Source organism: Aspergillus oryzae, chromosome 5, assembly GCF_000184455.2.
Source record: "Aspergillus oryzae RIB40 DNA, chromosome 5".
Taxonomy (NCBI): domain Eukaryota; kingdom Fungi; phylum Ascomycota; class Eurotiomycetes; order Eurotiales; family Aspergillaceae; genus Aspergillus; species Aspergillus oryzae.
This window is the reverse complement of record NC_036439.1, coordinates 1-1,061,465: the sequence shown is the minus strand read 5'-3', so window position 1 is coordinate 1,061,465 and position 1,061,465 is coordinate 1. Positions and strand designations below refer to the sequence as shown.

The window sequence follows — 1,061,465 nt, the reverse complement described above, 5'->3', positions numbered from 1 at the left end:
CTCTCTGTTATGACCGGCCCCCTATTGTCTTTGTCAGGTCCTCGGCAAGTTTGTCCTTCACAGATGTCATACACTACTTGTGTAGGCTGGGGATCGAAGTAACGACAGCCGATCGTGACACTCAAGAAACGACATTTCACCTCAACATATTAAATCATCTGGAATATGTCGACCAACGGTCCTTGCCGCATCTCACTTCTCTCCAGAATTGCAAATCTATGCACGATAATTTGGAGCGTCTGGAATTGAAGATGCATTTTTATTTGGTCGTTGCAGTTCTAACGCGTCCAGCCCTGAAACAATCCCAGATACAAGACCAGCTGTACGGCATTCTGAGGGAACGAGCTAAGGCTAGCATTATAGATGCCTCCAGAGCCTTTTTGGACTTTCAAGCGCTGAGTGTTGTACTACTGCGAACCTGGTCCATGGGTGCATACTGCCCTCACCTCGACTTTGCTTCTGTCTACCTGGGACGAAATACGAAATAACCCTGAATCACGAGACCTCTAGCAAAGGGTAATTGAAGTGTTCTCGGCCGTTGGTTAGGCAGCCTCCGGAACCTTGGTCTCTCAGGGCTCTTATTCGACAAGGACGATCTCGTCCAGTTCCTGCGCGCACTCCCGGACACACTGCGCTCGCTGCATCTGAGCCTTCTCTACTTTCTTAACCACGGCGGAACGTGGGCTTCTCTGCTCGCCAAAATGCGTGATATGATTGCGAAGCCAGGCTGCCGCGCTGCACCCGAGACTGGAAATCGGAGTGGAGCCGCATGGTACGACTGACAGTGCTGCGGTGCGGGCTGACCGATGGGCTATAGAGTCTGTGTACATGAATGGACCGAATCCGTTTAAGGGTATCAGTCTCTACGTTGCCATTGGAGTTGGGATCTTGGGAGGCGGCTTTGATCCAGCGTATGACTGGCTGAATGTTAGAGCTGTTAACTTGCGCGAAGGGGGTATACGAAGTTGACGCCTTGGAGTGGTCCTTTTCCTGGAGGTATGCTTCCTTGATTATCATCCGGTGTAATGTGTCTAAGGCCTGCTACGCTACTGAGGAGTGAAATGAGGTATGCCAACCGATCGCGTCTTGGCACGGGATGCTGAGCACCACCGAAGCCTCGCACAAAGCAAACTAAGGAAGCGGAAGAATCAATGATTTTCCCCGTAGAACCGGCTGAATCTAATTGACGCCGGGGCCCGGATCTTTGGTATGCACATGCTCATGCTCTTTGGATCGAAACCTCTGCGGCGAGTAAGAAGCGCTTACTCGGCGATGTTGAGGGGGTTGGCGGCGAGGAACACGCGCTCAAGGCGCAGGCAGACCGTGTTGCATATCCGTCTTCACGTTAGGCGTAGGGCTTTGATGGCTCTGTTGGGAAGATAGCCTGGTATAATGTAGATGATCTCCGTAGGGAGGTCTGCGGAGCTTCTGCCGATTCTATCTATGTCTGTATCTTGGCGAGTGATGCCCCTTGATGCAGCGAGTTGCTGATTCAACCTTGCAAAAGATGCGTATTGGCGGGCCATGTGTTTATCAATAGTCAATCGATTATTACCCAATCTCAACTCATATGGTGCCCTCATATAAAATAGTATACAACGCTAAGCAAACGTGGGCAAAAGCGAACAAACACTGACGATCGCCGTAATCTTCTCCCGATATCCCAACTCTCTCTCCCCCGCAAGATCGTCCTGTTTCCAAACCGCCTCTGTCAGGGCCTTGACTATGAACATTGACCGCGACGACGCCGAGGCCTCGGTGCGATTCATAAGTTCGAGAATCATACACCTATCCTCGTCAGTCCGCGCTTCACATCCGATGATGAACAGCGGGAGTTGGCGCGGGCAGGTCTTGAGATCTGATAGAATATGCAGAGCGCGTTGAACTCGGGCGTCTGTGGTTGATTGCGGTTCGAGGGTTGAACCCGCCATCCGGTTGAGCCAGATGAGCATGGAGAGGCGGAATAGTTCGAGGGTTGTTCGGTGGGGAGTGTCAGGGAGATGAAGGTTTGTGATATTCTCGGCTAAGGTGTGGAGGCGTGGGAGTAGGGGTCCGAGGTCGGAGTTCATGGCGAGGATGTAACAGCATTCCTTGAATAGCCTGAGCAGCTTGTTGCTTGAAGTTGGGAGCAGGTAGTCGCGCTAATAGGTACCAATATAGTTAGTCAGTGAAACGTCAAATAGCCAAATTTGGGGATTCGGAGAACGAACGCCGGTACAAAACGCAGACCGACAGTTTTCCTGCAGCTGTATCTCAGGCCGCCAGTGCAGAAAGCTAAACCACCCGAGCGTCTCATGGTGAAACACCCAGTCCAACAACGCAGCAAAGGAGCTATCATTTCGGAACGGCAGTAGCGCCGACGCGTTGAGCACTTGCTTGACCCCGTTCACGTGGCACCACCACTGCGACGAGGTGCACGATGCCGTATGGATTTCAAATGCGCACAGCAACATGCATGCAGCGACATGCTGCAATGCTTCTGTGACGCCAATATTGGTATGTGACGCTTTGCCTAAGGCTCTGATTGCGGAGATTTTGAACTCGAATCCTTGGGATTGTAGGCCGTGACGGTGTACCGAGGCGAACGCTAGGAGAGCCTCGCGGACAGCGGCGGAGGACGCGGAGTCGTTGGTGAGGGCCATACGGAGGATGGTGCGGCCGAGGCTGGGCGAATCATGGGCTAGAGTAGCCAAGGCCTTGGATGCAGTTGACTCGACTACATCAATTAGTTTAAGTGGAGACGGACCCAATGCACCGGGCACTTGCAGTAGGTGATCAGCTCGGGTTCTGTCACGCCATAGTGTACCGCCCTAAGTGGGACGGGTATCCGTAGAGTAAGGGGAATATAGTCTGTATACATTTGGTAAGCGTCGTACCATATTATTATCAAGATACACACCGGATGATATTGAGTTGGCCAGATAGTAGTGCATTTTGATGTCAAAGTCAGACACGTTGACGAGGTTCGGACCCAACAGCCGCCGATTTGGTCTACGGCCGTACGATGGAACGCCCACCACCGCCCGTTTGGAGTTACTCGCTTTTGGCCATGAGAGCCTAACCCCGTAGCCCTTGCAAAGGCGGTTCGACCTGGCGCACTGCCCGCAAGTGGGCGTCGCACGATCACAGGAGATTCGACGATCTGCGAGGCCAATTTGATTAGCAATCAAGCCGGATCCATAGAAGACCGCAGAAAGTACCTCGACAAGTACCGCAGCTGCGTGCCATATTGTTGTGATGGATGAAGAAAATCAACTCGCGCAAAGTTACCCATCCTCAGAACGCGGAGGCTCGGCCGCTTTATTTAACCTTCGCTGCAGCCCATCTGCGACTCCACACCATGGTGGATTTGTAAGATCAGGAGCCAATCGGTCTCGTCCAATCTACATGGTGCCCCACCGTCGCCAAGCGGCGGTTGTGGAGTCGCAAGAATCCCAGCAACTTTTCGCGGCCCTAACCCTAATGCGGTCTATCAGTATCAACCACGAGATCCCAAAAGCTTTGAAATCGAGAGACTTCAGTCATGGCTTTGAAATCAATGTGGGACTTGTGCGTACAGAATGTCAGCTATAAATACCTCCTCGATTGTTCGATATATCCTCATCAGCAGCAGCAGCAGTGATACTAAGAACAGAACCCACAAGAACAAGCACCATCGGAAACATGTCGTCCTATGCAATCACAGGAGCCTCGCGAGGTATCGGCGTACGCAAGCACCTTTCCCATCAATAGGCCACACTAACATCTCTCAGTGGGCATTCCTCACCAACCTCTCCAGCAACCCAGCCAACACCGTCATTGCGCTCGTTCGCAACAAGGCCGGCACTGAGGAGCGAATCGCTAAAGAGCTTGCCGGCCGCACCAACGTCCACGTTGTCCAAGCCGACCTCGACAACTACAAGACCCTCCAGTTCGCGGCCGACGAAACCGCAAGGATCACCGGCGGTGGCCTCGACTACCTCATCGCAAATGCCGCATACGTGGAAACCTGGGACCTGTATGATCCCATCGGCGTCTTGTAGGTGTAAAAAATCTCATTCTCCTCCTTCTTTACCTATTCGTTCTACTATCTCAATCCACCATCCCCCTCAATCGGAATTCCGCTAACAACCATCCCAAACAAACAAACAGAGGCAAACAAGTCCCAGAGCTGGAGGACAACCTGCTCAAGAACTTCAAGACCAACGTCATCGCCCAGATCCACCTCTTCAACCTGTTCACCCCGCTGATCCTGAAGGGGACCGCGAAGAAAGTCATCGCCCTCACTAGCGCCCACTCGGACATCGAACTGGTCAGGACCTTGGGCATGGCCAACGCGCCCTCGTACGCGATCGGCAAGGCCGGACTGAACATGGCGATCGCCAAATTCGGCGCACAGTATGCGTCTGAGGGCGTCCTGTTCTTGGCCATTTGCCCCGGGTTGGTGGATACCGGGCATTTTGAAGGAAGTACGTTTCCCACCCCGCTGCCACTAAGCTTTCTAGTACTTTCGTTTCTCTTCTTGTTTTCCTTGTTGCCGCCGCCCCCTTCTCGTCTTACCTATGGATCATGGATGTTGGGTGCTAATTCAATTCGACGACTGCAGTGAGTGAACACCAACAGGCCGCGGCTCAAGCCATGTTCGCCAAGTTCAAGGAATATTCGCCTCGTTTCAATGGGGCAAGGCCTGCCGATGACTCCGTCAGGGATATCCTCAGCGTTATTGAGAATGCGACGGTCGAGAAGAATGGGGGTGATTTCTTGTCCCACAAGGGGAGCAAGACTTGGATTTAAGCGGACACTGAGCTTGTCGGTTCTAGTCCCCAGTGACCTCGAATACTTTTAGATATAAGTCAAGTTGAGAATGTGTGTTTAAGATAGTATCAGTGTATTTAAAACTAGTGCCGAGACACCTTTTTGGTCATCTGGTGCTACCTTCCTGATCAATAACATCGCGCTCCAAATCTATCAACTAGTTCAGTGTCTGTTAATGTATGGGGCGGGCTAAACTCCACTGCATAACTGGTATCTGACGCTCGTCAGCCATGAGGTGAACACAGAACTGATCGGGCCGGCGATTGCGTCGCCACCCCCAAAACCCCTTCCTGACTTGGTGTCACTTGTTCACCCCTCCCTTTCTTTTCTGCCTTTCCCGCCGCCGTGGAATAGTGGTTGATGGCTCGCGTCAGCACGTCACCGAGAGCCATCTGCCCCAGGCTGTCATTCAGTGAGATTGTATTCGCACGGTCGTAGCACGCCACTCGGCCCTCTATATCATACGCATGTCATTCTCTACCAAGTTTCTGTTGCATCAAGACTCTTATCGCCGGAAATGCTAACAGGGACTAAGTTAATCCATTCCACCTCTGTTATACTACCCTATAAAGTACATTTGTAATGATTTATATATACTTTGTCTACTATATTTTTATCCGTAATCTACAAATGGAGTCTGGAATTTGGTAGTCCCTGGTTGGTCTTGTCACAGATTTAATAACAATCATGCAAGGTGACTGTACCGGATATCCTGCCCCAGGTACATGAACAACTCGGCGGCCGATCGGCGACGTCGGTGTCGATATACATCGCCTTCCAAATAACGTACAGTGGCCCCCATCTAGAAAATATAGGCACAGAATCTTAGGGGGTCTGTAGCTATAAACTAGTACTAGAAATCATAGTAGAAAAATCAAGAATCAGTCTTCTGTCTTTAGTATCTACTGCCTAGTACTTTACCCACGTATCCTTACCTAGTTGACAGGTCTTCTACCCTGACTAGTAGATATTCCTCGAACCGGTCTCGTCAACCAACTTGCTGAGATAATAATATGGTGTGCCCGCAATGTCTCTCCGATGATCCAAGGCTCTACTTCATGTTACGGTGTACTTTCTAGGCGTCTTCTACTTTTTTTTATTCTCTCTTAGATAGTCTGGGAGTTCCAAACTCCAGTTGTAAGACTAAAGTCCTAAATAACTCGATTTCTCCGCAGCAAGGGTCGGAGAAATAGGGGAGAGAGCCGAAGTTTGCCGAGGGTATATAAAGTCTATGATCTTCTCTTCTTTTATTTGGAGAATCTTATATTTTTTAATATTTATATGTCCCAAATTTGCGCAGTTTTAATCTATAATTTGGATTAATTGATTCTTATTGGTTCTTGTATTTATATAGTAATGTAATATAGGACTTTAACTAATGTAACGCCCCATGATATGCAGTTGTATCTAGATATACTGTCTGTAGACAGTCCACTTATAATCAGCTTCTTGGCTTTGTCATCTGCTACTATGTCTGATTGTTGGTATCCCTCTACAATCCGTTAACGCCGCAGGGAAGAGATTTCTAATGATCAGTTATTGACAATAGACTTAATATATATAGAATTTATTACAGTCAGGATATCTTTCTTATCAATAATGCTGTGCTTACACTTACTACATTTAGAAGCTGGAGATCTATGAAAAAATAATTAAGAGAGAGTTATATGAGATATATAGCGACCCCGAGTGCCGTAATATAATTTCAAATTATATTCTTCGGTCAAAAAGTATGATATACAAAGCTGTTGCTACCGAAGAATCTAAATCACTAGATATTTTTTGGACGCAAGATCAGATGGTAGTATATTGTTTAGAACAGCTAGATTATATTTTACGCTAGCCAGTGTATTGTCTACTAGTGGGTAAGAGCTATAAGCTGTAGTAGAAGATCGAGCACATGAGCAAGAAGCAATCGAGGCATAGATGCCCCGCTCATGGCCATTACGGAAATTTAATAATAGATTATAAAATCTAGCTATACAGTCTCTATAATATAGAAATATCTTTAAAAAATATACCCCTACGTGTGCTAAAAATAGATCTATAACTACTTGTCTCTTCTTTACCATCGCCAGTCCATATACTATAGCTCAACTTTAAAAAATATTCAGTATTATACATAGAAATAACAAGCTCCTCCCTTTTATAAAGCCTTATACAATCCACACGGCCCTACAATTTCTTAACAAAAGGAAAAGCTCATATTAATGTCCCGGTTTGGGATCAGATTTTACTTTGTGGCTTTTTAATTGCTTTTATACAAAGAGAAGGAACGAATTACAGAAGCATAATCCTTACGTATTTACAAACAGTGAACCACTAAAAACCATTGTTGCAGAAATATACCCAGATCTGGAAGAGGAAGCCTACCATTTTAGAAAGTGACGTGCGACCTTCAAACAAACTATGCTCGGCTAGAAATTGGGGTAGAATGACTAATAGATATATGGCCTCGATATTATTTGTTTCATCCCTTAGGGAGGCGAGTTCTAAATATATGATAAAATGTATATCTCAAACACATAAGAGGTTATATTTATAGGCTAACATTATAGACAGCGTTCAAAGGCTCCCAGAAAACCACTTTAATAATTTTCTTAACTTATTAGATAAGAAGCGAGGCTATTTTCTACGCCAGTGTACTAGAATAATACAACCAAGATTTCGGAGCCTCTTGAAATCACGCCCATCTACCCCACTACAATTAGAGATAAGAGATTCGGAGGTCATCAAGAGATTCGATTCCCAAAACTTAATATTCTCAGACCCTGTGATGGCTCGGCAGAGTAGAGCCATGTGATTTTAAATTGTCGTGTTTGTACATGGGGTTACTGTAAAGCTTATATAAATGTGTTCTCTTAGTAACAAGCGATTCGTCAATCCATCTTCTTTAAGGCCTAACTCAGAGTGACCTACTGACGTGCTTATCGCGACTTTCGTAGTAAGCATTCTCATCTGCAAGTCATCGGCAGTACGACATCGATGCACTTAGTTGGCGTACTTATTATAGCCAAGCTTTTCAGCCAACGGAAAGGCTCCATCTCGTCGTTCCACAGTCATAAACGGTGTTACTGCTCCGCAAAAGCCAAATACAATTCCCATAAAATATACCTCTGACGGTCTGTGATATACATGCCCGTCTACTACATGTGTCCGACCCGCTCGGAGGGTGCATGCCCACATTGGATTTACCTCTCCAGGTCGTATTGCCATGAAAGTAGATCACAGGCCCCTCGAATGGCTATGCTTCGTGTTCCACCCGTGATACAGAACCGCCTAGCGCGGTACAGAAGGCTAGGGAAGTAGAAAGAAGTAAAGGATAGGAGAAGGGCTGGAATTACTCATTGACGTACCCAGTGTTCGAAATGTTGAATATACTTCCAGAGGGGATCAGCAAAAGTATCGAACGACCATAAGCCACAGCAATCATATGCCAGTTCCAGCCCCAATACAACCTCTGTTGAATGACATTACATTTTTATTTATAACCCGGACTGTCTCGTTTTAACAAGGGAAAACGTTTCGCAGTTAAATTTAATATGGCCTGGGAATCTGTGTAAGTCCTATTCCTATTCCACCCGTTAGCCTTTCTATATTTTATATAAAATTTAATATGGTCCACTAGATAAATTCTAAATTGGATATGAGCAATCGACCCCATGGTCTGATTGGTTAGAAGCATACATTAAGTTGCCGATGGACTTAGGCTTTGGAAAATAGAAGAGATTGTTGTTCCGTCTCATGACCGCCAGCAGTTCTTGAAGCTGAATCATTGCCGAAGAGCTTCCTACTGCGAAAAACAGTCGCGTACTGGCTAACCTGTCAGGACAACATGGAGATGCAGATCCGGTGAGTTGTTCTTGTATCCAAACCATGCCAATCTTGCATCCTATCATCCGCGGCTATTTCATTCAGTCCGGTTTGCATCTAGGCCTTCTAGAATGTGATCTCCGCCTTTTAGAATGCCGCCTTTGCCTTCCGGGGCGACTAAGCGGCAGTTTTATGAAAGGGAGAGGTGGTGGTGATCATGGTAAAGCTCTCATGGATTCGGATCTCGGACTGTGTACAATATGTCATCTAGCAGTTCTGAAAGAGGTGCTTACACTTCCTCAAGCATTGAGCGAATCCGTGGCTTCTCGAGAAAAATTCCAGTAATCTATATTACCGGGAAGGCAACCCTATCAATTTACTATAGGCGGGTAGCCTTACTTCGAGGATATCAAGCTCCATGTCAATACCCCTTCTGGGTTAGGAATAAAGTATTTTTATCAAATCGCAGTGTCTGCTGTACACTGAGCTCTGCAATAAAATACTGGATTGGACTAAAACATTACTCAGGGCTGCAGTAGACTATAATAAGATAGTCTTCTATCCAAATACAGTCTACTCCGCTGTTGAGTTGGTATATAAAGCAGGTGTTCTGGAATAGGATTCTGCTTCACTGGGAAGCGACCTGCATGGATAGACATTCCGTAGTCGGGATCTAACGGGTTACTAGAATCTTGATCGATCGATCGATTGACTAATTAATTCCATGTCCGCATCGGTTACATTGAGCGCCCCCAAGGCGGGACAATGAAGTAGGCTATGCCATGGCCTACTGAGGCGATTGCTGGAGCAACCTAGTCATAGGCACTGTCAACCTGCAGAAGAAGACCAAGGTGCATGAGACTTACCCAGTGTATCCAATGGTATCCCGGAAATGAGGTAGCCACATACACACCGAAGCACCGAGCAGGGTTCAATGCTGTTCCAAAGCAAATGGATCCAATCGTCAGCACATGTCATACTTTGTCATGACCGTGTCTTTACTTACAGGCTCCCGCATATCCAGCGCGGGAAAACGCGGAACCCCAACTTACCAGGCCCAGGGCCAAACCGACCAGAAATGGAGACAACGCCGCGCCATAGATCCGGCCCTGCCTTGGATCCAGACCCACTCCAAAGGATAGGAAGATTAGTAGCAATGTGAAGACAAACTCGAGAAGAAACCCTTCGTTCACCGGGACTAACTGGGGGTTCATATAGCAGCCACCGACCGTGTAGTCTCTGGATCCATACGCAGCTCGAAGCATGAATCCAGCGAGTGCGCCTCCAAGCGTCTGACTGGCAAGATAGATGACTAAGCGAGGTAGTGAGATCAACCGAGCAAAGAATGTGGCCATGGTAATGGTTGGGTTGAGATGACTGCCGCTGACGTTGGAGAAGGAGAAGATAAAGAGTGTCAGGAACAGCCAGTTGCTAATACCGCCAAACAGTGGGCCCAAGAACGTAGCGGTGGAATAGACACCGGACGCAGATGACGGCGCCTGTGCGTCCTGCGAGGCCGACGAGTGTCGGATAGATATCCAAGCCGTCACAAATACATTTAGCATTGTACCTAGTGACGGATGTAAACAACCGCTTGTCTAAGGAGGACCTCATCCAAGAGAATGATATCGCACTCACCTATGCATTCAATGAATCCAAACTTCCAGTGGTCGATGCTGAGGAACCCACGAGGATCAAACCCTTCACTGATGGACATCAACGGTGCCGCATCTGGCACTTTTTTCAACAACTCCGCATTGGCCGGGTCATCGCGGTCAAGAACCAGTCCCTGGTTTCCACCGATTCTTCCAGCAAAAGGATAGATAACTGGCCTAAGAGGCATGTCATTCTGGCCATACGGGATACCCCGACTTTGCCTATGGTATGTCTCTTGGACGGGAGCAGTTTCTGCATCCATCGTGAGCTAGGATGGCTTTCTCACTTGCCGATCTTTTCTTGATCTTGAGGTTTCCCTCCCCCTATCTTATACAGCTTTGCAATTTTTAGTCTGGGTGAATGGCTGGTTCATGATATCACCACTTAGTTCGTGATCCACAGCCGCTTTTGGCGGTGTGGATATCCGGAGACTACCCCTGCCTCTATCAGAACATCCTAAACTGGTGACGTGGATAGGCTTTATCGACGATTACCATTTACTCTAGTAGACCTCCCATAATTCCATCAATCACAGGGAGAATTAGCCGTTGCTTTACTAACCCAGGGTCACAAATGATTAAGATTCAGCACGAAGCTTTGCCATATGACGTGATGTCTCCAATGCAGGTAAAACTTGTCTATGGCCAAGAAGATTAGTTCTAGATACCCGTCGTACAATACAAAATCTTTGCAGGAAGGAAAAGAACAATTCATAAAGTTTGGTACTATTATGTGCTATTTCTAATGGATCTCCATAGCTTTTTACCCAACCTTGTTAAATTTATCTAGTTCTTAACTCTTGGTATGGGAATCTATTACTAATCTAGTTGATATAGGTAAGTTTATTTATCTATATGGTATAGATAATCAATCAGGTAAATTCAGATAAAAATGCCTAAGAATACGGGGTTCTGCTACTATTAACTGTTTCTGATACTACTTTGAAGCATTATCTCTGAAGACCAATAACACCATCGGTATTCATAAATGATGACTCCTCGGATCACTACCTATGGGCTTTGCTTAAATTCTTCATACAGTGACGGTAAGAAGCAATTTAGGTCTATTCCACCATATCAATAAGCTGTCCATACTCTGCTTTCCCTCGGGAGTGAATGCATGACTTACGGGACATCTCGATGGCACAGTGCACTGCAAGGTCATGTCCGACTTGGGGGGTTGCACCGGCAATCCAAAACCTGGATCGAAGTTCTCTTTCACCATCTGGCTTACGACGGACCTGATGAATTAAGAAAGACTTATTGTCAAAACCAGATGTGATGTGCTCTGTGCAGAGCCTGTCAGCCAGCTTTGATTCTCGGATTTGTGGGCCGATGAGGAGGATCATACCGCCCATTTTTATGCGACCAACGACCATGGCCTCAATACCTTGCTCTTCAAATTTGGATTTGTCAATCCCTAGCTCCTGGGGATCAATGAAAGCGATGGTTAGCTTGGAACAGTCATTACCGATAAACTCAGATATAAATGAGTATGTGTTGATATAGCGCTCCGGAAGGCTCTTGTTGGACCAATCCATGGTGTTAGGATATCGCCAGGCATATTGATGTGCAATTGGGTTCCAAAGCTTGTATCTGTTTAGACATTAGATTTGTATCGAATGTTGCAAAATCACCCTGCCTTGACTTCTCGTCGGTGCCGAGGCAAAACCTACCTGGATGTATCTGTTAGGTGCCAACCAAACCACCAATTGTAGGCGTCACCGGTAACTGTCAAATATTAAACATCAACCAATCTGCAATACGGGACGCTCGTTATTTCTACGTACTTTGCGGGATCGAGGTCCGAACTGCAATGTACAGAGTTCCATCGGGCAGAGTAGTATATCCATTTTCGAGTAGAGTGTATCCACTCCGCAGCATGTGCGTCTTAGCTTCCCAGGGGGTATGACCTGCAACATGTCAGCGAATCTCACATTCTACTTTTTTAGTCAAGAACTGGGAAATTGATTCTCACCAATGCTACTTGCCCAGGGGCTGGCGGACAGTCCCTTTTGGACTTCGTCGCTTATTGCCGGGGTGACTGGATTGTAGTACTTGGCAAATGGCCTCTTGAAATCGGCCTCCCGGTATCCAAGGTAGTAGTCTTTCCCATCGGGATCATAAGACTCCTGATTGACAGAGATGAAACTGTCCATGTCCTTTGCTGGTGCCATTGTACAGTCCTTGTTGGGTTTCTGGATTCAGTTGAAACCCTCCTCTTACTGAGAGGTTGCCTTCAGCAGGTTATATAACCCACATTTCAGCCCTGATCGCTTACTGGTTTTTCTATTGCGTGGGTGTAAACGTTATGAGGACAAAATTGAGTTCTGCAGATCTGCCGCTGTCTAAATCCGTAATTCCCTAGAAGGGGACCCCATGGGCAGAAATTGGCTTCACTATGGCTTATACAATAAAAGGTAAAACTTTGTTCAGCAGGCTCTGTGTATTGGTTGGACTTCCTCCATCTTTTGCCCCACATCGATCGCGATGATGCCAAATAGCTGCAATCATCGGGCCGATGGCGCTCTCGTTCTACAACTTAAAATTGTCAAAACTTGATGATCCATCGACGAATGACTCCTATATACAGCACGTGGAGGAAGGACTCTGTTTTCTTTTTATTGTCTTGAGATTTAAATTTTTATCTTCGGATGCGTAGGTCGCCAGCCATCCCAAAAGCTCCCATCCTTCGAGAGGCAACCAAAAGTGGATGGTAGAGGGCGATGACATCACCAGCGCCTACATCAGATGAAACAGGACCCAATGGTTTATATGAGATGCAGGACCCAGATTAAGGGTCTTAACTGTCCCAGTCAGAGCCGATACGTTCCGCGGTGCCGACGTTCTCATCCTTCCATGAACTCAATTTTGTGGTTGTTGTCTGCATGTCACAGTTTATCATGCAGGCTGCTCTGGGGGTTCTTCTCTCCCTGTTGGATATCAAACAGATTTAACATCACCAATACCGAACTTCTCCGTTAATTAATTGCAGGACATTCCCTAACTGTAGGTATCTTTATTCTTTCTTTTTTTTTTTTTTTCTTCTTTTTTTGGGCGGTGTGTGGACCTTTTTGGATATCATACTGTCAACATTGTGGTAGATTACTCTGGTTTTCAATCTTTTCCATAGTCGCCGGTGTATGTGTTTATCTAAACCAGGCGCTTTTTCTATTTGCCCGCATTCTTCGACGAATCGGTCTCATCATGCTCCTTCTAAATGGCCTGGCCTTGCTCGGTGCCCTGTACCAACTTGGTAGGAAGGTCATGCCCTTCGCCATTTTTGGGGCCATAACGCCGAATGCAGCTGCTCGGATAGCCGTGTTTGCAGCCATCCTTTTGCAGTTGCCTGGTGGGTGTGGATATTCTTGTTGATGATCATCTATTTTCTTGTCCTGGCCATTCTCGGGATCATCACCATCCCACCGGACCCATATCTGGTGATTCCCTCAGATTAGATAAACCACTTAAAGTAGATCTATAGTTATTTCAGTACAAGTAGTATTTGAGCACTTTCATAGAGAAGCCTGTCACCGTAAGGTTAGTTATAGATATCTTTCTGGAATAACTGTAGACTGTCATTTTAAGACGTAGTATATATCGTATTCTACCATATATTCGGGACTGACCGAATATCTGACATAACTTCAACAGCTAGTACTGCAAAACATTCAACTACCCTGCTCACGTCCAGGAGAGATTTACCGCATTGCAGGCCCCCAAATGCACTGATGAGAACGAGGACACTCGCAACCTGAGCCACCTGCGCGAACAGGCTGACAATGGCTAATCAACAGTGACCGCCACCATCCTCTCAATTCCGGCCGTGTCTCCTCGCAAAGGAGAGGACCACACAGCAAATACTCTCTCACTTTCATGAGAACAAGTCTCCTTCGCAGAAGCGATACCTGCCAACAGAGATCGATTGCCTATGAAGGTGGATAGTTATGACAGCGTTCGTGTGGATGGGCATACTAGGTCGAAATACCAACCATTCTGGGTGTCTGATCAAGCTGGTCTATCCATCATTGCGCATGACTTATTAGTTGATCATAACATTGTAGCGATAAAGGTAAAGCGGTAAGCCAACAAGAAGCAGCACAGTCAGCTGCGTAGCGTCCAATGTGACAATAGATTTCCACTATTGCCTTTACAGTCATAAGGCATTCTTCCGCGCTTATTCCGTGGTGGGTAGTGGTGGTCTTCCACAGTGAAGCCACATCGATAGAATTTTGCCAAGATCGACAGTCGATAAAATTGGTTGGTTTAGTTATTTTAAAACTCGTATGCAAAATCACATTTTACTTCTCCAACTTGGCTACTCCAAAAACTGAAGAGCCTTCTAGTGGTCTATCCTGCAAGGATAACAGGATGTCACCTCGCACCAATCAGATGCGTGTGCAGTAGCATTGGATCTCCCCAGGAGAACCATTTTTCCTTAACCAATTAGTCAAAGGGGGCGAAGTCCCCCTAGATGCATGCTTGATTGTGGAAGGTGGCTGGTTTCGATTGGCTCGATCAGTGATCGAATGGGCCTTTCTGATAAGGAAGTTTGAAGCTAGCTTATCATATAGTCTATACTAGTTAATTGAGTTAATTTCCATCGCCTATAAGCCTGTGTGACGTCATGATCCAGATACAAAGTTCTTAAAAGACGAGCCTAACTCACCCCAATCGACTCGCCCGTAGAAAATATTACGAGACGTCTCTCTAATACATTCTTGCCCTCCTCCTTCCTATACATATATAAATTTCCTCGGGTTTTTCACAGTGGTTCTCCTCAACCATCGTCCTTCTTGATCACCCGCCCTTATCTCATCTTTTTGCAACAAATAGCATTGGAAGTGCGATGTGATGGCTCGGATCCCTCTCACCGACATAGCTACTAGCACTGAGACTGAGGAGCATATATACAAACGGTTCCCATCCAACCTCGTTCGCGGTTTGCTGCGCACAACGCCGGAGATCGCCAATGGTTACTTGGACTTGGGCAAGGCTTTATCAGGATCGCCGCTGCCGCCAAAGCTTCGTGAAATGGCTATTCTGCGGGTCGGCGTACTTACCCATAGTCCCTACGAGTGGATGCAGCACATCGGTATAGCAAAATTAGTACATGTCGGCGACAAGGAGGTTATCGCCGTTAAATCGGGAGAATATGGCAAACTCACCGACCAGGAAGCGGCAATGCTGCAGTTCGTGGACGAAGTCGTCGCGAAGCCAAAGGCTACGGACACTTTCGACTTGGCCCTGGCCAATTTGGGAGAGCAGGGCCTGGCCACAGTGACTTTGCTGGTCGGACACTATATGATGACAGCCCGCTTCCTCGAAACACTTAACATAGACCTGGATAAGAACGCCACCAGCTGGGAGAACACTTAGACTACAACGCGCAGCTCGCGTGTTGGGCCGGTGACAATTGCAGACAGCTTTATAGGAGGAAGCTAACTGAAGGTGTCAACACAAACTGGAAGGACAATATGATAGTGATGAATCAAGTTGCCAACATTGGAAAATGGAGCCGGCAAAAGCCTGATATCCACTTCTCAAGGGTATCTTTAAATAGCTCTAGCGTCTTAAGAACCATGGCAATGAAACTGGAAAAGTAGCGAGATGCTACTGATTTAATGTCGAAACGTATGCAAATATTGCTGTTGACAATACGGCATGTGTAGTTCTAATACAGGGAGGTTAACCTGTTGTAATTAAATGCCTTTAGAAAGATTTATTACGTCTTCTAACCCTATTGTTGGCTTTCCTTCCTGTATTCAAATTATATGATTTTATATATGACGTGTAGATTAACTACCGCCATATGGATAACTAGTTAACTATTAAACATTACGTCACGATAAATGGCTTCTTCCCCCACCAATCTCCGTTAAGGGAACAAGCATATTGCGGACATTAAGACACAAATTTGGACCAGCTTTATCCTTGCTGTCAAGAAGGAAGTAGGAAATGACCGAAGTAGCTCCCAACGTCTTCTGCATTAGCGTCACGGACGTCAATGCCACCGTGCTCCGCGAGGGGTCCGACTTGACCCTCATTGATGGCGGATGGCCCGGCGATGTCTCTACGATAGAGAACGTGATCAGGTCCATTGGTAACCGACCAGAGGACGTGCGCGCGATTCTATTGACCCACGCCCATATCGACCACCTTGGCGCGGTGCAGTCATTTCATGACCGGTTGAATGTGCCCATCTACTCCGACCCGATTGAGATCCGTCATGCCGCCCGCTACTACCTTGAGCAAGCGGCCGAGGCCGACATTATGAAAGGCCCAATGCCACAGACCCTCGGCTGGTGGGAGCGGGTGCTTAAAGTGGGTGCCGATACCGACATCACCATCACCGACGTACAGCCTGTTGCCTCAGGGCAACTGGATGTCCCGGGTCGACCGGTTGCGATCGCCACGCATGGTCATACTTCTGGGCACAGCGCCTTCTACGTACCGGCAGCGCGCACTGTAATTACTGGTGACTGCCTGGTCACCGGTCATGCATGCTCGACGATCGAGGGCCCACAGCCATGTCCTTGGTTCTTTAACCACTCGATTCCCGAAGCACATTCGGCTCTCAAGGTACTCAAATCAGTCGATGCCGACATAATTATTCCCGGGCACGGGCAACCGCTTAACATGCCGATTAGTCAGGCCGTTGACATCGCCCTGAAGGTGGCAGAAGAAAGCGGGTTTGATAAGCACTAGATTAGGCTACAAATGTTTTTTCTTCATGGTGTGGGAGGCAGCCGACTGGTGAGGCGTATGAGCTGAGAGCGGTAGGGGGGCGAGACCTCGCAGCGTGGATAGCGTTGAATGGCGAAGCGACAGAAAGAGGAGGCCTGGCGCTTGGATGGCGAACAGAGGTTTAGCAGAGGAGACTGCCCCAAGGTTGGAGGACGAGGATCATGATATATTTAACTACACTCAACCTTTACTTCCCAACTCTCATTCTGTTCTACTGCCTTGCATCGAGGAAATCCACCATCCAATCCATCCAAATTTGCACCAAATGCAACTAATATAAATATAATTCTCGACTGTAAATAGTATTAGGGAATGAGGATCTAGGTGTTCTGTGGTAGCTTTCTTGCAAAGAGAATACGTTGCTACCCTGCAAGAACCATTAAGACCCGGCTAAGGACCCTAGTATCCGCGATGGTTTTTGAAGCCAGGGAAATAAGGTTACAGAGATATTCAGTCTTTTATTGTAACACTCTGCTAGTATCTTGATAGCAGCGCAATTATTGCCTTGTTGTGTCATGCTTACGAGCCTTTGGCATCCACCTGCTTGTCTTTATAGACCAGCTGGAGAACCACATTAACCAGATTAAAAGTAAGAAGAACAGAAATCTGCTTTGATTCCTTCTGTGATTCCACCAAGAAATACTATATTATGGCAGAATATGTTCGCTTGCTGGAGAAAGCAGACGCTAGCCTCGAAGGATCTAATTGATATTAGGGAGCTCGGGTTATATAGGGAGGGATTTCGTGGCATATAGTGATCTAGGAAAGATCTAGTAGAGTTATACAAGAAGTAACGATTTTCTTTATCCAGAAACCGGGGGTGTAATGAGACTTTTAACCACCCATGAGTATTATCGCTCCTCTGCGCCATTACATGGCACGGCTGGCATGCAGGCTACCACAACTATATAAAACCTTGAATGTACATGTCCATCATACCACTTCCTGAAAACAAACTTAGAGCCTCGTGACGGCCTAACCTGGCCCATCAGAATCGGCAAGACAGGAGACAACAATCTTAAGTACAGATACCGCGAGATGCCCAGAGTTTTCGAGAATATCCAGCATAGAGTCTTTGCCAATAAAGCAAGCGATATTCTCAGCAATCACCTTGGCGAGCATGTCAGAATGCTCCATTTTATACGGAGATAGGGACCGTAGAATTTCCGCTGCCAGCAGATAAACGAGTATTCGTTCCATTAGTTCTCGACCCACCAAGCCAGACAGTTTCTCGAAATCTTCTTCATCAAGTCGTCGATGCCAAGCATATCCGCGGTCACGTACACGCGAAGATGTGTGTACATCTCATCACGAATCCTGGACTCTGAGGTCATAACATCTCCGTGATGGGTTTGGGTCTCAGTACTAGTCGAGTTGCCGCCGGTCATCTCATGGGAAGGATTGTTGTCATAGTCCCCAGGATATAAAAAGAACATATTTCTGGTTGTGTTGACGTCATGATCAGCGAGATCAATAAAGCACAAGCAATGTCTCTAAGAATGCAAACCGATATTTTAGTAACTATTGAACCAGTGTATAATACATAATAACCCCTATTAGACCTTAAGAATCCAGCGAGGAGCCACCTCGATATCGGCTCTTATAATCATCGAACACCCTCACAACATCCTCATTCAACTTCGACGGTGCAAAGATAGACGACCGATTCATCTTTGTCAAGTCGAAGTCAGTGTGTACCCGACCAGTAGAAAGCAAAAGCTCAACTGCCTCGACATGTCCCCTCTCAGCCGCGAGCATAAGCGGTGTCATACCCTTCCTGTCCTTCCTATCCGGGTCGGACCCCTTCGCAAGCAGTAACCGCACAATATGCGTCCGTCCTAGTTGCGCCGCACTCGCGAGTGCCGTAATGCCGTGTTTACTTGGCAAGCTTGGATCAACCTTCTCGTGGGTAAGAAGCGCCTCCACCACATCCGTGTACCCAGCCTCAACAGCAGTTAACAGGGCCCGGCTCCCAAAATTCGGCTCTTGGTCAGGCTCTATGGTAGGGATGGCAAGAAGCAATTTCACGATGCGCGCCTGTCCGGTCCTCGCGGCGGCCAAGAGTGGGGTCTCTCCGCACTGGGATCGGGCGTCCGCGTCCACACCTTCAACTGCTAGGAGGCGCTGGACGACCCCGAGATGGCCGTTCAGGGCTGCGGCCAGGAGCGGCGTTTGCCCGAACTTATCCTTTCCGTTTGCCTCTACCTTCCCCGTGCGCAGAAGCTCCTCTACTACATCTTCTGCTCCCGCGCCTGCAGCAGCCATAAGGGGTGTTTCCCCGCGCTCGGTCCGGCAATCCGGCTGGATCCCTTTCGCTGATAGTAATAGTTTCACGATGGCAAGGTAATCGCCCGCCTTTGAATGCATGGCATCCGTAGTTGTTGTTGGCCTGAGCGAATCGAACACCGTGAATGGAGAAGGCTGGCCGTGCCCTGCCGCCCAGGCGAGCGGAGTTTGGAGATGCGCGTCAGGCGCATTCGGGTCTATCGTCCCCGCGCACAGAAGAATGGTAGAGACCTCGGTGTGACCGTTTCTGGCGGCCCATGAAAGGGGCGTTCTGTGCTGCAGATCGTGGGTGTTGGGGTTGGCGCCTTCTTGCAGCAGGCGGTTGCAGGGGTCTGCTTTGCCATGTTGGGCAGCCCATATCAAGGCTGCGCTATCTTGATGGAAGATTTGGCGATGGTAGAGAATGGGGTTAGCGATTGCGTACAGGATTTTAGATGCTTTGGCGACAGAATCCACATCTTGTACCGATGGGAGGAGGAGGGTAGCGATGCAGAAGAGTAATTCATTTGGGAGGGTTAGTAAAGACATGTTTATGCAGAGTTGGGATAGGATAGGACTAAAGAATATGTGAGGTACTTCGACGCAGGAAAAAGTTGTCGAGGTTGCCTGAATGATGCCTGAAGCATTAGGCACTCAAACCCTAACCGAGTATAGCTTCACGTGCAGCTATACTTCCGGGTGAGATTCGGTTGTGATAGCTAAACGTACATCAGAAAGAATATTTGCCATCTAATCTCAATTCCCACCCTATTCCCACCCTCATGACTTCAATCAGCCTTTTCTGCCTGAATAGAAGAGCGCATGCCAAGCATGTATATACGTTCAGTCACAGTCACTGGCCACCTGCCAGCTCACAGAGGTTAAGCCTGGACATCGGAAATAATCCAAAGACTGTCCAACCGGCTACGGATCTGTTGTGTAAGATCCTACCATTGGTGCATGGCGTGTACTGACAAACGGAATTACTGGTTGAGTATCGCGGTATAGCTTCTAGGATATCCCATGCATGTAGACAACGTGAACCCTAGTAGATCAGCCTCCGTGTCTAAAGCAGTTCAGTCCAAGGTTATTAGAGTAATGTACTCTGTACCCTACTGGTACTTGCTTAGTACTGAATTGTAGAGAACTAGTACGAGGTAGGCAACATCGTCCTAATTAAATTAGGCAATGAATCTCTCATTGGCTGAGTCTCATATCCCTTACCCAATTTTGTAGTAGGTCTCTCATTGGTTCAATGAAGGCTTATGGGTCATGATTTGATATATCTAACTGTTGGAAAGATATAAATAATCTCCTTTTTCCGTGATGAAGAAGACCATAATTAACAGTGCAAGTTTCTTTGAGCTCCACCCGATACGTTGATCCAACCTCGAAATATCTAGTATGCGTGAGAAGGCCATCAAAACGTGCTTGTGAGGCCGAACTAACATTTCAATATATAGCCCATACGTATTACCAGTGTCTGGTTTTTCTTGCCCTGGATATTACGTGACCTTTTGGTCTAGTTCCCGGAAGTTTCAAGTGATACAGTACGACTTGTGACTGGAGGATAAATAGTAATTCCGAAAAGTTATGTTATATATACTCTCGGAACGGTTCTCAAAACCCAAATACGAAGATACACTCTACCCTTGACGGTTGGCCGAACCCTGACTTCAAATACTGTGTCACCTGTATATATTATAATACACATACTGTATCTCTCGAGCTGTATCAATTACTACTCCGCTTTGCCATGTCATCTTTGCTTTCACTTAGAAACTTGCGCGAGTTTTATCAGAGACTTTACTTGGATCTTTTTTATAATCTTTGTACGGAGTTTCTTGCACAGTATTGTTCCGGAGCGAGGTAAAAGTATTCCATATTACCTTTTTACCACATCTGCAGACTGGGCTCTTGGCAGCCTGGTGGTGGCGATCATTCCCTTCCTCATAGATAGGAGGTTGGCCTTGCTCATGAGAGCAGTTATCGCAACTTGCCTACAGTGGTTTCGTTTTAGACCGGCGTTCTGTGCTTCTGCTGTCTGTAATGATCTGCCAGACAACTTAATTTTACATTCCCATCGCAACTGCTCTCCTAATGCACCTGGGCGTGAGCATTTCAGCAAGCTCTCAGATGCCCATGACTTAGAGGAATTTTTGCAGTATTTCTCAGCTCTTCGAACTCATCAAACACGATGATCGTCAGAAAGCCAGTGGGCTTAGACCTCATGCAAACATACTTTAGTACGGATTTTAAAACAGTATTGATGTGTTTCATATCTACTATTGAGGGCCGCAATCTGCCACATTGCACCTGGAAGTATCATTACGACTCGTTCTCCAATTCTTATGTTTTCGAGTTTGGAAAGTCATTTTTAAAGTTGAAGAGGCGGGATAGCTACTTCGAAGCGCGAATCCATGCACCATGTGAAGATTGCAATATTGTGGCTCGACGCACAGAGGTGGACCTCGAGTTGATTGTCATGTCAGGCTACCCGCCATGGTATCAAAATAGCATGAAGAATGAACATGGGGTGGCCTTCACTTTCCCACAGCTGGATAACCGAAGCATTGCTCGGGCTGGCTGGATTGTCGCCATTGGTCTCGGTGATGCTAGCACGTTACCATATTTTGCAACATCCTTCGGTGACTTTGAGCCATTATTCACAGGGAGTCACCACAGAGGGCCCGGTCGAGGTTCCTATTGGCGAGCTTGTCGATACCTATTAGAATTCATCAGCGACCAACTTGAAAAAGTATTCCCTGATGACAAGCGTGTTCGTCTCACAAGGCAAGCGGTAGATAGAATGTTGGAGAAACATACAGGTAGTGGGATATCTAGTTTGCTAGATAATACTCCACTTGAGGGTGCAATGCTAAAAGGCAGGTACACGGATGGGCTTAATGCATCAGATATTGATTTTGCAATCTCTATATTCAACAACCTTCAGCTAGGAAGGCCACACATTGATCGATTAAAAGGCATTATTTTACCTGTACTTGCTGCAGCAAACAGGGGTCTTTATAATGTCTTACAGCATCTGAATACCCACAGCTTTCAATTAAGGGGGACTTAAACGATCGAGCAGCCCAAAATCCTCCTGTTTTCCTTAGGTAGTGAATTAGGGATAAAATCAGATGCCTAAGGCTCTGTATATATTCATCGTGATCGTATTCAGCTTTTATAGTAAAGACCGATACCACTTTCCATATAACCGACCCCGAAACAATGGTGTAGGGGTCGGTTAACGTACATGCAGGATGTGATTCCCCTTGGCGGGAGTAAGCTATGTAACGTTATTGGGTTACAACAAGGAAATAACCACCCGGCCCATCTATCTGAAATGTAACAATCCCAAGAACACGCCCACCTACCATACACTCTGATCTCGTTTTATGTCATTATACAGGGCTAGCACCATCTACAGACATCGAGATGGTGGCACCATTAGACTCTCCAGTGAGGTTATGTAAGCATGATTGTTACTCTCCCCACCTAGGTCAAGACAGGCAGCACCTACCTCTCTGTTTGATCTGGGGGCCGCACTCTGGAACTGCTGACGGCTCAGTCCCACAAACGCCCAATTTTCCACAGATATGACACTTTGGCCTCGATATCGTTTCCGGCGAAACATTACTCGGGACGAAATTCATTCCCACTTGGACAAGAAAGCTCGTTTACAAAACACAATTTTTATCCGTCGCGACTTGGTCTCTTCTGTCATCCCGAATAGATACGTGGAAGAAACAAGGCGTTCGAGATCTTCGAGTTCATGTCATCTTTAGTCCATTCCTTCCCCGAGATACAGAGGTGTATAGGGTCACGGGCCTCGTGAAACGTTACTCTCTGCGTGGAAGCGAATGTATGCATGCGTAGCGGGATTTAATTTTGAATGTTACTGTGTTTTGAAGCCTACCGAGAGAGACAAGAGCCAGCCCTCGTGGGCGCTGCGGGTAAAAAACTATGATTAATAGCGCGAAGGAGAAACACTCTTCTTTCTTTGATTCTTTGGATACCTTTGATGTGAATTAAAAGCTCCGAGTAAGGGTTATTAAGGGTATGGAACTGTGGTCACTACTGAAGATGCTCACTCTCGGAGGGTGAGCACTTTCTGCTGGCCTGTTGCGTAAAAGCATATCTCGATTAGCTTGAGGCGGCACACTAATCAAGATGAGCCACCATGATTTTTCGCTTTACATAGCGTTATGGCTGCTTGTTAACCAGCTCAACAGCCGGCCGGGTGCTCTTAGCGAACGCGAGACACTAATCCCACCAATAATTTATCTCTGGTCTAACCGGCTTTAAGACCAAAGTGCTTCCTGTATGTTTCACTTGCATTTCATGTGATTCTCAATTAACATACATACAAGCCGTCAAGAAGTGCTTGGTCTTGGTCTACATACCAGCTTCGTCCGAAGCTCCACGCAGAATTCATTCACTTCTAGACCGCCAATCCGTTTCGTACAGCAAAATGGCACGATCTAAACAAATCAACATCGGCCGCGGGAATGGGTTAGGATCATGCAAAAAAATGTCAAGTTCAGGCAACTGATTAAATATTTCTCCTATTACTATACTTTCTGTCTTATCGGGGCATCGCTACCTCTTATTCTTAATATTCTGGTTGCTCTTCGAAGTCCAGCCGCCGGCAAACTCGCGTGAATCCAAAACAACTACCATTATTTAGTAGCCACTTCACTGCAAGCCATGCGTATTAACCTCCTCTCGCATTCGACCACTCTTCAATTTAATACACAGGATATTATCAATTGGCCAGCGTTATAGATAATCAAAAGCCAGAGCATCTATCTAAGGTGGACCAGGATTGTTGCTATCAGAGCTTAGATATAGATTTCACCCCGCCGTTCTTGGTATTTGTATCACCTAGACCGGTCATTTGGATACACAACTGCTTGAGTTCGGGCAAATAGTCTTGCATTTTACGGGGTGTTGTATTGTGTCTCTTACACAGATGGGCTGCTGCCGCGGTCGCAATAGCATGCTGGGCCCCATTGCCCATAAACTTCGTGTTCGAACCGGCGATATGCGTGACGCTTATATGTTTGCCCGCCATCATCAAGTTTGAAATGTTCGTTGAGTAGAGGCACCGGAAGGGCACATCATAGGGCTTTTTGTCACGTTCGTCCCACTCCCAGTACTTGAGTCGAAAGTCATATTTTGCATCCTTGTCTCCTGGGTAGTGTAGACAAAAGGCTCCGTCGTTCTTCACTACAGCGTCAGGGAACTGTTTGTGACTGCGAATATCGGTCTCAGTAAGTATATAATCGCCCTTATATCGGCGAAACTCCCCTTGAGCTGCGACGTAAGCCACCCATTCTAGCTCGAGATTGGCGTACTTGGAAACCGTCTTAACGTTTGAAAATGTACCGTAGATGGCCCTGAGGAGATGGTCGCGAATATGTTCACCATGGGTGTAAGGATCCAGTCGCTGGCCATACTCCCAAAAATGAGTCAATGGTCCCTTCATTCGGCCCCTCACTGAAATGTCAGCGTTGCCATTTGAAGGCGCCACAACAGGGCCTGGGCCGTTCTCGATCCCAGGCTTTACGAGCTGGCCACTAAGATTGGAGAAGTCCTTTGCCACCTCAGTTGCCCATGGAAGCTTTGGGAATGAGATGGGAGAATCTGCCATTCTTGTGCGGAAGAAGAGTGTATTGCCATGATGTGTGTAATCATCGCCTACTGTCGGTGCAAGGCTTTCGCCGTACTCAGACTTTGATTCTTGACCGAAGAGAGTTTCTGCTCCCGACAACAGACCGAGTATGCATTTTCCTGAGCAATCAATGAACGAGGTTGCAGCGAGGCGGATCTCTCTCCCAGTTCGCGCATCACGAGCATCGACGGAAAGGATGCGCGAGCCGCTAACAGTCGGGTTGTCGACAGTGCTTAACGCGCCACTATGAATCGCGTCAGTTGTAGTATTGTAGACAGTGTGCTCCAAGAACAAACTCGCGGTTGGTTCGGCTCTTAGCAGGTTTTCGGCGTAGAGGTCTCCATTCGGGTGTCGTTGAGATATTTCGTCAATCAAAGGTCCAGTTACACCACGAGGTCGAAGACCAATCTCGACACTGCCATTCCCGCCCAGTACAGGTCGGTTATGGAGAAGCGCCACGCGGTCCCCTAAACGCGCAGATACCAGCGCAGCGGCAGACCCAACGATACCACCACCAACGATAACCACGTCAAAATGGCCAATCTCAACTGGTTCCCGAGGAAGCCCCCGAAGAGCTCGCCTCCATGCTCGTCCTGCCTCGGGTGGAGGGGCGTCAGCTTCCTGACTGAGGAAGATAGCATCACAGCGCGCGCAAAACCCAGTCAAGTCGTGTAATGTGAGTCTTGTTTTGTCTTCGAGTGACACAGCGCCTCCATATTCCCATGACCAGTCCTTGTCATTTGCACCAAACTCACGATCAAGTGGTTTGCCGTTAACCATCAGACTAAACCTCCCAGGGTGGTGGCCTGGAACCCAGTCCTTGGCGCGCACCCACACATAATATAGACCTGGTGAAGTATGAATGACCGTTGTGGCATCTGCAACAGGCACCCCATTCCCATGGGCCAGGAGATAGGGTGAGCCCATCTCCAGATCAAACTGGGAGTCCATGGTCCAGCCACCAAAATCATCGAAGGTCTCGGCTTCGACCAAGATTGCGGGATGTGAAGGTATGGGTACCATGATTGAATAAGATATGTCTTTGTTCACCAAGAATATGTGGCAGAAAAAACGTCGAGTTGCGTGCTGGTGTACGAAGCCCAGCGCTAGGTTTGGTCCGCGAAACAGGAATCCAACAGCCGATTTAAAGCAGGCTGTCCTTCTTCTTGCTAGATTTAGACTTTACCATGGGCATACCAAGGCAAGATTGCGTATCCTCGACGGTTATTCGGATCCCGCGGGTTTATTTCTTCCGTTGAGGCCCACAGTAGCGAACATCCGAAATTTGGCTGCCGCGGCTTAAACGATTAAAAGCCGGATCCGCTCGCGGTTCCGATTTGATGGTTTCATGTACGAATTTAATTATGTAGTAGCTCTCTAGATATAGGCTGAAACGCGATAAAAGCTTGTGTCCAACTCAAGGCGGGCAACTCCGCGAGTAGTGGTTCACTTGCCGGGTAGAAGTAGATACTTGATGATTGTTGCCTGGTCATCATGTTGCACAAGGGGGCTATGTGTTCAAGACTTATCGGTATTGCCTAAGATGTATTAAACCCCGCCAGCGGCCCGTGGTTGATCTTTGGCTGAGATGTAAAACTGACGTGGGATTGATGGTGCATGTAAAAGTGGAAACATATATGCAATAAGGGCCAATAACTATACAGTTGAGGTGGATCAAATGTGATAAGATCTTATTGTTCCCCTCACAGGGCCTTGCGCATCAATTCCAGAGCGTTTGGATTAAGTCTCAAACGCTAGTCTATAAAACGAGTAAACATGTGTCTCTATATCGTAACCGCTAGGTATTAAACGACAACATCGTGAAATGTACATAAAACCAATTTATCCAGACGCCTGACACAGAATCATGATGTACAATGCTCTAGAAGATCCGTGTAATACTCGGTTTTACCCACATAGGCTTCTCACATTGATGCGACGCTCGCCAATTCCGCATTTTCGACACATCCCAACCGGCGGAGAGTCGCACTTCGTTGGTGGGCGGCTTACTATGACCCAGTCGCATTGTCCGCACCAAGATACAATGGCCGGAATGATCGTAGGTGTACGACAAACATTCCGCATGCTCGTGGCATGCAGTCCTACAGGCTTCCATGGACATGTGTGCCGGTGACTCGTCGGGCTCTCTGAAACCACCCCAGTCCCCGTTGTCCCAGTCAGGTTTGCTTTCGAATGTCCCCATGCGCGTGTATTCAAACAGATCTGCGTATAGTAAAGGTTTCTAATAATCGCAATTAGTTATAGCCGATGGAATGGAAAAAAAATTGATTGTAGACAAACCTTGCGATCTCGTTGGTTCTCCCATTCGATCAGCCCCTTCATGTCTGACAACATAGTCTTATGCATGCTAATTACAGGCTGACACCAGTACGCGTTGTCGAACGGAATGCTATGCAGCGGATGTGGGTTAAACATGGGCCACAGCCCCGACAACTTGACGCCCTTCTGGTACAACACCCAACCCAGCACGGAATCCCCGCAACAGTCACCCTTCACTATATCCTCATACTGCAGACTCAGAGATGGCTCGATGCATTCGCCCATTGAGCCGTGATGCCTGTGCACCATCTTCTTCATCGCACCCCCGGAGAGTACAAACCCGGCGCCACCGTACGCAAAATACATTGGCTTTCCCTGGGAAATCTCACGTCCAGGCGATGGCGAACCAAAATACAAAGGTTCCGACGGGTCGTACTGATCGAGAAGACGGAAGAGGTTGTCCCACACATAGTAAGTATCAGACTCCAGAAAAACGTACCACTGCGCGGTCGGGTTCGTCTCATGAGCGCGTTCGACCATGGGCAAGAATTTGAAGCGATCGAGATACCAGCCCTCGTTGCTCCCCACCGCCTTCTCATCGCCTCGCCTCAAGGCTTCGTAGGGCTCGAGGTCCGTCACATTGAAGCGAAATGATTCGGGAAGCGTCGCAAGAATGTCGTGCACGCGATGACCTTTGAGTTCACTTTCGCGATCGGAGACGATGAGGAGGTTCGGTATACAACGGGTGACGGTCGAGATCTGAGCGTCCACGCGATCGGCGGGCTCGGACGCCCCGATCTTCAGCACGACCTGGATGCGTGACAACACATAGGTGGGGAAAGAGTCGCACAGGTGGTCGTCATCAGCGCTGGAACTGGCGGTGAACTGATTCTTGATAGGAGCGAAACGTGTGGTTGTTTCCCATTCCCAGTAGTCCGGTTCGTTCTTGTCGTGACCGGTGGCGTGGTGGTAGAGGGTCGCTGGGTCTAGGGAAGTATCAGGCACACTGATCTTGAACACTGAAGCCACGATCACCACGAACAGGATAAACACCAGGAGATTCGTGGTTTTGCGGGACAGTATTATCCGCGCCATCAGCTATAGTGGGGTGTCGAGAAATTATATATTATAACAAGGTTTAGAATCAAGGCCAAAAGTGATCGGCATAGCCTGCATCCATGCGATAACGAATCAATTCAAAAAAGGGGCAGAAACGTCACTAGATGTGCTGTCGCACATTTGGGGACTTGGGAAAGACTTCAAGATAAAGTAGAATTATTCACAGCGACGACGGGCAAAAAGGAAAGGAAGGAAATACTGGGGAAAATGTCAGGAACCAAAGATAGGACAAGTTGAAATGTGACAAAAAGTGGATTAATTGGAGTTTAAATCAACACTCCTGACCCAGCTAACGCACGATAGTGGGCGAAGAACCCATTGCTCCATCCCATTCCTCCAAAGAGATTAAGCCAACTTGAAGACTTGGTCCCTGGGCCTGCAAATTTAATTTGACAAGCAACCGTGGGGGGTTATGGACTCCATTGGTTTATGCAGGGCAAAGTGACTGGTGGCAACCCACAGGATCATCGTGTGCCTTTTTTAGCAGTATCAGAACCATGGAACAGAGTTGATCGTCAATGGCAATTGTTCCTGGCTCATCTCAACGGTGAATATCAAAGAAACTGTCATTGTAGGAGCATCTTGTGCTCTTAACCTGGTAGCCAGGGTCTCACCCTGTTAAATCGTTCTTTGGCGGAAAAACCCTGGCAATATGACATTTACCATGGAGCTAAAGCCATTGACCTTGTCAGAGCGAACCAGTGAATCAGCTTAGGGTCCTCATTATAGGCCAGTTGGAACTCCACTGCGGAACCTCTTCCTGGGCCGTTAAACAAATGAAGTTCAGGGACCATCACCTCACCTGCTGCCAAGAGCCCTAGCGGCGACTGGTCACTCGACCACTTGCCGGGAATTAGAAATGCAGCCTGAGGCATCTACATTGTTTGCCCCTCCTTATTACGTATTCAGTCGATCCTGGTCGCGCGTCCAATATACCATATATGAGCACGCGCTATGTGAAGCACGCATAACAGAACATGAAGACAATTACAATAATGTCACGTGGCCACCTTAGATAATTGACTATAACTCCACTGCCATTGTCGTGATTTTCCTAATCTTGTCTTTCCTTTATCTATCGCTTAGCCCACTGTACGTAACAACAATCATTCTGGCATAGTCACCAACATGCATAGAATCTCAGATTTCTGCTCCAATGCACTTGCGGATAAATTAGGCGTGGATGATGACTAAACAAAGCTGTCTGATATAAAACGGGTGACTGATTTGTTTTTTCAAGATATGTAAACTGCCTACCGGCACCTTCCAGCTTGGTTATATATTTCTGGCCAATGGACTCTTCAAACCGCGCATGCGGCATGACATCCCGGTAGTCGGTGCATGTAGAATTCCGAGCAGCCCCATAGTAACAGACCATGACCTATGCTGAGCCACAGGAAGCTTTAGCGGAACACACGTGCTCTAGCAATTTTACGTACTAAATGATATATTGAAATTGAACTGAAGCATTAAGCTGGCTGATTATTTCGGCAAATTCCGAGGGCCCGCACCACGTGTGAGATGACGGCCCATTATTGGCGGGTTTGCTGGATTGCTGGCATTAAATGTTATCTTCTAAGTCTGCCATGACTACTCCGATTAACTCATAAATAAACCCACGCGCACGATGGAAACAACATGCTATCAGTGTACGAAGGTCTTTTAGACATGATTGCCCTCATAATAGCCCTCCTCTCCGGGACGCCGTCCCTCGCGTCCCGAGACACATTCTATCCGCCCCTCAACCATACAACCTTCATCACCAATGCCTCTCTCGGCACGTACGGCGGCATCTATAACGCGCCGGCCGACGCGACCAGCCCCATAGGTGATGTATACAACTACTGCAGTATGCCCCACCCGAACGAAGATACATACTCCCTGCCGCCTCCCGTCGCCAACCACTCCGTTACCGCTCGCCTGGTCTATCTTGAGTATCTCCAGCGCCATCAGCGTCGCACTCCTTATAACCTCCTTCCCGGGGGCGAGGTATGTCATCCCTTGGGGTAGCATTCTCCAACTATTAGCTGACAGTCACAGAACCAAGACTACAACTGCGACAATGTCCATCCCCATCTCTACGCTGCGCCAGCTGCTCAGGGGACCCTTCCAGCGAAAGTCTACGGTCAAGCGTACTCCGACCCATCTAACCCATTCTTGACTACATACGTCAATGGATCTTGCCAGTATCCGCAGCTCACGATCGGAGGCCTTCTAGATGGCTACCAACACGGTCGCGATCTCCGCGCCGTCTACGGAGACCAGCTTGGTCTAATTCCCGACTCGCCCGACGGAAAGGTCTGGTTCCGCTCTAGCTCCTCCGCCCTAACCCAAGGCTCTGCGGGCGGTGTCCTCCGCGGAATCTTTCCCGAGCACTCCGGACCAATCCCGCTCCACCAACAGGCCTCTGGGATCGACACCGTCGACCGCGGGTTTTCCTGTTCCGCTCGGGACACGCTGCTCTCATCCATCCAATCCACCGCAGAATGGAATGAGCATCTATCCGTCACTGAGCCACTGCGCACACGCTTATCTACTATGTTTAACGCTACTGACTCTTGGACTTCTACGTTCGACCACTTTGCCGACAACTTCCAGGCCCGCCTGTGTAACGGCTACGAACTGCCATGTCGCGTGCAGGATGGATCTGACTGCGTGACAACCGAGCAGGCAAATGAGGTTTTCCGCGCCGGCGATTGGGAATGGAACTACTGGTGGCGGACCAACGCGAATGCCACGCAATACATCCAACTCGTCGAAGGTCTCTTCATCGGAGAAATTGTGCGAAAATTGGAAGCCGTTCAGCAGGGCAAATCCGACCTAGTATATAGCCATAATTTCGTGCATGATGGCGATATTGGTCCTATTCTCGGTGCGTTGGGAATCAGATCGCTCCGCTGGCCGGGAATGGCATCGAATATTGCTATTGAGATTTGGTACGTCGGGCTCCTCTTATTCCTCTCGTATGAATTTTAACTAATGTGAAAAACAGGGAGACTTCCGAAGAAAAGCTCTATGCTAGAGTTCTATACAGCGGATCCGCGATTGAGACTATTCATGGGACCTTGGATTGGATCCCGTTGCCTGCGTTGATCAATATCCTGAAGCCGTTCATCCCAGATGATATCATCTCGATGTGCAACTCCAGCTGATGATTGGGTACCCTAATAGCTAATATGATATAATACCATCCTCAACCCAGTAGATCAGTCTTCACAACAGTAACAGTAGACCCCATCTGAGCAGCACTGAGGGAACCGTCCGTGACAACACACCGCATTCGAACAGGGCGATGAGCATGTGTAGCAACCTAGAAGAATCAGTCTATCTCAACCGATAAGTTAAATAAAGTAACGTACGGCTGTCATCGACCCCAAGTCCGAGAACAGTCTGTTTCGACTTCAAGGCCGGGATTCTATGGCCTTCCATTGAAGTCGTTCGTAACGCTGCATTCGTTAGCATATCCGTTCCATCACTGTCAGAAATCAGGACTAGTACAGGTGTACTGATGCTGCACCGCGCTCGCGACAGAGGCAGTGAGTAGCGCCGCAGCGATGGATTTCAAGTTCATGGTGGATGGTGGTATCGCGGTCGGTTGAAGTTAACGGAGACGAGATGGGATGAACTCGATCTATTCTCTATAGGCAAGATACAAGGGTCCATTTATATGCAGAGTCTGAAGCGGTCAGAATCAAGTGCCCAATGTCATCTGCTGCTGGGGTTGGGGTGTCATATGCCCTAATCGGTCAGCTGATCACGTTGCATTCCAAGACCTATCCTTGTGCTTGTCGTATTTCTGTCATGCTTAGGTGATCTAATAGAGGTCTAAGAATATCTACACAATTTTATTTGGACATAGAAATGGAATTATAAAAGCATAAAGAGGAAAAGAGATGGCAGTAGTGAAAGAAAAACAGTATGCCCAGCTTTGTCAAGGGAATCCAACCAACCACGCTAAACAGTGCTCATAATATCCAAAAGGTAGATCTACATGTGAGATGGAAGCAATAAATCTAGTGAATGCGACGAAAGACACAATAGAAATAGAAAGGACTGACCAAGACTCACCGTCTTATCCTGGGTCTCAGCCGTCTATCCCATCGCTGCTCTGGCTTCTCAGGAGCGCCTAGAATCCTGCTGGAGAGCCGTTTGAGACGAAGTGCCCGAGCCAGCTTCAAGGCGGTTTGTTCATTTGCGTTAACGGCTTCCTTTTCGGGATAAAAGCCCAGGATCATGCTACAAGCCTCGCAAGCAACCTCCATGATAATTTCCTCCTCGGCTGACAATGGACGGACACGCTTCCGTTTCCAACCGTGGATGCCACCACCTGGGTTAGCGATCGTGGCCCAAGGAATGCGGCCATACGTATGGCCCCATGTGCTCATTAACAGTGTGTGCAATGGCGTACCCTGCGCGCTCCCAGCACCGGAATTGACATCGATAAGAGCGAGCAGCTGCTGAAGGATTTCTAGATTCACCGACCTCTGCCTACAGGCAAGGTGGAGGGCTGTTTCTGCAACCCCGGCGATATGACCCACGTCGACACCGCGGTCAATATACAGTTTCACGACATCGGGTTTCCCAGACTCTACAGCTGGGAATAACGGAGTCCGACCGTTGGCATCGTAACTATTGAGGCTGGTAGCACACTCACGACACAGTACATTTATCAAGTCCATTGCATCGGGGCGGAAGGGCGCAATATGCCATGCTCCTTCTTGGGTGGTGCGATGTGCGGCTAAAGCGAGCCTGAGTCCGGCACGAGCAGCACGCTCAACCAGAGGAACTGGAAAGGTCCTAACGACTTCAAATATGGCCTGTGGACTGATAGGAGGAAGCTCTATCCTGTTATGTTGAGTCCGGTTATACTGGTCATAATGATCCAAAAGCTTTTCAAAACCATATTCGTACGCTCTTTCGCCGACAAAGGTCATCAGCCAATTAGGAGCGCTAGGCAGGATTCCGGTATCTTGTCGCAAAACGTCTTCCTCAGCCTGTGCAGCGCAGAGCAGATCGAAGCACCTGTTTGCTCTGTAATGAACTGCCACACCGAGTGGACTCCAACCAGTCTTCGTCCAGCAGTCAGGTGAAAACCCGCACTCCAGCATGAACTGCAATCGGTCGTCGCGGTCCAGCGCGATGCAGTGCGTCACAGGATCATCGTGTCGGTAAACTACTGGTCTTCTCAGATTGCCTTGCTCTTCCAGCTGCCGGAAATAGTTGTCATCCTCATTCCGCCATTCTCTCCACTCTTGGTCTCCTTCGAAGACATAGAAATCGTTCCAGAGTAATAGCTGTCTTAGTCGGGCCTTGCTGTGAAAACGAATGGCAGATTCCTCGATTGGAGTCACATCAATCAATTCCCATAGGTCCGTCATACGCACGTGGTAAAGGATCCTCTCCAGTATCTCCACTGGGCATTCTTGAGTAAGATAGCTCCGCTCCATTGCATTTATACTTAGATGGGGAAATTCCACTTTGTGAACAGTATTCCACCGCAGGGCAGAATGGGATCATGGGAATCAACTGAGTAAGGGTGTTCGGCCAATCCTATAACGAGGATATAGTTCGATATGGATATACTCCATTTTGGAAACAGCTTGGCTTTTAAATGCATACGGAGCTTTCACCCAAGAAACCACTTGCATTGCCTTTGGACATATAAAGAGTTGTGAAAAGATCAATATCCATGACAATGTAAGCTTTGTACCCATGACGAGGATAATAGACGCCCCCATTAAACCTACGGCCCTGGAGTAGGTCTTAGGATAATCACTTTGTGCTATGTTATACAGACTTAGCAACAAGCGGTCGCTTATTTCTTATAAAGGCCTACTGGCCTGACAATGCTGCTCTTTGTGTGTAAAATAATAAAGGGACAAACGGTTGGTTCTACCATAACGTCATTGTAGCATTCATTATTTCGCATATTGTAAACTAGACCGTGACAAAAAGCTGTCGTTTGAATCTGATAACCATAAATTCATTGAAGAAACGAAAGGAGAAAAGGAAAACTACAGAGATTAGCAGGAACAAACACATAACCGCAACGTCTTGCAGGGAAAGCAAGGCATAGCGAGAGCACGGGAGCCTAGTTGTAGGATGCAGGTAACATGTTCCAAGGCGTTTGGCACATAGGGCACTTCGCTGGACGAGAGCAATTCAGACATGTCTCAATCCACTGGTTCATACAGTCCTTGTGGAAATTGGTTCCACACTCCTTCTTGCACCAGACCAGCAGCTTGTCACGCTTCAGCCAAGCCCTGATAGAGGCCGATGAATTTTCAATATAGTTTTCGTCTCTATCATTCCCACGACTAATATCTTTGGGCTGTTCTCTATCATCGGTCGAGAGCCCTGGCTCCCACAATGGCAGTAAGCACATTGCACAGTCTCCTTCCACAGATCGACGAGTTACCGAGGAGCGTGGAGAACCCGTGAATCCAGCTTTACCTTGTGCTGGCCTTGTCGCGATGTCTGGATATTGACTGGGAACGCTGATAGCTAGGGAATCGGTTTGAAAGTTATTGTGTGCTGGGGTGGACGATTGTCTTTCTATTCGGCGTTGCAAAATAGCACTTGTAGCTATAATCGCAGGACCAACGGGGCTTGGGAACCCTTTTGACACTCTCAGTCGCGAAAGCCGACCGTGAAGCTCTCTGGTAACTCCAGCTGGCCCCCCAAGCATCTCCAAGAATTCTGCCCTAGGTTCCTGCTCCAAAATTACCCGGTTCAGGAACGCCGTTACCTTAGTCAGAAAGTCGTTTACCTTCTCGCTCCATGTGTCTATTAGATCGGATGCTTGACCCTGATGATCATTTGTGCAAAGAACTAGTGATGCCAAATCCTCAAGGTGTTGATCTATAGAGTGTCCGGCGTGGACTTCGTCAGTGGCCTGGTCAAGGAGAGTACAGGCAGCAGCGCAATCTGAAGCGAGGAGACGCCGATGGCATCGGCGTCTCAGTGATGTGGCGTATCCAGCACACCAGGGCTCAATTGCAGGGTAGAGGCCAATAATATCACCGACATGACGCCTTCTAAGTGGAGCTCTTGATGGTCGGGACATGGTGATATTATTCTCGTTTAAGACAGCGTAAAGTCGACGAGTATTTCTCAGTGTGGTAAGGTTGCTATGAGCGCAAAGTAATGTTCTGGTCCAAGAATGGACGATCAGTAAGATTGCTTGTCATATGGAAGGGGTCTAGAATGCCAACTTACATTAGAGATATACTGGGGAGGGGGCAATCTATATTCACTTCGCCTGCCACAAAAACGCAAGAATAGCATTAGCCACTGCAAGCACCAGGTTCTCATGGCTTAGCATTCACTACTCACTTTGAAAGATTTAAGAAGTCATGATTGGTAGATGACATCAATGTGAAGAGTATCGCATATCTTCTCCGGGCGGCACGAACCTTGAGCTAAAGATTCGGGAGATATTATCATTGCCTTTGTCTGTTCCAGATTGTGCACTGTTGATAGCCAATTCACTAGTCATAAATAATCTAAACTTGGTCACAAAGAGGTATGAGGGGTTTCTCATTCGCTTCAGGGTTTGTGCTCATACACCTGTAGCAAGTAGTGATAAGCTTACTCACACACAAAGCCAGAAATAGGAACCAACCCAGATCCCATGGTGGTTTCTGTCACAATACTGTCACTTTCAGGCAGCCCTAACTTTAAAGCTAAATCCCTATTGTAGAGGGATACCCTTCCTGTGAAATGCATATCACGTTATATGTTTCCCTCTCCTATTCATCAGCTCGCCCTGCCTAAACGAACCCGTATATCGATACAGCGATATATCCATAATAAGGGCATTATGCTACTTTTAGAAATACGGACCGCCTGACCAAATGTTGGTAGCGTCACTGACTGTTGGACCACTCCACCTTAGGGTCCATTCCACATTTTTCTTTTCGCAGTTGTCTTTCTCAGGCTATAGTTGTTTATGATCAAGTGGGATCCAAGGCAGGATTAATAGAATTATCTATATGACATGGAAATGACAGACATGATGTATGAACGACCATAATGAGAGGTCTGGCCCGAGCCAGCAGCATTAATGAAAACAATCAAATAGGGATCGGAAGAGTTTGAAGACACAAGGATTCAAAATAGGCCTGCTGATGAGCAATGCACTTTTGGGCTTCTGGACTACCTTACTCGTCGCAGTCCTCTCCAGCGCCGGCATCAGCACCAACGCCAGTATTGGCGCCGACATTTCCACCGACATTTCCACCCAGGCTGGCGCCCAGACTTCCGCCGAGGTTGGCGCCGACGCCTGCGCCAGCATTACCACCAAGACCAGCAGATCCACCAAGAATACCACCGACATTGGTTCCAGCGTTGGCTCCAGCATTGCCTCCCAGGTTGCCACCAACATTGGCACCAACGCCTGCATCAGCATTGCCGCCGACGCCCGCATCAGCTCCAACACCTGCACCAGCATTACCGCCAAGACCAGCAATTCCACCAAGGATGCCTCCAACATTGGCTCCAGTATTACCTCCCAGATTGGCACCAGCGTCAGCTCCAACACCTGCATTTCCACCAAGGTTGCCTCCAAGGTTTCCACTGGCATTTGCTCCTCCACCAACGTCAGCACCAGCATTACCACTAACACCACCTCCAACATTGCCTCCAACATCACCACCAACGTTGGCACTACCAGAGATATCCCCAGTTCCACTAGTGCCAACATCACCACCGAGATTGGCACCACCGGAGACATCTCCACCAGCATCAGCTCCAGCGGTGCCACTAGCACCAGCATCACCACCAATATTAGCACTTCCAGAGGCATCCCCTCCAACACTGCCTCCAACATCACCACCGACGTTGGCACCACCGGAGACATCTCCGCCAGCGCTGAGATCACCACCGGCATTGACGCCACCGCTAAGATCTCCACTTCCACTGGCACCAACGTCAGCTCCAGCGTTGCCACTAGCATCAGCATCACCACCGACATTGGCACTACCGGAGGCATCCCCACTAACATCACCACTAACGTTGGCACCACCAGAGACATCTCCGCCAGCGCTGAGATTACCACTTCCACTTACTCCAGCATCAGCTCCAGCATCACCACTGGCGCCGACAACACCGCCAGCGTTGACACCTCCTCCAAGGGTGGCATTACCAGAAACATCACCACCAATAGTAGCTGCTCCTCCAACGTTGGCGTCACCGCTGATATCTCCACTGCCAGATGCACCCAAGTTGGCCCCAGCATCACCGCTTGCACCAGTGTTTGCGCTGCCGCTGACATCTCCTCCAGCACTGGTTTCTCCACTAACATCTCCACTGCCTGTGGCACTGACGCCAGCTCCAGCATCACCACTGGCATCTCCTCCAACCTCAGCACTTCCGCTGGCGTCTCCACTGCCGCTGCCACCAACATCAGCTCCGGCATCACCGCTAGTACCAACGTTGGCACCTCCACTGATATCTCCGCTGCCGCTGGCACCAACATCTGCGCCAGCGTCACCAGTAGCACCAGCATTCGCGCCTCCACTGACACCCGCACCGGCATTGGCACCACCGCCAACGTTAGCGCCAACACTACCACCACCACTGACGCTTCCGCTGACACCACCGCTGACACTGGCGCCAGCAGAGGCACTGGGGTTGGTTCCGAAGCTGACACTCACGCCAACACCGTGGCCGTTCTCACATTTCTCACAGACGCTGGTAGTCACACTAACAGCACCGCTGCTAGTAGCACTGCCAGAAGCCTCACAAGCCTCACAAGAGGTAGTAGAAGTGGCCGAGCCGTGGTGGCCGAGCCATTCAATGAGAGGCAGGAAGGTACGAGACTGCACCCCAGCACGAGCTCTGGGTGGGTTGGAAAGGGGAGTACCGATTCTACCGGGGACGTTCGGCAAGGTACCATTGTGAGGTGTCACAGACACCGGGACCGCCAGGGTCGAGGTTGCCCCAAGGGCGAGGGTATAAAGAGCGTAACGCATGTCGGGAATTAACAAAGATAGAAAAGATAAACGAAAGATGAATGACTTTTTTTATCGCTTTTTGAGTGAAGGAACAAGGAAAGAATGTTGTGGATGCTCGCTGGATGAGGGGGCAATGGGAGTGGATTGAAGGCCTTTATATAGACGTGAGTTCTCCCTTTTTGTGCTGTTGATGTCGCTATTCGGACTCGAATGGAACCATGTTTCCGTCTTGAGCTAACGATGAAACCATTCTATCCATGGCATGGTCATGATTATCTGTAGATCCACGTTTCAAGAAAGGGCGGCATATAGAAACTCAACCCTAGTCTGGAAATGCGCTTGACTAGATCGGAATGGTAAGTCGGACTTTTGGGTACTCGGTTCATGCTGCTAGAACGGTATTACCAGTTGTTCTCAAGTGACCTTCTGGATCATTTGCTTATGTTTGCGCCTTCCATCCCTACATAGAATTCTAATAATTTTTCTTGATGCTCACGACATTCAGTAAATGAGCTGGAGAACAACAGTTTCCCTGTGTTGACTTCCCCAATAACATCTCCTAACCGGATAAATGCACCGATTCAGCACACACCAGTAACCCACTCCCATCCCGATGCACACACGGGAAAGCCCCTGGCCCCTAGGGTTCGGACTTGGTGTTAGTGCAAGGTCCCTCCAAACCCTCCCATGAATCATGGCAATCAACCATCGAGCTGAGGTATATTTAGAAACCGTGTGTGCATGAATCAAGCTACAAGCGCAAATAGAGTTCTTAATGTGGGGAAATATGGCAACAGCAGAACAATAGAGAGAACGCATCTTCAATCTGAAACGGTCGGGGAGAATCTTCGCTTTTCTTGTTCTAGACCCTAGAGTGAACCGCGCGGTGATTTTACCCTAATTGGGTAAGCCGGGATGACCGGCTAGTTTTCGGGGCGAACACTCGGCATCAAACTCAATTATGAGAACTTCCATCCAGCTTCCGATATCGCCGAGCGACTAGTCTAGACCTGTTTATCACGCTAAATGGATCTGCCTTTTCTGATTTACAAGCTATGGAATATGTACAGTATGCATATCGAAGAGTTGAGATGCAGTAAAGAGGTAGAGCTTACTCTACGACACGTTCCTTGACATCAGTATAATGTTCCTTCTAAAGCTGTAGCTTGAGCGCCGAAAAGCCAATGATACTGTGAGAACCGTATTTTGGGGGAAGGAATACGCATGATTGAAACAGGCTAGCCCATGCTGAGACCATTTAATGGGGCTTTGACCTCTAATGGGTATAGCTAGAAAGGTCCTCCTTTTTTTCTTCCCCTCCGCTCAACCCTGTTGGGGACTCAAAAGTCGAAACAATTCTAAAGGATCCACCACAGACGCTAGGGCCGATCTGGAGCAGGGACGAACGTAGTAATCAGTTTTCATCGCCAACAGGAGGGCGTTCGTCGAACCCTCGGGAAGTGGATCAACCGTAAAATAGCCGAACCCCTGGATCGATGCCGAGCCCTAATTTACCTGAACCATCCCCAGGAGTTTCTGATCCCGCATTCCACAAATAGGGTGATGATCTCCCAGTGGTATAAAGCAGGTTGTTCCCATTTATAGGACAAGCCTTCTGCAGTGGAGGTTGTGGTTGGTTACTCGATCTCGGTGGTTCGTGATGGAGCTCATAGTAGAAGTCCCACTCAATAGGGTTCGGGCTAGGGGAATAACCATCGAGAACCGAAGTTGACCCGGGTCCAGTGTTTGATATAGGATCGGGTTCTATTTCTGTACTAGGATATCACGAAACTTTTAAAATGCATTTGAGATAGGAACATGGTAATTATGGCATAATATCCTTGTGCTCTGAGGTTATGTAGGATACGGAAGATTTGCCCTCGTCGAAGTAGGGGAAACTGTTCCCCTCCCTGTCCTACAACCCGCGGTGACTTGTAGTTTCCAAAATTATATAAACATACGACAATGCTCAGTGGTGCCACTATCGATACCATTTTAAATGCGATCAATTTGCTGGCGTCTGTATCCTACCGGTCGGAACCACACGATACCTGTGCAGCCTTTAGTGCAGTTTCTGCTGCCGCTAATGGGTCTCAATCAGATATTACACTACGATGATCGGTAGCATCTCGAAACAGTGATGGTCATGGGTACCCTCCGCTTACATCCTGAGTACTTGTAGTTCCTAGAGCTCCTGCGGGATACTCAATACCTGGGAGATGTCTCAAACATTCTATCTGTTCTAGCCCCCGATTTTGCCACTACAGTCAGTGTATCTAACGACTCCATATCAATAGCGCCACATTCCCAGAAGAACCGAGGAATGATAGTGTACAAAGCAGCCATGGATCCTGTGTTTAGATACTCCGCTGAACAAGGAGACCTACACACAAGGCACCACACAATAAATCCCGGGATACATCGAAGAAAACCGGTCAGAAATTTTGTTCGGCAATTGGCCTATCACACCAAATAAGGAGCTCGTTTCAACCATCCTTAAAATAGAAAAGTGTTCGCTGTTAATCCATGGGCTTGCTTTGAAATCAAGGCATGAGAGACTGACAATCCACGAGACCTAGTATCGCGAGCCGTGTGTCGTAGAAAATTCTATTTCCTGCTCATCAATGACGATCATACACCCTTATTAGCAAGGAAAGCCAAGCATGAAGCAATGGTCCGAAGGATGCAGCCATGTCAAATGGGGGTTTTGCTCTGGGTTTCTCCGAGATCCTTCCACCTATGGCGTTTGCGGATATGCTTTGTCCTCAAGAGCGATCCCTCAAATATAATTTCTCAATAAATGGAGTAAGCTGTCATACTTAGGTTCGCCTGATGGGCTACTTGTTAGTTACAGTCGATATTGTAAACAGCTCCAGTTGGAGGGTACACAGCATAGTGTGAGAATATCCTTGTAGGTTCTACTCATTTGAGTACCAGCGAATAGTACGTTGATGTTCTGTCTATGATTCTCTGAAATTGTCATACAATCGACTGTATAGCTGCGTATAAACAAGTAACCTGAGAACATCGAGTGTCCCAAATATGTCCTTCATACATTTTCAACAATCCCGATAGACAATCGCACAATTACGTTGCAATGAATATCGTCTATAAGGAAGCGTATACCTGCTACCAATGCAAGCGTGATCCATCTCGTTTGCTAGCATTGTAGTCCTCTCAAAGATATCATTAACCACAAGGAACACATAATTCAACAAGCCAGAATGAAGCAGCTAGAGCTAATTATATATAAAGAACGTTATTTCATTTGTACTTGTTCCCAGGGCGGTAAATATATATATATTCTAGTACAAGGAGTTTGGGCCGCGCCTTGAATGGCCAAGTTCGCAACTCAACATCAGGGCTAATCTTAGTCCAATTGGGGGGTCTGCTAGATTCTAAACTCCATAGTCCGCTGTTGGGGTTACTCAATAGCGGAATTTACGTTTTGTCGGAGAACTTCGTATATGCTTTGAGATCGTCGCCAGTGTCTGATTCTGATTTATTCTTAGCCTCGCCAGATGATCCAGCTCGTATTGAATTAGACGACTTGAATCTTTGTTACTATTAACCCCTCTTCTCCTGGTTTGGCTCCCTGGCATCCTTTTCAAATGCTTACTTTCCTCCACTTTCACCTCTGGATCGGTGTCATCCAATGGCATTTATTCCATCGATGGGATCTCCACCTCCAGATAGCGCCATTTTCTGTCGTCGAAAATGAAACCCAATCGTCAAAAGAAAGCAGATTCATCCTTTTCATTGCAGGAAGCATTGAACGAATTCTACAACGCTAGTAATCAAAGATGAAAAGACGCTACGGCAAGGGCGCACGAGGTGTTCCAACTCGCCGACAAGGCCAATAGCAAGCAACCCACTTTCTTAGAGAAACCAGGGACCTGTCTCCATTCGATGGAATATTTCGCTGCCTTCTCGACGTTGGCGTTACATCCTCGGCGAAGAAGCCCTCGCCTTTAGTTTGGGGATGTTTGAAGTACTTGTTGGTAGTGAGTATAAAAGCTTGTTTGCTCTGGGTGATTCTTAGCTGATTTAAGCCAGGCTGCTCTTAGATCACCATGTTACCTACAAAAGATGGCGGAAATGTTTTACAATATAGGAGATTTTGGTGACATGGAGATACGGCAATACTCGCCCTCCCTTTTTACCACCCCTTGTGTTCATCAAAAGAATCCTTCCCTCTACGTGGGGGCAGTACTATGCTGTGCACGCGCAATGCAAGCGATCATTAGGAAGCGTGAGAGCCTGCGCCATTTTATACCAGACATCATGCTCAAGCCCTTTGAATTTAGTTACGATGTTTCGTTGTCTAAATTTCAACAACATCGACAAGAATTCCTCGCAGAGGCAAAGAACACTAGGTTTATGCAGTAGTGTGAACCTCTACTTCGCGAAGTGAATGAGGTGTCTCAAGAGCAGCGTAGCTCCTCTTTCAATTTCGGGCTAGACAGAGACAGGGCAGTGATAACGATGGAAGAGAAATTGGTAGCACCCATGTGGTGATCTTGGTGCTTTTGGGTGCGATCGATACCAACTTTATTGACTGTGTTTTCACAACAGATATTTAGTGAAGTTGACCAGAGAGCCCACTTGAGGAGGCCTGTTGTTGCACTTGGAAATTTGAAGATGCGAGGTGTGCTCCATGCAATATACAGCCATCGGGGTATGATGCAATACATTATAAATATTATAATAGTGCTAGAATTGTAGAATCTCCCGGTATTCTGGAGGAATCCGGACGCAGCAACTCTCTATATTCCATAGCGACTACCACAGGCAATTCCATCAATTTACTTTGATGCACAAGTGGCTGCCCTTGTGAGTTAACCATGAGTACCACTGGAACAGCAGCCCTGCCTCACGTATCTCGCATTTGATCCACGTACCACCATAGGTAATAGAATATAAAGAAAGCCCGAGGCAGGGACCATCGTCACCGGGCTACAAACAGGCTATCCCTAGTTCATCCACTCTAAGTGTTGTCCAGCTCAATAAATATCCTTTCAAGTCATCGGTTGTCAAATGCCTGTCTTTGGGAGTCTCTCTTTCAAAAAGACCATTATCCGAATCGACATCGGAATCGTCTTGAGAGCACTTGAAATTAACACTTGTTTCACTGAACTCAAATTCCCGACCGAGTTTCGGCTCTTCTTAATAAGTTCGTTAGACACTGCAACACATTGGCGGATACAATAAAGGCGGAAAGCTTACCCTGTATATTGTGATTGAGACCTGTCTCCACAGCCCCGGCTTTAACGTCATCAGATGTCAATGACTCGCGAGTTTCGTTTGCCATATTGCTAACCCTAATCATTTATATGCCATGGCGGTGGCTCTTTCAGTGTAAGCCATCGTGAAGTATGGATGGGAGCGCCAACACGATTGTCGCATTAGACGCTCGTTCGTCCTATATATAGAGACCGGTTTCTTCTAATGTGAGTTGTCTTGAGATACGTGCTTTCCCGGCTCCTTAACTTCAAGAGGGAGGTTTCGTTTGTCGAAAGGGACTGTATGATATGTTATTGTTCCTCGAGCACACACAATACATCCATAAGGACCAGAATGAAAATGTTACGATTATGACCAAGTTGAACTCTAGTATAGTCACAAAGCGCAACCTTATTGCCTACAAGATCTTGTATATACCTTAGACGGGTTGGCATTCAGGCTCGACATAATCTTTCTCTAGATCACTCAGAGCCCGGGGACCTCGGAGGAATCAATGTACTAATTTTTTGCTGGGAAGATCTGGCTTTGCATGCGGGGTAAAAGCGATTACCCTTCCTTTTCTAACTGCCCGCAGTATTGGAGAGACGGCGGATCGTATCGGGAGGCTAGTTTCATCCATAGTCTAAATGAACTCTTGGCTGCCGATGAGCGTGGACGAATTTTTCGGCCCAAAAACGCAAATAATTGCTGCGATTGTATATGTTGCAGATTGACTGATAAGGTGCTGTCTAATGCTATGCAACCCTTGTCGGATTGCTCTGTTGTTAATAAAAGTCAAGCGAAATTGTTAGAGTCCGGGATTGATAACCCATTAGGGTTGTTCGATGCTGTATGTCTCGGCCGGATTGAATGGACGGCAGGTCTTCCGATCTACCGCCGACGTACCCCATAATCCTTTACAATGTCGACTTGAACACCTTTATCGAAGCAATTATAACCCCACAACTAAGATCTGGACTCTTTTTGTCGGTGAGCTACCCCCTCATACTGTTTCCCCTCACCCCTCACTATAGGAATTATTTCCTTTCCGTCGTGGGTCTCATCTTATTTCCGTCTCCTTGCCTCATACGAGTAGTTCTGTTCGAATGCGATGCACCTGCTCTTTTCAATAGCTGCTGTTTTCTTTCTTTCTTCATTTCTTCTTGAACTATTTTCTCCCTGTGCATTCCTCAGTTACTGGAATTGAGTCTCTGAGTACCTAATACGTCCACAATGGCGACTACAGTGGGAAAGGTATACTCAAAGCCATTTCTGATCTTCTCTCGCAAAATTTACTGACGATGAATAGACCATCACCTGCAAGGTAGGAATTGATGCGCCACGTGCTGAACAAGGAGCAATTATTGATGGTTAAGCAGGCTGCAATTGCCTGGGCAGCAGCGGAACCCCTTTCAGTCGAGAATGTCGAAGTCGCACCACCAAAAGCTCATGAAGTCCGCATCAAGATCCTGCACACTGGAGTTTGCCATACTGGTGAGTTCAGATTGCTTGGAAGTCCTCAATTCATGTCTAACAGCCTCGCCTACAGATGCCTACACGCTTTCCGGCAAGGATCCCGAGGGCGCTTTCCCGGTGATTCTGGGCCACGAGGGTGCCGGTATTGTTGAATCGGTTGGTGAAGGTGTTACCAACGTCAAAGTCGGCGACTATGTGATCGCTCTCTAGTATGTGACTCTACTCGAAAAATACTTTAACAAGCTACTAACGAGGTGGGCAGTACACCGGAGTGCGGAGAATGCAAATTTTGCCGGTCCGGGAAGACGAATCTGTGCGGTAAGATCCGGGCCACGCAAGGCCGCGGCGTCATGCCCGATGGCACGACCCGTTTCAAAGCCCGCGGAAAAGATCTCCTCCATTTTATGGGCTGCTCGACCTTTTCCGAATACACTGTTGTCGCCGATATTTCAGTTGTAGCGGTCACTCCTTCCTGTCCGACGGACCGTTCTTGTCTTCTCGGGTGCGGTATTACGACCGGTTACGGTGCTGCGACGGTTACTGCTAATATTACGGAGGGATCTAATGTCGCAGTTTTTGGAGCTGGCTGTGTCGGTCTATCGATTGTGCAGGGCGCGGTGAAGAAGAAGGCCGGAAAGATTATTGTGGTTGATATTAATGATGGAAAGGAAGCATGGGCTTACAAGTTCGGAGCGACACATTTCCTCAACCCGGCTCGACTGAGGAAGACCGTTCAGGATGAGCTTATTGACATGACTGATGGTGGATGTGACTACACTTTCGACTGCACGGGAAATGTTAGTGTCATGCGCGCTGCTCTTGAAGCTTGTCACAAGGGCTGGGGTGAGAGCATCGTCATCGGCGTTGCTGCTGCTGGTCAAGAGATCACAACCAGGCGTAAGTGATATCCTCTCTGAAAATTTCCATAATGACGGATGTGTACTGACCTTTGGACAGCTTTCCAACTAGTTACTGGTCGTGTATGGAGGGGATGTGCTTTTGGAGGCGTCAAGGGTCGTTCCCAGCTTCCGGGTCTGGTGGAGGATTATCTGAACGGTGACTTGAAAATTGACGAATTTATCACGCACCGTGAGACCTTGGCCAATATCAATACCGCTTTTGAGCAGATGAAGCAAGGGGATTGCATCCGATGCGTTGTTGATATGGTGGTATCGTGAGGAAACGGAGTCAATTATGGGGTTATGAATTGTACATATACAGAAATGACTGAAACGGATGAATTTCAACTTGATATTGCATTTTAACTCACCATGTGCTGGTCGCTACAAGTATCTCAAAATGTAATTCAGCAGTATAATGCTGTTGAATTTTGCAAAAAAGGTATAGTATACCTTGTAACATTAGACAAAGTATGAATAGATCGCTTGGGGCTAACTCGTACACCCGGAGATAAGTGCAGACAGAGATAACTGCCGATAGCACGCAATCGAAGAAAATCTCGGAAGGACATCCGTACTGCGGAGTGAAAATGGTCGTAGTCCGGGCACGGGACCGGAAAGCACAACCGGATTGAGTATAGAAACCCCCGGACCGTTTCGGACACGGACCGTCTAGGGATGTGCGAATCGCAACGTGGAGACAGCAGGTAGAAAACCCCTCGATAAATCGCCAATTAATTTTTTTTTGTTCTATCTCCTCATGAGGGGATGCGTAGTACAAACTATGGCGCGATAATCGCTTTATAGCTTTATAAATGTCCGAACCATGTAGCAAACTGACATAGCTATTCTAGAAAATTCAAAAAACGCAATACATATAATCAATCGCAACGCTGTTTACTATACATCCAGCTAGATTTTCCCTTTTGAACAGCAATCTCAAAAATCAACATGCCTGTCTCCCTCCACCCCCTCGTTGACAACGGTATCACCAAAGGTGACGCCAATTTTCCCGGTGGAAACCTCTACTGTCTCTGCCCTCAGAACAAAGTCACAGTCGCCATCAAGGGCAACGTCGCCCACAACCACGCCTGCGGATGTTCTAAGTGCTGGAAGCCCGCCGGTGCTCTCTTCTCCGTCGTTGGTGTAGTCCCCAAGGAGAACCTCTCCGTGGCTGCCAACGCAGACAAGCTCGAGATTCTCGACAAGGCAGCCGCCATTCAGCGCTACGCCTGCAAGGAATGCGGCACTCATTTGTTCGGCCGCATTGAGATTGACCACCCCTTCAAGGGACTGGACTTTGTCCACGCCGAGCTTTCCGATAAGAAGGGATGGCAGGAGCCGCAGTTCGCTGGTTTCGTGTCCTCTATCATTGAGCAGGGCTTCCACCCTAACGGAATGGACGAAGTTCGCTCTAAGTTCCAGTCGCTCGGCTTGCAGACGTACGATACCTTGTCCCCGCCTCTGATGGATCTTATTGCTACTTACACCGGCAAGAAGAATGGGAAGCTGTCTGCTAACCTGTGATGCGGCTCGCTGGTTCGACTGCGACAGTGTGGAAATATGGTGTGGTAGGGCGGAGTGATTGTGTTTTTGATTCATTTTGGTGCTTCCCCGAGGGGTTCTATGTATAAATTTGGGTTGCATGAGGGGAGCGAGTGGGTGTTGTTTGCCGGGTGAAGGCGGGTTTCGTTGTACATTGGTGGCCTGGTGGGTGGGAGTTAGATTATGATTATTATGGTGAATTACCAAATCTTTTATGATTCAGGCCCTGTTCAATTAATCGTAGTTTGTATTCATAAGTCTTGCCCTGGTTGGTCACCCATTACCCTGGTGACATTTAGGGTTACTCAACACATGACCAGGGCATGCCCTCCCTTCAACTGTATCAGAGAAGCACGGGTTTACATACTCGACACGCTCTTCCTAGGCTTCAACACAAGAAGAAGCTTAAACGCCTTCACACTGTTAGAGTTCGAAGATAACGCAGGAATCCTGACTAGCTCTACACTGTCGATAGATGTCTGGATAGGATCGCCCTAGATATCTCTCATGCTCTTCTGTGCGATGCTAACTGCAGCCAGTTTTGTTGAATCGACTATCTTGGCTCTGCATCCACTGGTAATCCAAAATGCCCTAATTGGCTAAATTACCATAATCCTCCTAGAGCGTCCCTTCTTTTCTTTGGACAGTCCTCTCATACTCTTGAATATCGCATTCCACTAGCCCCATCGCGCCTTTCGCATCATGAATCAGTCGCGTAGACTACTGATTCATGGCTTCAATCTCACATGGAATCATCGCCGTTTTGTGTTTCTGTATCCTCCATTGACATAGCATAGCTTAATCGCTCCGCCTGAAAGGCGTCTCCATCGAAGCCGTCCGGCCAGCCATGCTTAATATAAAGCTCTCTCAAAGGAAGCTCATCACCGTCCCATTCCCGTCCACTGTTCTCCCCACCGCCAGGCAATATGTCTAATGAACGGTACCAGCGGATGATATCTCTCAACACATCACCAGCAGGGCGACTAGGTACATGCTCAAAGCTGTTCTCGTTGACACTTCTCTCACCAGACTCATAATCCTCATCAACCGCGCGGTCTGCATTTCCTCGTATCGCAGGATCCGTTGTATCCCAACTCTCCTGATCGATGATCCAAATCCGATGCCTCCGCGCATCATAAAGAATCACACTTTGATGGTTCCCTAGCATTGAGAGTGCGGTCACCCACGGTCGCATATATGGCCCATCTTCATCCTCATAGTCATCATCACTCGGGCCAATATAGAACGGATCGCGTCCTTGCTCTATATCTTCTGGTAGGCGGAAATCTGCGAAGGTGCCCCCTTGAAAGAAATCCGTTTGGCCAGCAACGGAGATATCGATGTATGGTAAGATCTTGTAGAGGTATGTGATTGATGAATCCAGGCCTAGTTTCTCATATAACTCGCGAACATTGTCGATATTGTGGGGGCCTTTGATGATTCCAGCGGGGTTGAGGAAGCGCATGTTTGCCAGTGTTTGGTAGATTTCTAGCATGAGGTCAGCGACCTCGTGCAGGTTGGCTTTCTGTGTTGGTGTGAGTTGTTGGTCCATTGTGCTTGGGGGCTCTGTTGGACTTCGCTATTAGGGCTTTGGGTTAATGGTAGTATACTAAGGGGTTGAGTGGATATTTAAGAAGTACCTACCAGGCATCACCAGCCCCATCTCGTATTCTGCACTGTTGATGCCTTGGATCCACTTGACATCCAGCGAATAAATGCTTGAGCTTGAATTGTGGGGCTGAAGATACGCTATCATTGGGGCTGTGCTATAGATCGTCAAACGTGTATCTGTCTCGAGAATGACTCCCTACGTGTCAAGCCGTTGCAAGCTTTGGAGCGCTGGAGCTCACATGTTCCAAGCTAGTGCTTCACACACTTCCTACCATGAGAAGCTGTAGCACAGGAGCCATGGAGAATCAGTTCTCTCCCACAAGCGAGCTTGAGCGATACAGACCACTAAATTCGATCCCAGTTACAGCTGTAATGCCGGCATCTACAGGAAGTAGGACTCCGGTAACCCATAGAGATAGATTACTGGCAAGAAGTTTGACAGCTTTGCCCACATCCCATCCATTCCCCTCGGTTTTCAAGAGGCTACGAGCCTTTCGTCCATTGCGCTCAGTATCACTCAGTGGTGGGGCTGGTGTTTACGATAACCACCATATAGAACGCTGTTTATTTCGCCGAGGTATCTGAACAACTTGTTCGGCAATACTCATGATAAATGGTGAGAGCTTCATAACGCCAGAGAACCCAGGATGAGTGACTCGCTAGCCACTTCTTTGTGTCTCTGGATGCCTGCTCAATCAAGGCACAAAATCCTTTTTCAGGTGGATGTCGAATGAGCACTGAAGAAGAGACGGACGGCGTTCAGCTCAAACAACCTATAGGGAATCTACTATCAATACATCTTGCATCCCCCGGCGATTCAACATCAGAGGTCACTGCTTTCATTCAGACCACCTATACCTCCAAAAGAAAGCCTCTACTGCTGATCGGGATCCGCATCGGCAAAGGTAGTGCCAGCCACAATCTCATCGTACCACACCTGGCGAGTCCCCTGAGATCCCTTCATACCACCATCATCATACCAGCCATTCGCATAAAGCCCAACCCTGAACTGGAAAGCCCGACCATCATCAACAGTAGTATCGATATTGTACTTCTCAAGCACCTTCTTCCCATCAAACCACATCTTATAGTACCCCGTCCCGTCCGCCCTCCACTTAGCCTGAATAATAATCTTATGCCACACGCCCGCACTCACAGTAGCCAAATTGCTAAAGGTAGTGGTCTTCTGCGCGCACACACTACCCGTCTTCACTCGCGTAAAGAGCTGGTCACCGATCAGCCACACCATGCTTGACGGCATGTAATCGTCGCAGCCGGTATCACCGAAATCAGCGATGAACTGTGCGATATTGTACGACTGTGCGGGTGAGAACTGCCAGGACTCTTGTAGACGGAGGGTGAAGCCGTAGAAGCCTTCATCGCCGAGTTTGTACATATCGTTATGGACAACTTCCGAATGGTAGCGGCCGCTGTAGCTCGAATCGTAGACCTGTGTCATCTTTAGGGCGGTGGAACCTCCGTAGACTACATTTGTGACTTGTTGCACTGTGCCCTTGTGCTCTTGGTTGATGGAGCTCCAGCCTGAGGTGGTGCCTGTGTTCTTGAAGGTTTGGGTGGCGTGTATTGTGATGCTTAGGCTGAGTAGTATAGCTGCTGCTAGCGATTGAAAACGCATCTTGAATAGCAAAAGGAGGGTCGTCTTGGTCTTAATCTGTGTCCTGGGCACACAAGTGGGGCTTTCTGGGGTTTTTGTATTCTGAAGTCACATCGTATGTTCACACAACAATAACAGAAAGGTGGCACCGAGCTACCTTCGAAATCAGGTTATTGCTCGTATTGGAGGTGGGGATTTGTGCAGCCAAGCTATTCTTTAACCACTGCTGGGTTGCATCCGCTCGGCTGGAATTACCTGGGCTGCGGCAAGGTGGAGTCAATATATCAGCCACTATCCGGAGACTAAGGAGTAATGCAAGTGACTGGCTCGGTTTCACTCTCAGGCGGCATAACTGATTTCATTATTGGTCACATTCCGCAAGGGATATTACAGATAAATAGATGGCCAGCTGCCGTTTAAGGGAAATGGTCCAAAGCTCCCGGAGTCACGGATATGACTACATTATAAACAAGGCTACCCTGCCACCACGTGTCGGGTATATATGGGCCACGTTGTCCAACTTGTCACTTTATGTTGAATGGTATACAAACGAGATATAGCAAGACAACCTGCGATGGAAATATACTATAGGTGTTACGAGCACAGCTTGGAACAATTACTTGTCCTCCGGAAACTCGGCGGAATATGACATGTTATTGACACAATTTAAACATTGTTAGGCAGTTCTGCACCACTGACAGCATCGATCAACGTATACTGCAGCTCTAGGGCCATCACAAGCGTGCATGAGGGGGCCCCGCTGTGGCAGAGTCCTGCTTGATCATATCACTGAGCTTGTAGGCCATAGCCCCAATAGGTGCAGTGGGATGCCCACTGATTTGCTCCGGGAACACACTGGCATCCATCACCCGCAGGCGTTTGACACCATGTACTCGGCACTGTACATCGACCACGCTGTTCTCCGGAGAGGTCCCCATCCGTGCGCTGCCGACGGGGTGGTACAGTGTAAAGGCCTTTTCATCCATCCAGCGAAGAAGTTGGTCATCTGTGATGCGATCAATGTCGCTGCTGGAGTATGGCCACCAGTATGACCAGGGGTCGTCATTAACTGGCACGCGCTCGAGATATTTCTGAAACACAGGGCTGCGCATGATCCGGAGGCAGACGCGCACCCCTGCCAAGAGAACAGCGCGGTCATTACCCTCTTCGTCACTGAAGTACTTGGGATCAATTATGGCTGTTAGCAAAGGTGGAGTGTCAGTTTCCTTTCTATTTCTATTTCGGAGGAAGGGAGTTATGCTTACGATGGTCAAAGGGGTCCCTGCTCTTAAGGGTGATTGTTCCCTTGCTTTGCGGACGCAGACTGATCGGGGCGAGGGTGAATACACTGGCTCCATCCATGGGTGGCTCTTCACCATGATGGATGAACCCGGTTGGTGCGCCAATGATCTCCACATCTGGCCCAATTGAACCCGAGGTATAATCCTTCGGGGGGTTGCGCTCCGACGACGATCCTGGGAACGGGTGGTGCTCCCATGATCGAATGAATGCTGCTGTTTCGCCCACATTGTTGGTCAGGGGACCTCCTCCCAGAAGCATCCATCGAGCCAAGGACGGGAAAGCCCTCAGAGGGCTGCCAAGATAGTCGAGGGTGGTGCCCGCCTTCGCCTTGCACATCACGGTAGTTGTCACCAAGTGATCTTTGAGGTTTTTCCCTACGGCATCGTTGGCACGGACAACGGGGATACCATGCTTTTCCAGTTCATCCCTAGGGCCAATACCACTCAAAAGCAACAGCTGCGGCGTGTTAACCGCCCCGCCGCTGAGGATAACCTCTCTGCGTGCATGGACTTCAAAGAGCTCTCCTTCTCGCTGCTTCTGAAACTCCGCTCCCATTGCAGTCGGCTCATCACCACTGAGCCGGTCAAAAAGAAGCTTGGTAACATGAGCATGGCATGCGATGAAGAGGTTCGGCCGCTTCCTGACTTCCGGTGTCAAGTATGCCGTCGCCAAGGACGATCGCTGTCCGTTGGAATCAATGAAGGTCTGGAATCGAGTCGCACCCAGAGTCCCCCCCGGCGTGTTGATATCCTCGACTGCTGGGATTCCGACATCGTAGCAGGCAGGTAAAAACCCCTTTTCGCCTATCTCAGTGAGCCACGAATACCCGGTCTGCCACTCGCCCGCATTGCCCCGATGCTGCAGGTCAATGCGTGGACGGTTTGGATTTGGAGTAAAGCGCTCCATACGCTTGAAATATGGCGCCAGGTCATCATAGCTCCAGCCCTGGCATCCATAATGAGACGCCCACTCATCAAAGTCGGACTTTGAGCAATGATGGTACATCATCGCGTTAATCGATGTGCTACCACCGATCAAGCGACCTCGAGGCCAGTACAGACGACGCGACGCAAGGCCAGGCTGCTCAACGGTATAATAATTCCAGTCATGTTCGGTGTGGAGGAGCTTTCCGAAACCCAAGGGCATTTTGCTCTCCGTGACGCCGGTATTATCTCCACCAGCTTCAAGCAGGAGGACCGAGACATTCGGGTCTTCGGAGAGCTTGCTGGCCAACACGGAGCCAGCCGCGCCCGCTCCAATGATCACTGGGCCACAGGTTAGTGTTGAGCAATTTTTCTCTCTCTTCTCAGCTTACCGTAGTCATATCCCTTCAACAAGCGCTGGGCGGAGGAGTATGTGGCAGGCGGTCCTACCTGTGCTTGCGGTGTCGCATAATGCAGTGGATTCGAGAGCGGGTTACGATTTTTTCGACTCATTTTGAAGCGCTGCAGACCAAATCAACACGCGTCGGGGGCACCGATATTTATTGGCCTTCTCAACATGATCAGCATTGAGCGGGGAATAGACCCCACATGGTCAACGTCTGGCCCGAGGCATCAGGCTGTGCAAAAGATGTCAGCTCGGACAATTCTGTTAGAGATGTGGTCTGTGCCTCAGAGAATAGACATTTTGTGGGGCCAATACGGCATATCAGAAATCACCACGATTCCTTCTCTACCGCGGGTCCGCGGTTCCGCTGGACGAGAGTTCGCGATGCGCACGCCAATGCAAGCAGAAACCGAGGCTATTTAAACAAAATATTACGAGGCTTGTCTGTACGTGAAGCGGCTTCATCTTATGTTGGGATTCCATTACGCCGAACCAAATTAATGCATCATTATGATCGGCCATGTGTTTTGATTATCTGACCATTTTATGCCCTGCTAAGGTGATTATATGTTGTTCCTATTGGCAGAGTGGCTTAGACTGGAGACTCCTGGGGTGTGACACTAACGCATAGTGTCATACTAGCTTGTTTTTCAACTAACAGTGCAAGATATATAATCGTGTCCGTGTTCACGTTTCGCAACCCGGAGCTCTTGACTCAGCTATCTCCAGTGGACTTGTCCCTGTGAAGGAATCCTTGCCTAGTAGGCATACATTTCATGTTACCTGCCCTTTTACCGGTAATAATTGGTTCTTCATGGGCCTACAGACTTTCTGCGCCTGGATCGGCGGCCTTACAGTTATCCGAATGCCAAGAGGTGTGCCAATTTGCTGGTTTGCTTTAAATATTACACGCTCGAATAACAAACAATCATTCTATTGAAGATATAACGTCGGTTACGCATGGTAAATGCATAAAATATTGTCTCAGGGATTCGTTTGCGTATGATTGAAAACGGTAGAACGTTGGGTCCTTTATAACTGACCTGCTAGGCGTCCCATATCGAGAACACTGCCTTCTGGAGTAAGCAGAGCCGGTGATTCTATTGGTTCCTTTGACTACTGAGGCCTCCCACAGGTACTTTGTGGTTATTGCTCAAGCGGTCCGCGGTTTTCAGGACATGACTGAATATCGTAGTTCGTGAAGGAGGTGTTTGGATGGCTCTCACACAAGAGACAAGCTGATACAGGCGATATCAATATCGCCTTCCATTGACCTTGCTATGAATATCCAAAGTTCTTGGTCAAGACCAGACAACTGGTTACTAATATTCGAAAACACAGCCTTGTCGGGGTCTCACTATGCATTGGGATGACAGGAAATATTTGCCCCTGTTTCAAGGGTCTCAAGCACATGATATCATCGCTCTGCTCAGCATGCCCTTCTTGAATTGCAACTCTCTCAAAACAGTCGTGAAATAGTATCCCTGTCGCTCAGTATACCGGGGTAGAACTATGAGTTTATTGCTCTTGATGGGTGATAAGTGCATAAGGCTCGTAGAACCGATTAAGCCGTAAATATGAAAAGAAACCGCCGCTCTACGCCACTGCCTCCACGAAGGTCGTGAGCATTAACAATACCCATTAATATGGAGCAGGACCCTTACATGCAGGGTCCTTTGCCGCTGGTCCTGCTCGGCTGATACATTGATGATGGTGCGAAACGATCGGCATACCTCACCAACGGGCGGATATCGTAGCTTGAGTCTGTAATAATTCCTTACAAGATGATTAGACGCGACCGAGCAGGGTTGATTGCAGTGGCTGTTCCCACAGGGCTTGGCTAAGCAGTACCCTTTGCTGACATCGCCGCCACTTGAATCCTCTCATGCAGGGTGAGCCTTTTTTCTTGGCAGGGCTACCCGAAGTGCCAGGATGTGTATAGATACTACTACTTCAATGATGTTTCTATACAGAACTATGCGTTATAAATATGGAGCTCTTGCTCGCCATTCTTGACTGAAATCACTCAATCAGACAAATTTTATTTCTACATCCCACGATACCACAATTGTCATAACCCCCTTGAGCTCGACGCACCACCAAACCCCAAATTACCTGGTACACTGGTGTATCCAGCAATTCATCCACCATGCGGACCTCATTATCTACTACTGTCTGTCTCGGCCTCCTTCTCCCTGCCGCTCCGACCCTTTGCAACCCTCTCGACGCTGTTAACTCGAACGCTGAATCCATCCGCCATGACTCCGCTCAACTCCAACCCTTGAAACCCCTCAACACCGCCCATCCTCTCGCAGTACGCTCGCCCGACTGGGGATGCGCTGAGGACAACAAGCGATGCGGTATAATGTGTATTCCAAAGGACCAAGAATGCAAACCCGAGGACAATGACGGGTGTGCCAAAGACAACAAGCGATGCGGTTTGAACTGTATTCCCAATGATCAAGAATGCAACCCCGATGACAATGACTGGTGCTCCAAGGATAATAAGCGATGCGGTTTCTCATGTATTGACAAGGACCAGGAATGCAATAGTGAAAATGCCGGCTGGTTTTGGGATTGGCGGAGGAGCCTCGAGCATAATCCCCTTGCTCTTGCAGCTCGCTCGCCTGATTGGGGATGTGCTGAGGACAACAAACGATGTGGCATCATGTGTATTCCGAAGAGTGAGGAATGCAACGGTGAGACTGGTGGTTGGGATTGGTGGAAGAGGAGTCTTGAGGCTAGGTCAAATGCTGTCGCAGTGCGCTCGCCTGACTGGGGATGTGCTGAGGATAACAAAAGGTGCGGCATTATGTGTATTCCAAGGAGCGAGGAGTGCAATGGCGAAACTGGTGGCTGGGATTGGTGGAAGAGGAGCCTTGAGGATAATTCCCATGCTCTTGCAGTGCGCTCGCCTGATTGGGGATGTGCGGACGATAACAAGCGATGTGGAATCATGTGTATTCCTAAGACGGAGGAGTGCAACCCCAACTATGGATGCTCTGACAATAACAAGCGATGTGGTATCATGTGTATTGACAAGGACCAAGAATGCAACAGTGAAACCGGCGGCTGGGACTGGTGGAAGAGGAGCCTTGAGGTTAAGTCCCCTGCTCTCGCAGCGCGCTCACCTGACGGTTTTGGATGCGCCGATGACAATAAGAGATGTGGTTGGATGTGCATCTCCAAGGATGAGCAATGCTGTGGCAACCAAGGCAGCTGCAGCGCGAATGAAGAGTGTCACAAAAACGATGATGGCGGGTACGGCTGCTGTGCCAAGGGTGAGACTTGCACAAACACTAATGGCACCTGGCTCAATGGAGTCAGGGAAGTTGGCAATGATATCAAAGATGGTGTGAAGAGTGTCGTCAATGGTGGAGCTGCTGACTTGAGGCCCGGCATGGTTGCTGTCGGGACGATGGCCTCTCTGTTTGTTGTTGCCATGATGCTTTAGATGATGATGGCTGGACATGCATGGTATTAGGGACGGCCATGGTTGGGTGTTTCGGAATTGTCTTGTATCATTCTCATTACTTGTCATTTCTTATGTGTTTCTAGCTGAATGAATTGCATCCACACCGTCCTGGCGATGATGTGGCTTCTCGGTTTAAATGCTTCCTGCTGTAGACAAGCCATCGGCCTAAGCAAGTAATAACACACTCATCGCCTCTACTCCCAGCCATGCTGGAGCCGTTGGCTATTCAAGCCTCACTAGGGGATAAGAATCTGTTGCGTCACACAATAAATGCCTATCTGGGGACCAACTTGTGATGGGTGTGACTATGTTGTTCGGGGTGCTACTCTTCGTTGTGAGGCGAAGGTTAGGGATTGGTTGGTGTATAAGAATATGGGAGGTAAGTTTATATTCACTGAGTGTAGGTAATATAGAGCTAAAACAGATTACAACCTACACTAACGCAGCAGCTACTCGGTTTAATGGCTTCTCGAGTAATGTATTAACTTCATATGTGGATAGAGAGCTGCCTGGCCAGGTCTGAAGCCCTAATTTACGGCGGCTATATAACTAGAAGACAGGCCCACAAAATAAATCGAATCCAGGGTCCCAGTTACTCCCGTCATCTGAGTGAAGTAAACTATTGATCGTAAAGTCGGAGTCAAGGAGGTCAGGAAAGGCCCACGAAACATCGCTGCTTGTTCCACCATCATTGCTACTCGACCCTTCTGCGACATACGAGGGGTCAAGGATTTTGTCCAGGATGCTGGTCAGTCTCGCCTTGACCTTCTTGCAGAACCCCAGATTACCACTCCCGGGCCTAGCTACCCAGCTGAGGCAGGAGATGTAAAGGGTGAGCTCCCGTATGATTTCCGCCCGGGGCAAGCCGGGATAGGCACCGCTCAGTAGAGGATTAGAGGATTTGAGTAACTCCGTCGCAAGAAGTTCGGCGCTGGGAAGACCGTATGGTAGAAACTGCAGCATGCGTTAGGCTGTTTTAGAATGGGTAAATATTCCCCAGTGTTCCGATGGCAGCTTACAATGCTTGAAAAGTCGCTTCTGACTTCTCTCGACCTTTCCCGATATTCGTTGATGACGAGGACGGTCGAGAGGATGGTTTTTGCCACAAGGAGAAGCTCCTTGGGCTTTTCGCTTTGACATCCTTGGGCCGCGAAACGATGCAGCAAGAAGATTGAGTGAAGATAATCCAAGTAGATAGAAAGGAGAGCAATGACATCCTGGCAGGGTATCTGTTCATTCCACATTTCGGGTGAATATTTCATATGGCTCGGGCACGTATCCCAAATTGAATGAAGGTTTTGCAAGATATTGCTATAAACATATTAGCTCGAGTAATGTTACGGGTCCTGCTATTTAGGCTATACCTTGTTTTCCCCTCAATGTCGACATAGTTAACCCCCAAGTGTAGCTCAAGAATCTCCTCTCGAATTGTCGCCAGAAGGAACCGAAGACGAACGGTAGTAGACGGGCGTCGTTTTCCGTCGGTATTCCACCCATTGCTATCTAGCATTTGGAGACTCTGCTCGTAGTTCGAAGTATCTATGTCATCATCAATGTCTAGTGGCGGCTTCAAGACACAATAATGTCGGGTCAGTGAGGGTGGTCGCCCTAGTATTGTGGCAATAGTTTTGTCTATGGAATACACGACGGCGAAGCACCTCCTGCGCCACAAGTCAATAAACCCCGGATAACGTCCCGTAGGTATATCGTACTGGTGGATTCCCGTGGCGTAAACGCATGAAGAGAGTTCCCCTAGGGACGAGTACAACCAACGACCTACACGAAATATCAGTATTGCTCTAGCCATAAACAGAACCCTTGACAACTCCATACTTGAGTCACCGAATCTTTGAGAGGCAAGCATCATCTGATAATATTTCAGGCAAACCATGAGCTGATTGACAGCAGGCAGTGCATTGCTAAGTGGTAGTAGTTGATCTATGACCTCGAGCATTTGAGCAAGAACCTCATCCTTGTTTCTCTGTTGGGGATCAATAAGGGTAGCATCACGCTCGGGGGTATGAATCAAGCCCATAGTAGCAATCTGTAAGACACTACCGATGGTTTCCCACCTGACATTCTTGCCGCTGATCCATTGGCACAGCTCACCAACGTTCATGGCCAATCTGCCGGGGACTTGTTGGTATGAGTTTTCGAAAATGCGGACAACTGTGCGTAGCCTTGATGGTTCATCTTGGGCAATATAGTCCCCAAAGATATCCCATAGCATATCGAGCGCAGGAAGCATAAGCACTTCCGGGACGATAGGTGTTCGCCCAAGCTGATACACTTTGATCACTAAACCTCTCACCAGAACTGCATTATCAGCCAGGAAATCTAAGATTTTGAGTCCCAGATCGAGTTGCCGCGGATCGATAGTATACGTTGTACGGTCAGTGTCTGCTACGCCCGGATCACTATCGCTAATAGGTTCACTCATCAAGGAGCGATAGCTGGTTGGGCCGAGGAAGCCAGCGCTCTCCAATGGCGGCGTACTCACCACGACCGCCTGGCTATGCGATGGGATCAGCTCTGGTGGTCCACCTTTGTGTATATCAGGTCTATCAAAAGGATTAGCCTAATGAACAGCAGATCCACAGTCATCCGTAGAAGAGGGAAGGCCCACGATGCGGGTGATTTGGAATTTCTTGGTTTCCGCTGTGCTCTACTCTTCAGTACTGATTGTGGTCGGAATGTTCTTGTCATCGGCGCCGGATCATAAACACACGAGACATTCTTTTGAGCACATCGACCGCATTTGGGCGATGCGTGGTCACATTTGGTTTTCAATTTGCGACACGCTTCGCATGAACGTCGACTTCCATTACGACGAAACAAGCTTTGCGAAGGGGAGTCCATAAAAGGGGAACATTAATAGAAAAGATTACGTATAAGAACGCTAGCAGAAATTATGCTTGGCCTTGTTCCGTGTAGGTTGGCATAGTAAGGAATGAATAGTAGGAGTTGCGCCGGAACATTCAGATAGACGGAAGTCCGACCGGTGGAGCCGGACTAAAATTTCCACATTCGGAAGTCCCTCCTCATACTTCATCCTCCGGACGGCCATCGAAAAGTTCCACTCCGCTTGTTGATGTTGAAAACCGTGTTGCCTCCACACCTGGTATATAACTATGCTACTCATTACGAATCCAGGTTAGGCCAGTCTAGTCAATGCCCTAGTTCGCAGTGTTCTTATTTTCTTTTCCCCATCGGTTAGTCAGCGATTGAACCAGTGACTTCAAGATATATATACCGCCCAGGAAACAATCATATGGACTTTGACTAACTAGATCACCATTAAGGTTCTTTACAGGAAGCTTTCTCTTTAATTATGCGATGGACGAACACTCTCATCCACATGCTACTGGGAAGATGGAGGAGCGAGACCTTGAGCAAGCACAACCCGACCATGAAAAGGACGCCGCAGAGGCGGCATCGAAACTTGTACGATACTACACGCCGATGTTCATTCGCCAAGCTGATGTCCTAACGAGTTCAGGTCCAATGGGAAAGCCCTGACGATCCAGAAAACCCAAAGAACTGGAAGACGAGCAAAAAGTGGATGGCAGTGGTTACTGTGTCGTGCTTTACATTCATATCGCCAGCCTCATCCTCCATGGTAGCACCTGCCCTCAGTACCATGGCGAAGGATTTTAACGTAACCAACGAGGTGGAGTCTCAACTTATGTTATCAGTCTTCGTCCTTGCATATGCTGTTGGGCCACTTTTTCTTGGCCCTCTCTCAGAGATTTACGGGAGAGTGCCCGTGCTCCAGCTGGCCAACCTGCTATACCTTGTGTTCAACGTCGTAGGGGGGGTAGCAAAGACCAAAGGCCAGATGATTGCATTCCGGTTTCTTGCAGGACTAGGGGGTAGTGCTCCTCTGTCTGTAAGTTATTCTTCCTCTACATCCCAAGACATGTCACGTTGATTCTTGATGGTTACTTAGATCGGAGGTGGTGTATTGAGCGATCTGTTTACATCCGATGAACGTGGAAGAGCCATGGCTATCTACAGTCTTGCACCCCTCCTCGGTCCAGCCATAGGACCCATAGCAGGTGGCTTCATAACAGAGAATACCTCCTGGAGTTGGACTTTCTACGCCACGTCAATTGCAGACGGCGTGATTCAGCTTTTCGGCCTCTTCTTCCTTCGCGAGACTTACTCTCCAGTGCTGCTCAAGCGCAAAGCCGAAAAGCTTCGCAAGGAAACCGGAGATCCCGAATACCAAACAGAGAGCGAGATGTCCAACGACCAAACAGTCCTCCAAATTCTGGGTACTTCTCTTGTCCGCCCCTTCAAACTATTAACCACGCAACCTATCGTCCAATTCATTGCCGTCTACATAGCCTTCATGTACGGCCTCATGTACCTTGTGATGTCCACATTCCCAACTCTCTGGACAGGCCCCTACAACGAGAGCATCGGAATCGGATCCTTAAACTACATCGCCCTAGGTCTAGGCTACTGGGGTGGCTCCCAGATCTGCGCCTTGCTAAACGACCGCATCTACCGCAAACTCAAGAAGCGAACCGGGCAAGGGAAGCCCGAATTCCGAGTCCCTCTCCTCGTAGTCGCCGTCTTCTTCACGCCAGTCGGACTTTTCATATACGGCTGGACGGCCCAGGCACACACGCACTGGATTGGTCCGGATATCGGCGCGTGCCTCTTCTCCATCGGTATCATTACCGCGTATCAGTGCTTGCAAACCTACATCGTGGATGCTTACACGAGGTATGCGGCTAGTGCGCTGGCTGCGGCGGCTTGTTTGCGTTCGCTGGCGGGCTTCGGGTTTCCGCTTTTTGCGCCGTATATGTATCAAGCACTGGATTATGGGTGGGGGAATAGTCTTTTGGCATTTTTTTCGATTGGAATCGGTGCACCGGCTCCTATATTCCTGTGGTTTTATGGTGAGAAGTTGAGGAAGATGAGTACGTATGCTGCTGGCTAAGTGACGTGCTGTATCGCACCTGGACTTTGACAAGGTCATGTGATATGTGGGTGAAATGATGAGAGCTCGTGGCGGAAACTAATTATATAGATGGATAGACATACATAGAAACACATAATATTACCTTACGTCCCACTACCACTTGCTAACTGAGTCCATGTTACAGAGTAGGGGATTCGAGTAAAATGATGACAGATGGACTAGGGTTAACTTATTGACGCAAGTAACGAAGGTAGATACTAAAAAGCGCGGCATTAAAGTGACGGAAATCAGCACCTTCCATAGAGCAATTAGTCTATCTACATAACATATTGGAAGAGAAAATGATATATACTTCGTTTGCATGCCCGAGAAAATCGCAATGGGCATGTTTCCTACAATGAGTTGATTCAAGGCATGACTGACACGATTATGGACGAATAGCCCTTGTTAAATACTATATATACATACTCAATAGGCTGAAAGAAAATGATAGATCATACTTTAGAATATATCATAACATATGGATCTGCCCGTCCTTATACGGACAGTCCAACACAATATTTTGTCATCGCTACAAACCAGCATAAATATGTACAATGAATGGCAGTGCCTTATATACAGTAGCGAATCATTGACTGGCATCACTTACATGCGGCAAATCGAGGCTGGGACCACGTCAGCCAAGGTTCATAACCTTCTTCAAAGACTTCAGCGAGATAGGTTTGACCATATAGTCATCTACACCGGCGGCCAGTGCCTCTTGCAAGGTCTCCGCAGAGCCCAATCCGGTGACGGCCATGATGCGTGATGGAGTCAGGTTCTGTTCCTTCTCATGCCGTCGGATGTGGCTTGTCGATTGAATACCATCCATTACGGGCATTGATATATCTAGGTTTGTCAGCTAGAACGGTACACTGCACAGGAATCACGACATACCCATAAGGACGTAATCGTATCGTCGGCGAGAGTCTTTGTATTTATTGAGAGCGACTAATCCGTCTGGAGCAGTTTCATAGCTGCAGCCTAATTTGCGCAGGAAGGTAGAGAGGATCTATCGAGCGAACGGTCAGTACACGATCAATGGTCGTTACATACGTGGTAGCCAAGACAGCTTACTTTTAGGTTGATGTCATTATCATCTACGACGAGACAATGTATCGCATTAGCGTTCTGAGGGGTCTGGGGAGGCACACGAAGAGGTAATGCTACTCCCACCTCTTGTGGGGCGTCAGGGCTGGCTGGTAATACGAGCTCCGACGAAGAACGCTTTGTGATAACTGGCTTCCCAGGAGGGGGAGGAGGAGATCTAGGATTTTCTAGTGACTTGAGATAGAGTTCCTGTGTCCTTTGAAGCACATCCTGAAACTTTGCCGGCCCGAACGGCTGCGATACGCGGATCGCATTCGGTGGTAGGTCATTTAGGCGCGGCTGCATACCACTGAGAATGATGAAAAAGTTGATCCCGGTTCTCTCGCAGAGTTCACGCGGTAATTGGCCGTCGCATGTCGCCTTGGCGAACTCCTCTTCTTCAATAATAGCAACATCACCGCGAGCATTTTCTATAGACTCTGCTATCGAGAGACTCCAACCGCATTGCGCCATCAGCACAGGTGCTAATGAGCTCCGAATGGCGAGTTTTCTCTTGGCTTCGACGGGCAAAATTCCAGTAGGGGTATCTTTTATATCTGGATATCCTTCGAATCCAACCAGGCAGGCTTTCACTGGAGCGCTCGACATGGAAGTTGAAGAGGGATAATGACTGGCGAAGCGCCGAACAGGAATGTAGATGTCCACCTGTGTGCCAACTCCAACTTCACTTCGAACATTGACGTGCCCGTCCATGGCGTCAACTAACTGGCGCACGATGCTAAAGCCTAGTCCTAGGCCTTCCGACAGGGTGTTCTCTTGTGCAAATGGGGAAAAGAGCTTGTTTCTGAGAAACATCCGATCAATACCTCTACCTGTGTCCGTCACACAGAGATGAGCATAAATTGATTCGGGGTCAGACTGTTTCACGACTTTAGAGAGAGAGACCTCTACAAACCCAGCACTGGTGAATTTCAAGGAGTTGCCAAGGAGGTTCATGACAATTCGTTTCCATGCCCCCGCCAGGGATTGCACTTTCCATGCGTGCCGTTCCTCAATACGAACAACAACCGTGGTTTCGCCGTAGGGGGCACCATTCTTGGGTGTGGCTAGGGCGTCCACAAAAGGCAGAGTTGCCTTGGGTACCCGCTGACCAACATATTGAACCCTTGTGACCTCCTCGATTAAATTAGCCAAATCAAATGTCGTCTCCAAACTACCGTCAGATGCACGGATGCGGTCCTCCCGTCCGTTGTCCTCGGTGGTCAGATTGTTAATCTTGGCGAAATCTAGCCTGCAGGAACTATAAGCAAGTTGAAGCGAGGTGTTGCAAGAAATGGGTATAATCACTCACAAATGATTCAATGTATCAAACAGGGTCAGGCCACATGTTTTTAGCATGTTAATCCAGTGAAGCTGGTTCGGTTGTAGAGGAGTCCCTTCAAGCACTTCTGCGCTGGCTAGGATACCATGCAGCGGCGAGCGGAGCTCATGGCTAACTGATGAGATAAAATCGGATTTTGACTGTTGCATGGTTGACCAATCGATCCGAGCCAATTCGGAGACAATGGAATCTCCAAGTACTCTCAAGTACGGCAAGTCGTACACTCCTAAGGCACGGTCGCTACCGCGAGACCACACCAAAGTGCCGGCGACCCACCGTGATTGCCTCCAGCACCATAGGGGCGACCAAAGAACACTGTACGCATCTGGAAGGTGATTTTGGAGCTGTCGGACAAGGTCACGCAGAGGTTTGGAGTTCGCCTCCGCGCCACCATCCCGTCGTATCCCTCCTCCGAGCTCACACTCGTCTTCCTCCGTCCATTCATGGAGGTTAAAGAACTGACCTTGAGGAAAAGCCGCAATCAACTGGCTGAGGAGTCTTTCGGTGATCGATAAGGCATCGGAACCAATGGGTGGCGGTGTGTTTTGAGCCCAGCCTAGAACTTCGCATGGCTTTTCCGCGATTTTGGATAGCGATCCTACCCCTGGTAGGTCAAGCGGACTAGGGAAGGGGTCGGCAAGGAACTCTGGATTTGCTGTAGTGGGGAGAGGTTCCCAACTTCGAGCCTCATCATCCGAGAGCACTCTAACTCCTTGATTAGTGATTGATCCAATGTGGCATACAATAAATATATACTTACACGCCCGAGTTACATCGACTCGCATCAAGGAAGAGCACCCCATCTAGGTCCAGCGAGTCCCGAAGAGAGACACTAGCTCGAGTAAAGACTTGAGCGATTTGGTCCGCATTTTTGACGCAGCGTTTCACCGACACCGTTGGAGGTTCGTTGCGTTCTGGGGCAGCTTCCTGGTGGCTAATAGTCTCCTCTGCTGGCGTTGGTGCTGCGGATTGCGATGAGTTGTAAAGGAAAGATGACGTCTTGGTTTGTTCGGAGGATGTCACTCCTGAAAACAGCGATGACAACTCAACCTCGGATGCAGTCGACCCGCTCATAATCGGACCCTCCATGTTTCCAACGCCCCCAGCACCTGGGGTGGGAAGACTCACTGATGACTGATCGCGAGGAGAGTTGAGTGTGTTCAGCGTTGACTGTCTGCTAATAGGGAGGGGTACCTCGGCCGGATCAAACTCCCCATGGTCCTTGACGAAATTCGTGAGGCCTTTAATGAGTTTCTCCGCCCGATGATGATCGATCGAGATGCGGACTTTGTCAAGATGCAACGCTACCGCATCTGCAATCTCTTTAAGAGCGTTCACCTCTTCTTCCGCGAAGTGCCCTCGTGGTTTGTTGTCCACGACACAGAAGGAACCCAGCACGACCCCGGATGGGCTAAGGAGTGGCACCTCGGCGTAGAAGCGGAAGTAGGGCCACCCCACTACATATGGACGATCTTTGAAAAAGTCCTCTTGGGTAAAGTCATGGACAACGAAACGGGAACTGTTGGCGATCATATTAGGCGTCTCGACCGCCTTGGACATGTCCTGGCCGGTAAACAAGGAGATGGTATGCGGACACACTCCCCAGGCCAGATCGATCGTTCGCACACCGAGGTAGATTGCATCATCTGGAGCATGTCGATCCTTGTCACGTAGCGAGATGGACCCGGTAGCCTCTGCAATAATATGCTGATTCCCATCGTCGATAATGGAGATGAAGGCTCGATTGCATCCGAAGCGCAACACGGCCAATTGACTCAGGGCTGTGAGGGTAATGTCCGAGGACAAACGAGGCGAATCCTTGTCGACATCTTCTTCTGCAGCTGTTGTCTGTTGCCCGTTGTCAAACTGCGGAAGGGAGGGGATGCGATCGAGGGTGCAGTAATACCTGTGTTGTTACCGACGACGGAAATGATCAGCGGATCAACAACCTACAGAATAACTATGGAGCAGTATATTCATTCCGGTTGCTACTCACCTGGATAACTCTCTGATCCTTTCACGTTCGGCATCTGTGGGGGGAGGCCGCGGAAAGGAAGCTGCCATCCTCACATATCTTCCAAGGGGAGTGTGTTGTTGTGATTGCGGAGGAAAGAAAGAGAAAGGGAAAAGAAGTGAAACTCATGGGAAACCTGACTGCCTGAGGCCGCAGTGTAGGGTCCTGAGGTACTCCAGATTTTCCACGTTGATTGGTCGAGACCAGGGTCTAGACTCGTCTGGAAACATGGAAACAAGAAAGACATGTCGGGCTGGGAAGCCACCCAATCACCTGACATATGTGGCTCTCGCTTGCGGACCCGATGACGTCGATTCTCCCAAAATTTATACTGCAGTAGGACCGTTACTCCCCCACATCGCCCCTGCAAACCGTTGCCACTTCGGCCGAAACATTGCCTTTACTGTACGCTTGGTTCCTGGCTAATACCATGCTAACTGTTGATCAAGCAACTAGCGACCTTGTATTATAACTCTGTTGTCTAAGATCCTTCTATAGCCAAGTCTCACTATCTTCGGGTATCAATTCCGCTGATATCACGTGATCCGTCGACAGAGGAGTTCAAGATGGTTCCCTTTCTTACCGTGGATCCTTCTATACGACTTAGTAGTAGCCTCGTACAGTTCTAATATAAATATCTGTAGTCGCCTGAGCCATTGAGTCGAATATGGTATGGACCATGAAGACTCATCCGTCGGCGGGTTATCATGTCACAAAATGTATAATTCTATAGATTGGCCGTATTGACACCTTCACGACCAGATGAATGTGCACCACTTTCCGAAAGATTTTCTTTTTTTGTGATTGTAGATGCAACCCATACTAGTTCTGGTCATCTCTTCCTTAGTGAGGATTACTTAACAATCCCATAATTCCAAATAATGAACAAAGGGACAGCGGAGGAAGCCCTCAATTCGGCCGTTGTTCTACAAACACGTGAGATATGTATTTAGCGACAAGTTATGCTTTTGCATCAATTTTTGAATCTACGCCACTGGTTTGGAATATCCCATAATCTTCACTGCAGAAATGCCGATCATTTACGAAGTTCTACAGTCTTTGACTCTGATGGACGTCCTAACAATGGTAATGTCCGTTCTTACTCGGACTTTTCGGCTGTGGAGAGCCAATATATGTCACGGAAGTACCGTGACATACGGAGAGCTGCACTATACACGAAGAGATAGATTGTACAAAGAGTCCACTTGACGTGTATAAAGATCCCATACAAAGCCCGCTGAGTCGAGGACTCATTGCCTCGACATATTCTATAACACTCAAGACTCAGCTCCACTACGAATGACCCTACTTCCCAACATCTTCATCAACCCGGTCAACCAGCTACAAGATCAACAAGATGGTACTCATCTACGTCGCTGCTCGCTACAACCCCATTTACAAGAACACGAGAACACAGTGGAGGTCCCTACACAGCCACGTTAAGAGTGGCATGTTCAGATTGTCGTGGGTTCCGATGACCAGGATCCCAGAGGACATTTTGTGTCTGATAATCTCCATGGATGGCTCTTGGGAAGGTTGCGACCTTGGAAATATCGACCTGCAAGAGGCTGCTAGGAGACGGGCGTTGGAGGAAATTACTGCAGAATACTGGGGAGAAACTGGTGAGGAGTGCATTTTGAGGACTATGAATGAGCATTGTTATCCCCCAAGTATAAACCTGAAGCGACGGCCACGTAGGGACTACGGATAGTGGTTCTGAATGTATGGCCGTGCGGATTTGAAGCCGGTAAAATCCCACGGCTAGACGAACTGCTGCCGGTCTCAATGAATATGAATACATGATACATGAAAGCACCCAGTATTCATTGCAACCCGCGGTAGATATATTGGCGCTAATCATGAGCAATAAATATAAGATGTAAACTGAGTAAAATCCCACCTGTGACGTTGGTAGATGGCTACACTGTCTTGTATGAATGAGAATTGTTTTCGATATACTTATCGACTAATATTGACTTAGATAAACCTGATGTTCATATTGGTTATATGCTAGCAAGATCATTATATCATTCAGTTCAGAATGGACCTTGACTTTCACCAATATATAGATAGAAAAGCCGTATCTTCTCGCACCATCTGCATGAAACAATCACCTACAGTAGATGAACTAAACAGGCGTAGAGATTAATAGTCCGATTTCCACCTCAATCCCCGAGCAGCGTACTGTCCTGCAAGGGAAGTATAATTAATCTTCTTTCCTGTTTGCATAATAATGATCTCCGCAATCATCCAGTCGACCAAGTAGGACAACATCTGCGCTAGGATATAGCTCCAACGATAGCTAATAAATCTAAGTTTTGAATCTCACTTAACCACTGCTGGCGGCCTTGCATCAACATCATCTACACCTAGCAGCATATCCTATCTCATTTCGCACGACTCTAAGTATTCTGCTATACTGTATCCCATTATATGGTCCTATCATCGAGTTGAGCAAGATTATAAACGAATGACTGAGTGATTGAAGATCAACATTGCTATCCAGCTGCTACAGTTTCATCCCTCAAGGTCTGGGTAGGTCCGGTGAATACATAGATAACAGTACCGCAGCCAGAAAAAGTAATTTTGGAACTGGCCCCCATATATGAATGGTAACTTGTTTACTTTATGGGTAAAATACTTACAGGGCGTTCAGATTCGTTATTCCATTACGCTCGTTGGCTTTTTCGCAGCGCCTGAAGGATCCGGGAATCTTATACTATCCATATCTGTAAGGAAGAGGCATTTAAAGGTTTCAGTATTTATTTAAAAGGCTAGCGGCTTGGACGGGTCTCGTTACAGGGATAATTCACAAGATATATGACTGGTAAAAAAGGTATTGCTACCTATCATAGTTGTGTCAGTACCACATCCTAGATTGTCGAACCGGTATTCCGGAAATGGATTTTCAGCATAAGAAAGTCTAGTATAGCACTGTATAAACCGGAGAACTAGGGTTGTGTAGAAGAGTGTTGAAAGTATTGCAGGTTATATATCATTTTGACATTAGACTTTGAAAAAAGTGAAAGAGTACAAGACCAGGGATCCACGTTTGCATCATGGAGTATTATTTTGAACGGATTGTGAGAGTGTTCGGGCTCTAAATAGTATACGTGCGCTCAATTTCAACTTCTCATCCTTTCCTTGCAGCGGCTTCCAACTCATAGGAAATGACAAACTTCCCTCTGCAATTCCTCGCAGAACTCCGATCGTGTATTCGATGAGTAATTCAGCGCTTGTAGCCAAAACCTCTCCCGAAGGCAAGTTGCCAACTGAACGGCTTTCCAAGAAAGTGAATATTGTATTGAAGATCGACATTCCAGGATACAGTGTCCTGGGACTTGAGTAGGCTTTGTATGTGGCTTCGATATCCGCCCATCTAAACTATACGCTTGATGGGAACGAACCTTCTGGTGAAAAGTATCTTGGCATTAAGGTCGCTGGAATCTTCGGAATCCTCGCGTTATCTGGCTCTGGGGGCTCCGAACCTCACTTGGTAGGGTGCAAGATATCACCCATAATGAAAGTGGCCTACAAACGAGGCAATATCATCAGAGATGGTAAATGTCCTCGGAACGGCTCCATTGCATACCGAAAGGTCGGACATATGGGCCGAGTTCGGCGCCATCTTAAGGCAAATCGTGATGCACCCGTGTGCTCCCAGTGTCAGCATCTTGCTGTAGACTGAATTCCTTGTGTTAACGTCAATAGTCTGTTAGAAGTCGGAGGACCTCTTCGTGGAACGTACTATTCTCTATCCAGTGCGCCATGGCCTTCAGGATGGAGCAATATGAACCCCAGAGATACTGATTGGTGTTGGATAGTCCAGTGCTCAACATTCGCAGATGACAAGGAGCTAGTACACCCATATATGTTGTTGTAGATTCTCGAATCTAGCCTTTGGTTTGGACAACGACCTCGTAGCCATTCCAGTCTATGACGGGGAACACCTTTGGAGGGTAGTCAGTATAAGATGAGTGACAATGTCCATACATGAATGCACATCTTGCAGCCTTTTCATCAGTTCAATGCATGATTGAATGTCCCTCATGGTCACCCCTTGCTTTACGGGAGAAGAGGTCTGTACCTCTGCCAGGTGGATTATCATCGCAATCAGTATTGTTGTAGAACCGATAATCGGGAGCGAATGAAGAGTCTTCATCTGATCTAACTCGTTGGCAATCTCAGTAATCTGTCGAGCTGCATGCTGCATGCGGGAGGCCGACGATTGAAATATTTGGGACTGATATAGTACGCAGACCACCCCATGATAGACCATATGCAAAACGTTGCGGTGGACAGCAACTATCGGACTTTCATCACTGCTGAACCCAAAGACCGTGGGGGGGCGTTGACATATGGGCGGCAAGGAATATTTCCAATCGGCCAATGCCTTCTGAGACATCCAAATACTGGTGAGATAATCTGAGTGGTGTTTGTTTGGAGAATCTGGTGTCTTGCCGGTGGGCTCGGAAGATAATTCCGTTGAGTTACACCTGGCCTGCACATTCAAAACTCTCCTGATGCATAAGCATAACTGGGCCTGCGAAATGCAGATACTGGCCAGGGACTTTTGGACCTCTAGATTCCGAATGAAAGTGCACCCAGGAAGCAAGAGTCGGCTCTCCATGGGTATGTGGTTAAAGTCAAAGTCCTCTTCAGTGAGCATGGAAAGGTTGAAATCGACACTTCTGATCAGCGGCAAGCATCTTAGCCTGAACGAAATCAAGGAGTCCGCCGTGTAACATGTCCAGGCAATTCGTCTGTGAAGTTTCTGACTGTGGTGCCCAGCATAGCCGCTGGGAAGGTCTCGGAAGAGCCCCATCATCAGTGCCAGTGAAATAGCAACCTCAATCCAATATCGACTATCTTTCCCGTCTGTGGCTTTGGCACGGTGTGTCATGAGAAGGAGGGCTTGAAGGTTGGTGAGAGGATCGGATTCGTAGTGCGACTGGTATAAAAGCTATAATGTGGTTAGCCTGGACAAAGCTTCGCGAATTACGTTGGGAGTCACAAACATGTGCTTTTTCGAAGAAAGCTTCATGAGCCTCCTCTCGGCTTGAGTAGCCAGCTTTTTGAAGATGGTCAAGGTTGACAAAGGCGGTTGCTGAGAACATGATTGCTTGGAACAGAAGCAAGCTTATCCGGCCTTGGCCACCGTCTTTGTTGCTCACAATATTGATAAAGGTCTGCCAGTTTATGATTGGCATACTGGGTAACACACATTCGAAGAATGACTGTAATAGGGCTTGTTGAAGTGGAAAGCTTGGTAGGGTCAATGCCCCTTGTAGTAAAAGGTGTTCATACTGAGCTTCACTTATCGTCGTGTGGATGGGCCTCACAAACCCCGGTAAATAGTTTGTCGAGCATGCCTCTGGAGAAGACGATGGTGTCCGAGGAGTCAAATCGATGAACCCGTTCCACGAATCCTCCTCTAGATAGTCAAATAGTATCTCCATTTTTGACAGCCGGAGTTTGAGCGATTTGGGGGTAGGTACAACGGTGTTATGAGGTATTGCCTTTGTAGCAGGTGGTTCAAGTGAGAGATATATCGATAATCTCGCTTTGTGCCCGCAAACCCATTGAGGGCAGATAGACCGCTAACATATCTTTCCCGCGTAAAGCTATGTGAGCGACATGTTTAAATTATTTCGAGGAATTCGCCGCGAGAAGGTTCACGGGATATAACGATCACTGCCTCGTCCAAGCCAGAGCTTCGCCGTTGTCAGGCAGGGGTACTGATTTGTCAACACGGAGAGATTAGCTGCCGATGTTTCCTCGGGATCGATGGTGGAGCTACCCCATATCTACTCCGTACTCTCCGTCTCCGAGGACATGTAATGTGGAGGATAGAGTCTGGGGGAATACCAAGGGTACCATTGTTGTGGCTTACTCTAAAAGTTAATCTTCTTTACAGAGCCTGCTCGGCTGCGTCTAGATACAGAGTGGACTCAATCTTGCAACCCCTAAATGTGTGCCAAGATTTTGAAGATACATCGGAACCGCGGATCCTAGAGTTAGAACAGATAGAGGAAGGTTCCAGCACTACCGACAGCTTAAGGTTATAACATTTCAAGAATTAGTACAGTTTGGTAATAAACCCTATATTGAGGTACTACTCGTAGGCCATGTATGACCTGGAAAGGCTAATTAATGGTAGACTTGGTTTTCGAAGCCCGCGGGCACCGAGGTAAGGGTTTCCTTGTTGGGAATAGCTCAATGCTGAGTTTGGTATTGCTTGCGAAGAATGGAATGGATTCCATCTGTAAATGGTTAGCGTATTCCACAGATAATCTCGCTTATCCTCTTTCGGTATAGTGCCAGCATTTCCCGTTCTGGCCAAGCCTGTTCGAATTTGATATGCATCAGCCCTAACTTAACAGGACAGAGCCTTTTCCACCTTAAGCAGCTGGTGTTTCTGATGGCTGAAGCAAACAGGCTGAGTGTAACAGTGGACTGATTTTAGTTGAGACATTTATTATGTCGCTGGAAACTAGTACATTGCCCAGAAGGCTAATATCTTAGATGGGCAATTTGGTTGACAAGACCATCTTTTATTCAAGGCTGGCTCAGTTTAGAAGTGATTACATAGATCCTTATCCTCCAGAGAATGACATGTTTGACTAAGGTTATTTCTTAATTCCATTTGTATACCGTGCAGTACAATACAGCTGGATAGCACAAGCCAGTGAGAGTGACATTTTAGAACTATAAGAACAACAAAGTGATGTAAATCATAACTTGCTCTGCAACGGTCGATCATGGTAAAGTTTGTGGACGCCCTCAATTGCCAACACTGAATCCCGTTCGATACGACGTACTAGCTCTTTACACGTCGGAATATCCTGGATCAATCCAATAGCCTGTCCAACCGTCCATACCTAGAATTCTCGTTGTGAGCTTCGATAGGCTTACTATTGACTTCAATGGTCAGTCAACTCACTCCATGATGAATATCCCCGTTTAGAAACACCTGTCGTCCACGCTGACCATTAACGAATGGCGCAATCTCCGAGAACTCGCCTGACGGCGACTCCTTTTCAATTTTCAACACAGGCTCGGTGACAGTGTTCGCAAAGTAACGACTCGTATTCCTCCAACGTCGCATAACCAACGTAGTATCCGTCTCCTGCGCATGGACAATAGCCTCCTTAATCTTCTGGTGGATAGGAGATTCGGCCGTACACAAGAACCGAGTTCCCATATTTATACCCTCTGCGCCAAGTGCCAGAGCAGCAGCCAGTCCCCGCCCCTCTGCGAACCCACCTGACGCAATGAATGGGACCGTAAGCTCTTGTCTGGCGCGCCCAAGGAGTATGAAGCTTGTCAAATCATGCTCGCCGACGTGACCGGCACATTCAAAGCCGTCGATAGAAAGGAAATCCACACCCAGTTTGATGGCCGATTTCGCATGTCTAATTGTAGTGCATTTGTGTAGTATGAGAATGTTCGCCTTCTTTAGTTGTGCGATGATAGGTCCTGGATTGTGCCCTGCAGTTTCGACGATTTTCACCCCTTCCTCTGCTATCACACGCGCGTAGGCAGCGTAATCCGGGGGGTTGAGAGAGGGGAGTAGCGTGAGATTCACCCCGAAGGGTTTCTTAGTCATGGACTGACATTTCCGGATTTCTCTTCGCAAGTCATCAGGAGTACTATGCGTGAGTGCACTGAGCTGGATGAGGGATAACCCAAGGAATTGTTAGAATAGGGATCCAGATCAGGAAAGGCTTTGGGAAGGAAGAAGCGCGTACTATACCCAGTCCACCGGCGTTGCTGACTGCAGACGCGAGCTCCGCAACAGCGACCCATTGCATACCCCCTTGAATGATCGGGACTATGAGACAGTGAGCAACTATTCGAGTGGACAGAGGAGGATAGATCACCTGTAATTCCCAGCTTGCGTGTCAATGCGGTGTTGAAAGGCATTTTGGCACAGGACAAATTCGCTTTGACAGGCAGGGTATGGACGCCGTTTCAGATGGATTAATGGAGTGTCTGATTGAAGATATAAGAGAGAAGTGATTCCTGGCAGTGATTTGCTAGTTCAAAGACTGGGCGGAAGCGAGTTAAATGTTCAGTTCCTATCTACGCCATCATACAATCTCTGATAGACTGTAGCCATACATACTTCTCGACTTTATATTGAGTTAGCCGCGGCTCCGCATGAATCTCTATCTGAATAATATGGATATAATCTAGATCCATGAGGTTGTTCTCGTGAAAGTTTCATTCCCTAAAACCCCTAGGTTCCCATCCAAGTCAGGAAAATGTCGCGCCTGAAATAAAGTTGCATCAATTTGGTCCCCACCAAAGGAAACAAAATACTCCCTTGGGCCCTCGCTTTTGTGGATAACAAGTATACTAGTGAGCGATATCTCGCGTTGAAACGGACTCGAGTGGGTTGGCTTTGAAATCAGAAGAGTCGAGAATGTGGGTGTTATCTTTTCGTCACCGTAAGCTGTTGGTATTCATGTAATAAAAGTTACTGCATATGCAAGTGCATTACTAGCCTAATATGGTGCAGTACGTGGTAGAATTACCGTAACATAACATTTCCAGAGTCGGATCGTTTACGAAGGCCATTAGAGCTACAGCACATTGAACCTCTTAAGAGAAAGTGGGTATAGAGGAGATAGCCACTTCGTATAGTTGACATAGCATAGTATAACAGCTTTCAGATTGGCCCCATCATCCCCGCAACAAGCTTTACCGCACCCAAGTCGCTCATATGAAGAGTTAACTGGAAGAGTAAAGTCAACTATCTACGGCGTATGTTTTACCGTAACAAGATTAGCGCTCAATATTGACAGGCAGCCCCGACATACGAAATAAAGATCCAAGCTCCGAGTGGCACAGCATAAGCACGGAGGTTGTGCTCCCCGGGCTTGTCTATTGTCTACTCCATAGTACTCAGGTCTCCGGACATAAGTGGACTAACACCGATCCCATCTCCACTTGCTTCGGGCCTCCGAAGCCTCCGGGTGTTAAGGTTGACACTAAATTCTAGCACCTAGATAGGCTGTGAAATAGCTCCACCTTTACCTCGGTCAATTAGGTTTTCGGTAGATCGATGGTGTCTCCCACGTTTCCAATTGGCAACCTCACCTCGGATGTTGAAACGCTAAAGTTGATAAGCATTACTTGGAGAACCCCCCCCCCTGTCAATTTTGGGGCATATAGTACGTGTCTGAGCCAAGTCGTGTGGTCGAGGTTTGATCCATCCAAGGCAAATATGAAGACGCGGATAGCAGCGTATGTCGAAAATACTAGGAGAAAGGTTTGCTAACAGGACAGAGCCAGGGCTATAGAATAACAAAAGATGTATTTTCTGAGAAACTAGGCAGCACTATGACAAAGTAGGGACCATCCTTGTGTATAACCTACTCCATCTCATCACTCCTGTATCGGTAAAACAGAATATAGTAAACAAAACTGATCACGACAACACCGACCGTCACCAATGAAGACCAATTCATAGAGGACAGGGTCACAGGAAGCAAGAGTGGAAATGACGCCCAAGTAATCATCCACATATTCCAGAGAATTGCAAATCCAGACAACGAACGACCCCACTTCCCCAGGTTAAGCCAGCGCTGTGGATCAAGGGCGTCGTTGCCCCGCCACACACGAAAGCTGAGTACGATTATCCAAGAAAAGCCAGAGCACAGACTAGCCCCTCCCAGGACGGCGTTTAGAGCGGTAGTTGATCCAAGTTGAATGGCTCCAATTACGATGGTCAGAGCAGTGCCTAGGATCAGTGCGTTGACAGGGACTCCGTCCGTTGTTCTTTCAGTGAAATTGGAAAATGGGAAGCCGTTGGTCCGTGAGAACGACCAATACAGCCGACTCCAGCTGATCAAGGCCTCCCAGCTGCCGATTGCGAAGCCTACCACGATTAAGGCGCTGGGTATTGCAGTAAGCATTCTAGATGCGTGACCGTCGGATACCAACTGGATCAATGGTTGGCCCCCAACTGGAGAGAACATAGCCTCCGGATTGACAATGCAAAAGAGGAAAATGGTCATGGTTGGAATGGCCACTAGATAGCTCAGCAGTGCGGACCTAACCATTACCCAGGGCACATCGCGAGTCGGCAGCTCCAGCTCCTCTGACATATGCGTTGCTGCGTCGCAGGTGCCCAAGGAGGCTAGTCCAGGCAACACGTTCAGAAAGAAAACTACCGCAGCGGAGCCCCAGCCTGAATTGTTCGCGACGCTCACAAATACAGCAGTCGCGCTCTGTTTGGGATTGGCGCGGACTGGCAGTGTGATCAGAACGAAAAGCGTGGCGCCGTTAATGAAGACTAGCGAGGCGGATAGAGACCAGTCCATCACCTTGGGAAGATTCACCACCAGGGCATTGATGCAAACCCCCACGTAGACCAAGAAGTGGTGCCAGGGCTTTGAATGAGAAGAATATTGATGTATTGACACTTCTACAACTGCCATAAGAATCTCAGAAGTATAGAGGACAGTGGTGGTGTATATCAGAAGCCAGGCACCATTCGTCAGTTAACCAAGAATGTAGCCCGCAAACGGTTGTACTTCTGTGGTCCTAGGCACACTACCCGATATGCTTGCCCTTGATTAATTCATGTCAGCGCTAAACAGTTCCTCTATGGAACAACATGTGACCTGGACAAACCTACTGGATGTGGCCTTGACGAGGCAATCTCTGCGGCAGCTAGACAAAGGATAAGCTGTCCTAGTCCAGTGAACAGAAAACCATAGAAGAAAAAGGACGGCTCAACAAGCCCGATGGCTAAGGCAAGAAAGGAGCCGATAGAGATTGGGGCGGCGGTGATAGTAAAATTCATACCAAGGGCACCCCAGGTGTGTAATGGGGCGTCCGAGTTGACTATTTGAATAGAGTCCTCCTCCGCTGTTTTAATCGAATGTTTCGGTTTACCCTCCATGTCCTTGAAGCTAGGACGAGCGTAAGGAGATTGATCAACAGCTTGTGATGGCTCCATGATGAACAAAAGCAAGGATAAATCTGAATCACGATTGATCAAAAGGTGCAATGTCAAGAGGATGGCAAATGCCAGCTCGGGGCATCCCTTTTATTGTGAAGTAGGCCTCGGTTAGACCTAAGCTGCTTGCTGCATGTCCAAGGATAATGCGTTATAGATGTCTCCCATTGGCCCAGAGGACCTAATCCTGGGACAGACAGTTCATTCCTCCTGCATTTACGATTATTTACCTACTTTCTCATCATTGGTAGAAGATAAGGCGAACATAGCCATGTCGGTATCGGCTGTCTGTGCCACCCCCGCAAATGACCCAGAACTTTTACTTTGCTAGGTCCACTCCAGAAAGTCGATGGTGTTACAATAATCCTTTGAAATTTACTTCCTTGGGGTTCTGGCCGGGGTGAGGCTTACCTAAGTGTGGCAACTATCTACATTTACTTGGTTTTGAGGGATACAAGATGCAGGTAAAGCCGGATGGGCTAGGTTCGCAAATGTGGAGAATTCTCGAGCACAGAAACGGTTTAACATTACTAAAGATACAACGTCAATCTCTCGACCAACAGACGCTTTTGCAGCCCGCAGGGACCGTAGTATGGCGGGGTCCCTTTTGCCCATAGCGTGTATAGGATATCCTGCAGTTTGTACACCCAGGGAATCCACTTGAAGTACCTTTCGGAAGCAATCTCTGTCTTGGTCACTGACAAGGCACGACCCGATGATAACAATTGGCCAAAAAAAATGCTAGCCATTCGGGCGGGAAGCAAACAAGGAAGCAGGTCTAGCGCTGCGATAGCGTGTTGATGTACGACCTCAATCAGCGCAAAGCTGTCTGCCAGGGCATTCTGGTATGGAACCAAAAAACTACACCTCCCTTAGTCTAGTTGGGGGAAGATGTACATATGTTCTGTATGAGATCCGTTATCTCAGTCACGCACAGCATGAGTAGGCTAAGTGCAACTCTGAGAGACTGAGCAGTATCAGGGATAAATTGGTTGATTGCTTCCCGGAGAAGGTGAATAGAGCGTCCGTGATGTTGCCTCACGCAGAGTTTGGTAGGGGCAGGCGTGTCTTTGCTATCGAGATGATCCTTTGCCCATGTCCTATTTTATGTCCTCATAATACACCGAGGCCTGGAGTCTCACAGCTCAGGAAGGGCCTCATTAGTATACTCTCAAGACGTCTAAATTTTTCCCAGGACCTATTAGCCTGAAGCCATGTTATTCTATTAGTAGATTCGAGTCTCGCGTTCCCTCGAGCTATGTCTACCATCCCTAAAGCTCATTATCCATATCCAGTCCATAATTCCCGATTCACTCAACCGGTTCAGCAGGGTATTCGCTACGGAGAGCTAAAGAGGTATAATAAACATATAAACCATATCCGTACCATAAAGCGGTTAGTGTGTCCACGTGGTAGAACTGGGGGCTATACGTCAAGCGCGCAGTCTCAATTGTCGTGAACAACAAATTAAGCCAAATTACAAGTTCTTGTCCCCCACGCCTGCGCTAGTCAAACTAAAGACAAGAACCAACGCGAATAATTTCCAGTATATTCAGCGATATGCAGAAGTATTTACTAGCACTATTTTCAAAATACCTTTACATAAATAACATAAACACGGTGAAAGAATTTATATTAACGCTCATGGTCCAAGTCCATACTCATCAGACAAAACGCAGTCACGGGCCTGAGTTCCGGTTCTGTAGTTTTCCAGAGTTTGGCTTTTCTTTTTTGAGCGAGCAAGCCATACCTTAAAAGCTCCTGTAATAATGAAGGGCTTTTGAAGTTATCTATTCACATAGACCTAAGTTTGCTTCCCCACTCTAGATCCCTAATCCTTGTCCGGAGACAATCAATATCTGCTAGCTATAGCATTGTGTGTTGTAGATTCAATATACTTGAGACCGGTCGTTCGGACAAGTCCCTGGATAAAGCATAATCTATTCTATATCATTAGTTCAGGAATAACAGAGGCAGCAGAAGCCCTAAGTCGGGTTTTTATATTGTAGTTTGAATCCACATAGGGGCCTCCGGGACGCAGTGGGGATTGCTTCTGGGCGTTCACAGATGGTTCTTCATTGCCTAACTGGTCAGGACAGGAGGCTGCAGGTCTTCAATCTATGGGAGGATCGATTCAGGTCAATATCCGCTTTACGCTTGTTCTTCTAATTGGATTTACTTGGGATCGCCACTTAAGATAGTGATTCATACTTGCGGGTACGTAGGAATCGAATTCGTGTATGCATTTCTCAGTAAGTCACACTCGGCAGTTCACTCCTCCAAGTCCATCACTAATGACATATACAGGCCCTTCAAATACAAACGCGTCCAGTAAGTCCATTCACTCAACATCCTTTGACTTTGTTGATACCCATCCATAGTATCCATGATATATTTCACCGCAGCTGCTTAGCCACACTTCTTGCACGAAGCCTGTTTTAATTGTAAGAATGAGATTATACAATACATGACAGACGATATGAAACTCACAGTAGAGGTACCAACAGAAGCGATACAAGCGGCATCGGCAATGGGATCTAGAATGCCAAATCAGTAAGATATTTAGAATATTGACATGGGGAGATGGCAAGCATACTAGCACCGAGCTCTGCTGCAGCTGCTGCACATGCAGCGCTCTCTCCAGCCAGAGAGGAGACACAGGCTATCAAAGGATATCAGTAAATTGCATAGCGAGAATTTGCCAATAGCCGCCTACCAAGCCAGTCACATCCGGCGGCCTTCTTCGCCTCGGTGAAAGCAGCGGCGTTGTTCTGAACATCCTGAAGGTTCTGCGCAGTCGAGGCTGGGGCTGCAGTGGCAACGGCCAGAAGAGCCGAGATGGCAAGGAAGAAACGCATTGTGAATTTGAAAGTGTAAAGGGTTCTTAAATTGTATTGTTCAGGTGGTGGTCTCTGAGTTCTCTGAGTGATGCTAAAGGAGGAGATTCAGGGACAGTCAATGAGATCTTTATATAAGTAGATCTGGTCTCGCGGGGGTGATATCCTTTCGTCTGACTAACTCCAACTCGTATTGAAGTCATATCCTATGTGACTCCCAATGGCTATCACATACTGCGTCTCCGGTCTGGTTCTATTTCGAGAATCACCATGTCTAGCTATACGAGAGATCTTCATCAATTCGGTGTCCATCTGCATCGTCAGCCTGAGAGATTTAGCCAGATGAGGTCAGAGTTTGCGAGGATAGTCGGATTATGGAGACTGGGGATGCAGTGAGGAGGGCAATTAAACAAGCACCTGCAGCACACCTAAGCATAGCTCGTATCCGTTAGTATAGCTCGGGCTGATCATGCCTAGCCGTAGCATCTCTCGTCCGAAGACAAGGTAACATCTCGTGTTTGGTGGAGTTGCACGGGAGCTACATACAACTAATCATGATTGGAGCCATTAAATGAATCGTTCTCTATAGTTCTGTACTCGTTTTATCATTAAATCTAGTATTCTAGCAAACTACCCGGCCCCTTGCGCGTGTTATTGGATGTCTCCTCAACCATAGTTGTGAAAGATCTTTGTCTCGCGGTCGAAGGGAAGATGACTGAGATCACCATACATTTAACGCTATCCTGCAGATTGACGTCAATACATACCATGCGTGTCCTCCGCTTAGCTTGCCGATCAGTCCATACGAGTCGTATTTCTCGGATAAATTCCGTCGTGAGGAACAGCCAGCGGGGCATTTCAGGGTAGATCTGCAGGGCCCTTGCCTTGCTAGATATTCCGGAGTACAACACCAGACGATGTTCCCACGAATGAGGATTCAAAATCAGGGTTTCCGCCAAGATTAGCTTGGTTTAAACAAGACATTATCTTGGCAGCCACGCTAGATGGCACCTTGCGCCTCGTGAAGATGCAAATACGAAAGGGCCGACCCACCCTGCGAATGGAGAGGCCAAAGAGAATAACTGAACGGGAGAAGATCGGCATCAGCCCGCGAGGGAAAGAATGTTCCCTTACTAGCTTCTAAAAATATCTATGTTTTGCTATCCTGTGTAGAGACTCACTTTAGCACACCTCTGCTCTTCGATAGAAAGATCCATCTTGACTCATGATTTGGCCCGGCCAGATCATTAAGGGCCAAAAAATTACTAGTAAAACTAACCTTACTTATGTGAGAAATGCAGCTACAGCCACCACTATCTTTTGGAGGATATTTCCAGGTCATGTGGCTTTATTGCAATCTTTTATCCTAATTTATCATACTCTAAACACATTGCTCTATCTTAGAAAGAGTTGCCGTAGATAATTTTATGATTCCTACCTTGGCTAGTATGATAGGGTAGTTGAAGGAACTTGTATAGTGCATCAGGATAATATATATATCAACGGGACAATCGTGCTAGGCGGGTATTCGGAGAGGGAGAGAATATCTTGACCTACTAGCAACTGCATACAGTATTTTCTGTATTTAAACGGTAGTCTAAGAGCTGTACAGCAAGCAAAGTCGACACAGAGCATCTCTAGCTTAATTTACACGGTATCCCCAGGTTGGCAGAATATATAACGCTGCATTTTTTTAAGGTGTCGTAAATGTTCGGTGTACGGGCCGACCGACCTCGCCCGATGAAATCCGATTTGATCCGACCATCATTCACACGTCCGATTCTCAGTATATTATTTAAGATAGTGTATTGAGTAGAGTCCAGCAACTGACGAAGCCGCCTAGTACTCTGGCCTGAGTTAGTCATTAGCATCTTGAACCGGCATCGGAGCATATCGTCTTCCACGATGTCGTGCAAAGCGTCGATGATAAACTGATCCTGTTGAAAGCTCCGATGGAGACCCTTATCAAAACAACCGATTCCATCAATGACGCAGTAAATGGCCATCTCGGAGAACACTGGCCGACTAGCCGATGTAGTGTCTCACAGAGAGTCGCTAGATCGTGCTCCTCAAGGTCTTTGAGGTACCCTCGTGAATGTATAAAGTCGATGTTGAGCAAGTTGTGTCGATAGAGTGAGCAGATGATTTGGAAAATCAGAGATCTGATTAGTCCATTTGGTCCCGCCCAGGGGTCTTTGTGAGACGCAGTGGTAATATGCAGTCCGCAGAAAAATGACATGGGAGAGATATTATTGAGAGCGAAGGAGCATAAGTTGGCATCAACCAGAAGCAGATCGGGACGGTCGTGGCTCATCCACTCCGTGAATCGCAAATGTCCCAGGATTTATTGTGCCTGCCCTTGGGCCTGAGGGTCAAATGTGTTGTCTGCGCTGAGGATGGCTTCTAGGTGGTTGTTGGAATGTCCAAAGGTTACTTCGTAGCTGAAATTGCGGGCCATTTGAGAAGTTGGTTGAGCTAGAAGTGCGAAGAGCTGGGTAACAGAGACGACAGCTGTTGAGCTAAGAGCTCTTGGACGGAGTCTAGGAGCTTCCATAGCCCGAAGGCGTTGTTGGAGCGTTGTAATTTGAATTTCCTTTTCTGTTTGTCTAAGTCAGCATGATCAATCCCCAAGCATTAGGTATCACTCACTCTTCCTGTCCTCCAGCAGCAATTCTAACAAATGATTCTTTGGCTTCAAGGTATCATTTATCAGGTCCGATTGGGTATTTATAAACCGTTGCAGCTTTTCGTCCTCCATTTGAAAAAAATCGATAATCTCTTTGTTATATCTGCGTCCGTCTGCTTTCAATCCAGCCTTCATTTCTTCAACTTCAATAGAAACATTCTGTGCAACGATATTTGTGTGTTGGGTAATCTTGCGGATATCGCCAATCCCACTACTTTATGCCATCTATCCCTGTGTTGACAATCTGAACATCGGTACAGATCTGTCGGGTGTTGATCTCAGTCTGTTTCTCGTCCCATCGCATGACGCCCATTTGACGATGGGTGTTCCGAGAAAGGAACTCAATAGGTTCGATTTTCCCGTCCCCACATTGATCTGTAGTCCGCCGGAGCGCTCTCGTTCGATCCCTATCTTTTCAAGAGCTATTTCTGGATATTCGGACTGTTTCTTGCGTGTAAAATGGGATACAAATCGAAAAGTGCCATGTTGCCGTGTTCCATGGGATCCGGATGCAATATCCGGCTCATGGACAGACAAGGACCGCAAGAGGCCCTCGATGGCCTCTAAGTCTCGCATTCATGTCAGCTTGTACTATGGCATTCTAAAGAGAAATTAAACTTTGGCAATTTTCCAGGTGAACATCGCAAGGCTTAGGGAGATCGAATCCAGAAAGCAGGAGCACCTTAAGGGTGATGATTGGCAGGAGCCTGTATTGAAGATTGATGATAAAAGCATCATGGGTTACGCCGGATGGTACTTTGACAATTACCCAGAACAGTGTTGGAACGGGCGGCAAATCCGCAACGCGTTTCAAATTGCATCATCTCTGGCACATTACGATATGAACAAGACCTCACTTGATGTCTGGAATGATGACAAGTCCAACGAGGGGAGATCTGATCGCAGCGCTGCCTACCAAATCTTGAATTGGATCCAGTTTGACAAGGTGGCAGGTATGATAAATGAGTTTGACGTTTATCTGCAAGAGACAACTGTCATGACCGATGTTGATGCTGCTTGATTGACCGGACTCGAGCAGATGACTGAGTATCCGGGCACTGTTTACAGACCGCAATATCAACCCTCGGAAGCAGGCCGGGGAAGGCCCGCAGGATCAAGTAGTCAACCAAGTTCCTTTCATCATGATCCTCGATCCAGTACACCTAGGCCTCCAGCACAGGGCCAACAACAAGCTTTCTATCAAATCGAACGTAGAGAGAATCTAGGCACACGACACCGTCAGCGACAGAGGCGGCAATATCACCCTCCACCGAGCACGTCTGCCACCCTTTCCAAGCAACCATCACGAGCCCAGATGGACTTTCATGAGCTGGACTGGGATGATTAGACTTCTGTTGATGTAAATGAGCCTCGCATGCTAGACGAAGAGTAATATTATGGTCATTCCTCCCCTCGGGGAGACCACTTAGATGATGATATAGAATACTGAGGTTGTGGTGAGATGGACGCGCAATGGAATAGTTCTAATAGCCAATGACAAGATTTCGAAAGGGGTCAATGTACTAGCAAATACTCTGGCAACATGACGGAAATGCCTTCACCCCAGTTAGGCAGGAAGACAATATAACCGCTCCCAAGGCCACCATGGGGTCAGTTGGAAATTCATGGTTATGATGAGTGTGAAGCAAGCTTCCCCAGCATCTAGAGGTATAAAACATAACCCCGGGCCAGACAATATCTCACACAGTCGAAAGCTTTTCTAGGGAAATGTCGCATGAGGCATGTTGGACAAGTCCCCAGGCGCTGTTGTCGTAATACATCGTACCAGCACCATACAAACCTTTATGTTAATAGTCAAGCAGGTGTGTAGACTGCCAATTCTTCCAGCCACTAAAAGATACCGACCTGGGTAAAAACTATGGCCAGTTAGGTAGAGGAAGGGTAGGAAATACGGCTCTCCGGATCAAATATAGCCTACTCGTAGACGCGGGTCTTGGCAACCCCCCATCAAAAAAATAAATGATCAGGCTTACCTTAACCCTTTAGGGTAAAGGGCTTTCCACGTGATAATCCTAGAATATCATGTGGCATGCAGATAGATCTTGCCCTAGGATAAAAAGATCCAAAAGATTCGATCGAAACATATCAAGATTCCAGGCACTAAAGGGGTGGGATGTGTCAACTCGTCCCCCCTGCCAAGACCAAAATTTGCGGAACCTTGCTTGTACCATCAGGTCATATAATGACATTCAAACCTAGCTCCCCCAATAAGCGAACAGGGCCCTGCCAAGGACTGTTATCATATTTGGAGATATCTTTGGTAGCCTCTTTTACCTCGTATTCGCCCACTCAATCGAACTATATTCATATACCAAGTGCATATCTCTACTATTTTAGGTTACTTTCAAGCCCCAAAACCGTGTTTGGAGACGATCCTATTTAACTCCGCCACACAGACCGTAGATCGCTTTGAGCACAACTCGGGCGGAGTGGGGAAGATGGTATAGTTTATAAAATGATCATGAATCATGGCGTAGCTCAGACGAGTTTTCTCTTACTGCTCTCCCATATTGTTCGCATTTTTACATATCTTTCTTTACATGTTCGCCGGTCATGTCCACGCCCGTGGACAAGCCTCCTCCAGGGATTCGCATGATTCTTTTGTTCGAGAAATATGTCCCTTTTATAGCTATCATCCTATTTATAGTGCTAGTATGCTTGTCCGGTGCTTTCTTGGGTAAAGTGTATTCACGGCCAGAGGTTTTTGGGCCTCCATATAGCCCCTATATCAAGCCCGGTACAGTCACGCCGCTTATTATAGTATGTTTCTTGTTCGTGTCGCTAGAAACCACTAACCAGGAGTCTAGGCATGTATCAGTGCAGTGTTGTTCACCTTGTTCATCTTTATGCCACAAAGCACATTATGGAGGTTGGCTTGTGTTGTTGCTCGGTTCATTCTTGCTGCGGGTCTCGTCGCTTCTGCAGTCCTTCAATCTCGCTATTTACCTCTTCCTCTAGGATCATGCGAAAATTATAGGGAATGGCGAGACCCCGCTAGCATATCAGAAGGAATACCTACATTGTTCGAGGTATTACCGACTACTCGGGGCAAGAAAAAATTCGGCGGACGTTTTACCAATCGACCATGTGATGCACTGGTTACTATTTGGAGATTCGAGATTGCCCTAGCGTGAGTGTACTTGCGTTTGCCTTAAATTTTTTTCCACAAACTCAACAACAACTCCAGGGTTTTGAGCATAGTCTTAAGTCTATGTGTCTGCCTCCTCGTGGCACATACGGTTATTTCAAATAATCCAGCGACATCACCGCCTGCGGCTGCACAGTGGCTTACGAATCCTTTCAAGTTTGGAAAGGACTATGTTAGACGCCTGTGGAGCAAGTCTAGACGTGACAAGGAAAGGCAAGAAGCTGAAGCAAATCTCCTTCCGACCAATCCCGAAGCCTTGGAATATATCGATCATGAGATGGGCATCACAACCCGTCCGATATGAATCTCAATTTCTTTTTTGCCTCCTGACCGCACCTCGATTCAAGGTCTGGAAAGATGTCGATACAGTCGAAGCTCCGGCAGCCGGGGTACGTAGTATACGCTGAATCAGGAGTAGATACCTTGAGTATAACGCTGTTCGGTATAACAGGGCGATGCTCCATGTTCGCTCCGTTCCAGAATTCGGGTGAGGTCATTGGAATGGTCTTTCTATCCGCATCATGTTCATCCACTATGGCAGGATTGTGACCTTTGTCGCCTCTAATACTCGAGCTTTGAAGCTTGGCTGAATCTAACGGCTGCCGATCCGGCATGATGAGCTGAAGTTTCAGAGAAATGTGACGTTTTGGTGGCCAGTACTTGGTGATACAAATTTGAAAGGTGATTAGGAAGTTGATACCTGTTCAACTGAATCAAGCTTCCAAATTGTCATAAGTTGTTGCGAATACTGATGGTGGTCTGCTTGCTGCATCCAACTTGTTAAGCCATTTCAGATGCGGTGAAAGATTCGCTCTGATTCATATCATGGATGAGAATAAGCTTCGAATGTGAGATCCTTGGACCCATGTCGCCTGGACTAACAATGGTAAACACCGAGCTTTTGCGCATTTATAAACTTTTATTAATATTATCTTTATAAGCTAAAGTCTAGTTTTAATGAAGCTTAGTAATTAAAAAATCAATCTATAGCACTTTATAAATATATTCTCTAAGCTAGACTATAAACCAATCTTATAAAACCTCTTAGAAACTATAGCTAGTATTCTAGCTGAGCTTAACTCTTGAATTAAGCCAACTACACATAACTTCTTTACAAAGCAGACTTCAAAAGATAGTTCTTTAATAACACAAACACTGAAAGAGAAGCAATAGCTCGCCTAATAAACATTCTTTATATTAAACTACTAATATTGATCTAGGGGCTGATATATACTACCTCAAATCGATCCTTTATGACTAGAATAATATTGCCTCGCGCAAAGTCCTTTCCAATATTACAAAGATTATACAGCCTTATTCACGTCTTCTTATAAATAATTAATCCTTGCTGATAAAAATAAAGTTAATAATAAAAAGTAATATAGATATACTTATACTATTTTTCACTAACAGAATAGAGTATATTTAGACACAGTGGAATAAGCTATTGATCTCGGTGAAACCACCTCTCAAGCTCGTTCAGGTCTGGTCGGCTCCGGGGGATCCACAATGCGTCATTAAAGCCTGTCTGGAGAAATAGAAATGGTGCATTATTATGGATACACGAAATAGAAGCATACTATTAACCTGAGAATTTGTATATACTATTGTATTTGCAAGCACTCATTCAATCTAACTGCTTGGCATATACAGATGTAAGTCAGAACAAGGGAATATCGTCCTTCTGCGAGTTTTAGTTGTGCATTCGATCAGGACCGGAGACATCACTCTAAGCCTCACTGACATGTTGCTCCGAATACAAGAAGACATATGTAGGTTTGACCATGGAAATATCGTGCAGCTGGAAGAACAACATATATTTTGCGATGAAAGGTATCAGTCTCAGGATGATGACCAAAGAGATTGGGAATACTATCACACAGACTCGCGTGAACAAAATCAGAATGGAGACAGAGATTCTCATCTAATATTTGACAGAATAACAGTGACTTGGATCATCATTGGCTCAATACATGTGTGACCCCTGTCTGACGCTATACCGAGAGACCAGCTCAGCTCTACATTCAAGGGCATTCTTTACTTTGACATGGAAACAGCTGACATTCACACGAGGCCCAAAAGTCAGCATCAAGTCTAGCAATTGAATTCACTAAAACTAGTATCCCGCAAAAGGCCATCCGCTACCCCAAGAATTCTTCATTGTACTTCTGACCATGCCACTGAAGGTTCATCGAAGTGAGGCCAGAAAGGTCCAGTGACCCTGGATTCGTTATTTCGACAGTCCAGGTCGTAAATGGCGGTGGTGCGCTGTACTCATTTGTATTGATGGTGAATGCCGTATCCATGACAGGCTTTCCCTCGACAATATTATACGAGTACTCGCGGGAGAACACATGGCCGACAAACGTGAAGATGTCCAATTTTCGTATATCATTGTATACCCCGGTTGTAGATATCTTGAATGCAAAATCCGACTTGTTAGCGTGACCTCCAACTTATTGATGCGAAAGTGAGACCCGTCGTAGAATGGACCAGCTGGACTGTGATTGTGTGTTTTCGGGGATTTTGGGATAAAGGTGAAAGTGCCTTTATGAGAGGCTTTGAGCTGCTCAACGATTTGGGTGTTGTACGGGGCCGGTAGTTGGAGATGTCAGTAGGGTTGAATCGAGGAAGCCCGATGAGGTAGACCAATAGGCAGCTCACATTCTGGGATGGTATTATCTTCGTGTCAAATCCTGTATAGTCCTACGTCAGCAAGATTTAACCCCTTTGATCAGCCGGACTTACGCGATGGACCACCTGGTTACTGCCCTTTGAACCTTTGCAATTTCATAACCAAGTCAGAGAGGTCCTTTCGGTAATCCTGCACATTCTTCAGTGGATCGATTTGGATCGGTTCATTGTCCAACACAGCAAATTTGTACGCCCAGGCCACGTTGCGCATCTGGATGAGGATGCTAGTTCGAACGGTTATGTACCGGTCATATAACCGGACCTCTGCCTCTTCCGTCAACTTTTGGTCCTTTCCAAACTTCGTCTCCAATTCTGTAAGCCTCTTGAAATCTCTCTGATATAGGACTACCTCCATATATGCATGGATATGTTCCTGGGCAGACTTGATGGCCTCGGCTTTGGCCTGTGCCAACAGATTCCCATTGATAGAGTTCCTGCGAAGCCCTGATTGTTAGAAAGGTCAGCATATCATATCACCAAGCTATGTCCAAGGATTCCACTGTCACATTATACAGTAGCCCTTTTCTAACTAATTCCTACCAAATAAATATGTCCGTGTGGTGTCTGTCCTTCGTTGTGGGTACGCTTCTAGGTCCTATCGTCAGCGCTCGCGGCAGCGGGTGTCTTACGCAATGCCTCATTTACTAAGCGGACACACCAGTTCTACGTTGAAGCCAGACTCTGATTCCAGCTACAGAATTAATCCAAGCCCGTGCTTCCTCTCACTGACTGTTCAATCTAGACGTGCCTTGATAGGATCATTGCCACGGTCTGCTGCGGCTGACTCAGATTCTGGTTTTGCAGTCGAGACCTACTATATCGGGTGTGGCTGCTGCATCATAAGCGCATTTTTAATTGTTAGTATCATGCTGTTGCCTAAGTGACTATTACTCGCGTCATTCCGATAAAAGCCCGGTGTGGCTGTGTGGTACAAGATGCAAGCCTCGGCGATGGTGAGAATTCCAAAGAGGGCCTTGGTTCAAAGTATATTAGTGTGCTTGAGATGGCGCTAGGGGGCATCTAGATCGTCCCTCGCCCACGCTAGGCGGAATGCCTTCTACATGAGGTTACATGCACACGAGTTTCTTCATTCTCTCCTCGTTTCAGACTAGACGGGCGCCAGGGTGGTGTTGACTGGGCCCAATTAGGCTTGATCAGCAAGGGACTTGTTGGCAAGGTCGTTCTAGCTTTGGGGCTATGAGGAGGAGCGCCAATAAGAAGATAAGCACAGTCGTTTGTGATACGAGGTCAATCTAGAAGGCGGCCCGGGGCTGCGGCTAACGGAGCAAACTATAACCCGATCTTTCCCCGCGTCTACATTGTATCATGGCGTCTGTCTCTACTATCTCTGCTCATCCACACCTTCAACTTCAAGACCTCACCTTGCGACACGATCATAACACTACCGCGAAAGCACTCACCACGCGATGGAAGTCGCAGCTGAACCAGAGCTTCAATATGTCGGGGATCCTCTTCCTCTATCGGCTGGCTTTTTGGGTGCCGAAGTTCCTCTTTCATCAGTTCACAACGTGCTGGGCAATTCGCAGCTCGATTTCAACTCACTTGACTTTTCCCATTTCGAGACCAAAGATTTATCGCTGAAGTGGCATTTGGATGCTTTATCGTCCACAGACAATCTGTCCGACGATTGCGCTCCGAGCCTGATTACGGAGGATCACAGCATTTCAACGGTTCCTGAGACCACTTGCTCCCAGGAAGATCGCCTTTGCCAGAACCCACAAGAATGCTGTATCAGCCTCGCCACAGGGGTCCTCCGAACTATGCATGCCGGCTCAAGCTCCTGCATCCTGGGGATGAGGGGCCAGGATGGCAGTCGCCAGGCTCAATTATCGCCTGCAGCGGACGAGATTCTGTCCATGAACCAGTCCGCCTTGAAAGCGGTCCGCTCCATACTCAAATGTTCTTGTTACGGAAGCCCGCAGCTCCTTCTCATTGTCACCGTCCTCTGTTCTGATATTATTGCTTGGTACTGGAATATTATGGAGATATACAGTCACCGCCACAACTCGACCGCAGACAGTGCCGTCTTACCCACCAATGTAAGCCAGGCTGAAACTCGAAAACGGGAGTTCTTCATTGGCAATCACCGCCTGAGCAAGGACGTGGAGACTGCTCTTATTCGTCAAGTCCTTTCGGGCATGCTTCGGGAACTACAGGTCGTCCTTGGAGACATGGCCTGTCACGCAGGACAGTCGTCGGCAATCAACGAGCCAAGCAGTGGCCTAATGCTGAGTGATGTTCGAGCCAGAATGGTTGCTTTTCTCCACACGCAGTTACGCGCGCTCACTTCTGCACTGAACCACTCAGATAGCAACTTGCGAACAGTGGTGCCACCCATCTTGCACAATTGATGTACACAGTAAGGGCGCTGGCGCCTAAACTACGACATCATCAAGGACTAGCACATGTACGACGTGTACGAAATACGATATATGGCTCTTTCTTTCTTCTCTTGTCTCTTTTTTTTTTTTTTTTTTTTTTTTAGTGATTGAAGCGTGGACGTAGATTAGAAATAGGACACGTCAATAAATTTAAATATACACCAGATTTGAAACGCAGGGAGAATTAACGTATGTATCTGGACTCCATCTAGCTAGATTGGAAATGCTTGCTAGGGGTTTACATCCAGCTTTCTGAGAAGAGCCTAGGGAATACTGCAACTACAATTACAACTACTGTAGACTGTCGTATAGCTATCTTAACGCCAAATAACACGTGGCAATGCGTCTTGAGGCGTTCGCTTGGTAGGACTAATTATATCGGAAGGGTATTTGTGGCTGACTGCATACAAGGCGTCTTGTCCCGTTCCGCAGATGTCGGAACCCGAGAATCCCTGTTGCTGAAGCGAGAGGCACTAATGTACTTTACATGCTTTTAGAAGGATTTGCACCTCCGAGCCTAGTATTCCGCTATTTTTGGTACGAGGCTTAGCTATGGATCGTATGAGTCGGTTTACGAGCCACGATAGCTCTACACGCACACGTGCAGTGGTTTGTGCACAATTGCCCGGCCCTATCTGGCAGGAACATTTGATTTCTATGCAGGTACATATTTATAGAACGATCCTCGTGAAGGTTGGGGTCATATCTGTACACTGTGATTGACCACGTGGTGGAATTTATCAAGCCCTGATCATCGACTATCGTTTAGTGTGCCAAGGTGTACTTTCAAGTTGTCTAGCACCTTGCCTCTTCCCTCTATCAATTGATTGTTTCTCAGTGGATAAGAATTCGCTGATATTATTTGTATTGTTTTATGCTGGTTGCAAACCGGCGACCAACTAAAGGCCATTCGACACAAAATCGACATTCCCTCAAGCATCGCCCAGGCGCTACCATGTATTGGGCTATTCTGCATATTCTCGCAGTAGCACTGCCAACCACTGCTTTCGCTACGAATCATGCATGCAAAGTCGTCGAGTCCAAGATTCCAGGCCGCATCTCATACCCCGGGACAACAACGTACAATTCGTCCATCGCATCTTACTACGGCGACCAAGAGCGTGCCTTGAGTCCCAATTGTATCCTCAGGCCTACCACTACTGCTGAAGTATCCGGGTTTGTCAAGTTGATGACTTCAAACAACAGCACGAGTAAGTTCGCCGTTCGGGGCGGCGGACACACCTTCTGGACTGGCGCGGCGAACATCGAGTCCGGCATAACCGTGGACCTGCGCCTCATCAACCAAGTAGAGTTGAGCGAGGATAAAACGATAGCCCGCATCGGAGGTGGCGCAGTATGGGATATCGCCTACTCACAGCTCGTACCGTACAACTTGACCGTCATGGGAGGCCGTATTCCCGGGATTGGAGTCGGAGGCTTCGCCACTGGAGGTCAGTCACATTGAAGGACATTCCTTGATTTCGATAGCTAATTTGTTGATTAGGAGGAATTACCTTCGCCTCACGCGATCACGGGTTCAGCTGCGACAACATCCACGGTTACGAAGTTGTGCTCGGAAGTGGTGAGGTCGTCTATGTCGACCAACGCTCCCATCCTGACTTGTGGCTTGCTTTGAAAGGCGGGTCCAATAACTTCGGTATCGTCACACGCTTTGATGTGGCTACTATTCCTCAGGGCAAGATGTGGTATAGCATGCTTAATTACAACTATACAAATGCCACGTTGTGGGCCCACGCCAAAGCCTTCAGTGACTTTATGAAGCCGGAGAATCACGACGGCGCAGCCATGATGGGAATGTTCCTGGACTATGTAGACGGTAAACTCCTTCTTTCGGACGCCATGTGGTACACAAGGGAGGTTGAGGAACCCGCCGTTTACGACGCCTTTACCGAGATTCCGAACTTGGGGGGCGTCGCAGAGCTCAACACTACTGACAACGTCGTGGCGAACTTCGGGGAGAATATCCCGTCTAAGGTGGACCGGTAAGCAGCAAAGATGACCACTTTTACCGTTCCATACTCCACAATCTAACTAACTTCTCTAGCGGATTCCAACTAACCTTTTCATTCAACAACCCGGAGCCTAGTGTTTACATGCAACTCTTCAAGATCTGGGAGAAGGGCTTAAGCAAGATCGCGAAAGTGGAAGGCATATTCGTCGAGTTCTTGGTTCAGCCTCATCCCGTTACGAACGGCACCAACATGTTCGGCCTGACGCCCGGAAAGACGGACGACGTGATGGTCGATATGACTGCTGCCTACACTAACACGGCAGACGATGCGCTAGTTAAGGCTGTTATCACGGACATTGTGAACCAACAACGCGCTCTTTTGAAGGCGCACGGACATCTGATCGACTTTATCTACCTCAATTACGCGGACATCTCACAGAAGGTGCTCCAGAGCTGGGGCGCGGATAATGTGGCGAAGCTCAGAGCTGTCAGCAAGAGATATGATCCCAAGGGCGTGTTCCAGAAACAGGTTCCTGGTGGGTACAAAATTCCCATGTAGGCCTGTTGTATTCGTTGATTAGAACTACGGTCTTTGCCAATTAGGAGGGTTGTCCACCACGTGTAAAGCAAAAGTTGGCATTCCTCTCGGTGACCATACGTCGATACCATCTGCATATCTGCTGCATATATTACGTTATATAGATCTATAAATAGCAGAAAATGAACACCTTCGTAATATTGAGAAAAGGGACGTGATTACCATAGATGAACGTTTTCTAAAATTACAATTTCTACTGCCTCTTGACTCTCAGGTACACTTGTAATTAACGTGGGTTTTCCGTACCAAAAACACTGACCCCAAATATTGTATACGATAGGGTAAGAATCGCTGCACTTGGTCAGATTGATCGACCTAAGCTAGGTTTTGGAATGCATATAACCATGCAGCAACACGAGGTGGGATTTGAGATCTGAGTCAGCTGATTCGTGGGAAGCGTTCGAAAGGGTCCCACGAATCGTGACCCAAACAAAAGGAGCAAAGAAGAACACTGAATGGCGCTGAATAGTATTGGTACAGATCCGTATTAAGGTTTTACCCGAATACGATCTTAAGATTGGATCCTATTGAGGAATAGTTAGCGAGAAGCCATCCTATTGACATGGCGACGAAAGGAGGGGTCAGATGACCACTAAGGATAGCGAAGCTTTTCACTGTACTAAATCTAGTCCCTCCTCTACCCTAGCCTGCAGACCAGGGCCTCTAATTTCTAACCCCTCAAGGCCTGGAATCTGGAAAACTCCACCCCAAACGCAAGGTGAGGTGGGGTGAGGGTACCAATCGTATCTATCTTTTAGCTCACTCCTCTCATATCTACCCTTCCTGGATCTATCAATAGTATCTAGAAGGTTCATGTCTCTTTGAAGGATGGGTAGACCTTGCCTGAGAAAGCCTCATGGGAATCCACGCCGATAGCAATTCTTTCTGGAATCCGTATTCATGCAAGGGATAGAATAACCTCGGTTCAACCACCCACATTCCAACACAACAGAGCAGAAAACAATCTCTCGAGGACACCATGTTGTCGCACTTATCGTGGGGGCCAAAAAGTGGATTCGAATATATCGAGCTGATTCAGACTAAGGGAGCCTGAACGAAAAAAATGGGGGTGTGAAAGTCTTCTGGATTGGATCAGGCACAGCCTACTACCCCTCGCTCGTAAGCCCTAAATAGCTTGATTTGAGCAGTAAGCGCTTTAGTTTCTCCGCGCCCGGCAAGCGGCCAAGAGTTGCCTAAATGCTTTTTATTTGTATTTTCTTTTACTTTTTACATATTACGATTGAGCCGTACATGCATAGAAGAATCTCGTCTTCACCAGGGGTTCTGGCATTCGTACTCGTATTCCTGGTGCATTGCGGTGTGAGGGAGTTGGGCGTAATCTCACCATTCGCGGGGTAGAACAGCCACGTTACATTGCATCATATAGCAAGAACCATAAATTCCACGCTATATGCCTTGAAACGGGTACCCCTGTCGCTGTAGATCCGTGGTAATACATGGGGTTCGATATAGATAGCTTGCCCAAATCTCACTTAGACTCAGAATTTATATAGAGAAGGTTGGACAGTGCCGTCACACAGCAGACATGGAGACCTACAACCCCCAGATACCCGCTCGAAAGCTGAAAGACTCCTGTGATGTCTGCTCAGCGTCCAAGCTGAGATGCGATAAGCAGAAGCCGACTTGCTCGCGTTGCGCGAACCTCAACCGCCCGTGCACATACAGCCCTGCTCGCCGTGGTGGTCGACCGCATCGCGTACGGCGGAAGGCGAGCGAGAGCCAGAGTCAAGATCAAATTCGAGCCCAAAGCCCCCAGCAATGTTTCAAGGCACCAGAGACAAATACTAGCAACAGCCACTTGGTGGAGCCGACCGGAATCCCGAGCCAAGGCGACAACCAGGTGGGCTGCGACAATGGCTGGTTTCCCGGCACACATACCATGAGCCATTACCAGGATAGCCAGCCACAATCTGCAGCAATGTCATCATCCTCGTCGTCGTGTAATGTAATGAGCATGGGGCTTGATGCGGATACCGCCGAGACCGACTGTACCAAGGTCGCTCTGTCGATTGTCGAGCAGTTGGAAATGAGCAAGGGACGGCCTAGGACCGCTGCTCCCACGTACGGCAGCAGCGGCTTGACGGCTACCGAGGCATGCCAGCGGCTGCTGACCATCCTCATGTGTCCGTGTTCCGAGCAGGCGGATGTGGCGCTTCTGGTGGCATCGGGGTGCATTTCGCTCATGGACGTGGTTCATTGGGCGGCTGGTGCCGATTCCGACCCAGGATCGGTGAACTACGACGGGCCGTATACTAATGATGGCATGTCCATCAGCCAGGGCTCATGTAATGAAGATGTACTCATGTGGTCACGGCCACAGTCATCTTCACGCAGCTTGACCGGCGACGGTCAGAGTCAGGTTGGCGACCTGTCCAAGATTGCCAGGCTCATTTTGCAGTTTACAGATAGGTACTGCCAGGATAACAAGGGTGGCGCGCGCTGGGAGCACACTACCTGGGTTGTTGCGCCTGTGGCGGCTTTGCTTCGGTGCAAGTTGCAATCTGTCACTCAGGGAGTGGCAAGACGGATGGTTCTTTGAATTTCCTCGTATTTTGATATATTACTGTACATAGTACATCTTGCAGTGTTTTGGAGAGCCTGGCTAGACCATAGACAATACCGACTTAGTTGCGGGACAATGTATAACGACCTTGAAAGTGCCCCTTGGAATTGGAAATTGATGACGAGACTAGTCTTTATTTGTCTTATTTTATTTAGGACTCAACAAATATGTTTGTCTGAGCAATATACTTTCTAGCATTCATTTCATTGCAAATCTTTGCGCTAGCGCTCTAATGTGTGAATTTATCGTTCATCTACTTGTATGATCAACGCTCGCGTGCAATAGTCCCCTTGATCTGGGATGGGCGACTTCCCATACATGTACCGGTCGCCTACTGGGTTCCTGACAAAGGCTGGCCAGCGATGAATCGCGGGAATCCTTGGTAGCCAAGCCAGAGCTCACCAGTTCCTGGCGGGCCGCCGACAATCTCCTTCTGGCGAGCCTTGAGCTCATCAACGTCCCAAGCGGCGAAGACGATTTTGTCTTTGAGAAACTCCGCTTCGGGAGAGGCAATCCAGACAAGGAAATCGGCGGGAAGAGTGACTGCCAAAGGAAGAATAATTGTTAGCGACTGGAATACAAGAGCAGGATCAGTCAATACTTACTGTCATCATAGGCATATGGCAATTGGATCGTCTCTGCCAGCTTGGCCGACATGGCCGTTCTGAGGAGTCCAGGATGCACATTGTGAAGACGCACTTGCGGATTCTCGGTGGCAAAGGACTGTAAGAGCTTGACGGCGGCCATCTTGCTGCTCACGTAGGCTCCCATGCCGGGGAATGGGGGGAACAGGATGCCGGCCGTGGTGAGATTGATAAAGGTGACTGGCTTGTCCTCGCTGGCACTGACGGTCCTGTTTGCCAGGACGACAGCCTGCGCCGTTACCAGTGTACCGACAACGGTGGTCTTGTAGCCGTCCAGAAAGGTAGCCGGATCCGCTTCCAGAAGAGGCACGACGGGGGCCAGGACGCCGGCACAATGGACGAGGATGTCGATGCCGCCAAACTCCGCAGCCACCTTGTTCATGGCATTGCGTACGCTCGCAGCATCGCACAGCTCAGCCTCGTGAGTTTGAATCGTCACCTCTGCGTGACTGGTGCGAACAATCGTGGCTGTTTCTGCCAGCGCGTCGGCGCGTCGACCGAGGAGGATGAGGGCTCGGGGACCCGATGCAGCGAAGGATGAGGCTGTGGCTCGGCCGATGCCGCCTGATGCGCCAGTGATCAGCACAACCTTGCCCGCCGTGGACAGGCCCGGCTGAGTTGGGTTGATGCCAGCATATGTGGCGGTGTGGGTAGTCTTGGTGTACGATGGTGGTGTGGCCATTGTGTCAGACTCTCTGTGGGGCAGTGATCGTGTGAAACAGTCGAACGAATTATAGTCGCGTGACGTAAAATGGGAATCGCTTCAATGTAGATACGTAAACGTAAGCACGTAAGATTGACGAACCCTGTGAAAGCAGAGGCTGAGGCGAGTATTTCCGGTCAAAGTGTGTTAGAGGGAGGTTGAATAGGCAGGTAAGCAGGCGGAGGGGCTCGTTATTAATAGAGTGCATTGTCAGCAATATTGACCCTAGTCGTTGTTGATACGACCATTAGCATCTGCCTCAAACCAACGTCGATGAGGGGCAGGAAGCACCTGAGTGGGTGCATAGCTCGGCCGGCAGCAAGCCGTACAGGGATCTCGGCCTGGCCCCGCATTAGACAGACATCGGGGGCTTTTTCCACCCTCAGGTCTGGATCGACGGAGTCCGAGAATGCGTGGCTCGTTCGAAATCCACACGTATCCACATACCAACAATGTCTCATTCGGTCCGCCTGCAACAGGCAGATGCCTCGGAAGCCTAGAAACGGACCTCTTCATTTACAAGAGAATGTCCAAAACCTCCCGAAAAGACCAATAGTGAAGGTGCAACTGCTCCTAGGGTACCCACCCGTTCGAGTTGTGGATCCCGGGCCACCAGGAACAAAGAACAGGGCACGCAGACAGAGCATGGGTCCCCAAATACGAGGTCAACAGCAAGGGTCCAACAAAGCCGTCCTACCTAGAGTGCCATCACCTAACGATCGTAACCAAGTCATAACCTAACCTAATCTAACCAACCTAGGTTGTCAGGGCGGTGGGCAGGGTCTCTTGGAAATACTGCCGGCAGATAACAACCCTGGCTCACCGTCCGCCTAGATAGGTTCATTTCCGCCTTAGGCAGAACTAGGTTAGCTATATAGGGAACAATATATATATATCAACCAAACAACGGTTCAACTGAGAGTTGGAACAACCAACCCTACTAACCTAACCTAGATCTTAAAACCCGAATACGACCCGTTCACAACTCGATGTAGGAAGATAGTCTATCTAGCGGTATCTATAATAACTGAAATCTACGGTTGACAGGCAATATGTCCTTGTAAAGCAGCCCTAAGCAATATGTTTCGTTAAACGCATTGAAAAGCGAAAGTAGGCAATGTCTAATTTTCTACAGACTGTCGCTATACACTTGGTTCCATTGGACGAGGAACCTGGCCAGGGACACCAACAGACTCCACCGTGACATCGGGACTGGTAGCAAAGAATAGAAGGGCCATGTCTAGTTTGGTTTGCTTTATGGGTACAGGAAGGTCGAACTACTGGGGTTTGATGGGGACGCGGTCATTGATTTAGCCGAGTTCAAGTTCCTTTCGGATGAGCCTAAAAGTTCCCCTCATTTCCACCTCCTTAGCATAGACTGGTCCTCTAGCGTATACCCATCTCGTCAGATAAATTGACCTTTGATCAACCATCATTTCGATTACCGGTCTTAGCTTTATTACAGACATGGAAGAGGCAGACTATGTTATCGTCGGTGGCGGTACGGCAGCCCTGGTTGTTGCCTGCCGACTGTCGGAGAACCCAGAGACGCGCATCGTCGTGCTGGAGCGCGGTGAAGATACATCGAGTGATGCTCGCGTTCAGGATCCACTCGTGTACGAGTCTCTGATGGGGAGCGAGATGGACTGGAACCTCAAGGGGGCTCCGCAGGTAACGAGGATTCCCCCCCACCCTCCTCTACTAACAATGGCTATGTGCTAAAAATGAACGGACCAGGCCGGACTGAACGGTCGGGAATTCAATCAAGCGGCGGGCAAGGCCCTGGGCGGGTCTTCGGTAATCGATGGTTGCATATTCCTGCCTCCGGCTGCAGCGGCATTCAATGCCTGGGAGTCGCTGGGCAATCCAGGCTGGAATTGGGAAACGCTGGCGCCCTGTTTTCAACGGGCATATACATTGCATCCCAGGACTGGTGGTCCTCAGTCTAATACAGCCGGACCAATCCAAGTGAGCTACCCGGTGCCTACGGAGAGGGCCGACACCACTCTGCTCGACGCATGGAAGCAAGCATTTGAGGAACACGGCTATGGTTACGCTGACGAATTGGTGTCGGAAGGGGCGACTATTGGTACGCGACCGTATACTGCGACCATCGACCCGGTGTCCGGACATCGCAGCAGCGCAGCGAACGGATATGGCGCTATTATCGCATCTCGTGCTAACGTCAGAATCGTCACCGGTGCCAGCGTAACTCGTATCCTGTTCGACTCGTCTGCACCTCACTGCCACGGCAGTAGAGGTCCAGATCGAAGCCCAGGGGACCGTCCTATTCAAACCCACCAAAGAGGTGATCATGGCTGCGGGCGTGTTTAACAACCCCCAGATTCTCGAATTATCGGGAATTGGTGATCCGGCTCGACTCCAAACCCTCGGCATTTCACCACTTGTCCACCTGCCCGGGGTAGGAGAGAACCTGACGAACCACGCTATGAGTGTCCTGTCGGCCCCGGTGAAGGCGCATGCGGACATCCAGGATATCGCCCCGGGCATGAAAGCTAACGCCTTCATCCACCTCGCGCCCATGGACATGCAAGAGATTCTTGATCGGGCCCGCGAGGCCCCAGACCACGCAGCAATTGCAGGGATCCTGAACGGCCCAAACGAGGCGTCCGCCTGCATCCACTTCGCTATCTACCCCGGCAATCTCGCCATTATCGGCATTTTCCCTTCCTTCCCTTTCTCCAGGGGCAGCGTCCATATCCAGTCAGCGGACCCAGCCAGCAGCCCCCAGATCGATCCAAAGTACCTGAACCACCCGTCTGACCTCGATTCGATGGTCCGGCACGTTCAGCATTTGCAGGAAATTTTCCACTCGGCCCGTCTCCAGCCCTTCGTCGATGCGCCGCCGCCCCAGGATCGAGAGGCGCTCGCCCAGCTGGTGCGCGAGGCCATGGCCATCCCAACGGCCCATGCGTGCGGTACCACCGCGATGCTGCCCCGCGAGAGAGGCGGCGTGGTCGCGTCGGATCTGAAGGTCTACGGCGTCAGCAATGTTCGAGTGGTCGATGCAAGCGTCTTCCCCGTCATTTCGCAGGCGAATCCCATTAGCACCGTGTATACGGTGGCTGAACGGGCCGCAGATTTGATCCGAGCGAATTGACTAGCCCATGTTGTGTTTTTCCCTTGCATTTGGTCTTGGTGTGTTCGTGGTCCTGAGTGGTAGGAAATAGTAGAATAGTTCTTTATGGACGAGAATAATATGACTGAGTCTTGTTTTTTCCCGGGTCACTACTAAGTGCTATCAGAAGTACCGATTAAAAAGAATATCATCGATTTACGCCAGAAAGATCCTCGTCAAGAACGAACTTGACCTTTTTGCCAGCGCAGTGGATAAATATTAAATTGCAACAAAAGCATCCCTGCAAAACGGAAAACAATTAGACAAGTTTCAAGACGCATATCTACGAAGTAAGTACATCAACATCGCCGAGATGGACGGAACTTGGTTCCCTACCCCAAGTCCTACGAGTACCCAGGGAGCTCACCCGCCTATTAACTGTGTACAGGCCGTACGCTGTATAACTGGATATTTGGTATTTTGTTGTGCCTAAACTGAGAAATACTAAAAGAAATCACTTGGCAGCCGCAAAGATGACCGAGCTTTGCATAACCGGCGCATACTTCTTAACCGCCACAGCACGTAGCCCTGCTTTGTCCAGGATGGCATCCCACTGCGACGCCGTCCGTTCCGTTGTACTGAATAAAGAATACATTTGAAGATCGAGCCCGGCCGGCCATACATGAGCATTCTCCTCTGGCACAACCACTTCATCAATCGCCACCAGGGAATCCGCTGACATGGCGGGCACAATGTTGGAGAGAATCTGCACCGTGTTCTTGTCGTCCCAGTTGTGAAGAATAGCTCGCAGATAGTAATACTTGGCACCTTTCACGGGCTGGGTTTGAAAGAAGTCGTGCTCCATCCACTGAATGCCTTTGATATCGGGGGCACATTTGATGACTTCACCACGGTCCTGAACGATCACTCGGCCAGCGAGCTCCGGGTACTTGGACAGCACTTCAGCAGCCTGATGGCCAGTGTTGCCACCAATGTCTACAAACATGGCACCGTCATGTCCAATGCTGACAGACTGATCGAGAGGCATCATATCCACACCATTGGCGTCTCTGGTCAGCCGCATGGCAGCTTGAAAGTTCTTCAACACATCCGGATGCTGCTTAAGCCAGGGATAGGGCTCCAGATCCGTGTTGAGAGCCTTTTGAAACGCACTGCCCTTGGGTTCATTTTGATATCCAGTCTCCTTTAAGAATTCGGGCAAAGCATGGAAGGCAGGATTGCTGAACGCATGGAAAAACCGGATGGGATGCTCAATGCGTGGGTCGGCAAAGACGTACGTCTTCTTGCTGGCCACGTACTGGTCAGGTCCTGTCTCTCCGACCAGACGACTGGCGACCATGTATCGCATGATGCGAGCGACGAGCAGTGGGTCCGCCATAGTAGCCTTGGCAAGCTCTTCGGCTGACAACGGTCTTTTGCTCTCCACGAGGGACTTGAAGATTCCAAGGTCCCCGCCTATGCAAACCATTGCTGTCTGTCGACCCTATTTTGAGAGCTTCATTAGTATACATAACGTGATGCATCCAAGCCCGGAATTGATTTTATTTTAGCTTACCGCATCAACTAATCGCACCACAGTGTCGAAAGGAGTCTCCAAGTCCTCCGCCGATTGGTGCAGTGACGAGATCAAACGGTGCCTAGTGCCTTCTTCGATTGAAGTCTGGGAAGAAATCTTCTCGGCTGCAATGAGGTCTGCCATGCAGCTTTTGACGGAGCGCACCTCGACATTGTTGTGTCCATTTAATTCATCATGGGCGTTGGTCGTGTGGCTTCCATTGGTGTGGGCATGGCCATTGGAATGACCATTTGTTTGGCTGTGGCCATTGGCCTCCGTATGTCCATTAGTGTCGCCCTGGCTATTGTTCTCGATATGGCCGTTAATCGCGGTATGACCATTCGTCTGGTCGTGGTCTTTGCACAAGTGGTTTCCATTGGTTTGGGATTCGCCATTTGAAAGCGTCTTCTTGGCCGCTCTTGCTTCGCCGTTGAGGAAAGACAGCGCATCATGGGTTGTGTATTTGACCTCGGCTTTCTTCGCTGGGGACAATCCGAGGTTTCCCCTCTCCAAACGCGGAGCGAGGCCGTCGATAGAGTCAAGGGTGAAATTGTCAATGTTGAGCGAATCCTCGGGGCGGACCATGCGTCGTCCCTTCAGGGTCTTTAGGATTGCCTGCTCCTCTGGTGTCAGATGCTTCTCGAGTTCGTCGAGAGCCTTGCGGTTGGCCTCATCGTTAGCATCTGCATCGTGGCCGAGTGACTTCAGCTTCTGCACGAGAGCCTCTTTCTCTTCAAACGAGACATGCGCAAATGCCCTGAAACAGAACTCGACCGTCTTGGACATTTCAGCTTGGGTCAGCTTTCCCTTTGCGTCGGCATCAGCCTGTCCTTGGATAACTAGATCATGCGGTTAGAATCATTGACTTCACTGTTCGATCATCATATGAAATGAACTTACTGGGTCTGAACAAATCAAACGCTCTTTCAAAGCTTTGCTCATCAAAATCACTGATTACGGGCTCGTCTTGAGACCGGATCTGCTTCAATGCACTAGACACGACCAACAGGAACCGTGTGTAGCTTTCGGAAGTCTTCTTGTCGTGCCACGACGCCGCAACAGTCTCATCGCAGTCACCGCGGATAGCCGCTGCAATAGTGGTTGCTGCGGACAGACCTCCCGACAGAGCCAAGTGCACACCAGAAGAGAAGAATGGGTCAATGAAGGATCCAGCATCTCCAGCAATGCGCACACCCGGGAAGGCATAATTGGAGGCACTGTATGACCAATCAGAAGCCGACTTGACTTCCGATATGAGCTCCGCGTTGGAAAGCAAATCCTTAATGCCGGGAACAAACTCCAGAGACTCCAGGTAGAAGCCCTTGGAGGAAGGTTCGGCCATTTTGCGCTTCTTCTCGGTCGCCATTTCTTGGTTCTGAACCACACCTACTGAGTGGGTGCCGTTGTGCAGAGGGATAAACCATACCCATCCACTCGCATCTGTTGAGTTATGAAGACTCGAGTTAGCATGATTTCCTCTCTGAAGGCAGTATGAAACACCCAGTTGAGTCGTACCTTTGAGTGCTTCGAAATAGGGAGCACCCTCTTTGTGTGTGCCGACACCGTGAACACCACCTCCCTTCCAGTAACCCCAACTGGCAACGTTCCTCAGCCCCTTGTTGAAGGTCCGATTCTTGAGATACTTGGTGCTGATAAGACCATTTCTACCCGATGCATCCACGATATAATCCATGGCAAGAGTGCCAGAAGTCCCGTCCTTGCGAGTCCAAGTAGCAGATACGGGACGGCCCAAGGGATTCGCATCTTCAGATGGGGCAAACTCGATTGATGCCACCTTGGTATCGTCAAATGTCTTCACGCCACATTCGGCTGCATGCTTAAAGAGCAGCTCATCTGCCTCGGATCTGATCACATTCCAGGCATAGCCTCCTGGTCCACCCGCTGCGATGAAATCCGTATCTAAAAGAAGTTAGGCGTACTCACATGCATCGCAATTACATCGGGCTCTATTGAATAACTGCTGGAGACTTACATGTTTCAGGCCTGGACCAGTTGAGGCGAAAGGCACCTCCGTTCTGCTCTAGGTGTCAGCGACCAGTGTCCTTATACAGCTAGCAAAAAGGTTTTGGGCTTTTACTACTCACCTTTACATTAAAACCATGGGCATCCCACTTGTCGTAGGCGTCAATAAACTTGAGAAAGTGTCGCATTGACGGGAGCATGCTTTCACCGATGTGGTATCTAGTGCATGTGTAAGAATACGGGAAATATCAAGAGTTGATTTATCCACCCCCTCAAAGCGCCGGAAACTCACCTAGGAAACTTCTCTGCCTCAAGGAGGACCACATCGATTCCCTCCCGCGCAAGAGCCGATGCAGAATAGGAGCCAGCTGGCCCACCACCGATGACGAGCACCTGGCACTTTTCCGGAACGTTCGTCATACTTGATAAAACTAAATGCAATGATTTCTCTTTTATCTTGTTGTGTTCGTAATGTTGCTGTGCTGAAATGGATAAGCGTTTATTCTGAATTTCTACAAACTAGGTAGGACGAAGTGAAAGACATATATAAATTCCAAATGTTGCCTTGCACAAACATTACTATACAGAAACCACTGATTCTGACACATTATCGGCTATTGTCGTCTGTTCGGACCTCGTGTTGCTCCCGGGGGCTTTTTTTTTTTTTCGGAGGGATTATGTTAGGGTTGAGGCAGGCTGCTGACTCTCGGAATCCGAGCTTCAGTATTCCACAGCCTTGGCTTCCGCAGCACAGCCCGGCTTACGCCTCGTATAGCAACAATCTTGTTGACTGAATTTCTTGTAACGAATTGAGAATCTGTCTTCTCTGTCACTGGCGTGTCAATGCTTTCAACAACCATGCCGGAGGGATTTTACTCGTCGCCATTCTGGGCTGGCTATCTAGAGACACAGCGAAGCAAGCTTCCTGTGCTCGCAGAAGTCGACGATGGCTTGTCTGACCGTGTTGTGCGCTTTCTGGGATACAACCCCGGAAGCATGCAACTCCAGGGCACCAACACATACCTAGTTGGTACTGGAAGCTCTAGGATACTCATTGACACTGGAGAGGTATGGCGCTTGCCCACCATTTGAGCACTCTTCGCGGTTCCTCTGTTCCTGGGTGTGTCACTCCTACTTTGGTACAGTTGGGAATAATCTAGATACGTACTTCGATATCCTGTTAACTTTTGAAATCTGTCAATATTTTTTGTTTTCATGTTCTCGCCCAGGAACTCAATAACCGACGTCAACAGGGATCCCCACAATGGGCACTGAGTGTGACCAGATATCTCGAAGACCACGACATCTCCATTTCCCAAGTCCTTCTCACGCACTGGCACAAGGACCATACTGGCGGGATAGCCGACCTCCTTGCCCATGATTCCAACATAACTATATACAAGCACATGCCTGACCACGGCCAGCTGGACATTGTGAACGGCCAAATCTTCCAAACACGAGATGCGACCCTAAGGGCAGTCCTGACACCCGGGCACACCGTTGACCACATGTGCTTCGTGTTGGAAGAGGAAAACGCGATGTTCACCGGTGACAATGTGCTAGGCCATGGCTATAGTGTTGCTGAGGACCTAGAAGCCTACACAGCCAGCCTTCGCCAGATGGCAAGCCTAAAGTGCGCCGTTGGGTACCCCGGCCACGGAGACATGATATCTAACCTGCCTCAAACCATTGCAAAATATATCGCGCAGAGAGTCTCAAGGGAGAAGCAGATATACTCGGTTTTGGTTAGAGAGACTTCTTCCTCTCCTTCATTCCGTAATGGGAGTAGCGCGAGAAGTGCTAGAAAAGCCAGAAGCGGCTACACAGGAGGCGTCAGCGACTCTAGTGATAGTCGTATCGACCAAGACATTAATGGAACGGAGACAGTGCAGGGCCTATCCACAGCTGACATAGGCGGTCTCATTTACGGAGAAGTCTCCAAGGATAGCGCAACGTTTGACTCTGCTGTGGGGCCTCTGTTGGATCAAGTTTTATATATGTTGCTAGAGCGAGGCGAGGTCGGTTGTAGACTGGTTGGACCAGATAGGACTACACATTGGTTCGCAACGGTCCAGCCACTTTAGCAAAGAAATTTTGGTTCTTAGTAGTTGTTTACGATAATGAAGAATTTGCATTTTGGAGTACCTAAATGATAGTTTTGTAGGACATACGCATTGACTGACATTTCTGCATGATTTTCCTTTCGGCTTTTCTGTACATGTGCACATTTCTCTTTCCGATCGTTTAGAATCTGGCAGTCTGATCTACTTGCATCTTCGTCACCACTGCGGCCCTGTAGCCGGAAAGTGACTGTTGAAGGATTCCTCGGAGGCCGTCTCGGTTTGACTGAATATACTTGATACGAGCTTAGCAATATAGCGCTCCAATGATCTCCAATTCGAATCAACGCTGCCACCGCTAAGACTGCTCAATTGAGTATAGTGGTTCATCAGTACCTGCGTCAAATAATCCCCCGAGTCGGATTCCGACCTTTGTTGGCGCCATGGAACGCAATTCTCTGTCTACCCTAAGCCAAGCCAGTCTACGAGAAACGAGAAGTCAGCTGGAAACTACGTAGACTATTCCCAGCCAGTAGTAGTCCATCTATGTTTAGAATAGAAACATGAATACCATTGGAGAGTAACACGAGGTCTATCGGTTGTATAGGATTCGTAGTTGATGGTCCACACCACCCCTAGAGGTCACGTTACAGATGTTCGATTTGCTCTCTAATGAAAGCTGAAAAGCCTTCGACTGGTTTCCCCATCCGATTAGGATTTGCTATTCTAGTGGATTCAACATTACTTTCTGAACTTTTGTTTTCTTCGAGAGACGAGAGATACTTTCAAAACTCACACAATGATCGAAAACACCACTATTACTCCTTCCGAATCACGCTCACCAAGTCCCAGCCATGCGAACGTCGACATGGACGCCAATATACCTGAAGAATTTATTCTATTCAGTCACGAGCTTCCCAGTGGTGAAATCCAGGACCTGATACGCAGACTGCACAGATATTCCATGTTACCTGGCTATCCGCACCTTGCTAGGTTCTTGCAGAGCTGTGCCTTGGTTCTTAGAACGGAGGTTCAGAAGCTGCCACGGCCATTGCGAGATTCTGTACCGCCATTCCACAATGTGGTCACGCTGGCCTCGCACTGGGATGACTTCAAGAGCAGCTCCCTAAATGGTGCTTGGGACGGTGCTTTTCTATGCATCTATGAGATAGCTATGCTCATCGGGTGAGTCGCTATATCCCGTTCTATAGAACTATTGCCAGTGCTTTCTAGTAGATGCTAGGGTTAGATATGAGCTAATATTCTATGTAACTACATACAGACACCATGAGACACTTGATACTTCATACCGCCGTCCGGCATGCTTGGTAGGAATAAGCGTCGGCCTATTTTCAGCAGCAGTAGTAGCTGTTTCCGAGTCCTTATCGGACCTCGTCTCATACGGAGCTGAAAGCGTACGGACCGCTTTTGCATTCTGTGTTCATGTACAGCGCGTTTCCCAGACGCTTGAGCCTACTGTGACAGAGCAAGCTACGTCAGTTAGCTGGGCTACGGTCGTGATAGGCGTACCAGTAGAAATCATTCGGGAAGAGTTGGACCGTTTCAACCACCAAGAAGAATTACAACGCACTGGTACAAATACAATGCCACTGACTGGCGTGAGTATTAGCCACGTTAATAATACCTCCGTTGGAATCACAGGTCCTCCCACACGTCTCAAGCAACTCTTCCGGGAGTCAGAGATACTTCGTTCTTCAAGGCACTCAGAGCTGCCCATCTCAGGAGGGCTGTGTCATGTTCCAAATGTATATGACTACGACGATGTGCGTTCCATCCTTGCCACGGCAGAGGTCTGGGAGAGATGGGGCACCCGTGCTACACAGGTGCCATTAATATCGCCATTTACAGGTTCACCATATCAGTGTTCCGATGCATACCATTTGATAGAGGCCATCTGTACCGAGGCTTTAACCAAGCCGCTATTCTTCGACAAGGTCGCAAAGGGCGTGGTGACGCAGCTGTCGGGCGGACAACGACCGGATATGCAGTCCTGTCAGATACTTCATTACAGAGCATCCGTCATGTCAGACACCATCGTCGCCGACGTCGCCGAAGACCTCTCGACTCGTGATGTGATTCGCGAGTCTCTGGTTGATTGGGCCATGCGCGACGCATTTGATCAACCTCAACATAGCCCAACCTCTCCGCAAAACGCAAAGCTAGCTGTCGTCGGCATGTCATGTCGTATGCCGGGTGGCGCAGATACCCCTGAACGATTTTGGGAGCTGCTCGTAAACGGAGTTGATACTCACACTACTGTCCCTCCGGACAGATTCGATCTGGATGCCCACTTCGATCCTAGTGGTGAGAAAGAGAATACAGTTGGAACCCGATTTGGTAACTTCATAGACAACCCCGGCTATTTTGACGCAGGATTCTTCAATATGTCACCACGCGAGGTAAGATAGCAACATGAATCCACAAGCTCGCCTTTATATCGATAATCTAACCCCACACAACTCTTGAAATAGGCCGAGCAAACAGACCCAATGCAGCGCCTAGCACTGGTTACAGCGTATGAGGCGCTCGAGATGGCCGGCTTCGTGCCCAACCGCACGCCTTCTTCTCACCTCTCTCGAGTTGGAACGTATTATGGACAGGCTAGTGACGACTACCGCGAGGTCAACGCAGGCCAGAAGATTGGCACGTACGGCATTCCTGGGACGGAAAGAGGATTTGGTAACGGCCGCATCAACTACTTTTTCAATTTCCAAGGGCCCAGTTTCAACATCGACACCGCATGCTCCAGTGGATTAGCTGCAGTTCAGGCCGCTTGTTCGGCGCTGTGGGCTGGCGAGGCCGACACTGTAGTTGCCGGGGGTCTGAACGTCATTGTAAGTCGCCAGAATGAGTCGTGCCCGAATAGGCGGGCGATAGGTGTTGCCACAATACTAACGTGAGAACCTTGCAAGACAAGTCCGGATATCTACTGCATGTTGAGCAAAGGGCACTTCTTATCAAAGACTGGCCAGTGTAAGGTGTGGGATATTACTGCCGACGGTTACTGCCGGGCAGATGGCGTGGGATCTGTCGTGATCAAACGACTAGACGATGCATTAGCTGATAACGATGTGATTCTGGCATCTATTGTAGCTGGTGCTACAAACCATTCAGCGGAGAGCATTTCCATTACTCAACCACATGCCGCGGCTCAGAAAGAGAACTATCGCCAGGTTATGGACAAGGCGGGTGTTAGCCCTCTGGACGTTAGTTTTGTCGAGCTTCATGGCACAGGAACTCAGGTTTGTCTACCCAAATATGTCAATCGAGTGGTTGTCCTTGAAGTATCAAGCTGACCCCAGAGTCTCGTTGTAATTTCAGGTTGGAGACGCTGTTGAGTCTGAGTCTGTACTTGACTTTTTCGCACCTTCAGACCGGCGGCTACACCCTGACAAGCGCCTTCATCTGGGCGCCGTCAAATCCAACATTGGCCACGGCGAAGCTGCTGCAGGCATTGCATCCTTGATCAAGGTTCTGTTGATGTACCAGAATAACATGATTCCCCGTCATATTGGCATCCAGACGGCCATGAACCCTGTTGTGGCTAAAACTCTTGCCAACCGCAACGCCGGTGTACTCTCTGAGAACACTCCATGGCTTCCAACGTCGGCCTTCAAGAGGCGTTACTCTATTGTGAACAGCTTCGGTGCCCATGGCGGCAATACGACGTTACTGCTCGAGGATGCCCCGTTGGAACGCATGGATAGAAATAAAAATCACTCGCAGCAGGTTGTGCCTAGCAGCGAAGTGGTGTGCATCTCAGCTAAAAGCAAAGCTTCACTTCGGGCTAACGTCAGGGCTTTGGTCAACTATCTGAATAATCACAAAGAGACGGGACTCAGAGATATTGCTTATACCACGAGCGCTCGGCGGATTCACCATCATATCCGCATTGCCACCTCTGTTTCCAGCACTGCACAGCTGCATTCTTTCCTGCAAGCCGCTGCTGATGATATCGATGCACATGCGAAGCATGTCGCTACGGCTACTAAAAAGCCTGTTGTATTTGCTTTCTCAGGCCAGGGCTGTCTCTACCACGGCGCTGCAGCGCAGCTATTTGAGCGAGCACCTTGGTTCCGCGACCAGGTACTCCAACTCGATCGCATCGCTCGGCGCCTTGGTTTCCCATCGATACTAGCCACCGTTGCTGGTGATGCAGCGAGTATCGGCTCCACCAGGTTTCCGAAAAGGGAATCTACCCCAGGTAGCGAGGAAAGCCATGACGTTGTAGCCTTGAGTGATAGCGACACAAGTACAACTTCTACGACGCCGACAGTTGATAGTCCAGTAGTTACTCAGCTTGCCCTGGTGGTTATTCAGATTGCCTTGGTACAGTATTGGGGCCTGCTTGGTATCAAGCCCAACGTGGTTATCGGTCACAGCCTAGGAGAATATGCTGCGTTGGTCGCAGCTGGCGTCTTGTCTGTGGCAGACGCTCTATTCTTAGTGGGTAAGCGAGCTGAACTCATGACGGCTGCCTGCGAGCCCCAGAGTCATGCCATGTTGTCAGTTCGTGGTGCGTCTGTCGATCACATAGAGGAATTGTGTCGAGAGGATGAGAAACACTATTCTTACGAAGTATCGTGTGTGAATGGGTTAACCGACATTGTTGTCACCGGCCTGCGAGAGGATATGGCTTCCCTTCGTGACATGCTCATGGGGGCTGGACTGAAATGTGTCCTTCTTGACATACCTTTTGCGTTCCACAGCCAGCAAATGTCACCCATCCTAGATGACTTCGAGAGAGCAACTCAGTATGTTACATTTAAGAATCCTACAGTCCCAGTTGTCTCTCCACTACTCGGACGGTGCGTTTCGGAGGACCACGTTCTTGATGGAAGTTATTTGTCCCGTGCAACACGCGAGCCTGTTAACTTTGTCGCTGCCCTCGACGCTGCATGGTCAGATGGCATAGTAAATGACAAGACGGTCTGGATCGATATCGGGCCGCACCCGGTCTGTACCTCGTTCGCCAAAAATCATTATGCCAAGGGGGCAACGCAAGCCTTTGCATCCCTCCGCCGTGGCGACGATACGCTGTCTACATTTACAGGAACTCTTGCAGCACTACACTGCCTGGGTCATGCTGTTGCATGGAATGAGTATTTTGATCTCAGGGAGAATCCCGCTCGCCTGCTTCACCTCGACTCGTACCAATGGAACTACAAGAATTACTGGATTCAGTACGAGGGGTCGTGGACGTTAGACAAAGCCAATGCTGGACAACGCAACAAGGACAACAGTTCAACCCCCGTTTCGGCTTTCTTCACCTCTTCTGTACAACAGATCATTTCAGAGGAATATGGCGAGTCCATGGGAGAGATGAGGGGACTAACCAACTTGCATCATCCCGACCTACGGGGAGCAGCAGATGGGCATAAGCTAAATGGGAGGAGTGTTGTAACTGGAGTATGATATCTCAAGCCCTGACTTTCTTTCATTTCAAATTCCTTGGGTAGATTGCTAACTGTAACTTATACAGAGTATTTGGGCCGATATCACTCTCACCGTTGGTGAACACTTGTACAAGCAAATGGTACCAAACGGTGGTACACCACCACACATGGACGTGAAAAATATGGAAGTACTCGAAGCCCAGGTACTGCACCCAGAGGCATCACAAGGGTCGGCCCCGGCACAATATATTCAAATCGAAGGAGTCTTGGATATGTCGCAAAAGCAAACAACAGTACGGCTATACACAGCAAGCCCAAACGGGACTCGTAATACCGACAAGGCGTTTGCCACGGCAACTGTCTGCTACGAAGACGCGCAGACCTGGCAAGAACAGTGGCAGATGACTTCACATCTGGTTGCTGCACGAGCCAATTCGCTGTGGGAGATGACTACAGGCGACGAAAATAGTCCCGACAAGAGCAGAGTGAGCAAATTTTCGCAGAGCGTCGCGTATCAACTCTTCGCAAACGTGGTGGACTACGGCCCGCGTTATCGCGGCATGCAGCGCGTAGCATTCTCTGAGGACACTCTGGAAGCAACTGCTGACGTCCTACTGGACAATGACGAGCATGGCACTTGGCACACTCCACCTCACTGGATCGACAGCGCTTTCCAGCTTGCCGGCTTCGTCATGAACTCTTTTGGTGTTCAAGGTGACGGTAAAATCGCTGGGTCATCCCGTGATTTCTTTTATATCACCCCAGGCTGGCGTCACTTCCGGCTGCTGGAACGCCTTGAGCCTGGCCCTAGTGTCACGTATCGCAACTTTGTCCGGATGTTTCCTGTCGATGGCGAACCGGGGACATATACGGGAGATATATATCTGCACCGCGGTGAAAGGCTCGTGGGCGTCTGTGCAGGGGTTAAGTTCAAAGCTGTTCCTCGGGCTTTGATGCCGGTTTTATTCCCTCGGGTTAATGCTGGTAAGAAGCGAAATCAATCTGTCGACACTCATTCGACCAAAGGCGAAACCAAGGAGAATGACACTCAGTCCCAGCCACTCCCGGCCAGTGCTTTGCAGAGGCCTAAGAACTTGACGACTCCTACCTCCAAAGTAACCAATTCGCAACACGAAGATCAGGCTGGCATCTCACCAAAGTTTAACTCTCCAGCCCCGGTAGCGACAGTCACGCAGCAAGTCCAGCCTGTACAGGGTGGACAAGATCAAAGCCAGAATTCCCAAGCAACTGCATGCCTCGCGATCATTGCGGAGGAAACCGGACTGGATCTGGACGATTTGAAAGGCGATGCCGCCTTTGCTGAGTTGGGTGTGGATTCTCTAATGTCACTGGCACTGTCGGCCAAGATACGTGCAGAGCTAGGTGTTGATGTTCAGGCGTCCATTTTTCTGCAATGCCCCACTGTACAGGATTTGGTTACGTGGTTGAGCAAGTAAATAGATACTTATCAGTAGCGTATGAGACATTAGAAATTCACTTTGAAGTCAAACTAGTAATGGACACCGTGGGGAAGCGTGCAACATGACTGGAGACTGGGTCACCCTTTCAATGAAATTCAGTTATAGATCAAACTGAAGAATCGGGCCATGGTGCTATCGAACAGCGTTCCATGCACGATATATCTCAATCCCACTCAATCAAAATGCCACACCCATCGAGACCGCGTCTTGACTACCTTATCCCCAACAATATACATTCATTAATTGCGCTTTGGACTTGGCACTGATGACTCAACGCAATCAGATGGTATAAGTTATACAAACTCAATATCATGCACTATTACTTGTAGGGGGATGATGTAGAGCAACCCAGGCCCTCCAGCTCCCATGCTTCAGAATACTGAGAATAAGCACGCAGTCTAGGACATGGACTCCTTCAAATCAAGGCTGACAACCACCCCACAGTCCAGAAGCCATGGTAACTTTAGGTCTCAGGCGGATTTGAGACGAGGGTGGCAGGCGGTGCCTTGACTGCCATGGCCCCTGTAACGCTGGTCCTCGCTTTCATTTCCAAGTTTTAACCTGCAACCCACCCGCCCACCCGACGATCATAGAACAAGTAAGGTAAAACGATGCCTATAGCCATACTCTCCTAATGTACGGAGTATGTTCGGGTTGGTCGCCTGGCCAGCGTGAGACTATGATTTTTAACCCAGTCAGACTTGTCGGATCCGACATGCTAGCCTCAGTTGGAACAGGGATCATTTGGAGACCATGTTACATCGTGCACAAAATTTATATGCACACCCTGATCAGTGTAAGGTTATGTATCATATGAATTACCGATACATGGCTCATTAAGCAGGGTGTGGTGCATGTCGGAATGACGGTAATATAACATCTAAAGAATAGGTACACCAAGAAGTCGCCAGATAAGCCAGTCAAAGCATTCGTTCTTTGTCATTTTGATTACTACCGTATATGGAAAACCCAGTTGCTCTAGACAAGCTTTATAGCTAAGAGATGATATTACTGAGAGGAAGCTTGATTTTTGTTCTCCACTGTAAGTCTCACACTTTGTATAAAAGACTGCCATCAGATTTTTAAATCGATTCCGTATTTGAGGCCCGATGATTTACTGTGCGAGCCTCGATTCGCAATAGAAGTTAAAAGGTGGTACGTTTTTCCTGGTCATCGGTTCGAGACTAAGGCTTAGGTACATGGATAGTGCTTATGTAGGGCTCCAGTTTTCCCAGAGATTAGCTATTGCGGATGAAGGTAGGAAAACTGTTGATTCAAACCCTGGCCCATAGACTATCTCTCACAACAGACTAAAGATATTAGTCTCGTGGGGGACAATAGGTACTTCATGTACTGTACATACAGTACCTTTGTCACCTTTGTAATTATCGCTCAATTATCTTATGAACCCCACCCTCTCCGTCTTCCTGTTTCTACTTGATCTCCTACTCTTCGTCTTCCTCCGCTTCTTTGGCTTCCCCGAATCCTCGCTCTTTTCCAGACATGTTGTTGCCAATAGTTCTCATGATACTGTCATGGCTAGTAAGTGTTGGAATGTAACCCGGCTTCGCCCAAGACTAACCCGAACCGCTCAGATCCAATACCCATACACGATGCTCATCGGGACACTATCCATAATTGAAGGACCAACCAGCCAACCCTCAAATACAATCACCAACTCTCTTCGCACCACTATCAATCACCTACGTACCCAGGTCGGCAACTCGTTCTACCTCCGAGGGTTCGCCCTCGTTCTCATCCACGACATAGCCCGAGATCCCATCCTCCCAGGTCTCCTACCCATGGAAGGCAACTCAGCGTTGAAACGAGACATCCGCTCCCTAATTTCCGTAGCGCTTTTGGCAAATTTACAAGTCCTCTGGGTCCACATTGTCATCACCAAGCCATCACGGAAGTTCCTTTTCCAACAACTCCCCAGCCTGAATTGCTGGCTCCGAGTGATTCCCATAGCCCTCCTGGAGGTTATATTGCGCAGATTGGCAGTCCCAATCACGCTATTCCTCGAACTCTACCTAATACATGCTCTGGAGATGATAGACATTAACCAGGACCTGGATAATAGCCAAGCAGCAGGTCACGTCTATGCTCTCGCGGCTATCGCTCCCAGGTTGGTTGAATTCTGGCTTGCTCTCCCTGCTCGAATTATATTTGTTCGGATCGCAGCGTCCATGGTCCCAGATGATGATGAATTGATTGTACCGCTTGATCCACAACTCAAAGTTGGTGCTCCGGTGGGCATGTTCGATGTGTGGAGGAGAGATTCGTGGGCGCGTGCTTGTAAAATCCAGACTAGAGGGTTTATGGCAGGGGCTGCTATCTTCATTTTAGGACAAATGGTTCTTCCTGAGTTTCGGAGTTATGTTCCTTTTTTGCCGATGTGGTTTAATAGTTGACGAGGTAAAAGAAGAACAGACAACTTCTCAAGCTATGCCAGTACTATCGTTAGCTGATCGTGTTGAATGGGTGAAGCCCAAGTCTCCCACTTTGATACTTGAGAGATCAACACCCAAGATATACCCCTAGAACGTGGGTCGGAGCAATGGAGAGCCCACGAACGTATGCAGCTATGACTGAGAGCCTTACGGGAAAAGAATGACCTGAACTGCGATCGGCATTGATCTACACCTCTATATACATCCCTCAAAGTCTATCACGATGATCCTGTTTCTCAACACTCACCGTGACATCGACAGTCCTAAGCACACCCCCGTTCCCCTGCGTCAAATGCCTCGTACTCTCCGCCCCTTCACTCGAGCTCGACTGTCTATCCCCCTCATCACGACCCAGATTCCCACCCGTTGAAACCTCTGTAACCACCCCGTCCGTATTGCGCCCATCGAACATCGACCGCCCGATTTTCATCGAACGGCCGCGAGCTGACTGGCTTGCCCCCGAGGAAGACTGGTTGATATACCCACTTACCTTGGTCCGCGGAAGTTCGAGGCCGATCCCATCGGGGATTTGCGTTGTGGTGAGGCCCGAGTGTAGGCCGGCGAAGATGTGGTAGAGGGTTGGAACACAGGCGGTTATGACGCCAGTGAGCATCATTGTTTGAGCGATGATTTCCCAGTTCACGATGTCCCCTATATGGATACTTGTCAGATGCATCCCGCGGTATTTGAAATGGGGATGGGGCGTCACGGACAGGAGACGTCGGTTGAGTGGCTGAAGGAGGAGATGAGGGCGAGGTGCGCAATCCCGAGGCAGACGACGCTGTGAGGATTAGTGAATTAGCCGTGTAACCTGGTGGTCAAAGGTTGCGGTTGGTGATCAGTACCTTGAGCGCGCGGAGAAGGAGCACAAGATCTTCACTCGCTTGTGCCAGGCCATCTGGACGTTGCGCATCATGAAGAAGGGTAGGACGACGATGATGACCTCCGTGAGGATGTTGAAGACTGAGATCGGATAGAATATGGCACCCTGTTACAGAATAAGCGGCAATCATGAACTGTCTTGGTGTATACTGACCTCCCCAGCACATCTCTCGGGCGAATATAGCCACGGACCAGGCATCTCACATTGAAACGCGATACCCAACACCGCGAATATCGACCAGCCCACGACAATACCAGTGGCAACAGCACAGCTGCGACGCAGGATCTTACTCGGCGTTAACCTCCAAATCAGCAGAATGGTCGACATCTTCGAAAGCGACATAGCACCGATGAGCAGGATATGCGCAACATATGCGAACTTGCTCCAGGTCTGGATATCGTCGTCGCTAAATAGGTCTTGGTGTCTTCCCAGTCCATGATCAACAGCCTTCTGTAGGAGAACGACTTGGATGATGGCAAGAATCAAAGCCGCCCAAATGGGAGTATTGACCGCGGTGCGTCGCTGCTTGAAGTAGATCGCAGACCCGAACTTGGCGGCCACGAAGATAATGGCCACGATCAGAAGGGATACTGAGGTCAAGGTGATCAGTGTACCGCGATTCTCACTGGACAGGGCCTGGAAGGCGTCCTTTTGGTCGGCCATCGCTCCATGAGGTGCGTGTCCAAGTTTGAGACCTGCTCGGAGAGACTGGTGCCACCACCATATAATAAAATCTGATTTTTTTTACATCCCTGTCGCTACCCTGGTCAATTGGTATGGCACCATCGCATCTCACTTGCGCAGGGAGTGCAATGTGTTGGTTGTTGACTGCATCGGCTAAATTAGAAAGACTAAGGGTTAATTCGGTTCACACGAGATTTTTCCGACAATCGCATTGTCAAGTGGTCCAGACTCAATATAAAAAGGGACCAAAGGCCACTAGAAAGCAATCGGCTCCTCACTAGACCATTCGAGCCGCCAACGAGACAACGCCAAGGACGGGCCGTGCCATTGAATTGGCGGCACAGCATTTCTATCATGATCTCCGGAGATTTTAGATCTAACACTAACTACCACTAGACATGCGAACGACAAGGGTGTGCGTCCAAGCGACAAGACCGTTATAACGCCGCGCACCACGTCGCAGCCCGAGGCCACGACGATTCGTTTCGCATTCATAATGCAATTAATATCCCTGTCTAGCTCCTAGGAGGGAAATGAGAAAAGTCGGCAGTACTTCTTGCCGTCTTCTGGGTCAGGACACTGGCCTATTTCCTGTCGACCTCTCTTCTCCCACATCTTGTCTTTCTTTTTGTTTTGCGTATGCGAAAGAAGAGATCACTCATGCTTCACAATGCAGGAAGAGATCGAAATGAAGAGCGAGAGCGTTGTGCGATCAGGCCAAGCAGGGAGTAGGAATGGGGGGTATGAGAGCGCTACAATGCGCCAGAAGCAACAATTGGAGGTATAATTGCGCGGCCCAGCTGTTCTACACAGTCTCTAATACTTATTTTCACAGCGCTATCTCAACTTCTTCTCCTCCGTCGCCTTCTCCGCCTGTCTACTCGCTACATGGGAATCTGCTGGTGGTAGTTTGCTCTCAGGGTTGTACAACGGCGGCCCAGCAGCGATCGTCTATGGAATGATCTTAAGTACGGTCGGCAATCTGACTATCGCATGCTCTCTGGCCGAGCTTGCTTCTCTGTATGTGCTTGACTCATTTCCAACGGGATGGGGCTGACCTCGAGCTTGACAGACACCCTACTGCCGGTGCTCAATATCACTGGAGTTATTTCCTCGCGCCTCGCGGTCGTCGATTTATTAGTTTCTTCCAGGGTGAGCTTCTGGCTGCATTATTCTTTGCTTTCTTTGGGTCAATTGCTGATGAAAGCAGGTTGGGTCACCGTCTTCTCGTGGTCTGCTCTCGTCTGCATCGCCCCGTACTTTATCGGAACCCAAATCCAGGGCCTGGTTGTGCTGGCGCATCCTGACTATGAACTTGTCCGATGGCGCGGTACGCTGCTCATGTGGGCCGTTGCGATTATCCCAATTCTGATCAATATCTTCGCGCGTCGCGTTCTGGGAGCTATTGAGGTCGCTGCAGGAATCATGCACGTTATCTTCCTGCCCGTCACCATTGCAGTATTCGTTATTCTCGCTCCGCGAAACCCGGACTCCTTTGTCTGGGAGACTTTTGTCGGTGGCCTTAGTGGCTGGAAGGATTCGGGTGTTGTATTCTCCATTGGTCTTCTTGGTGTCATTACTCCCTTAGCTGGTAGGATACTCCCCATTTTCTTCACCTCTTGTCATACCAAGGGTCTAATCGATGTAAACAGGCCTCGACGGAGTAATCCACATGGCCGAAGAAGTCAAAAACGCCAAAGTGGTCGTGCCCCGGTCCATGATCCTCGGCACCATGATCAACGGAACCCTTGCCTTCGCCTACCTCATCGCAGTCCTGTACTGCATGGGCGACTACACCGAGGCCGTGCTGAGCCCCACGGGCTACCCCATCATCACAATCGCCTACCAAGCCACGGGCTCCAAAGCAGCAACCTACGTGCTGATGGCGATGGGCATGCTCCCCGGCTGGATCGCCCTCTTTAACGGTCTCGCCTCCGTAACCCGCCTCACCTGGGCATTCGCACGCGATAACGGCCTCCCCTTCTCCGACTTCTTCGCCCGCGTCGACCCAACCTATAAAATCCCCCTCCGCGCTCTCTTCCTCGTCGCATCGTGCATGTTCGCCCTCTCCTTCATCCAAATCGGCTCTACCGCGGCATTCAATGCAATCCTTTCTCTCAGCACACTGGGCCTCTACATCTCCTACCTGATCCCCCTCGTCCTTCTCGTGTTCAAGCGTTTCACTGCGCCACAGGATATCCCACGGGGCACATTTTCGCTAGGCAAATGGGGTCTCCCCATGAATTTGCTTTCTATCCTTTTCGCTACCTATTTTGTTATCTTTTTGCCGTTTCCATCGGCACTGCCGGTTACCGCAGAGAATATGAACTATGCCGGGCCAGTGCTGGGATTTGTGATGTTGTTTGCTTGTGGAGATTGGATTGTAAGGGGGCGGCATAAGTGGGAGGGACCGACTATGCGGCCTTATGCGAGAGAAGAGTAGATTATAGGAATAGAAAGTTGATGTGGAAAAGTGGGTGGAAGGATTGAAATACTATATACTATATCGTTGGTGGCTTTTATTGCCTAGGGGAGTACGGAGACCTAGTGACCTACCAGGACAAGAGGGCAAAAACTGAATTTACCCCGTCAGAAGCTGGTATTCTGTTCCAGGCGCCTGCTTTGTAGTTCAATACGGATTCGCTTAATCTACCTTTTATCCCTTCTTTATAACATCTAGACTTGTTAAACCATGGGCTGAGCCGGGGTTTTCACCTTCGTCAATGTTCACCTTCTTACCCCCAACTCACCTTAGTGGGCGATATTCTCACCAGATTGCCACCCATCTCTCTTATACTGTCTCTTGATTTAGCGTATATCTAATACGTAATCTGCAAATGCGTGTGGCCTAAGTACGGCTGAGCGAACGGGAAGCCCTGTTCTCCACACCCTATGGTCGTATGTAAGTATCCTACCCTAAGTCTTCGGGCTGTGTAGTAATAACCCAAAGCAGAAGCGAAAAGGCTTCTTTCTTCTATAGTCATAGCGATGGTTCATCGTCCGATTAATTGCCCCGTTAAATGAATATCCGGGATATCATCAATCTACTCAGAATATATCTACGGTATCCAACTCCCTATGTTTGTTATTAGAACAACAGGCAAGAGAACTCGGAATTTCCGGGTAATGCGCCACTTTAGTTGGCCAAGGCCGGAAAGGATCATGAGCCTTTGTCCATACTCCACTGATTGACATCACAATACTGCTCATTCAGGGCCAGACGTTCTTCTATTCGTTGCCGTTATAGCACCATGGTTTGTCATGTCTTGGAAGAGTTACATCTACTCGAAAGTGGAACCGATAGTAGTAAGACATATGAAGACCCTAAACGTTACGGAGGCGTGCGCGGAGAGTCCTCCCCAGCTGGGTCAAACGGCACGTGACTGATGACCAATCATGTAGCTTGAGAATTAAGGATGCAAAATGCTATTGGTCAGATATCACGTGGCCACATGGCACCTGGCGAGGACTTTCCGTGCACGCCTCCGTATAAGATAGCATATTAGTGTACCTTGAAATGGTGCTGATCTTGATTGTCTATTCTATTATATGACCTATTCTTACCTAGTTTAATTTGTCCTCCAGAATGAGATATCATCGCCTTGCTAAGTAGGCCCCATATCCTGGAGTTTATTGGGCTTTCCCTTGCATTTTTCAGAAAATTCAACGAATATATATGTATATCTACATCTATCAAAACATGCACATTTAAAACCCATCCCCGCACGACTCTGAAGACACTGGTTATCTCTGCACACGGATATTGCACCTCGTAGGATGCGTTCCAAGTCCCTTTTATATATGGAAAACACAAAATGAACAATATCGTATCTACCGCCATGTCTGCCCTTTCCACTGCAGGAAGAGTGTCGGAATAACGCTAACCGCCACTATCAAGCCAACCAGAATCCCAGTTGACCCAAGAAAACCCACGCTTGCCAGCATCTCCGGAAACCTGGAATGGACACATTAGCAAGTAGTTACTTCTTCACCAACCGAAAGTGAACTCACCAAAAAGGGCCGATAAAGCCCCAGATCTGACGGACAAAGGTAATGAAGACCCCAACGCTAGCCGCTTCCGATCGATAACAGTCCACGGCGTAAGTGATATTGACGGTGGTGATGATTTGGTTCCCGACGGCCGCGATGGCAACGCCAAGCAGCGGGGTTATCGTCCAGTGAGACGAAGCGTTATTGAGCTGAACGAGGAAGACAATTATGCCCACTATAGCCATGATCAGGCCGGGGTAGCTCAGCCAGAGTCGATGCTCGGGGGCAACGGGGCGGTTTGTTCTTTTCGCTCGGTACAACATCCATCGATCTGAGATGACTCCTCCGATCTGGTCCCCGATTATCGAGCCAACGATCATTGCTATGTATTGGAGCCCAACCTGTTCGGTGTCCAGACCAAACATCTCCGGGTACAGTTGAGGGATCTCGAGCGAGGGGAAGATGCTTGCGAGGAGAAAGACCATGGCATATACCGCGGTGGGAACCATCACACAAGGACGGGCGGCCATTGCCAGGGGCTGAATGAAATCCCATACTTTGAGGGGAGTCGGATCAATCCGTTTGAAGGAAAAGAATCGGTGCAGCAAAGAGTCGGGGCCCTTTGCAGTGTCGCCGCGGATATAGAGGGATTCGGAGCCAAAGGCGAGGTACAGCAAAAATTGAACACCGTTCGTCTATGACGGTTAGCATTTTTCACAAAGCGCGTGAGGTCACAAACAATAGCTAGCGTCCAGTATATCCATCGGTATCCAACCCGAATGGCAACGAAGCCAAAGATCAAGGGCGCTAGTGGCACCCCCACGGTGACCATGACGGCCCATACACCCATGCATCGAGCCCGGTCCTTCTTGAAAAAGGTCTCGGCCACCACTGCACTGCCAATTGCTGCCGGGGGGCTGATGAAGAAGCCGGTGATGGCCCTACATAACCCCATGGTTGCATAGGAGTAGCTCTTCGCACAGCCCACGTTGCCGACCAGACTGCATATCAGGGACAGGAGGAAGATGGGCCGTCGTCCGTATCGATTCGAGAGTGGCATCCAGATAAGAGGAGCAGCACCCAGGACCGCAATGACCAGGGAGGTCAAGTAGCTTGCTCGGTGAACGCTGACGCCGAGGTCTTCTGCTATATCCCCGAAGGCGGACTGAATCGCAGCCGCGGTGAAGGTCGCCATCATCGCATGGAACGCGACCATTACCAGATTGAGGGATTTCTATGCGACTCAAGGAGTTAGTCGGTGTTATCCATCTTGCATCCAGGAGTTTTGTATGTACCTTCCAGGTCGGCCAGTTATAGGGGTCCGCGTCCGTCATATCTGGCATCGGGTCGAGGTCCACCGTCCCATGGCGCTCGAGCAAATACTGTCGGTGGTCTTCGGTCAATGGATTCTCATCTTTGGTTTCGAGTTGCACTGAACATTCCAAGTCGTACTTGCCCCCGGACACAGGGGAACTGGCGTCATCATTCTCGTAGTGTGTCGTTGGTTTCTCCATGTCGGTGGTGTATTGGAAACCAACAACATTGCAGGGGATGGATTGGCCATTATGAAAGATTTAACCCGTAGGTCGAATACCCCGGAAAACTCGAACTCATCTCCCCACAGCCCGGAGTTCCCCCGGGAAGTCCGACATCGCGGGGTCCTTCCGGACAGCATGACTCGATTAGTGAGGGTTCCGTGATTAAGAACTAGACTAACATAAAAGTTAAATTGCAAATTAAACTTAAGCGATGTATGATGTCTTGGCGGGCAATTTCAGGATGGTCCCTTGGTTAGGGCATCGGATGTCGGAGAATATCACCCCGAACTTCCCAAATTGGAAACCTTTCATCCGATTGGCTCTGTCGGCACAGGTGGACCTTCCCCCGCAAAAGCCAAAGAAATGAATCAATTGTTATTTGTTAATTTATCCTAATCTAAGATACCAAGACCCGAGTGGCCAATAGCTACATAGCCCAAGCAGCGAGCCAATTTTCTGGCCGTACACATAATGAATAATGATGGGGACAAGGCCTTAAAAAAACGAACACTTGTCTATGGCGTATTTCTTATATTTTTTACCGAGACTTTTCATTTCTAGCGTTAATAATCTTAGCTACTAGCAGGGCGTGTGCAGCCGGGGAAATAAAGAGTATGGAGACACTATGTTAACGGCGCCTAATTAGGCCTAGCGCTATTTCTTCGTAAGCGATTTTCTGCCCTTTCTCAGCGGTGTAAGGCAATCAGGTTGCCACTATCAAAAGATAGGCGGCAATCACAAAATATACATGCAACACGATCTGTCCATTCGAACTTAACCCGGGTCTCTATCGGTGAGTCATGTTGTACAGGCTCGGACCGAAAATAAATACGATAAGACTGGCAAAAAGAAAAACCCAACAAACAGAAAATTTGTTTCAATCCTCCTACCATCACGGAAAATGCTCCTACTGCTACCATATGAGCTGCAGATGCAGATTATAGACCATGCTTCTCCCAGGGATTTACCTTCTCTGTCATTAAGCTGTAAACATCTTAGGGAAACCTGTCGCAAACACCTCCGAGAACATGACGCGTACACACGACGGCTATCGCAAGACTCTGCTTTCGCAACGCCCGCAAATGTTCGATACCACAAAGCTGACCAGGCGTTCGGCATTGGTGCTCCACGGTTGTTGCTTGACATTGCCCAAAGTCCCCGTCTGGCCCGGTATGTAGAGGAACTGGCACCTCACCAGTTCGACGTTCAGGACCGCCCAAATGTACCCTGGGAACTTGCCCTCCGGTGGGCCAAACGCCTTCTTCATCAATCGCCCATTCTCAACGAGGAGGACGAAGTGTGCGATTGGATGCATGCGCTGTCCAATGGGGTTGGTGGAGCTACACTAGGCCTGCTCCTCAGCCAGCTCACCGAGCTGAAGCGGATGCAATTAAATGTGTGCGCGCAAGACCCAATCACGCCCTACGTCCCCCGAGCCGTGAGTAGGCTAGCAGCGAGGTCACAGAAGGGACTCCTCGACCAGGCCTTGTCGGTATTAGCGGAGGTGCGAATTGAATGCACGTCATATGGGGACGAGGATGAGTACGAGGATGAAGGGAGTAGTTCAGGAAGTAGTCAGGACCAACGGGACCAAAGGCCACAGGCAGTCCTAGCCGACGATCATTACCAGCAGATCATCCGTCTCTTGGCTGCGTTGGCTCGACTACCGGGTCTTCGGACTCTGTCTGTGATGGATTATTACTCCCAGCCAGTGTGGCAGGAAGGCACCGAGGACCGAAACACTCTCACTCTGGACTGGGACGATGCCATGGACCCAGCCTATCCTCTGCCGCTCGCAAAATCAGAACTCGAGTCATTGATTGTGGATCGTGGAAATATCTCCGGTCGAGCGTTGTCTCGGATTATTGAGGGATGCTCTAACTTCAAGCAGTTCAAATATATGGTCTTCCATACACCGGAAGTATTCGGGAGACGCTTCAACGGCGTGCTATGCCAACCGCATCTGCCCGACATGACCGTGGAGGCGGTATGCCTAGCTCTTTTAACGCACGCGAAGTTGACGCTACGGCATCTCCATATCGAGTTGATGGAATACGGATCAATTTGCGGTTGTCGGCATGAGCCGTGTTTGAAGCCGTATAGTCCCTATATGTCTATTAACCCGCACACGCCTCCCACGACGAACTGGAAGTGGAACGAATTCACCCAATTGGAACGTCTTACCCTCGACATCGATTTATTCAGTAATCTTGAGGATGGCGGATGGCTGCCCTTCGCACAGACCCTCCCCGGCTCTATTCAGGATGTCGTGATCCTCGCGTCTCGCTGTCCCCCCGAGGCGGATCAGCGAGACTTTGAGAATATGTTTCGGGACTTTAAGCCACAGGAGTTTCCAAGCCTCCGGTCCATCAGCGCGTGGCATCGAAACTCCTATTCCGACCTGGGCCACAATGGAGCTCAGCACCTCTTGACGGTCTATTCACAAGCGCTTGACCGCGCTGGCATCCCGCCAATGCAGACTGTGGAGTACAGCCTGGGGAGCGAGTATTTCAATGAGAGGCAGAAAGCTCATCGACGCCAGTGGCAAGGGATCCAAATGAATGAGTTCGGGAAGGATGACTACTACCTATATGCGCTGCCGGAGAAGGATCTAGTGGGAAAAGTAGTGTTTGGTGTGTATCATTCCAAGGGAGAAATTCGAGCCAGGGATGACGTCTATAGCGGAGTCATGATTGGGAAATCGTGGGGCTAGTTATGTAAGGAATACGAATACGCGGAGTGTAGCTTTTAAGCATTCTCTTAAATGAGTGGTTGGTAATGTCGTCTCTTGGGATACCCGTTGCACCAAGATGTATGCCTCTACCCCACGATGTCGAGTCTGGGTCAAGTTATGCACATGGTCGCTTTGGAAATCTGTCTGGCATGGATCTTCCCACACCTAGTATCAGTGACCTGATTAGTCGCCTAAGTAGTTATATAACCTACAATACCTCTTAGATATATATAGAGTGGTACCGTTTAACCGCTATCCCTGACCGGCACCCGCCCACCCACTAGATCTAGAAACCGCTCCGGCAGAATTTCGCGTTAATTCTCGGCGTTTTCTAAGGTTAGAGGTCCAAAGGCCGAGCAGCACCGCCACGTATGAAGTGCCTCCCAGAGCCAGCCTAGATTGAGTAGGTGGATAGGGCCGAGAAAGCACACGACACCAACAGAAAAGCCGCACAACTCCCGAAGAGTTCCCTTGCTCGTCCAGGCCCCGAGTCCTCCAGAAATTCCTAGACGCCGGTCTTCAACGTATATCATATATTACGAAAATCAGAATTCGCACAAGACACAGGAAAATCTCTTGGATTTTTCATCCGCAGGGAAAATGATCAAGACGTCCGAAAGAACAAATCAGATGCCTCCGGCAGCAGTCAGGTAATGACCCCACAGCCCTGGCCTTAAGGTTGGCCTGTATGGTTACTAACTTACTATGGTATACCATTTTCTACAGGTGTGATATGATTAGGCTAAAAAGTTAGCTGTCGAGATTGGCTATCTCGCTTACCGTAAAATCAGCCGGGTTCATAAAGACCCCCGAGTGATAAGCGCCCTGACCTCAACCCAACCAGGTTGTCGCCTGGACATCTACCAACGTTTCGAAGGTTTTCCACAGCCGCCGGAGCAAAAGAACCTCCTGGCTTCTGTTCAGGAGACACAGTTCATTGAGAATCATGCTCAGCTTCCCATTTATTTGATCGATATACATCAATACTACCCTGTTCCATACATTCTCGCAGACAGCCAATGCAGCCCAGAAGATCGGCCAATGTACATACATAGCTCATGACTCCAGCTTTAACAGCTTCGCAAATGCCCCATCTGGCCTGCCCAATAACTCGCGCGGATGACCTGATTCGATAATCCGACCACTATCTAGGACGACGACTCGGTCAAAGTCCAAGAGAGTGTGAATCCGGTGGGCTACCATGATCACGGTGCAGTCTGAGAATGATTCCCGTATGACCTTCTGTACTCTTGCGTCCGTGTCAGTGTCCAGACTATGACGGGATAGTCAGCATACCACGCATGTTGAATAAAGCAACAGAAAGCAACAATCCTTCAACTTACCTGCTCGTTGGCTCATCGAGTAATAGAATCTTACTCTTCTTCAATAGTGCCCGCGCTAGACAGAATAATTGCTTCTGGCCCTGGGATAAGGCCTTCTCATTCAGTTTGGCATCTAGCACCGTTTCACCATCTCCATCGTGGTGGGCAAGGAGAGCATTCCAAACTCCAACGCACTGCAGCGCACTGATGATATCCTGGCTCGCAAGCATTTTCAGCGGATCGGCGTTTTGTCGGATCGTGCCTGGGAAAAGAAATGGCTCTTGACTAAGACAGCTGATGTGCTGTCGGATCGACGATCGGGATATGAGGGAGATGTCTTGTCCATCGATGAGGATCTTCCCTGACAGTATCTCGTTGAGGCGGAGGAGCGATAATGCGAGAGAGCTTTTACCACTATCAATTTAGTCATTCGTCAGTCGCTTGTTTTTATCGTCGTTGGAAACAGACCTGTCCCAGAAAACGAGACCAGTATGCTATAGTGTGTGGCCATAACTTACCTTCCAGACTTACCACACAATCCAACCTTTTCACCGGCATGTACATGAAGGCTAATACCATCTAGTACGGGCTTAGCCCCCTCCGAGCAATCATACGCGATGCTTGTATCAGCAAACACGATCTCCCCGTGACGGGGCCATTCCGGTGTGGGTTCCTGAACCTGAACGCCCAGATCCTTCTCCTCACTGGGCGTACTTTCGGCGAAATCTTTTATCCGCGCAATCGCCCCAAGGGACGTCTCAAGCAGTGTCCAGTTTTGAATCAGCTCCGACAGAACCTGACCCAGATCAATCATCGTGACAAGGGCGACACCCAATAGACCCGGGTCGACATGTTTGCGAAGAGCCGAGGCTGCTCCAACAATGAGCACCGTTAGAGCAGCTACGATTAGATTGAGTACCAGGCTAAGCCAGCGTTGGATACTCAGTAAGAGATAGAAGGGCTTTTGAGCTGTATCAAGCTTTGAGAGCATCCTGGACGTAGAGGCGTGGGTCCATGAGAAGGCGCGTATAGTAATCACTCCGGCCAGCGATTCAATAAAATGCGTATATAGAGGGCTCTTAAGCTCGATTCTGGAATGGATTCAGTTAGCCTGATGACTACAAGCTGAACGGAATCTGGGTACGGTCTGACACTCACTCCAATAGCCGCAGTTGACGAGATGTGCGCAGGTAGAACCGCTGGACAAGGACCAGCACAAAAATGAGAACTGGTAGGGCCGCTGCCAGGTAGGGGAGTGAAGCTATAACGACAGCCACTTGGGCAAAAGCGCCAAAAAACTCTGCATGCGGGGCAAGTCAGCAGATTTCATATTATTCCTGTCTTATGTACTTGCGGAATCCTGTCGATATAAACCCACGGGGAAGGATCATGTCGACCAGTCTCATATCTTGGCTGAAGCGAGTTACAAGAACTCCAGTCTCGGTATTGGACAAGAAGGATAAAGGTGCACTAGAGTAATCAGTCGACGTTGTGCTCTTTTAGCTATGTGAGCGAAGTGTCAAGCTCACCTCATGCAAGCCCGGAGGACTATGGAATGCAGATTCTTGGACGCAGCAGGCACAATAATAACCCATGTCCAGCTGTCAAATACAAGCCAAGTTAGCGCGCGATGAGGAGGTGGAAAGAGGGCTTGAACTTACAACACAGAAAAGATAAGGGCACTAGCTTCGATGACAGCCAATGCTGCATAGAGTCCAAGCCAGTATCCTAAACGTGAATTCGAGGCGCTATCACTGCTAGAGGACCAAATATTCACCCTAACGTCTATAGAAAGGTAAGCCTCATATTGCAGCAAGTAGCAGTTCAAGACAGGATTATATCGTACAGCGGAATCCATCAATTCCAGTATTGACGATCAGGAAAAGTAGCAGAATGGCGACACGCAGGCCGCCCAAGCTAGAAAAGTAGTACTTATACACAGCTAAATCATTTGCCTGCCGACTACCATCGGTAGTAGGTGAAGGACTCATAGATCCTGTTGTAATATTTCGCGATTGACTTTGCCTGTAACCAAGGTCAACCGTTTCAGCTAACTCATCCATCTGTCGTGATTGCATGCCTAGATTGTGGATATAACCTCCAGCATGGCTTCGGAGCTGGGTATAGCTGCCTTGTTCCAGGACCTGGCCATCGTCCCCTAAAACAATGATCAAGTCCGCTTGAGGTGAGTGGTGCACTACATAAGTGGATTAGTGTAAGGGACATATTATTTCAACCAAGCCAGATAATTGGGACAGTGGGGAATGAATACATACCGTTATGGGTAGCCAGAAACGTGGTGCAGCCCAGCTGGCGCAGCAATCCAGCCGGACCAAAAACATTATTAAACACCAGCTGCGCTGTTGCATTATCTAGACCACTGAGGACATCATCGAAACACGCAATATGCTTTCGAGCATAAACGGCTCGCGCTATAGCCTGCGGCAGAAATTTAGAGTAAGTGGCTGACTGGTAGCTGAATAACACATAAAGAAGCCTGAGACTCACAATTCTTTGCTTTTGCCCACCACTCAGTTTGGCACCTTTGCTGCCTACAAGCGTTTCATCACCTGCTGGCATTCTCTTGAGATCCGGCTCCAGCCCACATGCTCTCACCACGGTGTGATACCATTGAGCATCAAACACAGATAATAAGTCTTTCCCAATAATATTTTCCCGGATTGATGTGTTTGTCAACCATGAGGTTTGTTCACAAAAGGCCAGATCCGGATTCTTGATAAAGAGCTCGCCCTCCAGCACGGGTGTCTCACCAGCAATTCCTCTAAGGAAGGTAGACTTACCACTACCTACTGCACCAACTATCATAACGAGGGTCCCGTTAGGAGAGGATTTCAAAATAAGTGAAATGCGAGACTTATCAGGCAGAGAGGGATTCCACCCAAAGTGGACATTGTTGAGGGACAGAACCACATCAGACTCCTCTCCGAAAATAGGGCTGGCCACGTGCTGTTCAAGGTGAGATAGCTCGATGGTGGATGCACTTGGGGATAAAAGGGAGGGACCGCCAGCTATCTGCGGCAACTGTCTCTTTTCTGTGTATATGTTGGAATTAGCAACTTGACTGCAGGGATAGATTCACAGAATTGGCCAGGCTACAATGATAGCTAGACACTCACCAGGGCGATTTGGCTGCTTGAGGAAGTTCTGTATTCGATTGAGACAACCTATCGATGCGAATGTGTCTGGAATGGCTAGCAAGAGATTGGAGAGGGGAGTAACCAGCAGATTAACCAGTGAGAGCGATGTGATGGCCTGCGAGACCTTTAGGCCGCTGGAGCCTTGCACCATAGCTACTATGGCATAGCCAGCGAATGTTGCGAGCTGCCCAACAATAGTGGGAAAGTTGACTAGTACCTCTCATCAGTTTAATCCCGATCTGCCGGTCCACCCATCCACAAGGTTGAAAGTATAACGTACCCATGCAGACACGAACTGTCTGAATTCGTCGGAATCTTTTGGAGACCCTGAGCTCGTCATCGCGCAAGGCATTGATCATAGCCCCCATAATCTCGGTTAATCCAAGGAACTTGATTTTTTGGATAGATCCGAGGATAGCAGTTGTGAAGTTGATGCGTTTCTCAGTAGCCTGGAGCCAAGATTTCTGCCGTGAAGACACAGCATGCCCCATGCCGAGCGATGCCACCGTGAAAACTAATTGGAAATGGTCAAATCATGAACACTATAATGTTTAAATGCGTATATCAGTAGACTTACTTATTACTACCACGATAGGTGCGATACAAACAGCACCTACCTGGGTTTGAAGAAGCCAGGTGGCCAGTCCCAACTGGAGGATATTGGCCCAAATCTCACAGACTGTGGACTGGAAGTATTCAGCAAGCATCTCGATGTCAGTACCCATGAGGGAAATAGCACTAGACTCGTCAATACTACCCAATGGTTGGTTCATCATGTGTTGAAAGACAATAGCCATAAGTCCGCCACGAAGCATCGTTGTAGCACGATACCCCAAATGTTGGTAACAGGCTGTGCACACCTTGATGATAAAGGTTAGTGCAGTGCTTGCGGACAATATGAGAGGGGAAATGAGTATTCAAAAGTGTGTAGCTTACAGCAACTCCAGTAAATACAATACCAGTGGCCGCGATCAATCCGTAACCTTTATCCAGCGAAAACGAATCACTCTGCTCTAGAATAGTGACAACCTTGCCTACCAGGAACGGCTGGGCGATACTAAAACCTACAACACAGATCCGAGGGAAAGCGACTCTTACTATCTCCCACCGTAGACAGCTAATCACAGCCAGAAGTAGGGCATTTTGCCCGCTCTGTTCAGAAGAGGCCCATGAATCCGCGAATTGAGCGGATAGGTCGCGGGAGGAGAGCTTCTCATGAATTGTAGGCAATGAGCTCCCGGTTAGCAACATGGAGTAGCCGTTCCACAACAGGCCGTTCAACCAGCCGAACAGGCCTCGCTAAATAACCCACTGAGGCTCTCACCAGATCTCACCTTCTCGCTAGGTTTCAGCCATTTTCGCTTCTCGACATTCTCCAGAAGTAAGAGAAGTAACTTAATGGCAATAGACGAAGAAAGGCAGGCTGCATAGGCTGGACTATCTGATGTCAACCAAGTGGTGCGTACACGTACAAGGTCAAAAAGTAGCGTGGTAAACAAGTAGGAAGAGACAAGGAAGGAAGGCCGAATGGAGCGGACGTGCTCCAGGTCAATGAGAATGACGAGGGCAAGCGCCGCTATGAGCTCGATAATGGCGCCGGCAAGTGACTCGCGCCCAATTGTACTAAGGGCAACCAGGGCGATCTGTACTACCACCAAAAATACGGCTAGAACCTGTTTGAAACCTCTCAAAACCTCGTTCTTTTATATGGAGATGGGGAAATAAAATGAAACACATACGATTGTCACCACACGCCTTGCAGAGGAAAGTACTTTTGGAGATTGTCTGGATAGCTGAATAGACGGAATGGCACCAACAGCAAGAAGCAGGCAGCCGGACCGATAGTCAAAATGCTTGCTTCAAAAAGGACGGTGAAGTCAAATCCTCCGCGACAGAGCGTTGTAACGAAAGGGCCAAATGAGTCGTCACCGCAGCGGTCTGTGTTGGATGAGGACGACATGATTGCCCCAGTCGACAAGCCTGTTGGCCTATCGATTACCCTCTTCAATTTATAGATTATGAATGGGCCTCGAACTCTCAGGATTAGAGACTGGGTTTGTCCTGTCTTCTAAGGTTTTGAGGTTGTGAAGTGCGGCACTACACAATTTGCCAGCACAATTTGTCAACCAGAAAGGCTGCTGGGCCAAATTAAATTGTCCAGTTATAGGCACAGGCTTTATAGCTAGAGCATATTTCATACATTGGCGCGATGGAAGGGGCTTATCAGTAGTGGGCTCATTAGTGCCGGGGGGAAAGACACTAGTAGCTATAACCATACTTATAAACAATGAGCATCCCTCCAGAGTTACATCGAAGGGTTACATGACATCCCTGTTCATTAGCATTGCTTATCGACCATGTGGTGCGTGAACGATAGTACTTTGGAATCTGAACCAGTGTCTGTCCATGCGCACTAGTTGACACTAGCAGTTATGCTACGACCGGGGCCTGCACGTATCAGACCCCGTACTGGTCTTTAACTCCGACGCCTCTCACGCTAGTGAGCTTGACCTAATCTCTAAACCCGTCGGGTCTCTCCGGAGCTCTCTACCGTGATTATGTGATACTAACTGTGACTGGATTAGACTTAATGCTATTTTCCAGACAATCTGAGATCTATATCTTATCAGACTGAAGTAGAGGTTGCAAGTACTTTAATATTCAATGTTTAGTTGAAGAGTATTCTATAATATATGTGTGTTAGAGTTGCTTAGGTTACACTCAGATGAAAGAAGTCTCTGAGTGGCATTGAGAATGTAGTCTACAATAAAACGAATTGACATTCGGAGATTAATTAATCCTATAGCTATTTTAATCGAGCCTCATCTGCCACTCTAAAAGCTTTTGTAGCATGCATAACGAGTTTCTAAAGTTAACCAAGAAAGCTTGGTTGTCCTTATATATTGTACATCGATGTTCCACTCAGTAATCCCCTTCCAGATCTCCTCCCAGAAGATCAGTCTCCTGTTCGGTAGGGGCACGAACAAAAAGCAACCCCACCAAGCAAAGAAGAAACGACCCCGCCAGAGCAAAATAGGGCAGTCCAAGAGAAAGTCCACCCAGCTTCATACCCATTTCAAACAGCCACGCCAGCGCCGGCCCCGCAAACAGCATACTGATCGTTTCCACGATCCCTATTAACGTGTTCAACTTGGATGTGTCCTGTGGTGCCACATGGCTGATAGCCAATGAGCGGCACAGGGGGCCCAAACCAGCCCCCAAGCTCTGCAGCACCAGTCCGGACAATACAAGTCTAATCTGCGACGCAGCCATGCCGAGCGCTCCGACGGCGGCGAGGGCAGCCGAGAACCGCGCAAGAGTGAGATCCTTACTCGCCGGGCGCTGCTTTCGCAGGAGCAGCTTCGATAGCCAAGGAAGGGCTAGAGACAGGACCACCAGGTGTATGATGCCACGGATGGTGAGGAGGTAGCCTGTTTTGGCAAGGGGCCAGTCGAAGCGTTTGCTTATATACTGGGCGAAGAACTGCGACGTGGCGAGATGCTCGGGCATACGTGTGAGGAAGGTGGCGAGGACAACGATGATCGAGGTGGACTTCAGCGTTGCGAAGGAGGATTTGAGAAGGTGCAGGGACTGAGCTAGGTGTGATTTAAAGGAGTTGCTGCATTGTGGTTGCTCCTCCGAGTCAGGCTGGTCGTCGTTTTCAGGGAACCCATCCCGCTTTAAGGGAGGGAAGGACTCCGGGATGAAGATCAATACGCTTAGGCCGATTGGTAGAGTGAAGAAGCCAAGGATGGCTGGGATCCAGGGTGAGAAGATCTCCATAAGCTTGGAGGAAATAGCTGGGCCGACGGAAGCGCCGGCTAAACTTGCCAACACCATCAAGAAGAACGCCGCCGCTCTAATGGTGATTGGGTTAGGTATTGTAGATTTGTCGTGGAGAATTATGGCTTGAAGAGATACCTGTCTGTTTCAGGCACCAAGTCTGAAGCAATAGAGTACAAACTGGCCACTTGGACTGTACTTCCACCGCCAACCACATTGAACAGGGGACCGGCCAAGATCAGTTTTACTGATATGGTGCCTTGTAGAGCAATGACGGCAAGCTCCCAGGCCATCGCAAGCTGCGATCCTACCGTGGAAAGGAGAATAATTGGTTTACGACCGATTCTATATGATTTACTATACCGCCGTTGTTCTTCAAGGTTGGAGAAGAGCACACCTGTCAGCCAGGACTCCGAATGGAAATGCAACAATCAGACCTGTGTCCTCGGTCAGTCTCTAAGGATATAGGTGAACAAACCAGTACTTACCGACAATGGCCTCTACTAAGAGGAGTGACCCGTTAAGATAGGCTAATTCGGACTGGATCTGATCAGTCTTGCAGAGACTTTCGTCAAGAGAAGAGCCTTGTTGGATGTATCGCCGACAGAGGTTGTCTTCAATTAGTCGTATCAGGGGTAGGCTGATAAAGGCGCCAGAGCCCGCCAGGAGGAAGTTGCAAATGACGAGGTATGTTAAGAACGACGGTGTCCATCCCGACGCTCGTAGTTGAGGGCTGCCTAGCAGCGGGGATGTTTCTTCGTGCATACTTGAGACTCGTGAGGGTGTCAGGAAAGAGAAAGGACGGGGGAGACATGGTAATAGATAAGAGGTTGGTTGTGCACTAGCAGATGCAACGCTATGATAAAGTGCTGTGCTAAGTACAAGGGTATGTGTTAAGCATTCTTACGGCAATTTCTGGCTAAGGCCTGTCGGCCTCGGCGGATCTGACGGCCAACATTCAACAGGATATCCAAGACAAAGTGGATCTTCGCAATGGAATTGCTAGCACAGCCATGACTACTAGTGTTCCCGTCCTAGCTCGATCGGTAGTAGTCATTGATAGGCGTATCTTTCTTCGGCTGGCCAATAAATTACTCCATTTCGTCCTCTGTGGTGTCTGAAGTCCTTTTATCCGCCTTAGATATTTACTTTTCGAAGAATAGTTAATACACACCTCTAGTCCCAGTGACCCTACCGGCCCCTGAGTGTACTTTTTTTTTTTTCTCCTAAGAACTGCTTCGAGATAGAGGCAGCGGCTCCTTGTAGCTTTGGTATAATCAGCTCCCCTATCGAGAGTATTAGGACAGCTGCGTACGCCAGCCAGATAGCAATATAGCCTTGAACGCAAGCTGGTTACACTCACGGATGGGCTCAGATGGGTTTACGGACGAATTCAGAGCACAAGTCCATTACATTCTTTCAAAATGTCTCCTGATTCTCCAGCTGCTCCGGATTTATGAGGATACATTTCTTTCGAAGGCCTTATAAAATAGAATAATTCCACATAAGACTCCTCCGAAGAAGTAGAAGGTTATGAAGTTGCAATGAAGTGCGACAGACAAGTAGAAACTATGTTGCGGTATACTTCAATTGACCCCCAGTTCATGCTTTTGTACTTGTAGGATCATATGCTTGTTACAATAACTTTCCCTACAATAGCTTCCACATAAATATCCAAAAAAAAAAAAAAAAAAAGAAAGAAAAAAAAAAAAGTTGAAAATAAAGAAAGTGGAAATACAGCAGGCCCCATTGCATATGAGAGTTCAGCTCACGTAACATTCATATAAACAAGTTCATTGGCTTCACTACAATCCAAGCATATATAACCTGAAGTGCCGCCGGTTGCGATACAGGAGAAGATAACAAGGTGTATGGAGAGAAGCCGCTAAGCATGTGGATCCTCAATCTCCCCATTAATGATCTTCTCTGGAATCTCTGTCTGTAGAACACCATCCGAGCTGGTATACTCGGGCCTTGAATAGATTTCAATGGCATCGGCCCCAGCGCTTCCAATCGCATTCCAGAATGTCCAGGCTGACTTGAATGGCACCCTCCACTTCCACCAGATCACATCATCCATTACCTCCGCCGGCCCAGGAATCGGGCCTGGTCCCCAGCTCGATTTGTCGTATGTATAGTGTAGGACCACTGCGTTCTCTGAGGGCGATTTATCGTCCAGCACCGCAAGCCATGAGTCAGAAATACTCGTTGTCTGGGTATCAGTGTGCTTATCGAGGCGGTCTTGGAAGAATCTGCGCAGCTCGGCGTCGCTTTTCCCTTCAAAGCCGGTGTCGAAGTCTTGGACGGGGGTTTGAGTATTCCATTCGTCTAAGGCTTCCTGGTCTGGGGTGCGGACTAGACTAAAGAAGTTGAACGTGTTGTCAGGTATAGCACATTCATTCATCAGTCGGTTGATTACCTGGAAATATTTAGTAACTGGTCTCGGAATCTTGTATGGGAGTACGAACGCCCGCGCGGACTTTTGAAGTGCAGAACAGTAGAACGGCAGACATGGCAAACTAGGCGTTCTTTTCCAATATTCAAAGACGTTTTATTCGTAGGAAAAAGAAAGTGTCTGGGTGAGAGTGAAGTAGGCAGGCGAGTTGAAAAGAAAGAAATATTGCCAGGCCAGATCCCCCGCTTTCTAAACCCCACGCGTGGGTTAGTCAGCCCATGTGTCAAGATGTAGCCCTAATCGAAAAGACCTATTGTTCACTGCAAGAGGAAAAGGGGGCCATGTCGAAAGTACCTGCATGTCAGACACAGAATTATGTGATCAACCTGGAGGAACACCAGCTGAGTGTGCCAAAGCTGCATTTCACCACGCCACTCTTCCATCTGATTGGTTCTGTTCTACATAAAATGGTTGCTTTTTCTGTGTAGCACCCACTCCAACCACTGATATGGCCGATTGCCCGAGACTCCGTCGCTTACGACCTGACCAAACTGATTGAGCTGACGAGCCTTGCATCGACGACGAGATTCACTCCACTCACAATCAAGCTCACGTTACATTCAGCCCCTTGGGGGTGTCACTTGCCTCCACGTAATTCCAGCCCCCAGTGCGCTATTGATTCTCGGTAGCTGGGAGCTGTAAAGCGGTGCGGCTGTATGAGATGTATTTCATCATCTTGGGCGATAAAAGAGGAGGGATTGCCCTGGGGCTGTCGATTAGAGCCTATTCAAACTGCTACACTCAGTTAGATCCGGTCAAAGATTCCCCCCAGAATGCAGCTTACTAAGTCCCTCCTGGTATTCGCGCTTTACATGTTTGGCACTCAGCACGTTCTAGCTGTGCCTGTCAATCCCGAGCCTGATGCTACGAGCGTCGAAAATGTTGCCCTTAAAACAGGCAGCGGTGATAGCCAGAGCGATCCCATCAAGGCGGACTTGGAGGTCAAAGGCCAAAGTGCTTTGCCTTTCGACGTCGACTGCTGGGCTATCCTGTGCAAGGGCGCCCCGAATGTCCTGTATGTCTTCCTTTATTGAAGCTCTTGATGTGGCTTGTATGTTTGACTAATATATCGCACCCTTAGGCAGCGCGTGAATGAAAAGACGAAAAATAGTAATCGCGATCGGAGCGGTGCGAACAAAGGGCCTTTCAAAGATCCTCAGAAATGGGGCATCAAAGCCCTTCCACCTAAGAATCCATCCTGGAGCGCACAAGACTTCAAATCACCCGAAGAATACGCATTTGCGTCTTCCCTTCAAGGCGGAACCAAGTATGCTAAGATCATCACTGCTTCAATCAATGTGTTGTTAGCTGACTCCGATGTGACCAAGTGCCATCCTAGCGCCCGTCAACCTCGCTTCTCAGAACTCCCAAGGCGGCGTCTTGAACGGTTTCTACTCGGCGAACAAAGTAGCACAATTTGATCCTAGCAAGCCCCAACAGACAAAGGGAACATGGTTTCAGATCACTAAGTTCACAGGTGCAGCTGGGTAAGAACTTCCAGTACCATGGTCATATGCAATTTACTAAGAAAATACTAGTCCTTACTGCAAGGCTCTGGGGAGTAATGATAAGAGTGTGTGCGATAAGAACAAGAATATTGCAGGGGACTGGGGCTTCGACCCGGCGAAATGGGCATATCAGTATGATGAGAAGAATAACAAGTTCAACTATGTTGGTAAGTAATCAGTGTACTTCTATGGAAGAAAACAAGGTATGGGTGTACTTGTATACTATCCATTTGATCTTTCGTATGCAACTGGTTGAAAATATGGTTGTGAGATAAGCCTGGATTATCTATTCAGCTCGCAAAGAATGCAATGACACTTGAGCTACACCAATTCTTCGTAACAGAATATTTATGATTGACTTGAAGAAGCCAGCTTGCGTAGTATTCATTGACTAAGACTAGCATTCCAGAGAAAGTAGAATGTTCAAAACCAACTAAGGAAACACATGCTCCCTAATCAATAAAGGACACCTCACCTAAGCTACCAAACATTCACCCCAGCAACTAATCTCTTTAACGATTGTACTCTGGAAGTATTGCACTGCTTTCAAGATGTCAAGTAGCTCAACGTGGATAGCAAAAGCCACGTATACATCTTCCTTTTGGGAAGCATTGCCACTTCCATGAACAGGACCTTCGGCCCGCTCCTTCAAGTTGTGCAAGATTTTCTTCTGCCACATTCCACTGCTCATTAGTTTCTTCGTAATCATTGCTGGCTGGAACTTAATGAAACATGTCAGTACTCTAGATGGCAATTTGATGTCTATCGACCATCGTGCGTGCGTGCGTGCGTGCGTGCGTGCGTGCGTGTGGACGGTACAGGCACGAGTGTCTCTTACCTTTCTCATCGCCTGTATTAACGACAGGTAGGCCAGCGGTTGTATCCTCGCCAGCAAGCTCCTCTGTGGTATTATTGCGCACTTTAAGGCTCGCGAATGTGCCAGGCTTTTTAGAGCAACCTCCCGATCGGCAATATTCGGCAGGTGGACAGTCTCTATCGGTGGCGCATTTCTTTATGATATCTGGAGAGATTGTGGTTAGGAGTCCTTGCAAAACAGATATTTTTAGGAAGGAGGACGGTGAGTAGTTCTTTACCATTGTGATTGCTAGTTTCAGAAATAGGCGCGGCGCACGCAGCCAGGTTGCAGAGCAATGCAAGGAAGAGGATGAAGATCTTCATTTTCAGATAGGGCTGCGGTTACTTACTTCAAGGTAAAAGATCGGAAGCGGTTGGGATGATGCATATGGAGTCAAATATGGTGGAGGCACAAGAAATTCTAGGATACTGGGAGGCTTTTTATGAAGGGATGGTGTGAGTGAATGATCTTGTGTTAATTCACTGAATATAAATTCTATCCTTGGGGAAGGCTGAATATGTTCTAACTGGGGGTTTATTCCTTGTATGCAGGCAAATATTGCGTCTCCTCTACTATTGACTTAAAATAGCCATCTTTACTAAGTCTCACAAGCTTGAATAGTTCTATTATAATAGATTCCCCATTGACAATAGGTATGACTATTATTCGAGCAATATGTAGCCAATACAAATATTCCGCATTGGGCAATTCTGAAGCCTTGATACACCATCATGTTATAAAGTCGTACGAATCCTAGTTATGTGGTGCTCTTACTTTCCACTCTATGACACCGATCTACTATGTATTGGTAGATAGTCGTATTTTGCTATAACCTGCAGATGGTTACAACTTGTGACTATAGGACAATAGATCATTCGCTTCACTTCTACATTGCAGTTACTGGCAAATTCCCTTACTGGCTACCAAGCCAAATACTATTGCTAAGTCTGATCAGCAAGAGTTCCTTTAAATTACTGACGTAAGAAATGTGCGGTTTCTTGGCGCCGTTGGAGATAATCAAAACCCTCGTATTCTCAGCCTAACGCGGGGTTATCCGGACCCAAAGCAGTAAATCTTTGTGTGTCTGCGGGATGACAATAATCGGTGAGATCTTCTTGAACCATGAGAAAGTTTAATGAGCTGAGGAGTAAAATATCCTCCAAAGCAAAAAGCAGACATCCCGATAAAAGCAGACAGGGCATCAGTCCAGATTCCACGCACACAAATCAAATTGAACAGCAAGCGCCTCCAGTTGTTTCCCCAACTCCTGGTGACAATAAGAGGCTAAGTTCAATCCATGAGGACCTTTGGAATAGAGCCTACAAGGAGCTCAAAGAGGATCCGGTCAAGGAGAAGTATATGAACTCTTACGAACAACTAGTATCGGACATCTTTTTGAGACAACCCACCAATGGATCAGCGCGTGCCGAACCCGTCCATGAAGGCAAAAGTGGTACTGATAGGACACCATGGACGGAATACCAGTTACAAAATATCGTTCAAAAAGGGCTGGAGAGAGTCAATGCAAGCCAGAAACGAATCGACAGCGCGTCTGAGGTTTTCGGGGTGGTGCAGAATTTGAAACCCATATTCAACGCCGTCCTGAGCAACACACCACATACTGCCCTTCCATGGGCAATCGTTTCCTCCACTCTTGACGTAAGATATCTGTTAAGAGATTAGTGTGAGTAAATGTTAACTCATCTCCAGATTCTTGCAAATCCAGTTCGATCAACCAAAGCTCTTTACGATGGGGTCAGTCATGTGGTTGGTAGGATGCAGTGGTATTCGAAGATAACCGACAACCTTCTTCAGACTGGTAGTGAGAATGGCCACCAGAAGCTCGAAGAAGTCCGTAAGCAGCTTGAGACTGGAATGCTCGATATGTACAAGTGCATGCTTTTTTATGAGATCAAGAGTGTGTGTTTTTACCACAAGAACCAGCTTGCAGTCTTTGTCCGTGGTCTTTTCAACATTGATGACTGGGATGGCGGCCTGACAAAACTCAATGAGCAAGAAAATGCTCTCCGATCTGACCTGCAGCAATACAAGCTGGAGCAAATCGTTGCGATCCTTGATCAAATGGCCACCAATAAGAAATCATGTGACGGGGCTGACGACGAGTATCGCGAATGTCTGAAATCTTTAGGCGTGGCAAACCCTATGCTGAGAACCAAAGATATTATAGCACGGAAGAATGAGGTTCTTAAAGATTGCTATAAATGGGTATTCCAGACGAAATCTTATCAAGACTTCATGGATTGGCAAAGCGAGGACACGCCGAACCTGCTTTGGGTTCAGGGACAAGCGGGTACTGGCAAGACGATGCTCCTAGCTGGGATCATGGAGGAACTGAATACATTCTCCGCTAACTCAGTCTCACCAACAACTCTACATTTCTTTTTCCAAGACAAGGACGGCCAGACTGATCAGAGTTTGATAGCAGTGAAGAGTCTCCTATGGCTATTGCTAAGCCAATACCCGTATCTCGTGCAATATGTTCATGAGGTACAGGGTTCCCAGGGAAATTTATTTGACGGTGATTACGCCTTCACTATTACTTCCGATTTGATCAAAACAATGCTGCAGGATGATAGGATTGACCCAGTTATCCTTATACTCGATGCTCTAGATGAATGTGAGTATAAGGCTAGGACAATGCTAACCAACTTTCTTGGTTCCCTACTACAATTGAACTCAAGAGACAATGGGAGGGTTAAGGTACTCATTTCAAGCCGTCCTCTAGAGGAGATTAAAATAGCAGTAAAAGGTATCAAGTCAACAATACCAAGAGCCACCATTGAGGTCGACAACATTTCACTCGAGGCACCAATAACCGCTTTTATCGAATGGAATATCGATCGATTAGAAGAATCCACCGAAGACAAAACCCTTCTACCTACAATCAGGAAGGGGCTTCGCAAACGGGCAAGCAACACCTTCCTATGGGTTTCATTGGTGTGCCAAGAGCTCAACCATTATGGGCTTCATATGTGGGAAGACATCCTTGGTGAAATTCCGGATGGTCTGGTAGAACTGTATGACAACCTTCTTGCCAAGTTAGAAGGATCAAAATACAAGCGTCATGTTCAAACTTGCAAGAAGACGCTTACAATCTCAATATTAGCACGTCGACCATTGAGCCTTAATGAATTAGCATTGCTTGCCGAAATAGAGGAAAGCATGATACGGTCTATCGTCCATGACTGCAGATCATTCCTCACCATCCAAGGAGACACTGTCTATTTGTTCCATCAATCTGTCCAGGATTACCTGCAAGTTAACTATAACCGATTGCAAGTCCAGCGCCGGGAATACATCCACCAATCAATCTTCGAGTTGTCGTTGAAAGGCATGGAAAGTCAATTAGAAAGAAACATGTACAAGCTCCCATATGCAGGCTCCAGCTTCGAGGACAACAGCCTCCCAGCTCCAGACCCACTGCGTGCCATCCGATATTCATGTCGCTTTTGGGTACACCACCTGAAGCACGGCGATTCCACGTACGATGCAAGTGATATGATTTACTCCTTCCTCCGAAAGCATTTCCTTCACTGGCTAGAAGCCATGAGTCTCATGCATATGATGCCCGATAGTATCGAGATCATAGAAGAACTAAAACCACTAACCACTGTAAGTCTACGTTTCACCCTACTTGTTCCAATGATTCCGCTGATTTCCAAAAGTCACATACTATGTTGCACGGGTTTCTTCAAGACGCAAAAAGGTTTACCTCGAAGAATCAACACACCGCTACCACCGCCCCGCTGCAGCTGTATAGCTCTGGTCTTCTATTCTCACCCCAGTCTAGCATCATCCGGCGAGAGTTTCAGAAAGAGATTCCCGCCTGGATAACAAGGTTTCCTTCGGCTGAGACGCAGTGGGATGCAGTCTTACAGTCACTAGATCATCCCTCCGCTGTGCGCTTTACATGCTTTTCGCCCGATGGTCGATTCCTAGCATCTAGCTCTTGGGCCGGTCCAATAGCTGAATATAGCATTATAAATATATGTGATCCAAACACGGGAGCACTAAAGCAAAGATTGAAAATTACCAACTCCATGAGCTCGTTAGCGTTCTCTCCAGACAGCCAACGCCTAGCTGCAACGTGCTGGGACAACTGGATCAGAGTGTGGGACACCGTTACATGGACCGAAATAAAGGTTCCTCACCAATACGAAAGGTCTGCAGTAGGGTTTACTTCAGGAAACGAGCTACTGGTCTCTACAGCGGGATTCTCAACACTTTCAATATGGGATATAAAGACGTCAGCGTCCGACCCGAAGATCAAGATTGAAACGCATGCCGAAATTGGAGCAGTGAGCTTTTCACCTGATGCTGCGCTGCTCGCCCACATTCGACGGGATAGAACCATCAAGATTTGGAACACCTCAACCGGTGCGCTTGAGCAAACCCTTGTGGACCAGTTAGGTAGCATCGAGGATGTCTTGGTCTTTTCCTTTGGTAATGACATGCTCGTCTCGAGATCACGCAATGCTTTGCGATTATGGAAGACAGCAAATCAGGAGCCGATCTTCACTCTCCCACATAAGGGGTCAGTCACAGCAGTAGCATTCTCCAGAGACGACAGCTTAGCTGCATCAGGGTGCTCGGATTATGTTATTCGGTTGTGGAACACACGGACAGGACACCTCGAACAGGTTTTAGAAGGGCATGTATCCACACCCATTTGTTTGTCCTTTTCAGTGGATGGCCAAGTACTAGCATCTGGTTCAGAGGATCATACCCTTAAGCTCTGGGACCTAATGAAAGGAAAGTTAGACCCAACTCAGATCTCCCAGCAGACAACTAGTCAAGATTTGGACAGTCCGTCGGATCAGATTGCGGTCATTGACCTTTCCCCTGACGAGCAGCAGGTAGCAGCAGGATCATGGGGCGGTGTTGTTACGCTGTGGGATGTGAAAACTGGAAATTTACAATACACTCTAAAGCGGACAACGTCTTGTTCAACCTTAGCGTTCACATCAGGCAGTCAGCAGGTAGTATGGGGAGGTTTTGAGGGTAGAATCCACGTGTGTAATGCGAAAAGCGGGGTTTATGAGGGAGAAACAGTGAAACGTCCGGCTCTACTGCGTCTAGAGCGCGAGCCCTCGACGCGCAAGCCAGAGGTTCTGTTTGAGGATGGATGGGTGGTAACAGTCAGCAGCGGACAGAGAATTCTATGGCTACCACCCGAGAATCGGCCTGCCTATTGGGTAGATTGGAAATGTATTGAAAACGGAAACATGCTGATATGCGGAACTGATAAAGGCCATGTTCATTTTTATGAGTTTCATTTGGAGGGGTTTTTGACATGATACTTTGGTTCCATAGACCAATTGTGGTACGACTGGGTAGAAAATGTGTGGGAACGCAGGGAAAGGGTATATAGTTGTTGGCATCACTCATGATGGTGGACTAAATATGGAGGTATAGCTGGCTCAGGCCAACTCTAGGCCATTAGACATCCTCTAAACTCTCCTCCCACACTGCACTTTACATTCTTTGGTGCACTGCAACGTTCATGTGGGTCCTCCCTCAAAAACAGACCTAGCAGACCCACCAACACTGCACTTTTAGTTCCCTGGAAGGTTGGTATAAATCTAGCTTACGGACAACTGAACTCCAAGCCAATTAAAACCCTATTAGCTTTCCTCCCACAAAAATGGACCCACCAGCACTGCACTTTTAGTTCCCTAGACGGTTGGTATTACTCCTATACAGCGGACACGTCTAATGGACTATATAATAGTGCGTTGCCGTTGGTAAACTTGATAAAGCTTCTACCCCGTAGGCTGACCGTAAGCTAGATTTAGTCCGCCGTAGTATCATAAAGAAATCCCAACATAAGCCAGTGAGATATAACTGTCGTGCAAGTTGTGAAAAGGGCACAGTTCCAAATATACATTTTGATCAATCTCTACAATTATTATTATTCATTCTCAGTCTCCAGAAAGCCTTCTCCGAAGATCGTATCATTCAGCAAGAATTATGGGCATTCGCAAGGATAAGAAGTTAGATCGGTATTATTTTGATGATCTTCGTAAGAGGAAGGTCTCTCTCAACATAATTTCGTCCATTACTTTCTGGGGCTCCACTGGCGACAATTACCCCAGCTGTGGCATACTCCAGTTCTGTCTTCGCCGGCTATCGGAGCTCACCTTCTCTAAGGTGCTCGGTCAGTTCAGCTACGTTTGCACAGAACAGAGACTTGATAATTTGTAAGTAAACTTGTCCATTTTCCCCGATTTTACTAAACATTCATGACAGGAGCCAACGCTTCCCACAGTGTGCACCGATCGGCTTGCATTCCTGGAATGACCTCCATCGCCGTCTGATTCGTCTGTATCTTCAGTCTCTCTCCCGACCCCCAAGGCATCCAGTAAGGTGCACCCTCGGCTCTGAAACTGTTAGGATCCAACGACTTCACAAAGCTAATATAATAATTCATGACAATAGGAACAATTCCGGCATTGATATTGGTAATGCTGCTGCTAAGTCCACCGCCGTAGTCCGGTCCGAAAATAGCCTCTGTCTCGAAGGTATGCGGGACTCCCAACCCCTTGCTAAGGTTTTCTGGATCCTGGACATTATATCGATAACTCCAAACCTTTTCACCACCCACTGCGTAAAGTTCTGTCATCTTAGTGCTCATATGAATGCCTGGACAGGTGAAGACAGCATCTCCATACGCGGCGGAGGCAGCAGGGAAGTATTCTGCATGAAGCGGAACGGGCTGCATGCCCTGATAAGCGCGATTGATCGACTTCAATTGGCTTGAGCTTAGTCCGGGGTATAGGCTAGTCAAAAATTCGGATATATCGGCCGGGCTCGTGGCATTGTAGGCAAAGCCGGAGCCTTCGTTTGTGTCTCCGCCGATAATCAAAGGAACACGGATGAATTTTCCCTGTGCAAAGAGAGGATATAGACGGTCTTGGATGAAAGCCCCGTCAACAACTGGGCCGAACTCCCAAGAAGAGGGCGTTGTACGTGTGGGATCTGTTGGATCTATTGAAGTAGCCTGTGCTTTCTGAATGGCGGTGATGTTGGCTGATCGCAAACATGAAATTGTCGAGCATCCGACAGCCTCTATAAATTGATTGAACTGTGCCTCGGACTCGGAGCTATTCCGTTGGGCAGGCCAGAATGGACTTCCAGCCACTGCTCCTACGAAAAGGCCATCATTGCGACCCCCGTATGCTGCAAGATGGTAGGCCACCGAGCCTGCACCGGCCGACGCACCATGAATGACGACATGGTTTGGATCACCGCCAAACTGCGGTCTGTCAGATTGGTGTGATATGACTTGAACCGATAATGAATTGGTTTCCTTACCAGGTGAATGTACTTCTTTACCCATTGTAGGGCTTTGCGCTGATCAAGCAAGCCGACATTGAGGTCACCATCTTGCTGGACTTTTTGACCAGCTAGAAAGCCCAATGCTCCCACACGATAGTTAAAGTTGACCAGTATAATTTCATGTCCGGATTCCTCTATCACCTGGGTACCGTTGTAGTTTGCATTCGAATTCGTCGCATATGCGCCACCCTGAATATACACCCAAACAGGGAGTTTGGAACCTTGTGTGGCACTGGAAGGAGTGAAGACATTGATGAAGAGACAATCCTCGGTTGTTTTCTCAGTTACATTCTGGCCTGTACCAACACATACTGGGCCAAACTATCGAAAAAAAAATCAGCAACCGGTCTTTTTGTGAAACGTGCATCCTCTTACCGCTGAAGCATCCTGGACGGAAGACGTGCGAGCAGGTTCTTGAGGAGCCCGGAAACGAAGCTCTGCTAGTGGCGGCGCTGCATATCGCATGCCTAGATATTGATCTACTCCAGCCGGAAGTCTCAGTCCTTGATACTGAGCATAATCAAGGTTGATCGTCGGTCGGAGTGAATCAAGGGGAGCGGCATTTTTAACCTCAACGAAAAAGGTTAACACAACGGACAGAAAGATGGCTAGTTTCATTATTGCCTTGAAGAAACATTCAAGGACATGCAATACTTGGTGCCACACCACTATTTATCGAGAGGTGGGGTATTGCCGGACGGCCCCTACTATTGCATGGCCTTCGGTTTATTTATCATTACCATAACGAGTTTTACCTTGGAGAGGCTGCATGCGGGAACAATCAGATAGAATTGAGTGTGTTCCATTAAAGTAGCAGATGGCATTTTTCGCGGAAAAATTCCCTCTACGCTACTAGCGTAAAGTTCCTCGCTTTTGCATCGCGGGTTACCTCAGATGGTTATCCATTGAGGCGCGAGGTTGCTACGTCTCTATCGTTGTCTACTTTTGCACTATGTGAGTGACGATAGGGTCAACATCAATACCCCCGCAGGCTTCCCCGCAAACCCCTCGGGACAATTCGAACCGGCCACCCTTCACGTTGATTTACGCTCTCCCTAGCTTGATTCTTTTGACTCGCTGCAATACAAAACTGTGTGTTGTTGTACAAAGATTACAGCAGTGGATATCGAGTAGTCACTCGCGGGAGAAACAGTCCTGGACAAGAATGCTTAGTGGGGCTTTCCGCAGCCATGGAGAAATTTAGGCTATGTATTGTCACGTGATCCTTGGGCCCTAAGCCCTGTACTGTGAAGGCAATCTATCCAGTGCGGAATAAGTATAGATCGACTATACCGAATCCACCCGCAAAGATCCATACAAAAGAGAAGGGATCCAAGGCTCCATATACGCTTTGATGATCTGAAGTTCAAAATATAATATAATTATCTAGATAGGCAGCCCATATATAAATTTCATCGATTCACACGGCCGAACATAGTGAAATCTCCGTGATTGCTCCAGTGCATAGTGAATCCTAGGCCAAGGTATATATATCTCTCTAGTCGGCCTTCAGAAGGCGTAGGGGTAACATCGATCACATCTAGAGATCACATGGTAACTCATGGAGTCTATAAACTTATACTGTGACTTAAGCGTGAGATCTATATACTGCTCTTCCACATTTACTTAGCTATTTCGCGAATTGGATGTGCTGCGGGTTTGTAACCTGCGGATGCTGGGTCTAGATTCTACAACCACACCACTGCGGGTTCAGCGGGTTTGCGGGGAATGAAAACTATCCAGGGATAAACCATTGGTTTTTTGGCAGAATAATTCTTATCAGAATATTCTCGATTTCTCTTGGCATTATCGGATGAGACAACTCTTGTACATTATTTTCTTTTCCTTGGAGCGAGAAAAAGAAATGCCAAGAACGCAAGGTCACACCGAGCAATAGCCGTTCAAAACATATGGACAAGCAGACTAATTTTTTACGAGAGTAAGCTATTTAGATGAGAGGATACGTAGAGATCCAGCCAATAAAGTGCTCATCCATAGTCAGTAAAACAGATCTCTATTGACGACGGTCACAACAGCTTTTATAAAAGTATGGGTATACTGCAGGCACGTGTTTCCGGTACATATTAAGGCGACCAACCCTTGGATTCCCGGGGCCCGCTTTTTGCTCTGTTGGTTCACTTCTTTGCCCTTGATAAGATGAGAATCTCCGCTCACAACGCCCATGATACGCCCGCTATATCTCCGTATCATCCCAAACCACTGTCTCACTAGACTCTTCTTGCTATGAGCTTTTACCCTTATTCCGAAAATGCCTCTATCGTATCAGGAGCACTACTATTGCGGGTACTATTAGACCCTATTATTAAGACACCCCCGTTACGACACGTATTTTACAGCTTTTGTGGAGCTAGACTTTTGTGAATTTTGCTAGTCCCTGTAGCTAGATCATATCCATTCGAAGTTCCAATACAAAAGAAAAAACCATTCTTATACCTCCATTATGATTTTGCTGGTGGTTGTTTCCTCACATTCTTGGCATCAACTATTTCTAATGTAGTAACCAGGATGTCAGCAGAATAGTAGTACGAGTATTCGCCACGTAGGACAGATACGACAATATAGCACTAAACCAAGTCCAGTAGATCCAGAATTGATCAGGTGAAGGTTTGTGTCAAAAGTAGGTAGAAGTCTACATCTCCCTACAAGTTTTAGAAAGTTCTTCTTCCGATCGACGAACCCGCTTCACGGGCTGAAGGCGGAAGCGGATGACAACCAATCACAAGGCAGGACCCAGCCCTAGGCGAAGCGGGCCGTCATGTGACGCACACAACTCAATCTTTTCGGCCACAAAAGAATCTGTTGGACTTTGAAGCTTTCCGACGACGACCCCAACGACAACCGTACCTGAGCCCTTTCACGATCCCTTTTAGGAGGCTCTGTCAAGATGACTGTCCAGAACCACAGTACGTGATTCCTTGAATTTCGATCCGCCGATATTTTCATATTCTCCCAAATCGCTTCGTCGTGGTGTCCGGGTGGAGAGTTGCATGGTCCGAGTATGCTGATGAATTGTTCTTCAGGTTTGGCCTCTTCCCGCCGGAAGTCGCGCAAGGCGCACTTCAACGCTGGCTCCGGCGAGCGCCGTGTCATCATGAGCGCCCCTCTGAGCAAGGAACTCCGTGAGAAGTACAATGTATGTTCGAACAATACCGAAAACGATCTGCAAACCCCTTGAAGAAGTCGGAATGGATATGGCATGAACCCGCCCTCCTCAGTCGGGATTGGGCTCGCTCACCCACTGAACTTTGGATGGAGTCGGGAGGAAAGCAACACCAACGACATGAAACTTGAGATGAAACAAAAATACAAGGAGCACAGTTCTGACGCAGTCGTCGATAGGTCCGCTCTCTCCCCATCCGCAAGGACGACGAGGTCACCATTGTCCGTGGAGGCCAGAAGGGCCGTGAGGGCAAGATCACCAGCGTTTACCGTCTTAAGTGGGTTGTCCACGTCGAGCGTGTCGTCCGCGAGAAGTCCAACGGCCAGAGCGTTCCCCTCGGTATCCACCCCTCCAAGGTCGTCATCTCCAAGCTCCACCTCGACAAGGACCGTGAGCAGATCCTGGAGCGCATCGGAAAGGGCCGTGAGGCTGCCAAGGCCAAGTCTGCTTAGAGGGTTTTGTCCGGGGTTTAAGTTCATGTTGCAATGGCGGTGACGGCGCTGGAGTTCTGAAAGACTCGCCAATGCGAGATCCAACCTCCTATGATCAGGATATATCTGCTGGAATGAAAAACGAAAAAATCTACTTCCTCGGTTCATGGTCTGCGCCACGGATTTTCAAGCCGTAGTGTTGGACTACTTCCCCTTCAAGCGTATTTAGGGATAATCTACCGGCAGCGACTCAATTGTCAGAGGGCCGTTTTCCTTTTTTGTTCAATGGGTTTCTTGACCACGAACTACTGTTCGAACTTCCCTCGTAGCGAGGCCCCTTCATTCTTTCCCTCTCAGCACCATCGTTCGCATAGCAGAACGTTGTGCTAAATATTATCCTGTCAATACCGTCTCAATGAGCCCCAATAGTTGAAGGGATGGACGAAACACGTAGAGGAATTGCGGAACCATACTCTGTAGTCATGAACCAGCGTCCCGCTTGCAAATCGATTTTGACGGCGTCCTCCCAATAGTGATATGCGAGTAGACCTCACTTGAGGCGCCTTGCGTACTCAGATGTTGTTCTTAAACCAAATAAACCTTGGAATGAACTTATCTTTGATCTCAAATCGCGACTTTGATTGCACCACCTGCATACAATTAAGTCCTAGGCCCCATGTGGACCTTAAGTCTTTGGAATAGTTGGACGCTTGGCCGATGTGAATGGGCTAAAAGCTGTGTACTGGTACTTATATATATTTGTGGCTCCGCTGATACTGGAGTCCATCAAGTACATTTAAGCCGTGTAAGAGATTGTCCACAGTTGCTTGCAATAATAACTACCGAGCAGTACCTACCATAATACAGAGACCGGTAGCTACTTTTCATTGGAAAGACTGATGAAAGAATATTGGGAATTCGCGTTTATTTGACTTTGAGGAACCTGATACCTTTGCTACCGCCTTTATGTTCCCGCCTTCCACACATTCTAGTGGCAGAATTCGGCTTATCAGGTCGCAGCAATCGTATAATCACGTGGACAACATCTAAACTATTCCTGGAGAGTTTCGCATGTTCTTAAGCGAAAGTGTCCGAATAGCCAACCACCCCACCGCCAGGTGTCGCACTTCGGAGGTCATCCGGTCTCAGACCGTCTTCTCTATTGCTCTATGAATGGAGGCAAAGAGAATTCTCACAATGGAAGAAGCTCCTATGAATCATTCAAATTGGTAGGACTTGGTTCCAGAGTGAGCTTAACTTGGTCTTTTGCGACTGGAGGTGTAATCGGGGCGGTAATATTTGTGATATTTCTCATCGTGATTACTATTTCGCATCAGGGGCCGTGGAACTAGATTTCCAGAGGTAAAATGGTTATCATATTGCGCTATCGATTGTTTGACAGAATCCATGGCTGAGTTTAATATAGACAGCTAGATGGCTGAGACACCACAGTTTTCGGTTACAAATCCCTCATATTTCATACGCTGGCCTAATGGAGAGAGAACAATGATCATGCATTGTAACCTCCCGCTTTCATGATCATTTGAAAGATGTGGCTATCAAGCTCCGCATCTTCAGCCGTGGTCTTAACTGGGGTTCCGTGCACTACCCAGTCATATAGCTCTTTGAGCTGCAAAGTGTAAGGATCTTCGTAGGTTCTGCGAATGATAGTTTCGCGGTACCCATCGCCATCCTTTTCGCAGATGTGCAAAGTAGTCTGGAGTCCTTTCACGTAGGGGGTGTCGTATTGTACGCGAACCGATTTGTTTTGACTGTAGATTTCAATATGGGCGTCGAAGAGAGGCACGGAGTCTATCCCGGATTCATAGCTCACCGCAAAGCCGGGATATTGGAAAAGCACACTATTGATTTATGGTTATTGCTGGACACTATATCGGCTAGAGTTTCAATGTTGACCCACTTCCAAAAGGGATACCCAAGATTTGCTCCCAGGACCTTATTTGGCATACCCAATGCTTCCCGCATCGCAGACAAGTCATGGCTCCCTAAGCCTCCAAGGATACGCCACATGGTCGTGGAAGACTTTGTAATCGGGACTCCACATTCTGATTCCAGAGCTTGCCTCACGAACTCTGTAGCACGTGTGGTTTTGTCTTCGATATCTTCAGGGCTAATGTCAGTGAACCTCTTTGGGAAGGTTCCAGATTGGGAAACAAAAGCGCTGTTAGGGCCGATGATGTCTTGGGACCGGTCAGTCTGAATATCTATCCTTCTTTCTATTGTGGGGACAAAGCTGACCTCTCACTCGAGCATATAACACTTGATCCATTCCACCAATCTCTTTTACTCCATCCACAAATGCTGCTGCGTGGCGTCTCATATAGCCAACCATAACCTTGCAGTTGGAATTTCGTTCCGCAGACTTTATTCTTTTGATATCGCGTACATTCAGTGCGAGAGGCTTCTCCACAAAAACGAACTTATTATTTTCTAATGCTAGAATAGCGTGGTCGACATGGTACTCGTCACTGTTGATCACAAAGACCACATCGACATCTGGCGATGCGCAGAGAGTCTGGGGCTCTGTCGTGATAGAGACCATGTCTCCCGCAATCTTAGACTTGCAATGCTCGAGCGCTTGTGTTGACACATCGCACAAGTAGATAATTTAAAAGCAATTGGACAGGAAGCCTAGCGTGGGAATATAAACAACCTGTGCCGCCTCGCCACAACCGATCAATCCAACGCGGAGAACCGTTCTAGATACCATTTTCTTTTTGTCTTTGGTTATGATCCGGAGCGGTCATTGTGCGAAGGGATATAAATTATTATAATATCTTATATTTCCCATCATTTTAAGGCATCGGCATTAACTCTGCTACTCCCCGCTCTTTACCCCACAGGAAATCCACCTACTATGTTAATTAAATGCCGGCCGACTCCCCCCGTTTCCCCGTCTTCAAGACCCACATTATAGCTTCCAGCACAGACTCTTCGACTGCGGATCAAATCATGGAAACCACTCATAGTACCTGATTCCGCAACATGACGCATCCGCGGAAACGAGCGGTCACCGCATGCGAGCATAGCCGCGCTCGAAAGATTAAGTGTACGAATGAACGACCCGAATGCCGCTCGTGTGTTCACTTAGGGGCGAGATGTTCCTATGACCAGAGAGTGAACCATTCATCGTTCGACCCAGCTAGCTTGCTGATCCTCGAAAAATTAGATCAAGTTCTTCGGAGACTGCCCCGCGATCCTGTTCCCTGGTCTCCCAATGTATCCACATCGGACGGTCTGATGCGCGGTAATGACATCAACGTTGATACAGCCCCCGGGGAAAAGGGTGAGCTACTGTCTTAATTGTTCGCGATGGGCCTAGTACTAGTGCTCCTAGGGCCATTCTCTAAGATATTTCTGTAAGAAAGTACAAGTTATACTATCCATAATCTATTCTTATTTACTCCCTGAGATACTCTATCTAGTATGTACGATGTCTGGGTATATGATTCTTTCTGCTTGCTTAGGTGCTTTATCAAATAATAGTCAAATAATTACATGATGCCCCTTGCATGAGAATTAGCTGTCAAAGATATGACAACGTTGCATAAGAATCTGACATGTCAATATCAGCCCCTGAAGAGCAATTCTGTGGTTGGCATATAATAATCGGAAAGCATTGCCTAGTTCTGAGACATTCTAGTCATTTGACTAGTTAGTTACTGTGGATCCTATTACTATGACCTGTATCCGTATGTTGTATTCAATGTGAGAGCACCTGCATCTGTATGCAAATATCTGGTTCTCTAATTTCCACTCGGCCATAGAAAAGAGGCAACTAGTAGGCAACAAGTACGGTCTTTTTTTACTAGAAAATACGATCGGGTACCTGCAGACTATTGGCGCTTTATTCCACAGACTATTGCTATTGTGTGATAGATAACAAAGCCGCCGATCATATTTCTGTGGCATCTAGATATTTCTGTTATTACACATTGAAGACTTGTCACTTTTTGTGCTGATGTAGCTGTTATGTATATCACAACTCATAGTGTGAAAGGATATGATATAATAAGAAAAGAAGGAAAGAAAGGGTATAAGAAGGGCAAACACTTCCACCTACGTTGTGACTGTCACTTCCATGAAAAGTCTCGACTTCAACCACCAGACGGGACCTAAAAGTTTCTATAACTACTTTGTCGTACCTTTAAATTGAGCTGCTCAAAATGAAGTTTCTGCAACGCCTCCTTCCCTTGGCTGTAGCCTTTCTGCCAATGACCTGTGCACTGTCAGATCCTGTAAGTGCTCCAGTCAAAAATGACTCCCAGGCCCAACTCTCATTGACTTTAGGAAATGATACAAAGTGTTGAGCTGAATTCCGACCCCAAGCCACCATCCTTGATCTACAATGATCCAGTCGGCGGCTCCGGTGGAAAGGACTTTTCAGTCATCGCCGCACCCTCCGAGACAATCGATACCCTCCATTTCTGGGTCGGAGATGGCGCTGGTCAACCAAAAGTACTCCGAGGACTCCAAATCACCTGGTCCGATAATCAAAAGAGCACAGTCTACGGAACAACGACCGATGACTATCAGTCCTTCAAATTTGCGCCAGGTGAAATCATCAAGGAGATGCAGATCGCCAAGGGGATACGCGCGGATAGTATATCTTTCACAACAACGTCCCGCTCGTTCTTTGCTGGAGGTCACGGAGGGAAGGAAGTTACGATGAATGTGGGCAGTGGCATACTTGTGGGTTTTCAAGGACGCGCGGCGAGAGACATTGATCGCCTCGGGCCTATCTTTGCACAAGTTCAGCCCACTACGTTGAAGGTTGGGCAATGTATGGACTGTAGCCAGGAGTGATGGGTTTTTGATTCGGGGAAGTTATTTGGCGACTGACATAGCTATAGTGGGTGGGAAGTGACATATACTCATTAGTTAATAGTAAGAATCACGATATTTGCGTTGCGTGGCGCAGCAGTACTTTTATCCTAAGCACAGCCTCGTCGGTCTGTAATTTCAGTTCCATCGCCTAACCAGACTTATTCAATTAAAATAACTATTCAGTCGTCAGATGATATCATCTCCTTGGTGCTTTACATATCCCAATATCCATGGCAGCAGCGACAACTAATTTCTCCCGGTTTCCTCGCTTCACAAGCCTCCCTCCGGAGCTGCGCTATCTTATATGGCGTTGCGCCCTGCCTGACAACATTGGCCAAGTCCTGTTCCCTTACAAAAAGGGGTGTTGGGGCTCTCGGCACTTGTCGGAATCTGACGAGGAATATACTGAATTGTGCAATACTGCACTCGAGTTCCGCCACAGTTTATTGGGCCCGGTGCAGTTTGATATACCACTATTCTTCGTTAACCGGGAATCCAGGGCCTTCGCCTTAGCTTGGGTTCGAGAAATGGGTATCGAGATGCGCTTTCACAGGGACAAACAGTCCTTCGTCTTCATGCGGCAGCTCGACCTTGTGCGTGACGTGTTATACATTCCGTTTGACAAGGTAGACGAATTCATCCAAGAGCCTCTCGATCGCCAATTTGAGCCAGATCTCTTCGCCCGGATGGTGGACTGGCATCCAAACGTCAAGCATATTGCCGTTCCAGAGGCGCTGCTGCAGAGCGATTCCTCTGCACTACGTGAGATATTCGACTTATTCTATCATCCAAAAACATTCTTTATCGTGGTAGATGCGCAGCCAGATTGGCATGAAAGCAACATCAATGTACACCAGCGATGGGAGCTCGACAGCATGCTGGGAAGAGGCTTCTTCTGGAACTCCAAGCATGGTCGCTTTGTCTGTGAAACTGGTCTTTCAATCGGTGATGAAGCCCTATATCAGCGGATAGAGCGAGCTATAGATGACTTGGCCTCATTATTCACACCAAGCCATCCTATGGACGACTTCGAGATCCGGCCTGTCTTTGTTATTAGAAAATGAAAGATGAGCGGGGCTTTGTATGTTGTCGTGCCTTTAGTTTCTCACGCCCCCGGTGTTCTTGTATATGCAGAAGTCAATGTATCATGAGAGACAGTGAGAACTAGCCATAAGAAAGTGGGGAATCGGTCTTTCTCCAAGACCTATTAGAATGTAAACTCACAATAATCCCCAAAATAACCCCTCAATGTTCTGGTTCTTAAAGTTAGGCGGATCCTGAACATGATCCAGATGTGACGAGCTAGCAGGCACGTTTATTGTAGATCTTGAGGTCGGTTCACCATCTAGTTCATACGAGTGTGTATTTGCCGCCTAGAAGAGCAATTACTTGGCACTCCTTCTCGAGTGAACGCTGCCAGACACATGAGCTATTGAAATTTGGTGTTCAGTCAAAAGTCACCTTGAATTGAGGTTCGCACCTAATGCCACTTTCTTGTAAAAGCCGTGCTCAGCGAACGTCGCGATTGTGATATTATTGGCGCTGAAGCTCTCTAACATCTCAACATGATAGTTATGCCGACTGGAAAGAGACAGACTCAGTATTTTTCAGAAATATGCATATCAATAATTACATAGTCCGCAGAAATCTTCATGGTTCGCACCGAGTTCCCATTAAACGCCATTATCTTCAATCCATTAGTCTAAGTATGGTAATTCCGTATTCTTCGATACATAATAGAGAAAAGCATAGCAGTCCTAAAACGGTCGCTATCTCACAAATTCATAACTCTGAGAAACGGCAACATCCTTATGTATAACGTGCCGATCAGAATAATTATTCTGTTGAGAGGGCAGACTCGATAACGATCCCTCAGGCGCCTCAGCACATTCAGCAGTGGAGATGAGGTGCGCCTGGTCATTCTGCTGTGTCTGGAAGGAGTTCGTATCAGTGCGGTTTTTCCTGGAGTTAGAAATCTTCTTCCAATTGTCAAGCTCATGGCTATGCAAATAACTGCCACTATTGGCGTTGCTGCTCTTGTTCTTGACAGAGACGAAGTATGCGCTCAATGCGGGCAGACACGCGCATATGAGCCCGATACCTGCTTCGGCGTTTCTGTAAGATGGTCAGTTTGAGTCCTTGCTTGTAGAAACGAGATGTAGGGGCCTTACGCTGTCAACACGGCATGAATCCAAAACCATGTTATGTCTGTTGTCGGGGCCTCCTCGACCATGATCACTAATCGCCAAATACTAAATGCAGTGGCTATCCCACCCGCGCCTAAGATACCGATGACCCGGAGCTTTTTCATTCGCGACATGTGCAGTGACCACAGCATCGGGACCGGTAGGATGAGGATCCACAGGTCGCTGACGATACTGATGGCTGAGTCGGCGATAATGACCTTCTGCTGGTCTATACAGGTCCCGCCGTCGCCCGTTCCGTACCAATATGCCGAAATGGGTTTGCAGAAGAACACCTTGATAAACAAGGCTGGAATGTAGTAGAGCAAGAGCACAATCAAGCTGATGTGAATAACGAGGACCTTGCGACGGTCGGGGGCGAAAATCCGTAGCATGACTGAGAGTAGGGCGAGCTTGACGACAAAAACCGTGGGGACGTAAATAAGGGTGATTGCGTAGGATGCCTTCGCTCGTATGCTTGTTAGTAACTGTTACTATTTCAATTATAAGGGTGGCATTTGGAGACGGGTTCCTTCGCGAGGCTATTTACCTTCTGGAAATCCACGAAGTCATTCTTTGGGACATCCCATCCATGATATCCACCCCCGTAAGCGTTCACTACTTCTGTTAGGTGTCGTTTCCCAAGTTACATTGGGAAGGGAGCAAACGTACGCACGAGCATGTTCACGCAGAACCCAACGAAGAGTACCTGTTGTTAGGCGTCAGGATGTACTCATGGTAGTCAAGGTTAGGTGCAAAGGGGGGTATACCCATCCTACAACAGTGGTGTCTATAAAATAACAGTCGTTAATCCCAGTATGATTGATTATATGGCACAGGGCAAGCACTTCACTAACAGTCTTCCAATTCTAGCTTCTTTCGAAGGCGTATCTTGATGACTATACGCAATGTCACAGCAACTGTCACAACGACGATACACAAGATTTGCGTTACCAGATTGACTGTGTGGAGGACATCTCTCGGATGTTCGAAATTGGAGGTGAGCCCTGGAGGCGGAGGGATCACTGGTTCTATAGCCATATCAGCTTCGCAAGGCTGTCAGTAGCTCTAGACGGCGACGAGTATACAGAGGCGTGTCAAGTCGATCGGTAAAAGCGATTATCTGTGGCCATAGTTTCTGACACAGATTAGGCAACTGAGAAGCAATCGTCCACGACGACCAGAAGATATTGATAGGATGAAAGGGTGCGAGCAGAAGTACGAAAGTAGATATCAGTGTGTCCATCGCATCTCATGCATCAAACTCCCCTAGCACCAGCCAAAGGGTCCCTATGATATCTTTGCCTTGAGATAATTTGCATCCCCCGTACACACTACTCAGATAAAGGATTAGGAGAACCGGCTGGTGGCTCAACACGCTAGATCCATCGTGTTTTACCTATTCCCCTTGGGTCGCATCAACTCGCCCCATCGGCCCGCTCCCGACACCATACTATAAAGCATTAATCGGATATTTAGACGTCATTATAGCGGCCCTTAGACATGAAGGATTCTCGGTTGAGTAATACATTGCCAAATGAGGGCATGCGTGGTGGAGCCAGAAGGGGGTAACCGTTTGATCGACCTGAATCCACAAGGGGGCCTCTTGTTTAGCCTAAACTTGGACGTTATCTAGAGTTATTTAAGAATTCATAATACGTTACGCAATACAATTCTCTGGCGTCTAAGACTCTAGGCTCAGTTTGATCTGTTACCCACAGGCGATGTAACGCTTAACGTAGATCGTCAAACTGTCTGCAAAGTCTCTTCAACGGAAATGTTTTCCATTACTTAATCTTCCGCAGTAGGATCAATTTACATGCTCAGCCCTCGTTGAGCATACCATTTTGGTGCGGTTTGAGGTACAAACGTGTGTGGCCACATTCTGTAACGGGCCGGTGGAGTCGTGAAGGATTCGACGGTGAGATAAATTAACAAATAACGTCCATCACGGCAGCCCATCCATACCTATGAGCCGTTTGTGTCTCGGAATCAGTGGGGCATATAATGCCCTTGTCGTACTATTGTAGACCAACAATAGAAAGCTCAGTCAAGCTGAGGAAGTGGTCGGACAGGCTCCGGTAAAGCGTTCCCTAGGGCTTAGGGCATAAACAGGCTATTGCTCTGATGCTCGAGTACACATTATACCATTACAACCTTGCCTCGCACTATTGTTTACTATATAGTGGCAGGAATAAAAACTAATATGAGAGTGATGAAGGAAAAATAGAACTAACGCAGCAGAGCCCAAGAAGCAATGTTGAACGCAGCCACTATGCTCTTCGCCAGACATGCCGGAAACAAAAAGCTATGTAGTACTCTATGAATTTGGCGAGCAAGTTATAGGATTTCCTGGCGCCTGTAATTTATGTAGAACCAATTACTTATCTCAAGACGAATTTGAGTTATCTGCACAACTAAATGCCGATCCTTTCAAGGTTAATGTCAGTAATAGTTTCCCTACGTGGGAAATCGTCAGCACATACCAATAGTCCCGGAGCTGTAGGCATCAACAATCTGAATTACGACGCCGTACGTCGCTCCAACCAAAAAGAAAAGACCCAGCAGCACCAGGCCGCAGTGCAGGACGAACACAGCCTTGTCTTTCATGGTACCGTTCTTGTAATGCCAGTGGTCGTATAGCCACAGCCAGCCCGGAAGGCTCATGGCGAGTGGGGCAAAACACACGGAGCCCACAAGGGCAATGAGATAGTTGAAGATCGGAATCGCCTCCGCCAGGATGAACGCAAGGGCACCGAGGATAACCGTGCTTGCAATCCAAGTACCCCAATGAACGACTGTGTTGGCCTGCAAGTGCCGCGAATTTCCTAGTATACGTACAAAGACATATTTGGCCGCCACCTTAAGAGTCACCATTCTAGTCAGCTTCCAGTAAACTATATGGAGTTGGCAAAGGTAATCGTGGAAAGACTTACATGCAGGTAAAGTGTGGCGCTCACAATCAATCCCACCAAGGCAACACCGTAAGATACCATCTTGATCGTTTGTCCTGCACTCTATATGATATATGTAATTAACTCCGGATTCACCGCACAAATGACGGGTCCAGGAAGGAAAGAAATACGCACCCCCAAAGATGGGCTCGCTACCCACTTCCCACACCAGCGATAGACGACCAAGCTAAAGGCGAGGTACGAAGCGGTGACAAGAGCCATACAGAAGTATAGTGGCTTCTTGTAATCTTTTGGGTTATGCATCTCCGAGATGACAGGCAGAAAGGCGCTGGTGCCGGCTGACGACACGAAGATTGTGCAGGAGGCCACCATGCCGGCCGCAAACCCGGGGTTATTGATGGCCACGAAGCCTAGGTCATATGGGCCCTCCTGAGGTGCGGCTGCTGGCCGGTCTCGTGTGGTTACCCCGATCACAACGATTAGTACGGCGGCATAAATAGAAATAAAGCCAGCATAGGTGAGCCAGCCCACATGCTCAAGTTTGCGAATGGAGGCGGTCGCGATAATGACAACCGTGGCAAGAAATGACCACCAGACAGTGCACGCGGCGTGGTGTGAAAGGGCATTTAGCGCGGTCGACACGCCAATAATTCCACTACCTGTCACCAGGACATAAGCAATAATGAACAATAACCCCGTCGCCTCCTTTGCAATTGTGCCTCCGACGACCTCAGCCATGTCAGCGATCGAATGGCAGTGAGGATGTTTTGTGCGAAAGTTGCCTAGAATAACAAAACAGTAGGTATTGAAGCATCCCCAAGCCACGATACTAATCGAACCTCCCACGGCACCCAGTGAATATAGCGCTGATGGTAGTGACAACACCCCTGTCGCAAAGAGGATCTTAATGAAGATCACGCCCGCATTGAACCACCCAACTTTGCGGAAGTTGACTCCAGTATCGGTCTTCTTGAAGACCTCTTTTTCCTCAAAAACCGACCCATGGGGGCTCGTTCGCTCGTCGTCATAGGCCATACTAGCCTCTGCCTTCTTGTTGTCCAGCATGGGGAGGAGTGGCTTCTCTAGACGGGACGAGGTGAACTGTAGACGGGCGAGCTGTAAGAACCAAAAGATAAAAATAAAAATAAAAACGAGCCACGTGAAGGAGGCATCAGCCTTTCCCTTCTCCTGCTTTGGTCTAGTGGACACGAAACATTCTGGAGGGAGGGATGGGCGATCCTCCTCGACGGTCAAGAAGTCTATTGACTAGACTGCACGCTAGTTCGCCGGAACTTAACAATCTAGGGGTTTCAGTAGTAAATACACACGGCCCACTTAACGACAGCGGCAACAGCCCGTCCGACTGACCCACTCAGTGTGATGCCTAGGAATGTGGTAGGGTGACATTCTGATATGGTGTGATTCCTGATATGCCATCCATGCCTCGTTAGTGTCAATTTAACTTTAATAGCCCAAGCTGCAGGAAGTGGAGTCTAGTGAGTAGTCCAGACTGCAAGTATTGGCCTTCGTGTGGCAACCTCATCGACATAACAGGCTCATCATGCGACGGTGGAATTAGCTAAGTAGCATGCTTTGTAGCACATATTAATGCCAAGTACTATAGAAACTCACCCCTCATCTCCTGCCGAGCCCTTACTTGATTGTGTTTTGCAGGGCATGTTCGTCATCTGACTACTTTACTTCTTGGACTGAAAGAGGACTCTATACCATGACATTCTCAGAATGACTAATTCGGGTTGAAATATTAGCAGAACGGCAGAATAATTTGACAGAAATATAGGCTCAGAGACAGACATGAGCATTTTTACTTCTTGCTGTTGACAGGGGGGCTAGAATTATTTACCTAGATCCTACAAGTGGACCTCATTGGCAAGATATGATGAGCCAAGACAAGTCTAATCCAGTCAATTGCTTGAAGGCTGCTTTACCCGATAACCATGGAACGAGGCAGCGAAGCTAGTTGTCAAAACTTGCTTACTTTCGTACTGCCTCTCTGCAAGGAAGCAGACTTCCCTTGGTTGAAGCACATTCTGCTAAAAATTCTCAGTTGCGTAACAGTACTTTTGTATCTCTCTACCATAGCACCTGCACAAGCCACAAGCGGGCGCTGGAACTTGCGGCTTATGTATAAGAGTGTGGGAGCAAAATCAGGCCTTAAGGTATCATTTAGACGGACTCAACCCTATAGTCTTGGACTCCTCTATTTCATATTTATCAGCAATTCACAGAGGCTATACTCCCATCAAAGCCGAGGCTCAGGATAGCAGCCTTGCACAGCTTAACCGATTACATTATCTCGGCCATGAAAAGGCATTTTCGATAACACGAGATTCCTAGAAATGCATTACAATCCTGTGATGATATTGTATACAATGGTCTATATTAATCTACAGGCTGACCTGAATCGTTTCCTGCTCTCTCACACATATCAGAATACCGGATTACAATCCCAACACACCAAGCATCAGACAATATGGCAAACAGAACCAACCCACCAGAATCCTATGAAACCCTTCCTTTTAAGACCATATCCATTTCCCATTTCCCAGAGACCTTGCCCACCGTCACCAAGGTAGTCATTCTGAAACTAAATCGCCCACGCCAGTTCAACGCCGTAACGGCGCAAATGATCGAGGAGATAATTGCGGCATACCAACACTTCGATACCGACGATCGAGTCAAAGCAGTAGTTGTAACAGGATCAGGCCCAGCATTCTGCGCGGGCGCTGACCTCCAAGTCGGGTTCTCTACACTGATTGATGACCTGAGGAAGGACCCTTCCAAGATCGAATCACACAGAGATGGGTACGTATCTTTACAACAATCATAGATCCTCCGCTTAAGACCATTCGCTAACATACATTCATATAACCAAGAGGTGGACGAGTCGCCCTAGCAATCCACAATTGTTCGAAGCCCACCGTAATGGCCATCAACGGCCCCGCAGCAGGATTCGGCATCACATTAACACTACCCGCCGCAATCCGAGTAGCCTGCGCAAGTTCGAAAATCAGTTTCGCTTTCTCGCGACGTGGACTAGCAATGGAGGCCTGTAGCTCCTTTTTCCTGCCGAAGCTGGTGGGAATGTCGCGTGCACTGCACCTGGTGACGACCGGCGCAACTTACACTGCGTCTGACCCGTTGCTGAGCAACCTCTTCTCGGAGATATTGCCGACTCCAGAGGAGACTGTTGCGTCGGCGCTTAGAATCGCAGGTGAGATTGCTGCGAGCACATCCACGGTGAGTACGAAGGTGATGCGCGATTTGATGTATAGGGCTCCGGGGAGCGCGGAGGAGGCTCATTTGTTGGAATCAAAGGTGTTTCTTGGTATGTTGATGTCCCGGGATAGTACAGAGGGTATGAAGAGTTTTGTGCAGAAGAGGGATCCCCAGTTTAGGGGAACTATGCGCCGTGATGCCCCTGTCGGTTGGCCGTGGTGGGTAGCTGTTGATGTTGCTTCGAAGGCTAAGCTGTAGGCTGCTTGTTCTGAGGACCGGTATTGTCAGGCAGCATAGATGTTACTTATTCATTTTGAAGTTGATACGGTGACCTGCTCCATTGCCCGTGAAGCTGCAGCCAGAATCCGTTTATTGTGCTCCCTACATGGGTTCGATCGCGTTAATAGCTTGCACACAGCCTTAGAATACCACCGAGGGATATGTATGTAGAAGACATCAAACAGTGTTTCACGATGGCAAGACAGTTAAGTCACAGGTAAGTAGATAGCTCTTATCACTGTATCATGATGGCAGATTTAAAGGCAGCTTCGACGTCAGTTCGTCTGAAACCGGGCGCCCGGCCGAGAATACAAACCCCGCGGAGTAGCACTGGTGTATGTTAGAACTAAAACCTAATGGAATAATACAAATGACCACATACTGCTAAGAAACCGTTCAATGTCGAGCATACGACTTTTGAGACACCCAGACAAGGTCGCGATTTCAGTATCTATACAAAGTCAGTGCCATGGCTCTCGTCACATCTGCTCTAGCTATACCTTCATGGGTCTGAGAAACATAGTCATTTATCGACTGGTACGTGTGTATATCTCCGTCTAACTGCGATATATGACGAATCCGTTGATCATGTATGGAGGGGAAGAGAGAAGATGCATCTAGATCCACCCCTTGTTCTCTTAGATATCCCTCCACATCTCGGCAATCAAACCATTCACCACCATATCCGCAAAGTTCTAAAAACTTCCGATGATCTGGTTCTTGATCGACTTCGCCCATTCCTCCTAGAGGCTGGAATAGCCCAAGGACTCGTTTAGGGGTCCTCGTATTCGCAGGATATATGGGGTTTCCCAAACAATCTTTCTTGGGATAATGCGTTCCAACACCACCAATTGAATAAAGCGGAAGGTTTGGTATCTCCAACGCATCTCTTACTCCGGCGCTGACAAGTTTCCGGAAGTAAGGATACATCTGCTTCCTGTCTTGTATGCAGGGGACCAATCTGAAGACTCTGTAAACCTCAAGTGGGTGGGACCGTGCATCGGTGAACAAACGAAAGGCGTACTCCAGACTGTAGCGCTGAAGTCTCCGGCAGAAGAATTTTTCTTGGTATGAGTATGTATAATGAGTGTCTCTGCTGTGCAGTTGTTCGATTTGCTGAATTTGCGTTGAACAACTGTTCGATTTATCTTCCACTTCATCACTGAAAGACAGATGTCGAGGCCTCTTCTTCGCAGAGTCTGCGACACGCTCCTTGTGCTTCCTGCGTTGATAATCCTTCAAGCACCCACAATCAATCTTAGGAATATCTTTAGAAGCGGGGTCATTGTGCATTATTTTAAGTTGTGAAGCATCTTTATCAGAACCAACACTTGAGGGGGTACTACTTTGTATCCTTGGCTGTATAAGAGAGTCGGAATTCGATGACAAAAGATCAGTTATGCAATCGAGGTGCCTAACAAGCGCAGGATGGCTAGATTTTAGCTCGGACGAAAACACAGCTTTATAGTCAGCGATTGCGGAAGCAGCCATATTAAGCCTGTATTCCAGATCTGCTGCACGCTCCTTAGCCTTTTCAAGAGCAACTTCTTTTTTGAGTCTGTAGGTCCGTTGGGCACGTCGGATCTGATCTCGACGATCCTGCGTCTGGATAAGCTTAATTGACTTCAAGCGAAGTCTCCCAATGTCATACCTCAGATAAAACAGCCCCACCATTGCTAGCATCCAGTCTAGGTCTTCCCGCACTTCTCCGCACGTGCAATCGAGAACGCACCTTTGGGATATTCTCTGAGGGGATATCCTGGTTAGCTTTTTCCGTGGGTAACTCCGAGTCCTGGACTGCGGGCTGTGAGCTGATCTTCTCTTGTCCCGCGTTAGGAACTACCGTGTCATTTGGTACGAGGTCAGACTCCACCGAGCCTTCTTGGCCGGTTGAGATATACTGACGAGCCGAGAGTACATCTTGTAAGCGGGAGGCCTGGCGAGTTTGGCGCCGGTTCACCATATTAGCTAGAGAGGCCGTGTGCTCGGCTGATGAATAAGAATATGATTTTGATCGTTTAGAGTTTCTAGTTGGTCAATAGACCCAGTCACAAGGCGGATCGTTGGTTCGGTTCGGTACGTTAAATGCATGAAAAAGTCGGAGGTTGAAGGGCACGTTGTATCAGAAGGATTCTTATGCAGTTTGCCGTGATAATGTAATCTCGATCGCCTCGGCTTCCAACCGGGTCAACGGTTGGGGCAGATCTCGCCGGTACCCTAACTTTATTGATGAGAATATCTCCACTCGACCCAACAGGATCTCCACTGGCTTGAATCTGATGGCAAATTGTTGTCTAAGGGCTACCAGAACTCTCTCTATGTTCCTATTTCTCACCGATTTATCTCTAGCCTATACGGGCTTAATAACTCGCTACGAGCGTCATGTAGCCCTAGCCAGTACCCTGCTCATCGCCACAAGAGATCAGTATACCGACCCAGCACTTTAGTAGCATCCCCATCAAAAGTATTATGCACGGCATCCCACCCAACCTTCAACTGTGCAGCTTCCAGATCCCGCTTCCTCCGCTCCTCAATTAGGCTCCACATAGCCAGTCCCTTATCCATATCCTTAGAAGGCAGAAGACCACATTCGACCAGCATCTGCTCCGGCGGGAAAGTCTTCCGGCCCTGCTTAAAAACATACCGGGACACAGCGGACGCAAACACCTGTTTCTCCGGCGACTGATCACTACCAACCTTCGGCCGGGTACGATCTCCGGGTGTATTCGGCTGCAGCAGAAACCTGCGATGGGGAAACGCGCCTCTCTTAACAAAATGCGACACAATGTAAATCCATTTCTCGTCCCAGCTGAGGACCCGGGACCAGACTTCGTACGCTTGGTAGGGCTTAATCTCTCTGCGGAAGACGATTTGCACTCCGCTCAGGATCATGACTGCGGTGGTTGGGGTAGGGCGGAATGACAGGCGTTGGCTGAATAGGAGGAGACTCAGGTTGCCGCGGGAGATGTCGAGATCGGTGAAGTAGGTCGAGTTACACTTGTGGATGTTGTAGTCACATTCTGTGAGAGGGGATCGTGTGCGGTGGATTGCTGGAAGAAATAGGCATTCTGGACTGAGATCCTTGTGTGTGATTGGGGTTATCAAAAGTCGTGTGATTAGAGCTCGAAGGAAACGAATCTGCTAGGATGTTAGGGTGTATTGCATTAGTGCTCTATGGGTTGTTACGCACAAACCACACGAAAGGTAGGTTTTTGTATGCAGCTACTAGAATGCACAGTATAATGAGTTTCCAGTTATCGAGTATAGCCATTTTGTTAATAGTTCTAGCGCAAGAAAAACTGCTCGCCAGAAGGGACCACCGATGCTAGAAAGTCATTAGAGAGAAGCCGCTTGCTTCCAAGGCTGCCACTATTTATCAGGGAAATGATATACTACGATAGTATTTTGTTGGGACACCCTCACCAACAACATTGTGCGGGTCAAGAGAGTACGCAACGAATGGGTCCTGCTCTCTTAATTATCCCCTTTTGTGGCTCTTTTCCGTTACTTGTAACCATATATCCACTCTCCCACTCCAATTAGACGCGTTAATCATGGCTGAAAATCATTTTATGAGCTTTCAATAGCTGATAACTTAGCTGAATGCACCAAATGCAGCAAATGATGTAGTACTATTTCTATTCCGTAACAGGCAACTGCCTTATACACTATCTATTTCATGCATGGAAAGGACATCCAGCAGCATAATTTGTTCCCTTCAGGCTCTGAAAGATAGCCTCCATCTCATCCTGTCCCCTTTTCTCCTGCGCTGCAGGACCTATAGTACGCAAGTCGTACCCCGACTCCTTGTACTCGTCCGTTTGTGAAGGAATAGCCCCATTTCCAAAGAGCCGTACTAAGAGAGCTTTCGGTCCCCATCTGTGCTTAACCGTAGGTTTGATATACCACGGATGTTCGATCCAGAGATTCCAGGTATACAGTCCCGTGGACGGGTCGGGAGAATCGTTTAACACATGCACAGCTTTGGAATCCGGTCTCGGCAAGCTGAGATAACGCAGTATGAACTTTCGCACTACCAGAACACTCTTTGCAAATATCGAGACAAGTATACCTGGCTTTTCAAATCTGCACCTGAGGTTAGAAACTGGCTGTAACGAAGACATAAGGCTCAGAAAACTTACCCCATACTTATTCTGCTGTGCTCTTCTAATTTGGTGACGACTACGCTTTCGATCAGTGGCTTCAATGGCGCGGGCATATTACATTTGGCCAATTCCATCAGTCTCCGACCAATATACCTCGTCGAATCCGTCGGTTGAGCTGCGGCCTTCTCATATGCCATCGTCCAGTCATAGAGTTCCTGGGCGAAGTGTATCCCGTCCTTCCAACCAGTCTCATGAGAAGGAAGGAATGTGAAGGGGATTTCCATCGCATCTCCCAGCGCCCTATGGAACACACCGATAGCACATCTTTCAACATCCGTCAACCGACGCCATTCATTTCTATCGACACCCCTGACAATATCGACAACAGCAGAGCCAAGGGTATGCAGCATATCTTCGTCCAGGATTTTGCCCGCCTTGCGATACCGAGCATGCAGGTAATTCATCCGTGCAATTCCCAATAGATGGGACTCGGAACCGGGCTCTCTATCATGAACCTCGTTAAGGACCACTTCGGTATCTGCGGCCCGTTTGGACGCATTCTTTTCGTTGAGCTGGCGAGTGGCGACGAATAATTTGGTCATTGTAGGAATGGATCCTGTCTTAACCTTTCATTAGCTTTTATTCCAATACAGCTTCGTATATGAAAACTCACTTTCAGTAGTGATAGCTTCATAGCGCTGTGGAGAGTGTACGGGAACTCTAGTTCTCGCAGTTCGCGGAAGATCTCGTGGGCTTCTTTCACGGTCATGCTGGACAGAGGACGTCCGTTGAACTTCGCCTCAATTTTACGGGCACGTTGGAAGCGAAGACGCTTGACAAGAAGTAGGTATGGTAGTAATACTGCCGCCGCAATTAGAAGGCGTTCGGGTGTTATACTGAGATTGGCCATGTTGGTAATCGAGAGCATGCTCTCGATGGGTTTGAAAGAATCAGGATTCTAAGTTATGGGTTACCGGGTGCTTAACACCTACTTATTGTAGGGCTTTATTTATCATCCAAGGTATATTTCCTTTCATATGAAATCCTGGGGGGAACAAAAAACCGTTGAGCCGAGATTGATGTTGAGACTGTGATAATCAGAATTTGCGGATATGGTTCGCCGAGATAATGTAATCCATGCAGATGGCCATCTACTCTACCTTCATAGAATCTATTCCAAGACAATAACCGAGTAGTACTCTTCTTCGAGTACATGCTACGCAGGCATGTGGCATCACGATCAACTCCAGCCTACTCATTCGGGGAGTGGAAGTGGTCATGACATATCAACTCGACCTTTGTGCGTGTCAAGTAGGTGGTTAGCTTGAAATATCTTTGTATTGGCCTTAGCTACCTGCTCCGCACTTTCTATGATCACATCATTCATAGCTATAGTTATATACTTTGAGTATGACTAGTTTGTTCACATCTGGGTGGGTTCCGCCACTGTACAAAAGGGTAGCGTCTTTCCTATGGGAATGGCGGCTCAACCATTCTCGAGACATAACCCACCCAACGAAAAGCATATTTATGGAGATATATACAATTTTCGAAAAGAAAAAAGGTGGTTTTACTCCCTCTCTACAATATTCTCCAGATCATCCCGTACTCTTCCATCACCCCGGTCAGGCCTCCAGCCGGTGCCCGCTTGGGCGACCGTTGCTACCAGGGCCAAAACACAGCTACCTAGCAGTAGTGTTTTAACCGCTTGTTCATAGCTCTGTATCGCGACTAACCTTTTAATCCCAGTTAAACTCTTTACCATGGCCGGGCTACCGAGCAGCTTGCGGATCAGTTCATCCTGTTCTGGTAGACCATGGGCTGCGAAGCCGGTCTCTAAGCTCGTTTTCAGCTCGCGTTGGAAGAATCCTCCGCCAATGGCAGAGCCAAAGCTTCCTGCAAAGCCTCTCGACATAGCAATCAGGGCGCTCACGACATAATGTACGTCTGGTCGTGTGAGATGCAGTAGATGAGATAAGCTGTAGTTCATCAAAGCGCCGGCCGCGAGACCGTTAAAGAATGTCACGGCCAGGTAGGCAATAGTAGGTGAGGAAGGTGTTGAGAGAATTGCGAGGACGAGATTTGCCAGTGCAAACGACAAGAATACGATGATATTCGAGCTATTTGTGTTGGTAGATGTCAGCTGGGCTTGTAGTGGCCGGACATGGATCGATAGCGCTCACATATAGTAACTGCCGGTTTTACGAATATGCAACCAGCCTACGAGGAGACCCCCGAGTCCGAATCCAGCATTTGTCGGTACTAGGATCAGGCCAGCAGAGGCCGGGGACCAGTTTCGGACGACCATTGCGTACACGGGTGTGAAAAAGAGAACCGACCAGCGGGCCATCATTGAAGCAAGGCCTGAGAGACAGGTCAAAACAACACTTCGCATACCAAGCACTTCTACCGGGATTATGGGCTCCGACGTGAATCGGGATTCAATCAACAAGAACACGGCGAAGGGGGCGAGAGACAAGATCAACGGTACAAGTTGAATCTCTGGTGACGCAAGGCTAAAGAGCAGCAGAAATACGGAGATACTCTATGAAGAGTCAGTGAAAACCGCCACGTTAGCTCGCCGATGTGCCCTTACCAAAGCTAGGGCTCCGCCATAGTCAACTTTGGCCAGTTTCCGTACCAAGGCACGACCCCAGAGGGGCTCATCGTTCGTTGAACTTGAGGGGATAGCAAAGTACTGAATCGGGCCCACAATGAAGCAAAGTGGCGCTTGAACCCAGAAGATAATGCGCTAGTAAAACCTTTAGTGGGTGTCCTTGGGGGTAGTATTAGAGCAACGTACCCATCCAAAAGCTGGCGTTAGTAACCCGGCCAGCACCGCACCGGTTGAGACACCGGTCGTCATTCCAACATTGATCAGCCCAATGTATAACCCTCTCCGCTTTTTGCTAGTCAGGTCAAGGGTAAGGATTATCGTTGTAACCATGATACCGCCGCCGCCACACCCGGTAAGTGCCCGCCCCAAAAGGAAGACGGCTAGATTTCGAGCTGCCGCGGTGATGAAAAGGCCTATCGATAGAAGCACGCAAGAGAAGAGAACGTATACACGGGGAGTAAATATTTGAGAAAGTCGACCCGCGAGCGGAGTGACACTAGACATTGCAATCTACCGACAAAAGCGGGTTAGCTCGAAGACATTGCATAGGCCATCACGATGAGCTTAAACATACTAGATAAGCTGAAGTAAACCATGTTGTTTCTGAAAACGCATCGAGATCCGCTGCAATATCCGACTGTGCCGTTGTCATCATGGACATGTTGGTAGCTAAGTCCGGGTTCAGTCATTTGCGGTGCAGCACCAGGACAGTTACATGCGAAGTCAAGAATACCTTGCGTAAAGAGGAGGAGTCCCATTGCGGAGACAATTGTGAATCCCCTACCAAATGAAATAGGAACATTGCTCTCGTCTGACTCGGCGGGCGAGTTATTGAGGAGAGGCGTTGCCTCCGAGGGGAATTCCTCCGTATGCTGTACTGCAACCATGATGTACGTCGCTGGGGGACTGGAAGGTTGTTAGGGAAAGGGTATCAAATTTCCCCTCGTTTGGGCACATTTCACGGCCAATGGGGATGACGTGCAACTAGAGGATTCAAACGTGCTACTCTGGGGAAATATGCACACTTACATAAATACCCATGACTGGATGGCGCCGGATAAGCATTTATAATCAGGGCCGGAAATAAGATAATCAATGATTCAATGATCAAGACCGGGGGTTGACAGGTGCCAAGAGAATGAGTGGAGCCGGTTACTGTAACATGGAATAAACAAGGAGAGGAAAAATAAAAGAGAAAGGGGATTGACTGGTTCCAAGGAATCAGAGATGGATCATGGAATCCAGGGAACAGCAGATGACAAGTAGAAAAAGCAAAAAGCAATGACCAGACTGGGGCTCGATCCCAGGACCTTATCGGTGTTAACGATACGTGATAACCAACTACACCATCCGGCCAATTGTTGAAAAGCCGTCATTAGCTTACGTATATCAAGCTGCTTGGCAATCATAGAGACGTTCGACAGAGTTGAGTCTTCAACATAGGTTTGTTGGGGCAATGAAGAAGATAAAAGGGTGTTTTCCTATAAGATATACTTATTAGTCATATACTATCTATTATACATGACTCAATGTCCAGATATAAGGCTCTGTGATGTAGCGGCTGGTGACCTTCCATTTAGCAGTAATGGCTGCTCAAAGATATATATCTCCCCACACGCTGGCCCGCTGTATTCGCAGGTGCCAGGATCAAAACGGCAGAAAACCGATAATGCCGACACGAAAACCGAGACTTTATGCATTCATAGCATATTTACACCCGAAAACAGTAATACATTATCATAAACTCGTGTCCCGCTGGGAGTATATGCCTTTACAGAATGGTTAAGCCAAATGGGATGAGGTCCAAATCATAGTATTTCTGCCTTGGTGCCTGAGGGTGTCTTGGCGGTAAGTCGACAATGTTCCGCAGATTTTCTCTGCAATCATCACGACCATCTCATCGCTTGCGCGACTTGCTACATATTCACGCGTCCACATTACCAGTTAGAAATCTCAACCGCTCTATAATTTATCAAAATGCCCCGTGCTGTTCGAGGCATGTGCACGTTGCTCCTACCATCTCTTGCGATCGAGCTAACATGCGCCTCCAACAGGAGTCCTGATCGAATGCGATCCGTCCGTGAAAGCCATTATTTTGAAGTATGACGAAGAAAGACACGACTACATTGTGGAGGACCTGGACGATGACCGCCACCTGGTTATCAAGGAAAGCCAACTGCAGAACCTGAAGATCCGGTTGGGAAGGGTATGCCTCAGAAGACGACTTGGTTGTGTTACTCTACTGACGACATCACGTAGGAACTCGATGAAAAGGTCATGCAGCCTGAGGAGTCGGAATCTGACGAATGAATATCCTGGATATTTCGATATATTTCCATCCTATCGCATCCTCACCGACGCTATCCTTTCGTTGTTACACTTGCAGGGGATGAGGAGGACCCGAAGCATTGTACAACGACATCGCGACCGTTCTGCGACTACCACCAACGACCGAAAGAGAACTCCACCATATGTTGGAATCAAGAGATGCCACGTATATTCGCCATGTAATCGGTTGATGACTCGACTTATTCAACAGGGTTGATACCCAAGGAAGTTTTGGTCCTGGGAAGTGGCAAAGATGGGTCCTGTGTTTCCTGTCGCATTGTCTAGGATTGGCATCAAGAGAGAGGTAGAGGAGCTTCGAGCCCTACCAATTTTCTTGGTTGTTACTTGCTTGATGCTCGTATGGAGCTGGAGTTCATGTATAGAAGTTCCTTCTATAGCGCTGACCCTTCCTTGTTTTGAGCCCTTTCGAAGTGTCCAGAACCTTATGAGGAGTGCGAAAAGGTGTACAGTATCTTCTAGATATCCAAGTTGATCTGGAGGTCTAACAGCCAATCAAATTGAGTCGCACTGCAGACGTCGTATGATTGAAGGTACGAGCCATTCCAAGGTTCCACGTTCTAGCCGGATGGAGACTCCCACCAACGGTGATCGCCATCACGTGATTCGTCGAAACGCCCAGAAAGCTCCCGCACCAACCAGAGGCGTCGAGTGGAAGCTCGAAAGTTCTCGACGCCTCAGGCACCATCCAGGGTCATCCTGAAGTGATGCCACCAGCACGTCAGCTGTTGTGAATCGCAGTTTCTGGAACATGGCTGACAAGAGATATAAGGGGGCACAAGACCTCGTCCAGTTGCACTTCTCTTCATCAGAACAACAACAATCAAACACAAGAACACAACAGCAATCGACTACAGACCAAATACCTCTTTCCACTACTACTTCTATCAAAACAAACTTGCCTCTGTTTACTCTCTTAAACAACCTACCTCAACACACAGCCAAAATGTCTCTCTTCAGAACCATGCCTACCGCTGGAGACTTCTCCCCTCTCTTCCGTCTTCTGGACGACTATGACACCCACCGCCAGAGCCGTGGTCAGGTGTCCAGCGTGCGCTCCTTCGCTCCTCGCTTCGACGTCCGCGAGACCGACGATGCCTACCACTTCGACGGTGAACTCCCTGGCATCTCTCAGAAGGACATCGACATTCAATTCTCCGACCCTCAGACTCTTGTGATCAAGGGCCGCTCCGAGCGCGAATACCACTCCCCTGAAGCCGGCGAAACCAAGGAGACAGAGGGTGAGAGCAAGGAAGTGGTAAAGAAGGAGAACAACAAGCCTCGCTTCTGGGTCAGCGAGCGCTCCGTGGGCGAATTCCACCGCACCTTTACTTTCCCATCTCGCGTCGACCAGGAGAACGTCAAGGCCAGCCTTAAGAACGGCATCCTCTCCTTGGTCGTGCCCAAGGCTGCTGCTTACACTGGCAAGAAGATCACCATCGAGTAAACGAGCCACGAGATGAGACGAGTTACGACCTTGCATGGGAGTTGAGCAGTTTGAACGTTGCCAACAGTGATATTTCTTCTTTCGACTTTCGTTTTAATCGACAACCCCCCAAGAAAAAGAAAAAGAAAAAAAAAAAAAAAAAATCTTTCCGACCTCAGTCGTTGAAGTTGAAGATGTTGATTCGTTTTCATTTCTTTTGACACTGGCGGGTGATGGCGGTGGATGATGGATTTGCTGGCATTTCTTAATTCTACCTCTTTGTACTTTATTAGCTCAATGCCTTAATCAATTCTTTAATTGGACTTCACTTCCAATAAAATTCTACCAACGTAACAAACAACATCATTACCTTAGTAACAGAAGTTGCCTTTTCAAGCGAAGTATAGACAGCTGACTCAGCCACGTAAATGCCAAGCCGTTCAAATGATTATGCTATCAGATGACATCATGTGCCTTTCCCCTCTCAGTTCAGCACCATAAGAGTCGACAACATCCACACATAGTATACATACATGTACAATATTGACATTGACATGTTAAGCATGACCTACCTCACGAGAACTTATATCTCTTCTACCCAATTTAGTAATAGTCGGAGGAAAGGCCCGATCCATGGATATGCCTCGAAACCTTGATCATTTCCGCGAACCGAGGCACGTGAAGTTCAACCGACGGTTATCAGATCAGATCGGGTCAGATTCATATTCATTCCACGTCCTCCAATTCTCCCCTGTAAATAATCGCATTGTTGTACATATCAGTATATTGATACTATACATACCACTCTAATTCATAACACTTCATTGTACAGTCCAGTAATCAACAATCTACCATCCCTACCTTCGATATCACCAACAACACCCAGACCAGCAATCCAAAATGACGACCCCAACCCTAACCCCCAAATACTTCAACATAACCTACCCCCAAGAATATGTTGCGCACGTCGAAATCAACCGTGCCGACAAAATGAACTCCTTCTTTGAAGCGTAATCTACCACACCCCCTACCTACCCCAACCCCAACCCCATAAACACACCAAAGCTAACAAGAACCAAAAAAGAATGTGGCTCGAACTCCACACAATCTTCACCCACCTCTCACACTCCCCAACCGTCAGAGCCATCATCCTCTCCGGTGCCGGCCCCAAAGCCTTCACCGCCGGATTGGACGTCAAAGCCGCCAGCCAGGGCCTCCTCTCCTCCGACGACAGTCAAAGCGACCCCGCCCGCAAAGCCTTCCATCTGCGCCGCCACATCACCTCCTTCCAAGATTGCATTTCGGCCATCGAGCGCTGCGAGAAGCCCGTTATCGTGGCCATGCATGGCTTCTCCCTCGGTCTGGCCGTGGACATCGCCACGGCGGCGGATGTCCGGCTCTGTGCCGCTGATACCAAGTTCGCCGTGAAGGAGGTGGATATTGGTCTTGCAGCGGATATTGGGACGCTGAGTCGGTTGCCGAAGGTGGTGGGGAATTTCGGGTGGGTGAAGGAGGTGGCCTTGAGCGCGAGGGTGTTTGGGGCCGAGGAGGCGCTGCGGGTTGGGTTTGTTAGTCAGGTGTTTGGGGGCAAGGAGGAGGTTCTCAAGGGGGCGTTGGAGATTGCTGGGTTGATTGCTAGTAAGAGTCCGGTTGCTGTGTTGGGCACGAAGGATATTTTGAATTGGAGTCGGGATCGGAGTGTGGAGGATGGTAGGTTTTCTTTTTTCTTTCTCTTGTTCTTGGTTCTCCCTTGTTTGTTGGTGCTGGTTGAAGGTTGGGTAGGGTTTGCGAGGTGTGCTGACTTGATGTTTAGGTCTTCGGTATACGAGTGTGTGGAACAGTGCTGCGTTGCAGACGAAGGATGTCAGCGCGGCGTTGTTGTCGGGGATTCAGAAGAGGAAGCCTACGTTTGAGAAGTTGTAATTACCATCTACACTACTGTAAATTCTATAATGGAGTATATTGCACTGGGCCAGATAGTATTGTATTATGCATAGATCCCTTGATTGACATCATATCCCACTCTTATACCGAACCTCCACTCCTAAACGATCTACACCCCGTACACACCACAGCCTTCGGCCCAAAACACCCCGAACATCCACATCCCCGAACGATAACCCGTTGGTGGAAAAACCCACCCATTAGCAAACCAAGGACCCTGAATACCCAGCGACCCCAAACGGGGAAAGAAAAAAGGGCAACGATCCTTCACGGGAGCGGGTAAGCTTCCACGTTTTCCACAAATAAAACATGCGGGGAAGGAACGGGGCGTCTGCTCCCACAAATAGAACCGCGGGTAATCTATGCATGACGGGGATCGACCCCGAGGAAAGGATGTACAGTGACGGAGGGACGGTGTGGGGTTTGGCTTGCTCCGTGTTGTGTTTGGGGTCAGACTTTGAAACTTCCGTCGGTCCGTGGCTGATACGCTTCTTGTACCTGAGATGGGGGTTGTGGTCATCGGGGTGACTTTCTATATCCTTTTTTTTTTCTTTTTCTTTTTTTTGTTTTGGTTTATTCTTCTGTTCTACTCCTGGGTCTTTTCCCCGTTTGGGGTTGTTTCTAGATGTAGATATTCCGTGGCAGGGGTTTGGATCTTGGCTTTGGGTATAAATAGGTTGGAGCTGCTCGTGAGCTTGTAGTTGATCGTTCCATAGATCCTTCATTGTACTGCTCTTTCATTACAGAATATCACTATTTCCAACATGAGATCCGTCCTTCTCCCCCTGTCCCTTCTTCCCAGCGTCCTGGGCGCCACCATCTATCTAGCTGGGGACTCAACCATGGCTGCAAGCGGCGGCGGGTCTGGCACCGACGGTGAGAAGACCAGGAACAGCGCCGCGTGTGGAATGCAAACTGACAACCGTAGGATGGGGACAGTATGTCAACGACGTGTCTATCACCGTCTCCAACAAAGCAATCGGCGGTCGTAGCGCCCGCTCCTATACCCGCGAAGGCCGTTTCGACGCCATCGCCGACCTCCTGCAAGAAGGGGACTACGTGGTGATCGAGTTCGGACACAACGACGGCGGCTCGCTGAGCACCGACAACGGTCGCACCGACTGCCCCGGAACGGGCTCGGAGACGTGCGAGACCACCTACGACGGCCAAGCGGAAACCGTCCTCACCTTCCCGGCATACTTGGAGAACGCGGCCAAGACCTTCGTGGACAAAGGGGCCAAGGTCCTGATCTCCAGCCAGACTCCGAACAATGTCTGGGAGTCGGGAGAGTATTCCTATTCGCCGTCGCGCTTTGTCGAGTACGCTCAATTGGCGGCCGAGACGGCAGGGGTGGACTATGTGGACCACGGCGCTTACGTGGCCGCCCGGTATGAGGCATTAGGGGCTGACACAGTCAACTCCTACTACCCCAATGATCACACCCATACCAGCCCGGAAGGGGCACAGGTCGTGGCGGATGCGTTCCTGAAAGCAGTGGCTTGCAGTGATGTCGCGCTCAAGGAGGTCTTGACCAGTACGGATTTCCCGGGTGACTGTCTGTAGATGGCAATGCTTGCGGCGAAATGATGCATTGGCAGGGAGTATGCTATTGCGTATTATGTATATAGTTCTCGATACCCACGCATCCAAATGACAATTTGGGTAATGACAGATTCCAGATCCGTCGGCATTATAGGTACGCCATGGTCTTCATAACATCGTATCGTGAAATAGATCTGAACCAACGTGTAACCAAGATTACCTCAGCTCCTCCAGCGCTTTTCTGACAAAACCACGGTTCTCAACTCGCTGGTAGTACTGGGCCAGATTGCGATAGGCCTTCATTGAGAATGGCCCCCGGGCTTGTACAATCTCCCTCAAGACCGGCCAAAGCGCACAGTCGTCCAGCCCAAACGTGGGCCCATTCAAATAATACTTCCCGACCAGGGCCCGCTCCCATGTATCCAAAGCCCGCAGATGGCCCTCTTTTTCTTCTTTCTGATGCTCACGCCAGCTCTTTAAGAATTCGTCAATCTCCGCGAATCGATCGCCCCCACCCAACGGCTCTACCCCGGGTCGGTTCAACTCCGTAGAACGCCGTGTCAAGTGGGTTAGAATGTTAATATCCCCGGCAATCTCTGTGCCGTCCGTATCGACATACACGGGTCCTGTGTCCTTCCTGCTGCTGGGAGTCTCCAGATTGTATCGCATGCCATGCTCGCTCAGACAGACCAACACTCGCAGATTGGCCACAACATCTTCGCCGGCTACTAGTTTGTTCGCCGACGCGGTGACAAAGTTAACCACGTCGAACCCGGCTCCGTAGACGGCATCCCAATTAAAGTCAATCGCATGATTTTCTTCACCGAATGCGCGAATGAGCCGTTCCGTCTCCGCGGGATCGCCGTGGATCACAGCATTAGCCTGATCCTGGCTTTTGGACACAGCTCCCTGACCCCAGATCGTGTCGCCAGCGGGGTTCAAGAACGTGCCAATGTGGCGGAAGGTGAGCGAAATTCGCTCGCCCCCGTACGCCCGTTCTTCCATGGACTTCTCTGTGTCTGCGCGCTTGTCGGGACGAATGCCGTGGAGCCATCGCATATTGGTCTTCTCGCCTAAAATGAACAGTGATTCGTGAGGCATTGGCACCCGTTGAGTTGCTCGACTGGACTCCCCCTCTTCGGCATCTGGGGATTGGGCTTTGCTCCGGAGGACCATCACCCGCTGCGCGCCAAGACTGACATTGCAGATTGATGATCCACGGACGATGTCCAGAGTCTTGTCCGAATGTTCTGAGATACGGTCTTGCCCGTCACGGTAGAGCTGAATGAGGACATGGTTCAGGGGATGGCGTAGGATGCGTTCCACAATCATGCGTACTCGGTCCACCGTGGCCGTGAAAGGCTGCAATGCTGGCGATTCGTCGGCAGGGTGACGATAAATGGGGATCGAGCCATCCGACAGTGGCTGCCCTTGAACAGCGACGAGACGCGGAACCTCTCCAGACATGTGATACATTTTCTGCCAGGCTACCTCCGTGCGGATCTGTTCAAAAGCATTGGCGGGAAGTTCCAAATCATAGACGATACGTGAATCGCCCTCTCCGATCGCATCCCCCGGTTTGCGAATGTCGCGCGATGGTTTGGATTTCGTGCTTCGTCGACTTTCGGTGCGCGAGGTGGATTCGGGTTTCGAATCTACTCTCTGCGTCCGGCGTGCTTTTACGCGTGCCTTCTGCGCCTTTTCCGCCGCCCGACTGTAGCGGGTGCGTGCCACCGAAGCCAGAATATCGTCATGGTCTTCCAGAGGGTCTTCACCCGGACTGACGTCGAGGCCACGGGGCGGAGGAATTCGCTCGATTGGTTCGGGTTCTTCCAGCCGGGCCGGTTTGGCTGGTTTAGCTGGTTTAGCTGGTTTAGCTGGTTTGACGTCAAGATCATCCATGACCCCTTCGATGCCGGAGGAGGTAGCGTTCCGAACCGGTCTGTTCCCGCCTTTGCGTGCGATAGCGTCGGTTTCCTGCCAATCGAGCTCCTCATAGAGCTCCTCTGTCGTAATGCCATTGGCCCCGAAGATGTCGGCCATGCGTCGCATCGCCTCTTCATAGCGGGGAAAGCTGCGGAAACCGAGGCAATCCTCGATCAGGGTGACGGAGAAGCCGTGCCGAACGGCATCGAGAGCGGTGGCATACACCGACGCGTTACACAGAGAACCGCACAGATACAATTCCGTAACAAAGCGAGTACGGAGAGAGAGGATTAGACCTTGGCTTTGCAAGGCGGAGTAGTCCGATTTGTCTACCAGGGTGTCCGACTCGGCATCAATGGCGGCTAAAATAGGCGCGGGGAACTGTGCGCCTGGCGTCTGCGGGCGACAACATTTTGATGTTTCGCTCGACAGAAAAGCCTCCTCATCCACGGGAGCTTGAGGATCTACGCTGGTTGGGCCTGGGGGGTTATCGGACCGAGGTCGTTTGTTAGCCGTCTCGGGGGCCAACACGACATATTCCTGTTCGTCTGGGGCGATCCATGGTCGGCACGACTCAAATTGCGTGCGTACCCAGATCACTTCGCCAGTGCGACGGAAAGCGCTCGCCAACTGGGGGAGGATTTCCAAGAATTCGGCAGTGTTGGGAACATGCAGCGCTCCCGACGGTCGCACAAAGTCATTTTGAAAGTCTAGGAGAAGCAACGCTTTCCGCGTTTGGATGATTGGTATATTACCGAGTCGGGATAAGTAAGTCATGGTCAACACATAGCGAGAATTGGGGGGTAAAATAAGGAATAGTCAGGAAGATAAAAAGAGAATACTATTGCCAGATCACCCTTAATTACCACACAGATGAAAAGCCCACGATGAGGAGTGGGGACCACCAGCTGCAAGCGGGAAAAGTTTAACAGCAGAGAGAAGGTCGCGATTTCTGATGATATGGCTTGTTGATGATGGTTTTGTGGAGAGTTACCGCCCCGACGCCTGAGGCATCGTGTTTGTTGGTCTGTTTTGGGATTAGTGCATCGACGGTAGTAATTCGTTCACCGCACTGGGCAGAGTACGGAGTAAGTAGTCCATGTTGAAAGATCCACGTGGGGTAGAAAATAAGTTGGAGGTTCGAGATCGGAGAATCTAGGCCATGACTCACCATTTGTGTCTCAGGGGTCTTTCTGTCATAGACTATTGTTCGATTTCGGGGACACCAAGTGCAGCGTTCCACGGAAACGAGTTGCGGACGATAGAGTGATGACTACAAGGAAGACCCGAGCAAGACAAAAACGGCCCCGGTTGAGGGCTGACATAATCCCGCTCGTCCCTTTCCCAGCCAATCACGGAGCTTTCAATCCGACATCGGCCGGGGAGGTCTGTAGCAACTCCGGATCACGTGCCTCCGGGACGACCCCAGCAACCAGCTTAAAATGCGAGTCACGTCCACCTCCAGCTCTCCCTTTTCTCTCTTCTTCTCCATTCTCTATTTCTGTCAATTCCATTCCAATCTCCCCTCTTTCCCTCATCCTTCCTTCCCTCCACCTCAATTCCTCCATATCAATACACAATGGCTGCTCGTGGACTCCCCCGCGCCCTCCGCCTGGCCCGTGTTGCCGCTCCTCGCTCCGTCGTCTCCGCCGCCCTCCCTCGTCCCGCTCTGGCTAAGGCTGCTGCCAATGCCCTCCCCCGTGTGACTCTGTCCTCTACTCCCGTCCGTGGTGTCAAGAACATTTCCTTCGCCGGTCACGAGGAGACCGTCTACGAGCGTGAGGACTGGCCCCGTGAGAAGCTCCAGGAGTACTTCAAGAATGATACTCTGGCTCTTATCGGTTACGGTTCCCAGGGTCACGGTCAGGGTCTGAACCTCCGTGACCAGGGCCTCAACGTCATCGTTGGTGTCCGTAAGGACGGTGCTTCCTGGAAGGAGGCCGTCCAGGACGGCTGGGTTCCCGGCAAGAACCTCTTCGACGTCAACACCGCCATCGAGAAGGGTACCATCGTCATGAACCTTCTCTCCGACGCCGCCCAGAGTGAGACCTGGCCCACCATCAAGCCCCTCATCACCAAGGGCAAGACCCTCTACTTCTCCCACGGTTTCTCCCCCGTCTTCAAGGAGCTCACCAAGGTCGACGTCCCCAAGGACGTTGACGTCATCCTCGTTGCCCCCAAGGGCTCCGGTCGTACCGTCCGCACTCTCTTCCGTGAGGGCCGTGGTATCAACTCCTCCATCGCCGTCTACCAGGATGTCACCGGCCAGGCCAAGGAGAAGGCCATCGCCATGGGTGTTGCCGTCGGTTCCGGTTACCTCTACGAGACCACCTTCGAGAAGGAGGTCTACTCCGATCTCTACGGTGAGCGTGGTTGCTTGATGGGTGGTATCCACGGTATGTTCCTCGCCCAGTACGAGGTCCTCCGTGAGCGTGGCCACAGCCCCTCCGAGGCCTTCAACGAGACCGTTGAGGAGGCCACTCAGTCTCTCTACCCCTTGATCGGTGCCAACGGCATGGACTGGATGTACGCTGCCTGCTCCACCACCGCCCGTCGTGGTGCCATCGACTGGTCCAGCCGCTTCAAGGACAACCTCAAGCCCCTCTTCAACGAGCTCTACGACAGCGTGCGTGACGGCACCGAGACCCAGCGTTCTCTGGACTACAACTCCCAGAAGGACTACCGCGAGAAGTACGAGAAGGAGATGCAGGACATCCGTGATCTCGAGATCTGGCGCGCTGGAAAGGCCGTCCGTGCCCTCCGCCCCGAGAACCAGAAGTAAATGTAATGTGCATTGGGATTTGGGAAAAAGTTATGACTGTACCATGATGCCTTGTTATATTTCAGTTAATTAATTTCATTATACCACGTTCAAGCAATTTCTGAGCCTTCGTCGTAAGAGTGTCATGTAGCGGAATCAATGCCCAGTAAAACTGATATAAGACTTGAACATCTCGTCGACCTCTGGAATATCTTACCCCAACAGCTGTCTAGAACACATTGATACAGGACCATTGACCTATTAAAAACACCTTGCAATTCCTTTTCAACGAAGGAAACTTATAAGTCTACTTGACGATGCGATAGAGCTTGCTTCAAGTGAAATAGCCAATAAATCTCCCCAATTCCCTCACCTCCAGACCGGAGAGCTCTAAAACGTACACCAACCCATGAACGAACCCCAGCTACCATGATATGGTATAAAAAACGGAGTAAAAGTCAGTCCCCTTGTTCCCCGAATACTTTAGCCCTTCAAGGTCAAGACTTCAAAAATATCAAAAGCGACGATAGTGAATAAGCCTATCATCCATGCATGATCAATTTGACTAGTGCAACGGCGTCCCATATACGAAGTAAGCTGTATATTAAAGCTCACACTACGACCAATAAGATCAAGTACAAGCTTAGATGCAGATCGTTCATGCCGAGTTGTAGTTATAATTAAGCGTGATCCAATAGAAGCTAGCTATTCCCTACTAGTTGGTTCTCTAGTGACCTTACCGTTCAAGGGATTTCAGATTAAGTTCTGAATAAGCACCTTACTTGGATTAGCTGTGTGAAATAGTCAAGAATGGTAACTGCGGCTCCACAATGGCCGGTTGTTGATATGTTGATATACGCGGCAACAGGTTTGCTGTGCATGTTTGCGAACTGAGATTATATCCTGGAGTTTGTTTACAATGACTTTGTTCTTTATGTACTTCTGTTTTATAAGATGGAAGTATGAAGTATAGTATGTGTAGAACCCGAAGGAGCACTACTGGCGAGTAAAGCCGGCAGATGTCCGCGAGCTAGACTTTACCCCTGCTAATATGAACACGTGTGTTCACGTTAATTCGACTCAATACTCCGAGCATTGAGAGACAACAGGAAGCGTTATCTTACATCCAAGGCTGTAAGAGGTGGCTTTATGGCGTATTTCAAAGCTTTGCCGCTGTGCCAAAAGACAAGAGTAGAATACTAAGCCTGAGGCCGGGCACTACGCTCGCATATATAAGCTTACGTTCAGGTAAATCAGATCAGACACCGTGAGAACTATAAGCAATCAAAGCATCAAGAAATTTGAGTCATTAGAGGTGGGGTATTTGATTTTTATTCCTCTCTAATAGTCTAGTAAACGGTATCCTCTATCTAAACACGAATGACAGTTCCATTCTCCTTCCGAACAAAGTCCAAAAAGACATTCAGCTCGGGGCTATGCGCATGATTGACCACAAACACAGCCGGCTTTCCATAAGGCGCATCAACACGCACTGTTTGTCCAGCGTGGTAAGTCTGGCCGGTCCAGACATGGGTGTAAGTGCGGTTTCTGTCAGTACCGGGGAGATACACATTCAACTTGGTAGTTTGGGGGTCCAAGACAGGAGCAACGTAAAGATCAGCGCCGAGGTAGAAGCTCTGGTAGCTAATATGGCGGGCCTTGGAGTCGTCCGGGTGGTACAGGACGGGCATTCTCAGGAGAGGCCAGCCGCGGGTCTTGCTTTCGTTGTTCAGAACCTGACGGCGGTAGGGGCCGAGACTCTTGAACATGCGGGCGTTGTATGCATAGTAGGAATATGTGGAGCTATTGGTGTAGAACTGGGCGTTGACCTCGGGCACGTTGCCTTCGTGAGACCGGAAGACGGCGCTGGAAACTGCGGCCAGTTCTCCCCAACGTCCGAGGATCTCTGCAGAACGTCCAATGGCGCCGGATGAGTTTGCTACGGTAGGTGGGTGGAAGGCGGTGGTATAGCCACCGAGGTCGGAGTGGCTCTGGGCATAGCCAGAAATGCCCATTTGGCCCATGATGGTCACGGCAGACTTGATGCCGTCGTTGACGCCCCAGACAGTGGTTTGGTCTCCGACCCAGAACAGGTTCAGGTGGCGGTTAGAGCCCAGCGAGGCAGAACGGTGAAATGTGACCATCTCGTCGAACAGGGGCATTTCTTTGGCCACAGAGCGCTGGAAGATAGCCCAATCACGGGGGTACTGGTTGTGGTAGAAATAAGCATCAGAAGAGATGTTCGCCAGCTTGGTGTCTGGGGTGATGGGAGTGTACTCTCCGAAATCCCACATGACACCAGAGATGTTGGCGTTCCAAACTTGTTTGCGGAGGACATCAGCAAACCATGCGCGTGTCTTCTGATTAGTAAGATCCAAAATACCAGCCTGGATTCCCTTGCCACTGGAGATGATAGCGGTGCCATTCGTGGTCGAATTCTGAACCATATATCCACCCTTGGTGGCCTCGAGGAAGAGGTTACGGCGGTAACCATCGGCCTTGGAGCTAACATTGGCGACAAATGGGTTGATGTAGGCCAAGGTCTTCACGCCATATTCTTCACGCAGATCCTGCACGAATTCAGCCCAGGTTGGGTACAGTTTGCTGTCGGATTCCCAATTCCACCAGAGACGAGAAATTTGCATGTTGCCGTATGGTGCTTCTTGAGAGTGGGTGCCAGACCAATCTTGAAGCCACACTGCCGCAACAGGGCAATCCTGCTTTAGACCTTCTTTAACGATGCGCTCCACCTTCTCCTGTCCGCCTTGAATACCCAAGATGGCGCCGTTATCGACCCACTCGGGCAAGGTAGGCATCTTGCCAACATAGTCGGTGAGCATGGTGATGGCATTGAGCATATTATCCGCCTGCATAAAATGGCCGCCAACTGTCAGAGCATCGTATCTCACAGTCACAGCGTTGGGTTTGGTGAAGTCGAATTCAGAAAAGGCAGTGTCTTCTTCCCTAAGGTAGAAGACTCTCGCAGCAGAGCTGATAAATTGAGGGATGGCAGTATAAGTCGTAAATTCGTTTCCACCGCTGAACCAGCTCTGGGAGTCTTCTAGGGCGGTGATGGGCTGATCGCCACGGCCCACACCTTGTTCACGGGAGAAGATGGGGATGGTCTGATTTTTCATGGACGCAAAGGATGCCTGAGCACCTAGACCGTAAAAGTCCTCCGATGCATGAGAACCAAAGGTTACATACAGCTTGTTCATTGGCGCGTGCGCTTGTGACCAGGCTCGACATTGACGTCGAATGCTACACGATCCGGAAGGGTCTTGGGTACCCAGAAGCTCATGGTATACCCAATGGATTGGTCCCCACAGTCTTGCAGGTATCCCTGGATGGATACATCCTCACCACTGACGCTATTTTCGCGCGAAGAGTGAGTGACCCTAGTGACATTCTGACCTTGGCAACGGTTGAGATCCACGCTGGTATAGTTGAAGTTGCCATTCGCACCGACCCATTGGTCTTTCCCGGTGCTGGCACTGAGAAAGTTCTGACCAGGGACGGTAGCGAGGAGAGTCTTATTAGCCTGTACAATTGACAGTTGTTGGGAACTCGACTGCCAATTGACTTCAATACCCTGTCCCAAAGTCCATGACGATCGCGACTCGCCCAACGTAGCAAGAGCAAAGACGCTGAAAGCGCCCAGATATGAGGAGTAGAGCGGCATTGCTGCAAGTTGGCCAACAGACTATGAGATTCAGCCCAGAGGAACAGAGTTTTCAGTGGCACGCATGCTGGATTTATGTGTTCCACGTCTCAGCATGGACGCTATTATGGCAGAACAAAATGCCGCAGGAAGTGGAGCGCTGCAAATACCGTGCAGCACCGTGTATGACGGTGCTGCATAGTGTTTCTTGGCTTCAGTTAGTTAGGGCCATACCAAATTTCCAACCCGTTCTTTCTTCTAAACGACCTGGTTCACAATTTCACTATGTGGAACCCATCGGCAAAATCTTCCGAATTCTCGGGATAGAAGCCAAGCAAACGCCAAACGGTGTACACCTGTGGGGTGGGCCTTTCTCCACAATAACCTGGAGGCTCTCCGCTTTTTCGTCGTTGGGGTTGTTGAAGGCAGTGAAATTTCTGGACAGAGTCATAGACCAACAGCAAAGGGAGTGATCGACATGCTTTTCTTCCTGCATGGGAAATCTCTACGCTTTGGCTAAATTAACTGTGTCTTTATACGGATCAACTCCGGATAATTGCATCTCACCACGTGACGTCATGGACAATACCTCAATGACCCACCGATGTAGCGAGAATTGCTTTGCTGTCTCGAGGGCCTTGCCTGTCGGAAAATACATGATCCCGCGGATACCATAGCTTGCACCGGTGCGTTTGGCTCCAGTGCAATGACTTATGTATGTTGAGCCTGCGATATGGTGCAGATCAGGGGCTTAAGGCTGGTAGTGACCATTTAAATGCAATCAAAGGGGTACTCTCCAGTCTTTGTATCTACTGTCCAGCTCTATTACCCGTCATCGACCTGACGAATCCAGTCTACATGGCCTAGTGGTCTGGGAGCGACGACCCCGTACCTTTGTCAATTTCCGGACTCTAATCAGATATGTAGGCGGGCTTAAACGTTGACTCATCCCCAAATGGAATTCATTGATAGTAGGTTTTGGGTAGGTCATAGAATCTTCAACAGTATAGTTTGCTAACGAGAATTTCACCGAAATAAGGTACTATATCCACACTGTGCCAACTCACATGCCTGATCTCCAATTACCTGGCTGTTTAATGGACTATAATTCTGGGGTCTAGAAGACGGTATCCTGACTGTACAGGGTAATCTCGGTGTTGGTCATCTTACTCTTCAGGCGAGCCCAGTAGCCCGCTGGTTCTTTGTAGAAGCGACTCACATGAACCATGATTTTGATGGGTCTGCGAGGTGTTTCAACAAAGATGAAGACATGAATAGAGCCAAGATTCCCGGGGCTTTGGGTCTGTTCCATATGCAAGGTTCGCGGTTTGTCAGGGTTATCATACCAAAATTTCATTTGGTATTCGGAATTGGGGTGGATGATACGCGTGTTGATGTCGTCGGACCCGAGCATAAAGCTGACTGCTGCCTTATCAAAGGCAGGAATTGGGGTATCGCTCGAACCATACCCGCATTTGAATTCCCATTCGACGTAAAGAAGGCTCAAGAAATACTTGAGAGCATCTTTGATCCTTGCGGCAGCAGCACGGTGGCTCATGGTCGCTCTCTTCCAAGAGATTGTACAGGGATTTCACTTTGATATTGGTGATATTGTCATTGACTCCGGGGATCAAGGTATCGGTCCATTCCTCGTATTTAGCCTGATTCGCAGGGTCTTCTACTAACCGTGCGCTTTGTTGCGGTGCACCACCTTCCATGCTGACACTCCCCTCCCTAGACTTTTTGTATGTCTTCTTTTCCTCTTCAGTCGCAGCCTCCACAGTTGACTTAACTATGCCGAGGAACTCTGCCTCAATGCAGGCCTTCCATCTCTCTCGCTGCATGGAAGAGGTTTCTGTGCTCGTCACGCGCATCTTGTATGAGTTTCCATAGAAGGTCTCAATGATGATGTGCGTTCCATAGACATCGAAGAACTTCCTCCAGTCCTGGCGTACAGCAGGGTCCTTCTCATCCCAAGCAGGCAGACGCTCGATTCACGAAATTAAATTCGGGTCAATATTATTCCACGTGTGGGCGCCTGGACGCGGAGAGGCAGAGTAAACCTGTTGCTCCATGCTGCACACCCCGTAGTAACTGTCGGTTTGGAAAGTGGTTTCATACTCATATTCGGCGGAGGCGTTGACAGAGACGCCCATGTAGGACACACCCATGGAGGAGCTCACGGAGAGTTTGCTTGCAAGTGAAGTACCGGTCTCGATTTGCAAGTCACGGTAGTAGGTCTTAACACTCGTGAGCTCCGCTTTGACATTCGCAGGAATACGATACGTGGTGCCGGAGCCTGGTACTTGACCCGACTCCTCACTGGTCCAGTCAGGCTGTATGAGGCGGTGATTCTCTGTGCTCCCATACGGAGAAGTGCGAATGCCTACATATTGTACGTGGCTTAGTGTAGGGAGGAGACCTATGTTCCAGGTTGGAGAGTGTTTCCGAGATCTGACATGGTTATACTCAGGCTTCTCGGCTAGGATCAGCACCGTGAAATTGCCAACTCAGCATGCAGCTGCAGATGCTTCTTCAGCTGGACGGATGCGGGTGGAATTGATGCCATTGGTCGAGTCAGCTTGACTACTCACTAGTAGTAGAACGTATGAGCTCAGCTGAACTTTCGATTTCATGCTTAGTATACACTATAATGGAACAATAAGCCAAAGATCAGGTAGCCTAATAAATATCCAGTACGGCGAACTGAGTTGTTTTCGATCCGTTCGATCCGTTCACTCTCTCTGATTTAATCGATCTGTTCCGATTTTGTTGATCGGTTCGACCTATCCAATCCGTTCGAGCTGTTCAATCCTATCGACTTACTCGCTGGAATGAGGTCTATATAATTTACTATTTAGTACAAACCAGCACATACGACCATAGGGTGTGGAGAACAGGGCTTCCCGTCCGCTCAGCCGTACTTAAGCCACACGCCGGGAGGTTAGTAGTTGGGTGGGTGACCACCAGCGAATCCCTCCTGTTGTATGTTTTTGTATTTTATTTAGCAACTAGTTTAAGTTAGCTGTATGGTGGTTGGTCTTCACCTAAATCTCACCCTAGAAGGATTGTCAACTAGGTAAGGATGTGTAGCAGGGAGCTAAAGATGACCATACCATTATTCCTACAGGCTAGAGTAACAGTTAGTACCAACCAGGTGTCACCTGCAGCCTAGACTGCTGAAGAGTATTTTCCGTCGGATACTTTTCTCGTCTAAGACCTGGGATGAAGAGTTCGTCTTCTCTGGTTTGTAGGGACTATCATGATTTTAAAAGCGTCATCCTCACATCCCATGTCTCCAAATCTCAAAACACTCCCACTTAACTAGTCAACCCATAATAGCGGCACACCATACGGTGTCACTTTGTCCTCTGGAAGCATATGCTTATCCGTGATATAACACACACAGAGAGAATAAATAGTTCACTATATCCAAGAGATATAGAGTGGGTTGGGTTCGTCGCTTCGGCTGCATCGGCTCGGCTTCACTCGGGCAAGGTAGAAGTTTTCGGTCGATACTATCCGTATCCCTGGGACGTGTACGTTAGCCCCTGGACGACCCAATGGGCAAAAGAACACTCCCTGGTGAAAAGGTGACCGGGTGCCAGACCAAATACTAGACCATTGGAGTTCGTTGGCCATTAGTCCTCGATATTCACGTCCTTTCATGTTCGTCTTTTATAGGCAAGGTTGACGAATGTAATCCTTAAGGGAAGCAAGTTTGAACGACAAAAATCTTCTGGCTATTATACATGGGCAAGTAATTTATATATAGGCAATGTTGCTCCCCGACAGGGAGTTGCGAGTAAGTAAGCTAAAATACATGAAGTTCCTTAAGATTCATCGTCTCATCCTCCGCCTTCTGAAGATACTGCTTCCGCAACAAGTTTTTCAACACTGGCGTATAGTCGAAAATGAAGTCTCGTAGTTTAGCTAGGGGCCAGGGGAGGCTGTGGAACATGGAACTCGAGAAGCGTGCAAATTCCATATGATGGTTCACGTAGTCAACGCGCTGCGCCTCATAGAGCTCGAAGCCTGCGCTGACAGCACGTACATCACGTAAGTCGACGCCATTCAGCGCTTTGGCTAGATAGTATCCGTCCTCGATCGCCATACCCATACCATAGGCGGCGTAAGGCGACACCGGGTGCACCGCGTCTCCCACCCCGACTATCCGTCCGGTGGACCACTTCTTCATCGAAGGTCTGTTGTAGATGTCCCATCGGTACACCTGTGTATCGAAATCAGTAGCTTCAAGCAAACGCGGCATTGGCTGCGCCCAGCCTTCCAGAATCTTTGAGACGTGTGCTTTAGGGTCCTCAGGCAGTGGTTGTCCTTCCCAGCCAGGCTCAACCACCCACCACTCAAATCCAGGTTTGCCGTCGTGAAGCATGGGAAAGAAGCTGGTCTGATATTGCCAGTCGTGTGAGATAACGCCGACGTTTGGAGGGATATCGGGGATATGGTCACACCATGCCAGCCACAGACGGATTCCCGTGTGAAATAGCTTGGGATCACCAAAGGCCTGTCGGGAGACAGCGGACCGAATTCCATCGGCAGCGATGAGAATGTCGGCTGTTACCGTGCTGCCGTTTTTGAATTTGACTTCGACACAATCTTCATGCTCATTATACCCGGTGACCTCGTGGTTACAAGAAACGACTCCGTCGGGGACGAGGTCAAGCATCTTTTTGAAGGCTGACGATCGCAATACTCCGTACTGCCAACCTTTGATCCTAATACGTCTCTCAACTTCGGTATTGAATGGCAGCTGCAGACGCTCTCTGCCCCATTTGTTTGCGAAATAGGTAGCGGTGTATGACCCGACGTTCTCTAGACTCATGCCGTAGGAGCGCAGGATCGCTAAGACTGGTGTGGATAAGAGAACAGCACCTCCGATGGCTCGGCACTCTGGCTGCCTCTCAAATACGCGGACATCATAGCCATGCTTGAGAAAAGCAAGCGCAGTTGAAATCGCGCCAGGCCCTCCTCCGGCGATCGCAACTCGTTTTCCGGGCCGCCAGTTTGACATCTTGGGGAGGTCTGCGACAGGGAAGGGTGGGTATGAAGAGAGTAAGCAGAGACAACTGAGCAATGTGAGAGGAAGCGACAGTGCAGCGCGGCGATCTGTATGTGATATAACCTGAGAGAGAAAGGAAAAGATAGATTTATAGACTGATTCAGCGGCTTTCGGCAACGCCCACATCTTCCGAGCGACCCTCCCTATCGGCACAGGCGTGGGTCAGTGAATAAAAGTGCTGCTGTATGCAGTGAAAGTGGAGATTCGCTTAGAGTACTACAAATATTCGCATAAAGCTGAAATGGGGATAGTAGCTAAAGTCTACCCTTTGCTCATGGAGGTTAGGATGTCAGACGGTTGGCGATGGGTGATGTTGATTATTTAGCTATTCCGCCTGAAGTCGTGTCAATAATTGTCCGTAGATTCTGCTAATACCCCAAGCCCCTAGAGACCGCATTAGGGTAATAGATTCCTCTAGTAGCCTCCTGCGTCCCAATGGAGATGGAGCAATATGGCCAATCCCCAACAACTTGATACGGCCCGTTCCCGACTCCACCCATTGGGTTTGATCCACGGTGTTCGTGTCCGGAACACCGAGCACTACTACTGGGGACCCAGATAGTGTGGATGGGGAGTCCTGTGCCTGTTGCAGCGTACATACGACGTCGTAGATCCACAATATCAAGGTGGCACGAAGCAGGAAAACTGGGGTAGAAAAGTGGGTACATTGCTGGTTTCGAATGGATCCAAAGACCCGCGCAGCATAAACGACGGCGAGGCGCCGAGCCTGTGGTTTTGAATTCCAACTCACTTTCAAATCTCCGAGCTCTTTGCTGTTAGGTAGTCGGCATTTCAACTGCAGGGCCGATGACAGGAGCGGAAGCGGAGGTATGTGGCACATCATAAGAGCAGAAAGAATGCTTAGTTGGTGTGATCCACATGCTTTTAGCTCCGGCACTGAAGGGTTGAAGTTTTCTTGTTCTGTGGCAAAAAGAAGTTCCTTGAGTACCGCTTTGCAATCATTTCTGTCTATATCAGCGTATGTCGCTGATCAGCGCCCATGATCACTCATGACGATATTAGTGAACTGAAGCAAGTGGCGGCGAGGTCCACGAATCTGTTGGTGGACAAAACGCAAAGTAGCACTCAACAAAATGGAAGCACGAGAGAGTAAGTCCACAGTATCAAGAATTGATGCGGGATACGTTCTGACAGTTGTCTTCGTTAGAACCCACGCCAGTATTCCTTTTTGCACATGGGTCAACCATGATGCTAGGGGAGGAATCAGAGCCTGCAAGAATCTGGGAAGAAGTAGGAAATGAAGCACTGCGACGCGGCATCAAGCGGATCGTCATGATGGTATGTCTCTTCAACTTCTCCACATTTTCCTTCCCTTTATCTCCTTAGCATTACCAGCCTGTATCCATTTACTAAGGTCTCTAACAAACAGGGTGCGCACTGGGAAACCACAGGCGATGCCATCGAAGTCAGCATGAACCAAAATCCGCAAAAGCTCCCGATGGGCGGCGTCAGGGACGACCGATATATACCCTATAAGCTCGCTCCTGACCTTGAAGGGGGACAGAAGGTGCTGGACATGCTCTGCGGCGCTGGATTCGATGCTAGGGCGGCTCCAACCTTTGACTGGATCCATGACACTTTCCTAGTTATCATTCGCATGTTCCCTCGTTGCGTTCCGATTCCGACTACGCTCGTTTCTATGAATGGTCGCTATGATCCGCATTTCCATGTCAAATTAGGAGCCGCCTTACGGCCACTACGGTATGAGAATACCCTCATTATTGGTAGTGGAGGCTCCGTCCACAATCTATACCGAAATCACTGGGAGCATATGTTCCGCTTTAACGATAATTTCGCCCAGCCGGTTCCCCCAGACCCTTGGGCCTTGCAGTTCCGTCAGGCTGTGGAAGACTCCATCACGTGCAACACTGGGCCTGCACTTCGCCGGGCATTGTCTCGATTAATGAAGCATCCGCGATATCGGGATGCCCATGGCACTGACGATCACTGGATGGCCTCCTTGTTCGTTGCTGGGGCCGCCGGAGGGGTCGACGATACGGGGCCGAACACAATGATGGGAGAATGCTGGGAATTGGTCAATATGTGTAATACCCAGTGCCAACTGGGGTCATGGGATTAGGGTCATCTGTAGGGAGATTAGTTCATGTTGTTATCTCTAACTATATTCTTCTTTTTTTTTATCTGTCTATTTGTTTTTCTTTTTCTTTACTGTGTACAGACTTGTCGGACCATGAGCCCGGGAAGGCTGATTTTTATATAAACTCAGGTTCGTTGAGAGGACCAACATTAACTGTGAATATGCGAAGGGTGTGCTCCCGGTTTTTGGTACCATCAAAAGGTGTATTGTCTCCATAAATGTTCTCCTAACCAAGAGCGAAAGTTACCAAAGAATCCCTCAGTATACGTACAAATCATAAACCGCTTTGCTGCCTTCTGAACTATGGACAATGTACAAGGTCTCCATCACCATTCCCCGCCAATGGGATGATCTCCGCGTGCTGTGAATCGTCCAGCAGTGTTCCTCCACAGTGACGACCAGTTCTATTTAGAAAGATCAATATCAGTAACGAAATGTCGAGTTGCAAGAACAAGGAACCACGCACTGCTATCATCGAGCAACCCGCAATCATGAATGTCCCCACAGCGGTAAACAGGCGGTTTTGTCGTCTCTGCTCCGAATCCAGGTCTTTGTTAACGGGGCGATAATCAGGCACTCGACGATATTCCTGTTGCCACCATTCTGGATTAGATACGGCGTATGGGACTGGAGGATGTGGAGCGAGGGTAGGATTGAAATCGGACGGTTGAGCTTCACGCCGGACGTCGCCTACAACAGTCGTCATCTGTACCGGGGATTGAGTCTCAGGTTGTTCTGTAGGTGACCGATGAATTGCGTAGTCTCCAACTATTCGAAGACCGGTGTCATCAAGATTACCAGCTTGGTGTTCCAGTCCACTGCGTGTAGTCACGGCCATAATGATGAAATTGAGGTAAATGAACCTAAGTAGTCGTATAGCTGTCGATAGACCGAGTAAATGACAGACCGTAGGGCATGATGAGAAGGCAATTACCTAATCACCTTTCCACCGCTCGGCCCATATGTAGGTTGTTCTTCGAATTGGCGTGGAGCCGAACCGACTATGTATCCGTCATTATGCGGATAGCTGCCGTTATAATCCTTGTTTCAATCTAGCTAGGTGACCCGACTATCGCGGAATTACTTCTCTTTTTCACTCTTCACGTTGGAGCTTTTTTTAAAGGAGTGTACCTACCCCTTTAACCCTAAGTAATATGGCTGAGAATAAGTTCGTCGAGGTTGACCGCGAAAGCTTCCCTTATATTTTCATGAAGAATGTGGACATACCTTTAAAGACCCACGAGAAGGGGCTTCTGCGCTGCAACGTTTACCTACCTAAGGATTCTGCCCCTTATGGGACACAGAAGTACCCGGTGATCGCAACATATGGTCCATGTAAGTCTGGTTTGCGGCATCCTTTGTGGTATGATTTAACTTACGTTGGAGATTCCGATGACAGATGGAAAGGACGTCCCTTATGAAGTGTTTTTCAAAAAGAGCTGGGATCAGGTCAACCCAGACATGAAGTCCACCCATGCATCTTGGGAGACCCCGGATCCTGGCTTCTGGACACGTCAGGGATATATTGTCGTTCGAACAGATGAGCGAGGTTCCGGCCAGAGCCCGGGAGAGCTTGATACCATGTCCCGAGGTACTAGTGAGGCTTTTTTTGATGTAGTAGAGTGGTGTAGTGAGCAGGAATGGTCCAGCGGTAAGGTGGGATTACTGGGTATTAGCTATTTCGCAGGCACCCAATGGCGAGTGGCTGCTCGTCAACCCAAGGGTCTGGCGGCCATTATTCCCTGGGAGGGCATGAGCGACTATTACCGTGATCGGGTTCGTCATGGTGGTATTTTGTCTGATCGTTTCATCGACTTTTGGTGGAAGAACGCCGTCCAACCGAATCAGTACGGAAAGCCCGGTCGAGCATCGCGCCAATGGGGCGATGACACTCTGGAGGAAGATCTTGACGAGCAGACTTTGTTCTCTAACCGGCGTGACCAAACCAAAGATACTGCAGCGCACCGATTTATGGACGAAGATTATTACAATACCCGAAATCTCGATCTGTCCAGCATTGAAGTCCCTCTGCTAAGTGTTGCAAACTGGGTAAGTGACTCGACTCTTTCGGGCACTGTGCACGAACACTGAGATTGATCTATTTAGGGTGGAATCCTGCTCCATTTACGCGGGAATGTTATTGGCTGGATGCGCGCCTCCTCTTCGTACAAGTTCTTGCGCTTCATTGTAGGGCGCCATGATCTACCCTTCTATTATCCACACTCTGCCCAGCTGCAGTTGTCGTTCTTGGATGCCTTCCTAAAAGATAACGACTATGACGGCTGGAGGTCTGGCCAACAGCCCCGTGTGCATCTGTGCCTTCGTAAAGGCGATTGTGGTGTAGACGATCCTGAACGCGAACTGAAGTTTCCCAGTCGTGCCGAGGTTGACTGGCCTATCCCGGACACTCAGTATACGAAGTTCTTTCTCACAACCAAACAAACCTTATCTAGAGAACCCGATCCTTCTATTGATACCTGCACATATGAGGCACTGACTGGGTAAGGTTCCTTTATTCGGATACTTTGTCTATTCCTTGCAAGCTTCTCATCATTTGTTTACTTTAGGACCCCAATCACCTTTCTATATAAGACGTCCTCGAGCCTGGAGATCACAGGACATATCCTGGCCCGCCTGACTGTTTCTTGCTCTCGAGAAAGCCCCAACAGCTCTCCACCAACTGATATTGACATTTTCGTTACCCTGCGCAAATTGAATGCCGACGGGAAGGAAGTCTTCTACACTGGTACGATGGGTGACCCGGTCCCCATTGTCAAGGGATGGCTCCGAGTTTCGCTCCGCAAAATCAATACTGAACATCCATTCCATCGTCACTATCTCCCTTACAGAGACTATACTAGTGCTGATGTTCAACCTGTAAAGGAGAATGAGAGATACCAGGTGGATGTGGAAGTGTGGCCGACTAATACTGTGCTCGACCCCAACGAGACTTTGGTTCTAGAGATTGCAGGCCATGACACCCAGGGTGTCGGCAAGTACTCCCACGAGCATCCGGATGATCGGGATCGAGCAGTCTTTGGCGGCCTCAACCATATCGAGGTGGGCCAGGAGTCTGGCTATCTCTTGCTCCCTATCATACCATCTCGGGAGGCTCTTAATTGATCACCTACCTACAGAGACTGAAGATATACATAGAGGATGGTACATTATGCTGTACTCAGCTAATTCATCCAATATAGATAAACGGACGTTTATATCGAGAATACAATGAAGGTATCCTGTCTACCTAGGGCAGAAGTTTTATTTTCGGTTTCAGCACATCTATGTGTACCTATTCATTTCTCTGAGTCTATTTACTGGTATCGAACGAAAGCACAAGTTACGCCTCGATGGAAATTAATACAAAGTAGTACTGTTTAGAATGATAAATGTGGCTGCATACATCTCTAAGGACTCCGGTGTTTCAAACCTGAACCCAGGTATACGACGATAATGTTTTGTGCGCATGAATGTGGCACCATTTTTGGCCAATAGTTAAACGCAATAGACTTTGCATCCCTTGATGCTGCAGCTATTTATAGGCACTTGGCTTGGCGCATAAACCTATCCCAACGGTACCATGAAGTGTCGCTAGCATTTATCTTCAATCGGCTTGTAGGCTACTCCTGTCCATACTCTACATTTCGCTCGGATGCGCCTTGTGCAGATGGGTCTCCTTCCCCCCCAGAAGATGGTTAGGAGCAAAGTTGAAGTCCCCGTCGAGATCCTATCTCTCCAAAGGTTAAGGCTCGGAAAGACCTCCAGGTAATCAGTAGCCGCCAGTACAAGTATCGCGTGCAATCATGCCGCGATTAGACCTGGTTCCGACGTAAGAAATGGAGCTGCCTTGAAACTTATCCTGAAAAGGAAAGGATCTGAAGGGAAATGTCTTTTGCTTCTGGTGATGGGTGGGCAACTACTGTATCTTATCACACCATCTCAAGCACATTAACCAGTGAGAGCTGCGGCATAACCGCCGCTATCCGGCACCCCTGTCTATCCACCCCAATAAGACAGCCTGGTGGCACTGCCACGCCCAAGGTGTTGTCTAATGTCAAGGATCCTAGTCTCCATTGAATTTATATTGCTTGAAACAAGGTGTTAGCGCTGAGCTGAGCCACGCATATGTGGCTAGGCTGCGCCTTAGGCAGACAAGTAAATGCCTTGGTCTCTACTCGTCTTATCAGGGTATATAGAGAGTATGGGTCTCCTGCAGCATATCCTACAAGTATCGACTCTCAAAGTAAAGCAAGCTTCCTAGATATCAATTCGTGCAATTATTACTATGCCTTCTACATACTCACGACCCCAAGCAACCTTCCTTCTCAACCTCTCTGAGATCATCCAACTTTACCCAGAGGAAGAACCATGGTGCGCAGGATACGCACCATCACAGCGTCGTCGCTGCCACATGCCAACAAATGCTCGGAACCGGAAAACCGCCATGTACTTATTAGACGAAGGGACCAAAGACATCCATGCAGGACGAGACATCAACGACCTGCTCGAAGACCTGGCTCCTTATGTTCTGTGCACACGATTCCACAAGAATCAGGCCCCTGAACTTGCCGCAAAGTGGAAGTGGCAAGTTCAACGATTCCTGGCCTCCTATATGGTCCTTGCTCCTGCTCAACGAGCTGCCCGAGAGGGACGACAAATTAGCTCTCTGGCAAGATCCAGGCAAAGTGTAGAGGTGGAATATTCACACCCGGAGAAATGGCTCACGGTACGGATCGGGGAGACTGAACATCTACGGACTACTCGATTAGCGCCAGCGGCTTCGCAAGGACATCTCATCAATGAGCGCGTCACTCAAACTGCAAACTCCCCCGATAGACCACGCGATAGACCACGCGAGCTCGCTATGAGCAGTCCTGCCGTTTCAACGCAGGAAATATCGAGTAGAACAAGAGCAGTAGCTTCCAACTCCCAAACACGCCTTCAGGTTGCCCCTGCTGCGGCATCGAACCGGGAGCTATCGAACATACCAACACCAGCTATTCGCGCGACCTCCAGTCATGTTCGCCCTGAGAGTGGCACAAGCGTCGCTTTACCCTCTACTATATCATCGCGTTCTGGCGATGCTACTCGCCGAGCCGTTGAAGGAGACTGTACCATCTGTTTTGATCCCTTGAAAAATGCTCGCTCTGAAGCTGGTGATGGTGCTCACCATGGTACAGATGACGAGGAAGAACAGCGGGAATTATCCTGGTGCAAAGCCCAATGTGGAGTCAACTACCATGCGACCTGCATTGAATCTTGGCTGAAAGCCTCCCCTAAGTCTACATGTCCGACATGTAGGAGTGCATGGAGGAAGTAGGGTTAAATTGTTCTGTTCAATTTGTACATGTGCATTAAGGGTTCTGCTGGTAGACTAAACTCAAATACCCCGACCAGAGCCGTTGAAAGTGTGATAGCATTTTTTTTTTTTTCATCAGTCCTATATATGTGAATAGCCTTCCCAGGGAAGCTGCTCCAGGTATTGATATGTCCGTCTCTACTAGTTATATTATCTAAGGTTTAGAAAGCAGGTCCTGTTGTATGGCCTCAGGCACCTGCCTCCTTGCTTTTATGCCTGGTACTGTATACCTTTTATATATGTGTAAGTGTGGGCATTTTATACACGGTTATCTTATTTTTTTTTTTGGTTGTAGGCCTTCACTATGTGTAGCTATTCTACTATTCTAGAATTATTACATCTAAAACCGCCCTACGACGTATTCATGCTGCAAGAGACGGGAATGAACATCAAGGTCATATTTATCTAAAAGGGTATATTAAATACTACCTGTATCGTGAGACTAGCTAATCATACGACTTAGATATGAACCTCTATGCTGTCGCCAAGCAAGAATGGCGAGCGGGCATACTTCACAGATTGTATTGTCCAAGCGGCAGCTGTCACGCTCCAGGTTGCCCCATGAACTCTCTCGTCGTGGTCATCCGGTTGAATGTTTCAAAGTCGTAAAAGAAGTCCGTGTCCCTCACGACAGGGAGCCAGCCATCCCATCCTTGTTGCGTGTTGGCAAAGACCTTGGAGAATGGGGCCCACTATGCGTTACGCCAGCTTCAGTCCACAACTGCGAGGTGTGCAGGACGTTCGTGGACGGCCGGAAGGAGACATGCAAGCACTACCTATACCCATCATCGTCGTAGAAGTTGATATTGGCATTTGCCACACCTGAGTTAGGCTGTTTAATTCAGCGAGAAGTCGAATGAGGCTCGCTGGAGGTGGATTCCGCAACAAACCAGCTGAACAAGAAGCTGAAGAGCTGAAGTGACTGAAGAGACGTTAATGCTACTGAATCTATGGAGAGTGACCAGGCCAACTCGAGGTAGATCAAAGCATATTAAGTAGCCTCTTCAGGACCTGATACGTTGAGTTGGAGTCAACCGGCTGCCTACTCAGCCACTGCCCTGTCATCAGGATATAAAGCAGCTGAACTCATTCAATCTTCACCCAGTTACCCCGTACAACCCCCGCACGTTGCGTCCCACGCTTAAGTCCGTTCACGTACACTCTCGTTTATCTTTGCAACTATCTTTAAATATCTGTCAGCAGACTGATCTACTCCTGTACGCAACCGCGGAGCTCATCAGCTTTAACACACGGTCTAGCTTTATATGGTCAAGTTAGATGTTCGAGGAAGCTTAGGGTTGCTCGTCATCGAGACCTTCCCAAGCTGATAGTCGTGTTCAAGCCTCTTGATCCGTCCTTCACTGACCGGAATCAAATGGCATATTCATGGATCTCAACCGAGTAAAGGTGCCATGGAGCCCTATATGTCCAATGCTTATAGACGAACGAAAAGCTAAAGGTAGTCGGACCTATAGACAGATAGGACATAGTATTTGCCAAATATTAATATCGGAATACTAACAAACAATCCTCGAATCATCGGCAAAACCTGACTCAACAATCACTGATAAGCTAGTCTGTCATTCTCTATCTACACCTGGTGCCTAGCTATCTGCAACCAGGCGCATTGCACCGTCGTACACTCTACTGTGGCTTAAGGAAGGGTGTGAAGCTCACAAAGTTGTTGCTGTTGGTACCGTGTTCCGCAATTCCAACTAGCACTTCCTTGCCATCTTTGGTCCCAGCACTGTTGACTACTTAGTGTCCAATAACAACTTGGTTTTGGGAATTTAGATATCATCATTTCTATAAATCTGATCGCCTGAAGCCTTCGGGTAATAGAGCGGCTCATAAATCTAGTTATATTCGTGCGGTTATCGATATTAGATTAGAGATAGAGCTTGGTTGATAGAGTGAAAGTAGATTAAGAAGCACATCAGACTCTATGTTATTTACAATCATGGCAAACTTAGTGCAAAATTAGAGATGCGCTTCCTGACCCTTTGTGTGAAGATTATTCAGGTCTCTGAAGGAGGTCTGAAGCTCGGAGAACTGTTACCAGTGCAATAGCCACAAGTGAGAGATTTCCATTATTGAATGATATAATTTACATGGGGTTCCTGATTCTTCTGACGGCAAGGTTTGACCTAAGCAATAGAGAAATGTAGTGAAATGCTTAGCGGTGGAGTTGGACATGTTTATGACCTGCGAATGAAAAAGCATGCTAGAAAACCTCTTTCGGATGAGCTCGGAGTGGGGTTCGGTGGATCTCGCGTGATGCAGATTGGAATATACATTTATTGCATATCGAGCCACAGCCATTCCGGGAAAGTTAATGCAAGGGCCAGATGCCTCTTTAACCCCTTCCTTATTCAGGATCTATTGTTTGCAGAATGAAATGACCTGTCTTCTGTGGTGTCCCTCCTCTCGTTATACCGATCCACAAAACCTATTCAGTTGTAGAGTGGAGCTTTTAATATTTTATGTATTGCGCAAAGATATACTCTTCTAGCCTAAGTATTTAGTATTCAAGCGCTTAAATAGGGGCCGGAATTGTCCTGAAGAAAGACCGAATGGGAGGGTCATCCGCCCATGCAGCGCGTGGTGGCCACCCCCATAACCTATGCTGTGGTATGTTTCTTATGGTGTGCTCCGCCGTAACAGCGTATTATACTTCAGTGCATTTTTGAGCGAGGGTTTGGGAGTGATTGAAAAGGTGTTAGGATGACACCAGTTTCGGCAGTGAACGGTATCTGCTGTCTATACTAGTCCAGTCTTGGCAATAAGGCTATACTACATTTCTCCAATCTGACTGATTGTTTGCCACATATACATCTTTACAGCAAAACCACCCTAAGGCCGAGTGACATTTACTGCACTTCGAGGAAGGGCCTTTCTAGCCAAGGCTTCCCGATTGCAGATGCTCAGAGGTCCGTACAAGGCTAGCTCCAACTATCTATGATCAGTAGATCGTACGAAGGCAGAAAGAATTTGCTAGAGTGGTATTTTCTGACTTTTCAGTGGAGACCTGGAATAAATAAGGATAGCTCCAGCTATCTATGATCAGCATATTATACGAAAGCAGAAAAGAAATGTACTATGGTAGTATTCTTCGACCCTTTAGTGGAGACCTGGAAGATACAAGGCTAGCTCTACCTATCTATGATCTAATATTATATCATACATAAGCGGAATGAGGCATGTACTACATGAGTATTCATTGACCTTTTAATGGAGGCCCAGAATATGTAAGGGACTACGTAGTATCTACAATAAGCATACCACACAAAAGTGGAAGCAAGGAATGTACTTACTATATTCGCTAACTTCCTGGTAGAGACCTCGATCTGCACAAAGTAATCATATGTGGCTGAGACATATCTGCCTTGAAGATATCCATCTAGCATAAATTCAAACTTAGTATAGATTAGCATAAGTTAAACACAAAAGTTATTAGAAAATACCAAATATATCCTAAGATCTAAAAGTATGTATTGTTCTGATTATCTTCTTTTGGAAGAAGTTTTCTAAAGTAATGAAATATAATTAGTTCTGATCCAATCAGAGCTCCTAGGACAGTCGGAACACACTACTCCGGACGTATACAACTGTAACAATACTGGCTCTGACTGCTACAGATCTACTTGACTCCCCAGCAGCTGGTACCCTGTCTGACCCGATTCTATTTAAGATGTAATCATCCTGGAAAATGTTCAGTATTATCTTATTGCTCAAAGACCTTGCGCTCGACATTCTGAGTATTACCAGATTTACCATCGTTGCAATAGGGTAGAACACCATCTATCTACTTAACCGTCCACCATGATTGAGCCACTACCTACCGAAGACATTCCAAAGCAATCCGTTTCCATTGTTGGAATCGCAAGTAGATGTGCACCTCACAAACTCGGGGCTGATGAGCTCGAGGCCATAGCGCGTCGTCACTACAGCAGTACCCCCTCGTGAGTCCCTACCCGTGACTGATGTTAAACAATTGGGGATTGAGTGGAATATTCACTGACCGAAGCAGATTGGAGAAGATGCTAGAAATCAACCGGAAGACCCGTATTGATCACCGATATAGCGTGTTCAGCTCGGACCATGAACACTGGCACCGACCGACTATCCCATCGTTCAGCGAATGCGATTCCCTCTTCAAGGAATACGGCATCCCGTTGGCTTCTGCGGCTTCCGCAAGAGCAATTCAGGACTGGGGTGGTGTTCCCGACGAAATCACACATTTGGTGGCTGTTACTTGCACGAACACAGCTCATCCAGGGTTTGATAGCGTGTTATGCCGGAAATTGGGTCTGAAATGCAACGTTCGTCGAGTTCTTCTCCACGGTATTGGTTGTGGTGGCGGTATATCTGCCATGCGTGTCGCGCACGAACTTCTGCTTGGTAGTACGCAACAAGGAGTGCCCGCAAGGGCTTTGATAGTCGCTTGCGAGGTGCCAACAGTGTTTGCAAGGTCGGAGCTTGATATTATGGATAAGACACAGGATGTCAATGTTGCAATGTGTTTGTTTGGTGACTGTGCAGCTGCCCTTGTTCTCAGCAATGGAATTGGCCATAAGGCATCGGAACAGCGGCCAATCTGGAACATTCTCAATTGCGAGCCTACTCAATTCGATGGCACTGAAGACATAGCGCATTTTAACGTTCATGACAAAGGTCTGTCATAAGTCGTCGTTGCGTACCTACAGCGACTATGTATACGCTAACCAAATAGTACAGGATACCATGCCATTATCGACAAGAGGATCCCTCAACTTACGGGCAAGTGCGTGCCAGCGGGATTCCAGTCTCTGATCTCCTCTACTCCATCCCTTGCATTGGAGGAAAAGAATTATGTCCCAAGCAATTACGGTTGGGCGGTTCATCCGGGTGGCTACGCTGTCCTTGTCGCGGCCCAAGATGCCCTAGGGTTAACTGCCGACGACCTGAGAGCGAGCTACGATGCGTATCGTGATGGAGGAAACACCATTTCCACCACTATTATACGTATTCTAGAGAAGCTGCGGGATGAGCATAAACATGGTTCCAACCAAAAGGATAAGCTTGTACTTGCGGCTATTGGGCATGGAATCACACTCGAAACAGCCATCTTAACCCGACCAGGCTCTTCCAGCTACCTTCATGCGTGAGTTCAGGCAATGGTAAGTCGGATTCTCGCTTGTAGGCGTTGCTACCTTTTGATTTTCCCTTTACACATGATCCGATCTCAGTATATGGGCATGTCTTTTCACTACTCATTTCGGGTAATGTTTAATATGAAATTACAGTAGCATAATCTAATTGGGTCTCATTTGATAAGCTCATAATACAAGCAAAAGTCATTTATCATTGATAGCCGCTAGTAAATTACATTAATCAATCTTCGTCCTGGTGACCCACAATTAGGCATTCGAAGTTCCAACAGGTCGGGACAAGGGTGGCATTCCAACCATACTGAATAACTTTCCGGCACCTGCAAGCGGTTGGCTCATACGTAACAAGCCGACACAACATGTGAGGCATTTCCATGAATTATTGAACTAGGTTTATCCCTTACCGCTATTGGACCTGTGTACATCCGATGATCGACGTCGCTTCAGGGGCTTTGGTATGCTCTCTGCCATTCGTCTCCACACGACCTATTGACTTTTACGCGGAAGAACAAGTCATAAAAGGAAGCTGCAGGGTGAGCCAATGATCCATCAACTCGCAGGGTATCACTTGACGCTTACCATTTCCGTGCATTGGATATCGATCTTGCCCCTTGCTCAGGTAACCCCAGCCAGCCACCCAAGAGCCAATATCCGAGGGTACGCTGAGATTTCACAGCAGCATATGCAAGACACTCTGTGTTTGAACGATTGTAGAATAACGTAGACAATCCATGTCATCTTTTGTAGAAGATCTCCCCGAGTGACACGCTCAGTCGGTGCGTCCGTTGTGTGAATCCTTCAGAGTTCCGCACTTGCTCATTACTTGTATCCCCCCTCACCCCCTAAGGTAAGTAACTGATTAGGTTACATATCACGACTGAAAGCGAGTAGTTGCTGAGGCTGGTTTCGAGGTATATTGTCACAGGCATAACCTGTGCACGGACTTTCTGTGTTTCCTGAGCAGGTCATACAAATGACACAATATTTTTGAAAAGCGGACTTTTCTACAACTACTTGGCAGACACATCCTCTCCTCCACTATTATCATATATACGTTTGAATCAGGTCAAGTGGAAGCCGCAATGACTGAGATAGTCTCCCAAGGAAGGCTTGAACCGAAAGTGCCAGATATACAGGGCAGCGGAAGTGAAACTAACGCTGAGCCGGACGCAGAAGAAGAGAGGTTCATACTGAGCCGGCACGCAATACTTATATTCTTAACGTTAGCAGTCCTGACCCTGATGGCTGCACTTGATGGTACTTCCATCTCTGTCGCACTACCGGTATGTGATCTGGAATGGTCAGAGCAAACAGCATTTCATCGATGTATAGATCATTGCACAACGCTTGCACGGAACAGCCATCGAAGCATTTTGGAGCGGAACGTCTTTTCTTCTCTGCTCAACAGGTAGGGTACTCCGATGAACCTGTCGGCGATATACCTGACGGCCTCTCGAATAGTATTTCAACCATCCTTTGCCTCATTTTCCCATATATTCGGCCGACGTCCCCTCATACTGGTTGCGATCCTTTTCTTTTTTACCGGGACTACACTGGCAGGTGTCTCACAAAACTTTACTCAGATGCTTGTGGGACGATCATTGCAGGGAGTCGGTGGGGGTGGAATCACTGCGTTAACCAACGTTATTGTCACTGATCTCGTGCCCCTGAGAGAGAGGGGGAAGTATTATGGTATCTTGAACGCTATGTGGAGTCTCGGTTCGGTGATGGGGCCCATACTCGGCGGTGGATTTGCGCAAAATGTTACGTGGGTAAGTCAGTCCAACCAAATTCTCTTCTAATAACGACTCATGCCTCTCTAGCGTTGGGTTTTCTATATCAACTTTCCTTTCATCGGAATCGGCACAATCCTCGTCATTCTATTCCTCAGACTCAGACCAGTTCCGACAACCTTCATCGAAAAGCTCCGCCAAATCGATTATGCCGGGATCATCCTATTCACGGGAAGCCTTTCTTCTTTCCTAATCCCCTTGACATGGGGAGGAGTATCCTATGACTGGGACTCGTGGCATACGCTAGTACCTCTACTTATTGGTGTTATAGGACTCGTTTTATTTGTACTCTACGAACATTACGTTACTAAGGTTCCCGTTATTCCTACGAGCTTGTTTAGTAACCGCACGGCCAATATCACATTCCTGGAAACCGTCCTCCAGGGTCTAGTCCTGTGGTGCCAGTTATACTATCTACCACTGTATTATGAAGCAGTGAAAGGGTATAGCCCAATTATCACGGGGGTGGCCTTGTTCCCCGGAACATTCACCGTGGCACCATTCGCAATCCTCACCGGAGCCTTGGTAACCTACACTGGCCACTACCGATGGGCAATCTGGCTGGGCTGGACCCTATCAACCTTGGGAAACGGTCTACTTTGCTACATTAAACCTAGCACGACCGTTCCGGCCTGGGTATTTCTGACAATGGTGTCCGGTATGGGACTGGGATTTCTATTTCCTTCACTGGCGTATTCAGTCCAAGCCTCGATGGACGATGATAACTTAGCCATGGCGTCGGCATTGTTTAGCTTTTTCCGTACCCTGGGACAAGCTATTGGCGTTGCGATTGGAGGTGTGGTCTTCCAGAACCTAATGCACAAGAACCTGCTCAAGTATGCCGCCCTGGCATCCAAGGCAGACGCATATAGTCAGGATGCTGCGGAGCTTGTTCAGGTCATCAAGTATATGCCTGATGATGAGGTCAAGGCGAACGTGCAGGTGGCATATACCGATAGCTTGCGAATTGGATGGGCCATGTGTTGTGGAATCTGTGGGCTTGGGTTGTTTTTGAGCCTGTGGACTAAAGGATACAGCGTGAATCGGCTCCTACGGACCCCACAAGGACTTGAAGCTCGGCCCGTTGCAGAGGATGACAAGCAGAATGTACACTCCTGATGAGTTGGGGGCCTGAGGTGTGTATCACGTCGCATGTGTTGCATTCCAATTGCCCTGAGTAATTTAGGTGTTAGGAGCTTTGGATAGTAGTTGGTTATATCTTTCCGGCCAGGTTGACCGGCGGTTAACCGTTGGTGCCTTCGGACCCTAAGGTATAAACGGAATACTAAGGTTAAGCTTTCACTTATTCTATCTGTTAAACAGGTAATTAGGTTAAAAGGGAATTCGTTGTGAAGAAACACAAAGATAGGGCCTGAGAATGATTGTGTAGAATGGCCTTCTTGTCTTGGATGGAATCGTGTCAATATCAATGAACTTCTGAAGCTACCCGAGTCAGATAGACTGTATATTATCTAGCTACTTAGCCAAGGAAGTAGAAACTAAAGGAATTCCCCCGGAACATAAGCCGGCATCGAATCCTCCCACAAGGAATTTGTCAACGCCCGCTTATTCCCCCCATCCGCATCCATAATGTTGATCTGGCCATACGGTTGGAATGTATTATCGTACAGCGCACACTCCGACTGAAACCCATACTCGCCCGTCGAGTACATGATCCTGCCGTCGTGTGACCACACGCATGCGCATCGTTCGCTTCACTACTCGTCAACACCTGCAGGTCCGAGCCGTCCGGCGCAATCGTACAGACCTCGTAGTTGCTCCCACTGACGCGTCGCGTAAACACGATCTTTGTCCCATCTGGTGAGAAGGACGGGAGCGTATCCCACCAATTCGTCAACACGGTGACGGGGTATGTGCCGTTGGCAGTTACCTGGTCGAGGTGTAGAATGCGGAGACCCAGCTGTGATGTATCGCCGTCTTCTGCATCGGCGCCCCAAACGCGGAAGACAATCTTTGTCCCATCGGGCAAGAAGCTGGGGAAGCCTGTGTTCAGGGTATTGTTGCCGCCTGCCGAGAGTGGGATCGCGCTGGTCGTGAGGTTCATTGCTTCGCTGCCGTCGGCCTTGGAGCACACGATCCACCCGCCGTTGGACGCGCGCCCGGCAAACCAGTAGCCGACGCCGTAAGTGAGCCAGTTTCCGTCGGAGGACCAGGAGGACTGGAAGGCACCGGAGGTGCCCTGTTCAACGGAGGAGAGCGAGAGGATTCCCCTTGCTACAGGGTCGAAGACGGTTTCGTTGTCTGTGCCGGTAGCGTTGAGGGAGATGACGGCGGAGTCGCCGAGCTGTTTTTGGGTGATGGCTAGTCGGCCTGCGGTGTTGATGGTTGGGAAGACGTCGGTGAAGCGGTAGGTCCAGTTGGCATCCCAGCTGTAGAGGAGTTTGTTCTGGGGCGGATATCCCAGGAGACCTTTTCGTAGACGACGCGTTTGCCGTCTGGGGACCAGGCAGGGGAGCGGGCAGTGGTGTTGTAATACGTGGTGCCTTTGAGGAGGTAGCCGATTGAGCTGGTGTTGCCTAGGTACTGAGGGTAAATCTTGACGCCGGAGGTGTTCACCTCAACAACGCGGTCGGTGCCGGTAGCGAAGTCCACGGAGACAATGGAGGAGTTGGCCGAGTTGACGTCGAAGGAGCTGTGCGCGTCCCAGGTTGTTTCGCGCGTCATCTCGTAGTAGACAATGCACTTGCCGTCTGCGGACCAGCTGGGGGAGCCAAGGGCGTAGCCCTCTTTGCCAATGACCTTGCGGAAGCCGGTTCCATCTGGTCGAATGGCGAAGATCGAGAGTTCCTGGGTGTGCTCCCAACTGCTGAGGCCCATGAACGTCTCCCAGCCGTGACCAGCCCATTTCGTATTGCGGTCGGACCATGAACAGCTCATAGACGACTGAAACATTGCCTATGGATTACCTACCACATGATTAGGAACATCTTTACTTGGATGCGCTCCCTTTCCGTTCCGTTGCTATCCGTCAGAGCTAGGTACTAGGTCCAGGGCCCTAGATAACACTTAAAGCTCGCGCAAGCCCCCCCGAATAGTCTGGTTACTGAAATGTGATTTGATCTGTCCTGCTACATGCATTGGCCCAGCACGCTTGTATTCTCTGCATACTAGAGATCCCAGGCGATTGTTATCAACTACTGTGAATATACTTTCCACAAAGGTCATGTCAGGAAAATACCTGACAACGTTTACCTCCGCCGAGGTTGAGACTCACAACCGTGCGAAGTCGTGCTATGTGACTGTGGCGTCTGAGGTCTACGATGTCACTTCTTTTATATATCACCACCCCGGTGGCAGCGATTTGATCCTCAGGCACTTGTTTAAAGAGCATCCGCTTCGCTGTCAACCACCCAGAAGCAAAAGATTTAAAAGGGAACTGGACGACTAAAAATTAACCAAATGGCTATTCTTGAATATCTGAAGCACCAGTTGGGTTGTTGGCATTGACCTCCGCCACAAAATTCCGCCAGAACCTAGGTCTGACGTGGGTCTTGAGCCACTCCATATCCTCTGGGCTCTCCCTCATATGATCCACCCTAGAGAGTAGAACATCCTCCCCACAATAGAGCCTTGACTCTATAAGCTTGCGTATCGGAGGCTTCTCACGTTTCGATCGCCGTCGATACGTGAAAGGAACGTCTTCTTTAAGCTTGGCTTGGATCTTTGGGTCTTTTACTAACTGTGGTAGTGATTTCCTGTGCAGCTGGAGTTAGCCACATAATAAAATTATCGAGTTTAACAGAACCTTACAGAGATTCTCCCGTCCACTCATAGGACAACACAGGCACATCGTCATCATTTTGAGATTCCAGATAATCAACTAAGAAGAAGCAAAGTCGGTTGTTCAAAGCAAACTGATTATTTTATGAGGCCCAGCGGAATTTTGGAACGCTGAAATCGCAGTTCCAGTGGTGCTGACATATTCGGTTCAGTATAAAATCCGTTCGCTCAAAGTTGCCATTACCTGGAACCAAGTGGGTCAACGTTTGGACCAAGATCCGAACTGGTGGCTCTGGCCTTAAGGGATTTACGGCGGAGTTTTCCGTCTTGTTTTCCGTTGTTTCCATTATCTGATGATGGAGAAGGACCGCTCTTCTTCACCAGATTGGATTAGACTAGTTTCCGAGGTGACAATAGGTACTAGGTAAGGATATGGAGATCCAAAGGTGAGGAGAAGAGATGGGCTGCGCGCCAAAGGTTACCTACCTCAAGGTGAGTTACTAAGCCGGTTAAGGGAAGGAATAATCGGTTACTAAGTATAGAAAAGCACGTGGATAGTTGAGGACCCTGAGCCGACCCCGTGGCAACTGGTACCCTGAAATACATAAGTCGTCTAAAGTTCAGCATACCCTTCTGTTGACTGTGTACTTCGTACGGTAAGTGTTAGTGACCTATGTAGTGGACTAAGGATTTATGTAGCATTCTGTAAACAAACATATATTAACTACAAAACTATATAGCCCCCTCTACAAAAGGATGCCAACCGCGGAGACTCGAAAGACAGACAAAGACAGAACAGACAGAGCCTGACAGATAAAAAACAAAACTGAATAGGCCGAAGGAGAGTCCAACAACAGCCCTTTCGACATTTTGTATCACCCTCAGCAGATGCAGTTATCATGTGTCGTTGTATGGCGATGCTGACGCGTTCCACGTGCGTCACGCGCCTTCCGACTGAACTTCTGTGAAAAATTGCCCGAACTCCGGTGAATGTGCCTTAAGTTCCTCTCTGTTTTGTTGTGGACTGCCATAAAAAGCTCCATAAGTGCTTCGGTCTGTCGTGGTCCGCTCATTGGGATTTTGAGACATGCGTTTTATGTGGCATTCTAGAAAATCATAATATACAATGAATGAGTATAGGTCTAAGCCTTCAATGTACGAAGCTTTGACTGGCTCATGAGCAGTGAGTATACCAGCACCTTTTACAATGTAGAAACCATCGGAGGCAGACAACAATATCCAGATAAACCAGCAATTTGATTTGTATGAGTGAGTGGCTGTCTTCGTCTTTGTAGTTTGTGAATTTTTCATTTTAAAAGGTAAAGAAGGCTTGACGAATTCTTCGGTTGCTCCAGGATATACCTAGTACCTGTCCTTTCAAGCTGGAATTGAGAGCAATGCTGTGCAGGTTGGTAAAGCAATGTCTCCATAATTCTCCAAGCTGCAGTGCTGAAGTCCCGCAAAATGTGCCCCTGTGAGCGTTCAAGTATCAAAACTGTTTCCAGAAAGACGGATTCTGGCATCCGTAGAAGCCTAATTGCCTGTTAGCTTTATACTTTGTTGGCGACCTAATACTCACGAAGACTCCGATATTCCCAAGCCCGTGTGCCGTGATTGGTCAGGATTGGGTATTAGGGCGAGAATGCCTTGGCCAAAGCGGGCCTGTAGAGTGCGGTACCTCCGGGCAAGCAAACGAAGGTTGTTTACGCAGTTGTACTCTTCCTCATACTCCGAGGTTCCAGGCTTGAGGTGAGGCAGGACTTCCTTCATCATTGCGATATTCAATTCTGTTTCTGCATTTTTAAGAGGGTTCCCAGGTCGTTTAAGAACCGCTGAATTGTTAACGGGGACGGCAACAAAACGTGAAACTGATGGCGTCTCGAAACCGCCACATTTTTCGAAGAGTCTGACGATATGATATCGTCGAAACAGATATAGGCATGCAATGCCCTGGCTCATTTTTGAGATGATGTCAAATGTATCTGCTTTTGATGAGCAATGTGGCATTTGTAAAAACCGAATGTAGGTCCCCGTTCGCCAGCTTTGAATTGCGTCCTGCAGCGATAATATTGACTGTGAGCTTCCAATACACAGTAGCAGTTTTTTGGCTACTTCCACTGATCGATTGTTGCAAGCCTTGAGAAGGCGGCTCTCAACCTCTACAGTGAAGTAAGATTCCTGCGGCGTCTGAAGATTCTGTGCTTTGCATTTTATAGCTTCTCTCACAAGGTAAGCTGCCACTTGATCATTTGTTGAACGTCGAACTTGCTTTGCTTTTGTCATTCCATTCTTATCTTCAAGTGGTGAGGGGGCAAGAGCTTTTCTCTTTTGATTCTCCTGGCGAACTATTTGTACATCGTTCTCAGTCTCAACGCCGTCGAAGCCTGAGGACACCGACGGTGCGGCTGTGTTCTCTAGTTCGCTTATACTTTGGGCGGTAGACCATTCTAGGCCAACGGGGCTGCCAGTGGTCTGCGATACTTCCCTGTTGTTACCCATTGGAGGGGATGTTATAGAGAGACACGGATTATCATCTACTCGAGATTCCAGTTGTGCGGGGTCTACACCATTTCTTTCTGGATCGAAAAAACTATCATCTAAGAGTCAGTCCTGTTAAAATCAAGTCAACGGTACCTTACCCTATGTGCTCCAATATTTCCCACGTAGTCTGATAACTTCTCCCACAGTCCAAATGCGCAGCTGCTATGATTGCCGCTAGAGCCTTTCCGACAACGATAGGACGCCCTTTGCCCGACCTCGGATTGTATATGATAACCCTATCCAGCGTTATGCGTTGTGCAACTGACATCAAATGATCATAGCTACACAGCTTTTGTTTCAGGCTGGCAATTTTGTCTTTATCTCATGAGCGGTGGCAACTACTGGGGTGTCTTCGATTCCTTACTTGGCCTAATTTTTTCCTCGTATGCATAGAAAGAGAGACATGAACGAATCACATCAATACCGAAGTCTCCCAACCACCGATTCCCCTGGGACCCTTCTCCTTCTACCCCTGGAGCAGTAAGGGCTTCGATCAAGCGGGTATCTGACTTGAATTGATAGTCAAGAGCCTTTGCGGCCTGTCTAGCGTTGTCGCCGATACTCATTGTGTTATTTTCACTGGCTCGGGAATCCACCAAAAGAAAGGAAGAAATTGATAGCTCCTGATGTCGGATATCGCAGCACCTTAATTTATTTCTCATCCAGGGGATCCCAGAAGTTGATAAACATATAATTTAGGGCCATTATGCTTTCCCAGGAGCGTAGGTGTACGGCCGAGTGACGTTAACCCTCCACAATTCACAATTCATCTACCCAATACGATGCTATGCGCACAGATATTGCATTTTTCTTTCATTACGGCAACAAGGGAGTGCTCTACATAAGGTTCACGGGCTCCATCAGATTTGCTTTTAACTTGATCACTATGTGCAATTTTGAACCAAGGCAACCGAGCCGGCAACCCAATACAGGGGTGGACATTGTCAGTGCTCTGCATAAGTCCCATACAGCCTACCGAGCGCCAAGCCGGATTGTCGCGAATGGGGCCCGGATAGGACGTTATAGTTGTGGTGGTTTTTTAATTACCTAAAATGGGCTAGTGCCGGCACCCCAAAACACAATGGGGTTGTTTCTATTGGCTTAGACTGGCACTTATAATCAGGCTCTCAGAAGCTAGAATTTGTGGATATACACTAACTCAGCGGTGTAATTGATTTTCAGGCATTAGTCCTCGATTGCGCCCCGGAAGGTGGTATTACTGAGTCGTTTAATATCAGAAAAATAATTATGTTATACACCCTATCTTTCCTATTCTTATACTTTATCACTTGATACTAATACCTGTATTGACACAGTAACTGGGGTTGGTTTATATAGGTTTTGTTTCGCATTGTGGTGATATCGCTTAGGAAATCACGGAATTCTATTTGACGTCATATAGTAAGCTCTGCGTGAGACTTGTTATTATGTGATCTAAAAGGGTGATATGTATATGTTGCCAACATTATACGACTTTCAATTTAGGTTCTACTAGGTAGATGTGTTCTTACCTAACGTAGAAATTACAACGCCCCCGTTTCTTACTACCAAAATAGGAATTTTATGGAAATAACCATACCAGTTTCCCGTGGTTGGTTCCCTATTTGATATCATTTACCTATAGATTAGCCACTATAACCCCCGAATTATGACAAACAAGAGATACCACCCGAAAGCATAATCATGTGCCTGCTAAGATAGTACGCAGTTACATATCGACTCATGGATGTTTTAGGTGAAAAAAGCTAGGGCAGCCAGCTTTACGTTTGCGTATTTATCAGCTCGTAGGCCTGAGGTATAGTATTGACTTTAATGTCATCTACACGGCCCAACCAGCGAGCCTTCGTCCCTTCTGAGAGAGCTTTGGGTGTGGAAGAGGCGGGCCACACCACCGCTTGGAATAATCCAAGAGATTGCGGCATTTTGCACCAATGACGCTTTTAGAAGGAGTTCGCGCTAATTAGGTATACTGCGCTCGCTACCTAAAGTAGTAAGGTGTATGACGCAGAGGCCGGTATCAAAGATGGCCCTGTCAATTGTGGTTTGGCGAATGTCTCAAGGGATACATGTATTTTCCTTGCTGCTGCACTTCTCAGTGCTTCAAAGGGCTTTCCCCTCTTAACCCACAGCCACAACCACGACTGCTAGCTTGGATATACCTACGGTCGAGAGCACAATGCTTAGTATTTGCCGGTTATATATAGTCCTTCGTTCCCCGAGTCTTATCTCATAAGTATACATTGTAAAACCCGTCCTTTCAAGGGTCTGCTCGGTTGAGACGCTTTTGTGCCTTGGACTCTTTTACTGTATCTTCGCAACTCCTCCTGCAAGCTTCCCTTTCTTGTGAGGACGTTATGGCCCCCGGGAGACGAAAGACTACAGAGAGATGGTCGATGTATCAAGAGCTTCACGATGATGTGTCACGATTACTAGCAGATACAGATCTGAATTTTGATTTTCACGACAGTGACGATGATATCAATTGCACAAAAATGCGCAACACTAATATTATGGGCCATTTCACATGTTACAACTCCGGGTGCAGATTCAAGGGATGGGCCAGCAGAAAGATTGCCATCACGATACGTCTATACCCTGGGCAGAAATATAACGCAAGAGTATACCATCAGCGCTGCAAGTTCTGTAATAGTCTCAGTCAGCCAGTTCTGGACGAGTCATATGCGGAACGAGTCACCTACTGGATTAAACAATGGAACGGGGTTCAGGTGGAGAAGCCTCCCATATCTGGCGTTAGCAAGGGTCCACACAACAGGCAACTGTGTGAAGGGTGTAAAGCTGGGCGTTGTACTGAGTCAGGCGATGACTGGCTTATGCAACTACAGAGGTTAGCTAAGTTCATGTCAAGCTTCAGTTCAGAGTTCACTAATTATTGTTCAGATTGACTATATAAAACGTCAAAATTTCCAACTTTTATTTTGCTACATGTCCATTGACCGACGTATAGAGGTGCATGGGAGAGATATTATGATCATTTGATTTCTACTACGCCTTTTTAGAAATCGGCCTAGGCGAGGTGGTTATACCTTTTTGGCGAGTTACGCAAAGCCAGACAGGTAGTGAGCCTTCACAGTGCGGATGTACACTTTTCTATTATCTCATGTATGGGGTCAAGTTAACATTATATATAAATTGATGATGTCCGTTCTGCCTTCTTGTACTCATCCATAGAATTTCAGTGAGATTTCATAAATCAATGTTATGCTGTAGCCGTTTCAAGGAGGTGTACTTCGTTTATATTGTGTTGAATATAAATTTCCACCCCGATTGTGGGACCGAGCCATCAGCAGTTCCGGAGTGCGTCGCCGGAATCAAACAGAGGGTAAATGTTGTCTGTCTTGGCTTGTGTGAGGTGAGCAACAGTCATAGCTGTATAACCTTACTAAAAAGTCTCATGGTGCTGCTATTTCCACGGCTAGCTTGTGTGAAAGTGGCCAACCATGGTGCACAGACATTCTATTCGGGTACAGCATCAACCTATCATGTCCTGACACGTCAGGCTAGCTCATCACCTGTTGATCCAACGCTTGAAAAATAGTTCTTACATAGAAGAGCTTCTGTTACGAGCTCGACTTTCTTTGCTCATACGAGAAGAATAGAACCCCGCTTAAATTTGACTGTGCCCTGTATAAGTTCACTTATGCCTCCATATCAGTACAAAAAGGAAGAATTTTATGCCGTTTATCGGGGTCGTGTTGACAGGCCTACTATATATTCTTCTTGGTAACCCTTGATATGGTTGGAAGATCGCCTCGGCTATGCTAATCCGCATTATATTGTAGGAGCCAAGTGCACCCAAGAGTGATAGGCTTCAAGGACGCCGATCAACAAAAGTTTGATACTCTCCAAGATGCTCGCAAGGCAATGACTTCGAAAGGTTTTACAGATTTTGCGGAAGTTATCGTACAAATAAATGAAAGCAAACCCTGGCCGTTCGGACATGGGAAATTTTACGCGGTTGCAGGTGGCAGGACTACAGAGGTCTTCACCGATTGGGAGTGAGTCCTTCGATCACAATCTCGAACAGACACCTTATGAAATGTAGGAATGCAAAAAAATCCATTAACGGGACCAACGCCTGCCAAGAGCGTTTCCGGACCCAACAAGAGGCTGAACAGTTCATTGAGGCATGGAAAGACGCCTATGCTGACGTATGGCGAAGGGAGATTCGACAGGCGTTGGACAAAGGGTGGAAACCAAAAGACATGAAATTCGATGCTGGGTTATTCTTGGACAGAGGCACAAACAATGGGACGACAAAAGAGGATACTGAGGAAAAGAAAGAGCAGAGCAGCAGAGGAGCCGATGATGACCATGAACTCTCAAAGCTTGAAGGATTAGCTATTAAGGAAGAGTCACAGTGAAGAAGGTTTTAGCTAGATATCCTTCTGCGACGTGCTCCAGGGATTTTAAGTTAGCCGACCCTGACACTTAGCCTCTGAATTGCGACCATGGTTCGATTTGCCCTTTCTGAGCTGGTATCTGCCTATGTACCTTCAAGCCAACTTTTGATGAGTGAATCCTTGTCTGTTGTTGTAGGAGCAGCGATTCCGCTCTTTTCGAGAGGATGGCGGTTTAGACGCTAAAACCACGCCTCCCATCTATTTCGGTTAAGGAGGCTACTCTCACCAATCGAAGATTGACGGTATCTACTTACCGCTGTCCTTCTGCAGTAAAGTCAGAATTGATTTCGCTCGGAACTGAATCAAAAGTAAATAGGTCATGTATGGATGCCATGCAGGTCGTCGAGCGAATCAGGGTGGCTGTCATTGAGGTAGGCTGGCACAGGTTTGATAAACTAACATGTAAGTATTACTTCTATAGGAATGGTTGTATCCTGATGTATGATGGGTTGGAAATCCAAGCCATTATGTATCATATTATAGTATATATGGATATGCCTTAACCTAAGCACGACATACTGGCGGATCTAGGTATTCGAGATAGCATTCCACGTCCTCTTCAGCTGATTCCGTTGTTTACTCACGAAGTATGAGGGGAACACACGGACACAAATAGATGGGATGGGAGTCTCTTCACTCTGGTTAAGCTTGTCATTACACATGACAAGTGCTCAATATATTTTCGTATAAAGTGTAATCAGGAACGAAGTCGCCGGCTTCCTCTACTAGATCTTCAAAATCTTGGTCGCTACAGAGGCTTGTGGAGAGGGTTATTGAAACTTTTAGAGCAATTATCTCGTGACTATAGCAGAGCGTCTCGGGATATTACTTCGCATTTCCACTTTGTTGGGGATGAAGACGAAGGCAGACTAGTTGCGAGCGCTGAAAGGCGGCACAATTCTATGATGTTCGCTTGAGCTGGCTAGCTTCTCTTATTCTAGGATACTAGGTACGAGTCTACCGGAAATATCGGGTGGCTCTGTTGATGTCATTGTAGCATTCATCGCTAGGCCTGACTATAGAAAATTAGGCAGTCATGTTTGTCAGGTAATCAACATATCGTCCTATCCCCTATCCTCTGCAGGAAGAGTTGTAGGAATCCTATCCCTCAATACTCAGATACTTCATGATGCTGTGCTTGCTTGTGATGTCGATGGAATTTGTCCGGTTGCAGCAATTTTCCGATTATAGACGACCTTCTCTGGTCACGCTCTACACTCCCTAGTAGGGAACCCCCCGGCTGAAACAGCGCCTTCGAGGGCTAGATATCCTTAACCGTCGAGAGATAGTACATACACACCTAAAACTGCTGATCTCTCAACTTAACGCTTTTTCACTTGGGACTATTGGTGTCGTGATGTCTAACGACTGGGGAAGCCCTTACGGCTTCTCGTTTCGAAGGAATGGTTCGCAACAAAGTACAGAAACCGATTGCGGTCAAACGTGGCAACCTTTTCACGCATGTTGTCCAACGGCAACCACTGTCCCACCCAAAGCAATGTCAACTGTTATTCTAGCGACGCAGACTGCGGCGATCTCTTCAAGCAACAGCCACATTGTGCAAATAACATAGGCAACCTCCTGAAAGCAAACATCTACTTCTGTTGCCCTCCTGAGACAGTGGGTTTTCCAGAAAACAAAATGGATCGGTGGGTTGTGCAGAGTCTGTAGAGGATGTGGGAGAAGAGTACAACCTGCTAGCGACTCTTTCTGCTGGTTCGTGTCTACACACTCGGTGGATAGCATGTCACGATCGTTCCTTCACTACGATGCTGATGGGAATACAGGCCGAGTTTCGACATCTACCCCATTACACCTTCTATGATATCTACTTCGCTTGCCACGTCCACACTGCCTACCATATCGACAACCGTTCCATCAACAGACTTCAACACCTACTACATCTCCGCAAAGTCAGTCATCGCAATCTTCTCAGATAAATACCGGTGCGGTCACAGCAGGTATCGTTGGTGGTGTTGCAGGTGTCGGTATTGTCGCTATTGTCGCCTTTCTGCTTAGGCTTTATATCCGACGTCGAGCAGCATCGCTGCATCAGGAGCCAAGAGCTTCTTCGTATTCTTACGGCTCCGGCACTCCAGAGGCGGTAGTTGCAAGGAATCAAGTTCCTCAAGAGCTGGACTGTCACGATGGAGCACAACCGCCACGATATGAGTTAGGTGCGGTGGGTATGACCACTCAGCCGGGGATGAGAGTAACCAATCGAGTATGAAGCGGCTTTACTATTGTATGACAGTTGTAGCCTCCTATATGACGTATAATCTATCAGGAACAGGATTATATGGGGCTTTATTTGACCAATGCTGGTACTCAAACGTGTTGTTCATCCTTCCTGTGATGATTCAGTTAATTGATCGGATACTAGCAGCAGCCACATGAGTGCATTTCATCATATACATTGAATCCCTTGTCTGGTCCTTCATCGAAATGAAGGAGTGTTTCCAATGACGTCTAATGATCTATGGGATTTATCAATTCGACAGAGCTACTAGATTTTGTACGAGGATATAGATCAAAATACTGAAAGTATGCCAAACCAACAAGTAATGTCCTGCGATGAATAGTCGCGAAAGTGGCGAAAAGATACCGAGGCATACAGTAGAGTTCTGAAAGCAACACCGAGCAAACATACTGCAGCAGAAGTCGCTACGGAGCTAACACAAAGATAGTCAACTATAGGTGAAAATTTCGAATAGGGAGGTGAAACAGAACAATCGCCCGCAGGGTACTCCGAACTGTGGCGACGACAGTAAACCACGGCTTTCTCAACAGAAACAACATGCGTAAGTGATTAAATGGTTTCATTTAAGGTAGGGGGACGCTTGCAGAGCATTGTGCTCCATTCTTTGCTCGGTACGGAGTACTCGTACCTCAGAAGTAGCTTATTTGGTTTTGCTCCTTCCGTCTGGACCTCATGGAGAGAAAGCCTCCTGTGGCTGCAAGGCTGGCCAGTTAGCTGCTGTGGATCGACTATCCAGATAGTGTCATATGATCAGGATTAGGGTCTCAATTTTTGGCCGTACTTCTTTCCGGAATCCTCCGGCCCCGCTGGCTGATCGGCATCAACTGTTTCTCTTGATGCAAGGTTCGTGTTAGCGTGCACCCACTTAGCTGGAAACGAACGACGGCGAAGGGTCTTGGCCCTATACTAGCCTATATCCACACACCAACCGACCAAGCAAACCTCCGTTAAGCGCCAAATCCTTCTCCCCAACAGTGAACTACCAACAGAGTCAGCTGTAGTTCTATGGTACTGAACATCGCCCTTCCCTTGGCCGTTCCTAATTCCTTTCTTTTTAATTTCCTTTCTCGAGCTATTTATTTGCTTACACGCCTGACAAGGCCACAACCTCCAGGGCCACGGTCACAGTTAACTCGCAGTGAGGCAGCTTGCTCCTCCACGCTAGGTATACTGTGGCCGAGTCCGTAAGATTATTAGTAGGCCGGTGGCCCGGTTTATCTACTCCGGAGTATGGACGAAAGTTCGGCTAGTCCCATCTTAATATCCTTCTTAACACATAGTACTCCGTATGTTTGGATTGCCAAGATAGAGATGCCCGAATTATAATATAAAATATGGTTGACGTTGCCTAGTTAGGCCTCGCGCTGTTGTTCTTCCTAAGCGATTTCTTTCCCACAGTCATGTTGATAGATTCAAGCAACATAATCAATCTAATCAAGGAATTCAATCTACATGACCATCTGACAAATATTATAATATTAACTTGAAGTATCGTTATAGTATTATTACGCAATCCCAAAGCAGTATGGGCAGCGAAGTTGCCGCAGTGGCCCATTTTATCCAAGATATATAATAGCACTGATAGCACCATCACACCCTCTCATAGTAGATTCTTCTTACCACCTACTGACTCAGTACTTCAGTAGGCACAGCCAGAGTAGTAAGGCAGATTCAGGGGCGACAAATCTTCGCTCCCAATTTGAACCTAATCTACGGAGTATGACCAATGTGAATGAATATGTGGAGTATAGCATATTAGGGTTACATCGCGCCAATCAAACGTAATGGCGCTTAACTAAGACGTCAGAGCGCAAATTTGTGCGTGTTTAGCTTCCTGTAAGTTGACTGCGGCAACGACGGATCGGGTTAGATCGGCACGGGCCGGGGTCTAAAAGGTTGCGTTAAGTGTCAGCCCGAAGTACATCTCCTCCCATTATAGGGTTAGTGTTAGAGGCTCGGCTAGAGGCTTCGCGTCCGACAGCTGGCACAGGAACCCACGGGGAGGAGGGTGCACCGTTCCTTTCCTTTCCTTTATTTTTATTTTTATTTTTATTTTTATTTCCCCCCCCCTTTTCTTAATAATATGACAGCAGGCCGATTACATCATAACAGGCAGGTCGCAGGATGCCAAAACTGCACATGAACAGGACTAAGGCGCAGATGCCATGGACATATCCTTCTCTGGAAGGAGAGGCTGTTAAGAAACCAATATAAAAAGAAAAAGAAAAGCAAAGTGGAAACAAAATAAGAGAAGAAAAAAATACAAAAAGAGAAGAGAAACAGACAGCTAAGCTCCCATACGTTATCATTGTTGTCCCACTCTAGTGGGGGCAGCTTATACTAGGAGCTTTTCATCGATTTGAAGGTTAACATACTGTTTTGGTCTGGGCGCTGGAGGAGCATTTGCATCCAGGCGTTGTTTTTGAAGGCCCTTTACAATATGTAGGAAAACTATAACCACGACAAAGAATAGCGCCAGCTGATATGGGCAATGCCCTCGAAAGCCGTCGGTCAAAGCGTCTCTCAGTTTGGAGGGGGTCCCAGCACCCAACTGGTTCAAAAACTCGCCATGAGGCTTATGCGATTGGGGCAGTGTGACGTCGGAATGTGAGGGATGGGCATCACCAGCTCTTTGCCGTGGACTATCGTCTATCACACGGTGAAATACAGAGGCTTCACCATGAACTCCAGGAATAGATGGATGGTACTCTGCATCCTCTCCAACTTGGTAGTTTTCATTATGTTCTTGGAGCCATCGTTCGTAGTCGGTCAGCGGCCTCCACTGCTGCAAGAATCGTGATCTTTGCCCGAGAATCCGAGGCATTTCTATTTACTGGGGACCGTCAATATCCTGGTGGGTCTTCGCTTCCTGCTGCCACCGTTAGCCTTTTTACATAAACCAAACCTGAGCACATACTCGTTTGCTAGCAATGTGTACGTTGTAGGTATCGCAGTTCTGTTGGATCAGGGGAGGGCAGATATAGACGATATATAATACACCATTGAGCTCGCCCTAACTCGGACGACAGGGCAGGGTGTCTAGGGTCTCAGGTGTTGGTCTCGCAGAGTCACAGACGATCAAGAGAATTGGAACAGCCGGGTTAGATTATCTTGTGTCACTAAAACCCTGGGTGGACCGTCCTAGTAATTAGAGGCTATGGGGCCCAGCGCTAACGAGCATCGTGGGCCCTCGCGGATGATTGGGAGTTCCGTCTTAGCGCCGTGCACTTTTTCTCCTAGTGGCCGCACCCACCCTAATAAGGGAATAATACGAGGCGCCTGTTTTTATACCCCTGCTGCCCCCTCTAGGGGGTATTCAGCACGCGAGAGGCTTACCGTGTCCCTCGGGTAGTGGAGTCTTTCCGGTTTCGCCTTGGCTAAGAGGAGTTTTCTGAGTCAACAACCCACTGCCACGGCGGGCTGGTGCGCTCTAACGTCATCGCTATGCATGATGGTAAGGGTAGCAACAACGCAAAAGCGATAGGCTGCTATCCTCAAAATTATGCAGTCATACTACGTACATATTCTTCAGAGCCATAGTCTGGATTGGTATCAGGGAACAATATCCTGGTCCAAATCCATACGTCGTCTCTCCATCCCCCTTTTTCTGTATTACTTAATTCGTTAATTCCCGGTATAAGGAAAGTAGCAAATCATGCAATTTATATACATTATAGCGCATTTGACGTTCGCAGAAGGGGTATATCTAGTCATCATATTGTCCTGTGTTGGAAGAAGTCTTCCATCTCTTGTACTGTATTCCGAATATACTCAGCAGCATCCTTATCAGCGATCGGGCGCCACCATTTCTGATGAAGAGACTTGAAGTTCTCCAGATCATCCTTACTAACAGCTATCGGTTTATGATTCCACCCAGGTCCCAATTCACGCCAAGGCATGCGGCTGTCTGTTTTATGAGCGAAGTTCAAAAGATTTTGCTCCGGGTATGACGCATCGAATCGGTCCGGCGTATCGAGAAGGGAAACATAGTAGTTGAAGAGTAGCTCGGAGGGTGAACAGACGAAGAAGCCTGCATTCATATAATTGTTTGCCACATAAAACTCTTTTCCAGGAACTGGGGGTAGTGCCATCTCTACCCACCGATCATGAATACCGGAGAGGAGGTATGTTTCAGGCAGAGGAACAGTAATGTTCATGTTATCATCCACACCTTCTCGAGGGGGGACGGTTTGCTGGATATCCGTGGTGGGATCGGTGAAGATATCATCTAAAGGATGGAGGATAATACTGTCGGCATCCATAAACGCGATCTTTTCGAATTCAGTAAGCCTCCACAAGTTCAACTTCGCAAGAACATCGATCCAGCGACTCCATTTTGGGTGGATCCATTCCCTTTCAAGGGTTTCAGCTGGAATGACCGTAGCACCCTCCTTTGTGAGAATGTCCCGTTGCTCTTGGGGTACTTCCTTCGTAACTAGGACAAGAAAGGGAATATGGCCTGATCGCGACTTCGTTTGAGGGCTGTATAAAAGTTGATAGGTGAGTAGTCGTGTTGCGGTGAAATAGGCATCTTTGACCTCCGTCTCAGTGTCCCCTTCTCCAGTGATTATTGTTGCAAAGGCGTAATTTGGCTTTTGAGAGACTTCTGCAGGTTCCGTGACAATTGGCGAGGTGGTGTCAATCGGAGTCGTGCTGGGAGAACTCTGTAGGCTCTCATGATTTATAGACGGCGTATTAACATGGACAGTGATCGGTTGAGATATTAAGGCTACTCCCTGAATCAAAGCAAGGGCTAGTACCGTTCCAGTAACGAGTAATACAAACCTTCCCACTCGCGATGACGACTTCCATCCCAAAAACCCTGGCATGTTGAGGAGCCGTGGGCCGTCGGAATCATGAAGGATTTGAAAGAAAGAAACTGGAGGAACCACACACTATCCGGCGAGTTGTTACGAACAGTGCACAAGATAGATACAACACTTTGGAAAAGAACCAGCATGAAGATGCATTAGGAGAAGGCGTGGGTTGGGGCGCTAAAAAATGTGTCTTACTATTTATTCCCCACTCATTAAAATCTCACATGATCAAGCCTTGCTAATTACCTAAATCTACCCTGCCCAAAATGGAGAGCATTTTGAAACCGATCAAGCCCTTGTGAGGTTTTGTTTTGGATTCACAATATCCGGAGTTCATTAGGATAAGGTACGTGGACTTCAGCCCTAATCAATACTAGAAAAGGAGAGCTAGCCGTGCAAAATAACGTAGAAAATGACATGCTCGCCAGACGCAGTAAGGCGATACGCCTCAATTTTACATTATCCTACTATCCTCAATACATGTCATGTTGTTGCTTTGGTATCATCCAACCGTCAGACTTTGAGTAAACATTCACTACGATCGGAATTTGGTGTATCTCGGCGCGTTCACCTATTGCCAGGATTCTCGGATAGCAGCATGACACCCCCTCGGCGGCGTCTTTTTCGAAAAGCTTTTGCTGATTTAAGGATAGCAACGGTAAGAACGATAGACACTAATAAAGTGCCTATAATCGCGTAGTTGTTGAATTGAGGTAGTAGGCTTGTGGAGGATAGACTAGGCATATTTCGTTGTCCTGTAAAGTGGCCATGGGGCGTGGGTTCTTTCTGACTGTTCGACAATGATTTATCTGCATCTTTATCTCTCCCAGTCTCATACATGTCGTTGGTGCCTTCCATGTCTGGTCCATAAATCGGCCGATCCCCGGGCTTGAAATGCTCATCTTGCTTGCGAAGCCATCTCTCGTAGTCGGTTTCGGGTCTCTGTAACCACTTTGACGGCTGTGGGCCTGGACTCATCTTTTTCAAACCTGCTCATGTGCTGGAGGATAGTCAGTATAGGGTATATGTGTAGAGTGGCGTGGGTACTGGCCTCGCAAAATAACAACTTAAATGATGAGAAGCTACGCCAAGTATTTTCCGGGGAATAATCCAAACACCGCTCCGGACTTCCTTTTACGTGATATTTGTACCAAGTAGCTTTGGATGATGGGACTTTTGGCCAGGTTACTAAAAAATTGACCCGCTCAGCCTACCGTGGGTTGGACCTTGCGTTGTACAAATCAGTATTGGTGCCGGGGGAAACCCGTGGCCCTTGGAGTGAACTGACTCGTAAACCCAAGGCTGTCTCCTTTCTTGGCAGTCCTAAAGCTCGAAATGGCATAGGCTACTCTATCCACGCTCGTCGCCGCGAAGCGCTGGGTTAGTACCCCGGCAGCTAATGCAGCAATCGATTCGCTTAGAAAATGAAAGCCCCCGTCGACCTTCCCTGGTCCCTTACCCTGGTAAATTACAGCGCTAGATTTGTTTGAGTCTCAACCAACAAACCCCTATTGGCAAAAATTCATATTTCCCCGCTTCTTCCTCGCAGACGGGGTGCATGGGGACTGGGACCACGGTTACCCCTTACCCTATATTCAGTGGGTGCAGGTGAAACTTCCGCATACAACACGCTTAATGACTCACTAATGCTTCACCACGGTATAATTTCGGCATAAAATGTCTGAAGGTTATGCTCTTCGGAGGGAGAAGTCCTGTATGGACTATGAAACGGACTGCGGCACAACCTGGAATGATTTTGTTGCATGTTGTCCCTCCGACTCATATTGCCCGGGAGGAGAGAGTACAACCGTCTGCCGGAAGTCGCACGTTGGAAGTGTCCCAGAGCAATGTGCAAACGGTACCTGGAACCTCTTCCACGCGAATGACTTTTTTTGCTGTGATCAAGGGGAACTCGCTATCAAGACAGTGAACACCGGGAACAGGGACACAGATGGATATGTCGGCTGTGTAATGTCTGATTATGCCTCGGTGGATTGGTTGAGTACTCTCACGGTGATGAGATCTGGAACAGGTATGTCGATTATACACTACTTCACTATCTATCGCGGCAACAAATCCTACTCTTCATTAGCTTTCGCCACTAAGAGGCGTTTAGTGTCATCAACCCCTACATCTTCGGCCACTCTATCGTCTTTCACAAGTGTTTCGACTACCTCGAGTATTTCAACTACACATACTGCAGAGCCTACGCCATCCAACTCATCGAGTCCATCCACACCATCATCCAGTACCAATACCGGGGCTATTGCAGGGGGTGTTGTTGGTGGGGTGGCCGGAGCAGCTATCCTCGCTGCCTTGGTTTGGTTTCTCGCGCGTCGCAGCAAGGCCGAGAAAGTGAAGTCGCCAACAAGTGCCCAAGACGCTTGGGATATGCGGACAGCTAGAGATTCATCCAAGTTCCAACAGTACCCTGTTCAGAAACTTGACGCTGGCTTAGGTCCTACACCACCACCAGTTTATGAACTGCCAGACGCTACCAGCAACCGACAATAATGGATACTATCCGAAGTATCGATTCTTTTCACTCCATTGACATACCCATGAAACCATTAAGTTGACTTCGCATGTGCGACACTTGTACCTATATCCCTGTTTGAATTGTGGAGTTCCAGTTTCTCAGCAAGCGAAGACACTCTAGCAAGCAGTCCGCCGTTATACCTCCTATACAAAGCATCTTCCGGATCTTTATCAAAGTATATTTGTAATTTGCCTCCCTGTAGACTATTTGTGGAAGTATATCTAGCAGTTATTTCTTACGTCGTAAATTACTGTTAACAAAACTAATCAGCGTTAGAGCTTTGTTGATACTGTTCGACATTTAGTACTCATATTGTTTCCATAACTGCCTCTCTGCTTTTCATTAATCTATTACTATATCTTTTACTATTGTATTAGATGCTTAGTTTCACCCTTTTCGGGCATTGATGCAAAGACTCTACCCTATTAATGATTAATATGTCCCCGACGAAAGAATATAATACTACAAATGGGCTACTATCATAAGCGAGAATAAATCAAGGACACACAAACAAGGGGGAACAGAGGGACCGATTCATTGCGTGATAAAGATCAAGTAAAACAGAGAAGTAAGATCGATTGGACGATCGATAATGCCCTTGTGGGTATGTGTGTAGACGATCGACAAGGCGGCGTGCAAGATATCTTTTAGCACAGTTTGTGTTGCCTGTTACGACGCTATGGTCAGAGGTCAACTACTACCCTACAGTCAATGATCAAAGCAACTGTAGCAGTCGGTTGGTGATCTACCTTGCCTTTCATCCACGGTTCTTGCAACAACCTTCTAAGGTTGGTCATCTCATCGTTATGATGTACATATGTGACCTTTAATTTAGCTGGTAATAGTGTCCTCGGCTCTTATAGGTTAGTAACTTTAACTAAGAAATATTCTTTGAGCATGTACCGATTGCTCCAGTTACTTCTGGGAGCAGATGTTGGTGGATGAAACTTACAAATATTAATCATGGCAGGTTTAGAGAAGTAGTGGGAGCGGTTATGGGAGACCGTATAGTGGTAGTATGAGGGGCGGGGCAAAACCTTCGACTAATTTTTAAAGCTGTATATCTCTACCAATTCTATATATATTGATTAGATATTATATGTATAATATGTCGACCATTTCACTACCACCCCCATCCCCACCTAAGCGTCCTGGTCGCGCGGCTAGAACATAAGGATCAGGAAGGCATGAATACACTATATAACCCTCTGTAACTACAAAGCCAGTACATACGACCATAGGGTGTGGAGAACAGGGCTTCCCGTCCGCTCAGCCGTACTTAAGCCACACGCCGGGAGGTTAGTAGTTGGGTGGGTGACCACCAGCGAATCCCTCCTGTTGTATGTTTTTGCTCGCCGGCTTTTTTTGTAGGTCGTTGGACGACTGCCTTGCCTTCTAAGACACAAGATTTTGGCATATAGACGGTCATTTTTTGACCACGTTCATTCTTGTAGCTGATCGTAGATATACTTCTCTGAGCACAAAGAGCTTGACCATAGCTCAAGGTGTTGTGGATCCTGAGCTGAAATAACCATTATTGCACATTGATGCCCATATGACAAGCGACTAACATGCACTTTACGCACTATAATTAATACCACCGTATTCCAGCAACTTATCTAAAAGATCAATGATGATGTCCACAGAAATCTTCCACTTTCCTATCAAATATACGGCTAAGCGCTTTCCTGGACTGTGTTAGTAAACCCATACCACCCGTAATCAACCAACAACATGGAAATCCCAGTGGAAACTGCCTAATTACTTTTGAAGAATATCGATAAAACCCACTAACTGTGGGCCCTTCATCGACAGTGTTCCTAGAATAAGCTAAGATAACTCCCCAACCCTCTTGAATAGATAGGAAAGGTAAAAGATGCTTTTTGAGAAATGAGAGTTTTTTAGGGACCGTTCGGCTAGCGGCAGATGCATGTGGCCGACTTTGAGAGAACTCTTGCCCAACAACTCTTGGATAATAGCCTGTAAGAGCTATGGCATCACGGGCGTGCCAATATGCATGCATTTGCCGGAAATTCTCTCCTCTTAGCCTTGTAAGCTCCCTCGCATGTTTTCTTTCCAAACCCGGCGAACTATATACATATAGCTCAGACTGATTGCAACCTGGATTTTGGTGTTTCAAGTGACACTTGAGTGATCTCATTGATAGAGCTCCACCTAGACTCGATCCAATGAATGTAATATTTCGTCTGTGGACGTTAGATTGCGTATCTAACCATGTTGCGATCTCGTCATGGATCAACGGAAAGCTCATCCTGGCTACACCAAACAGATTACCGTCCGCCCAAGCACCCATGGGCTCTCTGTCAAGTAGTCCATTCTGAGTTCGATATGTGGCCGGGTTCAGGGATGTTCCCCGGAATAGCAGGATTGCTCGATAATCTCTGTCGTCGTGGACTGGTTCAAGGTAGTGCCAGACAAGACCTGCACCAACGAGACGAATACGAGTGTCTGCGAACTGGTACTCGGTATCGTAGTCCCCCTGGTGTTCCTCACGGACATGAAGGTGAACCCTTGTTCCCGGAGGAGGATGGATGGCGGCCAAGATATTGGTCCAGATCCAAAAGTTGGCTTCAAGGGTTTGGAAATTTACCGCGACACGGGTATTATAAGATGCAAAGAAATTATTTTTCTCGTTTGGGCTGGCACTTCTGATAGTGGATGAGTCGTCAAGGAATAGCTGGTAATTGACGGCCCATTGAGTGACATGCAACGCCATGACTTCAAGTGACGAAAAGGAATTGCCGATACTAGAAAACTAGCGAAATGATCGAGTGGATAAAACTTGGTGCCAGATCAGGGATGTGCGGTAACGCTAATATGCACACTACTTGTATCGTAGATCGATGGCCTAGGGATTATGTCGTGTGATATGTAACCGGCCTCCCAGGAAGTATTTCAGAGCTTTGTTTACGATAGATTGGCTGTTGGTCCACAAGGATGGGAAACATTATTGTCCATGGAGAAAAGGATTAAGTCAGTCCCTTCGTGACATACAACATGGGGCAAGCTTCTTGGTACTCTCTGTTCGGTTTTCTTTTTCTGTTAACCGGGTGTCATTGTCATTGTCTTCGCTGTGACTGACCATGTAACGGTTGGCTATTTCCGAGGGGGCTTTAAGCCTAGTACGTACCATGGGCTAAATGGTCTAGCCTGCTTTGGCGAGTAGTACCCGCTAAAGCTTATTTGTTGAACCTTAGAATCAATCCAACCTCACCCGACTTGACTTCTTTTCATCCTGATTCATTGATTGTGGATGGAGCCACACCTAGAGCTCCGTGACCAAGAATTTAGATATACACGAACTACCGTCTCATGACATTCAATAGTATCTATTTTTGGCTTCGATACAAATACATGCGGACTTTCTCATTAGTTGTCCGACGTGCTGACGCAAGTCTCTCTGTCACGTATACCAGCGTTGTGACGGGATAATGAGTGCATTGTCTGTTAGCAGTCTTTAAGACTACCGTGCCTATCTGCTGAACGAAAAGTCGGATTGAAGGACATCCGTACGCAATAGTACTGAGGGAGCCAACCTGTTGATCTATCATCGTGATCCGATCTAAGATACTTTATATGCAATCGCTATACTGGAATCAAGACTATCGTTGCCTAATTACGGCATATTGAGCCAATGCCAAAGCCCACAGGTGTGAAGATACGAGGATGCTGAATCGACATAATAACAGTGATGGATACGTATATACCCGCAAGTAGATCCCGAAATTTGTATCTATTGTCATCGTTACGTCTATCCAACGTCCTTGTATCTATTGTTACTCCTTTTCTAATAATTCGATCCTGAGCGCTACTTTGTGGATATAATAGGATCTAACTAGTAGACTGTCAAGGAGTGGCAATGGCGGTTTCGCAGTAGCTGTGAAGCCATATTCTCCTATTTAAATTCAAACTAATGTAGCAGCATAGCAACCCTAATAGATACACCTTTTCAATGTCGTTGATAAGGTTTGATGAGGCTTACCGGAGGGCACAAGGGTTCCAAAGCCACCTGGCTTCTGTAAAGGAATTTATTTTCAATCCATATCTCCCTTGAGCTGAGGTATGGTTACATGATTCTGGATAGACGCAAGCCGAGTGATAGAAATCTGCGCTGGTTGAGTCATTGGCCTCGACACCACACAGTAGAGTCTCGGACGTATTTAACTTCTTTTAGGTTATAAGTTAGCGTATTCAGCATGGATGGCTAGATGATTTTACCTCGTGTTGGTCATGGCTGACCCATAACCCGCGCGGGTTTGGTCCCTACCCCGTTTGCGGGTTATGGAGAGGTCTAGACGTGTGAGATCCAGGGAACCCGAACCATTTTTGATTTCCGTGTCAAAGCCACTTGAAGTATCGTTTGAAAGCCGCTAGTACTCTGAAAAGCCTTGCTGTGCTGAAATGGATATTAATGCCAGGTTGTTCAGAGAAAGAACTGAATTTGTCTAGGGATGAACTGGCAACAGTTATCAAAGCAGGACAAGGTATTTACTGTACGCCTGCGTCGCAGGCTTAATCAGAGCTGCAGGAAGACTGTTTCAGCGATTTACTAGCTCTGTCTTTCGGACTCCCTGACTTTCTCTGTCCATTAGAACAAAATGGTATAATTCGGGAATAATCAAATATTTTACTTATTCAAAGCGTCGACTCAAGAGCTGAATGATGCGCTCAGTAACTGCCTGAACAGCGGATATAATAAGGATTAGCGCTCGCTTAATGATTTCCTAGAAATTTAAAACAAAGCAAAAAAAAATACTCTAATTATTGCCTTGGTAAAAAAACTGACTTATCCAAATAAACTTCCCAATAGCGGCCATATCTTAATAATATTGGAGTAACTCTTTTAAGATTGCTAACCTCTACCTAAGACTATTACTTATTATTAGTTACAGGACAATAGTCTACAAAACCAAGATTATTGTGTCAGCTAGTATTAGGGTACCCTTGATTTGGTTTCTATAAAAAGTATTTAGCTTTAAGATTGAAAATCAATAATATTGTACCTCCACTACGAAAAGATTCTACTCTGTAGGGTTCCCCTACGGGGCGCCTCATAGAGACCCTCCACTACGTGGCTACCACCTGTATATAAAACCATAGCTCCCTAACTTATTAAATTTGATTGTTTCCCCTCATTCATACGCCTGCTTTTCCGCTCGAAGAGACGAATGAAATCGCCTATATCGCTATATTATTATTGTTCTAAGGAACGCGCCAACGTGCCAATATACCCCCACATTAATCAACGCTTCCCATTACCCTTGGAATGTTTCGTCGCGGGGGTTTGGCTTCTCCAGTTGAGGCCGTTGTTGTCGCTGCTGGAGAAGCCAAACTCCCGCGACGAAACATTCCAAGGGCAAATAGCATTGAATTGAAGTGTCAATTAGATGCTTAGCCATATGGCATGTTCAAGTAGACTAGTTGAAGCGAGACACTCGACAAAATTGACAACCGAGAATTTGAGAATAACTAAGCGCAGCAACTTATTTCTTAACAGTCTCCACAGTTTCCGCATACGAGTGTCCAATCAGGGAACCATTCATCCCGAAGTAAAGTCAAGAATCTATCGATTACGGTGTCCGGTACCTAGGTTTTAATCACAACGGGCGAAGACCGCACACCAGTGTCCATCAGACACTTGTCGGCCCAGGAGAAGAAAACCTTGGAGGTGCTGACGGAGGCGTTGGATATGGGGATCAAGGGTCTGAAAGAAGTGCTATAGAGCGAAGATGATTGTGATAGTTCAACTCTTGAATTCCCGGAATCTTCCTATGGCTTATCATGCAATGAAAAGAGTGTAATGATACGGGTGGAGGTATCCAAGAGTTGTATCTGGCCGAGGCAAAAGCTTTACGGAACGCCCGCAGGAAGAGGTGGGTCCGCGGCCAACTGAGACTAGTGAATTCGTCTACCAAAGAGAAAGGAAAAGATATTCATTTCTAGCCTGTACATTCTTGCATGAGGTTGAGTAAATAATGACCTGGAAGATTGACTGGTTTGGGAGGGAGACGAAGGGAGAGGGAGACAAAGCTCTCTGAGCCTAGTACATTGCTTTCAGTGCTGGACCCACCACTTTGCCGCGGTAAAGTTGGCGATATCAAACTGATTAGTGTTATGACTTGTATCAGGCAAATTGTCAGCCCACCGCTCCCCATAGGATGCAACAGGCCACTACTCAGTACAGCACTCGAAGAAACCAGCTAGGAAGAATTACCATGCAACATGTCATTCACTTCTATAACGCAGAACACGGGTTGAATACATAGAATTGTGGGAAGCTAATAGCAAAGGAAACGGCAGCATTGATAACGTCAGGGCACAGCGCTTAGTGCATAAGGTGCAATAGCTTATTTGTTCTCTGGTAGATAAACACTCATCTCAAGCCCATTGGTGAATGGCAAAGTCATATTGCGAAATCCATTTCCTGGTTCTCTGAGGTAAGCCAACAAGTCCGCATATCCTTGAGCACCCGAGATAGTGTTGTCGGTAAGGACCACGGCGCCGTGTCGAAGATGCGGCTGGACTGTTTTGAGAGTTGGGAGGGCAAGTTTCGACCAGACTAGTCGAAGACGGTTAGTTGGTGCCCAACAACAAGCACAGGACCACGTGGACGGGATATACTTACTATCCAGTAAGAGTAAGTCGACCTCTGGCAGGTTCTCCTTCAGCGTTTCGAGGAGATCGCCCTCGCGAAAGTCAATCTCATTCTCCACCGCGGGGCCACATTGCTTCCAGTAGACTCGTGCAATCTTTGCCTTCTCTGGCTCTTTCTCTGTGGCGATGACCACACCGGGCTTTCCTGTCGCAGCCTTCGTTTTAGCTACCGCGAGAGCTAGATAGATAGTGCTGACGCCGAAACTGGTTCCCGCCTCCACCACATTCGTGGCTCCCATCGCGTTGATTAATTGATATACAAACTGACATTTATCCTCATCGAGAGCAATAAATTTATCGAGCATCAGCTTGTCGAACTCGGCTGTCGCATCCTTCTCAGGGAGCTTGTCCTCGAAGTCACCTATGACCGTGGCCGAGAAGACCTTGCCAGTTTTAGCGATGGTAGCTTCCTGCTCCAACGACAATTTATGGAGTTTTGATAAAAGTTGGAGCACATGGGGCGGTGCATCCACGGGTGATGGGGAGGACATATTGAATTGGAAGACGTTGGTTGATAAGGTTGGGATCGTGAGAACCTGGCCGAAAGCAGTGCTATTTATGGTCTCTGACAGGTGCAGACACTAACTTGATGACTCAAATTGTTGCTAAGCTCACTATATAATACGAAGTAGGTACATGTCTTTCCGGACGTTGTATGTGCCCAGTTATATGGTTGATGGTCTTGGCTTTTTGGAGACTTGGAACCAGACTGTATACGGTTAGCTCAATCCTTGGTACCGCGGAAATATCCGGGCTCGGCCTCTCGGAACTTCAAAAGCTTGTCCTTACATCGTTGTTCGTGTCTACGACCATAGGCTCTGGCGGCAGTCCGGTCTCGTCTGCGCGCTGGAAGTGCCGCCAATATGGAATCAATGATATTAAGTATATTGTGGGTTCATAGAGCGCGAGTATCGTGAGTTAAGGACCGAAGAATCAATGTTCACGGCAAAATCCCCCATAATGCCAAGAATACATTAAATCTGGTGCCCCTCATTAGGGCTTTTTTCGTAGGTGATCAAAGTGGGGAGGGAGCATGCCTTGGCATTTTGGAGTACTGAGTTAGTTCATCTACTTCACTTATACATATACCCTTAGGAGAAGCTTTGCAAACTAGTATGAGTATAAGCAAGAGTCTGAAATTGAACGATAATCAGTTTATTTAGAAGTACTACTACACAAAACTACCATGTCAAGGGTATTGTAATATTTCACAGTATTGATTACACTAAGAGCTCTTTCTCTAAGATGTAACCATATGCTTCTAACACTTTTCCAATCATGCGTACTACGTCCCAGTGTGCTTCCCCGCTCAGAAGTTTCGCCCAAAGCTTGATGACCCGAACACACAATTTAGAAAGGTGTGGTATCTCCCCGCCGCCTCTCACCGAACCCATCGCAGGGTCTGCCTCTGTCACAATATCAGTGAGATAGACAACCAGGGTTGTTTCCTCCTTATCGACGGGCACCTCGGACGTCCGATTTTGCATGGCAAGCAACCACTTGCTAACCACGAAAGCGCACTCAAGTGCACAGAGTGAATGCTGGAGGGACCAAGTAAAGGCCTGACTACGTGTCACGATACTGACGCCCATTTTAACCGGAATGCTGAGTGCGTGCGCAGCGTACAGCACTGCGTGTGACAGTTTAGTAGAGGGTGTTAGGGGCGGACTTTGGTGCATAGACATCGCAATCTCGTAAGGATTATGAGTGTTTAGAGCGCGCCACGGACCCACATCCACAACCAGCCGAATATAGGCCATTCGAAGCAAAGCTGTGGAGTTGAAGGAAATTGGGCCTTGTGGATTTCCAGGACTGAGGGATGATTCTGGGTCTGTATACCATCCACTCTCCCAGTTCCTCAGTGCTTGCTCCACGTTTGCTGCATCTGCTGGAGAAAGGCTCTGTTCTGAGCCAGGTTTGTATTTGCTCAACTCGCGTAGGAAGTAGATGTGTTGAATCAAAGCCAATATGAGGGTGTATCCACCCAGTGAGGAATATCCCTTGACGATTTCGTTGTCCTCCTTTCGCTCTAGGAAGAGATTCGAAAAATATGATTGAAATTCTGGCTCAGGTTCCGATCTACCCCGGATTTCCTGCCACTCCTTCTCAGTCTGGGCCGCCCAATCTGCTTCCCGCGAAGGTAGGTTGATGATCAGTTCTGAGGTTCGAATGGGGGGCGGGGTATCATTGACTATAGTGTGGAAATTTAAAAAGCAGTATATTATAGCGATTGTCCGCTTGAACCCTTCGATTTGAACCCATTGACGCCAGCCAACGCCTTCCGGTGTCTGAGTTTGCACCTTCAGGAATTCTTCCTTTCGCACAAGATTGACTATTGTGTTTTGTAGACCAAAGGCTTTGTTATATATGGCCTTTGAATTGCCCCATGTTGCCATTGCCATGAGCAAAAGGAGTGTTTGTGCAGCAGGTAGTGGATGGAATTGAGGGATGCCGGCCTGGCCCGCGGTCGAGTCTGACGGAACTTCTAGGACAGAGAAAGAGCTTTCCATCCATGGCTGACATCCGGGTTGCAAAACAGCCGATGCCTCATCATCTATTGGGAATGATCTATAGCAAAGCTCCGCTTTGCGGTTACGCAGACGTTCTTGGACTATGACATAAGACGCTTCGAACAGAATTCTCGCGTTATCATATTCAAAGTTAGACTGGGCTCCAATAACCGCCATGGCGAGTATTAGTTCAACTGGACACCTCTCTAGTGAGAATGTAGGGATGTGAAGAAATGGCAGATGACGGTGGAATCCCGAGAAGTATGTTCCGAGGTAGCGAGTCAAAGTATGTCGCGACTGAAGCACAAATTCAGGCGGAAGAAGGGGACTAAAGAATTGAACTTGCGCAAAGAGTCTATCCCAAAGTTGTTGCGTAATTTTCCATGGTTCTTGGTAAGTCTGCATTGACGGTAATATTTCAAAGGAAGGGAATGCTGAGGAGAATTCCTCAAATAGATGCGGGACCTGACGAAAGCCTGTGGCTTCATGAGATGGGGTAGTACTAGGATATTGCCAATGAATGCTGGAAGGCTGAGGGACCATCTCATCGAATAGAGAAAATGAGAGTGGCAAGTTTGGCTGGTCATGGGCTAATTGTGATGCTACAGTCATATTGTCAATAATGTGGGTCAAGTCACCAAAATTAGGTGCCGACTGATCCCATAGCACCTGGGACGAGTCGACGGGAGCCTCTACAGACATTGCGGCTGGATTATCCTTAGGAGTCTTCGAGAGACCAGAGGAAGGTGCGTCTAAAATGGGAGCCAAGAATGTATCGGAGGGTGGTAATATGGGCGAAGAATGGCCTGGATCATTGGCAGTGACGACCGTGTCTTGTTCTTCATGGATATGTGGTGATGTTACTTTTGCACCATGAAGAAGATAGCCAGAATGCTGCAGCGATTTGCCGCGCTTATCCAAAGGAGCTCCAAATCCACTTTTAGTGGACGAAGCAGCAGTATGGCAGAGGCGTAGGTGACGTGCGAGAAGGTCACTGATTCAGCCATCTTTAGCCGAGTGTACACTTAAGGAGTATCTGTATCTGTTTTTACCTTCTGGTAAAGGTTTGTGGGCAGACGGTACAGCCAAAGGGCTTTTCCTTCGTATCTGTAATATGTGAGGGAGGGTTCGCATCCAAGAATTGGAGTTCCTACGTAACCGTTCATGTCGTTGCAAGTGCTCATTCCGTTGAAATTGTCTAGCACAAAATTGACACCGGAATAACCTGCTTTTCTTCCTAGGAGAAGACGTATTTCGACGAGCTTGCTCCTCTGCAATTCTCTCTACGGGTGACATTCTATGTTTCTTTCTGGGAGGCATCGGCAAAGCTTGACTAGACATAAGATATCCAAGATGAGGAGATTCGTTTCGCTTTTGACGATGCAGCCCAGAAATGCTGAGTCATCTACGAGTCACGGGACCCGTGGTGGTTGTTGTTGCATCACTATAAGTCTATAACTATATAGCAGGTTGTGGCTGGAAATTCTTGAATTGTTGTACTGGCCATTGCAGTCTCAGTTCGTGGGGAGGTTTCTCGTCAAGCTTCGCCGTCACTTAATACAGTCTTTCAACCGATACAGTCTAGTTTAACATCCAAATCGATTTTTATCGAGTCGTAAATATACGAGATGATGACTCACAAGGCGTTATTTAAAGACTAAAATACAATCCACTTTCTTTCTTTCTTTCTTTCTTTCCTTCCTTCCTTCGTTCTTTTCTTTCTCTAGATCCTCACTTAACCATCCACAATGGCTACTCATCTCAACTTCGTCACCCTTGACGTCTTTACCACCACGCCCTTCAAGGGCAACCCCCTGGGTGTCGTCCACCTCCCTCCTGGGGCCCCGCTCTCTCAGGCCCAGAAACAGGCCATTGCTCGAGAATTCAACCTTTCAGAATCAGTTTTCATACATGATGTCGACCCAAGCAACGACCCCGACCCGCACACCCGCCGCATCGACATTTTCACGACGACCGAGGAGCTCCCCTTTGCCGGCCATCCCACCATCGGCACGGCCAGCTACCTCCAGGCGCAAGGGATCAACAAGCTCATCACCAAGGCAGGTCCCATTCCCATCCGCTCCGATGCGGGAGAAGGGCTCGTTAGCGCTGCTATTCCGCACGACACCCATCTCAACTCCAAGGTTCTCGGCCACATCGAGTCAACTCTTCGTGCGGACCGCCTGCATTCCACCCCCGAGATTCGCTCAGCAGAGCTTCAAGCTCCTATTTTCAGCATCGTGAAGGGGATGACTTTTGCTCTTATTCCCCTCCCGAGTCTGGATCTGTTATCTCAGGTTTTACCAGGCGCTTTCCCTTGTGCAATGCGCGACCTTGTTGATGTAGAATGGAGTGAGACGTTCATCGGGCGGTACTATTATGTTATTTCCGGGACGAGCGTCTCGGACTCTGGGGTAAGGACGGTTCAGTTGAGAACGAGGATGGTGGAGGATCAGATAGAAGATCCAGCCACAGGGTCGGCAGCGTGTGCATTGACAAGCTATCTTGCCCTCCAGAAGTATAGCGAGACAAGAATTCAGTTTCAAGTGACACAGGGCGTGGAGATGGGGCGGCAGAGTGATATTGCAGTCGAGGTTAAGGTTGATGTTGGAGAGGACGGGGTGAGGAGGGTAAAGGAGGTACAGCTTGGGGGCAAGGCAAGACAAATCATGAGTGGAGGTATTCTTGTGCCTTCTGTTTAAGCAATTTAAGGCTCTCTATTCGTGGTTCAGGGCTTGCCTAGGGTTTCATAACAGCAGCCAGGTTGATCCCTCACTCCACATATATTGGTCGAACACCTGTTCCATAGCAAAAATTGATAAATTGACAATAAAGTACAGGCGATCTAGGACTGCATAGTTATATTGTATGTTCTTTTATTAATGATCACTAGACCTAAGATTGCTGAAAAAAGGAAAAAAATTATTTTTCATCATCTCCTTTCCTTGATGAAACTATACAAAGATACGGACTAAACTTGCAGTCAAGTAGAATATCTATAAATATGTATCTATTTGTAATTTCGTTTCGAATACAAGATTTTGTCGGTTTGCATTAGTATGCAGACTATCTATACTAGATAAACCACTAATCAATCCTACAAATAAATGGAATAAGTATGAATATATTAGATAGGGGGTACTGGTCTCTGTGGATTCCGCGAGTTATAACTTTGTCGAAGAACATGAAAGCGTGGCATTCGGAAAGACGGTGTTCGGGCTTTGTTTTTCATCGTCGAGGGTAGTAGCGAGGCTTTGCATTATCTCGCTGAACTTGTCGATCGAGGCACGGTGCAGTCTTTCGTCGTGGGGACTTGTCCTCTTTTAGAAGCACAGGAGGCACACGATCATGCTAATGGGCGGTATTCTGGACGTGGAAAGTTTGTTCTCACGGGTTGAATGTGGAGGGCGCTATGCATTGTAGTTCATCACTACTTCATTTTCCAAGGGAACGTTCCTGCGTTACCAGTGTTTGTATCTCAAAATGTACCTAATCTAGTATAATAAGGATGACCAGGCTTAACCACCCCTTAACTGCGTGAAGCGATGGTTGCTATATTTCTGAATTAGATATTATCTCCGCCATATAGAACTGTAATAGAACTCAACTATTGCGAGAGTATTTTGTAAGGCATAACCAAGGAGCTGCTGGTACTCCGTATAAGCAAGTATACCCGTACCGTGACTCCACTCGGGTTCCCGATAGGCTACGGGTCCGGATAACCCCATTAGCCTATCCGGGAAGCCCTGTCAACAGAGCGAGATGCCGAATCTTTCGTTCATACTAAGTGTCTCCATCGGACCGTGACTTCGGCAGTCCTATATAAGGATCTCGACGGCCATCATCAAGACTGACTGCGCAACAGAATTACACGTATTGCCTCGAAGCGTGTATATATTACCCCGAACGCTAGTTATTCCCTACCAAAGATTCGGTCAAGTTCTCCAACAGTTCAAGATGCAGAGAATAGTGGTTATCGGGACGGGCTTTGCTGGAATGTGGAGCGCCCTTGCTGCCATGCGCTTGATTGACCTGCACGGAGGGAAAGCTACCGGCATTGAAGTGACGGTCGTGTCGCCAGAGCCAACACTGGTTATACGTCCCCGATTGTACGAATCAGGCGCGAAAAACATGAGTGCTTCGCTTGAAGATCTTTTCCGTGTCACAGGTATCCACTTTGCCAAAGGCACAGTCGAGACTATCTACGTCCCGCAACGCCTGGTGAAGATTGTGGACCAAGCTGGGGTGTGTTCGACCATTTCGTACGACCGGCTTGTGCTAGCAGCCGGCAGTCGCTTGAGACGTCCAAATATCCCCGGGCTTCGTGGGCACTCATTCAGCATCGACCAGCTTGGGGAGGCGGCAGACTTTGAGGCTCATCTGCACAGTCTAGCCTCCCTTCCTCCTAGCCCGGCTCGCAATACGGTTGTCGTTGGAGGCGGCGGCTTTACGGGTGTTGAAATTGCAGCTGAGCTACCCGAACGTTTACGTTCGATCCTCGGCCAGGAGGCAGAAGTGCGCGTCGTCATTGTCGAACAGGCCACCGAAATTGGCCCTGAACTGGGAGCCAACCCACGACCAGTCATTACTCAAGCCCTAGCAGAGCAGGGGGTGGAAACAAAACTTGGGGCGGGAGTTATGTCAGTGGACGACAAAGGTGTGGTGACTACCAGCGGCGAGCGCATTGAGTCCCTCACGGTCCTCTGGACAGCTGGACTAGAAGCAACCCCATTGACGCAGCAGATACCAGGGGCAAAAGACAAATGCGGCCGTCTTCATGTCGATGTGGATCTGCGCGTTCCATCCGCGAAGGATATCTTTGTGGCAGGTGATGCAGCCCTGGCCGAAACAGATGGCAACGGCCACTATGCAATGATGTCGTGTCAGCATGCCATGCCCCTCGGCCGCTTTGCCGGGCACAATGCTGCTGCCGATTTGCTGAACGTTCCGACTAAGCCCTACTCTCAACCTACATATGGAACGTGCCTTGACCTGGGCCCATGGGGAGCAGTTGTCACTGAGGGCTGGGATCGTACAGTCAGGTTCAAAGCATCTGTGGCTAAACCGATCAAGGAAAATATCAACCGTGTTGTGATATATCCGCCTAGTGCTAATCGTGCCGAAGCGTTTGCTGCTGCTGACCCAGACAGCCCTGGCCCTACTTTGACTTGAAATTACCGGATCCGGGATTTTATACATCGTTTTTGATTAGATGGATCTTAGATTTGCGGGGATTGGATGAAGTATCTTTATAGTTAATCTCTAGTTATCCTGTCTAAGCTATACAGCAAATAAGCTATTATCATCAATAAGCAGATACCATTCTTTGGCTCAATACAAAACCTGGGAATTGGGAACCCATCGCCAGTACCCGTTAAATTGATCCCCGTAGTTTGAGGTCCTATTTTTATACCGCCCATAACAGACCTAGCTTGGAGGGTGGACAATCCATCGAACTTGTACCCTTTCTCCGTGGGTTTTTTTAATAAAGTAAGTATTTATACACAGGCCTGGCCTGTGTAATAGCCGCACCTTTGTACTAAGACCTTTAATAGTAAGACACTTGGATATAACTTACGTGAGAAAGTATCTATCACGGGCGCCTCGAGCGCAAGAGCTTTCGCGCTTCTCTCCCTCTTTCAAAGGCTCCCCAACACGTGTCAGCCTTATGCACTGACTTATTAAGAAACGATTGACATTTGCTGACCATGAATGGTTGGTCTTGACCAGGAATATGAACGGCTATATCCCGGAGAAGCTTAGCTACTTTACACGAGACTAAAGAGAGATATGTGCTTTTACAGTTACTTATTATATAAATTCCTCAGGAAGTGAGAAAAAACGTGCTTAGCTGCGTGGTGCAAGTGGAAACTGAAAGCTCTATACATAGAGGCAAATAGCTAGATATATACCACTTATAAAATGAGATAGACTAATCACCGACCCGCCCTGATATTGTCATATCAAATCATGCAGACCGACACCAGTAAATTACTAGGTTTTTTTTTGATTTGCAATAAGGTGCATAGCTATCCATACAAATCAAATAAGCTGCATATATAAGCTGCATGGCTAATTATAGTACCCGACTCATACAGCTGCATGCTGCAGTGAGCTGGGCCTATAACAAACTCAATTAATGTTTCTTAAGCAAACGGGAACTCGGTCCACATCCTTGGATATTAAATAAAGCTGAATATTCTATGATTCCATTCTTGCATGCTTACCAAGGGCGCAGATCGGGAGACGATGTCAACGTTTAGGATACATTTGTCAAAGACCTGGAGAGATTCTTATCGAAGGATTCAAGATTATCCCATAAGTTCAGAATCCATTATACCCTGAAAACTTGTAGCCGATAGGCAAAGTCTTATTTAGATAAGCGGAGAATATGTAGTCATCCAACAGTGGAGATACCGGGTTAATTAACTAGCGCTAGATCTAGCTTAGCTCTTGTCATATAGCGGGAAGGTTGTCACAGTAAACATTGAGTATGCCCTAATATACCCCAGGATACCCTGAGTAAGAACCATTCTCTCACTATCAATATCTCCCAGCACTAAACCCAGGGATTAGAGACCAAGTGGACTTCCCGTATCCTCACTCAATGCGAAGCACCTTCCTGAACAAGCTCGATCGGAACCGAGCCCGACGGTGCCTTGCTAAAGTGGAGATAGCGTCCAAAATGGAGCCACGAGCAGGCTTATCAGCAAACTAGTTTAATTACTGTCTTAGCCCCCACGGACGACCGACGGGCCACCGGGGTATTCCCCGCAGAGTGTTCCAGCATAAATAAGACGAATTTTGTCCGTTCTGGCGACAGGGTCAGAGAGAAGTAGGTGTGTATCAAGTCGTTTTCTCCTTAGATCTCGGTATGCAGCTGCAGAACCTTATTCTCGTCGGCTCCTTGGCCGCAGGAGCAGTAGCAGGAGACCTTCGGAGACAGGTTGCCACAAATGGGACAGGCAATGCTTGTGCACAGATCAGCAGTAGGGCCTCTAGGACTTTAGCGGCTTCACCGTCGGGTGGGTTTCGTGTGGACTTTGCATTGTTGCAGGAGGAAGCTTTATACTAACTTGCACCATGTTACAGCTACCCCGGTCGTGGATGGTGAGCTTGCTCTGGCCTGCTTAAAGTCGGTTCCTCTCGGGAAGGCGGAGGCTCTCCAGTTGATGGAGTCGATTTTCCCTTATGTGGAGTGGCAGTCCGGTAGGTTGAGCTTAGCCATCCCAGCTTCGTGGTCGCAAACAAGGATTCTGACATTGAGTACCAGATACCTCGTATATTAAAAACCCACCCTCTGCTTATCTCGAGCCAGCCGTGGATATCTGGGCTGAACTGAACAAAGTGTACGACAACATCAAATCTGACAAATATGCCGGTGAATATGAGTTCCAAGCGGATCTCTTCAAGGCATTCAACCTCGCCCATGACGGACACTTCCGTTTCTTCCCCGACCTTCTGACCAAGGTGCTGACGTTCCATCGCAACGTTGGTCTGGTTTCCGTCAGCTTAGACGGCAAGGAGACTCCCCAGATCTATGTGCACAGTAAGCTTGTTCCTACCAAGTCACCAAAGACCCCGTCGACAATAGTGCTAACTTTATTAGCCGATATCGTCGAAAGGGTAGAGAACGGACTCGATCCATCTCCAGTGAAATCCATCAATGGGGAGGACGCGGTAAAATACCTCGAGTATTGGTCCCAGCTAGGAAGTCTGAACGATCCCGACGCACTCTACAACTCCCTTTTCTTCTCGAAGCCCTTTGCAGCAAGCACCCCGGGCTTCGACGGTTACTTCTCAGGAAGTGCCCGCTACGGATACATCTATCCTGGAAACACAACGGTAATCGAGTTCGCCAACGGAACGAGCAGATCCTACCGAACCACAGCACAGATCAAAGCCGACCTCACCGGAGTGACCGACGGCCAAAGCCTGTACCAGAAGTTCTGCACAGGCCCATCCAGCACGGAATCCGCAGCGTCAACCACCTCATCACCAGCAGCAACAGCAACCGCCACTCCAGCACCAGGATACCCAGACCCCGAAGTTATCAGCTCAGACAACGTCATCTCCGGCTACTTCCTCGACTCAGACAAGAACTCCGAAGTCGCCGTCCTGAGCATGTTGTCTTTCGAGCCCAGCACGCCCGCCGAGTTCCAAGCTGTGCTGGAGAAATTCCTCCGCCACGCCAAAGCAGCAGGTAAGACCAAGCTCGTCATCGACCTCTCCGGCAACGGAGGCGGCTACATCCTCCAAGGCTACGACACCTTCCGGCAGCTATTCCCCAGCATCGTCCAGGACGGATACACACGCTTCCGTTACACCGAAGCCCTCGCCGCCATGGCCGAGCAGTTCAACGCCGTCCTCCCAGAGGACTTCAACCCCGACAGCGCGACGGACGACGAAATCCAAATGTTCGAATCACCACCAAACTACCGCTACGACCTAAACCTGGAAAACAAGCACTTCACCTCCCTCGAAGAGAAGTTCGGCCCCCGTGAATACAACGGCGACCAATACACAAGCATCATCCGGTGGGACCTAGACGACCCGCTCACCACCGTCAACCAGACATACGGCATGGGCATGGAGATCACGGGGTATGGCACGCGCCGGAACTTCACGCAGCCATTTGCAGCCGAGGACATCGTCATGCTGTATGACGGCTACTGCGCTTCGACTTGTACTCTCTTCTCCGAGTTCATGCGTCTCCAGGGCGGCGTCAAGAGCATTGCTATCGGCGGTCGGCCGTCCTCGGACCCGATGCAGGGAATCGGCGGTATCAAGGGATCCAACAATTTCGCCTTCTCCTACATTTACTCTCTCGCGCAACTGGCCATCGATTCCGCTCAACCCGGTCAGGAACATAAAGCTAACTGGACGGCGCTCACGGAACTAAGCGAGTTGCCCACCAACCGCTCGACGGATACCTCCATCAACGTGCGCGACAATATCCTCCCGGAGAACCTGGACGACGGGCTTCCATCTCAGTTTGTCTACGAGAAGGCCGATTGCCGTCTCTTCTATGAGCCCGAGATGATCGTAGATGTTACTGCGATGTGGGAGGCTGCTGCCGATGCTGCTTGGGGTAACAAGGAGTGTGTTAACGGACATCTCGGGTTGAAGAAGCGGACGGCTACAAGAGCTCGTCGGAGTAGGATTTTCCCACCGCGGAAGATGACCGTCAATGTGCCTGCTAATCCGGTCGAGGATCGCTCGCCTTGGTGGACACAGAAGCATGGAACTAAGGTGCCTCTGTGAGCATGTGGAAACTCAATTTACCATGGCTTTTGCGTGGTAGCCCACGACAGAGCCTCCCTTGGCTCTTGAATCAAACCTTAATGAGACTTTAAGCGGTCAGGATGAGTTTATATAAGATGTTAGGTAATCTATTTCATAGTAGTAATCGAATGTATACTAGAATACAGAGATAGGCCGTCACATTGCTCCTAGTCCAAATCCTAATAGTCTTATTGCCTATCTACATATCTCCTAAACTGCCGAGTAATATAGTCAATGGAGAGATAAAGAATTTATGCACTCAGTTTGATATATAGGAACTAGTCATTCGACATAGACACTATCTGCAGTACATAATAGATAAGCTAAGGATATAAAAGTTATTTATAATAATTCTTCTTCTCGAAAACTGGTTCTACTATTCTTTCAAATATACGTATTGAATTTACATACTAATTTGTAGACATAATTTGTATATCAAGTACAAAGATGGCCACAAAACCAGATCCGAATGCAAAGCTACTAACTTCAAGCAAGGTTATGTACAGGAACAAAATTGCATTAGGCTGGACAGTAATATTCCGCACCAGGGGGTATAAGAAAAAGAAAACATACTATCACAGAGTATCACAGCCGAAATGCCTCTTAACATCCTCCTGTGTTGATGATGTTTGTACATAGTATTTACAATTACAGTCACCGCGACTGTTCCTGTTAACGCATATCAACAGGCAGTTCATGGGCCATTGTCTTGGGACCACCGGATAACTCTGAACGAACAGGATTATTATCAAGCTCCGCTACAGATACACCTTTGAGCTCTGTAGCCGGTGTGCCAGCATTAGGGCTTATGACAGGTGTGACCTGTTTCCGTCGACGCAGCAGGAACCAAACCAGTGCAATTATAAGCGCAACGCCTGCACAGCCGCCAACAACACCACCGGCAATAGCACCGGCATTGTTGGATGATGTGTCAGACTTGGATTCTGTTGCGGCCGGGGGATATGTATTTGTTTCGGTTGGTATAGCAGACGTAGATAGTGTTGGTGATGCTGATGCGGATGGAGTGCCTTCAGTAAGCAGTGATCATGGCGTTAGTTCCTGTATGCTTTCATTTCATTCTGTTCAATCTAGAGCTCACCACTTGCAACGAGATTGAGTAAACTCTGCGAAGGATTATCCAGTTCCCCGCTTCCCGGATCTGCGCAGGCAATACCTGCTCCACCTTCGCTAAAGGTTTGCACAAAGCCGCGCTTCCCCTGCAGACAGCAAAAGTAATCCTGATTATTGATATACAGGTCCCAGGTCTCATTGTTGGCGCAGTGTGGATCTTGTTCGATTAATGCTTTGCACCCTGACTTGGTACGACAACAGACATTTCGATCATTATCACTCCTTTCAGATGAGCAATACGTGCCTTCAGGACAGCAGTCATACCAGCGGCCCCAAGGGTTGTCGCATTCTTTCTCATTTGCGGCACAGGAGCCGTTTCTCCGAAGAGTGAAACCAGCAGGCGGGCTGGAGTAGTAATCATCCATCTTTTGTAACAGCGTGAGGGTGTAAGCTGGACCGGTCACCACCGGAAGCCTTTGAAACAACTTGTAAGGTTTCAGTGAGCCGCAGAACGGGAGTTGAAGGGATAATATGTGGGAGTGGAGCCAGGGCAGAATTTCCCCGATTGGGGTCAAGACAGCCGAGGGCTTCAGATGCAGATCGCCAATCTAAACCTCGTATTGACTTGTTGTGGAGGAGAACCCCAAGCACCGGAGCCCCTTAGCGCATTATTACCCCCACAATAACATTCCGCCAAAGGGTCTGTTCCTGCCCCGGAGTCTGGGCACTGCGGAATTGTGTGTCAGGATTATCCTTCCATACAGAGTGGAGGACCAGGAGACATGGGAAGGCAAGCACATTATAGATGTCCCAGCTTCAAGAACAACTTTCCAATACTATAACATGACTCAATGAGCTGTCATACTACCCTTTTCGTAGAGGTAGAAGTTTCAAGGAACGATACGTCAATAAGAGAAATCCCTGGCAGCATATCAACCAAGAAGAAACAAAAAGCCCCCGATGATCTATCAGACCAGGACGACAACCAAAGACTCCATGCCTAACTTATAGTCTATGTGGTGTTTCATCGCGAATTCCTCCCGTCCCACCTCTGCAATCAAAGACTTTAGTCGCACCCGGTCTTCCTCAGAGGGATATATAGTCCATAAGGCTTTTTGTGCAGCTTCAACCGCTTCTGTGCAGTTTTGAAGACCTTCCTCCTTGAGCTTCTTTGTTGCCAATTCCCATTCTTCGAGCTGACACCTCCACTCAGTTAGGGACGTATAGAGATCCTGTTCAGATATGTACGCTTTTGCCCCAGCCAGGTGAAACAACAACCGTAAGCTTCCATCGGTTGCCCAAAACTTCTTTTGCGCGTCGACCCACAACTTCCAGGGCACGACATGGTCCAAACTTCGATCCGCAAACTCCGCGCACTCTTCGGCAAAACATTGCCAATCATGTCTTGTCAAACAACTTAGGGGGCGCTCGCCGGTGTGGTCGTTTTATGAGGCTCTCGACTTTAGTCTTCCGAGAAGGAGTCTTTCGATAAAGTTATAGCGTCTCGATATATTCTCCATAGACCGATTAACCAGATTCTTCTCTATCTCCATCCACCGTCGGGTTTCCTGCTCGCAAGCTTGCAAGGAGTGCTGCGAACACGTTTGAGTACTCTGCCATGCCAGGATGGCAGAATCCAAAAACTGCATGTTGTCATGCCATTCTCGAAATAGTTGCCAGCTAGGAGTTGGATAGAAAAGGGACTCCCGGCACGCGTTCAGACTTTTCTTCCATGTCAACTGCACCCGTGCCCAGCTCTGGCAGACAATGTCATAATCTTGACTGGCAATTCGCCATCTGCTTGACTGGTCGCCACGAAGTAAGCTCTCTGACTCTTTCAGTTGTTCCCAGAACGCCGAGTACGCGTCTTGCCATGCTTCTGCCTCCTGATACCAATTGCTGGCCTGTGCCTTCCACCGGGTACCGGCCTCTTGCAAGTCGGCACACTTTTTCTTATGGTCCCCGAAATGGACGTCTGGGCTACCAGGTATGCCCGGCTTCCCCAGGACCTCGATGTTAGACCTGGAATGGCTCGAACGAACACGCTCCCACCTAGACATGCCTTCGCCGTCCATCAGTCCACGAACATAGCAGTCTCCAAGAAGCTCGCAAGCGGCTGGGAACTCTAATCTTACTAGGAGACGTCCATCGCGACGTCTCCGGAGGATAAATGGTGTCCTACCTCCCGGGAGCACGCAGACACGGTCACCCTTCTCCATGGTGGCAGGGCCCAGGCCAATCCTACCGTGCGCTGTAATGAAGAACCTGCGACGGTATGTTGCTTGTATAATCGAACTGCGAATGCTATTTGAGTTTAGGGTTTGGGCACTAAGATCCGCGGTATCTGCCATAAGTCTATAGGGACGTAACAAGTGTCTCTCTCTATAGTCAGGTACTTCTCTCGCCAACCAGCATCCGATAAGATCTCTGTCGGATGGAGATAGCCGTTGAGATTGGCCAGTCACAGCATCAAACACAAGGTCAGCACACATGGTGCGCTCGAAGTCATCACGGGTCATCATATTCTCGAAAAGGAACGAGTATTCAGCAATTACCGCAAGCCATGAGCTTATTGTCGAAGTTAGTACTGCATCCGACCACATCGTTTCTCCGACAGCCATAATCCGATCGACGATCAAGGCTGGTAGAGAGATACGGCCTTGTTCATGCACTCGCAAGCACATATGCCCTCCCCAAGGCCCGTAGCACTTTTCAATAATTTCACGGTACCTCAATGGTCCTATATAACAGTCCTGATATGCGCTTGATACTTCCTCCGATTCCTCCAGTTGCACATATATTGTGGAGTTCTTGCATGCAGTGTAGTGTTTCACACTCTCTACTCGGCTCTGTATTGATGCCTCAAAGGGTGAACTCCAATCGGGAACCCACGAGGGCAGTGCATGATTATTCTTCATTGTGAAATCGCCCGTCAAGACACCGAGACTCTTCGATCTGGATATAATATCGAGAGCGGTGCCAACGAAAACATCCCGCTCTGAGGCCGCGTAATTAGGCTCAACAGAAGGTTTGTCCTTTGCAAGACCAAGCAGAGCATAGACCTTATCTCTGGGGTCTGTTGCCTCTCTACCACTGAATTGGCGCAAGAGCTGTAACAATGTTATCTGTTCAGGACTCTGCCATCTAGCTCGGATAGACTCAATGCTGAGGATTCGTCTAGAGAATTCAAGAAGGACTTTCGTGTCGTTTACTGCGAGTGAGGAAATCTGCATCTGAGAATTTCCAAGCACGCGGTTTGCGGCCTTAACGAACATCTCCCACGGAGCAATCATAGAGCCATACAAGATCATAATCTTGGTGGCGATGACCACCTCTTGGATAACCCAGACTCTCTTCCACCATTTGACTGCGGAGAGAAATAGTCTTAACGCTTCCATGACCTCGTCTAAGCTGCCTTGACCTTTGCCCGCCATAAAGCTGTTCATGTCAACTCCGTCGGCTAAAAGTTGGATGAAACAGAAAAGGTAGCTCCCATCCTTGTAACTCATCTGCCTCCGCCAGACAAGGCCCGTATCTTTCTCATCGAGAGCCGCCGTAGAATAGCATTCATGGGGTGCGATTGTATGTGCTATGGCATCGCTCGTGTCGGAAGGGTGGTTAAAAGATTGGGAAAAGCTCGGAGCGAAAGCATCGCCCAGATAAACAACCACCTCTTGACTTTGAGCGTAGATCTTTCCCATCATCTTCACCTGTTCTGTCTTCTCTTCGTCGTCGGATTGATTTATGCAGACAGCATCGATCCATAAGCAAACAGCCTCGCTGTCACTGCGTAGCTGCCGTAGGGCACGTCGGAGATGTCTCGTGATATATACTGGAGAACCATTTAAGTAAATAGGTTGCGAGTGTTTCGACCGGCCCCATACATAGGATAGGGCCTTGTATTCCGGCTTTCCATTGAGTGAGACGACACGCCATTTACAACGGATTGGGTCGGACCATATGCCGGGCAGGAGGATCAACAGTCGGATCTCATTCGAGAGAAGCTTTTCTGACTGTTCCATTCTCAACATGAAAGTAACAAATATGATTAGAAACGGAGGTAGGGTATGCTCCGCAGCATCGATATGGAAACTGCGACCGACTGTTTCGCTGAGATGCTAAGTGAAGCACATTGTTGATTTGTACTGCGTCAAATCCGACGAGAAAAGGAAGCGATCGCGACTCATATACCCTGAGTCTCAGCCTTGGGCACTTGATGTACTCAGCCTCATCTTCGCAACTGTGCTGCACCGCCACAACACCACTCGTTGTAATATATGCCAACTCATAGTATAGAAGAACCTCCGGGAATAACCTCCGCCTTATCAATCGACCGATAAGTCAGCTCTCCCCTCATTCTCTCCACAACTCTCAACCCCACCACGTATATTTAATGAATAGAGTCATACCCTCCTTAAAACACCAACCCCAAAAATCACAACCGAAAAGAAAAGATAAAATGGACCCTCAATCCCTCGCCCAATCCCTAACCCCATCTAAAGTGCACGCCGCCCACGCCCTCATAAAACCCTACATCCACCGCACGCCACTATTGACCAACAAAACCCTCAACGGAATAGCCTCCACGCCGCAAACCCCAGATGCGTTGAAGGGAACACCCTACGAGGGACAGACACCTGCGGCCCCGACTATCCGGTTCTTCTTCAAATGCGAGAATCTGCAGCGCATTGGCGCGTTCAAGGCCCGGGGCGCGTTTCATGCTCTGCTGAGACTCATTGAGGAGAGGGGGGAGGAGGAGGTTAGGAGGATGGGGGTTGTTACGCATAGTTCTGGTACTTTTCTCTTCCTATTGCTTCCTTTTTCTTTTGTTCTATATGTTTGTTTTCTGGTTCTTATATTAATAAACCTTGATGCGTTGTTATATTTGAATCATCAATTGAACAGCAACTAATAAAGAACAGGAAACCACGCGCAAGCCCTAGCCCTCGCATCCTCCACGCTCAACATCCCCTCCTACATCGTCATGCCCAGCATCAGCACCACCTCCAAAATCGAAGGCACAAAAGCCTACGCCACGAAAGTCGTCTTCAGCGGATCAACAAGCACCGAGCGCGAAGCCGTCGTCGCCGAAGTCCAGAGCCAAACCGATGCCATCCTCATTCCGCCGTACGACGACTTCAACATTATCTGTGGCCAGGGCACGACGGGTCTCGAGATTGAAGAGCAGTACCTGGAACTTCTGGCGCAGAACCCACAGTTGAGTGTCCATGGTTCGTCTGGGTCGGGGTTAGATGCGGTGATTACGCCTATTGGGGGTGGGGGTTTGAATGCTGGTGTGGCGACTTTCTTTTCGGATAAGAAGACGAGGGTTTTTGGGGCGGAGCCGAGTTTTGAGGGCGCGGATGATTGTCGACGAGGCCTGGAGGCCGGGGAGCGGGTGACGAGTGTCAAGTCGTTGACTATTGGGGATGGATTGAGGACTCCTGTGGGATTGTTGAATTGGGAGGTTATTTCGGATAAAAAGAAGGTGGAGGGCGTGTTTGCGGTTACGGAGGAGCAAATTAAGGCGGCGATGAGGCTGGTGTTAGAGAGGATGAAGGTAGTGGTTGAGCCGAGTGCGGTGGTGGGTTTGGCGGTTTGCTTGTTCAATGAGGAGTTCCGGAGGATCGTGGAGAGAGAGGGTGGTGAAGAAGGTTGGGATATTGGAATCGTCTTCAGTGGAGGAAATACCACTGTCGAGGCGATAGGGAAGCTTTTTAGTTGATTCAAGACATAGATGGTGGGTATAGATGTCTGTTGTATAGAGCACATATCATACTTGAGATACCATGTCAGTCAGACAGCACATAGACATCATTCAAAGTTCACTCCGTCCGTCCCAACATAGAACCCAAACATCCCTCCATCCATTTCATCCAAATTCTCCACCACTCTCCTAGGCCAGTCCTCCCGGCCCCAACCGTTCACCCATCCGACAAACCTCCCCTTCAAGACAACCTCCTGCCGCATCGGAGCTTCTCGCTGCGCTTCATGAACAGTCATCGCAGGCGGGAAAGGCCTAACTACATCCCGCTGGACAACAAGCCGTAAAGTCGGAAACACTCCCCAGGGCCCGGGAAGCGAAGACCGGAACGATGGAGTCCTTGAGAAAGGGACATCCGAGGGATCAAACAGGGGAAAGGGTCCAGCAGGCCCGGATGCAGAGATTTGACCAGGCATGGACCTCCCACTCCATGCAATGGTGGTGTAAACAACTGCACAGCTAAACAGTCGTTGCAGCCGTTTCAATTCCGCGACGAGATCTGCATACATATCGAAAAGATAAAAGCTTTTCTTCTTGCGCCGTTCACTCTCGATCTCTTCGTAGGGGCGTCCGATGTCCTCTGTGCGAGCGACTTCGTCGTGTAGTTTATCCTGCCAGAAGAAGGCGCTTGCGCTGTCGATGATGATGGTGTGGAGCGGGCGGGCAGAGGAGAAATGGCGTGTCAGGTCGAAAAGATATTTGTCCATGGATTGGAGAGTAGATAGAAGAGCTGCGGAGGACTGAGGGCGGAAGACGTGGACATGTTGCAGGGAGGTCACCAGCAGGGTGTGGAGGTCTTCCTCGGTATACGCAGGCACACCTTCTGTGGTCGTCGAGTCTGTCTTCTCATTCTGGCTCTTGAATTTCTTGTGCACAATTTCTCGAGCCACGGTAACAAGTCGCTCGGCGTCAAAGCGGCCGTCCGTGTCAATGAAGACGACTGCAGATCCCCGGCCGAGCTTGACTCCGTGAAACTCAGACGGCAAGATCGCGATGGCAGTCAAGTAGTACAGAGTCTGGGTTTTGCCGGCGCCAGATGACGTACTTGAAATCTCCAAAACTGGGTCCGTACCTTTAATACGGGCCGGTGGGAGGATCTGCTCTCCAGCATAAATGTTGAGATCATGTTCTGGCTCCGATTGGACGGGTGGTCCTTCGTGATAGACTTGCTCTTGCTCGTCTTGGTCAGTAGTGGTCGGTTCTGGAGGTTGATGTTGTGCTTGTGCCCAGGCAGCAACAGCAGGAATTGGCATAAACACTCCTAGCAGGTCATCCAGTGCTTTGATCCCGAGGCGCTGTCTCGGGGTGTTATTGCTACTCTCATAGAGGCAATTCAAGTCATGCAGGAGCTGTCATAGTATTAGCATCGACTCACTCAGCACATACCAATGCAGTTGAACAATTGGCCAATTTTTTTAGAAACTATACATGAAGCGAGATAGGTGAAACGAAGTATACGAACCTGATCCAGAGTCTCCTCATGCACCTCGGCCAGCAATTTCTCCCCAAAGCTCGCGGCCATTGTCACGGCCTGTCGGGATGATCATGGATGCTGTGACATATTATGGCTTCCACAATTAATACCCAGTACTCTACCAATCGTAGTCAATATCATATAATCCACATACGTTGGTGGTGAGTGTACCACCCACAATCCACCGAGCAAGAGTGATATAAGAAGATGGAAGATGGAACGATATGCAACCCATCGGCATCGGATCCGACTCGTTCCCGCCCATGATCAATTCAACGTCGCAAATCCACTCCGGATTAACTCGAAGTAACCACACACCAACGCCCCAAAGCCACAACCCACGATTCCCCTGTCCAAATCAATCAATTAATTACTGGATCGCCATACAAAATACGAAGAAACTCAACAATGGCCCCCCTCGTCCCGATCTTCTCCGCCGAAGCTCTCCCCGACCATGTCAGCATCGTGCGCAAAAACTTCCAAGAACGACGTCGCAAGGGCGGTCCCGTCGAGTTGGAGAAATGCAAACTCATGGAAATGGTGCAGTACTCGTGTAATCCACCGCAGGATGGGATCCCTGCACCTGGAGTGGTGGTCTGCAAGCCGGTCGTGCGGTTGTTCAGACGGTGTGCCTGGCTCGCCTTGTTTTCGGTTCTGCGGTCGCTGACGATGGTCTTAGGTGTGCCAATGGGTTGACGGTGGAGACGACAGCCTGGGAGCCGATCAGATTGGAGGAAGAGGCGAAGCGCAAGGCTGCAGAGAGCAGCTCAAAAGTGAACAGCAAATGAAGGAGGGTCGTCTATCTTACATGCATAGCTACGGTGTTGATTGGCGTTCGTTCTACTGGTCCTCGCTGACGGGCTGATCTCTGCTTATGATGCTCAATATTTATATTAAACTCTGCTGCATGGGTATCTTCTCGAATACGGCTATAAAACAAAAGTCAAACGCCTGACGCCACTCCGATTTATTTGTCCTCGTCCCATCGCTCATGTGCTCACCCAGCTATCCACTCGCGAGATATCCGGAGCTTCTTTGTTGTTTGGCGGCCGTTCCTCGGGCCTTCGATTCCCAGTCGTCGTCCGACGCCAGAGATCCCTCTCGCAGTTGATTATGGGCGGCAACTCTATGTTCAGTGACACCTTGTTCCGAGCCTTCATATCCGGATCAACCGCGCCAGAGTCAATCTCCATAGGAGCGGGAGCCCCCGGAGCCGTTGTGTTCTTTTGCATCTTCTTCGCGATACCTTTAATCGTCTTCTCAAACATACTATCCATCGTCTCCGTCCTCCGACCCCATGGCTTCTTATCCCGACCTGACGAACCAAGCTGATTATCCTTAAACGCTGCGCGTGCAAGCTTGCGCAAGGCCTCCTCGCCATGGCGTCCATCCTCTGTTGCCCGTTCCCGAATCTTCCGCGGGTCTTGTTCGCGCTCAGTGAATACGGGGGTATGTCGGTATGTATGTTTACTAGGAAATTCGGGGAAGTGCTTCGGAATGTATGCGCTTCTCGCACGATCGTCTTCGCCACTTAGTTGCGGACCGAGGGACGGCAAAGTCTTAAAGGAATCATCTTCTTCCGGGGGAGGGCTCGGCAAGAGCGTGGGGACGGGGTCGACATTCGGTAGAGTTTTCACATGGGGCAGGAGATCGTCGACGCGCACACGGTGTTTCTTCAACGCATGTTCGAAATCATGGGGGACGGGTTGAGTGCGACGAGATGAGAGCATCGACTGGCGCACATATGACGCGAATTTCAGCAGATCTAGAAGCACAGGCCCAGTCAATATCTTTCCTCACAACACCTTCAGTTACACCTTATAGCATACACTCTTCGGTCGCAATGCGAAAACTCTCCAGCGCCGCTGGATCGGCCAGATCAAATCCTGTTTCTCGTAAGGTCTGCCCGATAGAGCGGTTCATTAAGTGGTCGACGTAGGCGTCATCGGTGATGGCGGGTTCCGCAAGCGCAACATTCACGGGCGTTTGCAAGCGATGATGATGGTGATAAGGGCGCTTTATGCGCTTGGCATCAGGGGCATTTGGCTGCTCCGGCAGCGACGAGGAGGAGCGTTTGACCTTGGGCTCGGCGGCGAGCATGGCGGATTAATGTTGATGTCGTGGAGAAGGGCCGAAGTGACGAAGACAAACAGCAAGTCTGCTGGGCGGTCACGTGGATTAATATGCCTAAGGCAGGAACAGACAGTACCTCGACCATGACATTCAGTTCAGTTCAGCTCTAAAAACAAAATACACTTAAGAGAATATATAGTAAAATAAAGTATCTCACATAAATCCCCATACCCCAATCCCCAAAATTTCCCCACTCACATAAAAAATAAAAGACAAAACCAAGTACAAAACGACAAGGAAACACCCGGACGGCAACGAACCAGTCAGGCCACTCAAAGCGGTCGCTTACGCCCGGAACGGAAAGCTTCAACCTCGACTTTCAACATCACATCACCACCGTCCTTCCCTCTCCCCTCCTCCAGCTGCCCACCACCACACACCCCAGCAGTCCCTAATATCTGCTGAATCGCTACACCTCCGCATTCTACATCGCCTCGGATCATCAATCCCTCACAATGGCCGCCATCGCCCCCATCACCGGCGTACGTTCCTCCCACCCTTCATGAAACCTTTCTCCTCAGTCCACCCCAGACTTCCCACCGTAAAGGTGACCGAGAAACTAACAGAAATACCACAGATGCTCCGCCGGAACCTCGTCCTGGACCTGAGCACCGCTTTCGGTAAGCCATGATTCCCGTGTCGGGCAATGCAATAGCATTCAGAAACGTCACCCGGTCTACCGGAACCTCGAATTCGGATGCAACCACCTCCAGCAATGCGCAATTCATTTCGAAACCATCATGTCGAGAGTACGGATACTAATGTCTATATCTCCAGGTTTCGGTACTACCTTCGGCTACCTCTGGTGGTACGGTACGTATCATCATTCTCCACCAAGTCAATCCTCAAAAGGATCCCCAAACTAACGAAGAGAAAAAAGGCTACCACCTCCCCCGCGTCCGCGCCCGTGACAACTACTACGTCCGTCTGGAGCAGGAGCGCGCTGCTGCCCAGGAGTAAATCTTCGAATCATGACCCATGCATGAACCTCGCTCGACTGGATTTGTCAAGGATAACCCGATGATGCTTGTTTCGTTTCGGTCCGCTTTCGCTATAGATGTCTAGAAGGAATGGGACTGGTGTTGTTGGTTCATTAGTTGGGTTGGGGACATGTTATGGGAGTGAGTCAGTGAGGTTGAATTAAATGTGAAGTATTTGATTTGAGGCTTGCAGTTACTACGGGTTAGTTGTTTGAATAGGGTTGTATATATACTGGTTTTGTGTCCAGTGGTAAGTTTGTAGATTTTTGGTACTTGTGCATGCACGAGTCTTGGGTTGTATACTAGGATCTATCTAACCCATAACGCGACCCGTAAATCAAGTAACACTACCTATACTATAGGTTACTACAGAAAGGAAACCAATCAAGTCATTTCTTTCGTAAGAATCTATCCAGTCGCTAATTAATCCCATAGTATAATGTAATGCAAAGGTCTCAAGAAAAAGCTCAAGCACCTCCAATCCCATATGCATATCCCCGAATGCAGACCCGAACATATCAATCATTGTCACATCCGAGTTGATACTCCGAACCCTAATCCTGTAGGGCCCCTGATGCTTAGCCGCCATCGATCTATCGATCTATCCCACTCATGCGTGAGCCGGCTCTCATTTCATCACGCGCTCGTACTGCACATTCCGGACGGTACCTCCCGTCATCGACGTGCGGACATTCCGTTTAAACGCCTCCCGGTTCTGGCGGAGATCATCGGCCGCTTCCTTATTCAGAGGATCGGAAGCATTCGGCTCGAGGAAGAGGAACTACGGAGACAAAGTCAGCGCACACCAGATCACCAATCCCAAACCAATTAAAAACATAAAACTAAGAGAAGAGGAAAGGAAACCAACCTGCATGCCCACAATAACCGCATTCAAATTCAACACCGGCTTCCAATCCTCCCTAAGAATATTCAAACAAACATTCCCCTCGAGATCAATATTCGGATGATAAATCTTCTGCGTACACTTGACCTTCGGCGGATCATGCGGGAAATTCTGGTTCACGTTGAAACTAAAGTGGAACGCGCCGCCTTTATACATGCCCTCGTCGGGTTCGATAGTGAGAGTGAAGTTCAAGATATCGTCGGGGTTGGGGAAGGACATTTTCATCGTGCTTCCGAGGGTGAGTTCTTGAAGGTCTGTATAACCGGTTCTTTTCGTTAGTCTGGGCTCTCTGCCACTGGGGGACGAATGGGTGGCGGGGTTGGGTTTGTTTCTACGTACCCCGCTGGACGCGCAGCTGGGCGGCGGTGACCTTCTTTTTCTTCTTGCCGGCGGCGCCTTCGGCATTTTCAGCCTGCTGCTGTTGTTGTTTCTGTGGTGAGTTTGGTTAGTTATTGGGAGTCAAGGTCAAGGGTGCTTTGGTTGGAGTCATAACGGACCATCGACCATATCTTCAACATATTGATTCGCCGCCACCAACTTGTGGGTCAGGGTCGTTTCAAAAGGGTATAAGTACAGAGACTCGTCAAGGAGAGGAGAAGATGGTATAAATAAGGTCCTCGGAAACGACAAAGGACCAGAATCAACAATGGATGACGATCCACATGAGGCGCAAACTCACGAAGGCGGAGAAGCGACAAGTTGGGTTGATTTAATGAACTGACGCCATGCGCCAAGCCCTCGGATAACGGAACTAACCGATTTTAGGTAGAACTTTGGAAGCCTAAGAGCCTCAGGTCCAGCATTTAATTTTGTTCAGTTGCGCCATCGATGCACCCTATTGATTCTAACCGCTAAGACTTTATAGAAAGCATAAGTGCCTGCGGCCATCTCGACCGCTTAAACCAGACCATGATAGCGAAACGAAAACAGCTCAAGTAATCGAAACATACAAAGAACGGATCGTATGTAGAATACAAAATTGCGACAAAAATGTGCCAAAGAATAACTCCTCCAGCCCCTGCAAGCCACGTAGAGAACAAGACACCCCAGTTTTCATTACAAATCGTGCCTCTTCTCTACCGACGAGCGAAGCAGCACATGAGACCCGTCTTACCCAGGAACCAACAGGCACCAATGAAACGGACAAGTGCGACAGCAGCGTTGGACCACAGGAGAGCCTGGAAGAAACGCGACGTACGGTCGGTAGCGGTGTTCTATTAGAGAGAAAAGACGTTAGTCGGTTCGTTCGGCCAGAGGGGAATTAATCAATCACTATAACGTACCGTGAATCCAAACTTGTCCATACCGTCACTGGTAATGCATACAGCCAAGAAGGCATTACTGAAGATCCACAACGTCACAAGACGGGTACGGAAACTCTTGTAGGAATCATCCAAGGACTTCTCATCCTTCTCCACAGGGGGGACGTAGGGGGTGAGAGCGCGCTTGACAGTGGCTTCAAATTGGCTGTCAATATCAGCCTGGGGCTTGTCGATTTCCTCAATGACAGCTTCCTTGCCGCCATCCTCCTTCGTAGTCGTTGCAGAAGGGAGCGCATCGGCCTTATCAGAACCCTTGGTACCCCACGAGACATCGTGCCAGTTGCTGAACGCGTACACGTTGAGAACGTTGATGTAAGATGACTGAACGAACATGTAGGCGGGGAACGAGGTGAACATATGCCAAGGGTCCAGGTACATGAACGAAGCGACGAAGTAGAGACCGAAAGTAGCAGCCAGGGCGATGATAATGATACCGGCGCCGGAAGACGAGAAGAACGACTTGAGGAACTCGCCAACACCTTGATCGGTGACGAAATCTATCGCATCACTGTTTGTGAATGCACGAACCACCAAGTACAGAGCGTCGACGACAACGTAGATTTGAATGATACCGAATACGACGAAAGATGTCAGGTACGAGAAGCGGGATCCCTTGGGGCGGTTACCGAGAGCGAGAATGAACTGCAAGAGCAACAATCCGAGGTAGACATACTTCACAATTGTGTTGATAATAGGGGTCGCCGATTTACCGAAGGGGAATCCTTTGTTACCGTTGCTCTCACTGGGCGTTCCGACCAAGTCCATGATGACGGTGGTGGTCAACCAGTAAGATGCCAGGGAGAACCATGTAAGGATAGTGTTGAAAACGTTGTACAACATCTGAATGTGCAAGAAGAACATACGGATGATGTTATGTCCACTCTTGTACATCCGACCGAAATGCATGAGCGAATAGAGACCGGCCGCAAAAGAACCGTTCAACCAACGACGACGCTGGGAAATGAATTCAGCAACACCTTCCGGCACGTCAGTTTCACCCTTCGAGGCTTTGATGTAGGACAAGTGCCATTTGGAGCCAGCCTTGGCGACCAGTTCGAAACAAAGGATACGATCTTCGGCCAAGAACATGTTCTTCTTGAAGATGTTCATGCCCTCAATACCCTTCTTACCCAGCTGTTTTGAGAGAGTGTGATCACCATGGAAATATTGTTCGAGGGGTCGACCCATGATGGCACGGAAACGATAGGCGGAGAAAGCACCAGGCAACACACTGACATAACCGAAAGAACTCTCCAAGGGTTTATCGAGGATATTACTGATCTTGTACTCGAAGTTCTGGGCCGCGACGAGGGGGTTGATCAGATTCTTCCAGCCTTTACCCAACATTGCGTGAATTTCACCACAAGCACCTCCCAGATCCTTGTCGTTATAGAAGCCCTCCCACAACGCCAGGAGGGACTTCTGGCCAGGCTTAGTACCGGCATCCAGAAGGATGCAAACCTCTGGATTCAAAATACGACCGAAGGCATTGAACAGCCATCTGTGTGAGTTGATCTTCTTGCTGTTCTTCTGCTTTAAGCAGAACATCATCTGCACCGGGGGCAAGGTGGTCGGGCCATCATCAGTGGGCCGGATGAGTTGCTGGTTCGGTGTCACGGACAATTGGGTCGTGTATTCGAACTATTTCCCGTTAGCTCACGCTCCTCCGTTGTGACCGACTGAAGCTTACAATATGAGCCACGGTCTCCTTGCCGTCGACGTCACGCTTCATGACACCGTCCTGATAGATACCGATGGTGGCGAGGACATCCAAAGTGTCCTTATCACAAGGATCGATACCGTCAAAGACCAGAGCGACAACAATTTTCTGCCAGGCGGGTCCACCTTTGTTCCAGAACTCGGACTTCTTGAGGTTCACAATGTCGCGAATGTTCTGCATCACACCGTGCAAGGTACGAGCGGTAAGGGTCTTATCTTCGTTATAATAGGTAATCGCAATCAACAACTCGGTGTGTCTGTTATACATGGCGGGACGCAGATTGTAACCATTGTGCAGGGTGAAGTCATTGGGATCACATGTCGCAGCGGTGTCTAATGGCGCGCGATGACAGATTAGCTCCCATGCAACACTTTATGGACTGCATTTCAACTCACATCGCATGTGGGTAAACTCCTCGCTGCCACCCTCCAGGTCATTACGGTACTTGGCTTGGATGGCATTCTGGATAGCACTGGGGACGGGGTAATCGACACTGAGGACGGAACCCTGAACTAGCTTGACCTTTCTGGTAGCGTAACGACGGAGGCCACCACCGCCACCACCTCCTGGAGCCTGGCGCTGGCGCCATGCTTCTGTGGAGGATGTTTCACTGCGAGCGTAGGGAGAAGCTACACGACCCGGGACGCCAAAGGCAGCCGCGGGGTTTTCTGCCGAGTTGCCGGAGTAAACCGAGCCCGTCGTGCTGTAAGGGTCATGAAAACCCGCGTCCGGAGCGTATGTTTCAGTCAAGCTGTATCCCGACGTAGGTCGAACAGGCGAGGTGCCACGCTGATGAGGGTCGTCGAAAGGACCACCGAAAGGACCGCCCTGTTGGTGGGAAAGCAGTCCTGTTGAAGCTTCTTCTTCATACTAAAAACGAACCGCAATGTCAGCTTGTCCAGAACGATTCGCGGTTGCTACGATCTGTGGCGGAAGAGTCAATGTAAAATCGCGGTCGTGGACTTACAGTGGCGCCATGGGGCAGGTCTTCCAGTCGATGACCGCTATCGTTGTAGTTTGGTGACTGAGCACCATTATCTTTACCAGGCGGTTGGTAGGCCATGGTGACAAAGCGATACTAACGCGCAAGCTGCACTCGCGACGAAGTCAAGAAGAGGGGGCGGGCACCGAGCGCAAGGAAAAACGGAAAGGGGTATCAGAAAAACAAGGTAATGAGATCCCCGGACCGGAGGAAAGTCAAATAGAACAATTGTATACTACTCGGTCAACGTGACAACAAACATGAACCGAACCGCGAGGTTGCACGGATCGAAAGGGCGACGTCGTAGGAAGTTAAGTGTGAAAAACACCAGAGATGTCGAAGAATTTCAAGGACAGCTGGCGGAGTGCGGGCACAGCAGGAACGTGGAAGACGCCGCCAGGGCTATCAAAGAAGCCCGCGTACTCAATCAGAAAGGTGCGGGATTGAGTGAAGACAGTATCACTGTGCAAGACCCAATCGCGGATGCACCACGAAGCGTCCAGAGGAAGAGGAAACAAGCGTGTATAAACTGAGGAAGGAAGGTAAGAAGTTTTTCCCAAAAAGGAGTTTGGGATATTTTTATTTGAGGGGGCAGGTGATCAAAGGGAAAGGGTAAAAAAAAAAATTATTAACGAGAGGCAAGTCAAAGGAACGTACTTACAGAGCACAGCCAACTGCAAATGAGAAAAAAAATTGGATACGAGAAGACAGCCTTTCCCTTTCACACCGTTAGAGTGGTCGAGTTATTATTATGTTTTTTTTTGTATTTTAGCCTCAGCCAGTGTATTGTCGGGGGAAGGCGAAGTTTGGGGGGTTGTCTTGGGTGGAGACGAGGATTCTTGACCAAATCTCTGGTTCGGGCTTAGGGCGTCCACACTAGATCCAGTAGACTGTGATCTTAAACAGTAAAAAGAAAAAGAAAAGAAAATATTCAGACAAATATAAATTCCTACATTATTCATAGGACTTATTTTTTTATCGATACTTGGATCCGTATCTGTATAATCATTGACCTAGATTTAAATAACCAATCCAAAGAATGAACTCACCGGACAATAATTCCCCATCGTACATGCCTCTACATCCGTGATCTCCTTTTTCCTAGGGTCTCAATGGATTGGATGTCAGGGGAGAAACCATTTCAGAAAGGACTCCATCCAGAGAGGGTCAACAACCATCCGTGTATTATATCCCGGTAAGATCATTACCACTGTAATACTTATTACCCACCCCGTGATCCATTTTCCTCATTTGCCCTGTTTGGGTGAATACATTAAAGAAATCAATACACTTCAATCAAGTACTTAACTATTGTGTATCAGAAGCAGTGGCTTAGGCTGGAGCATTGAGTTCTTCATCTAAACATACTGTGAACTTGAGACCTCTCGTTCCTTTGCATAAACATAAATCAGAAAAAAGAAAAAAAGGATATGCATTTGTAAGAAAGACTCAAATTGAGATCTTACTCCCTATTTACTGATACAGCCAAGCATTGAATCTCCCCACATGAAGAATAATATTCATAATAGAATGTCTATACATAAAACCAATTATTGTTGAGGGTCTGCGCCCTGTGTAACAGCTCTCGTCAATTTGAATATACATGTATATGTAGAGTCTCCTTTAGTACAGAGTACCACAAGTTCTGATCATTGGCATTCAACCAGCTGTGGTTCTCAAGATCAAGCTCCATATAAGCAGCTCGCCACCGCATGTCAGTGGAAAAAGTGTGACGCGATCAGTACCTTCCATTGGCAGAGGCGTTTGGCGAGAAATCATGGCCGACATTCCCTGCTGGCCCAGCATTCCACATCCCTCGTCAGCATGACTGAACTGCCAGGGGAAGGAGATAGCCGCGCAGTAATGGTCGAAGTCTATACTCTATCACGACATCGCCAGAAAAAACCGCGAAACCACAACACGTTCGGAGTTATTCGTGTTGCACTTGATCCACATTGAGCATCACAAAAGGGTGCCGCCTCCCATGAACAGATTCAAGAAGATCTTCAGTGAATCAAGAACAGTGTGCGAAACCCAACCAACCACTCTATTGATAGTGGAACGGCTGACCCGATTCATGACTTTTAGTTGATTCCCACACCGCCTGAACAGGCCCTATGCGGTAATTACCATACGGTTCGGTACGGTACGCCAACTGCCGTCCGACAAACACTTGGGATATTGGATCACCTCTTCTCAGGGGGTGGGACTCGTTCGACGAGACCCAAAGGAGGATAGTGACACGGCCAAATATAGCCTTGCGGGGACCGTGGTTGCCCACCCAAGAGGCCGTGTTAATCAACCGTTGGTCAACCCGACGCCACCAAGGACGCTAGCCTCAAATCCTTAAAATCAGCCAAGCTCGTCGGAAGGAGACGACGAGTCCAATGGGCGACTTGTACACGGCTTTAGCCTTGACAGCCTGTTCAGCCGCGGTTTCACACTTGCTGTCCAGGCTACTCCGTAAGGATAGGTAATTTTCAGGGACACCCCCGTTTCCACCCTTCACCCAACCTTCTCACTTATTACAAACGTTGACATGGTTTGGTCCTTTTTCAGGGTTTCCCAGTTGGGCTGGAGACGATGACGATCACTGCCACACTTTGGGGGTTGCGCTAACCTAGGTTCAGCTGTCTTCAATCCCCCTCCTTCGAGCTGTGGTTTGCTATTCTTGGAAATTTTAGTGACCATCCACTGCACTGTGCCACTATTGTGAAACTAGTGACATGGATTAGTATCTATCACTTCATGTTTGTTTGACGTAGTCTAAAAGGAGGGGGGATGGGGGGTAACTAAACAAAAATCATAGGTTAAAAAATTATGAGTAATATTCTGTTGCACAAAGTGTGGCTGAAGTGTTTGTTATCATATCGGTTATCAGAAGCTCAGCCACCGTCCTCGGCAAGTCAGTGTCCCAGCTTCCTGACTCAGTATCACTCCAGTGCAGAAGATCGACTTGGGATTATGATGCGGTCATGGCCTTATGGTTATCATAGATGATCATTCGATCATATCAGAGCCGATCAGTGTCGATACTTGCTATGCTTGTCTCTGTAATGCTATCGACCACGATTTAACTTTGGAGGATACTGCAGCCCATAACGTCAAAACTCAACACGCACACTACTTCCATAGGGAAAGTTAATGTTTGCTACAAGATCTAATCACTATCTGATGTGAATTGTAGTGTAAAATAGATTCTGTCGCTTTAATAGCTGATTTACTAATATAATTGAGTTGGTGGGCTCGGCCCTACCGTTGCGAAATATATATTGAAACATATACACTGTAGAAACATCGACTTTGTCGCGTACAAATAACTAATGAAAACCCTTTCATTTCATTCCATATTCCATTTAAGTTTTCTCGTAGTATATACATTTGCTATAGCATATATATATAGCCCACATTCTTGAGTAATCAAAGTTCAACAACTCGCTTACCTCTATATTGCACACGATTATGTTCTGCAACAACCGTCTATCTCGAATTCAACCGGAAGCAGGAGAAAAAAGTAACACACATAAGTAAAATAACGAGTTAGCGAGCGTTGCATCTTCTCTGGTTCATAAGGTCTTTGGCCTCGATTTCACGGTCTACATCGTGGAGGAGTTTTCAAACGCTACTGTACTCGACTAAGTTAAGCCTAGGCCCAAGACATACGGAGTATACAAAACATTTGTGTCAAAGTTCTCATTATCTGACACATTAAAAGTCAAGCTTGAGGTAATTCCAAGTATTGAAGCGTCCCGAAGAAACAGACGCAGATGTGTCTGATGTAGGATCTATCATCCTGCAGGCGTAAGTTACATTCTTAATCTGACGTTAATCCCAGTAGCTTCTATTATGGTGCAAACTCTCTCACTACAATGCCAAGAAGCCTAAAACCGAGTCCCCTTATTTACCATTTCTTCTCTTTCATGAATGTCATACATTAAGCTTTTCACGGAGCACGCTGCAATCCTAACTATTCGGAGTACACAGAGCAGTTCCAGCCAACGCCACAAACTCAGTGATTGATGACCTATGGTACTGTGGCATGGATGTTTTTCGATTAGATAATAATGAGGTGGTCCGATACGAAGCGTCATTTCCTGATTGACGATAGATCATAGGGCATGGTTTGACAGATAGAGGTGGAGTGAGCTTGGCTTATTAGAGTCATTATCTAGTTCCAGTCTTGGATCGTGCACAGGAACTGACGATGACTACAATTGAAACTTGAAACCGACTCAGCTGTGGCACACAAGCTCCACAGCAGACAAAGCGGTTGCAAAGTATCACGGCAGATATTCGTCGGCCGAGAGTTCAAGGAACCGACGGTGAGGGCTCTTCAATGCCTTCAGGGCATCTCGGCGATGAATGATCGAGGCTTTCACGGAACCTCGGACTATGCAGTGTGCACATTCCACGAACAACATAGAGTTGGCAGGATGAATAGGTACGGAACGTTTCTTTTTGAAAAGACCCGAAGAGGGAAAAGGCGCAATCTGACAGTCAACCAATGACGGAAGGTAACAAGTGTAACGAACTGGCAGAGTCAGCAGCCGCAGGGGACGGTGGAACCCTGCATGGGCAGTGCAATGCAGCCCTGCGATGTTGTTACCCCTTCGAGTGACTTGCTGACTGCAAAGTGACTGTGCCTCAGGCCAACAGGTGGGCTGCGACAGCGGACGGTCATTGGTGGAGAGGCCACAATTTAATCTCCCGGCAAAGAACGTGGATTGGGTCCAGACCAGCAGGCGAGTTCCAGACACGCCCGTCATCTCTCTTGGAGCCACGGCCAGCACTAACGATCTGAAGTGGTGGTGTATGACATGGCGAGATGGTTGGTTTAATTCCCCGAGGAGTGCAAGTGGCCCCCTCACTCTTTCCGTCCCTTGGGAAAGGCAACCGTCGGTCCATGGATCATGTCAGGGGTACATCTAGCTATGTAGGTACGAAGAGGAAGTACCTTCATTGAGTGATCATATCATTGATTTACTAATTAATACTCCCGTTGGAGATCCCACACTCAGCCGTTAGATAGTTTCCCAATAGTCATATTGATAATGTACCCGCCATTAGAAACATACGTACTCCGTGCTGTATATGTATACATCGTGCATATCGAGACAGACTCGACAGCGTGGTACAGAATATATGTAGGTACACCAACAGTCATCACCGAGGGGAACAGGGATAATATGGAATAGTAAGATCATGTTCTTCTTTATTGAGGGCTTTTCTTTCTGTCGGTTACATCGTTTTGGTCCCGTGCATGCACTCCACTTGCCCAGCCGGGGGTGGTGGTGATAAGCCACGGGAGTGAGTGGACGTAAGCATCCCGATTAATTAAACGAAAGTCAGTTGCTCTCCACCTGATTCCACCGTCCACCCGTCCGTCTCTCTCGCTCTCCTCTTGTCTGATTAGTAGGTCTGTCCTCCTTCCTTTCACTTTCTTCTTTCCCTCGTTTGAACCTCTTTATCATCTTTATTGTTATTGTTATTTCGCTTTCCTCCACCTTTCTTATCCCTCGTTCCATTCCTCTTCCCCCCTTCTCTTCTATCAATTCTGGATACCCGTTTGACCCTCTCCCAGGGGTCCCGCTCTGATATCCGTTTTTTCCCCTGGCAGCCGCAACGCGTGTCCCCCCGACGTCAACCTCCAACACCCACCTATCAATGTGCAGAAATTGACTTGTCCCTGCGCTGTGCCTCGCCAGACCTTTCGACCTTAACCGGTCGTCCGCAGCAAAATTCACCGTTGACAACCACCATCAACACCACTGTTCTTGTTCGTGGAGGACTATGCCCAATCCCTCCGTCCTTTCTTTCTCATAAAAAGACGCTTTCCGACGTATGATCCTATCGTAACGCTCACGACTTGACGTCCGTTCGAGCCTTCCACTCTTTTTGAATCTTCAGTACACGTTCATTACGCCGTTGACCGGCCAGCCACTCTTTTTCTTTCTGTGTTGCCAGCCTTTTTCATTTTAACGACGATTCCCAATATCCGCTTTTTTCTCCCCTTCTTATTCCTTTTATTCTCAAACCGTCATCATGTCCCTCTACCCAACCGACCCGTCTTTTTCTTCTAACGGTAGGTCCTTAGTTCTGGCCCGTCGCATTGGTTGATGTACTGACTTCATCGGCGCCAAGTCCTGTCCGGTCGATCCATCTTCAAACGATGTGTCTCATGCGATTCAACTGCCCCGACGTGCCCGTCATGCTCTTCGGGCGAAATATGTACCATGATCAGTCAGTCGTGTGACCAGTGCGCCACCACAAAATGCATTAAGACGTCCAGCGGTTCGAGCTCGCAGGGTAGCTCGTCAGGAGGAAGTAACGTAGGGGCCATCGCCGGTGGTGTGGTTGGTGGTGTTGCTGCTGTGGCCCTCATCACCTTCCTGGTATGGTGGTTCTTCGTCCGCAAGAAGCGTCAGGAATTAGCCCAACAACAAGGAACCAGCGACGGCGAAAAATCCAGCACCTTCACCGATGCTCGCCAGGCACGGAAGTCGACAAACTCGATCGCTTCTACCGTGCTCACTCGCGCTTCGAACGTCATCCAGATCGCCTACATCCCTGGAGTCACCAACCGTTCGCCCCCGGAAACGCCCCTGGTGCCGCCAGTTCCTCCGCTTCCGGGTGCCGCTCCCGATCAGCACTTCTTCATGCCCGGTGACCTGCGCGACTCGGCCTGGTCTGAGGCCTCCCGCCAGCATCGAAGTATCGCCCCCAGTTTGCGTAGCAGCGTTGCCACGACGATTTACCGCGATAATGCGATTGTGAGCCCCATGCCGGCTCAGCAGGCAATGCGCACCCGAGCCGCTGTGGTCAGCATTCACAACGGAGGGAACCCTCCGGGATCGGGAAATACGTTGGCGCCTCCCGATGCGCCTGCGGTCCCTGCCATCACGCAAGCACAGCTCGCTCGCGCCGCTATCACCGAATCGAATAGCAACAGCTCTATCGTGGCACGCACGGTCACTGCTAAACCGGTTATGGTGAAGGGCAGCATTAAAAAGAAGAACAAGAATCCGAACAATAGCAACACGGCTACGCCTAGCGCCACCTCGCCGGCCGTGCAGACAATTGAGGAGCAGTCGGAATCATCTACCTCGGCTGCATCGAGTACCAAGCCGCCACCTGGCCCGACCTCGGGATTTGATGCTAATTCATCCGACGAGGAAGAGGCCCATGCGAAGGACATCCAACCCAGAAAGGGCGGATCACCGGCGCCTAAGAGCCCGACAGTAATCGAGGATTCACCCGCCGTTGAGCAGAGCCCTTTCCAGGATCAGCCAAACCCCCAGACAAACCGACGCGCATCGGCGCGCTTGTCGTCTCGACTCGAGGCCGACGAGGGCACCAGATCTAATCGAAGCAGCCGAATCCCACCCGAGCGAACGGAAAGTCCATTTTCCGACGCCAACGAGGTGAAATGAGTTTCGTGCATGCTTTTCTCTCTTGTTTTCCGTTTCAGTCTGGGTCCTGGTTGGCGACTATTGGCGTACGAGCATGTTTGGGTCAATTGACCATGTTATAGAAGCTATGTTATCTTACTTTTCGTGTATCTATGATCCGCTATGCTTTTGGATCGATTATAGGTCTATCAATCATTCAGGAACTACTACGGGATTCGCCGTGATCAGAATGAGATTGTCTCTAGACCGTTTATTTTCCTACTAGCAATGTAATACCACTCTTGGTTCAGGAACCATCTGCCCGTCCCGGAACCAGAACCAGAACCTCAAGCTGAACCACGACCAATCATGTTCGCGACGTGGTTCGTGTGCGGACCAAAGTAAGCATCTTACCAGATGAGACAGAATCGCAACTATAGATCTTCAATTCTGAGGAAATAAGCAAATAAACATCCACCCCCTTGTTAAATCTCACCCTCAATCTCACCCTGAAACAATCCCCACATCATCCCAGATCGTCGCTTAGACTGCGGAGACCAGAAGGATCAAAAGAAAGCATAGACCCAAAGATGGTCCTGTTTCAGATGAACTTTATTCTGCGACGTGTGGGTGGTGAGGATTTGCGGAAGGGGTGTTTGTATATACCGAAAGGGGGTGTATATATATATCTGCCTCTATATTTGTAGAGAATAGAGTAAACAGGGATCATGAGTCTCATGCAGCTGTATCCAGAGAAGCCGTATCAGATTATGCCATCTCCTTACTTGACAGGTCAACCTGTATATGACTAAGTGCTCGTCAGCCCTACCCCTGGTCATATATATGAGGAAACTAGTCTCACTATATCGGTTAATAGCTCAACAGCCGATGCTACGACAATCCTTGCCGTAACAGGTAAACGTGCCCTATGTCACGTCTCTGGCCAGTGGATCTAGGTGATATTGTATTAGGTCTGTTTTACTATCTTCCACCACCCGGAATATCTATCTCTTATTAGTCCCTTTAGACCTTAGTATTCTGCCACCCAATAAACGGGTAAGTTGAAGGGCGGAGGGAAAGTGCAAAACAATATTTACAATATATAGAACCCCCCGACCTTTACAAAATCTTGGGGATGAGATCGACACTGCTGCTCTGGGGCTGGTGATGTTGGGGGAGACATTTGCACCGTTGGATTGTTCCGAGGGAAGTGTGGAAGGGGTGGGACACTGTAGTTTCACTTCGTCGGATACTGTTAAGTCTGATTTGAGGAGATTATATGCTTGATGACCTGCTGGCAACATGTCCACTGCATGTACTATACTCGACATAGAATCTAATTGAAAGACATCTGCCGGCATATCCTGCATTAGGATATCTCATTACATCCACCAAACTACCTCCATAAACGCTTCAAAACCAAGATACGGAACAAGATGGAATCCCACAGATCACCCCAAAGCCATCCTCCCATTACTCTCATACAACCTAACCCTCAAACCCTCAGCCTTCTCCTCAACCTCCCTCTCAGCCACACCAACAGCATCCTCCCCCCGACCCCGAAACAAGAACAACAAAGGAACAGGATCATTCCTCCACTTTGGAGCCCTCACCCCCCGACTCTTCCACATACTCCCAACCAAAGTCACAGCACCAAGCACCCACACCAACCCCGGCAGCACAATCCACTGCCACCTCACCTCCACATAATTCACACTAGCCATAGCCCTTCCAACCGCCATAGAGGCACTCACAGGATCCGAATCCGCAATGAAAACCGAATCACGGAACGACTTTGTCACCGCCGCAGCCACATTCTCCATGGCACATTGCAACTTATCCATACTCCCCACATCACAACCGGTGATATTCCCAATCGCCATCACCTGGATGAAATCCGGGGCTGCGTACATATTCAACGAACTCGGGATAAACGAAGAACTATACATAGACCGCATGAACCAGACACCCGTGAATAGATCCTGGAAGAAAGTATCGAGAGAGGAAGCGGCGAGATCGGAGAACATGAAGCTTGTGTTTGGGGTGATGCCTTGTTCTAGACCCCATGGTGGGTTGAAGTACATTCCTGCTGGGATCTTCTGGAGTTCGGAGTCGGATATGTTGAGGTCCTGGTCCCAGGTTGCCCAGCTGGTTTCCCAGGTTGCGATTGTGGTCTCGTTGTAGATGTTGTTGGTGACTGTGGCGTTGAAACTGTGGATTATCGGTTGAATGGAACATTCTGTTGCGTGCCATTTTGTTGTGTTTTCGGTGAACATGGTGTTCATGGATAGATTGGTTGGCGAGACCATTTGGATTGGGGGGAGGGTGGCGTTTTTGTAGATTAGGGCTGTGGAGGCGTGGACGGTTGCGATGGATAGGGGTTGCAGGACGTCCATACCGGAGAGGAACCATGCTGTTGTGTTTGCGAGTGGGAGGGCTGCTGTGCAGTTGGTGGTTCCGTCGTAGCCGGAGGGATTGTTTGTGACGGTGGTGCAGGTTGTGTTGAGGAGATCTGTGACGTTGGAGCAGCGCGCGCGGACTTCGATGGCCGCTGTTGGGCCCCAGGTGCAGTTGCTTGTGTTGCAGATGTATTTGGGGGTCGCCCATGGCTTGGACTGGTCGTTGTTGAAAAGTGAGTTGTAGACATTTGCTTTGAGAGATGGGTCGACCCAGACGACTGGTGATTTGTGTTAGTTATAGTTTATTTGCAAAGTATGGGAGCTATCTTACTGGCGTGGTTCTGTAATGGTGGCCCGGTGGTGTTGTAGTATGTACTATTTGCCAGGAAGGCTCTTTGCGAAGAGTCTACAACTGAGTTCGGAAAGTAATGAATGAGATTCTGCGTGAAGGGTTCAAACGCTAGCGCTAGAATCACAGCCAAACTACCCCAAACTGCGAAGTGACTATACACAGGGCAAAGCCCAGTAGTGTCAGATACAGGAGAAACAGAACAGTGTGTCTATCAACTCACCGAAAGCGCAACGTCCATATCAGCTCCCCACTTCCATAGAACCCCCGACTAGCCGAATCGAACGTCCGGAGATTCGGCATGGGTCGTGTCTCCTGCGCGAACCACACCCACTTCAACTGGCCCAGGGCCTCGCTGATAGCGTACAAGACACATCCTTTAGAGATCGTGCTCAGCCAAGAGATGACCGAGTTCAGCGATACATGCTTCCAGGTCGGTTGCGGCTGCTGATCAAACTTGGCGAGTATGACGATGATAGCGATGAGCGTTGCAGCTGATAGGATCACAGCCAGCACTTCCCAAACGTACCAGTCCGAGTTCGGCGTCCATATCGATCGTCTGGAGTTTCTTCTTTGGTTTCTTTTCTCTCTTATCTCGGGGGAGGGCTTCTGAGTTGGTGGTACCGGTGGATGAAACGTCAGCCGCAGCCCATCTGCATATAAAATATGATCTTGGCTCTGCGATATGTGTTCGTGGGAATGGACACTTGAGATAGGCGAGTCTGATCGTGAGGTCTCATTCTGCCGGTCTGGAGGCATATTGCTAAAATTGTGGATGTGGAGTAATCCGCCAGCACGGCGGAGGAGAGTATTCACCTCCTCTCATCTCGTATTCAGGCTGTGCTCTATACTAAATAAAACTGGTAGTATGATCTGCATGACACGGGATATCTTAGTTCTCGTGCTAGCATCCTAGTGGCAGAATCTAAAACCCAATGAACGTTTGACGTGTCGGCAGCCTTGCAGTGTGTTGTTGGGAGGGGCTGTGTTTGGGGTCCAAAGTAGGGCTTGAGGTGGAGACTCTTGGGCTATGCTTGGTACTTACTTTAATATGACCGGTCGATGGAATCTGGGATATCTATTTATTGCCGTCATAACCGTTGGCATCGCTGATCCTGCAGTTGTATGCCAGTGGTCCGTGACGCTAACCCTAACCCACGGAGGGCGCCTTAGTTTATATTTAAATTACTCTGCCGTGTCTTCACAAACTAGACCAAGACAGCACTTGAGCCCGGATTTCGCGAGTAGAGAGTAATGATTCTCACTTATAATCCCATATCCGGTACCTATGCATGTACTCTGTCCGTGTTATTATGCAGTTTGATTAGACCACAGCCTCAAAAGCGTTCCTCCACCCGACCATGGCCCTTAGGATATACTTGTCTACCCCTCCTTCTCAAACAACCTCATGATCCCCTGCATCCCACGAGCTGCAGCCACATCCAAAGCAGTCAGCCCTTGCTTATTCTCCTTCTTAGCATCCAAGCCACGCGCCATCAACTCCTCGAACAACTACACGCCATCGGGCTCACTCTCGCTCTCAGGTGTATCTTCCCGCGCTGCGATAGCATGTAGCAACGTATCCCCATTATCATTAACCACAAATATATCATGAGCTTGGAACATCTGGCGGACATCGTCTTCTGCAGGCGGTGAGCCCATGCCATATTCGTCTCGCTTCTGGACTGTCCGAACAAACGGAAACAAAGGTGTGTTTCCATGGGCGTCACGGGCGTTGACATCGCAGCCAGATTCTACGAAGCGATTGTATAGATCTTCGAACACAGCCTGGCGGTATATCTCTTCTTTTGATCGGTGGTCATAGGAGGAGCTAATATATACTAGAAGTGGGGCGAGAATGTGTAGTGCTGTTTCGCCGTTCGGACCTGTTATGAGGGGATTTGCACCAGCGTCAAGCAATGCCCTGGTCATTTCAAATCTTTCGTTGTCGCCATTCGCGTAGCTAAGAGCGTAGTAGAGAGGAAGCAGACCGGTGTTGTTGGTTGCGGAACAGGATGCACCCTTTTCCAATAACAGGGCGACGGTTGCGCATTTGCCGGAACGACAGGCAAGGTGGAGAGGAGTTGAGCCGTCCTTGTCCGTGACGTTGATATTTGCGCCGGCATGTATTAGTTCAATTGATGTCGACTCTTCGCCTGTATAATATCCATCGACAGAGGAGCAAACACTCAGCAATGGGGTAAGGCCGCTGCGGTTTGTGACGTCGAGAACATCAGGCATAGATCTTAAAATGGGCCCAATGCGGCCATGATAGTGGGCGATCTGATGGAAGACTGTACTGTTGCTATCCTCAAGCTCTAATAACGGGTCTGCTCCCCGCTGCAGGAGGAGGGCCATAATCGCCTCTCCAACTTCTCTTGGTTCCATGGCCGCAGCTAGGAGGGGTGTTTCCACCTCGGGAGTCGCCCCATATCGTCTCTTTGGATAGTATACCGCATTGACATCCGCACCAGCGTCCAGGATCATGGCCATAGCTTCACAATCGCGACTTTCTATGGCAACAAATAAGGCAGGTACGGGGCCCAGATTTATATCGGCGCCGTGGTCAAGGAGTCTCTGGACGAGTTTACAACCTCGTTTGGTTTTTAAAGCCACGAGAAGAGGCGTGGACTCGTTGCTGGGCGACAGCTTGTTGATATTCGCGCCATGCCTTAGAACCACCTCAAAAGTCTCATCTCTCCAGAAGCCATGTCTACCTGGACCTTGGCTTTCGCCGGCAAGCGCGCACTGTAGGACGGTGTTTCCCTTCGAGTCTGTGATTTCAAGGTCTGCTCCTGCGTTGCAGAGAGTCTCAAGCGCTGCAATGTTCCACCACTGCCCGCCTGCTGCGAGAATATGTGTTGCCGTGTATTCTGGGGCTGGTGGGCCTGGTCTGTCCGTGCTTGCGTTGGCAACCTCATCGAAGGGATCCTGATATGAAGCATTGACATCGATACCCAGTTCGACCAACAAATCTATCATCTGCAAGTTGGACAATTCTCGAGTCGCTGCAGTGTGGAGCAACGGGGGAGAGAAAGCATTAATGTCCTTCACATACGGTGCCATAGTCTTCATCGTGGTTAAGAGGCCCCAGTGCACAACGTAATGTACCGAGGTCAGCCCGTCAGGGCCCTTGGTCATCAAGTCCACTCCGGCACCTAATAGAGCGTCCAGTATAGTCTGGTTTCTCAGCGAAATAGCCGCCTGAAGAAGGCTATAGGCATCCGACCTTTCTAGACTTAGAGTTTGAACGATCTCCTCAGCATGCATACTCTTTAAAGAACACAGTTGACCCATTAAGGCTCTGTTTTCACGCTGCTCCCTGCGACATGAGAGCACATTCCATACCTCTTCGTGACCTAGATGTAAAGCGACATCGCAGGCAGTTTGACCAGAGCTATCTCGCATATTGAAGTCGGCGCCTGCAGACAGCAGTAAGTGGACAATATCCTGCATCATATATGCTTCGCTTTCACGCTCGATAACGAAGCTGAGATTCCAATATGCATCACCTCTCCGGCTTTGCAGGAGCGGGTGTATAAAAGGTCCCAATGTGTTGGATCCATCAATAATTCGTGTCCACCATTCTTCCCCGCTATGTTTACGCTGCTTCCTTAGTGCCGCAACATCGACTTTATGCTCTGCAGCCATGTGTAGCGGGGTCCTTCCATGGCAGTCTGTGATGTTAAGATTTGCTCCAACCTGCAACAGGTGATAGACACATTCAGAATTCCCTGAATTAGCTGCGTAGTGCAGAGGAGTGCAACCGTGCTCATCCCTTTGGTTTAATGACAAGGAACTTTCCTTATATAGTTTACACAGTAGGCCCACGACATTGCTTTGCGCCGCGGCGGCCGCGAAGTGTAGTGGAGTTCGACCGTCATGTGATAGAGCCTGCATATCTGCCCCTGCCTGTATAAGTCGCCATGTGATAATCCCTGAATTTGAAGAAGCACAATGGATAGGCGCAAGGCCTTTATTGTCTCGTGCATTGACATCTAGGCCTAGACTGGGTTGCAAGAGGAAGTCTATCTGGTCACAGGTGCTCGGGTTAGGAAGACTGGCTACCTTGTGTAGAACTGTTTGCCCACGATGGTCTGTTGTGTTTGCAAGCCCGCCCAGTCCAAGAATCACCTCGAGCCTAGTTCGCACGGGGAGGAAATCACCGCTTGATACGGCCGCGTCATGAAATGGAGTGTTTCCATCCAAGTCGATCCCATTGATGTCAACTCCTTTTTCAATGAGTAACTTCATAACTCTCAGCGTTGTATTCAAGTCTTGCTCTCCGTTCCCATGCAGCGTTAGTTGCACTTGGGCAACTAGGTGAAGACCTAAATTGGACTATTAGGACAGATAGAAGTTCAATAATATCTCAGGTATACTCACAGGACTTGTGTTGAAAGTCTATCGCTTTTGCATTGGCACCATTTTCCAGCAATCCGATGATGAAGTGCGGCTCTGCATTTGCGCATGCAGCCAGTAGGGCTGTCCTTCCCCTTCGATCTCGAGATTCAAGATCTAGCCCTTTCTCCGTGAACAATGAGATAGCGTTTACTCTTTCGTAGCCATCGCTTCCAAACGCTAGCTTATATATGCAGGTCTCTCCGGCTTTATTTTTGACCGTGGGATCTGCGAATTCCAACCATTTCTGCACGTCGGAGTACCTAAGCGACCATGATGTGCAAATGTGATGGAGTGCCGTGTTGCCATCGGAGTCCTGCAGGTTAGGGTCCGCCCCGTTTTCGATGAACGGCGTAACATCGCCGCCTCGGCAGATCGCTGCGGAAATAAGAGGGGTTACAAGGTCTCCCTGCCGACCGTAGTTGATATCGGCTCCACCTTTCACAAACATCTTGATAACCCTAGAGTTCATGTTATCTCTTGTTAGGTTGTGAAGGGGGGTATCTCCCTTGTTGTCAGTCGCACAGGGATTGGCACCATGTTCAAGCAGAATTTCCACGAATCGCTCTGTTCTATCTGATCCACGGGGAGTACACATGTGCTGCTTAGTCCAGGCAAACAGTGCAGTCTGACCGGCATCATTCTTTGCTTCAAGATCGCAACCCGCCTCGATCAGCAAAATGCCTGTTCTCTTCCACTCCTCCATGCTGCAAACGTCCCCTCTACTCCAAATTCTGTATCCGGCGGCCGTCCAAGCATGGATTGGAGTCTGTCCCCTTCCATTCATCGCGATATCTAAGTCAGATGGGGCCTCGGAACTGTCTAATTTGACCGATCTCCCATCCACATCGGCACCATAATGAAGCAGGATACGAACTGCCTCCGAGCTAGCGCGCCGCGCAGCTAGAAACAAAGCTGTGTTGCCGTAGCCGTCTCTCTTGTTCAAATTTTTCAGAATCACGGGGTGTCGAAGAAGGGCTTCGAGAGTTTTCCATTGACCTGTAGCCGACGCCCAATGAGGAAGGACTGTGCTCTTTGGAGGGAGATCCAGGTTCTGTAGCAGTTCTAAGACACAAGCTGTGTGACCTAGCTCACACGCATATTGTACCGGCGTCTTCCCTATTGTAGATGGTATCCACCACCAGTGGCCTTGGTCTTCACAGGACTTCGGAGACATGGGGTCTGCACCAGCCTCAAGTAAGAGTTGCACGACCTTGACATGGTTACCCCTCGCTGCGTGGTGAATGGGTGCTAGGCCGTCAATATCGTTTATGGTAACCGAGGCTTTGTAACCTAAAAGAACCGCTAGAGTCTCCGAATGCCCATATATACAAGCATAAGTAGCTGCCGTCCGATTACAAGAGTCAGCAAGATCCGGGTCCCTATGCTCCTTTAGGAGGTGCTGGGTATATGCCGGAAGCCCGGCCTGAGCGGCGAGATGAAGTGGATGGAGGCGATCGGGGACTGTCTGGTTCTCTTTTGCGAATAGGAAGTCCTTCCAGCTTTCGAAGCTGTGTCTATCTTTCTGAAAGAGAGAATCCAATTGTAATATAAACTCTAGATCATTGGAATCACACTTGGCTGCATGATAGAGTAGGTTCTGCGATGCATACTGTAGGAATGGGAAGTGGACCATTAGCCGCTTGCGGTCTGCCTCATGGTCTGCTGGCTTGGTCGGACGTGAAGACAATGACCAGGATCTGAAACAACCAGATAGAAGATAATCCACACATAAGAGAGTGAGAGATCGATGAGTTGAAGTAGGTGTTATGACGGGGAACGAGTCGCTAGTTTCAATGGGAGTTGTCGCAGTACTGCGATTGCTGTCTAAGAGGAACTCGGTAAACGTGTGGTGAATAACTTGCACGGTTTCGTTATCTAAGATCTCCAAAAGTGGGCCACATGAAGTACGTATCATGATCTTTGCATCCTGCGAGCTACTTAGCCCGCTACGATCAGAGCAAGAATTGACCAAAGCTGCTAATTCCGTGACACGAAGTGGACGGCATGCGTGTGTGACCCAGGAGAGTAGCCAGTATTGAAAGTGCTGGCTAGCACCAGAACGCGAAGAATGTTCGCGCAATATGCTGACATACATCTCTTCCAGAGAACTAGGGAGGTGTTGTAGATGTTTCTCCACTGGCAGCTCAGATTGCAGAAGTATCTGATCGAGCATGAGACGGACATAGAGAAATAAGCCTTGTGCTTTTTGGCTGAGCCTGTCCTGGATAGTTGACCGATTTTCTGACACAGCAAGATTATCCCGCTGATTAGCTACACGGTGAGCTATGTATGTAGCAATATCCTGGTCCACCATTGCCCCTGTAAGACGGATACGGTTCCGGAAGGAGCCTCTAAGCGCTGTCTGGAGATGAGCTTCTGGGCGACTGGTTATTATTAACTTGGCCGATTCCGGGTTCTGTTGCCCAAGCTTCTGTAGTAATTGTAGAAAACCGTCATTCTCGATTGCAAGCTCATCCAGTGCGTCGAATAATACATATACCTTGGGCACCGTGTCAAGGCCAAATAAGAAAAGATCCCAGAGCTCATGAAATGGAATGTTATCCACGTCCTGGTGTTGGGCTAGAAGTGTCTTTAGCCTCGCCTGAAGCAGAACACTATGATCCAGAAGCTGATACAAGCAATCTTGAACAAGTTGTCGGGGTTCGCTGTTTGCCTTGATGATTTGGCGAGCGAAGAAGTACGTCACCGGTATACCTTCTTCTTTGAGGGTACGAATCAACTTGGCGGCCATGACAGACTTGCCACTGCCAGGAATGCCTTGAAGCCATAATGTGTTAATGTTCGCATCATGCCAAGCCTGGTATTGCTCTGTTTGGAACAGCCAGTCTCCGGTCCCAGAGGCATGGGCATTCAGATGTTTCTGATATTCACTGCCCTCCGTCTCGAACTCTGTAGGAGACAACCAGGATTTGATTTGTCCAATGTCCTGACTGGTCGCTATGGAGAATGAGCTGGGATTTAGGTTGTAGGTTTAGAGCTGATGTTCGCACCGCTGTGAGCTGACTCTCCGTCTGGGGAACATCATTTAGCTTGAAATACATCGATGATGATGTTACATACAACATTGACTTCAATCACCCACCTTGCTTTTCCACGAGCACGAAATCATCGTTGTCCATGGTTGTCGTCAAGATACTGGACTGTTGCTGTATGGCAGATTAATGCTCTTAAGATGAGCAGGCAGACGTGGGGTGGGACAGCTTCCGCAGCCTAGCCAACACGAGCCGTGACCATCTCTCTCCAAGCGTGACTGGATTTACCTATTTTCCTCAATATAGTTGTTTAGGCTTAGCCTACTTTTGCTATTTATTCAACAAGTCTAAGTATTTGTTGAGGGTGAGTAACTTAGAGTCAAATATGGTTCATAAATGTACTATGCCCATTTACGTCAGAATCATTCTGGCTCCAAATTGCGACAAATCAATAACGTTGCCTCCTTTTGATATATCAAATATCGCGGATCATGTTCGGCTATCTATAACCCTGACAAGTGTGCTGAGAGTAGTCTACAGTACTCTCTGTTCTAAGCTCCAGTTCCCCATGTTACGTGTCGCCCGCTGCGTTCATTCAGCCGCTTCCATTCAGACCGACTTGACCAGGCTCAGGTGATGCTCTCGATATCTATCTGTACGGAGATGCTTTAGTGAGGGAGGGCGTTGGTTGAGTCACAAAGTCGTGGATATCAGGATGTCTTGTCGTTGTCTCTAATCTCATACTTCGTCTTGTTTCAGGTCTCCTGAGAAAAGGTAACATATTACTGCTTCATTTAGCTCGCGGCTTCCTTCTTGGCATCTTCCTTGAGCGCCACGATCCGGTTAAGCACAACTGAGTCTTCAGTACTATCCGAGTCCATCGCCTGTGTAGTAGTAAGATATTAGCAACTAGTTTCTGCGCGGGTATATGAAAAGGAATCGATGAGCTTACAAAGTATGCAACGCGCATGGCTTGGAACCGGACACCTTCTGGCCCAGACTGAGTCTTTTCGCCCTCGGCCTGCGGCCAAGGAGCACGACGGCGAACCTCGTCAAATCCAGAGTTTACAAGGGCCTCAGAGTAAACCGTCTCACTGTCGGGATTGATGTCGTTGAGGAATCCACCTTCCGCGGCCATGGGGTTTTCGGACTTGAAGAGCGGGTTATGAATCCGAACGGTGACCTTGCGAGAGCCTTCCGGAACCCACTGGATATATGCTTTCGGCTTCGGGGCGTCTTTTACCAAGACGGCTTGAATCTCTGTTACCTTGCCGGTAGCCGGGTCCTTGGAGAAAGAAACTGCCTTGATAGGATGGGGCACCTGGAGCAGACCGACGGTCTGACCTGGCGACAGGCGGAAGAAATCCTTGGAAGAAACTTCCCGGAAATCGGACTGGTCGATATAAACAGTCGACGTCATCTTCAACTTATAGGAGCCAAACTCAGGCTGCTTTGGCGAAAATGGTAATACTAGCTCTTGTCCTTCTAGATCGCCGAGGTCTTGAATCACGACGCGAACAGGGTCTAGGACTAACATGAGGCGAGGGACCGATGTTTCGAGATAACGGCGAACCGACTGTTCGAATCGTGTGATCTGGATGGTGCTGAGTGACGTGGTCACACCTAGCTCGTTGATGAAAGAAAGGATAGCACCAGGAGGTACACCTCGCCGGCGAATACCAATCAAGGTATAAAGACGAGGATCATCCCAGCCGCGCACATGGCCCTTTTCAACAAGTTCTCTCAGAACTCGTTTACTCATGACAGTACCGCTAACATTCAAACGGCCTAAAAATTTGCGTAAGCAGGAGCTTGGCGGGGTCAATTACAGTAACAAAGACCCACCATATTCGCGCTGCATAGGCTCATAAACACCAAGCGTTTTGTTCAGCCATTCGTAGCTCTCACGGGCAGTAACAAACTCTGTTGTGCAAAGACTGTGGGTGATCCCTTCGAAACTATCGCAGAGACAGCTGTATCCAGAGTTAGTAACCATAAATCTCAAGGACCTTCATGCCAGAAAAAGCACTCACTGAGCGAAGTCGTAGGATGGATAGATACACCACTTCGTGCCAGTACGGATATGGGGGGTACGGTTCTTAGGGATACGGTAGGCGACAATATCCCACATTTGGGGGTTTCCGTTCGTGAGGAGCTCCTGGCGCATCCGCAAAAAGGCTGTCTGAGGCTCGTATTTCCCATCACGCATATCACGGAATTTGGTAAGGTTGGTTTCCACATCCTGAGAGGCATGGGCGCAGTGGAACCGTGGCGATTTGCCATCTTCACCTCCACGTTGCAATTTAAGATCAGCCTCACCGCAGTGACAGACGTAGGCATTGCCCTGCTGAATCAACTTCTCGGCAAGGTCATATAAGCGCTGGAAGTTGTCACTCGAGTAGGTAACCTCATGAGGAGTAAATCCTGGGAGAAGTAAACCAATTAGCGGAGCGTACTAAATCCAACTCATGCGGGACACCATACCAAGCCAGCGAACTATATCTTCGATCGCATGGAAGTACTTCTCCTCCTCGGCATCCGGGTTCGTGTCGTCGAAGCGAAGCATAGTCACACCGCCGTGGTACCGCGCAAAGCCGAAGTTAATCGCAATGGCCTTAGCGTGGCCGAGATGGAGGTAGCCATTGGGCTCGGGAGGAAATCTGGTTCTGACGTTTGGCGAAGGTCTCAAGTTGTAGACTTCAGCGAGGAAGCCCTGCTTGAACATAGCATCCGGATCGAGGGTGGGTTCGGCCGATTTAGGAGGTGTAGCAGCCTTTGTCTCTGGCTTGCTTGGCTGGTTCTCTTTCGCAGCCGCCTTGGAGGCCTTCTTGGCTCGCTTTTGCATTCGTTTCTTGAGCTCGCCCTTAGACACCATCTCGCCCGTCTCCGGGTCGAGCTGGAGCTTGGCAACTCCCTCTGCGACGGCGTCGGCCATTGTGGCTATCTTTGCAGGCTTTGCAAATACTGATCAGTGGTGGAGTATCGCAGATGGGAAGTTTTGTTGCGAAATCCCGCCGATGTGTGTCATAGCATGGGAACCCCGCTATGCTTGGTTTTTCCGGACCGCGAGGGGCATGTGTCACGTGGTCGATCAGAGGGTCCGTGGCGGCTGAGTAAGCATTCTCTTCTATGAACCCTAACAATAGATAAGAGAATTATACTCCGTACCCTGGCAGTATATGTTCAGAGCAGTAAGAATAGTTTAAGTGGGTCAAGCACTCTATGAGGGAACCATTTTGTACTCAACTGAATCTTCATGAGGTACTGCCTTTCCGGTAAAATAGTACTGGATATCCGCAGCGGCATCTACAGGAGACACTACTATTTGAAGAACATTGCTCACTAACTTCTTCAGAATATAATAACATGTACTTCCCCCTAAGCAAACAAAGATGCGATCTCTCTCTCATAGAGAGCCAAGGTCTGCAACCTCGCCACACTCCCTTTAACCGTCAAGATGAATGGCTTGTCCTTCGTGGCGAAGATCAACCGCTCCGAAGAGAGCTTCACACAGTCATGACAATGTGCATTGACCTTCTCAATATAGGGCTTTAGACTTTCCCTCAAAGCCTCATTGTTCAACTCCACCCCAGGGTTCAAGTCTACCAGAAGAACCGGTGAGATCTGCCCATGTCCTCCGATTATCGCCGACTTCACGCTAGGATGAGCGATGATCTCTGGTTCCAGAAGCGAAGCATGTAGTCCGTCACCATGGGCTAGATATACATAGTCATCGCTGCGGCCGATAATCTTCCATAGCCCTTTGTGCACCGGATGTTCGATCCATAGATCATCTGTTCCGAAGGATTCTCGATCTGGATAGACTTGGAAGATCTGCTGCATTGCGCATTCGGGACGACGTACAAATACGAGCTCATGCAGGTCGTTCATGCGGTGTTGGAATTCTGCCCCGGAATGCTTCTGGAAAGAGAGGTAATCCCATGCATCCTTGTTCTGATGGATAGTTGTAAAGTACCCGCCTGCTTCGGTGCTGCCGACACAGGGGACAACTTGAGTGTAAGGTGCAAGTAAATTTCCTGATTTAGCTGAGAGGGGAGCTCCAGCATAGTGGATGTATTTTAGCTCGCGTAGCGCTTCAATACCTTCAGGAAGGAGGCAGAGTTGGTCAATTAGAGCGGGCATGAGAAGTGCACCGTCTATCCGGCCGTAGCGGAAAATGTCGATAAGTAGTTTGGGAGTGGGAGGAGCTGGAGGCCCAATAACGGATGTCATATTCACGAACCCAGTCATGGCAAGACTCATCAACATGCCAACGAACTATGTTAGTCAGTATGTACTCAGGATCAATAAAAGCATTGAGATTTAGCACATACATGGAGCGAGGGCAAGGGGGTGTACCACCTTCGCTGGGCATATTGATGAATATGAGTTTCTTCAATGTCCGGCAAAGAGGCCGCGATATCGGCACCAGCCATCATTCGATGTGTATAGGTGATTGGCTTGGGGTTTCCTGAGAACGAGTTAGTGTATGATCCTAATCTATCAAATAATTAATATACCTGTTGTGCCCGAGGTGTGAAACACCAGCCAGGGATCGTCTTTCCCCTCATCCCATGTCTTACCATAAAGAACTGGTAATGCTGCATCACCACGAAGAAACTCCTCAACTCCTGGTACCGTGATACATTCAACATGCGGTGCCTTTTGTAGAATAGCATCTACAGGACCAGCCATTTCCACGGGCCTGAGATACAATTTACAATTCTTCTTTTCCAGAATACGCAGCTGAGCCTCCGGCGTGATGAGTGGCGAAGGAAGAATCATCTAGATCTTGATCAGCTTATCTAGCATTTCTTGGGGTCTTTTAGTGACGGTTAATAACAGACCACTTTCTGCAGCTTCGCCACAGCTACTGCAAGAATCGCATACCGCAGGTCCTTGGGACCAGCATATGCAAAACATTGAAAGGGGTCAGAGGCCGCTGGAAGAGCCTGGCTTAGCCACTTAGCTGCATGGTTCGCGGCGTTGTTCAGCTGCTGGAAGGTAATATCCCGGTACCCCGCGGAAAGATCCTGGTCGTTGATGGGAAGCGATATCCAGGGATTAGTGTTAGTGCCGTCTTGGGCTCGGTTCTCGATGACAGTGGCTAAGATACGTTTGCCGTGGGTAACACCAGGCAGTGGAAAAGTAGCAGAGACCATGTCTCTACGTAGATATTCTTGTAAGAGTATGGATAGTCAGGGAAATCATTCAGTGGGGAGATAGGGAACAGGGATGGGGGCGAAAGAGGGGGAGCGTCTTTGTTCTTATATAGTGCAGTGGACCCGTTGGAAAGCCAAATAGAATAATATTAATCAAAGCTGAGAATTACTTCCGAATCATTCCGGAGTTGCAACTGTACATGTTGTTTTGTGTTTACTGTCGTTCTTTATTCATGCATTGCCCTAATCCCAGGTTTGTGATTACTCCCGCAATCCGACCAAGAATTAATATTTACAACCAAAAACAGCACACATATATACATATCACATATTCCCACAGGAAGCATTTACCTATTTACTGCCGGCCGCTGTAGGCCTTGGATACTTGTCCGGTTAAGATCTCTATCAAACGATTTGAGTGGGATATGTCCTTGCTTCGCGTAGAAGTTCATCTCATACCCTTTCCCATCCTCTATAGTGAAAGTTCTCTCAACTGTCACGCCACTTTCGTGAGTTGTCTTGAACTGTTTAAACCACCCAGGTAGTTTTCGCAGTAGTGGACGCAGGCGCATGGTGCACGCAGCGGTCATATACATGCCGCTTTCAACTATTGTCCAACTCATCAACTCAACATCCGCCCCTAGACAAGACAATACAATGAGCTTAAAGATTATTTAAAATCAAGAGGAGTTATACATACACGTAGGATCTGTGGTAGACTGTTCTTGCGACGTGAAGAAGGAAGCGGTTCGGAAGCAGGACGCAATCAAGCCTCTGGAATCCGCATTAGGGCAAGGAGAATTATACCACCAAGTTTCATCTTCCGAAGGATGTACTCACATGCTCCCAGAGAGAAAGACAAATGAAATAGCCACTCTCTTGGCGATTGATGCCTGAAGATTCCAGACCGTGTGCGCGGGGAGTACCATAATGGCAACGTCGCCGACTATATTTAAAATCCCGCTCAACTTGAAGAACAGGAAGAGATCGATGCATGTTCCGTCGCCCGTACGATCCCAGAAATATGCGAGTGGCCTGCATTCCATGGCACCGGCAATTGTCTGTGAGATGAGGAAGAGGACCATGTATACCATCAGAAGAACGGTGCATTTTCGAGCAACACCTGGCGTAAAGATAGTATAGAGTAGGACCAAGACCGAGAGTCGCGAGAAGCAGTTGGAGTATGCCGAGACCCAGCTGAGTGAGTAGAGCAGTTTCCCTCGTACAATTACGATATTCGGGTCTTTAACCATTAGTGCCTTAACATGGCGACCGGCACCGCCATGGGTGACTGCGACTGAATAGTCCATTTTTATCAGCAAAAGGGACCTATGGGGGAAAGCATGGAGCAACAATACAACAAGGGTTCAAAACTTACGATAGCCACAAATACAGGATGCTAAGGACAGGAGATATGCCGGGAGCAGCAGGATATCTTCGAGGCCAGTCTTCACATTCGGCAGACTGCGGACATAAAGACGAAGAGCCAACAGTATGGTTGTAACCACCAAGATGACCGACGACGCTGCGACGAGTCGATTCGAGACATCTTCTTCTAGATACTGGGACGAGATTTGTTCTCTTGGTAATGGTGTGCCAGGCATGATGTCATCAGAGTCCTCTCAACACCCACTTCTGAGGGAGAAGAAATATACAGTGTAACTATACATAGGAGCTCCTTCCATTGAAAAAGAGAAGAATAGAAGACAAGTCGGTCAGCTTGGTCCAGGATAGGCATAATAATGATTATGCAGCTGTCGACATTTGCCGCACACTCCAAAGCCAAGCGCTTACATGCATGTTCACAGCCCCATACTATCAGGGATTAGGGCCGTCACATCAACGCAAAGCATGGGCTGTGTATGCATGGTACCGTCCCATCTTAGTTACTCCAAGGCACAAACATGTAGCTGCAATGCAATGAAGGCAATATTCCTTGTTTGAAGCATGATGTGAGGGGTTAGCTACATACACCAACGCACGGGGAAACTGTATTGGGAAAATGTCTCTGCAATATGGCGCTATGTCGATCCTAATCAGCAGTAATTGGAGGCCGTACTATTTTGCCGGCAGAGGGGTAAGTGAGCGCTGAATTGCATATCAAAACCGCGCTAGTATGATCCTCGTATTGACTATCGATCTATGAGGTTAATACTCTAGTCAGCAATGGGTCGTTGGAAGCTTCTTGATCCTCATTCCTTGACACAAACTGTTACCTCTGTATGTACTAGTATTGCTCTGTACAACCTGGTCGCAATTAATAAAACTGCCTGCTATGACTGTGGTATCCTGGCTAACACATTTGCCAACAGGCAGGCCTGATGGCTGGATATTCTCCACTCGAATGCCTAATCTGCAGCCACTTTGGGGGCCAAATGACCTTTGCAGAAATGCCCACGAGGTAGAACGAGGATACCCTGTACTCAAATGAGCCTGCAACGATCGCTTTGCGCACTGAGCTCAGCCAGCCCTACGAGTTACAAGCATGAGGATGCATCCCGTGCCACGGACAAGCCCTGGACGTTGCTTCCTGGTACAGGCTACCATACTGTAGTAATTTTCCTGACCACTATTCCGGGTCTATTTGCATTAATCAATATAAATTAGAGTAATATAAAATATATCACGTAAAATCTCACGTTAGAAAATTGGCACTTCTAGATTGTTTCCGCCCCTTGACCCTCCCAGCGACCAGGGTGGTAGATTTCCGCCGAAAGATAAGACGTTAAGCTGAGTTGACCTCGCTTGAATGCACAGGCAATGTAAGTCTGGACTCCACACCCCTGGTCTAACGAGCGAAACGAGGCGTATTGCTCCAAAGCCTTGAGGAAGCGATCATGGTACGGGGAGTGTCCACCGCGACGTTGCAGAAACTCCACCAGACCCACGGCAATCGCATGATCACTTTGGCCGTAATGGCGTACAGGAATGTATACCTTGGTTTCAGGCTGTTGATTGCCCAGCTTGATATCAAAATTATAGAGCACCCCCGAAGTCTCATGTGATTTCGACGGTAACTCCTGGCTACATGGGAAATCCGCAGGGAGACCAAGGACGAGAGACCATAGCTCCCGCAGTTGCTCCAGGGCACTATCGTCCCAGGACGATACGCTTCCACCCGCGGTCAGTGTATTTTTGACGCTTGCAAAGCTGGTCGAGGAACTCCGAAAGTAAATCTTTAGCTTGGAAGCGGATGGATCCACACAGTCGACCGCGACGCCAATAAGATGAGCGGGAGTGCCAATCTCCTCTTGATGTCGCAGGAAGCCCTGCAGCGGGGGATAAGCCGACAAATCGGAGAACTGTGGTAGCGTTCGAACGGCGTCGTCGAGAACAGCCAATCGTGACTGATCAGTCTGTTCCGCTTTTACCGGGACTAAATACATTTTGCACATCTGACGGCCATCTCGTCCGAGGTCGAAACCAATGAAAACCGAGGAGGGACTGGACCCATAATTTTCGGCCGCTACCTTGGCGGAAGTGTCCTGGTTAAAAGCACGGGCGAAGTGGGTGAACCATTGCCAATCGGCGGCGGGCAGTTGGCGCCGGAGGTGATCGACAAATGCTATCGGAGCCTGATGGTTATATGGGTCCCATTCCGTCCCTGCCAGAGGGCCGATTGGCTCAAAACTATATCGGATGGTTGGTCGTTCCCCGTCCCAGCTCCAACTGTATTCCAGTGGAGAATAATCATCTGTCATGAAGCTTTTCCACCGAGGCGTCTGGCCTTGGATAGGACGTGCACCTAAGGCAGGTGCAACGCTTTGGGAGACGAAACGGAGGTGTTTTTGTAGCGTGGCAGCCTCATATTCAGCGCCTCCCATGAGCGTCTTCAGTGCAGTTCCCACGGCATTTTCCCAGAACTGCGAATCGACATATGACTCGTCGGCAAAGAACGTTGTGTCCTTCGGCTCTGTGGCAATCGCCGTGGATATGTGGTTCTTCTGGTATGAGATTAGTGGTTGGTTTTGAGTATGTCGGGGACCAAAGAGACATATGATGTACCAGACCGATGTAAGGGCTCAACCGACGGCGAAGTTGAAACAGCCTGGTTGAGCTGGAAGCGATGATTCTTCTCCCCCCTAGAACAGGTGCCATAGTTGATCGTAGTGTCTCACAAGAATGAGGATTGCTCTGGAAATATAAATAGAGAGACCAAGACCTCCCAGTCACGTCCAGGATTTAGTCTCGTTCATATCTTCCTGCTATAATACCGATGCTATTGGACACACTGTTCAGATAGCGTCGGTCGTATTTGGCTTGGAAAATGACGGCCGAAACGGGATTTGTCCCCACTGTGTTCTCTCTTCCGTCAGAGAGTGCTTACTCGTGGGTATGGGCTGTGAGTGCTGGGCTTGTGGCGATATTTGTGCTCTATCTTACACAAGGTATTGCTCGTCGCAGATTCGCCTACGCTCATGGCTGTCAAGCACCACCACGGTATGCCCACCGGGACCCGATTCTGGGGCTGGACTCCTTGCGAGACTCCATGCAGGCGAGGAAATCCGACAGGTATTTTCGCAGAGAGCAGCAACTACACCAAGCCTATGGCAATACGTTCATGTCGCTGCTTTTAGGGAGCTGGATGGTGAATACGATTGAGCCAAAGAACCTGGAGGTTCTCTTCTCTACCAAGTTTGCCGATTACGAGGTTGGATTCCGGCGTCGGAATGCCTTTGCCCCTTTGTTTGGCAAGAGTATCTTTCAAAGTGATGGAACTCGTTGGCAAACATTACGATCACAGCTACAATTATGTTTCTCGCGAGTGCAAACCTCGCAGTTAGGGCTTCTGGAGAGCCACTGTCAGCGTCTCCTGGCGGCTCTCCCTTCTGACAACCAGAAGTTCGACCTGGCCCTTTTTCTCCATCGCTTTGCTGCGGATGTTTCAACAGACTTCCTTTTCGGAGAATCAATCAACTCTCTTGAGAACCCTCAGAATTTGGATGGTGGTGCCTTGAAAGCATTCGCCGACACCCATAGCACTTGCGAGCTTCGATGGCTACTGGGATCTATGTCCTGGATATGGCCTCAGCGTACATTCATGAAAAATGTTCGCTTGACTCACCGCTTCATCCAACGATACGTTGATGCGGCTTTGGAACGTGAAGTCACGCCCCCAGGCAAAGCTTCAGATCAGCAAAACGAGCAGCGAATTCTGTTCATCGACCAACTTCGACAACGAACGCAAGATCCTATCGCACTCCGGGATGAGCTAACGACATTATATTTTGCAGGGACAGACGCCCCTGCGGCTTTACTTATCAACCTGTTCTTTGTGTTCTCCAAGAGGCCAGATGTGTGGGATCGCGTACGCTCTGAGGTCCAGTCGCTGGGAGGGAAAGCTCCCGATCTCCAACAGCTCAAGGGCCTCCGATACGTGCAAGACTGCATCCGGGAATGTAAGACAACAATTTTCTCTTTGTTACGATGGTATCATCATGAGTCCATTTGACGATTAACTTCTCTACCAAACCACCCAGGCCTTCGCCTTTATCCACCTCAGCCCTCCAACTCCCGTGTTGCTGTACGCGATACCGTTCTCCCTACGGGCGGTGGCCCAGATGGAGGTTCGCCGGTGTTGGTACCAAAAGGCATGATGGTTCACCTTTCAGTGTATGCCCTTCACCACCGAAAGGACCTCTGGGGTGAGGATGCGGATGAGTTCCGTCCAGAACGATGGTCCTATGAAAAACAAACTTGGGTGAGAGACCTTCCGTCCTGATAGCGCTTTTGCAATCTTCTAACTCATGTGCGTTATCATCGGAGTAGAAATATATCCCATTCCTCGGAGGTCCCCGCAACTGTGTAGGCAGTAAGTTGTCCCCCTATCTCATATGAACACTCAATTTATGATCCAGGGGTAACATATCCTCCTAGTGGACTTCGGTCTAAACGAAGTGGCGTATGCCGTAGTACGAATGGCGCAAAACTTCCAGACCATCACCAGTGTCGATCCAGACGAATGGGTTGAAGGGTCCAGTATCGCGCTGGAGTCGAAAAACGGCGTCAAAGTGGTCATGTGCCGGGATGCATAAGATTGTAATTAACAAGGGTGTAGACAAATATCCCTCCTATAGGAATAGGTGACATGGCGAGTGTGGGCTCAGCAATATGTACCCATGGAAGTGATTGCTACGTAGTGGTTGGACCGATAGGGTAAATTCCACTCCACTGTTGGCGCTAATGCAGGATGCATCCACTGGTTTAGTGCTGACATTTCAAGTTATGTTATAGGAATGTTTATTAAACGCCTCCTTCTTCGTGATTTGGCCCCCACGTGCAATGTAGAAAAGTACTGAAGGCTTAAGAGGTATAAATGAAACCATGACGATCAATTCCCTATCCAAGCACTTCGGAGCGACGCGATGCTACCATGCCAACTCATCCTTCCGCGCCGCAGGAGTTAAGGTACTTTTCGGTCCTGATCGTCGGTTAGAGGGTTTCGGAGAAGATTGGCCGTGCCTCTTGGCATTGACTGGACTTTCTTGATTAGCTTGTTACTGGCTTCTTTTTTGGTGGTATTTAATTTAGTGGTTTTGCGTTTCTGCCTGCATGTTTCACGAGGTAAGCCGTTGATTACACCATAGAGATTGAAATGGGAAAGTCATTCGATTTCCATACTTCACTGGTGCTGCAGCAATGGAGTCTGCTGAATGAATTGCTTCGCGGTGCTGCCGACGATCTGGTCCTCAATGGCACCGGACTAGATATTCCTCATGTGGTTTATATTGCCAGGTAAAAAATCCAGGCTTCACCGTTCACTGTGCTGTACTCTAATCTATCCCAAACCCTATAAGGTATGCAGGCAATGTGAGTATAGATCCTGCTTCTTACGAATCAATCAATCAAAGCCAGGCTGCCATTGCCAAGAGCCTTTCCAAAGGCGATGTTATCTACGGTATACCTCGATCTACCTATTGGAAACCCATGAAGAACGAAAATCTAACTAGCTGATCCAGGAGTGAATACTGGATTTGGAGGCTCTGCGGATATCCGCGCAAACGACGTCTTAGCACTCCAGCGCGTCTTAACCCGCGAGCTGAGCTATGGCGTCTTACCCCCGGGTGCGCGTGATCCTCGCCCTCCGTCCGACCGCCAGAAGTCCGCATATCAGGCGTTTGACCTGAGTCTCGAACATGCAGCCGAGTCTCAGCACCTGCCCCTTCCCTGGGTGCGCGCTGCGGTCTTACTGCGTCTGAACTCGCTGGTCAAAGGCCATTCGGGCGTGAGGCCTGTTATCGTGGACCGTCTACGGGATCTTCTAGTGAAGAATATTATCCCTATGGTTCCCATGCGTGGGAGTATCTCAGCCTCTGGGGATTTGAGTCCTATCGCTTATATCAGCGGCGTACTTCAGGGAAAGCCCACAATTCGGGTTTTCCGTCCAGGCATTGGACGAGATGTATATGCTGACGAGGCTCTTGCGGAAGCGGGTGTAGCGCCGATATCCTTGACGGCAAAAGAGGGTCTGGCTATTGTCAATGGGACGGCAATGTCGGCGGCTTGCGCCACCCTCGTGCTGCACGACACACATCAGCTGGCCATGTTAAGTCAGATCCTGACAGCAATGACAGTGGAAGCACTACTGGGCTCACCGGAGAGTTTCGACCCCTTCTTCGCCGAGGTGCGTCCGCATCCAGGACAGATCGAGAGCTCACGAAACATCCGTGTGTTCCTGCGTGGGTCTCGCCTCGCACTACAGAAGGACGGCAAGGACGGTTCGCTCCGCCAGGATCGATATTCAATCCGCACCGCGGCGCAATGGATTGGCCCCGTGCTCGAAGACTTGCTATTAGCACACCAGCAAATCAGCATCGAGTGCAACTCAGCCACAGATAACCCCCTAGTTAACGGCGACGGACAGTTCCTGCATGGAGGTAATTTCCAGGCCAAGGCCGTCACTTCTTCCATGGAGAAGAGTCGCCAGGCCATCCAAGCGATCGGTCGCATGCTTTTCACACAGTGCCAGGAGATGATCAATCCCGCGACCAGCTGGGGTCTGCCGCCGAACTTGGTTGCGGATGAACCCAGTCAATCGGGTATCTTCAAGGCCATTGACATTTACATCTCGGCCTTGACCTCCGAGTTGGGGTTCCTAGCGGGTCCCGTTAATCATGTGTACAATGCTGAGTTGGGTAACCAGTCATTGAACTCACTGGCTCTGATCTCTGGTCGATACACTGCGACAGCCGTGAGGGTGCTTACGGAGCTTGTGGCGGCGCATCTCCTCTCCGCATGTCAGGCACTAGATCTTCGTGCCATGCAGTTACAATTTTTAGACGGAGTCAAGACCGAGTTCTTCGCTCGGGTTGTCTCAATGGTGGAAAAGCAGAGCCCAAACACCACAGACGCCAGCAAGAACCTCCCAGCCACACTATGGGCCCATCTCCAGAAAGGACTAGAACAGACCGTCTCAATGGACAGTATAGACCGGTTCCCTCACATAGTCAAGACCATGCGCGTGCCCATCTTGGATTGTTTGCCCTTTCAAAATGTCGTTCTTCAAGAAATGCAGTCGTTCATTGACCAGCTCGGTCCCTGGCTCCACGAAGCTTGGTGTACCAACCGGGAGGCCTATTTGGTTCATGGCGATGCTAGCCCCGTGTTGGGAGACGGGTCTAAGAAGATGTATCACTTCGTTCGGAAGACTCTTGGGGTGCCGATGTTGTGTACAAAGAGGATATTGACGCCCACTGCGGAGGCCATGGCTGCTGGGCAGGTGGAGGAGGCACCTACGGTGGGCGGATACACAAGTCTTATCTATCGGGCAATTCAACGAGGTGAATTTTTGCCGGTTATTCAGGAGCTGCTGGAGGAGTGTTTAGCGAAGGAAGAGCTGGAGCGATAGTCTCATTCTATATTTTGTCAAATCCGCGCCGTATCAACATAGACTATATGTTAAGACGAAGACAAATAGATAACATTTTCCAATCAATAGAGGAGTCATAATATTACATAGTAAATATCATCATCATCGTTATTATCCATTAAAAAAGCGAGCATGAACTGATATTATCTTTCTTACATAGAGTGACAGAGTGAATAGGGCAAACGAGTCACATGCCCGGATAGGAAGTGTAATAAACTCGAAGGAAACAATACCGTAAGAAAACAGAAGCTCCAACATCCCCGCATACTCAAATATACATCCCAGTCAAGCACTAAAAAGTACTGATACCCCCGAGGTCTTACTTAGTCTTGGCACGTGCCGTGCTCACTTGGTTCATGATTATACTACTTCTACCCTTCCCATCTTCTCGTATCTCCATTGTGCTCTATCCCAGCTCCTACACATAACCTAAAGGAAGGATACAGCCACCCAACCTCCCCACAATGTCCTTCCCCTTCCGAATAATCGAACATACCATCCCAGGCCAACACATCCGCGAATCCCCCCGTAGCATCAGAGGCCGTCAAGAGACGCCCATTAAAATCGCCATAAAACAATACATCCCCAACGATGCCGACAGGCCAGACCCCACTCCCGACAATGCAATTACCATAATCGGGGTACCCGGAAACGGGTCCCCGAAAGAAATCTACGAGCCTTTATGGGAAGACCTCTACAGGCAGCTGAAGAAGCTCTCTGTGCCGGTGCGTGGGATTTGGGTGGCGGATACGTCGAACCAGGGTGCTAGTGCTGTCTTGAATGAAGAGGTTCAGGGGGATCAGAGTATGTAACATGTTTGGATTTGTGCTTTGGGATGAGCGGATTTGGCTAATTGGGTCGGCTTGTCTTTTTTTTTTTAGCTAATTGGTATGATCATTCGCGCGATCTGTTGCATATGGTTAATCATTTTCGGGATGAAATGCCGAGGCCGATTATTGGGGTTGGGCATAGTATGGGTTGTGCTCAATTGTAAGTCAATTCCTGAAGCCAGTCGTATAGTAATGCTAACCAACATGATACAGGGTCAATCTTTCAATCATCCACCCACGTCTACTATCAACCCTGGTCCTGATCGAACCAGTCATCCTGGAAGTAGCCTTCGGCGGCCCCAACCCAGCCATGATGGCCAGTCGCCGAAGGGACCTGTGGGAATCACCCGAAAAAGCCGTCGCCTCTCTCACCAAAGGCCTAGCAAAATGGGATCCCCGAGCTCGAGACCGCTATCTCCGCCACGCACTCCGCCCGGTGCCAACCCGACTCTACAACCCAGCTACAGATCCCAAAGTACCCCCGACAGCAGTAACACTCACAACAACCAAGCACCAAGAATCCTGGAACTTCTTCACGCCGAACCTCGAACGCGAGGAACTCGACCGTCTTCTCCTACCAGACTGGGACGTAGAGAAAGAGCGACCGTATTTGTTTTCCAGGCCGGAATGTTGGTCCGCCATGCGGAGTCTGCCGTACGTGCGGCCCAGTGTGCTCTGGGTGTTTGGTGGGAAGAGCTTTCTCTCTCTCCCGGATGCGCAGGAGTCGAAGATGCGGACTACGGGGACGGGGACTGGGGGGAGTGGTGGGGTGGCTAAGGGGATGGTTGAGAAGGCTGTGCTGCCGAAGGGGGGGCATACGCTTGTGTTTGAGCAGGTGGATTGGTGTGCTGAGAGGGTTGCGGATTGGACGCAGCGGTGGTTCCGGGGTTGGCTGGAGGATGAGAAGTTTTGGGAAGAGTATCAGAGTCGGGGTTCTGATAAGGAAGGGGTGAGGATGTCGGAGGAGGCGTTTCAGATTGCACAGATGCCTGTGGGGACGAAGAGGGGAGAGAAGCCGAAGGCGAAGTTGTGATGTTGGTTAACAGATGATACTATCATATAGGACTGTGTAAAGGAAAGACTTGAGTGTTTGAGGGATCGTGTTAGTACTCATATCCTCGTGAAGATGAAGAGTTTCATAAAACTTAAATATACTAGAATTCAGGTGATTTTCGATTGGTCCTTTGGCTAGAAGACTGATCAGTTTACCATATAGCTGTAATTCTAGGGAGAAAGCTAGGAACGTCTGCCAATAAAAATCCACTTTAAAAGAGCATCTTCTTATATGGGAGTCAACTCACAGACACGGCTCATTCTGACAAACCGTTGGCTCTCCAGGGCTCAGACAACGCCTGACCTCCCGAATCCTCTGGATGCCTAAGGCCCCCCACTGACCGAGAACCAACCGGGATAAAGCTATGGGACCACCCAACACATTTAGTCGTGGGGATAAGACGGAGACAACCACGTAGACCAAGGGAAATGGCGAGCTGGTAAGCACTAGCCATTGGCGATACGAGCGCGCGGATGGCGCAAGGCTTGGGGTATCCGGAATATTGCTTGGCAAGTGGACACGGCCCAAGGTAAAAGGAATGCGCTCTCTTGGGATATATAGATAAACTACCTCCTCTGTCTTGGTTGTCTAGCCCCAAATTAAGAGATCTGAATGCGAAAGAAACCATGGCAGACTCCCAGCTTGTTAGTCTGGAGGCCTTTCTCCTGGCTCATCCAAGTATTAAATACACAGCACCCTCGTCATCAGAGTTCTCCGCCGTGTGTAAGGTATGGAATATGGCCCGTCCAGACACCCCGCTTGCCGTTGTCCATCCCCAGAGCGCAGAGGATGTGAGTGTTTTGGTGCAATTCGCCAAGGCCAACGGACTCAAATTCACCATCCGCGTCGGCGGCCACAACATGGAAGGCCGGGCCATTGTAGATGGCACCCTCGTAATCGATCTTCGGGCGCTTACGGGGGTCAGGATAGCTGAAGATCGCCAATCGGCTACAGTAGAAGGAGGAATTCTTCAAGGAGAGCTCGGCACAAAATTGTGGGCCGAAGGACTTGCCACGCCCACGGGGTCAATACCCGGCGTTGGCTACGTCGGGTGGGCAATGTATGGAGGATATGGACCCTTCTCGTCACACTGGGGACTGGGGGTTGATCAGATTCTTGGTGCAACGATTGTGAATCATGATGGGGAGATTATTGAGGCGGACAAGAAGCTCTTGAAGGGCATTCGTGGGGCGGGAGGGGTGTTCGGTGTTATTGTTGATCTGACTATCAAGGTGTATCCACTCAGAAATGTAAGTGGTCATAAATATCACTTTGGTGAATCGATAGGTGCTGAATCTCATCTAGTTTCTGGCTGGTGCAATCCTGTTTGATTCCCAGCATATCAGCAAGACCTTTGCCGATTTTAACACCGGATACCAAAAGTTATTACACAATGGCATCCCGAAACAGCTAACCGTCCAACAAGCAGTATTCAACGCGCCTCCTGGACGCGTCTTCGCTGTTCTTGTCGCCTGGAGTGGTGAAGACATCGAAGAGGGCAAGCACTGGAGCACCCAGATCGCAAGCCTGGGACCGCTACTCATGAGCACAGTCGCGGAGACTACAATCCCCGAGTGGTTCACCGGAAATGCAGCCTTGGTCCCGTCCTCTGTATACGGGTCCAGTCATACACTTAATCTGCACAACGTTACGCCCGAAGTCGCCGAGGCAATCGGACGCAATTTAACGACGCTCCCGTCCGATCCAGGCACCATGATCTCCGTCCATCAGCTAAGAGGTCCCTCTGCGGCGCCGAAAGGCAACTCAGTTTTTGCTACCAGAGAGCCGCACTACATGCTCGAGATCCTTGGGTTTGCAGCGGTGGAGGACCGCAAGGGGGAGGCCGAGAAATGGGCGTCTGATATTGCGGAGGCGGTCTCAAAGACCGACCCAGGGAATATTCTTCCCACCACGTATATTTCTCTTTATTTTGCTCCAGATCATGGAGTTGACCCACTGAGTCAGTTCTATGGCTCTCACGCGGAAGAAATCCTTTCGTTGAAAAAGGAATATGACCCTAAGGCCTTCTTCCATTGGACTGTGCCTCAGTTAGAATAATGCTTTCATATGAGGATCCCTCCCCTCGCGGTAGCAAATGGATGATACGTTTCGAGGAATGATGATATTTGTTTCTTTAGAATAATACATTTATACCAGGTTCGTAAGAGAGGGAACAGCATGTGGTAGGGGCACATACGAAGAAAGTACCTGGGGAGGTTGGTAAAGCCTCCTGTAGGGCTGGGGTATCATATTCAAGGAGGATATCCGACGTAAACTGTGGACTGTTGCCGTTATATTTTTAGACATCAGAAGAAGCCATCAGTAACGACGAGCGTAGCACGGCGATGAACTGATATGTCATTTGCATGCACCTGCGCCGTATGCCCTGAGGTTTGGTTCCTTTGAAACTATTGCAGGTTGATTACTCACTGCCAGCCCTTGTGTGTCCCCAGTAAGGCGGCAGCGGCCCGAACTGAAGAGCTACAGTGGTCGAGATCCAAAAGGAACAGGTACGTATATGTACATGTATATAGTGCGAATTTCTCGTCGACGTTTCTCTACATAATGGTATATAATGAAGATTTAATGGTCGTAACAAGTGATCCTAGATTTGATGTTCCTCAAGACCCATGCCCTTCCCGATCTTTCGTATAAGAGCTCGCTTCAAGAAGGCCTCGCGTGCTAACCCGCGTGTGTGCCGGGACCATGTCTCTACCCCGATCACGCCCTTGACATGAGCAGTTTGTAGGGCGTAGATGGCCTGCTGAATACCGCGTTCTTCTGCTACCAAGTCGTAGAGTTGCTTGCCTACAACTGTTGGCGCAACGAGGACCTCGTCAATCGGAGGAAGACCAGACGGTACTGGATCCGAGCTCGACTGTGCAGCGGATGATGATATGCGACTTTGTGCATCGGCAATGACAGCATCGGCGCGGTGGAGGGACTGTTGCAGGATGGAGGTATTGGACTGGAGGCTTGAATTGAGGGTATTTAGTGATGAGATCTCGCCTTGTAGGGTGGCGATCGCTGCGTGCAAAGAGTCCGACTGTGACAGTAGAGAACGTGCCGCGGATTCAGTTTGCGACACATTCGTCTGCAGCGTCTCGGCCAATACCTTCGACACAGCGTGTAACAGCGCATCCTTTTCTGGGTTGGGGGGAATTGGCGGCGCAGGTCCTGACGCGAATGATGGAAGCTCAACCTCAAAAGGTGAAGTCAAAAGATCAGGAGTTTCGGCCTTGGGCTTCATCGCTGGTTGGGTCGCTGAACCTGGTCGCTGGAAACTGTGATGAGATGCCTGTTGAGGGGTTTGCGGTTGCGGCATCTGCTGGTATCGGCCATTGGTTTGGTGGTGTGTCGGGTGATGGGGAGAAGCTTGCTGAGGGATGCCAAAGGGTGGCTGTGGCTGAGGTCCACGGGGGAACTGCTGCGGCATTGCGCCAGGTGGCGCTCGGTTGTCAACTTGGGAAGGTAGGTGGCCTTGTGCATAGGCTGGCATTGGATGTGCCATGGAGTGCTGCTGCTGAGGATATCGCTGCGGTGGGGTGGGGCCTCCCATAGAGCCACTTTGTTCTGGCGGATACTGCGATGGGAGACCTGTAGGGGTGCTAGTACTCGGACGGGGTCGAGGCGCCCACCGCGGATCCTGTTCCTTCGGCGGCAGTGGAGGAAGAGGCGATGAAGAGTTATTCTGCGCTGCAGGAATCGGTTGCCGTTGCTCAGCAGAGGCCAATTGTCCAGGCTTCGGAGGCGGGGGAGGTGGCACCTGGGCTGTCGGCGCAGGCGAAGGTACACTCTGGTTCAGTGGGGAGTGAGACGAGGATAATCCGAGTTCTGCAGGGAGTGGAGGTAGAGGAGGTGGTGTTTGTGTTGGCTCGGGTTGTTGTGGGCGTGGTGGTACGTGTTGTCGTTTGTATCGGACAGGTGGCTCCTTTGCAAAAACCTCACGGAGTATAGATACGAGATCTACAAGGGTTGATCTCTTGAAGGAGTGCACTGTCAGTAAATTATCCCACTAAGTCTTGCGAAATCAACGAACCTCCCAGGCCTCCGCCCAATGTGCCAGGTAATGATGATACACCCTGCCCTCTAACGTCACATGTTGGCCAACGCGGACCGCCATATCCTGGGTCGGAGTCACGTAGACAATCGGCGGTTCTCGTGGGTAAGTATTGGGGACCCATAGTGATATGGGAAACTTGTACACAGTGCCGCGAAATGTGACAGGTACCGTGCCGGTGAGTTGCAGTAGGAGAGCCGAGAAACCATTTTCGTATGCTAAACACAGTTAATATCCAAGGATATTCGTCGGGTTATCGGGGATATCACGGACTGTAGACTTCGGTTCGTGGGGACAGGGAGGGATACTGAGCAAGCACGGAGGCCACATCATAGTAGGTGCGATTGGGGTCCTGATACGTCTGTCGGGAATCGTAATGATCCTGCGCTGGGTCAGTACCTTGCATTGGAGGGTGAGATGAAGGGAATGGAGTATACCCGAATCAATACGCTGTATAGCCAGTTGAGTGTCCTCTGCGGCACCGTCGCCATGTCGAAGGAGCTGATAGATGAAGTGCATGGCGATCAAGTTGTGTCATTGAAGTGGGAAGGGAAACTCCGCAGGTCGCATTCCCCCCGCATATTCTTGGCACGAGTGGCAGACCGAACCCCCGTGACATTAAAATTAAATTATTTAGAGTTATCATGACTCCATGTCCTTCTACGAACATCAAAGAAACGGCAAAATAACGTATTACAATATTTCAGCTATGCTAGTATTAGATGATGGAGTGCCGGAGCGAAATAGAATTAATACAGTACAAGGAAAATCAGCAGACTCCTCTCCGCATTCCAGACCTCGAATGTTTCGGAACACGACCTGAGTCGCGCCTTCGACTCTAAAGCCTCTGGCAACTATGAACCGACACATCGTGCTCCACAGAGATGCCGTGCCCCTGCTCTGGATCATACTGTCTTTTGACAGAGCTCTGATCCGCATAGCACACCGTGCTTGACTTGTTACTTGGATAGGTCATGGCGACGGCGGTGTCCGTGGATGATGTTTGATTGCTCCTCGTGCCGGTTGAGTCGGTGAGGCGATTCCACAAGGCTCCACGGGACGGAGAATTCTCGGTGGAGGATGATCGAGTAAGGGAAACACCAGCCCAGATGGAGGATAGCGGGAGAGAGATAGTGACCAGGGTCATAATGTTCGAATTAAGCTCGGGGACCGAGACCGCATATTGAAGAATCGAAAGCAGCGCTAAATCGATTAGTTCACACACACGGCTCATGCTAGTATAGATACAGAGGACATACCTGGAACGGTCAAGGTCTGGCAACCCATGACAAAAATCACTTTCATCGGCCCGAAGTCCCTCACCCCGAGTCTCCTTCGCTGATGGATAGCAAATCCGAGCTTGATAATGAAGATACTGCAGAAGAAGCAGATACTAATGGTGATGACGATATTTGTAGCGCTTTCAAGCCAGACAAGTGACAGTGGGGTATCAGTTTGGACAATTGTCTTGCAGTTTTCAACCATGTATCCTAGACGGAGCCCGACAGGAATAAGGGCAACCAAGATCGACACGCAAAGGAGAACGGTTCGATACCGGCGTCTGAGATTGGCACAGACGACCTGGACCTGGAGCACAAGCGATGTCTCAATGCAGACCAGGAGAAGAGTTGTAAGAACAACCCCGAGAATAGAGTTGGCGTACGCGGAAGTGGGTGCCCTAGAATAATCACTAGAGAAGTATTGGTATGCTTTCACAAAATCGGTTGTGAAGTAGATCATGTGGCAGAGGAGGCGGCCCATGTTTAGCAGCAAAGCACCGCCGTTGAGGAAAAAGACTGAAGAAGCACGCTTGTCGGGCCTAGTCAGAAGCAAAAGAATAATGAAAATAATGACTGAAGCACCGAACTGAGCCCCATAGTTGATGCAGATCTGGATACAATACTGGTAGAAGTCATTCAACGTCATCACGGGTACTTGGAACGGGGTCCCGTCAGCCGCATGGAACGTGAGGTTCTGGGAGTATGGATCGAACTTGGAGTCCATAATGGCCATCGTCATGAGAGGCTCACAGGAGGCAAGGATGTATAGAACAGTTGCGACTGGACGTGGATTGGAAGGCAAAGGAGAATATCCTGTGGGACGTTGTGAAGAGTGTCATATATGAGGAACTGAGGAACCAGTAGTCGAATTTGCTTGAAACTGCTTTAGAGAAACACGTCCAGCTCCTGTATAGGGACTTGAACATGATGGGAGCCACTGTATTGTTTCTCCACGTTGATAGTATTGGTCGCTAAAACAGACCGGATGTTGCACTGTACATGCAACACGTGAAACAGACAATATCTATACGGCTGAAGAGAAACAGAGGGTACAATACTACCTGTCCGGTGTAGTGGAGCTTGTTCTAGACAATGGGTTAGTCATGACGTTGTCGACATATCAGACTAGGCAATAGCCGAGACCAACGTCGGCGCCGTTAAGACAGACAATACTAAGAGAACAATATCAAGACGGGAACCAGCAGTTAAAGATTGGATTGTGGCCCACAACACGCTTCCGGTTCCATGGGCTTTTTAAGTTCCCGAAATACCCTTTTGCTTAACAGTAGCCTGAGCATTATTTGCCGTCGATCATTCTAGTGGTGGAATGCGATTGGATTCATAGCTGTCCAGCTTCAGGGTTTAATGTCATTTTTGCAGCCCTTGCAGGTTGCCAAAAACGAGGAGGCGCGTGACTCTACAGGAGAGGTGTCAGCAATTTAATTATTTTCAATACACAATGGGTGGTTTAGGATGGCCCCTTACCGTTTGGTAGCATGCATTGCATGGCTTAAGAGACCCATGTGTAGTCATTTGGGTAAGGGGGTCGCAGGACAGGATGCACCACCTGAGTAACACTGAAACAAGATACTTGCTGAGACTGGTCGATGTTTGCTATTTTTGGAGTAACCAAGCGGTGTCACAAAGATTATTCACAAGTCTCCTAGCCTCAGCTCCGTGGCTAAGAGCATTTAGGGTCAACATACAAGGTCTAGCTGTATGACGCAGTCTTTGAAACTGGACTGAGAGGAGAAGAAATAATTAGGAAACGACAAATACGATGTAGATCTTGGCAAACATCAAGTCCGGGATAGCACGTGAACAGTATTGTATGGCAGCCTAGTACTGGTAGCAGGTAGCATTCCAGGTTTGTCAGGGTGACCGGGGCTGAGGGCGTCGGGGTCGCATTGACACTAATAAGCGGTGCAGGGTACGAAGGTGAAATAGTACAGTAGGTAGCATTTCGATGAGCTTCCCAACTTTTAACAAGAAAGCAGCAAGGGATTCCTAGAGGTGCATTAAAAATATATGTCTCAAGACAAACTCTATTTGTTTAAGCTACATTCAAGTTCAAGTGTCGTCCCAGGCTTTCGTATTTCAGCTTTCATGGCCAAGTTTAGCTAACGACTCCGTAAGGAATTCATTAGCATTCATCAGGTCCGTGCTGCCATAGACAACTCTCCGCCTGGGGGCGCCATGAGACGCGGTTCCCCGGCCGGCCCCTGCACCATCGCTGCCGGGCTGTCCGCTGGTCTGACGGACCCAATCCTGCAGATTTCCGTATTCGTCCATGCTTCCTCCTCCGACGGTGAAAACAATCGCTTCGTTGAAGGCCTGGCGGCGCTGACCAAAGCTGGCGCCGGTTCCTGGGCCGGGAGTGCCAGAAGTAGCGGGCGACTGGGCATTGCGGGAAGCGGAAGCGGGGGGCATGGCTCCACGGGCATTAGCGCTGCGGGGGTCGAAATAGAGGTAGCTTTCAGTTTTGGCAATGGCGGAGCTGGAGGCAGAGGCTGGGTCCATAAGTGACTCGGTAATCTTGGTCAAGGTCAAGTCTTTGTTTGCAGGGAGGAAATTTTTGACGCCCGAAATTAGGGAGTCAAAGTTGGCACCAAGCGCACCAGATGTGATGCGATCTGTCAAGCGATTGGAGAGTGATGAAAAGCCACGGAACAGATCGGAGGATTGCTGCTGTGGTGCGGCTGTGGTCATCATGGTCATACGAGTCACTTCGCGAACTTGTTTGACGTAGGCGATGGGACTGACGTCCTGGACGCCTACACGGGTCAGGGCTTCCTCGAACTGACCCATGTCAGCACGGTTTAATTCGGTCTCAGTACTTAAGAACCAGATCAGGAAGAGTCGAAGTTTATCCGTCGGCTCGCTCCCCTTTGCCGGGTCATTGATGAGTTCGAGGATCTGCGCCTTAGATTGCTTCGTGATGTTTTCTTCCAACTCGAAAAAGTTGTCGAGCTGGCGGTCTTTGATGCCTTGAAGGAGTGCAGTTGCAATGTTCATATGCATGTCCAAAATGGATTTGCGTTCCCGCAACTCCGGAAGTAGAGTAATGGCAGCTTTCAGGTGCTGCGCAGAGGTGCTGGTGTCATTTTGGAGATCCTCAATGGATGACGCACCGGTCTTTTTTGTGATTTCATTGGCGTCCTCCTTGTACTTCGTTAGCTCCGCGTCGATGTCCTCGGCCACTTGGGGAAATGGAGCTCCGGCATTACGCTTCCAAAAGAAGTCGTTGCTGTTCAGGTCGTACGCTTTCTTAGTCACCTTGCCGGGGTTTGCCTCATCAGTCGTCTCGATTGTAATCCGGTTCAGGCGCATTTGAAGGACATCTTGGACCAACGACTGGTATGTCCACGAATGAGAAAGCATGGGAACCAAGTCCACATTACGGTCGACAATGACCAGCACAGGTCGTGACGTGGGAACTCCAGGAGTAGATTTCTTGTTGGTTGAGAAAAGATTATCCTTCGAATTGAGGATATGATCGCGGAGTTTGCGATCGAGTTTCGTAGCTATTAGCTCTGCTGCCCCGCCTTTAGGGCATCGGATGATAGGAATCGCCCCTGTTATCCGGATCAGTTACTAACTAAGAAGCAAATGATTTGGCCACACATACCCATAGTGACGCTAACACTGAATAGACCGCTCACAATCTTATCGATGATGGCGTCTAGGTCCTCATCACTTGTCTGCGCACTGTTAATCTTCCAGTAGGCATCATGCCCCAAGCCCAAGCTGAAAAGGTCCGGTTCTGCGACGATGAAATTAAGATATTGGTCATAGACTTGCGCAATATGTTCCGATGTTCCTGTTGTCGCTATCTGAGAAGCAAAATCTTCGAGCAGTGGCCGAGGCACGGACGATAGGAAGTTCACGTAGGCTGGTGTATAGAGTCCGCGAGCTAAGTCGTTGGTGATCATTTGAAGGTTGGCCGGGGTAGGCTCGACAAGATAGACAACAGGCACATCGGGGATAGGGTATCGATTGGAATTGATGTTTCTAGAACTAGTTGTTAGCCGCACATGTTAAACAGCCGATATCACAGAAGCGCGTACAGATGAATAGTAACGCCCCATGTCCGAAGGTCATTAACCCGGAGTACGCTACTTATAACGTCCCGTCCCATATTGTCGAACACCAAAACTTTCCAGATTGGGTCGCCATCCTCGTTCAAGATGGGGGTCGAAATGAGGCCTTGTGCGGAGGTATCATGGTGGCTGTCCTCGGTCTGCGGCTCGTGGTTTAGGTTGAGGATCTTCTGAATGGACGCTGAACAGTTGTTATCGTCAGCATGCGCTCACCACCCAGGAATGTACACATGAAGAAATTGGATACCTACCGACCTGACGGTCGCGAAGAGACATTGAGTGCGACGCCATAGTAAAGTAGTATAGTCTGCACTTAAGATGATATTCACAGCAATTACTTGACTTGAACGAGGATCATGACATATAAAGAAACTGACAGCACCCAAGCAGGCAGAACAATATCGATAGATCAGTCCAGGCCCGAGCTGTTGAGGGACAATTCAGTTGTTATTACCCACTCGCAACCAACGATCCAGAACATACCCTCTTTCTCTCCACTTGGCAACCCGTGAGAGAAGCTCCCGATTGATGAAGGCTGACGTAATCGGGCTAGTCCCAATGGAGTTAAATTGGTCCCTGTGTAAGGTACAGATTGCCCCCTTTCACAGAGGAAACGTATACAAACAACTCAAACTCCACCCTTCAGCCTGAGGCTGCCGCATCACGTGCGTCAAGGCTAGACTGAACAGGCGTAGCGTGGCTGGCCAAGGCTCCAAAGGCAACCTCGCCCAACCGAGCTGAGCTTTTCCAAGTCTCACCACCACCGGCACCTACCTATCCATCCCCCCCCCTTCCCTTCCATCCTTTTCGTAAAGCGAATGACTATGCTGCTTAATTACAGTCCAGAGTACTTCTTTGTATGAGAACCTTTTCTTTTCATCTTCTAAGACATATTTAAGAGAAGAAAAGGTCCACAAGAACAGGTTGTACAGGCTGGATTGTCATCTGCGAAAACAGCGCAGGAAAAAGAGTGACAAGGCGGCAGGGAATTTGAAAAGCAAAGATAAACAAGGAATCTGGAAAAAAGAAAAGGAGTTCAAAAGGAAAGACAAGACAAAAATTTATCTTACGTCTACTATACGGAGTACTTGGTCGGTGTATTCGAAGGGTTGACCTACCTGTGCATCAAGAGCGGTGCTTTTTTTCCTAAAAGAAAAGGGTACAAGATTGGGCGCGCAACACAACGTGAACGCGACTTGCGCGGGATACCATCACTAAGAAATCACCCAGGCAAGCAGGCAAAATAACTGTTTTTTTTTCCCCTTTGTCTTTTTGGCTCGGTCAGAAACAAAAGAAAAAGGGAAAATTTACAAGGGCAAGGGCCTTAGAACTTGTCAAATCCCTTTAACGTTTTGCAAAGCGGAGGCCAGTTTGCCACTGTCTGGACCATACATCCATTTATTACACACTCATTGCTTCAACTTGCTGCATTGTGAGAAATTCGGTTTTGCTTCCTCTTACCGCCTTCCCCACTCAGCGAATCAGCATCTTCCAGCGCTGACAAACGCGGATTGGGCCACTGATTCGCCCGGCTTGCATTCACTGTTCCAACGTTTATCACGAGTCTCTGTCCAATAGGACGACTTAGATTGGCGACTCCACCAGCAGGCTTCCCGCCAACTGCGATCCAGGAAGACCCGGCGTCCAAGACCTTTCCACATTTGGACCGTTACGCACGTGGATGCATGTGACTTATACCTACCATTTTGGGCTGTTCTCCCTTTAGTACTCTGACCAAATAACTCTGCGACAACATCCCAAGAAGTCCACTTCGGGTAGCACAGAACTGAATGAACGGCAGCATGGAGCAGTCGCCGCCGCAAAACTTGATGCGGGGTCTGCCTCATGCGCCAGTAGACCCGGGCTCATTGCCGCCGGAATACTGGGAGTCATTGTATGCGAACCCAGAACCCCCACATCAACATGCGCATACTCCACAACAACAGCTACAGCAATCGCAACAACCCCAACAGTCCCAACCAATGAGTATGAGCTGGGATCCTTCAGTGTTTAGTCAAACACCTCAGCAACGCAATTCTCTGCAACTTCAACAGGAACATGGCCATGGCTTGTATCCCTCATCCACTCCTCAATCTTGGCGACCCAACCCTTTGCATCCACAACAGATCATGCCGTCTAACCCACAAGGATTCGCGATGCCTGTCCAATATCGCCAAGTACCCCAGTATTCACAGGGGCAGGTACCTTTCGAGTCGCAGCCACTCAATGCGTCAGATAGCCCGTCTTATCAGCCATATTCATTCCCTCGAAACTACTACCCTGCTCAGCACATCTCGTTGCCCGACACCTTTTCTCAAACGCCAACACCGCAAGCTTCTCAGCCTCAGCCGTCACAATCAGCCCCTTATCAGTCTAATACGCCTCAAACCCCCATCGTTCCATACACCTTGCCCACAGGGTTCTCGGAGGAGACTTCGGTAGGACAATCTGAAACAAGGTCCGCGATATGAAAAGTCTAGCTAATGGATAGCAGCATGGTCAAATGCAGTACACAAACGAATTCCCTGACTCGGCGCCAACTGTGCATGAGCATCAAACTATCAATCCCCAGTTTCTCAACACCCCCCAACAAGCCAACAACCAGCATGCCCCCCTTAATAATTTCATATACGTCAATCCACCAAGCTTCGAACGTCAAGATAATCAGAGGTGGGTCCCGATTTCGAAAAGTCTAGTTCCACTCTACTTTCAGTTGCATTTACTTACTCTTTTCTTTAGGACATTCGACTACTTCCGGAACGACCTACAGATGCCCTCAATCCTGAACAGACCTACTGCTAACAGCCCGAGTGTCCCGGCTACGCAGACTCCAGGCGTGGAAGTAGTCATGCCTGCAAACCGTACGTTTCTTGATCTAGCGCTACTTAATTTAGCTGACTCCATCAGGCCAGCAACCACTCCTACCAAACACATCGGGAAAACCAGGGAAGAAACAGACCACGTCGAAAAAGGTAACAAAGAAGTCCGCGTCTAAAGCGTCGACCAAAAAGCCGGATGGGAGGTCCGCTTCTTCCGGGTCCGAGACCGATAGCTCTGATTCGGAACTGGAGATTGAAGCGCCAGAAGAGCCATCCCCTATTCCCCTCGTTCGTCCCAATGAACCAGAAGCTGCTGCGCGATATGATGCCCTTCGAGCCGTGTGGTCGCCGCGTAATAGGCGGCCTCATGCCGACAAAGTCAAAGGCGCACTGGTTGCGTTCAAAGATGTTGTCAAAGCTGTGAGGGATACGTGGAAAGAGAAGTCGCAAGCGATGAAGATGGCAGAAAACAAGGGCGAAAACGACAAAGCGGCCCAGATCAAGAAGGATGTTGTCCTTCAGCGGCGCCTGATGGACGTGGTTGTTAGCACCACTCTGGATCAGGGCCACCCCACGATCGTTGAGAAGTATGTCCTTTCTCTTTCATTATTCCTTTCTCTTAACAACTTGGCATATCGTTGTGATGGCCATAGAAGTCAGAAACGAATTGAGAGCCTCTCCCGCGTAATTTCCCTAGTGTGGACTTCAGCATATCTTCATAAAAAGAATGCTTATAAGTAAGGGTGGCTACTACCTTGCACCCAAGGACAGTACATACCTAGTTACGTGTCCTTAAGAACAAAGGAAATAAAGGGAGAAGGTTCTCTTTAAGGAACGATTCCCTTTCGGCGATCCTAGGATGGCCGCATAATCACCTAACTTGAAGAGCCGCTAGGCTAAGGCTCCATGTGATAAAGATTGACCTGCCACACTAGCCATCATGCTCAAGCGCCGTTTCATATTTTTCTACTGCTTATACAAATTCTATGCAATGTGTAATATTTGTTGGCTAACCCAAATTTCTAGGCTAGGAGAACATCCTATGGCGGTGGCTGCCATGTATTCGTTCCTTCTCGATCGGCATCAGGCATCTGATATCGATGGGGCATTCACCCTAAATCTGCTCAAGGTAAGTTCGCCCTCATAGATTGACCTCGCAAGATAACTAAGGCATTTTCATCAGCTACTTGCTCGATTTGTTACCATGGATGAAGATGTGCTTCAGAAAACGAATGTTGCCAAATTACTGCCTAGGTTCGTCAAAAAGGGCGGACAAGTAGCTAAAGGCCTTGCGCAGAAGATCTTGGACAATGCTGCCACTTCCACCAAGCGAAAGCAGGAGGGCAATAAAGTAGCACCCAAAGAGGCATCTCCCGCTATAAACACCATCTCCAATATTACGTTGGCTGATGGTCAGCGTACGGAGCTAGCTGGATCCAAACGGCCTCGAGATGCCGATTCCAATGGTCAACCAGCCACGAAGCGGATGGTTGTTACGTCAAATCTCAAGAGTAACCAGAAGCCAACCAACGGCCCTGTCACTAGCGCCGCCAAGCGCCCCCAGGAAATAGGCCCCGAGGCCAAGCCAGCAGCGGCAGCTACTTCACGTCCAAAGGCTAATATCATTGCTCCAAAGCCGACTAACCTCTTTGGAAGTTTATCGTCGGCTTCGAAGAGGCCAGGAACTTCGAATGCAGAGAGAGCTGCAGCTGCGGCCGCAGCAAAGTCCAGGTAAGCAAATCCGTGTAAGTAATTGAACTTCATCGTCCGATGCTAACGTTGAGCAGCACACCGACGGAAAAGAAAGAGTCCCAACCCGCGCCTTCTAGGCCGGCCTTCTCTTTTGGCGATATCATGGCCGATCTTAATAAGCAGAAAGAATCACCTCCGTCTGAGCCAGCTGAGAACATGCCACCAGAGACGGAAGAAGAACGAACGAAGCGACTCCGCAAGGAAGCGAGAAGAAAGCTGCGAGTCACGTGGAAGCCGGATGACTCTCTGACTGAAGTTCGCTTGTTCACGCATGATCCAGACGAGGAACTTGGACCGGGAGATCATGCCCAGCGGGAGGCTGGTGATGTCAAGGGAGAAGGTAGTGTGCTTAAACTTCACAGAGACCTGGACGAGTTCGACGAGGAAGAGGATGGCGGGGTGCGTGAAGAAAGCTTCCGTGATTACTATGAGCCTTCAGGTAGGTCATGGCCCAGACTCTCAATAGAAATGCTGTACTAATTCAGGTAGAAATTGATTTTGCCGACATCACATCGGAGGATCGTTCCCGGAATAACATCAAGCGCGCCGGCACTCAGCAGCCGACCAGTGCTGAGAAGGAAGCACAAGAGCACCGCGAAGCCACGACGCTTATGGTTTTCTATACCTCCGCTGCGGATGTGCCACCGTCGCCAAAGGAACCTCCCCCGCCTAGTGAAGATGAGCCGGCAACCGAAGCCGTTGCTCTTGGAGAACTCCCAGATCACGTTAAGGTAAGCATGATACTTTTTTTTCCCCTTCCCCGTTCGGCTTGTGAATCCAACCTAACCGTTTTATGGCAGGCTCGACAGGAGCGATACTTTTCTGCTGTTAATCCCCAGCCGACTCCAGCTCAACCTCAACCAAGCGCACAATCCAACCAGTTTGACATTTCAAACTTGCTTAAAATCATACAGAATGCGCCTCAGCAGCAGCAGTCAACTCCTCCGCCTCCCCCGCCTCCTCCCGTGACGCAAGCACCAATGTCGGACCTGGAGCGAACCATTAGTATGTTCCGTCAGCAACAGCAGCCACAGCAGCCACAACAGCCACAACCTCAAGCCCAACAGTTCCAGATGCCTCAGTTCCCTACCGCTCCCCAGGCTCCTACAGCACAGGGCCTCGACTTCCAGAAAATCCTTGCTGTCCTTAATGCTCAGAAGCAGATGCAGCAGCCACCGCCCGTCGTACCCCCTGTTCAACCGTCGCAGCCCGCGATTGCGCCAAACCTGGCTGCATTCATATCACAGTTTGCTGGGGCTAACCAACAATCCGGGCCCAGCCCAGCTCAAATGCCTGGTCAATTTGATGACCTAGAGCGCAAACGTATGCGTGAGGGTCCGGGCTTTGATGGATCGGAGGATGACAGATATAGTTATTTCAAACGTAACAAGCCGAATGGGCCCAATAAGAGTCATGTAAGTTGCTTCAGTCCTATATTTCCTTTGATGGAAAAAGGTTACTAACCATAAATAACAGCCCAAGGTTGGATTGGTCCCTTGTCGTTACTGGCCCGAAGGGAAATGCAGAAAAGGCAACGACTGCACCTTCCGTCATGATCCACTTAACTAATAATACTTCTCATGTCACAAACTCTTGATACCCCTATCCTTTCTTCTTCTTATTGGCATTCCATACAATAATGGATGTCTATTTTGCCATGCTCTTTGTCTCTATATTTTTTTATTCTTTCTCTTTGAATTGTTGCGGATGTATGTTGACACATAAATGTGCATAACGGGCGAGTTCACGGCGTTCTGCTTTGCTGGTGATGGTTTTCCCCTGGGCATTGGTCATCTCAGCGTTGTCTGTTGAAGCATTCTACCATGATAACGGAGTTCTGTCATTTCCGGTGGGCTTATGCGATTCTGCAGGGGCAGAATTTGGCAAGGTTGGTATTGTGTCTTCGGCGTGAGATTCAGATTCTCTCCATGGAAAGGGCTATTTATCATGCATGTATATTAGAGTGATGTCCTGGTGGACAGTCTTCTGATTTGTGACAAACGATGACCTCATCCAGCAGCTCTTTTATCAATTGAATTGTACTTTGTGAACTTATTATAAGAATTGCCAAACCTGCCAAATATGACTGGCTTAGGTAAACTTCCTGCTACTATATATTTAGAGCTACCCTCTGGACATTATAAGATCCGTTCCGTATTCAACGTCGAAATCCGATTTATATCCTTAGCTCTCTTGGTCGGTATTTATACTTTAACATAAGACTATGTAGATCTTTAGTGTAGTCAAAATATTGTTCTTAATGGACCTTGGACCCAGTTGCCCTTGTGGCTAGATTTCTACTACCAATGTAATATATATTAGTATTGAGACTATGTTTGGCTATAGTTAATTCTCAGCTTATAGCTAACTTGGCTATATATAGATTCTTTTAAAAAGGAAATTCAATAAACAATTCATGTTCATATGACAAACAATCCCAATCCCATCCATCACGACTTTGCCTGAACATCACCGACCATCTCCACATCTCGTTCACTGTCCCTATGACAAGAGCAATATCAGCACCCAAACAAAATACATCTTAACATAGAAAGAAAAAAAAAAAAAAAAAAAAAAAAAAAAAAAAAAAAAAAAAAAAAAAAAAAAAAAAAAAGACAAAGACAATAAAAGAAAGAAAAAAGTCACATACCGTCCCTCAACCCTACTCCAAAACCGACTCAAATCCCCAACAGGCAAATTCACCGGAAACCCCAAAGCCTCGAACAACTGCACAACGAGCAAATAAAACCCTAACAAACTAGCCACGAACAGCGCAGCACCGGCTCCCTTTCATTTATCAATAATCAGTAACCAGTTCATATCTACCGAAGAAAAGGAGATACAGAGAAACATACCATAATCAGACGATTCCCAACGACAGTATCCCCGTCCGCTAGACGCCAGTATGCGGCAGCTAGACAGACGAAAACGAGAATTAGGGCTGCGAAGATGAGGACGTAGACTAGGTTTGTGCGGGTGGCGCAGATCATGTAGATTGTGACTAGGATGGCCATTGCGATGAAGAGGAATGCTGGTTTGTTTTGCTCTTTTGTTAGACGGTGGGTTGTTGAGAGGAAGGGGGAGGATGAGGGTGAGGTACCGTATGTATTGAGGAATTCGGGGCTCTGGAGGCCTTCCATTGTGTTGGTTGTTGAGGTGGAATATGGGGCTGTTGATGGTTACTCTTGTCATGAATGGTAGGGGGAGTGGATGTTGTTTACCGGCGGCGTTGAAAGCTGGGATTTGGGTTGCACCGAAGGCGAACCAGAATCCTCCTGTGTCAATGAACTGGGTTAGTAGGGGTGATACTCTTGTAGAGTCGAAGAGGTATACCGATAGTGCCAAAGACGACGCAGGGAAAGGTGTTTCCCAGGATAAACTCCAAAATACTAGTGATAACTAGTAACGTTCCGCCGAGGAAGATGATGGGTCCCCTGACGCGCGTCAGTCTGTTACTGTACCCTTGAGTTCAGAAGGATAGTCCTACGTGAACGCAATCCCATTCCCACCAGCACCTCTCCAGGCCATCAAGCAACAGGATAGTGGCGTTGTGGTTACCACGAAGCCACCCAGGGCACTATAAATATAATATGAGTATTCGAGCTTGGTAGCAGACAAACGAAGGTTTGGCACGCACAGTGGTGTAGGGTTTCCAAATGTCTTGGTTAAGGCTGGCTGGCGATGTCTCAATGGGGTGAGGTACAATTTCTCGAACTGTTCTGTCGACAGTGTAATTGAGGTAGGAACCGTTGTTAGTGCTGGCATCGCTGTTCCTTCTTGGGATGGAGATGCATTGCCGTGGTTGAGATCTAGTTCGCCCGCTTTATGGTCGGCCATGGTCTTATACGTAGAGGACTAAGCTGAACAAATGAAAGAAAATAGTCAAGAGCCGTGCCACTGGTCAGAGACCCTATTTCACTGTTCTAATAGCTATTTATACCTACTTGCTGTGAGCCCAATACCTGGCTATATAACTACTGTCATATAGATCAACGTAGTCCCACCCGGCCGAACGGAATGGAAAGCTTAGCACAAAACTGGGGTAGGTCAACCCCGGACCCCAGATCAACCAGTCTAATCCATTTAGACTTATCAAGTACTGATAGCCTTACCGCCCGGCTCAATTAGTCCCTAGAGATTGGCTTTCGGTGGCAGTAGCTTCCTGCAGGATTTCGTGACGATCCACGGCCAGGCGAGACCCTAGTCCGGTTGAACGGAGGTAGGAAAAAGAAACTACAAACTACAAGAAATAGAGTTCACGAAGGATGCAGCTACCTTGAAAACGAGCCTAGATGTCTGTTTAATTTGTTTACCGCGTCGCTGGAGCGAATCAAACAGGGTTAAGATCCTGCTCACCAAGCAAGGCTCGAGTGAGACCTGCGGGCTTCAAATCCCGAGCGTCCGTTAAAGCGAAGAGAGGAATTTCATACTACATATCGTATGAATCGGGGGATCATATATAATCCCAAGACAATATGACTTCATGACCAGGGGCGAGGTCGAGGAGTCCCCGTTTTATGAGATGGTGGGTTGTATCGAGATGGAATGCCCGTGCTTACAGATCTTGCTGGTGATTTCGGGATAATAACTCTTCACGTGTGGGAGGCCTAGGTGCCTTGTAAGACAAGTCAGCATGAAAAAAGAAAAAATGAAGAAGATGAAACAGAGAAGAGAAGACAAAGGATATCACTGGTAATGCAAGCGCAGCCTGTTATCCAGAAGCCGTATCGTGGGTGTACTGTGGCGCGATTGATATAAATATACACCATCAGCAAGAGGTTGGCCATGTCCTTATTGAGAAAGACACTATTCAGGCTATGCACAGCAACAATCAAACGATATACTTCTTTATCTTTGATACTTTAGTACCAGGCTGGGACCAACCGCCATTTGGTGGTATTACTTAACATAGTCCATGTTTCAACAGCCGAGAGAACCTTTCACCTGCGTCGTATATGTGGTTCGATCAACTCGAGTGTCACTTTTACAAGCTTCCAACGAGTTTCTATATATAGTAAATTCCTTCACTTTAATTTGCTAGTCGCTGTTGCCTGAAAACATGGCAGTTTATCCTAATTTCAAAGGGGGTGCCTCGTTATATTGACCATTTGATGAGAGATATGACCGATATACTGCCTGAAGCATGCATACCTACATTGGTATTTTGGAGTTTTGGATATTACGGTAGATAAAGAGAGTCATGGCAATTGATAATCGAATCCAGTATAATTGATGGGGGAGTGGCTGATATTATCGAAAGCAGATAAATATCTAAAACAAGAGCGGGCCACCGAAAGGTAATCAAACGAGCGAAAGAAGGCCTGAGTGGCTATAAGTATGTATAGTCGCTCAGTCGCCCTTCTAAATTGGCACAGCAGAACCTGTCGACGATAAATTTCCCCATTCTGCCCTGGGATAAGGTAGTAAAGGCCATCCAGCACGAGACATGCTTGAAAAGGCGCAAAGGAAAGCCGGTTAATACCGACCATGGTCCTCCTCGTCCTTCTCGTGTTTGTTCTCCTTGTCATCCTTGTCAACCTTGTGACCCTTGTGATGGTAGTCGTCGTGGTCTCCCCTCTTGTCCTTCTGGTTGTCGTCCTCGTTGTCGTCCTCGTTGTCACCCTCCTTGTCATCACCCTCGTTGTCACCCTCGTTGTCACCCTCCTTGTCATCCTCCCTGTCATCCTCCTTGTCATCTTCCTTGTCATCCTCCTTGTCGCTCTCCTTCTTCTTCTCCGCGGAACCGTCAATCGCAACGCACTGTCAGGGACCAATGTTAGCTACTACTCGATCATGGCCGGAATATATCGTTGAGAAACCTTACCTTGCCACTGGAGCAGCAGGCGGTGACGTTCTTGCAAACGGGACCATCGTTGGTTTGCTTGACCAGAGCTATAAAACCATTTCATTAGTTCAAGGACTCGGGCGGACCTCGGTGGGGGAAGAACACACAAAAGAGGTTCCACTCATCGATGACGCCCGACTTCGCACAGGCATAATCCTCATTGCCGGCCAAAATGTCGATGAGACCCTGCTTCACCAAATTGAACAGCCTCTCATCCTTCTCCTCGTGCACATTGTTGCAGCAGGCAGTGTTGCCAATGTCGCATTTACCCTCGGCAACCTTCTGCAGGGCCTTGGAGTCGCCCGCTTTGCTGATGGTAGCAGCAGATGCTGCTGCGACGGCAAGCATGAAGAAGTTGAAAATGTTGGTGCTGTGCATCTTGAAGGCAAGCGGGCTTTGATATTTGGTTTGTGGAAACGAGAAGAGGCTTGGGAGATTATGATTCAGAAGAAGTGTTTGAGCTGATGAACAAAAAGCTATCCTGAGAGCTGGGGTTTAGGGCCTATTTATATTGTGGATGAGATATCTGCGATACTTCCGAAGGGTGATCGTTCGGCCCTTGCCTTTTGAGAAAGAATGAGCCGCAGCTTGTGTGATCCTGGCACTGACGACGACGACGATGACGGGGATCCAGTAGGTTGGTGGCTCCATAGCAGATCAACCCTTACAAGGTTCGCTTGCAACATTCTCCTGGACTTTAACTGAAACCCTACCTGCCCACTGCATAGGTTTTGAGCGTTGCTCAGTATGCCCTCTTCGCATGCTTGATGTCTAAGTGAGGGAGACTCTCCGTTCCCAAATCCTTGTAGATCCTCTGCCGGGGCACAGAAGTCATTCCGGAGGGGAGTCTAATTTCCGGAACGGTTGGTATGGGGACGGATCATTTTTTCCTGTGAAATCGCCGAAGTCCGTGGATGGATACCTCTTTCTGGCTAGACGAGAACGTCAGGTGGCCCGAGACGACTCCGGTTATCCGTCGAGAAGTCGTGTTGGAGATCTTTTGCGCATGCTTTGGCGTTTGCTGGGGAATGAAAGATGTGTACTCTCCGGTACGTCTCAATTGGTCTCGTGGAGTCTTCCATACTTTTATATCATGAGAATTCTTGAACCCCACGGGCTCCGAGAACAAGAGCGGCGGACCAAGGACAACGATGAACCCAGTCGTTGTATGCAGGAAAACGATATCGGGGGTGCCGGCTAGAGTAGGAGGGACCTAAGAGTAGCAGGCGAGGTACACCGTAAGAGCAACTGAAATACAAGGATAGTTCATCATTGCCTGGTGAGGTCTCATTCTGTCAGCCACATGGAATCAACACTTTTAGCCGTAGAATAGCGAACTACGAAGTTACATACAATGAAGGTTTAACCTCATGGGGGCAAGGGTGCCTTGCGAACCATTCTTTGCGGCCCAGTTCAATTGTACTTACTGTCCTTCCCTCGACAGGCGCAAGGAAATCTTTCTGGTCCAAATATGCGATACGGGTAAGCTTTTCTCTTCGCCGCATTGCGTTCCTACTTCGTAAGTCAGCAAGTCACTCGTATAATAATAGGCACATCATGACTCGCATTCGACGCCTTCTGCAGGTCTGATTGGGCCGAGTAAGAGAGCCGGTCAGCCGCGGACCAATGAGAGTATTGCGTTCCAGGACCCCCAGAATGAGCATTTCATTCCTGGGCTTCGTTACCATTCATCTTCTTTTCTCCCAGAGGATTCCAGATGCGGTGGCGCACTTGGGGGGAGGGGAGGCGCAAAACTTACTTCCTAGTGAGAGAGTGACCTTGAGGACACATCTTCTATGGGAATAAATGATAGAAGTGGAGAATCTGGGGAACTGACAAGCGAACCGATGCTTTTCTGGGGTCATGCCAGGGGGAGGAAGAATCAGCCGAACAAATTGAAGTCAAATATGAACCAAACCATATTTCGGAAGTCTATTCCGAGGTTTGCAAATGTGTATTACAATACAATGTGAAATAGTAAATTTAATCGAATTTCTAGAAGTAAAATATGGTACCTTTAAACTTGTCGTGCGGGCCGATAATGATATCTCTTCCGGAGATTATAAGGTTGCAGATGTAGCGTACTCGGACGAGCGATATGGCAAAGGCTTTTGGCCACACGCATTTTCCCTGCGCTCCTCGGTGATCCGCTGGAATAATTTTGTGTAGGGCTGGGGGGATTGTATACCAAATCAACGAGTAAAAAGTGTTACGCTATGTCTTGCTAACTATTCAAAGTTGAATGTGATACTAAATTCGCCGTGGGGTATTAAATCCGAGTCTGAAAATTACCGATCCCTGAACAAGGGCGATCTGTCCGCTCTCCGGGGTTTGGATCCCACGCTATCTGCCAACTTGACATGCCTCATGTCCTTCCGTTTTCACAAATTTCCGAGCCGAAGGTGAGTTTCGTGCTGGCAGTAGCCAATTATATCCGGGGGGAAACAATTCGCCCGAGCAATGGCTGGCCCCTGCATCGGGATATGCTTACCGACATAGACTCTATTAGGAAAGAGACCCTTTCATGAAATTAAGTGCCTGCATCACAGATCAAATGATCTGCATATCAAGGGGCAAGGTCTCGCCCAATATAGTCGAACTTTTTGCAGGTAGCTAAAATGCCACCGTATGGATATCCTATACCACTGTCGATCCTATGAGAGTCATGTTCATCAGGAATGATATCGAACATTGCGCTGCAAAGCAACTGGATGAGTTATGGGAGGCTTCATATTGTATATTATGTGCAATCTGCATCTGATAGAGTAGACTTGGCTGACTACCCTACAGCTCAGATTCAAAGTGTTCACAGGATGAAGAATGTATCGGACTATTTGACACTGATGAGCTGATGAAGGTTATCAGCCAGGATAATCTACCGCAGAAGTTGTGATTTGTGATCGATGTCATTATTCGTGGGAAGTGAGTACTATGTCTTAGGGTTTGAAGACTAACGAGTATTGATGATTGTATATAGCTTGTGGAGGTAAAGAGTGATGCAGTAAGGAAAATAGTTCAGATCCAGAGTTTTTTATAGTGTCGAGAAACTGCTTATCTCCTATATGCAAGTATGGATCTGAGCTATACCATAGTTCTTAAGGCCTGTCGATGCCTTATTTTAGGGCCGGACTTTCGGACATTGGGAATTCCCGGATAGAGACAACCGGTGGGTCACTGACGATGCATCGTGTTCCTGAGTGGGTACAGGAGAATCAAAGACCTCGTACTCGACCAGCACCATGTTAAAAGGGGAAACAAGTAAAGCGGTGTATGGAGACAGTCCAACACAGGATGGATGACCGCCCGCAGAGAAAGATAGACTTAAATAGCTCACCGCATCCCTCTCTGTCCTGAAGCCAACTTTCCTACTCTTCTCTCCGATATCCATCGCACCATCGAGAATAATGCATCAATTCAAAGTATACACCCGCTGGCGGCCTCTCACTCCCAGCGAGTCAACAACGCCAGAGATACAACGCGCACACAGCCAACAAGACAATGGCCGAGTATCTATCTCGCTCACCCCTTCTTCACGTTCTGCCACTGAGCGTCCTTGGAAAAGCGAAGCTGCATTCACGCGAGTATTCGAAGCAACCGATAATAACAAATCGGTCTTTGAAGAGGCAGTCGTACCAACTCTTCCCCATGTCCTTAGCGGACGATCATGCAATTTTTTTGCTTACGGACACTCCGGAAGTGGGAAGTCACATACGATCATCGGATATGATTTTGAGAATCCTGATGAATTTGGGTTATGCTTAGCAGCTGCTAGACAACTCAGCGAGACATTGGCTGGTCTTAATCAGGACACTGAGAACCCCGCTGAAGAACTGGCTATTGGGATTCGTATGTTCGAGCTACGCAAGAATATAGCCTTTGATTTGCTCAACGGACGGTGTCAATGTTATGTCCGTGAAGGGCCTGATGGGAAAACGCACATTAGGGGCGAGACTGAAGTCCTCGAAGAGGGCAAAGTTCGAGTCCGTCCGATCGTTACGAAAGCATGTTGGAGATTCGAGGACCTGCGCCAGGAGCTCCTAGAGGGACTCAAATTAAGAGCGACAGGAACATCCACGGTCCATGACCAAAGTTCGCGCACACACGCTGTTTTGGAACTAGAGATAGTAACGAGGGCGCTCCTTGATGCCCGCGATGCGGTTGTCCAGCGGCAATCGGAATTAGTTCCGGTAGGAAAACGTGCGACAGATATCTACATCGAAGAAAATACGAAAGGATATATTCAAAATGCAGACGGCAAATATGTCCCCAACCCTGACTACCAAATCGACCAGGCACGGATCGACGCCGCCGAAGCAAAAAAGGCCGAGTTCGAATCCTACGTGCAGCAGGCCGAGGACAAAGTTAGTGGTATTCTGAAGTCATCCCGTCATTCATGTCTCGGAGGAAAACTGGTTTTTGTGGATCTGGCTGGTTCCGAGTACTATCATGATAAGATAACTTCTACCGTGCCGCGACCGAAGCAGACACCCCAGGAGCAACAAGAAGGCCGGCAGATCAACACAGACCTCCTGGCACTGAAAGAGGTTATCCGAGCACGAGCTTCGAAGCAGGCACACGTTCCGTTCCGGTCGTCGCCCCTGACCATGGTGCTGCGTGACCACTTCCTAGGCACAAATACGACTGACAGTTATTCCGCTATGATCCTCACAGTGTCACCATCGTCGGAGCAATTCGCCGCCACTATGAACACACTGAAGTACGGGAACCTTGTAGGTGTAGCCGGCGGAGAGAAGAAGAGGGTGACGCGGTCGAGAGTGAACCAGTGAGGAGCAAGAACTGCATCCGGAGCATCTTGAATACAGCGAAGTGTGCACTAATAGAACCATTCCATTTGCGACCCCCTTTCCTCGTAACATCGCCGTTAAAGAAGGTCCTCCTCCACTAGAAGTACTTCGACTTTCATCCCCCATCCGTCCCTACCTCCAATCCAGTGCTTCCTTTTCCCGACTTTCCGTATCTTCTTCAGGTCTGCTTCCAGCTCTTGCTTCAGTCTGGTGGGATCAAACCCTACCTTCTGCAGTGAGACCTTCAACTCAATTCCTTGCTTGTTTTTCTTCTTCCCCAGATCGTTTGCCCAGCGCGCTCTTGGCATTGCGCGTGGTCTGGACGGATCAATGACGCCCGTGGGATACACCCGACTGATGACAAGACCCAGTTTCCCTAGATACCGCGTCCACCAGATTTCCTCCGGGGTAAGAAGCGACCGCAGGCTCTTCTTAAAGTCCATCTCACGAGGTGGCAATTCGCCACCATACCTCTCCTGCAGCATCAACGCCAGGCGAGCGCGATCGGCATGCGGTATACCATGCGCTTCCGCCAGGACCCCGGTGCTTGTGCTGTAGAGCGCGGCTGTGGCTGCCGTCTCTTTAGACATTGTAGCGTGCGCATAAAGGATATTGGCAAAGGCTTGAATGACATGTGGGCTAATAGAATGAGGAAAAGACCTGTCCTTTGTTGGACGAGGAATGGACGAGAAGGCCATGAAAGCCATCGCCTGGGCCGATCCGCGGGCGAAATTCATGGTCGCAACCTGCAAAGGATCCTGCTGGCGGATAACAGGTAGGATCTTGCGATACAGGGCACCCTCTCGAACGCCTCCCTGGCAGAAGTGTGCCTCCTTAATCCCATGAGGAATGGCCTTCGCGAGCACGTTCACGAGGAATGCGACCGAGGGGACTTGTTTTCGGCGACGATCAGACACACGAAAGATATCTTTTGCAGTCTTCGCAACCTTCTTCAACACCTCTGTGTTCTCAAAGTCCTTCTTCCCAACAGTATATCCATTGATGATGGAAATCGGGTAATACTCGCCCCGGACTTGATGCAGATAGAGAAGAAGATATCCCCACCCACGAAATCCCCCTCCAGAGAGATAGAGCTGAAAGCCACCTTCCTTCTTCGCCTTATTGACGAGTCGCTCAGGGATCTCTAAATCCTCCCACGCGCGACGAAACTGACTAGTCATCTCCTGGCGGAATTGCTCCTTGGCCTTGGCCGCCTCATCCTCATCTTTACCCTTCGTTAGAGCTTCCAGTTTCTGCGTCAGAGCAGCAGCACCATAGGGGAAGCTAATAGACCCCTTGGAACTGATACGCACGTCTCCAGCATGGGAAACAATCCAAGTCATCTGCATACTCCCACCCCCGAGGTCAATCGCCAGTCCCTCAATATCCGAAAATCCGCTCGCAATGCCCCACGCCCCAACAACGCCCTCTTCATCCTTCGGCAGCATTCGCACTTGGACATGTGTTCTGTTCTGGATGGTCTTAACGAACTCCTCCGAGTTGATCGCCGTCCGCGTCGCCTCAGTCGCAATAATCAGCATCTGACTCGCCGGTACCCCCACTTCCAGACAAACAATCTGGAAGCGAAGTATCGCTGCCACGACGGCATGAATAACCTTCCTCGGTATGGGAATTTGCTTCCCAGTCTTCGAGTCATATTGCGCATCGTAGAGTGAGATGTTGAACCGTTGAGAATACACGGTTGGCAGGATACGGGTGGTTGGTGGGGAGAGGTCCGTAATTGAGCATCGGATTCCGTTACTAACGGGGTGAAAATTAGATTGGTTCGTGATTTATAAAGTCACCTGTTTCTTGCCTGCCCATATCCACTATCCCATGGAGATATTGTTTTTCCCCTGGTTCCTGCCATTGCGTGCTGTTGTTGTTGTCAGTTGGCTTTTGAGACTGGTAACTGGGGAATTGAGCACCACCACCCATTTTGACGATTACAGTACTTGAGAGTTGGAGAGATGCTCAGCGATAGTCATATTTGGGGTAAGCTTTTAAAACAGAATGTAAGAATACGGGAGATTTAATACATTTCAGTGAAGCCTGGCGTTGCATGCCTTAAGCGGCCCGATGATGTCATGACTTGGCGATCATCAACACTTTCAGTTCGTTGCCTGAGGCTTGTATTTATACAGTGTTGAAGTTCGCATATTAATTGTTCTAGCTATCCTTGCCGCGTACCAGAACCTCCAGTTCAAGAATCTAGCGGTACTCCAGCAGTGACCCGTTCACGTCTCACCCATTTGCCAAATGTCATAATCCCCTCACGCCTGGAATGCACCAAAGTTGCCATAGTAAGGAATACACCAGCTATCTGATCCAAATCCAAAAGACGAGCATCAGTCTTCGGCCAGACAGAACGACAAATCTAGAGTAACACGATATTAAAAACAATCCGTACGATACAGAAGGTCACCACCCTCACTCCCCTCGGCCGATATACAATCCGCCGATACGGATACTTGTCGAATAGAGCCTCCCCGTAAATGCCAGAGTACAACAACGTCACAAACAGTAGTACATAAACGGCCAGCAGGACCAGAGGCTCAAGATACGGTTCAGAAAGAACGGCATAGACGACAGTATGACAGAGGAAGCGGAAAGTTTCCCACGTCCACTCTTTCACCGTTCGAGGGAAATGCGGATCAATCTCAACCTCCACGTCGTCTTCCTGCCATGATAGTCTGGTCAAGGGTCCAATGATGGGCAATGTTGAAACGAGCACAAATACAACGGCGGTCATGCCGGGGTCGATCTGACATCGTATCAGACGGATCAAAACATCGCAGAGGGCGACGAGAGGATAGCCGATTGTGAGGAGGATTTCTGCGTCGAGTTTATTTCACATCTGGATGTTTTTCTGAGCATTTCGAATGCCATATTGTGGATAGAGCTGTGGCATATGCGGGCATTAACCAGGCTAGATAGGCACCTGGGCCGTACCATCCCGAGGCACTGAGAGCTGAGTTTGTGATTGCTTCTCGTTTTTCTGTCCATGGTTTGCATCGACCGTTGTAATCCTGTTGGGACAGTGTGTCTATCACAGTGTCACCTAGATAGACTGGTTGTTCGGTCATGCTAGTGCCCAAGACAGCAAACCACAATCGTGGACCCCATGGAGTGGGTGTGATTTCGAGAAGGAGAGATACAAGCCATCGCAGTGTCCTGATGTAGAATACAAAGTATCTTGAGCCCCATTTAGCTATAATTCATGATAGTTGTTTGAAATCAATCTGTAACTATCAGTAGCCTAATTCCACGCCCGCATGGCAGTGTACATTTAGAGCGAGCTGCATCGGGCAAATGAATTCATCGTCATCACCAATTCCAACATGGAAATCATAGGCTCTCCGTTGGTGCCACCAGAACCCTTGTAATTCGAAGGAGAGCTCATGTTTGATATCTCTGCACCATCAACATCTTTCTAGCAGCCGTCAACGTCCCTCTTATAGGCTTGGTGTCCTCCGCATTCAACGCTATCAACATCCCTCTCGGAAGCCTGGTGTCCTCCCTTGGACTCGTAGGTGTATTATCCTTCTTTTTCAATTCAGGCAGTTACAGGGATTGTATGGTTGAGGATGAGACACAGCGATAGATAGTGAGAATACGTGTATAGTGCACCAAAATAAACACCTTGGGGCTGTGTTAGACAATTGCTAGTGCGTAGCAACAATTATCCGAGGATCTCCGAGCCTATCAAATTATGTGCTTCCGTACGGTGTAAGGCGGACTTTTCTTACTTTTGAATCGGATCAGTCTAGAATTTCATGCAGGAAAAGAAATTCAGTATTTACTCACATAGGATTATGCCTCAACGTATCACGCATCTAGGGGTTTCTTCTATCTCTCGTGATACCAAAATTGCTTATGCGAGCTCGTGCGTTCTGGACTTATTCTGCCCAAGTCCGATTTCCCCCCTCTTGTTTCTTGTCCCCCACAGCCGTTTCTCATACCAAATAGTATCAATATTTCCTACGCGAACTGCTTGCCAGACTAGTGTTGGGGTCTTGTATTCTTCGTGGCGACAAAGCATAAATAATCATGGGCAGCGAAACGCTGCCATATATCGTCTCTGCGGCGAACGACTCAGAGCCATCGAGGATTGACGACTCAGATCAATATGATCCGCTTTTAGATGTCGAGCATAAAAGTTTTTTAGAACAAAGTGAAAACCGAGTTGGCAGCCAGGCCCGAAGCCGCTTATCACTCCTACGGCGCGGCTTGCTTCTCTTATCCATTCTCTTTTTCATCATAGGAGGAATCAACATTGCTATGCTCTTTTTTGTCAAAAACGCCACTTTAAAGACTGGTGACGAGATTGCAGCCGTCCGAATGGGATTGACAGCAACAACTCTATGTTGACCCTCGGATCAAGCGACTGGGTATGAATTCGGCCATTTTGGGAAATGCATTGCAGAGGCCCGGGAGCTGGGCTGCATCTTCGATCCAATGTCCTGGGCGTGGCAGCGGCCAGAATGTTACCACGCTGACTTGGTAAACGACTTCCTGCAGAGAATGGATTGGCATTTCTACCTGAGCAATGAAACCCTTCCGACCGAGGAGGTGCCACGCGAGGAATGGGAACGTGGGGACCATTCTCTTCTTTGGGGGCCACGGATGTGGCATCAATTCCATTGTACCTATTCCTGGAGGAAATTTCACGACGCCTTCCGTCACCGAATGCCCATGCACAATGATATCCTCCAGCCTAAGCACACGCTTCATTGCGATACTGTTTTTCTTCACGATTACGACCCGCAGATTTCGGTGCCGTGCGATAATTGGGAGGGTGGATGCCGTACGACGGAACTTCATGCAGGATTCAATCGTTGCGGTTGGTATTGAAGTAACACTAAAGATTGGGGCGTGGCTCAATATAGGATCTCCAGAACCATGTCAAAGTTAATAAAGTCAAGGGCGAGTGGTTTTAATCGTGTTGAAGGCGGATATAGCTATGTAACTACGTTACAATTAGCCCGTGTATGATACTACTCAGATACTAGTGAAGCTCTTTGATCATATGAGTGATTGTCCTCCTCATAGTAAGATCCAAGGGTGGGCATGTAACTTGAGTAGACATGTGACATACTGGTTTTGATTTAGAGCAGGGAGTGTATGTAGGGGATTCTGCGTACTGACTACTAGTGCTGAGGCTGTCCATTGAACATCGTTGGAAAACCCACAGGGGTCTGTTATAGTGTGTCACGATGCTTGACCATCGAATATACCCGAATTACCATACACAACTAGTATAAGGCCCTAGCGATAAGGTGGCATCGATTGCGCAATAGGCGGCAGGGGTTCGCTAGCTTCCTGGCAGGTATTAATTAATTTCCCTTTACCGCTATCTCGTCAAAAGAAAAGCAAGAGCGGAAAAAAACGCCACACGACATTATGCCACCAGGGTGCTCGCTCCAGGCTGATAACAATTTCGGCCCTGCGATAGATCCTGGGTGCCGCGATGGCTTTGATTTCACACTATTGTTCGAGCAAGCCATACTTGGCCTCGTTCCTGCGGTCGTATTTCTCCTCGTGTGTCCTCTTCGATTGCAAATCCTGGTTAAGAGAGATGTACGGACTCAGCCTCACATAATGAGATTGGCAAAGCTGGTAGGCACTGTCGCATCCCTACTCGCAGAGTGAAACACGTGGTAACGTTGATTTCACCTCAGATAACCGCCTTGGTTTTCGCCGCTATTCAACTTGCCTTGCTTATCAGCTGGGCAAAGAACACCCGGCCAAATACAAAGTTGTCCGTGGCATCGAGTGCAATAAATTTGGCAGTGGCAATGGAAATTGTGGTCTTGTCTTGGGTGGAGGATGAGCGATCAGTTAGACCGTCATCACTCCTCGCCATCTACCTTCTCTTCACGTTACTCTTCGATGTTGTACAGACAAGGACTTTGTGGTTGTCACCTGGGAATCTCCTAGTTCCTAGTCTTTTCACGGCAAGTGTTGCTGCGAAAACTGTCATGGTGCTGTTTGAGAGCTTAGGAAAGCAGAAATACCTCACTGGCCCCTATCAAGGTCTTCCTCCAGAGTCGACGAGTGGAATTGTCAATCGATCGTTTATGTGGTGGTTGAACCGTCTCTTTTTCAGAGGTTTTCGATCTTTGCTTACTACTGAAGATCTTGATCACCTCGATAAGCCCCTGAAGTCCGCGGCAACGGCGCCGAAGGCATTGAGAGCTTGGGCACTACGCCGGCGCCCTGAGCGCCGCTTCGAGTTCCCGTGGCAGATGATCCAAGCGTTCAAGGGCCCGTTGGCTCTAACAATACTTCCACGCCTCTTCTTGATTGGATTTACCTTTTCACAGCCCTTCTTGATCACATCGATTCTCAACTGGCTTGATAACTCCCATAGCGCGAGCAATCACGGTTACGGCCTCATCGGCGCCACACTTCTGATATACTTGGGAATGGCCCTCTCAACCCTCATATACGACCAGCTTTTGTATCAGTTTGTAACAATGTTCCGAGGGGCAGCCTCATCGATGATCTACAACCACGCCTTACACATCCCCGATGGCACCCTAGGGGACCGTTCTGCCACAATTACTCTAATGACTACCGATGTTGACCGGATCATCAACTGTCTAATCACCTTGAATGAATCCTGGGCGCGGACGTTTGAAGTGGGCATTGGCATTGCGCTACTCGCGCTTCGATTAGGGTGGGTTTGCCTAATACCATTAGTGGTCGTTCTGAGTAAGAATTCAAATCTCACTACATATGCGATAAGTCGCTAAAAATCAATCACAGTATCTAGTGGAGGAAGTATTTATATCTCGAAGAATATAGGAGGACATCAGAAAATATGGGTGGATGCCGTACAGCAACGCATAGCGATCACCCGTTCAATGCTGGACGGTATCCAAACCGTCAAGGCGACTGGGTTAAGCCAAACCTTTCTTCAGCTCGTACAAAGGAAAAGAGCCCAAGAAACCCATCAAATGGCCAAGTACCGCTGGAGTGTGGTCTGGAAGAATATGATCCAGAATCTGCCTTGGGCCTTGGCGCCAGCTTTGACCTTCGTCGTCTACGCTGCTCAAGGAAATGAACTAGACGTTACTAAGGCGTTCAGCAGTCTGTCCATCATAACTCTTCTAACGAATCCGGCTTCTAAGCTATTAAGTGCGATTCCTTCCATAACTGCTGCGACGGGATGTTTCGATAGAATACAAGCATTTCTTCTGCTGCCAACCGGTCCTCAATACATAGGGGAGGGCTTTGTTCGCACGAGGGAAACGGAAGTCGATGCATCTCCGCATATTGGCGGAGTGAAATACATGACTTCCAAGGGCTCACCAGAGACTCCTGACCTTCCAAAACCTGTCATCTTCATGGAAAAGCTCAGCATACGCCCATCTTCGTCGGCAAAAATTGTCTTAAGAGATGTTAACTTAGAAGTCCCTCTAGGAGCGTTGGTCATGATCCGGGGGCCAGTTGGATCAGGCAAATCGACCTTGCTTCGGGCTATACTTGGCCAAGCAGTTTGCGAGACAGGTTCCATGGCAGTGATCAATCAACAGCCGGCCTTCTGCGCGCAAACACCGTGGGTTCCAAGTGGCACCATCCGCGATGCGATCTGTGGAACTTTCTCGGAGAGCCCCATAAGGGAGGGTGCATTTGATCAAAAGTGGTATGCGGCCGTTCTTCACGCATGTGCTCTGAATTTGGACCTAGATTTGCTTCGCGATGGAGACGCCACGCGAATTGGACACGGCTCAGGTCATGTGCTGAGCGGTGGTCAAATGCATCGCATCGCTCTTGCTCGCGCGGTATACTCTCGCAGGAAGCTTCTACTATTAGACGATATATTCAGCGCACTGGACCGGAAAACTAAGACTACTATCATAGCGCGTCTTTTGGGAGTTGATGGACTGCTCCGAAAAGTAAAATCAACCATAGTTTTGGTGACACATGAGAGTAAAACTCCATCCAAGATTTCTTTGTCGCCTCTTACGGGCTAACACCCTGGTAGTGGAGCAGCTATGTCGTGCGGATCAGATATATGTTCTCTCGGATGGGCATCTTCGTCCGGAAGAGCCCTGCGAAGGGCACGTCCATCAAGGTCCGGGGGATGACGCCGTGGAAGCTGACGGATCGACGGGATTCATAGAGCTGACGATAGAGGACAAAGCCGCCATGATCTCCGAGGCGAATGAGGTCGACGATCTCAGGAGGGCAGCAGGGGATTCTGCTGTTTATATGTATTACTGGCATTACCTTGGCTGGACGAAGGCTGCGGTATTTGTCTTCTTCGTGACAATGAATGTCTTCTCTAGCACGTACAGCCGTATGTGGATTCTCACTTGTGCCACTCCCGATATCACTGACATCGATCTTCTACTAGAAATCTGGCTTGAGCGATGGGCTGCTCGTAGTGGAGCCCAAAAGGCACTCTATGTCACGGTGTATATCTTCCTCGCCATTTGCAACACCGTCGGAAATGGTGGTTATGTTTGGCAAGGTGTTCCATGCGGTAGTATATCATGAGCCACGATTCCTAACAAATTATAGGGCTATCCTCATTCTGATCTCGCCCTCCACAGCGCGCCGACTTCATTATGTCGTACTAAAGACTGTCTTAATGTACACTCCATTTTTTTTTTTCTCGCACCTCCGTCAATTGCTGACACCTCAAAGGGCAACGCCTCGATTTCTAGCCACTGTTGACATCGGGTCAATACTAAACCGATTTAGCCAGGATATGACCCTGATAGAAAGCGATCTGCCTATTGGCATCTTAATCATGGTCTCAAGTAAGACCCCTACCATTTTTCACAATCTCCGGAAAGATTTGCTGACCACTATCGGCCGCCAATTATCGATGTTAAATGCTGATGAATCTAGATCTCTTTTCATCAATTGCCAGTGCTGCACTAATTGCGACCGGATCGAAGTACATGGCAATATCCGTACCGTTCCTAATCATCTTTGTATTTCTCTTACAGCATTTCTATCTGAAGACATCACGACAACTTCGACTGCTAGACCTGAAAAGCAGAAGTCCGTTATACTCCCATCTTCTCGATACGGTCGAGGGTCTTGCTACCATTCAGGCCTTCTGCTGGGAAGTAGACATTGGAAAAGCCAATTCAACATTGTTGGACGTTACCCAGCGCACGTATTATATGCTTAATTGCATCCAGCGCTGGCTCACATTAGTCTTGGACCTCGTCGTCGCTGCCGAAGCGGTCATTGTCGTCAGCTTAGCTGTGTCTTTAAGACACACTACGAGTGTTGGATTGCTTGGAGTATCGCTCAATAGCATTCTCGGTATGTCTTTCTAGGACAATTTACTTTACCGGTGCGGTCGTTTGGAGGTCTTGATATGCATCGTTACACTTCCTCTAGCTGACTCTTCTCCATGAAGCTTTCAATGGTAGCCTTTCATCTCTCATATCGGGGTGGACACAATTGGAGATATCCCTTGGCTCAATTCTACGCGTCAGAGAATTTGAACGCGCGGTGCCACGTGAGTTATCAACCGAGCAAGAAATCCCCGTCGACTGGCCATGTCAGGGAGCTATTGAGATCTCAGGCATGACTGCACAGTACAGGTATGTATTCCACAAGATACTATACATTCGCCCATCGCCACTTCAGAATTCGCTTTACTAACAAAATACACGAACAGTTCTGAAACAACAGTACTGAGCGACGTCTCTCTGAAGTGTTTGCCAGGTCAGAAAATCGGTATCTGCGGACGTACAGGGAGGTAAGTATCATCTCCCCGGGGGTCCTTTTTTTGTTGTAGGATCAAGCAGTCCTTGGCTGACTTTGCCACCGCGTAATAAACTAGTGGGAAGAGCTCTTTACTATCAACATTATTGGGCATGCTCACCGTGACCCGCGGCTCGATCGTTATCGACAACATTGACCTCGCTACCCTTCCCCAGGATATAGTCCGCGAAAGGCTCGTCACCATTTCTCAAACACCACTCATCATGGTTGGTTGTACAGTTAGGTTCAATGTAGATCCCACCGAACGCCTCCCAGACACAGACATCATCACGGCTCTCATCCGAGTCGGAATCTGGGATGGTGTGCTCCTCGAACGGGGGGGACTAGATGCCGAGATAAACGATAATCTATCGCTATCGCGAGGCGAGCAACAACTGCTACAATTTGCTCGTGCCATGCTGAAAGTACAAGCAAGGGATTCTAGGATCCTGTTGATAGATGAAGGTACCAGCAGCGTCGATGTGGAAACTGATGCTCGCGTGCAAGACCTTCTGCAACAGGATCCCTTTCGTTCATGCACGGTCCTTACGGTTGCCCATCGTGTTCACAGTCTATTGAGTTATGATCTGATCGTCGGTTTAGATCGGGGAAGGGTAGTCGAGATAGATGAGCCTATGGTTCTCAGGGACCGGGAAGATAGCATCTTTAGGAACCTTCTCAATAGTGGTGGGTACTAGTTCACGAAAGAGAGATTTACAAATCTCACCCAACGTACATATGACCCTTGAAACATGTCTCAAGTACAATAACGAGCGCTTCATCATTTGCCTCTGTTTTCTGGGCTTGCGTGACCATTTGAGTAATCGGCCAAGAATAGGAAGTCTAAGTCACTTTCGTGCTGTATGATACCTGATCTCTCTGGTAAGGCTATGGATCCTCCAATACGAGGGTAGCCATGGCGTAGCAGTGATTCAGTGATATAGCACTTTAAAACTAGTAATCTTCTCAATATCAGGACAAACGTAGCACAAACTATTATCAGAATACTAGTATCACAGGTCTTGCACATATCAGTCAAGATAGCGCATATCACGTTCCCCATTACAGTCTCTTACTCAATTCAGTATGATCTGAAAGTCTCTTGCCTCCCCGGTCCAAGATGAGGTTAATCGGCATTTGTACCAAGCAAGCCAAGCTACCGGTTTCCAGGTTTCGACTGGACCAAGCGTACTATATGTTGAACCCCACAAATTAAGACTTCCAAAAGCTTGGTCTCAGTATTTAAGCTTGATCCACTTCTTCCACGGCCTGGTAAACCTCCTTTGATCGCGCCAACCACGCTGCAACAGGATTGCTATAAAGAGGACATCGACGCAATTCATTTCTCCATATCCCTCGGCTAACGGCATATGCACCTTGGATATGAAGGAATATGGGGCTGTCAGATCCATTTTATGGGGACTTTAGGAGGGCTTTCTGCGTCAGTGGTAACTTCATGGTCTTCCTCGTGTAGGGTGTTATTTTCTTGAAAAGAAAGTTAAAAGGGAATAGAAGGAAAACGAAAGAGGAGAGGGATAGAGAGATACATAGGCTTCAACGGAGGGGAAACATGAAATCCTTTGAAAGCTACTGGTATTGCATTACTCAATCATTGAACGTCTCACCAGGAAGATCCTATACGAACAGGAAATAAAGAAAGCCATCACAACAAAGAAATAAGGTTATAGTCACACCGCTTGGGCAGGTTGGAAGCACTTCACCAAACGACGGAACTTACCCTTAGCTGGCCGTAATATTTCCTTCCCAGTGGTGACTGTACCCTGTGAAGAGAGTCTGAAAGCCAGGAAGCATGCCAGGAGCCTCGCCTGGTCTCGACCTCTCGGCAGAATCATCCACAAGATCCGTATGGTTCAGAGTATCCACCTGCCCGGGTTGGAACTTAAAAGCGACGTGCCTGACATCATTGACTTTTGGGTAACGACAATGAATAGAGTGGTACAGCGCACAGTCCATCCGTGGACCGGCCGAGGATTCCCTACCATCTTTGTGAATGGAGGGGAAACGGTGTGAGGATTGCACGACCCGGCCGATATAAATATTAGACCTGTATAACTGATATGTCATTCTGGCTTACTTTGGAAAACCTCAGCAGTTATTCGAGAAAATGGCGAATCAGTCGACCCTCAGACTTAGGGAAGTGAGTCCAGAGGACATCCCCAAGATCAGCGAAGTATGGTTCCGCGCCTTCAGTACGACGCCACACAACCTGGAGTTGTTTCCCGACACCCCCGCCGTGCGCACGTGGTGGAATGAAGCCAATTACCATGACCTCGTGAACAAACCATACCAGAAGTATCTCAAGGTCGTCGATGCCGCTCACCCCGGTGATATCCTCGCATACGGAAAATGGGACCTGCAGCCGGATAGGTGTGGTGAGCGATATCCGCCATGGCATCCCGAGTCGAATGCCGAGCTCTGCGACCAATTCTTCGGGGGCATAGAGAAGCAGCGCAGAAGATTGATGCAAGGACGAGAGCACTACTGTACAACCCCCTCCCCCCGACTGACATACGTTGGTTTTAATCACGTTATAGACCTAGATATGCTGGCCACCAATCCTGATCATCAGCGGCGAGGTGCTGCTTCCCTGTTGGTGCAATGGGGATGTGATCAAGCTGACCGCAACGGTGTCGCAATCTACATAGCCTCCAGTAAACAGGGGGTTGGACTGTATCGGAAGTTCGGGTTCGAGCTACTGGGAGGCCTTGACGATACTCCTGAAGGAGCCAATCCCATGGTCAGAGAGCCTAGAAGGCTGAATTGAAAGAGTAATGACTTTTGTCTCCTGTAGGACCAGGTTATGTGTATTGGCGTTGGAGGACTACTTTTCGTGTACTTATTCCCCTGCACCGTGCCTTTCAGATGTTGTGTGTATTTTCAAGGAATAACATCCTATGTATCATTCCATATATTGCACACTTCGCCGATCCATATCGATAAGTTCTATTTCTGAAATCGATTCTCGCTCTCCGCGGATGATGAACTGGCGCGAGCTTTGACTATCCTGAGATTGTGCCGAGCCCGGAAAGACCATCACGAGTTCCGCTATATTTTGAGAACGGTGTGGTACATTATGCGACTCGATTTCTGTTGACTGTGCGAAATATGAGCCGTCTCGCTTGATCGTTCCTTGGCCCCAACCGGTATCAAAAGATGCGAGGAAGGGTTTGATACATGGTATGGTGGCGGCCATGAGACTACAGTGAAGTAGCACTTCCGTAGCGATCACAGCATTTGACACGCGAACTGGGAGACGAGGTTCTTCGAATGCGTGGTTGAGGTATACTTGTCGGACAACGGCGACAGCGATTATGCTATGATCGTCAAATATAGCGAAATGAATTAGCATTTATTGCCAGCACACGTGTCCGTCGCGTTAATGCTTACGCCGTCCTCGTACTAAACGCACATATAACCGCCACTTTTCGCTTTCGCGGCATTTGGATACCCCAAACTAGGAGAATGCTTAAGCCCACAAGGAACGCCTCTATCATAATATCCACCGTCGTGAGAACCTTCCATCCGGTATTCTATACCTTTCCTTATCAGCCACGCATTGCAAAAGGGAAACGGTGCTGCCCACACGATCGATAGCACTACGACTCAAATTCCAGTGGTTGCTCGGTTGCCCACTGATCGCGATTCCAATAATCGATGCGACCGTCCACAGGCCGATCACGATGAGTGCAATGTTGCACCCATTGAGGTACTTCGTTACTCGTCCCAGCCGGCGCAGCAGGAGACAGACGGAAACTTTAGCGGCGCTATGACCGGCCAGAAAAAGTAGGTCGGCAGCATATAGGGCCTAGTTAACGGATCAGAATGGGCATCTGACAGTAGGTTCGCCGACCGAAAATGAATTTAAGCACCTTTCGTGCGCTTCTTGCCTCACTTGCTGGCATTTCTTGCATGGGCCTTCCGAACCCGTGTGACACGGAAGCCATAATGGCTCCCACATGGCCTATTCCAAGTGCCTATCGTGTTGACTAGTACCTGGAATGCTCTCTATTATAACTAGCTAGAATAGAAAGCCTGGGGAATGTCATTGGCTTGTTACAGACGTACACCACCCGCAAAAGCTGCGAAGTCATCCGCCCCTAAGGGACCGTTCATGACAAGCCTCATGTAAAGACGGAAGAGACACACTGTACACATCCATGACATGAACATTGTCGCAGTGATAATAATTAACCCTCTCTGATCTGTTGGCGTTATTGGATAGGGTCCTCCCATGGTTCACCTCACTCAGTCGCGAGAGGAAGAAGACCAGAGTCAAGATTTGGGGAGGACAGGTGTGGAGACATTTTTTCCTTCTCCGATCGAAAGGAAATGCAATTTCAGATCCCCGCCATCTAGGGAGTAGAAGATACAATATAACTCAATGTCCATGCCGCTTAATAGACCATGATTATAGCGATAGATCAAGGGCTCTCCACCAACGCTCAAAGGTAACATCAATTAGACCATCTACTGAATTCAGCTAGGAATACATTATAGTCGATGGTATCAAGTATCTTTGTGGGCGATCGGGACTTTCCGACCGAGGTACAGGTACTACGCGAATTGTCGCACTCATCAGGGGCCAAGTCTTGTCCAGCTCCTAGGAGACCGGGGGTTTCCAATACTGAGCAGGGCAGGGATCGGCCACTAGCGTACTATGTTCTTAACGGAGTCATCTAGACTTGTACCGCAGCCAATTAGTAGCAATATGGAGCCAAATCATAGGATAAAGGGTGACGTTTCAAGTGAATGGGACCATACCACCCTGGTTCACGGCCGGAAGGAATCCACTAAGGTGGTCGGTGGGCTTTAGGTCAAGCTTATGTGTCGATCGTACTTCAATTCCAAAGCCTGTACAGGATAGTACTTATTGGCTTTATGGGGACGGGTTGAAAGATGCTATAACATATTGTCAGTCGAATATTCCCTTTGGACACGAAGGTGTTTTCCTGAGAGGTTCATTCTAACCAGACTCCCTTACCCGAGTTGTTCAACGTTACATCGGGCTACAGGTGATTATTTGCTGGGATATCGGCCGTTTGCCGGGATTAAAATGTCTGGCTTGACGGTGGACCCTCTGAGCAGCGTAGCTGTCGGAATGATAATCCTTGTCTAGGCCCATGCAAGGAATACTCCTAAAGACGCACGGTTCCGAAGCACAGTGTGCAAATTGTCGCCCATAAATTTTGAAAGATTGTGTCCCTCCGTTGTCAACTCCTGAACGTCCCTCTAGCCCTACACGTTTCGGCACTGCCTGGTACAATATATCCCACAGACAATGCGGACCGAGAAAGCAGTAGGGTCAGTGGCATACGCCACAGCACCCGAAGACAATCCTTCTGATAAACATGGGACGGTACAGGACATGATGGACATGTGGCGTGTGGGCAGGGATCAGGAGCTGAATGTAAGCGATTGCAGATACATTCTTAGGGTGGCATATACTGAAATGATTAATGGCTTGCAGCGGAACTTTCGGTTTCTATCTGTCCTCGGCTTCAGTGCAGTGTTGATGTGCACTTGGGAAGCGGTACTCTTGTTAGTGCCACCTTGCCTATTAAGTTAGAAAAGTGCAGTTATGATTGACATTCAATCAGTGGCTCTTCAAATGGCTTGACGAATGGCGGAAAGGGGGGTATGATATACACCTACCTTGGAGGTCTAATAGGATTCAGCTTTGTGATTCTCTCGATGGCGGAGATGGCTTCGATGTATCGCTCTCCCAAATCACATAACCAGCCCATAGCTCTGGTCCACTGACAATAAAGACTAGGGCGCCCACGTCCGGCGGCCAATACCATTGGGTATCAGAATTCGCACCCCGGAGTTGTCAAAAGCCCTTGAGCTACATCACCGGGTGGGTGTGCGTGCTAGGCTGGCATACTGGGATCGCCGGCTGTTCATACACGGTAGCCAACATGTTGGTCGGTGTGATTGCCATCAACTATCCCGATTCATATACCTATGAGCCATGGCATGTCACGCTGTTGGTTATCGCAGTAGCAGTCGTCGCGTTGATGTTCAACACATTCTTAGCCCAGAAGCTACCCTTGATCGAGGGGGTTATCTTGATCGTCCATTGTTTTGGTTTCTTTGGTATCCTGATTCCCCTCTGGGTCTTGTCGCCTTCCGTAGCACCATCGGAAGTATTTGGGTCTATTGAGGATCGCGGCGACTGGGGTAGCAATGGCTTGTCATGCTTAGTAGGACTGGTTGGGCCGATATATGCATTGATTGGTAAGTGTCCAGAAGCCCGACCAAAACGGAGGGTCTAATCAGCAGTTATATCGCATCAAGGCCCCGACTCAGCTGTCCACATGTGTAAGAAACTCTTTTCTTCCCAGCGTCCAGACACTAAGCTCACGAAATACAGCCGAAGAAATCCAGGATGCATCTCGCGTACTTCCGCAAGGAATGATCTGGACTCTTATTCTGAATGGCGCGACGGGATTCGTCATGATTGTGACTTACGCATTCTGCGTGGGAAACATTGATGAAGTGTTGGAGTCTCAAACAGGCTTCCCCTTCATCCAAGTTTTCCTAAACTCCACCGGATCTGTGAAAGCTGCAACTGGTATGACAGTAGTGATTATGGTCATGCAGTTCTGCGCTGCCATCAGCAACGTTGCGACGACATCGCGGCAGGTCTATGCCTTCGCCCGGGACCAAGGCCTCCCATTTTCAGGAATCCTATGTCAGGTTCGTATGTGCACTTTTCTTCCCTGGCAAAGAAACAAAGGAAATATAAGAGGGAAAATGGAAAAGATGTCAGATTCATGTTGTTTACATTCCGACTTATTGCAGATAAGCCCTACCTTCACCGTTCCACTCAATGCCTTATTCCTCAGCCTTATCATCGTGTCTCTCCTCTCGCTTATCAACATCGGCTCATCCGTGGCCTTTAATGCCATTATGTCCCTGGGAACTGCGGCTCTCCTGTCGTCGTACATCATTTCGATTAGCTGCGTCCGCCTCCGTCGATGGAGAAACCAACCCCTGCCTCCAGCACGCTGGAGCATGGGAAAGTTCACGCCGGTCATCGACTCGATTTCGATTCTCGTTTTAATGGTCATTTTTGTGTTTAGCTTTTTCCCAGTCACGCGTCATGTCACTGCGCAGTCAATGAACTGGAGTATCGTCATATTCAGCGGCGTGACTCTCTTTGCCATGGCATACTACCACGCTTACGCGCGGAAGGTGTATAGAGGACCCGTTGTAAGGGTAAGGCTGGTCGAATGAGGACTTCCTTTAGTTTAAGTACTATGGTTGATGGACCATGCATGATCAAATCAGTACTAGCACTCGTTAAAATATATATCGTGTATCCGGATTATTAGTGGAGATCAATGAAGTAGGATAGAAATTGTGCATTGTCCCGCATTACTGAACTAGACAAACTGAGTGGATACAGAAAAGACATTGAAAAGAAGAACAATTAATTCTGCTTGTTCGTAAAGACCTCATACTACGTATCACGAACCCATTGTTCACATTGGAAACGAGTGGAACCAACTGGTGATGCAAGGGTGCAATGGATGCAAACCGATTCCAACCAATGACAGACCCGAGTCAGGCGGTGTGATCATCTAGTCTCGAAGAGGACTAGAAGGCGTTCTTGTTTGTTTCGTATAGCCCCGTCATGTGACCGCAGTGATTCCGTAGAGACTGCAGAGTGACGTCGTCTTCTGACGTCTTTTTGTTCTATATTCTTCTTCGCCGTCCCGAAAAGAAAGGTTTTCTTCCTCTGTTCGCATTCAGCAGAATGTGACTGATCTTCCCCGCGTCGGTTCCTGGAAATTCCTTGATCCGTCGCTCACTCTACGAACCGTGTAACCACCCAGCTTCATCATGTCCGACCAGTACCTTAGCTCCACGCCTCGAGACCAGGACTCCGAGGCCCGCGAGGCTATCCTGGCCCAGCACCTCAACCCTCAGTTCACAGCCTCGCTGCAGGATGAGACCTTTGCCCCCTCAGAAACGACCCACGAAGGTGCGGAGGACAGCCCGGAACCGCAGTCCTCTCTCCTACTTCAAGGTGGCGACATACACCGTGACCTTTACCGGATTGAAGCCAAGTCTAAGCAGGCGAAGATAGATAAACGGGCCGCAAGCTTTTCCGTTCCCCCAAGAGAGGCGGAAGATGCAATAGAAGAGGGTGTCGCAGCTATGGAGCCCGGCAGCTTCCGTCGCCATTTCGTGCAACAGCACAAGAATGGCAATTTCGATTCTCCGGGGGTGACGACGTCCTTCCTCGATTTCCTCGATCTATATGGTAATTTTGCCGGCGAGGATCTAGCAGAGACGGAGGAAGATTCGGTGGTCAGCGAAGACCGGGAAACTAGGACATTGCCATGGGAGCAAACCCCCTTGATCCAGAGGGCCCGGCGGCGTTCACGAGTCGGCCGTCCGGGTGACGCATCCAATATGAAAACATTTTTCACACTGCTGAAGGCGTTCGTTGGCACAGGCATTATTTTCCTGCCCAAAGCATTCCGCAACGGAGGAATTTTATTTTCCTCGATTACGCTAGTGACGGTTGCGTTGATCACCACTGTGTGCTTTCGCCTTCTCCTGCAGTGTCGTCGACAATATGGTGGGGGTTATGGCGAAATTGGTGAGCGGATTGCAGGACCTCGTCTCCGGTCCCTTATCCTCTCGTCCATCACCATCTCTCAGATTGGCTTCGTGTGCACGTGTTTCATCTTCACCGCCGAGAATATTCAGGCCTTCTTAAAGGCCATGGCGACTAATATCTCGACGGGGAGTTTGATCTTGCTCCAATTGCTCGTGCTCATTCCGCTCGCTTGGATTCGAAACATCTCTAAGCTGGGTCCGGCAGCGCTGCTTTCCGATGTGTTCATTCTCCTGGGACTAGGATATATCTACTGGTACGACGTTGCGACTCTCGTAACGCGACCGGGAGCAGACCCAACCGTCGAGCTATTCAACCCGCACTCATTCACGCTGACCATCGGTTCGTCGATTTTCACCTTCGAAGGTATCGGTCTCGTATTGCCAATCCAGTCCTCAATGAGGAAGCCGCAACATTTCGACCGTCTTCTATACATCGTCATGGCGATCATCACTACACTCTTCACAGCAGTGGGCGCATTATCTTATGCTACATTCGGTAACCGGACTCAGACAGAGATCTTCAGCAATTTCCCCCAAACAGACAGACTTGTCAACACGATCCAATTTCTTTACTCCCTTGCAATCCTAGTGGGCGCTCCAATTCAACTGTTTCCAGCTACCCGTATCATGGAGGGCAAGCTCTTTGGGCACAAGTCCGGGAAAGGTGACACGTCAATCAAATGGAAGAAGAATATCTTCCGAATGGTCCTCGTTTTATGCTGTGCCTTCATCTCCTCCGTTGGTGCGGGTGACTTGGACAAATTTGTTTCCATAATCGGGTCGTTTGCGTGTGTACCGCTGGTCTATATATACCCGGCGTATCTGCATTGGAAAGGCGTGGCCGAGCTTCCGTGGGAGAAACGGGGAGATATTGCTATGATGGTGCTTGGTTTCGTGTTTATGATTTACACTACCATTGCTACGTTGGCTGTTTGGGTTCAAGGCAGTCCATGACAGATCTCACAACAGGGGGTCTGGAAGGTGAATTTGCTTCATATTATTGCTCGAACGATGTCGATGTAGAGTTGATGCTGACTTTTGCGTAAGACTTGCTGCCTACTGTTTGCTACATCGAGTACAGGGAAACTTTCAAAGAATACTAGTTGTGCCGACTGGGTGTAGTTCTGCTGGGGTCGTAGTATAGGGCTACGGCACCGGTGCATTGTCACTGGACTGGTAGGGCCACGGAGGGTGAACGTGGATTCCGCTGGTCATCTTGATGTTAATGATATAGATGAAGGCTGATGACATTCAGCTAGGCAATGCACGTGTAGATTCTGACTGGCGAGGCTCCTTTGCGAAGCGGCGGCCGCGTACCTCTATATATGCTACCTAGAACCACTATTGTTAGAGTGCTCCTACATGTGCGCCGTTCCACCTAGCTGCGCCTGACCCCTCTTCCCTCCAAGTTACACCTGCAGTTCAGCTCATGTAAGATGCCTAGCTACGCTTCGGCTATTTGGGGAGAGGCGGATTTATGCAGCCATGATCTATGTTGACTCAAATCCGCAAGGTATATCACGGTCACAAACAGGAATGCTGTTGCTCAAGCGCGTCGTCTTACATATCGACATACTCATAGTTTGTCCGTTGAAACGTAAAGTTATTGCCTTTGCATAAGTGCCGTAATCAAATTGTTGATCTAGTTGTTGTAGAGTGCACTGAATCCCGCCTGAGAGTTCGTAACTGCTCAACATCTCCAACATTTCCTGTGGGGTTTTGCTATAAGATGGCCGGCTGAAGTGGCACCCAAGATGCAAGGAATCAAGAATATCTGCGTATTGTATACACGGTGCATTTGCTGGCTGTGTCTCGATCCAATAAAGCTCCAGGTAGGAGATACCTCCTACGGAGCACCTTGTGAATAAGCTTATAAAGATAGCCGGTGTGTGGTTTAAGATGGAATAACAGCCACCACATATTAGGCTTGGCACCCACAGCTTTAGAAATAAGATCTGCAGGTATGTGTGCCTGACTCTAGGTGGGAAACCTGAACTTTAACGGCAAGTAAGTTGATGAGTAATTGCTATCGCGTCTTACGGCGTACTTTCAGTTGGCTACGGGTTATGCGATACACATTAAGATAGTTCATACTCTAATTAAACATCAATAGGAACATATTCATGAACAACATGCCAAGTGTCGCTGGCTTGGTCATGCTCGTTCCGGGAGAATCGTAAAAAGCGCTGATCGCGCCTTTTGTTCCACTTTTCGACTTCTTCCTCTTTTGTTCCTGGCGGGAATCCGTCTTGTGACCGAAAGATGCCAATGGGTCCAAGGCGTGCCTCTTCCGGAACGAATAGTGTGGTGGGAGTCGTGGCTGCCCGGCCTGCCGGCACCGGATATGAGTGTGCCTCAAGTTTGGTGTCTTGAGTAACAGGGAGATAGCTAGAATCGACGCTGGAAGCGTCGCTACTATGGCCCGCACTATAGGCATGACTATCTATAGCTGTTTTGGTTGAGTCCAGTTTCAGAGGCTTGGTTTTGCCTTGGTTTGCTCTAATTGCTAGCGCTTCTTCTAGCAGCATGACCCTTTCACCAAGGACTGCTGCTCCAGCAGAGTTGTAGAAAGCCTGCGCCTGAGGTCCTCGGCGAAACAAAGCTAGTGCCATACGTCGAATCTTGGGTTCACGACACCTGAGGCAGGTAAACCAAAGCGGAAAACCGACGTTGATTTCGAATGTGAACGGCGGTTGTGTGCCGTCTGATCGTGCTAAAGCATTCATAGCGACCCCAGACTGTTCAATTATATTCTGGAAGCTTGGTGTATAAGTGTCGTATATCATGTGTGAAGACGATGTGCAGGTTGCGAGTATCACGAATGACATTTCGTAGTAAGTTAAAAGAAGGGCGCCTGTGCCAATTTGTTGCAGTGAATAACCGTCTTTCGTGCGCAGGCCATCTATGAGGACGGTAAAGGCAGTATGCCAGTTCCTTAATTTAGCTGACAGGACCTTTTGTCGGGCCACAAAGTCCGGGTGCATATACGAGGCGCGAAACTCGTGTCGGTGCTCTATGCAAGTGCGTTCAAACAGCTGGATCTCCATGCTTAAGCGAGCGATGGCCTCCCGAGCAGACTTGAGGGTGACAAACTCTTGCACCGGTACAGGATCATTGTCCAGGAGTAGACCGCTCACTGGAAGATGAGCAATGGTGAGAGCAACTACCCCTAGACGTACGAATATCGGGACGATTGTCTCCTCTAACAAGGAAGCATGTGTTGCTGATATGACCCCACAAGCTATTTGAGTGCGCAACATGCGAATGAGATGGACACCTTGACCATACAGCTGTAGTGCCTCTTGTTCATTTCCTTGGATGGCTTCGATGCTGATAAAGAGAATACAGCTTATAAGCCCGACGAAGATATCTATGCCACCACGCTCAATTCGCTGCCGGATAGCAGACACCGAACGTGAATACCAGCCCAGCGCGTCTCGGCGCTTTTCAGTGGGTGGGCGAGAATGCTCTTCGGGACTCTCGAACAGGTCACTGAGTGCGATGATGGCGTCCCATACGCCTGGCTCACTTCGACAGACTTGCGGGACGACAGTACGCCAGAAGTAAACATCTAGTCCACCACCGATAGACAGGGCGGCCTGCTGGAAGTAGTAGGCAAAGGCACGACGCTCTCGCCACACCGTATTCGGTACTGATGAAAGCGGGTACTCCTGTATCGAGGTGGTGGAAGGTGTAGAAGAGAAGGTACCGGAGGATGTGCCTGCATACTCGCACTTACGGCCTGTGCTGGTGCATCGGACACAGTTTGGCTTTTCTTCTCCACACTTGACTTTTCGAATTCTAGAAAGCGGCTCAATATTAATTACACTAACTACGAAAAGAAAGCAAGGACCTACTTGCAAGTTTTACATCCCAATCTTGATCTTATTGGCTTGATTGGACTGTTCAACAACGGGGACATATTGGCATGGATCAAGAGCAACGGGGTTAGAACGCGAAAGCGCTCGTGGGCAGTGCAAAATAGTGGGGTCACTGAGGCGAAGGGGATGCTGACGCGAGGAAGATAAAAACAGAAGCGAGGACGAGGTATCTTGATGCTGGAGGTTGACGGCAAGCTATGCCTCATTTAGGCAAGCACCTCTTTTAGTAGTAGACCAAGACTTTGACATCTTCATCTCTCAACACTTTTTCTCTTCGGAAAAAGCCACAAAGGTTCAACTAGGTTCAGAAATTTCACTAGATTATATGCTGATATGTAAATATCTTTCCAGGTAAGTTCTTGCCATTCTTTCTGTTAGATAAATCATAAAGGTTAAAGAGAAACATCGTGTTGATCTCTTTGTTAAAGCAGCAGGTATACCGTTAAGGCGGCGAGACAACCATAATTTTTGAACACCAACTGATATATTCCTGTACTAGGACCATGATATGAGGCTCACTGCAATTCTGCTTGCTCTATATGCTTACTCTGCGTATATCTCCCTGACTGACTATGTTGGACATTTCCAAATTACTTCCCTTGGGCTGACCATTGCTTAGGGGATACCACATTGGGGGAACCTTCGAGGCTATTGATAATGCGTACAAATATCGAAATAACTGGAGCAAGAGACGACCGATGGACAGATAAGAATCACCTCAATTAGGCTTGCCGCAGAGAATGTGAAGTTTGATCCTCAACCTGGGAAACGGCTCAACTTCGAACCTTGAATCCTTATCATTGTTTAGGTTGTACTTGAGGTACAGTTGAGAAGTTTTGCAGCGCCCCGGGCCGTGGCGCGTAGCCTACCAGGCTATCCTAGTGTATCGATCGATGTAAGACACACCAGCTAATCAAAGATCATATTAGCAGGTTTGCTGGAGGGTCAGAGAGACGAAAATAGACTCCTGTAGCATCAGACCAATAGGCGACTCAATATTTGACGCGGGCTGACCATCTAGACAAACAGTTCTCCCCACGACTTTTGTGATGTGCGCCATAGGACGAGGGGTTCAAATCACCAGGACTGATAGAGCCTGGCCGACCCTGTCCGAGATTACACATGTGGAGCGTAGGACAAGCAATCAGTCAGTCGCAATGGTGTCTATCCTAGACGAGTCAGCCTGGGGAATGTCACATAAGAAGCTTTACTACCCTCACCAGCCCTGCGTGTGGTTTAAGTGGCTGGCAAAGGACAACAACTATTGTACCCAACTATTGCTTCCCATTTCGATTTCCTTCATTTATTATTGACGAAATGTCAACAGGTCCACCTCAGGGCAAGATTAATGACAGTGGCTTTACGGTTCTCCAAGATGCGGTACACAATCCTGAAGTTGATATTATTTTCGTCCACGGTTTACAGGGCCACCCTGAGAAAACCTGGTCTGCCATCAAGAAAGCAGATCAGGATACACCAGCTAGCAAAAAGACCAAAGGCGGAATAAGGACGTGGTTTTCAAGATTATTGCGGAGACGCTCGGGGGCAAAGGAAGCTCAAGCGGATTGCAAAGAAGAATCCCAGAGCATATCCGAAAGATCTTCTCTCCCAGGAAAGATCTTGCGCATCTGCCCGCATCATGACCTGCGGATACGATTCAGATATTGTCAAGCTTGTCAACACGGCCAACTTCTCCACTATTAGTGGACAGGCTGAAACACTACTGAATGCAGTGGCGAGGGTTCGTCAGGAATGCCAGCGTCGCCCACTGATTTTCATCACGCACTCTCTCGGCAGACTGATGATTAAAGCCGTGAGAAATATCCATACTGTTCAACGAGTGATTGCCATATTTGCTGATCGACGTGTGAACTCAGGCCTTAAACTCATCCCGGAGAAAGCGTGCGAGGGACCTCCGCGCAGTCGCGGAATCCGTTTTTGCTGTGATATTCTTTGGCACGCCTCATCGTGGCAGCGGCATGGCAGGATTCGGTGAGATGGTGGCCCATGCTACGTCGGTCCTCACTATGAAACCGTACAATAAAAACATTGTGCGGGCGTTGACTGAAAACTCGGAGATATTGACGAACATACCAAGCGACTATTTGAATACTGAGGAGGATATGGCGAAGCTCAACCGTTTCGAGTCAAGTACGTTTCAAGAGGGCAAGGGCATGACGGGAGTCCCAGGGTCTCAAGGCAAGGTGAGAGTGCAATTTGTCCAGTTTGGTCTTCCTTGCAATGCTTGCTAACTATGCACATACGTTTTGGGTAGGTGGTTGAGGATGATTCGTCTGAAGGTGGCATAAACGATTGCAATGATCACATCAACAGGAATCAGATGGATATGTGCAAATTTTATGGGGCTGATGACCCTGAATACGAGAAGGTCCTCGGGGAGATCAAGCGCCACCTTTCTCGTGTGCGAGGGCAGATTGATGAACAAAGCTATAGTTAGTACGATACCTTCCTTAGATAAGTTCATTTTCATTAAGAATCATACCCATTTAACGTATAATTAGATGTCCTTATGAGCCTAGAGGAACATGGCGTATCTTCCAACCGAAGGATGGAGCTCAGACAACTTCTAATCAAGCTCCTTCCTCTTGCTCGCAGTGTAATTTCCTTGGCGCGGAGGAAGATGACAAAACGATTTCCTGCAAACACTGTACCCTGCGACCAGAATCAAGACATTGAAGTATACGAATGGTCGAGACGGGACGTAGAAAGGGTTTGACGATAGTGCAAGTCTCGGTCTCATGTTCCCTTTTGTGCTCTCATTGTTATTGATGGCTTGGATGAACTAAAGGACCCTGTTACTGCGGGTGATGCCATTGTCTTCTTGAAAGAACTTGCCATCAACTCGGATGTGTTCTTTCGGGAGTCTAAAGCTCGAACATGCCACCTATGTGGCCAGGCAGGCCATTATTTTTCTAAATCTAGTCTTTTTTTTTTTTTTTTTTTTTTTTTTTTTTTTTTTTTTTTTTTAATATTAGCTTCTATAGTATAGTTTATCGGTATTATACACGCTACGAGTGCTGTTTACCTTTGGTTCACACTAGTACACATAGTGCCGAAGACGGATGAGAGAGCCAAGGCGTGTCTAGCTCTTATATCAGTTATGGTTTGGGTTAGACCTAAGTAGTAAGAGCCCAGTATGTCTTGGCAAGTCGGCACTTGTGAACAATCGATGACTAGAACTGGGTCAATGTACCGGAGTACTATCTATCGCGTCACGGTAAAGCTAAAGCTGTTTGAAGAGTGTAATAGATAATGTCATGGACGAAGATCTCGGCAAACCCAATCTTAGTACCAGTATTATCGAGCCGCACGAACTTGTTAGATGTAAATTAGCAGGAATCATGCAGCAAGCTATCTTTGGAAAGGCTATTGCCCTACAGGTGTGAGCATTGATCCTGGCAGCTGCTTTTGAGCCTGAGCTCGCAACAACGCATCACGACATGAATTCCGTTCCAAATACTTACCACAGATGACTGCATGAAAGTATTATTTGGTGGCAAGCGCCCTAGCCCGGATTGCAACCGGTTTAGGACCTCGTGATTCCGCCACATCTACACAAATGACCGCCAACTTGTATTTCATGGGCATGGATCCAACGACTAGATGGATGTGGCGTAATCTCTCAAACTTTCTTCAGGATTGGCTAGAATGGCTTCTATCGGAGCTTGCTATTCTATACCATGGACTGCTCAATCCTACGGGAACTAGTGACGGGAATATGCATACTTCGACTTAAACTGTGAATGGAACTATTCTTTTATCTGTATTATCTTCGCATTACCCTGGATTTCAAATGCCATCTGACTCTGCAAGTGCTTAATTATAGCCCGATCAAAGCCTTCGTAATGCTAGTATATGCATGGTAACCACCTGCATTACCTTCCAGGGCCAACTGCAGTCGTCATCCTTTCTTCCTGCAAATCAGAAGATCATTCTAACTGTAGCCATACCCTTTCTCCAATAGACGCTCGGCCCGCTCCACTGTAGAACCAACGAAGCACTATCTCATTGGAGTAGGGCTGGAAAACCGGAATGCTGTTCACAGATGCAGCTGCTTAACCTTTCACACGCCCAATGGTTCACCCAGTAAGGTTAAATAGCTGTCTGAGTCTCATAGCAAACAAACGGACTGCGAACGTGGCACACTGTGTTCGGTATACTGCAGAGAAACTGGCCCACACCTTCTCTGTATATAGGACCCCAAGCCAAGTGTGTCCCACAGGTCATCTGGAGACAAAACCAGGTGAGTATAGAGAGCCGGGGCTTCCGTGCTACTAAGACTTTTTCTGATACCAACGGGTTCGACCAAGCCGTATTCCCTGCCGGAGTAGCCCTCCTTCGCTCTTACTACGCATTTAGAAAACGTGGAAAACCGTGGAGCTAATGTGGCGGGCAATAGTAGCGTTCTATCTACTTCGTGGCTGTACCGTAGATCATAGAGACTAGACATCACGAGGCCGACCTTGACTTGGAGAAAACGACTCAGTTTTTTCTACTTCCCTCAAAGGAAATATGTCCAGTTTCGCTAGTGCTGATAGTTGACACCCAGACATGTAACAAGATACCCTGGAGCACTGTTAAAACAGTTGATTAAATTAGGCTTAAGGATTCTAGGCCAAATTCAGCCGCAGCAGTGGGACCCGATACCTTACGAGGTGGCTGCTTACTGGTAAGAGGAAGCAGTTCAACGGATTGGCAGCTCTGGTGAATAGTGGGGTCATTTCCTGCTTGTCAGACGCACTGGTTTGTACTTTGTAACTTGGCATGATTACGAATCCTGAGTTTGAACTGACATTCTTATGTCTCGGCGTGCACGCATGTATCCGTGCGACCAGAATGCCATCTGACCCCCACAACCCTAAGGCAACCTGCCAAAGGTTGATCCCACCATCTTGGGGTGGATAAATCAGCCATCTGCGACTTCGTTGTACGAAGTAAACACCGCTAATCTATTTTTACTGAACGGCCCTCTTGGCAACCAACAACCGTCTGACTCGCGCATGAGGACGATTGGTGGAAATACGCACGATTCGGGCAGAGATCCACAAGGAACCCTGTCGTTTTGACAGACGACCCGGCCAAAGGATTTGAGGCTGGACCATTTCCTTTTCAAGCTGTACTCCGTCTAGCTTGAGAACCGTGGAGATTGCCGCGTTTTCCTAGCTAATGGAGTGAATACATATTTGCTTAGAGGGGCTATCTCGCGTGGGTTTTCCTCTCGCCCCGATGAAGGTCTTCATTGACCACCGTATGTCGTTGACTGGGCATCATGCCTTCACATCATGAAGAATACCTTCTACCTCCGTTGTCGAGATTATCATCCACCGAATTTGACCGACCACAGAGGTCTTGGAGCCCATTCGACCCGAACCCTCCCGACCGTTCCCACATCCACTATGAGCGCGCACCCTCCTCGCACCAGGAGCAGGACATCGCCTCCCACCATGAGACCTCTTCAACCGTAGGCTTAGGAATCCGAAATGCGAGACGCAGACCGGCATCCATCCACTTCGTTGAGGGCTTGGAGGAAGTGCGTCCGCGGGGAGAATCGCGTTCCCCGCACTTGTCGGAGCACGCAACGCCGCGGTCGCACACTTCGAAAACAGCGCTTTTGGACAGCGAGGTACGATGTCCGCATAGAGATACAATCGCCCAGCGTTGGTTTCGCTGGGTGCCCATGACTATCCTGGTGTTGGCGGTGTATGCGACCGTGTGGTCGGGGTTGTATTTCTTTGTCGCGTGTCTGAAGCCGCGATATGGGAACTACGTTGGAGTGGACGGCAAGCTCGCCGCCTCGACAGCCAACCTTCTGAGCGCGCTGTTCGCCAAGACAATCGAATTGGCGTATGTTACGGTTTTTGTCGCTTGTCTGGGGCAGTTCTTGAGTCGACGGGCCCTCCAAAAGGACTCCAACGGCATCACTATTTCAGATATGAGCATGCGGACATGGATCATGCAGCCCGGGTCGATGATTGTTCACTGGGAGACTCTGCGATATTCAGCGTTGACCTTTCTCGGTGCGATGACTCTCACGGCGACTATCATCGCCATGCTGTATACAACGGCGGCGGAGGCATTGGGTAAGTACACACGCTCAGACGCATTGACGATGACACTGGTGGCATCTATGATTCTGACCACGATCATTCAGTATCACCCAAGTTGCTCGCAGGACCGCACGAAGACCGAACCCTAAGGGCGAATGTTTCCACTGACTTCTTCAACCCCTATTACATGGGTATCAACTGCCAAACACCGATCTCTAATGAGGAGGATCCACTTTACCGTGGTACAACATGTCTCCAAATGCAACACGTCGGGCAGGCATATCACAACTACATAGCTTATCTGAATGGATGGAGCAGTATGATTACCAACGGCAAACACGCGTCGGCTGTGCTAGAAGAGCGACCTCCTCCGTCCGGCTCGATACACGACAACACAACAGTGACTGGAAGTTGGATCGATCGCAGCAACATGACCGAGTTGTCACTGCACTACAACCGGATGGTCTTGAATGTGACGGCTGCCATGCCTCATGCCGGAGTTCTGGCCGCGGCAAAGGACCCCGTTAACGGTCTTAAACAGCCCCAAAATTCATCGGAGGGCCAATTTGACATGATGGTTGCTGCTCCATGTCCTGCCGTGAACGTGCTTTGTGTGGGCATGAACGCTAGTGAGCTGAAGCCACTGATATATGATATGTGGCCTGGAAAGAAATTCGATGTGGAGAAGTGGTCAGAACAGGAGAAGGAGGTACCTAAATGGCCAAACTCATGGCTGAATCGAACTGTTGTGGACGATATCTTCGGATGGGGACCAAAGTATGGATGGCGTCCACCAATCTTCGGAATGCTTCCCTTTGAAAATCAAACGATCCTGAATCATTCCGCACCATTCGGCAATACAATGTATGTACTTGGGAAGCCTCCAAATGCCACTAAAATCGACTATGCCCTATGCTCAATGAAGGCGAAAAAGACACCACGTTGCTCGGTACGATATACTGCATCTGCCAGTGGAGCGAGGTTTAGCACAGACTGCGAAAAGTCGGATAACCCATGGCAGTTCGATCGGTTCTTCCCAGATGCAGTGGACGGTAACTGGAGCCTGGATTGGAAAAACATTGCATCTGAATGGGGCAATTCCTTGAGTTTGAATGCGGGAGTCAATGATGGCAGGGCCTCCAATGCCCGATTACTGATGCAGCTCACGCCCTCCGGCTACTCCCTTGAACCCGATCTGCCATCTTTGGCGGAGGCACTTGCAGTGATGGCAGGGAATACCTTGATCATGGGAACGGAGAATGCCACCTTCCTTCCCTACTGGAATCACTCAGACGCCTCCCTCTCCGAACCCGAGACTCAGTACTTCAACGCCACCGTGAGCGTCGTCGACTACCAATCCAGCGGGACAGAGAAATGGCAGAACGTCTTCTTTCCAGTATTGTTCCTCACTTTCGTAACCAGTGTTCTGTGTCTAGGCTACCTGTTGAGCGAAAAGGGCCGACAGCTTACCGACTTCACCGAGCCACAAAACCTATTCGCTCTGGCCATCAACAGCCCGGCCACATCGCGACTAGAGGGTGCTTGTGGTGCGGGGCCCCAGGGTCCACAATTCAAGGAGAAATGGTTCGTGGGTATGGAAGAGGACGACGAGCATTATTACATTCGGACTAAGGCAGAGGAACACACGCCGTTGATTTCGGCGGCAAAGGTGTCGACGGAGTCTGAACGCCCTAAGTCTGTGAGTCCGGCCCTGGAGGAGTATAGAAGATTATCGACAGGACAAAGCGTTTTGGGGAGACTGTATTAAGACAGTGTGTATGTATGATATATGTGGAACTATTTCTAATCTCGTTTGAGCGACGTTTGTTCATAATTCAGTGGTATCTAATATCTACCTTCGATATCCATCCATATATTATATCCATTCGAGCCATGCTATAGACTTAATATTATATATCATATTAATATTCAGTAAGTCTTAGCATAGCCAGCGCCTTGACACACGCAGTTGGCGACGAGAGAATATAACATGAACGCTTCGGAATACCAACAGTGAATAGGTATGACACGACGACCAGAGTTTTGGCTTGAGATTGATCTAACCACTAAGACGCTATATCGCAATTCCCTGACTTAAGTACTTAAGTACTCGCAAACAGGGAGTTCCGTGAACATAACTTGAAAAGCATCCTTGTTGGACAGGATAGATGTACATAAAATGTCAACAGACAAAATTTGAGAGAAAGGGATACATGAGAAGAAAGCACATGAAGTTAGCGGCCAGAAGTCATCAGTTCAACGCGATAAATCTTGTTGCGGCTAAAAATATAGAGCCAATTTTCCACCCATGCCATGTTCACTGCCACATCACCGTCCGCTATTTTAATCCGCCCAAGGAGTGTGCCACGAGAATCATATACGTCGACCGATCCAGTCACCGCTCCATAGACTCGGTTGTCCTTGTCAGTCTTAATGCCATCGGGAAATCCGGCATCAGAGTATGAGAACACATTTCGGTTTGATAACCCGGAGGAGGTGACATCATGGACATATATAGTGCGGCCACCATGGGGATCCGAGCTAGAATTCCCCCGGTTGGTGATAAATAGTTTGGTCTGGTCCTGACTGAATGCGAGGCCATTGGGGTTGAAGAATGCACCCTCGGCTGCGCCAGCAACCATCTTGATGTTTCCTGTGCGCATATCCCAGCGGTAGATACCATTGGCTAACTCGGGAAAGAGGGTGTCGTTGAAGTTGTCCCAACCATAGTATCCATCCGTAAAAAATGCCACTCCCTCATCGGAGATGACAAGGTCATTCAATGAGTTGAATCGATGGCCGTAAAAATTATTCTTTACCACCTCAGTCTTCAGCGTCTTAGGATCCATGCGCACGATGGAGCTAGGAGTCGTAAAATTCCCCTCCTGTGCCCAATACACCGATCCATTGAACAGATATGCTCCATTCGCAATTGTCAATGGGGGGTTCGGATACACCTTGGTTGTGTTGGGGGATGCCGGGTCCGTAATATCTACCCTCCAAACGTAAGGGATAGCACTCATAGAGTGCCCTTCTTTGGGGGAGAACAGCTCGGCCACAAACAGAGCATTCTCTTCCGGTACATAGACCGATCCATCATGGATCTGGCGTTGTGCATACGGCGGTGGGTCGGGGAAGGTGAAGATCTCCTCCACCTGCTTCTGTTCAAAAGGTCCCGCAATACCGAGCAGCTAATGGTGGCATGTTAGCTATAATTTTCTGTTCCAGCATAGCAATCCATCAGAGACGAACGTTGTAGAAGGCTGAGTCATAGACTATAAATGAGGCATTGGCAATCGTCTCCAGGTCTTTTTGAGCGGCCGACATATTCTTCCCATTCAGCAGGCTCGTGTCCCACATAGGAACAGTCACATTGCGATTGAAGTTTTCGTAAGGAAAGACATCATTGAATGACTGTGTGACTTCCACCACGGAATGTCCCACGATAAGACCACTACTAAAGACGATTGTAGGAAATAGGGAGAAAAGGACGGTAGTAAAAAGAGCCATCGCTTCTTGCTCATCCGAAGATACACAGAAGAGCATAGATAGTAAACAGTGGAGACAAACCTGCCTCCTTATACATTTCACGGTAGCAAGGCACTCGGTATTACACCGACAACCTCGTCTAGTGGACAACCCCACTGAGCGGGGAGGGCCAAGATGGCCAAAGCTGCGAGGAAGGTAGGGACCATAGCACGCCAGGTATTACAGTTTATTGATCGGCGAGGACGAAGTCGAGGACCTCTAGCGTCAATGTGCCACACTCTTCCTGAATCACAGTGTCTTCAATATTTCGAAACGAACGTCAAGCCTACATGGCGGTTAGTCTCGTTCTCTGGCCAAGAGCACCAAGACCACGCTCATAGTGGAACCAAGAAATCATCGAGCCGCCACAATGCCTTTGTGTCCTCTTCTCCGCTGCATGTTCTCTCTGGAGACGCTGCAGGCATCGCGAACTGCCCAACGTTGTTCCACATGGTTGAAGTCTCTAGCACGAGAGACGTCTTTGTGCATGTTAGCCACGCCACTCCAATCATATTAAAATTGCCAGGGATATTGGGATTTCAGACGGGTATTCAGAGATTGCTTCGGCATCGACTGAGTCGCGACAGACCATTTAATAAAGTGGCAATTATCCTCGCTAACACTGCGTTGCTCGGTATCTTAGCGACACTCTCGCTAAAATGCCGACTGTCCAATTAGGAATGCAGACGAAATAGATAAATGTCGGAGATAATAACGGAAAGCCAATCATTGCTTAATGATTGGTAAAATTCAGGAATCGCATTGACCAAGTCTCAGCACCTATCTAGAGCCCATTACCAAGTGGGCCATTGGGCTTTTGTGATGCCCGATAATGAATCGACTCACGGCTTAGATAATGTAGGGCCACTACATGTGCTAGGGAGGTCTATTAAGCCATGTCGGGCACAAATCCACCACCAAAATCATTCATATACCAATCAGGCCAGCCTGACTCAAGGGATAGATTGGGATTCACGACGATTCCCGACATTTCCAATAGGGGTAGCTGAGATGGCCCTGTGGCTACGCATTCGGTTAATGAACCGTATATGCTTGTGTTTGACATGGTTGGTGGAGGTGACACCATTTGAGGAAGTGTATCGATCACGGACTGGAGAGGTATCCCAGTCGCTTTTCCCCGATTTGAGGGGCCCCTATCGGGCACTTCCGACGACCTCCTGGCCTGGCGTTGCAGGTTTGACGCCAACGGCGCACCAATCTGAGACCGAATGATCTCTATGCTTCGCCGAATACCCGGTGTTTGCTTGACTTCTGTTTCCAACATTCGAAGTGTGATCGCTAGTCGGCCTGTGGCCATCTCTGCGATCGCTTTGTCTTCATGTCGTGCGAGCCTCACATCAATCGTTGCAGCAGTGTAGACGCAATATGACACCAGGTAACTTTGGTACTGAAAGTTGAAGAGCCGTCCATATGCCCTGAAGAGGTCGTTGACACCAGCTGCTTGCTCCGTGCAAACAATCTGGGCCCTGAGTGCTAGAGGGTGCCTCTGTAATTCTGCATCCCAACACCAAATAAAGAAAGGTCGATACAGTAGGATCAAAACAGTATGGCAGAGAATACTACCCATGCTCAGCATTGGTCGGTCTCCGTATGGCATGTGCTCACTTACTTTAGGCAGAGGATGTGGGGTGGGACGCAGAACTGAACATTCGCTCCTTCTTCGAATCTGAGCGAGGATGGCAGGTTTTTGTGGAAAGATACTAGTTTTTCCTCCAATCTGAATATATCATCCGGGTTTATATTCCGAGAAGGATGAATATATACGGTTTTGTAGCTCTCGTTGATGATCTGAGTCCAGATAATTAGCAGTCATCGTAGGTACGCCAGTTGAGCACCCCCCGTATTACATACTTGGGCCAGATTGCAAAAATGCACGAACGTCAATGTACTGTGGCACTTAGTCTCTGGATACAATTGGTCGGTCTCCAGTAAATGGGGTGGTTGCCACAGCTCACCCTCATCTGATAGATCAACTATAAACATCGTTAATAACACTAAGCGACAATAAATACACTACAGTCTGTGGCTGGATGCAACACACATAGGGTAGAGGGAAGATACGGTGTATCCTTTAGGGATGGAGGTCGCCCTAGGCACAAACTAATAGATCTTTCAAGGGGGCCGACCATCAGTCTCACTCTAAACCCACAGTTAAGGACTCTTATGAGAAACTCACTTATCCCATGCATAGACTGACAGATACAATCGCTTTCGGACTTCTAAATCATCAGGTTCGAATTCCTTCAACAGTGAAGCCTGGCTTCTTTTTATGTGTAATCCAAGGTCAGTCACCATTCGGATTGCCTGAGATGGTCACTAAAGAATTGGCGCTAGAACGACGGGGGTTGGGGGACTTACCATCCCGGTGTATAGCCATCCTTCGCTGCTCTTTCCAACCGCACACTGGCGGCCTCCCAGAATCAAAAGGCCTTGAATGGTGGGTATCTGAGGCTTGCTTTGCTGCATTTCGTCAATCAAAAGCAACATCGCCTCTCGCAGGAATGTCTCCCCACGCTCAAATTGAGAGAAACGGGGATCATCTTCGGGCATGTGGCGACATGCATGAGCAAAGACGACGTTCAGTAGAAATCGCGAAAAATAAGGGCCACCTAGAGCCATGTCCCGGTAAAAGCCTGGATTTGGTTGGTGAATTTGTAGAACGTAAGGCGTACGGAAAATGGATTTCTCTTACAACGTCGATATATGCAGTTATGTAGTGGTGCCTGCCATGACCAATATACATCCAGAAGACTGGAGCAAATGTTTGGGTCAACATGGGTATAATGACTCATATTTGCATGTGCCATTCTTTCCCACGGGCCCTGGAAACGAGCATTCGAGCAAAGCCATCTACGGTGGTAGTTTTCCATTTCTTGCGTCTCTGGTTTATTGATTTCCGCCTTGGTATCGTGCCGATGGTCATGCCCTGGTATAGGATGAAACCGGGAGGTCGCTCCAAAGTAATGCTGCTGAATGGGTCTCAGAGCGAGTTCAGCTGGCATAAGATAAGGGGCTACAAGGAGACTTACTCTTCCTTCCGTGTCTATACTGAACTGGGTGTCGACATCGTTAGAGATATCATCTGCCGGATAACGGTCCTGGGCTTCGCGATCAGTAGATGAAGGTCTAACATCTGTACTCTGAGCTAGCTCGACAGGCTCTGGCCTGTTCAGGTCAAGCTGAGATACTAAATCTGCCAGGCGAAGGTCTCGCCTGGCATTGTCCATGGCGGCTAGTTCTCTAATGTTGTTTTGAAACTCCTGGACCCGGGCTTGCTCCGACCGCAGTGCCTCGGTTAGACGAACTGTATAAGCAGTTTTTTCTTTATAGGAACATGTCTCCTTTAATCGTGCACAGTTGACGCAGGTCGGCCATCGGCCATCGCACTTGACCTTGCGGCGCCGGCAAACCAAGCACGCAAAGCCATACCTCCTTCCTTTGGATCGGGAGGCAGATTCCATTGTAATTGAATAGGATGGGGAAATTACTTCAACGGAGATCAGGTGAGCGACGTGTTGGCCGGGGCTGGGATTATATAATACCTTAATGTTTCCCCGCGCCTTGTCCCATGATCTGCTTGATAACTTACGGAGTACAGTACATACTAAACGTCGTAACGTAAGGTAACATAGCGTATTCGGAAAATAACTGGGTCACGTGAATAAGTAGATAACATTAGTCGATCTTATAGTCCTATTTCGATTACATATTTATAAGAGTCACTACTTTATAGTTGAGAGTACTTTGACAAGTTGATAGCTTTGACATAATGAATCTAGCTTAAACGGGGGAGTTACCATCTACTGGATTTCAATTTAATCAAAGGGAGCAAATCTGCAACCTCACGCTCAAATGACCTCAGACCAGTATTCCTCCATAATACTCTTCACTTGTTCCCATTCACAGCATGAAGCGGTAGCTGGGGTGCTCATCTCCGGCATTCAGGACATCGTTTGACATGTCGCTGCTGTGGACAGGGCCGTGGATCCGGTCCCGTTGTTTGTTTTCCCTAGACATCAGGGCTCTCAAGACTTGAGCGACGATGGCAGCAAAGAAAAGAAGCCCTGCACTAATGGCCATCCCCTTGGTGTAGAACGGCCCTTCCTCCTTGGGGAAGAAACGAGAACCAGCGATTGAGCCGGTCTGGCCCACCATCCCGAATATAACTAATCCCGCACCTCGTTTGGAGGCAGAGCCTTGGTTGTCTGTCACCCAAGTAAAAGTAAGCGCCACAGCGGGAAAGACGCCACCGCAAATGAGATACACAGCGAAATACCGTACAGCACTAGTCTTGACAAGTGCTTGCACCAGGTATCCGATAGCCCCTATTGTGCTCAGGGCGCTGAGGAGATAGGATCTATTCCTGACCCTATCGGACAGAAATGAGGATGCTAAGCAGATAAAGTAGGAGGCCAGGTAGGGCGGTGCGGAGAGACCCTGTGCTTTAATTGAGGAATATTCAATGTCCTCTATAATGGTGGTCAAGAATGCGGGTAGCGCAGCGAAGGCTGCCTATGTAAGCAATAAGATATTAGCCACGAAAGAGTTATATATTCGAGTCGGAGGTAACTGAAACCCACATTGAGACAGAAGATGATGACGGCTTGAAAATAATTCTTGTAGTCGTAAAAAGCAGCAAATACCTGCTTCATATTTAATTTGCCCTTTTCCTCGTGTCCGCGGGCCGAGAGTGCACGAAGATGAACAATTTCATTCTCTCTCTGTGTAAGGAATCGGCATTCACCGGGTCCCTTCGGAAGGAAGAAGAACGCAAGAGGAGCAATTATAATTGTAGGAATACCCTCTATATTTAAGAGAGGACGAGGAGATTAGCACGATCCCGTCCGTTGAATCTCCTGACTTACTAATAATAAATAAGAGCTGCCACTGAGTGACTGAAGCTTTAGCATGGACAATACCATAGGCTAGTGCCGATGCGAAGCAGTTAGCAATAGGGGAAAACGAGATGAAAAGGCCGTATCGAAAGCCCATCTCCGATCGATGGTAGAAGAAAGACAAAAATAAGGCAACGCCAGGGGCAAAACCAGCTTCAAAGGCGCCAATCAAGCAGCGCAATACAATCATGCCGGCAAGATTAACAGTTGCCGCCTGGAGAATACTTGCCACTCCCCATCCGAACGCCATAAGAGCAACCCATAGCTGTCTGTGGTGTCAGTCGCCGCGGGTTACGAGGGAAGAGGAATACGAACCGGTAGAGAGACAAGCTTCCACAGAAGGATAAACCAGTGAAAAGCGATATAAGCTAGGTAGTACGCTGTGATGATCCAGGAGTACTGGTTGGAGGTAATACCCCATTCTTTACCCATTCCAGCGGTATATGCATTTCCAACATTGCCTCTGTCAATGTAAGACAGCATATAGAGAACCCCGAGGCTATATTTGTCAGACTTTAGGCAAAAATAACAATATCAGTGAAACCATACAGGGGAATCAGATTCCAGTCCAGCTTTCGAAACGCCTTTAACTTTTCTGCCTCTGTAAACTGGGCGAGGGCTTCATCCGCGGGGATACTCCCATTGCCCGTCGTGACATTTTCCTTGTGGTCGCTACACTCTGCCTTCTCCATGTCCATTTTCAATGGTTTCATTTTTCTGTTTTACCCCGTTATGACTTCCAGGTCAGAATGCACTCGGATGACGGGCAAACGTTAGTAAATTGGTGAAAGGACGGATCAGCCAGTAACAACTAGGGTTCATGGGAACTTGTTGACAAGTGAGACATTTTATATAGTTGGCGAGCGAGCACTGAAAGAAACTTCAAACTGTGATCTCCGCACCTCGCTATCAGTCCGGGGACGTTAAGTGCTCTGATAATCTGGGGTACGAACTTTAAACTAACACTAATGCAGTGCCAAGATAGTGCTAAGAGCCGTGACCATCGGTTTATGTCGGTCAGATGCCGAATGCCGACTCAGTGCGGCAACCCAATAATTCAATTTCGTATGTTTTGCAATCTCAAGCTCTCTACTCCTGTTGTAAGGAAGGTGGTAAGCAAAGCTGGTTTCAAGGTAGTCAGGCTAGCCGATTAAAGCAATATAGAAAAATGGATTAATGCGAGCTGGCGGCATCACTTGCCTCCGGGTGACTACTGGTATCTGCTTCGAGTATCGGATTCAGCCGAACAAAGGCAATTGACTGCTGCTCGTAGACATCTACAGTGTTAACGAGGAATAGACAGCTCTACGCAGAAGTTTTATGTTTTACTTGTCTGCATTACAGTATCCACGTGGCTTAGCTTCATTAGGGTCACTAAAACGTCACCCGGAGGAAAATGATATTCTGATACGCCGTGTATAGTCTACGGCTTATCCATGATGCTCTGTATACAGCGCTTGCCGATAGGTTAAAAGATTGCAGTGGCATTAGGCGGACTGGCAACACCTCCAGGGAGGTTGAGAGGTTGGCTCGTGAGCATGAACGTCCAACGGCCGAGCTCTCTACAAGTTTCACTTAGCCCTTCCAAATCCCAACACTCGCCTATGGGCATTCCCCATCCGCTCAGGAAAACCTGTATATCTCAATGAGCCCCTCATTGCTCACAAAGGGTTGAAAATTTGTTTTTGTCGCCTACCTCGTGCATACAAACGCCCCATGGTTTCGGTGATGGCCATTCTTCATACGCCACGGTGTCACTGGCGACAGCAGAAAACTCTTGCTCCCAGTGCCATCGGATCGCTGCCTCCGTAGCTTCAACCCCACAGGATGCACGATCATCGCGCCCTCCCAGGCGCTTCTTCTCGGCATCACTTAGCCGCGAATATGCCGCCGTCCAGCCTGTACGGATAACAAGAATGTCTCCTCGGCGAAAGGTGACTTGCTGCTCCCGGGCAACCTCGAGCAACTCCTCAAGAGGAATGGCCTGGTTTGTGAACGGTCGATGTGGAAGGCCCTTTCGCTGAGCATATGCATACCAATCAAGAAGCACCCCGCGGGTCACAATTGGCTTTTCCGCGATGTCTTATAGAATCACCAACGTTAATAGGTATAACATGATATCATTTCACGAAACCTTACTTTGGATACCGATCTTATGACTAGACGAGATCTCGTCCTGGACAACTCCATTGTAGAATTGTTTGGATTCGGAGTACGGGAAATGCCGTAGCCCATCCCAGTGACTCGAACTTTGCGTGTTGAAATCGAGCTGGTGGACATGAGCCATCTAGTTTAGTCTCTTGTGGTCATTCTGAAAGCAACTGAAAGACTGACCTCATCATCGTTGGCATGTCCTTTGGCAATCAAATTGTGCGCGCAGGGCTTTCTGCGGGGATTCATCGGCTTAAGTGGAACATCCAGAGGAAGGCTTGGAAATCCGTATTAGCACAGCGGAGAAACTGAAAGATCGGAAGCAAGATTACTTCAAGTTTACAACTCTTCCTTGTATAAGCTCCGCCGAAGCAGCGCGCACAATATCCTCGGTGATCAAATTCAACGTTCCCCGCTCATCGTGGTCCCCCCAGAGCCCCCAGGCGGAGCCCTTCGGGTGGCCCTGTTTCAATGGAAGTTCGTCAAACCGTGGCCTAGAGATAACTGAGGCGGAAACTATGTCGCTACCCGCTGAGGTTTGTAGGGGCTCGACGGGGCTTAACTTCTTGGAGAACCACCTGGTGGACAGTAGTAGTTTGGTGAAACTCATCTTTGAGATGGCAAACAGCCTGTGGGAAGACTTTCGTGACTAGGACCGACGGACAAAAAGAAATATTTAATCGAATACTCCCTTCGGTGACCTCATAGCGAGTGACCGTGCCATTTCATGTACGTGGGACGTGGGTCTAATCGGTATGTTGCCGTTGAATCTTGTCGGCTTTTTGAACTCACCTTCTCGGCTTCATACCGAGCGCCGAGGACTATTAGACCACATCATAAACACACGGGCAGACATGAAATTCTTCACTTCACTGCAATTGGGCCTCACCTCTCCCGTCATGTCGTCTGAATTCAATATCCTCACCCCCAACGCCATGCTTGGGTATGGCTATCGTGCTGAGCACTTCTGGTACGGGATTGAGAAGTTCACCCCCAAGGCGATTATTGTCGACAGCGGGTCCACTGATGGCGGACCGTATAAGCTTGGCTTGAACAAGATGACCTGCGGTCGTGATTCTTATATACGCGATCTGACTCCAATCCTACAGGCCTGTTTCCATAAGAAGATTCAAGTTCTGATCGGATCTGTCGGTGGTGATGGCAGCGATAAGCATGTGCAGGAGATGTTTGAAATCGTTCAAGAAATCTCCGCAAAGCAAGGCTTCTCTTTTAATGTCGCCACGATCTCCGCAGGCTTTCATAGGGACCTTCTGAGGCAGCGCATAGTTAGCAAGAAGGTTGGCCCGTGCGGTCCTGTGGAAGAATTGACAGTGGAAAGCGCCGACCGTGCCATCGATGTCGTCGCGCAGATGGGTGCTGAGCCGTACGTTGATATGGATCGCCTCCGAGCCGTGACTTAAGCTAACCCCCAGTATTAAGGTTCCTGAAGGCTCTGCAAACGTGTCCTGATATCATCCTCGGTGGTCGTTGTTATGATCCCGCTCCTTTTGCTGCATTCTCCATGTACAATGGCGTGCGCCCTGGTGTGGCCTGGCATATGGGCAAGATCATGGAGTGTGGCGGCATCTGTGCACTCCCGAAAGGCCGATCAATGATCGCTACTATGCGAGAAGACTCTTTTGACCTGACCCCCTTATCTCCCAGGGAACGGTGCACTCCGCTCTCCGTTGCTGCTCATACCTTGTATGAGAAGACCAGGCCTGATCGCCTGCCTGGACCTGGTGGAGTCCTTATTCTCGATAACGCTTCATATGAGCAGCTGACAGAAAGAACTGTCCGTGTTAGTGGCGCTGTATTCGAACCGACGCCTATTTACCAAGTTAAGTTGGAAGGAGTTGAAAAGCTAGGATATCGCACTATCTTTATTGGTGGTATCCGCGACCCTATCCTCATCGGCCAGATTGACACTTTTCTCGCCGATGTGCGCGCTTATACCCAAGGCCTGTTCCCTGAGCTGGACAAATCGCCCGAGTGTCAGCTTCTGTTCCACTTTTACGGCCGCAATGGAACGATGGGTCCAATCGAGCCTACGCCAGTCGCTGGACACGACCTCGGTATTCTAGGAGAAGTTGTTGCACCATCCCAGGAACTGTCTTATACAATTGCCAACAATGCCCGCGCGTCAATTTTGCATATGCCCTACAAGGGCCAGGTCGCAACAACCGGTAATTTCGCGTCTCCCCTATCACCTCATGAGACTGCTGCAGGTCCTGTCTTCCGCTTCAATATCTACCATCTCGTCGATCTTGAAGCCGGAGAAGAGATCAAGCTCTTTCCTATTACTACAAAGACGATTGCCAATAACCCTCCTTCCTCTGATGATGGCGCGCCTGTGGGACTTTCTGACTCTGAGAGACAAAGGCTACGCTCTGAAACCCTCGAGCCTCTATCACTCAAGCCGATTCCTCGAGGTGAGTGTCGAATGATGGACATCGCCAAAGTCATCAGGTCCAAGAATTCGGGTCCCTTTGAGATGACATTTGATATCATGTTCGACACTGTGGAAGCTTACGAGAGGGTCAAGAATTCGAATGTTCTCACAAATGAGCGTATAGTATCCCTCTATCACCTACAACCCTCAGATATTCTTGTGAATATGTTCTTTGAGCCTGCATTGGCATGGAAGTGCACGATTCGCCGACCCTGGGAGCAGGGAACTGTGGGGGAGCGCGATACATTAGGTACTCAGCAACATGGACCTCTTTTGACCATTGCCATCCCTGCTGCCCCCAGCAGCGCTGTCGTGACCAATGCAATAGGTAAACCACACGTTTCTTATACCCCTCCGGAACGCTCCCATTTCTCGGCTAAGGACAGCGTGGACTATCTATGGACAAAGCTCGGACTCCCTGCCACATCTCTGGAAAAACTTCAGCTTCTTGGGCAAGGCCTTGGGCTACCTTCCTCCTTCAAGATTGCCCACATTGCGCAGGCTTCTATCGGCCTTTCTGCCTTGTTGGCCGCGCAAGTCTATGCTTACCGTACCAACTCGGCTCTGCCTACGGTGACCGTTCCCTTGCAACATGCAGCGATAGAGTTTAAATCCGAGAGGCTATACACACTGGCAGGCAAACCTGCTCCCTCGCCGTGGGGTCCTATCGGTGGCTTACACAAAACTTCCGACGGCTATGTGCGCGTGCACGACTCCTTTCCCAACCATCGTGATGGTGCTCTGGCTTTAGTCGGCTGTGAACCGAACGCTACCCGGGCAGAGCTAGGGTCCAAGATTGAGAAATGGCGTTCCGTCGACCTCGAGACCGCTGCTTTCGACAATAACCTTGTGATTTCTGCTCTCCGGTCGTATTCCCAGTGGGATGTACTTCCCCAAGCCCGAATGATTACTGATTTCCCGATCACGCTACGCAAACTCTGTGATGGGCCTGTTGGTCTCCCGTCCACTATGCAATCGCCACCTGATAAGGCCCTTCGCGGTCTACGTGTTCTTGAGGTCTCCCGGGTAATTGCCGCACCTCTCTCTGGCAGAACTCTATCTGCTCATGGAGCTGATGTTCTCTGGGTGACAAGCCCTAACCTTCCCGATCTCCCAACAATGGACCGAGACTTCGGGCGAGGTAAACGTACAATTCAATTAGATCTGGACACTCCGACGGACCAGGACACATTCTCACAGTTACTCGAGGGGGCCCATGTGTTTGTCCAGGGTTTCCGCCCGGGAAGTCTCTCCCATCGCGGTTACTCCCCCAGTGCTCTTTCAAAGCGGTTCCAACACCGGAACATCATCTGTGCCAACATGTCTGCGTATGGTCCCGATGGCCCTTGGTCGGATAAACGCGGATTTGACTCTCTAATCCAGACGTGCGCTGGCATGAACGTCTCAGAGGCTGAGCACTTTGGTGCTGGGGAAGCCGCCCGTCCCACTCCTTGTCAAGCGCTGGATCACGCCGGAGGCTACTTCCTCGCTGCTGGGATAACAGCAGCGCTTTACAAACAAGCGACAGAAGGTGGCTCCTGGCAGGTTGATGTGTCCCTAGCCGGGGTCATGAAGTATCTGCGATCTCTTGGTCAATACGATGGAAAATCAGGCTTTGAGACACAGGACTTCACATGCACCAAGGATGTCCCGGAACAATACTTAGAAACGCGAGACACAGGCTTTGGGGTTATGACTGCCATCCGGCACTCTGCTTCAATCGAGGGGGTTGACGTTGGCTGGGATATAATGCCCAACCCTCTGGGCTCAGACGAGAAGAAATGGTTGTAGAAAAAAAAAAAAAAGGAAAGAAAAGAAAGAAAGAAAACTCCGGTGGTGGCCGGATGGGGGAGTCATAGTGTCTTTGGTGGTGTTTTATTAATAATGCTGTTGATTCAGACTCGAGAACTCGAAGATGCCAGTCGGCCCCATTCGTTGTTGTTGCGGGAGCTGCTATATATATCCTGGGTTCTTTGGTCAACCCAAAAGTGTTTCCACAATTTTACCCCGTAGGATTTATAGTTATTTGACGAGAATTTCAAAGTCCATTGTATCTATTCTAATGTAAACTAGAAAGAAATATCAAACCGCCAACAGACAGGAAATTAACCAAGGGCTCCACGACTAAAATGCCTGCTTGCCAGTCTTAACGGCCTGAATGATACCCGCCCGCGCCAGCTTCTCGACCATATTGAACAATACAAAGTCGCATCCCCGACGCACAATCATATTGATGCTCACGGGAAACTGTTCCGTCACATTCGTCACCGGCGAGTGATACGGCACTTGGCCTAAGGGAATGGTGAAGTCGGCGCAGCTGCAGCAAAATATTAGCTCATATCTCATTTTCACAATATCAAGGTGCTAACTGAACTCACCCAAAAATAGGACAGATCATGGAACAAGGTATCGCGGCCCAATCTGGCATCCTTCCCAGAAACGTAGCATTGGGACCCTCGTTAAGAGCTTTCTCGCGAAAACTGGGCAGTCCACCAGTGCCAATGTCACAAATCAATAATGACTCCGAGCAGGATTGGGGCGTCTCTGGTAACACATTCCTTTCGAACCAGTCGACACCCTTCCTTTTATCCTGTAAGGCCTGGTCGTATGCTGCTTGATTGATGACGCTGGCGTTGAATTGCGACCACTCTTTGCGCCACAGCGGATCTACTGGGGGAAAGCGTCCTTCGTAACGGCGTGCCCATTCGGTCATCAGAGGGTCAGCAACAGCTACATGCGATGACCAATATGTTAGGGCAGCCGTTGCCGTCAGGAGACGGTCCATGGTGTTATTATTGTCCGAGAAGATAGGCGCCTCAATGAGCGTAGCGCTAAGGTTCGTGTATTTGATACTCATGTTGAGTTCCTTTGCTATGGTGGAGAGGAAAGGCTCAAGGATCTTCTGAGCGGCAGGATTCACGAGGGGAAATTGCTCTTCTGGATACAGTATCTGGGTCGGGAAGGCCATTGTGTCCGGAACCGACAGGGGAGATAACCCTGTAATCGACGCTGGCTGGTGAAGTTCTGGAGTATACCAAGCCTTGGCAAACCTGGCCCATTCGGCCGGATTCCGACACAGAACACCAGCTGTGTCCTCAGCCCAATTCTGGGCAAGCATACCCTGCAGCGTGATCATTCCCTGACTGGGTCTGTTTCCAAAGGTTCCTGTAACAGCCGCTGGGCGACGGATGGAAACGCCAGTGTCACTGCCAATCGCGGCATCCAGCCAGTCGTACGCCGCAATGGAGCAGGCTCCGCCGGAGCTTGATGCTGCGCAAGTCAAGTATCCATCACCCCGTGGGTTAAAAGGAGCTTGCCCATCTGTCCAATCCCAGGCATTCGCGCCGGAAGCAAACTGTGCCAACTTTTGCTTCCCCACTAGAATTGCGCCCAGATCAACCAGTCGCTGAATCGCGGGTGCGGTTCTGTTGGCAACAGGCGTGATCTGAACCCACGCTTGGCTTCCCGCTGACGTCTGCACCCCTTTGATGTCGAATATATCCTTGACTGCCACTCGTTTGCCAGCTAACGGCCGTGGGTCTCCCCATGAATGGATGCGGCTCGGCACGGGGACCAACGGTGCCCAGAGCCTTGAAGACATAGATTGAAGTGGTACAAAAGAGCCGCTGCCATCGTTGGACGGATACATACCGGTGACGAAATCACGATACATGTCTGGGTATAGGCGGTACGTGTCTAGAAGACTAACCTTGTCTTTCGACATCACGGCAGTATATGGACCAGGCGCCAGAGTCTTAGCGGACTTGTGGTGGATCGATATTGCTCGTCTGCCCTGGCTCTTGAAGACAATGGAGTCAAGATAGATGGTCTCTGCACCGGCGCTCGAAAGATACTCCAAAGCATCGGCAGTTACACTGGTATTGCCGGCAGATGAGGTGAGATAGACGGCACCGAGAAACTCTGTTGAGAAAACATCGTCATTTGCCAAATAGCTCGAGATTGTGGCATTGAGGTGGTGAGCAGTCACGATGGTCTCGTTGGCGGGGATGACTGTCAAGGTTATGATTGTGCCAGTAGCGTAGTGATTGTCAACCTTGGGGTTGATGATGGTCAATGTATCCCGGGGTTCTTTTGCATTGGCAAGATAGGTAGTGTCACCCAGTTGATAGGAGACAGCTTCAGATGTTTGTAGTATATTCGACAAAGAAAGAGGGCTTGCGCTGCCACCTTCGAAGGCCGAGCCCAAGACAAGGACTTTAATGAAGGTTTGCTTCCACGAAACCATGTTGGTCATGACTTCTTGTGCACTGAGTGCAATGTTGCCATCTCTGATTATTATAAGGTGGCCATATTATAGCGTGGGTGAAGTGTGGTGGCCCAGTCGAAGCAAGGGCCATCAGCCACGACATGCACGTTTCCGTGGATGTCTTAAACTGCGACTTCTGATTGCAGTAATCGGGGTTCGTACCGTGAAACTACTGGCTATGGGGACTATTCTTAGGTGACTTACCTTTTTCACTGTTGGTCCACTGAGTCAGGATAATGTGAAAGCAACCATTAAAGGTAATGAAAGATAGGATGGCTGTTGGTGCTACTACACTCGCTCATTAGAGGCTGAACTGCTTCATGTAGCACAAATATTGGGTTGAATCTGGCCCAGATGTCGCACGACTGGGAGGTGTGTCCAAGTCTCTCCCTAGACCCTAATCTAATGAATGGTGACACGAACAAGGACATAAATGAACTCATTCCACTGGACGTAACATAATGGCATTTCTTTTCTGGGGTCCTATTGGTGGAGAGGAAAGTGTACGATCGACCATTAATTTCCACATGGCTTGGAAGTCCCAAAGAGTAAGCTGCATGAAACCTTGGTGAGGCTCGGAATGGTAGTATTGTTGCACGAGAACAATAAGCAAGTCACAACTCAAACACCCAGGGGAGAGTATTATTCCCCGAAGCAATCTTCCACATAGCACCGAACCGGGGGCCCATCATCTCTTCGCATTCAATTCTGTTTTGTTCCCTCTTCCCCCTTTCGAGAACGTCCTTTGCTTTTCGGCTGAATGGAATGACGCCAGTCCGAGTGCGCGTGCTAGAATGTGAAGGTCTGAGCAACGCTCAATTTCCGTGTCTTTGTTTCATGGTCCGGCAGACGTGTAGATCTTTAGGATAAGTCGAATCCAACCCGATCCATCAAAGTTTTCTTTGGCTTTGAAACAGTCGTCCTTGTACGGCTTTTTTCTGACAAAGAGCGTTCCCTTGCCTAAGAAACAGTTTGAAATGTCCCTCTCTTAGCCGCACGTGGCTGGCAGGTCACGTTACTCCAGATCTGGTGCGGTCACATGTGTTCGGCTTTCCGTTTTCGTCCACCCAATTGAAGCTTCAACATCAAACACGCTATGCAATTATTGCCTTCCATCGGAGGTACTTTTACATCTCCGATGAACTCGCTTTTTCCATTCCTGAAGTCTGCAGGTCATACTTCACCGCGACATGCAACCACAACACCGAATGGTCGGTTATTCCGCGAACCATGCTCGCCAATCGCGTATGCGACACTGCAATAGTGAACCTTATGAACACCTACTGTCATAGATCTGAAGTCAATCATCATGAGTGTCTGATAGAATACAGTATTCCCTCCCATAGCGACAGTATGGCGAGTTCACATTGGCTTGCTAGGTTCAATAGGGCGAAATCAGTACGTGCAGCGCCAGTGTGCGCGATATACGCGATGGCGCGGCCTAGATGTCCTAGGGTCGCTACACGCTCAGGCATCGGACATTTCTGTTGTGCTTCATACCAGGAACGAAGTTTTCTATTACATGGCGAAATGATCAGCGCCATTGGGTCACGGTACTTGCGCACGGTCGCGATCAACGTCCTAGATTAGCTCAACCCCTACCATGACTTGAATTCCATGTGGTGTCGATCGTGGAAAAGAGGAATTGTCCGTTAGGGCTCAGATACTAAGATAGGAGGGGGTGCACGATGATTGGATGCGCATGAGCTGAGAGAAATCGTTAGTCTCGTCGTGTTAGGGGCCGTTGGCCACCACTTATCCCACTAAAAGTTCGAAAAGATTCTGGAAGTGGGCCTTTTTCTTGCGGTGCAGCGGACTATATACTGACTCCCACTAACAAAGCCCTACATGTGCGACAGGGGCCAGATACGAAAGCCATCCATTTCACGCCTGTTTACTGGCTCTCATGCCCGACTTCTAAGGTTATGGTCGATTGAGTTCAAGTCTTGAAACAAATGAAAACTTTACCCGTTTAGTGATACTATCACGGCTCTCGCCTAAATGGAGTTCTCTACGCCCCGGTCGTTCGAATCATTGGCTTGGGGCACTGGGTTATCTATACATGAAACCGACTTGCTTAAAAAATCCAAGCGCAGGAATCGCGCGGGGTACCGGCCTCTAGCCTCGCCTACCGTTTGCTTGTTACTTGCAGATCTCCGGCTCGGACTCCGCTTATCAGCGTGTTTCTTGCATGGCAAGTAGGGATTAAGCAGACTAATCAATAAACTAAAAGTGAACCGCTTCTGCAATGGACGTCTTGAATGGGGCAATGGACCCGCTAGGGGCACGCCCGAGATTTAGCGGATGTGCTAACCCATACCCTAATGCGGGATCCGTGCCCGAGGTCACATCGTGCTCTGTTCCTCGGCAGGGCGGGCAGCAGTCTTGTGCCATTGCTTATGCTTTCCAGTTTGCACATTATAGTCCCTATCAACTATATGGTTTCGGTGGGGAATCGGCATCTAACGATGTCGGCCCTGTCTCGTATTCAGCGCCTTTACCCACCATGCGCCCGGAGTTGCTTCCTAATACATAACCCAAGCATGTGTGAGTTCCACCGTTCTGGCCGTGGCCCAAATTTCTCTATGTTTCAACTCACTTCAATCCGTGTTTTGTACTGTCTTCATCGCACCGTTGATTGCGGTGTGCGGTCATGATGGGATCCTTGAATATCCCGCCTGAAGAGGTCTCCGTCTATATCGGCGACCGGCTGTTGATCTTTACTGCTCTCTTCGTCCCTCTTCAAATATTATGCGTTGCTCTACGTTTCATTTCAAGATACAAGGTCCACACACCATGGGGCTTGGATGATGCTGTGATCTTGTTTGCGCTTGCTGAACAGATGGGTATGGCAGGCATCAGTATCGGTTAGTCGCTAGGGAATCCAAGACTGGGTTACAGCAGAGATGCTAATTCTTGCTTTAGGTGCTGTAAAGTTCGCTGGCGTGGGACACCACATCCCATGGTTAACGGTGAAAGACCCTGCCAGTCTAAGAATTTGGGCGAAATATCTCCTGGCTTTGTCATTTCTCTATTTGGGAAGTGTTAATCTTCCAAAGTTCTCTATCCTATTACTGTACCATAGGCTCTTCCCCACAAAGAAAATGGGCGCGATCATCAAATTAATGATGGTGGTCCTGTGTGTCATCACGATATCTACGATCGTTGGCGCGAGTCTTGTCTGCCGCCCGTTCTCCGCTAACTGGGACGGTCCTATCCCTGGCAACTGTGGTAACAAGAAAGTTCTTTACATCTGGGCCAGTTTTCCTAACATTGTGACCGATATAATTCTACTGCTCCTTCCAATGCCAGTGCTGTGGTCACTTAATGTCAGTCCACGACTGAAGGTAGGACTGACAATCACATTCGCAGTAGGGAGCATGTGAGATAAATCACCTTCACCTCTACAGTCTCACTGATACTGACTTGGACTCGTTTTTTTCTCAGAGGCTTAGTCACTTCCGTTATGCGCTTCCAGATCTTTTTTCGAAACAACGCCTTCCTCGATGGGACCTGGGTAGCGGTTGAGCTGATTATTTGGACCCAAGTCGAGACCGGAGTTTACCTGATATCCGCCTGCCTGCCCACATATAGACCACTTATCGAACACGTCGGATCTAGCAGAATACTTTCCAGACTCAGCCGCTCAAGATCACGACGGGGAACCGGGGCCAGCGAGGCACCGGATATTCTACCATTGCATTCAGTGACTGCTGTGGGCCAGCCTTACTATCGCAAGGATGAAATATATGTTGGCAATCCACGTCACAAGTTTGAAGTCACCATTAGCCACGAGATCATTCAGCATACTGAGCCTCAAAAGCCATACAGCCGTCTATGAGAATCGCCGAGCTTGTATGTATATTATCTAGTGAATGGTACTTCTGATAATTTCCGAACTTGTTGGCCTTTTGGTAGCATTAAACCAAATTCAAACATGAAGCTTCGCATACTGACATCAACCATACCCTTCGCTTTATCACTGTTTGCCGTGATGAAATTTACGCTTCGTTAGAACGCCCGAGCAGCACAGCTATTCCCGATTCTTGGTCCTTGGCCCGTCGAAAGCTGGTGTTAGCTCCATGATCCGCGATGTTTGATTCCAACTAGATAGTATTGCCAATGGGCAAAAGGCCCTCCATCAAATTATATGAGTCATTTGGCAAGCATAATATTATTGCCATCATCGCATCGAGGTCTCCATGACGGCTCGGTGCCCCTGATGTGGCAGACAACTTGTTTTGGATTGACCAACCGCGCCATCTTTCCAGGACCTGCGCTTGCTGTTCCGACCAGTTTTCGAGCACCTATCCGTTCCTCGGGGACTCATTGGCATCTACCGCTCTGTCAATTAACCAGAGAGTACGGGGCAACATTGGACCGTGCGACTAGTTGACCGTGACTTTGGCGTTTACCCGGTGATTCAAGTCTGGGCAATGGATGCAACCTGCTTGCGAGCTCCAGTCGATTGCTCTAGACCGGCACTCGAACGTTGAATACAAGTGATGGCCTGTCGGTCGGTCGGGCTCCTCCTTAAGGGCGTGTGGGACCAAATCTTATAAATAGACCTGATATTGCGATATATATTTGCCCCAGTCGATAGTGTCGATAGTGCCCACACCGCCTCAAGATCGGACCAGGCAATGTTTCGAATGAATCCCTCCTGTGTCACCCTCGTGCCCGAGGGATGGCCAGAATGCTGGTACAGTCTGGTTGCTGCCTTGGTCAAATCTACGGTAACAGAGAGGTACGTCCATCATCTTTGGCTCCGCCGCCCGACACCAATGTTGGGAAAAGGCATTTTCTCTCTTGGTTCTGCGTCAGACATGTTATGCGCGGTTACACGAGGTGCTCTGCCTTTTCTTTGTTAGACGTTCTCGCTCTGACCCATGGGAGATGAACACGGATCTTTGGGCCATCCAGAATTTCTCGAGCTGGGGAATGTCTAACCTCGCCACTTTGTTCTTTGACACCCTTCAAGTTGCGTGATTTAGCCTAAATATGCTTTGAAGAAAGTGTCAAACTCGGGCGTGGAATCTGTGGATACATATCACCACTGCTATTTATCATTAAACTCCATTAATAGCTCATGTCAGGCCACTAAATGTAGCTAAACGAACTTAGACTTTTTCAGTAGGGGCCGGCTTGAACTAGTAGTTAATGGCTATATCACAGCTGTACTATATACAATGTCCCACCCAAAAGAACTCACAAACGCTGCACCCGCGGAGAAATACCAGCACCAGCAAACCTGCGCGTGCCCTGTTGCCACATCTCCCAGAATGCCGGCACCTGGGGAACAGCATCGGCCAATTTCCGAAGGCCAGTAAATCCCCGACGAGCATGGGCCGACGGCACACCCGCATCCGGGCGATTCAGGGAACTATTAAACACCTCCAGCGACATAGGACCCTGATACCCTGTCGCAACCACCGCCGCAGCGACCAAATCAACCGGCATATACCCCCCTCGCTGGGGTTCATACGGAAACAACCGGTGACCCCTCGACCAGGGCAGCAAAGCCGGCACCTCCGGATCAGTAGGTGGTCGGAATATCTTCGGGTCCATTCGCTCGGCATCACCGACCTGGAAGAAAAAGATACGGTCTCCGGGAACAGACGCGACCAGCCCGGCCAAAGATGCACAAAGTACGTCGACCGATTCTTCGGGCGTCGAATACAGCCGTCCATGACCGGCGGGGTTATACGGGTCGGCAAACTCCACCGCCAGCACATTAAACGCGTCGACTATAAGCCCAACATTCTCGCGGTTCGCCATCCGCACTACCTCCCAGGTCGACGCCCATGTATTCCGCGTCGCCCATGAGAGCCCCTCATAGCCAATCCGGAGCATCGGGCCCCCATCTGCTTCGGCGAAGGCCCGCGCTATATCTCCCAACTCTGCCAAGTCGCATGCCACCGTCTTCAAATCAGAGGTCACGCCATCGTCCGTCCGGATATTGGCGCACATAAATACCAGGTCGGTGTCGAACGCGCGCATGAATGGGAACCGCTTCGCTACTAAGTCCAGGGATGCTCGTCGCTCGACTGGATCCTTGATCCCCTCGATCTTTCGAAGTGGCTGTGTGCACGCGATCCGCATTCCCAGGGATTTTACCAGATCACCTAGTTTCCGCGCAACACGTAGGTTATCCTCCGTTGGCTCCCATAATTGGTCCCCCGGTAAGTGATGTTCCTCGAGATACGCTGCCCAGCATTCGTCGAATAGATCAATCCATTTGTATCCCGCCTTCGCCGCTTCTTCTAGACGAGGCTGCAGTTTATGATGTCTCCAGCTCCCGAGGGAGAGGGTGGCGATGCCGAATTCATTGGGAATGGATGTGGGTGGCCAGGGGATTGGCATAGTGATATTACTTGGTTTGGTATTGTATAAAGAGTACTGTGTCGGCACTTGTTCGTCAGACAGATAGGGTGGAGGAGTGAGTCAGGGATTGTCCCAGGATGGGTGACAGGGAGGGATCTAATGAAAGATATGAGATTCAATCTCCCCACGGGGTTGCGCGGGTAAGACTTGCGGGGATGAACGCTTTTCCCCGGGCTAAACCTTTCACAAACTTTTTTTTACTTATTTCTATCACTATTGGTGTGTTGGATGTCCTATGCGTACAGTGTATGTCTATTTGTTGGTCTCCGGTGCTTAAATTAAGTCACCGGGTGGGGTTTCACCAAAGAGGCCGGGCGGGAATGACGCATCAACCAGGCTTATATCAATTCTTTTATTGTAATGTCAACATCGATCTGCTTCTTTCTCGGGATAAAGAAGATTGTTATCAATATTTCAGCACTGGTGAATCTTGTGAATGAATCGTCTGTTCTACTGATGAGAAAACATATATGGCACGCTGGGACAGTTCTGAGGGAACACGGAAATGAAAAAATAAAGAAAAAGAAAAGAAAAAGTCCGAAAAGAACAGACTAACGAGGGTGACCTGAAAATAGAGAAAGGACGAACCAGGTCAAAATGGAAAAGTGGGATGATGCATAATTCAGGCCTTTAAGACGCAGAGAGGAATTACACACATCGAGTCCATTTCCTAACAACACATCGCCGCATCCCACTAGACAACCAACAACACACCATCTTGGCTCAACGACAACCGGAAGCCAAGAACGAAAGAAGAAAATTGTCATTCATATTGGCTAAATGGCTAAATGACAAAGCTTTTCGAATCAATGGTCCAACGGTGATCAGGTGGAAACAGCCAAGGCTCTCGCTGAACGACATCACAGAACTCAACCAATCCGATATCAAAGGAGTGATAGATGGGACCATTTCTGACCGTCGTTCCGGCTGTTCCAGAAAACAAGCAAGCGTCTGTGCTCGCCAGCAAAGCAAATGCATGGATGGCATGGTCCTGAGCGAACTAACTCACAGCCGACATGACGCCATGTGGATCGGATCGACCAGCAAGGCAATCGGAATGAACATCTCCAAAGAACAGACGCCGAAGCCCCCTCAGTCTCCTCATGCACTCCGCACTCGGTCTCCGTGGGGGTTTGTGATGGTCTGCTATGAGCCGTTTCACGCCCGTATGTGCCAATCATCATATACTCCAACCCTCTCGGCCCGACCGATGCATACACTGGCCTGACCTTCACAGCGAGCCATGATGTCACACGGCTTTGTGATGATTTTATTCAGGCTATTTGAGCGGATAAACCAAATATCGAAATGATTTAAGACCGACGAACATCCCAGCTAGGGCTTCAATCCCAAGATGTTGAGCAAAATGTATCGCTGGCTGGTGGCCCTAACAGTCTGCGCCACACAGCTGGTGCAGGCGACCCCAATCCAGACGCGGGAGTCGGACTACTTCCTGCCCAACTCGACTGGATTTCGCATGCAGCATGGCTTCGAGACTATTCTGGTACAGCCCTTTGGCTTCGATGGGTTCCGTGTGCGCGCTTGGCCCTTCCGGCCGCCTACGGGCCATGAGATCAGCTTCATCTACGATCCACCATTGGAAGGATTCGAGAATGGACAAGCGCATGGACTAACATTTGACACGGCATTTAATGGCAATCACACTGTTGCTATCCGCAATGGAAACACTATCGTGCGCACCTCTGGCTGGGGTGGAAATCCCGGAGGATATCGGCTGGCATTCTACCGCATCGAGCAAGATGGTTCTGAGTCACTGTTAACAAACGAGTATGCGCCACTCAAATCGATCAATCCACGATACTACTCGTGGAACGGCCCGGGAAGCGAATTTTCTGCCGAGTTTTCATTCAGTACGACCCCCGACGAGCAGTTCTATGGCACGGGTACGCAACAAGACCATCTTGTCAACAAGAAAGGAACGGTCATTGACTTGATCAACTTCAATACCCACATCCCCACACCTGTGTTCATGAGTAACAAGGGCTACGCCTTCATCTGGAATATGCCAGCTCAGGGTCGCATGGAATTTGGACAGCTACGCACCAAGCTCACCGCGGAGTCCACCACGGTCGTCGACTATGTCATTGTGGCCACGACACCAGGCGACTACGACACATTGCAGAAACGTCTATCCGCTCTGACGGGTAGAGCACCCACTCCGCCTGACTTCTCACTCGGATACATCCAGTCTAAGCTCCGCTATGAGAACCAGACTGAACTAGAACTCCTGGCCCAGAAGTTCAAGGACAACAACGTACCCGTCGGAATGATCGTCATAGACTACCAATCCTGGCGGAATCAGGGCGACTGGGGTCTCGACCCCGCGCTATGGCCGGACGTAGCAGCAATGGCGAAGAAGGTAAAGGATCTCACCGGTGCAGAGATAATGGCATCTCTCTGGCCCAGTGTATCGGATGCGAGCGACAACTACTTGGAGCTTCAAGCCAACGGATACCTATCTGCGACTCGCGACGGACCCGGAACCACCGATTCATGGAACGGCTCGTACATCCGCAACGTGGACTCTACGAACCCAGGCGCACGGAAATTCATCTGGTCGACCTTGAAGCGCAACTACTACGAAAAGGGAATCAAGAACTTCTGGATCGACCAAGCTGACGGTGGTGCCCTGGGCGAAGCCTACGAAAACAACGGTCAAAGCACCTACATTCAGTCTGTCCCCTTCGCCCTACCCAACGTCCTCTACGCAGCTGGCACCCAACAGAGCGCCGGAAAATATTACCCCTGGGCCCACCAGCTGGCAATCGAAGAGGGCTTCCGCAACGTCACCGACAGCAAGGAAGGCGAAGCCTGCGAGCACATCTCGCTCAGTCGGTCTGGCTACATCGGATCTCAACGATTCTGCAGCATGATCTGGTCAGGAGACACCACCTCCGCCTGGGAAACACTAGGCCTCCAAATTGCTAGTAGACTATCCGCCGCCGCAACAGGATGGGGCTGGTGGACTATGGACGCAGGCGGTTTCCAACCTGACCCGACAGTACCATGGAGCTCTAACATCGACACACCGGAGTACCGCGAGTTGTACGTGCGCTGGCTGCAGTGGGCTACATTCGTCCCCTTCATGCGTACACACGGTCAGCGAGTCTGCGACAACCAGGACGCATACACATGTAACAACGAGCCGTGGTCGTATGGCGAGAAGAACACCCCCATTATCCTCTCGTACATTCACCTCCGATACCAATTGGCCTCGTATCTGCGTGCCCTCTTCGACCAGTTCCACAAGACCGGTCGCATGATCATGCGTCCCTTGTATATGGATTTCGAGAAGACTGATCCGAAAGTTTCACAGTGGACGCAGGCCAACAACAATGTGACAACGCAGCAGTACATGTTCGGCCCGAGATTGCTGGTATCACCTATTACCACGCCGAATGTCACCGAATGGTCGGTATATCTGCCGCAGACGGGCCAGAATGGGACGAAGCCTTGGACGTACTGGTGGACTAATCAGACATATGCTGGTGGTCAGACGGTTACTGTGCCGGCGCCTGTGGAGCATATTCCTGTGTTCCATCTTGGGAAGAGGGAGGATATTCTCAGTGGTAATGTCTTCTAGGGGTGGTAGGTATGTATGACCGGGGTATGTGTGTGGAGAAATGTAAAAATGCCAGATATTTTAAAGAGTAAATGAACCTCCAAGTTCTCGCTACGTATATAGCTTTGAGACAGTCTCAATAATAACACTGTGAATTGAATCCAAATTAAGGTTAATGGTACTAATTACTTGTCACCACGCATACACATAGTTCATAGCTAACAGTCAATGGAAATCCCTAACCCCTATACTAAATTCCCACATTTTCCATGCTCACCACCCCAGTTCAGCCGTCGGTATCGGCGTCGGCGCCTCCACCATCCCTTCCGGAACTGCATCAGCCTCAATCGACATAACCTCCAACTCACCCGTCGGAGTCGGAGCAACAGCAGTACCATCAACAATCGGCACCATCGTAACCGCCGGAACAAGCCATCTCCGACTACACCTCTCCCAGTGAGAATCAATCTCCGCCGCCTCCCGCGGCACCTCAATAAACGGCATATAATCATCCCGCACCATAGTACAAGAGGGATCATAAAGGGGGCACTGCGAGCCACCCCGATACTGAGGCCAGGGGATGAGTGACTGGGTAAAGTTCCCAATCGTCTGGGGCAGGAACTCGGCAAAGTTGAACGGGTATGGAGTCCCCTCGTAGGGATACCGGGCGTTGCGGTGTTCCCGGAGAGAGGTAACAGCAGTCGGATGGATGGAGATCAGCTGGTTAGAATAGCGTTCACCACACTGGTGACCGTGACGACGATTACTCCAGGCATTGATCGACGTGAAGGAGATATATACGCTCGGTGAAACGAGAGTGTAAGTATCCAGGATGGCGGTATTGGGACCATCACCTGTTTGCGTAGCGGGAATGGTTGTCCCGTTCTGAGCGCACAAATCTCCGTTGGCGGTTGTGACAGGCCAGTAGAACATTGTCGCTGTACCCGGGATGAAATGACATTCCGAGCAGGGGTTCTCTTCGGGATATTCTCGTGCCGTGTTGGGACAGTGAGCGGGTCGTAAGGGACTCCTTGTGTCGCCTGGGATCGGGGATGTAATTGATGCCGCATATTCGCTGGAGAGACTGCTGTATGTTTGCCACACGCCGATGCATCCTTCTAGTTCTGCTCTGCATGTTGGGGAGGCTGAGGGCTCGCGGTTGACTGTGGTGGTTGCGATCCTCGACTCGCTGAATGTGCTGCATGGTCCTGTCCCGGGGTAGTACTCTGTTGCTGTTTCGCGTGGTCCGAGGGCCCGGGCAACCCCGTCGCATAGGGTTGTCACTGGGCCGGTGTGGGTATCTGAGTATTGTTCGGGGCGGATGCTTGTTCTGCAGGCCCCTGTGCTGGTGGGAGTGTATAATGTTACGGTTGTGGTTTTAGTCGGGCCAAGACTTGATAGCCCTCTTGACCGCTCGTCGTATTGCATCCATTGGGCTGCGCAGATCACGTCGGACGCTCCGGGTCCAGTGGTCGGACCGTAAATGTAGTCCGTGGATGTCGGCCAGAAGACGCTGGTGTTGGAGATCACGAGCCACTGGCTGCTGGTGTAGCATGTCGTCTCGGAAGAGGGAACTGATAGAGTGATCGGAGCAGACGAGTGTACTGGGGAGGTGATCGACCCTGATGGAGTGTCGCGGGATAGTACTGTACTTTAATTAGTACTAGTATCATCATTGAGGGTCATCGATGCTACGCCATACCAGAATTAGCAAACACCGCCCCAAGAAGAGACAGAAGAAATATCACAGAGACCATCTTGACCTTGCAGTTAAGGAAAAGGCTAACAAGATCACATACGCCTTCAACTCAAGACTTGCGTAAATGCAATGTATATCCCTCTTGACCAAAGTGCCCATCGAATCCCTCCCCGGGACGCCTAGAACTGTCTAAAATCTGACCTCAGGAACAGAGCAAATCCCCTCAAACTCGTGGGTCCAAATTTCTGCAGTTTGCTGTAGCTGTCGTCCCCATTGGCCCTGATTCAGCTGCATGTTCGGAGTATGCGGTGTGATTCAAAGGTTGAGATCTGGTAGGCTGGAATGGGCCGTTCCGATGCATGTAATCTTAGGGTTACAATAAACATCCCCTGGTTGCTCGTATTCCAAAAATTCCTATTTGCTGACATGCAGGGAGGGCTGAAATGTGGAGAATGCTTTTGTCCACTTTTTATGGGGCCTTGTTTGGATTATGGAGGACAGAGAAGAGATGTATCCTCGATGGCATGATTGTACTCGCATAATATGAGAGCGTATATTAGGTAACGATTCAGACACCAAGATAATCTCATTGAGCAGTTGTAGGAAAACTAGTGGAAATCTTCTGGCTACGAACATGTTGTCATAGGATGTAACGCTGACTGCAGCCATTGTCATATAGAACGCCACTTAATCAGGTTACTTAACCGGCATCCCTCTATGAGAAGCACTTCATATACATGAAAGTGACCTCCTGGTGGAATACCGAGATTCCGCCAGATATGAAACAAATCCTCGACCCCCTTGCCAACACCATCACATTTGCCTATCTTGAAGTCGTTTCTCCTCCTTTTCCTCCTTCTTGATTTTCAACCTCTTGACCCACCCCATGGTGTACTCATCGGGGTCCCAAACGAGACGTCATGTGTTCCTGTCTTTGAGCTTCAGATTCACATATTCCTCCATGATGCTCTTCTCTTCAAGTTTCAAAAGATAAAGTCTCTTCCGCCATATATCGCAAATATCGTTGTCTTCATGTGTAGTCGGTCCGAAGAACCGCTGGTCAATCTTTTTCCAATATATCGTGTCGAAGGCAAAATTATTCCTCGCAGCGTACATGATCCAAAAGTCTCCATTTTATTGAGAGGGTGGGGGGGCGGGTGGCCACCATGTGATGTATAAACCTTCTAAGTCTGTCTAACGTATACTCGGAGTTTGTATGTGGGGCTTCACGCGAGCTAAGAATGCCCAGTGACAGATATATCATATCACCCATACCTATACGGCTGAAAGTCGAAAACATAGTTAGGTTGAATCAATTGGTGATGGAAAATGTCTTGTTGAATATGCGATTAGCATCAGCAGGAAGCAGTATGGGTATAATGTGAGTCTGTAACAGTGACTGCAGGGCTAGGGTTGTACTCCGTCTATTCAGGTATCATTCATAGCCTACACTATAGAGACGACCTCGGACCGCTGAAATAGGCAGTCCGACACTTGGGCTCAAGTTGTACTTGGACTTGAGCTGATTTTTACAGATAGACTCCTCAAACTCCTTTACCGAGAATCTAACTCGCTACTTCGCTAACGAACTGATCAATAGATCGTCGATCCTTACCATAGTTAGGTACGCTGATCAACAAGACTAACCTTTCTTTGATCCTGCCACATTCCCCCCGATCTCACGAGGACCAAACACAGCCACACGATGAGCCTTAATTAATGTTAGTGAGTAAATAGTACGATGGTTCAGCTCCGAGTGTAGATCTCTGAGCGCGATATATCGGACTTCATACTTTGTGTACACCGCGGGATACGCGCAATGCGTCATGCAGCCACAATCACAATATTGCTGAATAGTTGCTGACGAATAAGGGCTTCCGAAAGAAAGTGTCCTGGTTCAAGCCATTGCTTGAATTACTATTGCTCCGGCAAAGACGCGGCCAGTTATTTAATAGTCAGCGTCTGCCTTTTACACTTTTGCATCTGGATGATGTGATATCTCATACCTAACTCGTCTTCTACTGAATCCATCTATCCTGTTCCAAGAAGATCTCCTCTAATAAGCTATCAATTAAATTTCATACAGCCATTCAAAGATATACCATCCTAGATATACCACCCATACAGTGAAAGCAACAATGGCCACCAAGCCATTCCAGCATCTTCTTCATGATAAAAAACACGTCATCCACGCCCCCGAAGAAACCTCCAAAGTCAAAGTCGAAAACTGCATTGGATTCGTCAAAGTCCCAGTCGGAATCGCGGGACCATTACTGGTCGACGGTCCCAATGCCACAAATGAGCAAGTCTACGCAACCCTAGCTACAACCGAGGCTACTCTAGTCGCTAGCTGTGCCCGAGGCTGCAAGGCTTTCAACGCCTGTGGAGGTCTCCAGTTCGACATCCTCGGAGAGGGCATGTCTCGGGCACCTGTGTTCAAATTTCCAACCCCTCGACACGCTATCAAATTCGCCAAAAAAGTCCCTGAGCTACAGAGCCAATTCACCACCGTCGCGGAGTCGACCAGCAGACACCTACGCCTTCAAAAGATGGTTCCGCACATCGTAGGGTCTAGCGTACACCTGATCATCAGTTACTACTGCGGCGACGCTTCCGGTCAGAACATGGTGACGATAGCGACACAGAAGGCCTGCCAGATGCTGGTCTCTTCGCAATGGGGTTCAGAGTATGGAATCGTCGGTTTCCAACTTGATGGGAACATGTCATCTGATAAAAAGCCGTCGTGGGGCAACGTCAAGATGACTCGAGGTATAGAGGTCATGGCTTGGGGCACGCTTACCAATTCCGCCTGCGAGAAGATTCTCGGCACATCGTCTTATAACTTATATTCTACCCTTCTAACAGGTAAAGAAGGCGGCATCCGCAACGGGCAATTTGGCTGTAATGCCAATACGTCCAATATTATTGCGGCTATCTTCATCGCGACGGGGCAAGATGCTGCTTGCGTTGCGGAAGGGTGTTGGAGTCATCTCGTTCCGGAGTATGACTTTGATACGAAAGATTTGAAGATCTCCCTGTACTTGCCTTCTTTGCCTGTTGGTGTGGTTGGTGGTGGAACAGCTTATGAGACGCAGAATGAGTGCCTCCAGATTATGAAGTGCTTAGGGCCAGGCATGAAGGGGCGGTTTGCTGGGCTGATTGCGTCTTTTGCGTTGGCGCTAGATGTCAGTACTTGCAGTGCTGTTGCCAACCATACTTTCTCGCAGAGCCATCAAAGGTTGGCTCGTACATCGCAGCAGCGAACACCGAAATCCAACCTGTGATATCTAGACTATGTAGACGAAAGAATTGGTGTTAAGAGGTAGAGAAGTTTATCTGGGTTGACTGAATGATATGAAAATAAATCTATTAGTTCTATATAGCAATGCATATGTGATCTCCGCATCCTCAGAAGCTGAAGATTTACTTCAACGCTCTTTATACATATGATCCAGTTTCTGTTGATTGAAGACGAGCTAGAGTAGCATAGTCAGATATCAAAACTGGACAAGGGTTCGCCTGACTGCCTATAACAGTATGGATTGATGTTGATGTATTCTTGTTCATATACTAATGGTGATATCATAGCCAAATAACTTAAGCTAATCACAGCCCATACGGACAAATTTTTAAACGAGATCTCATAAGATTGGGAAGGTGGTATAACTACATGTATGGTAATCTGAGGAAGATTCACTAGGACGGCTACACGCAACAACATTGATGGCATTCAAAGACCCGCGCGTATATTAATCTTACCATATTCGCAACCGAAAATCATTGTATAATCTTGATCTATATATATTTATCTCTTATCATACAGGCCCTCAACCAGTATCTGACGTAAAGATTAGTTTCCTATAGCACTCTAGCAGCAGTGACCCATGGACTATGATATGTTACTCTCAACCCTTTGCCAAATGATAATTAACTTTGGTTCTGGGCCCTAATGAGGGACTACTAGGTATTGCAACTACAGAGACAGACCCCAAAAAGCAATTAGCACTAATTCGAGACAATGCAACGCTCGAATGATTCAGAAAATAGCCAATGGAGAGGCAACACAGGAGTAAGCCTCATACTACCTGTCTCAACGTGCTATCTCATTATTCATGGGATTTATCATACTGATTCAATCCGTTACTTCGAGTACCCAATAGGAAGCGAGCCGGGAGAGACAACATCCCGGCTTTCCATATAGTGATGATCTTTCTTTGCTCGACGATGACTTGGACGATGTTGACATCATTCGTCGTATGTTGTTACTTCCCTGCGTTGTGGACCCGTTCAATAATGAAGGTCGCTACAGTCTGGTAGAGGACACACGCAAAAATTTGCATTGCAACAGAACTGAAGAACCCATAACCGTTACCGAGAGCTATCCTGAGCTAGGGAAGATTGACAGTTTGCAGATTCGTGATCTACAAGCTTGGGGTATCGATGGTCGGGAAATTGGCATGAGTTACCATGATTCCTAGCACACACAGGTCGCTATGGTATGACCAAGGGTTCAACTTATTTTGTAATACTTCATATAGACACCAGCCAATCAAGTACATATCCCCGCGTTAAACTGTAAGGGCGGCGAGATTGACCCTATTCTAGTGATCCATTCCCCTTCACATGACGCCTCAGGGTTTCCATATATGTACATACAAAACAGGGTTGCTTCTCATGTAAACGTTGGTATGTTAACCTAATGCTTCTTCTTTGCCACTGAACGCGCAAGGATTACTCCATTAAGCAAAGAAATGGTATGCGATCTGCGTTTCCAGAGAGGGCTAGACAGCCAACGACAATAGAATCAAGACCAAAACAGGAAGGTGAACGGCGGTTACTCCGGCAAGACAATGCAGTAAGTGATGCAACCTCAGGTGCCCCGGAGTGGGACCGGCCAAGTTCAAGTAGTTGAAAGGGAAATTCAATTGGCAAGGCAAATACCTAGTACTTGAGGCATTTTACTCGTCACGGAAGTAGCTAATGAGTCCAGCCAGATATAACGTCACGGTGCGGAGCCCAATCTCGATTGGCTAGCACAAGCCGTATCTCTGGAAATGCAATGATGTATTGATCAAGTATCTGGATCAGTGAGATAGTATTCCTGTTCATTGGAAAGTTCAAGGCCCTCAATCAATGTGATACAATCAGCTGCCGTTTCGGTGTACTCCGAGGTTCAGGTACTGTTAGTCTCGTTTCTCTTCTCGCAGGATCGTTCAAAGATCCCTTTTCTCTACATGAATATGAACCTCTAAAACACGGGGTTGATTCTCGATAGAGTCAGGACTCCGTCCCACAAATCCCGTGACTCACTGATGGCCTGTGCAAAATAGGATAGCACAACGTTAGTGCCCTACACTAGTGTACTTAGCCAGGTGGAAATCGGATACAATGTATGTCACTTATGCGTATGTAGTTGGTTATGCAGCTAACCTTACTGGACTTTAAAATGACAGTAAAACGCGCTGATCACCTGTGCGCCCGTTCTAACTTTAACGGTCTGCAACCTCAATATAGGGTATATAAACGACGTCTGTTAGCGCAAAATATTTACTAATGACAGTAGCAAGAGACATCAGTTTCTGGCTACCCAAAGATTCCGTAAGAGGTTCATCAATGCTGTTCAAAGCACCGCCAGGGAAACAAGTGAGCAGCGGGATACTCCACCAAGTACTGCAACTAGGGACAATGGGCTCCGTCTTGTCCTCGGTCTGGCCCAGTGCTTGACAGACGTGACTTATCTGCTCATAGGAAGCTGTATAGCCACTTGAGTGGATTAAACGGGGGGCGCTCCGCGTGCTCTGGGCAAATCAGAGAAATCTGTAGTCATGCAGACCTTGTCGGTGTTCTATTACTATATCACTTCATCGCCTTAGAGCATCGGCTAGCTGAATGTAGCAACCGGGAGGCAGGGGACACCATCTCACACAAGCTAAAGCAGTATGCATGGAGCTCTAAATGGCAATAAGGAGCGGCAGGTTCAAAATAGCGCAAGGGGGCCATTTTCACGTCCCACAATGTACACGGTCCAGAGGGTGTCGTCAGTCAGAGAGACATCCCAGGTTCCACATCGTTTTCGGACGTTAAGAGGCTGCCCAGAGTTAGGTTCGGCTAAACGGCCTATCCAGACCCTCAATCCCAAACGTATGAGTGTCACTGGGTGCTGATATGCGCCAGTCGCCAAGGCCTGTGGAGTACTCTTATGGCGAAAGATTATCACTGGACATTTAACGGCTACTTCCTGAGAGGGTAGAGAGGAGGAACCAGATAGCTTCTCCTAGGTAATGCCAGTCGGCAAACTCAGGATCCCTTCTCTTATCCTAAGATGTCTCTTAGTACGACTTTCTGGCGCAATATGAAGTTACAGGAGACAGGGAGCACTTTGTGTCCAGTGCTTCTCCCTCACCCGGCCGAAGTGGGTTGATGAGTGGCTCGAAAAGAGAGCGAATTATTGGGCGAAGGCTTCGCAGTGACGCGACAAAGTTCTAAGTGGGTATAGGTAAATCGCCACCCAGTTCTGCACATCAATCTATCCATGCATTGCAAGGCTATCAGTAACGCTACCACCGACTACCCTATGATGAGCGGGCATTGGCCACCGGAGAATGCATCCGTGATAGGACATTTCAAGCACAAACTCGAGGGAGCCATAACACCCGTCCCGGCCTATTCTTTTTCTGATGGGTCTAGCCTCTGGTGACTAGCAGAGACTTTCCAATCTAGAGTAAGCTTGTATGGCCAATGGCCGTCAAGAAGCAGGCATCTTCGGCTGTCCTCAAATCGCTTTCGCCAATGAGCATGCAACCTTACCCTGAGGGCCTTCCCAGGATGGGATCCCATCTGAAGTTCTGTTCAAGGATAGGGAGCGAATGAGATCCGCTAGGCGGAGGCATTTTTCCCATCCTTGCATTATCGTCTCAGATGGGTCCTAGTGGAGAACTCCCTCGGTCTGTTAGACACAGGCTATATAAAGCAACGTGCCGCTTTGTTCACCCGGTGCACCGTCTCTGAAGGCATTGAAAGTGAGCAGCAAACATGGCAGAATTCAATCGATCAGAGGTATTGGGATCTGTGTTTGACACTACCAACAGGTACATCGAGACCTTGTCACATTGGCGTCAACTCAGAGGAGATTAACCGTTTGTCTAGATATGTTAACGTACGGCCGGTGGGCCTGGGCGCCTTTAGCCTTGTTTGGTACGTCTCCCATATTATCCCCGTTGCCCCTTTTCCTCCTTTGGCCCCTGATGGGGGATGAAGACTGATTCAGATAATTAGTTCCGCGTATGACCTAGTAAGGGGCCAAGCGGTGGCGATCAAAAAGCTATTGAACCCCTTTGCCACGACAGCCAACGCTAAACAAACCTATCGGGAGATTAAGCTGTTAAAGCAGTTACGACATGAAAATGTAAGGATTCTGATCCTACAGCCTATATTTCAGGAATGTTAACCCCTTGAAGCTCATCGGCTTGTGCGATGTCTTTATCTCTCCCCGAACAGATGTGTATGTCCAGTCTCGATCGTCTTGGTTCTACTCCACACTAATATTACTTTACAGATACCTAGTAACCGAGCTCCTTTCAACTGATCTCGCCCGCCTTCTGGAGGCTGGACCCCTTGAGCCACAGTTCGTACAGTATTTCGCCTATCAGATACTGGTGAGAGTCGCTAGCGCTCCATACATTGATTCCCACGATTCTGATGAGCCTCAGCGTGGTTTGAAATACCTACATTCTGCAGGTGTTGTTCACAGGGATATAAAACCCAGTAACCTGGTTATCGATGAGAATTGCGACTTGAAAATATGTGATTTCGGTCTCTCCAGGCCCCAGGATCATCGCATGACTGGCTATGTCTCAACACGGTATTACCGTGCACCGGAGGTCATGCTTACATGGCAAAGGTACGGTGTAGAGGTGGACATTTGGAGTGCAGGGTGTGTTATTGCGGAGATGTTCAACGGAAAGCCTTTATTTCCAGGACAAGACCCCATTAACCAGTTTTACTTGATCCTGGACGTCTTGGGAAACCCATCTGATAAATTTATCTCTCGGATATGTACCACGAATGTACGTATTTCAGGAAATTCTGTTGTGTATTCTCCATTACTGACCTGTATGTTCAGACAGTGGAGATCATCAGGTCACTGGAACGGAGAGAGCCACGTCCCTTGCAAAGCGTTATTCAGAATCTAGATGATTCCGGTAAGTGCCGACAATACTTTATTCTCTAACACTTTCGCTGAGTTGCTAATTGGTATGGGTTACATAGCCAGGAGTTTGCTTGAGAGAATGCTCACGCTGGACCCACAAGAACGAATCTCGGCCGAGGAAGCCCTACAACACCCCTATATGAAAATGTATCACGACCCGACCGATGAACCAATAGCCGAGGAAAGGTTCGACTGGATGTTCAACGGTGGTGAATTTGACAAGGAGATGCTTAAAGAGATGATGTATGTTCATCAGTATCTCCCCCTGAATGTCCTGCTACTGACGAGGAAGCTGGTAGATTCATGGAGGTGCTCCACTTTCATCAAAGTGCGTGCCTGGCAATGTCGCCGATGGGTCTCAAAGAACCCACTATCCCACAATTCTCGGAAACCGAGTCATTCCTGAACCCCGATTCTTACGTCAATTGGACTCCTTGTCTATGAGAATTCGCCGTAATGCTCTGCTATGCCAGAAATACGAGAAATGTACTTGTGATAGTCAATGTTGATCTACTTTATTCCTACTTTCTAACGACTAGTTACCCGGTCAATAGGCTTCAGACACAGGCAAAGGTAGAACCAATAGAGCAAAATAACTACGCTGTGCAAGGCTAGTATGATGATAGCCCAAATGTATGGCATAGCCAGAGTGATCGTGTCGCAAGTTTGTACTAGTAGTGAGGCATGCACCTTATCCAATGCAAGGAAATAGTTGCCTGTGTAAATCGTGTCTCCTCGAACTATTGAAGACTGTCTCGAGCGGTGAAATGAAACTGGCCCGTTAGCTTTTAGGTAAGAGGATTGTCTGTTCCACTTCAGGGGCAGTCCGGGCAGTCCAATGAAGTATGCCTAATTACCCTTCGCCTGCGGACCCCGAAACTCAAAATCCGCCTCGCTGGTTCGACTCTTGTTTTGCAATCCCGAAAGGAACATCGTACGAGTATACTAATACTAAAACGTCATGTCTATGACTGATCGTTTAGTACTATACTTAGCGTGGTCGACAAACCGTTCAGGGAAGTTTCGCAACCCATGCCTTTACGTCAGGCCTTCGCTCTCGTCATTAACATACTCTTACTAGCTACAAGTTACAGAAAACTCGGTGCTCTCTACTTCCAGTGTTCGCTCCTATTCCCCGACGACAAGAAGATTTGCGTCATTATTGAACCTACCCCCATGCACGCCGGCTCTCAGCCAGCCACGGAGTAAGGATGCAGTGCTTCCAGGCTGAACGCGCCCAATTACGGCCTCACTAAGCTTGACGTGACGTAATAGGGTAACTAGAATGATCCTATTAAGGTGACCGTCTTGGAAGATGTCCTTGGATATCTTTTTTCCTTGGAAATACTGCGAATTGTAGAGAGAACACGGTAAGAGATGACAGGCCGGATAATTTTTGCCACACTCGATCTGACAGCCCTGCATACAATCTTGCGTCATGCTATCATGATATTTTTAACCAGAACGACCTACTACAGTGATTTCTGTAGCGTCAGGTACTACACGCCGGCAGGGCCCACTATGGGTCTTTCGGAGATGTCAGTTCCGCGCGTAAGGAGATACCCTCCTGGACATGGCCAGAGTAATGCTCCCACGTAAATCCAGGAATCTCTGGGGATTTATAGAGGCATAACACAGGGCATAAGTCAAGTCCTGGTAGAAAGGAGAATCACTTACTTCCCACAGCAACCTCATGCGGTCCTAATCTCTCTTGCGTTTTCCCAATGGGATCACCGAGCCCATACGTCTCCACGTAATGATTCACCGACATGGCCGTCAGGGGTTTTCCAGGAGCCAATATGACCATCTATATGCTGCTGATCGGCGGGTCACGCGCAAAAATTTTCCATGTTCAACTTTCCGTCTCCTGAAATCTTGACAACTATATACTAAACCATAAACGGTTGTGGATGCTACTCGCCAAGGAAGGAGTGTATGTGATTATATGGTCTCGGCCTTTTCCACAAATGAGTGTGTTGCATCTGAACGCAAAGGATGTGCCTTTTTCTAAAACACCTTTGCCTGACTGTCTTTCAACGGAGGAATTCAGGCCGTGAGATTTAGTTTGGGACCGCTTTTCGGTGATTATGATGCTTTTACCAATTGTCTGTCTCGTATTTTACTCTCTACAGTAAGGAGAATATTTCCTGTCCATTGTTAGTCCCTGGAAATTGAATATAACTGGCCCTGGCATGTTCATTGCAATCTTGACAGGAGGCATCAAGCCCAACTTGCTTCACCGACCTCCACGTTATGAATAATATTGTATTTTTTCTCAGCTTCACATGTCCATTCTCGACTCAGATACTGTCATGCAAGTAGATACTACTTGTGAGTACACTGAATGTCGGTCATTCAAGAGTGGGACTCCTAGTGGTACTGCGACTAATTACTTCGCGTGGGGCTTACTGGTCCATGTGACTCGGACTATTCATTTTAAGTGGATTTAATTCTACGCACAGTGGATCTGCAATCTACGCCACGCTACGCCATTTCGCTTTGTATATTAGCCTCGATCTCCTCGTCCATGGTTATTGCTTCTTGCCAGCTGCAAGGAACAACGCCTGGACCACGTGCAGGAACCTATGCGCTGCAGGGCACAGACTCGGGCAGATCCGCTACCTCCTAGTGGTATCTGTCTCTCCAACGCTTTTGTTGGTCGTGAGCTTGTTTCTTTAACTACCGGACAATCTATCAAACACGTGGATCACAAACATGATAGACGATGTAAGGTAAAAGCTGACTGCCGGCTCTACTAGATCCTTTGTTATGACTCGGGAATATTTGACTCTGAGCATCTATCTTGTCGGTGTCCATGTACCCTTCTCAAGTCGTTGATATTCAAGGCCTTGGTCTTAGTCTTGTTTTCTGCTTTCTTTTGATTTGCTTACTTTTGTTGGCTACGAAATTAGACATCAAGCTATGGAGCTCTTGAGTGAAACAGATAATTGCTGCTTAACTCTAGGCTAAAGTATATTCAGTATCTCTCAACCAGTAGGTCCAGCCGCCGGTGCTGCCCTGAAGGAGAGCAAATACCATATTTCGATTACCTAGAGTGTTTTCGCCCCCCTATATAGTCCTATTAACAGACATTGATTAGGCTTGTGGGCTCAGTCAGACACTGTGGTGGAGCTAGAGAGCTCCTTCCAAGTGCTGGATGAAATAGCGGTCAACTACTCCGTAATCGGTGCAATATGAGAGGGAGATAGCTATAAGATTCACACTACGTAATAGAAACAAATACCTACACTGTGAAAAGCGTAAGACAGTTACTCACCTTCGTCTCGGGGGGTTGTCCGACGCGGCCTTCAAATCTAACTAGGTAATGGATCTTTTGCTCTAAGTGTCTCAGATTTACCAAGTCTTCGGATCGTTGGTATAAGTCAATGCCCCTACTTAGGCACTTTTAGAGTGTAGGATAGCTTTGGTAAGGCCTAAATTATCTGACCTGTGCTCAATTTAGCGTACCCTTCGAATTTTGGTACTGTGAGATCGGACCTGGCTGGTATTTCCGAAATCCAGGAACAGGAGCTCCACTCCACATTCCCAGCAGAAATTGCCGACATAATTGGCTGCTAGAATGCTATCTAGCGGCTCGGCACGTCCTCAACCAACCACAGTTTCACTTATAGGTTCACTCGATCTCGGCCGAGCCTCTTAAAATGGCACATACCCCGTTGGTTAGCACTGTAGAGAGTCCTGGGAAGCTACAGAGAACCGTAGTCTGCAAGGGGATATAAAGTTATGAGTGATACATTGAGTGCCTCACTCGTAAGGTCCGACGACGCCAGATCGACGGTTGATTAACGATGCATCGCCTGTAAGGGTTAAGCCCTCCGAAAAATCCCCGAGACCGTTGACGCACCGACACGGAAATCAACAGAGTAAAAGACTGCGAACCTTTTCATGTTAGGGCAGATATTCTCAGGGTTTGGTTATCCCTTACTACTTAGACATTGCTTTAGTGACCCCTATGGTTAAGGTTAGTAATAGTAATTAGAATAGTCTTGACTACATTTAACGTTACTAATTGCATCACGCTTGTTCGAATCTTAAAAAATATTACGTTGCTTCTGTAGTGAACAGTGAAATTTTGGAAAATCCCTCCCTATCCCCAATAGGATCCTTGAGCTCAGTTTGCGAATGCAAGGTATTCCTGTCATACATAGACAATCTTTAACTATGTATACTACAGTAAAAGCTCTCTGGACGGCAAGAGGTATGGGGGTAGCATATACATTTCAGTATCTCTTCACTGGCGAAATCCTCGGGTCGAAGCTCTATAGTATTCGTCGAATCACGTACCCACAACCAGTTCTCTTCACAGGATTAATGCCCTAGTGTCTCTTAGGCTGTTGCTCTTGTGGTAATCAATGCGAGGTTGCGGGTCTACGCCATTTTCTCTTCTGCGCCCGTCCTCGTGGGAAGGTCTGAGTTCACTATGGTCTGGATCCATACCTCGATCACTTTACGGAAATCTACTTCAGTGTAGCAAACATCTTGCTGTGTCTGCAACACATGATATGGTCATTGTTTCCTGTAGTATATTCCTTTCAAAGATCAGTGTTGAATCTGCCAAAGAATTCCTGCGGGAATCCATAGTCTGTACCTCTACTTTTCCAACGCGTACAAGTGAATAGCGGGTTTTTAGTGCAGACATGACATCAGATATATATACCTTTACTACGCAGTGAGGTAATGCTTCAAGTTTCAGTACTACATGGGTAATGTCTCTTCATTCAGTGTTATCTGTCCTTAGTATAAGCTCTGAAAAGCAGCACCCTATGGCTAGCGCTCAGGCTTCTCCGGTACTATCTGGCTGCGAGCATCATGGCAGCTTGACAAGCATACATCAACACATTGCCCATAGTAACAGTGTTAAGCAATGTCGTCAGTGCTTCTCGATTGGCCTAAGTGTGACCCGGTGTCTGTGCAGTGTTTACTGTCCGTTGGTGGGGCTGATCGATATTGTGACATCATTATTCTTGATGCTCTCAATTTCATGTCCCTTTTCTTAGTCGACATGCAATGCACGTCGCTCTCCAAAGTTCCTGCATAGTGCGAATCCACCGAGTCTCTAGCTCCCTGGGAGCTCATGAATTGGATGAGCCCAGTGGCCCAGCCCGCCCGATTCCTTCGCTACTGCACATCCAGTCCATTCACGGGAGCAGATCCCAACGGGTGGGTAAATAACTGGATCTGCACGGTTCTTACGGTGGTACGCGGGTGAACGACGGCCATTGCAACGTTGACATCGTAGTTCGTTTAACCCGTATTCTTGACGCGTCGTTTTAATCGATGGTTGTGTCTCGCTTCCTGAAGATTGAATACTCCGAACGTACATCCTGGGGCGTGGTTTCTGTTGTTCAGATGCATGATGATGCTTGCTACTCCTCTGGCCGGTGTCCTCTTGGTATCGGGCAGAACTCTTTGTTACTGTTTTGGATCTGAATAGGGGAAGTTGATGTCAGCAAATAGTACTGGAATTACAAAGTAAAGCGTGCTTACTTGTGGGATATCCACAGCCATGTGCCCTGAGTCCAATGCATGCTTGCAGACGCATTCACACTTTTCTCGGGGATGCAAGAGGGATAGAATTTTGAGACCCTGTCGTTACTGAGATCGTGATCAGATTCCTTGTGGCCAATTGCGAGTTATAAGGTATAAGTGTGCAGCCTTTCTTCTGTCCCTGGAAGACGTATACCTGTTGCTGGCTCTGCTTGAACCTGAAGGTTCACTCGTGAAACTAACATCCACCCTATAAATGTCTCGACACTTTCAATATCCCAGGAAACTCCATCTATGACGTCGACCCCTTCGTTGCGAGTATATCTACTCAGATGGTCTTTTTCTAAAGCCCCTACGACAATAGTACATCCGTTTGAAGAACCAGCCGTCGGGCCCTAGCTAGTATGATGCAATATCTGATGGTGCAAAGGTCTAGACCAACAACTCAATACAACTTGCCAATTGGGTCGAGCCTAGAAGGTTCTGCAAGGTACTCTACAACATTGCATTAGTAGTATGGTCTTTAATTAAGGCTACGCTAAGTGGACTTCAGTAGTGCTGTCGACCGTTTTATGTCATACTTGCCCATGTACGTCATAGCCTCTCAACTATAACAGTTTATTTAGGATATTGAAATGTCATTCCAAATTACTAACCTTTTCTCCACTTAGGGGCAGCTGTTCCCCAAAGATTTCTCGGTTAGAGCTATCATTTCTCAACGTGGGGTGTTCGCTTGTTCGCGCTTTCCGCCCAAATCCCCGCTTTAGGAACCGGGTGGAGATGCTCTGTAAAACTACTAACAAGTGGGTATACGGAGGTCGACATCTAAAAGGGCAATATTAGGGATGATCAGGCGAACTAGGTGTCCACGCTCCACCAGTCTTTTAGGGGATAGTATCCGGAGTCGTTGACATCAGATTCTAGACCAGGTGAAGTCTTTGTTCAACAACATAGTCAAATCAAGACATGGGGCATACGGAGGGTGTTATACTCCAAGACTACTATTGAAAGAGGGATGAGCTAAGGTAAATCTCATTAGCCTCCTAGTTAATGGTCACCTGAATTGGACTATCATGCTTATTGAAAGAAAACATATTTTTTTTGGCTCTGAGAGTGCTTGAGTAGATATGACGTGATTGTCATATATTAAAACACAAAATATTTTATTCCTAGCTTTCAGATTGGGCCCTGATTGGAGGCGTGTCAAGTGCCCATTTAACAGTAACTGATGTAAGTAATGTAGTAAGGATATGCTAAGCTGAAACATCCATATGGAATGGACCTCGTCTTACAAGTATAGATATGCTTTCACGTCTAACTAGTCATACTTTTTAAACAATCTATTGCAATATTCTACTTCTCCGTTCAATGTAATTACCAGATGATTCCTCTCGCTGCACTTCAAGCACAGAACCATCCGCGCTGCTGCTGTCCAAAAGCCTTCGTCGGGAAATTAGTGACATAACCTCCAGTATCACGTCTTCAACTAGCTTCTAGGCTTTGGTGTCATTACCTTCGAGGGGGCCTCATGTAACAATTCAGTTCTTACATCATGGACACCTTCTTTACTATGCTTGGGAAGTCGGGGCTAGACTTTCTGAGTGATATCATTGTGGATGGGTTGACCACCCTCAACAGATAGGCCTTGAGGGCTGCCATTCCGAGTATTCCAGTTGTATACACACTATGACAAATGGGCTATTCTCGCAGGACTCGTCTCCATCGTTGATGATAGCGTCTAGCGTTCTAAATATGTTCGTCATTGTGATCATAGTGTTGCATATCCCAATGATCTAAACCGTACTTGGAGTGCCAATATCGAACGATCAATCACGATTCTATGACTACGTGAGGGACAAACTATAGGACGTCTAGACCTTTCCATAGAATGTAAGAGTGTACGCAGAGACTGGACAAGATCAGTATGGAAGACAGCGGTAATGAAAACCTCACGGAGGAAGGACGTTAAGGGCGCATCGTTTGTCTGGTTCACATGGCATGGTATCATTTAGATAGACCGAGCTAGGACTGTGTCCATAGGCCTTATTTTCGCTTTCACCCTAATGCTATTTCCACCTCTGAATGGAAGCTAGAGGTACCCTAATGTGTTTTCTATGCTTATGCTGGGATTCATCACGACCATGTCTCTTTCATATGCAGCATCATTGTGCCTCATTGTTACCACGGAAGTTATTATGGACGAGGCATTCTGCACAGCGGTAGTGGTTAATGCTTCTGTCGGTTGGCCAGCGAAGTCGTAATCGTTACTATAGTGAAGTGTAAAAATATCATGAATAGTGAAAACTGCCCATCGCAACACGGTCCGTACAACCTTCTAAACAATAATCATTCGGGCATAGTACAAGAGTAAATTCATATACGAAGAGACCGTGACTCTTCTCACCTATGATCTTGAGCATCCAATGAAGAGCTTCTCGTTTAAGCATCTTCACTGTCAAAGACTCGCCGTGCTATATCTGGGCTATCTGCCTACAGTCCATCACCCTCTAGTTATACTTCTTCAGACCCTAAGAAGCTCACTCCTGGCAGTATATGACTCTCGTACAATTGAGGCGACGTTCAAGCTAATGGGCTAATGGGTTCCATCAACCGACTAAGCTTAGATCAGAGCACAACAGTATTATTTATATTGTCTATATGCAATTCCCTTCTATTGCGTTGCTCTAGAGGCTACTGATACATCAGACGTCAATGTCACACAGAGATTTGATGGCGTCCGTCAATGCTTTGTCTTTCTGAGGCAACCAATGCAGCTTTATGGATTACATAGTCTCCTGATGCGAGCTTAACTGAGAAGATACTTAGCTCCATAGGCACATTCTTCACCGATTGAGATAACATATATATAGCCGAATAAAAATGTTATGCCTAAGGATCGATGCAATTACCCGAAAGCGTACACAAAGACTAGCAACTCGAAGATATATATATCTCACAATTACGACCTTGGAAGATTTCATGTCAGATATCTTAGATGAGCTAACGAGCCACATTAGCAGATAAATTTAATATATAACGATGTCAGAAAGAATCAGAGTTTTACCATGGTCACTGTTTTCCACGGCTGTCCTGTCAACACTCTAGGCACAGGGTCTCTTGACGCTACAGCTGACATGAGGTCGCATAACTGATCTTACTATAAAAATAGTAACAAGCTATTGATTAACAATTCTTACTAAAAGCATAAGCACCCAAATTCTATCAAAACAACCCTACCTGGAAACCACACTAGAAACAGACAACCACAGAATCTATCACCCTAGCATCACTCGGCAATCCTACCTAATCCAAACCCCAAAGCTCACCACATCCTCACCAAACAGCAGCGCCACAGCTCAGAAGTGATTTCGTCCCTCAGCCGTACATGCATACAACAAGAACCTACATGCGGTGTTTCGGCAAGGAAAACTGATAACAATGCTGATTCTACTGCGGACAGGAAATGTCACGCCGCCCGCTTTAATTCGGCAGCATTCAGCTGTGGGTTTATCACACCACTAGCTGCAGGAGTTTCTGCAGAAAAATGCAACCTGACCACGGAGGTAATCTCCGTCTTCAGCTGAGATTACATCCCGTATCGGACCATCGGCGAAGTCCTACCCAAGTAAGGTCTTTGTCCATATAGGCCTCTATTAATGGGACATGGGGCCACCGGCGTTGAGCATACAACTGACCATTCTCAGCCAAACCACTCAAGTAACACATCCAAACGACAAGGTAGTATCCTAGACAAAAGCAAATCATCCGATTTTCAACTAGACCACCACAAAAAAGCAAACTCAGCTGAAGAAGACCTCCACGATCCTAGATCCGTGCCGCTCCGTGCCGATCTCCACAAACTATTGGCTTGGCTTCAGCCCGAATCTATCGCTTCCTTTGGTCTGGGCGTCGGCTATTTCCCTTTGCTGATAGGTTCAGTGCGCAATCTCTGCACGGCGAGGATCTAGCTGCTTGCTACCTGCAGGTGTAGTGTGCTTGGCCGACGACATTTGGAATTCTTTTATTTTTTGGAGGTTGAGGAGGGGTTTCTTCAGTTTTCTTTAGCTCATCTTTTGTTGTGAAGGTAATAGTGTACCTAAGTTACTCTGTGGGTGGAGACGAGAATTTATGGCGATTAAGGTTTGACTGGGATGAAATTTGGTTCGATTTAAATTTTGTTTCAGATTAGGGGATATTAAATTATTTACGTAGGCTTCAACTCCACATCAAACCTTATACAGTACGAAGCATAGACTCATCTCATCGTCCGTCCAAATCATGTAAGAAATTCACCAAAAAAATGGTAACGAATTAGCGCAATGGCAATCCAGGACCCTTGCAGGCATCGGCGTGGATAAAGTACCAGACATGCGAGTGGAACGCAAGGAGGTCAGGCAGTCCGCCGCTCGTGCCGGTGTTTCCCTTGAAGTTCACGTATCCATCGAGAACGGTGACTTGGTTGTCGGTGACGGTAGTGTTGTCCGGCGCGGTGATATAGTATTCAGGGCTGATGTGCACGTAGCCCATAGTCAAGAGCGGCAGCTTGGGCACGGGGTCGTCATTGTGAGTGAAGCGGTAGTTGTTGCCCTGGTTGGTGATGAACTCGGCCAGAGGCTTGTTGGCCACACGCGGCGCGGCGTAGGCGTACAGGATCGCGTCGTAATTCTTCGTGCGCAGGTCCGCAGCTGCGAGCGAGGCGATGGCGGCGCCGAGACTGTGGCCCACGACAACGATTTTGTAGTCGCTGTGTTCGGGCTTCAGCTCATCCAGGGTCTTGATGATTCGGTCGCGGACGACCTTCCAGGCGGTCCAGAAGCCCAGTTCGGCCTTGCAGCCGTCGCACAGTCCTGGGTCGGTTTGGGGGAAGGTTGCGTCGGTGACCCAGTTGCGGATAGAGTAGGAGCCACGGAAAGCGACGACGATGGCCTTGTTGGTGTTGTCTACGGCCACGAAGCCGGCAGTGTCGGTGATGGTATCACTGTTAGGGTTGTTAGTTGGAGGTCACGGTACTGGGAACTCAGGTGACTTACTCGGAGAAGCTGAGCTTGACAGTAGAACCGGCCGCCTCGACATCAGGGCAGTTGCCCACAGAGCAATTCAGCTTTTCGCCGTCTTTGGCAACGTAGTTATTGGGGCAGTAGGTGGCAGCCGCATATTGCACCCAGAACTTGAAGTCTTCGAGCTGGGTAGTAGGGATGTCTTAACAATGAGTCAGTGTCCGTCCGGCAGATCATGAAGCAGATTCAGTACCTCTAACATCAATTGCCGTTGGGTAAGCGTAACCCAACAGGGCCACTGAGGACAGAACAGAAACGAAGCCGGAGAGGAAGCGCATCTTTGCCAGTGTGCTTCGCAGGGTCTACTCAATGGATAGAGACGAGGCAATTGTGAGCATGAACAGATGAAGACAGCAGACAGTGGAAACGACGCCCATTAAATAGTTACATTCTGTATACAGACTTCGCCAAAATCGATATCCCTGATCCGACAATCGGGTTGTTTGTGGTTCCGCTGAAAATAGTGAGACATGGCATGCGCGATCTCAATAGTCTACCATCGATGCTCTTGGCCGGATCGAGCTGAATTGGTTCAGTTCACACTACCATCCACACGGATCCACTTGCTTAAGCTGACGGAAAATCCACGAAATCAGCCTCGGCATGTTCAAGAAGGATGTTGATCAGACGGCGACAGGCTTGGTTGCAAAGCTTGTGTGTCTTGTCGGTTCTCCCGACGGCCGCTTGCGAAACCTTTCCCCTAGTATGCGCGGTGCCTGGATTGACTCAACACATAAGCATAAACGAAAAACGCCGGAAATCAAAAGAGACAGAAACTCAAAAAAGGCACCCGCTGGCTGACGATCCGGCGAAACGGCTGAATCACATGTACCACATGGCTCAGTGTGATTCTTTGGTCGCCCCACTCCGTCTTTGCCCTAAATTGAAGCTTTTTTTTTTTGCACTGAAGATCCCTCTCGGGGTCTCCGGTTACTAACAGGCTACAATTCTCTGTTTCTCTTAACACAGTCCTGCACCAATGAGACGCGTGCCCGCTGTCGATCTCTGCTCTCTTGGTGAAAAGTCCCTCCGCGCGTTCTGGGGTTCCTTGATTATTCTCAATCGGAGATTAAGTCCACTCCGTGACCTGGTTTTGTTCTCGTGACCCCTTTCGGCTTTCCTTCCTTCGTTGTCCATGGAAGAAATGAATCAAATCGCCCGAACGGTTTTATTCGACTGAGAAAATCTTATTGAATCCTTCCGAACCAGCTGAACAAGACAAACCCAATCATATGCAAATATATTCCCCGAGAATCGTCCAGAATTTCCCTCATTCTACGCCTGTTTTACCCCCATGGCTGGTGCCAACCGGCTCCTCTGACGTAGTCGAGGCCCGAATACGAGGAAAAGCACCGGGATCGGAATCATCACTACGGCGATACACCCGAGCAGAGTGCCGGCCCATTGAATGCCCAAGTCGTTGAACATCTGGCGCGTGAAAAGTGGGAAACAGGCTCCCACCATGGATCGCATCATGGTGTTCGCTGCGAACGCCGATGCCGCGCTGAGAGAAAAAAGGAAATTAGTACGAGAATAAGCAAACACCGAACGACACGCAACTTACAAATTGAGATACGAATCCAGTAGGTAATTGAATCCTTGCATGAATATCGACGTGATGCCGAATCCGACCATCACTCCAGCCGCCGTGGGAGCCATCCAATGAATCGATGGATTCCAGCCTGTCCAGCCAAACCTATTACATACTGTTAACTACATCTCCTGGCCAAACATTACGGCCAAGCAAATGGCCAACTATATGGCATGATCGAGCCCAGGAGAAGGTCACTCACCAGAAGAGCCCTCCTGCAAATGCAACACCACCCACGATGCAAGGGGGTAAGCGCCATTCAGGTACGGGCACATTACTATTGGCCTCCAACTTGCGCGAGTACGATTTCTGAAGAGAAAGAACGAAACTACTGCCCGCTATTTCGCCAATAATCAATCCTATGAATGGTAATCCGCTCACACCACCGGTCATGCCATAGGTGCCTTGGAAGACAATTGGGTAGGCCGACAGCAGCGCATAAGCCAGTCCATAAATGAAGGACATGTACAAGGTCAGAAGGAAGGCGATGGGCTCGGTGAACAAGATCAGGAAAGGCCGCGCAAGGTTCTTGGTCACCAGCTCCCGGAAATCGATCTCGTGTTCATCCTGCCGTGCGTGGATACCCCAGTTCCTGGTTTGACGGCGCAGGATGGCTGCTTTTTGCATTAATACAACGGGCACGTACGTCTCCTGTGCAAACAGCGCCATCAAGATCAAGCTAAAGAACCCGACAAAGGCCGGTATATAGAACGTCCACCGCCAGCCTAAATAGCTCTCTGCAGTGAACCCGCCGATGAAAGGTGCGGTGAAAGGACCGGTAAACACAGACATCGTATACACAGCGATCGCGACACCTCGATGATGGTTATTGAACAGGTCCGACAGACTGGCCGGAACAAGAGCGATGACACTAGCGGCGCAAAACCCCGCGAAGAAGCGTGTCAACATAATCGTTTGCGTGTCTTTCGCCGTCGCGCAGGCGATCGTGAAGATATCGAATCCGAACATGCCAATCAACATGGGCCATCGTCGTCCGATCAACTCAGACGCCGGCGCCCATATCGTCGGCCCGGCAGAGAACCCCAGCACATATAGCGTTGTACCCAACGCAGCCACTTCTTTGCCGAATCCGAACTCCTTCATAACACCCTCCGAGGCCGTGGCGAAAATAGCACTAACATACGCCGTGACAAGTGCACAGAACGTCAAGAGCGACCCTATAAGAACCCTGTTTGTGGATTAGTCTTAGTGCCTTGGCCATATCGCGATCAAAGTGCAGCATACCGCCTTCTCATAGGCCAGTTCTGGGGATGCATAGGGTCGTCCGATCCTTCGAACTCGACCACGTATTCCTCAGCGTCCGGTAGCGGAGGAGGATAGTCTTTTCCTGCTCCCATCGGCAGCCATTGCTCTCGAGGTATGCGGCTTCGATTCGATCCAACGGTAAGTTGCTGCTGTAGACGAGATGTGTTGATACGCTCGAGCTCGACACTATCATGGAGGGTACTAGGACGGCGCTGCGACTCGAGGTCGACAGTTCGAGGCGGAAAGGGAGCCAGATACCCCCCAGAGGTCGCGCTGACCGTCTCCTTCGAAGCCTTTTCCACAAGGCCGTGACTCATGATGCCGATCCTGAAAGCCCTACGCCGTAGGTCTCACGTAGTTAGTCTACACAGGTATGACACGATACCTGAAAGATTTTAACTACAACAAACAGACGACCTGGCTTTTCTTTTTTTCTTATCCCCTCGAAGAGAAACTACGGTGGGTCAAAAATTCAACCTGAATGCCGTAGTGTAAGCGCATCCTTAGTCCAGAGTTGGGGCTCTACCAATCCTGTAAGTGCCAGTACCCATGGGGTCGCCCGACTTAACATATAGATTTAAGAAACTTGTCGAACGAGATTTCCCCCCCTGGCGAATCAGCACACCGGGATGCTGATCCAGCATGGACATAATTCCGCGGTTAGCACGTCTTTTCGGGACTAAGAAATTAGGGGTGGACACCTTCATCCCGAAGTTGGGTCCGTTCAGCCGGTTAGTCGGCATGGCGCTTCCTTTTCGGGGGTGCCAAATGGGCCTTGATATCGAATCAGCTTCCCTCACTGGGTTCTCGATATACGGAGTACGGGTATATGCGTACTCCGGTTGTAGTACCAGTATTACTCATATCTTTCCGAAAGGAGAGATCCGTCTATGACATTTATAATCATCTCTTGGAAGAATTTATAATGCTCGTGGTGCCGTGTTACTCTTTCTGCTAGCAGGCTTACCTCTGCCGATCCCATCTTTAGGGCTTCCTTCGGTCCGTCGCACGGCTGCGGTTCTTGGCACCCGTTCTCTAGACTTATCGGCATCAGATATTCGTCAAGCATTTGGGCCATTGAGTTCGAACCACACGTTTAGGCTACCATTTTAGGCAATGATCTGGTAAAACATAGGTCGAAAAGCAAACAAGGCCACGTCCAAAGAAAGACAAAGTTCATGACTTTTCAACGGAGATTACTATATAAACCGAAAATCTCGTACTCATTACATATTCGGCCCCGAAGCCCTATCCTACCGTTCAACACCAGAACCCCTTATATAAACATTCATAATCTGATAGATCCTTACCCCAAATAACGTCGTATGAGCCAAGAGAAACCACGGAATTGAATCCGCGGTGGATTAACCAGGGACTGTGCCTGACGCAAGAGACCCACAATATGGTTTTCTGCTCGGCTCTTTCTTGTGGCCCGTCGATAACGAACGATAACAGCCCTCGGATGATTATACATTAAACTTCCATCACACTTCCAGGAGGCACCGCTTGCCTTTCGGCGACATTAAGAAGAACAACATCTGTTCCATGTCGTTATCGTTGAAATCGTACTTGCTGGAAAGTTTAGCATTGGGGAAGTAGCGGAAGAAGTAGCCGGTGGCGAGTCGCAGCTCGATCTTCGCGAGGTGGAGTCCAATACAATCTGCATTGTTCATGTGAGTGCTGTGGTCACTCTAGCTTCATAGAGACTTACTGCGTGATCCGGCCCCAAATGGCATGAATGCGTCTTTCATGAGCTTTGTAGGTGAGGCCCACCGGGACGGTTCGAATCTGATATGTAATCAGCAATGCACGTGTCATGCGCTTATTGCAAAACTTACTTCTCCGGGTCAGGGTAAGCAACCGGGTCACGATGCAAACTATACAGCTGCGTGCTCACAGTAGAGCCTCCAGGTATCCAGTGGCCTCCCATCGTCGTTCCCTTCGGTGGTACACTGCGTGGCAAAGCTGAAGGAACAGCAGGGTAGAGACGGAGAGCCTCGTTGATTACCTGGTTCAAGTAGGGCAGTGATCGCAGGTCCTCGTCCGTGAAATCATCCCGGATCTCTGCCAGTTCGTCGACCAACTTCTTCTTAATCTGAGGATCCCGGCATACGGCCCAGACCAGGTAGGTCAGAGTGTTGGCAGTGGTGTCGCTACCGGCCACGATGAAACTTTGCGCATCGTCTCGGATTTCATTATCCGGCAGACCTTCCTCACCCGCATTGTACAGTTTGGTGAACACAGTCGGTTTGGGGTTCTCCGGGTTCTCGGCCAAAAGACGTTTGTACCGATTAATAGATTCTGTCGCATATCCGAACACACGGTTTCCACTTGCATTGACCTCCTTGAAGATGGGGAGAGGGAGTAGCGTCGCCAGCTTGACGAGGATAGGGAAACTTGCACGAATACCACCAATAACCGAGATCATTTCGATGTCTTTCACATATTGGTTTTTCTGCAGTGCATTAGATAAACAGCATCCGGGCGAAGCAAAGAGTCACCAACCTTTCCCTTTTCTAACATGCGGAAGGATTCTCCAAAGGTAATTTCACCAATGATATCCGTAGCCATGAAAAACCACCATTTATAGACGTCTGCCACGCCACGAGTCTTCATCTCCTCTTGCATTTTCTGGATAGTAAGGCGTACTCGAGCGTCGATCAACGGCTCCATCGACTTGAGTGAAAGTTCAGACATAGGGGATGAGAGGAGTCGACGATGGGCATTGTGAAACTTCGGGTCGGTGGTCGTAAAGATACTCTGTGTATCCTTGCGGTTCAAGAGGGAATACCAAGGGGATTTGAGGAAACCACTTCCAATGCGATGGATTTCGCGTGCGCCGCTAATATCGGAAACATCGACTTCGTCGGGTCCAATTCGTACCACGGGGCCTGTTCGCTTTATTAACCAAGATCGCGTATACTTTGGATACGCGACAAACCATATTTATCATGCAGAGCGTGGACATATCGGGGCCGCTGGCCGGTGACGACTTTGTATCGGAGAGGGAGGTCGGTAAACTTGGTATACCAGGGACCGGGTAGGTAGCTTAGGTGACTTCTCTGCGACCGGTATACGACCTATGATGCGAATTAGCTGAGGCTACGATGCAATAGTCAGTGAGCGACCTACCGAGAGAACGTATACCAACACAGCGATCGATGCGATGGCCGGGATATTGTCGCGAATAAACCCGGAATCCATGTTGTTTGCTGATACTGACAAGCCCTTGGATATTATCTCAATCAACGCAGGTCACAAAATTCCTGGCTACACCCTAGTTTTCATGAAGGTGAAGGTCAAAGGTGCTGATAGGGTTGGCGTCGGGTTTTAATGGAACCCGTGACGTTATATGCAACGTCGGACTGTTGACACCTGGCTATGACACCTGAGCTTCTCCACGTCTCACGTAGGACGTGGGCAACAGGTGCAAGATAAGTGAGCCTCTGCCAGTGAGAAAGAGGCGGACCTGGGTCGACGGATGCGTGGTCTCATCAAGGGATGCCGCTTCTGGAAGGACATCCCTTGATACCCACTCCGCAAACAACATGGCAGAGTCAGTTCAGCCAATAACAACACGATCAAGAGAAAAAGCTATGTAATCAAAATATGTGATATAATCTTACTACGGTAATCTATTTCTTCCGATTGCAGTGTGGGTACATCTTTTGTGTCCCTTATCAGCTATCGAATCCGCCATTTATATGCTACCAATTCAACCACTCTTGGATATGTATAGCCAGCCACCAACTCTTCTATCTTTGCACTCACGTAATGTACTTATAACTCACACCAATAGCAGACACTGTGCCATTTTTCCGTGAAGGCTAGATCAATCAGAGGGCGTTTCTCAAACTTGGTTCTCTGCGAGCGGATGCAACATCACAAACTGGAACTGATGTTGTATTCATAACAGAGTATCCACCTTCCAGCACAAGTAGGAGATCACGTCAAATGTGTACTGTTTCATAAAACTAAAGATGTTGGGAAAGCGAATACATTGAACGCTTGAAGAAGGGCAAATTGATTCAAGGCACCAATGTCGGCCTGAAATGCCTCTCGATGATCTCTATAAGGCCAGTAGTAATATCGAATTACGGGATATAGCTTAGACAGTATCCTTTGGAAGGCTCGGCACTCACTTCTCAAGTTCAAACTGACAATTACATTGAAATATTGAAGGGGGGGGGGGGGAAACAGAAAAAACAAAACCTTCGAGATACCAAAGGGCCTTCACAAAGTGATTCTAGAACCCCTGTTGCATACTACATAGTATGCAGTATTACTGGTAGCCAAAACGGAAACATTATCCTACGTATGTGTCGCACTCCGCAAAGGGGATGATCCGCATAGACGAAAACGGCTTTCGGCAATCTAAACATTATTTGACTATTCTGGTATGGCATGCATCGAGTCATGTCATAACCTGTTGAGCCCATAAGCTTCAGATAGGGAAGGTTACAACTACAGACCTTTTGCATTTTCATGTGTACATCACTCTTCCTTAGATCATTAGTCGATCGTATAAACTGGATAACTCCATCACATAAGCCTGTCCGTATATATCAGAATTCGTAAGTCTATCATTCTAGACTTGTCTATGTAAGATAGTTCCAATGCGGTTTTCAGAAAACTGACGTCAAGATATACTAGCTAAACGAAGTATGAAGTAGCCATAAATTTACTAATCTATACTCAGCAATCAAGCAGGAGACCTTCTTTTAATCTTGATATAGGCAATTTGATCTGTATGTGCGCCAAATTCGGTGGGGTATGCAATGATTAGGGTTGGAGTATTTAGTTGGAGAAACACATGATGTCACGGCGTGCATGGCATAACTAGCGCTATAATACTCCACTCACTACTGTCGTGGATTGGAGAATACTAAACATATAAATGCAGCTATTCTACTGAAGGTCCACTACGTCTCTTTGATAACTTCCCCCGCAGGAAAATGTCGCCGTCCATTCCCAAGACGATGTGGGCAGCCCAAATCACCGAAGTATGCGTTTCCATCATCTTATCAGCAACCACTACCTAATGTCATTCAGTTCAACAAACCCTACACCATCTCAACGGTCAATGTTCCCCCGCTCCGTCCCAACGAGCTCCTTGTGAAAATACACGCCGCAGGATTCTGTCATTCGGATATACAAGTGCTGCGCGGGGAACTCAACAGCCCGCTGCCCTTGATTCCATCCCATGAGCCGGTAGGCACAGTCGTGCAAGTAGGGAAGGAATCCGCCTTAAACTGGAAAGTCGGCGATCGCGTTGGTATATTAAATTTCAAGAATGCGTGCGGTAACTGTGCAGGATGCAGAGGGTCTCGAAAAAGGTATGGAAAGTTGGACCCGCGGTTTTGCGATCACAGAGAGACAGGAGGCTTCAAGAACGATGGCTGTTTTGCTGCTTATATGGTTGCCGACTCGGCGACAACAATACTTCTCCCTGACTCTGTGTCCTTTGAACAAGGAGCGCCACTATTATGTGCGGGGGTACGTCGCTCTTTCTACTCTACACTGGAGAAGAGCCAGAGCTAAGAACTAATTTAGGCCACCGCTTGGGGAGCGATCAACAAGGCGCGACCGTTTCTCCGGACAGGTGATATGATCGGTGTGGTTGGGATCGGGGGGCTCGGACAGCTGGGTGTACAGTTTGCTAAAGCTCTGGGATACCGAACTGTGGCTATTGATAACCGAGATGCGAGTCTACAGCTTACGGACGACATGCCCACTGAGTTTCGACCGGATTTCATCATAAACTCTACACATGACTATGCAAGCGAGAAAATTCTGGAGCGAACTGGTGGTGAAGGGCTGGCCGCGGTGATCAATTGCGCAGATTCGATTGCCGTCAACGCTTGGAGTTTGGGGTTACTGCGCATTGGCGGCGTAGCGGTTCTTCTAGGTCTACCACCGGAACAGTGGCGATTTGATACTCACCCCATTGTCTTTCGTGAGTTGGTTTTACGAGGAAGTTATGTTGCTAGTCGAGGAGAGGTTGAGGAGATGATGGCAATCGTGGATCAACACGGAGTTCGGTCTCAGTTAACGGTGGTGACGAAAGACGATATCCTGCGGGTCCCCGAGATGTATTTGTCCAGATCGTTTCGCGGGCGTTTAGTTGTGAAGTTTGATTAATGAGCAGTTGTTCATTCCAATGTCCTGGACCAGATCGGTTGGATTAGGTCGTATGAAACCAATTGTGAATGCTCAATATCTTAATCAAGTGATGAATTATGTGGGTTAATACTTTAGCCTTGAGGTTTCCCAGATCCTTGGCTATATCTAGAGTCTCTAAAATTATTCTCTAGTATGGTATATATCACTCTGGTATCAGGATTAGGATTTTGTAGCCTATTTTAGAAAAATATATAAGCGGAACAACTCAGCGTACTGTACCGAACAATGTTTCAATGGTATTGTATTATCAAAACCACCAGTTCAATGCGACATGAATCTTCTGGCAAAAGCAATCAAATTGACATAAATGGCGATCTGATCGTATTCGGGATCTCTAATCGCGAATAGGCAGAAAATCAACTGGTAGTGGGTACTTTCCACTCGGTCGGTTCATTTTAAGCCAAGAACTGTTAGTAGCAAAAGAAAAGCTGGTAATGCAGATACGGGCTAGGAAGCGCGGTAATTATTAACCTTGGGGGCCAAATGGAAAGATTACCATACTGTACGGTCAGATCTGGTTGATGCCCGAACAAGACAATTTTGGGACAACTGTTCTGTACAGTAAACCTGGATCAGCTGTTCTCCTCCCTCTCTTTTCTATTATTTACTCATCTTCCTACTCTTTCTTCCCTCACTTCTCTTCTTCTGTTCACGACAATCTTTCCGTGTCTTTTTCTCTGTGTGTGTGTATGAAATCGTTCGCTTATATATGCACATCCAGAGTTACCCTTATGTTCTAATTTCGTTTTCTCCAGAGAAATGTGGGGATGGGTCAGGCTCGGAACCATCTGAGTGGATGAAATGGGTCTTGAGCCTCAGCCTTTCGCTCCGTCCATCACAATAATCAGGCTGACGAGTCTGACAACAAACAACCACACCACCGACACTCCTCTTCTCCTCCCTTCCATTTTGAACCCCTATTGTTTGTTTTCTCTTCTAACCCCTGATCGACTGCACCGGCTGACCCCTACTTGTTCGCTCGTTTCAGCCTGTCCTCATCGCTGCCTTGGCAATTTCCCCACTGCCCCGGGGTCTTAGTCCCTGACACCAGCAGAGCCTCTGTCGCTACGAACGCCCCTCCTCCTTACGTCTCTCGTTTTCCCCTATTCAGGTTCCCATCCGCCCCGTCTCGTGCGGATCACACGATGGCTCACTATCAAAATGGCCAGCCACCATATGGTCAGTCTGGTAATTCCGCACAGCCTTCCCGCTACGACCTGTATACCTCCGCCTCCTCTAACTCGCAGCATAATCCGACACTCCGGAGGATGCCGAGCTACAGTATAGGGGACGATGCGGGTCTCTTTGCGCCGTCTCACTCTCATAACCCACGACCGACAGACGCAAGCGCTCGTTACTCAGAGTGGGGTGCTGGGGACTCCCAAGGGGGTTACAGCAATGACGGACAGGAGTACGCAGAGCATCCCAGATATGCACACCTCCCCTCGGCAACCTCATCCCAAATCCCTCGTAGTCGCGCTTCCTCGCAATCCAGTTACCAGTACCAGTATACCTCTTCCATTGCCTCGCCGACCCAGACGGCGTACAACCCCCAGCAATACGCCGTCCCTTCCACGCCGTCGCAATTAAATTACAATCCCTTGGCATACTCTAGTGCAAGCAGCAGCTCAGCCCCAGGATATCAACCGTACAATCCAGCCGCTTACCAAACTACCACCGTCGCTGGCTACAGCTCGGCTGGTGTCCAGCGACACCCGAGTGTCGGCTACGCGCAAGCACCTCCGACACCGCTTTCCTATGCACCACCCGTCCCCTCACTACCGCCGCCGCCACCCCCGCGAGGTCCGGATCATCCGTATGGAAGTCGTTTGTCGCCCCAGTATAGCAGCAGTACTTCTCCCGGGACACCTTACGGGTTGGCTCCAACGGCCTCATCCTACAACCTTGCCTCCCCTTCCACCCCCAGCGCAACCTATGTGTCATCGTTCACCGGCATGGGTTCAGCGCAGTCTCGCCCCTACTCCAGTGGATCCTATGGACCGTCCTCTCCTCGCCGATCCGAGTCCGCTGCCGCCGCATCGCATGAGGATCAGCCTCCGGAGCCTCCCGCCCATGCGTCGTCAGGCGACGACCCGTACGGGAAACGACTCAGCTTGACTCGTCCCGGGTCTGGGCGATCTCTGCCAACCCCGCCGATCTACCCCCCTCAGCCTCCAGTATCACCGCAGAGAACAGATACCTTGACTCGACATCCCCAGTCGCGCCCGCTACCTGGCCCACCAGTCGACGCAGAGGACGATTCTGCCCCATTGACGAACGGAGGGAGTTTGCATGGCAGACCGGATGGGAGAGCTGGCTATGATGACCTGTTGAGAGAAGTCGAGGCGGCGGTGTTAGACGCTGGGGACCGAAGTAGTCTACGATCATTGCGTTTGGAGGCGCAGAATTCCAACAACGGAGGGGATGGACTGCGTCTCTCGCCTGATGAGAAGCATACGCACACCAATGGGAACATGGCAACTGGGACAGGGCAGTATGTCAATTATGATGCTTATAGCGACGATAGCGATGCCGAAGCGGCCGCAGGTCTCGCGATGTTGCAGATGGCCGACGAGGAAGACAGGATGCGGGCCGAGCGTCTGCAGGAGCGCGAACGACGCGAGACAAATGCGTCCATCATCAGTGCATATGCCAGTCAACAACAGGCAGAAGCGGGTGATGAGGCAGTGCGGTACGGTGGAAACCTTCGGGGACAGAGCCAGTACGAGGAGACAGACGTATCTGCAGACGAGTACGCTGATGCAGTGGACCATGGCCGACTGGCGCCCACCTCCGGCTCGTTAAGGAGCTCGAACATGTCCGCTGAGGATCGTGGGCAATATTCGGACGAGTACGAATATCCTCCTATGACCCAGGACGCTGAATATCCGTTTGAACTGGTGCCGTCCTATGCGCGCGTTGATGCCGCCGGCACAGGTGGGCTGTCCGAGCCGAGTGCCTATGGACGGCGGATGAGCTTCGACTATGGGGACGAGGGAACATTATCACCAGTGCGTCGTTCCCATCAGTCAGGCAGCGACGATTCAGACAGGGGAGAAGAGCCCGGAGACCTCTTTTTCCATCCGGGCATGCGGCCCTTACCGCCAGCGCCGGTGGAACCCGCGAACAGAGCTGATTTGATCCCGCATTTGATGCCGGCGGGGACGTACCGGCATCAAGAGCAGGAAGATTGGCAGAGTGCTACTCAGTATACACCCTCTTACTACCCTGTTTCTGCTGACTCGTACGGGCCGACCGTGCCTAGCCCCTCATCTCAAGTCCCACGGTCGACCTCTTTATCGAGTCACCCGATTGGACCTCGTACTGACCCCCCTATCAGATCCAAGACCGATGCAGACCGGGCCAAGTACAAGCAACAGCACGAGCTGCACCGCCAGTCGGGGTCACCGAAGGTGGCGTCCCCACAGGCCGCGGCAGCTATGACCCTGGATCTGCCCACGATTCCCGCCGGGCGCCGCAAGAAGTTCAACCCCACCAAACTTTCCACCGAGCAGTTCCGTCGTTGTGCGGAACCGTGGGCGCTGAGTGCCATTCTCGAATGGATTCGGGAGCTGAGTGAGGAAGAGACCGACCTCAAGGAGCACACGATAGTCGACGCCATTGTTGCCTTGTTCACTCATAAGGTGCCGACGATGAACATTGCCGACGCAGAAACACTAGCCGCCCGTGTCGTGGAGAACATGCTGGCGGAGGAGGCCCTGATCAAAGAGGAGGAATGGGTTAAGTTCGGCAATGGGTCTTTGTCAGGTGTTTTGTTCCAGATCACCGGCACAGGATGCTATTCATCTCGGTTGCACGAGCAGGAAACAGAGGTATTTGGACGCTGCTACTCTCATCACTGTATGCGAACGTTGAAGAAAGTGAACCTGCGGACCCAAGTGATGGCGCAACAGAAGAAGGCCGAAGATTGGGTGACCTTCTACAAGGTCCCGAAGGAGCTGTGGGAAACGTATCCGAAGAAGGAGATTGACCGCCAGAATAATCTCCACGAAATCGTGACCACAGAGGACTCCTTTATTGGGCAATTGGATATTCTGCGCGAATTGTACCGGGATCAGCTCGCGAGTATGCAGCCAAGCATCATCCCTCCGAAACGCGCCAACAAGTTCTTGAAAGATGTTTTTGGCAAAGTCGATTTGGTGAAGAAGGTTAATGAGGATCATCTCTTGGCCCAGCTGAAGTATCGCCAGAAAGAACAGGGTCCCTTCATCGCTGGGTTCAGTGATATCTTCCGCCAATGGATCCGGAAAGCCAAAGCTGTTTATATTGACTACGCAGCAACGTTTCCTCATGCAAACTATCTTGTTAGGAGTGAAGCAGAGAGGAACATCCAATTCCGGCAATTCCTTGAGCAAGCCCAGAGTCACAAGTTGTCAAACCGTCTGAGTTGGGACACCTACCTTAAAGCCCCTATCACCCGAATTCAGCGATATACTCTGTTGCTCGCCACGGTGCACAAGAATATGCTTAAGGATAGCGAGGAAAAAGCAAATCTGGCGCAAGCGATTGAGGAGATTAAGCTGGTTGCCTTGGAATGTGACAACAAGGTGGGTGAAACAAGCAAGAAGGTTAGTCTCATGGAACTGTCCGCCAAGCTGCAGCTCCGCCCAGAGATGAAGAGAGAAGTTGAACTTAATCTGGAACATCTGGGGCGTGAAATTGTCCACCAAGGGATACTGCAACGGCCAGGAACCCGAACTCGTTTCTTGCAGGAGACCCATGCCATTCTCTTTGACCATTATCTGGTGCTGGCCAAACCGGTTCCCAAATACAAGGTCTTCGACGTGTCGAAACTGCCTATACCCATGGATCTTTTAGTTGTGGAAAGTACCAATGAAGATCCTGTCGTCAAATCCTCGGTCAGAGGCGTCGCGACTGTGACCCAGCCCCAGGCCGTGGCCACCCGCGCTGTAGATGGCAATGGCGCTAACGCTGCTGGTGCAGCGGCGGGCAAGACGATTGTTCCCACCACAGTCCTTGAGAGTTCCACAGATAACAAAATCCTTTATCCTTTCAAGATCAAACATCTGGGGAAGAACGGCACTTACACACTCTATGCCTCCTCTGCTCAGTCCCGACAGGATTGGTGCGAGAAGATAATTGAGGCGAAAACGAAACATGCTGCAGCCCTGTTTGCGCAGAATGCGGAGCCTTTCAGACTTCGCGTGCTTGCAGATACTGCCTTCGCTTCTTCAGACTATTCGCCGCCTCCCAAGAGCGTTATCATCGAAGGGACACCTCTGGATCGTGCAATTAAAGATGTTGAGCATCGATTTGGTGACCTTAAGAGACCGGCACCCGTCTGTCGGGCCAGCGTTCACTCTGCCACTGTCTTTCAACAGCCTCCTGGCCGTATGATGTGTGCCATTGGAACTGATAACGGGGTTTATATCTCCGAATACAATGATCCTCGTGGCTGGGTTCGGGTATGTATCTATCTAACTCCACTCCATCGAAGTGTATACACGGCCGATGGTGATATGACTAACATTCTATTAGGCAATCCAAATTCCCCGGGTGACCCAGATCGCCGTTTTTGAAGAATTCAATGTATTCCTACTCATTGCCGACAAATCCTTGATTGCTTACCATCTGGACGTTGTGTGCCCACCAAGTGGCGTCCCTACCCCAACTACGAGTGACTCTGCTCGCCGAGCACCACAGAAAATATCAGGAAGTCGTGAAGTGGGCTTCTTCGCTGCAGGACACATGAAGGATCGCACATTGGTGATGTATAAAAAGCGAGATGGACTGTCCTCAACATTTAAGGTTTGTTCATGTTGCCCTAGCTCCACGAGTCTGCGGGACTAATTCGGTGTAGATTATGGAGCCAGTCTTGCAGAAGTCATCAACGAGCAAGAGTCGTTTCTTCTCTCGTCGTTCGCAAACTGAATTCTTCCGCGATTATGACGAGTTCTACATCCCGGCAGAAAGCTATGGCATCAATATGTTCCACTCGTCCCTGGCCATTTCCACTCAGCGCGGCATTGAGATTCTCACACTTGATAAGAAACAGACTTGGTCTGTTCCTGATTTCCGCTCAGAGGCGCCAGAAGCGCAAGCACAGCTCACCAGTATCGCCGCCCGTATTACGAATCTTCGTCCACTGGGTATGTTCCGTCTCAGTGACAGCGAGTTCTTGGTTGTGTACGCTGAGTGCGCGGTTTACGTGAATAAACATGGAGACGTGTCACGTAGTGTGGTCATGGAGTTTGTCGGACGTGCCCATACGGCCTGTCTCTACGGCAAGTTCTTGATACTGTTCAACGAGGACTTTGTCGAGGTGCGCAATGCAATGAATGGTCGATTGCGCCAGGTCATCCCGGGACATGGCGTCGTTTGTCTTGATGATGGCAGCAGCATGCCAGGGTCCGGAGTTAATAGTATTCCCACCACAACAGGTGGCACAGTGAATCTGTCCAGTGGATTGTCCAACGGCGTTGCCCTGGCAAACAACGGCCGTACAGTCAAGATCTGCATGCAGCATCCCGAGTACGAACGGAACCAGATTATTCTCGAGTTAATTGAGAATGAAGGACAAAAGGACTAGATGCGTTGGGTTTTGGTGAACCCTCGCTCCTCTTACGTCCTAACAAGGTGTCCACCACAACATAACTTTATGACGGAAATGTACTGCATCTTCCTATATCTGGATGATCTCTTCACCATTTTCATTCTAACCCTCCCTCACATCATACCTTTCACCGAAAATTCTTCAACTCGGCGGCGATATGAATCTCCGTTTGCATATTTAACATTTGTTCTACCACCCTTACTTTTTCTTTTCTTGATCTATACCCCTTTTTGTCTTGCTTCATATTTCACTGTTCGTTGCCATTGTCTTATAGATCCAGAGAACAGTACCTTGTACATACACAAATTTTGACACCATTTATTACTTCAGACCTTGGTCAAATTCTTGTTATCTCGCGTAGTATTGAGGTATATCTAGTTGTATTGAATTGCTATATGCTGATCTAACCATGTCAGTTCTCATGCATAGCCTGATAGCGCACACCGACCGAATCAAAGACCACAAAACATACAGAAAACAGAACGGCACTCCACAATCCAACGCCCCATAGTCCTCAGATTCAAGTTAACGCTGAAGATCAATAGTACATACATACATTGACCATACTTCCCCAAGGGAAGAACGGACTATCTAGATGAGAGATACAAATGACAACAGTAAGAACAAACAGCGGCCGAATAATGAGATCAGTAATGTGCAGGACAAACACTCATACCGCAACCATCAGAGACAGAGAGACACCGACACCGATACATTCCAAAACCCGACCATAGACCTCATGACTCAAATTCAACCTTGCTAACGACGTTGCCATCGTTTTGGGAATGGGACGAGCTTTGTCCCTGTTGTCTGCTGCTGCTCCCTTCGGCTGCGTGTTGATGTTCTTCCTTCTCGTCCAAGAGGGATGTATCTTCCTTTTTGTGGATGCTGACCACTTCAGCGCCTTCCAGGAGGTCCCGGTCTGTGTCGCGGACGCTGCGTCGTTCTGGGTCTGCGCCGTAAGCGCCAGCGCCCCAGCTGGAGATGCCGCCGACGATGGTTGGTGGGGCTGAAGTGCCGCTGCGAGGATCGTAGTCTTCCTCGTCGTCCTCTTCGTCATCTTCCTGGGGCCGGCTGAGAGCGTTGCGTTCCAGTTCGCGCTGTGCTTCGTCCATGCGCTTCTTGACTTCGGCGGCCATCCGGATACCATCCGAAACGATATTATCCAGGACACCACGCAAGCCCTTACCTGGTGGAACGATGCCGCCAGATGCACCTGCAACGGTGGCACCGGCAGCAGCGTTGGTGTGGGGTTTAGGCGTATTGATGTTAGAGAAGGTGGTCAGGTTGGACGAGAGAGATGTGAGTTTTGCTGCGGGAAGTGATTGGTCGGAAAGGCGGAATGACTGAGGGAAGAAAGTATCAAAAAATTGTTCTAGTAGCTCGTCGGCCAATATGACCATGCGGAATGTGGGAAGGGTAATGTGTAGAGGGTTGTTCGGGTCGAGGGCTGGATTTGCAGCCTCTGATGCACCCCGGTTGTGCTGGGTATCACTGTTTTGCTTCTTCGAATCGGATGGCTCGGGTTTTGCTTCGTCAGCAATATCGATGAGGTCTTCTTCTTCGTCGTCGTCGCCAATAGCAAATGCGTCAAGCTTTTCGGTTGCCTCTTCTGTATCTGTATCCTTTCGTTCTTGCGTAGCCTTGCCCTCAGGGTTACTGGGATCGGCGTACTCGAAGCAGCGACGGATGAACGAGCTGACACTCCCCAAGAACCTCTCATCGGTACTCAATTTATCCTGCTCGAAGCGGTCGCGTTCGCCAACCTCCTCCAGAGGTTCACTCGGGGTAATTGCGCCGTCAAAGCCTCGCCGGGAGAGGAAAAGGAGAGCTTCTGACATTCTTAAAATTCCCTCCCGATCAACAGTGCCATTCCCATTATCATCATACAGGTCGAAAAAGTAGTTGATATTGTTCATGATATCACGCGGCCCCTTAAGGCGTGCAAGTCCATTGACTACGTTTTGTAAGCTGAGCCCCTCAGATGGCTCCGTGGACCACTTCCGGAACAGTCGCTGCATGAATTCGTGGTCCGCTGGCTCCGATTTGTTGTTCCATGCCAAAGATTTCCCAAACCCTCTGAAGCTATTAGCACTCTGTTCAACATTCGACTCCTTCCGTGAAGAGCCCGGGGTGTCTCCGACGGCCCACTTTGCAGTAGCCGCGAGAAAATCGCGGAAAGCATCGTAATCCATGTGAGTGGGACTGGGTCCGAGACCAACACGGCCAACTTCTCGGTCCACTGGAGGTCCCAAAATGGAAGTGCGTTCAACTCTCTTCCTTTGTTGGCGCTTCTTTTCTTCGTCCAGAAGCCTTTGCCGCTGCTGGTGCTCATAAAGAACCTCGTAGAATCGGTCATAGATTACGCCTAAATCATCCATGCCGAGCTTCTTGCTGTCGGGGCCCAGGTTCCGAATAGACGTGCGTTTGGCGAAACTCTCGATATTCTCCAGAACGGCATCTTTGTGCTTTTCACGCTGCTCCGTGATCGTCTGGTGGGTGATTCCGGAAAACTCCTTGAAAGCGACAACCATCAGTTCCTGGAACCGGGTAATAGCTCTCAATTTAGGATTCTCGGATCTAGGGTGGGCTGATTCATCCAGACGAGAGAAATATGACTTCAGCACAGATATGAAAGACCCATCATCTTGTATGTCCAGAAGCTCCTCGCCATTGATACGAAGGATGGCCAAACCAACTTGAAAGAGGACCTTCGGTCCTTCTAAGAAGAATACATCCAACACCCGGAAAGCGAAAACTAAAGGCATGGAGTTGATATAGAGAGAAAGGAACCATGGGAGTGACACAACAGAAAGCTGGACATCGGATTTGGTGAGATGATCCCAGAGGACCGGCATGGTTTTCTCAACGAGGGACTCGAACACCTTCTGATCGAGCAATGTCCCATACATGGTCGTCGAGTAGTACCCTGGCAATAGACGGTCACACAAAACGGACAGGAGGAAAAAGGCTTGTGCCTCGGACATGTAACTAATGGAGTTAGCAATGACTTAAGGTGGTGACGACGAGGTGGTATACATTAACAGAGCCGCGACGACGATATTCATAGCCTGACAGTATCCAATCTCCGCATTGGTCCAACTGTAGGCTGTCAGGACTCTACGCAGTCGTCCAATGCCTTCCTCGCTTTGAAACCCAGCATATTCAGGCAAACTCCGGTTCAGATCTTTTTCAATCTCATCGATGGCCAAGGATTCTCTCCCAGAGAATTTCGAAAGCGTCTCGGTATATAGGTTTGGCGACCTGAGGCGTAGGTACAGGGATCCGGACGACAACTCCCAGATCTCACCACGGAGACGGTTAGGAAGCCCAACCCGAATGAGCTTATGAAACGTGGGTTGCCGAATAAGAGTTGCGTTGCGGCCATTTTCTACAGGAGATTTTAATATACGGTCTGCATGGGGGCGAAGCCGAGCCTAGGATATCATACCTCTGAAATATTCCCCCCATAGTCTCATTTTACTTCTGTCCCGGAGCTTGCGCGCATCTCCGGGATAGCGAAAGATCATCCCTAGACCGGCATCTGGCGGCTGGCGCACCTCTGTATTATCACCGTCCTGGCCCTTGGACTTGGCACCGGACAGCAAATACTCCGAATAACAATCATTTACGACTACCCGCAAACTCTCGATTTCTTTCATGCATTCCCGTAATCCCTTCTTCAACCCATCGCAGAATCGTTCACAGGCCTGCCTGCTCCCGACCAGCTGAATCGTAAATCGTTGGGGGATAAAGCCGGGGCTCTGTTGCTTCCCCAGCGCACCGTTCCACGTTGTGAGCGCGAGCGAAAACACGTGGCTCAAGCTATTCAACCGTTCCACTCGCCGGACGCAACAAAGGGGGAGGGTAAATCCATTACCGAACGGCCCTGTCCCATTCGTTTGACCGGCCCAGTGAGTTGACACGCTGTGGGTTGCAGACGGCACAAAGCTCGTAGGTTGGGTAGTAAAGCAGATGAACCGTTCGCTCAAATGAAGTCGGCCGGCATAGCGATTCCCGGCCCGGTCAAGGTTGCGAGGTTGATCTCCCGAGGATGTGGAAGACGAGGTATGTGGGATAGGAAGGATCAATTCGGCTGCTATCTCTTGTAGGGGATTCTGAGAATCGGGAAGTCGAAATTGCTGGCGAAACAGGGAAGCTTTCGAAGGGTTGCGATCGGTGGAAGTGAGCGTGGGGAGAGTGAAGTTGGCCGGGTCGATCAATGACTGGGCTTTTTGAACGAAAGACGTCCACTGCATCATGGTGCCGGATCAGACTCGCAGAACCTTCCGACACCGAGTAATCCAAGACGTCTCTCAGCTGCCTGAGCGGAGGAGGTTGTAAGGCTGAAGCTAAGGCCGGGCGGCAAGCGGCAGATGATGCAGCTCACGACGGCGATCAAGCTCGGGGCGATCAGTAGATATAGAAGCACGCCCTTGGATGGAAGTGTGAGAATGGTAAATCAAGGCTCATCGTAAAGACAGGCGCAACATCCTTCCAAGGGGTTTACGTGCCGCAGCAAACTTGGAGCCGGAGATGTTTAGACTGACTGCTAGAAACGGAAGAGGGGAATCAACCTTACGCCCGGCGGCCTTCCCGTCAAGGCATCCAGCCGCTGACCCTCACGTGATGCTCTGCAGGTGAAACAGCCAAGAGCGGCCGGCGTCACGTTCTATTGAGCAGTGTCATGCATTCTCTGGTGCGATATCATATCTTATCATGCGGAGTGTAGTGGGCCTGCCGTTGTTGTGCGTTCCAGAGCAATACATAGACTAGTCGGGGACTAATACAATTTCGATTCCTAAACTCATAGAAAACCGAACTACACAACAGCTCTCTGGGATTGTTGAGATGCGCGGGCGAAGCACATTCCCGGAAGGGCAGAGTATACAAATATAGTAATAACAAAAGGACGGATGAAGGAGATAGCAGACCAAGTAGAAGGAAACGGTGATGATAAATGAAAGAAAGCAGGCTTCAAGTCAATCTTCCCTAAAAGTCACTGGCAACCAATAAAAATTCCTAGATCCTATTCCTGTTTGACAGAGCTGAGATAGCTTCCCGCCGATCCTTTGTCCTTCCCAGAAGAAAGATTCCTTCTATCTCAACGCCCGAAAAAAGTAAAATTCGTTCAGTTCTTGTGGTCGGCTGCGGCCTCAGCTGGCTCCTCCTCGTCACTGTAGGCAGGAGGAAGGTCATCAGTAGACTCGGTCATCAAGCCCTGCTTCTCAGAAGTAGTGCCTTGCTCCAGAGACTCTTCGCGGTCAGAACGGCGATAGCGCTGCCACAAGAACACTACCACCTGACCGACCAACATACCCACAGCACTGGCAGCCAATCCTGCCAGAACGCCCAGCGCAGCCGGGATGACAATAAAGCGGACAACGCGAGAGGCAGTGCGCTCCCAGTTACCGTGAGGGCCATGGTGCATATGGTGGTGGTGAGGGTGGCCGGGACGTCCCACGTGGCCTTCGGCCTGGGGCGGGAATGGCATACCATCGTGGTGGGGATGAGGAGGACGAGGACGACCGCACTGTGGCTTGGGGCCCATAACTCCGAGCATACGGGCCTTGGCGGCAGCGAACAACGCACGAATCCGGTTGAACAAAAGTCTCTTCAGGCACATGGGCTTTCCGCGGCACTGTCTCCAAGAAACACGGTTGGGGGTGTTGTCCTCGATATCGGTCTTGACCATGTAAAGGTTGCCCTCGGGGTCGTGGAGGAGGCTGATTGCTACGGTGTTCAACGGGACTGGGTGGCTGTCCAAGTCGAGGACAGTGAAGCGAACAGCGACCAAATCGATAGGTTCCTCTGGCGGAGAAGGCAGCGGCAACATCTCGACGGCATATCCCAACGGGATAGGCTCCGACTCCTGGTCATCCGATAGACGGCGCTGAACAGCGGTGATGACGGTGGGAGGAGGGGGAGGAAAGATCTGACGGCCGTTGGCCAGTAAGGTACCATCCTCAATCGAGAAGTTCAGAGACTATAGGGAATCATTAGTGGTTCTGTATGAAATTGGTCGAAGATATCAAGCCCTATACTACGATGGGTGGGGGAGGGGGTCCACTTACCAAAGCGGTTTGGAAACCGTCAGTCCAGCTGACCTTCCCATTTTCGGTGACTTCTCTGAAAGGGCACTCAGTGCAGAGGAGATCGACATTCTGTTGCTGAGAAGAGTGAGATTCAAGAGGATGGAGACCGGCAAATTCAGGTTCAGAGGCGATGGCCTCTACTTCGACTTCCGGAACGACTAGGAAAGCGTTGGCGCCTAGAACGGCGGCGCTCCCGAGAAGGAACGAACGGAGCTGCATGATGTTGGTGGAAGGAGTTAGAGGATGGACATGAGAGTTGGACAGAGATTAAATATGATCAGTGGAATATAATCAGAAAGTTGAATGAAGACAAAGGAGATGACGATAAATGATGAAGGGGGGGAAGAAAGAGAAAGAAAGAAGTCCAGAGAGAGGTTAGAGGGAATGGAAATGGGGGAATAAAGGAAATGTGTATGCCTGAAGATTAAGGACAGGGCGGCTATGGATTGTTCTGGTTCGCTGAATGAATGGCTGGTGGCGGAGTACGTGACGCAACACTATGTTCCAAGCTTTACTCCATAGGGCTTAGTGCCCTCCCATCCTGGGGGGCCGTCGTTCGACTCCATCTTAAAAATAGACTTGGATGTGCAGCATATGAAAGCTTATGCTGTTCACCAGCTTTCAAGACATACAACAACATTAACTCTACCCTCAAGCGAGATCTCACAACAGCCACCAATACCGTGGACTTCATCTACTATAGTCCAGCGCCAGATTAAACCCTTTCCGCCGCTTCCGGCTTCTCATTGTCTAGGCCTACTCCGTACATTGAATGTTAACAAGGTCAAACCGTCAATGCCGACGCCAGGCTGAATTGGAAGGAACGAAATGTCAAAACACTCCATAGATGTTTCTGGCAGCTGCGACTGGTAAGGTGGTTTGCCCCCGTGCCATTGAGATAGCTCATTCTTCGCTCAAGAGAATGAGCCCCCTTTCCAGGACTGAACTAGTGAGGTTTCCAAATGTTTGCACGCCAAAAAGAACAGTTCGCATCACCCCAATGCCATCGGATCTATATTCGATCTCTTGGTCATCTCGTAAGCTAACATTTGCATAAATGCAAATTCCGAGTCTCGATTCCTCTGGATTCTCGTTCGCAAATCTTTCGGTGCCTGGTTTGTTTCTAGCAATTTCTGGCGGTCAGTCTCACCACTGGGTCGCATATACCACAAGAATACGAAGCAAAGCAGTACCAGCCACCATTTGGCCCCAACCCTTGAAGAGGATGTGCTCTGTAGATTCTGCCGTTCCATATCACTTTCCTGGCTAGATGATTGCTCCATCACTGGAGAGATTTCCTGTTTGACATCAGTTGCTGGATCCCGAATCTGAACCAACTCGCCCTTCGCATTCATGTACAAACGAGACGATTTGTAGCGCATAGACGCTATTGACGGCTCTTCTGCTGGTGTGGCATTCTGCATAGCCTGGTAGCCTGCAACCTGAAGCGATGGAGATATTCTGATCCGCTGTGGATCTATTATGGGCCGGAGCCTCGGTATTGATTGTCGTTGTGGAACAGGTGCTCTGGCCTTCACCGGGAAATATATCACTCCCGTATGCCATGGTTGAAATGACCTTAAAACGCCTGGAATGCTCATTTCGTCCTATTTCCTTTTGTGTTCCTTGTTCTCGTTCTCCAGATTGCTCTGGATACGCGGAGTGGCTGTTGTCCTGGACTAAGAAACTGAGTTTGACGTAGAGACGTTCGCAGAGAAGCTATCAACATCGAGCATGTTAGCCGTCACTTGTGTGAAAAGGAAAGGATCTGGAACCCTCTTTATCTCAAGGTTCGCCATTCTCTTGCATCCGACCTTTGTCATCCATTGTCCAGGTAAAACATCACCCTGGTCAGGTTATGGCACTGGTAGCCTCCGTCTTAGTTGAATGTACCCATTGTCTTTGTTTTATCATTTCACACTGACCTTGTGTTGGCAGGGCACAGAACATGCCACAATCAAAGGTTTCCTGTGATGCTTGAGTAAGCTCCACATCTTGTATAAAGGCATGCAGATCTATGGGCTGACCGACTGGATCCTGCGGACCGTTGAACATAAAAACATCCTGGGTTCCAGTGCCATACATATGAAACCAGTTGTTTCGCCCTGCATCACTCTTGCTCAGTACCACCCACCTCGTGACGTATCTTGCCATCCACTCACCTACAACCGTTACCTGCAGCGGCTGGGTGCTGCTGGCAAACATCTTCCCCGGGGTGGACGGTTGGTGTATTGTTTCGGGCGGCTCGTATTCGCTCTCACTCTCCTCTTGCATCTGCGCATTTGTGCCGTTGACTGCGCCACTAGCCTGGGCCTCAGTTGTTATGCTCGAGAAATTTCTCTCCCGAACAGAACCGAGCCCACAAGCAGGCCAGACACCATTGATCAAGGCATCTAAATCGCGTTCCAAAGAAGCCAAATCGACATTTCCAGCTGCAGCCCGCGGAGCAGCACGCCACATAGCGTCTCCCCCATCACCACCCTCCGAGACAACATCCATCCTATCAGTCAAACCCTTCCGATAGCCCCTAAAGAGACACTCCATCTCATCAGCAGCACGACTGATCCGAAAGAGTATCTCCCCTAGAATCTCACCTTCTTCGACCAAGTTATACCTCCACGCACAGGTATCCGCAGCCCAGCACATATTATCGCGCTGCCCCATGCGCCGCCAATACTCATCGATCATAGCTTGCTTGTCCTCCAACATAGCATTCAAATGATTGGTCGTATACCCCCGAAACCGAAGCTGGGCCTCCAACGCCCTCGTCTTCACCCACGCGTCGGTCAACAAGTTGCTATATCTCCTCGTCTGCTCTTGGGCTTTATTGTAGGCTACCTCCGCTGAGTGAAAATAGTGCTTCTGGGTTTCAGAATTCGACTGCGCAATGTACGACACATGTTGCGCGAGCTGGTACGCTTGTTCTGAGGCTTTGAGGTCCTCTCTGTATTTGTGTTTCTCGCACAGCAGGACGCTGATTGTCTGTTTGAGCTCTTGGTTTTTGGCTTGGAGGTTATATCCATCTCTTCGAGTTTGTTGTGGGTCGATATTGTCGCTGTACTGCTGCTGGTGGTGGTGGAGATATGTGGTTTGTGTGTAATTTACAGCCTGTTGCCAGGTCCATTGTGAGAATCCTCCGTGAAAGGACATGACGAATAGAGGTATTGAATGAATTGTATAGAAAGGAAGTAGATCAAGAGGTAGATCGCGAGAGGTAGTAGGAAAGTTGCAAGCTTGGAATCAGCGAATGTGAGGTGATAGTTATAGAACAGGAAAGTCACAATTGAAGTATGATATTATGCTACTATCGCTATGAATCAGATTTAGAACAACAGGAGGAATCATGGAAATAGAAGAGAGCATGCATGCTTCATCAAAAGGTAATTCGGGGCTTTTATGTCCATTACAAACATGATAGCTTTTGAGGATTGAGTGAATACGAGTATTCCAGAGCTGCAGTAATCAGGGACATAGTGCGCTGCAGCATATGGAAATCATCCGTGGTTACTGAGAGAAGAGTGAATAGCTTCGTTTACATTGTTCAGTTGGCTTGGGAAGTTGATGGACACCGAGAGGGTATGTAGCTGTGTGCTCAGTTGAGTGTGACACTGGGTAAGCTCCGCCTTTTGAACTGGGTCATACTGACTACAAGTCAAGAGATAAAGTGCACAACCGTTTATCCGATTGAATGTCTAACCTATTGTTATTCTAAAAAGTAAATCCACAGAGTGCAAATATCAACTCAAAACTCAAAGCTTCGATTTCTGTCCCTTCACGTTAGGAACGGCGTCTCCCGAAAGAAGGAAGTCGGGATATGCCAGGCTTCCAGATGCTGCGCCACCAGCAGACATACGCCAGCTTGCACCATCAACTGCAAAAGTCAGTAAGTCCGCCTTCTTCTCAATGAAACGCGGGGCACATACCAACTAGTGTCTGACCTGAGACGTAGCTTCCGGTATCAGCAAAGAGGTACACCGTGGCATCTGAGATGTCCCGGACAGAGCCAAAGCGTCCCAAGGGTTGCGTCTTTATGTATCCTTCCATAGCATCGGCAGGAACCAAGCGATCCACGCCCTGATCCAGTCAGTATGGGAAGGTTTGTCGATGTCAGAAACAAGGTTTGAGCCTACCTCTGTCGATGCAATTGGACCCGGCGCAATAATGTTGGAAGTCACGCCTAGTGGGCCAAATTCAACGGCAACACTGTGCGACAAGGCATCGACGCCAGCTTTAGCTACTGACACATGCGTCTGGAAGGGCATGGTCCTGTAGTGGATGGTAGCGCTAACGAAAATGATGCGTCCACCGGTGCCTAGCGGAGAGGGCTTCACTAATGAATAACTTAGCATATTTCTCGCGATCGCACAGAGAGGTCGTTGAAAGCTTACGGGACTTGGAGTCAACCTTGTGTTTATTTGCGGACTCAACCAGGTGCGGAATGGTGGCTTTCAAGGTGTTGTAAGAACCCAGAACATCAATATCAATCACAGACTTGAAAGCGTTGACGGAAAGCTGGTTGATCGAAGCGAGGAAGTTCCCGGCGGCACCAGCGCTGAACAACGTTAATTGAAGGGATCAGACAAAGACGAAGGGCTTCGCTCATACATAACATAATCTATACCGCCAAGATCCTTGACACAACGGTCTACTGCATCTTTCAGACTGTCGAACTTGCGCACATCAACCGCACCGATGCCAATGACCTTGGCACCTGGACGAGCCGTAGCGATGTCCTGAGCTGCTTTCTCGGTTTTCTCCACATTTCTGCCTACGATGCAGGCATTTGCACCCAGGTGAACGAGGGCGCGGACCTGAGCACTGCAGATGGTTCCTGCGCCTCCGGTGCAGAAAACGACCTTGTTTGCTATCCGAGTTTAGCGATATTCACATGTCGCCAACTGAATAAAAACAACGTGGAAATACATACTGAAGAGGCCGTCCTTCCACGTATCACTCAGGTATTCTGACTTGGCGAGGGGCATTTTGTCTACGAGTGTATGTTACCGGTGTATGAAAGTATGTACAACAGAGATAGAAGGTTGGAGGCCGGAGAGGTGATATTCCAGTGCACGCAGCTCAGTTCTTAATTGGCTTTTGCGGAGATGCTCCACCGTAGAAAGGGATGGGGGGCAATGCCGCGGCTCGGTCGGTGCCTCGGGAGTGGTAAACCTCAAATCATTTAAATGTTTAATCAACATTATTTAGTGCGGAGTACGACACGTATAAAGGCTCTTGGCAAGACACCACTCTGAATAGTCCCAGATAGAGTATAAGTAGGTGTACATACTAAGAATCCGCTAATGTTCATGAAGATATCCAATAATCCAGATGTGGTTGCATATATCACGTGCATCTGTCTTAGTGATACTGCTGGTCTATTCCGATATGAGAAGTTCGCGTCAATTTGCAGAATTAACTAATATACTGGCTTCGTACTCCGTATATTTTTCAAATGTATTCAAGCAGTACCATTATCGACATAGATATACGATTAATACAATTCTAGATGTATCCAACGATGTACAGCATCAACCGATCCTCCCGACGGGCTAATCCGGACACTCTGATTGGCCGCCTGGCATTGGGCCACCATCACGACGTCATGTTTGACAAAACTCCACATGAATCAAACAATTTACTCTTTCTTTTGTTCTTTTCTTTTCCATTCCATTTCCTCTCATCTACAAACACACCGTGAATGAACCACTCTCAACTATCGCAAGGGATCTCTGATCATTTCGATCTCTATTACCACACCCATAGAGCATTTTCCTTCTCAATAGCTCTCTCCCTCCCCATCATGGCCTGTCCACTGACCGTCAGCAAATTCGTGGGCACCGTCTCCCTCGGCCTTCTAACAGTAAGTCCTCCCTTCCACCGACAAAAATAAAGCCAAACCCCTCAAAACACCATACACCAACCACGACAATCCCCTAAACCACTATCAAGAAACCAAAAGCCCCCAAAAGGAAACGAAAATACTAACCAAAAAACCCAGGGCCTCTCCTACTCCGCCTCAACCGTAACCATCCCATCCCTATCCCTCCTCCCAACCTCCGCCAACGCCTCCCGCGCTCTCCACGAAGTAAAGCGCCTAAACCGCAAACACGGGCTCCGTCTCACCAACGTCGCCAATGGCTGCCTCCTCTTCGCATACTGTGCCTCCCCGAAACACCGTAAACACCCGTACCTGATCTGGATGATCGCCACCTCGATCACCGGCACCTACGTCGCAGACTACTTCTTCCACCGGTCGATGGGCTTCAAGGCGTGGATCCAGAGTTTCGTCCAGGATGCCGGCTGCGCGTCGTTCAGTCGCAAGAATGCCCAGAAGAAGGAGGAGGATCTTGTCGTTGTGGAGGCGGAGGAGAATGTTAATGGCGAGAGTGTGCAGCGGGAGATGGCTACGGAGCGGAGATTCCAGCGTGTGCGCGCCGTGTTGTCGGGTCTTGCGCTTGCGATGGGTATTGTTGGGCTTTGGGGGGATAGAAAATAGATTGTCAGGGTTTGGTTTGTTTGCATGGCCATTTGAGGGTTTTTATCTATTTATTTAATTTTTGGTTTGATGGTGGTTTGTATACCTGAGAAGCGGTGTATCTCCTCCCCGTTTTTTTTTTTCTTTTTGGTTCAGGGCGATAACTCTATAATTTATGTTATGTATATTGAAGCGCAATGACATTGCAGGGATCCAGTGCAGTTTTCTACGTATATATAATGTTTTTAAAAGTAGAAATCAACGAGATGCATCACTCTTCGGCGTTCTTGAAAATTGAGAGGGCTCTCAACCAACTGACGTGGTGCTTTGTTGTCCTATAACGTTGTAGATAATATCACCATGAGATACTAGACTCCAATAAGCAAGATACAACCTCAATAAATCTGGAATCCAATCAAGCACCCCATCCCCATAAGCTCCGCAGTGGCGGTGGGGGTGGGGGCGGAGAAGACCTGATGATCAAACCCATCCCCGGAACCAATAAACAAGCACACACCTGCATCCGGCCGATCTATATAACGCATGCGTAAGCCCATCTTGCTTCTCTTTCTGCAGTATCATCAGCACAGAAACTCCCTCGAGAGAGCAGGAGAATTTATAATTCAAGATGTATATCCTACTCCTTCTCCCAGTTCTCATCGTATCCTACCACGTTCTTCATCTCATCTACATTACCTTGACAACTAAATCCCTCCTATCTGTTCCTGGGCCGTTCATCGCTCGTCTCACGAAATTATGGTACTTTGATCGTGTGCGACGGGGCCACTTTGAAGAGGATAATGTCCGTCTTCATGAGCGGTATGGTCCGGTTGTGCGTATCGCCCCGGACCATTACAGTATCAGTGACCGGGCCGCCGTGAAGCTGGTTTACGGGACGGGGACGAAGTTTACCAAGTCGGCATGGTATGAGGGGTGGAAGCATCCGAGTCCCGAGCGGTGGACGTTATTTCCCGATCGGGATGTTCGGAGGCATGGTATGTTTTCTTTTTCTATTTCATTTAATTTCGTTTTTGCTTTGTGGTTTGTACGAGAGTATAGAGCTAAGGGTAGATGTAGCTGAAACAAGGAAGAGATTTTCGGGATTGTATTCGATGAGTTCGTTGGTGCACTATGAGGAATTTGTGGACCACTGCGCCGATATCTTTTCTCAGAGGTTGACGGAGTACGCCCAGCGGGAAGGAAGTCTCAATCTTGGGCACTGGTTCCAGTGTTATGCTTTTGACGTGATTGGGGAGATTACATTCGGAAAGCGGTTCGGTGAGTACATATATGTATCTTCGGGTCTGTGATGACTATGTATTGATGACATTAGGGTTTTTGGACCAGGGTGATGACATCGAAGGGACCATCGCTGCACTGCAGAAGACCATGGTGTACAGTACTCTGATCGGTATCTACCCGGAATGGCATCCGCGGCTATTCGAGCTTCTGAGCCATTTCAGCTGGTCTGGCGCGGGCGGAAGAACGTACATCATGCGGTACGTGCAGGAGAAAATTCGCCGACACAGTGAGCCTGCCAAGCGTGATCCGGAGCAAGGGACGCTGCAGACACAGGACTTCCTCGAGAAGATGATCCTCGCTCGAGACAAGGATCCAGAGAAGGTCACTGATTATCACTTATTCATGATGGGCTTGTCGAACGTGATTGCCGGATCAGATACTACTGCAATCAGTCTTTCCTCAATAATGTACCACCTGCTGCACTATCCTGCGGTTTTGGAGAAACTTCGTCGCGAAGTGGATGACTTTACCGCGCAGGGCCGCTGCAGTGCTCGTGTGACGTTCAAAGAAAGTCAGGAAATGCCTTATTTCCAAGCCGTGATGAAGGAGGCTCTCCGTATGCACAGTGCCACTGGTCTCCCGCTGTGGAGGGTCGTTCCCGCTGGTGGTGCCGAGATCAGTGGATATTACTTCCCGGAGGGCACTACAGTAGGAATAAACACGTGGGTGGCCCATTATGACGAAGAAATATACCCCGACGCAAAGAAATTTCGCCCCGAGCGCTGGATAGAGGCGGAGGCTGATCCGGAAAGACTGAAAATTATGAATGAGATGTACATGCCGGTGAGATCTTTGTTTCGTCGTCCTCAAGAATAGCACTAACTTCGGATAGTTTGGTCTTGGATCGAGAACGTGTCTTGGAAAACACATCTCCATTCTCGAAATGTCGAAAATGATACCCCGTCTAATTCGGGACTTCGACTTTACTACCACGAGCCAAAAATGGTCCACTGAGAACTATTGGTTTGTCAAGCCAACTGATTTCGTTGTGAAGGTCCGCAGGCGGACATCCAGCGCCAAACAAGCGTAGCTGGTATTCTTACTTCACGGATATTATATAGGTGAAGGGGCATTTAGACTCATTCGTCGATATTCCATGATTAATCCATTGACATCCACCATATCTGTATGGTCGTATCGAGATGATTCCTTTTGGCTTCTAGCAAGACTTCCCGATTGTACTCGAGCCACGATTATTCGTGCCAAATGCCAGAATTCGGCGGCATACCGTACAAAGCCTATTTTCTTCCAGATAGTGTGCGGATTATCCGGTGTGTATCTGTCTTCAGGAATTCTCTTGTTCCAGATACGTCCCCAGTTTTCCAAGCCAGTCTGGACGGGCGTAAATGTATACTCGAAGATAAGTGAGTTCTGAAGACTAAATATAAGCGAGTGGAGTGCTATACCAAAGAATCTATCAGTAGCGGGTCGAAGGTGTATATGCTGGCACTTACATAGTACAAGTGTACACATATTCAGAGTTCCCATTCGAGAGAATTCATGCAGAAGATGATCTTCTAAGCTTCTCTGGCAGATTCTCTTTACCACGGCCGACATTGACAATCTTTCGCGCCAAAATACGCTATCCTTCCATGCACTCAAAGCTGTAAAGCATTCCGTGGCTGATCCCGCTTGAAAGCATTCTTCGGGGCAGGCCACATCCATTTTCAACTCGGACACCACCATCCGTGGGGGCGAGTTATGCAACATTGTGATTGCCGAGTCAATGCAGAAAACGTATAGGAGGGTTCTATACAATGTTAACTAATAGTTTATGCGAATTGCCTATTGATCTCACCGTATTCGCTCTTCCTCGACAATAAATTTCCGCCACCAAGATTCTGAAGGGGCCTTCAGCTCGAGATCTCGGTGCGATGCAGAAAGACCAAGCTCTCTCACTAGCTTGTTCTAATGTGAGCATGAAAGCTATGATCGGGGACATAAAAAGGCTTACCGTGACCATCATTGCATGACGGTATCTGCGACTTCTCGTCTGTGCCTCGATGGAGCCCTCTCTTTTTTGTAATGAACATACTAAGTACGTCATCTGCAGACACTCTACACGCCTTTTCTTCCATTCTGTTTGTCCTTCAAGCACAGGCGGTGTAGTTGCCATGGCAGACCTTTCCTGGAATATCTCGTTGCTAAATACCAACTCTTCCACAGTGTCGAGCCACATCCTTGCAAGCGACCCATCTCCATCATGAGGCGAAAGACAAGCCCCGATAATTACCATAACACATAATAGAGTCGGTGGTGCTGTCTGTGGATCAAACGATGGTCGGTGTACAATTGGGCAGTTTGGGTACCAGAGGGACCAGAAATATCCCAAGAAACGGCGTATGTTGTTGGGTGCAAACAAGATGCTGCATGATTCCTGCACCGAGGGGCTCCAGTCCAACTTTATAATACTTTTGTCCGCTTTCTGAGCAATGATGGCTTGGATATCATGAATGATCTCTTGGGTTTGAAGGAAAAGCAGATCTGAATCGTCAGAAGTCATATGTACCACAGACGGGTCGATAGTAGTTTCAGAGGCCTCTTCCCATGAATTTGGAAAGACCTGTATCCCAGCTATGTGACAAACCTCACCCGGAACCGTCGCATCACGGTCGTGTCCATACACTTTAATATGTCGTTCATACTCTAGTAACATCTTCTGCCATTGATTAAGCGTGTCCTGGTCCAAGAAAGTTGCCATTCCCTTAGCGCTTGTAAAATAAGCTAGAAATTCTAGTCTCTCCGCCAGGGCCGTGCTATCTGGTGTTAGATCTTGGGAGTACAAAAAGTCGAGGGCTTCGAAATCAGATGAAGCAGGGATATTGGGTAGACAAGCGACCTCATTGGCTATGGCTGAGTCTGTGTTTTGGAAAAGAGCTTCGTTGACACTGTGATTATTTCCCTTATCATACATACGGGGCAACGTGTCAAGAGCATTGATTGCCGTGGTCTGTACTTTGCATGTTTTCTCATGACGTTTCATTGCATCTCTGCGACATTAGAGTCACGCGATCAGAAAACGGCTACCATCAAACGTACTTTCGCGTAAAGGTTCTCTGACATAATGCGCATGCGTATGGCCGCTCATTGTCATCTGCAGTTGTTAGCCAACTTCATGTGGCTACGGTGGTCTGCATACGTGATCTGAGGTGCCGTCTGAGATGCTCCATCCGAGTAAAGTGAGTGGAACAGACGCTGCACAGCCATTGACGGTGGGCCATTGTGCATACGAGCAGCTTATCAAGTAAGTTGCTTTTCCAAAGGGTATATTACCCTAAGACGATAGAGTTGAATTGGAGTACGACGGGTCTGAATCAGAGCGCTTGGCAACGATGCGGGAGATCGACCGAAGTCGTCGTAAGATGCGGGGAAACAGCACAGCAGTCGGTTAATCACTACCGATGTGGAGCCGAGTGGCTGGTCGCATCGGCAAACCTCTTGTATGATAATATCCTAACGCCCTATTTTTCAAGTAACCCATGAGCTTGTTGTTGTGCATAGCGAGCAATATCTGAGAAGTGCCGTGGCGCTCGGATAAACATATTGTAGTATAATGGCCGTTCGAAGTCTGATGACACTGTGTGGTACGGAGTATATATCAGAAGAAAAGCCCATGGTTCAGTAGACTTGCTTCGAAGGCGGTGGCAGAATGAACAGGGTGTAGTAGACATCCGCATGTATGGTCTTGAAGTCGTTCGTACCCTGATGCCGTTTGGTAGGTAGGTAGGTTTCAATCTTTCCTTCTTCTCTGCCTATGTCCAAGCTAACATACACTATAGTCTGAGTCGGTGGAACGACGACACATGTATGACCAACACACGTGCTTCCTGACAATCCGTCCATGTTCATTGGTGTCTCTGTCCGCACTGCAATGGGTTTTGTGTGGTATTTTCATGTCGGCGAGTGTGTTTCTTCTGCCTTCTTGCCGTCTTGGGGGCTTTTCTCATTACTTAACGCGTAAAGGTGCCAGATTTCCTGAGGCAGCTGGTGACGGATGGAATATTCGACCGAGTCTAAATAAGGCCCAGAGATTGAAGGGTCTTGGTCTCTTGTTCCCGGGCTGGAACAAGAGCAATCTCTCCACTTACTCTAAAGCAAATGCATTGCTTCCCGACAATTGGCTTAAATTGTGGGACGGGCATTAAGGAAATGTGGGTCAGACTAACCAGATGCGGGTCAGCTTGCGAGACGGGCTGTTCATAGATTCATACATCTCATTCTAGGTGGTTATCTCTATAGAATATAAAAGGTACAACCAAATTCGGTTATCAGTTGACTAGGTACTCTCGCTAGATATGCGAAGTCTGCTCAATGGCATCTGTAATTGCATCCATGAAATTGCTCAAAACAGACCATGTTTGTTGTGCTCAGGCCATGATTATGTACAGATTTAGAACTTCAGAACAGCTTTACCTTTGTTCCTGCCATAGAAAATGCCCACCAAGCCCTCGGCTGCGTTCTCGATACCAACAGTCTCATGGGTCAGAGCCTTGAAAGTCCCTTCGCTAATCCACTTCTGGACCTTCATCTGGTGCTCTTCCATGTAGGCATCAGCAAATCCTGGGTTCATGACAATAAATCCGCGCATCTCAAGACTCTTGCCAACAACCTTGTGCAGGTTCGTAATCGGGTATGGAGCACTATTGTACTCGGAAATCATTCCACAGGCGACAATGCGGCCGAATTGATTCAATGCGTCAATGGCAGCCTCGAGATGTTCACCTCCAACATTCTCATAGTAAATATCCAATCCCTGAGGAGCAAGTCGAGCCAGGGCATCTGCAGGCTTCTCTTTCTTGTAGTTGAAGCCACCATCGAATCCAAGTTCATTCAAAATAAAATCCAGTTTTTCATCCGAGCCCACACTACCGATGACTTTCAAACCCTCGTGCTTCGCGAGCTGGCCGACAACCTGACCAACAGCGCCACTGGCAGCGGAGACAAAGATCGTTTCACCCTGTTTGGGTTTACCGATCTTGTAAAAGGACGAAAATGCCGTGAGACCAGGCATACCAAGGGCGCCCAGGAAAACACTTAAATCAATCCCCAGGGGATTTTGGAGGAGGCGGACTTTGGCAATTGAGCCCTCATCCAGCGAAACAACCTCTTGGATTGGGATCTGGCCGATGACTATGTCTCCCTCTTTGTAGGCAGCGTTATTGGAGCGGATTACCTTGGCGATACCGAGGCTGTCAATCGGCTTATCCAACTCAAATCCCGGAATATACGATTTCGTGTCGGCGGATCTCATGCGACCCCGCATGTAAGGATCGAAACTAGCATATAGGGATTGCACAACGATACCGTTCTCAGCGGGAGCTATATCCTTATCGTATAAAGCTGGTTGGATGGTCAGATCTTTCCCAGGTACAGGGTATCCTGTTGGGACCTGCTTGAAGATCAAGGCCTTGTTGGAGCTCATGATGTTGTGATATTCGAAAAACGGGAGGATATATTAATTAAACTGAAGTTGATTGAGAAAGGTGATGAGTGAAAGGAATCAAGTCCTGGGATTCTCTGTCTTTATATAAAATAACGATAGGGCAACGGTCAGCCCTGGGCTGCTGTGACTGCCGTAGACATTTCAAGCCCACTCATCGAGAATATCTTCGAATTCAGTGAATAGGAGAGGCAAACATTAGTCAGAGCCCCAAGATGTTCACTAATATTCTAATACAGTAACATGGACCCTGTTGATCAGGATGAGTAAACGAGAGCGTGGTCGTGGTGGGTCCTGGCGGAGGATTTGATCTGACCGTTCCCGACGGCAGGAACCGTTTCATAGCTCCACCATTTCATTTTTAAGGCGGAGTCGGGGCGATATTCTGCGCATGAATAGACTATCAAGAGCTTAATAGATTTCTCCGTTTATTCATCACCTGGTTCGTTGACTAATTCAACAGAACCGAGAACGTGGGTGGCGTTCAAAAGTTTATTTACTCGAAGCCTTCCAGTGCCAAGGAATAAGAAATGTAACCCAGCTCCGAGCTCTGTCGTCAATTTGCTTTTTCTTTGAAAAACGTCACTGTGCCTGCATCTCAACAGCAGTTCATCTTCTCTTTCTTCAAGTGGCTTCATTGAATCTATACTCAAGAATGCATTCGATCAACATCCCTTCCTACTCCGACCCGTCTGGGTACATACTTTCCGAGCTACCAGAGCCGGAAATCACAGACTCAAAAGATGTCATCATTAAAGTCTATGCTGCCAGTGTGAATCCGGTTGATTTGAAAAAGGCAGAAGGTGTTTTAAAAGCAGCACTCAAAGACACGTATGCACACCCTCCCAAGGAAAGTGCCCGTACCTAACATAGACCAGGTTCCCCTACAAGATCGGATACGACTGTGCTGGTATAGTGACCAAAACTGGGCAAAGTGTAACCCGGGTTAAACCCGGTGATGAAGTCTACGTTCGCTTACCAGAGTCACACCGGGGAGCATGGAGTGAATATGCTAAATGCCCGGAAGAATTCATTGCTCTCAAACCACCATCGCTGTCTTTCGAGAGCGCAGCCGCCATTCCACTGGCCGCAACAACGGCATTTCAGGCACTACAGAAGTATAATGGTGACCTCGCGGGGAAGACTGTATTTGTGCCTGCAGGATGTATGATCCCTTCTTTGCCTCTAGTGGATGCAAATACTGACAACGTTGCAGTGGGTGGAACGGGTTTATATGCATGTCAACTAGCAAAGCATGTTTTCCATGCCGGCAAGGTGATCACGACAGTGTCGACGTCTAAAATCCCTAAAGTGGACGAACTATTAGGAAAGGGAACTGTTGATCAGAGTAAGTCTCCATTCAGTCAGCCTCCCTGTCATAAAATCAACTGCTGACGCTACTGAAGTCATCGATTATACGAAGTCCGAACCAAAGGATGCCATCCCACACGGCTCAGTTGATTTCCTGTTCGATACCGTTGGCCTTGCCATGGAATATCTATGCCTGATGCGGCCGAAGACCAGTCGGATTATCTCGATCTCAACCTTGCCGTCGGGAAATTTGCTACAGGATTCGTCAGTCATGAGACTTCCCCATCGCCCGACTCTACCCTTCGTCTACAAACAAGCTTTGAATCTGCTTGATGGCGTCCGTAAGCTGCGTGCACGACGATACGGCGTGGAGTACTCATATATGTTCCTGGAGCCCAGTGGGAAAGACCTGGATCTCTTACGCGAATATGTCGAAAAGGGCAAGTTGAAACCTGTGGTTGGAACCACGGCTAATATGTGGGATATCGAAGACGTGCGAAAAGCTTGTCAGGTTGTGTACAGCAATCGCGGTGGTCTGGGGAAGGTGGTTATCCAGGTTGTCAAGCCCGAGAATGCGCAATAGCCTGATCTGGCCGATAGTGGTCATGTCCAGGCATTCCTTTTCCATTCTTTTTCCTGTCTGTCGTTTGGGGTTGTTTATGTTCATTATGTACTATTTTCATACGTCTAAGAACGTACCACTTAATATACATGTTTTCGCTTCTGTTCTCATTCTCCTCACAATTGGTAGAGAAGCCCTTGGAAAAGCAGGTTTCATCCTCTTTTTGCGACTTAGCAATAAAATCCCGAGCTTCCGAAAACATATGCCCACTGCACAAAATCCTGGGTCAAATCCCCATTATCAGTTCGCACAGATGAATACTGCAATCGTATGCTACGTTACTCGTATGTCACCCATCATAAGGTGGCAATTAAGCTATAGACATCATCCGGAGATGGAAAAATCTTAAATCATTAGAGATTCAGCTAGATATAAGATAATAGCAAGTATCCCACAAGGAAGTGTAAGGGTCCAGGCCAGGGGACCTCGCAAGCCACCCCAAATTTGGCTAGGCGAAGACCCAAGCCTGGGAAGCTCAAGACCGGAGTTCCGCCTTTAGTACTTACTCCAACTCTGCCAATTCAACCTAGGTTATCGGAAGACATAAACACGTTCATCCGAGTCTACATCAGGGACATAGAACGTTTATAACATCCAACTCCCTGACCTATTTCCAGACCACTCCATACTACTTACCTCGTTCCATACCCGACATATCCACACCATGGCAAACCCAGGTCACCTAAAAGCTGCAGCATACGGCTCTCTAGTCCTCGCCTTTGGACATGCAGTTAGTTACTAGCAATCCCAATCCACTACAGATAAAACCTGACAAAGAAGCAGCTCTCCAGCCGTAAATTCATGCGATTGCGCCGGTTCCAAGAACTACCCAGTATAGCATATGTTTGCAGTACTGTGGGATGGTTTCAAGGGAGTGGTTATCTAGTGTTAACTGGTATATTTCTTCGCTCTTATACTTACAATCCCATGGATTGTCCTGTGCTCTAACTGACTTACCTTTTCTAGCCTTGCTGAATCTCCAATGGTCATTGAATCCGCAGGCACTGGATGAACCGCTGAACCGGGCTATCGCTGGTTTACTTACTTTGATTGCTTGGGGTAGTTCGGTATCGTATCTTAGGGGAGGGGTGATATCTAGTGGTCTTATTACGGCGGCTGCAGGGGCGTTTCAGGCTTGGGCGGCTTTCCGGGGATAGAGTATTGAGACACGTTTAATGCTGGCTCATGTGCTGTATTACTGGTTTGATTGCAAGTTATTAAATTCACATTGCAATATAGTAATTTTAATTTTCTGCTAGCAGAATCTCTAAGGGGCAATTAAATTGCTGAATATACAATTAGGGCTATGTGGGCCCTTGGTGAAGGCCACGCCGGGATAAGCGCCCCTAGATACCGCCATAGAGCTCTGGCTTATCAAGTTAGGCGACAATCCATGTGTCCAGGGGCTCGTTCAATCATTATTATTATTGCCACTTCCACTTTACAGGGTCTGCGACATACGCTAACTTTACTCTGGCTCCATAATTGAAACTTTACTTGAACCGTGTTTTGCTGGATTCTTCATGACGTATGCCTCCAGCAGATCGGGGGAACTAACAGCCCGATCCCGAACACTATTGCCTTGGGGTAGATACTAGTATTTGATGTAAACACCCGTGCGTATGGTTTTAAGAGATTTTCTTACATGGTTCTATCCCATTTATCGCGGTGGGAGGCAAATAAAGATATGCACAGAATTGGATCGCATGATGTAGAAAATTATTATGATCGAACAAGCTTTCTGAACTGGTTTACTTAGCACTCGGATATAAATTCCGGGGCTGCCCATGTAGTCACGAAACAGGAGATTCAAGCGAAATCGAGAAAGTAAAAGGCATCACACACAATTCGGTAGAACAGGGACTGCCATTTACACTGTGATCCGACACGAGTGATACCTGAAAATGACAGAAAATATATGCCTCGTGACAGGCGCAAGTGGTTTCATAGCCAGTCATGTCGTCCAACAACTACTCGAGAGCGGTCATCAGGTCCGCGCGACGGTTCGCAGCATAAAGAACGAGAAAAAGATCAAACACCTACTCGATATGCAGGCCAAATGGCCCGGGAAATTGACTTTATTTGAGGCGGATCTCCTGAAACCAGGGTCATTCGACGAGCCAGCCAAGGGCTGTTCGGTGGTATACCACATTGCCTCACCCTTTTTTATCGAGAGTCGGATCCGTGACGGCCAGAAAGAGGTAGTCGAGCCAGCTCTCAAAGGAACACAACATGTTCTCGATGCGGTCCAGAAATGCGAAACGATCAAACTAGTCGTCGTCACATCATCGGTAGCGGCCATCTTTGGGGACAACGCAGATGTGCAGAGTATGAAGGATAATACACTCTCCAGCGAGTATTTCAACACCACCAGCACCGTCACCCACAATTCCTATTCTTATTCTAAGGTGATTGCCGAAAAGGAGGCGTGGAAATACTACGAGGCCCAACCGAGCCCACAGCGCTGGAGATTAGTGACAATCAACCCCGGGCTGGTTTTGGGCCCGTCGCTCTCTCCCACATCAGAATCTGGCAGCCTGTCTCTACTTGACCAGCTGCTCCGCGGCGAACTGTTCTTGGGAGTTCCAGACCTGTGGTTTGCCACTGTCGACGTCCGAGAGGTTGCCACGGCTCACCTTCGAGTAGCCCAAAACCCGGATTCGCATGGTCGCTATATCCTAGCCGACAAAGAGACGCATAGTTTTGTGGAGTTTGCTCGCATCCTACGCTCACTTGCTCACTCCAGCCGGATTCCGGAACATAAGCTTCCAAATTCGCTGGTGCGTTTGTGTGGACCGTTACTCGGCTTAAGCCAGAAATGGCTTAAATTGAATTTGGGTATCGGATTCAATATCAACAATCATGCCAGTGTGGAGGAGTTAAAGATCGTTTACCGACCTTTGGAGGAGACACTGGCAGACCATTTCCGCTCCTGGAGCGCGCAGAGGAAGTCGCATTAGGACTGTTGAGTCAGTAACGATGTCATGTTGGGAGTTGTTTATCCTAATACCTTTTGCTTTTGCCTGTCGATATGGGAGTAGGCATGGAAACTATGAGTTCTGCCACTGTCACCTGCAACGGTCATTAACTGTTCATGCCTGAGGCTACCTCCAGGAACTAATTCAAACGATAATAGGTAATCGCCTAAGGACGTGTGAGAGAATTGTATATAGATATAATTACAAGATATATATATGTCAAAATCCAGAAGATCCAATCCGCCAGGTGCTCATGTCCAGCCCCTCAAACCAGCAACAGACCCCCAACCACCATGGCAAACAGACCCCATTGCTTCATAGTACCTCTAACACGGCCACCACTGTTAGTCTCCCCACCACCACTGCTGCTACTACTATTACCACCATCACTAGCATCTGCATCCACCCAAGGCTGCCCGGGCAGAGTATCATTGCTGGCGGCAATTTCATCGGGCTTGAGCAAGTCGTTCTCCAACAATTTACAATCGACCCTATCGTCCGACTTGCTAATCGCATTGGTGATGTTGACAGGCAAGTCGAAAATCGTATAGTAGTCCTTTCCATCCCACTTGAAAGACTGATGGATCGAGATATTGTACGATCCCCGCGCGGAGCCGGAACCACTATGCTCGTCACCCACTAAGCACTCAGGCCAGTTCCAGTTGACTTGTTGGACGTTAGTAGACGGGTTGATCTCCAGGACAGGACCGACATAGGCATTGCCCTTGGGCTCTGTGCCATTAGAGATGGTGAAGTTCTTCGAAAGCTCATTCGAGGTAAGGAAGAGAGTAATGTCCTTGAATTTAGTGGCATCGGATGGGCTGGAGGTCAGCTGTCCGTTTCCAGAGACGTCAATGGCTACTTGGAGGCTGTCTATCACCGATTCATATCAGTAAGTGCGACGGAAGAGGGCGGGGGGGCATGTATACTTACCCCCTCCGAGTGGAGTATAGGGCTGAGGGGAGTCGATAATCGCAAGCCCGGGGGTAAACACCTGCCCGTTGATGATGGTGGCCATTGTATTTTTAATTTCCTTTGATAATGTTTTTTAGCCGAAGCACTTTCAACAAGCGGTCCCATAACTCAGTTGGTTAGAGTGCTGAGCTAATAACTCAGAAGTCGAGAGTTCGAGCCTCCCTGGGACCAGCTATTTCCTTTTTTGGATTTTTCTTCGGATATCTCACCTGGAACTTTCTTATCCTCACCCCTTGCTTTGATACTTCGCTAGCTCCTTTTTGCTCTCCGTCCTATTTGGAATTCTTATGTTGGTTTCTCTCGGTTAAGCGCTTGGGACTGAAAAGAAAACTGCTGTAAGGCACCTACCTCCAGACAGCGGTAGTCCGAGTCTTTATATCAACGCCTGGAGGGCTGCCAAGTTGTGATTTCCGAATATCCGGTCCCTAATTTCTCCACCCCTCGAAATTATATGAACTAGTTAAATGATATTCTGAAAACGTTAACTATAATAACCGGAATTTACCAGAATAAGTTAGCCGGTTACTTATATATTGATCCAAGGGATTGATAGGTGTCGATGAGTCTTAGATGCTCAGCGCAATAGGGTTAAAATCCTGTCCATCACTGATATGTATATATATTCGGATTCTCTGTTGGATGAGTGCCACCACCTTTTAGTATCAGTATCACCTGAAGTTGATAGCCCACGATAGAAGGGACTTGTTAACGTGTCACACTTAATTGTATCATATTACTGATGGTTTGAAGTTCGAGTTGACTTCTACAGCGCAGTTAGATTATGCGACTAAACCATGGCCCAGGGTTAAGAGAACACCGGCTGAATTCTCCCAGCAGCCCGATCTGCCAATCGCTCCGGTGTCAAAGCCTTATACACATGCCGTGCCCATGCACAGCACACCTTTCTCGTGTCTTTAGGATCAATGATCTCCTCTACTCCGAACGCATTCGCTGTGCGCACCGGATTCATTAATCGCCGGTATTCTTCCTCTAGTTCCTGATACAGCTCAGCTTTCCGGCCCTCTTTTTCAGCTTCGCGCAGCTCATGGCGATGGGCAACTTCGATGCCCCCTTCGAGTGGCAGAGATCCCCACTGCCCCGATGGCCAGGCTACTTGCATAACTGGGTCACGGGCGCCTAACATGATGCCACCAGCCACACCGTACGCTCGTCGAGTGATCACATTGAATATTGGCATTGTAGTTGAGTAGTAGGCCTTAGCTAGCTCAACACCCCAGCGCATTGTCGCAGTGCGCTCGGCAACGGTACCGATGGCGTAGCCGGCTACGATAATGTTAGCGAGCATGTCACAAAGTAAATGCCGTAGAAGAGATAATAGACGAGGAGACTTACGAACGTCAATGAACTGCAACACAGGTAGGTTCATCACATCACAAAGCTTCAACAACCTCGTCAATTTCTGGCTTCCAGCTGCGTCTAGTGCTCCGCTGTTTACTTCGCAATTCAAGGAGATCACTCCAATAGGCCGCCCGCCTAGTCTTGCTAGACCCCCGATAGCAGTACGACCCCAGAGTGCGCCAATCTCGAACCACGAGTCGTGGTCAACCACGCTAGTGATGATGGTTCGTGGGTTATACATTCTTGTCTGCCGGCGAGGAATAATCCGACGTAGCGCCTCATCCTCACGGTCTTCGGGGTCATTGCTGGCGATGACAGGTGGCGTCTCTCGACCACAGTTAGGCAGAAATCCTAGGACAGTACGGATCTGCTCGTAGCATTCAGCTTCATTGGCAGCGAGATTATCTATTGTCCCATTGGTGCAGTGTATCAGGGGCCCGCCCAATGACTGGAAGTCCAGCCCCTCTTCAAAGGTTGCCCCTTTGACTACTTCTGGGCCTGCGTTAAAAAGCGAGCCTATATCTGCAGCCATGACAGAAAAATGGCAGGAGACGACGCGAGCGGCTCCAAGGCCAATCTGTTCTCGGTGAGCTGCGTTCAGCTTAGGAAAAGAACGGATAGACCGGAATACATACAGCTGGCCCAACTACTGCCCCTAGATTTGGAATGCCTTGATTCAGCTGATCCACCACATGTTTGTACATTGTCACATAGGGCAGGTAACTCCAACCTGCCTTGGTGATGGTTGTGACACTGCCTCCGCCTGAACTACCATCAACAAGCTTCACGACGGGCAACTTGAGTGCTAAAGCTAGTTTCTCCAAATAGTTTGTCTTTCCTGCAGTAGCGCCATCTGCGTGTCCACTTCGAAGAGAGAAGTCATCTGCGGTGAGTAGTACCCGGCGACCGCGCAGTTTTCCCATCCCCTGAACATTATTACTCGGCACGAATGAAACGGGCTTCTCCCGCATGGGTCCGGTCTTCTCCCATGTTACTGTGCCGGATAACGAGCCAATCTCTTGGAAACTATCGCGATCGAGGAGTTCTTCGAGACGTTCCCGCACCCAGAGCTTTCCTGCCTGCTTCTGTCGAATGTAACCACGTCGATTGATGTCGGGCGTAGCGGCAATTTTGCGGAGTGTACTGATTTGGGAGCGTACATCCGCATAGTCGGGAGGGAGCCTTTGCGGCGAGAGATGCGCAGAGACTTGGTCTAGCCTTCTGGTCGCTGCCGATGACTTATCCTCTGGCATTGTACTTCCTTTCAAATTATTTTGATTATCGCCATATAGTGATTGGTAGTATCTGTTGTTTGTATTTCTTTCCAAACTATACCCTAAACCCTTATGAGGGGTAATGATCTCATTCGCTCCGAGGTCCGAGGGCTAACTTCTCGACGCAATAGAAACAGTGAATAGCGCCGTACTTAGTCGTTGATAGACATACATTCTTGTTAAATGTAGCTCGATTGCAAAAATGTGTGCCCAGTCTATTCAGCGGCTCCTGGTCGCAAACAGGTATTTTCCAAGATCCCGACCTGTATGCGAGGATTTGTCTAATAAAGCAGAGGCGAAATCGCTGTCCGTATTCTTCAAGCTGCACGCGAACTTTCGCCATCAATTGAGACATTTGCTCTTTATACAGATGACGATCGTTCTCACTGTGATATTGGACGTCCCCACCATGCAGTGCGAATACCATCTGCTGCGGCCTACTTGGACATCCCGTTGCTCGTTAATCTGAGCCGCGAACATAACATTGACTCTGTGCACCCCGGATATGGCTTCCTTAGCGAGAGTGCAGAATTTGCCAGTCGTATGCATGATGCTGGAATTACTGTCATTGGTCCTGGACCCGAGACACTGTCCTGCACAGGAGACAAACTCAAAGCCAAACAGCTGGCAACGCAATGTAAAGTTCCCGTTCTGCCGGCTATGCCAAGATCCACCTCCGATTTGAAAGAGATACGCACGTTTGCGCGGCAGGTCGGGTACCCCATTATGATCAAGGCGGTTGATGGTGGAGGAGGCCGCGGTATCCGCTTGGTGCGGCAGGAAGGCGAGCTGGAGCACGCCGTGCGGGCAGCAACTAACGAGTCACCATCACAGACGGTTTTTGTGGAAAAGGCCGCTGTGGATGGATTTCACCACGTTGAGGTCCAAGTCGTGGGTGACGGTATTGACGTGTGTCACCTCTGGGAGCGTGACTGTAGCTTGCAGCGTCGTTTCCAGAAGGTCGTTGAATTCGCTCCGTCGCTTATGCAAAACCGGGAGGTGGTGGAGCAAGTATTGAATGCCGCCCTTCGCATGGCAAAGGCAATTCGATACCGATCTCTTGGAACAGTCGAATTCCTAGTTCACAACCACCGAAGAGAGTTCTATTTCCTCGAGATCAACCCTCGCCTGCAGGTGGAGCATACCATTACTGAGAACATTACCAGTGTGGATTTGGTGCAGACACAGCTCAAACTTGCCATGGGATTGTCGCTCGCTCAAGTTGGGTTGCTGAAAGACCGCCCGGTACAGGCTCAGGGCCACTCTATCCAACTGCGATTGTGCGCCGAAGACCCAACTAGGGATTTCCACTTAAGTATAGGCAAGATCACTGAATTTATCGTGCCAAGTGGCCACGGCGTTCGCATTGACACCCACGTTGATACGTCGGGTTCAAGCCCCGTTACGGTTGGAGCGAATTTTGATAACATGTTGGCAAAGGTCATCGTCACTGCGCCCAGTTGGGAGGCCACCGTCTCGAAAGCTCGGCGAGTGCTAACCGATATCAAGATATCTGGGGTGCAGACCAATTTGAACCTGTTACGAGGAGTTCTTTCCCATGATGACATTTTGACAGGACAGGTCGATACACAGTGGCTGGAAAGACATCTTGGACATGTGATCCAATCAGGAGAGACAATTGCTCAATCTGTTCGCCATGAAGCATCTGCACAGTCGTTTCATTCAACAATGATGCCGAGTATCTCCTCAACCAATGTTCTGTTTCGTCCTGGAGATGCATGGTCAATCACCCTAGAGCCCTTAGGGACCGTGCAGCAGCATCATCTCCAGCTCACTCGAGTTTTGCAAAATGATTTTCCTTCTTCTATGGCCGCAGAAATCAAATATACCACGCCCTCTTCTTCCATGGCTTATCGACTGCAGCTAAACAGCACATCTACAACTGCATCTGCTCTAGTCTCGTCTTCCCATCGCCGTGGGGATGTGCACAATCCCCGCCATATTGTGCTTCCTCTCTCTGGGAAGCTGATTGAGGTTTTGGTGGCAACTGGGGATCAGGTGTCAGAAAATCAAGTAGTGGCATTTGTCAAGCAGATGAAGATGGAGCTTGAGGTGCGAAGCCCACGAGGGGGCCGAGTTCGGTGGGTATATCAAATGGATGAAGAGGAAGAAGACGTGGCAGAGGGTATGTTGTTGGTGGAACTTGAGGAAGAAGTCCGGGGAAAGTTGTAGATAATGGAAAATATTATGAGTCATAGACATATATCCGAATGACACAAGTTTCTTGCTTCCAAATACTGGGCTTATTGTGCTGGAATAATATAAGCTGAACAAGACTTGCTCTTCCGATAAGTGTAAAACATACAAAATCTCCGATCGTTATCGATAAGGATCCACTGATCGTCACATGGATGTCCCAAACCATCAATCCATGGAACTGGTGGAATTGACAGCCGTCCCGGTCGCCGTTAACCCCAATCTCTCCAGGCTTTCATCTCTCTACCACTACTGATCCCCCCATATACATAAAACTATTCACTTAATTGACCGGACTGAAGTTGTGCCTATCATGGAGAGCCTTACTCTCTATATGCTCACCTTCAATTGTGCCCGTAATCCTGTTGACGTCGACCGTTTCGCTCATCATTTCTTCGATGCTCTGCCCCTCACCGACAGTTCAAGCGCTCCCACGCCGCCGGACCTCATCGTCCTATCACTTCAAGAAATCGCACCTATTGCATACGCATTTCTCGGTGGCTCTTTTTTGGCACCGTATTTTGCTTCCCTGAGTCAGGTAGTGGAGCGCGCTGTGTCTAACCGCTGGGAGACACATTACGTCAATATGGTCACAGACAATAGTGGGATGACGGGATTGATGGTGTATGCTCGATCCGATGTGGCAGAACGTATATCTTCGATTGATACTGCCCGAGTCGGGTTTGGATTCCAGCAAATGGGTAATAAGGGCGCGGTTGGGGCGCGACTGGCGTACGCGACGCAGAATACCCTTGATGACACAGTGGATCTGACCTTCATTGCTGCCCACCTCGCGCCCATGGAGTATGCCGTACGGCAAAGGAACGAGGACTGGCGTAGCATGGTAGAGCGATTAGTGTTTGATCGTGCGACTCCGAGAGCCAGGGAGAATGCTGAAACAGGGGACGACTCCGAGAGTACAGCCTTGCTAAACAGTTCCACACGGAGTTCCGGCGATGATTACCGGGGTATCTTTATTCCTACGAGTTATCTTTTTTTGGCAGGCGACCTCAATTATCGCACTTCTGATGCATCGCCACGAAGCGAGGATTGTGCCCGGTTTCCACAAGCAGAGGTGGATCCAGCCGATCCCCGTCATTTCTCCCACTTGTTGAAAGAGGATCAGCTCACCCGGGAGATGCGACAGTCTCGAAGCTTCCATGGCCTGTCAGAAGCCCCGATAACCTTTCCTCCGACGTACAAATACACAAATGCTGCGCGTCAGGCTGCAGCTCGTGGCACCGGCTCAGAGGAGTGGCTGTGGACCAGTACACGCTGGCCTAGTTGGTGTGATCGTGTGTTGTATTTGGAAACTTTGCCTGGTTTGGGCGAGGAAGCGCGGGTTAGGCCCTTAAAGTATAACTCTCTGCCGCTGTTTCCGACGTCAGATCATCGCGCTGTCGCGCTGTCGGCTTCCGTTCCTGTGTCGTCAAGGCCTCCAGCGGATGCAACGCAGTCAGCAATTCCGTTTCGGATTGACCCGGAATGGGCGAGTAAACGAGACGCCGCACGGAGAAAAGAGCTCGTAGTAGGCTGCCTAGCATATTTGGGCTTGACCTGGGAGGGAAATGGTCTGTTGGTGGCCTCGGTAATTGGAGTATTAGGGGCATGGCTTGTGCTTCGATCGCTGTTTAATGCCTGAACTTTACGCTGCTTGGGAGCGTACTGACAGTTGCATTAAGATCTTGGCCCGAAACACTCTGCCCCATGTCGATCATTCTTGATCTTTTGCCCAAGAAAAGCTATGAACCATGAAAAATGGGGCAACTCGTTTCACTCTCAAACACCGGAACTGCTATCTGCCGTGCCCTGCTGGGATTGAATCAGCGCTCTGCAGCCTGCACGACACCTGGTATTTGCCCTAGCGGACAGCGGCAGTGTGACAGACTGTCATTGTGTCAAAGCCGCGGTGCATCATCTGTTTCATGGTATGAAGACAAGCGTTCTGTATCAAGCGTCAGTGCTTGATGGGTCTAACCAGCCCAAAGCCGATCTAGACCGGTCTGGAAACAATGCCCAAGGTCACTAGAAGGAAGGTTGTCGATCCAGATGAAGCGGCTCAACCACGAAGGAGGAATCTCCACTAAGCCAGCCAAAATATGGTCCGTTTCAGCAGAACTTAGATATAAGCAGTTGCATTTGAATCGATTTGCAGTGTTGGTCCGTTCCACGCCCACTAGCCGGGTGCTTTGTATTCCACATCCTAGTTCCCTTTTCTCTCGTGAGCACTGTCAAACCAGCCCGATGGATCCCCCACTAAAATAAGAACCAAGCGGGCAGGGCTGTTACAGAACCGGATTCTCTGACATCTGTCGGGGCGTTGGCCTGTTCGTGATCTATATAATGGTGGTGGGGACTAAAGGGGCATTATTTTCTTAGGTTAGTTTATCTTGTTATTTGTATTGTACCCTCCGGTAGGGGAGAATAGCAGTGTGATTATTTCCAACATAGGCCATGAGGAGTATAGCAGGTAGCTGACCCAAAAACGGGAAACAGTAAAACAAGAAGGGAAAAAATTAAATAGATAAATAAAAAGTTACTTTTTCATTTCTTTTTATTTCTTTTTTTCTGAAATATAAAACTTTAAGACCCTTAGTTAACACTCCCATCCTCGGGGTTGTTTCTCCTCTCTCTGCGGCTCTTTTTTTTTTTTTTTTTTTCTTCTCTTCTTTTTGCATCTAGAATCTCTTTTCCACTCCCACTAGGGTCTCCGCTTTTTTCGCTTAGTAAAACCCCTTCAACTAGATTGAGATGAATATTTTTCTGTAGATACTACCACGACCTTGAAAGGATATTGGAGTTTTGTGCACATTTAGGTTCACATGGGAAGGGTCATCAAAGGGTCTTAACATGCGATGTTAATTACAAATACTATACTACAGACAAGTTGATCCATGACCTTTTCCCACCGTATACTCTGATTGGGAATCTATCCGATGTTACCGAACGCTATTATAGGGAGGCAAATCTGGTGACCCTGATTTATTTTAATTGATTCGATTTTAATTCTTTTCCGTTGTGCGTTGAGATGGTAAGATAGACTAGCGGTCTAGAATCCCCAGCGTTAATATCATGTTAGTCTGGGTCTTTAGCAGCAGACCGGCAGATTCACAATTTGATATTGTGGTTGGCAGCGCAACTAGTATAGGGGACAAGGTGGCACATGATCATGTCAAGTGACTACAATGTTTGTGTTCCCCTCAACGTCCTTCAAAGCCCCTCACTAGTAGTAAATAGTAAGAGGGGTGACCATCCATGACCACCCTTCTTTCATCCATTCAATGCCACCGCTTCAGCAAGGAATTCGAACAATAATGCACGATGACGACAGACAAACTTGATTTTGTCCGCGAGGAATCAAATCAATGCATTCGTCTACGAGCCCCTCGGGATTTCTTTTTGTCCTAACCGAGGGATACTTAACACTCACTCGTCTGACGTGAAGCCTGACCTTTGTTTGAGAATTAGATTCCGAGCCAGGCAGAAGGCTATGTTAGCTGTTCACAAGGCGAAGTCGTCGGTGGCTGGACGGAAAGAAGGATCATGATGGCTTCTCATGTTACTCTCCACTTCGCGGACCCAATGATACGGGTGTCGGGACCATACAGCTTACTAGATTGTAAGCACGGTTGTCCATTATGGTTGTTATTGATAAATTGCGTTTAGGAGGAAGCACCGAAGGCAAATAGTTGATTCAAACAAGATGATCTACAGCGGTGTTCTTACACAGGGGAGAGAAGAGCCAATTCAGATCCCCCTAGTATTGTGTGATTTTCTTTTTGTCTTTCTCGTTCTCTTTTTTCTTAACCTCTCACAGGACCTTTTGATTCACTGTCGTTGAGACAGAACAAAGAGCAGGCTCTAGGGTTCCTCTCGTTCATTTTCATTAAATTGTTACCATCTCCAATTGGCTGATATACACAATTCCCGCAATTTCCGCCAAGAGATGCCCGTTTAAGAGACGCAAGATAAAGGGTGACAGGGCCAAGGAAACTGTTGAAGAAAAAAAAAATGAAAAAGAAAAAGAAAGAAGACGAAAAAAATGAATTAGCGCTTCGCCGTCGACGTTCCAGAAAGAGTGGAAACTTTCTTGGTGCGACGGTTCGGCCCAAGATCCAGATTTTGATGGCACTGCTCCATTAATGCGAAACTTCCGCGACTTCGGCTACTGGCGTCAGTGGATCAATCGGTTGCGTTTCGAGCGACTTGCTGTTTATGCCCACAGCTGGTACCCAATAATCCGACAAGATTCGTATTCTTACTGTCGTGGCTTTTTTGTGCAAAGGGTGAAAACTGAAATGATCTCCTCTGACACGGGCCCACGAACCCCTGCAATCAAGTCATCTCTCTTCCCGTGCTTGTCAACAATGCGAGTCATTGGAGAGATCAGAATGTTACATGAGGAGATTGTTCGGGAATTGAGTGACTCTCAACAAGGGAAATGATACTAACTATTTTTTTTATTCCTTTGTCCCCTTGCTTAATGGTCAAACAAACCCGGAGACTTGCGGACTCTTTTTTCTCCCTCGGCTCGTGGATCGAATGAGAGAAGACTATTTTTTTTTTCTCCTTTCGTGGTTCAGCCTCGAAGCAGCCAGCCGGGAGACGCGGAGCCCACCGTTGGAACGCCAGTAACCATTTTAAAGCCAATGACCTTCGCAGGAAACATAAGTTCACCCGCCAAGGAAGTCAGCTCCTGTCGGTGATGCCCAGGATCCATCCAGACCTGATCGGCTGCCCTGTGGTTTCAATTCAATAAGAATCCCCCCGTGGGTTTTCACTGGTTCGAATTCTTATTACGCAAGATAATAATATCAGTAAAAATAATAATAAATCGTGCTAATTAACCCACAACTAGGAAATACGGCAATAAATGATTATTATTCTTCGATGACTGCATCAGAATAATATACGACGGCTCCATCTGGTCCCCCAATCCCGCCCGCCATCTACTTAGATGGCACCGAAGGAAAAAGAGAAAAAAAAAAAAAAAATTAAAAAGAAAAATTAATATCTCAGGCTATCCTGTGAAGGTTGTGATTTTTCATAGGCCGATTGATTTATTTTATTATTTATTGTACAGCCCTCTTCTCCTGATCTTCAACCCCAAGGGTATTTCGCTCGGATCTCCATCGCCTATAAATCCCGCGGGACTTCTCGAATCTTTACCTACCCCTGGTATTGATTTGATTTACTTTGGTGACCTTGTCACTCACTGCATTGCTTCTTCGTGACCGTTGATCGTCCGAATTCTATTCTAACCTCCTTCCTTCGTCCTCCACTCCTTGATTGGATTTTACTTCTTCGCTTGACCATCTTTGCTTTTCCTCGGAATTGCCCTCTTTGCGACGGCTTTTGGTGGCGCAGCCCAACTTTCAACGCTAAAGCACCCAAACGGACCCTAGCGGTGCCTTAGCTCGCGATCCTTTTTCCCTGCTTGTCTTGCTGCAAGACAACGGTTTCAAGATCTTGACGTAATAGCCGTGTGGCTTTGGATTTCGGACTAGTTCGATTTTATTATCTTTTTTTATCGCGCTGGCTGCAGCCTAAAAATTTTATTTTTATTTATTTTTTTTCCCTTGACGTTTTTCATTTTTGGGAGTGAACCCCAGAAAAAAAAGGGAAAAAGAAAAGAAAAGAAAAAAAAAAAAAAGAGACGACCAGCCCTAGAAAACTTCCCTTGACGGGATAGGGGATTTATTCTTCTTCGACGACCTAAATTGTGGTTATCAGCCAGCTATCAGCAATTTTCTTCTTTTCGGTGATCCAACTCGCTCTACAACCAACTACATCATCATGTATTCTTGTGCCAATTATCCTCGCGGTTGCCGTGGCCGCGTTAATATTCAAGGAGGAAAATGCGCCGATTGTGTGGTATGTCATTCGCTTCCAGATCTTCTATTTTAGATCCCCCGATCAGCATCTGAGATTGATTAATTCGATGCAAACCTCCGAAATGACGCTAACTCCTGGCTTCATCTAGCAACTGAAACTCCGTCGACCATCATCTACGTCCCCCTTTGCCCAGTCACGAGATTACCGGAGAGCGTTGCCCTCGGAGATCTTGAATGACTCCCCTTACAGGGCGATCGCTCGGGAATTGCTGTAAACCTGCGATACTGCTTCTAAACCGAGACGGCACGAAAGACCTCCAGGACTTCGACCGGATATCCAGGGTCCTGCAGGTTGGGACTGAGTCCCAGAGACCTTTCACGCCCGTCTCAATCACGGCACCTGTCTTTCCTTAACCTAGTCAATTATGCTCTGACTTGATGCATTGTTGGGAGTTGATCGATCATCGGATTCTTATACCATATACAAGGGCGGCTTTCTCGATATTACTGGACCGGCGGTTCAAGCACTGCGATTATTATTATTCATCTCTCTCATTTTTCTTTTGTGTGTATATGCGAGACAAACTGGGTACGGCATGGGTGATTTCCCTAATCAGCTGCTGGGAATGGCGATTTGGAATTTTCCATAAAAGTCATACCCCGTGGGAATAGAGCGCACAGCCATGAATCTGCTGCTGGCTGGCGGGTGGTGGCGCAGATGGATACCTTTCTTATTCTCTCCTTAATATTTGCTACTTTCTGTTCAGATATTTCACTTTTGTCTGTCTTGTGATGTGTACTCATTGTTTTAATATTGGTCGATTCTCATACCCTCTCGACTGTACGATTTACTGACAATCATATATTTACTATTATTATTTGCTTATTATATGACTGGATGTTTCGCGTTGTCATTTCCTTCCAATGTACTTGACCTTGGGGCTTGATGTAACTGCTTCATGTCATGTGCCTGGTTACTCAGCATTTCTTCACAGACCCAACGCGCCGTTTGCATGTGAAGACTCCAATATCGTTCATCTTCCTTCCCACCGCCGCCGTCATCGCTCGGTTGAGATGCTGATCTTCCCAGTGCCTCAAAGACCGCCAATTGATCTCTTGAATACTTGTCCACACAAGGGGGATATTCCTCCCTATCCACGGGGGTAGAACCTTGCTGCAGGCGAGGATCATACAATTCTTCTAAGAATCCGTCTACACATTGCTCCACCAAATTTTTCACCACCATTGCCGCCTCCTCCGGACCGTTCCGTGACTTATGCCGCGCTTGTCGCGCACCGGGATCGCCGTTGACGCCAAAGAGCGCATCATGTCCCACCCTGAATCCTGTCGATGTATGTGCTACAATAAGTATGTATACGTGCGAGTAATGGTGTGTGGCCTCAGTCGTATGTATGTTGATAGGAATATCGTTGTCATCGCTCTCTGTGTGAGGATGCTGGACAGCGGCACTGGAGGACGATAGTCCGGAGGTGAAAACAGACGATGGTAATTTCCCTAACCCCTTGCAGAGGCTCCGGAAGATTTCGTCTTCGACAAATTGGCGAATTGTTAGAGTGGCGTTCGGTAAACCATCGCTGTTCCCCCCCGCCCTTGACATATGTTTCCGAGATTGCGTCCCACCAGGTCTTCGATTTCTTCCTTTGCCGTGGACGCCTCTCTCTGTGCTCCTTGGGAACGGATCGTCGGGGGCTAAAATGGTAATTTCAATCTGACTGATTGTCCCACGCTGATATTGAGCAACGTCTATGGGTGGAAACTGAGGGCTCGACCCGGCTTTATTGCCATCTTCGCACAACGTGAGCGGATCCGCAATAAGAGTCACCTTTCCCAAGCTGAAAGGGCCCGACCCCCATCCCCGTTTGATTAGCTGCACAGAAAGGTGAGGCAATCCCACTCTGGCGAAATTAGGCACTAAAACCTGCGCCACGTAATCGTATGACGGCGAGAACGACACATTGGTCCCACCGACAATGGATAGAGTAATCTGGCGCTCGGGAATGGGAGAATTGGCTCCCGCGTGCAGCATATAAGGATATAGTGCTTGGAACACTAGAAACACCGAACCTGCTGTTCTAAGTGCAATGTTGATATGTGATTCGATCGCTCCTCCCCGCTCATGGTCTCGATCTCTTGGCATCTGGACTGCTCGTGGATAGAAGCTTAATGACGTCGATCCTAGCTCTGCACCCACGACAGAGCCTCCGCTCACACGGGCGAGGTATGTGATCGCGGCAAGATGTGAGCCTTTGAGCCCTTGCTTCCCTGATCGGTTGCCTCGAATATGGTCAATAATGACAGGCCGGCCTGTTAAAGCCGAAAGGCTGACGGCAATTCGCACGAGTTGGCCCCCTCCTTCCAGAGTCCTTCCATCCAGATGGATGGCTTGTGTTCTAGGATTCATGTCTTCCGACTGATCCATATTAGTGTACCCTGATTCGGACTGGCCCCCTGCTGTGCGACGTCAAATAAAAAAGGTCCTGCTGCGTATGGGCACTGGAACGTTAAGCGTTCTATTTAATATCAAGGAGCGCATGTCTAAGGCCTCCATATGTGGGATTTGTACTACTGACTCTTCGTATCGGAATGTGTCAATGTGACATGGCCTGTACGAGCGGATGAGAACCATGACTCACAGCCACAGTCTTAGCCGTCGATCATCTCGGACCAGAACCGCCGACTAGTTTGTCGACCAATATACCCCAATCAGGCAATCTCAGGTTGGATAGGACCTGACCAAATCTATCTATCCAAAATATCCCTACTTTAGCCTCAGATGAGGAAGCGGCGTTGATGGACGCGACCTTGCAAGACGACATGTGCTGCCTCTCATCGCACTTTCCTCGGGTCCTAGTAGCCATGGGTCCTTCACACTGGAAATCTCTCCCCCATCACGAGACACTTTTCTAGACCGTGCTTTATCCATCGGTGCAGTATTTATTCTCAAAGTACCACTTTCATCGCTCTGTATCCGTACTTACATGCTTTTGCTGTCATGTGCCCCACAATGTCTCTCAGTACAAGTGACCATCTGAGGAGATCTAAATCAGCTCGCTCCATCCGAAGGAGCCACCAAATGTCGGTGTCTAACGAGCCATTTGATCCAGAAATCGCCAAACAACACGCGACCGTCGCGGCATCTTTGGCCATGCGGCGCTCTACAGAGCGATCTTCTACGGACTCTCAACGCTCTTACGATCGCTTGGGTGGTCCGGGTAGCATGGCAGTACCGCAGAGAAGAAACAGACCAAACGGCGACACTGAAAACTCTAGCACTGCTTTGACTGCTACTCTGGCAGTGTCCCGGCCTTTAGCCGTGAGTGATTCAGAAGGAAATAATAATTCTCAGCTATCGCCCGCAGCGCTGCCGCCAATTCGTGAATTCGGCGGTCTAGATGGCCGGAACTCTTCTCTACCGTCTTCATACCGCCGGCTGCGCAAATCACGGTCAATGTTTGCAGGTGGACAACGTTATTCTCGCATGTCTTATGGAGCACCTTCTCGGTTGTATGACTATGTGGCTCTTGATAAAGCACAAGTGCCTGAGGTACAGAACTCGGGCGGGGCCCTGAAACGCTCACTTTCCTTCCTCAGGGGTAGCCATCAATCTGGCAATGCAATCCAACATATGAAGAGTCATGATGCAGCAATCCAGCTAGCCCGTAGCCAATTTTTGCAAAGCTCGGTGGATAGCACCGACCAGTGCAGAGAGCACTTCATACGCAGACCCAAACAAGAGCATAAACCGTTCAGAAAAAGCTTTCGAAGTAATAGCGGTGATAGCGCTTCCGGCATGGATGCAGCTAGTACCCAATCATCTGTTAACTCCTCTAGACATGCCATGTCCCAGGGAAGAACGCGCTCATTATCCTCATCTATCAAAAGGGGTATCAAGAAGGTCCTCGGGCTATCGAAGCCTCTTGCAGAAAATAGTCAAGCACAAGTACCACCCGTTGACCAGACACAGAGCCAAGTGCTCTCGACAGCATCCGAGGATGACGATCATTCAGCTAGAAATGATCGGAATTCGGCTTGTGTTGATAGACTCCCTAGTTCTCATCGTTCTCAGTCGGTCCGAAGTATCCATAGCTCCGAGAGTCTTGCAACGAGCCGCTCGCGTGTTACAAGCTGGGCTGATTCAACCGTAGCCAATACTATTGTAACGCGCAAAACAGGCGAACAGAGCCATCTATCTATCATTGACGAACAAAGCCATTCGGGGCCGAATATTTCGTTACTCACCCCAAGCAACTCCCCTAGACAAGAGTTTTCGTCATCTTCAGAACCAACCATTCAGGAGCATTCCATTGATAGCCAACACCTGTATGCTGCACTGATGAGGCGGATTGGCCAGAACAATGCACAGGACACGGAAGAAGAAATTGTCCTCGGAAAAGTCCGAGAACATCGTGCTATTCCAACACGAGCATCTTCTCTGTATCCTGGCAGTAGTAGACAGACCATTCGGCGGGCCGCCAGTAACGAATCGTTTACAACTCCAAGGTCATATGCAACGGCCCCTGGTGGCACGGTGACTCCTCAGAAGCGCTCGAGGATGCTCGGTAGCCAAAGTGCCCCGGAGGACGATCCGCGAAGTATAAATGCTGCTGAGTCTCCGGCATTGGACACACCTGATTCTCCAAGCGTCTACTCACGAACAACCAGTGGCAATTCCCCGACCACTGAAACTTATAGTAATGAGCGACGCTCATCCGGGTCGCCAGATGAACCAGGGGTAGCTACAATCTTTGAAAGCCAGCGGTCGGCATACAGGTCCCCTAAGCGAACCCCTGATCTCCTGGAATCCCACACTCAACCTCGGCCAAGTGCCGACTGGCAGCAATGGATGCAGTCGCAAATGGCAAGGTTCGAGAATCTCACGCCGACAAAGGAGCACTATAAAGAAGATGCGCAAATCTGCGACGATGCGGCTAACATGCCCCGGCGACTTCTATCCCGAGAGTTGGGGGCTGGCAACGGCACTTTGGCCAGTCGACAGGAGAATTCAGATTATGATCGCCTTTTTGTGAGTGGAGAGCCAATGACAGCTTACAAGATCGGAGCCGGGAGTAATTTCTCTAGACCGTTCAGCCGGTCTCCGAGTGTACGCACGATTGTGACAGCCTCGAGGGAGCATGGACTGGATGCTACTCCCCCGTTTCCAATTCCTACGTCAGTCTCCCCTATCGGCGGTGGATCATCTTTCACCGTCAGTCGGATCCGCGCACGGCTTGACCAGCAGGGATCGTTGCCTATGCAGTCAAGGCCGATGAACAGACCCTGGATGCCAGAATCTCCCACGCCTAAGAGAGAAGCTAGAGAACTGTCACAGCGATTGACCCTGAGCCGCAAGTACGGTGGATCTTCCGCCAAATGGTCCCAAGCCCAAGACACAGGGCCCGTGCCTTTTCGACTTAGCCGTCATCGCGATAGCACCAGATTTACCAATGAGAACATACGGGCTGGCAGCCGACATGTCGACGGCAGCGAACGCTACCCATTGTCCCAAGGAACCTACTCGCCCATGTCGAGCAAACGCATGGTGGAACTGTTTCTTAACAGCCGGCGTCGACAAATGGGCATGGAGATGTCAGACGATAGTGCTCCGGACGGAGCCTTTCTCTAGATAGGGATCCTTAAAAGAACGGAAGATTCTGACTGTCGTAGCTTACTCATATGAATTTCCATCCCTTGAGCTGTTCCGGGCAATGCACCTAGCATGAAACCGTTATCCTTGTATTTATTAACATATCGAGGGTACATCCACTGTTAGTAGTTTAGTTTACATCTCCAATGGAAGGTCTGCCCTTTCAAGGTGCAGGTCACTTGATGAAGAAGGTTATGTCCCCTTAGACTGTCATATAACCATGTATCTCTTGTCTTAATATTGAACTAGATACCCAATATGCTTCAAGTAAATGTCTCTTCACAACCGCACAGCCAGCCGAAGACAATTACAAACCAAGGACAACTGTCCCAAATTCCTATTCAAATTACATAAACCCAATTCCAATATCTTTCTACCATATAGATTCCGGATATATTAAATTAAAGAAAAAGATTGTCACTCCACATAATTAGCCGGGAAACTGCCCTTAACCCCCCGAAGCTCTCCCTCCCACCAATCATCCGTACTATCCGTTTTCTTCAGAACTCGAATCCGATCCCCCTCCCGAAAGGCAAGATCACCGGCACTCTGCCCGCCGAAATCATAGAGAGCCGTGACAAACAGCCCCTGATTCGAACCGATCCGTTTCGGAGGCGGCGGTGGGGGCTTCTTCTTCGCGGCCGCGAGCACACTATATCCTGGAGATGTGGCTGCGCTGTCGGAGGGATGCTGATTTCGGCTGAAGTAGTCTGTTCGGGTGGAGACGTAGGATTCGGCTGGGGAGGAAGCTGAGGCTGAAGCGGGGGTTTGCGGGGAGAGATGGGTTGTTGGGACGGTGAGAGTCGAGGATGGGGATGAGGCGAGACTGTTGAGACGGGGTTTGGTATCCATTACTGGGGTCGGTTTTGTGTCGTGTACTGATGGGGCGGAGAGTCTGCGGCCTGCGGAGGATGGGGGTTGAAGATTTGTTGTAGATGTTAACGTAGATGTAGCGCCGACGGTGGAGGCGTTGCTGCTCGAGGGTCGACGGAAGTTGAGGCCGTTTGGGAGACGGCTGCTGTGTCCGTTTCGTTGGTCGTCGGGTGATCCTGGGGATAGACGCACTGCTTTTCCGTTGGCGATACAACCTAGGGCTTCAACTTCTTGTTGTGTGGGGAGGTGGGCTTGTTCCCAGTCTTCGATTATCTGTTCCATTGGTGGCGATGGTGAGGGGAAGTGCTCCTGTTCGCAGTAGTTCTGGACCACGGTGTAGTAGTGTGCTAGCATGGTGTTTTGGATCTCGATTTGCGTGGCTAGCAGTCTGGGGAGCAGTGAGAATGCGGTGGTTATTACTGGTGGTAGGCATTTTCGAAGGTGTTCGTCTGCGGCTTGGTATTCCTGGGTTATTGGTTAGTATGGGCGTGTGTGTTTCCCCGGGGGGGGGGTGTTTATCGGTCTTTGTAGTACCTCTGTTGCTCTTGCGAGATCGCTTTCGGCTTTGGTTAGCGATGCGTTGTCTCGGTCCGATCGCTTCGTCTTTTTCGAGTAGCTGTCGACGCGACCTTGGTAACGCTCGTAGTCTAACTGTGGAAAGGTTAATTGAAGCTACGTTTGAGTTGACAAGATATGTGCCTACCTTTCGGTCATCCCGCTTTTTGATTGTCTTTTCCAACGGCTTCATATAGTCCATGGCCTGCGTGGCGGGCTTGATCATACGCTCGTTGATGGCCTCGAGCTCCTCCAGGAGTTCGCTCCGTAGCTCTTCATATTCTTGAGCTAGGTTAGCGGTTCGGGCCAGTGTTTCCCGGGGCGTTGGGACGGCCTTATCGACTGTGGAGGAATCGGAGGAAGCAATGATGGGCGCATATAGTCCTTCGAATTCACTGAGTATGCGCGCCTGGTAAGTGAGTAGAGAAGACCAAGCATCTCGCCAGGCTTTGGTAGAATCAACGATCTGTCGGATGAATGGTTAGCGGCGGCACAATATGCGAGCGGGTTGCAACTGGTGGGCTAGTCAACAGATCAAGCTTACTCTGGCTAACAATTTATTTGCTTCGTCGAAATCTTTCAGGAGAATAGCCACCTGACTGTCGTCGGCAGATCTTTTCATAAATCTACCAAATTGTCTTTGTACGGATAGCATTGTGGTTTTGCCAGGTTGCTTGAATGCGGGGATGGGGAACAAAGGGTGACGGAATTAGTCTTGATCAAGTTGCGGGCGAGAGGGAGAGAGATCAGATCAATGTATGTATCATGTATGCAGGGTCCCTGGATCAAGAGCGGAGGAATAGTGGGAAAAGAGAGAGAAAAAAAAGGGCAAGGGGAGAGAAAGAGTTAAAAGGTGTCAGCAAAGGGAAAAAAAGAAGAAGCGTGCAGTAGGCGATGACGCAGCCACCATCCGATCGTCGTTTCATTTGGCATTTCACAGTGAATACTGGAGATGAAGCCTGTAAGGTCAATCAATGGAGTAATCTGTCTGTAGATCCTTACTTCCAGTCATTGTTCGTTGTTGCTTAACGTCCTAGACCCTGGGTCTGTGCGGATCGACTGATATTGCACCTGAACTTCGATACCTATCGTACCATGGTCCTTCCTTCGACTTGTCTCCTGTACGATGGGAGTACCAGTGGAACCAGAGTCAAGTCCTGTCACCCCATTAAGGCTGGAACTGGAGACTGCCAAGAAGACACCCGGCTATAAATAAAACATCTTGATTTGGACGAGGAAGTCGTGCCCTTTTTTCGGCGGAAGAGAAAGCGAAAGATACATTCGTCGCCATTTGAATACCTATGTGTAGAGTAGGCAAAGTAGTGGTCCATATGGTTGCATTGATAGTACTTAGTAGTATCTTGTACATACTAGTCTAGTAGATGTAAAGTGTCGGCATGCCATAATACCATACGCGTATGATCGATACCAAAGTCTAGACTCCCCGCGACTTTCAGGCACCGGCGAGGTGTTTCCGCCTGAGGCCAACAACGCCCGCCTTTTCTCATCTGTGACGGGCAGGCAAATAAATCTCTCTCTTTTGGTCAACGGAACGAAGTGCTCTGCAACCACGTCGACCCCTGCCTCGTCCCCGCCCAGCGACCAGATGGTGCTCAGCCAGAGGGTCGCCAACTATTGGCCCTCTTCCCTTCGACCATGTCGACGCCCTTATCCTCTGCCCCGCGTGCTACCCCCGGCATGAGCGTCCCGGCGACCCAGAACACCGCGCCCGTGATCAAGTTCCGGTGTCTCTACACTCACGATATGCGCCGCAAAGCCAAACGCTGGCAAGATGGCTACCTCAGATACCACACGTTCAATAAACGCATCATGGCTTACGATATCACGGGAAATTTTATTGGTGACCTACACTGGCGACAGGGTGACGCAATCCAGGACGGGGACGAGCTGGAACTGGATAGAGGCGTGTTGATTCAAGTCTGCGAGCCAATGGAGAAGACGGAGACGGATATTTCCGGTCTCTACAGTAATAAGAAAAGCCAGGGTTCCCCATCACGGCCGGGGGAACCACCGATGCCGTCTTTGCACACGTCCACTCCTTTGCGATCCTCAATCGGCTCCCAGTCGTCTCGCTCCCTCAATGATTTGTTGGGCATCAAGAAGACACCTATTGGACGCATGGTCTCTCCGTATGAAGAGAGACATCCGCCGGAGCAAAGTAAAGGTCATGCACAACCATCTGAAAGAGCTGTAAAGAGGCAGAGGCTTGCATCGGAGAATGTCCCACGTGCACATGGTTCGAGTCGGCCCCATCCCGTAACTATTGATTTATCGGAGGAGCCTCCTGCGGATAAACCAACAGCAGTAGCTACGGATACTGAACCAGTAGTACAACCCAAGAAAACTCCAAGCTTGGTGAAAGCTGCATCAGTTACAGTATCGCCATCGGACAAAAAACCGAGCGGTAGAGCTCAGCCCATTATTACGAAGACCCAAAACCCCGTCAACAATGCCCCTCCACCTAGCAAGGAATCCACGAGGATTCCTGTGGATACTCCAGTCAACACGCTTAGGTTGTCTACGGAGCGTCCGAGGAGGAAACTGATGTACAGTGCATTATTACCTGGTCAAACCGCCGCAAAAGTATCCCTTCCCTCTCCCTTTTCAGAGAAGACAAATGTGCCCGTGCGAGAGACCCCGCAGTTAGTATGTCCCTCATCTTTCCATCATCGATATGCACTGACAACTCCAGGGAAATCGATCTGACAAGCCCCGATCCTGTACCAACGAACGCTGATTTCATACCCTCTGCTTCAACGCTTGCTGCGTTAGATGAGATGCCAAGTGGCTCCATACATCGTCCGGACAGGACTGCAGCAAATCATCGCGCGCAAGATACTCTACCAAAGTCCGGTTCGACTGGCCTTCGCAAGTCATACTCGGATCCCACTACTTTAACAGCCGCAACTGGTGCTCGATCACGATCACTACCTTTTAAAAGCCCGCTTAATCGTTGTATGGAGGAAGATGAACCCCGTGAGCAAGGACCCTGGACTTCCGAGGCCCTAGACCTTTTCGACTTCTGGCCGCCTGGGCGACCCAAACCTAATTGATCTACGTTTATGATACCCTTCAGATTGTGTATACCTTTGATACCATCGCAGATATCTCATATTACTGGGCCTATGGCATCATTGTCGCGAGACAACTCGCCTATTGTTTATGCGGGGAGGTACTATGCTGTGATACCCTAAATATAAAAAGTAATGTCAACCGAACTGTCTATTCAGCTCGTAACGAGGAGTATGGGCAATGATCATATCTCTTGCCAGATTACAGAATAAACATAACTTCCATTAGACACCTTATCACTTGAAATAACAGAAATGCAGTGCTGTGTTGTAGCTCGTGGTAGAGAAAACACTAAACCAATAATCTACGCCACGTCATGTGTCCAGGCACGGGACCCTTCGTACCACCTATTTTTACACTCTGTAGATGCTTCAGCCTTACATCTTTTGAACCCAAAACAAATAAAAAGCAACAATGCCCTCTTAAACGACACATTTACACAATAACTACCACCAAGCATGGCACATGCAATGCAATTGGGTGAAGTACCCCCAGTCTTCAAAATCGACCTCTCTCTCCCGCCATCAAAAAGATACACCCACGTCGCAAGACAATACCACAACCACCTAGTTTCCATAACAGGTCTCTTCGACCAACTCATCACCGATGCCTTTCCTAAATCCCTCTTACCATGGCTCAAAAGACTATCACGCCTATTCCTGCGCCGACTATACACCCACGAAGAAACAGAAGAAATCAAAGGCATCAGCCGCGCCACAGGAATAGAACTATACCTATTAGTCTCATTCAACGTACTCCTAGACCTCCTAATGGGCTGCACAAGCGGCGCAGCACTAACAAAACTCGACAACCCCACAGGCGAGCAATCACAACCGCGACTTCTCCATTTCCGGACCCTAGACTGGGGCATGGACGAGCTCCGGAAGTTGCTCGTCTGTTTTGAATACGTCCGCGGACCTGATTACGATACCGTCCTGGCGACGAATATCACCTATATCGGCTTTGTGGGCGTCTTAACCGGTGTCAGGAGGGGACTTAGTGTTTCTCTTAATTTTAGACCGAATCATGATACGAGCAGCTGGCTGCGTAATTATCGGTATTATGGAAGTCATTTACTTGTGCTTTTTGGTTTGAGACGGTCTATATCCTCTATGCTGAGAGGGTATATCCTTCCCCCAGATGGTTCGTCACCCCCGCCGGCTCTTGACAAGATCTGGCCGACGGTTATGCGAACACCGTCTACAGCTGCGTATTTGATCTTTTGTGATGGGGTCGATGTAGTGGTCCTAGAAAAGGACCACAGGACAGCTCATGTGGAGCGACAATCCTCTTTCATCGTCGCAACAAACAGTGACCATGCCGCTCCCTCGGTGAGGGAAAACGGACACCAAGGAGATCATGCCGGTGCAGCCTTAGGCACAGGGGTAGCTGTCTCAGTCGTGGACCTCATAGAAGATAGCGAAGAACGGAGGAAATTCATGCAAGCGCACTGGGACAAGAAAGTCAGGCAGGCGAGGAAGGCTACTTCGATCCCAGAATGCACGTCCTCAACTGGCCGCCAAGATCCTTTGCGACGCACTCGTGCGTCTCAGAGGTGGGGAGGCGGATCGTCTCATGAATTCTTACCAAATGGGTCCTCTTTGCCTACTCCTAGCTCGGGTAAGCTGGTGGACTTCCAAGTCACAGCCACACTGAAGGAAGTTATTAAATGGACGACGACATACCCGACGACTAATGAGATGACCCATTTTGCAGCGGTGATGGATCCCACGGAGGGAAAGGTAGTGTGGATTAGGCGGTACTTGGAACCATTAGTATTCTACACACGCTATTAGAAATTGGTTTCAGATCCCGGCTAAGGCAACCATAATAACTACAAGCACGACCGCTATAGGCAAGACATTTCGTCTAGGAGAAATGCACCCACTAATTTCCCTACAAGACGAAGTTCAAAGAGGGTCAAACAGCCACAATTAAGGCCCCCTTAACGGACAGACAGAAGGGCGGCACCAGCACGACAACTATCTACAGATGATATACATAGGTTGGCTAGCGTTTAGACTTTTGGAAAGAATAACATCGAGCTGGTAGCATCTTTCAAACTTCCTGTCCTCTTTTGACTATTAAAAACTGACAATAGATATGGGTACCTGTAGTCATCAACTTACCTAGACGTCGCATTGCGGAATAGGGTAATGCTTATAATCTACTCAGTGTTTTGTCTTCAGCAGATATCAGTTAACCTTGTGTGGGCACTAAAGCTTTTCAAACTTACTAGATCATCCCGAAAGCATTCTATAGATATGTAGTGACGATTCTGAGTATAACTTTCCTGAGGATTTCACCTTCATTGTAAGTTCAAACATACATCAAACCCGAGTTGCGGTGGGCATAATCGACACTGAGGAGAAAGATATTTCTACATTAATATATTCCATACCTTTGAAAAGTCTGGTTATGGTTACACGTCCATCCAGCAAAGAGCCCCGGTAATAAGGTTCTGTATTGAAGGCTCTTATACAGACTTTCGGTGAAGCCTGGGAATATAGTACGGAGTCCATGATTTACTAACTTGGTTTTCATGCACTACCAGTTATTCCAAGCCTCTAGATGCAGAATGAGCAAAATTCTTAATAGACAGAACTCCCAATACCTCAACTTATCTTTGTGACAGCCTCTGTTGCCTCGATGAAATATTAAGAACAAAACCAACCCGGACACATCTCCTCAGCGGCAGATGCAGCTTCTTCCGTGTACCATCCTCTAGACCGGAAGCGTAGTTCAGATAGGACTTGAAAAGCATTGTGACAACTGAATCGGTCACAAAGCCCACCGTAACGGCATTTGGTGAACTTTCGTCGAGCCAAAGAAGTTGCGGAGCCATCAGAATTCTCATAATCAGAGTCAAAGATAGTGTGGCCCAGTCGGCACTCGATGTGGTAGGCCATAGAGCATGCAAAGTCCAGGGAGTCCATGCTTTCATCATCTTCATCAGTGTACTGCGGACCATAAAGTTGGCCTTTTCTAGGAACCGCAAATGTCGTCGAGTTCTTGTGGAACTTCGTGCTGATCATTGATTTCATGATCTTAGCTCCATTTTTCAGCAGCCAGTACCATTCGTTCTTGGGGAATGGCCTGTTTTTCCAGGAAAGGATTTCCAGGAAAGACCGACCGAGATAATCCGTGGCATTCAGGTCAGCCCTATGGCGCTGTAGGCTGCGCATAAGATCTATACGAGGGCCTATACCAATGTAATCATCCATACGGACTACTAGGTGCAAGAGTGGATACCAAAATTTGAGGCGTCCCTCGATTGGGTAGTGACGACTGTTTGGATTGGCACCATTACTAAGGAATATTTTGATAATGTTGAAGCAGACCTGGATGGTGTTGTAGTAAAACATCAAGTTTTCAATGAGTGTCTTCTCATTGAATATGGCATTGACATCCGCCCCTTCTCTCAGGAGAAGCTCGATCATAGCCGGGTTATGTCTATACACAGCGATGTGTAGAAGAGGCGGCCCCGTTTCCCTGTTTAGGAAATATTCTCTGTCACCTATCTCGTCGGCCTTTTTTTAATAAGTGTTGTACGTAGCCCTGCATACCCATCGAGACAGCGCATGCTGAAAAGGTAAAGTGCCAGTTTGATATATCATCTCCCTAAGTCGTTGGGTCATCTCTCCAGGGAACCTCATCCGTGGGCCAGCACTCCTTGAGTGTGCCCTGAAGTGTTAGCTCTCCATCAATCTCATCCAAGAGACCAAAGTAATACGCCGCATCAGTCTTAGAACTCTCCCCTTCTCCACTGATGGTGGAAAAGTTGGCGGTCTTGACAAACTGGATGATATTGGAATCGTAGCCGTAAGTCATGATCCGAGAATTTACACAGTATTCATGCTTGCTCAGAAGTGATTCAGGCTAAAAGACTTTGTCATCGCCGTTGGTGTGAATTCCCCCCTTGACATGACCTCGGCCGGGGCCAAGATCGGTTTTTGTCCGCTGTGTCTTTTTCCTGCGACACGAATTTCCAGGAAACAAACATGGTTTTGGATATTTGGCTTGTGGACTGACTTTATCACGGAAAGGCTGGCTGAAAGAAGTCCAAGTCTTCTCCGGATGACCTTGAAGCCCATGGACGAATACAATATCAAGCTCTGGGTTGGAATGTCCTTCATGAAGGACGGTGAACCCAGTATCTTTGAAAATCGCTTTTGCCATAGGGGTTCAAGATCCTTAAGGCTTTTTGGATAAGGCTTAATCAAGCAAATATCGCTTCCGTCAGATCCAGATCCAGATGGTACTTAGGTCAGCTTTACCAGGAAATAATTTCAAGTTGGATGGGGTACAGCAAAGCTTTGTGTCCTCTCTCTTTGAAGATCGACGTACTAATTGACCTCGTACTTTTATATTGGTCCTGGGAGTCCGTGTGAGCGCCCAGTGGCCTTTCGAATCGTGACATGGTGCTAGATTACCTTCTCCCCATCTATATTCTTGAGACATATTGTTAGGGTAAAGGCGTCTCTCATAGTGTGGCATGTCCCACTTGTGGCACTCTGCTCTACCTTGAAATTAGGCACTCAGTTGGTTGACTGGACTTTCTCAACACCTCGCCACCGAGACAAACACGCAGTCAGCCTTCGAGAGCGGAAGGCAACCGGGCTTAGGCATGCTGAGGACAGTGGTACCCAAATTGAGAGCCGGTGGGTAATACAAGCTTGAGCAGATGATATGTCAATCGGAATGATGGAGTTGTAGCACAGCCTCATAGGTCTCTCTTGATTGCCGTCAGGGGCTGTCAGCATATATACTAACACTACCACGTCGTTGCCACTTTCCTTCTTTCCACGACTTCTTGGAAATATTCTCAGATGTTATGTACTACGTGCATACGTAGAGCTTGCAAACATCGGTGCTGATCAAGGTGACAATGGGATCATGAGATTACATGGTCATTCATCGACTGCTCAAAGTGCGCAACCACCTCGTATACGCCCGTGGAACGGTCAGCATGTAGCAGCTTTTCAAATTAACATTAGCTTACCTTTGTATCACACATCAATACACATATTCAAGGGCATGTAGGTATTTTCGTCGTCGTCGAACTAGAGAAGTAAATGATAAAAGTGGTGGTTGGAGAAGAAAGTTGATTCAATCATCTAATAGAAAAAGGAAACCTTGATATGGCTGTGCGTCAGGTAACTGCTTAGAGAGCTGATCAGCTGATAGCAAACTATCCATCATAGTTTGTGCGAAGGAGGTATATGGCCCTAGTTCGAGGTAGTGCGAACAGTTACATTGTTAGCAGGGCGTCTGAGAGCTACGAGGAAGCAGTTTCCGGGAAGCATACGACAATTACTACAGCCACCAGGTAGACTCCGGGATATTAATATCGTAGTAAATAGTCTAAATATGTCTAGACATAATTTCGTGCATACAAATATAAGATAAGGAATCATACCGGTAACTTCGAGGATAAGTTTCAATATGCGAGATTGATGAAATTGCCTGAGACCCTGGAGAGCTATTTAGAACTACGCCTTGTCGCGGAAGTTTATACTGAGCATTTAACGACCTATATATTTAGAGTTACTAAAACAGTACCGTACATCAATGCTCACTTCGAACCCTTTTTATTATTATGCAGGTGCCGGCGCCACATGGGAGAGTCAGGGTTGGTGTATATACTCCCTGTTGCAAATTTTAGGCATATCATTCCACATCATCATTGACGGTCGATCAGATTTATTACTTCAAGTATTAGAAGAAGTGAGTACTGGCATTGGCTGAGGAACCTGAAGTGAATCATTATCAAGCGGAGGAAGATCATTAGATGATGACTCGTAAAAGTGGAGTCAATCCCACGCCCTTCGGCATACATGCATACCTTACTCATAAGCTGGATCCCTAAATATAAATCCCCACGATATGCTCTACAGATAGAAATGAAGATCAACCTTTTTTCTTTCCCTTCACATCCATATCTCCAATACTCTAGCAAAAAAAGAACAACCTACCCGTCGCTATGGTGAAACTAGAACCTTTCGAAGTCGATCATGTAAGTAGCCGACCACACCATGATGAACCTTAAGAGAAAGACCGTGAACTAACACAAGCTGTAGTGGATTTTGACTCGGGATATAGGTCCCAAGTATAACTTGGCCCATTCATACTCCCTCCCCGTCACAATTAATGATCTCAAATCGCTGTCCGAGAATGAAGCAACAGGTGATCATCTTCTCGCCTCAGTTCAATCCATGCCGATGAACTACGGCCCTTCCTTCACAGGATTGGAGCAACTACGTGAAAATATTGCGAACTTATACTCAGATGAATCATCAATAACTATATCATCTGACAAGATTTTGACAACCCCTGGCGCATCGCTGGCGAACTTTATCGTGCTCTTTGCATTAGTTGGCCCTGGGGATCATGTTATCATCCAGTATCCCACCTACCAGCAACTATACTCCCTTCCAGCTTCCCTTGGAGCGGAGGTTAGTCTGTGGCAGGCAAAGGAAAATGATAATTGGAATCTCGACATGGAGGAACTAAAGGGCCTCATTAAGCCCAATACAAAAATGATCGTCCTAAAGTAAGACCTCATACTCTCCCAATACACACAGGTAGACATCGAATACTCATCAGCCTAGCAATCCACAAAATCCAACCGGCGCAATCATCCCCAGGTCACGCCTCGAAGAAGCTATCGAAATCGCCAAAAGCCACTCGATAACAGTCTTCAGTGACGAAGTATATCGTCCCAGTTTCCATTCCATCGCTCCAGAAGACCCAGACTACCCGCCCTCAGCCCTTTCCTTTGGTTACGAAAACACTGTCGTCACCAGCTCCCTATCAAAAGCTTATGCCCTCGCCGGGATTCGAATAGGATGGATCGCATTGCACAGCAAATCCATCCTCGACCTCTGTATCAATGCTCGCTCCTACGCCCTCATAACAGCTAGCCAAGTAGATGAACAGATCGCATCACTGGCATTGAGTCCCTCTTGCGTCCACAATTTGATCAAACGTAACACAACGCTAGCAAAGAATAACCTTCACATTGTTCAACGGTTCATTGATGAATTTTCGTCGAGCTGTCAATGGGTGAAACCTGTTGCCGGGCCAATTGGGTTCATCAGATTTACTAGGTCCGGCCATCCGGTAGATGACGTGGAATTCTGCACAATGCTCCTAGAAAAGAAGGGAGTTCTTCTTGTGCCGGGGAGAAAATGCTTCGGGGATGGGAAGAATTTCAGCGGCTATGTACGTCTTGGGTTTGGTGGGGATACGGAGGTTTTGAAGGCTGCGTTCGATGCTTTGAGGGAGTTTATGCTTGAAGACTACGAGTCGTTGCCTCTGGCAGATTGAGTGGCTCTTCTATCTGACATTTAGCTTATACAAGTTGGTTTTCTCTTTTACGTCTATTGTTGCGGTGCTTGTTTGGATTAACTTTATACATCCATACCTATACCTATACATCAGCCTTGTTTTTCCCACATGGTTACTTTATAGCAATATAAACACGAGAATACATATAGAAAGACTAGTAACAATTCTTCAATCCAATAGCCACAGTATAGTTAAACATTGGACCAGTTCGCCAGCGAAAATATCGAAGGTGGTCCTCAAAGAACCCAAATCATGTGATCATACAACCCTAAGCGAATCTCAACCAGCATTATCACCCATAATAATAACACTTTAATAAACACAAGCCCAAACAACCCAAATACCAATATACCCTATACCCTAGAAGAAAACACCGAAACTCAACCCCCAAACTCCTCATTCACCCACTCCTTCCTCAAAACCCTCTCTTGGGATATGACCTTTGTTCTTCTAGCATGTTGCTACGTCTATCGCAGTTAATGTGGGGTTGTTGGCTATCTTCATTGTCGTTCTTTGTTCTCTCTATCGGCATTATTAGTGAAGGCAGTCGGTATAGCTATTCTTCTACACATCTAACTAATCGTGTTTCCTACTATAAGACAATAGCTTTGTAGCTTTGTAGCGTTGCGGAGTGGCTTGCAAACTTCTGCATCTTCCATAGAAGGCAAGTATGGCCAGATGAATGAAGCTATACGTTCAAGAGGGATGGTGCCAATATCCTCCTCCCATTACCTATTCTTAATTGAACTCTCTTTGGAGTCTTTAATCAGCTATACCAGCCTGCGACAACGATCAAACAGATAAGAACCATCCGCGGCTTAATAACTCAGTATTCTTACAATGGATCAATAGACGGAGGGGAAAAGGACAGTTTCACTGATCTAGCCATTGAGTTGGGCCACCCGGTCGTTACAGTGCTTATGAACACCTAAGCAACGATCAAAATTTTTGGTTCTTTGTATAACCTTATGAAGACTAAAACTTAGGGAGGTGTGTCTTTAGAATATTTCCAAGTCGAAGTATCACACAATCCTCTTTTCAAACCGCCTCCATCATCATAAATACCATGTGCATAAAGAACACCCAAAGCTTACCATAAACATAACCCAAGACCTTAACCACAAATCAGTCTACCCTCTCTTGACAAACACCCCAGCAATATACGGCATACAAGTTCTCCCAAACCACTTCTCGACCTCCACAGACTCCCACCCCCCGTCAGCCTCCGCCGCACCCCGCAATGCCTTCTCCGTATCCCGATTCATCCGACAATCCCCAATAAACCAGCTCCAACCCAAGAACCCATACACAGCCTGCACAACCCTCGCAACAATAGACCCCTTCGCCGTTCGCCACGGATTAACCACATGCTCCACGACGAGAATCTTGCCACCGGGCTTAAGCAAGCCATACAGATCCCGAGCAGACTGTTCTAAATCTGGCACAGAACAAAGCACACGGACGCAGAGAATCGTGTCGAAGGCACCACCAGTCGTTTGATCAAGCGCGGTAGTACCAGCAGGCAGAAGGCCTTGTTCCTGGAGAGCGGGAACGAGTTCCGAGGCGGCGACGCTACAGGGAAGAATGTGGTACTTTTCACCTACTCCTTCGGCGTCAGCCCTGGAGCGCAGTTTTGCGTGAAGACCATGGCAGGGCTCGGCGCCGTAGATTGCTTTGATAGCCGACGAGCGTAAGAGGGGCATTTGCGTTCCTGTTCCCGGGCCGACGTCTAGGACTAAACCTGAGGCGTGGGCTAAGACGGGCGGGATTAGGTCCGAGGAACGTTGAACCCCTGTCTGGGTTGGTGGGGGTTGGGACTCGACGGCATCTTCAAGATTTGCCGCGTAGCTTGTGAGTTTGATTATCATATTGACTTGATGCCTGGGGGACTCACTGCTAAAGGAGACCCAGAATCGGCCGAAAGCCTCATCGCGAAGTCTTCCGGGCTGAAGGAGTGGAGCGAGGATCTGGCCTCTTTTGAAGACTGCTTCCAAGTTCACTTTGACATGATCTGTCGGGCTTTTTAGCTTAAGCTTACTTGGAAATTGGTGGCGAGGAGATTCGTGTGCATATAGTGCGGCAAGCAACTGCCGTGTACGTGGGAGAAGATCATTTTGCACTCGTAGCAGGCAACGTATGTCATCCGTTGGACTTACATGACATGGCCCAGAGCAGAAGCAGGCTTGGTTCCAGCAGTGATGCGAGCCACATCTTGGTGGTAGGCTCGTTGATAGAAGCCATTTGCACTTGATGGACAGGGAAATGGAAAGTTATAACTGGCGAACCCCAATCAAATGATCTCCTTGGACAAAGGCAAGAGAAGGAAGTTGAGGGAGAGTGGGATTGGAAATAGAACTTGGGAGTGTGTTGATGAAAGGTGAAGAGTGATGCATGACTAATCCTCGGCAACCCAATCGGCCACAGGACTCAACTACAGCTACTAGAGGGATATCTTATCCGTTCATGGTATGGTTTCGAATTCCTCAATGGTGCCTATATCAATTCCTGACATATAAAAACAGAGTCAATACGGACACGTGACAATCTTGCTGTCATTACAGATTGCAAAGACTCAATATCAAGATGTGAGAAAAGAAAAGTCAAAAGATGATGGACGGATGCAAGATGCACACAAGATGGAAGTGGTAGTAATAAGTAAGGGCCAAGCCTAGGTGGAACGAACGGCATGAATATACCAGCTTGACAATGAGTATCAACAAAGGAAATGACTAAATCAATAATTCATTTTGCAAATATCACGAATGAATGACAGGAACAGTCCAGACACCTGAGCGGGGATAAATGCCAAAGGGGCCAACCCCCCAAGATTAATAATGACTATACGTAACACAAGGTTCCAAGAAAGGGTGCCCGGAGGGTGGCAGCTACCGAAAAGCAAAGGGAGTCAGTAATAAAATGCTAACACGTGCGCTCATGAGATTCGCATGCTATGAAGGTTGAGGAGGGTGGAAAGGAAAGAGATGTGAGCGATGCATAGACGAGGTCCTTGGGGAGAAAGAACGCATCTTCACGATGGGCGTCGACAGGCTCAGTGATGAGAGTGATGCCGATTTACACGCGGGCTGTACCGACTTGTCCTTGAGAGTGAGCTGACATCATGCTTGCCTAAAATACAAGTGTTAGCGGATAGGGCATAACAGCCTAACTGGGCATGCTCTTACCATCACAGCAAGCACGGACATTCTCAAGTCGGTCTGTCTCCTGTTCTTGCCTCTCCATCATCTGCCGCAGGTCCTCCTCACTGTCACGGCCGTAGACACTGCCATCATGGATACTAGATGTCGCATAGCCAGGGGGGCCCCTTCTGCCGAAAGAGCCTTTGAGCGTAGTGTTAAGAATTGTACTGAGTCGGGACGTGGAACTATTCCTTTGATCGGAATAGTGAGACGGCGTGCTTAGAGCCGGAGAGGCGCGACCGGGGGTCCCTGTGCGGCGTAGAGAGAGAGCAGAACCCGCTCGCTGTTTCGGCCAATTTCGGGTCTGGCGGCTCTGCGATGAAGAGATTGACAACCTTGGTCTCTGGCGCGACCGAGATCCTGACCGGAACCCAGGGTTGAATTCATCGATATCTTCCAGGTCATTGTTCTCCTCCTCACCATTTTCCGACCGCAGCAAGAGGTACGAGAGTGCATTGAACCAGGTCTCGTGCCTCTGACTAGTAGTCGCGGTGAATCTGATCCGGCGACCAGGGCTAACAACCTCCAAACTCCTGCAATGAAGACCTGGAGGGTATGGGTTGTCATCGGCGACAACTCTCACGGCTTCAATAGGAACGCTCTTTGTCTTACGCTCCGACTTGCCAGCACTTTGAGGGTCCTGCTCACTCCAGTACAATGTACGCGTATATGGATGCACCCAGAAGTAGCGACGATGTCTAGTGTTGGAAATCTCCCCGGAGACTGTTTTACGTGTATACTTCCAAAGGAATTCTCCAATCATGGTCTGGGTGATGGCTTGAATCATGCGTGGATCTGTGCCGGAGCCATAGCCATAAGGTCCGCCAGCCGGGGTGGAGTGTGTATTGAACCGCTCTTCGATCTCGGATGCGAACGATGAGACCGAAGACCTCCGCGACACCTGGCTTTCGCGCCTCACTCTGGCCCGTGAAGTAGAAGACCTGACGGAGCCAACCTGAGGGGCTGAATCATTTGGAGTGCGCGGGCGTGGAGCGCGGAAAGCGGAAGCCGGAGCAAGAGGCGGCGCCATGAGACCCGGTGTGGCCGGTTGTTGATCAAGCGACTTCTTCTCAGCAGCTATGATAGCCTCTTTATGTTCAGAAGGCAACGGGGGATGGCTATGAACAGTAGAGGCCTGGCTGGCTGCGCTGCCTGGTCGCCAGTTGAGAGATGCGGCCGATGACTGATGCTGAGGACGGGGCCGTGCCCTTGGCGTGGCAGCAGGTGAATTGCCTTGCTCCTTGGCTTTGTCACTGTCGGGGGGAGACAAAGGCCGGGCCGTAACACGGTCCATGAGAATCTGGTCAATTTGCTTAGAAGACAGTATCGTCTGAGCACCTTGATCTGCCTGGTTTGACGATCGGCGTCTTGCATGGCGAGGGACAGCATTGCCGGAGATAGCCTTCAGAGGGGAGGGGACATCCTTCTGGTGGCCAGCTGTGTCATAATCAGAGCTATCATTTGCTTCGTCTTCGACAACCACAATTGGCAAAGACTCTGAAGTGGGTTTGTCGACCATAACACCTCTCGTTTGCATGAGTGGTGCGTTCTCGTCGGATGGCAGGGCTGCCGGGATGATGGCCGTAGCTGGAGTGTCCTCGACAGGGAGTGTTTCCACGGAACGGATGGTAGAAACCGACAATTGCGGAGACGCAGGGACGGGAATCTCGCGTTCCCGAGGTGCAATCGGCTCAGTGGATTCTGGTGGTATGAAAGATACTGTCAAATCAGGGACTTCATGCTCGGCTGAAGCCTGACCCACAGCCACCGTGGACTCCGGCTCTGGAACTGGTTCTGGAAGCATCGCCGCTATAGGTTCGGTGTGCTCTGTGAAGATTGTCGAGAATGCCAGGCCAGGGATTTCGGTGTTTATAGCACGCTCCGCAACTGAAACTGAAGGCTCGGGCACAGGCTCTGAATGAGTCGCCATTACAGGCAGAGTTTGTTCAGAGAAGATTGTCGAGACTGCCAGGGCTGGAACCACAGTGCTTATATCACGCTCTGTGACAGAAACTGGAGCTTCAGGCATAGGCACAGGCACGGGAACGGGCTCAGGAAGAGTCGCCATAACAGGCTGGGTATCCTCAGAGAAAATTGCGGAGCATGCCAGCTGTGGAAGATCTGTGCTCGTTGCCTGCTCTGCCACGGAGATTGAGGGCTCAGGCACAGGCTCAGGAAGCGTTGCCGCAACAGGCTGAGTTCCCTCAGAGAAGATCGAGGAGACAACCACTTCCGGTACGTACTTCGGCTCCGGCTCAGGAAGCTTGGCAGAAATGGGTTCTGTATACTGCAAAGAGATGGCCGACAAAGCCATCTCCGGGGGATCAGAAATAGGCCCGGCGACCGGCTCGGTTGAGCCTCCCACAACGTATGACATGCTCAACTCAGGTAGCTTAGGTGCTACAGGAACGGTGTCCTGAGTGGAGATAGGAGAAATATCGAGCTGTGGCAGCACAGCTGCGGGGACATTGATCTCTCGCTCCGCATCTACATCCGAAATCATCTTCGAAGTGGCTAGCACACTCGACAGTTGATCACCATTCACTTCAGAAGACGTCTGAGGGGAGGCCCCCTGTGTCGCAGCATGCACCAACTCTGGTTGCTCCCTCGTTCCAGCAGCAGTCTCGGCATCCGAAGTCACCTTCTTCGGTGTTACAAGTACATCCGAGACATTCTCGTCGTTCACAACGACCGGGGCGCTTGGTTCCCAAGGGTCAGTCATGACACCGGAGTCAACCATTACAGCCTTAGGTCTCGTGTTCAAAGTGGCCTGGGATGATCTTCTCGAATCAGGCATCGAAAGGATACGTGGGGTGGAATCAGCATCGTGTTCTATCGGTGGGCCGAACTCTGCCTCCTCATCCTCCTCGCCGTCAAGTTCTGCGAGTTCTGCAAACAGGCTCTGGCCTTCGGAGTCCCCTAGCGTCTGTGTGAAGCTCGTTGCTGGGGACTCCCGTGAACTAGATGGCCGGCTGTCAGAGGCCATGGGAGCCTCTCCAGAAGGTCTAATCCTCCTCGACACACTCCTCTTGTTCCTGAGACGGTGCCGAGGGGTAGAAGTTCGACTTGGTGAGGGGAACATGCCATCGGAGAGTTCGTCCTCTTCCCCTGAAGTGGAAGCAGTGCTCTGGTAGGACTTCCGGTCACGAGCTTTGGCCAAGGTTAGGGATGAGACACGAGCACGGGGTGTTAACTGAATACGGTCCTCTGTTTCAGTTAGCTCATCGGTATCCGTACTATCATCAGCCATGCTCTCGACGCCCGTCTGGAAGGCCTCGCTTTCAGTGGCTGCCTCACGCTCGTTGGCGGTCTCGAAAGCATCGTCAGCTTCGGTAGCAGTGTGGTAGGCATCACTGGGCTCGTCTGAAGACTGAAGTTCGGGGCGGCTTCGGTAAGATCTCAAAGCCGCTTTGTGCGATGGACTTGTGTCAGTAGCATGGTCTTCCCAATCGGTATCGGTCTCATGCACGTCCTCAATCTCTGTCGTTCCTCTCCTTCCGGCACCCAGCAGGTTCGGTCTTGCAGCCTTGCGTGAATTATCGGGCTTGGTCTTCTGGCGCTTATTAGAGGGGCCAGAGGGAGCAATAGCTTCGCGACGCTTCTGCTCAATCTCGTCGCGCGCTTCTTGAAGCATACGTTTGAGCTCAATTTTTTCAGTTTTCTCTCGGTGAATGGTGCTCTTCAGATTCTGGATCATACGATGAGCATGGCCCAAGGAACTTCGCAATGTTTCTGTCTCCAATTGGTTGTGTCGCGGAGTGAATTTATTGGGCGATGGTGGAGGTGAATTTTCCGGTGTCCCTCTACCATCCTCATCAGAGTCATCATCCCGGTGAACTTCTCGCACGGTCTCCGCTTCTTGCTGTCGAAGCCGCATAGCGACCGCTCTAGCAAGCTCTTCGTTCTGTGAGTTCAACTCTTCAACCTTCTTCTGCAGTGCAAGCCTTTCCGCATCCCCTGAACTCAAGTTCCTGCGCAGGAGATGGATTTCAGCGTCATTCGCTTTCTGTGCCGCCGTCTGCTCCTCGATCAGCTTCGTATTGGTTTGCTTCAGATCTTCTAATTCTCGCTCCAGTGTGTTCTTTTCTGTTGTAACAGCACCCAGGCTGCTGTTGAGTCTACTTTCGCGATCGGCAGCATCTTTCACCGCAGACATGAGCTCGCGCGTCTGAGTCTCCAACGCCCAGTTTTCGTCCTTATAGCGCTCCTCGCTCTCGTCCAATGCCCGGATTCGCTGCGTATATCCTTCTGCCTCGAGTTCAAGCCTCGATTTCTCCAAGTTCACAGTTTTCAAGGCCTCCTCGCGCTCCGCAAGCAGCGCCTGCAACTGACGGACCTGGGCCAGGAGGGAGGTGGAGATCTCCGTCGCAAACTCGATATCATGGACACGGCTCGACGGTTGGTTGCGCTGTTTTCGTGATGGTACGCTCACCTTGCTGGGAGAGTTGGTGGCTTGCCCAGCAAACAAGGCGGGGCTAAGTGGTGACTGGACATCATATTAGCGCTCCATATAGTGTGCCGGACTGGCAAATTGTATACCTTCTGGTCAAGTGAGGGGGTCCCCAGATGGCCATCATCACCTCCCGCGAGACGTTTCGGGGCAAGGAATGCCCGTGCCGTCTCGCGACCAATTTCCCTGTATTCTCTCTCCAGGTCCACGAGTCTCCGCTGCAGGTCCGGTCCGATCTGGCTGGCTTCTTGCTGTTGCTCGACTGCTTTCAACTTGTCCTCAAGCTCCTTCTGCTGTTCAATGAGCGCTGTACCCAACTTAGATGCCTCCTCCAGTCTGCGCTCCGTCTCCGCTAAGTGGGCCTCAAGGGCCCGTTTCACTTGTGCTGGCGAAGACGCATCCAGGCTGAACAACTGCGTATCGAAAGACGAATACCTATGCGATTCGCGGGGAGCCACCGCCTCGGCGGGGGACACAAAAGGATCGTCCATGGTGAAAATGTGTCAATCCCGCTCTACCCTCCGTCCGTAGCACCGTTACTTGTGACGGCCAGGGAAATAACCAAGCGCCAGACAATAATCCGTAAGCGGTACCTGGTTTTGCGATGAGGACACGGTTGTCGTCAAAAGCCCAGGAACTCGTCGCCTCGTTCGTCGTGTTCTTTATCAAGCCAAGGTCATCATCTGACCTGCACCAGCACGATTGGACTGTTATAACTCCTTGCGCCCGGGTGATTTAGCAAGCCGGCCAGCGACCGAATGGTCCACGGATACTGTGTGTCGAGGTTGACTATGGCAAAAGACAGTGCGCAGCGTCGATCGGGGGCGGTTGCTGTACGGCGACCGTACCACCTTGATGGACAGTAAAGTGAGTGATGAACCGATCGAACAAGGGGATATTGCGTCGAAGTCGCAGAGGCTTTCTGTTTGTTTTGGAAGAGAGCCGAGGATGGGGGGTCTCCGGTAGCGTTCAGACAACACAAACGCGCAGTAGTCGTAGACGTAACCTTGTCAGTGCCGAGTGAACCAACCACAACGGATGGGCGCACGGGAGGAGTCAGTGGATTGATGACTTGTACCAAAACAGCCGAAAAAGGAAAGACAACAAGAGCGTATCAAATCGGGATTGAAATGCGACAAGTCGCGCTACGCCATGCGGCGCATATAATATTATTCAATGGCAAGTGAAGTAGAAAAAGAGTAAACAAAAAAAAAAGAAGGGAGTGACAAAAGAGAATGTAATGAGGGAAGGTAGTTAAGAAAAAACAAATAGAAAAATAAGAAAAGAGAAAATTAAAAAGGAGAAAATTGAGGTAAGGAAAAGAGAGAGATGTTCCAAATACAGCCAGATGAACAACGAGACGAGAACCGACTCGTTGAGCGGGGGAAGACAAAAGAGAGGGAAAGGAAGAATGAGAGAAGGAGAAGAAAGTCACACCGTGTGGGCAGGGGGGGAGGGAGAAAGCTGGGGCCGTGCGGGAAAGACAGAACAAGACCGACTACTATTAGGATCAGGTACCGATCCTACTTGTACTAGAAGTAAGTCAGGTATTACTTTCATGTATCAGGCTCCTCTCAATGCAGGTACTGCGCGAGAGACTATAGTAATTGGACACAGTACCGCTGGATACGAGAATCATCGGTAAGTCAATCAATTAAATAAATAATAATAGAGGAGGGGAGGCTCCCACTCCATCTGAGCCTCTACCTTTTTAAGTACCAAGCAGTCAACTAGGTTATCTTCGATCTGATACGTAACAACTCTGAGTTGCAGGGCTAATACAAGGCGTTTATCGAGGAGAAGAGACAATCCATTATCCCGGGGAATGCTGAATGACATCTCACAGCGATCTTGGTTAACTTATCTGTTTCACGGTCGATCTTCCGGCTATCCTAGGAAGTTTAATTGTCTCCCAACATCAGCATCTTTACTACTTTACTACTAGATCGATAACTTGTCCGACGGTTCTTCCCGATCTTTGGGTAGCCAGATCAGGTTTGGAATAAAATTACAGCTTAACCCAATTGAAGCATCGCGTATGTACTAATCCGTACGGCACTCCTCATTTTGGGACGTCGCTGTTTGTCGGGTTTGCATTTCCGCCCCTGTTTTGGGTCACCTTCGATCTGCTTCGTCAGAACGCATATGACCACACGTGACACGGAGAAAGCTTCATTTGTCACTAGTCACGTGGGGCGCACCGAATCGGGAAAACAAGAACGCCACCACCGTGAAGCAAGGTCACTTTATATATCAACCCCATTATCCGACTTTCTGAGTTTCAACTCCCCCGAACACATCCCGATCTTGGTGGCTAAGGGGCAACTGTGCGCATTGCCACTAACTCGCCATTCTGGTACTATATACCAGCGAACCGCAACCATGACGGACGAAACGCAGGTCGCCGATGAGGTCCCTCAGTTCTCCTTCAAAAAACGATCAAACAAGGCCAAGGCCAATTTTCGCAAGAAGCCCGAAGCGCCGCCACCTGCTTCGGACTCCGATTTCACGTCGTCCGATGATGAAGAGGGCCGCAGAATCAAAAGGCGCCGCAAGAACGCAGCAGTGACAGCCTCGTCTACAACCAATGCACCCCGGAGAGACGAAGAACAGCCCGTCACAGCCACACCGATCCCATTGCCATCCAGCAACGATGCCACCAAGCATTCGAACTGGTATGATGACGAGTTGGACGCAAAGAATCTCTTGGGGAACACGCGGGCCCAACCAACCTCGAACGCCCCCTCTGCATCAGATGGCACGTACAAAGGCGCGGCGAATTACCAGTCTTTCATCCAAAAAAACCCCGATTCTCTGGCAAAACAGTTCGGTCCGATCAAAGCCCCCACCAACATTCGTACTGTGACGTTTATGGATTACACGCCAAACGTCTGCAAAGACTACAAACAGACGGGGTAAGTTTCTCTTTTATAAATCAGCTTCATTTGAAGTTTCATGTCTGACCATAGTTTAGCTGGTGCGGATTTGGGGACGGGTGTATCTACGCTCATATTAGAGAAAACGTCTTGCAGGGCTGGGAATTGGACAAAGAATGGGATAAAAACACTCAAGGAAAGAAATTGGATGGAAAGGTCGTCTCCCAACGTGGGGGTGACAAACCAAAGGACGACGACGATGAGGATGAGGAGCTTCTCGAAAGCATTCCATTTGCCTGTATCATCTGCAAGAAGTCATATCAAAACCCGATTGTCACCAAGTGCGGGCATTATTTCTGCGAGTCTTGCGCCTTACAGCGATATCGGAAAAATCCGTCATGTGCTGCATGTGGAGCTGGCACTGGCGGGGTGTTTAACACCGCGAAGAAGCTGAATCAATTATTGGAGAAGAAGAGAGAGCGTGCAAGGAAACGCCGGGAGCAAGCCATAGCCGACGGCGAAGAAGTCAGCAGTGAAGAAGAGGAAGAGGCCGAAAGCGCTTAGGGCAGGCATTAGTGGGTGGAATAAGTAGGTGATCTTAATTATGGAGGCAATGAAGTCATGTCTGTTGCAGCAGGTCTGCAAACTATGTATATATACTCTCACGGCTGCTCTAGGTTATCGGAATTGAACCCATGAACAAGGCTCAGAATTGGAACACCGCCGACTACGTAGAGAACTCAGCATCGTGGAAGTTCATCCTAAAACTAGTCATGCACTAAGACTAAATTATATGAGGCAATAGTGTTACTCTACTGCCAAGTAAATTAGGTACCTAACGTTATATATTTTCCAGTTGTCTCTTCCATATGATTGCTAATAACATACTGTTTAACACATACACAAAACATCATACCCTGCTCAATGGCCTCTCGTATAGCTCCTTCCGAGAAGTATTCATTTTAAATCTCAGGCTAGGCTCCTTCAACTTCTCTGCTCCTCGCCAGACAAAATCACTCTGCCCAAAGTTAACACTCACATTGCATGCCCCACCACTGTGACTGATTAATGGGTACAGCTTTCTGAATATGATCTCGCTTTTGTTATCGGCTAGACATGTGGTCCTCAGGTTAGTCAAAGAAAAGCAATGTTGATAGCACCAATACATACAGCTAACCAGCCCGTCCTGGGTAAAGAAGTACACCTGCTTCTCGTAGTCGACCCCACAACCGACCTTGTTTCCCAGTCCGAACTTGTAAGATGTCGTGTACAGGTACTGGTCATCTTCCTCATAGATGCTTCCATTATTGCCATGATAGCCTACCGACCAAGTACGACACCCTGCGTGTGCCTCTGTCTGGCCAGCAAACTCTCCGCAAAACCCGACAGTGATAATTTCAGGTTCATCATCGTGGACCAAGGTTTCTGCGGACGATACTGTCACTTCAAAGTACGCCTGCCATCCGCCGCTGCTTCACTGGTTGGAGTTGTTCCGAAATCCCGACTGATGACTTCCACGTTGAAGTTTGGAAATGGAAAGAACATGATATTTGCAGTGATACCATCTTTACCGCGGCTCCGAGCGCCAGAGATGTCTATTTATACTCTTCCGTAAATACTGCAGTCCTTCGAGGCTGGGCCAGCGAATCAGGGCTATGCAAGCTCACCAAGGTAGGTATTAACAATTTGTTGAATCACGAAACTTCTACGCTGACATTACTTTAGCTGCAACGGCTAACAATAGAGGTGCATCCAAAAGTACGCAGCCAGCTTCTCCGGTACACTCACAGACAATACGCTAATTGTGGTTTAGGATGGTAACGACGAGAAAGATTGCCAGGAGTTCGCGGTAGAGTTCATCAAAACGGTCTCCAGCCGATGCAAAACACTAGATCCAAGTAACATCAAGATGATATATCCTTCCGATCATCCAAACCAGGAAAGCAACAATTTAGAAATCCAAAGGAATCGCCCCAAAGATGACAGCATCCCTTCTCATGGCCAGTGAGTCTATTCCACGATGGTTTTATGCATGGGTTACAAATTTCTCACTGTAATATATATAGGCCTAAGCCTGATGCGTGGATCCTGAAGCTACAACCTCTTAAGGAGTTTATTCGGCCAATTCTGCGTTCCACAGGGGGGTTGTCGGCCAGGGTTGCCCTCCTAGATGATGGTGCCAAATTAACTGGAAAGTATGGGAAGCAAAAGGGGCAATCATTTCATCCAGACAAGGAGGAATACTTTGTGGGCCCTTGCATCCATGGCACAAAGATGGCCGATTATATTCGACAATTATGCCCCGAAGTGGAGCTTCTCATAGCTCGTTTAGATGATTCACGGAAAGTCGAGAGTGGTCAGAGATTCACTACAGCATCCGCCTATAAGGTGAGTACTCAAATAAATGTTTATGTTATCGTCATGTCACGAAACTAATTTACTGTGATTTTGGAGGCGTTGGAATGGGCATTGGCTATGGATGTGGATATTGTATCCATGAGCTGGAGTTTCTTTAGAAAGGGCAACTAGGATGAAAACGAGACAGGTTTCTCGGATTTGATCACCAAGAATTCCAAAAAAGTGATCTTTTCTGGATCTCTCATGGACAAGGGTCCAGAGGCTGAGGTGAAAGATTATGCCCCCGTCGGCATCGATGGAGTCATCAAAATTGGTTCAGCTACACTTTATGGCCAACAGGCAGAAAGGAACTTGTATGCTCAAACGGACTTTCTACTACCAGGTGAGGATGTGCAAATGAGAAATGGCAATAAAGCTAGCGGAAGCTCCTTCTCTACCGCATATGCAGCGGGACTTGCGGCTTTGGTGCTCAGTTGCTTGAGGGCCCACATGGGGATGAATGATCCTGAGCCATATACATCGGATTCCAAAGATCCAGAAGAAGAGAGGGCCAGGCATTTGTTCCAAGCCAAGTCATCTGACGGCATGAAGTCCATCTTCGAAGTCCTTAGTCAAAGGCCCTCTAACGACAAGTGCGCATTTATTACCCCTTCTCGCATATTTGGAGACAAGTATTCGGATTCGAAGGAAGAGAGGTTGAAAGCCCATAAAGAATATCGTCGGCAGCCTGTTGCCGCCAAAAGCTCTGATTGAATATGAACGCCGTGAAAGGCTTGCTTATTCAGCGCTCAAGTCAAACTTACTTTGGCAGATCCAGCAAACATTCCAAGATTTTAGGCTCAATATCGAAGCATGCTAATTCAGTGTTTCTCAGTAGAAGTAGCTGGCACTTTGAACTTATATGTATAGGAAGCAATTTCATGGGTATTTGATGGCTGTAGCACAAACGGTTGCCTCTCTATAGGGCACCTCATATCACATTTTGAAAGACAATGGAAGTAAGCAGAGGAGAGGAAACACATTGTGAACCCGGATGAGAACGCTTGCCCATTAATGGTTCATGGTGAAAATGTGGAATGAAAATACTCCACCTCCGCGCATTGTCTTCAATGTGAGAGTACTCAAAATTGGTCAAGTCAGGGTCAGATGAAGGCCGTCTGGCACCGTTAAATGTTGAGGTTATCTATCGCATGGTAACGATAGCGCGACACTCTCTCCTTGAGAGATATAGGGTAAGTAACAAAAAGGCCCATTCAATGAGGTTAAGTATTATTACACAGACTCTTATTACAGAATACATCAACTATAGAATGCATTGATATTTGATTGATGTTATCAGGACGAGCAATCAGTACATAGTGGAGATATGAGATAGTTCTGATAGTTCTACAAGCACAAAAGGGTACAAGTCCGTCAGAATAGGGTTACGAGTGCGTGCTCAGTAAGTGGTCCCGTGAGTGGTCAGTTATCTACTGTGTCCAATCAAACTGATTCTGTCCCTCTTTTTTAATTTTCGCATTCCTCTCTCTTTATTTCCTTTTTCTTTTCCCCTCTCGTGTGTATATAGGTTTACCTAAAATCCCTCATGGCTTGCATTTAGTACCAAAGTTAAAATGAAGTAAGCCTCTGAATCTGGAGATAGGGCCTAATCTAGGCAACAGGATATAATTATAGCAGGAGATGACAGAGAGTATTGTCTAGGGTTAATTATCACTTTTGACACCACATATCAATCCATTGCTGCCTGTCTTATGGTATATGGGTATGCCACGTACTTCAATGTAGTGATACGTACTAATGTCCTCGTGGACTTTCATTGATGATGCTGGAGTGGGTTACGCACTAAGAAGGCACCTCAATCGACGTTGCTGCGGCTGGGGAATGGAGACCGTGTTCTGACAATCCAAGGAACCGACTTTTGCCATTTTCAACTTCGGTTTTATTTCCCCGCTCGCTTAAGAGTCCGTATCTGGCGTGGCTGATATAACTTAGAATCCTAAGTAACCTACTTGGGGACGCCACGTGCGACCCATGGTTCTGTGGGCCAATCAGGCCCTCTAATTGGATTTAAGCTACGGAACGCTTCCATTGGACGTTCCAACGGTTCTTCTTCCTTTGTTTCAGAATCAACCGTTGCAGTAGTTTTCCTGAGGGTCAGTTGTGGCGGTGTCTGAATTCCAGTTCCCGTTTTTGTCCCACGGGTAAATTTCGAGTCCAGGTTCAAGTGTTGTTTCACTAACCTAGTGACAGCAGATCAAAGAAGGCTTACGGAGTACCGGGCGTAAAGTGTGCAGACACTCTAAATTAGTGGCCAGTGAGGGGAAGGACGGGTGCAAAGTAAGCCTGACGGGCCACGCCAAGCTTCCCCGCTATGCCCACTAAAGGTTAAACCCCCTGAACAAGCACAGCCCCCTGGAGCCTATGAGGATGGCGAGCCTTTCCATAGTAGTGGCGCCCCCAGAGCTTAAGCAGCGCTAACGCGTGGCCTAACAGTGGGGATTCTCACTGGAGCTGCACTTTCGACATGATGTCCGCAGACCGTCCAATAAGCATATTGGCTGGTCCTGGATTTTCATGAGCTGCCGGTACGAGGGAAGAAATGCAAAATGTCAAAATTTCATGAAATTCTTGACACGAAATGTAGAATCGGTCTTGAAAGTAGTTTTTGCACTAGTAATTTAGAGCGGCTTGGCTTTGATCTACTAACTGGCTTCAAGTTTTTTATAGGGGTTCCCAGCAATGATACAAATTAAAACACCTCAGGCAGTTGAAATCGATTGAAAATAAGGCTATTTAAAATATTGAAATTATAAATCGCCTAAAATAGTGATTCCATAGTACTCCGTAGTCACTAGACCAATATACCATATAGATTCTAGTAGTCTAATTGGTCTGTGGGATTAGTCGGATATTGATAAGTAAGCCTTTCTGATTGGCCGAATTATACCCACTTTAAATTTCAAACTGGAAAGTAAAAAAACACTTAGATTTCTGCAATTCTGCGATTTAGACAAAATATCTGAAAAAATGCCATCCCTAGCTGGTAGCCTGGTACAACCATCCCATCGTCTTTCCCTCCCTTCTGGACTTTATTACGGAGCAGCGCTTTGGTCTCTCATTTCTTAGGGTTCTTTGCCATCATGCGGTGATATCCCCCTCTCGGTCCTTTTCCTTTCTTTTCCTCTTTCCAGGGCGTTGAACATTATTCCTATCTGCGAGTTGGTCTTTTTCTGTCTCTCCTTTTTATCCGATATTATTCTATTTCTTTTGTTTTTTTTTTTTATCCCTTACTGATATTTAATATACTAACCCTCATTTTATTGATTGTCAATACCTTCCGCTACCCTCACTTTCAAACCCAATTGGTTGTCCCCAATATTCAGGTCCTCCAGTTCTTACATGCATACCAATCGCCAGTGAACGCTCAGTACCCTTGAGTACTGCGCTAGAACGAATTCGTCTCGACACTGAAAACCCCCCTTGATGCGCTACTGGATATCTCTAGTACCCGAGTACTAATCACCGTGTGGCAAACTTCACAATGAGATGCGGCTTTAGATTAGCACTATGCGCATGTCTACTACTCATCGTCCCAATATACTTATTAGCGCTCCACCTCGAGGAAATCTGCAACCAGTATCGCGCAGGCGCATACTTGATAGATTGGCTGAACTCCAAGAAACCCCACCATGAGGGCCTATCCCACTACCATGCAAAACTGGGAGACAAAGTGATCGTGATGGCCCGGCTGGAAGAAGAGCCGGCCGAATGGGTCGAGCAAGAACTCCCTGAGTACGGAACCTCTCCCCAACAATCACCAATTGACTCGGTTACTAATGACGGACCGCTTGAAGCTGGCAACGTGCGATTTATATTGTCAACCCCTCGAATAAAACCAAAGCAGACAAACATAAACTCAATACCGCCCTCAACAAGGGCCACGAATCTATGGCCTACCTCACGTATCTGATTGATCATTATGACAACCTTCCTTCCACAATCGCTTTCCTCCATGCCCACCGCGCCGGCTTCTTCATGGCCTGGCATGTCGATGCGCCTTTGCACGACAATGTAGCAGCGATGCGCGCTCTACAGCTTGATTTCGTCCAACAGAATGGCTACGTCAACCTCCGTTGCAATTGGAACCCCGGATGCAAGGCGGATCATCGCATCAATCGCCATGTAACGGAACAGGTCTGGGAAGAAGTGTTCGAAGGGACCAGCACCCCGCCCCTAAACTCGACTACTTCGCCCGCCATCACAGAAGACCCATCGACGGAGAACCGACAAACACAAAAATTCCTCCAAGCGCCCAAACTCGTCGGCGCAGCATGCTGCGCGCAATTCGCCGTGTCGCGCGAACAGGTCCTGAAACGACCTCGAGAAGACTACATCAAGTTCCGACAATGGGTCATCGACACAGAGAAAGATGATGCCAGTAGCGGACGAGTCATGGAGTTCCTCTGGCATGTCATATTCGGCAAGGAGTCCGTATAGTAAGCATCCATTGCATCAAACCTATGCAATAACAAAATTAACTAACATGGTTTGTCCTCTAGTTGCCCAGACGAGGAACTCTGCTACTGCCAAGTATATGGCAAATGCTAGTACATTTTTTTTCAATCGCAACATAGATATATATACACTGTACACCAGCCACGACTGTTTTTACTATGTGGGTTTTGTCATAGATACCTATCCGGTATACTTTTGTTTATCGCTTTGAGCATGCATTTCTGGGATTAGACAGGCGTTGTTAGAGGGCTTTCGTCCGTTTGGATATACCCGTCTGAATCATCTGTGTTATTTCTGCCGGTACGGTTTAGAAAACATGTAAATATATCGAAATATATTCCTATTCATATTTTATATTACTTACTGATGTACGACTGCAACGTTGCTGGTACAATGACTTTTACGGTGACAAACCTCCCACTATATTTTCAGATTTTGGGTCAAATTACATAGACGAGGACCAAAAGTCCCTACAGCATCATCCTAGGTTTCCCGATAGTGTTTGAATATCTCGAACATGTACACATTTGCTCTCTGAGATGACATTATTGAGTAGGATTACGTAGGTAAAGACCATTAATATACACTTGATAGTGTTCTAGCATTATGTATTTTTTATTAAAAGGATAGAGAAACATTATCTGCTAAAATCTGTCTCTCGTAACCAATACTAGCGTTGTCTCATTTCTGCTCCAAATACTCCTCCACACGCTCAACGAGATCAGCTTTCTTCCCAGCAGCGGAGCGTCCATGGGCATTCAGAAAGTCTTTGAGGACAGGTACCGTAAGCTACACACAAGTCACGCGCGTTAGTTAGTCCAAATTAAAGCCTAGGGGGCAGGTAATAGTCACCTTCGATAGCGATCCCTTCTGGTAATGGGCTCGCACTACATCTTCAACGCCTTGCTCGTCTGTCTCCACCTTCACTTTCTTGTATGGCTTCTGGGCTGCATCCTCGACTTCAGATGTTCGGTCTTTGGCGCTTCGTTTGACGAGTGTGCTCTTCGGGCCATGTGCCGATATTTTCGCGTATTGCTTTTCCAACTCGTCGGCCCAAGACAATACATAGTCGCCAGTGCGCTAAGCGAAGGTCAGCAAGATCCGTGGAAAGAATAGGAATGTGTGATATACTTTATCGATCTGCCGATATCTGGGCAACGTTTTGTCTTCTGGCTTCTCCGGGAGGTCCTCATCCAACGCCAAGGCTTGTAGAATGCGATAATGCCATTGGAGGGCTAACAGAGCAATAGGTTAATGCCAGAGTTTCTGTGCAGGAAGTTGGCAGAAGCTTACATGGATTAGGGTACTTAAAGGGGTCGTAAGACGCCTTTGGAAGTTGCAATTGCTGGACAATATACCGCATTTGATCGATCAATGGCTCAGGTGCAACATGGAGTGTGGTTTCAGGGTTTTGACGGACGTCATCAGCGAACGGGAGAGGTATTATCCACATTCCTGGAGGAAACTTCTGGACGCCACTCTCGTCTAGTTTCTCTTCTCCGGCGACCATAGCCCCCAGAACAGGACTTGCATTTTTACGAGCAATGAACCAGACAAGTGCGGCCTTTTTATCCCGGAGGAGTGTCTGATGCAAAGCAGAAAAAACCCGCGTGGAGCCCACAAAATCTTCTTCCGATGGGTATATAAAGGAGGGGTGTTTGATATTGGCCCAGAACGGAAGTGCAGAGAGGGGCTTGAACCCTATTATACGGATGACAGGATCACCGAAGTTCCTCAGTGACTTCATCTCTTCGGGCGTGAAAGCAACCTGATCACCGCCAAACTTATAAGCTTTCTTAATTTCCCACTTTTCAATCGTGCGAGCCGTGTCGTCAGCGATTTGAGTGGTCACTCCTTTGACAATCTGGGGCTGTTCACCGCCGAGCCAGATGAAGGAGTTTCTGGCGGGTGCTTGACGCTTGAACAAAAGATATCCTGAGACAGATATTTTTAAGTTTGGTCCAAGCTCCAATGGTATATTGGAGAACTGTGCACGCCGTGGGACAGATCTTGAATTGATATTGGACAGGAGGGTATTGAGCAGTGATATCCCATCCCCGGTGGCTGGAGAAGCCTTGGAATCGGTTTGCAGGTATGCCGGGGCATCTGGATCCGAAGGAGAGGCCTTGTAGATGATATCCTAATTGCTGTTAGCAGCGATACTTCACATTGAGTCAATATAATCTTACGTCATAGAATCTGGCGGTATCGAACTCATGGCCTGGCCGAGAAATCGGAAACAGCTCAATAGTGACACCGAGGTCATATAAGTCCTTCGCGCGTACAGTTGAAGCGGATCTCAAGCTTTTATTATCGCCATGAGGGTCATCATTATCGGTGACTATAAACAATCGCCGAGACAAGAAGTTAGGGGCTTTCGACGTGAATATTTGATTGGCGCAAAAGAGTACGTTCGCCATTGAGACCCGCTCGCCTGACGCCTTAAGTACATCCTTTGATTCATCGCCGTCTTGTGCTAGTGCCCGAAGATTCTTGACTTCTTGCGCAGAGGGGACATCAAGGTCTGTGAAAAGGTAGCAGTGTGGGTATGAAAGATCTCCTCGACTATTTTCATCCTCGTCATAAAATTTGGACGCCTGCGTCCCATATAATAGCACACCGATCATGTCACGGGGATTAGAGATAATGCGTTGTTGCATGAGATAATATGCGCATTTTAGTGCGGCCGTTGTGGGGGACTCCTCCGCAGGTTTCTTTGAATCGGAAGATGGACGAGGCGTGAGCATCGAATCGCTGACTTCGATAGCAAAAAGAACGGCATCTTTCACTGTTTTGTATCCCTATTTTGGTTGATAACATGTTAGCCTCCGAAGCTTTCAGGTGTGTTTGAAAGTGTGTACACTCTCGTCGGTCTCCTCCTCTTCCTCATCGATCTGGTCGTCTCCACGATATTGATCCTCGTCAGCCATTGTGAATGTGTTGAGAGTCGTAAGTCATGAATTGCGTCAAAGGAAAAGTAGTCAAGGACGATATTTAAGTAATCGACGCAAAAGTGCCGTTGAACGGCAACATTGGTATTTTCCTAGGTGTCTGCCTGTCGCTCTGCTGCCTGCGTTCCCGCTCTTTCGTCACCTGTGACGCGACACTTCAATCGGACGACGCGGGGAAGACACGAACATCAGGTGACATACGCCAAGACTCGATGACCCCAAGTCAATCCTGATTGGCCATTCGCTTCAGCTCCAACTCATCCGTCATTTTACCGGTTCTGGACTCTTTGCTTCAAGTCAGCATCTTTTCTGATTACTGTTGACCCTTGCCACATGGCCCATTAAAATCCCTATACACTTTTTGCTCCGACCTCATTGTCTTGTTATCGCCGCTATTCGCACGCTTTGGTCATTACTTTCTGGGAAAAGGATTGTGCTACCATCTGTTAATTAGAATGGCCCTCCGTCGGACCTTCGCGCTTCCTCGGCAACTACTGCGACCGGTAGCTCGCAGCTCGCTTGGATACAACACAGAACAGCGAAATGGCTTCGCAACGGCAGTCCCTCCAGTCACTCAAGATGCAACTGGCTCCAAGGGCCCTACCGCAATGGTATTCTTAAACATGGGCGGCCCCTCTACGACGAATGAGGTGGAAGACTTTTTGAGCAGGTTATTTGTACGTTTTCAGACTAGCAAACATTCTCATGGACCATTTTTAACGTCTCCCTCGCTCTTTGGTAAAGGCCGACGGTGATCTGATTCCCTTGGGACGGCTTCAAACATATCTTGGACCACTTATCGCAAAGCGGAGAACCCCAAAGATCCAAAAGCAATACGCGGACATTGGAGGCGGCTCGCCTATCCGAAAATGGTCCGAATACCAATGCCAGGAAATGTGCAAGTTGCTAGACAAACTCAATCCTGAAAGTGCGCCTCATAAACCCTACGTTGCATTTCGGTATGCTGCGCCTTTGACGGAAGAGATGTATACCCAGTTACTCGATGATGGGTTCGGAAGAGGGAAGGGAGGACGTGCTGTCGCATTTACACAATACCCACAATATTCCTGTTCGACTACAGGCAGTTCTCTGAATGAACTATGGAAATGGAGAAATCGCCTGGAGGGTAGGCGCGCCAATGAGAGCGTGGACCCCTCCGGCTCCATCCAGTGGAGTGTCATTGATCGGTGGCCGACTCATCCCGGCTTAGTGGAAGCTTTCGCAAAGAACATCGAGGATCAGCTCAAGACATATCCGGAGGACAAGAGGAACAGTGTAGTTCTGCTGTTCTCCGCCCACAGCCTGCCCATGAGCGTGGTGAATAGAGGTGAGATTCGAGCCAACGCGCCAATTGCTGGACGTAAAATCTAACTTTTGATTAGGTGACCCGTACCCGGCCGAAGTTGCAGCAACTGTCCATGCGGTAATGCAAAGACTTGGTTTTAGCAACCCTTACCGACTGTGCTGGCAATCTCAAGTGGGCCCGTCGGCTTGGCTTGGAGCTCAGACCAGCGACACCGTCATGGAGTATGTGAAGCGCGGACAGACTGATATAGTCCTTGTACCGATCGCCTTCACCAGCGACCACATTGAAACTTTGTATGAGTTGGACCTTGAAGTGATGGAAGAAGCCAATTCCCCTGGAGTTAAGCGAGCGGAAAGCTTGAACGGAAGTCCCATCTTCATCGAAGCCCTTGCAAATATCGCGCAGGAGCACTTGAGAAAGGGAGAAAAATGCTCTCGTCAGATGACCCTGCGCTGTCAGGGTTGTAAGAGTGATAGATGCCTGGAGCAGAAGAAGTTCTTTGCCGGGGAAGAAGCCGCGTCTCTTGTAGTGTAAAAACATCTTTTCTTTTTTTTCTTTTTTCTTTTTTCCCAAAGGTCACATTATTTTGTTCATATTATGTACTGTAGGATTTTGAAAAAAAGGATATTTAATCATTTTAGAGGACATTGGGCTTATATTGTATATGTAAGCTGATTAACAATCAGCGATAAGTATACTAACTAGTTAGTACTTCTCGGTTGTTGAGACTGGCTATAAACGGGCCACCAAAATCTTGGTTCAATTAGTATATCAAGGGGTCAATGGCTTGATGCTGCTACTGCGATTGGTCCCAGGAACAAAATGCCGAAGGTTGAACACCTCGGCACCCGTTAGCCTCGTCAACGTCATGGCTGGCTTATCTTTTTGCTTTTGCTCTCCACTTGATCTGCTAGGCTAAGCTGACAAACGCTCCCCTCATTGACTCTTTCATCCAGGGAATCCCGATACCAGGGGACAATGCCATTGGCACTTCGGAAACATGATTGAAACTTCGCTTCTGTCAAGATGTTTCTAAACCCCCGCCGATTAAACCGTGTTAGAACAATCTCTTTCCCCCTTGCTTCCTTATCATCCACTAGTGACATACCACATCTCCCTCAAAAACTACACCTGGCAAAACACGGGCCGAACCTACATAAAATCTTAGTTATTGACGTGTATATCTGTCAATGCCCTTGTATTGGAAATGGCCAATCAAACAAACTCTTCTGTCGATGCGGATGTTGGCGGGCAATTGCGAAGCAGGCCAGTCGTCCCTACGCAGAATCATCCGCGAAACACTGGTGGAGATGACCCCAAAGACCCGGCGCAATTGCACGTCCACGAGCAGACGCCCCTACTTCAACGAACGAGCGAAGAAGGTTATGATGAAGGCTTAGACACATCCAGCCAGGACTCGGCGGCGTTGAATGCTGGCTTCTGGCGGTCTCGGACAAAAGCAAGTGTGCGTGTTTATCTTCAATGCAGTTGAGCCGAAAGTGTCGCGTTCTGATTCGACCAGGTCTTTTGGTTATTCCCATTCCTTCTATTGTATATGTTAGGCTTCGGCGGTGCTGCAGTTCCGAAGATTAACCTGATGGTCTCTCTCACCTGCAGAGACTATCTGGCCGAAAGAGCCTCTAGCGATCCTGGATTTACGTACCTGCCTGTTCTTCTTGGGCAGGACAACTCTCAGTGCCAAATACCAGAAGTTCAGTCCCTCGTTGCCCGCTTCCAATTGTATTACAATTTAGTAGTAGGCCTGCTGTCGGCACTGATCAGCCCTCAATTGGGCCATTTATCGGATCGCTATGGCAGAACGTCTATGATAGCTGTGAGTGCAATTGGAACAGTACTAGCAGAGATAATTACCGTTATCGTGGCAGCAAATGCAGAGCGAGTTTCGATATACTTACTGCTTCTGGGCGCTACCTTTGACGGCTTAGGGGGTTCATTTACCGCCATAATGGCCCTGAGCACCTCGTACGCCTCTGATTGTACCATTCCGGGGAAACGCAGTGTAGCCTTTGGGTACCTGCATGGCGCCATCTTCACTGGAGTTGCAGCTGGACCGTTCCTTGTGGCCATTCTTATGAAGAAGACACATGATATAATGAGCGTATTCTGTTCCGCGCTGGCCCTCCATGTGCTTTTCTTCTTTGTGGTCCTGCTCGTCATACCAGAGTCACTGTCTAAGGAGCAAAAGCAGAGAGCCCAAGAAAAACATCAGGTGAAGCTCGCCCATCAAGAAGATGTTGGTTGGTTATCGATGACATTTTGGAACCCGAAGAAAATCATCGCGCCTCTGGCCATTTTATTCCCACCAGCTGGGCGGCCAAGCACTCTATTCCCTAATCACGGAGGTGCCAGTCCTGCATTGCGAAGAAACATCATCCTCCTCTCTGTGATCGATACGCTTCACCTTGGCATGGCCCTGGGCATGTCACAGATCATCATTATCTATGCGGGATACATGTTCGGCTGGGGAAATGTCGAATCAAGCATTTTTGTTTCCATCATCAGTTCCGTTCGCGTCCTCAACTTCTTTATTGTGCTCCCCATAATCACGCGGATCTTCCGCGAGGAACCAAGGGAGGACCTGGTTATTTCGGGTTCTGGTGCGCTTGATGTCGTCCTCATCCGTGTCTCGATTCTGCTGGACATGATTGGGTTTGCAGGATTCGCACTGGCAAACCACGGCTCGCTTTTGATCTTGTCGGGAGTCGTTACATCCTTAGGGGGAATGGCCGCACCAGTGTTGCAATCGTCTCTTACCAAACACGTACCCCGCGATCGCATAGGACAGATTCTCGGTGCCAAAGGCCTTCTACATGCTATTGCTAGAGTAATAGCTCCTTCTATCTGCAGTTTCATATATAGTGTGACGGTGGGTAAGTTCTCACAGGCGGTGTTTGTATGCCTATCACTTGTGTTTGGAATTGCATTTTGTTGCACCTTATATATCAAAGCACATGGTAAGTAAACTCTTGAGGAATTGTCCGTGATATCGTACTAACGTACAGCAGTTCGACTTGATTTGGATGATCCAAGAAATCATATTACCGAAACCGATGACTACAGAGAAGCGGTTGAGGATGAACTCTTGCCTTAATACATAGAGAATTTTCGATACCATACTATTTACCTTTTGATTTATCTTGGGCAGCATATCCTCCTATTTGCAAGAAACTTATGTTAGATCTATAATACATAACATATGTCATATGACATAGTTTTCATGCTGAATCTACCTTCGCAGTTAGTAGTCCTGGGTTGCAGCGCGGTTGCAACCATGGTTTATATGGTCATATCAGTGGGCCTCGCTACGAAAGCAGAACGTGGTTGAAATAGCAATGTCTGGTGTAGTTTTACTAGCAAAAGACCCATAACTGGCGATGAGGTTCTGCTAAAAACCCACTCATCAATGACTAAGCAAGAACAATGGACAGTCACGTGTGCAGGAAATGGGTTCACCCGGAAAGGAACGAATGGGACCACAAGCAGTACGGCGGCCGGAAGAAACCAATGTTACTCCGTACTTGCAAACTTTCCGCCGAAAATCATCTATCTCAAAACTCCGACCGTCAATTGCGATAGTTCCCCAGCTTGCTCTCTTGGCTTGCACTACTCAGAATTAAACGTCAATCTCTCAATTCCCCTGATGCTCTATCAGTGATATCTCAATTCGCCTGCTGCCGGCGGTGCACAGGTCCTATTGCCATGATCACCAAGCCTGCCCACGGCACTTCGGCCGTACCTTCTCGCAATGCCCTGCGTGTCCTTCGCAGGCTGGCCCTTGCCGGCTCGACTGTGGGCAGTTTCTGCACCGTTGCGGCTATCACGTACGATGTCCATCGCCGAGTCCGCGTCGCAGAACGTATAATCGAGAATAAACGCGCCCTTCAAACCTCCGCGCCCAATTACGATGCCACTTCCGCGGCGAGACGACTTGCTCGTATGATGGAAGTTGCAGAGGCTGGTGAGTTTACAAGTATGGATGCATTTAAAGAGGAGGATCGGAAATCACGACAAGCGCAGACCTTGCATGTGGAGGGCGAGGAAGGGCGTCGACCTGATGAGTTCGGCTCGAACGTAGGAATTGGATCATTCGAGAACTCAGCCCAGGTCGACGCTTTTCTGGATGCTGCTCGACTCAATATGGCCGGGGTAATGAACACAAAGCAGGATATAGGGAAGCTCCCCGGATGTTGCGACTTTCTTCCGCCTGAATACACGCGACCTACGGAAAACCCCAATAGGTCCAGTCCTGCCATTGGCAAGACCGGTGCCTTTGCAAATGCTTCCGAGTCGATGGATAGCACGGGTACATTGCCGAAAGGACCAAACTCTATCCCGAAACAAATGCAAGATCTTCTCGACCGAGGGCGGCCTATCGACGCAGCGCAGCTATTTTTGGACGCACATCCTGCTTCGCTGAATGGCCTATCATCCGATAGGAGAGAGCTTGCGGTGCAGACTTTCTTTGTCAACTGTAAACAGGGAAATGTATTCATCGCAAGAAGCATCTTTGAGCGCTTGGAGGAGGTGGACAAGGTCTCACCCAGGCTTTGGAAGGTTCTCATGTTTGCACTAGCACGGAAGGGATGCATAGAATCAGTCGCAACTATCTATACTCGGTACATGCACAAATTTCAGCTCTCGCCGGACATGGTAGATGTGGTGCTACGATGCTTGCTCGAATCACATAGGCTCACAACAGCGAAGTGGTTCCTTTTTAGACATCTACAATTTGACCGGGATTGTGGCTTGTGCGGTGCATACCTGTCAGGCTTGTGGAAAAAAACGAGGAGTATTGAGCTTTTGAACGGGCAGTTGAAAAAGATCTTAACGACGCTTCCCCGTTTGGGAAAGGATCCCAGCGACAAACTGTTCAACCCAGTGGTCAAGGCCTACGTTGAGTTTGGTCGGTTAGCAGACGCTGAAGCTTTGGTGGAAGACATGACGACTACATACGAACTTCCCCTTCGCTGTCGCACAAAAGGCCTCCTCGTGTACGGTAAGGCTCTCGCGTGTGACTGGCAGGGTGTGGAAGCAGACCTTCAGGAGATGCACGAGCTTAATTTAACCTCTCGGCGACGTGACTTCACCCCTATCTTCGATCGCATATTCCTTGAATACTGGGTATCTCATTCGGGGCACGAGATCCAGGACTTCGTCACCCGCTACGTTGATAAGCTCAATATCGTCCCCGATCGGATCCTGTACAAACATATCCTGGAGGCGTTTGTGGAGAAGGGTGACAAGCACATGATAACTGAGTTCACGAGAATGGCACGCGAGCGTGGTTGGAAAGTCCACGTCAATGAGCAAGAGTTCCTTGAGATGCTACGTTTTCGCCGCTTAGCACTTGAGGGAGCGCCCGTGGGTTTCTGGCAAATGCTGCAGGCTGCTCGGGTGAAGTATGGACAGGCTGCTGCCTCACAGCAGATTCTCGGTTACGACCAGCGCTCATTCCCTATACCTGAGGTCAATACGATGCCTTTCACTCAAAGTCCGCTGCCGTGGTATCAGAGAGCACTGCAGGATGTGACACCGTCAAAGCCCGTTGATCAGTACCAAAAGCTCCATAAACAGATGACACATTACATGCATGTTGGGAAGATGACAGAAGCTCTAAAGTGCTTCCAAAATGCGAAGAATGCACGATTCCAATTCAAACAGCTTCACGTCGAGTTGGCTGCCATTGCGACTCTTCTTGAGCACGGCCTCGGCGAAGCTCGCATGCTTGTCGAAGCTGAGTGGCGGGGCATCCGACATCTCATTCGATTTTTCCCTCAGTTCTTCCGTCAGATCATGGAGGTGGACTCTGCGTCGGAAGGGGAGCTGATCAAGATGGCCGTCCTTCGATTTTACCAGCTCTGCTGGTCGAACAAGCGAATGAATGTCAAACATCATATTACGGTGGCCACCAGCAGACGGTTAATTGTGCATAACAAGCCGGAGGTAGCCATAGATCTCTTAGCGGCCATTTACATGTCCCGCTATACTCGCACATTACCCTTCGATGGGGTCTGCATGAAAATGTTTCTGCGTGCGTTCGCTGCTATGGATAACCTTCCCGGAATACGATGGTGCATCCTATCTGGCCTTGCTCGGGGCAGTGCACTTAATCATGATCTTGTTGTCGAAGTCAGCCGCGTCATGGGAGTATTAAATCGCAAGTTCAATCCTGACGGCCTCTCCAAGAGGGAAGCGTCCAAACGGGCCGAACAATTGGAGTATCTCGGACATATCGCCGACATGCTTGAGAAGAAGAGTGGAGGTGATCCTCTATTATGGGAACTCAAAAGCAATTCTAATGTGAAGCGGTCCTTCCGGCGGATGCTGAAACGGCCTCTTGACGAGAGGCGGATATATAAGGTATCTGATATTCCGGAGACGATCGAGAGATGGGACGAAGAATACGAATTAGAGGTACTTCTGGGTCGAATTGATATCAACCCGAAGTCCATCGCTGCTCGATGGAATGAGCGAGTGGCCTTAGGGCAAATACGAGCCGAAGATTTGCCGTGATGTAGCATATATTCCCCTTTTGACTTTGATCTATTCCTAATCTTCTTTCGTTGGTGTCTTTTTTCTATTATTTTCTATCTTTATAGAATTGTATATATAGAGTTGCTTCACCGAGATGTACACTAGCGATATGGAACTATTTCCCAAGCCGACTTCTAGCCCTGCGTGTCACATGTCAGGAACCAATCAAGAAGGGCGAAATGAATATTATCATGTAGTAATAAGAACCAGGATGAGCGCTATCTTCACGAAGATCGTACGGTCTCTCGTACTTTAGGGGCAGCGGAGTTCTAGGGCGGAAAATCTTTCACATGTCACGCCACTACACCGATATCACGGGTCCTTCGTTGCCTGAACTTTTTCAGCGTCTTTTCCCCCTTACTTACACTTACTTTCCTTCACTCTTATTCCCTCTCTCTCTCCCCCGGCCAATTGTCCCTCGAATCTTCTTTCCCACTCCGAAGAAGGAATATGCTCTGCCGTTCCCGTTAATTTTGCCCTATTCGCTGACCTCCCTCGACCTCTCCCCCGCACAATGGCCACCGCCGTCCCTAACGGCCATGCTAATGCGACCCAGTCCGCCGATACGGCCGAAGAACGCAGACGAGTCCACCACGATGCCGACGTTGTGATCGTGGGCGCAGGAGTGCTAGGATGTGCGCTTGCAGTTACACTGGGAAAACAGGGCCGGAGCGTCCTACTGCTAGAAGCCTCGATGAAGGAGCCGGATCGCATCGTCGGCGAGCTATTGCAGCCCGGTGGTGTCCAGGCCCTGGAGCGGTTAGGCCTAGCAGAGTGTCTGGAGGGGATCGATTCAATCCCCTCTTACGGTTTCTATGTGTCTTATTTTGACAAAGCCGTGACTATGCCTTACCCTAAGGAGACCCCGTCGTCGCTGCCTCCGCGCGGCCGCTCCTTTCACCACGGACGGTTTATCATGAAGCTACGGGAAGCAGCTTTGGCCTGCCCCAATGTTACCGTTGTGGAGACCAAGGCGACGGACCTGATCACTTGCTCTCATACCAAGCAGGTTCTTGGTGTGGAGTGCCAAACCAAGGGAAAAAAGGATTGTTATTTCGGACACCTCACCGTCGTCGCCGACGGCTACGCCTCCAAGTTCCGAAAACAATACCACACCAATACTCCAACGGTCAAGTCCCGGTTCTGGGCTCTCGAGCTAATTGACACGAAACTTCCTGCACCTAACCACGGACACGTCCTCTTAAGTGCAAATCCCCCGATCCTCCTGTACCAGATTGGCACCCACGAGACCCGTATCTTGGTCGACATCCCAGAGAACCTCCCATCTGCGTCAGTCAAGAATGGTGGTGTCAAGAATCACCTATGGAACGTGACCCTACCATCTCTGCCCGAGTCTGTCCAGCCAGCCTTTCGCGCCGCGCTGGAAAAGGGCCCGTTGAGGTCTATGCCGAACTCATTCCTTCCCGCCGCCCAGAACAAAACTCCGGGGCTTGTAATACTGGGCGATGCGCTGAACATGCGGCATCCGTTGACCGGTGGCGGCATGACTGTGGCTTTCAATGATGTACTTGTGTTCCGGGATCTGTTGAGTCCCGAAAAGGTTCCCGATTTTGCAGACACCGAAAGGGTGTTGAAGCAGCTGAAGTCCTTCCACTGGAAGCGAAAAAACGGATCCTCTGTCATCAATATATTGGCCATGGCGTTGTACGCCCTTTTCTCTGCGAATGGTTTGTTCCCTTGCTCGTATACCGCACCTTTGTCCAGTCAGCCACTAACGTAACGCTTAGATGAAAACCTCCGCGTCCTCCAGCGAGGCTGCTTCCACTACTTCGATATGGGCATGTACTCCGAGCCAATGGGTCTTTTGGGCGGCCTTATCAAAAAGCCCTTTGTACTATTCTACCATTTCTTCACTGTCGCATTCATCTCTCTTTGGGTGCTTCTCCGAGAGGCCCCTCTATACCAACTTCCCTGGTCACTAATCAGATGCGTGACGGTATTCTGGACAGCCTGTGTTGTTATATTCCCCTACATGCTTATTGAAGCATTCTGCTAGTATTGCTAAACCTTTATATTCCTTTTCTTTCCCTTCTCTTATGTTTTCGGAGCGAAACGATCTCTTCTCGTCCAAATTTTCATGGCTTGGTGTATGATACGAGTTTTACTACGCTTACTTTCTCACGCTGTAATAATACTTTCCCTTCTTTTTTTTTGACTAGACCGCTTATGATCATCTGCTTTTATTGAGCTATTTACCTTCCCACGGCCAATCAGAGACATACCAGAGCATGTACATATATATACAAAATATACAATTAATATATATTGATCACATGAAATCCGAATCCGAATGACCCTATAAATAAATAGAACCCCCAAAAGCAAGACCAACCGATAATGAAATCCAGGGCAATATCAAACCAAAATCACGGTTACATTAGTACCCCTAGATACTTACCAGGATCATCCTTAGTGGCACGCATGTGACAATATCTACCAAAGCACAGTCAGTACCCATAGAAAGCTCACAGAAGAGTCTCGATAGAACAGTCCACTCTGGCCCAGGACAAGAACAGGGATATCCATTTCGGTTCTCTTACCTTCTGATTTCAATCATAGATGGGGCTCGCTATCTCACTCCCCGGCATGTAATTGTAATCAATGCCGAATATAATTCAGGATCTACTTCGTTAACCAACTAACTTAACTATGTATGACGCTGACATAATAGGTCTGGACCTCTGGTCGATGGTCTGGAATGTCATGTCACATGTTAACTCGTACTGTAGGGTATGTACACATGGATGTATGTAGATCCGAATAGTTGAGTTAGTTAAAACTTCAGTCCTGGATTGCTCCCTCCTTTTGGCTATGTACCTTTGCTGGATATTTTCTCTTGTAGATGATCCGGGGAATTCCACAATTCTATAAGCATGTAAGTATGCTCGTATTTTTGAATCCAAACAAGGAATAATGAGAATATATGGACATGACTCACGCAGACTCACATTCCAAAGAAAAGTTTGCAGACCTTGCATGCAGGTATGAAGTGTACGACATGCTTTACATACATCTGACTGATCATAGGCAAGGTTCATTATCCTTTTTGGGATATATTGAACGAGCGTCAAGCTTTTGCTTGGGGAGGGTTATTGAAATAGTCACCTATAAATGTATCAATAATGGAGGCAAAAGCGATGTCACTATTAATCCGACCTGTCATGTCAGTAATATCTACGCGGTGGATGAATCTCTCTTATCAATTCTGGACTATTTTATTTTTATTTGCACCTATTCATGGGACCATCTTGTACCGGACATTTTCTCATTTTTATCATTTTTCTCTTTATGTAAATTCCAACCTCTACATTGAACCGGCGCCCAATCCAGACTGGACTCGATCGACATGATATGTAACAAAAACAGGGACAAATTATCTCTCTCTCTCTCTCAAAAAAAGAGAAAACGCAAAATATAACACAGAAACAATGACCCACTCGCCTGGCACCCTGCTATGATGGTATATTGACAATGATAATGATGATGATCATGCCGTTTGGATATAATCTGGAACAAACAAAGGAAACAAGGAAAAGAAAATAAACATAGCCAGCAATGGGTAGAAACGAAATCGGTCACTCAATCAATCCGTAACATCGAAATCAAAGGTGGATGTTTGTATGTATAGTAAACTCGTTTAGTTTTGCTCGCTCTTGCTGTTCTCCCCTTTTTGTCTACCGCAATCCTGAGTTCGAGTTGAACAACCTCTGTATATCCTGCTGTTGGTGAATGCCTCGGTGGCGACGCCTTTTCCTTGTCAGGAGTTCGTCGCAGCAGAAGTGTGCGCCAACAAAAGTCTGAAAAGATGATAACCTGTGCAGCGCGGCCAGAGGTAACCCTGAATCAACTCGAAGCTCAATGGCTTCCCAAGGAGACGAATCAAGCTCCAAAGGAACAGCCAAAGTCAAGAGCCATGTATCGAACGAGGATATAAAATCAGCGAACAGATATCATATGCAATTATGCAAATCACGCAAATAACCCGCGAACCAATTGTAACCCAGCCAGACCATTCGACTGCCAAGTTCCGTTATTTGACCCTGCAAACGCCAATATTCAACATGAAAAGAACAAAGGGAAGACATAGACATAGACACAAGAATAAGAAAAAGTCATATACCTGCCATTCAAAAGCAAAAAGAATCAGTTCAACCGAAATTATGTCATTTTCGAAGAGGGTATTGCCTCATTTTATACAGCGTCATAGGGTCCAGTTCAAGAGGTTTGAACTCCTTTTGACGATAACTTTGGGGTAACGTTCGATAATAAACCGAACGTCTCGATAGTTTGCTGCAACAAACTGTAAAAGTGCTATACAATAGCACGATCTGCTGGTATAATCGCCTAATGAAAGGTTGCTCTAGCAAACTCACGGTGAAGTTGAGATGCCGCGAACTCCAACAAGCAATCTTGGGTCCGCTCACTGCAACGACATGTGACTCATTCTAGACATTCGTAATTCATGCTACTCGGTGCAAATCCAGTCAAAAATGCAGACGATCTCATCAGGGCCTTCATCCGCCTTTCCTCAGAGATTCATCGGCAGGAAGGGGCTCAGCACCGCCATGGAAACCGTGGCGGCTTTCCGCATTCGACCTAGCATTTTTCTTCTGCTTCTTTTTGGTTGTCTGCCAGCCACTACTTGTGTGGTTGCCATGGGAGTCGTGCGTCGTCGAGCCAGCGCCATTCGTTCGTCGTGGGTGGCCGCCATTCCGTTCTTTGTCGCCTGGTCCACCAGTGGGGTGCGATGTGTCGGAACGGTTCTTTGGTTTGGACTTATGAGAGTTTCCATTGACCTTCTCCGGAACATCAACGCCATTGGTTCTGCGTTTCCCATTCGACGCACCCTGAAGCTCCGGTCCGGACATCACCTTCTCTGCGGTCGTATGTCTCAGACGAGAAGAGTCCTTCTCCGATGTTTCCTGGTGAGAAAATGCCGCCTTGTGCTTTTCTGGGCCAAGCTTCGACGGCGGCTCTGCCATTTTCTCACTGTTCGAGAGATGTAAGCTTTGTAGACGGCTTGACAGCAGACTGGGCTTCCCACCGTGTCCGTTGGTCAAAGCGTCGGCTGGCTTCCGAGTATCGATTCCTTGTCGGCCGAAGTACGGAGTTTGGTCGGTTTCCACCGAACTAGTATCTTGATAATCTTGAGAGAACGAATCGGAGACACTGGCGGGAGTATCAGTATTGTGATCATCCGAAGTCGACGTGCAATGGCTCATGGCACCATAAGGGTCATAGTTCTCGGCAGAGGGAGCAGTATTGCGCGGTTCACTTAGAGGCACCGACCCGTCGACAATTAGGGGACCGCCCGATGCCATGGGTCGTGCCGTTGCCCGCTGATGCGTTGACCCAGCCTTAGAGGCCTGCGTAGATCCGTTGTCCGGGGACGAAGCGAATGCGTCCTGGGGGCCGAAAGTGGACAGATACTCTTGAGGGTTGGCAACGAAGGGCATGATACCGCCGTTCGGTAATGCTAAGCCTACCGGTGTTTGCAATGGAGACAACATGGCATTTTGATGGTATGTCTGCAATTGTGGTGAGGTGGCGAGGTAGTAGCCCATATACTCCGTTGGCCGACTTTCATCCAAGTAGGGGGAGCGGGACACATTAGGCATACTACTAGGCATGAAGTTGTTGTCTTCTTCGTTCGGCGCGCCATCAGGGGACACGGGCGTATTGCGCTGCTTTGAACCTTGTGGGGGATCTTGCGTCATGGAGTATATTGGGGCAAAGCTCGGAAGAGAGTGAACCGACCGCGCGGGCTGCGACTGCGCTCTGAGCGATCCGCCTGGGGAGCCGTTTGCAACCGACGACCGACGTGGATTGCGCCGAAGCTCTGGCATAGCGGTTGGCGCCGATGGCGATGGTGGATTAGTCGTGCTACTGCCTTGCAAGCCCGTGATCGCAACCGGAAGGTAAGGGGTGCCATAGTAGACATGCTGGCGGAGCTGCGTTCCGTGGGGAGCGTGGTTCGCTGTTCCGGACCTTGAGCGAGAGTTGTCGTCGCCGGTTGACTCCTGCTGTTGAGGCATCGGAAACTGTATGAATGGCTGACGGATAAGCACAGGTGGTGGTCTCCCGGTGAGAAGCGCTTGATTTTGTAGCTGTAACCGGAGTTCCTGCTCCTGGGCTTGGAGGATCTGAATCTGCTGGTAGAGATGGTCATGAAGAAGATATTGAGCTTGCTGCGCTTGCAGAGATAGTTCCGATGCACTCATACCGTTGCTGGCTTGGCGGAAGTTATTGGACTTATGCGGCGTATTTGAAGACCGACGGCTGCCATTATGACCACCACGAGGGTATTGGTGCGAATTTCGCCCACCACGGCCACCACCACGACCGCCCCGGGAAGACGGAGGCGCTGTGAGAACAGGCCGCGGTTGAGGAGGAGGCCGCTCCCACGATCGCTCTTCCTCGGGAGGATACTCGTATTGCTCACAACAGAGCTCAAGATCTCCTTGTGATGCAGCCTTGAATGCTCTCCGTAATTCGAGATGTACGCCTCTGAAGGATGTATCATCTGCAGTGTTTCCCAAGTTTCTCGACGTATTGAAAGGCTCCTCCACGCAGAGGCGATTATTCTGCAGTAAGTGCCACCCTTTGGCTTCCTTCGAGATCAGCTTACCCTCTCGAACAGATACAACATACTTTTCGTAGTCGAGCTCGTGGCCATAATATTTAAAAAACTGAAAAAATAGGTCGCCTAAGCTTTGCTTGTTTTTCCGTCCGTATCCAGTCAGATTGCCAAGGTCATCGTCAAATGAGCAGACCAATCCTTCGGGCGAAATCTTCTTCTCATGGGGTCGAGCCTGAAGACTGGGGAGAATCGGGGGGTTTCGAGTTTGGAGGAAGTTAATGATCAAGCATATCCATGTATAGGAGCTTAATGTGCCACCCAATCCTGAGACAAAACGTCAACACAAAGGACTTCAGGGGGGGGGATGCTGCCTTGACTCCCCCACAATTGAAACATACCGGCATCGCAGAGTATCCTCCGTTTCGTCCAATGTTTGATGATCATAGCCAACGGCCTCACACGCTCGTCTATCTCAACGTAGGTCCGAACCATACGCGTATTGTCCAATGCCAATGTGTTGTTCACGTTCATATCGCAGGCTAACTGTAATTCTGGATCCCAGATCTTCACGATGGGAACTTTCGCGTGGGATACACAAACGACCCGTTCCATGCCATCTGCCAAGGGTGTTAGCTGGGGATCGGGATTTGGAGGAATCAAGTGAGTTCACTTACGTCGTGCAAGAACCTCCGCTAACAGACAGACCTGCTCGAGCTCCTTATATGTCGTCGTTATACAGATGTCCACTGCGCCAAATTAGCCCACGAGCTGGCAACAACGCAACTTCTACATACCATCCGAGTCACTTGAACAGAGTTTATTCCCTGACGACCCAAAAACGTGGACCTTGATATCCCGACCAGGCCATTGTTCGTTGAATAGCCTTTCCAACTTGCGAACAAGTTGGCGTCGTCGATCGTCACTCTCCGCAGACGGCAGTAATCGATCATATACCTCCAACATATTGTCGGTGAGTCTTTTCTCTTCCTCCGGCTCCAACCGTTCCTTGAGACCCTCCCTCTCCTCCGGCAGCAAATCGGCACCCAGGCTATACGGTATCCTTCTCCGGAAGAACGCCATGGCGGTTTCATATTTACACCCGGAGAATGGTTTTCGTAAGGATGGCGGTAGGTGTGTGGACTCGGAATGGGTCGACCGAGGGGAAGTGCTTCCGTGCGGAGGGGAGGGGGATCGGGAGTGGAAGGAGAGGTTCCGCGCATGTTGATACGGCGTTGAAGGGAGGGAATTCGACTGCTGGGAATTCAATGGGGGCCTGGTAGGTGCCTCTGACGACGTGTCGGTGGACAAGTTCCACGGCATAGTCGAGGCCTTTTCCGACGCTATCGGTGACTTTCCACCTGGACCGGAAGCCAATTTAGCATTCCCATGGACGTCTGAGATCATATAGCGATTCCAACGTTGACTGACAACGTTGGCCTCCACGAAAGGGTAGAATCAAGTAATTCCGCCGTGATCTGAGGCCGAACAAACGCCGCGGTATGTCTACTCCGGTGTCCAGCTTTTTCTCCGTGCGGAATTGGTCTCTCGGTACCGAACGTACAAATTTGTGATTTTTCAACCAACGGATAATACCTTCGGACGAATAAAAGACTGGGAAAAAGGCGAGGCGAAACCCTGCGAGGGAGTGGTGCACGCAGGGGAGTCACTGCAGATACCGGCGGGCGATGGCGTAGCAGAATTGACCTGTGCTGCTGCTGCGGTCCGAGTAAAGCCCTTATATTTTTTTTTCACTGGCCGAGAGACGTCAAACAAAAAAGAAGAAAGGTAATGGCAAGTAAACGAAGAGTGAAATTTGAAGGATTCCAAGGCGAGGGTGAATAGAATGCCCGTCTCAGTGGCGACCGAAGAATGTCAGGGTGCTGATGGGATACTTTACGTTGTCGATCGCCAAACCAATAGATCGAACAGTGTTTTAAGGGGAGAGAGCGATACACTCTAACCGGGAAGGGCACACTTCAAAAACCACACAACTTCCGGGGGGAGGACGGGGGACAGGTTTTCAAAAATGAAAAAGAATCAGAAGGGGGAAAAAAGAGAAAAAAAAAAAGGAAAGAATCCAAACTTCTTTACTTTTTTTTCTCTCCTTATTTTCCCATGTAAGGACCAGCCTAAGATTGAGACCGAAAGGAAATGATATACGGGGTGGAATGGAAAGATTTGGGGGGGAACGAACTTGGAACTGGGAGTCGAAAGTTCGGCGGGAGGGCAGCACGCGGAGGGGGATCAATCACTTTCACTGTCAAGTCACTTTTTCCCACAGAGATGGTGAGCCTGAGCCAGGGGGCAGTCAATCAGCGTTCAGCGGTCATCCTTAGTCACTTCCACTGGTGCAGCTTTAGTGACCTGGGTGGGCACCGCCAAATCCACGGGGTTAATCCCGACCACGCTTCAGAATAATGATGGAAGCCACTAAAAATATAGTTCTTTTCGGAATCATAGTAAAAATACATTCTAAGACAAGTACCAGACCAACCACCCGTTACAGGAGACAGACATTGCTCTGTCTACAAGAAAGAATTTATAGAAACTGGAACTGTTCCGGTTTAATTCCAAGTGCATGCCTCGTTCCCCAAACCTTAATATGGAGAACTCCAGTTGTCATCCTAGTTTGATATCAGTACAATTATTCGGGACTGAGGGTATATCAATGAAGAGATATTGGCTTGATTAGGGCTTAAAAATCAGTCACATTTCGTTCCTCCTGTTGCTGCTAACCAACAGAGATATTTCTTTTTTTTCTTTTTGTTTTTTTTTTTTTACCAGTAAGGGCTTTCAACGTCTCAAGTATTATTGCTGGAATTACTATTACCACATACCACATCATTGGAGCCCACCCAGCTGGATGCCTGGGGCAGCTACCGGATGTCCACACCAGGAATGGAATCTATACTCTAACAGTCGTCCGACACCTTGGAAGGGAGTACTGTACAATGTCAGTGGGAATTTTAATTTAACAACAATCTAGTCGTGACGATGTAACCACCTCATCAAATGATCCAGTCTCCTTCAGCCACAATTAATATATTACTCCGTAATGTATATAGTAGTCCCCAAGAGGGGGATCCAGACTGGGTGCTCAATAGTACGATTTCTATTTGATTTAATCCAAAGAGACCTTCTCCAGTCTCTTCTGGCTTTCCTTTGTGTCCAGAAGAATTGCTAAAGTTACTGGACAGAAACACCTCGATGTATGTTGTTTCATTGTTTCTCTTGAGTCTCTCACCCCTGAGCCCCGCGTTTGTTCCAATTTCTCTTTGATCGGTTTTTGGGTCCTGTCGAGGGCTCTCAGTCTCCATCGGCGAATGGGCCGAATTTAATGCGAGAGTCCCGGCACGTGTGCCGGGCCTCCAATTGAAACATTAAGGAGCCGGCCCACTTTTGGCGGACAATCAAAACTTTCTTCCTGACAACGGGTGAACTGTTCTTGACTATATTGTCTAGTCTCGTCTCGCTTATGATTGTTTAAAGAGTTTAGTCGCTATGCTGCTGCCGTGGGAATTATCACAACCAGCAATGCTCAAAATTTTACTCAACTCGGTCAGGCGCATACCTCGGTCCCCGCCGAGTCGTCCTCAAAACGGATTATTATTCCGCTCCGCACACCTGCAGATGAAGAATGTTTTGTGTCTTAGACATATAATCCTGTATTTTTAGTTCCCAGCGCTGCATAAGATCGGCGTATAAGTACTCCTCTCTCGGCCTGCTCTGGCAAGGCAAGGAAGGATCCCCCCTCAGTTCTAAGTTTGGGCCGACGGCGCTGCCGGTCTTTCGAACACACTTTCCGAGCTGAATAAGGCGAGAAATCAGCGCTATTCAGCTTGCTCCTTCTTCTGCTTGTCAAAATCTAGATCATGACCAGGCACTGTTCACTTGTTGACCCATGGGTGACTACCAAAGTCTAACCCGGTCTGGGCGGTCATAGGAGTATGTCCTCAAAGAAAGACAAAGCGGGAACTAAGCCACCAGGGTGATAAGACGTTTCCCCAGGCTCCGTGCGTGGACGTGATGGGCTCGATTTGACCGGCCGAAGATAGACCTTGTTGGCGAGGGCTGCTTGTCATCTGTCACAAAAATATCAAATTGACTTCCTGGCTTTGAAAATCGGCATCTGTACAAGTCGGGCTATCGCGAAACAAATCAATGGCAGAAGCCGATAGTCAGTAATAGATCTGACCAACTCCAAGGTATCCGCTAGCGAGTACAACAGCCACGTCGACCTACAGTTCTCGCTCAATATGCATGTCAGGTAGTAGGCAGCTTGATGCATGTGCTCGCTAGTACCTTGGGTACGTCAGCATCCGTAGTAATACTGCATATTGCATGTCATCCAATAATAGCCGGATCAGCACAACAATAATGTTGGGATCTAACATGGAACCCTGAGTCTTCCGATAGGTCCGGTGTCCTACTATAAAGAGGGCAAACCCCTCGAGATTCATGAATTGGCTTTCCGCTAGTGGTCGTATAAGCAGGAAGTCCACCTTACCTCCAGGTACCTGTGACACTGCAGTAAACTCACGATGAGAATATGATTGGTGAACGTAGACCGTATTTTCAGGCTAAGTGCAGGGGGCCTGAGGACACATCTCCCTCCCACCTTTTAATATCCGAGTTCCTGGCTAAATACTGTTCTGCAGATCATGTGCTTAAGAAGAACTTGGGGTCATCGTCAATAAGAAAAGTATTAGGGACTGACATATTAAATAAGGTACTTGTTGAAGGGTGAATTCATATCTTATTCTCCATACATGATTTGGCAACACGCCTCAATATCCAAGAGTTGTCATATGTCACGCCTGACAAGTCCGGAGTATTAGCGAGGTGCGTTCGGACTTAGAATGAGAGTGACCAGTGGCTTATGTCTGCACATTAGGCCGCAGCGTAAGACTGCTTGATACGCATCACGGAAATCTAAAATCAAATAAGCGATGGACCAGGGAAACACAGTCCAAAGGCCTTGTTGCCAACAATCACCTGGCTCTCAGCCTTCCGCGTCAGATACGGCGCCACCCCCAGAAAATCCGTCGAGTCCATGCTCACTGGCATGTAATGTACCCACGAGACCAACCAATCAATATGCTATTTTTCGTATGTACAAGGTGTGTTTTAGAACAACCGAGTTGGAGCACAAGAGACGGTAGAAGCGACCGTTGAAACCACTTCCGTAGAAGTCGGGACTATATCGCGATTTGTAGCTTGCGCTGATATAACCTGCATACTGGGCCTCGATGTCAAAGCGGCTTGCTCTTCCTCGTATGCATCCTGACCACAATGGCCGATTGTTGAGATTCAGCTGAAGATAATTTCCGCCGTCGCGGAGCCTAAGGCATCCAATCTAACGTTGCTATTATATTCTTCAGAAGTCTTTTCATAAGAAAGATCTAGTATAGTAAAATCCATAGCTATAAGAGCGGACCAGTTTGATCTGTGGCATTGCACAAGATACGTCTGCTATATAGATTCCAGATATTATCTCTGTGCCATTTGAATAACAGACATAGACCATCTTATAGGAGAAAACGCCGTATACATATGTGTTGTACACCACATTTCTGTTCATGCAGGCCAATATTATCAATGAGTTAGATGTCAACGCTAGTCAGAAGTCAACGTTGCTAAGGCATTACTTCTTAAATGTAGTTCTGTCGTTCTCGCTTTTTATATCGTTTGAGGGCAATGCTCTCTCCGTATATTGACTTACCGTAAAGTTCGAGTATGGTGCTTTTATAAAAATCATCGTATTATAGGACAAACGATTTACAGTGTCTACACAGGATCGAGCATCAGCTAAATTACATATATGCGTCGTACTTTTCGCAGACATCTCAAGGAGAGAACGGTTATGTTCCATAACATATCCTGTGTATTGAGCTTCACCTCTGTTATTGATATATTTAAATCTCGCAAACAGTGTCATATGAGCGGTTATACAGACAACACGAGTTGTGTGTCTATAACAGCGAGCTCCACGCCACAGGCTAGTCAGCTTCCAGCCCATGCACATCCCTGATACCGTGCCCAGCAAGTTCTCTTACTGGTGCGTATCTTCTATTTCTCTTGAGTGGCTTCTAGCTGGTAGGGTGGTCTGGACTTCCTGAGTATACTCGCTGCTGCTTGCCCTTGGGCCGCACCGTCTCCTATCTACCTACTTTGAGGGGTTTGGTGTAGCTTCGAGCATCGTACAGGGATGTGGGCATGCTGAAACAGCTAGCCCTCTCGTCATCATACCAGTTTCTCCTTCCGCTGACCCCAGACAACAGGCTTCCGTAGGCTTTGCGTACAAGAGACATTCGCTCATGGTTAAGGCTTCTTGCTTAATACCTTGACTGACGGGATCTTCGGAAAGTCTATTGAAATGTATACATACACATCAGAAAGCAGGTCATAAGATGTAGCAAGTGCTCCGCCTTACACAAAGATCTGATAAGGGGTTTACGATGCGTCATGTTGCGCAGTGGCACAGTGTGCATCTGCTGAATCATTACCGGCAGAAATATCGTATACTTAAACGTAGTTCTAGCTATTATGATATTTATCAGAGTCCATTGAATTATTCAATGAATTAGGATCACTGACTGAAACCTATAGAGCGTTAGACCCGCTGATGACAGAAGTCACTTCGCCACCCATGAATACTAGGTTTCCCACCTCCCCGATAGGCAGTTATCAAGGCGCCATTTCGCATCTCCTTGAAAGTGGAATCCAACTACTTCAATCATTCCGTCGTAGTATTGAATTGAACCATACCCCGGGGGGTGAATCCGGTATGATGAATCTATAATCTCTCCGTTTGGTCGCTCCGAAAACCACCATTCCAGTAGGCGCTTTGGGTATTTGGGCTTTTGGCATACGCTACAGAAATGCGCACGTCAATATCAGAAGGAGAAATGGTAACAAGGAGATAGCACCGCCAAAGGTAAGCCGAACAGGTCCCACGCATGTTTCTTGGAGCTGCGAGTTCTTATCTGCAGCCTTTCACGTCCATATCCCTTTCCTTAATAGGTACACGATCTAGCATATGCTCTCTGTAACAGTAAAGCGTACCATTCTCATTGTTATGCCAGAGCGTCCGGTGCTTAATCTTAGGAACGGTCTATACCAGTTAGTAACTTGCCTCATTGTCGACTGCGGAATTCCTTGAAAAGGCCCACTTGCACAAGGTAATTATCTGTGAAGATATATCAGTTACTGGTACAATTTATCGCAATTAGTAGTTGAGGAATTGCCGTCATCCGATAAGGAGCCCCCATCTAGGCCGTTAGAATCCAGAATATCATCGACGATCTCAACTACATCAAGTGAATTAATCCCACGTGCGATTGCGCTAAGTGCCTACACCCAAAATTTCAGCCTCGAAAGTACTCATCAGGCAGGTCCGTAAGTACCTTTGCCACTGTCAAAGACATACTAATTCGGAGACGTAGAATCAGAAATATAGGGACTGCCATTGCCAGAGTATCGCAACAACGCGATCCTCGAGCTGGTGGGCTTTCACTACCGTTTCCGAAGTACGCAATCTCATAGATGACAGCCGCTTTGGGTCGTTTTCTCTCGATATTTCAAGAGGGTAGGATGGCTATGTGGGAGGAGGAGAAATGAGAAATAGACATTTTCCATTGGCGTCTGAGTGGGTGTGGTGCATATAAGAGCCGACGGCAAGACAGATAAATGACTAGTCTAGTCTTACACTGTCTAGAACTGTCTGCATTGTACTAGGTATAGATTCCTTCACTAGCTCAGGCCCAGAATTATATATGGAGGAACAAATGATTATCGTGCAATGGCTTGCTATGTTGCCAGGATCTCAGGCTCAGGTGGGACCGGAGACATGAAGATCAACCCTGCTCTAGCTTTTCAGAGACTACGGCTGTCTTGGCACAATGAAACGAACTTGATCTTATGGCTCATTTAGACAGGCTATGCCATTTTTTGGGTGACCGTTTCATCTCGGAAAGCGCGTGCCGACCCGCCCCGAACCGTGCACGGGGGCGAAGAGTCTGTTGATGGTTCAATAAATGCTGTGAGGAAGTCAGGCGCAGTGCACTCCATATTTATTAGTGCTAGAGGGCTTTGTTCTTCTCGATAGACCTCGGCAGTGAATGCAACCTTGGGATATAAGAGTAAGTCTGCAAGATACAGTATCGCGGCGGGTGCCGAAGTCATTTATAAGTAACAGACTGCTTATTCGTTGACGATCTACTCCGTAACTAGTTTGCAGATGGGCCAGATGATTGCAGCTGTAAGTCTCATTGCACTACCGCGGACTTAGCTGCTTATAAATGAATGTACCTCGGCACAGAGCTACCTTAAGAGCAATCTGACTATTCACAAAGAAGTTATACTTGTGTGTCCTGCAAGTAGTTATCCTTGTTTCAGTTGCTATACATCTGAAACATAGAGTAGCCCTACGCCTGAGCTCCTAGCTTATAACTTTGGTCTTATTCCCGTTCTTAGCGACTCGCTCCTAACTGATCTAGATAATAGCACCAATCTGCAGGCTGTAGCACGGCTGCTTAGGTTTGTTTATACTTATACACAGACATTAAAAGAAACCACTGCAGTCCGCCACTAAACCAATATAAGTTAGAACTAACCAGACTGATCAAGAGTACGTATGCGCGACTCGTGAAAATGGGCTAGGTCCGGTATGGAAAGACATGCAACGTCGGTGAGCTCTAGTTGTCTAAGCTATGATGATAGCTCTATAGGTATGACAACTTCCTATCTAAGGAAGCATCTAAGCGGACCTGGGAAATTAGGTTGTGTACAGATAGTATTTTATGAGAAAATGTGATTAGATCGCACTAATACTGTGACGAGACATTGGCTTTCAGTCACAGACATTTAACATGCACAATGGGATTGTTTCAAATTGACGTAAGACCCTACCTAACCACTAAAGGAAGAAGAGCTTGGCGAGTGCAAAACCCGTATAGCGGCCTTCTCACGTGTGGGAGCCGTCAAAGCGGCGATTTCACCCATCCGTAAGCAAGAATATATTTACCTACGGAGTAGACTTAGGAGACCCCTTAATATAGTAGGCAAGCAAACATACCCGGGCAGATATCATATACTGGTAGAGATCATTGCTGCTAGTCATAGAACACAGGCAAATACTCACCTTTTATACAATAAGCACCGGTAGATTTCAGACTAGACATGCTCAAGCTTTCAAAGAGTCTCAGACAATTGAAGTCGAAAACCGACTGAGATGCGGCCCGCCAAGAGACGCGCGCTAAACCCAAAGTAGCGTACGCTGGAGTTCTAAATTAATCACCACGAGGAATGTGGAAGTCAATTTGGGTTTCCATCACTAATTATGTTCGCTATCAATAGAAATATGAATAAACTATGCCCACTACGACGTAGTACTTGTACGACCTTGAGGGGTGGGTGGTACCCCCTTACGGTACAGTACGGTATTCTGGTCCCGATTATACCCAATCTATGCTAAGGAGTCCAAAAGTTAATATTGACCCTGAGTATAGAAATGCCTCAATTCCCCCCACGAGGTAGAAGAGGTTTATCAGTGTGATGAAACCACCAAATAACCTTGTCTAGCAGTTACAAGTTACAATTGTCACATTGTCACTGAGACAAGGCGAGAATATTGTTGGTCACAATGTCTTTCGAATCTGAATCAGATTCACAAAAGATAAAACTTTGATAGGAGTCCTTTGTTAGTACTTCGGAGAAGTACCTCGAGAGGTGGGACGGTCTCTATCAAAAAAGGTTGACGGGCCGCGCTAAGAAACAAAACAGAATATTACATCCAAGAATAATCTCCGGTTCCCGGCTAACCCTCAGACAGCCCATACGCCATTGTGCAGCAGCTTCTCTTGGATGATGCCTTTCCATAGGACTGCTGAGCCGGAGGATGATTTCATCGATTTCAAATTAGGCATATCAGCAGACTCATGGAATCATAATCCTCCTTAATATTTAGGACTTACCTTTGCGGATGTCTAGGGTAACTTTTTATCTTTGTCACTTCTCCTGTATGGTATCTTAACTCGGTACAGTAACTGTACTGATCAATACGGAGTTTTGAGGGATCCCTACAAGTGGAACGCGAATATTTACCTTACAAATACGATCGTGAGATATGAGGAACTATAGAGGGTGTCCTAGTACTTCAGGGTAGTTCTACCTACAATGAAGCAGTACTTAGTGACTGTAAGCCAAACCTAGTATGAATTACTTTCCCTTTCCCGGAGTAGAGGGAGGAGGAAAGCAGGTGACTAGACGGGTTAAGGAGAGATGGTGAGTGCTCACAGTAATAATTACCAGAAAAAAAAATGGGGACCGGGAAGAAGCGATTCAACAAGCCGAGTCTCCGTCACCAACCAGAACAAGCCAAACCCATCCGATGCCCACCCTACTCTTTTTATTGTTAATAATAATTTTGTGGTTCTCGGGACTGGTGGATTGATTGTGTGTTGTGGTGTGGACGAGAAAGTGTGTTTGTGTGTGCTTCTCTCCCAAGGTGTGTGGTAATTTTCTTCCTATCTGCTTTTCAATTTTCAATTTTTTTTATTTTATTTCCTTTTTCAAAGAGTGATACTTATTTTTCCTTTTCGAGTCTGGAGCGTGCCCAACTCAGTAATACTGTACAGTAATTCGAAAAAACAATCTCTATCTTTTTCTTATCCCCCGGTCAAGAAAAAAAAAGAGAGAACGAAATAATCACGCTTTTTCGATTCTTTCCTTTTCTCCCCCTCTTTCTTGTCCCCTCACGGCCCCAGTCCAGTCCAGTCCAGTTCAAGTCCAAGTTTCTCTCTTTGGCTTGTCGCACCTGCTCTGTTACCCGACCACTTCCTCCTTCACCTTCTCTTGTCTTCCCTCCCTCTTACCCTCCCCTCCCCCCGGTCTCCTCCTCTTCCCTTTTCACACCTTCTCTGTCCCTTTGATTTCCCCACGCCAGACTCTTTGTCTGCCGTGCCTCTAGGGTGAGAAGTCGTTGTCTACTACTACCCTTCTGCCTCGTTCACTCGTGGTAGAGCCGTCCGGATTTTTTGTTGGGAGGACAATCACTCCTTTTTTTGTAAGTCCACTCCCCTACCGAACAACGCATTTGCATTTTGGGCTGCGCATGTCAACCTCCCAGAAGGTTTTAAAAAAGAAAAGAAGAGAGAAAAAAAAAGACACCTTTTCTACTTGAAAACAGACGCTACTCTTTCCCCTGGTTTGATTGCAGTCGGTGTGTCCCAAATGATTCCGCCTGTGTTCGCTGTCGGTCGAGAGAAGCCAAGAAATCATAAAAAAAAAGTTTCTGATACGGAGTGCTTGAAGAAACATTCCGCATCCTAAAATCAGTCCGACCAATGTCATCGTTGGTCGCCGTGCGCCTTCTCTCTCTATCGCTCGTACACCTGGTTTATCTATTTGGAACCTCCGCTTCAATCCGCGATATCTTGTCATTCAATTACATGTTGTCTCAATCTGGTCCGGGAGCTTACGCTTACCCTCACTTCACAACAGTCTCCCCTGACCATCTCCGAGCGGATCATCAATTTTCGCCGCCTCCGTTCCGTTGCGATTCTTGCCGGTGAATATGTCTTACTACGAACCTCAAGGTTGGCAGGCGCCCGCTGCGCGCCAGGTATCTTGGGAACAACCTGTTCCCCCGTCGCGTTCGGGTATGGTTTAATCACAAGCCTCGGCGATGATGCTCTTGCCCTATACAGTGAAGCTAATGCCCGACTTTCAGGATCGAGCTCTGTCTCTCAACGCGACGAAGTTCCTGCCTTTTCCTCTCAGTTTGACGGTATGACCGTGTCTTCCCCATTCTATCATTGCTCCAACGTTGGCTTAAGGAGCACAATCTGCGAAATACTGGCTAGTGGTGGTTTTGGTTGGGTTTCCTGATGTGGTCACCTATCACGTCATGCTAGTTATCGTGGATTGTTATCGGCACTCTCCGTGTTGCCGAAGAAACAGAGTCGAACAATTGCTGACTCCTTTTCCATAGAGGTGGATCGTGCTATCGACAACCTTGTTAAGAGCGGAAAGTTGTGGTCTGCTCCCCGGAGGGACTCGATGCCCATGATGATGGGCCGTCCGTTTCCCGAATACGGTATGAAACCTTAGACTGCTATATTTCACCTATCGATATCTAAACATGGTTGCAGATCCCCGTGTGTCCAATACTATGTCCCAGCGTCACCACTCTATTAGCGACTTCGACGGAGCCAGGATGCACCCGAATCCCAACCTTCAGGGGTTCTATGCCTCCCAGCGTTTCCAGGGACGCCCAAATGAAGTAGAGCACATGATGCAAGCAAAGCGTCGGATGGCGGCACAGCGTGAAAGGGAGCTCCGCAACTATCACCAGGAGCAACAGTACAACCGAAGTACGTGGTAGCATTTGTCTTTGGAGCTTTTTTTTTTTTTTCCTTTTTTTTTGGCTTCTTTCTCCAATATTCCCCATGACTTCTTCCTTTGCCCACATGTATCGGTTGCATTGTATAATACATTGGGACGTGGTTCCTTTCTTGAACATGAGTTTTAATATTCTTCTCTTTTCTCAAAGGCCTGCTTGCCGAAATGTCTGGAAACAAATCCGATCGTTCGCTCAGTCCGGCCGCCATGAGCGAAGAAAGCCGTCGAGAACTCCTGGCTCGCCAGCATAGGGCTTTGTACGGCAACGAAAGCCCCGCCTTCTTCCCGCCTGGCAGTTTTGCGGATGACAACCCACGATCGGAGAGCCAGGGGGGTGGCACCCCAACATCTGCCACTGGTGTCCGTGGCCCATCTCCGCGCGGTGTTGATCCTTTCGGCATGGCCCAGACCCCGGTCCAAGGTAGCACTGATAATGTTGCTCAAGCCGCCGCGTCTCTTCAATCTCCTTCCCGCGCAACTAGTACGTCCTCCCCGAGCTCGGGCATTAACCCTGTCTTCGGCAAGTACGACAACGCCGAGCAACCGATGACCTCGACCTCCTCCCCCGGGAGGGCTGACTCGCCTTCCGCGAGGCAGGCGCATTCGAAGCCAACCGGTGGTCCCATTGGCTCCGTGGGCCCTATCGGCTCTCGCCCAGTTCAGCCAGCAGGTCAAGCTCAGGCTGCCAACCCGGCACTGAACAAACGCTCCACGACACCCCTGCCATCTCCTCTTGGTTTCGGCTTCACACCTGGTGACGCAGGCGCAACCAATGATCGTTCGGCCTCGTCGGCCTCAAACCCCTCCACTTCCGCTTCCGCAGGAACTCCCGGTATGAAAGAGTCTACTGGTGGTGTGGCGCTCGGATGGGGTAATGGCGGTGGCGTTTGGGGATCGAAGAACGGACTGGGCGTCCAAGCCTCCGTCTGGGGTTGATTTACGAACCAAACGATTCGGCTCCGATTGACGCTTACTTCATCATTCAATATGCGTTCGCTTCTATGTCGTGGCGTTATAAGAGAGGGTTCTATTTATGATTCAAATCTTGGGAAGAGCATGGTACATATATGGGAGAAGTGGTGCAAGAATACGTTCTGTTTAGCGCTCCGTCATATATGGACAGTTAATTGGTACAGGTTGGTTTACTGACTATGGAAACTTGGTTGGCCTGTTGGTTACTGGAGTCGGTATTCCCCCTTGGTGTGCTTTTGGCATTTTTGATTTCATTCATCCTTTATCTCCATGTTTGGTAACTTTGTCTATGTGACTGTTTCCTTGCATTTGTTCCATGTTTTCGCTTTGGATATTTCATTGGCATTTGCGGCCTTTTTGTTTTCTCGGTTGGGGTTTGTCTTTACATGCTTGTGAGTGTATGTCTCGGGCTCTTGTTTCCAGCTCATTCGGGAAGGTTTCCGGTGTTACATGTCGTCGTTCGGGTCTGGTTGCGAGTTTGGCCAAAGCATGCGATTCTTTAATTTGCGATAGGTATGGGCACCAAAAGGTTGTGTTTCTCTTTTTTTTTCTTCTGTCACCTTGTTTCTTCTTATCTTGGAGCATGGGCATCGGAACATAGGGGGAGCAGGGAAACATAAAAAGAGTTATCGGAGTCTGATGTGCACTAAGGTTCTGGTATGTCATCTTGGATTTTCATATTTATTTTGGTTTCCTACTGGTTTTGTCTTGTTTTTCATATATTTATTCTCCAATCCATTCGACCCGTCTCTTTATATGCGGATCTGGTTTTCTTTTTGGCATATCTCACGATACGAAGTCACGTCTCCCATACATTTAAATCTGAGGTTCCGGCATCAAGTCACAGTAGACAAGGAAATTTTGCTTTTGAATTATACCAAAATCTGATATATTGAATTTTCTATCTCTGAAATATATTCGAAAGAATATAGAGATGGCATTATGTTGGAAAAACAAAGATGAGATGAGAAAACGATAACTTTTGCACAGTAGCATATACCACACATCAGCGCAATAACCGTTATACAGAGATCATAGAGCGATGGACACATATGTAGAGCGGAATTAAAGGCCGAATATAAAGAGAAACAAAAAAAAAAAAAAGTAATCGCGAAACAAGAAAGGAAACGGAAACAAACGGAACCCCCAAACGCCACCCTAAACCGGACTAGTATGTGACGTGAGAGAATCATTATTGGCCGTGGCAGAATCATGAGTCGTAGAATTAGGATTATGATTAGGTGCGACAGCCTCAGTATCGATCATTCTCTTCGCAGTGAACAGACCCGATACACCACGTTCCTGGTTCTTACCCAGCCAAGGCTTGCGCGCTTCACCCAGGACCCGACGGCCGAGGAAGTAGATCAGCTGACCGACGATGATAAGCACGAAGGCGATCGGATACATGAAGTGGATGGTATAGTGGAAGACCTTGATGCCGATGATGACGCCCCAGAAGTTCATGGTCAGCATGGAGATGTTGAAGAAAGCAGCGGACGACAGCCGGAAGAGGAGCGGAGCCATGCAGTAGAAGAAGGTCAGGCAGAGGGTGTATCCGGCAAGATAACCACCGACTTGGCTGTTCCAGGTGGCGGTCCTGAATGAGGCACGGTCGAAAATGCCGGCCTGGGCGCCGTTGATGATCATGCCCCAGAAAGCCATCTGGCCCAGAACTTCGTAGACAGGCGCTGTGCTGACGAAATACTCCTCTCCGGTGTTTGCGAGACCGTAGAAAGTTGCGCCTAGGAGGGCGAACAGATCACCTTTGAGTTGGTTGCCACTACTGACATCGCCACCATTGGTGCCGGTGATATGGTCGGATGCGATCAGGACGCCCATGCCACCGATACAGACCAGAATACCCAGGACTTGTGTGATGTGATAGCGGACGCGTAAGAACAAGAACGAGATGATGACAACGACTGCAATGGCCCAGAAATTGATTAACTGGGCACTAAGCATGGTTGTATACCGGTATGCCAGCACGATGAAATAATTGCCTTCGACGTCGCAAAATGCTAAGATAATATCTAAACCGCAAAGAATCAGATAGTTAGATATAACTAGTTCCATGTACAGCAACACAGAGCTTTACTTACATTTCCAGCCGGTTTTCCACACCATTTGAGCCCAGCCCTTGATGCCATAACGGTACATGGTGTACGGAGTGAACATGATGTTCAGAAGCACATAATTAAAGAAAGTCTGGAAAGCCGGAATCGAGGTGCCTTCGTTTGAAAGGAGTGTACTGAAAGTACTAGTAGCTGTGTTTGTGATTGCCAAGATCTGTCTGTAGTAGAATGTAAGAAAGATACTGGCCGTGAAGACCAAGGCTCGAACTAGAAAAGTTCGCAACTTACCCAAGTATCAGAATGATATAGAACTCCTTTGTCGTAAAATACGCCAAGAAGCCCTTCTTTTTCTTGTCGATCAGGTCCGCCGGTGCCTCCTCCGAGGCAGAGTCCACTTCACGGGCATTTGCACCTGCACCGGCCGAAGTATCGTCCTTCGGGAATTGAGCAAGTGAGGAGTTATCGTGCGGAGTTGCGGCCGACGCTTGAACGGTGATTTGATCTTTGACGTCCGACATGATGAGACCAGCGTACTGACTGTCCGAGCAGCTTTGAGAAGGCGGAATTAAACGTTATCTAGAGTGGCTCTCGTAGGATCGAGATAGTGGGGTATGGGTCGATAAGCGTGAATGGGAGCTTTTGAAGACCCAAACGAGCGCAAAACTCCCGGAAGTCGCTCGCCTATGGTCTCTGAATGTTTCAACTCAGAGGAGGTGAAGACAAGGTTGTGTAGACAAATGTGAGAGGAGGAACAGGGAAGAGAGAAAAAAATCTCGTGGGCAACGGTCCAGGCGGCGGAAGAACTGAGCCTATCCTGATTGGGGAATTTTCGCCAGTGGCCCCATCGATTGGACGATGTCCGCTTGGGGGACCTCGTGGAAGTCCTGGCCAATCATTGCCACAGCTACCCCACTGTGTAATTAGCTAATTTCAATGCGAGTGGATGGGGCGGATCTGTCCGACGCCAGTCCGTCCACTATCCATCTTTGGCGGCCAATCAGCGAATGGGAACTCCGGCAACATGACGGGGCGGGAGAACAAAGCACACACCTTATCTCCTGATGGTGCAAAACGCTCAGGCCCCAATAATACATTGGCAGAGGTAGGTACCAGTGTATCCCTACTAATCCTGGTCGCGATCACTGGCGATGAGCATGCTGCAGAGCTCTATCGGCGAGGAGCTACCTCGCATCAGCAAGGGAGAAAGTGCCAACAGTTGTTCAATCCGGTACACGATTGCCCAACTTGCGCTAGGCATCATCACAGATCACTTTCCCGCAAGGAAGTCAAACATATGCTTCACCGTTCATCTGTTGCGGGATATCAGGCAATCCTACTGTGTACAGAGTAGTCCACAGGATATAAGCAACGTGCTATGATCTCATTCTATCATGCTCACATGACTATCGTGTTTATGCCTCAGGCCACAACAATAGACTTTAATTTAAGGTGGCAATGACCTCATCGGCTGCAGTCCCGCTTTTTTCTGGAAAAAGCCATAGCCTGAACCTTGAAAATATGGTAGAAGGATTTTGAAGTTGATGGAAGGGGTATGTATGATTGGTTGTCGTCTCGACTATCATCTTGATAGTTCTTCTGGAAATGACCAAACCCTCCCCGTTACCGAGTTTTCTTTTTCTCATCTCTTAGTGGCTGTTAAGCTGGGAGAAGGCTTGTACCGAGACTCAAATGTCGCACTCATTAGCAGCAAACCTCTTGGTAGAAGATGTTTGACATGGTGATCGGGTGATGAGTATCGGGCATGACAGAAACGGTAGTAGCAGTAGGAGTAGATGCCTAGTGCTTAGATGTAAGCCACACGGTCAACAATAAGCATCCATGGATACAATCACTATATGCAACGTGAGATTGAGAAAAACACCTTTGTTCAGACAATTCAATTCTTCCGTGTTGGATAACTTGAAACCCCACTCCTAATCATTGTGAATTTGAGTTGAATTCAACCTTGAAGGTCCATTGAGGTTCCATGGGTAAAGCGGGGGGGAAAGATTTGGGTTGGGGAAGTCTCCCAAAAGAGAGACCTACCTAACTGGGAGGAGTCCCTGCTATTCTTAGCTGACAGGCCCGACAAGTAAAGTTCTATATAAGGCAGAACGGGAATAACCCTTAATCAACATGGCCTAGGCCTTTTGCACTCTATTTATCCACCCCTGAACATTGTCTGACAGTATATATATACATACATACACATACGTACATACATTTTATTTATGCACAATGTACTCTGTAGGATATGGATATTCAATCCTGTTGAGTTTAATATATATGATGCATAACTATAATTAGCTGAGAGACCATTACGGTCGCAAATCATAGGTCAAATGCACTATACTATCAACATATACACATACATGAATCATGGAGATCGCCTTTTTTAAATTTCCCCCCGAGGAGTATGCCTCATGTTTCTGCTTACCTTTATTTCTAATGTTTTGATTTTATACCTTTTCCGAGCTGATTTCTATTCTTGTGTGAAAACCGCGGGTGCACGTCATTTCATCCACTCATTGCCTTGCAGATCCCCGTAGTTCGCCGGCTCCTCTCCTTTCTCGAAACCACTCTGTTCGATCAGTGCTTCAAACTATCCTCTTTTCACCTTAAACCGGGGCCCCCCAGATATACTTGGCTCTTTCTTATCTTCTTGTTTACTGGTTTCTTTTCTTATTAATTGTTTGTAGAAAGTAGATCTTCCGGAGATTTTCAAGTCTCGACACAGAACCCCACACCCGATCAGGCAAGGGTTGGGTACCTTAAATCATCACAGCAGTTTCAGCTCTTTTGGTGTTCGTCCCTTTTCGGTCGCGTGTGCTGGTTTTGGTTTTCCATTTTTGCGCGCCGCCAACCCCAAAAAGCCTTAAAAAAGAAAGGAAAAGAAAAAAAAAAAAAAAAAAAATAGTGGCCGACCGCTACCGAGGCCGTCAGGTGGTCCCGACCCAAACTCAGGATCATCATTCATCATCCGCAGCAAAAGCAGCAAAGTGTGCCATCCCCGTTATCACCTGTGACCTGTTCGTCTTTCCGATCCGTCCATCTTTTCATCATCCCCATCACAATTCTTTTCCCCCTCCCCATCATACTTCTTCCATTTATTCCCGACCGCAACCCCTCGTCCAATCCGGACAAGGCAGCGGCTCACTCTTATCTCTCCCGCAACTTCGGGCCTCTCTGCGCGCCGGTGCACTCGTTCCTGAGTTGTCCCGGAGTGACGAGACGCCACCTCCCCCCTGTTGCCAGATCATGGCGTTGGAGGTGCAACCGCCCAGCGATCGCAAACGAGTCAAGGTCTACGAGCTGAGAGATAATGACTGGTTTGATAGAGGTACTGGTTTCTGTACTGGGCAGATCCTGGACGTAAGTTTCATCGCATGGGGGATTGTCCAGCGCGACATCGGTCGTCGGGCGCAAACGCTACAGGTCGCGCTTTTCTCAAACATTCATCCCGGTCGCTGACATCCCCACTCTATCTTCCTGCAGGATGAACCGCGAATATTTGTCGAATCTGAAGATGAACCCGACCGGTTACTTTTGGAGACAAAAATCTCCAAAGATGACGGGTACCAGAAACAGCAAGGTTCCACTCTCCCGTCGCTCTCCGCATCGCAAACTTAAACAGGGAAGATACTAACACTCGTGCGACATGACTAGAGACGTTGATAGTATGGACGGAGCCCAATGGGACGGATATGGCATTGAGCTTCCAGGAACCTGAGGGTTGCGCCGTGATTTGGTAGGGCATCGCTCGGACATTGTGACTCAAGTGTCCTTTTCTCTTGGCTGACAACAGTCGCGAAAGGAATTTTGTCAATGGCGTTCAGCAACATCTTACGAACCTGGCAGCAGCAGGTAGGCACCCGGCGTTCCTATTTTTCCTGTCATTGGCAGATCGGTGGACTCTCGTTACTGACATGTAGCTCTCCCCTAGACGATGCCTTTTCCGACGATCTCGAAACCTATCAGTCTATAATGCTACCCGCTCCCGAGCTCGGAAACCTCCCCGAAATCGACCATGTCATGAGAGCAGCGAGCATGACACAAGCCGGCCGCGACGCATTGTCGAAGTTTGTTATCCGGGAAGAGTACATAACAAAGCTCATACCATTGGTCACAGTGGCAGAAGATCTCGAGAGCCTACCGGACCTACACCGTCTCTGCAATATCATGAAATCTCTCATCCTCCTCAATGACAATACCATTATCGAGACCGTAGTTACAGACCCCATTATTCTAGGAGTTGTGGGGGCACTGGAATGTACGTGGCATGGGGTTTGTTGTGTCATAGTGCGATTGCTGATGAGATCCCAGACGACCCCGAGTTTCCTACACACAAAGCCAACCATCGGCAGTACCTTGCAGACCAGTCACGCTACAAAGAGGTGGTCCCGATTAAAGACACCCTCATCCGTCGCAAAATTCGATGCACCTGGCGTTTGCAGTATCTAAAGGATGTGGTCTTGGCCCGGATCTTAGACGACCCGACTTTCTCAGTCCTCAATTCGTTGATCTTTTTCAACCAGGTCGAAATCGTAAACCATATCCAATCAAACGGCCCTTTCCTGAAGGAGTTATTTTCGGTGTTCGATCCGAGAAATGCCGATGCAAAGCGCAAGGAGGATGCAGTGCAGTTCCTCCACCAATGCGCATCCATTGCCAAAAACCTACAAGCCCCGGCGCGCGCCAGTCTCTTCGCAAACTTCATCAGCCATGGCCTCTTCGCTGTGATTGCCTTCGCTATAAAGCACCCCAACCCCGCTATGCGCACGACTGGAATTGATATTCTAGTTGCACTGCTTGACCATGATCCTCTCATGATGCGGGGATATATGCTTAAGGCCGTTAATGAGAAGAAAACGCCGCTGACTGATACGTTGATTGATTTACTTCACTTGGAGTCGGATCTCGGCGTTAAGAATCAACTCGCAGATGCAGTCAAGGTTCTATTGGACCCCCAGATTCTTTTGCAGGACACGATGGGTCGGGCTGGACCCGAACAGTACTCGAAGCCACGTCCTAATATTCTCTCCGATGCTTTTGTTCAAAACCACTTTGATGAATCCGCTAAGAGGCTATTCATGCCGTTAAAACGTCTCGAGAACCGCGCCAGCCGTAAGTATTGTTGGTCTACATTGGCCCGAGTCTGTTCATGCGACTAACTCTCTTAACTTCTCTAGTTAGCGACCTCAAGTTTCAAGAAGTGGCCTTGCATGCTCATCTTGTTGATATCCTCACTTTCTTTGTCCGTCAACATCTGTACAGAAGCCGTGCTGTTATCCATAATGAAGCACTCGCTCCCAGAGTTGCTCAGTTACTTACAGTACCCCAGAAGCACCTCAAGCTGAGTAAGTTAACCTATTCGAAATCACGTATAGAGATTTGTGTGCAACCGCTTACCTTTGGGATAGTCGCGTTGAAATTTTTCCGTACATTAATTAGCCTCCAAGACACATTTTACCAAGCTTTGATGACACATAACAACACGTTTGGTTTGATTCTTGACATTGTCTATGAAACAATGCCACGCGATAACCTCCTTAATTCAGCTTGCCTCGAGCTCTTCGAATTCATCAAACGAGAAAACATCAAACCCATAGTTCTGCATGTCGTTGAAAAATACGGTGAAAAGCTCAAGAATATTACTTATGTCAACACATTCCAGGACTTAATTTTACGCTACGAGCAAATGCAGGGCTATGGCACAGAAGCGGAGTCCACTATCTACTCTCAAGATGAAGGTACACCAGCTCGTCGAGTCCCGCCCAACGGACAACGTTGGCAGGGTGTGAGGGAGATGGATGCGGCAGAGGAGGAGTATTTCAACACGTCTGATGATGAGGAAGAGGTAAAGCAATTGATACCCACCATTAATGAATACCAATAAAGCATACTGATATTTTCGCTAGTGGCAACATGAAACTGCGGCCAACGCAACAATGGCTCCTCAGATGCAGAACGGCTCCGCCTCACCAGTCGTTAAGCCTCTAGTCGACTATCCAGATGACGATGAGGACGACGATGCTATGGATACGAAGCCGGAGGGTAGTGAAGAGCAGAAGCAGCAACAGTTGGTACGGCAAGAAGGCACTCCAACCCCTGACGCCGCTACTGAGTCTACCGCGGACGCACCGTCAACTCCGGGTTCATCCACCGTGCAGACACCTCCAGAGCGTTTGTCAGAGAAGCGGCGGCGTGAGGAGGAGGACGATGATGAGTTGGTTAAGCTCAGCTCCGGGCCGAAACGGAGGACCTCGACCAGTGGTAGTCCTGGGGGTGCTGGTATGCTGCGAAAGAAGAGAAGCGTGTCGATTGGGTCGCTATCAGCTACCGCGGAAAAAGGGACAACTCAGAGTATCTTGGGAACCGTGACTGGCAGCACAGCACCCAAAAGGATAGCCATCAATCTTAGCTCTAAGCCATTATCAGAGACGGACTCTATTGATCCTGCGGCAAGTACTTCAAGCAGTGAGAAAGAAAACCGTGACGAGAACCACGGTGAAAGTGGTTAACTATTCTCCCGAGATAATTCTCCTGCAATTCATGGAGTTGGTCGCATGAGGGGGCCTCCCCGCAAGCATCATCCTCGTTTGTCCGAGTACTTGGAGTTCTATCCGCAATTCCCGCAAATCTCCTAGATACCAGATGAAGTTATGGTTTCATCTTTTTCATTTCTTCATGTTCCTTTTACTGATTCACAGCATATCTTTGTACGATTCCCTCATCATTTGCTATACATCTTCGTGCTTCTCTTTTGGCATTCTTAGATATCATGTATTAGGTTTCTAGCTGCTCTGAAGCCTGCGATTTCCGTCTTGTTCTTACCTTCTCATCGTCAAAATTTTGGCCTGGTGTACAGCTACCCTTTCTTGTCTGTTTCTTCCAATTTTTCTTGTTTTACTTGAGTGTCCTTCCTTTAAGCACCTCATGGTTCATTTGCACTGTCAATGCGTGGCGAATAAAAACAAAATGGATATGCAATCAGAAACGAGGAAGTAGCGCGCATGCTGCCAGCCTCTTGCGTCTGATGGTCGGTGTTGTTCCACCTGGGTCTTTGGCATAACTGGAGCTTTCTGCATTGTTCTTCGGTCTATCTATGGGTTTAAGGAGCTCTGGTTGATAGGGATGGAGTCTGGCTGGATGCGATGAATTGCGATGAATCACTGTGTGCGTATGTCTGCATTTCAGAGGTCTTGGTATGGAGGATCTCGTTTCTTTCTGTTCCTTATTATTTATGATTGGGAATGTTTGATGGAGCGGGTTGTCGAGAGTTGATATTTGCGTTCTTCTGTGGAGATATTGGTGCACATACTTGTCGGCACAGTAACTTGCTACCTTCACAACGAACCGCGTCTTTGAACTATTGTTAAGAACGACATATCGTATCTAAATGTCTCAGACTCTGTAATGGAATGTTAGTATAATATGTAAGTCGATGTAGTAAACCGTTGCCGAGGCATGACGGGAACTCCGATTTCTCCGATTCAATTTATCGAACTCCATTCCCTTTCTACAAGTGAATCCCACCCATATACTACCTAAGATACGCCAATTCGACACGCATAGGCTATAAACATATATTTGAGCCATCTACCTTAGCCCGCAAGTGCATGAGCGCTATGTCTTCCACCGGACAACCCCATATCTCCGCGGACAGCTTCTTCCACACATCGTCCGCATGCGACCCATCACTATCCCCCATCACCATCTACATGATATCCGGCAACCCAGGCCTAATTGGGTACTACCACACATTTCTCTCCGTTCTCTCAGACAGGCTAAACACACAATCCGCGCAACGGACAAGAAAAAACCATGCCTTCCAAATCTACGGACACAGTCTGGGAGGATTCGAGCTTACCAAAACACCAGGCCCCAAACCAAGATACTACGACCTGGAAGAACAGATCTGTTTCGTCCAAAACAAGCTGAACGATTTCCTCACTAGCTCCAGCAATGCATCAAATGGGGTCCCATCACCAAAACCTAAAGTGATCCTCATCGGTCATTCGGTGGGTAGCTACATAGCCATGGAAATCCTACGGAGACACCGCGAGCGCTCGACGAGCGGCACCTCGCCCTCTGTTGACTTCGACATCATCGGCGGCGTCATGCTGTTTCCTACTGTTGTTGATATTGCGAGGTCACCTTCCGGTCAGAAGTTGACAGTGAGTACACTTTGTCTATGTCTTTTTGATTGACTGTTTGAAATACATGGGCTAATCGGGTCTATCACAGCGCATGCTATCCTTTATCCCGCAGTTGGCTGTGGTGGTGGGCTTCTTGGTCCGCATCCTGACGGTCCTTCTCCCGGGTAGTCTTTTACGATCTCTCATCAGGTTCTATATGGGATCGCCGCGGGATAACATGGTCGAGACTACCGCTGCTTTCTTGGAAAGTGGATATGGTGTGCAGCAAGCTTTGTATGTTACTCTGTTTTCTAGCGGTGTCCTGAAGAGAGCTGATGTGTATTCTAACTGGGGTTCTAGACACATGGCCGCTGATGAGATGCAGACCATCACGTCCGATAAGTGGAGTGACGACGTTTGGGGCATGTCGGATGTGAAGGATCCGGTTACGCGGTTGTTTTTCTACTTTGGTCGGAATGATCATTGGGTTGCGGAGCAGACAAGAGATGAGATTATTGAGTTGAGGGGTCGGACAGAGAGTGGTCCGAAGATGGTTGTTTGTGAGGAGGGGCTGCCGCATGCATTTGTCTTGAGTGAGTTCTTTTCCCTGTTTTCCTTTGAAGAGGCGTTGGAGGTGGGGTTTGCTAATGTAGGGGGTTTGTAGAACATAGTGATGTTGTGGCGAAGAAAGTGGCCGACATGGTGTTGGATATAGTCAAGGATTGAGTTGAAGGGATGGTTTGTTAGTGGTGATTCGATGTCTGGGTATTTATAGACTTGTTGTTGGGATTCGATAAGGAGTATTTAGACGGGATATGTTTCTTTGTAACACCTTGTTTTTAATTTATATTATAATGCAGGGTTGTCCGTTATCTCATTGGAGGTAAACTGCGCTCATTGTGCAAATATCATGGGTATCGCAAGTGTCATGACATAGGTTAGGCCTCTAACAGACATCTGTCGGATAATAGTGGGGTTCCTCGATCAGGGACCCCCCTGGTACGCTAACCCGGCCCTCCTAAATAGATCGCCCAGTACGTCTTGTTGAGGCTGAGGCTGCGGCTGCGGCTGCGCCATCGGCACACCCATCCCAGGCTGGGGCCACCCTTGGGGACCAGCATGGTGCGCCGTTGTACTCCACCCATCATCCTGAGCCCTTTGTTGTCCAAAAAGATCCCTCAAAGAAACCTGGCGTCCCATGGCAACACTTGATTGCACCTCTTCCACGGGGTCAGCGGTAGAAGCCGCAGCCGCAGCTGCAGCGTGCAGGCCATTCTGGCGAGTAGCTTCCAGTCGCTCGCGGGCCAGCTTCAAACTCTGGCCTGCATGTATGGCGCATTCCCGAATCACCTGAGCGTTGATACTGCGCGTTTCGGCCGTAGAGTTGGGAGGGGGTTCGGAGTAAATCCAAAGACCGTATATGCGGAGATCGGCACTTTTCCCATTCATGCCGTTATTATTATCCACACCCAACCCGGAGTCATCATCGACCTTAAGAATCACATATTCTTCCGTAATTTCCACATTATCCCCGTCCGTCAGGGGAACATCGAAATTCTGCAGACCCCGCCGATTCAGCACAAAAGCGTTGTACCGTTCTTCGCCTAAAGACCCCTGCGATAATTGACAAACAAATAATGAGCCCTCTACTCCGCTCTTTTCCCACTGCCGTGTGGTTGGGCTGAATATGTAGATGACGGCATAAGGCGCTAGGGAGAGAATTGAAGTTATGGCGGGGTTGTGACGGCGGAGGACGGAGATGTTCAGTTCTTCGTTGGAGCGGACGGGGGGAGGTGGCATGCTGATTACTTGCTGTTGGGTATCTGAGAAATAGTTCTGGTAGTCTGAATCGTAGTCCGAGGGTTGAGGCTGATTGTGACGGTGATTATTGTTGTTGTTTTGTCGTCGAGGTCTGCGGCCAGTCATTGTGAAGCGGAGGGAAGAGAAAGAGGAAATAAATGGGCTGCTTCTGGCAAGGTTTACAAGGGACAATGGCGGGATTTAGCTGATGGGAGTGAATTAACCAGGGAATGAACAATGGCGACAAATGTTGGTATGGAGGAGTGAGCGAAAGGCGCAAATAAGCTCAGGTGATGGAGAAGCTCCGTTCTGGGAAGCGGTCGGCAGCCCCACTGACATTCGTCAGAGCGAAAGCACAGCTCACGATTGATCCACAACCACTTCTGCTTCCTCCTGAACCTTTCTGTCCAATTCAATCATTAGGCTCAATATTTGTCTTAATTCTACGTCTCCCGCCGATTCTTTCGCTTTCAAAATACCTCGGCGTTATCTAACTTGACCAACTCGGCGCTATCCTCTTATCGTTGTCGTCATTCGTATCGGCTCATACCTATCCTACCGCGGGCTAAACCCACCCCTCTCGACTCTCTCTTATACTTCCCGCCAGCGAGGCGCGTGATAATCGGACAGGTACTTGGCATTCAACTGGCTCAAATTGCGATTATTATACTGTCGTAATGACCCTCTGATCGCCACGCCTCGCTCCAATTGGTCATTGTCCTTTTCGCGCTGCCTGCTGTTGAACAGCTGCCAAACCGCAAGGTGAACGCTTAATTTGCGGATTTCTGAGAGGCTTCAGACCTCTATAGAATGTTCTGCTGAAGGCGATGAGCAAATTCTCCATTATAACCGGTTCTAGTGTTTCTATTCAGCATGGTGTCAGAAACCGAACAGCGCGCGTCGCAGTCGCCGGTCGGTACCGGCGCAGGTGACTCGCACTCTGACGGATCGTCTCCGGACACCTCCATCGACCCCTCATCGCTCCCACAGGCCGTGAAAGCGAGGAAATCTGAGTATACGTCTCAACAGACTATTCGTGTCAAAGTCGGAACGTGGAATGTTGCTGCCATTCCAGGTACGGAGGAAGATATCGGAAAGTGGTTTGTACAGCGGGAGGGCATATGCGAACAGCTCGCCGGGTTACGAGTCTCCGGCCTAGAAGAAGCTCCTGGTAAAACAGATGATGATACCCCGAATGAGACTGGATCCGAGTCCGACCAGGTGGGACTCTATGTTCTCGGGTTACAAGAGATCGTGGATATATCTTCTCCGGCGGAGGCCTTGAGGCCCTACGTTGATCCAGCGCCGGCGAATAGGTGGAAAGCTGCGATGCAAAATGCTTTACCCTCGGGCTACCAACTAGTCGCAGAGTCTCAGCTAGTGGGGCTGTTACTGTTGATTTATGCCTCTCCTTCTGTTGCCGAGACAGTATCGTCGGTCAGCTGTACCAACGTGGGTACCGGCCTGTTCGGGTACATGGGCAACAAAGGAGCTGCAGTAACGCGCCTGCTGCTGGGCGATACTACGTGTTTTGTCTTCGTCAACTGTCATTTGGCAGCTGGATCGGATAAAAATAGCCTGGAACGACGGAACTGGGACGCCTCCCAAATTCTCCAACGCGCAAAGTTTGACCCGATTGATACTGAAAGTGCACTTCGGGATGAACCTACCGAGAGTATTGGCAAAGAAGACTTTGCTTTCTGGTTTGGGGATCTTAATTATAGACTAGAGGATATACCTGGAGAGGATGTGCGACAGGTCCTTGCTCGACATACAGAGAACGAGTACGATAAAACGCACAACTCCACCCACGTGGCCGATGAAGACGATTCAGAGGAATCATCAAAACCGACGGACGAGACAAGTCAAGCTCCTCCGCCCGTTTCCGATGAGGACGTGGACCCTCACACAGACCCAGCCTCTTTGCAAACTACCATATCGTCTTTGCTCCCGCATGATCAGCTTCGCCTGCAACAAAGCAAACAGAAGGCGTTCCACGAAGGATGGAGGGAAGGTAGCATATCATTTCTACCAACGTACAAGTATGATGTAGGAAGCGTCGCCAAGTTCGATTCTAGCGAAAAGCAACGGGGCCCTAGTTGGTGCGATAGGATTCTGTATCGTACACGGCGGGATATGTTACGACATGAACAATTAGTCAAGGAAGCAGCTGAAGCCAGGAAACGGGACGAAGAAATGAAAGCTAGGGGACTAGACAAGGCTGCAGCAGATGACAACGTTCTATTCGACTATGATCCCGATGTTGATGGTGCAGACAGTGCAGATGAATACGACCCGGATAAAGATGACGCGAGTGACAGTGCTTCGTTCAATTCGCAGAGTGATCCGGATCAATCACTTAGGCTTGACTATTATATCTCGCATCAAGGAATCCTCTCATCTGACCACAAGCCGTTAGCAGCCGGCTTCACTCTAACTTATGAGTCGGTTGATCCTCAATTAAAGGCCAAGGTTCACCAGGAAGTGGTCCGAGAGCTGGATAAGGCTGAAAATGAGTCTCGGCCAGGTTTGACGGTTGTGGTGGACAGCCACGGCCATGAGCCCAGTAAGGACAAGACGAAGGATCCAAATGCGCTAGATTTTGGTGATGTACCCTTTGATATATCCGTCACTCGATCCTTGACAGTTGCGAACACTAGTGGTGTGCCTGCAACTTTCTCATTCGAAAAGCCCGAACAAGCAGAAGGTTGTCATTATCACCCGTCTTGGCTTGAATATCAGATCGAGCCGCCGCACCGCGACAATCCAGAAGATCAAGTGTCTACTTTACCTTTGCAGGAATGTACATTACTGCCTGGAGAACTCACCACTATTGAGGTTACTGCATGTGTTAAAGATATACAGCTTGCACGTTTGCTCAATGACGGAAAGTTGAAGTTAGAGGAAGTTTTGGTCCTTCGGGTGACCAACGGTCGAGATCATTTCATCCCTGTATATGGGGAGTGGTTGCCCACTTGCTTTGGCCGCAGCTTGGAAGAACTTACCGTCATGCCTGAGGCGGGCGCACGAACATTACCAGTTACAGAGATAATGAGACGCCAGAAGGACGAAGTAGGAATTCCTCTGTCAGCTCCGCGGGAGCTTTTCCGCTTGACGGAATCAATATCAGAGTTGTCCGAACGTGCTATTGCCGAATGGAGCATGATCAGAGGCGAGTCCGAAGACTCGCCACCGTGGGTTAGAGAGCCACATGGATTTGGGTGGCCTTTTGAACCAGAGTCGTGGACTCTGACGGACAAAGAAGAGCGTTCTTCCCTTCTGGCATCTGTCCGGGAAGCTTTGGACACCAACAAACCCTTCAACCATGTCATTTCACCCGAAGTGTCCTCGCTTCATCGTTTGGAGATTTTAAGCGAGACCTTACTAGTATTTCTCAGATCTTTGAAGGATGGGATTGTCACTGCGCCAGTTTGGTCCGATCTAGACCAACAAATTCTCGCTCGTGAAAAAACCAAAGCACCGCCTTTATCCTGGGAAGAATCCCAAGCCTGGGTCCTAGAGAGCCTGGCATATTCCCCCGCACACAGTGTCTCCTTCACTTTCGTCACCTTCATGCTTGCTCGCATCGCCAACGAAGTCGCTCCAGTAATATCTATGCCCCCGCGACAGTCCTCGGAAAAGCCGTCCGACGAGCAAGTCAACCCCAACAAACAACCTACTTCCCCAACCGCAACAGCAGCCGCCGCAGCAGTCGCTGCCGCAGGCAATATCCGACGGCGAACTCTCACCTTCACCTCAAACGTACCGGAACCTACCGCCAATCCCCTCGCCATTCGTCGACAAGCCGTCGAAACCGCTCTCGCGGGTATATTCTCCACGGTCCTTATCTCTGCCAACGTCCCTGTCCCAGCAAAGGATAAGGAACGGCGGGCACAGGAGGACCGGAAACGAAGTATAATTGAGCCTTTCTTAAAGACCATCGGGGTTGACAATAAAGGTCCCTCCGGTGGTTGGTCTTGAGCTCCTATAGAGTGCTTGTCCCGTATATATGCGCCCGGATTTGCGCTTCCGTTTCCCCTTGATAATCGCGGATGTTTTGTATTACCTATAGATTCCAGCGGGGTTCTGTATGTATTGTGTTGTACTATATACTCTTCGTTGGTTTTAAAGGTTATTCGATGGTAACTACTGGAGATATCGTTCCGCGATGTGGGTACAAAACGTGTGTTGCGACGTTTCATACTATACGCTTCTTAGTAAGTTGGCCAAAATACAAGGTTCTTTAGTGTGTACTTGTTTTCCGCATTGTATAGTTGGGGATGCTACATGCTATATAGCTATACACTTCTAAATATCACCTAAGGTGAAAGGAAACCACGGAGAGCAATACAAAGCAATGCTTAATTAAAATACCCCGTCTTTCCCCATCTAACCATATTGGAATCAACTTGGACAGATATATGCGGTAGCAATCGATAAAGAAGTAGAGACTGTTTTCGAATATCAGTCATTCTACACTTACTACCATCACTCTAAAAGAGATGTATGTACTATAATCATATCGCGACGTATAACCGGTTATGTATATTCGCGAATGGACTTTAGTCCCTTCGTCTCTGCTTGGTCTTGCTGAGGTACTCGTCTCGGGCGTTTGGGAGACCGCGCTTTACGGTCTTGCGGCATCTTGCCGCTCGCAGGTTTGGGTTGTGGGTGTGGTTTCGAAAAGAGCACACCTTGAAAAAACCGCAGACACCGTCTCGCGACATGGAATGGCAGTACAGCCAGGGACATGAAGACCTGAGCGGGGAGCATAGCAAGCGCATAAAGCCACTCGAGGAACACGAACACAGAACTCCTCGGTTTTCGTATACTAGAACGCTGCGCCGCAGCGGCTAACGAAATGGCATCCCGGACCTGACCCTCTAGCGCTTCGAGTCTGGAGTCCGTCTGGAAGGAAGTCAGCGCGGTACGTTTCTCGTAACGTCTCACGGCGCGGTTCAGGGCATCGATATCCGGTTGGACCGATTTTCGCACTTCTGCCGTACTCTGTGAGACGAGGGAGTCGTGCGCTTGGGGCTGGGACTGTTGGTCCTGGCTGGAGGCAAGGCGCGCTGCGGCTGTTTCTGCTACGTGGGCTTCAAGCTCTTCTAATCTTTTGGCGAGGTCGATGATCTTGCTGGCGTCTATCCTGTCTTTGGGAGCTTCGGTGGATGATGCGACGACACGTTGGAGATGGAGCGTGCGCGCCTGGACCATTCGTAGTAGGTGGGCAAAGGGTCTGATCTCTGATGCTAGGAGGAATATGGTTAGGTTGTAGTTCGAGACTAAACCCTCTGAGGGTCGGGACAGTTTGGATCGGATTGCGTGTAACAGCCATGTTCCGATGAGCGGAAAGATGAAGCACGAAGCCAGAGCAAGGATTTCATGGATTTGTAATTCCCTACTGGCGGCGCTGGCTGTATCAGTTATGCGTTTTTTAGCTGGGACCGAATCTTCTTTTGCGTCCTGGCTGTGGTCGATCTCTATGTCTACGGGAATTTCGTTCGCATCATAGAATTTGTCTTGTCGGATCGCTTGGGCAGAGCGATACCAATCCCTGACGTACTGGTTAACAGGGAGATTTATTGAGGGGGGTGAATAGTATGGGTCTGTCTTACCATGGCAGTCTGACAGACCAGTTTAAAAAGATGGCTGCTAATACTAGCAGAGTAACATCTGTTACGACGGCGCTTCCGTTCTGGAAAAAGACCCCGGCGATGGCAGGCAGGAGGGCGAGGCCCAGGGGTGCAGAATGCCAGTGCGACTCCTCATTGGGCGCATCCGCGGCGTCGTAGGAACCCTTGGCTGCGCGTGGGAAGAATAGATCGTCGGTGGAGGATCGGATGGAATTCCGTGCCTCGGAGACCGAATCTGAGAAGGTCGAGTTGCGTCGTTCGTTTTTTAGATTTGATGAACAGCCCTCTGCGAAGGTGGCAGAGCGGGCCGGGCCTCGATGGCGAAGATTCATGGATCCGGGGGAATGGGCGCGGGGATTGCTAGTTTGATTGTTCTGGAAGGGAGACGTTGATGGTCGCATGACTGAAAAGGAACCAGGAGGAGGAGAGTAGGCTAGACAATTGGTTGACCATATTCCGATATGCTGTGGTCGAGATCCCGATCAGGGAGAGTGAAGGTTGCAGCAATAATTGGAAATAAAAAAGAGCAGGGAGTGTAGTAGTAGTTGTGTGCCTCAGGTCATGAACGATTCTTCAGGTTCAGCCATGATTAAATCATGTGTAGGTCACGTACGTCCATACGGTACGGTACCTCATCGCATCACTTGCAGATCCTCTTCTTACCCTTTTTCGGCAAAGCCAAGACGGGGTCAAGTGGAGTAGTTCGTGACTGAAGCCCCAATCACTAATCTTATTCCCGAATCCAATTGCGGAGGAGAAACTGTATTATACCGACTATGACGCCATCTGCTAAGAGAGGCCCTCAGCTGAATGACAATCCTGCATGGACGTATGTACAGTACTTATACATACCGGATTTTCTCTTACAACCTCAAACTTCGTGATTTACTTGTCACCGCTTAAATGAGGGTACTCAAGGCCATACTGAGTAATTACTTTGTATTATACACCACAGTCGTACCGGATTGCAATGCAAGTATATGCTCTAAACAAAACAAAAGCTCCAGATCGTTATCAAGACATCCAATAGCCAGAATGCCAGTTTGACATAGAGATAGTTCATTTGATTGAGCCCACCCTGGTCCATCTTCGACTGAGACTTCAAGTGATAATCCGGTTGCGGCAAGTAGTCCAGGCACTCTGACTCGGAACTAATGTCAGATATGTAACTGATTACCTGCTCTCCATGGAAGAACCCAATATACAGGCCGAGGGCCTTGAACCAGGGCCCGGAAAAGGCCTCAGAGCGAGCTAGGATCCATGAATACGTGTAGAAACGTCTCATTCTTTGCTTTCGGGATTCTTCCCATGCCGCTAGGTCCATATCTTTCTCAGGCTTATCTGAGCGCGCACAGGACTTGTATTGGTCAACTGTACGAACGATACAATTAGCTAATCAGGCCGAGCTTTCAATGGCACAATTTGTACCTTGGGCTAGGTTCGGTGTCATCTGAAAGCTTTGCTTGTGAGTATCAGTTGAGAGGTATAACGAAAGGAATTGAGGCAGACCTTGTGGACTGAGTCCCCAATGCACACAAGCCTACCCGCGACCCATTGCTCACAGAGCATTTCCTCAAGAGCAACGTGGCAACATGTGATTGTGTTATGGTACAGTTCTTCGAATCGGATGTTTGAAGAGGTATGCGCATCTAAAAACGGGAAGACATGCAGGTCGATTGATGCACGGTCTTGCGAATGGCGCGGTACATCAGGGTAACGGTGCACCTTCCCGGCATGGAACGATAGTAGCTAGAAGATGTTCTCTTTTCCAATGTTGATTATGAAGGAGAATCCGTCTCCGTACGTGCGATGCACGTGGCCTGGGGACAACCCCGGAATCGGATGCGAGATGCCATATATGCCCGAGTATTCCGATGTCAAGGCTGAAACTTTGCTCAGTTAACATTGAGGTAGGGTAGGTATGGTCCTTCTACCCACTTACGGCGACCTTTCTCAGATCCTGTGGTGCTTGCAGAGACCCATTCCACCTCAGGATCTCGCCACGTGAGACACTGTGGGTTCCATCGGCGCCAACGACCAGGTCTCCGGAGATTATGGAGCCGTCGGCGCATTCCACTTTGGCCTCGGAAGAGCTCTGATCCACAGTCATGACGCGCTTACCGAAACGCACGCGATGTTTATCTTTTAGGTTATTGTAGAGAATCTGCAGGAATCTCCATCGTGGGATAACCGCTAGCTTATAACCATGCCTAGTCGGGCTTTAGACACACCCAATCGGAAACCGGATAAGGAAACTATACCTCATGGAAAGGAGTCTTCCTACATCTATCCTCTTTAACAGCCTTCCATTTCCAAGGAAAGTCGAGTGACTATGGATCGTATCTGATGCGGCCGTGATTTCTTCCCACACCCCGAGTTGCGCTAGTATCCGTGACCCATTGGGAAGCAAGGTAAACGCATTTCCTGTGAATGGCAGTGGTAGGCGATCATGAGCCTCAAGGATGGTATAGTCGATTCGTCGCTTGGACAGAGCGTGGGCTAGAGTGAGACCAGCCACAGAGCAGCCGATTATGATGACATGCACTGTGTGATTCTGTCTGCACGACGACTGCCTCATATTGAGTCAAGCATACAATAGCGACGGAGCCTAATCTTAGTCCATTCGGAAGCACAATAAATGAGATGATTAGACTGAAATACGAGAGAGAGAAAGACGAAAATGGAACCACATAACAACAGGAATCGGGAAATTGCTTTTCCCTGATGCCTCCGAGCACATACAGAGTCCCTCACATCAAACACGGCTCAAATACCAGATCTCGGAGCAAAGATTCTGCTTCACAGCTTCGCATACTCTTATTCACTGGCCACACCGCCATTCTGCACCAATGACCGCTACATGCTCAAAATTCAATTCTTGTCGATCAAGCTCAATAAATATGGGACTAGTAAGCCCATCTTATGGAGCCCAAAAGAGGGAATATATTGAGTGATAGCTCTCAGAGCGACCGTGAGTGCCGAATATGGAGTACCAGTACATTCCTGTGATACATCCAATTCTTCATCAGTTTAGAGTTGACTGGACTAGTCTGATCCACTTTAAGTGATTGGTCTTAGTTCCATGAAAACCTGAGAGAGTGGCTTACATTCAACAATAGTGTCTGCAACCAATCCTAATAACCCCATCATCTTATCGAGTCAAAATCCCCTGTGTGCCAAGCATGCCATTCGTCCTCACTTGCTGGATTCATCTTTAGGTACGACTCTGATCTCCTTGGTTATTGCTGAATGTGCATGATGCACTGACGTGTATACCATCATCTCCTTGCAAGTACATACCTTGATCGCACCACTCATTCCCAGCTCAGCCACTGAGTGAAGAAATACGCAATTGTCTTCCATGAATCTGATCGTGAAAGAGTAGATCTCTCATTTTGTGAATCAAGCAAGGCCAGCATGCATATATCTGTATTGATAAGTCCCCAAATATTAGGCCTGCCCAGAAGTCCTTCAATATATCAATCATTGTCTGTTTGCCATCACACAGCATCAACCGACGGTGCTTTCAACTCCTTTTCTCATCAAGGTTTTTGAGAGACCTCTCTTCTACCGACATTGGCCCACAATGGACTTGCATAATGCTACCGTCCGGCAAATATCTGCGTGAGTGAAGCAGTTTCATGATGACAAGAAACCATTTTATATCTATCACGGATCCACGAACTCGACACGCCCGTCGAAAAAGTCCACATCCAATACTATCGATACAAGCAGTCTCAATCGTGTCATCAGCATTGATCGGACACGCAAGGTAGCACTAGTTGAGCCTAATGTTCCTATGGACATGCTTGTCAGCGCAATCCTCCCCCACGGATTCATTCCACCAGTGGTGATGGAGTACCCCGGGATAACAGTGGGTTGCGGATTTGCAGGAACATCGGGAGAAAGTAGCTCATACCGGCATGGCTTCTTTGATCGAACAATTTCTTGGATTGAGATTGTAGTAGGGAATGGCGAGATCCTGCACGCATCACCAAATGAAAATTCCGATTTATTCTTCGGTGCTGCATGCTCCTTTGGGACCCTTGGAATCACGACTCTACTGGAGCTGCAACTCATAGAGCTTCCAGCAAGCCCAGTAGTGGAACTAACCTATTTCCCCATCTCGGGCATTGATGAGGCCATCAGGAAAATTGAAGAGCTCACACCCAATCCCACGTACCAATATCTGGATGGGATTATGTTCACCAAGACCAAGGGGTGCATATGTGCCGGGTTAATCACCAGCTTGGTAGAGGAAGACCAGGTTCAAACTTTCAATCGTCCCACCGATCCATGGTTCTATATGCATGCCGAAGACATGGTTTCCTCACGATCAAGCCATGAGAAGGGGACAGCATCCAAGGAGCTGATCCCCTTGCCCGATTACCTGTTCCGCTATGATAGGGGAGGCTTCTGGGTGGGAAAGTACGCATTCGAATATTTCCTTTTCCCCCAAACAAAATTTATGCGATGGATGCTGGACGGTATTTCCCACACAAGGGTCATGTATCACGCCGTCCACAAGAGCGGGCTATTCAAGGAGTACACTATTCAGGACGTTGCGGTGCCGTACAATGGTGCCAAAGAGCTGATTAATTTTCTTGATGACTCGTTCGGGAAATATCCATTATGGCTTTGTCCTGTCCGTACTACAACGACACATGTCTCGGGACTGATGGCGCAACAACGAGACCAGCCCGACCCGGATCGTCACGATATGATGCTCAGCGTTGGGGTGTGGGGTCCAGGACCGAAGGGTAAGAAGAACTTCGTCGACTTTAATCGCAAGCTTGAAAAGGTCGTCCACATGGTTGGGGGTCAAAAGTGGCTCTACGCACGGACCTACTATACAGAGGAGGAATTCTGGTCGATCTATGACCGTGATACAATGGATGGCTTACGACAGAAGTATCATACGTCCTACTTACCGAGTTTGTACCAGAAAGTCAAGATCCAGCCAGAGGAGGTCGTCAGGCAGCGGCCTTGGACATCGAAGCTGGCGGGAGACTGGGTTTGGAATCGTTGGCCGATTTCTGGGGTTTACGGGTTGATGCATACTTTCTGGCATAAGGATTATTTGTTAGTAGACTGCAAGAAATTGCTCAACTAGAGGCCATGGCGGAACAGATACCAGAAAGCTTTTAGTACATTTACATAATCGACTCGTACTTCTGAGCAGTAAGAGAAGATACGCAATCTTCCATGTAGATTTAACTATTTCCATACACTCGAATAAGAGCTGCCATGAGGTTACTGTTTACCCAATGGGACGCGATGTTCTCAAATACGAGCGACAGGAAGTTATATGACTGCAATATAGCAGCTCGAACCGTCAGCGGAGACCATCTCGTCATTGATATCTGACTCTATATCTACACTGGGCCCACCAATTGAGCGCACTTTCATCATGTTCTTCATATCGTCCTTCGACATATGGGCGATTATCATCTCCTGTGAATCACCGGGACATCATAGTTCTTTCTTTCTCCAATAATTTAGACATTAGCACTACTTTGACTCCGATAATATTGTTTATAAACTGGTTATTGCGGGCCATTTCAGTACAAACATGCCAAAGGTCTTCCAAATTGTGGCTTATACGCTTCCCCCGAAGTACTGCATGGCTAATGTCGCTCCATACGTGATAGATGGTCTGGTGTACACCTGCAGTGGCGAAGACCGACAGCCAAGCGGATGATACGTTACCCAAAGAATGGTCAAGGTGTGTTGGAGCTACATAACATTGACAAAGGTCCTGGTCTAAACATCAAGGTCCTTGCGGTGTATGGTTATGTATCGTCTTGGTGCGTATTTTGTAATTAGATTTCAATGAAGCCAGGAATGTTAATATGCTACTACGGTATTCGATTTACACGCCTGTTGGGGCAAAAAATAATGCTTACATAGATTGGGTAATATAATTCCAAGATAATTGTGTTTTTGAACAATTTTCAGTGATCTGGTCAATCATCATCATCATCACACATCACAGCACAGGCTGGGAAGACGCTTCACAATATACGCAAGAAGGTGCATGTTTGTTTTGTATCAATACGGAGTTACGGTCTTATGCAGTGTGTTATATTTAATACAGAGACAGACGTACAACATCAATGATTCTTACCAATCAATTTTGATATGTGCCCATGATTCCCTGCTGTCGGCTGTGTTAGTAACTTCAGTACCACCCACTTCGGAAGTCCCGATCAGTTTTTAACTTTCAAGTGCCACTGGACAGAGGGCTTGTCATTCCTTTCTCTTGGACTATTCGTTGGGCTAAAAACATCAAGACATTTCGAAAAAGGGAGAAATACTCCAAAGAGGATCACCCCATTCCAAGATGCAACAGCAGTACTCAATCATACACAAATAGATACCCTGCCCCCTTTTCGCCTTCAAGGATAACACATTAACGACGATCTTAGACACCTACCCTACATGGCCCCATGATATGTCAACGTGTGATCCAAATTGACCGGATTCCCTGCTGGTTGGATACCTGCAGGCCATGGGGCAGAGAGTCTCACCGTGCCAACTGACCCGGGAGTAACATCGGGCGAGTTCCCAATCTCGGGACTTGTCCATATATTTAGAAATACCCCGTTGTCTTAAATATCCGGCTTGACGGCTTATTGATGTTGATTGATGGTCCTCTATTGATCCCCCGAAAGGGAAAGGTCGGCTGGCAGATGATGTCACCCGGTATGTCCTCACTGAAGAAGCCCTATTGCCGGTCATCTAGTCAATGGCCAATCGCTTCACAATCTAATACATCGTTTCGTTTGATCATTGACTTTTCTATAGGCACTAATTCAATAATATAACTGTTATACGACGGGCCGCTCTAGCTTCCGGCTGCAGATCCGCGAAGCCAAGTTTATCCTGCAGGAACTATACGACAACTAGCCATACAGGATGTAACTGGGTCGACTGCAGCAACCCGAAGAAACGGCCCCGAGGGTCTGGATTGTCGTTCTGTCTCCTCTACTTCAAATGTGAATCATTCTATATAACCAGGACGTATAGTGGAAGTCCATGTTTCAGCTGCGTCTGCGTGGAACACCCTGTTTTTACTTCCTGCGCTTCGTCTCAATAGGACACCTGTCTCTGAAGGTCTCTCAATCATCGTGTTTCTCCTTCAGTGTCCATACTTCTTGCCACACGATGCTCCCCTTTTCCTCGTGCGGAGCTCATATCTTTCTCAGTTAGTCCAGTGATGCTGGAAGTCAAGTATACCTACCACCTGACCGACTGAGGCGTCTATTACTTGATATCAACAGTTCACTTTCTTCAGATCGCACCATTGTACTTGTATCAAAGATATGTCGGCTCCAAGCACTACTCCCTACGCCCAGGCGGTGATCATTCCATCGTTTTCTATCCTATGCATGCTGCTGACCATCCCTCCGTTGATCTTGCATTGGAAAAATAGGAATCTTCCTGTGGTTTCCCTCATATGCTGGCTCCTGTGTCTCAACTTGTTCAACATTATCAATGCATTTATCTGGCCTAGTGATGATATGGATAATTGGTGGAATGGGGCAGGTCTTTGTGACGTGGAAGTCAAGGTGATGATTGCCAGCTATGTTGCGGTGCCTGGGAATTTGCTCTGCATCTTCCGCACTCTGGCCAGCATGATTGATACTAGGCGTGCAATGCTTGTCCCGAGCAAGCAGCAACGGTGGTGGAATATCGGCATAGATATGCTATTTTGTGTGATCGTGCCCGTCGTGGCAATAGCCACACACATAGTCTACCAGGCGAGCCGATATATTCTGGTCGGCATCTCAGGCTGCGTTAATAGCTTTGATGAAAGTTGGGTGAGCCTCATACTGGCATGGATCTGGCCTCTAGTGATCTGCCTCATCGCTGGCTATTATTGCAGTACGTTAACACCTGTCTGAGGCATCCTTGGTCCAAGCAGCTAACAGCATACCAGGCCTTGTGGTCTATCGTCTTCACAGGTACCGAAATCAGTTTGGAGACATCCTACAAGCATCAAACAGCAACTTGAACAAGTCTAGATTTATGCGGCTATTCCTCCTTTCCTTCATTGTGCTCCTGGCTATTTTGCCAGTCCAGACCTACGTTGTCTACAAGAACATAGAGCTTTCGCTGCCGTGGCACGCTTACTCATGGAGGGTGGCACATGGACCACATTGGAATAAGATCCAGAAGATACCTTCCGGCGGTGATGCCTTCTTCGATCGCTGGTTTCCAATTGCCTCTGGGTTCATGTTATTCATCCTCTTCGGTTGCGGCCGAGACGCTTCTAGGATGTATGGCTCATACCTCCGCTTGTTGCGCCTGGATCGCTGCTTCGTCAGAACCCAGGACTCTTCATCAGATGCATCTCGCTCGAACACTTCAGGTTTCTCGAACAGCCGATTTGGATTACTCTTTCATAAAGCATGGACTTCTACAGCAGAGTAAGGATCAGCTGCACTAGCTCTAACGAGTCACATGCTGACTGTGGTAGTAGAACTTGTGCAGAGAACCCTGCTACTGCGAATAGTATCGACAGGAGCTCGGATGACATCGAGAAGGGCAGAGCCTCTTCGCCGAAACCCCAGCGAGGACAAAACATGTCGTGGCTCAAGCATCCTTGGTCATTTTTGCACCGTCCACTTCACCGCTCATCTACTTCTAGTGGCGAGAGAATCCTGTCCCGTCCTAACCTTTCTACTCCGTCAAATACAGTTTCCGCTAATGCATGGGCGGGCTCCAGCCAAAGCCGGGGGAGTAGTGATCTTACCTATATGCCTGGAAGGGAAGCCTTTATCCGAGTGAAACGCGACATCAGCCAGGAGAGCGAATTACGAAAATGAGGTAGTGCAATGTTCCTGAGACAGGTCGTTTACCTAACTGACCCATCCAGGTGATGTACCTGCACCCCGGGATTCTAAGGGTCTCTTACTTTTCGTACCAGCTCGTTTATTGGGAGTGCTTCACGTTCTATTCTAGTTGCCTTACTTTTTCTTCCCGTCCGATGTGTGGCTGATGTTGCATTAAGTCCTTAACGTATGACCTCCAACGGAGAAGCCGGTTGTTAGGTCAGCGATGAGTCTATTGCTTCTGTTCTCCAATAGTTAGATATCTCAGCATGCTAGATCTAATCACCATCCAAGATGTAACCGAAACTCTTTATGAATTAATAAACTGATCTGGTATGTGATATGCTACAGGTAATAAGTAGCATGACTAGCATGCACACCATTAAGCAGGTCGATCAACGCATCGGACGCGTCAGATTCATTTTAAGCTTGTCCCATGAGAGCCACGAAGCAGTATGCTAAAAGAGCGCTAGTATTCAAGGGTATACTTGTACAACAACTACAATACAGAAGCCGTATGATCCAAAATACAATTAGAACACATAATGGCCAATTCACGTTCACCGATAAAACCTACAAGGGATCACAGAAAGCCTCTAATCTCTGGATACCCGCCCATCAAGCTAATATGTATTTCTCCTTGTGCAGGCTTTTGTTCGGCGGACGAAGCTTAGGCAGACTCAGTTTCGTTAGAGTTGTGCGGGCGCTTGAGGACCTCGAGGTTCCCTGAATAGTAACTCGGAGGTTAGCGTAATCCGACACATTGAGTTCGTCTTCCGCGGTAATCTTACGTTGAACAATGTTCAGGGTGGTCTGCTTCTTGCCCTCAGAATCTTCCCAGTCCCGCAGGCTGGCGCTTCCTTCGAGGTAAACAAGGGTTCTAGCGAGTGAGAAAAACATATCAAAGTTAGCACCACACCTTCACACCTTTCCTGGGCATGCATTGCACTCAAACATATAACAGCACCCAAATATAAATCGATATGCGCGGCATGAGAGAATAAGGTCGATACTTACCCCTTCTGCAAACCAAGCACGTAATCGCGCTGAGCACCCTGGTCGAAGCTTGCGACCTTAAACCAGCTTGTCTGTCGGTTTTCGCGCGCCCCGGTCGAGGTAGCAACGGTGTATCTGATAACATCTTGACCGGATGAGGTGGCCTGCAGCTCCGGAGCGGCCGCCAGACGGCCGGTGATGATCATACGAGCTACTGAGCGCGATGAGGAGGAGCTGAAGGAACGCGCGGAGAGAGCTCCGCCGGTGGCGGTGCGCATCATTGGGCGCAGGGATGAGGCGAAGGCAGACATGGTATGGCTGGTGTTCGGAATCTTAGCCTTTGAGCAAGTATTAGGGATAAGGGTCGGTGAGAGTCAAGAATTTAAAAAATGGAAGTCAAATGTCAACTGCTTCTCCCAGAGGTTTAACTGTCATTACGTTGCTTTGCCTGCGCGATTTGGAATGCCCTGTGGAGTCTCACGTGATGATTATGGGCGATCATTGGGTGAGCCCTTGGGTTCCATCCTTCCCTCGTCTATTTACCTTAACTACTTCCTCCTCTACTTCGTGCTATGTTCATGGATGTCTTCTTGTACTTATTCATGGGATGCCTCTCCGTTTCTCACCCACCCAAGAAACGACCATCTTCGACTTGAAAGAGAAACTAGATAAAAGCGATACCATGACACTCTGTAATACAGAGATTGGTGACCGAGATACACCTTTACCTCCCATTCGCTCGTGGGAAACCCTGGAGTGAGCTGACAGTTGCCATTTTCGCCATGACTCTCGGGACATGCATGCATATATCAACCACAATAAACTTTTTTACCACGGAAAATATGCTACTGATCGCATCGTTAACTGTGCGGTCAAGGATTCATTGGTGTTCATGCATTAATGACGTGTGAGATATCAATTTCTGGCATTGACCGTGACAGTAAGCTCTCGTCTTTTTAACTCAAACCTTGGAAGAGTGGTCTCCAGGTCATTTTTTCATTTTTACTCTTGTCGTGATATGTTCACCGCATTGCGACCGTGCATCCCATTATTGAAAAGATGCTTTGGGGGATTGCGACTAGCAGGTTCTGAAATAAATTTCCGACTTCATGGGTTGGATTGACAGAAACGAGAGCATGCTGAGGGGCCCGCCATGCCGGAGGAACCGGTGTTCGGTTAACTAAGCGACCACATATCCTGGGTCTTACTCCTGACTAAGTATGCATCTGCCTAAAGTAAGTTGTGTATAACCAGATCTCTGACCCGAAGATGAGCATGGTTCCTGGAGAAGGACTCTAGCTCGGAAATTAGTGTGGCTTCCGTCCTCCATTGAGCGAGCGGTGCCTTGTGATCAAGGCCATTGTGTTTTGATCGTGGAGGATGATAGGCCGAAGAGAAGTTCGCGGGAGAAATTAGACCTATCGCCTCCTGCAGCCGATCACACGCCCTAAACTCATTGTGAGGGTTGCTAGTGCTGCTAGCGCAATGACGGCCCCGAAACTTGGAAGGTCTACGACAACTTAGTCAACACTTAGCGAACTAGTAAGCACGACTAGAGGCCATAGCTGGCGAGGCCTTCACGAGAGTACACTACTACTCTTTTACTCAATCCTATATCGTTTTCGCTGAATCATGGATGTCAGCTCGGGATGAACGTGCCACGTCAGACTGCGATTCCGTCTGATTGCAAATTGGCTTAGCCTGTGCGTGTGATTTTCAACGCTCCCCCGACACTATGCTATTGCTAATGCTCATCTCAAAGAGCACTGAACAATATTCCGATCAACATTCAGCCTTTCGACGCGATAATTCTCCTTACAGATTTTAGTCCGGTCTATCGGACGCCATCGTGGATCTCCCTGAAGTCTCTTTAGTTTAGTTCCTTGGGTGGTGCCCACGGTCTGCGAGCTTATCCCTAATCCGATATAGTCGTTCAGCTGTCGTCGCCATCGCGAACTCAATTGCCGATCCCTATTAGATAACTCAATTTTCCACGCACGTAACTGCTATCTTTTTTGCTTTTGATGAGTGGGCCGTCCTGCGCCGTTCATCCGTTTGGTCTATTTCGTAATATGGCTTGCTTGGACCTTTACTTATGTGCGCTAACATCGCTACCTACGGGCTACGGAGTTCCCGGGTACCAGGATCTAAGAGGTCCTTTTCGGTTTTCATGCATCCATACTACATGCATACGATAGAATATACATAGTGGAGACAAACCGACCAGGGCCCACAAGACCTGCCTGTTCTTCTACTACCCTAACCACGTTCCCTGTTCTCTATTGCGTGTTTCCATTCCTTCTCAATAGTTAAAACTCGCTGCTCATACTTGACCGTCCGATGTACATGAAATAATGTGTGAGTAGAAATTGCGACGAGACTTTCTGCAGATTTTTGAGACCCGGGACTGGTTTCAGGGCAGGCTACTCTTGACTCCGTTGATGTTGCGCCGAGACTCTGAATACACGAATTTCCCTTCGCAAGATGCGGCTGCTTCCTTTGCTTGCGCTTCTCGCGTATCTTGTGCCGTGTCTATTCGTGCTTGCGGTACGGATACCTCATAATGAGGGCAATAAGTATGGACGCATCGCCATCATAGAAGCTAGGGCAACAGACCAAGGCACTGCAACAACAGCAGATGCAACCACTGCAACGACCGCGAGCGCAACAAGCCATGCGACAGCTACAGCCAATTCCACCTCAGCGTCGAATACAACCACCTCGGCTACTACGGCTACAGCGACTCTGGCTACGCCAGTCCCAACCGGCAGTGAGTGAAAAGGCCCAATCTATACTTGCTTCTTAATACTGATTTCAACAGATGAAACGAATCCAATCGCACCTGGTTCTCTCCCCTTGCAACCTACGATCACACCTGCGTTGGGGATCGGTGGTTTCCTTCTCATCGTCGCCGGCGCAGTCCTCGCAATAATAGGAATACGGAATCTATGGTAAGATTTGATGTCTTGATAACAAATGGTAGATATAGCTTACGAGGCTCAGGATCCAAGTCTTCCTATCAACCACTTTCTTAGCTGCTATTGGAGTAACTGTGAGCTTCGCTTCCTGTCTCTAAGCGTGCATCCATTCTAACCAACTTCGCCCTTGCAGGTTCTCATCGTCTACGTCATGAATCCCCCCGTGCGTGTCGCGATTCAGGGCGCCTACCTCGTCGCCATTTTCTTTACAGGAGTGACTTTCGGGGCGCTATCGCTTGTATTTAAGGAATTAACAGAGGGGCTTGGCTGTCTTCTAGGCGGATTCTGCAGCAGCATGTGGCTTCTCTCCCTTAAGCCAGGCGGCCTTCTCACACAGACGGATTCCAAAAGCGGGTTCATCGGCGCTATCTCAGTCGCATTTTACGCCCTGTCATTTAGCCACTACACCAGACCCTATGGACTCATGGTGTCGACTGGTATTTCTGGAGGTACAGCTGTTGCATTAGGGATCGACTGCTTTAGTCGCGCCGGTTGGAAGGAGTTCTGGCTTTACATTTGGGGTAAGTCCTATCTTTGACTCATAGTAGTCCCACGATCATTCCTCTGACCGAATTCTAGCTCTGAATGACGACATCTTTCCTTTGGGTACAAGTACCTACCCTGTGACTCGTAATATTAAAGTTGAGCTTGCCGCTACAGTCATTATTGCCGTCCTAGGTGTGATCTCACAACTCAGGTTATGGAAAGTAATCCGACAGAGAAGGCAGAAAGAGAATGAGGTTCGCGAAAAAGAGCTGAAAGAAAATGAGGAGGCGGAGCTCGAGATCGGGCGAAGGTTTGAAGAGAAGAATATGGAAGAGCGGTTAGAGTGGGAGGCCAGGCATGGCAATCCCGATTCCGGTATTCCAGAACTTGCAGACAATTCGAAGAACGGATGTCCTGCAGATCACGCCGTTGAAGTGGAGAAAGGCGGTACACTTGACACGTCAAGTGTTGCAAGCTCTACTCAGGAGTCCTATCGTTGCTCTGATTGCTTAGAGAGGCGAGCGAATGGTGAATCTGCTTATGCTGCTTCACACGCGAGTGAGGACAGTGGAGATTCTCAGAGTCGACAACTAGAAGATTCCACGGTGGGAGTCGATACAGAAGACCAAGACTCCTCTACCGCTAGGGGAAAGGTCCCGCTCAAGGTGTTCGATGGGGCAGCTGCAGCCAACATCAAAGATGACAACAGTTCAGATATGACAGCTATCGTTGGATCCGAAGCCGGAACAATAAGATCCAAGCGGCTTTCCGGCAGAGACTTGTTGGACAAGTTATCTGCGAAAAATAGCGCAAGGCTTATGTCTCAATCACAAGAAGCACTGGTCTCCTGCGATGGTTCATCTGTGCAAGACACCATAGACGGGAGCTCTACCTCCGCCTCTGATAGTCACAGCAATGTGGAGGGAAATAATGTGGAAGAAGAAGATGGGCCTGCATCTAATCCGGAAGATGCCCCTGACCCCTCTGCTATACAGGAAGCTAATGGTAAGGAGACATCCAGGTCTGAGAAAGAGGTTGAAAAAAGCGTCGGGGCGCCTAGCGTCTATTCGCGGGGGGTGGACGAGCAAAAGTTCGGTGAAGTGGAACGAGAGAGGGAGGAGAAGCAAGAGAGTGCCCCAACAAAAGAAAGAGCTAGCGAGCGCCGCCCATCACTATCATCGGCCCTGGAGAAGGAGATGCCCGAGCCAAAACGTGGCGAGCAGTCCACAGAAATGCCTCAAGAAACTGGAGTAACAGCCGAAACAACAGGGTCAGCAGACCAGAACGATGGCAAGCCACAGGTCGTTGGGTCCAATGTGAATGGCTCGGTTCCAGACGATCAAGTTGAAAAGCCAGTCGAAGTCAGCCAATCAAGGGGGTCTTCGTCCAAGGGATCCTCTCCAAAAACTAAGAAACCTGCCCCTGTCAAGCAGAGATCTTCGAAGTCAGGATCTGAAACCAAGACCAAGCCTAGGAAAGAATCACCCCCGCGGCTGGATATAGAAACTGTAAAACGACTTCCACAACGAACATCAAGGGTAGTACAATCCTATCGAACGAACGAGTGGGCTAAGCATTTGGACGATGCGGAAGCTCCCGAACCTGAACCGATCGAGCCAGCCGAAGAGGAACACGAAGTCCCTGATGAAGTTAAAGAGGCCGCTGCACCTGTCAAAGTAGAAGAACTACTGCAAACACCTTTGAATGCGCAGCCACCGCCAGCTGTCGAGAGGCGTGTCTCTATCGTCGAGCCGCCGGTTATAAATGAAACTAGCCAGATGGCCAATGACTCTCAGTTGCAGATCAGCTCTCGAACGCATAAGAGAGCAGCTTCCGGTCCAGCCGTCTTCCCGGAAACTAAAATTGCTCATGCTGCGCGTCCAGAAACCCAAGGCCAACCAGTTCAGGGAGTTCCTGATGCTGTCAATATGTACGACGCTGTACCTCCTACAGTCGATCCAGGGGTACAGCAGCGTGAAGAGGTCGAGGTTGCTAGACCTCAGTGGAAAGGGCCGCCCCCTCTCATCGCAGTGCGCGAGGGCATGATGCGAAACAGGTTGTCGTCTATCTCGCTCAGTGCTGACCCCTGGCCCTCGAGGTTCGCCCAAGGAGCCGAGGTTTCGCCCCGACAATCAACTTTCCCCATTCCTGAAGAAGCAGACGACATGCCTCTATCCCGACGTCGCACAATGCTACATCAGCAGATGGCTGTGCAGTCTACTGTAAGCCAAGCTCCCACGAGAAGGAGTACACCAAGCCCACTTAACACCCCAAGTTCCTTGGCGGCATGGCGGGAATCTGTACGAGAAAATGTACATGACAGGCGAAGTCGGGCAGCCCAGAAGCCTCCGATGACTAGCCAAGGGACGGGTGAACGGAATCCAACCTCTTCCAGGAAGCTGCGGGGAAGAGCCTCGTCAGTCAAAGTTGAAAATGCTATTGCGGAAGGCATGCAGCGAGGAGACATGACAGACTTGCATCGAGAAGCCTTGCGACGGATGCAAGCCATGGCCAATCGAAATGTAAATGGCAAGTAACTCGTCCGGGCTTCGGTTGGGCTTGCAGCGGTGAGGGTTTCACGTCTTTTTTGATGATTTCATCATGTCTGTACGCGTTTCGGAGTTCCGCGGGACGGTGTTCAAAACGAATCTTAATGAGTGTTATATAGATGGGTCCATGAGTGACTAGAAACCACAGTACGTACTTAAAATGGATTAATATTTAGTAATCTTGAGAACTAGACCGTTTGCTTCAGTATATATAGAATATTCACCTCGGTGGTAGTCGAATCTGATCTACTTCGGGAGAAAGGGTCTCTCACTAAGCGGTACTATTGAAAGTTGGTGCCCTAACTTACGGGTCGGTCCAGGTTGTTCAGCTACACGACCACGGGCTAAACGGCGACTAATGAAGGAGCGGCCAAGAAGACGGTTTAGGTTCCACCATTATAATTAGCAGCAAACAACGCCAGGGGTCTCGGTCTTGGGGGAGTCCAAGCTTTCCCAGATGGACAAAGAGAGCAACGTCGTAATTGCTTCAGGTTGATTGATGGGCAAACCTAAGGCTACGGGTTGTAGGGTACGGGAATGCTGCCCTACAGTAGCTTTTAGATGTATCCATCCTGGAAATGACTGCATAAGAGGCGTCTTAATCATGGTCGGAGTGTTACACATAATGCTATATGACATATGATGCAGGTCGGTTAACTGTCTTAGAATTTTCTTTTTCTTTTATTTTTTTGCTTTTTTTTTTTTGCCCTTCCTCTCTTTCAGTGGGGATCTTTTTCTTCTTTTGTTTACTGTTCTCGTTGGTGTTTTGAATGCCCGCTGCCTGGTTTCCTCCCGTGATAGAAATGCCCTAAGGGAGAGGATTCGTGAATGACGCAAAGGCTTAAAAGCCTTACTTTCCGGTTGGGCTATTGATCCATTTATTGTTTCGTCAGGGGGGTGTTATGCACCAGGATGAGGAGGAGGGTTATTTATTTATTAGGATTAGAAGATTGAGATCCCGTCACATCTGCCGTTCGGTTTACTTCTCGTCCATTGACTTGCTCTTGCTTTGTCCAGCTCATATTGACTGTCCTCGTCTTGTTTTTGGGTCCAAATAGGAAATGGGCTCATATTGACCCATCCGCCGAAAGATCCGACGAAAAGAACTATTGAAGTGAAAAACATCACGGATTGAACATACGATAAAGAGTTCCAGATTTCACTTACCATTGTCGCTCTCATAGAATTCTTCATTTTCCTAGAAGTGCATATTGAGGGCAATACTTATTTTTTTACATCACAGCGACTAATGTCGCGCTTTGACCGAGTCGTGACCCTTGCCTTGCCCCTTTCTGCCTCTCGCCCGCCAATCAGCATCCCTCCTCGTCTGCTCATCAATTCGGTGTTGCTTTTCTTCTCTCTGCAATCTTCACCACGACGGCCCTTCCTGTCACCGTGTCTCCTCCTCCTTCTGGTCTCTCATATATTCTCGACTCGTCGCCCGTGTCGGAAACGGCGTCTTTCGCGGCTCGGGATACTCCTCTTATATCCCCGCCCGAGGCTGAAGAGTCTTCCCTGCCCCCGCGTGGCCATCGAAGCCCGCGCCGTTCGTGGGAGTCCCACCAGCGTGCATCGTCATCGGCCTATCATTCCAGACCAACGAGCTCCTCCCGATCCATACCGCGACACAAGGGTTTCTGGACTCCCTCCTCCATCTTACGGCCGCCCTCGGTTCGACTCGCGAACCCTGTCAACTACGTCCCGCGAATTACGCCGATCACCGTCCCTCATCCCTTCCAGGGCTCCGAAGAGAATCTCTGTCTCGAGACGCACCGCGACGCATACCCTCTCCTGTCGATTCCCGAGCAACGTCGCAACCGACTCACCCCATCCCCGAACAGTCTAGTGGTGGAGCGCAGCCAGGGCGAGACCGATAGTGGGCGCTCCAGCATCGCAGTGCCTCGAGCGCAAAGGCGCAGTGGTACCTTCAACGAAGATTGGCCGTTACAGGAAATGCCAGAATCGGCGGGAAATCATGGGAGTCCGGAGGCACAAAGTATTCGTCCGCCCGACCGGGCACATCTGAGTCAAGACCCCGTGGTCGACCGATCGAACCCCCTCGACGAGCGCCCCCGACATATTCAATCACAGGCCTCTCTGCGGTCGCAAGCACAGATTGCTTCGATACCGTCACATACAGGGCAACATCCTGGTGGCGAAAACGATGTGGCAGAGGAGTTAGCTTGGGGACCAGCCCATCCGTGTTACCCTCATATTAACCCGCATGTATCAGTGAGATCCCAGGAGTACCATACGACACGCATTATTCGGATTCGGCGAGACTGGATGGTTAGGGGAGATCTGGCCCCGACGTTTTCCAACCTGTATCCGGAGATTCTCGATCCGTTACTGCCTGAGCAGGAATTCCGCAGGATTATTGCTACGGTCAATGACAAGCTTGTGAAGGCATTCGATCCATTCAGCCTTCGAAACTGGATAGATGGAGCACTGGCGTTGCTGACTGGCTGGATCTGGGAGGATATAGGGGCCACGGGAGTCAAAAGCCAGCTCAAGCAAATAGAAGACTGGGTGGACAATTGGAACCGTGAGGTCGGCGCAAAGGACGGGGTATATATCTGGAGCCTTCGACGGACGGCTTACATGTCGTTGGACATACAGATTCCCGACCCCAAGGTTGGCATCATTCCCAGTGAGCGTGGGCCATCACTGCCCGGGACTCGACCGAGCAGTGGTGTGGTCTAAGTCTAAAAGGTGGGATGGTTTAGGACTTGATGCTTTGAAGTCCTTTTTATTTTCTTCTTCTTTTACTGTATTTCTTGATTTTAACCCCTTTTTTAATTTTTGCTTTCTTTGCTGCGACCTGCAGCTGCACGATTCTAGCGACTTGGGATGTTTTTCTTGATTACCCTTACATCTTTTCGATTTGACGATATCCACGTCCTTGATTTCAGATCGTTGATACCATGTCTCTGAATTTGCCACAAACCCTTTTGGTCTTCGCCCGTTATGGGATGGGAATCTCTGTTTATATTCTGTATACAGTCTGTGTCTATAGTTCGCTTCGTTCGGTGTATGTCATATATGCCGGTTGTGCATAACAAGAGGGCTCTGAAGGTCAGGAACAGGCTAGGAAAACAATAGTGCCTATGAAAAAAAATTAATGCAATCATCATTGAGTGAATAAGTGCATGAGTGGCATAAAAGCTATGGTTGAGATTCTTATTATTTGGTGGACGGGGGTATATTTAAAACAGGGGCCGCAGCTAAAACGATTCCCCACGTCTCTCAGTCCAGAAGCTTACTTCCACTCGACGCCGATCTCTAAACCCAACTTTCCACCCCCCGAACTTTTCGCAACCTCCCTAACACTCCCCCTTTACCCTCCTCTCCTCCCTCCTCCCCTCTCACCCCTCCACAATGCTCTCCGGTATCCTAATTTTCAACCAAAAAGGCGAAAACCTCATCTTCCGTGCCTTCCGCAATGACTGCCGCCCCCGGTTGGCCGACATCTTCCGCATCCAAGTCATCTCCAACCCGCAAGTTCGCTCGCCCATTCTCACGCTAGGATCCACGACGTTCAGCCATGTGAAGCACGAAAATATCTATCTGGTAGCGGTGACCAAGAGCAACGCCAATGCGGCGCTCGTGTTCGAGTTTTTGTATCGGTTGGTGATGCTGGGGAAGAGCTACTTTGGGAAATTCGACGAGGAGGCGGTTAAGAATAATTTCGTTTTGGTTTATGAGCTGCTGGATGGTGAGTTCTTTTCACATTGTTTTCTTGTGAGCTATGGTATAGCTGTGCATGCGGGTGGTGGGGCGAAGGTGACATGGGAGCAAGGACTCAAGGAAAAGGAGAGCAGACAGACAGTGAGGGCAGAGAGCTAACAGATATGATCCAGAGATCCTCGACTTCGGATACCCCCAAAACACGGAAACAGACACTCTGAAGATGTACATCACGACGGAGGGAGTCAAATCCGCCATCGTCAACAACCCCACCGACTCAAGCCGCATCACCATGCAAGCCACCGGCGCGCTCTCCTGGCGCCGCTCCGATATCAAATACCGCAAGAACGAGGCCTTTGTTGACGTGATCGAAGATGTCAATCTTTTAATGTCCGCGACTGGCACCGTACTCCGCGCCGACGTCAACGGCCAGATCGTCATGCGCGCCTACCTCTCCGGCACACCGGAGTGCAAGTTCGGCCTCAACGATCGCCTACTGCTCGACACTGATGCGGCTGGTGGCTCAGAGTCCGGTCAACGGGGCATGACAACGAAGGGAACTCGCGCCGCGGCGGGCTCCGTCACACTTGAGGACTGTCAATTCCACCAGTGCGTGAAACTGGGCCGGTTCGACGCAGACCGCATCATCTCGTTCGTTCCGCCGGACGGCGAGTTCGAGCTCATGCGATACCGCGCGACGGAGAACGTAAACCTCCCGTTCAAGGTGCATCCCATCGTGAGGGAAGTGGGTACGACGAAGGTCGAATACAGCGTCGCCATCAAGGCGAACTATAGCTCGAAACTCTTCGCGACGAACGTCGTCATTCGCATCCCGACGCCGCTCAACACAGCCAAAACCACCGAACGCACCAGTCAAGGCCGCGCCAAATACGAACCCGAACACAACAACATTGTCTGGAAGATCGCCCGTTTCTCTGGTGGAAGCGAGTACGTGCTCACGGCCGAGGCAACGCTCACCAGCATGACACATCAGAAGGCTTGGAGCCGGCCGCCGCTCAGTCTCTCGTTCAGCCTTCTCATGTTCACGAGTAGCGGACTGTTGGTCCGGTATCTCAAGGTCTTTGAGAAGAGCAACTATAGCAGTGTGAAGTGGGTACGGTATATGACTCGAGCAGGAAGTTACGAAATTCGGTGCGTTCTTTGTCAACCCTCCAGCCTTATCTCATCTCACTACCATTGTGTCCAATACTAACGATACAATAGATTCTAGCTTGTCACTGCAGGCCAGGCAGCCAGATTCACCATTCTTCTATAATATTAGCAATGGCATTATCAATATCACTATCAGCACCAATATCTATTAACTAACCATGAGCTGGGTGTATGGCGTTATGGTCCTTGTTCTTTCCTGGATATGTATGTACTGTATGAGCGAGACTATAATTGTATAGTTTTCTGTGGAGCCTTTTCTATAATAAATCTTCTGCCCATTTACCACCACTTTGCAACTCTTGGAACATAGAATAAGCATGAGATGTCGCTACGAGAGGAACTGAAGCAACGCAAAATCATTTTCCTTCATAGTACCACTCAGGAGGCAACTCCGAGGCAATCTATAAGTAAACCTTAGCTAATCAGTCATGTTAGTTACATCCACTCAAATCACCACATTCAAGGAAGAAAAGATATATAGATAAATAATCATACCAAAACTTAATCCTTGTTTACCGATCTCAACCCATCTACCCAGAGTAATATCTACAAGTTTAACCACACTACGAAAATAATTCCAAGATTGCAGGAGAAATAAGATCCTTGATTTTGAACTCCAAGCCATTCGTATCCCCAGACTCAGGACCATTGTCCATATAGTAAGATAAAAAGCAACTAATAATGCACATCATAATACCGAAGAAAAAGAAAAAAGGTAAGGGTAAATCATACAAGAAATTGAAGAAAGGAAACACACTCTCTGGTGTACAGTCAACAATACATAGAACTCATTAGGTGAACAGAAACGAAAGAAATACAGGATAGGACGATTTCAGTCCAGAAGTCGCGGGGATAAAAAAGACAAATGTGAAGAAGAGATAGGGTAGTAATACATCGGTGTGGAGTTGAAGAAAAGTGAACCGTGAGCCCGTAGAATACATGATACCGGGTATCCGTCAAAGATGTTCATAGAAGGGTGAAGAAAAGATGAGGAGAAAGGATAGAAAGAGAGAGAGAGTCGTGAAGAGAGAGGCATCTATAGCCAACGAGGACGAGTCACTCGCCGACTTCGTAATCCGACATTTCCCTCTCCCACAAGGGCCTGCCAGCGACGTCCGACGATGGCATCATCTTTGCCCATGCGTCGCGCGCAGTCCTCCAGATCTCGTTGGGATAGCTGGAAATTCTGAAGAACTAGCTCGACAAGGCGCTGGTCGTCGTCCGCATTCCATGTCTCGGTGGACAGGGTTTCCTGTGTCACTTCGATAGATGGCAACACTGCGTCAGGATTGAACAACTGTGCGCTTTGTTCGGGACTCAGTTCCAGTTGACGACAGTGTGCAGGCGATGGAGGCGACTGAGAGATTGGTGGAGAGTGAAGGGCATAAAAGTCTGATTGCGAGAGACCCAAAGGAAGTTCATAGGGGGCGTGGCGAGTGCGCTTCGGGGTCGAGAATCGAATGCCACGAGTAATAATTTCTGTGTCGCTGGTGTCCTCAATTACTTCGGAGCGATCGCGCTTGCGTTTGTTGACGCCTCGCGAAGGTTTAGGTGATGGCTTAGGGTCCTTTTGCCACCGCGACCGGACGGAAGGCATGGGTCTGATGTGAAGGGGACTTTGAAGGCGCTCTGGTTTTGCGCATCGTGGTGAAGGAGCGGGTGAAGCGTTTAGAAGCGATTGGAGGGCGCGACAGGTGCCCAAGAGACCATTGCTACATGGGAAGTCATCGTCGGATGGTGGGGGGGTTGTGAATTGGCGGCTGGGGTCCAGGCGCGCCTGAGTCGCGGGGCGGCGCATGTCGCAAGGTAGAGCGGATGGAAGCAACATGATTGCGCAGATGTGTAAAGATCGCGTGGGAAAGATATGGAGAGACGAAAGAATGTGCGATGGTAGAAGGTGTGGTGGTTGGTCAAGATCGCCGATTGCTGTGTGCGCCGGTTGCGCGGGCAGCGCTGGATTTGCGCCGGAGGAGGTCACGATAAGACCCGGGAGAGACTGGGTGGTGAAACTCAAACCGATAGGAATCTTGATATCAGCGCTTCACGGTGGACTGGTTCCGAGTGATGCGACGAGGTGAAAGAGTACGTTGATAGATAGATGATGAGGGAGTGGGTAGATGGATCAACGTTGGGGAAATGAGTGGGAGTGGCGCAGGAACGATAACTTTAGCAACGGGAAAAGGAGAGGAATGTTCCGCAAACGACAAAGTGCTTTGTCGACTCCGTTCCACTGGTTAAGCCACTGCTGAAAACTGGCCTGCAAAATATGTGTCGAAAGAATGACGAAAGAAACCACTTCCGAGTGCAAGTTTCTCAATTACAATGATGAAAAGGTGGACTGAAGCAAACGAACGTCCCTCTCAATAAGGCAAGAATGTCTTAACAAAGGATGACTGATGGTTCAAGTCTAATCATATCCCTTAGGGTTCCTTTGCTCTCCCTCTTTCTTTCTACTCAGGGTTGTTGCTCTCTTCTTCTCCCTGTTCCAGGGGAATGGCTCTATTATGAAGGTCTACAAAGAACTACAATCTCTCCCCTACCCACCCTCTTCTCGGCTGTAGTGAGACAAGGACAAAAGGGAGTCTTCAAAGAGGGATGCATGAAGCAAGGCATTATCTGAGAGAGCAAAAAAAAAACCGCCGAAAAGCCACCCACGAGACGGGTTTATTTTTGACTTTACTGAAGACAGGGCGTGCGACCAGCTCCGTCTCACGCCCTTGCTTGCCATGCATCATCCCACTTTTTCCTTGTCAGCAATACCTGACGACATCCTCTTCCATGGCCCGTGCCGTTGCAGCACGGATTTCGAGTTGCATTGCAGCTGCTGCAATGCATGAGAATCGTCACTTGCAGCATCAATGCTCTTCATCGGAGCGGAGCATATGTGGCGGTTGAATTCGATATTGGCCAAGCTCTACAGTAGCCACTTACACAGACAATTAGACTATAATGTCGAGCAAAACACATGTAATCCATTCCCTATCTTCTACTCACCCTACAACGAGTACAATCGCTCCTCGATATACCCTAGATCAAGATTAGAGTGTAGACCTGGATTCCATCCTCTCCCATTCTTCCTTGAGGAGCTTCAACATTGATTCATCCCGCTCATGAACCCTTTCAGGAAATCAGTATTAAAGAGCACCTCCATCCCAAACGTAGAATCAATCATCAGGCAACACTTTTGTCTTCAATTGACTTGAGTTCATTGGATCATCTCTATACTCCTTATTCCCAATTGGGTTATATTGCATCCCACACTATCGGAATCGCGAACGCGTCGCGTACATCCGCGTCGTGACACGTTACGCGTAGACCAATCACAGGCGGCACTGATAAGGCTCCGGCCGTTGAAGGCTTCAGATGACAAGGTCACGTTACGAACATCAACCCACCACCTGCATGAGCGATATTATCGTCCTCCGACTAGGCGAGAAAAAGAACGAGAACAGGAGCCAAGCCCCTGTTCAAGGCGTTGCTAATCCGGCTAATCGTCCGAGAAAATGAGGTGGCTAGATAAAATTCCTCCTATCGTGCACGATCTTATCAGAGATACGCGACCTCCTTGCTTCGCTGAAGGGCCAAGGGTTGTCACTCCCGCATTCTTGCTCGAGGTTCGATGGAACTCAAACAAATCAGTTGATGATACGATTGGCAGTATCTGGTATTGCCTGACTGTCCCTTTCTATTTGTGTCTTGGAGCATATGCTGTTGGTTAGTGTGTCCTGATTCAGATCTATTGGGCTCCTTGTCTAGAGCTGCAACCCCGCCACCACACGTCACGGACGCGCATTCGGGCAATTGCGCTGCCTTGCGTTGACAATCAGGTGGTACTGATCCTTGATCTCGGGGATTTGGTCGGAATCCACAATGTCGCGTTATCTCGCAGACTGCTGCAGCAAATTCTACGAGTACGCCAGGGTACCACTTGGTGGACGGTACAGTTGCATCGACATCAGCAGAGATGACAATCCACAGATCAGGCTCGTTAACTACAGCTGATTAACCTCTTTCCGGGAAAAACATATCATGCGAATGGTCCAAAGGAAAGTAAACTATGGCCCAAGCCTTCTCTCATTGATACTCTATGGGAGTACAGAGGAGTACAGGAACCAGGAGGTTGGGAAGGGTTACTCACCCCTCATACAATCATCCAACAATGACAACCTACTATTCGCCTCAGTAGCAGGTAAAAGCAAAGAACACTGACCCTGAATCCTAAGAAAGCTTACTGCGAGACAGCCAAACCCAAAAAAGAAAACGCCGACCCTTCAGCTGCACCCCAGCCTCCAGGTGGAATCCAAGACTCATGCAAGGGGTATCAGGAACCGGTGCAACCAGATGCGAGGAAATCGCCGCACAGTGGAGACTACACTCACAGGGCACGAGTCTGCAGAACATTCAACTCGCACCTGCATTATCATTTGACAGATGCAAGTCCTTGTATTACCGGTTGTGGTAAGGTCTGATCCCTTTCCGCCTATGATGCCACACCGTAGATCCTTTGTATAGATGATATCCTTTCTTGTGCCTTTGGGTGGCTGGTAAGACTGCTTTCGCTCTTTTTCTCCTCCAATGGCACGTTTCGCTCCTCTTCTTTGTCTTTAGGGTTGTAAACCTCCCTCAAGATCGACCTTCTTTGACTTCCCCCTATCGATAACAGAACAAGGCATGTCGAGCGAATGTCTTCCCCCGCTGATATCACCACACATCCCAGGTCAATTCTCCTTGACTCCTTCAGGACAACCCATTTTTACTCAACTTAGTAACACAGGTCCCTAGTTCGTCTTCACCCTCCATAATCTCAAATTTATCCAATGAATTAATCCGCCATTGCGGCGCCTTACATAACACGAACGCTGACAACCTCGTACCCTCCAGTCGAGATAGACTGAATGCACAGTGCAAAGGAAATGAGTGCTAATAATAGACGTAGGGTTACCAAATCAAGGGTACAATCAGACCCATTGAACATTGTCCTTTGAGAGGGGATAGGAGGTACCTTGGACCAGACACCTTCTTCTCCCTCGTCGCGTCTTCCTAGCTCTCCCTATTAGCAAGATCATATGGCTACCCAAGTTCAGTAGCCCGTCTCAACCCTTTCATGGTACATCGTCGAAGACCACTTTGTAGACCGTACTGCTCCCTCTTCACTTCTTTTTGCCCCCTTTGCTAGCTTTGACTAATCCCTTCTCGACTATCCTTTGCTCCCCCCAGTCGCTGTATCCTATGACCTATTTTTGTCTCATGACTAGCAGTTTTGCTGACGTCGGCCATTCGGCGAGGTGCCTGTTTCGACAAAAATAGAACCGATGTCGGTCTGGCTTTGTTGTCTCTCCTTTTTTTTACAGAAGGAAACTTTTCCCTATTTCCTTCTAGGTTTTGTTTTTCTAGACCTTCAATACATGCGTGCATGAGCCTGGGTCTAACCGTCTGCATCGCCTAAACGATACCTTTTCAGCAGTAAGTTGAAGTCGGGCTGTGAAGAACTCAATGCATGCTTACACGAGTCTTTTGCTTTACACGGGCGATAAACTATTGAAAGTAAAATTACATTCAGGTCAGAAGTATTTCTATTATTAGGTTTTTCTTGTTCGGACTACGTATCACCACCTGATTACTACTTGCTCTTGGGCATCTTCTTAGCTTTCTTGAGAGTTCACCTTTCATGACGGCCTTTCTTTTTGATGCAGTGCCCCGTTTGGTGTTTGCCTGCAAGACAATGAACCCCCTTTCAACATAGAAAGTGAATCCTTGATTTCCATAGTTTGTGAATAGGCGTGTATCCGCGTACTGCCGGTTACTAGGCGGATCAAGTCATACCATATCCTGCACTGAAGGCTTGCATGTGAGGAACTTGCTCCTGCAGGATAAATTTCATTGGATCTGGGCAGGGAAAATCTCGGTCTTGATTTTTATGTGGATATCTTGGTGGACTCGTGTCTGCATATCCTACCCAGCAGTGCGGCGGGAGTTCAGGGTCTGAAAGAGTCGTGGACATGGACGCGGAATGTCCACGACGTAACTCATATTCCTGTGAGCCTGACGGTGTTGGCGAATCCCTTATCTGACATAGCATGTCTTCAGTAGCATATGACTGTCCTGAATGGTCCCTCGAATACCCGTCAGAGCACAGGGTCTGCATGGCTTCGCTCCTTTGCTCTGGTATTCTCATTAAGCTACCTAGATCGGTAATTAGAGGACCCTTATGCGTACGAGGCTGCCAACCCCTGATCGCTCGTCGGTATAGCGCTTCGAACTCCACCCGATGAGCTGGGTTGGTGAACCAGTTGTGATTCAGCGCTTGCTTAACGTCTATGCGCTTCGTTTCATCAAACACGAGAAGCTTGCGGACAAAGTCCCTCGCGCGTTGTCCAATTCTGTTCCAGTCCATATCGGCTTCGAGTTTCTCAAGATCACGCTCTCGAGAAAGATCTGTCGGATGAGCTGTCAATGAGTTCTTAAATGGAATGTCCCCGGTCAGGAGTACGGCTGCTACACAGCCCAGCGACCACAAATCTACGGCTTTTGTATAGCCTTGCTTAGACTTGAGCATCTCACTATATAGAAATATTAGCTTCCATGGCCATTTTTGCTTGCGTCATACTAACGGGGCGCTATAGTCGAATGTGCCGATCAGCGTAGACATCCGCTCAATAGTTGGCCGCACAAGTCTGGCGCATCCGAAATCAGTGAGCACGACTCTGCATCCATCTGCTAGAGATGTCATAAGAATATTGTCTGGCTTCAGATCACGATGGACAATTCCCCGCTGGTGCAGATAGTCCAAGGCCATCAGGACCTGTCGCACGATGACTGCGGCTTCAATATCATCTAATTTTCCGCCTTTATACTGGATGTAGGAGAATAGGTCACCAGCAGTCACGAGCTCCTGGAAGAGGTAACTGTTCAGATTTAGTTAACTCCCAGAGAAAGCATCTAGGAACCCACATTGTATTGCTCGATTCGATGACTTTCTCAATCCTAATGATGTTGGGCTAACCATGTCAGGATCGGCAATGATTTGTGAATACGAAACTTACATGACAAAGGCTTTCAAGTATCCTGGCCTCGCGGCTGTATACGTCAAGTCTCCCCTGGATTTTCCTTTGAAGTGATTCCTTAAAAGCACGAATAACGAGTAACCTGTTTTTGCTGTGGGGAAACGTGCTTTCTTTAAAGTGCCTAGACTGCTGATCTTCTGCTTCCCTAATAACCTTGTTCTTCAAAGCTCGGAGGTCCACAATCTTACACGCGAGTTGCTGACCGGTGCTCTTCTTAAATGCCATGTGTACTTGTCCGTAAGCTCCAGATCCCAACTTTTGCGGTGTAACTTTGTACTGGTCTTCAAACACCTTTGCCGTTGATCAGCAAACACAACGCGGCCCGCGGGAAATAAGGAGACTTGCCTTCATCTCTATCATTTGAAGCATGTCAAAACAATCTTCTTTCCCCTGGGCAGCGCAACGGATATGTAGAGAGAGCCTCGGAGATAACTGTAGTACATCACCGTCACTAAGAAGAAAACTTCCCCTGCCCTTTCCCATAGGGTAACCGTTCCATGAGGTGCCATTCATCGACAGGTCTTGAGCATATACTAAAGGCGCAACTTCATCGGGGTTTTCTCGGTCAAATATAATTGTGTAGATCCGTAGATGGATGTTGGAGATGACTGGGTCCTTCACGACATGGTTGCTTGGGCTCAGTCAGTGTCGGAAATTCTCGATGAAGCGAAATAAAGGGCAACATACCAGCGCCTTTGATCACGACCTACGTATACTTCTGCGTTACTGTATATAGGGAAAGAATCGATATCCCTTTTGAGTTGTGCATCCCACACTGATACAGTACCAACAAGGTGAATAGGTGTTGATAAGAACGACATAGTACAACCGAATAGGAGAGTTGAATGGGGCTAGTTGATTGCCTGTTGTCCATATGAGAATGCAATTTCACATAGATAACATAAATGGTGTAAAGGAGTGATATGAATGGAGGTGTAGGAACTGTGATTCGTTGCTGGGAGAGAGACGTGTCGAGGAAGTTAAAGGTCTCGTGCATGTCACCTGCTATGGTATCAAATCACGACGTCACATCAGAAGCAGTCTTCCATATTGTTCTCGGGGCCACTAGTACTTTCTATACATCTAAGAGATACTAAACTAATTAACATCCGGAAGCCACAGGTATACTATATCAGGGTTCCTAAATCATCAGCAACTCTAAATCTAGTTTCGACCGTATAAAGCTCGGTAGTCCCACACCATTCTTCGCAAGAACATTCCCCTTTCCCAGTTAATTTTATAGGAGCTTTGGGGAAAAGGTTGTTACAATATCGGACACTTACATGACAATTTGTAATGTTTCAGAGTTAGATTACTATAGAGATACAATATCAAACCACATTTGTATAGGAGGGTCGATCGACCACAAGGAAAGTACATTGGCCATGTCATGTTAATTCATTGAACGCTTTTCTGGAGCGTAGTATATGGCATTGAGTCTAGAATAAGTTGAATATAGAACCTGGGATATTCAACTGCCGATCGTTGTCCAAACTCCTCACGGCAATAGCCCTACCTTAACAACCCACCAATCATTGTTTAGAACAAGTTCTTCCACTTATCAGGGCTTTATCCAAAACATTCGTGGAGTCAAAACACTATATAACATTGAGACAGGGACAAGAATAGCCACACCACAACATCTGCCGATGTGAAACTAGTGTGCCCCTGACCGGAGCTTAGCTGCACCATGACCCGCGGGCTAATCCACCGCCAGTTTCAGGATATTAAGGAATGAAACTATCGACTCACATTCACGGGCCAAACGGAGAAATTATGTAGATCTAAGCCCTTCCACGGGCCTTCTTCGGATGAGCCCGACTACCATATAAACACAAATAACCCCCAGGGTGCAAGCTTTCCTTCGCTGTCCTCTCAAGCCATACACAAAACCAGCCCATCACAACTCGACATTGAAAATGCGCGGTCTCAGAAGCCTTGCCTCCCTCACCATTCTCGGCTTGGTCAATGCCCAGGATAACATCGTCTTCGGTCCTGCGTTCTCCCTCGGCCCTACCAAGTCATGGATCCGTGAAGCGACTACTACGCTGGTGTTGCCTGAAGCACCAAGCCCTCAGGAAGATCGTCTTGCACTCTGGCCGGGAATGGGTACCAGCGGTGGTGACCTGATCCAGGCTCTCGCTGTGTCTTTCTCGGACCCTGCATCGTAAGTACTTTGACTAAAGAACAATGTACTATACTGCAGCTCAAGTCACACATACTAATCGATTTACATACAGAAACTGTGGCGCAAGCTCTGGCCAATGGTGCACATGGGCAAGTACTCTGCAGGGTAAAGGATGCGAATAAAGATATACAAGTGCACATTACTGATGGGAAACAGGAACCCAACTAGGCGGTAAACAAGTTCCGGCCTCTGCAGGCGACAAGCTTGTTATGCATTGTAAGTTACCCTAAGCTCGCACCCTTGTTTGCTCGCAGTTTTGAAGCTAATCAAACACCATGCAGACAAGTACAACGATAGTACCGGCAAATACGACCAGACAGTGTCTATCAACGGTGAAGTCGTCTCGAGCCTCTCAACCAGTAAGTTCCTAATTCCTACTCCTTGGTAATCGCCATGACTGACACCGTGAAGGCTCTGGCCAGGCCCAAGGATGGGGTACCGCCGTCGAGGCCCAGGACAACGCCTCTAAGAGCACTGTTGCTGCGCACCGTAAGTACTACCGTAGCTCAGCGTCTTCCTAAAGAGAACTAAACCGTTGTACAGAGTACCTTGATACTACCATCGTCCTCGATTCCGCTGACCTGACCTTCCGTGATACCCTCGGCCTCACTGATGCTGACTCCTCTGGCTTGACGACCTCCGACAATGGCAAGACTTGGAAGGTGACTACCATCAACATTCATGAGCACTCTTTTTAAGTCTTGAAAGGGCGCTGTATATTCTCGTCTTTCTGCTCTTGATATATTGTACATACATAGAATTGATGGAATGTGTGGCTTTTATTAGACGAGGGTTTTTTACTTCGACGGTTGTTCGCCTCAATTCATACTGCAAACAGGCTTATTCGGCAAACACGGAGAGGTGAGGTAAGGCAAAGCCCACTTCTCGTATCATATGTCAATATATACACCAGGTAAAAAGAGTATCTCTTTTTATTCGTTTCTATCATTCGTAAGAAATCGGCATACCTTTTGTCTTGCGCATCGTGATCGAAGAACAAGGCCCGGCTTATTCTGTCTATCAATTGCAGCTGGTAAGTGCTCGCTACTTCCCTTGCATCCGCTTGATACGTTCTTCAGCTGCCCGTGCCCGGCGTTCTCTTTCCAATCGCATCCTCATTTCTGGCGTCATGCCACGCATTTCTTCCTCCCTTTTCTCGGAAGCAGTCTTCTCTACGGATCCTAAGGCTCTGCCACCCGAGCGCTTTGCTTGTAAAGCTTCCTTGGCGGCATCCTCCATCTTCAAGCGATGTAATTCAGCTTTACGTCGATTTTTCTCTTCTTCCTCTGCTGCTTTTCGCTCCCTTTCTGCCCTGCTATCAACGTCGGCTTTTGATATTGGCGATGGCACCTTGGCGACATCCCAGTTCCATTTCGACTCGCCAAGTTCGTGACGAGCAACGCGGAAGGCATCACGCGTGGCCCGATCACCTGCGAGCTCAAAGGGTGTTCTCCCTTCACCATTGATGGCTGTCGGGTCTGCCTCCGCTTTGGTAAGAAGGGCAGAAACCATCGCTGGTGAATTAAGGTTTGAAGCGAGATGAAGAGCAGTAGGACAACGGAAGTTCTGCTGAGAATCTGAGGGCTGGAACGTGAAGGAAGAGGGAATCGAGTTCTTAGAGAGATACGACATCAATGCTGGGATTTTAGAGCGACGGATGAGTGCCTGTATTTGGGTTGTATGAAGCATAGCAGCTTCGTCCTCCTTAGACACTTTTGGCTTTTGCTGCTGAGGCCGTGGAGTAGATGGTTTTGATGTTTCCTCTCGTTGTTTGGTCTCAGCTGCTGCAAGGGCGGCTTCATCAATCTGACTCACTTTTACGCGAGTCAATTCCTTGAAGCATCTCATAAGTTCTCCTTGAGTAGCGCGGCGTGTGCTGAAGGGGAACCCTCTCAACCTAGGGTCGTTCTGCCTCAGAACCTGACCATCGTACTGACCGAACAAAATCCGACGATTTGTACTGCCTGTGGCCCGAACAAATAGCAATTGGGCATCATCGATCATTTTCCTCCAATCTGATAACAGTTCTCTAATCTCCTTCTCCAGCGCAGCCTCATTGTAACGTCTTAGACTAGAACCAGCCGAATGTGCAGCTCCTCTAGCAGCATCGCTAGCAGATTGCGATCCTCCCTGTTTTCGCCTAGTTGTATAACGATGGAACGTTTTGTGCGCTATCACTCGAGCCTGCCTCTCGACCACGCCGCCTTGTTTGCGGTGAATTTCAGGGGCCAGGGAAACGATCATTGCCGCAAAGTGACCACCACCGATCATACACAGGAATACATTTGGGCTAGATGATGCAGAAGGCCCTTGAGTCTGGTCATTATTCCGTGGCGTGTTGATGGGGGCTAGTTGTTTCTTCCGCAGAGAATCAACAAGGTACATAGGCTCTTCCTGTTCAGCATCTGAGAACAAAGCCCTATATACACCTAACGAAGTGTTGGACGGTAGAAGAGAGCTCGAAAGCCAAAATAACGGATTCTTTCCGGTCCGCTTATTCGATGGCGCATCCTCTTCTTCACCTGTTTGCGAGATCTTCGCTTGCCTTTTCAACAAGGCAGTGAGCTGCGTCCCGTCGTCTTCATCCTCTTCCGATGACGACTCGGATCCAGAAATCGATTCGTCCAACTCCCCAACCGCCTTGTTGAACTCAACCTCGTTCAATGTGGGATTGCCTCGAAGCTGGGCCTTGAGATTGTACCGATGGTGATCTGACCGGACATGACCTCGCTGCTCTTGGACATTCAAGAAAGAAACATTACAGAGGGCGCAAGAGGTAGATGTAGCAACCGCATGTTCTTGTACAGTATCTTCGGACCTTTCGGGTGTATTAACTGCATTATCTGGTGTACTTATCGCATCATCCTCGCTTTTGGTGCTCAACGTTGCGAGTAGTTCCTGCGGAAGATCATACACTAAATCGGGCGTCAGTGACGGGATTGTATGTAAAACAGAAAGCGCAGCACGGAAAGAAGTCAAAATAAGTACGGACCATACAGCGGCCTCTTTAGGATCCCTTCCGCGATAGAAGCTTCCGTGGCCATATTGACGAAAATTATGTACAAGCGATGAGTTGCGCCGATGAAATCACAGAGTGCAATGCGACGGCAGAGCAAATGCCCCTCTTGTCGAGGCTTTACCGCCTTTAAGGCACCGAATACAGAATATTTAATGTACTCTGTCTTAGTATTAAATCTGCGACCATTAAAAGGTGTGACGTAAAAGTTCGATCCACAGTTTAATTCTGAGTCACAGTGACTCAATCCACTCTCTTTATTTAACAGCTCTATTACTGGCTTGCCAATCTCTACAGGTGTACTGAGTATACTAAACTTTCATGAATCTGCCTTGTTTATTTTTACTCCTCAGCTTCACACAATGATGGACAAAGCGATACAGTCTCCCACTCAGCATATTATAGCGCATCGTAGTCTGATCCATTCATAGTACAGGAGATCCGCATTTTTCTGGCCCAAATTAACCTCTTCAATTATATATGCTTATCGTTGGATACAGTCGTTGCATATGGTCATTATTGGGTTCTGATAGTATGTTAGAATTCTTAAAATATGGGCAATACTCCGATGGAGCTGCATCTCATATCGAACAACCGCAGACTCGGAGCTACATTGGCATGCGAGGTAGGAATGCGGTTGAACTGCCAATACTCAGTTTAAATATATATTCGCATCGGTATCCACTCACTGGCATAGTGAAGCGTGATCCTAGGTTAACTACTAAGATAAATCAATTGGTTCACATGAGATTCATGACCAGTTAAGTAAACTCATCAATACAACCGCCTTTCTAGCAGCTCTGTAATACTGGTCTAGACAATGAGTCTAAGCACCCGACTCGAGTCTTTTGTTCTGAATGTAATTGATGGAAGTGGTAATCAATGCCGAGCACTGGCACTACTGACTCGACCGATGGCGCTTTGCTGATTCTGGCCTAGTCTGTCATCGTGCTGCTTAATCAGTTTCCATTTGCAGCCTCTTCGTATTCGTTCATAGTGAGAGCAATCGCAATTTGTAAGCAAACCCCTCTGTTTCGCACCCGGAAATGAATGGTTTACCCAGGAAAGATTACTGGCCCACGATTGGAATTCTAAAAAAGGTTGACTCAGAGAATTTTGAGTCAATTCATGACGTATAGGAAGCTCTGAAGATGCCAAGACATGCAATGGCCCGGCTTATGTCATAAACACCGAATGCAAGTGTCGCGCTTCATGCCTCAGGACGAGAAGAAAGCAAGGGAATGGAGCCTCAAGATTGAAGGAGAGAAAATCTCTTTACGAATCCACTTCAATGACTAGACTGCAATGGTCATAGGAGGAGAAATAGTAAGGTAAGCTAGGCGGAATTTCGCAACTCGGCAGAATCCTATCGGTTTATCGCCGAAGCTTAGGCCGTCTCATTTAGTAAGCAGCTTGCAGCTCACGAGAGGATTGGCCTCGCAGTTATCATCTTCGATCAGAAAGTTCTCCCCACCCGCAATCGCCTCTATCATTTGCGTGAAAGCACCCTGGGAGATTTTATGACTCCCTTTTCCTTCCTTCTTGTGGGTTGAAAGGGATAGGGATTCTGCAGTCGGGGTTCGAAGATGCTTGAGGGCAACTCCCAGGCGATCCTCGGGGATTCTGCCCCGGGATCGTCAACCCTGAAGTCAGCATTGCAATCACCCAAATTAGAGCCTTTCTGCGGCAATTTCGAAGGATGGGGCCCCTTAAGCAAATTCAGGTTTGACCTGACGCCTTGCTTCCTAGACCTTGGTGTGGCTATTGTTGCAGCATGGGGCTTAATCATGGGAGCAGGTGCTATTTGGTTTCTGCTCAAAAAGCGAATCCCCCAACCAGTGTCGAAGAATTGGCATTTTTACGCTAAACTGGTCGGTTTCGGAACCCTTTCGGATCAAGTTATCTGGGACTAACCTAACGTCAAAAATAGATCGTGCTATCAGCTTTGATATTCACAACGGCTCTTCAAGCAGCGATACAGGTCGAAACTTTTGCGGATAACTGGTTGGCTGACGTTCGGTTCTGGAGTTCGGTCGTTGTGTTTGCTTCTCTGTGTGTGATATTCACAGTTCAATACTACGAGCATTGGCGGAGTAGGCAACCTAACGGTGTCGTTCTCTTCTACTGGCTTTTTTTTACTATCGCCTATGGAATCAAGTTGCGCTCGCTTGTTGCACAAAAGACTTATGAGGACAACCTGCCATACTTCGTTTGCTTTAATATAAGCTTAGGGCTTGCGCTCCTCGAATTCGGACTGGAATACCTCGTTCCCAAGAAGCAGAGCGCCTACGATGCCCTGGGTGACGAAGATGAATGTCCCTATGAATATGCGGACATATTCTCGGTGCTCACCTTTAGCTGGATGACGCCGATGATGAAGTTTGGCTACAAGAACTTCCTGACCCAAGATGACCTGTGGAACCTCCGACGTCGTGATACAACTCGCGTCACTGGGGAGACCTTGGCAGAAAACTGGGAACAGGAACTGCAAAAGGACAAACCATCTCTGTGGATCGCACTTTTCAAGTCCTTCGGTAGTTCGTATACCAGAGGTGCGATCATCAAATGCGGAAGTGATATTCTGGCCTTTGTCCAGCCTCAGCTTCTACGAGTTTTGATTGACTTCATCGGTTCTTATGAAACTGACAACCCCCAGCCAATCATACGGGGTGTTGCTATTGCCCTGGCGATGTTCTTTGTCTCGGTATCGCAAACAATGTGCCTTCATCAATATTTCCAGAGAGCTTTTGACACTGGTATGCGCGTGAAGTCTTCGTTGACGGCCATGATCTATGCCAAGTCGCTTCGGCTTTCAAGCGAGGGCCGTACATCGAAGACTACCGGCGATATTGTCAACCATATGGCTGTCGACCAGCAGCGTTTATCTGATTTGACTCAATTTGGTACGCAGCTGTGGTCGGCGCCATTCCAAATCACCCTCTGCATGATATCGCTCTATCAGCTCGTCGGCGTGAGCATGTTCGCCGGTATCGGTGTCATGATCCTTATGATCCCTTTGAACGGAGTTATAGCTCGGATGATGAAAAAGCTCCAACTCGTCCAGATGAAGAATAAGGATTCAAGGTCAAGGCTGATGACTGAGATTTTGAATAACATCAAGAGCATCAAACTTTATGCTTGGAACACTGCCTTTATGAATAAGCTTAGTCACATTCGTAACGACCTGGAATTGAATACCCTTCGCAAAATTGGAGCAACGCAGTCGATTGCAAACTTCACATGGCAGTCTACGCCCTTCCTTGTATCCTGTTCTACATTTACTGTTTATGCTTTGACGGACCCCCGGCCTTTGACCACTTCGGTGGTGTTCCCAGCTCTGACGCTTTTCAACCTTCTCACCTTCCCACTCTCCATCCTGCCTATGGTCATCACATCAATAATTGAGGCTTCCGTGGCTGTTAAGCGGTTGACTGATTATTTCACCGCCGAGGAACTACAAACCAATGCAGTGAAGCACGAGGACCCAGTGTCCCATGTCGGGGATGAGTCTGTGCGGATTCGTGATGCGTCCTTTACCTGGAACAGGTACGATGGCACTCACGTCGTGGAGAACATCAATTTCAGTGCTCGTAAGGGTGAATTGAGTTGCATAGTCGGCCGTGTCGGCGCTGGCAAATCATCCCTTCTCCAGTCACTTTTAGGCGATTTGTGGAGAACGGAGGGAGAAGTCATTATCCGTGGTCGTATCGCATACGTCGCACAGTCACCTTGGGTGATGAACGCTAGTGTCCGAGAGAATATTGTCTTTGGGCATCGATGGGATCCTGACTTTTACGAGCTCACCGTTGAAGCTTGCGCCTTGCTGGATGATTTCAAGAACCTGCCGGATGGAGATCAAACGGAGGTTGGAGAAAGGGGCATCTCACTTTCCGGCGGACAGAAGGCTCGGTTAACCTTGGCTAGAGCAGTTTATGCTCGTGCAGACATCTATCTTCTCGACGACGTTCTATCAGCAGTTGATCAGCATGTGGGCCGGCACCTTATCAACAAGGTCCTTGGACCAAATGGAGTTCTCAGCAGCAAGACCAGAATTCTTGCGACCAATGCGATTCCCGTATTGAAGGAGGCGGATTTCATCGGATTGCTACGAGACAAGACTTTGGTTGAAAAGGGCACCTATGAGCAGCTACTGGCTATGAAGGGCGAAATTGCTAACCTCATTCGTACTACTATGAACGACTCGGACGATGATACCTCGAGCGACAATGGCCTTGCTAGTCCCGAAAGCTCGGACTCCACCACGATAATCGACAACGCAGATTCTGATGAGCTTTCGGACACCGACGAAGCCGAACAGCAAATTGGTTCACTCCTTCCCATTAGATCTGGTGCCAACCGAAGAACAAGTACTGTGACTTTGCGACGCGCCAGTACCGTTAGCTGGAAAGGCCCCAGGCGCAAGTTAGGAGACGAGGAGAATATCTTGAAGAGCAAACAAACTCAGGAAACCTCACAGCAAGGTAAGGTCAAGTGGAGTGTATACGGGGAATATGCCAAGAACAGCAACATCGTCGCCGTCTGTTTTTACCTTGCTGCTCTGTTGGGTGCACAAACGGCACAGGTCGCTGGCAGCTACTGGCTCGAGTACTGGTCAGAGGCTGCTGAAACGCAAAAGAACCCCAATGTTGGCAGATTCATTGGCGTCTACCTAGCTTTTGGACTAGGGTCGTCTGTTCTAGTTATCGTCCAGAATCTCATTTTGTGGATCTTCTGCTCAATTGAAGTACGTCTACCCTTTGATCTGGCTAATCCAGACCGCGACCATACTAATGAACATTGTCAGGCATCTCGGAAATTACATGAGAGGATGGCATTCGCAATCTTCCGCTCTCCGATGAGCTTTTTTGAAACTACACCATCTGGAAGAATTCTCAATAGGTTCTCAAGGTAAGTGTGTGTGAGGCTGACATGCTGTATACGGAATCTGATAGATGTTGTTCTAGTGATGTATATCGTATTGATGAAGTCCTTGCGCGCACGTTTAACATGGTAAGTCTTATATATCTCTGGAGGGAACCTTGGGCTAACTCATTTGTAGTTGTTTGGAAACTCTGCAAAAGCACTGTTTACGATGGGCGTTATCGCGTCGTCGACGCCTGCGTTCCTCATCTTGGTTGTTCCTTTGGGCTACATCTATCTGAGTTATCAAAAGTACTACCTGCGGACTTCTCGAGAATTGAAGCGCCTGGACAGTGTTACACGCAGTCCCATCTATGCTCATTTCCAAGAATCTCTTGGAGGCATCTCGACTATCCGCGCATATAAGCAGCAAAACAGATTTACACTTGAAAATGAGTGGCGGATGGATGAAAACCTTCGCGCCTACTTCCCTTCCATTAGCGCGAATAGGTGGCTGGCAGTCCGCCTTGAATTCATTGGTTCAATCATTATTCTGGCCTCTGCGACGCTTTCTATCATCTCAGTCGCTACTGGCTCCCGTATCTCACCGGGCAGGGTTGGTTTGGCCATGTCGTACGCTCTTCAAATTACACAGTCTCTGAACTGGATCGTTCGTCAAACGGTCGAGGTCGAGACGAACATCGTGTCCGTGGAACGTGTCCTGGAGTACGCCAGCCTCCCAAGTGAAGCGCCTGAAGTGATATTCAAGCACCGTCCCGCCATTGGCTGGCCAGCGCAAGGCGCGGTGTCATTCAAAAACTACAGCACGCGGTACCGCCCTGGGCTCGACCTTGTGCTTAAGGATATCAACCTTGATATCAAGCCTCACGAGAAGATTGGTGTTGTTGGCCGCACAGGTGCAGGAAAGAGCTCTCTTACTCTGGCGCTCTTCCGCATCATCGAGCCAGATGGTGGCAGCATTAGGTGAGTCCTAGTGCCCGACTGTTCATGCTGGCGCTGCGCTAACTTGATTGATAGCATTGACGGGCTAAATGTGTCTACTATTGGCCTGTTTGACTTGCGAGGCCGCCTTGCCATCATTCCCCAAGACCCGGCCATGTTTGAGGGCACCGTACGGGACAATCTGGACCCTCGTCATGTGCATGATGACACAGAGCTGTGGAGTGTGCTCGGTACGTTGGGCTTACCTCTTTGCATGTGGAGAAAGTGAATGGCTGACTGACCCGTTAACTCGCAGAACATGCACGACTGAAAGATCACGTTGTAAGCATGGACGGCCAGCTGGATGCCCGAATTCAAGAAGGAGGTAAGAATTTGGCCGCCTTTCGCGCTTGCAGCAGCATGACGTTGGATTTTACTAGGGCTGGACTAACATGGCACAATAGGATCCAACCTGAGTCAAGGCCAGCGTCAGCTGGTGTCTCTAGCACGGGCATTGTTGACGCCTAGCAATATCTTGGTTCTTGATGAAGCGACAGTAAGTGGCCAGTTTGCCACACCGTTTTTTCCCCTCTACCGCCTTTTCCTTCCAATTTACTTTTTCGGTATTTACTAACGGTGACTTTAGGCGGCCGTGGATGTGGAAACAGATGCATTACTGCAACGCACCTTGCGCAGTAGTATCTTCCAGGATCGCACTATCATCACTATCGCCCATCGCATCAACACGATCATCGATTCTGACCGGATTGTTGTGTTGGACAAGGGCCGAGTGGCTGAATTTGACACACCCGCCAATCTGATTAAGTCCGGCGGTAAATTCTACGAGCTAGTCAAGGAAGCAGGTCTGCTTGATAACGAAGGACATGCGCTCGTGCAATAATGGCAGACTTTCACTCCCACAGTGGCGAAGACTTGTGAGTGGCTGGGCCCAAGCGAGAGAGGCTTCTCTATAATCTCGGACCGATCTCTCGAATCTGGACCTCGTAGGAGACCAGGTGAGAAAGAGGATGACCGCATCTTGGCTGAACTTGCATACACTACCAATACTAGACGATCCGTTAAGCGTCTGTGCGCACAGGAGAGGGGTTTATGAAGGATCAAAGGCCCTTATCCCTCTATTATACGAGCTCGGCAAGATTCCCAGAGAGCCGATCCGTTTCCCAGCTTTTCTCTTTTGAGACGAGGAACCAAAAGTACGGGTCGATGATCGCTTCGTGCCCATGGCGTCGGAAGGAGTTTATTTAATTAATTGTCTGGTTGCCTTTTTCCTTTCGTTATCTATATTGCAAAAAGTCCTGTACCTACAGCACATAGCCAACAATGATTGAGATTGCGTGCGAATTCGCGTGCCCTTTAATTCAACTCAGGATCACGTCGACCAAGACCACAAGCAAAAAACAAAATAAAACGATGTGTCAACAATAGCGGTGTAGGGGATCCCCTGTAAGCCAATGCAGCAATTATCTGCATAACTTCAATCATTGAAATGGATGGCACTGCAGTATTAAGTAGTCAGTCGGAATCACCCGATTGTGATTAGAAATCCCAACTCTCCCAAACGGGCAAGAGAAATGACACCTAATTATCCGTATTCCTATTGTATACCATCCTTATCAGGATTGAACAATAAAAAAGAGGGTTAATACAATACAACACGACCCAAGGAACCCAGCCACCAACAACTTTACAACCCCGCAGAAACCACAAGATAAATATGTCAAAAAAAAAAAAAAAAAAAAAAAAAAAAAAAAAAAAAAAACCAGTAATCTATTGATTGTCTTGAATTTTAACTTCAGCAATCTAATCACCTGCCAGCCATGCGCACAGTTACTCATTTGAACGAAGAAGAAAAAAAAAAAAGAATTTCTATAGATAGTATACGTAGGATTCCTCTAACCCAACCCCGGAACTGCCACCACAATGCAATTGTTTACCTAATATATCGTATTTCGTATTTTGTATTTTTTCTTCCTTATCTCTGATTCTATTTTACATTTTAAATCCTTGAGGATCAATATCGGGAATCAAACGCATGGCCGGGGAATATAAACTTCGACCTCCTTACTTGGGTGGCTTTGAAAGGGAGGCTTCTCGCCGCTAATTTCAATAATCACCGATGATCGTGAGGCTATCTCGCGTGGCGTGCGTGGCGATGAGGATTACGAAGGATTCGGGATTGAGTGAGGGGAACAATTACTGCGTACAACGAAAAAACACAAAGGAATTCATAAATTCGTAATTCTATTATACTACTAGTAATCATGGGAGAGAGGGGAAGGGGAAAGAGTCAAGGGCTGAAAGAGAGGGGAATGAATGGCCTCGGAGGCTATGGATGAAAAGCGGACTTCTACTAGTTGTTTCTTCCGCTCGGGTGCGCGCTACGGAAGATAGTGTACCGGAAAACTTATTCGCACTAGATGTCGGCATGACATATTAGACTCTGGACTTCTGGACTCTCCGTTCGGTAAGAGGGGATGACGCTCTTGAGAGAGGTGGGGGGGACGAGTCATGGTTTTACTCAATTTCCTTTTCTTGTCTGGATTCTAGACTCACTTAGTGAGGGAGGGAGTTGGTTACGGGGAGGAATTAGACATCATAAGTGGAGAGGGAGATGGATAAAGAGGAGAAATACTCAGGGCTAGGAACTGCTAGGTAGACAGCTAACAACTAGACGAGTGAAGCCGACCACCCAGAAAGCCTCATCGTGAAAAGTAGCCCCATCGTCGCCATGAACTAAAGGACACCAAACAAAAGCTGGGATCGAACTAAACCAGACGGAAATCGATCTTGCATGGCCCGTCCCAGGACGACCTGGTAACCGGGACAGAGGATGGACCTTTGAGTTCTTCAGTGGTGCTATGGTCGTGGATAGCGGTTATCCACTCGATGGCTGTTTTCAGCGGCGTGCAGTCTTGGGGCGCTCCATCGTGGGATCTGAGGGACGGAGTGGGATTTGATCCACTGGTTTTGGTTGGTGGCAGGGATCTCCATCGGTGTTTGGGGATTTGCAACCTCTCGGGGATCGACTGGGGTGGAAATTTTATATCTCGAAAATCAGCAACAGAGTTAGATGTTGAAGATAAATAGGGTTTGGTGGTGTTGTCTGGATTTGGGGAGTTGTGGCTGAAAATATTACGGAGTATATTGAACTACACTGTGAGATTGGGACCCGTGCTGACTGTACCGCATATGTATGATGACTACAGCTGGATAATTTCATATCATATCATTGCAGGTATAGTGTATACCTAGTTGATATCGCTCTATTTCTAATAATCCCTACAGGGACCTGCATTACGGTCCCAGAAGAGAGAAAGAGTAGTAAGCAGATAACATGATAGAAAACGCTCGGGCCGTTTCGTCTTAACGAGATCTCGGTGCGCTCAGCCACTAGAGATTCAAAATTGAATCCATTCCTTGCGTCAGTCCCACCCGGCTTTTTACCTCCGCGCTGCTGATAGTTCAGTCGATCAATCATTGTTCACCAGGGTTGTTGACGCCGGGGCAGCGGGAACGCCAGGATGCTCTTACCCGAGGGGAAAAGCGGAAGTCGCTCAGGGCGCAAATTGGAGTCAGCTACACGATGCTTCGGAGTTCCTCCTCCCCCCGCCTAGGCGGAGGCGATATCTTCTTTTTGTAATCCTTTTTGTACAGGTAGAACCACCATCGAAGATTTCTCCATTATAACCTACAGTAGCTTAATGGGTCTTGACAGCTGGCTGTGGTCTATTTGTCCAGCCGCGACGTGTGGTGGAGCTCTGCAGCTGAACTGACATGGATGGTGCATTTCAGCCACGATGGAAGGGTCTTGTTTGAGATTAGCTTTGGGAGGGAGATGTGGCTTGGTTGTTATCCGCTGGGTTATTCTGGATGTGTTATTTTGCAAATGCCCAATGTTCATTGGTTAAGGTTTCCAAAATCAGGGTAATTTTACCTTGTTAAGGTCATCTGTAGTAAAGCCCTTCATAAAGTAGCAAATGGGAAGATGTCTGAGCGTCTCGAATAAACAACATCGGTATGCTTTTCCGGGACTCAAAACAAATAGCTTCCATCATCCTATCAAACAATAGGGTGTAAAAAAAAGAAGAGTTTCCAATAGAAGGGCACCCCCTGGTCCCGTGCAGATCCCGAACCAATGGCCGCCTAGCAATGGAGTTACTCAGTTTAGAAATATCTCCGTTCCCCAACCCCACGCACTTTGCAAATCACTTCAAAGTCTTGAACCGAACAGGACCTTCTCATATGCATGGTACTTTGGGCATACCGGGAAATCAAAGAGGACCTGAATGTTTTAGTTTTCCTTCCCTTTGGGAAGGAAGACACACAAAACTCTATCATACATATTTTAGTTACCTCGAGCGGAGACAGACTAGGGAGATCGATAGGTGGAGAGGCCTTAGTTAATTGATGAAGAATGACAAAAACCTGAAACGAAACTACGTTATCTCGAATTCCCGGGAGCAAATGTCGTTGGAAGTCGTTAAGACGTTGACCTGTCAATGTTGCTATTCTCTCATTGCTTTTTTTTACCCCCTCCCTGTCCCTCTTTTTTTTCTTTGCTTTTCTTTTCTTTTCTTTTTACGGTACATTCGTACAGTAGTTGGAAAGTATATTTGAGTGGGGGAAATTCAATATTCTCCGGCGGGAAACGCCTAGTCTACCGTTGTATGGGAAGTTAACTGACATTGTCTCAGAGTTCTATTGACCCCGTTCACTCAGGTGATGATGTACATGACTGTCCCTGGGTGGATATCTTGACCTCACATGTAGAACCAGGGTATATACCTCCGAGTAATGCCTAGCGACATGACTAGACGCTATCTCCTGTGCAGATCAGATCCTGCGGTGCAGTGTAGATCGCTTGCCTTGACACTCGTGGAATGGAAATAATTTCCAGTCGAGCACGTCACCACCTGATTAGGATATTGCCTAGACGTCAGTGCCAACATCGTCACTTAATGTGGAAGGAGGCGACGTCGACGATGTCCAAGCGAAGGGTATATTCGGTGAAGTGTGGGGGAGATTGACGGCGGGTGGGAACGAAAATAGGCTAAGGTACGTTGACAGAAAAAGCAAGAAATAACGACCATTTGGAAAAGGCAAAAAAACAAAAAAAAAAAAGTTATTCAAAAGGGAATTCTCCTTAAGAGTGACAAAGTACCAGATCAGATCTCTTTTTTTAGTTTTTGCAAATACCAAATGGGAAATTGAAAATCTGATATCATGCGATCGGCAAAAGCCAACATTCCAAATACATGGATCATCCCTATTCTATAGTGATTCTCGGGACCAATCATGGACCCAGCCTCGTGGTTCACAGACCTGAGTCGGTTTAGCGAGCAAATCATACCCGCTTGAATCATGCACTATGGAGAGTAGCTCCGAGAAATGCCATGGCAGCGGACACAGCCATGCAGGCGAGCTCCACAACCCGGCTAACCATGCTATTGTTGTGCGCCAGTCATAAGCGCGAGACAGGGATGTTTCGAGTTAGATAGCTTCGGAGCTAATGCATGGCTGCAAACTTTTGCGAGCGATCTCGGTAGTGGGTTTTGATAGGCGCGGGTACGAAAGTCAGGTGTCTGACCGCGAAACTCTACCCATGATAAACTATACACTTAAAATGCGAAACGAAGCTTTATGGGGGTGGCGATTATGGTAAAGTAAGGGAGAGTGATTATGAAGTCAAATTCTAACTCTACTCCGCGATCACACATGGGAAGGGGAGAGTCTTTCTGTAACTTTCATCTGAGTGACTCGCATCCGGTGGGTTGGGCGGACCGTCCAAACTCTATCGGGCTGATATGAGCTGTTACAGAAACTTTTGACTCGTCAAGCAGACACAGACGGATTGGGAACACACAACAACTGGGTTCACCGGATAAGCTCTGCGGAAGTTGCGCGAACCATAAGGACTCGTTCTATGGTTCCATGGTTCCTGAGTATGCTTGACACGCTGCGGATCCATCGTTCGCAATCGAAGTACAGGGTTATGTTTGACTTGCAGATGCGATGTTACGCAAAGGAGGATCAAAGGAATCTATGATGGCGACCCAACTACCATGTTCCCGGCCGAAACCAACCGCAAGCCGTGGATATCATGGAACTTGGAACATTGTTGGAAGTATCACTTTGGAAAGTAAAGGTAACCCTGGCGTGTGTTCGGCACTAGTAGGGATGTCCTTACCCCACGAATGTCTCTTCCCATTTCGAAGTCGCACAACCATCGGAGATTTGATTATCTAAACCGCCGTGTCTCAACCAGTCAATATACCCATCATATCGGATATGCAGATGGATTGTCGTACAACATGCACACTTACTCATCGTAGCCATCGCTGCATGCAAAGTCCTGCACAGGCTCGGGCCGGTCGGAATGGATCTATTCAGCTGGCCCATGGCCGTGGATAATGTTAAGCTGAGGGAGTTAAACGATAAACATCCGGCAGCATTGTTTACGAGTATTTGGATGCAAGTGGAATGGACTTGCATTGTGCTTCTATTTGTAGAACTCGCCATTATTGCTGCTTATCGCGGTTGGACTGCTATTAATCTTCCTTTTGAAAGAGATAAATTGAATTAATGCACTGGGCTATAAATACGTAAATGGCAAATGCCTGAACGGGCTGATGGCAGGTCAAGTGACCGCCCCAACCTGGAAGTGGAGTGCGAGGGTTCCCTGTCGTTGAATCTCTGTTGAGGTTTCAGTTATAGAGTAAGGGCAGTGAATTAGTACTTAGTACTCAGCTTTTGCTGGACATGCACGGACGAAGAGCGATTGCGAAGACCTACGTAAGCACAAGCGCCTGGGAACAGTTAGAAGTTAGCTGTCAGACTCGTAGCGGTCATCAGGCTTAACGAAGGAATGCAATATGGACAGTAATAATGGTGCTGAGAGGATGAAGCTAAAATCGGGCTTGCTAGGATCCCAACCCATCAACCTGGCCCTTGGTCCGCCGTCCCTGGCCGGAGTCAGTCATCAGGGTTTGGCTAAGACAGGGGAATGAGGAGACGAGACAGGAGGATCTCGGTGTACTTTTGTACATCAAGGGATCGGATCGCTCCGCGGGAAGAGACGCTTTAAGAGAATCAACGTAATCCCAGAAAATCAGATCGATTCTTGTCTATCACGAGAGATGCGAGGCCATTGACCAACCAACCATAGCCGGCGGTCTAACATAAAGAGTACGACATTGTAGTGGTGGTGGTTGCAAGCCAGTGGGGTCTGGAACCTTGAGTGACACTCTGACAGGGCGATCGTGTGAACTTTGCTTTTGATGACAAACGGTCCTTCCGTACTCCCCGGGCCGCGGCGCCGCCCCGCTTGCAGCAATTGGGTCTGATGGTCTGGAGTCTATGGACGGGTGCCAGTCTTCGGCCCGCTCTGGGGGTGTTAGCCTTTCCCCTAATCGCCCCTAGGGCTTTTAGCCTTTGAGCCCTTTCAACTATTAGGGGGATAGCACTGACCCAGAGTCATTCAAAAAGAGTGACAGAAGTCAAAAAGTACCTTTACCCAGAATCCCGGGCGGGGTATTACTGGGGTTTGACCCTTAGCTCAGGCCTGATTTGCGAGGGTTAATCTTTCCCAAATCCGACAACACCAAATTGTACCGACAGTACCTTTTTTTCCCTGTTCTTCTACATTTTCCAGCCCTCAATTGCAGGGGAGTAGCCTCGGGTCTACCCTGTTCCTGACAAGCTCCTGGGTATTATGTTCAGTCCTATCATTTTTCTCCCCAAAGCCGGGTTTTCGCCGCCCCATCCATGACGCAACTCATCAATGTATTCGATGCTGCCAATTCTGCAGGCTGCTCATGCATGGCAGCAGGGCATGATCCACATCGTGAGCGACAAAATGTCATTCTACTTTGTACTCCCGACTACTCCGTATGTAGGTAAAATGAAGCTGAGGTTACTATTATTGCTTTTTAATTTCCCCGCCCCACACAGGAAAAGAAATCCGTCCTTTCGCAGTAGAGAATCACATCGTGGGGAGCCATTATTTATCGTCGAACCACGGAAAGATTCCAAAGAACGCTGTACACGACCAGAGGAAAGCACAGAACGTACCAGTAGGGCTCATGGTGGGCCAGAGTCGGATTGGCCCGTTTTAGTGGCTGTATGAATCAGCTCATGCTAATTCTAGCAATTTAAATTACCAATATGAAATTGTTCCTACCAGATAGTGTAGTAAAGCTAAGCTGAACATTTCCCTTTTCCTCTCAACAAAATGACGAGGCGTGAGATCGAAGTAGACGACAAGTAATAGGGAAGCCCTGGTGTTCCGGTCACATACGGAGTATGACTTCTTTCGGAAACGGCGGTTCCAGGTTAGCATGGTAAGAAGCCACTAGTCGCGTACTAACGCTAGCATCAATGAAAAATATAGGGTATGACAGGCGGTTGATGACGGTTTCAATGCCAGTGATCGGCTTTAACTTTCAACGGAGTAAGGCTGCGTATGTGACGGCAACATCATTCACCCCTCCATCATCTTGTCACAGAATCCTCCAAGATGGCTCGTCTTTCTGTTCTCATGGCCTCCATTTCCGGACGTAATATATGACGTTGATGCGATATATAGGCAATTAATCAGGATTTCCTATTTCTACTGGGTGCAGACACGAAGAAACAAACAGTGGGTAAAAAAATTGTTGACGGTGCCTTGACTAGCGGCAAACGCGGTGTGAATGATTCCGATGGTACCTTAATTAGCTGATTCGGAGAAGAGATGGCAGAGTCAATTCACAACATTAGTAATTGAAAAGAGGAGGATTTGACAAAAGGGAAATTAAAGGAAACACAGAAAAAGACTCACTACGAAAAAAATGAAGAGAAAAAGGGAAAAACCGGATTTTTACCAGCTGGTGCCGTCATAGACATCGTTTTCCGTCACCAAACGTTCCTCCCACCCTCCAAGTACTAAGGAGATCCTACACCGACGTAATTAGTATATGCACTCATGCAATGTCATCCACTGACCGACTTCCACAGATCTCGATATCATGGCGGTGAGACACTCGTCCTTGAACTCTACATGACAATTGTCAATCCCTACTGGTGGTAGAGCACACCGTTGAAGTGGCTTATGTATGTACAACCCTCCCGGCCACGTTGCGAGGCCAGAATAGTAACACAGAAAATAACGGCACGTTGAGGGTTGCACACCCTGGGGTAACCAAGTCCTGTGAACAAACGGTCTAGACTCGGCCGATCAGTGATCCCGTTTGCATTTTGAAGAGATGGTCATTTGCGCAACAGAGATTGAGCAATGTGACGGCCTGATCCTGAACAGGGATTATGTCGGCTTGTTGACCTGATGGGTGATATTACTGTAGTAGTAGTGGTGGTGGTGGTTGAACGGGAGTAACCCTTGTAATCGGGATAAAAGGATCTCGGTTTGGTGCCTAAGGAGATCGCGTATCGCGTATTTGAAAGGGGCAGATTGGGTGCCAATTACTGTTAAAGGAAATTGTACGGAGCGTTCTAGTATAGCCTCGTCATCATCCCCTTTGTTTTTCTTTTTCGGGACTGACTATTCATAGCTCGATAGCCCTTTTGTGGGACTACATACGGCAGGTATAAGCTCCTGTTAATAGTTGTATATCTTATCAAGATAGGTTAACCGAACACTGGGGCTATGCTGTGCTCCACAGAGAAATATATTCAAGACAGAATGTTTCTTCCGTCTCACCCTCAAACTGTTTGCTTATGAAACATTGAGGATCCTGATTATGTCTTGCATCCGTTTTCTATGTACATTGTCTAACTGTTTGGCAGCTTCGGTTTTCTTTGTGCAGTCAGGTTTCACTTGGAGGCCCAACCCACATTGAAGCAAACAGGATGTAGTACTTTTTCTTTTGAGTTACCAGGAAGAAAAGAAAAGGGAAAAAAGTAAAGAGTTAGTCTCTCCAATCCTTTTTATTCCATTAGATTCCATATGGTTTGTTTGAATAAGTCGCTAAAGCTTACCCTTCCAAGCCCATCAACAGTAACAAAGAATATATACGATGCCAATTGACAGTAAACCACTAGCAATCAAATCAGCTCTTTCTGCTCATGACAAATAACTCTCGATAGGGCATGGAATATACTCTCGGGAACGTCCCCAGATAACTCAATGCTGGTCGCCGATCTGGCTTCCGACAAGATTGGTATAGATGGCGTGGCCCCTGATCAGTCCCGACAGCCAGGTACAAAGCAACCCACGCGTAACAAATCAAGCCGCCTAGAGGCATCCAGACCTAACTTTTGCGGTACCATGGAACCATGACAGATCTAAGTAATGTTTAACTCGAATCTAAATGTACAAGGACCAATCCCAGTGGCCCTCTTCTTTTCTCTCATTGCTTTCTTTGTTTTTACCGGTAAATGTCAATGAACCCTTCGTACTGTGGTGGTTGTAGTGCGCGCCATTCCGTTTACTAGCGACGGAAACAATCCCCCGGACATTACCGACCAGGACAAACGAAAGGGGGTTGCCACACTGTCAAACTGTTTTTTTTTTTTCCCACCTTAAAAAAAAGAATCAATCTTCCTGTGCATGTTTTCTTTTTCCTTTTTCCCGTACTCTCACTCTCTATTGCGCATAGATTGCTAGCAATGGTATTCAACCCAGTCGTTAACATTGGCAAATATTCCACAAAGCTGAAGGGAAAGGGGCAAAAAAAAAGGAGGACAATAATAACACAGAGCTGAGGTGCCTCTAGGACCCTGGCGAATGTTTGCTTACTACTATGATATTTGCTGTGCTGTACTTTAGCAACAACCAACCATTCCATATCTACGGTACGGGTTGTATTTACGGGCTCCTCCTCCTGACTCTTAGCTTCAAGGCCTAGAAATCCCACATCCCAGTACTCTGGGCCATGCACAAGCCTCTTCGTTCTTACGGTGGACGATCATTTCGGCTCTGGGAGCTATCGAAGCCTTTCATTGGCTCACCCAGAACTGCGACTAGCCCTCGGGGCACATCGTATTTAGATCCGCCCATGATCGAAGGCGCATAGTCCAAGGTAGATAGTTTTCCCCTCCCTTGGCCCATCGTAATTTCGTCCTTTTGCCTTAGAGCCGTTCGCAATCATAGCCCAGTTAGTCGGTACTTCGGGACTCCGGGTTGGGTTGGTGATCTACGCCGTTCGTAAGTCGCGTATACGGGTTTCTATTGTTCGATCGCTTGTTAGAGATTTATGCACTTGTACAACCTCCTGAAAGTTATAATGGTCGTCAGTTATCGGTGACACCGATGAGGACCTATAGTCGTACAGGCAGCATGATTCCATCATTGCCACTCGTGTCATGTCGGTCATATGTAAGTCTATGTATGTATGTAAGTACGTATGTATGAACGGAGGGCAGCCTGAGTCAGGTGACGACGGCGATGGCTCGGCGAGCCCGACTTTGTCCATGCCGGCAGTGGGCACTACCCGTACGTACTCCATTCTATACGTCTCTTGGCGTTGTATCATCACCTGAAATGGCCCTGGAATTGAAGAGGGTCAACCTGCATCTGAAGATTTGCATTCGCAAGAACACTACGTAACTCTGAGACCATGCATAAGCGGTACTTTGTCCACAGGCATAGAGTTCGGAGCTGAATGGCACGTATACACACTTCAGCAGGAAAAAAACAGACGCAAACTGTTCCCTCCATCTGGTCCAAGCGCGGGCTGTGTGGGACGGACCTGACGAGATGCGGGCCTGTGCGGGATCTAGACACCCAGGAGGGTGGCTGCTGGTTGTTCATGTTCCATGAACTGAAGGTACAACATGCCATACTTTATTAAAGGGTTTGTACATGCTCTAGCTTGAAATGAGATGGGAAGTATCAGGTCCAATGCCAGACGAACTGGGGGGTGAAGAATGTAACTCTATTACTACATCGTGTACTCAAGTACAGAGGGGGGGAGTAGATAGGTAATAGGTAGAGAGATGGTAAGATAGGGCCAAGCTATACTTTTAATTGGGCGGGCCAAAGGGAAAGACACCCTAAGAAGATAGTTAGATTGCTAACTTAGTACCAGATGACGGGTTCAAAATTCCCACACTGTAGCGCTCGCAAAAGACACCGGATTGATGGAATATTCTCTTTTTTTCTAGGGAGTTATATCAAGATTGTTATCCATCCCTATCATCTCTCTATCTCAAACTCGGCAGCTATACCGGCAAGCATTATCTACCAACGATACTAGCGTCTCCCAGGGTATCAGAAAACCAAGTCTCAGATGGTCCTTGAACGATGGTCACTGGAGCTGTGGCGGTTGCATTCCTTAGCTAAACTAAAAGACTAGTGAGGTTGACTAAGTGTTACGGAGGTTAGTGTGGTGCTTTTGTCACTTTAAAGTATACTTCGTAAATTAAATGTTGAAAAATAATTTAATGAACATTTGGTAGGGTTTGTCGCCAAAATGTGTGGAGACCAATAATCGATACGCCACTAGGCTGCTCACTGGCCGCTCCGAACAAAGCCTCTGGGGGCGGTTGCACAGCTCCCAGAAGCTAAAGTAGTCGATCTACAAATAGTAAAGCCAGGATGTAAGAAATTAAATTTCCATAATAATAATAAATAATATTACCGTTATTATTTTTCGAAAATTAAAAAAATCATTTTTCTGAAATTACATTTTCTTATAATTTTTTAATTCAAAAATTAAACGCACTAAAATAAATAAAATAATAAAAAATCATTTTATCGCCCTACTGCATGTCCACTACCCAGAGATGCAGCCGCAAGTGGTCTACCGGTGCCTGTTAGTCCCTGTCTTTTCGTGTTTCGGCTTCTGATGGGCTCCAGGATCATGGATGATCCTGGGTCGCCCACTTGACCCAGGTCCATCATGCCAATTCCAGATTGGGACAGTTCGATACCACCACCGCGGAGGGGGTGGACGACTAAATGCCCGGGGGATGTGTGTGGGTTCTTCTGTCTAGATGTAATCGATCAATCATTCAAAATCTTGCATACTCTTAACCCAGTCCTTTCCTTTTCCATCCTCCATCTTCTTTTATAAAGTCACCCATTCTTCCTTGTTATTTGTGACTTCTACTTTTCATCACTCTTATCCATCCTTCTCTGGACTTAACAAGGACTTGACCCCCCTCAAGTCAAACAACTCTGTTACACCAACCGTTTACCTTTTCTAGTACATCCATACATACATTCAAAGGAAGAAGACCTTCTCTCGTTCGCTTCAACCCTGCTGCACTTCATCTCACTACGTCTTGTGTGCCCAAAACCGGTTACCAGCAGTTTAGTACAGCCTGCTCGGTGCTTCTGACATTCTCTCGACTTGCCTGTCAGCACCTTGATTGGCTTTGGACAATCTGCCCTTGTCGCTGTGTGCTGTGAGTAGCTGGAGTCTTATGCCTACTTTCCCACTTCTCTCTCTGTTTGACGGACATTGGGGGGGGATCCACGATGCTGCCAGCACTGTCGGGGAATTACACCAGATAGCAGCGGGATTGCGGACCCCACGTTGTACCGTTCCATCCGAATCTTTGATATGCCTTGCCATTGCAATTCGTTGCTTGATGAATCTCTGCGTCTTACCATGGCCAAGCTGGTAGCTAACCAAGGCCTGTTGGCACCATAGTTGCCACTACATCTGTAGTTTTCCAGCTCAAACGCGGCCACGTCCCATTCAGATAGAGGTGTCTGTTATTCCCTCAACGTCGGCTTGAACTATCCTGTCGCAGTGCATTTGTTTCTGGACCTCGAGCAGATACAAATTGCCGCCCTATTCGCGCTCAGTCGACACTCCATCGAAATCTCGAGGCCTTCTCTATGTTTCATATTGTCTACCAGTGTCTCCATCTCTGATCAAGCTTTCTTCTCTTGATAAGAAAGCCTCTCAGACTCTTAGACTACTACCTCTTTCCTAGCTGGCACCCTAACTTTATCTAAACTTTCCTTTAAAACATCATGGTTGTCAGCGCATCTGTTTCCGGAACAGGAGCCGTCAAGCGGCCAGCGTCTTCCATGCATGATGATTATACTGGATGGGAGACCGCTCCAGTAAGTAAAACAAAGCCAAGTCTACATGAGATAATCACTGACCACATAGGCTATGGATGTAACTATGCGTACATCGTTCAACCTCCCTTACACCTATTATGCGATGATCTATCTCGACAACCTCGGAAGACTTAAGGTTCAAGAGTCTTCGTCTATCCGGGAAACAAACGGAACAGTCTTTACCCCTGACGTACAGGATAAGTTCTTAGAGATACTCGGAGCAAAGATAGGGTATCGCAGGCCCACCATGCGCAGTACGTATAATAACTACTTCCTGAGCCTCATGGACATCTTGACTAATCACTTTGAGTAATAGAATTCTCAGGCATGGGAGCATCGCTGTATGGCTACCCGCGTCCCGAAGACTATTCTCGCCATGTAAAGCGTCGCAAGGCTTCCTTCCAAGAACATGCTATTGAGCCACATTTTCCTGAACCAGTTGAGGAAGTACCTGCCTCCACAAGCATGGTCGGCATTGAAATTGGGGATACTGAGAAGATCCTCGAGTACTATGAGAATGCCTTGAAGCATTTCCAGCAGCTTAATTGCCGCCAGATCGCCAAAGCTTTCATCAAATTCATCGAACCTCGGAAGCAAGTTAAGCATCCTTACAATGGAGGCAAGCCTCGAGCTGGAGCTGCCTCAGGTGAGAAGGGAGATCCGGAGAAGACCAAGCCTGAGTGGTGGCCAGCGGGAGTTGTCCACAAGGAGCCCGACCACCTCAGGAAAGAGCGTGAGTAGATGCGTCCCCTGATAGACAACCTATCCATACTCACAGCCATTAGAGCGCATTCGACTCCTTATCCACATCGTGCGTAAGCTCGGGAAATTTGGAATCACCCCCGACAAGCTGCAAGAGGTTGCACATGATTCTAAGAGACAGCTGAGACCTACCTCAAAGATTGAGGTCTTAGACGAGGTTTTCAAAGTGCGGAGGATGGAAGAGAGATATGAGCTTGGTGAAGTTGGTATGTCTTACTTTATAGGCCTTCGATCGTAGCGCAAGCTAACACTTTACTAGATGCGAACTGTCTCGTTTATGTCCAGAACAGGGATGCCAGCTCAAAGGACAAAGACTCCGACACCATCAGTGAGCCAGAACAAAAATTCGAGCCCGAAGACCTTGAGGAAGCCGATGACGAGTTCCTGACACCTCCATCGTCGGCCGAACAAGCTTCCTCGTTCACATCCTCCGTTGACATGACTATGGGTGGACACGGCCGTCCCATGCACATGGGAGGAGACAGAGGCCAACTGTTCCCATTGCCTGAATCACTGAGTTTCGGAGAGCAATCTACACATGAACGCTCGTATTATGGCAACTCTGAGTACCCCGATGAATACTCCCATCCTATTCTTAAGACGCCCGTAACATCAGGGCTTGTTACTCCAAACGAACAGCCCAATGCTTTTGATTACTTACAGGCCCCGTTTTCAGCTTCGACAACAGGAGAACCGATAATCTCTCACCAGCGCCCGACAGCCTTGCCATTGCAGCAATCCGTTAGTCAGTTTGATTCCTGGACATCATCATACCGACAGAGCATGTTCAACCCTATGGAGTATAGCTCTGCGCCCGCTCAGAACATTCCCCAACATATGCCTTACCATATGCCGGTCGCTACCCCTTCGCACGCAGCAGAGCTGGCTCATACTCCTCACGGCCTGCCGAAAGGAAACCCCTTCCGCACGGGATCCTTAAGTCACCCTCATATGATACCTCACCATGCATAAACACTTCCGGCACATCTTCTATTCAGGTATCAAAGCTGCGACCTCAGTCTGAGCTCGAATGACACGCACGATTTGTATGAACTTTCAATAGACTTCTGCTGCTTCGCGATTTCACACAACCTCCCCTTCAGACAAATTTGTCACCACTTGGTGACTTTTCGCTTCTTTGATTCATATTTCAGGCTCCATATATATGTTATGCCTCTTATACATTTTTTCCCTTGTTGATTTCAATCTTTGCAAATACACGTTATGCATTGAACAGAAATGTTTTCGATGGCGCCTTGGGACGGATGTATGCTGCAAATATTTTTCTTTTTGCTTTTTTCTTTTTGTTTATTTTTACTTTTTGTGTGCGTGATGTTACATTGTGTTATGAGGTATTCGGAGCGAAGGCGTCCATATACAGGCTACATCAATGCTTCCTGGCTTCCGACACCAGAAGCCGCGGCCTGAAATGAGGATTTATTGGTTATAGAAGCGGTGGGCGTAATTGTGGCCACTATGGCTTTTTTGGATCTGTGGAGCGATATTGATTTCAAAAGCGTGTTTCACGTATTAAGTTTTTATCTTGAATTCATATGTTTTCTTGAATATTCAAAAATCCTGAACCGGAACCCAGTAAGATAACTGAGTACGAATAATCGATAAGTTGAAGTTAGACGCGCGTTAGTAGCGCTTGATGGAATTGGTCTGTGCGTTTACCGGGCATTGACGCAGGTGCAGCTGACAGAGCTTCGCTGAAGACTGGATAGAAACCGACCTTATCCCCCTTCTGCACTCCTCATTCGAGACGAGCAAACTGAACGGGCCGAGCCAACTTAGAACCAATCACCCTATTTTCGCATTCCGAAATTGCGCCTATTTCTACCGAACCTTCGTCGTTTTTGGATGACCGCTTTGCCCGCGGAGGTTTCTCCCCACGACTTGAAGCATCATCCGATCTGGCTTGCAACGTTGTAGCTATTGCGTTACTGCGAGGGATTTTCTTTCTGACGTTGTTTCTGTCTTGAGGAAGACTTCCCATTGTCATTATCCGCATCGAAAGGTACTGCGCCATGATCGTTTCCTCCTTTCGCTTTAGCCCCAGGTCTCGTACATGATTGTTCTTTCACCATTTCTTTCTCCCTTTATTCACGCGCTCTTTCTTCTCGATCGTGTTACCATGAAAACTGTGTTACTTCCGACGCCATCCTTGGCTAACTCTTTCGTCACGCTCCTGCCAATGGTTATCGGAGGATAGCACTTTTAGGATATCTCATTCATCGCCTCCCGCCTTTACATCCGCCGTCCCACAACTCCTGTCAATGATTGGAATCTAAACGGACAAAATTTGTGATAACCTCACGAGAGGGGAAGCCCTGGCCACTTCAGGTGTATCCTTGCCCACTGTTCCCGCGTTGCTCGCGACAGAATGGCCGGTCCGCCAAACCCATTTGCTGGCCTTAGCCAGAAAGACGGTACAACGGGAGCAGCAGGTCGTGGACGTGGTGGGACACTTGGCCGTTCGGCGCCTTATCAAGCGAAAAATGGAAATGCGCCTCATAACCCCAGAGCTCGTGGTCGCGGACGCGGAGCAATGACGGCTCCCAGGGCTACTCGTGGCCACGGCCGAGGGAGTGGTGCTGTGGGAAATACCTGGCGCAAACCCGACTCGAACGATGGTCCATCCGCAAATTCGGCTTCGCCTTTCGCTCAATTGAAACATAACGTGAATCAACCCTCTACGTCTCCCTTCGCTGGGAAGACCGCCCCTCAAAAACCTTCGCTCTCCGGCTTTGGGAAAGCGCCGTCATTTGGGGCGCCTTCCACTTTCGATGGAACACAGGTCGATTCAAGTCGTGATCCCCGAAAGCGGCCTTCTTCGGTACGGCCGAATGGTGCGACGATGTCCAGTGTACCTGTCGAAGATGCGACTGCTTCAAACAACTACAACGATCGCTACGAACAGGTCGGTTTGCATTTGCCATCGGAGCGAGGGAAATAGACTAACATGCTAATGGAATAATACACAGCTCAAACTCGATAGGGCTAAGCAGAGAGAGAAAGCAATTAGGGAAGGACAAATGGCGGATCCAAACCAACCAACTTCTTTGAACCAAGCTATTACACCTGTCGGAACATGTACTAGCATGTGTCCGGAGTTTGAACGCGTTGAGCGCATTGTTCAGAAAATGGTTGATAAGAGTGAAAAGGTATTTATGTCGATCAGTATCACTGTTCGACCTGCGCTTACATTCGGGACCTAGTTGCTTCATCCTTCAACGAATTCGTTGCAGAACCTGGAAACAAAAATGCTCAAACGTTTCCGAAGATCGGCTGCTGGCTATGACGAGCAGCTTCCATCCGATATTCGAACACCAAAGACTCTTCTCCAGACCATGAACTATTTAATCCGTCATGTAATCGGCGGACCCGAGCCCCTGGGGCTGATTCATAAGTTTGTTTGGGATCGAACTCGATCTATTCGCAATGACTTCTCGGTCCAACAACTTACTCAAGAAGACCATGTAAAAATGGCAGTCACTTGTCTAGAGAGGATTGCTCGTTTTCACATTGTATCACTCCATTTGCTTTCTAGCCCTGCCAACGAAGAACCGTTCGATCATCACCAGGAACGTGAACAGCTTAACAATACGATGTTGTCGCTGATGTACTACTATGATGACAATCGGGGTCGCATCTCGTTTCCAAACGAAGATGAATTCCGCGCGTATTATATCATCTTTTCTATTCTCGATCAGCGGCCTGACTTGGAAGCGCGTGTCCAGAAGTGGCCAGCTGAACTACGCAACTCTCCGCGGGTGCAATTAGCACTGGAACTACTGGCTGCTGCTGGTAATGGGTGGGAGTATCAGGGGACACTGGACTCTAAAAGGCAAAACGCAATTGCACAGGGTTTTTACGAGCGCTTTTTCAGTCTGGTAGACTCTCCAGCTGTTTCGTATTTGATGGCCTGTGTTGCAGAGATCTACTTCAACAACGTGCGGCTGACTGCTATCCGCTCAATTTGGAAGGGGTATTGCCGTTATCCGTCTTCTCAGCAACATAAAAACGAAGAATGGACTGTGGATGAGTTAAAGAAGGTGCTATACTTTGACGACGCTGAACAGACTATCAAGTTTTGCGAAGAACAGGACTTGGAATTTGCTGAAAACGCAAATGGCGATCTATATTTGAATTGGGGAAGCCGTAACTTTGACTCAGTCGGTATGTGTAACTCTCGACGACGAAACCGCTTGATCTTTTTTGTCAGTTGAAACGGCCTTCGCTAGACCGGATAACGGGAGAACGTTCCTAGATATCCTTCCTTCATTCACTGCATTTCCTCGACTGACCCATTGAATAACAGAGTTCCGAAGAACATCAGACCATACATTCTCAGAGACGTATGTCGAATCAAAGCGTGCAGGCCGCACGTTGGTCGCAATCATTCTTGGCTTGAATATCAAGCAAGCATCACAATTAGGAATGGTTGACAGCTCAGTTCTACAAGAGCGCCCTCTGGCTTTGCCTGCACCAACAACGGGGAGTACTGCAGACAACGATGCACTCTTCGTCAGCGACGACGATAACGAGACACCACAACCAAGAGGGGACTTCGCGCAGGATGGATTAGTGCAGGATTTGCCGACATCCGCAGATAGTTTTCGCGGGGTTTTCGAGGAATCGTCACAAACCTCAACAAGTGCTGAACCAACGCAATCAGCAGGCTTCTCCCAGATGCCTAGTGTTTTCCAGCCTTCTGAGGGTGCTAAGCCACTGTCCTCTTTATTCGCGACTGGTCCCTCAGCTGGTGCTCCCACAGCATCGGCGCCGTCTAACCCATTTGCAGGCCTGTCTTCCCTCGCATCCTCGAAGACACCTGGGACAAATAACAGCAGTTCTCCATTCTCCTTCGGGTTAAACACGTCGCAGTCCGCATCCATTTTTAGCGCAGCCCCGAGTCCAGCCGAGCAAGACAAACCCGATGCGTCTAATACTATATCCACGGCACCTACCTTCAAATTCCCTAGTATCTTCCAACCCAGTACGACGCCGACCACTTCGCCTTTTAGTTTTCCGACAACTTCATCTGATGCCAAGCCTCATCAAGCCGTTGGGTTGACTGCTGGCCAGCCTTCCGGTATATTAGATACCACCAATGCACTAACTCCTTCAGGCGCACCTAGCGCCATGTTCAATCCTGCTGCTCCGAGCACTGTTACTGGCGATACAGGAAGCCCGCTCCAGACAAGCTCTCCGAAGGCCCCGCAGGGACCCTTTGCGCAGCCCCCAGCACCCTTTCTGTCCCCATTTGCTTCAGGGAATAACGGTATGATTCGTGCAAATTACAATACGTTCATTCATAGCAGGCTCTAATAACTTTCTAGAGATTTCCAAACCCTCGTTGCCAGAGTCAACCCTTGGGCAGCCAAATTCCGTTCTTGAGGAGCCCACCGATAGCAATGCAGGGCAAGAACACTCTGCAAAATATGACGCACCTACGTTCACAAAGGTGACAACTGAGGAACCTGCATCGAACGACGGGCTTTCTTCATTACACAGTAATGACGCTACCCAACAGCAACAGGAGATGAATTTATCATCACTAGAAGAAACCAAACCAGCAGAACCTACGGCCCCTACAACATCTGTCCAGCCAGACAATCTAAACCCTTCACTTCCTTTGCCTACAGAGCCTATAGAGCCAACAGTAGATGAGGCTACTCCTGTCGGTAAGTTGATTAGTGGCATTAAAGCAAGGCTACTCTTCTGCGCAGTGTTTCGCTAATATGATGCTCCAGCTCCCGATGTGAACGACCGACGTTTGGCATGGATAGAGACATTAAGAGAAGCAGCTGCTAAGCGACGGAGGACCTCTTCGACGAGTCGCAAGCGAGGCCATGAAGATCCAGAAGAAGACTTGCCAATAGAAACCGGTTCCAAAGCCGCGAAACTACCGAAAGCAGAGCCCCCTGCTTTACATAAAAAGTCCATGGCGCTTTCTTCTATCAAACCTCTACCGAAGCTTCCGATCCTAGAACAAATCGAGTCCATGACGCGGAAGCCAGCAGCCGAACCAAAACCCGAGCCTCCAAAGCCTAGTCAAGTCGACGAGGATGAGCTCCTTCTCTCCGCTGCCCGTATCGCTGCTGAATCTCTCAGGAGTGGTCCAAGACTCATAGACAGCTGGTCTACTAGGCCATCTGAACCTCGGCGCTCGTCTTTCAGCCCCCGAGGCAGTTTCTCTTCGTCATATTCCTTCTCCCGGAGTCAGTCGCCCCAGTCACTTGTGAACGGACATGACCTTGCACTTGCCCCTGACACTGATCTCGGACTGGGCCGCACATTGTCTCGCACCGAACAAAGACTTCGCATGACGGGTGGCAAAGGGCTGGCCTATAAGCCACTGGACTTTACCCCTAAAAAGAAACGAAAATCCAAATAAAGACAGTTCGTTAATCAACAACACGATTGGGTATCCATGGGGATCTTCAATCGCATACAGCCATATGCGTTTCCGGCTGACATTGGTTCTTTTGATAGAACCATTGAGGTACATATTATCTTGGGTTTGTTGGAGTTCATTATCTGCATTGGGCAACGGCGTTGAGCGAATTCTATGTTTACTTGTGGTTTTGAGAGTTGTTGCATACCTGGGTCTCAAGCATGGCGCGGGAAAGATCATATACCTCTATTTGTTCTGGATCTTAGCGAGTGGGACTCATTTGCGCCCACCTTCAGTTTAGGTAGTTTTGCTGTATCTCATCGAATGCATTGAATGCATCTTATCTTGCCCAAGGAATATTGTACTACTATGAAACTGTATGGTTTCCGTTCGACTATTTGTTTGGAGATACAGACTACATAGCAACCCGCTTTGAGAAGACAATAAACCTATTTTAAAGGCGATCAGTTCTGAAAATAAGCGGTGCATGAGGAAGGACATATGTACCTAGCTAGGTACGAATTAAATGACAGGCCCACCGCCCAACCCCACCGCTGGAGTTTTGTCACTGGCGAAACCAATCAGAACCAACAACATCACCTATCGACTTTCATTCAACAGGCGCTACCCATCTGTTTGTTACTATTTACATAAGACAAAGAAACTGCCCGTATATTTCGTCATCATTGCTGTTCCAAAGCAAATATATTCTCTCCTTACTGGTTTCGGCCAACAGGGTCGGCCGTTTGTATTCACCATCCGCTCTCCTGCGATTCATTCCGCTGCTTTTAGTACCCAAAGGAGACGCCCGTCAAAGTACCATTCCGCACCATTCCCTGTTCTGCGTATAGACGACCAGCAGCACAGGGAAATGAGGATTGCCACCTTACAGTTTGCCCCGATACTGGGGGATGTAGAAGGCAACATCAGACGGGCCAATGAATTGCTGCAGAATGGCAAAGTGCTAGGAGGTGTAGGGATTGGTGTCGACGTTTTGAAACCGGAGATTCTGATATTGCCTGAGTTAGCTTTGACTGGTATGTTTTGTGTTAATCTTTCTTTATGGATGTCGATGTTGATGTTCTATGAAAAGGTTATAACTTCCCTTCGCTGGAGGCTATCAAGCCATATCTGGAGTCCGCGGGGAAGGGCCCATCAGCCACTTGGGCACGGGACACCGCTAGACGCTACCAATGTAAAGTGTGCGTTGGGTATCCTGAAGTCGAGGAAGCGGGGACAAGCCAAGCAGATGGTTCGAATAGCCAGCAGGAGACGTACTACAACTCTCTTCTGGTGGTCGACGAGAACGGGGAAGTTCTGCACAACTATCGCAAGACGTTTCTGTACTATACAGATGAGACATGGGCCGCAGAGGGTGATGTGAAGAGGGGCTTTCGTAAGCTTACCTTTAGAAATTCGCAAGAGCAGAATTCTCCCAGCACCAATGTCGCCACTTCATTCGGTATATGCATGGATATCAACCCGTATAAGTTTCAGACACCGTTCACCGCATGGGAATTCGCGAACCGAGTACTGGATTCGAAGTCTCAGCTAGTCGTCCTTTCTATGGCTTGGCTGACATCGTTGGGCCGGGAAGAACTCGACGCCCTCGCTGGAGAGCCGGAAATGGATACCTTCAACTACTGGATCCAGCGGTTTTGGCCCCTCATCAAGAAACGCTTGCGTCATGAGGTTAACTTGGATGGGGACGATGCTGACTCTGGCAAGAAGACTGTTATTGTTTTTGCGAATCGGGCGGGAGAGGAACCTGGTCCTGAGGGAACCAACCCGGTTCTGTACGCTGGCACGAGTGCTATTATTGCTGTTACGCAACGGCCGCGACGCCCCTCCGCGGATGGAGAAACTAGTGCTGCGGACAAAGGTTCTGGGAATGGGTCCGATGAGGATGAGAGTGGGGACAAGGATGCATCGCCGTTTGATGTGAAAATACTGTGCTGGGATATGATGGCCGCGACAGCCGAAGGAATTTGCTTTGCGGATACTACGATGGACCCCAAAATGGTTTTCGGTTTAGTTAAAGCTAGTAGATGATATGGTCGGGTTCTGGGCAAGTATCCATGGCTCGGGGAATAATATTATCCTTTCATAAGTGTCGGTCGATAGGAAGTATAGCATCGCGCAATCTGGATGCTCGTACTCGTAATGATCTATAACCTATCTACTATAGGACCTGGGTTGTCGGGATCTTGAAGATGCTACAGTTTGCGAACCATTCTCTCACATCTGTTCAACTATCGCTGTAAAAATGCACAAGACGTGCGACAATAGTCTTACAGTGAGTTCACAAGTGGTCGGCCAGCATTCCGATAAAGGTCTTGCCACACTTCCACGTCCAAGAGTCATGTGAGTCACTTGACAGTCATACTGGATGCTGGTCCATGTGACATGGGTTTCTTTTCTGCAGAGACAGGGGGGATTCTAGACTTTAAAGTCCGGAGAATAACCATTTAATAGGTTCTCAGGCAGTGGCCCCGATAAACTATCGTCCCAGTACCTCCCTTTTCCTTCACGCGCTCGTCCTTTTTTTAACATTCCACTTATCTTATGACCAGAATGATCGGCGTCTTTCCAGATGGTGTCGAGAGTACAGTTTTGATGGGTGAGAACAAGTTTTTCTTACTACAACCCTAGCAAGCACCCCCACAGACCATAGCCCTTAGATTGGACACTGTCGCTGAGTGAAGAACGCAACTGGGGGAGCTGAGCCTCTAATATGCGCGCGGTGGGCACATGTGACACTAGGGTCAGATGAAGTCATGTTATTTTTGGGGGCAGTGAGCTAAATATGGTGGAGGGATAAAGAAAACTGCTGAGCTCCAATGGGAGAGTATCCCAAGCCAGGAAGGTTCAGCGAAAGACGTTTATTGCATCTGTCAACTGAGACACTTATTCTTTGGGAAGGTGTCCTCCGCGCTGGGCTATTGAACTATTGAGATGTTCTTTTCTGCCAATGAGGGGGTCAGAAAACCCCAGCAGACTTGAAACGTTGAATGATTCCAGAAAGATTAGATCGGGGGGGGATGGGGCTGCTAGGTTAGTGATCCTATTATACCTCGAAGACCAGGCGGACTAGATGATCGGCATCTAACATGGGAAAATCGAGAGACATGGCATGATCCCCGTCATTCGTCGACTAAATCACTGATGCTATGCATTTTGGACCGTGCAACCTAAGCAGGGACCCAAAGGAGGGACGGGCCGGCCGGGAATGAGCAGGCACTCCCAAATGGGGGCGTTTAGTTCTCCAATGACACCATTCTGCATGAGGAGGCAGTGACCATCATTCGAGGAACACTGCAGACCCGGGGAAACATCGCAGAGTTACTAAGAGTTCATGATCTTCGTCCTATCTTCTTTCAGGAGGGTTGCAAGGACCCACGTGATTTCCGGGTGAACCCCTCCTCCGGCAACCGGCCAAGGCGAAAACAATCAGCCAATCAGATATGCAAACGGGGACCTTGGGTGAGGAGGGGGCACGGGATTGCAGCACATGACATCTGAATGGGGAAGAAGGAGGGAGGAAGAAAACCGGTTGGGTTAACTTGAGAGGGAAGCGCTACAGAAGATTGGTTGATAATGAGCGGACTGACTCGGTGCAAAGAACTTCCCACAAGTTGGTCGATGGAATGATCGATGGATCGATAAAGGGAAGAGATAAAGAGAGGCTCCGTTGTCCCGTGACCCGAGTGCACACCAGGTCACAACCGGTCACCGCATTGCTCCTCTTTTTGGCCAAAGGCTTGACCTCGTCTTTCGCCCTCGCCACGTGAGCAATCCCTCTCTACTCGACTCTCTCTCTACACCTCCATGTATCCCTACTTTCCATTGTAAAAGCCGCCACTTCTTTTTGTTCGTTTTCAAATCCGGCTTGTCCGCTGTGTTGAAGCTGGACGCTGCTGCCTCGACCATTTCTTCCCGATACAAATTTCGTTTTCTTGCTCTCACGATCGAATCGCGATCATCCTAACTTGTTGTTGCCCGTGGCAGGTGACTTGCTGTCAGGTGATAGATAGCCCATCCCAAGGTACTGCTGCTCCCCTTTTCTTCTCGTTTACTTCCTCCTTGTTATCCGTTCTGCCAACCGCAACAACCCTCGGCGGGTTGCTGCTGCACGTTGCTCCCACTATTGTCCCGTCCATCGCTCTGGTTTCCATGCTGTCCGCCATGAACCGGTCGCGAGGAGGCTGTTGCCTATGATGTCGCGCGGTTACGTCGGTCGCAAAACTGCCAGAGCGCGTTTCTACTGTAGTTCCTTGCTGATGGATACCGCTTGATGTATCTCTATTTTTATGGTGTTATTGATGCACTCGCGATCCATATGCTTAGTTGTATATGTGAAGAGTTTTGCTTTGCCGCTGGCATGATCTCACTGACCAGATGTTATTGATGTGGATGCGGAGATGCGCGCGTCAACCCCCCCCCCCCCCCCCCCCAAACGCGTCTCCCACCTTGCACCCCAGCATCAATGCTCATCAGCAATATTCACTCTTCTCTATTGATTGAATGATTGTCTATCTAGATTCACATTGCCCGTCATATTTTTACACAGCTGTATCTGCTTTATATGAGACTTGCCTCTGCGCTACTGACTATTGAGCTGCGATAACTGACAAGAACTCATGGTTCATAGATCACTCACTCAACAACTAGATTGGTGTCAGTAGCTGTGCAGGAGCGTGGTTGCCCGATCTTATCTAGATTCTACCTTATCTAGCAGGTAAGCAGGGTCCACCGACGCTCCTTCCCACTGGTCTGCTGACATTACTCGTTTGTAGGGTAGTTTACTTGTAATACTCGACGTCATGTCCGATCCCTCATTGGGTGCCACTGATGGCATGAACAACAAGAGAAAACGCGAAAGCACTGACAGCACCGGACCTGATGCTCAGCGACTGAACCGCTCCTCCAACGGAAGTAACGGCAGTATTCCAGCCCCCGATACCCAACCTAATTTCGGCCATGCCTCGCTTGGCTCTTATGATACGCATGGCCTCCCTGGTGCAGCATCGGAGCTTAACATTGACCAGCAAATTCTCCAACATGTCGGTCCGCAGAACGGTATCTCTGATGAGAATGCTCTGACAGCTAAAGCTGCTTTAGCCGCGCACCAACCGCAGAATAAATACCCACCTCCCCCAGACGCGACATTTGACAGTAGCCTTCCACACGGCCTGACCTTCGGAGATGAAATGGGCCAAGCGATAGGTGGCGCTCATGGTCACAATTCCACTGCTGCTGCTGTCTATGCTGCGCGCGAAGCGCAAAGCATGAACCAAAAGCCCTCCGTTGGGTCGCCGGAATGGCATCAAATCCGCAAGAACAACCACAAAGAAGGTTGGTCGCTTTCGCTGCTTTCTTTCGATTTTGTTACTGACTTGCACAAAAGTGGAACGTCGACGCCGTGAGGCGATCAATGAAGGTATCAATCAAATTGCTCGTCTTGTTCCGAATTGCGATAAGAACAAGGGTGCTATTCTGCAACGCGCGATTGAATACATCTGTCAACTTCATGACGAAAAGAAGGCGATGAGCGAGCGATGGGAACAGAATAACATGACTACGAGTCATGCCATCAACGAAATCAGCGCACAGAACTCCAAATTAAAAGTCGAAGTTAATCGCCGTGGGGATATTGCGCTCAAGTGGCTGCAACGCTGTCGCGATGCGGGCCTCGAGTTTGACGATTATGAGGAGGCCAAGGAGCTGGAACCTCTGGAGGTTGATCAGGGCCAGGTTTGACATCCGGTTCACTTCTCTTTGCTGCGTATACATTAGTCGCGAGACTTCATTTCTGCGATGATCTTCGTTCCGTTCTAAACGTGCCACGACTTATTTACTTCTCTTTTTGAAGGCTGGGAATCCTGACATAACCACTCTTTCTCGACATCTCCTTTCCTCTTCACATCTCGATTGTCCTCCCTCCCTTGAACAAACTTTTCCAGATCTGCCGTGATGCCATCTAGCAACGGCATCGTGTTTTTATTGAATTTGCAGGTACAGTCTGAGTTCATCTTCCACTGGGAGTGAGTACGTGACTAGTCTTTACACGCTAATTGTTTAAGCCTGGGTTCGGTTTTCTGTTATGTTCTCTTCTCTATTTGCGTTACCCCTTCTGAAATTTCTTTTTTCTTACTCTTTTATCTTCGTGTACGCTATCTTTTAAGGATGGGTCGGCGAAACTACGGCTGGGAGTGTGATTAATACGGATGCTGAAGCCTGCGATATTGCAGCGCGTTATCGGAATGCAATTTCTTCATTTTGAAAGTCGTCCTGTAGTTGAAACATCATTGATGGTTTATGCGAGCGGTTTGGTTGTATCACGCCGTAGAGTAAGTAGTACTCAAAATCGAACTTTGCAAGCTCCAAGTGAATATGTACAGAGAATGGAAGGTTGAAATGCAGGAACAAGCACTAGGGTTACAAACAGATCACCCGAATGCGCTCCCAAAGCATCAAAGTAATGTATAACCAATACATCGTAGAGAAGAGAAGGGAACAAAACAACCACTCAACAACTCAACCACACACCCCAAAACAGCACAAACCAATGCACACTACCTACCTAACTACACCACACCAAAATCCACCCTAAACATTCCCCCCAGCAGTAACCTCCACTCCAGAAGAAACACTCACATTGTTGACCGTCACAACCTTCCCACTCTTCCCAGTAACCCTCACATCAACCGTCGCCGTCCCGAATCCGGAACTATTCTCGAAGTAGTTATAGTCCGAGCGCGTAGTGCTCTGCCAAGTACTTCCACCATCAGTACTGACCTCCAACGAGGTAACGGCCTCATTGGCATTAACGACCTGCATCGAGAACCAGTACGCGGAGGTACCCTCCTTATTCTTGAGTTTCAGGGGCGTGTCGATATCGCAGGAGACGTAGTTCCAGGTGATGTCGATTACGCCTTTGGAGATGTCGGCTAGCTCGGTGAAGGCCGATTGGAAGAGGTCGAGGTGGTTGGAGTCGCATTCGGGGCATTTGTCGACGATCTGGTTTGGTTAGTTTTATTGGTTTGGTTTTCATGGAAGGGAAAAGAGGTGAGGGGGAGGACTTACCATAGCCTTGATAGTGTTTCCGTTAGGGCCTGTTACGGCAACGCAGGCACCACATTCGGCGGCGTTGTCCCACCGGGGCGAGCCGAGGGCTGTTCCGAAGAGGTTGGAGGGGAGTGTGTAGCCTGTGAAGGAGCATGCTCCGCCGGAGAGGTTGCCGCCGTAGAAGGTGGCTTCGCCAGAGTTAGATTCGCTGCTGCTGCTGCTGCTAGAGGATGAGCCGGTGGATGAAGAGGTGACGGAAGCAGCTGGGGCAGCTGTGCTGGTGGTCGATAGCTTGAGCTGCTTGGTTGTAGGGGCGGCAGCGGCGGTTGTGGGTTGGGCATCAACAGTAGTAGAAGGTGTCTCAGCAGCAATTGGGGTTGCTGTTGGCTCTTCGGTGGAAGAGGATGAAGTAGAAGGCTCGGCGACTACTTCTGTGGGCTGGACATCAGCCGTGGAGGGTGTAGCAATGGTTGGAGCCACCACGGGTGTCTCGGTGGTAGATGATGAAGTGGTAGGCTCGACAGGAGTGTTGGTCTCCACAGGAGCAGGAGTCTCAGCTGGAGAAGGGGTCTCAACCGGGGCAGGAGTTTCAACAGGAGCAGGAATTTCAACCGGGGTGGATGTAGGAGATTGGGCTGGAATCTCCGGGGTGATGACTGTAGTCTCCGTGACGGTCGACGTGGACTCTATAGTTGTAGTTGGCTCAACTGATGAAGTCGACGCCGGCGTGGAACTAGCAGTAACAGTCACATAGTAGACGCTCTGTGTGTAACCTGAAGGACACACGGACTCGCCCTCATGTCGAATGAGAGGGCTTGCAGAGACAGATCCGGTAACACTCAGGGCAGCAAGGCCCAGGGAGGCAAGACGTTGGTATTTCATAATGAACGTTTTGCAGGCGAAAGATCAATGCCAGATGTATGTCTCAAGACCGGGGTAAATAGCGAAGTAAAGAGTGATATTTCCTATCTCTCTGCCAGCAAAGGAATGTATTGAATGTGAAGTAATGACCGGACGTGCAATCAGCACTGACTTGGGTTCAAAGAATGAACGGCTTCTGGATCTCAGATTTCAGAGCCAATAAATCTGCTGTTTCAAAGAGAAAAGGAATGATTGAGAAGGAAATGGGAGGAAGAGGAAAGGGGATATAACAGAAGGATCGCGGGTATACCGGCGAGACATCGTCCGAAGGTCAGTAATGAGAGAGGACCACGGCTATGGTTCGTGAAATCCTCCAGTGGATCCGTACTTTGTAGTTTAATTTCCCAACTCCTACTCCGGAGTATAGTCAAGACCGAATTTAACCTATAGCTATGACCCGGATGGAGTGATGCCTATCCGGCTGTGGTCCGGATCGTTTGGACCCATCGCCACGATCCACGTTCGGCGTTTCATATAAAGATCTCATTTCGCTAGTGGGCGAATGATCTCAGGCCAACTGCTGCCACTTTCACATTGTGCTCACAAAGTCTTACGATCTATTGATTAAAGATTTGACACTAAAATATCACATTCCTGGAAGAATTATTTCTTTAGATTGCGAATGTTCAGCCATCAGTCGCTGCGGCCATAGTAGAAACAATATGAATTTGTCCACTAGACCTCACCGCCGAAGAACAAATCAAACTAGCACTAACGAGTACCCGGCGAGCACATCCATCAATCCACCAACCACCTGCACAAACCTCATCCACATGTGTGTACGTACAAAAAGTGGTGCATACCCCAATTGCAGTATGAGCTGCCGGGTTTCTTGAGCCACGCGGGATAGTCTCTCATAGGTTTTAACTCCTCTTTAAAAGACATCTCCAAACCCCCGATGGTCTAGTTGGATATGGCGTTCGGCTGTAATGGTATACACATATAACCGAAAGGTCGCCGGCTCGATTCCGGCTCGGGGGAGAGGTACTTTTTGCTTCGCCCTGAGCTATCCCAAATACGCTGAATGAGCACTGTACATGGCCTTTTTTTTTGGATTCTTGTTGGCATAGGGTATTGATCCGCGTACAGCCTGCCATTCTACATGTACAGCCTAACCTTCCTAGTTAGTAGATAGGTTAGTAGGTCAGCGTAATCCATGTGTCTTCCGATCTTCTTTAACTACCTAATTTTTAACTTATTGCGCAGGTGAGCGAAGCGAAGCTAGCATTATAGGGGACTGCAAAAAATGGAACTGGGCTCCGATTGGTTGAACGTCTGGGAGTTCTGATTGGTCGAAAATTGGCCATTGACGTCACCTTCCGCTTCGTCTTACTCATTCAAGTCATGTGGTTCTCCCGCTGCGCAAATGATTCCGGCAGTTCCTTGAGCTGGCAGCCCCTCGTATCTATAAGAAAAGCGCCCTCAAAGCGTAGGGGTGGGATCCCCCCGATGTCTCCCGAAGGGCATTGAGGAGCAAATAAAATAAGTGGAATACCCCCAGAGCGACAGGCAAAAAACTCCGGAGTACAGGAACTTTGCGATGTGCGAACTTTTAGTTTTGTACTGAGTTGTCCTTCTTCTCCAAGCTGCTTCTTTTTACCACAAGTAATGTATATACTCCGTGTGTGACTTAGTGTTGCTGTGATCATGTGATAAATGCGTATTTGGTATGTCTAACCTAATTAGGTTAGCTACGGTGGCACGCGGATCGTACCCTACATTTTACTTTCTGCTCGGGTCTAACAATATGCTCGTGCTAATACCCTATTAGGGCAGATAGTATGAGCAAAAAATATCTCTCCCCCGAGCCGGAATCGAGCCGGCGACCTTTCGGTTATATGTGTAACCATTACAGCCGAACGCCATATCCAACTAGACCATCGGGGGTTTGGAGATAGTTGATTTGCCTGGATCTGTATTCATAAAAGAAATTTCTTCAATCAAATGAAAACTGACATGAACAGGAAAAAGTTGTTCTTGATCTTCTGCTTTGCTCACCAGGGCGCTTGTGTCCCGGGATCGAACCGCCGCTCCTACAGGACATTATCCGAACGCCTCAGCACGTACCCCGGAAACTGGGGCGGGCTCGCCGGCTGAAAGCCCTTCGTCTACTCCTGACTGCTGATATAATGACTGGACTAAGTACTAACGATATCTTGTCATCCTTTCGGGGTGGTCAGTATCATGGGCAAGTCATCTAGGGCCCCTTATCCGTTTTGGGGGGTTCGCCGTATCAAGTTGACGTTAATACCCATATTGAACACCACCAAACGAGACAGGCAGAACAAAGAGCAAATAACTGCGCCGGACATCTATATTATTAGATTCATTTGAACAGAGGCACATGTTGGCTCCATTATATTAATCTCCACCCAATGCGGTCCCATAATCCGGACTATGAAGAACCATGCTTCTACACTACGTTCAAATAGCTGCTAGTGCAGAATCGTGAGATCGTCTCCTCTACAAAGCAGTTCATAGGAATGAGTACAGAATGGAAAACCCGAAGTGTCCCTGTTCCTGGGCGCTTATCACTTCTATGTAGGATAAGAATTGATGTCTGTGCCGACGATGACGGTTCCGGGTGTAGGTAATCGAATGAGTCATCGAACTTGAAAGGGGGAAAGATGTTGAGACTTGTGAACAAATGGTCCAGAGAGCAATCGAGGCTTCGATGAGGACCTCTGTCCAACTTCAGAAGACTTACTAGAGGCAATACAGCGAAGGGCCAAGAAAGAAACTGTCAAAACAACTGAAATAAAAGGTACAATAGAGAAGGTATTATCTCCACAGAATAAGGGATTACTCAACATAAATCAAGATTATCCTGCGCATCAATAACCTCCTCCGAAATCTGACCTCATGTAGAGTGAGGTAGGGTTAGTTTCTGTGGAAAAAGTGGAGAACCCCGGTGATTCCTGAAGATATTAGTCCACTTGACCGCGCAAGGATCCTAAGTACTATGCTAGACAACGTTTTAAATATATACAGATTCTGGTATGGCAGTTTCTTGAGACCCGGTTCCGGCTCGGGGGAGATGCTTTTTTGACCTGTCGTCAGCTTCGCTCCGTTCCTTTTGAGAATCCCTCCTTTTTTGGCAGCTTGGATACCATACATAGCCTGGAGCGAAGTCATCGGTTTCAGCTGTCGGTCAGCCATGGAAACGCCATTGTTTGATTAACAGACATGTGGAAGCTTGTCTAACTTCAGGCACATCGCATATATGCCGGGAAGCATTAGCTGTTCCCAAATTGGGTAATGACCTGAGGGAATTGAGGTTCAGCGCGTTATGGACGCGAGTATCTCACGGCTTTATTGGAGTAGATGTTGCGGAGGCGTTTTGGACCTAGCGCCTAGTATATTTGCTCTCGATTCTCTGTTTTCTTGGCGTATAAATAGGGCGTCAAGGCTAGCTAGATAGGAGTTATCAGGACTTCTTTTCCACCTGGTCTGACGCCATCATCAGCGTATAGAGACTGACGAGGAACCCGCAGACATCATAATACTGCCTCAAGGCACCCGTGAAGGAGTGTGGTCTCTCTCGCAGCAAGTTCTGTACTACGTAATACCTGGCGAGTTGAGACGAAAGCGGCCGCGGTGTTTTGTCTCAACTACTCCGTAAGTGTCACGTGCTCGGCTTTAGTTACTACTTGATGCTAAATCAACCCCGTTCTATGAGATTGCGTATGGGCCACCAATGCCGTAGGTACGATTCTTAGAATAAGGATTTGTATGAAAAATCAAATTGGCTGTCGAGATTAGTAGGGGGGTTGCTGTCTGCTGACGTCAATTGTGAGGTTTTACGGTAGGATAAAAGTCCGCTAATACTTAACCCGCTGGATAACCCCAAGTTGGGGGGGGTAAAAATCAAAAAGTATCTCTCCCCCGAGCCGGAATCGAGCCGGCGACCTTTCGGTTATATGTGTAACCATTACAGCCGAACGCCATATCCAACTAGACCATCGGGGGTTTGCAGATATTGGCTTGTTTGCGCATTTGATATTATCAAGCACCTCAATCCGGAAGAAGTGAGAAAGATGAAGAAGATGAAGAATGCCCCCGATGGTCGATCCTGCCGGTGGCTCAGCCAATCCTCGAGACATAAATATCGAAGAACAGTTCAGACATCATCATGAGCGTTACCGGCACTAAAATACCTGTTGGGCCTTTTGGTGATTGGACCGTTCATCGGTGCCTTTTTATCTAGAGTTATTGGTCTTCTTTCAAAACCATACTTATCCTATTGGCAAATGCCCGCGAGCGGATTAGGGTGCACAGGATAACGACCACCCCGGAGGATAATAAGATATCATTGGTACTCAATCCAGTCATTTTGTTAGAGTCGGGAGTATACGAAGAGCTTCCAGCCGGTGAACCCGCCCCAGTCTCAGAGGTGTGCTGAGGAGCTCGAATAATGGTCACCGACACAAGCGCCCTGGTGGTTCTGAGCTGCCGATTTTATTTGTCTTGGTCAACTCTTCAGTTTTCAACTCATGAAGTATTCTTCTTTATAAATTTATATATCAAACAACAACAGCATCTTTAAACCCCCGATGGTCTAGTTGGATATGGCGTTCGGCTGTAATGGTATACACATATAACCGAAAGGTCGCCGGCTCGATTCCGGCTCGGGGGAGAGATACTTTTTGATTTTTACCCCCCCACCAACCTAGGGGAGTGGGTCAAGTATAACAGATACTGATGATATTCATGGAGGCGTGCACGGAAAAGTCCTCATCGGGTGGTCCGTTTGGCCACGTGATATTGGGCCAATAACATTTTGCGCCTTTAAATTCTCACGCTGTATGATTAGTTGGCGATCACGTTAGTATCAACCCACCTGCCGAGGACTTTCCGTGCACGCGCGGCAGACTCCTTCTCCGAGTACACTACCAAGGTGGATTTCAAAGTGGCTTGAATCTCCATACAATAGTTTAGCAGTAACTTGATGATTGCGGGCTGTTATCACTCTTATAACCTTTAAGATACTCGCCCTCATCAACACCTCAATTGCCTTAGGGTATTATCGAATTAGGAAACTAATAGTCTGTAGGGAGTTGAATCTCCCTCCAATACATAGACATCCAGGGACCAGCGGTAGAATAGGTACTGTGATACCCCGGTGCCTGCATGCAAACGTGGTCCATAGTGACACTGAATGTATACCAGTGGACACAGGTAGTGCTTCCCTACATATATACAATACGACGGAAGGCCAAAAGTTTTCCATAAAGCTGTCAATCGAACCATTACATTTACTGTATGTAGTAGTACCTTACTGAGTTGACCCCACACAGTAAGGAACCCCGAGAGTTGATACAGACCACGGTGGCCAATTTGATTTTACTCATAAATTCCCACAGAACCCTGGAAACATGAGAATCCTACCTGTGAATCTGGTGGCTTACATAAATTCCCATGGAACAGGGTACTAAAAGCCTTGGTCTAATATTATCTAGCTGTGAGGGGTCATCTGCCATAGTAATGTAACTAATGTTCCCCAAGAGCAAACCCTCTCGGAGTTCTCATTAAACAAACATTGTGATTCTATCCAGATATTAGCATATTATTCACAGTGAGTGGCTTGAAATTAGCTAGAGGTTAACTGGATGGTTTCAAAATACCCTATTTAGATACATATAAAGAGCCATGCTATTTGTCTGGCAGTATAGTAAGTAAATTCTTAATTCCAAATACTTGTAATGGCAGAAATTTACATAGGCGCAATCTCGGGCAATCTGAATCTACAATGCTTGTTATAAATACTGAGCAGTAAATCAAGACCAGTGAGTGTATGTCTCACCATTTTTAATGGTGCGGTCTATTTACTAGATATATATTTTGCCTCAATAGTAACACTTATACTTCCTTTTAGTTCCAGCAAGTAAATCTATTCTCAAAACATAGTATTGACAAGTAGAAATCCGTACTACTGTATAGAAAACCCTTATATATATAGAAAGACTGGAAGTAACTATGACCGTTAAACGGTTATATATTTACCTTGTGAATCTAGGGGCGCCTAAGAGTTTATAGTATTATATTAATAAGGAATCATATAGGGTCTTATCAAGGCCGTCTATTCGTTTAGGCGTTAGGGAGGCCCTGATACCAGGCTGGGACATAGCACAAAATTCGCAATAGTTAGGCTTCATCAGGTTAACTGAATATTGAATTGAATGGAATTGAATAGTGTACATGAATGAATAGTATCCATAAGTTGGTGTAAGTGAATGTTAGGTCAGCCACCCCAGGTTGGACCTCAATAAATTTAGCGCTTTGCTTATATCTTGCACCTGCACAGGCAATCCCATCGAGATATCGAACCTACCTATTAGGACCCAAGAAGCGATTAGACAACTGCCACAGCTGCTAACCCTCGATACAAACCCGAAGGATGGCATAAAGTCCACATATTGACAGCAGAACCGCTCTAGAGGGATTCCAGGATGAGTTTCGTGTCTATACCTCCTTTTTACAGCGATTTATCCCTTTCCTTATGGAAGATTTTGATATCGCTGTAAAACTGAGCTCCCGACCTGACTGCGAAGGGAACGAAAGCCTTGACGAAGAGCGCCTCCGGTACCCAATAGTCAATAATGCACAGACTGCTGAAAGGATTTTGAGATATTTAAAGCGAGAACGAGGTTGATCCGAATATCGAAACCATTGACGACATTGTGGATTATAGCTTCTTGGTGAAAGTCTTCTACTAGTATTTGAATAGACAACCAAGGGAGCCGTCAAACATTTAATGAGAACATTATTTCGCTTTTAGAGGTTCAACAGGAAGCAACACACCAACGAATTGAGAAAGAGGCTTCTAAAAGAATCAAAAGAGAAGGTGTGATAAAGAAGATACTATCTTAATAGGATAAGGGGTCACTCAGCACAAACCAAGATTATCCTGCACGTCAACAACCTCCTCTGGAATCCGGGCCACTTCTGGCTATATGTGGGACAAGCAATGGTGTTAGTTGTGAGAATAGCAACTCACAATGATAAAGGACATAGGCAAGCAAATCCCAGCTTACATTATCATATCTGGGATTCAGCCAACGAGTTAGAATCGGTATTTGTCATACTTGCCAAACACTATATCACACAGAATGCTTCCCCTGACGATCGGTTTATCTTCAACTTTCAAGAAATGTGGATGGCTTGCATTTTTCAAACAATGACACCAAAGCACTTGGCAGAGTATCTTCCCGATGATATAAGCAAAGCATGGCAGGGTTTTACCGACAACATATCTGTTTTAAATGAAGCTATTGGATGAACAGAAGCTTTTACAACATTTATTAACTCAACAGATCCAGCTATAAGAGCCTGGGTATGGGATCTTCGATACGCCTTTCATGATCTTCGAAACTCTCCCAATCTATCCCATCGCTCCTACTATTTCAATATTATGCTTCGGAATTGCAATTTAGCCGAAGAGGCTTGTGATAGAAGAAAGATAGCTTATCTACAGAGTGTCTTACATAGTAAACTGAGGATAGTTATGGGTGGAAACGATAGGCAAAATGCACACCGTGTCAGTTGTAGTGACTTTGAGTTTACTATATCTCGACGATTACAGCTAGGGGTCAAAGTTGGAGACGAAGTGATGCTACAATTTCAGCTTACTGAAACTCTAAATCCTGAGATGTATGCAACCAAAGCATCAATTCGTGACCCAGCTAGTCGATTAGCGGTATCAATTAAAGGCAAAGGAGCCAATGGTGACTACTTTGTCTGGCTTAAGAATGATGGCGAAAAAACCGTGATGATTATGAACAGCTTAGTCGATGCTCTTGAGGGGGTGTCTCTTAGTGAAACCAAAGCAATGCCTAGGCGATGGTACGTGACAAGACAACATGGGACATCAAAAAAGGACGTTGTGTATACAACTGAAGATGAGTCATAGCATCTACAATAAATATGGTCATATTGCTTTTCCAGTTCCATAGAATTAGCAGGGAAGGATTAGAGGGATGGGCTATAATGAACCCCAAAAAGGACAAAGTATAGGGGTACAATATTTGTTTTAGTGATTTTGCTATACTGGAATTGGATCGAATGTCTGTTGAGTACGTTTATTTTGATTTAATAGTCTTAGAGAATTAGAAAAAGATATCTCCAAACCCCCGATGGTCTAGTTGGATATGGCGTCCGGCTGCAATGGATATACACATATAACCGGAAGGTCGCCGGCTATTCCGGCTCGGGGGATCGAGGTATCTTTTTGTCAATTTTTCCTATTAAGCCTGGTAGCAAGATCATCCTTTCTAAATCGTCCTTTTTTGTATGACTGTAGGAAATGTTTCCCATGGACATCATTTTTATCGCATTATACAGCTATCTCAATAATAACCTGTACCGATAACCCTAGTTCCTATATTTCTCTACTCTAGCAACTCAGACACTCTTACATGAAATCCAGGACTATTGGTTTATACTTTTTGCACCTTGACAAAGCACTGCTGAACGGATATATGATGCGATGTCGGATTGCTACCCAAACACCCACGACTGCCATGCACGATGGTTAATTAGCAATAATCAAAATCAGGCACAAATGCCACTCGGCAGGCAAAGGGCTACTATATGGCCGAACCAAAGGTTCCGCATCCCATGACCACTGCAGAAGAATTTCCATATAGCGGACCATATGCGATCTATCAACATTAGGAAATGCACTGTCAGAACGCCGAGGACGTCAACAGAGCACCAAGGGCTAATCTATTAATTGTGAGGCTGGCGTGTACTAGCTGTCAAACATGGCTCCTCTTTCGAATGAACAAGTCTTCAGAGGAAGAAGCAGAGGTCCCACTACCTGGAATCCCACATTATCTCATTCAGCCTAAGGAGTGCGTCTGCGCTCGCTTTCTTTGCAGCCATGAACTCTTCTCGGTTCTCTGCACCTCTAGGTCCCTTGAGAATATCCGAGAAGCAGAGATCGACGAGGATCCTGAGCTCATCGTAGGTGAATGGCTCGCCATTGCCAGCAGCCAAAGCTTTCTCGGGATGTGTTGCAAATAACTCTTTCTCGTCTTTTGCGTAGTCGAGAGCCTTCTCGGCACCTTCCAGGAACCAGTCCAGGAACTTAGCACTACGCGGAAGAGCGACAATCTCACGGTGCTGCTCATATGCCCGTCTTGCACTTTCTTCCTCGTCTGTATCAACAGCCGGGTCAACGATGATATTCTTCAGGTTTTGTTGGAGGACGAGGACGTCCAACTGAAGCCGCAACGCCCCATTCTCATTCATCGCGCCGATTAGATGGGCACGAGCAATAAATACATGATCGATAAACCTGGCCAATCCTGATGTGATATAACAGCGCTCGGCCGATCCCAGATATGAAGAGATGTTTGTATCAAAAGAGATCAGATCATTGTTTAGCTCAAGTACAGTTGGTGAAGCAGACGTTGGCTGGTTCAGGACTATATGCCACCAAGCAATGTTTGAGTTAGGAGAGGGGGTTGCAGGTTCGGAATCACGATTGTTCCTGGGGTTGGGGCCAGCCATGGTTTTTGTGAGCATGTGAATAATACCGCACCGAATGTCAATGTGTAAGGCAAAAAGTGCGGTCGAAGAAAGATCGCGTAGCGATTCGATAGTAGTATCGAACGCAGTCGCAGTTTCTTGATTTAAGGGAAGGTACACGGGCTGATTTGATCCCTCACGCTTTGGCGCCATAGCACTAATCAAGGTCCATCTGCGGTTTGGTGGTCCGCTTTCTTGTGGCTGCCGTGATTCAGATGATGGCTGCGTGACTTGGCGCAATTTCCATAGATGGCTTGCAAGCCATTGCTTGATCAATGTCAGTAACAAGATCGAGATACAGATGCAAATGGTCGACTCACCGTGCTATTGTATAGAAGAGAGAGAGCCATAACGGTCTTCGGGTCGGAGATGATATCGTACGGCTCCAAAGGCACTTTACTAGTGTGTTCGAGGAGAAGTTCGGTTTCCTGAGAAGTAGTCAGTGGCAATTGCATCCTTCCTCAAAGATCATATTCACCTTGTCTACGAGCCCCTCCTTGTTGTTTGCTTCTGTTTTCCATAGCTCACTGACTACATCGTGGATGTCACCCGATTTGGCATATTGCGCAGCGGCCTTCAGTCGAAATTCACCATTGTCACGAGGGGAGATTTTCGTCACGATGGCTTATACATGAAATCAGAAAAGAGTGTCAAGAAGTAAAATTTTCGGTCCTTACCTCTGTACCACCCGCAGCACTTATCATAATAATTCACGATTTGTGTGATTAGTAGTTGTGTGAATGCTTGGTCATGGGGAATACTAGACAGCATTTTGCTGAACTCGCGGATGATGGACATGAATTTAACTGTACCCTAATGCACCCAATGTTAGAGAAGCCTTGGTGCATTGGGATGTTAATAGCTTACCTTAAAGACTGGACGCGGAGATACCGCCAACCATTGGGGATCTTCTGTAAATGCATCTGGTGTAATGTAGCTCAGCATGCAGAGATCTGTGACCGTCTCATCAAGTTGAGGGAGGAACACATTGACCATAAAGTCATCCAAGAAGGATGTCAAAGTACTCATAGCAATGTCGGAATCCACGGGTACAATTTCCTTTAAGCGTTGAATGAAAGAGAGTGAAGGTGGAAGAAGGATACTCATGTTGAATACACTTGGTTCAATGAGAATCTTATGACCAGTACCTGAATTTCCTTGCTTGGAATCCGGATTTCCGTTCGGGGTAGTTTTCTGTCGTGTCTTCGACACTAGGCCTGGGACGGAAGAGCGAAGAATTTCATCTAATTCATTTTGTTCGGTTTTCATTTCCGTCGACCCGTCCGTCTCGGACAGTTTGAACATTTTCTAATACCGTAAGTGAGGGTACACGGTAAATTATACTTCGTTGTACACACCTTGCTCTTATCTCTGTAGCCTGAGTAAAGATGGCGCTTGGAGTCGTCTTCGCCTCCTGGTCGGAGGGATGACTCTCCATCAGTCGCTAGATAATCATGCATGAGTGATCGAATCTGTCACATAAGTTAGGCAAATCCAATGAAGGTACTGTTAAGGAGGCCATGTTCAGCTACCTACCTCACTCTGGTAGAGTTTCCACAGCTCTTTGAAGCCCCCTGCAAGGGCGCTGCTTTTAGGAATGCCTTCACGTTCAACAATCGCTGCGATGACATCATGGACAACGCGATGACCTTCGGCAATAGATTCGAATTTGGCATACAAGGTCCACAGAAACTCAGATAGGACATGCCCGCGGTTCTCGATTGTTTCAGTCGGTAGGTGTGTCTTGCTTTCCTTTGCTGCAAAGCCACGAGTTAAGTTTGGATAGCGAGTATCAACTTCCGCGTTTGTTTTGTCAACTACTGCAAAGAGTTCAACTGGAAGCCGCTGTTCAATCCGGTCGACAGCGATATCCAAATGGCCCATTTTATTCAATGCTTCGATTAGGAGTCGGATATAGTAGAACGTGTCAGCTTCTGGGTTGCGAGAAGCATCCTCCACCATGGGGGCCGAAGCGTCCAGCTTCGCAAGGAAAGTGTAAACAGGTCTGTCCCAAGATGCGCCAGCCCATCCGGATTGACTTGCACTGTTGTTCTCCCCCTCCGGGGTTGGTGGTTTCCATCGATTCGAGCAATAAGGTGATTTAAGATATAAATGATCGTGCAACTCTTCTACCAGTATATCTGTGAGTGATATTTCTTGATTAGTGAAGTAGGCGCGAATATCTGCGAGAGCGCCGATATTGTCTAGTTCAGAGCGCCGTAAGAGGCGGAAAGCATCGTGAAGTACCTCAACGGCGGCGAGAAATCGCTTATCAGAAATTCGCGACTCCAGCTTCTCCGGAAGAGATTGAATCTCTTGGATTTGACTAAACAACTGGATAATATCGTCGTACTTCTGAGAAGACGTCGCTAGGTCTTTGAGTTCGGGCTTAGTCGACAGTAACCCCGACTTAGCCTGCTCCAGAGCATGCTTCAAGTTACGAACCCGACCTTGGGAGCTTTGAATACTTGATTGAATCTTGTGGTAAGTACCGATTGAGCTGTTAAAGCCCTGGTGATGTTCTGGTAATAGTTTCCTTAGCACAAATCCATACTAGACAATAACTCGCGATGACCTACCGTTAACGACAGATTTCAAAGTCTTTTGGATTCGATTATGCACATCCAAAAATTCGGGTTCGCGATCGGCTTTCCCCAGAGTACTCGTGTCCATTAATTGTAAAGCTACCTGAACTGGGACGCATTCGTCCGAGGCTACGAGACCCCATTCTTGTTGGATAGACTGCAGAACCTCTGTGATGAACATGGGTAAGAGTTAGTAGGAGGACAAAGGTATTTGAAACCCATGAAGGGTAAAGGGCCAGAAAAATCATATACAAACCTTCAACAGCCTGAGATCCAGCCGAGTTATTGCTAGGGATATTTGGATCTTTCTCCCGGCTGCTATCAGGCAACCGGATATTGTCTCCTCGAGGCCGGCCATCTCGCGACGAACTCTGTAGCCTTCTCTCGGGGTTCCCATCCCGTTCCCGCGTACGTGAGCGTGATGATGAATATTCGTGATCTCGATCCCAATCCGGTCTTTCGCGGCGTCGGTCGGGTGATTGGGACGGCGACAACCCAGGTTGCTGCGGCGTCTCAGGGTAAAATCCACCATAGCCCCCTGGCCGACGCTCTCGTCCACCTCCGTAGCTGTTCACAGCCAGATTGCTGCTGTTGCCATAACCTCCATCAGTGCGGTCATATCGGCTGGTGTCGGGGTACCCGTATCCGTTGGCGTAACCTCCTCGGCCACTCATACCAGATGTCTGTAATTAGCGGATATTAGATATGCAGGGCGGAGAATTAAGAGGATTCGTAACGGGGCACGGAAGGTAATTGAGCTTCGTGGAGTCGGCAAGCAAGCTTAGCGATGACGTTGAGAGATCAGGCAGGAGAAAACAATCATGATCGTCCTCGCGACATAGAACTTGGTGGATTCGAAGCAGGTCACTGCATATATGCTAGATAAGTATGGCGCAAATCCAACAAGACGTTGGGGTTCGAAGGGATCGTGACAGGGCGGCAAGTCACTTGCATCGGACAGCTATACCTAAGGTGTCGTTGGCTCACGGGTTCTCCACATTAAAGTGCATTTAAATCCCGTTCGGTCAGCCACATTCCGCTACGAACTGCATTCTCCCTTAGAATTCTGCGCAATACTCCGTACAAGTCTTACGAGGCACATGATTCTACTTCGATAAATTCCATTGGATTGCTAGGATAGAAACACGTCTATGTGATTTCTATTAGACTATAAGGGTCCTAATAACAATTATAGTTTACTGCCCGCCGTTGTTTCAGCTCGCTAGCTCATTTAGAGATGGGCTGTGTTTCCCGCTGGAGCCAGCTGCGTGTGTATTCATCGTTCTCGAAGAAGTGGTGGGTCTTCTCCCAGATCTCTCGGTGGTAGTCATTCACCCATTTGAGCTCAGCATCACTGAGAAGAGATGGCTCGATCAAATTGCGACCAATAGGGGCCATTGTGACATGCTCGAAGCCTAGCCACGGTTTATCCCCAAACTTGTGCGTGGTTTGCACCTCACGCGCCATGATAACATCTGTTACGGCAGGTCAGTATGGGGTTTGGATGAGAATCCGTGTCACTTGAAGGCTTACTCTCTATCCGAATACCAAACTTGCCGTCCTCGTAGAAACCAGGCTCTGCTGTAGTTAGTAGACAGATTCTCACAGGACAAGGCCAGAGTAGCATACCATCAGAGATGACGTTTCCAGGTGCTATAGGGACCTCGGTGTACTGAACACGGGTGCCGACACCAATTGGTCCCTCGTGTACATTCTACAGCTTGATAAGTATTTTATATCAAACTCGCAAAAGCTGACTTGCTTACCAAATAGGAGCCGATTCCGTGCCCGGTTCCATGCAAGTAATCAAGTCCCTCCTTCCAGAGGTACTGTCTGGCGAGCACATCAAGTGCAAACCCACTCGTACCCTTAGGGAACACAGCGGTATCCAGACCAATCACGCCCTTGAGAACCAATGTGAAGGCCTTCTTCTCGAGCTCGGTAGGTTGTCCGAAATGGAACGTTCTGGTAACATCCGTGGTTCCATCCAGGTATTGAGCACCAGAATCGCAGAGGTATATGGCATTTGGATCAATGATAGAGCAACTTCCCTTTTCCGGTTTATAGTGGATAACCGCTCCGTTAGGGCCTGTAGAGGAGATAGTGTCAAACGAAAGACCGACAAAGAGGTCGTGCTTAGATCTGATCTGCTCTAGTTTGTCTGCGGCGTCCACTTCGTCAAGAGTCGATTTCTTGTTGACTAGTTCGTTCTCGAGCCAGGCGAAGTATTCTGTTAGCGCGGCACCGTCGCGGATGTGGCATGCCCGCATGCCCGCGAGTTCCACATCATTCTTCACTGCTTTAGCATCGCCAATGGGGCTACGGACTTCCTCGACCTGTCCCTCGCCTCCAAGGCTAAGGCTAAGTGCCCATGAAGCTTTATTGGACAACAAAAACTTAGAGGCCGTTTCTCCCGCTTCTTGCTTTCTTGTCTCACTGAGGGCCTTCGCGTCGGCATAGATGGCATCATATGGCTTGATCACAACGTCTTGACCCAGATGAGCTGTTACCTCCGGCGTCAGCTTGTCAGCGTCGACATAAAGCTCCGTAGTTGTAGGTGTGATGGTGGCAAAAGAGAAGAACACCGGATTATAAGGAATGCTGAGATATAGTTGTAAGTAAATTGGCATCCAGAAGTTGGGCTTATTTATAAACTCACTCGCTGCCTCTTAAGTTGAACAGCCACGCAATTTCATCGAGCATTGCTGTTATCACTTGTTAGCCACCAAAGACTTCGGTGTAAGGTAACTAGGTAGCAGTACAAACGATGAATCCGGCCGATTTTCTCGACTCCAGCTCTTTGCGGAGTTCGCTAATCTTTTCCTGGAAGCTCTTTCCAGCGTACTTTTCCGGATGAACCCTTACCTTCTCCCTCGGGGGAGCAGGCCGGTCCTTGCCCCAAACTAGATCAACCAAATTCTGCTGAACACCCACCAGTGTCGAGCCATTTTTCTTGAGGGTTTCCGACAGGCTACGGGCACCAGCTGTGAAAACTTAGCTTCTCGAATAACGAGCTAGCAAGAACAAGGTAAATCACTCACACGCTGTGATCAAAGCTGGGTCGACACCAACGACCTTACCGCCTTCGGCCTGTTCGGTAGTCCTAACCACATACTAAGTCCAAAGATTCTGAGCAAACCATATATGCACGACAGATCATACCATTCCTGCCATGTAGGAAAGCCTTCGACACCACGCTTTAGGAGCTGCCAGTTGTTGTCAAGCTGTTTTGAAGCCTGGTTGAAATATCGCCCATCAGTGGACAGAGCGGCTTTGCTCAGAGAAACAATGGCAGTTCCAGCGGAACCGGAGAAACCAGAGATGAATTCTGTGTCTAGTGTGAGCTATACGACGACCGATGGTAGAGGATTGGGAAGTTTGTGTCGGAAAGATGAAAGGCAAGGTTCAAGGACGCAATTCTAACCTCGGCGGCCGTCGCATGGAGCAATATACTCCGACTGATGACTATCTTCAGATGGGACAACTTTGACAAGAGTAAGTATTGAAGTACATCAACTAAACGCAGTGGGATGATGTCATACTGTATACATCGACCTTGTGTTCCTGCATCAACTCTCTGAGTCTCGAAAGACGTTCGGAGGTGTTCACGGTCTCCATGTCGACTGAATAGCGAGATAAAGAGATAGAAAAGAACCTGGGGCGAGAGAGGGGTAGCTGGCTAGCCGATCGAAACGCTGATATCCACGGAGAACGAATTGGAGGGCGAGAAAAAAGCATCGACGAGCGAGGTCTGAACAGAAGGATGCAGGTGCCCGAGTCAAGGGTATCTCGAAATCGCAGACGACAAATACAAGACCCCGAAATGTTACACGAGGCTGCGAGGGTTGTGAAAGAAAAGGGTGGGGTTGAGGGTTAGGTATAATTATAGTGGTTAAGAGAAGGTCGTGTGTGCAATGTTAGAATGGCAGCCGTGGAGATATGGACCAACAAGATGATTAGTCTGGGTTTAGGAGCTGTAGCTGCAGTGTAGCACCACCAGTGTTGGACCATCATTACATTACCTACCAGCAGGGATTCCCGACAATTACCGTCACTTACCGACTTTTTTTTTTTTTTTTTTTTACATAGCTCCATTACTGTACAATACAGGTCCGTGACCCTATTCCGTCATCTTCGGGTAGAACATCAGAATACAGACGCTACTTTTCTCACTTGCAGGTGAAAAGATAATAAGTCTCCAACCACCTCTTTGGCTGACCACTTCTCGCTAAATTACCTCCTGCAACCAGGGAGTTTCCGTTGTTGAATAGACCGGAAATGACAGGCTTATCCCATGGCTCCATAACAACGCGACCAGAACGCCATATAGATCCTCAAATAGCCCTTGTCACATGGTACATACATACCGACTAATGTCTTCCTTTCAGATGTCCTCTTCCCCTCTCATAATCTAGTTAAACACTGCCTTTAACTTCCCCTCCATCCCACTTCTTCACCGCCTTACATTTACGCCGGTAGTGTTATCAGCACGTGACGCCCCTTTACAGCTATTTGAGCCAATCTATACCCGTTTCTTATCCACTACAGCAAGGCTTCAAGTGCTTCGGCCATGTCTGTGGACGTCCCGGGCCAAAGCTCTGATGTACAAGTCCTCATTAATGAGGCGAGGACAGTATGCTTGGCCCATAGTTTCCACTTCCTGTTCAATCTCTAACAATGCCTAGCTGGTGTCGCAGCTTTATGATCCAGCAAATACCGGCAACCCCGCCAAGATCAAAGCTATCCAGGAGCACCTGCAGATACTCCAGAAAGGCCCCCAGGCATGGCTCATTGCTAATAATCTCCTCAGTGATGAAAGTACTGACCTGAGATTCTTCGGGGCCTTAACATTTACAGTCAAGATTAACCAGGATTGGTACGTGAAGTGGTATACCCTTGTCGCAATTGAATATCCTGACTTACTGGTGTCGGTTGCAGGCAACAATTAAATGAAGACGAGGCTCGAGAGCTTCTCGGGCGACTTATTGATCACTATGTTCTCTTAGTAAATGGGGGAGAGCGCCCTCTGGTGGTACGCAAGTTGGCTTCCAGTCTAGCAACCATCTTCCTAAAGCCCAATGCTCCCTGGAATCAAGCTCTTTGGAACCTAGCGGCTTCTTTAGCAAATGGAAAGCATCTCTCGGAGGAGCAGTGTCAGTCTTTTGACCTGCAAGATGCTGTTCTTCCTGCCATGTCCGAAAGGCAGGTTGTCAGCTTATTATACTTTTCTAACATACTGGCGGAGGAAATCAATAGATGGAGTCCGGAGTCACGGCGAAATGGGGACAGTAACCGGGCCTCTGAAAATATCAAACATGCTTTTCTTCTAGTTGAGTTCGTTCTCCGTCATATGCTGCAGCAAGAATCTTCCGGTCACTCTATATCTGATGGCGCTCCAGGTGTCGAGGCCATCAACTCCTACCAAGTAAGCATGCCCATACCTATCCAAGGGAGCTCTTCTAACGTCAGAACTTTAGTCATGGGCCTTAGTCCGTAATGCACTTCAACTTCGCGACACAATACGTGCTACTCAGCTTGCTCCTGCCACTGGCTACGTGATCCAAAGTTTGAAAGTTCCCAGTTTATCTAAGACTGCAATGCAGGTCCTGGTTGAATTAATAGATTGGCGAGACAGTATATTTAGCCAAGACCATCTCTACTCTATATTGGAATATATCATCAGTGATCTTGGCACGGCCCATATCGCTTCCATAATGGATGCCGATTTTGAAGATGAGAATATGACCTTCTTGGAACTTCTATTAGCGTACGCAACACTCAAGCAAAGGGAGCTTTTGATTCAACCCTTGAATTCTGAACATGAGAAAGTTCTGGCCCTTCTCCACACACTCTTCCAAGCCCCTGGATATGCAGCAGTGGATGATTCAGCATCGCCGTTGGTCCTTGAGTGGTGGACTGAAGTTGCAGATGATCTCCAAGAGATATACTTGGATACAGAAGAAGAAGAAGAAGAAGGGCTTGATCCCGCTAAACGCAATCTTGCTCGTGCAGCTATGGATTGCTTTGAGAAACTCAAATATCCAAGTCCAGAAGAGCTACAAGAATGGGGCGATGATGATCGCAGTGAATTTGGCGCTTTTCGCCGCGACGTCTGCGACTTCCTCCTAGCAATCTATCCTATGTTAGGTCTTGAGTTAGTTCAAGTGTTTCAGGAACGAGCAAAATCATCTCTAGTGCAGCAGGACTGGAGAACATTCGAGGCCGCAATATTCTGCATGGCTCAACTTTCAGAGGCTGTCGACGAGAATCAGCATGCAGACGCATGTTTAAACGCAATATTCTTCTGTGATGAATTTGCTCAATTATGTACAGGGGACGTTGCAATGATTCCCGACAAACCTCGGCAGACGCTAGTGGACATGCTTGGGAAATATCAGTCATACTTTGAACGCACACATGCCTTACTTCCTCGCGTACTAACGTTCCTTTTCGCATCACTGGACGTTGCATCATGTGCTTCTGTAGCATCCAAATCTATATCGCATCTTTGCAAATCATGCCGCAATGCTCTAACATTCGAGCTTCCAGCGTTCATGGATCAGTTCGAGCGATTTCGCTTCAAGCCTACAGCCACTGCTTCCACCATGGAGAAAGTTCTAGAGGGAATCGCTGCTATCGTGCAAACTTTACCTACTGATAACGAGAAAGCACAGTTCCTTGAGCGAATACTGAAATTCTTCCAGGAGCAGGCAGAGCTGGCACGAGATGAAGCCTCTCGCGGGTTGGTGGAGCCTGCTCGCTGCCGCGGTCAGTTAGTTCTCCGTTGCGTTGCGAGTATTGGAAAAGGACTCAGAACAGACGGCGAAATTATTTTAGATACTCTTGACGGTAGAAACGGGGACCCGTATCCACCGACCTTTTGGAATACGGGTAATGGGGCTGTATCGCAGAACCTAATAATGCAATGCATGCAGCTTCTAATGACCGACTTTCCCTTAGACGTGACCATCATCGAAGCAGCATGCGACATACTGAAGGCTGGTTTTACCGAGAACAGTGGTCCTTATGTCTTTCCACCGATGGTGACAGTCAATTTCGTGAAGAGTATACCTTTAGGGAGTGCTGGCACGGATATGGTTATGGGCACGGCCTCGGCATTCTTAGCCTCTCACAGTGCACATCCACAACGTATCCGTGAAGAGACTGTTGCCCTGATTGTCAATGTATATGAGACCTTTTGCTGGATGCATGAGAAGCCAGAGTTCTACGACCCTGAGGTTGCGAACAGTGGCATCGACTTTCTCACTCGCCTACTCCCCAAGTATCACCCCTTTCTCTTTGCTCTCACCGCCGTACCCCAGGATTCCAATCAGGCAGGAGCTGGTCATGTTGATGGTGCCCCTCAGCGTCCACCAGTACTCCAAGCGATTTTAAACTTCACACTCCTTTCCTTGCAAGGCCCAGAGCCACTTCCCCTTCGCTCTGCCTCCCAATTCTGGGTAGGCGTGCTGAACCTTCCTTACGAGGAAGAAGCTGTACAGAGAGCGCTCAGAGACAGTATTCCCGCTCTTTGCCGCATACTGGCATCTCAGGTCGCCGGGCGATGTGCTCGTTCCGACCTTGAACATCTCTGTGAGGTGCTCCGACGGCTCATCTTCAAACAGCAAGGACTAGCTCGTCCGCATCTCGCAACTGCCTTAGCGGATTTAGGTATTGACCAAACGAACCAGAACCAGGGCCCTGCTGTGTCACCCGAGGAGAGACAGCGTTTTCTTGCGTCGCTGTTAGCTGCCAGGGGCGCAAAAGCCCAGACGAGCCAATTGACGCGTTCTTTCTGGGTGAAATGCCGTGGATCTGGTTTCGATTATATTGGGTAGATACCAGGTGTTACAGTTGTCGCAACGTGGACAATGCAACGAATACGAATAATTGGGTTTGGATTTGTCCAAGTAAAAATAAATATCAAGTCCAAAGTGAGGCTCGAAAAACTGATGTAGACGCACAACAGGGCTATGTCAGCAACATATGTGTGAGTGCCCCATAGGGCAGTGGCTCAGGCACAATCCATCATGTTTGTGCCTGTCTTGTCATAATGGTGCCTATTAAGACAGGCAACGCATTGTTCCAGCGCTTACAATAACACACCACTGGACAAAAAGAACCACTTGTTCTTCTTTGTAAAGTGGGTCATCATGCACGATCTCTAGCCACTGGGGCGGTGTACAGATCAGCATCAACTTTGACCAATCTGGAAGCTCGTTTGCTCCTAGATTTGATGTTCCGCTCACCTCGCTTCGCTCCAGAGTCTAAAGATGGATCTTTGACTTCCGATCAGGCCCACAATACGGAGTATGGCTGAGCTGAATGCGCTGCCCTTTATATAGTTCTGTTTAGTTGGCCCCCCCCCCGCAGCCTTGAAACCCCCTAAACTCTCCACCGCAAAAACTCTTTGTGTCTTAACTACTTTCCTCCTTTTTCGCATCTCAATTGTTTTGACGAGTCTTAGTTTTGGAACAGATAGAATGCCTCTTTTCGCAAATTCCCCCGAGGCTCTTGCTAATGTAACCCGCACTGACTCGCTTGATCCCGCTACAACATGTAAAGGCGTCACAGGAGGTGGCAAGCCATGTCGCCGTGCATTGTCAGATACAAAGATGATGTATTGCTGGCAACATAAGGATCAAGCAGTGGCAGTATCGAATGGGGCAGGCAACAAGCCGAACACTTCACAGTTACACCCGAGATCAAGTATTGATACATTGATGGAGCGACTCAATATCAGGGACTCACTGGACAACTCCAACCGATACCGGCCATTCAAGACAAAGAAGAAAACCAAGCGAACACTCTGCTGTTGCTTCGAAATTATTGAAGAGAATGAACCACTTCCTCCGCGACCAGTGCGTCCATCTTCACAGAATAGACCCCAATCGATGCAACAGGTGCCATCCAGTGCTCAGAGGCCGCAAAAAGGAGGCTGGATCCCTCCAACACTTTCTCCTCAAGCCAGCTCCGCCCTTACGGAGGAGCTTGCCAAACCACTGTCGGAAAAAGATGAGCCCGGCTATATTTACATCTTCTGGATCACGCCTGCCGACCACTCTTCCAGATCGATGCCGCCGCCTACAGACGTCGGCTCGTCCTTATTCTCTAAGCATGATGATCGCGGAAATAATGCCATCCAAAAGGCCAGAGATCTCAATGCTTTGACCACGAAGCCCACCGAATTTAGTCCTGGTGCAATTCGCCTCAAGATAGGCCGGGCGAACAACGTCCAGCGTCGAATGAACGAATGGACCAAGCAATGCAATCACCACATCACCCTGATTCGGTATTACCCCTACACGCCTTCATCGCCCGGCCCAAGCAGCGGACCTGCCCTCGAAGTGGGAAGAAAAGTCCCATATGTTCACCGCGTGGAACGACTGATTCACCTCGAACTAGACGACTATAGAGTCCGCGACATGGGCAAGTGCTCGGAATGTGGGAGAGAGCACCAGGAATGGTTCGAAATCAAGGCCCAAAAAGAAGCCATTAGGAGTGTGGATGAATGTATTCGCAGATGGGTGAGATGGGCCGAAAGCCAGTAACCACGGGATCAAATTCCATAGAATGTGTGACATAGATCCATAACAGAACAAACTCCAGATCAAGCCATAGTTAGTAATTTAGAAATTCAATGCAGCGTCGACTTCCATACATACCAGGGGAAAAGAAAGTAACCAAATTGTAGCATTCAAATAAATCATTGGTCCTATACGTAAAATAATATAGAAAATAACTGACCACCAGCCCAATCCCAATCCGTAACCAACCCAAGAATACTAGACAGATTAATGAATGAATAGATAAATAGAGAAAGAGAGAAAAAGAAAGAGAAACCTCAATCCCTCCCCCCATCCTCATCCAAATCCCCATTCAAACTTCCCCCCCTCTCCCCATCAACAACAACTCCCAAAACCCACCTCCCAACCACAAAAACAACCCACCCCCACCCCCAGACACAGAACCCCAAGATACTCGTCCCAATCACCACCGGCGCGAGCACCAAAACTGCCACACAAGAATACAGCGCCACAGCCAGCGACGCCGCAATCACCGCCCCAGCGACAAACAACCCGATCGGCACGCACGAGCAAACAAACTGCGCCAAGAGCAAGGTCGCGATAACCGGATGCGCGTGTAGGAAGTCCAAAGAGGTGGAGATATGGGAGCTCGCACGGACACTGGCGCGGAAGAGGTTGGTGGTTAGGTATGTTTTTACATCTTCGAGGATGAAGGTGGTTGGTTGGGGGTCGTGGTCTTGGTCTTGGTTTTGGTCTTGGTCTTGGTATTGATATTGGTTTTCGGTTTGGGAGAGGGGGGGTTCTTGGTCTCCTTCTTGGTCTGGTTGTTCTTCAGGGGGTGGGGTGAGGAGGTTTTGGGCTGTGGTTGTTTCGGAGGCGTTGTCGGGTTTGAATTGGGGGAGGGTGAGGGAGTGGTGTTCGGTCATTGTTTCTTTTGGGATTGGCGTGTTGTGTGTATGGGTGTATGTGTGGTTTTGGTGTTGCGTGGTTGTCGAGGTTGTTGCGAGGTAAGTGTGCAGGTAGTAGGTAGGAAGTAAGTCTGGGTGTGTTAGATAGGGAGGAGTTGGTGTTATTTGGACGTCATCCTTATCGAGTGTTGAAGCTGAGATGATGATGATGATGATGATGATGATGGAGGAGGAGAATAATCTCTACCGAGGCTTTTCGAGCCTTGAAATGGTATTACGTGGTGTCATGGCTCTGTTGATGGTGGTTGGAGTCAGGGGAAGTATTACCGATACGTCCTGGTTACCTACGCTCCGGTTTGGGGAGTGTTGGGGTAGATCTCCATGGATGGGTGTCCCCTTTCATCGTCTGGTGTAATCGATTAATGGCCTAGAAGGCGTTTCCAGATTTAGAAATTTAATTGAAGGACCTGCCTTATCTGGTAATCTAGAGGAGAATTTGATCGATTTCGGATTGATTCAAGTCCATATTTGTACTGTTTTGGTTTCGTATATACAATTGACTTTTTCTTTGTTAGGAAGGTAATCTGTCGGGTAGATCGAGATCCTGTTACTGTCGCTAATTTAGTATCGTTTCTAGAAAGAATCCCGCCAGCTTTGATTGGCAGGTTCCTGACAGACTTGAAGCGCCTCGTCTCAACTAAAAGTGAGCCTCATAAGCCAGTCATCAAAGGTCCAAGTCATCTGACCATATTACAGCTGACCATCACAGGTAGTTGCTTTAATGCCACCCAAGGCCTGTCGCCCTGATATCAAATCTGGTTGTGCTATCATGTACGCCCGAAACAATTATTATAGAGCTTCTGTTATCGCCGAAGTCCTATCGGCAAACCTAAAGAGACCTTGTGACAATGCTTTCATATGCTCATAGCTCGTAATCGACAATATACAGTACATCTTCCCTCCTTTATGTTCGGACGGGTGAAAACAACAGGGGAAGAACATACTCTTGAAAAAGACATTATATCGACTTTTCTAACGCCCGCAAATGAAACGAAACAGCAAATGGGGTATATCTACCAGCCCCTCTTAGCCAACTTGTCGCTCTCAGCCATCTGAGACACGTTGATTCCAACCATGGCCTCACCCAGACCCTCGCTGACTTCAGCGAGAACCTTGGGGTCCTTGTAGTGAGTCACAGCCTGGACAATAGCCTTGGCGCGCTTCTTCGCATCGCCAGATTTGAAGATACCGGAACCAACGAACACACCATCGCAGCCCAGCTGCATCATGAGTGCGGCATCAGCAGGGGTGGCAACACCACCGGCAGCGAAGTTGACGACAGGGAGACGGCCCTTCTCGGCGGTCTCGCGCAAGAGCTCGTACGGGACCTCAAGCTCACGAGCGAAGGCGCGGAGCTCGGGCTCGTAGTCGGGAGAGGATTGGAGGATGGCACGGGCACGAGCAATCTGAGCGTTAACGGTGCGCATGTGCTTAACGGCTTCCACGACGTCGCCGGTACCGGCCTCACCCTTGGTGCGGATCATAGCAGCACCCTCGGAGATACGGCGGAGAGCCTCGCCGAGGTTGCGGCAGCCACAGACGAACGGAGCCTTGAAGTTGTGCTTGGTAACGTGGTAGATGTCGTCGGCGGGGGTGAGGACTTCGGATTCGTCGATGTAGTCGATGCCAATGGCTTCAAGGATCTAATGTAAGCATTGTCAGTTTCCGATGGTGTACGCAGAGTGGCAAGTAAGCTCCTACCTGGCATTCAACGAAATGACCAATGCGGGCCTTGGCCATAACAGGGATGGTGACGGCTTCCATGATCTCCTTGATCATGCTGGGGTCAGACATGCGCGCAACGCCACCCTGGGCTCTGATATCGGCGGGGACACGCTCGAGAGCCATGACGGCGGCAGCACCGGCCTCCTCGGCAATGCGAGCCTATACGAATGTCTTGTTAGTTTTATCCATTGAGCGGAAGTCATTGACAATGTGCATACCTGTTCCGCATTGACAACGTCCATGATTACACCACCCTTCAACATCTGGGCCAGACCGGCCTTGACGGTGAAGTCGTTGGAGGCAGAAGCCCCGTTAGTTCCGTTCTGCTGAGAAGCCATTGTGAGAGAGGTTTGTCCGAGTTGAGGATATTAGGTCACAGAGAGAGAAAGACAAGGAAGGATGGTCTAAGAACAGGGGAGAAAAGAAGAAGGAAGCCGAGCTGGGATATTTAAAGTGAAAGAATGGTGACTCAAAGGCAATCGCCGCAGAAGACAACCACTGTCAACATAGGGCGCGGTGTCCATGGAACCCACCTTAGTTGATTCCCCTTGTTCACCCCGCCGACTTTTTCCCTCAGGCTAGACTGTCCGCGGAGAGACGGGCCAATCAGAAGGCTACTGCCCCTCCATCCCTCTATGGTAAAGTTTAGCAATCTTTCGGCCGGAAACTTTGCAATACTGGCGCAACCCCCGCCGCTCACCGGTTTCCCGCGGGCATACCTGTCCTGCAAGTATTGTACATTTCCGGAGTATTGTTTCTCGTCCGGTGACCCAAAGCATGGCATACTTGAGGCGGTTTTCATTGGTGGGTGCACCCACCGCCCAGACATTTTACGAACCTGAGCAGAATTTTTGTAAATTGGAACCCTTCCGAATCTAGAACGACTCATCTTGGTAATACTACATAGTATGAATGTCCCAAGTTTCTTTAATATACCCAGTCTCATACGAATAGATGGCGACAACCACGATCAAAAGACTTAGTCGTTGGATTTAGTATGAGCAATCAACGAAAGTGTACACTCAGTACCTATATACGTACGCTGCATGCCCAAAATATGGTATGCCTATCTCAATTACCCACTCGTTAGAACTACCATATAAGGACAGACACATGCAACTAGCACCCGGCCCGAGTACCTTACCTACCAGTTAAAAGTAAAATTACATCTCCATGTGTACTGCCGGTACGAACTTTTTACTTAATCGTTTACTGAACAAACGGAAACTTCCGAAGTGGCGGAACGGCGGAACTGTTGCCACTTGTATAGATCATGGCATCTGCATATCAATCCATCTTAGATACTACTTGGATATCGGATCAGATATGCGGATTCCCTGTCCCCACTCCATATATAAGCTTAATACTGTGACACGCATTAGGCTAAACATAACCTGTCAGATGGCTTGCTTGTGATAGTGGTGCGTATCTATCTTCTATCTCTTTCGATTGTTAGTTTTAGGCTTTTGCCAACAGAGGTGTTACTTTACATTGGCCGTTCTACCACTCTAGGAAATAGTCGCGAAGGGGTGGCTATCGTCGTTCGAGTGGCCACAAACAAGTGTGTCTTATCAGTTTGATCGCTTTTTGGACAACGCATAGTATAATTAGTATCATTGCTGTTTAGCATCTTTGGTGTTGATAAGAGATCTGAGGCTCCATGCGTAATGAACTATGGAACTACTCATATTACTTGTATATAAGCACGGTAGCTGTAGTCTCCAGTGTCTCAATTTGTTATAATTATATGGGGGATGCCAATATAACATGTTACCTCTCGCTGTTGTTTAGAGAGGCCACAAGCTCAGTTGAATTCCATGTCTCGGTGGTAAGGCATATTATGTTCCACGACCATTGGTTCATCAAAACTATCTACTTAGTATTATCTCCTCTGTCAATCTCTGTACTGGATTGGATAATTATCCCATATACTCTCACAAATGCACACCCTAGTATTATATATAGCCCTAGCTGAAAAATCTCTCGTAAGGCGTTCAATTGAATCACAAATACATTGAACAATCTCCCAAAACGCTAATATAATTACTGTGAAACTGACGCGCAAAGCCCTAAACCTACTTACCCTCTTATGAAGGGCATTTCCTGTACATTTAATTGAGATTGACAGCTTGGCCTTCCGATGACGTCACCCCATCTCCTCCGTCCAACATCTCCTTCAATAGCTGTTACATTCCCACCTCCAATCCCTTGAAAGAAGCTTCCTTCTGTCTCAAAGGCGCTTTCTACTACATAACAACCAATCCAACAAACCAACCATTCTCTCATATCCCCACGATAACCTATCAAATACACCAAACATGTCATTCCTCCTCACCCGCACCTCAGCCGTGCTAGGCGTCGGCCTCGGCCTCTCCCTCAGTCCGCTCTCCCCCTTCCGTTCCGCCCCAATGCAATGCCAATACAGCGCCCCGTACTACCGACCCGAGTCGCAAGCCTCCCCGGACTCAGGCTGGACCGTTGACCGCAACGACCCCGTGCTCCTCAAACAGGGGGCTACGAAGAGCGGGTGGTTGACGGCGTCGAATATGCGACAGGTGAGTCTGGGGAGTGTCCTTGGGCTGGTTGTGGGGGTGGGATTGAGGGCGTTTTCGAGGGTTTTGGTTGTGCTTTTGGGTATGGGGGTTGTTTTTGTTGAGGTATGTTCTTGGTTTTCTCTTCTTACTGGTTTTTCTTATGTGGTTGGGGTTTCTTGGCTGATATGTTTCCGTGTGTGTAGTGGGCTGCTGCGAAGGGGTATAATGTGATTCCTGTGGATCGGTTGCAGAGGCTTGTTAAGGGGGTTAATTTGCAGAAGGCTGTGTCGCAGCATAAGCCGTTTAAAATTAGTTTTGGGGCTACGATGGCGTTGGCGGCGTTTGCGCAGTTTTGATTTACTATGTGATACATGAGGTGATTTATGGTGCTTATTGGAAAGGAACTGTAGCCTAGATATATACATAAGCTACCGGATACCGAAACCCGAGAGTTACCTTCATAGATTCAAGTTAGTTACTTTAACAGAGATAAATACATTGTTATACAGGGGTATCATGAACATGTATGGCGCCGTCTGAAATACCGACCATTAACTCAATACCAAGTCTTCTAGAACTCCCTCCATTTCGTCGCGCGGCAAAGGCACGCCCAGAATTTCCATTCCGCTTGGATCCAGCCTTGATGTGATCATCTGGTGGTCGTGGAATTCCTTCAGTAGCGTCCGGAACATCATCTCGGAGGAAGCGATGAACTCTTCGGTGGCTTTTTGGTATAGCGCACGGAACTCTATGCCGACTTCATCCTTTCCATCCCCGTCGCGTCCTGCTCCACCATCCATTTCATCATCCGAGTTATGTCCCTCGTCGAACATTGATATGATCTCGGTCAGGAGCAGTCGATACAGATTCCGTGCGTTCTCCGGAAGACTCTTCAACACGAACTCGACACCCTCTTTACCTCCGACACGACGGCCCTTGCGACCAAGCAGGTTATGCACCTCTTCTACGACATCGAACTCGGTGTCGAACGGTGCAAATGTTGTGCAATCGTGGAAAACGAAATTGAACTGCTCACGGAGACTGATGTCCCACATCAGCAAATAGTTCGGTGTATCGGCCGTTACAAGGAGGTGAATTTTCGGCGTAGCAGCGAGTCGTGCGAGGAGGGCTTGGTTCGCAGCCCTACGGAGAGGTGGTGCATCAATGGAGTTGATTAGGACAGTGATTGGCCTTTGTGATGACCGTGACTTCAACACAGACTGTAACAACTCCAGCACCTCTATCGGCTGAGAACCCATTTTGGAGGGAATGTCAGCACCAAGCACGGCGGTGACGATCGTAGCGAATATTGACCGAATGGAAATGTTCGGTGTATGCCCATTGACCACCACGATGGAAGGAGGAGCAGAACTATTCTTCTGATACAGCCACTCCGCGAAATTTTGCAATAGGGGACGCTTCGAGCCGTACCCATACAAGCAGATGTTATACCCCTGTTCAAACTCGAAGTTCCATTGTGGGAACGACCGATGGTGTACATCAAGTAAGAATGCCTTCTCATCTTTACACGGGTCTGCGTACTGTGCCATCTTCTCGAAGTACTCTTCGTGTGTTAACAGAGAGATCTTATTCAGTGTATTGTTTGATGTTCGCGGGGGGCCAGCTCGATTCTGGAAAAAGTATCGCTCATGGGCCGGGAGTTCGCCCTCGGGCGTGGGAGAACGCTTGTTCTTCGCACCCTTTGGTCTTCCTGCTCGGCGCTTCGGTGTTTGGGCAGTCTTATTTGCTTCATCCTCTCCCTCCACCGTTTCGACTACACCATTCACATTCTCTGCAGCTGTTGTGTCATTCTCATCTTGCAGGATTTCCTCCGCCAGGCGATCAGCTCCGTCCCAGTCTTCCTCATCGTCGTTTTGTTCGAGAAGAAGACGTGCGCTTTTCTTCTTCGCAGATCGGTCCGCGTTCCGTGCTCTCGAAGGGGTGGAGACAGCAGTAGATTTTGTAGGAGTTGAAAATAGAGCTTTGGCTTTGGACTTTTGTGTAGGCGTTTTCAGGCCGGATTCTTTCAATGCTGCGGGTGTTGCCGTGCTGGGTTTCTGAGGTGTCGACTTTATCCGTTTCGATGGCGACGCTCCAACAGGGGTCTCCGTATCCTCATGTCCATTTGTGGAGCCATTGAATGCTGCAGTCCTCTGTCTCTTGGGCGTCGAGACAGGACGCTCATCGCCCGAATCTGTCTGTTTGCGCTTCATGTCAGTATGTTCGAAGAACAAACGCAATTGATAGCAGGAAACTAAATACCATCAGGACGCGACTGGTAAATTAGAGAAAATCAGAGCGAGATGCAAGGGCCGAACCAAGGAGCGCTATTAGGAATGCCAATCTCTAGTCCTTTATCCCTCGTGGCTTTTTCTCGGCGCGCCTCCAACGCGGTTCATTGATTGAGGATAAAGCTCGGGACCGACTATTTATCCGACTCCGCGGTATCGGAGCTGGAAGCTGATGAGGATCTCCATCGGCCGGTGTGGATTTCGAGTACTCATTGAATTGGGAATTTCTATCTCAATTCTGATCCGAGGACTTGCTGTTGGGCTTTGGCTGTGGTATATTCGTCCACTAGCCCCAAAGCGGACGGCAATTGAGTCATTTAATCATCGACTTGTTTTTGAGTCATTTTCCGCCCTATCAACTATATAATCTCCCCGCAAACGGCCCCGGTTCCTTGGGCCTCTATCGCAACACGATTTTGTACGTACTGTGCTTGCCACCTATATCCTCCAAGACTGCCTATATACTGACCACTATTCATCCTCTGCAGGCTCAATGGCCTCTCCCGCCCAACCCGCAGCCACAATGGCTGCTTTCGCCAGAATGGTGAAGGGCCAGGTGCGCAGTTATTCCGCACCCGTGGACATGGCTATTCCTGCCTCCAAGCGGAAGTTCATTCCCTCGTCCGGATCGTACCCTAAAGGCTTCGTTGTCTCTGGTACACACGTTGGGGTCAAGGCGTCAAACACCAAGTTCCCCGATCTCGCTTTGATCTCGTCCGAAACCCCATGCTCTGCCGCAGCTGTGTTTACCACCAACAAGTTCCAGGCTGCGCCTGTGCAAGTGAGCAGGGATATCATCAAAACCCGCCAGGGTCAAGGCATCCGGTCCGTAGTGATCAACTCGGGCTGCGCCAATGCGGTCACCGGCAAAGGAGGTCTAGAAGATGCAGTGAGCATGGGTAAGAAGGTAGACGAATGCGATGGACTCAATGAGCCCAGCACTCTCGTCATGAGCACCGGTGTCATCGGTCAACGGTATGCAATATCCACAATGTATTTCCCACATCCTAACTAAAACCAATGCTAACAAAACATACCATAGCCTCCCAATCTCAAAGATCCTCAAGAAAGTCCCAGTAGCCCACGCCAATCTCTCTTCCACGCACGACGCCTGGCTCACCACAGCCCGCGCAATCTGCACAACGGATACCTTCCCCAAGCTTCTCTCTCGCACATTCACTCTCCCCTCCTCCCCAGGTCGCACCTACAGCCTCGCCGGCATGACCAAGGGAGCCGGCATGATCCACCCGAACATGGCCACTCTCCTGGGCGTACTCTGCACCGACGCACCAATCGAACCTTCCGCACTCCAGTCCCTCCTCAAGCACTCCGTCAACCGCTCGTTCAACTCCATCTCCGTTGACGGTGACACCAGCACAAACGACACCATCGCGATCCTCGCCAACGGCGCCGCAGGCGGAGCACCCATCAGCTCCTCCTCGTCCGACGACTACGCCGCAATGCAGGATATTCTGACTTCGTTCGCACAGTCGCTGTCTCAGCTCGTCGTGCGCGACGGTGAAGGAGCCACTAAGTTTGTTACTGTCCGCGTCCAGAACTCACCCGATTATGAATCCGGTCGGTTGATTGCGTCGACCATTGCTCGCTCTCCGCTCGTCAAGACAGCCTTGTATGGTAAGGATGCCAACTGGGGTCGTATTCTCTGCGCTATTGGTTATACCCAGGGTGTGGCGCCGGGAACTGTCGTTCCTGAGCACACGAGCGTCAGCTTCAAGCCTGTTGATGGTAGTCCTGTGTTGAACTTGCTTGTGAACGGTGAACCTGAACAGGTCGATGAGGAGCGTGCCAGTGTTATTCTCCAGGAGGAGGATCTGGAGATTGTTGTTGACCTTGGCGGTGGTGAGAAGGGTGAGCAGGGTCTTGGTGGTGAGGAGGCTGTTTACTGGTTCTGTGATTTCAGCCACGAGTATGTCACTATTAATGGCGACTACAGAACTTGAGCTGGAGGGTGTAGTGCCGTGGTGTATTTTATACCCGTTCCAGTGTATTGGCATTTATTTGCGATGCTGGATTCTAATACTACCAAGTACGCGCGCACCTACAATGTCCGTTTTATCTTTTGTCATAGCAAATTAGATATCATTTTAAGGTCTTTTATAGAATATATGGTTACAAACCAGGTTCATGCTATGTACAGCTGCAGCCTCGCTTTTCCGATGGGAAGACTCTTTACCTTCCATGCAAAACTAGACATACACCCAAAATCCAGACGGCCACAGCGGCAGCGCATCACCTGGGAATGAACGAGAAATACAAAGTATATCGAACCTACAATCCTTCTTTCTCATGCTGTTCATCAAAAAAAGTCTGAAAGCTTCCTGTTTAGTTGCCAGGAACAAGGCCCTTGAGGCCCGAACCAATATCGCCTTCACGAGCGGCGATTTCGAAGTATCCGTAGATGATGCTGTGTCATTGTCAGCACAAAGTTAAAGGCGGTAGAGCGGGAAGACTTACGTCACGGCAAGGAGGATACCAGTACCGCTACCAAGAGCGCCAAGGAGGTCAGAGGCAACGGAAAGAGCACCAATGCAAGCACCACCGAAGGCAGCAGCAGTAGGGATAACCCTCTTGAGCTCCTTGTACATGCTCTGCTCACGGTGGCCGGCCATCACAAGACCCTGATCCTTGAGCTGCTTGGCAACGTCACGAGGGGCGGAGCCAGAGACTTCAATCCAGGTCTTGGAGAAGAGAGCGCAAGCAACCAGCATGAAGGTAATGTAAACAGCGGTGTGGATAGGGTCAAGAAGAGCCTCCTTGAAGTTGAGAGGAGGGGACATGTAGTAAGCGATACCGGAGGAAGCGTAAAGCTGGGCGGATCCCTCGCGAGGCTCCCAAACTCCGAGAAGCTTGACCAGAAGGTTGTCCGAGAAGCGCGAGTACAGCATCTGACTGATGAGGAAGATGTTGGAGCACAGGGCGGACTGGAGCATAATAGGCATGTTAGAGGTGTAGAAGAGACGGACGGGGTAAGATCCACGCATTCCACGCTGGCGAGAGGACTTGACGGGGATCTCCACACGGAAACCCTGGAGGTAGATGACGGCGGCGAATACGAGGAGAGTAGCCAGCAGGTTCATGACGTTAGGGAGGTTCTGGCGATAGAAAGCCTCGCGCAGAGCACGCTGCTTGTCGGACCAGGTCAACAGAAGATGGAACAGAGCGATGATAGCACCCTCGAACTCGGGACCACGGCCAGTGTTGATGGTAGTGGGAGAGAAAGCCTTCCAGACGATAGACTCGCAAATGTTGGTGGCAATGAACAGAGAGATACCGCTTCCAAGACCGTATCCCTTCTGGAGCAACTCATCCAGAAGAATGACAACAAGACCAGCAACAACCAGCTGAACAATGAGCAGGACACAGATACCGGCACCAAGATCGCTTGGCTGACCATAGAGACCAGTCAAGACATAGACACAAGCTTGACCGAAGGAGAGGATGATCGCGAAAAGCTTCTGGGCGGTCTGGTACAGTTCACGGTCGGTTTTGAGGTCAAGGTTGACATCGATGAGATGGGTACCAGCGAGGAGCTATTGAACAAAAGGACTAGTTAGCGGCGCTTCATAACAAGCATATAACTTAGGGGAAACTCGTCCGGACTCACCTGGAAAACCATGCCGGAGGAGATGATGGGAGTGATACCCAATTCCATCAGGGTACCACGGTTACTGGCCAACATCATACGCAGCCAGTACAGGGGATCGGAAGTGTCAGAGGAGACAATACCATAGAGAGGCATCTGGCTCATGACCAAGAAGATCAGGAGTGTCAACTGAAGCCAATCTGTCAGCCTTGAAAGCTCTGTTGCGCTCTAGCACATCAACGTACCCCAGTCCACATCAACTTCTGGTTGAAGGGCACCTTGGTCTCAGGAGCTGCCACCTCCGGGAGGAGGGGCGTAAAGGGCTTGATTAGATCAAGGAAGCGAACTAATTGCCTATATCAGCATTTTCTGACCCATTGAGACGGAGGATAAAGCGCTGTCGCAGGAATTGGTTGCGATCGCGTGCTGTGCACTCACGTCCGCTCATTGTGACTTTCCAGCTTCCAAATACTTGATAAAGTAGGGGGGAAGAGAAAAGAAAATGAAGCTGGTGGAAGGGCCAGCTGAAAGAGCGGAAGGAAAATCAAAGGATAAAAAGAAGAAGAAGAGAAGAAGGGAAAGTGGTCGAAGTAATAAGATGGGGAAGGGAAAGGGAGCGATGAGGTTGAGTTCGGGTGCGAAGCAATAGTCGCCTCGCTGGCCACTTTCCCAGTCGCGCTAACCCGTTGAGGCCACTTGGTCGCTTTCCTCCGCAGTCCTTTTGATTAGTTCCTCACCAGCCCGGCCATTACGGAGCACTACTTACCTAGGGTTAGTTCATCTCCCTACACTACAACACTCGCCCCTCTACCCTCCCTTCTTCAATTATGACTCAAAAGCTGACCATGAATAATGACATCGTGGACACGAAGCTCACTTCTTCACATCCCACTCTACTTTTCACTCACAAGTCCATTCATTATAAGCAATGCTACAAATATGGTCATTACCACTACAATTGAGAATGAAGAGACTCTTTACAGTTCCAGACAATACTTCAATATCTAGTAGATTCCATTATCTATCTAATATAGACTGTTCAGGCGGATAGGTATCATGGTATATAATAACAATTCATTCAAGGCGGTTTTGGACAAACAAAGGAAAATCAACACGCGTCTTCATCGTAGGCAAGAGCCGTTCAAAGATCAACTGTTCGTATCTTCACATATTAGACGCTGTATGGTTCCATAAGGAACAAGGAAGCTCACTGCGAAGATAAACTAGGTTCAAGGTCCAACCAGAAGCAGGCAGTCATCGATGACTATTTCAAGTTCGCCTAATCGTTCCTTCAAGCCCTTGTTTTCTTCCTTTAGAATTCCTAGGACGCTCCAGGCTTCAGAGGAAGGAACTCCGTGGCAGATCCCACATTTAGAGTTACTCGTCCACGAGCTGGTAATACCTTTGAGAACTCGGTCATATGCCGATTGCCGTGGTGTCGGTGTTTGTTGGAGGGGCTTAAGTTCTTTCTCTTTCAAAGGAGTTGATACTGGTGCAGGCAGTGTGATATGAGAGATGCTTGGAGAAGGAGCTACCGTAGAAGCCGGTGATTCGAGGCCTTCCCGGCGCGAAAATACGCTCTCTGCAAGGCTTTCGTCCCCCGAATCAAAGCCCGAATCGCTGGCGTATGTGGCATTGCTAGCACGCTTCATGCTCCGCGTGGGAGTTTGAAGGTCAGCGCCCAGGTCGGAAATGCTCTCATCATCACTAGACCTGATGAGTCTGATACTGCGCAAGCGCGCTTCATCTTCTCTTTGGCGCAATTGTCTCTCCTGGTCCAGCTCCTCCGCCATGGCATTCATAGCCTTTTCTTGTTGATCTACCTTCTCGGCCATGCCATCCAGCTGTATCTTCAGGTTCCCAACTCGTGTCCGGGTCTCTTCCAGCTCTTCTTGTTTCTCATTCTTGTCTGCTAGTGCCTCATGTAAGGCGAACGTTCTTTGCTTATAGGCCGCCTGCAACCTCTTGATGACGTTCTCCGCGTTGTTCCTCAGGGTATCAAATGCTTCCTGTTCACTGAGACTAGTAGTTGTGGTTGGGAATAGAGCAGCGGCGACGTCCAAATTTAGGAGTTCATCATCTGCAGGCTCAGGGAGCTCCAGTTTGGGTTCCTGGCGCTTCAACCCAAAGAAAGAGAAAGGACCCGTCGAGGTTACCTGTTTTAAAGGTGAAGGAGCGGTCATACGCTTCTGTGCTCGCGATGTGGGGACCCTAGGGGATCCATAGAAATCGCGAGCGTCCATCGTCGACGTTCCTGCAGACTCTGGCTGAGACATCACTCCCAGATTGACTGGTTCAGACTTGCCCTGAAACCAGCCCGTGAATAGCTTCGCACCTTCCTCTAGTTTTCTTCTAGTGAGATTCTCCGTTGGCGGGTTCGAGGGTCTACCCCTATTGTCGAGATCTTCCAGTGTCTTGGACTGGTCTGCAAAGAGTTGTCGGGCCGGCAAATGCGACTGTCGTCGAACAAAAACCTCAGTATTTGCACGCCGGTGGAAAGACTGGTGTGGAAGGAACTGTTTCTCCGACAGGGCTGCATGCGAGTTCTGTACTAACGAAGTCGGGGAAACTTCCTGGTGGGATACTTGAGGGTCATTGCAAGGCTGAGACGATCCGTTTCGCTCGGTCGGGGAAATTATAGAGGGTGAGCCCGGGGCGTTGATGACGGACGTGGCAGTAGTCAAGGTATGGTCGGCGTTTTGAAGCATGGTCGAGTTACGTATGACTGGACCGGGGTATAAAAGGGATTATTGGTTCAGGGATTATGTAGGTATGCGATCAGTCGCTCCACTTGGACAAGAGCTGGAATGCCACGTCGGTAGACAGTCCAGTCCAATGCACGGTCGCCCACGGCAAACACCTGGTTGGGAGACAAGAAAAAGGAGGAGCGGAATGTGACCTCCTGAGACCTGACCGGTCCCTTTGCTGATTTTTGGTTGGAAGGTGGGGGGTTTCAGATCGAAGTCAGTGAGAATGAGGTAGAGGAATGAATATGGGAATTTGGCAAGGTCCAATGACTTGAGACACAGGAGAAATAATAATCAAAGCGAGTAGTGAAGGCAAATCGTCGCAGAGAACCTCGAGATTGGTAAAGTACCAAACGCCAAGCGATAGCGATCAGTACCCGCACGTGCCCCTATCACAGACAGGCCAGAAATATGCGCGAGATTCTATAATCGATCTAACCCCGTAATTCGCACTTATTTTGGGACTGACTGGCAGTAGTATGAAGCACTAAAGAGGTTATTCAGATGGATTGAGATCGTTTCACGCGATGGGACAATTCGGCTACTATGAGACGCGGAAATATCGAGAGGCTGGTATATATTGTTTTGGGGGAAAAATGCGGTGGCTGAACAGCTTCTTCCAGTACTCCACTACGATGCGGCAATGCGCTAATATGACAGGATCCTGGACACGTTTTGAACGTTGATCTCTGGGCTAGTCGGTTATTATTAGACTAATTTGCCTCATAGGTCAGCTACTGCTAAACATAATCTGCCCCATACTCCTGGCTGAACGACGTCATCTACATAACTTACATATGGCAACGCCATGAAAAGAGAAGCCATACATGTGTTGGGGAGATATTGAGTTGCATGCATGTCACGGGTGACGGACGGTCTGCAATGTCTGATCTCAGGCATTCGAGCCACTGTTTCAAAGCCCGTAAGATTATCTGCCCGTCGATCAGACCCTCCCATGGACTCGACCAATCACGGCGTTCTGCAGAATGAGATATCTGTGACAGATATAGTGGGCATCAACCCTAATCACTTTGGGAGATTGTATCTAGTCAATTCTGATGACCTAAGGAGGAGCTCTTTACCCTGTCTTCAATGAAACAACAACCACGGAAATGAATGGGGAGAAAGGTTTGCGGTCCATGGGTCGCAGCTGTCATCTTTCTCTGGATATCCACGAAGCTTGCTTAGCTTACAGAAATTGTATATTCTCACCTAATACTGGCTTTTTTAGGGCCCTATCTAATCACACAGAATTCATATTTGTTCTTTATTTTGTGAGATAGAATGACTTCAAATTATCTTGGGCCCCTTGAAATTGTGCAGGACACGGGAGCTGCAATGTAAGTTCCATAACAGAACTACAAGTACTAACTAGTAGCTCGATCACACATCCATGGACACTACTAGAGATACTTTCCTCTTCGGCAAAGTCCATGTTTAGATCACTACGCATGTGCATAGGGAACGGCTTCGACGGTAGCGCCAATCATCGAAGACCATTAGACTTAGCGTGCATACCATTCAGTCACAGGACTGCAGTTGATCGAGAGATCCCTTGTCTCTGGCATATCAGCTTCCTTCACCCAATCAGGATGTAGGGAGGAGGATGTGTTCGAGCAGCCCGCGCTTCGTGAGGTAATCGAAGCATACTACTACTACGTAGTAGTTTTGCCTTTTCAATGCCATAAAATGAGAACGAAGCTCTCCAGTAACGTTCGGAAAATGAATGAACTTCAACTACGATATAGTTTCAGCGTACTGAATCCAACTAACACAGCTTGACAAGATATTAATTATTTAAAGCAAGAAAAATACCTCAGCTTGTTATAGATTCCGCGGACTTCTCATTTCCTAAAAGAGTGCAAGAAAAAGGCGGTAAGGCTGTCGCAACGGACGTAAGCTTCGATTTTGCCGAAGATGTCACGGCAGTACCATAATCCAAGTGTTTTCAGTATCCTCATAAGGCGATAGTTGCATATCTAACAATAATCGAGACTTCAGACATAATTCAAGTCCGGTTCGAAGGTTTTTCCCCGTTAAAATTGACATAACCGATGGCACGTTCATCCGCAGACGGACTGAAATACTTGTCCAACGCTCTCGCAACACCCGAACAACTCTCCAATTCATCGTCAGCTATCGATGGCGTTGCTCCAGAACTAGAAGCATCTATTCGATTTGCCGGCACTCAACTCACCCAAGCTGCTGGGGTATTGCTTCGATTGTCGCAAGATATTATCGCGCAGGCCATTGTGACATTTACCCGGTTCTGGATAGGTGCTGAAGGCGGGAGCCTTCGATTTTACTCTGTCAAGGTCGGAATCACGTCACTACTCCATAAATCTAAGGAGGAGCATTGCTGATGTCGCGACTTTTATAGGATGTCTCTGCTGCAGCTCTATATATGACGGCCAAGCTATCCTTCCAGCCTACATCACCACGGTCGGTATTGAATGTTTACAACTTCCTTGTATCGAAGGACGCTTCTCCTTTGTGGTTCATCAACCCGAAGGGGGTATCGGAGAAGCCCTCCCCTGAGACATACTGTCTATCCGAGGGGGGCTACCAGAGCCAGCGAATGGTGCTGCTCCGAACCGAATCGATAATTTTGCGCACACTGGGCTTCAATACCCATGTTGCCCTGCCCCATACGATCGCGTTAACCTACCTTCAGACCCTTGGTGTATCGTCTTCTGCTGTTGCGCAAAGGGTGTTTGAGCATCTGAACGCAGCTCTTCTATCACCACAGCTGCTATATGTGACACACCAACCCAACGCCCTTGCTGTTTCTTCTATATACCTGGCAGCACGAGAAGTCGGGGTAAAGTTGGTTGATGGCGAGTGGTGGGAAGTCTTTGATGTGGATCGGGAAGAACTCGGGTTCCTAGTGGTAGGCATGAGAAGTATGGAGGGCTTTGCGCGGGCGGAAATAGAGAAATGGAAGGGCCGAGCGATACCTATAGTTGTGGACGAAGTTGAGGCAGAGATTGAGAGGCGCAGAATGATGGCAGAAGGCGAGTGAGAGAAGACAACGGCATCAAGCGCAACATTTTCCTCACGTCTGTGGCACGCACATCATTGAAGAGCATTTAGATGCTACCATTCCATCAACCGTTGGTCAGAGAACGGACAAATGGAGTGGGAACGAGCGTAGACCTCGTATCGCTCGGCCCCATCTGGGGAAGAGACTATGGTCTCTTGCTCTGTGGGCTCTTCCTTGAGGCAATATAGTGCTTGACAAAATCCTTATTTAGCCCTGAGTCTGTTGGCAGGAACACGGCCTTGCTGCAGCTCTTGGACCATAAACATACCGAGCAGGGCCGAGGTGAGTCTCTGTATGTAGAAGGCAATGATTGGTTATACCATTCGAACATAATCCAATAGAATATGAAGTATGATACAGTATTTCAGCCTTAAGTTTAGTCAGAAAATAATTGCATGACTCAACCGTTCCATTAGTCTCAGGAATTTGTTGGACGTGATCCATGACATCCACTGCCTCAGCCACATGATGTACCCCGCGTGCCGCCATAGACCGCCACATTACTGATAAGCTGCTTCGATCACAACAGCTTCTCCCTCCCTTCATTTCTCCTTGCCTTATACCACCACACCACCAGATTATCTGCTCTGATACACTCCACGGAGGTTACTACTATTACTATGAATATTCTCCATTCTACTCTCTCCACTTGGAGAGACCGTCTTGCCCCAGTGTCCCGCACCTCCACTTTCCGCAACACCGGCCAGATCACTCCCGAGGAATTCGTTCTCGCAGGCGACTACCTTGTCTACAAATTCCCATCGTGGTCATGGGCCGACGCATCTAACCCCGCAAAGCGCGTTTCCTACCTGCCCCCTGGTAAACAGTTTCTCGTTACCCGAGGCGTACCCTGTCACCGCCGACTGAACGACAACTTCGCTGGCGATGCAGGCCACGATGATGAGCTTGTTAGGGACATGCTGTCTGGGGGAACAGGAGGTGTTGATGATGATGGATGGCTACGAACCGGCGGAGGCCAAGATTCTGCGGACCGACAAGAGAATAGGATAAAGGATGTACGAACAGTGGATGAGTCGGGGAACATGGGAGAACGAGAGGAGGAAGAGGACGAAATACCCGATATGGAGGATGAGGATGATGACGAAGAAGCTATTATCAGAGATCCCGCATCTGGTACCACACAGTATGTCTCTATCTGTTTTAGTCTGCCGAGGACACTTGCATTCAGTTTTCTAACATAGAATATGCAGGCCTACGCGCACTTACAACCTTTACATCACTTACTCCAACTTCTATCGCACGCCACGTCTCTACATGTCTGGTTATCTCTCTCCATCAGAACCCCTTCCCCCACACCTGATGATGGAGGACGTTGTGGGCGACTATAAGGACAAAACCGTTACTCTTGAGGATTTCCCGTGGTACGATGGCAACGTCAAAATGGCCAGTGTACACCCATGTCGACACGCTTCGGTGATGAAGACACTCCTCGACCGTGCAGATGCAGCGCTGAAACTCCGCCGCGAAAAGCTGAAGCAAGCTCAATCTGACCCATCCAAGGCTCCTTCGGTCGGCGAAAGCGGCTTGGAAGGGTTGGTCGATGACATCAAGGCACTTTCCTTGAGTGACCAACAACAGCATGGCAGTGATAAGAGCGGCGGAGATGAATGGGAGGTTCTCCAGCACGATGAAGAAGAACAGGTAGCCATCAGAGTGGATCAGTATTTGGTTGTTTTCCTGAAGTTCATTGCTAGCGTGACACCAGGGATTGAGCATGATTTCACCATGGGAGTATGATCGAAGGTGTCTCACAGATATGACCTCGTCTTCGAATTTTCTCCTTTTCTCCATTTTTAAATCTGGCGTAGTGGTTACATTCATGATGGCATGGTTTCACAATCAGTTCTAGGAGTATTACAGCTCAACATTAGCAGGTGACTTAGACATTAAGCGAACATTCATTTCTTGCCCTTATTCTTTCGATTCATTCCGGAAAAAGCGTAAGATCTTGATCCACACCACAACCCCACACGAGATGTAAAACAATAGCCGATCCCAATATATAGTATCGACTCGACAATAATCAAAACAAACAAGTCCGCACAGTCCACCAGTCTGTCTACTTTTACCATTCTGATTATCCCCAGACCACGCCAAATGAAACACCCAAGCTCTTCCGCAACTCAGGGTAGTAATTTCCAGATAAAATTCAATAATTCTTTATACTTTCGTACCTGTACCTGCACAATAACGTTCATTTCCATGGACAACCCCTAACATTATTGTGGCTTCATTGGAAACACCCTATCCGAACCTTACCTTCTCCCCTATCCTGATTAAAAATCGGAGGCTGGAGAGTGAGTATTAAGTACTAAGTGCTTCATTTCTCCTTTCTCAATTGTTTTTCTCAGTATATTATACTTTATTATGTGAGTAAATAGTCCCCAATAATAAGACAATTGTTATTGAAACCAGTGGATAGGAAAGTATCCGAGATATGTCTCGCAGGTACAAGGTCCACTTTGGTGATGTGACCCGTTAATATGAGTTATATACATCAGAGCGCCACCGTTTGGAATTAGATTTGAATTAGTAGCAATAAACTAGGGAGTTCGGTTTTCGGTACATGTAACTTGATGGATCATATTGGAGCGGTATAATTGTCTGGGTGTTATTAGTAATAGTTGAGTATTGATAGGTGGTTTGGTCTTTTACTATATGATATACCTTATATTTCGGATGCAGGGATAATATTTGTATTATGTCTTTTTAATTCCTTTTATAGATATCTACGTATTTGTTACTTTATATGATATCACAAATGTATTTTGCCACCCACTAGGACTCGCCGAAGTAGGTACATGGATTGGTAAATAATTTGGTATAGATTCTAATAGCACAGACTATCACTACTCTTCTTCGGAATGAAAACAGACACATAAGACATAAAAGGAAAGCACAATATGATCAGACATACAAAGCCAATAGCTAAATTAACATAGAGTGACAAATACATCTGAAAATAAAAAAGAATATATAGGATCAACTGCATCCTCCTCACAGACTCGTGGGGACGTAAGAGGCTAGAGGCAATTGACAGGTCAATTTTCACAGAAAGAAGGGTAAGAAAATGTGTCAAAGGTGCTTGTAGACAGTATGATCTTTTCGATAGTAAGAGACTGGTGTGGCGGAAGATCTTATGCTGCGCATTTGCATGTGTAGGCTGGCTCGGGGACAACCACTGGCTGGGGCTTAGGTTCAGGCTGAGGCTCAGGCTCGGGAGCTGGGCACTCTTCAACGGGCTGCTCAGGCTCTTCGACCGGAGCTGGTGGAGCGGGGGAAGGAGGAGCAGGAGCAGGAGTTTCAGGAGCAGGAGCCGGGGGTGATGGAGCAGGGGGTTCAGGGGCAGGTGCGCTGGTCAGTGGAGGGGTGGGAACAAAGGGAGTTGGCGATGGAGGCAGAATGGGCTGGACTGGGACTTGAGTAGATGGAGAGGAAGGCTGGGGCTCTTGCGGAGTGGGAGTTGGGGTAGGGGTAGGCTCGGGCTCAGGCTCGGGCTCAGTTTGCTCATAGCTGGAGTGCGCAAAGCTTCCCAAGTTAACGCTGGGGCCATCCGGAATAGAAACTATTGTATCATCGCTTGCATCGGCTCCGGATGAGAAGCTGGAGCCGCCATTTTTGCCAGGACCTTCATGGTAGTCGGAAGATGCGTAAGAGCCGCTTTGGTAGTAGGGTCCCTCGGGGATGGAGGCTACCAAGTTAGATCCTGCCTCAGCCTCGCTGTTGATCTGTCTTGCGACAATGTTTTGGTCCTGATCTCCGTCAGTATATTGCACGAGATGTAGCATATAGGGCAAATGTAGTGTTCATACCGCAGCAACTGGCACGGAAACAACCGAGGCAGGTCCGGCAGCCAACAGCAGGACCAGGAGGGCTGAAAGGCTCTTAGCGTCGTACATCGTTACGAGGATGGTAGTGACCGTAAAATTTTGAAGGGAATGTCAAATAGCCAAGGGACAGAAAATGCTTCTCGAATGAGTGGATTCAGTCAATGATTGGAGGCTTGATAGAAGTGAAGGAATGCGTTGATGAGAAGCAAGAATGAAGGAATGTAGGCGGGTTTTATAGCCTTCTCGGAATATCATCTCCCTACGTAGATAGGGTTTGTTCTCAAGGGCTCGTATACCCTTTCTAGGACATACTGGCCTAGACACAAGACCTAGGGGGCTTCCAGCACAGGCTCAAAGCTTAGGCCAAGGGGCAAAGAAGGCAAAATAAAATTAAAAAGTATAGGGACCTGCAGGTAACCGTAGAGCTGCTGGTAAGACAATAAACTTAGACAATAGCAGAATACGAGAGAACCGCCGGGGTGAAGGGATGAAAGGAGATAAGATAGGGATCTAGATCTGAGATTTGACGCAGGTCCATGCAAGGAGCCACAAACCTATTGACGTTACCTTCTTAGGCAATATGAACAAGACAAGAATTGTCTCAATTGGTAAAGGAGGTTCATTTAGTAGGGTACACATGTTTCTCGGTATAAAGTGGTTTGTATATGGGCCCCAAAAAGAAGCAAAAAAAAAAAAAAAAAAAAAAAAAAAAAAAAAAAAAAAAGTAATACATCATCCCAAATCGTCAGTCATAATATAATATCCATAGATAAAGCAGCAATGGCGCCTCTCCCGTATATGAAAGAAAATTTCAACTGGTAATGTATGCAACGAATCCATAGTGTAAAACATATTGCCGCCGTGTAAAGTATCCAAAAGTTTTTTTTTAGACCCCACCCAGATTTGATATGCCAAATGCAGTACCAAAATTCGTGCTATTTTTGAATTTCAGTTCTGGCTCCTGACTAGCGCGGCTTGCAGCCTCAACCTCGACCTGTGGAGCCTTGGACTCCTCGGAGTACCCAAGGGCCTGCTTTGCTTGATCCAGGAGCTTCTGGTCTAATTCCTTAAGGAAGCCACTGTCGTGCTCTTCATCGTTCAGTAGGGATAGAGGGCCTTTCAAGGCTGGATCTTCGGGTAGATCGGAGAAGTACGAATCGGAGTTTTCTGCGGGCTGCCGAGGTGCCGCTGGAACAAGAGATTCGCCCTCCTTCGAACGCCCTTCGCTTGGAGAAGGTTGCTCAATTTCCACATCGGCATCGGCGTCGCCATCAATAACAACCATGGGGGTGTGCCCGGCGTCCCTCGTCAACCTTCTCTCTAATGATCCCAACTCTGAAAGCCTTAACTTCAAACTGTTTCGGCGCTCTAGGGTCTTTTCAGATACTGAAGCTGGAGATGCATCCTGAGGCGAAGGTGATGGGGGTGTCATTACGCGAGCGACAATTTCTGGAGGCAACGCAGATGATTTGAGCGTAATGCCATCGAGTTTGCTGTCGAGCTTCTCAATTGGAACTGGTACACTGGTGATTGCTGAATCGGCCGCATGGGCTCGAGGCGATAAAGCAGCGTCAAGAGAGGGCCCTGAGATTGACAAAACTCCCCCTTGCTCCGAGTGCTGACCGTGGCTATCTGGCTTCTCTAATTCGGGGAATACTCTTGTGGGCCGACTTCCGGGGCTAGAACCCTCCCACACTTGAGCGCCACAGTGTTGGTAATTCTCTTCGGATAAGCCTGCCGGAGGCTGTGGGTCGAACGGGTATTTGAATGTCAAAATAGATTTCGACGAGTAGTCGGTTGAAGCTCTGCTGGAAGTAATTGCATGCCCATTGCTCTTTAGGAGAGACTCGAGCTCGGCGATCCTCAATCTGAGCAATTCCCGTTCTTTCTCCCATAGGAGCCTTTCTTCTGCAAAGAGTAACCTTTCATTCTCGAAACTGGCCCGTTGACGAACAAGGAGCGACTGTGCCTGTTCCATGTAGCTTGCACTCAAGGCTGAAGCGTCCCTCTTGGTGGTCAATGTCACTGGATGATGGACGGCATGGGCGTTCGGTACCGACTGGGTACGACGAATGGGAGTGGCAGTTGGTGAGAAGCGCACTTCCTTGTAGACGCTGCCGTGGCCGTTTGGAACCTTTGCAGCAATTGATGATTTCATGATTGCGGTGGTGATAGCCGAATCTGTCAAGTATGACAGTTCAAGGGATTGAATTCGATTGATTTCTTAAAGTGGACGAACCCTTTTATAAAGGGATGATTAAGGAGGGGGTTTAGGGGAAAGAAAAGCGGTGCTGAACCAAAAAAAAATTGGGTACTTAATGACCATTAGCTACATACTTCACAAATGAATTGACAGTCATGAAACAGTAATAGATGTTTTGTCGGTGGAGATTCCCCCAGGATGCGACGAATGGAACCAGGGAATCCACCAGGGACAACCTACAGGAGTGGCGAAAGGCAAACGATCCGTGCTAGGTGTTTCCAATCGCGGAAAAACAACTAAGTCACCGACTAATGAGGTATCAACGACGACGCCTGAAGCAGTCCTGCAAGAAGCGCATGGGAAGAATAGTTGGGATTGGTAAAATGTAAAGTGGTGGGCTTTTGCAGCGACTAGGCGACCAAAGGCGGGAGAACAAGTGGACGATGCGCCTGACTTGCTGGGTTCACAAGCATGCAACAACCTGGTGTTGTTACCTCAGGTATTAACGAAGCGGGTCGCTTTGGACCGAAATTTAAGGCCTTAAGGCAAATGAATTAGACTTATTTCATGCCAGCCCGACAAAGTAGGCGTTCATGATTGGCCCACATGCGGGGAAAATGCCACTTACTACTCCTGACTAGTAGTAGAAAGAGGGATTGAAAATATCCTGCGGCTGGGTTGGAACCTCGCCTCGGTTGCAAGTGACTGGACGTTGTTTGTTGTCCTCGAAATGATTTTTGTTGTTTGCGTACGGAGCACCATCCGAGAGATATATGTACAGGAAAATGTAAGCAAGTGCATTACTAGAAACATCAATGACGTTGCGCGAATAATAAAGTTGAAATTATTTGCTTGACGGATGAGGCCTCAAGGCCGATCACGAGGGGGGCCATGACGTTATTTCACTGCTGTCCCAATGCTTCTCCACACTATTCTCGACAGTTGCCTGTCTTTTCAACTTCCTAATGCGGGTGCCACCGGAGGATCTCATGAAATTCTTCTACAATGTCTCATGCCCCACTCCGACTGGTGCGTGCAGGTGAACTTCTGAATGATCAAAGTTCCACCGAGTGGCGGGCATCATGCAGAACTCCCGATACGGCAATTCCGTAATCTTGTGACAGCGCGTGGGCGGTCAGCTTGGCTGCTACCGTTCGAGTACTATTCTTCCTTTCACAGGTGCCGCTGCTTTATGAGATACTCACGTGACCATATACTGAACGTTCATTGATTGTTCCGCACGTCAACTAACGCCGGGACAAACACAGATAAATGCTCGCTCCCGGAGTCCTCACGGGAGAGATGTTTATTCTGTACGTATAATGATTACCGGATATCTACACTTTACCCAAGCAATCTTCTTCTCTTCCGCTCTCTGCTATATGGCCACTATTTTCGCATAGGAATTGAACGATACCCTTCAACCTTTGCTGTTGCTGGCTATGTAGCTAATTACCACATTGTGAGGCTGTGAACCCTTCGTTATCCTGCACATTGGTAGTCTTCGGATTGGCAATCAACAATATCTTGAGGACATCAATATTGCGAGGGAGAATTTCGTTTCTCTCCGAAATATTTCTCAAGTTCCAGCATGTCATCGCCTACAGTTGCCCAGTGTAATGGTAGCCTCCCACAACCCTCACAAACCGATACCATGTCTGTAACTCTCGTATCTCCGGGATGGGACATCCTATTACCTAGTATCTGATAGTCGAGACTAACGGTCCAGTTGGATATGTAACTAGTTGAAATAAATTGTCCTGTAATAGAGGCGATGGTGGGTCGGCTGGCTTATGTTATATAGCTAAAAGCCATTGCTCTAGAGCAGGCTCACTTTAATTGAGCCTAGAAAGCTCTGATAGAACCTGCCTCTCAAATATAGTCCTGCAGCGCTCAGCACACGCACTTCTACCACACTCCAGGATCAATAATAAAGCGGCCCTGATCTAGTCCCAAGTGAGTCCACTAGTAGTACCTCGGGCCAGTCACGGGTCCACTCCATGGTTTGTTACCCCTTGGCCCTTTCACTTTCCATTTGTTGTAGAGCCAATCAGCTCGGTCGCATTGCTGGGATCTCTCTTGAAAGACTCAAATAATTTATCAACTATAATGTCAATCTTACCCGATCGATCCTATCGATCTCTTTTACTGATTGTTGGCTCTTGGAAAGCTCTTCTACTTCTCCTGGTCGTCTTCAGTCCTGGCCCTGCGTACGATACCTCGACCGCCTTACGGGAGCTGGGCCGTAATGCAGCTAATACAGACCGCCATGGATTGTTGACGCCAGTATTGGGCTTGCTTGCCACTAATTTAACCCGATGGGACGCTATCTATTTTACAGAGATCGCTCGTCGAGGCTGCCTGTTTGAGCAAGAATGGGCATTCAATCTTGGGTTCGCAAGTCTCATCAGAGCCTTTGCTGACGGTGAAGATACTTGGCCCCGGAGAGCTTTGGATATACCGACTAACTATAAGTCAGTTCTCCGACGCACAGCCGGCATAAACCATGCGTTAATAGAGAGTATCATTGGCATCGCCGTAGCTCATGCAGCTCATGGCATGTCGGTTTTTGTGTTGTACAGTCTAGCACGTGCTGTGTTTCCCGGAAGGAAGGGCCGCAACCTTGCATTTATCGCCGCATGTTTACACATCTTATCGCCTGCTGGACTATTCCTATCGGCTCCTTATGGCGAGAGTACCCACGCTCTCTTGAGCTTCATGGGCTCTCTCTTGTTTGTATTGAGCTTTAATCATGCAGGGGCTTCCACGAGTCTCCGTGATGCCTTGATCCCGCTATCTGGTATCTTGTATGGATTAGCAACGGCCGCTCGCAGCAATGGTCTTTTAAATGGCATGATACTTCTTGAGGAAGCCGTAAGGCTCCTGTACTCAATGACTGAGGGGGTCACCTTCGCTAAAACACGTCGGCTAATCGCTGTTGGCATGGCTGGGATCTGCACGGGCCTTGGCTTCGTGATACCGCAATATATTGCTTACAAGCAGTTCTGTATGAATAACAAGGACCCACGGATTTGGTGTCTTAGGACTATTCCTAGTATCTATAGCTTCGTTCAAGATCATTACTGGTATGTGTGCTTTTCGGTAGTTACCATGTCTATTCTAACCCTACTAGGAATAATGGGTTTCTTCGGTATTGGACTCTGTCCAATATGCCCCTGTTCGCTTTAGCTGGCCCAATGCTAGCAATCATGACATACTCTGCTATTTGGACACTCGGGGTGGGGTCGGGTGGACAGGAAAGGGGTAATGGCAAAAGTTTCTCCAATACGTCCAAAACGCAAGTTCATTCGGAGGCGCCATTAACAGGTCGTCTATTGCGTAGTCTAGCGGCCCCCCAGATAATCCTAGCCATCCTGACTTTCCTGAAACACCACGTTCAAATCATCACACGCATGTCCTCAGGCTATCCAATGTGGTATCTCTGGCTAGCACATGCTCTAGTTGAGGGGCACTCGCTAGCGTCATCAGAGAAAGTGGACGTATGCCGGGGGGAAAAGGAGACCCATATCCTGAAGCAGTACCGGTACGCACGCATGACTATCTTCTATATGATAGTCTATTCCCTTGTCCAAGGGGTCCTTTTTGCTTCTTTCTTACCCCCAGCCTGAGAAACTTGCTTACGAGCAACGAATGCTATACAATTACCTCACTAAGCATAAGGTCTTTAACCGTTTGCAGTTAGCTTGACTAACTGACCCTGTGGAGCTATTGTCAGCAGTAAGCCATGGTAGACGGTGGGTAAACAATCGATTAACTTAGCTAATTGTATTAACCAAGCTAGAGGCTATTGGATATAAGGCACTTAGAATAGATGGTGCCTAGCATACTAATCACAGGCATTATCTACAGCATATCCACCTCCACAGCTGACTTAGCAACCACACACTATGATCATCTGAGCAATGGAGGTCTATTATTATACCGAAATCTATAAGACATGCTATGTAACCCTTTTTTAACACAATCCTTGCGCCCGAAACCATGATTCCCTTGCCAATCTCACCTGACCTGAAAACTCCCGCTAATGATCCTGACCGATGAAGGGACTCCGAGACATAATTAATATGGTGGGTGGAGAATGATGAACAGAGACGTATTTATGTCCGCATCATTTTCGAATAACGTCATGGTGCATCGACCGCCAATCCAAGGGGACAATACTTTCCCCACCCTTGAAATCCCCAAGTGAAAACCCCAGAAAGCCCCCTGAAGCGGAGAGTGCGACTAGGTATAATGTGCCGAAAACCTGATAATGAACCCCATCGAAAGGGGGAGAATCAAGAAATAAGGGGGAAAATAAGAGAAGGATCACAGGCTAAAGAAACGCGCGCTCCTGCGATCCCCTCCTCCCCATCTGAATCTTCCTCTTCGCCTCATCCATAACATGCCGATGAATAGACGGCAGCGCGAAAAACTGCATCTCCTTCCTCATCGCCCCAAACTTCGTCGCCAGATACCAAACCCCCCTAGCCGACAACTCTCTGCCCCCAACCGCAGCTGACGGAAAATAAAACCTCGGATCAAGGTAGAACACAACACTGCTCCAATTCGGTAGCTTCTCACTCAGAATCTTCCCGGCGCGCTCATACTCCTTCAACGTGCGTTTCGGCACTCCCGTCTGCGAATGCACAAAGAAGAAGATCTCAAAGCCAACACTGCGAATGCGCCTGCGCGCCGTTTCACTAAGCGTATCCAAGAACGCACCTAGCCGATCCAGACTAAACGCATTCAGGAAGAAGAGCGTATTATGCGAGTAGAGGAAGTCTTCGACTTCGTCGTGGATCTGCCGATTCACGGAGAGTAGGCTGCGGACTTTGCCGTTCTCGCCTACCCAGCTGGGACACATTGATAGAGCGCGGTAGCGGCCTCGCGCTGTGAAAGAGTTCCCACGGTCATTGACCACGATCAGCGGTCTGTCCATGTACTCATTTGGCACGTCGAGGGCGTATTCATAGATCATGAGACGGATTTCCAAAGGTAAGCGGAGGAGGGGAGATTGTGATATTTGTGCCATTTTCCCTCTCTCTGTGCGAGCGCCTGGCTCGATTGCTGTTTGCGAGTTCGTATATGATAGATAGATAAGATATTATATTGAAGCCGTTCGGGTATACTCCGTAGATAGAGGTTATTGCCTTCTCGGAGAAAATGTGAAGTAAGACGGTATATAAGCTCCAAACGCCATACGGGGAGATGTCATCATCGACTGATCCGCATCACCCTAAGCCATAGCTTCCCGATGGCCTCACGTATAGTAATACAGATAGCAGAGGAAAAAAAGAAAAATCAAGATTAGCAACAGAAAAGGAGTCAGGCGAGTGCAAAAACTTGGCGTCAGGATCAGCTCATGCCAAGTAAAACAATGTGCTGTTCATAACACACGTCTTTAAGACCAAGACAAGGCAAGTAATAATTAGAAAAAAATAGAAAAAAAAAATTTCAAACGAAAAGAAAAAAATTCAAAGAAGCCGAGGGAGGCTATAGCATCACACCACTGAATCGGTCAGCTAACCCATTCACTTTGCATCGTTCCCGATTCCGAGAAAAGGATGTTTTCCACGACGAAATTCGGTCCGAACCAACCGGCTTCAGGGGATGATCAAAGTTTATTTGGTAAAGGGAAAAAAACGGTGAAAATCTTTTCTTTTGGGAAAAATTAAGTTGCCACTGGGGTTTTTGGTAAACTTATTCGACAGGAGCTAGGGAGTGTATGTACTATATAGTTCTTCTCTTGTTGTATGGTATGGATGGATTTTGTTGAAACGCGCTAAGGAAGCTCGTTGGTCTTAGTAGTTTCTTGTCTCTGATTGTGTAGACGTCATAGTTGATATTGCTCTCGTTTCAACTTGTTTCTTGTCTTTTTAACTAATTTTATTGCTATAAGGCAGGTTTGCCACTTGGTAAACCGGTATATGGATGTAGATGTCCAACATTCACGGGGGTATGACTTGATAGAAATTTGAATATGCCGAAATAAGTAGTAACCGTAGTAAATACAAATCATTTATCTTTTCCTTACTCCTTCTAAATGGGGAAGCTCATGCGCGTCTATACACGCCTAGGGACCATGCTGCTCGGAGCACCGCCAGTCCCCAAGCCATTCCAATGCTGTCGCGAAGCACATTCAACTTGCTTCCAGTCACTTCTCGCCAACCAACCGGAACTTCCGCCACCGGGATTCCCGAGAATTCGGCAAGCATGAGCATCTCCACGTCGAAAATCCATCCCTCCGAGTGCATATACGGGATGATATAAGGCAGCGATGTTCGGGAGAATAATTTAAAGCCGCATTGGGTATCTTTGATGGTAGCAGTCTTGGCAGGCGTCAAAAGCCATAAGATCAAATGAAAAGAGTGCATTAGGAAATTGCGTAACTTCGACCGCTGTATAACAAGTCAATATTAGTCCGGATGTCGCGACATGGTTTGGTCCGCGGAATTGACCGAGTAGTTCCAGAGGAATTATATCTCACCTTTACAACAGCTTCACTTCCAACCATATGCGCTCGGGAGCCCACCGCTACTCCACGGCCCTCAGCGTCCTCGATGTCTTGACAAGCAGTGACAAGTTTCCCAAGGTCCTGGAAATCACTAGCACCGTCGGCGTCTGCAAAGACCACATACTGGCCCCGGACGTGTCTCATGCCGTGGGTGACGGCGCCTCCCTTTCCTCGGTTCTCAGACAGAGTCACAACTCGAATTGTCCCAGGGGGTATGTGAACTCCCTCTTGAGTGCCTGGGGTCCAAGGACCAGCATAACCTTTGGGGTGCAGTGAAAGTTGATGGTCTCGGGCAAAGTTAAGCGCCATCTCTTCAGTTTTGTCCCTGGACCCGTCAGATACAATGATTATCTCCCAGCCCTTCTCGTTTCCAGGACCAGTCGCTGCATGGCCGTTCATATGTCCATTGGCCGGTTTCCGCTGTCGAGCTGCCTTTCCCTCCTTGGCAATACCATTTTCACCAGTAGTATTGTGCAGCGTTCCATATGACCGCTCTAAGTAGTTGACAGCTTCTTCCAACATGCCCCCAAGCCGTTTCTCTTCGTTGTAAGCGGGTATCACCACGGACATAAAAAGGTCGGCCTTTTCAATAGTTGATTGATCGGGTGTCCGATTGGGGCGATTAGACAGGGAATCTTGCCAGCAAGGTAATTGCTGGGGTTCCGTGATTGATCCATCCTTCGAAAGTGTTCGGTATTTCTTTTCTTCTGGAAAGGGTTCTCGGGGTACAGGGGCGACGAAAAAGAGAGCTATGTAGGCCTGCACACATGTGAGAGAAAACGGGTCAATTGGTCAGTCTTCATAAATAGCTCTAGGGACAGATTGCATCGTATAGAACGAACATTGCCAGCAAGGTAGGGATATAAGACAGGTGGCACTTACGAGTACGAATGCCCCGAGGAGAGTTGCGATAAGCGCGGTAAGAAGAATGGATGGAGGAACACTGGAGAGAAGCTCGGTGCATTGAGCGCAAACCTCAGTCCACGATTCTTGTGACATGGTAGAGTCGATCAATTGTAGAAACCGAAGATACGTTGTATGGTGCAAGTATAGTATGAGCTCAAGCGCTCAACTGAACAGGGACAATCCGGACTTGGCCAGCCATGCGACACGGAGCCTGTCTTGGAGAAAGAACTATCATGAAAATCGGACAGAATGATCGCGGAAGAGCATCATGGACGGGAAGTCAAGATGGGATGGGAAGACGATGTGAGGGGGAAGCAAGCGGACATATCTCCGACACGTTCCTGTCGCCAGCTTGGCCTTTCGGTGTTAGTGGATTCTGCTGCGCGGGTATTCATTGGAGGGTTTGGGGCGGTTTGGCGGCGGATGTTCGTAAGGCACCCCACAGTTTTAGCGTCCCACGATACTTGCCATATCAACAACGTAAGCCTTTCCACTGTAATAACTACGTACTAGTTTAGTTGTTGGTTAAGTCGTCCGGAAGATGAGGTCTGCCGAGTTTTAGGCTAATTAACCGTCCCCTCCTACCCATTGAATCCCTTTTGTTTCGGTCTGATAAGGGGCCTGTTGAGTAGTACTATTGCGATGTTTGTGGATAAACCGCAGATACTACAGAGATAAGTTTTGTCAAACATTCCATACCAAGCTATTTGACGCGCAGTGAAGAAAGGAAGTATATGCGGTTCGAGATTGTACACCATTATAATGGGCAAAAGCTGCGCCTGGAGTGTGTTTACAAGTTTCGGCAGAAGCAACTGTGGGTTAACAATTCCCATTCGACCATACACGAAGAAAACAGGGCACAAGTCTTAACTAGGCTCAGGCGTAGCCGTAGGATGGATATCGATCATAAGATTCCCTTGTTTTCATACTCATTTCACCGTTTGGCGGTAGGTCAAGGAGTATGTGTCTGATCTTTCGTTGAATTATAGCTCATAGACGTCGACCTTGTGCTGCTAGGCAGTAGAGAAAGTGAAGAGAAAAAAAAGCAAGGATCGCAAGAGTCCCATAAAAACAAAGGACATTTAACAATTTTCGATCTACTGCACTTTTCCTAATCAACACGACGCCCCCAATGGCATGAGGCAGTGCGCCCATCTGTAAATGAAGAGCCACCTGGGACATGGCAAGCAGACATGAAATACGCTTCTTTTAACAAGGCTCCGAGCCTCGTCAGGCTAACGGGTAGATGGAGTCCTTGCTCATTGATCAAAGCTGGCGGCCTTTGAACCTTTCACTACAGACCTCGACTTTGCCGCTTCAGTGAAGGCAAGTCGTTCGCCGACCAAAGCTAATAGCGCGGGTGTTCTACTGACGTAGTATGCAACACATTGCTATCATCAAAGGTGATGTGCACGTTTCCTGCTGGCTTTGACACCAGCTCAGAAGTCATCGATAGCACGCTCTGCTTGAAACATGGGTGGCGAGTTCGACCCAGGCTAGGGGGACACAAGAGAGGGCAGAAGAGGCGGTGTCCACGCAAGGGAAGGCAACTGTCCAGATCCTTATTCTTTACAGCATCATTTGAGACCGATACCCGATAAACTTCTGCAATCCTGGCGATAAACTGTATGCCCAGAGAGAGAGTTTCTATTCGTCCTTGAGGCGGGTAGGCCGGGGATTGGCGAGGCTCAATTGGTTTGGCACGCAATGACCCATTATTCACTTGACATAACGGTCGTATTTGCTGGCATCCGAGCACCACGAGCCATACGCCGAGACATCAGAGTAAGCTGACGCAATATCGGCGATACTCCTTGTGCGGAAAGAGAGACAGGTTGCTCTGTTCAAGACAACGTGGCGGGTTAGGTGTAACTTGCAACATTTATACCTAGGCGAGAATGAAAGACAGTTTGCAGAATTGACTCATAACAAGAACTACTGACTACTGCGTATTAGTACCCACAAGAGGCTCGAGGCTCACGCGCGTTGATGTTTGCTGGAGCCAGGAATGCAAGTCGATGCGGACAGGTGGTGCGAGTTGCTCGAGCTAGCCAATCAGGGGACCCGTGACAATCGGCAGGCGATTTAGGCCGTCAGGCAACTCTTTCGAATCTGGACTACAATCAATACCCGAATCACTTTATCGGTAACTTTCCAGAGCACAGCCTTCTTGACAATTCACTATTAATAGCACGGGATCAGATCGCATTCAAATGGTTGGTGGATTATTAAACAATGAGATAATTGCGACAAAAGTCTCCAAAGAATTATCGTTGGGTATTGGCAAGTATTTAAATTGTCGGTGAACATATGGTTATCGTCAGATCCACGAGGATTGCAGAATTGCTATGGATCGAGAAGTGCGTCATAGAGCGGCATCATGGGTGCGCCACATAATAATGTGGCGCTGCCACTGGTTGGAGCGGTTCTGTTCGATTCTCTTCACGTCCGATATATCTCGTAGATTAGAATTGATCTTCAATGCAGTACCCAGATTAGTTATCGTACATTGGTAGGATCCTTGAAAAAAAAGATTAAATAAAAGATTTTTGTTTTCCCCGGCGGCAGAAATCACTCAGGGATCAACCGGTAAGCAACAAACACAATAGTCTGGAAAGGCAACTGAAAGGCGGGCTGACTATCCCGGAAGTGGCTTGCTTTGACTTGGAATATCAGGCATTATTAAGTAAGTATAACCCCAGCCAGCTTTGGGACGATTTCCTGCTGCCCCTCTCCGCCTTCAACCTCTCTCTTCAACACCATGTTTGTCACTTTTTGCTCCATATCTTAACTGTTCTTATTTTTCGCTCTTTGAGTCACGTCGTGATATTCCCATAGTTGTGGGTTCTCTCCGTGTGTCAATGCACCGCGTCCCGAGCTAATTTGCTCGTTTTATCTACTAGGCAGATGGATGGAAGATGAGGCTAGTTGCCTAACCCATAATATTACCTCCCTCTTTCCTTCATAAGTAACCTCTTTGTCCCAGGTAAGCTTTTGGATATTCTCTTTGTACCATAATTAGACCCACTTTTTCGTTATATATCTCTTCTGCAACGTGCTCCAGAGCCTCCAATATATCATCATAGATTTTGCACAATTCAGGAGGCTCTGTGACAAAGGATCAACTCTTTCTAACCTTGTCTGTCTTTCCTCGTGTCAAGCAAGCTTGGTTCATTTTACACATCTAGTATACTCTAATTCACCATTGGTAAATGAAAAAGACCTTTTCTTTTTTCTTTTTAACATCCTGTTTCTCTTGAGCCTGATATTTTCTGGAATTTCGAAGTTTAGCCGCTAACGGAGCCAGATGACATATCGTCTATGCTTCTACCAACTACAATGAGCGACGATAATGATGATCGGGAAGCTTTTCCTTTACGAATCCGAGATTCCGTAAGAGACCAGCATTTTGGTTCTCCCGAAGTTGGTATCGAGGCAGACTTCTCCAAGTGAGTAATTCACACATCGTTAGGTGGCGACCGTTAAAGGATGTGTCGAGGATGCCACCAGCGGCTCACCGACCATTGCAGCAAGTTGTTGACCTTTAGCGCAGGAAGCCGGTTGTACCAATAGTATCGGATGCTGGGTCCCCAGCAGGGTCATCTTCCACCAACCAGGCGCGCCACTCCACCAGTTCATCCCTTTTGAAGAGACTTGAGTCTACTGGTGATGTTCCGACTGGTTATATCGCGGATGGTCTAAGCGATCCAGATAGCGAATGGGTATCTCCGAACAAGAGGCGTTGTCAGTCACGGCAAAGCAGACGGGGGCCGTCCAGCGTCTCTCCCGATCATCCAATCCGCAGGCCAATAACAGAAAATCCAATGGCAAAGGCCCGCATTAACGGAACCGATACCCACTCTCGTAGTGCTTCTATCAAATCGCCGGGCGATCTCAGTGGGGAATTTTCACAAACGCACCACCAAAGTGACTCCAACCAGATTTTGAATGAAAGCCCGCAAATACCGAATGCGAACCTTACACAGGGCGCTATGGCTTCCGAGCCTGTATCAAACGAATCTAGAGAGAGTTTGAGCCATGAACAGAAGATGGTTGGAGGGCACTCTGCGGTAGCTGGAGGTATAGAATCAACTGGGATCATCTTACAGCCAGAAACTCATCCTATAACAGAAGATCAATTAGCCAATGAGGTTCGAGGAATCTACGCCGGGCTCGTCATGGTGGAAAAGAAGTGTATCGACATTGTCAAGCAACAATTTGTACAGGAAAGCGAGTTGTCCCATCAACAATGGCAAGCCTTGATCGCCTTACATCGAACCTTACTCCAAGAGCATCACGATTTTTTCATGGCCTCGCAACATCCGTCGGCTAACCTAGCGTTGAGGAAATCATCCGAAAAGTACAATGTTCCAGCTCGTATGTGGCGCTACGGAATCCAGACATTTTTAGAATTATTACACCGTCGACTTCCCGATTCCCTCGAGCACATGCTGACGTTCATTTATCTGGCTTACTCAATGTTGACACTGCTGTTAGAGACCGTCCCGGCATTTGAAGAAACATGGATCGAGTGCCTTGGGGACTTGTCAAGATATGGGGTTGTTATTGAAGAACGTGGCTTGCTAGATCATGAGATCTGGGTTGGAATAGCAAGATATTGGTACAACAAGGCAGTAGATAAGAACCCTGATGTCGGCAGGATCCAACATCATCTCGGGGTTCTAGCCCGGCCTGATATTGTCCAACAGCTGTTTTACTACACGAAATCCCTGGTTAGTGTGCGTCCATTCCCACGCACCAGGGTAAGTATCCTGCGCTTCTTTAGCCCGCTCTTGCAAGGCCCAAGAGTAATTGGCTACCCCCATGTTACGACTGCCTTTGTGTCCGCCCATGGCTTTCTATTTGCGCAAGCTACTGCAGTTCATTTTATTAAATCAGCGGATGAGTTCTTGTCTTCCCTGGAAAAGTATATTCCCCGTGTGGGCGTGACTTTCAGAATGCAGGGAGTTTACCTCACATCTTCTAATTTTGCGGCAATGCTAGAATACAGTAACAGTGATTCTCTCCTATGCGCTGAATATCACCAAGTGGCTACCGAGAATCCAAAGCCATTTGAGAGCCTCTCTGCTGCTGAAGACCCCGTCACAAGTGCTCGTCAGGCTGTGACTAGTCTCCTCACCCTTGGGGCTCAGAAGGATCCCTCCCAGTTGGCTTATGGGTCTTGCCTTGCTTTTGAGACGTTCTCCGTTATGCTTGAACATGTTAACAACATGAATCTATTCCCCGCACTCCATACATCTCTGGCATTCCTATGGTGTCTGTCCTATACCGCGTCTGGTATGAAATGTGTTGAAGCCGTAGTTCCTTGGAACCGAATTGTCATCTTCCTCAATATGATCATTCAACCGAGCTTTCTTCAGAGACTGGTTCAGGGTTGGTTGACCTCGCTGGACGAATTTGACTTCAACTTGATCGAGGGGACCGAATTCCCTATTTCTAATGAAACAAGTTGGCTTCCGGAAGACTTCCTCATTCGTGGCCAGCTCTGGAGCCAAGGTTATTATCCTTCGTCGTTCTTTGAGAACTGTCCTTCCGATGAAGATGGGCGGAATGTCGAACGAGAGTCCCTGAGTATCTCTAGAATGTACCGGTGTCTCTGGTTGGGTGTGAGGCTGGCGAAGGTATGTGCTCGTTCTCAAGTGATAATGTGGATGCTGGTGCTGACATCTTTCAGTTCAATCGTTGGATAACCTACGACCCTGATTCGCGGCAGTTCTCTGTGACGCCATTCGCTCTGGAACTCGAGACAGCTCTGAAATCCGAGACAATCTCGGAACTCGAGAAGATGGATGAAACAAAATCAGGTAGTACTTTATACCTAGTAAGGCATAGGTTCCAGTTGCCTGGCCTACAAGACGGCGTACCGTGTCCCCCGTCAACAGGTTAGAATACATAATCCAAACATAGATATTCTTATGACAGTTCCGACCGAGTCATCCGTATCTTATTTAACCCTGCTTATGTGACTTAGACAATGGTATCCTAGCCAGGGCATCGTAGAGACAGCAATAGTGCGTAAAAGCCCTGTTAGTCATTGGCTCCCTAGCAGCACCGGTATTCTAGGGATGGAAAATTTTCGCATCATCATGATGCTGTTCGAAATATTCTGACAATATTTCGAATAGCTATAAGCCCCGCGTTGTATAATGGGAAATTGGAGAAAGTAAGAATACGGCGTGGAAGAGGAATGAGGGTGTTAATTGGGTCTTATTCAGAGTAAGAGTCCTATCACGCAATCAAGACAGAATTGAAGCAATCGACAATTATCCACGCTCATGCCCTCGTGTTCGAATCCCGGTGACAGTATAAATATTATACATCGTCTAAGCGCGAGGGCCGGGGGAGAGGGGGGGGGGGTTCTCCATAGCTTGAACCATCTCAAGGCCTTGAGAAGCCAACAACTCCATCCGTCAAGACCTGTCGTATATTGCCATGTCTGTCGCAAAAGAACTTGGGGTCGCCAATGCTGAATACGCTGCGTCTTTCAACAAAGGTGACCTCCAGCTTCCTCCTAAACGGTAAGCACATAGTCCTTTCACTCAGATACCCCCTGTGGTGGTCTATCATTAGCACAAGTTCAAGGCCTGATAAAGTCAATCCGGCTTGGTAGGAAGGTTGCCATCGTGGCATGTATGGATGCTCGTTTAGGTGAGATTCGGAATCTATCGCAGCACTTATACATTCGTGTTTCACTGACTGAGACCAAGATCCGGCTCGCGCTCTTGGTCTTGAGGAGGGCGATGCCCATGTGATTCGAAATGCCGGTGGTCGCGTAGCAGATGCTCTGCGAAGTATCATCATCTCACAGCAGTTGCTAGCCACCCGGGAAATTGTGATTGTTCATCATGTATGTGGGAGCGCATGGTACTCGTGGAAGGGGGGGCCAGATTGTTTGAAGAAAGTTATACTCACTGATATCTTGGATAACTCTAGACTGATTGTGGGATGCTCACATTTACTGATGAGGTGATCCGGGGCAAAATCAGATCGGATCTTGGCCAAGATGCTGATCATATTGCATTCTTGCCGCTTGGTGATCTCAAGCAAAGTGTTCTTGATGATACAAAAGTGCTGAGAGCGAGTCCTCTCATTCTGGATGTTCCTATCACGGGATTTCTGTACGAGGTTGAAACAGGAAAGGTTGCCAGAGTCGAGGAGAGTCTCTGATAGCAGTTTACAAGGCAGTTTTACGGTTTACCTATGAGACTGAATCAACTATACTCTGCCTTGACTACTATAAATTGTCATTATATCTACACTGAACCAAGTCAACCGACTTACAACTGATTTGTATCATCAGTAGTCCTCTGTTATTTTAGAAAAGCACCCTCGTCTACTAGATGGTCACGAGTGAGTCGGAGTGACAGCGGGTTAGCCAGTCATATAAAGTGTTTCGGACTTGAAATCTCCTGACCCTTTGTTGTAGTGGCCTAGAAAGAATCTGGCTACACACTGTTGTTACAGAGTCGCATATACTAACCACGTCGTGCGAGGCCGCTTTGTTGTTCTATTCCTAACGTACTAATCAATTTCGCGACTAATCTCATTATTTGTCAAGCACACACATGCTGTGGTACATCAACACCCACTAATCACACAAGGATGTCAACATTTATGGTAGGCCACCTCTAGGCTCTTTGTTTTCCTACTTGATGGACATTTTGCTAACAGCGTAATATACAGCAGTAGTATTTTTCATCGTAGAATTGATGCTCCTGAGCAGAATATCGGTGTTATTGATACCGATTTACGGCCCCCTGGCGACCTTTACATGCGCCTTGATAGTGTGGTGCCCTGACTCTCTACACCACCGGGTATCGCTATCAGCGAAACGAAACAGTATTCTCAGGATAGATACACAGCCTACCTAGCCAGAGCAAGCAAGCATGCCACACTGGACATTGTCCAATAAAGGCTCAAATCAGTGCAACCATGGGTACCGTCTCAGCCGCATATTGTGCTCTGAGGCTAGGCATCCAACAGCTTTATACAACCAATAATGACTGAAACATGAATTCTGGGCTTCTCAGACCGCTTCGGCTTATGCAAGACCCAACATGGGTGAAGTGGCTTCATTTATGCAGTGGCTCCGCGAAGACATTGCCTTAACCCGGTGGAACATAGAGACATATTACCCTTTCCTTCCTCCTAGCACTGTCGATTCGTGACTGTGAGCAGCCCTCCATGATATGGTAGGGCTTGATCAGAATGTATAATCCCCAGCGAGCTATGATGTTTTTTCTACAGATATTAGTGCTTCTCTTTCCTCTGCTGACTCTTGTTCACGGTGAGTACTCAAGTTCCTTAGCCCGACTGCAGCCCTTAGAGTATAAACGGACGCTCTCATCCAGTCGAAATGCTCTCTGCTTACTCACAAACAAGGCGTCGAGATTATCCAACCAGCCCAAGGCGATCGACTAAACGCTATGGATGGCCTCATAGTGAGATGGAAATACAACTCCTCGCACGACCCTTTGGAGGCCGATTTTCAGATTGGGCAAGAAGGATACAATATTGTCCCACATGCAATAGTTAAACTTAACGCCCGTTCTATTGCGTTTGCGCCTGAGCATGTTACACGTCTTCTGGGTCCATCTGCATTCGTGAGGATATGGAATGCCGACTGGATACCGACATCGAGTGTCAAAGAACTCGCCAAAGTCGATGGTTTTACCCTTACCACCTGGACTACCCTTGTGTCTATGACATCGTCGATACCTAGTACTACTACTATTAGACCTGGAACCATTACTAGCACCTCAGTCTCAAATAGCTCCCTGTCCACCACAGAACAACCCAAGACGACAATGACGATGACAGCGATTCCCGATCCTATGCTGGAGGAAAGTAGTCAAGGATTGTCCACAAGTGCGAAGACAGGAATCGGAGCCGGGGTATCCGTTGGGGCAATCATGATCATCGCAGTCGCTGCCTGCTTTTTCGTGCGGAACCGCAGGAAGCAGGCTGATAGGGGAGATGTTCGAGCTGAGCTACCCGCTACACCAGCCCCGAAGAAAGTAGCAGTCGTGTCTGAACCCGCAGAGCTCCAGTCAACATCAACAACAAAGCATGAGTCTTACGAACTCCCTGTATAATGTCGGTGGTGTGTGTGGAGCGAAGCTTGGACATATTTCTTCCAAGCGAAGCACGCAGAAGTAATGCAAGTAATGCAAGCATTCTGTTCCTTGCAGCATTGGTGAAATTTGCAGAGACTTCGCTGTTCTTTATATGTTTGAAGCATAAAGTCTTTCTACGACTTGGACAGAACATACCCAAAATGTTACGAATAGGTCCAGTAGACTCTCTGACTTGAAAGTCGATCACATACCCATAAGCTTATATTTTTACCCTACATCACCCACTGCATTGAGTCTATAAATTCACATGAGACTCCAATTACTGTAACCAGAATGATCAAACAAAGTCTTCGAAATTTGAGTCTCAACTTATGTTATAATGTTATAGGCATAATTTAAATACATCGATCAACTAATAATGATATTAGAAAACCCCAGTCCCGCAACACCTAGTAACCAGAGTTACCGTATCCAGAGCGCCCACTGGACTCGTACGAGTCACTCCGGTTGTTAGAGCCTGAAGATCCATAGTTATCATTCTTCGAGCCATAGTTGTTACCAGAAGATCCGTAAGAGCTGCTATCATTGTCCCGACGGCTAGAACCATAGCTATCATTCTTGGAACCGTAGGAGTCTCCGGAGGATCCGTAGCTGTTGTCGTTATCACGGTTGGAGCCGCGAGAGCCAGAGGAGCCATATGAGTTGTCGTTGTCACGACGGCTGGAACCGTAGCTGTCATTATTGGAGCCATAGCTACTCTCGTTCTTAGAACCGTAGCTGTTGTCATTCTTAGATCCGTAAGAGTCGTTCTTGGAGCCATAGGAGTCATTAGAAGAGCCGTAGCTATCCTTATTAGAGCTATAAGAGTTGTCGTTGTCGTTGTCACGACGGCTAGAACCGTAGCTATCGCTCTTGGAACCATAGCTACTCTCGTTCTTAGACCCGTAGCTGTTGTCGTTCTTAGAACCATAGGAATCGCCAGAGGATCCGTAGCTGTTGTCATTCTTGGAGCCATATGAGCCACTAGAGGAGCCATAGTTATCCTTCTTTGAGCCATAGGAGTCATTGTCATTATCACGGCTAGAGCCGTAGCTATCATTCTTCGAGCCCGATCCATAGGAATCGGTGGAAGAACCATAGCTGTCCTTCTTCGAACCGTAGGAATCGTTGCCGTGCTGCTTGGAGCTGCTGGTATTGTGGCTCGAGCCGTAGGAGTCGTTGTCCTTGCGGTTACTGGAACCGTAAGAATCGTTGGAAGAACCGTAGTTGTCCCGGTCGGACGAGCCATAGGAGCTGTTGTTGTTACCGGAGGAGCCATAGGAGTCGTTTCCTCCGGAACGGCTGGATGAGTTGTAGGAATCAGAACCGCCGAGGCCAGAGTTTCCTGAGCGGCTTGAGGACTATATGACTGTTAGTGGGGTGTCGGTACCTGGCCGCGCTGCGTATCTTACTCCGTAGTTGTCGTTCTTGGACTGTAGCGTGCGATGGTCAGTTTTCGTGAAATGCACCAATTGGGGAGAGGGGTAGACATACACCGTACGAGTCACTTCCTACACCGGAGGACTGAGAAATATTAGTGCTGAGGAGGCATGATTGTGATGTCAACAGGGGGATAGCATACTCCGTAAGAGTCATTGCCCTGGCGAGACTATGAAGCATTAGCAACGTTTGAGAACAAGTGCGTAGGGAGTGAGCTATGAGATAGGGTAAGACTTACGCCATAGCTATCATTTCCACCATAACCGCCAGACTGGCTGGAGCCCTGCAAGGCAACTGATGTTAGTGTCCGTCTTTATGACTGGAAGACGTGTGCGCAATGAACATACGAAGTCATTGTCGCGGTTGTTGTAAGACATTGTTTATGAGTTGTTTTGAGAGATTTAAAACAAGAGAAAGAAATGGAATGCAATTGAAACAATGTTGAGGTATAGAGAAGGAATATCAAGGCAAGATGAAAACAAACAGAGGAGAGACAAAGCCGTAATGGCCATTATTTATAGCTCAAGGAGGGCGCATGAGGGGCAGCTCCAAGTCGTTACCGGGCTTCCTCATCCAGGCAGCGATTTCCAGAGATCCCGTTCATACTTTCAGCTCATGAGGGGCAGAAGGAAGGCCGAAATCACGCTATGAGCCCGTCCACAAATGAGCAGATGTGGAGTGGGCACGATCCCATCTCAGCCGATCGAACGGTGTGGCAAAGTACGGCTGAGATGGCATGCGATTGGTCTCTCTCGGCACGGGTCAGGGGTCTGGTCCCAAGTTTAGATTTAATTAATTGACCCCAAGTAAGTCTAAGATAGGGGACCAGCCACAACTGTGGATTGACTTTTGCGTGATTTGGGGACTGTGGCGCAGTCAAAAATAGGGTTCAATGGAGTGACTCTTTTCCACATTTCCTCTCTGGGTTTCCTGCAGTCAACATGAACTTAACCTTCCTTTCATGCGAGATTTCCAAACTTAATCTCGGCACCTGGTGAAGCCATACAAATTAATTTGCAGTACGTATGTCCGTTTCTCTGACCCAGTGCATTATCACACGATCTCCTTCATAGCTCTGTTCCCCACTTAGTCGGCTGGAGGCAGCAAAGACCCAAACATCCAGACCATTTGGACCCGGAATTAGCTCAACTGATTTTTGCCGACACACCCATTTTCGACCACCAAAATACTAGGATTTGAGTTTCTTACGGATGCCGATGGCCCCTCCTTGTTTGTTTCGCTTGCGGGGTCGATACTCACGTCGTCTCTGACCAACCGAGGGTACTGAAGCGTTGTGACGTCCAAAATGACATTAGCCAGCTTTCAACAGTGTGTGTATCAAAATACCTACGACTCGAACTATACCCAGACTCGGTCTAAGGGGGCTCGTTTTCATTAAAAGGGCTACAATGGAATTTTAGATAATTGGCAACTTTTGAGTAACTATGCGCGCCCTTATCTGACCAACTTGGCTACGACTAGTTCAGCTCAATTGCAAGTCATGCGCTAATAAAAGCCAAGTTTCATAAATAAGACGTCGATTGGGCTACCTCAAGTGAGCCGAGACATGTAGACTGAGATAATTTCTCAACCCTCTCATCGATATGGTTGATTCCTTGCGTGGCTTCCCGGTAGCGAACCCCACAGTCAGCCAAACTGTTATCCAGATCACTGCTGAGCCACACTTCCAGAAGAATCGCCGCTACTTAATCTGTGGACATTTATGACCAACTGTTTGGTGCTGATAGATTAACGTAGCACCATAGTCTGGTATCTCTGTACAAAGAAGAAAGGACTTAGTGTATCTTGAGCTGGGTCTCAACTCGGTACATCGATGCTCATATATTCCTTGCAGCTAGATTAGGACTTTTTGGGTGAAACCTTTGACCCATTCTGTTCGTGAGGCTTTAATTAAAGGACAAGATACGAAAAAATAGAAGTAAAAATAAAATAACATAAAAGAATGAGAAAAATACTAAGCTCCTAAAGCCTCTTCTCTAAGCCATTGCTGTCTACTCTGAGTTTTCATACAGTTCGGAAAATCTATACTTTGCATGACCGATCACGGGTCACTTTATATTATCCACACGAACTTATCAACCTGTTAGTACTCACGTACTATTTCCTCAACAAATCCTCCGAATTACAAGGATACGAATCCTACGATCTAGGCCTCTACACGCAGGAATAAACGCCTAAGATGCAATGTCCATTAACGATGACACCATACATTATCACACAGTTTTATAGGAGAAAAGCGACAATCATTCCACTGTCATCTGCAAGTTCCCATTCCATGGTGGGGTCAACGGTCGTATAGATAAAATTGCACAATCACCATGGGGATTGCACCATCAATGATAAGAAATACGATCATTCAGGAAATTACATACAAAAGCCGCAGGATGAAGTTGGCATGTACGCAAGGGATTATGACTTGTCATACATTTCAATGGGAAAGGCCTCCGCTTGGCGTTTTGACAGCACTTGAACAAAACTTGATCATACGCCACATAGAACCATGAGCAACAAGGGAGAAGAGAAAACCACGACTCGAAGAGCAGCAAAAACTGTTGAAGAGAAATACGCAGATGTCACATTACGCATTATCGAAGACCATGGGGATGAATTCGGGCCCCTAAGTCCTGAGAAGGAGAAAAAGTTGCGCCGGAAGTTGTATTTGAATATTATGGTCCTGCTTTCTGCGATTAATATTGTACTGTTTGTGAGTATACCTGCAATTGTTTCATGGATAAATTCTAATGATCGGCTTGTAGATAGACAAGTCTACGCTTGGTTACGCAGCGATTCTTGGGCTTTTCGAGGAGACAGGCATTTCTAAAAAGCAGTACAACGATTTGAATACAGTGTTCTATATCGGTATGAGCTATTATACTTATCTCTCTTATACTGGAGCAATTGCTGATAGTTATTCGAGGCTACCTTGCCGCACAATGGCCCGGGCACTATCTAATGCAACGTCTACCCTTCGGAAAGTTTGTCAGTGTCATCGTCTTTCTATGGGCAGCTGTTATTTTCCTTCATTGCGTGGCGACCAAGTTCGCCGGTCTAGTAGTCCTCCGACTTGCCCTCGGTGCAGTGGAGGCAGTCATTGTACCCGCGATGGAAATGACTATCGGCATGTTCTTCAACCGTCAAGAACAATCCTTCCTCCAGCCCATTCTCTGGGTGACTTGCCAAGGAGCTCCCATCGTTGCAGGTTTCATCGCATACGGTTTGCTCTACAGCCATAGCGCAGTTCTTCCTTGGAAGCTCTTTATGATCGTCACCGGTGGAGTCACCTTCTTTCTCTCCATCTGGGTTTGGTTCTGCTACCCAAGCAATCCTGCCGAAGCTCGGTTCCTGACTTTGGAAGAAAAAGTGCACGTTATTCGCCGAGTGCACGACTCCAGCCAGAGCTCGATCGAACAGAAGCGGTTCAAGAGATCTCAGTTCGTTGAAACTCTGCGTGACCCTGTATCTTGGCTCTTCGCGCTACAAGCTTTCACTCTGATGTACTCAAATAATCTTACCTATGGCCAACAGAATCTTCTCACAACTTCTCTCGGTGTTTCCCAACTTGGTTCCACGCTCGTCGCTGTGGCAGGAGGCGGCTTCGGTGTCGTACTTTGTATCGTTGCCACCTTCGTACTAAAATGGTTCCCAAAGTACCTAGCGATCCATGGACTTTTCTGGTGTATCCCTGCTATCGCGGGCGGAATCGGCATGGTGGCGATCCCCTGGGACAACAAACTCGCGCTCTTAGCCTGTATGCTTCTAGCGGGACATACGTACGGTATCACCTATATCATCGCACTCGGCTGGACGACGTCCTCTGCAGCTGGATACACCAAGAAGCTCACACGCAACGTGATGTTCATGCTCGGCTACAGCGTCGGCAACCTCGTATCACCGCAGATCTGGGTACCCAGTGCTGCACCCAGATACTACGGTGCATGGGTATCCATGATAGTGATTAGTTGGGCAGGGACGCCTGCTATCTTATGTATCATTTGGTTTATTCTAGCGCGTCGAAACGAGGAACGGAGAAAGTGGATTGCGGAATTGAGTGACAGTGAGCGTGAGGAGGGTTGTGTGGAACAGCTGGATGAGAATGGGCAGATCGTCCGAAGGAAGGTTGACCTTGCGATGCTGGATTTGACTGATCTGGAGAATAAGTTCTTTATTTACCCGCTCTAGATGCTAGATAGGATATCGCAAGGTTCCAGCGGTGATCTTGAAATGTAGAATGTGATTTCCACCCATACATTTCTGCAGGGTAATATTCCATTCTATTAGTAGTAACCAAGCGTTCCTCCGTGCCCCGGAATATTCTACATACTCAATATTCTCAAGCAGATATTTCCGGCTCTCGACACTGTCGGCCGTGGAATGCATTAATTTAATTTGACTGCCAGACATCATGATAACCTGCCTAGGATCATTGCCACCAAAACCAATGCCTGTCTCACCATTAAGCACTTGAGACAAGAACATGCCGACAAAACGAACTTCTCAATCAATCTATGCGAATCGACAACCACGGAAACAAGCCAGGCTGAGCTCTCAGTCAAATCCACACTAGCATACTTCTTGATCCTACCTACACAAGCCCTAATGTTCATAGAACATTCAATATCTGCAATAAACGTGTCCCGAAAAGAAGGCCGACCCCATACCGGGCTCGGTTCAATACAGACGACCCTGGTCAACTTCCCAAAACACACTTTCTGAATTCGCCCGTCACAAGTTAGAGACCGTGTTAATGGAAATTTATGTTTCTCCCCACTTTTAGACGACTGAGTTCTTGTCAGCCCCAGTCTAGTAACAAGGGCAAGGGGGTATCTTAAGTGGCTTTTCTTTGGATGAAGGAGACGCTTATACCAACTCTGCGTGTCCATTGGCTTAGTCCTTAGATTCCGTGATTCGAACTAATCGCCGAAAGGTCCATATCCGTATGGGATCTTCTGGGGACTTTATACTGTACTCAAGTAAATCTTGGGCATAGTTGGTACTCTAGTCCACGCCACGTTGTACATATGTTCAACCTGATCCGGGCTATCTATATATGGGAAGCGTATGGCTACTCGCGGGTGGGGAAGAGCCTGTATTTATATAATAAGGAGTGGCGAAGAAGCGGTTAGTTACTGACTCGTATTGAATATCTCACGCAGATGATACTATTATATCACTGATAATTCCCAGGGAATTTCTGAACTTTATACTCGGTCTCTCTGAAGGGAATAACAACAATGGAACCATCTATTCGTTGGTACACCGTGTCCCCAATGATCATTGTCTAGCTGGTACATACCTCGACATTGAAGTAGAAACTTGACGTAGAGGCTAGATAATGCCTATTCAAATATGCCACTTCGCCCACGGTTCTACTGCAAGTTGAGAGGGTTGACGTATGTAAAGGAACAGGCTACAGTCGGCACTTTATGCATTTGTATACGCAACTAAGCGGTAAGCCTACCAATTTAGCTGACGGGCAAGACATTTTCGCTTTTCGATCCGTCAATTTAGTTTTCCTTTGCATGAGAGTCAAGTCAGGCCATATGATAACATTGTTTCAATATTATACTACAAGGGCAACAGGGAGTTGACTTGCTACCCGAGTGGGCCATAAACAAGAGATATTCATGCAATTGCAAAACATGTCTACCGTAGATACGGGTAGTGTCTAAGAACCATTCTGGAACCCGTAAACTAGTCTGTCTCATTATGGAAGTTGTTGTCTCAGTGCCAATCTGCACTGGCGAAGATCATGTGACCAAAATAGTTGATAGTCGTTCGCTGGAACCTGTACTCCAAATAATGCGATCACCGCCCCAGTTAGTCCAAAATATGGGACAATGGACAAGAATAAGCGAACGAAGTCAGAGAAGAACAAGAAAGCAAGGAGAGGCTCGAGATGCACTACATAACGGTCGTAAATCGTAGATTCCACCACACATGGTATCCTCCATTGTAGTAGTGGGATTAGGAGAGATAGATGCGGAGCTGCCTATAGTTAGCATAAAATTCCTAGAAACGGTGCAGAAAATGTACCTTCTGCTTCACAGGAGTGCGGCAAAGCGGGCATAGCACCGCTGCCTTTGGTCGAGACCGATCCGGCCGCGCATGCTGCTCAGCACACCAGCGACAGAGGATCGCATGTCCACAAGGAATGAGAACAGTATCAACAAGTTGGCTCATGCAGATTTTACACTCAAGGTTAACAGTCAGTTCCGCGTCATCCTTGGGTTCCGGACGCCCATCCTTCTGATCGTCCAGCCCCTTGGCATGCGACGCTGCTTCCTCCTGTTGACGACGATGGCGGCGAAGGTAGTTTTCCTCGTATAGCTGCAAAGCATGGGTTTCATTTGATCGTGCGGAACGCAGTAGCTCTCTCATTTGGAGTCTCCGAGCGAGTTCTACTTGTTCCTGCTGAGTAAGTGGTGGGGGCAACTGAGTCTCGCTTCCCGTATTGGGTAAAACATGCGATGTTCCAGCCATCGTAGTATGACTCCTGTGGGCATGTGGCGAATGACCATTCGAGGTATTCGGCTCCCTTATAGACCGAGTTCGCCAATGTAAATTTTGAGAATTCGACCTGCTGTGTTGCTGCTGGACAGATGGGGAACTCGAAGCGATACTATGAGTGCGATGCTGCCGCCTATGATGAATCGATGTAGATGTTGGAGAGACTCCTGCTTGAGGAAATTGGCCATATGGGCGAGATCGAAACGATGTTTGTCGATTAAGCGAAGGAGCGACAGGGGCATCCCGGCTCATTGCCCCTAGTGATGCCGACTGGGTACTAGCAGTATGCGGAATTTGTGCCATGTTTTGATATGGTATAAGCTGCTGCAAGGCCTGAGCGGGGTAAGGAAAGACGTCTTGATAGTAAGTATTTGGCTGTACGAATGAAGTGGTCTGTCCAGTCGTCGCAGATGGCCTTTGAAAGCCCGCTTGAGAAAGCTCAGGCCCCTGAGGCCCATTATTCCCGTACTGACTCTGTTCATTGCTGTCCAGGCTAACTGATCCGCCAAATTGGCTCTGCATATTAGGAAATGAGTCATGGCCGTGCAAATATTGTGAAGGAAGCGTAGCAAATTGGTCAGGAACCCGAGGGAAAGAGAAGCCGCTATTTGTTGTAGGTGTTCCAAAGATGTTTGGACCTGGGAGATCTGATCATTGATTAGCGACTATGAAAATTGGACAAAGAACATTGCTTACAGAGACCGCTGGCTGCGTTAGGAAGTCCATGGGGAATATAAGGACTAGAATTGACAGCCTGCGCGCTCAGGATACTTTGGTTTGTAGAGTTCTGCATGTTCAGTGACTCAGAAGCACCCATACCCCCAGGACTGTTCATGACCGAAGATGATAAGTTTGGGTTAATCCTGGGGAGCTCAGGTACATTGCTTGAGTCCCAGGAATTCGATACGACAGGTTGCGCCATCAGGAAAGACTCTGTCAGCAATTGCAGGTTATTGAGGATTGTTAAAGTCCCGTGACGGATGGCCTGAAGCTCTTCTCGGAGAGTTTCGATACTACCAGACTGAGACAGCGGACGACGTGGAAGTGCTGTTTGAAAGGGGGTTCGAGAATTGTCAGAGATGTTGTTCGACTGTGGCACGATGAAATCGCTAGGAGATATTTCGGATGAAGATGGGATATTGGCAAAGGAGAGTAGCGGCAGATGGGGATTACAAGCACCCCAGTATTCTAAATCACAAGACTCGGACCTGTGAGCGATCTAGACAGTGAAGGTTCAAGACAAAAATGCACTAAATAAACATGAAAGAACATTCGATAAGTAAAATTGCGTAGACAATCAATGCGGCAGGAACACTGTGCAAGCATAGGGACTGTAACAATGGAAATACGGACCCTCACACCTCCAGCAGTATCTGCGACGGGTTGTGTCTGTACTATTTTGTATATTGTGCTCCTCTGCGGCTGATCGATTTCTTCCCGGTAGATCCGAACAATACAACACACACAAGCAACAAACTGAGCTCAGATGAAGACAGCCGATAGCATGCTTGTGAGTGCAACTGGTACTGGTAGGTGAAGGGGACCAAGCAAACATCGTTTATTGCCAGTTGGTCCCAAACTTATTGGTGGGTAGACGAAGCAAGTATTTGGGATATACTCTGCTTATAACCGTGTCATAGTTACATCCAGCCGATAGCGAGCAGGCGACGGGTCAACCGAAATATATAAGCACAAGGTGACTTGTGAATTCGAGGTCGCAAAGGAAATGCAGGGTGAATTATTGGTAGGCAGCCGTCCCCAAAATCTGGTTCTAGTAGTTATACGACAACTGCTGGCGACACAGAGACCTCGGAGACATGATTTTGTTTGGTTCCACACTCTTCCAGTGAGATAGCGACTCCGAGGACAGGAATAGCCACGAAAGCTGAAATTGAGCGGCAACGGGAAGCTACCAACAAACTATCCTGTCGCTCTGGGGATCTTAAAGGATGTCGATTAGGCGCCTTCCTTTGACTTTTGTCTATCTTTTTTGATTTTTCCTTCTCCCTGTTTTTCTCTCCTTAGTCTTTCAGATCAAGTCCACTATGGAGAGCCAAACGGAACGCAGCCGTGAGAGGAAGCTGACAGCCTGACGTTTGGACGACGTTGCCAGCTCTAGACCTTAGCCCACGCGATTCGGGGGGAACAACATCAGCGCCTTGCACTAGACTGCGCCTAAGGGGTGAGAAAGTAAAAGAAACCACCAGGAATGGGCAAGGGTCGTTAGCCTCGGCGCCTAGAAGCCCACCGTGGAAGGTCTGTCCGGTTCTATCCAATTAGTGAGATCTTAAACTGAGTCTAGTTGCAGGGGTGTTGGTGTTGGGTTGGAGAAGGGGGAAAAGAAAATAAAAAAGGGAAAAAGAAAAAGAAAAAGAAAATAAATCAATTAAAATCAAATTTCAATAGACAAGCTGGGGCTCTCCCGGGTTGAACCCCGAGAAAGCAAGCAACAGCTCAGGCGGATATCAAGGTTACACTTCGCATAAATGATCCACTAAATATAATGGATCAGGATTATAGTATATACGGCCCCGTCTGATGTTTCCGGATGATCGCAGAAAGAATGAGAAATAAGAAAATCAAAAGAGGGGGAACGGGAAGACGAGAAATACAACTCAGACAAAGACCCAAAGGGCCGTCAGCGAACCGAGCGATCCACTGCTGCAGGGCCAGCCGACCAGAGTTGCATGAGCAATGAGAATGAGGAAGTCATGATGATAAGAAAAGGGTAGGTAGGACTAGACCCAGATTGGCACGAGTCCCGAGTCGACCGATCAGCGACTTCAAGAGTGGGGAACGATTAGTTAAATTCAGATTGTTTGTCCTCCGTTGAATGTAGTAACTGATGACAGAATGACTGGATACTAAATGAAACATAACGATGGCCTGACCATGCCGCTTTTAACTGTCATTTCACGTGTATCCCCCTACTCTGGGGATGGGGGTACAAAGCGGCGCGGTTGGTTTGTTTGCTTTGCTTCAGAAGTTCATCCACAACGTCATCAGAGCTCCCGAGCTCCACTTAAGTTATCTCCACTTCCACTTCATCCGGCGTGCTGGTAGTACTACCATGTTGGTAGGTCACCTCCGTGGTGGATATTGCTATCTCCGAGTCTCTCCTTCTTGACGAAATTCTAGATTCATTTTTTCTTTTTGGAGCCTGATCCCGCCTTGACCCGTTAAACGTTCCCTTCTTGCAAGTGGACCAATCCATGAGATTCGCCCGGTGGCTGTCCGTGCGGCCAACCCTTATATCGGTACCAACCAACATAACCAGAATTCCAATGTCCACTTTTACAATTCCGTGTGACCATGGTCAGCAATCCCTGTCTGTAGATTGCACGCCTGATCTCAACAAGGATGATCTATTGCGATTCCCTGCTTTCCAGATCTGGCTGTCTACCCTGCAACAATCGTTAAAGCGGCAACAAGACCCCTCACACGAGTTCCACAAAGACCCTTATGTCCTACGCAAGATTGATATCCAGGCCGTCGATTTTTTCAAGGGAGGGAGATTAGGGTTCGTGAAATTCAAAGCTGATGTATCAAACGGAAATGGCGAGTCACTTCCTGGAAGCGTTTTTCTTCGTGGAGGCAGTGTAGGAATGCTGGTAAGCCGTCCGAACCATTTCTCTCCTCGTTCGCTTGTCCGTATCACTGTTTAACGTTCACTTCGGTCTGTATTTTAATAGCTTCTGCTCCAACCTGATGACGTGCACCCTTCAGTGGAAGACGAAAAGAGGGCGATCTTGACCATTCAACCCCGCATTCCTGCCGGCTCCCTTACTTTCGCCGAAATCCCCGCCGGAATGCTTGACGATGCCGGCTCTTTTGCTGGAGCCGCAGCGAAGGAGATACAAGAAGAGACCGGCTTGACGATTCCTCAGGATGAACTGATCGATATGACCTCGCTTGCATTGCAATCAGCTGCAAGCCCCGAGGACGTAGAGACATTGCAAAAGGCTGTATATCCATCGGCTGGCGGAAGCGATGAGTTTATTCCTTTATTCTTGTGTCAGAAGCGAATGCCGCGTAAGGATATTGAAAGCCTACAGGGACGATTGACCGGGTTACGTGAGCATGGAGAGAAGATCACTCTAAAATTAATACCTTTAAAGGAATTGTGGAAAGAGGGGTTACGAGACGGAAAGACACTCGCATCATGGGCGTTGTATAAAGGACTCAAAGATGAGGGGAAAATATGAACTAGACCTGGCGACCGCATCATCGAATCGCCGTTGGGCCTTTAACAGAGTGTTGAATGGATACCAGTATGCATCACATTGACGTGTCTAACAACACTAAAGCTCATCTATAAACGAGAATTGAAAGTTCGTACTCTCAGCTGTTCAAATCTATAGCTTCCACTTTTGCGCAAGTTCGATACCCTCTGCTATTGTTCCCACGCGGGCATCAATAGCATATCCTTCGGCCTCGAGCTTTTTCATTTCTTCGAAAAGCGAGGCCAGCGGCACAGTGAACGATTCGATGAATTCGTTTTCTTCGAGCTGTGGCTGCGGGTTCTGGTTCTCCGGCAAGGACATGTCTACTCGGACATGAACCATATTGAGATTAGTGTTGCAAAATCCGGGATCTGCGATCATGTCTGTCAGCATTCTCCACTCGAATCTCCTGGAATGTGACTAGACACCCCATGTGCAGTCAAATACGAAGTGCCACCATACCATTATACATCACGGTACTCGTTTGCTCCGCCACTCCCACATAGCCCGTTTCCTCCTTAAGCTCACGCACGGCACATTCTTCCACTGTCTCGCCAGCATCTATGAGACCAGCCGGAACCTCAATGACGACCTTGTCAATGGGAGGACGATACTGTTTCTGGAGAAGGAGTTCTGGACCCGTCGACTTGTTGAGAATGGTCACGATCCCCACGCCGTCAATTGCGCAGTTCGCCGGGCGGGTCTAAAGTACAGAAGCGAGTCAGCTAGATATTCCAACTAGAGGTCCTCCACACCCAAGCCTTCGTGTAAACAAGAGGGCTTAGCCTTGTCGCGCATTGAGAACTGCATTTGGAGCCTGGTCACAATAGTAACCGATGGGGACACAAGAACTGGAATAATCTCACCTGCCGCTCCGCTGACTCCCACGTCCTTTCTACACCGGTAGGATCCCGGTATGTAGTCTTGACTAATCTCGTCCATCTAGCCTCCTTAGGGTCCTGTAGAAATGAACATCAACATCAGTATGAGTTAGTAATCACTAGCCCTAAGCTTTGTATAACAATCAAGCTAGACTCTAGGAAAAGAAAAGAGAATACATACCAAAGGACCCCTAGCAATAATCTCCGACCGCAAAGCCTTAGGATCAGACATCGTACCAAGCTCTAACAATCCGTTCAATTAACTCAATCCTACTCAAAATCTAAACGTCAACAATCTTATAATCCCAAATTAATCTAATAAAACCCCACCTATAAACCAAGTATAATGAAAGTACTATATATGAAGTTCCCTGGGGTAAATGGCACCAGTTAATGCTAGCTCGGAGACGATGTTGTCGGACGGGCCGCAGAAAGAGGGGTTAGATTGTCTTATCCGCCAAAGGGTTAGCCCTAATCTTATCTGGGTGTGGGGAAATGGTTCCAAATTTAGAGTTTCTTGGAGTGTACCTGTTTAGAAACTTGTTTATTAGATCGTTGCTCTTGTATAATTGCTGAGTTGGGTTGTGTTGTGGTTTCAATCTTCGCTTGTTGATCCAAAATGGCTACCCATGTTGGCTATGGAGGAATGTATCATGAAAAGGCAGAGGGATAACTAAAGGGAAGAAACAGGTTCCAGTATGTGCCGGTAGCAGAAAGGAAAGACCAATTTGGCGCCTCAGGCTGCGCCTGGTATCCTTCGATCTTCATTGTACTCTGGAGAAGGAAAGATAGAATAGAGATCAACAAAGAGGGAAACCGAATGGAAACAAGAAGGTCAAAAGTCAAAATGACCAAAAGTCACCTGGATAGGGAGGGAGGAGAGCAAAAAGGCGGTTTCGAACCCCTGATCGAACCTGGGACTTGGGAAGGGTGGCTCAGAAACCAGCCTCGACCATCGAGCCCCCCCAGTTACTGGTATTGTCGGACACCTAAAACACCCGTTTACTGTAATTACAGGAAGGTGCCTGGTAGATGAGGCAGTTGCGAGGGGCCTGGTGGGTCAGGCAGCAGAGTAGCATGCCTGTGAACGGTGAATCGGGGATTAAGGCTGCTTATAACCGGTTATAGTCTAGCTTAGACCAGTAATCTTATGCGATATAGAGCATGTGAAAGATGTGGGCCATGATAGCCCCGGGCTTTTTATTAGGTGCATTTAGCGCTGCGGTCGTGCTGGTTTGTATGGTGGGCTGCCGCTACTGTATTATCCCGTCTACTAGAAAATTAACTGGGGCTTTCATAAGAATTGTGGAGAACGTAATCTATTGTATGCCCACAGTCTGTGGACTCCCTCACTGTGTATCTCTGTCCATGAAACCTGTCTATGGATAAAGTTGAATAATGTCAGAGGCATGGATCCGACTATTGTGTGAAATAATCTGGGTTAAGAAGGGAAATGGCCGAGCCCTTGCAAAGGACAGGCCCTGCGAACGGTTAAGCCGATCGAGTGAATTGAATATAATAGCCGGAAAGAGAAATTAATTGTAATCGAAGATAGCTGCCCATGTTCAATGGCGACCAAATGCGCTTGCTGTCATTACTTCGTGTCGACATTCAAGAGAGGCGGTGGCGGGTGGGTTGACTAGCCTGCTCAAGCCGTTCGATTTGAGAGAGACAGTCCTGGAACTCTGACCAGTCCTTCATGATGACTTCGGCGCCAAGCTCCTTGAGGAGCTTCGCCATTTCGACCTTCTTCTCATCACCAGGGTAGCTGCCAACGTAACCGATGACGTGAATGCCGGCGCGGATAGCACTAAGAGCGCCAGACTTGCTGTCCTCGATAGTAACAGTCTCTTCCGGCTTCTTATTGCACTTTTCAAGGGCGTGGAGATAGATAGCTGGATCGGGCTTAGAGGTGGGTTTCGGGAGAGAGGTGGCAGCACTGAAGACCATATCCTCGTCAAAAAATTTGTCCTGTCCGACTTTCTTGATGGAGGCCTGGACGCGGCGCAAGGCAGACGAGGAGACAACTGCCAAGTGGTACTTCTTGGCCTTGTACAGCTTCTCAAGTTCCTCGTTGGCACCGACACAAGGCTGAGCTTTGGCTTCCAGCTTAGCGATGACTTTGTCCTCCTCCTTCTTAACGAACGCTTCAAGTTCCTCTTGGGGCATCTCGAATCCGTACTTGGCTTGGAGGGAGACCATCATTCCACGGAAGTTCTGGCCGACGAAGTCTTGAATCAGCTGCTCCCCTGTGTAGCGATCAGGGATACCGCGGCTCTCCAGGATCTCATTTGTAAGGTCGGCGCATGCCTCAAAGGCCAGCTCCTCAGAGAGGACTAAGGTGTTGTCACAATCAAAGAAGATTTCGGTAATCTGAGTGGTAGCGAGGTTAGTTGGCTATGATTAGTGGTGATAGGTATCAGAGTGGCTTGAATGGCTGACCTTAGGCATGATGGCTGTAGTGTATTGTATTGTATTCTATGTATAGAAGTAAAGTGTAGATGTAATGTGAGGTTTGAAGAGAGATATTAGAACTTCAAAAGTGGGGGTAAGTAGAGAGAATGAAAAGGAGATTGGGGGTGATGACCGGGGGAAGGGCTGTTGCGTGAATGGTACAAAGAAACTTTGGTTGGAGGGACAGTTGTACGCCTTAAGTAGAAATTGTGAAAGGAGGAAAATGTCCAATATCAGGATACCAAGACCACGACGCTACACATGGAAGCCCACCGGTGATTCAAAGGGGGGCATATCCAAACAATGCGCAAATAACCCCTCCAAGGAAGGCGGCATGGCGGGGGGCCTGAGGTCATACCGTGACGTTCGCGACTGGGCATGGGCCTATAATGGCGGCCGAGATACGGCGGCCATCGGGTCTACACCAACACACTAAACTGAAGTTAGCAAGCACCCGCTGCCATTCCCTCTTCGGGTAACGCTGCCTGGCCCCTCCCACTAGCCCATTCAAGTATAGCACTGTACCCTGATGGAATTGCAAAGAAACTGGATTGCGCAGTTGCGAATCGGCTGGAAGACTCATTCTGCGAGAAACGCCCAATGGGATGGGGATTTTCATTACTACGCCGGTGAGCTTCTGTTTCTCTTTTATTCCTCGATCCGTACTAGTGGGGCAGATCCATTGAAGGAGGCATACATTACGGAGGAGTATTGCTGTACAAGGCTGGCAACCTTCGGAACGATCCTCCTCAACTAGTCTGTAACTAGCAGTAGGTTGTCAAAGCAATTCTGCATCCTGACCATTGTCGAGTCACCCGGGATGCTCATGCGAGGGGCCATATTCAGGCATGAACCAGTCGAAACGTCCGGAGGACAGTGTTCCACGTCCGAGCATGTTTGTTAGATGCCATGTTTAGTAGTGATTTAGTCAGGAGAACCAAGCCACAAATCAGCTGATGATTTCTATATATGCCAATATCTTTGGAATCATCCTGACTTGTACTGTACCGAGATTTTACCAGGGAGTTATACTATTACATGTGTAGCCGCAGCAGGGCATCAAAGAGTCAATGAGACATAATCTACAGAGTCAGGCACCGAAATCCGATATCAGCATACGAAACTGCTGTAGGTACAAATCCTCCATTCTCCACTCCGCGCGTGGATGAATCGATCTTTTGAACGCCACCGCCCAATAACATTGTCTTCGATGGGGTCTGAGGCCGACTCATCATTGGCCAATTTACCAGTACCGTTATGGGCCCCTCTTTTTTTCACATACGATCCTTCTTGAGTAACTTGACGGAGGGGACATAGTTCTAGCGATAGTAAACTATTTCCTATTTCAAGCAATCTATCTGTTGGTAATTTCGCCCAAAATCTTCCCCTCCCGTGACCAAAATGGGTGGTGATTCTGATCCCTTCCCGGTGTCCGTATCGTCTCTTCATTTCCCCTCCAAAGAGCAAACTATTTCCCAAACGCTGTCGTCCTTGCGCCGATCAGCCCTCTCCATCACAAACCGACTTCAATCGATTGAATCCGACGCCAATTTTGTCCGTGAAGTGGCTGACTACTACGATCTCCCCTTAGTCGCCAACGAGAGATGTGGTAGTTGGTATATCCCTCCGGAGGCCAAAGCTGGCAGCGCTTACTTCAAGAGCACGGATGGTCATACGGGCCAATGGGACTTTAGCTTCCGTAGACTAAACCTGCAGATTCTACCCATTTCTCGGAAGCATGGAGGGTAAGTGAGCGTATCACGGCTCCTTCAGAATCTCCCTTCGGTCCGCTTTTCCTTGGACTACCGCTGACCACCAATGATGGCTGCAGCTGCATCATCGTTGACTCAACACGCCGGGGAAAATGTAAGTGCTGACGACCACTTTGTTGATATTTGGCTGCTCGTGTCACCCTGTCTCACAAACCGCCAGTGATGCCTGATGCCTTATCCAAGACGGTTCCGATCTGGTGTGCGGTAATCAATCGAGCACTATTTCCGTCCGACACTGCATACCATCCCGTGCAATTTCCGCCGAACTTTTTGGGTGCCTCCGAAGAGTCACAGATTGAGCACAGGATCGATGATTTTGTTAAATCGCTCAAGGTAAATTTTCCTATTTTCGTGAACATGGTTACCGTGCCCTATTTGAATATAGGTTGACTGGCTTCTAGGATCTCAAGCTCGATTTAGATGATCTCAAGCAAAAGCTAGGAAAGCCCATTCGGGTCGCCTGGGCGAATCGCTCATATTTTCATCCAACTGATCTGCGAAAGGGAGATGCATATAATCTCTTTGTTCTCTGCTCCGCTTCCAAGCGTGTCCATGGCGCGGAAATGTCGGAGGGTGGTTACATCCAAGGAGCAGGCGATGATAGCGAGGGTTGGGCTCATGGGCTAACGCCACCAGTTTTCTGGGAACACAAGTCTACCCTTGCTGCAACCGGAGAGGAAGATCTACCGGAACTCATTGTGGAATTGGTAGAAGAGCACCGAAAGCAAGATGGCCGCCAGCAAGCTACTTTGATAACGCCAACTCGAAACTTGTACATCAGCCCAACTGACCCTCAATTAAACGGGGGTGGTACTTATGATTTGGTCATTGATTGCAATGGAAACCCGGAGGCCTCGGAAGGGAATTCAAAGCGACTAAACCTTGGTTGCGGAGTCTCTAAACTGGGGAGTCGCGACCTACGGAAGCATCTACATCAGGTTCTGGCCTTTACCAGTTCGCAGCTGGAGTCGAACCCGTCACAATCAATGCTTGTAACATGCGAGTCCGGGAAAGATCTTTCCGCAGGCGCTTTGCTCGCCATATTGTGTCTATGTTACGATGACGAGGGCAAGTATCCCTACGTCCAATCACAATCTGGTCATGCTAATCATGCAACAGGAAACTTTGCTGGATCTCATGCGAAAAACAAGATTGACAAGCAATTCATCCGACAGCGACTTGCCTGGATCGTGTCATCCAAGCATGACGTGAACCCTTCGCGCGCTACACTCCAATCTGTCAACGCGTTTCTTATGGAACGACCAGATTATTAATAAGTAGATTCTTTAGCGTTTAGCATATGGCTCAGGTGCACCTTTATTCATAATACATCATAACGTGGATCTATTCGTTTTCAACGGCCTCCACAATAGCTCCAGCGCTTCCCTGATCCAAGGCATTCAACACAGCCATATCCTCCTCGCTGATTTCAAAGTCAAATACGTTGGCATTGGCCACAATCCGATCAGGGTTATCAGACTTGGGCAGCGGTACCCATTCCTTCTGCAGAGCGTAGCGTACCAAGACCTGCTGGGTTGTCTTTCCATATTTGTTCGCCAGGTCGACAAGTGTAGGATCGCTGGCTTTATAATTGCGCACAATCGGGGAGTAGGCCTCAACAACGATGCCATGCTTCTTACAATACGCATTTACAACCCGCTGTTGACACCAGGGATGGAGCTAGTTGGCAGATAGTCAGTACAGTCCACACTCGCCTATCAAACCACAGCCAGGACAGACAAGCCTACCTCAATCTGGTTCACATGCGGCGGCCAAACCTTCGCATATGACTTCATCTCCTCAATGTGCTTCACGCCCCAGTTACTAACACCAATGCTCTTTGTCTTCCCTTCCTCCAGGAGTCTCTCCAGGGCCTGCCACATCTCCTTCCGACCCGACGCGCCCGCGTTGGCGCTATGAATCAGAAACAAATCCACATATCCATCCTGACCCCCGATCTTCTCCACGCTGGCCAGCAGCTTACTATAAGTCGCTTCAGGCGAGCCACCAGGGACAAGGATCTTAGTAGTCACGAAGATGTCGCTGCGCGGGATGCCCGAGGCGCGAATTGCATCGCCGACCTCCTTCTCATTCGCGTAGAACTGAGCCGTATCAACATGACGATAACCCGTCTCCAAAGCCTTCAAAGTAGACTGCACACACTGAGTCGGCGGCGAGCGATAAACACCGAACCCAAGACGCGGGATCTTAACCGCCGAGTTAGGGAGGGGTACCAAATCCGTGATGGCAAGTTTCGCAGCCATGATAAAATCAGGCAAGGCCGGCAAACAAAACCCAAAAGTCAAATAAAAAAATAAAAAAAAATAAATAAATAAAAAGAGAGTACAAGCTCAAGACAATCCCGTAATAGCCGACCGATTCAAAGAACAAAAATGTAACCAGGTAACTCGAGACCCGGAAGCAGCGAGCAGAAGGGATTCGGCTGTGGTAGGTTGCGCGTGGGAGACAATTGCCCCGCCCCGAAAATGATATCATACCGAAAGGGCACTGAAGAACCCAGTCTAAACCCTTTCCGGTGGAAACAGCTACTATTACTTCATCGGGTAAGCCCAATTTGAACCTGGACAACTCAACTCTCATCTCGGTTACATTCGCTTCTGACGATTCCAGCGATCGTTACACTCCCTCCCGCCAGTGCCGAACCCATCCGAAGTCTTGACTTGCTTGACTTTTCTTGACTCTTAGTACATACACAATACCCTCCCAGGACCTCCCTTGCTTGAATACGGGGAACCCACCACGCGCGATCGAATCTCTGCCGTACCACGTGTTGCCTTCTCTGTACGACGTCAATGGAATGTAAGGGATCGGGCTGTCATCCCTTGCGACGAGACTTTGGGGCCGGCTTTAGATGATGCGTAGAGTTGGGTTGGTCGGGCGAAATAGACTTTTTCTGGTTCATTTTTGCAAAGAAATCATATGATATAGACATCATTTGTCACCGAGTAAACATGAGGTCTATTCAACTGGATACGGATATGCGGGATATACTTGCAGATGGCTTTTAATCCCTCATTATGCACGATAGTAGTCCGTGGTCTGATTGGGACCAAGAAGAATACAAACAAAAACAATTATTATGCTTTCGGAATTGCCGTCCTTGGCTTAGCATGGGTGTACCACTGCTTACAGGGATTGTACCGATTCGTGAGCGTATACTTGCCGAGAAAGGTACAATGCGCGAGAGTCATTTCGAAATAGCTTTATACTTTTTTAATGCTACTTTGAGAATAGAAAAGAGCAGAGTTGAATGAGAGGGTTCCTCTTAATATATATTCTATCGTTCATAAATATACATACACACATTGATGCTAAAAAACGCGACATGACTATAAACAAAACACGGGTATCTGTACAGGGTGATCCGTTCACCGGCAGGAATGGCTTCGGCTAACCCATGGCGGCTGGGTTGGGGTTGGGGGAGTATGTACCCGACCTATGGCTTGTATCTCAAGGCCATAAAGAGGGGGTGCAGGCGGTATTTGAAATTATTACGTAAATTTAATCACACCTTTGCAATTCCCCTCACCCTCATGTCATGATGATTCTGCTGACAGGCAGAGAAATGAGGGATCCACAGCGCCTTTGATAATACCAAGCTACTGGTTTTATCATTGGATTAGCCACTTTGCCCGCCTGCCGTGAGACGGCAAGGGGTAACAGCTGGCTGGAAGTCAAAAGGTTAGGCTGGGGGACTGCATGAGAAAACGCCTCTAACGCTGCCCTCGCGGTAATTGTTGATCTGGCAATATAGTATAAGCATTTGAGTTGGGATAGAAGGGAGGATAAGTCAAAACTTACAATATCATCGACACTGGAGTAGGTGCCACCAACAAGAGTGACGAGACCGATGAGCAACACGGCCACGTTGATAGCACCCAGGGCCAGGTTCTTGGGCTCATTCCAGTTGCCCTCACGGATGAGAATGAACCACATCAGGGCCGGGAAGTAGAAAGTGAAACCGGAGACGAAGAGGGCCGAGCAAATCGACAGCAGATCGTTGAAGAAGGGGATAACCTCGGCGATAACGAAAGCGACAACGGTAGCCACAGTGATAACGGCCAACCAGGTAATCCATCCCATCTTGGTATTGATGAATCTAATAGGAGAGTTCTTGAAAATGCGACCGTGAACCAGACGGCCCAGCACGACAGTGTTGATGGAACCACTGATGAAAATAACGGGAAGGGCGATACCGAAGGCCACTTTGCTCAACAGATTACCAGCGGAAAGCAGGGCGGGGCTACCCACATCGACACCGACGAAGGCATAAATCAGCGCACCAGTCAAGGTGTAGATAATAATCTCAGTAATACCCAAAGCCCAGATAGACTTGACGTAGTCCTTGGGTGTATGCATTTCGTCCATGAAGGAGAACTGGCAGAGAGCGAAACTGTAGGCGAAGATAATGTTGGAAATTGCAATGAAACCGTCGGTGAAGGTGAGGCCTTCATGTGGCCAGGCGGACCAATTGACATTGGAGAGTCCGATTTCCTTGGTACTCTTGATACCGGTGCCAATGATGGTGATACCAATTGCGGCAATGATAGAGACAAAGTCGACGTAACCCAGAATAGCCATTTCGGTGAAACTCGGCGGTACTGCGAGGAGCAGCAGAATCACAGCAGACACGACTCCCCAAACAACGGAGCAAACGTCACTGCTGGTGATGTTCACAAAGGCAATCGTACCAGTCAGACAATGCGAGCCGGTGAGGAACAGAAGTTCCAAGATGAGCATAATGTTGATCAGTTCTTTGCCGAAACGACCAAACATGAGCTGGCCAGCGTCGGGATAGTGAGCGACATGTGGGAACTTCAACTTCACTTGACCGATAATGTGACTAGTATAGACAGCAACGAGACCCAGACCAACGGTACAGATGACACCAGCCACCATACCAAGCTTCGCAAAACTAGAAGGAATGGACAAACTTCCGAGAGCAACAGCCTCCACAATAAGCACGACGGTGAGACGCTTCCAACCGAGACGGCTGAACTTATGGATACCATCCTCGACGATGTCCCTTTCCCTCTCATCCATTTCACCAACCAAGTCCTTATCATAGTGAGGGGGGACACCAAGCTTCTCGGCCCCAGCCTCCATGGCTTTGTTATTGGCCTTGTCGAGGTCAGAAATATCTTCTGAGGAGTAGCCCATGTTGGAGATTGGGAAGGGGGAGAGATGCTGAGAAAGTGAGAACGAGGAAGGGGCGAGAAGGGAAGAAGGTGTGGGCTGTTTCCCTGTCGGACCACGTTCCTGAGAGTCTGGGAAGAGAGCAGAATTTGAGGAAAGTCCGGCCAAGGCAGTTATATAATCGAAGTACCAGACTTGGACCGATTTGGAAGCCAGCGGAAAGGACGCACCGTATACTTTGCCACTAAGCTGCTGTGCCCGCCGGTTGCCCAAGAGGCTTGCATGAAACTGCTGTGGTGTGATTGGGTTTGGAATTTCGAAAGAATAATGATAGTGCGTTTTTTTTCTGTTATTAATAAGATTTGGTGGCGTTACGTTTATCTTGAATGGTCGAACCATATGGAGAACAAGCTCACTCCAACCGCTGGTCTGACCAACCAGATCTCACTTTGGCCCGTCCACGAATCCGGATCTGACCTAGTTTAAAACTTTCGGGCTTTCGGTCAATTAGCCTCAGCCACCGAATGATAACGGTAGAAGAAAAGAAAAATACTACAGAGAGGCTAATTGTGACATGATTGCATCTGGTAAGAGTAAAACGTGGGGATGTTGGGGACGAAAGTGGGCATTGCTCACGTTCCTCCCAATAGGCATCCGTGATAATGCGTATCTTCGGTGGGTTATCAGTTTCTAAAGTAGACGACAACGTGGCAAAGCAAAGGAAGTATGTACGGTAACAGTACCCCATCCCTCTGTCTCTTGTCACGCCGATACTTATTCCAACTAACACCCTCAGTCAAGAGGTCATTGATTATATCTCACCGCTTGGTAGCCCATGCCTAGCAATACGATTATGGTTTGCCTGAAACCCTCTATTACCTAAATCATTACTGCCATCATTTTGTGGGGATCAATTTTCCACCATTGAACATACTCCAGACTTCTAACTAATTTTAGGTTTCTTTTGGCGATTCATGCATATGCTTCTCCGAGCGGGCCATGTTGGAGAACATTGGAGAACCGACAGGGATGTGCGGTGGTTAGACGCGGCGACAGAATAAGATGGGGTCGGATGGTGATGTGACCATGGCTTCTACCGAGTATGCCATATGTAGCAATTCTATGACAAACTGCCAAGTTCTGCATAGCTCCCTAAAATATATCGCTACCAATATATTCGCTCGCCCAGTCGCACCAAGACTTCTTGGAAGTTCTAGGCGCTTCAGATCTTTTACTCTTATGCATTTGTCAGAGGGCTTGGTAAGCCCTACTAGTAGGTTGCCTGATGAATGCCTGAGCCCTGCCAAGTTTACAAGGTTCCAAAAGCGGCATTCCGCATTGGTCGTAGCAACGTGGGGCCTTAAGGCTTCGGGCCCAGTAGCTTTCCTGAATCTTCCGAAGGATCGGCACCATTGCCCGCTTCTTTCATCAATCAAAATTCTAACTCTTGAGGGGATTTAATATACTTGCAGATCCGGACAAGTGCTCCGTACATAGTGACCATTACTATAATTTCAAGCTTACTGCGTTATCTGAAAATGTCCTAACCTTCTTTGTGTAGCAACTTGTTTTTTTTTTTTTTATTAAAAGAACCTTAGGTGTCTGTATTATGATGGAATGTTTCGCCGTAGAATATCCGTTATCAGTGACTCAATACGATCCCTATTGATAGATAATATCTTTATCTTTATCTTTATGGTTGATCTGTACGCCCCCTTTGTTGCAGGGCAACTCTTCTCGCCTTTATACGGTCAAGCGGTGAATGTTTTTAAAAGTATATACTCCTTAAAAGGGGTATCATGAAAATCTGGATACTAGTATGAGACCGGAGCGGGTTAACTTCGGGTCGGGAGACGAGAAAAGGAAAAGGGTACCGAAACGGACATATAAACGAAGACGTGTTGAAGAGGAGACTCCGTAGAAGGAAGTTCAACAATATCCCAGTCTGGAGAAAGGATCTTCGTCTACTCCGTATGAAACCGAGAACCTGAGATATTTCCATTCTTGTGAGGGGGTGTGTTGAAACCTCGAGTGAAGTATCGAAAAGTTAAAATATCTTCGTTTTCGCTCTCCTTCCCTCTTCCGTTTCCCTTCTTCATCTTGATCCTCGACAATAAAACAACAGACTAATCCATTATTGTTACATTCTCTTCTCAAATTCTAGAAAGTCTTAAGCATATTCTTGTCGAATTCCTGAAACCTGGGGAGATGCAAGACCTAGTTTGTTCGTGTGGCGAGGCTGATATTCACGGTTCAATGTGGTGTTCATAGTGGTTGCTCTCCCAATATAATGATCCTCGTTTTATTATTATCCTTTTTCCCTCTTCTAAAATTTCCCAACCCCTTTGCCCATGCTGTGACCTGCATATAAGCTAAAATTCCCCATCGCTGGAATCTGTGGAGAGAGTTTCACCCAAAGATTGACATGAAGAATGGGTTTGGTTGCTGTGGGGGCGGCGAGGGTTTGTTGACATGGCCAACTAAGGGATAGCGGTGCTGCCTTCGAAGTACGAACTCCTAATCTTAGCTCACTAATTGTCGCCCTCTCCGCTCACTTGTGCTTCCAGCCACTAAAACAGGCTGAACACTTGCATCGTTCTACCGCTTTGTTTCTTTTCTAATTAGTTCCGGCTGAAGATCCTACCATTTCCATTCAAGGATTACCCCTCTATCAAACTGTATCCCTCCTCTGTGCTACTATTCGACGCTATCTCCAACCTCCCTTCCGACCAGCCCTGAATGTCCTCATCCATTACCGTGATTCACCATGTTGACCGTTGAAAAGTCATGGGTCAATGTTCAGCAGAAAACCTTTACAAAATGGTCAGTTTCCTTTAGCCGCCCACTGTTTCTTCCCCTCGATCGGGGTCGGCCCCGTGCGTCCATCGGATCCCTTGATTTCATCTTGCCTTAATCCGCCTCGTCCAACTTCGGGTCCCACCCTGCTGACACTATTGATCTTTCAGGCTCAATGATAAATTAAAGGTTCGAAGACTCTTCATTGAAGATCTAGTATCTGACCTCTCCAACGGCGTGAGTGAGCCCCGCAACCCGACACCTCGATAAGCTTCCCCTTGCCTCTACCAGGACGTCGGAGGAAAGATGACCGAAAAGGAGATGCGGGATGAGAGACATCATGCGCAGAGACTTACATAGTTAACTCAGATCATCCTCATTCACCTTCTCGAAATCCTCGGCGGCGAGCCCCTCGGTAAATATGCCTCGAACCCCAGATTGCGCGTACAAAAGTTCGAAAATGTCAACAAGAGTCTGGACACTATCAAGGGGAGGGGAATTCAGATGACAAATATCGGTGCAGAGGACGTTGTGGATGGCAATAGGAAGATCATCTTAGGACTAATATGGACTCTCATTCTGAGATTCACCATCAGCGATATCAATGAGGAAGGTATGACCGCAAAAGAGGGTCTGTTGCTGTGGTGTCAAAGGAAAACTGCCTGCTACGAAGAAGTTGAGGTGCGGGACTTTTCCACTAGCTGGAACGATGGTCTGGCATTTTGTGCCCTTCTGGATATCCATCGCCCTGACTTAATCGACTTCGACGCACTTGATAAAAAGGACCACCGTGGGAACATGAAATTGGCATTTGAAATTGCTGCTAACGAAATCGGCATTCCCGACCTGCTTGATGTGGACGATGTCTGCGATGTCCCAAGACCTGATGAGCGGTCTTTGATGACTTACATCGCATATTGGTTCCATGCCTTCTCCCAGCTGGAGCGAGTCGAGAATGCCGGTAGACGAGTCGAAAAGTTCATCAACAACATGCATGGCGCTTGGGAAATGCAGAACTCGTATGAAAGAAGAATGAAGGAACTTCTGCGCCTCATCAGAGCCCAACGCGAGGAATGGAAGAACGCTTCGTTCGAAGGAACCTACAAGGATGCCAAGGACCAGGCCTTTCAATTTTCCTTGTACAAGAAAAAACAAAAACGACAATGGGTCGCGGAAAAGTCAGACCTTGCTGCCCTTCTGGGTAACATCAAAACCAAGCTCAGCACCTACCGCCTCCGCCCCTATGACCCCCCTGCAGAGCTAAGTCTTGAGGTTTGCGACCAAGAGTGGGAATGTCTAACGCGCGATGAGCATGAACGTAGTCAGCTCATTAACGAAACGATCCGAGATATCAAGAATGCCCTACGCCGGTCTTTCGCGGACAAAGCGAATGACTTCGCACTAACTTTGAAGACTCTATCTCTTGCAATATCCGGTCTTGATGGCGATGTAGAAGACCAGTTAGCCCATGTTAAGAGACTCAATGACAACCTTCCTCCCCTTGATGCGTTCTTAGATACTATTGCGGAGATAGACGAGCAGTGTGAGGAAGCGAACATTGAAGAGAACGATTACACAACATATACACTAGATGAACTCTCCTACGAGTTGAGCCTAGTCAAGTCGAGCATTTCCAAGAAGCTAGCCTTCCTTGACAATCAGCTCGTGGCTCGAAACATGACGAATCTGACCCCGATCCAGTTGGAAGAGTTTGAATCAGTATTTAGACATTTCGATCGCGACTCCTCAAACACCCTTCATGAGCTTGAGTTCTCTGCTGCCCTTGCCAGTCTTGGACTAGTATATGACGAGGATGAGATGCACGAGGTGTACGTTGAGACGTGTGGCCCAGCTAGACTAGCACAGAACGCCGGTGTTAGCTTCGAACAGTTTATCCGTTTCATGGTCAGTGTGACTGAGGATCAAAACACAGCCGAACAAGTGTTGCAGAGTTTCCGTGAGGTCGCAGATGGCAAGGTATGTTCCAATCAAGAGGCTACGTCGTCTTGTTTCGTGCGATGACTAACTTCGAATAGCCATATGTCACAGAACTCGATCTTCGACACTCGCTCATTCCGGATGAAGTTATTGACCATCTTGTTCAGACCATGCCTAGGCATGAAGTGTTTGACCGGGGTGAAGACCAAAATGAACCCAAGTACGACTACTATAGCTTCATGCAGAAGATGATGGAGAGTGGCAACCGTGGACAGAGTGATGCCGCTTCCAATGGCGGGGCTTAATGAGGTTTCGTATCGCACCATTGGCGTTTTGTCTTTTCCTTCAGATCCTCTAATGTTTTGCTATTGGAAGCTGCTACTGGTGTTCTCTGGAGCTATAGGGAGGGATATGTCTTGATCGGCAACCACATGGAATATGCATACCGGACTATGACGAGACTTTTCTTGGTGTTCTTGCATCGCATCCTGGATTTACTTTGTCTCTACTCCCTTTATGATGCCTGTTGGCAACTGCTCACTTGTACACCACATTGATGGGGCGGAAGTAATTATGGAGTTCAATACAGTATCGATAACCAAAGCTGTAATGTTAAAAAGATGTCTTCACCATGGATTTCTGCCTGATTACCGATAACAAAAAATCGCAATTTGTACAGTATGTATCACGTGATGTGCCGTTCCGCCCAAGCTTTCTAGAGCGTGTCTCCGGCCTAGTGTTTCTCTTTCTCCGGCTCACCTTAATCTCAATCTCAACCCCCTCTCCCTTTATTACTGTGTATGTTCGTACTTCGACTTCTAGAGATTGCTCCGGCTTGACAGCAACTTATTCCGTTTCTTTACTGTAGCGATACCTTTCATGTCCACCATGGACCGCAGCTTGGATGAGATCATTGCGGAGCGTCCTGTAAGTCTTCCGGATCGCGCCAATTCCAATTTGACCATATCATATTGTCGCCATTCCTCTGATAGCTGGTTAACTGACATGTGAAATTTTTAGCAGAAACAAAACCGGGGTGGCCGCCGTCCTCCTCAGGGTCGTCGCCGTGATGGCGTAAGAAAGGTATTTCTACAACTCCGCTATTGCATTCATCGGATATATTTCTTCTCTTGTTTTCATACTGATTAGCCTGCCTTTTAAATTAGGTCCTCCCTCCCAACTCTCTTTCGAACCCTCTACGCGCACCTTGACAAGCATAATTCGCTGGCCTCGTAGTTGTCTTGGAATAGACATTCGGCCGCGGAATCCGCAGACGATGGAGCAGTTGCCATGATACTTGAGATGATTTCGAGCTGACCTTGTCCTTTTTTGCGACCACAACAGTCTTACAGAGAAGAACGCCCTGATTTAGATCTGTAATTACACCCTTTCCTTAATCTGCAATTGTGTTAAGTTTTCTAACAGGCTTGGATTCGATATTACAGGGATTGGGTACACGACAAATATGAAGACGACAGAGATTGTGCGTTTTGAACTCTACCCGGGCACTTGCCACGGAACCTCTAGTTTCCCATTCTTACACAATCTGTTCAGCACGCCCATCTCGTGCCCCTCGACGACCTCGCGGTGACCGCTATTCCCCGCCGCCGGACCAGTATGTCTAGCTAGCTGCGCAATGTTTCGCGTAGCGTGCGCTAACCATTTGATAGCGCTCCTACTGGAGCTAAGCTTCGTATTGAGAACCTTCATTATGATATTACAGAAAGTGATCTTGAGGTAAGGATGTTAGTCTTACTAGTTTTCCCTTCTGGGCCGTCTAATGGGTTTTCTTTTCAGGATCTATTCACTCGAATTGGTCCGATCAGCAACCTGTCTCTCGTCTATGACCGAGCAGGACGCTCTGAGGGCGTGGCTTTTGTTACCTATGAACGTCCCAGCGATGCGAGAACGGCCATAAGCGAGTTTGACGGCGCGAATGCTAAAGGACAACCTATTCGTGTGACTCTTGTTTCCACGGGTGGTGGACGACGAGACCGGAATCCCTTTGACAACGTTGAGAGACCTAAGGGTAGCTTGTTTGACCGTGTAGAGCGCCCACGCGATCGTGACTCTCGCAGTCTTAGTCCCGGAAGTGGACATGAAAGTGCTGACGATGGTGCACGCCGCCGTCGTGGACGCCGGGGAGGTGGTGGACGCTACCGACGTAGCGATGTCTCCAAGCCAGCTCCGGAACATATAGATCGGTATGTTCCTGGACAGCGATCGCCGGCACGTCGTCCCGCCAACGGACGACGCCAGGGACAAGGCGAGAGCCGTCGCGCTCCTGCTGCTCGACCCAAGAAGACACAGGAAGAGCTGGACCAAGAGATGGACGATTACTGGGGCACTGCAAACACTGGTGCTGACAAGGAGACCGTTCCGGTTGAGCCGCAGCAAGTTGCACCTGCGACTGCTGCTGCTACTGCTGGCGACGACGATGTTGACATGATTGAGTAAATCCACCAATGATCAACACTTGTAACTAGTTAATACTCGGTTTCGAAGATTTCGCGTCAGATTGGGTAGGATAATCATATGTCGTTATTGTTACGTTACATAAAGGCACGACTATGCATGCTAAGTCATAATAGTTCGCAGCCATTGGCCATCCAACTCGACTCATACAAATATATAGAATCAACCAAACTGGTCTCTAATCTCTAATCTGTCTTTTCTTTTCATTAAAGATACTACTGGGGGAAAGCTATCCCAAGCCAGGAAAGCTTGCCCCTAAGTACAAACTAGGCGCAGCATCATAGCTAAGCACCAAATTCAATATCTTCAAATAAACTCCAAGATCCATACCTCCGTATCTGCATAATAAAAGGTAGGGTAAAGAGATTTGAAGGGGCGTTTCACAGATATGGTGTTACTTTCACCGCCATAAACCGTATGGCTCTCTGCATGCCTTCCACAATTTGATCGTGCCGTCCTCACTTCCTGTGCCGTAGAGTTTGCCGTCAGGTGAGAAACTGACGGACCAGATCGGGCCGTGGTGGCCTTTTTGGACTTCTGTTGAGGTATTAGTTCGGCTCATATATAAATGTGAATGAGAATGAGCGGAAAAAGAACATACCCAGCTCTTCATCCGTTCGGAGATCATAAACTCGCGCCCAAGTGTCGTCCGCACTTCCGGTCACCAGTCGACCGGTTTCATTGTTGACAGCGGCACTAGCGACCTCGTACCTAAAGTCAGACTTCTTGATCAGACGACCGGGGCTCGAGCCATCGAATAGATAGACGGATTTGCCCGCGGCGACGGTAAGGATGCCGGGGTCATTGGGACGAACGGCCAAGGTATTCAATTCACAGCTACCAATGGTACCCTCGACAGTGTACTCAATGACAGGGTGGCGAGAGCGCAGATCCCACCATCTGATCTTACGATCTTCCGCGGCTGTTGTGAGGATGTTGTAATCCTGGTTCCAGACGATGGACTTGATGGTTCCACCGTGGACGCCGGGCCCGATCTCATAGCTAGTTACCCCGGTGCCGTTCTCCCCCGTTGATGAGGGGAAGGTCGGCGAGGACGAGTTGCTACCGCTGTTGCTGCGGGATAGGTCGAAGATGCGGAGCTTCTTTTCATAGCCGCCTGTAGCCAGAACCTGGGGAGATGTCTGCATGGGAAATGCAACTGCCCGAACGATGTGGGAGTGCTGCAGCGTGTGGAGGCATTCGCCTGTGTGGGTGTCCCAGACTTTTCTGTAGACAATGCATTAGTGGTTTGCTACAGCTGCCGGGGGGAAATGAGCTTCCCGAACTCACGCGGAGAAATCGGCCGCAGCTGTTGCTGCTATGGTGGCATCTGTTGAGAGTCTGGCTTGCCAGACTGCACCTTTGTGGCCGAGGAAGGTTCCAATCCTGTGTCATGGTTAGTGCTCTTTGCCATCAAATGGAATAGATAGTCCTGAGGGAAACGTACCAATCACCGGTGATACCATCCCGGAGCATGGGGTTGTTGTCTAAGAAGGATTAGTTTGGTGCATCCCGCTTGAGCAATAATCAGGACATACCCTTGCAAGCGGATATGAGGTAGTACTGATCATCTTCTACTGTGGAAGAAAAGTCGATATGCGGCACAGGACGAGAGTGTCCGTGGCAGGTCAAAGGGACCACTTTTGTGAGGTCTGTGGAATATGAGTGACCGTCGATGATGCAGATTTCAAGCAGTTATGACAATACCTGACGCCATTTCAGCTTTCAATTGGGGTTGCCTAATTGCAATTTCTTGGTATTAGAGTGATTTCATTCAATTCAATTCAATTCTGTGCGGCCGTTATGTAATGATCTGATGTCCAAGCACGGAGACGAAGGGACCCGTCCAAGAACAGAAAGAAAGGAATATATGAGAAGAGCTTGAAAAAGACGTGGATATGGGTTTATGTAGAAGTACAGAAGAAAATTCGTCAGTCTCGTCAAGTCATCAACTCAAGTACGGCGGGGTTGTAGTAACAGATGATTGAGAAATCTTGGGCGGAGGAAATAAAGTAACGAGAGGGAAAGAGAAGGAGAAATCAGTCAACAGATCTGTCCACCACAGCAAACCCAATAAAGAACAAGTAATCCGCAACCCTTCGAGAGAAGAAAGAAAAGGGGAGACCCCGACCCAAGAGGAAGAGAGCTTGAAGTCGCGAGATGAACTTCTTTTTTGATATTCGTTCAACCCGCCGGCATTTGTTTCAATTGTCCGACACACCGCGCTAAGGCTGATGGGGACTAGTGTCGGTGCACGTGAGGCTTGTAGTTGGACCCACATTTGTTTGCCCAACTTTAATCATGTATTGGAAAACAAAAACACTTTTTCAATATCATTGCGCTGAGAATACTGGACAGCGTGGAGGGCATGTCACTCTCCCTTCTTTCTCCTAGCCACTGCCAGCATTTTATACCACCTCCTGTTAAACCTGCAGACAACAATTAGAGGAAAGAAAGACTCAGCGCCAATTCCTTCGATAACCGATTGTCCCAATGTAGAAGGGACAGATGCAGCCCACTTAACATTGTTACTGGACCATGTCTAAAATTGCGTATTATAAGCAAACCATCGCTGTGCATTACCATATGGTGTAAGATCTACCTTTGTCGCGTATTGGAGTGGTGTATATGACTACATAACAAGCACTCGTGAACCCATGTAGTTTTAAATCGATTGCACAGTCCTCCAAGGCGAAGGAAAGAGTCGGATATTGAGGTGTCAATCACCTCAACGACTAGACTAAGACGATGCCATATCTCACCGCATTGATTGACCTCGAATAATCACTGCAGGTAGCTGTACTATATAGCAGCACTTGTCCATCCTTGTTACTCCGTACATCCAGCTTCCTCTTTGTATTAGTTGAATAATACTACTCCATGCCTCCCCATCATTGGTTCACTATGTATCCCTGCTTTCCCCACTTAGTCGTTTCTGTTGACCACGTATACATACTACTAGATAGCATTCATTGCTGCAGATTTCTTTATTGTACAGAGACTCGAACAGCCTGTGCATAGAAATACTAGATCTGGTATGCCTTTTCAAGCAGTTATGGTGGAATGTTATCATGCCAGTCCACAAAGAACACAAATAGCGACGTGTACAACAGCTCTCCAGCCGGCCCATAGCCAATAGCATAATTATAGACACCCGCTAGTTATTTATCGATTTGTTCCTTAGTTGCAGAGGTCGACCGACACCAAGGCGAGTCCACTCCCGCATTTCCAGGTCCTTACCAAGTTGACTGCGGGCAAGGTCGGTTAATCGAGGTCCCATGTTAGCTTATATACGATCAGAATAGTAGGGAAGCCTCCTCGAGCAAGTCGACATAGAGGATTTCAGGGTAGCGTAGCGTCGGAACTGGTCCTTTTTGTTTGATTAACCATTGATGTCTGGCCAGAACAAGGTCAAAGATCGCTTAATCAAAGGTGAAGGATCAGATTGCTACCCAGAAATTTCTAATCATTTTAAAAGCCTTGTCGAGTGATCTAAATAAACATTTGTCATTCCACATGATGTCAAGCGGCAATTAGTATGATATAACCAGTGCACTACTACAATACACGATAGCTCTATTTTCTTTCGATACAAACGAAGCAAAATGGGAATCACACACAAATCCACTGCACAATTGAAAATTGGTGTCGATAGGTTGTTGTCTAATTGTGCAATAGAGGGTCTATGTACCACACCGTGATCTTCAACCGACAAAATACTGCCACACACAACAAGCACCTTCTTTCCCCTACATCCACTAAGCATCGCTAAAGACCTGTTCTGCCTCCACTCGTTGATTTGATATTCTAGGCAATGGAGCCACTGCTCACATTGGCGTCAGAAGGATAAACGTCGTTCTCCTGCCTTCTGGCATTCCCATCATTGTTCGTCTTGTCGACCAGGGTAAGGTTATTCTCAGTATGTTTGTTCGACTTGTCAACAGACACTTCGTTTGCAGGTATCTATATACGTGATTAGTAATTCTGGAATATAACACTGCTCAATTTCTGTACTTTCAAGGTTGGTGCAGCCAAGGCAGAAGTAGCTAGGAGCAAGCCGCCAAGAACACTGGGCTGCGTTGTTGACTGTTCCATTATAATCGGTAGTCGCTATACTCTGATGTACAAGTTCAATATAGACACGGAAATGCAGTTGCCTCGTAGATGAAGAGAGTTACCATACTTGTAAGTAGAGGACTTCTGTTTTATAAGGCTTCTACTGCTCTGCGAGCCATATACTTCCTTCTATTTTAGACAGACACCATCGGTTACAGTCAAACGGTCTCGGACATCCAGATAGGGGTAGTCTAAATCCGGAGAGCAGGATGTGATCTCATTTTTCGTAAACAATCTCTTTTGATTGCCACTTTCACCTTAAATCATTACCGAACAGTATTTACGCGTTATATCAACAAGACTAGGTGTGATATCGTATTTGTGGACAATAAGTGACAGGGCTATGCTTCACCGAAGCACTCGCCGCGGGTGATCGTAGGACTATTTACAGATAGTTTCTAAACCTTGCATAGGATCTACTTACTAAGTGATCTACGTACATATACAGCACTAGCATGCTCCAGTGGGGCTGTCATACGTATCTCATCTGAGAATACAACAGGAGCTATGGTTCATGCACCTAAATCCCGTCGTCAATTGAGCGTTGCATACCCTAGGTATGCTCATACTAGTAGAAAGGGCTTTCCAAGTTCTGAGCGCTAATGATTTTAGATATACATGATGGAACCCATAAATTTCAAGTCACATAGTTCATATAACAGATAAATACAAATCTGCACGTTTAGGGACCCTTCCACATACCCAGCAAGCTTCTTGTCCGTCTAGAAAATTAGTTTAATGGATCGGTGAATAGCATCGCAGCTTTCTGTAGTTATAGACTACTTAAATCTCCATCGCCCCTCTGGTGAGTAATTTTACACTTCATTATCTTCAGTATCCCCTTTCTGGTTATGATCAAATATTGCAAAGGCCCGAGAAGTCGCAGAGCCAATATGATATGCATCCCCTTAAGGGTCAAATGAAAGAAAGCCCGACATGTACGAATATAATGCTGGTAAAGTGACAAAAATGATTGCACACCGGAACAAATAAAAAAAAAAATAAATAAGTAAGCTACGCCAGCGAAGTTTTGACTGGTAGTATAGACTCAATATAGAAAGTTCTCACCAAGCGCATATATATAATATCTCTCGCTTGGTTCCACCCACCGAAAGAGGATTTGTCTTATGGAGATTAATCGAAATCTATAGTCTGATGTAGATAAGTCCATGCATGATGAGTATGGCAGAACTCATAATAATGCATAATGTCCTTCATTTATTGTTCAGCTGCCCCGGCTTCCGACTGGAGACCTTGGTAGCTAAAAGCAGCAATCAGCTGGTGCCTGACCCACTGGTCTAGGCTTTACAGTTCTAGCAGCTTCTACTCCACCGCCCACGTGACTGTAACTCCGCGGATCTTATTGTCACGGTCCCTTAGTAAGTACTAGTATGAGTGACTAGTACCCTGGTACGTTAGTAACCCAAGAGACCAGCACAGCAACTCTTACTCAGGTCAATCCCTCCGTCTTGTTATAGGACCTGGTCACTTTTCCGACAATATCATTTTTGCCCAGGTTTCCTCACTTGCCTTCTCCTAGCCCTCTGGGAGTGAACTTTATGTATGCCTGACTTCAAGATCTCCGCTTCTTTGGAGGGCCACGGCGATGATGTAAGAAGGTTCCCGGTTGTTGATGTCCACAACAAGTGGTATCTCAATTATATTTTTTGACAACTGACCATCTCTAACGATGATTGCAGGTTCGTGCTGTGGCCTTCCCTAATCCGAATGCCGTGTTTTCGGCTTCTCGCGATGCGACTGTCCGACTCTGGAAGCTTGTATCTACCCCGCCCCCGACATACGACTACACCATCACATCCTCCGGCTCCGGTTTTATCAACTCCATAGCCTATTATCCACCAACCCCCGAATTTCCTGAGGGACTAGTATTTTCCGGAGGCCAGGACACTATAATCGAGGCAAGACAACCTGGTAAGGCGTCGGATGACAATGCAGATGCTATGCTTCTAGGACATGCCCACAATATCTGCGCTCTGGATGTGTCACCCGAGGGCGGCTGGGTTGTCAGTGGAAGCTGGGACTCTACCGCTAAGCTATGGAAATTTGGGAAATGGGAGTGCGATGTCACCTTCGAGGGCCACCAGGGGAGTGTCTGGGCGGTGCTGGCGTATGATAAGGATACAATTATTACTGGTAAGTATCATACTACTGGCTAAGTATACTGTATGACTCCCATGCTAATAATATTACAGGCTGTGCAGATAAAGCTATCAGGATCTTCAATTCTTCCGGAACCCTTCTGAAGACCATCCAAGATTCTCGGGATGTTGTCAGGGCCCTTTGCAAGGTTCCTGCGTCGAATCCCACTGGTGCACAATTTGCTTCGGCCGGCAATGACGGCGTAATCCGTCTGTACACCATACAGGGCCAGGTGGTCGCAGAACTTCAAGGCCACGAAAGTTTTATTTACTCTTTAGATGCGTTACCGTCAGGCGAGTTGGTGAGCTCCGGGGAAGATCGCACAGTGAGGGTCTGGAGCGGCACGCAGTGCGTACAAACCATCACTCATCCAGCGATCTCAGTGTGGGGAGTTGCTGCTTGCAAAGAAAATGGTGATATTGTCACAGGTGCTAGCGACCGGGTGACTCGGATTTTCACCCGGAGCGAAGAACGGGTAGCAAGCGCTGAGGTAGTGGAGCAATTCGAGAAATCGGTTAAAGAGTCCTCGATACCCGAACAACAAGTAGGAAAAATCAATAAGGAGAAGCTACCGGGACCCGAGTTTCTTCAACAGAAATCTGGCACGAAAGATGGCCAGGTGCAAATGATTCGACAAAATGATGGGAGCGTAACCGCCCATACATGGTCGGTAGCTTCGCAGGAATGGGTGGCCGTGGGCACGGTGGTCGATTCTGCTGCCAGCAGTGGAAGGAAGACGGATTACCTAGGCCAGGATTATGACTATGTCTTCGACGTTGACGTTGAAGATGGGAAACCGCCTCTCAAGCTCCCGTACAATGTTGCTCAGAACCCGTACGAAGCTGCAACGAAGTTCATTCAGGACAATGAACTCTCCATGAACTATCTCGACCAAGTGGCACAATTTATTGTCCAAAACACACAGGGTGCGACTATTGGCCAGTCTACCCAAGGATCGACTCCTGCTGGCGCCGACCCTTGGGGCCAGGAGAACCGTTACCGTCCTGGGGAAGCCTCAGCTCAACCTACTCAGCCTCCCGCTCAACCTGAATCCCGCCCCAAAGTCCTTCCCCAGAAAACATACCTTTCTATCAAGACCGCCAATTTGAAGGTGATTGCGAAGAAACTACAAGAAATCAATGAGCAGCTTGTATCGTCTGGATCGAAGGAGCTATCCCTAAGCCCCCCAGAAGTAGACACAGTCGTCTCACTGTGCAATCACCTAGAGACCCCGGAAAGTCTCAAACAATTCCCTACTCTGGAGACCGGGCTTGGATTACTGTTTAAGGTTGCAACGGGCTGGCCTGTGCCAAATAGACTACCAGGTCTGGATCTCCTTCGTTTATCTGCGGCTGCAACGCCCGTGACTGCTACCGCAAACTACAACGGCCAAGACCTTGTAACTGGGATCCTATCAAGCGGCACATTTGATACTTCTTCAAATGTCAACAATGCAATGCTTTCAGTTCGAATGCTGGCCAACCTCTTTGAAACCGATCCTGGCCGACAGCTGGTTATGAGTAGGTTCGATCAGATCATACCAGCTGTAAAATCGGCACTGAGTAGCAGCGGTGCAACACCAAACCGCAACCTTACTATTGCAGTTGCAACTCTGTACATTAATGTCGCTGTTTATCTCACCTCTGAAGGTAGGGGGTCTGCCCCAGAGTCTTCTGAACGAGGTCTTGTGCTCCTCGCCGAACTGGTGCAGATGATCGTCGGTGAGAAGGACTCCGAAGCGGTTTATCGGAGCCTTGTCGCCTTAGGCACATTGATCAAGGGGCTTAGTGAAGAAGTCAAGAATGCTGCTACAGATGTCTACGATATTAACCAAGTCATAAGGGACGTGTTGTCCTCGGGTCCCGGGAAGGAGCCCAGGGTCAAGGGCGTCGTCGGTGAGATCAGGGAGTCGTTGCAATAAGGCAAAGCGTAAACGGTCTTTTTCGAGCATATGATGCACTCGAGGATTAGACACAATCATCTTTAATGATAGCCATGCATTTTACATTATTATTAGAGATGCAATTAGGCAATCCACACACGTTGTACATATGTGCTAACATCAAAGAACCACGTCAGCCTTCTTCTAGCAGTAAAACAATCGATACAATCGTAATGGACATCTTTACAGCCTTCCCTCGGCATCAACCCCAACCTCCACGATTTGGTCAATGCCTGGGTAGTTGGGAAGGTCCAGGCCGTACTTCTCCGTGATACTCTTCGTCAAAAACCGACCACCGAGGAAATGCCTCCCCTGGTAATACTTCACACACGGCTTTGGCGCTGTTAAACTGATTAGATATTCTGGCATAAACTTAGACCCAGGTCCTTCCTTAGGTGGACCACCCTCTATATCCCAAGAGCTGGGCGCATCGACGCTCAGTACAGGCACCGAAGCTGCCTCAATCTGAGAGATGATGGTCGGGAAAGGGTCACGGAGGGGACCACCGAAAGAAAAACCGAAAATTGCATCAACTAAGAGATCAGCAGATTTGATTGCGACAGGGAAATCGGTAATGAATGGCACGGAGAGGTTGTCGAGTTGGGTTTTGAGACGCTGTTGATGGGTTTAGCTTAAGTAGAATCCACACTGGTTGGCGAACGTACCTGGTAAAGCTCGTTCTTGCCCTCTTTGGGATAATAAACGGATGGCTCATAGCCGTACTGAGCGAGGTGGCGAGCAGCGACTAGACCGTCTCCTCCTGTTATTGCCGTCAACCTGTGTCCCATCGTTGCGGACTTGATGTTGACTTGCCGTTATTTCCGGGGCCGCAAACAACTAGGATGTTCTTTCCAGCGCTTGGAGGATGTACGCGATGGACTGAATAGATTGCTGTCAGTGAGATCCGCTACTTGTCTAATTTCTTTCAGTTTGCACTTACCTGCTTGCGAAACAGACAATCCAGCAAGTTCCATCAGTTGGTCCAGGGACCATCCTCCAATCTCCATCAGGTCTTTGTCTAGGGATGCGGCATCTTTAGAAGAGATAGCCTAGATGAATGGCTTAGTTTGATATACAATTGGAATTATGTGGTAAAAGGAAGCGCACCTTCAACGACATTCTGGCGGTTCTACTGTAGTATCGAATCGAGGCGGGGAGTGGATATCGTTTGAGCGCTGTCAATGAAGAACGAAACATATATCACTTAAGTGGAGAGACAAAACAGAATATTGTCGAGTTTAGTATCCCTCAGCTAACTTATAATCTGAACAATTGCTTATTTAAGTACACGATAGAGCTCAGCTCAATAACCCAAAGAAGCTGTGGTGGGATCTAATTACATCATACCTTATCATCCCATACACCGCCTGACGCTAATCCGCATTCCGTAACTCCGGATCAACAGATTCTCCGGCAATCTGCGAAATTGCCGCGGAAGTCTTGCTGTCCTGCTTCAGATTCAGCGTATAGACCTTCTGTCGGACACTCACTGCTGCCAGTCAATCCCATTCAGTCTTCAAAATGGTCGTCCGTATTCGCCTGGCCCGATTCGGGAACAAGCACCAGCCATTTTACAACATTGTCGTTGCGCAGGCACGGTACGTTTGTCTCGTTTTTCTTTCCCTTTTTCTTCCCGAGTCTAGACTTTACTCCATGAGCACAAGCCGAAATGTCCAACGAAAGAGTCAGCTGTGAAGCTAATATAACCTGAACATTACAGGAGTGCTCGTAACTCGAAACCCTTGGAGGTCATTGGCACTTACAACCCCATCCCGCAACGCCCTACAAACCTCTCCGACGAGGAAGCCCGCAGCGCAAGGCCATACAAGGAAGTATCACTTGACCGGTCCCGAGCCAAGTACTGGATCGGTGTTGGAGCGCAGCCCAGTGATGGTGTGTGGCGGTTACTGAGCCTGGTATGTGAAGGATGAGTCTAGAATACGAGGTCATACGGTTTGATAGATGGTGAACTGACGATAATGGACTACAGGCTGGCATCGGCGATGGCAGAACAAAGACAAAGAACTAAGATCTGTTTTGCTCATACCCGACTCTCTTATATTGATTTATGCATCGTTATCCGATCTTTGTGTCGGTGATTGAAGAGGATAGCCTATTTGACTCGATAAAATCTCGAGTGCTACGTTTTGGCATTTTCCATGGCGTTATTGCGTGAACCTTTTTCTGGAATATATTGGTTCGATGACCGGACCTTGTACCTGTACATTATGTGAGCTGATTGTGTTTAATTATGGCATGAGAGAATCGCATTCGTCGATTATGGATTGATAACAATAAATTATGGGGGGCTATGCTGCGCCATGAACGGTTGATCTTCCCTGTCCGTATGCAGGCTAAGTCTGGGGCTCCTTGATCAATTTCACCGATTGCCGGCAAAGCCTGTGGGCTAAAGTATGCCTTGGGCCTATCGGGGATCGGACCGGCATTGCAAGAAGAAACACGGGAGATATAATGAGCCGCTCAGTGGTCAAAGGTGTATATGCGCCGTATCTCTAGGTAGCCTCTGAACATATTGCCGAGTTGAAGTTGGCGTGTACGCAATTATTCCCTGTCTCGGATTTTGTGGTATCGGAGAACCGCGGTGATACCATACACCCTCAAATTTAAGCCCTATTGTCTTACATATCTCGAAAATGAGATATCTACGTCTCGAATCTCTCTCGTGACAAGTCCTAGTATACACCGTGTACGCGCTAACAATATGTCTACTACTCGTCCGTGCCCTCCACACTTCGCGTTGTAATGAACTAAAGTTAATACTACGGTATCAGTGGAAATTACGGCTGCATAAGCATCCGCATTACATGTGGTCAATGTCTACTTGTGCTGTCCTGGAGATGAAGCATCCGATTTGATGATTGCTCCTACTATGTAGTCAATGATAGCCTATATAAGCGTCATAATGAGCGACATATTATACAGATGAGACAAGGATACAGCCCATTTTACCTCACCTATCACCAGACATAGCCTCGAGATGTGCCATGATCACATCAATACGGAGCACTTGGATAAGAAAGTAGGCAGCAAGCCAACATCTGACATCATTCCAGTGAGTCAGCTCGTAGGCAGAAAGGGTTGGATGGTTCTCAATCACCGCAGCACAACGTATATTAGTAGTAGGCTACGCTAAACATGAGTGCTGGTTAGTAATATCCCTAGAATACGTACAGAATCTATTTAGTGCGTGTATCTAAAATGCTTCTGTCAGTGCTAGACCTTGCACTTCGTCCATCCACACCCCCTAGATTCGCATTAGCTTCTCTGCCCACCCCTCCTCTCTCACAGACCAAGTTGAAAGTGCCGGGCATGAACCAATCGTCGCGGGGAGCCCGGCGTCCAGACAGCATAGAGGCAAAGGTGATTGGTCAACGTTGGGAATTCCAGATGGAAGATCAGCAGTAGAGTTTGAGCTTTCCCACGGATTCATGGCAGCCAGTAGACTCCGCTCTTCGGCGCAGGGTATTCTCTACAGATTGTTGTTGGGAGATGGGGGCTTAGAGTTTCATCCGTCGACCTTTTACAGTTGTAGTTTATCTTCTGGCTGGGGTAAGTGTTTAGTTGGTTGTGGTCACGATGAACGACTAGGAAGGTTTGATATTTTTTTACATTGACTATAATTTTTTTTCCCTTTGGTTAATTTCCCCCTAAACCCATTTCGAAGTCTCCTTGCAATCATCCAAAGGTTCCTTTCGTCACATGAGAAAATCTATCCACGGACCGGACGAGTGACATGTCATTGACCGATACAGAGGTACACTTAAGGTACTGCATGGTGCCGACTGATAACGAAGCCTAGGCTCTTTGCATGACTAAATCCCACAAATCGACGAGATAAAGGAGGGTACATTAAACCTGTTCCTAGTCAACTAAGTTGTCAGGTCGAGTAATTGTTTGGCGCGATCGAGCTGTAGAAGTCATCGGCATCCGCGGTCCGAGGGGAGCTTCGATGTATGTACGTATGTACGGAGAAGAGCAACATTTTTCTGGTCAGCTGGAGGTTAAACGGTGTACTCCATATTGGCCGACTTTGGTGTTCATTGTTCTCGGAGAGTATCCTTCGAAGTCAAGGGGCAAGCTGACTCGTAAGTCATTAGTACTGAAAGGAAAGAAGAATGACTCCGGCTGAATGCCATCAATTCAGTGGACTGCCTATGAGTGGATATGCCTTCTGTCGCAAGGTATGCGGTACCTGAGTCAACCATTCAGTTCTAGTAAACAATAGAACCTTAAAACTGGGGCAAAAGATAATAAAAAGGAATGTGAATACGGGCGGAAGAAAACAAGCCAATCTAAGAATTTCGTTAATATAATTCAGTGTAGAAGGAATTTGTCCCTACACTCATTCCGGTATGGTCGAAGGTACACAGTATCTATCGAGGAAACGCTTCGGGCCTCTCTCCACGCCCTTTCCCCAAAACACACGCACTTCCACGTTCGCATCCGGAATACTCAGGCAATGTTTGCGTAGTAATAGAGAGACTTAGGCTTGCTGCACTCGGTAAGTCATGCTGCAAAATCAGGATATGACAGTGCCCACTCCAGGGGCCGACAGGCTAGACACTGGATCTATTTTAACAAAAGGCTTTCAGGGTCGATCGACTTCATACCAGTGCTCACAATAGCGCGTCGTGTCAACTAAATCGTCGGGTCGCGCATCTGGTGTTTAGCGGCTTCGATTGGACAGCCTTTTAGTTAGCGTTCTTAGTCACGACGTCGTTGGTGATTAATTACTTGCTTTCTTAGGTTTAGTTCGGCGAGTGTACTTTTACTCCCTCAATCTTGTCCTGGAACGGAGTCAGACTCGATCCGTGGACCAAAAGGACGCACTGCCGCCCCCAGTACACTCAACTGACACCATCGTTCCCTCCCAATTCCCTATTATTCATTCATTTCATTGTTATTGGGGAAAAAAGACCGTTCCGGACTTTGCAACGGGATACGCATTTCTGGTTTCTTACGATCGTTCTCTGCCTATTCCTTATCAACCTTTTTATTCTACTTTTCTTAGTTTTCCTTTCTACCAATCCATAACCCACCTGTCATTTCGTTCCCCTCTGAATATATATGATAATATATATATATCGTTTCTTTGAATTTGGTCCTTCTGCGAAATAATTACCAGGTAACGGCAATACATACTATACTACACGATCTCCCGTCATCCACTGTCCGTAGGGACCGACTGTACCACTGGAGAGAACCTGTTACCAGCTTTACTTACTGCCACCCCTCTCCGGCCTCCCCCCCAAAACCCAATCTAACTTTATCCTTCCCCCGAACTCTCTCACTTCTCTCCTGTCCTTTCATTGCTCCATCGCCCTTCTCCTCTTCCACCTTTACTCTTTCTTCCCACACCCCCCTGATACGATTCTTTTCTTCCCACCATCGTCTTCAACCATCTTTTCATCCTCTAGCCACTCCCTCTCGTTTCCCTTCCCTTCGCATTTGCTTCGTTCGCCTATTTCCGTCGTGCGATCATTATTCGTCTCCTTGTCGGTTGATCGGTCTACTCGGCCCGTTGTCGCATCGCTTCTTCATTCAATATTCACGATCTTGTTCGTCCTCGACTCGCCTTGGCGCATCTCAACGACGAATAAATGAATTGATTATTGTCACTGTCACTGTGGATGACCTTTTCAGGTTAAATAAACTTATAACCTGTGACGCACTTCTCAGCATTAGGCACCTGTCACCTGTTGCCTCCCGTTGCCCACCTCCCCTTACCTGGAGAACCTAATCCTACCCTTATCGCTCGTAGGATTTTGTCGATCCATTTAACAACTGGGATCATCGATCCGCGAGGCATGAGTGGCAGTTCGAATCAGTCTACCCGTACGAGTCCTGGGTCTTTGAGTACAACTCATCGCACGCCGTCCGTGTCGTCGGGCGCGTCGCCTCCGCATCAGTCGCTTCAGTCCTCTCAGGCGCCTTTAACGGCCCAGAATGCGATGTCGACCGACGTGTACACTTCATCCACGTCGCAGGCGTCAACATCACTAGGTCCCACTTTCACCTATCCATTCACTCCCCTCGGTCCGCCGTCGGCCTTCGATAACATGCCTTCCGCCACCATGCGCCTAAGCGACGCTGATCGGTCGGCGCAGGGCCTCAACGGCTTCATTCGACCCGGAGCGGGCGGCGCGATCCTAATGCGAAAACTTCCGAAGAGCACTAGTCTCGAGCTGTTGCGCAGCATGCTTCTCTTTGCTAAAGATCTCGTGGATATTGAGTTTGAACATAACATCCCCCCCGAAGACAACGGGTATGTGAGCGCAGTCGCACGGTTCAGTACGGTCGCCGCAGCCGAAGAGGCGCGGGCTTTGCTCGATGGCAAGCCGAACTCTAATAACGATGCGAACATGATCGTGGAAATGTATAATGGCCCTGTCGGCTCAGCTCTGGGGGGACCCAGGCGCAATACAATTGACCACACCGCGACGCGTAGCCTATTAGGAGGTGTTACGTCCAATGGACACTTGTCGCGGCATTCATCCCGCTTCAACGGTACTTTCCAGAGCCTGGAGAAGCTGACGGTGGCGAACGCATCCAACTCATCGGCCAGCGATGCCCTACCTCCTGAATCAAGTTCGCGCATGCATAGCATTTTCTCACCCCAGTCTCCGATCGGAAATGGTGTTCATGATCTGCCGCGCGTCAGTGGTAAGTCAATGATTGATCAGGACCTCGACGAAGATACGGGTGAGCTTCTCAAAGACCCTGTGGGCTATGCAGAGAATGGGCACTCCGGCTCTGTTTCCATCCCCCGTCGCTCCACCAATCCCCAGTTCCCCACGAATCAGTTTGCCAACATGTCACTGGCCACCAACCTGTCCTCGCCACCGTTGTCGAATTACACTCCTGGAGGCTCGGCCCATATGGGAATTCCTCCTCCCTCAACCGCATACCCCCAGTCCATCAACAACATGAGTGGGAACCACGGGCTCCCTTATGCCAATCCACATACACCTCGTCACAGTTTGCCTGCCGCAAACCCGAACGACATGAACCCGCCTTGCAACACTTTGTATGTGGGAAACCTGCCGCCGGACGCGTCAGAAGAGGAGCTAAAAGCTCTGTTTATGAAGCAGCGTGGATACAAACGCCTTTGCTTCCGTAACAAGCAAAACGGACCCATGTGTTTCGTGGAGTTCGAGGACGTGGGCACAGCTGGCAAGTCCTTGAACGAACTGTATGGCTACAAACTTTCCAACAGCATTAAGACCGGTATCCGTCTTAGTTTTTCGAAGAACCCCCTGGGAGTTCGTTCTGGGCAGCCAGGTTCCATGAGTGCATCCAATAATATTGCATCTCAAGGTGCAGTTTCTGGAGGTAGCAGCCTTGGTGGCATGCACAATCATATGTTCTCCACTGTCAGCGGGCCTCCTCCAGGTCTTTCGGCCCCTCCAGGCCTAGTGCCACCACTGCAGTTGCGCAACAACGGAGCCGTGCATCCCTCTGGCCATCCCCACGCACCAGTACCAAACAACGGCTCCTTCCACCCAAATACTGGCCTAGGGATTCGGACAAACCATATGAATTCCATGATGTCCCCCACCACTCCACTCTCCGGAGGGGTCCCTGGCGGTGGCTCGGGACCGAATATGGGAGGCTTTAATTCTTATTATCCTGACTACATGATGGGTCGGTAGAGAGATGCTGCATATCGTGGAGATAATGTCCGACATGTTTGATGACGATCACTGGGTTTCTGGCGCATTGGGGATTTGATTTGATATTTCACGAGCTAGATTAGCATTTGGAGGTTCCCCTTCCTCCTGGGAGTAAGGAACATGGGACTCTGGCTTCTATAGCTTGCTTGTCGTTTTCGCTTCTTCCCTCATCCTCCTTTCGTTTCCTTGCAATGTACTTGAACAAGACAGGATTGTGGGTTTTCCATTCTTATTTTCTTCTTTTGGGGGTGCATTATCGTCTTGACATTTGCTTGATATTTCCTTCTTCTTTTTCCTTTATACCTTTCCGACAAGTGGCTCCGTGTTTGTTAGTTATTCCCCTGTTGTTGTGTTTCCTACACATTCATACCCTGTGCTGTACTGCGATTTCTGAATTATTGATAATAGTGTTCGAGGAGTTGTCTCAAGACGAGCTTTGTCTGTGGTCAATCAGTGGCATCGAGCCCATGTCGCATTCATTTATCCGGCGTCACTGTCTGATTCAGAGGGGTTTAGCAATGCTTTTCTTTCTACGTGGATGGGATTTTGTCACTTTGTCCCTTGGGTTTACGAGGAATACCATCCCCCCCTTCTCATTCTTACTTGCCTTCGTGAATGCCTGCTTGCTTGCTAGGTCAAGGAAGCAAAGCTCTCCTATTAAAAACAAAACAGAAACAAAAACCAAAAAAAAAAGAGCGGCATGATACTGGGTTTCAGCTTATTATTCCATCCCATGTTATGATAAAGGTCTGCGACGGTTACATGAAAACACCCATTGTGAGAGGCGTTCTTCAAGGGCTATACACTGAGATACATTTCTGGGATCCTTTACGTCCGGCTTTGGCCAGTTGATTTGTAGCGGATTGCTCTTTACTCTTCCTTTACTTGCATTCTTGCGAGCAGCGTGGTGGTTTTTATTGTTGACTTGGGGAGCATATCTGGGTTTTCTCATCCGGTTTTCTTCAACCCTTCATTTACAATGGCAGTTATTGGAGGGAAAGAGGCGTACCTACATCGATTTTTATCTTCATTTCGTGGGAATTTGCTCTTCGTGTACTTGATACATTCAATGAACTTGTAATCGCTATTGCCAGTGTGCCAGTTAAGAATCTTTACAATTAGTTGTGTGTGGAAGAGCCATGGGCTCCATGAGCTATACATGTATGTCCAGGATGAGTTAGGCTGTCGGTATTATCACGTGACCATTCCGCGCCAAAAAGTTTCTTCCTCGACCTCCGGTTGTTCTGTTGACATCTATCCTCTATACCACACACACACCCCCTCAACAGACATCAATTGGGCTAACCTGCATTGATGCAAGCCCATTGTGACCTGATATCCCCTTTTGATACTTAGATAGTGTTCTATTATACCCCACCACCATGCCACCACGAGTACAGAATCAGCTCGTGACCAACACTCTTCTCCCCTACCTCTCTTCCTCCTCCACCTCTACCTCCACAATCTCCAAGATCCCTACCCAATGTTCTTCCTCATCAATTACATCCACATCTCGGCGGACATGCCGTCCCTTCTCCTCGACTGTGGCCTCTCAAACGAAACTACGCAATGAGATGTTTACTTGGCTGAACGGTGAAGGCGCCGCTCTGAAAAACCACATCCCGGGGTCAACCAACTATCTCACACAAATCAAGGAGAGAGATGAACAGCCTGTCGGACGGACCCGTCCGTTCCCACTAAACCAAAACTTCGTCAGCGAGTCTATTTTGAGTGAAGAGCTGAGGAACGAGATCTACGACCGCGTCGTAAATCAGAAGAAGAGTGTCAGAGCTGTCAGTGTCGATCTGGGAGTCGACATGCGGAGAGTCGGTGCCGTTGTCAGGTTAGTCGAGTTGGAAAAACGCCAAAAACAACAGGTATGTGTTCCTCTCTTCTTCATTTCCCTCTTGGATCCTGCTCAGGCCCCTCCACGATGCAATGATGAGACAATTATAAAATCGATTAGTCTTTATGACCTGGTCTAACCGGCCGGGAATGGTTACAAAGCCTATTAACTGATTGCACCCAACTCCACTTGTTATATTCTACATATCAATTGTTGGGCTGGTTCATCTCTAACCACTCGAATCACAGGGTAAATCACTAGCCCTGCCATACGCTCGGGCCATCCATGAAATGGTACCCACGACACCCCTATACGAAGATACCCGTGACAACCGCAACCGCCCTCATGAGTCAATTAACGATCTTCCCGTCCACAAACTGACCGACCCTCAAATCTTCTACCCTGTCTCGGAATCCCGCCAATTCAACCGTGTCGATGCTGGTCGTGTCTTCTCCGCCGCCCCAGCTCTCGAAAACAAGCAAGTTAACGACGCTGCCGACCCGGCAGAAGCCGTCAGCCGCATAACGCAAAACCCGTCCCACATTGAAAAGGTCGGCAAAGGCGAGGCTGAGCAGCAAGTTCTCCAGCCCGCGGACGCCCGTATTCCTCACCCCCACCTTGTCGCGCACGAGCGCTTCCGTCAGTCTAGGCCAACTGAATACCGCGAGATCTTCAAGGCATACAACGAACGTCTCCGTCAGGAGGAAACCGCAGAAAAGGAGCGGAAGCGCCTCGCCAAGGAGCGTCAAGATCAGCAACTAACAAAGGTCCAGCCCGAGTCTTCGCGCTTCGAATTCCGCTTTAAGGACGTCGTCGTCAGCAAGGAGACAACCGGCACAGACGGTCGTGGCTCCAAGGCCCCCGGTCTCAGATACGGTGTCCCTAGCTACGAGCGGAAGAAGGGCCAGGTTAAGATCCCCACGCGTGTGGAGGTCTAAGGTCCGGGTTATCACCGCTAGTCGGGATACTCTTCCGGTCTCTGTCTCTATAACAATACCTCTTATCTTTCTTACGTTCTTGTATTTCTATGCTCCTCTGTACAGATATGGATGTGATGGGTCAGCGTTCGCTTGTACTATAATTGAATCGAATTGACGTCGTAAAGACTAAATACTGATTAATTTCCCTGTGTTATCTTGTGTCTTAGAGTACAGTAAGACGCAGCATCGTAGACAATAATATTCTGGCAACCTCTCAAATATTGGTCGGTGGAGTAGCGTGAATAGTGCTAGCACAATATCAGGCTAATTCAAGTTTGCACTCAGAATAGATCCCGGACATCAATGCCTACAATCTCCTACCAGGATATTACGCATCTTGTTAAATGGAACAACCGAACATGAGAAATCTCGATCGTGTGCTTGAGCATGCCCCTGAAGGTAGATATATAAACATGAAAATAACCTGTAAACACCACGAAAGATGAAGAAGCTGCCCCCTTTAAACCAGCGAACAACAGTGCTATAGAAGGAATCAACAAGGGCTATGCTGGGTATCCATAGAAGCCTCAAATAGCGGAACAAGCGCATGCAACATCAACTATGCGTGTATTGTGACAAAAAAGAAACCGGCTAACCGAAAGAGCCTAAAATCAAAATAGACGTGATTTCCTGCAACTTAGATGGCATCCGCAGACGCGTCGTGGTGAGTCGAAGTCTCCTCAACAGGCACAGTGGTCAATGGGCTTGCGGGAGAGTCAGGTGCTTCCCCGCCAGAAGAGTCTTCTGGCAAGAGATCCGAAGGTTTGGGAAGATGCAAAAACTGGGATGCTGTGTCTGGGAAAGATGAATCCGGCAAGGCAGGAGAATATTTCTTTGTCACACGTCCATTTTCCAATTGTGAATGTGTGGGTGTCGCTGATGACTGGTTATCATTTGCATACCCTCGCCATTTGCGCCAGCCTTCAAAATCAATCAGAGCCTGCATGCATCCCCATTCCGTTACCTTCTGCTCCAGCCATTCAAATCGCACAGGCTATGGATGTGTTAGCTTTGGTCACGCGCAGCACATATACAATAAGGCATACCTTGGTCAAGAAGTCATTGCAGCCTGCAGCCAATGCTTCGTGTCGGTCACTTTGCAGACTGCTGGCAGTCAAGGCGACAATGATGACAGGGCTCTTGAACAGCGAAAGATCATGCAATACGTCTTCCTCTTCCAGAGAATCATGGGTTTCGGGGTCTATCTCCGGCGGGGTCATTGCGGTGGCACTTGCAGCGCTTGACCGTCCGGATGCCGTCTTGGGGAAAACACCTATTCCGTTCAACCGCTCAAGCCGGCGAATTTCTTTCGTCGCATCTAAGCCATTCATAACGGGTAATTGGATGTCCATCAAGACAAGGTGAAAGCCCCCTTCTCGCCACTTCTTGACCGCCTCCTCACCATTTGCGGCGCATTTCCAGCGCACGCTAAGACGCTTCATGAACGCCTCTAACAACCTCTGGTTAATGACGTTATCTTCAACGATGAGAACATTAATTGGTGGCACAGTGCCCTCGATGAGGCCTCCAAATGCTGCACTCAAGGACTGCGCAGGGCTCTTTTTGGGTTTTACCGACTGACGAGGGCGAGGTGATGCCCCGCGTGCAGGAGGTGTCATCGATTTATTCTGAGGTGACTCTGGAGGCGGGACAGGTGGCGTAGGGACTTGTGGAGCTGGCTGCGGAGGTATGGCAGTTTGTTGGGCCCCAGCTTCTATAAGCAGTCAGTACACATCTTCAAAGTGGGCACCAAGCCGGTTGAATTAGTTAAGATATAAGGTCACTAACCTTTGGAGCTGGTCGATTGCCCTAATACGGTGGGCGAGTTCGTAGTGTGCCGAGTAAGAGGAGGCCGGCGAGTATGGCGATTGCCCCGGCTCCCTGGAGAAGGTAATGGCGGTGCCATCCCGGTCGTGAGGATACTTATGGATGGGGCCGGATGGGCACTGGCACTGCCCGAAGAATTGGATGCATGGGCTGGCGGGGTCGGAATATTGGGGTGGATCGGCATGAGAGGGAAATATTCATTATGTTCGCCCGGTTCAGTTTGCTCATAATAGATCGAATGACGCGGCGACGGTTTCGGCGTTCGTCGTGGCGGTATTTCGATAATCAAGGCCTCCTCTATCGTTTGGCCGCCTGGAAAATAAGAGTCCACCACTGTGACCAATGGCTCTTCTGGACTTAGCATCCGATCCGGGGTCGCCTGTTTGTTTGAGCCTTCCCGAGCAGCGATGCGAACGACTATATCGGGTGCGTCGAACGTCTTGCCCAGCGAGTTGGCGTATTTCATGATTACCTGATCGCGTAGCTCGTCGACAAGAGCATCATGCGCGGTCGGCACCAAAGTGGCCGAGCCCCCTGGCCGTCTAACCCAGATCTTGCGTTGTAGCATCCCAGCAGTACCGGTGGCAAGGCGGCCACTACCGTCGTTTTCTAGAGAGGTTCTCGGCTGCTCGAGTAGATCGCTAATCAAGTGCTGGTGAGACGGGGCAAAAAGCGATTGACGACGTGAGCCGAGACTTGGACGTTTTGGGATCGAGACGGCACTGGAGACGGGTGCTTGATTATGGGGTGCAGCGGAAGGATTCTCCGCAACAGCAGTCAGGGGTGTAGGTAACTGGGGTTCGCCGACCGTAGACCCTGTACGGTCCCGCCCTTGATTGTACGCAGTCTGAGACGCTCCGCTTCCCGAAGTCGGCAGAGGCGGAGTCGCTGTTGGAGCAAAAGGTAACTGTTGTAGTAGCTCGTTCGAACCAAGCAACCGTGGTGGGGACTTAAGAAAGTCCGGGGGCAAGCTATGACGGTCGGCTACAGCGCGGACACAATCGAGATTCGAGTCGGATAGTTGTCGCTCCTGTGACCCTGGGGTGGAAGCTATGAGATTCTGGTTCAATGGCCCTGGAGCTCGGGTTTTCTTTCGTAGTCGTGATGGTTCTTCTTCCCGAGGAGATTGTGATCTCCCTACCGAGCCTTCGTCAACGGAACCGTAATACCGCCCCCGTTCTGCCGATGGACTCGCGGGGGGAGCGGAGGTATCGTCCGAGATTGAGCGCTGGGCAGTAGACAACGAGGAGACGGAATTATATGAACGGGGTTGAGCGAAGCCCTTGTCGGACGTGAGGGGAGAGCGCAAAGGCACTGGCGATAAGGAGTTGGTATTGGCGGTGCTGGAATTTTGCACGAGGAAAGGTTCCGCTCCAGTGGCCGCCTTGACAGTCGACGATCGCCGCAGCACTTTGGCTTTAAACTTGCTCCAGGAATTGGTCGTCGACATGGCTGAGCCCCAACCACGATAGCTTGTTACAATCAGGGACCAGGAAAATATTATTTTCAACGGAAAAGAACAAAAAGGTAACGACAAAAAAATAGAAAAAAAGGAGAAAAGAAACGAACAAAACAGAATGTAAAGGAGTGGATCAGATGAATGGGAGACACTATACTGTCACTTCCATTATTCCTCACGCTTGAAATGGTCAAGACGGCGAGATACTAAAACCATCACCAGCGCCGGCAACAACAAGTATAACTGTGGCACACCGTGCGGTGATAGACGGGGTCAATGGAAGGGCAGCGCGGACGATTGAGCTCCTCATCTCTTTTATAGGAGGAGAGGAACAGGAACGAACGCAAGTCGAACTAATATAGAAGACTTCTTTCCACTGTTCCCCTCCGAGATGAGAAGGAGCGCGACGTTGGGAAGGGAAAAATCAAAGGAAGTCAAAGAAACAGAAGAAGAAAAAAGCAAAAGAAAACGAGGGCAAATGAGGGAACGGAGAGAGGTTGAGGGGAAGTTCAGTTGTCGAACGACCCCGGTAGGTTGTTGTCTGGCTACTCAACAAGGCAATTGCTTCAGCAGTCACGGGGAATTCCTACCTTACTTAAAGTCCACGGCGGATCTCAACCCGGGGGCTTCCCGTACCTTGTAGTATAATAATAGTAAATAGTAATAGCAATAATAATTTCGGATGATAATAGGAGGAGGGCGTATCTCCAGTCAATCTCTCCTGAGAGACCCAACGCTTGGGCCGCAAAGAGTCCCCAGCGAAGTGAGACTTGTCAATGAGAACAGAAGCGAAGGGAAACCCGACAAGAGCAGTGATTATTGGGAAAGAGAATTCGGCGGTCGTCGCCTCATTTCGATGGTGCATGCAGCGTTGACATGTCAGCGTTTTATGCATGTAAAGTCCCTAATGGAACTAACTAGTTTAGAATCGTAGCTAGTCTCTGGCACTATCTATATTAAGTCAGGGAGGGAGGTTTCATAAAACCTATTGGAAGAAGTGCACGGACTCCTCGTAGAATTCCAATTGATCGATAAGATGGTACCGAACCATTGCAATTACATTCCATTTGTTCTCATGGCTCGATAGTGTCCATTCAGAGGGATTGCATTTATACTTCCATAAAATTGCTGGAGCTTCGGATAAGGTTTTGGTCGATCCAGACCTATCACATGTCCAATATATACTCATGACTACCGACTTTTCGCTCTTTACCGCGTCCTAATGGAAGATGCGGGAAACCGGGAAAGACTCAGACTTCGCGACTAAGACGAGACAGGTTAAATCACAAGACAGGCTAACGGCTGAGCACATCCAAATCAACCACTGATGAACAATCAAGGTTAGCTAGTATCTCGGGCAGGGTGGAGATGCAGAAAACAAAGACGATACTAATAGCATGATCAGCAGGTAAGCTTATTAGTTCCAGATATCGAGTCGAGCGAAGCTTTGGAGATACAAATCTCCGACATGTGGCGATAAAAGAAGATCGTAATTTTACCACTATATGCTTCAAGGTATGAAGCATCAACGCCTTTTTTCTTCTGCACCATGTCTCGCCTGCGCCGGTTGTCATTGTGTTAGACTACGCACACTGGTAAGCTGAAGGGATCCTTGCTACGCTCAGAAGAGTCGAAAGCTACACTCGTCTTTATTGCTTAAAGCTGGAACAGCGCGTTGGGTTCATACACTCAAGAAAAGCTTAACCATTCTAGTCCAACATGAAAGAAACATCGAAGCAAGTAATGAGCTATGTCCGGAACATGACAGATGAAAGTTATACGCATAATGTATCAGCGCGCAGATGCCCGCTCAAAGAAGCTCAGACAAAGAGATCGATAACCGAACATGCGCTTTACAAAACGAAAAGAAAGTACCGACCAAGGATTGTTGAAACAAGTAAGAAAAAGCCATCAAGACGTAACGTGACTTCGCAAACCAGACTCGCGCCGAGTGATACTACTCGAAGGGTATCAAAGATAATTTTTCTCGCAACAAAACGGCGAGGACCATGAAAAAACCAAAAAGAGAAGAAAGAAAGCGTTACACAGGGAAGCTCCATCCAGATCACAACAAGATCAAATAATTCGATGGAGCAATACCTGTATCTCCATTGGATTTCCTGGCCTGCCACCACCTGCCGCTAACATCGGACACTTCCAATATCTCATGTTTGGTAAAGCTGATCTCATTGGCGTCTTCTGGGTTGGCATCATACGAATAGATTGCCTTTGCCCGATACGGGTATTCGGTTGGTTGAGGAACCTCGTTCTCGTTGCCATTGGCAGTCAAGTTGGCGTTTGAAGGGTTGCCAAATCGAGGTTGCGATGAGCTGCGGTTTTCCGAACCGGGGGCACCGCCTGGGTAGCCCGATACGGGCGATGACGTCTCAAAACCATTGAGCTGTGCCGATGTATACATTTGAGGTGCCTGGCTGGAAGTAGTCTCAGGTCGGTTTCCGAAGGCCGTAGACATAGGTCTGCCATTTCCATATGCTCCAGGGTGTTCCTTTTGGAGGGCGAACGAATCGATGAACCCACGATGCGAGGCTTGCGGCGTCGATCCGAAATAAAATATCCAGATAACCTATTTAACCCGTGAGTTATATTCGATACATTGAAGGCTGTTGTGAACTCACTATCACCATAGACATGAGAATAAAACCGGCACCTGCAGCTTGCGACGCAGAATCGCTGCGATATACTAACGAATTCACACCAAGTGTCGTGATTACCATACCAGCGGAAAGATAGCCCACAATCTGTTGCTGATCAGCTTTGGCTCATGTGCATAAAGGGCACCAGGAGAACCATACAGCTACACCGTAAACGGAACCAGTGTCCGTGCCAAACACAGCCGTCATCCCAAGAATAATGCAAAGCGAATAAGCGACTCCCCACCACGAATAGGTGGGATAGCCACGGGCATTAATCGCCGAGACAATCGACGATATGAATGCGATGACCCATGCCAGCTACAAATGAGATCCCATTAGCTTCAATCACCGAGCTGGACCACTCCACTGCCTGAAACACATACTATCGAGATGGAAATCGTTGCAAGCGCGAACGGGTCGCCGAGGATATTGCTTGGACGGAATCTCGCCATTCTTCGACTTTCGTTATAAGGGCTCGGCTTATGTAGAGATGAGGAAGGCGTGGAGTAAGCCACCATGAATGTGGTAAGAAAAGGGCGAAAGAGAATATATAGGGCTTGAGATTGGTTGTTTGCCGTCGTATACTCCGTTCAACTAAATAGCCGAAGAGGTATATCCCGTCCTTGGCTGTATAGTTGCGATGACTTTATAAACGGTCCTTTGCGTTCTCTAAACAAGATCAATTGACCGAGTAAGGTTCCCGGGAAATATCAGTTGCTGCTTATGACACTATATGACATTTATCGATGAAGTCAGCGTGTTACTATCAAGCGGTTAGTTTTGTTGTTTAGTTATAGACGCGAAGGATAAAGAACATGTAGATCAATTGGCGGTGGATCGAAAACATCGTGAATGACAACAACACGAACCAGTAACTCGTGTTTAAAAAAGAATAAATAAAACAATAAAATAAAATAGAGGAACAGAGGCGGTCAGTCAGCGCAGATGCATCGTACCTTGAGGTAAAGCAAGAATATTGACAAGGAGGCTGGTCAAGGTAAAGTTTAAAAAATAATAGGATAAAAAAAAAAAAAAATCAAGGAGCACTATATTCTGAGACAGCAATCAAGAGACCACAGAGCGCGTCCCTTGAGAGGTTGGTTGAGGGAAGTTTAGAAACAAGAATGCCCCTTGCAGGCAACAAATCAACAACAGCACCTGGCTGGAGGAAGGAAAGATGAAGATGAAACGTTAGAAGGGATGACAGCGAAAGAGAGGAGAAAAGAGTGGAAACGAGCGAAAAGTCGATCACGTAAAAGCGACTGATGAGTGAAGGAGTGATAGAAAAGAAACAAAGATGGGGAAAGTGAAGTGCAAAACGTTGAACAAGTCGATTACTTCGTCCAGTCGGGAAAAGGAGAGAAGATGGGACGGGAGGGGAAAGAATGTGGACTGAACGCTGAGGCAGCAAGGCAGAGATACTACGACGCTAGAGTACGACTTGGCAGGTTTCACACCCACTGGTGTTGGAGCGTCCACGCGAACCCCGTTTCCACAAGCACACCGACTCCACTTGATTGGTCGCTGTTCCTGGTTTGGCCCCTGGCCTAGAAGATCGAGAACGTATAGCGACTGGTCCTCGCCCTAACTAAGTTTCTGTGGTTACTATTCTTATGCGGATTATGAACATTAGTACGTATAGTAGGCGATGACAGTGGACACAGTATGGATTTTTTTAATTTATTTATTTTTTCTTTTTCATTTTCCCTTTTCTAATTCTTACAATTACTCATGTCCTACTAGTATATGTTATAATTCTCTTGGTAACACACGGCCAAAGGATTCTTTTCCCTCATAGCCTATCACCTGGTCCCCACATAGACTCTCATTGTCACCAATTCCCAATCGACTGAACTCTCCGAAGGACAATTAAATGGCGCTGCCTATCATTATTACCATAGTATGACTAGACCCATGGCACTTAAAGATCGAAATGAGATCTTGATTTGAAACTGTCCGAATGGATCCCCCTTCTCCGCTTGCGATGGACGACACGCAACTCGGTCTTTGCTTTAATAACGGTTAGTGCGGATAGTGGGTTCCTCTCATTAAATTCTGGCCAAGGCTGAGGCTGAGATGTGTGGCATGAGTGGCTTGACGGCACCATAAAAGAGTAAATGATCAACATGGTGTCCAAATTTCATATCCACGAATGGATCCTGATTTATGGAACGTTGCTTGTAATCTGCATGAGTAGGTTTTGGGAAATCCTTCAGTTTTCATTACCATACGATTGATCCCTACGGTTACTACACTAATTTTGCTAATTAATGGGGTCCTCTACTCAGGATCCGGAAAACAAAAAGGGAACACCACAAAGTAGGGCAATTCACATGAAGAAGGCAACTGTATTCCGGAGCCCATCGTTCTGGTGATCTTCTTAGAATTAAAATGCAAGAAAATGGAAAATGCCGAGAAATCCTTTGTTACTTTCTATCCAGTGATTTTCCTTCTTTTGAGCAACGAACCAGTGGATTCGCATCGTTGGCTCTTATCAAGCAACGCCCCAAAAACTATATTCCATGCAGTCGCTGAACCCTACATTCGAAGATAACCTATTCTTCTTCTGTCTAACCCTAGACCCATCAATGCCGTGGATCAGAAGACCCTGTTGCAACTCCTGGTCCGATAGGCAATTCTTGCAGACCCAATGTGCAGATAAACTGGTCGGTTTAATTAACAATTATGCACCACGCTAATTAGCCAAGAGATGGGGAAATTGCAACCGAGGTGAGGTATAAAATTCACAATCCCATCCATATCCACTCTATAACGGTAATTTCGGCGAGGCCCCAACTTCTCGGAGCCTCGGAAGCATGCAAGGGTTTGTATGATGGCCGTGGGCTTCCTAAGTGCCTTGCACCGTCATCTTATAGTTCCGAAGAATCGTGCATGCTGATCGTGCGTATGAGTAGAATAATACGCGGTCATGCACGATCCCCCTGTCTTGTTTCGTCGTGAGTCAACATCAGTCCTGAACAATTCTTTTCGATCGGTCTAGTTTTGCCATCTGCAATGGATGTCTGTACCTTGCGCTTTCTGCAGGGGTTGCGGCCCTCTTCTAGACCGGGGCAGCTTATGTAGTAATTTTGGGCACGACATGAACATAGTCATAGTTTTGTTCCTTCTAATATCCCGGAGATTACGTGAGAATCCACAACAGTGAATGAGGCGCTGTACCGAATTAAAGTACGAAAAAGGTAAGCTATGAGGTATCATAAGTCGTAACCGCACAAGACCGAAATCATCATCAAAAGGCTCAGAGTTCTTTTGCCCTCCGCTCCCTCACTACTTCCTCCCTTTTCACTTCCCGCTCAACATCCTCAAGGCGCCCTTCCCATTCCGCCCAGCATTCGCCACCCCCAACCAAAGCAATCTCATACCATCGCTGTAAAGCTCGCGCTGTCCGTACACGCAGTTTCGAGATCTGCTTCGCTTGCTCCTCCTGCACCTGCGCCAATTGATCCAATCGTGGCTGAAGCTGGATGAGGGAGGCCGATGTCTGCGTATCCGGGATCGGCAGATCGTTTAATGACGTGAGTCGCGAGGCGGTCTCTGGAAACGCGGAAGCATACGATAACACAATCGAGGCGAGATTCTGGGTTGTCAAGCTTTCCGGGAGGCTTTGTGGTGGTGTTGGGCGGAAGAGATCGGGGAAGCGGTCATCTAGAGCGGCATATTAGTTTGCGCGTATGATCATTGTAGGATGAGTTTCTGTACGGAGAAGAAGCACATCCCGCACAGCGGGGATGTTTCGACTAAGTCTCTCGAGCTCTCGCTCTAGACTGAGAAGGCGGCGCGAGACACTTTCATCTAGAGAAGCTGGTTTCGCGGGTGCAGTGGGAATACCCGTCCAATTTGCGTCGCCTGTGAGAAGGTAGGTGAGTCGCCGGAGGCGAGACTCGAGTAATTCAATTGTAGCCCCGGCTACAGCCTCATTTTCGAGAGTCATTGTATATGTGTAGTAGTAATCTATGGAAACTGAGCTTCATCGTTCAATCAAACCTATGTTGGGGTTTGGATGCAAACATGACATACAAACACACCGAATAGGGGCCGATGTGGGGATGTTGCACCGTTTATTAACGGTCGCCGTAGAGCGATTTATGTAGTCGACCTCGCGGGCATGAAAACATTGCCAAACCTATTGTAGCCCGCTGATATGCTGCAGTCTTAACACAAGTGGAAATACAAAAGTGGCTTACATTTTAAAGTGGTGTACCTGAGTTCTGTACTTGGTATATTGCAAATATGTATCCTTAGTACTACGTATGTATCACTCCCACATATAGACACAGGTGATGCATAGCAGCTACATCGCCGTCGCACTGTTACCATTACTGATTCCATGCGGCATTGGTACTCGGCGAGTATTGTACAGGGCCTGCTGTACTACTCTGACCTAGTAGAGCCCGCCCTTCCCTTTCCTGCATTTCCGGGCTCGAGTCCGCTGCGTCATCGAAGCTTGAAACTTGATAGTCGAACACGTTTACATTTGCAGCGGCCGATGTAGTTTCTCGCTGACCATCTTGGGTTAGTTCATTCATCTCTATGTTCTCATCCTGGCGACTGGCAGAGCTTGAGTCCTCATTCTGCCTGCCAGCTGCATCTTCCGCAGACTCTTGTTGTTTGAACTCAGTGCCAAATGCTGCATTGTCTGCATTGATAAATTCCTAGACGGAGTTAGATCAAAGTTTAATCATGGAAATAAACAGACATACCTGGAGTGGAGGTGGAATTGGCTCCTCTCGGAAATTCATCGCATTGCCATTAGCGTAGATAAGCAAAACATTTTTGGATTCTTCACGAGCCGCTTTAAGGACTTCGATTTCTCGAACTTTGCGCGCTGTATATCCTATTACGTCTGCATTCTTGGAAGTGGATGCATCACCCTGCTGTAACTCTGCTTGCCGAGCTTTTGCGTCATCTGTTGAAAAGCTGATCCGCCACCACTGCCATTCATCGACGGCTGTAGGTTCGGTGTCCGCCATCTCCGTGTGACCGCTAGGTCGTAATACGTAAGTTACGTGCGGTTCAGTACACACGCCGCGCAAGGTGTATTTATAATGAGGAGTTTTCCCTGATACGTCCGACGGCTCCGTTAGGATTTTTGTGTAGCCTCGAAGAGTCTCGATAGCGCGCTCTCTTCTTTGAACCAGCTCTGATTAGAGGTAACGTTAGTATGCAGAAGCACAGTCGCGATAACGGGTGATTTACCTTTCAGTTTATCATCAATCTTATTGGAGACTTCCCGTAGTTCATCTGCTAAACGTTTCGCCTCCACGTTTGCCGCCTCCGGGCTCAAAGTCAACCCGTTCGCGCCATTCGCAAGGCTCTTAGGCAATGTTACGGAGACAGCAGAAGCAGCCTTTTCTAGCGTCTCTTTCAGAGTCATCCCTTTGCTGTTAATAGCAGACTTTGACGCCGAAAAGCGGTTGATTAGGTTATCTAATTTAAAGATCCCATCATACTCCTGAAGTCTTTGAGCACGAAATTCGCGAGAGAAATCCCTGGAGTCGGCGAGATATCGATCAGGGTAGAAGACCGCAGGGATTTTCACATCTATGGGTTTTGTATTGTCGGTGCTTTCCAATCTGACAGTGAATATTTCACCTACATGCTCCAACCATACGTCGTCAAGCTCTTCGCCAGGCCTGTCTGACCAAATGGCGCTATCCAAAACGTCATAGAGGGTTTGACCATGCTCGGGGTCCACGAATGACTCAAGGATGAAGAAATCTTTGTGTATAGGTGTGTCGTAAACGGTAAGAGGTCGTTTATATGCCTTCGACGAGAAAACAGTCGCCAATTGATTCCCAGGATCTGCTCGGACAGCGGCATCTTGCCATGTTTCCAAGTACCTGCCTATGCTGCCTTCCGAGTCGCATGTAGACATGCTCTTTAAACTTGCAAGAGCATCCACGCTACCAAAGGAGCGTTCCGTGATATCTAGAAAGGCGACTAGCCTCTGGGTTTCGTAGATGATGTCATCCCAATCCGTGTCGCCATCGTGTGCATCCTGAATTGTCACTATCTTTGGAAGGTTTATAGGCTGTCCGTTCCACCACTGCGGATCGTGCCCATAGTTTGATAGAATCTTATTTCTCTGCAGGAGAGCTTCCCGGGCCAGGGGTATAGAGTGAAGGATGGTCAACAGCCCGCCGAGATATAGACTGTCTTCTGATGGACGTAGAAATGCTGGTTCGCCTTCCACCCTCTTACGGTCCCCCGGATTTGGACTGATGATAATTTCGCGAGCGCTTGAGTTGAATAAAGTCATTGCCCAAGCACCTTCATCATAGAAGTCACGGGTGGCCCGGCCAAAATTCGACTTGTTTGAAGTTGTAACTCCTGTCTCCTGTTGTCCAAGGTTTTGGTTTAAGGACATGGCCACTGCTTGTTGTAACTCACGTTCTTCCTGCTCAGCAAGTGATAATCCTTTGTTGGGGTCTGCCATAGCCCGGTAAGATCGAAGTTAGTGAGCTTGGTACAATTTCGCGGTGAGGTGGGCTCACCCGTAGTGTTCTGCGAAGGCGGAGGAGTCGCCTGTTGATACTCAGGTCCTTGTGCTGGCTCGCCTGGTGTGGTCGGTGGGCGTGAGGGAGGAATTGAGCTGGGAACTGGGTCGGAGTGTTCAATATGAAACGCTGCGAATGGCAGACTGTCAGTAAGTATGTGGATCGCATTAAACCGGGTTTGGACGCACAGGGTATGTTTGGGTCATTCAGGTAATTGGAGGCCTATAAAGAGAACGATCCTGGTCAGCAAGAATACAAAATAGAACGAAGTGCATCTGGAAAGAAAATGAGAATGATACCTCTGTCTGCGGACCCGTGGGATCTTCGAAGTAGGCATTGATGGCTTTATTTGAGTTGAGGTCATTTGCCTGGGTTAGATGATATAATTAGCACGTGAAGTATAGTGAAGAATGATAGAGGGTCTGGTAAAGTGAGAACAGGTGCGCGACTCAATACTAACTTTAAGGAAGCTGATTGCCTGTTCGCGACTTGTGCTTGTAAAGCTCACAAAGTTCGCAATGGCTTCCTCTGTTGGTTCAGAAGCCATGACGGAGCTCTACGCTATTGACCAGCAGCACAGAGATGTCGGGTTTAAAGAAGAGAAATAAATACAACAATGAGCTTTAGAAACTGAATGATAGAAACAGGCACAGCCTCTTTCTCAGAGCATAAGGGGTACAAGGACAAGCCAAAGCATGGAGGTTAATTGTTTGAACCACTGAGCTTCCCCACCACATGACATGCGGCTGCCAAGAACTAGACAGCATCGCTTTTCCGTTGGAGGGTAAACCATCAACAGTCCAGTTTCCTGCATAACAAACAGCTGGTGTATATGGGCAATGCAGTATTCTCCGGCATCGTAGCTGATATCATCAATTACCAAGAGTCAGTACGTATGTTTTAGACTCCTGACAATATCAATGCTTCTATCGCGGATTGCTACTTGATAATCAGGCCTGATGTTATATAGTCACGGGACCGTTGAATTTGTTCTAAAAATACAGAGTACAAGCGTGATTTACTACGAATTAGTAGACTTCCTCGGTACTCTAGGCCACATATACTCCGTACAAGGGCCAAGGTTTCGTAGGAGGATACTACGGAGTACTCAGGATAAAGATGAGGATACCAAGATCCATAAAAATTAGGGGATTTTCGTCGTTCTGGGTACAGATCGTGGTTCTAGACTCTTGAACTATTGTTTTTCCAGGTTCATAGCGTCTCCCAAATTAGCCGGTAGGATAATACCTAATAATCCAGGCCATTGAACTGTACTCCTCATTTATTGCAATCCCACCAACTCTTCTGAACACCAGCCATCCTACTATTGACTCGTTTCTCTTTTTTCTTTCTTTCGACTGAAGAATCAACCCAATTCCCGATACTAATATAATCGTTTCCAGCGTCCGACTTCGCTCCCGTGTCTATGTGACTGGCCTTCCGCCCCTCCATCCCGCCCCGCCAGAGGTCAGGTTCTTTCTGCGTTGTCGGCTCTCTCCAGCGCTCCACTTTCACCAACCCTGAGCTGCTGTGGGGGAGAAACTGTTCTGTGTCGGTTTCGATTTTGTTTTTAATTGGCGTCCATTGAGTCCAACTTAAATGTACCTGGGCCCCGCGGCGCATCATTTGACAATTTGAATTTTCTCCCATTCGGTTTTCCTCAGGTATTTCGTACGGTCGGAGTTCACCCCCGAGAACCACTCAAAATCCATCACGTCACGTTGTTCTCCCCGACCCTGCCGAACCGCTGCTGTCCGTTAGGATGGCCGCCGCTTTCGACGACGAAGACCTCTCGGTGCCTCTTCCATCATACGACCACGATCGCCGTCGTGAACGTGCTTCTGGAGCGACTTCTCCCAATTCGAATTTCGCTGGTATGACAATGCCCCCGCCATCGCGGCCGATCGGAAGGGGCGGTGATCCGTCAATGCAGTCCCCTGCGACCACGAGAGACATGCAGCGCCTCGATCAGTATCAAACCGTGAAGGTTCTAGGCGAGGGTTCTTTTGGTAAAGTCAAGTTGGCTATTCACCAGCCTAGTGGTCGTCAGGTCGCCCTGAAGATCATATCTCGTCGCAAGCTGCTGTCAAGGGACATGGTTGGGCGCGTTGAGCGTGAAATTCAGTACCTTCAATTGTTGCGGCATCCTCACATTATCAAACTGTATAGTCCATACACCTTCTTGGAAGTTAGCCAAGAGTAAACTAAAAAGCTGACTGCCTCATGTCTATGACAGATACACCGTCATTGCAACTAAAACCGACATTGTGATGGTCCTGGAATATGCAGAACGCGAACTTTTCGATTACCTGGTGAAGAGGGGTAGATGCAATGACGCTGAAGCTCGCAAGTTCTTCCAGCAGATAATTTGTGCTGTGGAATACTGCCACCGCCATAAGATCGTTCATCGTGATCTGAAGCCAGAGAACTTGCTCATCGATAGTGAAAAGAACGTCAAAATTGCCGATTTCGGGTTGAGCAATATTATGACAGATGGGAACTTCCTTAAGACCAGCTGTGGTAGCCCGAACTATGCAGCACCTGAAGTCATTTCCGGAAAGCTTTACGCGGGGCCTGAGGTGGACGTCTGGAGCTGTGGAGTCATTCTCTACGTGCTTCTAGTGGGACGGCTTCCCTTCGACGATGACTATATTCCGGCCCTCTTCAAAAAAATTGCCGCTGGCAATTTCCATATGCCTCCTTATATATCTTCCGGAGCCGCCCGGTTAATTAGGTCAATGCTTCAGGTGCACCCCGTTCATAGACTTACAATTCCTGAAATTCGCCAGGACCCGTGGTTCCAAAAGGATCTGCCGAAATACCTTCAGCCACCCCCTGAGGAATTTATTGCAACGGGCGTGGATCCTAACAAGGCCATCGATCCACGCAAGATTGCGCCAGGGAAGCCGATATCAGTACAACACAAGATCCACCAGGTTGCCATCGCCAAATTGGAACGAAATATGGGATATGGCCGTGAAGATATCGAGGATGCCCTGAAAAACCCTGAACCCAGTGCAATCAAAGATGCCTTCTTTATCATCGTAGAAAATGAGATGATGCAAACTAACTGTGAGTTTTGAGAAATATTCCTATCACCCTCTTCTCTCCCAAGATCCGGACATCGATAGAAGCTGCTTGAGTGAGGGCAGTATGCTAATATCTTGCCCTAGCGCCTACTGATGAGAATTTGATGCCCCCTACACCTCTCCCACCTTCGGATCGGACATCACTCTCGTCAGCAGCAGCTGGCCGGACCACTGCTGCTCACTCACAAGGAACCCGGGCCGGGCCGCCTACCAGAACCCGAAGTGGTTCACAGCGCCAGCCGTTTCAACTACATCAGCCAAGTGAATCAGATGACCTGGAAACATCACGCGTTAGCCATGTTAGGATTTTACCAACTAGTTTACCTTACGTCCATGACCAATTGATGGAGCAGCGCGAGCGGGAACGAAGAGCTCGCGCTGCAGATCGTCTAGCGGAAGAGCAGGCTCGGTCAGGCTCAGATGCCCTTGAAGATCCGCATCAATCTGGACTTGATGGGCGTTCTTTAGAGGAACAGGAGGCAACAGCCAAAGCCCTGAAACCTCATTCTCGTAGCATCGTCGACCTAGACAAGCTACGTCTCGAACCACCCGAAGCTCGTAATGCCCCACATCAACCCAGGAAAACTCGGAAATGGCAATTTGGGATCCGGTCTCGTAATCAACCATACGAGGCAATGCTTTATCTCTATAAAGCTATTGCAGCGCAGAGAGGACGATGGGAAATACTACCAGCAGAGTCAGGTTAGTTGGTTTATAGCTCGAAGCTTTGGTTTAGTTCAAACTAACCATGATTCAAGGTACTCAAATAGGTTCTCAGTCTCCAGATGAACCCACACCGCTCCAAAGCAAGTATCCAGATCTACCTTCGGACTACTATATTCCAAAAGATCCGTGGTTCATACGGGCTCGTCTCTTGAAAGAAGGCGTCAAAGCGCCTGGCTCGTCTGGCAGCGTGCATAGCAGCAGGAGTGATATCAGCGAACTACGTCGGAGATTCAATTTGACCGGTGGAGCATCCTCAGTGGATGAGAAGAGCCACAGCCCCAGTGAACACTGGAGCACATCAGGCCCTTCCTCAGCTTCGCAGCATCATTCAATTCCGCGTGTTGCTTATGGTGTTTGGGTTTTCGTTGATATTCAATTGTATCAACTGGAGGAAAATAACTACATGGTGGACTTCAAGTGTGATGGATACCAGAATGTGATCCGTGCGGAGAGCGATACCGAATGGCATCCTATTAGCAAGAGATTCCGGAACAAGGAAAAAGAGATAACTAGCCCTTATCCATTCCTTGATGTTGCCTCTGATCTCGTGGCACAATTAGCGGTCGCAAGCTAAAGTTCCGGTGGTCCTGATAATGGGGATTCATTGATCGGCGTAATCGGGGAAATCGGTGCATCTGGCGCGGCGTTCTGATTCTTTGACTATTCTATTTTCCTGCCTTTGCTTGAAATGTTGCATGTCAGCGCACAAAAGTGCACTTCTGTTATCTCGGTCGACAAAAGAAGTTGCATGTTTTTGAATATATAAGCAGCCAATTTCACTCATACTGTTCATAATATTATTGTCTACTTATTATACCAGACTATGGTTTGAAATCAACACGTTCCCACTATCCTCAGTATCTCCCCTAAGTACTTATATAATGCTGGCTGAGCTCCCTGGGGTGTCTTTATCGACGCATTTGATTCCCACTTCCCCACTCGCCTTTCCCACCCTTAGTGGGGAATTTCTATGCAGGGGATATCAAAGAATGCGGCCTTCTGATAGGTAAATCCAGGAAATTTAGAAATGGCTTGCTCCTTATAAATTGTGAGGGGAAGACGTCGGACTTCCGAGAGAATAAGCTGCTAATCCTCACCGAGGTACATTGAAAAGAAACGACACTAGTTCATTAGATGCCCCGTATCTCTGAGCCATCATTCAATTATCCAGAAGAACCGTTGGAGCATGTCTCCTGTTCAAGATCCCGTCGACCATGATGATGTCCCTATCTTGATCATAGGAAGTGGTCCCTGTGGTCTCTTACTCGCTTTCATGCTCGCACGGCTCGGAGGTAATTAATCATATATACCCTATGTAATGCCTGTCATTATTATGTGCGATTCTAACCCTCTTAATTAAGTTCGGTCATTGATCGTCGAACGTTATCCCACCAGACTGGATGCACCAAAGGCCCACGCACTGTCACCCAGATCACTGGAGCTATGCCGTCAATTTGGGTTGGATGTCAACAAAATCCGCAACATCGGGGCAGCTCGTGAAGACGCCCACTGGGTGAACTTCGTTACTAGTTTGAGCGGAAAACTCGTCGGGAGACTTCCATACGAGCGGATGGACGCCGAGGTCCTGAATGACACGCCTACGGTTCGCACTATTTGTCTCAGTGCTTAGTCTTGTGTCAAATTACAACAATGCTGACAATGACTTAGATGATACACAACATTCCTCAGCCGGAGTTCGAGGATCTGATTGCTCGAGAATTGCCCAACCATGATCTAGTGGAAGTGCGCAAAAATCATTCGTTCGTTCGGTTGGAAAATGTATGCATATGAAGATAACCCTCGCCCGAATTTTCTGTTGACAGAGCTGACTTGGCATCTCCGTGGGTTCAAGCGTAATGATTGTGTTCTCGCTAGTATTGAGGATCGCTCCACACAGCGAGTGTATACCGTGAGATGCACCTACCTAGTGGGTTGCGACGGGGCAAAGAGTGCCGTTAGGAGGTTCTTAGGTATAGAAAGTGAGGGAGAAGACTCATGTGAGTTCAGACCAAGAAGCACGGGTCTCTATGGAATTGCTAACAATATACTTAGACGAAACTATGATGACCATACATATCAATGCTAATATGAGTCCCGTTATTAAAGAGCGGGTGGGTATGCTGCACTGGGTAATAGATCCGGAAGTATCTGGCTTCATAATAGGTTACGACCTATCAGGCAATCAAGTGCTGATATGCAACTTTGACGTATGTCCAAAAGACATACCAGATCCATATTTGGGTTTATACACTGACATAACCGCCATATTATAGAGCATCAAGCATCCAGTTGAGTCTTGGAACGAAGCACTTTGTCGCAAGGTGGTCAGCGCTGCTATAGGTACTAATGTCCCTTACGATGTGCTCAGTTACCGACCTTGGATCCTGAGCAGAAAAGTAGCCAAATCGTATAGAGTCAATCGGGTCTTCTTGTAAGTACCTTAGGATCGTTTGTTTGGCACCTTCTGACAATACTACTTGCAGAGCTGGAGATGCTGCTCATTCCTTCCCTCCGACTGGGGGACTCGGATTGAATAGTGGCTTGGGCGATGTGCACAACCTCGCATACAAATTAGCAGCAGTGCTTCGTGGGCTTGGCGGGGACTCACTACTGGACAGCTATGAATTTGATCGACGAAACGTGGCAATGGTAAACTCACAACAGAGCGTTAAGAATGGGAAGCAGATATTCGGGCTGTTGAAAGCTTTTGGGACCACTGACTCGAACATGGAGGTAGCAAGGCGAAATTTGTACCGGAACATTGAAGACCGTCATGCGATGAAAGATATCAACCAAGGTATCGAAAACCAACGAGAGCATTTCGACAATTTAGGTCTCCATATAGGCTATATTTATGGCGATCACCGAATTCCCGAGAACGCATCCATCTACCGTCCAGTCTGTATTCGTGGTGGACGCCTACCTCATGCTTGGATTAGGCTTTACTCCCAGGAAGAAACAGCGTTACCTCCAATTGATTCATCCTACGTGGCTGAGCTTTCGCCCGAGGAAGTTGAAATGAAACGATACTCGACGCTGGATCTCTGTACGTTCGACGCCTTTACTTTGATTGCGGACCAGGGTACGGCCCTACATTGGAAACAGGCTCTGAAGGAGATGTGCGAATGTCTTCCTGCAGGTATGTCATATAAACTGAAAATTCGCCTGGCTATTCGAGGCTCGGATTTTGACCTTCAGCCTGGCAAAAATGGGGAAGACTGGGTCCAACTCACGAAGTTGTACGATGGGAATGCTATTTTGGTCCGCCCAGATCAGCACATTTTGGAATGCTTTAAGTTTCCGGCCGGATATAGTGAGCTTCTGAGGGTGTTGCGAGAGCACCTGGGGTGGGACACTGTGGTTCCAGATTGGCACAAGGTTGACAGTGTTCTATAGGGGCGCATACCTAGTATTTTTAACTCAATGGTTGTTGCTTGTGTGTTCCAGGGGTCGAGGGGGGAAGCTTATCTAACTAGATAAATGGACAAAGGATGACTCAGATGTACGTCCATACCCTGCTTGTCCTCCCAGACGAGTCAGGGACGTGCTACAGCGTAGTACAACGGGCAGTTCATCGAATCAACCGGAGGTAGCGATCTATTGGCGTGACCGCACAGTTCTTCCCCCCCACCCCCCCAAAACTGGAGGGTTTGATGCCTTGGCCAATTATGTGACGCTTTTCGGAGGAGAGTTGCATAGGTTCTATAATCCTCACCACTGAGACACACAGAGGGCATTCTTGACTCGATTTCGTATCTGATCAGCTTATAACCGAGAACCAGAACTACATCTGCATAGAAACTTTGTTGTTTATGGATTAGGGAGCATGACATCAATTATCCGACATGAGAATGTATAGTTAAGTTTCACCGTACCCTATAGCTGCTTGCCTAGGACTAAAGATCAACACTCTCTTAAAGTAGATCTCCGGACTTCTCTGCCTCTCCACCACACCCCACGACTTCCCCGCATACGTATGGCAAGCTTGATGAAAGTCTATAAACTATGGGTTGATATAATTGCACAGAACCCCGCAAATCGACATGAGCTGACTAGGTATTTCTTCTAGATTTAACCGGACGGTTAAATTGACAAGCTATGTCTGGCTAGAAGTGACAGGATAAAAGTCCGAATGTGCTGTGCTATGGTCCGATGCATCAGAAGCAAAGCTTGCTTTGTCGTGCTGACGTATCCCGAATAGCCAGGTATTTAAACTGCATCAATCATCGTCAAATATGGCTACATGTCTGTGAATATCTTCTCTACAGCAGAGGTTTGAATCATGATGTTGCCGTGGCACCTCTTTTGTATGCTCCTCCTGTTTACCAGGCATGTTTTCTCCGCTGAGGATCCGGAGAAACCCCTCCAGGATATTGTAACTTGGGATGAATATTCTATCCTTGTTCGCGGGGAACGTATACTCTTTTTCTCCGGCGAATTTCATCCTTTCCGTTTGCCTTCCCCAGGACTATGGCTCGATGTGTTTCAAAAGATCCGAGCACTAGGATATTCTGGCGTTTCATTTTATCTCATGTGGGGTCTACTCGAGGGTGAGCCCGGACATGTGCGTACCGAAGGCGTCTTTGCCCTCGATGGGTTCTTTAATGCTGCTAGTCAAGCAGGTATTTACCTCCTTGCGAGGCCCGGACCGTATATCAACGCCGAGGTCTCTGGCGGTGGCTTCCCCAGTTGGGTCCAACGGATCGAGGGTAGTGTTCGAACAACTGACCCAACTTTCTTAAATGCTACAAAAAACTACATTTCCACCATCGGTGAAATCATTAGCAAAGTGCAGATCACCAATGGAGGACCGGTTATCTTGTTCCAGCTAGAGAACGAATACTCAATATGTGAAGGAGCCCCCAGTCATGAGGAGCTTAACTTTTGTCTCGAGAAAGACTACATGGCAGCCATTGAACAACAATTTAGAGATGCAGAGATTGTTGTGCCGTTTGTCAACAACGACGCCGTAGCTCTGGGTGATTGGGCACCTGGGACTGGTCAAGGGGCTATTGATATTTATGGGTTCGACAATTACCCCTTTGGGTGGGGCAACGGCTGTATGTTAAGCATTTGAGCTTTATCTTGGATACAGCTGATACATTGTAGATGCAAGCCCGGAGAATTGGACACAGATTACAGACCCCTTGACACAGTACAACTTTAGTCAACATCAGTCTATGAGTCCTGGAACCCCGTTCTCGATCATCGAGTTCCAAGGAGGTGCTCCAGATCCATGGTATGTGACATACACTTCGATTATTGCGACAGCCGGCACTCATTTACTATTTGTAAAGGGGTGGCACGGGCGCTGATGTCTGCGCCGAGATGGTAAGCAACATCTTTGCAAGAGTGTTCTACAAGATTAATTATGATTTCCGCATCACTATTTTCAACCTTTATATGGTTTGTCAACCCAGCCCTCCTGTTCTATAACTTGGCTGACTCTCCTAGATGCTTGGCGGCACTAATTGGGGTAACTTGGGCTATTCATCTGGGTATACTTCCTACGATGTCGGCGCAGCCATCATCGAGGACCGCCAGATCACTCGAGAGAAGTATAGCGAAATAAAGCTGGAGGCGCAGTTCCTACAGGTCTCTCCAGCATATATTACATCGAAGCCTCACAGTCCCTGTAGTGGTTGCTATACGAATGCAAGCGCTTTAATGACGACTCGCCTTCAAGGAGAAAGTACCAACTTCTACATCATACGCCATTCAAACTATATCGTTACGCAGTCAACATCCTATGAATGGCGGGCTAATACAAGCCAGGGGAGTATCACGGTTCCTCAACCGGGAGGTTCTTCGACTCTCCATGGACGTGACTCCAAATTCCATGTTACGGACTGTGATTTAGGGGGCATCAACCTAATATATCCAACTGCGGAAACTTTCACCTGGAGGAGGCATGGGTCTAAGTCTGTGCTCGTCCTGTACGGTGGTGAAGACGAGATCCATGAGTTCGCGGTGGATAGCAACCTCGGGAATGCAACAACCATCGAAGGCTCTAATGTCAGGCTTGGGAAAAGGGGGGCAACATTTGTCGTGCAATGGGATGTCATTCATTCCCGATAAGTTGTACATTTTGGAGAGCACCTGGACGTTTATCTACTCTGGCGGAACGAGGCCTATCAATACTGGGTCATGGACCTCCCTGCTCCCGAACCATTGGACCTGCATGCTTCTCCATCAAGAACCAACTCGTCTGTCATTGTCAAGGCTGGGTATTTGTTACGCAATGCGTCTATTTCAGAGAACACTCTACACTTGACGGGAGATGTCAACGCAACATCGACAGTTGAGCTTATCTCCGCCCCTCCAGGCTGCTGTTCAGACGTACTGTACGACGGAAACCGTCTTCAGAACATCAGCAATACAAATGGTAGGGTGAGTGGAGTAGTACCGTACATAGACCCGAAATTAGCCATACCAGAAATGGAGAGTCTGGAATGGAGATACTTAGATTCGCTACCGGAAGTCTAACCTACTTATGACGACGATCTCTGGACATTGTGCAATCGCACTTCATCCAACAACCCTCGCAATTTGACTACCCCAACCTCTCTGTATTCTAGCGATTACGGTTATCATGCCGGCTCAGTACTGTACAGAGGCCACTTTACGGCTAAGGGAGAAGAGAAATCTCTGTACCTGTCTACCCAGGGAGGCTACGCATATGGCCATTCTGTCTGGCTCGATTCCACCTACCTCGGGTCCTGGCAAGGGAATCCTGCCATACAGAATTACAACCAAACACTCCAATTCCCACAAAGTCTGCAAGGAGATGAGCATTACGTATTGACCATTTTAATTGATAATCTTGGGTTAGACCTCAACTTTGAACTGAATACCAACACCATGAAATCGCCGCGCGGCCTCCTCGATTACGATCTATCCGGCCATAACTCGTGGAAGATTACTGGTAACCTCGGCGGGGAGCAGTATCGCGAACATAGCCGTGGACCCTTGAACAAAGGATCTACTTTTGTGGAGAGGCAGGGCTATCATCTCTCAGGGGCCCTGAACTCGACTAAAGCAGAATGGCAGACCCGAACTCCACAGGAAGGCCTCTCAGCAGCCGGAGTCGGCCTTTTTGCGACCACTTTCTCACTTGACTACCCGCAAGGATATGACATTCCCACCAGTGTGGTACAATAGCACAGCTGTTGACGAAAACAAGCCGGGGGCTTTTCGAATCCAATTATTTGTTAATGGGTGGCAGTTTGGGAAGTATAGTATGTCACCATCCCGACCACTCACCAAAGCATTGTTGTGAATCCATATTTCTCTGCTCCCACATCTGCACATATATCCATTCGGAAGGCATAGGCCAGCTAACTGGATACAAAGAACAATACCGGCCCTCAAACCGAGTACCCTATCCCAGAAGGCATCCTCAACCATCACGGGGGAAATCACCTCGCCCATCACCTTTTGGGCTCTGGAAGGAAATGGGGCAAAGCTGGACGGGATTGAACTACAGAGCAAGGCTGTTGTGCAGAGTGGATATAGGAAGCCGGCATTGGTCGCTGGGCAGACTTACTCACCTAGAGAAGGAGCATATTGAGTAAGGACGTCTGATGATGACCGAGGTCCTTCTTTGGTCGACTGCCTTGTCCATCATTAAAGAAAGGATTAAGAGACTGGAGGTATCTTGGTGGGTAACGATCGTCTTTTACTTTTTTCTCGTCCATATTTAAATTAGGCTCCATACTAGGCGCAGGCGCAGGCGCTTTCTACCGAAAGAGAATTGGGATTCTAGAGGCAGACTTTCAATACCATGGCGATTGTGGCTCAGCCAATTCGTACATTTTGCGTTATAAGCCGTGGGTATCATGCGATAGGCACAAAGTCTTCAATTCTCGTATGGGCGGTAAGGCTGTGCGCCTCCAATGCGGGCTTATTTACTAGTATATCTCTACAAACACCAATCAGAACGGGGCCTAAAACTGATCACTCTTGCCCCGCATAAGCAATTCAGTTCTCTGATCGCTTCAGCAGATTTTTCAATCAGCACCCGGTTGTCTTTGGGGTGATCTGTGTGCAGTTGGCAACTTTTCGCGACGACTTCTCAACATTCAAATATCCGAAACCCCTCCATGATCGCATTCAAATCTGCACTAGAGACCACACAAGAAGCAGTAAGCCTAGTTTGCGAACAGACAGGTGTGACCGGGCAGACTTCAACCATCGGAATGGCGGACCCCCTCGCTATAACCGGGTTGATTCTTCAAGTTATAGAAACCGCTGGCCAGGTGTATAGATATTGCAAGGAGGTTCAGAATGCCGACAATGAGATTCGAGAATTATTCGGCGAGCTTTTCGCTCTGAAAGCAGTTCTGGAGCAAATGAGCAGAGAAAAACAAGGTCCTCTGGACATACAGGATCCCAAGTCAGCACAAGCGATTTCGTCAGAATCGTTTCGGCACGCCTTGCTCAGCGCGAACGGCGTCTTGAAAGATATCCTTGACGACTTGATGAAAAGACACATAAAAGGAAAGTCATTCATCAAGCAGTTAGGATGGCCAGGGAAGAAAGAAAAGCTTCAAGATAGCATTGTCCAGCTTGAGCGGCTCAAAAGTTATTTTATCTTGGTTATGGTGAATGAGAACTCGTATGTGTCTCCATTTCATATTGAGGATTGAAGCTGATTATATCATCAGGGCAATGGACAAGGAGGTCCTATCGTCAATAAATTACTTGACGGACTTGGGAACCCTGATGAGACAAGATAGTCAAAGTGAGATACCACGGAGATGTCCATTCTTATACATTCTCGGTCTTAGGATTGTCGTCTCTTTTCCGATTCTCCGAGCACTATCTAACAGCGTCTGTCATAGAGGACCTGCGTCAGAAGATAAGGGAATGGATATGTCCGTTTGACGTGGAAGTAAGTCATCGCAAGGCACGGTCTGTATGCCAGGCTGGCACTGGATCTTGGTTTATCGATGGTCCTTTTCAACGATGGTTTCGGGGGCAGGAGGAGTCTCGATTGCTCTATCTTGAGGGTAAATGTAAGCTTTGGATTCTCGATGCTCATTAAATCTACGTCCTAATAATTCACTCAGCTGGGTCTGGGAAAACGGTCCTCTGGTAAGTTCGACTCTTGGAATAAAGCCATCATAAATTTTCATACAGTCTTTAACGAGTACTGGTTGCAGTTCGACTGCTATAGAAGAAGCGAGGAAGGCCACCCAAAGCACGGACTATAGCTTAGCACTATTCACGTACTGCTCATTTCAGCTCAGTGCTTCCCAGAAGCTGATTCATGTTCTCGGTGCTCTACTCGCGCAGCTTTCCGATCGCTTTCCTCAAACCCTTGACGTACTGGAGCCTGATTTTAGGAAGAAGTCACTTCCTTCTCCGAATACACTTCTCCAGATACTTCGCAGCCATGCGCGTGAGCTAAAACGGTTGTATATCTTTGTCGATGCTGTTAATGAGAGCGATGAGTGTGAAGACATTCTAAGCACATTGCTGACCCTCGCAGAATCTGAATATCAGATACATGTGATGGTTACCAGCACCGCAGCTTCAGTGACACTGAGCAAGGATGACCTCCTGAGGGCACAAATGAAACCATCTTCAAACCAGAACGACATTCAGGACTTCGTAAACGCGCAGTTGGAGACACGTCCAAGCCTTCGTTATCTCCCACCACACACCAAAAGAGATATAACTTCCGTACTTATAACCAAGGCTAACGGAATGTAAGTACAGCCGACAGAATCTCTTTATGCAGATAAGTTACATCTTGAGTTAACCATCCACGTAGGTTCCGATACGTTCAATGTCAAATTGATCTGCTCAGCGCCCAAGCAACTGGTCGAGATGTCCGCAAGGCACTCTCGACATTGCCAGAAAGCTTGAATGGAACGTACGAAGTAATTCTCGGACAAATTCCCCCTTATAACCGCGAACTCGCAAGAGATGTACTTCTCTGGCTTACATTTAGCCGGCAACCAATGACGCTATCGGCATTGAGCGAAGCGGTGGTCATCGTCAAGGGAGACAAATTCCTTGACGACGAATGCAGGCTATATTCCCCTACAGTCATCCTAAAGATATGTCAAGGACTAGTAGCGTATGATGAAGTGACTTCGATTATAACATTAGCCCACGCATCGGTCAAAGCATTCCTTACATCCGACGCTATCAGACAAGGCCCAGCCGCATACTACAGCTTGCAGGAGATCGAGGCTACACGATGCATCTTCCAGAAATGCTTGACATATTTGATGTTTGATGCATTCCAGAAGCCATGCCGAAGCCGACATTCCCTTAGAAGGCGTCTGAAGGAGTTCCCACTGTTAAACTATGCCTCTATGACCTGGGGACAGTATTGTGGCTTACAGGCCCCTGCTGGTTTCGTGCTCGGGAACTCTGAATTGGACGAGATAATGGATTTCTTTGCAACATGTGCTCTACACAGTGGCGGTAACTTTAGGTCCTGGGTCCAGGTCCTGATCCCTGAGGCTGCTACCGAAGAAGCTTGGTCAACAGAGCCATTGTACTATGCGGCTTCATTTGGAATGACGCTCGTCGTGGAAAGGCTTATCAAAAGCGGCATCAATTTGGACTCCCCTGGTGGCCGTCACGATGCTACTGCCCTTACAGTCGCGTCATACAGAGGCCAGCTCGCAGTGGTCAAGATGCTACTTGAAGCAGGTGCAGATCCGAACTTGAAAGATTGCCATGGAATAACAAGTCTCGGGTGGGCAAAGAGGAAAGGTCACCGCGAGGTTGAAACGCTTCTATTGGCATCTGGTGCTCAGGCTCATCTGGGACATTCCAAAGTAGTCGTGTCAAGGAATGAGCAGCAGGCAGGTAACGAGTACAGCGACTCTGAGGGTCATGAAGAGTGACTAAATTAGAAGGCAATTCAATGTACACTGCCAAGGCCTCCCGAGAGATCGGTATGCGCGGTGTTGATCGAACCACCAGCTGACCGCTGGTCAGTCGGAGTAAGCTTTTGAAATCTGTGTAAGGGAGCCATTCATTGCTTCATGCCTGTGTGTTAGGTGGTCTATTTTATTAGCGTCTGGGTAGATATGGGCTAGATAGAATGTCGGGTCACGAAGTGCGACTCCCGTGGCATGAGGAAGAAAGATAGAAAAGAATACTCAACGCCTCTGATATGCGTAATGATGATGCTTGTATGAAGCGCTTGAATTTTAATCACCCCCTTCTAGCTGTCGTAACTTGCTTACAAGGATATCGCAAGATTCATAATGCTTCGTTCTGAAGGCAACCACGTAGCGTTGTGTAAGTTTCAGGAAGGACACCAACCTGCAATTATGACTGTATATTATGAGAAAGTGCTTCAGACTATTAAAGACGGGACTCGGAGAAATACTAAGGAAGAAAATTGACGTAAAACACAAGATGGATATAGCATGATACGTAAATCGGTAGAACTGCCGGGGTGCCTTCACCATAATATGCGTAAGCCCCAGCAACATCACCCCACAAGTCCACCCCCAGGAATTAGGAATCCGTAGCAGCCTTAAAATGGAATCGACGGCCGACGGATAAGGAGTTTTCCGCTCTCCACAGGTGCGCTGTGGGGAAAGTGTGGGGAGAACGCCACGGGGGATCATCCGATATGGGGAAGTGAAAATCAAAGTATAGATAAGCTGCATTTAAAACGTAGCGCCCCTCCTCTTCTCCAATTTTCTTCAATCAGTCACGACTACTTCAATTGCTATCCAACATGACGCGCGCACCATCAGACAAGCCTACGGGCGAGTACCGCCAGTATCTCCCCGACCTGAGCTTGAAACGGTTCCAGGTAATGCGCACTCAAGATGCGCATGAATATGCCCATGATTTTAAGACAATTCACAACCCACCATGGTTGCATGCGCTGTACATGCACTGGTTGGATTTGTTGCAGGAGCCTTTCAAGGGTGTCACGACTGATGGTATGATAGATGTATTCTTTTCCACAATTGCTGTGCTATTGCTAATATCCGATCAGGAAATGTCCGACCTGGACTATTCACATTACAAGATGAAGACATTCCCATCGGCAAAATCGTAAGCGCAGTTGAATCGCTACTCTCCATAGTAGACAACAAACAACGCCAAGCACTCTCATATCACATCGACTCCCCCGAATGGCGCACATGGTCAAACCCCGAATTCCTCCTCAGCCACAAAGGTCTCCGTCTCGACGAAGTCAACACCGAAACCCGCGACGCAATTCTCAACGTGCTCAAGGCCACGTTGTCACCAGAAGGCTATGACAAAGCCATCAAAGCCATGCGCATCAACCACTTCCTAGGCGAGCTCGTCGAATCACCAAAGGTGATGAACGAGTTCTCCTACAACTTCGTCCTGTTCGGACGTCCCTCTACCACCAGACCGTGGGGTTGGTCATTCTACGGCCACCATCTCTGTCTGAACGTGTTCTTGTATAAGGGCCAGATCGTCGCCTCGCCGTGGTTCACAGGCGCAGAGCCCAATGAGATCGACTCCGGTCCGTATGCAGGCACCCGCATTATGCAGGTCGAGGAGGAACTCGGTCTCCGACTTATGCAGTCACTCAGTCCAGATCTCCAGCGGGAGGCTCGCGTGTATGCCGAGATGCATGACCCCGCAATGCCACCTGGTCGCTGGAACAAGGATGACCAGCGGCATGTGTGTGGTGCGTATCGGGATAACCGAGAGGTTCCGTACGAGGGCATCCTCGCTTCATCGCTCAACGAGGAGCAGAAGAAATTGCTCTACGGTATCTTGGAACAGTATCTACTTTACCTCCCCGAGCGATCCCGGAAGATGAAACTGGATCACATCCGGCAATTCGAGTCGGAGACGTATTTCTCCTGGATTGGTGGTTTTGGTGATGAGGATCCGTTTTATTATCGGATTCAGAGCCCCGTGATCCTCGTTGAGTTTGATCATCACTCCAGCGTCTTCTTGAACAATGAAGAGCCGAAGAAGTTCCACATCCACACTCTGCTGCGCACGCCTAATGGGGGTGACTACGGATATGCCCTGCGGCCGTTGATTCCTGCTGTGGAGGGGATAGTGGGGGAGGACATTAAGTGGGAGAAGTCGGCTCTTTAGGCGAGCAGACGCTGATATTAGATGATGTTATGCGATAGATGTATATAGTGAGCATATGAGATATTAGACCGTGCCAAATGAAGCGTCCATGATGTGTTTGGGTCTTGACTTCCATCTGGCCGGCTGGCCCACTCTACGTAAATGCCGATATACCCGAGCGTAGCGTAACGCAGATCCACCCCAGGAGTGGTCTCCCCATGCATTGCTGTGGAGAATTCGCCACAAGAACGTACCATCGATGGTTACCACTGTCGAGAGCCATAGTGGGAATCACGACTGTAGACGTATTGCTCGGATCTGCCGAGGGGCTCGGACTTTGCCTATGTCTACTGATAGGGCTCGGATCTAAATAACAGATGCTATGAGATAGTTCTCTTACGAAACAACCACATAGCTACGAAGCATTTGCTATACCTAAAACTAGGACTCTCGAGGAGGAGATGAGAGTACAATTAAATATCAATATCTTGACAAAAACCCCCAAAATTGTGTATCAAGTAAAGAAAACCCCTCCGTGCAATATAACATCCAAACCCAAACTATAGCATCCAACCACGTCCCGATCCCACCACATAAATTTGATAAGCTACCCATGTAACCCCAAAGCTCAGACCAGGCCCTAGTGAGCAGCTCCAAATTACCCCGGGGCCCCATATCAACCTGGCATAGGATCCCCTTGTCTGGCCCAATCAAAAGTCAACTAATAAGATCCAAGATAGCCGCCAGGATCTGCCCAGCTGTGGAATATCCGATAATGTCGGCAATTCCGACCCCGGTAATGCCTTCACGATCAAATCGTCTGATTGGATGCCGAGTTGTTCGTATTTGAGCTTCATCTGCCCCCTTGCGTTGATTGTTATGTGCAATTCAATTTGACATTTCCAGTGACCAACGTATCTCAATGTTTGACTACATCTTTCGTCTTTTGACTAGGTTATCGGGAGGAAAGTCGCGCAGGGAGGAAACAGCCATGGTAAGTTCATCAGGTCACGTCTTCCGGTTAAACAAGGCGGGGAAACAAACTAACATAATGAAAAGATCCCAGAAGACGCCCAACTCCACATCATCATAGTCGGCGCAGGCCTCAGCGGTCTCGCGACAGCGATATCCTGCGCTACATCCGGCCATACAGTCGAAGTGATTGAGCAAGCAAAGGAACTCGCCGAGGTACATCCACATACATATACGCCACGCGCCCAGATCCACTCCCCATAAATAATAACCCCGGATATAAAATCTCCGAGCTAATGAATAGTAACCCAGGTCGGCGCAGGCCTCCAAATCACCCCCAACGCTTCCCGTCTCTTCCACCACTGGCGCCTTCCCTCATCACTCTGGAAATCCGCCGCCGAACCAACAGCCCTAACCGTCCACAAATACACCGGCCAAGTCCTCGCCCACGAAGACCAATTCCACACCAACATCCGCTCGAAATACCAAGCCCCCTTCATCGACCTCCACCGCGTCGACCTCCAACAAGCGCTCTTCGCCCGCGCCCAAGACCTCGGCGTGAAATTCCACCTCAACGAGCGCGTTGACCGCCTCGATTTCGACTCCACCACGGTCTACACGCTCTCCGGGAAGACCTACAGTGGGGACCTCATTGTCGCGGCGGACGGGCTGTGGTCGAAATGTCGGGAATGTTTCGAGGGGAAGAAGGACGATCCCTTGCCGACGGGGGATTTGGCGTATCGGATTGTGCTCAGGGCGGAGGAGATCACGGATCCGAAACTGAGGGCTTGGGTTGAGAACCCGGAGTGTCATTTTTGGGTTGGGCCGGGCGCGCATGCGGTAGCTTATTCGTTGCGTGGAGGGAACATGTTTAATATTGTGCTTCTTGTTCCGGATAATTTGCCCCCTGGGGTGTCGAGACAGGAGGGCAGTGTGGAGGAGATGAGGGCGCTTTTTGAGGGGTGGGATCCTGTGTATGTTTCCTCCTCTCTTTTTTTTTTTTCGTCTTGTTGAGATGATGAAACTCACAGATGGCGCGTCTAGGTTGAACCAGTTCCTTGGTTATGTCGACACGGTCGATAAGTGGAAGCTGATGCATCGTATGTCTTTCGTTTCCTCGCCTTTCCCTTCATGGGTGGTTGCTGACGCATGATACAGACGGCGAAATGGAATCCTGGATTAACGACAAATCCAACCTCGTCTTCATGTACGCTCTCCCCTCCCCCGTTTTCTTTATCCCACTCCCCCAGCAATTCTAACTAAGGAACCCTAGCGGCGACTCCTGCCACCCAATGCTCCCCTACCTAGCCCAAGGCGCAAACTCCTCCCTCGAGGACGGTGCCGTACTCGGCGGCCTCCTGGGCCACATGAAGAGTAAATCACAACTCCCCAAGATTCTCCGCCTATACGAGAGTTTGAGGAAGTCGAGAGGGGAGGCGATTGTTAAAGAGACGTTTAAACAGGTAATGTCTATGTCTCTCTCCTGCCCTGTCTTATCTGTTTCTGTCTTTACTTGGTTTATGGAAAAGTAAACTAACAGATCACCGTAGAGAAACGATTTCCACATGCACAATGGACCCGAGCAGGAGAAGAGAGATGAGATTTTCTTGTCGCAGTTGGGGAAGGAGATTAAGGGGGCATTTCCTAGTCGATGGTGAGTTTCTTTCCCCCTCTTTCTTTGAGTGTTGTGGTTGTGGGTTAAGTGCTGATGTGGATGTGTGTAGGACGTGTCCTGAGGTGCAACCTTGGTTGTATGGGTATGATGCGCTGCAAGAGGTGGAGAAGGCTGTTGGGCGGAACCCGGAGTTGTTTTCGAAGAAGAAGGCGAATCTTTAGATCTGTTTCTTTTTTACTTTGATGAATGTGTGTATGTACAGTCAATTTGATGTGTTGGGTCTATAGGAGTTCTGGCATGGTGAGATTGGGTAGTAGATGAATGTACGAGTTGTTTGAGATGGCGTGTGTACAAAGCAACATAGGTAGCTACGAGTTCTAAAATCGCATATAGTACAATCAATTGTCCAACATAGGCAGTCCTCCTATATCATCGAAGAGCCGGGCGATTCCTTCGAATGAACAATCCGGGAATCCAAAGCCGTGAGCCCATTCCTACCACGTTACAGTTAGGTTCTGAGCGCCTTAAAGAGTGAAATGTAGGTCACATACCGGTATGTCAAATGTACCCTGACTAGGACTCTCCGCTGCATATGCTGGAACGCTTCCCTCAATGTTCACCATACTTGATTGAGCGTCCGACAAGCTAAATTCCCTGAGATACCGCTTGATAAGATCCACGGACTTCCGTGCCACAACTGACTCTTCCATTGCTTCCAATATTTCCAGCGCCATCTCCACGGATCGTCGCAGTGGGATAGTTTCAGGGCACATGCCAAGCTTGATCATGGGGAGTAACAGGGTTGATGTGGCGAACATCACGTATGTTGTGTTATACCACCTATCAGATCAGATTAGAATGGAAGGAAATTCCAGAATATCAGGGCTGAACATACCAGCACCGGAAGAACGTATGAATCCGGTAGATATCGTAGATGACTTCAATTGTTTTCATCGCAGCGTCAAGACACTTCCCGATGGTCTGTTCCAGTTCGATCGGTGGGTGTCTTAATTTGCGTGTAAAGTGACTGAGAAATGGGCGGAACAGGAGCATCTTGACGTTATAATAGCCTATCTGGATCAGTCGACAGTTTTGTAGTGTTAACGGTGGAGGACTTACGAATGCCTAAGACTAACCGTTGCCGGCGAGCCCACTTTGGGTCTCGCAGTGCACCGCCAGATGCTCCTTGTCTCAGGATATCTGGCTTAATTCTCTCCGGGAGTCTCAACATCCATCTGTCCAACTCAGCCTCAATTTGCAGCGCAACCTGCAATTTATCCTGCAAGGTAATTCGAGAATGGTAGATTTGCACGGACACCTTGCGGATCATTTGTGCAAAGTCAACCATCCATGGTATGATGGCATATTCGGAATCGTCTCTTTCCGGAAGAGCTCGATTGTGGTATTCATCCATGCCTAGAGTATCAGGACGGCCAACTGAAAAGCTCATCTCACTGCCTCATAAGTATACATCACAGCGATTTACAACTTCGGAAAGAACTCACATTTCCAGAGAGAATAGGCCCCTGTAGACAATTAGCACTGGTGATACTGAGTAATTAAAGGTGCACCTACCACCAAGTTTTTGAGATCCAACCCGCCCGTTGCTCTGTGGAGTTACGCACTTCTCTGTTGAAACCAGCAGCTAGACATGTGCGTATAGCAAGACCCAAGTACATATAAGCCACTACTAGACATTAGCAATACGATATCACCGCAAGGATAGGATGACTGACAATTCGGATTTAGCTCATTTTGGCAGATTTTAGCCTAACCACTGTTAGCCAAATGATGTGTGTGTGAATAGATATAGACTATGCATACCATGAGGTACAAGCACTGGACTGTGTCCAGATTATTCGAAAACTGCAGATAGTTCAGGTAGACTTGGGCTTCGCCGAACAACTTCCGGCTCCACTCAAAACGCGTCAATCCTCCAAGTCGCTCCTCATCCCAAACACGAACCAAGGCGCCAAATGAGAGAATGCTCAGATACAGTGCGACAAAACTTGGTTCTGGTTGTGTAGTTCGGTTGAACCACAGATCGTGGGCTCGCAGGCAAAAGTCCTCTTTGTCAATCAGAGGATGAATAAAATGGATGTTCTCGAAATATCCGTTCATAAATGCATGAGCCTGCTCAAAGTAGTAGTTGTGTTCATGAAGTGCCGCGGGTTGCGCCGGACCAGCCGTGTATGAAGGCGAGAAACTTGAATTATGCAGAGTCGAGACTATAGAGTACTCTGGCACACCAGCGAGACTATGTCGCTCTTGAGTTCGTCTGGGCTCGTGTCTTTTTTGAAGATGGCCTATCAATGCAGTAGACGATGTGCTCCCGTGAAACTCGATGCCGTTGGTATGGTGATTAAGCTCGCTGATCTCATCCTCCACAGAGTCCCCGGCCTCATCATGATTGTCGTATGACAGCGGTATCTCTTCTCTTGGGGTCGAGCCATGCCGAGGCATGGAACACGGGGTCGCTTCTATTATGGAATGGGGCATCTGCCTGGTTTCAGGGGCTGTCGCTTCTCTCTGAGACTGTGGAGAGCGTTGGGAAGCAATTTCAGATTCAGCCACCCGGAGCTTTGCGGAAAGCTCGTCTACTTTCTTCTCTAAGTCGGAAACATAACTAATAAACGCCATCAGAGTCATTACAACAGCACACCAAAAATCGTAACTCACCTGGCTGAGCGGTCATTTTCACGCTGTCGGTAATTCCCTTGATATACGCAATTGATGCCGCTTTCTGTGCAGGTCAGATCTATTCGCTGAGTAGATGTCAGACGAACGACTTACTCTTACAGTGTGAGCAAGGGTATGATTCATCGCATTTGTATTTCTTTAGTCTGCATCTGTCGCAGGCTTGAGCAGCACGGGGCCGCTTCGCCCGAGGTGGACCAGAATCATCCACTGTGGTACGAATTGATGACGATCGCTGCGTCTGACGTTGCATCATCCATCTATAGTCATATCCGTCATATTAAGATATATTGTATGTATGTATGGGGTGATGATGCTGGGATGTGCATCTGGGAAGGCGCAGCGTACAGAGAGTATGCGACGCGACAAAAAGTGGCCGGAATTGCCGAACACCAACTCAACTGCCGACCTGCCTAGCCGTCACATGACGGCCCCGCGGGGCACCCCGCGGGGAACTTGAACACTATTTTAGCTAAACTTTTTAATCTGCTTGAGTAATATATATTAAATTCGGGGTATTGTCTAGCGAAACGAAGCATACGATAACTATTACAAGGAGATATCTACATTCAGCTCCTTTGCAACAGATTCGACGTGGGCCGAATCCCACTCTAACTCCCGATCAGGCAGAACAACGCCTTCAAATGGCTTCCCCAACCGGTGCACCAGACTCTCAATACCATTGCCATCGGTGAAAGACCAGACACGCACGTATCTGCTGTCGAAAGCTAGGGCGAATGTCTGACCTGCTGGAATGACGACCGTTTCACCTTCACGGAAGACGGCATCCGCTAAGTCCTTTAGACGGACGACTAGGGTTCCCTCTTGAATACACAAGCAGTGATCCACGTCGTAGAACGTCATATTTTTTGATAGTAGTGAAGGACCATATTCACAGGATGATTCAATGCTTGAAATTGCGCACACCCCGTTACTTTGGGTCGTTGTGATAAATGGCCGAGACATAACACCTCCCAGCATCCACCTTGGGCCGGTGTTGGCACGTAGGTAGAACGGCTGCGAGGAGTCCGGAAGACGTTCATCATCTTTTTTCCAGTCTCCTACATCTGGGGGTTGATAGTTTGGTTGGAATACAACATCAAACTTTTCCTTCGCAGCCATAACCTTGGGTATCAACAAGGACTTTAAATCACGGTCGTCACTCTCAGGTACAAGTAGGCCTTCGTAGGGCTCGGAGACGTGTCGGAAGAAATCAACCCAGTCACCGGGAGTGATCAGGCCGTAGATTTCTGTATGCGGACCTAACATTTCGGGATTATGAATGACTGTCTAGCGATGTGTCAGATCCTGCTTCTCTCTCCATGCAAAACATGCGGAAGTGAAGTACCGGCGGCACATATGCAAAGTCACCTGGTCCCATGATGCGACATTTATCTCCATTCCATAATTTCAGATAGCCTTTCGCAACTAAGAAAACGTCGTGGGCGTGGTTGTGGTAATGGAATCCCGGGGCATCGGACAGCACCGCGCCACTTTGGAAAACAGCCATCAAGCCATTTGTCTGCTTTGAAGACGCCAGGATACGAAATACTCCCTTACTGCCAGGAATTGTGATACGCTCCCCCTCCAGTTGAGGGATTGCGTAGGGAACCCGCGAGGGAGGGGGGAGTTTCGTCCATGAGATAGCCATAGTAGGATGATATGGAAGTTCTGAAATCAGTTGCGGAGTGTTTAAAAATCTAAGGCTTCCAGGTCGCGAAAAGGGGTTTTCACAATGATCGACCTTATGTACTTGTAGATCCTTGAGGGGATTCGTCATAACTGGCCCACCCGCATGTTCCCCGAACTCGGAGAAGCCGCGAACCAAACGACCGGAATATCCGATTCTGTCAGGCGTGCGACATTTCGTATGTTGACATGTTCTACTCCACTTTCTCCATTCCCGTAAGTAAGTAACCAAAGCCTAGAATAAGGCTTGGAAGCGGTAGTGCATCAGTCAGAATTTGGAATGAAGTTGGGGAAACCTAACATGACGCAACCTTGTATTCTTATTGCCATCAATTGTTCTCAATCTGCCAGGATTGGAAGACAGGAGCATACATGAGCGTTGTGAGTAAATATACGCAAAAAGAAGAGATAAAACTGGGAGGGAACGGAGAAGGATATGAAATGAAACGAAAGAAGACACATATTCACAGAATATGTGGAAGTTAAGATGCTGCCCCCATGACCGGCATTCCCCTAATACTCCTGTTCACCTGCAACAACCAACAGTAGGCAGAAAGCAAGGATTGAGCCCTCGGCCCCAAGGCACATATGAGCAGCGCCAGGCCGCAGTCCACTACACACTCTTCCAGTTGTAGAATGAATATTGCCAACTCCCAACTGTCCCAAATTTATCTCTGATGTCCGCTATTCTGCGAAGACATTGACCGAGAGGAGCTTCTGCTCAGCGACGTGGGAGAATTGGGCTGTGACGATTCGGGGGTAGAATGATGGAGCGAGGAGACGGCACTTCGGACTGTCCCTGCCGCTGCCTCGGGGTTGCAGTGAGCACAGACGAATGTGTTAAAGCCCAGCCCCTGGCAGCTACTACAATCCATAACTCTGGAAAACCTTAAGCCAACATCAGAAGTTTGGGTACAAACAGGGAAGCAAACCTTCGAGGGTTTCCAGCGCAACTTCTGCATGTCAGGGCTATTCGACCTCCGCCTGTACATGATATGTGTTCTGGATCAAGGTGGAGTGTTGAACGTGCCAGGTGGGCCATGTGTAGACAGGATGGTGGTGTAATTTTCGACCAAGAAGCAAGAGAAAAAGTCAGGGTGGACAAGTTATTTGGATGGCATTGACGATGACCGATTCGGTGGAAGAACCCATACTTAAATACTCTTTTGAACCGCTTCTTCCGACAGATAGGTATATTTTTGCATCGAGATTATCGGCATATGCATTTCATAAAAAGCCAAGGCTAAAGGCAGAAGCGGGAATGCAGAAGGATAATGCCAGCAGCGAAGCCAGGCTGCTCCTTGCACGGAGCGAGTACTATTTATCCTCTATATTGGAACCGTGGCACTATGCCAGGGAGATTGTCCTACTGAGCTTCGAGTCAATGGACGCTGGTGGAATCCGCATTGGCAATATTGAATCGTTGTCCAACATCCTCTTGTCGGAGGATACTTAGAATGGATCAGCAGGACATCGATTCCAGTGATCGAGGATGTTGCTTTTCGGTAAAGTCGGTATCCTACCCATATCAATGACACGAATACGGGCAATGCGGCATGGTCAAGGGTCATCAAATGGCTGCATAATCTGCTTAAAATGCAGCAAGTAAGCAAAGATTGACTACACCCAACAGGTCCTTTGAGCCATGTCGGACTGTGGAAGGTTTGAGGCATCCTTGATCCATTAAGCCGGGTCAGAACCATAGTTGTTATTCCGAACATTATCAACCGGACCGAGGGCGTGCCTGCGAGCTGCGCCTAGGGCGGGTCGGGATAAATGCGGCACAGCGAACATGATATTGACATTATCAATCCTCAAATAGCAACAAAGAAAAGAAACGACGACCGGCGCTGACAAGCGCCGATGACAATAGAAGGTGGGGTGTAGATGACGGGAATTAAAACTAGAGGCATGGCAGCCACACAGCGTTGTGTCACTCAACTTGCAAAGTGGTTGAGTAGATACATACCCATGTACATACATACTGACCGCTTCAAATCAGCTGGTACGTCGCTTTTAAGTGTCCAGTTCACTGCTACCCGCGCACGCATCTGTGCAGGAGGGCGTGCAGCCTTGAAATCACCCTCGGTTTAGGGATGTTTAAACAACAACCGAAAACCATAGACGCAGTGGGAACACTGGACGAATAATCAGTATGTGTTAGCAATAACATATGGTGCCTATGGTGGATGTAATCAATCGTGCATACTCAGCATTTGCAGAATTTGATCATTGCGCAAGGTTGAACAATTATTGGTGGACCATCAGTCAGTAAGACGGCAAGGCCCTTAGAGTAGAACTGCATATCTCTGCTTCCTTGGGGAGGAATCAGAAAATCCTTCAGATCACCAAGGAGTGATACGTTTGGCTACTGCCAATGCAGAACCACGCAATGCAGTCGCGCCCCATTCCCAGTCGTGCTGTGACAGAAAGATCAACGGCTGGGGCTGCAATGTCGGAGGAAGTACTACCTCCGATTGGACTAGAGATCGAGATCAAAGAATGAGAAAGACAGAAAAAGAAAAGGGCAGTATCATAAGAATCCTCTTCAATCGACTCCTATCCGAGTAATAGTCACAAAATCGGATAATTGAACCGAAAATATGAACTGCTCCGAAACTAGAGCACAACACCAACATACGTTAGCCTCATGGTGTTTTCCTCGGCGCCGAGTTTCCCGCGCTCTATCTAGATATGAATGTCTCATCTGCTGGACGCTGCCGCCTAGCATAGAAGCCGGAAAGACTTGATGCGGTGCTCCACAACGGTTCAGTCATTTGGTGTAGACTTGTACGCTCCGGCGAGAAAGGATCATTACTCAGGCCAATCAGGCCCATGAAGCTTGGTACCAGAATGGCCTGTGATCGTTTATTGGTCACATGTAAAAGGGTGTTCCTGGGAATATGATGAAACAGGGCCCGTCGAGGAGGCTGTCCTCGGATTACCTGTACGATGCAGGGTGATAAGACTTCGTCACCTTGCAGTCGTCTGCGTGGGGCTTTACCCTCTTGAAGACGGGATTTGACTGCTATTTGAAATTCAAGATCCGGTTCTCGCAGGGAAAAAAAGAAAATATGAAAACAACCACATGCTGCCTAGTGTTTGGGAGCTCGGACACCATAGAAACAGGACCGGTTGCTCGATTTATTGCGTTCGTTGGACAGCCAAACATGTGTGGCTTGATGACGAGGAATGCCAAACAAAATCTAAAAAGGGTAGAATATCATGCGTGTACGAGGCTAAATATATGCAAGTAGCCGGGCCTACAAATCACGCGCGTATGCAATCTGGAACTGGCCCGAAGCGTGCACCATCCTGCGCTCTGTGTATGTACCTCCGAGTTACCTGCCACTTAAGCTGCGGCTGAATGGTATCCCGAAATACAGAGTAAAAGTGACTGGTCGTACAGTGGAACTGGAATCGGTTCACTCAGGAAAGGACATCGCCGTTGATGGTTCGAGCATGAACCCTGGAAAGCACTTGACACACCACGAAAGCGAAGCACGACAGACACTCAAGGAGCACACCAATCATCATAGTTATCAGCTGACTCAACAAGGGCCGAACACCGTTAATCCAAAACAATACCTTGCCGAAGACCGGAGAAAAAAGAAGGTTCGATGCTGGCACAATGAGCGGTATTTGAAACGACCGGTTCCTGTACGCATTTAATCAGCCCAGTGCATCGCGACTACGCATGCTCGGCTACCGATAAGCAAAAGTCGGTCCTGAAAGGACCAACCCTGGAAGGCGAAGGCTACTTCACCACCGGTGAAGCTCGGCCAAAGGTACGGTGCGTTTAACCTTCGAAAGTTATAGATCTCATGCAAGGTACTGAATTGATTGCTATTATTGGCCTAACCGAGAAACATGTCAAAATATCATATAGACGAATGCACCAGCCTGCAATTCTCCTGACCCTAACCCCGAACGATAATACCTAATAGCAAGACGACATTCCCAATCATTAAACTCATGAACGAAGGTAACTCCTAATTGAATGATAGTGCATAATAATCGTAAAAGTCATGCAATGGCCAAGACGAGATCCAACTCGTATCAAAAGCAACCAGCTGGATTTCTAAGCAAAGTAATCCGCAGGGAGCGAGGCAAGGATAGCAATAGTACCGACTGCACCAACAATTGCGCCTAGGGCAGCAGTAGCAGCATGACTCTTGAGATTTGCTGTTGCCGTTGTCTTCAACCGCTTCGACGGTCTCCCGTTGTCTGGGATAGAAAGGCAATGGCTATCGGGCTTTTGAGAAGCGTGTGTGGCAGGTAATTCGGTGAGCTGTGATGGTACGTTTCCCAGTTCGGGTACAGTGATTTGTGGCTGGGCATCAGGAAAACATGAATCATCCTCTTCCTCTGTAGGTCTCTCATCCACTGAGCGATTGTTCTCAGTACAGGGGTAAGTATCCTGAATAACGACGCTATCATCATCCTGGGAATTGATCTCCGCATCCATTGCTTTCCTCTTGAGCCCCTGCCTAGGGATGGCCGTAGCCTTTGACGATGTTGGATCAACATTATTATGGGATGAGGCAAAGGTATCGCATTCTGGCGCACGGGTTTTCTCTGGAAGGGATGAGGATTGCACACCAACATTACTCGGATTGATGTCGCCGCCCGCCTCCGTTCCACGGATCTCAATATCGGTAGATCGGCTCTGCATGTTTTCGTTACCAGGAGCGGTAGCGGCAGGGATTATAGCGTCATCTCGATTATTACTCTCAACAAACTGGGATAGTGAGTTGACAAACGGACCATCTTTATAAGGAGGGCGTGGGCTACAGTGATCTGAAAAAGGATAGGCTGATCCGTCAGCAGGGTGTGCTTGCCAAGGCTCCATTGCCTGTGTGAAGGCAGTGCAATTGAACCCGGCCAGTGAGTGATCGAATAATTTTCCACTCGGATGTAAAGGGAGGCTGGGATTCGCGTCATCTCTGGCAGTAACCGGCCAAGACGTACTCGGTTCATTGAGACTCCGAGAGGTAGTGTCAAAGAGAGGCATACCAATTCCGCAGCTGGCCGCGGTCTGACGGGTAAGATCCGGCGTGCGTCCTTCTGCTTCCTTGCCTTTCGAATAAAACTCCCTACTCGAAGTATCATAATCACCACAAGCCGTGTCTTCTTGTATGCCCTGACTGATATCCATGTATGGAGCAGAGCTTAATCTCACGGAAAACCTCTCGGGGTCAGATTCTTCCTCATCATATGCCGACTGTGACTCGGACATTGAGTCATCCATGGAACCAGGTTGGTCGTCATCTTCACTCTCCCAGTCACTAGGTTCGGCAACTGACTGTTCTCCAGAATCCAGAACTATTGTACTTTCCGGGTTATGAAGAATATAGGAGGTTTGTTCTTGAACCTTGTTGCTGGTCTCCTCTGCGACATCAACAGCTGAGGGTGGAGTCATTCTTGGGGTTGCAAGAGGCTGTTCAGCTTGCTCTCTGTCGATATCAATCGGACTTTGCTGTGATCCGACGATGTCACCACCTTTAGGCGGGGAAGTAATTGGGGAGGAAATCTCCATGACTGAGTCGTCGTCCGAATCCAAGCCAGGATCTGAGTCTGCTGACTCAGAGCTACTTTCAACAGCCGTCACTACTGGGGCTGGGATTGAATCGTAAATCACTTCATTGCCATAATCGTCGTCATCGTCGGGAACGCAGAACGTATTAGTTGCCCGCTTTGGTTGGTGGTTGTTGCTGACATCCAACACAACCTCGTCACTGTACGCTGTTAGTGTATCCAACATCAGTTGTACGCGTGTAGCATACCCAGAATCTATCCACTGGTGTTCACAGCGAACTTTAAGTGGAGGAAAAGTCTCTTTGAAACCAGGTCAGGAAATCCTCTGAACTCTACTTGAACAAAAGACTCACCATGGCCACGAACAACCTCTGTTCCAAAAACCACCTCATCGCCGCTCCTAACAATAGTGTCCTCGCCAGCGCGTATCTTTTCCCCGTTCACCCAGGTGCCGTGCATAGAGTTGCCGTCACTGAGATAGACTGTCTAAAGCCATAGGTATCAGTATAGTCCACAGGATGGATGCGAGGAAATAATAGGTCCTATTAGAGACACTCCGCTAGCGTACCTTGTTGTTTAAACATACACGCAACGTTGCATGATTCCGTGACATCACGCGAGAGTCAAACAGTCCATTATGGTTGGTAGGGATGAGGTTCTTCCTCTCACGTTTCGAGGCGCGGCCAACCTCGATATGATCGTAGTCCGACGTGAATGTCAAGGAACGATATGGAAGGACGTCCGATACGTTAAGCGGGTAAAGGGTGACGATGGCTAGGATGTAGAGTGGTATAAGCCAGGCAAGATTCACTAGCTATAGTTGACTAGAGTTGAAGGAAGATTCACATACCCTTTGTGCCAGGCATCTTGGCTTGTTCAGCACAAATCCGTTCCAGGGAAACAAGGTATAGCCAAAGCCAGTATTAAGGAAGCCAAATATTCCCGACGCAAACTACAACGCGAGTCCTTAGTAGTCGGTACAACAAGTAGTACCAAAACATCCACCGGCTATTTAAAAGCTGTGGGGTGTCGAGGATGTTGCTGGTAGTAAAGCAAGACACGCTCTGTGGATGGTGGAGGTGAGAGGAGGGGCAGGAAAGGGGAAAGGAATGCGTACCTTATGCAACCAGGTCAGCCTGAGTGTAAGGGACGGTCGCTGTCAGGCAGTGAAACACGACAACCACTGGCTTATGCTATCCTGCTACGTAGCAAGTGCACGCATCGGGAAAATGACTCAAACAGAACTGCTCGTTAATAGGTGGAAAGCTGGTAACCCCAACTCTCGTAGATCAGGCAGTAGTTAGATGATATGATTGACGCTACTAGTACTATGTAGGTGGGTATAAGAGCGATACGAGGCGAAGAAGAGGCGAGAAAGGAGCACAGCTTCCGGGTCAGCCGACAGTAATCCACAGAAGAGAGTCCAAATGTAAGACAGATCTTCGCAACTGGAGTGACTCAACAAGAGGAAAGGAAATCCTTAGGGACGGATGAGTTGGTATCAAGATGGAGTTTCAAATGATGACGCTGATACGCAAAGCACTGATAGGCGGAAGAGTGGGGTTTCCGCCTGCCCCGTCAGGTGGACACCCCATGACCATATCATGAGTTGTTTAGTGTTAGTTTCGTCCCTTAGGCTGCAACCAGTATCCATTACACCGTAGTATATAATGAACCCCTGCCCCGAGTATTATTCGCCCACGGTTGCAAAAGCATCAGATTCACCCTCTCAGAACCATGAATGAAATTCCGAATCTCGACTCCCTTTTTGAAATTCCTTACTGTTTAGGCAGATACGGTAGGTCTGATTTGACACCCTTCCAACTCTTCCATTGGCTATGATACATGATTTTTTCCCGTCTTCCCAGTTAAACATGACGCCTCAGGCACCGCACATGCCTTCACTGCAATTTCCTGCTCATCTCTGCCATTCTTCCTACACAAAAAAAGCCCGGTGCTGCATTCAAAAGGAAGTGAAGTATAAGTAAGAGGGGGGGGGAAAAAGAACAAATATGAAAGTGACCTCCCTTGTATTACCCGAACAAGGGGACCGAGAAAGTATATGGGGACCAGGGAAAAGAAGGGGAAGCAAAGCTAGTAAGTACATGCGCAGATGAAAGGCTCCGGCACCCTAGATGTATCAGAAGAGACTAGAAACAAAAGGATCATGGCCAGACATGAGCCATCGCCTGTTCGTTCTAGCTGAGGTATGCAAGTGGGGGGAAAGGAAAAATGACAAACACTATTAATCCAACATATACGTCTTGGTCACTTCAAACGCGAAAACAAAAGAAAGTATGTCTCAATTTACAGACCCGGGGGGCCACCGAGGCCAGCACCCATAGTCTGCAGGCGTGCAGCGAGCTGAGGGTATTTCTCTTGCACTTCGAGCTGTGTCCGGGTTGCCTCGGCGTATGAGATAGCGTTGATAATCTCAGCTTCGGTACGAGCCAGCTCCGCGGCCCTTTCGAAGTACTTGAGAGCCTGTGAGACCTTGCCCTGCTGCAGAAGGAGCTGTGCCATAGTTCCCACAGCGATGTCACATTCAGGGTCAACTAGAGCGGGGTTAGACTATAATCCTTGTTTGCGCATAATAGCAGCGGTAACTTACTGATCAAAGCTTTCTGGCACAGATTCTCGGCTTCTTGGAAGTCATGCTTCCACTGGAACAGAGCGAGCGCCTTGTTGATGAGGGGCAGAACGTTAATTCCCATGGGCTTGCTCTGCTTCTCCATCTCCACGGCCTTATCGAACTTCTCAATGGCCTCGGAGAAATTCTGCTGGTCAAGGAGAAGTTCACCATAGTAGTTGTAGACATCCGGCACATCCTCGAAGTTCTTCACGGATCTTCTGAAAGTGGCCATGGCGGATGCGACAGATCCCATCTTGTATTGTGTTACACCCAGCTGGATGTGAGAGTAGATGAAGGTACGGTCAAGGTCGATGGACTTCTGGTAGTCCTTAGCGGCTTCGGCAAATTCGCCGAGGATGAAGTGAAGCTGGGCGCGGTGGTAGTAGATATCAGCGTCGTCCTTGTTGTGGGAGATAGCGAGTTCAAAGTCGTCCGCAGCGGCATCCTTGTTTCCTATTCACTGTCTGTTAGAAGTGACACGACTACCAATGGTGCTGCGGGATTTAGGGGTGTTTACCAAGTTCAAGGTGCAGACTAGCACGTTTGATGTAGCTCTGAACCAGAGATGGCTGCAGTTCAACGCTCTTGTTGAGGTCCGCCAGGGCAGCCTGGGCATTGCCCTCGAGGTAAGTGAAAGTGGCTCTCAAATTGAGGGCAAGGGCTTCGAATTCACCAAGGTCGCCAAGCTCCAGAGCCTTTTCGAAGGCCGTGGCAGCCTCGTCATAGCCATCACCGGTCTTCAGTGCCATTGCGAGCAGACCCTTGCGCAACTGGCCCTTGCCAGAATCCTCGCTCAAGTCAACGGATTCAGCGAGGCCCTCTGGGAGGGGCTTGGGACGGAAGCTCTGAAGGTAGTTGGACACGAAGGTCGGGCTAGGGAGCTTCTTTCCCTTAGCTTCCAAGATCGCCTTACCCTTTTGCTCCGCAACCTTCTTCAAGAGTCTCTCAAGAGCGACACGGCTGACCTCGTTGGAGAAGCCGTCGATGATGCAGCTGGCAGTGAAGTCGAGAAGGGCCTCGCTGAACTTCTCTAGGTGTTCATACGCAATAGCTCTCCGGTTCAAGGCCTTGACATACTCGCTATCCATGGCAAGGGCAGCAGTGGTGTCTTCGACAACCTTCTCCCATTCGGACAGGACATTGTAGCAGGCAGCGCGGTTCGAGTAGAAGACAGGGTCAGGTTTACAAAGGATAGCTTTTCCGTAAAGTTCGATCGCCTTGTTGTAGTCCTTAGAGCCGTAAGCCTTGTTACCGGCAGCCTTCAGCTTCGCAGCATAGGCTTTTCGTGTCTACAGTCCAGTGTCAGCGCCAGCGCTCATTTATCACCACGGCGCCATTAACCCACCTCTTCCGATAGCTGTCCGACAGTAGCTTCGTCAACTTCGGGGAGTTCTTCAGGAGCTTCTTCGGCCTTCTTCTTCTCTATGGAATCATTAGTTCCAGGCTCGGTGCTGAGCGGTCGGAAACCTGGGAGATCATCTATATGGACATACCGTCCTGAACAGCAGCAGCCTTGGCCTTCTCTTTCTCTTCGGCTTTCTTCTTCTCCTTTTCCTTCTCCTTGCGTCGCTGGTTCTTGCTCTTCTTCTTTTCTGTAGGCTGAGGAGCTTGAGCCGGCCGGCTCGAGTCGGAGAGATAGTAGACAACACCTGCACTGGTCACGACCACAGCGACACCAGCAATGGTATAAACAAGAGCCTTATTCTCAGACACCCATTTCGAGACACGATCCCAGACTGACGCCGATGAAGATGCGGGAAGAGAAGCAGTGTCAACAACCACGTTCTTCACCGGTTGAGGTAGTGGTGATTCGTTCGACATGATGACCCGGCTAGGAACCCGTATTCCTCGATCCTATCGAATTCTGCAACGATTAGCAAGGTATCTATTAGCGAAAGGAAGTAAATAAGGATAAAAAAAAAATACATGGATTGGGGAATACGAACTGGTCCTTGGTGCACGGCGAAAGCCTGTCGGCAGAAGGGCTACTTTTTCGGGGTTGAAAGATGGAAGGAGCGCGGCTTGAAAAGTTATGCGTAGAAGGTGGTCCGGCGACGCAGGAGCGGCTTTCCGCCCGGGCAGCTCGTCATGCAACGCAAGCCAATCACACCCACCACAAAGGGATACTCAGTGCCTTGCTTTCTCCACAATATCAGTGTCGACGGCGAATACCAGGAACCAGCCTGCAATGCCCGATACCGAATGAAATTCTACCACGTCCATTTGTATCCAATGCTTTCCTCTTTATTCCTGTACGATCGGTCGTGTGCGCTGTTCGCTCCAGGTTAGTACTAAAGTACTTCATCCAGATCCATGGCCTGTTGAGCACTGCAATCCCGACATCACCCCTTTTAACGTGGGATATCAACCAATAAGACCCATGGCAATGGCGTCCACTCCCTCAACAGCCTCCTCGGATTCCTTTCAAATCATATCTTCTCTACGTTATGACCCTTCGATTCCGCGTGCGATCGGTGGAAGAACTGCAGAGCCCCGTCTTCTAGCAACCCCGTACTACCTTCTACCTTACCACCAGGATCGGCTCTTGAACGCAGCGATCTGCTTCAATTGGACAAAAGCTATTGAGTTTCTACGGCAAGATTTGGGCCAGTTTACTCAAATTCTAGACACGTTCATACCGGACAAATCGGAATCATGGCGCCTTCGTATTGTTATTGACAGCAGCGGAGCGTGCAAGGTCGAAGCCAATCCGACAGCATCAATGAACCCCTTAAACCTTCTCTACCCTTCCCAAGAGATGTCACAGCCAGACACGTGGCGTGTATATGTTGACTCGGAGCCTACGACCCCTTCGGACTTTACTATGCATAAGACTACTGCGCGTGGGGACTATACAGCGGCGAGGCATCGGTCCGGGATCCTTTCACCCCAAGAGCAGGCAGAGGTGCTTGTAGTGAACCCAAAGGGCGAAGTCATGGAAGGGAGTATCACAACCCCGTACTTCAGGCGACGCAGACCTAGTTCTGAGAAGGATGGCGCGAGCAAAGACGCCGGACCTGAATGGGTCACACCACCGCTCTTAAGCGGTGGCAATGCAGGCACAACTAGACGATACGCCCTCACAGAAGGATTTTGCACGGAGGAGGTGGTCACAGTGGCTGATTTAGTAGACGGCGAAGAGTGTTGGCTTAGTAACGGTGTCAGAGGCTTTATCCCCGGTAGGATTGTATTGATGGACCCGAAAGGGCCCGGAAGGGTCCCACCTCCACGGTAATACATAAAACCGTTCATCTCAAATCTGAGTATGGCCCCGATTTTACTCGGGGATTGCTACATATAGTGTCTTTACATGGTCTGAAATGAAGAAGTGCAAGGGACATTGTGTGGTGGTCATTGATCGTGTAGCTGCAGGATAATGCATCTCTAAACAAATTCGTCTAAAACTGCAGTGGCTCGAAAGTACCACTTGCCTTATTTCTTCTCGACAACAATTGGGTTGGGGTTACCCTTCCACTCTAGTGGACGAGTACTCATATACTCCTTGAGCATCTCCTCGGTTACCTGGGCCCTGCGCTCTTGGAAACCTTTAACATAGGTTTGAAGCTCAGCAATACACCTCTGCTTCATTTCGCCAGTGAGCATCTCTCCCTTCTCATATGCAGTACGAATGCGCTCAAGCTCTTCATCATCCTCCAGGAAGAAAGTGAGGTACTGGAAAGGAACATCGACCTTGCTGTTTCCGCCGAGCTGACGCTGGAGTTCAGCAGTGTCTTGGCCGCCCGAGAAGGCGTACTTGTTGATCTTGTTCTTAATACGGGCCGGTGTATCGTTCATGAAAATGGCGGATGTGTCCACACTAGCGGACATTTTGGAGCCGGGGCCTTGAAGGGCAGGTAGGAAGATTGCATGGATCAGCGACGGTTTCTTGTACTTCATCTTTTCGGCGTTCTCACGACATTGCCGGAAATAAGGATCTTGGTCGATTGCGCAAGGGATCAAACAGGGGATGGACGAGACCTTCTTTCTATCCGTGCCAAAGATATGCGGGAAACTGGTGGCGAAGGCCGAGGCGGACTGAGTCGCACAGAAATGGAATTCACCAATGTTGTTGCTGTCGTTAAACCCGAAAGTTCCCTTTATAGAGTTGATTGTGATGCGCTTGGCCATCCTGCACATGTTCTCGTAGAAAGCGCCGCCAACAAAATCAAAATCGCTGAAGATGAAGGTCTTCTTCATATCGAAACCAACGGCGATAATATCCATGGCATTCGCCTTGGTATATCTCTTTGCGTCCTCGACATCGATCTTTTGCGAATGCATGAATTTCTGGAGGCCAGTTAGCATTACAAGAGGAACGACCGGGAGAAATGTGCGGAACATGCCTCGTCGTCAGTAAGCATGATAACCAATGGGCAATCAAAAACATCTTGCAGCCATCTATATAGTACAGTTTCGTTAGTTATGAATCGCACGATGTAATTGGCAGATTCAGAATACATACTTGGTGAATTCGAAGGGGATTGTGTGTCCAACGTGCATGCTGTCACTACTAGGTCCTCGTCCAGTGTAAAGGTAGAATGGCTGGCCCTTTTCATAGCGATCCAGAATCGTAGTTAATTCACGGTGACTGAAAACAATTCCTCTGCGCATAAACCTGTGAGGGCGATGGCCGGTAACTTTCTCGAAGCGTTCGAGCAAGGCTGGTGTGATAGGAGTGGCACCGAATTCGCGCACCAGCTTGTCGTAGTCAACCGGTAAGAGCTTTCCAGACTCATCAACTCCACCAGAGACGTCAAAAGGCGTGATCTTCTGTCCGACTGCCTTGGAATCGGGCGCCTTTTCGGCAAGGCTCAAAGTCGTGAGCGCCGGGGGTTGACCAGGTTCGTCCGCCATGTTCGAAGATTGCGTCTGCAAAGATGCAAAGGGTGTATAGTGTATAGGACTTGCTGGCTACAGCTCTGTGGTACCCAAAGGCTAGAACGGAATTGAAGACCGAGGTCTCTGTAATAGCACCGCCGTTGCTAATATTGACACCGATATAATTTGTATCTCTGCCCCTCCAAGCAGACACATGATGAGTCATCCTATCAAGCGACCATTGTTCCTCTTATTGGCTTGTTGTACTGCATCACGTGAAGTCGAACGGTTAGCACCCCGCGTCCCGGATTAGGCTAGCGTGATGGCTCTAGAAGCTATCAGAAATTCTTCCGCCGCCGAAAGGAGTCCGGGTCCGAGCAGAATTGTCCGACCACTCAGAAAGGCGATTGAGCAGACGAGCACCCAACAGCTCACAGAGCATCATCTCATCGCCACAGCTCCTCTATCGCATCCCCATCAATCAGACTGTCTATATGCATCTGCAATCATGAAGTTCTTCGAGAACGTATTTACTTACGATTACTCCTTCCCTGCTGTCTCTCTTGCCTACTTCCTGCGCTATCCTAACCCGTATTCTCGCCATGTCCTCACGACTGATGTTATCGATCGCTACGTCGATCCCAAGACACAGCGTCTCCATACAATTCGCCTTCATTTAAAGAAATCAAAAGTCCCCGCTGGCATACTCAAATTGCTTCCCAAGGGCATGGGAGGATCCGACAATTCCGGTCAAAGCTATATTCTAGAGACCACGGTCGTCGACCCCAAGGAAGGCTGGATGGAAAGTGAATCACGTAACATGGAATGGACTGGTATCCTCAGTGTCGTTGAGAAGCAGGTTTACCAACGTCAGCCAATTGAAGGGGCTCTTGATAGTCTCGAGGGGCTTGCCCTTGACGACAAGAGAGGCGAGCAGACGACCGTGAAGACGACCGTCACGTTCCGTTCTCGTTTCGGACAAGGAAAGCTGCTCGGAAGAAGAAAGTCAGACCCAATTGGTGACCACAATGTCGAGGCTGAAGAGGATGCGCCGAAGAGGGGCTTTTTCTCCTCTCTATCAACCGCTGGTATTCAGCGGACAATTGAACTCATTGGGGTGAAGCGGACCCGGGATGCTGTGCTTAAGAGCAAACAAGGCATGAATGTTGTCTTAGAACGTTTGCGTAGCGGTGGAATAGTCGGTGTCCTCGAGGGGATGCGCCAGGATCGGGAGGCAGCCTTTGGACCTGAAGGCCCTTGGAAGCGTGTTTGGGCCAGGGGCCATGCACATATCGAAGACGATGACTAGTTCTTCGTCGACTAACCAGGGAGCGGCGAACAATTTGGGAAACATATACGCAGCATTCGAGCATGGAGTTTTGGCGTTTGGGATTTTCTGACTGACACTCTCCTATATCTTTGACTTTGCATTCGACTCACATACTTTTCCTTTTCTTTTTTTTTTTTTTTTGTCAGCATTATCATCACATCACAAGCATGTTTTACCGGTCATGTATTGCACGAAGATGTTCTACGAAACAAAATGTCGGTTGTATATTAGGAAAGGGGCAATAGGCCGATCGGTGACTTCACTCATTTGGTGGACACCTACTGTACTATACTATGTATGAATCTTTATTCACCTTGACAAGTTTTCCCCTAAATATATTGATACTTTTGCTTTTCTTAGCTAGCTATGAACCTATCTATAAATCGCGACTTAAGCACTTCAGCCGCTGAATGATCTTGCCGGTGCAAAACGAGAATTTGTCAACTTAGTAATCCTAGCGAATTGTTTGGTGCATTCACAGCTTGGTTTCCCACCCACATCTACACTTCGGTTCTTGCAACCTCCTCTGGGGTAAACATTTGATATAAAAGGAAATTTGGATATAAAACTAAAAAGTCAGCACTTGTGGGATTAAGCAAGTTATTGGCTCAACAACCCCTCGCACGGACAGACCGAACCTTGTACACTTATTCTAGCCTCATCTAAGGCCACATTGAGACCAGAGTCATTCAGCAGCAATTCTTCCATCACCGTCTCCATATAGCAAAAGAAAATAATACAGGATTGGACAGCACTACCACGTGATACGATTCACACGAGACTCTTGTTCACAGTCCGCGTGTGGTGTGTTGTTCAATTTATGTATACTAGGACAGCGTAAAGCCGGAATGGAAAGCCGACTACCTACTCGTGCACTAAAACGGGAGAGCGACAGTCATGAACAGAGTTCCAGCTCTAAACGACCGCACGGGGCGACGATGGATCCTCTAGCTCTCAAGGACCTGGGCGAGAACCTAAAGATGCTACCTGTGCCTACGGACACCGATGACCTGGAAACGACATCGCGAAAGATGCAGGACCTCGCCAGGGTTGTTGAGCGGGGCAATAGTCTTGCACTGTGGACGGGACTCAAGCTGGCGTCGCACAGCAAGCGCAGGGATTTGGAAAGCTCAGCTAGGGCACAGATGACGGAATCCGAATGGGAGTTGTATGAGCGCTGGAAAGGAATGCAAGACACCCGCAATTACGGGGATGAGCACAATAACCAAACTGAGCAGCAGAAGCCATTGAATATTCCAGAGTTCAACTGGGATGAGAACAAAGCCCCTGTGCCAACAGGGGCTAACAGTGTTAGAAAATTTACACAGCGGGCAGCAGTCATGGACATGATCTGGGGCCACCAAGGCGCCACTCCCGAGCATGCATCGTGGCTGACTTTTAATATGCCAGCTATGCTACCCCTCATCAAAGCGATCACCAAAGTCTCCAATATTCAGAAGCACATTCAGGACACTGATCCTCTGGCTGGCAAACTGACAGACATGGAAGCTGCAGAGATTGAAACCGTGCGCAGGATAGTAGCAATCGCAGAGGGAAACAGATTACGTGAATTGGAACGGATCCGCAAGCTGGCCAAGTCCATCTGTGAGTCGGCTGCAATCATCAAGTCTCGTGCAGAGGGACTAGAGAAACTTGAGAGGTAGCATGTTCCACCGACTATTGTCGAGTCAGGGAGTATGGCCAGTGATATACCTAAGAGGCACGGAAAATGAAAAAGTGAGAGGCTTTGCTTTCAAACTTTTTTGTCGTGATCATGAACCAGTCAGTCCACGCCATGATAGATATGTAGTGTGGAAAAGGGAAACCGAGATATGAGGTCTCCTATCTCCGTTCTCAATTAGGATGCAGGTAATTACTGGATTAAGCGATTCCATATCTCTCGATACCACCAGGGAATCACCCGATGCGACCGGTAATGACGCAAGGTTCGACTGCAGTAAAAGTGACCCTAAAACGCTCGCATCCATTATTGGCCACCGGGCTCGTCGGATATTAATCTGGGTCATATCCACTCATATCCGAGGACACCAAACCCGAAGAGAAACAAATCTCCATTTTGGCTGTTGTTAAATCCTTCTCTGGCTGAATTGCGGTGTCCTCGGCTTCTGTACTTAGGCTTAAGTCTGACCTTGGCATACATTCCCAAACTCCAAAAAAGGTAATTTAGTAGGGCTAGCTGTCGGGTTCCTCCCAACTATGACGGCATCCTTTGAAAGAGATTGAAATTGTGGCCGCCAGATGACCTCATGGCCAACAATATGAGAGGAGTGGACAAGACTATTCGGTAGTATCCATCCTGTACAACCAGGCAGAAGTCAGCAGATGGCCATAGCGTGCGTACATACATACAAAGTACTGTACATACATCCCTTAGACTACTTCGAGCGTACACCGCGGTGCACGACAGAGGAGGATCTAAGCCTTTGGCCAGAATAATTGCCGTGAGAACGAGTCAGGAATGCGGTTGGTGTCCCCCGGTGTCACCGTTGGCGATATTAACCTTTCGACCCTTGTACTAGTAATATTGACAGTATTGAGCTATTCTAGCGATTTTTGCGTGAAGGTTGGAAGCTATTTCCGATGAATACTCATCAGTGATAGAATAATGACAGCTCGCGGGCGCTGCTCAGGGTTGGCTGGTGCGAAGTCGTATCTCGGCAACATGATGTAGTATTATTACTCTATTATTATTACCATTGCCATTGTTCAGGTGTTGCTAGGGCCTCTTGATCCAGGGATGGTAATCAACGCTAAGGGAACCCCGTTGGATGCCCGAAGAACTACTCCGGATAGGAGCCATAGGAGCCATAGGAACCAGAGGGAACCATGGTCGTTTGGAATTCTCAACGGAAATTAGTCGTGAAAATTTGAATACCCCATCCGATTAAGTTTGTAAGGCAGGTGAACTTCCAGCAGAAGCTGCTGTATTATTATTGTTTTTTTTTTTTTTTTTCTTCTTTTCCTTTGTGACCTCTCCTAGCTCAGATTGTATAAGATTTTGTTTTTCTATCAATACTTTCTGTCGGAAAATCTACGGCGTTCAGGGTGCGGCTGTGCAGTAGCAATAAGTAACTTAACCTCGTGTGATGTTTCGCTCAGAGAGAAACCCTGGTGGGAAGATTGCAGAAAGTTCGGTCGATGCTACACTAAAATTGATAGGTGGCAATAAATGAGATGCTGTAGTCGATAGTAACTACAGTAATAGGGACCGAGTTGAGGGGGCCAATACTCAAGAGTATCAACTTGGAACACTGGTATGAATTGTACAGTAGCACCACCGTTAGTGTGATCGAGGGTCCTGTGCAGGTGGAATTATGTACCGCGCTACTTCAAGACTGGTTGGGTTGTTTTCCCCCCCTAAACCAAGTTAGTTAACCACTCCCGTTGTTTCCCCGTCGTTAATCAGGTAAGAAAGATTTAATTAGACATTGACCCATCGAAAGGTATTATTGGCTTACTATTGTTTATGATTTCCTCTAGCTCTTTTTTATTTTTTCCCTTTGCCTCTTCAACCTGCAAATTACTCTCTGTAAGATGTGCACAATGCTCTTCTTTTTATTTTTTTTTTTTGTAACCCCCTGTTTACTGTGAAAACACACTGCAAAACCTAGTAATAAAAATGAATAATAAGTAATCAAAATCAAGTATTGCCTTTCCCGGGGGTGCCTCGGTAATGAAGGATTACTCAGATTGCTAATGACTACCTAGGTACAGTACTTCGCTGCCTTAAGTAACTCGGCTTTGAATAAGTTACATCTTACTACTACTCCGAGTAGTAGTACTTCTCTTAAAGACAGTTAGGTGGTAACTTGAGCCCGTAACAATACGGTAAGATTGCTCACTAGCTTGAATCTCAAGGTACAATTGGTGGCTGGCAGCAGACTATGTAGGCGAACCCATTGGCCCCTCCGGACCCTCAGAACCCTTGGAAGACCGAAATATGTGAGGATGCGGCGCTCTTAGTGGACGCCTCCTGGCACCCTGGGCGGATCAACCGCCGGAACTGCCGCATTCGGTGAGAAAATATGCGGGGACTGTCTGTTAGCGTCAGTGACCAAGAAGGGCCAAGAATGCCTCCTAAAACGCCAGGGAGCCAGCGAAAGATGAGTCTCCTCTGGCCAATCCGGGATCCACACTCCCTGTTTCACAGGCAAGACAATAATAAGTCGCCGGTCACAGAAGGAGAGAAGGAGAGCGAGAAAAGAGAGACTTGGGCAAGCAGCATCGTGACTGACTTGCCATTCATGAATTATTTTCTTTTTTATTTTCTTTTTTATTTTTCTTCCTTTTGCGATCCTTCATCTATCTGACATTACCTTGGAGACCTTTCTGGTGGCCCCCCCGGGTTACAGCCTCTCCTCTACTGCACGCCCATCATCAGCTGGTCTCAACCCCCCCGTTACTCCCGTGCTGAGAATCAGTCATTTTTCCCAACTAGCGGAGGGTCCCGACTCGGACCTTACTCTACTCGACTCCCCAATTCTGACAACAGGGAGCATTTCCCCTCCCTCTCTCTTCTCAGTGCGACCGCCATCTGATCTAACGTTCTTTCGAATCCCTTGACTTTCTGGTGTCAGCGGAAGGCGTTTCATGAGAGGAGGCCATTCTTTTGCTGACACGGAAAACGGTGATCTGTCGACTCTATTGACCATCTAATTCGGAGTTTAGACGGGCGAAGCGCTGAGAATAGATAACTCTCCCCTTCACACTTTCGGGTCCTTCTGCTATTTGGAATCGCCGGACGCGTCTATTATGTTCTAAAGATTATCCAACGCTATTTTCGTGCAAGACTTCAGTGGTGTCACATCCCTTCAACCACCATCGACCTCCCTTTTACCACCAACCCGGTTATGAGCATGCCAGTTGTGCTGGCCGCTGCTCCTCTATTATCGCTGCGCGTCTGAGCCTACTCGGTCATCCCTACGGAGACAGCTCTACTTCAATAATCCTTGGCTTCCAAATGGCGGACCCTTGGGGAATGAGGTCGACATTCCGACCATGTCTGGTTCTATTGGCGATGTTGTCAACAATTCTGCAACCGGGCCTCGCTCAGATCTGTTCTTTCTGGGATGGTGGATGTGTTGATCCCTATGCCCAGACAGCAGTTTCCTTCGATTTTTCTCCTCTCTTCTTGGACGATCTTACACTATATTACGCATATGACGCCAACTCTCGGGGTAAGGGTAACGAACCGATGACTAAAGCTAGTTTTTGGATGGGATATGCAGCACATCATGTTGATAGCTCAGCTATCACCACAAATCGCACATTGGAGGTTGGCTTGCGTGTGGGGAACCTGACAGGTACCCCTTCCGGGGGGACTAATGGATGCGACGGTGTTTGGGGACCGCAATGCTCGATGAATCTCAAGGAGACCTTCAAGGAAGCAATCTATCAACTCTCCGCCAAGGGAGAATATTACACCTTCCCCCTGGATACTGTGTTACACGAAATGCTCGTCAACCCTCCCTCTCTTCCCAACTGCCCACCGCCTTTCTTCGATGTCCAGAGAATTCCTGTTAAGCGTACGTGAAGGTCCCTTGCCTCATAGGCTACCGGTCTTCTTTGCTCTGTTACTTACACTCTTGCCAGCGTTCGCCTCGGAGACGGTAAATGACAAGGTCGCTATGATGTCAACTTCTGGTTCTAGCGATGACCCCTGGAAGACATGGTATATCGACAATATGACCGCGAAACAACAAGCAGACCAAGTGGCTGTTGCCATCATCAGCCGAAGCCCGTCATACGACAGTCCACCCCTGAAGAGCAAAGATGATGTTCAAGTAGAACTAGTATGCCTTCAGGCTCCTTCAACAGGGAGTTCGTCATCAAACCAAGATTCCACGTAGGGTTCTCGAAGTCACGTCTGAATATTCTTTTATACACTCTTTGGACCACAAGTTGTATAACTTTGGTGGCCATACTAATAGCACCTTGCTGCATTCCACCACTCTTCGCTTGCATGTCTACCACTTGTCATGCCGCAGAACAATTTACTGTTAAAGAAGAGAATTGCTAGATCTACTCACGATCTATGCCCGTCCGCAGCAGGCTCTTGATTTCCCGGGCCATGTCTGTCATCGCATCGAAGTTCGATGCGATCTGACTGTTTTGTCGCCTTGCTCTAGGGACCACAACATTGAAATTAATCGCTGGCATGGGCTACAAATTCCGGCATGGGAAATCACGATCATTACTCGGCTCCACTTCTGGACATTTGGAAATGATTCAGTCCTAATATACGTTTCCAATATACCATCAATTCTCGAAAACTTGATATAGTCACATGGGAGTTGCAATTAAGCTGCACCCAGGACAGACCTTTTCGGACGCGGTATCCTTTCAAGAAATATGTTCTTGGAACTTGGTATACTGGTTAAATTATATATCGAATTAGGACAAAGAGAAATGCTCTCCGCTTTTGGGCAATCGTGCCACACTTATTGATCGGATTTCCCCCGTGGGCCCACGGCCGACCGGACCGGGTCTTGAAGGAAGCCCTCGGTGCTATTATGCCCTTATCACAACGTCGGCCAATCCATCTGTATTGGTTTCAAATTACCCGGACCACGGAAATCCTCCAAGATCTCGGCCTGTTCGCTCAAAAGTATCCGATCGACTTGGGTACCGATTTGAGCCAAACTCCTCATTCGTGCTAGATCCTCTGGATTGCGCTTATCGCCACGAGCAGTCGTATTTTTCTCCCAGTGTCCCTTGGAAAAGGCTATCAAGGTCGTGATATGCTTCCGCGAAATATCGAAAACCAATGAACAGACGGTGCCGGTTTCCTCGAGCCAGTTACACTGCCATAACTCACCGGGCCGGATGCATTGGTATGTGGCCGATTGAAACGCCGAACGCCCCGCCATGGGGCCCCCATGAATGGCATAGTTTATGCGGTCCTCGTTGTAGAACCACATTTCATAGCGCCATTTCTCTGGATTTCCCTCCGTATCCTGCGCTGCATAGTCATATATCAAATGACGATCGCGAATGTCTTCATCGAAGGTGGATCCTTGTAAAGAAGGAAGAACCGGCATTTTGAAGACAACGATGTGTTTAGTCTAGATCCTGGAGCACAAGCGCGAAAGCGATACGAGGGAAAAGTTACCTCGGGTAAATTAGAATAATATATTCATTTTGGGTTCTTTAAAAATAGTCTTTAACCACTATGGTGAACTTAAAGTTGTCTACCTACGTAACCACTTCGCCGAAGAGCCCACAACATATGTAGATGGGGCAACCAGTGGCTAAGCACTCCCGAACCCTTAAAATCTCTCAGAGAGTTTCTTCATCACCTCGGGATCCCATGACATCATGATCTAGCCGTTAGCCCCAAGATGATAATCGCGTCGATCCTGAGCTTGGTCACTCCCGAGACAATGGATCTCCGCCTGAATGGGTCCCTGGCAATCGAATCATGATTGAATGATGAGTTGGTAGCCGAACCTGAACCTGGAATGGAGTTTCAGGCTGTAATTATCCATTGCATCGTCGTGAAACACATTGGCTTTAGTGGAGTGAGTAGATATATATCTTGCTCAGGGCTGTTGCTGGTGTCGATCACGTAATCCAGTGATAGGGCTGGAGTAAATATATATATCTAGTGCTCGTTTTGGATTGAGGGCATAGTACTCTCCTCAATATACAATTAAACACCAGGAAATATTATAGATTCATATATTCTCTTTTTTAAAAATCACGCCTACTTATCTCCTGTACTTTAGAGTCCTTCTGTAGTTTCTTTTATAAGCCTGAGGCGAGATACTGTATATTTTACAAGACTAACCAGACTCACACCCACATATAGGCTCGAGAGCTGTACAGCGACATGCTTTCATTCAAGAATATTAATCCAACCTTGAAAGATAAGAGTCACATAAATAAGATTCAAAGTCCTTGAGAACTTTAAAGTTCAATAGCTAGGCTACTAGGTAGCTTTCGATCAAGGGGCCCATCAACCTATGTTTTGCACGTCAAGTTCCGACCATGGAGACATTGGTGAGAGGGCACAAGATAATAACGAAAGAAAGCCAGGAGAGTAATAGAGAGCCATTGATGCTAGAACTACTATTAGCATACATAAAAGCTGACGAAAAAAGGTACAAAAACTGTGATGGGCTGAATTCGACCAATCATATTTCGCGATTCCTTAAGGTACCCATGGGTACTGCAAACCCTCCTTAGTATCTATGTACTTTACCTTCTATACGTCCCTATGTCCAATATCATGATGATTATCCATGTGTATAATTGAGTCTGAATTGCTCAATTTCCCTGCTTCGTAGTATGTCCGTACTAGCTGTGACGCTTTCTCCACAAATTTCATTTCCCCAACCTCACTGTGTCCAGTCGATCTAAAGATCAGCGCCACGTGCATCCCTTTTCCAGATAAGGAAGAGTCAATACCTGCAGTGCTCAACAACTACCTCCCGCCCCTATATAATTATGATGCTTTCCGCAAATTCAATCGCCATGCTGATAGTCACACGTCTTACTCGCTGTGACCACATTGTTAGGGGTCGTGGGCGTCGTCTCGTCTCGCCTCAATTGTATCTGATATAGCGAACAATCGGTGCTTATCGGACTCATGGTTTACGCGTCTCATTTTATAACAATGCAGGCCGTTCTGGCCGGCGTCAGCACAAACCTGGCTGATGCTCTTGCTGCCTCGTCGCTGCCTGGGGCTCCGTCTTATGTAGCCCCAGCTGGCTTTCCGACCAGTGCCTTCTCGTATGTTTCAATTGTTCAAACGCAGTACCGATTTGAAGAAAAATACTCACAACTCTTGATCTAGATCTTATTATTATCTACCTGCAGAGCCAACCCAAGAGCCGCAACCAATTATTCATGATCCTATATTGAATATCACGTTCCCTTATGACTTGACGAATCCTGATACCATCCCGAAGGAGAATAACGACCCTGTTTTCTTCCCAGAGCCATCTGTAAATCTATCGGAGCCCCAACAACAGGCATTGGTTCACGGGGTAGTGGCCAATGTTACCCGCATCATCGCTGCGAACAATACGAACAGTAACTGCACCACTTGCAAGGCAGCTTTGGCCGCGGCTAAACCGGCTGCTTTGTTTGCGCCAACAATAGTGCCCGAAACGTTGATCTCTCTATGCAAAAAGTTCAAGTTCGCCTCGGACGATGCATGTGAAAAGAAGTACACGGCGAGTGCGTTTGGAGCGATTTGGACTCAAGTCCTAGCCTATGCAGACGTTCAGGGTCTAGACGGAGACTACATATGCAATTCCCTGAGCAGCACTTTCTGCAGTCAGCCTGTGACGAACCCGTTAAACGTGTCGGATTGGTTCCCAAAGCCAAAGCCGGCAAACCCACGCGTTCCTAGTCCTAGTGGTGAGCGGATTAAGGTGCTGCACTTGTCGGATTTTCATCTGGACCCACGTTACTCCGTGAATTCTGAGGCAAACTGCTCATCGGGCATGTGTTGCCGAAGCAATCTCTTCAACTCGTATTCAGAAAACCAGGTTCTCCTTCCTGCTTCTGTCTATGGGTCCTACAAATGTGATACACCATATGACCTTGGTCTTGCCGCCCTGGAAGCTGTTGGACCTTTGACTGGAACTGACAAGGACAAGAATCCTTTGGCCTTCACCTTGTATACAGGAGATTTAGTCTCGCATGACGACCCCGCTACTCAAGTTGATCGGGCCTATACTCAATACACAGAAACTAGTGTATATGGTATGCTGAAGTCATACCTCTCAGGGCCAGTCTTCGCTGCTTTGGGCAACCACGATACCAGCCCTGAGAACATTGAATCTCCACACAGCCTTCCAGGACCATTGGGCCAGCAACAGAGCTGGAACTATGATCATGTTGCAGGGCTGTGGCGACACGAAGGGTGGATTGATGAAGCCGCTGTCCAGGAAGCCAAGCTTCACTATGGGGCATACAGCATTAAAACCCATCATGGTTTGCGCATTATCACGTTCAACACAGGTAAGTCAGTCACCAGGACCTTAATAGTGCGATTCACTGACGTGTGACTTGAAGATTTCTGGTATAAGTCTAATTATTTAAATTTCATCAACATAACAAATCCTGACAACTCCGGTATCTTTGCTTGGATGATCTCCGAGCTTCAGGAAGCAGAGGACCGTGGCGAGCGTGTTTGGCTTGTTGGCCATGTTCTCTCTGGATGGGATGGGTCCAACCCTCTCCCTGATCCCACGAATCTCTTCTACCAGATTGTAGACCGCTACTCCCCTCATGTTATTGCAAACATATTCTTCGGCCACACGCATGAAGATCAATTCATGGTATACTACGCGAACAACGGCACAGTTCAGAATGCCGAAAATGCTTTGACCACTGGCTGGATTGGACCCAGCGTAACCCCTTTGACAAATCTTAACAGCGGCTTCCGATTGTACGAAGTGGATACAGGGGATTTCAACATCTACGAAGCATACACCTTCTTCAGCAACGTGTCTGACTTCAGCTCTCTCACGGAGACGGGACCGGTATATCAGTTCGAATATTCTACACGGGAAACGTATGGCTCTGCCGCTGGGTGGGACAAGGAGGCCCCCCTGAATGCAACGTTCTGGCATCAAGTTACCGAGGCTATGGAGAGGGACGGAGACCTAGTAACCCAGCAAAACGAACTACAGGGTAAGATGAGCGTTAAGAGTCCCAAGTGCACAACTGCGGAGTGCTGGAAGGCCAAGATCTGCTACATGAGGAGCGGAAGTGTGGCCCTCGGCAAGCAATGTACCCAAGGGTGAGTCTACCACATTGATCCACACAACATGGTATACTGACAGAGGAGGTAGGTACGGGTCTGTGCAAAGCGCATTTACGCCATCTACAAAGTAAAGCTATACATATGTAAGCACATTGTTGTATGGATCTTCTACAAGTACGCGAGGAACCACATTTACTCGCTTTTCCAGCACTTAATGTACTGTATACATGTATCATTTGCCATTTTCTATGACAACACAGCAGCAATACTTAGATAAACTTTCTCTGTGTTCACCTCGTCCGAGATCATAGAAACTCAATGTATAGGTTTCGGGCATCATATGAGCTCTTGTTGGGAGTTAGCGCCGCGTTATTGAGTGACTGCGGAGACTTCGTAAAGTAACCCTAAAGTATGCCATAAGGAGTGGTCTAGGAACGAGCCGATTATCTCATATTGAACTGGTGTGGTTCAGAAGACAGCCGAGTGCCTAGACCATGACTGCCGAGTCACGCCACTGGCGCTTCCATATAGCTGAGCTAGATCCTTTCTAATATTAATGAGGCTCGTTCGTCCACATTGTCTTCAGTATGAACGAATGCCTTCATGATGCAAAACTGGGGTCTTTACTAGGGTGAGCTGGCAAACAGGATTCTTCTGATTCTGGAGCTATGGTACTGAGTATAGGAATACATGAAGAAATCCTTATCTCAATTGAAGCTAACTATATGCGTCGAAGCTAGAACAGGCCATGACTGGTAAAGGGGGAATCGATGTCAGAGGACCCTGGATCTCTTGGGGGAGTATAGGGTTTCATTGGGCGACAGGTCGCCTACCTTTGGAACCTATCGTCATTGGGGTCGGTTTAAGTTTTGGACTTTCATCGAGAGTTAGAGGGAATGGTGACGGCATTTACGTTTCATGTCGGATCGAGGCGGAAGATCGCATAGGATGATGGGCCGACGAAGTTGCACAGAGCACCGCCTTGCCTGCATGAGGCGCTTCTCTGATATTTTGTTGTTATAGGATGTATACTATAGCAGGCCAGCGCTAAGAATAAGTGATAGGCACTGCAGAAATGCCTGACAACTGTTTCTCAAGGAGGCGCGGTTGGATATTCTCCGAGGTGAACTAGGTAGTATATAATGTAGGATACCATCATTTAGTAACTCTTTCTCTCAGAGAGTGGTTGCTAATCCACTATCCATTTAGAAATTTTTTTTTTTATTTGCGTTGGTGGTGATTTCATGATTCGCATGACGTCGCAGCCATCCCGCAGCATATCGTCATCGCCCGCCCTCCCGAACATTCCGCTCATACAATATCAACCCCATCATCCCTAGAATCCTTTTTACTTTTGCCAATCTATCTTCGACTAGCTCCACAAACATTGCGCCTTTTTAGCGCCTGAGACAGTTTCTCTCTGCTGCGAATACCCTACACAATCGACGCGGTTCACCGTACGCGACTGTCCGAGACTAAACGTATTCACCAACGTATACAAAGCCTAAGCTGTCGAAATGGCTATGAACGCGATTCAGCTCGGCCTTCGGCTGTGGGAGGTATGTCGCTCTTGATAGTGACGGGAGTCCCAATATCGCACCTAGTACCACAGAATTATCTAACAAGATGCGCTTTGAAACAGTTCCTATGGACCCTGCTGGTCATGGCCCTCGTTGGTAACATGATCGCCGATTCATTTAGCGGAAACCCTGCGACCGTCAACTATGCCATGTTTGTGTCGGCATTTTCCATGTTCTCGCTGTTCTACTTGGTGCCAGCGTCCTTTAATCTCGACTGGGCGATCCACCCGATCATCATGATCGTCTTGGACACTCTCAATGCGATTTTCTTCCTTACGGCCGGTATCGCATTGGCCGCTAGGCTCGAGGCCCACAGCTGCAGCAACAACGTACGTGTGATCAATGAAGCTCGGGATCTGAGATGCACATCGATCGCAGCAGGATTCGTGCTATCGGCAGACCCACCCACTATTGAGATCCACCGGCTGATTGTCGATCATCTAGGAATACACTCTCAACAACGAGATTACCAATGGCTCCGTGCACCGCGAGAAACGTTGCCGTGAGGCGCAGGCATCCACTGCCTTCCTTTGGCTCGCCTGGGCTGGATACACGGCTTCCATCGCCCTTTCATCCTTGGCCGCCCGCCGATCCGTCAACCTTCGCCCCCGGACGGGTCCCGCCCGTGGAGCCCGTCCCAGCATGGCCCAGGTCTAAAGAGAGGAAGCCTAGGGAGTAGGGTAAGGTGGTCATGTTTGGGAATCTGCTATAAAGAACTAACCGTGTTGCTTTCCGCAGGATCTACGGTGCCAGCTGCTTGGTATTCTATGATCTTACCTGTGCGACTAGACATGAGTCAATACTTCATGTTCTTAGTCAATAATTGCAGGACATGTATACGTTGTCAAACGCCTTGAAAACGCCGTCAATTTATGAGAACGACCAACCGTACCTCGCGGCAATGTGAAAAATGACTATTCCAGCATTTCTATACTAATTACATACATCAGTTAATAATACTCTAGGGCTTGGTGATGGAGTTGTGGAATTGTTTTTGTATATTCTCTCTAGCTGTTGGCAGGAAGCTAAGAGCGGGATGGATATGGAGTATAATGAATAACAAGAGATGGAGAATGATTGGGTGAATCGGAGAAGGTTGGAGTTTTGTATCTGTTTTGCTGTATGTTCGAATATCGTAATGTTATATGAAGCTTGATTTTAATTTTCCTATAATCAGTTGTAGACACAGGTGTGAACTACGTATGAACACGTGTATAGGTAGTATAGCAAAGTGGAGGGTCAAATTTCCCTTTACGTTCAATCGATCTGATAGCTCTTGAGTCACGATTCTCGCCCCACTGGTGCTCTCTTTCAAGCACTCATAACACTGGCTGTATCCAAATGTCATACAATTGAAACTGATCAATTTATAAACGCCTTAAACCAGGAAGACAGCCCTGCACACAGCCTTAGAGAATTGATAGCTCAACATCGGCACTCTGTGGCTGCACGGTTACGATGCCGGTCTTTCGGACCTCTTCATTCGCCTCTCCAAAGTACCGTCCGGAACGAAAGCTGTTTAAACATTAGTGTCGAGCCAGGATGCCGTCATAATAACTTGCAGTCGGTCGTCACTCACCTCCAGTGAAGATTAGCTTTGACAACATTTTGTACTCCACGAATGTATTGTTGGACCTCCGAATCGACACTCTGGCCCCAACTGGGTAGGTCTGCTAGCGCAAGGTACCAGTCATGATAACAAGAAAGGAGCATACCACCAATGTGGTCAAAGGCCATCTGTGCGGGCATTCCCGCTCGTCGACAAATGGCAACCATGTTATGAGCTACACCTTCTTTCTACAATTCCAGTACGTCAGCAGAGATATCCCGGACGAACTGGCTTTGTAGATCTTTCATAGGTACTGACCTCTTCTTTGCAATACGAGAGAATGTCGTTTTGACTATGGTCGTTGAGTTTTCAGTCCATCTCTCTTTTGGGTCAACACTCACAGTAGGACTAGGTCAATTCCTATTCTTTCTATCTCTTTGATGCTTCTAGTCTCGAAGACTGAGTCTGGGATATGGAGTTTGTGACCATACCTGCTCAGTGTTAACGGTATTGCGTGAATATACCTTGAGTGACTGCGGGGACGTACTCAACTAGGGCAAAGAGAGGTGAAACTCCGGCAGACTGTCTGCGTAATGCGAGCATCTCGTCGAGTGTGGGGTATTCACCCCTAGAACAACTATGAACTTGTTCGATGGCTCCGTTACAATAATCTCTCATCGCCTTTGCAAACCTGCGACGGACACCTTGAATATTCATTAGTCGGGGCCACGGGTGTCGCAGCGTTAAGGATCATACCGATTGGAGTAGCCTATGCAGGTTAGCAAATCTCTCCTGGCAAGCAGAAAAAGGCAAGAAAGTAGCCGGTACTTACCTTGGCAAGGCGACGCCATACGGAATTATGGACTTGAACCAGAGGGTGCTCTTCGCTATCGTCTGACACAGTCCTATCATCCTGCATACCATTTAGGAGACTGTTGACCAATTGTTGAGCTTGTATGGGGTCATCCTTTAGGCCTCCATTGTCGAACACTGGAGAGATATGGCTTAGTATTTTGACCAGAAAGACAATCACCGCAAAGCTCACTATCATCAAACGGGAAGACCTGGTTGCGATACCAAACGGCACAGGTTAGCAGTGATACCTTCAAAGGGCATTTATCGTGTCAGGGTTAATACACATACCCAGTTGCCCCAATCGCATATCGTCTGAAATTCCAAACGCGAAGCATCTGGTACTACGATTGAGCAAAAGTACGAAAAATCACAGTTTGTGATAACCCTTCGAGTCCTGTCGCCAAATGCACATATTCTGCAATGCACCCGTTTAGCGCTGCATGTTGTTTCTTCTGGAGGACATACTGACCTTGCTATCCATAACTCGGACTCCTCTTTTACCCTCTCATAATACGTGTTCGTTGCTGGCTTTTCTGATAAGAAGAGCACAAACATGTTAGGAAGGCGTACGGACACATGGGCATCTCGACGCGCATTCTTCCCCATTGGCAATATCAATTCGTCAGAAAGTCGTGGGATCTCCATGGTAAAGACAAAAACCCAATGAAAAATTGGTGTGCAAATTGAGACAGCCTCTAATTAGTGAAAGAAAACAGGTACCCTGTTAGCTGCTACCGCCCTTAAATACTGCGATTATGATGATACTCATTTTCCAAGCAAGACTAGTCATCCCTTGAACCATTGCCAAATGCGCAGAAAACCCTGAATGATGTCAAGGTCTACCTAGAAAAGACAATCCCGGGCCACGGGTTACATCGATTATGTGTTTTCCAGGAAAGTCCATTACCGAATTCTGCTACCTGCAGACAAAAGAAAGAAGGTGGATTAGTTGATAGTCATATAGTTCACTAATGATTATCCCAATATTACCGCAAGTACTTCGCCACAGTGGCTGATGATCCTGCACTATCGATCTTTAGATCGGGATCTCGTTCATGATGATCGTGGTTCCTTATTCAAGCCATATCTGAGACTTTATTGTTGCCTCAAACTAATTCGATCTATTGAATTATAGGCCTGAGCGGATCTCTTATCCGGCCTCCGACACGATGGTTGACTCTGTCGAGTGGGGAACCGTTCACCATTAATGGATTTAGCGCGCTTTATGGAGCATCGACCAAGTCATGGTTCTGTGTGCAGTTCCAGTGGAATGGTACAGCCACGTATAGTTGCGCGTGGATATCGATTTCTTTCATAGGATTTTCTTATCATCCCATCCTCCCGTCAGCCAATGCAATGTTGGCCAATGTCCTCCTCGGAAAAAGCAATACAACACCTTGATCCCTATACGTAGTTCCACACGATTGGACTGCAATGACGATCGGGGCTGATCTGCGAAGTTTATAATCTCTCTTTCTGGTCTCGGATGGCCTCCGAATGCAAAACTAACATTTGTCATACACAGCGCACTTCATGGCACTAAAGCCTGACGAATGTGGGGGCATAACAGAGCTTGGGTCGTTCTGGGGATGTGTAGAAGGACAGATTCGGCCGGATGTCGTCTGAACTTGACAGTGCAGATGTAATATTGGCTCTATAGCAAGTAGATGAGCATAAATTCCAGCATTCTGCCCTCAATAGCCCGAAAATGCTCCCAGCTTTGTTTACATTGATATACTCGAGTTTTTCCTCAAGTCATTAACGATATGAACACCACTCTACCCCCTAACTCTAGCCCTGGCGACCATGTCCGCAAATGGGGCTACTCTTTTACTTGGACGGATAGCCATCTCGCCAGAGAGAAGACAGAGCCTCTGCGTCAGCAGTTTGATACATTGGGTGCTGCTGCCCTGGAACGGCTTCAGTTTATACGATCTTCATTGCTAGAAGATAGCAAAGCAAAAGGGACCAGTCCTCCTTCAAATGATCTTTACACTATTCTCCGAGACCATCATAGGAAGGATGCGGTCTTAACTCGATTCTGGAACGAAACTCATACAGTCCCAGACTGGGTTAACTGGGAGCAACTTGAGCGAGGCCAGCGGTTTTTGCATCGCTATATAATTGCCAACATTGTTGGCTTTGCATTACAGTGATTTGTGGCAGAAAATTCTGTAATACTCCTTTTGACCATTAGGAAATCCATTGAACAGTGTACGACTGACTAGGATTCTACGTTAAGGCGGCCTCCAGCGTCGTGGAAGTCCTCGTCCGGACTGGCAGCTTCTCGACCCGTATGTTGCTAAAAAGATTACTCGAGACCTTCCAATGGTTGATCCAAGTCACTCACAACCTCGCTACCATCCAACCTGGCGGCGAAGGCCATATTGCAACCGTCCGGGTCCGACTTCTCCATTCATCCGTCCGACAGCGTATCCTGCATCTATGTCGCACAAAACCTCACTACTTCGATATTGACCATTATGGTGCTCCCGTCAACACATTAGATAGTATCCACTCCATCAGTACTTTCTGCTGCAATCCAATGTGGCTCCAACTGCCTAGGTTTAAGATCAACCCTTCCCCCGATGAAGTCAAAGACTACATCGCCCTCTTTCGATACCTTGGTTACCTTCTCGGAACACCAACATCATACTTCGAGACGGTGGAGAAGAGCAAGCACACAATGGAGAGTATGGTCGCCCACGAGCTGCATACCACGGAGACGTCACGCGTGGTCGCTTATAACTTTGTCGAATGCGTGTCGAACCTCCCTGCCCCGTTCCATGTCTCGAGGAAGTTCATCGAGGCTGGTAGTCGGTGGATCAACGGGGACGAGATCTGCGACGAGCTTGAGCTCGGGAAGCCCGGGTTCTTATACTACTTTATGTTTGCCGGTTACAGTGTTCTTGTTCTAGGGCTTGCTTGGCTGCAACGGACGATTCCTATGTTTGATGGTTTTATGATCAAGGTATATTTTACAAGTCTCGCGTCCTGAGTGATTTAGTTGTGCTAAGTTTTATATACCAGCTCTCACGAGACCTCTTGTATCAGGGGATAGTGCTACGAGAGCGCACTCGTTTTGACTTCAAACATATCCCGCGCGTGGGCAAAACGATCGGGAGAGAGAAATACAGCTCCGGTGAAGACAATCGGCCTCGGAAGGCGTGCAAGTATCCTCCATATTTGAATGATACTTTCTATGATATCACAGATATAGGGCATCTTGAGCTGGTGTGTCTTAGTGTGGCTCTTTTCGCCGGGGGACTATTGACTGGGTGTGTGATCAAGAGCGGACTATGGGCTTACAGTCAGATACAGGATTTAACTATGTAGGGATGAGGGATTCAACATGGTTTAGCTAGTGAACAGGATCAGTGGGCTATATGGGGCATATTATACTCCGTATGTTGCCTTATATGGTGTGGGTGTATTCGATTGGGATATGGGCCCTGAGTATAGTGGGTATGGTGAAATATATTTCTTGTTGCCAGAGTTCTACGCAGGAAGACAAATCGAGTAATGCCCCACTTCACTGTTTCGTTGTAGCAATTAAGCCAATTTTATGAACACTCAGCCGACATTATACCATTCTGATATACTCCGGCATCTGCCCTGTCGGGCTTTGATCTTTGAGTTCAATAGTTGAGGTATGGATGCCCCAAACTTGAATACTCCTTTGTCGTCTCAGCGCCAATCGAAGCATGAAGTGGCTTTCTTCGGACTTGTTAAGTGCAATGGGTATGTTCGATACCTTAACTAGAAATTGAACTAAAGAGGAATTTGTTGTTTTGATTGCTTTTATCTATTACTGGATGCACTCCGGTCATGTTGACATCCAAAGTGCGGCCAATCGTTTCGACTGGGTTCAAGTGCTGCTCTAAAGCTTAGCGTGAAACTACCGAACATCTGTCTCTTGGCGTAGGAAGAAATAGGATCCCACGTGTATCGATATGAGACTACATTTCGGAGCATGGGTCAAGTGTGAAGACTTCTCAGTGTGATTTTGTTGTTGTTTGTTTTGACCGAAAGTTTGCATTGTGTATTTATGTACAATTGGTGGGGTTGAGAAACGAGGCCGGGTATGTGCCGTGAGAATTGTTTCCTGAAGGTTTCCTAGAATATTAGAAAATCAAGCAAATTGAATGAAGGACAAGTGAAATTATAAGGAGAAAATGAAGGTGTTCCTGACAGGCGGGGCAGTGTGAGAGAAAGTAGCCAAAAAACCCCCTCCGCGCGGCCCGTGCAAGAATTTCTCCAGAAGCTCTTGCGAGTGTGTTTAATTGCGTTCCCTCCACCAACTCCTTTTCGTGGCCTTTTCGCTCCCCTCATCAACCATCACACACCCACCGCACACAATGGCTATCCAGTGAGCTTGCCCTGCCAATTGTTGGCAAAGGGAGTGCGCTAATTTCCCCATCTAGCTACTTGATTCTCCTCTCCCGTCAGGGCAAAGTGGTTCGTTTACCCTCGTGGCCCACCCAACTTTTTGACCGGTCCGGAAGTCCGGCTGGATCTGACTGAATTCTTTCTCTCAGCGCCTGGCAAAATGGTTCACAACTCTTTCTCCTAAGGAGAAGGCTAAGATCATCAAAGATGTGACCCAACTCGTCCTGTCCCGTCGGACAAAGATGTGCAACTTCCTCGAGTATAAGGGTACGGGTCCAGCCACATATATACTTGCCATTCCACAACCCCCCCTAACCGACATTTGTTGTCAGACAGCAAGGTTGTTTACCGTCGTTATGCCTCCCTCTTCTTCATTGCCGGATGCGCTTCGACCGACAACGAGCTGATCACCCTCGAAGTCGTGCATCGCTACGTCGAGCAGATGGACAAGTATTACGGCAACGTCTGCGAGCTGGACATCATTTTCAACTTCCAGAAGGCATATTTCATCCTAGATGAATTGCTATTGGCGGGAGAGATGCAGGAGAGTAGCAAGAAGAATGTCCTCCGGTGCATCAGTCAACAGGACAGCTTGGAAGACATTGAGGTGAGTTATTGACCGCCGTATCTTGCTTAGAAGTTCGCATAAACGATGGCAGGAGGTCTGTGGGGTACTACGATCGGATGCGATCGTATCCATCATCAGAGCTCTGCCGGGGCTGTTTTAGTATGCTCTTTTGAATGCTTGGTTCTATTTGCTGCCCGTTGTTTCTTGGGCTTGTGGTATCCTTTGCGCGCGTTGCTATTTCGCTCCACTTTGCTATATATCACCCAATTGTTTTCCTGCAATCCTTTTTGCCACCGCGGTCGTTTGCTGCATCTCGTGCGTTCCGATCCTCCTTTGGCCTACTGTCGATCGACGCTAATAAGAATTGTCCTCTATCTAGGTTGAGGAAGATGTGGTTACGAAGATCATGTAGCGGCCTTTACATTCGGCAACTGAGCGTTCCTGTGTTTCTATATTTGGATTTCCGCTTTGGGAAATATTGGGAGGACATATTGGCGTTGGACGTACATACTAGGCGTTGTTTTCTACACAGTTCACGACCACTAATTAATACCACATGGCTATGAACATGCTTCAATTATGGATTCAACCAAGGAAAGTGACTTTCATCCCAATGTTTGGTACTGACCCCGTGTTATCTGGATCGGCGCCCGTGAGGTAGCTGAATGATATCACTGGCCGAGACCGTTGCCACGTGACCCTCTCCGACCCCGGGTTGCAACGCGCCTCAGCTGAGCCAGGCCCCCCCAATTGCCGTACGATAGTTTCATCCCCAAGTGTCCCTCCTGGATCTCTTCCCATCTTCTTTTTCATCTTGCTTTATTTGTCATGGCTATTTGGCCGTGATTCACTCAAATAACTTACCTTCTGTCCATTGAATAACTGCCCAGCCAGCCTAGCGCTTGTTGCCAACTCACGACCTCTTATCTCCGATCGGCTACGTTTCAGCCGACGTGGACGCTGCCTTATCGCTTAGGATACTGTTGATACCTGATTCATCTGCCTGTCGCAAGAAGGGGCTTTCTTATCTCTTACAAAGGGTTAATCGCCTTGTTTACCTTGTGCTTTGGATCGACCGGTCAGGACTCTTGACCGCTATTGTCAAAGATGAAGGTTCGCATCCTATGTTCCACCTCCATCCTGAAATCCGTATCCCCGATGCCATGCTAACGGATTGCTTCCACTAGTTTCTTCCCCTTCCAGAGATCGAGGATGTGACGAGTTCCCTGAATTTCGACACCGGTGATTGCCACATTTTAGGAGGCTGCGATCTTTACACGACAAAGGCAGCACGTGCCGACCGGAAGTTGTATAAGAACATCGAACAGTCGCTTGAAGCGCAATACGAATCGACTCTTCGCCTGTCCGCATCGTTGTCGCCTCCAAATGCGTCGGACGCGGCCGCCTCGCTCAATTTATCCCGGTCTAGCCCCTTCGGACCCCTGAGCGATCATTCCAGCCGGAGAACCTTCGCCTATCTAATCGCAACCCTAAACGCAAGCCATCCAGATTACGACTTCTCTCATGTGTTGCGCCCGTCGGACTTCCATCGCGAGAGGAACATCAAACGGGTGATGAATACGATTGATTCCACACTGTTCAACCTTCGGCCACGTGAAGCCATCGACCTCGCTCCCCCATCACCAGTGACAATCTCGGGGTCATACAATGCCGGGGCCTCTGCTACGTGGGGACCGAGGATGTGGCAAATAATCGATGAGCAGCTATCGCTCAATGAGTGCTCCATCTACTCCTACTCTCCGGAAGAAGATCCTTCCGATGCGGACGACGGAGCGATCTGGAGCCTGCACTACTTCTTTTTTAACCGTACTCGGAAGCGTGTCTGTTATCTCTACCTCAGAGCCATCCCGATCCTTAGTCACACGCCTAGCGATGGAGTTGCTACGCCGACCGCAAAGAGGACGTACGACGACGGCTATCTCACACCGGACCTTGGGTCAAGCAAGCGGGCCCGCTACTGGCTCGGCGACGTGGTGCACTTGGAAGACGAGAGCGAGTCCGACGAAGAGCACGCCAGCAAGCCAGCCCGACCCGTTGTGGACGAATACGACAACTACGTGCTCAGCGACGAGGAATTCCGATCTAGATCTGGCAGCAAGGGCACGGTCCGTGCCATGAGTGAAGAAATTGCCGACTCGATGGAGGTTTAAATTACGATTCAACCCGTTATGTTACGACTTGATATTGCTTCGCTGTCTTACCTTTTAATCTTCCGCTGATGCTCCCTCTTCTTCGATTCGATTCAATATGGATATTCTTAACGTTTTGCTCAGTTGTTCGCTACGTCTGCCGCATCTGCACAGGTTTGGGGCGTTTGGTGACCGGCAGGGATGATAATAGGCCCCTATTTGATGAAGTCGTCGTTTCGTTGTGTAGGTTTTGATCATTTTGCGCTGCATACCCAATTCGTTGCGGCGCGCCCGGGGCGTTGAATTGCTTGTCTTTCTTTCTGTTCTTGTATTTACGATTCTTGATCACTGAATTAATTATGCTATTGTACACCGAGTGGACGGTCTGAGGAGTAGAACCCAGTAACCACAAGATTTCTGTTTCACACAAGAAAAGCAAATAGAAAAAAAGAAAGGGTGAACAATGATAATGACATTCCCCCAATACTCTGTAAAGAACCCACAAAACGTAATACCAGAACGATAATATTGGGATATTCCCAGGACATACCAAAGGTCCAGTCCAAAGAAACAACGAGTTGGTCCGTGCACGACGGGGAAAGCTGTCCCTTCCGATCCGCATATACATACACGCCCAAATCTCACCTCCTCCAAGCAATTAACCAACCTCAACCCCTTCCTTCCCCTATCTATAGACCAAAATGGCCGACGACGAAGAGCGCACCAAGGCCGAAAAGCTAGCCGCTGCGAAGAAGAGGGTACGTTTTGACCATCCACCTATGACCTTTTGTTCCATTGGAACCCAAACAAGAACTCAGCGGATAACTGATTATTTCAAATCGAACAGGTCGCGCAGCTACAGAAGCAGAAGAAAAAGGCGAATAAGAAAACATCTGGTTCTGAGGCTTCTACAGCTAAGGAAACGAAGGAGTCTTCGCCGAGTACGGAAGATAAACAACAAGTAGAAGAAGGACAACCACAAGCTACAGAAGAGTCGAAAGAAGAATCGAAGCCAACGGATGACGCCCAAGAGAAGCCCGAAGACCAACAACAAACACAAGATGAACCTGAACAACTACCTACCGAACAACCCACCTCCCCATCTCCCTCGACCGAACCCCAGCCCGCCGTGAAAGCGGATACGCCGTCGCGCCATGGCCGCCAGCCTTCGCTGTCGATCCAGTCGAAGATGAGGTCGTCTTCGTTCCGGAAGGGGTCCGTTTCGCAGGGTAGTGCGTCGCCTTCGCCGTCGGCGATGTTGAAGTCACCTTCTTTGCCGCCGTTGACGGCTGACGGGGAGTCTGTGCATGAGGTGTATCGGAAGCAGGCGGGGCGGATTGAGGAGGTGGAGAAGGAGAACCGGCGGCTGGAGAAGGAGCTTGAGGAGGCGACAGGCCGGTGGAAGAAGACGGAGGAGCAGTTGGAGGAGTTTCGCGAAGCGAGTGTTGATGTTGCGGAGTTGAAGGAGAAGTTGGCTAAGGCTGAGGAGAAGGTGGGGGAGGTTGAGGAGTTGGTTAGTTCTTCTTTACTTTTTCTTTCCCCTATATTGCTACGGTTGTGATGTGGATGGATGTGACAATGGCTATGGTTACAATATTGGATCTGTTACTGACGGTGGTTATAGAAAGCGGAGATTGCCTCGCTCCAGAGACAGAACTCGCATCTGCAGAAGACGCATCGGAGTACTGCGTCACCGGCCTCGTCAGAGTCCCCTCCCGCAGATCTTGTGCAGCAGCTTGAGTCGAAGTCTGCCACGATTGAGGCTATGGAGCTTGAGATTTCGAATCTGCGCGCTCAGCTCACGGATCAGTCCTCATCGAGTAGCGCCCATGAGGCGCAGATCAAGGCCCTGGAACAGAAACTGTCAAGCACCGAAGCAACGCTGGAGAGTACGCAGAGCGAACTCACGGAGACTAAGAATGCCTTAACCCGTGCTTCAGAGAAAGCCGTCAAGGAAGGAATGGACAAGACGTCCACAGAAACCCAGATCAAGAACCTAGAACGGGAGCTCTCGGAAGTCAAGGAAAGCAAATTTGAATCTGAAAAGAAGATCGAAACTCTCGAGAAAAAGATCGAAGCAATGGGCAACCTGCACAAGGAGTCAGAAACACGGCACCAAGCCCGCCTGCGCGAGAGCGAGAAGACAGAACAAGAGGTCGCACAGCTCCGGAGCCGACTAGCCAGCGCCGAGAATGAGAATCTCCGGTTGAAGGAAGAGCAGGAGACGCTTCGCAAGCGCAACGCCGTTGGCGCGGACGACGACGGCATCGACGAACTCGAGGACGAAGAACGGTCCCGTCTGGAGCGCCGAATCCGTGACTTGGAAGGCGAAATATTTGACCTCCGTCGCGGAGTGTGGAAGGAGAAACGCGAGGAAATTGCTCATGGCCGTGAACCGAGTGTCGCTTATGCTTCCAATGCCAACCAGGCTGCCAATGCTTTCGACGATGTTGACCTCGTCGGTGGAGCTCCTGAACACGCCCGCCGACGCAGCATGCAGCAGCATTCGTCCTTCTCGACTGTCCTCTCTAGCGGACTGGCTGCTTTTACTGGGGGTAACACGTACGGGAACAGAGCCCGCGCCCCCTCGAATAAACAGCACCCTCCCGCGGCACGGGGCAGTCTCGAGCTCCTATCCGAGGAGAACTTCGACGACGAGTTCGATGAGGCAGAGTTTGCCCGCGCCCAGGCCGAGGAAGAAGCTCGCAAGCGCGTCGAATGGGTCCGCGAGATTAAGAAGAAGCTCAAGGACTGGCATGGCTGGCGGCTGGATCTGGTTGACAGCCGGGCTGGAGCGGAAGGAGCTGGAGTGGGAATGGGTGAGATATTCGAGATCTAGACTTATATTTCATAGTTAAGCTGGTCATCTCTTTATGTATTATTGTTTATGAGAAGGTTCATGTTCATGTTGACGGACTGTGGTTGGATGGAGTACGGCGGATGCGTAGATATCCCAATTGATGATGTTTCATTCTTTATTATCTCCTTCACTATCACGTCTTTTCGAATGTCTTATATTCTTGTAGCTGTACTGATATTCACCAAGTAATAGACAAACAACAAACGGGGAAATAGTACAAACAAGAAACACCGAAAACAAGACACCGTTCAAATCAATCACAACCCAACAACCCAAACAACAAAAGAAGAAGAAAAAAATATCAACTACTCATCCGCTAACTTCCCATCAAGCACACCCTCCGACCTCTTCTTCCTCCCCCTCCTAAGCAGCTCCCCACCCCACCCCGCAATCTGATAAAGCCAACCCCCGGTAACCATAACCCCGGAAACGGTATTCACGAGCCTAATCAACAGCGACAAGAAACTGCTCCGCTCCTCGCTGATCATGAGCAGGATGGGCTCGATGTTATACTTGAAGAAGATGCCCGGGATGTAGTAGGGGTTTTCGGGCAGCTCAGCGCCCTGGCTGGTGGCTGCGTATTGGTTTGTGAAGATGACGTTCTTGGAGTGGCTGGGTTTGGAGGTGTAGAGGGTGCTGTCGAGGGCGGCTTGGTGGCCCTTAGAGTAGATTGTGGGGACGACGGAGAGGAAGTATTGGTACTTGTAGTAGTGGGATTCTGTGGCTGCGATGGTCTTGTCGAGGGGGTTGAGGAGGGTTGGGTAGTGGGTTCCGAAGGAGAGTTCGGTTATCATGTGGGAGAAGTTGAATGCTGTGATGGATTAGTTCTGATCCTAGGCTCTATAGCCAATACGCGAATCACCAAGGGAGTCAAAGGGAGAGAGAGAGTGTGTGTGTGCGGAGAGAAGGAGGAAAAAAAGAAAAAGAAAACATACTCGAATGATCCAAATGTCCCCCCATATCCCTATACCCATGACCTCTCGCCGTGATATGGAAATCCCCCTGCACCTTATTTCCCTCCAGACTTCCATAAATGCGACACGAATCGACAGCATCTCCTCTCCGCAGCTTGGGACCCTTGGGGAACTTCCTCCTGGGGTTGTGTCTCACCTCACCCAGCACATGGCGCACATGGGCGTCCTCCTCCTGCGCCTCTAACCGGCTCGGTTCCTCGCGACTAAGCGTCTGATACTCGTGGTCGTAGTTGCGCTTGTCCGTCCAAAGCTTCCAGCTGGTGGGGTCCTTCTTCAGCAGCTCGCCGGCGAGAATGCGGTCGCCGGAGGCGTCTTGGATGTTGACGTGTAGGGCGTCGCAGGGCATCTGGACGACGATGTCAAGGTTCAGCTGGAGGTCGTGGGAGACGCCCTTTTCGACGCTGAAGTGGTGGTTCTCGGAGCCTTTGAACCACGTTTTGAATTCGGAGATGGAGAAGACGCTGCAGATGAGGAGGATCAGGACGGTCCATTGGCCGCCTCGACGGGAGGGAGCCGTGTAGTCGGGTTTGGTTTTGGCTGGACCGTGTATGTTAGTTTATTTCTTCATATTTACTGTGGGCTTTGGTTTCGTCCAAGAGACGTACGGAATGCGTCGAATGTCTTCAGGCCGCCCTGCAGCCCGGACTTCTCCCCGAACGCACCCTCATCGAGGTCGTGCGATGCGAAGCCATTCATGACGAATCTGTATCGCAAGGGGTGGATAAAATCAATAGATCAAGGCATGAATGAGAATCGAAGAGAAGGGAAAATGAATGGACGCCAATTGGGCCGGGGAGTGGGTGTCAGGGTGGGAATGAATGGTCGGGGAAGAACAATGGAGGCGGAGCAGTTGCGCGCTTGAGGCCAAGTATTCAATTCGCTGCTTATCGGGAGATCTTATCTGATCTATCGGTTTATCATCGACCACCTTTTGTATACACTACTGTTTGTTTACTTGTATAACGACATCTTTCTCGTTGCGATGGACATGCCCGTCCATTCCTTGAATTTCCATTATATGTACACCGTCCGGAATCTATGAATGTTTATGATAATTAACTATACTTGTCTTCGTCAGTATATGCATCGATGCTCTGATTCTAACATAACCCATGACTCCTGACCCTCCCACCATCCACGACCATGGGTAGAGCTGAAAAGTGAAGTGACAGAACAAAAAGAAGTGTAAGTATACAATGTCCTGTGTGAATGGAAAATACCATCGAGTCCATCGATATGGGTAAAACATCGGGCAGATATGGAAAGAGTAAAAAAAAAGTGTAATAATAAAATCCAAGAGGAAATTATAGTCAGCGAGCGACAAGGGGTTAGACATGCAATGTGGAGCAATAAGCTGGCTTCTGAGGTCGTAACAGAATTGCAAACAGTATGCTCAAAGAAGGAGACAAAACGAAGGCATCGTGTAAAAGCATACAAATGCTCAAGGGTATAAGATGAACTCTTTCCTCGTCCACCTCTATCGGCGCAGTTTGAATCATGAAAGGTGTACAAAACCGCAAACATTCCCGACCTCTTCATGCAACTTAATAGTCAAACAATTATTATTACAAAGATGCAATGGGAAGAAACAAAATGAAAAGGCAAACGAAGAAGATAGAAAGAAGTTAGCACCCAGCCTTATTTAGTTCTCTGATAATGGTTAGCAGGCCGTACGCCGATTTTGGTAGAGCATTCAACTCACCAGGCTGGTCGCAGCCGCCGCTGTTGCGAGGTCTGGTTTTCCACTGATGCTCCTACCAGCAACGCGAGGCAATGCTGACCCAGGAGTCGTTGTAGAAGTAGTTGTACTTCGCTTGGGGGTGGACGGTTGGACACCACTCACAGTTGAGTGGCGCTTCCCGGCTATTGGCTTGACTGGAGAGCTACCTGAGACATCTCGGCTACGCAGAAAGGTGCCATGCTTGAGACTCGTGCCAGGTGGTTCTGGAAGAGGGCGCCCTGACGACGGGGTTGATAGAGTATTCCCCCGCTTGGCCGGGGAATTCAAGCTCGTTGTATATGTCCTAGACCGCGAGGGCATTTTGAGCCCTGTTAGGAATTCATGCCTGAGGGCATCGTGCGGGCTAAGACGGCGGGACGGGTCCCAACGAAGGCAGCGGGAGATGAAGTCGAGGAAAGCCTCGTCGTCGCATTTCAGGACCTGCCTGAGCTCCTTCGAACTTGGACGCCGACGTCGACCTTTTGAGGAGACTGTTAATCTCGGTTTGCCCAAGGAATCAAAGAAGAGCTTCTTCCGTGTACTCTTCTCGATCAAGTGTTTCTCTGGAGGCCCGAAAACCTCCATGATACAGGCAAGCTGCTCTTGTTCATTCTCTCCCGGGAAGATGGGATATCCCGTGTACAGCTCAGCCAGGATACATCCTAGACTCCACATGTCAATGGGCATGCCGTATGACATGCCAAGAATGACTTCTGGTGAGCGATAAAAGCGACTCTGGATATAGGTATAGACCTTCTCGTTCTCGAAGCAGCTAGAGCCAAAGTCGATGACTCTGATCTCGGAACTCATTGGGTGTACAAGGAGAATGTTCTCCGGCTTGAGATCGCAGTGGATGACTTTTTTGGTGTGGAGAAGCACCAGCGTACTCAAAATCTGTTTCGTAAAACGGCGAATGAGTTTGACAGAGAATCCTTTGAAGTCATGGGCTTTGATGAACTCATATAAGTTCATTCCCAGCAGTTCTGTAGATATGCAGAGGTGTCCCCTGAAGTAGAAGCTTTGGGTGAAATTGACAACGCTATGCCGACGATGAGGATCCCACTCTTTGAGCTTTTGAAGCAGATTAACCTCAATCAAGGCTTGCTGGTGGAACCTCTTCTTGTTGCGGATGATTTTCACAGCAACCAACCCGCCCGTTTTGTGATCAACACATCTTAGAACTTGACCAAAGCTTCCCTTGCCCAGAACGTCGATGACTTCGTATCTGTAGGCTAAGTGGTCCCCAATGACAATATTGTAATCACCGCGATCATCATCGTAGCCAAAGTTAGCGGCTTGTGCATTCAAGTCTCCGACATGTTTCTTTGCATGTTGGGTTCCGCAGAAAAAGATATCTTTGAAGTCAATAATTTCACCACGCTCAAAGATATTCAGATTTGCCATTTTGAGAGCCTGAGCTGGGCTGACACGCTCCTTCGGCCCAGCTTTGCGGCGCAGTTCATCTAACTCTTTCGCCGCGTTTTCGAAATCTTTTCGCCTGCCATTAAGTTTCCGCATCTCGTCGTCAGCGATTTGGATATCGGGGTCAACGTTTGGATCGGAAGAAGTGGAGTTCATGGCAGCGTTCGACTTCGCAGAGTTGAGTATTCTGTGAACTGGGGAGAGGATCGATGATGCAGAACGGTGGGATGGGGCATCACTATGACGCGACTCGTTCGAAATGCTGTGTTCTAAAGAAAGACTCTGTTCGCTACTGAAACTGGGTTTCCGTATTGGCGAGGCTGCCGCGTTTGATACAGAGACCTGTCGCTTTGACTTGAAATAGCTTGGCTTTAGCGTGGGACTTGTATTCTTCGCCGTTGATAGGTTATTCCAGGTTGCAGACGCTGGAAGCTTAGGTGGCGGCATGGGCTCGAGTTTAGTGGGGTCTGTATTTGCGTCCGTTACCTGCTGAGGTCGAGAATTGCTCCTGTGGCGGGTTATCGTGATCTTATTCATGAAAGAGGACCCAGAAGTGCTGTTGTTGTCGGGATCAGACGGGGTAGAGATCTGACTGATTGTTTCTGCATTGGAAGAGAAAGCAGATGATTGAGTTTGAGGACGTGGACCCGTCAACTTGTGAGACTGTGACACTCTGGAAGAGTAATCTGCACTAGCCTTTTGGCGGAGATTATTAACATCACTGTTGCTCTTAGGGAGCGAGTACGAGACATAAGGCGAATTTGTCCTTGCACCAACTGATGTGTTTTCGAAAGATGCTAATGCGCTGGAGCTGCTGGCTGTCCTCAAGGTAGCACCCGAAGACGTACTCACAACAAAATGTGCGGTGCTGCTCCTCGCTTGTGTGCGTGGTACAGCGTCGTCTTCGACAGCGAAGAAATTAGCTTTCGAGGCAGTAAGAGGGGTACTTGGAGTCTTCGCGACAACCTGACCCGTTGGCGTATGTGATTTCGCATCCTCCTCTCGGTCTTTCATGGCTTGGATCTTGTTAGTCATTGGTGTACCCAAAGGCAACAGATTCAACGGCGGCAATTTCAGCGGCTGAAGGTTCCTTCTGCCCAAGCTAGCAGTTGGTTTGTGCTTGGCTTCTGGAGTCTTCAATGCTCGTTTGGCGGGTAGATCCATTGTATCATCTTCTGTTGCACTAGCTGTAGGGTTTGTGTCCGACTCCGTGTCCGATTTGCCTTTCAAAACAGCAATATCCACCGGAATGTGCGATTTGCGAGGAGCTGTGCAATTTGGTTGCTCAGGCTCCCCTTTCGGAGACTCGTAGGCTTTAGGAATAGCAGGAACAGGAGGGACTTCCTCGTCTGCTGGCACAGTGTGCTCTACACGAGGTTTAGGCGTAGGGAGCCTAGAAGATGATGCAGCCTGAGCAAGCCGGGTTTGTAATGAACCCCCGGAATTCCTTGCCGAGTTATGACTCGTGGTCGACGACAAAGATAACCCAGAGCTATAGGATTTACGGGAAGGATCCGGGGTAGTTCTGTTGGAGGAAGGTGTCACACTCTTCCGAGGGATGTAAGACGGCGACTGGGCGCATGAGCGAGGACGGACAGGTAATGAATCGGTCTGAGTCGGAGGAGTATAAGGCAAAGGAGGCGCCTGAGGTGCCGTTGACATACGCTTCAGCCGTCGTGCATCCGTCGGACTTATAGTACGAGCCCCTAAGCCTGTCGCGTGCGGGGGCATTACAGAAACCCTTTTTGATGTAGATGATGGGGTCGTAAGCGGTGCTTGTGCATTCTTGACTGGCGTTCGGACGGCATTGGTTGACGAAGATCTGGAATGATCCGCAGATCCAGAGGTCGTCAGAAAGGCTTCGCGAGGTTCCCTTGACGGAGGCTGTAGGGATTTAGCCTTGATATTTCGTGCACTGGTTGGTAGTCTCGTTGCATCGTTTGGCATAGATTCTAGATTTTGCGTGCGTGGATGCAGCAAGTTGTGGCTTGCGTCGGCACTAGCCTTCCTACTCGACAAGCTTTGTCGCCTCGCAGACGGTATCGAACCTTGTCCTATGGATTTACGCGAAGTTCGTGGAGCAGCGCTGCTTGCATTTGACGGTTGGGCGAGACTTTGACGGCGACTCCGAGTAGCTGTAGCCAATGTCGGCGGCCGGGATGGTACTGAGTCGCTCGGAGGGTTGCTAATGGTCACACTTTTCCTCCTGATAGAGTTGCTCCTCAACCGTCTAGACATCCCGTTTTCATCATTCTTATTCGGGGCGGGATTGATTGGGGGAAAGCCTGAAGCAGTGCCTCCGTTTCGGGGCAAGGGAAACTGATTGAGACTTGATTCCGCTATTATGCTGTTGTGGAAGTCGTCAAAATTGATGGGCGCGAGGAATTCTGCGTTTTCGGGTGGAGTCTGGTTTAGGTCTGTTTTCAACAGATTACCCATGCTGGTAGATCGCAGGCTAGCAGGGTGATTGTTACTCTCCGTCGGATCATTCGTGGAATCGATTGACGAGTTAACGGAGTGGAAGAACGACCCGGGGTGATTGCTATAACGATATGGGTCAGAATCATACAATATACCAATAATTTAGAGCAGTGGGCCTGGCGGGAATGCGTTTTAGGGTAGTAGCAAGGACACGAAAGCGAATGGGGAAAATGAAGAGAGAAAGCTCCGTCTACCTTCTTCGGGCAGGCTCCTGCGGTCGCGGGCCTTGCGGTGCCCTCTGATCTCGAATAGAGAACCTCCTCCTGCTTGTCACATTTGGGATTGATCCCCTTGTCTCGGTTGACGAATAGGAAGCTTCTGAAAGAAATGGTGTTGAGGCGTGTTTTTGCAACCGTCTGCGTGGGGGACCTTCTGCTGCAGTACAACAAAAAGACATTAGCGGCCAGCTGCAATGAGAATATTTCCATCGCGCCGGGTGAATCTTACCTCCTGATCCTGAGTCTTCATTTCGAGACAGACTCGACGACCTCGATTGAACCTTACGCGACTGCCCCTTCCCTGAATATGGCTGGGCCGGCAGCTTTTCCGGCATCCTCAAACTCTCCGACTGTGTCGACCCCCGAACGTGATACGGATGCACTTAGGGCAAGAAACTGGTGGCTGAATGGCGATAAATTCGATGTGGGATCCCAATCGCTATGGGATTTAGGAGTAAACGACTTCTCTGTCTCTCGAACAAAGGAGTGCCTTGACCAACAATGTCGCGCGACCCATCAACGGTGGTTAGCGGTCCATTGCGGGGGTCAAGAACAGCAGTTTCTGTTCCAGAGTATAGAGGGGAGATCCGAAGGGGAAAACGACCTTCGGGGGAAAAGTTGAATCGCTGTCCAATTTCGTTTCAAATTCCCCTGAAGGAATAAATATCGGCGCGGCGACGATGTCGATGACGGAGGGAGACTCTGCCTGGGGCAGCAGTTCTGATGGACTTTTTGGCGGTAGGGGAAGAAAGTTACGGGACGTATATAATCAACCGGTAGAACAAAAGCAACGAAGAGGAAGGAGCCAAGAAACAATTTCTTTAATCAACAAATCTAAACAATTATCCCTCAGCTTGAAACCTGCCAGGACCTGCCAGGTGCTAAAGAAAAACAATAATTAGAAAAAAAATAGCCAAAAAATAGAAAGAGAAGTTGCAATCCCAGTGGAGTCCTGGAAGAAATTACCTGTAAACATAACAAGCCCCAACTAAGGATTAACCTCTAAACAACCATCGCCAAAAAACCCCCCTGCTCCTTTTTGCTGCGAGAGTGACCCAGTTGCATGCCTGCAAACAGCACAAACAATGCTGTTGTGGGAAGGTATAACACCCAAAACATATTAGGTTATATTACCTGAGGTCTACCCAAGGTAAGGCTGCCCGTTACCAACCTAGTCTTATACAAACCAGGCAATACCAAGGCGGTACCCCGTTGGTAAAAAAACCATGAGGTTGGTATTGTCATGATGATACACCGCCCCCCCCCGATAAGCCATGTTCACAGTGCTGATACGAAACTCGGCTCTCCGCCTTCTAGGTAATGTGATGCATGTGCTTCCGCTTGCAAACAGCCGAGCGGCTTCTTCTACTGCTATTGTCCGCTGTCGGAAATGTCTTTGCTTACTATCAATCTCTTTCGGTAGCTGAATCTATAATGGAAGAATATACTCCGGACGCTATCGTCAACCGTGACGAGCCTGTCCCTGTAATCTCCGTGGGGAAACAAAGGGATGAAGCAAGAGACTCTAAACCTTCTGCTGGACATCAGCGATCCACCTCGGGCGCTGGTCGGTCCTTGCAAGATAAGCTATTCGCCAAGTATGCCCTCACTGGATCTTCTCGAGTATCTGGCCTCTACGGGCTTCGTTCGCTGACTAGTTGTAATAAGACTCTTGCAACAAGTGATCCCGGCAGAAGATGTCAACGATGACTCAGTGGTCGTGGGCGACAAGCGGCCTATCGACCCCAAAAGGCCGGCCTTCAGTCTGCCCCTGATGGCTAATAACTTCCGCAGATTCAATGCAAGGTATGTATCATGGATCCGGCCGCGTGGTCTGGACACGAGCACAGACTGAAATCATTGGCAGAATTGGGATTGTATTCTCATTTCAAACGCGCGTGGAGCGTTTGCTCACCTGGAGAAAGTCTTCCCATACTTTCTCTTTTCTCTTCGTCTACTCTTTTGTCTGCTTAGATCCTCATCTTCTTGTAATTATCCCCATCGCTTCTATTTTACTGTTTGTGATGGTCCCCGCCTTCCTGGCACGCCATCCCCCACCTCCGTCAACATCAACATCCAGTATCACTCCTTACTATTCATATCAAGGCCCGGCGCTTGCACCAGCCAAGACGATCAAGCCAGCACCAGAGACATCTAAGGATTTCTTTCGGAATATGCGGGACTTACAGAACTGTATGGCCGATTTCTCTGACATACACGATGCAACGGTTTCTGCATTCGCACCTCTGACAAATTTCTCCAACGAAAAGGTGTCGTCAGTTGTCTTTCTAGTCTGTACAATCATCACGGCCCTGCTATTCTTGACTGCGCATCTCCTTCCGTGGAGATATATACTCCTTGTGGGTGGCAACGCTGCCATTCTGTCCAGCCACCCCAGCCTTCAGGAGCTATTCCAAAATATTGCAGGTGATTTTACGAATGAGCCGGCTAGGAAAGCTCCCATAAACCCTAACAATGGCAAGAAGAATACAATGGACGTTCTAGGGGTATCCCTGCCATCTTCCCCCTCGGCGACCATGTCTTCGTTAAGGTCGTTGGCAGATATCTCCCTAGACACGTATCCCGAAGAACGTGAGGTGGAGATCTTCGAGATTCAATATCGCTCTCTGGCCCCTTATTCCGACTCTCAATGGGACCACTTCATTTTCAGCCCCATGCCATATGACCCACTATCCCCATTGCGTATTGCTGGAGACCGTCCTAAAGGTTGTCGGTTCTTTGAGGATGTCCAGCCGCCTTCTGGCTGGGCTTGGAAAAGCAAGAAGTGGGAACTTGACCTGGATTGCCGCGAGTGGGTTGTTGAACGAATGATTACCGGTGTCGGCTTTGAAGTTTCAGAAAGTGTCTCCGAGGAAAGCATGGCTAATGACGAGATCGGGGGCTGGGTCTGGGACCTCCCATCTGTTACATCATATCGGGATAGTAGCGGGGTAAATGCTGCATTAGGTTATGAGGAGTTTGACTCCGACTTGAAATCGTCCGTAAGGGGCGAAATCAAGAAGGTAAAACGGAAAGGAAAGGGACGGGCGTCCCAGGATTATGAGGAGAAGGGAGGTACTGGACCATCAGTAATGGGGGAATGGAGAAGACGACGTTGGGTACGAATTGTACACAGGACGAGTATGCCAACGGAAAGCGATAAGGGATATACGGCCAGTGAAGATAGGGATTGATGCTGAGATTATGCATGATCTTCAGTTGTTGAACGTTAGTAAATTGCTGTAAATAATGCCTTTCATTTGTATGAATAATACTGATCTGCGCGGTCTCCATCCGGATAGCGATATAACAACAGGGTCGATAGTCAGCGCATCAGACAAGATAGGATCCGTGACCCTATCAAACAACCTTGTAGTATGTCCCAGGGGTTGTATATTGGAGATACACGACTGAGTGCTGACCTATAGCTGATGAGGCGCTAACGGATGGCTCGGGTTCGCTGATAGCGCTGGGATATATCCACCAACGAGGTATTTTCCATTGAGATGATTGGAATGACATAACCAACCCACTCAACCAAAGGTGTGGCTGTTTCCAAATCCGTCCCTATTATATCATGTTGGAAATGAAAACCCTCAAACAACGTTAAAGTTTCTCGTGGACACAACAACTATCCGCAAGGTTTTCTGAATCCAGATCTCATCCTGGAGTAAGGAAGAGACACCCACTGAGGATCGGTACGAAGTAACTCAGAAAAACAATGGGGATACAATTTCTTTGTCATTCGTCGTGCCACAGATGTGACCTAGCAAGTACCGAAACTCGGTATTGAGCTGGCATTGATTGCCTAACGATGTTGACAAATGTGGAGGCTTGACTTCGGAGCCCAGTTAGACACCAGGATTTGGTTGTTTTCGGAAAGAAAAGTGAACCTTTGCCACCAAATTGACGACGACATGATGGAATATACGTACTTGAGGTATTTGCGCGCCCTTACAGCTTGCGTATTTAGTAAGCTACTAAACTGGTATGTTTGTAGAGCTGAATTACTCGATATCCGTGACAATATTTCCATTTGTAGTGCACGAACTATACCTATCTCGATTGATGTTCATACCGCACTTTATACCAGGTTGAGGCAGTCACAGAGCCATGGCGACCTCAGCAGTGCATGTTCCCCTGCGGGACTCGTTCCATTCAAAAGATTTCAAAGCTATCGATAGATATCGCCTGAACATCATCAGGAAGGCTGCAGCCTGTCCACCCGGGAAACTAGATCCCCTTATACAAGAATTCAGGCAGTTGATCGAAAGCAATGAGACATTGAAGAACCTAGCAGAAAATATGCTCCAAGAAGTACCACCGACTCCCACCTATGATTTTGATCCAAGTGGCCAATTTGCGAGAATTAACAACATTGATGACATGCTCAAATGCCTCAATGCGGTGCTGTATAGAGCACCGCATTGGAACGATGACGCACACAAAGCTGGTCTCATCGGGGTTCCCTTCAATGCCATCCTGAACTGGCCCATGGCCACGCCAAGCGGATACAACTTCTTCAGATACGACAATGTGAATAGGTGTCTTGAGAAGATTCTCAACGCGCACGGGGAATTTCTGAAGAGCCCCCAATCTAGAGATGCTTTGCCCAGTTGGTTTGAACCTGGACCTCTTAGCATCCTAACAGAGAAGGCTTCTCCGTACTGGCCGGATGGCAAAAAGAAGAACTTTGACCAAATCTACATCACAGATGCTGGCGACCGTTGCCGCGGCTTTCAGTCATGGGACGCCTTTTTCTCTCGTAAATTTCGCGACGGTATCCGTCCGGTCGAATACCCAGACAGGAACCACGACATGGCCGACAGAAATAAAAATGTTATTGCAAACGCCTGCGAGTCTGTTGCCTACCACTGTGCCTCCAAGGTGCCAAGGAGCGCCGAGTTTTCTTTGAAAGAACAGCCATACTCGCTTCAAGATATGTTAGACGGTAACTTCGTCGAAGACTTTGTTGGCGGCACGGTATACCAAGCTTGGCTGGCCGCTGAGTGCTATCACCGCTGGCACTCCCCAGTGTCTGGAGAGATCAAAAAGGCAGTAAGAATACCAGGCACGTACTTTTCCGAGCTTCGAGCATACGGCTTCCCGGAAGTCGAAGGGCATCGCGAGATACCGGACCCTTCCTCACCGAATCTCTCCCAGCGTTACATCACCGCCGTTGCCACTAGAGCACTTATCTTCATTGAAGCCGATAATCCGGTTATTGGGCTTATGTGCTTTATCGCAGTTGGAATGGACGAGATTGCTAGCTGTACGTTTTCAGTCAAGGAAGGCCAAAAGGTCATGAAAGGACAGGAACTTGGCTCGTTTCACCTTGGAGGATCATCCCATTGCCTCGTTTTTGGACCCCAGGTGAGCCTGAGTTGGACTAGAGATGCGCAAGGGCCATTCAGCGACACGGAGTTTGATAAGCATACCATAATTCCGGTTAACAAATGGTTGGCATACGCATCGCCTGCTTCGATGTGAATTGCCCACCTGTCACTAAGTGATTAGGGAAATAATGAATACACATAAACAAAGGTGGGGGAAGGAAAGTATAAAGCGTCTATGAAAAAGTGAAAATAATCCAAGGATTAGCATTCTCGATAGTGGTTGGTGCCAGTTCTTGAAAAGTGAAGGGGTTAAAGGAAATCATGGAAACAGCACCACCGCTCAATAGTCAATGATTCTGAGCAAGTAACCGGAAAGGCTCTCTCTGACATAATGGATAGCATTCCTTGCGGGAAAGCGGACCGAGAGGAATGTAGGTTGGCCACACTGGAATGGGACTAGTCTTTCGTTCACTGTCATATAAAAGCCCCCCCTCTTCTGCGCATGTTTCGCCAGAATGAACATATCTTATAGTCAATTCAAATCGTGTGCAATAATTGACTTTATTTAACTTTACTATTCCTCTCGTTGCTTGACATCAGGTCAGACAGCGTTCAGAATGGAGAAGCAGCCTAATAAAATGTCCACACATTCCCATACTCATGTATCCAAACCGTACTCACTGCTCCAATATTGTGTGATTGCCCCGTGTCTTTTCTTAGCCGGGATCTGCTTTTCTTCTTTCAGCCTCGCCGATGCTAAGCAAACCGGATACACTTATGGAAGCTCTTACGACGCGACACGGAAAGTTCCCTTTGAAGTCCACATCGAAAGCCGATGCCCCGACGCCCGAGACTGTCTACAGAAGCTCGTTGCCCCTGCATATTGGCAAGTGAAAGATAAAGTGGACTTCAGAATCAGTTATGTCGGAGAGTGAGTTCTGACCCCAACAACAACAACCATCAACAACCCCCCAAACCCCAATGTACACTTCCAGGATCCTAACCCCCAAATAACTAGGGTTTGGGAAAAGCCCAGAAGGGATGTAACCTGTCAACATGGCATGAACGAATGCAAAGGGAACAAATTGCTCGTATGTTCCGAGAAACACGCAGAATCTATTAGCGATGCCCTGGATTTCAATACCTGCGTGCTATCAGATTATGAGCGTGTTCCTGATGAGGGTTTGATCGAGGAGTGTGCGCAGGAACATAACATCGATTATCAGAAGATCAGTGATTGTGCGAACAGTGAAGAAGGCCTGGAACTTTTGATTAGCAGTGTCGAGCGTAGCGTTGCCGTGAATGCGAATGCTAGTTGCACTGTTCGTGTAGATGATAAGGAGTGGTGCTTCCGGGATAACTATGAGTGGAAGTGCCCGTCTGGTCATGGTGTTGTGGAGAATTTGGTTCAGGAGATCGAGAAGTTGTCTGGGGATGGGGAGGACGGAACTGAATACCTGTAGCTAGCTAATATTGACGTGATAAAGCATAGATTCGTCTTTGACATCAACTAAATAAGCTTCAAGTTTTTATTTATAGCATTACTGATCCGCAAGCTAAACCTTATACTAGAACCTCAGCTAAACGACTGTTCAATTTGAACAACGTACTGCCAGTTGGTAGATCCTCAAACTTCAGATCCACGCCATTTTCAAACAGCAGACAGAACGCTGAACCTCCCATGTGGAACATCCCTATCTCCTCTCCCTTGGTTACGCTGTCACCCGCTTTCACTGTCACCTCGCAACTGGAGATCTCGTTCATTCCAATCGCGATAAAGCACACCAACCCCAATGGCTTATAATTCGACTCGATGAATATAAGCGCTCGAGTAGCCACCGAAGCCAGATACAGCTGAGAGAGGTTGGGCCCCGACGGATCTGGCTCCGGATAGTTATGTGACATGACTGTGGAATAGTAAGTACCTGGGACGAGTGCGACCTTCTTGATCGTCCCAGAGATCGGTGCATGCCAACGGTGATAGCACGCAGAGCTGAGCCAGCCCTGGTAAACGGTACCGAACACGAAACGTCGGCTTAAGCCATCATAGTTCAACATATCGAAAATCGAGTACGGCTGGCCTTTCAACCAAAACGTATCACGGGCTTGCACTTTCTTCCTAACATCTTTGGGATATTGTTTCCCCTCTTCAACTTGGGGACCGGCCTCGCAGGGACTGACAATGTAAATGTCTGGTTCGTCATCCTCACGAACCGGTCGCAGCCCGGGACGGAACCTACGGATAAAGAATGCATCCCACGATCCAAAGCCCCAGTAATCCTTGGTAGGATCGCACACGTACAGGTCTTCGATAGGTCCATCCCACTGCGCATACTCTTTCATTTTAGTCACATACGCCGGGGAGAACCAGCCATTGTCGGGATCCGCGTTGAGATATTCTCGGGAGGCAGGGGACTGCAGGAATGCTCCCCATTGGTTGACAATGTTCTTGATCTTTTCGTTGACTTCCTTGTTCAAGAAGAACTCGTTTCCACTGGGGGTATTCGCCGGCCAGTTCAGGACGGCGTTGAATGGGACCGTGATGCCACTTATTCCTGAATTAAGAGTCATCACAGATGGCGATTGGAACAGGATAGCGTCGAAGATTCTCAAAGCCTCATCAAAGCTTCGTACGTTATAGAACTTGGACTGATCGGTATCGAACCGGGGTATTTCGTCAAACATTTTTTTAGAGAGTTCTTTGAGACCGGGGTCATTCTCGACGAGGTCTTTGAAGTCGGTGATGACTTTCGGATATTTTCTCCTTGGGTCGAGAGAATGTGGCTCGTGCTTGGGGTACGGCGAGTCCTTTAGACACTCGTCTCGAAGGGTGTTTACGTAGTGGAAGACTCGACTGAGTGGTGGTAGCCACTCACCCGGTGCGAAGGGATACGGTATATCCGTTGACATTCTCGCGTCGACGAACGGATAGGCTTAGGGGAAAGGAAGATACGGCGCGACTAATATATAGGTGCAAATATCAGACATTGGGATATTCGTAAAGTAGCACTGTTTCACTCGGTGCTTTGCTTCAGTGATTTTGGGTGTCAATCTTCTCCCACACCGTAGCAATGAGCCTGCTCCATTTCTGTAGCGTCTCAATACCATGGAATGAATCCGAAGGCTACCCGTAATAGTTAAATGCTGTATGCATTGGGCACTCATTGATCTACAAAAAGCTTTCCGAGCGGTGCTTACGGGTGTAGCTGAAGACTCTGCTCATGGAGAAGTGGCTGGCTGGAGCTCACCGTTCGGTTTAACCGAGAGTCGACGGATGCGCAGCTGGAACGGTAGCAGCTCGTACGACTACTAGACCCACACCTTCCCCAGGTGTAATGCTCACCAGTTCTCAATACCGAAGAGAGAGTAACAGTCTTGCTGCACAGCTACCAGTAGGTAGTACTAAGGAACTAGTGCTGACATTATGGGATCATCACTGAAGCAATTAAAGCATACAACGCCCACACCAGTGCAACAGAGTAAGGAATATCTACAATGCATTGTATACTGTACTTCAGCTGAGCCGAAACCGCATATGTGGTGTGGCCATCCACGACTACTTCCTAGCAAGTTCAAGCATTTATCTCGTATTCAAAAGCGTAGAGATGTCACCACTGTCATTACTTATCCGTGTTCATCGTGTTCTCCACAGGCTTGTTCCATGTTTCTAGCTTACAACTTGTCAACGCAACGGAACCTTTCAGGAGTGGGTTACAACGCCACTGACAAGTAGCTGAAAACGGCACACGTAACAACCAGAGATTGAGTTTGCGTTCCTATAGCGAAGATGTCATCGAGTGCACGTATTGAGTAAATCAACGAAGCGTCTACCAGAGCTGACTCTACTAACATGATTGGGTAAGAGAAAGCGATGGCTATGTGGCTTAAGTTTTCGGAAAAGGCGGATGAAGTACACACGAAGACTGCGAGTGCTGAGGGAACAGTAACCAGGGTCCGCGGACCAAAGTATGGCCATCTTCTTGCCTAATATTATAGACTGTCTGTGTGGTAACCTGGTTACCCTCGATGTGGAATACTTAAGAGCACCCCATCGGTCTACCGCTCCATGTACGACGTTCAATTTGGAACCGTCTTCTCTACCTACCCAACATACTACTGACCTCATAGTTCGGAAGGCAGCTTGGCTCTTTTCAAGAGAGAACAAGATGTTAATCGTAAATCTGCCATCCCTGGTGGCAGCTTTGCTCCTAGCAACATCTGTTACAGCGAAGACTGTAAGCATTCTCGGTTGGATTCGCCCCATTCGCTTTCATTCGAAGAAATTAACGAAGGTGATTGATATTTCAGGCCTTGCTTCATTCTCAACGTGGGTGCCATGGTGATTCCAGTGTGATCCCGTGGTCTCAGTGCATACCAACGTATGGCAGGCCTACTACCATAGCATGTTGAATCACTTGGTCTACCTCACTGACCATATACATAGTCACGGAAACAAGTCGATCGATGTACCAATCAGTGATAAGCCTGATCAAGTGCTATTCGATTGTTACTTATATTCGTAAGTGGTCATGCCCCAGTATGTTGCTTGTAATAACTTCATCTAGGATGGAATCGGATACGACATGTCAGGAAGACCGTCGGAAGCCGTCAACTGGCTGTACAGATAACCTGTACTATTACTCGAAATGCGTCTTTGTGCCTGCTCCGGGATTTGTGAGTAATCTGACTTTAAACTAGCAGAGGACTTTTGAATTTTCTTCAGGATAAGTCAAGGATAAATGGATAAATCGACTGATGTATTCCCACTTATAGGTTTCGCTATATCAATATTCACATTTTGATGGGAAGTCTGTGAAAATCAACATGACCTATACCGAGGAGTGCAAGTCATTGTTCTTATCGTATGATTGTCCAGCCTATTCGATGATGGGTAAAACTGACTGTTCGTAGACCAAGTCAAGTCGGCTCCATCGTAGTAGGAGAAGGGCATTCTTGCGACGTTTGGTGGTCAGTTCTTCATCCGTTACTTGTGTACAGTTTTATAGTTTTTATTCTTCGATTACTTTGCTAACAAAAATAGGGACGACCATTGTCTTTCCAAGCTGGTTACTATAACCTCCCCAGGAAATGGTGATATAGACTTGAGCTTGGCCAGAAGTATGAATTGTTCTGAGAAGGCAATTAGCTCGGAAGAGATCCATTACGATCTATAATGACGCGACTATAAGTTACAGAAATGGTCATATGCAGAGCAGCCTAAATCGGTGGAAACTTTGTCGTGTCAGGTTCAACAATAATCAATTGCAATATAACTGGAGTGAATGCTTAATCATAGCAGACTGTTCTTATCGCATCCAGCCCGAATGTGACTGATAGAATCTATTGAAAGAACTCCAGGAAGAAGTATGTTGTATTCTCCTGGAAACTATTGCGTGAATCAAACGATGATTGAGGAAGGCGCCATATTAGGAAGGTAATGACCATCACTGCACACTAAGTCTTTCGGTTCTTTTCTTTGGCCCCTCCACCTTTACCTTCATCCGATCGCCTCCACCTTCCGTTTCCCTTTACCACCTCTCATCGTGATCGGTTTCTCCTTTTTTATTACTCTCTTAGTTCTACATACAAAATGCCAAACACCGAAGAATACGCGTCGCTTATGTCTGAACCACGCAAGGCCAGCCTGCGCGACCAGAAGAAGCGCACTGCTAGTCAAATATCCCAGCTTTCGCAATTCTCCACTGCTTCCTCTTCTGTTTCTGACTATCTTGAACAGAAAGTCAAAGCTCTTAGCTCTCAAAGAGAGCTTCTTGTCATCTAGAGAGATGGTCTCCTGGAAACTAAAGCTAAGAGTGTCATGGGAACAGAAGTTTCGATACATCTGGAGCCTTGATATGCTAAATAGACCGAAACGGGCTATTGAGCAAGATTTTGAAGTTGACGCTTCTCGCGAGAAGAAACTGCGAGAAGGAGAGCCTGATGATGACTTTTGTCGAACGAGCTTACATGGAACACACCGATGGAGAGAGTTATGGGGGCATCATTGAAGCAAAAAAACATTCTCAAAAAGAGACCAGTCGAAATCCCGCAAAGCTGTACTCTACTGGTATGAGCCCTAAAGCAGGAGGGTAATCGAATGAATTCATTCGCCAACCAAAGTAGGGACGAGGGATGCCTTTCCAATCTGTTACTTTAGCGTTCCCAGGATATGCTGATATTGACATGATTTGGTCTGGAGCATTAGAATTTAAGAAGGCTAGCTCGGGAAATATTCATTACGTTCTATAATAATGCGACTACAAGGTAGTGTGGGTACTGCGATGTCTCGGATTTAACAATCGTTAATGGCAACATAACTTGACTGCAGGTTCATAATTAGCCGGACGCCATAAGACTTCAGGTTGCAGCATATATTGCCCTAATGAACGATGGGTGCTAAGACATCAGTTTGATGGCTAATGTATCAGCAATCAGTCTGACATCGGATGTTCGGAAGCAGCACTTGGGGGCCAAATCGCAGGAGGCTAAAGCTTTAGTAGACAGCATGGTTCCTTCCTAGTGCATGGGACTGAACCCTATTAGGAAGACGTCAAAGTTCTCTACGGTTCCAGCCCGTCTGGAATTTAGTCTGATTAAACCGTGGTAGAACATGGGCCTCCGTGTTGAAAACCACTTGGGTGAGCGGGAGGAATTCTCTTGGAGAGAAAAAGAAAGTATAGATACTTCAAGGTCTCGCCCTACACTGAGTTAGTGAGTTAGTACCACCCAATTTTGAACAGGGTCGGTAATGTCCGAGCTTCTTACTAGCCAAAGGCTTTCCATATTATCGCATTGTGGTGTGGCAAGCTTGGTGACATCATGCAAAGATGTGCACCCTTTTCCGTCTTTTACTACCGTGTGTTTCTTGAACGCCTCGAAGATCTCCCATCCCCATTTTCGGTAAACGGGATCGTTAGCCACACAATACATAAAGAAAAGACTTTCAACAGTTTTTGGTCGCTACAGGTTATGTGCATCCAGGGGTCTGATGTTCAAGTCCCGCCTCCAGGAGGTCTTGTCGTCCTTCCTTCTTGCCGTGGGAGATGAACGAGATGATGGTCATCGACAACGACCTCCGGCACTCGTACCACCTCCTCCAAAACAACCACTAGTATCAGTACCTCACCGTCAAGCGGTGGCCTCGCCACAAGCGCCAAAGGCTCGTCCTAGTCATGGATCTATGGGCCCTACCGAGTTGGGAGGGTGATGTTGGATTCTGGGTGAGAAATATGGTATGACAGGCTCAATACCACACTGTGTTTTTGAATTTACTTGAGTGGACTGGGCTCCTTGATATTGGCGATTACCACGATTATGTGAATGTGCTGATATTATAATGTACAATTGTCGAGGCGAAGAATCACTATTTGGAGGTCTAACGAGCCTCATGCCCTCTAAGGATTGTCATCTGATAGCAGGCCCATCTCGAGTGTAGAGCATGATAATACTGATTAAAATGTACAATAAAGAGGCGCCAAACTAAAATGGAACTCTCTATGAAAAGTTGACAATAATCTAAGTGGGTGCCTCTGTTATGGAGCCGTGTTTGGCGGCCGTCCTGATAAAGCCGATAGGCTCATCAAGAAGCCACGACCATATGACAGGTCAAGTCTCTGAACTTTTACACCTCCGCCTGTGAAGGATAATTTAGACTGAGTGAAATTCTCTTAGGTCATCATGAAACTATTAGTCTGAACATGCCAAATCAAATTATTGCTTGGTTTTGTTTTGACTACAAAACTTCCGGAACGTTGCGCCAAGCAATTGTTTCCACAAACCTTAACTTTGAATTTAATACGCTAAATTTAAATTGTTTGCGGGGATTTAATCAACCAAGCTTCTAATCAAAACCCTAATTTTGTACCGGCAGCACCACTCCGTCGAGCCGTATATGATCGTGGTAATTTTGGATACTGTTACATCATGGATAAGTGGCCCATCTGATCACGGCCGAATGAGTGTCAACTCATTGTATCTCACGGCGTTAGTCTTGTTCTCCTTTTGATTTACTCTTGGGTTCTGAATACTTAAAGTGGATCTGTGGTCCATGGCTACGGCCCCTAGCGGGGAATTGGCGCTAGTGGGTGTGGTGTTAAGGTGAAACTAGGGAAACGCATTGCCTATTGGTGACTATTTGTGTATATTTCTAGGGTCTATAGTACCAAGAAGTTTAAATGGGTTATAGCGAGTGAAATCTGCAACGAATTGAATGGAACTTCCCGTCGTTCCCTTGCTTCCTTACTTCTTCTGTTATCTAGGAATTATCTGTGAATTTCCAAGGATATTTCTCTCTTCGAATACCTGAACGGTCAAGACGTCAATCGCCTTCTCATGGATATATATAACGCAACTAGGCATGAATGTGGCATTTTTCACTCTGCCGTCAACAGCGCTTTTGGCAAAGGGAAATTTAGCGCCTATACTTTGGAGAGCTTTTATGGGTTATTCATGGAAACGTTGTCTGATGAGATAGCACATGGGTCAACAGGCGCCTTGAGGAGCTGATCGCCTCGTAGCAGCAGGTAGAAAGCGCTACCCCGGATCAAAAAAAAAAAAAAAAAAAAAAAAAAAAAAAAAAAAAAAAAAGCGGCGCTTGGCACGGGTAGTTCTTGGTCAATTTTATGATGTCTCTTGAAGAAAGTCGCAGCTTGTGTCCGTTTTAATCAGTCGGTATTTGCTTACATGTCATGATCAACATCCTCTTTTAGTCTTTGAGAGAACAGGCGGAGGAGAGAAGGGGAAGGAAATAATCGCAATAAAAGTTTAAAAGCAAGTATTCTGGAACGCAGGATGTATCAAAAAGAAGTTTACTTTTAATCCCACCAACTCTCACAAGCCTTAATTATTCCTTTCTAAGCATATTGGGCTATGGGGCCCTTCCTGTTATAGAACAAGTACCGATGGTTCGAGTGAAGAATTAGAAGAGATAACAGACGAAAGGAACAGACTACGGGATGTAATCCAAGGCCATTCACGAGTCAGGCCATACTGGTTTATCCAAGTCCGTGGAAGGCCAAGCAGGAAGCGGCCCTGGGACATATGTCTGTGTTTTGTTGACTTGATGAAAGTCGCGCCAGATATCCTTCAGTGTATATTTCTTTGTTGAGATGAATTCGTAAAATCGGAAGTAGATTTGAGTTGCACTGATCTTGAGTCGTCCATCGTAGCCGTCTTCATCAGCACCCGACCGAGTCCAATCTGGGTCAATTGCCCAGGCAAAGCTGTGTCTCCATTGACTATACGATACGCGAGCTTCGTCTGTCATGAGGAAAAAGATGTTGGGGAGAGTTCCTGCCTTGAGCTCGCCTCTGTCACGGCGATTCCGACAGTCCCTTTATTAGGTGGTCAACATCATATAAATACATAGTAGCCCTGCATCTGACTCACTACCTAAGGAAATCCAGTTCTCGTTCCTCCGAGTATTTAGCCTCGAATTTCACAAATTCGGCCACATTAGAGTGTTCAATCTGGTCCCACCCGACAATTGCAAACATCTGCGTCGTCAGGATATCTTCAAATTGATGCTGAAACTCTGTCCAGCCTTCCTGCCCCTTGTGATAGTACCATACATAACCCAGCTTTTGTCTTCTCCCTGATCGATAACATCTTGGATCCATTATTGGGGCAAATGCCTCGGCCTCTCGTGCCTGCGCTTCTCCTCCCTGGCGTCGTAATGCGCCGTCAAAATGGAGTAACACATATCTTCCAAGTTTTCAAAAGCCTTTGACTCTATCAGGGAAAGAGCTGCAGTACGAGCTTGCTCCTGCTTAGCCTAGAGATCGGGCCGTGCCCGCATCCAGTGCCGCCGATCACTCGCATGCTTTAGTTGGTTCATGATGTCAAGAAGTGTAAATCTTCTTTCATCAGGCAGTATTCTGCATAGGTTAGAAAATACGGGTTTGTGGCAACTTTGTTGCTTAAATCTTCGACAGATTGCCCCAGGTATTTCTGTGAGTTGACCTGCATCAACGCGAGGGGCGGCCACCCGCCGGCGACTGGATTGCTTTGTCCCAGAGGGTCTCTAATTGGGCAAATTTCTCAATCGTGCTTGTCATCTTGTGGAGGTCATACGTAACAACTCGATAAAATCTTGGGGGTTGCGTGAACCGAAATCCAGCCGAGGCTGCACGTTGTATGATAGTTGTGGTTACATTAGGTGGGGTTTTTGCAAACCCTGAAAGTTGCCGCTAAGAATTTTCAATACCGACCCTATCAAGATCTCATGGCCATGGCATTATACGGAGTATAGCTTATCTACAGTAGCCTGTGTTATTTAGGAAGAGAAAACGAAAAGAAAAGCGAACGAAATAAAGGAAGTCTCTTCGCTTCAGTCAAGTCGGGTGCATAAGGGAGCCATGTGGACTTTGAAAATGGCAAGGTTTTAGGCAGCACTGCCTCGTAATCTTGCAATCCTTCACCCGACCAGGCAAACATATAGTCTTGTATTGGTTGGCCCAACTAATAAAAGCACGGTTAATTACTAGGAAGCTTGTTATGCTTGTTCCAATCAGAGTAAGCCTTGGCTAGTTGAGGCTCTTATTCTGTACGGCAATAGGTGCAGCCTTGGGGTCTGTAGGAAGAGAATACTATGGCCTTCTGTTATTGTTGTCGATGTACGTGTTCAAAGTTCCTCTGGGATTTTCACAGGCACCTAAATTGTTGACTGACTTAAATTTCCCCGGTGTTCCATGGTCTTGCAGTAGTTTAGTATCAAGTGACTGTCAGTCTTCGGAATAGCACAACTCGATTCATCCCAGCCTTCAAATCGTTACCCTAGGCCTTTTACCATATAGCCCACGATGGCTTCCATCCCCGTGTATATACAGCGAAACACCGAGACGCTCCTTGATATAGCTACCGATGTCATCCACATGCTTAACCAGGCAGGACAAACACTAGGAGTCGCAGAATCCCTGACGGCGGGTGGTGTGATGGCCGCACTCACCTCTGTGCCAGGCTCCAGTGCAGTATTCCGTGGTGGTGTTGTGTCCTATGCAACACCTCTCAAGCAGCAACTCCTGGGCGTGGATCCAGACCTGATCGCTACGATGGGTGTGATTGACCCCGATGTCGCAACACAGATGGCCGAAGGCGCTCGCAAAGTCACAACTTGTGACAACAGCCCAACAGTGTGGGGTATTGGGACAACGGGGGTCGCTGGTCCCGCATCTCAGGATGGAAAGCCTGTCGGCACGGTGTATATCGGCATTGCGTCACCTACTGGGACCCGAGCTTGGGGTCCCTTCAACTTCCCTGGAACTCGTGAGCATATCCGCGAAGCAACTGTTCTAGAAGCCTTGTCTCGACTGCGTGAGGAACTTATTGCTTACCAGGGTGGCGGGAGGAAATAGAAGAGGATTCATGCCGGATCTGCCCATTGCTTTTACATCTCAACACTGGGTACACCAAGTTATAGCTAATACTGACTCCTGCTGTGCTGTTCTATGTTCTGAATATTCTCCAAGGGGGGGGGGGGGGGGGGGGGGGAATAAAGAGAGGGGTTGCATATGTATAATCCCAGTGGAGGTAGACAGCAACGACGCATCTAGAGGAGCGAAAGTCATGGCAGTGTATGGATAAAACCTCTCAAGCAAATCTTTATATACTTTAAAAACAAAAGACAGATGAGCGACCTCTCCTTGATTTCCTATCGCATTTGGGGTAGCTTAGAACACCATTGCCTCTAGGCTATTTCCAGTTGAACCAGGAAAAGGACTAGTCAAGGTAAGAAATAGAATTGCCCTTTAATTCTTCTGCCCAAGCAACAAGGTGGCAGCCTATACATAGACACGCAGATGGTTATTCCTCATGATAACATTCCATGCTCGAAATACATAAATGCTAAGTCAATTCTCTCCTCCATACTTTGATAGGTAACGGGCCCGGCAGCAAATTGGTTACTTCTACTCAGTCTTGTTCCCATTCCCGATGCAGGAGAGCAAATTCGTACCGGTGCACAACAGTAGCGAGCGTAATGGATTGCTCCAAGTAAGTCTGATTCCGTCCAATACACGCTTGAGTGCTGCTGTTGAAGAGTACAGAATATGACTGTAGTCTCCGACCGTCTTCACCCAGCCAGTGCTCTGGCATAAATTTCCCTGCTTCGGGATAGATGAGATACCCTCGCCTGCAGCGCTGCAGATGCATTACTCAGCTACTGCTAACACGGGCATTCACACAGCTGGGACATTTGCTGAATGAGTGGCTTGCTACGAAGATCTGGTTGCTTTTGACACGTATTGGGAAGAGCACAAGCCTTCCTCCTTCGAGCCACCCATGCTCAGAGCCCAGACAGCACACGAAGGATAATTTTCCCGGAGATATGGTTTAGGAAGCTGCCATGTCATTGGAATTCAACACTTAGAACTCGCTAGGATTCTCCTTACCGTCTATAACTCAAGAATCCTGCACTTAGGACTAGAACGACACACGACGTTGCAGTCTGTAGATCAGAATGTCAAAAAGGCCGTTCTCAGACCGTGCGGCATAGCCACTACAAACAGAGATATCTCGCCTGCGCTTCTTACAGCGTTCATTGCAATCGCTATGTGTGGGGATAGGTTCGAAGACCAGTTACAACAGCAGGCTCTTATTGGAATTTTAGCCGAGCTAGAGGAAGAGCATGCATGGCCAACGAGAGTGACACAAGCACAGCTCAAAAGGGCTTGGGGTTGGGAAAATGCCTCTTGCATCCGGACAATCCTTGATGGAGAATGTGTATGTTGATCAGATTATCAGACCGAAAGTAGGGAGCCCATCAAGCTTGCACTACTTCTGTTTTCGGGGTCTAATCGACCACCCACTGGTATTTTTATCTAGGTATGGTGGACAGCATGTTCTGGTGCGGTGTTATATCTTGTGACCATCTAGCAAAGTGAATATATGGAGAGAGGTCTATATATAGAGACCTAGAAGAGGTGGAGAGTAACGACGTATCTAGGTGACCTGGGCCCTGAAAATATGGCGGTGTATGAATGAAAGCCTCCTAAATCTAAACTTAAAATAAATGCCAAATGATTGACCATACACTATTTCGTAAAGTCTCGTAGGATAGTATAGAAGATTAGCTACTTCAATCAACTCGATACAGTAGGTTATGCCAAATTTGATTTACATAGAGAGCTTTTGACAATGACTATGTCAACAAGTAGCCAGAATTACCACACGGGTTCCATGCCACTCACTAAGAACATAACTAACAGAGATACGTCCTTACTCTTGCACATGGGCACTGCTCCATGAGCCCACCTTAGTAGGAACCTTCTTGACTCCGTTCCATTCCCGCAGCCAACAGGACCTCTGACCGTTGGCATCTCGGGAATTAGTCCAGATAGCCCTCTTGCATTGGGAGTTGGGCACATCAGAACATGCTTCGATACACTCTTTGACGGAGTTAACCTTGAACGGCGGTCTGATATTCTTTCCTCCGACATCATCCACTATATCAACGTTAAAAACCACAAATATCGATGGCAGTTAGGTGCCACTTACATTTCTGACAGAAGACCTTGTATGCTTTACCCTTCAGAGCGGGTGAAGCTTCGTCAGGGTATCCGCCTAAATAGCAGTCAGCGGCGTTTTTCGTTGTTAGGAAGAGGGCTAAACTCACATGCCACATCTACTTCGCAATTATCGCATCCACAGGCTGTATCGTTATCCTCCGGCTCGTCGGCACCAAATGGGTCATCTTCCTCTGGCTCATCGGCACCAAATGGATCATCCTCTTCCGGTTCATCGGCACCAAATGGGTCATCTACCTCTGGCTCGTCGGCACCAAATGGGTCATCTTCCTCTGGCTCATCGGCGCCAAATGGATCATCTTCTTCTGGTTCATCACCGCCAAACGGATCATCTTCTTCTGGTTCATCACCGCCAAACGGATCATCCTCGTCTTCACCGAAAGGGTCACTGGCCTCCCCAACCTTCTCCATGTAAACCGTGAACTCGCGCTTTGCCTCACTATTGCTACCGCTGAGGAGACACTTGCGTCCTTTCATGAACCATGAACTTCCCGCACAGCTGGAGCCAGCTGTCTGGCACAGTTGTGCACAATCCTTGGCACTTTCCACACCTTCGACAGGGCTGCCATTGTGCTGTCCGTAGAAGTCACATGTATATTTGACTCTGTATCCGGGAAGGATGTCTTCCTCTTGGCCATCTAGGGCAAAGCAAATACGCTTGTAATCGTTTTCCGGTGACGTTTGGGCCAGAACCCCAGTGGCAAGTGCAAAGAAAATGAATGATTGCGGCTTCATCGTGAAAGAGGTGCTGCCGGTGGGATAGTGGTATCAAAGATGGCATGAGATAGGGTTAATATACTGTGGAATGTCCGATCGGTAGAGTGATAAGTTCTAGAGTCAAAAGGGAAAAGGAACGAATATCGTGTGTTAAACCTCGACTGCTGTACGGATATCCATCCACCCTTGCATATTACACATTTTTAGGGTAGCTTCGGCCAAATGATATGTCTAACATTATCTCACTCGATTTGTGTATGTTTTACGCCCTTGTTTGTGTTGTTGTTGTTTTTTATTTTATTTTTATTTTTTTTTTAACTAGTCCTTTAGAATTTGAGACATCATAGCAAGACAGGGGATCATCAATTCGTTGTCCCAAAACAGTTATTAGTGAAGCATTTCAGCTCCCCGTTATTTCCCCCTTCATTTGCTTCGACTAGATTATCGTCTCATGGCTGGCCGAATACTCTCAAAATTAGGTGTAGTATGTACATTAGTGTTTAATGCGCCGGATCGGTTGGTCATGTGTGCGCTAGAGCGTGCATTGCTAATCGGCTTTCATCATTCCGAATACCACAGATTTCGCGTTCCAGATGGCATTCCAAATCACTCAAACGCTCGTAGTCAAGCATGCCAGAGTGACTTCATGTAGCGGTACATCTCCTGCTGCCGAGTGAGTGGGTCCTTGGACGTATCACCGGCCCATCCGTTGCTTCTGCAGTCCAACAAGACTAGGGAATGTGAGATAGGACATTCAGCATCCCCGTAGTATAACACGACGGAGTTTTCTTGATTTCTCGATCTTACCTTGTTAAATTCATCGCAATTATCTCCGGAAGAAGGAGTGATGAGTTCCACGTTCCCTACCCATTTCACTTCTCATCCTCATCCCTTGACCGTGTGTCCTATCTTGTCAACACAGATTACGGCAGATGATCAATAAAGTTCACAGGGTTGCAGAACCCTGGTTGAAAATGCCGATCAAAAAGGCTGCAGGGGTTTTGGAGAATTTGGTTGGATGTGGGTCCTGCGGAAAAGATATCCGGATCCACAGGTTTGCATGATTCAAGATGTATAGCACTCAATAGTGGCGGATAATCCGTAAGTTCTGTATCGATCCGTAACTCTAACAGTGCCCTGAATCTTATTTTACACTTACTCACACACAAACCGCTGTTTGGCTGGAAACATAATGCAATTTGAGATGATTATCCAGGATCAAAAGCTATCGTGGAAAGAGCAATTTCAAACTCGGGTATTAAAATGTAAGGCAGTGATCTTGCAGTGCGGATAAGGGTTTAAGCAAGGAGGGAATAGTTCCATTAGACTGGAACAGCATTGGCTCCAGCCAGCCTAGATCATGTCTGGATGATAATGTCAAGGAGGCAGTACAGTAAAAACCCGTTATAAGCAACCCCGATATAGGAAATTTACGCATCATGAGCAATCTGATTAGGTGTCTAAAATCATTTCCCATACAAAATACTTTAAAAACCGCTATATAGGGAGATTCCATCATTCTGTTTAATCCCCCATACAAAATTGCTTATAAGGGAGTAAAATGGATTCTCTTGACCAATTATATATTTTTAAGAATATATAAAGATTTAAATTATGTGTTCTACTACTTTTTGGTTTTTTTAGTTTTAAAATCTTACCTGTACAACATATCTACAACTAAAAAATTATATTTCTCTCTTACACTATAGTCTATGTCTTGCTATTTGAATACCCTTAACTACGCAGAAATATTAATAATATCCAATATGAATTAGATATAATACTTAAAATCCCGATTCCTACTATTCTGTATAGATATTTCAATATAAGCAATCCCCCGATATACGCATTCTAGGCAGCCAGCTCAGTTGACTGCTTCTAACAGGGTATTACTGTATTCACATCGGGAACATCCTGGAATGCAGGTCACAGGACGGGTCGGCCTGCAGCTGGGGCTGTCTTCTTGCAGAACGAAGCCCCCCCTCGTCCTCATTCAGCTGAAAGTAGGAGTGGAGAAACTCTGACCTGTCTTTACTGAGCCCACATCTCGATCACCAATTTGGGTATTGTCGCATTACCATTGCCTACAGCAACAGCAACATTTCGCCCCGATTGCATAGGTTCCTGCTGTAGAGGACTGATGCTTCCAAATGTAGACGGCAAAGAGCAAAAGGTGTTTCAATGGCTCTGCATCGGCGATGGACCTTGGCGCCGTAGTGGACACTACACATTACCTAAACGTACAGCGGTAATATCATACCATGCATACGATACTCCAGTATGGACCCACAGTCAAAAATTCTTATGCGGTTTTCTTTTATTCCCTTACATCTTTTACCAGGTGGGTCTCTTCAGCCTTCGGCACGGATAGTCATATCTCACCTGTGGAAACGGTGCGCTTTTCATAGGAACTTTGACTGATCAGTGTGGCAAGACAGTTTCCTTACCAACTGAGAAATACACAGGTGGCGCTAGTAGCCAATAGAGACGATGTGTCTCACCATTGTGCAAGGCTCTTCCCAGTAAACCACGCCTGCTAGCTCATTACCTAACTCGGCCGAGGATACCTCAACGATTGGTTTCCTTACATCTCCACAATATTCCCAGAATGAAACGATCGCGCATGCCTGAGTGAGGTCTACTGTCTGGTATGCAAGCTTATACTTTCTGATATATCTCGTGCGCCAGCGTTAGATCTAATAATTTCCGCTAAGAGTTACAAAAAGCAACCTTTGGTATCTATGATCCTATATGACGTGGTAGGTCGTGATTCGACAAGTTTCAATATGACCACTCACTATTGCTACTTTCATTTAGTACAGGCCTAAAACTGACACTAGTCCTGAATTGATGATCATATTCGAATAGGCATACGTACGTAGATCCATAGAATCAGCGAAAGGTACCCAGGGGATGTTGTGGATCCTGAAAGGTGGTTTTCATACCCCTTGCGGCATGCTTAGGATGGCTTGTGTTGGGATACACTGTGATTTATCAGTCAATCTATTCAGCCGTCTGTTCAGGTACAATATAAATACCCAGTCAACTGCTCTGGAAGTAAAAGCATCTTGACAACACCAAAGCAAACGATCTTCGTTTATTCTCTCGTGTCACTTCCCACTCCGAGCATCTCACAAGCTATCCTTCTTATCCCTAAATATGAAGTTCCAAGCTCCTTTGGCAATGCTCTCCCTGGCTGGAGTTGCCTATGCAAATGCGCCTCATGCTCGCCCAGAGTACAAGCGCATTTGTGATACCCCCAGTTCCGGCGAAGTTGAAGTCCAGCCTGGACTTCACGCCACCTTTAGCTGTGGGAAATACACCACGGATGGTTCCAGGACTGGGTTGAATGTTGCCAACCCGGAGGCTTGCATTGGCGAGTGCGCCAGCAGCGACGGCTGCGTGGGTGCAATCTGGACGGCCAAGACGACACTGCCATATCCGTGCTACCTGGTTCAACATGGCTCTGAGCCCTCCATCAAGACTGGGTCTGACAACATGTGGATCACTTATCGGAAGGACGAGGAAGAAGCAGGGGAGGATCCATTTGGGGGAAGTGGATGTGAAGCTGATTTGGAGACGATGGAGGCTGAGCTGAAGAAGTGCAAGGGTTTGGCGGCTCGGACTTGTAAGGCAACATTCATTTTTCTAGGTCATTCCTTTTACTGACTCCTAACAGGTACCAACGGCCTTCAAGTTCAGACTTATTCCACTGGATCAAAGAAATACAAGATCGCATGCGGTCATACAGGTTAGCACACCGTGTCATTTAACATTGTTCATGATAATCTAACAGCTCTACAGTTTCTGCGGCTGTCGGAAGCGGTGCCAATATGAACATAGTTAAGGATGTAGATTCGTTCCAGGAATGTGCTGATCTTTGCGCGAGCACAGCTGGATGCGCCAGAGCAACCGTCGACACCAAGGCAGACAAAAATACCTGTCACCTTTACCGGAATCCTTCTTCGCAGATTCGTGCTTCGAATGTGGATAGGTCCGTTATCTATCTCGTCTAAGGTGATCGGACAGAAAGCCTTCTGTACGCGCGGCGAGGTATTCATTGCGGTTGAACACGGATATTGAAGCTGGGTATAGCTGTGCACTTGTTTCCCAGTTTTGCAGTTTCAATGTCAATGCGGACGGTAGTAATACATAGTACTTACTATCTAGTCTTAGCCTGGAGAGGAGATACCTACTTCTGCTAGTTCTATTTAAGAATGTAAACTTGAATTTTATGGGTGAATTGCACCGTCTTGTCCACAAGGAAACACAGCTAGACTAGCTCTTCTATACCTCATCTAAGAAGGCAACCCATAGACTGTTCTGTATACTTCTCTTGTTTTAATTTTTCTTTTGTCCTTCGAATAATAGAGGAATCTACAGTCAGGGAGACTCGTACTAAATATTGTATTTCCATCGCTACCCTTTTGTCTTGTACGATCAATTGAATCATTCCCAACTCTTCCGCATAGATTATGTGAAATGCAAAACTATACCATTCGACTACCTAAAGGTGGCCAGACACACTAGGCGTCTTTATAGGGTAGTTTATAAGGCATTCGCAGCTTGACAGATTACATAGTCCGGGGACGTCTATGGCCAGAATTACTCTCCCACATCTTGCATACGTGCTCATAGGATAAAACCCGATCGTTTCTTATAAGCTGTGACCATGTCTATACTGAAAATATATATAATCCTGCCATTATAACAAATATTTTAAACAATAAAACTTCTGTCACTAAAGAAAATTCAGGATTGAGTTTTTTTTTTTCAAATAACTAAGCCATCCAAAAATCATAGCCCTGTATTCTAGATAGATTGATTAGTTTGACAACTCAATAACAAATGTTAGCTAAAGGGAAAATGAACTATAAGTGGAGTGGCTTACTGTAGCCTCAGGCATTCGGCAATTTAATATACCTCCAGGCACTTAATTACCGCTTCCGTCCGAAGGCGGGGAAGACTTGTTCTTTGTCGGAAACTCGATTCATCTCTCGGATGAACGACAATCTGACTGATCAACTAAAGCCATCCAGATGCTTCTGAATAAAGAAATTGATGCTCTTTATTCTTGTCCTTCCGTTTGGGTACGTCTTTACCATCGATGGTTGGATGTCTGCATTTGCTAACTCTCCCAGGACTCGGCAAATGCCCGGTTGTCAGCATGTGCCATGCGATATGTCTCCGTCATTCCGGGCATCATAGTCTTGGCTCTTGCATTGAGTCGTGCGCTCACTCGTTTTTCTCTGGTTCAGTGTCCGAAATGGATGCGGCCTTTTGTTGCTGAAAAGCCACCATGTGCTGAGCTTCCATCAGAGAGACCAAGACAAAGAACGGGATGGGTGATTGCCCTGCTTGTCTTCTCCACAGTTGGATTCGCAGCTGAGCTCACAAAAATTGTGCCATACGTGCCGACACTGAGCAATATCGTGCTACTGGTATCTTGGGTAAGTCACGGCTATTCTTTTGCGCAACGTACACTAAGTGATGATCCAGACGGTTGCAATTGTTCTGATCGCCGCAGAACGCCCAAGGTCCTGTCCAGTATCCATGCTGTTTTTCTTTGCTGTAGAGCTGGCTGTAGAAACGGCGGTCATACTAAACCGTGATGCCTATGCAGTGTCGAGGGTTTATGCTCATTGCATTGCCGCTAGTGCTGCTGCTGCTGCCTGCGCAACTATCCTATTTATGCCATTTCGGGGACCTTCACTTCCCCGCGTTGATATCGGCGTTGTTGGCCAACCGCCATCAAGCAAATTCCGCAGCCCTGAGGACAACCTACGACTCTGGCAATTTCTTACTGTGTCTTGGATGTCCCCGCTGATGACAGCCGGCAAGCACAAACAGTTAAATGAGGATGACGTCTGGTTTTTAGGTTTCGAGTTTCAACATCGTAGACTGCATGAAAAGTTTCGTCAGCTCCGCGGATCTGTCATATCTAGGTTACTTCAAGCAAATGGCATCGATGTTCTGATCATTACAGGAATCTCTACGGTGCAGATGCTTTGCGGTCCGTGTATCACCATTCCGTGATCTTGGCGGGTGCTGATTGTCCTTACAGACTTCTCAACCCCCGTGCTTCTCCAACAGCTTCTCAGCGCAATGGGGAACCCCTACGCACCAAAACGTGTCGCTTTGACCTATGCCATGCTGTCACTAGTGCTTCGTTTGGTTGCAGCGCAATCCCAGGTATTGAACCTCTGGTATGGTAGACGCTGCTACGAACGAAGCAGAGGTGAGATGATCATGATGGTGTATGAGAAGGCATTATCAAGGAAGAATATATTCGATCAGCAGATTCCAGAAAGGGGCAGCCAAAATGAGAGCCAGGAGAGCGAGGACAATAACGGTGAAGTATCGCCCAGTGCTAAGCAGAGGAAGCTTTGCGGACTATTTCCGCAGCGACAAGCTACTAGTAAAGGGAAAGTGAAGACCGCGGCTTCCATGGGAAAGATATTCAACTTACTGCGTGGAGATGTTTACGAAGTGGCCCAGCGGTTCTGGGAAGTGGACACCTTAGTTGACAAACCCTTGGGTCTTGTCATTGCCACGGTGCTCGTCTGGAAGCTGCTTGGCCCCTCCTGCTTTCTCGGGATCTCGGCTATCCTGGTAGCGCAGGTCTTGAACGTTTTCATAACAAGTATGCTCCTTCGTTGGGAAAGAGTGCGCAGACTGGCAACAGATACTAGACTCCAAATATCATCTCAGTTCGTGGAGGCCCTTCGCCATCTTCGTTGGTATGGTTGGCAAAACCATTGGCTGCGTCAGGTTATGGAAGCCCGGCAATCTGAATTGAACCTTCGTATCGTGACTAGTCTTTTCAATGTTCTAATTCGCTTTGTCAACACCTTCGCCAGTGGTCTTTTTCCTGTTGTGGCCTTGTATGCCTATACATTGTTGGCTGGGAATCCCCTGCGTATTGACATCATATTTCCGGCCTTGCAGCTCTTCACTATGCTGGAGCTTCGGCTAAGAGAAATTCCGGGTCTAATAACAGTGCTCATCAATGCCTCAATCGCCATGGAACGTATAGAGGACTTCATGGCTGAACCCGATAAGGAGAAACAGGAAGCACTAGCATCAAATGCTGGAGCCTCACTGGTGTTAGACTCTTGCTACTTTGCATGGCCTGGTAAGGCATCGCCTGTGCTCTCTGATATCAACCTGAGAGTTTCTGGGGGCTTGACAGTCATCTGCGGTAAAGTAGGTGCTGGGAAAACAGCACTACTTCAAGCGCTACTTGGTGAACTGGATAGACTGAGTGGTGTTTCCGAGACCCCCAATGAGATGGTCGGATATTGCTCTCAAACGCCATGGTTGCAGAGCATGAGTATCCGTGACAATATTCTGTTCTCTTCTCCGTACGATGAACCTCGCTACAAGCAAGTTCTCGAGGCCTGCGCATTACTTCCAGACCTGGCTAACTTCAAACATGGCGATCTATCGTTTGTGGGCGAAAATGGGATTGGCCTTTCAGGTGGGCAGAAGGCACGTGTGGCTCTTGCAAGGGCAGTCTACAGCACTGCAAGAATATTATACCTTGACGACCCTTTGTCCGCCCTGGATCATAACACGGCAGAAACCATAGTTCGCAGGTGCTTCTCCGGCCCGTTGATGCAAAACCGCACAGTTGTCCTTGTTACTCACCGCACCACTTTAGTACGTCATATTGCAGACCAAATAGTTCACCTTCATGATGGCAGAGCTACCATAGAAGATAAGCAAAACATTTCCTCAACTCTCAGCATTGATGATACGGACGAATCTTCCTCATCCCACACCACGGACGATGGGGCTTAAGACGAGGCGACAGACCAGGATGATAAAGCCGCGGTGCCAGACAAGTTTATTGAAGAGGAACACAGGGCTGAATGGGGAGTGAAGGCCAAAGTCTACTGGAACTATATCCGAGCTGGAAAGTATAAGTGGTGGCTGGTCCTTGCCGTCTTCATAACTATGTATCGTCTCGCAGCTGTTGGTCAATCCTGGTTTATCAAAGAATGGGGTGAGGCTTATGATCACGATCAAACGGTTGTGTTATTTGGCTTCTCGCCATCTTATAAAAAAGCTTCCTCTGGAGGACTGGGAGAACCACTAGTCCTGCCACAGGTGCTCAGTTGGAAGCCAGGTAATCCATTTGACAAGTTTCCTGCACCAGTTGAAGACGTCCGACCATGGCTTGTTGCATTCTTTGCTATTACAGTTTTCCAATCACTCACTGTCCTAGTATCACAGCTCATGATGATTGTCATAGTTTACTGTGCGGGCCAAACATTGTTTCAGGAGGTCATGCTGCGTGTCAGCCATGCCACATTCCGCTTCTTTGATGTCACTCCTATTGGACGTTTGATGAATCGGTTGACATCTGACATCGGTGTAGTCGATGGAAACATCAGCGAACAATTCCAGCGAATCATCTTCCAGGCTATCGTGTGGGTTTCATCACTCCTAGTCATTGCCTCAGTCACACCGACATTTCTTGCTTTTTCATTTCTTCTAACAGCCGCCTTTATTTTTACCTTCCTACGGTTCCTCCCAACGTCACAAAGCTTGCGGCGGCTTGAGATGGTGTCTCTGAGCCCACTAATCTCGAACTTTGGAGAACTGTTGCATGGTCTAACTACTGTTCGTGCATTTCACGCGGAATCCCGCTTTCAGGATAGAGTCATCGCTGTTGTGGATAAATTCCAAGGCATGGACCACTTCTACTGGTCACTGCAGAGCTGGCTGATGTATCGTTTCGAAGGCCTGTCTGCGCTTTCAACATTCTGTCTTGCGGCCATCGCACTATACACGAATGCCAGTCCTGGCCTGGCCGCTTTCGTTTTGATAGCAGGGAATAACTTTGTGGACTCTACACACGCGTTATGCAAGCAGTATGGCCAACTGCAAATGGATTTCGTCTCAGTTGAAAGAGTTGACGAACTTCTACACATTGAACAAGAATCTCCAGGGACCCTTGAGCCACCGGCATCTTGGCCGAAGTTCGGCTCCGATATTGTTTTTGAGGATGTTACGATACGATATGCCCCTCACCTGGATCCATCGCTGAATAATATTTCCCTCCGCATCCCTGGCGGGTCCACGACAGCCGTTATCGGCAGGACAGGAAGCGGGAAGTCTACCCTCGCAGTCTCGCTTCTTAACGTGATCCGCCCAGATGGCGGCCGCATCCTGGTGGACGACCACGACATTGCGCAGGTGAGCACGCAAGCACTCCGGACAAGGGTAACCTTTGTTGCGCAAGACCCCGTTCTTTTCCCGGGAAGCATCCGCCGTAACCTCGATCCAACCGGCGAGTACACAGACGCGGAGTGTGCAGACGTCCTCAAACGCATCTGCAGCAGACACGGCTGGAACTTGGAGACATATGTGGAAGCCGGGGGTCGGAACCTGAGCCAGGGTGAACGACAGCTAATCGGTTTGTCAAGGGCAGTCTTACGCCGGAGTTCGATTGTCATACTCGACGAGGCAACGGCGTCCATCGACCATGAAAGTTCGTTGGAGATTCAGCAAGTTCTAAGAGAGGAAATGAAAGAGTCTACAGTCATTACTATTGCACACAGATTGGAAGCCATCAAGGACGCAGATTACTATGTTGTTCTGGATCAGGGACGAGTATCCAAACAGGGATACGTGAAGGATATGTGAACTTTGATCACAGATAAAATATAGAATAATAAATAGAGCGTGCTTACTTTATCCCGCAGGACTGTAGCTAACAGAGTAATCAACCTTTCATTTACGTCTCTCAAAAGAATCCCACCCTACTAAACGAGACACCATGCTTGAATGTCTACCAGGCCCATTCCAAAGCCCAGATCACAAACAAAACACACACATACCAGGTCCCTTCCACCACCAAGGCCCCACACCCACCCACAGACCCCGTCGCGACAGGAAACCCAACCGTCGAAGTGCCATTTAAAGCGGCCAAACTTCCAGTCGAAGTCGAGACATAGGTGCTACTAAGAGCCCGAGTGGAACCCATCCCCATCCCAAGCCCCAGCCTAGACACAACCACCCCTTCACTATCCATAGTAGTCTCCTGAGACCTGACCACCGAGGACATCCAACTGGACCCCGAACCAAACACCGTAACCACAACCCTATCCCCAGGATCCATGGACCTTGACCTCCCACGATCAAAACAGAACCACAGTTCTCTTTTCCTCTGCACCGGCTCACCCATCTCACCAGCTACAGACACAGTCACTGGCTGGAAAGATCCCCAAACTGCACTCAAAGAGGATGTAACCGCATGACTTGAGCCGGACTCCAATCCATAACTTTGACTGGAGCCCATCATCGAACCCACCCCCTTCTCCAAAGAAACAATATCCACCCTTTCCAGGCCATCAATCGAACCACTCTCAACGTCACAAATCCTCGCCCCCGGAACCTCAACAGTACCCCTCATCCGCGTATACCCCGTCCCATTGAACGCACAAATAGCATCTCCAGCCGCAAGCGAGGATTCATAGCCTATTCCCCCATTACCACTATACCATACCCCATAAACAAGGTAAAAGAGATGAAAAGGAAAAGATACGTACATAAAGCCCATCCCTCATAGCCCTTGGGGATGATACGCGCCAATCTGTAGATGAATTAGTGCTTCCCTCTCCAGAAATGCCTGGATGTAGACTGGCAAGAAACGTACTCGATATTGCAAGAGCGAAGCTCGGCTTTGGTGCGTGAGACACAGGAGAGCATTTCCGGGCTTTGGAGGGAGCCGTGCAGGCAGTAGTGGGTACCGGGGGTTGAGCAGAGGTTTTGGGGTGTTTTTCTGGTGTTTCATTGTCAGTGTGATTTGGGGTTGATTAAGGTGGGGGTGAGAAGGGGAGTACTGGTTGGTTTGGGCCCATCCTGGATTGAGGAGGGTGGTGATTGTGTAGAGGTAGAGGATCAGGAGGATAGTGGACATTTTGGAGTTGGTCGTGGTATGTGGTGGTTGGAGGTTGAGATGGAGGATTAAAGGTAGAGATGAGGTGGTATCGTAGAAGAGGGATGGGAGTGATGATTTGGTTTTTCGTGGTACGTGTTGACTGGTTGACGTGTTGGGCAGTATGGGTGTAGGGGATATGCTACTGGTGTGCATGTAGGGCATGTTTATGCTCTCTTCTGTGGAAACTCCCTTAGTTGATCCTCCGGCAGTGCGTATTTAGCTTGAGTAGGGCTAAGCATTACACTAAAAACGGCTTCAGTATTTTGCATATTTATTTCATTCAAACGCTTATGTTCAGATTATCATTGGATATTGATGCCAGACAGCACATAAATGACGATTGTATGGTATGACACGACTTGAGACCACCAGGACAACCAGCAGACCACCTCGGTCATGATCGAACGAAACCCAGCATAAACATACTTTTATCCAAAATCAACCGTCTAACGCCAAACTCGCCGTGACACAATGCAACAAACAGATTTCTTCATTGCTGGCTCTCCTTAAATTTGCGGATCCTCCGTTTTATATCACCCTCGGTCTGCTGCATGGGGTTCAACTTCCGGTCACGGACCATAGCTGCGACGTTGTCACCATGGCGTTCGATCAGCCTTGTAATCCACTCCACTTCTCTCTCGCTCATGTGTCGTGGTTTCTTTGCCTTGACGGCGCTGCTCTCCTTGTCTGCCTGGCGTTCGAGCTGTTCAACAATCGCACTTGCGGGGGTCTTCTTCTGCGACCCAGCATCCTCCATGTCGTCGTCGGACAAATCGTTCAAAGGATCGTTAAGCGGGTTCGACTTGCGGACCTTACGTCCGGCGACTACAATCATTTCGTGTTCATCGGGCTGGATTACGCGGATAATCTTTCCGGTCTCGGGATCGCGCTCGACCTTGGTTTCTCCCAGCGTAATGTTCTTCGTGGCGGCCTGGGCGCTGCTCTTGATGTGAAGAGAGTCCTCCGGGACGGTCTCGATGCCATTTTTCGTCACGCGCTTTTCAGAACCACCGGTGGGGGCATTCAAACGATGGGAGAGACCCAGACGGCGGTAGTTTTGTGTCAGAGTCAGGTTGCGGTCCCTACAGATACCTACATCAGCATTGCGCATGTTGTTTCCGGTACTTGGGAAAATTTACCAATTCTCGGCGATGATCGCATTTCCTAGCACGTTGATTTTCTTGTTGCCATTCTTGAGGATCCCGGACCTCTTGGGCTTCTGCTTCGGCAGGGAAGACTTAAGCTTTCTCTTCTGTCTGGGGTTTCCCATGTTGTTTGATTGTGTGTATTAACGGATTTGATATCAAAAATGTGATGCGCTGAAGAAATCTGAAAATTAATCTTATCGATTTCTCCGAAAAGGTTGGTGGGTGTTTGCATTGACAGTCTTGGCATGTTTGACGCGGGTTTCCGATAACAATCAGTAAGTTTAAGGGTCCGACGATCGGGTCCCATGTCAGTGTCACTTATTACTTACTTCCGATCCGAGTGTCACTGCTCTTCTGGGCGCACATAATTATTCTCGCGGTGATGGCTCGGCTTTTCTCTACGCCGCGTAGGCTTGCCTTTGCGCTGGCTGCTGGATTGGTTCTTTTCAGTGTACTAGCGGTTGCCAAAGATGTGATTCCCGTTGGTGAGCTCTCTGTAAGCCAGATCGAGGATGAATTGCAGGTAAATATGAAGCTGTCCCTACCCCTGGAGAGTCTATACCGATTTTGCGACGCGACTGCTGTTGTACCTCTAGGACTTTCTATAACATACTAATTAATACATAGAATTGCCCTCTCGTGGAATCTCTTAATGAGCACAAGCGTGCCACCAACCCCCAAACCACCAGCCTGACCTCGAAGATCTTCGCCGTCCTTTTCCCTGGTAGCCCAGCTGTAAACGCAATTCTGGCCACTGCGTATATCTCCGGACCCCCAAGTACGTCCTTACATTTCTCCCACTATATTACATATTAATTAACCCACACTAGACTTCCTCCTGGCACTATGCCCCCCCAACATCGACCCCTCATCCTTGTCCGTGATGGTAGCTTTCGCCGTGGGTGGGCTGATGGGCGACACATTATTCCACCTCCTACCTGAGATCTTCCTCGGCGAAGACAGCCCCGACCACGTCCGCTTCGTCATGGTCGAGCCGAACAGGAACCTCCTCCTCGGACTCGGCATAATGGTCGGCTTCTTCACCTTCGTCGCAATGGACAAGACCCTCCGCATCGCAACCGGCGGCGAAGGCCACGACCATTCCCACGGCCACAGTCACTCCCACGAACCCTCCACAGCCGTAACAACCAGCACCTCACCCGACAATAAGTCCTCTGGCGACCTCAAACAGCGCAAGCCCACCAAGGAACAAGCCGTCGCAGACCCCTCCCCCGAAAAGGAAATTAACCCCAGCGTCAAACTCGGCGGCTACCTCAACCTGATCGCCGACTTCACCCACAACATCACCGACGGCCTGGCCATGTCCTCGTCCTTCTATGCTTCACCTACCATCGGCGCAACCACCACCGTCGCCGTCTTCTTCCACGAAATTCCCCACGAGGTCGGCGACTTCGCCCTCCTTGTGCAGTCTGGCTTCTCGAAGAAGAAGGCCATGGGCGCACAGTTCGTTACCGCTATCGGTGCCTTCTTGGGTACGTTTATCGGTATCGCAGTGCAGGAGTTCGGCGGTAGTCATGGTGCTGCTGCTGCTGACGCTGCTGAGGGAGTGGTGAGTGGTCTTTGGGGCACCAGTTTGCAGTGGGGTGATATGCTTTTGCCGTTTACGGCGGGGACCTTCCTTTATGTAGGGACTGTGTCTGTTATCCCTGAGTTGTTGGAAACGGGGAAGGATAAGAAGGTCGAGATCAAGAAGACTATTGTGCAGTTTTTGGCTGTTGCGCTTGGGGCGGGGATTATGCTTGCGTATGTTTCTCTTTCCCTCTTCTCGCTTTTCTTTTCCAAACACACCATTATATCTGAGTGGGGTTTGCTAACATAAGAAATAGGATCTCTTGGGATTAAGCGCACATACTCACCATTATGATCTTCAAATACGACACCCTCACTCACTCTCGTTCTCCAACCCTTAAACAAGGGACTACCTACTACATCATCTACCAAATGCCATCTAGATATAAACGATATCGCGTGTATGTATGTAATGGGACATAGAATAATATCCATAGCGCCAGCCCCGTTCCTGGCAATACATAGATTCAAACCAGACGGACCTCGATCCCACTCTACGTAGAACCACATAATACAAGACAACCAACGCCCATCCGACCATCAAGTATAGTTAGGAAGCATCGTAAGACAGAAGGAAATGCAAAGCCAAGACCCCACGGTCAGGAGAAAACGAACCTGCGCACAGCGCGCGGATGCAAGCAATCAATACGTAAAAACAATCTAGAATGAAAACATCACAATCCCTTCACTCATTGTAGTGATATACCTAGATCAAACCCATTAGCACCATCTCCAACCAAACAAGAAACGGGGGAGAAAAGATAAAATAAAAAATAGAAATAAAGAAGACTCACAAAATAATCCGGCAACCCAAAAACCTGATACCCCAGTCTCTTCGCCATCTTCGCGAAACCCTCCGTCTCCACGAGATGATAGAATGGAAAAGCGGGAAACATAGCTCCGTCGCGATGCACATCGGCCTTAACCATCAAGGCCGTGCCACCGACACCGTCGAGCTCGATCACACGTCTCGGATTGGGACTCTCGATATCAGCCAGGTAGGCCATGAGCGTACGATACGTAGGCATCTCGGCGTACCCCTCTAGCAGAATCTCATCGGGGCCCATACTCTCCGCCAAGGATTGAGCATTGGAGCTATCGATCCATGAGTTGAAGTCATACGGCCGGACCTCCATCTGCTTGTGATCGTTATTGTAGTACCGTTGGTAGCAGTTCGGTACGATAACCGGGTAATTATGACCCGTCAGATCCTGGATGAGAGTGGCGGGAGTCTCGATGATATCTGCATCCAGCCAGAGGACCCAGGAGGTTGCCGGGCCGAGGGTGGTGAAGAGGAGGCTGTTCCGGGCGCGGGACATGCTCTCGCGCCGAGCCTTCTGGTTCTCGAGCTTGTGGCGCTCTTTTTCATCCTGGGATTGCAGCGGGGGCTCGAAGTCCTGGCGGAGGATGCTGATGCTGGCGAAGCGGGAGGGGATGGGCCCGTTTTGCGTCTTGCTGATGGCTGATTCCAGGGCGGAGAGGGCGGCGGAGCCTTCTTTGGTGTTGGGGATGATGAAGCCCAGGGAGATGAGTTCGTGGGGGTAGTCGAGGTGCACGAGGTTGTCCCAGAATTCTGGGTAGAAGCGAGCTAGGGGGGTGAGGATGAGGACTCGTTCGCCTTTGTCGGCGGAGTCGCTGGTTGTGGTGAGTTTGTTGAGGTCGTAGTGTACGACTGGTGGGGGGGCTTTGAGGCCGTCATTGCGGACGGGTTGGGATTTGAGGAAGGGTTTTGTCGGAGGGGAGAGAGGGTGGTCTGCGGCGTCTTCGCGGCGTTGCTGGGAGGTGTCTCCTGCGGTGGTGGCGGAGGATGACGGGGAGAGGAGGAAAAAGAGGAATCCGAAGGCGAGGAAGGCTGCCAGGAAGAAGGTGATGGGACTTGTGCGTCGCATTGGGCGTGCGACGGCCATCGTGGCCTGTTGAGGACCGGGGGAAACGTGAAAGGTGCGTTGATCGAGGAGGAGAGTGAGATGTTGTCGCAGGATTGGTGTGCGTAACGTGGTCAATATGGGATCGACAGTGGTGGTCCGGCGAATCCTCGTTAGCCAGCGATAAAAGCAGTGCTGTGCCTGGCCCCTGACATAGCGAATTCGATTACGAGCGGAAGTAGTTGGTCAACTCCCCGGATGTAGTCTCCGGAGGGGAGCGGACGGAGACAATGATGGCGCAGGAGACGATCGATGTTCTAGTCTAGTGAAGCTCTCCGGAAAAAGACACTCGGACCCAATTTTCTGTCTGACTCGGTTCGACCCTTTCGTTCCGCCTTCCTGGTTTTGCTGTGGCTGCTGAGTCGCCATCTCGGTGTCTCAATGCCTTCGACTGGGGCTGCAGTTGCATTCAGAGATTAAGAGAAATTGCAAAGAGAGAGTCCAATGGCTGCTTTTGGACGATGGGGACTCTCACTTGTTGCCGAATGCGGCAACCCTGCAGGGTTCACGCTCTAGAACGGTTTTTTTGCCCTTTATCTTGTTTCACCAGGGGGAAAACCTCTTTATTAATTTTATTTTGCTCTATTTTCTTTGTACATGTTGAAGGCATTCATTTATTGAGTTTATTAATATGAAGTCGTTTCTGCGTTGGTATAATTCTATCGTATGTACAAATGCTAGTGTAGCCGCTGTGAGTGCCACATAATTCAGGGCAGCCACCGCATCACACCCTCGAATGCAACCAGAGCCATGGCATTCGCCGGGAACGCTCTCAGGAAACATGGCACAAACCCTCTCCAGTATCCTCTCCACCCTCGTTCCCGATAAACCGCCACCGCTGCGTCTTTCCACCACCGGAACTGTCGCTGCCCGTCGCCCAGAGCACCGCCCATCGGGTCCGTCATAAGGCGCTGTTTCACCACATCAGACGGATACGATGTGATCCAAAAGATCTGCGCCGAGATACCGCCGGCCCAGAAGTTAATGGCCGGGGTGGATAGGTTCGTACGCTCCCTCATCCACCGGGAGAGCACATCGTAGGATCCCCACCAGAAGAAAAAGAAGGAGCGGAAGAAGATCGTAGCGCACAAGCCACGATATAAGCCGCCGAGTCCATGCGTGCGAAGCTACGAGAGTCAGCATCATCCCTATCATCCCTCGTCTATGGACTGTGCACTTACAATTTTACGAATGCAATCGATCGGCCCACTATACATGCGCTTCGATTTGTCGGCCGCATACTGAATCTGCAGCCGCGCTTTGACATGTTCTACAGGCGCGGCAATGAAACTGACCGTCGTTCCCGCCATAATTCCTGCAATTCCATGACCAAAGCTGGGCAGTGTGGCCTGGTCCTGGTATTTGGCAAAGGGTGTTATGCGGCGAATCTCAGGTCTGGAGAATACGTTTTCAAGGAGCAATCGGCGATACAGTGTCAAGGAACCGAGCATGCTATACTTTGAGTCAGCGCCTCCTTCCCCTCATTTATGTAAGACCCGGACGAAACTCACACAGAGTCCATCACCATCCATCCGACCAGCGGCGGCGTCGCTCCCTTGTATAGTCCACTCACGCCCTCTTTCCGCACTGTCTGTAGCACGCAATCTAACGGTCCCTTGAAATGTCCATCTTTACTCGTCTGTAGACGGACCTTCACGGTATCGAATCTATGTGAAATTTGGTGTTAACATTCCTGATCCGAGAGAAGCACACGACACGAGAGGTATCACATACGGGTGTCCAACTAAAATCCGTAGGAAACAAAATTAGCTAAGAACATCACAATGGCCGACAGACCACAGAAAAGACATACCACTCAGCTTCGCAATACCGGAAAATACCCCAGCAACAAAGCCCTTATAGTCACGCTTCGAACTCGTGACCGGGGGTGCATTTCCACCCCCTGCGGCGGATCCGCCCATTTTCTTCGATGTTTGATGCTCGTGTATCGACGGTGTTGTAGATGATTCGAATGCCGTTGACGCGGTCGACATTTTAAATTGTATATGTGTCTCCTTTCACTTGAATACCCCGAGGGGATATTTCTTCGAACTGCAGTATTTGCGCGGTAGTCCAGCCGCGAAGTATTGTTTTTTTGGGGGTCCGCTATCGGACGAGGTGGGTTGGCGATGTTAACGACGTTGCGCAGTCCCCATTAGTCGGTGCGATCGAGTTTGACGCAATGGAGAGTTTAGATACAATTGAGACTTTCTAAAGAACGACAGAGAAGCCTCCATTGAAAGAAGTGGAAGAGAGCGAGAAGGCCGAGTTTAAAGATTCCATCCTTTGCGGCGGCCCCGCAAAAGTCGGCGGTCGGGGAGCTCTGGTGCACCTCCGGAGCCTTGCCGATCCTCCCGGACTTGGCCTCCTCTTAACTCCGAGGTATCGATCTGGTTCATCCACGGCTGGGAGGCCTGCGAGTGCTGGTTTATATCTTAGTATCACTTATAGAGAAATCTACGATAGATTTAAGAGCGTTATCTGTAGCTCACTATTGATCTGCTGTTGGTAAAGACCTGTGTGGTATTGTCTAGTGGCTGTGAAGCCTAAATATATATTCCGAATGCAATGACACAAAAAACAACGAAAGGGCCAGCGAGATATGTTTTGTTTTGCTTTCTTTTCCAATTCTATTTCATCTCCTCAACCCCCCGCACAATATGAAGCTTCAAAGTCGTCAATGTCACGGTAAAGCAAATGCAGAACAGTCTGGTTCTGTTCGGTCTTTATAGTTAATGCCATTGCAACGGCCCAGAACATGTGGTAACAGATATATCTAGGAGAATATAACATCATCAAGAACAAGAAACATCAATAATCGTAATAACAACACAGAACATAGAAAAGAGTAGAATGTAAGGCTATGTGGGGTATAAAATACAACAGCTCGTAGTACACACAAAAGCGGTCTTTTCGAGGCCCGGAGATCGTCTATAGACCCGGTAGTCAAGGCGAACAAAAGAAACAGGATATGATAACGAGGTGGTGAAACCGCAAGTCCTGGCAGTCCTCGCCAACTGAAAGTCACCGACTTGCTCCGCATCGTAGAAAATCTCGCTCGGACGGCGAACGTCAATATCTAGTCTTAGTGCCTTTCTTGGCATTCTGACGGGCTCGCTCGGTCTCGCGGACGATCAGCCGGTCGATCAAGTCGGGGGCCGGACCGGATGGGGCGTCCCGGGAAGCAAAAGCGGAAGCATTGGACGTCCCCGAGATCAGGTAGCCACTGGCCTCCTCCAGGGCGAGGGGGGTGACGGGCCCAGGACTGCGGAGAGGGTCCAAGCGAGGAGCAGACGGACTGGGCGAGAGTGGCCGGGAGGGTGTCTTCGACAAGGTGACACCCTCGACGAGTTCCTGATACTGCCACATCGCGTCCCGAGAGCCCGAGGTGGTGCGGTAGGCAGATGGCCGCGGTTGACGTGGGGATGTCGGTTGTCCCTGAGAACCCGCCGCTGAGTAGACCGCGGGATGAAATCGTGGCAGATTGCTGAGATGGAAGGCTGGAACGGATTTGGTGGGATTCTGCGACCGGGAACGGGGTGGTTGAGGTGAGGAAGGACGGGCAGCGGGAGACATGGACGAAGACACCACGGGTGAGTAGAAGGTAGAACTATCTGATCGCATTCTGGCCGATGAACGGGGGACGCGATGAGGGTGTGGGCGACTCCTGTGATGAGTCGGCTTCTCTCGGGTCTTGTTATCAGCCTGGTCACGATGGGCGAAGTAATAGCCCTTGTCGAACCGGCCTGTCAAAGGAGTGACGGGGAGGTCGTCCTGGTGCGTGTGGAAGGACGGCTTGGGGATGGGAATGGGCCTCGAGGCGGAGGTCGAGAGCGAGAGAGTCTCGAGGGAGTCTGTAGTGTCTGAGAGAGGTGACGGAGACCGGGAGGAGGGTGGATTATATGTGGAAGAGGTGGCCGTTAATTCTTCCAAGGACGACAGCGATACTCGAGTGGGGTGACCGTGTCTGGCAATTAAGCTTTCCAACTGGTCTTGAGCACAAACAGTTGAAGGGCGATGGGAAGGCGGCGACCAAGAAGATGATGAGAGATTGGCTATAGAACACGCGATCAGCACCAGTCTGAGTGGCTGAGAGAATGTAAGTCAAGTCGGCGAGGCATGTCACACGTGTCATGTGGGGAGCGGACAATCCGGGTCAATTTGCCAGCAACGGAAACCAAGACAATTCATCGTGAGAAAAAAAGCGAAGGGTTTCAAAGCCAATTGGAAAGTGACTGCCCCTCCGGTAAGGCAATGAATGTGAGGCCGAAAAAAAAGTGGAGAGGGAAACAAAGGGGTTATTGGTCCAGGCAATCAGGAAACATTAATTGAAACAGGGACAAGAACATATCAGATGATGTGGAAGCGATACAGCAAAACAACAACAAGATAGAAATAAAATAAAAAAAAAATAAAAATATAGTTAAAGAAAAGTGGAGCGGAATCGACTTACCACTCAGTAATGGCGGAGAATGAAGAGAACTGCAAGACGAAGGATAGAGCGAAGGTGACAAAGAAGAGCCGGAGACGGAAGATCGTGGAGAAAGTGCCATTGAGGGGATTTATATTGTGTTGGCTTTTCTTCGTGTTTGATTCTTTATTTTAAATTTTTTCTTTCTTTTCTTTTTCGGATTCTACCCCAACCCACAGTGGGACGATTCAACGGACCTCAGATCGGTCAAAACAGTCGTAGTAGTCGTACGCACTCCGGATCGACGTCTATCCGACCCCTCAACTGGTAACAAATCATGCGAGAGCCTCCGTTGTTGATCTTTCGGATATTGCTTTTCTTTTCCCTTTTTGGTTCACACTTTTTTCGTCTATTAATTTTTCTTCTCTGAGGAAAATTGTCGAGCTTCCCCTGAAAATTGAAGGCTCTAACCAGGGAACAAGCAACTCTATTCGAACCGTTAGCTTGCGGGGAAAACCAACCAAGGAGGCCAAATGGCGTCATGGGGAGGGGCAGAAAGTGACGGTAATGAGACTAAGTGACGGTACGGGTGCGGTACGGATGGTTTAGTCAAGGGCTAAAGGGCATCCAGCTCCACTTGGGTCTCCACCCCCCGGTCATCTGCGAGGGATTTAAATCTGGCAAGCGCGGTACGTTGTGATTGGAAAGAGAGAGGCAAAAAGCCCAGATAGGCAATCCTCACATTTGAGACAACCGATCTCTTACTAGTTGCAAAGGAAGCGTGTCAAAGGTTGAAGTTGAAGGACTGGGAAGTCTGTACCCAGTCCCTGCCAATATCAATATAAGTTTCCGTCTTGGTGAACGGACGGGGTTCCCGCGGAAGCGACGGACACTAGTAGCGATCTGGCTAGCATGGGACATGGATCATTGACACTTCTCCAGGGTATGCAAGACGCGATGGAAAACATATAGCAAATATTCAATACGAGTGTATCGACGGCAGTGGCGGAACGGTCGCCGAAGTAATAAACACGACAAGAACGGAACGAGTCTGATTAGTAGTATGGTGTCCACGCTGATGCGCAACGGAAGCCAATAAACTTTCAGTGGGTATGCAAGATGCCAGCCCTGGAAGTTCTCGGCGACAGGTCGGCTTTCAAGCACATTGCACGGTTGTTCAACAGCAGGACTCGTAGTGACACTTTTATACGGAGTCGGAAGCAAGACGGGGGCTGAGTACTCCTTTTAAACGGGGCTGTACATGACTGATACCATGTTGAACCGAAAGATGAGAAATCTGTTGTAACCACACGCGGCAAAATCGGCTGACCTAGACCTTCAGCTTCCCATCACTACGACCGAGCGGGCTAAACAAGGCACCAGTCAGAATAAAGAGTATCCAGTGTGGAATAATCCTACAAATGATGCTGGGCATGAATCCAGAAAGGAGAAGTTGAAACCATTTTCCACCTCGACCAGTCAACGGTTGATCGTCCAGGAGGGTCACAATACGCGATGACTGGAAGGAGGTTCGAGTGTGATAGACTTAGTGCCAGCACTAGCGGGAGACTAGTCTGCAAGTCATTCCCGCGCCAGCTGATAGGTATCTGAGCAAGACGATCCCCTTGATTTGTGACCCCAGATCCGAACATTTCGGTACGCACAGTCGATCTTCAGCTGCCGGTGCAACTTGACTAGGTTATGAAGCGTCTCGACTAGTGGGTTGACTCGACTGCCTTTCACACACGCGCTAACGCCATCAGAATGCCACTTCCACCTTCGACGGGTTATCATCCATCACTGAAGACATATTGCTGGATATTATCGGATCGTCTCTAGGCAGAGATGGTGTGATAAGCCTTCAGTCACCCACACCGAAACGGAGCGATCAGACGACTCCCCCCACCACCATCACACTAACCACCGACTCCACCCTGGGTCACTACCAAAGACCAAGTATCGCCATGCATTATTGTCGGATGTGCTCTTTTGCCGTGGCTTTATTGTGTTCTTGATTTGAAGACCACTAGTCCATCCTGACACCCAATCATGGCCACAGGATCTCAAATCCAATTCCATCGATGAAATTTGACGTTGGTTGTATACGATTTATTTACTCAAGGCGAAATGTCCCACCAGGAAAAGAAATACTACGAAGAAGGTAGATGTATAACAAGTGGCTTAGTTTTACAGCCTTTCCCCTCTTTTTCTTTATATATATATATATATTTTTTTTTTGATGTACAAATATACCTTTCCGTGTTTCCTTTATAAACGGGGGGTTTCAACCAGTTTATTATAACTCCTAGCTAACTTAAATGCCGTTGTCTCCTAGGCTCGACCCACCGAGATGGTGAGGCGCAACTAGGAATATGCAGGCGCAGTTCAAGTCCAGCAGTATGACTCAAGGAAAAGAGACTAACACATACTGCAGGGGAGGGTGTCGTCAGACGCAACGTCGACCTCCAGTCGATCATTCGAGCCTATGAATGACGATCGGTCATTCGTCACCGATGTGATCAGATAAACCCCTGCATGGCTGAGTCACCTTTCGTGGTAGGTGGGTATATACAAAATGCCTTTCTTGTACGTTATGGTTTCCCCTCCACCTACCACATATTCTCCTCCCGTTAACCGAATATACTAAAGATAGCATGGTGGGAGTATTTGAGACACTTGCGCGGCCAGAGAGGACAATCAGAGCAGTCGCTCTACTGGCGCAAGCGAAGGAGCACAGCAGCTGCCTAGCGCATGGCTTATGACTAGTGTGTCCCATCATGGAATACAAACCCAGCCACTGATACTGCGTCGAATGCCAGGGGAGTGTTTCTCATGACCACAAGCACCGGCATTAGTGTGACTCAGGCATAACGACTCTATCCCTAGCTCGATGGAAACTGGGTTTAATCCCTCCTAGCACATATATTCCCTCATTTGGCCTGAGCTCTAAGATCTTGTTGCATTAGGTTGCATCGCGCTTGATGGATGGCTGCAGATGTAGGAGCAGACCTATGAAGCTGCCAGGGCACGTCCGTGCTCCATTTATCCGATCTATGCTCAATGACGAAAGAAAGCATCCGTAGTGTCATAGGGATGCTGATCTACTGGCCCAAAAGCTCTGTACGTAGCATCTTCGCTAGTGACTATGCGCATCACAGTGCGCATCTCTCCATACCGGCTGATCATGAGTTTATTGATCCTGAACCGGCTGAGGGAAAGACGCTTTGCAATAAACCTCTGGGTAAATATTTCCGGCTCTATCTACACCAGGCAAAATTCTACGACGAAGTGCGGGGTTTATCCTGCATTTTGCTTGCTGCTTTCGAGGCGGGTGAAAGTGAAACGTAGAACCGTATCACCTGACAGGTCCTGGTCTATTTTCAGATCATCCCTCGATTTTGGTTATGTGGATTGAAACATGCATACTTTTGATGGACCCCCTCCGCTTTCTTCACTCAGCTGCAGAACGACATGTTTCGGCCTCGAGAAGAGGTTGACACAGATCGTATACCCAACGAGTAACCTCGTATACGGCCTTATGAGACGGTGGCTTTTCTCGCTGAACATACTAAATAAAGGATGCTTAAGATCTACGAGCTCCTATCAGTAGTGAGAAATTGCCCTCTACTTGAATTGCTTGAATCGGTTTAATCACTCACTTGGTCTGCCTGGTCTAAGTCTGCATAATATACTTAGTCTACTCAGTCCACATGAATCGCTTGAGTTGTTTTCTTAGTCTGCTTGATTTACTAAGCCTCTTAGATTCCCGGGGTCTAGGTCCCGAGCCCACTTAGAGAGTTCCAACTTACCCCAGCGAGCTCAGGCTCCCTGTTTATTACTATAGAGAATTGATTCGATCCGTATAGAAAAGCAATAATTCGATTTGATTCAAAACGGTTGTTGTTGTTGTTGTTGTTGTTGTTGTTGTTGTTGTTGTTATATCTACAACTGAAGAAAAGTAAGAGGGATGATGTAGTGGGGTGACCTGTGTTCCCCTACTCATCACATGATCCTAAGCCATGCATATAATAGATAGCCAGCTGCCATACTTAGTTTGATCAGACAAGTTCTCCATTCTCTCTTGGGCCGTACCAGCCGGCAGTGTAGGAACGACTGGCTAAGTTGATTATCGGGATCTGACTTACGGGATTTGACATGGTAGGGGTGATATGAATGTAGTGAGGCAAGCGCTCCATCCATTTTCCTTTAACATTACTATTTCGCAAAGCCTTGTCACTACCTGTCGACGAAAACAACAATATGTCTGCTAGGTCATGCCTTGGACACTCTATCCCTAGCAGCGCTTATTACTCGTTTTGTCTTATGGCGTAACCGCCCTCCGACTCTAGCGCACGGAAGCCAAGGGGCTATGCCTCATGCGACAAATACATACCTAGATACCTATCGTTAAGCGCCCAAGGATAGGCACTGTTGTACGGTATGTATCATGACAGAAGCTAGATGTTTCTAAAGATATTTCGCTGCCCAATCAAAGATGTGAAGATATTAGTCTTTAAGCGCCCGGAGATGCCGCTGGAGCATGAACTCTATGCGCCGATCGATTTCATAGCTTTCCTGAGGCGGAATGGTAGGAATACGGGGTTCCCAAGGATCTCGAAGAATAGCACATCGATCAAGCCACGGCGTCAAGACACTACCTAGTGGTCGTATTTATAGAAACGAGAACGGGAAAAAGGCTTTATAATGCGTCTGGTATTCCCCCAGAAGATGGACTCTACAACCAGCTGGCGGCCCAGATGGCTTTCAGGAGCAGATTGACCTCACAGTCTGACTCGATTCAAAGCGGCTATTCGATACCCTCGAGCCAACGTCCGACGTGCATCTTCTTTGGAGTCCGCTGTATTTCCACATCCGATTCCGCGTCGTCAGGCGCTTCTTCTTCGTCCGTGCCTTCTAAGTCAAGCCAAGAATGCTGATATATGGGTCTTTCGCTGCAAGGGTACCCTGTCAATCTTAACCATTCAAATATACCACGTGTGGCTCCTTCGGAAAGGTCCTCCGAGAAGAAATTATATCTATAATCGTCGAGCACCGCTGAGGTCCTATTGGGGAATGCATGTACGGCTTTGTTAGGGTATTGGGTCTTTGGTTTTCCTAAATCTTGAATTGAACTGTCGTTTCGCAAAATCCATTCCCAAGATTTGTATTCTAAGCAATGAGCAGGACATTGAGCATGTTTTCGTACCAGTAACTCTGTATCGCAAAGTTTTGTAACCCCAAAGGGCTTCCAGGGCCAGATTGGAGGTCGGTCATGGTCTTCGCAAGCTGTGATAAATTGGAGACGGCACTCGTCAACGCGGCATATCGATTCGCCATTGATGACCCCCATTTCTGAAGTCAAGAACGTATGTGTTGTTCCAGTCCAGGCAGAAGCTGGAAGATCTAGAGCCGTCATTCCTGCTCGTATGTCGCGCAAGATTGATTTTGCTAGATCTGTAAGAATTGCACCGAGCCAGAGGAAACCGAGTCGAGGCTGTCGATTTGCCAATAATGTGGCCAATGAACTTGTCCCTGGTGAGATCAAATCAATAACTGCAAAAGCTGGGTTCAGCCAGGCGCTGACAAGGTTACACTCGATATCAGGATTAAAGAAAGTACTGCACAGGAGAGAGCGTAAACCCAACGCGTTGGAACTTAATGTCATACACTTGGGAATTAATTCGCTGTATTCGTTGAGAAGACCTGAAATAGAAACAGTAGAATCACCAGCTCCCTCTTTGATGTCTACCCGAGGAATCTGTTTTGGAAACGGGAGGGAAACTGTTCCCCCCCTCAGAAATGGGATATAGAGTGCGCCAGCAAGGGCGACGGAGCACTGCGCATAAAGGCGATGGTGCACACAGAAGTTTGTGAGGTATTGGAGAGCGGTCATAGATGACGGTGGGTGTGACTTGCCGCCGGAAGCCTTTGTGGCCACGGTCAAGCCGGTGCACTTCGCTGACACCGACCATGGAGACAAATACTCATGACCGTTGTACTTAGTAGTCGCATTCCAACCATTCTCAGAATAGAGAATAGCACGCCACCAGAGGGCCTCTTCCTCACAAGCATCGTCACTGAGGTCAATTTGAATCAAGGTATGATTATCCGACTGTTGTGAGTCCTCACCCTCTTGTGCAGTGTAGCCCATATAACATTCATGGTCAGCAGAGCGACTAAGCAACTCAACCCATCGAGCCGACAAGATATAGGCCCATGCGAGGTAAAGGACTGAAAGATAGTTTCCGTTATCATAACCTGAGAGTCCATGAATTCCGGGCCAGTCTGAGAAGGGAGAGTCTTCTGACAATTTCACAGTTACTCGACTGCCTACCGCAAGTTGGAGTTGCTTAGGCAGGACCCTAGGCTCAAGATCACAAATGCCTCTGGAGGTCTTCCACGTTGACTGGCCATTAATAAAAAGACTACCTTTGCCCTGTGCTGATTGCTTCTCCTCGCAAGCGAATGAAATCTTCTCGCCAGAGGAAGAAAGGCCAGCACCAAGGAAAGCCGGGGTCTGAGAGACAAGAGACTTCAGCTCTATTGCATGGGGGGGCAATAGGTGACCTTCGCTCCCAGCATCTAGATAGGACGACCATGTCTTGAGGCTCTCCTGAAGGACCTGACTGAATATATCATCACCCGGGCGCGCGGCATCGCCCATTGTCGCCTACGCGCACGCTGAATGCGGATGCTGCGTGGATGATCCCAGACTTCCCAAACACGGAAACAGGAGGGGGTGAGAAATAACGAGTCTATTACAACTTCTGTGTCTTTTGATCATGAATAAATGGAGAGAGGTAGAATAGTGAGTCGCGTGCAGCAGCCTGTTTAGTACAGGTGGGATTCTGAGTGATGTACTACAAAGGTGACTATAGGAATAGGTAAGTGTTCCCCATTGGATTGGCAGACAGCCACGTGATAATTCGACCTACTTGGGTCGATTCTCGGTACTTTTGGAACACAACCTCTGCGGCATGGTCGGGTTGTTATATCCGCATCAGTCATTCCCATCAAATGAAAACTGCGAATGTCAGCGGTCAATAGGGCAAAATGATATCTAAAAGTCCCATGGTACGTGGACCTATTGCTATTTCCTGCAAAGGATGGTCTCATGCCCACTGAATGCTCGTCCCCTTCCGCTACCAACACTATCCACCATCCATGTACGAGTCGCCCTCGTGCCGAGCGGTTCCTGTCTTGTTCTTCGCATCATTCGTGTCCCCGAATTTGATTTGAACGTGACAACTGCGCTTTTCATACTTCTCGGTGGGGCTATAAGGATGGACATGCGCAAGCTACACAAATTGAAGATCTGGTCTTTATTGAGAAAAGATAGTCGTAGTGGTCACAGAGACACAGGCACGGGCGACTATTCCACAATATGAAAAAGAAACTTCGTAGAGTACATTTACCTCCTATTCTTGTAATGTTTTATTCTTTTGCTAAGATAAATAACATAGTTCCGGGCATATTGCTCAGTCACCTTATGTTTGTTCTCTTTCAGATAGAAGGTAGATCGGTAAATATCTGTGAACATAGAGGACAGTCATCGATAAGAATTATCCCAAATTCAGGAACTATCTACGATATTATAAACAAGCTTCTCGCCCCGAACCTTACCGTTCCTTAAGAGCTGAAGCCCGTCCAAGATACCGTCCAGCCCGGCATTGCTGACCCTAGGAGAATGTGTCTTGATCTTGCCACTGGCCAGCAAGTCCTGGAAAATGCCAGTGAACTGTTCCATAAAAGCCCTATCGCCTGGCTGAGCTGGAATATCCCTTGGCCCGAACTTGAAGCTCCGACCGAACGCCGTATATGCCATAGTCGATCGATCCCGAATATTCTCACGCTCAGTTTTTATCGGAAGAAGTGAGCTGTAATCGCCACCCTTGGTGGATAGCGCATGATCACAGTATGTGGCACTGCTCTCGACTGATATTGTATCGAAAGCTAACGTAAGACTGTCCTTCGTTTGTTCTCTAATCGCGCTGGCGGAGGCTGGGTCGTTGTAATCGAAAACAGCGTCGACACCTAGGTTCTTGACCTGGTCGAAATGGCGAGGAGAGCAAGTTGTCAGAACTTCGTAACCTGATAACTTGGCAAACTGAATCGCCAAAGTTCCGGTAGCTGATGAGCCCCCGTAAATCAAGATTGGTATTTTGGTCTCGATAGGAGCGATGGGAAGGGCTAGTTTAAGACTTTGGTAAAGCCCAAGAGCAGCGGTGGTAACCCCAAGTCCCAAAGTTGCTGCCTCTTCAAACCCCATGCCTTCAGGTATTTTGTATTGAAGGTCTCCGTCGACGATAATGTATTCCGCGAAGGCTCCATCCTCGGGCTGAACGGCATTGGACCCGTGGACAAATCCACAGATTCGGTCTCCCTTTGTGAAAGGTTTTTTAACGCCCTTACCGACTGCTTCCACAATCCCGGCATAGTCGCACCCGACGAGGACACCGGCGGGGGCCAGGAAGTCAATATGTTTCCAGTCGGTAGGGTTCAATGCGACACTGACGGTCTTGACTAAGATAGAATCGTCACGCAGCTTCGGGATGGCTCTATCGCACACCACCTGGGCATGCTTCGGCGTAGTAATAACGACCGCTTTCTGTGTTGCCATGTCGGTATGGTTTGATCTAGGAGAGAGTGGTTTTTCGAAGGATGTATGAGACGCAGTCCATAGTTGCCAGAGGGTGCGTCCGCTAATATACGTTTATGTACCGAGTAGACTTGGTCGCTTTCATTACACCATACCCCCGTTTATCTCCGTTACCTCCGACATGGTGATACTATCCACTTGCTATCCAATATGATTCGTTTTGTAAGCAGCCTGCATCCCTTTAGGACGATGATCCACTCGAGCAGGTTTTGTGGCCTCCAGTGGGTCATAAGAGATGCTTGATTGGAGAGGTAAGCAAACAACCTTGGTACGAGTGTGGTAAAAGCGCGGTTATCTATCAAGACCCACTCAAGTTGCTCAACTAATCTGGGAACGAAAGGACCCTGGTGTTAATGGCGGTTTCGACACCCAAGTCCGTAGAAACACTGATTCGGGTACGGATATGAAGGAATCTGGCTCCGTGATCCTGCGTATTGTTGACACACTCTTCCAGCTGGTGAAATATCAATCGATTCTTTAAAGGTTCACGATTTTATACGCAATGGCGCCGAAGCTGAGTTCCACGTCTACCCAAAACTATTCTTTCGGGGTTTACCATTCCGGCTCTGGGATACGGAGTACGTGAGAACGATCACCCTAATTTACCCCCAGAACTAAAATTAACATTATTTTCTAGCTTTACCAAGTGTATGTCAGAAAACATTGTGGTACAATAAGAAGCGGTGCTAATGATATTAGGCCAGGCACAATCGCTGAGGACGTCACCGAGAAAACTCTGAAAGCTGGCTTCCGCCATGTAAGACGCCTTTCCACCCCTTTCGTTCCTTGTTACGCTGCAATTGCTGACATTTATCTCGTAGATTGATTCAGCTGCGGTGTATGGAAATGAAAGGGAGTGTGTCTCTGCCGTAGAAAAGGCTGGATTGAAGCGGTCTGAAGTATTCCTGACAACAAAGATTTTACCGCAAGCTACGGGGTATGAGGCAGCGAAGCAGAGCATCGAAGACAGCCTGAAGAAAGCAAAAACTGATTATTTTGACCTGTGAACCCCCCCCCCCCCCCCCCCCCCCGGCGTCGTACACTATGTGCCATATAAGCTGACTTTAGAAGAATCCTTCTCCATGCACCCTTTGGAGGTAAAGAGGGTCGTCGCGGCGCCTGGCGTGCTCTGGCAGAAGCACAGAAGGCGGGCAAGGCCCGGTCGATCGGAGTGTCCAACTTTGGCCTTCACCATCTAGAAGACTTGGAAGAATACATTAAAGGTGGCGACGTGGGTAGAATTGAAGTTGACCAATACGAGCTCCATCCTTGGCTTGGACGTGCCGATTTGGTGACTGGTTGCATAAGCGTGGTGTGGTTATTGAGGCATACTCCCCTCTGGCCAGAGGAACTCGAATGGATGAACCCGTTTTACGCGCAATCAGCGAGAAACACAAGAAAAGCCCAGCTCAAATTTTGATTCGCTGGAGTCTTCAAAAAGTAAGCATTTAACACAAGCCATTGCGACTAGTGACTTGGCTAATGATCGGCCTTTGCTTTGCATCCAGGGTTTCGTGCCCCTGCCTAAGTCTGCTACCCCGGAGCGAATCCTAGAAAATGCGAACGTGTTTGACTTCGAGCTGGATGAGGACGACATGCAGTCCCTGCATACAGATGACTATGCACCTTCTACCTGGGATCCTACCATACAGCAGGATTACAGATGTTATAGTAGTTGAGACAAAATGATTATCTTTCTATACCTCATTGATTACCAAACACCCTTTTCCAAAGGAGCGGCTTTTCCCCCCTCCGGGCTCTCCATTTGTTTGTCGAAATAAGAATCTCAGGACAGCCTCGAAGAAAGAATCGCCATTTCCTTGCAAAGTCTTCCGTGATCTCCCAGTTCTCGGCATCCCAAGGTGTTCCCCATACAAGCATTGTTGCGTTGCTACGACGTGTATCTCAGAATGCGGTAAGGTCATGGCATAACTCATCATCATCTAGATCTTTCCCTGCACGGATGAGATTATCCCGCATTTGTGGAATTGGGAAGATATCGAGCCATGGGTGGTGTGGCACGGTTCGCTGCAATGGCGTTGGTTGTAAGCTTTGCGGAATGCTATGCTCACCATGTTGTGGCCTGGCCAAACTAAAAATTGAAATCGTACTATCCTGGCACATCCATTCGACAGTCATGCCAATTGCAACCACATTTTGGTAAGCTGCACGTAGAACATTTAATCTACTCAAATTCAGCAGAAGGTCTGTTTTGGGCGAACCCTCGGCATAGCGTGCCATGGCTCTCCTCTCGAACTGGGCCATGAGGTCATGTATGTTTGGAGGGGCAAATGTACACTCCAGATGCTGCAACTCAGAGAGCCCGCATGTAATCGAGTCATGATGTGCCAACGCCTTCGCAGGAGTCGGGACAGGGGTAGGGTGGTGATGACCTGCAGACTCAATGTGGGCACCGTCCGTCTGCGTTGCTCGTTTGTCCTGGCCTTGTCGGCGTAGCCCTGCAGTCCGGAATAGCCGGACTTGGTCAGTTTGAAGTGCGCTTTGGATCTATTCTGGGATAAATGGATATCTCACGGTAGGCTCTCTGGTTCAGCCGATTTTGTAATCTGCGTCGAGCAGCCGGGTTGGTGACTCCACTCCAGTCCTCATCAGGGGAATATGCCATAAACTGTTGTGGCATCCGTTGAAGGCTCAATAATAAGCTCGGATCCACTAATTGCGAGGTCCTTGGAGTCTCCGTCATGGTTATGGGGCAGATTCTCTCAAACAGTGACATGTACGTTGCAGTTGGGAGCTTTGGGAACGGGACGTCATTCGCCTTCATCCTAGCTGTAAATTAAGACGCTTACATATTTGAAGTCATTGGTGGAAGGTCGGTCTGTGGCCCACCTAAGGGTTGGATTTCTAATCATTTTGGAGTCCAGCAGTTAATCGGCATTAAGGTTTGCTGGCCAACCGTAAGTCGCGGACGGGACTAAAGCCGCCCTAAGTCCGAAAACTTGCCCTATCTTTGAGGGTGGTTTCATCAAAGGTCCAAAGTTGACCGAACCATATTATACTGCTACCTCTTAAGCACTCTATACCAAATTCGAATTGGGACAGAGTAAGCAGCTTATTATTCATCATGCATTATCACAACTGGAACATTGAACAATTGCGTCAAATCCAGTCCCTTGTCTTCCTCACTAGCTAGCATATAAAGCAAGCCGCTTCATGCTGTTTTGTGGGAATATCCATCGCTTCAATTATCCGTCGTTCAGATTAACTGACAGAGCAAACATGGCCACCCACCCTGCAATTCAAATAACCGGCATTAAGCAGCCTTTGAAGTTGGTGCAAGTCCCAACCCCAGAGCCCCAGCAAAATGAGGTCCGAGTCCGAATAGAATGGGTGCCGTCCGCACCCTTGGATGTGTACCAAGTGGATGCTGGTTTAATGGTGCAATTCCCCCAAGGTCTCGGCGACAGCGGTGTAGGTACCGTGGTGGCGATTGGGCCCGGTGTCGAGCACCTTCGTGTGGGTGATCAAGTATTTGGTTTCTTCTTTCACAACGAAAAGGAAAAGGGCCAACAGATTTACGTGACCGCACCGGAACACCTATTTGGAAAGGTTCGAGTTTACTATTCATCTTTGAATGACATTTCTTCAGCTACATTCTAGATATCTGACCAATAAACTAGGTCCCTCCTAACATGCCGCTGGCCGCTGTGGCTACAGTACCGACGAATTTCTGCACCGCATTTCTGACTCTCTCTGACAAGCTTGGTCTGGAGCTGCCTTGGCCACGCTCCACCGACTTTCTCCCGCAGAATCAACATACACCGATTCTCATCTGGGGTGCAGCGACCTCCGTTGGCCAATTCGCAGTCCAGATCCTCAAGCATTGGGGCTACACGAACATCATCGCAACGGCATCTTCCAAGCACCACGAAAAGATCAAGAAGCACGGTGCTAAACATGTCCTCGACTATCAAGAGCCCAACGCTGTTGATTCAATCCTCAATATACTAAACACAGAAAGCCCCGCCATTCCCATCCGCGCTTTCGACTGCGTGACCTCAAAATCCGGATCCCTGCAACACATCGCCAAAATCGCAACTCTGCCGGGCTCAATAGTAGCCGCTGTTCTTCCTGTGGTTATCCGCCCTCCTTCCCACAAAGAAGGCGTGCAGCTTTCAGCTGATGTTAACGGGGAAGCATCCTGGGTACCTGGTGTGCAGGTCCATAGCGTTGTAAGCTATACCTTTGAAGCGGTATGTACACTGATCCCATGTCCTCGTCTTGTCTTCCTTTCGGGTAGCTGATTCTATCATAGAATGCTTTCTTGAGAGATCATCTGTTCCCAGAAATCGTTCCCGCGCTCCTTGAATCTGGCGCGATTGAACCGAATCAGTATCGGGAAATTGAAGGCGAGTCGCTTTTGCAGAGGGCTTCTACGGCTCTGGATACCTTGAGAAGTGGTGCTGTTAGTGGTGAAAGACTTGTTTGGAGGGTTTGGAAGAAGGAGGAATACCCGCAGTATAAGTAGACCGCATTCATGGAGTTGGTATGTGTAGGATACTTGAATATACTATATAGCTAAATGAGTGTCTTGAACCAAATGTCGAATTTAGGAATTAAGTCGCTGCTTTTTGGACATCCTACTGAGTGGTACTGTGTAGCAGAGCCATTATAAAAGAAGGATAAGTCCACTGACTAATCTTATATGAGGATAACATCAAACTGGACATTGTCAAAGGTGCACACCTATATCAATGTAAGTGTATCGTTTACATTGTATCTTTGCATTCTAGGAACCCAATTCAAGAGACAATTGGCTACACAAGCCAACGTTCCCTGCTGGCCACTCCATTCTACACTTCACAATCAAGCAATTCACAAGTTGCACGCTTTAGATACCACTAACAACTCCCTTCCCAGCAATCTTGCCATCGCGGTGATCCCTGATTGCACGATCAATATCACCCAAGCCACCAGAGTACTTCATGAACTGCATCCCCTTCAGAGTTCCTTCACTCAAGACCTTCGGTATCCAAGCCCCGATCAAAGAGGAAAGGAATTCCGCATCCTACCAATCTCAGCATAATCCAACAACATCAACGCAGAATAGGTGACTTACCGACTCCCCCAAAATATCAACAACATTCGTATGCACCAAATCAATATTCGGCCGTCTTAGCGCCTCTAGAAACTGCACATTCGCCACCTTCCCACCCTCACCCACAATATCCAAACAGGCATTACACGTCTCCTTTGACGAAATGGCATCAAACGCGATCCTAAACCCAAGACCCTGTTCTTTCACTTGATTAACCACATCACCAGCTCCATAATCAATGACATGACTTGCTCCTAGACTTCTCACATAGTCGAAGCTCTTCGCGGAACAAACAGCCGTGACTTCAGCGTGCGACGCCTTAAGAAGCTGGATCGCAAAAGCGCCAACGGCACTTGCGCCGCCCCAAACCAGGACCTTTTCTAATTCACCCGGCGGAGCAGAGGCCAGAATCGGATAGGGAAAGCCGAGGGATTTGAAGACGGCAGCGGTGGCAGTAAAGAAAGAACACCCGAACGTCGCTGCGATTTCATCGGAGATGCACTCTGGAACCTTAAAGATCATGCGTGGGAGCATGGGGACGTACTTCTGGTACCCACCGTGGCGGAGATCGGACGCTACTCGACCTGTTTTCAGCATGGATTGCATTCCGGTCAGTTGTTGTTGGGTGTAGCCGGCTACCTGTGACTTAGTCAGTGGATATTTAATTGTGGTTTGAACAATTGCATATACCCTGTCGCCGATGCTGAAGCCAGTCACGCTTGAGCCGACTTCGGAGATTTCTCCGACAATGTCACAGCCGAGGAGTATTGGGAGATCTTGGGGGAAGTGTCCCTCGTATATCTTCCAGTCTGCGGCGTTGGTGGCCACTGCCTTCACTTTGACTAGCACTTCTGCTGGGTGGCATTGTGGGATGGGGAGGTCTTTGATTTTTAGGGGACCGTGGGTTTGAGTGAGGATGGCTGCTTGGTTGGTCATCTTGCTTTGAGGGAAGGTATTAGAGGTTCTGTTGTATGATCTGATAGTGGAATGGGAGTTGTTGTGATTCGATGAACAGGGGGAATGCATAGTATTTTATACGGGAGAAGTATAGTGGTGTTCCGTATATACGGCGCATATACGGCACATATACGGCGAAAGTATGGTGTCCATTTGTCAGCGAAGGCTTTAAAGCATATGTGATTAGAAATTCCTTTTGAAAATAAACAGACATATATGGTGATGGACGAAATAAAGGGCATGAAGTCTGGGTCCTTGGTGTGTTGAGGATATATAATCAGTTGTCAACAAGAATTCCACCTATAAATTACTCTATAGAGACACTTCTAGTGTTCGGACATCTTGAGGTAGTCGAATGGGATAATTTTTATTCAACATCAGTCCTACGGCCATTAATATACCGGACTATGGTAGCGAAGGAAAAGCCTTCACGGTCAGTTTCCTTGAGCGAAGAAACATTTATTTACTGTACAGATACCCTCCTTCTCATTCATTCACAGGTTCGTTTGCGGAAGCCATGGATGTGAAAGCAGGTCCTCCGCCGTAGACTAGTCCTCGGGACTCCAGCGCAGCATTCTAGAAATAAGGTCTACAAACTGGGGCTTTCCGTGGTCATCTTTAATTTCTTCAGCTATAGAGACCAGGCCTGCTTTTCCAATGAGCTCAGAGAACTTGAATTGTTCTGTAATACCCAGAATACTTGCTAGCTCTTTAGTATCTTCATACGAAAGTAAAATGAAGTCATTTGACATACCCATCTCTAACTGACCTGCTGAGATAAAAAAACCCCTGCAATGGGGCTAATGGTAGGACCTATTAAGGGTCCAATACTGAATGCAGCCATGGTTGCTCCTCGTTCATTTGGGGCGAAGAGGTCGCTTATAATACCACCTCCTATTGTGAGGCATCCGGGGCCACCTATACCAGCCAGGAACCGGAAGATAATGAGGGCTGCCAAGCTTGGTGCTTTGGCAGAGCCGATCTGCCAAATGAACGAATATCGAGTTTGCGGTGAAAGGAACCGGCCGTCGACAATATATTTCACTGAGCGGCGAAAGGACCAATGGACCGAACTATATTAGCTTAGAATAGAAACACCTCAAAAAGGAGTTAGATACTAACAACGTAGCCAAGTAGGTAGATGCTGACGACCAATGAGCTCAAGACATTGGATTCGTTGTGAAAGGATGCATTCATGAACTGAACACCCGGTGTAAATATTGATGATGTAAGGGGACTAATGCACGGTTAAAAACATGTCAAAAAAAAAAAAAAAAAAAAAAAAAAAAAAAAAAAAAAAAAAAAAAAAAAAAAAAAAAAGGAGTTGTAGTCGTGTTTCCTACCTAAGAAAGGACATTAGACTGACAAAACCCAGAATTGACCACTTTCGGCCTTTTGAAAAGTTTCTACCATTAGAGACGGGTTAGTGTCGATTGATGAATTGTAGGGAATACTAAGCAACCTGGGATTTGCTGGATCCTTTGGCCATTCCATCCCACTATATCCTTCACCAAATTGCTTTCTGGGAAGGAATCCTCGAGAGTATACGGGGTGGATTCTCCGTTAGATAAGCCACCTTCGTCGGCGTCTGTCCGGTTTTCAGTCTTCATAACGTAAGAATCGTGGATCTTATGTTAGAAAAAAAGAAGCAGAAGTGTATTGGTATTGATGTCTAAACAAAAAATCATATTTGTCAATCTAGACGAGAATGTAAGGCTTTTGGATTTATTACTAGTATAGGAATGGGAATGCGGTAGCCTATCAGCTTGTAGGAGGAAGGATTCCGTAAATACGGCGTAATTGCGGCGTAGCTGCGGCCACCACGGGATCAACTGCGTATATACGACCTCGCCGCCTTTTGCGCCTCGACACACCTCTGTATATTCTCCAAGAGGCATGATTTAGCTCTCTCTGAAAGGGGGAATTACAAGCTAAAGAGAGGTCACATCATACAATCATGAGCGAGTCTGCCTTTCAACAGAGATCGCCGGAGTCTGAAATACAAGTGTCAAGAGACCTCCAGTCCGGGCAAGCCGACGCTCCACCAAGAAAGAAAAGACGGCGACAGATTAACTCATGCTCCGAATGTCGGCGGCGCAGGTCTCGTTGTGACCGCAGACTTCCATGTGGGGAGTGTACGAAGAACAAATGTTCATGCCACTACATAGACGACTTGGATACGGCCATGACCACACGGAAGCGGGACAACAGCGCAAAGAATGTATCGTTTTTTTCAGGCACAGCAACATCACAAGAATTGCCTTTGCCGGACACCACTAGGCTTGCTGAGAGACAGGAGGATTTAAATGCACGTGTTCACAAGCTGGAATCCCTTCTGAACACCTACTTGCCAGTCCTGAGTCGGTTACAGTCAAGCCAGAATACCACTGATGATCTGCGCCACAGGCAATCTAAGCACCATCAACCGCAAAGCTTTCCAGCAAATACCAGCCTTATAGCATCTCCTGCTGAAGTGCCCGCCAATATCTCCAAGATATTCGAGGCCGAAGGCTATTTGAGAGGGAAGAATGGGCGTAAGACAGAATTCGTATCCAGTAGACATTGGACGGGCTTAATTTATCTAGTAAGTACTTTGAGGATAAATTTTACCTCCGGAGGATTGAGAACGTCACTAATATGCTCGCTCAATCGTACTCAGTTCCCAGAAATCTATTCGCTCCGGAATCGACCTAGCAGTCATCCCATCTGCTACATGGTCAATCAAGTATTTAAGCACATCCGAGAGCATACCAAGAAGCAGAAACCCGAACCGTTATCTTCATTAGTCCCCTCGCTATCGGTCGAGACTGCACTTCGTGCTCTAATTCCTGCGAAGCCACTTGCTAGCGCTCTGCTGGATGTCTACTTTGAGAGTTTTGAAAACACGCACCGTGTGATCCATATTCCATCTTTCAAAGAGGAATTCGAAGCCTTTTGGCGATCTCCAGAGACGTTGAGCCTTTCCTGGGTCACAAATTTAGTTATCATTCTTCGACTCGGGCTACTCGCGCACCCCGATCGTGAAAGTATATCACACGGCGCCTCCCCAGAATGGCTTCACGAATAGAATCTCAGGGTTTGCAGCTGGCTGAATTGGTCTCACACTGCAGATCATCTGAGAGCCGACCGTCCCTTGAGTGCATCCAAACTCAATGCTTGCTGGTCATGGCTCGTATCACCGATGGATCGAAAGCAACAGTTGCCTGGAGACTAGCGGGACAACTGATACAAACCTGCCTTATCATGGGGTTGCATCAGGAGCCAGAATTATTCGGCGGGACTATGTCCATCTTTGACGCGGAGATGCGTAGGAGACTGTGGACAGCAGCCTTAGAGTTGTATATACATGTCTCAAGACATTCGAGCATGCACGAGCCATTTCTTCAAGCCCAGTACAATATCAGTCGCCCATTAAACATCAATGATCAAGACCTGTCGGATGGCATGACACATTTACCAACGCCTGATCTTAGGGCAGTCACCGATACATCCTACCAGCATGCACTGTCAGAGTCATTGGGACTCCGTCTGCGCTTGATAAGCTTGAAGCCCAATACCATCAGACAAGCGGAATCGACCGGAGACCACTGCGCATCTTGTAGTCTACGCAATCGCCTGCTTTCGAATGCGCCATACGTGCCGTCAAGTGGTAAACATTTTGGACAAGGCACTTATGATCAGTGTCGGCATGCGATGTTATGTCTCACTCATCAAAGCACATTTCTTCATCACAAATTAACAGATATTTTCAAAGACATAGGATCAGACCTTCATTCTAAGGAGCTCGTTCTGGACACTTGTCGCTCAATTCTTAGCCTCTACCAGCACCCTGACCTGTCCCCAGTACAACGATTTATCTTAGGGCGCTGGTATCGAAATGACATCTTGATCTCGGTTATCTGCCTATGCTTAACGTTGAAGTTGACACAACCCAATGGCCCAGAGAGATGTGTCATACCGCCGACTATAGGTGAGCAGATAATCACCCTTTAGCACCGGAGATAATTTTGTTAAGGTTGGTTTAGACCCTTGCCTGGTGCAGCAAACTTCGAAATTGGTCGAAGATACTCTTCATATACTGTCAAGAAGACGAGACCCAAGCCAAAATGAGAGGGAGGAGCATGTCCTTCTTGTACTTTTATTTGCTATCGTCAAATCAAAGGGTGTACAAACCGATATTCCAGATCAATTACAGGAGTGCTTGAAAAGGTTCGGACTTCCGGTCATTCCACCACCCTGCGATAATTCTTTGGGTGGAACAAGTGATGTGAGTTCTCCACGATGGATCGCATGATTCTATCCTATACTGATTCCTGGAAACAAACAGAGTCTGAATCCAGGGGTTAACCTGGAAACATATGCTCCTACGCCTAAAAGCTTTACATCTGCGGATATAGACATGGTAAGCTCACCGAAATTAGTTAATTTATTGCATGTGCTAAAGTGTGAAGGTCTTTGATATCGATTCATTTATGTCAGACTTCTCTCTGGATATTCCGTTCTAATGCATATTTATTTTATTCATTCTGTACTTGGGAAGGGCCTCGGGTGTACGCCCGGTTTTGAGCAATCACCCCTTTCTTTTCCATTTTCTCGCCTTGTGTTCAAATGCCATTCTACGAGACAATGATGTGGAGGACGTATGCATACGATGCACGCAAGTAGTATTCTCTGTGAAGACATGGGTGCCTGTCTATTGGACGGAGCCAAGTCATCGACATCATGCACCTATCTGTCCGTGACTTAATACTTCTCCGCGATGCATGGCAATTTGAAAAGCGCCTAGGGAGGGAGCAAAACGAATCATCATGAATTAGTTGTGGCCCACTATTCAGTGGGGATCATAGTCAAAGTGTTAATGGTACTATTATCTCCAGCCAGCAACCTGTATCCTTGTTGCATATCTTGTCTAGATTCATTTATAGGCATATAGTGCCGTCTTAGAAACCTACTAGGGTAGATATCAAAAGAACTGGTATATTACGTCAATGCTTGATTATACAGTGTATAAATATACGAATGAGTCTTAGACCTATCAATACCATTAAGGAAACAGGTGCCCCGGTCTCCATTGGTCCTTCTTCCTCTCCTACTCAGACAAATATATTGTCATTGTGCTTAGTTCAGGCAAGAACCAGGCAACAGCTAAGAGCAATTATACAACCAATAGAAAAGAGGAGACACAAACACCAAGATAAAGAAAAGTGGGACTCGGAATACCGTGGCAATGACGCTTTGAGAGACTCAATATCTCGAGAGCCATCCGACCACATATCGTGACACCTTTTCGCACCTGATTCCATCACTTCTTGCTTTCTGTGGAGTACACTGGTGGCATTGTAGCCAGGCACCTAGATTAACCTGGAGAAGATTGCAATATGCGCCTTTGTTCCCTGGTAATTGCCGTATAGTGCCGATCAAGTTTGCGGTTCAGCTTTTTAACCATCTGCTGTAGGTTTTCCTCATCCATGATTTTAATACTCCTAGCAACAACAGGACTCTCAGGGACGAAGGTGTGAGTCTGATCTCGGCTCTCACGAGGGAAAATTGTGTTCGAACTTGACATTGACTGTTCTAGAGTTATCACGTCAATCAGTATCTTGACTTTTAGATGGGGAGATAGTGTGGCTAATGTTAGTACACCTGTCATAAAGTCGGGGTCGATGGATACAAGGACATACGCACCATCGAAAGATAGGAAGTCTAGGTTGTCCCAGTCATTTTCGGCATTTTGTAGCATCGCCTTGCATGTCAAGCATTCAACGAAGATTCGCCTTTTACCGCATACTCTGCACCTGGAAGATAATGTAGTGGAAGCCATGGGGTTGTTGTTGTTGCTTTTAGGATAGGAAAATATGTGGCGGTTCTGTTCCTCATAATGTTCTACAATGATGGAAAGGATGGGCTTTTTAACTCAGGACAGTGTTGCCTAGCTCAACGGTGAATGAGTTCCAAGGGCTTGAGAGTCAACGCCGTAGAATTCCGTACTGCGGCTTAACTGATGCTGCTGGTCCTGGTGGTGAATAAAGGGTAACCGTGGTGCAATCCTATTCTAAATATATCCAGGTGAATCATGGGTCAGACTAGGCTTGTTATGGATCCTTGACGGATCTGCTTAAGCCAGTACAGCTTAGATAGATGCATTTTGACGACAATAGGTCATGGGATAGATACCCTAAGTTCTCGAGCCAGAGTTCCTTTTGGCGGGCACTTGGTCTCCTCGGTAAAACCTTGGTGAAACCTGAGCTTGGACCGGGGTGGATGGTGATGTATGTATATAGTATTCTAGAATACCGGGCAGTGCGTACATTCCTGCTTATTCTACATGCCATATGTCCAATTTCTGTATTCTGATAGATTTGTCCCGAGCTTGACTGCACTACTTTGGTTGCAACTCCCGTGCCAACATGCTTACTATTTCCTTTTCTATTCACAGGAAATACTTGCCTTGAAATGCAGGATGTGGGAAAGGAGAAGGCTGCACATGAGAAATAATCGTATGTTTGCCACAGAGACTGGTGTCAAGAACTGCCTCAGATGGCCACAGCCTTTAGATAAGTGCTTTGCCGTCAAAAGAGCCCGGGACTTGGAAGAGGTGGATTGATAAATCGACATGATGGAGTAGTCGGGTCAGGCACGAATGGCAGGAAACTCGGCTGTGAGCGCGTTTACGAAATCTCAGACTGACTATTTCTTCTCAGCTCTAGCCTTCTTGTCTTTCCTCTACTTTGTGATGATCAGCTTGGAACTAAACATCATTACGTACTAGCAAAAGGATTTCAGATATAGAAACTCATATGAAAAAGAAGCATTGTAATCTAGTGGATTGTGTCCGTAAATACATAGACATAGACATTGGTCTGTTCTTTTTTGCCTTCATAAATACTCAACCCTGTCAAGGGCCAACGGCCTGATGTGAATATCTATGGCGAACCTGGGCTAAATCAATCCACCCGTTCAGCTGTGCCCCATGATCCTCCTCGGTTCGTACAAGTCATCGATACTCTTGATCTCCTCTTCACTGAGCTTGAACTCAATAGCCTGAATCGCCTCATCCACTCTCTCCTTTTTGCTCATTCCCACGATCGGCGAGGTAATGAAGGGCTTCGACAACACCCAAGCAAGCGCAACAGTAGCCATGGAGACCCCACGGCTGGCAGCTATTTCTCCAATCTTCTCATTAATCTTCTTATCCGCGTCGGTGAGAGGGTTCCCGAGGAGTCCCCCTTTCATCGACTCCCCGCGAGCAGTATCGTTGCTATTCCACGGCCTTGCCAACAGCCCCATAGCAATAGGACTCCACGGGATACATCCCATTCCGAACTTCTCAAGCGCAGGGAACATTTCCCGCTCCTCCTCGCGATAAGCAGCGTTATACAGATTCTGCATGGTGATGAACTCCGTCCATCCATTCATCCGAGCCGTGTACTGGTACTCCAACAGCTGGTGCGCGAACATTGACGAGGCACCGATATACCGGACTTTCCCGGACTTAACGACGTCGTGGAGCGCCTCCATCGTCTCCTTGGGCGATGTGTTGGGATCAAAACGATGGATCTGCAGCAGGTCGACATACGGCAGATCGAGCCTCTTCAGACTCGCATCGATGCTGTCGAAGATATGTTTCCGACTTAATCCGTACTGGTTCAGATATCCGTTGTTATCGCGTTCCTCTTGGGACATGCCGAGTGGTCTTTCCGAGTTCCGTCCGACAGGCGCCCACACCTTGGTGGCGATGACGATGCTCTCGCGGCTCCAGTTGTACTGCTTGATCGCCTTTCCAAGAATGACCTCTGACTCGCCGTTGGAGTAGACATTGGCTGTGTCGTAGAAGTTGAGACCCGACCGGTAGCAGTGGTCGAGAACGGGGAGAGCTTCTTCTTCCGGGATTGTCCATTCTAGGGGCTTTCCTGGGGAGCCGAAGCTCATGCAGCCCACGCAGATTGGGGAGACTTTGAGTCCGCTGGTTCCGAGGCGTACGTACTTCATGGTGGTTGAATTGATGCTGGATGAGGGTTACTTGAAGCTGGGTACGTGGTTTGGGTGGATGGTCGCTTGGCTATATATGTAACGTAACCACCGTGGTCGGAGTTAGGTGGGGTTAAGGTCTTGTTGTAGTGGCTTATATCCGATTGCGTCGGCGCTATAACCTGGAATTGTGGATTTTCTCTTGCTTCCCCTCTTGCTCCGTTACTAATACAGTCATGGATCGATGTATCATTCTGTGTCTCACTATGTATGTTCGGATGCCTGCGCAACTTTTGGGTCTCTCAGTTACGTGGTCGCAGTAGCCTAATCACACCGGATAAATCATTACGGCATAGTAATCAAAAAACAAGATATTGTATTAGTTCCTACTGTGCGCTACCATACTAGTTTCATTGCCGGATGGGGCCGGACCTTGTTCTGGGTCTACAATGTCCGTGCATACCCGCATGGCGTATGCGAAGGTTGCCTGTAGCTACATTTCTCCGTCCAATATAATATACTCCGTAGCAGTTCTCCACCCTAACAACCAATAGATTAGGTCAATCAGGGTTACTTCAGCGTCTTCTCGACTTGGCAAGTCTGATTAAAGTGGGATACGACATACCCCTCGTCGCAGGTGGTCCTCATTGACCCACTGTACAATCAAATGCATCACCAACAATAAATATACAGACACCATCAACACCGCTGACCATTATAACAAGCTCCTCACCACAACCCTAATCGACCAACCGTCCGTCTCAGAATCCCTACTATTAGTACCTGCTATCTCTATAGGCACGTTAGCAATCTTTCTTCACTCCAGTTCCCAACCCCTCCACTCGGTTGAAAGCCCCAAGGGAATCCAATTTTGTTAATTTAACACGGAAAAGAGGCAACCCTAGTTGGAAAGCCCACAACACCATGCTGTCATGTATGCTTGTACGCCGTATTAGACGTCGTTAAATATAAACCAGCAAAGTGATATCTTTTAAAGAAAGAAACCATACCAGGACCAAAATTAGAACAGCCCCGTCGTCTCTCTTCCCCCCCCCCCCCCCCCCCTTTTTTTTTTTTTCGTTTTTTCGGTTCTTTTCTGTCTTCTCTGTGAGTCTGTATAGCATCCCGGTCGTACGCATTGTTCTAATATGGTGGAGATATTGCCAATCTTGATGGCTCATCACGTCCCTATGTTTGTGGTTGAGTTATATGTTTGATGGCAGTCGTCTTGGGGTGTTTTGGACTTGCTTAGTAGACTGTGCTCGTTGCTGGACTTTTGTAGCGAGTAGAGGTAGGAACGGTGTTGGTGTCCTATACAAGTTTGTAACTTAACAAAGATAAAGTGGGGAGAAGTCTGAATAAAATTTAGTGCCACCACGGTCCTGGGGAGATGTTGCCTGTTAACTTGGGGCCGGGGTAGGCTGTTTTAGGGCTGTTCGATGAGCTAGCGTGGATTGATCAGAGTAGAACACTGCAGGGGGTAAGGAGTTTTAAGTACCAGGGTTGAGGTATAGGTTTCTACCCTTGCTGAATCATAAGCAGTGACAAGGAATTGGTCTATAGTGAAGCTGTATATACATGCTGTCATTTATACCGATTCATATTGAGATAAGAAACAAAGTGGACGGTGTATATCTGTCAATTTGGAAGCTAGTTACTGTACATTTGACCAAGCTTTGCGAGTAGTAAGCTTCCCTCAATCTTTTGTCTTTTAATAGACACGTACTCCTTATGCCTGTCAACAGTACAGGGCTCCTTGTCGCCACGTCTGTCACAGCACTCATAGATATAACCCTCTGGATAGGTTTCTAACACCTCGCCATTGTCATAATCACCGTTCATATATTGATTATCATCTACAAAAAACTCTTCATCGGGATAGCAGGTATCTGCGGTAGGAGATGTAGTCTTGAATAGCACCAGTATCGCTCAATAGCGAGGCTAGCAGCGAGAGCTGTCAGGAAAAAAGTCCACTAACCTGTATGATATCTTCAGCTGGTTTTGTATTCTTCGTAACATCAAACCCCTTATCGCAGTTTTCGCAATAGGCATAACGATGTCGAAGTCGCTTAGAGCCCGTAGCTTGTTGGTTCGATCTTCTTCTTTCGGACCGTGGGTTTTCGTCCTCTGACTCTGACTGCTCATCATCCTCATCATCCTCGTCCTTCTCGTCCTCACTCCCCTCCTCATCGCTTTCCTCATCATCTTTCGAAGGTATTCGGACTTGATCCTCGGTAATAAGAAGCGAGTTCGACACGCGATCCCTGATAGATTGATCATCTTGATAAATTGCCTTTAAGACTACCTGGAGTGTACCACGCGACGCCGAGTCGATAGCTTCCAAAAGCAGTTGGAGCTTTTCATCTTGGGGAGCCAGCTCTGCAATTGAAAGAGCCATCGTGTCGAAAGTGAGAATTTAGAATGAAGTTTGTAATTTCTTTCGCTGGTGCAATCTTTATATGGTTGTTTGGTTGGTTGTTGTTTGTCCGCGCGGACGCGACGCGGAGCGAATTTAACGATGGAGTGAAAACCTCGTTAAGATGAAAACCCCGAGAGTTGAAACGCTGCCATAAGCCTCAATCTGTCTTACTAAATTGCTAATATCTGGGGATTGCGTATGCTGAATTCCCACTACAACATCACTTACATTACTATGTATGTGGAAAAAGTATTATAGGTAAGATTGATTTCATTCCTCTGTGGTGGGAATTGTTTGTATCTCAAGGGATTTGTATAAGAATTTAATTCTGACAATATATAGGAGTTACAGCTTGCGTCGCATCTTCTTGAAACCGGAGTCAAGAACATCGTCAAGAACCCGTATCTGATCTTAGTCACATTTGGTGATCTGGCATCGTTAAATCTGTTTAGATGGGGACCCTGAAAGGATACCTTTTAGTCCTATAATGTCTGTGCGAGGCCTAACCAGTCACCCATTTTCCGCCTATTTCATTCCGATTTTCAATACCGTCCCAGCGTAGATCTGGGCATAGGACTAGCCGAGAAAACTTTGATCTATAGCAGTCTTCCTGATATCCAGGGTCGAAGCATTGCGAGGGATCCATAAGCGGGCTGCAGTGTTCGATGCGAAGCTTGTGTATCTGGCGAAGGGCATGATGTGAAATGGGAAGTCGATAATGTCCCGGATACTAGAAAATAGGTTTTCTGGCACTGGCGCGCCTTTGGGATACGTTCTTCATTAGAAGAAGTTAAGGCGGCTCTAATTCGACTGGCTGATATATGCACTTTTAGCAGCAACAGTGGCCGCCAACGCAGATAAGGTAACGCTCTGCATAACATCAAAGATTGACACCTCGGCCGCCGCTTGCTGAACGAGCATATTTCGAAGCTCAACTGCAACAAGGGAGTCAATTCCGTATTGCGCCGGCTTATGGGCTAAGTCGATTTCGTCAAGAGAGATCATGAAGATATCCGAGATCTTCTCTGCAATAGCTGCACCAACGCACTCGACTGCTTGCTCCAGTGACTTGGTCGCCGCGAGCTTGCTGGCGAGGGAGTTGGCACCTCCTGTTGGATTCGCGCCCCCTGCACCATCGGCCTCACGCGGTTTCAAGGCAGCAAACCGCATATCGCGTCCGAGCTGGGACTCGCCCTTGGCATCCCAATGCGAACCTGGGCGAGAGTCCAACCCGACCACCACCTGCGGATCATATGGTTGGAGAATGGCGGTACCGAGGATCGAGAGGACCTGCTCTTCATTGATGGGTGCGAAACCCACTCTCTGCAAGTGACCCAACACACCCGTATTGGCAGCGACGCCGATACCCTTAACAGCCCCAAGGTCGATGGAAACGCCTGGCAGACCCTGCGACACTCGCCAGCGAGCCAGTGCATCTTGGTAGGAACCCCCCGCGGCATAGTTTGCCTGGCTGGCATTACCGGCGACGGCAACAGCCGAAGAGAGCATCACGAAGTCCAGAGAGTCTTTCTGTGCGAACTGCGTGTGGAGGTTCCATGTGCCATGGACTTTGGGATGGATGGCAGTTTCGTAATCGGTGAGCGTCATTCGCTCCAGGAGTGTATCCTATACAGTATCAGTAACTGGAGACGTATATCCGCAAAAGTGTGCGACTTACCTTCAGAACCATGGCTCCTTGGATCACACCACGGACGGGTGGTAGACCGTCTTCTTGACATTGTCGCAGAGCATCTGCAAGGTCGCTTTCGCTTGAGACATCACAGCTCGCAGCCTTGACCCGACAGCCCACCTCGCTCAGTTCGTCGATGAGCGCAACAGCTTGCTCACTCCGGCCCGCACTCCTTGATAGTATTATGATGTTCTTCGCCCCTTGGTCGGCCATCCAACGCGCAATGGAACATCCAATACCGCCCACACCACCGACTAGGAGGTATGATGCGTCCAGAGAGAACTTGGGAGACAGCGATCGTTGCAGCAGCGGGACCTTCATGTCTGATTCAATAGACAACACGGTTTTACCGGCATGGCTCTCTGTCTGCACATGGCGGAACGCCTCTGAAACGTCCCTCATGGAGTATGATGTGAGGGGTTGGACCGGGGAAAGCTGCTGCTCTCCAATGAGCTTGGTGATTTCGACCATGGCGCGATTCAACTGACGCGGGTTGTGTTGGGCTAGAGCGAGCAGCGAAAACGCCGAAAAGGTCGTAGGATGATTGGAGGGCCGCATTGCCAGATGGCTATTGGCCTCGAGGTCGCCTTGGCCGATGTCGACAAGATGGCCAAACGGAGCTAGTAGATTGAAACTCTCTTGGGAAAGTGACCCAGATAGGGAGTTAAGGACAATGTCGACGCCGCGGCCATGGGTAGCGCTAAGCACCCCTTCCACGAATGACGTATCTCGACTGTTGAAGAGGTGATCTTCCGGGATACCATATTTCTGTGTCATTAACTCGCGTTTCTCGGGAGTCCCCACAGTCACAAAGACCTCCGCGCCTAAATGACGCGCGATCATGATAGCCGCCTGTCCCACACTTCCTGCAGCTGCATGGATGAGAACCGTCTGATCGGGTTGCAGATGCGCCAGGCCTGTAAGGCAGATATACGCGGTACAGTAAGCGACAGGTAGGGAAGCAGCCTCCTCAAAGCTGATGCTTGGGGGCATATGCATGATACTTGTCCAGGGCGTGCGTGCGATGCTGCCGAACTGCCCCTGCGGCAGCAGGCCAAACACCTTATCACCGATAGCATAGCCTTGTGCTGCGGCTTCAGCACCCACACGACCGATGATGCCAGCACACTCCAGCCCCATGAACTCGCCACGTAGCTGGCCGGTGGCGACCCTGACATCGCGGGCGTTGATACCGTATGCATGAGGCTCGATCTCGACTATTTCAGGAGACAGGTCGCCGCTATCAGAAAGGGACGCATCTTCCGTAAAGGAGAGAGTGTCAAGCCGACCGGGAACAGCAATATGTAAGCTCAATTCTCGGTCTGCTTGGCGTAGGGGCCCTAGTGTAATGGCGTCTGCCCCCCCGGTATCGGTGGGTGAGACAAGACGATTACGGGGCTTATCGTCGAGGACACGGGGTATCTTCAACACGCCGTCTCGCATGGCGTACTCGAACTCACCCGGTGAGGAACTGTCGAAGCTCACTCTCAATACCTGCACGATTGCTTTGACATCATTGTCCGACCAGGGAGTTGCAGAGGGGTCGAGATCCAATGTTACATACGACCGACCAAGATACTCGCTCCTTGCGGTGCGAAGATATCCTGCCGCAAGACCGAGGTCTGGCCTTTCACAGTCAACGGAGCCGCCACGGGTCACCCAAAGTAGACCTTTGCAGGTGGTGGTCATGGCTTTAATGGCTTCAAAGGCTGTGGCGTCCATGTCACGGAGAATCGGCTGGTTGATTTCGCCTAGAAAGAGACAGATTTTGCCAGTATATGATTCTGCCGATGTGGACTCGAGAACACAGATATCGGGCAGAGGGGTAGGAGCTGTGTCAGGGTCCAACCTGGAAATCAAACTCTGCAGTCCCTCGAGCCACTGTGGTGGAGGAACCCCTGCTCTGTTACTGGTGATGAGAATGATATCCTCGGAGCGAGGCAGCGGGGCTACATCCATTGGCGGCACTGTTGATATAATCGTGCTGGTTTGATGTGCAGTCTCGCCTTTAGAGTCAGATACGGCAACGTCGACGCCACTGAAACCCGCATCCTTGAGAAGCTCAGCCCACGAGACAGCATCCAAGGATGCATTTGGACCGTTGCTCTTGGCGTCCCACCATTCGGGGAGGAGACCAAGCAGAAGCTCTCTGTCAAGCTCGTAGTGAGGCGTCTGGACCATCAACAGCTTACCACCGGGCTTTATGAGGGCTTGCAAGTTTGCCAGAGATTGGGCCAACGGTTGCACGATTCCAGATACAATTACAACGTCGTAGCTGCCCAACTCGAATCCCTGCAAAGAGGGCTCTTTGGCAACGTCGAGCGTGTCAAACATAAGAATATTAGACCACGCGGCGAGCTCCTGTCCGGCATGCTTAAATTCGTCATCCGTGGCGTTGGAAAAGTGATACAAAGAGCCAAGTTGACCCAGTGCTTCTAGCATGGCTCGTGTCGTGCCGTCGAGTCGGGCTCCAATCTCGAGGACCCGCGCACGAGGTCGCTTGTGTACGATTTGGCGAAGTAGTGCGGCTCCTTGCGCAACGCCATCGCCATTGTCAGAGGACCACTTCTCGAGTAAGCCACCTTCGTTCGTGAGATCTTGGAGTGCCTTCTGGCCACGGAGGATGGCTGCTAAGCATGGGCCCACACGGCACAACATCTCGCCTCTTGGGCTTGCTTCTGCCACTTGTCGGGTGAGAGTTGCTCTATCTGGCCGTATAGAATCCAACGTCGTGGACTGTAGTTTATCCTTCATCCACGCATAGGCATCGCGGTAATGGCCCTGAAGCTTATCCGCTTCTAGTGGGGAGATGTCTGCTAGAGCATCTTCCATAAAATAGAGGGAAAGTCTTCGAAGGTCCGCACCTTCACCGGTATGCGAGGCGCCATCTGACTCAAAATTCAAGTCAAGATCGCGCTCCCAAACCACCTTGGCACAGAGTCCACCTTGCAAAGACTGGGTCCCATTCCCACCCAGTGAGCGTAGCTGGAGTCCATGCACCTCAACTACAGGTCTATCTTGCTCAAAAAGTACAACACCTGCCCTTATGCCTTGTACATCTGCATAGTCCAGCTTTGTGTGACATTTAAATACCTGACCCGTCTCCCGGCTGATTTTACTCGAGACCCAGAGTCTTTCAATGGACTGGAAAACACGAGAGCTCTCTTGATGGAAAGCAACGCCGGGAAGAGCGGTAAAGGCGGCTTGCGCGACAGCGTCGAGCGTGGCAGGGTGGATAATGTGGTTGCGAGGTAGGTCGTTGGGTACAGATGTATCGGGCACAGTGATGGTGCTTGTTGATCGAAGTTCTGTCTTCGACTGGTGGATGTCGCCAATGTTCCTGAACGTCGGACCGTACTTGATGCCGAGAGGTTCCAGGGTGCTCCACATATCATTGGCGTCGATTAGTCGCGCGTGTCGGATTTCTTGCTCCGTTGAGCAGACGTCCTTTTGGACGTTGTTGAACTCAACCATGATGAGACCCTGTGCATGTCGCATCCATCTGTTTTCTGAAGTAATGGAAAAGACCTCGAACTCCTTCCAGCCTTGCAGACCAATGGCCTTGTCACTGACGGGACGGAGAGCTGTTTGAATCTCAATGCCTTCAGCTGTGTCCGGAATGACGAGTGCCTGCTGCACGTTCACGTCTTGAATCTTGTAACCAGATATCTCACGGTCCTCCTGTTCTTCGGCGATGAGCAGTTGTTGCGTAGCGGCTTCAATAGCTAAGCAGATAAACCCACAGCCGGGATAGAGCATCATGGATTGGATGACGTGGTCTTGGACCCAGGGCGACTCGGAAGCACGGAGTATGTGTCGCCACACCGGTGCTTCAGGATTGGTTCCCGGGACCAGGGAGCCGAGTAGTTCGTGCGGACGTTGATCCCTTTGGCGATAGCCCAGATTGAGCCGCGGTTCAAGCCAGTGTCTTGTCTGATGGTTCCAGGGATACGACGGGAGATCGGTCAAGACGCGCACGTTCTGGCTTCTTCCTTGCGGGAAGTTTACGGATTCTATGTTAATTGGATAGCCCTCCTTGAGCAAGTTCGATGCCAGCGTCTGGAGACTCTCGACCGCGTGAGCGTGTCGCACGAGAGTACCATAGTACGGCAGCCGGACTCCCTCAAATTCCTCCATAGTGAGAATCTCCTGAATGGGTCCTCCGAGAGCGGTGTGTGGGCCAACCTCGACAATGATATCGACGCTGTTGCTACCTGCCTCAGCGGACAAGTCACCCTGGACCATCTCGATGAAGGCATCTACGAACTGGACGGGCTGCATTAGACTGCCAACCCAGTGTTCCGGGTTGGCGATAGCTCGGGTGCTGGTCATGCGGTAGCCAGTGACGGGGGATGCAAACGCAATGGATTCTAGACGCTTGGTCTTTGGCTCTTCCTTTGGCATCTTGCGGAGCGCCTGGCGGTAGTTCTCTGCAACTGGCTCCATGTGGTGGGAGTGGTACGCAGTGTCTACACGAAGCCGGCGAGCAAACACATCCTCAGCTTTGAGCAACGTCTCGAGTTCCTCAATTGCCTCAACGTCACCTGCCATCGTCGTGCTAGACGGGCTGTTGACGCAGGCCACCACGGCTCGAGCGTCGCAAGTAAGGCGCTCTAGGTATTGTTCCACATCCACATGACCAAGACCAACCGCCAGCATGCCACCCTTAATAGGCCCACTCGAGGTCATTTCAGCGGCTAGCTTGCTCCTATAGTACGCGATCGCCATGGCGAGGCGGAGGCTGATGGCGCCTACCGTATAAGCTGCGGCAATCTCTCCGCTCGAGTGACTTGTTACAGCCGCCGGGGTAACTCCCCAGGTCTCCAATAGCCGGACCAGGGCTATCTGCACCGCGGCACAAATCGGGATGCTAAAGGCCGTCTGATTGACTCTGCTTGCCTTGGCATCACGACCGAGCTCCTCCATTAGTGACCAGTCGGCACCAAGGTCTCGGAGATGCCCATCGGCTTCCTCGAGAGATGCTTTGAACACAGGGTACGTTGTAATTAATTCTCTACCCATGGCATACCATTGTGCTCCTTGACCGGTGAAGACCATGCCGATCCGTGGGCGTTGGGAGGGGCGCGATGGTCTGAACTTGGGCGTTTCCAGAACCTTGGCGACACCGTCAAGACCTTGAGTTATGGGGACGGGGTATGCTGCCACCCAGGGGAACACGGTGCGACGCTGGCCCAAAGTGTAGACCAAGTTCTGGAGAAAATCCTCAGTATCTTTTGAACCATCTCGTTCCTTCTGACGAAGAAACTCTGCGAGTCTGGCCACCATATTCTGGTGCACATGCTCGTCTTTGGCGCTGATGACCAGAAGCCTATACTTGTCGCCAGTCGCCCCATTAGCATGAGCGTCAACACCATTGATATTTCCATTCGCGTGCCCATTAACGTGCCCATTGATGTGCCCGTTGACAGAGCGGTTCCGCAACAGTCCATTGGCATCTTCCATAATGATATGGGCATTGGAGCCGCCGTAGCCGAAATTATTCACGGACGCTCGCATCGCCTGACCAGGCGCCACTGGCCACTTTTCCAACTCAGTCACCACCTTAAGTCGCCAATCATCCAAGGCCAACTGGGGATTGGGCTTCTCGAAGTTAATTGAAGGTGGAAGCACACCTTTCTCCATCGCCATCACGACCTTAATAACACTAGCCAGCCCGCTCGTTGCCTCGGTATGGCCAATGTTCGTCTTGACGGAGCCAATGCGTAATGCCTCATCCTCCCTCCGTCTATGACTCTGAAAGACGGATGTAATCGCCCGTGCTTCAATCGGATCACCAGTGGCAGTACCAGTGCCGTGGGCCTCGAAATACTGCGTCTGACCCGGATCTATGCCCGCCTTGGCATAGCAGTGTCGCATGAGAGCTTCTTGAGCGTCCTGGCTGGGCGATGTGAGACTTTCAGTTTTACCATCTTGATTCAGGACCGACTCCCGGATGATGGCCCGGATGGGATCGCCGGCCGCGACCGCATCCTCGAGGCGTTTGATCACGATGGTGGCTACGCCCTCGCCCCGTCCGTAGCCGTTGGCACGTTCATCAAAGGCGAAGCATTTACCATCCGGTGAGAGAAAGCTGAGCAGGCGTTAGTGAGATCAACAGCTCAAGGAGGAACATGCTTACCCAAATGATCCCAAGGCTTTGAAATTGTCCGGGTTTAATAGCACATTGGCACCGCCCACGATACTCATGTCACTTCCTCTGCTTCGTAGGTTCTCCACCGCTTGGCAAAGAGCCACTAGCGTCGTTGAACATCCGGTATCAATCGTCATGCTGGCCCCTCGAAGATCGAAAAAGTGAGATATGCGGTTGGATGCCATGGCTGAGCCAATGCCCGTGATGAAGGATCTGGGGAGATTATCCTCATCACGCACTAGGGCATCTCTGTAATCATGAAAGAATGTGCCAGCAAAGACAGATGTGTTGGAGCCTGCCACTTGTGATAGTGAAAGACCGGCTTTGCATGACATCTCCGTTAGCGAGTGATCCAAAAGAAGGAAGTTACGCAAGAAGCTCTATGACCTGAACGATAAAAGAAAGGGGAAAGCGCACCATTCTCAAGCGCCTCATAAACCGATTCTAATTGAAGCCGGAATTGAGGATCTAACGTCTATACGCATCTCGTCGGTCAGAATTCACTTTCGGGTGGCTGAGATGGCGTTCCTACCGAGGCCGTTTCCGTAGAAAAGCCAAAAAAGGCAGCGTCAAATAGCCCTAAGTCCTCCTGCAGAAAGTGCCCGCCGCGAATATGTGACTACGCGATTCATTAACCGTGCACGATTGTGAAGGAACTTATGAGGATTCTTACAGTACTCAGCTTCTCTCGACTTGGATGATAGGCTCCTTTGGGGTTGAATCGTGACGAGGGAACCTCGCTCCATGCACTCCGTCCTTCTTCCAGCAATGACCAAAATTTGGCTGGGCTGGTTGCATCCCCTGCAAACTTGCAACTCAGACCAATTATGGCAATTGGCTCACTTCCCATGTTGCACGACGTTGATGGAGAAATTGGCATTAACTCAGGGTATCGGTCCTTTCCCTCGAGACAGTATTTTATAGTAACTTAACTAAGGCATACGACTAATTATCCACGCACCATCCGGCAGATAAGCGTGCGTGATTGAATAGTAGGATCCATTATTTGGATGGCAATGAAGTTAGGCCCGCCAATAACCTTTTGAAACTTACAGATAGTTACCACAGCGTCACTGACTACTTCATCAGTATTTCAGGATTTAGCGAAGCACGTTCTCAGCATCAGCACTAAGTATTCTTCAGCCTCCGTTGCATCCGCTTTGTTTCAGTTATACTCGCCAGCCGAGAAGGCTGGACCTAGGGCTTTGGGGGCGAAAGAACACTCGGCCGTTGGAAAGGCCCGGTGGACCCAATGTTAGATAATAGAATTCTCTGATAGCAGAGTCTATTCTCTATTGTACACGGGATATGCAGTTGCTAATATCCCACCCCACCCCCCACTGTCATCACAGCCTCCACACGGTTACATGTGCTCTTACTTGGCTATCTCGTATCGTTAGTCTCGAGCAGTGACCACGTAACGTCTCTTAGGCGGAGCCCTACCAGAGCCGCCCAGGGATATAGCGTAGCTCACGTAAGAGTATGCTAATCACCCAGGACATGTGTTTATCTGTCCATTCTGATATCATATTTTAGCGTCTATGTGATAGATAGGGCATGTTCAAACCGGACTACAACCCTGGATTATAGTATCCATCCTAAGTCATATCATCAACTCGACAACGCCTCAGAATCCTTCCATGCAGAGCTAAAATATCAGGCAATTCACTAATAACAAATAGACGGAATATCCAAGCCAACGACCTCGGAGTTAACGACCACAATCTTGGCACCAACCACGTACAATATACTAAACTTTTAGAGGATCGTTACCCATACCAAGCAGTGGTCTCGACTCTCGACCAGAACCCTCGCGTAGGTAAACTACCGGCCCGGCCCCACTGGTCTTCAGCCGAAACTAAATCTCCGGAGGATACGGAATACTCCACCTATGTTATGACCATACCGCTAGTTCGTTAGTGGTATGGTAATACAGTATCAAAACGAGGTATCACTAGTATCATACAATTGTACCTCAACCAGTCGGAGGAAGTTGGCTGTGGGCGACGTGCCATCGCATCTGCACAGGTCCACATCAACTTGCATCAAGTTTCAGCCGCCATGTATGGTACCACTATCGGGGCTCTTATGTCGTGGTAGGGGGGCCACGAGGGATCCATCTGAATATTCCTGGAATAATATGCATAAGTCGTGAAATTCGTTGAAAATCACGTGTCGCTGGCCCTGCTCGGAGATGTATATATATCTCAGAACAACTTCCGTTGACCCGCTCTACTTCCATTGGACGGGGCATGACGAATAAACGTGCTTGGATAGTTGTAGTAGTTGGATACGAATAATGAGGTAAGATAAGAATCAAGAATACGGATGAGCAGAATCCTTCGTCGTGTGTATCCGACCTCTGAGGTTAGGGAGTCTGGGAAAAGTCTTCATGCTGACCCAACCCCCGGTGCTCCATGGTGGATGACGCTATTCATGATCCTGTATACCTGTAGCGTATGAACAAGTAGCGATAAGAAATGCTACTCTGCAGGACAAGACATAAACTCTTTGAGGTGGTGACTACTAAACATGTGTGATTATGTGAAGGATGCATAGCATGAGCATGAGCTGTAACAAACGTTGAAGACAAGCACACTAGATATTCACACAAGTCCCTTACGCCGCTTTCGCCATCCGTTGCTCAAACTCCAATCGGATCTGCTCAACCATACCATCGACATCAAACTCCCAGATCTTCTTCGTCCGCTGCTCAGCCTCCACCCTCCACCGGTTGCCATCACTGCCAGCGGAAGGATCCCGACACTGAAAGATGGCACCCATCTCCCGCGAGCTCTGCACCAACCACTGGGACCTTTCGAGCCGCACCGCACTGAACGCCTGCAGCGCCGCCGGAATAGTCGCAGCACTGGTCTCCGCATCCCTAACAATCTGCATCGCGGACGCCATCGCCAACGCATCCTCAATACCCATTGCCCCCCCAGCTCCCAGGAACGGCGTGCTAGCATGAGCAGCATCACCCAGGATAGCGACACGACCGCTGGCATACGTTGGCGCCGGGTGATCCGCCATGTCAAAGATGCCCCACTTCATGAGCTTCTCCGGGAACTTGGCGATGAGATCGCGGATCGGCGGGCTCCAGTTATGGAACACCTTGGCTACTTCGTCGTGGGTGGCTGGTGCGACCATCTTCTCGCCGTGGGACCATGGTTCCGGGGTGTAGATGACTGTTGTTAGATTCAGGACTTTCTCTGTTCCGTCTAACATCTTTTGGGACTTGTTAGTTAACCCGTAGGATGAGGTGGGCTATGTTAAATGGAAAAGACTTACGGGATAGGAAGGGACGTAGGCGTTGGGACCAGTATGGATGCAAAAGTCACTACCGCCTTTGGCCTCGCCCAAGACCTCTATCGATTCGGAGATAGGGAGCACGGTGCGATAGCCCACTTGATGAGTGAAACTGGCGTGTGCGGCCGGGTTATCATCTCCCAGAAGGAGCTGACGAGTCCGTGAATGAATGCCATCAGCGCCGAGTACTGTTTGTTTGTTAGTCCGTAATTTGACAAGAGGGGTAAAGAGGAGACGTCTCACAAGTATCTGCTTCGGCAGTGGTTCCATCGGTAAAGCGCAATAGAACCTGTTCACGGCTCGGATCATCTACATAACTTTCGAGTTCCTTGTTGAAACGGGTCGATCCCTTGGGCAGTAGAGCGACCAGCTCGCGGAGGAACTGGGATCTCATGCAGCACCAATAGTCAGTCCCGGGCACATCAAGCAGGAAATGCAGAGCCTCAGAGGCCTGAGCGGCCTCCTTGGTCGAAGGAGTGAAGCCGTCCCAGAAGCCGAAATGATTGGCTTTGGCGACTCGGTGGAGCGCAGGGAGGACCTCCGGATGAAGTCGCTGCATGCTGCTCTGCGCGACGCTGGTCAGAGCCACGCCGGCGCCAATCTCATGCCAGTCCGAGGCGCGCTCATAGATTGTGAAGGGGATGTTGCGGTGTGAGAGGCCGAGACCCAGCATCACGCCGATTAGGCCGCCGCCGACGATAGCAACATTAGGAGCTTTACCACCCGTGGAGTTGGAGGTTGGGGGAGTATCTGAGTGAGGCATGGCTAAGGCTTGCAGGGACAGATAGCGGAGGCAATAGTATCAGAGTCTACAATAATCACGGCATGGACGATGTCCGGTTGTGTCATTTGGTTCATATACTATCCCGTATCATCGGCCCCCATATCCAGAAGGTGGGACACATCACGCTACCATGGATTGCATGCTAAGAATATGCTCCATCCACATGGCTGAGGCTGGAATCCAGGCTGATGGATAAATTCGGGAGGGTGTGATTGAGTTGCATATCTTCAGTTGATTTTAGCGTGGTTGCAATAAATGTAATACGATCTCTTTCTTTACAGCTAAGTCTGTAGTGTATCTCTTAGCGTGGACCAGCGGGGCTATAAAATACGCCGAGTATAGTGGGCTGAGTGGCGCTGCGGACGGCTTGTCGGAGGCCCGGTCCGTAGCCATTGCGGCTCGGGCGAAACGATTGAAGAAAGGTTGAGATAGGCTGACGCGTCAGTTATTTCCTTAGTGTCGCTGCAATGTATGCGTTATCCACATATGCATATACGACGCGGCATTAGCGGCTGGCATCAGTAAATCACCGTATACTAACCCTAACCCACCATCGTGAACCCCGGTAAATTACAACTCCATATCGATCCAAGTGGAAATACCATACGGTGGATGTTGTATACAGTCTACGCAGCATGTCGGATGGTGGGCTGAGCCAAAAGAATTAGGAAAGACCAGTGGGCCAATGGGGCAACCTGTCGCAATAGAGAATATTCTTGGTTAAGCCATCTTCTGAGTCAGATCCATTGCTGTAGTAAATGGTGTGAGGCAAAGCTCGTTCATGAGAGAATAGTCAAGGTGAACTCGATAACAAGTAATATAGACTTGTAGACTTATACAGTTAACGTCTATACCTGCTGTGAATGAGTGAAGCATTATGATAGTTCTATTATTCTAAAATGATAATAAAGATTTATAAGTATATCGGAAAATCCTGTCCAACACCAGTACTCCGACGCTATAAGCACTAGTGTGCCCCAATTCAGCCTCCGTCCCTGCACCATCTTCGAAGTTGGATAATTACCCACGCCCGCAAAGGCCTCTAAATCTGAATCCTATACTTCACCCGGCCTGAAAAACTGTTTGCAATACGATCCAGGGTTTCAGATTCCATAACATGGACGCAAGAAACCAGGAATACCACAAGAACACACTTCACCTCCCACGTATTCTCTGTCTACACGGTGGTGGAAGCAACGCACGCATTTTCAAGACGCAATGCCGCGTGATTTCGCAAAGGCTCGAGCCATACTTCCGATTTGCCTATGCCGAAGCGCCGTTTGATTCGGGGCCCGGGCCGGACGTCCTCTCGGTTTACGCTGAGTATGGTCCGTTTGTACGATGGTTCCCGGACCCGGAGCACAATATCGATGGTAGAGCCGCAATTAAAGCCATCAACAATTCGGTCAAGACTGCCATGGACGAGGACGATCGATCAGGTGCAACAGGTCCATGGGTGGGATTGCTGGGTTTCAGTCAAGGCGCAAAGCTGGCTGCGAGCTTGATGTTCCGACAACAAGTTCGAGCCGAGAAACTAGGACGGGCGCAAGCTGGGTCGGACTGGAAGTTCGCCGTGGTGATGGCCGGACGAGCGCCGATAGTAAACCTTGATCCGGATGTTTTCAGGTCTTCGATGTTGAGCAACACGTCACAGATTGATTTGTCAGGGCTCCCGGACGTAGACGACCTCATGGGAGAGGAACACGTCCTCAAATTACCCACCATACATGTCCATGGGTTGGCAGATCCAGGTCTTTACTTTCACCGGGAGCTTCTCGACGACTACTGTAGCATCGACAGCGTTCGGGTTCTGGAGTGGGATGGCGCACATCGGGTGCCGGTAAAAAGTGCCGATGTCAATCCTCTCATTGATCAGATTCTGAGGCTGGCAAAAGAGATTGGGGCGCTATGAGACTCGGAGTAGGGGAAGTTAATGAAAGTAAAACAGATCTCGATGTGGCGCGCGTTTTAGATTTAGCACTGTAAAGGCAACAGAGAAAGACGAAGAGAGCGAACCCGTGATACTTCAAACCCTGGGGGACTAGAGCAAGCCGACTACGTGTTGATTGACTGCGGCCCTCCGTCTCGCCATCAGCAACTCAACGCAGAACAGCGTGGATCGGCGGAATCATCGATCCTAGTGACTATTACTTGGGTGCCCGGTGGTTATTCTGACAATTTTGTTTGGTTGCCTGATCTTCCCACTGGGAGTCGGCTAGTTGCCGCGCCATTAAGCGAGGTGTTTTTGGTCCTTTTCTGTTCCCTTTTCGCTTGTAACCATTGTATCGCATCGGCAATATTCAATATTACTTAGTGAACTAGGTCTAAAGCCAAAGGGGCAGTATTGACGGTTAATCGGGTATGATTCTTGCAAAGTAATTGCCTACGTGGCCTGAATAATGAGCTTATGTCGTTTCCATGATAGCGGGATTCTCAAATTGTAGGTCTGTTGATTAGCGCTACCTGGGTACGGTTTCGCTCTGCACAATTAAAGTGTAGCCATGTAAATTATTCCGTCCTGCGATTAGGTAGAGTCCATCTTCAATTAAAAATTGGCTTTTAGGATCTATGGTACTCACTCGAGAGCAACCCTAAGCGAACCGAGGCTTCACATTTAAGTCCCACACTTGCGGACCGCAGGTTAAATACGGGCTAAACAGTAATTGTCAAAATAGATTGAAACGTCGGGTATATACTACTACTAGACTACTACTAGCAGTAGTACTAGTAATTTAGGAACAGCCATCGGAGTGGCACCTCGTCAGCCAATCAGACTGAGGAATTTACATATATCTGGCCATGAAATGTAACCATTGACCCGGAGTTACATCTACGAAAGATAATACAAGAAAAAATGGAAATCAAGCCCTATCAATGGCCGTGGCGACCTTCGACTAAATCCCTCGCAGCAACCTTTCGGCATTCTTCCAACACCCTCAATTGCTCAGCAACCTCGCCAAGTCTGCTAATGACTTCCTTGTTTCCCCGCGTGAAACCAAAAATGACGTACGGCATTCCGACGTCCTGGCAGAACTCCTTGACGTACGGCTGCGCGCGACGCAAGTTATGTCTCGGGAGGCGAGGGAACAAATGGTGCACGACTTGGAAATTGAGACCGCCATGGATAAAGTCCAACCAGGACGGGCAATCGACGTCCATTGTCGTCCGCACCATCTTCTGTGCAAATGACTCGTGGACGCCTACATCGGCGCTCGACATGGCGAAGTGACTGAGGGTGAGTTGGACGTGCAACGGGGCAGTGACCATATGCGAGATGAGCAGAAACGTGATGCGGGATGACCACGTTGGGATCGACAGGTATAGCGTCCGGTAGCCATACCAGTACCAGAAAAACACCTGGCCGGCCATTTCCAGGTAGCGATGCCACCATGCCGACCCTTTCCGGGGCGCTTGCGCCGGATCGAGTAGGTATGACCATGCTAGGCGGTACAGGTTGAAACGACCGAATAAAAGTATGGGATAGTAGAGGTAATGCTGGTACTTGATAAAAAATCGTGCTGCAGCGTCGAGGTTCATATCACGGTCGTAGTAGGTCGAGCGCAGGGAAGTAAAGAATCGAGAAGAGATTGCAAAAAATGGCATGTGCTGGATGTCCGGATCGTGCTCGGGCGAGTTGGTTGCGATGTGATGCACATTGTGATTCCGCTTCCACCAGCCGACCGAGAGACCACCAAGGAAATCTGCGACGAAGATCCCGATGCAGCTGTCTGTATGGAATCCATGGGTTATGCTTAGGTGACCGGCGTCGTGAACAGTGAATGCAAGCAGATGCCAGAGTAGCCCGAGGAAAAGGCCTGACAAAGCGTAATAGGAATAGTGAAGAGATGTCAAGAACAGAACGCAAAGGACAGAGTATCGGATGAATTCAACAGCGTAGGAGCTATATGGGCAATCGTAGAGTCCTTCGGATTGCAGCTTTGCATCGAGCTGGCGGTACTTTGTGACGACTTCGTCTTGTGACTTTTGATCAAGACGAGGATATTTTGAAAGATCTGATGATATCGCGTGGGCTATTGATGCTTCTGCAGATCCGAATGGCGCCAACTCCAGCTCTGATGAGTATACGGATGAAGCTCGGGAAATGGGCGTTTCAGTGCCTGTACGCCTCCGACGAACTCCATCTCCTTTCTCTACCGGATCGAAGACTGGTGACGGTGGTGTCGATTTTCCAGATGAGCTGATATCTTCTTCGGCATCGAGCGTTTCGTCGTCGACGCCCTTCGATGCTAGGGGTCTGAATATTCCTCCCTGGATCGGAGGCAGAAAGTTCTCCCATCGTCCATTGATTGTGCCTATCACATATTTCTGCATATGTGCCTGAGCTTCCTTTGAGTGCAAAGCTGTTATTTCGTCTGTGGCATCCCGACCGACCATGTGCAAGATTGATTTATTCCCGCCTGGGTGATATGGGATCCACGTGTCGACCTTCAGCACCTGATCTCCCAATATGATTATCTTTCGCCCGTCTGCTATCAATCCCTCGATTTCTCTCCGCGACCACACTCGGTTTTTGCGTGACATCGCCGGCACCATGGCTGAACATTGACTTCAAGTCCCGGACAGATGATGATGACGATGATAATGATGATGATGATGATGATGATGATGGATGCTCAGCATCAGAGGGAAGGCGAATGAATCGTGTGTTGGTGTTCTGTGTTCATCCCCTCAGGCACCAGGCAATTCTGGCGGTCAGGCTACAAAGTCACGTGTAGGATCAGGCCACAAACATCCCTCCGTCTTGTCGCAAATGCTTATGCTAGGATATGAGACATCCTCGGCACTGGATTGATTTGCTATACCTGTCATGTGGTTTGGATCTGGTATGATTTTACCACTAAATCATTAGCGGTACGGTCATGTACGGGTAATGACGAGATGACAGCCCGAGGATGACAATACATCACAACGACCCGCAACAATAAGAGCTAATGCAAGCCAGTGGACGAGATAAATAGCATGAATAATATATAGGACCCGGTGAGAAACAGTCAGATTTTAGGCCCTCCAGCAATCCACCTATAGAACCGGCTAATGCGGTCCATGCAGATTTATCGCAGATAAGTTCATGTCGACTGACTGCACGAGCCGGGATTTCTATGCCGGCGTGGTGCGTGACTCGGCTGGTATGTGAGATCTAGTATATCTACTCCAGCTGATGAAGTGGGCCAATGACAAAGAGATTATAGCATTGGCATAACCTGAAAGGCTCTACCTAAACTAGCCTGCTATAAATTACATACTAATAAACCTTGTAGCAATGGATTCCACGATGAGGCTCGCATCAGCAAAATTAACGCACATTATACAGTGCACACCTTCAGGACACAGCCGCCACCACGCTCGGCTTATGGCCTAGACCAGAAATCACAAAAGATCAGTGGCTCGAGGGAGCAATCCTTCCGGACCGGATTGTTTCAGATAAGCCATCTTGTATGTCAGATCCATAATCAAGTAATGTGGAATTACTAGTAAAATCAATTCCAGAGCCTCCACGCCTGGTTCACATCTCGAACGCCTAACTCAATGTGAGGGCCCGTTGCTTTGTACATATCTATCTGGTTTTCCTTATATCGTCACTCTGAGTGTGTTGTCCTTCCAACAACCTTGACCAAAAAATGGCGAACATAACCGAATCTCTGTTCATATTCGGGTCCCAAATTGCCTATAGCGAGAAGGCAGTTAGTGATATCAGGACAACGTTACGGAACAAGTTGTCTCGCCAATGGGTGCTCAATACAGTGGCAGAATTGCCAAGGTACTGGGATGCCCTGACGAAAGAGCTCCCTGAGATCGCAGAGAGCATCGGTTCCGAGGGAAGACAGCTGCTAGAGAACCTGGGTCCATGGCTTAAAAGTAATAGATCTAAAGCCCTAGGTGTGCAAGGTGACGCACTGCCGGGCGTGGTGTTTGTGCCGTTGATCGTGGTCGGACAGCTCGCTGAGTACCAACAATATCTACAGGCTTGCAACAACGGCGGCAACTTCGATGCACAAGCAGCTCTGGTCGCCAGCAAGACGCCTGCACTCGGGTTTTGTATGGGCCTACTGAGTGCCTATGCCGTTGCAAGCGCACAGAATCTAGAGGAGCTCAATCGGTACAGCGCTGTGGCGGTGCGTCTGGCCATGTTAGCAGGCGCCTGGAGTGACGCTCAGGAAACATGGAACCCGCATAAGACGTACGCAGTGGGCTGGACAAGTGAGAAGCAACTGCAAGACCTGCGGCGCGTCATTGAGAGCATCTCTCCAGAAGCCTACATCTCAGTGCTCTTTGATGAAGCGCGAGCCACAGTCACGGTCTCCGAGCGGGCGGCAGCTAGGCTCATGAGAAAGGCTCGTGCCGCTGGAGTCGTCCTGTCCGATACGGGCTTTCGCGGCGAGCTGCACAGTCCGAAGGTTCAGGCCAAGGAAAAGGTTCAAGACCTCATTGCGTTCTGCAACAAGAGGCACGATCTTCAGTTTGCCAAGACAGATCACCTGCCATTGACGACCTTCACCAACGCTGGGGACGGCAAGCCTCTTGTATCGGGTGATGGCTCTCTCCAAGGGCATGCTCTGGAGACCTTGTTCGCGCGGCAATGCGACTGGTACGGTACATTCAAGGCCGTAAAGGCAGCGTATCTCAATGGCAGTGAAACATCAGTCATCACCTTTGGCCCCGATCGATGTCTACCCCCGACTCTCGTGCGCCACATGGGATCAAGGGCGGTGCACTTCGCCGACGTCTACGAACAGCCGAGCAGCGCAGACGACGACCTTGTCAACGACAACAATCCTGTCGACGACAAAAATCCCATCAACGACAATAATACCATCAACGGCAATACTCCTGTCAATAGCGACAAACCTGTTAACAACGACGAGCCCGTCAACAACGATGACCCCGTCAATGACGACGACGCCATCGCTATCGTCGGCATGTCCATAAAGGTCGCCGGCGCCGACGACCTCGATGAGTTCTCACAGCTCCTCCGCAAGGGCACCTCGCAGCACGAGAAGGTGACACGGGAACGCCTGAACTTTGATTCGCTCTTCCGCGAACCCGACACCCGCGACTATTTCTGCAACTTCGTGCGCGATGTCGACGCCTTTGACCACAAATTCTTCAAGCGCAGCCCGCGCGAGTCGGCTGCCATGGATCCCCAGCATCGCCTGCTTCTCCAAGCGGCGTACCAGGCTGTTGAACAGGCCGGCATGTTTACTGAGGCCACGCGAGCTGGACAGGAAGACAAAGACCGGAACCACGTGGGTGTGTATATCGGCACGCCGTCAGTCGACTACGAGCACAACGTGGCAACACATCCCCTCAATGCTTTCATGGCCACAGGCAACTTGCAGAGCTACCTTCCGGGCCGTGTGGCAAACTATTTTGGCTGGACCGGCCCGGCCATCGCCTTCGACACGGCATGTTCGTCGTCGGCTGTTGCCATCCACAGTGCCTGCAACAGTATCCGTAACGGCGAGTGCTACGCGGCGCTGGCCGGTGGTGTCTGTATCCTGACCAATCCACATTGGTTCCAGAACCTGACGGCAGCAAGTTTCCTAAGTCCCACTGGCCAGTGCAAGCCGTTCGACGAGAAGGGGGATGGCTACTGCCGCGCCGAGGGCATCGCCTGCGTCTTCCTCAAGCGCATGGCGGACGCGCGAGCTGACGGCAACCCCATCCTTGGTCGACTAGCCAGCTCGGCCGTGTACCAGAACCAGAACCACACGCCCATCTTCGTGCCTAACTCGCCGTCGCTGGCGCAGCTGTTTGGGGATGTTGTTAAGAAGGCGCACTTGTCGCCTCGCGACATCGCGCTCGTTGAAGCCCACGGCACGGGCACAGCTGTGGGCGACCCGGCGGAGTGGGCGGCGCTGAGAAAGGCTGTCGGAGGCCCGATCCGGCCGCAGCCACTGCCAGTGGGCTCGGTCAAGGGACATGTAGGGCATACCGAGGGCGCATCGGGCATCATCTCACTTATCAAGGTGTTGATGATGATACATGAGGGATTTATCCCTCCACAGGCTAGCTTCAACAAATTGAACCCGACGATCAAAGCTACGGCTGCCTCTGATATGATGGAGATTGTAACCTCACTTCGAAGCTGGGATAGCCGGAACAAGGTGGTACTGATCAATAACTATGGCGCTTCGGGGTCCAACGCTGCCATGGTCGTGGCAGCTCCACGGACTCCCAACGAGCGTCAGGACGCGGCATCTATCAAGAAGTTAGAGGGACGGTTCCCCTTCTGCATCTCTGGGTCCGATGCACGCGCAGTTAAAGAATATGCTGCCAAGCTCGCCACCATCGTGAATCGCCAGTCCAAGTCGACGCTGGCCGACCTATCCTTTAACATCAACCGGCAGACCAACCCCGACCTACCGCAGCGCTTGCTCCTCCGTTGTCGATCCGTGGACGAGCTCAAGGATAGACTTGCAAGCGTATCTGAAGAGGAGTTGACAAACACGCAGGCCGAACGACCCGTTGTGCTGTGCTTTGGCGGCCAAGTCTCGACTTTTGTTGGCCTTGACCGCAAGCTCTACGACAACATCGCCGTCTTCCGTCATCATCTCGATGAGTGCGACAATGTCTTACAAACCGAGCTGGGCCTGCCGAGCATCTTCCCTGACATCTTCTCTCGCACAGCCTTACCCGATCCTGTACGACTACAGGTGGCACTCTTCGCCATGCAATATGCCAGCGCCCGAAGCTGGATCGACTGTGGACTGTCCGGCAAGGTTGTTAGCGTCATTGGCCACAGCTTTGGTGAGCTCACGGCACTGTGCATCTCTGGCGTTCTGAGTCTCAAGGATGCCCTCACCTTGATCGCCCGTCGTGCACAGCTCGTACGTGATGCGTGGGGCGACGAGAAGGGAAGCATGATGGCCGTCGAGGCCGACGAGTCGCTTGTCCACAGCCTGCTAGAGCATGCGGGTCGACAGCTTGGGGGCCTTGATAGCCCCGCTAGTATAGCCTGCTACAATGGTCCACGGAGTTTCACCTTGGCAGGGTCCGTTAAGGCCATCGATGCTGTGGCCGAGGCCATCTCCAACGGCGATAAGTTCTCGGCGGTTAGGAGTAAGAGGCTCAATGTTACCAACGCTTTCCACTCGTCCCTCGTTGATCCGCTCATTGACCGTCTCGAGGACGTCGGCAAACAGCTCGAGTTCCATGAGCCCTCAATCCCTCTGGAACGGGCTACCGAGACAGCCTTTGCTGGCCCGCTGACCCCTAAGTTTGTCCCGAACCACATGCGCAACCCCGTCTTCTTCTCCCATGCTATACAACGTCTCGCCAAAAAGTACCCGTCCGCTATCTTCCTTGAGGCAGGCTCGAGTTCGACCATAACCGTCATGGCGAGACGTGCGCTTGCTGGGCAGGTTAGCAAATCGCAGCACTTTGAATCTGTCAGTGTGACCAATGAGAAGGGCCTCGACGGTCTCACCGATGCCACCGTCTCGCTCTGGGAGCAAGGTCTGCGAGTCGCCTTTTGGGCGCATCACACTCTGCAGACCAAGGACTATACACACATCCTTTTGCCGCCGTATCAGTTCGAGAAGGCACGTCATTGGATGGACTACAAGTCTGCGTCTGACCTGGTAGCAGGCATGACTCAACGCGCACCCGTGAGCGATTCCAAGAGCATGCCGCTGTGGGAGTTCGTCGGCTACCAGAACAACGACACCAAGCACCCGCGCTTCCGCGTGAATATAATATCTGACAAGTTCAAGAAGCTCGTTTCTGGTCACATCTTCGCCCACACAGCGCCCGTGCTATCCGGAACGGTCCAGTCGGACATGGCTGTCGAGGCCCTGTTCAGTATTCATCCGGACTGGAAGGAACAGGGCATGATACCTACGATGATTGAGGCCAACATTCCCACGCCGATTTGCGTTGACTCATCCCGGAAGGTTTGGATCGATTATGAGGCTCTCGATGCGGAGCATACGCTTTGGCAGCTGAACATCTCGAGCACCAGCGCCGAAGGCACTCTGCCCAGAAGACATCTCCACGGACGTCTCCATATGCGCTCGCCCAATGATCCTGCCTTTATCTCCCAATTTGCCCGCTTTGAACGTCTTGTCCCCTATGAGCAATGCGCAAGGGTGTTGGCCGAGCAGGGTGGACCTGACGTCGACGTCCTGCAAGGCCGCCAGGTGTATAAGGCCTGGTCCGAGTTCATCGAGTACTCGGATCAGTACAACGCCGTGCACGCCGTTGTTGGTAAGAAAAACGAGTGTGCGGGACGAGTGCATCGTCGACACGCTGGCGAGAGCTACCTCGATATCGCTCTTCATGATTCGTTCAAGCAGGTCTCTGGTCTCTTCTTAAACTGCATGTCAGATTCGAAGCCCGGTGAAATACACATCGGAAGCGACGTTGAGCTCGTTATGCGCTCCCCACGGGGCATTTTACAGCCAGGACAGACTCAAGATATCTGGCATGTGTATGCGCGACACTCGCAGGTCTCGGCCAGAGTCTACATGGCAGATGCATTCGTCTTCAATCCCGCCAATGGAGAGCTCGTCGAGGTTATCTTGGGGCTACAGTATACGCGTATGAGCATTGACTCGATGAAGAGACTCCTAATGAACCTCACTGTGGACGAGTGGGCCTTGAATCTGAACAAGAGCGGTGCGGCAGTAGCAAAGCCCACACCCAGAGCGCCTCAGGTTGCCGTGAGCAGCAGCCCGAAGAAGGCACAGGAGAAGCAGAAGGAGACCAAGGGACCATCATCCCAGCCAGCGAAGTCCAACCTCACAGTGGAGGTCAAAAGAGTGCTCGCGAGCGTCGTGGGTGCAGAGGTTGATTCCATTACTCTTGATTCGGAAACGGCCGACATTGGCATCGACTCGTTGATGGGCATTGAGCTGCTTCGCGAAATCAATTCGGCATTCCACTGCAAGGTAGACTTGCCAGAGCTACTAGCAGCCACTACCGTGGGCCATATTGTCACTCTGGTCGCGGGCGCTTTGTCTGAAGGTGATGCTATAGAACTCACAGATGATGATGACGATATGAGTGAGTCGAGCCAGGATGACAGGAGCCCCACGCCCACAACTGCCTCAGAGATAGACACTGCTACCTCGGAAGACGAGTTACCTCCTATCAAGGACGTACATTCTGAAGAGCTGACGAAGAGAGATGCTGCGGTGCGGGAGGCTGAGGCCGAGAAGTACGTAGCGAAATACACGGCAGGATGGACTCCTGCGCAACCGGCGTATACCAGTGAAGCCATCGCGGATTCCAATGATGCCGTCGTCATCGTCACAGGCGCCACCGGAAGCCTTGGTGTACACGTCGTTGCTGCTCTCGCCTCACATCCCTCAGTCGCGACGGTCGTCTGTATCAACCGACCTCGTCCCACACCAGTGGAAACCCGCCAAGACGAAGCTTTCTCCAGTCGCGGCATCACACTTACACCTGAAGCCCGCTCCAAGTTGCGCATCCTGTCGACCGACACATCCCAGCCGCAGCTGGGTCTCGAGGCTTCCGAGTACGAGTGGCTTACGCAGCACGGCTCGCACATCGTGCACAGCGCGTGGCCTCTGAGCGGCTCACGACCCATATCTGCTTTTGCACCGCAGTTCCAGACCATGCGGAACCTACTTGACCTCGCCCGTGATATGGCTGTCCACCGTCGGGTCGGCTTCCAGATGGTTAGCTCCCTTAGCGTTGTTGGACATGCAAAGGAGCCGCTTGTGTCAGAAGATCGTGTCCATATGGATTCTGTCTTACCCCCGGGATATGGCGAGGCCAAATGGGTATGCGAGCGCATGCTAGACGAGACGTTACATAAGCACCCTACGCTGTTCCGAGCCATGGCTGTTCGGCCCGCACAGATTGCAGGTTCGTCTAGGAGCGGGGTCTGGAACTCAGTTGAACAGGTTCCCTTCATCGTCAAGTCAGCGCAGTCGCTTGGCGTCTGGCCCAACTTCCGCGGCACCGTACGGTGGATCCCTGTCGATGCCGTCGCGGCGATCCTCGTCGATCTGTTATACATCGGAGACGAAGAGACGGCGCCGGACCCTTATCCTATCTATCACATTGACGACCCAGTCGGCCGCCCATGGGAACAGATATCGTCCGTTCTGACGGACGCGCTAGACATTCCGGCGAGTCAATCGGTGCCGTTCAAAGAGTGGCTGGGCATTGTTGCCCACTCGTCCAAGCCAGAGATAGAGAACCCAGCTGGCAGATTAGCGGACTTCCTAGAACAGAATTTCGAGCGGTTGTCCTGTGGTGGGCTGGTTCTGGATACGACGAAAGCCCAAGAGCATTCCGCTACTATGCGTGCTTTGGGACCGGTGAGTGACGAAGTAGCCAGGGGCTACATCAGGGCTTGGAAGGAGATGGGATTCCTCTCCTCATGAAGAACGACCGTATGAATGAGATGGTTGCGCAGTGGAAAGTTAGGATGACCTGAGTTATGCCACCTTAGGATTCCCTATCATGCTTCTTAACGGGAATACGCCTATTGCTTTGTGTCCTGATGAGAATTCAACACATTTTTGGAAGTGGGCTGATATTCCTCAATACCCTAACGGCCCAGGAATCGCGACACTGGTCCTCGCTGATATACAATGATGGACATAAACATGTATTTCTTTCAACAAATTGAATAGCAGACTCATTAGTCAAGAATGTAGCACTAAACTAGACCTCAGTTTCATCATCCCATGGTAATATTATCTGATACGTCAGAAAGCACAGGACCTTTCAACCAGTATACAACTAACCTCTCCAGTCCAAGCAATATAGTTGATTTGATGCGTTTAAGAACGTAGGTACGGTCCTAGTAAATGCTTATAGAATACCAAATACTACAAAGGAATTGGAAACAACGAAGTGTTTGCACTGTAAAAGACTGTGAACTCTGTAAATCATTTCACTCGGCAGAATTCCTTCACCATCTGGATAAAAGTATCTCCACTATCCACGATCTTTCGCTAATTCCCCACTCTCTGTCAATACTGCATAAACCCTAGAGGCTTCCTTCATCATCTTGTTGGTGTCTTATGTTAAAAGGACCTCCGCAGCTAGGACATCGGCAATCGACAGGTACGACCTTTGGACAGAAAGGCTCACAGTACTTGGCATGTCCACAGTTGTACTTGATACACATACTGGTAGAGGGTTCCTTGGCAGTATCGGGAAGGAAAGGAGGATTTCAGTGCTTGTTTATCGGGCAACCTAGTCAAGTGACGTTTCACTTAGCGACTGGGCCTATCTATGAAACACGAAGTGACTTGGTGAGATGGAGATGAAAGATATACCTGGACCTGTGCCTTATAGACACTTCAGAGGAGCACACGTCAGAAGGGCGATTGTCTGGAGTTACCAATGAGTAGGTATGTTAAGCCATATGAGTAGAGACGTATTGTGAGGAACACTTGGGGAGGAGTACCCTTATAAATGGTAAGAAGTCAGGTTAGGGTAGACAGAGTCCGGATACAGGAAGCAACATGCTGTGTGTCGCCTGATCCAACCTGCTGACGACGTGGAAGGAGATGGCTAAGCTAACACTCGAGCCAAGTTCCACTAGCATCAATCAAACAATTTCTGGATTTATGTTATCTCCCGCATGACCTTTCTTGGTTTATGCATGGTGCCCATTTCAGCCTCCTCAAACCTGCTCAGCGTGTGGAGTGACAGGTGAGTCAAATCCTTCGATCCTATAGGATTACGTCCTACATCCGGGTCGGCGACGGAGCGAGCCTATTGACATTTAGATTCGGAGTATGGAATTCATAGGCGAGGCTGATTCTCAGACTGAGAACGGCCTAGAACATCCGGGCAAATACAATTGAATCATCCTATGCCAAGGTTTTAGTGAGAAATTGCAATAGACCGCAAACCCCATTAGTTACAGCCTCGTTATAAGTAATGTGGCTTCTATAATTCCTATATGGTAGGATTGCATATGCCGAATTCTGCAGATCAACATTCCTAAAGTCTTCAAATATAGTATTTATGAGATACTATATGTAATCAATTTTGCTTGGGCTAAGATACTAGAATGGATTTATCGAATTTCAACTCCTACAACTATCTAGCATGCTTGACACAGCCACCGTGTTGATAATTGTGATTCACCACCCTGTAGTGTTGATCAGAGAATCGGAAAAGCCATCCGGGTCGATTTCAGTGGAGAGAACTCTTATCCAGTTCTTAACACTAAAATTCCTAAACACCCGCGCCATCGCCGATAGGGAAGCTGTTCAACCCCGGCCACCACTCAAACGACGATCACCATTGCGGCGCAGGCATTCTACATGACTCGCGCACATCTCAACCTCGGTTGACCAGGGGTCGCTAACAGGCAGCCATGGGTACTAAATGACAGGATCACTTCACTTGCCAATTGCTATGAAATCAGTGTCTCCTTTATCCAGAGAAATATTTCTTCAGAAAGCCAAGGCCCTTCCCTCGCAGTCCCACCCAGATGGCTCCAAAACGACAGAGACAACCTTTACAGAAGGCAACCGTGGTGAAGACCGCTCAGGTTAAAACAAAAGATACACCTGAAACTGTGGATAAAGAGGTCCTTGGTAGAATCGAGAAATGCCTAAGAAAAGCTCGCCATGAGATAACCACAGAGACGGAAGCCAATGCCGCCCTTTTTTTTTCTCTAGAAGCTAATGGCCCAGTACAATGTTTCCTAGGCTGATTTAGTGGCCAACAGTGATGATGGAAGGAAAGCATAATATGTAGGAAGAAGCATGGTGGTGATAACCAACGTCAAGGACCAAACTGCATGAGTTATGACGGAGACCTTTGTGAACAAGTTGGCACGTGCCATGTCTATAATTTTCGATTGCCAGTACTTTTCAACAGATCACAGAACAAGCGTTCATTGGTCTTTCTTTGGTATCGCGGAAAATACAGTCACGGCGGCAGGAGCCTTTAAAATGGCGCACAATAAGATCTTGGACTGGGCATGCTCATATAAGGGCGGTTCGTCCACGTTCAGCTACCGCATTGGGATTGCTGACGGTCTCGTCGCCATGGCCAATCGGGAGAAGAAAATTGATCTCGCGATGGCAATAAAGAAAGAGCTCGACATGATTGCCGCTAAAGAACGGGAGGAGGCCATGGAACGTGAGCGTGAACTTGAAAGGCTCCGTAACATGCCTTCGTTGGCGGTTGACCCTGCTGAATCAGATGACGAGTCCCAAGACGAAGGGCCTGGGTTCCTAGATATAAATGACATGTCTGACCAGCCTTTCAGCTCTTTGGATTCGCGCGAACATGGAAACTTGAATAGCGGAGAGGGAATGGCAGACTTTGATGAATATGACGAGAATGTGATCGATCTTACAGGTGATGTGGATGATAACATCGACAAGATTATTAAAAGAGAGCCTCTCGAAACTCTTGGCTTTAATAGTACCCCTGCCGCTTTAATAAAGCAGGAATCCTCGATCGAGAATCCTTCATCTGTGAAGAGTGAGCTCTTGTCAGGCTTTCCTTGGGTATCTGAGATGTAGTTGGTCCGATTTCGCGTTATATCGGTGCAGGTTGTGGACGACTACCTCAAGGAGCGCAATATCAAGCTGAAAATGAGGAAGTCACGCCATGTGGTCTCTCGAGACTCTTCTGCTTATCGAGAAGGATGGAAGGACAGTTCAAAGATCGACTTCCGCCAGCGAAGATTGGAATGAGTGATACAGACACCTAGTCCGCCGTTCAGTAGCTGCCTCAATGCTATCCCTTCTATTCGATTCTCTTCAATCACTTTATTTCTCCTCCGGGTTCCCATCTTTAGTTGCTTACCCTCCCCGCATCCTTTGGGCCACTATATGTGCAAAATAGTGTTTGAAATAGATCTAAGCTTAGTCTCTGAAGTGGTCCAAGAAACAATGTTTGAAGTATATTCAAATCGGTCTTTCAGCAACTTATTAAACATTAACGAGACCATCTACGTCCGAAGGTATTGTGTCCTGCTTAGAATAGAAAGAGCAGCCAGAAGGCATCAACTGACATAACGATAGCCAATTCTAACACCCGGCGGATTCTTTGTACAATCTCAATATCCTGACAGATATACTCGAAGCCATGGTACTTATAGTCCTGGATATTGCAGGAGACCGTGTCTGGTAGAATCTGAGAACATATAGCATACATAGCATGTCTACATCTGGTATCATTTCATAGGATAGATTCCAATGTCTTTGATTGGGTTATATATATAGAGAGGCACAGTTTAACGTGCCAGCTCGTTAAAGTCAGTGCCCATTTTGCGCGCAGTAAATAGTAAAAAAAGGAGACTAGCCCTGTGATGTCTACCCGACCGTACCAGAAAACCCATGGTCAATCGGGATACAGGCACCATTGATTAGCCTGCTCCCCTTGCCGCATGTCATAGAGACACACACTTCCGCAACCTCATCTATGTCACATAGGGGGGACGGCACGGCCCCCATAATACCTACCACCTTGTCCTTTCCCTCTTCATTGACACCTCTCATGAATGCCTCGGTGATATTGGTGTCCATGCCACCTATCATGAGGGCATTGCACCGAATACCCTTGTTTCCGTAGAATGCGGCTGTATTCTTGGTCAAACCAACCAATCCATGCTTACTCGCGGTGTATGCGGCACCTAATTATTCGTTAGTCTCACAAGACGAGTCGTGTTATGGTAAAGGTTAGATACCTGCTGTCCAACCAGCTTTGCCCGCCAACGAGACAACATTCATGATATAACCATTTGGGTTTGGCTGTTCAAGCATATTGCGAACAGCTAGTCTGCTCAGAAGAAAAGGTGCCGTCAAATTGACGGCCATGACGCGATCCCACAGTTCCTCATCCAAGTCCCCAACAGGGTCAAAACGGTCCATGATCCCAGCATTGTTTATCAGTATATCCACTTTTCCAAACTCGGAAACGATTGTGTCGAACAGACCCTGCACTGCAGAGGCGGAGGTAATATCGGCATTGACTGCTTTCAACGGGCCTTTCACTGAAAGTTCTGCAGAGGTTTCTTGAAGTCGATCGTCGTTGATGTCACAAATCACCACGTTGGCTCCAGCCTCGAGAAACTTCGTGGCGATAGCTTTGCCCAGCCCGCCGGCTCCTCCAGTAACAAGGCAGGTTTTACCGGATAAAGTAGCCATATTGATATAAAACAGGTGAAATAGAAGTTTTTATGCACCTGTCACGCTGGGAACCGCCAGAGGACGGGACCTCCATCTTTTATGTCACTGCCCCCCTATACGAATCGTATTCGGATACGATATTCATTCATGGACATACTTTCACTAATCTTTAAATCGTCTGCCGAAAATAGGCCCCCTGACCCGTGCCGTGCAGCCACTCCCCTCGCGTGTACGAATACGTGGGCCATGCTTTTATAACAGTCTCCAGTCAGGGCGTTGGTTGGCCAATTGCAACCCTGTGGGGATCCTCGGCTGTCGTATTTGCGTATTCAGTGCGGAAGTATATGGATACCTCAGGCAGACTTGTAGTGATCCCCACAACCCTAGGTTAACTGGCTCTCTCACTTCATTTGATTTCTCACTTACTTCAACTCATTACACTTATTCAACTCAACTGTCTACTCATCCTCTTCAGAAATCTCACCCATTTCTAGCATTCAGAAATGCCACACTTAGTTGTCGGCGAAGCTACTTTCCGTTGTCAAAACAGCGACGAAACGATGCCCCATGGTACGAATATCCGAGGGAGACGACATTGACAGTAAGGAAGAGGGAAAGGATCTGTTGGAAAAGGCATTCAAAGACATATATGGACTCCACTACTCTACTTATTTTTTGCCGACAACGACATCGCTGATTCAACTATCGCAAATTACTCTAGGGAATACGGGAATGAAATCGTCGAGATCAGAGACGAAGATATTATGAAATCGGGATCCACCGCGACATGCTCAGTATCATCAGTTGCGAAAATGAAAAGCAGCTATGGCCGAGTGCCCTTTCTGCGTGTTATTAACCAAAGTTGGATGAGTTCTGGCGCAGTCCGGATATAGGCCTTACAGGTAATATACTTTAGCAGAACGTCATAATCATTCACACGAGGTGTTCAGGAGCAGCACACCCACCACGCATGACAGGTTCTCCCAGCTTGGGACTAGACATTTCTACATGCCAGTAAAACTCATCTGCTATTTGAGATATTTGATATTACTTTTCAAACTTTAAATCAAGTTTCTTAGTCAATTATCTTGGTTATCTTGGAGTCCAGTCAATTCTTTCTAAAATGCCACCATGTAGATCAGTTCTATATGCTAAAAGACAGGATGTATCCGTATATGCGCGAATAAAGGCTTATATGAATGTAGCCTATCTTCTCTATGCATTTACTCCATACACCTCACCTTCCCATTGGTCTATACGTAGAAGTGACCCCATCGAGATGCGGTTATAGTTTCCTTAAACCTCTCCGAGTACACTAGATCCCTAGCAAATATGCTTATACGTGATCCATTATCTCTATTTCATGGTGTGAGCAGCGAAATGACGGGTATCGTGCGGTCAGTGCAATGTACACCTTTCTAATGAAGCTCCAAGCCTCCCATTTCTAACATGCTACGCACATGACATCACAAGAACCCATAAAAGCAACAAATTAGACATTGGAATCAAAAAGCCACACATGAAGAGGCCAGATAACTACAGTTCGTAAGATACATCAGTCTTCTCTTCACCTCTCTTAGCGACTTCCAGCTGGGTGGTCTGTTCATGTCTTAATCATTGAACATGAATGTGTCCGCATGGCAACCCTCGTCATCAGTTTGTATACTGCAGAAACGTTCATATATTAGCCTCATAAGTCACATGTCTGTATCAGAAGCAGATTCTTACAGCCCAACAAGCGTAAGGATGGTTCGCTTGACCGCAATGAATCTTGTCGGGATTCTTATGAGGAAGGTGAGTCAGTTGATGCCGAATGTCTCAAAAATACGAAGTCCAGAGGGAGGCTTACATGGTGGGCTAGCTGCTGGCAGTCTGGCTGATTACGGCATTCCTCGTCGCCATGACACTACACCACATGGTCAGCAATTTCCGTGCATTAGGTAGAAGTATGCAGAAGTGATCCTCACTTCGAAGCCTCCGGCACATCCATGCCAGCCTTGGGCAAGAACTCCGGAGCTCAGGGTGAGAGCAGCGATAAAGGCTGGAAGAAGCTGCATTGTATTGGATAATTGGTTTCAATGGACTTAATTGATCGATGAGTGAAACAGGTTACTATTTCTCGACGTGCGGACCGAAGCCATATATTTATAGCCGTGGATGTGCTCTCCTTTACCCCCACTTGAAATACTGCTGAGGTTAAAGCTCACGTCTTCGTGCAATTGCCAATAAAGCTGTCCAGGGTTGACTCATGGTCTGTTTTGTCGTCTATCCCAGTCCGCATCAGTGGCATCCAATCATCCCATATCTTCGCTTATCTAGTGGACTCGGGGTGGGACATGTCTCAGATATGTTACTTTCACCATGCCACTCGGCGTGGGCTAGGTATCTTACCTCGTAGGATTTTCATGCCGACGAGGAACTGGATGTAACTGCGGAGACTCGACGATATACTAAAAGCTGACATAGGATTGAATCCTGACTGCAGATACGAGAAACATTGATGCTTAAGGCAGTCAAAAGCTCTTTGGCTTTGGCCCCACATCCAAAACTAGACAAGTCACAGAAACAGTGGCGTCTTTCATGGATTTACTATCCCATGTTTGTTGGGCGCCCTGTTACGTGTACGAAGGCTGTATAACAGGTCACACTGCATAGAGCCATACCTCGGTTTCAACATACGTTACCAGACCACGACTTAAGATTTCAAAAGTCGTCATTCGAATTTCGAGCACTTTGTCTCTAACTTGGATGTACATACCATCTAATGTAGGCATCATGAAGGCACAAGTCAAAGGTTCTCAAATAGGACCGCACGGCTAGGTGCATGCTGCGTATACTACATGGAGCTCGAGGTGTCCGCCAATTGATTAATACTAGTGCACCGCTTGGAAATATAATTGATGCAAGTGGTAGAGTAGTAACCCACTAAATGACACACCCGAAGCAGATTTACTCTAGCCGTACACTATTGAATCGTATTAGAAAAATTGTATTAGATGATTATCCTCCACGTTAAATCTCTTATTAAACATAGATCTTCTCAAGATTCGATCGGGATCTGCGCTTAGCACGATTTTTACAAGCTACTGATACGGTTCATCTTTCTTACTTTTAATTCTAGCCGTAGCACAACGATTACATTAGTCGCAAGCTTGTACACCTTGATATCCTATCACTTTATACTTCGGCCTGGGTAGCATAGGTTACAGTGGGACGGTGGCATTACGGTGGCTTTCTCCTGCGTCATTGGTAGATCAGATTGACTTCTGAGTTTAGCACGTACAGGAGATCGACAGCAGTTAGTCGACCAAAATTTAGCTATATGCCTACAGCTCGTGTTTTTGGGGGGCCTGACATACGTGTCATTTCTAACCCCAGAGATCGGGGCAGTGATAGATGTATTGACCTGTATACCAATACCCCTATAGCAGTCTTGTGACTAGGACTAACATACTTCTCTAAGTAGTTTGTAGTAGTATTTGCTCAGTGGTCTGGCGTCATTGCAAACTGGCCCTTCCATGCCGGGATCTCCAGGTTATTAATAGAACAGTGTAGGACTATGCTCAGCGCTACGCAGCCTTGCAAGACACAGAGTAACCATGCTACCCTAGTCATTGATATACACCAGTTCAAGGTAATGAATAGTGTCCTTTTCCTGATCAGCCATGACTCTGAATGAGATTCCTTGGTTGACCTTGATGATGAGACACTACGCGGCTAGCGAGGACCAAGGAATCAAGGATTCAGCCGTCTCTCTGTCAATACCTACATTGGGGTGATTCTTTGAAGTTACCGATATTGATATTGATTAGCACTTACTGTAAAACTCTCAATGTGTTTTCGAGGGCTAAGTTAATGGAGGCCAATTCCACCTCCAGAATGTTTGCTTGGTTTGCAACCTGACATCACACGGCTGAGTCAGCCATAAACAAAAGCCGCTAAGCTTTGCGGAGAATTTCGGTTCCGCGACTCCCAGATCAGGATTATTATCGATTCCCACCAAACGTCCGTCGCGTCACACATACATACTTCCTATATCCTCGCTTACACAACATCTCTGTATTGGCTACTCTGACTCCGTGGTGTATGTCACCCTCCAAGAGTTAGGTTGTCTTTCACAGCTGTTTTGGCCACCGAGCGCCTGCCATTCCAGCGGGCGGGCCAAACGTAGTCGCGATCATGGCGCGAAGATATATGATTCCATGGCTCTATGACTTGGGCATCTGGATCTTCACTCTATGTCTAGACATTTTCTTCCGGGAGGTTTACTCCCGAGGAGCTTGGCGAATCCCCAGACGCGGCCCGGTGATCATCGTGGCTGCTCCACATGCCAATCAATTTGTCGACTCTATCCTGTTGATGCGCATCCTGAAGCACGCAGCCAATCGTCGGAGCTCTTTCCTCATTGCCGAGAAGTCCATGCGAGAGCCATATATCGGCACAATGGCCGGATGCATGGGAGCCCTTCCGGTTGTGAGAGCCCAGGATAATGTCAAACCGGCCGAGGGTAAGATCTATTTGCCGGATCCCGACAATGATCCGACCCTTGTTCGTGGTAAAGGAACCGATTTTACGAATAAGCTCTTCATGGAAGGCGGCACAATTATTCTCCCAAGGGTGGGAAAGACCAGTCCGGAACAGCAAGCCATTGCGCAGATTATCGGGCCGGAAGAATTGAGACTTCGAAAGCCATTCAAACAGTTCGACCAAGATCACCCTCTGTACGACGCGTTGCGCACGGGGACCACTTTCAAAGTCGCCCCGCATATTGACCAGCGTGAAATGTTCGATGCTGTTTATAGCGAACTCATTGCAGGCGGCTGTATCGGAATCTTTCCGGAAGGTGGCAGCCATGACCGACCCAGTTTGCTCCCCTTGAAGGCCGGCGTCGCCATCATCGCATTAGGCGCTCTGGCTCAGGACCCCAACTGCGGCCTGTCTATCATTCCCTGCGGCATGAATTACTTTCACCCGAACAAGTTCCGTTCTCGCGCTGTCGTGGAGTTCGGTAACCCCGTTCACGTGCATCCGGACCAAGTCGAAGCGTTCAGAGCCGGTGGGACCTCGAAGCGGAACGCTGTTGGATCATTGCTGGAAACCATTAATGAAGCATTGACTGCGGTTACTCAACAAGCGCCCGATCATGAGACACTCATGCTTGTCCAAGCCACAAGACGACTGTACCGACCTCTCCGGATGAAACTCCCCTTACCGATTGTTATTGAAGTCAACCGACGCCTGCTCAAAGGTTACACTCAGTTCAAGGACGATCCTAAAGTCATCCAGCTAAAGAAGGCTATATCGGACTACAACCGACGCCTTCGAGCCCTGGGCATTCGGGACCACCAGGTTGAATGGGGCGACGTCAAGCATCGACCGTGGTGGATAGTCTTTTGCACGCTGCTATATCGCGTCGGTGAGCTTCTCACCCTTGCTGTAGGAACACTGCCATCTGTCGCTCTCTTCTGGCCAGTCTTTGTTACCGCCAAGGTTATCTCGGTTAAGAAGCAGCGCGCAGCTCTTGCCGGTTCCGTGGTCAAGCTTGAAGGCCGTGACGTGGTGGGGACCTGGAAGATTCTTGTCGCTATGGGGCTGGCGCCTGCCTTATATACCTGGTACACCGTGGTTGTGACGACATGGCTACATTACTGTCGCCATGAGGGGCATTATTGTGCTGTGTCGCCTTGGTGGACGAACCCCAGAACCTACGTTCCCGATAGCATTCCCCTGTGGCTCTTTTCCATGTTTTTTTTCGGCCTTATGATATCCGTCTCCTTCGCTGGTTTGCGAATCGGTGAGATCGGCATGGACGTACTCAAGTCTCTCCCGCCCCTTCTCGTTGCCTTGAACCCCATCTCGGCAAACTCGTTGGCCAAGCTGCGGGAGGAGCGCCAAGCTTTGTCGACCAAGGTCGTCGACACGATAGATACCTTTGCCCCGGAGATCTTCCCAGATTTTGAACATGAGAAACTCGTTCCCCATGGCTATCCTCATGATGACACATATCAATCTCGGTTGAAGAGCATGCCACCCAGTGAGCCCGAAAGCCGAAACACCAGTAAAACCCGAGGCAGCCGCAGCCGATCCCGAAGTGCCGGCTTCCTTCAGGACACCCTGCTCAAACCACTGACGATCGGATCGAAGGATGACCTCGGCGAAGTCAATCGGAGAATTCGCGACTCGATGAAGGAGCGAGGCCGTGAGCGCGTTCGAGCACAGTACGACTCGGATGCAGACGCTGTGTTGGTTGACGGTTCTGGCGGCAGTGACAGCGGAGATGCAGTGGAAGAGAAGAAAACCAGATAAGTTTCTTTCGGTGAAACAAACCCCAGAGATTCTAGTGAAGACTGAAAAAAAGAACAGAGCATATCTGGAATTATGCATTTTGTACAAAAGCGCAATAATGGTCTATGAGAATTAAGTTAATGATTACATGAGTGAAGGTGAACCCTCGCAGACTTCCGTGTTTTTAGTTTATCACTGTACCTGACCTACGGCTACAAACTGGACCTTGTAAATAACTCCAACACGCCATTTCAGTCACTTAGTCGGTTGATATTGGCGTATACCACGTATTCGAGGGAGTATTCTCAAGACTCAGTATCGGTCCACATGACATCCTATTCACGCTCGAGTCTGCATCACACAGGCCCCTATAACTGCATCTCAAAAGATCTCTATTCCTGGCCGGGTCCCCTGTATGCCTGCGGTACCAAGTGGGTACCTCTTATCCTCCTCGCGCATACGGAAATCGTATTACTGCAGATAATCTACCGTGTGACGTGATGGTGCATATTACCCCTCCTGGAGCGCTGATCACTTCGGCGCCATCGTAAATTGAAGATCTGAAGAGAACCGATCGGCGAGGCCAATGTTGCGACCAAAATGAATCGCAAAACCAGGCCTCATCATATCGATCATTTTCATGCAACTAAAGTCACGCAAGAAATAACACTATGGCATCGGCTGCACCTGCCAACATCCAGAAGGGAGGACAATCCGATCCGCTCAATGGGGACGATCCGAATGGTGTAGGTGAGACGGAGGTGCTCTCAGGGTCTCAAAAGCTTCACAGGAAGCTCCGCGGGCGTGAGGTTCAGCTCTTTGCGGTAGGAGGAGCTATCGGTACATGTAGGTTGGTCCTAGACCTGTTAACGACGGCCGCGATTTAATCATTTGCATCAGCGCTCTTTGTACAAATGGGCGCGGCCTTACCCAAGGGTGGCCCGGCGGGCCTCTTTATCGGATTCATGGCGTACGGTACAATCGCTCTGGCCGTTAATGAATGTTTTGGTAGGCCCTGGCCTCAGGATTAATCTAACGGAGGCTTTATTGTATCCGTTTTGGTTAGATAGTGTGGCACCGAACTAATGCTAGGAGGCACATCCAGCGGAGATAGTTTGCTACATGCCCATTCCATCGCCCTTCGTGCGGTTGGCCGGACATTGGGTAGACGATGCGTTGAGCTTCGCAATGGGCTGGAATTACTTCTTGGCCATGGGTTAGTTCTTTTCGCGTCTGACATCCTGTCATGGAGTATACTCACACGGAATGTGTCCATCCAACATATACAGCGCTTAACATTCCTTATGAGATTGTTGCAATCAATGTTCTGCTTACCTACTGGACCGACAAGGTCCCTGCTGCTGCAGTTGTTGTGATAGTCATGGCCATCTTTGGGTAAGGACCTCACAAGTTGCTTAGACCTACGAAAATGCGTATGACACTGATTAGGATATTGAACGTCCTCACCGTTCGCTACTTCGGCGTTGCTGAGTTCTACTTATCGTTCTTCAAGATATTCTTGATGCTGGGCTTGTTTCTATACACGATCGTCACCATGGTGGGCGGCAATCCCCATCGTGATGCTATTGGATTCCGATACTGGAACGACCCAGTTCGTACTCACTTTCAATTTTGCTCGCTCACGTCAGGTAGTTAACTAATCACTGGGCTTTGATTGTGGACGTGTAGGGGGCATTTGTCTCACATCTGGTGCCCGGAGACACTGGCCGCTTTCTTGGGATCCTGAGCTGCATGATCCAAGGCGCATTCACGTAAGTGGATCAATTCATGAATGTATCTTTCTTCAGGAAAATCCACAGTATCACAATGGGAGTGCTAATGGTTATGCGGGCGGGTAGAATAGTAGGGCCAGAATTTATATCCATGGCGGCTGGTGAGTCTGAGCGACTTCGGAGAGTCATGCGGAAAGCATTCGCATCATTTGGTTGGCGCCTTATGTTTTTCTTCTGTATGGGAGCACTCTGTGTTGGGATTGTGATCCCGTCCAACGACCCTACGTTGGCGGCCATGCTGGACGGTACAAAGCAGGGCAGGGGGACCGGCGCCGCGTCAGTAGTATTCAAGACATTGAACACAGGAATACGAGTTCGCTGACCACGATTTAGGTCTCCCTATGTCATTTCCATGAACCACTTCGGCATCCAAGTCCTACCGGACATTGTCAATGTGCTAATCATGACCTCTGTCCTGTCCGCCGGAAACAACGTCGTATTTTCCGCCTCGCGGACGCTATACGGCATGTCTTTAGAGAACAAGGCGCCGAAATGGGTTTCCAAAACGAACCGAGCAGGATTGCCATACAACGCAGTGGTTATAGCCATGGCATTCTGCCTCCTCGGTTTCCTACAAGTCAGCAATAGCTCGGCCACTGTCCTGAATTGGCTGGTCAGTTGCATCGCAGGCTCCTACCTCCTCAACTATTTCGGAACATGCATCACCTACCTACATTTCTACGCCTCACTGCGTCGTCAGGGCATCTCACGCGATAATTTCCCCTATCGGGGTCGCTTCCAGCCCTACACGGCGTGGTACGCTCTTTGCGGAACGGGAGTGATGGTCCTGGTCTTGGGGTATAACGTCTTTCTCTCCGGTGGCTGGGATCTGAAGTCGTTCTTTCTTAACTATGTTATTATTGGGTTTTACGTGCTCACTTTCGTGTTCTGGAAGATATTCCGACGCACGCGATACGTGGGGATCGGCAAGGCGGATCTCCAGTTAGGGAGTATCAAACGAGAGATTGATGAGTATGAGGAGGTGGAGTATGCTCGTAGAAGAGGGAAACCGGTGGCCTTGCTGGATCGGTTGTTCGAGTAGAACATCCGTCCTCGTACATTGCGTATATAGATCCTTGACCATAGTTAAGATATTTGAATAGAACAAAGAACTAGTTTCAGCCCCCAAGGCCGATGTAACTGTAAGAGTGGAGCTAGTTAGTTAGCAAGGAGAAATACATCGCTATCTGATCCCTAAAACTGGCGATCACTGCACCATCCGGGATAATTCTGGATCCACGTCAGTCCTGCGGGGATAAGACAATCAAGATACGAAACAGGACCCACGCAAAGACTTAGCGCTTACGGTGAATTCTTCTATTTATTGTCCCAGTCCCGACATATCATCTTCGCTATCTTGACTCCAACAACTCACTGTTGCTGCAACATCCTACCGAAAATGACGACCTCCAACGAACAACCCTCCAGCCTCCCCTACCATGGCTCCTGCCACTGCGGTTTCATCAGGTACATCGCCATCATTCCAATGCCACCAGCCGTCGCCCTCGGAGCAGATGCGACCAAAGGCCCCCACCTCCGATTCTACAAGTGCAATTGCACAACCTGTCAAAAAATGGGCCTATTCCACATGCGACTTCCAGACGCGCCGAACCAATTCTTCCTACTCTGTCCGCAAGATCGCGATTCTCTGGCTAATTATAAATGCCAAAACGGTCATATCAACTGGTTCTTTTGTCCGACGTGCGGCGTGCGCTGTTTCGCGACCGTACCGCATTGGAAGCAGGACCAGATCGATATCGAGAAGATTTCGGCGGCGGTTCCCAAGCTCGATTTACCGGGTGTCGAGGAGTCGACTAAGACGGTTACCATTTGGCGAATGGATCCTGATACCTTTCAGGAGGATGTCACGGGGTATTTGACGATCAATGCGCTTACTATTGATCAGGATCAGGCTCATGGGAAGAACATTGATCTGCGCCAGCTTGTGGACAATAAATGGGTCCAGTATTCGGATTGGAATCTGAGAAAACATGAGAGTCGATATGACTATCCTCAAGAGAGAGGGACGTGGTAGAGATCGTGGTTGGCATGTCCTATTTATATTACATATCGGAGTCCGGGTCGAGTGGAACATATTCAGGATCAGACATTCCTGGATCTCCGATCTATCGGAACTTGCGAGGTTTGGAGTTGATGTACGGGGGCGGAGTACTGGCATGGAACAACTATTGGCTCAATTCGATATCGAGGTGTGATTAGTTGGGGGAATGGTGACTATGGAGTAACGAAGCTTGTCTAACTAGTATTTAGCCAAAAAAGCATAGAAAAACCTAAATCAATGAATCGTACGGTAGAATGATATACAGGAGAGGATAGAACTAAGATATATATTTCTCGGATGTAGACAGCAAGATACGGAATAAACGCCATAAATAGCGATCAAAACTCGCTAAATGCACCTTAGTTTAAACTTTATGTACTTAGAGCAAAGAGCAACTCCAACTCCCATTTGATGAGTTTTGAGAATTTGACATGAACGATATACAAAATGTCGGGCCAAATCTGAACCGTAGGCGAAAAGACAATGTATGCTTATTTTTTGCTTATTTTTGGTTTCTTTTGGCTTATATTATTAATTAGTCAAGCATTCCTTCAAGAACTGGCCGGCTGGCCCAATGGCAAGGCGCTTGACTACGAATCAAGAGATTGCAGGTTCGACCCCTGCGTCGGTCATTCTTTTTTGTTTTTTTTCCACCACCACCATTCAGTAGTCAGTCCTGCCTGAATCTACACTCTACTTTCTGCTCTCCATTGGAAAGAAGTACCTTTGTGTCTACCCCGAGGATGGTCCTTGTCCAGCTCTAGTGTCCCCAGCAAACGACGCTGATCGCTTTACAGTATCGATGAAAACGTGAAATGAAAAAAGATCAAAGGTCCGCGACAAGAAGGCCCTGCTAGATGTTTTGATTTTTCTATTTTCACAGCCAGTCTCAAAGTGAGTATGGACATAGATTTGTTGCATTTAATGGTGATTTCTTGTCTATCTGAGATTCAGCAGGCGTAGCTATGGTGTAATATCCATTCCCGTGATGAGTTTAACGCTAAATCCTCCGTTCTCCTAAGAGCTCGGCTCGCTGATTTCAACTGTCCACGCCAATGCTTCTCCAAGATCCGGGATGCCATTGCTGCCGGAGCTGATCTCCTGCACCATCGTGTAACGGCTGTCATCACATGCACCGCTTGCATTGGTAGTGGCATGATAGGCGATCCACGTCTGCGAAGCGTCTGGGCTTTGGAAGAACGAGTTATGACCCGTTCCATAGTTTCCATTAGCCGATGACAAAAGGCAGCCGTCGTGCTTGCTCCAGGCGTTCTTGTCGGTCGGGTTGGTGGAGCCGTCCCAGGTAAGGAGGCCCACGCAATAGTACGCCGTCCAGCAGTAGGAAGCCGAGTACCCGATATACGTCTTGCCATTGAGATAGAGGGCCGCGGGACCCTCATTGACCGGGGTACCGTGCGTTTCAAAGTCTTCGGTAGGCTCAGAGATAACGGAGATGTCGCCTGTCAACGAGGTGTAGTCCGATCCCAGCTGTTGGATACAGAGGGATTGATATGTGACACCGTCGAAGCATGACCACACCATAAAGTTGCCAAAGTCGTTGAACCGGACAATCGTCCCGTCAATTCCCCATGTCGTGGTCAGCTGGCCGGCGTAGGTATAATCATCCCAAGGAGTCGCTCCACCTAAAGACCGTTAGTTCTGTAAAAGCAATGTTCCGAGCTTAACAGGACACCAGCTTACCTTCCAATACATGCATGCGCTGGCCATCCAGATCCGCACTATTGCCAGCCGTGTAGTAGATGTACCACTTATCACCCAGGTAGTGAACTTCGGGTGCCCACACGTTGCAGCAGTGAGACTCCTCGGTGGTGGTGTACACCACCTTCTTCTCGGCCGTCTTGAGGCCGTCGACGGTAGTTGCCCGACTGACTTGCACGTCGTTCCAGGTCGTCGTGAGAAGGTAGTAGTAGCCTCCGGTATAGACCATGAAGGGGTCACTGCCCCCGGGATTGCGAATTGGGTTCGTGTAGGCGGAGGCTATGGGGAAAATCGCCCATAGCCCTAGAAAGGCCTGCAATAATCGGAGCAACATCGGGACTTGCAACGAAAGGAGTGTCAGTTTCAGACTATCTTGTTAGTCACAGTGATCGTCCTCCCCTACGGTATTTATGCACCGTTGAGCAGTCACCAGTCATGATCTATCGCAACCGACCGCTGGTTTCATCTCGCAAACCGAGGCACCCCCCCACCGGAAAGATCCCTGATTGATACCGACGGGGATATCGAATATTCCGGAGATGTGGAGCACCGCCATGAAGAAAATCATCGGCCAATGCGGGGGAACGTCCTGCCAAGACCTCGACAACCGATGCTATAAACGCCGGAGAAACTTGTCCTGTCAAATGGCGCTTATGAGTTGTGGAAGAATTTCTTCTCTGATTTCTGGACAAGAGGCCAAGTGCTAGGCATTCATCATCGAGTCCACGGTATATTAGAGGTTTTAATTCACCTCATGGTATATGTTGGACGCCAATTCAAAAGGTGATGCAAGTCGGATAAAACAATAACTTCCCCGTAGAATTAATATTTCAAAAGTCTACAAAATTAACCTAGCGTCAAAACCCGCCCTGAATCTGCACCAGGTTTGGGCTTAGGTTAAGTGCTCAAAACCTAGCCTAGTTTTAGATTCTAGATTAAAATCCAGTGGTATAAAGTTAGAAATCTAATACATTCTTAGCGGCGAGTCACAGACCTACTGTAGCGCCCCTGCAGTTGCTGCTGCTCACCTCACTACTAGTATTCAGATACCTTACAAACACTTGGACCAAACTTGATCCTAATATAGCACGCTTTTATCACGATATCTCTCCATGGCTAGAGGCATAAGATCTCACTATCCTACCTCGCGGGACTACAGGTTATCTTTCAGCTCTAGTAGTTACTACTGGAAGAACTCTAATCTCACTTCTGGAGAGAACATCCCAGAGATGTCTATTGCGGCGCTAACTTGACGGCGCATCCATAGATAAACTGGGAATTACATTAGCCTATAGTCATAGCATAGAATGGACAAAAAGAGAGGTTCTCCGGTATATGTAAGAGAAAGGACCGATCTACATACAAGACGACGGCTGGGCATGCAGGGCGCGTGCTAAGCTGACAGTTCACTTATCAAGTGACCGTGAAAATGGCAGTGGCTTCATCAGCCTGGTCGATCTGGCTAGTAAGCCGACCAATGTTATTAGCAATTGCCGATATAGCTTACTGTCCTTTTCTAAGTTCAGTTCTACGTGATCTACTCAAGAAGTCTTATATATTCCAAGAAAAGAAAGTAAGTTCAATGGAAGTTTGCGACTCCTATCGTTCTTAATAGTAAACCACCCAGACCTTTTTTCAGATAATATGATTGTCTGGTAGAAATACGAAGCGCATCATATTCCATCAATATTTTAATTCAGGTCTGTTTAGAATTAATAGTAGCTTGATCAGGTCTACCTTTCGTATTTAGACATGGTAGCAAGTCAAGGCGGGTCGAATTGATGTTGTTGAAGTTGTCTAGGTAGTCGCCTCTGGGCTTAAGCATTATGCTCACGTTCTAGGCCTTCCCACTGGGAACAGAGCTAAACCATGGCCGACTAATCTGAAGTTGTGTGATATCTTTGGGCATTCCTGTTGTATCAGGTGCCCTTTTTCAAGGACTACTTCATTCTGTATTTTCTGATGAAGGCGTCAGAATCGATGGATACAGGGATATTGTTTCCATTAAAAAGGTGGTGCTGAGGCCCCAATTATACTGCCTAGGAAACGAAGAAACCGAGAACAAAGATCGGCCTAGAAAGATTAGCCCTTATCTGGAGCGGCTCTTCTCGTAGGCAGCAACGCCACCCAGCTGACGAGAGGGACATGACGGTGGGTCCTTCTCATGGTGTCATGTTCATTCCGGATCAGATAATGCATTTTGAGTTCCGGAAACCAAGTATGTGTACGTGCTTGCTATTAGGCTAAGCATCCTATCTTCCTGGGCGTGCTAAAGATTAGGCTTTCCTACCAGGTGGCGGTATATGGTGTCGGGCAGACGACAACGGCCAGGATGATGATCCTGCATGGGCTAGGACACGGCTGATTGGCGTTCAACAGGATGTCAGCTTAAGTTAAGTGATATAAACCCACAACTATCGGGGTGTTCCTGAGGCATTGATTGGCCGACGATAAGGCATCCAACCAAGCCCTAATTTAGTGCAATTCGTTTCGATGTAACCTGGAGTTTACTCTCTCGCTCTCTGACACCATCACATGGCCTGTGTTTATTACTAAAAGGCTTATTGCCGCCCATGCTCGCCAATCCGTAGTCCTGCCTGTGGCGTCCATCCGTGATCATTTACCATGGAGGTCTGCGTGGACGACAATCAATTCGGCCCCCGCGTCAATCCGCGCTGCCGTTCATTCGATTTCACCCTCTTGTTCGAAGATGTTTTCTTCATCGCCCTGCCTGCCGCGGTGCTCCTCGTGCTCTTGCCATTGCGTCTCCGATGGCTGCACCGTACATCAGTGAAAGTCAAAACTTATCGGTTGGCGATTTGGAAGTTATCCCTTCTTGTAGTACTGTTTGTTCTTCAAATTCTCTTCGTTGCCCTTCGCCTGAGGACACCCGCAATCCGCACCAATGCATCCCTGGCAGCAGGAATTCTCAATATTGCCGCGACCTTCGCTGCGGCATGTGCTTCGTTTTTGGAGGACCAGCGGTCTATACGGCCGTCGGATCTCTTGGTGATTTACCTGACGATGGTAGCCATGTGTGCCATAGCCCCACTGCGCTCTCTGTGGTCTATTTCTCCAACTAACGCCTGCACGGGGCTGTGGACGGCACTGTTCGTTATCACCGTTGCATGCCTTTGTATGGAGTCGGTGCACAAAACGGGCCTCTTGCGTCTGCAATCTTATAACCCGACAAAGGAACAGATCTGTGGCTTCTGGAGCCGCAGCTTGTTCATCTGGATACTGTCGCTCTTCCGTGTAGGCTATTCACATATCCTTCGTATGGAAGATATCCCGGAAGTCGACCATGATCTCCGAGGAGAAGTAACTGGTGAAAAGCTCCAAAAGGCTTGGGAGAAATCAAGAGGCAAACATCGGTTAGTCAGGGCGACGTTTGCTGCCTATCAATTCAGCTGTCTGTCAGCAATCCTGCCACGATTGGCTTTGTCTGCCTTCACCTTCGCCCAGCCCTTCCTCATCACGGCAACAGTGAACTACATCAACATCCCCTCAAGCTCGGAGTCCCAGAAGTACGGACAAGCCATTGTAGGCGCGTATGTGCTGGTGTACGCAGGCTACGCGGTAAGTTGGGCCTGCTACTCTCGCGACAGCTTCATCAGCTTATTTACAAGTAGATATCAACGGCGGTGTACTGGCGACAAACCTATCGCTTTATCACTATGCTTCGATCAGGTCTTATATCAATCATATACGATCAAACCTTAGGTTTGAGGCCGGAAGATCTATCAGACACGGCTGCTATCACCATGATGGGGACTGATGTCGAAAGGATTGAGTCGAGTTTGAGAGCTCTCCATGAAGCGTGGGCTTCTATCCTGGAGGTTGCAATTGCAATTTGGCTATTATCACGCCAGATATGGATCGCCTGTTTAATCCCATTGATCATCGCGGTCGTATCGGTCATCGCCATGATACCAATCTCAACGAAAACTGGAGAGGCCCAAAAACAGTGGATTGATCGCGTACAAAAACGATTATCAGTCGTCTCTGGCACGCTGAATGATATTAAAGGCGTACATATGCTGGGGCTTACGGACCGTCTGTTCTTTCTCATATCGGAATTACGTAAATTGGAAGTTGAAACCTCGAAGCGATTTCGGAAGCTCTTGATCTGGCAGATTGCGATATGTAAGTTCGACTCCAGCGTGACAGATTAATGGTTATTTAGTAGCCAACCAAGCTTCTTTTAGCCAACGTGCCGATGGAATTCTCGCCATTCGCGACTTTCGCCATCTACGCTATAATATCCGTTGTGAAACAAGACACGACCCTGCTTTCTGCGCAGGCGTTTACCTCTCTAGCTTTAATCTCCCTTCTTACCGGCCCGCTCCTCAACTTCTGCCAAGCTATGCCTGCTCTTGCCCAAGCCGTTTCCTGCTTTGACCGTATTGATGAGTATCTTACAGTAGATCCCCAGTCACCAAACCGGTCTATGTCTACCAATTCAATTGCTCGACCTTCCGACGACGGGGTAGAACTGCAACAAAAGCCGAGTGGTGCATTACCAGAAGGCCTGTTGGCATCATTCCATGCGGCTACTATATCCAAGTCTCCCGATGCGGAAGCCGTCTTCGATCGTTTAACCCTCAATGTTCGACGGGGAGTGACGATGATTACCGGACCTGTTGGATGTGGCAAGACAACGCTTCTAGAAAGTATTCTGGGTGCAAGCTTTGTTAAGACAGGGTCGGTAGTGGCCTCCCTTTCGCGGGCTGCATACTGCTCGCAAGTTCCATGGATTCAGAACCAAACCATACGCCAGAATATAGTCGGACCTAACGGGTTTGACGAAAAGTGGTTTAAGTATACTTGTTGGGCGTGCGGTCTCGAAAACGATCTACAGACAATTTCTGATGGAGATTCGCACATGGCAGGAAGCAATGGTATTTCGCTTAGTGGAGGCCAAAAGCAAAGAATTGTATAGCTTTGCTGTTCCCAGAAAGATTCAAATATCGACGCTAACGTCGACATACCTCTAGGCACTAGCTCGGGTATTGTATTCACGGCCCAAGGTTATAATCTTGGATGATCCATTCAGTGGATTGGACCTGAAGACAATAGCCCTAATTTCAAAACGTCTATTTGGCATTGAGGGCTATTTTAGAGCTGAGGGGGTCTCAGTGGTCCTAAGCACTAACTCCTGTAAGTGGTTGAACCAGTACTATGATTGGAGAATGCTCCTGTAATTCCATTGTAGTCCATGCTGACGACGGCAATTGCAGACTATCTTCTTGCACATGCGGACGAGGTTATTCTTCTGGACAATGGGCAGGTTGTTGAACAGGGCACGTACCAGTATATCCTTGAGCGATCGCCGGAAATAACTGCCGAGCTACAGGAGCATGCTTCAGTATCAGACATTGCTGATAGTAAAGTCGACGATTTTGAGCATCGAAGCGAACTACCTTCTAGCTCGGGGCCCGATACGACGACCCACCAGGACGTCGACTGGTCCCGGCAGCGTGGAACTTGGTCTGTCTATCAATACTATTTCCATAGGGCGGGCTATGTATCCCTGTTTATTTTCTTGATTTTCGCCATTATCTACTCTTTCTCATCTGTTTTTAGCAGTATGTCAATTCCGAGAATACCTAACTTGAGTAATATGCTGATACTTTTATGTAGCACTATGGCTACAGTGGTGGGTGGAAGAGAATGAGCGAAAGCCCAATAGTCGACTAGGAATGTATGTTGGAGTCTATGGTTTAATATTCACCTTGTCTTTCGTTGGCATTATTGCAGCATGCTGGTGGGTACTCCTACTCCGGCGTTACTGTGCTTGCTGACTATATTTGAGGATGATTTTCGTTCGGATGATGACCGCTACCTCATTAAACTTGCATTCGGACTTGCTCAAGGCCGCACTCGGGTTCGTATATCCAATGTCGTTCTTGCATTGAAGCTGACGATGTCTATTACCGTTCTTTTTAGTGCACCTTTCGGGTTCTTCCAAACCACAGATACGGGCTCGACGACAAATAGGTACTTGTTCAATTTGCTAGAGCCTGTATTCACTATTAACATTCTTTGCTAATTTGAAAAGGTTCGGTCAGGACATGGAGCTGATCGACATGAACCTCCCTCTCTATGCTGTGAACTTCGTGGAAAGTATGTGCCTTTTCTCACAGTTACTTCGAGACTGTAGTGGCTAACATCAAACAAGGCGTGCTGGCTTGTTTCTTTAGGTTGATTGTACTCTGCATCATTGGACGATACCTGGCCAGCTCTATTCCAGTGCTTGGTCTAGTACTATTCTGTGTTCAGGTCTACTATTTACGGACCTCTCGTCAGATTCGTCTGCTGGATATCGAAGCGAAGGCACCACTATATTCGCATTTTCTGGAGACCATACAGGGAATAACGACAATTCGTGCGTTTGGCTGGGAGACTCACTTTCAAAAGGAAACCCAACTTCGAGTGAACAGTTCTCAGAAACCAGTGTATATGCTGTTCTGCGTACAGCAGTGGCTGACCCTTGTCCTTGACCTGGTAGTAGGGGGAATTGCGGTGCTGCTGGCTGCCGTCGTAACCTCGTTGAAGGGCAACTTCAGTGCTGCGTCGATTGGTGTTGCTTTGAACTTGCTCCTCACCTTCAATCAAACTATCACTCGCACCATCAAGATGTGGACTATGGTGGAAATATCAATTGGTGCTGTATCTCGTGTACGGAACTTTGTGCAAGATACGCCATCGAATAAACGTGACTTCAATCCTGAGAGCGGTAGGCTTCCGGACGTGGCATGTAATGGTGCAATTGACTTTGAGGATGTATCCGCTGGTCACAGGTCTGTCACTCGGATTCCAATTCTCTGGAATGACTCTAGCTAACGTGTTCAAAAGCTTCAACGAAGCGCCCATCCTGAAAGACATTACGTTATCCATAAAACCAGGGCAAAAGATCGCAGTCTGCGGGCCTTCCGGTAGTGGAAAGACCTCCTTAATTATGGCCCTTCTGGGTATGGTTGAAATCAAGCAAGGCCGGGTGCTTCTGGATGGCAACGACCTGTCAAGTGAGCGGCAAGCTCTTCGAGGAAACATTAATGTCATACCCCAGGATCCTCTATTCCTTCCTGGGACCGCGAGGTTCAACCTTGACCCACACCAGCGCGCTAGTGATGAGAAAATCGCAGACGCTGTGAAAGCAGTCGGGTTATGGAGTCGCTTTTGCGCGAAAGGAGGCTTGGATGCCGATTTCGTTCCCTCCGACTGGTCGGTTGGCCAGAAGCAGCTGTTTGCGCTTGCTCGGACCCTGGTGCATAAGGCTCCTATTTTGCTCTTGGATGAGGCGACTAGCAGGTAAGTAGATCCTTTCTTGAAAGCCATATTGATCTCTCTAACTTCTGACGGTAGCGTCGATTGGGAAACGGAGACGATCATGCAGGACATTATAGACAGAGAGTTTGCTTCCCAAACTGTTATTGCTGTCTGTCATCGCTTCCGGTTCATCGATCGGTTTGACCGTGTGGCGGTGATACAGCAGGGTGAACTTGTTGAATATGATGAGCCAACAGCTCTGCTGGAAAGGGATACGCAGTTTAGGAGGCTCTTTCGCGCTTTGCAGGAATCGTCGGCCATTGGAGCATAAGAGAATAGATTGTATGTTACGTTGCTCATATACACAAACCAGGAGTAAATTCATGATCAGATTATCTTACCTCCATCGAAGTATCGTGACTTGTCCTGATGGCTCAGTAACCCGGTGATGGAAGCCTTTGGCGTGTGCGTTCAAGATCTATACTCTGCATGCCTATTTACCCTCTATGTAGAGACAGAGTTAATGATACAACCTCCTAAAAGGCTGGAGTTATGAAATTTTTCATTTTCAATATGTCTAGTGTGCTCTGGGCTATTGAACCCACCCCTTCTAAACCCCTTGTATTTGATTGTTTCAAATCCGAAGTGGCCGGCTGTGTTTCTGAAACCATCCTCACTGAACAGACGAACTACTCAATCCTAATAGTCCCATTCAAGTGCAGGATCCTGCTGCTAGCGCCGACAGAGGCAGTGTAGGTCGCGGCCTGGAGCCTCCATTGCTGATCTACAACGTCCCAAATACTGAGATCCCTCCTGGTCAACGGGAAGGATATTTGTTTTGTCTCTCCCGGTGCTAGTGGCACTCTTTCAAAGCCGCGTAACTGTCGCACGGGAGCGTCTGGAATGCTAACGTAGAGCTGGGCGACCTCTGACGAGGATACGTCACCCGTGTTGGTGATGGAGCAGGTGACTTCAAACAATACATCCCACAGCTGTGGATGTCCACCCTGGACAATAGCAATGTTGGCGTCCACCAGAGGGGAAGTACTATTTCCTGTAGCCGTAATTGCAAGGTCAGAGTACTCGAAGGTGGTGTATGACAAGCCAAAGCCGAATTCGAACCGCGGTTCGATGTCGTCACGATCGAAAGCGCGGTAATCGATGTATAAGCCCTCAGTGAAGTTGACTTCGGGAAACGCGTCAAACGAGACAGTCGAGTTCAGCAAGTTTCCGTAGTCGGATTCATTCTTGGCGACGGTGAAGGGAAGTCTTCCGGATGGGCTGACATCGCCGTACAGGATATCAACGAGGGAGTGACCACTTTCTTGGCCGGGGAGGCCGGCAAAGAGTACGGCTGTCACATTTGGGTGATCGATCCATGCATCGACGGTACGGATACCTGGTTTATTCGATGTTTATTAGTGAATTGCCCTGCTCGGAATAAGGTTTGGATACTTACCGGTGGAATGAATGACAACGATGGTGTTGGTACAGTTGGCAGCAACGTTGCGTACGAGATTGTCGCTGAACTCGTCTGTAAGGCTGGTTCGGTCGAAGGCCTCAGATGCATATGCGTTGATGAACACGAGACAAGCATCGCTGTTCACGTATGCGGGGGTGGGATTCTCTGAGTAGAAATCCCAGCGAAGGATTCCTTTGTTCTTCGAGGCTCGCTCCTGCAGTGCCTGGAAGGGACTCACTACATATGGAGGAGTGCTTCCTCCGGAGCCTCCACCGGTGATGAGAGTGCCGTTGAAGGTGGTCCAACCGAAGTTCACCTCGTAACCACCGCCATAGCGAGAGGGATTGGCCCATGGGGCTGCACTAACGGTCGCGTCATAGCCGTAGACACTAAGGTATCTAGTGGCATTCGTGAATGGAAGTGCGTTGTTGACGTTCTTAACTAACACAGTACCAGCAGAGCCAATCTCTCTTATTAACGTCGCATGGTCCGCTTGAACGTCAATAGGATCGTGCTTCTCAGACTCCGAGTAAACTCCCGGGGCAGGATAACCATCATCCTGACCGGTGTAAAACCAGGTTGCCAGGACTCGCGTTGCCATGTCATCCAGTCTCTCGCTGCTGACACTGCCATTTGCGACAGCATCGGTCAGATTGCGGCCCCAGAAGCCACCGTCTGGCATGACAACATCCAAGCCAGCATTGGCCGAAGCAACACCCGAATGCTGTGCTGCCCAGTCACTCACCACGAACCCTTCAAATCCAAGCTCGGTTTTCAGGATACCGTTGAGCAGCTTTGAATTCTGGCACCCATAGCTGTGGTTTAGACGCTGATAAGAACACATCACACTCCCGACACCTTCTCTCAAAGCATCCATGAAAGGGAAAACATATAGTTCGTGAATGGTGCGGTCATCAGCATTTGAGCTCAGTGATTCGCCCATGTCCCCCGGATTTCTTCTCCATTCCTCTTCGTTCAACAGCCAATGCTTCGCTGAGGCAATCACTCCAGCGTCCTGGATACCTTTAGTGATAGCTCCCATCCCTCCGCCTGCAAGATAAGGATCCGCGCCTAGACCCTCCCAATTCCGCCCTCCTCGGGCAAGTCTTCCCAATGGTCCCGCGACGGGACCTAATGCCACATTGATACCCTTCCCCTGGTACTCTTGGCCCAGTGCATGACCATAACGATATATCAGCGAGCGATCCCATGTTGCCGCCACGTGAATGCCTGCCGGAAATGCTGAGACAAACTCTTGTCCTCTCACGCCGTCCGGTGCGTCTGAAAAGCAAAGCGAAGGAATGGATAGCCGGGGGATTGCACCTGTGTTTCCAACACACTGACCGTCGAACCCACGGGTGAGGTTAGATTTCTCTTCATCGGTTAATCGAGAGACAAGGGCCTTCGCGCGTTGATATGCGCTCTCCCAGATTGAACTTGTGGCCCCATCTCCGACAGCTGGTTGTCTTTGTCAGTTATACCAGTCCTGAATTATGGTGGAGTGGGCAATAGATCGATGGGTGTCTACTCAGACTTACGGGAGGGGTATACGGCAGGACTCCGGCCATAGTAAGGAACTTCCGACTCATTGGTATAGCCCTGAGCTGCGCAGAGTGTGCCCTGCGCCAGCGCTATCGAAGCCAAGGGTGATAGGACCTTCATGACGATGAACTACTTGCTTGCACTATTCCCCGTCTCCATCATCTCTAAGCTATGGGCTGGTGCGTCTATTTAAGTTCTTCCATCGTCAATTTTTGCAATTTTGAGTAACTGAAAGTTACTGAGGTCATATCGGAGGAGACCCGACACGGCACGGATATATATCCATCATGCTCAATTGAACGGGTATACTTCGGGTATTTACAAGACGTCCTTGCGCCAGAATGGAGACCAACACCGTCATCATGCCCTGTATGGGCGAAGAAACTGGAGACCCCGCAATTGAAGATGATGCTTGTCGCTTGGCGCCAAGCATATCGTCTATACTAAACATCCTTTGGTTACCGTCAAGTCGGGGAATATCCCGAGATCGGCATTGATCCTTGTACCTCGAGTCGAGGAGAAGGATCACCTTGGGAACAGTCCACAGTAGCGGTGAATCTAAGCAAAGGCATACCCCTGCCAGCCGACAATCGGACCATCGGCATTAACTCGATGTTGTTGCCGGATGCTATACCATGTACACCACGCAGACCCAGAATTAACTCAACTGCTAGCCGACTGTAGAGCCGAACTAGCCGGAGTAGCTCGAGCAAAGGCTTATGGGTGCGCTAATTGACCACTAGCATCGAATATAGGTGAACCAATGGAATCGTGATCGGATGTTGAAGATCGGATGAGAAAAGCCATATCCAGGTGTGAAGCATTGCCTTGTGGAAGCCAACTATTGAGGGCGTGAAGCTGAGCACACTGACAAGCAAGAAATGTTGCTTATCAGGTTAAGTCGTTGTGTTATAAAGAGCAACACCGAATGCTTTCAACGCATCCATCCACCCCATGCTAGCTTGAACTTGTAGCTGCATAAGCCCTTGCCGAAGAATATGTGTCCTGCTGAGAAGGCATAGCGTGCAATTGTCGGATCGCGTCTTAGTGCCGTCCCTTCCAGTTTTGATTCTGGAAAGCCTCTGGAAACTATACGTCCTCTGTAACGTATAGTTTCCAGTTTCCTAGTTCAAACCACCAGGCGTCTTTCAATCCGGATGCTGTGTCTGGCGATGAAGGTGATGCTTTCGCGCGGTAGATGTTCCCTCATGATGGAACCAGTTTAGGGTGAACAATTCTTTCCACCATTTGACAAATGTCTGTCGTGCTTCACGAATGTCGGCGTCCATCTCGGGTGGAGTTTGAGGTCTAGCCGGAACCATGTGCTCTATGATATAGGGCCTTCTCAAATGATAGAAAGTCCGGCGACAGAGAGGACAACTCGCATCATGTTCGCACAGCCATTCATCTATGCATGGCTGATGAAAGCTATGCTGACAAGGTAAATGTCGCAACATGGTCCCGGGTTCAAGCGTCGCAAAGCAAAGACTGCATGTTGATTCCTCTGATTCTGTGAAAATATAATTAGCCTATACACTATCATACATAATAGACGACTAATGATGCGTACCAGGGTCGAAACCGTCTTGTGGAATGGTAGTGCGAGGCAATCCAGCTAACCAAAGATCTGCACAACGCAAGGGCCCGCGGTCTGTTTTCGACGGGACACATAGGTAATACCCCGACATCCTATTATCTAAGATCTTCACAACCTAAGGTAAGGAGAAGTATCACCAGAGCAGAACTCGTGCTTTCTTGGCGAAGAAATTCGGGTGCATCTCATGAGAGTCTGTCCAGAGTATATATCTCAACCCCAATGGCACGATAATCTGTCTTGTTCACATGCTGGACTATATCATACGGGACAAGTAGGAATTCATCAGCGCATCATTGCAGAATTTTATTAATCATGAGGTTCTAGAGCTGTGAAAAATTAATAATGTTCAGAACATTTCGGTCTTCTTTCGGGATTCCTGTGCATGTCCTGAGGAATTGACGCTATTCCATTCTGGGTAGGACCACATAGCCAATCAACGTCCGCAAATCAACTGAAAAGGTTGAAACTCGGCGATTGGAGTAGCCCTACTGTGCCGTAGTATTACTACTTTATCATTACTTCATTTCAGTTCCCGTGGTGCTATTGTAGCTATATATTCCACCTGAGCCGTGTCTACCCCTGTGGATGTATCCATGGGCCGCAGCAATAGTTTACTTTGTGGACGATGTTCGTTGACACTACGACGCTAGCACCGGCAGAGCTGGGCATCCCCTCTCAACATAATGAATGTCTTTTAAACAAGAGGTGACTTGGTGTTGCAGGCGTTTTTCGTATATGAGTCCCAGTTGGCAATCGTTGGTATAAATAGCTCGTCGATTCAAATCCCACTTTACCGCAAGACCAGCAAAGTAAACTATGCGACTACTTGACAAAGCTTATCACAGGGTACAACAGAATATCTGCTCCTTACACCCGGGAAAGCTTCCCACAAGCTTGTCGAAGATCTACTCTTTTGGTGGTATTTTCCATATGTGTAATACGACTTGCCTCCTGGAAGTAGCATACCCCAACATCTTGTAACATACCCCACATCTCTCCGGATATAGCCTATGGTGGAGCGGTAGTGTGCAGAACGAGCTATAGGAACCTTACTAGAGTACTAATCTCTTCAACCTATCATTCTCTCTTGTGTTGTCCGTTCTAATAAACCTAAACTCATTTAGCGTGGCGATTTGTCTAGGCCGACTGGAATAAGCACCATCTTAAATCAGTATCAAGCCAATAGCGAAGTGGAGAACACCCTGGTGGCCAAGCTGCAGTTGGTGATCTCTAAATGAGGATTATAGCTCTGCCCCAATCGTTACTCTCCTTGGTAGAGTTTCGATATTGAGTTTAGCTCGGTGACGAGGAGGGTCTCTCGGTTGTAAGGAATGCTGCTGATCAGTATGGGGTTCAAGCCCTGGAGTTTGGGGTATAAAATGCCTCCCCAGAAACAAAGAGCTTCTCTTTCACAGATACGTGATTAATTCTGCAATTATCCTTCTCAGCTTTCTCTACCTACTGCAACTCAATCGCTGCTCATATTCTAATCAATATGTCGGACACACGAGAGGCGAACCCAACCGCAATGGATACCGCTGAATCTGGATCGTCTCAATTTCATCTCCAAAAAGAGAGACAGTCTACCTTTCACGCTGAAAATGGTGCTGTGGCTTCTCTCCCTCAACGGGAAGCCCACATCCATACTGTTTCCCAAGTGCCCCTACCTCCATACCAGAAGCTTGCAAACCCTGGACCCTTGGGACTTCTAGCGTTCGCATTGACAACATTCGTCCTTGGCCTCTATGAGTGCGGGGCAGGGTAAGTGTATATCTCTTTACCTGCATGCAACACTCAATACTAACGCTGTCGTTCAGACTACCTCATTCGAATCCTCAAGGCAAGGTTGGACCTAATCAAGCTGCATTCGGACTCGCAATCTTCTTCGGTGGTGGAGCCCAGTTTGTCGCCGGCATATTCGAATTCCGCGTGGGGAACACCTTTGGTTGCACGGTTCATTGCTCCTATTCCGCCTTTTGGCTCAGCTACGCAATGTTTCTCATCCCATCTCTGGATATCAAGGGGCAGTATAATGGAGACGAACGGGCATACACTTTTGCCATCGGTATCTACCTGATCGTGTGGTGCTTCCTGACCGTTCTGTTTCTTCTTGCTGCTCTGAGAACCAATTTGTCAATCATTCTTGTTTTCTTCTTCCTGATTATTGCATATCTGCTGCTAAGCATTGCAAACTTCATTGCAACTGAGCATCCTGCGCAAAGTGTGAAAGTGAACAAAGCCGGTGGTGCCTTTACTGTGATTTGCGCATTTGTGGCCTTTTATGCTGGTGCATCTGGCCTGATGGTGCCAGAGACGACATGGGTTCGGTTCCCTCTTGGAGAGATTCCTTAAGGTCCGTTTGTGAGTTTAAGTGACTTAACTCGAACTACGCACTGGTGTGTGTTGTTCATGTTGGGGAGATTTCCGCATATACAAAGGTCCAAGCACTATATCAAAAATTTGACATATAATGTTGTTCACTATTACAGTCTACGCTACTATTCATTCAATAAGGAAAACAGGAATACGATGCCTAAAGCTTTCAGGAATTATAAGTCGATGCTATGATTATATTATATTCTCTGATTGTTGTAAAGCTATCTGCGTCTTCCTAAACCTGTAGTCATTCACTATAATGATGAGGGAATATTAGACTATGTTATCGTTTACACAGTGATGATGGCTTCTCTTGAATAGTTAATGAGTGAATCTGAGCCGCCTTTCATCAGAATGGTAGAGTGAGGGAGGAGTGAGGGATGAATAAGGGAGGAACGATATAAATACCAACACCCAGCTCACACTACCCATCGTAGCTTGACAATGAACTTACCCAGCTAGCATAGGCCAATGAGGTCAATTTGTTTCTTTTCTGTTGCGTTTACAAGTCGACCACGGACCGACGTATCAAATGGAAGGTACCAGACGTGGCCGTCAGGAATACTACAGGGCCAGGCACCATTTAACGCGACCGTTGGGCCCGATCCGAGTTTATTGGAGAGCCTACTGTTAAAATCGGTCCTTAAGGGCCGCATTTATGAAACATTATACTACGAGTAAGACGGGACTCGGTATAATGAATACTGGAGCAGGAAAAAGAGACTCTCAAGTCAACATTTCAATATGAGCTGATAACCGTAGGAAATGCAAAGCACGAAACTAATAATTAATAATAGTGCCCAGTCTTTGGGAACTGGTGCCAATGATATCGACGTCGAGGCCGCTCATCTCTTTCCATATATACACGGTCAAGATGTTATGGATGCAATATTCGGAAAGAAGCGACCTCCACAGTTGTTCTCGGCCATGAAAGGCCTTCTACTACATCCATTGAAAGTGTTTTCGACTCGGGAAAGCTGGTCATTGTGCTAGACCTTGCTGATAGACCAGCTGTAGCAGAGATTCTTGCCTGGGTATAAGGAGAAATGAGAGAGTACAAAATGAAAGTGATTGATTTCTCCTTGGACCGGCTTAATCATCCACTTCACCGCTATTCTCCAAAGAGAAAAGTGGAAAGACCCGTATGGACAATGGCTTCATTCCCGACGATCTTCCGGCCAGCTTATCTATATTTCCACTACTGCATCCACATGTTACCCCAGGACATGAAACAGGGGTGCTCTACCAACATTGAAAGTCAAGATTAGCAAGCCCTTCCCGGGCCCTATGGATTTGAGATTACTGCAAGTAGTTTCCAAAGGATTTGGTACAGTGTTGCGCGGTTTTTTTTTTGGCACCTGCGTGATCAAATGACATATCAGAAAGAACCACAATTGTTTCTGCGAGCTAGGATATCTACATCCGGGTGGGACCAAGCCATATATGGCCAATAGATCAAGTCGTGAGATGCAAACGCAGCACAACCTATTAAGATGCACCACGTCTAGCAGTAGCATCACATAACGCCGGCTGTCATTGGGTTAGAATTACTTCTTTCTCCACCCTAGGTTTCTTTAGCGCAATGCTAGGTATATTTCATCGACCAGACCTTCTGCACGCTAAGCTGTTACTGAGGGATTTTCCGTAACTAGATCTGCAACAGCAACATTACTACGAAGCTGGATGATTTAACCATGAGACTTGAGGGCTGCCATTGAAAACGTACTTAGTGACAAATCATTGCCTGCAGCCTTCACCAATGCAACCAAGCGTCGATTTGGCTGCTCAATCTCATGTAACCCCCTTTTCCACCGGTAGCACCACATGCATGGGTAAAAAGCAATGACATGTCTCTATGCTCTCCGTCCTGAAGGCTGAGCTGAGCTGCATCCAGAATTGCCGATCATTTATTTACCCCTCAGCATATGCAGTGGGTGGTGCTGCATCTGTCTTCAGAGCTGAATCGCGTAGCATACAGAATACCCCACCATTTAACCCATCTTTAGGCAGCTGTACAGACATGTGTGTAGACTGGGCAAATGTACAGCTGCAGCACTTTCGTGTCGCTTGCCGACTGCTCTCAATCCGCCACAGTATGTCGGGTAGCACTGCTGAAAGCAGAGCTCTTTAGATGCATTTGACTCCCAGTGGGATCCGCACGACTCGGCTCTCGTGCTCGCGTTGGACTTGCTGTGAGACTGGAAGGTGACGCATGTCAGCCTGGCCCCTGAGATTAAAAGGGCATCACTCGCCCTGAGCTTTGTGTGGAATGGTCCAGGAGCTCATCGCGTCCTCTTCTCGATACCTCCTACACTTCCATTGCCACCTCACTTCTAGAATTTGAACCATTTGCCGTCTAGCTCCCAAGGGATCTCCCATCGCCATGGCCCCTCCATCAAGCCCAGAGGAACGCATCGCTGCGCTGCGCACATTGGTTAATGGCAAGCGACAGCCTGCTAGTGGAAGTAACTATCGCAATGAAAGTTACCTCTTGAGCGTCGGGCTTCATGCTATAGTCCGCAAAAATAAAGGCCAGTCCCTCACCAGCATAGAAAAGATCCTCTACGATGCCATCACTACCGGCTCTGGGATATCTGAAATCAACGAGTACGGGAACGTCTTCAAAGAGGCCAAAAATAATCACCGAACCGGGAGTGTGGCTTTCTTCCCTCGGTAAATCGTCGACGCCTCTGAAGACAAGGCATACACGATGGAGGCAATGGTCTCTGATATCGTTACTATGCTGCCAGACATACAGGACCAGCCAAACAACAAGGTGCAGGAGTTTAATAACTTTTTGGGGGGGCGTGTAGATAGTGATGACTACACGACTGCTCTTGGGATGGCTGGTGGAGGAACAGCGGTTCATTTTGATACTAGCAATCCCAGCAACATGACGCCCCCTCGCGCGGCTTTTGCTAGTGATGATACTGTCGACGGCCTAAATGAGACTCTCGCGCTGAGTGAGAATAGAGTCGAACCTGCGGCAAATGGCACGAAGCGCATCCGGCTCGTCATGACCAGATTCAAGTGCCATAAGAGGTCCTCCGAATGGGGCAAGGACGAGATATACTGGACGCGTTCGGCCGTGTCTGATACGGGAGACAAATTCTCGGGAGATCCAATCACCCGCGAGTACGGGTCGATTCGAAGCGGAGACATCAGGCAAATGGATGCAGGGACTGTTTTGTTCGATGGACAGGTAAAAGATGCCCTTGCAATCTTCATTCAATGCTGGGAAGCAGATAACAGCTCAACCAAGTGGTATGAGGATTTACGCAAGGCGATGGATGCAATTTCTAAAGGTTTCAAGGCGTGGCTGGAACAATATGGCCAAGTCATTGCCGAGTTCCAGAAGCAACTTCCCATTGTGGGTAATGCCTACAAGATCCTCGGATACATCTCGACTGCGACACAGATCTTCGCATGGTTACTGGACAAGTTCCGCAACCACGACGACCTCGTGGCGGAGCGTACGATTGCCTTTTCTCAGCAAGCTTTAACCTGGTTTCTGGAGTTCCCCAACTGTGAAGCATCATTCATGTTTGATGGAGGGAAAGGCGGAAAACACGAACTCTGGATCCGGCGAGAATACGGGTTTGATCCGAACGACACGTCCATCGGATCCTTGAAGACAATGACTGGACAACCCGGCAATTACAGTATGCAGTCGTCGGTCCCAGGCCCCGGTCGGAGCTTCTGGGGTATGAGCCTGGTAGACTATAAGGGTGAGCTCTGGAGCTTCTTCAGCCGCTCACACAACAGCCTACTGTGTTATAGCATCTGGAACAGTGAAACTGGATGGGGTCCCATCATTGAGATTACTGGCAATTACACCAACGCAAAGCCTGCAGTAGCAACATTGGACGACACCGTCCATGTATTGTACAAAGGAGGCGATGGGCGACTTCTCCATGTGGAGTACCTCCCACAGAACAGGACATGGACTGGTGCAGTACCAGTGGGCTCTGGAACTGCAACCGAATATAGCGGTGCCCTCGCCGGCTTTCACGATATGCTCGTTAGTGTTCATCGAGGCAATGATCAGCGCCTGTACTGCACTGTCAAATGGTCGGGACAGAACTGGCAAGATTGGACTAAGATGTACTCACCTGCTGGGGCGGACTACAAGTTGGCCCCCGCTCTATGTTCTTATGATGGCAGCTTATACGTTTGGGCCTGTATCAATAGAAACTACCAGCTGCACTGCTACCGGGTGAATATGGACACCAATCCTTGGACGCTGGTCGATGAGCGTCTTGAAGACACGGCAGCCCATAACGCCAAATCTGCTCCTGCAGTCATGGTATATCCCGAATATTCGTCTGGCGACGTGATGTGGGCTTTTTATCGTTATATAAGCGTCAATGCCACGATGTTTTATGATCCCGTGAGACGCAGGGAAGGCTTATTCACCCCTTCAAATCCGGAATCGGTGGGTGACCCGAGTGTTTGCAATTATGATGGTAAGGTGTGGTATGGCTACAGCGACCGGCTCTCGTAGTGTCTTAGTTTAGTGTCACAGGACTGGGAAGGATAGCAAATATAGAAGGAGAAAATGAAGCCAAAGACAGCACTCCTCGCACTACACCTTCTCAAATCTTAAGCGAACTAGTACTAAATGCCTGATAGAACACATGACTTCGAGATGATCGAATGGTCTCACTCATTGCGATTCTGTACCATTCGCTAGTGAGCTGTATGTCTCATGTTCTGGTGGTGAGTTGCCTTCTATCAGACTGTGACTGTTGTGCATGATTGGCTCCATCCTCGTATATCGAAATAGCCACGATGCATCCATTCGCCACTGCGCAGATGAGATCATATTTCCCTTCGTATTTGTCTCAAAATAGGCCAGGTGTCTGGAGATTGATGGGAGACATACGAAAGGTCGTTGCCACCAGGGAATACGGGACTGCATGGCGTGTATTCATCAAGCACCTCGTGGTCCGCAACCTAATGTCCATCTTCACACCGCATTTGAGAGGTTACACTGCTCCTGGAAATCATCCAACGCTCGCTGCTACATATATGTCTATATATGTACACTAACATTCCATAACAATTGCTTTGGTTTATTATTTTTTTGTATCTTCCTTCTAAATTGTTACCTCAATAAGGATATCTCGAAAGCGAAATGCATATTCTAACTCCGCCCCGACTCTGCACAGCTCTCACTGTGCTCACAAGTCTAATCATTTCCTCCTTTGCCATCGATACCCCCGCGACGAAAGATTCTACCATTTTCCGTTCTACCGTGAGCTGCCCTGCTTGTCCCGATCGAAACTGCTACAAATGCACGCTTGGCCACGAAACCACTCTGCAGGCCAACACCGGTGGACTGGCCTATATCCGCTCTCTGATCGCGTTTCAACTTCCAGTCCCGGCGGCCTCCATCACAGCATGCACAGTGCAGTTTCCCGCCTTCACAAAGCCACTCGAGGCACCTGTTAATGTCACGGCCGCCCAGGCGCTCTCTTCTGGCTGGGACGAGGGTACCGTTACCGGAGAGAACGCACCAGATTCGGGTGACGCCTTCACAGAAATTGAAGTACCTGCCTATGCGAATATGGGGCCTATCGATGTTACGCCTGCTTGTCAGGGTGCGGATGAGGATGGGAATTTTTCTATCTTCTTAGGAACAAGATTTGGCAGAATTGAGGTTTGGTCGAAGGACTCAGGAAATCCCGCGATTCTCCATATTACATCATCTGCTTGAATGTTTTTTTGTGATCTACTAGGGTAATGGCTCTGGCCTTTATAAATTTGCTTTGAAGGACTTTGGTAGCTAGTAATGGTCATGAGAGATGTGGCTCTGCGGGTGTTTTAAGCTTTGACAGAAAAGGCTTAATTATGACAGTGTTTGCCATTCGTGCTTCTTATACTTATAGTACAGAATAAGAATTTCCTTAGCTCACTCATTACGCTACGTGAACTGCAGTGTAAGACAGCCAACAGGATCAAGCAAGCTTCTCTACTCATGGTTGCTTATATAGTTACTATATCATATGCGACATAGGAAATTTATCGTTTTTATGAAAGAAAGAGCTCGGTAAGCGTGATACATTGCAGGTCATTGCAGAAAACCTTGGAATAATCAGGTGTCAGGACTTTTAGTTTGCCCTTTGACGGAGAATACATATTATACTTGTTAAGACTAAGAGGAAAAACACTTTGAAGCAAAGGAAACATTGAGCACGAACACAAACTTGCGGCACGATAGTAACAATGACATGGATCACAGCTGGGTACAAGCAAGATTCCCATTACTCTGTGTCAAGTCAGCAGCATACCTTTCCGTTAATGGTAAATAAACGACTTACCAGAGGAAGATTGCTGGTGCAACAGTACTCCTTCCTTGGAGCAACGCAGTTCCCGCTTTTGACTGCAGAGGTCAGACGCGCCCGTTGGATATGCACTTGATTGCAACGTACCTATGCAGTTGGACCCGACCGCACGAACGAAAAAGATATTGACAGGGAAAAAGGTCTCGCAGCAGAATCGGTTCTTACCGTCGCAAGGATCAGCTCTCTTCTCAAACTCTTCTGCTGGAGCTGCGGTGGCCATGCTGGCCATGGCGCACAGAGCTAGGATAGTCTTGATGTTCATGGCTGTTTTCTTCTTGCTTCGAAACTCGTTAATACGTGTGTACTTGGAAAAACTACAATGCAGAATAGAGGCGAAGGGTCAGGATCCTCGTGGTCTTTATAGACCGACAGACCAACAATAAGTCTTGGCTTCATCGTATGCCCAGCGTTATAGAGCGATCTGGGTGTGTGCAAAACATGGAAACAATAAGGCTTGTTGGTTTGCCATATCTAAACATCACCCGAACCTTGGAACTGACATCCAAAAGTAGAAAAAATGTCAGACGACCGTCCCTTCAGCCAACATCAATGGCCAAAAATAGGCTCGTCCGCATTTCAAGACTATATCTTAAATGTGGTGGAAAGGACAGCCGCCAGTAGTATGATCTGTGCTGTTCTTCATAAACTGTTGGGGATATGGTAGTCAAGGCGCGGCCTTGATGTCATTGGCATTTTGGTCGAATGGGAACGATAAACTACTACCGCAAAAACGGCGAACGCCATGTAGAATCTAGACCGCGATGGGAAAAAAGAAGCGTGTCATAGAATTAGTCTAGAGCTGCTACGACTGGGCCTCGAGAAGGTTGTCGTGTCGTCAAGAATTCACATTGCATATCGCTCCCTATCCTTGTTCCTAGTCTTTGTGCGAGAGACCAACTCGAATCCCACAAGTGAGTGTGAGTTCCTAAGATCTAGGATGATCTCCATAATTCTAGTATCCCTCTCGAAAGGAGAGAAGATAAAGGTCTTCACGGATCGTTGAACTTCCGGGACCCGAGCAACTGCCGAGATCCACTTGAATCGGGCTGACGGCATTTCATAGTTCATATACTGACGGGGCTTGTATAGCTTCGTTATTACCACGGCAGAGCCTGCCTGTCTTTTGGACTATATATAGAAGAAAATTACAATCCAGCTACAATCCAATCGTCCATTGCAATCATCAACTACATCATTAGCTTCGAGATATACTGGTAAGCCGTCCCTTTCCTTAGATCTCTCAGATCGATCAACCTGCACAATCTGTGACGTCAAATCAACCGCGGAGGGTCCACCCGGATTAATAATGTACCTCACTGACGAGTCATTAGCGACGATACTAGGTCAACTTCGGTAGTCATGCGAGCCCGATATCCGTGAAGATAAATACTTCTGGTGATCCGGCAGAACTCGTCCGGAGCGTGTAAAGTACCGAAGCTGGGCAATCAACCACCACCCGTCAAAATGAAAGAGATCATCAACCTTCACGACTGCAGGACCAAGCTGATTGAGTCCGCTATCCCGGAGATCAATGACGACCAGGTCTTGATCCGTGTCGTCGTCTCTGGATCGAACCCCAAGGATTGGAAGGTGCCGGATCTTGCGCACAGTGAGGAGAAACCGTACTTTGAGCGCTATGAGAAAGTCCGAGAGGGAGTCAATCAGGGTGATGATATCGCTGGTGTGGTTGAGAAGGTCGGGAAAAACGTAGTGGAATTCCAGGTGAGTCTGTCGCTTAAGTCCCAATGCTGATGATTGTCTGAAATTAATGATGTCTTGTTGCCTCCTCCAGCCGGGCGACCGAGTCGGAGCTTTCCACGAAATGCTTATGCCTGGAGGCAGTTATGCTGAGTATGCGGTTGCATGGAGCCATACCACGTTTCACTTGCCCGAGAAGATCTCATTCGAAGGTATATCCAACCTATTTGTACTCTCCTTCACTTTTTTTCATTGTTGAATCAGGCTAATACCCAGCAGAGGCAGCCACGATCCCTCTAGCGGGTCTCACGGCAGTGGTATCTCTGTACCATCATCTCGGGTTCCAATTTCCCTGGTCTCCAGCTGCCAAAGGCAAATCCCCCAACACAACGACACCATTCATCGTCTACGGCGGCAGCACGGCGGTCGGATCCTACGCGATCAAGTTTGCCAGACTAAGCAACATCCACCCGATTATTGCGATCGCCGGAAAGGGCGCCCATTACATCCGGAAGTTCCTGGATGAAAGCAAGGGCGACGTAGTCGTTGATTACCGAGAGGGTCCAGAGAAGACCATCGCTGGCATCCGCAATGCGCTGCGCTCATCTACTAGTGGCAATGATCTCCCAGCAAATCACGCCCTTGATACAATTGTCACTGAGGACAGTACGACTGTGCTGCGATCCGTTATGAACCCCGGTGGTAACATTAACTATGTGCTCATGAGTCCCCCCGATGTTTCTCCCGCGGTTGCATCGAACACTTGGGTCAGCTCGGCGCACCAGATCGGTGGTGTTGATGATTGTCGCGATTTGTGTTTCGTGTTCTGTCGGTGGTTCACCCGGGCACTGCAGTCTGGCGAGTTTGAGGGCCATCCGTTTGAAGTCAGAAAAGATGGCTTGCTGGGGGTTGAGGGGGCGATGAGAGACCTGAGGGATGGAAAGGCGAGTGCGGTTAAATATGTCTTTAGAATAAGCGAAACACCGGGACAATAGAGGGTATATAGAGACTAGAGCCTGTCCAAATGTTGATTGATTGAAGTTACAATACAAACAGGTAGTTGTGGTGCATATAATAGTGACATGGATATCTAGTCTTTATTTCTCTCTCTGGAACCAATATGTAGTAACAGGAGAGCAGGATTCAAGTACTTTCAAGTGTGCAGATTTGAGCTAGGAACTGAACTAATATAGGTATTACACGAATCCCGAGAGATGGAAGTAACAAAGACTAAGAGAAACGCCCACTCAGTATCCCAGTTTGTCTGTCTTAATCGTCCGATGGTAGAGTGTCCGTGTTAACTCGTTTACTCTCTTATAGACAGCTTAGAGGGTGGCATCAAATGGGAAGGTTCACCAGTGCAGACCCCATGCACTACAGTATCTTGGAAATATTACCAGGTTCAAGAGTTAGGAAATCATGATACTATCTTAAGTCCGGCTCTCTTGCGGCTATAATTCTGCATATGTAACCGATATTTACGGGAATCTACTTAACGATCCAGTCCTCTTTGCTACTATTAATACTTGATTGTCAAACTAACTTTTATACAGCCCAAAAGTCACAAACACCAATATCCGGGACGTAGAAAATCAACCATGATATGAAACAAGCACACTGATATATCATAGAGCTGTACGAGGCATCGTTTTAATAACCGCAAGATCTTTCCCTGAAGCTCAATAGGAGTAACTGTGTAGGACACATGCTCTATTAACAAAGCTACTCGTGGGAGGACATTCGAAGTCATCTGGGAAAGCCTCTTACCTAACACAATGTGTGCCGTCAAAGACCTCTCCGGGGGCACAAATAGGAGGTGTAGAGGCCTGGGTTCCCTCCCCATCGGACGGGATATTAGAGAGTTTCTGGGGTTCTGACTGGGACTATCCTTTCTTCACACCCCTCCATCAAAATACATGCCCCGAGGGCAGGCAGGAGCTGTCCTACATACCCTCACCCTTCCATCAAAATACACATCTGGAGAGCAGGCGGGCGATGTAGAGTCCGAACCCTCCTGGCCTTGAGTTTGAAACATATGTTCTTTCAGACTGTCAATGCCACTCTCTGCGTCATCGTCTTGTACCAGACTGTCCTCTACACAACACAACGGTTACCATGCAGGGTGTACCCAGAAGGGCACAATGGTTGTCTTGTTTGCGGCAGGACACATTCCACCCCATTGAACCTTAAACCAGGAGGACATTCAAGAGGGCCAGTTGCGATGCAGACTGCACCAAGCTGGCGAGTCCCAGGAGGACATTGAGGAGGAACGAACGAACGACACGCGTTACCGTCGAAGGCGTAACCAGGAGGACAGCTCACACCCAAAGTGAAGCTGATAGGGCCACCTAGGTTGTCAAAAAGAGAACCCACCCCTTCCCCATTGCCTCGATGGACAGTGTATTCGATAAGACGTTTCTGGAAACTGGAGCGGGAGGAATATTTTCTTGAATGGCATTCACGGAGATATGTGGAAGGGAAGGGAGCTTCCTGGAAATTTAAATAGACTCGCTCTATACGCTTACCGTATTTAAACCGAAGTACATATGGCCCGCCTGTGCTTTCAAGACGTTACAATGACATCCCTTGGTCGCAATAGGAAGTTGATGTAGAAGGCCTTATAAGTCATGAAGTCACGAGTCAAATGCTATGAGGCCAACGCCAAACAGACAGCTTCCTTTCGTGTTCATATCAACCTAATCGTATCATAGATAAGTAGAGTCTGCTTGGGAGCAGTGGCGGGTCGCCGAATGCAGAATACAACGGACCGACATACACTGATGAATGACCTCAGGACTATGTCCATACCTTGGAACGTCATCTACTTCACTCATAGACTCTGTAGTATAGCAATGAATGAAACACCTTACAAGCTTTGAGCTTCTCCGAGGTATGATAGAAAGATATCCATTACCCCCCACCCCAAATCCCCTTCCAAAACGAGTACTATGATCTAACCAGAGTCTCATTGAATAGACATAATCAACCTCCCAGCAATCTGAGCGGAAACAAACTGCCTGGATTATCCTGTGGGTGAAAGCTTCACATATCTTTCGTGGGTCCGGAATCTGACATACCAGGCAGTACATTTTCTATAGATGCTCCTAGAATGTCAGTCTCAACACCCTGCCTTCAAAGCGAAGAGGCCTATGTGAAGACACGACTTATAGATAATATTCATTACATTGTATCCTGTCTTCCGCTTGCATCCAATGTTCTCGGAGTAAATATTCTGGCTGACGTGGGATTCATCCAATGGATGGCTTGAAACGGACGAGGTGACATCAACGTTAAGATTAACTTTATGCAACTACCTCAAAATGTATGTTGGGTCAGTCTTGATTGCTACACACTCCTGTGTCAGGTCTACCAAAACCAGACGTTTGCGTCTCAGCCTTTCTCTCCCCATGTCGTTGTCAGGTTTCTTCGTTTCTGTGTATACGAAGGCAAGTTTGTCAACATGACTTCCTTTGGTTTCTAACAGGTCACCGCCAAGCGATTCATGTAGCAATTCAAGCAGTGATTCTTAAACAGCTTAAATCACCGTTTCCAGTACGAGCAGCCATCTTCAACAGTTTTCATGGAGAGCTCCCTTCCAAATCACATGACGTCTATCGGATCGTGTACAGACATTCTTGGCTAAGGAAGCATTCCGGACATCATCGCAAGTTGGGTTGCGGCGCGACCCTTGTTTCGGTGGGGCGGCCCGGGGCAGCATATTTGACATATTATACGAAGGATACTTCCTTTCTATGTGGGCTGTGACGGGTGATAGTCTGTCAAGAAGAAAAGGGAAATTAGGAACTCTTCCCAGGCCCGTAACTGAGCTCTGAACATTCAACTCGTCGGGTGTTCTCTCTATGCTAGCAGCATATTTTATACAATATCTTGTTGAATTCTTCACTTGGATTCCCCAATGCTATGTAGTTGCTCAATCCTTTATTATTATTTTTGTTATTAGAGTCTGGATTGCTTTTAGTCGAATTGCGGACCATGTAGACTAGTTAAGGCTAGAGGTCCAAGGAATGCAGATAAGCCATGAAGTATATCCAAATCAATCCTCCTACGCCGTTAAGGGGTCCTTAATAGTAGCTCTAATTAACGGGGTATAGAATTATGTATATATCTTTTATTTCTAAAACGAAGAGTGTAGAAATATAGCAAAACACGTATTCATCATATGGTCATAGGAAGATCTACGTTACTCCCTCTCCAGAAATTCGTGAAGAGAATTAGATATATTTATAGAGTTTCCCTTGATCAGGGGCTTGGGGAATTTTGGTATGGTATTCTAAATCGGACACCTAAATGCGTCTACCTATAACGCGTTCATTTCCTATAGGGGGTTCCTGATAAGTGGGTTTACTGTATTCGTTGCTCAACACATAACGTAGGCTTTCGAAGTCTGAAGAGGAAACGGGGACATGTTTGTTACATATCATAAAGCCAAAGAAGCACGGATGAGAGAGCTCAAACTGGCTCCAGGCACGACTTACACCTTCGTAGAACCCCATTGTCTCAGCACCACTCCAACAAAGGAATCAATATGGGAATGGTTCCTGGTACATAATGTAGACAGAAGAGGAGCGAAGATACTTTCTTTGATATCATAAACCAAATATTACTATACTGAACTGTTGGTGCGGGCATCAAAGTGGATCAGCCACATATAAGGCTGAGCGGCACATAAAGCCAAGTCCCTTTCTAAACTGCAGGCATATATTTCCACTGACAGAGAAACAACGATTATATACAGAACATATCCGACGCCTCTAGCTAAAGGCCGAGAAGCAGGAGCTCTTTGCATCCGATTCCTCCCATCCGATGCATTTCCAGCAGTTCAATAGCCGGTTCGGATCGTACTTGTTCTTGATATTCAACAGGGGCTCGTAGTTCTCGCCCCACCACGCTTCCCGCCAATCCTTGGTGAAGGGGTTAGCCTCGCAGCTGTAGGCACCGCTGCCTGGGGTGATCTCCTCGAGGGTAGCGGTCATGTTCTGCAGACCAGCAATTTTCTGCTCGCGCGTCTCCAGGGTGCTATTCCAGGCCCACGCAGTGCCGGAGCCCAGCTCCCAAATAGCAGAGCGCCAGGCGGGAGTCGCGGAGGTGGAGTTCGTCGTATAGTTGTACAGCACCGGTCCGACGATGGGGATGTAGGGACTTTGCCCCTGGGACTGGAGGAGAGAGAAGAAATCCATAAGGTTCTTGCGGCCCTCGGCAGTTTCGAAGACAGCCTTGGGCACCAAACGACTACCAGCAAAATGGGTCACACCGACGCTAACTGCGTTAGAGGTGACATACTTTTCGTAGAAGGCGTACCAGGAGGAGAACTGTTCAACGGTGGCAGAGCCACCCTGAGATTCCGCGTAGGCGATCACATCAGCGAGGGACTCCTCCGCCTGGGCGACAGATAGTAAGGGAGTCACATTGATCAGGCTGCTACCACTGATGTGACCTCCCCAGCCTTCCGAAGCCCACTTCAGGGTGTTGTTGACCACGATATCCATAAAGGGTAGGAGATTGGTAGAGTTCGAGGTGAATTTGATAATGGCAGCAACGAAGCTCAATTGAGGTTCAACTCGGTGGGTGCTCTCGATTACGACACCAAAGGTACCGCCGCCACCGCCACGAAGAGCCCAGAAAAGATCCTGGTTCTGGCATTCGTTGGCGATGCGGTACTGGCCATCCGGTGTCACAACCTTGAATTGGATTACTCGATCGATGGCCAACCCGTACACAGGAGACAGAATACTATGGCCAACGGTTTGCAGGAAACCACCGCTAGCGCCTACCGTTGGCGCATAACCACCCAAGAATGTGACATTGTGCGAATTAGCAAACGAATAGACCTCGTTAAAGTTGACACCGGCCCCGATAGTGATGGCTTGCACGGCGGTTCCTGGTGCGGAGCAAGCATCACATCCCTCAGGCTTGAAGTCGGCGTGGTAAACTTTTGACTGCAGATTGCGTGTCCAGAGTGCTAGAGTTCCCTTCCCACTGCTACGGCCCAGGTAATCATGACCACTGTTCTTGATCGATAGACGAGTTCCAGAGCAGCTAGCGAACTTGAAGGCCTCGACGGCATCGCTAGCCTGCTGCACCTCAAGATAATATGAGGGCACGTTGCCTTGCTGGCAAACCGTGTTGGTAAAGGCCAATGGGTCGGTCGGATCAGAGCTGTCGAGCAAGCATTGGTCACTAGGCTCCGAGGCACACATCTCCACTTGATTGTTCATGTACCCATTGGGGGAGTTGGCGCGCAGGTACGGATCGCCGTAGTTGCTTTGGATAGTCGAACAGGCCGCATCGTTAACTGCCACTTCGGTGCCATTGTAGTTCGAGAAACAGGGCAGGGAGAAGGGTTTCAGTGGCTGAACACGGCCGCCGACGGTCGCGTTGAAGCTGTCGAGATCACAGGTCCCGGCTGAAACGCCCAGCAGGTGGACAGCCAGTGACACGAGCGAGTTTTTGAATGTTGAAGGCGCCATCTTGCCGCGCGATGAGGAGATCATGCACGGTGGGAAAAGACCAGTGGATAAATGAAACAGCCGTGAAGATCGCACCCTTTCTAGGAAAGTAATCAACGAAATACGAACTGTGCTGGCCTTTTATTCAAAATCTGGTACTGCGGCAACCCCTTGCAGAAGTCCCGGGTTGTTAAGAAACTAGTTTCAGGAAAGCGATCGGAAATATATTGTTTCCGATCACAGTTTGCAACTTCGCCCACAAGTCTCTCTCCATTCCTTGTTGGGTGGTATAATCCGACACCCCTTCTCGTATGATGGTGGGTAGGGAGCGAATGGAGCACGGAGAACGTCCGTCCAGCCAAACATGGCGCATAAGCCGAGGGATACATACTAAGCTTTTAGTGGTAGAGGTCAAGCTTAAGGAGCATTGAATTCCCTAGGGTTTCGGTCTCTCTTCGGGAATATGAGGGAGAGAATCCAATCACAGCACAAAGTGCTGACCCACTCGGTGGAGCCTTCCCTTAGTCCAGGCTCCGTAATGAATCAGAGGCTGCAGGGTAGTCAAGCTTAATAGGAATAAGAACAGGCGAAAGGTGGTACAGGAAAAGAGGCCCACGAAAGGAAATTCGAAAAATGTGGATCCGCATTGCACATAGGAATTCCTTCGGGCCTTTCGCCGCGTGTCTCAATATAAAATATATTGCATCTTCCACTGGCAATGAGTTCTTCTGTCTCACCTGCATGAACTATTGAACTCTATCGGTAAATATCTGAAACAATTCAGAAATACTTATGCCGTCTGCCGTGCGGCGGTAGAATGCTCGTAGAACCTGCGATCGAATTAGGGCTCCCTTGCTGTGCGGTAACCAGATATCCCACGAGGAATGTGGATGGAAGAACGATCCCTGCCATTTCCAGTGTACATCGACGCTGTCCTTTCTTTAAAGTACTAGGGCTGAAAGATAAAAACAGCAAGTAAATTCCGCACCGATTGATTGAGGCCCGTCGAGGACCACACGGTTGCGGCAAGGCCGGAATTGCAGGCTGAGTACCATGGGAATGCGGCCAATTTACGCCATTGGTCTTAGGTGATGAGTTTGAAGGCCTTGGCACCCACCCGATAACTAGAGTTTGAGACAAACCTCTTAAACCGTTGATGAGGGGTGAAGAAATTAAAAGGGACAACACTATAGAACCAGCACCACACCCCGTGATCGGCGTCCCTCCTGGAAGTCGCTCGCTTGTCATAAGGATGTTGGCCTGGTATCGCTTTAAGTCAGAGATCTGATCGTTCTAACGTGTGACCGGCGGGTCCTCTGGTTGAGGGGATCACTCGTAGTAAACCGAAGATCGTCCATAGGATTGCCCTTCTCAGTTGCCCTCGCGGTTATTCCCCAGCCGTGCACAACGATGGCCATCGAAAACACATACTGGAAAAACGTCCTCACGGTTGTCCCCATCGTGGGTGCGGCCATCGCGACCCTGACCTATCTTCTCCGGCTGGTATCCTGTCGCATCTCCACAGTAGGGCTGAGGTTGGAAGATCTCTTGATGGGCATCGGCTTGATTCTCTCCTATTGCGCCACCGCTTTTGTTATATATAGTAGGTTCCTACCTCGAAGGACATACCGGAGGATATTGCTCACAATTTGTCAACAGCGGCATTCAATGGTGTGGGCGTCCGAACGACCCTTTTGCCCCCAGATGAGCGGCATCGCATCCAATTTGTGACCAACACCTACTCTCTTCCTGCGACATGGCTCACAGCGACTCCGCTAATGCACCACTAGGGCTCATGGATGATTCAGAAATTTTGGGCGCCATCTATGGCGTTCGTCAAGATCTCAATCATTGTTTTCCTCCAACGCATCCTCGGCACGGTTCCTGCTTTTCGGATAGTCTCGAATTGCCTCATCGTCTTCATCGCTCTGTGGGCCGTCGTGGCGTTGCTCGTCAATATCTTCCAGTGCCATCCTGTCCAATTCTACTACGATAAAACATTACAAGGAGGGCATTGTATGCACGGTCAGACCAAATTCTTTCAGGCTATGGGAAGCATCGCCTTGGTGGAGGACGTAATAATTTTACTTATGCCGGTGCCGATCGTCTGGCGACTGAAGATCACCCTGCGCCAAAAGATCGCAGTAACCATTGTCTTTTCGTTGGGAGGATTGTATGTTGTTCGATTACAACATCTATAACTCTTGAAACTGATTATCATAGGGTCTGTATCTTCAGCCTAATGCGTCTTATTGAATTCCGCAACTTTGTTGTCACAGACCTTGCTTGTAAGTTCCCCGCCACGCTCGAGAAATGGAAAGAAGAGGAAGGCGAAAGCATGGACTGAACAGTCAAATCCAAATGCAGCATCCAGCGCCAAAGAGTCCATTTGGACGGTGCTCGAACTCGATGTCGCCATCATCTGCGGTTGTCTCCCTCTCCTCAAACCCCTTCTGGCCGGATTTCTTGGCACCGTCAAGAGTATCTCGAAAGGCCAGTCTAATTCAGGCACGAAATTATATTTCCACACAAGTGGTACGCACAATCACGATGGATTCCACAAGATTAGCGACCCACACGGGGCGACGGCCAGTCAGAGTCGGGAAGTGACGACGCAGTCTACTCGGCGCGGAAGCTCGGAGATTGAACTGCAGGGAATCGAAGTACATACGGCGATTGAGAGTAGGTCAGAAGTTGCAGATAACCCTCATGCAGTGGAGGGAAGGCCATGGCCATTACCATGAATAATTACCTGAGTTATACCTAGCATATGAGGACCTGTAAAATTGACACCGAAAATGACCGCTACTGAGGCCACAAGCAGCCACTTTACCAACCGACACCGCCGTTTGACCTAGCAGAAGGGTGTTAGCTGCGAGTGAGTTAGAAATTAGTATACCTGGTTCAGGGCAGAGCGAAAAGTTGGAGGTACTAGATGACCAAGCCTCCCCCCAAACCGGAAATTGTTGAATATCTGAAGGCCGCTCTCGGTATAGCCGGTATTCTTTGATCTGTTGTCTACTTATTCCATCTGCTGGTGGTTGGACTAATTGACAGTCCATCCAGATCACGCATGCCGTATGCTCCACTAGGGGGCATATTCGCTTGTGGAGCCACGCGCAGCAGTCCCGTAGATTCTGCAATCTTTGCTGCTTTGGTGACTCAGTCAAATTGTTCCATTGTTCAATCTTCCAGATTCCTCGCCGAATGCACTTCAGATTATCTCCTCTGGATATACATAATCATCGTCCCTGGGCCAACCATTCTTGAGGTGGAACTTGCTTATCAGTTCTTTGGATGAGAATAAAGATTGCGGCCAGATGATGCCACTCTCACCGCCTCTGAACCGAGACAGCAGAATATCGGAAGGCGGTCAATCGTATTATTGTTTACTACATCTTTCCTGCCCTATGCTAAATCTTAGATGAGGGTCCGTATGCATTATGCAGGGACTTGAAATCAGAATACCAAAGTCCTCAGCATATCTGTCTACGAGGCTTGCTCATACAATGTGCCGGCCTACTGATGATGTTCATTTCAAAGACATGGTGGAGTTGCTGAGGAGGAACTATATATATTCTCGATGTTTTGGAGTCACTAGAAATATTTAAGAGAAAGCTTTACCACAAGTACTAAAGTACCTAGCCGGCTGATTAATGGGTTGGTTGATATTTGAGAGACAAACCTAATGTCCCACTAAGGGCTAAAACTGTCGAAGCTTCGAGCGAACGTTACTAACATTCACACAGCGAGGAAGGTGTGAATTAAGTAAGGAAAACAAGATAATACTAGAGGGCGAAGCAAAATTAAGCTAGAGTCATGAGTCAATAAATGCAATTTAGGTTCCAAGTGAATAAGAGAAGCGCGCGATGATTAGGAACGAATGTTCGTAACCACTGCTAAAAACAATTTGTTGTCTTTATCAACGTATTCTCAAGCTAGACCTAATATGAGTGGTGTTGGCTCTGTTTCCACCTCATTGATCAATACTGACGTTGGTGTGTAAACATCATTAGATCAGCTACAAAAGCATGAATATCTAGTCGTAAATATTACCACCACATATCTGAAGTCGGAGGCTGTAGTTGTCTGCCTGCCCAGGGTTGCTGTGTCAGGTGATCTATCATCGCTCTTCACTCTTGAATCCTTTCATCTTCCTTCTTCATTCTACTGTTTCTTCTTTCTTCGCCGCCTTAAGCCCCGAAACCCCGTCTAGCTTTATCCCGACGTTTCGTGTCCGTCTACATACTCAAACATTTATTTTCTTTCGATCAACCCTCGATTCTTTCTTTTACAGCTGCAATGCCTAAACGGCCGCGATCCAGAAAGTTCTCACAACGCCTAACCAGTGATGATGACGCTGTATCGAGCAGAGAAGGTTTGTAATTCTGATAATGGTCGGAGCCAAGGGAGCTAACACAATGTTAGAATCAGCCAATACTCGGTCATCACGCGTGTCTGCCAATCCGTCCCAGTCAAGTGGAATCGAGACAGCCCTGAAAGAATTGAAAAAGACTATCGCCGGACAGAGATCCGCGGCCACTTTTGCTTGCGGTGGTACGATCACCATCTCTAGGGCTGGCACCGGTGGCGGCTCAGGTGCAGTGTCAACCTCGCCGCCAGTGAAGGTCTACTGGTCTGTTCAGGAAGAGATGAACGCCAAAAAGATTGTCCTTCCCTTGAACCATGCGTCGGCAGATTCTAGCCCTGCTGCTCTGCAGCAGCTTGCATCGGACTGCTCCCCTGTAACCTTTAGAAGGGGTAGTCAGGATATTCTAGACCCCAGCTTTCGACAGGCAGGGAAGATGGAGCCAGCGAACTTCGCAACTACATTCCATCCGGCGGACCTCCGTATCATAACTCTAATCGAAAGAATTTTGCTACCCAGCGTCAGCAATGATAAGGTGAATTCCATGTGGGGTCGCACAATTCTGCTGAGTTCTACAAATTGAATGTACGTTTACTTGGAGTAGCACCTATTGTGTATAATATCACCGGCGAGCTAATGAGTTGAGATAGATCTACTCTGGCCCCTCAGGACTCTTCACGAGCCATGTGGACACACCACGATCGGTCAGACAGGTGGGATCCTTGGTTGTCTGCCTCCCAACCGCTTTCAGAGATGGCAACCTTCTCGTCCGTCACCGGGGCAAACAGGTGGATTTTGACTGGGCCCCCAAAAGTGCAACCGCCATTCAATGGGCCGCTTTCTACAGCGATTGCTCCCATGAATCAAGACGATCACGGAGGGGGACCGGCTGACGTTAACCTATAACCTTTACGTGACGAAGCCAGAACCTGCATCTAAAGTCATTCCGAGTTCCTTGGTAGAGCCGTGGACCCTTACAATCTATGGCCAGCTCGATGCACTCTTCCACAATCCTCAGTTTCTGCCTAACGGTACTTTTGGATCCCAAACTAATCCATTCATGGCTAACTTGCATAGGTGGAGTTCTTGGGATCTACTACGCTCGTGCATATGCCCATATATCAAAGGTCGCTAACACCAACCTCCCACTGACATTTAAAGGCTCTGACCTGGGTTTATACTCTGTTCTTCACGCGTTAGGTGAGACAGTAAGTATCCAGCCCGTGCTCGAAGTCGACAAAGGCGATTATAACTGGGGCCACGGTCTTGAAACTGAAGATGGCGAATTGGTTGGAGAGCAACTCCATCCTTACCACCAGTCATCCTCCAGCACGGAGTATGACCCTTTGGATCAGGTCAGTGTCCCATGTTACTATACTGCACATCCGTTATCATATACCCGGTCTCATATGGCTTTGAGATTATTCGCGACGAATGGCCTCACAGCAAAATGACGGGGATTACGTGGTTAACATCACAGAAGCACTGGGAGCAAGCTCTAAGATATGTTGCGTACGGGAATGAACCCTCGGTAGAAACCAGCTACTCTACGGCCGCTATCTTTGCTACGATTCCTAATTGGAATAAGCGATCCTCCAGCCAATAAGGAGCAGGTTAGATAAGGAAGGTGAACGAGGATCGATACGGTCCAGGTGGGAACACGAGCCAAGCCCGCCATTTCGGTGTGAGAATTGCGTGAGGGCACAGGTGAAGCGCATTAGTGGTCTACCTTCGCTAGTTAGGAATTTGGTGAACATCAGATAGGGTACTAGGAATGGATCTAGCTGCTAGTGACTTGCAAGAGCTTTTCCTTTATTTACTACCCCTTTATGATAGAAGCAGGCTCTATGGACTATCATAAGAAAGCAAAAAAAGACGAAAAGATATATCTGCACAGCAAAGAAAGAGGTAGATATTCTTTCGGGTCGTCATGCTACTAGGTACCGGAATTCATGGAGGCTTTCCTTTGAGGTATTTGGTGGAATTTGGCGTTTGTTCATCGCTCCCCGTCATTAATCTCGACTACTAGCCGTTTCATTCAAGATTATGTTAAATCTAGAGCGGGCTGGAATTCGGCTATTTGACATATGTCTCTTTAAGGAAAGTTTGTTCATCTTTCCTTGTCTCAGGCGCACTGTCTTTGCTAATATGTCTTCCCCAGACTCAGAGCCAATTTACTTTTTGTGGCGAAATAAGCAGTAGGATAGTCACAGGAGTCCATTACTTCTCTCCGCTGTCAGAATATCGGGGACTACGAAGGCCGAGTTCACCAGCCGTATTGCAACAGGTTTATGGTGTTCGAGGGTCTTGAAAGGTATAAAAGTGCAATGGTATCATAACAATTCATTTCCTGTATAGCAAAATTAGGTCGAATGCTATTCTATACTGTACCCCACTAGCCCTTGGTATCGCTACATGCTCCCTATTCTCCACCCTGACGACAGTTTTCGTTCCAAAAGCTCAGATTAGCTTGTTGTCGCAGAATACCATACATGGCACTGCTATCCAAGCATTCCCCACCATACTCTCGTGCTGCCTTCATGTGCTGATCGACTAACTCAAGTCCAGGTAGTTTGAAGTCGTGCTCTCCGGCCAGTGAAAGTGCATGTTTCGCGTCTTTGATAGCCAACGAGATGCCAAATCCTGGTCGTGTATCCAGTGGTGGTGCATATATTCCCGATGTCAATCTTATATGAAGTTAGCCAGGCTAGATATAACAGGGTCAAAGTGATAGTGCGCGACTCACCTTTTGGAGTAACCCCCTGCAATAGGGCCAAAAGACTCCGTGATCAACTGCTCCATTGCTTCGGTCCCAAGACCTGTTTTTTCTGCAAAGACCTGAGCTTCGCCAACCGCCTCCATCAATGAGAGAGTTATAATATTGCTATCCGGTTAGTTTTGGTTCAACAGGAGCCCGGGACTATTGGGTGAAGCGACCTACCCGCCAATCTTGAGCAACGATGCATTCGACGCATTCTCCCCACAGTTGATAAGCTTCCTTCCCATGACATCGGTAATATACTTCTCCACAGTAAGACAGGCGGACTCGGGGCCGCTGATTGCAAACACAAGACCTCCAGTCGCTGCGACAGACGGACCACCGAAAACGGGAGCGGAGAGAAGGACAGCCTCATGCTTCGCCAAGTCTGATGATAATTTCTTAATTGTGTCCGGATGGACCGTTGAGCAGTCCACGAAGATCTTGTTTGACAGGTCTGAGCCACCCGCAAAGGCAAGCTTCATGAGTCGTTGAAGAACGTCGTCATTTGGTATCTAGTACATGTCAGCTGCTGACAGACACCTTCTTGGGGAGGGGGTGGTAGCTTACCATTGTAAAAACGATGTCACATCGTCTTACAAGGTCAATAAACTCGGTGGTAGGTACAGCACCGAGAGATTTGAGTGTATCTCCGGCACTCAGTGTTCGATTGGAGTATATCAATGGGCGTTCGTGGTTATTCGCGAGATGTCGTTGTAGATTCTCGGCCATCGGACGGCCCATGGACCCGAGCCCGTACTTTGACAAATTAGCCACTAACCACCCTTAGATACGGTGTCATCAATCTCTTACCCATCCGATTTGCGGTTGATTTAATTCCATATTGCAGCTGTTGAGGAAAATTGTTTAAGTTGAAGTACGCGGAGGAGATGTAGACGAACATTAGGGCCTATTTTATAGCCCCATGGGATCACAACCCTTTCTCGGCCGGTTGACCAAAAACCGGACATTTAATTGAGTCATCTCAAGATACGAGCGCAATCTATGGACCTTTTCTCGGATCTCAGCCCCGAAGGCTACGGAAGACTCCCGAGCCCCACTACGCTGGTGGATATGATGAATGGATAACAGCCGATAACAATCAAATATTGAGTATGGTTTAAGATTAGATGCAGCATAAGCAAAACTAGCAACATAAAGCAGAAAAGCAAATTCTTCCGCAATTCACTCCAGGAGAAAACGCCTGATGTTTTCTAGTCCATGAAGATCTCCATCAATGGTATCGGCCAGCTCCTTCGGAACCCATCCTTTAGTATAACTTCCTCCAAAGTCAATCAGATATGCATCCCCATTGGGATCAATGAGCACATTGGCTGCTTTTGCATCCCCCCAGATAATATTATGCGTGTGAAGCTGTTTCACCGTGTGAGCAATCTGGTCGAACCATTTTTGCCGAGATCCATCATACTGGGGATGGAAACATTCAAGTGTAGACCCAAGACGATTGATGTATGATAAAAGGAGCCCCATAACTTGTCCATGGCCATCTTGGACCAAGCCATCAAGCCGACACGTGCGAACCGTGTTGTCGAGTTTAGCCATATGAATCTTAGAATATGCAATGAGCTCTTTTAGGACTGATCTTGTATGGCCTGTATAGACTAACTTGAGGAAGCTGGGGTTTGATCGCCCGGGAATGAACACCTTACGGGGGCTCCCTGACAATGCAGTCGAATCTGGATCGATCGGAACCTGGACTTCACTGGGACGGTAGACGGGGAACATTGAATAATCAAGATGTTGAACGGACGGCAAACACGCTCCAATATCCTGGAGCTTCAAGCCTTTGCCGAGGTAAACAGGCACTAAGGTTTCTTCCACCACTTGCACCGTGTAGCTGAACTCTTCTGCAAAGAAACAATCATCGAGAGTGTACTGCCGGCTCGTGTCTAGAGGAGCAACTTTGCGGAAAATGGGCAGAAATGGCTGCAGGATCCATTCAGACATTTCCTCGAGTGGGTCCCCCCATTCGTCGTCTACTGGGTCAGGAATAAATTCTGGATCTTGACGTTGGATTTGCCGAAGGTATTCTGCAAGTAGGGCAGGGGAGCTTTTGAAATTTGTAGCAAAGAGATCAATTTTGAAAAGTTTGTCAGACACGAACACATTCAACTGTGTGTCTGTGTTTTTGGTGCTTGATACAAATGTATCAACCGCGTAAAGAGGCCGTTGCGCCGCCATGGCTTGTCAACGAAGTAGAGGTAAGTTAAAACTTATGAGGGGATAGATGGACACAGTACAAGGAGAAGAATTAGAGATTAGTAAATCGAGTTTTCAAACAGGTAACTATAATCATGACGAATGAATGAGGGAGACGTGACATACGCAACCATGGACTTCTGCCTACAGCACAAACGCGAGTCTCCAAGTCCAGTCCAGCGGGACCGCGTTGGAATACCGAGTAATACTAAGGGATGTTCATCCATGAGGAGAAATGCTGTCGAAACATGATGGAATTACGGTATGCGTGATGATGATTATTCCATTCCTATATGGCAAGTACCTGCGCCCCCCTAGAAAGCGCAGTGCGGTTAAATACAAATTAACGCCCAGAAACAAATATCAGTGCTAGATACAAATAGCAGTAACGCCGGTTTAACCAAATAAGCAACAGGCAGTAAGGGCATAAATGATTGCGCGACGGTGGAAATAACGAACTCGCAGAAGGAGAATAACAACGGGGAAACAAACCGCTTAACGGACTCAATCTTAACGGATTCAAGAGGAGAATAACGATGGGGAAATAGACCGCTTCACGGATTCAATCCATGATTGCGTATATGGTGTCTATTTCTGCGGCCAGCAATGCGGGCAGTTTCCATTCTTCGAGCTTCGTACGCCGGCAATCTCCCCTTGTTGTCGGGTCCAGCTTCACGAACCACTCTTCCAACCTCATGAGAGCTCGCCGGGCATCGATTTCCATCATGGCCTCGAAGGCGTACGCCGGTCTGTTGTTGCACGCGTCATTTAGCGCTGCAAACGGGGTACCCCATGGCATTCCCGCTTTTATTTCCTCGGCTCCCAGCGTATTCGAAAGCTCGGGTCGTAGTGATGTTACAATGGTGTAGTCGAACTCTTTCGAACCTTCCTTGTATTGTGCAAATGTCCCGAGCCCCAGTGCATCTTGGACATTTATGCCCGGCAATCCCCAGATCGAGTATCGTTCCTTTAGGAATTGGAGTAAGATATGTGGGGGGACTGTTTTCCAGTCGTCAAGGTGTATGGCTGCGGTATTTTCGGGTGGTTGCGGGGCTTCCGCCTGCCTCTGCACAAGCAGTCCATCGTCGTCTAGACTTCTTTTCCGGGCAGCCCTGAGTCTCCTCCGATTCTCCCTTTCTTCCCTCTGCGCCTGGTCTACCGCCTCCTTCATGTTTCTCATTTGCTCTTGTATCTCATCACTGAGGGCGGCTTGCATGCTGCGGGCTACCGCGATGCGATCCTGGACTGCAATATGTACAGGGCCATTCCTCCACCTGTGTTGCGCCGGTATGTAGATGGTATTCCCCTTACTAAGAATTCCGCTGAACCACGGATCGGTGTATGTCTTGTCCGTGAGTCTTTGGACGTGCTTGTCGTCATCGTAACTCCTTTCTGCTACCGCGACACGTAGCTCCTCTACGTGATGCGGGGTCAGTGCTGACTGAAGACAATGTCTTCTATTCGTGTCCCAGAGTCTCAGTAGGAGATTCGCTTCCTCATAAAAGCGGATCTCCCGCCAGGCCTTTAGCTTGATTAGAATCTCCTCCCTGACCGCCTTAAACCGCTCTTCCATCTGTTTGGCTAACTCAAGGGCATGCTTAGATCTTGCGAGGTGCGTATTGAAGTCCGGTTGTAGGATGACATCTTTCAAGGCTATGGTCTTTCCATCGTGGTCCGTTATCTCATAATAGGGCTTCTTGTTCACTATCTTGAGGTAGGCATTGTTGGAACAGTTGGCTGAAAGCATCTTGCCAAACGGAGCCGCGGCCTTGTTCTGCAACGGTGTCCCTTCGATATCCAATAACATACCAGCCGTGATTCTGACCGGATCAGGCTCCGGGGCGTCTGGAGTACTAGTAAAGGCTGTCCACTGGACATCGTTTAGATCGTCTTTGTGAGATATAGTTATCCTGTACGGATCATCGTGCATGATTATCATACTAACCATCGGTGGACGATGGTAGTCCGCTCTTGCGACAGGGTTACGATTAGGTCGAGACATCTCGACCTCTGGCTCGGTTTCGCCGCGTATGATCCGTTCCAAGATGGCTATTTGAGCTGTAGTACGCAGGATTGATTTGTTGGCGAGAATGGAATCGTTCTTCTTGCGCACTTCCTTCTTCACTGACTGTAGCTCTTCGAGTTCCTTGCGTAGCGCCTGTAACCTTTTCTTCCAGCTTTCTGGGTCGTCCATTCGAAGAAAAACTGATAAACGGTGTAAATGAACAGAACGTTAACCTCGAGGATGCAAGGGTAGATAACGGTAACGCGGCATATTGAAAGGTAAGTAAGTGAGAGTTGATGATTTCCTGAGAACCAAAGATTCGGAGTGAAGTGAAGTGGTTACTAAAAATAGAAACAAGTAAAAGTCGAGTAAATAAACAAAATCTCACAATAGTAAAAAGCAGAAGTTAGACTACATATTCATTCTGTGTATAGCGATCTTCAAACTCTTCCACCAGCTCTTGAGCATCTCTCGTTGTTCCGCACGGTACCATCTATTATACCTGTCAGGCCATCCCAAATATTTCACCAGGTATTCCACTGCCGTATTTCCCTTATTCTTGCCTCGCTGTTTAACAGTTTTCTTTGCCACTAGAGCCTCCAGTTCATAGGATCGATATTTATTATTAGGCCCCTCGTCGTCTCGTTCTATCAGTCCTTAGAACGTATTCTTGCTATCTCAGTCAAGCGGATCGTCTTGAGGGTACTTTTCTAAGTGTGCGACCAAAATAACCGGGTAGATACGCCATTCTTTGGGTAAATCCAATTTATATATAAGTGGGCCTATCCATCAGAGTATCTTCTACGGACCATTGTACTGATCCAATATTTTACAAGACAGCGTATCCGTCGTCGTATAACCCTTATAAAGTCGAAGGACGGAACCACCGACAGCAAAGGATATAGGCTGGTATTTCCTGTTATATACCGACTTTAAACCCATCTGCGCTATCCTTAGTGCGTGAGCGGCTGTATCGCGAGCAGTAAATAATTGGATAGTATTTATTACTTGCAGATCTATTTGCAGCGGAGCTGCCAGCTTAGATCTATATATAAGACAGTGCGATGTCTCGGTGGTGACTGAGTATATTGAATGGTTATATACTGACTAGTTATTAAAGCGCTTTATAATTTCCGACGCACCGTCTGTCTACAAATAGTATACCGTAGAGTATATTATCTATATCTTTAGCGTTGAAAAGATATTCTTCTATAATTCTTCTAGAAACTTAGAATTGCGATTAAAATAAAATAATAAAAATCCTTAGTTCTCGATCTGGAGGCACTCAAGTAATGTATCTGCCTATTAAACCATGTTCTAGTTATAGTATCCGGTAATAGAATTTCATGCGCCTCCTAAATTTATCTATTATAAAATATTATCGTATTATAACGCCCATCATCCAATAATCTAAGGATCAGATCAATTGTTATTGTATAGAAAGAAAGGCCAATCGGGTGTGTCCCGTAGGGTCGGTGTAATCGGGGCAAGCCTGAACTATTCACATAACAAACACACACAACGCGATCGTAGACAACTACAACATGCAAACAAAGAAAATAGGGGCAACAGAAAAGGTCACTCAAGTGGATCAAGGAGCGCTCGATAATCCAGGAAATTTCTCCTGGAGTCTGCATCGTCACGAATCGTTTTATGCTAAAAACAAAGAAAACTCATAAACTATTCGGGAAGCTGGGATCGAAACATTACAATATGGCAGCAGCGCTGAACATACTGCGTGGAAAGAATACAATATTACACTGAGTCTTCCTTCCATTGTTGCATACACTTTATGGTCCCAGCGCACTGACTTCTAAACTGGCCACATTCGTACCAAACAATGCCCAGACACCCCACGATACCGGTCATCAGTGCTCTCTTGGAACTGGCTGACCGGTCGCATGGTCGGATATCAGTGACATGGTGGCCAAACCAAGGTCTTTCGCAATCGAGACCTTGTTGACGACACCTGCAATAAGTCCTTGCCTCTCTGCAAAAGTAACAGCGCCTGCGATGAGGATGTCTGAGAAGATGAGACGGCCTACAATAAGAGAAGTTTAACATACGCACTTAGTACCCTCTTACTCCACCAGACTCCAGGTCGCCTGTAACTGCGCGACTCTTGCCGTGTCGGCGTTGATCCCCTGCGCATATCCTTGAGCCCTCTGCCCCAGCTGTGCTCCCTCGACACCCCAAGGTGTTTCGAATCTGTGCGGGATTCCGGCCGCCCCATAGCTAATGTGGGGATTATACATGGAAGCTGTCATCCCATTCATATTGTAATAAAAGGACGAAGAAACGTTGTACATCTTTTGCATATCGAGGTTGAACCGCGCCATCGAGACAATATTCCGCATTTCTGGGACCGTTTGTTCATAGATGGTCCTGCGATATGCGGCAAACGCCATAAACGAGGCCAGATCGCGTTTGTCACACGCCTCAGCCCACTTGCGGCGCATTCGAGGCGAGTATAAGTCACAGTGACTCTCACCCGAGATGATTTGAGGCGAGAGGGGGAGCTGTTGAGCGAGCTCGCTGTCACGAACGACCTCCTCGTAGCACGCGAGACAGATGCGGCAGTCGTCCGTGCCATACCATTTCTGATTTGTCACCAATTCAATCCCCGGACACAGAGGAAGGTTACATAACCTGCTAGTAAAATCTACAAATCCGGAAAATGTGCAAGTGATCAATGCCTCATCTAGTCTCGGCGCGTAGCTCAAAAACCGGAGACTGCCAGGATTCAGATCACAGGAGGTTTCGACTGTCCTGGGATGCTGAACTCGCCTGAAGAATATGTCTATCCCGTGTGGCTTGAGGAAACCTACATAGCAGCTCTGGCAGACGTCGAAGTTGTCGATGCCTTGATTAAGTTGGTACATCTGCGCACCAGGCTTTGTCTGCGAGCTACAAGGAGGAGCTTGGACATATTCTATGATTGTGCGTCGCCATAGTGAAAAGTCTTTCCGCTCAAGCGCCTCATGCCAAATAACCCGTGCCTGCCAGAAGCCAAGAATGCATTGCTGTTGCCTTGGCGGCTGTCTCAGGGGTTGGAAGTGGGATTCAAAGTCGGTCTTACTCGCAAAGTCGCGGTAGCAGCGCTCGCAGACAGCAATTCCCAGGGCTCGATCGCGAAGCTCGTACCATTGCCGTGAGGAGCCGCTCATTACTCCCCCATTTTTCTCGCATTCCGGAAGCGCCAGATGACGTGCAGCTTCGGCAGAAAACTGCGGCCACGCTGGAGTATTCGTGAGGAATCTTCGAATGAAATCTATAGCAATGTCACACGCCCATATTTGTCCCTGCGGTTGCGTTTCTCGATGTTGTTCGAACTGACCCTGTAAAGCCGTACCCGTGACTACATCCTCATAGCAAGCCTCACATGCGATAAAAGAAGGAAGTCTGCTGTTGCCTTTGGGGCTATACCACTTCACGTTTTCCGATCTCCCGACGCCTTTTGTCCCATCACAGTTTCTTATGGCGGCGCGATGACGAAAGAACCACAACAGCTCCTGAACACTGCCTGATTGCAAGGCTCGGGGCCATAAATGGTTTTCAATACGAGGTGAGCTGAAGAGACAATGTATGCCAGCACCGGCGGGCGAGACCCAAGGGTGGAAGCTTGCTTGCAACGATGAGCCCCGAATATTCTTCTCGTAGCAGTACGTGCAAATGCGGAATTCTGGGGCTTCAGGTAAGATATACCATCTACCGGAGCACATCAAGTTATAATTCGTGGAGGGACACTTTCTCAAAGTAAACTTTGCGGGCGGGTTATACTGCATGCTTGGTCGCGATACAGGGACGTCAGAGCGTGTCTGGTCCCTGTGCTCGGGATCTGGGTAGGAGCTGCGCACAGTATTGCAGTCAATCGATGCTGATGCCGATGGCAAGTCCTCCTGGCGACACTGTGTCGTCGGCGAGCGTCGTTGTTTGGAAGGAGGGCGGTTCGAGAACAGTGGCGGTGGCACTGGTCCACTATACGATGCCTGCCGCTCATGTGGCTGGAAATCATAGGCAGGTGGTGGCGTGGGCATGTTGTTTCCAATGGACTCACGACTCTGTCGCCATACGTCAGGCTGCGATGGTACCGAAGCCTGGTTCTTGTTGGTTGTGCTCCGCGGGAGACGTATGGGATGGGTCACGGTACTTATTCTGGGAGGGAGACGCCTGCGACGGAGGTGGCGGAAACCAAGGACGAGAAATTGAAGGCGTGGAACTAGCCTGTGGGGTCCCCTGGAGGGATGTTGACTGCCTTCGAGGCCAAGGCTGCGGTCGCTGTTCTGCATGACATGGAGCGGGAAAATGGGTCACTTGTTGGGGGGTGGCCTCTCGTTGATATGGAGGCGGCGGAGGATACACTGCCCCCAGACGTGGAGCGGTGCTTTGCGAGTTATCTCGCGACATCCGAGGAGGCAATGGTGGAGGACGATTGTCTTCAGGAGGTGGCCGAGGCGGAATTGGCGGGGGTGCGTTTAGGGCGTATTTTTTGGGGCGATATGGGAACTCCATGCTAATTCTTCAAGTGAGCTCTTCTATGCGACGGACGAGTCGAAGGTGGAAGTCAGACAACTAGCGACGTGAGAGAAGCAGTAAGGCTGTATATATGAGTGGTCATGAAAGGAAGAGGACCGATGTCAACACAAATCTCACGATCAGCCTCACTACCGAAGCGGGTCTCATCGGGGAATGATGCTCGATCTGGGGATAGTCTATGCGGGAGGCTGCAGCAAAGCCTGGGTTAATACGAGAAAGCCATCCTCTTGATTGACCAGGTTTCTGCTTCGCCCCGTTCCGTCCCTTTCTCATCCGGGGTTCGCTTCTATCCATGACTCTATACGTCAACGAAGATCGGCACCGGCTGGACATTCTTTTCTTTTGGTGTTGCTGAAATGCCGGGTATAACGCCATTCTCCAGGAGAAGCTGTGTTCACCTCCCGACGATCTCACTTGGATCGAGGCTGCATGTGGTTGTAATTCGACGCTGATACCCTAGGAAACCCGTACTCGCATCCTCTCTGGTATAGTGGATGTTGCGTCCCATACCGGGTAAGCATGAGAAAGCCGGCTCCATCGCCATACCCACCCGCTGACCCTAAACTCACACTCGTCACCTAAAAACCATGAGCTCGCGTGAGCGCTGGACAGGGTATGTTAAACTGCAGGAGGAAGGATAGATTTCAACAGGCTTTGTGCGGGTTGCCCATCGGCGGGTTCCATCACGGCTCACGGTTCACGGTTCACTAGCCCTCGACGGCAAGAATGCCGTACATACAGCTTTTCCGCCGTGTATTAGTGATTGCGTTGCATAAGACGATTGAGAATTTCGTAGCGTACCTGCTTGTCAAGACTTTTCCCGTACATGGTAAGAGGCTTTCGTGATCAAAGTCTGCGGTACGGCCGCGTGAAACAACACGGACATCTCGTTCGGTAGTTGATGAGATACAAGTTGGAACCAGAAAAGAGGACAACTGTCGGATGATATTGATCAAAAGTCTCAGAGCCGTCGGTCGTTTTCGTGGTTTTGACCCGTGCTCTCGACCCACTGGGATCGGCCCCTTGATATTCGATGCGAGTGAGTTTTCATACGGCCGTTCCGGGGGAAAAGACCGAAATCAACACCATCAGGGCAAATAATCACAATGACCGCTTCATAGTCATGTTCCAGAAGAGGGATTCAAAGAAAGATTCGTTGTTCATCTCTAGGAAGCTTGTTCCTGTGCTCGATAGTCGAGCGAGAGTTCAGGGGAATGCCGGGAGACTTATTATTATAAAGCATAGGCTTCGTGGGATCGATAGAAGTGGACCCCAGGTCAAGTCAGATACTTAGCTTTGCTGCCATAATGCTAACGAATAAATGACGGATGAAAGGATTAAATGGCATGGAAACTTTTATGCAGGTGAGTATTCCTCTGCGTTGGTCGTTTGATCTCCACCCTGGCCGATGGAATGTAACGATAGGTTAACTAGTCCTTCTCAGGTCAGTTAGTACGATGTCAGGCTCATCAGAGAGCCACTGCGAGACCGCTGATTGGTCAGATACTATTTCCATTGCTGGATGGAATCGACCCTGGCGCGTCAGATAGGATCATGGGTACCATCGAGGGGACACGTAGCGCAGCGACTATGGTTTTCCCTGAGCCGTTTCAGATGAGCAAAGACATGCTTACGGAGTATCACGCATATACCGAGAAACATGTAGACCCCGATGACCGAGTCGACGGTCATGTTGGCCCTTGCATGGGCTCTTTCTACGTTATCGGTTAGATGTGATCCACACACTAAATGGGTCCCTCACAACCTTCTGCCACTTCTCAGCCGATATACGATGGATGGGCAACACGAGAAGTAGGGCACATATCCCAAGATGAAAAGTCTATTCCGTTGAACCCCGGTCTGAATCTATTCACCCGGGGGTTTCGAGCGAAGTTTATCTGCATCAGGGCCACGCATGAAGAACTCTTCTTTTACGACAATGAACCACCCAGAACGTCGAAGGAAAGACCCAGATCCAAGGGAACAAGGAAGAAACGATGCAGGAACCCAGTTCGAGTTTGTCTTGGAGAAGGACCAGCCTGGTATTCGCAGTCATGCAATGCGACAATTTTGGAGGCAGAAACAAGCTATCGCAAAGGAAGATCCAAGCGATGTAACTTCCGCCGGCCGCCGTCTTTATCCCCGCACATTAATGCCGAATGATGGCATCCAAACCTACAGTCAGTTTGAGGGGCTGAAGGAATTCCGGCAACAGATGTCAGCTCTCCAACCAAAGGACCACGGGGCAGGATCAGCAAATGCAGGCAAAGGGAATGCGGAGACTTTGGGTATCCCAGCCCAGATCTTGTCTGGAATCCGTCATGCTCTAGAATTTGTCAATTGCGACCCTTTTCATACCTTTCCAGTGACATTAACAGCGCAACATCGCAAGCTGCTATACCACTGTAAGTATATCAGATGGAGGAAGGAATTCAGCACGGTCGGCATCGAGGATTTATAGCTATGACTGACATTGATAGGGCTGAGTACGCACACCAGTGGGATGTCTGTCGCCCTTCCCCACGCGGCTTTCGATCCCATCAGAGAGGTTTGGCTACCACTGGATCTGTCAAACAGCGCCTCCTTCAACGCAACAATGGCGCACGCAGCAGCCCATTTGGCCTACCTTCACGGTGAGCTCGCCTCGCCTGAAGCTCTCCGATACAAAACCGAAGCCATCAGTATCATCACAAAATGGCTGGATGATCCTGAGCAAGCGCTGAGAAACGAAACCCTCGTTTCCGTAGTACGTCTATTGATGTTCGAGGTACGTGTCCGGGCCGAGTATGGCGGCGATTACATCTTATATGATTCAAGGCATAAGGAATCATTTGCTTTGTGATTCTGTTGACAGTTCCCGCCATGTGCAGAAATACTGGGGAATAGATGGCCAGTGGGAAGTCCATCGAGATGGACTGCAACGGCTCATCAATGCGAGAGGCGGTCTTTCTGCATTGCGAGGGGACTGGCGTGTGGAGCTCGTTGTGTTTTTGTGAGTCTTCCTGTCCGCCACCTAGAGTCATGGCCTTTGGAAAAAGGAAACCTTGGAGACTGACGCACGCCAAACGGAATCATCTACCAGTGCCTTCTTCATTGCAGGATCACCGCGATGTGAGCCAACCACGCATGTATGGGAGCTATCAGATCACTTCACACCGACTGCCCTTCACCCAACGCTACAATTAACGGTTGACCGGCATCGATCAAAGGTGGTAGAGAGCCTCCAGATATATCCAGCCGTATATGATGCGACCATCCTGTTATACAACTCTTTCCACCAGGCTCCCGAGCCTGAACTATTCGCAGAACCTTCGGAATTGTCGACTCGACGGTTAAAGTGCTTGGTGTTCCTCAGTGTCATTTTCCAGGAATCAGTGTACTCCTCAGTCTCAGCACTCGGCGGGGTTTTCAGCATAGACTGTTCTTTCACCAACCAGTTAGTCGCGTTAGATGAGCCTTTAGCAAAGTATCACCACCGGTGGCAAGGCGAGGTTGACATACTCCATACAATTCTCTTCGGTGACTTTTGCGACCTGAATCACCAGCGCGAAACCCCAGGGATTGACTTTGTTATACGGCTCTCAGACAGTCTGGATCAGCTCAGTCAGCACGCCCGCAAAGCTATTGGGCAATGTCTCCTGAACATGCTCTTGGAAGAGAAATGAGTGATGACACTACTAACACAACAGCGCCACTGGATCGAATCTTGCGTCAGCTACTTTTCTATCCAGTCGATGGCAAGTGTGTATAAGATTTTAGAGTTATTGCATATTACCCAGAGCGATCACCATTACCGCCACCTTGCTGTCTGTCATATAGGAAAGCCGTACGGAGTAGACGTGGAGAGGTCTTGGCAAACCCTTCTCCAATCCGGGAATAGTTGGTTTTAAGGGTTTTCCCGCCACGGGGTTCCCGTGGGTTCAACCCTCTTTCTGACCAAATCCGGTAGTACTAATCAACCACTCAGTATCAGTCTCTTGCAAAGGGGGATGAGATCCCCAAGACAAGAAAGGAATGATCCACAGCAACCTAAATGCTTCCTATCTCGTTCTGCTTTGGGACATACCTGCCTAGTCCTCTGCCTTGTTTTTCTTCGATTCCCTTGCCCTCGACGCTCTCTTTACGACGGGCAGTAATTGTCAACCTTTCGAATTCCCTGAGTTGCTCAAGGCCATAGGAGCCATGCCCCTTATCAACGGGGAAAGAACGGCAAGAAAGTAAAGGAAAGGATACGGGCTAGTCGAAGTGAGTCGGACGAGTATTCTGCATAATTCTCTTCTCACGTGTCCAAAATTCGAAGCTTTACTACACAGAACCTAGACCATTGCCTGGACGTCATGCATTTACAGAGAGATATAATTGAATGAAGACATCGATATATGACGGTCCTCTAGCATCATGAGGGGCAATACCCTCACGTACTGACTGATGCTGGGTGGTAGACACTAATATCCGACCCCAGAATGACCTGCCATTTCAGGCAACAGGGGACTGTACCTAGGCAGGGTTACGATTTACTGCCATTATGAAGAACAACATTGTAAAGCAAACTGGGAAGCGCAACCTTGGAATAACGGCCGGGTGAGGGCAGGACTTCCAATATAAGGATATACAAAAACCCGTTACTCTCTCTTTCACGATCTCGACACCTGCGACCGAACTAGAAGGACCGGATCTCGAAGGCATACTTGCTACGAAGCATCGCAACTGTCGCGCGCAAAGATACTCACCATACTTTCAAGTTTGCCTTTCTCGGTGGTGATAATGTTATTCATATTGGTAAGTTGCTCACCCCTCCATTGATTCCTTCTGTTGTCGCTGAGTGTCAATTACTAGTGCCTCCTTTCAACGTTTTAACGCCATTCTTGCTTTCCAAGACATGAATTGACAAGCCTTAGTCTGCGCCCCAATACAACGTCTCGGCCTCAATTAATTCAATCTGCCATATACGGGCTACCGAATCTATTCAAATGAGTCCCTAGCAATCCAATATATCTGATGGGCGGGTTCTTGGTGGCTGAATTGCCATCTTCCTCGCTTCCGCGTCAAGTCTTTGTGGCATGGCACTTGCTTTGATCGCTAAGAAGTGTGATTAAAACGGCTCCTGATGTTTGCATGTTGCTTATAAGTGTTTAGCACAGCAGAACGTGCAACTATCGAGCTTTTCTTGACCTATCCAGCCTCGCTACTAGTAGCTTAGTTATCATCCTAGTGTACCGCCTCTATCAACCGGTGTCTTCTACGAAATTCTACCTTTGGTGGGTCAATGGGGAGATAGAGTCTGATATTGAAGACATCATCAGCATGCATGGAATGTTACCTTGCATAGGGCGAATGTTGTATCTGGAGATAACTAACACAGTCTAGAGACAAATTTATAATCCAGCGTACCAAGAGCTATGGCCTAAAATACTATACACAGAAAACTGCTCAGTGGATTAGATAAGGCGTAAAAATATTTCGTGTCAACATTGGATTATATATTTCAAGTCTTCTGACCAGAACTCCACGCCGTCGTGTTCCCCATTGACTAGAAGGCCTCTGGTATCTCATTTTCCCATGCCACCGCTCTTCGACGCCGTCATCGGGACAACAGCCGCTGTCGGCAAGTCCACAGTCCAATCCCTCGCTTCCTGGATGATATAAGTCTCGCTGGATTGGCTTTGCGACTCCCACTCCCCGGACGCCCGGGATGTGGAGGCTTTTGTCTGTCCCATACGTGGAGGAAAGTACAATGTCACCTCCAGATTCAGAAAGTACGCCCTTTGTTGTATAAGAAACGTGCGATGGTTGTGGCCTGCCATTGTAGGCGGGATTTATCCATTCATTGTTTTGAAGACAGAATGCGTTAGAACGGAATCGAACCATAAAAGGCTTCAGCTAGCCCCAGGAAGCTGGAATGATGCTGAGAGACTTCGCGATCTCTATACAGACCGTGCCGAGGGATCCGTTGATAAATTGATCAGTGTAAGCGGCGTTTGCTTTGGTAAGCATTATTTCGGCGATACTTGATAGAACAACACTAAAGGTGTTAAAAGCTGAAGTACTATCCGGGGGACGGTAAACATACAGCAGGGGTAGAAGGAAGCTACTTGCAAATATGAGACTTTTCTTCCACGTCGTTTGGACACGGATCATTAAACCATGGCCTGAATAAAGGTCATGATATCCGTTATCCCATTTGCGATAGCAAGGAGCACGACCCAGTTAATCCCATAGCTGATTAATACAGTTCAGGCATCATGACGCCATTGTAGTCTGATGCGATTGATATATCACTTCTTGAGATAGTCCTAGACTCTTGGAAAATGACGCTGGAAGGTTTGTCCCAAACAGAGCAGTCACTGCAGTTACCAACACCAACCCCTCGGCAACACGGGTGTGGAGACGGTCTAGAAAAGCCGATGTAAGGTGATAGATAAAGACTGTCATGGCCAACCTAGAGCAAAGCAACCTCAGTGTAAGCAGCAGTGCCCCGGCGAGCTGCAAATGTTACGGTTAAGTAGACGATACACGAACTCAAGCCCGATGGATACCGCAGCTAACGAATAGATACTTGGTCACGAGCCAAGACCGCTAGGGTAGTAGTAAGAAGCCATGTTCTGACTGCAACAGCAGGTTTCCAGCTAGCTGGTTCGAATTTTGCCATGGGATGATCGCTCTGGGATGGTATCAGTTACTAGCAGTTCGGCATAGGAAGAATGGTAGCTCCGCACTTTGCTCACAAGGCACATGAGGCGGACATTCCATGGATTTTGGGGTTGACTGATAACAACGAAGTAAGTGGTATGCCGGCTATCTGTATAGGTAGAGTAACACCAGACGGTAATACGAACAAATACTTTCCGGACCTATTATAATCCGCTTGAGCCACCGTGATCCCGTCTCGATGTCAGTGTTTCCCTTCACTTTTCTTCTGACTCGCGTCCTTCCGTCTATAGCTGTGAGTACTCACAAGAGTACGTTCTTGAGCTGGCAGCATGTAAGACACAATGCCGCGGCGAAAACCTATCAGAATCCCAATCAATATCGCGATGAGCTGTAACGTGAATATCGATGATCCAAGTAAGTTTTGGAAGGAAGGAACTTACTATGAGCCGCCTGCTAAACCGAATAACCAATGATAGCACCTTCCTCTCAAGACAACGTACGGCGGGCGACTGCCAGAGTCACAGATACTTTAATGGTTTGACGGCCTTTTCTGAAGCTCAACGTTGTTTGTCTACCAACGTTCCCGTCAAGGAATTCATCCATACTTATATTAGCACCCATCATAGTGGATCTCCCGTGTTTTCGTTTATCACTAGTCTCAAGTCACCCATCACCCTCTCTCTACAGATATGTGTGGACGGCAGTTCACTGTCTATCGTTGCGGCCACAAGACTGCTAACCGGGCAATCGAGTATTGCATATTTTCTGGGATCAGCCTCGTCACTGGAAGACAAGTAATGTGTAAGAATTTGCGAACGAATACGGACTTGCCGTTCAATGGTCCTTGCAAAAGACCAGATTGCAGACTTCAAGACATGGTCAATGAAGGATGGTTGTGTTGCAGATGCCGATGTGCAAATTTCGGACAGATTGCCCTGTGTAGGGGGGGTATACCTCTGGGGTCGGATGTTCCAATCCGCTGTTCCCACTTCGTGTGTTTCTATTGTGTCCACGCACTACCTGGTAAGGATGCTGTTCTGTTTGCCCGCTTATCTTCCCCCTTTCTTTGAAATTCTGCTTTGTGAAGTGGCTGACGGGTAAGCGTAGTGTACCCCAGGCAGTGACTTCGACCCACTCTTCCCACCCTTCCTTATGGAAGGACGACTTCTCTTCTTCGTCACCGCTTTACCGATTGTGTCTTCATACCCTGATAATCGTTATCCTATCTTATGGTATCATGGTATTACGGATCCGGCGCCACGATTCCGTGGGTCACCTCTTATGGCGTCTTATATCGTCATTCATTTCATTTTATCACTCTGCCGAACAAAATCTCGGCCTGTTTTGCTGCCCTAGGTGGCTTCCTTTGTTATGCTGTCTGTAGTCCCATAGTTAGTTGATCATCAATCCTATTACAATTCACGTTCATGGTCCTGCCGTAACATCTGCCATTATTTAAGAAAAATATGCTTTATATAGATACTAATATTTGCCTATTTATATACTCTAATGTACTGCCAGCACCCTCTATAAAACCAGGCATACATTTCTGAACATAGAGATACACTACCATTTGATAGGGACTCTACGGCGATGCGGTGATGTCATGGATTTATGATTGCTTGACTACCAATGTGGACCAAGAACATGCGGAGGACACGGTGGAGGATGCCAATATGGAAATACCGTCTACTCAAACAGTAGTACTGTTTTGAAGATTTTGGATCTGCCAGATACCGTATCTCCGACCACGCACATTGTCTCCTACTTCCTTTGTGCCGCTAGTCTCTCGACTTCAGTTGTTGATCCCTCTACACGTCTGACAAGTCTGCTATACCGTGTTGACCTCTATTTCACGGAACCAACAAATATCTTCTACTTCCTTCATTATTGCATTTACTAATGGTAATGTGGTATAACGATTCAGTTTTACAGAGTTATCTCTGGTTTTATTAGCATTACTGCTATGCATTGTTTCTACTCAAGTATCTAGCGCGCTACACGTTCTCGTAGGGAGCAGCTGTTACCGGTATTCTACCGAATGTCTTGTTGTTCCGCCATCCAAGTAACAGGAACGCTCGTTGTGGAAAGACCTCTATGCCGGCTTCTAAACCGAATAATAGATGGCCAGAGAAGTTCAACACGCCTCGGTGGTCATACCTCGGGCTTTGATTATCACTGTCTTAATCAACGGTGTCCTTGGATTTGGCATGCTGATTGGGGTCTTATTTTGTATGGGCGATCTTGACGCAGCGACCAGCACTCCCACGGGGTATGCTTATATGGAAAGCTTTCTGCGGGCAACCAATTCATTGAGTAGTACTGTGAGCATGATATGCATCTCGCTTGTGATTGGTATTTGTTCTGCAATCGGCATGATCGCTGCGACCTCTCGCCAGTTCTGGTCATTTGCGCGTGATCGAGGAGTGCCTGGATGGAGGTTATGGAGCAAGGTATGTGTTCTGTTGGGCTTCTTTCACTTCTTCCCTCTCTCCCTTCCCTTCCTATCTTTAGAGTCTAATTTGTCAAGTGGCTGACGGGGTGGGCGCAGGTCTCTCCCACAACCAATATTCCAATCTACTCTGTGTGCTTCACCATGGTTGTCTCGTGTCTTCTTGGGCTGATTAATATCGGCTCCGATGTGGCGCTGAAAGATATCCTATCCATGGCTGTGTCTGGCCTCTACCTCTCATACCTAGCAGTTGGAAGCCTGCTTCTCTACCGGCGTGTATGTGGCCACATCCGCCCCAGTAGTGAGTGCGAGGATACGACTGTGAATGTCCCCAATGCTCCGTTAGTATGGGGGCCGTTCCGAGTTCCTGGTATTCTGGGGATGGTAAACAACGGATTTGCTGTTTGCTACATGATTATCGTGATTTTCTTTAGCTTTTGGCCCACGAAAGCCGCGGTGGATTATAAATCTATGAACTATAGTGTGGTTGGGACATTCGGGACGGTTCTGATTGCGGTTATATATTATGTTATTCGGGCCCGGCATGTCTACCACGGTCCGGTGGTAGAAGTATAGTATTCTAGCACTCCGAACCACGGCTTAGAGTGACCTTGACGTTTGGAATATAAGTACTACCGGTTGGGTGACTATGGTGTCTCTATTCATACAAGACCAAAATCAGGGTAATGTATTCCGTACGGAGAGGCAGTCGCCACCTGAGGCATCCTCCTGTCGGAAATCTAGGAAGCGCTCTTATTGGCCAATATCTTCACCGTTCTCGGTTCGAAACCAAGCCATACTGTTTTAGAAAGAATCGATCTTGTAGTCACGTGTTCTGGTCTCGATAAATTGGGATGGCAGCTGTCAGTATTGCGCTACTTGCAATTTTGTACAGGCCACTGAGCTCATTAATGCAAGGTTCAGGTTATTCGGGGTTTTGCGAATTTGTATGGAAAATCAAACTAGCCCGCGTGGCAGCTGTCAAAACCATCGGGGTTTTCACGTAAACTAAAAACCAATCCCGGCCGGGAGAAAACTCTGCAAAGGCCCCAAAGCCGAATACCGGAGCCGAGGCTTAGTCATAGATAAATCTAGTTAGGCTTGCATAAAATCGTTCGTTCGTCCGGCATCGCCTAAAGAATCCGATCTCCAGAGCCAATTACACACTCTCGACTACTCCACAAGTGGTGGAGCACAACTGATTGTGCAAGATGGAAGCGCGATGTTGCGATTGGCGCGATATCCTGGGAGGCGAAAAAAAGAAGCTTTGTTCTGCATGGGGGAATCTCTTTTTATCTCTGGGGTAACTCTGGGTAGGGAACGGATTCCCACAACTCTTCATCCATCCCACCCAATATTCCTACGCAGATCATGGAGAAGTCCACTTTGGCGGAGGACGCCATCCAGCCAACAGGCTACTACAACGAGTATGATGCGCCTCCCAAGGACGAACTCCAGCTCAACGTAGGTGGTCGTGGAGCGACGCAGCGACGCCTGCGGAACTACCATGTTACCATGATTGGTTTTTGCAGTGGGATTGGCACCGGTCTGTTTGTGGGAACAGGCGCCGCCTATGCCAAGGCCGGTCCGGCTGGCTTGCTGCTGGCATATATCGTCGTGGGCTTGGTGCTATGGTGCGTGATGCAGAGCATCGGCGAGCTGGCCACCCTGCTACCCACAGCCGGATCCTTCCCTCATTGGGCCACTCGCTTCATCGATCCGGCTGTCGGGTTCTCACTAGCCATCTCATATGGATACTGCTATACCATTGCCATCGCCTCGGAGGTCTCCGCTGCTGCTGTTATCGTCTCCTATTGGACCGACCTGACACCGGCCGTGGTCATCACCGTGGGTCTAGTACTGATCCTGGCCAGCAATCTGATGAGTGTGCGTTTCTATGGGGAAACAGAAGTCTTTGGGGGTGCGGTCAAGGTCCTTTGCTTCCTCGGCTTAGTGATTGTATCGATTGTGATCACGGCGGGTGGAGCGAATAACGATAGCATCGGTTTCCGCTATTGGAACGATCCTGGACCGTGGACGAACTATAACGGTATCACCGGTCCCACGGGACACTTCCTGGGCTTTCTGTCGTCCTTTGTCAACGCCTCATTTAGCTTCATTGGTGTCGAAACCGTTGTTATCACCGCCGCCGAGTCAGTCAACCCCCACCATGCCATCCCGAAGGCGGCTCGCCGTGTGACATACCGTATCGCCTTCTTCTATATCCTCGGTGCCCTCCTGATTGGAATCATTGTCGATCCACGTAACCCAGCTCTCGTCTCGGGCTCTGATAACGCGAACAGCTCACCATTCGTGATCGCCATCAAGGAGGCCGGCATCAATGCCTTGCCGTCGATTGTCAATGCATGCATTCTGGTTGCGGCATGGTCCGCCGGTAATTCGTACTGCTGGGTGGGCTCTCGCATGATTGTGGCCATGACAACAGACCACCAGTTACCGCAAGTCTTTGGCCGCGTCACCAAGAAAGGTGTGCCCTACGTTGCCGTCATTACGGCTTGGCTGTTTGGGCCATTGGCGTACCTGAGTAAGTCAAACTCCATCGCGTACAAGCATTTAACGACATAACTCATGTACTGTGTACTGATATACGATCTTTAGGTCTCGGCTCTGGCGGTGCGGCACAGGCATTTACCTGGCTTCTGAATCTCAGCACAGTCGCTGGTCTGATCGCATGGGCAACGCTCTCCTTCTGCTACATTCGTTTCCACTCTGCGATGAAAGCGCAGGGTGTCTCTCGTGATACCCTTCCGTGGAAGGCGCCGCTGCAACCCTATGCTGCCTGGGTCGGATTCATTGGCTCGACCATCATCGTTCTAGTCGCGGGATTTCCCGTCTTCTTAAAGGGTAATTGGTCGTCGTCGGACTTTGTGGCATCGTACATCGGCATTCCCATCTTCATTGTGCCGATCATTGGATGGAAGCTCTTCAAACGTACTAAGGTTAGTTGGACGAATCTTGGAGTCTCTTTGTTAAAGAACCTTGCTAACCACAGGGAATGTCTAGTTTGTCCGATCGGCTGAGATAGATTTGTGGTCGGGCCGTCTGCAAGAAGGGGAAATCCTGGTGCAACAACGGGTTCCTCGGAACCTTTGGGAGCGCTTTGTCGACTGGCTTGTTTGATTTCTTCAATCTGTATAATTATCTCCCTCGCGAGCGACGCTGTCGGTTCAACACCGACACTGTACGCGAGCGAGCACCTGACTGTCGAGTGCCCTGGAAGGTTCTCGGGAATTTTACCAGCGACTGCATTTATGTAAATAGAGTAGACTTAGCATGACTGGGGACTGGGTCCCGGTGTAGCGTTTTGTATTATATCAACTATATGAGCGAATGAAGCACAGTATTAATTCATTATACTTTCTCAAGCACTCACATGTTCAAGTATAATAATAGCAAAACGGCCCATCAAGCGTATCCATCAAATCCCGGAACTGGACTGGCTCAGACACGAATCCAAAATCAATCATATCATCTAACGTCATATTCGCCGTTGGGGGAGTGTCAACGATCGTATGCGTGCCCCAGATGGCATGTCTTCTCGTGTCTGGATCCAACCCCTGCCAGATGGTCCATACTCGATCAATCTGCGCATGATGCAGATAAAACATCGGATCACCTGGACTACCAGCTGCGTCGCCCATGACCATACCCACCCCGACGTGACCACCGCGATGAACGCCGTACGGCACAGATGGTACAGAGAATCGAGGGTCTTTCTGCATCACGCCCTGGAACCACTCAATGGTGTCGTATGAGAGGATCAGCTCCGTGATGTGACGAAAGGTCACGGACGCCCGTGTGACAGTTGGGTTGATGTCTCGTTTGAGACAGTGAGGATGATGCTCGAAGCGGTAATTCACTGCTTTCTGGCCCGCGCCATCAATGGGACCCATGTTGATGGTGTAGTTTGAAAAGGGACCCTCATAAACACATCCTCCGCCCGTGCCCACGGGGATGTACTCATGGATTGCGGGCCAGTAAGCCGGATCCCTGTTCGGGATGAATGCACCGTTCGATCCCATGCTGTACTCGTCTCCGTTGAACAGAACAGAGAGGTGAGGGTTCTCTGCGTCCAAACCCCAATCCCAGTAAGGGAGGGAGCCGGTGTATTGGCATTTTGATTTGAGATCTTGCTCGAACGTGTGGATAAAGTAGCGATGCCAGGCAAGGAAGTCCGCCTGCAGACTTTGTTAAACAACGAAGTATGTGAAATTTATATCCCCAAAATATCGATATCTTACAGTCTGATGGATAACACTGGTGAGATTAATGTGTGTAGCCAGAAATTCGTCATAACGGGTCTGCACTCCAGGATAAATCTGGCGTAGATCGTCTGCCAGGGTGGTTGGAATGCTCTGCAGGCACCGAACAGCGTCGGTAAACTGCTGTCGTTCCTCTTGGGTCAGCTCACGCCTACCGACTGGTTAAATCTCATATATTAACAGGGGAACACATCAACCACTGTTGGATATACCATTCTTTACGGATTTGGGCGTCCTCGGGCCGACAGCCTCCTGTCCTTTCTCTCTTGATATTTTCAGTGGCTTCACTGACAACTTGTCGGAGAGCGATGCCTTGGTCGACTTGCTCGGGTGAGAAATCATGGATGCTTATACATAAGATCGCTAGTGGTCCAAAGGCTAACCAAACCAGCACAGATATGTACCAATGCATTTTGGCCGTGACTTTCCTTCAAATTGAGAATGGGAAAGAATGCTGAAGTGGAGTGACAGAGGATCATCCCTTGATTTATGAGGTGGCAGCAGCCTTGCAGATGACAAATCAGCAGCGTGACATTGCAGAATTCCAGTCTATTTGCAACCTGCATATCCAAATCAGCGCTTTTGGCTCAATCAAACACGATTTGCCTGCAGCTATCCCCACCAGTCATACACTGATTGGTGTCCTTGAGGACTATCCCCGGTCCATATTAACCCAGGAGCTAAATGCGAATCCGCCAATGCCACTTGTAATCAAGACAGGCCCATCGTGCGGTCATGAACAGGAACATGGAAAACAGGAGGACACATCCCAGCCAAATAACTACAATACGCGAGCCGACTTTTTCCAACATTTCACCGCCGATCGGAATACAGATTAGTGTCCTAGCGCTGTTAGTATGGTCTCGACACAAACTTTCAGCTAACACGATACTTACGCGAAGCTCACCAGACAGTAACATGTTCCAAATCTCATCCCGATCTCTTTCGCATTGGACACCTGCCGAATGCAGACGGGGGCAAGGCTGATGAACGATCCTGAACAGAGACCATAGAGGGCGCTAAAGACATACAGTGCTGACAAATGACCGCTGAACGGGTACAGGATGGCAAACATCGTCAGAACAGCAGAGAAGATTAAGATAATGAGTACGTTCAAGCGACCGTATCGATCGGCGATCCGACCAGCGATAAGTCGTCCGATGCAGGAGCATCTACAGTTGTCAGAAGGGGACCAGACGAATATGCATCAAGTCGGCAGGAAAACATACACGTTTAGCACCACCAATGTATATACACTCGCGCTGGTATTGAAGCCCTGCTTCGTCACGTACGTGGGAAATAGTCCGATGAGGGCAAACACCTCCAATTCGAGCGCTACTTCTATTAAGTATGCGATGACAACCACGGGGAGCGAGAAACCTACTGAAAATGCCAAAGCTCAACAATGTGAAGCGAGAGTCCTTGAACGACCGGATATCGATGGCCGCCTTCAGCTGTCCTTTGGGGAGGCGAGACTTGACGAGGAATGAGGCGAGTCCGCACAGCACGAGGATCACCAATGCCAGGATGCGCATTCCCCACTGGAAGCCCAGATTGGCAAACGCACCCTTCAGGATAAAAGGAAAGACCACACCACCCAGACCTGCGCCCGCCATGGCCGTTCCGATCGCCATGCCGGCGCGCGCCTGGAACCAGTGTGGCACACAGGACATCCCTATGGTGCTCGTGAATGCACCTCCGATGCCAGCCATAATGCCGAAGCAGACGATAAAATGCCAATACTGGGTGCACTCCGCCGTCAAGAACAGACTCAGCACATAGAAGGCCGACCCGGCGGAGACCAGCTCTCTCGGTCCGTAGGTATCGAACAAGGGGCCCACGAAGACACCAAGGCCCAGCGAAACGAAGACAAACAGCCCAGAGATCCAACCCACATTCTGGCTTGAGTAGTTCGCCAGCTGATGGGATTCCAGGTAAGATTGCAACACCCCGACCGAGTTCATCAGGCCGTACGACGACATCAGTAGCAAGAAAGAACCCAGGACCACGAGCCAGGAGCGATAGCCCCCATCTGGAAAGCTATCGGCATCGGCGGTTGGTCCCTCCTGGACCACACGATTGTCTTCTACTTCGAAGTCATCCACCGGCCGGCGAGGCTCACTGACACCGACCGCTGGATGGTTGATTTCCACTCCGGAGGACACAAAAAGCTTTCCGCGCTCCGATGTAGCCATGGTTGCAAGACGAAGGGCCAAGGGATGAGAGGAAGTCTGAAGTGCGCGAGGTCATCCTAAAGCAATATAAGAATTTATGAAAATATCAGACGGTGTGGGGCTTGAAAACAAGTCATCAAGACGAGTGGGACAGGGAAATTCCTTCCAGATCTGTCGAGTCGGCATGAAATTCCGTGGCTCATCGACTTATCGGGCCGATCGTCCGCATGTCCTTTAAACGAAGGATGAGTCAAAGCACATTCTAGACCTCTAGAGATCTTCTCCGTCCAGGTCCAACTGGAAATCCAGCTGGCGTACAGCTCTCGTCCACCCGTCCTCCTCTTGGCACTGTGCCCTCGGTCCCAACTCATGATAACCATTCCATACATGCGAGCTCATACATGCGAGCCCAATCATGCGTCCAAAGTCTGATCCTCCTTCCGGACTGCGGGGACCTCACAGCAACCCTGACTGCTGGAGGAGGAGATCAGGATATCGGCATCAACTACAAAATTCTCCAAGCTCTCGAGATGGTTCACTATCGACCGGTCAGACGCATCGCGACCCCACCAGGTAATAAATCTTTGGCACTTCAAATAAGCCAAAACCGAGTTGTGGGGCCAAAAAGATAGGCTCAAACAGTGGGGAGACCGTCTCGCGTTTTGCGAGAATCTCCCTACAAAATGCCGGCATTAGCCTCGTGACAGATGTCAGAAAGTCCCTCGCGCACCGGAACCTCATAGTACACATAGACGCGAAATGCGCCATAGAAAGAATGACACCGCGCGAGCTTAAAGACCGGAGGCTGTTGCACCAGCATCCGAGGCCAACTTGCCTCTCATCGAAGAAAAGCCGTTTGCGTTTCTGGATATTTGGCCATGCGGAAGGTTGATAGGCACTCGCCATTTCGATATTCAGGGACTCTCCCGTCCGTGGCCGTGTCAAAAGCGAATGGGAATGCTTCGACCAATAGTGGATTCTGAACCTTGCGACCGTAAGAATCGTCGCTGCCAGGCATAAAAAAGAGAGCTCTCTGCAATTCCGGTGAATTCAATATGAGTTTGCACCATGCGCGACAGGTCCTTTGGGCCGATATCAGAAGCGTACGAAGACCCAGTTGCACACTTTGAGTTTCCTGGGGAGGATGTTTCGGAACGTTGTAATCATGCTTCTGAGGTTTTAGCCCAATTCGGACAGGCAGAAGGCCTGGACGATGCTGGGATGCAGGATGAACTGGCGTCTCGGCTATACATGCACTTTCAGACCTCTGCCCATTCTGTGGGTCATGAGATGGTCATACTACGGGCGATTCCTCAGCGAATAGCTCCTGATTAAGAGGCAAACCGAGTATGTCGCATGGCAAACTATGGGAGAGGGCACGCAATTATAACCATGCATTGCGATTTGATCATACGTCCCCAGTTGTAGGCAGTCTTTAATGATAGTATTTACTTATTATCATGAGATGTATCATGAACTCTTCAGTCTTTTCAGATGACTTACATGCAGCTTGGGCTGAACCATCAGAGGACAGGTATTGACTTTGGAAGCACTCATGTCCGTCATGAATGGAGGTTTAGATCGATTCTACGGGTGACATTGTAAGATAGTAGACATTTGTAAGCTGCATGTTTCCGTTGCCCAGCCTGCATGCTTACATGCTTACATGCTGACATCGCCTGCAGACCTCTAGGTGCACTGATAAAACCCACTTCATGGAATCAGCATATCCCTTAAGGCTCAGCCGGTCAAGGATCCAAGCTTCGCGACTTGAAAAGCCGTAGTTCGTAGAATAGGCATATAGATCTTCACGATAAACAACTCTAATCCTAGTTATCCATAAACCCCTGCAGCCCTAGCCACTCCGCCGCGAAAGCTGTTATCAGGAGGCTCCAGTCTCGGATAGTGTCAAAATCCAAATGGTTTTCATCATCGTCTGGTGTGTGCCAAACACTAGGAAACTCCCCCGTAGTAGGGTCAGCGTCAATGACATGCAATACCTTGACCCCTAGGCCAGAGAATGGAACCTGGTCATCCTCGACAGGTTGGCGCTTAAGACTTCGAACATCGGTCGTGCGATCAACAAACCAAGACTTGCCGTGTATCCCGGATGACTTTAATTGTCCCAACTCTCTCAGACGGCTTTCCAATGCCGCTAGTCGCTGATAGTCAAAGTGAGTGACGGGGTAGTAGGACGCGATCTGCGGATTCTTGGCTCCCAGAAGGTCCAATAGCACAAGTAGAGAGATCGAGGAAAGTCGAGTCTCATACTTCGCAGTGGAGGGATACTTATCCACCGCCCAATGCGCAGCTAAGGACCGAGATCCGTAGAGCCCGTCGTTTGCGGTCAACGTATTGCCGAAGCTCTCCTCACCGTCCGTGAAAATGACTTGTATGCCATATTGTTCGTGGGTACCACCTGGAATGGAGGACATATTATCCCATTTGCGAGTCAAGGCTGCGTCAATGCTGCGCACTGCGCTCATGATGATACTGCACGGAGCTGCGCTATCGATTGCGCCGATGAATCCTTCCGGGTCTTTCAAGCTGTCGTAGTGTGCGACTAGTGTGAGCCAACCAACGTCGGTTTCATTTAATCCTGGAGGACTACGATAGGCAATGATATTCACGAATGGGATCCTTTGGCTTCCGGAGACGGGGGTCTTGGATGACGATACCTGCAGCTCTGTCGTCCACAGTGGAAGAGCTGAGTTGAAAAATTGGATGATATAGTTTCGTACTAACTCTGAGCCGGGTGTTCCTGGAACTCGAGGCCGGAGGAGAGGCGCAAGGATCGTTTGAATGTTGGTATCACCGTCGGGGTGAAGAAGCGCCTCTAGGTCGGCGTTGGATAAGTTTCCATGAGCGTCGACGAAGCATAAGATTGACATGGCAAGAATGCCCACTTCCAATATCCGCATGATGAGGGGTGTATGACAATGTGTGGCTAGTATGATATTCCAGTAGATCCCCGGAAACGGGTATCCTACAACTATAAAGGAATCAAAACAACAGAAGGGCGATGCTTATATAAAGTAATCATGCATATCTCGGCAATATGAGGTACTAGGGTGTTTACAAACACACACATGTCAGCAGGTCAGCACCTAAACATTCTAACGGGCTCTGAACTGCTGTTCAGCGTCAGTCTGAAACCCTAAATATAGGCCCCTGACACAAAGGCCACCAAATATAGTTTTACTTAACTACGACTGCTCGGGCGAGAATAGCATTTCAAATCCAAAAAGGACATCTCAATCACATTCTGATAACTGCAAGAACATTAATGGCAAATCATGGCTTCAGTGGGTTGCATCACAGTTATAGCGCTCCAGACGCCGTCAGGATGAGAGCTGTGAACCCAAAGTTACTGAGCAGTAATTAGATCGCACCCCATGCACCGTAGAGCTGTTCCGAGATGTCATCCACTGTAGTACCCTGCGTGGCATCGTCATCTCGCTTCGAGATGCCTCCCCATGCACCGTACAGTGCCTCAGAGATATCATCGACAGTAGTACCCTGCGTGGCCTCCTCATCTCGCTTCGAGATGCCTCCCCATGCACCGTACAGTGCCTCAGAGATATCATCGACAGTAGTACCCTGCGTGGCCTCCTCATCTCGCTTCGAGATGCCTCCCCATGCACCGTACAGTGCCTCGGAGATATCATCGACAGTGGTACCTCCCTGATCACGTTTGATACCTCCCCATGCACCGTACAGTTGCTCGGAGATGTCATCAACCGTAGTGCCCTTCTGGTCACGTTTGATGCCTCCCCATGCACCGTACAGTGCCTCGGAGATATCATCGACAGTAGTGCCTTCCTGATCACGTTTGATGCCTCCCCATGCACCGTAAAGCTGTTCCGAAATATCGTCCACAGTCGTGCCGGCGTCATTGCGCTTCGGGTGTCCGCCGTGAGCTGTTAAGGCTGTCCTTAGCTTTAGTGCGTGTTTATGAAGCAAACATGAACTTACGGGTGGGTGCTGCGGCCACAGCGGTGGCAAGAACAGAGATTACAATGCTGAGCTTCATGGTGAGCTTTCAAGGACCGGGGAGTGTGTTGAGTATTCGGAATTAGAGTTGAGTTGCTTGGGTCTAGCGGATGCCAAGATAAATGCTTGAGCAATGAGATATTTGAACAACTACCGCACAATTTACTTGCGCTTATATACAATACATTTCACCGTGCTGACATTGATTACGATGAGAGATAACCTTTGCAAGAACACAAAAGTAAAGATATACTGCTTACTTCGACCATAAGCAGATGCACGTCGTCATGTCAGCCATGCCTAGTAAAGTAAGGCATCGTTGCATCAGTCCATCTTCACTAACTCGTCCTGAAGTATGGTCGGAGCGAATACCTTCGCTTCGTTCCACCAAGACGACTTTCTCTCTTTCGAAATTCCTTTCATGGTTAGAGATACCTTCCAGTGTCATAATGCCTCCCTCTACCGAATCCGATTTCGAATCTTCTCCACGGCCCTCAATCGAGATAGAAAAGCAAAACCTACTTGAACAAGGCCTTCTCAAACGAGAATCAAAGCGACGGCCCGTGTTCTCGCATATTGGTACTCTCTATATTGTCAATGGCTTCTTGATCTTCATGGTGATTGTGCTCGCACGAGAGTTATGGAAGAAGCCTGTGGATCCGTCACTTCAGGTATACTGTATGGTTCAATCCTTCCAGCATTATTATAGAGGTTGAAACGAACGCACTATGATTGCTAACTGGCTTTCTAGCTCCCGCCAACGACGTCGTCGAGTATATTCCACAGCAGCATTTCCGGGCTGCGTTATTTAATCAAACGGAATACATGGGGTTCCCGACAGACGAGACTGACAAGCTATGGTCCGATCTATATAACTGTATAGTTTCTTATTTCAATATGGTTTCTACCTTGCCAATAATAATGCTAATGTTTTCCTAGTTGGAATCTCGACCATTACCGAAGATGAGGCCAAGAAGCTACACAGCCCAACTATTCCAATCTTCGGCACGAAGAAATACCTCATCCAGCTCGATGTCTGGCACGAGCTTCACTGTCTCAATGACCTGCGAAAAACACTCTATCCCGAGCGCTATACAATGGACTCGCTGGACAGCCTAAAGTTCCCGAATGGAACAATCAACCGTGATACGGACATGTTCCGCCACTGGGGTATGTACATCCATCACTGGGCTTTCTATCCTAATTCCAACTCACCATTGCTGTCAGATCACTGCATTGACTCGATCCGTCAAGCTCTAATGTGCCATGCTGACGTATCTCCCATTCCCTTCCACATCAACGTCCCTGCTAGAAAGGGTATATTCCCTCGTCTCGCGACCACACATACTTGTCGGAACTTCACCAAAATCCAGGAGTGGGCTCGGGAAAGATTTGCGGGCGAATGGAGGGTGGAACTTGAGCCCGAGGAGGCTCAATATGTCATTGATACGGCTGGGTTCTCGCAGGATCCAGAGGAGGATATCCAGTTCCTGTATGAGCTCTTTCCCGGAGATAAGTTCTTTAAGTATTGGAGGGAGCACCCTTACAATGGAGGTGATGGAGTATAAACTTTTGTGTATTACGGCATGAATATCAGCTATGGCGAAGCTATTGACAAGACAATGTGAAACATATCAATGGCGTTGGATAGGAGATCTACAGCACGTAACATAGTAAATTAAGAGAAACAAATCCCAAGAATCAAATTGTATCTATCTTTACTCTTCTTCATTGAGAGGTGGTGAAGTCAGCCAGAAAGTAAACTGCCCAGAGTCTCCCCCACTCTGAGCTCCCTATCTACCAACACACTGTTCTGATTTGATCTCTCAACAGTTTCAAGCACAAACGCTGAGTTCCTACATTGATGTACGACATTCATCCCATTAACAACAGCGACCTTTTTCTCCCAATCAATGATCCGTGGCTCAATCGTATCGTCCGCCGCACATAGGATCCCCTAGTAAGTCAGCGAGAACCATCAACAAACCTCCCCGACATAAGACTCTCTTACCTGCGCAATATAATCCAAACAATGCTCCAAATGCTCATCATCCAACGAATCCACCTTCCTCAGCCCATCCCGTTTGAAATTCAAACTATGATCATGCATCCCTCCCAACAGCGCAGCACGCAGCATATCGATACAGTGCGCTTGGTGTAACATCGAGATTCCGTAGCCGACTGGTTTATCAGATATGCCCCTTCGGACCATGAAGAAGCCCCCGTTTGTCGTGAGGTGGGCTTCGTCAAGGAGGGTTTGGCCCGGTGCTGGTTCGGTTGGAAAGAATGTTCTGGGGATCCCCCGGTTGGTTTCGCTGCTTAGTGATTCATATTTCTCACTTGTCTGCTGGGGGCATATTGGTCGTTCAATGGTTGGGAGGTATGATACTAGCATTCCGAGACATAGGAGGAATACCAGGAGGATTATGGGATAGTAGATACGGGGGGATTGCATCGTCGAAGTGGCGATCTGGAGCGTACAAGGTTACGCGGAATACGACACTCTGGACAGATACTCAATTAAATCTCAAATTGCAGAAACAGATAATAGAATGGCGAAATCGAACTGGTGATAGGCGGAAACTCGACAGGCGAAGCTTCAACGTAGATCAATGCTGACAGTCAGCATGCAGATGCATACTTTACTACCATCTACGACTGTCACATACTAGAAAGATATTTCAGAACAAAATCTTATACATTGTATCCTGTTACAATTATTAGTTTTCGGTCATGGATTAGTTGAACTTCCAGTGTTTGTGTCAAATTCTTCCAATATATATACAGACATCGTATTGCTTTACATTGATGTACACATCCTTATAGGTCTAATATGAACGTTTGCTAGCGTTATAACTTATCCAACATTTATGTAGTCGGCAACATGACACACTGTTTTCCAGCAATTTCTTAGTGGTTTTTGATACAATGGTGTAAGTTAGAAGAGAGTCAGAAAAGGATGTGATCCATATCCAATCAAGGGTTAAACCCCAGCAAACCCTCCCCACCACGCGTTATTCATCTCAACCTCCTTAACCCCGTTTCGCAACGTCCAGTCTCGAATTCCAGCAAAGTTACGGCAATTGTGCTTCGTCGCAAAGTCATACTTAACAACGTGCGTGTGCAGGTCATCGTCCGCATACTCTTGGAGTACGGGAACAATATCGGACCAGCAGAGAACCGATGTCCTTAGTCGATCGAAACATTGCTCTACCCTGTGGTAGACTTTGTCTTCAGATCCCCGGAACGAGGGTAGATGGCGATTGTCTGTTTCATCTTTTTGGGCGTGCAATCGAAGGAGGTTGAGACATTCTAATTGAACAAAGACTTCAGGGAGAGCGAGGATGTTGTCTGCATTTAATGGGGAACGGATCCAGTCTGTATCGGGCAGAAGATTCAGTCGGTCTATATGAGAATTGGGGACCGAAATTGGACTTCCTTGGTCTGCTCAGCCTCGAGTACATTTGAAACAAGGCGATCAACATACTAGGTAGAAACTCTTCCCAGGCTGCCTCGCGCTCTGGCAGGGCAGCGTCAAACCACTTGGAATGGACCAAGAAGCCAAATTCAGGGAACATCGTCCACTCGTACTCTATTATATCCTTCACAGGGGACCAGGTGAACATCCTTTGGACACATTGTGCATTTGTAGGGTGGAATCGGACGGCGTCCAGAAGTATCAAGGTGGACGCGACTAGGAAAACAGATGTTAACGTGAAGTATATGGGGTTTCGCTTGCGATCGCTATTCATTGTGGGTGACCTAAACAATACGCGAGTGGGACATATGACACGAGAGATGAATTGGAAATCAATACTCTCCTTCCATAGAGAGTAGTCTTGCAACGTTCGGAGAGGAAAGGGTTGTGCATAAGATGCTTACCCGGATTACACCGTGCCCATGCAAGCTGACAGCCTCTCCCTAATCTACAAACTAGAGCTCATCTTATTGTCGCTGCGACGACTCCTAGGTAGCCTATCATTATTTGCTACCTTGATTCTGACCTTTGCGCCAAAAAGAACTATGGCTATCTGGACTACAATCCGCAGTCGGTGCAAATCCTTCACAGACCGCGCGGTCGCATACCACAAGCTAGATGATGGAGAGACCAAAGAGGTCGATAGGCAAAAGTGGGAATCAGTGTCTTTATCTGAAAGTATAGCCATCAGTCAACATCAGGTGCAATCGGCAAAGAGCTTGCCAGTAGTACTCCTTTTTACCAGCACCGTATTCTTCGCCATGTGTCTGATCTTCCGCGCATTGATGAGAGGCTATGCGTCAATCGACATGGCTTGTACAAAGAAACTGTCTGCCTGGGGTATGTTAATATACTTGGCTATGATACTGATGGATTCGTCATGCTAATCGAGTGTTTCAAACAGCCCCTATGATGGCAGCAGTAGACTACCAATGGACCCAGTATAATTCCGACCAACTTCCTGCGGACTATGCTGGTCCTCCAACCGTGACAAGAGAAACAAACTGGTTGAATCAATACGACCGTTAGTGGATATGTTTATGTTGACAAGATTGCGTACACTTCTCACTCTATACAGACGGATTTATCCCATACCCATACGATCAGATCGAGAAGCTCAACAAGTCAACCGACAGAGACTGGTGGGTTCAAGACGGTAACCTTGTCACCCTTACAGAGTGTAAGTAGCCCATCTATCTGTGGTCTTGAACTACTTTTGACTAATATCAGGCAGGGGCCCATCAAGTGCACTGTCTTGGTCTTATTAGGCAGTGGATCTATCGTGAGCAGTTCGACTATTCCATGTTCACAAATACTAGTTCCACACGTTTCCACATACACAAAGACCACTGTTTCATGATCCTTAAAACCATGATCGAGTGTCAAGCGGATGTCACACCTGTTCTATTCGCAAGAGATACATCGGGTATAGGTGCGTGGAAGACTCGCGATGCACCTCGCAAATGTCGGCGAAACGATGCCCTGGTTAGATTTATCGAGGAGAACAAACTATGTGGTCTAGAGTGCAGTCCGGAAGATATTGTACAGACGGTATAATGTATCTAAACCTAGGTTTTGCTATCACTGTGAAAGGCGCTAGTATACACTGTCAGTTGGCATCTACTGCATACGCTCCGAGTAGTGGGACCAAAGTTTGTGAAAATGGGTACTTTGTCGAAAGACTCCCAAATAAGCGTTCCCTCTAAATTTGTCTTTGCTTTTTCGGTTGTGTGTGCTGCTTACTACTGGACTAGTAAGATGCTTACGCTCGTAAGCATCGTGCATATGCACGATGACAGTGTCACCACAAACGATCGATCGACTTTCCCGCACAATAATGGACGTGAAAAGGGCTTGTCGGTATCACGGAAGCCCAAAAGTGCATCTTTCGTATATTCAGTTTAGAAATTGAAAAATGCAGTGAACAGAAATGGCATACTTCGGTAAAATCAAGGCAATTTTCGCAAGGAGAACTGATATCAAGTATGCCGAGGTCGACATCGACGATGATGAGGACAAGATCACTCTGAAAGAGGCCACACGGGGATTAAGGCGTCCTGATGGGCGCTTGAAATCCATCACAACATCATATCGAAGATTGAGTCAACATCTAGGAGATCGATCAACACTTCTACTATGGTTGAATATCATTCTCTTTACAGTTTCAAGCTTTCTGTTTTGGAGTTCTATACAGGACAATAGGGATTCCCTGAGAGAGCAGACCGCTATGCCTTGTAAGTCATGTCATATAACTGCACATGGAAGTATACGGCTAACATAGCATAGCGCCGGTATTGAAAGGAGAGGATTTGTCGTTCTCTATCAGAAACATGGACGCCACGCTTTTCCCCGACGACAATCCCAGCATCTTCCGCCAAGGGCCGAGTCCAGAGGTGGACAGAGCATGGACCGTTATTTCTGATACCAGACCGATTGCCCTCTCCCGAGAAGACGTTCTATCTATCGGTAAAGACCCTGCCATGGCCGTCAAGCTTTCAGCGGAATTTGGACTAGGAGACGACATGTATGCCGGTCGGATTGATGTGCTGCACCAGCTGCATTGCCTGAATGCTCTGCGCATGGAGATATACTTTGACTACTACTATGGGAAGAAGTATCCAGGTGGCTTTAATCAAACGGACGAAAAGCATCGACACCATGTCTCTCACTGCATATACATGCTACTACAGAATGTACTCTGCCATGCAAACACGGACGTTTATACACATTTCTGGACGGATGCAGTCGATCACCCTTGGCCGGATTTCAATATTCCGCATAAATGTACGAATTTCAGAGCTATTCTGGAGTGGCAGAGGGAACATGCAGTCAACGAGCATATGTTTGTGGATATGAGGAGGCCAGCTGACCAGGAGGCTCATGTCATGAGTAGCAAGTTTAAGAAGATTTACAACCCCGAACGGTTTGGACATCTGGGGGACAACCGGTATGATGGGGAAAACGCCTAGGGGAAGTCGAGTAGCAAAGAGAATGATTGGAAATTATCCGCTGTGCCCAAACGTAGATCCTAGTATAGGCCCGGCAAGCCTGTTTCTTTTTCTTCATTTCTTCGTTAGCCATCTTGCATGCGAGGTAGGACTTGTTCTATGAAGCCACACATTCATCATGCAAGATGCCTTATGCTTACATTGCTGACATTCCCCCCTTGTCAGCAATTGTCTATGTAGTCACGGCAAGGCAGGGTCTTGGAATGAGCAATCAATTTCTCAATCCGAAGGCCAGATTCTCCTCAATGGGTGCGGTGATGTCTCCGGTCGCTCAAAGGAAATACTTACCTATGTACCCGGAGCATGCCCATGACATGCCAGACAAGAAATCCGTGTCGCTATCTGAAGTCAAAGCCAGGCTTTGGCTTCCCATAGTAGTCATTGTTCTCCTTGTTGTATTCATGATTGCTTCGCTGACGGCCGTCACCTCTGACGCTGTCAACCTTCCAACAACAAGACATAAGGCCAAATCGCCTACTCCAGAATGTGGATTACCTTCCCGCAGAAGATGCTCATGAGGCACTAACACTTTATAGTTCAAATCGTGAATACACCTTTCCTTGAAAGCCCCCGGTTCGAGAATCTAAGGACAAAGAGACAGATAACAGAAGCCTGGGGTAGATACGGACTGCGTATGCTCACCTCCCGTCTAATGCTATCGACATAGCTAATGGCTTCACTAGCAAGTTATGGCTTCGTTACTGTCCCAGACCCAGAGGCCTACGATCTGAAGCCGAACAAAGATGTTGTTCCCGGCACGAACAATACCTACATGGTTTCAGTCTACCACCAGCTTCACTGCCTCAAGATTATGCACCTGGCCCTTCTTCCTATCATCTCGCGCCAGGAGGGACGTGGACCTGGGACTCGGGATGATCATGATTTCGAGCATAACCATCTTGAGCATTGTTTGGATTACCTCAGACAGTCAGTGATGTGCTCGGGAGACGTGACTCTAGAACCGCCGGATGAGATGCCACAGAAGAACCGGAGCCCGTTGCAAGGGTGGGGGGTGACACATGCTTGTCGTAGTTGGGAGCAGATTGAAGGCTGGAGGGGAGACTGGGGGGTTATTTAGACCGGGCTCTTGCTTTCATGATCTACAGGATAATGGCGGTACAGAAGATGTTCACTCGTGCCTAGGGCATCTTTTCCTTTCATATCACACTACCACCATCACGAACTTTGTAAAATTAATCGGACCTAAATTGACCAGAGTAATGTCTTACTTCTTCAAGTCTGCAACAACCGTTTCCAGCGCTTCCTTCTCTTCTTGCTGGACGTCTGAAAACTTTCCTCCCGCCAATCTATCAATACTAGCGCTGGCCTCTTGTATCACCTGTTCCGCCTCCTTCTCCTTGCCCTGTTTCCAAAGAGCCTTGATCAGGATACGCAGCGACCCCAGAGACTGGGGACTATCCTGTCCCAGGGCTGGATGTTGCCGAAGCAATGGCAAGGTCTCCTTAGCGAGCTTCTCTGCCTGTGCATGCTCGCCTGTTTCCTCGTATAATGTAGCCAAGTTCTGCAACGCTGCTACATCCTGTCCGCTTGGGCCAGGGTTGTTGACTAGCTTGAGGAGGGTTTCTTTCTGCCTTGCAGCATCGCCGGCGCCGCGGAGGACGTGGAAAAGGGCGAAGTTGAGGCGTTGCCAAGTGGGATAGTCCGTGTCATGGAGAGAGGATGGGTTCGCGCTCTCTTCAAGAGATAGAAGCTTTCTCGTCAAGGCCTGCTCGAGGAGCTCGAACTTGGCCGGGTTGGAAAGGGTGGAATGGTTATTTATGTCATCGAGCACGGCGGGGGAGAGGCACTCGGCCACAGTGCTGCTGATGACAGGGTCAAGAGATTCCCAGAACGCTCCATCAGGTCTGACTGGTTTCCAGGATTGCGAGGACATGGTGAGTGGGAGGTGACAGGTTGCGAATGCGTGGTCAGATAAATATTGAGATAAATCAGGCAATGTGAGTTGCTCTGTTGTTCGAAACAGACTTGAGATGAGGTAGGGAGAGGTGTATATAAAACGGTGATAAACAGTCCTTCGACTAGGCAGCCATCGGGACGTCTGAAGAGATGAGCTTCAGCTGAATGTTACCTTGCCATCTGCGTTTGCCACTTCATCTGCAGATGATCCAGTTAGAATACCATCGGAGCACGAATCCGGCTCCACAACAGTTAAGGCCGACCAAGTCCAGAGTCAAGGCACACGCACCAGCTGTGAGGGACTGTAGGACTGGTGACCTTGTGCGGGTGTTACTGCACTGCGAAGGAGGGGCGAAAAAAGCAACGGTTATCAATTGTGTAATCCAGACCAGCGACTTCAAGCCGTCCTTGCGTATGTGGCGTGAAGGGCCAGGATGTATGGATGTGAATGTGTATACTTGACAGGTGCCTGCACGTGTCCTAGAACAGCAAATAAGTAATATATCTGTAAAGTACAGTACAGTACACTGTATGTTAATTTCCAATAGTCTAAAGTCTGGGGTCAACATTGCATAAAGTCCGCATAATCCGGTCGATCCTCCGCCACTTTAGGGTTGACCCAAGGTAGCCCTTCATGCGGAGTCTCATGCGGGTGACCTAACGTATGAACAGCCTTAACTTGAAGGGGTTACGCTTGCAGATCTCCAAATCCCGGCCTTGTTTTAATTCGCTTAATCTTGCCCTGGAATCCTAATCCAGATAAGCCGCAGCTATCACACTGTGATCTCAAGCAGTAAGCCACCACTTGGTCACATCGCGAACCCTGCGATTGAGAAAGCAGTCAGCCGCAGGGATTCATAGCAAATACGGGCAGTGGTGCGCGGGGTCGCACGAAATCATATGTATAAACAAACCGCATCTCCTGGAATATGCTTTGGAAATGTGTAGCTACAGACAGAGGGGTACAGGAAGATCAAAAGACATTTCATGATACGTATGGATGCCCAGGAGGCAAATATAGTAGCGTCCACCATGGATGCCCGGGAACGACGCAAGTTACAGAATCGGGTGGCACAGAGAAACTTCCGTGAGTAGACTATACGACAGTGCAATGGGAAATAGAACTAAGAGTGCTATGCGCCTAGGACGGAGACAGGCTTTGAAGGAGAAGCAGCAGCGTAACCAGCAGCAGGGATCGGAAAATCCATTTCCACCAGAGACGAGTGGAATAAATGTAGAACAACAGCCTAATGACAGCCGCAAGGTTGCGGCACCACCACATGAGGTTCAATCCTCGTCTCAGGCGAGTAATAAGCAGGATGAGATCTGGGTGGCAGTGGACTATCCTGCTGTCTCCACATTGACCAGCCATGAACTTAATAGCCACAGCCCCAGTCATATGCCGGCTGGGCCTATATCGCCTGTTTCATTTCCTCTCTTTTGTTCGCCACAAGAGTTGATTTCGGACAATCAGAAAGAGCATACTCGAGACGACGGCCCAGATGCATGCCATTCCAGATTTCCGGGCGACTTGCCACCGATTTCGTTACGGATAACTCCGCAGCCCACTGACCCCTTAGCACAGCATTGTCCACTTGAGCCTGTAAAGCACCTTGCAGTTCCTAATGCCCGCCGAGCCTCGGTGAGCAGTAACCCGCCTGTATGAATATTCCTACCACTTCGACTTTGTCATTGTCTCTGTCTTACATATCACAGGCACGGAAACAACCTCTCTCGTCCGCACATAGAGCTCAGATGACGAGTAATGCCACACGTCGGCACTCCAGTGCTATACCTTCCCACCATTCAGGCAGCTTCCTGGATCAGTCAATATCGTTCTATGGCGATGCAAAGTACTCGGAGGGCAAAACGACACTCCACATCTGCGCCGAGAAAGGCCACACTAATGTGCTGCGGTTTCTGTTGGATCATGGCGCGGAGCTCGATGCAACTGATTTCGCAGGCCGCACTGCCCTCCACTACGCGACAACGAGAGGGCATACGGACTCTGTGTCTGTGCTCCTTGAGCAAGGTGCCGACACGGAATTGGCCGACGAGTTTGGGCGGACTCCATTACACGTAGCCGTGGAGTTGGGATATGAGGCGGTAGTGAGACTGTTGGTTCGCGAAGGTGCTGATCCCAATGCTCGTATCGCTGGTAGCACACAGCCGCAATCATAATCGTAATATTCAATGTACTTAATATCGTTCTGTAGCAAGTATCTTTAACACTGCTAACCAAGTGCAATTTCTCCGGCAAGCCGGCATGGGTGACAACACATTTGCCACGAGGAGAAAAATTTTTTGCAAGACTGTAATGTAATTCTACATCACCTACGCCGAATTTGATCTTTTGGAGTCTTTCAGTTTCATTACTGCTTTGGGAAGTTGATGGGAGTGGGTCCCGAAGAAGCCAGACCCACCACTTTTCAAGCCCTATATAAAGAGTACCGTCTCGAGCAAATGACGAGCACATCTTTCTTGACTTGACCAGACTTATCTTTCACAAACTCTGCCTTTCATCTCCCTTGTGTCTGAGGCCAACAGCTCAATAATCTTCACTTCAAGACTTTAACCCCAATATAGCCATGGGCAGCACACAACTCGCACAGACCTTGCTGCAGTCGGCGCGCGTCGCCCCGGAAATCTTCCAGCTACGTCCGGATTACCGCGCACTCTTGATGGTGGTCGAGGGAATTCCTCCAGGTCCTAGTGATGAGGCCAGTGAGGCTTTCCTCCAGGAGGCAGAAGCTACCGTGAAAGAATTGCTCTCAAAGTCCGCCGTGACGGAACTCCCACATATCGCCGCGTGGCGGGAGGCGTATAAGGCTTTCGGAGCCAAGCCCCAGAAAACACGCAACAGCCTTGAGGCGTTGACACGGCGTGCAGCAACTGGCCTACCCCGGGTCAATCGGTTAACCGATATATACAATGCGATTTCCGTCAAGCATCAGATCCCCTTCGGTGGCGAAGACCTTGACAAGTACGACGGCGCGCCGTTTCTAGTACGCGCCACTGGTGAGGAGCCCTTCCAGACTTTCTCTGGAGGAGAGCCTCAGACAGAACTGGCTGCACATGGGGAGCCGATTTGGTGTGATAATACTGGCATTACGTGCCGCCGCTGGAACTGGCGACAGGGCCCACGCACAGCGCTGACGGATGACACCACGCGAGTACTGTTCATTCTGGATGCATTGGAACCGCTTTCCGACGATACTCTTCAGCAAGCTGCGGACGAACTGGCTTCGGCACTGAAAGGTCTGTCTCCAGAAGTACAGACATCACAACGAATTATAGACGCTTCTTCAGTTTGAACTCGTCTGAGCACCTCCAGCATGGCCTATTGAAATTTATGCCGCGAATACTTGTTCACATTGGCCTTGGAGTACGATGCCTAGTATCTGTCATCTACACCACCATCAGTTTCTCGGGGGAGCGCTAGTTGCAGACTCGCAAAGAAGGAATCCAGCCCGTCGGCTATCATCCTGGCTTGCTACTTTATATGGGTTCGATGGGACATGCGCTGGAGGAATAGTATATATGGGCAGGTTATACGGACGTCTGGCCCTATACGGCTCACTCGTTTTGCTAGCACAGCTTTTTGCCTCGAGGTGTTTTATTATATAGGTTCTGCACTCAACAAATATTTCACATTTGTGATAGATTACTGCTGGCAAGATTTAAATATAGATTCACGTTTCGGTACATGAGATATGCGTTGCAAACTCTTTCACCCGGAGTAGGAAGTGCACTATAGGGCTTAATCACCTACATTTTCTTTCCCTTATATCGATTAATAATAGGGGTAAAAGCTCTCTCTATCTAGCATAGCAGAAGCAATTTCTCCCTCCTTTTTGAGGAATTTCGAGGGTAGCCTTTATTCACCAACGTTCTTTGACAACGTTGTGTGGTCTGCTAAGATAAAGATGTGACTGATATTTTATCCCTGTAGGAAGAGTAAATTTATAAATGCTATGTACATGCTTCAATGAAACAATGGTTGATATTTCTCCACAACTGTACCACTGCGGTTTAGTTGTTCTAGTGGTTACCAGTAGCATTCGATTCTACGATCGCCATAAAATCCTGATAGCTTCTGTAGTCATCTCCTTGCACGAAGGCTGCTCGGTTGGCATCCCAGTCGTGGGTTGCATTTCCGTATTTCTCAAATACGTCGCAGTAGCCGAAGGGAAATGCCATGGCGTCGGATTCAATCTCGAGCTTTCTTCGGACCTGTGCGACAAGCATTGGATCCCCCATGTCGTCATCTAGGTCGGGTAGATCCTCTTGATCATCGTCCCAATGCAACGAGAAGCAGGTGAGACGAGTTGGTGACTTGTCTGCCAGAGCACAAAACAGTTCGCTCCAAGACATACCTTCAACACCATCCAAGTCTTTGCAGCTGTAGCACTCGTGTAACGATATCGATTCTAACATGTCAAGATGCCGGAGAAGGAAGTCTTTCAACTCTAGGCACAGGTAGATGTTGCCGAGACTGAGCTTTCGCAGCCGTGGCATGTTAGCCTTCCGCAGCGATATATTAAAAACATGGCGCTGGCCTGCATCGCCTAGCGGTGCAGACTCTTGAGGGTCGAAACTAAACTCCTCGGCAGAGGTTAGGTGGTTGAAGAACCACGGGCCCAGACAGTCTGGGAATCCATAGAATACCTTGAAGGTATTTAACATCCAGCCGGCACCGTGCATCAGAGACATGTTGAAACTCGTTAAATGCGAAAGAAAATCATGGAATTCCCTAGTGGAAAATACCGATATTGGAACAATATTGAGTTCATGGATGGTGAGCGAGAGAGGAATCTGAGCACCTGGGTAGCGTGGAGCACTGTAGCTAGACAAGATGGCGCGGAAACTTGCCGCCATCAGTCCCCGCCAGGCATTCTTTCTCTCCTCGACCTCAGCTGCGTGGGGGTCGTCATTGAAGTTGGAGTTCTGAATGTAATCTGCTAGCTCGTCATCGTCGAGGGAAACTCGACGCTAATAGTTCGAAGGTTCTTGAAAGAGGCGAGACTGGAAAGAACCGTGTCGACCTCTGGCGGATAGACATCTTCAAGCGGTGATTTCTGAGGATCTGCGCCAGGGCTCATGAGCTTTAATCGCCGTTTTACACGTTATCAGGCTATTAGCAATTGCTTTTCAACACACCTGACTCACAGCTGGCGACGTATTGCACCTCTTTGACGAACCCCGAGAAGTTGCTATCGGCGATAGCCTTTATTGACAGGGCGCTCTTGGTCGTGTTTCTTAGATATATAACCGCAAATATACGCGGAACCAGTATAGTGCGAAGCCATGTACATGTGCTACTTAGGCTGATTAGATCGCGGAGCGGCGAGGAACACTTGGCCCTCGTCCTGCCCTCATCCTGCTCTTCGTTCTCGGCGTCACAAAGGATATCAGTGATCATGTACCATACCTCCACCACCAGAAACGGTGAGCGAGTTGGCTGCAGGTCCTCTGCTTTTGGTGAAAGTGCCATCGTGCGCTGTTATGGGAAAGCCGAAGCGTTTGCGACCAGCAGGTCGAAATTATATTGACTCCTCACGGCGAGTTGGAAAGCCGGGGTCAAGGCTTCAAGGCTTCAAGGCAGCAACGCGGGTGGAGCCTAGGGCCAAAACTTCATTCGTCAGCTACTAGCAGTCGAACATCGCATTTACAGCGTAAGCAAGAGACAGTTCCGATTTCACTTTTATTGCGAACTACTTTATTCTATTACTACTGCAACTAAAACGCTACCTCACACGACCTGGCCCGAACGGAGAGTCACAGGCCACACAGCGAAGGAAACACCACACAGTGTACATTTGAATATACAGTGGAAGCAAAGCAAGTATGGGTATCATGATGGCGGGCTCAAGACTTTTTCAGGCTGATCTTCCGTACCCTAAATAGATAGTAGAGGGTGATCGCCCCAACGATGTTGAACACAAAATACGCCCAGAAAATGCCGTAGTTTCTCCAGCGATCCTCCCAGTAGATCCACCGCTGGGCAAGGTATTGATCCGCAGAGTCCATGGCGCAGTACTCACAACCGAATGTCGCGTTCATGTTATACAACTGGCCACCGGCGGAATTGAGATATTTGGCCATATACTCACCGCAGGTTTGGCCGTCGGGTGGGTCGAACACACTGAGTTCCGTCGAGCTACATTGCACAGGACGGCCGTGTAGGGCTGTGCTTCCAATACCGCCGATGTAATATGTGAACGGGGATACACGATACATGAAGATCCAGAATCCGGGGAGGGCTGGGGGCGGCTGCATCACACCGCTGAAGACGAACGAGAGACCAAACATGAGGGTGGCAATCATGGAGGCCAGTGCGGGCTCCCCGACCGCGCATACAACGAATTGGGCCATGCTCGCGCTATAGATGAAGAACTGGACGATAAAGAGCATGATCAGAGCACGGCGCTCGGAATCTTGATTGGCGCCAAAGACAGACCAGTAGAATGAGGCCCAGGAGCAAACGCCAAGTCCAAATTGGAAGGGGATTTCGACGATCATCTGAGAAAGGATGAAGACCTTCCAGGAGTAGACTCGGGACGGCCGCTCACGGACTTCATAGAGGGCACGCTGGGCAACAAACTTAGGCATGATCTGGTTCACCAACGTGTTGAAGATCGTACACAACAAGAAGATACTGAAAAGAGAATTCTGGAAACCTTGCTGCGTGTTGTCAGTCTTCCAGAAGGAGAACCCGATAAAAAGACCGGAAACAATGCCCAAAATAAATTTCGAGAAAATATACTCCGGTTGTCTCAAGTATTGCTGAAACACACGGCGTAGAACATGATAGAGCTGACTGTGTAATGGCATTGCGAATTCATCTTTGCTCTCTGCGTTCTCATTAGAAGAGGCGGAATCATTTTCTCGGCTGGAATGCAACCGATCGAGCTCCGCAAGTACGTCTTTATGCTCGGGGCTCTCGTCCCATACTTTCACCCAATCCGGTGTATTATTATCCACATCACCGGAAACTGTTTCGAGGATATACTCGGCCGGGTTCTCATGTTCTTTGCAGATTCGGCCGCCGTTTCGCTCGAAATAGTCCAACAAAGTGCGGGAGTCCTTGCCAATATCACCAAAATAGACTGTCTTACCCCCTTTCGCTAAGAACAATAAGCGGTCAAAGGTTTGGAACAACATTGCGCTAGGTTGGTGGATCGTTGCCAACACCGCCTGGCCTTGGTTGGTAAGTTTCTTGAGAAACGCGCAGATAGTCCATGAGCTCTGAGAGTCTAAACCACTAGTAGGCTCATCGAGGAAGACGAGAAGAGTCGGCTTAGCAGCGAGCTCGACTCCAATGCTCAATAGCTTCCGCTGCTCCACATTCAACCCTTCACCTAGTCTACCGACGACTGCCTCGGCATAGTCCTCCATTCCTAAGACCTGAATTACTTGCTCGACATAGTCATACTTCTCCTGTTGGGAGACCGATCGGGGTTGGCGAAGCATGGCACTAAAGCGGAGGGCCTCCCGCACCGTAGTGGTTTCAAGATGGAGATCCTGCTGCTGGACATAACCAGTTCGACGGGGGAAATTCGCGGCCAACCCCTTTCCGTTCACAAAGATATCTCCTGTCACAACACCAATCGACACTCGCTGGGCAAGAACATCGAGCAGAGTAGTCTTTCCAGCACCAGAAACGCCCATCAAAGCTGTCAACGTCCCCGGTTTGACCCATCCATTCACGTTATCTAGCAGCCGCCGGGTTCCGTCCTTAACGGGAATGTCATAGCAAACGGATTTCCAGGACAGGATATCCTTCTGCTCGGGAAGGCGGATAGAATCTGCATCAGCCCGGACCTCCGTTGTAGGATTTGTCTTCTCCGCCTCAATTCCGTCGCCGTCTTGCAGGTGGCTGGGAGCATGGCCAGGCCGAAATACCAATGCTTCAGCTGTGGACTTATCGGCTGAGATAAATTCCGTTGCCGTGAGGTAAAGGACATGAAAGAAGATCAGGAACGCGATCAGGATGCCGAAGTTGCGCCACAGATGCGAATAGGAATATTGGTAATTCTGCTGAATGAAAGCGTCCCCGGAGACAAACCGTTCGCCGGCAACTGCGCCCACGACCGAGCAAATAAAGGATGTCTCTGTGCCATAAGACGGAATGTAAGAAGTGCATTCAAAATTCCGGCCATGGAATTCATTGGAAACGAGAGCCTCAAAGGCATAGTAAACAGGGTTGATCCAGCGGATCCAAGAGAGCCAGGGATGCATGTAGGGCTGTGGTAACGTGAATCCCGTGTATACTACGATACATAGAACCAGGATACCAGCAAGGGCCATGGCCTGGCCCACGGTCTGGGTTAAAGAGGCCAAGCTGCGAAACATTCCTGACATGGTAAGAATGGTACATATCAGAAGGAGATAGAAGATGAAGAACTGAGACGGTTCCCGGCGAAGGTTGGCTAAGAAGTAGAGGATAATACTGAACACAGAGCAGCGAAGAATTTTGATCGGCAGATCAACCAGGGCACTCGCTAAGGCTTCAGTGAACGGATGCACAAAAGCATAGGCCGCTTGCTTTTCCACGATGGGCCGCTGAGCGTATAGTTGCATGATTTCTCCGATAGTGATCAAAGCATTCATAAGCACTGAGAAATATAGGACGGCGCCTTTCTGAAAGAATGCGTTGCTGGAATTTGGGGAGTTGTAGAAGACGGAACCAATGATCAGGGATAGGATGGTCTGAACAACAACAGTCGACATCGCCGTAGGCAAATCGTTCCGCAGACGCTGATTGGCCCGCCGGACACAGAGGCGGATTTGCATCGGAATCGACAGGAGATATGGACTGTTCGTTCGCGTATGGCGGGCTTGCTTTTCTTCGTGGACCTGCCGCAGGATTTGAGCGGCTTCACTATTTGGAGCGTGCTCCTGTACATATCTGCCAATTTCCGTGCGAAGATTTTGATATTCCACGCTGCGCTTCCAGTACTCCGAGAATTCCTTCGCACTTCGGGGCACCTTGTCCTCCATGCCCGGCCGGGCCCTTCGTTCCAAGGGGTTGGTGATGGCGGTTAAAAAGTCCGGGCTCACCTGCTTCTCCGGTCGTTCCCAGCCCATGCGCTGGAAATATTCCACCGCCGCGTCGCACCGCCCAAAGTAGATCTCATACCCCTCGTAGAGGACCACGACCTTTTCAAAGAGGTCGTACATTGACTGGGAAGCCTGATAGGCAGCCACGGCATGGCAGGAATTACTCATATCGGCGGATAGACGTAGCGCTCTCACAAACTTCAGGGCTGATGCAGCATCCAGACCTCTGGTGCTGTTGTCCCACGCACCAATCCGACAGTTCGACAAGAACATCTCGGCGATACTGACCCGTTTGCGTTCACCTCCACTGACTCCCCGGATGAAGTTATCTCCAACCTTGGTGTTGACCGTGTGTGAGAGGCCGTACACCGACATCACCACCTTGGTCATTGTGTCCGCGAACTCCGTGCGAGTCACACCCTCGATCCGTCGTCGAGGCGCACGGGCGTGAGCCGCGAACGAAAGGGTCTGGCCCACGGTGAGGTGTGGGAAATGCTCATCAACCTCCTTATTGTAGGCAATTTCTCCCCGGTGGTGTTTAATCATATCCTCATAACCCACACCGTTGTAGTGAATTGTGCTTTCCGGTTCCAGGGTCAGTCCGCCCATGCGACCACAGATCGTCTTCAGCAGAGTCGAACATCCGCTCCCTGGGCGACCCAGGACAAGTAAAAGCTCTCCACCCTCGAGCAGACCATCGAAGCCACGCAAGATCTGACGGCGAGGCATACGCTTTTGTCCTGCGATCGCTCTGGCGGCCGTGCGGAAGGGGATGGCGAATGTGGAGAGCACCGTCTCCTGATACTGGAGCGCCGATCCTGACCCCGAGACTTGAAGGTCCTTAAAGACGACGCCTTGCTGTGGTGGCTCAATGCCACACTCGTGCATCCGTCTCAGAACGAACTGGGCCCAGCGACGATGATCGAATTCGGGACTGTTGGGGTCGAGCTGGGGTTCATTTTTCGCATGCGTGGCCGAGAGCACTTGGCCTAGTCGGCTGGAAGCGATGCGAGACAGTGACTGACGCTCCTGTTTCTCATCTGATGACACCGATGAGGATGTGTCGGATAAGGTATCATCCTCGTGGTCGGGATATGTGTCGATCTGCGTCCCCGGGTCGACATCCGGAGCCACCTCGAACTTGGACGACATCCTATAAAACCGGTCAGTGAGGCAACTTGATATAGGAGGTGGTAATGATAGAGCCGTGTACCCACCTCAGACACAGGGCACGGGATGACGCCTCTAACAGACTTTCTCGATGCCTATGCTACGAATACACAACGTAGTATGTACCCAGCAAAAGGTGATGGGCGTACTTAAGGAGGGCGCCTGTCGTCGTAGGCCATCCAGAGTGAAGGAGTCAACATGATCAATGGGATGCCGTGGGTGGCTCATTATGAGTCCCAGATGCTATCTTTGTTTTCGGTAATTGAAAACCTGAAACCGCATACTGTGCGGATTTAACGTTATGCTTGATTGCCGGGCTGAGGCGTTCCGGCCCACACGTGGATCGCAATCAAAGAAAATGTCGGCGAGTCGGCGGTTCGTAGGGACCGACCTCACGTCTCATTGGTGGACTTCATCGGAATCCGGCCGGTCTCAGGCCGCGATGGTCAGTGCCTGAGGTTCATGAGGCGGAGGTGACGACCTTAAATCCGATTGTCACGGAACGGGCCTCGTCCGTTGAGGCTTATGCAGAGGTATATTAGGCATACCACAGTGTATCCAGAGGATGTCATTAGTCAAGAAGAACAATGGACGACTTGGTAGGAGTTTCCAGATCATCAATTCGGTGCTCTTGACACTCAGAACTCATCCCAGATCTTCAAGGTCAGCAAGAAGAAGCGGAAATTTAGCCGTCCTGCAGCTGCTGCGGCTCCTCTGTCCTCTGAACAAAAGCAGTACCTGCTGGAGCTAAGGGATCAAGGCCATACATGAAATGACATCGTCGCTAAATTTCCCGGAAAAAAGAAGGGAACGCTGCAGGCCATTTATTATGCAAATATGAAGAACCTCCGCAATCCTACTTCACGATGCCAGCGCTATACCGGGCGGCCAAAAACAGCCACTCGAAGCTCCCAAGGCCTCTCTCGCACACGCGGGAACACTATTGGCACTGGTGTCAGTACAGTGTGTCAAACAGAGAATGAAGTAGGATATTCGCGATACAGTCTGCGGTCAAGGGGAGTGCGATAGACAAATGCAAGTCTATATACTTTGCTAGAGAGAGAGTGTGTGTGTGAGTGATTCATTTAGTCGCAGCAAAACTGGCGCCCCGGGTTCTGATACTTCAACTGGTTTCTGTACCCCGTGTAAGCTCCATTTAGTAAGGCACGGGTAATAATATTCCAGAAACATTCTAATATCTGTATTGAAGTATAAAATACATGGAGCTGTATAGAGCCTGTGTATAATATTATATAATGCTTACACTGACAATTACAGGTGACTCGAAGCTTCTATGTAACCGAGTCAAACTGACACTGAGCTACAGGAGAAGATAAATATCATTAAGGCCGTTAACTTCGTGTGGGGCTTTCTGGCTCGCAGGAATTTCCGTCCCCCTTCTTTTCTACAAGGCTGCAAGGCCAAGGAGAAGTGATCATCAGGCTTTACTTGATGAGACAGTAGACTGGCGATATTTTATTCAGTGTGTCTTGGAATCTTTACAACCGTCTCATATCCTTGCGCTTTTATTTCTCTCGGCCTGGTCATTGGAACATACATGGAAGGTCGGCCGGCCTGCGTACCTACTTCGACTGTTGCTTTTTGACACCCGAGATGGGATCCACGGTGACGAAAAGCCACTGTCAGTGGCCAGATCTTTTTACCAAACGCCTCGATCTCCTAAGCCCAGCACGGACTTCTTTTACGCTCGAGAATTTGTGTTCCGTTCGTCGCGCTTCGGAGGAGCCAAACTACCTACAGACATGCTTTCAGTACTATGGAGTCACTGGGTTCGCAACTCTCACTCAATACACCTCGCCCTCCTGAGATGACACTTTGTTATCTCCTGAGTCCTCCCTATTTGCTGAAATCTTCTCATCCATCTCGCTCAGTCAAGTCTCCTTACTGTCTCTACCGGATATCATGCTCTGGTCATCGTCTGTGGGCTCTTGGTGAGCACGCCCAACCGGGAAGCCTAATTCAACGAAGAAGATGCAGGTGACTTGGCGCATGAATTGCGGGAAGGAGAGGCGGTGGTCACCATGAAGCAGCGAGAACAGCGGCTGCCGGCACTGCGTTACTGGATGGCATAGAAGTGCCCTGTCCTCACACTTGGCGCGAGAGCCTTCCGCTGGCACCGCATCGGGGCAGAGGATGTGCCCAAACGCCATCATGTCTGTTTGATGTGCATCATATGCGTAGTCACTGGGGCTGCCCGAATCCGGTGTAGGAACTTCAGAGGCAAGAACGATAACAGGGAGCTTATTCTCTCCGGGTAGATATAGGCATAGCACTGTCTGCCTCGCGGGGCAGCGAATGCAATGCTATATCCTTGTCTCACACTATCACGGCTTGACATCCAATCATGCAATGCGGCTTGGAATTATTGCTATCGCACCAGTGTCCAATTACCTGGAGGGGCTGACTCCGTCCCTGTTGGTCTCGGGTATGTAAAGGGCCTCCCTCGCCCGGCTGGTCGCATGATCTGATATTCTCTTTTCTTCTCACAAGGCTGGCTTGTATCGACTTTCTTCCCCTGAGCCTGGCGACCAAAATAACGATGTCAAGCCCTTCCGACACGATTATAATAACCGATGACGAGGAATTGCCAAGCCTCGAGGAAGTCAGCTCACGACTTAGGAGGGCCTCTCGCCGTGATTACAGTTACCGGGCTTTTCAAGCAGTCAACAATGAGGCGGATACGACACCATCACGCAAACGCAAAAGCACCGAAACAGAGCCGTCAACTTTGGTACTGGTTCCTCACAAGACCTTATTCCTCCTTAACTAACGATGGACTAGAATAATGCTTTTGAGGAGCTCCGTAAGGAAGTTAGCCGCATTAGCAATAAACTGCAATGCCTACAAGACGAATAGCTCAGGATTGGAGAGGAATGGCTCAGGGTTAGAGATGAACCTCGCCAGGAGAGGGAGAGGCACAAAAAGACGCAAGAGGAACTTTCCCAACAAAGAGAAAGGCATGTTTTACAATGCAGGATCTGTTACATGCAGCCAGACTGCTGGGTGACGGGTCTTTGTGGGCACATGGTCTGTTATTTGTGGGCAGGAAACCTTGAATCACCGAAGAGGTGTCCTTTCTGTCGAGCAAGCTTCACGGTAACTCTCAAATGCCACCCTTTTGCAGGATAAAGCACGTGTATTGTGTTGCTGATACGGAATTCCCAACGCACTGGGTGCACAACATGTTATCTACGTTAACAAGAGCCGAACCATACTCATACTGCACTGTTTAGTTATACAATAATATAAGGTAAAGGAGAATAAAAAAGAGTCTGACCCAAGAATTATTTAGTCAGGAGATGCTTCCTATTTCTCCATCGCATAGCAGAGGCCCCCAGCCACAGAAAGCTATCTTTGTCGCTACATGTACCGGGCCTTTCCGGTGGATCATCGGGTGAGAATGGGAGGACTGAGGCAGAGGAGAGGGGCAGCTGTATACCTGATACAAGCAGTTGTAAAACATATTAGTTATAGATACAACCATGAATACCATACAAAGGCGCGGAACATGGGTCTCCAAAGAACTACAAAAGTAGTTTAGCAGGCCTTGGGTTCGGAAAACTGTTAAAGAATATATGACCCGGGCGCCATTAATGCAAACAACTATACCCTGAACCCTCCGAAAGGATATGCAGGCTAATACAACTAGAACTATTCTTTTAAATACCATTACAGAGTAACATTACATCCTGACGAATTTGAAGCCTCGCTGAGGCTTGTGCTGGCCTAATTCCCAGTATTTGTGTTCTGCGGTCCTTGGGGCGCGCGGCTCCGAAGTGTTTTCAGGTGCCTCCGCAATGTCCAGGACTGCAGCGATAGTGCCTTCTTGCACGTGGCTGGTGAGCTTACCTTTGCCTCCTCCCTGTCCTTCTAGCATAAGCATCAGGTTGTTTCGTAATTTTCGCCGCAGCGCAATTAGACTTGGACAGGCCAGTCTAGCGTTTATCTTCCTCCTTCTACCAATGGAGCTTAGCATATATACAAGTATTTTCATTATAAATATCAAACTTGACCTATAGTTAGTTAAACACATAATTTATTGGTCAAACCCAAACTGTCAAGAACTTTAATGCGGACCAGCCACATTCGAATAAATGTGGCCTTTCCTAATTCCACTCGTCACTCATATTAATGGCCAGCTATATTTCAATTACTTACAGCTCACAGCTTTAGGCTGAAAAGGTGATGCACCGCTGCATTTTTACCGCTCCCCCCCCCCCCCGATGTTAGCCTGTACAGCATCATTTATTACATTCCTTTCACTATCGGTATATTTTGGAAGGAGAAAAAAGCACGATTTCTGGGATTCAAGCAAGCAGTCCTCAGGTAGTTCCCTGTGTCATGTTTGGTTTTGCTTCTATTTGAAGACCGGACTGACGTTCTCGGGCATTCAGGCCCCTAACTACATTTTGACCAGATACTGTCCCGTTAAAAACCATCTTTCCATTTTGCCTTGATCGAAGAGGCCGCTGAGCATCGTCCAGATGTACTATTCGCAGCAGATTGTGTTTGAATCCTCATTTGCACTGTCAAAAGGATGAACGAACCATATATTCTCACAGGTCATTTGTTCCTATGCTATGCTAGAGAGGTATACCGGAGCGAGGGCGCCAGACTGTGATTTTCATCATAAACCCTAAACCCTAAGCGTAAAAAGATACAGAACTAGATAGTCAACAAGAATGGACAACCAGAGTAGTACAGCTAGTACGGATTTAATATAACCGAAGCTAGACGATAATGCTTCCTACCAGGACTGAGAGAGGTTCACCATATTAATTGGATAGTGTGCACCTCCTATAGAGCACGCTACACTTGGTCCCGGTCAAGCTAGAGAGTGTCGAATGGCCAAAGATATGTAGCACAGCTTTCTGTAGCGTCTTGAGTCACACATTTTGGAACACAGAATGAGACACCTGTCATTTGGCGAACATTGAAACTGTTGCCAGCCATTTAATTGCGAAGAAATACGATAGTAATCAGAAAGTCCTTAGTAACCGACGCGACATGTAATGCGGCGCTCACAGCTCCTCAGTTATGTCTTCATTTCCAAGAGGAGCAAACCCAAGTTCATATGCGAATCCAATCACCAATGTAACATGCTGAAGTACGTGGTTAATGTTAATTGTATCTGCACGATCCAGCGACGTGTGAATGAATCTACTGTGATCCCCAAACTTAGACTCGAAAGTCATTGCTGCTGGATACCCATGTAACTGAGCTGACGCATGATCTGAACAGGCATATCCACACGCGGTATCCACATAAGGAAGTGTGCAGTATTGTCATTTTATTAATGCATGACTATACTAGTTACGAGAGTAGGGTCACTTACTGTTGTAATTATCATTCTGACAAACTCTGTCAGGCCAAGATCAACATAATCTGTAAGCACACCAATACGCTCTAGCCTATTAGTTCCCACCTAACCCATATATCCAGTCATGTCCTAATTTAACATAGCTTTGACTTCCCTTCCCTGACTAGAGTACGAATCAAAAATCTGTTTGCTTCCTTGCAGCCCGACCTCTTCAGCCGCGTAGAAGTGGAACTCAAGTGTGTTTGGTACATGCCCTTGAGCAAAATCAGGGTCCCGCAAAATGGCTCGCAACGCTTCAATTAGCGTTGCAACCCCAGAGGCATTATCATCTGCCAAGAGTGATTAACGAGGATTATATGAATCAATGCATTACATTCAAGGCCGCAGATGTGTGATACATACCAGCGCCTGGGGCATAATCTCGCGGGACTTGGTAGCACGGTCTTATAATGGAGTCCTGGTGGGCTCCCACCACGATTGTTTTGGCACTCATCCCAGGAATTGACACGATGATACTTGGCTGGTCCCAACCAGCACGGTCAAAAACCTCCACCGCAACGCCTGTTGCATTGCTGGCGGTAACTGTTTGGTTGATTTTCGTATAAAGCCATCTTGATGCCTTCATACTGTACTCACTTCCGTTGAAGAAGCGATTTTGAAAGTCCGAAAAGTCTTCGATCATAGTGTGCAAACTCAAAAGATCCAACTGAGTAATAAGTTTCTTTACACTTTGTGAATGGCGAGTAGCTGCAGGATACCTTACTGCCACTCGCTCTTTTCAGTACGTCTTTGAACAATACTCTCGTCTTCTGCAATTTGAAAGAATTCTTGGCTGGCACCTAGCGCGGGCATTAAGGCACGCCCCTTGTTCAAGAGCGACTGTGGTGGTGGTGGTAAACGTGCTGATACAGCTGCGGCAATAACGACAACATACTTTATAGCTTGCACTTTGTAAATTAAATTTCTTAAAGTGTAAGAGCGCACAATTAAGGATGAAAATGATTGAATTGGGTTCGAGTTAGCTTGACAGTCGAAGACCGTTATATGGATTCTCCAAAGCTTTATTCAGTGGATATGATTAAATCGTCATACGATATATTAGTAATGATATCAGAGACTGGTTGGAAGATAGCTCGTGGATGCCACTCATCAAACCAGTGCGACAGAGGTCGAAACTACTAAGTAAAATGCTGAAAGGCAAGGAAAGGAAATTCAGTAGGTCACTTCAATGATAAAGAGCAGATAGGCAGATGGCCCCACTTCCCGTAAGTGGACAAAGCTAAGATATGGGTTTAGGACCTTAAAGGGGCGCCTGATAAAATTCGTTGTAAAACGCACATAGGATTTGCTGGCAGACACTGAAGCAGTCTAGTTCGCATACAAGACTCGATTTCAGAGTGGTCCAGACTATTCCGTTGAAGTCGAGTCAACCAGACCCTCAGTAACTACCGTGTAGTTCCAATGCCAATTATACGAAAAGCCATCCTGTCAGGTCGTGTGACTGCATAATGACACTTATATTCATCATGGGGGCTTTTAACTCTGGCGTGGAATCATGGCGTTGCAACGGTCTAGGCACCCAGATGAACAAGCATAGTCGCCGTTCGCGGATAATATTCTAAGTTACCAGAAGTTGTCCCGTTCACCTAGAAAATAAAGTTAATCAGTATTCCTTGGCATATACTAACACGAGAGGAAAGTCATGCTCGACGACGTCAGTGATACTTTCATATCATGGCTTTACCTTGTAAAATCGATGTGCTCACTGACACTGACGTGTCTTACCAGCCCACGATCCATGGAAGCAGTAATTCTTTTTCTGATAAGGTCCAAGGGCTAGTTAAACATTTGATCTAGAAGGCCCATTCAATAGGAATCCAGCCATGGTTTCCACTTTCTACTCCCAGGCTGAGTTTCTGCACCAGCACTGCGAAATATCCACAAAAAATATTTAAAGGACCGTGAAGCACAAAGACCCTATATCACGCTTATATTCCATTGGCAGTCGTACACATCTATGTTACGAGCTAGTGAATCTTCTATAACTTATGCCGAGAATGCAAGGCCGTATTCACCTAGTGCGCCATGCGGAAGGTCTTCACAATTTGCGCAACGATCCCAAAATTCCGAACGCTCCTTTGAGTGAACGAGGTTTTGATTTCGCGGAAGAACTAGGACATCGCTTTATCGGCGAGTACTCCAACTGTGTCGGCGCAATCATATCCAGCCCGCTCCGCCGAACTATCCAAACATCCTTGACAGCATTCCGCCGGATCTTGGACTCCACCCAGTATGCTAAAAATTCCGGTTCTGGTGTTAATAACGGAGTGACTTTAGCCCTGGATGCCAATTTGCAGGAAATTACCGACCTGCCATGTAATACTGGCTCCACAGTGGACGATCTAACAATCGAATTCCCCGGACTCAAGTCAGAAATACAAAAATTGCACAAGGACTGGCATATCAAGGCAGGGCCTCGTTCACCCCTACCACAGCCTCTGACTCAGAGAAGAGATGAGATTCTCGACCGGCTACAAAAGATCCAGGCTGATTTGCAAAATAAAAAAATGAGCGACGACATTATCGTTGTAACTCATCAAGGTGTAATTGCTCTGCTAGCACCCACTGCAAATATTCCTGTAGGGCAGTGGCAGACCTTCCACTTGGTCAGGAAAAATGGGCTGCTCTTTTTGGAATGAGGGGCGATGAGTAGTTGTGGTGGGAAAACGTCATATTAAGAATGGCACCATCAGAATGGATGGAGCATATGGACAAGGCCATGCTAGGCAAGAACGTTCCAGTGAATTGGCATACTTGGCCCTATTTATCGAAATCGAATACAACCAGGTCTGGGTTTTGTGTTTTGCAATATCATACCTCTATTCCAGGTCACTCGAATGTGGCCACATATGCACGAGAGCAGAGGGACAAAACTACTTCCTCCTAAAGCTGCAAAATGGGGTCTCGGAGGGGCTGGGGATACTCCAATCCCCTAAAAAGGAAAATCGCTTAAGTGTCAATAAGCAATCTTGCGTATGACAGTTCATGGCGTTGACTTCACTTTTTGTCTCGTGCTATAAAGACCAGACTTTTGCCACTAGTTGCTTGAGTATAGAGCACAGCTTCTCCTCGCCACTACCGCTGCTCATCCTGCCAATAGGTGATCTAGAAAGAAGGATTACAATTTACAGAGTCATCTCCGTCCGCAGGGAGCTTTGTCGATGAGGGACCGCGAATCAGTTGTGATTCTGGGAAGCCTTCTGTTTGCAGCCCAACCTCTCATCTGTAATGACACTAGGAACAAATGGCAGGAGCTTATTGTCAGTTGCGCGAGTAGGTCCATGTATTAGACCCCATAGCGAGTCTCCTGACATTGGGCTTAGACTTTTACAGCATATATTGCTGATGTACAGATAGTGTCTTCTGATCGGACCTGACAATCCCTGGTTAGTCGTGAGAGAGTCGGTCACCTGGGGACATCTAAGCGCCGTTTTCGTACAGTCCAACATTAGTATTTTGCCATTATCCCCCCTCGACGCTCGCTTAATTACGATCAATCAATCAGCGGGCCGCTCAGGTGATTATGGTCAAAGGATTGAATAGAACAGTCTGGACCATATCAGAGATCATGATCATGGGTCAGTGGAATCGCTATTAATTACTCTCGCAGTTTTTGCCACCATCTACTTCCATGTATAAAGTAGAAATGATCGCTTTAACTCACCGTCTGCGAGCATTTTGAAGCCTCTCATTCTAATAAGCTAAAGTCATTTCAATTCAAGACTCAGTTTATCATCATGTCCTTTGACAGAGACCCAAACGTTGAAGTTGTGCGTAAATACGATGGTGCAGTCCAAAGTCTAGACCATGCGCAACAGCCATGGTCCCCTGAGGCCGGCCTACAGGGACCATCCGACCCCATAAGCGCTGCCCATCAATATCTTCTTAAGGTCGCCGATGACTACGAAATCCCTCAGGGCGTCCTTGGTGAAACTCCCACCAGGTTATCTGAGCCAGCCAGTCCAACGGGCGCTCCGTTTGGCCTCATATTGGCACAAGAAAGGCCTCGCTTTAGGAGCACAGCAGTGGTCTACCAGCAAACATTGGGCGGGCTGCCTGTGTGGGACGCCAAGCTTAGCGTGACTGTGAACGAGGAAAATCAGATAGTCAACTCGTCCAGCAGCATCGACACAGAAGCCTCCAAACCAGAAACCCCCCCGGATGATGCTAAATACATGCAAAATGATGTTACGGCAGAGGATCTTGGCCAGTTATTAAGGCTTCCAGTAAGCAGAGGCGGAATCTACTTCAAACAAGAGCAAGAGCAGAAGCAACAACGCCTTCTTGTCTATCGCTACCGCAAAGATGATAGACAGGAGATAGCTGGGGATTCTGCGCCTACCCTAGTTTTACCTGAAGTCCCTGAGACCATCAGAGAAGGACATTACTATGTGGTGAGAGAGGTTCTTTTCTCTCTCCCAATCTCAGGGTACGGTGACCTCAACTGGAGAGCATTGGTCGAAGTCAAGACGGGCTCTATTGTCTACTTGCAGGCGCTCACGGCTGGTGTAACTGGCTGGGTGTTTGCCCGAGACCCCGCTACGAAGCTCGGCCACAAAGCTCCCACAACAAGTGGCAGCATTGCTGACCTGAACCTGCTACGTGACAAAGTTTTCCTTCCTGAAACTGTTGTGACCACCCCTCAAGCTCTCACGGGCAGATACGCTGAAATCAAAGATACTGAGTTGCCTACGAGTCTGCCGCCAACGACATCCACTGGAGAATTCAACGACAGCGTTGAAACAGACAATTTTGCAGCTGCCAATGCATACTATCATATTACAAAGCTGTTCAGACTTCTGGCTGAGCTGGGTTTCCCCACTAAAACCTTCTTCGATAACACCAAGTTTCCCGTTTCTGTTGATCACCGTGGCTTCAACAATGAGGTAAATGCTCAAGCCCCGGGAAATGCAACTGGTACCGGCTCCGGAGGCTTTATTTTTGGCCGGGCTGATCCGAATCCGAATTCGCACATTGGTATTGCTGCAGATTTCCGCGTCGCTGCACACGAGTTTGGCCATGCACTTCTGTGGGATGCTATTCACTGGCCAGGATTTGGTTTCGCTCACAGCCCTGGCGACTCACTGGCTGCCATATACTGTGATCCTGGAAGTGATGCACAAGATCGATTTGATACATTTCCTTGGAATGTTCTTGTTCGTCGCCGCCATGACCGCGAAGTCAAAGATGGCTGGGCATGGGACGGACCCCAATACAGAGGAGATGGGTGGGGCCCGATGTACCTTCGCGAGCAGATTCTATCAACCACGCTTTTCCGTCTCTATCGGGCCATTGGTGGCGATGCGATCGGTGATTTCCACAAGCAGAACTGGGCGTCCAGGTACACGCTGTATCTGATCATCGGAGGCATCGCTACCATCGCAACAACTGCCAGCATGCCCTACCAATATGTCTCTGCAATGATATCTGCGGACAGGGATACAGTGCTTGGCTATCCCGGTGGTGCTGTCAGGAAGATTATCCGCTGGTCATTCGAGAAACAGGGCCTTTACCATCCTCTAAACACTCCGAGCCCCGGGGTCATGACAAGAGGGCCACCTCCAGCCGTGGACGCATACATCGATGACGGTAGAGACGGTGAGTACGACTATGCTCCTATGTCTGGCTACCCTCCTGGTATCTGGAATCGACAAGCTCCAGATGGTGGTCTGGTCAACCAGGCTCCCGTTGTCGGAGTTACGAATTACTGTTACGTCGCGGTGAAGAACCGGGGAACAGAAAATGCGCAGAACGTGCAGGTCACCGTATATGAGTCTCCTATCCCAGAGCCAACGGTGTGGCCAGCCCACTTCCAAACACCGGGCACTGTTGTGCCAATTAGCGGGCCGATCAGTGGAAACCGACAACAAACTGCTATTGCTGGGCCATTCCCATGGACGCCCAGGGCAGACGCCTCGTTTGATAGGTATAGCTTGCTGGCTGCCGTCCGTGCTGACGGTGACCTCTCAAACATTGACGCCAGCAGTGGCCTGGCATGTGCAAGTGGACCCACAGATATTGACAATCTCATTCCATTTGATAATAATCTGGCAATGCGGCACTTTGACCGGTAAGGATTCTAACTATGTCCGAACGACGGTGCAGCACTAAACACAGTTTAAATCACAAATACTAAAAACAGTGATCTTTTGATTTAACTCTTCCCTTATTTAGTTCCTTCGCATTATGCCTGTTGTGCTGAGTTTCAATGTTGGCTAAAAATGTCCGGTACGCGGAAGCTGCGTGCTCGCGTGAGAATTGCCCAATCTTGCACGATTTGAGAAGTTGCTGCTCTTTCACAAATCCTTTGGCTATTTCTGGCATGATATGGTGACTTTCTTGGTCTGTTAAGTCGTCCCGGCCGCGGAAGGATATCGGAGAGAAAAGGAGGGGAAAATTTGCGGAAGGGATTTTGTATTTGCATTTAGGATGTCTCTTTCATGGAATATTGCTTTTTGTATGGCTGGTCTATTGCTTGTAGCCTAAAAAGAAACGGGATTACGCGAATCCGCGTCTTCTCACACGAATTTTCTAATAGAAATTATAATAATAGTAAAAATAATTTTTTAAAAATTAGAAAAAGATTTTTTTAAAAACTAAAAATAAAAGATCTTTAAAATCTTTATAAAAAAGCTAGAATAATATATTTTAAATTATTAAAATTAATTAAAATATATCTTCATTATAGTGGTACGGGTAACCAGAGAAACCCGACCCGAACCGGGAGCCGGGTTGGGGCGGGTTCGGGTCGGGTTCTAGAGCCAAAACCCGACCCTAAATCTAGAAAACCCGCCCCGACCCGAAAAGGGTCATGTGATCTAAAAATCTAGATTTTCTAGATTTTTTTTATATTTCTATATAGATCTATTTTATATATATATAAAATATCAATTCAATATATATAGAAATGATAGAGATATAGAGCTTTTAAAATCACTATACTAGGCCTAATTAGGTAAGGCGTCTGATTAAGAAGCGACGCCTTACCTAACTAGGTTTAGTCTGTGGCTTGGCGGGGCCCAACGAGTCGGGTTGATCTAGATTGGCCCGGGTTCGGGGTCGGGGCGGGTCCTAGATCTCGAACCCGGAACCGGAGCCGGGTCGGGGGCGGTTTCTAGATCTAGGACCCGAACCCGGCCCGAATACCACTCTATCCGGGCCATTTAAAGCTACCAGACAGAATCCCCTACCAACAAGAAATATATATATCTTTAATATTAAGATGTTGTACGAGTAGGATTAACAACTGACAGATGGTAAACCACATAATGATGTATATAAGAACAAAGTATATCTTTGGTTAAAAGGTCCCGGTCTACTCTTTTAACGGATCTTGTATAGAGAATTAGAGTCTGACATTTACCTGTGTCGGGGTTTTAGGGAATCTAATCTTAGGCTGCAGAAAGATCGTGTTGATCCCTGTGGAGCAGTTCGCTGAAAGATCGCGCATAGAACTATTAGAACCACTGATAGTTTGCATCCAGCTGATAAATCTCGAAATAGGGAATGATATACAGTATTCCCCACAGAGACCAGCAGGATCTTGCGCACCCGACTATTTTCAGGCTTTGTCGATACAATCTTGCAATGTAATGACTATCCGAGTGTGATCTGGGCGAAAGAAGAACGGGAAAAAAAAGGGGGAGCTATGGCCGAGACGCACAGATTTGATCAGGAGGCTGTGCTCGGTCACAAGAGGAAAGAAAAGAAAAGAAAAGTATGGTTACGTTGCAGCATGCCAGCAGTTTCGGTCCTCAGCCGACTAGCAATTACCTGGGTTGAATAGGATCGAGAAGGGCCGCTCCCTTGTATAGAGTAGCCAGTAGAAACCCCAGCATATTCGACCTAACGCAGCGTCTCAGCCGCAGCTGAACATCACACCTATCACACCTATCACATCGATCACATCGATCGAGATCGTAGTGACAAATCATGAAGCCCAGTATTTACATGCCCCCACTTGAGTTGCAGGAGATAGCTTAACCCTATAGTAGGGCTTTAATTCAGTGTTACTTTCCTTCGGCGCTCTCCCTGCGTGGTTGCATCACGTTTAGTTAGGGCCAACATGGTCCCCGTTGATAAACACATCAAGTCTCCCAGTAACAACTCACGCATGTGCGCAGTTGGAGAAGTCACATTTGTTTCAAACCCGATGCACGGTGGAGATCGCGACAGCTCGAGTCTTACCGTTTCATTCCTGTGCCACCGAAGAGGTTCTCCCCTTGCATGGTGCTAACACTTAACAGGCTAGACCAGATACTAACGTTGCTAAACGTGCAAGTGGATTAGGTTACAGATTGAGTTGTGCTAGGAAGCTGTAGCTTCTTAGATGTGACTTAAATGCGCTCAAGATGTGATGTGACAAACACGCTTTTCCATTAGAAGTGATTTTGGAGTGCTTTATGGTCGCCGTGCAGAAAGTTAGCGTATATCTAACCTAGTAGCTCTGACGGTCTCTACACCGTGTGATAGCTGCATCAGCTGAAGCATAGACCCACCCAGCTAGCGAAGGTCGGATAACTCCTCATGTGGAGATTCCTCAACAGCACTATGACCAGCCTAGGCCATTTCTGGGAACACTATGCAGCCTAAGAGAGCTAGGGCATGTACTGCCTAACCGCAATCCTTAACCAGTCCACCCAGCAGGTCTCACGTTGAGGTGATCATATATAAGCGTGTTGAGACCATTTGCTACCGTACTGTTTACTCATGATCTCTCTCTTCTAATCGAAATAACTTAGCACCCTACAGGGCTCCCCCGACCTTTCTAGAATTCTAGGTCTACTACCCCAAAGGCTCGATACTATGGCAAGTCAAGTCCATCAGTCAGGGTCTCTACCCTCTTTCAAGCCCTATGTTCTCTCACCCTTGGATCATGCTATGGCTTGCTTCTATCTGACATCGACCATTACGTTCTCGTTGCAAGATCCGACACGAGGCATACCAGTTCTCGAAGCAGGTGTATCGCAATTAGTATCCAAGCTACCCTTTCTAGGTGGCAATCTGATCTGGACCACCCACCCCGACAGCACAAAGGTGACGGGAGAGATTCACCCACCAACTGCAGCCACATGGGACACATATCCCATGCTGAAGGTCAAGTATCATGCCGGTAAATATACCTCCATGTCATACGGAAGGATCAATGGCCCATGCCACTGCGGTGTGATCTCATATGATCACATCCTCCGTGAAGAGTTTGTGCCGTTGCCATTCGACATTGTCCTTGCTGAAACATGCCCTGTGTTACGATTTCAGGCGAACGTTTTCGAAGATGGTATCATCCTATGCGCAAGCTTTCATCATAACGTCATAGACGGGAAGGGAATGAATACAGTCATGGAAGCATTAGCTACATGTTGTCGAAACCCAACAAACGTGCAGCAGGATGAGCTTCCCACTGACCCGATCAGTGAAGCCATATGCCGCACGCGTCTCGCTGCTCTAGCCTCACCGACCCCTGATGCATTTGTGGTACGGAGAGGAACGAATTGCCCTATCCCAGCTGCACCTGAACAGGGCCTTCAGGCGCCCATCACTCGGTTACTCGTCTTGAGCGGGGAGAAAGTCATCCAGCTGAAGAGAATGTGCAAGGCATTCGTACGAAACGAGGCTCGCGGAGAGCTTCCATCCTCCGAACTTGGAAGACCGACCCCTGCATTATCAAGCAATGACATTATCTCAGCCTTGCTGTGGCTCTGTGTCCTTCGATCGCGAGTCCGATCAGACCCTCGGTTTCCGCAGCGAGCAAAATCGTACTTTTCATTTCCGACCGATGCTCGCATGATCATCCCTCAAGATCTCCGGTCCACGTACATTGGGAACTCTGTCGTTTCTGCCACTGTAGAGTCGCCGTTCTCGATTGAGGATGCAATCCAGTCTTCCTCTGCCACCATCTCCGCTCCTGATGAATTCAATCTATCTTTGATGGTTCGCCTAGCCCTAGCGGTCCGGTCCAAGTTCATGTCCATCGGTAGAAAGCATGTTCAAGATATGATTTCTTCTCTTGGGACAGGAGATCATGCCGTGTTAACCGCAGGCAACGCCGATTTCGCCCTGAGTAGCTTGCGGCATATGAATTTCTATGAGTTGAAATTTGGACCGGTCCTTGGTAGGGCTGCACATATGGATCTGGCGGATCCTCGAATGAAGAATCAGGCTTGGATTCTGTCAGATAGGCATCCTGGCCATAGCGGAATGTCATCCTGGGAAATTCGCATTACACTGGACCCGATGGTGATGGAGTATTTGCTTGAAGATACGTTGTTCCAGTGGATGAAAGTCACAGACTTATGCAAGTTATGATAGTGTCTTCAGTACGTATTGCCTCCACAATATTAGTCTCAGCACAAGTATATCATCGAATATAATCCCGACTGGTACCCCAATACATGCATAATCTTAAAAACAAAAAACAGAACAGTATTGGCATGGCTGTGCTTGCCCTAGGCTCAGTTTTGGGCGTCTCGCTGCTTTAGCAATAATATGTCGCCATTTATACTTCTCTCAAAAGATCTGGATATTCTTTATCTAAAAGACTAGAGCGTGTATTTTTTTACTTCTATAGTAGAAAAGACTAGTAAGTAGTTATAAAACGTACAAAGTCTATTGTATAATATATTCTCTATTCTAAATTTATGCTATTCTGCCACTTGTCCTGGAACGGAAAACCCTAGATCTCCGAGGCACCCAAGCAATTAAATAGCGGAGGGAATGCAGGCTGATGAACCAGTTCTCTTGATTTTGCGAAAGTTACAATCTACGGAGTACCTCTTCTTCCTTCATCAAGCTCGTTTCCCATAGCGCCCGGCTATCGAAGGCGTGGAAGGGCACTTGGAGGGCACAATTGGTTACATGGCCATGGCTGCTCATCAGCAAGGTAGCCGCCCCGTCCTTAGCCGCGAACCTCACAATGCCTGTAGCTCCAATGCATGAAGGTCAGTTTGATAGCTATGCGGTGGGCACTCGCGCTGTCGCCTGCTTCTTCCTGTTCAATACCTGCTACGCCCAGTGATTCTTGTCTATCCCATTCTTCTATCCGGCAGAAATCACCAGCTTGCGTACTCGCAGCCGTGGAGTATCGCTATCGGTCATGAACAATTGGCTGTTCACATTTTTGGTAGTTATGATCACCCCGATCTGCACTACTAATATTCGTTGGAAGTAAGCTCATCTTCTCTCGACCAGCTCTATTCGCTGCGCTAACTCTCAACCTGAAAGACTTAAATTATTTTCTCCGTTCTGAACGCTCCTTTTATTCCAGCCATTCATTTCTTTCCCCCAGAGACTTCACATCTATATCTAGAAGTGGTAGACTGCATTTGCGATTATCCTGGAGTGACTCGAGGAGTGTTCAGCAAAGGACACCGCCGAATTATGCTGCAGTTGTCTCAAACGCAGCAGCCCATTGCTCAGCGTACAGAGAGCTCCACGGTTGTTCTCCAAACTGAAAAGGCTACGGTCGAAGAGTTGAAGATGCTGAGTCGAAGGTCTCGACTTAACAGCGACCGAGGAGTTCTAAATACACTGGAGTCCTAGCCTTCAAAACGACAAGCTGAAAGATGAGAAGACAGCCAAAAGTATTGCCATTAGTAACGAAGAATTCTGGCAAATCCTTTTCGTATGTGGAACTTAGAAAGAATCAGATCTAAATATCCGTCAATTGAGCCCTTAAGTTTTAGGCCTAGATTACTAGATGATACCGAGTATCGCAGATTTGATAATACCTACTCACCTGGGAAGATTACTGAAAATCTCAAATTAATGGATTCCAGGCCCTGCAAGACGTCCGCTTTCATATCGTCGTCAACATCTTCTACTCCACAGCTTACCAGCAGAACTTTGGGATCCCGTCCTTCGTTAGTCATAGCATGCCATTTCATCAAGCTCTCTACGTTGCCAAGGCTCGTCGCGTGCTGGAAAATGTATAGTCTGCTTGAAAGTCTCTGAGCAACGTCGGTCTTCCTTGCCCACATTGAGAAGACGGGTCCATCGCCGCCAGGCATCTGTTTCTGGAGCCAACTATCCTCAAGAGCGTCACGCTGGATCGACGCAAGCTCCACCTTATCGGTTGCTCTCCAATGATCGAGTCAGGCTTTTGCACAAGAGCAGCGACGCATCTTCTAGCTGAGTTCCCTATACGTGCGTAGGATTTGAATATTTCAATTGCACGGCTCCACGACACAGCGTTGGAGTGATGTTTTATACTTGTTCCTATTTCGGGACGGATGCGCTTCGCAAGGAGGATGGTGACAGCCGTATAAACATTTGGGTAGAGTAAGTGTTTGTGCCAGAGGGTCAACAGTGGATAGGTTGAGGATTTCATACACAGCACGGAATACCACCAAGCTGGCACGGGCCCGAAAATACCACTCCGGTCGAATGGGTGTAGAATACATCCTTTAACCGATGATCCGTTTCGAGACAAGGGCTGGAGCATTGTACGCTCTCTGCTGGGTAGGCTTTTCGACTGGCTGTGCCGTGTGATATGACAAGCAGAATTGAGCCAGGATAGGCCCTAGCAGCAACATTCTGGCGTGAAAGAAACTAAGACTGGTTAGTCGCTTACAGTCTGTTCTGCGGTCATCTAGTCAGAATTTACGTACCGAACTCTGCTTACAATAGCTAAACGCCGGCGTACAGAGAACTGACGGTTCAACGGCGCGTCCAATTGAAGTTCATCCGAAAGATCACGAGTCCCGTTGATGAGGCCTTCATCCAGCTTGAACACCGTGATCGTGTCGGCAGGATTTTGCCGTCCGTCGTGAATTGTGTACAGCTCAAGAAGGAGGCTGTTCATCATGTCGTGTAATCTTAATTGGGGACACGTCAAACTCCATTATACATGGCCTTTTATCCGGTCGAACAAGGGAACCCTCGGCTTCAACATCAAGGAATCATCATCTATCATGTTAGGCAACGGGACTACTGCAGACAGCCAATTTGGTAACATAACGGGACGACCCAATGTCAGCAAAGATGGATTCATCTCGGAGGTCTGCTCTCTTCATACCGGTCCATCAGGATACATTCGTGCCAGATTCGGCGTACAACTTCCCTTGCAGGTTTCGAGCAGGCGCGTTGTAATCGGGAAGGTGAAGACCCAAGCTTTGTGCTATTCGGATTGCATGTCCACTACCATCCAACATTTCAAAGGAGGGTCCTAGTGGGGGCATGTAAACTCACTATGGAGCTAGGGTTACCGGGGCCATCTGCCAATCTATTCCCGTTAGGGAAAAGCTACTTTCCTACTTGGGCCAGATTGCGAACCCTGGCACTCATTGATATCCTTAAGAGCCAAAGTACCCTCCGAATGGCTAGGCAACCTCTCTGTTGCCTTCCAACAGGCCAGCATTATAAATCCTGGCTCTGTTGCGATGTCGATGGCTTTGATGCAATTATAAACGATACTCTGCCAGGCGGGACCCGAAATATCGTCAGACTGAATTTGGGATCAACTTTGTCGGCGTCGACGTCCATCTGCCAGGATGGCTAACTTTGAAGAGAGAGTGAATCTTCTTCGCCTGTCATTTGAGAATGGCAAGAAGCCCTTACCACGGGTTACACTCGGAGCTGTCAATAAAGATGGTATTGAACGACACCCCACACTGTTTTCCGACAGTAAGTACTGTTTGCTAACACTCATCAATCCAGGTTCTTTGCATTACGCTAAGGCCTTTGGGGAGGCATCGGTCGAGTCTACTGATACCGATGCCGTGCATTGGGTGGCCTCTTCGACTAAGTTAGTGACTACTGTTGCGGTAATGCAATGTGTCGAGCGCGGTCTGCTCGATCTGGATGCAGACATCGCCAATGTGTTACCGGAGTGGAAAAACCCGCGGATTTTGACTGGCTTCGATGAGAACGATAATCCTACCTTTCGGCCAGCCACCAAACCGATTACCCTACGGTAAATATGTCGCATACTCGCCCCGAAACTATCGTGATGTACGGTTCAGATGTACTAACGGCTACAAGGCGCATGTTGACTCACTCCAGCGGCATGGCATACTTCTTCATGGATCCTCTTATGGCACGTTATCATGAGTTGCAAGGAAAACCGCCGGTACTCCAAACGCTTTTCCAGTTCCAGTTCCTGCTTTTCGAACCCGGCGAACGATGGATGTACTCTCCCGGTATTGATTGGGCAGGAAAAGCAGTAAGTTCTGGAATGTTTGGTCGTCCGCAGGCACGATGAACTAACAATGTCCAATGTGAAAAGGTTGAACGAGTCACTTCTATGAAGCTCGGCGAATACCTGCAGCGTCACGTTTTCGATGTTGTCTCCGTGAAGGATGCCACATTCCACCTCGACCAGAGAGAAGACCTACGGGCCCGAAAGGTTAAAGCCTGGGTGCGAACAGATCAGGGTCTGCAGGAAGAGAAGAATCCTCTCTGTCAAGACCCAATCGCGGAAGACTTTGGAGGAGGCGGTCTATACACAACCGTGAACGAAATGCTCAAAATCTGTCATGGCATACTGACGGAAAAGTTACTCCGTCCGGAGACTGTTAAGGAAATGTTCCAACCTCAGCTTGAAAATGTTCTGGGTCTGGACAAACCGCATGATTATGCGTTAGCGTCCCGCAATGCTATCTGGAATACAGTCCCGGATGATATGTTCGTGGATTTTGGGATCGGTGGTCTGGTGAATACATCTAGAGTCCCGGGACGACGAGAGGCATATTCTCTCACCTGGTCCGGAAAGCCAAATTGTTACTGGGTTGGTCATCCGATACATATGGGAAACTCGTTCTAGCTGACTAACTGATTCTAGTGGATCGACATCAAAAAAGGAGTCGCTGGCGTATACCTCTCGCAGCTGCTACCGACCGGAGACCAGTCTGCTATTGAGCTGCTCAATGAGTTCGAGAGATGGGTGTACTCGCAGTTGGATGATTTGGAGGGCCTGGCAAAGCAGAGCGTGGACACTTCCAGCCGATAACAGGACCGATACGTACCTAGGCTTCTTTTTCGAATGTACCGCGTATTTGGAGGGCAGTCCTACTTAGGCTGTCTCTTTCAGCTGTACGTTCCTATTTAACTGCATAATCCTGAGCAAACAAGTCCTCTCGAGCAGTCTCTGGCGTAGAATTGCCGCGATAATTCAAACCATCACTGCCTTGTAAATAATTTATTAGGTCCTGCCCTAACAACGCAGTGACTGCCGCGGTCCAATCCCAGGCAAATGGCTAATTGAATAGTAAGAGAGCTTGTCTGATACTATCCTTCTCCAATGTGTCGGTTCAAGCTCGCAATTCTCGACAGAAGAGGAAAGTCAAGTGGGGTCCAAAGGACAGTTCTATGGTTCAGCCATTCTAGCTGCAAAGGATCGAACCAAAGTGAAAGCATGCACCCGTCAAACCAGATGGTAGTTATTAGGGTTTGACTAGTCATGGTGGCTGGGAGGGCCCACCGAAAAACCCACTTCCGGCCCCGAATGTAAGGTTGATCGAAGTTTACTGGGAGGCAGGTGTACAGTATAGAAGACTTCACTATGGTCATTACCCTGCTTAAGTGGTATGCGCGTATCCCTCATCAACTCGACCATCAAATGACAAGATGCTGGCACTCGACCCATAACTCTTGAGCACGAATATAGGACTTCTTCTCATATGACTGCGTAGGGTCCGCCAGGCTACCATTGCAGGCCTATTACAGCCTCAGGAAGCGCACCATAATAATAGAGAAAAGATTACGATCCCTAGCCAATTATCAAATGAATCAAGAGTCTCCCTTGTCTCATGATCATGGATCATGGTACATTAGCACCTGCCACTTTGGCAAACGATCGGCGACATATCTTCATACACGCTATCAAGTAAAGGATGGGGCAAAATGAACATTAGCTTTCATTTGCAATAGAATGAATGTTACTAGACAGTCCGCCTGCTGCTTCAACCCGCACAAAATAGTTAACAATCCTTCGTTAAGACTTAGACTCCACTAGATTCAGCAACGAAACCCCGCCCATTGGGCACCGACTGTCCAGGTCTATGCCTCCAAGTCATATGGTGGAGAGGGGGCGGCACAACCAAAGGTTGGCCGTTGAGCTCCCTGGCATCAACCCAGTTCCCGTGAATCTGAGCCCGCATGCGCAGCGGCAACTCGATGACTGCCACGGGATGTTCGAAGTCCTTCGTGTCAAGGATCACAAGATTGGTGAGATTGATATCAAGGCGATCAACCGCGAATATAACGTGCCCATCTCCCTCCGGGGCACTGTCGGACCGAGGGATAAACACTGGTTCTTGACACCGACAGTTAGGGCCCGGATAATAGACCTTGAGCTCTCCGGTGCTCTTGGTCAGCATGGCGGTGGCGTTGAGTCCTTCGAAAACATGCTTGTTCACAAGAAACTTCTCCGTTTCGGAATAGTAGATGTTCATGAAGATGTGGTCGTACTTTCGACAGTAGAAACGTTCGTCGATCCTCGGAAACTCGTTGGGAATGTCCACCAGGGTAACGGGATCTGGGATCCTCGTATTGCTTGGCTGACTGACATCAATCTCCAGCCGGACTAGGTCCACAACAGTCTTTTCAGATGGTTTCTTGCCGTCGGTCTTCGGCCAGAATGGGAAGAGGCTCTCATGAGGCCATGTGCCTTCGAAAAAGATCTTGCCGCCCTCCTCCCACGCGCCAGCCGTATGTACAATTTCCGAGTTGAAATCGTGCGTATATATCCGGTGCTCATAGGGCTCCCAGCCTGAGCCTTCCAAGGGGTGCTTGGGATGTCTTGGGGCTACCACAAAGATGGCGGGCCGGCTAGTGTCCCAAACAGTGGTCCCGTCGACAAAAGAGGTAGGCCACTGGCAGAAGACGATCCAGTTCTCTGTCATGGCAATATCATGGATGAGCCCCCCTATGGCGCGTTTAATCTGGTGCTCATTTTTGACAATCCCATGACGGTCAATCGAATAAGATATAATCTCGTTTGCGCCGTGATCGATACCCCAGGTGACCAGCTCATTGACGTTGGAATCAATCTTTGGGTGCGCCGTGAAGGTCGGGCTAAGGATTTGATTGCCAAACGGATCCACGCCAGTGGTCTCCAGAGTGTCGGGGTCCATGGCGTAGGGAGGATCCATCTCCTGCAGGGCAAGAAGCCTTCCGGCCCAGTAGATGACGTTGGTGTTGCTGGTCGAGGTCAAGACAGCCTTGACGCATGGATGCTGGCTGAGCGGATGATCACGCATGTCGCCCCAGACGCTCTCTTTCAGGTTCCTCTCCAGTTTGTATCGGTCATTCTGGACATATCGAATCTTGAAATCCACCTGGCCCTTGTGGATGCGAGATGCGCTGACAACCCCGTGGCCTAGGAGCGGACTGTGCCCTGGAAGAGTCGGGGTGAAGTGGTCCGAGCCAACGCGGTAGAAGGTTCCATCGATAGAGTCCGGAATGGTGCCTCGCACCATGACATCGCCGATTTCGCCTTCGAGGCGGATTGGCATGTCATAACCGCCGAGGTCTTCGGTCAGGGACCATCTGGATGGAAGACTTTCGGCACCTTTGATGGGAGGAAGGGTCGTCATTTTCAGGAAACTGTGATGTGAAAGTAAAGTCAGATGTTGTGATAGAGTAATATCGGCGGGGATACACAGGTCATAAGCCATGCGCAGATGGTATTCCCTTTATATATGTTGCACTGGGAGTAACCACAGGTTCAAAAAACCGGTGATTCCAAGAATTGTTTCATCCCCAACATAGAGAAGGCAACAAAGGCCGTCCTCGGGCGTTGCGGAACCTAAAGACGCTGCAGTGCATGAGACAAAAGTCGAGCTCTGTGTTAGGATACCAATCATAGCAGAGGAATGACGACGATGAACTACTTGCTCTCAGTATTCGCATGGGGACAAAGCGTACCCAATAATTTGGATGCTATTTGGAAACATTATCCACGCCTGCACCCGCCTCCTCTCTTCAGTTCCCCCAATGACCATCCGACGGGATATTTGATGTCTCCAAGTTCTGCCATTGACCGCTGAAGCAGCGCAGCTCGGGTCTCTGTCGAGCTTAGTTCCTAGTACCAATCAATGGCGGGTGACTCTTCCCTATGTTCACCTGTGGTGGGTCAAATCCTCCCGGTAACGACAATCCTGCGACATCTTTTGCGTTCACTAGCCATTCCCTGGTAATACCAAACCATCTATCCAACTGAGCTAATATGTCTATGGATACCGAATGCTTCCTAGAAGTTAAATAGTACAAATGGAGTTTCTAGTCAGTTATTTGGAGTCATCATGTAAGCGGGGTGTCCTTGCACCAAAGATTTGATATCGTTTGTCTCATTGTCTGGAACCCTCCGGCAGAGATGCAGATCATGCGATTAGTCCTTGTCCGCAACTTCTCCCTCCCATTCCAGTTACTGTGTGAGAGTACCTGGAGACTACTGTGGTGGGAATTCGTGATTGCATAGTCTTGGCTTGGTCCGTTGGGCGGACACTGTGGCGGTGGAATACGCAAAGCAAAACCATAATGCGCTTTAGTGGACTGCTCGTCAACGACAATAACCACCAGTGGCTCGGCGCCGACCCTCGATCCTACAGAGAGCGAGGTTCGCCTGAGATCTGCTGGTGGACTCAGCCGGCGGGTTTGGCGGCAGTTGGTACTAGAATCGGTATCCAGGGCTTATGTGTGATGTGGAGGGATATGTCTATATGCCTTTGCTATGTGCCAAAGCACAATGACTCCTACGAAGCTGAATCCGTGGCCAATGCGAAAGGGTTGCCGCTCAGTACAAACTTCAGGGTCAATTTTGTACTCAGGTCATGCATGCATCAGGAGTGGGACGATGGGAAGCGCCGTTGGATCATCCAGATGCACCGAGACCGCGGATGGCTGGGATGGTTCCTCGCGATCTGTTCAGAAACGGGAAGCGTATAGTGGGGAAGTTCCAACGTTCCCACAAACAAAGCCGCTAGTTAACCATACATGCGTTCGTATCACTTAATGCTATGCTATGGTCGTCATTGCCGAGCCTAGGTTGCCAATGCTGAAATCATACCTTGATACAACATATTAACCCTTCATCTACCTCCCAAACAGATTGCACACCCAGTCTTTCGCTCCTGACCGTTGGCAAAAAAAAAAAAAAAAAAAAAAAAAAAAAAAAAAAAAAAAAACCAAAAAATGTGCCTTTCTCTCTTGCCGAGACTACAACTGTGACGGACAGGATTGAGAGGCTCTTAGATGGTGACTTTTCCCATGAGTTCAGCGGAGATGCCGTCGCCGTGAATCCTGAAATGGCTCCGACGCCGGTAACCGAGCCCTCTCTGGTTCTGTTTTGGTGTTGGATTTTGCCCAGCGGAGACCTCACGCCTGCGAAAAGCTTCCTTGAACAGACGGCGCAGGCCGGCAGGTTTTTGGGGAACACTGTCACAGAGCGTAAGTTCTTAGGCTTCCATCCTGACATGAACTCCAGTTCCCCCCTGACCTGTATCCAGCTATACCAGCCGCCTACGGCTTGGGTGATTCATCTTCGGGAACCTTCTTCTGCAGTCCAAACGTTGATCGGATATATCAGAATGTTGGCACCATCTTAGCACGACCCCCTCCACCACACCCACTGCCCGCTATTATCTTTCATAATAACCACGATAAGGGTATTCGGCACCGAGTTGCCGATACTGTCGGGAAGGGGGCTCTCCGAATCGATACCAACATGTCATTCTCGGCCTCCATGGGTGCACTTGGCTAGGCTGTGCTGGTGAACAGGAGCTTGCACATGCAGCCAATATGGGTCATAGAATTAGAGGAAGCGCTGGATCAGAATGGTCTTTCCTTACCGGGCGGGTTCCCTGCATTTTGGCGCCCTGACCAAGTGGACATAGAACGATTCTCTGGTGAGGAGAAGGCTTTAAGACTGCAGCAGTTGAAGGCGCGACTAGATCCGAACAATCTATTCACCATGCCCTGCCCGGTCTGAGTGGATACTGAATGGAACCGGATACTGTACTCTCCTGTAAAAGTTCCGCCATGATGCGGCTTTGGGCTTCCTAGTTATTTTGCGGATCATTAGTAATCCATTTGCGATGTGGCAATTCCTGGTGAGCCGTCTCAGAATCTACCAGATTCCTCATATCCCAGGTCACTGTTCAATGCAAAGAACAACACACAAAGCCAACAGTCTATCAGACCAGACATGTTCTTTCCCCGTGTACTCTTCAAAGAAGTGCTAGTCGGCTCTTCTCTGGGCCCGAGCACGCAGCAGGAGCACAAGTCTCTACGAGGTCGACGGCGAAACAAGAGCAAATTAGGCTGTCGAGAATGCAAGGCAAAACGGGTCAAATGCGACGAGGCCTATCCGACGTGCAAGCGGTGCCAGCGTCACGGTCTTGTCTGTTCGTCAGCCCCGCGGCCAACACAGTGGCAAGTTGAGACACCGTGGCTCTCACTGCAGCCTAAAACGCATGTCAATCCAAGGCTCCTACAGTATTGGCTGGAGAAAGTCAGCCAAGCGTCCGTTATAGATCCTGAAAACAATCCGTTCTCTTTCCCTCTTTTGGAACACATTGCCCAATCGCCCGCCCTGCTCCATGCTATCCAGTCAGTCAGTGCCAGCCATGAGCAGTACTTTCCGGCCAACACTCCCATTCTAGCCCTTGAGGAACGTGGCAAAGCCATAGCTTGCCTTCGGAAAGAGATAAATCAGATCCAACGCGCTTCTTACACACATCTTTTGACCATTATGCTGCTGGCTCTGACGCAAATTGCCGATTCTGACCCGAAAGATTACGGAAAACAGCATTTATTTGGTGCCCGCGCTGTGATCAACAGTATGCTCCGAGACACATCTACGTCAACGACTAATGACCCTGTGGTTCGACTCTGTCTGGGAATCTATCTTTACTGGGACATGTGCAGTTCATTCTTGGTAGATACATGTGAGCCACAGGATCTCAACTTATTGAACATATCCGTCGCGGTACACAGGATGGGAGACTGGCACCATCCAATGTACGGAACATGTAGCCGATTACTCCTTATCATAGCGAATGTCGGACGATATTGCCGACAGATACATGATATGCCACAGAGCCGCAGCCAGGTGCAAGAAGCCATACTGGAGGCTCAACTTAGGACCTGGGCGACGAGTCCCCCAAATCCGGACCTGGGCCACTTATATGAAGCATTCCGCAACCACGGGCTCGTTTTCCTTTATCGATCTCGTGCACATGCACAGAGAGGTTATGCCACGGATCCAGATGTGACTGAAGCACAAGAGTCTTTGATCCAACAGTACGCCGAAGAGACAGTCCGCCATCTGCTAATAATTCCTGACTCCTCGTGCTCCCTTAATTTTCAATCTCTCCCTCTTTTCGCAGCCGGATCCGAATTGACTGAGTCGAATCACTTCCTGCGCGATGAAGTGCGTGGCAGACTGCGAGCCATCTATTCTTTGAATCGCCTTCCCGCCAATTTAATGGCCCTTCAACTCGTCGAAGAACTCTGGGATGCCCGAGACAGTGGTACCCCCTCCTTCTGGCTATCACACACGTTGCAGAAGGATTGGCGATTGCTTCTAACGTGAGGCTACTTTCTCAAATCTATGCTATCAGTCCTTTGGCTGTACGCCCTCCATTCTCCCAGGGCTCATTAATACCCTTTCCACCCAAAGCGCAGAGTACCAATCCCTCATATTTTCTTCGATTTTCACGAATGCTCTCTGCGCGAACGAAATAAATATGGGCCTTCTCCCGCCGGCGCTCTGGCTCGATTATATCTGAAAGTTGAGCGCAGAGAGCAAAGATTACATTCATTGAACAAAGAAGGGCAATATCATCGGCGGTCGTACCGGAACCCGTCCACACGGATTCGTAACAGTTCCCAAGGGCGTATCGATCAAGGAAAGGATGAGGCGGGTACACAAGCTTCCAGTACGCATCAACAAGCTCATCCGTGGTTTTACGTGGCAGGAGAACGTATTGAATCGCCCGCTTGGTGAAGAAAGAACTCTGCGTCTCGCCGGGGTTGGAGAGCCCTACTTCGGTGATTCCAAAATCTGCACTGTTCATCTAAGTTTGGAGTCAATAGCGTGCTGCATCTGACGCCTGAATGAGTCGGCACTGTTGCTGCCAGAATTCATGGCTTCCTGACGCCTCACCAACCATGCCAGTCATGAAGCCCGTCACTCCTTGATGATTGGGCCCTGGAGAGTTCCAGGGAGATGTTTGAGATTCATCCTTTCGCCAAGCCAACTTTTCGCCATGGAAGGACACCGGTGTACCACACCGCTCAATGTTGCGCGCAGGATGAAGCAGATTTAGGTAGTAGTCTGCAAATTGATCTCGATCCGGGTTCTGTGTATTTGTCTCCGGCGGAGTAGGCTCTAAGGTTGTTATAAGCCAGAAGATTGAGCGAGAGCGAGCGGCCCCCGAAGGGAAATATTGACCCAATATTCCATTACCTAATTCCACGGCAAGATATCAGCCCTATGGTTCACTCTGGCGATATCTAGTGGCCACCATTCTCTTCTGTGCCCGTTGTTTGGATGCGCAGTGACTTCACTGGATACTATCGACAGACCCTTAGGGACTCGAGCCTATGATTCCATGAATCACTTTCTCTCAACATCTACCATTGCCAGGAGAGCTATAGGTTGTCGGATTTCTTTCTCCACAACTGCCTAGACCCACTGCTATCTGTTGAAGCTTCGTATTCTCCACCTTCGCAGCGAACATGATTGGCACGTTGAGTAATCGAACGCTTACATTAGCTCACCAAAAAGGAGATGGTCGCCGGTTTGCGAATCTCTAATTCAAAGAACGAGAAGGTAGATTTGATGAATCACGATCTGGCCCGATTCGAATTGCTGTAGTGATTTTCTTCTCACTGGTCAGGCATATCTTGTCCGTTTCAGGAACTTGATGGTTGTTGCACCGCCTTCTTGACCGCCTGCGTTGACCTCGGGCAAAAAACAAAATGCCTACAATGGAGGGAGTGGCTTGGTGGGGAATCAAAACAAAACAACACGCGACCCGACGTGTAAATACACTGGACAGAGAAGTCTTTCTTAGAATAGTTTTCTCTCTTGCAGCATATAGTAGAATACAAGGTTGTGCAGCATGATGTCGCTATATATAGTGGTATGGTAGTGATCTGAGATATATATCTGCGAGCTGCACCGTGCATCGAAGTAGAGTCAGACTTACATTGATGGAACTATGGTTAGAGAAAATCGAATTCTATGTCAATATCGGTACGACTAGTAGAGAATCTATACATGTCAAGACCTACACATCTATAACCAAGATTATACTTAGGGAGAAAACCAGACGTAGAAAAAGAAAAAAGAAAAAGGGCATCGATTGTCACGGAGAATCTGCTACCGCCTTGACACTCCGCCTTCCCAGACTGGTACTTTAATGGCAGTATTCAACTTTGCCCAGCATAAAACAATTTCCGATTTACGAGACTACAATGCACTCCAAGACAAAATACTCGTGTATCTGGCGGTAGGCTTCCCACTCAGCCGAGTGGGATAAAAAGAAATGCAAAAACATACAACAGGAGGGATTCGCTGGTGGTCACCCACCCAACTACTAACCTCCCGGCGTGTGGCTTAAGTACGGCTGAGCGGACGGGAAGCCCTGTTCTCCACACCCTATGGTCGTATGTACTGGATGTTTAGTTGCAAAGAATTATATAGACTATTGATATGTCAGTCAAATGCATTGGGAGTGGAGTTCAAACCTTCTGGTTGTTACCAAGGGCTTGGCCCGCTTGGTCAGCGGCAGAATGCCCTAAGTCACGTCTTCGGCAATGAAGGACAATCTCCATTGCCGAATATACTTCGCACGTCGATCAACAACACTCCCACCGCGATCTTGCTTCTTAGGGTACGGACTGTCCCATACAACTTTAAAAATAGCCGGTTCATTTTCCTCGTTACTTAAGTGTCATTTGGATAAACAATTTAGCCTCAAATGCCACCCCGCATGGTTGATGATCGCCGGAGTATGGCTCTTGGCACTTTGCGAATTGATTGTCGAAGTATACCAATTGTACATCATTAGTCTGAGCCCTGGATAATGGTGGTACTGTATATGGAGTAGGAAATAGGCAACATAAGAAGAAGCCGAAAACCTGCCTGCCTCATCACTTCTTCACTGAAAGTCCACTTCATCATTCACAATTCCACATATTATCACCCGCGTAAAAAAAAGCTCCTCATTTATCCCCCTTTATTGCAAGAGCGCGTTTCTACTCCCTCAAAATGCGTCCTACTTTGGCCTCATTCTGTGTCGCAGCTGCAGAATTAGCCATCAATGCCGCTGCAGCTAGCTCCTCTGGATGCGGCACAAATCCAAGCCTCAGCAACGGTCTCAACTACATGGACGTCAACGGGCAGTCTCGGGAGTACATCATTCAAGCCCCCGACAACTATGATGCCAGCACTCCTCACAAACTTGTGATAGGGTACCACTGGCGGGACGGCACCATGAACAATGTCGTTGAAAACGGATTCTACGGGCTGAGCTCCCTGGCCGGGGATGTACCCACCGTCTTCATTGCTCCCCAAGGGCTGAGCAACGGCTGGGCCAACGCCAACGGTGACGATATCACATTCACCGACCAACTCCTCGAAGCGATCGAATCTTCCTTCTGCATTGATCAGGACCGCCGTTTCGCCACCGGCTGGAGCTGGGGGGGAGGCATGAGCTACTCGGTGGCCTGTTCGCGCGCCGACGTCTTCCGCGCGGTTGCGGTTCTTTCCGGTGCTGAAATAAGTGGCTGTGATGGCGGATCTGTTCCCATTGCCTATTTCGGTCAGCATGGAATTAGCGATAGCGTGCTAAACGTCGAGCTTGGCCGGACATTGCGAGACCACTATGCTCAGGTGAATGGCTGTGATGCTGCGACTCCCCCTGAACCCGGGGTTGGAAGCGGAACCCATGTGGTAACGGATTATACGGGTTGTGCTGAGGGCTATCCTGTCCAGTGGGTTGCTTTTGATGGCGACCACGAACCACTTCCTTCGGACGGAGGTTCCTCGGATTCTTTTACCCCCGGTCTCATTTGGGATTTTTTCTCTCAGTTCTAACGCAAATGAAGGGAGCCTGCTTTGGAATAGTGTTATGGAGCAGAGGAAGGTGGAGGGAAACTATTTAGTGCCATCTATTTTTGAGCTATATTGTCTCTTGATGCATGTAGTAAGGCCGTCATGTTTGAGTTTTCATCATAATTGATTTATTTGTTTTGTATTCTGGCAACGAAAAGGTTAATGGGCAATGATTGTGAACCCTATGAGCTGACCATATCTGTACTCTATCATAGTATAGACGATTCATTATCCTTAGGATCGGCCGAAGTCACAATCCTGAAACATGGACAGCCCCACGCGAGGCCTTCGGACTAAATACTTTAATATTTTTATTTCTTTATTTTATTTTAATGGTCAATGCGTACAACGACTGCTAAAGAAGCATGGAATCAATTTTGGGATTACAAAAAGTTCGGAATATCTGCAAAAATAATCATTGTAATTGGCTGTTACTAGTGCTTCCATCCAGACCATTCTACTTCATGCCTGCCATGACCGACTCATCCAACCTTCAAAATTTACTAGGTGATAGTAACACGCTCCAGGCCTTAGTAAAGCAGCTAGCGACAGCGAAAAAGTAACAATCACTCTACACCTGCAGGGTTAGGACACCTGGCTTCCATGGCAGCAGATTGTAATCGCCACTGGCATTAGGGTCCCGTCCCTGGTAGAGCAACTGCAAATTGCAAGGATCGACTGTCATCGTTTGATCGGGGTTGTTGCGAACCAGATCACCGTGACTGATATCGTTCGTCCAGGTGGCGCCACTGTTGGCCTTTCCAGCGAAGGGCTGGCTCTCGGTGCCCGCCTGGACCGTCCACTCCCCATCCAGACTATCAGCCGTGAAGGAGCGGAAATAGCGTCCATTGGCGCCCATGGCCTCGACAATCATCAAGTACTTGTTTTGGCCGTCGACGGTGTATACCTGCACCGCTTCGAATAGGTTCTCCTTCGTGTCACTTAGGATGATCTCGGATTGGGTACCGAAATCGCCCGGGAAGTTATCGATGGGCATGCTGGCGCGGTAGATCTTGCCATTATCACCCGCAAAGAAGAGATACATATTCGTATCATCGCCAATGACAGTTTGGTCGATGACTCCCGTATCGGAGTCGGAAATCGTTCCCGAGAAGAGAGGCTGGGCCGCTGACCAACCATTCGCGTCGGTGGGATCACTGGAGGTCTTGTAGGAGAATGAGGTCGGACCCCATTGATAGGCGAGGATCCAGACATCCTTGGGCGCAAAGTAGAAGAGTGTGGGTGCAACAGTGCCCTGGTTCATGGCGTTCTGGCTGGCCGAGGCCATCTCGGACCAGTCGCTAAAAGGACCGAAGTTCATCGAGCCATAGTTTCCGGAGGTATCGGCAACTGATCCATAGACGATATGCTGGCCGTTGAACACAACATTGGTGAAGTCCTTGAGCGCAGCCCATCCTGCCTTAGGCTCCGCGAGCGCGCCGGTTGATGTCCAGCTGTAGCTCGATGGTAGGGCGCATTGCGCTGCGGCACCTCCCACTAAGGCAAGCAATGCTGTGCAACATAGGGATTGATCAAGAACTTTCTTTGTAACTTTCATTGTGGACTCTGTATTCAATGACAAGCAATTGGAACAAAAGTGGAGCAGAATGTTGTAGTAGCAACTTAACACGACGACACTGGGCCAGATTTATAGCCCCAATACAGGCTTGATTTAATTATTGCTTCTGCAACGCACCGGCTAAAACCCGAAACCATTCAGCCGCGAGTGTGTCTCATGTGTTTAATTCTACCCATAGGAGTTGCATGGACACCTGAACTCTTTGCCGACCGAACTGCAGGGTGCATCGAACACATATCGGACTTTTGCCTTTTTCGTTCATAGTGTATGTTTCATTTGGCCTAAAACAAACCTTCAGCCGACAGATCTGCAAGAGCTTCTGCACCCCGCCTTGTTGTTGTACCTCCTGTGTCTGGGCCTCAAGTTAGGTGAAAGACCCACCCAGGCCAAGGCCCTAGTGGATTACATGACCCCCGATAGGTCGCGGTTTGCTGAATACCGTTAACTGTGTCATATCGAGTAAATAAGTTAGTAGAGTTAGGAAGGTGAAAGAATCATTCAAAATATAACCTGTTAGCATCGAAAATTTTCAAACTGTATATCCATCTCTATGGACCGGATTTCGTGGTGTTTTTATAGGGTTGGGTTTGGGTCCAGCATCGGGAACGTGACTCAACCCGCGGGTTCAAAGCCCAAAACCTGTACGGTACTGTACATACCGGTGGGTAAGAAACAGGTCGTCCTGGAACCCGCGGGAGCTACCCGCGGGTTTTGGCGAGCCCTGGTTACAACTATAACAAAATAGATTGATCGTCAATCTTAGTCCTGCCTTCTCGTATTTCTTTTATTACAAACATACCCACAGACATACCCCCTCTGAACGCCTACTAAGTTGTCTTGACCCTACGCGCATCTTGTTTTGACCTTGAAGGAGCGCTCTACTATTCAGCTACTATATTGTATAGGTCTGGAGCCTAGGTCTGAACCATATAATGACTTGTATCTATTTTCATAGTCACATATACCAAATTGCTTCATCAGCGATAGTAGTTTAGCGCTGCGCCATGGGAGGGGTTTGCAGGGGTTATGAAACGTTGTCACGTCCATTCATCCAAGGGACCAATTACGGACATTGCATGTTCATCCCTCTGTGTGCTTTGCCGATTTCTTCCACTGGTGATACCATCCGGCTATTTTGATTCTCGAGAGTCAAGAGTAGGTAGATTTCACATCTCCGGTGGGGGTAGTCTCACCAAGTCAACCTACTAGTAGCTACAGAGTACTGATATTGTTCTTGACTAAAGTTTAATTGGCCACGGACATTTCCTTCATGTGGCATTGCTGCCCATTCGCTTTATGCCTCAAACTGCGTGACGATAGAATATACTCCAAAAGGCGGCTGTATATTGACAAGGCCCCAAGCTTTCGTTGGTACTATAGATCAAAGAGTCGGTTTTTCCTTCCTTTTTCCTTTTGAATTCTATCTTTACAAAACTAGACAATCTTCAAGAGCCATCATGAAAGTCAACCCTTTCCTCCTGGGGCCATTGATGAGCATGGCAACTAGAACAGTATCCCAGATCACCAATCCAACCTTTTGGGAGGATTTTGCGGACCTCGATATTATTCGCGTCGATGATACATTCTACTATTCTGCCTCCAATATGCATTACTCCCCCGGTGCTCCACTGCTGAAATCATACGATCTTTTGAATTGGGAGTTTGCGGGCCACTCCATTCCAGAGCTTACATTCGGCTCAGAGTACTACCTCGAAGGTGGCAACCACGCATACATTCGCGGTACATGGGCTTCGACATTGAACTATCGACCAAGTACGTCGACCTTCTACTGGATGGGCTGCATTGATGGTACCACATACATTTACACGGCCCCCAATGCCGATGGCCCATGGACCCAAGCCTCCACGATCAATAAATGCTACTATGATTGTGGTCTGCTCATTACAGACGATGACAACATGTATGTTGCCTACGGGAACAGTGGGATCTCCGTCGCCGAGCTTTCCGACGATGGGCTGAGCGAAGTGAGCTCCCAGATGGTTTTTCCTACGGACGATGCTGGATATCTGGAGGGATCTCGGTTTTATCAGCACAATGGGAACTTCTACATCTTTGTGGTTCACCCCGCTAATGAGGAACATGTTCTTATGTCAACCTCTGGTGTATTCGGTCCTTATGAGCGTCGCCTACTGATTTCCGATGCTGGCAATCCTGTCTCAGGGGCCGGATACCCACACCAGGGAGGTATTGTTGACACCCCGAATGGGGATTGGTATTATATGGCCTTTGTTGATGCCTATCCTGGAGGACGAATTCCAGTTCTCGCTCCTTTGGTCTGGGGAAGCGATGGCTGGCCTTCGGTGGAGTTGGTGGACGGTGGATGGAGCACAACTTATGACGCGGTGAATATCACTCCTCCGTCCACTCCCATCTCATCCTTTGAACCATACACCGACCAATTCACGGGAGATACCCTCTCGCCACAATGGGAATGGAATCACAACCCTGACAATGACAAGTGGTCGATCGACCATGGGGTCACACTTACCACTGCCTCAGTGACCGATGACCTATACGCAGCGAAGAATACCTTAACCCATCGTATTCTAGGCCCTATCTCAACTGCCACCATCCACCTTAATACTAGTTCCATGTTCAGCGGTGACCGTGCGGGCCTTTCACTGCTCCGTCATTACTCCGCCTGGATTGGCGTCGTCAATGACGGAGGCACCTCTCACATCGGCGTTACCACGGGCCTGGAGATGGACTCGGATTGGAACACCGTATCTACAGGGACGGAGAGTGCGAGGGCCGAGTTCTCTGGTAGTGAGATATGGCTTCGTGTAGAAGCAGACATCACCCCTTACGCGGGAAGTGGCCAGTTCTCGTACAGTTTAGATGGCGTGACGTTCACGAACTTGGGAGATACCTATGAATTGAACAATAACTGGGAGTTCTTCATGGGGTACCGCTTTGGTATCTTCAACTTTGCGACTACTGGGACTGGAGGTAGTGTAGTGCTGAACTCGTTTGTCTTGTCGTGATTTACCACCTTTTTCTACGCCGCACGCCAATTCCTTAGCATTTGGCAGGTTGTACCGGTGGAGTCCGTTTGTGTTCGTATAGTGTTATTATGTATTGTCTATAGTGTGTCTAGGTATCCGAGTAATGAACGTCAATCCATTTCTATCTACTGCTACATCCATACTCCCTACGCGCTGAAAATACGGTTATGAAGACGGGACAAGGACTCCACTTCCAGATTGCAGTCAATGTGGGGATTTACGGAGTATAACGCACTGGCTCCACCTCACAGCTGTTAGGTTGTTTCGGCACGCAGGGCGCAGGGTCCGCGCGCTGCAGAAAGATGGGTCCAAAACCCTGTTATCTACGTTACATCGGGTCTCGAGAACTAATATCCGGCAAAGGCGATCTCAAAATTGCCGTCTTCAGGTCAATGTGACCCGTCTAACCATATACTTCATCCAGAACGGTCACTATTCCGACCCATCGGAAGTATACCTTGGGGCAGGAAGAATGTAAAACCTGGTGCATATCTTCACGGATATATGTCGATCAATGCTGAAATCGATGACTTCGGCTGCGGCCCCCCACTCCCCTGGATTTAGGCTATATGAATATCTTCACGAAAGCTGACAGGGTTCCTGCATGCGATGTCTCGAATGAGAACGAGGCTGACCCTCTTAGGACCAGCCTTATGATTCAGTGGCTTTTTGCGCCCCACTTGGAAGTTGATCTGTACGCGAAATCCGGAATAGATTTGACTTCTAAATGCCGATGGTGCAGGCTGGCAGTTGGTTGGCTCGTATGGTTCCTACCTACCCCTTTTCTCCATAGTGAAGTATTGCTAACTTCTGCTACGTGTCGTGCACCGCTGTCCATGCTATCGACCGTTATGTGCGGGGCGAGATGCTCTCTAGGCCTCGCTACTGGTCGGGTTTGGGTCCAATATCAGGAAATATGCCCGACGCGCGGGTTCAGATCCTAAATCCGTACCTAAACCTATCCACCCACGGGTTAGATGTATCAATCCATAGTTTACCTATAAACCTCACGAAAATTGTATTGAGAACATACTAAATAAGAGTTATGGGAAACGTGTTATTCGAGCCTGTATATCCCTGATGTTTGCTCTTCTTATCAATTTACAGGTTCTTACGAAGAGCCTATGCGTGTAAGATCTAAGCCTCTTCTTGACCCGCGGGTTTTGTCGAGCCCTAAGGATGTGCTGTCTTGCCAAGAGTCTCCCTAGCTCGCACTCGAGAAGAGGTTTCATAGTAGGACACACTAGACCTTGGTGAAACCTCGGGTGTGCCTCATATCTCAGGGTCCTTTAGCTGCCAAGGAAGCCCCACAGAGTGATCCTGCATATCAAACAAAAGCATCCATAGAAGCTGTCCTAATGCACCAACTGCGTAGTACGTACTCTGCAATATTCAAGCCCTCTTCTAGAGTTTCAACACTTTTGCCTAAATAGCTCTCTCCATAGAGGAAATATCAAGTCGGCCGCAAATGCCTATATATATCCCTCCAAGTCAATGATCATGACTTTTCTACAACACATCCGGTCGCTATCGATTTCGATCCCAATCCAAAATGGTCCAATTTTCATCCATCGTTCAGTGTACCCTCCTTGCAACTGCTGCTTCGGCATACGTGACGAGCCGACAGGCAGCGGAGAGCCTTCACGACGCCTTCACCGCAGCTGGGAAGAAGTATTTCGGGAATATCGCGGAGCAGGCTCTGCTGGAGAATCCTCAGAATGAGCCCATCATTGCTGCGGACTTTGGCGCTTTAACTTGCGAAAACAGCATGAAGTGGGATGCCACTGAGCGTATGTTGTTTATCGCTACTACATGGTTACCACTGCTGACCCCAGATAGCTACCCAGGGGGGGTATAACTTTGATGGAGCTGACTATGTTGTATGTTCTCTTTCTTCCCTTCTCTTTGAATTTTAATAATAGGATATAGGTCAATTATGCCGTGGAAAAGGGGAAGTTGCTTCGCGGACACACTCTTCGTACGTTTGACCCGTCCTCCACCCATTCAAACAGGTGTACTAAGGAAGAAATCCCGCAGTCTGGCACTCCCAGCTCCCCTCATGGGTTTCCCAGATCAGTGACCCTGCCACTCTGACCGGTGTCATCCAAGACCACGTCACCACCCTGGTGTCCCGCTGGAAGGGACAGATCTACGCTTGGGTATGGCACGTAGCATTTATCAGGGGTCAACCCCACTGACAGTTATAGGATGTGGTGAACGAAATATTCGCTGAGGATGGGTCCCTTCGCGAGAGTGTGTTTTCAAACGTCCTTGGAGAGGACTTTGTCCGGATCGCGTTTGAAGCTGCCCGTGCCGCGGACCCCGACTGCAAGCTTTACATCAACGATTACAAGTAGGACCTTATGACCTCGGGATATGTGGCGGTATGCTGACTACACGGTCTAGCCTGGACGACGCCTCCTACTCCAAGACCCAAGGGTTCGTGAGCAAAGTTGGTGAATGGATCGCTGCAGGAGTTCCAATTGATGGGATTGGTATGTGGCTCGCATGTCTATTCCAGCACGCATAGTACAAACTAACCTCCTCTAGGCTCTCAGTCTCACTTTGGGTGAGAGCTTTCGGACTTAGAATAAAAAGAACTCATCATACTGACTCTAAGTTTTAGTGCTGGAGGCTTCCCTACGTCTGGCGCCCAGGCAGCGCTTGAGGCGCTTGCGTCGACCGGTGCCTCCGAAGTCGCTGTTACCGAGCTTGATATTGGAGGAGCCACTTCGGACGATTGGGTCAATGTAAGTAAACCTTTCCTTCTTGCTAGTTGAACAGTACTTACAGAATATTCTAGGTTGTCAACGCGTGTCTGAATGTTAAGAAATGCATCGGGATTACTGTCTGGGGTGTGTCTGACAAGGTAATCAGCATCTTTCTCTTTCCACTGGTGGCACAGCTGGAAGCTAACAACATCTAGGATTCCTGGCGCGCAGACGAATGTCCCTTGTTGTTCGATGTGAACTACCAGCCAAAGGATGCTTACGGCGCTATCATTGCCGCGCTCTAAGCTGAGCGTGATATCTATCTTGGTTCTGCGACGGACATAAAGTCAGATGGTGGTTGGACGTTATTCAGTTTCAAGTATCAGACTGTCATTCATCTTTAGCACTTAACCACCCTATGCTAGTACTCAATATCGCTATCAATAGATGGCAGTCTGCCTTTTCACCTACATTGGTCGCTATCCTACATGCATACAAACCAAGCCCAGAGCACCAGCGACTAGATAGATCACCAATATCTTGTCAATGCTCAAGGATGCTACACATTCTCCTCAGTAACCCACAAGAGAACACTCTCCTCCTCATCCTCCACCACATCCCTCTAAGCTGCCCAGGACAACGGATGTGGTATACAACTGATCATTAAATTGGTATTCTGTCGATATACCGTAAACCAAACCTCTATGACATTGACTACCTAGTGTATACCACAATACAGACCGAATATATATATGATTCCGTGTGTTTCCCTTTTTTATCAGCCTACGGGTGCCCAATAGAAAACTATGGATTCAAGATCTAAAGTTCTAAACCTGTGCGTAACGGCCCTAACCTATGGATGCAGACCGAGGTCTACAGACGACAGTGATGCAGCACTTCGATCATGCTAGCCGCTAGTCTGCGAGCATAACAACTGGGGTGGCGGCATGCTGTTACAGATTTCAGCACTTACTCAATCTCCAGCAGATGATCAAGCTCGAATTCCACTTCCCACCCTTGTTCTTCCAGCTCCAGATACCCAGGCACACTCTGCTCGATGATCCGGGCCCACACGTCCCAGTTACTGCGGGAACAGTAGGCGGGATGGAGAAACCGATTGCTCTGTCGAGTGGACTCCAAGAGGTCGAGGATCGGAAGGTCCATATCCAAGCTACCGTTCGTTATTGGACAACAATTGTGACCCCACACAGACCAAGAACGTTATGGGGAAAACAAACGGTTCATTATACTATGGCGGTCTCCCGATAGATAAGTCCACAATATCAGACACCAACCGACCCATCCACATGAAACCCATAACTTAGCCCATATTCCACGGCCGGCGGGAGACAGAAGCACAGACACTTCCACTGGAGCCAAAGTCTACAATAGTAATCCGCCCGGTGGCCAGTCCGGGTGAATCGACCACGAACCACGCGTGGCCTGGTAGGTCGAACACTACCGTGCCCTGCCGGGTCATGGCAAGTCGTTAAAGTCTGCGGCGGCGAGGTACAGCGCAGGAAGGATCTCGGGGAGCGTGATAGTCGTAGAAGAAGAAGAAGAAGAAGAAGAAGAAGAAGAAGAAGAAGAAGAAGAAGCTAGGAACTCCGGGATATGGCAGCGAGGGGCCGCGCCCGCCTCTAACCCTTCAAAGGGGTGCACTCCGAGCCATTCATCTTGGTAAATGTAGAGAAGGATCAAGAGTTTGACCAGGTGCACATAGTTGCGCGGATGGGTGTGCCTATCGACTGGTGATAGGCATAGGAAGCGTTTGTCTGGCCTGGGCGGGGAGGAAACTATAGCTGGGTAAGCGAGAGCTGATGCGCAGGCCGGGGCCCGACTATGATACGAGTCGCGAAATTCCTGGCTGGCAGTCGCCCATTTCCCGACTAGGGTTCCTGATTGGAGTGTCGCTGGCTCGAATTCTTGACGACTCAAGGACTTCAGGCAATATCGACCCCGATAAAAGATTATACAAGATCAAGGACGTGACCGTAAAGAATGCTTCAAAGATATACTACAGACCACCGCTAAGTTAATGTTACGATCAGCATGCACAGATGGTCCCACCGGTCCCAATTGTCTAACCGGCGACCATATCCAGGCCCACGGATACAAGAAAGAAGGATCAAGCCTGATGTATATCTGCCCCATTCTAACTGAACCGGAACGAGGTACAAGACAAACCCCAGAACTACAATTACTGTACTTGTCTGCTACTCATCTTTGTGGGCCGTGGAAGAACAACCTGAGGTACAAGGTGCGGGAATTCGATCCTGCAGCCTTTGACTGCCTTCCCGTAACGCGGAAGGTTTCTTCATTGACATCGAGAAGGAGAGTGTGTCTGGTGGAGCTCCCGAGAGAAGCTGGAAAAACCAGCTGCGATGCTGGAGGTGAACTTGCCTGTGGCTTCTGCCATTTTGACGCGCACCTATCGGCATTGTGAGACGGAGGACCCCATCAGTTCAACCCTGCGTCCCCTTTGCACGAATTCTTGTCTTCGACGCTTTGGTAGCTGGCTGCCTCGGTGTTCAATCCAAAGCACGGGTTCGATATGAGATCCAGAGCTGATGACGCCGATACTTAGATCATGCAAAATGAAGTTGGGAGCCTGTTCGCGTTTTGCGATTCGATGCCGGCCCACGTCACTAATCTTCTAGCGAACTTATAAAAAATCGAAGTGCACGACGACAATGCTGAGAATTATGAGGGCAGTACCAAATCTAAATGGAACTGCGTCGGACATCAGTGCCCAGCTCATGGCTACCTGACTTGCTATCGAGTAAGAACCGTGAAGAAGCATTGAACCAATACTTCAACTTGGCCGTGTTTTTCTCCGCAGACATCTCAACCTGGATTCCCTGATTCTGAATATCATTCATCCACTGTTGTGCTTGCTCTTCCATTTCATGAATGTGCTTTTGCGCTTCTTCTTGCATCTCCTTTATACATTCATTGGCCATCGTGCGTACCTCGGAAGTACCATCGTCGACCTGCTCGCGAAATTCGGCTTCGTTCGTTTTGCATTCGTCGAAGAACTGATCGCGAGACATGCTCACGGCACTATCGACAATCTCATCGACGATAGGGGATATGTGGCGCTTGATTATCGTCTCGATGTATTGTTCCAGACTGCGGCGTGTAATCGGCTCGTCCTTGGCAAAGCTGACTTTCTCCGACTCCGATGCCAGGCCATTGTCTACATCGTTTGGTATGGCTAGGAGATGATCGTGTCGTGATCCAATTAGTACTTTACGAACCTGGCCATCTGACAAACTACTGAACTCATGTACAAGATACGCAAGTCTGTTACGCTCTGTGCGGCCAGGAGAGGAAGCATGTGTGAAGCAAGTTGGACGGATTGAGGACGGGGACGGAGGGGATGGGGGGAGAGTACTCGGTGTATCGGGCTCGGTGGGAGAGCCCCTCGATTGAGGGGATGAAAGGAGCGTTGTTTTTCGTGTTTTATTGTCAAGTGGCATTGGATCTAAATATTATTAATGGACTATTGAATGACAATAGCACATAAGACGAAAATAAGAAGAGAAGATACCTCTGCGCCGTTTTCTCACCCCCTGCTCAGACACGGACTGCTCACAGTATGGGGGTGGGTCCACCTGCTTCACCTGCTCGGACACGGACTCCTGACAATAAGGTGGTGGATCGGGCGATAAACAAAAGACATGCCAATCTTTCTGGACCGTGCGGTGGCGAGCGTGGTCAAACGGCTCTGCCTCCAGACTCTTTCCTCGCAGGGCCTGCGAGAACCTTTCGAGCTTATGGAGTTCTTTATCCCCACATTGTCGTCTGGCAAAGTGTATACGGAGAAATTCAGATCGACAGATCTTTGCAAATGATTGGAAATTCAGGTCTCCTGGTGTGGCTGGGCTTAAAGACTCCGTCTCAGATGGACAAACAACAATCCCGATCGTACGGAGTGTCAAACTCAGTGTTGAGACTGCCGAAACATTGGTGACAAGCGCCGGGATCGTGGGAAGCAAACCAGGTGAACAGAGGCCGTCGTTGCTAGTCCTATGTAATACACATTTTTCGACTCTTTCTGGGGGGATATTCAACCTCACCTGTGATCTGACACAAGGGTTAGCGAGATCTGCCGTGATCGAAAGGGTGATGGATCCTCGGTTGGCAGTTTCATCATGGAAGATACGAAGGCTAGCACGACAAGAAACATCGAAATCGGGTGTATAAACAATCACTGCTTTGTTCAAGACCCAGGGCGAGTTTTGCGATGTGGTGGTCATTGTGTCCTTGCAACATTCGTTGGATTAAAATGGAGAACCCTCGATGCATCGAGTAGCCCTCCCACCCGGGCTTTGGAACAGCGTTGAGCAGCCCTGACTCAGGTAATATGTCGGATCAAGAATGATGATAACAAGATGGGAGTAAAGTGGTAAAAGCTCTTGCGGTCTGGTCACGAGTACGTGCCCAATCCGAAGTCAACCAGTGAAATCGGAGAGTCCTATGAGAACACAGGAATGGCAGGACTGGCGGCGAGAGCGGCAAAAAGCAAATACTTCCTTTACTGATGTCGCAAGGCGAAGGAGGATGAAGAAGAAGAAGAGGAGCAGGAAGAAGACATGGCCAGGGAGAATGGAAGGACGCGGCTGGGACTTGGCGAGTTGGGAAGGTGGGCCACGTGATGATCTACGATCTGGACTTTCCCCATCAAAACACCAGAATTCAGAGGGCAGATCTTTGCTACCGCTTTGACATTCCGCCTTCCTGAATCAATACTAGTGCGGTACGGATGGATCCAACTCTCCGATTTACGAATAATCCATTCCAATGATATCTACCTTGCGATAATTGTGATACTGTACGAACTTAACTGTCTCGGTATGGATATCAACTAGATGGAGTTGGTCCAGATCAACCTGATCATGAAGGACTGAACAGATCAGTGATTCAGCCTGCTAGCATAAATGAATAGAATCACCATGTCAGCTCCGGCCTGTTCAGGCAAGTGGTAGCCTCTAATTGTGAACAGAATCGTTCTTCGCCAGCCAGCTTCTCAGTCATGTGCTCAGATAGTTTAGGAATCGCAGGCCATATTTCTCGTCCGCCTTGTTGTTCTTCCTTCTTTCGGTGCTCCATGAGCATTTCCTTCACATTCTCCTGGAAATGAATCGGGCCCTGTCATCGCCAGTCAGAGAAATCTCCTCGTTCGAGACTATGCTGCATACCTTTTCCTTGTCTGGGTGAAGCTCGCCGTTGACGAAGACCCCGGTGCCCAGATTGCCCTGGGCGCCTACACACAACTCCTTATCCTCGTCAAGCACTTGCCGATAGAACGCGTTGATATCATCGAACTCTTTGTCCGTCGCATCTCGATGACGATATACCTCGTTCTCAATCTTGCTCTTGGTTGCGGACACCGGGATCATGCGTTGGATATAGAAGAATTTGTCACTTCTTGGTCAGCGACATACGTAAATGGCCGGATGCTTTACTTACGTGACGGTAACTGATGTGGTGGGGAAGAAATAGGTAATAGCCCGTTTAAACTGGGCATCGGTCTGTTCTTTGTTGAAGATGTGATGCTCCATGTATCCTGCCGTTGGCTCCACGCGATAGCGAGGAAGATCCGATACGCCACTGATGAGCGGATGTGAAGTCGCACAATGATAGCACTCATTATAGTTCTCAATCACCCCCTTCCAGTTTGCATCCAAGTCCATCTCCCAGTAGTGATCGAATGTGTATTCCCCAGCAAAGTCGAAGTCTTGCATCCGTGGCTGCTCATCAATTCTCTGGAAGTCGTCCTCCCATCTCACATCCGGCGAGCCCGCTTGCAGATTCACCCAAATGAAGCCGGCCTTGTCGATGTGAACATGTACGGGGAGTAGCCCATGCTGGCTTTTGTCGAATTCGGGAACAGTTTCGAAGCGCGGTGCCTTGGCAAGGTTTCCCTTGAGTCCGTAGGACCACCCATGATACTTGCAGCTGAGAATAGAGGTCGATCCTGAACGAGTTTGTACGACGGGGAATGCGCGGTGCCGGCAGACGTTGTGGAAACCATTGATATTGCTGTCACGGTCTCGGATCAAGAAGAATGAAAAGTTGGCAACGGTGAAGGAGAGGAAGTCGCCTTGTTCGGTGAATCGGCTCGAATGGGTGAGGAGCATCCAACGCTTCGAGAAGATAGCTCGGCGTTCCAGCTGGTACATCGCCTCAGAGCGATACCACGATGCAGGAAGCCCTCGCGGAGGCTCTTTCTCTGGTTGCTTGGAGGAGAAGCCGAGGAATTGCCACATCTTCGGGAGAGATTTGGGTATTATCGTGGTATACCAAAAAGTAATTCCAGATTGCCATCGTCGCGAAGACCTTTGGGACACCTATATACGAGATAGGCGGAGCGGGGAATCACTTGGATTACTTGGATGGAGAGGGTCTCAAGAATGGGGAGGCCGATAAACCATCCTATATCAAAGATGGGGGCAGTGGGTCCCCGTTCTACACAATCATAGACTCTTGACCAAGACTTTAATTTCAAAATTCGATTTACAGGTAGCTAAAGTCGGGATTCCACCAAATTACTTTCTTGCCGAATACTCCAATGGCGATCCACCTGATCATTGTTAATTGGGCTCGTCGACTATCACTTGGATAAACTCACATCGGCAATATGATCATAACCCAATAGCTTCGGAGCCAACCCTGGGTCTCTCCAAGCCAGCGCCTCGCCTTCAGGTGTGGGTGTCATCTGCATCTTGCGATCTCTTTCCTCTTGTTCGGGCCCGTCGTGTAGGTGATATAAATATTGTTGGATGTTTCCTCGGTCAACGACCATCTTTGTACGCTCCTTACGACACTGTTGGAACACAGACAGGGCGTGCCTTTTAGCCTGGAGGAAGTCTGGCGACGTCTTTGCGACATCATCACGGTCAGGGAGGCGAGATAGGCATTCGCCCTGAACGGCACCGTCTTCGAAAGCCATACCGGCCCTAGGAGATGATAGTTAGCTCTAGACTAGAGGGCTCAAAAGCCGGATCATACCCTGAAGCGAGATATGGCAGAGTCGCATGCACGGCATCGCCCAGCATTATCCATGAACCGGATGGATGAGACCAGTCGAACTCCCCGAAACGGATGCAAAGCCTCCATTTCTGCACCGACTGGCAGAGCTTGAGTAGCTTTTGAATACTACTGGTGTCAGTGACCGAAGTAGCCGTAGAAGGCCTGTAGTAGTTACCTACCGTGGATCCCAGCCTTCAAACAAGGCGCACATCTCCTGCACGTTTCCTTCGATCGTTGATGCTAGGGAATCCTCCGGGATATCGTCTGGCACAAGCAAGACCATGTTGAACAGATCTCCGCCTCGAAGTACGTAGTTCACTGCCAAAAGTTAGCTAAATCAAATAACATCATCGAATGCAACAAACCAGCATGAGCATCAGGACCCAGCCAGTAGTTGACCTGCGGATGGTTCACAAAGGGTGCCAACTCTGGGTCTTTTCGCATCTCTTCAGTTGACAACAATAGGCGATATGCGAGATCCCCCGTCTTGACCGGGGGATCGCTGCGCCCAAGCAACTCCTCTGTCAACTTTCCAAATACACCGTCGGCTCCGATCACCAGATCTCCTTCCCATTGCCTCCCGTCCGCTGCGACGACGGTTGCTGTGGCGCCATCATCGCTGACATGGACGGTTGCGATGCGTGCATTGCAGGTCATTCGTACCCCTAGCTCCAGAGCTCTGTCCACAAGACACCGCTGGAGATCCGCACGATGGAAATCCCGATACCATGTTCCAGGATAATTGCTCTCGGATTCATGAAAGTCCATGTGGGAGATTTTATTCCCCTTCCATCCGATAAAATTACAGACACTTGGAAACGTCATATACGGGGTCAACGCCTCCTCCAGGCCCCAATGCTGGAGAACGCGCGAACTGTTCGGAAGAACTTGAATACCAGCGCCGACTTCTTTGATCTCCTGGGCAGCTTCGAGAATGTGAACAGCGTGACCGACGAGAGCACAGCTAATGGCGGAGCCCAGTCCTGCCAGGCCAGCTCCGACAATCAGAATGTCAAGTCGGCATGATTGGGAGCGGGTTTGTTGTTGCTTAATGTGAATGCGAGGGGCCATGCTGAAGGAAAGTGGACTAGGTGATAGGAGTGTGGGGTGTGTCTTGAATCCTATTCAGAGATGCACTTCTGTATTTGAGGTATTTATGAGTAGCTCGTTTGTGGTTGAGATCCCACGGATCAAAGATGGGGGTTATCTGTGCTCACCCACCTGCCGATATCCGACACTGCAAGGGGTACTGCTATATCTGAGGGGGCAAAACCATGAACTCATGCGTTACAAGACACGGAAGAACATTGACGCTTCTATCTAGCTTCTAAAATTTGCATCATGTCAAAAGTAGGTGTTTCATTGCACTATCCATGTCCAGGCTAACCGATCAGTTTTCGCTCCAAGGTCGAACTGCGCTAGTAACAGGGGGAGCCCGAGGTTGCGGACTCGCCTTTGCGCGTGGACTGGCTGAGGCAGGGGCAAATGTAGCCGTCTTCGATGTCGTAGATCCAGACACTGCGTTCTATACCATTGAGAAGGAGTATAATGTTCGCACAGCGTATTACAGGTTGGTAATCCCCATATCATAAATGGTATATGGCTGACCCAGATAGAGTCGATGTTTCGTCGCAGGAATCGCTTGAGAGTGGCTTCTCGCAGTTTCAGAAGGACTTCAACAATGCTCTCGATATCTGTGTCCCATGCGCTGGAATCAACCGCCATCTACCCTTCCTGGAGTTTACCTACAAAGACCACCACGATCTGGTCTCGATTAATGTACTTGGTCTATATTTTACTGCCCAACTGGCGGCAAAACAGATGATTGCGAACGGGACAAAACATGGGAGCATCGTTCTTGTAGCTAGTATGGCTAGTCACATTGCAGTGCGAAGCCAATTGTGCAGCGCATACTGCGGAACCAAAGGAGCAGTTCGAGCGATGTGCCCAGCCATTGCAAAAGAGTTGGCCGAATACGTGAGTTTTGGACCGTGCTTTCCAAGCTTTGACTGACCATAATAGGATATCCGAGTAAACTCCATATCTCCTGGGTACGTGCGAACAGAGATGACTGCAGCTGTAGGTCGCCCAAGACCCAATTGCTCTGCTGTCCCACACTGACTTTTTGGACAGTTCCCCCATCTTGTTCAAGGTTGGGAGTCGGAAGCCATGAATGGGCGGATTGCCGAGCCTGAGGATATCATGGGGGCGTGTGTTTTCCTAGCGAGCGACGCCAGTGCGTACATGACGGGGCAGGATATCATTGTAGATGGGGGAGTGACCCGATGGTAGTGAAGATGGAGATGGAGATAGGGCAAGAGTGGGGGTTAGGCTTACTCCGCATTTCATCTCCAACATTCTATAATAATTCCAGGTCTTTGTCAATGTGGAGAGGTTGTATCGGCTCTATTTTTCTAAAACGAAACAATCACAAAAATGGCACCCAGCGTGGACAATGAAGGATATAGTTCGAGAGGGCCTCTGGATGCTTCAACCACTGTCGTGGTGGTTGGCGCTGGGCCGTCCGGGTTGATGCTTGCGTAGGTCCACTCCCAACCACCATGCTTGGTCAACTCACAGTTTTGCAGATGCAATTTGGTGCGATTCGGTATTGATGTTACAATCCTCGACGATCGTCCGGACAAGACCTCCACCGGCAAGGCGGATGGCATGCAACCCAAGACGATTGAGACATTCAAGCAGATGCGACTCGCCGATCCTTTATTGAGAAATGCCGCCCGTGTCTACGATATCTCTTTCTGGGTATGGCTTTACCACTTCAAGCCTCTTCGATTGTGGCTGACAGATCCCAGCAATCAACGGCAGATAAACCCCTCCACCGAGTCGGACGTCAAGAGCACTATCCTGAGCGCCTCGTCGGTGCCTCCGATCCTTATATCCTTCTTGCACACCAGGGGATGGTTGAAGAGGTCTTGATCGATGATATGGAGGCTCGAGGTGCCTTCGTCATGAGAAATAGTCGGTTTACGTCTTGCTCGCGCATGGCAGGCACAGGGCAATTGGATATCGTATATGAGGACCTAGCGAGCAAGACCATCAAGACTATCCGGGCCGGCTACCTGGTTGGATGTGACGGTGCTCGATCAAAGGTTAGAGAGTGTATCCCAGACGCACAGTTGGAGGGAGAGGTGACCAACGCATCATGGGGTGTGCTGGATGGTGAGCTCATCCGGTTCTTCACGTACAGTACGAAGCTAAGGAATAGGTGTCATCGATACCGACTTTCCCGACCTCTGGAGTAAAGTCGCCGTGCGTTCCGACCAGGCCGGTTCTATTCTTTGGATCCCTCGCGAACGCAACATGACTCGATTATACGTTCAGCTAAGCGAGACTGACGGCGAACGGGTTGATAGGTCCAAGGCTACACCGGAATATGTTATGCGACGAGCCAGAGATGCGATGCACCCGTTCCGCATTGAGTGGAAGACAATTGAATGGTTCGGAAATTATGTCGTGGGCCAACGAGTAGCGAAACGGTTCATGGACTCCGAGGCGCGGATATTCATTGCCGGTGATGTATGATATCTCACCCAGACTGCATTGCATCTGCTTCATGCTAATACTCAACAGGCTGGACACTGTCACTCTGCTCTGGCAGCCCAAGGAGCGAATACAAGCATGCATGACAGTTTTAATTTGGCATGGAAGCTTAACCTTGTCATTCGTGGTTTGGCCAAACCGTCCCTTCTAGCCACCTACGAACAGGAACGACGGAAGATTGCTTACGATCTTATAAACTTCGATGCCGAGCATTGCAAAGCTTTCTCGCAAGGTGAGGCTGCCCTTGCGAAGAACTTTGATGAAAATATTCGCTTCATCTCTGGCGTGGGTGCAGAATATTCGCATGGTCTGCTGAACCGAGGCAGGACTGCCATATCAACCCCCCTGCAGCCTGGCACCCTCCAGCTTCCAGCCAAGGTGACTCGATACATTGACGCCAACCCTGTCTCTATCCAGCTTGATATTCCGATGTTGAGCCAGTTCCGTATATACTTCTTTATTCCTGATGTTCCAAAGGCACTTGGGTTTCTCGGTACCATATGTAAGGGACTCGACAATGCGACTGGGATGGGAAAGGTACCCTCACGAGCAAGTCAGTCATATGCGACCCAACCCCAAGGAGCAGCCCCTTCAGACGCTTTCATACAGCCACAGAGATATACCTCCGTGTCCAGTGTCTTTACATATGCGATGGTGACTCAGTCTTCCAAGTCTGAGTTCGAAATTGCAGATCTACCCAAGGTACTGCAGGATAGCCGCTGGACCTTGTATCTTGATGATGTTGATTCACCACGTTGTACGGATAAATGGTTTGGGTCATTGCAGGGCGAGCAGGTTGGCATAGTGATTGTGCGACCCGATGGATACGTGGGGAGTATTGATACTTGGGAACTGACCGCGGGCACAGAGGCTGGGAAGTGGATAGACGACTATTTCGCTTTTATGATGTAAAGCAGACTTAGACTTTCGTGACAATGTATGATGTTATGGACAATAATGAAGTAGAAAAAGTTACTCAAGGAGTGTTGTCCTGACGGTGGCATGTATAGTCCCTGCGTAGAGGGATTTAGGGGGAGGAATCTTTTACTCGGAAATTGACAATTTTACCAGTTTATAACAAAATCCTGCTGAAACAGCTTTTGTAGATAATAATATGTTGTATGATTCTGTGAGCTTCTTCTTGTCCTGAATCCTTGGAGACATGTCTTAGTAATGGAGATTTAAGGTATAGAGGCTATGGATGGGAGATATATATCGCTCACAGTACGAAAGCCTACATGTCTATACAGGTTTTTTGATAGAAATATCCAAAGGCCAATAACTACACCAGCTCCGTGGTCATCAATATCTTACGAGAAATCCAATCGAATGGTACTATTTGAGACTCTAGTCAAAAACAGCGGGCCAAAGATATCGCGTGTTGTGTACTCGGATAAAGTGCCCTCGGGTCAATGCTTTTGGCATGAAGCTATACGTGCCAAGACTGGAGACTAGTACTTCACAGCTGCCTGAGCGAGAGTGGGGGGCAGGACTAGGCTTATGGTGGGGGTGGGACAACAATTAATGTACTCTCAATTGACAATTCAAACCGAGGATGGCCTATCCCACTGTTGTCCCACCCTTCGTACCTCGCAATCATGGGAGCGGGGGGTGTCGATAGGCTATATAGCCATGGTGCTTCTACCCAGTGGAAAGAAGCCAATCCTAACTGCAATCAATTACTTCACAATGGGCTCTATCGATACTGTTGGACCTCTGTTTCAGCCCCTACGCTTGGGCGCTGTGTCCCTCAGCCACCGGGTTATCCAAGCTCCATGCACTCGGATGCGATCGACGAAGGAGTCGGACGGCGTGTTTGTTCCCAATGAACTTAACGTTGAATACTATGCGCAGCGAGCGTCACCTGGAGGTCTTATGCTGACAGAGGCAACTCCGATTAGTCGACTTGTATGTACGAATGCTAGTCCAGTCACGGCGTTAATTAACAGCTCAGGCTGCTGGGTATCCAGGTGTCCCCGGTATCTTCACGCCCTCGCAAATCGCCGGCTGGAAGAAGGTCACCGATGCAGTGCACGCGAAAGGCGCCTACATATTTTGCCAGTTATGGCATGTTGGTCGGGCAACAGTGCCATCTTTCATTGAAGGAAAGCAAGCCCTTAGTGCCAGTGATATCCCCATTAGCGGAAAGGCATTGGATGGTAGCGAGTACAGTGCGACACCTCCGCGGCCCATGACGGTGGAGGAGATCCAGGAGACTGTGCAGGAATATGCCGCTGCCTCCAAAAGAGCCATGGAAGCAGGGTTTGACGGGGTTGAAATTCATGGTATGAACGGCGTGCCCCCCATACGAAGAATCAATTGACTCACAATGATATCCAAAGGCGCAAACGGATATCTCCTGGACCAGTTCCTGCACGACAATGTAAACAATCGTACAGACGACTATGGTGGTTCTATCGAGAAGCGGTCCCGGATTGTCCTCGAAGTACTGAAGGCAGCCTCCGAGGCCATCGGGGCAGACCGTGTAGGCATTCGTCTATCACCATACAATTACTTCCAGGATACTCGAGACTCGAACCCGAATGTTCACTGGCTCTCACTTTGCTCGCAAATCGCCAACCTCCCCGCCGAAGTGCGACCCGCATACGTACACATGATTGAACCTCGCTTTGACGAGGTGCTCGATGAAGATGCGAAAATCGATTCGCTTTCCTTGGAGAGACCATCTTTGGATGTGTTCCGACCCACGCTGAAGAAGGGCGGCATCGCTTTCCTAGCCGCGGGGAGCTTCAACCCTCAGAATGCTGGACCAAAGTTGATTGACGACGGAGCGGACGCGGTGGTATTTGGCCGGTGGTTCATCTCGAATCCCGATCTGCCTCGACGGTTGAAGGAGGGTCTGCCTTTGAACCCTTATGATCGGTCGACCTTCTATGGAGCTGACCCGGCGGAGAAAGGATACACGGACTACCCTTTTTACAGTAAATAATAGAAGGCCAGAGGAGAACACAGAATGGAATTATTACACTATTAAGATAAGCCTACAAGTACCTTCATTGCATCATGAACAACTGCCCATCGGACAGTCGCGAGTTGCTGTGCCATCGCTGCTACTAAAGGTTTGGGATCGTACTTTCCCGACAACGCTGCCAGCTCTGTAGTACTGGGACAGTTGGTCATCATGACAATCAGTGAAGACAGGTCTGTATTCATTCGGGGCTCGGACGACGCTGGATCCATGCCCCGATGAAAGACCCAGCAGGCCAACGTAGCCAAGTAGAGGCACCAAGGGAAATGAAAGGCGTCGGCCTGGTCCCAATCATGAAGACTCAACACCGCATCTTGCAAGAGATGTGATGCATGCCGTGCCACGGTGGTCGATGGTCCCGAATCCTCGTGCAGCCAACGACTAATATTCTGCTGGGATCTTGACTGGTCCGCTGGAGTGACAGTTCGTCCTAGAATTTGCATTGCTCCCGCGACAATCTGTAAGTCGAGGATTTCCACATTCAATGCCAGGCAAGATGCATGATAGAGGGCATGGGCTGCCATCTTCAACCCGGTGAAACGACGTGGATCGGCAGTTTGTCCCAGCTTCATAGCGAGGCAATCGGCATCAAAGTCCACTTTCCATAGAACATAAGACCGGCTCATTCGTGGAGTCCAGGCTCCCACCCGCTCTGGCGTTTCCGACCGCAGTGTGGTTTGATCTCGTCGTTTGAGATCGGCCGATACCGACATCAAGCCATGTAGAATTACAGTGCGGGCAAAGACATTCAGATCCCGGGGTCGAGACACAGATCCTGGGGTAATGTAGCCCTTGAGAACCGTAAGGAACGGTCTGTTTGTTTCACGGGCAGCAAAGTGCGCCCACTCTCGAGCTGACGATGCTTCCCAGGCGGCAGCGCTACATGGCAAACAAGACCGGATCTCAAATGCAGACATACAGAGGGACTGAGAGAAGAGAACCGCGTGCTGAGTATCCCACATGAAGCACAGCATCGCCAGCCGCTTACGCTGTTCAGCATCCATAGCCTGCCGCCATGCCTGATCCAGATCCTCAGACCGAGCTAGATGAGGCGTGTCTTGTATACTGCAACAGTTACTACGGCGAATGAGCTTGATCAGAACACAATGGAATAGCTGAGCGCGTTCGCGCTGCTTGGGACCCGCCCTCATCTTTCCAAAGCAGTCGATGAGGAGCATCGTTTGCAAGACCCAGAACTCCGGCTGGGGAGAAAACTCTTCATGGCACAAAAGTTGGCTGCGAAGTTTGTCATGGATTCCCACGGCCAGCTGATGCGCTTCGCGCGTGCTGTACGTCGCTCCCATGAAGAGAACAGCCGCCAGAAAAATCGGGTCAATGGTATCTGGGTTGAAGGTTGGCTGATGCACCAGAGGATATGTAACATTGAAGCGCGTAAAGAAGAGATCACAATAGCCCTGGAGAGCCCCCAGGGTAAGCAGAGGCGAGTCCAGCGTCCTTGGACGGCCGTCAATACCTATCGGGGACACCTGCATGACAAGAGATAGGATACCTCGCCGGCAATTCTCTGACAGTCGTGGCAAGTGTGGCGTCGGACCGGGCCCTAGAAAAGAGGCCCCGGACATCCAGTCCGTCTCCAGAATATCGGGCATAATAGAGGACAGTGTAGATTGTGACGTTTCTTCTTTGTTCATCATGGAAGCTACCTCCAACAAGGCCGATGGACCATCGTACTTGTCGACTGCCTGATTATATTCGGTGTTGAGTGTACCAGGGAAGGGTTCTGTATCGAAGCCGAGTGGAAAATCGAATTGATGAAAGGCATCATCCAGAGAGGCGACATCGAACAGCCAATTATAATTACAAGTTGCTGCAAAAGGAAGATTGAAATCGGTTGCTATGTTCAATTAGATTAGTGGAAGTCGTATTGGAACAAGGTGCGACGCATACCTGTGTCCATACTAAAGAAGTCCCCCATGCCGCCCAATCCGACATTAAATGATCCGTCCGCTGCATCAAACTGTCCTGGAATAGGCTCAACATATGGCTCAAAAGGCCCGCCTGGCATCATCGGCGCCAAGAATGGATCTGCCTCGACAATAGATAGAGAGCTTGGGTCTGTACCAGAAATCGGCGGAGATATAGGGGCTTCATCCATAGGGTCTTCCTCCTCTTCTACCACTAAATCCTGACCCGTGGATGAGGAGGTTGTCGAACGTGCTCCCGACCGCATCTCTCGCTGTGAGGGACGTACTATGATGGTGCCATCGCGCGCTCTGCGAGTCCGCTTGCGTGTGTTCAAGACGCCCAACCCTGGTCCACCCGCTTCTTCATCTCGTTTCTCATGTCGCAACATGTGCCGAGCTGGGTCAGTTAGCCCGGGAGACTCAGATCAAGGTTGGACGTGCCTCTAGCCTACCGAGTAGATCTGGACGCTGAAAGTGGACCGTGCAGCGTTTACACGTAAAGCCTTTGCGAGGCTGCTCATGATTGAGTGCATGCCGACGCAGATGCTCGGCGCGAGTGAAGCTTTTGTCGCAGCCGGGATATTCACAAGGGTGATTCTTCATTCTGCTGCCAAGGCTGTGAAGCATTTCTGTACTCAACTCAATGGCGGTTGAAGTCCGGGTGTATCTCCAGGATTAAGAGATGCAGGGGCCTTCGGACTGATGACCGATGTCGCTGATAAGAATGCGGGGAAGCTTGATTGATAGAGAAAAATTGAGCTTGATAGGGGGATTGATATGCTCCCTATCTCTACTAGTGGCCAATAGTGATCACGATGTCAAATGAGTGATGATTGGACATGCAAAGCGAGGATGCTACCATTCTCATGGTGATAGCGAACGTGGGTGTGGTCAACATAGCCCTAACATAAAATCCTCCCCACGGCCATAACCCTCAACCTATGCAAGATCTACAGGAAATACCGCCATTCCATGCTCCTACTACCATTCTTGACCTGACTAGTATCCACTCCATCTTCTCTCAGTCTTTGTCCTTGTTTCCGATCGCGACGACGATTCTCCAACCGCATCCATAACCCTAGTCCCGTCACAAAGATAATGCACACGGTATTGCAACAGCACGTCGCAATTAGCGTAGGAAGGTACCTGCGTTGGTTTAGTTAAAAATAGTCCTTCTACCTCCTCAGGATCAGGGTGCAACATACTTTGGCGCATATTCCGTTCGAAAAGTAGCAGCACTCACTACCCCCGCGAGATTCCCCAACCCTACAAAAAATCCCGTATTCGCCGCGCGAGAGTTTTCATGGACATTGTTGTTATTATGCCACGCATGAACCAGGCAGGATGGGATATATGCGCCCGATGCCATGAGAAAACAAGCAAAATAGGCTACTCCCTTATGTTGAAGAACGTCGATTGCAGCTAAAATCACCATCCCCACAAGGGACAGCGTCAGAGAGAATACAATGTGAAATGTTCGCTCGCGGAAATAGTCCGATGATTTGGCGACGCAGAGCAACACGACTGCACCGACGAGATTTGGAGCAACCGTCCACAAGTTGGTCTTGACGACGGAGTATCCAAGACGTTGCACGATCTGCCTTGGTCAGAGTTGAAACCTGGGAGACTATTGTGGACTCACTAGAGGGAAGAAGTTCATTGCCGTTGCGTAAGCAACTGGGTAGGTAAACGTTATTATGCACCAAATAGGGAACTGCCAGTCGCCCCAAGACTGAAAGCAGGCTTTAAGATTAAATTCGGTCTCAACCTCCGAGGAAGAGTCTCGAAGTAGTCGAGCTGTTGCTGCGCCTCTCTCCCTACTGTTCAGGAACCAGGCCGTCTGTGGATTATCCGGTAGGATCAAAAAGCCCAGGACTCCAATTAGCAGGGTCATTCCACCCTCGATGATGAATAAGTATTGCCACCCTTTCACCGAAGGGCTGTTGATTTGGAATACGCCGAAGGAGATCAGTCCACTAAATGCCGAGGCCAGAACAGCGAATGACTGGACAATAGCTAGTCGAAAACCCATTTCCCCACGGGTGTAGAAAAGTGTTAAGTAAAAGGTCGCTCCAGCAAAGAAACCTGCTTCAAAAATGCCGAGAATGATACGAATGGCAAGTAAGGAACCAAAGTTCTTAGCTGCACATTGGCAAAGTGCAAGAATACCCCAAACAACGGACACTTAGAGAATCATGGCGGACAAGTTAGCTACTTCCTCGGGGCTGTTGTCTAGGATGGACTTACTGGATGAAAGCATGATTCGACCAGAATAGCGCTTGATGAGCAAGTTCCATGGTAGGTCAAATAAACCAAAAGGAATATAGAAGACAAGAATCAATAGCGAATAATCATTGCCCTGAAAATGCAAGTCCTCGTCGAGACCGTCTGTTTTGGCATTTGCCAAGTTACTCTGGCCATGTCAGTACTGTGCCCGTAGCTAAACAAGGATAATTAAGACGAACACGATCCATGCAATCAAAGAAGTACATCTACAGGTGTCAGCTTAGGGCCATTTTGTTTCCTCTGACTGGTCTCGATGTTCTCTCACCAGGCACAACATTGGCAATACCCACAGGTCCACTTTTCTACGGTATGCCCGTTCGGCGTCTCGGTCTGCATAAGTGGAGCTTTGCCCCATATTCGCTTCGGCATTTGGGGATACTGTTCTAGATTGCTTCAACTCAGACATATTGGGATGTGGAAGAAATTTGCATGATCCTTTCTGACAGTTTATATTACAGACGGCCTACTTAAATGCTACCACACGGCTTACATGGCTCAAAAACATGCTCGTGGGCTAGGACCCTATCTGGTATCTACTATACAAGCTGTATGATATTTGGTACAAAAGTACTCATATTGCCAAGTCGAAGCTAAAGATGGACTACCGAGATAACAACCCCGCGTCGTGCGTAGCCTTGGCCGCAGATCGTCTTATCAATGTGACCGGACGCATCAGCTCTATCACCCCATCTTTGAGCAGCACCCCCACTCTCGCCTTGTCGCCCTCTTCGTCTTCTGATTGTGCATGAGGGGTTGGACATCGGCATTCTGTCCGAGTCATGGTGGGAGTGAGGAGATCTCGATAGTGTTTATGGGGGATATATTCGCGCGGGACATATCGTTGGCAAAGTCAGACACAGGTTATGACAAGAAACGCCTGCACGATACATACTAGTACCGATAACTAGAAACGATGGCTGCACCAACTGCTCCCCCAATCCTGGACTTCTCTCCCTTCTACGGTGGTGACAACGAAGCAAAGGCCAAATTGGTCGAGGAGGTGCGCAAGTGTTGCCATTATAATGGCTTCTTCCAGATTACAGGCCATCGTGTGCCGCTTGACCTGCAGCGCCGTGTCATGAATTGCTCCAAGCGCTTCTTTGACCTACCCTTAGAGGAGAAGATGCAAATTGACAAAAGTATCACCCTCAATCAGCGCTTGAGAACGGACCTTAGCTGACTTGGTAGATCTGAACACCTTCAACCGTGGTTATGAGTTGCTACGATCGCAAATGCTCGAAGCAGGCACGGGGCCTGAACTGAAAGAAGGGCTCTACATTGGCGAGGAAATCCCCGAGGATCACCCATACTATGTCCAGAAAAAGCTGAACAGTGGTCCCAATCAATGGCCACAGACTGTCCCCGACAAAGCGGAATTCCAAAAGACGACGATGGAATATTACCATGCGGTATTCGAGCTCGCGAAAGATGTGCTGAGTGTGGTTGCATTAACCCTGGGTGTTGACTCGACCTTCTTTGAGCCTCTCACAGATGGCGCTGTTGCCACCATGCGTTACCTCCACTATCCCGCGCAGCCGAAAGACCAAGACGAGAAGCTCAATCGTGGAATTGGAGCACATACCGACTTTGGGTGTGTCACTCTGCTCCTGCAGGATGACGTGGATGGCTTGCAGGTCTTGGACGTGCCCACTGGGCAGTGGCTCGATGTTGGTGCCTCCCCTGTCCATCTTTATACCATAGCTAACCCAAGTCTAAATTTACAGGTAAAACCTGTCGAGGGAGCCTACGTCGTGAATCTGGGCGACCTGTTTATGCGCATGGCCAACGATAAATACAAGTCCAACATTCACCGCGTGATTAACAAATCGGGCCGTGAGAGATATTCGATCCCTTTCTTCTTTAGTGGAAACCCGGACTACCTGTGTGAGTGCTTGCCCAATTGTCGCGAGCCGGGCGAATCAGCAAAATACCCCCCGATTACCGTCCAGGACAGGGTGACAGAAGCCTACAAGGAGAGCTATGGTCGGGCGGAGAAATACAAGAAGGAGCTGGAGATGCAGAGCCTGGCGTCTACTCCAGCCGTAGCTTCTGTCGGAGGGTAGCGAACCAAATTGGAACGTTGTTATGTTTTTCGTTCAATGCTTTCATGACTCAAACTAAATTGTTCTCAATATGAATGTACCCATATATCTGATGTTTGTCTTGGTAGACAAATGGATACCTGTAACATGATGCTCGTACGATATGCCGTCAAGCGGGATATGCTTCCAGCTAGTACAGGCTGAACAATGAACATCTTCCCTACGCCTCGCCTATAGACACGCAAAGGTGGGTGAAGGTGATACGAGGGCTAGACGTAACCATATCCCCCCACCTTTGTTATCGCCTCCTGGCGTTGTAAGTGCTCGAGCATGATTGGCTGCTACGCAACGTCAGCAGAATTCACAGCCCTAAAAGTGAGTATATGAATTGGCATAGTAGCATGGTCTGAATGTGAAGGGAGAATCACTAGGATCAAAAGCATCGAAAATGGATACAGCTCACTTGGAAAAGAAGCACAGTCAAGCCGGGCATGATGCCTCTCCGGATAAGGCTGCTGGTAATGTAATTGCCCTCGATGATAATGAAGCTGAGCAGTTCTACGGCTCATCTACTACCCACGCATACCGCCTCAAGTCAGAGTTAGTAGGAAGGTGCATGGAGGAGATTGGCATGGGAAAGTGAGTATCCCGAGCGCCTCAGTACGTGAGAATCAGGACTCATGAAATTAGGTTTCAGTGGAAGCTTTTTATAGTAACAGGCTTTGGATGGATCGTGGACAACGTAACTATGTACTTTTCATTCCTCAGTTATCCAATGCTAACGTTGCGCCTCGCTAGTTTGCCTCTCAAGGTATTGGAAGTGTCCAGCCTCCTATCGAACAAGAGCTTTCGGGGATTGTCCATGTCAGCTACAGTTCGATTGCCTACTACATCGGTCTCATCCTAGGAGCATCGTGCTGGGGGATCTCCAGTGACCTAATCGGTCGACGGCCCGCGTTCAACGGTACAGTGCTTATAGCAGGCATATTTCTCTGTGCCGCTGCAGGATCTATGAACTTCGTGGCTTTTAGTGCTCTCTGGGCGGTTATTGGTACCGCAGCAGGCGGGAATGTCCCCGTGGGCTCGATGATGTTCTTGGAGTTTATTCCTATGAGGTCTGTGTCGCTGCAGTCTAATGGTCATCGGATAACTAATGGCAACCAGCCATCAATATCTTCTCACGGCATTGACCGCATGGTGGAGCCTAGGTCAATTGATTGTCTCCTTGGTAGCATGGGTGTTCCTGGCCAATTTCAGCTGCCCAACGAACGCGACTCCGGCAACCTGTCCCCGTCGTGAGAACATGGGGTGGTATGTATTCCTATCTAAGGTACAATTCAAAGCTAACCCACTGATACTTAGGCGGTATACACTCGTTACACTTGGAGGCATGTCTCTCGTCTTCACATTAATACGCCTGCTTGCTTTCAAGCTCCCGGAGACTCCACGATACCTACTATCTCAGGGACGGGATCAAGATGCCGTGGAGGTAGTTAACTATGTTGCCAGACAGAATGGAAGACCAGAGCCCTTGACAATTGGCATGCTCCGCGAAATTGATACCCGCCTGGGCACGACGCCCAGTGAAGATGGGGCACACGCACGGATTTCAACCAAGGATACGATCGCTGAAAACATGCGAGCCTTCAAGGGTAAACATTACCGCGCTCTATTCGCGACATCAAAGCTTTCCAGACATACCATAATCATTTGGGTGATATGGCTCACTATTGGTAGGCCTGAGCACTAGAAAACACCAGCCGTGGGTTTCCTAATTGACATTCATGACAGGCATCGGATACCCCCTCTACTTTAACTTCCTTCCGTCGTATTTGGAAACGAAATTTACTGACGGCTCTTCCCTCTATCTAACATACCGCAACTACTGCATCACTTCGGCTGTTGGAATTGTGGGTCCGCTATCCGCTGCTGTGGGAGTCAATACCACGCTCGGCCGCCGGTATATGATGGGAATCTCGTCCATAGTGACGGCCGTGTTCCTTTTTGCCTATGTGGGGGTCAACAATTCCACTGCCAGTCTGGCCTTCTCCTGTGTCACCAGTATACTGGCTAACTTTGGTAAGCGAGCATAGAGTCGGGAATACCTATTGACCGCTGAAACTCACAACCTTCACAGAGTATGCTGTCATGTTCGCCTTCACCCCGGAATCTTTCCCAGCTCCCCATCGCGGCACAGGAACGGGCACGGCAGCAGCTCTCTTGCGGCTGGGGGGATTGGTGGCCGGTCTGGTTTCATCTCAAACCGGGTTCACCAGCGCGCCTATCTATGCCAGCGCTGCAATGTGGGTGGCTGTGGGGATTCTCTCTTTTGGGTTGCCGTTTGAGACGCACGGACATGACGCACTGTAAGATCTCCTGTGGGCAGTAGTTATCGAGCGAATTGCCCTTCTAGGCCACTACGAGAACCTAATGGTTGGGGTTTGGGTCGAAAGATGGGGTTAGTACTAGAAATCCTGAGGCCTCCAATGAATCGCGCAAAGCTTTCTAGTCTGCGTATCGACCGTTCAAGACTACCCAAGGGTGGGGGTTAACGTAATGTATATCTTTCCGATATGTCAGATGGGCACAACTGAAGTAGATGATAGCATTTGATCATAGCCTGGAAGGGAGGAATTAATCGACTATTAAGTGGGGATAAGGCGTGGTATTTGAGTCTTGCATGGTTCATTACCTAGCGGGTCTGGTTTAATACTCCTTTTCTTGGTGTGGAAGACTTAGTCATTTATCCCGTAGCCATTGATCCAATACTGAGTATGAACAAGATTTTCACAAGTGCTGAAGGTACATCAACAATTCCCCAAACTCAAGCCCTAACTAACTGCCAAAGTTGCCCACCACAACAAAGAGAACAGCTGCTGGGTTGTTCTTTATGGGAAGGTCTATGATGTGAGTTTTCCTGTGACCTCATTGTACTGCGATCATAAGTTTCTGATCGGGATAAGGTAACGCACTTTCTGTCCAGCCATCCTGGCGGTGCCCAGGCCATTCTGCGCGTCAGTGGCCGAGATGCCACAGACGACTTCGATCCCATTCATCCGCCGGAGACCATGGACAGTATCCAGTCGGCACGTATCGGGTCACTTTCGCTCGATGAGAAGTCACCTTGTGCAACTCAGACAAAGGATACTTCGGACGAAATTGATGTTAGCACACTGTTGAACCTGGACGAGATTGAAAAAGCAGCCACCAATGTGATTAGCAAAAGGGCATGGGCGTACTACTACTCCGCGGCAGACGACAAGATCACAAAGGACTTCAACACGCAAGTTTACCGATCACTTTTGCTACGTCCTCGAGTCTTTGTCGACTGCCGGAAATGCGATGTGGAGACAGAGCTCCTAGGGTGGAAGGTTGGTCTCCCAATATACGTATCTCCAACCGCCATGGCTCGCTTGGGACACCCCAGAGGGGAGGCCGGAATAGCAGAAGCATGCGGAGCCCTTGGAGCACTCCAGATCATCGCAAACAATTCTTCACTCTCACCCGAGCAGGTGGTTGCCAAGGCGTTACCGACTCAGGTATTTGGATGGCAGCTCTATGTTCAGCTAGATCGTCGCGCAAGCGAAGCGATGCTCGCACGTGTGAATCGGCTAGACGAGATCAAATTTGTTATACTAACGCTTGATGCTCCCGTATCTGGAAAGCGAGAAGATGACGAGCGTATCAATGTGAAGTCCCATCCAGCAGGCAGCGTAAGTGCCCAGCTTTTCGCTGGGACAGACCCGTCGCTCACCTGGAACGAGACTCTCGAGTGGCTATCCAGACACACGAAGAAGCCTATCATTTTCAAGGGCCTGCAGACTCACGAGGATGTTGCCATTGCCGCGCGGTATACACCTCTAGTGCAGGCTGTTATCTTATCAAATCATGGTGGGAGGTCTTTGGACACGGCACCGCCGGCGGTACACACCCTTCTTGAAGTACGGAAGTTCTGCCCCCATGTTTTCAAAAAGATGGAGGTATGGGTGGATGGTGGCATTCGACGAGGTACCGACGTAGTCAAAGCACTTTGTCTCGGTGCAAAAGCTGTTGGCATTGGACGACCGGCTCTTTGGGGCCTAGGGGCTGGTGGTGTCAAAGGAGTTGAACGAACACTACAAAGTCTGCCACCTATTCTCTCCGGTGATTGTCCTTGGTCATACGCTAATATTCCGTCTTCATCTTCTAGTTTTGCTGGACGAGACAAAGACCTGTATGCGACTCTTAGGAGCTACCACAGTCCACGACTTGGGTCCACACTATGTAACTGATGCCCTCTTTCCATTTCCCTATACCTACTAACGTGATTCTCCTTAGATTAACTCAAGCATTGTAGAACAGCAAATCTATCGGGCACCGACCGATATCGACAATGAGGGTACTTTGGTGTGTAGAGGCAAGCTTTAGTTATATGGGCATTCTCTGAACAGGGAACTGAGGACTACTACTTCCACGAAGAGAGTCAAATGGGGTTGACTATTGCTTACCTAAAATACATAGTAGCTATTAGTAGAGCAAATCACAAGAATCTAGCGTTTTCCCATGTCTGGAGTGCATTGGCTCCTATCAAAAACTTCCCCCATCTCAGGAAGGATAAACGATCTTCCTCGGCAACAAAAACCCCCACCTTTGGGGTAAAGACGATAAGCACCTCCACTTCAACCCCTCTTGAAGTCGCAGGAGATTAATTAGGCCAATAAATCTTCCCCTCAATGACTTATATATTACCATTCGCCACGCCTCTTTCATGACCCATTGACTGACTGCTATAGATAGCAGTGCCTGCCTGGACTCCTCCCAACCACATTTCGACCCAAACGAACAGAAAAAGTTCGCCAAACCCCGAATTGTCATCCCCCCACGTAAAATGGGTAAGAAGCGCATCTTGGTCGGTTACGGGGTCGACATCGACGCGGTCGCAGGTTGGCTAGGCTCATACGGTGGAGAGGACAGCGTGAGCGATATCAGTCGCGGGCTGTGGGCCGGCCACATCGGCACACCACGGCTGCTGAAGCTGTTCGAGAAATACAATATCAAGGCTTCCTGGTTCATCCCCGGGCACACATTGGAGACCTTCCCTGAGGAGTGCGCGCAGGTCCGGGATGCGGGCCATGAAATCGGATTGCATGGGTATTCGCACGAGAACCCAGCCAGCATGACGCTGGAGCAGCAGCGGGATATTCTCGATAAGACTTATAAGATGCTCCGTGATTTCTGCGGCAAGCCTCCGCGTGGAATTGTCGCGCCCTGGTGGGAGGCCAGTGCCGAGATGGTTGAGCTGCTGCTCGCCTACGGTATCGAATACGACCATTCCATGTCTCACGAGGACTGCCAGATGTACTGGCTGCGGACGGGGGACTCATGGACGAAGATCGACTACAGCCAAAAGGCGGAGACGTGGATGAAGCCTCTGGTCCGGGGCCAGACGACGGGTCTGGTGGAAATCCCAGGGAGTTGGTACATTGACGATCTGCCGCCGATGATGTTCATCAAGAATTCTGCAAATAGCCACGGTTGGGTGAATCCGCGGGACGTGGAGGCCATCTGGAAGGTTTGTTCTCCGTCTTGCTCTTTGCTTTTATTTGCGCGGCAGTGAAGGACTTGCATAGCTAATCCTGGTTTCTTTGTCGGTGTCTAGGATCATTTCGATTATTTCTATCGCGAGTACGACGAATTTGTTTTCCCCATGACGATTCACCCAGATGTTTCTGGCCGGCCGCATGTACTACTCATGCACGAAAGGATTATCGAGCATATCAATAAACACGAAGGGGTGGAGTGGGTAACGTTTGAGCAAATGTGCGATGAGTTCAAGAAGAAGAACCAGCCGCCACCTGGGGCGCCGATGCCGGTGGCGGCGGAAAGCGTGCTCTGATGGTGATACTAGCAAAAATGTTTGAAGGATCTGAAATATTTGGTTGAATCTGAAAGATGGCTCTGTAATCATTTATCCCATGATGTGAGCTCGAGCGAGTGCTCCAGTATTCGTCTGTGGACTTGGGAAATATATATGTACGTGAGAATAATTGCTCGGAAGGTACCACATCATCTTCCAAGTTGGCTTCCCTTAGCCTGACCATACAGTAGTGTATCCACGAGTTCAACTCTCACATATTGCTTCCATAAATAATGTTCTGGTAGAATACGGTGCTATCTTAATACTTCTCAGAGTCTGATAGGGCAAGGGGGAGTCGGAGGACCACGGAGTTAGTGGCCTGATAACGGACTTAAGGTCGGAGAAAGTCACACTGTTTGCATGGTTTGGAAAGACAGGAATCACATGATTTCCTACGGCTGTCATATATTTTGCATACACAATAAGGAAAAAAAAAAAATATAACAGCTACTGTGTCGCTACACATGGCTCATATGGAGTACACCATGAGGTGCATAGTCAACAGTCATCAATAGAATTAATTGAACGGGCCGAAGTGCTGAGTACCTGATTTCTGTGCAGCATCTGCTCCAGCGTCCAGCGTCACGCTCTCGCAAGATGTCTCGCAGAATTCATTACGAGAGACGCATGGAAGACTTGAGACTTGAGATAAACAGACATCTAGTCGATGATGGTTACGATGCAAGGAAGGAGAGATACGAGCTGGAGACACGCGGAAGAAATGGTCATTACCCTTTTGGAAGACGATGTCGAATTTGCAATAATCTGTCGCCTTACGGTCACCACCCTTTCCATTTTAAAAATGATGACCAGTGGTTAACCCTTCATGTGTACGACTGGGTCGTGGAGGATGATTGCCAGTTTTGTGTATTTCTGGACCGAGTTTTCCAACATTACTTTGGGAGCTCCGCGTCTCCCAGACGTTTCAACCTCAATATGAAGCCCGGGTACCCTTTATTTCTCACTGATATCCATGACAGTCATCATAATCGTTGGATAGATTGCATAGAAGTCTTTAAAGATATTGGTGTGTTTCTCTTCTCGGTACTCGATCACCAGGATTTGTGGCTCATAATCACAGACAATGATATCCCAGCCTGGTCCGAAACTCCCTTTATTGGTAGTGGTGCAATGATCTTTAACCACTCAAATGATCAGGGTGTTTATGACTTCATCTCTAACTGTATTTCTGAATGTGAGAAGGCTCACGCCAGCTGTCAAGCTGTTAGGCCGTTGCCGCTGCCAAAGCGACTTCTGTACGTCAATGAACCAAAACACAGTTGCAGGCTTGTTGAGGCACCACAGGACCAACCGGGAACCTATACAGCATTAAGCTACTGCTGGGGGAAAGGCAACCCTGATCCTTTACTACTTACACAAGATAATTATCATTCCTTTAAAGATAACATCTCGTGGGATAGGCTCCCGCGGCTTTTTCAAGATGCTATCAAGATCACTAGCCACCTAGGAGTTGATTATATTTGGATTGATTCTCTTTGTATTGTCCAGGATGATAAGCAGGACTGGGAGATTGAGTCTCAGAATATGGCTAGCATTTTCGAAAACGCGCATATCACTATTGTGGCGGCTTCTGCGCCCAACCCAGAAACACCTATTCTGAGGCGACGAGCGCAGTCCGAGGAGAAAGTCAAATTCCACTTCACAGAAAAGGATCACTCACAGTCTTACCTCTTTTCACGCCTGATAACGCCAGAAGATATGTTCAACTTATACCCCATCAAGGTAAAACAAGTGTCGAGCAGGGGATGGAGAGAGGTGTTATATCAAAGAGGATGGACTTTCCAAGAGGACCTCCTAGCACGGCGTACGATCCACTACCTTCCCCAGAGGGTGGTATGGGAGTGTCGGATGTTACATGATGACGAACGCCAGCTGCTTGGCAATCGTAGATTCCCTAAAAGCTTGGATCAGACCGTGTGGACATGGCGGGAATTTGTGAAAGCCTATACTTACCGAGATTTGACATATATTTCTGACAAGCTCCCAGCCATTTCGGGCATTGCAAATATGGTATCTCAACAGACGGGCGACGAATATCTCGCTGGTCTTTGGCGACGCTCCCTTGTTTCTGATTTAGGCTGGCAATTCGCTTACTCGTCGACAGCGGAACGTACCTGTCCGCCGAGGCAGTATATCGCCCCCTCGTGGTCGTGGGCTTCCGTTGCAACCAGGCAGGCCATTGGGTACTCAGGCGAAACTATTCTGAATACCCTCGCCACTGTGATCGATGCAGACGTGACATTGAAAGGACGAAATAGATTTGGCGAAGTGTCTGACGGCTTCGTGCAGCTCCGTGGCTTTATCCGTGAGATAAAGCTTTATCGTAAGGACATCAGTGAGCTCTTCGAAGCCGACTTTCCGGGGTGTCAGGTAACTGCGGGATCTCTACATTTTAGCGCAGACATGGGAATATGTTCTGGAGACGGACTCCTGGAATCAGGCGCTATAATACCCACGGTGTGTCGGAGGTATGCTGATGCAAAGTGTAAACCGATACCAGGAAAAAATGCATATCTGGGGGTATTTCTGGTTATATTGTATGAGACATCGGAATGCATTACGGGCCTTGTTCTTGGGCGATCTCCACGAGTACGAGGGGCTTATGAACGGCTGGGGTTGTTGGAGTTTGACCCGAGAGACTTCGAGACGGTTATGCAGCTGGCCATTGAATCAACAATTACAATCGTCTAGTAACTCATTTTGATAAAGAGCCTGCTGACGTTAGAAATTCTAGTATACGTGCAGTTAGACTTCATCGTTCAAGACTGTGGATTTATACCAACATCACTAATAACGCATGCTCACAGAAGGTCTACTATGGGTGCTCAATCTCGCAGCTGGAGACATACATAGCCACTATGGCTTGAGAGCATCAAGAAATCAACTCATCCGATCTGGCCATGTCAGAGATCAAATGAGTCGCAAGCATGATGTTCCCTACTTCGTGATGGAAGGCGCCGGTGTCATGAATACATTTCTGTATATATGTGTCGTTCTTCTCGAGGCATAGTGGAAAGGATGAAACGAGAACAAAGCACATATAGGGCATTGGGACCTTAGAAATCCTCTTCAATCAGGTATCGCATCTGCTTGAAGGTGCTGTTCATCAAACTTACTGTCTGTCTCCTTCCACACTAGATACCCCAAATTTGCCGAAGGATATCCAAGTCTCTCCCCATAACTCCAACCCACTCAAAGTGTTAAGATATATTGGCTTTCTCAAAAGCCATATCCAGCTAAAAGCTAGTATCTCGCACGTTAGTCAATGTGACCGATCGGGGCACTCCCAAGTGTTTCTGCGAGGTGCGTGACCCGACTAACCCTTCCCGATCTATGCAATCTGGTTCCATGAAGAGGTCTCTGAGCGTTTGCCTTTTAGTATGAGTAGCCCAAGTCAAAGGTTAAGCCCGTCGAATTGTCGAGCTATATTTTATCGTGTGAACACTGGTATCTCTGTCGGCTTAGTTTTGCCACTTCTACCAACATTATGGAACAGGACAAATGACTGATCCCGTCATAATGTTCGGTTATTTGAAATCTTCATGGTGGAAACAGAAACTTAGGGAACTAGGCTCTCTCGTACAAAAGGTTTCTTCCAAGGCCCCATTCAACTAAATGACTTGGCTGCAACCCTCATTTCAGGGCCCACAAATCACGGCACCATCAAGTGGAAGAGGGTCCGTTAGTTCGTTGGTTCTGACCCACACCATGTCTTGCAATCTTTGGGGGCGATTTTCTACATTTTCTCCTTCCGTCCACTTTAACGAATATGAACAATAGGCCAAGTCGACATATACGCGCTGTCCCCACCAAAACCCCTGACTAGTAGCGCACCATTGTGGCGGATCTTCAGTGTTCACAACCTTTGTTGCAACGAGGTGACATGGGCAGCAGACAACGTGGTTCAACCACTTTCGTTTGATCAGCATACAAGATGCGGTGAAAGGCGACAGCAGTGGGCTTTACTGTAGAACCTTTCAATTAGCACTACACCAAGCTTCTATGGGGCTTCTACGGTGTTTTTGCCGAGGTTGCATCCGGCAAATCATTGACCCCAAGGATGATGGCTACTTGATCATGAGGTCAGCCTCACCAGGCACCGCCAAGTCTTGATATTACCTTTCTCGATATAGTCCTGGATCCTGATTACCGACGGTCCCACGTTGCGGCAATACCCGCTAGGTACTAGCGGAATATGAAGGCCTGATGTGGCCAGTGTGGTGCTTCTACATCTGGTTTGATTAGATGGAATACGCCAGTGGCACTTGGCACTTGGCACTCCATCCTGATCCCCTAATCATGTGAACGCTGGATGTACTCCAGGGTTATAAAAGAAAGTGTCTTCGGAGCACAAGAAGTCTCCCTTGGCTTTCTACTTCCAATCGCTTCATGCCTCATTCATCATGAGGGTCGATCGCGGCATGCATCACATGGTGCATCTTTGCATCATCGGTCTCGCGTTGCTCGCTTGTACTCTAGCCCTACCTTCACCTACCGAGCAGCAACAAACATCGACATTGGTTGACGGTGTCCCCGGCTTGGAAGCTCGTGATGCCAAGCCCTTTGCGCTCCGTATTATGCCCCTTGGGGCTTCCATCACGACCGGGCTGAAGTCAAGTGATAAGAATGGATACCGTATATGGATACGTGAACAGCTTCGCCATGCTGGATGGGAGGTGAACATGGTGGGGTCTCTCAAAAGTGGAACAATGAGAGACAACGTAAGCATATCATAGAGATGGTTCTCTGGATGAAGTTGACAGCCCGAATCTCTAGGATAACGAGGGATGGAGTGGATGGATCATCGATGAGGTCGCCAAAGAAGCCGAGAAGACAATCCCAAAAGCCCCGAATCTGATTTTGATCAAGTAAGAATGCCTGATGATATCTCATTCTGTGCCTTGCGATTACTGATTGTCCCTTTGACAGTGCTGGCACCAACGATGCCGTGAGAGGCGTGGACGTCGATAGGGCGGGGGAGCGGATGAATGTGTTGCTCACTCGTCTGTATGAAGGTATTCCTGGAACGACCATCATTCTATCCACGTTGTTATCCAACGCAGACCCCAAGGCTCAGGCAAATGTCTTGAAGATCAATGAGCAATACCGCAATATCGCAGCTGCTCGCCGAAAGAATGGCGATAAGATCGTCCTAGCTGAGATGAGTGATTTTATCAAGGTCAGCGAGCTGGTCGATGGGACTCATCCAACTGATTTTGGATATAAGAAAATGGCCTCAGTTTGGTGGGCCGCGATTCAGGAAGCGGAATCAGCGAAATTTCTGTCGAAGCCCAAAGATATCGGTGAGAGCGATTGGGCTTATACCACCTGTGAGAAGAAGTTCGGTTCTGGTAATGACGGTGGCAAGATCCAGACGCAACGCGGCAGCGGCTGGGACGATGGCGACTACAAGCATAACTCCCAGAGTATGGGCCGTATTATGCAGATTGGGTCCAGCGACTCCAAGGATGACACCTATGGGGGCATCAATTACGCGCAGCTAGTCAATCTGGGAGGTGCCCACCGTGAAGGGGCCCTGGATGAGCTCGTTTGGACAGAGGATGGAGTGGGTACTTGGATGTACCTGAATAACAACAATGGCAACTTCGGTAAACGTGTGGCAATTGATGTCAAAGACAACTGTCTTGCGCGCGGTGAGTGCTAATTTCAAAACATCCTTTTCTTGGGTCGCGGTTTTAACAGAAGCAACAGGTGTACGTTGGGGCGATCTAAACAACGATGGACTCGACGACTTCATCTGCATTAGCAGGGAGGGTGCAATGTATGCATCAATCAATCAAGGCGGGAATCCTCCCCAATTCAAGTACATCGGCCTGGTCAGAGAAGCGCCTGGCGGGGGCTTAGCTCAAGCCAACGTCCGACTGGGTGACATTGACGGCGATGGCCGTATTGATTACTGTCTCGTGAAGGGGAATGGTGACATCCAGTGTTGGAGAAACGGGGGGCAGAAAGATGCCCCAACAAAAGAGTTTAATGGGTATTGGCAGGACCTTGGGACCGTGTTCACCGGTAAAGGCATGGGTGACATTGCCGGCGTTCGTCTGGTCGATATCAATGGTGATTTCCGTTCCGACTGGCTGTGGCTTGATGACGAGGGCAAGGTCACCACGTATATCAACCAGCGTGGTACAGGAAAGGGCAGTCTGGCCCCCGATTGGCGGCGGATTGGCGTTACTCATGCAGGAATGGGTGTCAAGGGTGCTAGGGATAGGATCAAATTCGGTCAAGTCTATCCACACGGCGGTGCTGACTACGTATATGTTGAGTCTTTGGAGAATGGCAAAAGTTATAACCACCATACGGCCGTGTGGAAAAACATTGGAAAAGGAGGAACAACGCTCAAGGGTAAGGACTTCTATCCCAATTGTCCCTTTGATTGTGCAGCGGAACGAAGTGAAACAAACATTATATACGGTTGACGTGGCTGACATGATTAAACAGGAGATGGTGACTTCTACTGCGACTGGCGTGGCACCGGTGCCGATGACTATGTAAGTTTGGTTTTGCTTCTCTTGATAATATGACTATCAATACGCAAGTTTATTCATTGATGGCCTGTCCTCTTCAGATCTGGATCTCCCCAACCGGTCGGGCCTTGCTCTATGGCAACATCCATAAGCCTCCAACTTGGGTGCCCGAGGGACCACAGATATTCGACCTGGGTAGGGAGCGCAAAGGCATTCACCTAGCAGACTTCAATGGTGACGGCAAGGTGCGTACCGATAAACATCACCTCCATTTCTCCTAAACATAGCCTCTGATTGATGATCTACAGTGCGATGTTTGGGCCGTGAATCGTGAGACGGGTGCCGCTGAAGTTTGGATCAACCACTGGAACGAGGACACCAGCAGTGGCTTTTTGGATTACAGGGGAGTCGTCACTGGGGATGTCAAATGTACCGAAGGATGGGGGGTTGGGTATCGCGACATTGGTGTGCGGATGGCTGATCTTGAGTTGGTGCTTCCCACGCTACTTTGGATAATATGAGGCTGACCAAGTTAGTGGCGACGGACGCGCAGATTACCTCTGCATGGAGTGAGTAATCCACGACAGTTACTATAAGAATTACCATACTAACTCTGGCTGGCCAGACCTAACGGACGAACAGTTGGATGGTTGAACAAAGGCGAGAACAAGTTTGAGTACAAGAGCCAAGTCAAACGCACCCACGGATACGATCGTGCCAACCATGTTTGGGCCGATGTGGATGGTATGCCTCTTGATGGATTCTCACTCTGGTCATAAAGTCTCCCAACTTACTCAGCTCCAGGTGATGGCCTCGTCGACTTTCTCTGGGTTGATAAATTCAATGGTAACACCAAGGTCTGGATCAATAAAGGCGCAATCCCTACCGCAGGCTCCAGCTATAAGTGGGAACTACTTGATGGCCCTCGATATCAAGGGTCAGATCGCGGAGTAAGCACAACATTGACGAATTGTGGTAAAATCGGCTGATGATTGGTGCAGGCTAATTTATACTTCCCAAACCTCGGAGGACTGGGCCGTGCTGATATGCACAATGTTATCCCCAGAAACAACATCGTGAGTTCCCCTGCGCCCTGGTATTCGTTGCACACTGTGAATTTGGATATTAAAGGGTTCAGGCGTATACCTGGTTCAATACCTGTCCAGGAAGTGATAGCACTGCTGTAGATGACGTCGACCCATCAATAGACCCTGACCTCCCACCATACACCGCGCCTGGTCAACCCACGCCTACAGGCACACCTCCTGTCAGTCCGACTGCCACGGGAGTCCCCATTGGCGAAGCTCCTGATGGCTACTAGTATGTTATGGCTCGCACACCTCGCGAGTTGACCCCAGAGCTGATAAGACTTTCTAGTGAGCATTGGCCATTGAATGATAAAGATCGCATGGAATCCGTCTGCAATCACCTTGATGAACTCGATAAAGCCCTCTGGAACAAAAATGACATGGGTAACTGGGTAACTACTACGTATGTCTGGGGCCAGAACCTCGCTTTTTTTTAACCTTTGCCTTTCTCAATTTCTGGCAAGCTGACTCCAGGGGTTTAACTAGTGCTGGTTGGTACCAAAAGCTTTCCCTCAATCCGGACCTCAATCTGGATCCTGAAAATCCCTTTGAGTGGCCCGGTGGGCTCGCCAACGCTCTCGCGAAGTACAACGGAAGCAGAGAAGAGGTTCCTGCTCCTTACTCGTGGGAATGTGTAAAGTTGGTTGCTCCTTGGCCCCAGATCATTACTGTTGCTAATCTGCATACCCCAGTGTCCGTGCGGATTGTGAGGTGAAACATCTCGAAGATGTTGATCCTTGCAAGCAGGGTCGAATGTACCGGGTCCAGGCTCTGACTGCGGTACATAACCTGGCGCAATACCTGAAGGTTATGTATAGTATGATGGCCGAAATCTGGACGAATGCAGGTTTCGAAAACGCAGGCCTAGTTCTCCGGTACTCACACAAGGGGGATGACAACATCGAGTTTGGAGAAGACGCGGGAATGACTATTGGCGCAGGATTTGCCAGTATCATGGGTGCTTTCTTCTTGACACCCATGGCAGGTGTCGCCGCAGGCGCGATGACCATTGGAGCCGGCGCCGTGGCCGCACTGGGTGGACCAACTCCAGCCGACCTGAAGTTTAACACATATGCAGATCTTGGAAGGAAGTCAGCGGCGATGCACGATGCTATGACCAAGAGCTTGGACACCTTTTATAACAGTCTATTTTTCAAGAAGCCCCCCACAGATCCCAATTGGGTAACCAGCCCTAATGCCCTCCCGCGCATCCTCAACACGGGGAACTTTGCCTCCCATAAAAGTGTTGTCGCGCCGACGGATGAGGAGACGAGGAAGTATTCCATGGTTCCGGAGAAGGATGGGCTTGTTAAGTATGTTGTCGCCCCACTGATCAACATGCTGTGGGAAAAGGACCTGTACTTTATTGTCAAGATAGACAACAACTCAATCCGAAGCTCTGACGGGCGGAAGTACCACCCCTGCGACAAGAACGGAGACATGAGCGAGAACACAGACACCACCGATAGGAAATGGTGCAATCCAGATGGCACGGCGTTTTTCTTTGTAGGAGTTCCTCCATCAGGCGACACTGATACAAACGTATAAATGCTGACTCTAAACAGTATCGTCTAGGGTCCAATGACCATGTCCCCAAGGGTATGGACAAATTGCCAGATGACTACGGCTTCAACGGATACGATGTTGCACGCTCCTCCTACCTTGTTCAACGAACGACAAATGAGTGGCAGTCCAAGGTCAACACGGACTCATACTTCAGCTGGGTTCCCCAAACATCTGGTACTGACATCCCTGCATGGCAAATGATGCGGTGGAACCTGCCGGTGTGTGATCTTGCGGAGTATGGCGTTGAAGAAGACTGTGGCTCTGGGCTTTTGTGGGATGTGGTATGGCCTGATCTTTCTTCGCCCTTTTCCAACAACCAGATTACTAACGGACTTGTTTAGTGCATGTATGTGGCTGTCAAAGAGGTCTGCGGCAGGAGAGATGGGTGGCCAAAAGATTATGACTTCCCCAATGGCATCTCTGGTCGTCCATTACCTCACGAAGAGGAAGGAACTCCTTATTCCAAGGCTTCTTCAGCTGCGGAAGTAGTCCAATCGCTTATGGGCTGATTATGACGATGGCGAATGGTCGTTCAGACCACGGATTATACATGGCAGGCATCGCTTTCAATTTACAGGCTATGCTTTCACACATAACTCCCATCGGCCAAGGGTAATCTGCATCGAATATGTGTAGCGTTTCGCAGATCTCTCTGGGATACCACTGAGGCATTTTAACCCTTCCTACGCAGGATATCATGCTAGCCCATTGTTTACCTGTTTTGCATTTGTTCTGAAGAGCTACCATATTGTAATAATTACCGTGCAATTCTTTGATTATATTGTTTCTCGCAGAGCTTCTTGTCAAAAGTCCTGTTGTATTACCGACGTATCACAGCACCTTACAAAGTATCCCACTCACTCGTAGCCCCTCGCGCTTTTTTCCTTTTTGGATTTTGTAATAATTCAATGCGCGTTACCTCGTGCAATGTTGACTATAGAGTAGATTCTGCTGGCCTTCAACTTTGCTTTACTCACTTCACCGCAGCCTCGTGTGGCCATGTCGAGGTACTCTTGGGAGAGTGTACGAGATAAGTCAATTTCAAAAAGACTATTTATTGATTTGTATAACAGTATTGATACACTCTATTGAAACGCAACTAAGTTTAAATATATATCTCTATTAAGAATAACGATCGACCGTTTACGCACTGTTTTCTCTGCCTAAAATGCCTATATGGGTATTAAGTACTGCCTCAAATAGAAGGAGTCTCTCGGACAATATGTGTGAGGTAAACTCAGGGGCTCGGCCAACTTACGGACTGCCAGAAACGAGGCACTCTCTCTCATCGGCGAAGGCATTTGACTCATAGCCAAAGGGTCATTATGTACTCTAGTCACAAATAAATTATTTTTGAATTCTGGATAATGAAGATTCCGCTACGGATTGTAACGATCCAACAGCCAGAACCACAATCCGCTCCTTCGAGTATTGCACTTATGGGTCAATATATGATCGTCTTCGCCTGAACCGATATTGGAATTGGTATGAGGAACCTTTCAGTCTGTCTTCCACGCGATTCTGGGGCGGCAAACCCTGGACTTCCACTTTGACCATTCAACTCTCACCTTGAGCTCCTCTTGCTCACTACCCGATAAACAGACAACTAAAACAGGAAAGATCGCCTTATAGCCAATGAATTTGGTTAAATGATGAATGGACTTGTAAAGGAGATTATGATTCCATCATTTCGGAAGTGCAAACAGGCGACTTGCACTCATAGATCAGAGAATAGCTGCAAGAATTCATGAAGTCATGGGCAAACTCTGTTACGGTCAGGATCGAGGTCACAGTAGTCTGATATGGGCGGTAGATGCCTCCAGTCTGGAGACTCACCGAGAGGGCGAGAGGTTGCGGCGCCAAGTGTGCAAATGGCCCTGGTTATATTTTCTCTAGCTGCGCTGGGCTAGCTATTTTCACTAGGGGACTAACGCTTTACAAATTGGCCTGTCGAAGCTTCATCCATATAAGCACTACAATTAAGGAACTTGGCTCCCGCAAAACTCTATAAACAAGCCTCTAGGTGGGCTACAGTGTCTGTGGCACCATCTCCCGTCGACAGTATGTGATCCGTCAACGGATGTACGCCAGACTATTCTTGTTGCCCCAACCGTTGGTGCCCGAAAATGTCTGGAGGTACGGTAGGGAAAATTAAGCGGGGATCTGGAGTATGTAGTTATTCGTCACCCTCCATCCTTTGAGGCCATTAGATCCTTGCTCAGACCCCTTGCCATGTACTGAATTGCCATTGCTCCCTCTAATCAATTAGCGTTCCAGCTCGGCTAACCCTATCTAGTATAATACTGGCATCCACCTGGCACTCACTCTCTCCGAATCCCCCGAACTAATAAAATAGCGGAAGTCTTTTCACTAAACAGGCTGCAATTCGAGAGAAGGTTTAAATGGACCCCTTCTGTGCAGAAGAAATGCACAATTATTAAATACCATTGGTGCACCAATGGAGGCTGCATTCTCCACCTAGTCTACAAGTCCAGCGGCCCCAACTTGATTCCACAAATTCTATCACCATCTTAGACTCGCAACTAATATAGTTAGGCTCAGAAAGACGTGAGTGTTTCTCTTCATTCTTAACGAATTCAACGTGGGCGTTATTAGGCCAGATTGGGGCGCATTCTTCTGCAAACTTGCTCAGCCTCCTCCGCAGGCGTCTTTTGTAAGATACACTCGCTATTTCGGGAAGCAGTCTAGAATGGAGATGTCCTGATCTCGTGCAATCGGGATTCGCGTCTCTCGGATTTATTCTCCGGGAGAGAAGTCGCAAGACTGAAGAGATAAAAGTCCACACACTCTGCATTTCAATCCCCTCCTAGATCTAGTACACATTGGACGTTGCGAAATATAAGTTTTCACATTCTATGTTATATTCATTCCAGCTCCATTCCCAATCTTTAGCTATTTTACTCTATATTTTACTTTCATGCTAATCCAGAGGCTAAGTGCGGTGGGATCGGTGAGCATTTCTTGGTGGAACACTAGCGATGGACGGCCAAAAGATTATAAATTCGTCAATGGCATATGATATATTTGGTCCCATACCTCACAAAGAGGAAGGATTCCGTATTCCAGGGCTTCTTCGGCTGTGGAAGTAGTCTAATCGCTTATGGGCTGTCTCGCTCAAGGTGCGGGGTTTGGAGGTGTTCAGCCTTACGTTTCTCATTTCACCATAGCTACGATTCCTCTCTTCTGGTAGAATGTCTTTATATATAAACTTTGTGATCCGCGATGGTTTAAGCCGCACATGGGGTACTCTTGGGACATTGTGCGAAATACGGCAATTTAGGAATACAATCTATATATCTCCCTGTCGACATTGATGCTACTCCGCATGAACCCAACTAAGCTTGAAAATATATCTGCACCGGCAGTGATGATTGACTTTTTACGCACCATTGTCTCCGCCCAGAAAGCCGGTACGTGCATTGGATATCGGCTTAAATAGAAGGAATTCCTTTAGCAACACGCATATCAGCTAAACTCAAGAATGACTCCAACTTCCGGACTGCCAGAATGGATTCTCACTTCTAAGATTGCTATCGGGATTTGTCACCGTCAGGGCTGGGGTTGAAGGCCCACCGCCAAGAAGGCCGTTCCAGTGCTAATACACAATAAGGTAAGATTTTCCTCACTACGGCCCAACTCAGGGAATTTACTAGTCAGTTCTCAAGGCGGTGCAAGGCTCAGGGCTGGAAGGGTGAGATTTTGGTCGATTGCAATCTGTTCAGCCTCGAATCAGTAAAATGAGTAGAATGATCATTGGCGGAAGTCCAGGAGAAACCGACTCATGAGCCATGCCCAACCAGCAAATCAGACCAAAGATCCGTTTTGAACGCCCTCTTTGCAAGACACGAGCTCTTCCTCGTTTTGTTCCGCTTCAGGACCAGAACTGCCCAATGCGTATCCTGAAGGATTTAGTGCTGGTTAGCTGCATGCTGTAATGAGGCGTGAGATGAATTAGCGAGCTGTATGAAAATGAGAATAATCCCCTTGTCTTCCCCACCCCCATTCTTCTTCTTCTCTTACCCAATGTGACATCCGTGTAGTTTCCACCCGGTATGCACTGACTTGGGCTTCGTGCACGGCAAGAGGTTTTCTTGATGAAGAAACCCAGCCAAAAGGAAAACAAAACACAAATCATGACCACCATGTTCCGTTTTCTACCCTTCCTAGCGTTGGTCACAACATCGGTAGCGGTGAACTCCGATGCGACCTGCTACTTCGTCAACGGCAACATCGCGACGGCCGATGTTCCCTGCAATACGAGCGCCGAAATCACCACCTGCTGCAACAAGAACGACATATGTCTCTCGAACGGCCTCTGCTACCTCCAGAGCCAAGGGAATCATCCGGTCATGTCAAGAGGTAGCTGCACAGACCAAAATTGGGGTGGTGCGTGTAGTAGTGCGGAGCCATGTGGTACGTTCCAACTCGATAACCTCTATCGACAATCGTAATGCAATGGCTATGCTAAAACCACTTGAACCTGTAGCGCGCTGGAACCAGGGTACCGGCTACCGGGTGGTCAATGCGATCGATGACCAATATTGTTGTGGAAATGTTGTGAGCATCGACAACACCTCGATCGAATGTGCCGTCGACCGTGCCTTTACCGTCCCCATCGGAACAGTGATGCCTGGTGTTGCAGCGCTAGCCAACTACACTAAGAGCAGTACGAGCAGCAGTTCTTCACCAGGCTCATCGTCCTCGGGGAAGAGTAGCAGCGATGCTTCAGGAGATACCCCGGGCGATCATAACGATCAGTCGGCACGACTCGCCATCGGCTTAGGTCTGGGTATTCCTCTAGGTCTGATCGCCGGCTCGGCATTGATCTGGGGTGCATGGGAGCGGAAACAGAGGTCTGCTTCGATGCGAGAGCTGGAGGGGCTGAAGGCGAGTCTTGCTGCTGCCGGCCCACCAAACGTAATGGGGTACAATTACCAGCATGGTCATGGTTATGCTCCTGTCCCTGCGGCACCACCCACAGAGTTGGGCCAATACCCCGTCCCCGTATCGGAGCTGGACTCAGCCGGGGCTAAGGATTCGACAAGGAGATAGGATGTATAGGTATCGATTAATGATTAATCAAAGGAAGATTCTATAGAGCAGAGACTAAGCGTGGGATAATTACATTTCGGGCTGGTTCATAGCTAGTTTTTAACGGAGTATACCTTTCTAGTATCTCTGATCGATGATTAATGTAGAAGGCAATAGGTTGGACACGGATAACTGGAAGAGTTGAGCGGCATCTCCACAGGACCCGACCTGATGCCAATAGAATGGGCTATTTCCACTAGCTAATGCTTGCCATGTTATTCTGGGGTGGAGTGAGTATACAATACTGCGTCACCTTTCGATATTAGCTTGATGGCTCCGAGCCTTGTAACGATAAGTCAAGGGAAAAAAGGTTACAGCAACAATTTAGAAACAGAGACACTGACAGTCCCAATGTATCGGTCATAATAGTCATGAGGGATGATAGTGACGGCAAGGCCTGATTTTATCTCCCAAGATGTGAATTCCGATCGCTATAAAGTACACTCCTATACAGTCTGCCATTGTCGGCGTTCAAATGGGCAACGTGATGTCAAGGATATTGTACCGTTGAAGCGCAAAACAACGGGTCACTTGTGGACAAGTACTGCCTCACCAGCCCCAACTAGAACCTTGCCACCTGTCACCTTGTCGTATGTTTTTCGCCCTACAACTTGGGCCTGATCGTCAATATATTGCCCGGCAAAGGTAATATTATCGGCAATATCGACTCCAGGACTTGTCAGCCTGGAAACCTTGGCATCGTTCCAACCATCTGGAAGGGCTAGCGCTGTATAAGGTCGGGAAATTGGATCGAATGTTGAGTTCCACATGTTGAGATTGACCGCCACAATAGCATCAAGTTTTCCTGATGTGTAGACCGCATATGCACCAAAGTTTGTTTCATTGACGAGAACTTCCGTCTGCTTGTTTCCACCGGCAAACACTGCAGCATTGAACAGATTTCCGTAGTAAAGTGGTTTGACATGAGCAGCACTGTCGTTGTAGAAAATAGGCTGCCAGGGTGAGTAGCGATAGCGTGTTCCCATGTGGAAATGAACACGCGAGACCTTGAGTGAGGAAAGATACATGACATAGTCAACATCCCAGACAGCAGATGCCATCACATCTGAGATATTGAAAGCGCCCTGACAAGAAATGGAGTTGGTTTCACCAATAACATAGTCGATCCCCGAGCTAGCCGTCGCATTGCCCAAATAATCATGGTACCAAACACGGGAAAGCATATTAGTGCGATCGAACAGGGTGGTCTCAATCGTTGGCCCAGCACCCGTGTAGTGGCAGTTAGCACCCATATACTGTGAAATGCCTGTTAGCAGACCTCCAATGGCTATATTGATGTGATAATTACCTCGTGATCAGCAACAGCCTTTGTTTTGTCCGAACCCATACCATCTAGCTCGGCATTTTGAACATTCCAGTCGGTCCTGTCGTTGAGATGGCGAGGTGCCTGAAAGGCACATCCTTGAAACAATTTCGCTGCATCCTTGCCAGTCAGGTTCCGACTGATCGCCGTCGCATACTCGTTCCATTGGTCCACGTAGCTTTGGACTGTCCAATCACCTGGCCTGTGCGTGTCATTTCCCCAGCCTGATATCTCAAGTTAGCGCCAGATCCATAAAAAATGTTTTTTAAGAGTTAGGACTCTTACCATCCACCTCGTTCCCAATCTCAAATGCATATAACGAGTCGCCCATTGCCTTGTGGGCAGCATTTGCTTCCAGTACGCACTGATCAAGGCCATTGCCAACCTCTAGATATGTCTCATTTACCGGGTTAAAGAAATTGAGGCCTAAGTGGCAATGGTTAGCCTTTTGTAACTTACGTTATTCTGAGAGCTGTACCATAGATGTATTGGGTGCCGTTAGGGAATTGTCGAAATGATTCCAGCCATGAAGGGCCAAGAAATGAGTGGGATGGCTGGTCAGCAGCGACAGAGCTGAACGGGGCGATAATCGCCTCGGTTTGATTTGGGTAGTATACGGCAGCATTTTGAGTGCTGCCGCCCACCCGGATGATCGGATATGCCCCCGATATGTCATACAAATTCTGAAGCATTTGCCTCGAGAATAAATTGGGGTGTCTAGGAAAATTATCCATAAGCGGTCAATCGCAACGAGGGTGAACATACGAATCATTTCCCGCGTAGTCTGCCATAAACGAAAACTCAATGGAAAACGATTGATAGGTTGCATCCACAAATCGCTTCCCTGGTCTCGGAACATCGGCCGGCGAGATCCCTATCGTATGGGTGACATTCGGCTTGAAGGATATATCAGACACTGCAAATGGAAGAAAAGCCACAATAGTAATCAGACTTGTAAGAGAAGTCATTTTATCCACGGTTGCTGGAGGTTGCCGCCCTGCTATAAGCGTCTGTTGCAATAGTAAGCCTGCAGCGTTCTCCGGTATGTTGAAGGACAGGATAAGGATGGACCCCAGCACTTAAATAGGGCACCCGAGCAAGATGTCGAGTTGGAGACTGTTGGTTACCTTTGCTCCTATTTGAGGAACAATTCGTCCTGTAGCACCGAGCTACTACTTCTGACTAAACTTCACCAGCGATCTGTTCAACTGGTGTGGATGAGGACTCAGGATGCCCATGTACGGCATTATTGATGGACTGAGACTAGAGTGTCCCCAGCCAAATCAGAGAATTCCCGGGGTAGATGATAAAATTAAGCTTTACTCTACACCTAGAAAGGCTGAACTAGAATAGAGTAGATTAGATTTTAAATTAGATTTTATTAAAGAATATTAGTATACGTAGATTACTTTCGGCTTGATTCAGAGCGAATAGAGGGGGGTGGCCACCTGTTGATTGGCCGAGCCTGTCCCCGGATTTATGAGCGGGGTTTTGGGTTTCGGTTCTCGGGAGATCTCGCACGGGCTCCGGAGGAGTCACGACGGGAAAGAATAAAGGAGCTCCTCCGCACTGAATGTACCCTAGGTTTGATCCATCTTTACCCCAAACCTGACCAACAGGATGGCGAGATCTGACACCAATAATGTCCTCGATGCCCCAGGAAATAGAAAGCTCCCAGAGCTCTCGGTTGCCTGTAGTAACTGTCGCAACCGCAAACTGCGCTGTTCCAAGGAAACACCCGCATGTCAACACTGCCGCAAAACTGGTCAGCCATATTCATACTGCTTCTGTCTCGTAAGACAGAACCACTTCTTACAATGTCACTAATTCAGTCTCGACATAGGAAGCCACTGCGTGTATGATCCCAAACGGTCGAAGCCGGGGATTAAATCCGGGGCTATTGAAAATATACATCGACGGCTAGGTATGATAATAAAAACTGTCTGCTGGTGAACATAGAAAATACCACCACTGGGGTAGCTTTGTTACAACTTGTTAGAATTGCAGACGAGGCTCACGGATTCGCCACTAGATCGCCTAGAAGACTTTGTTCTCGACCGACTGGGAGACGATACGCCAGACGGGTACAATCAACGAACAAGGCGGAATGCAAACGAGTCCAAGGAATGTTCTGTTCTCTCTGCGCTGGCACGGGAACTTCAGATATTGAACGACAAGCCCTCACCCGGGGTCGCTGATCGCCCAGCTAAACGACAACGGGTGGACGACTACGCCGGCCCTTCTCGGTCTTCGCTGCCGGACGTCGATCGCCGTTTAGTACTTGATTTGCTCAACCCTGACACGATTGAAGATGTTTTGCAGACATACTTCAAGTGTATACACCCTTGGATCCCTCTCATCCACGAGAACAGCTTGCGCAGACGGCTCCCCGATCCAAAACACAGGTCAAAGCTTGACGTCTTGGTGCGAGCCATGATATTAGTATCTGCGAGATTCATCCAGCGGCACGAGGCCGTATCCGACCTCTCCCTGGCGGGTCTCACCACGGAGCAGGCCAGGAGTGTGGTTGTTTCGACTTCGATGGATTGCCTATGTGTGGAAAATCTCCAAGCCCTCGTAATTTGCGTCTTTGATGATGTGAGGCTTTCCTATTCCAATCATATACGTCTGACGAGATATTATGCATTCTGAATGGTGTCGACTAACTTAGCCTTCAGATTGGAAATGGGTGTGGTGAAAAGGCATGGTCCCTGGTCGGATCGCTGACTAGGACGGTTGAGTATTTGAAACTGACGGTCGAAGATGAGGACTGCCGAGGCCGTACATCAATTTCAAGGCCGTTTATCTCTCTGTCCCCTCCGGAGAGCTGGGTGGAGGCAGAAGAGCGACGTCGTGTGTTCTGGACCGTATTCAACCTGGACCGGTTCTGCTCGGTGGCAATGGGATGGAACACCAGTCTTACCTCGGACGATGTGCACCGCCGTCTTCCTTGCGATGGAGTCTATTGGAGAAGAGATAAACCTAATGTTACGGCCTTTTTTGGCATCTGGGACAAGTCAGCAGTGCGAATAGGGAATCCCATTGCCTTTCATCCGGCCCATTACGTGTCTCCACAAAGTACGATGCCTAATGAGACCCCAGACCAGAGTCCAGTCGACGCCGATGGTTCTGCTTCATCGCCGGAAGATCCCCTGATGGAGGCTGCTGGGGCTTTCGCCTACCGTATCGAGGCAACCGAGTCGCTGAGCCGTGTCACGACGTACTTCCTTCAGCAAAAGGTCGACACGCACCGTCCAGAGAACGTCACCAGCTGGCTCACACGGTTCAAAGAACTCGACCTGCGCCTTGTCCACTGGAAGATGCTCCTCCCGAAGAAGTGGAAAGCCGCGAACCCGACCAACACAACCGTCAGCGCCTACGACACGATCAATCAGGACGGCCCACCCAGCAGCAGTGGAGGAAGAACGGGGCTGGATGTCGATACGACACGGCAAACAGTAGTGATGGATCCAAATCTTACATTGGCACACATCACCCACAATGCCTCCATGATTCTCTTACATCAGCCTATCGCGTTTCCACCCCACGACTGGGCTTTCCGCAGCCGATTACCCAGCAGTTGCTCTGCAGAGACCTGTCAACAAGCGGCGTTTGAGATCGCCACCATTACCGAACAATATCTTAAAGTGTGCCCGGCAACCTTCCCCATCTATCCCCAGTTTTCATTTTGCGTATATGTGGCAGCCCGACTCCTGCTCGCCTACAGAATCCATTATAGCGGAGAAAGCACTGCTCTGTACTCCGGATCGGATGTCGATGACCGGTTCTGGACCTTAGTCCGAAGTCTAGATGAGATGTCGCGCCGATGGAACGGCAACGTTATAGTCATGCCAGAGACCACAACTTTAACCGAGGACCTGGCAGCAAAATATGCGTCAAAGCTGAGGGAGATGCAGGATATGTGCATGCAGGGCCTAGGCTACAAAATAAATGTCCTGGATTACACGCAAGATATTGACCACTGTAACAGGAAGATCGACCCTATTATAGAGGATCAAGCACCTGGGTCAACTCCAAATGACGCGACTCGACAGTCATATCTAAACCTGCAGACACAGTCAGAACACAACTCCCAGGGTGCCAGAAAGCCCGTGGAGAACCAGACGAATGGGAACCTCATCAACGCGGCACCGGCCATGGCACTATCCTGCCCTGTAACCTCGATACAGCTCCCCAAAAATCCTAACAACCAGCATCAGACGATGTACGGGCAAGAAATCTACTCCCCAGGGGGGGATCAAGCTCCCTGCGACCTGGGTGCTATTTCACAAGTATTGCTGGGCCATCAATTCATGGATATGGACCGGATCATCAGTTTCGATAACGGAATGTTCAGTGCCAATCTAGACCAATCTTGGTGAAGTCCCATGGAAGGGCCGATTATAGTACATATAAGCTGTTAGATGTATCGGTGTATCCTGGGCTGCTGCGATGGGCTATGTGGAAGTCTAATATCTAATTACTTCCTTGGTTCTTAGCAATACTGAACGGTTCTATACTAAGCCCATGCGCATCAGCTCGTTTCCAAACCTCACCAAGTAATAATCACCATATACCAGGCCGTGATTCGCATACCGCCTCCTCGCATTCTCGTTGTTGTTCGCCGTCCCATGCTTAAGGATCGCATCGAACCGCTTTCCTTGCACTAGGTCCTCCACGGCCAGGTCTTCTTTCAACTCCTCTCCGTCTCCATCAGGAACAAATCGAAACCGCGCAGTCTCCCTCGCCAGTGAATAGTCCAGCGTACCTCTCATCAACTGCACTGCCGCATCAAAAAATCTCGTTGCAAGCGATGTCTCTTCGCAATCAGCGCCTGTGTCAGCACGAGCAACCCATTCGCCGCGATCGCTGCCGCGCTGGAATCCCGCACAACTCCCTGGCCCTCATTCTCCTCCATCGGAGCATCAAAGTCCCATGGTGGGGAAGTGTAGTGCATCTTTCCACCTCCAAGTCCCCACACAACAGGGTGCGTCTCCAACCGATGCAGAAAATACTCTGCCGTGCCGCACGCCACGTCCAGGAACTCCTTGTCCCCAGTCCACATGTAGGTCTGTGCATACCCTAGTATTGCCCAGGCCTGACCACGAGCCCAGGTAGAACCGTCTCCGTACCCCTGCGCCGTCAGACGACGTTTGATGTCTCCCGTCTTCGGGTCGATACATGTGACGTGGTTGGTTGAGTATAGCTGGCCTTGATATCTTCCGAACGTGGATTGAGAGAGATGCGGCTCTGGACGCAGATGGGTGCGTATCATGGTCCGGGCATGGACGGTGGCGATCTCCGCGAGATGTCTGGAAGAGCTATGGGCGGCGGCGTAGAAGAGTAGGTCCAGGTTGCACAACATTAGGGTCAACATTAGGGTCA

General features: G+C 48.5%; 355 protein-coding genes and 7 non-coding genes across 362 annotated transcripts, besides 1 other annotated feature; 189 read left to right on the top strand and 173 right to left on the bottom strand.

Moving 5' to 3' along the window:
• Window positions 1-1,601: 1,601 nt before the first annotated feature.
• On the bottom strand, window positions 1,602-2,069 carry AO090701000493 (uncharacterized protein; the record flags this gene model as incomplete). The annotated part of the gene is made up of 1 exon (XM_001823279.3): window positions 1,602-2,069. One exon carries the CDS (start codon window positions 2,067-2,069, stop codon window positions 1,602-1,604), a length of 468 nt encoding a protein of 155 aa, XP_001823331.3.
• Window positions 2,070-3,560: 1,491 nt separating this feature from the next.
• Window positions 3,561-4,773, top strand: AO090701000494 (uncharacterized protein; the record flags this gene model as incomplete). The annotated part of the gene is made up of 3 exons (XM_023237287.1): window positions 3,561-4,018; window positions 4,132-4,448; window positions 4,586-4,773. The coding sequence occupies 3 exons, from the start codon at window positions 3,561-3,563 to the stop codon at window positions 4,771-4,773; spliced, it is 963 nt and encodes a 320-aa protein (XP_023092161.1).
• A 4,832-nt stretch (window positions 4,774-9,605) lies between these two features.
• AO090701000495 (uncharacterized protein) lies at window positions 9,606-10,172 on the bottom strand (the record flags this gene model as incomplete). The annotated part of the gene is made up of 1 exon (XM_003190261.2): window positions 9,606-10,172. The coding sequence occupies one exon, from the start codon at window positions 10,170-10,172 to the stop codon at window positions 9,606-9,608; it is 567 nt and encodes a 188-aa protein (XP_003190309.2).
• Window positions 10,173-11,326: 1,154 nt separating this feature from the next.
• On the bottom strand, window positions 11,327-12,421 carry AO090701000496 (uncharacterized protein; the record flags this gene model as incomplete). Its single annotated transcript, XM_023237286.1, has 4 exons — window positions 11,327-11,858; window positions 11,939-11,993; window positions 12,053-12,175; window positions 12,241-12,421. The coding sequence occupies 4 exons, from the start codon at window positions 12,419-12,421 to the stop codon at window positions 11,327-11,329; spliced, it is 891 nt and encodes a 296-aa protein (XP_023092162.1).
• Window positions 12,422-16,220: 3,799 nt separating this feature from the next.
• AO090701000498 (MBL fold metallo-hydrolase) lies at window positions 16,221-16,970 on the top strand (the record flags this gene model as incomplete). The annotated part of the gene is made up of 1 exon (XM_001823283.1): window positions 16,221-16,970. The coding sequence occupies one exon, from the start codon at window positions 16,221-16,223 to the stop codon at window positions 16,968-16,970; it is 750 nt and encodes a 249-aa protein (XP_001823335.1).
• A 1,602-nt stretch (window positions 16,971-18,572) lies between these two features.
• AO090701000500 (ankyrin repeat domain-containing protein) lies at window positions 18,573-19,823 on the bottom strand (the record flags this gene model as incomplete). The annotated part of the gene is made up of 1 exon (XM_001823284.1): window positions 18,573-19,823. One exon carries the CDS (start codon window positions 19,821-19,823, stop codon window positions 18,573-18,575), a length of 1,251 nt encoding a protein of 416 aa, XP_001823336.1.
• Window positions 19,824-21,504: 1,681 nt separating this feature from the next.
• AO090701000501 (uncharacterized protein) lies at window positions 21,505-22,078 on the top strand (the record flags this gene model as incomplete). The annotated part of the gene is made up of 2 exons (XM_023237285.1): window positions 21,505-21,883; window positions 22,017-22,078. The coding sequence occupies 2 exons, from the start codon at window positions 21,505-21,507 to the stop codon at window positions 22,076-22,078; spliced, it is 441 nt and encodes a 146-aa protein (XP_023092163.1).
• Window positions 22,079-24,111: 2,033 nt separating this feature from the next.
• AO090701000503 (FAD-dependent oxidoreductase) lies at window positions 24,112-25,974 on the bottom strand (the record flags this gene model as incomplete). Its single annotated transcript, XM_001823286.1, has 1 exon — window positions 24,112-25,974. The coding sequence occupies one exon, from the start codon at window positions 25,972-25,974 to the stop codon at window positions 24,112-24,114; it is 1,863 nt and encodes a 620-aa protein (XP_001823338.1).
• An 859-nt stretch (window positions 25,975-26,833) lies between these two features.
• AO090701000504 (uncharacterized protein) lies at window positions 26,834-28,326 on the bottom strand (the record flags this gene model as incomplete). The annotated part of the gene is made up of 2 exons (XM_001823287.1): window positions 26,834-27,193; window positions 27,253-28,326. 2 exons carry the CDS (start codon window positions 28,324-28,326, stop codon window positions 26,834-26,836), a joined length of 1,434 nt encoding a protein of 477 aa, XP_001823339.1.
• Window positions 28,327-30,018: 1,692 nt separating this feature from the next.
• Window positions 30,019-31,502, top strand: AO090701000505 (histidine phosphatase family protein; the record flags this gene model as incomplete). The annotated part of the gene is made up of 3 exons (XM_001823288.3): window positions 30,019-30,339; window positions 30,391-31,286; window positions 31,343-31,502. 3 exons carry the CDS (start codon window positions 30,019-30,021, stop codon window positions 31,500-31,502), a joined length of 1,377 nt encoding a protein of 458 aa, XP_001823340.3.
• Window positions 31,503-32,414: 912 nt separating this feature from the next.
• AO090701000506 (ankyrin repeat domain-containing protein) lies at window positions 32,415-33,797 on the bottom strand (the record flags this gene model as incomplete). Its single annotated transcript, XM_023237283.1, has 1 exon — window positions 32,415-33,797. One exon carries the CDS (start codon window positions 33,795-33,797, stop codon window positions 32,415-32,417), a length of 1,383 nt encoding a protein of 460 aa, XP_023092164.1.
• A 2,682-nt stretch (window positions 33,798-36,479) lies between these two features.
• AO090701000507 (uncharacterized protein) lies at window positions 36,480-39,207 on the top strand (the record flags this gene model as incomplete). Its single annotated transcript, XM_023237282.1, has 2 exons — window positions 36,480-38,109; window positions 39,173-39,207. 2 exons carry the CDS (start codon window positions 36,480-36,482, stop codon window positions 39,205-39,207), a joined length of 1,665 nt encoding a protein of 554 aa, XP_023092165.1.
• A 5,656-nt stretch (window positions 39,208-44,863) lies between these two features.
• AO090701000508 (uncharacterized protein) lies at window positions 44,864-47,431 on the top strand (the record flags this gene model as incomplete). Its single annotated transcript, XM_023237281.1, has 7 exons — window positions 44,864-45,023; window positions 45,079-45,214; window positions 45,268-45,902; window positions 45,963-46,174; window positions 46,316-46,375; window positions 46,446-46,539; window positions 46,839-47,431. The coding sequence occupies 7 exons, from the start codon at window positions 44,864-44,866 to the stop codon at window positions 47,429-47,431; spliced, it is 1,890 nt and encodes a 629-aa protein (XP_023092166.1).
• A 760-nt stretch (window positions 47,432-48,191) lies between these two features.
• Window positions 48,192-49,001, bottom strand: AO090701000509 (uncharacterized protein; the record flags this gene model as incomplete). The annotated part of the gene is made up of 1 exon (XM_001823292.1): window positions 48,192-49,001. One exon carries the CDS (start codon window positions 48,999-49,001, stop codon window positions 48,192-48,194), a length of 810 nt encoding a protein of 269 aa, XP_001823344.1.
• Window positions 49,002-49,934: 933 nt separating this feature from the next.
• AO090701000510 (polysaccharide lyase) lies at window positions 49,935-50,696 on the bottom strand (the record flags this gene model as incomplete). Its single annotated transcript, XM_001823293.3, has 1 exon — window positions 49,935-50,696. The coding sequence occupies one exon, from the start codon at window positions 50,694-50,696 to the stop codon at window positions 49,935-49,937; it is 762 nt and encodes a 253-aa protein (XP_001823345.1).
• A 713-nt stretch (window positions 50,697-51,409) lies between these two features.
• Window positions 51,410-53,413, bottom strand: AO090701000511 (GMC family oxidoreductase; the record flags this gene model as incomplete). Its single annotated transcript, XM_001823294.1, has 3 exons — window positions 51,410-51,873; window positions 51,941-53,242; window positions 53,293-53,413. 3 exons carry the CDS (start codon window positions 53,411-53,413, stop codon window positions 51,410-51,412), a joined length of 1,887 nt encoding a protein of 628 aa, XP_001823346.1.
• Window positions 53,414-55,455: 2,042 nt separating this feature from the next.
• AO090701000512 (uncharacterized protein) lies at window positions 55,456-56,760 on the top strand (the record flags this gene model as incomplete). Its single annotated transcript, XM_001823295.1, has 1 exon — window positions 55,456-56,760. The coding sequence occupies one exon, from the start codon at window positions 55,456-55,458 to the stop codon at window positions 56,758-56,760; it is 1,305 nt and encodes a 434-aa protein (XP_001823347.1).
• A 291-nt stretch (window positions 56,761-57,051) lies between these two features.
• AO090701000513 (uncharacterized protein) lies at window positions 57,052-57,669 on the top strand (the record flags this gene model as incomplete). The annotated part of the gene is made up of 3 exons (XM_023237280.1): window positions 57,052-57,160; window positions 57,231-57,254; window positions 57,416-57,669. The coding sequence occupies 3 exons, from the start codon at window positions 57,052-57,054 to the stop codon at window positions 57,667-57,669; spliced, it is 387 nt and encodes a 128-aa protein (XP_023092167.1).
• A 370-nt stretch (window positions 57,670-58,039) lies between these two features.
• AO090701000514 (fungal specific transcription factor domain-containing protein) lies at window positions 58,040-59,029 on the bottom strand (the record flags this gene model as incomplete). Its single annotated transcript, XM_023237279.1, has 1 exon — window positions 58,040-59,029. One exon carries the CDS (start codon window positions 59,027-59,029, stop codon window positions 58,040-58,042), a length of 990 nt encoding a protein of 329 aa, XP_023092168.1.
• A 1,124-nt stretch (window positions 59,030-60,153) lies between these two features.
• AO090701000515 (MFS transporter) lies at window positions 60,154-61,732 on the top strand (the record flags this gene model as incomplete). Its single annotated transcript, XM_023237278.1, has 3 exons — window positions 60,154-60,225; window positions 60,281-60,670; window positions 60,731-61,732. The coding sequence occupies 3 exons, from the start codon at window positions 60,154-60,156 to the stop codon at window positions 61,730-61,732; spliced, it is 1,464 nt and encodes a 487-aa protein (XP_023092169.1).
• A 1,059-nt stretch (window positions 61,733-62,791) lies between these two features.
• AO090701000517 (uncharacterized protein) lies at window positions 62,792-66,214 on the bottom strand (the record flags this gene model as incomplete). Its single annotated transcript, XM_023237277.1, has 5 exons — window positions 62,792-64,103; window positions 64,830-64,889; window positions 64,945-66,090; window positions 66,138-66,144; window positions 66,181-66,214. 5 exons carry the CDS (start codon window positions 66,212-66,214, stop codon window positions 62,792-62,794), a joined length of 2,559 nt encoding a protein of 852 aa, XP_023092170.1.
• A 1,341-nt stretch (window positions 66,215-67,555) lies between these two features.
• AO090701000518 (uncharacterized protein) lies at window positions 67,556-68,040 on the top strand (the record flags this gene model as incomplete). Its single annotated transcript, XM_023237276.1, has 2 exons — window positions 67,556-67,892; window positions 68,012-68,040. 2 exons carry the CDS (start codon window positions 67,556-67,558, stop codon window positions 68,038-68,040), a joined length of 366 nt encoding a protein of 121 aa, XP_023092171.1.
• Window positions 68,041-70,132: 2,092 nt separating this feature from the next.
• Window positions 70,133-71,657, bottom strand: AO090701000519 (fungal specific transcription factor domain-containing protein; the record flags this gene model as incomplete). The annotated part of the gene is made up of 2 exons (XM_023237275.1): window positions 70,133-71,161; window positions 71,217-71,657. 2 exons carry the CDS (start codon window positions 71,655-71,657, stop codon window positions 70,133-70,135), a joined length of 1,470 nt encoding a protein of 489 aa, XP_023092172.1.
• A 1,275-nt stretch (window positions 71,658-72,932) lies between these two features.
• Window positions 72,933-74,124, bottom strand: AO090701000520 (NAD(P)H-dependent flavin oxidoreductase; the record flags this gene model as incomplete). Its single annotated transcript, XM_001823302.1, has 4 exons — window positions 72,933-73,079; window positions 73,142-73,870; window positions 73,950-74,032; window positions 74,082-74,124. The coding sequence occupies 4 exons, from the start codon at window positions 74,122-74,124 to the stop codon at window positions 72,933-72,935; spliced, it is 1,002 nt and encodes a 333-aa protein (XP_001823354.1).
• A 1,454-nt stretch (window positions 74,125-75,578) lies between these two features.
• AO090701000521 (uncharacterized protein) lies at window positions 75,579-77,170 on the bottom strand (the record flags this gene model as incomplete). Its single annotated transcript, XM_023237274.1, has 3 exons — window positions 75,579-76,652; window positions 76,715-76,752; window positions 76,843-77,170. 3 exons carry the CDS (start codon window positions 77,168-77,170, stop codon window positions 75,579-75,581), a joined length of 1,440 nt encoding a protein of 479 aa, XP_023092173.1.
• A 5,181-nt stretch (window positions 77,171-82,351) lies between these two features.
• On the bottom strand, window positions 82,352-82,828 carry AO090701000523 (uncharacterized protein; the record flags this gene model as incomplete). The annotated part of the gene is made up of 2 exons (XM_001823304.1): window positions 82,352-82,605; window positions 82,657-82,828. The coding sequence occupies 2 exons, from the start codon at window positions 82,826-82,828 to the stop codon at window positions 82,352-82,354; spliced, it is 426 nt and encodes a 141-aa protein (XP_001823356.1).
• A 7,155-nt stretch (window positions 82,829-89,983) lies between these two features.
• AO090701000525 (FAD-binding oxidoreductase) lies at window positions 89,984-93,489 on the top strand (the record flags this gene model as incomplete). The annotated part of the gene is made up of 4 exons (XM_023237273.1): window positions 89,984-90,016; window positions 91,896-92,409; window positions 92,463-92,961; window positions 93,024-93,489. 4 exons carry the CDS (start codon window positions 89,984-89,986, stop codon window positions 93,487-93,489), a joined length of 1,512 nt encoding a protein of 503 aa, XP_023092174.1.
• A 1,947-nt stretch (window positions 93,490-95,436) lies between these two features.
• On the bottom strand, window positions 95,437-97,438 carry AO090701000526 (SDR family NAD(P)-dependent oxidoreductase; the record flags this gene model as incomplete). The annotated part of the gene is made up of 2 exons (XM_023237272.1): window positions 95,437-95,591; window positions 96,718-97,438. 2 exons carry the CDS (start codon window positions 97,436-97,438, stop codon window positions 95,437-95,439), a joined length of 876 nt encoding a protein of 291 aa, XP_023092175.1.
• A 1,488-nt stretch (window positions 97,439-98,926) lies between these two features.
• On the top strand, window positions 98,927-100,580 carry AO090701000527 (GMC family oxidoreductase; the record flags this gene model as incomplete). The annotated part of the gene is made up of 3 exons (XM_023237271.1): window positions 98,927-99,130; window positions 99,197-99,674; window positions 99,718-100,580. The coding sequence occupies 3 exons, from the start codon at window positions 98,927-98,929 to the stop codon at window positions 100,578-100,580; spliced, it is 1,545 nt and encodes a 514-aa protein (XP_023092176.1).
• Window positions 100,581-101,052: 472 nt separating this feature from the next.
• Window positions 101,053-102,258, bottom strand: AO090701000528 (uncharacterized protein; the record flags this gene model as incomplete). Its single annotated transcript, XM_023237270.1, has 2 exons — window positions 101,053-102,042; window positions 102,115-102,258. The coding sequence occupies 2 exons, from the start codon at window positions 102,256-102,258 to the stop codon at window positions 101,053-101,055; spliced, it is 1,134 nt and encodes a 377-aa protein (XP_023092177.1).
• A 2,697-nt stretch (window positions 102,259-104,955) lies between these two features.
• Window positions 104,956-106,181, top strand: AO090701000529 (uncharacterized protein; the record flags this gene model as incomplete). The annotated part of the gene is made up of 2 exons (XM_001823309.3): window positions 104,956-105,165; window positions 105,351-106,181. The coding sequence occupies 2 exons, from the start codon at window positions 104,956-104,958 to the stop codon at window positions 106,179-106,181; spliced, it is 1,041 nt and encodes a 346-aa protein (XP_001823361.1).
• Window positions 106,182-106,956: 775 nt separating this feature from the next.
• nscA (non-reducing polyketide synthase nscA) lies at window positions 106,957-113,031 on the top strand (the record flags this gene model as incomplete). The annotated part of the gene is made up of 6 exons (XM_001823310.1): window positions 106,957-107,342; window positions 107,440-108,577; window positions 108,650-109,012; window positions 109,091-109,420; window positions 109,500-111,587; window positions 111,661-113,031. The coding sequence occupies 6 exons, from the start codon at window positions 106,957-106,959 to the stop codon at window positions 113,029-113,031; spliced, it is 5,676 nt and encodes a 1,891-aa protein (XP_001823362.1).
• Window positions 113,032-115,716: 2,685 nt separating this feature from the next.
• On the bottom strand, window positions 115,717-117,054 carry AO090701000532 (uncharacterized protein; the record flags this gene model as incomplete). Its single annotated transcript, XM_023237269.1, has 4 exons — window positions 115,717-116,159; window positions 116,222-116,289; window positions 116,354-116,471; window positions 116,595-117,054. 4 exons carry the CDS (start codon window positions 117,052-117,054, stop codon window positions 115,717-115,719), a joined length of 1,089 nt encoding a protein of 362 aa, XP_023092178.1.
• Window positions 117,055-117,763: 709 nt separating this feature from the next.
• Window positions 117,764-119,518, top strand: AO090701000533 (putative GABA permease; the record flags this gene model as incomplete). Its single annotated transcript, XM_001823312.3, has 5 exons — window positions 117,764-117,856; window positions 117,911-118,095; window positions 118,148-118,227; window positions 118,286-118,666; window positions 118,728-119,518. 5 exons carry the CDS (start codon window positions 117,764-117,766, stop codon window positions 119,516-119,518), a joined length of 1,530 nt encoding a protein of 509 aa, XP_001823364.3.
• A 1,564-nt stretch (window positions 119,519-121,082) lies between these two features.
• On the bottom strand, window positions 121,083-122,579 carry AO090701000534 (uncharacterized protein; the record flags this gene model as incomplete). Its single annotated transcript, XM_023237268.1, has 3 exons — window positions 121,083-121,760; window positions 121,805-122,299; window positions 122,361-122,579. 3 exons carry the CDS (start codon window positions 122,577-122,579, stop codon window positions 121,083-121,085), a joined length of 1,392 nt encoding a protein of 463 aa, XP_023092179.1.
• Window positions 122,580-123,504: 925 nt separating this feature from the next.
• AO090701000535 (putative GPI anchored protein) lies at window positions 123,505-125,316 on the top strand (the record flags this gene model as incomplete). The annotated part of the gene is made up of 1 exon (XM_023237267.1): window positions 123,505-125,316. The coding sequence occupies one exon, from the start codon at window positions 123,505-123,507 to the stop codon at window positions 125,314-125,316; it is 1,812 nt and encodes a 603-aa protein (XP_023092180.1).
• A 1,077-nt stretch (window positions 125,317-126,393) lies between these two features.
• Window positions 126,394-127,473, bottom strand: AO090701000536 (uncharacterized protein; the record flags this gene model as incomplete). Its single annotated transcript, XM_023237266.1, has 3 exons — window positions 126,394-126,610; window positions 126,681-127,073; window positions 127,178-127,473. 3 exons carry the CDS (start codon window positions 127,471-127,473, stop codon window positions 126,394-126,396), a joined length of 906 nt encoding a protein of 301 aa, XP_023092181.1.
• Window positions 127,474-127,813: 340 nt separating this feature from the next.
• Window positions 127,814-129,485, bottom strand: AO090701000537 (uncharacterized protein; the record flags this gene model as incomplete). Its single annotated transcript, XM_023237265.1, has 7 exons — window positions 127,814-127,959; window positions 128,038-128,072; window positions 128,189-128,260; window positions 128,321-128,444; window positions 128,506-128,856; window positions 128,936-129,098; window positions 129,168-129,485. 7 exons carry the CDS (start codon window positions 129,483-129,485, stop codon window positions 127,814-127,816), a joined length of 1,209 nt encoding a protein of 402 aa, XP_023092182.1.
• A 270-nt stretch (window positions 129,486-129,755) lies between these two features.
• On the bottom strand, window positions 129,756-130,632 carry AO090701000538 (uncharacterized protein; the record flags this gene model as incomplete). Its single annotated transcript, XM_023237264.1, has 3 exons — window positions 129,756-129,970; window positions 130,098-130,331; window positions 130,395-130,632. 3 exons carry the CDS (start codon window positions 130,630-130,632, stop codon window positions 129,756-129,758), a joined length of 687 nt encoding a protein of 228 aa, XP_023092183.1.
• A 2,107-nt stretch (window positions 130,633-132,739) lies between these two features.
• Window positions 132,740-134,501, bottom strand: AO090701000539 (uncharacterized protein; the record flags this gene model as incomplete). Its single annotated transcript, XM_023237263.1, is given in 5 exon segments — window positions 132,740-133,725; window positions 133,756-133,907; window positions 133,998-134,037; window positions 134,089-134,469; window positions 134,483-134,501. The coding sequence occupies 5 exon segments, from the start codon at window positions 134,499-134,501 to the stop codon at window positions 132,740-132,742; spliced, it is 1,578 nt and encodes a 525-aa protein (XP_023092184.1).
• A 2,327-nt stretch (window positions 134,502-136,828) lies between these two features.
• AO090701000540 (uncharacterized protein) lies at window positions 136,829-137,738 on the top strand (the record flags this gene model as incomplete). Its single annotated transcript, XM_023237262.1, has 4 exons — window positions 136,829-137,070; window positions 137,167-137,322; window positions 137,483-137,542; window positions 137,594-137,738. 4 exons carry the CDS (start codon window positions 136,829-136,831, stop codon window positions 137,736-137,738), a joined length of 603 nt encoding a protein of 200 aa, XP_023092185.1.
• A 1,080-nt stretch (window positions 137,739-138,818) lies between these two features.
• On the top strand, window positions 138,819-143,737 carry AO090701000541 (uncharacterized protein; the record flags this gene model as incomplete). The annotated part of the gene is made up of 4 exons (XM_023237261.1): window positions 138,819-138,874; window positions 139,820-140,078; window positions 140,130-142,052; window positions 142,106-143,737. The coding sequence occupies 4 exons, from the start codon at window positions 138,819-138,821 to the stop codon at window positions 143,735-143,737; spliced, it is 3,870 nt and encodes a 1,289-aa protein (XP_023092186.1).
• Window positions 143,738-144,672: 935 nt separating this feature from the next.
• AO090701000542 (putative carboxylesterase) lies at window positions 144,673-147,962 on the bottom strand (the record flags this gene model as incomplete). The annotated part of the gene is made up of 4 exons (XM_023237260.1): window positions 144,673-145,695; window positions 145,755-146,099; window positions 146,154-146,402; window positions 147,801-147,962. The coding sequence occupies 4 exons, from the start codon at window positions 147,960-147,962 to the stop codon at window positions 144,673-144,675; spliced, it is 1,779 nt and encodes a 592-aa protein (XP_023092187.1).
• A 721-nt stretch (window positions 147,963-148,683) lies between these two features.
• AO090701000543 (60S ribosomal protein uL24) lies at window positions 148,684-149,411 on the top strand (the record flags this gene model as incomplete). The annotated part of the gene is made up of 3 exons (XM_001823322.3): window positions 148,684-148,702; window positions 148,820-148,932; window positions 149,139-149,411. The coding sequence occupies 3 exons, from the start codon at window positions 148,684-148,686 to the stop codon at window positions 149,409-149,411; spliced, it is 405 nt and encodes a 134-aa protein (XP_001823374.1).
• A 1,489-nt stretch (window positions 149,412-150,900) lies between these two features.
• Window positions 150,901-151,953, bottom strand: AO090701000544 (Gfo/Idh/MocA family protein; the record flags this gene model as incomplete). Its single annotated transcript, XM_023237259.1, has 3 exons — window positions 150,901-151,048; window positions 151,225-151,627; window positions 151,650-151,953. 3 exons carry the CDS (start codon window positions 151,951-151,953, stop codon window positions 150,901-150,903), a joined length of 855 nt encoding a protein of 284 aa, XP_023092188.1.
• Window positions 151,954-153,577: 1,624 nt separating this feature from the next.
• On the top strand, window positions 153,578-154,217 carry AO090701000545 (uncharacterized protein; the record flags this gene model as incomplete). Its single annotated transcript, XM_001823324.3, has 2 exons — window positions 153,578-153,649; window positions 153,702-154,217. The coding sequence occupies 2 exons, from the start codon at window positions 153,578-153,580 to the stop codon at window positions 154,215-154,217; spliced, it is 588 nt and encodes a 195-aa protein (XP_001823376.1).
• A 251-nt stretch (window positions 154,218-154,468) lies between these two features.
• AO090701000546 (2EXR domain-containing protein) lies at window positions 154,469-155,302 on the top strand (the record flags this gene model as incomplete). The annotated part of the gene is made up of 1 exon (XM_001823325.1): window positions 154,469-155,302. The coding sequence occupies one exon, from the start codon at window positions 154,469-154,471 to the stop codon at window positions 155,300-155,302; it is 834 nt and encodes a 277-aa protein (XP_001823377.1).
• A 705-nt stretch (window positions 155,303-156,007) lies between these two features.
• AO090701000547 (uncharacterized protein) lies at window positions 156,008-157,462 on the bottom strand (the record flags this gene model as incomplete). The annotated part of the gene is made up of 6 exons (XM_001823326.1): window positions 156,008-156,353; window positions 156,410-156,909; window positions 156,972-157,039; window positions 157,094-157,130; window positions 157,192-157,211; window positions 157,279-157,462. The coding sequence occupies 6 exons, from the start codon at window positions 157,460-157,462 to the stop codon at window positions 156,008-156,010; spliced, it is 1,155 nt and encodes a 384-aa protein (XP_001823378.1).
• Window positions 157,463-158,741: 1,279 nt separating this feature from the next.
• AO090701000548 (putative neutral amino acid permease) lies at window positions 158,742-160,401 on the bottom strand (the record flags this gene model as incomplete). Its single annotated transcript, XM_023237258.1, has 4 exons — window positions 158,742-158,773; window positions 158,908-159,283; window positions 159,358-159,438; window positions 159,511-160,401. The coding sequence occupies 4 exons, from the start codon at window positions 160,399-160,401 to the stop codon at window positions 158,742-158,744; spliced, it is 1,380 nt and encodes a 459-aa protein (XP_023092189.1).
• Window positions 160,402-161,830: 1,429 nt separating this feature from the next.
• Window positions 161,831-162,834, top strand: AO090701000549 (uncharacterized protein; the record flags this gene model as incomplete). The annotated part of the gene is made up of 2 exons (XM_001823328.1): window positions 161,831-162,162; window positions 162,234-162,834. 2 exons carry the CDS (start codon window positions 161,831-161,833, stop codon window positions 162,832-162,834), a joined length of 933 nt encoding a protein of 310 aa, XP_001823380.1.
• Window positions 162,835-165,261: 2,427 nt separating this feature from the next.
• Window positions 165,262-166,126, bottom strand: AO090701000550 (uncharacterized protein; the record flags this gene model as incomplete). Its single annotated transcript, XM_001823329.1, has 2 exons — window positions 165,262-165,993; window positions 166,046-166,126. 2 exons carry the CDS (start codon window positions 166,124-166,126, stop codon window positions 165,262-165,264), a joined length of 813 nt encoding a protein of 270 aa, XP_001823381.1.
• A 406-nt stretch (window positions 166,127-166,532) lies between these two features.
• Window positions 166,533-167,871, bottom strand: AO090701000551 (uncharacterized protein; the record flags this gene model as incomplete). The annotated part of the gene is made up of 3 exons (XM_023237256.1): window positions 166,533-166,888; window positions 167,080-167,581; window positions 167,635-167,871. 3 exons carry the CDS (start codon window positions 167,869-167,871, stop codon window positions 166,533-166,535), a joined length of 1,095 nt encoding a protein of 364 aa, XP_023092190.1.
• Window positions 167,872-168,531: 660 nt separating this feature from the next.
• Window positions 168,532-170,465, bottom strand: AO090701000552 (putative MFS multidrug transporter; the record flags this gene model as incomplete). Its single annotated transcript, XM_001823331.1, has 6 exons — window positions 168,532-169,081; window positions 169,145-169,506; window positions 169,558-169,713; window positions 169,765-170,088; window positions 170,153-170,247; window positions 170,312-170,465. The coding sequence occupies 6 exons, from the start codon at window positions 170,463-170,465 to the stop codon at window positions 168,532-168,534; spliced, it is 1,641 nt and encodes a 546-aa protein (XP_001823383.1).
• A 395-nt stretch (window positions 170,466-170,860) lies between these two features.
• AO090701t00009 lies at window positions 170,861-170,934 on the bottom strand. Its single transcript has one exon. It is a non-coding gene; the product is annotated as a tRNA-Val (tRNA).
• Window positions 170,935-171,343: 409 nt separating this feature from the next.
• tfb5 (TFIIH complex subunit TFB5) lies at window positions 171,344-171,888 on the top strand (the record flags this gene model as incomplete). Its single annotated transcript, XM_023237255.1, has 4 exons — window positions 171,344-171,359; window positions 171,432-171,521; window positions 171,636-171,784; window positions 171,838-171,888. The coding sequence occupies 4 exons, from the start codon at window positions 171,344-171,346 to the stop codon at window positions 171,886-171,888; spliced, it is 306 nt and encodes a 101-aa protein (XP_023092191.1).
• A 982-nt stretch (window positions 171,889-172,870) lies between these two features.
• AO090701000554 (Hsp20/alpha crystallin family protein) lies at window positions 172,871-173,371 on the top strand (the record flags this gene model as incomplete). The annotated part of the gene is made up of 1 exon (XM_001823333.1): window positions 172,871-173,371. One exon carries the CDS (start codon window positions 172,871-172,873, stop codon window positions 173,369-173,371), a length of 501 nt encoding a protein of 166 aa, XP_001823385.1.
• An 879-nt stretch (window positions 173,372-174,250) lies between these two features.
• AO090701000555 (enoyl-CoA hydratase/isomerase family protein) lies at window positions 174,251-175,273 on the top strand (the record flags this gene model as incomplete). The annotated part of the gene is made up of 3 exons (XM_001823334.1): window positions 174,251-174,360; window positions 174,435-175,060; window positions 175,164-175,273. The coding sequence occupies 3 exons, from the start codon at window positions 174,251-174,253 to the stop codon at window positions 175,271-175,273; spliced, it is 846 nt and encodes a 281-aa protein (XP_001823386.1).
• Window positions 175,274-176,058: 785 nt separating this feature from the next.
• On the top strand, window positions 176,059-176,857 carry AO090701000556 (rhamnogalacturonan acetylesterase RgaE; the record flags this gene model as incomplete). Its single annotated transcript, XM_001823335.1, has 2 exons — window positions 176,059-176,170; window positions 176,223-176,857. The coding sequence occupies 2 exons, from the start codon at window positions 176,059-176,061 to the stop codon at window positions 176,855-176,857; spliced, it is 747 nt and encodes a 248-aa protein (XP_001823387.1).
• A 3,484-nt stretch (window positions 176,858-180,341) lies between these two features.
• AO090701000557 (Ketol-acid reductoisomerase) lies at window positions 180,342-181,544 on the top strand (the record flags this gene model as incomplete). The annotated part of the gene is made up of 1 exon (XM_001823336.3): window positions 180,342-181,544. One exon carries the CDS (start codon window positions 180,342-180,344, stop codon window positions 181,542-181,544), a length of 1,203 nt encoding a protein of 400 aa, XP_001823388.1.
• A 1,349-nt stretch (window positions 181,545-182,893) lies between these two features.
• AO090701000558 (uncharacterized protein) lies at window positions 182,894-185,205 on the bottom strand (the record flags this gene model as incomplete). Its single annotated transcript, XM_023237254.1, is given in 2 exon segments — window positions 182,894-184,752; window positions 184,761-185,205. Coding segments are annotated over 2 exon segments (2,304 nt in total).
• A 1,412-nt stretch (window positions 185,206-186,617) lies between these two features.
• Window positions 186,618-187,058, bottom strand: AO090701000560 (uncharacterized protein; the record flags this gene model as incomplete). Its single annotated transcript, XM_023237253.1, has 1 exon — window positions 186,618-187,058. One exon carries the CDS (start codon window positions 187,056-187,058, stop codon window positions 186,618-186,620), a length of 441 nt encoding a protein of 146 aa, XP_023092193.1.
• A 1,940-nt stretch (window positions 187,059-188,998) lies between these two features.
• AO090701000561 (FAD-dependent oxidoreductase) lies at window positions 188,999-190,216 on the bottom strand (the record flags this gene model as incomplete). Its single annotated transcript, XM_001823339.3, has 1 exon — window positions 188,999-190,216. The coding sequence occupies one exon, from the start codon at window positions 190,214-190,216 to the stop codon at window positions 188,999-189,001; it is 1,218 nt and encodes a 405-aa protein (XP_001823391.3).
• Window positions 190,217-191,121: 905 nt separating this feature from the next.
• Window positions 191,122-192,365, top strand: AO090701000562 (DODA-type extradiol aromatic ring-opening family dioxygenase; the record flags this gene model as incomplete). Its single annotated transcript, XM_023237252.1, has 4 exons — window positions 191,122-191,243; window positions 191,288-191,374; window positions 191,481-191,515; window positions 191,677-192,365. The coding sequence occupies 4 exons, from the start codon at window positions 191,122-191,124 to the stop codon at window positions 192,363-192,365; spliced, it is 933 nt and encodes a 310-aa protein (XP_023092194.1).
• A 319-nt stretch (window positions 192,366-192,684) lies between these two features.
• On the bottom strand, window positions 192,685-193,221 carry AO090701000563 (uncharacterized protein; the record flags this gene model as incomplete). Its single annotated transcript, XM_023237251.1, has 1 exon — window positions 192,685-193,221. The coding sequence occupies one exon, from the start codon at window positions 193,219-193,221 to the stop codon at window positions 192,685-192,687; it is 537 nt and encodes a 178-aa protein (XP_023092195.1).
• A 316-nt stretch (window positions 193,222-193,537) lies between these two features.
• On the top strand, window positions 193,538-195,506 carry AO090701000564 (uncharacterized protein; the record flags this gene model as incomplete). Its single annotated transcript, XM_023237250.1, has 4 exons — window positions 193,538-193,718; window positions 193,783-194,432; window positions 194,490-194,884; window positions 194,951-195,506. 4 exons carry the CDS (start codon window positions 193,538-193,540, stop codon window positions 195,504-195,506), a joined length of 1,782 nt encoding a protein of 593 aa, XP_023092196.1.
• A 1,162-nt stretch (window positions 195,507-196,668) lies between these two features.
• On the top strand, window positions 196,669-197,703 carry AO090701000565 (uncharacterized protein; the record flags this gene model as incomplete). Its single annotated transcript, XM_001823343.3, has 1 exon — window positions 196,669-197,703. One exon carries the CDS (start codon window positions 196,669-196,671, stop codon window positions 197,701-197,703), a length of 1,035 nt encoding a protein of 344 aa, XP_001823395.1.
• A 3,861-nt stretch (window positions 197,704-201,564) lies between these two features.
• AO090701000566 (uncharacterized protein) lies at window positions 201,565-202,889 on the top strand (the record flags this gene model as incomplete). The annotated part of the gene is made up of 3 exons (XM_023237249.1): window positions 201,565-201,704; window positions 201,773-202,416; window positions 202,480-202,889. 3 exons carry the CDS (start codon window positions 201,565-201,567, stop codon window positions 202,887-202,889), a joined length of 1,194 nt encoding a protein of 397 aa, XP_023092197.1.
• Window positions 202,890-202,898: 9 nt separating this feature from the next.
• AO090701000567 (MDR family MFS transporter) lies at window positions 202,899-205,804 on the top strand (the record flags this gene model as incomplete). The annotated part of the gene is made up of 6 exons (XM_023237248.1): window positions 202,899-202,901; window positions 203,695-203,739; window positions 203,888-204,175; window positions 204,225-204,300; window positions 204,354-204,664; window positions 204,716-205,804. The coding sequence occupies 6 exons, from the start codon at window positions 202,899-202,901 to the stop codon at window positions 205,802-205,804; spliced, it is 1,812 nt and encodes a 603-aa protein (XP_023092198.1).
• A 380-nt stretch (window positions 205,805-206,184) lies between these two features.
• AO090701000568 (TolB family protein) lies at window positions 206,185-207,598 on the bottom strand (the record flags this gene model as incomplete). The annotated part of the gene is made up of 4 exons (XM_023237247.1): window positions 206,185-206,362; window positions 206,383-207,075; window positions 207,116-207,222; window positions 207,263-207,598. 4 exons carry the CDS (start codon window positions 207,596-207,598, stop codon window positions 206,185-206,187), a joined length of 1,314 nt encoding a protein of 437 aa, XP_023092199.1.
• A 5,723-nt stretch (window positions 207,599-213,321) lies between these two features.
• Window positions 213,322-215,349, top strand: AO090701000569 (uncharacterized protein; the record flags this gene model as incomplete). The annotated part of the gene is made up of 3 exons (XM_023237246.1): window positions 213,322-213,812; window positions 214,906-214,983; window positions 215,031-215,349. 3 exons carry the CDS (start codon window positions 213,322-213,324, stop codon window positions 215,347-215,349), a joined length of 888 nt encoding a protein of 295 aa, XP_023092200.1.
• Window positions 215,350-221,361: 6,012 nt separating this feature from the next.
• On the bottom strand, window positions 221,362-222,477 carry AO090701000572 (putative glycosyl transferase family 8 family; the record flags this gene model as incomplete). The annotated part of the gene is made up of 1 exon (XM_001823348.3): window positions 221,362-222,477. The coding sequence occupies one exon, from the start codon at window positions 222,475-222,477 to the stop codon at window positions 221,362-221,364; it is 1,116 nt and encodes a 371-aa protein (XP_001823400.1).
• A 1,665-nt stretch (window positions 222,478-224,142) lies between these two features.
• Window positions 224,143-224,979, top strand: AO090701000573 (uncharacterized protein; the record flags this gene model as incomplete). Its single annotated transcript, XM_023237245.1, has 1 exon — window positions 224,143-224,979. One exon carries the CDS (start codon window positions 224,143-224,145, stop codon window positions 224,977-224,979), a length of 837 nt encoding a protein of 278 aa, XP_023092201.1.
• A 6,393-nt stretch (window positions 224,980-231,372) lies between these two features.
• AO090701000575 (O-methyltransferase) lies at window positions 231,373-232,170 on the bottom strand (the record flags this gene model as incomplete). The annotated part of the gene is made up of 1 exon (XM_023237244.1): window positions 231,373-232,170. The coding sequence occupies one exon, from the start codon at window positions 232,168-232,170 to the stop codon at window positions 231,373-231,375; it is 798 nt and encodes a 265-aa protein (XP_023092202.1).
• Window positions 232,171-232,899: 729 nt separating this feature from the next.
• On the bottom strand, window positions 232,900-234,891 carry AO090701000576 (fungal specific transcription factor domain-containing protein; the record flags this gene model as incomplete). The annotated part of the gene is made up of 1 exon (XM_023237243.1): window positions 232,900-234,891. The coding sequence occupies one exon, from the start codon at window positions 234,889-234,891 to the stop codon at window positions 232,900-232,902; it is 1,992 nt and encodes a 663-aa protein (XP_023092203.1).
• A 1,046-nt stretch (window positions 234,892-235,937) lies between these two features.
• AO090701000577 (PhzF family phenazine biosynthesis protein) lies at window positions 235,938-236,891 on the top strand (the record flags this gene model as incomplete). Its single annotated transcript, XM_001823352.1, has 1 exon — window positions 235,938-236,891. The coding sequence occupies one exon, from the start codon at window positions 235,938-235,940 to the stop codon at window positions 236,889-236,891; it is 954 nt and encodes a 317-aa protein (XP_001823404.1).
• Window positions 236,892-238,146: 1,255 nt separating this feature from the next.
• Window positions 238,147-239,361, top strand: AO090701000578 (NAD(P)/FAD-dependent oxidoreductase; the record flags this gene model as incomplete). Its single annotated transcript, XM_023237242.1, has 1 exon — window positions 238,147-239,361. The coding sequence occupies one exon, from the start codon at window positions 238,147-238,149 to the stop codon at window positions 239,359-239,361; it is 1,215 nt and encodes a 404-aa protein (XP_023092204.1).
• Window positions 239,362-241,063: 1,702 nt separating this feature from the next.
• On the top strand, window positions 241,064-243,453 carry AO090701000579 (uncharacterized protein; the record flags this gene model as incomplete). Its single annotated transcript, XM_023237241.1, has 3 exons — window positions 241,064-241,214; window positions 241,282-241,398; window positions 241,463-243,453. The coding sequence occupies 3 exons, from the start codon at window positions 241,064-241,066 to the stop codon at window positions 243,451-243,453; spliced, it is 2,259 nt and encodes a 752-aa protein (XP_023092205.1).
• A 1,109-nt stretch (window positions 243,454-244,562) lies between these two features.
• On the bottom strand, window positions 244,563-244,970 carry AO090701000580 (uncharacterized protein; the record flags this gene model as incomplete). The annotated part of the gene is made up of 1 exon (XM_001823355.3): window positions 244,563-244,970. One exon carries the CDS (start codon window positions 244,968-244,970, stop codon window positions 244,563-244,565), a length of 408 nt encoding a protein of 135 aa, XP_001823407.3.
• Window positions 244,971-246,933: 1,963 nt separating this feature from the next.
• On the bottom strand, window positions 246,934-248,567 carry AO090701000581 (HET domain-containing protein; the record flags this gene model as incomplete). Its single annotated transcript, XM_023237240.1, has 2 exons — window positions 246,934-246,970; window positions 247,036-248,567. 2 exons carry the CDS (start codon window positions 248,565-248,567, stop codon window positions 246,934-246,936), a joined length of 1,569 nt encoding a protein of 522 aa, XP_023092206.1.
• Window positions 248,568-249,004: 437 nt separating this feature from the next.
• On the top strand, window positions 249,005-250,270 carry AO090701000582 (threonine/serine dehydratase; the record flags this gene model as incomplete). Its single annotated transcript, XM_001823357.1, has 2 exons — window positions 249,005-249,338; window positions 249,468-250,270. The coding sequence occupies 2 exons, from the start codon at window positions 249,005-249,007 to the stop codon at window positions 250,268-250,270; spliced, it is 1,137 nt and encodes a 378-aa protein (XP_001823409.1).
• Window positions 250,271-250,359: 89 nt separating this feature from the next.
• AO090701000583 (putative Rad51 family DNA repair protein) lies at window positions 250,360-251,831 on the bottom strand (the record flags this gene model as incomplete). Its single annotated transcript, XM_001823358.1, has 2 exons — window positions 250,360-251,658; window positions 251,772-251,831. The coding sequence occupies 2 exons, from the start codon at window positions 251,829-251,831 to the stop codon at window positions 250,360-250,362; spliced, it is 1,359 nt and encodes a 452-aa protein (XP_001823410.1).
• A 360-nt stretch (window positions 251,832-252,191) lies between these two features.
• AO090701000585 (uncharacterized protein) lies at window positions 252,192-252,571 on the top strand (the record flags this gene model as incomplete). Its single annotated transcript, XM_001823359.1, has 2 exons — window positions 252,192-252,409; window positions 252,463-252,571. The coding sequence occupies 2 exons, from the start codon at window positions 252,192-252,194 to the stop codon at window positions 252,569-252,571; spliced, it is 327 nt and encodes a 108-aa protein (XP_001823411.1).
• A 201-nt stretch (window positions 252,572-252,772) lies between these two features.
• On the bottom strand, window positions 252,773-253,883 carry AO090701000586 (TBP-associated factor 8 family protein; the record flags this gene model as incomplete). Its single annotated transcript, XM_001823360.1, has 2 exons — window positions 252,773-253,548; window positions 253,613-253,883. 2 exons carry the CDS (start codon window positions 253,881-253,883, stop codon window positions 252,773-252,775), a joined length of 1,047 nt encoding a protein of 348 aa, XP_001823412.1.
• Window positions 253,884-255,524: 1,641 nt separating this feature from the next.
• AO090701000588 (NEDD8-conjugating protein UBC12) lies at window positions 255,525-256,318 on the bottom strand (the record flags this gene model as incomplete). The annotated part of the gene is made up of 4 exons (XM_001823361.1): window positions 255,525-255,677; window positions 255,765-256,054; window positions 256,140-256,230; window positions 256,298-256,318. The coding sequence occupies 4 exons, from the start codon at window positions 256,316-256,318 to the stop codon at window positions 255,525-255,527; spliced, it is 555 nt and encodes a 184-aa protein (XP_001823413.1).
• A 558-nt stretch (window positions 256,319-256,876) lies between these two features.
• Window positions 256,877-259,905, bottom strand: chsG (chitin synthase class III; the record flags this gene model as incomplete). Its single annotated transcript, XM_001823362.3, has 5 exons — window positions 256,877-257,014; window positions 257,084-258,763; window positions 258,813-259,174; window positions 259,238-259,712; window positions 259,810-259,905. The coding sequence occupies 5 exons, from the start codon at window positions 259,903-259,905 to the stop codon at window positions 256,877-256,879; spliced, it is 2,751 nt and encodes a 916-aa protein (XP_001823414.1).
• A 230-nt stretch (window positions 259,906-260,135) lies between these two features.
• Window positions 260,136-261,260, bottom strand: AO090701000590 (uncharacterized protein; the record flags this gene model as incomplete). Its single annotated transcript, XM_023237238.1, has 4 exons — window positions 260,136-260,353; window positions 260,486-260,542; window positions 261,055-261,080; window positions 261,193-261,260. The coding sequence occupies 4 exons, from the start codon at window positions 261,258-261,260 to the stop codon at window positions 260,136-260,138; spliced, it is 369 nt and encodes a 122-aa protein (XP_023092207.1).
• Window positions 261,261-266,057: 4,797 nt separating this feature from the next.
• Window positions 266,058-267,254, top strand: AO090701000592 (uncharacterized protein; the record flags this gene model as incomplete). The annotated part of the gene is made up of 1 exon (XM_001823364.3): window positions 266,058-267,254. The coding sequence occupies one exon, from the start codon at window positions 266,058-266,060 to the stop codon at window positions 267,252-267,254; it is 1,197 nt and encodes a 398-aa protein (XP_001823416.3).
• A 1,409-nt stretch (window positions 267,255-268,663) lies between these two features.
• Window positions 268,664-269,488, bottom strand: AO090701000593 (uncharacterized protein; the record flags this gene model as incomplete). The annotated part of the gene is made up of 1 exon (XM_023237237.1): window positions 268,664-269,488. The coding sequence occupies one exon, from the start codon at window positions 269,486-269,488 to the stop codon at window positions 268,664-268,666; it is 825 nt and encodes a 274-aa protein (XP_023092208.1).
• A 65-nt stretch (window positions 269,489-269,553) lies between these two features.
• On the bottom strand, window positions 269,554-270,786 carry AO090701000594 (uncharacterized protein; the record flags this gene model as incomplete). The annotated part of the gene is made up of 3 exons (XM_023237236.1): window positions 269,554-269,889; window positions 270,490-270,638; window positions 270,777-270,786. The coding sequence occupies 3 exons, from the start codon at window positions 270,784-270,786 to the stop codon at window positions 269,554-269,556; spliced, it is 495 nt and encodes a 164-aa protein (XP_023092209.1).
• A 686-nt stretch (window positions 270,787-271,472) lies between these two features.
• AO090701000595 (uncharacterized protein) lies at window positions 271,473-274,214 on the bottom strand (the record flags this gene model as incomplete). The annotated part of the gene is made up of 1 exon (XM_001823367.1): window positions 271,473-274,214. One exon carries the CDS (start codon window positions 274,212-274,214, stop codon window positions 271,473-271,475), a length of 2,742 nt encoding a protein of 913 aa, XP_001823419.1.
• Window positions 274,215-274,332: 118 nt separating this feature from the next.
• Window positions 274,333-277,116, bottom strand: AO090701000596 (uncharacterized protein; the record flags this gene model as incomplete). Its single annotated transcript, XM_023237235.1, has 1 exon — window positions 274,333-277,116. The coding sequence occupies one exon, from the start codon at window positions 277,114-277,116 to the stop codon at window positions 274,333-274,335; it is 2,784 nt and encodes a 927-aa protein (XP_023092210.1).
• Window positions 277,117-278,151: 1,035 nt separating this feature from the next.
• AO090701000597 (glutamine--tRNA ligase) lies at window positions 278,152-280,292 on the bottom strand (the record flags this gene model as incomplete). Its single annotated transcript, XM_001823369.3, has 5 exons — window positions 278,152-278,241; window positions 278,310-279,145; window positions 279,203-279,330; window positions 279,391-279,781; window positions 279,842-280,292. 5 exons carry the CDS (start codon window positions 280,290-280,292, stop codon window positions 278,152-278,154), a joined length of 1,896 nt encoding a protein of 631 aa, XP_001823421.1.
• Window positions 280,293-280,735: 443 nt separating this feature from the next.
• On the bottom strand, window positions 280,736-282,052 carry AO090701000598 (putative AMP-binding enzyme; the record flags this gene model as incomplete). The annotated part of the gene is made up of 3 exons (XM_001823370.3): window positions 280,736-281,635; window positions 281,692-281,828; window positions 281,878-282,052. The coding sequence occupies 3 exons, from the start codon at window positions 282,050-282,052 to the stop codon at window positions 280,736-280,738; spliced, it is 1,212 nt and encodes a 403-aa protein (XP_001823422.3).
• An 814-nt stretch (window positions 282,053-282,866) lies between these two features.
• AO090701000599 (uncharacterized protein) lies at window positions 282,867-284,123 on the bottom strand (the record flags this gene model as incomplete). The annotated part of the gene is made up of 4 exons (XM_001823371.1): window positions 282,867-283,159; window positions 283,220-283,293; window positions 283,360-283,816; window positions 283,898-284,123. 4 exons carry the CDS (start codon window positions 284,121-284,123, stop codon window positions 282,867-282,869), a joined length of 1,050 nt encoding a protein of 349 aa, XP_001823423.1.
• Window positions 284,124-285,176: 1,053 nt separating this feature from the next.
• AO090701000600 (uncharacterized protein) lies at window positions 285,177-286,617 on the bottom strand (the record flags this gene model as incomplete). Its single annotated transcript, XM_001823372.1, has 2 exons — window positions 285,177-286,463; window positions 286,525-286,617. 2 exons carry the CDS (start codon window positions 286,615-286,617, stop codon window positions 285,177-285,179), a joined length of 1,380 nt encoding a protein of 459 aa, XP_001823424.1.
• Window positions 286,618-287,231: 614 nt separating this feature from the next.
• On the top strand, window positions 287,232-291,367 carry AO090701000601 (uncharacterized protein; the record flags this gene model as incomplete). The annotated part of the gene is made up of 5 exons (XM_023237234.1): window positions 287,232-287,240; window positions 288,023-288,220; window positions 288,289-288,331; window positions 289,325-289,417; window positions 289,479-291,367. The coding sequence occupies 5 exons, from the start codon at window positions 287,232-287,234 to the stop codon at window positions 291,365-291,367; spliced, it is 2,232 nt and encodes a 743-aa protein (XP_023092211.1).
• Window positions 291,368-291,852: 485 nt separating this feature from the next.
• On the top strand, window positions 291,853-293,251 carry AO090701000602 (putative toxin biosynthesis protein; the record flags this gene model as incomplete). The annotated part of the gene is made up of 3 exons (XM_001823374.3): window positions 291,853-292,192; window positions 292,270-292,378; window positions 292,432-293,251. The coding sequence occupies 3 exons, from the start codon at window positions 291,853-291,855 to the stop codon at window positions 293,249-293,251; spliced, it is 1,269 nt and encodes a 422-aa protein (XP_001823426.1).
• Window positions 293,252-293,898: 647 nt separating this feature from the next.
• On the top strand, window positions 293,899-294,603 carry AO090701000603 (FAD-binding oxidoreductase; the record flags this gene model as incomplete). The annotated part of the gene is made up of 1 exon (XM_023237233.1): window positions 293,899-294,603. One exon carries the CDS (start codon window positions 293,899-293,901, stop codon window positions 294,601-294,603), a length of 705 nt encoding a protein of 234 aa, XP_023092212.1.
• A 1,274-nt stretch (window positions 294,604-295,877) lies between these two features.
• Window positions 295,878-297,823, bottom strand: AO090701000604 (putative endosomal sorting complex protein TSG101; the record flags this gene model as incomplete). The annotated part of the gene is made up of 4 exons (XM_023237232.1): window positions 295,878-297,254; window positions 297,312-297,550; window positions 297,606-297,693; window positions 297,770-297,823. The coding sequence occupies 4 exons, from the start codon at window positions 297,821-297,823 to the stop codon at window positions 295,878-295,880; spliced, it is 1,758 nt and encodes a 585-aa protein (XP_023092213.1).
• Window positions 297,824-298,170: 347 nt separating this feature from the next.
• Window positions 298,171-299,336, bottom strand: preB (alpha-factor pheromone receptor STE2; the record flags this gene model as incomplete). The annotated part of the gene is made up of 2 exons (XM_001823377.3): window positions 298,171-298,535; window positions 298,592-299,336. 2 exons carry the CDS (start codon window positions 299,334-299,336, stop codon window positions 298,171-298,173), a joined length of 1,110 nt encoding a protein of 369 aa, XP_001823429.3.
• Window positions 299,337-300,709: 1,373 nt separating this feature from the next.
• sly1 (syntaxin-binding protein) lies at window positions 300,710-303,003 on the bottom strand (the record flags this gene model as incomplete). The annotated part of the gene is made up of 4 exons (XM_001823378.1): window positions 300,710-302,187; window positions 302,241-302,623; window positions 302,680-302,893; window positions 302,964-303,003. 4 exons carry the CDS (start codon window positions 303,001-303,003, stop codon window positions 300,710-300,712), a joined length of 2,115 nt encoding a protein of 704 aa, XP_001823430.1.
• A 2,212-nt stretch (window positions 303,004-305,215) lies between these two features.
• Window positions 305,216-306,362, top strand: AO090701000607 (uncharacterized protein; the record flags this gene model as incomplete). The annotated part of the gene is made up of 4 exons (XM_023237229.1): window positions 305,216-305,573; window positions 305,659-306,118; window positions 306,185-306,268; window positions 306,329-306,362. The coding sequence occupies 4 exons, from the start codon at window positions 305,216-305,218 to the stop codon at window positions 306,360-306,362; spliced, it is 936 nt and encodes a 311-aa protein (XP_023092214.1).
• A 109-nt stretch (window positions 306,363-306,471) lies between these two features.
• Window positions 306,472-307,266, top strand: AO090701000608 (uncharacterized protein; the record flags this gene model as incomplete). The annotated part of the gene is made up of 2 exons (XM_023237228.1): window positions 306,472-306,660; window positions 306,715-307,266. 2 exons carry the CDS (start codon window positions 306,472-306,474, stop codon window positions 307,264-307,266), a joined length of 741 nt encoding a protein of 246 aa, XP_023092215.1.
• A 119-nt stretch (window positions 307,267-307,385) lies between these two features.
• Window positions 307,386-308,852, top strand: AO090701000609 (zinc finger CCCH domain-containing protein; the record flags this gene model as incomplete). The annotated part of the gene is made up of 3 exons (XM_023237227.1): window positions 307,386-307,722; window positions 307,773-308,698; window positions 308,760-308,852. 3 exons carry the CDS (start codon window positions 307,386-307,388, stop codon window positions 308,850-308,852), a joined length of 1,356 nt encoding a protein of 451 aa, XP_023092216.1.
• Window positions 308,853-312,632: 3,780 nt separating this feature from the next.
• AO090701000610 (uncharacterized protein) lies at window positions 312,633-313,506 on the bottom strand (the record flags this gene model as incomplete). Its single annotated transcript, XM_023237226.1, has 3 exons — window positions 312,633-312,644; window positions 313,108-313,175; window positions 313,236-313,506. 3 exons carry the CDS (start codon window positions 313,504-313,506, stop codon window positions 312,633-312,635), a joined length of 351 nt encoding a protein of 116 aa, XP_023092217.1.
• Window positions 313,507-316,532: 3,026 nt separating this feature from the next.
• AO090701000612 (kinesin family protein) lies at window positions 316,533-317,915 on the top strand (the record flags this gene model as incomplete). The annotated part of the gene is made up of 1 exon (XM_001823383.3): window positions 316,533-317,915. The coding sequence occupies one exon, from the start codon at window positions 316,533-316,535 to the stop codon at window positions 317,913-317,915; it is 1,383 nt and encodes a 460-aa protein (XP_001823435.1).
• Window positions 317,916-318,010: 95 nt separating this feature from the next.
• Window positions 318,011-321,336, bottom strand: AO090701000613 (putative transcription regulator (RTG2); the record flags this gene model as incomplete). The annotated part of the gene is made up of 2 exons (XM_023237225.1): window positions 318,011-319,694; window positions 321,275-321,336. 2 exons carry the CDS (start codon window positions 321,334-321,336, stop codon window positions 318,011-318,013), a joined length of 1,746 nt encoding a protein of 581 aa, XP_023092218.1.
• Window positions 321,337-322,295: 959 nt separating this feature from the next.
• AO090701000614 (uncharacterized protein) lies at window positions 322,296-322,757 on the bottom strand (the record flags this gene model as incomplete). The annotated part of the gene is made up of 1 exon (XM_023237224.1): window positions 322,296-322,757. The coding sequence occupies one exon, from the start codon at window positions 322,755-322,757 to the stop codon at window positions 322,296-322,298; it is 462 nt and encodes a 153-aa protein (XP_023092219.1).
• Window positions 322,758-323,336: 579 nt separating this feature from the next.
• AO090701000615 (uncharacterized protein) lies at window positions 323,337-323,766 on the top strand (the record flags this gene model as incomplete). Its single annotated transcript, XM_023237223.1, has 2 exons — window positions 323,337-323,552; window positions 323,662-323,766. 2 exons carry the CDS (start codon window positions 323,337-323,339, stop codon window positions 323,764-323,766), a joined length of 321 nt encoding a protein of 106 aa, XP_023092220.1.
• A 148-nt stretch (window positions 323,767-323,914) lies between these two features.
• Window positions 323,915-324,691, top strand: AO090701000616 (uncharacterized protein; the record flags this gene model as incomplete). The annotated part of the gene is made up of 1 exon (XM_001823388.3): window positions 323,915-324,691. The coding sequence occupies one exon, from the start codon at window positions 323,915-323,917 to the stop codon at window positions 324,689-324,691; it is 777 nt and encodes a 258-aa protein (XP_001823440.3).
• Window positions 324,692-324,802: 111 nt separating this feature from the next.
• On the top strand, window positions 324,803-325,788 carry AO090701000617 (uncharacterized protein; the record flags this gene model as incomplete). The annotated part of the gene is made up of 2 exons (XM_023237222.1): window positions 324,803-325,723; window positions 325,768-325,788. 2 exons carry the CDS (start codon window positions 324,803-324,805, stop codon window positions 325,786-325,788), a joined length of 942 nt encoding a protein of 313 aa, XP_023092221.1.
• Window positions 325,789-326,655: 867 nt separating this feature from the next.
• On the top strand, window positions 326,656-328,369 carry AO090701000618 (uncharacterized protein; the record flags this gene model as incomplete). Its single annotated transcript, XM_023237221.1, has 4 exons — window positions 326,656-326,707; window positions 327,445-327,508; window positions 327,586-327,666; window positions 327,751-328,369. 4 exons carry the CDS (start codon window positions 326,656-326,658, stop codon window positions 328,367-328,369), a joined length of 816 nt encoding a protein of 271 aa, XP_023092222.1.
• A 1,427-nt stretch (window positions 328,370-329,796) lies between these two features.
• On the top strand, window positions 329,797-330,456 carry AO090701000619 (GNAT family N-acetyltransferase; the record flags this gene model as incomplete). The annotated part of the gene is made up of 1 exon (XM_023237220.1): window positions 329,797-330,456. One exon carries the CDS (start codon window positions 329,797-329,799, stop codon window positions 330,454-330,456), a length of 660 nt encoding a protein of 219 aa, XP_023092223.1.
• Window positions 330,457-332,970: 2,514 nt separating this feature from the next.
• AO090701000621 (uncharacterized protein) lies at window positions 332,971-334,931 on the top strand (the record flags this gene model as incomplete). Its single annotated transcript, XM_023237219.1, has 5 exons — window positions 332,971-333,230; window positions 333,439-333,929; window positions 333,990-334,013; window positions 334,066-334,391; window positions 334,497-334,931. 5 exons carry the CDS (start codon window positions 332,971-332,973, stop codon window positions 334,929-334,931), a joined length of 1,536 nt encoding a protein of 511 aa, XP_023092224.1.
• A 609-nt stretch (window positions 334,932-335,540) lies between these two features.
• On the top strand, window positions 335,541-337,280 carry AO090701000622 (putative amino acid transporter; the record flags this gene model as incomplete). The annotated part of the gene is made up of 1 exon (XM_001823392.1): window positions 335,541-337,280. One exon carries the CDS (start codon window positions 335,541-335,543, stop codon window positions 337,278-337,280), a length of 1,740 nt encoding a protein of 579 aa, XP_001823444.1.
• A 1,145-nt stretch (window positions 337,281-338,425) lies between these two features.
• AO090701000623 (uncharacterized protein) lies at window positions 338,426-340,248 on the bottom strand (the record flags this gene model as incomplete). Its single annotated transcript, XM_023237218.1, has 2 exons — window positions 338,426-340,179; window positions 340,230-340,248. The coding sequence occupies 2 exons, from the start codon at window positions 340,246-340,248 to the stop codon at window positions 338,426-338,428; spliced, it is 1,773 nt and encodes a 590-aa protein (XP_023092225.1).
• A 1,938-nt stretch (window positions 340,249-342,186) lies between these two features.
• AO090701000624 (uncharacterized protein) lies at window positions 342,187-342,944 on the top strand (the record flags this gene model as incomplete). The annotated part of the gene is made up of 3 exons (XM_023237217.1): window positions 342,187-342,411; window positions 342,483-342,660; window positions 342,730-342,944. 3 exons carry the CDS (start codon window positions 342,187-342,189, stop codon window positions 342,942-342,944), a joined length of 618 nt encoding a protein of 205 aa, XP_023092226.1.
• Window positions 342,945-344,302: 1,358 nt separating this feature from the next.
• AO090701000625 (uncharacterized protein) lies at window positions 344,303-348,043 on the top strand (the record flags this gene model as incomplete). Its single annotated transcript, XM_023237216.1, has 3 exons — window positions 344,303-344,471; window positions 345,517-346,308; window positions 346,380-348,043. The coding sequence occupies 3 exons, from the start codon at window positions 344,303-344,305 to the stop codon at window positions 348,041-348,043; spliced, it is 2,625 nt and encodes an 874-aa protein (XP_023092227.1).
• Window positions 348,044-348,509: 466 nt separating this feature from the next.
• On the bottom strand, window positions 348,510-349,298 carry AO090701000626 (SMP-30/gluconolactonase/LRE family protein; the record flags this gene model as incomplete). Its single annotated transcript, XM_001823396.3, has 1 exon — window positions 348,510-349,298. One exon carries the CDS (start codon window positions 349,296-349,298, stop codon window positions 348,510-348,512), a length of 789 nt encoding a protein of 262 aa, XP_001823448.3.
• Window positions 349,299-352,804: 3,506 nt separating this feature from the next.
• AO090701000629 (Zn(II)2Cys6 transcription factor domain-containing protein) lies at window positions 352,805-353,285 on the bottom strand (the record flags this gene model as incomplete). The annotated part of the gene is given in 2 exon segments (XM_023237215.1): window positions 352,805-352,837; window positions 352,854-353,285. 2 exon segments carry the CDS (start codon window positions 353,283-353,285, stop codon window positions 352,805-352,807), a joined length of 465 nt encoding a protein of 154 aa, XP_023092228.1.
• Window positions 353,286-353,724: 439 nt separating this feature from the next.
• AO090701000630 (uncharacterized protein) lies at window positions 353,725-355,417 on the bottom strand (the record flags this gene model as incomplete). The annotated part of the gene is made up of 5 exons (XM_023237213.1): window positions 353,725-354,336; window positions 354,405-354,628; window positions 354,690-354,984; window positions 355,035-355,218; window positions 355,269-355,417. The coding sequence occupies 5 exons, from the start codon at window positions 355,415-355,417 to the stop codon at window positions 353,725-353,727; spliced, it is 1,464 nt and encodes a 487-aa protein (XP_023092229.1).
• A 770-nt stretch (window positions 355,418-356,187) lies between these two features.
• Window positions 356,188-357,480, bottom strand: AO090701000631 (uncharacterized protein; the record flags this gene model as incomplete). Its single annotated transcript, XM_001823399.1, has 5 exons — window positions 356,188-356,352; window positions 356,416-356,801; window positions 356,859-356,988; window positions 357,054-357,147; window positions 357,203-357,480. 5 exons carry the CDS (start codon window positions 357,478-357,480, stop codon window positions 356,188-356,190), a joined length of 1,053 nt encoding a protein of 350 aa, XP_001823451.1.
• Window positions 357,481-357,625: 145 nt separating this feature from the next.
• Window positions 357,626-358,291, top strand: AO090701000632 (uncharacterized protein; the record flags this gene model as incomplete). The annotated part of the gene is made up of 1 exon (XM_023237212.1): window positions 357,626-358,291. One exon carries the CDS (start codon window positions 357,626-357,628, stop codon window positions 358,289-358,291), a length of 666 nt encoding a protein of 221 aa, XP_023092230.1.
• A 101-nt stretch (window positions 358,292-358,392) lies between these two features.
• AO090701000633 (uncharacterized protein) lies at window positions 358,393-361,113 on the top strand (the record flags this gene model as incomplete). Its single annotated transcript, XM_001823401.3, has 1 exon — window positions 358,393-361,113. The coding sequence occupies one exon, from the start codon at window positions 358,393-358,395 to the stop codon at window positions 361,111-361,113; it is 2,721 nt and encodes a 906-aa protein (XP_001823453.3).
• A 583-nt stretch (window positions 361,114-361,696) lies between these two features.
• On the bottom strand, window positions 361,697-363,577 carry AO090701000634 (amidase family protein; the record flags this gene model as incomplete). Its single annotated transcript, XM_001823402.3, has 1 exon — window positions 361,697-363,577. The coding sequence occupies one exon, from the start codon at window positions 363,575-363,577 to the stop codon at window positions 361,697-361,699; it is 1,881 nt and encodes a 626-aa protein (XP_001823454.3).
• A 5,220-nt stretch (window positions 363,578-368,797) lies between these two features.
• Window positions 368,798-369,952, bottom strand: AO090701000638 (sugar phosphate isomerase/epimerase family protein; the record flags this gene model as incomplete). The annotated part of the gene is made up of 1 exon (XM_001823403.1): window positions 368,798-369,952. One exon carries the CDS (start codon window positions 369,950-369,952, stop codon window positions 368,798-368,800), a length of 1,155 nt encoding a protein of 384 aa, XP_001823455.1.
• Window positions 369,953-371,327: 1,375 nt separating this feature from the next.
• Window positions 371,328-373,577, top strand: AO090701000639 (uncharacterized protein; the record flags this gene model as incomplete). Its single annotated transcript, XM_001823404.1, has 1 exon — window positions 371,328-373,577. The coding sequence occupies one exon, from the start codon at window positions 371,328-371,330 to the stop codon at window positions 373,575-373,577; it is 2,250 nt and encodes a 749-aa protein (XP_001823456.1).
• A 3,816-nt stretch (window positions 373,578-377,393) lies between these two features.
• On the top strand, window positions 377,394-378,539 carry AO090701000640 (hydroxymethylglutaryl-CoA reductase; the record flags this gene model as incomplete). The annotated part of the gene is made up of 1 exon (XM_001823405.3): window positions 377,394-378,539. The coding sequence occupies one exon, from the start codon at window positions 377,394-377,396 to the stop codon at window positions 378,537-378,539; it is 1,146 nt and encodes a 381-aa protein (XP_001823457.1).
• A 3,748-nt stretch (window positions 378,540-382,287) lies between these two features.
• On the top strand, window positions 382,288-384,945 carry AO090701000642 (uncharacterized protein; the record flags this gene model as incomplete). The annotated part of the gene is made up of 9 exons (XM_023237211.1): window positions 382,288-382,343; window positions 382,402-382,449; window positions 382,531-382,660; window positions 382,713-382,756; window positions 382,811-382,910; window positions 382,965-383,321; window positions 383,378-383,456; window positions 383,524-383,707; window positions 384,882-384,945. The coding sequence occupies 9 exons, from the start codon at window positions 382,288-382,290 to the stop codon at window positions 384,943-384,945; spliced, it is 1,062 nt and encodes a 353-aa protein (XP_023092231.1).
• Window positions 384,946-393,283: 8,338 nt separating this feature from the next.
• On the bottom strand, window positions 393,284-394,307 carry AO090701000644 (lipase family protein; the record flags this gene model as incomplete). The annotated part of the gene is made up of 3 exons (XM_001823407.3): window positions 393,284-393,950; window positions 394,003-394,171; window positions 394,223-394,307. The coding sequence occupies 3 exons, from the start codon at window positions 394,305-394,307 to the stop codon at window positions 393,284-393,286; spliced, it is 921 nt and encodes a 306-aa protein (XP_001823459.1).
• Window positions 394,308-395,304: 997 nt separating this feature from the next.
• Window positions 395,305-397,203, bottom strand: AO090701000645 (MFS transporter; the record flags this gene model as incomplete). The annotated part of the gene is made up of 4 exons (XM_001823408.1): window positions 395,305-395,533; window positions 395,594-395,725; window positions 395,823-396,809; window positions 396,866-397,203. The coding sequence occupies 4 exons, from the start codon at window positions 397,201-397,203 to the stop codon at window positions 395,305-395,307; spliced, it is 1,686 nt and encodes a 561-aa protein (XP_001823460.1).
• A 1,167-nt stretch (window positions 397,204-398,370) lies between these two features.
• AO090701000647 (cytochrome P450) lies at window positions 398,371-400,090 on the bottom strand (the record flags this gene model as incomplete). The annotated part of the gene is made up of 6 exons (XM_001823409.3): window positions 398,371-398,546; window positions 398,598-398,674; window positions 398,725-399,341; window positions 399,392-399,777; window positions 399,828-399,966; window positions 400,019-400,090. The coding sequence occupies 6 exons, from the start codon at window positions 400,088-400,090 to the stop codon at window positions 398,371-398,373; spliced, it is 1,467 nt and encodes a 488-aa protein (XP_001823461.1).
• A 1,751-nt stretch (window positions 400,091-401,841) lies between these two features.
• AO090701000648 (zinc-dependent alcohol dehydrogenase) lies at window positions 401,842-403,027 on the top strand (the record flags this gene model as incomplete). Its single annotated transcript, XM_001823410.1, has 3 exons — window positions 401,842-401,889; window positions 401,939-402,382; window positions 402,440-403,027. The coding sequence occupies 3 exons, from the start codon at window positions 401,842-401,844 to the stop codon at window positions 403,025-403,027; spliced, it is 1,080 nt and encodes a 359-aa protein (XP_001823462.1).
• Window positions 403,028-404,214: 1,187 nt separating this feature from the next.
• AO090701000650 (putative Rho guanyl nucleotide exchange factor) lies at window positions 404,215-409,640 on the top strand (the record flags this gene model as incomplete). The annotated part of the gene is made up of 3 exons (XM_001823411.1): window positions 404,215-408,516; window positions 408,590-408,859; window positions 408,912-409,640. The coding sequence occupies 3 exons, from the start codon at window positions 404,215-404,217 to the stop codon at window positions 409,638-409,640; spliced, it is 5,301 nt and encodes a 1,766-aa protein (XP_001823463.1).
• A 761-nt stretch (window positions 409,641-410,401) lies between these two features.
• On the bottom strand, window positions 410,402-413,926 carry AO090701000651 (GTPase-activating protein; the record flags this gene model as incomplete). Its single annotated transcript, XM_001823412.3, has 3 exons — window positions 410,402-412,655; window positions 412,704-413,055; window positions 413,116-413,926. The coding sequence occupies 3 exons, from the start codon at window positions 413,924-413,926 to the stop codon at window positions 410,402-410,404; spliced, it is 3,417 nt and encodes a 1,138-aa protein (XP_001823464.1).
• An 869-nt stretch (window positions 413,927-414,795) lies between these two features.
• AO090701000652 (uncharacterized protein) lies at window positions 414,796-415,978 on the bottom strand (the record flags this gene model as incomplete). Its single annotated transcript, XM_001823413.3, has 2 exons — window positions 414,796-415,650; window positions 415,739-415,978. 2 exons carry the CDS (start codon window positions 415,976-415,978, stop codon window positions 414,796-414,798), a joined length of 1,095 nt encoding a protein of 364 aa, XP_001823465.1.
• A 773-nt stretch (window positions 415,979-416,751) lies between these two features.
• Window positions 416,752-417,183, bottom strand: AO090701000654 (uncharacterized protein; the record flags this gene model as incomplete). The annotated part of the gene is made up of 1 exon (XM_001823415.3): window positions 416,752-417,183. The coding sequence occupies one exon, from the start codon at window positions 417,181-417,183 to the stop codon at window positions 416,752-416,754; it is 432 nt and encodes a 143-aa protein (XP_001823467.3).
• A 361-nt stretch (window positions 417,184-417,544) lies between these two features.
• AO090701000655 (uncharacterized protein) lies at window positions 417,545-418,909 on the bottom strand (the record flags this gene model as incomplete). Its single annotated transcript, XM_023237209.1, has 2 exons — window positions 417,545-417,573; window positions 417,685-418,909. 2 exons carry the CDS (start codon window positions 418,907-418,909, stop codon window positions 417,545-417,547), a joined length of 1,254 nt encoding a protein of 417 aa, XP_023092232.1.
• Window positions 418,910-419,508: 599 nt separating this feature from the next.
• On the bottom strand, window positions 419,509-420,741 carry AO090701000656 (SDR family oxidoreductase; the record flags this gene model as incomplete). The annotated part of the gene is made up of 6 exons (XM_001823416.3): window positions 419,509-419,630; window positions 419,683-419,833; window positions 419,890-420,089; window positions 420,148-420,311; window positions 420,365-420,623; window positions 420,687-420,741. The coding sequence occupies 6 exons, from the start codon at window positions 420,739-420,741 to the stop codon at window positions 419,509-419,511; spliced, it is 951 nt and encodes a 316-aa protein (XP_001823468.1).
• Window positions 420,742-421,559: 818 nt separating this feature from the next.
• On the top strand, window positions 421,560-422,255 carry AO090701000657 (uncharacterized protein; the record flags this gene model as incomplete). Its single annotated transcript, XM_001823417.3, has 2 exons — window positions 421,560-421,619; window positions 421,758-422,255. The coding sequence occupies 2 exons, from the start codon at window positions 421,560-421,562 to the stop codon at window positions 422,253-422,255; spliced, it is 558 nt and encodes a 185-aa protein (XP_001823469.3).
• A 607-nt stretch (window positions 422,256-422,862) lies between these two features.
• Window positions 422,863-424,566, top strand: AO090701000658 (cytochrome P450; the record flags this gene model as incomplete). Its single annotated transcript, XM_001823418.1, has 4 exons — window positions 422,863-423,229; window positions 423,312-423,512; window positions 423,568-424,319; window positions 424,369-424,566. 4 exons carry the CDS (start codon window positions 422,863-422,865, stop codon window positions 424,564-424,566), a joined length of 1,518 nt encoding a protein of 505 aa, XP_001823470.1.
• Window positions 424,567-427,926: 3,360 nt separating this feature from the next.
• On the bottom strand, window positions 427,927-428,958 carry AO090701000660 (MDR family NADP-dependent oxidoreductase; the record flags this gene model as incomplete). Its single annotated transcript, XM_001823419.1, has 1 exon — window positions 427,927-428,958. One exon carries the CDS (start codon window positions 428,956-428,958, stop codon window positions 427,927-427,929), a length of 1,032 nt encoding a protein of 343 aa, XP_001823471.1.
• A 1,256-nt stretch (window positions 428,959-430,214) lies between these two features.
• Window positions 430,215-430,870, top strand: AO090701000662 (uncharacterized protein; the record flags this gene model as incomplete). Its single annotated transcript, XM_023237208.1, has 2 exons — window positions 430,215-430,251; window positions 430,383-430,870. 2 exons carry the CDS (start codon window positions 430,215-430,217, stop codon window positions 430,868-430,870), a joined length of 525 nt encoding a protein of 174 aa, XP_023092233.1.
• Window positions 430,871-432,813: 1,943 nt separating this feature from the next.
• Window positions 432,814-433,869, top strand: AO090701000664 (uncharacterized protein; the record flags this gene model as incomplete). The annotated part of the gene is made up of 1 exon (XM_001823421.1): window positions 432,814-433,869. One exon carries the CDS (start codon window positions 432,814-432,816, stop codon window positions 433,867-433,869), a length of 1,056 nt encoding a protein of 351 aa, XP_001823473.1.
• A 283-nt stretch (window positions 433,870-434,152) lies between these two features.
• Window positions 434,153-436,925, bottom strand: AO090701000665 (uncharacterized protein; the record flags this gene model as incomplete). Its single annotated transcript, XM_023237207.1, has 3 exons — window positions 434,153-434,760; window positions 434,821-434,920; window positions 436,857-436,925. 3 exons carry the CDS (start codon window positions 436,923-436,925, stop codon window positions 434,153-434,155), a joined length of 777 nt encoding a protein of 258 aa, XP_023092234.1.
• On the top strand, window positions 434,960-435,033 carry AO090701t00010. The gene has a single exon. It is a non-coding gene; the product is annotated as a tRNA-Ile (tRNA).
• A 772-nt stretch (window positions 436,926-437,697) lies between the features above and the next one.
• On the top strand, window positions 437,698-439,688 carry AO090701000666 (putative pyruvate carboxylase; the record flags this gene model as incomplete). Its single annotated transcript, XM_023237206.1, has 3 exons — window positions 437,698-437,738; window positions 437,786-439,145; window positions 439,515-439,688. The coding sequence occupies 3 exons, from the start codon at window positions 437,698-437,700 to the stop codon at window positions 439,686-439,688; spliced, it is 1,575 nt and encodes a 524-aa protein (XP_023092235.1).
• Window positions 439,689-440,025: 337 nt separating this feature from the next.
• Window positions 440,026-441,354, top strand: AO090701000667 (putative inositol 5-phosphatase; the record flags this gene model as incomplete). Its single annotated transcript, XM_023237205.1, has 1 exon — window positions 440,026-441,354. One exon carries the CDS (start codon window positions 440,026-440,028, stop codon window positions 441,352-441,354), a length of 1,329 nt encoding a protein of 442 aa, XP_023092236.1.
• Window positions 441,355-446,432: 5,078 nt separating this feature from the next.
• AO090701000669 (putative RNA 3'-terminal phosphate cyclase) lies at window positions 446,433-447,986 on the bottom strand (the record flags this gene model as incomplete). The annotated part of the gene is made up of 1 exon (XM_023237204.1): window positions 446,433-447,986. One exon carries the CDS (start codon window positions 447,984-447,986, stop codon window positions 446,433-446,435), a length of 1,554 nt encoding a protein of 517 aa, XP_023092237.1.
• Window positions 447,987-450,515: 2,529 nt separating this feature from the next.
• Window positions 450,516-451,327, bottom strand: AO090701000670 (uncharacterized protein; the record flags this gene model as incomplete). The annotated part of the gene is made up of 3 exons (XM_023237203.1): window positions 450,516-450,546; window positions 450,618-450,969; window positions 451,237-451,327. 3 exons carry the CDS (start codon window positions 451,325-451,327, stop codon window positions 450,516-450,518), a joined length of 474 nt encoding a protein of 157 aa, XP_023092238.1.
• Window positions 451,328-451,628: 301 nt separating this feature from the next.
• Window positions 451,629-453,294, bottom strand: AO090701000671 (BAR and SH3 domain-containing protein; the record flags this gene model as incomplete). Its single annotated transcript, XM_001823427.3, has 4 exons — window positions 451,629-452,549; window positions 452,619-452,735; window positions 452,788-453,105; window positions 453,184-453,294. The coding sequence occupies 4 exons, from the start codon at window positions 453,292-453,294 to the stop codon at window positions 451,629-451,631; spliced, it is 1,467 nt and encodes a 488-aa protein (XP_001823479.1).
• A 1,001-nt stretch (window positions 453,295-454,295) lies between these two features.
• On the top strand, window positions 454,296-455,726 carry AO090701000672 (uncharacterized protein; the record flags this gene model as incomplete). Its single annotated transcript, XM_023237202.1, has 2 exons — window positions 454,296-455,306; window positions 455,670-455,726. The coding sequence occupies 2 exons, from the start codon at window positions 454,296-454,298 to the stop codon at window positions 455,724-455,726; spliced, it is 1,068 nt and encodes a 355-aa protein (XP_023092239.1).
• Window positions 455,727-456,844: 1,118 nt separating this feature from the next.
• Window positions 456,845-457,528, top strand: AO090701000673 (uncharacterized protein; the record flags this gene model as incomplete). Its single annotated transcript, XM_001823429.3, has 1 exon — window positions 456,845-457,528. The coding sequence occupies one exon, from the start codon at window positions 456,845-456,847 to the stop codon at window positions 457,526-457,528; it is 684 nt and encodes a 227-aa protein (XP_001823481.3).
• An 861-nt stretch (window positions 457,529-458,389) lies between these two features.
• On the bottom strand, window positions 458,390-459,172 carry AO090701000674 (uncharacterized protein; the record flags this gene model as incomplete). Its single annotated transcript, XM_001823430.1, has 1 exon — window positions 458,390-459,172. The coding sequence occupies one exon, from the start codon at window positions 459,170-459,172 to the stop codon at window positions 458,390-458,392; it is 783 nt and encodes a 260-aa protein (XP_001823482.1).
• Window positions 459,173-461,715: 2,543 nt separating this feature from the next.
• Window positions 461,716-463,061, top strand: AO090701000675 (putative aminotransferase; the record flags this gene model as incomplete). The annotated part of the gene is made up of 3 exons (XM_001823431.3): window positions 461,716-461,748; window positions 461,813-462,285; window positions 462,344-463,061. The coding sequence occupies 3 exons, from the start codon at window positions 461,716-461,718 to the stop codon at window positions 463,059-463,061; spliced, it is 1,224 nt and encodes a 407-aa protein (XP_001823483.1).
• Window positions 463,062-464,212: 1,151 nt separating this feature from the next.
• AO090701000676 (class I SAM-dependent methyltransferase) lies at window positions 464,213-464,950 on the bottom strand (the record flags this gene model as incomplete). Its single annotated transcript, XM_001823432.3, has 1 exon — window positions 464,213-464,950. The coding sequence occupies one exon, from the start codon at window positions 464,948-464,950 to the stop codon at window positions 464,213-464,215; it is 738 nt and encodes a 245-aa protein (XP_001823484.3).
• A 1,181-nt stretch (window positions 464,951-466,131) lies between these two features.
• On the bottom strand, window positions 466,132-470,853 carry AO090701000677 (putative nuclear migration protein (ApsA); the record flags this gene model as incomplete). The annotated part of the gene is made up of 3 exons (XM_023237201.1): window positions 466,132-466,208; window positions 466,265-470,754; window positions 470,819-470,853. The coding sequence occupies 3 exons, from the start codon at window positions 470,851-470,853 to the stop codon at window positions 466,132-466,134; spliced, it is 4,602 nt and encodes a 1,533-aa protein (XP_023092240.1).
• Window positions 470,854-473,111: 2,258 nt separating this feature from the next.
• AO090701000678 (U2-type spliceosomal complex subunit CWC24) lies at window positions 473,112-474,169 on the top strand (the record flags this gene model as incomplete). Its single annotated transcript, XM_001823434.3, has 2 exons — window positions 473,112-473,644; window positions 473,704-474,169. 2 exons carry the CDS (start codon window positions 473,112-473,114, stop codon window positions 474,167-474,169), a joined length of 999 nt encoding a protein of 332 aa, XP_001823486.1.
• Window positions 474,170-474,693: 524 nt separating this feature from the next.
• Window positions 474,694-476,041, top strand: AO090701000679 (uncharacterized protein; the record flags this gene model as incomplete). The annotated part of the gene is made up of 6 exons (XM_023237200.1): window positions 474,694-474,734; window positions 475,057-475,276; window positions 475,331-475,363; window positions 475,419-475,503; window positions 475,571-475,609; window positions 475,746-476,041. The coding sequence occupies 6 exons, from the start codon at window positions 474,694-474,696 to the stop codon at window positions 476,039-476,041; spliced, it is 714 nt and encodes a 237-aa protein (XP_023092241.1).
• Window positions 476,042-479,504: 3,463 nt separating this feature from the next.
• AO090701000681 (DUF3431 domain-containing protein) lies at window positions 479,505-482,610 on the top strand (the record flags this gene model as incomplete). Its single annotated transcript, XM_023237199.1, has 4 exons — window positions 479,505-479,755; window positions 479,818-480,459; window positions 480,523-480,570; window positions 482,445-482,610. The coding sequence occupies 4 exons, from the start codon at window positions 479,505-479,507 to the stop codon at window positions 482,608-482,610; spliced, it is 1,107 nt and encodes a 368-aa protein (XP_023092242.1).
• Window positions 482,611-483,206: 596 nt separating this feature from the next.
• Window positions 483,207-485,269, top strand: AO090701000682 (ferrochelatase HEM15; the record flags this gene model as incomplete). The annotated part of the gene is made up of 4 exons (XM_023237198.1): window positions 483,207-483,217; window positions 483,884-484,106; window positions 484,174-484,756; window positions 484,812-485,269. The coding sequence occupies 4 exons, from the start codon at window positions 483,207-483,209 to the stop codon at window positions 485,267-485,269; spliced, it is 1,275 nt and encodes a 424-aa protein (XP_023092243.1).
• A 673-nt stretch (window positions 485,270-485,942) lies between these two features.
• AO090701000683 (putative tetracycline-efflux transporter) lies at window positions 485,943-487,847 on the top strand (the record flags this gene model as incomplete). The annotated part of the gene is made up of 3 exons (XM_023237197.1): window positions 485,943-486,200; window positions 486,258-487,710; window positions 487,762-487,847. The coding sequence occupies 3 exons, from the start codon at window positions 485,943-485,945 to the stop codon at window positions 487,845-487,847; spliced, it is 1,797 nt and encodes a 598-aa protein (XP_023092244.1).
• Window positions 487,848-488,455: 608 nt separating this feature from the next.
• Window positions 488,456-491,269, top strand: AO090701000684 (pentatricopeptide repeat protein; the record flags this gene model as incomplete). The annotated part of the gene is made up of 1 exon (XM_023237196.1): window positions 488,456-491,269. The coding sequence occupies one exon, from the start codon at window positions 488,456-488,458 to the stop codon at window positions 491,267-491,269; it is 2,814 nt and encodes a 937-aa protein (XP_023092245.1).
• Window positions 491,270-491,804: 535 nt separating this feature from the next.
• erg1 (squalene monooxygenase erg1) lies at window positions 491,805-493,307 on the top strand (the record flags this gene model as incomplete). Its single annotated transcript, XM_001823440.3, has 2 exons — window positions 491,805-492,978; window positions 493,039-493,307. 2 exons carry the CDS (start codon window positions 491,805-491,807, stop codon window positions 493,305-493,307), a joined length of 1,443 nt encoding a protein of 480 aa, XP_001823492.1.
• Window positions 493,308-497,194: 3,887 nt separating this feature from the next.
• Window positions 497,195-498,971, bottom strand: AO090701000686 (PAP/25A associated domain family; the record flags this gene model as incomplete). The annotated part of the gene is made up of 5 exons (XM_023237195.1): window positions 497,195-497,418; window positions 497,535-498,215; window positions 498,290-498,508; window positions 498,566-498,637; window positions 498,686-498,971. The coding sequence occupies 5 exons, from the start codon at window positions 498,969-498,971 to the stop codon at window positions 497,195-497,197; spliced, it is 1,482 nt and encodes a 493-aa protein (XP_023092246.1).
• A 10,495-nt stretch (window positions 498,972-509,466) lies between these two features.
• Window positions 509,467-510,276, top strand: AO090701000687 (uncharacterized protein; the record flags this gene model as incomplete). Its single annotated transcript, XM_023237194.1, has 3 exons — window positions 509,467-509,551; window positions 509,884-509,988; window positions 510,044-510,276. 3 exons carry the CDS (start codon window positions 509,467-509,469, stop codon window positions 510,274-510,276), a joined length of 423 nt encoding a protein of 140 aa, XP_023092247.1.
• A 182-nt stretch (window positions 510,277-510,458) lies between these two features.
• On the top strand, window positions 510,459-511,229 carry AO090701000688 (uncharacterized protein; the record flags this gene model as incomplete). Its single annotated transcript, XM_023237193.1, has 1 exon — window positions 510,459-511,229. One exon carries the CDS (start codon window positions 510,459-510,461, stop codon window positions 511,227-511,229), a length of 771 nt encoding a protein of 256 aa, XP_023092248.1.
• Window positions 511,230-512,423: 1,194 nt separating this feature from the next.
• On the bottom strand, window positions 512,424-513,855 carry AO090701000689 (DUF914 domain membrane protein; the record flags this gene model as incomplete). The annotated part of the gene is made up of 3 exons (XM_023237192.1): window positions 512,424-513,295; window positions 513,365-513,555; window positions 513,626-513,855. The coding sequence occupies 3 exons, from the start codon at window positions 513,853-513,855 to the stop codon at window positions 512,424-512,426; spliced, it is 1,293 nt and encodes a 430-aa protein (XP_023092249.1).
• A 3,307-nt stretch (window positions 513,856-517,162) lies between these two features.
• On the top strand, window positions 517,163-519,858 carry AO090701000691 (SMEK family protein; the record flags this gene model as incomplete). The annotated part of the gene is made up of 4 exons (XM_023237191.1): window positions 517,163-517,607; window positions 517,661-518,461; window positions 518,527-519,194; window positions 519,256-519,858. 4 exons carry the CDS (start codon window positions 517,163-517,165, stop codon window positions 519,856-519,858), a joined length of 2,517 nt encoding a protein of 838 aa, XP_023092250.1.
• Window positions 519,859-521,058: 1,200 nt separating this feature from the next.
• On the top strand, window positions 521,059-522,139 carry AO090701000692 (bifunctional triacylglycerol lipase/ester hydrolase; the record flags this gene model as incomplete). Its single annotated transcript, XM_001823446.3, has 3 exons — window positions 521,059-521,514; window positions 521,585-521,769; window positions 521,836-522,139. The coding sequence occupies 3 exons, from the start codon at window positions 521,059-521,061 to the stop codon at window positions 522,137-522,139; spliced, it is 945 nt and encodes a 314-aa protein (XP_001823498.3).
• A 320-nt stretch (window positions 522,140-522,459) lies between these two features.
• On the bottom strand, window positions 522,460-523,275 carry AO090701000693 (Dcp1 family protein; the record flags this gene model as incomplete). The annotated part of the gene is made up of 1 exon (XM_001823447.3): window positions 522,460-523,275. One exon carries the CDS (start codon window positions 523,273-523,275, stop codon window positions 522,460-522,462), a length of 816 nt encoding a protein of 271 aa, XP_001823499.3.
• An 873-nt stretch (window positions 523,276-524,148) lies between these two features.
• On the top strand, window positions 524,149-527,256 carry AO090701000694 (phosphatase family protein; the record flags this gene model as incomplete). Its single annotated transcript, XM_001823448.1, has 1 exon — window positions 524,149-527,256. One exon carries the CDS (start codon window positions 524,149-524,151, stop codon window positions 527,254-527,256), a length of 3,108 nt encoding a protein of 1,035 aa, XP_001823500.1.
• A 558-nt stretch (window positions 527,257-527,814) lies between these two features.
• Window positions 527,815-528,492, bottom strand: AO090701000695 (uncharacterized protein; the record flags this gene model as incomplete). The annotated part of the gene is made up of 1 exon (XM_023237189.1): window positions 527,815-528,492. One exon carries the CDS (start codon window positions 528,490-528,492, stop codon window positions 527,815-527,817), a length of 678 nt encoding a protein of 225 aa, XP_023092251.1.
• A 397-nt stretch (window positions 528,493-528,889) lies between these two features.
• AO090701000696 (uncharacterized protein) lies at window positions 528,890-529,312 on the bottom strand (the record flags this gene model as incomplete). The annotated part of the gene is made up of 1 exon (XM_001823449.3): window positions 528,890-529,312. The coding sequence occupies one exon, from the start codon at window positions 529,310-529,312 to the stop codon at window positions 528,890-528,892; it is 423 nt and encodes a 140-aa protein (XP_001823501.3).
• Window positions 529,313-529,896: 584 nt separating this feature from the next.
• AO090701000697 (FAD-dependent oxidoreductase) lies at window positions 529,897-531,489 on the bottom strand (the record flags this gene model as incomplete). The annotated part of the gene is given in 6 exon segments (XM_023237188.1): window positions 529,897-530,303; window positions 530,340-530,361; window positions 530,421-530,660; window positions 530,727-530,794; window positions 530,850-531,130; window positions 531,143-531,489. 6 exon segments carry the CDS (start codon window positions 531,487-531,489, stop codon window positions 529,897-529,899), a joined length of 1,365 nt encoding a protein of 454 aa, XP_023092252.1.
• A 1,008-nt stretch (window positions 531,490-532,497) lies between these two features.
• Window positions 532,498-534,024, top strand: AO090701000698 (FAD-binding oxidoreductase; the record flags this gene model as incomplete). Its single annotated transcript, XM_023237187.1, has 2 exons — window positions 532,498-532,518; window positions 532,549-534,024. The coding sequence occupies 2 exons, from the start codon at window positions 532,498-532,500 to the stop codon at window positions 534,022-534,024; spliced, it is 1,497 nt and encodes a 498-aa protein (XP_023092253.1).
• Window positions 534,025-536,236: 2,212 nt separating this feature from the next.
• AO090701000699 (pheromone receptor) lies at window positions 536,237-537,742 on the top strand (the record flags this gene model as incomplete). The annotated part of the gene is made up of 3 exons (XM_023237186.1): window positions 536,237-536,798; window positions 536,854-537,343; window positions 537,397-537,742. 3 exons carry the CDS (start codon window positions 536,237-536,239, stop codon window positions 537,740-537,742), a joined length of 1,398 nt encoding a protein of 465 aa, XP_023092254.1.
• Window positions 537,743-538,366: 624 nt separating this feature from the next.
• On the bottom strand, window positions 538,367-539,055 carry AO090701000700 (single-stranded DNA-binding protein; the record flags this gene model as incomplete). Its single annotated transcript, XM_023237185.1, has 2 exons — window positions 538,367-538,628; window positions 538,766-539,055. 2 exons carry the CDS (start codon window positions 539,053-539,055, stop codon window positions 538,367-538,369), a joined length of 552 nt encoding a protein of 183 aa, XP_023092255.1.
• A 2,818-nt stretch (window positions 539,056-541,873) lies between these two features.
• Window positions 541,874-544,745, top strand: AO090701000702 (TMEM198/TM7SF3 family protein; the record flags this gene model as incomplete). Its single annotated transcript, XM_023237184.1, has 2 exons — window positions 541,874-542,243; window positions 542,302-544,745. The coding sequence occupies 2 exons, from the start codon at window positions 541,874-541,876 to the stop codon at window positions 544,743-544,745; spliced, it is 2,814 nt and encodes a 937-aa protein (XP_023092256.1).
• Window positions 544,746-546,710: 1,965 nt separating this feature from the next.
• AO090701000703 (ERF4 family protein) lies at window positions 546,711-547,460 on the top strand (the record flags this gene model as incomplete). Its single annotated transcript, XM_023237183.1, has 1 exon — window positions 546,711-547,460. The coding sequence occupies one exon, from the start codon at window positions 546,711-546,713 to the stop codon at window positions 547,458-547,460; it is 750 nt and encodes a 249-aa protein (XP_023092257.1).
• Window positions 547,461-548,135: 675 nt separating this feature from the next.
• On the top strand, window positions 548,136-549,657 carry AO090701000704 (AP-2 complex subunit mu; the record flags this gene model as incomplete). Its single annotated transcript, XM_001823457.3, has 2 exons — window positions 548,136-548,472; window positions 548,618-549,657. The coding sequence occupies 2 exons, from the start codon at window positions 548,136-548,138 to the stop codon at window positions 549,655-549,657; spliced, it is 1,377 nt and encodes a 458-aa protein (XP_001823509.3).
• Window positions 549,658-550,653: 996 nt separating this feature from the next.
• On the bottom strand, window positions 550,654-551,445 carry AO090701000705 (uncharacterized protein; the record flags this gene model as incomplete). The annotated part of the gene is made up of 1 exon (XM_001823458.1): window positions 550,654-551,445. One exon carries the CDS (start codon window positions 551,443-551,445, stop codon window positions 550,654-550,656), a length of 792 nt encoding a protein of 263 aa, XP_001823510.1.
• Window positions 551,446-554,851: 3,406 nt separating this feature from the next.
• Window positions 554,852-557,502, bottom strand: AO090701000706 (uncharacterized protein; the record flags this gene model as incomplete). The annotated part of the gene is made up of 6 exons (XM_023237181.1): window positions 554,852-554,906; window positions 555,905-556,177; window positions 556,229-556,522; window positions 556,569-556,615; window positions 556,661-556,763; window positions 557,369-557,502. The coding sequence occupies 6 exons, from the start codon at window positions 557,500-557,502 to the stop codon at window positions 554,852-554,854; spliced, it is 906 nt and encodes a 301-aa protein (XP_023092258.1).
• A 1,098-nt stretch (window positions 557,503-558,600) lies between these two features.
• AO090701000707 (uncharacterized protein) lies at window positions 558,601-558,991 on the top strand (the record flags this gene model as incomplete). The annotated part of the gene is made up of 2 exons (XM_023237180.1): window positions 558,601-558,848; window positions 558,922-558,991. The coding sequence occupies 2 exons, from the start codon at window positions 558,601-558,603 to the stop codon at window positions 558,989-558,991; spliced, it is 318 nt and encodes a 105-aa protein (XP_023092259.1).
• Window positions 558,992-559,078: 87 nt separating this feature from the next.
• AO090701000708 (uncharacterized protein) lies at window positions 559,079-559,567 on the top strand (the record flags this gene model as incomplete). The annotated part of the gene is made up of 4 exons (XM_001823461.3): window positions 559,079-559,085; window positions 559,151-559,228; window positions 559,281-559,358; window positions 559,413-559,567. 4 exons carry the CDS (start codon window positions 559,079-559,081, stop codon window positions 559,565-559,567), a joined length of 318 nt encoding a protein of 105 aa, XP_001823513.3.
• Window positions 559,568-559,913: 346 nt separating this feature from the next.
• AO090701000709 (putative C2H2 finger and ankyrin domain protein) lies at window positions 559,914-561,913 on the bottom strand (the record flags this gene model as incomplete). Its single annotated transcript, XM_001823462.3, has 2 exons — window positions 559,914-561,784; window positions 561,862-561,913. 2 exons carry the CDS (start codon window positions 561,911-561,913, stop codon window positions 559,914-559,916), a joined length of 1,923 nt encoding a protein of 640 aa, XP_001823514.1.
• Window positions 561,914-563,471: 1,558 nt separating this feature from the next.
• Window positions 563,472-568,588, top strand: AO090701000710 (ATP-binding cassette glutathione S-conjugate transporter YCF1; the record flags this gene model as incomplete). Its single annotated transcript, XM_001823463.1, has 9 exons — window positions 563,472-563,756; window positions 563,816-566,629; window positions 566,690-566,793; window positions 566,850-566,895; window positions 566,945-567,729; window positions 567,784-567,938; window positions 568,004-568,072; window positions 568,152-568,243; window positions 568,334-568,588. The coding sequence occupies 9 exons, from the start codon at window positions 563,472-563,474 to the stop codon at window positions 568,586-568,588; spliced, it is 4,605 nt and encodes a 1,534-aa protein (XP_001823515.1).
• A 13,461-nt stretch (window positions 568,589-582,049) lies between these two features.
• On the top strand, window positions 582,050-583,456 carry AO090701000712 (uncharacterized protein; the record flags this gene model as incomplete). Its single annotated transcript, XM_001823464.3, has 3 exons — window positions 582,050-582,455; window positions 582,508-582,690; window positions 582,744-583,456. 3 exons carry the CDS (start codon window positions 582,050-582,052, stop codon window positions 583,454-583,456), a joined length of 1,302 nt encoding a protein of 433 aa, XP_001823516.3.
• A 1,579-nt stretch (window positions 583,457-585,035) lies between these two features.
• AO090701000713 (SAC3/GANP family protein) lies at window positions 585,036-586,716 on the top strand (the record flags this gene model as incomplete). Its single annotated transcript, XM_023237179.1, has 3 exons — window positions 585,036-585,167; window positions 585,472-585,675; window positions 585,736-586,716. 3 exons carry the CDS (start codon window positions 585,036-585,038, stop codon window positions 586,714-586,716), a joined length of 1,317 nt encoding a protein of 438 aa, XP_023092260.1.
• A 1,718-nt stretch (window positions 586,717-588,434) lies between these two features.
• On the top strand, window positions 588,435-588,887 carry AO090701000714 (uncharacterized protein; the record flags this gene model as incomplete). The annotated part of the gene is made up of 1 exon (XM_023237178.1): window positions 588,435-588,887. The coding sequence occupies one exon, from the start codon at window positions 588,435-588,437 to the stop codon at window positions 588,885-588,887; it is 453 nt and encodes a 150-aa protein (XP_023092261.1).
• Window positions 588,888-589,758: 871 nt separating this feature from the next.
• Window positions 589,759-590,939, top strand: AO090701000715 (putative protein N-terminal asparagine amidohydrolase; the record flags this gene model as incomplete). Its single annotated transcript, XM_001823467.3, has 2 exons — window positions 589,759-589,924; window positions 589,981-590,939. The coding sequence occupies 2 exons, from the start codon at window positions 589,759-589,761 to the stop codon at window positions 590,937-590,939; spliced, it is 1,125 nt and encodes a 374-aa protein (XP_001823519.1).
• A 2,771-nt stretch (window positions 590,940-593,710) lies between these two features.
• On the top strand, window positions 593,711-594,647 carry AO090701000716 (putative HLH DNA binding protein (Penr2); the record flags this gene model as incomplete). The annotated part of the gene is made up of 2 exons (XM_001823468.3): window positions 593,711-594,242; window positions 594,295-594,647. 2 exons carry the CDS (start codon window positions 593,711-593,713, stop codon window positions 594,645-594,647), a joined length of 885 nt encoding a protein of 294 aa, XP_001823520.1.
• An 849-nt stretch (window positions 594,648-595,496) lies between these two features.
• AO090701000717 (putative extracellular cellulase CelA/allergen Asp F7-like) lies at window positions 595,497-596,837 on the bottom strand (the record flags this gene model as incomplete). The annotated part of the gene is made up of 2 exons (XM_001823469.1): window positions 595,497-595,907; window positions 595,974-596,837. 2 exons carry the CDS (start codon window positions 596,835-596,837, stop codon window positions 595,497-595,499), a joined length of 1,275 nt encoding a protein of 424 aa, XP_001823521.1.
• Window positions 596,838-597,768: 931 nt separating this feature from the next.
• On the top strand, window positions 597,769-597,857 carry AO090701t00011. The gene has a single exon. It is a non-coding gene; the product is annotated as a tRNA-Tyr (tRNA).
• Window positions 597,858-598,675: 818 nt separating this feature from the next.
• AO090701t00012 lies at window positions 598,676-598,763 on the bottom strand. Its single transcript has one exon. It is a non-coding gene; the product is annotated as a tRNA-Tyr (tRNA).
• A 1,994-nt stretch (window positions 598,764-600,757) lies between these two features.
• Window positions 600,758-600,845, bottom strand: AO090701t00013. The gene has a single exon. It is a non-coding gene; the product is annotated as a tRNA-Tyr (tRNA).
• A 578-nt stretch (window positions 600,846-601,423) lies between these two features.
• Window positions 601,424-601,512, top strand: AO090701t00014. The gene has a single exon. It is a non-coding gene; the product is annotated as a tRNA-Tyr (tRNA).
• Window positions 601,513-605,690: 4,178 nt separating this feature from the next.
• On the bottom strand, window positions 605,691-609,666 carry AO090701000719 (exocyst subunit SEC8; the record flags this gene model as incomplete). Its single annotated transcript, XM_001823470.1, has 9 exons — window positions 605,691-606,674; window positions 606,728-606,835; window positions 606,886-607,031; window positions 607,085-607,220; window positions 607,275-607,715; window positions 607,766-607,879; window positions 607,944-608,929; window positions 608,987-609,160; window positions 609,249-609,666. 9 exons carry the CDS (start codon window positions 609,664-609,666, stop codon window positions 605,691-605,693), a joined length of 3,507 nt encoding a protein of 1,168 aa, XP_001823522.1.
• A 553-nt stretch (window positions 609,667-610,219) lies between these two features.
• ampp (aminopeptidase P) lies at window positions 610,220-612,610 on the bottom strand (the record flags this gene model as incomplete). The annotated part of the gene is made up of 10 exons (XM_001823471.3): window positions 610,220-610,467; window positions 610,526-610,570; window positions 610,622-610,706; window positions 610,759-611,593; window positions 611,652-611,697; window positions 611,755-611,976; window positions 612,034-612,095; window positions 612,155-612,320; window positions 612,417-612,476; window positions 612,535-612,610. The coding sequence occupies 10 exons, from the start codon at window positions 612,608-612,610 to the stop codon at window positions 610,220-610,222; spliced, it is 1,845 nt and encodes a 614-aa protein (XP_001823523.3).
• Window positions 612,611-613,562: 952 nt separating this feature from the next.
• AO090701000721 (putative importin 13) lies at window positions 613,563-616,830 on the top strand (the record flags this gene model as incomplete). Its single annotated transcript, XM_023237177.1, has 4 exons — window positions 613,563-613,625; window positions 613,678-613,868; window positions 613,931-614,417; window positions 614,470-616,830. The coding sequence occupies 4 exons, from the start codon at window positions 613,563-613,565 to the stop codon at window positions 616,828-616,830; spliced, it is 3,102 nt and encodes a 1,033-aa protein (XP_023092262.1).
• Window positions 616,831-617,475: 645 nt separating this feature from the next.
• Window positions 617,476-618,543, top strand: AO090701000723 (uncharacterized protein; the record flags this gene model as incomplete). The annotated part of the gene is made up of 1 exon (XM_023237176.1): window positions 617,476-618,543. One exon carries the CDS (start codon window positions 617,476-617,478, stop codon window positions 618,541-618,543), a length of 1,068 nt encoding a protein of 355 aa, XP_023092263.1.
• Window positions 618,544-618,836: 293 nt separating this feature from the next.
• Window positions 618,837-619,445, bottom strand: AO090701000724 (seipin co-factor family protein; the record flags this gene model as incomplete). The annotated part of the gene is made up of 1 exon (XM_001823474.1): window positions 618,837-619,445. One exon carries the CDS (start codon window positions 619,443-619,445, stop codon window positions 618,837-618,839), a length of 609 nt encoding a protein of 202 aa, XP_001823526.1.
• Window positions 619,446-620,500: 1,055 nt separating this feature from the next.
• On the bottom strand, window positions 620,501-621,550 carry AO090701000725 (pyridoxal 5'-phosphate synthase subunit PdxS; the record flags this gene model as incomplete). The annotated part of the gene is made up of 3 exons (XM_001823475.3): window positions 620,501-621,130; window positions 621,189-621,371; window positions 621,431-621,550. 3 exons carry the CDS (start codon window positions 621,548-621,550, stop codon window positions 620,501-620,503), a joined length of 933 nt encoding a protein of 310 aa, XP_001823527.1.
• Window positions 621,551-623,530: 1,980 nt separating this feature from the next.
• AO090701000727 (uncharacterized protein) lies at window positions 623,531-624,102 on the top strand (the record flags this gene model as incomplete). The annotated part of the gene is made up of 2 exons (XM_001823476.3): window positions 623,531-623,869; window positions 623,950-624,102. The coding sequence occupies 2 exons, from the start codon at window positions 623,531-623,533 to the stop codon at window positions 624,100-624,102; spliced, it is 492 nt and encodes a 163-aa protein (XP_001823528.1).
• A 195-nt stretch (window positions 624,103-624,297) lies between these two features.
• AO090701000728 (origin recognition complex subunit 2) lies at window positions 624,298-625,959 on the bottom strand (the record flags this gene model as incomplete). The annotated part of the gene is made up of 1 exon (XM_001823477.1): window positions 624,298-625,959. The coding sequence occupies one exon, from the start codon at window positions 625,957-625,959 to the stop codon at window positions 624,298-624,300; it is 1,662 nt and encodes a 553-aa protein (XP_001823529.1).
• Window positions 625,960-626,560: 601 nt separating this feature from the next.
• On the top strand, window positions 626,561-627,998 carry AO090701000729 (bifunctional ornithine acetyltransferase/N-acetylglutamate synthase; the record flags this gene model as incomplete). Its single annotated transcript, XM_001823478.3, has 2 exons — window positions 626,561-627,012; window positions 627,080-627,998. The coding sequence occupies 2 exons, from the start codon at window positions 626,561-626,563 to the stop codon at window positions 627,996-627,998; spliced, it is 1,371 nt and encodes a 456-aa protein (XP_001823530.3).
• A 382-nt stretch (window positions 627,999-628,380) lies between these two features.
• Window positions 628,381-630,089, bottom strand: AO090701000730 (translocon subunit SEC61; the record flags this gene model as incomplete). Its single annotated transcript, XM_001823479.3, has 5 exons — window positions 628,381-628,462; window positions 628,513-629,588; window positions 629,663-629,830; window positions 629,887-629,987; window positions 630,080-630,089. 5 exons carry the CDS (start codon window positions 630,087-630,089, stop codon window positions 628,381-628,383), a joined length of 1,437 nt encoding a protein of 478 aa, XP_001823531.1.
• Window positions 630,090-630,870: 781 nt separating this feature from the next.
• AO090701000731 (uncharacterized protein) lies at window positions 630,871-632,349 on the bottom strand (the record flags this gene model as incomplete). Its single annotated transcript, XM_001823480.1, has 1 exon — window positions 630,871-632,349. One exon carries the CDS (start codon window positions 632,347-632,349, stop codon window positions 630,871-630,873), a length of 1,479 nt encoding a protein of 492 aa, XP_001823532.1.
• Window positions 632,350-634,792: 2,443 nt separating this feature from the next.
• Window positions 634,793-635,410, top strand: AO090701000733 (putative cyclin; the record flags this gene model as incomplete). The annotated part of the gene is made up of 1 exon (XM_001823481.3): window positions 634,793-635,410. One exon carries the CDS (start codon window positions 634,793-634,795, stop codon window positions 635,408-635,410), a length of 618 nt encoding a protein of 205 aa, XP_001823533.3.
• Window positions 635,411-636,051: 641 nt separating this feature from the next.
• AO090701000734 (ATG3/ATG10 family protein) lies at window positions 636,052-637,189 on the top strand (the record flags this gene model as incomplete). Its single annotated transcript, XM_001823482.3, has 2 exons — window positions 636,052-636,575; window positions 636,643-637,189. The coding sequence occupies 2 exons, from the start codon at window positions 636,052-636,054 to the stop codon at window positions 637,187-637,189; spliced, it is 1,071 nt and encodes a 356-aa protein (XP_001823534.1).
• A 1,400-nt stretch (window positions 637,190-638,589) lies between these two features.
• Window positions 638,590-639,351, bottom strand: AO090701000735 (putative cell wall protein; the record flags this gene model as incomplete). Its single annotated transcript, XM_001823483.3, has 2 exons — window positions 638,590-639,204; window positions 639,265-639,351. The coding sequence occupies 2 exons, from the start codon at window positions 639,349-639,351 to the stop codon at window positions 638,590-638,592; spliced, it is 702 nt and encodes a 233-aa protein (XP_001823535.1).
• Window positions 639,352-640,168: 817 nt separating this feature from the next.
• On the bottom strand, window positions 640,169-641,440 carry AO090701000736 (uncharacterized protein; the record flags this gene model as incomplete). The annotated part of the gene is made up of 1 exon (XM_001823484.1): window positions 640,169-641,440. The coding sequence occupies one exon, from the start codon at window positions 641,438-641,440 to the stop codon at window positions 640,169-640,171; it is 1,272 nt and encodes a 423-aa protein (XP_001823536.1).
• Window positions 641,441-642,490: 1,050 nt separating this feature from the next.
• Window positions 642,491-645,114, top strand: AO090701000737 (DUF409 domain protein; the record flags this gene model as incomplete). The annotated part of the gene is made up of 3 exons (XM_023237175.1): window positions 642,491-642,524; window positions 643,530-644,571; window positions 644,619-645,114. 3 exons carry the CDS (start codon window positions 642,491-642,493, stop codon window positions 645,112-645,114), a joined length of 1,572 nt encoding a protein of 523 aa, XP_023092264.1.
• Window positions 645,115-645,821: 707 nt separating this feature from the next.
• Window positions 645,822-646,520, bottom strand: AO090701000738 (uncharacterized protein; the record flags this gene model as incomplete). Its single annotated transcript, XM_001823486.3, has 1 exon — window positions 645,822-646,520. The coding sequence occupies one exon, from the start codon at window positions 646,518-646,520 to the stop codon at window positions 645,822-645,824; it is 699 nt and encodes a 232-aa protein (XP_001823538.1).
• Window positions 646,521-647,541: 1,021 nt separating this feature from the next.
• Window positions 647,542-649,001, bottom strand: AO090701000739 (dolichyl-phosphate beta-glucosyltransferase; the record flags this gene model as incomplete). The annotated part of the gene is made up of 3 exons (XM_001823487.3): window positions 647,542-647,886; window positions 647,976-648,761; window positions 648,885-649,001. 3 exons carry the CDS (start codon window positions 648,999-649,001, stop codon window positions 647,542-647,544), a joined length of 1,248 nt encoding a protein of 415 aa, XP_001823539.1.
• Window positions 649,002-652,247: 3,246 nt separating this feature from the next.
• Window positions 652,248-654,816, top strand: AO090701000741 (uncharacterized protein; the record flags this gene model as incomplete). The annotated part of the gene is made up of 3 exons (XM_023237173.1): window positions 652,248-652,301; window positions 652,559-654,550; window positions 654,604-654,816. The coding sequence occupies 3 exons, from the start codon at window positions 652,248-652,250 to the stop codon at window positions 654,814-654,816; spliced, it is 2,259 nt and encodes a 752-aa protein (XP_023092265.1).
• Window positions 654,817-658,455: 3,639 nt separating this feature from the next.
• On the bottom strand, window positions 658,456-659,862 carry AO090701000742 (uncharacterized protein; the record flags this gene model as incomplete). Its single annotated transcript, XM_023237172.1, has 5 exons — window positions 658,456-659,406; window positions 659,540-659,569; window positions 659,628-659,654; window positions 659,724-659,768; window positions 659,833-659,862. The coding sequence occupies 5 exons, from the start codon at window positions 659,860-659,862 to the stop codon at window positions 658,456-658,458; spliced, it is 1,083 nt and encodes a 360-aa protein (XP_023092266.1).
• A 2,144-nt stretch (window positions 659,863-662,006) lies between these two features.
• Window positions 662,007-663,685, top strand: AO090701000743 (uncharacterized protein; the record flags this gene model as incomplete). The annotated part of the gene is made up of 3 exons (XM_023237171.1): window positions 662,007-662,210; window positions 662,263-662,365; window positions 662,415-663,685. The coding sequence occupies 3 exons, from the start codon at window positions 662,007-662,009 to the stop codon at window positions 663,683-663,685; spliced, it is 1,578 nt and encodes a 525-aa protein (XP_023092267.1).
• Window positions 663,686-666,452: 2,767 nt separating this feature from the next.
• On the bottom strand, window positions 666,453-667,568 carry AO090701000744 (uncharacterized protein; the record flags this gene model as incomplete). The annotated part of the gene is made up of 4 exons (XM_023237170.1): window positions 666,453-666,460; window positions 666,710-667,232; window positions 667,367-667,402; window positions 667,491-667,568. 4 exons carry the CDS (start codon window positions 667,566-667,568, stop codon window positions 666,453-666,455), a joined length of 645 nt encoding a protein of 214 aa, XP_023092268.1.
• A 1,729-nt stretch (window positions 667,569-669,297) lies between these two features.
• On the top strand, window positions 669,298-670,218 carry AO090701000747 (putative NUDIX family hydrolase; the record flags this gene model as incomplete). The annotated part of the gene is made up of 2 exons (XM_001823492.3): window positions 669,298-669,624; window positions 669,706-670,218. 2 exons carry the CDS (start codon window positions 669,298-669,300, stop codon window positions 670,216-670,218), a joined length of 840 nt encoding a protein of 279 aa, XP_001823544.1.
• Window positions 670,219-670,368: 150 nt separating this feature from the next.
• AO090701000748 (MutT/nudix family protein) lies at window positions 670,369-671,349 on the bottom strand (the record flags this gene model as incomplete). The annotated part of the gene is made up of 4 exons (XM_001823493.3): window positions 670,369-670,607; window positions 670,699-670,939; window positions 671,103-671,195; window positions 671,299-671,349. The coding sequence occupies 4 exons, from the start codon at window positions 671,347-671,349 to the stop codon at window positions 670,369-670,371; spliced, it is 624 nt and encodes a 207-aa protein (XP_001823545.1).
• A 1,379-nt stretch (window positions 671,350-672,728) lies between these two features.
• On the bottom strand, window positions 672,729-673,568 carry AO090701000749 (HAD family hydrolase; the record flags this gene model as incomplete). The annotated part of the gene is made up of 2 exons (XM_001823494.3): window positions 672,729-673,490; window positions 673,560-673,568. The coding sequence occupies 2 exons, from the start codon at window positions 673,566-673,568 to the stop codon at window positions 672,729-672,731; spliced, it is 771 nt and encodes a 256-aa protein (XP_001823546.1).
• Window positions 673,569-674,972: 1,404 nt separating this feature from the next.
• On the top strand, window positions 674,973-676,617 carry AO090701000750 (initiator tRNA phosphoribosyl transferase family protein; the record flags this gene model as incomplete). Its single annotated transcript, XM_023237169.1, has 4 exons — window positions 674,973-675,316; window positions 675,403-675,437; window positions 675,504-675,676; window positions 675,745-676,617. 4 exons carry the CDS (start codon window positions 674,973-674,975, stop codon window positions 676,615-676,617), a joined length of 1,425 nt encoding a protein of 474 aa, XP_023092269.1.
• A 70-nt stretch (window positions 676,618-676,687) lies between these two features.
• On the bottom strand, window positions 676,688-677,607 carry AO090701000751 (aldo/keto reductase family protein; the record flags this gene model as incomplete). The annotated part of the gene is made up of 2 exons (XM_001823496.3): window positions 676,688-677,023; window positions 677,092-677,607. 2 exons carry the CDS (start codon window positions 677,605-677,607, stop codon window positions 676,688-676,690), a joined length of 852 nt encoding a protein of 283 aa, XP_001823548.1.
• Window positions 677,608-679,046: 1,439 nt separating this feature from the next.
• AO090701000752 (putative amino acid transporter) lies at window positions 679,047-680,524 on the bottom strand (the record flags this gene model as incomplete). The annotated part of the gene is made up of 2 exons (XM_001823497.3): window positions 679,047-679,106; window positions 679,166-680,524. The coding sequence occupies 2 exons, from the start codon at window positions 680,522-680,524 to the stop codon at window positions 679,047-679,049; spliced, it is 1,419 nt and encodes a 472-aa protein (XP_001823549.1).
• Window positions 680,525-683,267: 2,743 nt separating this feature from the next.
• On the top strand, window positions 683,268-685,539 carry AO090701000753 (alpha-actinin, sarcomeric (f-actin cross linking protein); the record flags this gene model as incomplete). Its single annotated transcript, XM_001823498.3, has 4 exons — window positions 683,268-683,323; window positions 683,467-683,533; window positions 683,666-685,273; window positions 685,333-685,539. 4 exons carry the CDS (start codon window positions 683,268-683,270, stop codon window positions 685,537-685,539), a joined length of 1,938 nt encoding a protein of 645 aa, XP_001823550.3.
• A 1,331-nt stretch (window positions 685,540-686,870) lies between these two features.
• Window positions 686,871-687,691, top strand: AO090701000754 (putative RNA binding protein; the record flags this gene model as incomplete). The annotated part of the gene is made up of 3 exons (XM_023237168.1): window positions 686,871-686,884; window positions 686,905-686,971; window positions 687,032-687,691. 3 exons carry the CDS (start codon window positions 686,871-686,873, stop codon window positions 687,689-687,691), a joined length of 741 nt encoding a protein of 246 aa, XP_023092270.1.
• Window positions 687,692-688,109: 418 nt separating this feature from the next.
• AO090701000755 (WD40 repeat domain-containing protein) lies at window positions 688,110-690,989 on the bottom strand (the record flags this gene model as incomplete). Its single annotated transcript, XM_023237167.1, has 6 exons — window positions 688,110-688,246; window positions 688,311-688,936; window positions 689,000-689,095; window positions 689,157-689,196; window positions 689,248-689,361; window positions 690,950-690,989. 6 exons carry the CDS (start codon window positions 690,987-690,989, stop codon window positions 688,110-688,112), a joined length of 1,053 nt encoding a protein of 350 aa, XP_023092271.1.
• Window positions 690,990-693,388: 2,399 nt separating this feature from the next.
• AO090701000756 (WD repeat PLAP family protein) lies at window positions 693,389-695,906 on the top strand (the record flags this gene model as incomplete). The annotated part of the gene is made up of 3 exons (XM_001823501.3): window positions 693,389-693,436; window positions 693,526-693,979; window positions 694,039-695,906. The coding sequence occupies 3 exons, from the start codon at window positions 693,389-693,391 to the stop codon at window positions 695,904-695,906; spliced, it is 2,370 nt and encodes a 789-aa protein (XP_001823553.1).
• A 204-nt stretch (window positions 695,907-696,110) lies between these two features.
• On the bottom strand, window positions 696,111-697,046 carry AO090701000757 (NADHX epimerase; the record flags this gene model as incomplete). Its single annotated transcript, XM_023237166.1, has 5 exons — window positions 696,111-696,542; window positions 696,593-696,687; window positions 696,726-696,806; window positions 696,868-696,976; window positions 697,035-697,046. 5 exons carry the CDS (start codon window positions 697,044-697,046, stop codon window positions 696,111-696,113), a joined length of 729 nt encoding a protein of 242 aa, XP_023092272.1.
• A 402-nt stretch (window positions 697,047-697,448) lies between these two features.
• AO090701000758 (mitochondrial 37S ribosomal protein bS16m) lies at window positions 697,449-697,956 on the top strand (the record flags this gene model as incomplete). The annotated part of the gene is made up of 3 exons (XM_001823503.3): window positions 697,449-697,525; window positions 697,648-697,843; window positions 697,918-697,956. The coding sequence occupies 3 exons, from the start codon at window positions 697,449-697,451 to the stop codon at window positions 697,954-697,956; spliced, it is 312 nt and encodes a 103-aa protein (XP_001823555.1).
• Window positions 697,957-701,899: 3,943 nt separating this feature from the next.
• On the top strand, window positions 701,900-703,600 carry AO090701000760 (uncharacterized protein; the record flags this gene model as incomplete). The annotated part of the gene is made up of 1 exon (XM_001823504.3): window positions 701,900-703,600. The coding sequence occupies one exon, from the start codon at window positions 701,900-701,902 to the stop codon at window positions 703,598-703,600; it is 1,701 nt and encodes a 566-aa protein (XP_001823556.3).
• A 1,403-nt stretch (window positions 703,601-705,003) lies between these two features.
• AO090701000761 (mitochondrial 37S ribosomal protein mS45) lies at window positions 705,004-706,405 on the top strand (the record flags this gene model as incomplete). The annotated part of the gene is made up of 2 exons (XM_001823505.3): window positions 705,004-705,498; window positions 705,716-706,405. 2 exons carry the CDS (start codon window positions 705,004-705,006, stop codon window positions 706,403-706,405), a joined length of 1,185 nt encoding a protein of 394 aa, XP_001823557.1.
• A 349-nt stretch (window positions 706,406-706,754) lies between these two features.
• On the bottom strand, window positions 706,755-708,842 carry AO090701000762 (response regulator; the record flags this gene model as incomplete). The annotated part of the gene is made up of 4 exons (XM_023237165.1): window positions 706,755-706,764; window positions 707,350-707,441; window positions 707,494-708,161; window positions 708,236-708,842. The coding sequence occupies 4 exons, from the start codon at window positions 708,840-708,842 to the stop codon at window positions 706,755-706,757; spliced, it is 1,377 nt and encodes a 458-aa protein (XP_023092273.1).
• Window positions 708,843-711,798: 2,956 nt separating this feature from the next.
• On the bottom strand, window positions 711,799-712,839 carry sho1 (osmosensor SHO1; the record flags this gene model as incomplete). The annotated part of the gene is made up of 4 exons (XM_001823507.3): window positions 711,799-712,317; window positions 712,370-712,492; window positions 712,547-712,705; window positions 712,771-712,839. 4 exons carry the CDS (start codon window positions 712,837-712,839, stop codon window positions 711,799-711,801), a joined length of 870 nt encoding a protein of 289 aa, XP_001823559.3.
• Window positions 712,840-716,066: 3,227 nt separating this feature from the next.
• On the bottom strand, window positions 716,067-716,423 carry AO090701000764 (putative nuclear distribution protein RO10; the record flags this gene model as incomplete). The annotated part of the gene is made up of 2 exons (XM_023237164.1): window positions 716,067-716,359; window positions 716,393-716,423. The coding sequence occupies 2 exons, from the start codon at window positions 716,421-716,423 to the stop codon at window positions 716,067-716,069; spliced, it is 324 nt and encodes a 107-aa protein (XP_023092274.1).
• Window positions 716,424-716,724: 301 nt separating this feature from the next.
• Window positions 716,725-718,775, bottom strand: AO090701000765 (uncharacterized protein; the record flags this gene model as incomplete). Its single annotated transcript, XM_001823509.3, has 3 exons — window positions 716,725-717,060; window positions 717,109-717,548; window positions 717,605-718,775. The coding sequence occupies 3 exons, from the start codon at window positions 718,773-718,775 to the stop codon at window positions 716,725-716,727; spliced, it is 1,947 nt and encodes a 648-aa protein (XP_001823561.3).
• Window positions 718,776-720,667: 1,892 nt separating this feature from the next.
• On the top strand, window positions 720,668-723,294 carry AO090701000767 (serine/threonine-protein kinase; the record flags this gene model as incomplete). The annotated part of the gene is made up of 4 exons (XM_001823510.1): window positions 720,668-721,068; window positions 721,142-721,977; window positions 722,079-722,696; window positions 722,753-723,294. The coding sequence occupies 4 exons, from the start codon at window positions 720,668-720,670 to the stop codon at window positions 723,292-723,294; spliced, it is 2,397 nt and encodes a 798-aa protein (XP_001823562.1).
• Window positions 723,295-723,906: 612 nt separating this feature from the next.
• On the top strand, window positions 723,907-724,690 carry AO090701000768 (uncharacterized protein; the record flags this gene model as incomplete). Its single annotated transcript, XM_023237163.1, has 4 exons — window positions 723,907-724,012; window positions 724,082-724,323; window positions 724,389-724,499; window positions 724,649-724,690. 4 exons carry the CDS (start codon window positions 723,907-723,909, stop codon window positions 724,688-724,690), a joined length of 501 nt encoding a protein of 166 aa, XP_023092275.1.
• A 676-nt stretch (window positions 724,691-725,366) lies between these two features.
• On the top strand, window positions 725,367-726,116 carry AO090701000769 (uncharacterized protein; the record flags this gene model as incomplete). The annotated part of the gene is made up of 1 exon (XM_023237162.1): window positions 725,367-726,116. One exon carries the CDS (start codon window positions 725,367-725,369, stop codon window positions 726,114-726,116), a length of 750 nt encoding a protein of 249 aa, XP_023092276.1.
• Window positions 726,117-726,696: 580 nt separating this feature from the next.
• AO090701000770 (glycoside hydrolase family 35 protein) lies at window positions 726,697-730,199 on the top strand (the record flags this gene model as incomplete). Its single annotated transcript, XM_023237161.1, has 11 exons — window positions 726,697-726,776; window positions 726,922-726,925; window positions 726,989-726,993; window positions 727,050-727,780; window positions 727,830-727,959; window positions 728,018-728,126; window positions 728,175-728,780; window positions 728,817-729,200; window positions 729,354-729,872; window positions 729,960-729,995; window positions 730,074-730,199. 11 exons carry the CDS (start codon window positions 726,697-726,699, stop codon window positions 730,197-730,199), a joined length of 2,730 nt encoding a protein of 909 aa, XP_023092277.1.
• A 623-nt stretch (window positions 730,200-730,822) lies between these two features.
• AO090701000771 (uncharacterized protein) lies at window positions 730,823-732,469 on the top strand (the record flags this gene model as incomplete). Its single annotated transcript, XM_023237160.1, has 6 exons — window positions 730,823-731,337; window positions 731,387-731,463; window positions 731,564-731,737; window positions 731,792-731,816; window positions 731,972-732,433; window positions 732,466-732,469. The coding sequence occupies 6 exons, from the start codon at window positions 730,823-730,825 to the stop codon at window positions 732,467-732,469; spliced, it is 1,257 nt and encodes a 418-aa protein (XP_023092278.1).
• A 219-nt stretch (window positions 732,470-732,688) lies between these two features.
• On the top strand, window positions 732,689-733,588 carry AO090701000772 (ankyrin repeat domain-containing protein; the record flags this gene model as incomplete). The annotated part of the gene is made up of 1 exon (XM_023237159.1): window positions 732,689-733,588. One exon carries the CDS (start codon window positions 732,689-732,691, stop codon window positions 733,586-733,588), a length of 900 nt encoding a protein of 299 aa, XP_023092279.1.
• An 848-nt stretch (window positions 733,589-734,436) lies between these two features.
• On the top strand, window positions 734,437-735,794 carry AO090701000773 (DUF3500 domain-containing protein; the record flags this gene model as incomplete). The annotated part of the gene is made up of 2 exons (XM_001823516.1): window positions 734,437-734,647; window positions 734,704-735,794. 2 exons carry the CDS (start codon window positions 734,437-734,439, stop codon window positions 735,792-735,794), a joined length of 1,302 nt encoding a protein of 433 aa, XP_001823568.1.
• Window positions 735,795-736,695: 901 nt separating this feature from the next.
• Window positions 736,696-737,789, top strand: AO090701000774 (putative monooxygenase; the record flags this gene model as incomplete). Its single annotated transcript, XM_023237158.1, has 3 exons — window positions 736,696-736,767; window positions 737,058-737,719; window positions 737,777-737,789. 3 exons carry the CDS (start codon window positions 736,696-736,698, stop codon window positions 737,787-737,789), a joined length of 747 nt encoding a protein of 248 aa, XP_023092280.1.
• A 969-nt stretch (window positions 737,790-738,758) lies between these two features.
• On the bottom strand, window positions 738,759-741,055 carry AO090701000776 (fungal specific transcription factor domain-containing protein; the record flags this gene model as incomplete). The annotated part of the gene is made up of 9 exons (XM_023237157.1): window positions 738,759-738,854; window positions 738,912-739,200; window positions 739,256-739,430; window positions 739,480-739,814; window positions 739,866-739,886; window positions 739,936-740,047; window positions 740,097-740,130; window positions 740,185-740,969; window positions 741,040-741,055. The coding sequence occupies 9 exons, from the start codon at window positions 741,053-741,055 to the stop codon at window positions 738,759-738,761; spliced, it is 1,863 nt and encodes a 620-aa protein (XP_023092281.1).
• Window positions 741,056-741,606: 551 nt separating this feature from the next.
• AO090701000777 (uncharacterized protein) lies at window positions 741,607-742,326 on the bottom strand (the record flags this gene model as incomplete). Its single annotated transcript, XM_001823519.3, has 1 exon — window positions 741,607-742,326. One exon carries the CDS (start codon window positions 742,324-742,326, stop codon window positions 741,607-741,609), a length of 720 nt encoding a protein of 239 aa, XP_001823571.3.
• Window positions 742,327-745,086: 2,760 nt separating this feature from the next.
• On the bottom strand, window positions 745,087-745,477 carry AO090701000779 (uncharacterized protein; the record flags this gene model as incomplete). Its single annotated transcript, XM_023237156.1, has 2 exons — window positions 745,087-745,305; window positions 745,388-745,477. 2 exons carry the CDS (start codon window positions 745,475-745,477, stop codon window positions 745,087-745,089), a joined length of 309 nt encoding a protein of 102 aa, XP_023092282.1.
• Window positions 745,478-746,827: 1,350 nt separating this feature from the next.
• On the bottom strand, window positions 746,828-749,150 carry AO090701000780 (FHA domain protein; the record flags this gene model as incomplete). The annotated part of the gene is made up of 5 exons (XM_023237155.1): window positions 746,828-748,484; window positions 748,533-748,584; window positions 748,638-748,770; window positions 748,853-749,058; window positions 749,135-749,150. 5 exons carry the CDS (start codon window positions 749,148-749,150, stop codon window positions 746,828-746,830), a joined length of 2,064 nt encoding a protein of 687 aa, XP_023092283.1.
• Window positions 749,151-750,591: 1,441 nt separating this feature from the next.
• On the bottom strand, window positions 750,592-752,737 carry tom70 (putative mitochondrial outer membrane translocase receptor (TOM70); the record flags this gene model as incomplete). Its single annotated transcript, XM_001823522.3, has 5 exons — window positions 750,592-750,839; window positions 750,896-751,369; window positions 751,434-752,205; window positions 752,262-752,338; window positions 752,410-752,737. The coding sequence occupies 5 exons, from the start codon at window positions 752,735-752,737 to the stop codon at window positions 750,592-750,594; spliced, it is 1,899 nt and encodes a 632-aa protein (XP_001823574.1).
• A 267-nt stretch (window positions 752,738-753,004) lies between these two features.
• Window positions 753,005-754,151, top strand: AO090701000782 (uncharacterized protein; the record flags this gene model as incomplete). Its single annotated transcript, XM_023237154.1, has 2 exons — window positions 753,005-753,200; window positions 753,226-754,151. 2 exons carry the CDS (start codon window positions 753,005-753,007, stop codon window positions 754,149-754,151), a joined length of 1,122 nt encoding a protein of 373 aa, XP_023092284.1.
• Window positions 754,152-754,348: 197 nt separating this feature from the next.
• AO090701000783 (tryptophan--tRNA ligase WRS1) lies at window positions 754,349-755,770 on the bottom strand (the record flags this gene model as incomplete). Its single annotated transcript, XM_023237153.1, has 3 exons — window positions 754,349-755,259; window positions 755,302-755,314; window positions 755,375-755,770. 3 exons carry the CDS (start codon window positions 755,768-755,770, stop codon window positions 754,349-754,351), a joined length of 1,320 nt encoding a protein of 439 aa, XP_023092285.1.
• Window positions 755,771-756,242: 472 nt separating this feature from the next.
• AO090701000784 (MSF1 domain protein) lies at window positions 756,243-757,043 on the top strand (the record flags this gene model as incomplete). The annotated part of the gene is made up of 1 exon (XM_001823525.3): window positions 756,243-757,043. The coding sequence occupies one exon, from the start codon at window positions 756,243-756,245 to the stop codon at window positions 757,041-757,043; it is 801 nt and encodes a 266-aa protein (XP_001823577.1).
• Window positions 757,044-757,912: 869 nt separating this feature from the next.
• Window positions 757,913-759,081, top strand: AO090701000786 (uncharacterized protein; the record flags this gene model as incomplete). The annotated part of the gene is made up of 2 exons (XM_023237152.1): window positions 757,913-758,669; window positions 758,978-759,081. 2 exons carry the CDS (start codon window positions 757,913-757,915, stop codon window positions 759,079-759,081), a joined length of 861 nt encoding a protein of 286 aa, XP_023092286.1.
• A 2,964-nt stretch (window positions 759,082-762,045) lies between these two features.
• AO090701000787 (uncharacterized protein) lies at window positions 762,046-762,618 on the top strand (the record flags this gene model as incomplete). The annotated part of the gene is made up of 1 exon (XM_001823527.3): window positions 762,046-762,618. One exon carries the CDS (start codon window positions 762,046-762,048, stop codon window positions 762,616-762,618), a length of 573 nt encoding a protein of 190 aa, XP_001823579.3.
• A 660-nt stretch (window positions 762,619-763,278) lies between these two features.
• Window positions 763,279-764,125, bottom strand: AO090701000788 (uncharacterized protein; the record flags this gene model as incomplete). The annotated part of the gene is made up of 2 exons (XM_023237151.1): window positions 763,279-763,319; window positions 763,648-764,125. The coding sequence occupies 2 exons, from the start codon at window positions 764,123-764,125 to the stop codon at window positions 763,279-763,281; spliced, it is 519 nt and encodes a 172-aa protein (XP_023092287.1).
• Window positions 764,126-765,702: 1,577 nt separating this feature from the next.
• Window positions 765,703-767,936, top strand: AO090701000789 (PPN1 endopolyphosphatase family protein; the record flags this gene model as incomplete). The annotated part of the gene is made up of 4 exons (XM_001823529.1): window positions 765,703-765,818; window positions 765,883-767,057; window positions 767,112-767,841; window positions 767,894-767,936. 4 exons carry the CDS (start codon window positions 765,703-765,705, stop codon window positions 767,934-767,936), a joined length of 2,064 nt encoding a protein of 687 aa, XP_001823581.1.
• A 1,386-nt stretch (window positions 767,937-769,322) lies between these two features.
• Window positions 769,323-769,745, top strand: AO090701000790 (MARVEL domain-containing protein; the record flags this gene model as incomplete). Its single annotated transcript, XM_023237150.1, is given in 3 exon segments — window positions 769,323-769,364; window positions 769,448-769,714; window positions 769,734-769,745. The coding sequence occupies 3 exon segments, from the start codon at window positions 769,323-769,325 to the stop codon at window positions 769,743-769,745; spliced, it is 321 nt and encodes a 106-aa protein (XP_023092288.1).
• A 1,049-nt stretch (window positions 769,746-770,794) lies between these two features.
• AO090701000791 (uncharacterized protein) lies at window positions 770,795-771,161 on the bottom strand (the record flags this gene model as incomplete). The annotated part of the gene is made up of 2 exons (XM_001823531.3): window positions 770,795-770,900; window positions 770,965-771,161. 2 exons carry the CDS (start codon window positions 771,159-771,161, stop codon window positions 770,795-770,797), a joined length of 303 nt encoding a protein of 100 aa, XP_001823583.3.
• A 2,394-nt stretch (window positions 771,162-773,555) lies between these two features.
• AO090701000793 (uncharacterized protein) lies at window positions 773,556-773,998 on the top strand (the record flags this gene model as incomplete). The annotated part of the gene is made up of 2 exons (XM_023237149.1): window positions 773,556-773,924; window positions 773,987-773,998. 2 exons carry the CDS (start codon window positions 773,556-773,558, stop codon window positions 773,996-773,998), a joined length of 381 nt encoding a protein of 126 aa, XP_023092289.1.
• An 87-nt stretch (window positions 773,999-774,085) lies between these two features.
• AO090701000794 (oxygenase MpaB family protein) lies at window positions 774,086-774,979 on the top strand (the record flags this gene model as incomplete). Its single annotated transcript, XM_023237148.1, has 2 exons — window positions 774,086-774,760; window positions 774,851-774,979. The coding sequence occupies 2 exons, from the start codon at window positions 774,086-774,088 to the stop codon at window positions 774,977-774,979; spliced, it is 804 nt and encodes a 267-aa protein (XP_023092290.1).
• A 1,737-nt stretch (window positions 774,980-776,716) lies between these two features.
• AO090701000795 (RNA polymerase III-inhibiting protein MAF1) lies at window positions 776,717-778,917 on the top strand (the record flags this gene model as incomplete). Its single annotated transcript, XM_023237147.1, has 2 exons — window positions 776,717-776,785; window positions 777,934-778,917. The coding sequence occupies 2 exons, from the start codon at window positions 776,717-776,719 to the stop codon at window positions 778,915-778,917; spliced, it is 1,053 nt and encodes a 350-aa protein (XP_023092291.1).
• Window positions 778,918-779,597: 680 nt separating this feature from the next.
• Window positions 779,598-781,735, top strand: AO090701000796 (uncharacterized protein; the record flags this gene model as incomplete). The annotated part of the gene is made up of 3 exons (XM_001823535.1): window positions 779,598-779,654; window positions 779,744-780,409; window positions 780,521-781,735. 3 exons carry the CDS (start codon window positions 779,598-779,600, stop codon window positions 781,733-781,735), a joined length of 1,938 nt encoding a protein of 645 aa, XP_001823587.1.
• Window positions 781,736-782,061: 326 nt separating this feature from the next.
• On the bottom strand, window positions 782,062-783,426 carry AO090701000797 (endoplasmic reticulum-Golgi intermediate compartment family protein; the record flags this gene model as incomplete). Its single annotated transcript, XM_001823536.3, has 3 exons — window positions 782,062-782,567; window positions 782,692-783,267; window positions 783,336-783,426. 3 exons carry the CDS (start codon window positions 783,424-783,426, stop codon window positions 782,062-782,064), a joined length of 1,173 nt encoding a protein of 390 aa, XP_001823588.1.
• Window positions 783,427-784,368: 942 nt separating this feature from the next.
• On the bottom strand, window positions 784,369-787,680 carry AO090701000798 (putative protein kinase; the record flags this gene model as incomplete). Its single annotated transcript, XM_023237146.1, has 3 exons — window positions 784,369-784,380; window positions 784,574-786,059; window positions 787,607-787,680. The coding sequence occupies 3 exons, from the start codon at window positions 787,678-787,680 to the stop codon at window positions 784,369-784,371; spliced, it is 1,572 nt and encodes a 523-aa protein (XP_023092292.1).
• A 2,325-nt stretch (window positions 787,681-790,005) lies between these two features.
• Window positions 790,006-791,765, top strand: AO090701000799 (PEX28-32 family peroxisomal membrane protein; the record flags this gene model as incomplete). The annotated part of the gene is made up of 3 exons (XM_001823538.3): window positions 790,006-790,169; window positions 790,240-790,377; window positions 790,439-791,765. The coding sequence occupies 3 exons, from the start codon at window positions 790,006-790,008 to the stop codon at window positions 791,763-791,765; spliced, it is 1,629 nt and encodes a 542-aa protein (XP_001823590.1).
• A 919-nt stretch (window positions 791,766-792,684) lies between these two features.
• Window positions 792,685-794,061, top strand: AO090701000800 (phosphatidylserine decarboxylase family protein; the record flags this gene model as incomplete). The annotated part of the gene is made up of 1 exon (XM_001823539.1): window positions 792,685-794,061. One exon carries the CDS (start codon window positions 792,685-792,687, stop codon window positions 794,059-794,061), a length of 1,377 nt encoding a protein of 458 aa, XP_001823591.1.
• Window positions 794,062-794,968: 907 nt separating this feature from the next.
• AO090701000801 (uncharacterized protein) lies at window positions 794,969-795,370 on the top strand (the record flags this gene model as incomplete). The annotated part of the gene is made up of 1 exon (XM_001823540.3): window positions 794,969-795,370. One exon carries the CDS (start codon window positions 794,969-794,971, stop codon window positions 795,368-795,370), a length of 402 nt encoding a protein of 133 aa, XP_001823592.3.
• A 100-nt stretch (window positions 795,371-795,470) lies between these two features.
• AO090701000802 (phosphatidylserine decarboxylase family protein) lies at window positions 795,471-796,817 on the bottom strand (the record flags this gene model as incomplete). The annotated part of the gene is made up of 1 exon (XM_001823541.1): window positions 795,471-796,817. One exon carries the CDS (start codon window positions 796,815-796,817, stop codon window positions 795,471-795,473), a length of 1,347 nt encoding a protein of 448 aa, XP_001823593.1.
• A 6,061-nt stretch (window positions 796,818-802,878) lies between these two features.
• AO090701000805 (uncharacterized protein) lies at window positions 802,879-804,341 on the bottom strand (the record flags this gene model as incomplete). Its single annotated transcript, XM_023237145.1, has 3 exons — window positions 802,879-803,239; window positions 803,979-804,030; window positions 804,212-804,341. 3 exons carry the CDS (start codon window positions 804,339-804,341, stop codon window positions 802,879-802,881), a joined length of 543 nt encoding a protein of 180 aa, XP_023092293.1.
• Window positions 804,342-804,706: 365 nt separating this feature from the next.
• AO090701000806 (CinA family protein) lies at window positions 804,707-805,323 on the top strand (the record flags this gene model as incomplete). The annotated part of the gene is made up of 2 exons (XM_023237144.1): window positions 804,707-805,169; window positions 805,241-805,323. The coding sequence occupies 2 exons, from the start codon at window positions 804,707-804,709 to the stop codon at window positions 805,321-805,323; spliced, it is 546 nt and encodes a 181-aa protein (XP_023092294.1).
• A 1,796-nt stretch (window positions 805,324-807,119) lies between these two features.
• AO090701000807 (uncharacterized protein) lies at window positions 807,120-808,162 on the bottom strand (the record flags this gene model as incomplete). Its single annotated transcript, XM_001823544.1, has 3 exons — window positions 807,120-807,346; window positions 807,399-807,464; window positions 807,517-808,162. 3 exons carry the CDS (start codon window positions 808,160-808,162, stop codon window positions 807,120-807,122), a joined length of 939 nt encoding a protein of 312 aa, XP_001823596.1.
• A 3,141-nt stretch (window positions 808,163-811,303) lies between these two features.
• AO090701000808 (uncharacterized protein) lies at window positions 811,304-812,160 on the top strand (the record flags this gene model as incomplete). The annotated part of the gene is made up of 3 exons (XM_001823545.1): window positions 811,304-811,772; window positions 811,824-811,895; window positions 811,949-812,160. The coding sequence occupies 3 exons, from the start codon at window positions 811,304-811,306 to the stop codon at window positions 812,158-812,160; spliced, it is 753 nt and encodes a 250-aa protein (XP_001823597.1).
• Window positions 812,161-814,249: 2,089 nt separating this feature from the next.
• On the top strand, window positions 814,250-815,947 carry AO090701000809 (uncharacterized protein; the record flags this gene model as incomplete). The annotated part of the gene is made up of 1 exon (XM_001823546.3): window positions 814,250-815,947. One exon carries the CDS (start codon window positions 814,250-814,252, stop codon window positions 815,945-815,947), a length of 1,698 nt encoding a protein of 565 aa, XP_001823598.3.
• A 1,092-nt stretch (window positions 815,948-817,039) lies between these two features.
• AO090701000810 (ABC transporter C family protein) lies at window positions 817,040-817,798 on the top strand (the record flags this gene model as incomplete). Its single annotated transcript, XM_023237143.1, has 1 exon — window positions 817,040-817,798. The coding sequence occupies one exon, from the start codon at window positions 817,040-817,042 to the stop codon at window positions 817,796-817,798; it is 759 nt and encodes a 252-aa protein (XP_023092295.1).
• Window positions 817,799-817,898: 100 nt separating this feature from the next.
• Window positions 817,899-819,257, bottom strand: AO090701000811 (uncharacterized protein; the record flags this gene model as incomplete). The annotated part of the gene is made up of 3 exons (XM_023237141.1): window positions 817,899-817,914; window positions 817,993-818,649; window positions 818,740-819,257. 3 exons carry the CDS (start codon window positions 819,255-819,257, stop codon window positions 817,899-817,901), a joined length of 1,191 nt encoding a protein of 396 aa, XP_023092296.1.
• A 436-nt stretch (window positions 819,258-819,693) lies between these two features.
• Window positions 819,694-820,263, top strand: AO090701000812 (uncharacterized protein; the record flags this gene model as incomplete). Its single annotated transcript, XM_023237140.1, has 1 exon — window positions 819,694-820,263. The coding sequence occupies one exon, from the start codon at window positions 819,694-819,696 to the stop codon at window positions 820,261-820,263; it is 570 nt and encodes a 189-aa protein (XP_023092297.1).
• A 362-nt stretch (window positions 820,264-820,625) lies between these two features.
• AO090701000813 (Zn(2+) transporter YKE4) lies at window positions 820,626-822,083 on the top strand (the record flags this gene model as incomplete). The annotated part of the gene is made up of 3 exons (XM_001823550.3): window positions 820,626-820,766; window positions 820,871-821,021; window positions 821,074-822,083. The coding sequence occupies 3 exons, from the start codon at window positions 820,626-820,628 to the stop codon at window positions 822,081-822,083; spliced, it is 1,302 nt and encodes a 433-aa protein (XP_001823602.3).
• Window positions 822,084-822,518: 435 nt separating this feature from the next.
• Window positions 822,519-823,740, bottom strand: AO090701000814 (mannosyltransferase complex subunit MNN9; the record flags this gene model as incomplete). Its single annotated transcript, XM_001823551.3, has 2 exons — window positions 822,519-822,539; window positions 822,628-823,740. The coding sequence occupies 2 exons, from the start codon at window positions 823,738-823,740 to the stop codon at window positions 822,519-822,521; spliced, it is 1,134 nt and encodes a 377-aa protein (XP_001823603.1).
• A 725-nt stretch (window positions 823,741-824,465) lies between these two features.
• On the bottom strand, window positions 824,466-825,680 carry AO090701000815 (putative mitochondrial carrier protein; the record flags this gene model as incomplete). Its single annotated transcript, XM_001823552.3, has 5 exons — window positions 824,466-824,885; window positions 824,940-825,210; window positions 825,270-825,425; window positions 825,493-825,502; window positions 825,572-825,680. The coding sequence occupies 5 exons, from the start codon at window positions 825,678-825,680 to the stop codon at window positions 824,466-824,468; spliced, it is 966 nt and encodes a 321-aa protein (XP_001823604.3).
• A 7,296-nt stretch (window positions 825,681-832,976) lies between these two features.
• Window positions 832,977-834,833, bottom strand: AO090701000817 (uncharacterized protein; the record flags this gene model as incomplete). Its single annotated transcript, XM_001823553.3, has 1 exon — window positions 832,977-834,833. One exon carries the CDS (start codon window positions 834,831-834,833, stop codon window positions 832,977-832,979), a length of 1,857 nt encoding a protein of 618 aa, XP_001823605.3.
• Window positions 834,834-835,742: 909 nt separating this feature from the next.
• On the bottom strand, window positions 835,743-836,789 carry AO090701000818 (zinc-binding alcohol dehydrogenase family protein; the record flags this gene model as incomplete). Its single annotated transcript, XM_001823554.3, has 1 exon — window positions 835,743-836,789. The coding sequence occupies one exon, from the start codon at window positions 836,787-836,789 to the stop codon at window positions 835,743-835,745; it is 1,047 nt and encodes a 348-aa protein (XP_001823606.1).
• A 541-nt stretch (window positions 836,790-837,330) lies between these two features.
• Window positions 837,331-838,507, top strand: AO090701000819 (aldo/keto reductase family protein; the record flags this gene model as incomplete). Its single annotated transcript, XM_023237139.1, is given in 7 exon segments — window positions 837,331-837,410; window positions 837,466-837,476; window positions 837,533-837,585; window positions 837,650-837,831; window positions 837,897-838,119; window positions 838,137-838,268; window positions 838,337-838,507. The coding sequence occupies 7 exon segments, from the start codon at window positions 837,331-837,333 to the stop codon at window positions 838,505-838,507; spliced, it is 852 nt and encodes a 283-aa protein (XP_023092298.1).
• Window positions 838,508-838,797: 290 nt separating this feature from the next.
• On the bottom strand, window positions 838,798-839,613 carry AO090701000820 (bZIP transcription factor; the record flags this gene model as incomplete). The annotated part of the gene is made up of 3 exons (XM_001823556.3): window positions 838,798-838,856; window positions 838,940-839,287; window positions 839,364-839,613. 3 exons carry the CDS (start codon window positions 839,611-839,613, stop codon window positions 838,798-838,800), a joined length of 657 nt encoding a protein of 218 aa, XP_001823608.3.
• Window positions 839,614-840,068: 455 nt separating this feature from the next.
• AO090701000821 (zinc-binding alcohol dehydrogenase family protein) lies at window positions 840,069-841,317 on the top strand (the record flags this gene model as incomplete). Its single annotated transcript, XM_023237138.1, has 3 exons — window positions 840,069-840,398; window positions 840,470-841,021; window positions 841,105-841,317. The coding sequence occupies 3 exons, from the start codon at window positions 840,069-840,071 to the stop codon at window positions 841,315-841,317; spliced, it is 1,095 nt and encodes a 364-aa protein (XP_023092299.1).
• Window positions 841,318-841,680: 363 nt separating this feature from the next.
• Window positions 841,681-842,823, bottom strand: AO090701000822 (zinc-binding alcohol dehydrogenase family protein; the record flags this gene model as incomplete). The annotated part of the gene is made up of 2 exons (XM_023237136.1): window positions 841,681-841,857; window positions 841,909-842,823. The coding sequence occupies 2 exons, from the start codon at window positions 842,821-842,823 to the stop codon at window positions 841,681-841,683; spliced, it is 1,092 nt and encodes a 363-aa protein (XP_023092300.1).
• Window positions 842,824-849,801: 6,978 nt separating this feature from the next.
• AO090701000824 (aldo/keto reductase) lies at window positions 849,802-850,833 on the bottom strand (the record flags this gene model as incomplete). Its single annotated transcript, XM_001823559.3, has 1 exon — window positions 849,802-850,833. The coding sequence occupies one exon, from the start codon at window positions 850,831-850,833 to the stop codon at window positions 849,802-849,804; it is 1,032 nt and encodes a 343-aa protein (XP_001823611.3).
• A 1,675-nt stretch (window positions 850,834-852,508) lies between these two features.
• Window positions 852,509-853,210, bottom strand: AO090701000825 (uncharacterized protein; the record flags this gene model as incomplete). The annotated part of the gene is made up of 2 exons (XM_023237135.1): window positions 852,509-852,520; window positions 852,791-853,210. The coding sequence occupies 2 exons, from the start codon at window positions 853,208-853,210 to the stop codon at window positions 852,509-852,511; spliced, it is 432 nt and encodes a 143-aa protein (XP_023092301.1).
• An 822-nt stretch (window positions 853,211-854,032) lies between these two features.
• AO090701000826 (type I polyketide synthase) lies at window positions 854,033-861,922 on the bottom strand (the record flags this gene model as incomplete). Its single annotated transcript, XM_023237134.1, has 6 exons — window positions 854,033-854,857; window positions 854,910-861,012; window positions 861,061-861,394; window positions 861,490-861,547; window positions 861,605-861,691; window positions 861,746-861,922. The coding sequence occupies 6 exons, from the start codon at window positions 861,920-861,922 to the stop codon at window positions 854,033-854,035; spliced, it is 7,584 nt and encodes a 2,527-aa protein (XP_023092302.1).
• Window positions 861,923-863,555: 1,633 nt separating this feature from the next.
• On the bottom strand, window positions 863,556-864,222 carry AO090701000827 (FAD-dependent oxidoreductase; the record flags this gene model as incomplete). The annotated part of the gene is made up of 2 exons (XM_023237133.1): window positions 863,556-863,595; window positions 863,696-864,222. 2 exons carry the CDS (start codon window positions 864,220-864,222, stop codon window positions 863,556-863,558), a joined length of 567 nt encoding a protein of 188 aa, XP_023092303.1.
• Window positions 864,223-864,272: 50 nt separating this feature from the next.
• Window positions 864,273-865,144, bottom strand: AO090701000828 (FAD-dependent oxidoreductase; the record flags this gene model as incomplete). The annotated part of the gene is made up of 3 exons (XM_023237132.1): window positions 864,273-864,293; window positions 864,364-864,569; window positions 864,625-865,144. 3 exons carry the CDS (start codon window positions 865,142-865,144, stop codon window positions 864,273-864,275), a joined length of 747 nt encoding a protein of 248 aa, XP_023092304.1.
• Window positions 865,145-866,282: 1,138 nt separating this feature from the next.
• On the top strand, window positions 866,283-867,077 carry AO090701000829 (uncharacterized protein; the record flags this gene model as incomplete). Its single annotated transcript, XM_001823564.1, has 1 exon — window positions 866,283-867,077. One exon carries the CDS (start codon window positions 866,283-866,285, stop codon window positions 867,075-867,077), a length of 795 nt encoding a protein of 264 aa, XP_001823616.1.
• A 959-nt stretch (window positions 867,078-868,036) lies between these two features.
• AO090701000830 (fatty acid desaturase) lies at window positions 868,037-869,719 on the bottom strand (the record flags this gene model as incomplete). Its single annotated transcript, XM_001823565.3, has 1 exon — window positions 868,037-869,719. The coding sequence occupies one exon, from the start codon at window positions 869,717-869,719 to the stop codon at window positions 868,037-868,039; it is 1,683 nt and encodes a 560-aa protein (XP_001823617.1).
• A 1,085-nt stretch (window positions 869,720-870,804) lies between these two features.
• AO090701000831 (uncharacterized protein) lies at window positions 870,805-877,542 on the top strand (the record flags this gene model as incomplete). Its single annotated transcript, XM_001823566.1, has 1 exon — window positions 870,805-877,542. The coding sequence occupies one exon, from the start codon at window positions 870,805-870,807 to the stop codon at window positions 877,540-877,542; it is 6,738 nt and encodes a 2,245-aa protein (XP_001823618.1).
• A 2,391-nt stretch (window positions 877,543-879,933) lies between these two features.
• AO090701000832 (uncharacterized protein) lies at window positions 879,934-880,659 on the top strand (the record flags this gene model as incomplete). Its single annotated transcript, XM_001823567.3, has 1 exon — window positions 879,934-880,659. The coding sequence occupies one exon, from the start codon at window positions 879,934-879,936 to the stop codon at window positions 880,657-880,659; it is 726 nt and encodes a 241-aa protein (XP_001823619.3).
• A 795-nt stretch (window positions 880,660-881,454) lies between these two features.
• AO090701000833 (SDR family NAD(P)-dependent oxidoreductase) lies at window positions 881,455-882,288 on the bottom strand (the record flags this gene model as incomplete). Its single annotated transcript, XM_001823568.1, has 2 exons — window positions 881,455-881,774; window positions 881,829-882,288. 2 exons carry the CDS (start codon window positions 882,286-882,288, stop codon window positions 881,455-881,457), a joined length of 780 nt encoding a protein of 259 aa, XP_001823620.1.
• Window positions 882,289-886,449: 4,161 nt separating this feature from the next.
• Window positions 886,450-888,576, top strand: AO090701000835 (lysophospholipid acyltransferase family protein; the record flags this gene model as incomplete). The annotated part of the gene is made up of 1 exon (XM_001823569.1): window positions 886,450-888,576. One exon carries the CDS (start codon window positions 886,450-886,452, stop codon window positions 888,574-888,576), a length of 2,127 nt encoding a protein of 708 aa, XP_001823621.1.
• A 650-nt stretch (window positions 888,577-889,226) lies between these two features.
• On the top strand, window positions 889,227-891,390 carry AO090701000836 (uncharacterized protein; the record flags this gene model as incomplete). The annotated part of the gene is made up of 8 exons (XM_023237131.1): window positions 889,227-889,401; window positions 889,456-889,563; window positions 889,661-889,771; window positions 889,845-889,950; window positions 890,005-890,167; window positions 890,245-890,327; window positions 890,376-890,624; window positions 890,682-891,390. The coding sequence occupies 8 exons, from the start codon at window positions 889,227-889,229 to the stop codon at window positions 891,388-891,390; spliced, it is 1,704 nt and encodes a 567-aa protein (XP_023092305.1).
• Window positions 891,391-891,747: 357 nt separating this feature from the next.
• On the top strand, window positions 891,748-892,383 carry AO090701000837 (uncharacterized protein; the record flags this gene model as incomplete). Its single annotated transcript, XM_001823571.1, has 1 exon — window positions 891,748-892,383. One exon carries the CDS (start codon window positions 891,748-891,750, stop codon window positions 892,381-892,383), a length of 636 nt encoding a protein of 211 aa, XP_001823623.1.
• A 587-nt stretch (window positions 892,384-892,970) lies between these two features.
• Window positions 892,971-893,042, top strand: AO090701t00015. Its single transcript has one exon. It is a non-coding gene; the product is annotated as a tRNA-Arg (tRNA).
• A 385-nt stretch (window positions 893,043-893,427) lies between these two features.
• Window positions 893,428-894,358, bottom strand: AO090701000838 (glycoside hydrolase family 43 protein; the record flags this gene model as incomplete). The annotated part of the gene is made up of 2 exons (XM_001823572.3): window positions 893,428-894,053; window positions 894,112-894,358. 2 exons carry the CDS (start codon window positions 894,356-894,358, stop codon window positions 893,428-893,430), a joined length of 873 nt encoding a protein of 290 aa, XP_001823624.3.
• A 1,916-nt stretch (window positions 894,359-896,274) lies between these two features.
• Window positions 896,275-899,333, top strand: AO090701000839 (uncharacterized protein; the record flags this gene model as incomplete). Its single annotated transcript, XM_023237130.1, has 5 exons — window positions 896,275-896,353; window positions 896,972-897,708; window positions 898,002-898,275; window positions 898,338-899,065; window positions 899,127-899,333. The coding sequence occupies 5 exons, from the start codon at window positions 896,275-896,277 to the stop codon at window positions 899,331-899,333; spliced, it is 2,025 nt and encodes a 674-aa protein (XP_023092306.1).
• Window positions 899,334-900,768: 1,435 nt separating this feature from the next.
• AO090701000840 (uncharacterized protein) lies at window positions 900,769-901,732 on the top strand (the record flags this gene model as incomplete). The annotated part of the gene is made up of 3 exons (XM_001823573.3): window positions 900,769-900,932; window positions 900,988-901,443; window positions 901,498-901,732. 3 exons carry the CDS (start codon window positions 900,769-900,771, stop codon window positions 901,730-901,732), a joined length of 855 nt encoding a protein of 284 aa, XP_001823625.3.
• Window positions 901,733-902,090: 358 nt separating this feature from the next.
• On the bottom strand, window positions 902,091-904,525 carry AO090701000841 (beta-glucosidase; the record flags this gene model as incomplete). Its single annotated transcript, XM_001823575.1, has 3 exons — window positions 902,091-902,800; window positions 902,861-904,321; window positions 904,402-904,525. The coding sequence occupies 3 exons, from the start codon at window positions 904,523-904,525 to the stop codon at window positions 902,091-902,093; spliced, it is 2,295 nt and encodes a 764-aa protein (XP_001823627.1).
• A 2,972-nt stretch (window positions 904,526-907,497) lies between these two features.
• AO090701000842 (acetate uptake transporter family protein) lies at window positions 907,498-908,354 on the top strand (the record flags this gene model as incomplete). The annotated part of the gene is made up of 2 exons (XM_001823576.1): window positions 907,498-907,763; window positions 907,820-908,354. The coding sequence occupies 2 exons, from the start codon at window positions 907,498-907,500 to the stop codon at window positions 908,352-908,354; spliced, it is 801 nt and encodes a 266-aa protein (XP_001823628.1).
• Window positions 908,355-911,088: 2,734 nt separating this feature from the next.
• Window positions 911,089-912,882, top strand: AO090701000843 (uncharacterized protein; the record flags this gene model as incomplete). Its single annotated transcript, XM_001823577.1, has 1 exon — window positions 911,089-912,882. The coding sequence occupies one exon, from the start codon at window positions 911,089-911,091 to the stop codon at window positions 912,880-912,882; it is 1,794 nt and encodes a 597-aa protein (XP_001823629.1).
• A 633-nt stretch (window positions 912,883-913,515) lies between these two features.
• AO090701000844 (uncharacterized protein) lies at window positions 913,516-914,097 on the top strand (the record flags this gene model as incomplete). Its single annotated transcript, XM_023237128.1, has 2 exons — window positions 913,516-913,981; window positions 914,018-914,097. The coding sequence occupies 2 exons, from the start codon at window positions 913,516-913,518 to the stop codon at window positions 914,095-914,097; spliced, it is 546 nt and encodes a 181-aa protein (XP_023092307.1).
• Window positions 914,098-916,189: 2,092 nt separating this feature from the next.
• Window positions 916,190-917,418, top strand: AO090701000846 (zinc-binding alcohol dehydrogenase family protein; the record flags this gene model as incomplete). Its single annotated transcript, XM_001823579.1, has 3 exons — window positions 916,190-916,447; window positions 916,518-916,635; window positions 916,703-917,418. The coding sequence occupies 3 exons, from the start codon at window positions 916,190-916,192 to the stop codon at window positions 917,416-917,418; spliced, it is 1,092 nt and encodes a 363-aa protein (XP_001823631.1).
• Window positions 917,419-921,195: 3,777 nt separating this feature from the next.
• AO090701000847 (uncharacterized protein) lies at window positions 921,196-922,911 on the bottom strand (the record flags this gene model as incomplete). Its single annotated transcript, XM_001823580.3, has 1 exon — window positions 921,196-922,911. One exon carries the CDS (start codon window positions 922,909-922,911, stop codon window positions 921,196-921,198), a length of 1,716 nt encoding a protein of 571 aa, XP_001823632.1.
• Window positions 922,912-924,300: 1,389 nt separating this feature from the next.
• On the top strand, window positions 924,301-924,680 carry AO090701000848 (uncharacterized protein; the record flags this gene model as incomplete). The annotated part of the gene is made up of 2 exons (XM_003190324.2): window positions 924,301-924,493; window positions 924,550-924,680. 2 exons carry the CDS (start codon window positions 924,301-924,303, stop codon window positions 924,678-924,680), a joined length of 324 nt encoding a protein of 107 aa, XP_003190372.2.
• A 2,631-nt stretch (window positions 924,681-927,311) lies between these two features.
• On the top strand, window positions 927,312-927,842 carry AO090701000850 (uncharacterized protein; the record flags this gene model as incomplete). The annotated part of the gene is made up of 1 exon (XM_001823582.3): window positions 927,312-927,842. One exon carries the CDS (start codon window positions 927,312-927,314, stop codon window positions 927,840-927,842), a length of 531 nt encoding a protein of 176 aa, XP_001823634.3.
• Window positions 927,843-929,957: 2,115 nt separating this feature from the next.
• AO090701000851 (uncharacterized protein) lies at window positions 929,958-930,502 on the bottom strand (the record flags this gene model as incomplete). The annotated part of the gene is made up of 3 exons (XM_023237127.1): window positions 929,958-929,966; window positions 930,006-930,087; window positions 930,201-930,502. 3 exons carry the CDS (start codon window positions 930,500-930,502, stop codon window positions 929,958-929,960), a joined length of 393 nt encoding a protein of 130 aa, XP_023092308.1.
• A 700-nt stretch (window positions 930,503-931,202) lies between these two features.
• Window positions 931,203-932,219, bottom strand: AO090701000852 (uncharacterized protein; the record flags this gene model as incomplete). Its single annotated transcript, XM_023237126.1, has 2 exons — window positions 931,203-932,088; window positions 932,143-932,219. The coding sequence occupies 2 exons, from the start codon at window positions 932,217-932,219 to the stop codon at window positions 931,203-931,205; spliced, it is 963 nt and encodes a 320-aa protein (XP_023092309.1).
• Window positions 932,220-932,799: 580 nt separating this feature from the next.
• On the bottom strand, window positions 932,800-934,239 carry AO090701000853 (uncharacterized protein; the record flags this gene model as incomplete). The annotated part of the gene is made up of 1 exon (XM_023237125.1): window positions 932,800-934,239. One exon carries the CDS (start codon window positions 934,237-934,239, stop codon window positions 932,800-932,802), a length of 1,440 nt encoding a protein of 479 aa, XP_023092310.1.
• A 2,250-nt stretch (window positions 934,240-936,489) lies between these two features.
• Window positions 936,490-938,531, bottom strand: AO090701000854 (uncharacterized protein; the record flags this gene model as incomplete). Its single annotated transcript, XM_023237124.1, has 2 exons — window positions 936,490-936,502; window positions 936,550-938,531. The coding sequence occupies 2 exons, from the start codon at window positions 938,529-938,531 to the stop codon at window positions 936,490-936,492; spliced, it is 1,995 nt and encodes a 664-aa protein (XP_023092311.1).
• A 2,186-nt stretch (window positions 938,532-940,717) lies between these two features.
• On the top strand, window positions 940,718-942,195 carry AO090701000855 (uncharacterized protein; the record flags this gene model as incomplete). Its single annotated transcript, XM_023237123.1, has 4 exons — window positions 940,718-941,183; window positions 941,259-941,545; window positions 941,633-941,770; window positions 942,172-942,195. The coding sequence occupies 4 exons, from the start codon at window positions 940,718-940,720 to the stop codon at window positions 942,193-942,195; spliced, it is 915 nt and encodes a 304-aa protein (XP_023092312.1).
• A 5,830-nt stretch (window positions 942,196-948,025) lies between these two features.
• On the top strand, window positions 948,026-948,348 carry AO090701000857 (uncharacterized protein; the record flags this gene model as incomplete). The annotated part of the gene is given in 2 exon segments (XM_023237122.1): window positions 948,026-948,301; window positions 948,316-948,348. The coding sequence occupies 2 exon segments, from the start codon at window positions 948,026-948,028 to the stop codon at window positions 948,346-948,348; spliced, it is 309 nt and encodes a 102-aa protein (XP_023092313.1).
• A 904-nt stretch (window positions 948,349-949,252) lies between these two features.
• Window positions 949,253-951,022, top strand: AO090701000858 (uncharacterized protein; the record flags this gene model as incomplete). Its single annotated transcript, XM_001823589.1, has 3 exons — window positions 949,253-950,426; window positions 950,501-950,841; window positions 950,906-951,022. The coding sequence occupies 3 exons, from the start codon at window positions 949,253-949,255 to the stop codon at window positions 951,020-951,022; spliced, it is 1,632 nt and encodes a 543-aa protein (XP_001823641.1).
• Window positions 951,023-951,279: 257 nt separating this feature from the next.
• Window positions 951,280-954,359, bottom strand: AO090701000859 (tyrosinase family protein; the record flags this gene model as incomplete). Its single annotated transcript, XM_023237121.1, has 4 exons — window positions 951,280-952,080; window positions 952,144-952,315; window positions 952,377-952,429; window positions 954,291-954,359. 4 exons carry the CDS (start codon window positions 954,357-954,359, stop codon window positions 951,280-951,282), a joined length of 1,095 nt encoding a protein of 364 aa, XP_023092314.1.
• A 1,808-nt stretch (window positions 954,360-956,167) lies between these two features.
• On the bottom strand, window positions 956,168-957,259 carry AO090701000860 (glutaminyl-peptide cyclotransferase family protein; the record flags this gene model as incomplete). The annotated part of the gene is made up of 1 exon (XM_001823591.3): window positions 956,168-957,259. The coding sequence occupies one exon, from the start codon at window positions 957,257-957,259 to the stop codon at window positions 956,168-956,170; it is 1,092 nt and encodes a 363-aa protein (XP_001823643.1).
• A 460-nt stretch (window positions 957,260-957,719) lies between these two features.
• On the bottom strand, window positions 957,720-958,371 carry AO090701000861 (uncharacterized protein; the record flags this gene model as incomplete). Its single annotated transcript, XM_001823592.3, has 2 exons — window positions 957,720-958,258; window positions 958,314-958,371. The coding sequence occupies 2 exons, from the start codon at window positions 958,369-958,371 to the stop codon at window positions 957,720-957,722; spliced, it is 597 nt and encodes a 198-aa protein (XP_001823644.1).
• A 247-nt stretch (window positions 958,372-958,618) lies between these two features.
• AO090701000862 (oxidase ustYa family protein) lies at window positions 958,619-959,899 on the top strand (the record flags this gene model as incomplete). Its single annotated transcript, XM_001823593.3, has 4 exons — window positions 958,619-959,009; window positions 959,083-959,208; window positions 959,271-959,501; window positions 959,559-959,899. The coding sequence occupies 4 exons, from the start codon at window positions 958,619-958,621 to the stop codon at window positions 959,897-959,899; spliced, it is 1,089 nt and encodes a 362-aa protein (XP_001823645.3).
• Window positions 959,900-960,059: 160 nt separating this feature from the next.
• On the bottom strand, window positions 960,060-960,786 carry AO090701000863 (uncharacterized protein; the record flags this gene model as incomplete). The annotated part of the gene is made up of 2 exons (XM_023237120.1): window positions 960,060-960,128; window positions 960,343-960,786. 2 exons carry the CDS (start codon window positions 960,784-960,786, stop codon window positions 960,060-960,062), a joined length of 513 nt encoding a protein of 170 aa, XP_023092315.1.
• Window positions 960,787-961,314: 528 nt separating this feature from the next.
• AO090701000864 (uncharacterized protein) lies at window positions 961,315-962,083 on the bottom strand (the record flags this gene model as incomplete). Its single annotated transcript, XM_001823595.1, has 2 exons — window positions 961,315-961,709; window positions 961,819-962,083. 2 exons carry the CDS (start codon window positions 962,081-962,083, stop codon window positions 961,315-961,317), a joined length of 660 nt encoding a protein of 219 aa, XP_001823647.1.
• A 271-nt stretch (window positions 962,084-962,354) lies between these two features.
• On the top strand, window positions 962,355-963,469 carry AO090701000865 (uncharacterized protein; the record flags this gene model as incomplete). Its single annotated transcript, XM_023237119.1, has 4 exons — window positions 962,355-962,649; window positions 962,888-962,989; window positions 963,044-963,360; window positions 963,452-963,469. 4 exons carry the CDS (start codon window positions 962,355-962,357, stop codon window positions 963,467-963,469), a joined length of 732 nt encoding a protein of 243 aa, XP_023092316.1.
• Window positions 963,470-964,942: 1,473 nt separating this feature from the next.
• On the top strand, window positions 964,943-965,335 carry AO090701000866 (uncharacterized protein; the record flags this gene model as incomplete). Its single annotated transcript, XM_001823597.3, has 1 exon — window positions 964,943-965,335. One exon carries the CDS (start codon window positions 964,943-964,945, stop codon window positions 965,333-965,335), a length of 393 nt encoding a protein of 130 aa, XP_001823649.3.
• A 707-nt stretch (window positions 965,336-966,042) lies between these two features.
• Window positions 966,043-966,711, bottom strand: AO090701000867 (tetratricopeptide repeat protein; the record flags this gene model as incomplete). Its single annotated transcript, XM_001823598.3, has 1 exon — window positions 966,043-966,711. The coding sequence occupies one exon, from the start codon at window positions 966,709-966,711 to the stop codon at window positions 966,043-966,045; it is 669 nt and encodes a 222-aa protein (XP_001823650.1).
• A 1,648-nt stretch (window positions 966,712-968,359) lies between these two features.
• AO090701000868 (ankyrin repeat domain-containing protein) lies at window positions 968,360-968,915 on the top strand (the record flags this gene model as incomplete). Its single annotated transcript, XM_023237117.1, has 2 exons — window positions 968,360-968,376; window positions 968,483-968,915. The coding sequence occupies 2 exons, from the start codon at window positions 968,360-968,362 to the stop codon at window positions 968,913-968,915; spliced, it is 450 nt and encodes a 149-aa protein (XP_023092317.1).
• A 407-nt stretch (window positions 968,916-969,322) lies between these two features.
• Window positions 969,323-970,048, top strand: AO090701000869 (B3/B4 domain-containing protein; the record flags this gene model as incomplete). The annotated part of the gene is made up of 1 exon (XM_001823600.3): window positions 969,323-970,048. The coding sequence occupies one exon, from the start codon at window positions 969,323-969,325 to the stop codon at window positions 970,046-970,048; it is 726 nt and encodes a 241-aa protein (XP_001823652.1).
• Window positions 970,049-970,775: 727 nt separating this feature from the next.
• AO090701000870 (uncharacterized protein) lies at window positions 970,776-971,447 on the bottom strand (the record flags this gene model as incomplete). Its single annotated transcript, XM_023237116.1, has 2 exons — window positions 970,776-971,136; window positions 971,170-971,447. 2 exons carry the CDS (start codon window positions 971,445-971,447, stop codon window positions 970,776-970,778), a joined length of 639 nt encoding a protein of 212 aa, XP_023092318.1.
• A 248-nt stretch (window positions 971,448-971,695) lies between these two features.
• AO090701000871 (uncharacterized protein) lies at window positions 971,696-972,228 on the bottom strand (the record flags this gene model as incomplete). The annotated part of the gene is made up of 2 exons (XM_023237115.1): window positions 971,696-971,796; window positions 971,904-972,228. 2 exons carry the CDS (start codon window positions 972,226-972,228, stop codon window positions 971,696-971,698), a joined length of 426 nt encoding a protein of 141 aa, XP_023092319.1.
• Window positions 972,229-972,602: 374 nt separating this feature from the next.
• On the bottom strand, window positions 972,603-976,949 carry AO090701000872 (uncharacterized protein; the record flags this gene model as incomplete). Its single annotated transcript, XM_001823603.1, has 1 exon — window positions 972,603-976,949. The coding sequence occupies one exon, from the start codon at window positions 976,947-976,949 to the stop codon at window positions 972,603-972,605; it is 4,347 nt and encodes a 1,448-aa protein (XP_001823655.1).
• Window positions 976,950-978,669: 1,720 nt separating this feature from the next.
• AO090701000873 (uncharacterized protein) lies at window positions 978,670-979,138 on the bottom strand (the record flags this gene model as incomplete). The annotated part of the gene is made up of 2 exons (XM_023237114.1): window positions 978,670-978,722; window positions 978,874-979,138. The coding sequence occupies 2 exons, from the start codon at window positions 979,136-979,138 to the stop codon at window positions 978,670-978,672; spliced, it is 318 nt and encodes a 105-aa protein (XP_023092320.1).
• Window positions 979,139-982,009: 2,871 nt separating this feature from the next.
• AO090701000874 (uncharacterized protein) lies at window positions 982,010-983,160 on the bottom strand (the record flags this gene model as incomplete). Its single annotated transcript, XM_023237113.1, has 5 exons — window positions 982,010-982,221; window positions 982,299-982,399; window positions 982,448-982,637; window positions 982,711-983,055; window positions 983,109-983,160. 5 exons carry the CDS (start codon window positions 983,158-983,160, stop codon window positions 982,010-982,012), a joined length of 900 nt encoding a protein of 299 aa, XP_023092321.1.
• A 1,196-nt stretch (window positions 983,161-984,356) lies between these two features.
• Window positions 984,357-985,007, top strand: AO090701000875 (histidine phosphatase family protein; the record flags this gene model as incomplete). Its single annotated transcript, XM_001823606.3, has 1 exon — window positions 984,357-985,007. One exon carries the CDS (start codon window positions 984,357-984,359, stop codon window positions 985,005-985,007), a length of 651 nt encoding a protein of 216 aa, XP_001823658.3.
• A 1,098-nt stretch (window positions 985,008-986,105) lies between these two features.
• On the top strand, window positions 986,106-988,442 carry AO090701000876 (uncharacterized protein; the record flags this gene model as incomplete). The annotated part of the gene is made up of 1 exon (XM_001823607.1): window positions 986,106-988,442. The coding sequence occupies one exon, from the start codon at window positions 986,106-986,108 to the stop codon at window positions 988,440-988,442; it is 2,337 nt and encodes a 778-aa protein (XP_001823659.1).
• Window positions 988,443-991,173: 2,731 nt separating this feature from the next.
• Window positions 991,174-992,673, top strand: AO090701000877 (uncharacterized protein; the record flags this gene model as incomplete). Its single annotated transcript, XM_001823608.1, has 1 exon — window positions 991,174-992,673. One exon carries the CDS (start codon window positions 991,174-991,176, stop codon window positions 992,671-992,673), a length of 1,500 nt encoding a protein of 499 aa, XP_001823660.1.
• A 996-nt stretch (window positions 992,674-993,669) lies between these two features.
• Window positions 993,670-994,373, bottom strand: AO090701000878 (uncharacterized protein; the record flags this gene model as incomplete). Its single annotated transcript, XM_023237111.1, has 2 exons — window positions 993,670-993,823; window positions 994,099-994,373. The coding sequence occupies 2 exons, from the start codon at window positions 994,371-994,373 to the stop codon at window positions 993,670-993,672; spliced, it is 429 nt and encodes a 142-aa protein (XP_023092322.1).
• A 1,482-nt stretch (window positions 994,374-995,855) lies between these two features.
• Window positions 995,856-997,312, top strand: AO090701000879 (serine hydrolase domain-containing protein; the record flags this gene model as incomplete). Its single annotated transcript, XM_023237110.1, has 4 exons — window positions 995,856-996,277; window positions 996,346-996,526; window positions 996,590-997,090; window positions 997,145-997,312. The coding sequence occupies 4 exons, from the start codon at window positions 995,856-995,858 to the stop codon at window positions 997,310-997,312; spliced, it is 1,272 nt and encodes a 423-aa protein (XP_023092323.1).
• Window positions 997,313-998,303: 991 nt separating this feature from the next.
• AO090701000880 (carotenoid oxygenase family protein) lies at window positions 998,304-999,899 on the bottom strand (the record flags this gene model as incomplete). The annotated part of the gene is made up of 1 exon (XM_001823611.1): window positions 998,304-999,899. One exon carries the CDS (start codon window positions 999,897-999,899, stop codon window positions 998,304-998,306), a length of 1,596 nt encoding a protein of 531 aa, XP_001823663.1.
• A 2,609-nt stretch (window positions 999,900-1,002,508) lies between these two features.
• AO090701000881 (uncharacterized protein) lies at window positions 1,002,509-1,003,966 on the top strand (the record flags this gene model as incomplete). The annotated part of the gene is made up of 2 exons (XM_023237109.1): window positions 1,002,509-1,003,893; window positions 1,003,957-1,003,966. The coding sequence occupies 2 exons, from the start codon at window positions 1,002,509-1,002,511 to the stop codon at window positions 1,003,964-1,003,966; spliced, it is 1,395 nt and encodes a 464-aa protein (XP_023092324.1).
• A 2,616-nt stretch (window positions 1,003,967-1,006,582) lies between these two features.
• AO090701000884 (alpha/beta hydrolase family esterase) lies at window positions 1,006,583-1,007,410 on the top strand (the record flags this gene model as incomplete). Its single annotated transcript, XM_001823613.1, has 1 exon — window positions 1,006,583-1,007,410. The coding sequence occupies one exon, from the start codon at window positions 1,006,583-1,006,585 to the stop codon at window positions 1,007,408-1,007,410; it is 828 nt and encodes a 275-aa protein (XP_001823665.1).
• A 589-nt stretch (window positions 1,007,411-1,007,999) lies between these two features.
• Window positions 1,008,000-1,008,986, bottom strand: AO090701000885 (uncharacterized protein; the record flags this gene model as incomplete). The annotated part of the gene is made up of 1 exon (XM_001823614.1): window positions 1,008,000-1,008,986. One exon carries the CDS (start codon window positions 1,008,984-1,008,986, stop codon window positions 1,008,000-1,008,002), a length of 987 nt encoding a protein of 328 aa, XP_001823666.1.
• A 1,478-nt stretch (window positions 1,008,987-1,010,464) lies between these two features.
• AO090701000886 (putative xylosidase/glycosyl hydrolase) lies at window positions 1,010,465-1,012,012 on the top strand (the record flags this gene model as incomplete). The annotated part of the gene is made up of 1 exon (XM_001823615.1): window positions 1,010,465-1,012,012. The coding sequence occupies one exon, from the start codon at window positions 1,010,465-1,010,467 to the stop codon at window positions 1,012,010-1,012,012; it is 1,548 nt and encodes a 515-aa protein (XP_001823667.1).
• Window positions 1,012,013-1,013,585: 1,573 nt separating this feature from the next.
• On the top strand, window positions 1,013,586-1,015,049 carry AO090701000887 (endo-1,4-beta-xylanase; the record flags this gene model as incomplete). Its single annotated transcript, XM_001823616.1, has 10 exons — window positions 1,013,586-1,013,823; window positions 1,013,873-1,013,913; window positions 1,013,963-1,014,011; window positions 1,014,071-1,014,192; window positions 1,014,241-1,014,386; window positions 1,014,440-1,014,528; window positions 1,014,584-1,014,602; window positions 1,014,660-1,014,783; window positions 1,014,837-1,014,902; window positions 1,014,960-1,015,049. The coding sequence occupies 10 exons, from the start codon at window positions 1,013,586-1,013,588 to the stop codon at window positions 1,015,047-1,015,049; spliced, it is 984 nt and encodes a 327-aa protein (XP_001823668.1).
• Window positions 1,015,050-1,018,183: 3,134 nt separating this feature from the next.
• On the top strand, window positions 1,018,184-1,018,720 carry AO090701000889 (uncharacterized protein; the record flags this gene model as incomplete). Its single annotated transcript, XM_023237108.1, has 2 exons — window positions 1,018,184-1,018,231; window positions 1,018,298-1,018,720. 2 exons carry the CDS (start codon window positions 1,018,184-1,018,186, stop codon window positions 1,018,718-1,018,720), a joined length of 471 nt encoding a protein of 156 aa, XP_023092325.1.
• Window positions 1,018,721-1,019,697: 977 nt separating this feature from the next.
• On the bottom strand, window positions 1,019,698-1,020,149 carry AO090701000890 (RHO alpha subunit C-terminal catalytic domain-containing protein; the record flags this gene model as incomplete). Its single annotated transcript, XM_003190309.2, has 2 exons — window positions 1,019,698-1,019,898; window positions 1,019,949-1,020,149. The coding sequence occupies 2 exons, from the start codon at window positions 1,020,147-1,020,149 to the stop codon at window positions 1,019,698-1,019,700; spliced, it is 402 nt and encodes a 133-aa protein (XP_003190357.2).
• Window positions 1,020,150-1,020,215: 66 nt separating this feature from the next.
• On the bottom strand, window positions 1,020,216-1,022,853 carry AO090701000891 (uncharacterized protein; the record flags this gene model as incomplete). The annotated part of the gene is made up of 5 exons (XM_023237107.1): window positions 1,020,216-1,020,281; window positions 1,021,382-1,021,709; window positions 1,021,762-1,021,908; window positions 1,021,962-1,022,100; window positions 1,022,148-1,022,853. 5 exons carry the CDS (start codon window positions 1,022,851-1,022,853, stop codon window positions 1,020,216-1,020,218), a joined length of 1,386 nt encoding a protein of 461 aa, XP_023092326.1.
• A 302-nt stretch (window positions 1,022,854-1,023,155) lies between these two features.
• Window positions 1,023,156-1,024,074, top strand: AO090701000892 (SDR family oxidoreductase; the record flags this gene model as incomplete). The annotated part of the gene is made up of 4 exons (XM_001823620.1): window positions 1,023,156-1,023,352; window positions 1,023,399-1,023,759; window positions 1,023,805-1,023,861; window positions 1,023,916-1,024,074. 4 exons carry the CDS (start codon window positions 1,023,156-1,023,158, stop codon window positions 1,024,072-1,024,074), a joined length of 774 nt encoding a protein of 257 aa, XP_001823672.1.
• A 144-nt stretch (window positions 1,024,075-1,024,218) lies between these two features.
• Window positions 1,024,219-1,026,255, top strand: AO090701000893 (uncharacterized protein; the record flags this gene model as incomplete). The annotated part of the gene is made up of 5 exons (XM_001823621.1): window positions 1,024,219-1,024,322; window positions 1,024,371-1,024,545; window positions 1,024,596-1,024,962; window positions 1,025,009-1,025,319; window positions 1,025,374-1,026,255. 5 exons carry the CDS (start codon window positions 1,024,219-1,024,221, stop codon window positions 1,026,253-1,026,255), a joined length of 1,839 nt encoding a protein of 612 aa, XP_001823673.1.
• Window positions 1,026,256-1,027,032: 777 nt separating this feature from the next.
• On the top strand, window positions 1,027,033-1,028,870 carry AO090701000894 (alkene reductase; the record flags this gene model as incomplete). The annotated part of the gene is made up of 4 exons (XM_023237106.1): window positions 1,027,033-1,027,251; window positions 1,027,298-1,027,628; window positions 1,027,686-1,028,285; window positions 1,028,824-1,028,870. The coding sequence occupies 4 exons, from the start codon at window positions 1,027,033-1,027,035 to the stop codon at window positions 1,028,868-1,028,870; spliced, it is 1,197 nt and encodes a 398-aa protein (XP_023092327.1).
• Window positions 1,028,871-1,031,207: 2,337 nt separating this feature from the next.
• AO090701000895 (uncharacterized protein) lies at window positions 1,031,208-1,032,949 on the bottom strand (the record flags this gene model as incomplete). The annotated part of the gene is made up of 6 exons (XM_023237105.1): window positions 1,031,208-1,031,403; window positions 1,031,463-1,031,854; window positions 1,031,900-1,032,399; window positions 1,032,505-1,032,670; window positions 1,032,723-1,032,749; window positions 1,032,809-1,032,949. The coding sequence occupies 6 exons, from the start codon at window positions 1,032,947-1,032,949 to the stop codon at window positions 1,031,208-1,031,210; spliced, it is 1,422 nt and encodes a 473-aa protein (XP_023092328.1).
• Window positions 1,032,950-1,033,456: 507 nt separating this feature from the next.
• Window positions 1,033,457-1,034,606, top strand: AO090701000896 (isopenicillin N synthase family dioxygenase; the record flags this gene model as incomplete). The annotated part of the gene is made up of 3 exons (XM_023237104.1): window positions 1,033,457-1,033,592; window positions 1,033,708-1,034,210; window positions 1,034,268-1,034,606. The coding sequence occupies 3 exons, from the start codon at window positions 1,033,457-1,033,459 to the stop codon at window positions 1,034,604-1,034,606; spliced, it is 978 nt and encodes a 325-aa protein (XP_023092329.1).
• Window positions 1,034,607-1,035,033: 427 nt separating this feature from the next.
• AO090701000897 (MFS transporter) lies at window positions 1,035,034-1,036,955 on the top strand (the record flags this gene model as incomplete). The annotated part of the gene is made up of 7 exons (XM_001823625.1): window positions 1,035,034-1,035,224; window positions 1,035,276-1,035,327; window positions 1,035,384-1,035,700; window positions 1,035,750-1,035,896; window positions 1,035,948-1,036,318; window positions 1,036,377-1,036,664; window positions 1,036,723-1,036,955. The coding sequence occupies 7 exons, from the start codon at window positions 1,035,034-1,035,036 to the stop codon at window positions 1,036,953-1,036,955; spliced, it is 1,599 nt and encodes a 532-aa protein (XP_001823677.1).
• A 404-nt stretch (window positions 1,036,956-1,037,359) lies between these two features.
• AO090701000898 (uncharacterized protein) lies at window positions 1,037,360-1,038,887 on the top strand (the record flags this gene model as incomplete). The annotated part of the gene is made up of 4 exons (XM_023237103.1): window positions 1,037,360-1,037,387; window positions 1,037,434-1,037,492; window positions 1,037,549-1,038,707; window positions 1,038,775-1,038,887. 4 exons carry the CDS (start codon window positions 1,037,360-1,037,362, stop codon window positions 1,038,885-1,038,887), a joined length of 1,359 nt encoding a protein of 452 aa, XP_023092330.1.
• A 1,180-nt stretch (window positions 1,038,888-1,040,067) lies between these two features.
• Window positions 1,040,068-1,043,193, top strand: AO090701000899 (uncharacterized protein; the record flags this gene model as incomplete). Its single annotated transcript, XM_023237102.1, has 2 exons — window positions 1,040,068-1,040,136; window positions 1,041,787-1,043,193. The coding sequence occupies 2 exons, from the start codon at window positions 1,040,068-1,040,070 to the stop codon at window positions 1,043,191-1,043,193; spliced, it is 1,476 nt and encodes a 491-aa protein (XP_023092331.1).
• Window positions 1,043,194-1,044,905: 1,712 nt separating this feature from the next.
• On the top strand, window positions 1,044,906-1,047,769 carry AO090701000900 (SGNH/GDSL hydrolase family protein; the record flags this gene model as incomplete). Its single annotated transcript, XM_023237101.1, has 4 exons — window positions 1,044,906-1,045,223; window positions 1,045,279-1,045,370; window positions 1,045,432-1,045,805; window positions 1,047,633-1,047,769. The coding sequence occupies 4 exons, from the start codon at window positions 1,044,906-1,044,908 to the stop codon at window positions 1,047,767-1,047,769; spliced, it is 921 nt and encodes a 306-aa protein (XP_023092332.1).
• A 1,119-nt stretch (window positions 1,047,770-1,048,888) lies between these two features.
• Window positions 1,048,889-1,050,260, top strand: AO090701000902 (uncharacterized protein; the record flags this gene model as incomplete). The annotated part of the gene is made up of 3 exons (XM_023237100.1): window positions 1,048,889-1,049,584; window positions 1,049,644-1,049,925; window positions 1,050,222-1,050,260. 3 exons carry the CDS (start codon window positions 1,048,889-1,048,891, stop codon window positions 1,050,258-1,050,260), a joined length of 1,017 nt encoding a protein of 338 aa, XP_023092333.1.
• Window positions 1,050,261-1,053,865: 3,605 nt separating this feature from the next.
• AO090701000904 (uncharacterized protein) lies at window positions 1,053,866-1,054,717 on the top strand (the record flags this gene model as incomplete). Its single annotated transcript, XM_023237099.1, has 1 exon — window positions 1,053,866-1,054,717. The coding sequence occupies one exon, from the start codon at window positions 1,053,866-1,053,868 to the stop codon at window positions 1,054,715-1,054,717; it is 852 nt and encodes a 283-aa protein (XP_023092334.1).
• A 566-nt stretch (window positions 1,054,718-1,055,283) lies between these two features.
• On the bottom strand, window positions 1,055,284-1,057,048 carry AO090701000905 (glycosyl hydrolase family 79 C-terminal domain-containing protein; the record flags this gene model as incomplete). Its single annotated transcript, XM_023237098.1, has 5 exons — window positions 1,055,284-1,056,012; window positions 1,056,066-1,056,304; window positions 1,056,366-1,056,467; window positions 1,056,559-1,056,797; window positions 1,056,846-1,057,048. 5 exons carry the CDS (start codon window positions 1,057,046-1,057,048, stop codon window positions 1,055,284-1,055,286), a joined length of 1,512 nt encoding a protein of 503 aa, XP_023092335.1.
• Window positions 1,057,049-1,057,700: 652 nt separating this feature from the next.
• On the top strand, window positions 1,057,701-1,060,462 carry AO090701000906 (Zn(II)2Cys6 transcription factor; the record flags this gene model as incomplete). Its single annotated transcript, XM_023237097.1, has 4 exons — window positions 1,057,701-1,057,845; window positions 1,057,924-1,058,004; window positions 1,058,080-1,058,678; window positions 1,058,759-1,060,462. The coding sequence occupies 4 exons, from the start codon at window positions 1,057,701-1,057,703 to the stop codon at window positions 1,060,460-1,060,462; spliced, it is 2,529 nt and encodes an 842-aa protein (XP_023092336.1).
• A 392-nt stretch (window positions 1,060,463-1,060,854) lies between these two features.
• AO090701000907 (uncharacterized protein) lies at window positions 1,060,855-1,061,445 on the bottom strand (the record flags this gene model as incomplete). Its single annotated transcript, XM_023237096.1, has 1 exon — window positions 1,060,855-1,061,445. The coding sequence occupies one exon, from the start codon at window positions 1,061,443-1,061,445 to the stop codon at window positions 1,060,855-1,060,857; it is 591 nt and encodes a 196-aa protein (XP_023092337.1).
• Window positions 1,061,442-1,061,465: a repeat region (V left telomeric region).